At 42.8% G+C, this 1,065,000-nt stretch overlaps 2 protein-coding genes across 3 annotated transcripts; both read right to left on the reverse strand.

Annotated features, from left to right (window-relative positions):
* Nucleotides 1-179,545: 179,545 nt before the first annotated feature.
* Nucleotides 179,546-700,128, reverse strand: AFF2 (ALF transcription elongation factor 2). 2 transcript variants are annotated; one of them, XM_066581792.1, is made up of 22 exons: nt 699,953-700,128; nt 537,335-537,455; nt 529,948-530,832; nt 382,471-382,515; nt 352,048-352,134; nt 348,675-348,711; nt 347,065-347,116; nt 304,852-304,903; nt 293,198-293,235; nt 239,267-239,320; nt 238,380-238,542; nt 236,753-237,763; nt 229,538-229,662; nt 220,136-220,340; nt 219,490-219,629; nt 217,919-217,982; nt 215,969-216,105; nt 205,232-205,303; nt 204,801-204,894; nt 199,380-199,429; nt 193,539-193,753; nt 179,546-180,091 (listed from the first exon to the last, which is right to left on the reverse strand). In XM_066581792.1, exons 1-22 carry the CDS (start codon nt 699,997-699,999, stop codon nt 179,970-179,972), a joined length of 3,816 nt encoding a protein of 1,271 aa, XP_066437889.1. In that variant the 5' UTR covers nt 700,000-700,128; the 3' UTR covers nt 179,546-179,969. The 2 variants fall into 2 exon arrangements, with proteins under 2 accessions (XP_066437889.1, XP_066437890.1); XM_066581793.1 differs by lacking the exon at nt 239,267-239,320.
* A 196,934-nt stretch (nt 700,129-897,062) lies between these two features.
* Nucleotides 897,063-950,237, reverse strand: FMR1 (fragile X messenger ribonucleoprotein 1). Its single transcript, XM_066581794.1, has 16 exons — nt 949,928-950,237; nt 936,223-936,275; nt 926,784-926,877; nt 926,624-926,656; nt 917,317-917,388; nt 917,021-917,169; nt 912,763-912,856; nt 911,168-911,284; nt 910,818-910,988; nt 910,623-910,701; nt 908,326-908,435; nt 906,477-906,563; nt 903,036-903,231; nt 901,808-901,984; nt 901,341-901,423; nt 897,063-898,873 (listed from the first exon to the last, which is right to left on the reverse strand). The coding sequence occupies exons 1-16, from the start codon at nt 949,976-949,978 to the stop codon at nt 898,712-898,714; spliced, it is 1,728 nt and encodes a 575-aa protein (XP_066437891.1). The 5' UTR covers nt 949,979-950,237; the 3' UTR covers nt 897,063-898,711.
* Nucleotides 950,238-1,065,000: the final 114,763 nt, after the last annotated feature.

Raw genomic sequence — 1,065,000 nt, forward strand, 5'->3', positions numbered from 1 at the left:
GCAGTTGTTCAGTCCTTCTCAGTCACTAATACAGTGACTGAATGATTCTGAGCAATTCTCGTTTGAATGACCCAATGATGCATTTGCCTGTCTAACCTGGCTGCACGAGAGTGAACAGTGGCATCACTTGCTCGTTTGAATGAGAATAGCTCGTCTCATAGTCCCTTAATACTGAATAGTCACTTTACAAATGGCAGAGGGAGTAAAAATTTGGGAATTCAAACTGATAAGAACTTTAGTTATTATCACCTGAATCTAACCTCTGGATTTATGAGTCATTACATGAACACTTCACACATCAGACTGAGTCCAGAGCTGTGACCTCCTAGGTCTTCACCTTTTAACCTTCTATCTATACACAAACCTATGTTTTTTGCTCTGGCTTATCTTAATGATGTATCACTCCATGTACAACGTCTTGATGTAACATTTAAATATTGTGCTTTCCTCTTCGTACTTCATTTGTTAACAGCCTGATGAAGGATCCTCTGTGGTCTGAAATCTTGCAAATACCTTTATTGGCTAAGCAGAATAATTATATCACCTCTACGGTACTTTTGTCTTTTTATACAAGAGTATTTAACATCACTTAGTAGAAGGTGCATTATTTCTTATCACACACTTCAGTTGCTGCAGTAGAGGATTTCCAGGACCTAATTGATGACCTATCCTTAAGATAGGTCATAAATACCAGATAAGTGGGCAGTCATTATCAGTGTGGGCTCTGCTGGAACTTGATGCTGATGTAGGTGGAGAGTGCTGGGGAGCTGAAATGCTATGCCACAGCGTTGTACATGAACAGAGAAGAGTGGGTATAAGGTAAAATTCTTGGTGCCATTGGGTGTGCATGTCTTCCCCCTGTGGGGTGGCTAAGGAACTAAGAAGCCTAAATTATATCTGGCTGGTAGGTGGGAGCCTGTTTGTAATTTGAGAGACAAATGAAATTGGAGTAGCTGCTTACTAGAAAACTCCTGTGAGCAGCGAGATGGAGAGTGTGAGCGATGCTGGCCTGCACAGAAGCTACGGTGTCGGTCTACTGCATCTATTTGGAAGCCTAGTATCAAAAGGTGTAGCTCAAGGGGATGCCTGACCAGTTCCTTTGACTGCTTCTAGCCTTAAAGAGTCTGTGGAACTAATGTAGGCTGTCACCAAGGTGGTAGAGGCTGAGTGTATCCTCAGCCTATAAAGGGGTCAGTTCAAGGTTGGCAGGCTGAAGTGCACCAACTTGGGTTGTTGGAGCTTGGTCCCAAACCTGGAAATGACTGGTGTTGAGGCCTAAATAATAGTTTGCTGGTCATGGCAATGGGAGTCTTGCAGCCTGCGCTTGTATGGTGGGTTGACCGATGTCATTGGCTCAAATGGAGTTGGTGTGGAGGGGTAGTGCAAAGGAATACATGGATGGTAGACTGGTGTCAAGTGATGACCATTGTCATTTTAAGCTGAAGGTAATTTATTAAACAATTTGACAGTCTGAGTGTGAGTGGAACTGGATCATGGCCCTGTGAGACCTAACACGGGTCTGACCAGCTTTACAGGGTTGCGCATGAAAGACTACATCCTGACAATTTTTCTGGGGATGACCCTCACCTGGGGGGCTAACAATGACCTGCAGAGACTGAGAGTTAAACTCCTCATCTTCAAAAGACTGTTCCAATTTCGTTTTTGTAACATCCAAGTTAATAGTGCAACCTCCAGTGAACTGCAACTGCCATGCCTACTGTGACCTAATTAAGACTGTTCTGCAACCATCCAACCTAATTTCACCACCTAGTGTGAACTGTAACCGCCATGACTATTGTGCTCTTTTGAAAGTGACCTGTAACCATTCTACTTGCATCTTGGTCAAATGGAAGCGAGAAGAAAATACACACCTTGTACTATTTTAGCATGCAGTCCATTCTTTAAAGGGGAATTCCATCTACACTCAGTACTACCCATTACAAGTGTCTTAAGAACTAAGTACTGGATAAACTTTTGTCTTCATCTTATTTTCTGAAACAACAAAGCTAAGAGGTAACTTTGGGTTTTGATAAATATGGAATACATACATCCATACAGCTAATGTAAAAAATGCACTTATCCTAGATCAATAGTGAAACTTACCGTACTGTGTAAAAGTTTTAGGCAGGCATGGGGAAATGCTAAATAGTAAGAATGCTTTCAAAAATAGAAATGTTAATAGTTTTTTCGTCAATTAGCAAAATAAAAAGTGAATGAACAAACGAGAAATCTAAATCACATCAATATTTGGTGTGACCAGCCATGCAAAACAACATCAGTTCTTCTAGATACACGTACACACAATTTTAGAAGCAACTCGGCAGAGAGGCGTTTTCAAAGACCTTGGAGATCTTCTGTGGATGTCGGCTCGCTCAAATCCTTCTGTCTCTTCATGTAATCCCAGACAGACCGGATGATGTTGAGATCAGAACTTTGTGGGAGCTATATCAGCACTTCCAGGACTCCTTGTTCTTCCTTACCCTGAAAATAATTCTTAATGACATTGGCTTTATATATGGGGTCGTTTTCATGCTACAGAATAAATTTGGAGCTTCTGTTTTTGAAAAAAGTTCTTCCTTTGCAACATTTCCCCACCTGCCTAAAACTATTACACAGTACTGTATTGTATTACAGAATTAGAACCAGACTTGTAGTAAGTTGTTTAAACACCATTGCCACCAGAGACTGCCTTTAATCACGATATTAAAGCGACTCTCCAGGACCCGACAAACTAAGATGGCAACACCATTTCTCTGGCTTTCTGATATACACTAGTAGTGCATGAGTACTCTAAGACGCTACACGCTGCTCTGATTGGTCACTACTAGTGATGAGCGAGCATACTCGCTAAGGGCGATTGCTCGAGCGAGCATTGTCCTTAGTGAGTACCTGCCCACTCGAGAGAAAAGGTTCGGCTGCCGGCGGCAGGCAGGGAGCGGCGGGTGAGAGCGGGGAGGAACAGAGGGGAGATCTCGCTCTCCCTCTCTCCCCCCGCTCCCCCTGCTCATTGCCACAACTCACCTGTCACCCGCGCCGGCAGCCGAACCTTTTCTCTCGAGCGGGCAGGTACTCGCTAAGGGCAATGCTCGCTTGAGCAATTGCCCTTAGTGAGTATGCTCGCTCATCTCTAGTCACTACTGCTCATGCAGACAGTCCTGGCTAATTATAGCAGTGTATACTGTCTTAGACTACTTAGAGAAACAGGACAGCCATCTTGGTTTTCCAGGTCCAGGGGGTCGCTTTTAAGCAATTCTAGGAGCAGATGTTAAACACAAATAAGCAGTTTTCTAAAATTTGCTTCGCTATTTTTAGGTAAAAGTATGTACATGCTACGAGGACTCCTAGATCTGCTTCCCCTGCCCACCGAGAGGGATTACAGCTTTTGCTGTGCGAGTTTGTATATAAGGACAATTGTCAATACATATGTGTGAGTGGAGGGAAGCAGTACTTACAGTCTCATTAAATTATATGGTAGAGGGAAAGATTAAGGCAAAGCACTCTGGAAGTGATGAAAAATATACTTATATATGCATGTAATAATTTAGGAGTGGGACGCCAAATGGATCAGGCCGACCGCAAACTCTGATGGCGTCCCAGTTGCCAACAAACTTAATCTTTGAACTGTATGTACAACAGACATCCACCATAGATGGAGAGCAGCAGAGGCTTAGCTAAAGGCTCATGGGCCCGGGTGCAAACGTTTACCTTGGGGCCCCCCGAACATTTCTTAACCCCCTAACGCAGAAGTGTAACATGAAGCTGCTGGGCCCCAATGCAAAACCTGTAACAGGGCCCCCCAACTATAATGCTTTATTTATAGTACTGAGCTCCCTGTATGGAGAAGAAAGGCCTTATGGGCCCCCTAAGGCTCCTGGGCCCGGGTGCAACCGCATCCCCTGCATCCCCTTTAGTTACACCAGTGGAGAGAAGCCAGACCAGGACCAGATGACATGTTTGGTAATCCAGGATAAAATGCAAATACATAATAGAAAAATTGGTCATGTGCTCATAAGAAATAATGCAAGATATATAGGTTGAAGGATTTACTTAGAGGGAAGTCTCTGTCCTCAAGACTCCCCAGACCGATTTCAAGCAAAAATGTTGATCTTGTTCAAGAACTTCAATAATAGAGTTTTTTGGTCCAGGAACATGAATACATACAAATATGCAGATAGAAAAGGTTGTGTCAAAGTTGCAATGCGTTTCAGGGCAGTATGATGCCCCTTTCTCAAGTATACTTACTAGTGGAAATGGGCTTACTTATATAGTGAATGTTACACTAATCATTGTGTGGGGTGTGTTGGCGTCCATCCGGGATAGCTCACCTGGATGACGTCACATGCATTAATATCTTAATATTCTTTGTATTAATAATGCTTAGCATCTCCCCGAGTTGGTTCACTCAGGAGGTGCTATACAAATGTTCAAACAAATAATGTGTACCCATGTACGTGATGACATCACTCTGCATGGCACTGTGTGTCAAGTTGTGTTCCACGGGACCAAAAGGAAGCATCTCTGGGACATAATATATTTCAGAGCTGCGTTCCAAAAGGGTTAAATAGCACATACTAGAGAACATAAGTAATAACATATTTTACAATATAAGCGCTCAGAGGGCAATATGACCCTCTGTTTGTGATCCTGCTGTATAGAGCTCTGGTCAGACCGCATCCTGAATACTGTGTTCCTTTCTGGAGATCTTATCTACATAAGATAATGCTAAAATAGAAATAGTCCAAAAATGGTGGCAAGTGACAACCATCTCCCATATTCTTCATTTCTCTGGGCTGTGGGATAGAGTAGCAAGATGGAAGCCTTTTCTAACAAAGAAAAACATCCAAGGCCAAGTTTTTGCTAAATCAAGTCTTCCAAAAGGATTTGGGAGAACATGTTATGGTCGGATGAGATTAAGGTTGAACTTTTTGGCCATAATTCCAAAAGGTAAATTTGGCACTAAGCCAACACTGTGCATCACCAAAAGACCACCAGACCCACAGTGAAGATGGTGGAGGCAGCATTATGCCTTTGGGTTGTTTTCTGCTGCTGAAACTGGGCGTTAGCCAAGGTGGAGGGAACTATGAATACTTCCAAATATCAGTCCGTTTTAGCACAAAACTTTCTGGCCTCTGCTAAAAGCTGAAGATGAAGAGAAATGCCACCTTTAAGCATGGCAACGACCCAAAGCATACCTCCAAATCAACAAAACAATGGCTTTGCCAGAAGGAGATTACAGTTTTAGAATGGCCTAGTCAGAATCCCATTGAAGATCTGTTGGTTGACCTGAAGAGGGCGGTACACATGAGATGCCCTTGCAATCTGACAGGTTTTCATAGAAGAGTAGGCAAAGATTGTCAAGTCAAGACGTGCCATGCTGATAAACACCTACCCCAAAAGACTAAATGCTTTCATAAAATCAAAAGGTACATCAACAAAGTATTAGTTATAGGGCTCGGTCAGATGAGAGTTGTTTTTTTTTTTGCGCACCTATGTGCTCAAAAAATGCACTCCGTGGATCTGCCAAATACGCGTGACCAAAGCTCCGTGCAGTGGCAGAGAACCGCAATGTTCTCCCATTGCTTTCAATGGGTCCAGCGCTGCTGCTGCCCCATTGATAGCAATGGAATGCAGGCAACCCCCACAGGAATCTTCGAGGAAGGACTTGAAATATAAGCCCTTCCCTGAAGATAAGCCCTAGCTCCTGTAAAAAAAATGAATGGCTGAGTACTGCCTCTGATTGGCTGAGTGCTGTGACCAATCAAAGGCAGCGCTTGACCATTCAATGAATGATAGCTGAGCACTGCCTTTGATTAGTCATAGTGCTCAGGGGCGGGGTTTTTTAAATCCCCGGCCAAAAGAAATGCTACAGAATAGTGCCAGAGAGCCAGGGAGAAAACACAACGGAGCCTGAACAGCGCTGCTAGGTAAAGTGTATATATATATTTTATTTTTTACAGCAGCTAGATCTTATTTTCAGGGAAGGGCCTTCATTTCAAGCCCTTCCCCGAAAAATTCCTGCGGGGGTTGCCTGCATCCCATTGCTTTCAATGTGGCTGCAGCCACGACGGCCCCATTAAAAGCAATGGGAGAACATTGCGATCCTCTGCTACAGCTGTGACAGCTGTGGCAGGGGATTGTTTCATCCTTGCTGCAGTTCCCTCATCACTGAACACTGTTCAGTGATGAGGGGACTCTGTGTAGCATCACACATGTTACTGGCAGCACAGATCTTCCCAGTGCACACATGTCCTATCTTTTGCAGGTGCGAGTATTATGCACCTGTAAAAAACAGACATGTCAACACTGCATAGGAAACCAAAATGCTCATCTGACCTCAGCCTTAGGGTGCCTACCCACTTGCGTTGCCAATTTTCGCGCGTGAAAAACGCGGCGTTTTCTGCGCGTTTTCCGTGCCATTTTCGCGGCGTTTTTTGCGCGGTTTTTGCAGCCCTCCATTGACAATCATGGGTGCATTAAGAGAAAAATAAGGACACATATGCAACTGACAGTTCCTATGTGAAAAAACCCCACGAAACGAAAAAAAAACCCAGATGGACAAGAACACATTCTATACTAATTGCTCTTGAGAAAAAACGCAAAACATCGCAGGAAAAAAAATCGCAAGTGGGTAGGCGCCCTAAGGGTGCCTACCCACTTGCGTTTTTTTTTCCTGGGATGCTAAAATGCGTTTTGCATTTTTTCCCAAGAGCAATTAGCATAGAATGTGTTCTTGTCCATCTGGCTTTTTTTTTCCGTTTCGTGGGGTTTTTTCACATAGGAACTGTCAGTTGCATATGTCTCCTTATTTTTCTCTTAATGCACCCATGATATTCAATGGAGGGCTGCAAAAATGCAACGCCTCATGTTGTGCTCCGAAATTAATGCGCTAAAAATGCGCGAAAACGTGCAAAAAACGCGCAAAAAACGCCGTGTTTTTCACGTGCGGAAATCGGCAACGCAAGTGGGTAGGCACCCTTAGGCTGGGTTCACGTAGGGTGTATTCCCGTCGGAAATCTCGCGGTTTGGCCGCAGCAAAAACCGCGAGATTTCCGCCGGGAGAACAGCTGCGGAAAAAGCCGCGGCGGCTTTGAAGCGGCCTGACCGCTCGCTTTTCCGTTGCAGCCGGCACTCCCATAGAGGAGAGCACGGCCGCGACAAAAGTAAATAATAAACAGACATGCTGCATCCTTTGAAACCGCGGCTGCGGCGGCCGCAGCCGCGGTTTTAGCCGGACTTACCGCAGCGGATTAGCCGTCCCATGTGGACGAGATTTCTGAGAAATCTCGTCCACATGGCTGGCTAATCCCGAGATTAGCGCCGTGGGCGGATTTGCCGCGGTGAAATTCCGCGCGGCAAATCCGCCCTGTGTGAACCCAGCCCAAGGGTGTGCATATTTATGCAACCACATTTTTTTTTTTTCCACCCTAAAATATTTCATTTTGTTTTTCAATGAAATTGTACAGACAACGTGTCACACTGAAGGTGGAAATAAATCTGAAATTATTCACCTTTGTTGGAATTTTTAGCATGACAAAAACCTGGCATTTTAAGAGGGGTGTGCAGACTTGTTACATCCACTGTGTATTAATTCAAGCATGCCTGGGATAAGCATAGACCTAACCAAAAAGATATAAAAAGGAAATAATATAAAAGTAAACTCTATGGACCAGAGGATCTTTTTCTGAAGTCAATGTTTCTAGAGTGTTGTGAGCATGCTCTGTATCATGTGCAGAGAAGGCTTAAGAGAGAGGAGGCAGCGAACTTTTTCCATCCAGGTCAACTTTGTAAACCTATGTCTACATTTATAATATAGGTTTTACCTGTCCCTTGTTGACAATGAGATGACCACTGAAAAGCGAGAAGTTTCAGCTTATTATGAGACTTCAGTGGCCAGTGTGAAAACTGTAAGATTTCAGGATTTTTATTTTCAATATAGACTGGGATATAGAAAATGTAAAAAAGATAAAAAGAAACACTAAAAAAGTTAAACACAAAAACTTGATTTAAACAATAAGTAATAGCTTAGTCACACGGGTGCATCAGCACCTGTGTTACTGCACTAAAAGACGGCCGCACTGCAGATGTGGACGAATCTCCGCACCGCCGGAAGAAAGAACATGTGACCGGCTCCATTGCAGGTCATGTGTTCTTTCTTCGGCGCTGTGGGGAGTCGTCCGTCTTGAAGTGCGGCCGTCTTCTTCATGCAGTAAGGGCTCAGTCAAACGGGCGATGATCCTCCTGTGTTAAAGCACAGGAACGATCATCGCTGGGATGGATGTCAGGCACTTCTGCGCCCGACAGTCCTTCCGTGTAAAACAGGCTTAGTTTTCTGACAACTGATTCCGTTTTAATGACGGCTGACTACTAACAAGAATTTTCCTGGCTCCCTCATTGGAACCTCAGGAGGCCATAGCTCTTCTTTGCTAGTTCTGTGCATAGAAATGATGCAAAAGGGCTGCCCATGTAGCTTCTTTATAATACTATGCCAATCATTGTACTGAGTAATCCAACAATTACTTAAAGAGGCAATAAAACTCCACAAACCACAAACAACAAAAATGTTGTGCTTGTTTATGAAGTGCTAAACTATATAATTGTAACACTTCCCCGGCACTGGGAGAGCAATATAGAATTGGGACTTTGATAATAAGCACTTTGATGAGCTTCATATGTTTAACGCCAATGGTTTTTCCTTCATATTTGGTATAAACTAAATACTCATATTTACTGTGAATGCAGATTACGCTTCCAGAGAATCCTAGTATGCTATCAAAACAATGTAATGGTCCATTTACTCTTTGGAGCTCCTGTTTCTATTATGGTAATCATATATCTGAAAGGATATTGTCATAGACGTGTTCGGGTTGTGAAGACCAAAGTTAAACCTATTTCTACTGTACTGTGTAAAAGTTTTAGGCAGGGGTTGACATGGTGCAAAGTACGAATTTAAAAAAAAATAGAAGGTGGCTGATTGACTCCAAATTTATTACTGAGGAACACCCTATGGGTCGAAACATTGCCATTGGTGAATGAGGTATAAAGCTGCATTTTTGGGATGTTTGCACTGGTATGAGGTCACTTTTGTTATTTTTTGTGGCATTACTTGTCCTTTGGGTTCTGGACTATTATGGAGCCTTTGCCAACTTGATTCCAAAGTGAGATATATATGGTGTTAACATAGGCTCTTTTTTAAAAAAACAATCTCTTTTTGTTAAGAAAGTGTGTACAGTTCATAGATATTTACCACAGTTAGAGATGAGCGAACATGCTTGGATAAGGCAGTTACTCAAGCGAGCATTGCTCTTCTCGATTAACTGAATTCTCGTCCGAGCAGGCTCGGGGGGGCGGGAGTGAGAGAGATCTCTCTCTCCCCCCCCCCCGCTACCCTCCGCCCCCTCCTCCCCCCCCCCCCTCCCGAGCCTGCTCGGGATGAGAATGAAGGTACTCGAGAAGAGCGATGCTCGCTCGAGTAACTGCCTTATCCGAGCGTGCTCGCTCATCTCTAACCACAGTAATTCCTCTTCAGGTGACATGTTTATTGCGGTTGAGACAATTTGGGGGAAAATATTCGTTTCCGATAGGGAACTATCTCTGGACACCTCCACTAAATGTGGAGGAAGGTTCCCCTCTCAGAGCCACACCTCCAACAGCAATCAGAGGGTGTTAGGTTTAGTTTAAATACTTGGTGGGGTGTTTTGTACCATCTCGTTAAAAGTTCGAATTAGTTTTCTTGAATGCGGACGCATCATGAGAAACCATGAGAATTGCTTAGGATTTTGACTGTATTTTTTTTAGACAGGGTGATGTTTTATTCTTTTTCCTATTCTCTTAAAAACCATGGCTTGTGTGTGGCCGAGGAGCACTCCCTTGGAAAGCTTAGAGATTAGTTTTTTGCAAGGTTTTGGGAGGCATAGATAGGATTATCATCCATAATTGATCCCTTAACCCCTCCAATCCAATTTGTATCCTGGTTTTCCTAGGGGGCTTACTCTTTTTCTGCCGTTATACAATGGCGCTATATGCTGGCTAAAGCCAGTACTGCATGAGGTGACACGTTGGATAGGCTCCGACAGCAGAAAGGCTGGCAATATACAGTAAGAGAACCCCAACGGACGTCTTTCAACATCGTAGCTGTATAGCCTTAAATCATAATGTCTTCAGAGGTCAGACAGTGGATTGGAAAGGGTTAATGTATTAACATTGCCTTTTTTATATTGACTCCAAATTTATTCTGCAGCAGGACAACGGGCCCAGAAACATATAGCCAACGTCATTAATAACTATCTTAGAGGAACAAGGAGTCCTGGAAGTGATAATACGGCCCTCAGAGCCCTGATCTCAACATCAAGTCTGCCAAGGATTACATGAAGAGACAGAAGGATTTGAGCGAGCTACATCCACAGAATATTTGTGGTTAGTTCTCCAAGATATTTGGAAAAACTTCCTTGCCGAGTTCCTTCCAAAACTGTATGCAAGTATATCTAGAAGAATCAATGCTGTTTTGAAAGCAAAAGGCGGTCAGACCAAATATTGATTTGATTTAGATTTCTCTTTTGTTCATTCACGTAGATTTTTTCTACATGTTCATAAAACTATTAAGGCTGTGTTCACACGAGGCATAAATCTTGTGGAATAACCACAGTGGGACCGGGAGGAAATACCGCAAGATTTCCGTGGCAGAAATGCAGCTTCGAATCTCACGCCATTCCTTACACGTTTTGAAGCGGCTTCACCATTTGTATTCCACTGCAGCCATTTCTCCCCATAGAGAGGAGAGTTGGCCGCAGTGAAGACGGCGATAAAATTGACATACCGCGGCTTTGAATTCTGCGCGGCATGTCAGTTTCATCGTGGCTTGGCCACAACAGCTTCTCCACTGCATGTGGAAGAGATTTTTGCAAATCTCGTCCACTTTGCTGTTTTATCCCGGGATAAAAATTTCCAGTGGAATTTCCGTACAGAAGGTCTGCACGGAAATTCCACGGCAATTCGCCCCGTGTGAACCCAGACTTACACTTCTATTTTTTAAAGCAATTTTACTTAGCAGCATTTTTTCCATTTCTGCATAAAACTTATACACAGGAACTCTCTGCTTGAGGGCCCCTGCACACTTGCGTTTTTCTTGCGCGTTTTTTTCACGCAATCTTTTTTTTCATGCGATTGTCAATGGGACTTTCTAATGTTAAAAAGGCATCGCGCAAAAATTGCAAAGCACAAACTTGCGATGCGTTTTTAACATTAGAAAGTCCCATTGACATTTGCGTTTTAAAAAATGCAGCAATATCGCAGCGTTAAAAAGATGCAAGTGGGTGTGAGCCCTGAGGATGTGCTGATGGCAATTTCGAAAAAAGAGTTCAAGAGGGTCTGAACACCTTTCTTGCGCGATACAATATTATATGTTAGAGTCATTAATTACTTCAGAAGGGTCGGTGATCCGGGGATTATTCTGATGGCCAGACTGGTGTCAGGAATTAAATGTTTCCATTAAATGGGGAAAATTGGATTCTACCTCATTGGAGTTTTTTTTTTGCCTTCCTCTGGATCAACATTGGGGAGTAATAGGCTGAACTGGATGGACATATGTCTTTTTTGCCCTTACATACTAAGTTACTATGCCCAAATAATAAAACTTGCTTGCATTCATGTTCAATTTTCCCACTGGGTAAACTATTTCACTTATTGCACCAGACATTTTGGTCTATCAGTCATCCAATATGTACATAAGGATAGGATAAGCGGAATATTCTTCCTTGCACTCTCCTGTCATTCCGATATCTTTATATACTGTATGTTTTCACAGTTTAAGGGCGCCTTCAGACGACCGTATATCGGCTGGGTTTTCACGCCCGGCCGATATACGGCGTCCCTCTCTGCAGGGGGAGGGGGCTGGAATAGCCGGGAGCAGTGCACTGAGCTCCTGCCCCCTCTCCGCCCATCGCCACTATTTGCAATGGGAGGGACGGCACAGGGGCAGAGCTAGGTTCTAGAATGTAGCCCCGCCTACTCCCTACCATAAGGGCTGGTGCTGCTGCTTTTTTATTTTCTGTTCCTGCTGCTACTGGGGTGGGGATTTCTTGGGACTTAGATATAAACCTAAGATGATAGGATCATCTATCCCTCACCCTAAAGATCTTTTTAGTGTGGCTGTACTAACTTAGAATCTAAGTATTTTTTTTGCTATGATATTGGATCCAATACATAGGATTTAAGTTGTCTCTGATTTTTCATCAAGATTTAACGCGGGTACTGAGACACTGTATTTTTGAGTCGTACAGACCCTAATCTGGTTCCTGATGATGCTACATCACTAGTAGCGGAAATGCGTCGAACCGCTATTGTAGATCTTTTTTCCTATTGAGCTATACTTGAACCACCAATTTTTGATCTTTTTAGATTTGATTGAGCTATACTACTTGGAGCCTTGAGCCGGGACCCTTCATTTGGTTCTTTCATCTGAACCTTTGCGGGGTACTCAATTTTTCTTTTTTATTGGCTCTTTAGTCCTCAGTCAGACCTGAGCTATTGAGCCACCTTCCTGTCACTTTAAAGATTGACTCTGGTCTGGTTGTGGACTATACTTTTATTGGTGGAACTATAATCAATAGTTAGTTATCAATTGATCCACCCTTCTGACTAAGACAGGAACGCCTGTATAAAGCTGACCTCTTACGTATACCCAGATGATGTAACTACTATACGTTGCTGGTGCTCTCTTTGTATAGAACTTGGCTACATTTTAAGAGATACTCGTACTAATAGTTGTCTCTCATCTCCAGTTCAGTTCCCCATACCATTATTGGGGGTCTTGGTCTAGGAGTAACTTTTTTGTTTTTGTTTCTCTTCTCTGTTTGTGTGTCTCACCTAAGACTTGCATGACAAGCCTTTTTTATCAATATATTTATTAAAAGTTATGTTTTAGAGTTAAATTGAACCCTCACAGTAAAATTTAATTTAGTGATCTCAGTGTTCCGCCTACTTCTGTGAAACCAGCTTTGAAAAGTGGAGAGGAAAATCCCCCTAAAAATCATTGTGTCATTAGGTCCAAATAGGCCATGTCAGTAAGGGGTTAAACTCAGATTGTTAGCCCTTAAATGGACAAGGTGGACATAACTGTTAAGTAGAACACTTGTTATGCCTTATAGTGGAGCCTCAAAGTAAAAGTATATCGTGGATGTCATGTCATGCAGTGAAACACAATATGGTATATTAAGTGAACAGAAGTGGAACTAATTTGCTGGCTGTTAAGGCGGATTAAATATCTCCTTGTCTCTCCGGATGAGGAACGGCTTTACTTCAGCAAGCTATAGTTTTCATTTAACCTCCACGCAGGTAATGTCTACAGTGTTTGTGTCGAGGCGATGATGACATGGAAATAATCTGAGCTGGGCTGTGTTTGCAGCGATTTGCATGTTTGCATGACAAATAGCTCATAAAACCGCTCCGGTGCGGAATGAGGAAGATAAACGGGATTGACATTTGTTAATATTGTAAACACCATTTGTCGGAAGTGATTGGCTGAATTGAAATTCCTTCTGCGTGTAGCAAAAAGAACAACAATCTGTAGAACATTAACATCTGTCAGCTTAACACAAACATTGATATGACTAATTTCTTTTAATGATGGAACCACAAACAGCAAGGCGTGTTCTGGATTCATTTGCTTGTTACTGTGTCTTGCATTCATGTGTTATGGAGATACAGAATTACCCCATATGCTTCACGGCTTTTATTTCCTGTGAAGGATTTCCAAAGTAAAGGATCTGATTGCCAATCTACAGTCTTCACATTGTTAACAAATGCAGGAAAGATTAAAGGGGGTTCCAGCTCTAAAAAAGATGATATAATCTATGCTGAGGATAAGTAATCAATAGCTGATTGGCAGGGATTAGTAACATGCTTAGTAACATTGTATGCTAGGCTTAAAGGGGTTGTCCCGCGCCGAAACGGGTTTTTTTTTTTTGCATAGGCCCCCGTTCAGCGCAGGACAAACCCAAGGGATGTGTTGAAATTTAAAAAAAAAAAAATTTACTTACCCGAATCCCCTCTCTGCAACTTCTTCCTTCTTTTCCTCCAAGATGGCCACCGGGATCTTCACCCACGATGCACCGCGGGTCTTCTCCCATGGTGCACCGTGGGCTCTGTGCGGTCCATTGCCGATTCCAGCCTCCTGATTGGCTGGAATCGGCACACGTGACGGGGCGGAGCTATGCGATGATGCGTAGAAGGGGGCAGAGCCAGAACGCCGCTCGTGCCCGGACCGACCAGAAGGGAGAAGACCCTTCTGCGCAAGTGCGTCTAATCGGGCGATTAGACGCTGAAATTAGACGGCACCATGGAGACAGGGACGCCAGCACCGGAGGGGGTAAGTATATAACTTCTGTATGGCTCATATTTAATGCACGATGTATATTACAAAGTGCATTAATATGGCCATACAGAAGTGTATAACCCCACTTGCTTTCACGGGACAACCTCTTTAAAAGAGACAAATGTTTATCCAGTTCAGCCTGTTTCCACCCCCACCCCTTTGTTGATCCAGAGGGAGGCAAAAAAAAACCAATGAGGCAGAAGCTGATTTACCCCATTTTAGGGGAAAAATTCCTTCCCGATTCCATAGTGGCAGTCAGAATAATCGCTGGATCAACATTTGAAGAGTTCCTACTTGACTCCAAAACCCGGATGCTGGTTATTTAATGTCTATATAATGTCTATATATAATAGAGGAGATCACAGCTCATCCTCCTGACTGTATACTTATGGTCTGTAGCTTATTTAGATGGATATAAAAGGTAATGCAGAAATAGTATAACTTTAGCTGATGCTGTGCTGATGTGAAAGTGAAATTAAACTCTCTCCCCATCTAGATGGTTCTTGATAAGTATTAGGCATGAGGCTGTACTGCAGGGAAGTAACTGCAATATACATAGGAGACCTCCAAAGTGTGACAGGCAATCAGGTGAGGGGGGCAAGGATGGGAAAATGTGTTTTAGCTGAAGTGGCCCTTTAACCCTTTAAGTGACCAGCCCATTGCCTTTTTACGTCCTGACCTGCTGGGCTTTATTCGCAGAGGACGTAAAAACATGCAAAATGTCTGTTCTAAAAGCCACCGACTGCTCCTTCCGGTTTGGTCCCCGTTGTGTATACGGACATAACATTAGGGCCACAATGGATATGTTTATGAACACAGGACGAGCAGGCGTATCAATTCTGGGGTGCAAATCCTCATTTTCATGAGCATTATAGAAAAAAATCCTGTCTTTAAAATGACCTATTTGCAAAAATATGACTTTTTATCTTTTCTTCTCTAAATTGCATTAATTCCTGAAAAGAAACTGTGGGGTCAAAATACTGATGACACCCCTCAATGAATATATTAAGGGGTGTAGGTTTTTTAAATGGGGTCATTTGTGGGGCTATCGATCATTCTGACATCTATGAGCCTTAGCTATCTTGATTTGGTGTAGGAAAACAAAGTGTTCCTCAAAATGTTGATAATCAATGTTAAATTTGTACGTCCCCTAAATGGTTAAAAATAACGAAAGTTTTTCCAATGTGCGCCCAGAATAAAGTAAACAGATGGAAATATATATCTCAGCAAAAATTTCTATATTATGTTTCACATATTTGAGATATTGCAGTTGGAAATGTGAAAAAAGGAGATTTTTTTCAAAATTTTCACAATTTTGACGCATTTAATAAATAAACACAAATTCTATCGTCTATTTTTACCGCCTAAAAGAAGTACAACATGTGGCGAAAAAACTGTGTCAGAATCACTTGGATATGCAAAACTTTTACGGTGTCATTCCATGTTACAGTGACACATCAGATTATCTAAATTTGGCCTGGTCATTAAGGCGCAAACAGGCTTGGTCACTAAGAGGTTAAGAAGAAATTCTCGGCAGTGATGAAAGAATTGCTACAGGTATCCCAGTGGTGGAGTAAAAACCCCAGTGAATAATAGAGATGTACTTTACAGCCAAACTATAATCTGGTTCAAGTCCATTGGATGCATCCTGCAGTTACCTTTTTATCCTCCTGGGATTTTTCTGTTAAAATATCATTTTTGCTTTCATGTAGTTACTTTAACCTTTTCCAATCCAATTTGTATCCTGGTTTTCCTAGGGGGCTTACTCTTTCTCTGCCATTATACAACAGCGCTATCTGCTGGCTAAAGCCGGTACTACATGAGGTGACACGTTGGATAGGCTCTGACAGCAGAGAGGCTGGAAATATACAGTAAGAGAACCCCGACGGACGTCTTCCAACATTGGAGCTGTACAGCCTTAAATCATAATGTCTTCAGACGTCAGACAGTGGATTGGAAAGGGTTAAATGTATTTCTTTCATATTTCTGAAATAGCAGTGACATTTTCCACAGCGCTGTACATTCACATCAGTTCCTGTCCCCAATTTGGCTCACAATGTCTATTCCTAAGTTGAGTCACATAGAGACTAGACCTGGGGACAATTTCATAGAAAGCCTACCGGTATGTTTTTGAGGTGTCATAGGGGTTTTACAAATAAGGAAGATGGAATAAATCCTCCACAGTGCCACCTAAATGAAGTGATTGGCTGCCAGCGCTCGATGAGCCAATCACTGCGCTCACTTTGTTGGAGGCGGGGTATCCAAACCCCCGTCACCAGCAGAAGATCAGCTGTAAGAGGAGGAGGACGCCGCACCATTGCAGACCATCGGGATGCCGCAGACCAGGTGAGTATTGATTTTTTGGGGAGGGGGTACCTGAGATAGGTCCTATTTTCTTTTACAGTAAACCCACACAATGTATGAAGTCCATACTTATGTTTCCCTTGGTCACATTTACACCCAGGACTCCAATGCTATATCGTAATGTCATTGCAAGAGATAAAGTAAATGAATTATTACATGAATTAGGAAATATGTCTAAGCCGTGAGCAATGCTACGTGTTCCCGAATTGTTCCGTTTTAATATATAGATGCTAGAGATACACTTTGCAGAAATAGTGATTAGCATCACAGAATGTTCCCAGCTATGTTATTAACACAATGTGAATATTAAATATAATCACTCGAAAGGTCAAATCAACTATGCCATGTCAGAGTCGATGTTACTCAGATGTGAGATCTAAGAGCTACGGGCAAATCGAGAAACATTCCCTTTCATTCAACTAAACTTGGAGACATTTTAGTTACAGATCTTTCTCAAGCCAAATTAGGCAAGCAATGACGTAACATCCACATAGCAGTCCCATATGATGTTCAAGGGGTTTTCCAGGGAAATACTATTGATGACCTATCATCAGGATAGGTCATCATTAGTTGATCAGCCGGGGTCCGTCACTCGGGACCCTGACCGATCAGCTGAGCTGGTGCATGCTTTCAGTGGAGGCAATAATACTGAGGTTGGAGCAGAAGGCTCCACGCAGACCTCTGCGTTATTGCAGCGCTGACAGCTTGTTCCCACTCAGCTGATCGGTCGGGGTCCCGAGTGATGGACCCTGGCCGATCAACTATTGATGACCTATCCTGATGATATACAAAGAAAGAAGATTGTGCCAGCACAAATGTAGTACCCACTCTGGGTCAGGGTCCAAGATGCAATAGCCAGAAAAGGAGAATCCAAACCTTTATCGCCTCAAGAAGTCTAAATAGTAAAATTGGCGACATTACGATCGTAAGGTCTTTCTCAAGCTCTCATGAGCTTGAGAAAGACCTCACAGTCGAAACGTCGCCAATTTTTATTCTGTGATGGGACAATAAATTTTGTTCATATTTAGTACCCATATATGCTGCCAGAACCTCTTCTTTTACTATCCTGATGATAGTTTCCCTGGAAAAACCCTTTAAGTGCTCTTTTTGAGTTGTTTTGAGCCCCATTGACTATACACTGCAGAGGTCAGTGTTTGGGAAGCCAAATGTCAGTGGACAAATCATTGAAAACTCTCTCCAGGGCAATTTTCCTGGCTTTAGCATTTCCGCAATTGCCCATGGAATTATTGAGATTATTATTTGTAAATTTCAACTGGACTAATAGTCAGACAACCAATACTGGATTACCAGGAATCCGGATCCAGACCAGCAGAGATCAGTCAACCATTACACCAAGGATCAAATGACCTTTAGGGAACAGAAACTGAACAGCCAGTTACTACCGTGTTTCCCAGAAAATAAGACACTGTCTTATATTATTTTTTGCCCCAAAAAGGGCACAGTGTCTTATTTTCGGGAGGGGGCCTTATACTCACCTGGTCCGCGGCATCTCGATGCCTCCCGATGGTGGCGCGGCATCTTCCTCGTCTCACAGCTGCCTTCTGCTGGTGATGGGGCTTTGAATACCCCGCCTCCAGCAAAGCGAGCGCTGTGATTGGCTAATTGAGCGCTGGCAGCCAATCACAGCCAGCTCTTGATGAGCCAATCACAGCCATTCAGTGATGTCATTAACTGAATGACTGTGATTGGCTCATTGAGCGCCAGCTGTGATTGGCTGCCAGCGCTCAATTAGCCAATCACTGTGCTCACTTTGCTGGAGGCAGGGTATACAAACCCCCGTCACCAACAGAAGATCAGTTGTAAGAGGAGGAGGATGCTGCGCCACTGCAGACCATCTGGATGCTGCAGACCAGGTGAGTATTGATTTTTGGGGGAGGGGGCACCTGAGAAGGGCACCTTATATTTCAAGCATCCCCGGAAAACCCGATAGGTCTTACTATCGGGGTAGGACCTATTTTCGGGGAAACACGCTATGTCTAAACCATCCTGGATGTGGCCTGTTCATATCACTATCGCCAGAGAGGAATACTAAACATTGGAAACCATATTGATATGTTTTAAATAATTCTGTCTTTATTTAAAACCTTTTGAAAGACTTTAATAAAACTTGGTAACATAACAAGGCTAAGTCCAAAAGATAATGACTTAACGAATATAGAACAGTGGAAACAAAGTAATTGTCATCATCAGTGAAAATGTATTATTTCTTAAAGGGGTTGTCCCGCGCCGAAATGTTTTTTTTTTTTTTTTCAACCCCCCCCCCCCCCCGTTCGGCGCGAGACAACCCCGATGCAGGGACTTAAAAAAAAAAAAACGCACAGCGCTTACCTGAATCCCCGTGCTCCGGTGACTTCTTACTTACCTGCTGAAGATGGCCGCCGGGATCTTCTCCCTCGGTGGACCGCAGGGCTTCTGTGCGGTCCATTGCCGATTCCAGCCTCCTGATTGGCTGGAATCGGCACGTGACGGGGCGGAGCTACAAGGAGCCGCTCTCCGGCACGAGCGGCCCCATTCAGAAAAGAAGAAGACCCGGACTGCGCAAGCGCGTCTAATCTGGCGATTAGACGCTGAAAATTAGACGGCACCATGGAGACGAGGACGCCAGCAACGGAACAGGTAAGTGAATAACTTCTGATAACTTCTGTATGGCTCATAATTAATGCACAATGTACATTACAAAGTGCATTAATATGGCCATACAGAAGTGTATAGACCCACTTGCTTTCGCGGGACAACCCCTTTAAGTTTAGCGTAAAGGAGGGGACATAGGGAAGGGGAGTGGAGGGTCGTAGAGACATGGAGGTTATTCCCATGGGGCGGATACTCCAGAGGGCAGCTTCGGGCTATCAGGTTGTCGTCACAGGGAGGCTAGGGATCTGTTGCCTTGTGAAGCAGTAGCATATTCCAGCCATGGGGACCAAATTTTTAGGAATTTCCCATGTCTATCAGCTAAAATGGAAGTCAATTTTTCATTAATTAGGTACCAATCCATCCTGTGTTGACCTCTGCAAAATCTAAGCAATCTTTGCACCATGAGCGGGCAATAACTTGTTTTGTGCCCGGGAAAAAGAAGGTAATTAGTTTCCTATAGTCAGGCCGGATATTATCTATACGCTTGTTTAATAGAGCCTCCCAAGGGCTTTTGCGTATATTATGGCCTATGACTGAATATATTAGAGAATACACTTGAATCCATAGCCTCTTCTCTTGGGGAAAGGACCACCAAATGTGGAACATAACTCCCGCTGTCAAGCATCCGCAAAACCAATTGTGAGGGTATATGGGTACTGCGTGGGCTATTCAGTCGGGGGTTAAGTTCCAGCGAAATAAGACTTTAAATTAGATTTCTAACATTAATATTAGAGATGAGTGAGTATACTCGCTAAGGCACATTACACGAGCGAGTAGTGCCTTAGCCGAGTATCTCCCCGCTCGTCTCTAAAGATTCGGGGGCCGGCGCGGGTGACAGGTGAGTTGCGGCGGGGAGCAGGGGGGGGGGGCAGATCTCCCCTCTGTTCCTCCCAGCTTTCCTCTGCCGCTTCCCGCCCCTTGAACCTTTAGAGACGAGTGGGGAGATACTCGGCTAAGGCATTACTCGCTCGTGTAATGTGCCTTAGCGAGTATACTCGCTCATCTCTAATTAATATGTTTCTGGCACTACTATTAGTTGACTCCCATATCTGAATCCAGTCCTCTTCAGAAAGAGTTTTGCCTAGATCTTTTCCCCAGCGTGCGACATAAGGCAGTTGTGTATGATAGGAGGAATCCACCAGTCCAGAGTAAATTTGCGAAATGAGACCTCTTGCGTTCTAGTACTTATAACAGTTTTTTCGAATACAGTTAGAGTCAATGGAGAGCGCATGTCCTTAAGTAGAGAGGATGTAAGATGTTGTATTTGTAGGTATCAGAATACTTCTACAGATGGTGAATTATATTTATCTATTGACGTAGGGAATGGGGTGCGTCCATTAATATCAAAACCTTTTTGTTCTATGCAGTACTCTTCAAGAGGCTTCAAGTAGCCGCTTTACATCTTCAATGACCTCCAAATTTAATGATTTGGAGGTCAACCTGCTGGGATTCCACCGATCAGAATGGTTTGGCTTAACATACTCTAAAATGTAATTATGGGAATACCCCTTTAGTGACTCCAATAATAATACCAGCGATAACACTCCAATAATATTTGCTCCAATTACGAGTCCTGCAAAAACAAGTCACTTTGCCTTTGTCTTGTTACGTGGCTTTATTTATATAAGCACGCAATTTCTTCAGCCTACAACCCAAAAAGGTAAATGAGACTGACAATTCTGTGTGGAGACAGGAATAAACAGAGAGCTGAAAATGACTAATTTAATTAGTTCATTTCTACAACAGCAGCAAGAGTGTATAGACCATGCTTGATGTTATGTGACATTGGAAATCAATGTGAAACCGCTGCCATAGCTTAAAGGACACGACCATATCCCTAAAGCACTTCTCTTGTTACATACAATGGCCGTTATGGACGCCACATTAATGTAGTCATGCATCAGGAAACGTTAAGAATCGGGTTACCAAAAATTGACCATACCAAAAAAACACTCTCGAATTTTCTAGCGCATCCTCTAAGCTGTTCATAGCGCGGCTTTAATCAGAATGTATCATGGAAAACGGTTTCTGAGATGTAGTGTTATCATGAGATTAGAGGATGCTTACAGGAATAATGTTACTATAACAACGCGTCAAGCGCTTTTCCTTCAAAATCCAATCTTCCACTTTTAGTCTAAGAACTTCGTGTAGAATTTTTTTTTTTTTCGGTGAGACACATTTTAATGTTGTCTAAGTGGTAAATATATTCATCTGACAAGAACTTCCAATTAATTGCATCGAGTGAGTGTGTTCTATAAAACGCGAGATACGCCGAAAATCCATAGAGAGATGCAGTCAGGAAAAAATACAACATCCCTTGTAACCTTGTAAGTAACTGAATGACAAACCATATTTCCTTCAAATTAATAAGCAGTTAGGAAGTTTTATGTGAGGGCTTTGATGGGAAGTCAAGGGAATAGCAGCAGTAACATTTGTCACTTGAATTTTTGAATTTACTTCATGGTATGTAGGTCTGAAAATATTCCTGATTCTCTTATATGCTTAACCTCCCAAAACCAATGAGCTATCTAAATTCATAGTTCTAGTGTCACATTGTTAAACGATTCCTGTAAAGTTTAAATAGTTAGAACAAAAACAATGAGTGGCAGCCATAGTCTAATGAAATGTCCACATATCTCTCTCAGCTACTCCAGCTAAAAGTAGGGACTTAAAGCAAAAGTCGACTTACAGTTTTCGGGGAAGTAATGAGAGATTCCGTTTAAGAGGCAATATAGCCACAAATTGAAATTTTACCGGGAGTTTAACAGATATTTTAGAATTTTATTCCTTTTACATTTATATTATTCCAACCATGATATTGATACAGTATAACAAGGGGGGTGACTTAAAGAGGTTTCCCTAGGAAATAGTGTTGATTACATATTCCTCAGGATAAATCATCAATAGTTGATCGGCCGGGGTCTGCTGCTTTCATAAAATGAATGGGAGCAGCACCTGTAGTAACATGTACCGGCCACTACACAAGGGTTGGAGCAGCAGCTTCCGATCTATATCTCTGTGTATAGTACAGCATCTGATCAGCTTGAGTCTTGAGTGGTGGACTCCAGCTGATCAACTGTTGATGACCTGTTCTGAAGATAGGTCCTCCCACGCTTTTTAGTGCATTGAGTGACAAAAGAATGCCATCGTTGGCAATCAGAGGCAGCAGATTTGGCATTATTCCATGAAAGGTGGACAGTACACAAGTCATTTATAAATGTATGTTGCTAGGTGGTCTTTTGCCTTCTCTGAGGACATTTCCAATTTTCTGATTTCATAAGAAAGTGATTCTTGCCAGTCTTGTCTCAGGGAGATGTAAAATGGTTCAGCCAAATGGAGTTGGCCTTCAGTGATTTAGGAATAATGGAGTAGTTGCATACCAGAGCAGTGCTAGAGTTCTTCACTGGTTACACAATCATGGTAAGTGACTTTAAACGGGCAACAAAGGTATCACTGTTGGAAAATATCAAGTTGCTGGTTGATACATGCGGTCGCTTTCCATGTTTTAGATGCATATAGGCAGTCGGGATTACGATAGTGTTCAGAAGCCGTATCTTAGTTTGTTAGTAATGGGAGTGAGGCCGTAGTCCATATAGGATATAAATGTCCATGCCTTCCCAATAAAACACGGTACATTATGTCCGACATCCCCATCATTGTATTGTCCAAGTAGACAAACCAGTCAACTTCTTGCAACTGTTATTGGTGATTGACCATGACTGAGGCATTTATGGATGTGGCGTATCCAAGTCACAGTTAATCTGTAAAATCAACCTTTGCTGCTTCTTCTTCAAGACCTGATACTGTTTGTTCAAGTTTGGGGAGCAATATGTGAGATGTGAGAGGAGAACTATGTGATCTGCAAAGTCCAATCAGTAAACCATTGTAGTGGGTTACTTCTCACAACATCAACTATATTCGGCCAAATTGCTCATTTCATGGTGTGGTCGAGCACTAGGATAAAAAGGAATGTCAACAGGATACAGCCTTGACCAACACCTGTGTTGATGTTGAGGAAATCCATAGAATCGATAGTATTTCCCTGGAAAACCCCTTAAATAGATATGTATGAACATATCAGGAGTCAATACAAAGATCTCTCCCATGATCAATTTATACCCAGGACTGTAACAAAGAGGCATTCACCACATCTATAAGAAAGATCTCATCATCATCACAGACGGATTCTTTACTGTAAGAGCAGTGACACAATGGAATTATTGCATGAAGAAGTTGTGATGGTAAATTCACTATAAGGGCTCAGTCACACGGGCGTTTTTTGCCGCGATTTGCGCATGCGCATGCGTCCGGCGATTTTTTAAAACCATTGCTTTGCAATGGTATCGGACACATGAGCGCTTTTTATGCGCTCGTCCGATAAATTATAGAACAGAAATCGCAGATCGCACCTATCTGCGATCTGCGATTCCTGTTCTCTTCTCTATATGCGCTCAATGGGGCCGGCAGCAGCAGCGCCGACCCCATTGAGAACATATAGAAGACAAATCATTCTTCTCTGCCACAGCTGGAACAGCTGTGGCAGAGAAGAACGATGTTTGCCCATTGAATTCAATGGAGCGGCAATACAGCCGCTCCATTGAAAGCAATGGGCTGCCGGCGTGCGCGGGGTTAATTGTCGGGAAGGGGTTAAATATATAACCCCTTCCCTGCAATGCATCCTGAAAAGTGAAAAAATAAAAAAAAGGATGTACTCACCTGCTCCCGGCAGCCTGAGATCCACGCGGCCGTCCTGCAGTGGGTGTGAAGGGGGTGTGACTCAGGCTTGCCCCTGATTGGCTCAGCCTGAGCCAATCAGAGGCTGATCTCAGTCACACCCATTCATGAATTCATGAATGGGTGTGACTGAGACTTGCTTCTGATTGGCTCAGCGCTGCGCCAATCAGGGGCAAGCCTGAGTCACACCCCCTTCACACCCACTGTAGGCCGGCCGCCGGGATCTCCAGCTGCCGGGAGCAGGTAAGTACATACATTTTTTTTATTTTTTCACTTTTCAGGATGCATTGCAGGGAAGGGGTTATATATTTAACCCCTTCCCGACAATTCATCCCACACTCGCCCGCAGCGCTTGCATTCAATGGAGCCGCTGTATTGCCGTCTCCATTGAATGCAATGCGCTGGACAGCTCCGGCCCGTTTCTAATGAAACGCGGCTAGGAGCAGATTTTCGGGCGATTTTTGGGCCGATTTTTCGGCGCCAGCCACGCGATTTGCGCATGCGCATCCGTCATGCGATGCGCAAATTGCGTGAAAAAACGCCCGTGTGACTAAGGCCTAAGAGTTCAAAAGAGACCTGAATGTCTTTCTCAAGTGTAAGCATATTACATGCTATGGCTGCTAGATTGCTTCAGAAGGATTGTTGATCCAAGGATCTATTCCGATTGCCAGATTTGGAAAGACATTTTTTTTCCCCTAAAGTAAGGGGAAATTGGCTTCTACGTCGTGGCTTTTTAGCCTTCCTCTGGATCAACAATGCAGGATAATAAGCTGAACTGGATTGATGTATTTCAGTCTTAAAACTATGTTACTATAATAGTTTAAGAGTTGGATTAGGCTAATACAGTGGCAGAATGTGGAATAGAATGGAAGACCTCTGAACATGAAGGAGAAGACCTTTATGATTATGGCACAGGTAGATAATACAACATTAGTTGGAGACAAGCCATGATGCAGTGAGGGATTTCAATAATGAAAAGAAAAAATAGGGCTTGTGAGTGCTAAATAATGATTTGTGGCACAGATAGAGAACTAGGCACATTGAGAACTTACAACTCTAAACCCATCGCTTTTACATTGTTGACCAATTGGAAGGCTGAGAAGTTAAACCGGGCGAAGGAAGAAGCTACATTGCAAGAACCTGAATTTATTGTATCTATCTGTTCTTGATGTAAAGTGGACAGTTAATAACAGCAATGTACAAAAGTATATGTAGTGGACTTGGGATGGTTAGTAGAGATGAACGAGCATACTTGCTAAGGCAAACTACTCGAGTGAGTAGTGCCTTATGCGAGTACCTGCCCGTTTGTCTCTAAAGATTGGGCTGCCGGCGCGGGTGAGAGGTGAGTTGCGGTGGTGAGCAGGGGGAAGAGAGGGAGAGAGAGATCTCCCCTCCGTTCCTCCCCGTTCTCCACCGCCGCTCCCCGCCCCTTGCCGGCAGCCGAATCTTTAGAGACAAGAGGGCAGGTACTCGAATAAGGCACTACTCACTCGAGCAGTTTGCCTTAGCGAGTATGCTCGCTCATCTCTAATGGTTAGACTTATTTCTGCTCCTTACACACACTATACGGAGCTCCATTGGGTTTATTTGCGTTAATGTTATGGTTTCCATATCCGTTGCACAAATGATTTGGGTGCACAACAAATCAAAACCTTATATACAATTGCTAAGAAAGTCTCAGGTCACTAAGGGCGAAAATATTCAGGTAGTTGGGGAATTAACCCTTTTTTAATCCACTGTCTGATGTCTAAAGACAGTCTGATTAAAGGCTGTACAGCTCCGATATCGGAAGACGTCCGGCAGGGTATTCTTACTGTATATTACTGGCTGCTCTGCTGTCAAAGGCCACTCCAGCATGTCCCATACCGCAGTACTGGCTCTAGCCAGCAGATGGCGCCATTGTATAATGGCAGAAGGAGAAAGCCCCCTAGGAAACTCTGAATCTAAAATTGGATTGCAAAGGGTTAAATAAATTAAAGTGATGGTAGGAAATTTACACTTACATTCATCATCCTCTATCACCAAATGTATTTCTTTAACACAGCTTAGTATAAATTTCTTAAGCACCAGATGGAGCCAGTCCCTCTAGTATGTGACTTTTTTTGAAAAATGAATACATAATTAGCTTCAGTGTTGGATGGTACGATCATTTGAATAGTAACTGCAATATTTAATAGTGAGAATACAGTGCGCAAAATCTACCAGCCCTACTTCACCATGCGCTGTTGGGTCCTCAGTGGCTCAGTACACATCCATATCCTCGCCCACTGAAGTGTGCAGGCTGATCCTTTGTACTAGTATTAAAAAAATCCCTATGCTGCTGCATTAATAAGCATTGTTATTATTGCATTTGTTTTAATTACATAAACAGATAACTGTAATAATCTCGCAAAGTAGATCTTCCTATTCAAGAAATAAAGCACAAATTGAGATTCATTAAGATAATAAGATACAGCAGGGGTTGCTGATTTATTATGAATATTATTATTGTCAAGCATATATTAAATCATTTTTGCATTGCGTCGCTATAGCAGATTGCTTTTATGGAACATCCTTTTCCTCCAGTGACAATATTTTGACTATTAATCACAAGATTATTATTGTTACTTATTATGAACATACTGCCAATAAATCATGAAGCGCTACAGAGAAAATTTATCACACAGGCTCTGTCTCAGCAGAACTTACAATCTAAAGGCCCTGCCAGTGATCCATGTGTGAGGCAGGGGCTCCCAGCCTGCAGGTCTGGTCTGCAGAGGAGTGGCGGCAGAGATTACAGGAACACAGGATAAGGGGCGCTATTCATGCTAATACCAAGGCAATATGCATTATCCTACTTCCCTGGTCATTAACCCTTTCCAATCCACTGTCGGACGTCTAAAGACAGTCTGATTGAAGGCTGTACAGTTTCCGATGTCGGTAGACGTCCAGCAGGGTATTCTTACTGTATATTACTGGCCGCTCTGTTGTCGGGGGCTTCTCCAGAGTGTCCCATACTGCAGTACTGGCTCTAGCCAGCAGGTGATGCCATTGTATAATGGCAGAAAGAGAAAAGCCCCTAGGAAATCCTGAATCCAAAAATAGATTGCAAAGGGTTAATTACTCCAGACCAGTGAAGATACAAAGAAGAATAATTATGCTCAGGGGCGGATTGGGAATCCAAAGTGACCCTGGGAAAAAAATATAAAGTGGTCCTATATTATAGCTGGGCCCAAACCAACAGCAAGTGGGGTGACCACAACCAGACAGGGGTCAGCAAACTGTAAGCTGCAGCTCCGCTGACTGTAGGAGGGAGAAGCCTACATGTCATGCATAGCTCGCTGTAGCAGATTTTCTGCAAAGCACAGAACATGATAGAACTGGAAATATAAATGAAGGTGCCACCTATTCTTAGCTTGTTAAGCCTCCATGACATAAATGAACATTATGGATTGTCTTGTTTTCAGCCTCCATGAAGACATTTATGCCATGGGTCTCTCACTAGCAAAATCACAGCGAAGACTCTGTGTTGACTGGCAGACGGGCTCTCACTGTGATGGCCAGGATCAGAGAAAACTCAGATCCTCGTTATTTAACTCCCTAGATACTGTCGTCAATAGTGACCATGGTATCTAGCAGGTTAAACAGAGGGAGGGGGCTCTTTTTCCGTATTAGCCCCTCGCAAATTGCAGCATGCCAGTGGGTAGCCATGGTAGTCAGACCTAATAAAGACCTCCAGGCATGCATGCCATTGTAGCATGCCTATTAGGTGGTGCCTTCAGCATAGCTTAATACATTACTGTGCAATTTTAGACTCACAGTGAATAATTATTTGCTGTACTGAGTATACAAAAACATTATAAAGGGGCAAAACAATTGCATTGTGATGTCTGTAGGGGAGACAAATAAGTGTTAAAAATATATATTTTTAGTTTTTTTTGTAAAAGTGAAAAACACATACACACACGATATAACTGCAATCATCATGTCCCGTATTATTACCTCTATAGAGTCATTGCAGAAGACCAGCTACACCAAGACCAAAATTACCAGCCTCCCCTGAATTTTTTGGACGAGTATGCAGTGTAACAGGGTGAGAGGAATGGTCTGGAGTGGAAGGTATGTGTCACAGAGGTTATTAGCCTCTGTGAGGTAGTTCGGTCCTCTTTCACTCCAGGCCAGATCTTACCACCTGTCCAGCATGCCATTTAAGGAGACAGGTGGAAGGTAGAGTGAGGTGTGTGTTCCTGGGAGATTCAGGCTGCAGTTACTCTGTGACTTCCAGTGTGAACATAGAGGCGCTGTGGATGAGGCGCTGCAAGCTTCCAGCAGGACCCCTGGGGATACGCCTGCCCTTGGACTAGAGCCTGAGAGATTGAAGGCATAAGGACCAGCTGCGCTCTGGACATTCACAGGTCTGTGCAACTCTATGGACCTGTATGGTCTCCTCAGCTGAGGATTTACCTGCGTCACCTCCGGACTGAGGAGGGTTAAACCTGAACAGAGACTTTTGTTGTTGCTATCATTTACTAATTATCTGGAGACCCAGTCATTTATGTTTCTGTTAAAGACTGTATAAATAAACCAAGCAAAAAGAAAAGTGACGGTTTGGAGTGCTCTTTAACCCTTGCTGTACTACAGCAGTTACTCGTGAAGAGCGATGCTCGCTCGAGTAACTGCCTTAACCGAGCGCGCTCGCTCATCTCTAGTAAGCACCAATGCATTAGCATCCAATGGATGAAGGAACCATTAAAGGGACACATTGCACTGCAAGAGAAAGTAAGAGTGTCAGACTAACCCCCGGAAGAACTCGCTACAAAGCTCCAGAGCCTAGAGAAGCATAGTCCGCCCACCGGCATGGATCTTCCACAGAGCTCTTTTCAAACAAAGATCTCCAATTTCCTTTAATAAACCTTACAGTATGTGTCTCATCTAAAGAGTTTTCCAAAGAATTCCAATAGCTAAATTATTTCGCTTCTGCTATTTGAAAGGAAAACAAATGATTATAAAGTTAATGTTGACTTTTGATCTTTTCCCTACAGCAGAATCAGTAGAGTCATCAATGAACCACTCAATAACTTTGGCTGCCCATTTGGTTGATTTATAGACATTTGTCTAATAGAATGCAGATCTACAGGTCAGAAAAGAAGAAGTAGATCAATGCCTTACACAGTAACATATTCTGCTTCTCATATATATTTTATAGATTCTCTGTGTCTGTTGCAAAGTGTTCAGACCTGGAATGAATTTCTTGCTGAGAACACAGGACAGATGGGGTTTAATTTAGAAAGATACAACAACACCCCCTTGGGCCAATGGTATGATTTTCATAAATGCTGCGTGACAAGTTGTAAAATAGAACTTCCACAGTAGAGTGGGAAAAGTATCACAGCAATGTTTGTGATGTAAATGAAACTATGTAATATGTGATATGAATGTAGACGTGCAGGAGGGTTTGAATAAAAATATTCCCAAACTCAGATTGTATCTATAGCCGAGCACGGATTTCTTCTAGTCTTTTTGACTAGTTTTCTAGACAACTCAATGGCCTTTACCCGTTCCAATCCAATTTTGGATTCAGGTTTTCCTAAAAGGCTTTCTCAATTTGCTGTTATACAACGGTGCCATCTGCTGTCTAAAGCCAATGTGTGTGTGCGCCAGAGAGGCTCCAACAGCGGAGTGGCTGGCAATAGACGGTAAGAATACTCTGTCGGACGTCTTCTGATATTGGAGCTGTACAAGCTTCAATCAGAATGTGGGAAGGGTTAAGAGAGAACGTGGAGAGTAATATATGTTATTATCAGGGGATATTCCGTAGTTTGCAACTTTGATTTAACTGTTAGAGTGAAAAATATCGGCCTGAGCCTGCTATACGTAGATAATGTATAAATAATATATTTATATAAAGGAAACCTGGATCAGGAAGCAGAAATCCTGGTACATCAATCTATGTGCCCTTAATTGAACACTACAAGCAGAACAGAGTGCTATGTCTAGTTCAGGGCTCAAGGGGGCAGTGTTTATAGGAATTCACTTGTTGTTGTTCCTTAAAAGTGGAAGCTGAAATGTTGCCCATTTTTGCACGTTTTATACCTGAATCAATTACCGCTGAAGATATGTTGACATCCTTTTGTCTTCTTGTGGACCCTTATTCCTTGTGTCATGCACCGCCCCCACAACAATAAATAACTAAATGTGGAGGTACACATAAGCTACAGCTGTGACAATTATCATTTCTGCACAATTACAGGAACAAACCCATGCCCCAGCAGTCATGCACATTTAATATCTGCGCAAAACGGCACAACTATTGTTTATACTACATGCATGAAAAAATGAAAGGTTCTTAGTGCACAGTTTGATCAAATTATGTGGGCCTATCCGCCACGTCCAGGCGAATCTTAATGGATGGGTTCCTAGCTCTATAGACACCTCGCTTTGGGCTAAAAAGCCTCCGCATGGGAGATTGTTACTGTAATTGTCACAGCCATGGCGTAATATGCACTTGCAAACTTAATTTAGTTGAGCAGACTTTTCTTTTTGTTGCATATGCATTTGTGTAGGAGCGGCTGCCTACGGGTTTTATAGACTCCATTTACCTATTTCTCCCAGGTGGTTCAGTGGTAATATATAGCAAGGTATCTAGCTTTCCCATTCATGTGGAGTATTGACAGTGGCATTTAAAGGGCTAACAGCCGTGATCATGTGCACTGATTGTAGGTGGGTGTCAGATATCAAAGACAGATGGGACCTACTATGTATGAAGCAGGGACAATCTTTTTTTTTTAATTTAAATGCATGTATTTTAGGCTAGCAATCATTTTTACTATAGGGTTTAATTAAAACTTTTAGACACTGCAATCTAAGGGTCCGTTTACATGGGATGCCCTGTTGGGTGCAGATGCCTGAAAGGTCGTGCCAGCGATGATCGTTCCTATGCTTTTATTCAGGAATTATCATCACTGAGTGAAGGGAGCTGGAGCGGGCTGGTGTACCGGGTCCGGCTCCATTCATGGTAAACAGCCGTTCATTCATGAATGACTGCCTATTCACATGAGCCAATTAATGCATAAACTGAACAATGCAAATAAGGAAGATGGAACAATACCTCTGCAGCGCCACCTATTGGAAGGCAGTATTCCTGCAAATCAATGTCAGATCCTTTATACAAGTCTTTATAAAAATGACTGGGAATTGAACAATAAAAGTCAGAAAACTATGCACACACAGCTGTTTCAGGGGTTTTACCTTCCATCAGTGTGCAGTAGGGTTCTGGCTTGGCTAGTGCGAGGCCTATAATGTGGGTTGTGAAGTGTAGCATCTCTCCTAAAGGAGAGCACCTAGCAGGTGTGTGAGGAGACTTATAAGGCCATGCATGCTCCTCCTCACACGTTTGGCCACTTTTAGCCACTATTACTGTTTTTCAAAATGAAAACTCCTCTAGTTAACATATGTGGACATATAGTAGCTCTCCAGATGTCTGGCTGAACCAAGTTTCAAGGTTCAAAATGTTGTGGGGCGTTTCATTCATAGAACTCAATGCTTTGACATTTCTAAAATGTAATTGTAGATTTAGGATATCTACAGATTTTTTCCTCTTTACCTTTCCTCCGTCTCGACTATCCCGAGCTGAAAGGCGCAAGATGCCAAACTTTCTTTAAAAGAAAGAAAAACATGATTTGAGGACACTTTGAGATGTTTAATAGAGATGAGCGAGCACCGAAATACTCAGGTCCTCGTTAGTTGAGCTTTTCGTAAAATTCGAGAGCGCTACTTGAGTAACGAACCCCATTGACTACAATGGGAGACTCGAGCATTTTTGTATGTGGGACGCCGGGTCCTGAGCTTTTTTTTTTTTGGTTCGTGCGTTTCTCTCTCTCTCTCTTTCTCTCTCTCTCTCTCTCTTTCTCTCTCTCTCTCTCTCTCTCTCTCTCGCTCTCTCTCTCTCTCCCTGCCTGCCAGCCCAAAAAATTTGCTGTTGATGTGCGCTCTGTGTTGCAGCGGAGAGGGGCCAAAACAGGCACGTCACAGCAGGGAGGAGCCAAAAACTGGGGTTGAACACGGAGTGATGCTCGTTCGAGTAACAAGCACCATCGAGTACGCTAATACTCGCACGAACATCAAGCTTGGCAGAGTATGTTCGCTCAACTCTAATGTTTAAGCTATATGTGTCTATATGTGGTTGTGATGTGAATTGAGGATTTTGCTAGCTGTGTCTCGATATTGTATTGAATTTGTATCATGAGATACACCGCTTGTGTTTTTATCCATCGCTGTCGCTGTCTGAGGGCTTGATTTTTTTGTGGGACAAGTTAAATTTTTCAATGGTACTATAAAGCACCATATAATGTACTGAAGAACTTTTAAAAAATTCTAAGTAGAGTGAAATGGAAAAAAAAATTAATCCCGCCATCTTTGGGTGCATCTTATTTCTACGGCACGCGAACTGCAACAAAAATGACATGATGACTTTATGTACTACTTTTATTTTTTTTTTCAAAGATATAAAATTTTTTAAAATTATTTTTTGCTGCCATTGACGTTTTTTTTTCCGTTGACATAGTTGTGTGAGGGCTCATTTTGTGCAGGAGGTCCTATAGTTTCTATTGGTATCATTTAAAAAAAAATAAAATTTTGAATTGCTTTTTATTACATTTTACGGACTTTTACAGACGCAGTGATACCAAATGTGTTTTTTTGCTTTAGTATTTATATTCTTATTATAAATATGGCAAAATGTTTTTTTCTAAGTTTTATTGCCTTTTTTTTTAATAATTAGTAAAACTTTAGCAAACTTAATTTTAACTTCCTTTTTTAATCCCCAGAGGGGACAAGAACTTGTGATGCTTTGATCACTCCTGCAATATGATATAATGCCATAGAATTACATCATATCGCAATCTGAGAGGCATTCTACCAAGTCACACCACGAGCATGGCTTGATGGCGCTCTGCAACAGGTCCCCAGTTTCCTTGACAACGGCATGGCAATCGGCGATCTCATTGCAGGGGTCCGTACGGGATCCCTGAACATCAGCAGGGGGATTTAAATGCCACTGTCAAAATTGCTAGTTCACTAATTTTCCCTCCAAAATATCCCCAATGCAGCCAAAGACCCTCCAAATTGCGTGGCAATGTAGCCGCATACCAGAAGAACGCTGTGCTCCTCCCCAAAATTGGTCAAAATAGTGTATAGCGGTGTGGGGGTCAATCGTAGCTCAGGGGTGTCACTAAAAACAAAAGAAGGCTCATGTAGGGTTTCTTAGATCAAAAATTGCACCAGAGTGTGGTGCTTTTTTTAAAAACAATGTCATACATTTGTAAAGGCGACATATAGAGCTTTTATATATGTGAGCTGTCTCTGTTTGGTGCACCATAATTGAATTCCCCTCAGCCCACTGCTAGTTGTGTAAGGCCGCCTGCTGATGGCCGTGCCGGATTCCGCTGGGAGAATTCTCGCAGCGGGACCTGACCCGAGCCCCTGCAGGGACCAGGACGCCACTCACCTGCTCCCGCTGCTCCGGCATATGCGGGCTGCCGCCCAGCCGGCGCATAAGCAGACCGGAGTCGGCGGCCAGGGAGTGACATTTTTGTGCAGGGCTCTGCGAGCCTTGCACAGAAATAGAGTATGCCGCAATTCGTTTTCTGCGCGAGAATTCACGCGGACAAATCCCGTCCGTCTGCATAGGATTGCGTTTTATAACACAATCCTATGGCAGCTTCCACGGGCGGAAACCCTGGGGAAATCTCGCCGCGGAATTTCCGCCTGTGTGCAGGGAGCCTAAGACCTGCAAATAATTCGGAATACTGGTGGCAGAGGAACCGTTAGACTTTAAAGTTTTGAGCTGAAAGCTGAAATCTTTTACTTTACTTGTTTGAAATTCAGTCTCCTGGCTCTTAGAGTTCCTCTCTGTAATGTAGAAATACAAAGCTTACTCTTTCATATCTTACAATATTGTAAATCACAAATTGTCCTAAAACAGAGTCCTTGCAATGTGTGCAGAAAACAGAGAGATGTCTGCTGTATGACAGCCGGTGTAATATAATACCGAGGGATGTCACAATCGTCCTATCATTGATCATGATGTGCCAACGGTTGGATGTGACCACAGCTGGCTCTTGCAGATTTGTTGTAACCATTAGAGATGAGCGAGCACCAAAATGCTCGGGTGCTCGTTACTCGAGTCGAACTTTTCGCAATGCTGAGAGTTCGTTTCGAGTAATGAACCCCATTGAAGTCAATGGGTGACCCGAGCATTTTTGCATATGACCGATGCTTCGGATAGGTCTTCACTTGTGAAAAACCAGAAAACATCTGAAATCCATGGAAACACCACAGAAACGGATAGGGCAAGGCAGGGGCAGCATGCAGGGCTGCATCTCAGGCTCCCAGGTCCCACTATTAAGCCACAATAGGGGCAAGAGTCCGCCCCCCTCCCCTTCCCTAAAAATTTTTTACTTTGAACAAACCCTCATTAGCAAGGCATACCTTAGCAAAGCAGCACACTACCTGCAACCAAGCACAAACACTGCCTGGGGGTCACACCGCAGCCTCTTCTCCTGGGTTACATGCTGCCAACCCCCCGCACGACCCTGCGTCCACAGCGCACACAAAAGTTTTCCTGCCGAGCATTCAGCTGCCCTCATGCCACACGCTTGCTTTATAGCTACACCATCCTCATGTCTATTTCCAAGTGCGTCTGCTATGAGGAGGAACCGGAGGCACACACTGCAGAGGGTTGGCAGGGCCAGGCAGCGACCCTCTTTGAAAGTGTGGGAGATAGCCCACAATGCTGTTGAGAATTGATGAGAAATTGACGTTCGATCTTCACGTGAGCGGGCCCAGGGTCAAGCTCGTTCCCAGCCTCCATCTTGTGTGACCCAAGGGGCTGCGAGTTACATAGCAATGGGAATCGATGTGCCCACACACGATTCATTCTGTGTTGGTGTCGGATAGCTTAATCGACACTACAATTGGAAAGCCATCTGCACTCTGCCCCCTACCCAAGTCAGTATCTTTGTGCCAGACAGGTAAATCACCACAATGGGAAGTCTGTGTGCACCCACAGCATAGGTGGGTCCCAAAGACATTAAACATGAAGAAATCAGAGTGCCCCAACAAGGCAGACTTTCACTGCGCCGAGGACATAGGCCTCAGCCCACACCCTCAGCAATCGCGGGCATGAAGCGGACTTCGATGCTAGTTCAGCTGCGAAGGTCTCAGTAAATCAGTTACGTTTTCTTTCACTTCTCCAATGACTGGAATTAGCCAGGAAAAAGTTCCACAGGCCCAACCTGGCACAGTTTCAGTTCCCCCAGGACATAGGCCTCAGCCCACACCCTCAGCAATCGCGGGCATTAAGCGGACTTCGATGCTAGTTCAGCTGAGAAGGTCTCAGTAAATCAGTTACGTTTTCTTTCACTTCTCCAATGACTGGAATTAGCCAGGAAAAAGTTCCACAGGCCCAACCTGGCACAGTTGCAGTTCCGCCAGGACATAGGCCTCAGCCCACACCCTCAGCAATAGCGGACATGAAGCGGACTTCGATGCTAGTACAGCATTGAACGTCTCATTAATGCAGTAACGCTCCTCTTCTTTGGCCCAAACCAGTGTATCAGATAACTGTGGTAACACGAGAGCAAATACATGATGACCAGTGCTGATCCCCTGACCCCAAGCAGGAGCAGGAGGTGGCCTTACAAGGCCAAGAAACCATGACCAGGACCCACTGTAGCCTGTGTGGGAAGTATGTGAGCAGGCCCTTGGTCCGGCTCGGTCCCAGCAAACACACTGTGGTACCCAAGGTGCCGCGAGTTACATAGCAATGGGCAATCCAGGTCCCCTCACACTATTCATTCTGTGTTGGTGACGGATAGCTTAATCGACACCGCAAGGGGAAAGCCATCTGCACTCTGCACCCCACCCAAGTCAGTCAGTGGCTTTGTGCGATACTGTGTGCACCCACAGCATAGGTGGGTCCTAGGCAACCTAAGACATGAACCATGAAGAAGTCAGAGTGCCCAAACATGGCAGACTTTCACTGCACCGAGGACATAGGTCTCTGCACAAACCCTCAGCAATCGCACGCATAGAGCGGACTCCGATGCTAGTGTAGCTGTGAACGTCTCATTAAGGCAGTAACGCTCTTCTTCTGTGGCCCAAACGAGTTTCTCAGAAAACTGTGGTAACACGAAAGAAAATACATATTGGCCTCGGCCCACAATTCATGCCCTAGTCAGTGAGTGTTTTTGGGCCAGATAGGTAAAACACCGCGATGGGAAATCTGTGTGCACCCATAGTATAAACAGACCCCTGTAACATTCCAGTAGAAAAAGTATAAGCAGACCCCAGTAACATTTTGGATGCAGTAGTATAGGCAGACCCCAGTACCATTTCTGTAGTAGAAGTATAAGCAGACCCCTGTAACATTTTGGTAGCAGGAGTATAGGCAGACCCCTGTAACATTTCGGTAGCAGGAGTATAGGCAGACCCCAGTACCATTTCTGTAGTAGAAGTATAGGCAGACCCCTGTAACATTTAAGTGGCAGCAGTATAGGCAGACCCCTGTAACATTTATGTAGCAGCAGTATAGGCAGACCCCTGTAACATTTACGTGGCAAAAGTATACACAGACCCCTGTAACATTTATGGAGCAGCAGTATAGGCAGACTCCTGTAACATTTATGTAGCAGCAGTATAGGCAGACCCCTGTAACATTTATGTGGCAGAAGTATAGGCAGACCCCTGCAACATTTTTGCAGCAGCAGTATAGGCAGACCCCTATAACATTTACGTGGCAGAAGTATAGGCAGACCCCTGTAACATTAATGTGGCAGAAGTATAGGCAGGCAGACCCCAGTAAAATTTGTTAGATGAGCCTTTTGGGCCGCAGAAAAATTGGCAGTTCAGCGTGATGAAATGTTGTTTCTGGAGGAGGAGTAGCAGGAGGAGGACTAATATCAGAGACAGATTGACAAAGGTAAATGCTCCGCTTTTCCGGTGACAGAGAAGAGTGCTTTTATCTGCGGTTGCAGCGAAAAGAATCTTTAGGTTCTGCTGCTCTCCACTGGTGGAGAAGAGAAGTCTGGGGAAATCCAGGCTTTGTTCATCTTGATGAGTGTAAGCATGTTGGCACTGGCAGTTGACAGGTGGGTACGCTTATCCATGATGATTCCCCCAGCTGCACTAAACACCCTCTCTGACAAGACACTAGCGGCAGGACAAGCAAGCACCTCCATGGCATGCAGTGCAAGTTCGTGCTACGTGTCCAGCTTTGACACCCAATAGTTGTATGGAGCAGAGGCATCACGGAGGACGGTGGTACGATCAGCTATGTACTCCCTCACCATCTTTTTACAGTGCTCCCTCCGACTCAGTCTTGACTGGGGAGTGGTGATGCAGTCTTGCTGGGGAGCCATAAAGCTGGCAAAGGCCTTGGAGAGTGTTCCCCTGCCTGCGCTGAACATGCTGCCTGATCTCCACGCCTCCCCTGCTACTTGGCCTCGGAACTGCGCCTTCTGCCGCTAGCGCTGTCAGATGGGAAGTTTAGCATCACTTTGTCCACCAGGGCCCTGTGGTATTGCATCACTCTCGTACCCCTTTCCTCTTCGGGAATAAGAGTGGAAAGGCTCTCCTTGTACCGTTGGTTGAGAAGGGTGTACACCCAGTAGTCTGTGTTGGCCAGAATGCGTCTAACGCGAGGGTCACGAGAAAGGCATCCTAACATGAAATCAGCCATGTGTGCCAGGGTGCCAGTTCGCAAGACATGGCTGTCCTCACTAGTAAGATGACTTTCAGGATCCTCTTCCTCCTCCTCCTCCACAGCCCATACACGCTGAAAAGATAAGAGGCAAGCAGCATGGGTACCCTCTGCAGTGTGCCCAGCAGTCTCTTCCCTCTCCTCCTGCTGCTCCTCCCCCTCCTCCTCCTCCAAAACGCGCTGAGATATAGACATGAGGGTGCTCCGGCTATCAAGCGACTTACTGTCATTCCCACATCTCCTGTTCCAACCGCAAAGCGTCGGCCTTTATGCCTTGCAGCGAACTTCTCAGCGGGCATAGCAGCGGGATGGTAACGCTAATGATTGCAGGGTCGCCGCTCACCATCTGGGTAGACTCTTCAAAGTTTCCAGGCCCACTCCTCGGTAAAGAATTGGGGAGGCTGACTACCACTATGCCGCCCATGTTGGAGTTGGTATTCCACTATTGCTCTACACTGCTCATAGAGCCTCGCCAACATGTGCAGCGTAGAATTCCACCATGTGGGCACGTCGCACAGCAGTCAGTGCTCTGGCAGATTAAACCGATGTTGAAGGGTCCTCAGGGTGGCAGCGTCCGTGGTGATCTTGCGGAAATGTGCGCAGACGCGGCGCACCTTGCCAAGCAGGTCAGATAAGTGCGGGTAGTTTTTCAGAAACCGCTGAACCACCAGATTGAAGACGTAGGCCAGGCATGGCACGTGTGGGAGGCTGCCGAGCTGCAGAGCCAGCACCAGGTTACGGCCGTTTTCGCACACTACCATGCCCGGTTGGAGGCTCAGCGGCGAAAGCCAGAGGTCGGTCTGCTCTGTCAGACCCTGCAACAGTTTGGGGGCCGTGTGCCTCTTATCACCTAAGCTGAGTAGTTTCAGCACGGCCTGCTGACGCTTGCCCACCGCTGTGCTGCCGTGCCATACCGACTGCTGGTTACGTGCTGCTCACACTTCTTAATTGAGAGGTATAGGTTGCGTAGGAGGAGGAGGAGGGGGAGGGTTTAGAGGAGGTGGCATAGACCACCGCAAATACCAGCACCAAGGAAGGACCCGCTATTCTGGGTGTGGGTAGGACGTGAACAGTCCCAGGCTCTGACTCGGTCCCAGCCTCCACCAAATTCACCCAATGTGCCGTCAGGGAGATATAGTGGCCCTGCCCGCCAGTACTTGTCCACTTGTCCGTGGTTAAGTGGACCTTCCCAGTAGTCGTGGTGAGGGCATGATTGATGTTGAGGGAGATGTGCTGCTGTAGGGCTGGGATGGCACACCGGGAAAAATAGTGCTTTCATTTAACTCTTATGTGGCTAATTAGCTACTTAAAGGGGTTGTCCCGCGCCAAAACTTTTTTTTTTTTTTTCAATAGCCCCCCCGTTCTGCGCAAGACAAACCCGATGCAGGGATAAAAAAAAAAAAACAGATAGTACTTACCCGAATCCCCGCGGTCCGGCGTCTTCATACTTACCTTGTGAAGATGGCCGCCGGGATCTTCACCCTCGGTGGACCGCAGGGCTTCTGTGCGGTCCATTGCCGATTCCAGCCTCCTGATTGGCTGGAATCGGCACACGTGACGGGGCGGAGCTACGAGGAGCCGCTCTCCGGCACGAGCGGCCCCATTCAGCAAAGGAGAAGACCGGACTGCGCAAGCGCGTCTAATCGGGCGATTAGACGCTGAAGATTAGACGGCACCATGGAGACGAGGACGCTAGCAGCGGAACAGGTAAGTGAATAACTTCTGTATGGCTCATAATTAATGCACGATGTATATTACAAAGTGCATTAATATGGCCATACAGAAGTGCTTACCCCCACTTTGTTTCGCGGGACAACCCCTTTAAGAGTTTATGCAAGGATGATCGCTCAAAACTGTCACTTAAACTGTCGTTTGAGAGATTTTTGAGCGATCTTCTTTCAGTGTCAATAGGGCTTTACACAGTAACATTTTTATTTCCAAATTGTGGACTTTTAGGGCGCCCACCCACTGGTGATTTTTTTCCCTGCGAAATTCGCAGCATTTTTTTCTCTGCAGGGGTCTATGGGACTTGTAATGTTAAAATCGCGATCGCGCAAAATCGCAATTTACCGCGAAATCGCGATTTTGCGCGTTCGCGATTTTAACATTACAAGTCCCATAGACCCCTGCAGAGAAAAAAATGCTGCGAATTTCGCAGGGAAAAAAAATCGCCAGTGGGTGGGCGCCCTTACATTTCATTTTTTTACCTGTAATTTCTCCAGTAGAGTCTATATCATCCATTCAGCAGGTTTGAGACCCATCAGAGACAAATCATAAAGAGAGCCTGAAAAATAATTAAACATAGAGAGTTATCCCTCGTCTATGAACCCAGCCTTGTCAAAATCCTTCAGGCATTTCTTATATTAAAGGGATATTCCCATCTCACGCATCTGCATACATTTTGCAGCGGAGCATGCATAGCCTTATAAATCTGCTCACACTTCCTGGGTGCTCCCCCTAAGGAAAAACAATATCCTTCCTGACCCACATCTATAGGCCTCTCACTAGCCCAACCAGCAAACCTACTGTACACTGCTGAGGGGTAAATACCCTGAAATGGCTGTCTGTCTATGGTTTATCTTTTACTTCTGCAGAAGACTCTGGCTTTGGCTTGAATTCCCAGTCATGGTTATTATAAGGCTTCATAAAAGGTCTGACACTGACTTTTAGGAATGCTGTAAAGGTTTGGTTCCATCTTGCCAATTGCATACATTTCCCAGAGGAGCATGCATGGCCTTATAAGTCTCCTTACACCTTCTAGGGGCTCTCCCTAAGGAGAAAAATACCTTTCCTGACCTACATCATAGGACTCTCATCCAGCCTGCCAGCAACCTACTGCACACTGATGGGGGACAAATACCCCAAAATGGTTGTCTGTGTATGGTTTATCTTTTCCTTCTAGAGAAGACTCCGGCTTTGGCTCATATTTCCAGTCATAGTTACAAAGCTTATTAAAAGAGAATGCTGCCTTCCAATAGGTGGTGCTGTAGAGGCATTGTTTCATCTCCCCATTTACTTAAATTTCCCAGAGGAGTATGCATGGCCTTATAAGTCTCCTCACACTTTCTACGTGTCCTCCCTAAGGAAAAACGATACCCTTCCTGACCCACAGTTCAGCTAAACATAGCTGAAGCGGGAATACCAGTCTTCATGCTGTGGCCAGGATTATAAAAACTGCTTAAGCTGGTTGTTTCTGTAACTCCCATAGAAGTGTATGGGATTTATATGAACAATATAGCACAGCAAGCTATGTAATTTCTGTAACTTCTGATAAGTTTTTGTAATAGTGGCCACAGTGGTGAACAGGATCGGTGGAGTCCCATTTAGACAGTAAGGAAGGGACCCACATCTATCGCACATTAATGGCATGTCCTGTCACTATGCCATGAATGTATAGAATGGGATTACCACTTTAATTGTCCCCTTCTTCTTTCTTCTGACATATGGGACTTTATTCTTGTAGCATTTGGGATAACTAGTGTTATCTTTTTTACATTTCCTATATTGTATTGCTAAAATTTCCATTGCTACATAATTAATTTCCTCATTGCATGCAACAGTCTCATGGAGAAGATCTTTTTCTTATCAAACTGCCTTCATTTTAATACTTTTTCAAACTGAGCTGAATGCCTGTACAAAGGTATACCCTATGTGATATATCTCCCTTATATTTTTATGCATACATTTTATGTTTGTGCCTGAGGATTTTCCATTCTGCATTAAAAATGAATCTGTGAAGGTCCCTAAAATACATTGTTAAAATGTGATTTGCATAAATAGGAAGAATCTAGCAATGTAATTTTATTGGCTATGACAGTGCAGATGAGAGATGTAGAAAATATGAAGACAACCTGGTAAAAGTAATCCATTTTTACTATAAAATTAGGCTTTTTTGAAATGCATTGTGTGCTAGAAGTTTTAGGTTACTAGGGCAATTAGACCATGAAGTTAGGAGAATATTTTACCTTCGGTACAGCAGGCGACACGGCAGGTTTGGATCTCAAACTGTCCAAGGCATTCGAACTTGCCTAACTGTCACATCTGAGTACTAACCAATTTGACTGCCATTGTAACTTGCACAAAGTGCATGATTTCCGTAGTTCAATGGTGACCCACTTTAACCAGGTATTGTATGGCACAGGTTACTGTGTGATAAGGTCAGAAAGGAGTGAAATTTAATTAAAAATCAAAGAATGTAGACTATTATATTTTTCTTTACAGGTGATATATTTGGACTCTGTTCACATTCCCTTCGAGTTCTTAGTTTTGTTACTTTTGATGCCAAGCATAGTGTAGCATGCAACATTCTTCTTGCCATCAAAATGACTGAAACATCAAAAGAACCCAGAAGGAACTCATTATAATCCCATCTTGGGGCTGTTTTTATCCATCGAATGACATATCTGGCACAGTACCTTCCATCCATAATGGAAGCCATGACGCAAATGTGAACATAGCCCAATCTGCCTCTTCCTATCCTCCTGTTACTATTGTAGTTTCTTCTATTCATATACAGTGACACCTTGGGTTAAGAGTGCCTCAGCTTACAAGCTTTTTGACTTAAGAGCAGGCTCTCTCCTGAATTTTTGCTCTGATTTAAGAGCAAAAACTTGGGTTACAAACATTGCTCTCATTGGGGCCGCCGCTGCTGCCAGTGGCCCAATTGAAAGCAATGGCCTGCCGGCAACCCCTGCAATGATTTTCGGAGAAGGGCTTTAAATATAAGCCCTTCCCTGAAACATCCCTAGCTGTAGTAAAAAATATATACTCACCTGTCCGCCACTGCTGGGGCTCAGGCGCATCTAGCCGCCGCTTGTTCTCCCTGCATTTTTAATCCCCGCCTGCTGAAAAGCTTCAGAGCAGTGCAACTGCAGCCTTAACTCAAGAGCTATGGAGCTAGTGGAGAAAACATCAGCCTAGTTTGGTCTCCGATTGAGATGGCCACATAGCAGAAGAAGGAGAAGCCTCTGTATCATGTTCACACTTGATTGACTTGACATGAGCCTTCTTTATTGTTGGTGATATCAGCAATACATTATATGGGAAAAAAACTGAGAAGAACCTTAAGATCAACTATAGTCTCAAGTCAAGCTCTTATGGAGAAAACATTAACCTAGTCTGGTCTCCGATCGAGATGGCCACATAACAGAAGAAGGAGAAGCCTCTGTATCATGTTCACACTTGATTGACTTGACAGGAGTCTTCTTTATTGTTGGTGTTATCAGCAATACATTATTGGGGAAAAAAACTGAGAAGAACCTTAAGATCAACTATAGTCTCAAGTCAAGCGCTTATGGAGAAAACATTAACCTAGTCTGGTCTCCGATCGAGATGGCCACATAGCAGAAGAAGGAGAAGCCTCTGTATCATGTTCACACTTGATTGACTTGACGGGAGTCCTCTTTATTGTTATCAGCAATACATTATATGTAGAGATAAGCAAGCATACTCGTCCGAGCTTGATGCTCGTTCGAGTATTAGGGTGCTCGAGATGCTCGTTACTCGAGACGAGCACCACGCGGTGCTCGTCTCGATTAAATGAGCACTGACCATTGAATTCAATGGAGCCGGCAATACAGCCGGCTTCATTGAAAGCAATGGGCTGCCGGCTAGCACGGGATGAATTTTCGGGAAGGGCTTAAAAATATAAGCCCTTACCTGAAATTCATCCAGAAATGTGTAAAAAGTTTAAAAAAAAAATATACTCACCTTGTCCCGGCAGAACGATGTTAGCCCATTGAATTCAATGGAGCCGGCAATACAGCCGGCTCCATTGAAAGCAATGGGCTGCCGGCGATCGCACAATGAATTTTCGGGAAGGGCTTAAATATATAAGCCCTTCCCTGCAATTCATCCAGAAATGTGTACAAATAAAAAAATATATATACTCACCTGGTCCCGGCAGACGGAGTTCAGCTGCGGCCAGCTGGCAGTTCTCCCGAACTGCTCTCTGTAGTATTCAGCAGCCGGGGATTTAAAATCCCCGCCTGCTGAATGAGCTGCCTCTGATTGGTCACAGCCTGACCAATCAGAGGCAGCTCTCACTCACACCCATTCCTGAATTCATGAATGGGTGAGTGAGTGCTGCCTCTGATTGGCTCAGTGCAGCTCTCAGCTGAATGACAGCTGAGCTGAGCCAATCAGTGGCAGCACTCACTCACCCATTCATGAATTCAGGAATGGGTGTGAGTGAGAGCTGCCTCTGATTGGTCAGGCTGTGACCAATCAGAGGCAGCTCATTCAGCAGGCGGGGATTTTAAATCCCCGGCTGCTGAATACTACAGAGAGCAGTTCAGGAGAACTGCCAGCTGGCCGCAGCTGAACTCCGTCTGCCGGGACCAGAAGAGTATATATATTTTTTTTATTTTCACATATTTCTGGATGAATTCATCGTGTGATCGCCGGCAGCCCATTGCTTTCAATGGAGCCGGCTGTATTGCCGTCTATATTGAATTCAATGGGCTAACATCGTTCTGCCGGGACAAGGTGAGTATATATTTTTTTTTACTTTTTACACATTTTAGGATGATTTTCAGGTAAGGGCTTATATTTTTAAGCCCTTCCCGAAAATTCATCCCGCGCTCGCCGGCAGCCCATTGCTTTCAATGGAGTCGGCTGTATTGCCGGCTCCATTGAATTCAATGGGCTAACATCGTTCTGCTCTGCCACAACTGTTACAGCTGTGGCAGAGGAGAATGATCGTTATGCTGACAGTGCAGGGGGGGGGGGATCTCACTCTTGCCACTATTGTGGCTTAATAGTGAGACCTCGGAGCCCGAAATGCAGCCCTGCATGTTGCTCCTAGCCTGCCCTATCCATTTCTGTGCTTTTCACATGACTTTGGTGATTTGCTAAGATTTTCACAAATGAAAACCTTAGCGGAGCACCAGTCATATACAAAAATGCTCGAGTCGCCCATTGACTTCAATGGGGTTCGTTACTCGAAACAAACTCTCGAGCATCACTGAAAGTTCGACTCGAGTAACTAGCACTCGAGCATTTTGGTGCTCGCTCATCTCTAATTATATGGGAAAAAAACTGAGAAAAACTTTAAGATCAACTTCAGGTTCAACTCAAGAGCTTATGGAGAAAACATTAATGTAGTCTCGTCTCCGATCGAGATGGCCACATAGCAGAAGAAGGAATAGCCTCTGTATCATGTTCACACTTGATTGACTTGACGGGAGTCTTCTTTATTGTTATCAGCAATACATTATATGGGAAAAAACTGAGAAGAACCTTAAGATCAACTTTAGGCTCAACTCAAGAGCTTATGGAGAAAACATTAACCTAGTCTGGTCTCCGATCGAGATTACCACATAACAGAAGAAGGAGAAGCCTTTGTATCAGGTTCACACTTGACTGACTTCTTGACATGAGTCTTCTTTATTGTTATCAGCAATAAATTATATGGGGAAAAACACTGAGAAGAACCTTAGGATCAACTTCAGGCTCAACTCAAGAGCTTATGGAGAAAACATTAACCTAATCTGGTCTCCGATCGAGATGGCCACATAACAGAAGAAGGAGAAGCCTCTGTATCATGTTCACACTTGATTGACTTGACGTGAGTCTTCTTATTGTTGCTGTTTTCAGCAATACATTATATGGGAATAGAAAAACTGAGAAGAACCTTAACATCAACAGCCGCCTCAACTCAAGAGCTATGGAGCTAGTGGAGAAAACATCAGCCTAGTTTGGTCTCCGATTAAGACGGCCACACAGCAGAAGAAGGAGAAGCCTCTGTATCATGTTCACACTTGATTGACTTGACATGAGTCTTCTTTATTGTTATCAACAATACATTATATGGGAAAAAAACTGAGAAAAACCTTAAGATCAACTTCAGGCTCAACTCAAGAGCTTATGGAGAAAACATTAACCTAATCTGGTCTCCGATCGAGATGGCCACATAGCAGAAAAAGGAGAAGCCTCTGTATCATGTTCACGCTTGATTGACTTGACATGAGTCTTCTTTATTGTTGGTGTTATCAGCAATACATTATATGGGGGAAAAAACTGAGAAGAACCTTAACATCAACTAGAGTCACAACTCAAGTGCTACTGTCACCAGCAACTTCATCAATACACAAATGTATTATTAGCAGAGCAGTAGACTTGTCATACACTTACTAATTGCTGTGTTGTCAATGTGTACTCGGTGTCTCCTATTGTCACTTGTTGTCAGTCGTGATTGATGGGATTGAAGAAGAGAATGTGCAGAGCAGTGAAGCTTACTAAGTACTCACCTTATTATTATTTAATTGGTTAATCATATTCCATAGAGGTTAGAGTTCTGGTAGTTTAATAACAGCTGGCAAGCCACAGGTTGCCTATACATGCTGTAAAATGAACCAGTTATGTTTGTGGCGCAGTAAGTGTTATTGATGGAAAAGCAATTCACTTGATGTGTGTTAGACATCAAAACTAATTTCCTATTTTTTAATCACTTACACAAAAATGTCATTAGGGCTGGGTATGGAATTTGTTTTCAGACGCATGAATTATTTAAATCGGTGTTAATATAATTGAGGTCATTTTTGAATTTCACTTGATTGCATGAGTCCCCCTGGGCTGCTTAAGAAAGATTAATCGAATTAACCTTGGCTATTTTCAGTTGTTAAAAAATGATATTGGATTAGAATGGTTTTGTATTTATTAATGTATGTTCCTTGAGGCTAAAAATTTTTGCATCTGGATCATTAAACTTGGTGTTTTTTAAATATGTATCAGAAGTTTTTGATAAAAAGTGTATAATTTTGCATCGTTGCAAGGAAAAAAATTGCAGCATATTCTATCTTCGGGCGTTCCCTCGGAACACCCAGGTCCATTATTTTCAATGGGTCCTGGAAAGACATCGCATGGCATTCACATGCCATGTGATGTGCATACGAGTACCATGCGATGTTGCCCAATCAAGTCAATGGGAAACACTCGGGATCCTTTCAAGTGCGTGGAACATGCGCGTGAGGATCGAAATTTCAGAGAAGCAACGCAATTTTTAATCAAAAATGCTTTGCACCGTCGGTTGGCAAGCGCGATATATCTCGGCATGATATTGGGCTCACCCGTGTGATTGTAGCTTGCTGTGCAAAAATGTGTTTTTGTCTTTGCAAACTTGCTAAAATGTTTTTGCCTCATATATACTGTATATAAAATCAGGTAAAGGACTGCAAATAATTTAAAGACTGAAGATAAGGCACAATTAGGGCTTATTCAGACAACCGTATATCAGCCGGATTTTCACGCCCGGCCGATATACAGTGTCCTTTTTGCAGGGGGAGGAGGCTGGAATACCCGGGAGTAGTGCACTGAGGTCCCGCCCCCTCTCCGCCCCTCACCACTATTTGCAATGGGAGGGGGCGGGGCAGGAATGGAGCTAAGTTCCTGAGCTTAGCTCCGCCCCTTCCCCCTCTCATTGCAAATAGTGGTGAGGGGGCGGGAGCTCAGTGCACTGCTCCCGACTCTTCCATCATCCTCTCCCTGCAGTGACGGACACTGTATATCGGCCGGGTGTGAAAACCCGGCTGATATACAGTTGTCTGAATAAGCCCTAAAGGTGAATTAAAAAAAGGTAAAGACACTAATTATGTAACCATTATTATTTTACATTTTTTATGTACCTGTAGGGAACTTGAACCTGTATTCCTATGATAACTGATAATACAGTGCAATGCATTATCACAGTCCATAGTAATCATTGTCTTGGCAGACCCACATGCCATTATTTGGCATCTGGTTACCAGGAAAACCCATCAGCCCTCCGTGATTACATAGCAAAGGGCCAATGTTGTCACATAGTAAACGCCTTCCCTCTGTGAATGCTTTATATGCAACTATCAACATTGATCGTGGCTGGAGATGAGCAAGCACGCTCGGTCAGATGAGTTACTCGAGCGAGCCTTGCTCATTTCGAGTAACTACCTTCTTTTCCAAAAGTGCTCTGGGGGGCGGCGGGGTGAGTGGTGGTGGTGGGGGGGAGGGGGGTAGTGGGGGGGGGGGGGGTGAGAGAGAGTGTGATAATTAACAAAAGTGCTATTTGCTCTATTTACCTGAAATAACATTTTTGTGCTGAACAATCACTCTAAAGTGCTGTCTCCCTTCATCCTTACCTTATTGTTCACTGTCTACTCTCACATAACTGAGAGCTCAGGGCAGAGCAGGTAGATAAGTCATTGTCCTCACTTAACTGTATGCAGAGAAGAGGGGGATGGTGGGACACTTACACACAGATGTGAATGCTAGAGATAATGCTTAGGTATCTGCTACTGTTTATACACATGTACATTACTAAATCTTGCTATACCCTCCTACATGATGAGGTTATGTCTGTGTGTGTAACAAACAGTTAGATACCAGAATATCTGCAGTTCTCTGTGTACAGTCTATAGAACACAGCACACATAGCAAAGCAACCAGACTCTTCCCACTAGACCTGAGAGGCTGGAGAATCAGATATACACTCTGCAGAGGGAAAATGGGGCAAAATACTGGATACATGTCATATACCAGCTAGAAAGAGTGTTATTTCTCATGTACACACACGGCAGCTTATTATGAAAACTCATCTGAAAAGTCTGGTATGCTTTAACGGAAAGACACTGTAGCTGCAATTTGCAGCTTATTGTATATACTATATATAAAAATGCCTTTTATGCTATTAAGATTTCATAAAGTCCAGATATTTATCCAGAAATACCAAAATGACCATAGGTTTCTTTAAAGGGGTTCTGATCTGAAAAAAAACAAACCTTACCTTGCCTGGCCAGGACCGATCGTCAGGCATGTCCCGTCCATCGGGCATCCTCTTCTGTGGCTTCTAGAAGCAGAGCTGGAGCAGTCAAAATGACCGCTTCCTGCTCTGCTCCGTCTGTCAGCAACTTTCGAGGTGAACAGACGGGCGCCACCAGAGGCGTAACTTGAAGCTCCCGGGCCTCGATGCAAAACTTGTAGCAGGGCCCCCAACTATAATGCTTTACTCATAGTACTGGGCTCCCTATATGGAGAAGAGAGGCCTTATGAGCCCCCTAAGGCTCCTGGGCCCGGGTGCAACCGCATCCCCTGCATCCTCTATAGTTACGCCCCTGGGCGCCACTTTACAAGCAGTGCTTGCTATGGGCGGCCCGTCCGTCCTGGCTGAACTCCCAAGTGCTGTGCGTGCGCAGTGGATAGGCGGCCCGTCCTGACTCCTGTCAGAGGGTACCTGTCTTCTGCACATACGCGGATTCCCGGAGGAGGGCGGCTCGTCAGAGGAAAAAAAAGAGCCTGCTGGGAAATGACCCCGCTGCACAACAACAACAGGTTTTTATGCCTTAGCATGCATTAATCGTGGGTTCCCTGTGTCTATTAGGCAGACCAGGGAACAATGGCTGCTAAAGCATAAAAATCTTATTCATGTCAGAACCCCTTTAAAGATTTCCGTAGAGTGACTACCCTAGAGTCCATAAATCTGCCTAATCATAGTTTTTCATCATATGTGTAGTAATTAGAGATGAGCGAGCGTACTCGGCCACGCCCTTTTTCGCCCGAGTACCGTGATTTTCGAGTACTTCTGTACTCGGGCGAAAAGATTCGGGGGGCGCCGTGGGTGAGTGGGGGGTTGCAGCGGGGAGTGGGAGGGAGAGGGAGAGAGAGAGGGCTCCCCCCTGTTCTCCGCTGCTACTCCCCACGCCGCCACGCCTTCCCCCGACGCCCCCTGAATCTTTTCACCCGAGTACTGAAGTACTCGAAAATCGCGGTGCTCGATCGAGTAATTACTCGAAACGAGTACGTTCGCTCATCTCTAGTAGTAATCTATCATGCTACTGACTATTGTTGAGTCTAAGCGGAGAAAGGTTCCTGAATACGGCAACCACGTAGGCCTCCCACACACAGTTTTTCCAGCGTTTAGCGTCAGACGGTCCCACTGTTTACAGTGGAGCCTCTTACACGGCCTCAGACAGCCTCTAGATCGTGGATTTTCGAGCAGAGTCTGTTCTATTTTTTGGCATTTAGCGCTGCTCATTAATGATGCTGCGGGCCCGAAAACTAAAATAAAATGCGGCAATGCGCCACAATTTAAATCGCAGCACTTTCAGCAACACCTGTGTGAGAGAGGCCTTGGTTTAAGGTTTAAGCAATGTCTGTGCAACTTCACTGGCAGAGTCCAGTTAAAAAGGAAGCAGGTCCGTGACTATTTATCGTGTATTAGATAACAGAATGGTTGTGCTCGGTTCAAAAAGAGCAATGTGCCTGTTTCTCATTTGTACAGTGCAATCAAGGGAACACTTTTCATTTGTGGATTTGAAATTATTTATTTTATTCAGCCTTTTTTGTCTAAAAATATTTTGGAAAGTCATGAGGTACAATGGCCTGGAGAATTAAAGGGCTGTAACAAAGAGAGAAAAAATAAGAATCTTGCTGCATAATCAAAAACTTTGTTAGCTTAAAGTGACCCTCCAATTTCTGGACAACATTTTGTTCTGAGACCGGAGGGGCAGTTATATTACCTGCTGCTGTTCTTCTCTGCTGATGCTCCTCTGATCCGCTGGTTCTGGGTTCAAAATTGCTGAAGCAATCTTCACACTATCCAATCTCCACAGTACATTGGTACCCTGTTTCCCTGAAAATAAGACATAGCATGATTTTCCAGAATTTTTGAGGATGCAAAATGATTTTCAGGCTTTTTGAGGATGCTTGAAATATAAGCCCTACCCCAAAATTAAGCCCTGCTAACAGTTAATTTAAAAAGTCAATTTAAATAGTGTCCGTGCAGCTATACATGTAAAAATGTTAAACCTTTTTGAACAAAAATTAATATAAGACACTGTCTTATTTTCGTGGAAACACGGTAGTATAAGATTGCTAATGCATTATACCTGCTGTCTGATTGGTTAGCACTGCTCACATGATCAGTGCTGGCCAATCAGAGAGCAGTGCACAGTATACATTAGTTAGGTAATATACCCTTCCTCCTGCTAACTAAGGACAGAATGTGGTGCCAAAACAGGGCAAAATGCTGCACTCAGTCAGTCTGACCATGGGAATATCATATGTGTTTTTTGGCACAGTTTATGGGTAGCATGACGGACCTGTTCAAGTTTGATGGTGGATCCTGGGGGGAAAAAAGGCAAGGCCCCCTCCCTAATAATGCTGTCTGTTATGCATGGATAACTAATGCTGCGTGTAAACACTCATGGAAAATCAATCTATATGAGGGTAGCCCTACTGCCCCTCGGTTTATGCTAGTGGAAGATGCTTATTCTCCTATCGCTAAGGCGATAAACAGAGTTGACTTTATGGATATACAACTTGTGCAGTCACACAGGGCACATTATCTGTCATTACTGATGGGGTAACACTAACCTTAAAGGAGGTGTCCCATGAAAATAACTTATCAACTTATAGTAAAGTATGTGTTCAATGGGGGTTCAATTGCTGGGAACCCCACTGTTCAGGAGAACAAGGGTCCTAAGTGTCCTTGAATGAATGGAGCAGTGGTCATGTGTGTGTACTACTCTTCCATTCATCTCTATTAGACTGCTTGTACTCGACCATCTCTCTGGCCGTTCCATGAAAATGTATAGAGTGATAGTGTGAATGACCACCTCTCCATTCATTTAGGAATATATTGGAACCTCGTTCAGATACTTATTACCTATTCTATAGATATTTTTGTCGGACAACTCTTTCAATGGACTGGGCATCTGGAGCTTGAAGTTAATCACACTCTTAGTGTAAAACCCTAATTAAATGCATGACAGGCATTTACTAGTTTATTAGCAAGACAGCGTTATTTGGGCACTGCAAGATTGGTTTCGGGCACTGGGTTGGAGCCTCAGATGTAGTAGATACAGGTCTGGAGAGTAGTCAGGGAAGAGCCAAGAGTCAGCAACGGGAGGTCTCAGTTTGCAATACAGATGGATGAGGTAGGTAGCGTACTCAGAAGGGAAGCCAAGGGTCGGCATCAGATGGTCTCATGAGAATTGCAGAGGAGCAGGCAGAAATAGAGCTTAATCAAGGCTTGAAGCACAATAATCATGCAATCCATGAAGGGCAAGGGCCAGGTTTCTATAGAGTGCTTAATTAGTGGTAGGACGGGCCAGAATAGGGAAGCAGAAACTAAACTAGCAGGAACATAGAACAAGGCTAGCTATGGAGGTAAACTTGTCCAAAAGCCTGGATGGCTTAATGGAGAGAGCCACCAACCCGAGAGCAGGAGGTCTCGGGTTCGAATCCTCGGTGATAAATATCTATCAAATCTGTGTAATCAGCTTTGGCACTTACTTTTATATTGTTGTAGGTGCAAACCCCCATGAAAGTCCTGTATCTTGATGCTTGGAGTGTCAAGGAAGGGTTTGAGTGCACTTTGGGGGCAGTAGCATATCTACTGGGGTCACAACAAATGCATCTGCAACTGGATCATTTCAGCTTTTACTGTTTTCAATATGGCCAGTGATGGGAACAAGTTAGTTAATGGGACTATCAGTCTGTTAGGATATGTGTATGTGTATGTGCCAGCTGAACATTTGAACCAGGGTCCATCAGCTTTTACCCATTGCACTACCTCTGGGCAGTTGCCTCTTTGGCTTCCATATAATCCAGTGCTGATAGTATGCTTCATTTTTCAGAGAATCCGTATGTACTGATGAAGAAAATGTCTGTACGCTCAATGACAAAAAAGAATGCACCGCAAAGGAGTTGTAGGAATTGGATGAAACTTTATATGGGTGAATGTAATGATGATATATATAAGTTATTGCAATATTAGAGCGGAAGGATACTTTTTTGTAAAAACTGTCCAATACCAAGGAGGCTTTAGTACCCTGTTGGTTCACCTTTAGCCTTGATACATGATGAGATATGGTCAGTCATTTAAACATACAGGTCCTTATGCTATCCTACTGTGCATTTGCCTACAGATATTGCAACTGGGCCTCTAGATCCTCCAGACTTATGGGCTGCCGAAGTTGGTGTCCCAGCGGGTCCCATAAATGCCTGATTGACAATAAATCTTCCTACCGGGCAGACCAAGAGAGTGTGGCAGCCTAGTAGAGGCATTCCTGGGAAAGTGACGACAGGAGCCATATGGGGATCAGAAGCTAGCTACGGCAAAATGCAGTTTGAAATGATTGTAACTTCAATTGATGTGATGCTATATTTGATCTATTCGCACTCATTGAAGAATAAATTACATTATGAATGGTGACATAAAATTCTATCAAGTTATATGTCCAAACCGATTGCCATGCAACTGTGAAATCACTGTAAAGGTTTTTAATCAATGCTGCCAACATACTGCAAAAAGTAAAATAAAATAAAAAATGACCGGATGAGTATTTCAAGCTGGCTTATTCTTTCCGAGGTATTGTAGCTCTAAATGGGACTTCAGAACTGGATTTGTACTTGCTTCTATATTATATAAGACAAATGCAATGGAGGCATGGTTCTCAAGGCTAGGGCTAAGCAATTGCCTGCAGTAAAGCATTTGTGTTCCTTGTTTGTCGATGGATGGGTGGTTTGGCATGAATCCCTACAAGTGTGTTTAGCAAGAATCTAATAAAATTTGGTTTTAAGAGTCTAGTCAGTGAATTTATGGTTTTTTGGAATTAGTTAGGCTGCGACCGCCTCAGTGACTGCAGTAAAGCATTTGGTGATATGAGAGTCTAAACTTTTGTGCAATGCAAGTTTCCCAACTCTCTCATCCTGGCAGTCATTGTAGGTTGTTCATTACTGTCACACAACTGTACTAATTACTTTCTAAGACATTCCTATCATGGCCTACGGTACCTATGGGACTTGTAGTAGAAGGGGGGCATAGCATTGAACTGCTCCCTTAGGGGATCTTCAGACGAGCGTATTTGCAAATATACACGTTTCAGCGCAACCTATTTGAACAAGGTTGTGCGTGTATCTGGGTATAGTACTGTACGTTTTTGTGCATGTAAGGCTTGTTCATATGTGCAAGCGACACCCCTCCCTCTGACCTGATTTAAAAGGCTACTTAATGAGGGCCAGATGTGTTCTTTTACCAAATTTTTACACAGTATTTCATGCATCCTCCTGCATATTCTGTGCCCATTTGTGCACCTCCTATAGACTTCTATGGGGTCCTTCAATGCTCAAATGCGCATAAAAATAGAGCAGGTCCTATTTTTATGCATATGACTAGAGATGAGTGAGTATACTCGCTAAGGCACATTACTTGAGCGAGTAGTGCCTTAGCTGAGTATCTCCCCGCTCGTCTCTAAAGATTCGGGGGCCGGCGGGGAGCGGTGGGGGAGAGTGGGTAGGAACGAAAGGGAGATCTCTCTCTCCCTCTCTCCCCCCGCTCTCCGCCGCAACTCACCTGTCACCCGCACCAGCCCCCGAATCTTTAGAGACGAGCGGGGAGATACTCGGCTAAGGCACTACTCGCTCGAGTAATGTGCCTTAGCGAGTATACTCGCTCATCTCTACATATGACCAAAAAGCACGCAAAAAAATTTGTTAATGTGAATGAGCCCATTGACATAAATGGGTCTATTAGCTGCTTATTGTGTGTGTTAATTCCGTGCACCCAATGAATGGCGCAAATACATTAATCTGAAGGAGCCCTTATTGACATTATTATTGATATACTTAACTGTACTAAAAATAGGAGGGGGATTTGTCAATGCCAGGTATCAAGCTTTAATAATTTGCCATACAGCATAGTGCAAGATAATAAATTCTTCAGATATTATATATAGTACTAGCTGATATACCCAGATGTCACTGAAAGGATAATGATAATATAATACTTATTAATTCTTATTAAAAATCAGGAACTGATCACAGTTGATAGTGATGACATGAATATAAAGAAAAGTATTAGCACAAAAACCAGAAACACAAAAGAAAAGAAGTGAGGGGGGGGGGACACACCAAGAATGTGATAACATGTGCTTGAAAATCTATTAGAGCCCATTTTTGTATCCATTTTGAGGATAACCAACTACAGAGAGAAGATCCCGACAATTCTTCGTGTGTTCCCCTTCCTCCCTTCTTTTCTGTTGTTTTTGGGTTTATACTTTGCTTCGCTTTTTTCGGCCTCACATGCTATGTTACCGGGATGTCTTGATTGCTATAAAAGGTGGTTAGACTGTTATCTAAGCCATAGCTGTAGATAACACAATGTAACTAAACTAATGACACACAAACTCTTGTACTATTCATGCATTTATGGAGCTAATTAAAGGGGTTGTCCCGCGAAAGCAAGTGGGGTCATACACTTCTGTATGGCCATATTAATGCACTTTGTAATATACATCGTGCATTAATTAAGAGCCATACAGAAGTTATTCACTTACCTGTTCCGTTGCTAGCGTCCTCGTCTCCATGGTGCTGTCTAATTTCAGCGTCTAATCGCCCGATTAGACGCGCTGGCGCAGTCCAGTCTTCTCCCTGGTGAATGGGGCCGCTCGTGCCGGAGAGCTGGTCCTCGTAGCTCCGCCCCGTCACGTGTGCCGATTCCAGCCAATCAGGAGGCTGGAATCGGCAATGGACCGCACAGAGCCCATGGTGCACCATGGGAGAAGACCCGTGGTGCATCGTGGGTGAAGATCCCGGCGGCCATCTTACTAAGGTAAGGAAGAAGTCGCCGCAGCGCGGGGATTCGGGTAAGTACTAAACGTTTTTTTTTTTAACACATGCATTGGGTTTGTCTCACGCCGAATCGGGGGCCTATTGAATAAAAAAACAAACCGTTTTGGCGCGGGACAACCCCTTTAAGTAAACATCCTCAGTGCAAGGAGAAAAAGTAAATTAACCCTAAGCCTGGGTTCTCACATGACGGATTTGCCGCGGAAATTCCGGGCGGAATTTCGCCGCGGCAAATCCACATGCGGCCACTAATCCCGAGATTAGCCAGCCATGTGGATGAGATTTCTCAGAAATCTCGTCCACACGGGACGGCAAATCTGCTGCAGCACGTCCATTTTTTTCTTCCGCTGCGGCCGCGCTCTCCTCTATGGGAGTGCCGACCGCACTGGAAGAGCGAGCGGCCGGGCCACTTCAAAGCCGCTGCGGGTTTGGAAGCAGCGGTTCTCCTGGCGGAAATCTCGCGTTTTTTCGCTGCGGCCAAACAGCGAGATTTCCGCCGAGAATCCGCCCTGTGAGAACCCAGCCTTAAATTTAATATCCTGCACATCCCCTTTTAGCAGCAGTCACCTCATGCAAATGTTTCCTGCAGGTGGGAACAAGATTGGTTCAAAATTCCTTTTCTTCATTGTATAATTCTTTCCTGCAAATGCATTTTGGTTCATCAATATTTCTGCCTTACATACATACCCCTCTTAGGCTGCATTCACACGAACGTATATCGGCTCGGTTTTCACGCCGAGCCGATATACGTCGTCCTCATCTGCAGGGGGGGGGAGGATGGAAGAGCCAGGAGCAGGAACTGAGCTCCCGCCCCCTCTCTGCCTCCTCTCCACCCCCTCTCTGCTCCTCTGCGCTATTTGCAATGGGGAGAGGCGGGACGGGGGTGGGGCTAAATTCTGAGAATTAGCCCCGCCCAGCCTCTCGTCATTGCAAATAGTGCAGAGGGGCGGAGAGGAGGAAGAGAGGGGGCGGGAGCTCAGTTCCTGCTCCTGGCTCTTCCATCCTCCCCCCCCCCCCTGCAGATGAGGACGACGTATATCGGCTCGGCGTGAAAACCGAGCCGATATACGTTCGTGTGAATGCACCCTTAAGGTCATACCACGGTATCTCTAGAGGGTTAACATCCAGACTCTAATTTGTCCATTCCAAAACACAAATATTTTTCTTTTTCAACCAGTCTTTAGTTGGTTTACTTGTATGCTTTGGGTCATTGTCTTGTTGCATCCCTCAGCGTCTCTCAGCTTGAAATCATGGACTGCTGCTCTTACGTTCTCCTGTAATATATTTTAATACAAATTAGACTTATTTGTTCCCTCAATAATCCCAAGCTGTCCAAGAGCCGAAGCAGAAAGGCTGCCTGAAAACCAAACTATGGTGCTCTCTCCATCATGCTTCAAACTTGGGATGTGTTTTTTGTGTTGGTGTATAGTGTTCTTTTGTCTCCAAACATAGTGTTGAAGATTTGAGCTAGAAAGTTCCACTTTTCTCTCATCTGTCCATAGGACATTTTCCCCAAAGTATTGTGGACATTCAGGTGGTCTCAGGCAAGCTTCAGATGGGTTTCAATGTATGCTGTGGACCTTCGGCAACTTCCTTCATGATGTCCTTTAATGAACACCACTAATAGTGGGCACATGAGCAGATATGTTTGTACAGTTCTCTGTAGGTCCTTGGCTGTTAATCTTAGGTTCATTCTCACATTTTGCATGCTGTAATCTTAATAAGATGCCTACATCTAAGGAGAACAGCAACAGACCTAAATTATATAGTTTGAATTGAGGCATGCACACCACCACTCCATTCATGTCAATGGGACAGTTGGAGAACTTGCCTACCTTGTTATATGATATATTAACTCCCCATATCCTACTCTCGGCAATGTAAAAGAGGGTTGTTCAAAATGTTGTTTTTTGAGCAGTTTGATTATATAGTGCTATACAAAATTAAGCAAATAGCCATACCCTTAGACTATTAAGTACCATTTCATTCTGTACCATACTATAACATACATCATAAATTACATATCATATAACCACACTAAGCCCATTAAGTTGAGGCCATAAAGTCATATTGCACAACATATCACATACCATACAATACTATTCCACATAACATCAAATAATCATTTCATTGGACCATTTAGTACCATATAACAATAATACATTCCTAAAACCAAACAGAGAAGAAGGAGAGAGGTAGAGGGGCAGTAAAATGTGTGAATGATCATATGTGGATGTAGTGTTGAGTGAACCGAACTAGTCAAATAGTGCTGAGGGGAGGCAGAGGTTCTCCTTCGGCCTGTTGCCTTGCAGTGCTGGGGTCCTAGGTTCAAATATGACAACAGCTGCGTAGAGTTTTTATGTTCTCCACATGTTTCATAATAATTACCTTTACTTAAAAGGTAGCTCCGCCCATCACATGTGCCGATTCCAGCCTCCTGATTGGCTGGAATCGGCACATGTGACGGGGGGCGGAGCTACGCGATGACGCGTGCAAGGGGCGGAGCCAAAACACCGCTGCTGCCGAGCCGAAGGGAGAAGACCCATCTGCGCAAGCGCGTCTAAAAAAGCAAGAAGACACCGAAATTAGACGGAGCCATGGAGACGGGGACGCCAGCAACGGAGCAGGTAAGTGAATAACTTCTGTATGGCTCATAATTAATGCACGATGTACATTACAAAGTGCATTAATATGGCCATACAGAAGTACTTAACCCCACTTGCTTTCGCGAGACAACCCCTTTAACTCTATGTAGGTGTTGCCTTTGGTCAGATTTGAACGTAAGACCCCAGCACTGCAAGAGAACAGTACTAACCACTGAGCCACGATGCTTCTACTTCGTCCTTCTCAATAAATGTATGTATGTATGCAAATAAAGGTGCTTCTTATGAGAAATACACACAAACACAGGGAGAACATATAAACTCAATGCAGATGTTTCCCTTAGTTAGACTTGAACTTAGGACTCCATGCTGCAAGACAGCAGTGCTAACCACTGAGCCACAGAAGAAGAGCCATGACCACCACCTGGGTCTTTATTATTGGTGAAGGTTCGGTTCAAACTAATTTGGACCAAATTAAACTTTGTTCCAAAATTTGGCAGACCAAACTTTTCAAAAGTTCACTCATCTCTACTTGGGAGGTAACATGAAACAAATGCACTCACATTGTGAAGGTATGTAGGAAGTAACTCCTGCTACACTGGAAAAAGCTGGATTGGCCTTGAGCTATTCCTAGATACTGCTGAAGTTGTGCTCCATGACTGTCTGTGAGTTACCAGGATCCAGATATATGTGTAATATTGGGTAGCTGTCTTCATAAGGCTCTCTCAGATCCAATAATATTCCAACTGCTCAGCTTTGCTGAACAAAACTGAAAATATAGTGGCACACAAAGCGTTATGGTTACTGTCACTTTATATAATATATTTAATGGTTTCAACATTTAGATGAGGTACAGATTCTTAAAAAAAAGGAAAATGTTCACCACACTCTATATTTCAAGACAAGGTGCCCATGGAGGATTTGTTGCAGTCACCATACAATTCAAAGGAAATTCATAGCAGTCTTAGAATTTTGCAATTAGGTAGTTAGTTTTATGATATCATGTTGAGAGGTTTAGTTTTATTTCATCTTATCTTAGAATATTAGCTCCATTCTGAGCTCAAGCAATATAATATATCAAATGTTAGTAGGATTGTTAAATTAGTACCAAATTAATACCGGACATTTCGATCACGAAGACCTTTCTCAGCAGTATATCATACAACCCAAGTCAATGTGTGAGCGCCGAGCTAAGATACAGGTTCTTGGGTGAGTACATACAAGATGGCACAATTTGTCAATGTTACCAAAAATCAATAGAATAGAGCATTCAGCAATCATGTAAAGGCCCATTTAGACACAACGATAATCGCTCAAAAGATGTCGCTCAAGCAACTTTTAAGCGATCATCGTTGTGTCATTTACAGCGCAAGGAAATCGCTCAAGATGAGCGATCACCTTGCGCTGCCAGCGGAGGATGCAGAAGACAAGTGGGGTGTACCCGCTTGTCTTCTGCATCCTGTTGTTCTCCACTCCGAGCACCCGGCTGTCATACAGCCGAGCGCTCGGAGCGGGGGCTGCAGAAGACAAGCGGGGTGTCCCCACTTGTCTTCTGCATACAGCTGTGCCCTCTACCAGCGCCCGGCTGTTATACTGCCAAGCACTGGGAGTAGAGGATGCAGAAGACAAGCAGGATGTCCCCACTTGTCTTCTGCATACAGCTGTTTTCTGCACGGAGAGCCTGGCTGTTATATAGCCAAAGGCTCCATGCTGGGTATGGAGAACAGAGCTGGACCGCTTTGTTCTTCATACCCCGCCTGTCATCAGGGAGCGGGATACAGCTGAAACAATAGTATCAGCTGTATCCCGCTGTGAATCCCTGATAAGGCTCATCGTCATCTTTCAGCAGACTGAAAGACAACGATGAGCTACAGCTAAACGAAATCTGTACAATGGGCGCACGCTTACACACAACGATTATCGCTCAAAAGCTGGCTATTTAGTGAATTTTGAGCGATTATTGTTGTGTCTATATGGGCCTTAACTTTCTTCCACAGGCGACTGTTCATCTCAACAGACCACACCTAGACTATGTTACTTCACACAGTCTCACAACAAACTTTCGATGCCCACTCTCTAAGGACGGCTGCACACAACCACATTTTAATTGTGGTATCCACAATCGTCACCCACGCGGACGATCCGTGATATTCCGCACTTATTGAAAAAATAGAACATTCGCATGTCCACTCAGATGAGTGGATAGGGATTACAATTTCTGCAATCAGATTTAAAATCACAGCATGTACCAATTTTGTGCGGAATCTGCACGGACGGCTTCCACTGAAGTCAATGGAAGCCATCTGATTCGCAGCCCATTGACATTGCGGGTTGGCTGTGGGTACCCACGTCATCACGTAATGACGGCACGAGAAAAACAAATATTTGTACTGCGCATGACTGATGGCAAGCATTCAGAGAAGAGAAGGTACGCGGGTTCTCCAGCTGGGGTCAGAGATGAATTCCACTGCGGGCTCCCGCATGCAGCCGGCCTTAGGTCCAGCTCCATTTCTCCATTACAGATCCCTGAGTCTAAAGGGTTTAGTCTCTCTCTCTCTCTCTCTCTCTCTCTCTCTCTCTCTCTCTTTCTCACACATTTCCTTGCCTTTCCCATTAGTTATGTAAACTAGGGAATCTCACTCAGTTGGCCAGTCTTGACACCTGGGCCCTGACGCTCAGGAATGCCCATTATGCCATGCCAGCCCTACTGCTGTCTACTTCAGTCAATCCAGTTTAGTTCAGGACTGTACTACCAGGCTAAATCTAAGGTCTGCTGGGCAGTTGGACCTCAATGCAACTATCTTTCTGGCACACAGACACAGAGATCCTCCACTGCCTTCACCAACATGACTTAACTACAGTCTCTCCTGGGTTTGAGCACATCGCCACTTGTCCTATCCTTGTTTTCCAAATTGGGCTGACTATTCCCACAGCTGCCGCAGATTCCACAGAACTAATCACTAAGCCTGAACCATTACCGCTTAGGGAATGGCTAACATGATACACTATCAAGCCCACCTCCAACAGATCCCAACTCTATCATCCCCTAAACTAGTACTAGCTCACCATCTCTCTGTGACCCACACTTCTCTCTAGGCACTAGCTCACTCTCTGCAGGTGAATTCTACCAGCTCTGCGCAAGCCCCCGACCCCTGAAAGTACATTTCTCCTTCTCACATGCTAATTATTTAAGTTTGCAATTGTATTTTACTCTCTCTTGTAGGGGCCACGACACAAAATTAAAATCAATGTTTTGCGGCTCCCAAGGGCCTGTGTGCTATACCACCGTGTAGCGAATCCATACCTTGCTATTCAAGCACACTATTTTAATATAGGACACCAGTATTGAGATATAGTGCTGGATCGGTCTTTCTGACTACATCCTGCATACAGTATTCCTCTAATCATTTCCATTCCTCCTCATCTCTTACAGTAAGCGAACGAAGTGGATCACATTTTTGAAACAATTTCCTTTCTAAACACAGAAATATACTGCTGTCTAAGCAGTTCAGTCAGTGTAACATATGGATATATCAGTTTACACATTTTGCATTCATGTTGTAACATCTTTCATTGAAATGTGTAGAACAGTGAATAACTTTGCAGCTGTAATCTGCTTTGTAAAACCTAGAAAATGTTATTTTTATTAATTGCTTGTTTTTTACAAAAGGTTACTGAATTAGGTGTGAAAACAGAATAATCACAGGCATTGTAATCTCACCTTACTGAACCTTCTTTATTCTTGCTGGGGCAAATAATAAACTTTTGTTAACCCTTTCCAATCCACTGTCTGACGTCTGAAGACATTCTGATTGAAGGCTGTACAGCTTTGATGTCGGAAGACGTCCGGCAGGGTATTCTTACTGTATATTACTGGCCGCTCTGTTGTCGGGAGCCTCTACAGCATATCCCATACTGCAGTACTGGCTCTAGCCAGCAGATGGCGCCATTGTGTAATGGGAGAAAGAGAAAAACCCCTAGGAAACCCTGAATCCAAATTGGATTGCAAAGGGTTAGTACACTTTTTGTAAAAAAAAAAAAAAAGAAAAACAAAGAACCTAAAAAAAGTTGTTGTTTTGCTGCAAAACTTGGCATGCAGTTCCATCTCAGGCAGATATGCAAATGATTAGAGTTGTGGTGTGATTAGATGAACAGTCTTGCCACCTGAGGCCCAAAAAGTGGTTCAACCCTTGGCATATAAAAGGCTCTCAGAGGCTACTTTTGTGTAGTGGATACAAAACGGGTTGACATTAGAGATGAGCGAACATACTCGTCCGAGCTTGATACTCGTTCGAGTATTAGCGTGTTCGAGATGCTCGTTACTAGAGGCGAGCACCACGCGATGTTCGAGTTACTTTCACTTTCATCTCTGAGACGTTAGCGCGCTTTTCTGGCCAATAGAAAGACAGGGAAGGCATTACAACTTCCCCCTGCGACATTCAAGCCCTATACCACCCCCCTGTAGTGAGTGGCTGGCGAGATCAGGTGTCACCCGAGTATAAAAATCGGCCCCTCCCGCGGCTCGCCACAGATGCATTCTGACATAGATCAGGGACAGTGCTGCTGGTGCCGGAGCTGCTATAGGGAGAGCGTTAGGAGTTATTTTAGGCTTCAAGAACCCCAACGGTCCTTCTTAGGGCCACAACTAACCGTGTGCAGTAGTGTGGAGGCTGCTTTTTGCAGTGTTGCACATTTTTTTTTTTTTGTATATCGGCCGTGCAGAGCATTGCGTCCTGCAGTAATTTTACATTGTCCAGGGCCAGTAGTGGTGAGGCAGGGACAGAAGACATATTTAGTGTATATAGGCAGTGGGCCTTTCCAAAAACATTTGGAAAAAAAATCTATTTGGGCTGCCTGTGACCGTCCTCAGTGTACTGGGTCTCTGCTGGGGGTAGTTGTCCTAATTCATACGCAGCCAGCTAAGTGTTACAGCAGGCTTGCGCAAAATTCTTTCCTGCCTCTTTGTTGCCTCTTACATCACCGCTGTATTCCTGTCCACAAGTGTACTGGGTCTCTGCTGGGGGTAGTTGTCCTAATTCATACGCAGCCAGCTAAGTGTTACAGCAGGCTTGTGCAAAATTCTTTCCTTCCTCTGTGTTGCCTCTTACATCACCGCTGTATTCCTGTCCACAAGTGTACTGGGTCTGTGCTGGGGGTAGTTGTCCTAATTCATACGCAGCCAGCTAAGTGTTACAGCAGGCTTGCGCAAAATTCTTTCCTGCCTCTGTGTTGCCTCTTACATCACCGCTGTATTCCTGTCCACAAGTGTACTGGGTCTCTGCTGGGGGTAGTTGTCCTAATTCATACGCAGCCAGCTAAGTGTTACCGCAGGCTTGCGCAAAATTCTTTCCTGCCTCTGTGTTGCCTGTTACATCACCGCTGTATTCCTGTCCAGAAGTGTACTGGGTCTCTGCTGGGTGTAGTTGTCCTAATTCATACGCAGCCAGCTAAGTGTTACAGCAGGCTTGCGCAAAATTCTTTCCTGCCTCTGCTGTGCGTTCCGTAAGCGAAGTCAGCCTCCAACCACAGGCCAATAAGCGGCACATTTAATTACAGCGTTCTGTTTCTGCACTACTGGTAATACAGCATGCTGAGGGGTAGGGGTAGGCCTATAGGACGTGGACGCGGGCGAGGACGCGGAGGCCCAAGTCAGGGTGTGGGCACAGGCCGAGCCAGTGCGGTGGCCAGGGGTAGAGGCAGGGCCAGACCGAATAATCCACCAACTGTTTCCCAAAGCGCCCCCTCGCGCTATGCCACCCTGCACAGGTCAAGGTGCTCTACGGTGTGGCAGTTTTTCACAGAGACGCCTGACGACCGACGAACAGTGGTGTGCAACCTTTGTCGCGCCAAGATCAGCTGGGGAGGCACCACCAACAGCATGCGGAGGCATATGATGGCCAAGCACCCTACAAGGTGGGACGATGCCCGTTCACCGCCTCCGGTTTGCACCACTGCCTCTCCCCCTGTGCCCCAACCTGCCACTGAGATCCAACCCCCCTCTGAGGACACAGGCACTTCCGTCTCCTGGCCTGCACCCACACCCTCACCTCCGCTGTCCTCGGCCCCATCCAGCAATGTCTCTCAGCGTAGCGTCCAGATGTCGCTAGCGCCACAGTTTGAGCGCAAGCGCAAGTACGACGCCACGCACCCGCACGCTCAAGCGTTAAACGTGCACATTGCAAAATTGATCAGCCTAGAGATGCTGCCGTATAGGCTTGTGGAAACGGAGGCTTTCAAAAGCATGATGGCGGCGGCGGCCCCGCGCTACTCGGTTCCCAGTCGCCACTACTTTTCCCGATGTGCCGTCCCAGGCCTGCACGACCACGTCTCCCGCAACATTGTACGCGCCCTCACCAACGCGGCTACTGCCAAGGTCCACTTAACAACAGACACGTGGGCAAGCACAGGCGGGCAGGGCCACTATATCTCCCTGACGGCACATTGGGTGAATTTAGTGGAGGCTGGGACAGAGTCAGAGCCTGGGACCGCTCACGTCCTACCCACCCCCCGAATTGCGTGCCCCAGCTCGGTGGTGGCATCTGCGGGGGTGTATGCTTCCTCCACTAAACCACCCTCCTCCTCCTCCTACGCAACCTCTGTCTCGCAATCAAGATGTGTCAGCAGCAGCACGTCGCCAGCAGTCGGTGTCACGCGGCGTGGCAGCACAGCGGTGGGCAAGCGTCAGCAGGCCGTGCTGAAACTACTCAGCTTAGGAAAGAAGAGGCACACGGCCCATGAACTGCTGCAGGGTCTGACAGAGCAGACCGACCGCTGGATTGCGCCGCTGAGCCTCCAACCGGGCATGGTCGTGTGTGACAACGGCCGTAAGCTGGTTGCGGCTCTGCAGCTCGGCAGCCTCACGCACATGCCATGCCTGGCCCATGTCTTTAATTTGGTGGTTCAGCGCTTTCTGAAAAGCTACCCCCACTTGTCATACCTGCTCGGAAAGGTGCGCCGGATCTGCGCACATTTCCGCAAATCACACACGCACGCTGCCACCCTGCGGACCCTGCAACATCGGTTTAATCTGCCAGTGCACCGACTGCTGTGCGACGTGCCCACACAGTGGAACTCTACGCTCCACATGTTGGCCAGACTCTATGAGCAGCGTAGAGCTATAATGAAATACCAACTCCAACTTGCGCGGCGCAGTGGGAGTCAGCCTCCTCAATTATTTACAGAAGAGTGGGCCTGGTTGGCAGCCATCTGCCAGGTCCTTGGAAAATTTGAGGAGTCTACCCAGGTGGTGAGCGGCGATGCTGCAATCATTAGCGTCACCATTCCTCTGCTATGCATCTTGAGAAGTTCCCTGCAAAGCATAAAGGCAGACGCTTTGCGCTCGGAAACAGAGCCGGGGAAAGACAGTATGTCGCTGGATAGTCAGAGCACCCTCCTGTCTATATCTCAGCGCGTTCAGGAGGAGGAGGAGGAGCATGAGGAGGAGGGGGAAGAGACAGCTTGGCCCACTGCTGACGGTACCCATGCTGCTTGCCTGTCATCCTTTCAGCGTGTATGGCCTGAGGAGGAGGAAGAGGAGGAGGATCCTGAAAGTGATCTTCCTAGTGAAGACAGCCATGTGTTGCGTACAGGTACCCTGGCACACATGGCTGACTTCATGTTAGGATGCCTTTCTCGTGACCCTCGCGTTACACGCATTCTGGCCACTACGGATTACTGGGTGTACACACTGCTCGATCCACGGTATAAGGAGAGCCTTTGCACTCTCATTCCCGAAGAGGAAAGGGGTTCGAGAATGATGCTATACCACAGGGCGCTGGTGGACAAACTGATGGTAAACTTCCCATCCGACAGCGCTAGTGGCAGAAGGCGCAGTTCCGAGGGCCAGGTAGCAGGGGAGGCGCAGAGATCAGGCAGCATGTACAGCGCAGGCAGGGGAACATTCTCCAAGGCCTTTGCCAGCTTTATGGCTCCCCAGCAAGACTGTGTCACCGCTCCCCAGTCAAGGCTGAGTCGGCGGGAGCACTGTAAAAGGATGGTGAGGGAGTACGTAGCCGATCGCACGACCGTCCTCCGTGACGCCTCTGCCACCTACAACTACTGGGTGTCGAAGCTGGACACGTGGCCTGAACTCGCGCTGTATGCCCTGGAGGTGCTTGCTTGTCCTGCGGCTAGCGTCTTGTCAGAGAGTGTGTTTAGTGTGGCTGGGGGAATCATCACGGATAAGCGTACCCACCTGTCAACCGACAGTGCCGACAGGCTTACACTCATCAAGATGAACAAAGCCTGGATTTCCCCAGACTTCTCTTCTCCACCAGCGGACAGCAGCGATACCTAAGCAATACGTAGGCTGCACCCGCGGATGGAAGCATCGTTCTCTCTCACCATCCAAAACGGGGACATTTCTGCTTCATCAATCTGTGTATAATATTCCTCCTCCTCCTCCTGCTCCTCCTCCTGAAACCTCACGTAATCACGCCGAACGGGCAATTTTTCTTAGGGCCACAAGGCTCACTCATATAATTTTTCTAAACAATTTTTATATGTTTCAATGCTCTTAAAAGCGTTGAAACTTTAACTTGAACCAATTTTTCGTTAAACTGGGCTGCCTCCAGGCCTAGTTACCACTTAAGCCACATTAACCAAAGCGATTAATGGGTTTCACCTGCCATCTTGGTTGGCCATGGCCAATTTTTTGGATGTACATTAGTACTGTTGATACAGCAATTTTTGTGGGCCCTCGCCTACAGTGTAATCAAATGAATTTTTAGCCCACCTGCATTACACCTGACGTTACATCCGCTGTGTTGGGCAATGCAATGGGATATATTTATGTACCGCCGGTGGCTTCCTGGCACCCACCCATGCTGTGGGTCCACAGAGAATTATAAATGCATCTGTTTCCACATCTAAAGAACCCCAGTCAGACTGGGGCATGCAGTGTGGGCCGAAGCCCACCTGCATTAAGCACGACATTACTACCTCAGCTGTGTTGGGCAATGCAATGGGATATTTTTATGTACCGCCGGTGGCTTCCAGGGAGCCACCCATGCTATGGGTCCACAGGGAATTATAAATGCATCTGTTTCCACTTCTAAAGAACCCCAGTCTGACTGGGGCATGCAGTGTGGGCCGAAGCCCACCTGCATTAAGCACGACATTACTACCTCAGCTGTGTTGGGCAATGCAATGGGATATATTTATGTACCGCCGGTGGCTTCCTGGCACCCACCCATGCTGTGGGTCCACAGGGAGTTGTAAATGCATCTGTTTCCACTTCTAAAGAACCCCAGTCAGACTGGGGCATGCAGTGTGGGCCGAAGCCCACCTGCATTAAGCACGACATTACTACCTCAGCTGTGTTGGGCAATGCAATGGGATATTTTTATGTACCGCCGGTGGGTTCCAGGGAGTCACCCATGCTGTCGGTCCACAGGGACTTCACAATAGGGAGTTGTACCTGCCTGTGTCTATGAATTAAAAACCGCGGTCTGACTGGGGCATGCAGACACCTTGACAGAATGAATAGTGTGTGGCACATAGGTTCCCCATTGCTATGCCCACGTGTGCAGCTCCTGATGGCGGTGGCACAGGATTATATTTCTCATTGCTTCTGTACAGCATTGTGGGCTATCGCCCCGCCCCTTTTAAAGAGGGTCGCTGCCTAGCCGTGCCAACCCTCTGCAGTGTGTGCCTGCGGTTCCTCGTCATGGCAGACGCACTTATAAATAGACATGAGGGTGGTGTGGCATGAGGGCAGCTGAAGGCTGCGCAGGGACACTTTGGTGTGCGCTGTGTGTGTGTGTGTGGGGGGGGTTTGGGCAGCATGTAACCCAGGAGAAGTGGCAGCGGAGTGTCATGCAGGCAGTGATTGTGCTTTGTTGGAGGTAGTGTGGTGCTTAGCTAAGGTATCCATTGCTAATGAGGGCTTTTCAGAAGTAAAAGTTGTTGGGAGGGGGGGGGGGGGCCCACTCTTGCCGGTATTGTGGCTTAATAGTGGGACCTGTGAACTTGAGATGCAGCCCAACATGTAGCCCCTCGCCTGCCCTATCCGTTGCTGTGTCGTTCCCATCACTTTCTTGAATTGCCCAGATTTTCACACATGAAAACCTTAGCGAGCATAGGCGATATACAAAAATGCTCGGGTCGCCCATTGACTTCAATGGGGTTCGTTACTCGAAACGAACCCTCGAGCATCGCGATAATTTCGTCCCGAGTAATGAGCACCCGAGCATTTTGGTGCTCGCTCATCTCTATTCACTATGCAACTCGTTTCAGCGCATTGTGGCACCTTTCTCAAGCATAAAATCAACATTAACAGTAAACATTTATATAAGTACATCTTAGTAATGACTCACAATCAAAGTGCCCGCTTCAGACGCTGAGATGGTCCTCATGACTTCAGTTTTGTTGGATGGACTTTCGTTTTTGATGGACACACGTTGCGATCCACCCATGTAGATCATGTGACGTACGTGTCACATGATCCAAGCTGAAAGTCCATTCAACAAAAAATGACGTCATGATGACCATCTCGGCGTCTGAAGCGGGCACTTTGATTGTAAGTCATTACTAAGATGTACTTATAGAAATGTTTAGTGTTAATGTTGATTTTATGCTTGAGAAAGGCGCCCCAGCGCACCAAAGCGCGTTGCATAGAGAACGAATAAACACGGTTATTTTAACCATTAGACCCATGGGTCTTGAGAATATTCTTGTATTCCTAGAGCGTGGAGCTTTTTTACTTTTTTCTGCCTGGGTTGTGTTTAGTGGAACTCTTTTTCTGCCTGTGTAGAGGTTGCTGACCATTAGGCGCCTCTACGATGCAATCAAAGAGATTTTGCCCAGATTACAGCGTTTGAGAGATAGCGCATTATTGGAATATGAGAAGCTGGATGTCATATCCACGAATTGCCCACCACCTGGAGCATTCTGACCACACTCATAGGAACCAGCAGATGCATGAGGGCATGCACACAAGGCAACCGGGCTCAGAATGTCCTTGGCACAGAGAGGATCATCTCAACGTCCAGCACTAGCAGCTTCAACTGTTTCATTGTCCGCCATCCAGAGACAGGTGGCACCATCATTACAGGCTCTGTGACTGTCTGAACCAAGGTGCTTGGCTGAAGGACATTTGGTCTCATGGCGCCCATTACTTGTACTGTCTTTGACACCCATGGTTACCTTCATTTGAATGACAAAAGTGAACTACTTTGGAGTGGAACTGGGTTGCTTTCAGTGACAAGACCAGGTTTAGTTTGGACACTGAAAACAGCCATGTTCGTGTCTGGAGACCTAGAGGTGAGCCCCTCAATTCTGCCTTTGCTGTGGAGCAACACACTGCCCCCCTTGCTCGTGTGATGGTCGGGAGGCCCATTTTACATGACAGTCAGTCACCCCTAGTAGTGGTACGAGGGATAATGACAGCTCAGCAATATTTTCAGGACATCCTGTAGCTACATGTGTTGCCTCTTATGGCAGGGCTTTCAAGAGACATTTTCCAGCAGGAGTATCACAGGAATACCTCCATAACATTGCCACACTTGCATATCCTGCCTCGTTGCCAGCTTTATTGCTAATAGAACATGTATGGGACCATCTGGGCTGCCAACTTTGACAGTCTATGAGTTTGCATGATCTAGAGACTCAGTTAAAGGGGTTGTCCAGCGCCGAAACGGGTTTTTTTTTTTTTTCAACCCCCCCCCCCCCGTTCGGCGCGAGACAACCCCGATGCAGGGACCTAAAGAAAGCTTACCGGAGCGCTTACCTTAATCCCCGCGCTCCGGTGACTTCTATACTTACCGGTGAAGATGGCCGCCGGGATCCTCTTCCTCCGTGGACCGCAGCTCTTCTGTGAGGTCCATTGCCGATTCCAGCCTCCTGATTGGCTGGAATCGGCACGTGACGGGGCGGAGCTACACGGAGCTACACGGAGCCCCATAGAGAACAGGAGAAGACCCGGACTGCGCAAGCGCGGCTAATTTGGCCATCGGAGGGCGAAAATTAGTCGGCACCATGGAGACGAGGACGCCAGCAACGGAGCAGGTAAGTATAAAACTTTTTATAACTTCTGTATGGCTCATAATTAATGCACGATGTATATTACAAAGTGCATTATTATGGCCATACAGAAGTGTATAGACCCACTTGCTGCCGCGGGACAACCCCTTTAAAGCAAATGTGGACTGATATGCCACAGGATACCATATGGAACCTGTATGCCTCCATGCTTGCCCATATCACATCTTGCATCCAAGGTAGAGGTGTCCCAACAGGGTACCAAAGATGTTCAGTAGGATTCAGCTCGGCTTCTGTGCAGCCAGTCTAATCATGGAACATCCATAGCTTCAAACCAATGTAAAACGGTGTTGGATTTGTGACAAGGCACATTATCTTGTTGGAAGTATTGCTGGCTATTGTAGACAGGCTGATGCATCTTCTTTGAGAGAACTCGCCAGACCTTTGCAGGATGAATAGAGGGAAATAACAGCTGAGGTGTATCAGACATTAGTTACAAGTATACCACACTTGGCCCCACTACGAATTAACATGTGTTAATGAATTCTACTTTTGATTCTTGCTCAGGTGTCCAATTACTTTTGGTAGGACACTGTAAATATTATTTGGCCTTTTTGTATGTTTTGTATTAATTACTCAGCCAATCATCAAACATCCTAAGGGTGGACATCCACTGGCGATATTTTCTTTCTTGCTCTGCGAGAGAGCGGGAAAACCCTCGCCTGGCAGCGCAAGAAAGACGCCGGAATAGAACCGGCATATCACTAGTGCTTCCAATGGGGTCAGCGGCAGCTGCGCTAGCCCTATTGAAAACATAGGGAGAATGCCCCGGACTTCTGCCACAGCTGTGACAGCTGTGGCAGGAGTTTCCTTCATCAAAAAACGCCAGTGGGTGTGAGCCCTAAGAAAGAGATATTTTTAAAGTTCTTAGATGAGTATAATAATCTTACAATATATTAGTTACTCCCTTTCTACTGAATCAACATTTTCATGCATTTGATATCAAAGAATTGGGCAAAGTTTGAGAGAAGTTAGTCTTTAATTAGACTTACTATGAAAGGTCAATTCGTAAAGCAGAATTATGTTACTATTCATTAATGCTAAAAATGTTAGTAAGACTGTGACAACTGCCCTTTTGGTTTAATAAAAAAAAGGAGCAACCATCCCAATAATATATGAATTATAGGAGTACCTCTTCAGTGGCAAGACCAACAAAAGCACTAAGATTTACATATTGCAACATTCAAACTGATTTGGTTTGGCCAAATGGGAGGTGAAGCTTTTCTCTTGTATGGTGTCTCATTAGTATCCCTAACCAGAAACCAACAGTAATCCCTCATTGTCAAAAGGCTCCAGTGTCCTTGATAACGAGGCTCCATACTAAGGATGTCTTGGTGAAAGCGTTCACCCTGTTCATCACTGAAGGCACCCAAATTTTCCGGGAAGAATCAAGGTGCGAATGTAAAAAAGGACATTTTAGAGACATTCTACACTCCATGTTCTTGTAGCTGTGCAATAGAGCACTCACTATGGATACATAGTTATTGTCTTTTCTGTTGCCCATGCACAGTTGCTTTGAAAGAGGACCAAGCAGTTAATTCAAGATTTGTGAGTTTAGCATCAAAGGCTGGATCTTTCATTAATTTTCTGATTTATGGCCCAACAAATATGCCCTCTTTTAGCTTTTGGTCGCTCAATTTGGGAAACATTTCTTTCAAATGATTGAATGCCTGACCTTCTTTATCAAGGGCTTTTACGAAGTTCTTCATCAGGCCCAACTTGATATGAAGCAGAGGCAAAATGACTTTACTCGGCTCAACCAATGGAGTATTCTTCACGTTTTCTTTTGACAGGAGTTTGTTGCCATTATGCAAGAGCTTTAAAGCTGGTTGTACTGGAATCAATAAATAGTCGCCACTCCTGTGGGTTATGCAGAATACCCAGCTTCATCATCAAACCATTCATGTGTGTGTGTATATATATATGTATGTGTGTATACACACACACATTGGATTCTGCACTCCAAAATATTCAGATAAACAGCTACTTCATGATATAATAGTTGAAATCTTTGTCCCTTCAGCTGGAAGGCTGGATTGTTTCAATCTAGAACCCAATGGTTCAGCTCCCTGTTTAGAAAGTTGTAAATCACAGACCAAATCATTTAGTTCCTTCTGTTCTATGAGGCGAGGCGATCTGTCATGAGATTCGGGGTTGTACTCTTCTACAGGTTGTGCATCTTCTGAATAGCTTTCCTCCGATAGGTCCATGGCAGTAGTTTGCATGTTACGGCCAGGAATAGGCAAGCCTTCCCCATGAGGCATGGGTTTATGCACTGAAGACACAGATGGATATTTTATGTCTGGTTCTACTGGAATGCCCTGCAATATTTGTGAGGCAAAAATAAGTATCCGCATGACTAGTTGGCTCATACCAAACCATTGGACTAGCAAACTGCATGGCTCGGCACTTTCCTTTCATCCATTCTGTTAGAGTAGTTGTGCAAATTAGGCAAGTAATATGAGGCACAAAGTTTTTATCCTGATCTCTGAGAGCGCAATGTACCAAAATACAGTTTATAAGCCTTCTTAACTAAATCAGTGATTGGTGTTCTTTGGGTTTTTGGAGAGAATTTTCCACAGACATAACAAAAGTTGTTGGGGTGATTTACAAAACAACATTTACCAGTTGCCATAGTACTAACTATAACTCTGATGTGTCAGAATGTTTCACTAGCTCACACAGGAAACGCAAAGCACACAGATAAACAGAAATTGAGGTAACAGAAACTCAAAAAATACCGATATGCTGAGGTAAGAGTGAAGAGAAGTGCAGATTACAACACTAAACAGTAGTACAGATAGGCTCATGTCGGTAACCTTCCTGCACAACTACATTGTTCTGCCATCTAGTGACCATTTTTAGAACTTCATCCACTGTGTATTATATCCAAATAAAGAGTTTAGCTTAGTCACTGATTTAATTTTTTATAAATAATTCACCAAAAAAGGAGCACAAATTAACTTTGTTTATCTGATAACTTCTGTTAGGTTAAAGAAAAAAAATATGAAAATCAAAAGTCTGCAAGAGAAATAAAGTTTTCAATTTTATTCTCCACTTTACTTTGGTTCGTGTGAAACTCCTAAATAATTAACCGAACTTGGAAATGCCATTTTGAAAACTTGGAGGGGTGCACTTTTTAAAATAGGGTCATTTATGAGGTTTTCTAATGTATAGGTCTCTCAAAGTCACTTGAAAACTTAATTGGCGCCTTAAAAAATAGATTTTGGATATTTCATCGAAATTACAAAAATCAACGCTATACTTTCACGCTTTCTGATGTCCAGAATAAATAAAAGTATGCTTTTAAAATGGTACCAACATACAACGCAAACACGGCAAATCTTATTAATGAGCTATTTTGTGTGGCATGATTATCTATTTTACAAGCAGGAAAATTCAAGCTCTGAAAATTGACAATTGTTCAAAATTTTCTGTAAATTTACGATTTTTTTTAAATAAATAAGCACAAAACGTATTTACCAAAATTCACCACTAAATAGTACAATGTGTCACGAATAAACACTCTCAAAATTATTTACATATGTAAAAGCATTCCAAAGTTCTTACCATTTAACATGACACATCTCAGATTTGAAAAATGCGGTCTAGTTAGGAAAACCAAAACTGGCTGCAAGGGAAAGGGGACAAATTAATGCAAACCAAAGATTCTCAGAAATGGGTGAAGGATAGTTATTGCTGACCATTAAAGATGAGTGAGCACGCTCGGTAAGGTCAGTTACTCAAGCGAGCATCGCTCATCTCGAGTAACTGCCTTCTCGTCCGAGCGTGCTCGGGAGGGCAGCGGGAGGCAAGGGGCGGCGGGGGAGAGCAGAGGGGAGCAGGGGGAGAGTGAGAGAGATCTCTCTCCCCCCGCCACCCCCTGCTCACCCCCACCGCTCCCCCAAGCACGCTCAGACGAGAAGGCAGTTACTCGAGATGAGCGATGCTCGCTTGAGTAACTGACCTTACCGAGCGTGCCCGCTCATCTCTACTGACCATTCAGGAAAATATTAAAATGGATCTATGCTCTAGTAAATCATTGAAAGAAAAGGTATCAAAACTATTCAAAAATCACAGAAAAGGGCCATACTTAGGGCAAAAACATGTGGACGTGTCTTTCTCCGCTCATACAGCTGTGATAATCATGGCCATATAACGGGACAAAACTAAACCACTGATCCCAATAGGATTTCACAGTTTTTTTTTCACTAGCTCTTTTCTTGGCTGTGAAAACTACAGCTGAGAAAAGATAGGACATCCCCTATGTTTCCGGCATGTAGTGAATACATTTTGCGGGAAAGATCAGGCAGCAACAATCTTCTCATGGTTTTTTCCAAACTTCTGCGCTCTGGTGTAGAGTTTTAAAAGCCAGTAAGTGGAAGAAATGTCCTTTGTTCAGGCGCACCAACGCTCCGTAGCAGCAAGTATAGTTGCGCCTATGGCAGTGTGTTTTCCCCCCTTACTAGTACAAGTACAGGCACACGCTAGTTTCCAGTAGCATGTGGAAAGTCAAAATGCTATATGAGGGAGGCACTCAGGTACAAAACAGTGATGAGCAGCCACTCGCACACCTATCATGCATGAGCGCCACTAATAGGCTGTAAGCCTACATAGTGCACTACACATATCTGCAGAATTTGCACCCCATAGAAGTCTTATCTATTTGCAAATATAACACTAAGCAGCCACCCCCTCATGAATGGTAGATGTAGAAGTGGCTGTCCATCCCCAATTTGCACCTGTGATAGCTCCCCCATGTAGCATTTTACCATTCTGCATGCCTCTGGGAATTGGTGTCTTTACCTGGCCTTATATCTCTCTATCAGTACATATGGACACCTTCTGTAATGTTTGGATCTATGTTCTACACTCATGTTGGCGCCATGGCTTTTATTTTAATAGAATCCATTATGAATGGGGTAGATCAATAACGATCTGTCATAATTCAGCATAAACCATGTACTGGATCCACTATCATCCAGTAGAATGTCTTTGTTAACCTCCATTTAGCTCTAAGGGGGCCGTCAAGTATCTAGAATCCTTACCAGATAGAATAACGCAGCATGCTGTGTTTTCCTGACAGTCGCTAACCAGCAGAAACCTACTTGAAAAAACAGACTTGCGCTGACAGTCTCCGTTGGCCATTCCGGCAATTTTTTTTATGGCGATCGATGACAGCTGCGATGCTAGAATGTACAGACCCTACAGTGGTAGACTTTCCAATGTATTCGCCCCACTAGCCCAAATCTTCCCAATGCAAATATGTCTGTTTGTACAATAAAATTAATTTCCTGTTATTTCCCAACATCGATGTTGTTTTATTTTCTTTATGTTTTGCGTCTTTATGTTTTTATGCATGATGAATGGATAATTATTTCACTTACAGGGGGGGGAAAAAATCACAGTTTAATGCTGTTTAATAACTTCCTCTCAACCAGCATGTTTTTCAGAACTGTTTCTTGACATTTTGAGATGCTGTTGGATGTGATTTGAAGTGTGCAAAACTTGCCATCTAGAAAAGAGATAATTACTGAAGCAGCTGTCATGTTTTTCAATGAAGTGATGTGTTGGTAGAAAGATTTGCAAGACTGCCAAGCCAAGGAACAATTTTGCCGCTGAATGATGGAACACACAGGAGCTAGAATATTTTGACTTGTAGTCTTTTCTTTACAAAATATTTGCAAGTCTGAAGAATGATAGTGCAACCTACAAGCGTAATATTGTAAATATCCTTTCCTTTCTGCTAAAATTTTAGTTTCTGGAAGCAACGGATCTACCTGTCCTCTGTATGACGTACATTGAGTAAATTCGGTTTTAACCCTTTCCAATCCACTGTCTGACCTCCGAAGACATTATGATTTAAGGCTGTACAGCTCCGATGTTGGAAGACGTCCGTCGGGGTTTTCTTACTGTATATTGCCAGCCTCTCTGCTGTCGGAGCCTATCCAAACTATCACCTCATGCAGTACTGGCTTTAGCCAGCAGATAGCGAAGTTGTATAACAGAAGAAAAAAAATAAGCCCCCTAGGAAAACTAGGATACAAATTGGATTGGAAAGGGTTAAGTTTTCATTTGTGTCTCTTTATCAGAAAGGAATCAGGTAATATCAAGTGCTGACATGCTGTTATTTGGGATGTGATGAAAGGTGCTCTCCAAATATGTTTTTCAAGAAAAAAGTTATATGGTAATATTAAAAGTATATAGCCAGGTATCCAGCCTTTTCTGAATCCATCAAAGGGCTTTGGCCCAAAGACAAGTGTCTTTTAGAGCTAGGTACCCATCCAATGAGGTTCACTTGGATGTGGCAGATGGGCCCACATGCTTTGATCAAAATGTGTGCTAAGAACCTTGCATTTTTATGCGGTTAGTATAAACAACAATTATGCAATTTTATATTAGATATTAAATGTGTAGGTGCTGAGGCATGTGTTTCTGTTACTGTATTTGTTGCAGCCATCGGTTACATGCATCCTTACATTTATTTATTGGAAGTACTGACTTTTGTTTTTTGTATGTGATCTTCAGGATACGTTATCAATTGCAAATTGGTCGGGATCTGCTGCCCAGGAACCCAAGGGATCAGCTGTTCTCCCAGGCTGGTGTCTTTGTGTACTAAGCTGCTCTTCTGTAGGAAGCAGGCAACTTTGTGCATTGTGTAGTGGCCTGGGTTGGTACTGCAGGCTGAGCCCTATTGAAGTGAATGGGACTCAGCTTGCAAAGCCAAGTAAAGTCAATGTACAGAATATGGACCTGTCTGCTTCCTGCAGCAAAACAGATTAATACACAAAGACACTAGCCTGAGGGAACAGCTGATTGCCAGGAGGGTCCCAGGTGGCAGAACAATGCCAATCTGCTCCTGGTGATTTATCCTGAGAATAGGTCAACTAAGTAGGACAATCTCTTCAAACATTTCAAAAGAATTTGTCGCTTTAAGACATGTTAGAATTGAAAGACAACATTCTTGAGGGTCTGTGAGCTATGAACTATTGCTTAGGGTAAAGGAACTGTTGTGCTTGGTGAACTCAAAATCTCTAATGCTTCACTACTTTAACAGCTATACTTTTTGACACGTGCAACACAGTACCTGTCAGGTTGTGCTGCTGGGACCTGTAGTTCTATGAGTTTCCAGGAGCCCATTTCCACAGGTGTGGAATAATTCAGCTGGCTGGGTGTGGGGTTCTCCAGCCAGCCAATCCCCACTGGTCTGCTGCACAAATATACCAGCCCCTCTGTCTAGAGAATGCTGGTTTCCCACTACCCTGATGTTAGCATTAAAGGATGCTGTTGTGTAGGTGTGCACAGTGACATATTCTGAGTGTCTGTGCAGGTGGCAATCATCAAATAACATAGGAATGTCATAGAAGGGGGTCCCCTACTGAGAAACGTCTTGTATGAGCCCCAGTGGAGAGCCACTAAGCTTTAGCTTCATTCTGTAGATCCTGGCCAACCCATGTGTTACATGGATCACTATTTATTTGAAGGGCAAATGTCTGGTTGACTGCAACTTAGATCAGCTAATTTTTGGGCCAATTGAATATCAAAATGTGTTGTCATTAAAGATGAGCGAGCATTGGTGATTTCGAGTAACTGATTACTCGTCAGAGCAAATGCGGGGGGGGGGGGGGCGGCGGGGAGCAGGGAAGAGAGAGAGAGAGAGAGATGTCTCTCACTCTTTCCCCGCTGCCCCCGACGAGTAATCAGTTACTTGAGAAGACCGATGCTCGCTTGAGCATTAGCCTTAAAGGGGTTGTCCCGCGAAACAAAGTGGGGTTCAGCACTTCTGTATGGCCATATTAATGCACTTTGTAATATACATCGTGCATTAATTATGAGCCATACAGAAGTTATTCACTTACCTGCTCCGTTGCTAGCGTCCTCGTCTCCATGGTGCCGTCTAATCTTCAGCGTCTAATCGCCCGATTAGACGCGCTTGCGCAGTCCGGTCTTCTCCTTTGCTGAATGGGGCCGCTCATGCCGGAGAGCGGCTCCTCGTAGCTCCGCCCAGTCACGTGTGCCGATTCCAGCCAATCAGGAGGCTGGAATCGGCAATGGACCGCACAGAAGCCCTGCGGTCCACCGAGGGTGAAGATCCCGGCGGCCATCTTCACAAGGTAAGTATGAAGACGCCGGACCGCGGGGATTCGGGTAAGTACTATCTGTTTTTTTTTTTAAATCCCTGCATCGGGTTTGTCTCGCGCCGAACGGGGGGGGGGCTATTGAAAAAAAAACAAAAAACGTTTCGGCGCGGGACAACCCCTTTAACGAAGCGTGCTCGCTCATTTCTAGTTGTCATTATAACATAACTAGAGATGAGCGAGTATACTCGCTAAGGCACATTACTCGAGCGAGTAGTGCCATAGCCGAGTATCTCCCCGCTCATCTCTAAAGATTCGGGGGCCGGTGGGGAGCGGCGGGGGAGAGCGGGGAGGAACGGAGAGGAGATCTCTCTCTCCCTCTCTCCCCCCCGCTCCCCGCCACAACTCACCTGTCACCCGCGCCGGCCCCCGAATCTTTAGAGACGAGTAGGGAGATACTCGGCTAAGGTACTACTCACTCGAGTAATGTGCCTTAGCGAGTATACTCGCTCATCTCTAAACATAACTCTTTCAACATGGTAGTAGCAGTACTTGCTTAGATGGTTTAGTAGATAGATGCAGCTATGTAAGTACTTCCGCAGCTCCCAACACCCAGTCAATGTTTTCTAGAAAGCGAGGCTATCATGTCACCTTCTAATATATTGTAGACCTCCAGATATAAATGTGTTGGTATAATAAACAGCTCTTCCAATCTGATTTCTTGGTTCAATCTCATTACCAAATCGCTTTAGCTTTTACAGTAGTTTATTTGTTGACATTTCACGCTTCTTAACTTATAAACATTCTTTAGCTTCATTTTTGCAACTCAGACCTAATTTAATCTCTACAAAATAATGCGCATAAATCTGTTACTTTCTCCGTTCTCTGCTTTAATATATATATGGAAAGGCGAATAATTCCATTTGTCTGGATTGCATCCAAAACCCAGCAACCTTTAATCGAAATCTAAATAACATTGGAGGAAAAACAGGTATTCAGCTGAAGTTCAAATTACTCTGTCATTCTTATTGCATTGAAGATATGCTTTTACTAAACGTGGTAAATAGGTACAAGAAAATTGCTTTATGACAAGGTTGTGTCCTTTTCTTTTATAGAAATATGTTACATGGCTTCTTTTGTTAATTTCCTTGATTCTTCGTAAAGTAACTTTTTTTTACTCGTCACATTCAGGAGATAGAAGACAATATGGTGACACAGCAAATCCTACTGTCTAATACATGGGGTCAATATAATGGAGCGTTTTTATCCAGAACTGTATTAAAAATCCTATAAAGTAAAAATGACAAAAATGCATTATATTGCAATATGTATGTTTCATGAAAAAGAAGGGAAGAAGACACTTGAGGCAAAGTTATAACCCTTTGCAATCCAATTTTGGATTCAGGGTTTCCTAGGGGGCTTTCTCTTTCTGCCATTATACAATGGCGCCATCTGCTGGCTAGAGCCAGTACTGCGGTAGGGGAAATGCTGGAGAGGCCCCCGACAACAGAGCGGCCAGCAATATACAGTAAGAATACTCTGTCGGACGTCTTCCGACATCAGAGCTTTACAGCCTTCAATCAGAATGTCTTCAGACGTCAGACAGTGGATTGGAAAGGGTTACAATAAGTCTCACGTAAAATGTTTGAAGGAACACATTGTTTTTTTACAATCCGGTGTTTGTGATGTATAATACATATATATTTGATATTTGATTACATATGCTATTTGTTAAGAACTGACTTAGGAGTACTCTAAATTCCCATGTGCATGAATTGGTGTAGCGTAGAGCCACTTCCACCCCTGAGAGATGCAGTATAATTACCCGCATTTTTGCTGTGATTCCTGCTTTAGTTAAATTGTTTCTTCTCATGACAGGTTTTACCTTCCATTTGCACATAGGTCATTCCGAAAGCATGTGCACAACTGCTTCATTCACATCAATGGGACACTAGAGATAGCCCACTCGACTATCTCCATCGTTTCCACTGAAGTGAATGGAGCAGTGCTGCACATATGTGACCGCCACTGCCATTAACTTTGGGACTGAGCCATGGATGAACTCTGTTGAAATGAAAAGTAAAACCTATCATGAGAAAACCCCTTAAAAGGGGTTCATGTTGCCCAAAACACAGGCAATATGAACCCAAAACAGACATAGCTGCTGTGTATGTGTGATTCTGAAATGCAGCGGCATTTTAGAATAAACATACCTTGAAGTTTGAGGTGGAACTCAACTCCAAGTCACATGGACAGCACTATGCTGGCCTCTTTCTACCTGCATCATGTAGAGTGAAAAATGAGCATAGACATTTCTATAAGGCGCTGCAACAGGGTAGCCCATCCCTGACCTCCATTCCGCATGGGCAGTGTAGGGTTTCGTAAGTGACACAGGTGTTCTTGAATTATAATAGTGATCCAGGAAACTGATTATGATCAGTCTGCGGGTTTGTCATACTTATGTTCTGTAGAGCTGAGAATAATGCATGAACCCAGAGGTAGGTGAATTTAATAGAGTTTTTTTGGGAATTGAATCAAAGTCTAGAGGATTAAAATTGTACAAAATGAAGAAAAAATGAATACTAGAGTTGAGCGAACGTACTGTTTCGAGCTTGATGCTCGTCCGAGTATTAGCATACTCGATGGTACTCGCGACTCGAGCGAGCATCACGCCGTGTTCGACCCCGCCCTAGTTTTTTGCCCCTCCCCCCTGCAACGCAGGGCACGTCAATGGCAAATTTTTTGGCTGGCAGGCAGGGGGAGAGACAAAGAGAGAGAGAGACACCACGAACCAAAAAAAAAAGCTCGGCACCCGGCGGCCCACATACAAAAATGCTCGAGTCTCCCATTGTAGTCAATGGGGTTCGTTACTTGAGTAGAGCTCTCAAATTTTATGAAAAGCTTGACTTGGATAACGAGGACCCGAGCATTTGGGTGCTCGCTCATCTCTAATGAATACTCACTGGAGATGAGCGAACGTACTCGTTTAGGGCGATTTCGCAATTGAGCACCACTTTTTTAGAGTAACTGACTACACAGGCGAAAAGATTCGGGGGTTGCCGGGGAGCGGGGGCGGCGTGGGTGAGCGGGGGGTAGCAGTGGGGAACAGGGGGGAGCTCTTTCTCTCTCTCTCTCTCCCCCCCACCCCCACTACCCTCTGCAACCCCCCGCTCACCCCCGGTGCCCCCCAAATGTTTTCGCCCGAGTAGTCAGTTACTCGAAAAAAGCGGTGCTCGATTGCGAAATTGCCCTAAACGAGTACCTTCGCTCACTGTAACATGGAACCTGGAAGAAGCAGCAGATGGTTATTTGCCATTCATTATGAACATGACCGCTCAGCCAATCACAGGTTTCAGGGGTCATGGAAGAATCAACGCTGAAGCCTGTGAGTGGCTCAGTGGTCACATGTACAATAAATGGCACATTGGGATGGGTACCGGAGCTGCAGGGAGCCACTGGAGTAGGAGGTGTATTCAAATTCTAATTAATTCTTCATGATTTTAAGCCCCTGGATTTTTTAAAATCTCCCAGAAAACCACTTTAATAAGAAGTAATGTAAGATCAGTATCATCTTCATAAAACTTAAAGGGGTTGTCCCGCGAAAGCAAGTGGGGTTATACACTTCTGTATGGCCATATTAATGCACTTTGTAATGTACATCGTGCATTAATTATGAGCCATACAGAAGTTATGCACTTACCTGTTCCGTTGCTAGCGTCCCCGTCGCCATGGTGCCGTCTAATTTCAGCGTCTAATCGCCCGATTAGACGCGCTTGCGCAGTTCGGTCTTCTCCCTGGTGAATGGGGCCGCTCGTGCCGGAGAGCTGGTCCTCGTAGCTCCGCCCCGTCACGTGTGCCGATTCCAGCCAATCGGGAGGCTGGAATCGGCAATGAACCGCACAGAGCCCACGGTGCACCATGGGAGAAGACCCATGGTGCATCGTGGGTGAAGATCCCGGCGGCCATCTTGGTAAGGTAAGAAGGAAGTCGCCGCAGAGCGGGGATTCGGGGAAGTACTAAACTGTTTTTTTTTTAACCCATCCCTTGTGTTTGTCTCGCGCCGAACGGGGGGCCTATTGAATAAAAAAAAAAACCGTTTTGGCGCGGGACAACCCCTTTAAAGCAACTACTGAGTTGGAAACTCAATAAGTGATTTGTAAATCAGTGTTTAAAAGAGAAGCTTACCTGTTATAGCGTAGAGCTGTGATCTGTGACTATATTTTGGCTACAGTGTCTAGAGGAAGTTCAAACGTAGTCTGAGCCTCATCCCTGTCTCCTCATTGGTCCAGGCTGCTGTTTCCCCCTCTCAGCAGCTCTGCCTAATATGATTGGCTCCTGTATATGAACACAAGCCCACCTCACGCTCACCAGGAGGTCAGAGCTGATTTCTATTAGATCAAGGGTGGAAAATAATTATATAGTACAGACTACTAAACCACCAGTGAGAAAATCTGAACATCAGTTACTTGCTGCACATGTTCTAAGGCAAATGCATCTAAGTAAGGGGGGCTGGGAGGGTTGCTTTCAATGTAGACCTTGTGGGGCTCTTAGAATCCATTTAATACTGTAATACAAGAGTGAAATTCACAGTTTCCCCTTCCTTAGGAGTATATTTTACATGGTTGTAAGGCAATAAAATATTTTTCAAGTCCGTGTTCTTAATTCTACGCGTTTCACTTTCTCACTGTAAAAATACATGAAGAAAAGTCTGTGCCTTCTGAAGTGTGAAAGTGAATTGTGCAAAGAGGTCGTGGTAAAGGTCGCACAGCAGGTTTGATGTGTCAGAGAATAAAAGATGGGATCACATCTGGAACAGTTTGCAGAATAAATAAATGTGAAAGCTCATATATCACTGAACACCTTCCAATCAGTAAGGGAAAGAGAAAATAAAGTCTTTAATAACCTTGTGGCACAGACTACCAATATTAAGGAGCTAATCTCTAAACAGGTGGAGAGTGGAAGAAATGCCCAGCTTCTACAGACAGAAGCATTAAAATTAAATTATGTTGTACATCTTAAAGACTCTTTACGTATCGAATGGATCTTTAATTCTGTCTTGTCTTGTTGAAGCTCCCTATCTTCAGTAGCCAAGACCTCACTGACCTGACAGAGGCTAAAAGATTGTCATATTGGCCTCTGCCGAGCTGGTGTGCATCAGGGTACCTTTTTTTAAACCTCTTACCGTCACAGGACATAAACCTACAGTTCCCGAATATAGATGTAAGTTTACATCCTATGCAGAAACAGAGCCTATGGCATCCGCATGAGCTCTGCCGACTGGCCTATCACTGCAACACGGATCCCCGCTGTTAGCTCCTTACATGTGATCAATATTGATCATGGCATGTAAAGGGTTCACAGATAGAGGGCACCTCTCGGTGACATCATCAGCACTCTACTATGTATTTACGCTGGGCCGATGCATCGCCATGGCAACCAGACACTAGACAAAGACCTCCGGGTCTGCCATGGCCTATGATCGCTAATAATAGCAATAATATATTGCAGTACAGAAATATTGCGATGCATTTTCATAGCAATTATATTTCCACAGGTTCAAGTCCCATACAAGAACAAGAAGAAGGAAAAAAAAAAACATCACATGGTATCATCACATTCATAATAACCTGTACTATAAATGGAACAGTTACCCTGCAAGGCAGATACTGTAAAAAGAAAATCTAAAAAAAAGTTGTCAAAATGCCTTTTTGTTCATTTTGCGTCTCAAACCAAAAACTGTACAACTAAAAACTACAACTTATAACCCCAAGAAACCTCACAGATCTCTGTCAATGGAAAAATTCAAAAGGTATAGGACTTTGAGTGCAGCTATGAAAAAATCTATATTTTCCCCCAAAAGTTTTTTTTTAGGTCAAAGTCAGACAAGCATCTTCTTGAGCGTGCCTATGCGCTCAAAAAAGCGTGTCTGATAGAACCATTGGTTTCCTATGATGTGTTCACATGTCCGCGGGGATGAAGGTATCCCCTGCCACAGCTGTCACAGCTGTGACGGCTGTGTCAAAGGACCGCAACGCCATCCCATTGCTTTTAATGAAGGCCAGGCACTCCTGCCACCGGCCGCATTAAAAGCAATGAGATGCAGGCAACCCATGCAGTAATTTTTGGGGAAAGGTTTGAAATATATGCCCTTCCCATCTTCTCTCTGGCTGCCTGCCTCCTGAAACTGCTGTATCTGATTGGCTGAATTCAATGAATGGCTGAGTGCTGCCTCTAATTGGCTGAGCGCTGTGACTAATCACAGGCAGCACTCAGCTGTCATTCAATGAATGGCTGAGTGCTGCCTGTGATTCGCTGATCGCTCAGCCAATCAGACACAGCACTTTCAGGAGGCGGAGATTTTTTAATCCCCAACCAGCCGAAAGGGCTTCAGAGCAGTTCCAGCAGCCAGGGGGAAGACACGCCGGACCCCCAACAGTGGTGGAGAGGTGATATATATTTCTTTTTCTGGGATGATTTAGTGAATCCTGCACTGAGCAGGGGGTTGGACCCGATGACCCTGGAGGTCCCTTCCAACTCTACCATTCTATGAAGAGTAAAATGCCAGTCTGCCAGTTCCATGTGGTTGTCAGTTTCTTTCATTATCACATTATATTGACCCAGTTAAAGAGCACCTGACATCATTTTGAAGCTCTTAAACCTCCAACATCTTAAAACAATGATGTAATGCACATTTCCACTGTTAATTTCTTAGTCATCCTGGATAAACTTTATACACAAAACTCAAAGTCAGTTTACCCGTCTTCTATTAATCCAAAGCATGCACAGCTCAGGATTCATGAGAAGTTCACGGAAACCAAGTGGACAGCCAGGCCAAGCATAACTCCAAAAAAATGATGGAAAATTCCAGCACCTTCTTTAAAAGAATCTCCTTTATTAAATTACTTCATAAAAATAGTTAGACGGTATAATTCATTGTAGCACCTACGTGTTTCTAGTGTTACCTCTCTTAATCATGGCGTTAACACAAATGAGAAACGAATATATTAAAAACATGTTAAGCCAATCAAAACTGCAAAAGAAATTACATGATCCAATGACATCAGTTGCCCATTATGTTTACCCTCCCATAATCATGTATAATTAACATCTTAATCAGAGGCGTAACTTAAAGCTCTTGGGCCCCAATGCAAAATGTGTAGCAGGACCCCTAATTATAATGTTTTATTAATAGTATTGGGCTCCCTTTATAGAGAAGAGAGGCCTTATGGGCCCCCCAAGGCTCCTGGGCGCGGGTGCAACCGCATCCCCTGCATCCTCTATAGTTACGCCCCTGATCTTAATAATTTAATACATGTATAACGAATCTGTTTTGCAGTTCAGCCCCAGAATATCTAGTCCTTAAATTAAATATCCAAAAAGCTGCACTCTAGAGGAGCTGTTTTTGCATATCACCTCCTCTTGCGTGTTTGATAACCCTTTCAATACCGTAATATGTTAAAGAAGCCAAGTTAAAGGTTATATATACGCACACAATGTTTCGATGCCCCAGAAATATTTCTATCAGTTACATTGAGATTGCATTCTGTACATTCAATTATATACAGGGTGGAGCGCGGTAATTTGCTAATTTGGGAGTGAAATAAAAAAATAATGAACTTGTAAAAACTTTATTTTATATTTTATTTACATTGAACAGTAGTGGAATTTACAAATTATTTGGTTTTAAATATTGTATCTGGTAAATGTTGACCTTCGCTATCCACACACTGCTGCATACGTTTTCTGAAGTTCTCATGCACTCTTTCAAGCATGTCGACTGGTATTCTGGCAATCTCAGCGTCAATATTGTTCCTTAGGTCTTCCAGGGTGTTGGGACGGTTGCAATACAGATGTTCGTCGTGTAACATAATCCCGTGCTGACAATTGTTGGACCACGCACATTTTATACGGGTGAAAATTCAGTTCACTATGAAGAATCCGGTGGAGAGAACGTCTTGAAATGCCAAGAGCAAGTGCTTGCTTCCGAGCAGAGCGTTTCGGAGATTGCAATACTGCTGCTCTAACTCGTTCGATATTCGTAGCGAAGGTCAACATTTGCCAGATACAATATTTAAAATCAAATAATTTGTAAATTCCACTACTGTTCAATGTAAATAAAATATAAAATAAAGTTTTTACAAGTTCATTATTTTTTTATTTCACTCCCAAATTAGCAAATTACCACGCTCCACCCTGTATATTACATGTTCCACATCACAAGTAATATAAGCTTGTATGTTATATGTACTGAAATTATTAGCATTTTTAAACATCCATTTCAGGCAAATACTTACATGTTCTACACTTTTTGGATCCACATTTGTAGTTACCTTTGTAGTATTAAAAAACTCCTTTACTGCTAAAAAGACTCATAATAATATATCACTCAATGTGCTTGCTTTTCATTGAAGATACCTAATGATAGACCTTCATTAAAGGGGTTGTCTCGCGAAATCAAGTGGGGTTAAGTACTTCTGTATGGCCATATTAATGCACTTTGTAATATACATTGTGCATTAAATATGAGCCATACAGAAGTTATTCACTTAAATGCTCCGTTGCTAGCATCCTCGTCTCCATGGTTCCGTCTAAATTCGCTGTCAGCTTGCTTTTTTAGACGCGCTTGCGCAGTCCGGTCTTCTGCTCTGAGCAAGAGCCGCTTCAGTGTGCTCGCCGCTACAGCTCTTCTGCGCATGCGCAGACGAGCTGTCACTGCTCGGGAGCACGCTGGAGCGGCCATTCTGTACCATCCTCTGTTAAAGGAAGGTGCAGAGCAGCCCAGCTGTCCCGCCGTCCTGCCGCCCAGGTAAGTGATGGGCCGGGGAGGCTGCCGCTGTGCTGGGGGGGGGGGTCTGTCGCTGTGCCGGGGGGGGGCTGTCGCTGTGCCGGGGGGGGGGATCTGTCGCTGTGCCCGGGGGGGGGGGGGTCTGTCGCTGTGCCGGGGGGGGGTCTGTCACTGTGCCGGGGGGGGGGGGGGGCTGTCGCTGTGCTGGGGGGGGGGGCTGTCGCTGTGCCGGGGGGGGCTGCGCCGGTTACCTGCTGCCTGGCTTGTGGGTGACTGTGTGCCGTGTGCCGTGGGCCGCGTTCAATCCAGGGGTCCGGTCGGCGGCTGCGGGGCGTCTGGTTGTCAGGGAGACACAGCTGGTAGCGTCTCGGGAGCACACACGTCGGGCTACAGCAAGCGATGGGAAAAGAGCCATCTTGGGAAAATTTTTATAAGTTACTGAAACGCTGGAACTGTAAGTAGAAACCAGCTAGAAAAGTCATTTACAGGGGGGCTTAGTAATGTATGCTTAATTAGGGGGACTGGGCAAAAAAAAAATTCACTGCTTCCTCGAGACATCTCCTTTAACTAAAGTCTTCAATCTATCATAAAAACATCTGCATGGGATTTTTTAAATAATCACAGTTAGAAAAGCCAATAAATGAGGTGCAATTGTAATTTTAGATAGGTTTCTGTATAAAGAACTAACCTTAGAGATTCTAAATGCCAATAAAAAGTATAAAAGATTGTTGAAAATTCCACTTTTTTATCATAAGTTGAAGACTTTAATTAATGAAGGTCTGTCATTAGCTATTTTCAATGAAAAACAAGCAAGAGATCTACTTCCTGACTCACCCACTACACTTTTCGTCCAGGGACTTTCAAAAATCCATAAATCTATAACAAGACCAGCATTATATACTATAATTGCTGCCATAGGTTCCCTAAGTGAAAAGCTGTGTATGGTATGTATAGCTCTGGATGTATCATGCCAGTCGGATGGACTGATGAACTCCGGATATATCATGTTTTACGTATGTACACATTGTAAATGTAAAGATTTTAATGATAACTAGGTATGCATTGTACACCTGGTCTATCTTATATTGGTCATTGAGGACTGGGTGTAGATTTTATTCAGATTGGTGTTGCTATTAAGACACTTGACTACTTATACTGCACTTTACTATTCACCTTGAGCTTGACAAAGACCTAATTTTTGGTCAAAATGTCGCTGTATGTTTCTGTGTTATGGGAGAATAAATTGAAGTTCTACTTTTTACACTGAGGCCTTAGTCACGCAGGCGTTTTTTGCTGCGATTTGCGGATCGCATGACGAATGCGCATCCGCAAATCGCGTGACCGGGGCCGAAAAATCACCCGAAAAAACTGCTCCTAGCCGCGTTTCAATAGAAACGGGCCGGAGCTGTCCAGCGCATTGAATTCAATGGAGCCGGCAATGCAGCCGGCTCCATTGAAAGCAATGCGCTGCGGGCGATCGCGGGATGAATTGCTCAGCGCTGAGCCAATCAGGGGCAGCTCTCACTCACACCCACTGCAGGCCGGCCGTGCTGAACTCCGTCTGCTGGGACAAGGTGAGTATATATATTTTTTTTTATTTTTACACATTTCTGGATGAATTGCAGGGAAGGGCTTATATATTTAAGCCCTTCCCGACAATTCATCCCGCGCTTGCCGGCAGCCCATTGCTTTCAATGGAGCCGCTGTATTGCCGGCTCCATTGAATTCAATGGGCAAACATCGTTCTTCTCTGCCACAGCTGTTACAGCTGTGGCAGAGAAGAATGATTTGTCTTCTATATGTTCTCAATGGGGTTGGCGCTGCTGCCGCTGGCCCCATTGAGGGCATATAGAGAAGAGAACAGGAATCACAGATCGCGGATAGGTGCGATCTGCGATTTCTGTTCTATAATTTATCGGACGAGCACATAAAAAGCGCTCATGTGTCCGATACCATTGCAAAGCAATGGTTTTAAAAAATCACCGGACGCATGCGCATGCGCAAATCGCGCAAAAAAACGCCCGTCTGACTAAGGCCTAAATGACCATTTAGACACAACGATTATTGCTTAAAATTTGATCAAAAGCCATCTTTTGAGCAATAATTGTGTGTAACTACACTGACATCGTGCAGTTATGCCATCGCTCATCGTTGTCTTTCAGCATGCTGTAAGACAACGATGAGCCTTAACAGGGATTCACAGCGGGATACAGCTGATACTATTGTTTCAGCTGTATTCCGCTCCCTGATAACAGGCTGGGTATGAAGAACAGAGCGGTCCAGCCCTGTTCTCCATACCCAACTCGGAGCACTCAGTTATAATAGCCAGGCGCTTGGAGAAGGGGAACACCTGGATGCAGAAGACAAGTGGGGAGACCCCACTTGTCTTCTGCATCCTCCGCTCGCTGCGCTCAGCTATATAATAGCTGGGCACTCTGAGCAGGAAAAAGCTGGGTGCAGAAGACAAGCAGGGACACCCCGCTTGTCTTCTGCATACTCCACTCGCAGCGCAAGATGATCGCTCAACATTTGAGCGATCATCTTGAATTGGAAATGATGGAACGATTATCGCTCAAAAGATGTCTTTTGAGCGATAATCATTGTGTCTAAATGGGCCTTAACTGATGCTGCCACCTTGCCTTTTTTTAATTAACGTTGGGACATGGTTTGCGTTCTTGTAGCTGCTGCATCTTGACAAGTCCTACCCTGATTGGGTTCTATTTGTTTTGCTGGTAACTTTCTGTTTTTACACAAAATATATTTTTAAGACATTACATTAAATGGAAAAATTACATCAGGCAAGGTTATAACTATGCTGTTTCTGGGAACAACATTCTTCATGTTCCACTATTTCTTATATTTAGGGGCTCTATTGAGACCGAGGTTGTACCACTGAATTGGCATATTGCCAATTTGGTTCCAGTATACAAAAAGGGGTCAAGAGGAGAGCCTGGTAACTACAGGCCAGTAAGTCTCACTAGGATAATTGGAAAAATATTCAAGGGGTTTCTAAGAGGTGTCAGTCTGGAATACCTCAAGGAAAACAATGGTATGACTCCTCATCAGCATGGGTTCATGAGGGGTCAATCATGTCAGACTAATTTGATCAGCTTCTACAATGAAGTAAGTTCTAGACTGGACCTGGAAGAGTCTACTGATCTCGTATATCTGGATTTTTCTAAAGCATTTGAAACCGTGCCGCATAATAGGCTGATATATAAAATGACGCAGCTCTGTCTGGGCGATAACGTGTGCATCTAGGTAAAGAACTGGCTCGGAGATAGAAAGCAGAGGGTGGTAATAAATGGTTCCTACTCTGATTGGGCCACCATTGGTAGTGGGGTGCCACTGGGTTCAGTACTAGGCCCCATTCTGTTCAATAGATTTATCAACGACCTGATAGAGGGGCTGCACAGTAAAATATCAATATTTGTAGATGATACAAAATTATACAAGATAATTAATACAACGGAGAACAATGTACGGCTACAAACGGACCTAGATAAACTGGGTGCATGGGTAGAAAAAAGGCAAATGAAGTTCAGTATTGATAAATGTAAAGTTATGCGCATGGGCAGGAGAAACAGATGTCACCAATATGCACTAAATGGGGTACTGCTAGGAAAAAGGGGTATGCAAAAGGACCTGGAGATACTAGTTAACTGTAGACTTAACTGGAGCAATCAATGCCAGTCAGCTCCTGTAAAAGCAAATAAAGTCTTGGGGTGCATAATAAGATGTATTGGGGCGCAGGACAAGAACATTATTCTTCCACTTGTTGGGGGGTTCAAAGAAGGGCAACTAAATTAATAAAAGGAATAAGAGGACTGGAATACCCAGAGAGGCATCAAAATTGGAATTATTCACCCTGGAAAAAAGGCGGTTAAGGGGCGATCAAATAACTATGTATAAATATATTAGGGGACAATACGAGGATCTCCCCATGATCTGTTTATACCCTGGACTGCTACAGCAACAAGAGGGCATCCTGTATGTCTAGGGGAAAGAAGGTTTCATCACTAACACGGAAGGGGGTTCTTGACTGTAAGAGCAGTAATACTGTGGAACCCTCTACCTGAGGACGTGGTGATGGCAACATCAATAGAGGAGTTTAAGAGGAGACTAGATGCCTTTCTAGGGCGCTATGATATTACAGGATACAGACATTAAATAACTAGTGGGTTTGTTGATCTGGGTCTAGGTGTCAGGTAGGAACTTTCAATCGTTGATCCAGGGAATTATTCTGACTACCATTATGGAATCAGGAAGGAATTTTTCCCCCCAAATGCGCTAAATTGGCTTCTGCCTTGTTTTTTTTTGCCTTCCTCTGGATCAAAAAGGGGGGTGGAAACAGGATGAACTAACGGACATTGCTTTCTTTCAGCCTAACATACTATGTTAGGCCTCGGTCACACGGGCGATTTTCCGTGCGATCTGCGCATGCGATGTGTGATTTTATAAAACCATTGCATTGCAGTGGTATCGGACACATGAGCGCTTTTTATGCGCTCGTCCGATAAATTATAGAACAGAAATTGCAGATCACACCTATCTGTGATCTGCGATTCCTGTTCTCTTCTCTATATGCGCTCAATGGGGCCGGCGGCAGCAGCGCCGACCCCATTGAGAACATATAGGAGACAAATCATTCTCCTCTGCCACAGCTGTAACAGCTGTGGCAGAGAAGAATGATGTTTGCCCATTGAATTCAATGGAGCCGGCAATATAGCCGGCTCCATTGAAAGCAATGGGCTGCCGGCGATCTCACGATGAATTTTCGGGAAGGGCTTAAAAATATAAGCCCTTCCCTGAAATTCATCCAGAGATGTGTAAAAAGTAAAAAAAAAATATACTCACCTTGTCCCGGCAGACGGAGTTCAGCCGCAGCCGGCCGGCAGTTCTCCTGAACTGCTATGAGTAGTATTCAGCAGCCGGAGATTTAAAATCCCCGCCTGCTGAATGAGCTGCCTCTGATTGGTCACAGCCCTCACCAATCAGAGGCAGCTCTCACTCACTCATTCATGAATTCATGAATGGGTGAGTGAGTGCTGCCTCTGATTGGCTCAGCGCAGGGACCAGGTGAACTCCGTCTGCCGGGACAAGGTGAGTATATTTTTTTTTTACTTTTTACACATTTCTGGATGAATTTCAGGGAAGGGCTTATATTTTTAAGGCCTTGCCGAAAATTCATCGTGAGATCGCCCGCAGCCCATTGCTTTCAATGGAGCCGGCTGTATTGCCAGCTCCATTGAATTCAATGCGCTGGACAGCGCTGCACTGCTCCGGCCCGTTTCTAATGAAACGCGGCTAGGAGCAGATTTTTCGGGCGATTTTTCGGCCCCTGTCACGCGATTTGTGGATGCGCATCCATCATGCAATCCACAAATCGCGGGAAAAACCGCTCGTGTGACCGAGGCCTTAGGGTGCATTCAGACGAGTGTGTACGTATGTGTACATGGGTGTGCGGTTTTGTGTACACCTATGTACGTGCACAAACACGCGTGAATGCAGGTCCATGCAGCATTACTTTCAATGGGGCCTGCGGCTGCTGCCGGCAGCACCATTGAAAGCATTAGGATGTCAGCAATACCTCCAGTGATTTTCACGGAAGGGCCTGAAATATAAGCCCTTCCCTGAAAATTATCCCTGGTTTGTGTAAAAATATATATATATATATATCCACTGCTGTGTAAATATTCCTGGCGGGGAGTCCTCCTTGTCACTGAACACTGTGATAGCACTGTCACAATGTTCAGTGACAAGGGGACTCCCCACAGGGAGTGTAGAGTCCCTTGCCACAGCTTCTATTTAAAGCCCTTCCCTGAAAATCCCTGCAGTGCTTGCCGGCATCCCATTGCTTTCAATGGGGCTGCACAAGCACCGGTCCTATTGAAAGCAATTGGAGAACATTATGATGCTCTGTGGCAGGGGATTCTGCACTCCCCCCGCAGTGAGTCGCCTTGTCACTGAACACTGTGACAGTGCTGTCACAGTGTTCAGTGACAAGGCGATTCCCTGCGGGAATTGGAGAACATTGCGATGCTCTGTGGCAGGGGAGTCTTCACTCCCCTCGCAGGGAGTCGCCTTGTCACTGAACACTGTGACAGTGCTGTCACAGTGTTCAGTGACAAGGCGATTCCCTGCTGGGAATGTTTACACGCACCACGAACCTATGGTGCATGCATGTCCTATTTTTACAGGTACGCACGTTTGCACGCCTGTAAAACACGGACATGTGAACACACCATAGGGAACCAATGGTTCTAATAGATGCGTGGCTTTATGCACACAAATGTACGCACACGCTCGTCTGAATCCACCTTACTTTGGGTAATCACCCACAACATATATTTAAATTAATACCTGTGGGGGAATTTATTAGAACACAATGCTTATATTCAGAATAATACGCGTATAACTCTAGTGCTGGCTAAATTAAAATCTAGTGGACATCCAGAATGGTCCCCTGATAGGGCCCGGAAAATTGTATCAAAAAAAGAAAGGGATAATCTTTCGAAAAATAGTAAAAGCAGTAATATGAAAAACAAGATTGATAAAAACTCGAAAATTACCTTTTCCACCAGATTTTGCTATAATGAAATAGTAATGATAGTAAAGAGAAATATCACTATTCTATGTCAGGATGACATTCGAGCAAAAATCCTTGACAATGGCTGTCTTTTTGTAGCGAGACGAGGTAAAACATTGAGTAATATATTATCACAAAGTATTTTTAGCAGTAAAGGAGATTCTAATACTATAAAGATACCTAAAAACGTGGATCCAAAAAGCGTAGAACATGCAAATATTCACATAAAATGGATGTGTTTAATAATGATGATTCCAGTACATACAACATAGGAGCTGATATTAATTGTGATGTGGAACATGTAGTATATATTACAGAATGTACAAAATGCAATCGGATATAACAAAAAGAGATTGTGGCGGAGGATCTCTGAACATTCATACAGCATGATTAATATAACTGCCAGAAATGTATGTGTATAATCGTAATTTGGCCTCATTCACATTACGGTATTGAAAGGGTTATCAAACGCGCAAGAGGATATGATATGCAGAAACAGCTCCTCTAGAGTGGAGCCCATTGGATATTTAAATTAAGGGCTAGATATCCTCTGGGGCTAAACAGATTTGTTATACATTTAATAAATTATTAAGATGTTAATTATACATGCTTATGGGACATTATACATAGAAAGTGATTGACGTCCTTAGATCATGTGATTTATATTGCAGTTTTGCTTGGCTTTATATGTTTTTAATATAGTAATTTCTCATTTGTGTTAATGCCATGATTAAGAGAGGTAAAGCTAGAAACGCGTAGGTGCTACAATGCCTTATGCCGCCTAACTGCTTTTATGAAGTAATTTACCCCTTAACAACCAGCCATACACATTGTGACAGCTGTTAAGGGGCTTTAGGCTGCATTCCCACGAACGTATATCGGTTCGGTTTTCACGCCGAGCCGATATACGTTGTCCTCGTGTGCAGGGGGGAGGATGGAAGAGCCAGGAGCAGGAACTGAGCTCCCGCCCCCTCTCTGCCTCCTCTCCGCCCCTCTGCACTATTTGCAATGGGGAGAGGCGGAGCGGGGCTAATGCTCGACACGTAGCCCCGCCCTCACTTTTTGCTCCTGGCTCTTCCATATTTCCCCCCCTGCACACGAGGACAACGTATATCGGCTCGGCGTGAAAACTGAGCCGATATACGTTCGTCTGAATGCAGCCTTATTGTGATACAGTTGCCTTTTTAGTGCACTACATCAGAAGCTTAGCGCAGGTGTTTTGTTCCAGGGAGAGCAGGTGCTTGGCTATTGGATTATGGTCTGGAACTTGCTCAAACAGCCAGGACCATAGAAACCTCCGATTCTCACTGTTTAACCATTTACATGCCGTGGTCAATGCGATCGTGGCATGTAAAAGGCTGAAAAAGGTAGGGGGCTCCCTCTGTCACTAACTGGATCGCTGCAGTCCCAATAGATTGCCATGGCACCCATAAGCTTGAATATGGCCTCTGGGTCTACAGGCTAAAGTGGCCTATGGTGTGTTCACATATCCGTGTTTTACAGGTGCGTGCCTGTAAATATAGGACATCCGTGCACAATAGGGAATGCACGCATTGCCTTCAATGGAGCCGCGACTACTGCCGGCGGCTCCATTGAAAACAATGGTCTGCCGGCACCACTGCATTCTTTTTCAGGGAAGCACTTAACATATATGTCCTTCCCTAAAAAACAATAATTTTAGTGTTAAAAAAAAAATTAACTTACTTGTCCGCTGCTGTCATGTTCCCGTCAGGGATGAAGAACACATCTGCCGCATGTGGCAGATGTTTCCTTCATTCCCGCGGGGAAGAAGAATTCCCTGCTGCACCTGCCATATCTGGGACAGATGCAGCAAAGGAATTCTTCATCCCTGCGGGTAATAAAGAATTCCCTACCACAGCTGTCACAGATAACAGCTGCAGTAGAGGATCCTGCTGCCGGCATCCTGTAATTGTTTTTCAAGCAAGGTCTTTAAATATAAGCCCTTCCCTGAAAAACAAAGAAAAGTGGTGTTAAAATTTAAAAAAAAAAAAACATACTCACCTTTTTTCAGCTGCGGGGCTCAGACGCGTGCTCTCGGCGCTGTCCCCGGCTCTTCTAAGCAGTTCTTTGAGCAGGTGGGGATTTTAAATCGCCACCTGCTGAAAGAGCTGCTTGTGATTGGCTGAGATGCTCAGCCAATCACAGGCAGCTCTCACCTGTCATTCATGTAGTGAGAGCTGCCTGTGATTGGCTGAGGTACTCAGTCAATCATAGACAGCAGCTTCTGATAGGCTGAGCACCTCAGCCAATCACAGGCAGCTCTCACTGAATGAGTAAATGGTAACATTTATTTAACTCATGTCAGAAAAAAAAAAACATGCCAAAAATTGCTAATTTGGCCTATCTCATATTACAAAAAGGGAAATAGAAAGCTTTTGAATCAACAAGCTCATCCCACAAAAAATCCCTCAGACAGCACTGTTGACCAAAAACCTAAAATGTTAGGCGTCTTGGCAGCCATAAAAATAAATACATTTCTTTACATGTGAAAAAAACAAAAAACCTATATAAATGTGATATTGATACAATCATATTGGCCTGCGTAATTAGCTTATCATATTATTTATACTGCTTGGTGAACATTAACAGTTAAAAATAAAAACCATGCAAGATTGTGTTACTCGTACTGAGCTAAAGAACAATATTAAGCCTTATTTATTTTGCATGCTGATTGCTGACCACTATAAAAATAAAATTGAAAAAATAAATGATGGAATTTTTTTTCCAATCATTTTTTTCCAAAAATTAAAATTTTTTATAAACTTTATACAAAACATTAAATCTACCCCTAAATAATGTCACTTAAAAAATACAACTTGTCCCGCAAAAAAACATCCCCCATATGACGATGTGAACAGCAAAGATAAACAATTATGGCTCTAGGAATGCGACAATAAAAGAAACTTAAAAATTAGTTGGTCATTAGCGCACAAGCTGGCTTCGTCACTAAGAAGTTTAATAAAGAAGTTTCTTTTAACAAAGGTGTGGATTTTAATATAATTTTTTTGGAGTCATGCTGGACAAAGCATGCCATTGGACTGAAGGTTTTTAGGTTTCCCTTGCCACATGCAAATTGCCAGGGAGTGGTCAATTCAGCGGGCTGGATTGTCTTTGGAAGACTGGCCAGACTGTCTGTGGTGGCCTACATACCTCCCTAAACACTGCTACAATGACACACTATTGTAACGTGTTACCTCCTGCGCCATCGCTGATCATAGGACCAGTATTAGTGGATTAATGGCGCATGCCAGTTGAGTTTTAATGAATCTGCCCACAACAGGTACAGATGAGCTGTCCATATATATACTCGAGTATTAGCCGACCCGGGTATAAGCCGAGTCAATACGTTTTACCACAAAAAAAAGGTAAAACTTATTGACTCAAGTATAAGCCTAGCTATACTCAAGTATATAGTAGGTAAAAAAAGAAATACTCACCTATCAGCCGGCGTCTGTGTCCCCGGCGCGATGCTTCCCCCGGTGGTGCTGCCAGCTGCTGCATTCCTCTCCCCGCTGTCTTTTCTCTAGCTTGCTTTTAAAATCTCCGCCGTCAGCGCTGTGATTGGATCGAGCACCGACCATCACAGCCGGCACTCGATAAACCAATCACAGCTATTCAGAATGACATCACTTGCTGTGATTGGTTTATCAAGCGCCGGCTGCGATTGGCCGGCGCTCAATCCAATCACAGCGCTGACAGCGGGGATTTTAAAAGCAAGCTAGGGAAAAGACAGCAGGGAGAAGACTGCAACAGCTGGCTGCTCCACCGGGAGAAGCATCACGCTGGGGACAGCATCGTGCCGGGGACACAGACGTCGGCTGATAGGTGAGTATTGGGTTTTTTTTTTACCTCACTCGAGTATAAGCCGAGGGGGGCTTTTTCAGCAAATTTTTTGTGCCTAAAAACTCAGCTTATACTCAAATATATACAGTACTTCTAGGAAGTGAGGTAGTGTGTGGCTGAAGTCACATAGGATGCAGAGGTTGCTGCATTGAGGTAAGAGGAGAATTAGGTTGAAGACATGGAGCAGTTCCCAGTAAAAAGGCCCAGCAAAGGGGGATCCTCGGGGTAATCTTGAGGAGAGCCTTACTTTGCCTGCAGAAAGCTATACTGCTCCCACGTAGCGCAATATTACATAGTTACATAGTAAAGTGAAAAAATGTCATCATGTTCAAGCTGTCACTCAGCAGTGTTGATCGATAAGTAAAAAAACTCATGAAAGGTTGCTTCCAATTGTCATTAAAAAAAAGTGGCATTCAAATGCCAATCAGACAAAATCCTAAAGTTAATGCCCTCACCATGTCATGCAATTTCATAAAAGTAAAGGAAAAGTTTAAAAAACCCTTACTAAATTCTTTCTATGAATCAGCCATCATTGCACCGTGTGACGGAGAAACTCACAAACAAACAAAGCACTTCTACACTGATGGTAACATTTTCCTTCCTTTAAGTATATTGTAGTGCTTGCCTCCCTGCATGGGTATAGCCCTAGGTATGGAAGGTTCATATGACAGGTTTACATATTGGCCTTTGATATATGTGTACTTAGTAATAAAGTCAATGCTAATTAATTTTGTTCGCCAAGTGAAATATCAGTATTTAACTTTCCTTTGCTGTAATGAATAGAGATGAGCGAGCATTGTCCTTAGCGAGTACCTGCCCGCTCGGAAGAAAAGGTTCGGGTGCCGGCGGGGGTGAGAGGTGAGTTGCGGGAGTGAGCAGGGGGGAGTGTGGGGGAGAGAGGGAGAGAGAGATCTCCCCTCCATTTCCCCCTGCTCTCCCCCGCCGCTCCCCGCCCCCCGCCGACACCCGAACCTTTTCTTCCGAGCAGGCAGGTACTCGCTAAGGACAATGCTCGCTCGAGCAGTTGTCCTTAGCGAGTATGCTCGCTCATCTCTAGTAATGAACCAATCTGTATTTCTCATGCATAGCTGTCCTGAATAGGAATACAGTAATAAATGTCTAATTTATGTACCCAAGTGCAGAACTTTGCACACAAAGTGCCATACTTTGCCGACATAGATCCATATTGTGCCATGTCAGTGCTCGAGGATCCCACATCCTGTCATTATCAAAGAATTATCTCACAATTGTGCCTTTTTTACAAGGTATACCCTGTTTCCCTGAAAATAAGACATACCCTGAAAATAAGACATAGCATGATTTTCCAGAATTTTTGAGGGTGCAAAATGATTTTTCAGGCTTTTTGAAAATGCTTGAACTATAAGCCCTACTCCAAAATTAAGCCCTGCTAACAGTTGGTTAAAAAAGTCAATTTAAATAGTGTCCAGGCAGCTATAGATGTAAAAAAGTTAAACCTTTTTGAACAAAAAATAATATAAGACACTGTCTTATTTTCGGGGAAACACGGTAGAATAAATAATGTTAACTTTATTTTAGGCGATGGTACAATTACGGCAATACCAAATTTATATAGTTTTATATGTTTTAGTGGTTGAGAAAAAAAATATATTATTTGGTTGTCACATACTGAGAGCCAAAACTTTTTTTTTAGTTCAAGTGAAAAAAGCTGCACATGGGCTTGTTTTTGGTTGGATGGCTTGTAGTTTTTATGCACCATTTTTGGGTACATATAATGTGTTGCTTGTTTTTTAGTATTTTTCTATTGGGCAAATGGGAATAAATAGTCCGTTTTTCTTTCTATGTGTTGTTACAATTGTGGCAATACCATATATCTTATACATGTTTACAATTTTTCATTATATATTTTACTTGAGGGAAGACCTAATCTTATTCTATTACACTTTATTGATCTTGTTTTGATGTTTTGCTTGTATAATACTTTGTGTTATTTAGTATCTTATTGCCTGCCAGTGGATCACAGACAAGCAATCTATCTGGTCATGCCTCTGTAGAAAACGCTATGAAATGGAATGTTCAGATGGTGGAATTTTTCACCTTTTTGATGCATTTTTTGGTGTGGAGCCGCAAGAGGAATTTTCCCTGTCAATGGGCAATATCTGCATTTTGAATTCCAACATGGAAAATCGCATTTCCCCAATTTTCCACATCAGAAATTTGCACATGGATTTTACACATGCAGATATGCGCAAAAACATGGATTTTGACTCATTTTTTTAAAGTGGAACTTATGAGGAAAGTTCTGTGGTGAATTCCGCCATGTGAACGTAACTTCAATGGGATTGGAATCTGGACTTAGGGCCCGCCAATAAAGTTTGCAAAGTTCTGCTCCTCAAACCAAGTCTGCATGCTGTATGACATGGTGCTCAGTCATGTTGGTAGAAACATGGAACTCTACCAAAGTATTGCAGCAGGTTAGGTAATGCCAGAATATCTCTGTACCCATTGGCATTGAGGGTGGACTTCACTACAATCAATGGCTCTACCCTGTTTCCCTGAAAATAAGACATACCCTGAAAATAAGACATAGCATGATTTTCCAGAATTTTTGAGGATGCAAAATGATTTTTCAGGCTTTTTGAGGATGCTTGAAATATAAGCCCTACTCCAAAATTAAGCCATGCTAACAGTTTATTAAAAAAGTCAATTTAAATAGTGTCCAGGCAGCTATACATGTAAAAAAGTTAAACCTTTTTGAACAAAAATTAATATAAGACACTGTCTTATTTTCGGGGAAACACGGTAGTTCTTCTCAACAGAATCACCCCCACATTGCATATCCCCTTCTCCTGACAGCACAGAGTTCGTGGGTGTTGCAATACATTTGCATGACTTCTGCCCCTTTCTTCCCCTGCCTTATGTCCCTATATGTCTCAGGATACCACCCACCCGATAGCACCGCACCCTACAGATACTTGGAAGATCTTACATTTCACCCCTTCATTTGTAGTGAACTAAACAGTTTCATACACATCGTCAAACAACATTATAAACTTCCTCTAGGGGGTGCTGGTTCACTCCCTTAACCTGCTATGTATTATATATGTATTTAATCTTCATTTTATGTTGTTTTGAGAAAATTTGGGTTAATTTATACTGAAGTAATTGTGTAACATTGCTAAACAGATGTTTTCTCAACACCTTGATAGTTTGGCAAACAATAATGAGCGCCATATGTTTATGTACTGCCAAACCCAGAATATAATGGAAAGAATGAAATGCGCAACGGGTAAAAAAAAATGTATACAGTATAAATTGTACAAAAGCATAAAACTATCTGAGGGCTACAGTGTCACGGTTTGGAGAACGGTACATCCTCCCATATATGTGTTATATATACATTTATAGAACTAAGTTAATGAAAACGTGTAGGAAAAACTTGTTCTTCGCTCAAATCCAATCTAAGTTTCCATTTTGGGTACTGTAGTCAGTAGAATAAAAAAAGATAAAGATGTTGAGCAATAGTGGAGCTGATCTGAGAGTGTTATCTCGGGTCATGACATCTCCTGTCTTCTGTTTCAATGAAGTATGCTCTGGTGTGGCACTTTGTTTGAAAAGTGATAAAGTAGGAGAAGTGTGATGGATTTTCTCTTCTGTCTGCGTCTTTTTGATGTAACCTGTCATGCCTACTGTCAGAGCACACAGTCTGTCTTTCTGTTACTGTTAGAATTGTATTATGTGAAATGCTAAGAAAAGGTCAAACGACTCCACAAAGAGCTGCGCACATGAATGTACCTGGTATTTAAAGCGATGTATATTCATGTCTTCTCATGGTTACATTTGGAGGATTAAACCAAAAAGTGTGTGGGAATGATACAGGGCATTACAATTGGGTCATTCTAAGGCCGCCTGCAGACGGGCAGGTTGGATCCGGCGCCGCGGGACCCGACCCGAGCGCTTGCAGGTACCAGCGCGTACTCACCCACGCCCGCCGGCTCCGGCTGTTTGATGTGCCGGCTTGCTGGGCAGCCGGTGCATGCGCAGACCGGAGTCGGTGGCGGGTGAGTGACATTTCTGTGTGGGGCTCTGAAATAGAGCATACCACGATTTGTTTGCCGTGCGATATTTCGCGCGGCCAAATCGCGGCCGTCTGCATAGGATTGCGTTTGTTAACGCAATCCTATGCAGGCTTCCAGTGGTGGAAATTCCGTGGGAAATCCCGCCGCGGAATTTCCGCTCGTGTGCAGGCGTCCTAAGGAGGTAGGAACAGCTCTGGCACACAAAACCCACCAGCCCACGTGGCATATCGTCCCATCATATTGTCAAACATTAGAAGTGCACACTGCAACAAACTTTGGTTTACTTGGTTACAGCCCTCTGTTTATCAACACAAGAAGGAAAATAAAACAAAACATAGAAACCAAATCACATTGTCAGGGCAAGTGATGTGCAAGGGTATATGTAGAAGTCGGGGGGCCCATAGCAAAACTTAGGGCTAATTTCCACGGGCGGATTTGCACCGCGTATCACGCGTCGGAAATCCGCCACGTTGCCCTGCAGCTATTAGGTTCTATTGAACCTAATAGGACAATGCTCACAGTCGCACCGTGAAATCACACGTCCTCACCCATGGCATGTTCTATTTTGCCACGGGCATACACGCGGATGGCTTCCATTGCAGTCAATGGAAGCCGTCCGTCACACTATCTTCCGCTGTAAGCACAGCGGAAGGTAGCGTGAAACCGCTTCCCCGCCTACCGCCAGCTGTGTCATATGACGTGGCCGGCACGTCATGTGATGCTGTAGGCGTGTCACATGATACGGCTGGCGCGTCATGCGCTCTACTGCGAATGCGGTACGTCGAGCGGCGGATCCGGAGGTAAGTATGGGGTCTCTGGGGGGACGCCGAATTGGACCCCTCGTTAACAAAAAAAAATTATATATATGAGGCAGCATATCTATTATGTGTCAGGTTTAGATATGCTTGCTCAGCTCAAGGATTCCTTTATATAAAGCAGTCACCATGTAATAGTCAGATACCAGTTCTACATAGTGACTACGGTGCAGTTACCTCCAGTGATCACAGGTGGCATCTTCTCTCATTGGTTAAGATCTGTTTTTGCTCTTTATGTGGGCCTAGATTTCCTCCACACACTTAACATACTTCCACTACCCCTAATAAACCTCTCAGTAACCCCTCATAGTACTAATATGCCCTCTTTGCCCCCCCCCCATAGTACTAGGGTCCCCTCTGTCAGCCTCTCATAGCACTAATGTCCCCTTTATGGCCCCACAATACTAGTAGCCTCTCACAGTACTAGCTTCTTTATGTGGCACTCTCTATAGTGCTGGTGTCCTCTTTGTGGCTCCCCCTCCCCTACCCCCACCAACTTCCCCAGCGCAGTAGCTTGCCGGTAGACAGCAGGGATGGTAGGCTGAGAATAGAAGGATATAAAGCAGTAGGAGGAGCTGCTGGGATGACACTTGGGACTCCAGCAGGGGCGTAACTATGGAGGATGCAGGGGATGCGGTTGCACCCGGGCCCAGGGGCATTAGGGGGCCCATAAGGCCTTTCTTCTCCATATTGGGAGCCCAGTACTATGAATAAAGCATTATAGTTGGGAGCCCTGTTACAGATTTTGCACCGGGGCCCAGACGCTTCAAGTTACGCCTCTGGACTCCAGGACTGTGGAATAGGGACTGACCAGTATCTTAGAGAAGCTGCTACAGAGGTGCAATGATCTGCGAGAGAAAGAGAACCAACACTGAGCCTGCCACCCCCAGGGAGATATCTGGACAGCCACTTGGAGAGCTGGAAACCATGGTCAAGGAACACTCCAAATCCCGGATTACTTGGAACTAGTTGAAGTCAGTACCTCCATGCAACTTATATAAATAAGACCGGTCTAATTAAAAGCCGAATGATGCAGTCACTGAAAAGGACTTGTTAGTCAGCAGGCCTGCTGTCAGGATATGATGAACACTACTCCTTCAGATAGTAGTGATTTCATGGAGGCTCAAACCATTGGCAATTAAATATCATTGAGACAATAACCGAAATTGAGTCTGGATGGATATTTGCAGATCATATTAGCAGAGTTTATCCAAGCTGGTTCCAGAATCCGCATGCTGCAGAGGGCTGTCTCATATTAATGAACTGTGTGAATTAGACTGTGATTTACAGCTCTATTACCCTGTGTTAAACTGTTATTTGCCTTATTCATACTATATGTTGCCAGTGTAGTAATTATTTCTGAAAATGTGAAGTATTGCCATTTCTTACCAGAGATATAGCAAGATCATAAAGCCTTAGCTAGTTGTAGTTAAAGGGGTTGTCCCGCGAAAGCAAGTGGGGGTATACACTTCTGTATGGCCATATTAATGCACTTTGTAATGTACATCATGCATTAAATATTGGCCATACAGAAGTTATTCACTTACCTGCTCCGTTGCTAGCGTCCTCGTCTCCATGGAGCCGTCTAATTTCAGCGTCTAATCGCCCGATTAGACGCGCTTGCGCAGTCCGGTCTTCTCCCTTCTGAATGGGGCCGCTCGTGCTGGAGAGCTGCTCCTCGTAGCTCCGCCCCGTCAGTGTGCCGATTCCAGCCAATCAGGAGGCTGGAATCGGCAATGGAACGCACAGAGCCCATGGTGCACCATGGGAGAAGACCTGCGGTCCACCGTGGGTGAAGATCCCGGTGGCCATCTTCGCAAGGTAAGTAAGAAGTCACCGGAGCGCGGGGATTCGGGTAAGTACTATCCGTTTTTTTTTTAAACCCCTGCATCGGGTTTGTCTCGCGCCGAACGGGGGGCTATTGAAAAAAAAACAAACCCGTTTCGGCGCGGGACAACCCCTTTAAGACTGAGTAACTGTATCATAAAAGTTACTCAGTGACCCTACCCATGACAGTAGTTTATCTCTAACAAGACTTTCAGTTGCTAATCACTGGGGCTTTTCACTCTCCTTGACCTGCTTCCTTTATGCTTTGCGGTCACACGAACCACCAATCTTCCAATGATGATCTGTACCGGAGGAATTCCTCCTCAGTGTTTCAGCATCTGAGTCCTGGGGTAACAGTTTGTAGTCAAACGAAGACCTGATATTTCTGGTCCATTTCACTAGTCCTCACAACTAGCAGAGTCTCTCATCAGATTTCCACATCAGGATTCTTGGCCCAACTTTACCTAAGCAAAGGAGAAACACCTCCTACCTCTTCAGAGGCCATGCTACAATTAATATGGGACCCAATCATTGGCTGACTATTCCTAGATGCTTTTAGCGCCTCCTAGCAGGCTTGCATGGCTTAAGCAGTGGCTAAACCCTGTGAGGGGAAAGTTATGAATTCATAAATGGGTGAGTGAGTGCTGCCTCTGATTAGTTGAGGGCTGTGACCAATCAGAGGCAGCCCATTCAGCAGGCGGGGATTTTAAATCCCCGCCTGCTGAATACTACAGAAAGCAGTTCAGGAGAAGAGCCGGCTGGCAGCTGTAAATGGGTGAGTATATATATATTTTTATTTTTTACACTTTTTTTGGATTATTTTCAGGGAAGGACTTATATTTGAAGCCCTTCCCCGAAAATTAATACGGCACTTGCCGGCAGTCCATTGCTTTCAATGGAGCCGGCTGTATTGCCGGCTCCATTGAATTTAATGTGAGAACATCGTTCTTCTCTGCCACAGCAGTTACAGCTGTGGTAGAGGAGAACAGTCTTTAGTATATGTTCTCAATGGGGTCGGCGCTGCTGCCGCCGGCCCCATTGAGCGCATATACAAGAACAAAGATTTGCGCAGAACGCAGTTAATCGTTGTGTCATATAATTTTCGGCACATCCACATAAAAAATGGACATGTGACCGATCCCATTGCAAAGCATTGGGTATATATAGACGCAGATCGCAAGCGCATCTGCAAATCGGTCAAAAAAACGCCCGTGTGACTGAGCCCTTACTGTATATGTGAATGTGAATGACTGATTGATTGGTATTTAAACTGATCGATTAGTGAACGGCCAATGCCATTCGATCGTTGGCTTTGTTTAAACTGAACAATTATTATTCATTTTCGCTCACTCGAATGATTTTATGAATGATAATCGCTCCATGTAAAAGCGCCTTAAAGTATTTGTAGAAAATGCTATAATTATAAATTGTGAAGTACCAGCATCAAAAGGCATTTTGAGGCGTGCCTCCCCCTCTCTCCTGTCCCAAGCTTTACCACCGGCACTCCAGCACTTCATAATGGTGCCTTTTATACATTGCCTCACTGAGGAATCACTAAATAAACTCACTACTGCTTCCCCTGTATATACTCCAGCTTAACTGATGAAGAGGCCTTGTACCTCGAAACGTGTTTTATTGATGGTGTTTCACAATCTATAATATAAGAGTCTTCTGTACTTAATCTGTGAGGCACCTTTTTTTTATTAACAGGTTGCAACATCCCCAGGTTTTTATTTTTCTGAGTAGCTTGTTTACCTATTTGGGTGAGACAACCAACCTGGTTGGCAGCACCCCCATTACCACTTCAACTTCCAGTTACTTACAATGGAGAGGCCAAATTTAGTTCCTTGAAGGAATACTTTCAGGCACCCTTTGGCTTGCCCTACCAAATTTTTCATCTTACTTGTCTATAATGAAAGGTAACAGCTATATATAGATAACACAAGATCCAACATTCACTATTGTTTATGATCACAGCTCACCCCCTCCTCCTCCCTGCGCATGTAAAAATCGGACATGTGACCGCTGCCGTTGAAAAGCATTGAATCATAATAGATGCAGATCGCAAACGCAAGTAACATGCGCACATAAAAACGCCCGTGTGACTGAGCCCTCAAGTGTAATTTTCGTCATGACCTTTGTAAAAACTAAGCAGGTATTAAAAAAGATGATTGTTTAGAACTGGAAGGTTTCACTCAGCCATAACATTGTTGAGTGGACCAAAATAGTAGAACCCTGTTGTTGAGTTCAATTTTGCTAAAAGTTTGGTTCAGCACGAACATTCATCTCGGCCGAACTTTAAATTAAAATTCTTCTTTCTTCTTCATTTTCCTTTCCTTCTTCTTTTTCCATCTTTTCCCTTCTACTGTACCTTTTCCTTTTTTTCCTTCTTCTATTTTGTCCTTTTTTCTGCCTCTTTTTCATTCTATTTTGTTTTCTTTCTGCTTTTTTTATTTTTTTAATTTTTTTTCCCTTCTTTCATTTTTCTTCCTTTTCTCCACTAGCCTTGCCTTAAAAACAGCTCAAATACACTTAGATGCACTCCTAGGTGACCTAAGAGTGTTACACAGTGCTCTTATGGCGGATTCACACGAATGTATATCGTCTCGGTTTTCACGCCGAGCCGATATACAGTGTCCCCATCTGCAGGAAGGGGGGGATGGAAGAGCCAGGAGCAGGAACTGAGCTCCCGCCCCCTCTCTGCCTCCTCTCCACCCCCTCTCTGCCCTTCTGCACTATTTGCAATGAAAGGAGGCGGGGCGGGGCTAAGTTCCGAGAATTAGCCCCGCCCTCATCCCCCCTCTCCTCATTGCAAATAGTGCAGAGGGGCGGAGAGGAGGCAGGGAGGGGACGGGAGCTCAGAGCACTGCTCCTGGCTCTTCCAGGCTCCCCCCCCCCCCTGCAGAGAGAGATGACGTATATCGGCTTGGCGTGAAAACCCAGCCGATATACGTTCGTGTGAATCCAGCCTTAGACAGTCTAACACATCTGCAGTTTAGGAGGTTTTGTGAAGTTCCAGTTGGGTTCAAAACTAATTCGGACCAAACCAAACTTTTTGCCCAAATTTGGCAAACTGGCCAAAGTGAACTTTTTAAAACCTCACACATCACTATTGGTATTGCAAAATACACACGACTGAATGTTCTCGGAACATTTTTGCTTCACTGTAGACTTGTTAGTGTTTGGTATTAATTGTTTAATTTACTTGTATAATTCCCAGATTTCGCTTTGTGCATGATCATTACACAGATGCGCTTCAGATGATATGAATGAATAAATGGATTTTTTACATTTATGAACCAAATGGACCAATTGGCCAGATGATTCTATGTATGGCTTTGCATTTCTGATGTCGTGCCATTTGCAGTATTTCTCCTAACACCTGTTTCCTGTGTGGAGTTTCTTGCTGCTCTAATACATACTTAAAGAAAGTAGTGAAATGTAAATCATCATTACCAGATGTTTATTGTTTCTGCTCCGACCTACCTAATCAGTTTACTTGAAACATATGTTCAGTTTAATTAAACTTTTGTCTAAATGATTTATTTGCAGACTTGAAACAAGCTTGGCAAGTGCTTTACCCAGCCAAGGATATCATCCTTAGGCTGTAAATAATAGGAAATATGCTCATGTACAAATGTCACCAGGGTTAGTACACAGAGATTTGGAAAATCTTGGAAAAGAAAACACATCGCCTAAATATGTTTCTGAGAGCATGCTTACCCCCAGAGGCGTAACTTGAAGCTCCTGGGCCCCAATGCAAAACCTGGAATAGGGCCCCCAACTATATGCTTTATTCATAGTACTGGGCTCCCTATATGCAGAAGAGAGATCTTATGGGCCCCCCAAGGCTCCTGGGCCCGGGTGCAACCGCATCCCCTGCACCCTCTATAGTTAGGCCCCTGCCTACCCCCCTTCCTAAAACAGAGAAAGAAGGCAGCAGAACCAGTTCATCCTTTATCACATCCTTTATGAAACTCATCATTTTACTCTGGCCTGCAGAGGATTCGTAGAAAGGAATATTAGGTTCCAGGAACTTAATGCAATGCCAACATTGTCCATTAACTGTAATCCATAGCTGCATGATAGTGAATGCAGAGAAATTGTATTTTGGTTCTTATTTAATTTGGGGTGAACATATTTTATACCAGGAAACCAGGAAATGTCAAAACGATGACTTCTCCAAGCGCTGGGATTTCCTCTCCTTGCTTTTCTCCTTGCCTTATATGAGAGACTAGTAGAAAGCCCATTCCAGGACAGCAACGTCAATCTATGTATTGTATATAAATATCCATACTCAGGAAAAATATTCAGTGGAATTAGGAATAATAGTTATAATTAGAGATGAGCGAGTATACTCTCTAAGGCACATTACTCGAGCGAGTAGTGCCTTAGCCGAGTATCTTCCCGCTCGTCTCTAAAGATTCGGGGGCCGGCGGGGAGCGGAAGGGAGAGAGGGAGAGAGAGATCTCCCCTCCGTTCCTCCCCGCTCTCCCCCGCCGCTCCCCGCCCCCCGCCGGCCCCCGAATCTTTAGAGACGAGCGGGGAGATACTCGGCTAAGGCACTACTCGCTTGAGTAATGTGCCTTAGCGAGTATACTCGCTCATCTCTAGTTATAATGCAAACGCATCAGCCAATTTGAATGCACAAAATACCCATGGCAAACCAATGCTGTGGTGTCTTTGCTGTATCAGTCTCTCTGCTTAAACAGCCTGGTGCTACTCTTTGCTATTATAGATTCAAGGTGTGAGACAGTCCTTCAGGGGGGTGGGGTCGGCACAGAGACTCTGGACTAGACAGTTGATAAACTTACTTCAGTTTATTTCAGAAGGCAAACAGAAAAAGTACATTTCAACATAATAAACCAAAAAGGTGCACCATGCAGGGTGCTCAGGTCCACACAGCAGGATGTTGCTCTCTCCTCAGCCTGTCAGACACTGACTCTCTGGAGCTATGAAGCCTTTCATGCTCCAGTAACGGGGTCAGTGCCCACAGCTGAGCTTCCTGAGAACTAGGGTGAAGTTGTGGACTGGACCGCCACCCTGTCCAAACTAAGAGCCTGGGAGGGAGATATAATCCATCCACAACTTCACCCTTTAATTGCCTACAAAGAATATACCTTCATTTCACAGGCCTTAATGGGAATGTCCAGTTATAAACTATTTATGGCCTATCATCAGACAGGTCATCAATAGTAAAATGGCAGGCAGGCCAAAGGATCAGTTGATTGGTGGAGATTCCAGGGGACTCCGCCTATCAACTATTGATGACCTATCCTGAGAATGGGTCGTCAATAGAAAAAGCCTGGAATTTTCCTCTAATCAGATCAGAGGTAGAAAACAGGAAAGAAAAGCACATCTAAATCATTGACAGGTACGTCAAAACATTTTATAGAAAAGTTTACTGTAATGGCAGCGGTTTATGACCTAAAGCTAAAGAGATGTAGTTAATAACTCAACATTAAGGATGAGCGAGTATACTCGCTAAGGCACTACTCGTACGAGTAATGTGCCTTAGACGAGAATCTCACTGCTCGTCCTTAAAGATTTGGGGGCCGCCGCAGCTGACAGGTGAGCCGCGGTGGGGAGCAGGGGAGAGCGCGCGGGAGAGAGGGAGAGAGAGATCTCCCCTCTGTTCCTCCCCGCTCTCCCCTGCAGCTCCCCGCTCCACAGCGGCCCCCGAATCTTTAAGGACGAGCAGGGAGATTCTCGTCTAAGGCACATTACTCGGACGAGTAGTGCCTTAGCGAGTATACTCGCTCATCCTTACTCAACATACAAAAGTAAAGTAACTAAAGAATGGCTGAAAGAAAGGAAGACTTTTGTGATCAGGAAAAGCCAAGTCAGAGTCCTGACCTTAACCCTATTGAGATGCATGACTTGAAGCAGGCTTTGCATGCAAGGCATTCTAGAAATATTGATGAACTGAAACACATTTTACAGGAATGAATGGTCCAAAACTCATTCTCAAAGTTGTGCAATTCTTATTTGCAGCTACAGGAAATATTTGGAGGAAGCTTTTGCTGCTATTGGGGGATCTCCAGCTTATTAAATTTAGGAGTTCACTCATCTTTTTCTGTCTGCAATTTGGATGTGCTCAATAAAAGACATGGACGTTATAAACTGTTGGTGTGCTATCAGTTCAATTTGATTGTGCTGGTCTATAATTATGATTTAGATAATCATCGGTCCATATTTTACTAGTGATCAATGCAGAAATTCAGGTAATTCCAAAAAGTTCACTTACTTTTCCTTGCAACTGTACGTAACTTTTTTTTTTAACATAACTATGTTTTGTTCCCCCATAATTTCTGAGCTGGCCATTCCTAATTCCTATTATTGCACAGTAACCTTTAACCCTTTCCAATCCACTGTCTGACGTCTAAAGACATTCTGATTGAGGGCTGTACAGTCAGAAGACATCCGGCAGGGTATTCTTACTGTAGATTACTGGCTGCTCTGTTGTCGGGAGGCCTCTCCAGCATATCTCATACCACAGTACTGGCTCTAGCCAGCAGATGGCGTCGTTGCATAATGGCAGAAAGAGAAAGCCCCCTAGGAAACCCTGAATCTAAAATTGGATTGCAAAGGGTTAATATGAACCATTTTGCACATTGATTTGTACTTGCATTGTGCAGTACCAGAGTGATTTGGTATTGCCCACATATTTAGCACATTCATAATTGTATATTTCTTCATTGAGTTTTGCACATGATGATTAACAGCCATGTTCCGCCTAGTAAAAGAGAAATTCATATTTTACCTCTACCCAAATAATTGATTTGATTGCCATGCAGCCTACTGTGCTATCAATAATGTGTGATGAGTTGCACTGTTTCCCGGTGAAATATTTTTTAATGTTTTACTTATTGGCGCATACTCCTATTTATACTAATACTCTCAATGAGTAAAGTACGGCTTCAGATATATAAACTTCACTCTTGATGTCTTGAATGCTGAATATTAAACAAATGTATCCATTTCATACACTTGACATTAGTAAACGATACACTTGTGAAGCATTCCATCATTTAATGTTCTGCAGGTGGAGATATGTTGGAGGTTCTTATGTAATGAGTTTTTAAGAAGCAGACTACCATTTGTTTAAGGCACCGAATCAGTCATTCTCTGGAGTCCTTAAAAGGGTACACAAGGAAACAATTTCTGCACATGTCTTCTGGACAATAACCAGGTGCTACACATGAATCGTCAGTGATGTCAAGTAACTCTTTGTAGATAACAACAAACAGTTGGCCTTGATGTATCAATTCCACAGCATTGTACAAACAATAGGGAAAGTTTAGATTTTCTGGGAAAAAAAATGTTTGTTTTTATTTTGCTCAGGGGAAAAATCTAAAATAAACAAGTCAGCCGCCAAGAAGCCAAACAGGAGCAAAATTTGCAGGGCAGTGTCGAATTCTCAAAAATAAAGAACGCATAATCTTAAAAAAGTACATATAGAGCTCCTTCACACACATCCTTTCAGCATTCGTAAGCGCTTGTGAAAAATGCTGCACCTTTTTTTAAGTGGTTTTAATAGCTTAAGCTTTTCAAAGTAAGGAGTCGGGAGGGATATTGTTTCTCCCTATAGAGAGGGCCCAGTAGGTATGAGGAGACTTATAAGCCGTGCAGGGCTTCTCTAAAAAATTAGGTGTGCAAATATAAGATGGCACAATGCCTCTGCAGTACTGCCTACTGGAAGGAAGCTTTCTTATAAGTCAATGTCCGACCTTCTAACACGCCTTGAAATATGACTAAAGGTGGCTTCAGACGAGCGTGTGTTTGTGCGTACATAGGTGCATACATAGGTGCGCACCCCTGTACGCGGAAAAACTTGCGTGTATGCAGGTGCACACAATGCCTTCAATGGAGCCGCGGCTGCTGCCAGCGGCTCTATTGAAGGCAATGGTCTGCCAGCACCCCTTAATTGTTTTTCAGAGAAGAGCTTTAACCCTTTGCAATCCAATTTTGGATTCAGGGTTTCCTAGGGGGCTTTCTCTTTCTGCCATTATACAGTGGTGCCATCTGCTGGCTAGAGCCAGTACTGTGGTATGGGACATGCTGGAGAGGCCCCCGACAACAGAACGGCCTGTAATATACAGTAAGAATACCCTGCCGCACATCTTCTGACATCGGAGCTGTACAGCCTTCAATCATAATGTCTTCAGTCGTCAGACAGTGGATTGGAAAGGGTTAAATATAGGCTCTTCCTTGAAAAACAACCATTTTAATGTAAAAGAATAAATAAATAAAAAATAAAGAATTCCCTACCGCAGCTGTTGCAGATAACAGCTGCAGTCGAGGATCCAACTGCTGGCACCCCATAATTGTCTTCAAGAAAGGGCTTTAAATATAAGCCCTTCCCTAAAAACCAAGGCAAACTAGTGTAAAAAATAAAAAAACACATACTCTACTTTCCTCAGCTGCCGGGGCTTAGCAGCGTCCTCTCTGCACTGCACCCGTCTCTGCAATGAAGTTCTTTGAGCAGGGGGGGAAATTAAAATCCCCACCTGCTGAAAGAGCTGCTTCTGATTGGCTGAGGCACTCAGCCAATCACAGACAGCTCTCCCCGTCATTCATTCAGCAAGAGCTGCCTGTGATTGGCTGAGCACCTCAGCCAATCAGAAGCAGCTCTTTCAGCATGCTCATGTTAAGCCACCCTAGGGATATTAACCAAACCAGAATTTTCTTTATAAGGAAAAAATAACCAGGTACAGACATATATCTGTAATAAAAAACTATTAAAAGGAACCTGTTGTTAAGTTCATGCTGCCCGAACAATGGGCAGTATGAACCCAGAACACATATGCACAAGACATAAATGCACAAAAAAATTGAATTGCCTGACCAAGCCATATATTCTGTCATCTGGAGTATCTCAGTTATCAGAGGTTGATCATCCAAGATCCAAGGCAATACCAGTAATCCACAGAGGCACAAGGAAGAGTAACTCACCCCAAAATGCACTATTAGGTCCACATGTTAGGACCTTATTGCCTATCACAGAGATACCACCCTGACAAAAGTGACCCAGTTAGCAACCTGTCATGTAATCAAATGCCTTATTTCATTCCTAATGTGTCCCAATGCATTTTGTTTCATTCTTGAGGGTCTCCTCAGAGGACAAATGTAACAGGCAAAATGCAGGGCTAAAATAAGGAAGAGTACAATCACAGGCAGTCATCTGTTTCTCAGTCTGCATGTTGTTTTGTCTCTAGCCATACATTTTTAAGACATTAATTAACTGTTAAGTTTTAATTTAAGTATATATCCATATCATATTAGTTTTCAACTTTGGCTATAGTTATATACAAGATCCTATACAAAATCATATAAAGCAGGGTTATATAGGGCCTCATGTGGTGCAGAGTGTTAAGGCCTCAGTCACATGGGTGTTTTGTCACACACATTTTTGAACGCATCAGTTATGTGTTCAAAAATTTGCGTGACCGAAGCGAGCATCACGGCGGAAAAAACCGCTGCTAGCAGCATTTATCAGCTCAAAAAGAGCACTGCCCGCTATTCCCTGCTGCGGCTGTGACAGCTGCACAGTGTCTAGAGGCGGCACTCACCCATTCATGAATTCATGAAAGGGTGAGTGCCGCCTCTGATTGGCTGAGCGCAGGGACCAATCAGAGGCAGCTCTCAGCTGTCATTCAATAGCTGAAAGCTGCCTCGGATTGGTCAAAGTGCTCAGCCAATCAGGGGCAGCCCTTTCAGCAGGCGGGATGTAAAATCCTCAGAGCAGTGCAGAAGAAGAGCTGGCTGGACATGGCTGAGCCCCCGCAGCTGCAGAAAGGTGAGTATGCTTTTTTTTTTTTACACATTTTTGGATTGATTTTCAGGGAAAGACTTATAGTTTAAGCCCTTCCCCGAAAATCACTGCAGCGCAGAAAAACGCCTGTTACAAACACCATCTTTCTTCACTGTTGCGGCGTTTGAGTAAGTGGCGGTTTTTAAAACAGCATGCTCTAGCTGTGCCTTTTTTCATGTGGTTTCCAATAGGCCACTCTATAGAAATAGAAAAACATGAAAAAAACACATGTTGAAAATGTATCATTAAAAAAAAAAGACAACCAAAAAGCTTGTAAAAAGTGCATGGAAGTCATGGCAAAAATGCCACAAAAAGTATGGGTGAAGAAAGCCATAGATCGGTTAAACGGTTTTCATTTTTTGCAAACAAATAATAAACAAATGCCTCTTTTAGCTTGCAGGCCTATTACATCTGGGTATACAGGGAGATTTAACCTTATCAATATGAGCCACAGAGTTTATTGTCTTCTCTGTGTCAAAATAACGGGAACGTTTGGACTCAGCTAAAATTAGGCAACAACTTCAAACCTCAACACATTTCATCATGTTGTGCGCATCATCAGGGGGGCATAAAAATTTATTTCTCTCTTCTTTGTTGTTGTAATGGCCTTTTACATAACTAAATAAATGATTAAGCTGACTAATCTAGTCTAAAATCCTTCACGTTTTGCCTTGCCTTGTATTTAGCAGTATGTTGGGTCTGCACGCAGCTGCCACAGGGTAGCAAAACGTGAAGGATTTTAGACTAGATTAGTCAACTGATAAATGAATTTACTTTAGTAATGTTATAGGCTATTACAACAAAGAAGAGAGAAATCATGAAATCTTTGTATATGCTAATATAAACCAAACATCATATAAAAAGGAAGACAAATATATACACATCTTACCAAACAGTACACAACATTTTCTACACTCCCCCACCCTTCCCCGTCTGCTGAAAGAGCTGCCTCTGATTGGCTGAGCACTTGACCAATCAGAGGCAGCTCTCAGTTATTAAATGACAGCTGAGAGCTGCCTCTGATTGGTCCCTGCTCTCAGCCGATCAGAGGGTGAATTCATGAATGGGTGAGTGCTGCCTCTGATTGGCTAAGTGCAGGGACCAATCAGAGGCAGCTCTCAGCTGTCATTCAATCAGTTGTGATCCAACTGAAAAAATGTATTATTGCTATCGGAATTTCTGGCTAAAATCAGGGGCTTGCACAGTAAATGTTATCCTTGTACTATGACTACGGACATTTCCAGTCCTGGTAGATCGTGCAAATAAATTTTCAGTTATTCATTATACATAATTTCTGGTATGCTCACGCATGCGCTTCTGACAGCCATGTTCTTTCAGTGGCATTGTCGAGTGTGCAGGCCCGCTGGTGCATGAGCTTCCAGTTGCATGTTGGAGCATTCACATGAACTTCTGCTCATTTCATTATATTTATGTCTACTGGTAACATGTTCCATTTCATTATGTTTTGTGCTTGAGGAAGGAGGTAACCGTATCCACTCTGAAATGTGTTGCACTATCCTGTACTGTTTTGTACCTTGCTCACACCCCGAACAGATTGGATTTACCCGTACCCTTCTAGCGTCTGCTTGGATAATACTGTGCTATTTTCAAAGCCAACATGGATACCTGAAGGAGCTTGCCTGTGGATTTCGAACTCCCCACCCAAGTAGGAGTCTTTCATATTTTTTCTAATTCCACACCTGGAGTGCTGAGATTTTTGTCAATTGCTTTTCTTGTCAACACTCACATGGTAGGGCAGGGATGGCTTTTTAGGCAAAAAAATGGTGGCTAGGCATCTGGTACTGTGGGTTAGCATGGAGCATTATGTTACGAAAGGCATCTGTGTCCATTAGCCTGAAGGGCAGCATTTCCATTGCAAGGAGCTGTGCAATGCTTTTCTTCAGGCTCTGTGATCATGGATGCTTGGGGATGATATTTTTATTACTTACCCTGGGGCTGAGGGAATGGAGAGCTGGCTGCTGACCTGGGACATGCTGGAATATGGAGAAGATGTCAATATTGGTGAAATTGGTGGTGATGGTGGCGGCTCAACCTCTGCTCTCTGTTTCATACTTCTGGCTCTGAAGCCTGCAACTCAATTGTTAATTGAGGTGCAGAAGCCTGAAGAAGGAGTGCTACTGGCTCAACACAAAACTGCCTCTCTGTGCTCAGAGGCTACTGCATGAATGGGAGGGAGATGGAGGAATACATAGATATAGCAGCACAAGAGGGAGTAGAATGAGGCTGACTTTCTGACCACTGGCCCAGATACCTCTCCAAGGTAGTGGGTGGTGGGAGTTCATGTGACTGTCCATAGATGTTGTATTAAGATTGTTTAATTCTTGCCACGTTTTAAGCATTTACCGCAGATCTTACAAATGACTGCTCTCTTGTCATCATATGTGGCTTCAAATAATGCTAAGGCTACACAAGTTCTGTGTCATCCACCCCCTGACCTGTTCTTTATGCTACTGATGTAACACATGGGCAGAACCACTTCTAAGAAATAACGAGGGCCTGCCTTGTCTTCTGCAGAATATGGAGCTGTTCTTTCAGTCGGAGCTGCTTGAATTGCCAACTTGGCCGATCCTCTTGTACCTCTACCACCACCACTGACACGACCCTACCCCTTGCTTTCTTCATGTTTCCTTTTTATTTATTTATTTAGCTTTCTTGTTTACATTTTAGTGTAGTTTTATGTAATTTACCAGCTAATTTTGTAGCTTGCAGAAAACCACTGCTATTAATTTGTAGTGGCCAGACTATTAACTTTGAATGACATCTGAGGCCGCTAACACACACTGTGTGCATTTGCTGTTTCCCTGTTTGGGTATCTTTTTGTTTTATATTAACAAAAAATTCCCCACTAAATATGTCACAAGTCCTTGGGAGACGTGATATGTGCGAACAGAAGGCCACACAGTACAGCTTGTATATTTATGTACTGTCTGTGTTTCACGCAGTGTAATTTAATTCTCCAAACCCCACTGCTATTTGTCCCTATTGACTTTGAATGACATCTCAAGCCACAAACAGAGACTCAATATTCCCTATGCCAAAGCATAGTTTGTTGGTCCACTATATACATTGACAGCAACAGAAATATACCCTCTCCTAATGTACAGACGACGTTTTGTATAGGCATATAAACGTGATGCAGCTTCTTTCTCTTCTCCCTCCAATAGAACCCTGTTTTATTGCAGACTTTCAAACTTGAATGCACCTTGAATAAAGGTTTATGTATGAAATACTACCAGTATACACTGTGAAAAACATGAAGAATGGGCTCTCTTCTTTATAAATATGGCTGTCTTAATTTGTATAGCTACTGTACCGCATTTTCATCCTCAAAGAGCAGGAGGAAATATCAATGAATGTACAATAAGTACTGCAAATAAACCTTTTTCTAAGCCTGGGTTACAAATTTGTATTTACGAACTCGCAAAGCAATTGACATTGATTTCTTTAAGTCCTGTAAGTTCATTTAAGTACATTAAAACAGTTAAATCACATTGCCTAAAGTTTTGTGACTGCTGTATTCCTGGTAAATGTAAAGGCTGAGAGGTGATAATTGTATTCTTGTCTGCTGATTTGTTACAATGGGGCACCAAGAGGAAATTGAGACAGTGGGAATGTGTAGTAAACAACATTTATGCACACACCTTTTTAATGTTTTGTACGCTTTGTTACACATAACAGTGAATGTGAGGACAGCCATTTACACGTCTCCTAGCAAACAAGAGCGGGATTGTTACATTAATGGCAGTAAGACTTAACGGCTGTGAAACTTTATGTAAATATCCAACATTATAAATAAAGCAGCACGAAAGTAAGAACACTGAGGGAGATTCTACAGCGTACCTATACTAGTCTTCTGCTGTAAATGAATTGAAAAATGAGCTGGAATTAAAGGCCATATTTATAAATTCCATTGTATCTATGTTTGAAAGAGTTGGCGGAACTTCAGAGTTAGGGAGCGTTCGCACAATGTTATGGTACACGCTATGTGATTACTCATCTCAGTTTTGTGACAGCTGCTGAAAATAGTGCTGTGACGCAATCCCCCAACGGAAAATACATTTTTCTGTTCTCTAATTATAATGGAAACAGATGGAAACCTTGTAAAACGGACACCAAAGTGGAGTCCATCTCACAATAGAATTGAATAGTTCTGTAGGTTTCCGTTAGGGAATTCCGTCACAGCACTGTTTTCAGCAGCTGTCACTGAACCCGTAAGTGAAGTCAATAACTCTTCTTTTTCTACTGTAGTGGAAGTGTATCGTGAGTGGACAAATAGCGCCATTGGGAATAACCAACGTCAAAACTGCAGAGCATGACAAGCCATTGATGTGAGAGGTGAACATCGGCTACAAAGGTGCATGATGGCCAACCAATATGCTAGAGTGGAGCAGCTCACCATGAAAATGAATTAGGGGGGCTACCAGACAGGAGACTAAAACAATTGTTCAGTGAACCCTACTGCGTATACGGTTCCGAAGCAGAAGGATAGTTACTGCAACTATACTAACAATGGTACATCAGAACATAAAACTTCAATTTGCATAGCAGAACCGAAATTGGAACAATACTGATTGGCAAGGGGTTGCCTTCTCTAACTTTTTCTGCTTCCTCAAACGAATGGAAATTGGCATATTAGCTAAGAAACATCAAAAACAAACACCCTGCAACCATTACTGAAAAAATTCAAACTGGTGGCGGCAGTGTTAGGAATATGGAATTTTTTCATGAAATTCTCTAGGCCCACTCATCCATTGGGAAGACACTTTAAATCAATTATGTTAGGAATCAATCCTTCCAGATCAGGTACACACAAACATATGGTTTGTCTTCCCTGGAGAGATGGGACCTTCCAGGAAGACGATGCAACATGTCACGTGGCTAGAAATGTCCAAAAGCATTTGGAAGAGCATGACCAAGACTTCCAAGTTCTTTCCAGGCCCCCTAATTCCCCAGACTTTAACCGAATAGAGCATATAAGGGACCACCTTGATCATCCTACTCGCTCTATGGATCTTTTCCCATGCACCCTCAAGCAACTGTGGGATGCACAGCAGTCAACACGGATCCAGATTTCCACCTACCAGCACTTTATTGAGTCACTCCTAGACTGTCTACCTGCTGTCTAATGCATCACATGATGGTTACACTGGATATTACCTGGTGGTCATAATAACGTGAATCATCTCATCAGGGGCCTCATGTGGCGCAGAGTGTTAAGGCAGCAGTATCCAATCTTAAGATCTCACTCATGACCTGAAGGTTGCAGGTTTAATCCCTGCATGGTTCAGGTAGCCGGCTCAAGGTTGTCTTAGCCTTCCATCCTTCTGGGGTAGTTAAAATGAGTACCCAACTTGTAGGGTATTCATTTTAATAAATTACCTGAAAGCGCTGCAGAATAAGTTGGTGCTATACAAATAACAAGTTCCTTTCCTAGAAAATGCTGCTATTTCCGGCCAGCCGAGTCACCAGAATAGCTCCCCCTCTCCGCCCCTTGCCGAGTGTTTGCTAGTTTTGTAAACTCCCGCCCCATCTCTGTCCCTTGCCGTCTGTCTGCAATGGGAGGGGGTGGGAGCTTTGCCAACAGCCAGCAAGGGGCAGAGAGGAGGGGGAGAGTTTGAGGGGAAAGACGCTGTTAAACTCCCTCCCACCTCCTATAGGAGTTTATGGGACCAGCCACCAACTTGAAGATAGTTCAAGAACTAAAAACGTCCAACCGGAATGCACAGCGTACGTTTCTTTTCTGCGGTGCATAAAAATGGTCATCTGAAACCAATACATCAGATTGGTAGCATCAATACGTCAGATGGGAGGCTGTGAAAATGGAGCTGATATATTCTCATGTGAATGAAGCCTTACAATCACATGCCATATTATGAGCTCCATAATATGATGCTATACAGAAGCGCCATACAGTGGCATATGCAGTGCCTGCAGATCCACAGCATGCAGCAGAATGGATCATTTGTAATTATTTTAGATGCTTGTTGCACTAGAAAAAAAAAAATCACCAAACTTATTGTATATATTCCAAATTGAGTCTATGATCAGAAGTTGACATACTGATTAACCCTTTCCAATCCACTGTCTGACATCTGAAGACATTCTGATTGAAGGCTGTACAGCTCCGATATCGGAAGACGTCCGGCAGGGTAATCTTACTGTATATTACTGGCCGCTCTGTTGTCGGGGGGCCTCTCCAGCATGTCCCATACCGCAGTACTAGCTTTAGCCAGCAGGTGGCACTATCGTTAAATGGCAGAAAGAGAAAGCCCCCTAGGAAATCCTGAATCCAAAATTGGATTGCAAAGGGTTAAATTGTGTTTCTAGTTTTATGCATTTCTTTTATGGGCTGCATTCAATATCCAACACATTTGTGTTACTTGTCTTTGGATCATGCGGTTGCCTCAACTAACTCAGAGCCTAAAGGAGTTTGTGAAAATGCAAAGTCACTAACATCTATGAGTCCAAAAACTTGTTTATATTAACATTTAAGATTATAATAAAGATATAATTGTATTATAATGAGAATAATAGGATAAATCAAAATCTTTGACCTGTGCTTCACCCATTCTATAATTATAACACATTAAAATAATGATTATTTTGATCGAGATGATTGGTAAATCATTAGCTAATTTGAATGTAATTACCATTATATTGCTCCCATTCATTATCAATAACTTTAATTAGGCTTTGTGGGTGAAAACAATACAATGAATAATTAAAATACTAAAAAGAGGAAGATCTCTTAAGCATTAATAATTTATCTGTATTGTTAATTGTAGATTCCTTTCCTTTTATTTTAATGCACATTTAGAGCTGCATGAACACTTAAAATCAGGAAGTTTTGAGTTGATAGACTGTGCAATAATAACATTTCCACTTAATAATTCATATCATCGACTATACATGGTCGGGCTTTTTGTAAATATCTTTTAGCCCATATTGCACTTGTAAATGAATTGTATTGCATTGGGAGCAAAATGTATCCTCAAAATGAATTTTTAGAAGAACAGGAGCAGAGTTGGGGACAGGTGGGTCATGTGCCCCAGGCCCAAGTAGGTAAGAAGGTTACTACACCGACATAGAAGGGGGCTCTTTACTGTAAGAGCAGTGAGACTATGAAACTCTCTGCGTAAGGACGTGGTAATGGGAAAATCAATAAAAGAGTTCAAGAGCGGCCTGGACGCCTTTTTTGAGCCATAAAACATTATATGTTATAGTCACTAATTACTTCAGAAGGGTTGTTGATCAAAGAAATATTCTTATTGTCAGATTGGAGTCAGGATAGAATTTTTCCCCTTAAATGGGGAAAATTGGCTTCGCTCTCTTATATACTGTGTTAGGGCTCTGTCCCACGAGCACATATCAGCGGGCCGTTTTCCACGGCCGGCCGATATGTGCTGTGATCTGATGCATTGGATTCCAATGCATCAGATCACATGGACGTATTTCTGAGACATAAAAACGCCTGGCCAAGCCAATATAGCACCGGGCGTTTTTGCGTCGGGACCAAAAGATTGTCCTGGTACTATCTTTTGGGCTGGAATACGTTGGCCGCTGCATGGGCTCCTATGGGAGCCCATGGCAGCGGCTGTAGGTGGGAGGGAGTTTAGCAGCATGGCTGCTAAACTCTCTCCCTCTGTTCTTCCCCATGCATGCTGACCTCTCGTTCCTCCTGACTCGTTCTGTGCAATGGGAGGGGGCGTGACAGGGGTGTGGCTAAGCACCGGTCTGCCCCCCAATTGATGGCTATGAACAAGGGGTGGGACATGGGTGGAGCTAAACACTTACCCTCTCCCCACCCCTTGTCCATAGCCATCAATGGGAGGAGGTGGGGCGGACCAGCACTTAGCACCACCCCCTCCCATTGCACAGAACCAGCGGGGAGGAACGAGAGGTGAGCCTGCCATGGGGAGGGAGGGGAAAAGGGCGATGGCCTGGTGAGCTTGACGCATTTGCGCCGGGTTCACCAGGCCATCTGAACGGGCACACAAACGTTTGATTTGTGCGCCCATTCACCAGGTTTTCCTCTCCCAACGTAGCGTACGGCAGCCGATATGCACTTGTGGAAGTAAAGCCTTAGGTGAAGGAAACCTTAGCTACATCTATGAGAAGGAAGCAATCCTACAATGATCACTTTATTGTGGACAGATGGCATAGCCCACTTTGTTGGGCAGGCCCATGGTAATTTGGTTTACATGTTCTACGCTTATCTAGCTCATGGTAAAGTAAACAGGAGTCCCACTGTCACTCCTTTGCCCAATGGCCAACATACACCTCAACTCAGCTGTATGTATAATGCAATTTATTGTTTCCTTTTGGGATATAAGTTTTGATTGCCATACCACCAAATGAATCCTTTAAGACCTCCTAGTAGCCAATATCCATGCCTATACAAATCATTGTTGCATTCCTCATTATGTTTTTTTGTACATATTGTCTATTTCAATTAACCAAGAGTCGCATTAGTTGAAGTAAATTCTCACACTCCTAACATACATACAGATATTGTTGAGGGCATCCTTGATGACTTTTTAAACCATAAACCCTTACCAAAAGGAAAACATGTACTAAGATATACCCCTTTATATAAGGCATTCTGGCCAAATGGTGAGTAAACCCAATATTATGTGTGTACACACATACACCCAAGAGAGGCAGAAATATTGAAGATCATTATCACATTGTCTGCAGAGCTGTCAGTCTACAGCCTCTGAGTGCACAGGAGCACACCTATGAATATAGCTCCTCTAGCCATTTCTAAGGAAACGTCCCTGTGTCCTTGTTACTACAGAAGCTCTGTACCTAATGACAGTGCATTGCAGAGAAGCTGGCAGCTGGCAGGAAGAATCCTAGTGGCAGCCACTTCAAATGTGAATTACAGTGGTCAAGCAACAAAATTTTTAATACAAGTATATTACAGAAATGATGAGACTAAAACAAGCTAGTAGATAAGCATGAGTTGTCCGATGTCTGTGAGCAAAAGCTAGTGCCCCTTTAAGACTTACTCAACTTAAAGTACCTTTACACAAGGTGATTATTACCTGAATAATCAATGCAAACAGCGTATTTGGGCAATAGTCATCCTGTCTACAAGTCTCTGACAACGGGGCACTGAGCAAGAACTCACTCACATGTCAGAGTCGCTTAGTTTTTAGCTGATCTAAAAACAATGCGACTATTGGGCCACGTAAATAGGCAGCCATTCATCTATGAACGACTCTCTGTTTACAGTAATTGGAGGCAGGCAACTGGAAGCTCCTCCTTGATTATCTAAATGACTATTGCTTAGTGCCCAACAGTTATACCAGGTAAATCTGGCTTTAGACTTAACTTACACTGTGATTGCACATTACATTCACTGATCATATGGCCAGTGTTAGTCCGGCTACCCGTGTCTGCTGCCCTCTTGCTATTCCATGGGTGCCGCTCTGCTCCTCCTGTATAAATGGACTCTCAGCTTCTGCTTTTCATCAGCACTGCAGGAGTTAATCCTCCCCAGTGCTCTCAGCCCAGCTGCAGGGAAATAGGCTATTGCCCTCCTATTTATTTGAGCTGGAGATCCTCCTCCTTTGACCAGAGCATTGGTGTGTGTTTGCCTCAGTCACCCAGCATAGGTCTCCTGTCTCGGACATCTGTGTCTGCTCTGATTCCTGGGCTTGTACCTGGATATGTTTGTTCTCTGCCTGCTTCGACTTTGCAATGGAAATATATGTTTATAGTTCAGCCTGTTTCACGGTGCTCTGCACCAGGGCCTCTGACTTCCGTGGGTCAACTGCGAACACATCAGGACTACTCCAGGAGGTGGCAGCCTGCTTGACGAAGTCCAGATCCCTGTACAAGGGTTAAAGAATGAATACTGGGGAACTATCAGGATAACACCCTTAGGATTAGCCCAAAGCCAAACTGGTTGGTTGGCACAGTGGGTCCACACTCACTATCTGTAACAGCCAGGTGAATGCAAATGTATGAAATTATAATTGCATACAGCTGCCATTGACTGCTATTTATAAGAATTGTTCAATATTTGTTTGAAGGGTGGCAGGCATAAAGTAAATTGAAGTGAACACCCTTTAAGCATACATTTAGCCATAAAACGATATAGTCAAATCCAATTTATACATTGGGAGATTTTCCAAAATATGTCAACAGTGCACCATAGATGCAGCCTGAAAGTGTCAATTCTAACAGGGTACAAGAATAAGACTAAGCCTACATGGGGAATTTGCCAGTGACAGGGATTGTGAAACGAATGATTGATGTATAGTATTGCAACCTCGCTCTGCCATGGAAGTCAATAGTTGCAGTGCAAGCCACAGATTGCCGATAATGGGAGTGAGGTTGGGGGTCGCAAAAAATCCATTGGTTTTGGATTTTCTGTGAGCAAGATGTTTTACAACTGCATTGAGTTCAATGACAGTGCGAGGTCGCAGTACTGCACATCAATCTCTGATTGTACAACCCACTGTCACTGATAGAGTCACCGCTAGCCTAACACAGTGTAATACAGGTTTTGTTGCTGGCTATACAGTAGCAATTGTATAAAATTGTATTTTCCAATTGCCTTTGCCTGAAAAATATAGAAAATTGCAATGAATCCACACAAACTTACCTTTTTTTGGCCAATACAGATATATTGTGAAATTAGCCCATTTTTAATGAGAAAATTGGCAATTTTTTTTTAGGAAAAAACAAGATATGAAGCAAAATGTAAATAGTAAAACTAAATTTATATAAAAATGACACAAAAGTTTTACAAGTGAGTAGTTTTGTCAAGTTTTATGATTACAGTAAACCACTTTCATAAATCAGTCCCCAAATGTAGCCTTCAACCATGTTCTCTGTACTGTCCTTGGTTAGGGCATTCAAAGTCACCAAGTTCTCCTTCAATTATTCAAGGATATGGCTTTATGCCATTGTTATTCACCAGAGTTTTAACCCAGTTGGACACAGTTTTCCACTTTTTATTGCAGGAAGCCCCAAACCATTGTGACAAAGCTGTGCCAAGCCCCTATTTTCTTTCTAGCGAGCTTCTAGGTGAATTCCTTGCCCTCTAGGACCTGCTTAATGTTATGTACAGTCCTGTTCATTGTCTCTCTCTGGCTTTCTGCATGGCTTTTGATCATGCTGGTTATGGACAGACTTAACCCAGTTATTCTGTTTGCATTCCACTTAACTCAACCACACCCTCCAGCAACCTAAGGGTGCTTTCACTCGAGCAAAATATTTCCTCAATCTGCACCTGAAAATAACGCTTAATCCGCTGCTGCGGATTTCCGTTCTATAAGCCACATGTATGCATGCAGATCTTGGCATGGAATTTTCTGCACCTAAGGGTGGTCTTAAGTGGGATGACTGTCAAGCACCTAACAGCACACCCAACTACTATTCGTGCTGTGCTACCACACAACATTGACTTGCAGGAATGCTGCCTTCCAATAGGTGGCAGCGCATTGTTCCATCTCGCTTATTTGCATATTACCTAGAGGAGCATGAATGGCCTTGAAAGTTTTCTCACTCACCTTCTAGGTGCTCTCCCCAAGTAAAAAAGATAGCGTTCCTGACCTACATCACAGGCTTCTCGCTAGCCAAGCCAGAAACCTACTGCATTCTGATGAGGAGCAAACACCCCTAAACAGCTGTCTGTGTATGGATTCTGGCTTGGCTTTCAATTCCCAGTCATTATTAGAAGGCTTGGATAATACTGCCTCCTAGTAGGTGGCGCGGCAGAGATATTGTTCCATCTCCCTTATTTGCATATTACCCAGAGGAGTATAAATGCCCTTATAAGTCTCCTCACTCACTAAACTTCTAGGTGCTCTCCCTAAGGAGAAAAGAGAGTGCTTCTGACCCGCCACACAAAAACGATAGTAATTCAGTGATTGTAGTCAGAGTGCGTCAGAGATCGCCTGTTTATACTGAGTGAGATGTCGCTCATTATTCGTTCCATTTCAGCTCACTAAAACGCAACAACTAATGACTACTGAGCGACTTCTCGCTAAGTACCCTGTCAGGTGCCATGTTTACATGAGGTGATAGTCACCTGTAATTGCTCAATGGATTCACACAGGAGCAATAGTCGTTCAGAGAACGAAAGCAAAGAGTGCCAGAAATTTCTCCTGGTTGTTTGCCTCCATTTACTGCAAAAAGGCAGTTTTTCAAAGACCAACGACTGCCTGTTTAAACGAAGTGAGAAGCCATTCACTAGTCATTCAATATCCGTAAACTGAAACAGAATGACTAGCAACTACTGAATGACTTCTCAGTACCCTGTTGGGTGCCTTTTTACACGGGCGGTATTCTAGCCTTGCTGTACCTGCCTCTTGATCTCACCGCTGGCATCAACCTGAAAGACCACAATCTTGTCGTCAGAAACCGTAACACTTTATCAGTTGACCAATCAAAACACCTGCTTTTACCTTTGCCTCAGGCAACATAGGGAAAAGGTCTTGCAGGTACTTGAAGGCTGCCAACTCCTGATTTATAACTGTGACAAAGGCCCAATGTGATGTGCAGTGGAGGCATTAGCTCATCTTGGGGGGCCACCATAGGCTACCACTACACATTGATCCTCTTCACAAGTAGCCTGGTGCACTATGGTCAGTCCCACCTATAGTAGTGTCCAAGAGAAGAGTAGGATGGAGCAACTCCTATTAGGGATGTGATCCTAATATTCAGAATAGTTTTTTGTAGAATAGTTAGTAGGGTGCTGTCAGTCCAATAGCCATCACCATAGCTAATGGGGCATAGCAACGATTAATTGTAAAACGGAGAAAATGATGGACCATGGGCACAACCCTTGTAATGTAAAGTGCAATAATTGAAAAGGAATTAACCTAATTTTTACTTTATTAATTAATTAACCTTCAGGAAAGAGTATCCAGTAACATCCCTGTATGTCTTCCTGGACATTTCTGAAGAAGGGGCTGCATCCTCGAAACGTGTAATTTGTGCTGGCTATAATTTAATTAATAAAAAAGAAAGAAATTGGGTAAATCCCTTTGCCTTCATGCGCATTGGACTACAAGGGTTGCATCCAGGATCCATCATCTTCACCATTAGTAGTCTGTCTTCATGCCCTGATCTTCCAAAGGCAAAGATAGCAGGAAAACATGTTGAAAATACCTTGAAGACCCATCAGGAATGCCACCATATTAAAGCTTCTGATGACCTTCCAGCCATACTCTGCAATGTTGAATATTTTTTGTCTATAACTTTAGTTTCAGTACATTTTGATTCGTATTTTTTCCTGACTTTATCTGAACAATAGGATGCACATTTGCCTGTTTTCTCATTGAAAATAAGTACATTTCCAAAAATAACTGTCCTGAACAAAAAGGCAAAGTTTGTGAGTATTAATAGAATATTTCTATAGCTTTTAGACATAAGCAATTAGGAAAAAACACTTACTAGGCAGGAACAAAAAATACGTAAAAATGGGCAATTTAGTATTGCAGCCTCTTAGTAAACAAAAATAGAAAGTAACATAGATAGTCAAACACATACTCAAATAGGATGGGGTAGTCCAAGGAAACAGAAACCTTCTTCTGGTATCTAGTTGTTACTAGCGCAGGCTTCGTTTGCTAGATGAATGTTTGCGTAACCCTTCTGAAGCGGTATGCCAGCCAATGTTGTTGGGATAGGTGGCATTCAGCTCCAGTGATTATTTTTTTTCAACACTTTGTGCAGTTTTCACCTGTTTTTTGATGACTGAATAGTTAGTGATGAGCGAGCATACTCGCTAAGGGCAATTACTCAAGCGAGCATTGCCCTTAGTGAGTACCTGCCAGCTCGAGAGAAAAGGCTCGGCTGCCGGCGGCAGGCAGGGAGCAGCGGGGGAGAGTGGGGAGGAACGGAGGGGAGATCTCTCTCTCCCTCTCTCCCCCCCGTTCCCTCCTACTGACTGCCGCAACTAACCGCTCCATGGCGCCGGGACCCGAACCTTTTCTCTCGAGCGGGCAGGTACTCACTAAGGGCAATGCTCGCTCGAACAATTGCCCTTAGCGAGTATGCTCGCTCATCTCTATGAATAATACTACCAACTTATAAACAATGTTCATTTGTTTCTCCGATGTTTTGGGGGGGTCTAGTGCACTCAGAATTTGTAACACAGGGTCAAACAATCAACCAAAGTTTTTATTTGAAGGTTTTGAAAAGGTTTTATCAAGATATACAGAGAAAACATCCTGATTTGTGGCAAACACGTGACTAGTTCTCCCATCATGCACCTGCCCATACAGCACTGAGTGTTAAGCAATTTTTGACAAAAAAAGGCATGCCACTCTTGAGTCACCCATCGTATTCGCCTGATCTCGCTCTGTGCGACCTTTTTTATTTCCTCGGATTTAAATAGACCAAAATGAAAATGTTTTTGCTGATGTTGAAGAGTTAAAACAAGAAATGGTGAAAGTACTAAAGGACATCAATATCAACAAGTTTAAAAAATGCTTTGAGGAGTGGAAAAAACTTTTGGACAAATGTGTTGCGTCAAATGGAGAGAACTTTGAAGGAAACTGAAGTCTCAGGGCTCAGTCACACGGGCGCCGATCCGCCCGTGTTCCTGCACGATAAGACTGCCGCACGGCGTGCAGACGACTCTCTGTATGACCGGCTCCATTGCCAGCCATGTGTGCTATCTTTCGGGCGGTGCGTAGAGTTGTCCGCACCTGCAGTGCAGCGGTCTTATTGTGCAGGAACATGGGCAGATCGGCACCGTTGTGACTGAGCCCTTAGAGTGTACAGATAAATAGATTTTTTTTAATAAATGAAGTCCTGTTTCTTTGGGGTACCCCTCCTATATTATAGAACTTTGCTACACATGTGCAATTGATTATATTATCAGTAGAGATGAGCGAACCTACTCGTTTCGAGTAATTACTCGATCGAGCACCGCGATTTTCGAGTACTTCCGTACTCGGGTGAAAAGATTCGGGGGGCGCCGGGGGCGGGGGGAGGCGTGGCGGAGCGGGGGGTAGCAGCGGGGAACAGGGGGGAGCCCTCTCTCTCTCCCTCCCCCCCACTCCCCGCTGCAACCCCCACTCACCCACGGCGCCCCCCCCCCCCCCGAATCTTTTCACTCGAGTACAGAAGTACTCGAAAATCACGGCGTTCGACCAAAAAAGGGGCGTGGCTGAGTAGGCTCACTCATCTCTAATTATCAGTAAATCAATTCTTATAGACTATGATCAAGAATTAGGTAGTTTCATATGAATGACTTACAATAATTCTAACAACTAAAATTGAATAAAGTACACTGGAAATATATAGGGAAATGCCACAATCCCAGATTTGGCTATATTTTATACTAGAGTTTTCTGTTCTCTGTTATATATCTGAGTCCACTATGGGAGTCTGATGATCAAGTATTGCTACTGGGAAGATAACTGTCAAAGGAACATACATATTTCATTCATATGATTAAAGATTTATTGGCAATATAGTACAATAGCGCTCTTGCTTTTGCCAAGTTCTTTTATTTATTTTGAAAAAAGGATCGGTAGGTAGAATTCATTTTAAACACCGGAAAATGAGCGCATCATAAAGTAGATTATTGGGAAGTAAATATAGAAATTGTGTCCTTGAAACGGTTTGCTTCAAATTTTATAAAATAAACAGTTTAATGGAAAACGACAGGTCAATGGACACGAGTCATAAATCATCTACAGACTCGGAGCAAACCATTTAAATATGGGGATACAAAGACATATGTAAAGTAGAATTGAAGATGACCTTAGAAACAAGAAACATAGACCTTCAGACATGTTCACTTTCCGTTCACACCCTTAGCACTCGACACTATAAGGTGGGTGGGGGTGTGCCTTATGGTGATGCGATGACAGACGGAGGTGGAGGTTAAATATTTTTACAAAGGTAAACCTTACTTAAAGGGGTTGTCCCACGCCGAAACGGGTTTTTTTTAAATTCAATAGGCCCCCCGTTCGGCGCGAGACAAACCCAATGCATGGGTTAAAAAAAAAAACGTTTAGTACTTACCCGAATCCCCGCGCTTCGGCGACTTCTTCCTTACCTTAGCAAGATGGCCGCCGGGATCTTCACCCACGATGCACCGCGGGTCTTCTCCCATGGTGCACCGTGGGCTCTGTGCGGTCCATTGCCGATTCCAGCCTTCTGATTGGCTGGAATCGGCACACGTGACGGGGCGGAGCTACGAGGACCAGATCTCCGGCACGAGCGGCCCCATTCACCAGGGAGAAGACCGCACAGCGCAAGCGCGTCTAATCGGGCGATTAGACGCTGAAATTAGACGGCACCATGGAGACGGGGACGCTAGCAACGGAGCAGGTAAGTGAATAACTTCTGTATGGCTCATATTTAATGCACGATGTATATTACAAAGTGCATTAATATGGCCATACAGAAGTGCTGAACTCCACTTACTTTCGCGGGACAACCCCTTTAACAAAAGGAATGGTTAGATAACTTCTATAGAAAGGCACTTGTACTTGACTGTTGTATTAAACATCACACATTATTGCAAAGAAGGATGAGGTATATTGCCTTTACATCACCTCTCAAATCGGACAGTAGCAAGTCACCTGAGCAACTTTGGGTATTTGCTTTATACGTCCAATAATAGCTTCATTAGCTGTGTATTTACTCACAATGTCAGGGTAATAAATCAGTACAGCATCAATCAAAGCCCACCCTAATATGTCCCGTTGTCGACGGTAAGGAAAACCACCACACACGGGTCTGGTATGCTTCCCTGTACGGGAGTAATGGCGATCACCTTACTGGCTTACACAGGGCTTTATACCCTCCTGTTGCAACACAAAGCATATAGCATCTCATTGGTCCAGATATATTGCATCACCATAAATGTCCATAATACTGTCCATAGCAACAACAAGACGTCTAATGTTGTTGACTTCAAGTTCACCAATTTGTTGTTGTTGTTAGCCGTTAAGTCGTTCACGACCCTTGGCGACCATAAAGGTGAGCTCCTTCCATGTTTTTCGGTTTTGTCATATCCATGCCAGTATCAGCTTTGACAGTATCAGACATGGCGTTCTTTGGTGGCCAGGTCCTCTTTTGCCACTGATATCTCCAAGCGTAATAGATTTTTCTAGTGACTTTGCTTGCATTCCATAGCCAAAATAGGTGAGTTGGAGTCCGGTCATCTTGGTCTCCAGTGATATATTGGGTCTTATATGATTCAGGACTTCTCTGTTTGTTACTCTTGCTGTCCAGGGCATACGCATCAGCTTTCGCCAGCACCACAGCTCAAACGCATCAATCCTCCTTCTATCAGCTTTTTTCGCAGTCCAGCTTTCACATCCATACATTACTATGTGGTTTGCACTATCCTGCATTTAGTTGCTATACCAATATCCCTACTTTTCCAGATTTTGTTCATGTTCAGCATTGCGCTTTACCCCAATGCTATTTTACGTTTTACCTCTAGCATAGATTCTCCAGCGTGGTCCATTTTTTAACCAATTTACCTCAGATCTAACTGAGAGGCACACTTTCTCTGACAAGGTCAGGTAGCTTGTTGCACCCTCATATCGATCTTAAATATTAGCAAGATAGTCTTTGGCAGCATCAAGACATCCAAACTTGATTTGAGACTTAACAGACATGTGTCCTATATCTATATTACTTTTGGGAACTCAATAGGGGCATTGATCTTACGCCTGGAGTGCACAACATCATAGAGGCCAATACTATAAAGCCTCACATGCTTTCTTCTATTTTCTCTCTCTTCGTCATGGTCTTGCTGCTCCATTATATCCGACGTGCAGAGTAATCAACAATTCCTATACTCTCACTCTGTACATTATGTAACTTACTGCAATGGGTTAAACATCATTCAAGATTAACACACCATCCCCCGCATTGTGATAAATCCAAAATACACTTTTAATATCTATCTATAACCGTGTCTCAGTTCAGGCCTGTTGTGTAACTGTTTCTACCTCATTTGGTGTGCACACTTAATGTTGGGGGTTCCACATACAACTCGTTGGCGGGAAGTATGAACAGTATGGGCTACTCTGTATCACAGTTCTAGTCAATCTGCATTCTCTTGGACTCCATCTGGTTGACCCTCCAACATCAGCCCCAAGTCATCATAGTCCTTTGGTTCTCCACTTGCAGTCTCTGGTCATCAGACCCTTTCGGTGTTCTCCTGTGCTGCTCCCCAGCATCGGGACAGCTCCATTCCCGAAAACAGCAGTATCTGCCACTTCACTCACTTCTCTGCTGTTAGCCTGCTGCTCACTCACTCCTGTGTCACAGCTATAATTCATAATATACCAGCCATGACTTACCTATGTTCACTCTCCCCATTTGGTTGCTGCAAACCCTAATCAACCTTTTTAGTCCCCATAATAATAACGTGCCCACTGTGGTCTCACTTCGTAATTATGACCATCTCAGTGGTTCCACTTAGTAATATGAACCTTTGTGGCTCTAATTAGTAATAGAACCCTCTCTGTACCATACTTAGTATCATAGAATGGTAGAGTTGGAAGGGACCTCCAGGGTCATCAGGTCCAACCCTTTGCTGAATGCAGGATTTACTAAATCATCCCAGACAGATACCTGTCTAGCCTCTGTTTGAAGAATTCCATTGAGGGAGAACTCACCACCTCTCATGGCAACCTGTTCCACTCATTGATCACCCTCACTATCAAAAAATGTTTTCTAATATCTATTCTGTGTCTCCTCCCTTTCAGTTTCATCCCATTACTTCTAGTCTTTCCTTGTGCAAATGAGAATAGAGCTGATCCCTCTGCACTGTTACAGCCTTTCAGATATCTGTAGACAGCTATTAAGTCTCCTCCCAGCCTTATTTTTTGCAAGTTAAAGATTCCCAAATACTTTAACCATTCCTCATAGGACACGGTTTGCAGACTGCTCAGCTTCCTGGCAGCTCTTCCCTGAACTTGTTTCAATTTGTCAATGTATTTTTTAAATTGGGGTGCCCAGAACTGGAGACAGTACTCCAAGAGAGGTTTGATCAAGGAAAAGTAGGAGGAAGGGGCGTGGCCAAGCCTGCAGAGAGTGAGGACACACTGTTACTGCGCTCCAGAGCCATAGGAGATTTTTCTTCATTTTTTGGCATAATTCAGCCAGCAGTTACTCCTCACTCCAGCCTAAACAACCTCCCTGCAGTGCGAGGAACATATTGAGAAGTCTCCCCGCGAAATCAGTGGAGATAGAGCGGCGGAGCCGGACAACCCCCCTGGAGCCGTGGTCGGGAGCCGAGCGGAGAGCTGGAAATAGCAAGCGCTCGTAGCATAGGAAAACCCCGGGGACGCCAGCGGACCTCTCCCAGTGAAGCCGCTGCCAACAGCAAACACAGCGGAGATAAGGGGGAAAGGAGGAAGTGTCCCACTGTCAAGCAGCGGTGACAGGAGAGGCCGGCAGGGACGGACCCACGAGCGAGAGCGGAGGAGCGGAAGCGCCCGACACAGAGGATAACAACGATCATTGCAGAGACAGTGAGTACCTGCCTCCCCAGTAAGCCCTTCATTAAAACGGCTAACACAACGGGCGCCCCGACTATAACAGCAGCATATCGCCTCCTAACCAACACCACCCGAGCTCAGCTTCCCGCCAAAATCTGCCGCCATTACCCTCCCCCCCCCCCCATCTCGGCTGCATAACTGAGTACAAGGATAGAGTGGCTGCATACAAAATAAAGACTCTAATTGCCACAAAAAGAAACGGAGGGATTCCTAAGGGTATAGCCCTAATTTGTTTTGGTTCTGGCATGTCCAGAACCACATAACAAACAATTTTTCTGGACCTAATAATTAAGTCTGACTGTGCAATCCTCCAATAATAATTTTTCTGTGATCCCTCACAACACTACCTATACATGGGCAATCGCTAATCCACACAGATGGCTGTCTGAACCTATGTAGTGCCGAGGAGAATACCTCTCAACCCACGATACTAGAAAGTCTTAAGACCACTAAAACTTCAAGGTTATCCATACAACTAATCATAACCCCATCTAAACCCATTGTTAAAATAAAATGGTTAAAGGCACAAGAGAACGTAGCAGCGAACAGCCAGAGACACCGAGAAGACAAAAAAACCAAGCCGACATGCAGAAATTCCTTAAAAAAAAAAGCTCACAATCCCCTGGCACTCTGATGAAACCACCGTCATCACAGAGTGTACCGGATCTTGTGTCACAAGACTCAGAGCCAGATAGCGACATCGAAGACGAGGATTGCGATCTCAGTGCACAAATCTCTAAATCCTTTCTACAGAAAGCCCTTATTAAAGTGACTCAACCAATTATGTCAGAACTCGCTGACATCAAATCCGAATTACAACAAATGGGCCACAGAGTAGAAGACCTAGAAGAATCTTGCTCCACAATTATCAAACATGCAAAAGCCACTTCGCAGGTATTAGAAACCCACCGCTCATACCTGGACCGAGCCCTTACATTAATCGAAGACCAAGAGAATCGTAGCAGACGCTGCAACATACGCATAAAAGGTCTTCCGGAATCCTGGGCTGCGGAGTCTCTACGCAAAGTTGCGGGTGAAATTTTCACAGAACTTCTGGGTGAAGAACGAGCAACACAGATTCAAATAGAAAGAATTCATAGGGCTATAAGGCCCAAACCCAAAGCAGAAGATCCACCAAGAGACGTCATCTGCGGCCTTCTCTCCTATATAGACACGAATGCCACGCTCAATGCCGCAAGAGCGCAACAACCACTCAAATACTGTGACGTCCCAATCCAACTTTTCCAAGATATCGCACCGTCCACCCTAGCAAAAAGGCGCACTTTGAGACCACTCCTAGAAGTACTAAAATCAAAAGGGATCCAATACTCCTGGCTATTCCCATTCGGGCTGTCAATCAATGAGTCGGGACGAAGATTGACAGTCAGAACACCTGAAGATCTCAGCATGATTTGGCAGCACTTGAAAATCGATCCAATAGAAATACCTTCCTGGCTGCCAACACAATACGACTTGACCATCCCACCCCTACCGGAGGGAGAACCTTGGAAAATAAATTCGAAATTTAAATCACCCAAAAGCAAGAAATATGCTTCGAAACACACATCTTAAGGCAAGAAAAGCCGCTCACCACGTATTAGAAAATATGTCCTGATGAGCAGAGCACCAAACCTCCTGGAGACAGACATCACTACGAGACAACCCAAATTACTGAATTACCTTTTGGAGCTTCACTCCACCTGTAGAAATTCCAACTTTCTTAAAAAAGACTTTAACTAGAGGAGCATCTACACAAGCTAAAATACCACAGAACCAAACTAGGACCTCTACCCCACAGAAGCAATACTTGAGAAACACCAGATCCAAGCGAAGCTAGCAAGATAACAGAAAGAGAAGTTGGAATCTCCATGGAAGAAGACCCCCTTACCGCCATATACCCATACGGCAAAGAAATGAACTTTCTGAACTAGAACATCTATTTTTAGGAGGGGCGGAGCTTGAGACAGGACTGTGACCCGGGGGTTGCACGGGGGTCAAACTCCGGGTCCACCTGCCAGGCGGAAGCATGCAGACCCAAATAGTTTTGGGAGATCCTATGTAGTTCCTACGGGTCTGCGAACAAGCTCATTGTGAAGAGAGTGTCTAAAAGTATTAATGACAGATTTAATATGTCTTGACTCACTTCCCACCCCTCCCCCCCCCCCTATCTCTCTCCCCCTGTCTCTGTTTTTGTCTCCTTCTGCCCCCTCTATTTTATGTAGGTCAAGGTGCTCCAGCTCACAAGGTACGACATTGTACCCACCAATAAGGACAGAAAGAAAGAATCTCTGGATGGTACAGACGGGACCATAGATACTAAGAGAGCCCTCTCCACCAGAGAAACCATACACGTGAGTGAGCCGACAATGCACGCAACACATACGCTCCGCCCCTCCGGAGTAGAGCGTATGGATGAGAGAGACACCGACAACAGAAACACAACCGTGGGGTTGTCGGGGTGCCTCTGATCCTCGCACTGACACACCACTTAAACAACTGATGGGGCATTACCCCCAAGTCAGATAGCCATCGCTCACTGTAATTACCTAGTTAATTACATCACACCCCTGCTCCCAAAACCCTAAGAACGCTCGCATGTAAATCAAACATAACCAAATATGATGACAAATCCCCCACCAAGCACCAGCACACAACATAGCTCCCGTAACACCCCCCTCCAAACAAAAACCCGGTCTACCCAGATCAGCCTAAAAGGGAAAACAACGATAACCACCTTTAACACCAAGGGATTAAATTCACCAAATAAAAGACACCATATGATCTGGCTTCTAAAAAAAAGTAAAACTAAAATAGCATTCCTCCAAGAAACCCACTTTAAAAACAAGAAAATTCCGGCCCTTCCGAGAAACTACTTCGCTCAGTGGTTTCACAGCTGCAATCCAACCTCAGCATCAAAAGGAGTTTCTATTGCCATCCAAAAAGATATTCCTTTCCAAAGTACTAACCAACTCACGGACTCAGAAGGACGCTACATTTTTGTAAAGGGGACCATGAATGGCTCCCAATACACCTTAGCAAACATCTACGCACCAAACACCAACCAAGCAAAATGGATATTAGATACGCTACACACACTGAAATCTTTCGCAATAGGACATATAATCTTGGGCGGAGATTTTAATGTCACACTTAACCCTCTCCAAGACTCTTCTAAGAGTAGGTCCCAGGTCTCGCAGAGAGCCTTAAAAAGAATTCTTCTGGCCTTACAGGAGTTGAACTTAATTGACACTTGGCGACATATGCACCCCACAGAAAAAGATTTCACATTCTATTCACAAGTCCACGACTCATATCAAAGACTTGATTATATTTTTCTCCCTGCAAGACTGTTGAAAGATATTCAGCACTCTTATATAGATAACATCACAATCTCTGACCATGCGCCAATGCACACCAACATAAATATTCTTCCAAACAACCCTGGGGAATGGAGGTGGCACCTAAATGAAGCGATCCTAAGAGAGGAAGAGTACAAACAAGAGATAGTCGGGAATCTAACTGAATTCTTCGAAATAAACTCTAAAGATAACTCAAATACACCCATGATATGGGAAACACATAAAGCTTACGTCAGAGGTCTCTTCATATCCCTGGGTTCAAAACTCAAGAAACAAAAACAAAAAAAAATAGACGACATACTAACACAGATTGCAGTACTAGAACAAAAAAGGAAACTCTCGGCAGTGAAAAAATCACAAAATGAAATCAACACTCTAAGAGACCAATTAAAGTCTCTACTCGACAAAAAATTCACTAAGGCTACTACTAACTACAGAGAAAAGATTTATGCCCACGGAGACAAAGGAGGCAAACTAATGACAGCCCTCATAAAAAAGGCTAGAGAAAGGACCCACATCAAAGAGATTAAAAAAGCCACGGGAAAAATAACCACCTCCTCCCAAGACATTGCAACAGAATTCCATACTTACTTCTCTAACCTATACAACCTAGATAAGGAACTTTCACATTCAGACAGAGAAGAGAAATACAAAAACATGAATGCATTTTTAGAAAATCTCCAACTCCCCACAATCAACCCAGAGGACGCTTTGAACCTACTCGCTCCGGTGAGTAATGAGGAATTAGTGGAAATCATAAATAGCCTCCCTAACGGCAAGAGCCCAGGCCCAGACGGTCTCACGACTAGTTATTACAAAATACTACTCCACACAATAGAGCCCCATCTCAGAGCGACCTTAAACGCAGTCATGAAAGGAACCCCCCTCGCCAAACAATCACAAGAAGCACACATTTCCCTTATCCACGAAGAGGGCAAAGACCCATCCCAATGCATTAACTACAGACCAATATCCCTACTAAATGTAGACTTAAAAATCTGGGCCAAACTAATCGCCAATCGCCTAAGTGGAATTATCCCTAAGTTGATCTCAGACGAACAGACAGGGTTTGTCAAGGGTAGAGAAGGCAAAGACAACGCTGCAGTACTTCTACACTCTATACAACATGCTAAAAAGAAGAATATTCCACTCATATTCTTGGGAATCGATGCTGAAAAAGCATTTGACCGAGTTGATTGGAATTTCATGAGAGCAGTCCTTCATAAATTCAATTTCCCCATACAACTTATAGATGCCATCTTCTCCCTATATACAACACCATATGCAAGAATAAAAGTAAACAACATGCTATCCCAACCCTTCAATATAACTAATGGCACACGCCAAGGCTGCCCACTATCCCCTACGCTCTTCATCCTCACACTAGAAACCCTTCTTCAGGCAGTCAGACAAAACCCAGGGATCAAAGGGTTAGAAATCGGAGACGAATGTATACAATCTGCAGCATTCGCGGATGATGTACTGTTCCTCATCACGAATCCCACACAAGGCCTTAATACCCTGAACAATCTCCTAGACTTCTACGGTAGATTCTCCAATCTTAAAGTAAATAAAAATAAATCAGTCATATTAAATATCTCTTTACCATCACACAGAGTAGCGGAAGTAAAGAAATCCTCCCCTTACTCCTGGGCAGATCAACACATCGACTATTTAGGTATTAAGATCACAAATAACCTAACAAAACTCTATGAGAGCAACCTAGAACCTCTTCTAACAGAAATAACATCTCTCCTGTCCTCATATAACCTTCCTATAATCTCTTGGTTTGGGAGGAAAAATTTAATTAAAACATACATTCTACCTAAGATCCTCTATAAATTGCAAATGCTACCAATTCATATCCCAAATTCATTTTTCAAGAAAATCAGCGCCGCTCTCTCACGTTTCTTCTGGAAGTATAAACGCCCAAGATTAGCTTACACACTGATGACTAAAAGGAGACATTATGGAGGAGTGGGTCTCCCAGATACACACGAATACTACAAGGCAATCAACCTTAATAGATGGCTTGAACTAATGTTCCCACTACAAAACCACAAATTAAGGAAGATTGTACAAACAATTTACGGGAGTAACTTTCAGAGAGACATGTGGTTCCCCAGACCTAAAACCTACCGGGCCAAAGAGTTCAACTACCTGCTGAGGGGCATCTGCGAGACCTGGCACTCCCTTTCCTATGAACTAGCACCCCTCCCCTCCCCCAAGACACCACTAAACTTGCTACCATATACCATAAAGGAACCCAAGACCGGGATTCTGGAGAATCTCTGGAACATTTTCGAGGGGTTAACAATTCATGACCTACAATCTAACATCCATAAGGATCCTGACTCCATTATAAACATGTTAATACCCCAAAAGAAATTACAAGACCTACATATAGCACACATAGTAAACACGTTCTCAAACTTCAAATTGACACATCCTTCTTCAAGACCAACAACAGATTTTGAAAAACTAATGAATACCCAAAATAAACAACACAGGAAAATCTCAACTCTAACCAAAAACTACCTAACACCCAGAAACCTAGCTAAGCCAACTTATATCTCATCATGGGAAAAGGAGCTAAACACAAAAATCTCTGATGCGGAGCTCAAAATAATATTTAAATCATCTTATGGGGTCTCCCAATGCGTCCGACTACAGGAAAACCATTACAAACTATTATCTAGATGGTATAAAACCCCCGAATGGCTGTTTAATTATAAACTTTCAGACACAAATAGCTGCTGGTGCTGTCTAGAAGAATCTGGCTCCTACCTACACATATGGTGGAACTGCAAGAAAATCAAACCTTTCTGGTCAGAAATCGGCAAATTAGTTACAACAATCCTCAATAAAACATTCCACCTTACCCTGGAAGTAATAATTTTAAGTAGACCAAACAATGCGTTCAACCCATCAAAAGACAAACTAACCTCCTTTATGATAGCAGCTGCAAAAGCATTAATCCCCCTTCACTGGAGGAGTACTTCGCCCCCTTCAATAAAGATGTGGAAAACAAAGATGGACCAAATTTACCAATTTGAAGAGATCCTTAGTTTGTCGAATATGACATACAACTCTTTTCTGGAAACTTGGTCTCCTTGGATAAGCTACTGGGACAATCCCACAATAGTCCCCGCACCACCCCAAGGAGATGACCCTACCATGGAGGGAATAAACCATTAGTTAATCCCTAGTTAACGGAGATGCACTAGATCCCTTACACACATAACTTGATGACACATACACAGCCAAAGTGGCGATCTGAGCAAATAAAAGAAGGTCTGATTAACTAACTTTAATTAACCTGAATTAGAAAAAAAAAAAAAAAAGACATTGAGCGACATAGGCACAGTTAGTTGACCAAACATTACCCTAACGAAGACTAATAAAATACCTTGGTGATATTAAAACCCTACACCAATCCCTTCACCTCCCCCCCCCCCCCAATCCTTTCACTCTACACATTCTACTCATATCCCTACATCACATCCTCATCCCACACATATACTACTTCCACATACCAGGGCGTTCTGACACAAACCCTATAAGTTGGGAATAGGAGGGTTCCCCTACTCTGCCCTGCCGTGTCACCCCGGTGCCCTCAGGGTCGTACGAATCCCGAGGAGTTGCAATTGCAATTAAAAAACTCTCATAGTGCCTGTGCCTCTGTTCTCCCCCGGCAGAGGCTCAGTATCACATCTATCCCACCTAAAGCAGTAGAGATTGGACAAAACTCCATACAGTTTTGGAAAGAGAGAACAAGAGAACCCCGATAACGGGGCACTGGTAAAAGCACCAAGTTAAGAGAAGACATAGGCGGGGTGATTAGGATACCGGGGTCTCCACGAGGAAGCACAGAGGTCCCCTCTACCGCTTAACTCTCGCTTATTTCTACCCCCCCCCTCCCCTACCCCTCTTATTCTGTCCCCTAAGTTACCTCTAGCTTTGTGTTTAGAATTAATAAAGTTATATAGCACAAGAGGAGCATGGTTAGTTTATAGAGGAGGTTCACCCCCGTCCACCCCGACCCAGAAAATAAAGCCTATAAGCACCCAAGACTGGGGGAGGTGGGCGTGGGTGACCATATATTGAGTTGCTCCATTACTTACCTCCAACCAATACCAAAGTTAATGATTTTAATAGCCTATTTGAAATACATGTTATAAACTGTGTATTGACAAAAGTTTTATCATACTGTCACAGCAAATGTTAAAGAAAAAATTGAATAATAAAAAGTGAATTGATAGAAGGAAAAGTAGGAGATAATTACTTCATGTGATCTAGACTCTACGCTTCTCTTAATACATCCCAGAATTGTGTTTACCTTTTTTGCTGCTGCATCACACTGTTGACTCATGTTCAGTCTGTGATCTATTAGTATATTCAAGTCTTTTTCACATGTAATAGTGACCCTCTCTGTGGTCCTTCTTAGTAATACGACCCTATATGGCTCCACAGAGATCGCTGTGCCAAGAGAGAAGGCTGTAAGTGTAGTAAAGAATTTAACCCCTTTCTCTCCTTGCACCTGGAGGTTTAACAGTATGACTTATAATAGGGTCGATTGGTATGCTGGTGGGCTCCTATGAAGCCTCGGGCATGGGGTCGTCACCCCATTCACCACTATTATAATTTGTCATTGCACATAGTACAGGATGATTCTTTAACTAGGAATGCGCCCAAACATTGCTCAGTGACTTTGTAATTTTTGCATGGTTTCCTTTGAAAGCTGACATGGACGAAGATTGTCTATCGAACTATTATACCTCTCAATGAAGTAGACTGTACTCATGATGTTGAGATGCAAAAGCCAAACAGGCATTTTTGTGCCACAAACATGTACTCAGTTAAACAGTGGGTATTTACTGTTCTTGAATACTAGTGAATGGGTTCGTTTAAACAATGTCATAGGACATTTCAGAATATGTATGGTGAAGGAGGTGTGCTAACAAAATCATATATTTACAAAGTGCTGAAGAAATTTGAGGTGGCTTAGCGGAAGGTTATTTTCAAGTAGATACTACAATGTGCCACACATCTACAAGCTGGAGGGAAATTAAAAGTTATTTTAATAATCAATTCATTAAAAAAAAATCTGTGGCCACCAAGATCACCAGACCTGATGCCACCTAATTTTTGGTGGGGTTTACAGAAGTGGCATGTATACAGCAATAGGATGTGAACAATTTACGCCCTAAAAGACATGATATAACAGGAATTTGCTGGTATTTCCAATGTCACATTAAGGCCGGTCTCACAGGAATAGATTAGAATTGCGGATTCTGCGATCGACGTCTGCATATATGATACGCGATAATACGCGGGCATTGAAATGCATTGACTCTCACTGGTTCACTCACAGTTGTGGGTAGGAATTGCGTATTCTGTGAGTGGAAGAAAAATTGCAGCATGTTCTATTTTACCATGGATTCCGCGCATATGAGCTCAATTGATCTCTATGGATGTATTCGATCCACAGTGCATATGCAATTACATTGCGAATGGATGCAGATTCATGCGCAAGTTGCAAAGAAACCAGATACAAATGGTATAAAGAAAGCAGGGATTTGTGGGCAGAAAATGCAGGACAGAGTCTGGGGAGTAACACACCCATCCGGATTGCTGTCTGCAACCTCCGATTATTCTTGTGGATTTTTCCTCCAGAATAAGTGTTTGTTTTTTTTTTTTTTTTGTTGTTTTTTTTAAAGTCATTAGTATAAGTTTATTATTCCATATTTTTTTTTTTTTTTTTTTTTTAAATCCAGTTTTATTGAAATTTTAATTTTAATACAGATATAACAAAATTTGAATCCAGTAAATGGAGACATACAGGGTATACAAGGAAAATCAACATAATATCTATGACTGCGCAGTGTTCTTAAAGTGGGTGGTAGAGGATTTCTCTTCATGAGAATCACCCTGCATCAGCTAACTTTGTGCACCAGAAACCTAGAGCTGCTATCCTCTTGTTTATCAACCCTCCAGTCAAAGATAAAAACAAATAGAGACAGACATAATGAACGGGAACATAAGGAAAGGTGAGAACTATTTCGTGGTATTGGTGGTGTCCTGGGTGAGGACAAGGGGTGACTACCAGTGGGAATGGGGGGGGGGGGGAGGGGGTTGGGAGTTGGAGGGGGAGAGATGGGTCAGGGATGAAAAGGCACTCTTTTGGTCAGATGTGTGCCGAGCTTTGTCAACCTGTCAGTTAACCAGATTCCGCTCTAGTATGGAGTGCGCCTCAATTCTCTCCATGGCCCCCATACCTGAAAGTACTCCTCCCTGGTGCCTCCAGACCAGCTAGAGTGTTTGTTTTTTTAAAGGGGTTTATACTACTTCCAAAACAAGTAGTATAAACCAGCCCAGTATCCCGAACAGGCTCTCAGAACATCTCAGCCCAACAGCACAAGAGTCGTGTGGGCAAAAAAGCCCAGGGACTTGTTATTTGTATAGCATCAACTTATTCCGCAGAGCTTTCAGGTAACATATTTATTACCCCCACGAAGCTTAGTACTCATTTTACTGACCTTGGAAAGATGGAAAGCTGAGTCAACCTAGAGCCGGCTACCTGAACCAGCAACCTTCAGGTCGTGAGCAAGAGCTTAGGACTGCATTCTGCTGCCTTAACACTCTGCGCCTTCCGAGGCCCTAACAGGTTCATCAAAATACCACACTGAGAACCTGGTGATGGAGGCACAAGGAACAGACAAAAAAGAAGAGATATGAGTACTGCATGTTTTCAATGGCAGAACTTTCAATACTTTAATATTTCGTCATTAGGTCCTCAATACTTTACTCAGGGGAAGAAAAAGGAAAAAGAGAAATGCACAGGGAGAACAGTGTAAGGCACTCTCTCTGGACAGAATCCAAATTTATTGTATTCTCAACTCTCAACTAACTAGTTCCTCCAGTTTGTAGATGTCATTGATTTTTTTTTTATCCAAGCTCCCAATGTTGGGGGCTCTTTACGTTTCCAGTGCAATGGAATAAACAGTATGGCTGCTTGTACTAACTGGGTGGCAAAGTTGTTTTTCCTCGGGATCCAGCAAGTGTTGAGCAGCCAGAGGAGAACAAATTCAGGAGTTAACAGAATAGATGTTTAGATTTTTTTATTATACCTCTCTATAACATTCCAGAAATGTTGGACCTTAAGGCAGGATCAGAATATATGTCATAGAAAGCCAATCTCTAATTTGCATCTCCTGTAGGAAATGGTTAATATTCTGGGATACGGAGGATCTGTTCGCTCTTCTGCTCATAGCCCGATGTGATTCCAGGGGTTTCCGGATGTTTTGTTAAAAGCTCACCAGGATATGGGGTGTTAGTGGAGACCCCCGCTGGGGCTCCACTATACACCGGGTAAGTCATACCCATCTTTTTGTTCTAGTATTTAATTGGATTCCTCCACATCTTGGAGCGCTATCCTTTCTTACATTTTGTCTAATTTGCATCTCCAGCAGAGATCCAACCTGCTAAGCCCAATTAATTTCAAGATAAAAAGGGTCATGTACCATCCAGTAAAATGTTTATTTGATGCCTGCTATATACGGACACACCTCGAAAAACCATGAGATCTACTTAGGATGCAGATCACCTCTGGCTCAGAAAACTTTCTTTCCAGAATTGCTCCCCATTGCCTAATAAAAGCCTGAATCCCGGAAACGTTCAAAGTTATGATATGATTATAAAACAAGAATGTCAAGTTTTTGTTTTTGTTTTTTTTTAGGGGGGGGTTCCTTTGACGAGACCTTTTTGTAAGGATGGATTATCAATAGCAGGAAACTAAATAATAAATGCCTTACATGTGCTCCTGGAATCTGTGAGCTGAAGAAAGTTGAGTGTCCATCTCAGCGGGCAACAGCCAAGGCATTTGGGAGTCATAATCCAAATTTTGACCATAAATGGGACGGTAACATTAGAATTTAACTGGAATCCTGAACCTGGAAAGTCAATTCTACTATATGTAGTTTTAATGGAACATAAACAGATCTTGATTTTGTTTTTCCTTTTTATGTTTTGTGTCATATGTAATAAATTAAAACATATTGGAAAAAGACGACGACAAGCACTAACATTTTGCAATGTATCTAAAAGAGCTCAAAAAAATTCGCAAATTCCAGAAGATATAATCATTTCTCTTTGCATATTTATTGAGATGAATGCATGGTAAATATTACATTTTTATTGTATGTTTAACAAGTTGCCTCCGTTCTATTTTAGCTTTATTGATTTGATGTAAACACTTAGATATGATATGCTGGCTACTTCTCTTAATGGTGCAGTTATTTATTCCTTTACTGTTAACAAACTTTCCTGGAAGCAGCAGGGCAAAGATGATAATGAGCAGCTTCTTCTCGCCCCGCTCCAGTCAGTACAGCAAAGCTAACAAGTGAGCGGTAGAAAACCCAGTGTCATTGCTCTGATTAAGAATCATTGTGTGCTCAAAACACATAAGAAAGATCTTTGATTGTATCCTATGTGAACAGTTTGCTTTGTTACTAAAATAAAGCCTTGGAATCTTACCAGTGTCGCTTCCAGTTTTCCTTTGGATTACACCTGAGCGCCATCAAAGTGGCCGTGCAGTTCAACATCAAAGTTGTGAGCCAGCATGCTTTTTATTCTTATTGTAGTGACTTGGACATGGTGTAGATTCTAGAAAATGATTCATGAGGGAAATTTAAACAAGAAGAGTGCTATCTATATTATCCTCCAAAAATATTTATGATATGATCACACATAGTGGAAATGCCACTTCCGCATCACCTGACCAGTGGCTAACTATAAGCCACCAGGTGCCGAAGAGCGCTCAGGCCTTAGTCAGACGGGCGTTTTTTCACGCGATTTGCGGATCGCATGACGGATGCGCATCCGCAAATCGCGTGACCGGTGCGCGCAAGTCGCCCGCAAATCGCCCGAAAATCTGCTCCTAGCCGCGTTTCATTAGAAATGGTCCGGAGCTGTCCAGCGCAGTGCATTCAATGGAGACGGCAATAGAGCCGCCTCCATTTAAAGCAATGCGCTGCGGGAGAGCCCGGGATGAATTGTCGGTAAGGGCTTAAATATATAAGCCCTTCCCTGCAATTCATCCTAAAATGTGTAAAAATAAAAAAAAATTATATACTGCAGTGGGTGTGAAGGGGGTGTGAGTCAGACCTGCCCCCTGATTGGCTCAGCGCTGAGCCAATCAGAGGTATGCCTCACTCACACCCATTCATGAATTCATGAATGGATGTGAGTCACACCTGCCCCTGATTGGCTCAGCGCTGAGAGGCAGCAGTCACTCACCCATTCATGAATTCATGAATGGGTGTGTGAGTGAAACCGGCCTCTGATTGGTCAGGGCTGTGACCAATCAGAGGCAGATCATTCAGCAGGCGGGGATTTTAAAGCTGAATAGTGCCGAGAAGCAGTTCAGGAGAACTGACAGCGGCCGCGGCTGGACTCCGGCTGCAGCGGAAAGGTGAGTATACAATTTTTTTTTATTTTAACACATTTTAGAATGAATTGCAGGGAAGGGCTTATATATTTAACCCCTTCCCGACAATTCACCCCGCGCACGCCGGCAGCCCATTGCTTTCAATGGAGCGGCTGTATTGCCTCTCCATTGAATTCAATGGGCAAACATCGTTCTTCTCTGCCACAGCTGTTACAGCTGTGGCAGAGAAGAATGGTTTGTCTTCTATATGTTCTCAATGGGGTCGGCGCTGCTGCCGCCGGCCCCATTGAGCGCATATAGAGAAGAGAGCAGGAATCGCAGATCGCAGATAGGTGCGATCTGCGATTTTTTGTTCTATAATTTATCGGACGAGCGCATAAAAAGCGCTCATGTGTCCGATACCATTGCAAAGCAATGGTTTTATAAAATCGCCGGACGCATGCGCATGCGCAAATCGCGGCTAAAAACGCCCGTCTGACTAAGGCCTCACAGTGCAAAGACTTTGGAGGTGAAGGGAGCTGTGGATACACAGCTAATTTCGAGTCAAAATCTACACCAAATTTGCTGATTTCTACTAAAATACAGATGAAATAGTGCTACATGCAATGTTATTCCATCCTAAAATGTTAGATGGACCTTATTAAAATCATTGGGGTACATTCAGCACCATTTTGTTATAAGATAGATCTTTTTGGCGAATGGTTGTTGGTTCCCCAGCGTAGATGTAAACGAGCCCTTAGAAATTTCTAGTAGAGTATCCAAAAATATTTTTTCTCAATCAGACAATAGTTTTTAGGAAAAAGTTGCTATAATTTTATAATCTTTTATGATTCTATTCTTTTCAATATAATTTATCTGTTGTCAAGCACTATTGTCAAAGCTCATTGGCCTCAAATCAAGGTCGGGACCAGAATGATGTCACGGCATCAGCCCCAGCCCATGTGACTCTCATGCCAGTTCATGTTCACTGGCATTTTGGCACTGGACGCCAACCGGGACACTTATCTGCTGGGTTATGGATAGATTAGTTGGTTGGGATATGGACATGCCAACCAGCCAATCAGCCATAGTTTGTGCATATTTATTATGGCTCCTCCTCACAGAGAACGCTGGTTATACTCTTTATCTGAATGTATTTCTAGTTCGGTTGGTGGCCCTGGGTCCTGACCTGCATGTCAGAAAAAATAAGTGTGCTGGTAATTTACTTATCAGAGTTGTTTAAACATCTTATTCTCTGTACTTTTGTGGTTTATTATACATTTAGTATCATCTAACTTTTGCCACTGTTCCCTGTCACTATCTAGGGAGAATCAGAGTTGCTCCAAGTTCCTGACATGAGGTCGCTGTCATCAGGGAGAGCGCTCTGATTTTAGGTAGGGTATTTTGGTATAGGAAGGTTTAGAATTAGCTTTCCCATCTTCCCTGGTTTATATTTCATTCTTACATTTTTATGTTATCTGTGTTTAAAAAGTGTGTATATATTCATTCTTTCAGAATGCAACCTATACATCATGTTACCATGTAGTGGTTGCAGCTCCTCCGGAGGCGGCGGCGTGCTGGGTCCTGCGGTTGGGGCGCGTCCCCCCAGCCTGTGGTCCGGCTGCCAAGGGCACAAGTGCCTGGCCGGAGTGGTGCTGGTGGCTCGCGGCATGGTGTGCGTGCTCGGTAGCCCTGGTGGCGCTGTGTGCGCGCACACCTGGGAGTGCAGCTGCTGTGCAGGAGCTCCCCTTTGATGTGCTATGGGGAGTTGGCTGTCTCCCTCTCTCCGCCTCTGGGTGGAGGCTTCTGTTTAAAAGTCCGGCAGTGACTTCAATCACTGCCAGTTATTGGTTTCCCTCAGGTTGCAAGCTAGTCTGCATCTGTAGGTCTCCTGCCTCTGTCAGCTTGTCTGCTATTTTGTTACCATCTGCCAGGTTGTTCCATCTGCCTCGGTACTATCAGTATTGTTTCATGTTGGTATCAGCTGCCTTTCCTTTCGGTATTCTACCCATTTCATCTAGGTATGCCAGTGTTCCTTCTCGGTCTTTAGATAGCGTAGGGACCGCCGCCCAGTTGCCTGCCTGGGGTTAGCCAGGAGTGGAGGCAAGTAGGCAGGGACAGCTGTTGCGAGAAAGATCCAGGGCAACCCGGGCAGGTGTATCAAGGGTAGTTTACCGTAACACATCAGGGTTGAGTGAAAATTAATCTAAGTAGTTATAGAGCTCTCTATTATCTCTTGTTAAAAATTAGTTTCATATGGGTGTTTTTTTCTTCCTTTTTTCTTTAACCCCTTCATGCCACAGGACGTTAGTTTACGTCTAGGCACATGATACAACAGGACATTACTTACAGTCTGTGGATGGCATAGCATCAATGTATATTGTGGCATGCAAAGGTATCACAGAGGAAGCACGCTTGCTCTGTGATGTCATTGGCCCTCCACTGTGTAATCACAGAGGGACGATGGGTTGCCATGGCAACTAGACACCAGACAATGACATCTGGGCAGTTATCATAGTGGTCACAGCTTTTCTGATTCAAGGGCCCTACAAAGACATAAATATAAAAAAGGAAATAAAAACCCTACAAAAAATATTAACAAAAAAACTTTATTACACACTTTCCCCTACTTGTATAAAAAAGTAAAAACAAAGACACATATTCAATATCATTATACTTGTAATGACATAAACAATGAATTGAACACCCTATATATCCTGTACAGCAAAAAAGAAATGAACTAAAAACCCGGAGCCAAAATGCTTATTTTGTTAATTTCACCTTCCAAAATGAAAGACAATAAGGGCTTATTTACATGAGCGTATATCGGCCAGCCAATATAAGCTTCCATCTGAGCGGTTCCCACCCTCCCCCCCACTGACTCTCTGCCTCTCTCCTCCACTCCGGTGTTTGCAATGGGAGGGGGTGGGATGGGGGGAAGCTAAGTGCAGCTCTGTTCCGCCCACTCCCATTGCTAGCTATGGACATGGAGCGGGGAGGTGCGGTGCTTAGCTCCACCCAGTTCCGCCCCCTCCCATTGCAAGCCACTCGGAGGGGAGGAGAGAGGCAGAGAGCCGGTGAGGAGGAGGGTAGGGGGGAACTGCTCAGATGGAAGCGTATACTGGCCAGCCATGAAAACGCCAGCCGATATACACTCGTGTAAATAAGCCCTAAAAGTGCTAAAAACATCACATATACCACAATACGGTACCAATAGAAACAAACCCTCACAGAGCTATGTCATGGAAAAATAAAAAAAATTTAAAAAAACATCTTTTTTTTCTCTCTGCCCTAATACAGAATAATAGAACTCTTACAATACATTATATATACCCCAAAAATGGCACCAATAAAATTTACACTTCACAACACAAAAAAGCAACAAAAAATAAACAAAAATGTTTTGGCTTTTAAAAAGTGAATAGAAAAATCCCTCAAAATTAGTTGTGTCCTCATGGCCAAAATAGGCAATGTCCTTAAAGAGTTAAATCACACACGTACTTTTGTGGAAGTTTTTTGTTTTTTTTAAACCAAATTCTACAAAGAAGAAAAAGCTGATTCTTTTATTTATACTTATTTATTTCTCTCCGGATCACCTCCTGTGTGGGATCAAAACATTTCATCAAAAACTGGTGCAAAAACTGCGTGTGTGATTCCAGCGTAATGGAAATATGGAATCTCAAAAAAAATACAAAACCGGCACACTGAGTGGCGAGCCAGCCATGCATGTGTTTTTCTAAGTAGCAGCCTTAATAGTCCGACTCTCTCCCTTTATTTATCATGCATTTATTCAGCGTGATGTAGAGTGACAAGTTATGTCAGGTGAATGCGATCTTGAAACTAGCACTGACAAAAACCTCCATTTTCGCCGGCACGGGGTTCAGGAGTAAATATTGCAAGTGCATTCTCAGCTTGACAGTACACGGGCTATCTGTAACAGACAAGGCTTCAAAGGCATTTCCTTGGGTAACCCAGTTAATGAAAGAGTAAACAGGTGGATTCCGAGGCTCCTTCTAAGTATAGCAATGTTACAATTTCTTCATTAACAATATACATGGGGAGATTCATTAAATATGTAATAATATACTTTGTAACACAACGGCTTCACAGCTTCTGTTAGAATTAGTGTTCATTCAGAATAGTAATGAGAGATGTGAGGTATTTATGTATTTTTTTTTTCACCTCTGTTTCAATTTCTTAAGTAAGGAACTTGTCCCATTTGTTATGCAAATTTCCTTTCAGCGCATATAATTTCTGGAATACGTGAGAATGCCTCTCTCGATGCCTTGAAGTCATATATATATTTTTTCTAAATTAACATTTTACTCTTGAAAGCCGCCTGCCTTTCAAAGGAGAACATAAGAGCTGTATAATTGCTCTCTTTTCACAGAGGTGAAAGAATCAATGAAACATTTAAACCATCTGATGAAAAAAAAATAAGAATAGTACTTTTTGAAAACAAAGCACTTGTATGCATTAAGTGAACCTAAGTATGCAATTAGACAGAAAATACATGCCATCTACTTAATAAGTACCCGTTCTGATGGAGCTCTATTGTGCACTGGCTAAATGGCATAGGTTTAATTAGGAGAATTGATTTTACATTACGACCGAGCCCGCTATAAATATAATAATAATAAAAAGCGCACATAATAAGAAGCGCAAGAGTGGCCTGTTGTATTTTGTCAGTTTTGTGCCAAGCCTATGCAATCATCCTAATTTCTGTAACACGGCCATTGTCTGTCTTTCAGAAGTCAATAAACAAGTTGTTTTAGACGCATTATGAATAGTGCTCTTGGCTGTAACGAAATGTATTTACTGCCGATTTTCTGCTGTCTCTTATACAGCAGTTTAATGTGGTGCAGTAATCAATAAATGACTTTCACTGATAATATTAGGAATACATTTACAGCTTGATGTGCCTGGATGATGATTAATGGGAAACGGCCTGTATTACCATTGCAAGAAAAAAAAAATATGTGAACCTGTTGGAATAACCTGGATTTCTGCATTAATTACTAATAAAATGTACCGTATATTCCGGTGTATAAGATGACCTTTTAACCCTGAAAAATCTGCTAGTCGGGGGTCGTCTTATACGCCGGCTATACAAAAAAAAATAGTATTAAAAAAAAAAAGCAGTACTCACCTCCTCCGCCGTTCTGCGGCGCTGTTGCAGGCTGTCGCTCCCTCCTCGTGCCCGACAGAGAATTGCTTTCTGGATGCGGGGCTTGAAATCCCCGCCTCCAGAAAGCTAATGCTGTGATGGGCTAACTCACGCGCCGTCAGTCAATCACAGCCATTCAATTACATCATTAAATGGCTGTGATTGGCTGACGCCACGTGGCGTCAGCCAATCACAGCTATTCAATGTTGAATGGCTGTGATTGGCTGACGGTGCGTGAGTTAGCCAATCACAGCCACTCAATGATGTCATTGAATGGCTGTGATTGGCTGACGGCACGTGAGTTAACCAATCACAGCATTAGCTTTCTGGAGGCGGGGATTTCAAGCCCCACATCCAAAAAGCAATGCTCTGTCAGGGACGAGAGCGACAGCCTGCAGCAGCGCCGCAGAATGCCGAGGGAGGTGAGTACTGCCTTTTTTTTGTACACCATATTCCAGGTGTATAAGGCAACAGTTGGGGGGTCGTCTTATACGCCAGAATATATAGTAGTCTGATGATTATCCAAGTCATAATTATAGACAAACATTATTTAACTAAGCTAATAACATACAAACAGTTGTATCATTCATGTCTTTTATTGAGCACATTGAGTAAACATCCATGGGACAAGAAAAAATAAATAAATGAACCTCTCTCTTAAAACACATTTTCCATCCCTGCTTGTCTGTCACACTATGGAGGTCTCCTGTATATATTGCATTCTCTTCCATGCAGTGCAGCATCCTGTTTGATGCTTATCATGCACCACCTTGATGTTGCTTTCACTTTCATAACTCTGAGCTATCAATCCCGTGATGCATCAGCACAGCATTACATGATCAGCTACAGACTGTACCGTTTTTGCCTTGGAAGAATATAGTAAATTTTATTAACCTCTACATTCACCTAAATAAGCTAAAGACCATAAATATACAGTCATAGAGGATGACTTATCATAATCTTCATTATAAGTTTATGACAGGAGCCTCTAATCATCAGCAGTAATGTGATAGGAGTTACTGTCCTCCCTGAGAACAGCGTTCATGGTAGAGTCCATGTAATTTTATCACGCAGGACATTTTGGTGGCTGAGCTCTGGTGACCCCATGAGAGAACAGAAACACAAGTAATTCCCAGGCAGTCACCATGAAATCACTGAACCCAACTGAGGGCAATTTTTAAGATAGAAAGGAATAGCTAAACAGGTTAATACTAATTAATTTATACATACTGGGGGACTGGTTACATAATGAATGGGAAAAACTTATTATGAGTGTCTCTTTAATTACGTCTTTAAGAGCTAATGTTGTGTTTTATCAGCACTGGTTAGGAGCCATGGGTGTAGTAGCCTAGTGGAACTGGAATCAGGAGGAAGCCAAAGTCGTTATCGGGTGGTCACATTTGCAGTACAAAGGATGAGGTGGAAAACGTAGTCAGGTGGAAGCCAGGAGTCGTTATCGGGTAGTCTTTGCAGGAATAGTGTAGGAGTAGGTAATGTGGATCTTGACTAAACGGAGTTGTGAAGCAGAATAAGCAGGCACTGAGGGAGTGGCAGGGCAAGGCTTTTATAGGAAGTGCAATGAAGGCAAGAGGAATGGTCAGGACCAGGAGTTAGAGAACTGGGGTTAGGGAACCAGGCTGAGAGTTTTGCAGGGTGAGTGTCCACAGGCTGAACAGATCAATAAGATGGGCCACTGCTTGAAATACAACAGGTATCTGGTTCGAGTCCTGACAGCTAACTGGAAAAGGTGTTTCAATTAAAGGGTTGCAGCAGTCAGGTCATTGCTGGAGCATGTAAACAAAGCTTGACTTGAAGGATTTTCCAGTACAATGAAAAAGGGTATTCAGATGCCAAAATGACCCTGTATTGGCTATGGACATGTTTAGCATATACCTCAATGCCTTCCCAGTGCACAAACCAAAACATGATGTGAACTGAGTCTTACTATTCAAAGGTTTTCAAATATTGACACTTACACTTCATAATTACATGAATAAGACTGACCACCAATCAAAACATAATCAATGCTCCTAATTAAATTAGGATGTTTATGGTCTCTTTCTGATTGTTTTAGTTACATAAACCCAATCATTATTCTAACATGGGTAAGGTTCTAGCTCACCAGAAGACATGATGATCAGTGGGCCCAGGTTGTGAAACAATCACAAGTCACAATCACAACTGAAAGGGCTTTTCCAATTCTTTTTGTAAAACCGACCCCTGTCCTAAAGACTAAGCTTGTAATGCTTTCACCATGATGTCGGAAACATAGAAACATAAAATTGACAGTAGAAAAAAAAACACATGGTCCAACTCCAACTCATGAAGTAACTGCCTTCTCGTCCGAGCGTGCTCGGGGGACGGCGGGGGTGAGCGAGGGGCGGCGGGGGGTAGCGGGGGGGGGGGGGGGGAGAGAGAGATCTCTCTCACTCTTCCCCCTGCTCCCCTCCGCTCTCCCTCCCTCGCCACCCCCCTCCTCCAGCTGCCCCCCCCCGAGCACGCTCGGACGAGAAGGCAGTTACTCGAGATGAGCGATGCTCGCTCCAGTAACTGACCTTATTGAGCGTGCTCGCTCATCTCTAATTAGTTCCTTTTTGTTTTTCTCCACGGACAGATTTATACTTTTCCAAATCATTTTGAATTCATCTATTTTTGATTTTACAACCAGATGTGCCGGAAGTTTGTTCCAACCATCTACTACTCCTTCAGTAAAATAACATTCCCTGGCATTGCTTCTGATCTTCCCCAACTAATCTCAGATTGTTCTCTCTCATTCTAGTGCTTAGCTTCTTAATAAAAACCCTCCCTCCTGAATATGATTTATACCTATAACATAAAAAGTTTTCCATCATGTTCTTCCCTCTAGCTTCTTATCTCCAGGTCATACAGCTTAAGTTCTTTAAGTCTTTCCTGATAAGTTTTATTCTTGAGACCTCCCACTATTTTTGTAGCCCGTCTTTGGACTCTGTTTTATCAAGACATGGCACCGTTTTGGTGCCATGTCATGTTACCTGTAACACAACTAGTCTTCTAGCCCCAGTATTATCCTGTAGGCAGGTCACATGGGATTCATATGTAGAGGTCCTGGCCTAGCTATGAGAGGTTGTGATAATGACCACTTTCAGGGTCTCATATTGGCTGCAGTAGTTACGGGGATAAACAATTATGTGACCGATGCAGTAAATGTAAGCAGATTAGCCGGAGGAAGCAGCAAGTCAACATAGCGAGTCAGAAAAATTATGATCCTGAAATTTAGGGACTATGTGGGGGCAGGAGCGCATCCTGAAACCACTGCCTTGGGTACTAAAAGAGTTTGTCAGTCCCTGAATGTATCAGAAAATCATTCCGACTGGATTTTCCTTTAAAGTACATAAACATATTCTGTATAGCTGAAGAGTGGGCCTTGGAGACATTTCCCCTGGAGGCTCAACATACTGCATTTTGATACTACAGAAAGTCTTACGTTATACTTAATCAAAAATGTTTACGCCCATGGACCCCTTAAAAAACACTTCTGTTTGCCACTTGACTGGATTAATCACCTATTTTGCATATATGAAATAACATACCAAGATTCACTTTTCATTAAGTATGTAACTTTCAGGCCTTGGTGGATGCAATTTTTTTTGTCTGTAAAAATTCACCGTTTTCATTGAGTATGTCTGTGCATTTTAAGGGCTTATTCCCATGACCGTATATTGACCAGCGTTTTCATGTCCGGATGATATACGCTTCCATCTGAGCAGTCCCCCCTTTCCCTCCCCCTCACCGGCTCTCTGCCTCTCTCCTCCACTCCGGCTGTTTGCAATGGAAGGGGGCAGGAAGGGGGCAGAGCTAAGACCCGCTCTGTCCCGCCCACTCCCATTGCTGTCTGCAGACAAGGGACAGGGAGGGGCGGGGCTTAGATCCACCCTATTCCGCCCACTCCCATTACAAACAGTCGGAGGGGAGGAGAGAGGCAGAGAGCCGGTGAGGGGGAGGGAAGGGGGGAACTGCTCAGATAGAAGCGTATATCGGCCGGCTGTGAAAACACTGGTCGATATATGCTTGTGGGGATAAGCTTTTAGTGTGTATTTGGTGCATTTTTGGTGCGTGGTTTTCACATCCGTGTTGCATCCATATTCACTGTCTTTTTCACAAAAATCGATCTTGTTATTTGTATAGCGCCAATTTATTTCACAGCGCTTTCAGGTAATTCATTTATTTATTACTCCCCACCAAGCTGTGTACTCATTTTACCGACCTTGGAAGGATGGAAGGCTGAGTCAACCTTGAGCTGGCTACCTGAACCTTTCAGGGATTGAACCTGCAACCTTCAAGTTGTGAGCATGAGTTTAGGACTGCATACTGCTGGCTTATCACTCTGTGCCACTCAAAAAAAAGACACAAGAAGACCAATTGATGTCACTTTTCTACCCACTGTCTCCTGACAACATGCGTAAAAACCACAGTGAATATGCATGCAACTGTGTATTTGCTGCAATTTTATGTAATTCCACTTTAATCAGTGATTTAAATTTGTAATACGGACCAAAATAGAACATGCTACAATTTTTTTTATACATAATTGCAAATCAATTGTGTTGTATGCTGTCTGTATTACGTCCATAAAAAATACGGACAGAAATTGCGCCTGTGTGCGCACGGCCTTACCGCATCTTTTCCACCAGCTGGCATGATACTTTCTATCCACTTTGTAAGCTGTCGATACGTGTACATTGCTCAGGATGTGTCATTTCCTCCTGAGAACACTTGTATCAGGCCATCATGTCTTTGTCAATATGATAGCAGCCCCTCTGCTGTGTGTTTTGTCTCTCGTTGGATTACATGATTGCGCACACTCTTGTTAACGGGAGTTTCTCACTATGTGGAGGCAGAATCCATGTCTGTGGTGAGCCTGCTCTCTGTTTCCTTCCATTGATCTGTTTTGTATCAATGTTCAGTACTTTACTCACAGTCATCACTCTTCCTTCTTACTGGAGGTTTGATTTCAGCCAAGCTCCGCACGGTTTTCTAGGCTTTCATCCAGTTTATGGTCAATCAGCTGATATTTCTTCCTGCGATTTTTTTTTTACAATTGACATCATTGATTAACCCTTACTGGACAAAGAATAATTCTGAATTCTAATTAGATGACCTTTTTGATATGTTGTTCTACTTGTTTAATGTCATTTTGATAGATTTTAAGTCTAGTCCTTAACTATTCCTTGTACAATGGTGGCTCATCATAAAGTTTTTGTATCTTCTGAGCCATTCATGCTTAACTAGGAGTTCCTACATGCAGCCGAGCTAGCGATGAGGGGCTAGCAAGTTCCGTCATTGCTACCCTGTTTCCCTGAAAATAAGACATACCCTGAAAATAAAACATAGCATGATTTTGCAGAATTTTTGAGGATGCAAAATGATTTTTTAGGCTTTTTGAGGATGCTTGAAATATAAGCCCTACTCCAAAATTAACCCCTGCTAAGCCTAGTTAATTTAAAAGTCAATTTAAATAGTGTCCAGGCAGCTATACATGTAAAAAAGTTAAACCTTTTTGAACAAAAATTAATATAAGACACTGTCTTATTTTCGGGGGAAACGCGGTAGTTTGTTCACTCATTCAAACAATAATCGTCTCATCTAAAATGACCCTAAAAAAGGTGCTCATCTAACAAATGAGTATGTGCTCGAATGCCAGCTGGTCAGCAGCACATTTACATGGTCAGATAACCAGATAAATAAACGTTGACAAATGCTGTTCCTGATTATCTGTTCATGTAAGAGGCCCTTAATCCAAAACTCTGATTAAATTTAATAGAGATGTTGTGGCAGGATCTGAAATGAGTAGTGATTGGTTTGTTGATGCCTCTCATCTCCAAACTGGCACTGCTTCATAAGTGTCATTGCTTTGAACTACCATGTTTCCCTGATAATAGGACCTACCCCGATAATAAGCCCTACCCTGATTCTCAGAGGGGGGGTGTCTCTCTCTCTCTGCTCTCCAGATGCGGCGGCATTCTTCCTTGTCCTCAGCGCTGAAAAAGCATTCTCTTCCTGGTAACGTGGGTTGAATACCCCGCCTCCAACAAGAGAATGCTGTGATTGGCTCACGACCGCAGCCTGAGCCAATCACAGCTGGCACTTGATGAGCCAATCACAGCCATTCAATGATGTTATTCACTGAATTGCTGTGATTGGCTCATCAAGTGCCGACTTTGATTGGCTAAGGTTGCGGTCCTGAGTCAATTACAGCATTCTCTTGCCTGAGGCGGGGTATTCAACTCATGTTACAGGAAGAAAATGCTCTGTCACCGCTGAGGACGACAAGAAAGAATGCCGGAGCGCCTGGAAATAAGCGAGAGGGATGGGGACGGGGCCTGCTAGGTAAGTATTAAGACACCCCACAAAAATAAGACACCGTGCCTCTTTTAGAGCAAAAATTAATATAAGACAGTGTCTTATTTTCGAAGAAACACAGTAGTATTATACAGCATCAATAAAATCAGTATTTTAACTTTTTGTTCGAAAATTTGAGATACACTACCCTACCAAAAGACATCTCTAGTTACTTACATGTGAATACTTAATGAGGTCTCCTTTGGCCTTAATGACCTTGGACGCTCTCCGTGGCATACTTTCAACTAAAATCTGATGCATTTCAGCTGGTGTTTTCCTCCATTCATTCTGCAAACACTTAGCCAGTTCCCTCAAAGAAGATGGTTTGGCCCATCCACAATAGTGCAAGGAGCATCGTTATTGTACAGCTGAGCAATGGAAGAACATTCTATGGAGTGATAAATCATGTTCCTCCATCTTAAAATCAGATAGACATACCTGGGTGTGGAGGAGCCTGGGGAACGCCTGTTGCCTGAGTCTGTTATGCAAACAGTTAAGTACGGTGGAGGTTCCGTTATGGTCTGGGGATGTCTTACGTGGCATAGTCTTGGTCCGTTGGTTGTAGTGACAAGAACCATAAACACTGAGGTGTGCCTTGACATTCTAGATATTAATGTGCTGCCAACAATATGACAATACTCTGGGAATGGTCAGCAATACTTCCAAAAAGGCAACATGCATTGTCACAAATCCAATGCTGTTTTAGGTTGCTTTGAGGATATGGATGTTCTATGATTGGACTGATCCAACCCTATTGACCATCTTTGGGATGAACTGGAACATTGGGTCAGGAAATATGAACAGCATCCATTTTCTTGAGAGAACTCAACAGACGTTTGTAGGAATCAATGGACGGAAATATCAGCTGAAGTCTATCAGACGTTAGTAAGTATGCCATGGAGAGTATCTGATGTCATTAGGGCTAAAGGAGCCTCACTAAGTATTACTATATGCAAATTAATATTACTTTTGATGCATAACCAATTACTTTTTGGAGGATAGTGTAAAGTGTTTGTAAAAAGTCTACACAACCCTGTTAGAAGGCCATGTTTTTGTAATGCTAAAAAATCCGACAAAGATGAATGATTTCAGACTTATTTCCTCCTTCAATGTGACCCGTTATCTGTACAATTCCACTGAGGAACAAACTAAAATCTTTTAGGATGCAAAAATAAAAATAACTAAGCTAAAGCAATGAGGTTCCATAAGTGTTTACACCCTCACGCTGTAGTAGACATGAAGATTAGTTAGCGTAAAATGTCTACTGATTTGTAATAAAGTAGAAGTATTACGCAGCTGTAGTGATTTAACTCTGTAGAGGCTAATGGCTGCACGATTTTATTATGGTAATTGCTGGACAATGGCATGGTGAAAGATGTGTGTTTTATAACTTTAGAATAATGTAAAGTTCTTCTGCAGCCTCTAAGAGTTAAACACATTCCTATACTGTGTGTTTTAAGTGTGTCCATTTTGTGTGTCTTCCCAGCCTTTTTCCCCCACACTGAAACTTCTCAAACAAAGGAATTCCTTTCGCTCGACCACATGTTGATAGAACGAAGACTGGCTTACACACTGGACTTGAGAGAGGTGTGGGGAGGGGGGGGGGGGGGCGGGGAATTCTATATGGCCCGGCAAATGAGAATCCTATATGTTACTGATGTAATGTGTTAAACACCCATAAAGGGCAGGTATCATGTGTTTCAATAAATTGAGGCTTTTGGGCATTGTATGCTCAGAACCATATTGGACATGAGACTGATATCTTGCGTCTAACTTGGGCAGTGTGTGCATATTGTATTACACAATTAGGAAGCTACAGAATACCCTGAAGCCTGCTGGAGAAAAATATGATCCAGTACAACGCAGCGTCAGCCAATCACAGCCATGCAATGACATCATTGAATGGCTGTGATTGGCTAACTCACGCGGCGTCAGCCAATCACAGCCATTAAATGATGTCATTAAATGGCTATGATTGGCCGACGCCGCGTGACAATCACAGCATTAGCTTTCTGGAGGCGAAGATCTCAAGCCCCGCATCCAGAAAGTAATGCTCTGTCGGGGACCAGGAGGGAGCGACAGCCCGCAGCAGCGCCGCGGAATGCCGGGTGAGGTGAGTACTGCTTTTTTTTTTTTTGGACACCGTATTCCCGGCATATAAGGCGACAATTTGGGGGTCGTCTTATACGCCCAGTCGCCTTATACGCCGGAATATACAGTAAATTCAAGTTAAATTGAAGTCAGTACTCCGCTGTCATTATTTAGTGATTCTCATTTACCCCATACAACATTCCACTGTTCTAGGAGGAATTGACATTATTTTAGTTGGGAGAAGGGGACCATTACATATGTAGTGGATGACCTTTGGGGTTCCATGGCGTGATCAATAGGAATGTTTGCATCCTTCCAAATTAATGTTATGAGACTGTGCGCATAGCCTGAAGCAATCACTCTGACACAAGTTCAGTATATGAAAACTTCCTCATTTCTGCTTTATTTGTGGGCGCGTAGCCTCTTTTAAAGAGTTTAACATATCTGCCCTTTTTGGGCATGCCAAAGATTACATAGATACAACGTATTGATTAATTATTGGATAAGCGTCTTGAGATTCTTCCTTCATCCGGGCATCTGTTATTCTTGGCATTGCCCGTCACATGGTATCAGTCCGGAGGGGGCAAGATGAGATGAGTGAGTTGTCTTTGGTACCATGTGTGGATGGTCCGGTATGACCGGAGGTTATGACTTGAACTATTATTTGCATAAATTTCCCATAAATTGCTTATGTTGACTAGCGCATCTGCTAAAAAGCGGTAATGTTAAAGACTGCGGTTTCGTGTGTCTGACTTGTTTTAGCTAAAGTCTGCTAGGAATCGGGAAGTAGAGTGCTCCACTTAATGTTAACTTCTGTTAAAGTCTGTTAGAGTATAGGGAAATGGAGAGTTTCATTGTACATATGAGGAAGTGGATATATGAGATATATAAAAAAAATATATGTGTGTAAGCAAATACAAGATGGAAAAATACTGTTATAGCTATATAGAAGGTAACAAATGTATAGTATGCGTTAAACTGTCATAGGTATATAGAAGATAAAGATAGTATACGTAAAACTGTCTATTACAGGTCCACTGTCCACTACATATGAAATGTATGCCCACTGTCACAGAGATATAGATTTTGCGTATATCCACTACACATATACCACAGAACACAGTGAAGACGGTCATCAAGACGTAGATTAAACAGTGACCTTACCAAAAACTGGACGTCCCTCAAAAATTGATGAAAAGACCAAAAGAAAATTGGTCCCGGAGGCTGCCGAGAGGCCTACAGCAACATTTAAGGAGCTGCAGGAGTTTCTGGCAAGTACTGGTAGTGTAGAGCATGGGACAACCATCTACCGTATTCTTCATATTTCTGGGCTGTGGGGTAGGAAGGCAAGACAGAAGCCTGTTCTTACAAAGAAAAACATCCAAGTCCAGCTATGTTTTGTCTAAACCTGCATCAGGGTGACTACCCACTACAGTTCTTTTTCACTGCGAAATTCGCAGCGTTATTTTCTCCAAGGGTCTATGGGACTTGTTAATGTTAAAATCGCGATTTCGCTGTAAATTGCGATTTTGCGCGATCGTGATTTTAACATTAACAAGTCCCATAGACCCTTGAAGAAAAAAAACGCTGCAAATTTCGCAGTGAAAAAGAACTGTAGTGGGTAGTTACCCTCAGGTGAAATAACACCCTACCTGCAGTGAAGATGGCGCAGGCAACATTAGGCTTTGGGGCTGTTTTTCTGCTGCTGGAACTGGGGCTTTAGTCAAGCTGGAGGGGACTAGGAACATTTCCAAATATCAGTCTGTTTTGGTACACAAAACCTTCAGGCTTCTGCTAAAAAGTTGAAGACAAATGTCACCGTTCAGCACAACAATGACCAAAATCATACCTCCAAATCACTAAAAGAATGGCATTGCCAGAAGAAGATCAAAGTTTTGGAATGAACCGGCCAGAACCTACACCTGAATCCCGATGAAGATCTGAGAGTTGACCTGAAGAGGGCGCTACACACAAGATGCCCTCACAATCTGACATATTTGGAGCACTTTTGCAAGAAAGAGCGGGCAAAGATTGCCAAGTCAAGATGTACCATGCTGATAGACACCTACCCAAAAAGACTAAACGCCGTCATAAAGTCAAATAGTAAATCAACAAAGTATTCGTTGTAGAATGTTATTTTATTTTTTATTTTTCCACCCTAAATGATTTCAGTTTGTTTTTAATGGAATTGCACAGATAACGAGTCACACTGAGGCTTCTTTCACATGAGCGCATATTAGCTGGCGTTTTCACGGCCGGCCAATATGCACTGTGATCTGATGCATTGGATTCCAGGCTCACTTCTCGTCTCCTCCCCGCTCGTTCTGTACAATGGAAAGGGGCGGGGTGGCAGAGCTAAGTGCCGCCCCGTCCCTCCTCCTCCCATTGATGGCTATGGACAAGGGGCAGGACATGGGCAGAGCTAAGCTACCACCCTCCCCCTGCCTCTTGTCCATAGCCATTAATAGGAGGAGGTGTTCCGCCCTCTCCCATTGCAAAGAACGAGCAGGGAGGAGACGAGAGGTGAGCCTGTGATGGGGAGGGAGGGGAAATGGGCAGCGGCATGGTGAGTTTGGTGCATATGCAGCTGGCCCGATGCCATGTGAACGGGTGCACAAACGTTAGATTTGTGTGCCCGTTCACAAGCTTCTATGCCCCAGATGGAAGCATGTGCGCTCGTGTGAAAGAAGCCCGATGGTGGGAATAAATCTGAAATAATTAATCTTTGCCAGATTTTTTAACATGACGAAAACATGCCATTTTAACAGGGGTGTGCAGACTTTTTATATCCACTGTATTCAGTGTGCATTAACAAAATGCCACAGTCACTTCATTCAAAGCACAAAGGGATACACCTTCATTATAGTATGTAGATTTTGTAAGCATGGTTGATCTGTAGTATTTGGCTTAATGCCTTATACGCCACTTATGATTGCTATACTTGGGATTACGCAGGTGTTCTACCCATCCGACTGGCATCAGTAGAGCTGTTGGATGAGCCCCTATTATGCCAGTTATTCCCATATTCCAGACATGCAATACCTTTTATAGCTATTTTCTGAACAATAGTAGCGTGCGGGCGATGGGATCAATTATCTCAGTGGCTATGTAATATTGAAGCAGTTTGTTCATGCAGTGTTTCATCTGGAACACCATGTGAAAAAGTTTATATGCCCCCCTATGAAAGCGCTTATCTGAATAAGCACTAATACACTGGTGGACTCTCCAGGAAAGAAGACGTTTCTGACAATAGTAATAATCCAGCTTGCGAGACATCCCTCTAGTTAACTCCTAATGCGCTGCAACATGACCTTATGCTACCAGAGTTTTGAAGTCACACCGGCCTTGTAAGATTTATACGATTCCCCGAAGATCCTCTTCTACCAGTAATTTTATCAACTAATTAGCTGAGTATCTTTCTCTTCTCAAGACTTCCATCCTGCTATTTTCCAAATGAAATGCCACAGTAAAGGTAAATGAAAGTAACAGCACATAATTAGACATTTTTTTCATTAAGCAAATGTTGCACCTGGTACCTGTGGAAATATAGCTGCGGCACTTGAAAAATTACTTCGCCAGCGTACAGTGCCATGAAAATTTATCTTGGAGATGATTTTATTGCATGGTTACCCGAGGCAATTAAATCAATAAATCTCAGCTGTCAGGAGCGCTGGCGTAATGCCAGGTGTAAATGAAATGCATGAATATCAGTAAATAAAAGCTTCCTGACAACTCATTTCAGGAATTATTTAGCATTTTGAACCTTTCACTTTTGATCTTCTGTGATCTAATTAAACGCTTTTGGGGAATCACTGACTGCTAAATAAACGTGTAAAAGGAAAAGTAATCAAACAAACCTCCCTCATAGCTTGATAAGACAAGAGCATAAAAAGTGTAACCTTCACATTCGGAATATTCTTGGATGTCCTGAGCTTCTCCAAGATTTTAATTTATGCTTTTTGACTGTGCGAAGACTGGATTTTTCTAAAATGGGTTATTTGAGGACATTTTGTATTTTTAAAAGGTGCTCACAATACTGTACCAACATAAAAGAGGCCATACTCACTTCCACCAAGCATACCCCCGTTGCTCTCATTCCAGCAGTGCCTGGTCTCATGGTGATCTTCACTTCTGCTTGACTAATGTCAAAAGAAGAGGTTGGGTGGTGCAACCTTCCGGTGGTGCCTCACGGTGAAGGCCATAATGAGGCTACAAGATTGAGTCGATCCTCTGTGTGGAGGTGCTGCCAGCTAGATGTTATCTGACCTTAAACCTACCGTATACCAGACCGTCTCACACATGGCTGGATGTCCTCTTTTGGATGTCCACAATTGGTGCTTAGCCCCTTGTCTGAACCATGGATAGATTAGGTAGCACTTCATGTGATACTGCTGTCTTTGAAGGGGTTTTACCATAATCAGCAGTTATCCTCTTTCAACAGAGGATTACTTACTGATTATTGGGGTCTCAGAGTTAAGACCCTCTCTGATTCTGAGAGTGGCGAGCATTTTCTATCTTTCTCTCTCTCTCTCCCCCTCTCTCTCTCTCTCTCTCTCTCTCTTTTGAAGTTTGATCGAGCATCAGAGCACCGCCTGGTGTTCGCTCGAGTAATTAGTTGTTCCGAGTATGCTAATGCTCAACCGAGCATCAAGCTCAGATGAGCAAGCTCACTCATCTTTACTTCTCCTAGCTAGGTTGATGGGTTGTGTATCAGGCCCACTTCCTGGCTATTTTAAAATTACATTAGGGACTTTAATTTCCAAAATTTACTTTAAATATCTGCTATGTAAGTGTTCACTTTGCACTAAAAATGCCAATAAAAATAAATTTAAAAGAAAAGCCAAATGGTTGGAGTTGGATCCTTAGCACGAGGGTATACAGGATCAAGGAACATCGGGTGAGCAGGCTTTTTCCTATATTCATAATCTGTTATCCCTTGTTTCAAAGGGTTTCTCTGGAATCATGAATTTGTCCCCAAACTTCAAAAACATGGATTAATTGACTTCCTATAAGTGGCCTTGTATGGATTGTTAGCCCTATAAAGGTAGGGGGCTTAAGTAAGAGAAAAATGTAAGCCAGAAACATAATATTGCAAACACCTGAGATCTGGAGTCTAATCGGAATAAGGCGGTACACTTTATTTCCCAAAATGTGTTAAAAAATGAGTTACACAAAGTAATTTTTAATAAAAATTTTATTTGACCATTTTTTAAATAATTTGTTGCTCCGGCAGCATAATTAATCCCTCTATGAGAGACATCGACATACCAGGTTAGACAACATTATTTATACATAGACATTGTATTTAAAAACATCAGAACTGCACTTAAGCCCCTGGCTGCCAAAGGAGACGGCATAACTTCATTTGGCAAAGTTTTGCTGAATCCTTACACAACAGAAAGGTAAAACCATTTCAGTACATGAGCGAATTGCACCCCATGCCCTAAAACAGTCATATTTTTCTACATTGGAATTACAGATTTTGTAATGAATAAAACAAAAAAACATTAAAAAAAAAAGAACAAAAAGCAATTGTGCAACACTTTAAAACGCAAAGCAAGATTAAGCAGGATACAAGAGTATACATTCAAAGCAAAGTAAAGAAAAGTAGCAAATAAAACGGGACTTCATACTTTAGAACCACAGCATGGTACTCAATGCTTAAACACCGTAACAATTAAGGTCTGTACAAAACATCGTAACGAAATCTTTAGAAAGAATAACATGCTCGTTAAAACAAGGATACCTTGTGGAATCAGGATTATGTATATATGGACCCTGCTTAAAAAAATACAAAGATTTTTTTTTCTCCTTGAAATAGACAAATGGAAGTAAAAGTGACCATAAAAAATGTGGCAATCGTTTAATAACAAAAGGACAGAAACATGAACCTGTTACCAATTCAAGTAGAATGACTAAAAAAAACTTTAGAGTTCCTTTATGTTTGTACCATTAAATTTAGATTTTGGTACCTGTGAGATTTGCTTCTCCTTTTATTTTTGTGTATTTTAAAACACATTTTGGAACCTGTGAGAATAGAAATGGCCAAGAGTGGACTGACCCAATGTCCTGACCCCTATAGCTGACAATTCTGTCACTTAAAGGGCCATACCAACGCAATCCTTTTTGTACTTTTACAACCAATTAAGCCGATGGGCAAAAAAAAAAGCTGTTAACTAGGAGTCTGACTTTTGGGTCCCTACTTTTGCCATGAATGTAGGGCTCCAGATCCCTGTTCTTGTCCAGAGAGCAGGATGTACATTTACTATCCCTCTCCATAAGGAATTAGTGAAATTAGCAAATTCTCACCGTTTGGTCTCACCAAGAATGGGCTTTGGAACTCCTCATTCTAGCCAATGGAGAGTCTCCGAGGTTGGATCCCCGCTAGAGATGAGCAAGCATACTCGATAAGGCAAACTACTTGAGCGAGTAGTGCCTTATTCGAGTATCTGCCCACTCGTCTCTAAAGATTCGGGGGCCGGTGGGGGGCGGGGAGCAGCGGGGGAGAGCGTGGAGGAATGGAGGGGAGATCTCTCTCTCCCTCCCTCCTCCCCACTCCCCCCTGCTCACTCCCACAACTTACCTGTCACCCGTGCCGGCAGCCAAATCTTTAGAGACGAGCGGGCAGATACTCGAATAAGACACTACTCGCTCGAGTAGTTAGCCTTAACGAGTATGCTCGCTCATCTCTAATCCCCACTTTACATTTTAATTGATTGCCAAATTATAAGAATTATTATTGTGGTACAACCTGTATAATGCTCCGCTGAATATATGGCCAAAGGTGTCAGTAAAGTGGCGCAAAAGTGGGGCAAACACCCGATTGCCAGATGGCTCAGTCCATCCCTTTAAATGCAGGTTCCTGTAACAGCAGCTCAAACTGCAGTTAGGTTATCGAGTGACCAAAACTTTGGTGGAAATTTTATGGCATACAGTATTACAATCCAGTAAAAAATACAATAGGCTTTCAGATGATGCAACAATTAAATCTGATGAGGAACAGTATATGACTAGACTACATCTTTTGCAATCATGCAAGTATGTACACAAGTATTTATACTATGTACAAAAGTCACCTTATTACAACCGCTGGTGTTTCTCTTCGTAAGGACAGAGTGAGTTGAATATTCTTTGTACAGTCAAAGGTCCCTAATGATTAACACTGACAGTCAAATATATTAGTTTGAAATGTGTGTACATCTTTAAGGAAAAGTAAAATCTTTGGCATGCAAAACCTATAATCTGCCTTAACATTCTCTAATCATGTCCGGTTGGACAGTCAGAGATGGGCATTTACTAACGGATTCTGGTAGACTGTACATGCATAATAGCTGCTCCACTCCGTTCACCTGATTCTGAACTGAATAAAACATATCAAATTTGGCTTGTAATATATTGAAAAGCACATTAGACCTAGACAAAGATGACAAATGTTCAGAATAAAGCTGGCTAGGAGCTTTCGGCAAGCAATTAACTTCACCGATTCCCTCATTAAAATGGATGCTTCGTTGGCCAAAAGTGTATATTAAACCCTATGGAGATATGAGAGGTGAGTGGTTACTGCTTATATTGGTGTGTGTTTGGACAGGGGGGTTGAGAAGCAGCTGAGAAAGTGAAATGTGTCCACATGATATGTCCCCAGAGCTTAGCTACTGGAGTGTGTGTGTCTGGCAGCCACCCATTTAGCCCCTTGTGCCAATTACATCTTTGGAGTGTATATAGGAACTTACGAAAAACTTAGCAAAACCAAAACTGTTAGTTCAGCTAATATCCTTATGTATTGCTTATGATGGTGGTATGTATGTTAGTTGCACGATTGCTTGAGGTGTTCATCAATGATGGCGGTGGGCCATTCTGATGCCTGCGACAATTTATATTGCTTTAAACCAGTATATTTGGCAACTACAGCTACAATGAATTTAATGATAAGTATTGTAAATGTTGTAACATTTATATCAGTGTTCCCTAACCAGTGGCTCAGAAGCCAAATGTGGCTCTTGACTCCTTGCTGTGTGGCTCACCATAGGATTTTGATTGTGGCCATTAGCACTAGCAAATGACATAATTGTAGTCATTTCCTAATTATTAAACAGTGTCAGGGCATCATGAATTCAATGAGTAGCTAAGAGCTGCCTCTGATTGGCTGAGCGCTGTGACCAATCACAGGCAGCGCTCAGCTGTCATTCAGTGAATGGCTGAGCGCTCAGCCAATCAGGCACAGCCCTTTCAGGAGGCGGAGATTTTTAAATCCCGCCTGCTGAAAGAGCTTCAGAACACTGCCGGGATTACACAGACAAAACACACTGGAGCCCTGAAAGCGGCGGAGAGTTGAGTATATATATATTTTTTATTTTTTACACCAGCTAGGGATGATTTTCAGGGAAGGGCTTATATTTCAAGCCCTTCCTCGAAAATTACTGCGGGGGTTGCCCACATCCCATTGCTTTCAATTGGGCTGGCAGCTGTAGCACCGGCCCCATTGAAAGCAACGGACACAGAGCCATGGTCACGTGTATTTTCCAAATGCATGGAGCACTTTTTTTTTGTACACATAGGAGCGCAAAAAAAACACTCGTCTGACTGAGCCCTTAGCGGTATAATGACCAGTGTCAAATTTAGAGAGAAATCTGTATCGGTAAATATTGTCAAATTGTGATTTCTTAAATTATGTTCAAATATGCAATGGAAGATCCGACATAAAATGCTGGACAAAATGGAGAGAGCGCCAGATACTCGACAGATCACATTATAGTGAATGGCATCCATCAAGCACCATTCAGGTCCGGCATGTTCTGTATCTGATGCTTCCATTTTTCTTGTCTTTCGGCTCCTATAACGGAGTCGGACAATGCAAACTAAAGCACTGTTTTAAATTTAGTCTTGGGATGTCTCCATATTTAATAAGTCTCCATCATTTTTTAATTCAATGTGTCTCCCGACCATCACTCAAAGTGGAAGGTGGCCCACAAGGTATAGTTGCGAACTTCTGATTTATATAATCATGCAAGCTGAGGAGGTTCTTAGTCACCCAGGAAGAAGAATTATCATATTTTGTTCCCACTGTTTTAGACCATCTCTTTTATCAGTTTTATTTATTGCCTCCATTGCTTTAGACAGCGTAACCCATCTGTTACCGCACTTTAAATTATTGATCTCTCCTCTTTATAAACATCTAAGAGACAGAATTTTTAATGGCAAAGTACAGCAATTCTTGTAGTCCACAGACAAGCTGGCTCACAAGTCCATGATAGTGTGCCATGTTTAAAGGGTCCAGTTGATTTTGACAGCACCTTATGCACTGCTTATGGGATATTGCACAATAATATGAATAGAGAATGGATCCAATTTAAGTTAAATGGGTTTTCCAGGCTATTTTTAATTGATGAAGTATCATCAGGATAGATCAATAGCTGATAAGCTAGTGTTCACTGCTTGGGTCCTTGACCGAACATCTTTTTAGATGCCTGCTGTCACAGGAAAAACATAGATTATACAGCTCTGACCCCTGTGTAGCAACTCCCAAAATCAGTGAGAGCTGCACCTGCAATTACCAGCAACAGCCACTACACAGGGGTTGGTGATATCTGCTTCCTCTCCATTCCCTATGTTTTGCCCATGACAGTGGGAACCAGAATAGCTGATTGGTTGGGGTCTCAAGTGGTGGACTGCAGCCAATCAACTATTGATGACCTATCTTGGGAATATTCTGTTTTTTCTTGATCTCTTAGGCCTCCTGTAGATTAGTATTTTTTTTGTCCATGTGAAGCTCATTTAAAAAATAAGACTCCAGCATACGGACCCATATTACTCAGTGTGGCAAGACACACCACTAAGTTTTCATGCACATACAGACTGTGAATAAACTCATCGCATGTAGTAGGCTGATCCAATGTATGGACAAGACTTGCCCATTAAAATCAATGGGAATAGAAAAAGAAGGGACAGCAGTCAGATGCCATCTGTTTGTAATCCATATGTATCTGTTTTATGAGACATGCAGAAAAAAAAGAATTGGTCTTGTTTTATTTTTTTGCGGACAGGAAAAGGGATGGCACGCGGAAGTAAAAAGCAGACACACGGACTGCATGTGGAGGAGACACAGATGACATACAGTACTGCACATGTATGAAAAACACCAGTTTTTTTGTGGATGGTTTTTTTATACAAGTGTGCACTTAGCCTACCCAAGAGTATTATTTGCATCTCACAATGTTGTACTAAGAGGCTGCCATTCAAGTTCAAAGACAGTATGCACAAAGAGCTTCATTTATCAAGCATGTCTAGTAGAGTAGTTAACCTGGCTTTGTTGCCTAGCACAACCAATCAGAGCTCAGCTTTCATTTCTTAACCCTTTCCAATCCACTGTCTGACGTCTAAAGACATTTTGATTGAAGGCTGTACAGCTTCCGATGTCGGAAGACGTCCAGCAGGGTATTCTTACTGTATATTACTGGCCGCTCTGTTGTCTGGGGCCTCTCCAGAATGTCCCATACCGCAGTACTGGCTCTAGCCATCAGATGGCGCCATTGTATAATGGCAGAAAGAGAAAGCCCCCTAGGAAACCCTGAATCCAAAATTGGATTGCAAAGGGTTAAACTGCTCTGCTAAAAGGAAAGCTGAGCTCTGATTGGCTGCTATGGACAATGTAGACCGTTTTACTATCAGACAGTGTTGATAAACGAGGCCCATAAGAGGTAATTCACTAAAAACAATAAAATAAATTATCAGGGCTGCCCTTTCAAAAAAAGACAATTTGCTTTAAAAAAAAAAGATCCCTTTGAAATGCCCTTTCAGAACAATCTTACCCAAAAGAGGAGGGATTATATCTAGATGTTTCTTGACTATTGCAGAAATTAATACTTCACTGGCTGAAACAAGCAGATGGCTTCATCTAGCCCTATCTGCCAACTATTATATTAGGAATCACTATGTCTGATCTATATGCAGAAATGCAACTACATAGCGGATTGGGAGCTGGCAGGCAGGAGGCGCAATGACATCAATATATGAAAAGCCGCATATCCCTGTAGCATGATCATGAAGCTATTTACCATAAAACATAACAGGCTGCTTTTTTGGAGGGTATTAAACCATCACACTGACAAAAAGCAGATGTCTTTCGATTTGACTCAACAGAATTCGACAACTGATGTATAGATAGAACATGCTTACCTATTATACATTTCACAATAAGACTATTTTAAAAGTTTTTCTTATTGGCAAAGATACTTCAAACAGATTTCCCAATATTTCTTAACGTTTTGTAGAGATGCACAGTCAGGATGCAAGATTATGAAATTCATTTATTTGCCAAGCTGTACCCTCCCTAATATTAATGAAAATGCAAAGATACTAGGGCGTAATATGTGATGGCGGTATTCTGGGAAACACTGCAGCATTACCCTACAGCACTGATCATGGTTAGGAATTTCTGAAAAGAATAGCCTTAAACTATGTTTCCACCGGCACTCATCTTTTTCATTATTCGGCTCTGTCACAAGAGTCAAGGCTCAGTCACACGGGTGCCAATGTGCCCGTGTTACTGCACGATAAGTCGGCTGCACCGGGTACGGACGTCTCTCTGCATGATCGGCTCCATTGCTGGTCATGTGTTCTATTCGGCGGCCGATGCGGAGAGACGTCCGCACCGGCAGTGAAGCGGTCTTATCCTGCAGAAACACAGGGGCATTGGCACCCGTGTGACTGAGCCCTCAAACAACAAAAATGGTGGAAATGCCAAATCCAGCACTTCACTGACACAAACACTGCCCAATGACTACAACGGGCTCCATCAGACTTCCGGTACGCTGCCCAGGATTTACCGGACAAAATAGTGCAGCATGCTACATTATTTCATTTGGAATTTTGTGCTGGATTTGTGCCGTAGGCTCCAATTGGATGGGTATAGATTAGGCACATATTGCTAAAACTTTATCTTGTGCTACTGTACCGGAATTTCAGTTTTAACCCCTAAAGGAACAGAGATTTTCGATCCTAAAGGACCAAACACTTTGTAGCAATTTTACTCATGCGATGGCTTGATAACCCTATTTTTTTTTATTTTGGCTGCGAAAATTATTTCTGTTGCATTTTTTCATGACATATGGGGCAATGTTTTAAATATCTTTCATCATTAAATTTTTTCCCATATTTATTTGCGAGAAGGTTGTCTTATAAGGGTTAATGTGTACAAAAAGTTGAAAAAAAGATTTTTGAAATGTATAGTTCTTTATTTTTAAAATTAATATATTTACGCTAAAATAAAGCACAGGAAGGCTTCCTCATTTTGTTTCAGATGCTTTAATATATTAAGGGTGGCTATGGTGACAGTTTACGTTGCTGTGGGCAATTAGTCATTTTCTTTTTTTAGGTAAATTTGAATTCTTTAATGTAATTTTTTAACTTATTTTTGTAACAATTTTTTAACATCTATGTCGCAATGTCAATTTTTTTTAAATTTGCAGTTCTTCACTGTAACTGGGGCATCTATAGGATGCATAGAAGCAGTACCAATGGAAGCCCAATTTACAGTAAAAAAAAAGCATCCCCTAGTGTGAAGTAGTCACTGCCAGAGCAGATCAGGATCTGCTAAGACCCAGTAGCTCTGCTATGCCAATGGGGAACCCGGGGATCAAGTCATTTCCAGGACCAATAAAGGAAACGGCACTGTGGCTTCCTCCATTCTCTACATAGCCCTCATTAAGCACTATGTCGCCTACAAAGGAGAAGGCATAAATGTTGAAAACTATTTTTGTCTTCTTTGCCGATTCCTTGGATGCCTCTGACAGCATAGCACCCAACCTGCTCCTGCTGGATTGCAGGAGCAAGGGCTTTAATCCCACGCCATATTTTAACTATCAGCCAGAATTAAAGACCCGGACCAAGTGTCGCGTATTTACAGCACTTGGTCCTCAACGGGTTAATTGCATTTTCAATTATGCAGATTTACTGAATTAAGTCAATGGGAAAAACGGCCACAAACTGGACTCAAAAGGGATTTTAAACTGCATCCAAAGGGACAGCTTGTGGTGGTAAAAAATTCACAGCATAGCTTAAAAGCTTATGAGTTTATGTGGCCCCTGAAGAGATAGGGCCTAGACCAAGCACTGAGTCCTAAGTGGTTTGGAGTCTGATAGTGTTAACTATCACCAGATGGGGGCCCAATTTTACCATTGCAGTGATTTTAAAGCATCACCAAAAACAGAGAGAAACAGCCACATGTGAATAGGGGAGAGAAGGGCGGCCATAGAGCAAGTTTATGTTTTCTGTACACTTGGTCATGTTGCAACATCCTGTTTGCACTTACAGAGAGATGAGCAGCTCTGGAGTACAAAGTTCTATTCAAACAAGAGAAATACTGTGAAGACTAAGATAATAAGATAGGATAATAATTCATGAGCAGATGTGATGTTTATGGGGTAAAAATGGGCTTTTAAGCATCCGGTGAAGCTGCATTTTAAATGCCTACTTTAAAGTTACATCATTAGGATACTAAATTGCCAAGGAGCGATCCATACTAAGTATCTAATACTAAAATAAATAAGAATGATATTTTACAGTAATTAACACGTCATAAAGGTAACATGGTTGCTTCCAGTTAGAAAACACAATACTGCACACTAACCTATGAGATATGGCATGTAATAGATAGTTCCAAAGGTTTACCGAGGCAACCATCATCCAAAGTCATAAAGCTGATTCAGAATTTACGCAGATAGAAAAGTTCTTCATCAGGATCACATTTGTTAATCCAGGCAAAAAATAAACTAAATCCTGATTGATGGTAAGTGGTAACAACACTAATGTGCAAATTGCACTATTTTATTTAATACACCTAAATACATTTGATGAGAAATCATTAAATACAGTACAGAATTATATTTAAATATATACATGATTTTATGGATGTGTAAACCAGGTTCAGCAATACCCAAATACATCACTTAAAGAAGTTTTCCCACAACTTCTCACAATCACGCTGTTCTTCCTGGTTGCTGCTGACCAGGACATGTGACTGCTGCAGCCAATCACTGACTGCAGCCAATCAATGACCACAGTAGTCGCCTTTCTCTAGCCAGTGATTGGCTATAGCAGTCACATATCCTGGTCAGCAGCAACAAGGAAGGACAGAGTGGTTGTGAAGCAATTTTAAGTCATGGGAAAACACCTTTAGGGCTTAGTCACACGGGCGTTTATTGCCGCGATTTGCGCATGCGCATGCGTCCGGCGACTTTTTAAAACCATTGCTTTGCAATGGTATCGGACACATGAGCGCTTTTTATGCGCTCGTCCGATAAATTAGAGAACAGAAATCGCAGATCGCACCTATCTGCGATCTGCGATTCCTGTTCTCTTCTCTATATGCGCTCAACGGGGCCGGCGGCAGCAGCGCCGACCCCATTGAGAACATATAGAAGACAAATCATTCTTCTCTGCCACAGCTGGAACAGCTGTGGCAGAGAAGAACGATGTTTGCCCATTGAATTCAATGGAGCGGCCATTCAGCCGCTCCATTGAAAGCAATGGGCTGCCGGCGTGCGCGGGGTTAATTGTCGGGAAGGGGTTAAATATATAACCCCTTACCTGCAATGCATCCTTAAATGTGAAAAAATAAAAAAAAAGGATGTTCTCACCTGCTCCCGGCAGCTGGAGATCCCGGCGGTCGGCCTGCAGTGGGTGTGAAGGAGGTGTGACTCAGGCTTGCCCCTGATTGGCTCAGCCTGAGCCAATCAGAGGCTGAGCTCAGTCACACCCATTCATGAATTCATGAATGGGTGTGACTGAGACTTGCTTCTGATTGGCTCAGCGCTGAGCCAATCAGGGGCAAGCCTGAGTCACACCTCCTTCACACCCACTGCAGGCAGACCGCCGGGATCTCCAGCTGCCGGGAGCAGGTGAGAACATCCTTTTTTTTTATTTTTTCACATTTAAGGATGCATTGCAGGTAAGGGGTTATATATTTAACCCCTTCCCGACAATTAACCCCGCGCACGCCGGCAGCCCATTGCTTTCAATGGAGCCGCTGTATTGCCGGCTCCATTGAATGCAATGCGCTGGACAGCTCCGGCCCGTTTCTAATGAAACGCGGCTAGGAGCAGATTTTCGGGCGATTTTTGGGCCGATTTTTCGGCGCCGGTCACGCGATTTGCGCATGCGCATCCGTCATGCGATGCGCAAATCGCGTGAAAAAACGCCCGTGTGACTAAGGCCTTAAGGAGATTTTCTCACTCAAGTAATTCATTACCAGTAAGTATGACTCAACGTCTTCTGTCAAGTGTCTGAAAATTCTATATTTATGTTTCTTATAGTTTGGAAAACGGCATACGAACTACAATGCCCACCATTGCATCATCCAAGGGGATTACCATATTGCTTTTCAGACTCCAGAATGGCATTTATACAACATAACGAGAAAGGTTTACAAGAAACTAGAAAGGTTTATAAGAAACTTTTGGGGATAGTTGGGCTACAGTCCAATTGGGAGCTGTAATGATGGCTGGTGTGGCATGTGTACTGTATGCCGGAGGGGGCACTAACAAGCCAATAAAACTGAATCTTGCTCCATGTGTAGCAAAGTCTAGTTATACTGACTGCTAACTAAGAACTTTCAAAAACTTGACAGAAAAAGACAACTAAAGTTAGTATATTCAGATTTTTTTTTTCTATTTTGGAGGGAAATGTCCTGTAAAATAATGCCCTTATGGTCATAAATATTAAATATGGCTAAACTGCGAAGCAGAACAAGGGGGTATTCTGAATTATACAGGCACTTTCAATACTAAATAATTTAGAGAAACAGTCTCTAGAAATCCTTGTATTGCTGTGATTATCCCTTTGGTTGCCAGAGGAGCCGTTAATGCAACAGGAGATATGCGCTTAACTCTAGTGTAGCTAGGTACAGGTCAATAGTATAATTTATCTGTTAAGACTCTTAAAGTGGAAAGTGAGAGCCAAATGTGTACAAGTAATGCTAATTCCTTTTTATCACCACCACAATCTGAAGCCTTAGAACAACCATTCGCCAGATAACTGAATTGCATGGATATTTGGTCACCACAGGCTGCTATATTATTCGGTCTGGAAAAATCGACTGAACAAAGGCAGCAAGTAATTAACTAGAATACTTTCCTGGAATCACTGATCAGTTCACACTCGCGGTGCGTGCATCATCTCTCATTCTTTTTAAACAAAATGAAAACTGGAATCCTGGTGAGGAATTGTAGATATTTTCAGCCTTCCCGATGAGAATCTTTTCAACTTTTTCTTTAGCAAAATCCGTTCCTATCTTAGTAGTCATGGCCGAATTATGGATCTTTGTTAGATGGATCATTAACAATGCACCCGAAACTTTCTGTGGGCTCATACGGTGCTTCTGTACAATTACAATTTTGTAATAAATGCCAAATTATTGAAGTAATCTTGCTGTCACTATATCTGTTAAGTGGTCCATCATACGGACTCATGGGTACTCCATGTGCCATCACAAAGGTGCAAGAATGTTGCTATGGGCATCAAGTAAACCATAGTTAATTAGTAGAGATGAGCGAGCATACTCGATAAGGCAAACTACTCGAGCGAGTAGTGCCTTATTCGAGTACCTGCCCGCTCGTCTCTAAAGATTCGGGTGCCAGCAGGGGGCTGGGAGTGGCGGGGGAGAGCGGGGAGGAACGTGGGGGGGGGAGATCTCTCTCTCCCTCTCCCCCCTGCTCACCGCCACAACTCACCTGTCACTTTTACCTTTTTATTCTAATATACCTTTTTAGGTAGCAGAAGTTGCATGAAAATCAATTTTGCCTATGGGGTATATGCACATGGATGATATTTCTGTCCAGTTTCCAGACTGAAAATTTGATATGAAAATCAGATGGAAGTAGCACCCAATCATTTGAATGGGTTTATGCTTTTTTTTTTTTTTTTACTCATATGAATAGCCCAAGTAAAAAAAATGGCAGCATGTCATTCCTATCCTTCCCCGATTCGCGGACAAGAATAGTACATGTACATGTGTGGTCTCCAGCACATCAAGCAACACACATACATGTACCCATACACTGATTAATATATTCATCTTGCACAATGAGTTTAGTGACATTATAATTAAGTCATGTCATTATTTTATATTTATGTCCATTTTCATAAAGCTAGCCATCATGTATAATGTATTAAGAATCGTAAAACCAAAGATACATTGTTTAGAAATACCTGTACTGACCAACATCTATACCCTTGTCTAGAATTATCAACGTAAGCCCACTTTCGTTAAATTCATACCAGTAGTTTTTAACATAAATCCAACAGAGCTAAGGATTTGCCTTGAGGCATCAATGAAATTCTACCAGTTCCATGACTGTAAATATATGCTTCAGTATATGTACAGGACAAATCCAACTCTCTTGGTGAATTGCCAACAGGGACAAGGGTATAACCAGACTTATTGACATTCGTGTTAAGTGCAAACCCCCAAGAGCTTCTAGGCCCCTGGGTAACAACAAGTTAAGCCTTAGTGGTTTTTCTACTTCCTCACTGCTACAATCATGAAAGTTATATATCAAGTGACAACCCAACGATTCATGCTTTGACTTGGCTTAAGAATTTAAATATATGCAAATGGGATTCTGTGCAGTATGTTATGATAATGTAGCTGTAAAGGTATAAAACAAATAAATAAAAACCTAAAAACTAACCTTAACCATTTTGTATTTTTGTGCTCTATGGTCAAGCTCCACATCCGCAAATGTACTTTTTGAGAAATGATGTTAAAATTCATCAATGCATGATGTGGGCCATCAAGCACATTTGGTTTATAAACTGAAGTTTGAGGTAACTTATGAATACATAATTTTAATAACTTATTTGAAACACTTCATTTTTCACCTTCTGCTGGGAGGTAGCCAATATAAAAGACCTAAATAATTTACTAGGAATTCAAGGTTTACTACTACTTTGTAGGTATCTCAAAGTCTTCCAAGTCAAAGCTTCATTAAACAGATTGTCCCACAATTAAATATCATATTTCTAGGTTCGATCACAAAACTCATAACAGTTCTTCAATGATAGTGCTGGTCCATACCATGGTATCCCACCTCCTGGGGTACTTCTGATGCCCTCTCAGGAGAACCACCTAATGTGTCTAGTTCCAGTGAGCCTGCATGCTGAATAGTTGAGTTCCACCGCTCAGATCCTCTTATAATTGGACAATAAAGTATTTATTGCTATAGTTCGAATTGGTAAATTGGTGAACTAAAAGCCAATTTAGGTGAAAATTCTGAGAGCAATTCCGAAGACCACACGGTGCACCATGACTATATCTTGACACGGGAACATTTTTTTAAATATTTCAGTGGAAAAATTGTTATGTCACTATGATCTAACAGAGATCTAAAGTAATATTTAATAGTTGGGACAACCCTTAGTCAGTGCCAACTGGCATCTGACATGGCATCTAAAAAAATGGCTGCTTTCGTATAGAGATTTCTTCTAAGATATAGTGAAAACATCATATTTCAACACTGATGGAATCACTTTGGCAAAAAATTAAATACATGATACATAAAAAGCCTTGCCGAAATGTGATGGAATTGTGCGTTCCTAGTTAATAGTTGCTAAGAAGGTATCTTACAGACTACATATTTCAACTAGGACAACTTCATTCACTCAAAAGACATTGCACTTATATGAATGCTGTATATGTTAGACAGCAATATTAACAGATAAACCTAGAAACAAGTCCATTTCTGTGCAAAACAAAAAATTGCAACAATTTGATCTACATGTATTATACTACTTTATCATGTTATCATTCACAAACCCCATATATCCCCATTTCCTGTTAGGGGGTTATTTCAGCATTCAGCTCAGAAAATATTTGAATACTGAAAGTAAAGAAAACTTTTGTATTGTGCTCTAACCCACAGTTTGCCAAAAATATTTTAAGAATTGGCCTCCAATGTTCCTCTTGCCTACTTATCTCTCTGTTTTGAATTTTTGAAAAGTTTTGAAAAGTTCGGTTCAGCCGAAGTTCATCAAATCCCTTAAAATTGGGGTATCTAAGAAACATGAAAGCCCTGTATAACACTCTGAGAGTAGACAATGTTATACACCAGTCTTCAGGATTAGTGTTGAGTGAACTCAACCAGTAGAACCCTGTTTTCAGTACCGATTTGCTAAAAGCTCGGATCAGATTCGTGCCGACCTGAACTGTTAGTGAAGTTGAACCTGTGACAGGGTTGAACTGGCTTGGTTCGCTCAACGCTATTCATGAGTGTCGCAGAAAAAAAAGGAAAAAACAAGAATGGAGAGAAGAGTGGGGTAAATGGGGATAGTGTTATAATTTTAATTAAGCCTTATTAATACTGGCAGGTTAAGTTTCACCTTCTTTTTCCTTCCTATCATCATAAATTTTTTAGAACATTTTTAAACAAAAAGTTGATGCAAAGCAGCGATGTAGAGAACTTCAAAAACATATTTGAAATATCAGAATGTAAAGCTGTTTCAGCCAAGTTTGGCCTGCTGGGGTTTATTAGTATACAGTTTCTTTAAGATGATCATTTTGATAGTACATCCTTCATCGTAGGCTTTAACACTGATTTCTCACTAATTTTTCTCCAAAAATTATTTAATATATTCTTTTGTAAACCTTACAGAAGAACCGAAAGTAAACAATATCCACTTTACTTCTTACCAAAGAAAACCGCAAAGCTCCAATGAACATAATGCTTAAAATATTTCTTCCCAATTAAAGTGTTTTCATAAAACACTTACGCAATGAAGACATTTTGTTCCAAATCTTCACAAAGTGCATCATGTTCTTAAGTAAAGGCAGTGAAGACTAAAAATAATATCTTTAAAAATGTACCGTTTCATAAAGCACGTAGGAATGGATCCAAGAGACGAAAGGCATATTAAAGATTTGGAAATTAATGGTTGAATTGGTTAATGCTACGACGTGATCTGAATTTCCAATGAAGGTAAAATCCGCTTCCAACAGACATTATATAAAAAAGTTGAAGTCATGATAATGAGTGGATTTCCACCAGCTAAAGTCTTTTTTGCTGGTAGAGGTAGAATGTAGGAAAATATGTGCTGGGTAAAGCAGACACTACAATAATTGAGATTCAATGCGTAGCCAGTGAAGTCCTTGTCGAACATAGCGGACCAGGTCAGTCATGGTACTGTGTTGAGTTAAGGGCTCCATCACTGTGTTAAGGTCTTGAAAGAACTCTGTAATGGCATAAAACATAGAATGTTACAAAATATAATTACATTATCCATGGGACACACAATATATTGTTAACAAGATCAAATTTTATGTAACTGAAGGTAAGGTTATGAACTTAAGCTGTGATAAAGAAAAACTTGACTCTATCCTATTCACAGTCCTATAATTGGGACTAAGTATATCATGAATATGAAGAAAAAACTTATGCTGGCCATGTAAAGACAGAGTTTTTCTCCAGTTCCAACTAATGATCTAATAATCTCCAACTGTGGAAAGGATTGTCAAGTCCTGAAGTTGCTATAATAGTAAAACTGCATAAGATATATGATGGGGGTCCATGGTTTTGACAGTCAATCAGTAATAGAACTTGTTTAATATGGACAACCTATATTGTAGGAGTAAGGGCTCCATCACATGGACGCTGCTATTTTCGGTCGGCCACCTCAGTGAGGCCGAGAATCGCAAGTACGAGAGGCAGCCATGACCAAGTCTCCTGATAATGTGCCCGTTCAGACGGCTGGGTGGGGTGAGTATATGCCAGCACCTGGAATACTTTAGGGTGGGGAGAGAGAGTTTAGTTCTGCTAAACTCCCTTCCCCTTCCCTCCCCCTGTCCACCACTTGTCAGTTGTCGAGCTAGTGTGCTAATCTCCTGCCTGGCCCCCTCCATTTGCCAACAGCCAGCAAGAGGCAGAGAAGGGGAGGGAAGGGGGAGGGAGTTTAGCAGAGCCACTGTTAAACTCCCTTTCCCGCCAGCTCTGATAGGATCCCATAGGAGTCTATGGGACCAGCCACCGTATAACAACTGGAAGATAGTTCCCAAACTATCTTTTCTGGCCGGCGTAAAAACGGCTGACCAGAATGCGCACCATACGCGTTATCTTTCCCGGGACGCTTGTTTTTACGCACTGGAAAATTGGACATCTGAACTGATGCAATGGAATCCAATGCATCAAATGATTGCCTATATCAGCCAGCAGTGAAAACGGGGCAGATATACATTCGTATGAATAAGTTCTACGTCTGAATATGAGATGTTCCCAGTATTTTACACTCCAAAAGCAACTTTTCCTGTCAGAGGAAGAACAATATAAACTATTACACAGCACCCAAATAAATTCAAAGATTATAAATGGACATTGGTGGTCCTCAAGAGCAAAAAGCTTATCTTGATTAAGTTTAAAAAGAGCATTTTACAAGGAATTTTTTTTTAACATTTATGAAGTATTACTATTGCCTTTGCGAACTTGTTAAATTAATACACTAAGGCTATACATGACTCGGGTTTTTTTTGCTATTATGAATTAGAGCATGCAAGGGAGGAACACTTTGTGAATGGTGCGGCCTCCATTTGCTCATGATAAATGTGTTGAATAGGAAAACAGATGGGTAATGTAAACAATGTATTCATTCTTCATTATCACCTGACTAGATTTCCCACAGAACAACTGTATTTCATTTTCCAACATGACACAGTAATTACAAATAGAGATTGGCTTTTTACTAAAAGTGTCACGTACATTTTAGTTTTAACTTTCATGCAAACAGACTATGGTTTAACTGAATAAATTTAGGCTAGGGCTTCACATTAACGTGAAAGTCATCATAACATGGAGACCACAAATAATTTTTTTGTGATGTTCTAAGGTTGGGCCATTGAGGTGAACTTGCTGAGCTGCAGTAGCAGACACAGAACAATGTATGTGGATGGTGCTGTTTCAGGTACTGCTATGAGAAGGCTACTGGTTTGTCCAAGTCCAGATTGAATTGCTGATAACTGTAAATTACTGAGCTAGTATAAGGATAGGCCATATTTCTTAAATCCCAGATAACTTCTTTAAATGCATTCTGAATATTATCAAAGTGAAAGGCAGCACTCCATACAGCGACTTATAATAAATATACAACCTTTATTGAGCCCATGGTCTTGAGCATCAGCAACGTTTCAACCCTAGTGCGGGTCTTTTTCAGCTTGAAAAAGACCCACACTAGGGTTGAAATGTTGCTGATGCTCAAGACCATGGGCTCAATAAAGGTTGTATATTTATCATAAGTCACTGTATGGAGTGCTGCCTTTCACTTTGACTTTCTCTGGACTACATGGGACGCTTGGATCCAGTCCCTTTTTAAGGCGTGCACCGTTAGCTGCGTGAGTGCTGTTGACAACCATTACAATTTTGGAAATTTCTGAATATTATAATAAATCCTGACCAGATATATGAAACTGCAAGTTTTTTATTATCAGATCCTATCTAGAATCTACCAAAAATCTAGAGTAGAGTAACTTCATAGGAAGGTTTCTGAGGGCCAAATGGAATATAGCATATGTTCACCTTAAATTGGATCATGCATTACGTTGTTGTCTCTGCATACATAGATCATATTATGAACGAGAAAAGTTTATTTTTAATGAAAGAGATTTCCCATGACATAATTATTGATGAGCTCTCCTTAGGTGATCCTCTAGGATCGTCCTACCTCTGGGATCTTTATTGATCAACACAATGAAAGAGCTAAAGCTCTCTCTTGGCTTGACCCTTTTTCAGGACTCATGATTTCAAATGTTGCAAGACCTTGATCCTGGTTGATCCAGAATAACCCTGTTTGCTAATATGTTGTAAACTGTGCAAAGCTTCAGACATTTACTTTAATTATAAGATGAACCCGGCTATTTCCATCAGCCCCACTGAAATGAATGGAGTGGCATGCACATGTACGACCGTCAGTCCATTCAATTTGCACATCACAGCAAGTGGGTGCAGTGAGCCCACAGTGACAGAGGAGAGGTACATAGGAACCCTGTTTACAGGATCGATGGGGGCACTATAGATGGGTGCAGCAAGCCTTCAGTGACAATGGAGAGGTACATAGGAACGCTGGTCTCGGGATTGGTGGGGGTCAAAGCTGTGAGCCCCGACTGATCAGATGTTTATCACTAGAGATGAGTGAGCACCAAAATGCTCGGGTGCTCGTTACTCGGGACGAAAATTTCGCGATGCTCGAGGGTTCGTTTCGAATAACGAACCCCATTGAAGTCAATGGGCGACCCGAGCATTTTTGTATATTGCCAATGCTCGCTAAGGTTTCCATTTGTGAAAATCTGGGCAATTCAAGAAAGTGATGGGAACGACACAGCAACGGATAGGGCAGGCGAGGGGCTACATGTTGGGCTGCATCTCAAGTTCCCAGGTCCCACTATTAAGCCACAATAGCGGCAAGAGTGCCCCCCCCCCTCCCAACAATTTTTACTTCTGAAAAGCCCTCATTAGCAATGCATACCTTAGCTAAGCACCACACTACCTCCAACAAAGCACAATCACTGCCTGCATGACACTCCGCTGCCACTTCTCCTGGGTTACATGCTGCCCAACCCCCCCCCCCCCCTGCACGACCCAGTGTCCACAGCACACACCAAATTGTCCCTGCGCAGCCTTCAGCTGCCCTCATGCCACGCCACACTCATGTCTATTTATAAGTGCGTCTGCCATGAGGAGGAACCGCAGGCACACACTGCAGAGGGTTGGCATGGCTAGGCAGCGACCCTCTTTAAAAGGGGCGGGGCGATGGCCCACAATGCTGTACAGAAGCAATGAGAAATATAATCCTGTGCCACCGCCATCAGGAGCTGCACACGTGGGCATACCAATGGGGAACCTATGTGCCACACACTATTCATTCTGTCAAGGTGTCTGCATGCCCCAGTCAGACCGCGTTTTTTTATAAATAGTCACAGGCAGATACAACTGGGAATCCCCAACTCTGCAATGGGAATTCCGTGTGCACCCACAGCATGGGTGGCTCCCTGGAACCCACGGCTGTACATAAATGTATCCCATTGCAGTGCCCTGGACAGCAGAGCTAACGTCAGATTAAATGCAGGTGGGCTTCGGCCCCCACTGCATTCCCCAACCTGACCGGGCTTTTTAATTCATAGACACAGGCAGGTACAACTCCCTATTGTGAAGTCCCTGTGGACCGACAGCATGGGTGGCTCCCTGGAACCCACCGGCGGTACATAAATATATCCCATTGCATTGCCCATCACAGCTGAGGTAATGTCATGTTTAATGCAGGTGGGCTTCGGCCCACACTGCATGCCCCAGTCAGACTGGGGTTCTTTAGAAGTGGATACATGTAGTTACAACTCCGTGTGGACCGACAGCATGGGTGGCTACCTGGAACCCACCGGCGGTACATAAATATATCCCATTGCATTGCCCATCACAGCTGAGGTAATGTCATGTTTAATGCAGGTGGGCTTCGGCCCACACTGCATGCCCCAGTCAGACTGGGGTTCTTTAGAAGTGGACACATGTAGTTACAACTCCGTGTGGACCGACAGCATGGGTGGCTCCCTGGAACCCACCGGCGGTACATAAATATATCCCATTGCAGTGCCCAGCACAGCTGATGTAACGTCAGCTGTAATGCAGGTGGGCAAAAAATTAATTGGATTACACTGTAGGCGGGGGCCCCAAAAAATTGGTGTACCAACAGTACTAATGTACCTCAGAAAAATTGCCCATGCCCAACCAAGAGGGCAGGTGAAACCCATTAATCGCTTTGGTTAATGTGGCTTAATTGGTAACTAGGCCTGGAGGCAGCCCAGTTAAAATAAAAATTGGTTGAGGTGAAAGTTTCAACGCTTTAATGAGCATTGAAACGTATAAAAATTGTTTAGAAAAATTATATGACTGAGCCTTGTGGGCCTAAGAAAAATTGCCCGTTCGGCGTGATTACGTGAGGTTTCAGGAGAAGGAGCAGGAGGAGGAGGAGGAATATTATACACAGATTGATGAAGCAAAAATGTCCCCGTTTTTGATGGTGATAGAGAACGATGCTTCCATCCGCGGGTGCAGCCTACGTATTGTTTAGGTATCGCTGCTGTCCGCTGGTGAAGAAGAGAAGTCTGGGGAAATCCAGGCTTTGTTCATCTTGATGAGTGTAAGCCTGTCGGCACTGTCGGTTGACAGGCGGGTACGCTTATCCGTGATGATTCCCCCAGCCGCACTAAACACCCTCTCTGACAAGACGCTAGCCGCAGGACAAGCAAGCACCTCCAGGGCATACAGCGCGAGTTCAGGCCACGTGTCCAGCTTCGACACCCAGTAGTTGTAGGGGGCAGAGGCGTCACCGAGGATGGTCGTGCGATCGGCTACGTACTCCCTCACCATCCTTTTACAGTGCTCCCGCCAACTCAGCCTTGACTGGGGAGCGGTGACGCAGTCTTGCTGGAGAGCCATAAAGCTGGCAAAGGCCTTGGAGAATGTTCCCCTGCCTGTGCTGTACATGCTGCCTGATCTCTGCGCCTCCCCTGCTACCTGGCCCTCGGAACTGCGCCTTATGCCACTAGCGCTGTCAGATGGGAATGTTACCATCAGTTTGTCCGCCAGGGTCCTGTGGTATAGCATCACTCTCGAACCCCTTTCCTCTTCGGGTATGACAGTGGAAAGGTTCTCCTTATACCGTGGGTCGAGCAGTGTGTACACCCAGTAATCCGTAGTGGCCAGAATGCGTGTAACGCAAGGGTCACGAGAAAGGCATCCTAACATGAAGTCAGCCATGTGTGCCAGGGTACCTGTACGCAACACATGGCTGTCCTCACTAGGAAGATCACTTTCAGGATCCTCCTCCTCCTCCTCCTCCTCCGGCTATACACGCTGAAAGGATGACAGGCAAGCAGCATGGGTACCCTCAGCAGTGGGCCAAGCTGTCTCTTCCCCCTCCTCCTCATGCTCCTCCCCCTCCTCCTCCTCAACGCGCTTAGATATAGACATGAGGGTGCTCTGACTATCCAGCGACATACTGTCTTCCCCCGCCTCCGTTTCCGAGTGCAAAGCGTCTGCCTTTATGCTTTGCAGGGAACTTCTCAAGAGGCATAGCAGAGGAATGGTGACGCTAATGATTGCAGCATCCCCGCTCACCATCTGGGTAGACTCCTCAAAGTTTCCAAGGACCTGGCAGATGGCTGCCAACCAGGCCCACTCTTCTGTAAAGAATTGAGGAGGCTGACTCCCACTACGCCGCCCATGTTGGAGTTGGTATTCCACTATAGCTCTACGCTGCTCATAGAGTCTGGCCAACATGTGGAGCGTAGAGTTCCACCGTGTGGGCACGTCGCACAGCAGTCGGTGCACTGGCAGATTAAACCGATGTTGCAGGGTCCGCAGGGTGGCAGCGTCCGTCTTGGAGTTGCGGAAATGTGCGCTGACCCGGCGCACCTTTCCAAGCAGGTATGACAAGTGTGGGTAGCTTTTCAGAAAGCGCTGAACCACCAAATTAAAGACATGGGACAGGCATGGCACGTGCGTGAGGCTGCCGAGCTGCAGAGCCGCCACCAGGCTACGGCCGTTGTCACACACAACCATGCCCAGTTGGAGGCTCAGCGGCGAAAGCCAGCGGTCGGTCTGCTCTGTCAGACCCTGCAGCAGTTCGTGGGCCGTGTGCCTCTTCTCTCCTAAGCTGAGTAGTTTCAGCACGGCCTGCTGACGCTTGCCCACCGCTGTGCTGCCACGCCGCGCGACAGCGACTGCTGGCGACGCGCTGCTGCTGCTGACACATCTTGATTGCGAGACAGAGGTTGCGTTGGAGGAGGAGGGGGAGGAGGGTGGTTTAGTGGAGGAAGCATACACCGCCGCAGATACCAGCACCGAGCTGGGGCCCGCAATTCTGGGGGTGGGTAGGACGTGAGCGGTCCCAGGCTCTGACTCGGTCCCAGCCTCCACTAAATTCACCCAATGTGCCGTCAGGGAGATATAGTGGCCCTGCCCGCCTGTGCTTGTCCACGTGTCTGTTGTTAAGTGGACCTTGGTAGTAACTGCGTTGGTGAGGGCGCGTACAATGTTGCGGGAGACGTGGTCGTGCAGGGCTGGGACGGCACAACGGGAAAAGTAGTGGCAACTGGGAACCGAGTAGTGCGGGGCCGCCGCCGCCATCATGCTTTTGAAAGCCTCCGTTTCTACAAGCCTATACGGCAGCATCTCCAGGCTGATCAATTTGGCAATGTGCACGTTTAACGCTTGAGCGTGCAGATGCGTGGCGGCGTACTTGCGCTTGCACTCAAACAGTGGCGCTAGCGACGTCTGGACGCTGCGCTGAGAGAAATTGCTGGATGGGGCCGAGGACAGCGGAGGTGAGGGTGTGGGTGCAGGCCAGGAGACGGTAGTGTCTGTGTCCTCAGAGGGGGGTTGGATCTCAGTGGCAGGTTTGGGCACAGGGGGAGAGGCAGTGGTGCAAACCGGAGGCGGTGAACGGCTTTCGTCCCACCTTGTGGGGTGCTTGGCCATCATATGCCTGCGCATGCTGGTGGTGGTGGCTCCCCAGCTGATCTTGGCGCGACAAAGGTTGCACACCACTGTTCGTCGGTCGTCAGGCGTCTCTGTGAAAAACTGCCACACCGTAGAGCACCTTGACCTCTGCAGGGTGGCATGGCGCGAGGGGGCGCTTTGGGAAACAGTTGGTGGATTATTCGGTCTGGCCCTGCCTCTACCCCTGGCCACCGCACTGGCTCGGCCTGTGCCCACACCCTGACTTGGGCCTCCGCGTCCTCGCCCGCGTCCACGTCCTCTATGCCTACCCCTACCCCTCAGCATGCTGTATTACCAGTAGTGCAGAAACAGAATGCTGTAATTAAATGTGCCACTTATTGGCCTGTGGTTGGAGGCTGACTTCGTTTACGGAACGCACAGCAGAGCCAGGAAATAATTTTGCGCAAGCCTGCTGTAACACTTAGCTGGCTGCGTATGAATTAGGACAACTACCCCCAGCACCGACCCAGTACACTGAGGACGGTCACAGGCAGCCCAAATAGATTTTTTTTCCCAAATGTTTTTGGAAAGGCCCACTGCCTATATACACTGTATATGTCTTCTCTCTCTGCGTCACCACTACTGGCCCTGGAGTATGTAAAATAACTGCAAACTGTTGCACTGTGGACTGCAATACAGCGGTGATGTAACAGCCAACACAGAGCCAGGAAATAATTTTGCGCAAGCCTGCTGTAACACTTAGCTGGCTGCGTATGAATTAGGACAACTACCCCCAGCAGAGACCCAGTACACTGAGGACGGTCACAGGCAGCCCAAATACATTTTTTTTCCCAAATGTTTTTGGAAAGGCCCACTGCCTATATTCAATAAATATGTCTTCTGTCCCTGCCTCACCACCACTACTGGACCTGGACTATGTATAATTACTGCAGGGCGCAATGCTCTGCACGGCCGATATACAAAAAAAAAAAAAAGTGCAACACTGCAAAAAGCAGCCTCCACACTACTGCACACGGTTAGATGTGGCCCTAAGAAGGACCGTTGGGGTTCTTGAAGCCTAAAATACTCCTAACACTCTCTCTATAGCAACTCCAGCAAGACAGCACTTTCCCTGATCTCTGTCAGGCCTTAGTCAGACGGGCGTTTTTAGCCACGATTTGCGCATGCGCATGCGTCCGGCGATTTTATAAAACCATTGCTTTGCAATGGTATCGGACACATGAGCGCTTTTTATGCGCTCGTCCGATAAATTATAGAACAAAAAATCGCAGATTGCACCTATCTGCGATCTGCGATTCCTGTTCTCTTCTGTATATGCGCTCAATGGGGCCGGCGGCAGCAGCGCCGACCCCATTGAGAACATATAGAAGACAAATCATTCTTCTCTGCCACAGCTGTAACAGCTGTGGCAGAGAAGAACGATGTTTGCCCATTGAATTCAATGGAGCGGCAATACAGCCGCTCCATTGAAAGCAATGGGCTGCCGGCGTGCGCGGGGTGAATTGTCGGGAAGGGGTTAAATATATAAGCCCTTCCCTGCAATTCATCCTAAAATGTGTTAAAATAAAAAAAAATTGTATACTCACCTTTCCGCTGCAGCCAGAGTCCAGCCGCGGCCGCTGTCAGTTCTCCTGAACTGCTTCTTGGCACTATTCAGCCGGCGGGGCTTTAAAATCCCCGCCTGCTAAATGATCTGCCTCTGATTGGTCACAGCCATGACCAATCAGAGGCAGGTTTCACTCACACACCCATTCATGAATTCATGAATGGGTGAGTGACTGCTGCCTCTCAGCGCTGAGCCAATCAGGGGCAGGTCTGACTCACATCCATTCATGAATTCATGAATGGGTGTGAGTGAGGCATGCCTCTGATTGGCTCAGCGCTGAGCCAATCAGGGGGCAGGTCTGACTCACAACCCCTTCACACCCACTGCAGGACGGCCGCGCGGAGCTCCGGCTGCCGGCAGAAGGTGAGTATACAATTTTTTTTTATTTTAACACATTTTAGGATGAATTGCAGGGAAGGGCTTATATATTTAAGCCCTTACCGACAATTCATCCCGGGCTCGCCCGCAGCGCATTGCTTTAAATGGAGCCGGCTCTATTGCCGTCTCCATTGAATGCAATGCGCTGGACAGCTCCAGCCCGTTTCTAATGAAACGCGGCTAGGAGCAGATTTTCGGGCGATTTGCGGGCGACTTGCGCGCACCGGTCATGCGATCCGCAAATCACGCGAAAAAACGCCCGTCCGACCAAGGCCTTAGAACGCATCTGAGGCGAGCCGCGGGAGGGGCCGATTTATATACTCAGGTGACACCTGATCTCGCCAGCCACTCACTGCAGGGGGGTGGTATAGGGCTTGAACGTCGCAGGAGGAAGTTGTAATGCCTTCCCTGTCTTTCTATCGGCCAGAAAAGCGCGCTAACGTCTCAGAGATGAAAGTGAAAGTAACTCGAACATCGCGTGGTACTCGTTACGAGTAACGAGCATCTCGAACACGCTAATACTCGAACGAGTATCAAGCTCGGACGAGTACGTTCGCTCATCTCTATTTATCACCTATCCATACTTTTCTTACCCAGGATGGGACCTTCTTAAAGGGGTTGTCCCGCGCCGAAACGTTTTTTTGTTTTTTTTCAACCCCCCCCCCCGTTCGGCGCGAGACAACCCCCGATGCAGGGGTTAAAAAAGAACACCGCACAGCGCTTACCTGAATCCCCGCGCTCCGGTGACTTCTTACTTACCGGTTGAAGATGGCCGCCGGGATCTTCTCCCTCCGTGGACCGCAGCTCTTCTGTGCGGTCCATTGCCGATTCCAGCCTCCCGATTGGCTGGAATCGGCACGTGACGGGGCGGAGCTACACGGAGCTACACGGAGCCCCATTGAGAAGATAAGAAGACCCGGACTGCGCAAGCGCGTCTAATTTGGCCATTAGACGGCGAAAATTAGACGGCAACCATGGAGACGAGGACGCCAGCAACGGAGCAGGTAAGTGAATAACTTTTGATAACTTCTGTATGGCTCATAATTAATGCACAATGTACATTACAAAGTGCATTAATATGGCCATACAGAAGTGTATACTCCCACTTGCTTTCGCGGGACAACTCCTTTAAGTCTGGCTCCCATCACTCTGAATGTGTCAAGTTGGCAGTCACCACCACTCACTCTCAATGAGTTATGTTAGACTGTTAATCAAGTCCAACATTACCTATTGAGAGTGAGAGGTGGGGGCAGCCCACTTTACGTCATGAGAGCAACGGGAGCCAGACATAAAAAGAGTCTATCTTAGCTAAGGTAGGTGAGTATGGGAAAAAATGTATAGAGCCGGCGGGGCCACAGTTACGTAGAGCCATGTAGCCAACCCTGCTGACTTTATCCAGTGACAGGTTTGCTTTAACTGTCCCTTCTAATTGTAATAGTTTTTTCGCTATTCAAAACAAATGTATTAATTTATGACTATATTTATGTGTAAATATAGAGTATATTAAATGTGTATTTTTGATAAATACAATGTAAAATATAAAACACTGAAACAAATATTTCTCTGGGTTCGCATTTATATTTTCTGTTATATTATATTTTAATTAATTTCATGCTAGATATTTAGCACTATAACACACTGTGCTAATTGCTAGATTCATAACAATTCATTTTAACATCAAAACACCCCACTGTGGAAATGCTTCTAGGTTTACATGGGAATTTTAACAAATGGGTATAATGCCTATAATTATGTAATTAATAAGATGTAATTTCAGATTACACTAGCTGATTCTTTTTTTTTTCTTGTTAAAATCTAAAAAAATGTGGCTATGTTTGAAACACAATTGGGAATGAAGTGATAAAAAGCCTACGAAATGTTGACAAACTAGTAGTTGGCACCTCTAGTGTGATGCATGCTAGATTTGATCTTGTCTTTATTAAAAGATGCATAAATGTAGAACTAACATAATATTTGCATTTTGACTATGCTAAATTATAATCATCCAGGACTATGGTACTAATCACCTACCATCAGGAAAGGTCATCATTATCAGATGGAGTCCAATGCCTGGCACCCCTGCCGATCATACGTCTATAAATGCTGCTGTGCACCAGCACTAGCACAGGTCCATACACTGTGAAGTGGCCCAGAATGGTAGTGCAAGCTGAGTCCCATTCAAGTTAATCAGAGAGAGAGCTGCAGTACTATTGTGAGCCACTGCATACCGGTAGTATCCAGCATGTTTCTAATAAACAGGGTGCTAGAGTTTGGCCATACCACTTTCTTCCATCAAAATCCTTTCCTATTTCTTGATAGACATTTGCCTTTTTTCAACAATACTATATAACTATATAACACTGAAAAGCCCTCAGTATGTATGGTTGGAGAACAACAACATGGTGCACCATCTCTTTGCACATATATTTACTGACAGGCCAAAAGTTAGGGGACAGGAACTAGTATCATGTAGGACCCCCTCTAGCTCGGTGAAGTGTAGCAACTTGACATGGCTTTAATTCAACAACTGGATGGAAGACATCTGTAGGGATGCTAAGTTGTGCCGTCTAGATAGCCAGCCGCAGCTCCATGGTATTTGTAGGTACCGGGTCTTGGGTATGAATTTATCTCTCCATCGCATCCCATAAATGCTCGATTGAGCTCATGCTGGGTGAACATGCAGGCCACACTATTCATACGAACTCTCCAGAATCAATTTTGGACAACTTGGGCCCGATGGCATGGTGTATTTTCCTGCTGGAATATCCCATCTTTGTGGTAGTATATGAAGTTCATGAAGGGCAGCAAATGATTACCAAGAAGTGAACTATAGTGGGCACCAATCAATGATGTGTTTAAGTGGACCAATGGACCCAAACCATGCCATGAGAACAGGCTACACTATTAGTAAGAACTCTCCAGAATGATCCTCAAACCAATATTGGACAACTTGGCCCCATTATCATGTTAGAATATCCTAGCATTTTGGGGGTGCATGAAGTTCATGAAGGGCTTCAAATGCCCACTAAGCAGTGAAATGCAGTGGGAATCAATCAATGATGTGCATAGGTGGACCAGTGGACCTGACCCATGCCATGAGAACACACCCCACACCAGTATGGAACAACCACTAACCTGTACAGTGCCTTGTCAACAACTGAGATCCATGGCTTCATGGGGTCTGTGCCACACACAAACCCTACTATCTGCCTGAAATTATTGGTACGACAAATCATTGGACCACACTATGTTACTAGTTCTCTAGGGTCCAGATAGCAAGCTCAGGAGCCCAGGTCAGGTGCTGTGTACAGTGCTATGGTGTTAACAGAGGCATTCTGGTGTGTCTTCTGCTCCCATATATCCTATAGCAGCTATAGAACACTGAAATGACCTATAGAATATGTATGTGGGGCCTCCTGCTTTAAATGTGAATGTGCTAGAGTCTGTTTGTATGGACACTTATAGCTAGATACCACCAGTTGCGATCATTAAGCACCTCTGTGCGGCCACTGTGCTATCCACTGCATGAATAATGCCTTTAAGGAAATATTTCAGGCGTGCTCATGACACTATGGCTAGATGAAGGACTCTGAGTAAGTCTGAAAGCTTTCATAAGCATCATGTATTTTTGTTAGCCATTAAAAGGTATCAGATCTACGAGATTACTTGGTTTCTCTTGCTGGGAACAATCACACTAGTGATTGAGGAATGTTAAATGCCCACACAACTTCCGAAATGAGATGTCACCTCGCTATGAGCACGCTAGTCACTCTTCAACCATGCTCACAAGATAATACCTCATAACTCATACAGCTGTGGATGTTTCCAAGCCATCATTTGAAGTTGCACCATTTCCTAATCAATTTTCATACTGCTATCCCGTAACTTTTAGCATGTCAGTGTACAATAGTTTGAGTTGTTTCCTTTCTTTCCATCAGTCCTTTTGAGAAATGAGCAGAACTGGAAGGGCTCATGTATACACATACTACTGTACATCATTAACTTGTCGTTCTTTTGAGTCTACTTCAAACATGTAACCCATCAGACTCTGTTTGCCAAACTGGATGTAGTACAAAGATATGCTTACTGTTCATAAAGACTGGAACACAGTTAAGATATCGGGCATCATCAACCAAAGAAGAGAATGAAGTACAGTATATACCGGTGCTTGAGTCACACTATAGTATCTAGAACATACCCTTATTTTCTTTTGTAAGCTTTTCTGCCATGTCCCAGTGTTCATAACTACGTAAGACGTTGTTGGTGATATTAACATGACTGGCAGCCATATGGTGGATCCGCTGTGGGATAGATACTGTGCCTGTAGAAGAAGAACCTGGAACTGAACTGGTATTCCCAGCAGAACTCGCTGGAGAGGGACTCAGTGACATTGGAGAAGGAGTCTCTGTATTCCTAAAGAAAATAAAAATAAAAAAATTAAATGATACGTTTGTACAAGTATTGATAAAGTATAGCACATTACTGTCGACAGTGTGGGCATTTTAATGATTTTGCTCTATCTAATACTGTCAGCTCAAAAGGGTTGTTCTGCTATGAACGGTCCGAAAGCCTAATTAGCTCGAGAGTAGCTCAGGGGGATAAGGAATAAATAGGGAATAGGGGATAAATGTTTGATCGCTGGCAGTTTGACACTGGAACCTCGGTGATCACAAGAACAGTAGAAAAGTGGAGCAGTAGTGACCATGTATGATCATCATCGCTCCATTACCTAGCAATGCTCCCCTCTTGGGTCCAACAGGAGTGATTGGAGCAGTAGTCATGCATGCATAATGCTGCTCTATTCACTAGGGAGACTCAGTGGACCGCCATTCTTGTGATCCCTGGACGTCACAGGTGTTGGACTGCTAAGAATCAAACATTTATCACTTGTCCTTATCAGCTTTAAGTTGTAGCATATATTCTCATTTACTACTCCATACAACTCCTCCCTTACGCACACATGCTTGTTGGGTAGGGACAGAAGACTGAGGTCCCAGTGATCAGATTCTTACCAATCTAACCCTTGTTGCCTATCCCAGGTAATTAATGATATCTCACAATAGACTTGTATCACCTATCCATTTGATAAGTGATAAAAGCCTGATTGATGTGGTTTCACCACTGAGACCCCCACCAATCCTGAAAGCAGGGTCCAGTATGGCCCTCTTCTCATCACCGCAGGCAAACTGTACCCACCTGCAGTGACTTGACAGTGAATGGAGCACCAGTCACACTGTTCAATTTATTTTAATAGAGCTGACGGAAATAGTCAAGTACAAGCATTTGGCTATCTTCATCAGCCTGCTGAAGAAGAATGGAGCAGCCCCGTGCATCTGCACCCATCCATTGATTGACTCTTCTCCTCGCTGCAGAGGGTGCAGCGAACCCGCAATGAGGGGGAGTGGTCACGGGACTCTCCTTCTCAGGATTGGTGGGCATCTGTTAGGTGATAGAAATCAATTTTGATACAACCCCTTTAATGACTACAATTCCCATATAATAGTCCTGTTTACTGCACTAAATACCCATGAATATATGCAGATTTTTATTTATGCAAATGGGTAATATTTTCCACAGAGTGGTACTTAGTAGAGATGAGCAAGCACACTTGGTAAGGTGAGTTACTCGAGCGAGCCTCGTTCATCTCAAATAACTGCCTTCCCATCCGAGCGTGCTCAGGGGAGCAGCAGGGGTGGGCGGCGTGGGGTAGTGGGGGGGGGGGGGTAGAGAAAAAGAAAGAGATCTCTCTTAGGGCTCCCACCCACTGGCGATATTTTCTCCACTGCAATGCGATTCTAAAGTTAAAGTCTCGCATCGCAGTGCGAGAAAAAAATCGGCATGACGCCGGGGATATCGGCATCACGATCGGCAGCAGCGCTAGCCCCATTGCAAAGACATGGAGAATGCCGGGGACTTCTGCCACAGCTGTGACAGCTGTGGCAGGAGTTTCCTTCATCCCCACTAAGAGCTATGTGTGATTGACTGAGCGCTCAGCCAATAGCTAAGCAGTAGCTGCTATTGGCTGAGCCCTCAGCCAATCTGCACAGCCCTTTCAGGAGGCGGGGATTTTTAAATCCCCGACTGCTGAAAGAGCTCAGTAGCAGTGTCTGGGAGCCACCAGGAGGACGCGGCTAAGAGCAGGAGAGGTGAGTATAATTTTTTTTAAAAATTTTTTCACACTTATTGATGATTATTGAGGAAGGACTTATATTTCAAGCCCTTTCCCGATAATCATTCCGCAGGGCTTGCTGAAACCATTGATTTCAATGGGATCGGCAGGAGTGCTGTGGCAGAAGTCCGCGGCATTCTCCCTATGCTTTCAGTGGGGCTAGCGTTGCTGTCGCTAGCCCCATTGAAACCATTTGCGATATGCTGGTTCTATATTGGCCTCTTTCTTGCGCTGCGATGCGAGATTTTTCTCGCGCTCTCGCAGAGCAAGAAGGAAAATATCGCCAGTGGGTGGGAGCCCTTACTCTCCCCCCCACTTCCCTACACTCTCCCCCGCCACCCCTGACCCCCGCTGCACCCCCGAGCAAGCTGGGAAGAGAAGGCAGTTACTCGAGATGAGCGAGGCTCGCTCGAGTAACTCACCTTACCGAGCGTGCTCGCTCATCTCTAGTACTTCGTTATCCTTACCCTTTACATTATAGTGAAATGGTCAATTAAAGCTTTAAACTGGAAATAGTTAATACATCTGAATTCCCATTTTTCCCTCAACAAAACACTTTAAGAAGACACGTTTATGGAAAATAATGGCCCTGGAGTGCCCTCCTACACGCGTACAATGTATTTCCTCACAACAACCACCACGCAGGCAGTCAACTATACGCATAATATCTTTTCAATGTGAAAAACATCCAAACCAAACATGCATTATACATTCCAGCGTGGCGCCGCTTTTCAATAATAATCATAAAAAAGAAGACTTTGTTGTTTTTTCCCTTAGATTCCCCAGTTGCATATAGGTGATTCACACGCTAAAAGGTTTTGCTTTTTTATTTTTTAATCACAGTACCCGAAGGTGAAATAAAAAAATAATCATCGCTCTAAGGGGTTATTTATTTTCTCCTATTCTGCTTTTTCCTATTTTTAAAATAGAGCTAAGAAGAAAAAAAATAAATAAAAACTACCTCCGGTATCTCATAGTTATAATGAATTTCTACCTGCTGCCCAATTCTATCAGTCCTCCTGGTAGCCAAGAAAAAAAAAAAGTCTCAGCAGATAATACAAAGCCTATTATTTTATCATTTTGGGAAAACCACAATGGCAATTTCCTACGAATACGGTCCACGCAATAGTCAAAGTGCAATTCATAAAAGCCCCCTGCCGTGTATTATTGTCTGCAGAAAGCAAGGAAGAATTACACACAATTCCTTCAGAAATGGTATGGGGAAATTGTCTGTAATTACTGAAGAATCCTTATATACAGTTTAGAAACATTTTTTAAAGGCATGTGTTTGGTGCAGAACTAATGCTGATTACAGAGGTGCATTTAATTCGAGATGAGGTGATTAGCAATCTCCTGGTGCCAGAAACCTGCTAGATATTAACAGGCTCTCTCTCATGCACACAGACAGCGGGATGTCAGAGCTGTAGAAACAGCTTTTGAATTATACTTGATAATTCAGCTCCCCGAAGAAAGCCGAGCCGCTCTCTGTATCTCACTATGCTGAAACAGAATCGTTTCAGCCAATTTTAATCTACGCTTGTATCTGTTCTGTGCATGCCGAAGCTTATGTCCTACAATTATGGGATGAATTCATTGTTAACAATCCAATTACCGGTAATTGCAATTATTAGTTCTCTTATTATTTTGAGCAAACAATGTGTTTTAACAATCTGGGATTGTGAAAGGGATAAATAAAATAGAAGACAGTCAGAATTCTAGTTCTATCATACTGGGCTAGTCATAGCACCCTGGCTTGGGTCTTTATAGTAAAGCACACTTTCATTGCTAGGTATGGCATCAGAAATTTATTTGGGCGCCTACTGGACTATGTTTAAAGGGTTGTCTGATATATTTTTTCAAAATTCATGCTCTCCAATAAAAAATGACCCTATAGATGGAGGAACCAGGACTCGGGGGGCAGACCTAGATGATGAGAGGGTCTGGAGCTGAACTCCCATCTCCTCCTCGCCTATTCTATCCTCTCATGTCCAACTATGGACGTGACCCTTCCTTGTCTGTGTTCTTGTCTGGTTGTTCTTATACGTTTATCTGTTAAGACCCTATCTCGGGTCTACTACCGGAGGAGTGTGCCTATAGGAGGTTAGTAGGAGGGGGAATCTACTGGGTGAGATGGAGAAAAATGTAGCTATTACTGACTGTATATGAAAGTTCACGTAGATGCCCAAGATGGCACTATCCCACCCCAACATAGTTAGACCTCCCCGCTTGTTTCAATAGGAGTTAGGTGGATCAAGTTTATCTGCAATACGGTGACCTCCGATGGTCGAGTTACTTCTTCTGAGAGACTGCTGAAATAATAGACTGCAATTATTCCTTGCCTTGTCTCACCTATTTACTACTGTTGAATAGCCATATTGAGTAAGACTGAAGATTAGCCTTCCCTACCCTCCACCCTGCCCAATTCCTTTTATTTTTGTAAATGTAGACATGTATGTTGGAAAATGTTTAATAAAACTATTTTTGAACCTAAAAAATGATCCTATACTCACCCTTCCTGGCTCCCTGCAGCTCTAGAGATACAACTCTATCCTCCATGCCAGGTATACGTTGGCAGGCTGCAGTCAATCTCTACAAGACATCCTATACACATGGTAACTGCAGGCTGTCAACACAGAGACAGAGGGCAGACCGGAGTTGTGACACTGGAGTAGCGGGGAGCCCGGAGAGGTGAATATAGGGTAATTTATTATTTTAATACAAGAAGAGGTCTAATAAAAAAAAACATGGACAACTCCTTTAATATTTTAATATTAAGACAGTACATGTGATAATAGAAATAATGCTTTACCACTGTAAATCACATTTGAAGTACCTGCCCGCTCGTCTCAAAAGATTCAGGTGCCGGCAGGGGAAAGCGGTGAGTTGCGGAAGTGAGCAGGGGGGAACCAGGGGGGAGAGAGTGAGAGAGAGATCCCCCCCCCCCCATTCCTCCTCACTCTCCCCTGCCGATCCCCGCCGGCACCCGAATCTTTTGAGACAAGCGGGCATGTACTCGCATATGGCACTACTCGCTCGAGTAGTTTGCCTTAGCGAGTACGCTCGCTCATCTCTATTCATAATCCAATCAAATGCGTCACTTCAGAGTCCATATGGATTTTTGTCCACAATCTCAACTAAAATTTCTTGTTCATGGGTATTGAGAAGTAGTTTCAAATAATAACTGATAGGATAGGAAAATGTAGTCAACTAAAACATGTATAATTTTAGGGGAATATTAATGCAACTTGACATCTAGGACATTGTAGTCATGGGTGAGGTTTATATTTTTCCCTGTACTTCATTAATGAAGGCCACAATGGCAGATCTAGGGACTCATTGACAGTGGGCACCTCTTCATCATTACTCAATGGAAGATAATGGGGGTTTATTAAATTTGCACATTATTTCCAGGTATATTATCATTAAAATAAAGATTGATTACTTTGATAATTGTCCAATTAAGCCTCTTCACATTTTCCCCAAAGATATAAGTTCAGTTTTATTTCACAGCCCTGACCATATATGAATGAATTATTCATTGGTCTTTCATTACGGAACCAATCGCTAAAGAGTCTTCGCCGTGGAGGTTAACTTTACTTTGACTTTCTGAAATGACACTGTACTTGCTATCTAATTAACAGTACTTTTATGACTATCATTTGGTTTAAGGACCAAATTGTTAAAGAATTCTGAAGCCACCTGTATTAACTTTTCAGACATTTTGGGCGGCTGATTCTTGACTTTGACTTTCTGATATATTTGTCTCTAACCTGAGAACTGACCTTCATTCCTTTACCATCAATGTTGTATTTTACTCAGTAATAATTCATTTTTATGAAGGGCCACTTAAAAGGGAAAAAAAGCACTTACTTTCCATTGCCTCCCCATGGAGAGGGTGCCTGTGAAGACTTCGATGAATTCTGTATTAAATTAAATGAAAGGTTAAGTAATAAACGTTAATCTTGATAACCAACAGATATAAGGAGATTATAACAGAATGATCACAGCAGAAATACAATGGGCATGATAATAGCGAAAATTTTCAATAAAGTTTACTTAATAATCGTGAAAAACATTTGTTTCATGTCTAAGAGGCATTTTATATAATTAATATATTTATACCTGTAATAGCTGGGAAATTGTGGGCCCCAATACATAATCTCTACCTGGACTCCTCAAACATCACTGTGTTATTTGCAACACTGCAAATAAGGGAGATGGAATACATTCTCCACAGCGCCACCTATTGAAAGGCAGCATTCCTTCAAGCCAAAGGCAGACTTTTTATACAAGCCTTGTTACAATGAATGGGAATTAAAAGCAAAGCCAGACTACATGTACATACAGCTGTTTCAGGGTTATTGCCCTTCATCAGTGTACAGTAGGAGTCTGGCTTTGCTAGTGAGAGGCCTGGGACGGGGGTCAGAAATGCTCCTTTCCCCTTAGGGAGAGCAACTATATACTATAAACTAAGTGAGGAGACTCAAATGGCCATGCACGCTCCTCTGGGTAATATGCAAATAAGGGAGATGGAATAAATCCTCCACAGTGCCACCTATTGAAAGGCAGCATTCCTTCAAGTCAAAGTCAGACTTTTTATACAAGCCTTGTAACAATGACCGGGAATTAAAAGCAAAGCCAGACTCCATGTACATACAGCTGTTTCAGGGTTATTGCCCTTCATCAGTGTACAGTAGGAGTCTGGCTTTGCTAGTGAGAGGCCTGGGACGGGGGTCAGAAACGCTCTTTTCCCCTTAGGGAGAGCAACTATATACTATAAACTAAGTGTGGCACTGTGGAGGATTTATTCCATCTCCCTTATTTGCATATTACCCAGAGGAGCGTGCATGGCCATTTGAGTCTCCTCACTTAGTTTATAGTATATAGTTGCTCTCCCTAAGGAGAAAAGAGCGTTTCTGACCCACATTTGTAACACTGTTCTTTTCCTATTTGCTAAAGAAGTCATTGGGCCTCAAGAAGCACCAAGGGCTACGTGGGGCAATCAGGTTGCAGATAACTTTTCATATAGTAAGAATTAGTGTTGCTTTTTGTGATTGGCCGGACAATAACATCGGAATCCCGATCCGTCTTTTTGCAAAAATAGCCAAAATATTGGCTATCTGCTTTGAGCAGAATGGACGGGTGCGTTGGCTTGGCACTGCTGGCTTGCAGTTCTGGAGTTCAAGGTTTGAATCTGACTTTCATGGGGATTTGAACTTGGGACTCCACCACTACAAGGCAGCAGTATTAACCACTGGGTTGCCGTCACCACATTCACTATTGTTTAAGGAGGTCAACTTAGAGAATGCAATTTTTACTTTTATTAGGCTGGAATCGGGAGTCCCAATTCAGCATTATTTTTTAAAATTGGTTGGGTCACTCCTGATCCGATTGTCTCAATAATTTCAATACTAATTAAGACAACAGTGTATAAAATCATTAACTTTATGGACTTCTTTCCTGTAAAGTAGTAAAGATGGGTTGTCTCCCCAAAGCACCTTTTACAAATAAAGCTGGTCCAGATGATCACTGAAGATTCGGCTTGTAATCAAAACACTGCCAATATCACTTGGGTTTGAAGCCATAGCTGGCCATACATTTCTGCTGCCTGATAAATATACTATGACATGCCTGATATTCAGTTAAATGGTCAACTATGTAATACATCAATGAGCCAAGTGACTAAGAGCATCTCTGTCTCTGGCAGACTTGACCCATTGATTTTCTGGCAAATAAAGAGGCGTCCTGAGTTTTGGATTACCCTCTATATGATGACCAATGCACTGAAGTAGTATATGGAAAGCAGCTGTGACATTCGTTGCATCACTGTATAGCCTTAGCTATGAACTGCAGATTTCACCCCTACAAATGAGGGAAGGAAATCTGTGGCAAAAATTGCGCCATTACGAATGTTTCCCTGTGGGATACCCCCAGCAGATCCAGCACTGGTGGAACGTACCCTTAAGGATTCTAACATTAAAGCATTGAGTGATAATTTGCATATTTAACCTTTATATGGTTTAGGGTGAAAGTGGATTCACTTAGACGTAAGTGGAGATTTGATTCATATACACTTTTAAGGCAGATTGAATTTTCTTTTTATCTGTATGGAAAAAACTCATTTTCTCCTCTAAAACTGCTGTGAAATTGCCATATTTCTGCAAATTGTAGCTTCTCATTGAGTGCTAGGATATCCGCTTTGAATAGCTAAATTCGTACACTGTTGAAGGGCTGCATATGACAGTGGTAGGATCTGTGGTTTACATGAACTAAAAATAAGAGCATTTTCATTATTTACCACGTTCTTGTCTATTACAATATCTGTAGGTAAAACAAAACCCATTTTAGGAGGTAGCTTTCCCTATTAATATGCTCGATCACCATCTTTTTTCTGGGCTAGTAGTATTCATCATTAATAAATGTTGATGAGATTGACCATGCTCACAAATCAATTGGGTCTGGAAGGGTATGGTTTCTCCTTAAGGAGAGCACATAGAGAGAATTTGTAAAGCCATCCATGCTCCTCTGGGAAATTTATGCAAATAGGGAAGATGGAACACTTCCACTGCAGCGCCATCTGTTGGAAGGCAGCATTCGTAGATGGAAAAATGTTAAAAAAATTATAATTTTCTGAATATGGCAATGGAAACCTGGCCCCAAAATCCACAAGGTGCTCCTTGATTTCTGAGGCTTGTGTTTGAGTCATGTTGAAAACATGGGCTACATGTAGGATATTTCTAAAAACTGCAGATTCAGGATAATAAATACTCCATTTTGTTTATATGATAACTTTGTTGTGCTACAGAAAAGTAAACTATTAGAATCAAAAATCTGCAAAAAAAATGAAATTTTCAAATTTATTGTTAACTTTATTTTGATTCCCGTGAAACACCTAAAGAGTTAACGGAATTTTTAAATGCGGTTTGAGAGCTTTGAGGGGTACATTTTCAATATGGGATTATTTAGGGGTTTTTTTAATATAAGGACTAGAGATGAGCGAGCATACTCGCTAAGGGCAATTGCTCGAGCGAGCATTGCTTTTAGCGAGTACCTGCCCGCTCGAGAGACAAGGTTCGGGTGCCGGCGCGGGGAAGCAGTGAGTTGTGGCAGTCAGCAGGGGGGAGCGGGGGGGAGAGAGGGAGAGAGAGATCTCCGTTCCTCCCCCTCTCCCCCGCAGCTCCCTGCCCCCCGCCGGCCCCCGAACCTTGTCTCTCGAGCGGGCAGGTACTCGCTAAGGGCAATGCTCGCTCGAGCAATTGCCCTTAGCGAGTATGCTCGCTCATCACTAATAAGGACCTCTCAAAGTCACTTCAGAGCTGAATTGGTCCCTTAAAAATAAAATTTTGGATATTTTAATGAAAATAAGATAAATTGTGGCTATAATTTCGCGCTTTCTGCCACCCAAAATAAATAAAAGCACGCTTTCAAAAGGTAGCAACATACTGCGCACACATGGTAAATGTAATTTATTACTTATTTTATGTGGTATGATTTGTCTGTTTTACAAGCAGGAAACTTCAAGGTTTGAAAATTGCATATTTTTTTACATTTTTGTAAATTTAGGGATTTTATTTTAGAAATGAGTGCAAAACGTATTGACCAAAATTCTCAAACAACATAAAGTACAATGAATCCCTTGCATAAGTAAAATCATTGGAAAGTTATTACAACTTGTGGTTTCACACGAGCGTGTTTTTGTGTGTGCTTACACGTGCACAAAAGCACGCTTCTATTAAAACCAATGCATTCCCTATGGTGTGTGCACATGTCCGTGCTTTACAGGTGTGTGTCTGCAAAGATAGGACATGCGTGCACCATAGGTAATGCACGCATTGTCTTCAATGGAGCCACGGCTGCTGCCAGCTGCTCAATTGAAGACAATGGTCTGCCGGCACCCTGTAATTGTTTTTCAGGGAAGAGCTTTAAATATAAGCTCTTTCCTAAAAAACAAGAATTTTAGTGTAAAAAACATACAAAAAAAACCCTTGCCTTTCCGTCGCTGCCGTGTCCCCATGGGGATGAAGAACACATCTGCTGCACCTGCCATCTGCCTCCTTCATTCCCGCAAGGAAAAAGAATTCCCTGATGCACCTGCCACATCTGTGACAGATGCAGCAGAGGAATTCTTCATCCCTGTGGGGAATAAATAATTCCCTACCACAGCTGTCACAGATGTGACAGCTGTGGCAGAGGTTTGCAATGTTCTCCCATTGCTTTCAATGGGACCGGCACTTCTGCAGTCCCATTAAAAGCAATGGGCTGCTGCAAGCCCTGCAGGGATTTTTGGGGAAGGGCTTTAAATATAAGTCCTTCCCTGAAAATCATCCCTAGAATGTGTTAAAAATGAAAAAAATATATACTCACTTCTCGCCCAGCCTGTCTTCTCCCTGCACTGCTCTGAAGCTCTTTCAGCAGGTGGGGATTTCAAATCCCCACCTGCTGAAAGAGCTGTATCTGATTGTCTGAGTGCTCAGTCAATCACAGGCAGCTCTCAGCCATTCATTGAATGACAGCTAAGTGCTGCCTGTGATTGGTCACAGCAATCAGCCAATCACAGGCAGCACCTGGCCATTCATAGAATGTCGATTATGTCAAAAAGACATTCATGCGTATGTACGCTGCATACGGGCGAACAAAAAAACACGTACAGTCATGTGAAGGAGGCTTTAAAGTGACACATGTCAATTTTGAAAAAATGGTGCCTGGTCAGGAAGGCCAAAACAGGATGAAGTGTTAAAGGGTTAAAGAAGACATCTCTCTTCATAAATCGTATTCTCCACTACTCAGGAAGTCCCTCTAAGAGGTGAAGGGATGGCTGCTCGATTCTAGAGGACTTTGAGTTTTCCATGTATTACAAGGACATCCATTCATCTGAATGGCTGTCCTATAATACCGTATTTTTCCTGCATTGACCACTACGGGGAAAACACTTGTCTGGCTGCAACTTCCCTTGGCAAAATCAGATGTTTGTTGGGAGTGGAACCCAGGGAGATCAGCTAATTACCCCAGTACTGCATTCTGAAAGGGATTGTTTCTAATTGGGCAACCCCTTTAACAAGATGGCTCACCAAATCATAGCCTAAAAAAGCATTGCTGTTATGTAAAAAAATTGCTATTTTGTGACTGGTCATAAAGTTGTAGATTGTTATAAATTAAGCAATTTCAAAAGTGTTCTAATACCAAATAGCCAATCGTGGGAAGAAAGGAAATAACCATTTTATACTTGTGGCAACACAAATAACCTTAATATCCATTTCACTAATCAAACAATTTACAGAGCAATTGTATTACCTTAAAATATTCCATGAGTGATCTGGAGTACTTCATAGCGTGGTCCTTCTTTAATTTAAACATTCTCAAGTAGAGCAGAGATAGACATCGATAGCTGTAGTAATTAGGAAAGGATTATGTTAATTCCACAGTTTTATAAACCCCATAAACTGTAAAAAAATCCCTTTTTCTAATTTCTTCTTGTAAAAGTGAAATTGAAACATATGAGTAAATGAAATCAAAACGGAAAAGGCATTAAAATGCCATCTTGATAACAATATGAATCGGAAGAATAAATGTTTAGTCAGCTGCTCAAAGAAGCCATTAGTTATCCTTTAATAGTTTAATGGAAGACAAGAATAATGATCTTCTTTAAGCCGCTTATGTGTTTTTGTAGTTTGTAAGTGTACTGGTGGATTTCAGCTTCTTTGGCGCTGTCTCCGTAGACTTACCATAAAACTGCTAGCTTTTTTTCTCCTTCATTTGCAGCCGAGCCTGTGAAATTCTTCAGTCTCATTGCATACCTATGTAAAGATAAAGACCATTTGAACATTGATAGTGTAATTTCCAGAATGTAGTACAATACTACACATGTATGCTTACGTATTCAAACAACATCACTTCCTGTCTTAAGGTGCATTTACACTTAAAGATGATCACTCAAAAGATGGCTTTTGAGCGATCAGTTTGCATAAACTACTACTTGGTATTAATACCTATTAGTACCAATTAGTAGCATGTGAGCCGCCAGGAGCTGTATTCAGAGAACAGACCACCTGCTGTTCTCTGAATACATTCCCTTTGTTCAGCCATGGGGCTAATAGCTGAGACAATGTAATCAGCGTTCCCTGGGCAGATCACAGCATGCGGTCCTTCTTATCAGCATGGATGGATTTCATGCCAAACTGAAATTCATGGTTCGGCAGAAAAGTGAAAGATGGGCACATTTACACCCAACGATTATTGCTTAAAATTTTGAGCAATAATTATTGTGTCTAAATGGGCCTTTACTGAAGGGATAATTCTAATGGAGCAAATGTGTCTGTAGTACTCGCTCGGTATGTTGGCAAAATTGCTAGGTGAGTGTTGCTGGGTAAGTCGAATCTCTTAACCTGGTCACACAGTAAATAGAAATATGTGGTAGAAAAGCACTCTGAACAATTGCTACATTCATCTACCAACAAGCAATTTGCACCACCAGCGATACAAAATTATTCACTAGGTAAGCATGCAATGTTTCGGCACAAGCCCTTCATCAGTATGCCATGGTAGAGAGAATTGAACGGTGGCTATTAGAGTACTTTAAAGGAAGTCTGTCAGTTTTGCTGATGTACAAGGGCTGAGAGCATGAGATAGGGCAAAGGAAAGGGTTGTAATGGTATCTCTTTTGATGTTTTTTAGGGTTCCAAGCAGTCAGATAACGAACTTTGGTACCATTCCGATGGGTGTTGTAGAGGTGGGTCTTTCCATGAAGTGCTCTCCTCTTTGTCCTATGAGCTGCTTTACAGTTCTGTTGGACAGCCACTGGTTGGACACTACTGCTGTCAATCAGAGCTGTGGAAAAGTTCAATGGACAGAAACGAGAGCATCCAAGTTTGTTTTTTGACTACTAGGGACCCTAAAACTAATAAAACTTGGATGTTTTACCCCTCTCCACTCTCTTATATTATTATGTTGTGTTAAATGTCTAACTCGGCTAATACCGCTACCAAGTGCTAAGCCGGACAACGGTCAAGGCAGAACGACCAAAGTAATGTACAAATGTAATTTGTGTGTTTTGTGTGTGCGTTCAGGTCTAGAAACTTCCTGGCAATCTGATTATTATTATTATTAATAATTTACATTAATATTTATTTTTTTTAGTCGAAAGGTTCCATCGCCTCCAGCAATATACATACTCTCTACAAAATAACTAGAGAATGCTGGCGATGTACAGTATAGTAGTAAAGCCAATATCCCTCTCCGAACCATTAAAGGGTGCAATAGTAAGCTGACGGTAGTATTTTCTGACAGACACATGTATAGATAACATTCTGAAGCACAGGCAATCTGATTGACATCCTTCATATAGAGTCCCTCATTTCTAACCAAGATTTATGCTAAATGCGCAAATCGCACAAACCAGAATTCAAAAGTAAGTTGCTATATCTCTGATACCTCATTCTGTATTCTCACCTCTTGACCAAGTCGCAAACAAACATACGCTTGAGGCATAACATAATATGACACAGCAAAGTCATCTCCATTTGAAATGACAGGATGGCTTTTGTGAGCTAAGTAAGTCAACAGTCAAATATTCTGGAATAGGAAAAAAAAATATTTCTATATGTCATTTTTAAGATAGCCCTCTAGGATCAAGTCTGACACTCTGATAATAAACAAAATGTCAATCTCTAACAAACTCTCTCTTATTTTAGCCATGCCCTTAAGAGTGCCTGTGGCTGATACTGGGGGGATCACCTGCCAATCTGTCATGCACATTGCCTAAGGCAAAAATTGGAAGGACATGAGCCCTCCAGAGGAACATTAATTGTATTATTTTAGATTGTTTGAAACATTATTTCCGCCTACAATAGATAGTAATAATTTACAGGGTTGAAATAAAATGTAACATTGTGCTTAATTATTTATGAAAATCTGTACAACCAAATCCAAAGGGTCTTAAAAGGATGATTGCCGTGTAAACCGCCCATTACATCGAGTGGTCTGCATGATAATTATGCAGTGTAAATGCTTGCAGTGAAAGAACGATCAGTGATACGTTGCTGATCAAATCTTTCATCCAGACCATAAAATCATCTTTTATCTGCCTGTGTAAACAGGCAAGCATTCATCTATGAATAACTGCCTGTTCATTGCGAATGGAGGCCATAACTATGCCGCCTGCATTCACTCAGTGATGCTCATTCTTGTGTAAAAGCACAGTAATGATCATCCCTGGGATGCCCTGTAGGGCATCTGTGCCCAACAGGTTGTCCCGTGTAAAATGGACCCCAAGTAATTCAAACTTAATCAGTTTTCTTCTTGCTATTCTAGTACTACTTATCCCTTTTAGTCTCTTCACTAGTTGTTCCTATTTAAAGGTACACATACACATTCAATTGCTGTTGGCTCGATGCTCATTCAGCCAACAGCTATTCCAGTTGACTTATCTCTCAGTAGAAATGGCTGAAACCTTTATTGTTGCCCTGATACATTCTCAGCTTGATTACTGCAACTTGCTACTAATTGGTCTTTTTCTCACTGAACGCTCTCCAATCCATCCTCCATACATCAGCTATTGCCAGTCACTACACTGCTTGCCCATCCACTATAGAATTCAATTTAAATGTCTCACACGCATCCATATCTCCCTCATTGCCCTATGTATCCTCCCTCATCTCTGTCTATCGCCCTACCAGTGTTTCCACTCTACTAATGACCTCAGACTAAGGGTGAAGTCACACGAACGTATATCGGCTCGGTTTTCACGCCGAGCCGATATATGTTGTCCTCGTGTACAGGGGGGGGGGGGAGGATGGAAGAGCCAGGAGCAGGAACTGAGCTCCCGGCCCCCTCTCTGCCTCCTCTCCGCCCCTCGGCACTATTTGTAATGGGAAGAGGTGGGGCGGGGCTAAGTTCCGTGAATTAGTCCCGCCCCCGTCCCACCTCTCCCCATTGCAAATAGTGCAGAGGGGTGGAGAGGAGGCAGAGAGGGGGGCAGGAGCTCAGTTCCTGCTCCTGGCTCTTCCATCCTCCCCCCCCCTGCAGATGAGGACACCGTATATCGGCTCAGCGTGAAAACCAAGCCGATATACGTTCGTTTGAATCCAGCCTTAGGCTTATATGCGAGCTGTCAGCTGATCGCGGCCAAAAGCTAGGGCAAGACCTATCTTTTCCGGCCTTGTGTAAAAGCAGCCTATGTACTATGTTTTCTGGCCGGCTGATTTGATTAGCTGGAAAATCGCCCATCTGAACGACTGCATTGAAATCTAATGGTTTAGACGGTCGCGATTTTCGGCCAATGTTTTATTGTGGCAAAAAAGCCATGTGAATAAGGCCTAAAATAGGCTGGTCATAAAGGATTTAATTAGCTAACTCGTTGACTATGCAAACATTTACAGGCTTGTTAACATTTAACACTATGCAGCCCAAAAATACAAACCCAATGAACCTTCCACATTGAAAAGTGGGTCGGAATCCCCGTCCTTCTATTTCAAATAAAACTTCCTTATGTTTGGATTACTGTCTGCTTTAAGTCATCTATTAATTGGAATAACCATATGTTTTAGTGCACCATTCAGTTCATCTGGCTAACCAAGCAGACTACACACTATACACTTAGTGGCTTGGAAATCAATTCATCACATCTGATCACTGGTTCTGAGGCCTAATGTAATTTCACAGGCTCTTGTGTTGGAATAAGTAATAGAGCTCAGTCTTGCATAAGAAGACTTTAAGATATCTAGACAGCCTAATTTAAAAGGGTAAGACAGAAATGGAACATTTACTGAGCTCACTTTATGGATGTCCAGGTCCAAATTAGATGTTAAAAGCCTCAGCGTTATTGGCAATTCTGTATCCCCAAGTCAAACAACATTTATTCAATCTTCTGCACACTGATCGGCGGGAATTTACAAGACAGAATAGCAGACAAAACGGATGTTTCAATTTACCGCTCATTAGTATAATAACAGGTTATCTGCAGCAGTTATTGTTTTATTTTTTTTTATAAAGGATTAAGGGGAAAGTCAGAAATCAGGCAATTAAAATTAAGTTACAAACTATAATAATATGAACCCGCTTAGGACCAACTGCGTAAATATACGGCGCTTGGTCCTGAACTTTTATCCCATGCCATAGTAAAAATATAGTACAGGTTTAAAGCTCCTGCAATGTAGCAGAAGCAGGTTCGGTGCTTGGCTGTCAGAGACAGCCAAAGACCTGAAGGAGAAGACAGAAGTAGGTAAAAGCTGCTTTGCCATCCCTTTTGCAGGCTACATAGTGCTCAATAAGTGCTATGCAGAGAACAGAGGAAATGACGCTTTCTCTATTAGTCCCAGTGATTACGATTAGGAGACCCAGATCAGCGCCAGCAGTGATTACTTTCACTATAGGTGGATGTTTTACCTGTAACTGGAGCCCCTATGGATGTTGTTCCTATGGATGCCCCACTTACAATGGAAAACTTCAAAATTTAAAAATGAAAGACATTGTGAATGTCCCACAGAGGTCTCATATGACGTCATGAGGGACATAGATGTTAAAAAATAAGTACTCTGGGGAATGGTTAATCAGGAGTCAGGAGCCTATAATCTGCAGTGGAGGTAAGAGAGTAGACTGGAGAGCAGCTCTCCGTCCCATCTCCAGCATCATTCAATATCTGCCCTCAGTTGTGAAGAGTCTATTGCCAACCTGTCATGGATAAGAATAGGGATTGTAGAGAAGTAATTGTTTGGGGAGCATGATACTGCTAGGGGCAAGTGGTAGGAAGAGGTTGAGTCTGGCTGCCAGAGAGGGAGGCATGGGCAAAATGAAGAGGTTGACATTGGGACAATGCTGCTGCTGTTATAAGAAAGAGTGGTTAGAAGGACAATACTACTGCTGGTCCGTAAAGGGTAAAAAGGGGGATATCAGTGGAGGAGGAGTGAGAAGGAGTGCAATGCTGCTATTGGGGAGGGGAACAATGCTGGTTCTAGTAGGGAAGGGGTGGGAAGGGTGACAATACTGCTGCCAGTGGTAAAGGGAAGGGGAAAATGCTTCCAGTGGTGCTGCACTATGGTATTTGGTGTTTCTGTGGAGATATTTTAAGCCGCATTTTATATTAATTATATATTAACTGGCTTCCCTTAAAGCATCACTCCAGTGATTTTTTAAATTAATTTATGATAAAGCTACCTTCCCCTCCACTATACATAAATCAGTTAAAGGGGTGGTCTCGCGAAACCAAGTGGGGTTATACACTTCCGTATGGCCATATTAATGCACTTTGTAATGTACATTGTGCATTAAATATGAGCCATACAGAAGTTATTCCACTTACCTGCTCCGTTGCTAGCGTCCTCGTCTCCATGGTTCCGTCTAAATTCGCTGGCAGCTTGCTTTTTTAGACGCGCTTGCGCAGTCCGGTCTTCTCCATTCAGCACGAGCCGCTTCAGTGTGCTCCCCGCTACAGCTCTTCTGCGCATGCGCAGACGAGCTGTCACTGCTCGGGAGCGCGCTGAAGCGGCCATTCTGCACCATCCTCTGTTAGAGGAAGGTGCAGAAACTGGAGCTGCCCAGCGGAGAAGCCCAGCCCAGCCCAGCAGCCCCGAGAAGCCTCCCAGGTAAGTGATGGGTCGGGGGGGGGCTGCCGCTGCGCCGGGCTGCGCCGGGGGGGGGCTGTCTCTGCGCCGGGGGGGGCTGTCGCTGCGTCGGGGGGGGCTGCCGCTAGGCCGGGGGGGGCTGCCGCTAGGCCGGGGGGGCTGTCGCTAGGCCGGGGGGGCTGTCGCTAGGCCGGGGGGGGGCTGCCGCTGTGATGGGGGGGCTGTCGCTAGGCCGGGGGGGGGCTGCCGCTGTGATGGGGGGGCTGTCGCTAGGCCGGGGGGGGCTGCCGCTGCGCCGGGCTGCGCCGGGGGGGGCTGCCGCTAGGCCGGGGGAACTAGCGCTGGGCTCCGGAACCTAGCGCTGGGCTCCGGGGCCTTCACCTGGGCTGAGGGTCTAGCGCTGGGGAGCCGGGGGCTAGCGCCGGTTACCTGCTGTCTGGTCGGCGGCTGCGGGGCGTCTGGTCGGCGGCTGCGATGCGTCCGGTTGCCATGGAGACACAGCTGGCGGCGTCTCGGGAGCGCGCACGTCGGGCTGCAGCGAGCGACGGGGAAAGAGCAGGCGGCCATCTTGAGGAAACTTTTATAAGTTGCTGAAACGCTGGAACGGTAAGTACGAACCAGCTAGAAATGTCATTTACAGGGGGGCTTTGTAATGTATGTTTAATGGGGGGGACTGGGCAAAAAAAAAAATTAACTGCTTCCTCGAGACATCTCCTTTAAGTGTTACTTTGGTTAGCTATTTCTTTTTGTCTGATATTCCTGGCCTCTTTTTTCTCAGGTGGTCATGTGATCTTAATTCTGTCCAGCTCAGACTTATTGGGGGTTATGGATTCATTTTCTAGTCAGTCTCCCAGTCTGTGTGATGCTGCTACATGGACCCTACCCAAAAACTGCCTAGAGGGGGAGACAGACACTCCTGTGACAGTTACTGATAATGATAACACAGCTTATGTCATACAGTTATAATAGAGGAGATCACAGCTCATCTTTCTGACTGGATACTTAGCTTATTTAGGTAAATATAAAAGGTAATGATAACTAAACTGTCCTACCCCAGCAGGCAGAATGTTATAGCTTCAGCTAATGTTGTGCTAATGCATCATGGGATAGATGTGAAATTAAAAAGGAAAAAAAATCTCAGCCTCAGGATGGTGTCTGATAAGCACCAACCAGGGAACTACACTGCATTGAAGTGACTGTAACACACAGAGGAGACCTACAGAGTGTGACAAGCAATCAAATGAGGGGGCTGGCATGAAAAAAAAAAAGTTTTGCCACAGTGGCCCTTTAAAAATTGGTCATTGCATGTACATCTGATATAGGAAAATTAGATTATAAGCGTTCCTGGGCACGGGACTGATGTGAATGGTGACAATTTTTGTTAGCACTATATAGGAAACAACAAAGAAATGATCCATTTGCATTCTAAATTGAGTTTGTGGTGCTCAATGAAAATGGAGTGATTATTTTCTACACTATATTGTCCACTAAGGATAGTAAGATGGGGCTTTACTCAACTACTTTAAACACGGTGACAAATCTCTTCTATACCTAGACACAAGAGTGAATAGATTTCTAAAATCCATTTCACACCACCATTTATACACTCTGCAAACGCCTGTGACCTCTAATGCTACAGTACATGGATTCCATTCATTACTAGGTAGCCCCCTATAAAAGGATTAAATTCAGCCTTTAGACTGCGGAGTGAACACCAGGTTGACATGGCTGTTTAAGAGAAAACGCAACAAAGGAAAACAGCAGCAAGGAAAATCCCATTCTTTAAAGCTGGCCGAACAGAATTTCCCAATTTAGTGTCTAAACCATTTAACAGACAGGTTCATACCACAAATTCCGAATGATTTTTGATCTGCTTCCATGCTTGTGAGTGATATATGAAGATACATATTTTTATGTTTGTGAAGTTAGTTCTTACATTTCGCTCTGCACTCAGCATCAAGTATCATGTTCTCTCAATAAAAGGCAGGGAGAGATAAAACCATCATGCAGACCCTTTAAGGGCATAAATCTGTTCCCAGCTACAGCCTTTGGCCCCTTGATGTGATAATAGTGATTAGATGTCAAAATATTCTGTCTAAGGATATTATTTGGTTGTACTGTGCTAGAAGGCGACTATCTTACCCACAATCATAATCATTTTCTTCTTTTGTTTAATATGACAATCTTGATTAGTTTGTACAAGTCATTTTTTTACATTTAAGAATGGACTCGTGCCACATTTTTGTGGTCAAATAACTTTTGGTTTTTTTTAAAATACTAATATTTAACATTGTTCTATTCTTCAAAAGGTCCTGCCGACCATAGGGCCGACCTGAGATGGTTAAATTTAATTAGCAGCTTTGTGTCCATAGATTCTAAAATTACAATATTTAAAAGACTTGTACAACTTTGAAAGTTATTCCAAATCCACAAGATCTGATTAATGAGGATGTGACCACTGACACCTCCACCTATTACAAGAATAGGGGTCCCATGTCCCGTGTGTGAATGAAGCGGTGGCCAAGCATGTGCACTTCTTTTCCACTCATTTAAATGGAACTTCTGGAGGCAGCCAAAGTGCATGCTTGACTTGGAGCATGGTGGTCCCAGTGGTTGGAGCCCCAATGATCTGAAAGCTATTCCCTATCCTACAGATAGGGAATAACTATCAAACTTGCCACAATTCCTTTGAAGGCAGATATGTTAACTAACATCTCCACAAATACGTACATTTGGTTCAACCTGCAATAACGTTTTTTATTTCAATGGAAAGATGGAGGCAATTCAATGACAAATACTTTTGATGGCAGTTCATCCAACTGGACAATGAATTGGGTACTTTGATATCAAAAATAGCCAATCCTTGTTTTTCCTAATATCTGCCATTGGGAAATAGTTAAGGGAGTCGCCATACATATTAGATTGTTGATGGCTCCCTTAAATCTAATATGTATGAATAGCTTTAGCATAACTATTGCGTCATGTATGGTACACCGGATGGAATTTCACTATACATTTTGCTACTTTTACATCTTTGGATTCCTTTTTTTAGCCTTATTATTTTTTTTTAACTCGAAATCAGCCTTGTATCCGCAGCTGATTTCAGTGGATACAGCGCTCCCTTCACCTCGCAAATCCTCATGCTATCAGCGTAGCCTTCCACCATGTTCCCAACAGCCTCTAGTGAGCGCAACGCCATTGGTCAGGTGATGTGAAAGTGTAAATATTATGAAAGCCTACACTGATGTATGCCTTACACAATGTCTTGCCTTAGGCCTCCCTCACACAGGGCGTTTTATACAGCGTTTAGCGCTGCCTTTTCAGCCCAGCACTAAACGCTGTACAACACTCCCATTCATTTCAATGGGGCTGCTCACACAGGGCTGAAAACGCAGCGCCTCCCAACGCTGCGCTTTGATAGCGATGCATGTTCTATTTTGGGGAGTTTTCAGCCCTGCGTCGCCCATTGAAATGAATGGGCAGCGATTTTAGCACTGCTGAAAACGCGGCAACACTTGGTGCCGCATTTTTGGCAGCGTTAACCGCTCGCCGATTTTCGGGGTGAGGGCTTGTAATAGAAGCCCTACCCCGAAAAACATTCCCAGCTAGGCTAGAGGAAACAAAGAAAGTAATACTCACCTAGCCGCTGCGGTCCGGGTCGCGGCCGCTGCTCTCTGCTGCTGATGCGGGCTTCCTCGGCACTCCCAAGTCTATTGCCGGAGGCCAGGTTTGAGAACCCCGGCTCCGGCAATAGAGTGCTATGATTGGGTATCAAGCAAGCGCCGACAACCAATCACATCCCTTCATTGACTGTCTCAGCCAATCAGAGCTTGCCGGCGCTGATTGGCTGAGACAGTCAATGAAGGGCTGTGATTGGGCATCGAGCAAGCGCCGACAACCAATCACAGCACTCTATTGCCGGAGCTGGGGTTCTCAAACCTGGCCTCCGGCAATAGACTTGGGAGTGCCGAGGAAGCCCGGATCAGCGGCAGAGAGCAGCGGCCGCGACCCGGACTGCAGCAGCCGCGACCCGGACTGCAGCGGCTAGGTGAGTATTGCTTTTTTTTCCTTCTTGTCAGCATTCTTGGCTGCGTTTTCAGCCGAGCTGAAAATGCAGCCAAAACGCTGGCATAAAGTATGCCAGCGCTGCTGAATCGGGGCGGAATCTGCAGCAAACGCAGCGTTGCAAAACGCTGCGTTTCTGCAAACGCCCTGTGTGAGGGAGGCCTTACTTTGTTTGAAAAAGGCCTGCAACGGTCTTCTAAAATCAATACAGAATGGAATGTAATCTTCATTTTGGTTGTTCCCAGTAAAAAAAATAATAAAACATACCGTAATTATTTTCCTTTCATCGAAAGGGCAATTAAATGGAATAAATGTATCATTTGATGCATCAAATAAAACGAGTTGCCTAATGTCTGTAAAAGAAAGCTGTAATTCACTTTAACTTTGTTGATTAAAGTTCACTCTTCTTCTTCTCAACCTCATAGACCGAGGAAACAGAAGAAAAGAACAATCTTTCTCTGTAGAAAAAAAATGATCAAAAACCTCTTGAAGATAATTTGCTATTTAATATTGCACCCTTTAAAGGCAGGTCTTGCTGCCAAATATTACAATGATTGTACTTTATAGCCACCCACTACATCTCAATTTTAATTTTATGAATATCGCAAATTATAACAGTCACATTATAACCTCTAAAGGGGCTAATTTATAAACGCGCTGTCCATCAATTACACATTTTCCATCACATTAATAAAATGGCAAGAAGTAATTACGCCGACTTCAGAGATGAAGATGCCTTGAACAAATCATTATGCTGAAATTATTTTCTTTAAAAAACTTAGCAGGTTCTAATTACGACTGAAATGAGATAAGGAAAATGATCACAAAATAGACATTAACCTGATGAGTTCCACAGTTTCAGAGTACATGGTGTATGGAGATTTAGCTTCTAATGGATCTCGCTCCATAGCGTTCCCGCATTCGATGAAAGAGAGGGCAGCATCAGCATAATTCACAGCTTTGCCAAACTTTTCTATCTGAAACATTGCATAACAATAGTGTTATAGAAAAGCTTATGATGCACAAAACCGCTCTAGAATAATTCACACTGCGTCCTTTTCACTGCCCAGGCAAATTTTAAACTTAGATAAGTGGTCTTTGTCTGACTCGTGGGCTTCGGATTTTTCTAATATGGTTTTCAATGGTGTCTTTAATATACATAATTATTTTAATCTATGAAAATGAACAAATACATTATTTTCATATCAGCTTCTGTGTGAATGTTACTATAGGTAATGAAATGCTTGTATATAATGCAAACACAACGCCCTTGTTCATGTCTCATTTGAAGGAGTTGATCCATGGACCCAATATTTTCTCTAAAAATAGATGATCAGCTGATTGTTGTGGATCCAGGTCTTAGAATGCTTGTATGCCATGTATTTTCCCTGTATCAGGCTGCTACATAAAGCTATTCAATAGCCAACCATGTTATACATGGAAGGGTTGTGTTCATCAAAGTGCAAAATGCTCTTATGAAGTGGCTCAACATTCTGGCTCATTGGTGGGGTCATGCTCATGAAATCCAACTCCATAATGTCTACATGCCCTAATTTGGCAAATGGAAAGGGATTGTTTGGATGAGAAAACTACATTAAGCCAGCTGCCACTACCATGGAACTTTCATGGAAAAAGATTTTGCAATTTTTGCATTTTGAAGTATCGAAGAGAAAGTCTTGGGGTGAATAGTGTTGACCAAACTGAAACACTCAAACCGTGTTTTGGGTCAAACTTTGCTAAATGTTCAGTTAAGCACAAATGTGTACCCTGGGCGAGTGTTCTTGGCCAAACCTACTAAAATTTCTTTTAAAAGAAGAAGGAGAAAGAAGAATCCTCTTCTATGAAGACGAAGGAGAATGAAGAAGAAGAAAGAAAAAAAGAAAGGAGGAGAGTGAAAAAGAATCTTCGAAGATTCTTCCTCTTCCTTCTTTCTTCTTCCTTCTTCTTCTATCTTCTTTTTTCTTCTCGTATACCGGACTTTTATGGCTCAGTTTTAGCAGTATTGGTGAAGTTCAGGCTTGGTTGGAACTAATTCGGTCTGAACCAGAGCCCATTGCCTGTATTCGGTGAATTGGCCAAAGTGTACTTTTAAAAACTCAAGTTAAATGAAAGTAGAATGCAAGTCACACAATTATGAAATTACCTGCAACTTGCCTGATGCTTATGGAGCTTATTGACACTGACCTGTCACACTACAAAAGTATGTGTAGCTTTATAGTAGAACAGTTTAACATAGGGCAGATTGATAAAGTTTCTTAAGACAGTACCAGAAGGAGGAAAATTGGAAAGGAAAGGTATCTCTGTTTTTGGACCCAGTCCCTGTTTCAGGTGTAAACTGTACCATGAGAATCTGGGCAGAACAAATAGTTAGCAAGTCAAGGGAAGGTCACTTAACTTTAATGGTAGCAGCACTGCATCAGAGCTACTGTATAACCCTTTGATGGTCTCACTGACATGTCATCAAGATATATTATTGCAGATTACAATTTTAATATGATCTAAATTATAATCAACTTAGTATGTCGCTTGTAAAAGATTGTGCAACAGTTTAGATGCCAGTTTTCAACTGAAATGCAAACATATCTTTTATTAGATTGATCTTAGTCTGTAATTGGGAGGGCGATCATTATAGTGAGGCCAACTGAAAAGGAGACAAGCAGCAAGCCGACAAGCGACGAAACAAGTATTTAACTTGTCAGGTGAACTTTAATTATGGTGGCAGCAATTATTGTTAATTGACAGAAAAAATAGCCCACGTCAAATCAGTAATAATATAGAAGATACACTTACTAATTTATCAGCTTTATGCTTCAACCTCTTGGCTTCCTGCATGTAATAATCAGCATTATGTAACCTGAAATAATGGAGCATAATACAGTGAAAACAGACAGCCTTGAGCTGGAATTAATATGTAGGATTGGCAACTTTGTATCAGACTTGTAGCTACATTTTAGAATCAATGTTATGACCATAAGACTCAGCCCAACCGCAGGACTAATGACTCAAACTCTCAGTATCATAATAGATAGGGACTAGAGATGAACAAGTATACTCGCTAAGGCACATTACTCGAGCGAGTAGTGCCTTAGCCGAGTATCTCCCCGCTCGTCTCTAATGATTCGGGGGCCGGCGGGGGGCGGGGAGCGGCGGAGGAGAGCGGGGAGGAACGAAGGGGAGATCTCTCTCTCCCTCTCTCCCCCCCGCTCCCCGACGCAACTCACCTGTCACCCGCGCCGGCCCCCGAATCTTTAGAGACGAGCAGGGAGATACTCGGCTAAGGCACTACTCACTCGAGTAATGTGCCTTAGCGAGTATACTCGCTCATCTCTAATAGGGACTTTTAACTGTAATATGAACACTAACATGCAGCCGCATTATTGCTGTCTGAATGAAGTCTAAAATGTTGACACATAGAAAATGGAGATGAGCGAGCACCCAAATGCTCAGGTCCGCGTTATTCGAGTCAAGCTTTTTGTAAGATTCGAGAGCTCTACTCGAGTAATGAACCCCATTGACTTCAATGGGAGACTCGAGCATTTTTGTATGTGGGCCGCCGGGTGCCGAGCTTTTTTTTTTGTTTGTTTCTTGTTCTCTCTCTCTCTATCTCCCAGCCAGCCAACCAAAAAATTTGCAGTTGACACACACGCTGCGTTGCGGCGGGGAGGGGCCAAAACAGGCACGTCACTGCGGGGAGGAGCCAAAAACTGAGGCGGGGTCGAACACGGCATAATGCTCATTCGAGTAGCGAGCACCATCGAGTATGCTAATACTCGAACGAGCATCAAGCTCGGCAGAGTACGTTCGCTCAACTCTAATAGTAAAGTTACAAGTTCAATAGTTAAGACTTCCCTTGCAGTATCTGTATCATTTCCTCTAACCAGTCATCCTCTAAATGGAGCCATGTTTCCCTTTCCAATAGAGGCTGATATTTTTATTGAGGTATTTCAGCCTCCATTGTCCCATATGTAGCGAATACAGCTCTGTATGCCCTGTTGGCACTGGCGTAACTATAAAGGATGCAGGGGATGCGATTGCACCAGGGCCCAGGAGCCTTAGGGGGCCCATAAGGCCTCTTTTCTCCATATAGGGAGCCCAGTACTATGAATAAAGCATTATAGTTGGGCCCCTGTTACCGGTTTTGCATTGGGGCCCAGAAGCTTCAAGTTACGCCTCTGCCTGTTGGCATATGCCAGTGCAAAAAAATTTGCACCAGATTTTGGATCTATGTAGATTTTTTTTCTAAAATCTCGTTCAGGTGACTCACCTATCGTCAAAGGCAAAAGCCGAGTGGGATCACACCCTCTAACTACACAGTGTAGCTTATAGTTGCTAAGATATGGTTATTGCATTGTAATACTTACGTTTCATCAAATGTTATCTTTGATCTTCGAGCATCTGTATTTCCATTGGATACAGAAGGCATTGAGGACCATAAATCTGCATCTATAAGATGCTGGATGTTCTCAAGGACACTGCTTGGTGGTCTGCTGTTATCTTCTTCCTGTGTAGACAATAGACCTGATAATGATTACTGCATACAAACTTTCCGGAATTTTTTCCGCTATAGTGTGCATAATTAAAAATATCTAAATAACAGATTGATGGAAAACAATTAAGTCACTTATCAATATTAATAAATGAATAATCAACGCTACATTGATCAAAATAGATCCTAGTATTACAGATGTAGCATTCATCACCATTATCACGCTATCACTGTAATGAGCCTATACTATTATCATAGCACAACATCCATTCATAATGGCAAAGACTGCACTTTGCAAGTCACGTAGAGATGACTGCCTGCTTATGCTATTAACATAACTATCAAGCACACCCATAGAAGTAGTAGCAGTATGGACGACATTATGCAGCAGTACTGAGCAATAGACCTGTGAAGCTTACTAGAAGTTCTAGCAGTGTCTGTATGTGAGGTTATTTTTCTTTATGCCCCCGGGGCTCTTCTGTAGATACTGTAATGGTATGAGAAATAACACTGATACTTACACAGCTTACTTTAATGTTCGTTATTGTGCTGCCACTCTTTTTGTGTCTGGTAGAAGTAACTGGGACATGCACAGTCGTCACACTGCTGTCCTGAGTGAAAGAGCTGTTATCACTGGAGTGTCGCCTTCGAATGGGTTCATCCTCCAAAGGTGAAAGCAATGGAGGGAACACTTTTTCTTCTCTCTTTTTTGTTGCCTTTTTTGCTCTAGAAAAAAAATTATCAGAAGAAATTGTACCATGTCCAAAAAGATCTTATAGTGGTTTACCAGATTCCACAAATAAAGTTACCTGTTCTATAATTAAAAGTAATTATAAGGCCATTCCTGCAAAACACCTTTTTTTCATCACAACCCCCTCCCCCCACTTGATTGCCTGTCAAACTCTGGTGGTGTCGTCTGTGTATTTAAGTCTGGCAGCCACCCATCTGATGCTTATCAGACACTAGTTTGATGGTGAGATTTTTGCTTTCATTTTCACATCAATTGCAACAGCACAGTAGGAACTATACCATTTATGCCTGCTGGATGGACAGTTTATTTATCATTACCTTTCATAGTCTTCTTGATAAACTATAGCTCATGGGTTTACAGTCAGTAGGTTGAGCTGTGATCTCCTCTATTATAACTGTGTGACAGGAGTTGTGTGATCATCAGCAGTTACTGTGACAAGAGTCTCTGTGTTCCCCTTAGGCAGTTTCTATGGCAGAGTCCATGTAATAGGATCACACAGACTGAGAAAATAGCTAGAGACTGAACAAAAAACCTGAGCTGGTCAGACTTCAGACCACATGACCATATAAGAAGAAAGCATTATTTGTAGTCAGTGTCATAACTCCCTATTGACCTACAGTTAACATATAGCCATGAGGTTTTTGCTGCAAAAAACACAATGAAAATGTGGGAAATTAACTTAAGCCAGGGAAAATAGGCACTTTTTACAAACTAATCACACTTTTAACCTTCCCTTCTTCAGCAGAGGATCTAGGGTGGGTGGTTATTTTATGGAAAGGGAATTACTGAATAATGTTATACTTTTTGTTTTTCTTTGGTATTGTGTAAAATTATACTAATTGTTACATTTGAAAGAGTTGTGTCATTTTCTAATATTTTCTGGGTCTTAATTCTTCATAGTTTTCAAGATCTTTGCTTGTACTATAGTGATTAAATTGGAACTTTCATGGTTTCGTTTCAGAGGATCGAAATATGTCCTGGTTGTGTGACAATTACACAGGTATATTGCTCATTATAGTAGGTACCATATATTAGAGCTGTGTGTTCTAACGACTTGTACACTGTGTGTTCATCACATGACCAGGGCAGATTTGAATCTTCTAGAAGTACATAGGCCAGTTTCAGGCGAGCATATAAAAACACTTCCATGATATTATTGATCCATATTACGGATGTGTTTCAAAAGACTTTGTATCGGTATGTCATCAATTTTGGCCTCCGTATTTTTATTATGTTCTAATCTGCGTTTGCCCAATAGAAAAGAATACAAGTACGGAGGCAAATATGCAAAAAATAGATCACGCTGTGTTCTTTAAAAACGCCCGTAAAAAATATGTGATTAGCTCTATAGATTTACATTAGCTCTGTATTATTGTCCTCTCGGTACTACCTTTTGGGTGGTAGAGTTAGTGGCTGAGGCATGAGACAATGGGGTCGCCTTTAATGAATTAATAACCTTGCTTTTAGGTAGGGCTAGTCCTGTCCTAGAAGTGAGGGTGAGGTTGTCCCTTCCTTCTTTGGTTTTGATTATATGGTACTTCCCTCCGTTCCGTGAACACAACCTTACGTTCGTCCTGGATGAGATTCGTCTTACATTCAGGGCAAATGTGACAGACATGAGAAACGGAGACCCAAAATATACTTAGTATGAAATTGTAGAACTTTCCATTATATGGTAAATAAGCTTTGTAGCTGCCATTGTATGCTCTGTTTTCGATGACACTGTCATAATAAGAACTAAGAGCTGTGAAGAACGACTCTGCACAGGAGTCATTAGCTCAGACACTGTTCTTATAATATCACAGCTATGATTCACCTTACTACACCGAACGTAATTATGTACGGTCATTGAAACTTAGTACCTGAGAGACGGTGCATTTACAACATGCCAAGAGATTTATAGAGCTGACAAACCTTTTTCATCCATTTTATGAAAGAGGAGGCATCATTAGCAGACATTAATTGTTACATATTGTGGAGCTGATTGTTCACTTGCTTTGGGCTGTAACTGCTGTAAAAATGGGTTTTTAATTGCAATAATAACCAATTGCGAATGAATTTATTGGAATAATTAAACATGTTTAATGACTTAATTTGCCAACATGTTTTTGCTAATTGAAATGCAACGACAAACAGTTAATACAGCGGAGGAAGCGCAAACGCCTTCAGTGGATTTATGTAGGAGAGCTAAGGGCGGGCAAGAGCTAGACATGGCATGGAGATTTTATGGGAGTAGCTTCATATAATTTATGCAGCTGTTTTATATGAATAATGACCAATAAGTGGATTCTAAATAGCCCCCAAATTGTACTGCTAATGTATAAATCATGTACCTGATTTGTTTAATGCATAGATTTGATCATTAAGGCTCCCTTAAACGGTATGGAGCAGCATGCATGGAGCCTCTCCGGTAGTCCATGCTTGTGGTATGGTTTCCTGGCACAGAGTAGTATGGTCTTTGAGTAACGTTGTAAGGGCTCTGGAGGATACCATACTATTGATATGTTCTCCCTGAGAAGTAATCTAAGCCTGGACAACCCCTTTAATGAAAATAGTTGGAATAAAGACTAGTAGGTCTCCATTTCAGCAGGTTTCTGTAAATTTCTGGCACTTCTTGCTGGAAAGAATAATACAGTTGACCACATTATTCTTTCCAGCACAAAATGCCAAAAATGAACAGAAACCTGATGAAACAGAGAACAAGTCTCCATTTCTGCAGTTTAAATTAATGGCTCAGATTTCATCAATAGATGCTATTTTTAATGGAAGCCCTGACAGGACACCTAAATGGAGGACACAGTGAGGTGTGAAGGGGTCCTTGGAAAGATCTGTAATACTGTAATACAGCCATGTGCATGATACCTAAAAGATGCATATCTTCATGCACTTCCCGACTGCCCTATCACTGTCATTGAGCTCTCCAATTCAACTTTATTTATAAATTGGGGGATATGTTTATGATTTTTCAAAGGATGTCCATTAACTCAACTCTCGATGTAAAAAAAGGCACCTTAACTATTTAAACTTAGTGTAAGAACTTGTTCACTTCTGTGTTTGGGCTTAGTTAGAGCTTTCCATCTCTCTATTCCATTTTTGGATCACAGAAATAAAAGTAAAATTAAAATAAACATTTCCATTTTTCCCTACTGATTTCAATGGGTTTTACAATGATAGAAAGTTTTCAGCTTACTTCCGTCCCATTAGGTTTCTGTTTTTTTTTTTTTTAACGGAGCAAAAAGAGCGGTCTGCAGCGCTTTAATAAAATAAATAAAAAGGAAACCTTGTCTTCTGTGCTCCGCTCTCTAGGGCTTGCCTACTCGAGGGAAGGCACAATAGCACTTCAGCTTTACTACACAACTGCAGAGAACAAAACTAGAAATTGCTGAAAATGTTAAGACATCACCTATATACATTCATTAATCCTGCAGACTCATGTTTTTATATAGTCATGGAACTCCTTGACAACTTCTAATCTTTTCATTATCTATCTATCCATCTATCTCATCTCTATCTATCTATCTATCTCCTATCTATCTATCTATCTATCTATCTCCTATCTATCTATCTATCTATCTATCTCATATCTATCTATCTATCTATCTCATATCTATCTATCTTATATCTATCTATCTATCTTATATCTATCTATCTATCTCATATATATCTATCTCATATCTATCTATCTATCTATCTCATATATATCTATCTCATATCTATCTATCTATCTATCTATCTATCTATCTATCTATCTATCTATCTATCTCCTATCTATCTATCTATCTATCTATCTATCTATCTATCTATCTCATATCTATTTATCTCATATCTATCTATCTATCTATCTATCTATCTATCTATCTATCTATCTATCTATCTATCTATCTATATATCTATCTATCCATCTATCTACTTCTCCTTTAATCCAGGAGCTTCTGTACTCCAGGTAGCGGCTCTACCTATTGAGCACTTTAGACAGCTCCCCTACATGACCTTAATCTTGCTCCCTTTTCCTGCAATCCAGTCCCTGTTTTAGCTCGCTCTGTTCATAATTGAGCGTGCTATAAAAGCCTGGCCCTTTCACTTCCTCTTTGAGTGATTATTGTGCTTGCTGCCTTTGGTCTAGCTCTGCTACTACTGCTCCTCTCTACTGAATTTCCTCTGACCACATTACTTGCTTGCTACCTTTGTACAGCAAATGGTCCAAAGGGCTGATGGCTCAATAGGTAACAGTGCCACCTGGTGTACAGGAGCTCCTGGGTTCGTGTCCTGACAATATCTATCTCTCATATTTCTATGTAATTATCCATCTATCTATTATCTATCTATCCATTACAGATGAGCACGCACGGTAAGGTCAGTTACTCGAGCAAGCATCGCTCTTCTCGAGTAACTGCCTTCTTGTCCGAGCGTGCTCGGATGGGGGGGCGGTGGGGCGTAGTGGGGGGGGGGGGGGGGAGAGAGAGAGACATCCATCTATTTAATACCTATGTAATTATCTATCTATCCATTTATCTATTTAATATCTATGTAATTATATATCTATCTTATCTCTATCTAATAACTATGTAATTATCTATCTATCCATTTATTTTCTATCTATCAAATATCTCTCCATCCATTCATTTAATATCTATGTAATTATCTATCTATCTATCTCATATCTATCTATCTCATATCTATCTATCTATCTATCTATCTATCTATCTATCTATCTATCTATCTCTAGCAGTAAAACAGATGTTTTTCTACAATAGTCAAGCTGTTTACTTGTCTGATAGAAAGAATACTAGGAAATGTGTTAATTTTTACACTCCAGTTTAATTGCTGCTTTGGAACTACAATGTGCAATCCTATCTGATGTTCCTTTGTGCTCTCTGCTTAGTGACACAGATTTCCATGAGGTGTAAATTAAATAATGTGACATAGTTATTAATAGATGGAACTTGTATATGGCGACAGAGTCATTGCCAGCAAAGGTTGCTGCTGGCAGAAATTCACAAGCTCTCAAGGTGAATTGTAAAGGTTAGGTGTCTCCTCAGCACAGCTGTTTAATACATATCATCTGGTGTCTCGGAGCAGTTACAGCCGGCGTAGCCGTGAAACCAACATCTCAGTGATTCTTAGAGTAAACCGCAACAAGGCGAATAAATGTTTTCTAACCCCCAGTCAGGATGTGGGTGAAGGGTAGACAGAGGAAACAGTCCAGGAAGAGCACACTGTCATGTGTGCACACTTAGGACACTACTCCAATGTCATCAGGAAAGAAATATTACTCTTATTGTGACCACTTTAAAGGGATCTAATGGTTTGGGCAAATAAAGCCAATTTACAGAATATGGAAAAGTGTTACAATTTCCTAATATACTTTTTTGCATCAGTTCCTTGCGGTTGCTACAATTCAATAGGAAACTTCATTGTTTACTTCTCATGAATTAAATTCAGTCCCGGTTCTTTGAATGTAATATGGTGGAATGTGACAACGCTCAAGCACAGAGAATGTAGATTTAATGCTCTTTTCTTTGGTTTAATGAAATACTGCTTTTCAAGAGGATGGTTTCACAGAGGATTTTGTCACAGTTTATCATGCAACCAGGGGCGTAACTATAGAGGGTGCAGGGGATGCGGTTGCACCCGAGCCCAGGAGCCTTAGGGGGTCCATAAGGCCTCTCTTCTCCATATAGGGAGCCCAGTACTATGAATAAAGCATTATAGTTGGGGCCCCTGTTATAGGTTTTGCATTGGGACCCAGAAGCTTCAAGTTATATCTCTGTGCAGCATGGTTTAGATATGGGTACGGGTACAGAAACAGATAGAGGGGGGGCCCAGCCCACATTTTGCATCAGGGCCCCTGAGCCTTTAGTTACGCCCCTGCATGCAACTGTTGAGCCAAGGCCAGAAGTGGATTCGAAAGATATGGGAAATAAAAAGGAAGGTCTTAATACAACACTTCTGAATTCAAAAACTGCATGAAAAACTCCCACAAAACCCGTGTGTGAAACTCCCCTTAAGCAAAAGTTTGTGAATTAAAAGCAGATGTAATAACTCCAACAGTGTTTAATAGATCCCCAAATAGATATTCTATATGTAGTCTCTACTAATGAGTAAACTTTTGAAAAATTCACTTTGGCCAGCTAGCAGAACATTTGCAAAAAATTTGATTTCGTCTGAACAAGCTCAAACTGAACCAGAAATTTGCCAAAATCCCTAAAACTGGTACATGACACTGTCTACGAGCCATAAAAGCCCTTTATAAAACACTGAGAGAGGTATACAAGACTTTTATGGCTCTTAGGCCTTAGTCACATGGGCGTTTTTTCGCGCGATTTGCGCATCGCATGACGGATGCGCATGCGCAAATCGCGTGACCGGCGCCGAAAAATCGGCCGAAAAAGCGCCCGAAAATCTGCTCCTAGCCGCGTTTCATTAGAAACGGGCCGGAGCTGTCCAGCGCATTGCATTCAATGGAGCCGGCAATACAGCCAGCTCCATTGAAAGCAATGTGCTGCGGGCGAGCCCGGGATGAATTGTCGGGAAGGGCTTAAATATATAAGCCCTTCCCTGCAATTCATCCTAAAATGTGTTAAAATAAAAAAAAATTGTATACTCACCTTTCCACTGCAGCCGGAGTTCTGCCGCGGCCGCTGTCAGTTCTCCTGAACTGCTTCTCGGCACTATTCAGCCGGCGGGGCTTTAAAATCCCCGCCTGCTGAATGAGTTGCCTCTGATTGGTCACAGCCTGACCAATCAGAGGCAGGTTTCACTCACACACCCATTCATGAATTCATGAATGGGTGAGTGACTGCTGCCTCTCATTGGCTCAGCGGGACCAATCAGGGGCAGCTCCCGCTGAGCCAATGAGAGGCAGCAGTCACTCACCCATTCATGAATTCATAAATGGGTGTGTGAGTGAAACCTGCCTCTGATTGGTCAGGCTGTGACCCATCAGAGGCAGATCATTCAGCAGGCGGGGATTTTAAAGCCCCGCCGGCTGAATAGTGCCGAGAAGCAGTTCAGGAGAACTGACAGCGGCCGCGGCAGAACTCCGGCTGCAGCGGAAAGGTGAGTATACAATTTTTTTTTATTTTAACACATTTTAGGATGAATTGCAGGGAAGGGCTTATATATTTAAGCCCTTCCCGACAATTCATCCAGTGCTTGCCGGCAGCCCATTGCTTTCAATGGAGACGGTTGTATTGCCGGCTCCATTGAATTCAATGGGCAAACATCGTTCTTCTCTGCCACAGTTGTTACAGCTGTGGCAGAGAAGAATGATTTTTATTCTATATGTTCTCAATGGGGTCGGCGCTGCTGCCGCCGGCCCCATTGAGCGCATATAGAGAGGAGAACAGGAATCGCACTTAGGTGCGATCTGCGATTTCTGTTCTATAATTTATCGGACGAGCGCATAAAAAGCGCTCATGTGTCCGATACCATTGCAAAGCAATGGTTTTATAAAATCGCCGGACGCATGCGCAAATCGCGGCTAAAAACGCCCGTCTGACTAAGGCCTTAGACAGTGTTATACACCAATATTCAGGACTAGTGTTCAACGAACTGAACCAGTAGAACCTTAAAACTTTGTTAAATGCTTGGTTCAGGTTCATGCCGAACTAAACTTTTAGCAAAGTTTGATCCAAAATAGGGTTCTAGTGATTTGATTTGCTAACACCAGTATTCTCTGGACAGGAAATACAAACTGCCCTATAGAGCAGCATACTGAATTCAGTCTCATAGGTTATAACCACACAGTTTCCGTTTTCATACTCTGTCGTACTGCCAGTACACAAGGTGCCCTTTGTTTCTGAACTGATTTCTCCCAGGCTGTTAGTGACTGCTTTTCTGGGATGCTTTTTTTCCTCTACCCTCCAGTTCACATTGCCTTGTCTTTTGTAAACTACTCTCTAGGGTTTGCCAACTCGGGGAAAAGCACAACAGCACGTTTACTCTACTCCTCAACTGTACCATGGTGCCATTTAATTCCCAGTTCAGTGCCTGCCTTTCACTCTGAACCAGTCTGAAAGCCTCTCGGCACTGTTTACGGCCATCATGGCTACATCCTTCTACTTAGTATTGGCGGCTTCTCAAATATTTCTCGCAGGAACTTTTTGAAACAGTGCCCCCTAAGCACAGGCTACATGAACATACATGTAATATATCTTTAATAGATTATATGACCACATGAAGAAGGATACAAAAACTGACACATTTTAATGTTTTTGGCCTTATAAGACTCATCATGTCTACTACGCGGTCTCAACAAGGAGAAACTGTACTCCCTCACCTATGTTATAGGCCTCTCACTTGACCAACCAGAAACCTACTGTACACTGATGAGGGGCAAAACCCCCAAAACGGTCTGTCCATCAGGACTGGCTCCAGGTTTACATGGGCTCTTGGGAAACAGAGTCACAGTGGGCCCCCTGAGTCACTTATAGATCTTGTTGTGACCCCTGAGTGGTTTATAGGCCTCACTGTGTCCCAGCAATAATATAAACTAACATCACTGCCATCATTCTCCCATGGCATCCTCCATCCTCTGGCAACTTCTTGCTAGGATTGTGCTGAACAATGCAGATTACGTGATGACATCATTGCGCAGCCTGCATAACAGAGAAGGGGTCGGAATGCACAACAGGAAGAGCTCAGCTTCCTGCAGTTTTGTTGTCATAGTCATTTGTATCTATGTCTTTAAGATGTGGGTACAATTAATCTCAAAGAATGAGGACCAGATCCACCCCACCCCTGAGTAGGCCTCCAGGCTCAGTGGGCCTCAGCACCTGCCTGGGTCTGCTAGATGCTGATGATGGCCCAGCTATCTGTACACGGTTATCTTTTTCTTCTGAGAAGACTCTGGTTTTGGTCTATATTCCCAGTCATGTTACAAGACCTGTTAAAAGGTCAGACATTGACTTGTCGGGAAGCTGCTTTCCAGAAGGTAGTGCTGAAACGGCATTGTTCTATCTCCCATTTGCATGCCTTGGATACCTTACTCCACCACTGTTCATAGATGAACCTATCCTATACAACCTCTGAAGAAGAGATACAACCGTTTAATAAAACTTAATATACAATTGCATGACCAATTAAAAAAAACAACATAGCATGGATTTTCATAAAATACATGATACAAATAAATACCAAAGTAATGATAATATGCGCATCAAATACTCACTCTTTAGTGCTGGTCGTCCTGCTACTAGGAATGGGAGAGATGCATGGAGGAAGTAGAGAGGGGGCGATGGTTTCATCCAAGCGTTGCTTTTTGCAGTCAACTTGCAGATCATTGCTTTCACATTGCTTGAAATGACATCAGAAAATATTTTACAATCTTGCAATAGTCCTTCCTCTGAAGTCCTCCTTACTTCTGTATTTACTTTATAGACAAGTATTTGCATATAACCCCATTATTATTTATCTATGGGACCTAATGGGCTAACATATCCAGATACCAGATATATATGGAAAAGTGAATAAAGCATAACTTTTAAGGCTTCTTCAGATAAGCGTATGTGCGAATGCGCTCGCCTCAGAACAACCTATTTGCACATTGAACAAGGCTTGGTTGCGTGCGTATCTGCGCATAGAACTGTACTTTTTTGCATGCACAGGGCATGTTCATATGCACGCACGACACCCCAGCCCGGAGTAATAAATTCTATTTAGCCTAATGAGGTCCAGATAGGTTTTGTTTATCACAGAATAGCGCACACATTTCAGCGCCTCCCATAGACTTCTACGAGGACCTCTGCTGTGCAATATGCAGAAATATACAGCAAGTCCTATTCTTTTGCATGTGCAAGAAATGCACACAAAGAATTGGTTAATGTGAGAAAAAAAACATTGACATGAATGGGTTCTATTCTCTGCGTATCGCGGATGTATACGGATGCGTCCACCTGAAGAAACCCTTATGGGAATAAAGATCTCAGGAAGACACACAGCCCAATATGGAACTAGAGTGCCTACAAAATTTGTACCTGAAGACGTGCCATTTGTCAAAGAAGTCATATGAAAAAAAGTTTTGGTATCATCTTAGCCAGTAGAGTGAAGTGTGATTGTTCTCAGTAAGAGAAACCAAGTAATCTTGTAGATACGATACCTTTTAATGGCTAACAAAAATACATGATGTTATAATAGCGAGCTTTCGGGATATCGACCCTTCATCAGGCTGTGATTCAATGAAAATGGCAGGCCGATATACGCTCGTATGAAAGAGCCCTTAGTCTGTTCTTAATGGAATATGGAAAAATTATCCTCTGTGCTCTTGTTGTCGGCTCCTTAATGATGGAAAAAATCCCTCGGGATCCAATTTCCAAATGATAATTTATTAAAATAACAGTGACGTTATCAAAAAAACCCATAAAATGCCACCCGTTTCGGCATTCTAAATAACACCCTTTTCAAGCATACTGATATTTTTCCATCATTAAGGAGCCGACAACAAGAGCGCAGAAGAAAATTTTTCCATATTCCATCGTCATACATTCCCCAGTTGGTCATCCAATTTTGGGGTACCCCCCCCCCCCCCCTTTTTTCTGCTGCTCTCCTAATTGCCTAGGATAGTTGGAGGATCCAAAGCACCTGCTAAAGGCTGACCAGTGAGTCTACTTCATTTGTGCTGTATATTGAGTCCATGTGTGGTGGGGCGGATCGCTCCATTATTTCTTGGTCTGTTCTTAGTTAGAGATAGACTGGAATGCTGGGATATTAACTTAACAAAAGTTTAAAAAAGTATTCCAATAATTAAATTTTAGGTCCTACTGCTATGATATACCATAGCATTATGTTTGGTGAGGGTGCGACTTATGAAACCTCCACCAATCAGGAGAACAGAGGAATGAAAGCTATTTCCACATTTTTCATACACAAGGGCACTCCGAGCCACCTGCTGTGCAGGGAACTTGTAAGGGTCCTTTTTATACGGAACTATTATCGTTCAAATTCTTGCTGGATCGCGGGAATCCGAGCATTAATCATTAGGTGTAAATGCTGCCAGCAATTAACCCTTTCCAATCCACTGTCTGACGTCTAAAGACATTCTGATTGAAGGCTGTACAGCACCGATGTCGCAAGATGTCCGGCAGGGTATTCTTACTGTAGATTACTGGCCGCTCTGTTTTTGGGGGCCTCTCCAGCATGTCACATACCACAGTACTGGTTCTAGCCAGTAGATGGCGCCATTGTATAATGGCAGAAAGAGAAAGCCCCCTAGGAAACCTTGAATCCAAAATTGGATTGCAAAGGGTTAAACGATGAATGGTGATTTGTTCGTCATTCAGTTTCTGCAGCCATAAGATTCAGACAACGATTGACCCGTGTAAACACTGAAGAGTGTCCATCTATGAACGACTGCCCGTTTACTGCGAATAGAGGTGGGCGGCAGAAAGCGATCTCCGACCCGCTCCACCTCCATTTACTGAGTGATCAACGCTCCTCAGTGAAAGCACAAAGGCAATAATTGCTGGGAATACTGAGGAGCTCTTTAGAACCTGACAATCGTCCTGTCCAAAAAGGACCCTAACACTGTAGACATTAATTCCCAAGATACAGGACAATTCCCAGAGGGGATGTGAGTGCTAGTGCACTAATGACTAATAAGAATTCAGCCACATAGCGACACTAATTATCTCTGAACTACTAACTACCCTGTTTCCCTGAAAATAAGACATACCCTGAAAATAAGACATAGCATGATTTTTCAGAATTTTTGAGGATGCAAAATGATTTTTCAGGCTTTTTGAGGATGCTTGAAATATAAGCCCTACTCCAAAATTAAGCCCTGCTAACAGTTAATTAAAAAAGTCAATTTAAATAGTTTCCAGGCAGCTATACATGTAAAAAAGTAAAACCTTTTAAACAAAAATTAATATAAGACACTGTCTTATTTTCGGGGAAACACGGGTAGTATTTTAGAGCAACAAAAGTTGGTAAACATCTAAAAAGCACACATTAAAATGTTGCAATAAAAGTTACGTTTTACTACTGGAAGTAGTGACTAAAGGGCTTTTCATTTTGCTATTTGGCAAAAAAAATTACTTAATTGATTTATTCATACATTAATTTGGGTCATTTGCTTTCTAGTATAGGGAACTGTAACACAGCTCCATTCAAGTGAGTGGAACTGCGTTATCATTTCCTGCACCGCTGGGGGCCTTCACTGTCCTAGAAAAATCAACGAGGAACCCATCATTCGGATAATCAGTGGAGGGTCTAAGCAGTCAGATGACAATCAGTCTATACTATCAGTCATTCAGAGAGAAAACCAGCAAAATTCTAGAAAATCAAAAACATTTGAGGAGATTTATCAGTAGTATCATATGGTACAATAATGTAGAAATCAAGAAAAATGGGGCAAATTGCACCAAATTTCTAAAAATGACATAGGTTGCATACTATATCTAGCGCAATTTGTTAGGCATGATCAGGGGCGTAACTAAAGGCTCAGGGGCCCTGATGCAAAAGGTGAGTTGGGCCCCCCCCCCCCCTCTATCTGTATTTGTACCCGTACCCATACCTAAACCATGCTGCACAGAGGCATAACTTGAAGCTTCTGGGCCCCAATGCAAAACCTGTAACAGGGCCCCCAACTATAATGCTTTACTTATAGTACTGGGCTCCCTATATGGAGAAGAGAGGCCTTATGGGCCCCCTAAGGCTCCTGTGCCCAGGTGCAACCGCATCCCCTGCATCCTCTATAGTTACGCCCCTGGGCCTGATAAATACTTCCTCATAACTTGTGCATATTAGCACCAATATTTTGGTGCATGTCTTATTGGGGTTGTACCATGATAGAAAGTTATTCCCTATCCACAGGATAGGAAAAAACTTTCTTATCGATGGGTGTCTGACCTCCACCGATCTTGATTACAGGGATCCCAAAATGTCCCTGCATGAATGGAGTGACAGTTGCATATGCGTGTTGCCACTTCATTCATTTCAGTGGTAGGACTGGAGATTGTCAAGCACTTGAACTTAGCAACTTTGGTGCCACTATTGAAATGAATGAAATGGCAGCACACATGCATAACTGTCACTCCTTCCATGCAGGAAACTTTGGGGTTCTGGTTCCCGAGATGGGTGGGAGACACAGCTGCGGCAGGGTATAACTTTTAAGTAAATTTGAGCCTCTTTTTATGACTGTTCTTAGTAGCACATTTCCAGATATGCCAAAGTAAGAAGTGTCAAATGCTCATCAAAAATATGCCAAGTATAGCCACACTGCGTAATTTGTTTTTGAAGATTTTCAAAATTGCATTTTGCCCCCAATGCATGACTACCATTTTATTCTTTGGGAACTGCAGAAATAATTGATATTTCAATACATCTCCCAAGTATAAAGACTTGCTGGCCGTGTTGGAGGATTGGGATCATGGTGAGGTCATGGCTTCACCCCTGGTCCACGTGATCCTCACACCAGTGCATGCTCAGTTCATTTCATCTCCAAACACAGATGGGGACATTTCTCTGTATATATGTGGATGGATTGGTCAGCTGGGAGGTATGCATCTTAGCCAGCCAATTAGCAATCATCTTTACACATGTATTCTGGCTGCCCCTTTATGAGAACACCCACTTTATGCTCTTTCTAAAAGTGTTTCTGGTCAAGTCAGTGGCTTTTTCTTCCAGTCCTGCATCACTGTTCAGATAAGTCTGTCAAGTTATTTATTCTATCTGGGACATTGTTACATCTTGATCCCTATAGATTTGTGGCATTAACATCTAATTTTTACCAACTAGGGAAAGTCAGGGCTGCCTTCAGGTTCCTGATGTGGGGTCACCCTTATCAGGGCGAGCTCTCCACTTTTAAGTAGGGTCTTCTACATTAGTTTGTTAGAGTTATATTCCCCCACTTCTTGTTTTCCTTTTTGACTATTTTGTGTTATCCAAAAATACATTGTGTGTATATATTTGTCCTTTGGGAACATGAGATTTAAGTTTGATCTGGACGTAACTAGTTGCGTCCGTTTCGGACCTAACACTGAACATATTTTCTAAGGCTTTCAGCTTAATCGGGAGAGTTAATTAAATATACATATTGACTTCCAACCCATGCTTTTATCTAAAGGACATTAAAACAAAATCTTCATCTGGATTTAAGCTACTTGGAGATATTGTAAAATGACCCCACTTAGCAAGACATGTTTGCTTGCATCACTCTTTTAATTAAGTAGTGTGATAACATAGCAATGGCCTCAATACTCCACAGTAGCCAGATATTAATAAGGTGGTGTTCGGAATTCAGTCGTAATAATAACTTTCACATTGGAAATACAGAAGTACTGTAATTTAGCCCTCAGTAGGTTTAAGAGATCTCCTTTCACTGTGCTACAGTAGAGTGGATGAAGAACATATTCCATTTAACTAATGGGATTTAATGAGTCTCTTCAACAGTTTTGACCTTCTTTTGGTGTATGCAGGTCAACTCTCTTCCTTATGAGCCATGTAATGAAACACATAACATCTATATAATCTACTGGAAACCTACTGTTCGGGGGCACTGGAATACTGTCAACACCAGCATTGAGACCTACAAGAATAGTCACTTAGGAGTACATTTAACTAATGACTCCACTGGGCTTAGCAGGTTACGGTAGGCAGTTTCACTCCCCATATACTCATTGTTACATCATGTTTTAAACTAGAAGACAGATCTCTTTTAATGTACACTTACAGTATTCATTTAATGTACATTTATATTGCCCATTCTTTTCAGCAGCTTTTGAATGAGTATAGCCAGTTGAACTATTGAACCGAGACAATCATTAGGTCGGACTATGATTTTGCTGACGTCATCAAAATGTTTTGAATTCGTATTGGTATAAATTGCAATCTTTAATAAAATTTGAAAAAAAAACATGGTGTTATGGCTGCTGTCCGCGATCAACGGGTCTCTCTCAACTCCCCATCCCCATGGTCATCGGCATCCTCCTGGTTGCAAGGTGTGCAATGTGCATGCATGCTAAATCTGCCTCTTAAAGGGCCAGTGCACATGTCCAGCTTTTCTGTGCTCTGTCTTATCTCAGTCATTCACGGATAGGTGCCTATCCATAGTGCCTGAGAAATAGCTTCCTAGTGGTTCTGTGAAGCGGTGTCTTTATCCTGCTTGATTCTCTGTTTCAACCCTTTGCCAGATTACTCAGCTTTCCTGAACTCTGCCTGTCCTGACCATGGCTAATTATACTGACTGTGCTGCCTGTACGTTGCCTCCCTTGACCTTCTGCCAGATTACCATTTAACCTGAACCCAGTCTGTTCTGACTTCAGCCTGTTAAACGGACTATTTCCTTGTCTGTTCCATTGGTAGCACACTCTGGTACCTTTTGACCCATCAGAATCAGCTGCCATTGTACGGAGACTATTTCGGGGAAAACAACCTTGAGTTTCTCCACAACAAAGACCTGATCCCAATAAAAAATGGGTAGCCCAAAGCCAAATCAGTCAGTGGCACAGTGGCTCCATGCTCACTATATTACAGATTAACACATCTCTACTAGAGATGAGCGAGCATGCTCGTTTAAGGCAAATACTCGAGCGAGCATTGCTCTTCTCGATTAACTGCTTACTCGACCGAGCAAATGCAGGGAGGGGGGTCGGCGGGCGGTGGGGGAGGAGAGTGAGATCTCTCTCCCCCCCTCCCTGCTGAGCCCCACCGCTTTTTCTCAGATGAGTAAGCAGTTACTTGAGAAGAGCGATGCTTGCTCGAGTATCTGCCTTAAACGAGCCTGCTCGCTCATCTCTAATCTCTACCTATTATTTTTTTACACTTCAAACTCCATTATGAAGAAGACAAAGTGAAACGTTTCTATTCACAAAATAAAGCTGCCAATATACTAACCTGTTATATTTTTCTCTGTGATGTACTACAGTACTTGTACTATTCGGACTTGAAAGTAAATTTTTAGCTTTGTTTTTAGGTCCAAAGTTTTGTGCTGATTATCTTTCTTATGGTTTGGAGCTCCGTTTTTTCAAATACCGAGCTCAAAATATACTGCATACGCAGAGAGAGATAGAAGATAAAAGTGGGTCTGCCCGCAGCCACTATGGGGAGCATACTATATAGTGCTTCTTATTGAATTCAATGCTAAAATAGTATTCAGTAAGCTCCCTTACTGGCAACTTCAGGCCGCTAGAGTTAGATTGTTATTTAACTTTGTCTATACAGTGAATTTGGTGTTCTATATCAGGAGCTCTAACCATTATATACATTGTATTACGAAATAAATCAGCACAGAATTTTTGACCTACTTAGATAAAACATGTAATTGTGTTCAATGAAGACAATCACTTTAAGCATATGAATATAACTGTAGACATAGACTAAAAACCCAACAATGCAAACTAAACGCAAATATTAAATCCCATAGAAAGTTTTGGTGACCTCAACTCACCTTGTGCTTCCGTCTGGATTTTGTAGAGTTTTTCTCAGTGGTTGCGGCTGGTGTTTGAGGCTTGTGTTTGAAAACTTGGTCTCTGGTTTCATTCTTTAAGACCTCGTTCTCAAAAGTCTCTTGACCTGGTATTCTAGAAAGCAGACTGAGGTCTATTTTTACCCACAAAGACTTAATCTCTTCAAATTCCCTCAGTGGTGATAGAAGTTCATTTTGAACCACAGGAAGAGGAGAAAATGGTTCCTCCAGATCATTATGAGTTTGATCAAGTGATATACTGCTGCTATTGCTGGTTAAGCTGCTAACACTTAAGATGTTGCTGCTACAGTCTTTTGATTTAACTGGATTTGTAGGACCAGTGCATGTCTTTGATAGCTTGACCTGAAGGACTTCTTCTTGGTCAGTGTTTGAATCTGATGCTGAATCAGTTTCGATAAACTCCCTAGACTTAGGGACTATTTTACTTGCCCCTCTTGCTTTCCTTTTCTCTGATGCACTACCTGTGCAAGTCCTTTGCTCCTTTCTCGGAGCAGTTTTAGCAACAGTGGCTTTTGTCCTTGCTTTTGGTGGCTCTTGGTTTTCTCGTACATCTTTTTCTTTGGGAGTGCTGCTGGTGGGGTTTGGTTTATTCCAAGAGTAGTCCTCGGCACTTGATGTTCTTTCAACCTTTTTGGGTTGTTTCTTAGCAACAGCTCTTTGTGGAGTGGTTTCATTGTGAGCTGGTGACTTTTGTTTCGAGGGTTTTGACTCTGGAGGTTTTTGGGGTACCCTAGGTTTGCTTTTCTCTCTAACTGGACTCAAGAGCTCTCTATCTTTGGGAATGGAGTCTGACTGAGAGCTGACATCGTTGAGTTCTCTTTTATTTTCTTCTTCAATCTGTTGGTTATTCTGAGGCTCAGAATTATTATCTGAATGCGCATCATTTTGGTTGTTGATTATTGTTTTATTATGTGGATTTACTTTATTTAACCACTTGTCTAGCTGCCATTTATTTGTAGACGGTGGTTCTGGCTATAAAGAAAACCAAGAAAATATTTCAGTCTTTACAAATGGAATGGATAGAAGAATATTTGCCTTTAAACAAAAGTTTGATCTTTTTCACAAAACAAGCTGGCTTATTTATAGAAATAGCTAATTAGCAGGCACATTGGATGCTTGCGTTAATTTAAAGCAGTGCCCCAGAGAAATCTAACAAAACAAAAATGCTAAATAATAATGATACATTTTTTATAATGTTAGTTTAATGGAATCTCTGTTGAATATTAGGCAAACAGAACTCATTGTTTGTATACCATAGACACAGAAGTATATTTAAGGCGAATGCATGAATAAGGTAAGCCAGATACACAAAGATTAATGAAGAAACATGCCAAAGTGGAGAAGAAACAGAGAAGCCTGCTTATAGTCAATGGGAGTTATAGAAACAGCTGTCAGGTAGCGAAACCCCCCATTCTTCTGAAATGTAGTGATTCCGGATATGGGACAATAACCAATCAAATATTGATGGCATTTCCTAGTTGTATGTTCCTTTAGTGCTACAAATTATGATGTGCACAGTTAATAATGAATAAAGTGGTAGCCACTTACATAACTTCTGAAGAACAAGTATTACAGTACATAACGTTACCTCTGGGGTTGCATTACGGTTTTCTTCATTACATTCACTGTCACTAGAGCTGCTCTCGCTATCAGAATCTGATTCTGAGCTGGTTTCAGATTCGCTGGAACTTCCCGAACCTCCACTTGAATTCACTAAGTTGGCACCATGAACTGTTGTTAAGGGAAGGCCACTGGAAAAGACAAAAAGTTCATGTGAATCTTAAATCAAGTGTTAATGTAAAAACCTAACCACAAAGTAACAGTAAAAGTTATTTAAACTATAAATATAAGATGTTCTTCAAAATTCACCAAGGGCACAAAAATTAAACTACAGCAATAATTATTTTGATTATAAATTGACAATATTCTAAAAAAAACTAGATGAGAAGCTGTCAAAACCTCATCCTTTAACTTCTATTAGTACCCATAATATACAAAGGTTTGTGTGCATTGAATGTGAGCCAATCGGGTTGGACCATCTATGACCCCATTGGTCGTTAGGCTTCATATCATCTGTTCAAATACTAATATGTGGGAAATAGAGATGAGCAAGTATACTCGCTAAGGCACATTACTCGAGCAAGTAGTGCCTTAGCCGAGTATCTCCCCGCTCGTCTCTAAAGATTCGGGGATCGGCGGCGGGTGGAGAGTGGCGGGGGAGAGCGGGGAGGAACGGAGGGGAGATCTCTCCCTCCCTCTCTCCCCCCCCCCGTTCCTCCCCGCTCTCCCCCGCCCCCCACCAGCCCCCGAATCTTTAGAGACGAGCGGGGAGATACTCGGCTAAGGCACTACTTGCTTGAGTAACGTGCTTTAGCGAGTATACTTGCTCATGTCTAGTGGGAAACCATGTGACACAATAAATTGACAATTTACAGCAAAACCACAAACTGGAACTAACTTTAATAATGAGCTCACCCAGTGGATTGTAAGTGTGTTTCCAAGATCTCCCCACAAGTGCTCGGAAAAGAGCTGCAAATAGATTTTTCACATCCATGAATCCTTCATTGGAAGAAAGTTGGCATTTCATAAAATATTAAAAAACAGCCAACACATAAATTTTGAGCATGTATAATCGTAGCAGATTTGAGTGAGACAAAACACTCTGAGAATAGCTCAGTCAAATCCATCATGAAAAGTTGATGTTCTTGAAAAATGTAAACATTATTTTCTTGTGATGTTTTATGAAGTGATAGATGTTTTTCAATAAATGATTCATGGCCTTATGCAGAAAAGAATTCTGAGTGAAACTGTGCTCTGACTACATTCAGATTTCAGACACATTCTCATGATTAGTAAAATGGACCTAAAGGGCGATATAAACTATAAATTCCATTCCTTCTTTCACTCTAGCCCCCCGAATGCAGTTTTCAAGAAGCCATATGAAATAACAAAATGTTGCAGGGCTGTTCGGGAGACATGGCCAAACTGATACCCCTTTCCTGCCATCCGTTCCTCTTCTAAAGCTACTACTGAAGCTGCACCAGCTTCTGCTCCAGACTTCCTGCTCAACCCATTCCCCAAATTCAATTTGCACATAAAACTGGTAACTAGAGATGAGCGAGCATACTCGCTAAGGACAATTACTCGATCGAGCATTGTCCTTAGCGAGTACCTCCCTACTCGGAAGAAAAGGTTTGGCTGCCGGCACGGGTGAGAGGTGAGATGCGGCAGTGAGCAGGGTGGAGCGGGGGAAAAGAGGGAGAGAGAGATCTCCCCTCCGTTCCTCCACGCTCTTTCATGTCGCTTCCCGCCCGCTGCCGGCAGCTGAATCTTTTCTTCTGAGCGGGCAGGTACTCGCTAAGGGCAATGCTCAATCAAACAATTGCCCTTAGCGACTATGCTCGCTCATCTTTACTGGTAACACAGAAAACCCTCTGTTTTCTTTCAGCTACTTTTCTCTTCTTTCTGGTCCAAGTGCTGAAGGGAGTTTCTGTATAATGTAACATGAGAATCACATGGAACTTGCATTTCGGAGACCATAGTGGAAGAATAAATTGTGTTGGCAATTAGTCTTCCTTGTAGGTCAATTTTATAAAAATAAAAATTCCCTTTAGTTTCAAACTAAAATCTAAGTTAAAAACTAAGTCCCTATAAACTGAAGGGGGTTGTTTTGATGCTTTGTACCTTTTTTATATTATAAGGCCTCCGGAATGCATTGGGCGAGTCCCCATGTACTTTATTATTGTTACAATAAAGACTTGGTTTATAGAGCAATTATGAGGACTACCTTCCTGAATATCCACTGGTGATCTATGGATTTTGGTTGTACTGCCTGCCTGGAGAGGGGACACAGCTGTGCTCTACTACCATACCTTGTGGAGTAAGTATACAAAATTACCATTTTCTTGTGATTTCCTTACTTTTTTTCTTTTAGACACCTCTGAGCGGCAGTTTATATGTCTTTTTCTTCTATAAATGACTATCTGTGATCAATACTTTTGGGACCTATGCTCCAATGCCCTCCGATTTGGATGTCAAAGCAGTTGGGGTGCCCCAACTGCTTTGACAATCATACCAGGCCTCTTTGTGTTGGTGTGCCCATTTCTTGGGCATTACCGCTATGCCAGGTAAGTTTATTTTTTCATTTATAAACCATTCTGCAGAAAATTGTATCTCTGTCCAGTTTTTGTGCTAAGCGTGTTTTCAACACTCTATTCAGTCATTCGGTTACATCCATAGATGGTGAATAGAGTGGTGGATGCACACCGGCACACCACTCACTAGGGAAATTCGAGCTGAATCACTCTCACGATCCCTGGGTGTGAAAGCCCCAGCCAACATACCTTTATCACCTATGCTGTGGATAAGTGATAAATGTTTTTGGTAGGATAATCCCTTTAATTAATTTAAACTGCAAGCTCAATTGTGGTGAACCAAAGGTAAATCTATAGTTATACAGGACTGTGCAAAAGTTTTAAGCAGGTGTGGAAAATAATGCTACAAAGTGAGAATTGTTTTAAAAACAGGAGGAGTCTGATTGGCTCCAAATTTATTCTGCAGCCAGACAACAACCCCAAACATATATCCAATGTTGTTAAGAACTATCTTCAACATAAAGAAGAACAAGGAGTCCTGGAAGTGATTGCATGGCCCCACAGAGTCCTGATCTTATCATCCCCTAGTCTATTTGGTATTACATGAAGAGACAGAAGGATTTGAGCAAGTCTGCATCAACAGAAGATCTCTAGTTAGTTCTCCAAGATGTTTGGAACACCCTCCCTGCAGTGTGCCTTCAAAAACTGTGTGCACGTGTACCTACAGGAATTGATGCTGTTTTGAAGGTAAAGGATGGTCACACCAAATATTGAAGTGAATTACATTTTTTTTTGTTCAGTCGCTTTGCATTTTGTTAATTGCCAAAAAAACGAATAATACTTCTATATTTGAAAGTATTCTTAAGGCTCATTTACATGCAAAGATAGATTTTGAGCGATTGTTTTGCATAAACTGCTAATGAACACTGATGTCCATTAGCAGCTTATCACCTTCATTTGCATGTAAATCAAGGTGGTATGTTCTCTGTATTCAGCTCCTTTGTTCTGCCTAGGGGCTGCAAGCTGAATATCATGTAATCAGCAGCTCCCGTGGAGAATACAGCACCATGGACAGCAAACACAGCATGCGGTCTGTGTTATCATCTCTCTAGCTGAATGATGGATTTTATGCTTACCTAAAAATCATTCTTCAGCCAGAGAGTGAAAGATGGGAGCAATTAAACACAACAATTATCGCTCAAACGATGGCTTTTGAGCGAATTTTGAGCGATATCGTTGTGTGTATATGGACTCTACAGCATTTTATCCACACCTGCTTAAAACATCTCCACAGTCCTGTATATTACAGTATAGAATGTGCAGCAATTTCATCCTATATATTTGAATTGTTTCCTTGACATCCCAAAAAACGAGTGACACCACCTAAGTCGGAAGTCTCTATTAGATATTACCATATATCATAGTTTGACTGACAACAGGTAACATTTAATAAGAGTGGCATTGCCTATAGGAGTAAATCAAGTGTCATAGTCATCCTTATACACTCTAAACAACCAGAGGATTACAATTTGTAAACCCTTCTGTTTCTCATACAAATAATGTAGGCCGTGTGAATTATTTATGTTTTTTTTTATATATTTAGAACTGCATTTACAGCAAAACACAGCAATATCATATTGTATTATTACATATGTCACTTCCTATCCTTCATAATTGCTTTATAACAAACATCCTGACTTAGGATATAAGTAAATTTCAGGAAGACTTTGCACTGAATTATTAATGGTCACACCAGATTTATGTAAAGCTTCAGTGTTTCAATAGCTGAATGAATAGAACAGATGCTAACAGTTTCTTAAATTTTAATCACTACAACTTGCTATAAATTCTCTGGAATCCTGTCAAACATGTCATTCTGGCAGCATTAAATACTTATTGGAAATGACAAGCATTTCTGATAAATACGGTGAAACTAAACCCATAAAATATTTATAAGATGATCTATTTTGAGAAAATTTGATTTGTTAAGATCAGGTCACGGGGGGCACGAAATGTTGTAATTAGAGCCGTGGTAAATCAAATAGAAAAGTTCAACTATATTATGTTCTGGATTATGTCTTGGGTGATAAGAACAGTGAAGGTTACTTCCAAATCTACAAAACTGAGGTTCCCACGACATTCTCCTATTTTGCTGGCATTTTGTTACAAATATACTTATTTTAACTACAATCACATAAATCAGGGCATCACATTGTCTGCATGCCATGGACTTTGGAATGGATAGGCATTAGAAATGAGCGAGCACGCTCGTTTAAGGCTGATACTCGAGAGAGCATCGGTCTTTTCGAGTAAATGCTTTCTCGTTCGAGCAAGATGCAAGGTGGCGGGGGGTAAGGGGGAGCGGCGGGGAGCAGGGAGAGAGAGAGATCTCTCTCACTCTCCCCCCCGCTTCCTCCGCTGCCCCCCTGCATGTTCCTCGGATGAGTAAGCAGTTACTCGAAAAGACAGATGCTCACTCGAGTATCAGCCCTAAACGAGCGTGCTCGCTCATCTTTAATAGGCATCATTGCTTTGTCAGTGATACTTTATGTGTATATAAAAACAAACTTAGGCCTCATGTCCACGGGCAAAAGAAGAATTAAAATCCGCAGCAGATTTCAACTCTTCTCCTGCCCGCGGATCCGCATCCCATAGGGATGCATTGACCACCCGCGGGTAGATAAATACCCGCGGATGGTCAATAAAAGTGATTTAAAAAAAAAAATGGAGCATGAAAAAATCTGGACCATGCTCCATTTTCGTGCGGGTCTCCCGCGGGGACGGCTCCCGCGGGCTTCTATTGAAGCCTATGGAAGCCGTCCGGATCCGCGGGAGACAAAAATCGGAATTTACTCACCCGCTCCGTTTCTTCTCTTTGCCGCGGCGCCATCTTCTCTCCGTCGCGGCCGGATCTTTTTTCTTCGGGCCGGCGCATGCGCGGGGCACGTCACCGACGTCATCCTGCGCATCCGCCGGGCCGAAGAAAGAAGATCCGGCCGCGACGCAGAGAAGATGACGCCGCAGCGAAGGAAGTATCCGGAGCGTGCGGGAGGTGAGTTTATTCTTATTTATTCTTATTTTCAACGCTCATGTCCGCGGGGCAAGAGGGACCCGCTACAGATTCTCCATGGAGAATACGGAGCAGGCCTGATTTTCCCCATGGACATGAGGCCTTAGACCGCCTGCATGCGACTGGGTTTAAATTGGGGAATCCACGATCGTCTACTATGCAGATAATCCGCGGTATTCCGCACCAATTCAAACCAATAGAGCATCCACATGTCCGCTAACAAAAGTGCACAGCGACTGTAATTTTCCGCTCGCGGAAAAAAAACATCGCAGCATGCTGTATTTATGTGCGGATACCACGCGGACGACTTCCATTGAAGTCAATGGAAGCCATCCAACTCACGGACATTGCCAAAAGGTTGTGGGAAAAGCAGGAGTTTAAAAAAAAAAAAAATCTGTCCAATGGCAAGCCGTCAGGACCATTCGTAGTACAGATTATGAAGGAAGAAGGCAGGTACGCGGGGTTGCCGCCCGGGTCAGAGCAGCAGTTCTGTATGTGCCTGAATAATAATTAGTATGATCATGTGAAATGCCCTGAACTCACTGGTTTGTATCTATTATACTGATTCAGCTTTCTTACACTGAGGGGTTAAAAAGATGGGCGTGACTTTGTCCCGTTATGTGGCCTTAAAAATTACGGACGCATAACGAGACGAAACAAAACCGTTGATTTCAATGGTTTAGTTTCCACTTTCGGGATTGTCAGACTAATTAATACTATGCCCGAGAAAAGATAGTACTTGCCCACATAGGTAATAGTATGTGCAAGAAAGATAGGGCAAGACCTATCTTCCTGCTTTTTTTTCAAACTGGCGTGCACTAGTGTGAAGTTTGAACAGTCCAGAAAAAAAACACTGGTTCATGCGCTACTATGCTCCATAGTATTAGAGCATGCCCCATGTATTTTTGCCCTGAAGGGGAAACTGTAGATTCACCTAGGCATACAAGTGTGGAAGCAACCACAATCACCAGATCAACAATAATGATACACTAGTAAAGGTGTCTGGACCCCCCATACAACTGTGAGTAATGTCATAGGGCAGTCATGAGACGTTGCATCAATAGACTAGTTGGGTGTCAAAGCTGTCTGCGGAGAAGAAAACTTTCCAGCCAGCTTCATATTGTTATATATAATGGGCACCGGGGAGAGCAAAAACTTCATCTCCCATAACGCCCCACTGCCAGTTACTGACCAGTGCACATTCACAACTGTACAAACTATGTCGTCATTATAGAATTTTAAGGCACTGAGCAGGCCTGACCACTAGAACAGCAGAGCCCACAGGTTGCATCTATTGGATACCAATAGAGAACAAAGCGGGGTTTGGGGGGCCCGCAGGTGAAGCAATATCTCTGCAGCTTTGTATAACAAGTTATAACATTATAATGCAAAATTATATTTTCTTGCCCTATGAAGCATATAACTTTCACTTTGAATAGCCAGAATACCCCTTCAAGGGAAATTTCCTAGCACACAGTAAGCCTGTCTCAACTGTCACCCTTCAGTTCTTCTCTCCTAGAACATCTAGGCAACAAAAATGCCCAAATAGCACAGATGATCCCTAACAAGTAACTTTACTATCCACAGCCTCCATTGGGACCAACAAAAATGTACCCCCATATGAGGATCAAATGGAGTTTTTGAATGAGACACTGGGCAACAAAAAAACCAAAGCATCATCATTGACACAAAAGTGGCTAACTAAGCCGTTCTTCAACCATTTGTTGGTTTGATTTTTCGTAATCCTGCTCGATTATATATTCATATATGGATGCCTTTTGACTTCTGTGGTCAATAATGGCCATAATTGTGATAAAAGTAAGTATTCCAGTCATTGGATAGTTAAAATGTCTTAACAAAACATGTCCTCCCGAGCAATGAGAATGTTAAAGAAGTTTTCTGAGATCTGTGTTTTACATAAAACCCAGCACCCCTGCCATAAAATAACAAAAGGCTTATATTCGCCTCCCCTTTTCCTGCTGTTTTCTGCTTTCTGTGTTTGTGTACAGGCTGCAGTCCCATGGGACATTATGGGCACTGCAGCCAATGACAGAGCTCAGTGATTGAGCACCGAGCTCTGTCATTGGCTGCAGCACTGTGACATCCTGTAAACAGGGTAGGGAAGCCAGTGAATATGATGTCAGAGGGGAGACCTAGGACACAGCAGGAGCGAGAAGAGGTAAGTAGAAGCCTATTTGTTATTTTATGGCAGGGGGAGCTGGATTTTATGTAAAACACAGATATCAGAAACCCCTTTTAAGTTCCCATTTCCTAGTGCTATCGCCTCTTTAAATCACTTACATGAGCCAGGAGACGGGTATAGTACCAGTCACTAAGAGGATATTCATCTGCTTGAAAATTTGCACTTGTTAATACAAACTGGCATTCAAAGTAATTGCTACTAACTACTTATCAGAGCTACAACGGTCACATTGATTTTTGTACATTTAATTCTACCCTAAAGATGTTGGAGGATTAATGTATTGGCTTTTAATCCTCGTTGAACTAGTTCCTGCTCCTTTCAACATCTACTGTTGTTTTATTCAGTACGAGTCGCAACGCGGCAAAGACAATTAGGTTTTATAACTGAAGACGTATTTCTAAACACCAGGTGTGACGGTTAGATGTTTTACTGTATCTGCACCTGCAAGACTGAATATAATAAAATATGTACTGCCTGAGATTATTAGATTTGCATAAAATATTCTTTATTGTGTAATTAAAGGAATACACCATTGATGAAAAAATCTATTTGACACATTAGTAATGATAAGGGTGCCCGCACACGCAGCAGATCTCTGCCGCAAATACAGGTAGGATCTCTGCTGATTGCTAGGTAGCACCTGGATTAGTCATTGTTTCATCTGACGAGTCTAGATGACAGCCAGCCATCAGCAGTGATCCATCTACGTTTGCAGCAGAGATTGCCTGCTTGTATGGGCACCCTAAGGCCTCATGTCCACGCGGAAAATCAGGCCCACTACGGATTCTCCATGGAGAATTCGGAGCGGGTCCCTCCTGCCCCGCGGACATGAGGCATTAAAATAAGAATAAACTCACCTGCTGCGGACGGTGCGGGTCTTCCCTTCTTCACGGACGGATCTTCTTTCTTCGGCCTGGCGGATGCGCCGGGCACATCCACCGGGCCGAAGAAAGAAGATCCGGCCGCAAAGAAGGAAGATCAGGCCGCGAAGAAGGGAAGACCCGTACCGTCCGGAGCAGGTCAGTTTAATTCAGGCGCGGGTCTCCGCGGATCCGGACGGCTTCCATAGGCTTCAATAGAAGACTGCGGGAGCCGTCCCCGTGGGAGACCCGCACTAAAATGGAGCATGTCCGGATTTTTTTTTGCACGCAGGATCCACACCTGCAGGGAAAAATGACATCCGCAGGTATTTAACTACCTGCGTGTGTCTAATGCATCCCTATGGGGCACGGATCCGCGTGCGAGAAAAACGCTCTGGATTTTAATTCTTAATTTCCCCGTGGACATGAGGCCTAAAACCAATACAATCTGATCATTACTCTAGTTTTCGGACTATTAGATGCACTTTTTCTTCTGCTGCATCTAAGAGACCAAATATAGGCATCTGGAGGTAGGGGAAGTGGAGCCCCAATAGTGAAATCTCCTGGTAGATCAGTGTGTGATAATAAAAGGTCCTGGAACAGCAGTGTGTGATAGCGAAAGGTCCTAGTAGGACAATGTATAGAAGCAGCACATACTGTACTGTACGTACAAACATCTGTAATATGATCCCCGAACTTGTGCCATATTTATCGCTACATTGGATCATTGAACCTCAAATATTAATTACTCCTACAGCTGAATTTGTCATTTGGCACAACTAATTGTGAACTTACTTTTCTGTCATCAGTAACTTTCTCAAAGAAATAATGTACACATAGTATAAGGGTGAGTCAAAAATTATCCGCATTCTAGCTGCAAAATGTAATTTAATCAATTTCAGAAAAAACAAATACATAATTTTTGACATAATCTCTCTGCTTTTCAATATACTTCTTCATCTGTCAGCAAGCTTTTGGAATCCCTCATTAAAAAATGTTTTTGACTGAGTTGCAAGCCAAGGATCACCGCTGTCTTCACCTCTTCATCAAATGTGAATCTTCATTCTCTGAGGACTTCTCTCAGGGAATCAAACAGGTGACAGTCAGATTTGTCAACATACTACATACTACATTATACATACTACAGCGAGGACGCTTTAACACTAGAGATGAGCGAGCGTACTCGTCCGAGCTTGATGCTCGTTTGAGTATTAGGGTGCTCAAGATGCTCGTTACTCGAGACGAGCACCACGCGGTACTCGTCTCGATTAAACGAGCACTGACCATTGAATTCAATGGAGCCAGCAATACAGCCGGCTCCATTGAAAGCAATGGCCTGCCGGCGAGCGCGGGATGAATTGTCGGGAAGGGCTTAAATATATAAGCCCTTCCCTGCAATTCATCCAGAAATGTGTAAAAAAATATATATATATATGCTGACCTGGTCCCGGCAAATGGAGTTCAGCGCGGCCAGGGGCAGTCCTCCTGAACTGCTCTGAACAGCTCTGAGTAGTATTCAGTAGCCGGGGATTTAAAATCCCCGCCTGCTGAACGAGCTGCCTCTAATTGGTCAGAGCCTGACCAATCAGAGGCAGATTCCACTCACACACCCATTCATGAATTTATGTGTGACTGCTGCCTCTGATTGGCTCAGCGGGACCAATCAGAGGCAGATTCCACTCACACACCCATTTATGAATTTATGAATGGGTGAGTGACTGCTGCCTCTCATCTGATTGGTTGTATATATGTTTGTTGACCCTCCGGGAGAAGAGTCTCTAGTTTTTGTCTACAATAAATTGGATCCTTTGTTATATGGAGTGATTGTGGATATCTACGGACCCAACCAGGACGCTGGACTCACATTCATACAAAGCTCTCCTGGATCTAGAGGGGGGAGAGATATCTACCCTGGGACAGCTGGGTTGATTTTCTCCCCTCTCCCGAGTAAGTATACGTCCATCCATTTTTGTATGAGTGCAGTAGGATTTTTTTTTTTTATTGATCACATGACCCCCACCAATTCTTGATGGGGGGTTTATTTCTTCTTACTATTGCAGCTCTCCACTAATTGTGGATCACATGTGGATTGGTTGTTATCTGACGGCTGTTTACCACCCTTACCCGAACCCCAAGGCGCTGTCTCCTTTATCCTTTTATATAATCACTACGCACTGCTCTTTTTTCAGGCAAATCCCAAGTGGGCCGGCCATTTTTCTTGCACTGCAGTCACACATTAAGTGACGTAACACATTCAAACCTGTACAGCAGTAACTGGGGAGACAGCGACCTACAACGGAAAGTGTTGATAAGACAGTTTGGCCAACGGAGGTTTTAATATAACTGGACTGCGGATAATTTTTGACTCACCCTTGTACATAATCTTAGCGGAACTATTTATCAAGGTATGCAAAATAAACTGTTCAATAAGAACTTTGCCTTTGCTAAATGGGTATCAGTTGTCCTTTTCAAACATTATAGGCACACAGAGCCCTTTAAACCAGGTAATCTATAAATCTGAACTAGATGGTCCAATCCATCCTCTAAATAGCTCTCCACAGTGAGCTTTCTTAACCAATTACCAGCTTTGAGCGCATTCAAGTGAAGCCTCCTGCTTTGATGACTTTTGTAGAGGGCAAGCACTGACATATGAATCTTTGTCCACTGATGAATGTAATAGAGGGCAATATCGCCTCTGGTGTTTATTATGCCCCTGCATTAGCAATCAACATTTAAAGTGTAACTGGAGTTCCAACAAACTTTAGAAATGTCATAGACACATGTTAAAAATTTGGATCGGTGGAGGTTTGGGTGCCAAGACTCTCACGATCACTAGAATGAAACCTAGACTTTCTATTGCGCTCATCTTTAGCTAGCAAGCAGAGACAGTGTTCAGCCAGATACTTCTGGTGCTTCGCCCTAGAGACCAGTGGAGGTCTCCCAAAACCCCACCGATTAGAACTTTTGAGGTGTACCTATGACATGTCAAAAGTTTGTTGAAAGTACAATTTAAAGGGATATTTGTATCTTATAAGATGATTGTATATACGGTAGGTTCAGGACTATCCTCTGTTACCCCCACTGATCTTGAGACAAAGGAGGCTGCAGTGCTGTTGACCCTTTACTGGTTTACCCCAGTCATTCGGCTATGCAGCTGGACCAATTCACTTGACTAAGTACTGCAGTTCCCCTGTGCTCTCAGCCACTGAAATGGCAAATTAGACCCCTTAGGGCTCACACCCACTTGCGTTTTTTAAAGCTGTGATATCGCTGTGTTTTTTCATGCGATTGTCAATGAGACTTTCTAATTAGAGATGAGCGAGCGTACTCACTAAGGCAAATTACTCGAGCGAGTATTGCCTTTTGCGAGCACCTGCCCGCTCGTCACAGAAGATTCGGGTGCCGGCGGGGGTGAGCAGCGAGTTGCGGGAGTGAGCAGGTGGTAGCGGGGGGGGGGGGGGGGGGGGGTGAGAGAGAGAGAGAGATCTCCCCCTCGTTCCTCCCCGCTCTTCCCCGCCGCCCCCCGCCGCCACCCAAATCTTTGAGACGAGCGGTCAGGTACTCGCAAAAGGCAATACTCGCTCGAGTAATTTGCCTTAGGCCACCTGCAGACGGCTGGGTCGGATCTGGCTGCGAGAACTCTGCAGCGGGACCCCACCCCAGCACCTGCAGAGAGCAGCGCTGGCACTCACCCCTCCCGCGGCCCCAGCTCTTTCATGTGCTGCGACTTGTTTGCCACGCTCGGCCAAATCGCGGCTGTCTGCCTAGGATTGCGTTTGTTAACGCAATCCTATGGCAGCCTCCAGGCGCGGAAATTCCGCGGGAAATCCCACCGCAGAATTTCCGCCCGTCTGCAGGCGGCATTAGTGAGTATGCTCGCTCATCTCTATTTCTAATGTTAGAAACGCATCGCAAGGTGGTGCTTTGCAATTTTTATGCAATGCAATTTTAACATTAGAAAGTCCCATTGACAATTGCGTGAAAAAAATGCGCAAGAAAAACGCTAGTGTGCCGGAGCACTAGCAGTCAGATTCTAGCCTTTGGCACTGGATACAAACCCCCATGCATGTAGAAAGCAGGACTCTGCATGTTGAATGGCCCTTATTCTCAGTGCACTCATGTCAATGAGGGGAGATTAATATTGTTTGCAGCGACAGCGGCGCGACCCGGCGGTGCCTAATCGTGTCTGTAATACTGACAGCCGCATGTACAATAAATAAATAAACTTTGCTTGTAGAATTACACACAATGCTTAACAGATATTCAATTACTGAAATAATCAAGAAAATTCATTTGCCAAGAGTTTTGACTGCAATTTGGCTCCCCGGCTGCAAGCAGTTGGCTGTTCTGTAATTTCCAGTATGGCTGTTCCTTTTGAGAAAATTCCAAGCTCTCGCTATTTTTTCGTCTCTGAATCCAATTACAAAAGGCATAATGTAATCTATTATTGGTGGATCTTGACACCCTTCTTTCTGTTGTTCGGAGCGGCTCTGTAATTGAGGTAAGCACAGGTGGTGCTCATTATGGGCCATTGTATGCTATCTCAAATTCCAAGGAATCGCGGGATTCACGTGTTTTAAGCACTGCTTGTGTGAATAATAAACAGGCTTGATTCTGAGGCGGCACGTACATCATTAATTCGGGAGTACTGTAGCATCTGCCTGTCCAAGACCAGCGCCAAGCATTAACAGATTAGACTCAAAGTCAGCTGCGGATCTGCAGCTGATTATGGCCTGCCGCTCCTCTCACCTCGCGATCAGCAGCCCATCGCCTGGCAGCGGCGACTAAGTCAAGGGGCCGCCGGTCGGGTGACGTGCCTGCTTCCGCATCATCCGCCTGGCAGTTACAGCAGTTAGTAGTAGTTGCCAGGTGAGGGCTGCACTGTGTGCTGCAATGAGAGGCTACGGATTGCCAAGCGAGAGGAGCGGCAGCCAAAATCGGCTGCGTATCCACAATTGTTTTTGAGTCTGTTTTTGAAGCGGAAATGCTACGGATTTGGCCGTGGAATTTTCCAACGTGCATGAAATCCCCCCAGGCCACTTTCACACGTGCCGCTTTTTACCACAATTAATGTGACACCCGCGACAACCACGGAACAACACTGCCATTGATCTCAATGGGGCCTCACAGATCAGCGCTCGAACACAGAGTTGGTAATGCCGCGACTTTTAAGTGCTGTCGCTTCTATTTTTGAGTGGTTTTGCTTTTTTTTAACGTACCACACCACCCATCATTAAACAGCACTGTCAAAGACTGTACCATGCGTTCAAAGACGTCCTCGAAATCACATTAAAATGCCGCGGTTACAAGCGGCGTTTAACTGAACACTTGCACTTTATTCCGCTGCTGGATTTTTCCTGCTGTGAGTGAACGGGTCTATAAAAAAATTTGCTCACCTACATTTTACTGTAGATTGCTAAAACCGGTGTGTGTAAATTCACCCTTAGGGTGCCTACCCACTAGTGATTTTTTTTCTTGCGCTGTGAGAGCGAGTGAAAATACACACATCGCTGCACAAAGAAAACTCTGCGATATCGCTAAATGCTTTCAATGGGGGGGGGGGGGGGGGGGGGGCAGCAGCAGCACCAGTCCCATTGCAAAACTTAGGGAGTATATGGCAAACTTCTGTCACAGCTGTGACAGGGGTTTTCTTCATCTCCGTGGGGAATGGCTGTGCGCTGCCTGTGATTGGTTAAGCACTCAACCAATCAGCACAGCCCTTTCAGGAGGCGGGCATTTAAAAATCCCCGCCTTTTGAAAGAGCTTCACAGCAGTGCTGGGGAGCCAACTGGAGGACACGCTTGAGCGGTTGAGAGGTGAGTATATATTTTTTTCTTCACCAGCTAGGGATGGTTTTCAGGGAAGGACTTATCTTTCAAGCCCTTCCCTGAAAATCATCCGGGGTTTGCCTGCAACCCAATGCTTTCAATGGGACCGTAGCAGTGCCAACCCCATTGAAAGCAATGGGATAGCATCCTGGACTTCTGCCATAGCTGTCACAGCTGTGGCAGAAGTCTGTGATGTACTCCCTATGTTTTCAATGGGGTTAGCGCTGCTGCCGCCAGCCCCATTGAAAATACTGAGCGATATCGCAAATTTTTTCACTGCACTGCGAGGCTGCAGTGGAAAAATGCAAATGAGTATGAAACCATTGAAATTGGTTTCATAATCATTGCTCTCAAATCACAGAAAAAAATATCGCTAGTGGGTAGCCACCCTAATGCCTTGGTCAGATGAGCATTTCTTCTGCACACGAATAGGCGCGCAAAAAGATTTCGTCTATTAGAACCAATGCTTTCCTATGAAAGTGTTGACATGTACAGTTTTTAGAGGCGCAAAATGCCCGCTCCTGTAACAGGACAAGCGAGCGCAACATGCATCTAAAAGTCCGTGGTGCGCGCAAAGATAGGACCTGTCCTATCTTTGGAGCGTGCTTTCCATAGACTCCTATGGAAACTGGAAAACACGCACCATGCACCTCAGATCGTGTGAACGGGCTACTTCAAATAGTTGGAATTAACCCCGTCACGTCATTTTTTCTAAACGCAAGGAGCTATAATTTTGCACGTCTATTCGTGCATGGAAAAAACGCTCGTCTTACCGAGGCCTTAGGGCTTAAACAGACTAAGGTGCTTGCACACCTTTATGTGGATGTGCCTCCTCCTCTTGCAAAATGTGACGAATCCAACCCATTGATTTCAATCTTTCTGCGTTTTACGCAGAAAGCTGCCATAGACGTCTGTGGTAGGATAACCAAACAAAAAGTGGCTGGGCGTGACACTGTGGACAACGCAAGGAACAGAAGCCAGCTGACCCTTACTTGGCTTGAAATAGTCATCCTGTTCCACAAAACGGGAGAATCACGACATCGTGAGCGCAAAATTTACAGTACTATGCCCTAACATGCGTGTGTCAGCCTGAGTATTGCCATCTCAAAACCTTGTTCATGTTGAAACATGCTCCGTTGCGGTGAGCGGATTTATGTACATGCTCGCCTGTCGAAGCCCTTACTCTACCAAATGGTGGCTGTAGGCAGATAGAATTTGATGGCTTCTATGGTTGTGTGCAAGCAAGCCAAGGACTTGGAACTCTAGATCAGAAAAATGGAGCTTTCAGAGTAGAACTTAGACAAAAAAGTAACATACGGCATGAAAGTTGCACTTATTTTAGTTTTATGGGAAAATAATAGAATTCCTCTTTTGACAAGTCATATATTTTCAGTAAGATTTCCGGCTTGGTGAGGTAAAAAAAAAAAGTAGTGTCGGGGTCATCCTGGGATCAAATGTCCTCTAGCTATGATATAATGCAGTATCCGAATGTTGAGCCATGGGTTTGTCTTGAGATTTATTATGCATCCTATGCCGTGTGTTTATTCTGTGGAACTTTACGCATCTATAGGAGCATATGGCAGAGAATATATTGGTTCCCATTAGTATTGAGTAATCACGCAGAACTACTAAATTTTTCAGCTGTGCAGCTATTCAGCGTTATCAGTGATCCCAATTAGTCAGATTGCCTAGTGTTTTCATATTCAGGGACATTGAACAAGAAGCAATTAGCACAGGCACCATAAAAGAAACACCTGACACATGTATAATGCATAAACTATTAGAAATGGATGGCAGAATATTAATGGAATACTTTACATGACAGCTGGAATTGATTTTAATTTATAACACTAAAGGTCTCTGAGGTACCTCAGATTAAACCTAATTCTATTGTTTTGATTGGGTTCATTTTTATGATTGACTTCCTAATAATATTTTCATAGAAAATAGTGGTTAACCGCCAATGGAACCAAACCAAACTACACTTATGGGGCCATAGACTGGAGAGCCTAGGGTCATGTGGGTCTAGTCCCTGTTCCATCCCATTGACTGCCCACATATTACTGATACAACTGCTTGCTGATGCATTTACTGGAGGCCAATGCTTCCTTTCGTTAAGTGAGTCTCCAATCAGAGACAGACAATCTCATAGAATCATAGAATGGCAGAGTTGGAAGAGACCACCAGGGTCATTGGGTCCAACCTCCTGCTCAGTGCAGGATTCTAGGAATGTGCCAGTCACCACTGTGGCCTGAAGACTGGATTGACCAATAAGTGATGTAGTTCCATGTTCTGTGGCCTTTGGAGCCTTCATGCTGTAGGCAGAACTATAGGTTGGTAGTCATAAAAGAGATTTCTGAAGAGTAGATGATGAATTTTGGCAAATGAAAAAGTCCTCTGTGCAGGACGAAACATCGCAAGCTCCTGTTTTGCTTATGGAGTCTTTTTACAAATAAAGATGAATATTGGAATTTTACTCTGTGAGGCTTCATGATGTCTATCTAAAGAGCTCCAAGCGGTGCTGCTTACATCAATACTTCTATTCAACAATCAGCGGGACTCAGAAAGTCCGGATCCCATGGTGAGCGTGCACCCTCTAGCTTGACACTTCTTTCCACTATTTCTCCCTCTTTAACAGCCGTGCGGCTTTGGTGTGCTGCTGAGATCCTCTAATTATTGCAGGTATTATTGTATCTTGACACCACCAGCAAGTCCTGGTGGAGGCAAGATTGACAGGGGGGTGACGCCCTCTGTACCTGATTGGCTGGAGAGCTGCGCTGCCTGCAGGTCCTGCAAGGGCACTAAGCTAATGGTGCAGCAGCAATCCAGGCCGGCCTGCACCTCAGTTCCTTGCCGGCCACTGCTGCAGCTGAAAGCCGCTTCCCCTCTGGCAGCAAGCCGCTCTGTCAGGTCGTGCCAGCCTACTGAGGTAATGGTGCATCAGCAATCCAGCCCAGCCTCCATCTCAGCTCCTTACCAACCCCTGCTGCAGCTGAAAGGTCCTTCCCCTCTGGCGGCCTAGAAGGCGGCAGGCTGCTATGTGTAGAAGCACAGATCGGGGTCGCCATGAGGGAGCACACAGGGCAGTGAAGCAGCTTGGCTGCCAGAGCTACTCCCCCATTCCCCAAATCTGTATTACATTGCGCTTGGCTGCAGGTAGGACACAGCGGCGGGGTTCCACAAAGTGCCAGATGCCATCCATCCACAGCAGCATAACAGCGGGCTGCTACACCTTCTGACATGCATCCCCGCACACACAGCTTTAGGACAGCAGGGATGCACCATCGCCGGGGGACTGAGGGTTATAGGCACCGGCCGCAGACAGCACAAGGAGGACGACAGCTGGGACCCAGAGGACAGGCGGTGAGCTGCGGTAACAGCGCTGGAGCACAGTGGCAGCTAACATACACAGACGGCTTCTCACAGTTTAGCTCCTTCCAGGACCTTCATCTCTTGACGCAATCGGGAGCTAGGGGTCTGACAGAGGCATTCCTCCTGTCAAACCCCTAGCTTCCGGTGGCGTCAAGATACAATAATACCGTGAATAGATTCAGGTGGCTAGAAGAGATCTACAGTGCTTTCCACCTTTATTCACTGAATTACTATATTGCACCCTGTGTTAAAGCATAGGAAAAGTACCATGACTGTAACCAATGTTGCTACAACACTTATTTATGTCCCTATAATTCTATAGTCAGACACCAGTGAAGGTGGCGCAAGAAAAAGCATGTAGGCTTATTTATATTAGATTCTTGCTCCATTTAAAGCATACCTAAGTGTTTAAAAAGTTTTCAAAAGCAGTCCAGGTCTTCATTGGCCACTGCTTTGCTACTGCTTGTAACCAGTTTTAGCTCTATCAGTTCAGTTTTCCCATGTAGAATTTCCTAATTTACTGCCGCCCTGCTGTTTGCAATACACTTTCAGATGGGGGGGGGGGGGGGTGTTCTACACCAGTCATTCTGCTAGTACTGTACTGGTTGAGGCTTCATCTCCCACTCTTCCAATGCTGACTTGTATAGCACTTTTTGAATCAGCTTAAAGACAACATCTGAATGCCCACCCCTCTGTTGCATGTAGTAACTACCAGTATCCCCATGTCCCTGTAACTAGAGAAGCTAAATGCCTAATGACAGGCAGTGGTTTGCAAAGGTGCTGGAAGGGAGACCACTAGTGGCAGCTGTTTCAAACTAAATTTTCAATGGTAAAACAAAGAAAAATAATGCAAGTATATCACAAGACTGGTGATGCACACATAGGCTGTTAGATGAGCCGAAGCTGTGTGAAACGTTAGTGTCTATTTACAGCAGGGAATTGATCACATAGTACAGCTGGTGTCAATGATTTTGAAAAGTGAAGTAGTACCTCTCCACAAAATTCTTACACGTGTACAACTGCAAGAACACATGATTTGTGCTACATAATAAACAATTACTGTAATTCCCCTGCCTGCAGAAATAAAGGGCGGTTTTGCAGTGAGCAAGCAAAAGCTAATGGCTGTTAACACTTCAATTTATTTTGAAAATCTAATCACCTTTCATACATGACAAGTGCTAATAAATTCAGTAAGAATAGGGATCAGACAAGTAGATCTCAACATGCCAGACTAGTAATGTGTCTGACATTTTTCCATGAGAAGAGATGGGGAGTTCCCTCTTGCTAGAATCACAGAATATGGAAGAATATGCTCTGCAGGAATATAAATAATTTGGAAAGTCTTGCAGACAATATTCTACTCTGAGCCTCATTTGCACTTTAGAAACATTGCCCTACAGACCTTATGTACTTTTAAGATTCATCAGAAAGATACATGAAGCAGACTTGAAGCTAAAAAAAATGTACATATTTAATGCGTTCAGATCTCTAGGTTACAAAATATCTAACAAAAAAAGTGGAATATTAGAGAGCATGCTTTAGTGACTTCTTGCTTTGATAAATATCTTCTGGCATGTCATTTACTAAAAATGTGGGACTTACTAAAGAGATGACAAGTAAATGATTCCTCCATGCACAAACAGAGACCCTTCTCGCTCATTATTTTTCCTTATCAATTATCACAAGATTCGGGATTCCTGGCCACATACATGGTCCAGGCATCACTTACTATGTGGTGTATATGCAGTTAGCATAAGGCTTCTTGGCCCATTAACTATGGAAAACCTTTAATGAAAGGGGCTTTGACCACCACGTGTAGTATATGAGCAATGCAACACCATTATGATAAACTATATACATGACACAACACACTGTAATGCTACCTTTCCAAATTCCAAGTTTATTGAGATTTCGAAAAAAGTTATACACATTACAGAGCAATACCCCAAATGAGTATAACAAGGAGAAGAAGAAAAGGAGGAAAAGGGATGGGGATGGTTTCAAGGATAAACATAGCAAATCTTTAAAAATACCCCCAAATACAAAGATAGTTGGTGGAGGAGAGGAACTGGTTCAAAATCAGAAGACTGAGGTGTGGAGTTGACACCCCAGGGAGGAGATCCTAAACCTTTAAAAATGTGCTGGTTTATACAAATGAGAGGTGAAGAAGTCTAGTTAGCCTCCCCAACTTTTTGTATACCTACACTGGGAGGTAGGAGTCACGGCTATTTGCTCCTTCTGTGAAAGTATTGAATTATACCTTACAAAGACAGACCTCATTTTGGATACTGTGTCCAGTTCTGGGCACCCCAATTTAAAAAAGACATTGACAAACTGGAGCAAGTTCAGAGAAGAGTTACCACGATGGTGAGCGGTCTGCAAATCATGTCGTATGAGGAGTGGTTAAAGGATCTGGGAATGTTTAGCTTGCAAAAAAGAAGGCTGAGAGGAGACTTAATAGTGGTCTACAAATATCTGAAGGGCTGTCACAGTACAGAGGGATCAGCCCTATTCTCATTTTCACAAGGAAAGACTAGAAGCAATGGTATGGAACTGAAAGAGAGGAGACACAGATTAGATATTAGACAGTGAGGGTGATGAATGAGTGGAACAGGTTGCCACGGGAGGTGGTGAGGGTACTGTTGTATCTTGTCTCCACCGGAAGTTGGTGTGGAGACATGGGTTGGCTGGGGACAGCTGTAGGGAGGGCCAGGCTGACAGTTGTGCATGCTCCTCTGGCATGTACTCTTCCTAGGGACTGTTTCACAGCTGGCATTTGCGGCATGAGCTCCTGCCAATCCTGTAACTGCTCCTCCGGCTGTCTCCGACTTTTGAAGCTGCTGTCTGCTGCTGTTGTTTGTGCTCAGCCGCTCCCTGTCTAATTAACGGAGGTTTCTTATGGTGTTCTCCCTGCACAATGAAGCCGGCCACCCCCCTCTCTCACATTGTACAATGCCCTGTTGTTCCCTCTGTCCTTCCCTTCCTCAGTCCATGCTGAAGGCAGTTCCTGCCTACACTCGGCATCCTCCCTTGTTCCCACCCACCGTCCTCCCTCAAGTCGTTACCTTCCTCAGTCCCCGCTGTAGCCGGCCCCCCTCTCTCCTTCTCACAAGCTCCCATGGTGTCTATGGTCGTCGGCGCTGCCACTGACAAGGATATTACTGTCCTCATTGTTCCTGCACAGGGAATGCTATCTGTCATGCAGCAGCAGCGGGGGCCGCAGCTTCAGGGCCAGTTCCGCTTTCAGCGCTATGTCTCTGTGTGGGTCCTGGGAGGATCAGGCAGGAAGTCCATTTGTGGAGGGCACATCTGTGCCAGCCAATCAGATGCTGGGGGCGTGTCCTTCAACTTAGGAATGCCAAAGCTGGTTTCTACCCATTATTGTGGTGGAGACAAGATACAACAGTACCGGTGGTGAGTTCTCCTTCAAAAGAAGTCTTTAAACAGAGGTGATTTAGTGAATCCTGCATTGCACAGGGGATTGGACCAAATGAACATGGAGGTCCCTTCCAACTCTGCGATTCTATGATACTGTGAAAGTATTGAATTATATTTTATGCAGTACTGTCATGTGCATAATATTTGTGTTGTGTGCATAGCAAGAAATATTGAGTACAATACATATTGTAGTTAAATTTTACTAACAGGGTCCCAGACGCTGAGCATGCAGCTTGGTCATAATAACTTCTGTAATGTTTTGCAAAGATAGAAGTATCACACATGCTGTAGACTTTGAATTGTTGACTTGTTGAGTTTGTGGAAGTTCTTAAACTATATAACCTCCTGCATTGCAACAATAAGAGCTTGGAAACATCACTTTAGTGTTTCTCATGTGTATTCTTCTCCAATGCATCGTCTATATATAATTAGACATACCTGATTGATAAGTCTACAATACCCTTAAAGTATCACCTAAATTAAGTGATTACTTTAATACTCCATTCTGTTGAAGGTAGACATCTCAATGAGACATTGTCCTTCCTTATTTGCTATTATAATTCAGAATTCATTGTTCCATCAATGATGGCAAGCCGTTCTGGGCCAGATGTAGTAAAATAGGCCCGAACCTTGATAATACCACCATGTATCACAGATGGTATGAGTTTTTTAAGCTGTAATGCAGCATTTTTCTTTCTCCAAACATAATCCTTCTCTTTTGGTCTCATTCATCCACAAAACATTGTTCTAATAGCCTTCTGTCTTGTCCAGGTGATGTTTAGCACGATGCAGATGGGCAGCAATATTCGTGTGCCATGACTTCAATCACAGATCAAAATACAAGGGGTTTATAGAATCATAAAAATACCCGTGTTTGATACATCCATGTCAGCAGCAATGTTTCAGTTCGCTCAATGGAATTTATCTCAAGCTTATGACTACTTGTTATGCTACAACTTCTATCCAAGTCACTAGTTTCGGTTATCACTCATTCAATTTTTTTATTTATTGATTTTTAAAGTAGTCTGAATCCACCTCCTGTTTTACTAGAGGATACATTGTGGCTCTGCATCTTTTCTATATTTTTGGTCTATTCACACGAGTGTATATCCACTGCGTTTCCACACCCGACCGATATACATGACCATCTGAGGCATTGGTTTTCAATGCATTCATTGACACAGGTGTATATACGGCACATAAAAACGTTGTACCATAAAAAATGGAAAATACGTGAACAAAATATGCGCCGGAGAATATACGGTGGGTAAGAAGATAGTTCTGGAATGATCTTTTGACCGATATACTGCGGCAGCTCCCATAAACTCCTCTATGTAGGCATTGGAATCATTTATGCCGAGCGAGGGCTTCCGGGGTGTGGCATATTTTTTTTGCTAAAAACGTCGCACCCGGTCATCTGAATGGATGAGAAAACATTAAAGGGGTTGTCCCGCGAAACAAAGTGGGGGTAAACACTTCTGTATGGCCATATTAATGCACTTTGTAATATACATCGTGCATTAATTATGAGCCATACAGAAGTTATTCACTTACCTGTTCCGTTGCTAGCGTCCCCGTCTCCATGGTGCCGTCTAATTTTCAGCGTCTAATCGCCCGATTAGACGCGCTTGCGCAGTCCGGTCTTCTCCTTTGCTGAATGGGGCCGCTCGTGCCGGAGAGCGGCTCCTCGTAGCTCCGCCCCGTCACGTGTGCCGATTCCAGCCAATCAGGAGGCTGGAATCGGCAATGGACCGCACAGAAGCCCTGCGGTCCACCGAGGGTGAAGATCCTGGCGGCCATCTTCACAAGGTAAGTATGAAGACGCCGGACCGCGGGGATTCGGGTAAGTACTATCCGTTTTGGTTTTTTTTATCCCTGCATCGGGTTTGTCTCGCGCCGAATGGGGGGGCTATTGAAAAAAAAAAAAAACCCGTGTCGGCACGGGACAACCCCTTTAATTAAGCACCGGACTTGATCGTGGAAAATCATCCCTCCATGCGAATTTACGTACCACAGGGTTCAGTATTAGGCCCCATTCTGTTCCATATATTTATCAACAACCTGATAGAGGTGCTGCACAGCAAAATATCAATATTTGCAGATGATACGAAATTATATAAGATAATTAATACAACGGAGGACAATGTACGGTTACAAATGGACCTGGATAAACTGGGGGCTTGGGCAGAAAAATGGCAAATGAAGTTCACTTTGGATAAATGTAAGATTATGCACATGGGCAGGAGAAACGGATGTCACTAATATACACTGAATGGAGTACTGCTAGGGAAAAGTGAGATGGAAAAAGACCTGGGGGTACTAGTGGACTGTAGATTTAACTGGAGCAACCAATGTCAGTCAGCTGCTGCAAAAGCTGATAAAGTCTTGGGGTGCATTAAAAGAGGTATAGGGGCAAAGGATTATTCTCCCACTATATAAGGCACTTGTCAGGCCTCACATGGAATACTGCGCACAGTTCTGGTCACCGGTGCTCAGGAAAGATGTTACAGTACTGGAGGGGGTTCAAAGAAGGGCAACTAAATTAATAAATGGAATGGGAGGACTGGAATACCCAGAGAGGCTATCAAAATTGGGATTATTCACCCTGGAAAAAAGACGGCTAAGGGGCGATCAAATAACCATGTATAAATACATGAGGGGACAATACAAGGATCTCTCCAATGATCCATTTATACCCAGGACTGCATCGTAAACAAAAGGGCATTTGCTACGTTTAGAAGAAAGCAGGCTTCATCACCAACACAGAAGGGGGTTCTTTACTGTAAGAGCAGTGAGACTGTGGAACTTTCTGCCTGAGGACGTGGTGATGCCAAAATCCATTGAGGAGTTTAAGAGGAGACTAGACAACTTTCTCGAGCGGAAGGATATTACAGGATATAGACATTAGGTGACCAGCGGGTTTGTAGTTCCGGGTCTTACAGTCAGGTAGGAACTATCAAAGGTTGATCCAGGGATTATTCTAATTATTCTTAATATTGCCATTATGGAGTCGGGAAGGAATTTTCCCCCAAATGGGCTAATTGGCTTTTGCCTCTTGGGGTTTTTGCCTTCCTCTGGATCAACTAGGGATTGAAACAGGCTGAACTAGATGGACATTGTCTTCATTCAGTCTAACATACTATATTACTATGTTACATTGCGGACAAAAGAATGAAAAAACGCATACGCTCATGTGAAAGAGCCCTTATGCTGCAGCGCTCAGCTTCTGCTTATTACCAAAAACCCACCACAGCTTTACTAGAGGGTCAATGCATGTAGTACTAATTACAGAAAAGACAGAATAATTAGAAATTACTTGAAGTTAAACCTCCAGGAAGAAATATAATCTGGTAACTAAAACAAACATACTGAGGCGAACAAGCCTCTCCGTATGAGGAAGACGAGATTTGCTTTAAAATCTTGTCAAAGTAAAGGCACGCTGAAAGCACTGTGAATACATTGCTTGCATGTATATCCATTTGGAGTGCTGTAGGATTTTGTTACTATTTGATCCTTTGGCAAAATGATTCCATTTTGTAGAAATAACTTGTTTATATGTCAATATAAACAAGAGCAAATGCACAAAACGGCATAGAGCTTCAAAAGACATGAAGAACGTTTTTATTCTCTGCCTCCAACCACCGCTCGTGCACCAGAGACCTGAATTTGTCAGAAAAGATGATACAATTTAAATTTCACATAGTTGACATTAAATGGATACCAAAGAGCAGCACACGCTCATAATACACTTAACGATAAATAGTTGAGAGCGTTAACAATGGAAGCAGGTAGAATTAAAAAAATGTACCGTATACATTTATACAGCAGTTCAGCTATTAACTGTGGTAATGGAGAAAGATGTATCTGTTGATCTACACAATAAAGTGAGCCATTGAGTCAGTCTACTTACCATGGATAGAATGGAATTGCAGATCAGCCCCAAACCCCCTGAAAGCAGAACTTTTTTTTACTGATGACAGACAACTCCATTAACCCTTTCCAATCCAATTTGTATCCTGTTTTTCTAGGGGGCTTACTCTTTTTCTGCCGATATAAAATGGCGCTATCTGCTGGCTAAAGCCAGTACTGCATGAGGTGACACGTTGGATAGGCTCAGACAGCAGAGAGGCTGGCAATATACAGTAAGAGAACCCCCTGACGGACGTCTTCCAACATCAGAGCTGTACAGCCTTAAATCATAATGTCTTTAGACGTCAGACAGTGGATTGGAAAGGGTTAAGCCTCATCTAATTATCTAGTAATTGGTGAGCTATTAAATGAATAATGGTGCTAATCAAACCAAAATATTCAAACCCTGTTTTGAAGTTTAAAAAAAGTTTGGCATGAACCCACTAAAGTCCTTCTTACTCTTCTTTTTCTTCTTTAAATAAATAATGAAAAAGCAGAAAAAAGAAGAGAAGGGAAAAAGACAGGAAAAAGAAGAAGACAATGAAAAAAAAGGAGTAAGAGAAGAATAAAAAATAATCTTTTTCTTCTCTCTTCTTTTTCCTTCTCCTTTTTTTTCCTCTTTGTTCTGTTTCTTTTTCCTTTTCGCTTCTTCATATTTTTCATTTTTTTTATTTTTCTCCTTTTTCCTTCTTTTTCGTCTTTTTTCTTTTCCTTCATTAAGTTTGCTTTAGAAACAGCTCAAAAATACTTAGATAAACTCCTAGGTGACCTAAGAGTATTATATATAGCTTTTATGGCTATTGGACAGTGTTATATGCCATTTTTAGAGTCTTGGTAAAGTTCCAGTTCGGTTCAAACTTATTTGAAATTAACCAGACATTTTGCCGAAATTTGTCAAACCAGCCAAACCAAACTTTTCAAGTTTGCTTATCACTAATGAATACTTTGGAAATAATGCTTCTAGGGGAGAATACCAGTGTAATATGATATTGGATGGAGCGTAATACAGTTCTATATCTCATTGACTTTCACGGAATTGTTGCAAAAAACACCTCTGCATCCCCCTTTGTGAAATAGGAGCATAGAATGATCATATGAGCCGATGGACATATAGAGGTAGAGAATACCTCTATATTTTGGGTTTTCATTGGTTTTTCATTAAAAGTGTTGTCCAGGAGAGAAAACACATGGCTGCTGTCTTCCAAAAACAGTGCCATATATGTCCATTGAATCGTGAAAATTTGTGGGCTTGAAGGCACAACTCTGATAAAATAGTATTCAAGTAGGTAGTTTTACCCAGTTCATCTTTAATAAAGGTTTTAAAAAACAGCCAGTATTTAAAGCATTTAGGGGAAGCAGCCCCTTCTTCGGAAATGACTGTAAAGGGTGCAGGGTATAACAGAGGTTTCTCTTATTCTCGCTACCATTCTGGAGAACAACAGGTATTGCCTGGATATATGTCCATAGGTCTAAGCAAAATCAAAAGAAAATCAGGTGAATTCTGTTGCAATGCCCAAAACCACGTAATGTATTCATTCATTGTTTCCAATGGGTTATTTTACACTAGCATTTTCCCTCTCGCACCAATCATGAAATACTGAAAAAAGAGATTCACATGCGAGAATAGGACTTGCAATATGCAATGTCTCACACATCGCACAGCACAAGGTTGGGGTGTACGTGTGCTACGGGATGCGATTTGCCCCCAAGAATATCGGCACGACTCGCTATCAGCTGTGTAAGCATGGCCCAAATGAGACTTTTTTTTATACACAATTTGACATTTTCTAGAGTTCAATAGGGGACTTGAACTTGTAACTGTTTGATCGCTCATACAATATAATGCAATACCATAGTATTGCATTATACCATATTTTTTTATGTCTGAAAGCTGGCGTAAACACCGTAATAAGATTCCTTTAAGCACATCATTTTAAATCAAACCTAAAATAGCAATATAACAGGTATTTTAAAATTATTGAGCGAGATGACGAGAATTAAGAGAAAAAAAAAATAATAGAAATCAGCTGCCAAGAGAGTTTACTCTAAAAGTCTGACATACATTAATTTCTGTCTCAGTTCTGGAATCAGCATTTCAAGCAGAACTGCTGCTTCATTCAGAATGTCATTTCCGCGTGGAACACTGAGACTCTGACTGTTCTTCCAATTCTGAATGTTCCGTTCTTCTAGTGAGTACATATATCTATGTGTCTTCTTCTGTTTGAAGCATAGACATAAAGTGTGGGAGTCACATTTTACCATTACCATTATATTCCACAAGCTAGCAGGTACAAAGAATCATCATGTTCTTAATGAAAAGCCTCCTTATAGGAATGTTTAAAAATAAAGTCAGAATCGGAAACCCTGTACTAAAGGAAAACTTTTCTAAAAGGATTATCTATAGAGTTCTATGGACTCCCAGATTAATAATGCTTTAGTTCCATGGCCCATATATAACATTTTACGCATTTGATTTACTGGATTGAATGTCTCAGCATACAGTTTACTATTCGAACTGTCAAAAATCTATAAAAACCTGAAGCAAACAGTAAATGCAAGTGTGAAAAGAGCCACAGAGAGGAAGAACGTGCAGGTTCAGGCATATTATTGTGAATAGTTGATTCTTCCTTTTTTATGGTGCTATTTTAGTAGGGAAGGAAGCTGGCTGAGCGCAGGGACCAATCAGGGGCAGCTCTCAGCTGTCATTCAATAGCTGAGAGCTGCCCCTGATTGGTCCTTGCGCTGAGCCAATCTGAGGCAGCACTCACTCACCCATTCATGAATTCATGAATTCATGAATGGGTGAGTGAGAGCTGCCTCTAATTGGTGAGGGCTGTGACCAATCAGAGGCAGCCCATTCAGCACGCAGGGATTTTAAATCCCCGGCTGCTGAATACTACACAAAGCAGTTCAGGAGAACTGCCGGCCGGCCGCGGCTGAACTCTGGCTGCAGGGACAAGGTGAGTATATACATATATTTTTTTTTACACATTTTTGGATGGTTTTCGGGCAAGGGCTTATATTTTTAAGCCTTCCCGAAAATTCATGCCGCGCTCGCCGGCAGCCCATTGCTTTCAATGGAGCCGGCTGTATTGCCGGCTCCATTGAATTCAATGGGCGAACATCCTTCTTCTCTGACACAGCTGTTACAGCTGTGGCAGAGGAGAATGATCTGTATAGTATATGTTCTCAATGGGGTCGGCGCTGCGGCCGCCGGCCCCATTGAGCGCATATATAGAACACAAGGAATCGCAGAACGCAGATAGGCGCGATCTGCTATTCGCCATGTCCTATAATTTATCGCATATCCGCATAAAAAGCGGACATGTGACCGATCCCATTGCGAAGCAATGGTTCTATATATGCGCAGATCGCATGCACATCCGCAAATCGTGGCAAAAAACGGTCGTGTGACCGAGGCCTAAAGCAGTAAAATTAAACAAATAGGGAATGATCTCATGGGTAGGAATGGATATGGGATAGATATTGCTTATGAGACTATATGAAATTACTCCTTCCAATAGGTGGCGCTGTAGAGGTATTATTCCATCTTCCGATTTGAAAATTACCCAGAGGTCCATAGATGGCCTTATACGTCTCTCTCCCTAAGAAAAAAACTATACCCTTCCTAACCCACATCTATAGACCTCTCACTAGCTAAGCTACAAACCTGCTGCACACTGATGAGACGCAATCACCTCGAAACAACTATCTGTTCATGGATATCTTCTCCTAATGGAGAAGATTCTGGCTTTCCACAATTCCAAGTTATTGTTACAAGGCTTGTTAAAAAGTCTTGCATTGACTTAAAGGAATGCTACCTTACAATAGGTGGCACTATAGAAGTATCATTCCAAACTTCCCATTTGCATATTTCCCAAAGGAGCATGGATGCCCTTATAAATCTCATACCTTCTAGGTGCTCAAGCTAAGGAGAAACGATAGTCTTCCTGACCCAAATTACTCCTTGAAATATTGGCATTTATGATGATTGGAGTTCTTTGGACCCACCAGACGAAATGATACTGAGAGTTTGCCCTCCAACTATATAGAATATGTCCACACCTTCTTCTAATTGCATCATAGTCTTTCATGATATCATTGAATATGCAGAACATCAAGAAGGTCTAATAAGTTAAATCAACCCATAAGAAATAGAACCTAGTAGCAAGTAATCGGCTCTAAAGTCAGCTCCAAATGACTCTCTTGTGACACTGACAGCACACACCTGAACAGATAATTGACTGGGGTGCCAAGTGGTGGACCTTAGCCAATCAAGTATTAATGACCTATCCTGAGGACAGGCCATCAATAGAAATAGAACAACAGTTTTTGAATGGCTTAAGATTAGATAACATTCTTTAACCAGTTATCACAGCCATATTAAAGTTGGCTACATCTGAACTTTTTGCTTATTTTTGTGCCCGGTGACCCAAACATCCAAGAAAAGATACATAGGTATTTTAAGCTTGCGGCCTGCATTGTACAATGCTCTCTTCTCTAAGATAATGGACTATACATTCCATGTAAGGCTCTCATGCTTTTGTCTGTATTGCCAGCTTTCCTAGCACTGCTAATAAGGACATTCTGCAAATGCTCCTAAGCCTTAGCAGCTTCCGTCTACAATAAATTGTGAAAACATTGCTTACGATTCAATTGTAATGCTTTTATCAATGAGAGAGGAATTGGAAAGCCATTGTGTGAAATCACAAGCACCTTGGGGTTATAGAGGCTCTTGTATGGAAACACATTTGGGTATATAGTTGAGCATCACACTAAGTTAATCAATAAAAGTTACAGTCAATTTTAGCATCTATGTCACATTTAGATAAAACTAACTAAATGGGGAGAGAGTCAGTAGATGTGGCAGTTCGAAAATAAAATGTCTTTTAAATGACTGTAGTATTTAGATGTAGCAATAGGTGGTTATCTGCTATACTTGAAAGATTGCCATGAGCTGTATCTTTATAGGCCTGTAAAGTTGACAGCCAATGCTAAGAGCATCACTGCAGAACTGCTTTCTCTTCTCTATTGACTTGCTTTGTGTTGACATATGGTGTACTCTCAGACAAAAAAAAAATCAGGCTTTTAATTCCAAATTAAATTGTTTTAAACTCCGTTCACATCTGTGTTCGCATTTCCATTTTAGGTTCCATCATAGAAAGAATGAAGATGATAGCAATGCCAGATTGATCTCATGATTGAACCAACGACGACCGATGGACCTCATTGACTATAATGGGGCTGTTGGGTTTGTGTTATGGTTTTACTAGAAAAAATAACCCTGCATGTTTGCTATTTTTCTGGGATTTTTTAATGAAATCTATGACTGAGTGCAAAGGTGAATGCAGCCTTACCTAGCTCCAAAGTTGACACCAGGAGCATGGATGACAGAAGGCAACACTTTAATGAAATTTTACAATTTACCTAATTTATGGGAACTCTGTCTCTCTTCTTGTATGTTTGTTAAAGAGAATTAAGAAATTAAATTGGAAACTTTTATAGATTTCTCGCGTCTATGGGGACAATTCTTCTCTTTGTGGAGACCACTAAGTTGGCATTGAGGGTCTTATAGACCAGGCAATGCTTCCTGGAAAAAAAGGCTATGCAAATAAGCTAACATTGTCTGCCCTAATGTTCCCTCAAAGAAGAAAAGGCCCAGAATTCAGGTGCAACATACACCACACCATACCATCACTTTAGGTGAGGCAACCATGTCACTGGAATCAGTCCAGTGAGGGTTTGAGTCTGATCAGTATTCTGTTTGTTGACCTGACCACCCACAAAGGAATTGGCTTCAGTACTCAACAGCACCTGAGAGTGAAAATTAGGGTATATCTAAAGTTGCTGGAAATTTCTCTCATTCTGGAATTTATATAAAATGGTCTGGGTTAGAGATGGGAAGGCCTGAAGAAAAACAGAAAAATTGGGGAAAAAAATGTTTTTTTTCCGAAGCCATTTTTTTGGGAAACATTGAAGAAAAAAGAGTGTTGAATATGTTCTTTTCCAATGATAAATAATATAGTATTCAAACTATATAACCTGTTTTTCCCAATGTTCCCAACCCATGTTTTTTCCAGGCCTTCCCATTTGGGTTGACCTCCCTCTGGTGTTACAGAATTGCAATGTGTAAGGATTAGAGATGAGCGAACGTACTCGTTTCGAGTACTTACGCACCCGAGTACCGCCATTTTCGAGTACTTCAGTACTCGGGTGAAAAGATTCGGGGGGCGCCGGGGGGCGGGGAGAGGCGTGGCGGTGTGGGGGGGAGCAGTGGGGAACAGGGGGGAGCCCTCTCTCTCTCCCTCTCTCCCCCACTCCCCACTGCTACCCCCCGTGCCGCCACGGCGCCCCCCGAATTTTTTCGCCCGAGTACGGAAGTACTCGGAATTCGCGGTATTCGGGCGAAAAAGGGGCGTGGCCGAGCACGTTCGCTCATCTCTAGTAAGGATGCCATTATTGTGTAGACTAACTCCACTTTCTTGAGAGAGATAGGTACTGCGTGGACTCTTGCTGATTGGGCCAGAAGAGTAGTTGCTGATGCTTCATCAATAGTGGTTTTTAGTCATCCAGATACTGGTTTATCAGTGATAGAACCAGTTTCTTGAAATTTGTTGAGAAGTTTGGCAACTGCACTATGAGTCATAGAAAGTCTGGTTGGGTGGCATTGATTAAATTCTGCGGCAATGACATGTGTGCTTTGTGCACCTGATATAAGGTTGATCTCAACATGCTTTGCTTGAGCTAACACTATCATTTACATTGCCTGTAATGAATAAAAATAATTGAGCTAACATGAACACAAATCAAGTTATGTTCAAATGAAGCACACCATTGCTTTCCTGCTGAAATTCTCCACTACTTTGATATACCACACACCTACCTTCCCATTGGAAAAATTAGAATTCAGTCCAAGATGGTGGCGTTCAAAATGGCTGTCATTTTATTGACATGGCCAAATAGGTTTCCCCCTTTCTTTGCAGATTGTATGCAAACATACCTCACATCTGCCAAACCATTTTCATTCTATATGGGTGTTTCAGCACTTTTGAGACACCCTGTATATTTCAGGCAGTGGTTCTATTGCTTATTATTCCCATAATGACATTCTTTTTATGCCGTAATATTTTATTCTACAAATGGCCATAATTTACTTTGATCATTCTAGCACACAATCATTTATTCAACAATTGGTTGATTGAAATCTTCCTTTGTGGCAAAATAAAAGGAGTAAACAATAAGTTAAAAAAAAAGCAAAGTGCCAAAAATTGAAGGATACTTCAATTACAGAAGGAAGCGCCTTCATAAAAAGGCAATGTTTACAGTTGCAGCAATAAAAATTCTAATTTTTTGCTCGGATGAGCACAAAGGAATCCATAGGCACTGGCATTAGAACATATAATGAAAATGTAATTGAAAAACTTTTTGCTGCATAGTAAATATGGCAAAAAAAAGTACCAAATGTAATTCAAACATCCGAAAAACACATCAGCATTTGCGCTGTTTGTTGTTCATGAAAATATGTTTCTGGAAAAACAAATTGTCCTCTGAAATTTACAAAGTGATTCATGCACATTTTGAACAAAGCGAAGTTACATGTAAGAGCTCTGGCAAGTGTATTAAGGTCTGTTCAGAAATGTTATTTTAGTAGGAAACTCAAAGCCCTATTCACTAGACTGGTTCATTTCCATTTTTGTACTAATTCATTTTCCACTTGTATTAAAAGGGATTTCCATGCTAAATCTATAATGAGTCACATATTAACAAATCAGTAATTGCAGTTGACAATAGTTAATTTGCTTTTCTTTTACTAACAAATAGAGATGAGCGAACCTACTCGGCCACGCCCCTTTTTCGCCCGAGCGCCGCGATTTTCGAGTACTTGCGTACTCGGGCGAAAAGATTCGGGGGGCGGCATGGGTGAGTGGGAGGTTGCAGCAGGGAGTGGGGGGGAGAAGGAGAGGGCTCCCCCCTGTTCCCCGCTGCTACCCCCCGCTCCGCCACGCCTCCCCCCGCCCCCTGAATCTTTTCACCCGAGTACGGAGATACTCGAAAATCGCGGTGCTCGATCGAGTAATTACTCAAAACGAGTAGGTTGGCTCATCTCTACTAACAAACATATTGACCAACCATGTTGGTGGTTGGGTTTCAATTAGAGAAAATGATAATAAAATTGCTACATTTTTGTAATTGATTGAGCATGATGCCAACATGACATTTTGCAATCACTGCCTCGCTTCTTTCAAGGTATCTCTTGCTCATGATCCCAGCATTCATTAATATGTAAGATTTTGATTCTTCTCCCCTACAGGGCTCCCCTGAGTTCGTTCTGCAGTGCATAATGAGAGTCACACATATAGCGATTAGAGATGAGCGAGCACGCTCAGTAAGGTCAGTTACTCAAGCTAGCATCGCTCATCTCGACATCTCGAGTAACTGCCTTCTCGCCCGAGCGTGCTCGGGAGGGCAGCGGGGGGCGGCGGGGGAGAGTGGAGGGGAGCAGGGGGGGAGAGTGAGATCTCTCTTTCTCTCTCCCCTCGCTACCCTCCACCGCCCCCCGTTCACCCCCGCTGCCTCCCGAGCACACTTGGACGAGAAGGCAGTTACTCGAGAAGACCGAGGCTCTCTAGAGTAACTGACCTTACCGAGCTAGCTTGCTCATCTAGGAAGTCATACCGCTCCTTCAGATCTTAAATGTGGGAAAGATAATGCAAAGGAACATCATGCAATTTTTTCTGTATGAAAATGGAGCCATATAGAGGTACAGTGAGGCTCTTTGCACTTCTATGGGTGTCCTATATTATATATGGCCATAGGTATCTAGCCTTATGTATCTGTCTCTCAGGCTTTAGGTATCTGGCTATGATCAGGCACTGCAGGAATTGTGTATATGTAAGGGAGAAGTGCTGCTTTGCTCTCCCACTTACAGATTAAAGTAGCCCGATGACCAAGGTGCTAAGCCGCACCCTCAACCTAGGGACATTGCTGGGTAGAGTGGAAACAGGGCAACTGGACCACCGGTGATAGGTCCTACCTCCTATATGATGTGACCACTTTGAGATAGCCCAGAGGAGTCATTAGTCTTCTTGGCACTCCGTATAAGCACCATGTAAAAAGCGGAATTTATGCTGCGCCACCAAAAGAAGAATGACCAAGAACAATGCTGTGTCAGGACTGGTCGCTACAATAAAAGGAACCCGGAGGCATGATAGATTGCTGGAGAGGAGGCAATCAGCAGCAGTGAGCAGCACAGAAGAACCCTTAGAGCTCCTGGAAGGCTGTGGTGTGACAGCCTGTGTAGCGTGAAAGTGTCTGCAGGCGGTTCAAGGAGCTTTTGATGCTGGACTGCCTGTGTAGATGCCAGGGAAAAAAGCCACTTGTGGGATGCTAAGAAAGTGCAGGGCTGTGCTGCTGAGCAGTTGGACTGGAATCAGGAGAGGATGTTTGTAAAAACTTTTGCATCAAGTTGTAAGTGAGGACAGCCTCATTAAAAGCTGAACAGTGTACTGGGGCTAAGTAGGTCTACAAGAAGCATAGGTCTGCTAAATGCAATTCTTTGGCACAGTGGTATTTTCACCCAAAAAATGTTGTGTTCCAAAATAGGCCATGTCACTAAGGGGTTAATATATTTGTTTCATCTCGTGGCACATCAGCATGCCAACTGGAGTAGGTATTTGTTATAATATACACCAGTTTCTGGCAAAGATTATAGTAAGGGCTTATTTAGGCAAACATGTTTTTCTCCCCTTATGCAGCCATGACAATCATAGCCGCATAACGGGACAAAACCAAACCACTGATTTCAATAGGAGTTCAGAGGTTTCATGTTCCCTCGCTCTTTTCTCAGCCATTAATACTACGGCTGAGAAAAGATAGGACATGCTCTACCTTTCCCGCACATATACTACATGTGGGAAAGATAGGGCCGGACCTAGCTTCTTACATTCTTTTTCAAACTCCTACGCTATGGTATGGAGTTTGAATGGCCGGGAAGGGGAAGAAATTTCCCTCATTCTGGTGCCACAATGCTCCATACCGGCAAGGATAGTTGTACCTACGGCCATCTGAGGCCGCCCTGTAAGTGGCAGCATGTGCGCACCCAAATTGTGACTTTTGAATAAGAGAATTCTGAGATCCAAGTCTTAACAAATAAGCCCCATTATTTTTAACACAAAAAATGTAATTGAATCAATAGGTTATTTTCTGAGGACCCATTACCTTTAAGGGACCTTCCATATGGGACGAAATTGTCTGCAGGATGCAGCGCAGATGTGAATTTTGTCAATTAGTGTGGATTTTATTGAGTTTTTAATTGCAGAATGTGTTCTGTGGAACACCTTGCGGAATTTCTAATTTCTACAGTCTTCGGCTTCTTTCACATGAGCGCATATCAGTTTGCCAATATGCGCTGTGATCTGATGCATTGGATTCCAATGCATCAGATCACATGGGTATATTTCTGAGACATAAAAACACCTGGCCAAGCCAATATAGCACCGGGCATTTTTACGTTGGGCCCAAAAGATAGTGCTGGAACTATCTTTTGGGCCGGAATACGTTGGCCGCTGCATGGGTTCCTATGGGAGCCTATGGCAGCGTCCGTAGGTGGGAGGGAGTTTAGCAGCATGGCTGCTAAACTCCCTCCCTCTGTTCTACTCCCCATCATGCAGGCTCACCTCTCGTTCCTCCCTGCTCGTTCTGTGCAATAAGAGGAGGCGGTATGGGGCGGGGCTAAGCATCATCCCATCTCCTCCTATTGATGGCTATGGACAAGGGGTGGGATGTGGGCGGAGCTAAGTGCCCACCCTCTCCCCGCCTGTTGTTCATAGCCATCAATGGGAGGAGGCAGGGCGGACCGGCACTCAGCTCTGTCCCCGTCTCGCCCTCTCCTATTGCACAGAATGAGCGGATAGGAGCAAGAGGTGAGCCTGTGATGTGATCGAGGGAGGGAAAATGGGTGATGGCCTGGTGAGCTTGGCACATTTGCGTCGGCCTCAGTAGGCCATATGAACGGGCGCACAAACATTTGATTTGTGCGCCCGTTCACCAGAATTTTCACTCCCAACGTAGCGTATATCGGCCGGCTGTGAAAACGGCCAGCATATGAGCTTGTGTGAAAAAAAGCTTTCAGTTGCGGAATTCTATCTCCCGTATGTTAAAAATCTGCAACAGCAATTCCACAAGACGTCCCTAATTCTGCATCAGAAAACTTTGTCACTGCGGAATCTAATCTTGTAGTTTTAAAATAAAGATGTTTAGATTTTAACAGGCGCATAATTCAAGCCCCATAGGGATAACACTGTGACGCAGAAATGTCCGTGCGGACTAATTCAGTGTGAAAGGTCCCTAAATAGAACCTATGAAAGGCACAGAAATGTATGATATTAAAGTATTAGTAGAACGGCACAGTTAAAGTATAACACAAACATCACATATTGCCTTAAGACTCAGGTACAATATGCGGCGCACTTGCTTCTACATCACTAATTTGCAAAATGAAACATTTCTAATGCAAAAAAACTACAAACAAAGCCAAAGAAGCACTCAGCAGTTCTAGAATAATAGCATCCCTCCAACACCACCCACTTATCACTTCTGCTCTGCTTGCTTTCATGCCAAAAGTTATACTGCTGGACACGATGAATGTTATTTAAATGCAAAATGATGCATTCCAGGCTTGATTGCAATCAGGGATTCCTTTTTGTATAATTACGCCTAATCTGACACACGCTTGTTTTAAACCAAGTACATGCACTTCATACAAAACTCTAGTCTGGACTATTAACCACATTGAAATGTTGTACAAGGTTTACCTGCGATGTCACATAAGATCACATTGACTTTTCGTCTGAAATTAAAATTGGAACACTCATGTAGTTACTGTAAACACAGATTATGTTACGTAGATTAGAAGCGCTTCTCGAATTGCCTCTATTGTCTTATTTCATCATTGTCACAGCCGGCTCTTAAGTAAGCTAGAGATCTCGTTGTATAAGAGATCTTATAAGACATAGAGGGGAATTTACAAAGACGACCATTTCATATGCCAGGGTTAATCCAAAAATCGCTATCGTGAAACAAGCCAAGAAGCGGACGGCTTTTAATACATTTAGGGGTTTTTTTGCTGTCCCTGTACTAAAAAAGCAAATATAGGCCAGATATGAACTAGCACAGATCTGTGCTAATTTAAACCAGTTTCTGACGTAAATTCTAATAAATCTGCCATTTCATGGAAGTCTCTGTCCTCTCTACTAGGCGTGCCCACTTTTTAAAAAAGAAGTGAAAATGACAGAAAAACTAAAAAATTGGCACATTTTAGTGCAAATATGGTGTACTCAAAAACATTTTTGACATAAAAGTGCACGTTTTTCAATAAATTCTCCCTATAGACTTCTACCGTGAAGTACCCTGAGCACCAAGTGGAGTATTAGTATATAACTACCTTATCTGATAGTGGAATACCGTGTCAATGTTCACCCTCTAGTTGTCTGTTTTAATCAGTTCAAACCAAAAATAGAGCTTTTAGCAAGTTGGCAGAAGAGGCCAACTCAAGGACTTCACTGAGAATTGCTGTGTTTTAGTGGGGATTCCATATGGAAGTCAGCCAACAATCTACACTGTAGCAAAGAATTGCCTAAAAATAGGGCTTTATTTTAAAACAGTACGATATCATTATATTATATTATCATATCCTACTACATTATTCTATTACTGTATTCTACTACTGTACATTATTATCACATTATCATATTCTGTAACACCTGGTATGCGTATTACAACCTAGTATGGAAATAGTGATAAAACTGAGCCCGAGGGAAAGGCAATGCATGAAATATTGTCACATTGAATGATATCATTCACTACTTCTGTACATATCTACAGCACTCAACTTCAGCTTTAAGTGATTCTGTCATCAGATTCATGCTGTCCGAACCACGGGCACAAGAACCAGAGACAGAGAAGCCTGTTGCCCTCATGAGTACTTTAGTCTGAAACACTGATTTCAGAATAAATGCACTTTAAAGTTTGACTCAGAGCTGAGCCCTGAGTCACTGGGGTGGGCCAATCCGGTTTCAACAACACCCACTGCATTAAGATTGACAGCTCTTTTCCTATTCACAAACAGCGAGATAAGTTGTCAGCCTTCATACAGCAAGCGGGGAGAGGCTGGAGCATGTACTCTGAGATGCCATAGCATCAAAATAAGGCACTCACAAGGACAATAGGCTTCTCTGTTTCTGGTTCATGCTGGTTCAGGCAGCATGAATTTGAGGACAGAATCTCTTTAACTGTTCTACACTAAATATTTATCAAAATGAGTCAACAGTGCAACTAGACAGTAGGAAAAGCAAGTAGGATGCTTGGCTGCATAGCTAGAGGTATAACCAGTAGAAAGAGGGAGATTGTGATCCAGCTGTTTAGAGCTCTGCTGAGACCATATCTGGAATACTGTGTACAGTTTTGGGGACCTCACCTACAGAAAGACATTGATTATATAAAACAAGTCCTAAGATGGGCTGCAAAAAATGATGGAAGGTCTCAAGAAGAAAACTGATCAGGAAAGACTTAAAAAACTTAATTTGTATAACCTGGAGGAAAGAAGAGAGGGGGGGGGGGTGACATGATCGAAACCTTTAAATAAATTAGTAAATTTATAATCTGGTTTGGGAAAGAAGTGTGTTTACTGGGAAACTAAACACTAGAACAAGGGGGCACAATCTGAGATTAGTTGCGTGGGCTTCAGTGGCAGACACAGCGGGAACCAGCAAGAATACATCAGCCAGCTCCCTGTCACCTCCCCTTAGAGTACCATAAGTTAGTTTATGGTACTTTAGGCAGGTGACAGGTTCCCTTTAAGAAAAAAGAACAATTGCTCTTCAATAGAGTTGAGCAAACATACTCTGGCGAGCTTGATGCTCGTTCAAGTATTAGCGTACTCGATGGTGCTCGTTACTCGAACGAGCATCAAATCGCCGTCGACCCCGCCCTAGCTTTTGGCTCCTCCCCGCTGTGACGTCCCTGTTTTGTCCCCTCCCTGCCGTGACGCAGCGCGCGTCATTTGAAAACTTTTGGTCTGGCATGAAGGGGGAAGGGAGAGAGAGAGAGAGAGAGAGAGAGAGAGAGAGAGAGAGAGAGAGGAACACGAACACGAACCAAGAAAAAAACAAAAAAAAAAAGCTCGGGACCCTGCGTTCCAGATACAAAAATGCTCGAGTCTCCCATTGTAGTCAATGGGGTTCCTTACTTGAGTAGAGCTCTCGAATTTTACGAAAAGCTCGACTCCAATAACGCGGACCCGAGCATTTGGGTGCTCGCTCATCTCTACTCTTTAACCCTTTTCAATCCTCTGTCTGACGTCTTTTTTTACATTTTGATTGAAGCTTGTACAGCTTCACATCCAACAGGGTATTCTTACCGTCTATTGCCAGCCACTCTGCTGTCAGAGCCAAAGATAACTGCCTACAACAAGTTGTCACAGTCAAGTTGAACTTTGCTAACTTTGTATCTCTATCCTAAGAGAAAAATATCAAGGAAATAATATAAAGGCAGAGTACATGTGTTCTTTTTCTGTTGTCAATCTTCTATGTTTCTACCACAAAACAATGGAGCCTGCCCTGACTTATTCATCCTGTCTTTGTTCTTTTGGGATTCTTCCACGGTAATACCAATAGGATATCAAGCAGATGTAATAGAGAAGGTCTTTTTTTTTACCCTACAGCATGTAGATCCTATCCTTATTGAATACTTTATTGTACGCTTGATATCTGACATAGTGAAATGCGACTTTGCCTACATAATAGAATAACAACATAGTTTTTCTGCACAGATAGCACATAGACCTATGTCGTAGCTCAGGTGCTATATCTTTAATATGTGCTAAATGGAGTTTTAATGGCTGGTGAATAATAAAAGACTAGAAAGACATCAGATAGAAAACATATTTTCATTATGAAGATGCTGTTAGTCGTGATGGCATGGCTTATTGAAAATTGTGATAAAAAAGAGATTAGATTTAGAGCAAGGGATCTCATTTCTTTGAATGACAAGAAAACTCAATACATCTAATCACTTTACTGACACCTATTGGGAAGCAAAATGCAGCCTGTTCTCAGAAAACTCAATACTGCTTGTTAAACACTGGTGTACTTAGCAAGGTGCCAGGTAAATTGACTTTAAAAATCCTCATCACGGCTGTTACAAAAGCATTTCATTTTTTAGGACTCTTTGCAGAATGAAATGAAATCTAGAAACATTTGAGGCAGGTGAATAATAGTCCTTCACTTGAATTAACACAAGGCTTTTTTTCCAGACAGTACCTTTATCATCTGGAATGAGACCCGAATGGGTAAACAGATGACTGTGACAACCATACTGAGTGTTCGAGAAAATCTGAACCATGGCTGTGACCTTCTTGAACCAAGACAACAAAAGTACCCGGTATACATATAGTATTGTCTATAACGTCAATGCCATTTCCAATCTAGATACGACCCAAGGGCTGATTTAAATATTAAAGGGAGTGATCACCTAGAAATGAATACAAACTGCTCATGTGGATGGATCTTACAACTTCTTTTTATGTCCTGTTATTCCACTTGATGAACACATTGCTCTTCTCCATTGTGCATGTTGTCCCCCACTTAAGACCACCAACATCTTGCTGCTTTTTAAAATTCAAGAAAATGTTGTCTGAACCCACCCAATAACAACAGCATGTTTAATTAAAGAAGAGTATAATGGTTGTTTAGTAGAATTCATTGTCTCTTAGTTCATCATATTAAAACGGATGTGCCAAGTTATAAAGTTATCCCCTAACAATAGATTAACTTTATGATCGATGGAGTCCGTAGCGATTGTGAGAATAGGGGCTGTCCAGTCTCCAAGTAAATGGAGAAGCACTTGAACTCAGTAATCTCTGGAGCTGTCATAGACGTGAACCTTGCCCCATTCACTCGGCCTCCAAACTCAACTGAATCATACTACCATTCTCTCAGGGACCGAGAAGACCTCCGTTCTCGGGATTAGAAAAGGTCCCAATGGTCAGACTCCTACCTATCGTAACGTTATCCCCTATCCTGTGGAAAGGAGGTAACTTTATGACTTGGCACAACCCCTTTAAGGGAGTTATCCCCTAACAATAGATTAACTTTGTGATCGATGGAGTCCGTAGTGATCATGAGAATAGGGTCTGTTCAGTCTCCAAGTAAATGGAGAAGTACTTGAATTTAGTAATCTCTGGAGCTGTCATTGACGTGAACCTTGCCCCATTCACTTGGCCTTCAAACTCAACTGAATCATACTACCATTCTCTCAGGGACCGAGAAGACCTCCGTTCTTGGGATTAGAAAAGGTCCCAACGGTCAGACTCCTACCGATCATAACGTTATCCCCTATCCTGTGGAAAGGGGGTAACTTTATAACTTGGCACAACACCTTTAAGAGAGTTAACCCCTAACAATAGATTAACTTTATGATCGATGGAGTCCGCATCGATCATGAGAATAGGGTCCGTTCAGTCTCCAAGTAAATGGAGAAGCACTTGAATTTAGTAATCTCTGGAGCTGTCATTGACGTGAACCTTGCCCCATTCACTTGGCCTTCAAACTCAGCTTAATCATACTACCATTCACTCAGGGACCAAGCAAACCTCCGTTCTCGGGATTAGAAAAGCTCCCAACGGTCAGACTCCTACCTATCGTAACGTTATCCCCTATCCTGTGGAAAGGAGGTAACTTTATGACTTGGCACAACCCCTTTAAGGGAGTTATCCCCTAACAATAGATTAACTTTATGATCGATGGAGTACGCATAGATCATGAGAATAGGGTCTGTTCAGTCTCCAAGTAAATGGAGAAGTACTTGAATTTAGTAATCTCTGGAGCTGTCATTGACGTGAACCTTGCCCCATTCACTTGGCCTTCAAACTCAGCTGAATCATACTACCATTCACTCAGGGACCAAGCAAACCTCCGTTCTTGGGATTAGAAAAGCTCCCAACGGTCAGACTCCTACCGATCGTAACGTTATCCCCTATCCTGTGGAAAGGGGGTAACTTTATAACTTGGCACAACCCCTTTAAGAGAGGATTATGACATTAGGAAAACATGGCTTCTTCCTTTCATACACATTGCTATTCTCGTCCATGGTCTGCATGTGGTATTGCAGCCACGATTAAGGTCTGAAACACGTAAGCATCTTTAAAGAACCTCCCTTTTCAATCCATTGCTACGTTCAATAAAACTCTTATTATTCATTTTGACTCCACTTTGAAGTCGGGGAATCTTTTTTCTATGGCGGTCATATAGTAGTGATTTCTAAACAACGACTGGAAGGACCGCGGGAGCTGTAGCACTAGATTACCTTTTACAGTTTTAGAACACTTGCAGCTGTTTTTTAAAAAAAAATGTCAAAAGTTGGATAATCTCTTTAACTTTTGGTTCTAGTGATGAAAAACTTAACTGAAACTGCATGTTTTACTTTGTGTTTTTAATATTGAATATAAAGTATTCCTGAGAATTAAACACCCTAAACTACAATAATAATTTAATCAAAAATGAAAACTACTTCACGGCACAGGCTTTCTGCAGCCTGTAAATATTACATCAGCAAGGAGATCTGGAGTCATCGGCAGGGGGTGAGCGGGAAATGGGGAGAGTAGAGTAAGAGCTCTATGAGCTCTTATTAGAGTTGAGCGAGCATGCTCGTTTGAGTATTAGCATACTCAATGGTGCTCGTTACTCGAGCGAGTACCACGCCGTGTTCCACCTCTCCCCGTTTCTACCCCTCCTCGCATTACCACTTCCTGCTGTGACATGCCAGCGTGCGCATGTCCACAGCAATATGTGGCTGGCTGGGGGAGAAAGAGAGAGAGAGAGAAAAAAAAAAAGCTCAGCCCCCGGCGGGTAAATTGCAAAAATGCTCGGGTCTCCCATTGACTTCAATGGGGTTCGTTACTCGAATAGAGCTCTTGAATAATATGAAAAGCTTGAATCGAATAACGAGCACTGAGCATTTTGGTGCTCACTCATCTCTAGCTCTTATGTAGGCACATGGGGGACCCATTTTATAAAGAAGCTGTTTCTTGGACAACCCCTTTAGGATACGTAAAAAATAAAAACTCAATGGAAATATTTTTCTTAGATTCCAACATTCCTCAAGAAAGATCTCATCAAGAAAGAACATCAACTAAGTAATGTTATATAGATACACTGGATGACATTTATTATTGGTTTTCTGGCAGAATTTCGGTGATGTTCCATAATTTTTGGTACAACTCAATTCAGACAGATTTACTACTGATTTACACCAAAAAGAGCAGATTTTACAGTAAATCTCTCCTTCTACATTTCAAAAGGGTCTAGAAAAAGGAGTGAGGCTTTTAAAACAAATTAAGAATTGCAACTTTTTAAAAAGTTGCAAAATGGGTCCCAATCTCACTCCAATAGCTAAGTGGCATACGATGTGACTCTATACCTCTAGACATATTTAAAGATGTGACAAATGTATCAACATTGTGTGACATTTGATAAATCTGTTGCATCTTTAAACTGAAGAAGGGGAGGTAAGCTGTCAAAAAATTCTTGTCCAAAATTCTCCTAATGATAAATTCCCCCATTGTCTATACCCTTTGGGAACAGCCATGGTTATAAACATTACTATTTTTTCAAATTAAAATATATCTCTATGCCTGGAATGGTTAGCCACTGCCTGCCAATTACATGATAAATTGATGTTGTAGTTCAATAATATACAGCAATAATTATTGTTCCAGTGTAATCGCTTATAATGAGACTATTAACATCTGCATAAGGTCCATTAATTGTTTCGAGTACTCTATTATCTCATCTGTCCAGATAGTCATATGTTCTGGTGAGTAATGTGTAAAGTTAAAGAAAAACTTCTGACCTATGAACAAGTAAATTACATACTCGGAGCACTTCATCAGAGATTATTTATTAAGTACTGTCTACATTACTAAATTGTCTATTCCATGACATTTTGTGGAATTGCTTTTACTATTTTAAGAACTTTGTCCTTCATATCGTTCACACTCGAATGCAACGCACCACAATCTTTCAAAAAATGACAAGAATGGCTGTAAGATGCCAGAAATGCATGAAAATGTGGAGCAGAGATACCTTTAATTGGTAGATACTAGAGATGAGCGAGCATACTCGCTAAGGCAAACTACTCGAGCGAGTAGTGCCTTATTCGAGTACCTGCCCGCTCGTCTCTAAAGATTCGGCTGCCGGCGCGGGTGAGAGGTGAGTTGCGGTGGTGAGCAGCGGGGTGCGGGGAGGAGAGAGGGAGAGAGAGATCTCCCCTTCGTTCCTCCCCGCTCTCCCCCGCCGCTCACCCGCGCCGGCAGCCGAATCTTTAGAGACGAGCGGGCAGGTACTCGAATAAGGCACTACTTACTCAAGTAGTTTGTCTTAGCGAGTATGCTCACTCATCTCTAGTAGATACTATTATTTGGCAAAAACCAAAAAAACTGCAACCCATTCAGGGACATGTAAACATAAAAATGTAACCATGTATTTGAGGTCTTATTGTTGAGTGTTTCCCAACCACCGTTTCATGGAACCCCAGAATTCCTTAAAAACTTCAATGGGTAATCCTGAAGGACAACATCAAAAGTATGGATGGGGCAATTGTAGGAATTTCCCCACAGGGGAATACTGTTTTAGGGGTTCCATAATGCACTTACCTGCCCATGCTTTTACAACTGTCTATAGGTTGGGCACTGCTATCTTGACAGCAATGGCCACAGGAACCTGTTGTGTGGCATGTGGGCTGAACACAACCATCCAGTTAATTTGGTAGAATTTAATCTGTTGTGTGTGTGTGTGTATTATTTTTGAGGTTTCCAGGGTCTGCTGTCTGAACTTGATTGACAGGTCAAGAGATCTACCTGTGTTATTCTCCAGCAGCTTATGAGAGCCACTGGTGCTCCATTTAAACTCTCCATTTGAATTATCCATACCAGTTATTGTTTAACAGCCCTATTGTGTGCCATCTCTGTGATATCAGACAGACTTCTGGGACTCTGACCTTGGATTTGCCTGGCTTCCCATTTGCTTCCTATTGTATAGTCCTTATGCTGTTTTGAACCTTCTCTTTTGACTCTTTGTCTTTGACATACTCCGAGTGCAGAGTATAAATGCTGCATCCCGGACGTCCTTCACTGGGCATAATACTTCAACTGGCTCAATAGAGCCAACTAACATAGTTTAGCAGCTCTAGCCACTGCTAAACTCCCTCCCCCTCCCTCTGCCGGCAGCTCCCATAAGGGAGTTGCTGGCTTATCGCGGCTGAAAGATAGGGCAAGACTTATCTTTTCTGGCCATGTGAAAACATGGGCCGGCATATTTTGCCGCTGATGTCCTATATCCGCCAGTCAGACGTATTTTCGTGGTAATAATCGGCCATGTGAATGAATGCATTGGAATCCAATATATCACATGGTCATGATTTTGTATTGCGGCTAAATTAGCCCTATAAATAAGGCCTAAAGATCAAGAACCAGTTGGCCAAGTGGACGTATCAATAGGCTGCATATCAGGCCAATAGGAATGAATGAATAAATGAATGAATGACCTTGAAAAGGTAATAAAGCAGTACCATGGCAGCTAATATTTCCACACATTATTCACCACTGATTAACAGTATAATGTAATTTACGAAATCCAAAAGTGGGGGAAAAAAACAGCTTCATTTGCATCTTTAATCTATTACCTGGATTTTAGCAACTGGCTTTCGAAAACCTGGATAATGCACTGTACCCATGAGATGCAGCCAGGCTTTGTTTTTAATGAATAATAATTTACTGCCTACACCGCTAACCATTTTGAAAACATCCAAGACTTCAACGGAAGGTCTGGATGATAAATAGAATTAATCATTTACTTTAATGTATGAACAACAGCTTTACACAAGTAGGCATTTGCAGTGCAAAACAAACAGTGATGGGAGCGGGGCTTTAAACGTCTTACAGCAGTGCAGTAAATGAAGAAGAATTATCCAGGCGCGGTCCAAATGAGCCGATACGTTCATCCCGAACACATGTATCTTTAAATCACTCGTATTTACGAGCTTGTCGTTTGGTCGCTTTTTACTGACCTCTCCAAGTGAAATCTACAGCTGCATGCCATTCTTAATAACATCTTCAATACTAATGCCAGAAGGTGCAATTTGATTACTGACCTGTTATCCAACTAGTTCTAGAAAACAATTCAAACTAAATTTCCTTAATATGCCTATTTTTCTATCCTGCCAGAAGGGTTGCTAATGAATTTTCTGCTCGAATGCACAGACAGATTGAGAACTACGACTGTATTGGCCTGGGTAACGTGGCACTGGCAAACACAGCTTATTTGTACCCATGCACGTTTCCTCTTGAGTATGTTCCTCATCCAGAGGTAATTTTGCAATAAAATCAACCACAATTATTGCAAGCGCCCGGAAAGATTCCTTTAGGAATAAAAGTGGTAATTCAATACTAGGAAACTTTGTACTTGGCAAAATTAACCTTGTAGAGTGTTATTTTCTGTAGCGTTATCTAATTTCTCCCTTTCTCCTTTGTCTATTGATCTTTAATGACAGGAGAGGAAAATGTATGCCTCTATTATGCTCTCGCTTATGCTTAAGTGGTAAAGTGGACATCATAAGAAGAAGTAAAACATACGCATACATTGGAAATATAACATTTTATTATAGTAGTCATCTCATGGAATATGTTTCAGTCTCCTAAATCTAGTAAAAAATACATGTTTCATACCACTTATTCATAAAGCACCAACATATTCTGGAGTGATGTCCAGTGTGTGCTCACATGATAGTTTGTGTCCCCGGATGTCCAGTGTGTGCTCACATGATAGTTTGTGTCCCCGGATGTCCAGTGTGTGCTCACATGATAGTTTGTGTCCCCGGATGTCCAGTGTGTGCTCACATGATAGTTTGTGTCCCCGGATGTCCAGTGTGTGCTCACATGATAGTTTGTGTCCCCGGATGTCCAGTGTGTGCTCACATGATAGTTTGTGTTCCTGGATGTCCAGTGTGTGCTCACATGATAGTTTGTGTCTAGAGATGAGCGGGTATACTCGCTAAGGCTAACTACTCGAGCGAGTAGTGCCTTAGCCGAGTATCCTCCCGCTTGTCTGTAAAGATTCGGGGGCCGGTGCGGCTGACAGGTGAGTTGCAGCGGTGAGCAGGGGGGAGTGGGGGGGAGAGAGGGAGAGAGAGATCTCCCCTCCGTTCCTCCCCGCTCTCCCCCGCCGCTTCCCGCCGGCCCCCGAATCTTTAGAGACGAGCAGGGAGATACTCGGCTAAGGCACTACTCGCTTGAGCAGTTAGCCTTAGCGAGTATACTCGCTCATCTCTCTTTATGTCCCCTTTGGGGTTCATCATGTTATGTTCTTATCTTATGCAAGGCTTCACAAGTTATAGTAAAATCAAGGACGAAGTTCACAAAACCATATTTGCCCATGCAAAATGCAGAGAATAGAACCGATTGATTTCATTGGGTTCATTCACATGCGCATATGTTGCATGCACGTTTTGGTCACGCAAAAAAACAAACAGCATGTACGCAGCAAATGAACATGTTAATGGGTGGATGTTATCTGTATAGCTCCAACTTATTCAGCTGTGCTTTTAGGTAATTTAGTTTATTACCCCCTCAACAAGCTGGGTGTTCATTTAACGACCTTGGAATGGGATGGAAGGCTGAGTCAACCTTGAACCGGCTACCGGCGGGAGTCAACCTTGAGCCGGCGGGAGTCAACCTTGAGTCGGCGGGATTGAACCCGCAACCTTCAGGTCATGAGTGAGCTAAGGACTTCATTTCTGCTGCCCTAACACTCTGTGCCACACAAGGGCCATAAAACTCATTGGCCATTTCAATGGCTGAGAGTATTCTTGCATATGCCCATGCAGAATGTACAGTAAAAAACGCACTTAGCACGCAACGCCCAATCAGCAAAGACATAGCGCAAATGATTGCGTTAATACGCATACACTCACGTGAAGCCGGCCTAAGGGTCCTTTTAGACCTGCCGATTTCTCGTTTGAACGAATCAAGGAAGTCATAGTTCGCTCGTTTGCTTTGGCAGCCTGTTTATAGTGGCAGATATAGTGTTGGCTTCGACAGTCACCTTTACCGAATGGATCGGCTAAATATAGAGGTTCTTCAGGTACAGCATTTTTTTAGGGTTTTCCCCTAGGTAGAAAGGATGTGGTTTTCTAATATATAACATAGGGTAGTTTAGGGCACCTATTTATGCAGATACTAGTGGAGGAAGTACTGTAGGCCTGACGAACATCAAATAATCAACAGGTAAGTAAGTGAGGCAAAAAGAAAATATGTAGCAAAAAGGTAATTGAGAATGTTAGCCCCATTTTAGACATAACCCTAAGGGTGCGGGCAGACGAGCGCATAAACGGCGCATTTTTGCGACCAATCGTATATATGTGACCATCTGAGGCGTTGGTTTCGAATGTATTCGTTCACATGGGCGATTTTACGGCGCATAAAAACGGCAATTCGAAAAAAAACGGAACATATGCGACCGAAATACGCGCCAACGCATATTCGATCGCCGAAAAGACCGTTTGCAAAGTAGGAACAAACGAAAATACGCTTTCTAGCTCTGGTCGTGATCGGTGAAAAACGATCGCTCTGGTGATTATACGTTGCGCTCGTGCGAACGTAAATACGCCTACGCTCGTCTGCCCGCACCCTAAGGCTGCATTCACACAAACGTATATCGGCTCGGTTTTCACGCCGAGCCGATATACGTTGTCTTCATCTGCAGAGGGGGAGGCTGGAAGAGCCCAGGAGCAGAAACTGAGCTCCCGCCCCCTCTCTGCCTCCTCTCCACCCCTCTGCACTATTTGCAATGGGGAGAGGCGGAACGGGGGCGGGGCTAATTCCCGGAACTTAGCCCCACCCCCGTTCCGCCTCCTCTCATTGCAAATAGCGCAGAGAGGCAGAGAGGGGGTGGGAGCTCAGTTCCTGCTCCTGGCTCTTCCAGCCTCCCCCCCCCCTGCACACGAGGACAACGTATATCAGCTCGGCGTGAAAACCGAGCCGATATACGTTCGTGTGAATGCAGCCTAAAAGCAACTTCCACGATCCATACTGTTGCACTAAATGCATCTGATAACTGAGATTCATTTTCACTTGACTTAAGAGAATTTAGTCAGAAAGCAGCTCTTTCATTTTGTTTCGGGGTTTAATATATTTAAGTATTTTTAATAAGCATAAAATTTGCAGCATATTCCCAAAGTATAGAACCGCTCTGCAATCTGTCATTTGGAGATTATAGTTTAGAATGAAAATTTCTATGTAGCAGATGTGAACATAATAATTTAGCTCGTACTCAGGCGGGCCTACATTGTAGGGGGCAGTTTGGTAAAATCCTCATAATGTACGGTTGTAGAAGGGCGTTATTTATCCATTATTGTAGAGGAAAGTTAACAGCTGCTGCAGAACTTCTCAAGATAAGGAACTTTCTGTAATCCTGCTTTCTAAAGGGGCCCCTGATGAATCCTACTTTATGAGTTGGTACATTACTGAAATCTTATCCCAAAGTGAAGTTTTCTTTTCCAATAAAAAAGGTATAATAGGGTAAAACCACAAGGTATGTATAACTAGTCATACTCAAGCACCACCAGAACAAAGCTTAATCCGTTTGTCAAAAAAGTAGGCAAAGCATAACAGTCCTATTTCAGTAGCGTTACATATTTACAATGGATGAACATGGTGCACAAGTGGTTTAGATTCTCAATGCCTGGATCTACAGTTAAGAGAAGTTTAAATGTAAGGTTCTGCGCATGGACAGGAGAAACGGATGTCACCAATATACACTAAATGGGGTACTGCTAGGGAAAAGTCAGATGGAAAAAGACCTGGGGATACTAGTGGATTGTAGACTAAACTGGAGTAACCAATGCCAGTCAGCTGCTGCAAAAGCTAATAAAGTCTTGGGGTGCATTAAAAGAGGTATAGGGGCGAAGGATGAGAACATTATTCTACCACCATGTTAGGCCCCACATGGAATACTGCGTACAGTTCTGGACACCGGCACTCAGGAAAGATGTAGCAGTGCTTGAGGGGGTTCAGAGAAGGGTAACTAAACTAATACATGGAATGACGGGACTGGAATACCCAGAGAGGCTATCCAAATTGGGATTAATCACCCTGGAAAAAAAACGGCTAAGAGGCGATCAAATAACTATGTATAAATACATGAGGGGACAATACAAGGATCTCTCCCATGATCTGTTTATACCCAGGACTGCTGTCATTCAATAGCTGAGAGCTGCCTCTGATTGGTCCCTGCGCTCAGCCAATCAGAGGCAGCACTCAATACAGCCGGCTGTATTGCCGGCTCCATTGAATTCAATGGGTGAACATTGTTCTTCTCTGCCACAGTTGTTACAGCTGTGGAAGAGGAGAAGGATCTTTAAGTATATGTTCTCAATGGGGTCGGCGCTGCTGCCACCGGCCCCATTGAGCGCATATATAGAACACAGCGATGCGCAGAACGCAGATAGGCGTGTTCTGCGAATCGTTGTGTCCTATAATTGATCGCACATCCGCATAAAAAGCGGACATGTGACCGATCCCATTGGGATGCATTTGGTCTATAGATCTGCAGATCGCAAGCGCGTCTGCAGATCGGACCAAAAAAAGGTCGTCTGACCGAGGCCTAAGGGTGAGTTTACACCTCCATTTCACCTTTCAATCAAATTCCATTTCTCTGTTCCATTTTCTGAGCCAAGAAATGGTATTAAAACTGAAATAAATAAATTTTATTTACTTGCTCATAGAGATGAGTGAGCATACTCGTTAAGGGAAAACACCTGAGCGAGTATCGTCCTTTTTGAGTACCTGCCTGCTTGTCAGAAAATATTCGGGTGCTGGCGGGGGTGAGCGGTGGGTTGTGGGAGTAAGCAGGGGGTAGCGGGGGGAAGATATCATCCCCCGGTCCCCCCCGCCTCCGCCGCCCCCCACCGGCGCCCGAATCCTTTCTGCCGAGCAGGCAGGTTCTCGAAAAAGGACGCTACTCGCTCAAGTATTTTCCCTTTACGAGTATGCTCGCTCATCTCTAGTTGCTCAGTTGAAAAAAACCAAATCAAATGGAATGGAAGCAACCTGAAAACTTTCCTTTTGCTTTCTGATTTATTGAAAAACTCATTGAAATCAACGGAAGGAGAAAAATAGATCAGTCTTTTCCATTTTAATTCCATTTCCCTGTTCAGCAAAAGGAACAGAGAGACGAAATTATGACTGAAAGTCAACATACAAGTGTGAACCCATCCGAAATGTACAAACACTTCACATAACTCCAGAATTAGCAATGGCCTCCAGCAAGCAGTCCTCAATGAGTTATTCTGTGTCGAGTAAGTAAGACAAAGAAAGGAAGGGAGTAATTGGAGACTTCAATCTACTGTAAAACGTGTACCGAAATGTACCCTGGAACATTTTAGCGGTAATGACATCTATGTCTTCTCCCCAACTGAAACAGCTGTCAGCGGCACTTACATCCAGCTCAACATATTAGCGTGTGGCTGTTTGCCAAAGCCATTTGCATTTGGAGAATTACACTTTTACACATGTTAATACTGGAAATGACTAAACAAATAGCATGTGATGAGCCACCTAACCTGTAATCTATGCCTTTAATTTCTATTACCTCCACCGACTCATATAATACACAATGTGATATTTTTCGCTCCATGTATGAATAAGCAAACAGTCTGCAGGTTGGCCCATTCATCGAATGAATATTCCTGCAGCTGTGGTAATGTTAATATTGACTTAGCACTGTTAACCATAAGCTGGTAATGATGTGATGATTAAGCAGCTGCTTAAGCATGGCTCGTTACAAAATCTACACATTACTGTATGCTTTCTATATACACCCGGCTTCTGTCGCTTGTATTTCGACAACTGGAACCCAACTACAAGGGGTCATATGTGATGTTGGCATGAAACATATCAAGAGGGGGTATGGTCTGTCTATACATTGATTGCTTAACGGAATATTCCCATCTCAACCAATCATGGCTACGATGGGAATATACCAGTGTAGGAGGCAACCAAATGGTTGGGGATTGTGGAAATGACCAAATTGGCTGTCTTTTGCTGTTTTCGTAACTCCCATAGAAGTATGGGAATGTGGGCTTTGGAAACAGTGTAGCACAGAGAGATACAATGATGCGCTGCACTACATTGTTTCCATAATTCCCATTCACTTCTATGGAAGTTATGCAAACAGCGTAGCGTGCCCTACTCTGCTGTTTCTCTAACTTCTGCCCACCCCGGCCATCGCATACAACCAGAGCAGAAGAATGGAACTTGAAATAGCTGTGGGTACGCCGTTGCATATTCTGTGGATATGCCATAAAAGTCTTAGATGGGGATATGCCTTTAAACGGGTTATTTGAGTCTCCAAGAGTATGAAGGTGGCTTAGTTCTTCTACTTTTTAACCACAATAGGGTTAAAGACTCATCCAAGTAATATTATAGTATAATCATGGATGCCAATACATTGCAAACCCAAAGCTTGGAATCCCTTCATAGGGATATAACTAAGGGCCTGAACTGAGTAAGGGTTGTCATACACAGAGAAAGTGCATTTAATGCATGTGAATATACCAACTTACTCCTCTTTAATTGTGCATCCTAAATAAGAAATTCTGAAAAAAAACAAAGTTAACCCTTTCCAATCCACTGTCTGACCTCTGAAGACATTATGATTTAAGGCTGTACAGCTCTGATGTTGGAAGACGTCCGTCAGGGTTCTCTTACTGTATATTGCCAGCCTTTCTGCTGTCGGAGCCTATCTAACGTGTCACCTCATGCAGTACTGGCTTTAGCCAGCAGATAGTGCCGTTGTATCACGGCAGAAAAAGAGTAAGGCCCCTAGGAAAACTAGGATAGAAAATTGGATTGGAAAGGGTTAAACATGGTTCTCCATGCATATAAAAATACAGAAAAGTATCCCAGAGGAGGTAGGGTAGAGGCATGTGATGATGTATGCCATCCCCTACTTTAGAGAAGAAGAGAGGAGAAAGAACCAATTTTGCAGAGTACATGACTAGAGATAAGCGAGCATACTCGATAAGGCAAACTACTCGAGCGAGTAGTGCCTTATTGAGGACCTGCCCGGTCGTCTCTAAAGATTGGGGTGCCGGCGCGGGTGACAGGTTAGTTGCGGTGGTGAGTAGGTGGGCGCAGGGGCTGGGGGGGAGGGAGAGGGAGAGAGATCTCCCCTCCGTTCCTCCCCGCTCTTCCCCGCTGCTCCCAGCCCCCCGCCGGCACCCGAATCTTTAGAGACGAGCGGGCAGGTACTCGAATAAGGCACTACTCGCTCGAGTAGTTTGCCTTATCGAGTATGCTCACTCATCTCTATACATGACCTCACACAAGCAGGAGGTATTGCCCAAGAGCATGGTTATATGGCTATATAAGACCGTATAATGTCTCCCCCTATATCTCACATGGAGTTCTAAGATATGTGGCTTTTTAAGGATACAAGCATACTAGAATTTTCATATTATGTCTCTTGAGTATTACAAATTATGCATTTTAGCAGTAGTTTGCCCAATCAAACTGCAGGCAGCATGTTATGGAGCAGGAGCTGCTGAGCAGATTGATATATAGTTTTATGGAGAAAGATTCAGTAGGATGTATATTTTATTAATTTAAACTTTTGCTTATTCTGAGCTTAGAAGTCCAGTGGGCGGTCCTATCAGTGACAGCTGTGTATGAGTGCATAAACAGCTGTCAATCACTGATAGCTCCACCCACTGGACTTCTAAGCTGAGAATGTGCAGAGGTGTAAATGAATGAAGCACAAGTTCTACTGAATCTTTCCCCATAAAACTATATATCAATCTGCTCAGCTCCTCCCGCTCTATAATATGCCTGCAGTTTGGACAGAATATTCAACCTGACAGATTTCTTTTCTGTAACTTCCTACAGTAACTAATGCCATACTTTGTCATCCTCATAAAACAGATTTTAAGATGGCCCAGGCTCTCAGGAGGAGCTGGAAGTTGCAGTTTTCCAGCAGATCGACAACCACAGGTTTGAACCACTTCTCAAGATTAACTAATGAGTTGGTTCCTCCAATCCTAAAACATTCATCATTACGTTTACACTACAATGAAAGACTCCACAGGTAAACAGTGAATATATAAGTAATGGTTAGAACTATTAATCATAGCAAATATTCATATGTTTTATACCACTGAATGAAAAATGGCTATTATTAGAGATGAGCGAGCCTGCTCGGATAAGGCAGTTACTCGAGCGAGCATCGATCTTCTTGAGTAACTGCATTCTCATCTGAGCAGGATCGGGGGGGAGAGAGACCTCTCTCTCCCCCCACAACCCCCCGCCGCCCCCCACTCACCCCCCCCCCCCCGAGCCTGCTCGGACGAGAATGCAGTTACTCGAGAAGAGCGATGCTCGCTCGAGTAACTGCCTTATCCGAGCGGGCTCGCTCTTCTCTAGCTGTTATACATTTTGATTAGTTGCAACTGGCAGATTAACAACTTTGGCAATATTTTCTTATTCACAAGGATTCTATGGGTTTAGAAATAACAAAGGATGTCTTACTTCACTGGGGTACTTCTCAGCTTTGTTTTTTCACCGGCCTGTAAAAAATAACCAAAAATTGACATTACTCATCTATAGATTAAAATGGTCCTGTTTATAACATCATCAGAAACGGATCAGCAAGCAGTATTTGCTTTCAAGGCAAATAAGCCCATAATCACCCACCATGGTAAATACCTTACACTATCCAACACAGAGTCAAGGTGTTTGTAATTAACACATTAACCGCTTATGTGTTTTATTACTGGGATATCACCTGCTAGGCTGACTGCAAAACATGTACCAATAATGTCACATTGTTTTACGAGATAATTAAAGTGGGGTAAATTGTGCAGATTAAAAAAAAATAGTTTTGGTAATTAGTGATGCTCATCTTGATTGGCCAGGAGATAAAATCAGCCCAATTTCTGCAAAATTGAATTGGGTTAGTCCAAAACGATGAAAAATCAAATTTCCCGTAATGCCTGCTGCAGAGGTCAGCGAGAAGCCAATGTTGGAGGTGGTAGAGGACGGGCTAAGTTGGCACTTCAAGAGTCTACTACTGAAGCAACAGCTCCACATTCTACAGGTTCCGAAAGTGGTAGTCTACGCCTCATGGCACCCCAACAGTTGTGGGACATTCATTCTTGTCTGTCTCCTCTTCTCCTCCTCTTTCACTTCCTTCACCTCTTGATACCAACTTTCAGCACCACCAACCTCTTAGCACTACATACAGTATAAATTCCATGTAGATGGTCCATGCAGGTGTCATCTATAATCTAACCACTGATGAGTCGCTATACTGTCCAACATTCCCACTCTCTTAAACGGGTTTTCCCAGGCTTTCTTTATTGATGAACTACCCTCAGGATAGGTTCTCAATAGTTGATCAGCTGGGATCTGCCTGTCCGGACCCTGATCTATCAACTGATCAGGAGCCTATTGTCAGAACCCCAACAGACAGGAGTACAGAGCATAAGCAGATAGCTCCAAAACCCTGTGTAGTGGCTGACGCTAATAACTGCAGGCACAGTTGCTATTGATTATAACAGGAGCTGTGCCTGTAATTACCAGCAAGGGTCAGAGATATCGGCTTCTGCTCTATACCTTGTGTGTTTTGGCAGTGACAGAGGGTGCCTGAATAGCTGATTGGTCAGGATTAGGGATGAGCGAGTATACTCGCTAAGGCACTACTCGCTCGAGTAATGTGCCTTAGCCGAGTATCTCCCTGCTCATCCCTAAAGATTCGGGGGCCGCCGCAGCTGACAGGTGAGTTGCGGCGGGGAGCGGGGGGAGAGCGGGCGGGAGAGAGGGAGAGAGAGATCTCCCCTCCGTGCCTCCCTGCTCTCCCCCGCAGCTCCCTGCCCGCTGCCGACCCCCGAATCTTTCGGGAAGAGCGGGGAGATACTCGGCTAAGGCACATTACTTGAGCGAGTAGTGCCTTAGCGAGTATACTCGCTCATCCCTAGTCAGAATCCCAAAGTGGCAGATCCCAAGCAATCAACTATTAATGAACTATCCCGAAAATAGGTCATCAATAAAGATCACCTGATAAACTCCTTTAAGGAAGGATACATCTGTGCGCAGTACTACATTGCCTTTTAGTAAATACATCAGAGAGTAAAAATAATTTTCCCCTACTTTTCTTAAGGATGATACGTTACAAAATTCTCTTCCATCTTCCTTTATGAATTGTAGGATATGCTACTTTTGTAGTTTTTCAAACCATATGTCATTTAGAAATATGATAAGCGTTTAGTAATAGTAACACTCAAAAATCAATTTGTGATTACATTTTTTTTAAATTCAGCATTTTTAACATTTTTCCACGGTTCCTTGCTACAGAATCACTTTTCTTTTACTTGCACTTGAGGCATCATCTCTTACAAACACTCCTATTATTTAAATTCATATTTATGGATAAGACTGCAATTATTTCTTATTGCACTGCAAAATGGTGAAAAGGGAAAAAAAAAACATCAATATAAATGCCCTCACTCTTACAGTTTATTGGCACTTCAACACAAAGTAATTTTCTTGTAAAGTACTTAAAAGCAGAAACTGACAGTGTTAAAACACTAAAACACTCAGCTATATAAACTGCTTTGTGGATGTGGCTGGTGGTCTGCCCAGTTCCCATTGAAACGTGTCATAAAATTACTGCTGCTATTAGCATACTGATTCCTTCCTTGTTACAAGTGATCCCACGCCACAATAAATGAGATGCAGAGGTTAATGCTAAAAACTCAGCCCTGCTCTTTCAAGACCAGAAAATCTGACAAAGAAAACCAAATAAGCTATTATATTGCTATATACTGCAATGTATACAGTTACTGGATATAACTGATGCATCTATGGCCTCAAAATAAATGAGCTCTGATCAAGGAACATCTTATTGGTTAGAACTAGAGATGAGCGAGCACGCTCGTTTAAGGCTAATACTCGAGCGAGCATCGGTCTTCTTGAGTAACTGATTACTCGTCCGAGCAAAGGCGGGAAGGGGGGGGGGAATGAGAGAGATCTCTACCCCCCCGGCTGCCTCCCCCTCCCCCCGCATTTGCTCGGACGAGTAATCAGTTACTCGACAAGACCGATGCTAGCTTGAGTATCAGCCTTAAAAAACCGTGCTCGCTCATCTCTATTTAGAACTTGTATTGGGTTAGTTGATTATTGGTTATAACTAGAGATGAGCGAGTATACTCGCTAAGGCACATTACTCGAGCGAGTAGTGCCTTAGCCGAGTATCTCCCCGCTCGTCTCTAAACATTCGGGGGCCGGCGCGGGTGACAGGTGAGTTGCGGCGGGGATCGGGGGCAAGAGAGGGAGAGAGAGATCTCCCCTCCGTTCCTCCCCGCTCTCCCCCGCCGCTCCCCGCCCCCCGCTGGCCCCTGAATCTTTAGGGACGAGCGGGGAGATACTTGGCTAAGGCACTACTCGCTCGAGTAATGTGCCTTAGCGAGTATACTCGCTCATCTCTAGTTAGAACTTGTATTGGGTTAGTTGATTATTGGTTATAACTTGCATTGGGTTAGTTGAAAAAATATTCTCAGTTATTCACTTTTATTGCAGATTTAAGATTTTTTTTCCCAAAACATAGAAAATGATGATCCGATCTTAAAATAGAACCAGGAAGAGAGAAAAATGAGGCTACCTGGTATGCTGTACAGGAGGACACACTTCATTAAAGAAACATACTGCTCTATTGACTCAATGATGCGCTTCCATGCCGTATCGGCACCTTCAATTGCTATTGTCTGAATGGCCAGATGAAGGTGCCGTATCGGCACAGAGACATGTTGCCAAGTCAACAAAGCAGTATGTTACTTTGATGAAGTGTGTTCTGCGACACATCGCACCTGATATCCTCCTTTTTCTTTCTTCCTTGTTGACTTCATGTATGGACGTTTCTTAGACAGTCCAATGCGGGGAGGCTGCTGCTGTCTATAGGCTTTTAATGGGTTGTGCCTGAGCGCAACCATTCTAGGCACTACATTTCCTACTGGAATTAGGTCCTTGGTTTATCGTGAACTTGCTGTACTATGGAGTGCTTCTTTTTAGATTTAATTTACTATTTTTGAAATAGGTCATCGACAACAGATTTGTAGGGCTGACGCCCGGCACCTCTCTGAGCGGTGATGCATTTTATTGTAGCTCAATGCACTTGAATGGCACTGAGCAGCCCAAAGGCCAGATGACCAATGAACATGACATGGCAGGCCAAGGAAGAGGCTATGGCGTTCACCCAAGCAGCATGGCCTCTTCAAGCAGCTGATCAGAAGTTGCCACCTCCATGATTTTACACTGATGACCTATCTTACGAAGATGTCATCAATACTTAGGCCCCGGAAAACCTCTTTAGCAACAATTGGGTAAAAGTGTTTGCTTTTGTTTCTATGACTGCAAGAATATCTTAACAGGGTTGTCCCTTATGGTGGTCAGCCAACTGCCACAGATCCTGGTTTTATAACCCCTGGCAATCACAGAAAAAAGTTCCATTCAAAAAACCCATGTTCTCTATGATAGCTGGAATATATTATTACATGGCCTCCACTCAGATCCATGGTCAACTACTATGCTTGGTTTTGTTGATTCTTCCAGAATAGCAGCCACTCTGGCTTATAGAGGAAGGTTTCAAGCAAGGGACCTACTCTAGTTCATCCACCTGCCTATTATGAGCAATTCCTTAGGAAAATGTTATAATCAAAACACATTCCTTAATAAGCAAGGAACATAAGCCGCCACGAGTAGCCTGTATTCTGCTGATGGCATCAAAACAGTCAGCTGCAGGGAATTCCATTTCTTCATGTCTCCACCGGGTAATCATTGAAAAGCCTTCTTGATAATAGCACTATACTGCAGATTCCCCCATAATGCAACTCCAGGACTGCTCTTATTATCAATGCAGTACAATTTATGGACACGACACATTTTCACACATGAGATTTCACTATGTATTACATTATGTATTTCCGAGAGTGCAACGGTTGACTTAACCTTACATTAAAAAGCGCTGTATTACATTTCGTACCGTCTTTCTCTCATCAAAGCTATAAAACTACAATGAATCACTGCTGTAAATAAAGCAACAAAAAGGATGATGAGAACCTAAACGCAAAGTAACCATAAAACAAATTCCAAATCTGTAGACGGCTTCTCCGCACCTCCTCCCTTCCTCATAGCTGCAGGCTTTAACCTAGGTTCCCTAGTGGGTAATCACTATCTGGATATGAATGAGCTGGCGTCTTAATCTGCTCTTCCTAATCACATTTTTTGCAGTTCTAGGGCTGATGAAAATCCTTCCAGTACACTTTCCCAAAATGCCGGTTATTAGCTGATTGAACATGCAGTTTAATAACAAGGTCAGCTTTTCTAAGGTTATTCCGACACGCCGAGGGTAGAGGGTTATCATTCGACTTGGAAGACTATTAATATTTACTTCTACGGCAAGAAGGTCCAACTTATGGCCAAACGTTCGGATCAATTTCTTCTCGTGAAGCCGTTGAAAAAAAAAACAAACACCAAATCATCCAAATGAGTAAATTCCAGGGCCACTCGGCTTGCCGTAGACATAGAGGCTAGGTCGAGTTTATTGCTGAACCCATTGATCTGTGTACAGTCCATTTATCATTCATGAAAAGAGCCAGTGATCTTCACAGTATATTAGAAGAAACAACTGAGATCATCTGTCAACGGGCCTCTTATTTCTGTTTCCATCTCCACAGGGACCGCATCTCCTTCGATTCTTCTTGAATTAAAATGTTGCTAAGCAACACAGCTGGGGGCACCGATGGTAGAATAGCTTCAGTCTATCAAACTGTTTAAGCAGCTGGAGTTTTCAGTGGTGATTTTTTTTTTCCCCCGAACAATCATGCATAATTATGGAACACAAACCATACTTCAATACCCCGGAATATCACATATGTTTAATGTAAAGTGGGACGAAAAACCTTTTCTAATGCAAATGGGAGGTGAAATGTACTATTATCAGAGCTGGACTATCTCCAATAGCTTATTTGGAGCTGTCAATTTCCAGAAATTAGTGCACCCACTAAAGCATCACCAGGATGTATTTGGATGGCGTAATCTAGCAAGAATAGTCTAAAGTGCTGCCATTTATATTCTTTTGTCTGCTATTAACCCTTTCCAATCCACTGTCTGACGTCTAAAGACATTCTGATTGAAGGCTGTACAGTTCCGATGTCGGAAGACGTCTGGCAGGGTATTCTTACTGTATATTACTGGCTGCTCTGTTGTTGGGGGCCTCTCCAGCATGTCCCATACTGCAGTACTGGCTCTAGCCAGCAGATGACGCCATTGTATACTGGCGGAAAGAGAAAACCTCCTAGGAAACGCTGAGTCCAAAATTGGATTGCAAAGGGTTAAATGACAACCTCTAGTTTGTACTTAAAAATGACAGTAAAATACGAAATATGAAATGTATTCTAAAATCTGTAATATGGGAGATATGGTAAGTTACTAGATGTTATTTCGATATACAGTCAAACGAGAAACAAAATGTGTTTTCTGTAATCTGTAATTGTAAGGCTGTTAGGCCGGGCTCACACGAGTGTAAGATTATCATGTATTACACGTGTAATGTATGCAGGTGTGATATGCGATAATTCGCAGGGAGTGGAACACATTGCCTTACGCAGTTCCGCTCATATTGGCCAGTAGGAATGGCATAGAAAAGAATGCAGCGTGTTCTACTTTGCAGTATATGGGTGGCGTATATGAGCGCCATTGCGAAGCGATAGTGCGGGAAATTTAAACAAAAAAGGAACAAAAAACAGGAAGACTGTACACGGTAGCATGTGTGAGATACGCTGTCATGCGAAATACAATATCGCTAGCATACATGGCGATAGGCCGGCTTACTGTCAGCTCCACATCGGTAAAACCCTGCGTGACTCACGTAGGGTTTTACGTGTGCGTCCGTGGGAGCCCAACCTAAAGCCCAATGTCCACGGGTGGGTCGGATTCCGAGTGGAGAATCCCGCATGGATTCCAGCCCTGCCCACGGCCATTGAGCCCTGCGTACCTGTATTCTCCTGGCAGCGGCGTCTGTATGGACCTCTCCACTTCCAGGTTCGCTGTACTGTGCATAGTCCTCACGGCTCGCTAGCTGACATATGCAGTACAGGTTTATTTTTAAATCTCCTGCTTTCCCGCGGATTCGCAGCACGTCCAGCTGTGGGTGTTTGCCACGGATTGGACGGCTTCCATTGACTTTAATGTCCACAAAACAAATCCGCATGCTTTAATTAATTTGCGGACGCCCCTATGATTCCCAGTGGGCGACTTGACTAGCGGAGCTCCTGCGTGGATTCCGCAAGTCACATCCGCCTGTAGACATTGGATCTTGGTGTTAAACCCAAAGCCAAGTATAATGTTTGACACTTGGCAATTGTTGGTTTTTTTGTGGTTTCTATTTGCCAAAATGCTTTCTTATTCCTCTGTAACTTCTTCTCTGGTTTCTTTTATTCTGGTTAAATATTTTTAAGATTTCTTGAAAACGTTTTAAAAAAAAAAAAATAGTAAAAAAAGGAAAATAAATGACATTTGTTGCGACTCAATCTCATATTTGGTTTCCATATAACATGCCTAATCATATATATATTTTTTTATTTAGGCGCATTTATTTTTTTATGTATAAACAGCACCCCGTAGGGCTGATCTGGTTTGGTATGACTCTTATGCCACTAGCCATCTGTGAGCTCTTTCCCAGAGTGGTCATATATTGTATTTATCTGCTGCCCTGACTTCTTAATGGAAACCTCTCATCACCTTTGACTCACATAAATTATGGGACTTAATTGTGATGGAACTGGGGGTTCGGGTAGTGGTGTTTCATGCTCACCGGGTGCCCTCAAGGATGTTGCACACACACAGATTGGCTCTTTTCAGCCCATTCTGAGAGAGCGCACACACGGTGCTTCTGCTAGTACATTGAAATATCCCAACGTCAATGTTATAAATACCTGGATATATAAATGCCTCTATTTCCCAAATATGCTATGTGTAACAAAAATACTGCTGTGGTTACCATTAATGGAAAAATGTGCATTATGAATAATGCTAGTAAGGTAAAAGTTATTAAAGGGATTGCACTAAGATTACAAGTTATTTCCTATCCATAGGCTATAGAAGGTCACTGCTGTAACCAGTTATTGGCTGTAGCAGTCCCATGTCCTGATCAGCAGTAAACAGGGAGGACAGATTGATTGTGAAGCAATTTTAAAGTGGTTGCACCAAGATTGCAAGTTATTCCCTATCCATAGGATAGGGAATAATTTGCTGATTGATGGCGGTCTTACTGCTGAGACCCCCACCGTTTTCGAGATCCTCTGTCCTCCTCGCTGCAGGATTACTGTACCCCCACAGTGAAGAAGAGACTCAATACAGTGCTGGTCACGCAAGCACGTTGACGTTACATTCAATGGGGCTACAGAGATACCCAAGTGGCACCCGCTTGGGTATTTCCATCAGCCCCATTGAAATGAATGGAACACTGACCATGCACGCTCGGCCAGCGCTCCATTTATGCTGATGTCACTATAGGACGAGAAGTGATTCCCACAGTGATAGGCAGAACTGGCAGAACTGGATGCAAGAATCTTGTTCTGGAGATCGACTGGGGTCTCATTAGTGAAACCCCCACCGATCAACAAGTTATCTGCTATCTTATGGATAGACCAAGATAAAACCATGCTAAAAGCTCACCACTGGGTCCAAACCAAATTCGGCATTGGCATGGATCATTAAAGGGGTTGTCCAGGGAAAATACTATTGATGACCTACCCCCAGGATAGGTCATCAATAGTTGATCGGCCGGGAGCCGTCTCTCGGAACTCCGACCAATCAGCTGAGCAGATGCATGCTATTAGCACTGCAAATACACAGAAGTCAGAGCAGAAGTCTCTGCGCCGACCTCTATGTAGTGGCTCACACTTGTAACTGCAGTCGTTGATTCTCCCTTGAAAACTCCTTTAACCCCTATAAGTTTAGTATACAATAAATGAAACCTTATATAAAAAATCAGCCCCACAGGATGAACATTAAGATTGAAAACTTTTCCCTAAGCAGAGGAAACCACCCTTAATTATTGAAGCCCTCCAGCCTTATAAATGGCCCGAAGGGAGCGCAATTATACATATCACATAGTAGAGCCCTATTAGCACATGGAAGTAGCCTATTAAATATAACATGGAGGCCCCAGCGAGAATATTTGTATGAATGTCCAAAAGCAGATACCTATAATTGCTTTCCTAGAAAGCGAACTTGATCTTGGAAAGCTTTGTGGTTCACTGCATGCTAAACCATTGGTATGTTCAATAATATTGTCCTAGAATCTGTACAGTGTACGACTTAATAATGCAGGAAATCCCACATGAAATGTTAAACAGATGCTTGCTTGCTATAATGAACATGCCCTATAAATATCCTTTGTGATGGTCAGCATGATTCTAAGGGAAGAAAATCATTGAAACATTGCAAGCTGCTGATAACTCAAAAGTTAAAAGACAGTTATTAAATAAAAAATGTCAATACTTGTGTCTTTGCAAAAACATTTGAGCCTGATTATGCTGTTTATATTGAAAGAAAAGTATGAAGTCTATATCTTTAGATCTTTTATTGAGCTGTGAGCCCGGCATCAATAGCTGCTGCTCAACTGTAAATGAAAATTGATTCCAGATCTAACCCCTCACTTACCGGGCTCCTCTAATCCAAACTAACCCCATTAAACAGCAAAGGAAAGCATATTTAATGGAATGCTTGGCACGGCCATAAATATCTCCCATGTGACAGAGACACAAGCAATGCATCACAACTGAAACCTTTCTTACATGAAACAGGTTGGGACCCAATGATAATGGCAAGCAGGAGATGTTAGTTTATCCTGGAGCACAAGGTAATAGTGGGATCAAGGAATAAAGACCAGTATATCAAGTTGTATGGCTTAAAACTTATATAAAACTTTATAATTTATTATTTGCATCATTTAAATATTTGTATCCACATTAGAATAAAATAGTTTACATATTATCTAAGGCAAACATTCCTTCGCATTTGTCTTTTTTCCATAAATCAATAATACAAGCATATATATCAAAGTATAATACATTTTATTAGAGATAAATGCCTCTTTCTTTGCCAATTTCCACTTTTCTTCATCCTCCATACTACTTCCTGCATTAATCATTTAATCTGAATGTACTGATATTATGTGTACACAGAATTTCATACACTGAGGGATCAGATTACATGCTGCCCAAATAAAGTCTATGGAGAGGGGAGATGGAAAGGGAGTTAGGGGATGCTGCAGAAAGAGAGAGAGGCACACAAATGCAGGGATGTGGCTGCAGTTTCTAGTAAGTTTTCTATTTCACCCCAGTGCTGAATTCACAGCTACACTGCTCAGTACTGTTGTTAAGATCCTCCATATTGCTGCTGATTTGCTACAGAGAGATAGGGGTGCAGATCTCCTCTTCTCTCTGTGTGTAGTATATGTGAGACATCATAATAGCTAGTTTCCACCCAGCAGCTCCGGGAAAACTGATAATTTGATATTAAGCCTACAGAAGAGGAAAATGGCTAAAAAATGCAGGATACTTGTCATATAATGATCAGAAATGCTGTTATTCTTCGTGTACACAAAGAAGAAAGCCTATTGTGAAATGTCAACTGAATATTTTGTTATGCTTTAGGGCTTAGTCACACGGGCGCATGCGGGGGCCGATGCACCCGTCTTCATGCACAAAGAAGACGGACACACCTGCAGTGCGGACATCTCTGCGCAGCACCGGTAGAAAGAACACATGACCGGCAATGGAGCCATGTTCTTTCTGCCGGCGATGAAGAGAATCGCCCGTACCTGCAGGTGCCACCGTCTTCTTCGTGCCCGGATGCGCCCGTGTGACTAAGCCCTCAAGTAGTAGGTATAACAACAGGGCATTGTTGCAGCTATGATTTCAGAGGGAGATGCTAGGGACCTCTCACATGGGATCCAATAGGCGTCATAGTGCACCTCGGTAAATTCCATGCCAAAATCGGAAGGCCACCTGCAGATTTTAATGCAAAATTAAAAATGGCTTAGAACTTGTCTGCAATTCTGCATCAAAATCCGTAATAAGCCCTACAGATCTTGGAGTGGAATTCTACGGCTGCTAATTTGGCTACATCCTGTGGCCTAATTCTGTCCCAAGTGAAAGGTCCCGACTCCCACGGTGTCCAGCACAGAATGATACTGTGCACAACATGGTCTGGGGGCTGCTGTGCTGATGTTACCCCAGACCCATCAGTCCCACTCTGAAGTCATAACACTGTGGGCTTCATGACAATCATCCCTTGATAGTGGCTACAACTGTTTGTTAGGGGACATTGAGTCAGGGGCGTAACTATAGAGGATGCAGGGGATGCGGTTGCACCCGGGCTCAGGAACCTTAGGAGGCCAATAAGGCCTCTCTTCTCCATATAGGGAGCCCACTACTATGAATAAAGCATTATAGTTGGGGGTCCCGTTACAGGTTTTGCATTGGGGCCCAGGAGCTTCAAGTTACGCCTCTGCATTGAGTATTACATTCTCAGATGTGTGTGATGATCAGAAAGTTCTTAATTTTTCAATAAAAGAATGTATATTTACAGATAGTGAGAAGACGTGAAAAAGTATATATTGCAGTGAAAAAAAAATACAATTATCAGCTTTTTTTTTTTTTTTTTTAAATCCTCTCGCAGAAAACACTAATGTTGGATTGCCTGCTGATTTTTTTGCATCTTTTACAACTTTGTAGAATGTTTTGACATCGGCGGTATAACGTTTCAAAAACATCCTGCAGTGAAAAGGTTAAAAAAAAAATGTTCTAGTGTTCTTTTGTGTGTCTCCTGTTCCTATTGCGTATGTCTGAGGCAGCGAAGGGATCCATACTGTCCGTGACAAGTGTAAGTTAATCAATCCACACATTCCACATTTCAGTGCTATGTTCTAGAGATGTGCGGCCTTAGGAATCGTGTTGTTTAATGACTCCGATGATATACACACAGGTATTATTACTAATTACCCGCTGCGTATCTTATTGATTTGGGGTCGTTAAGGTCAGACAGTGCAGTTCACTTGGTTTGTAGCCAATGAATTCCATTTAGTGTAACCATGTGAAAGTGTATTTAAATAACAATACCTGTTCGCTGTCTTCTTCATCACTGCTCAGCTTCAGATCATCTTCCAGCATGCTACATAGCAAAAGGGGAAAAAACTAAATATTAATATTCATAGTACAGACGTTATAAAATACAGTTCTAGTTTATACTTAAAGGGGGTATCCGGGGACATATATCTGTTCAAAAACTTCTTCCGCCTGCGGTACCAAAATAACAGAATACATATTCACTCTTCCCCCTCCCCCGTCACTGCTGTTAAGCTGGCTCCCACACCCTGCTAAACTTTACTACTTGGGGGGGAGTGATGATGATGCACTGGGCCAAGTGAGCACCACAGGTATTCACCAGCTGAGTGATTGGCTGCAGCGGTCACATGGCTCTTCTGTTGGGGAAGTCATTGCCGGCTGCAGGAACCCAGAAGGGCAGACCAGTGGGGGACAGGAGTTGGCAAACAGCAGCGAAGGCAGGGGGTGTAACTATAGAGGATGCAGGGGATGCGGTTGCACCCGGGCCTAGGAGCCTTGGGGGGCCCATAAGGTCTCTCTTCTCCATATAGGAAGCCCAGTACTATGAGTAAAGCATTATAGTTGGGGGCTCCGTTCCAGGTTTTGCATTGGGGCCCAGGAGCTTCAAGTTACGCCTCTGAGCGAAGGTGAAGTTTAGAAGGTGAGTGAGAGTTCTGTTATCTCACTACCACAGGTTGAAGAAGTTTTTGAACAGGAGTATGTCCCCAGTTAACTCCTTTTAAGGGAATCTATATCAGAAAGTGAACTGCTGATTAAATCTAGTTTTTATTTAAACTACGATGCAAATAATCTCACTTAATAAATGGAAACATGACAAGGTAAACTTTGTACCTTCTCTCATTTTGGCATTCCTTAAACTATCCATGTTCTTCCAATGCCTAGATATCTAGAAATGTCCTTAAAATTATGCACAGGTCATACCTTACCCCAAAACACGGGTTTAAAATGAGACTCTACTCCTCCTCTTGCTGCTTGAACTGCAGGGAACTAGACGCCTATTTCACTGTATGTGGAGCTGTCCACACAACAACCTTTCTGATCATGCACTCATGCCTTCATCCTACAATTTGGTGGAAAAGGCCCTACTCAACTCTACCTGGGCCATTTTGGCCTTGTTTCCAGAGAGGGGTCTGGCTTTGGCAGTAAAGACCTCAACATGTTATTTATCACCACTGCCACTGCCTGAAAATCTATTTGGAATCAACCCCAACCACCCTACTTCCACATTATTCTTGGAAAAACGGTCCTTTGTAATGCGGAAGGATTGGGTTGAAGTAGCGCACAACAAGGAACCGAAAGTTGAAAACTTTTTTGCTACATGGAACACGTTCATGACTCTGCTTCCTCACCGGATACGGCAGCATATCCATACATGCTTCTCTCCCGCAGTGTGGTCTATGGAGTGTACCATGTCTGGTCAACAACTGATCCCGCTACATGATTGATGGTGCTTATCCAGGTCAGTCCCTCTCTTATCCTATTTCCTTCTACACCCTCATAATGGGTGTGTGCCCACTAGCCCAGAGCTTTAAACTGAGGTTTAGCCACTTTATGTTGCTACGTTTAGCCATCTGTGAACCACAATAGGAGTTTTGATGATTTCATGTATGATGTGTTGGCAGACAGCAGATGTTTATGCTTAACAGTTATATGTCATTCTTTGTGTCTCCTATATTTCACGAACTAGCCTTCCTGCCAACTGATTTACTGTCTTTCTCCCTGGAGTTCTATCATGAGACACAGGAATGGACTCATACGCACTGTTGTTATTTGCTGGAAAAGCACTTTAGTACCTTTTGAAAATGTTTGTTACAAAATACTTAAAAAATGCAATTAAAATAGTTTTTAAAAATGTAGTTTTAATTAAAGGGGTATTCTGAGCCTTTTTACATTTTTTTCAGCCAGTGCTGACCATAACTCAGCGGTCCGGGTTTGCATTGCATCACCGCTCCCATTGCATTCAACAGCAGCTGTGCCTGTAATACCAACATGGGCTGCTGTGGTCAACGCTTTCGGCTTCCAGCGCTGACCAAAGTGAGAGCGGCCGTGAGAATCAGCTGATCGACAGAGATCCAAGCGGTAACCTGTCAGTCATCAATAAAAAAGTCCCAGAATACCTTTTATGCGTTTCTCTTTTTTAAATCCTTTTCTTTTCCTACTGGAAATATGGTAGTTTTTGCAATGGTCAGAGAACACTTTCCATTTTGTAGAGATCACTTCTAAGGTGGTCCTATGTTCACTAGTGCAGAGTCAACAGTCATATCATTCTCATCAGAGATTGGGCTATAATAGAAGGTAATAGCTCTGTAATGTTTGAATAGTTCCACCCACTCTCTCTATTCTGGGTCAACCTCAAAACCCTGAAAATAAGAAAATTTCAGGTGAAATTTGTGACTTATCTAGGGGTGATGGAATTTTTTCACTATTTTTACCGTAATCAGCGCAAAAAATACTGTTAAACCCCCTAATTAAATATGCTACAATTTTTTCATCGCAGACCTGTGTAATTGTTCCACCCACTCAGTCTTGCTTCTCTCTCTGCTCCACTGCATATGTGGATGTGGAGGGATTCCTGGTGTGGTGAGCGGCTGCTTCTGAAATGGTTGTGTCTTCTCTGATGTCAGAAGAGATGTTGAGCAATTGATAAGATAGTGAGACAGTGCTACTGCAGAGAAGGACGATTGAGCACTATCTAACATTAGCCCTGGATTATCTATGGATAGAAATTAGAGATGAGCAAGTATACTCGCTAAGGCACATTACTTGAGCAAGTAGTGCCTTAGCCGAGTATCTCCCCGCTCGTCTCTAAAAATTCGGGGGCGGCAGGGAGAGCGGGGAGGAACGGAGGGGAGATCTCTCTCTCCCTCTCCCTCCCCCCCCCCGCTCCCCCCTGCTCCCCGCCGCAACTCCCCTGTCACCCGCACCAGCCCCCGAATCTTTAGTGACGAGCGGGGAGATACTCGGCTAAGGCACTACTCGCTCGAGTAATGTGCCTTAGCGAGTATACTTGCTCATCTCTAATAGAAATGTTTTTAAAGAGTGTAAAAACAAAGTATATTTATGATTATGGATTTTAATGGGTTTTCCAGTTAAATACTATGAATGACCTATCATCAGGATAGATCATCAATAGTTGATCCTCCAGGGTCCATCACTCGGGACCCTGACCAATCAGCTGAGCGGGCGCATGCTGTCAGTGCTGCCATAGCACAGAGGTCAGAGCAGAAGCCTCCACGCCAACCTCCATGTAGTGGCCAGCACTTGTAACTGCAGGCACGGCTCTCATTGAAATCAATGCCGTGCCTACAGTTACAAGTGCCGGCCACTATATGGAAAGCCGGCGAGGAGGTTTACGCTCCAATCTCTGTGCATTTGGAGCGAAAGTCTCCACGCTGACCTTCTATATAGAGGCCGGTGCTTGCAACTGCAGACACAGCTCCCATTGATTTCAGTGAAAGCTGTGCCTGCAGTTACAAGCACTGGCCACTACACAAAGGTCGGCACCGAGATTTCCGCTCTGACCTCTCTTGTATTTGTGGCACTGACAGCACGCGCCAGCTCAGCTAATCGGTCGGCCTTCCGAGCGACAGACTCCGGCCAATCCTTATCCTGATGATAGGTCATCAATAATATTTAACTGGAAAACCCCTTGGAAAACTATAAACAGTATTTTTCTAAGACAACCCCTTAAAGTATTTCGCATAGTTTTGATTGCAATAGTTTACAATGATATGAAAATATTAAGGGGGGATTGCTGTTTTTTTTTTTTTTATTTGTTGAGTATTTTAGTGTTTGAGTATTTTATACGTACACTGGGGAATTTTAATAAGACAGGCATTTCTTAAGTCAGGCTTAATCTGAAGTGCGCAGGAGTAAGATGTACCAGATTTATTAAGTTGTCTATGGCTCCTAATAAATTTGACACATCTTTGGCTGTCCATGCCTAAGCCCGGATTCAGACGAACGTAAATCGACTGGGTTTTCACGCCGAGCCGATATACGTCGTCTCTCTCTGCAGGGGGGAGGCTGGAAGAGCCAGGAGCAGTGCTCTGAGCTCCCGCCCCCTCTCTGCCTCCTCTCCACCCCTCTGCACTATTTGCAATGGGGAGAGGAGGGACGGGGGTGGGGCTAATTCTCAGAACTTAGCCCTGCCCCCGTCCCGCCTCCTTTTGTTGCAAATAGTGCAGAGGGGCAGAGAGGGGGTGGAGAAAAGGCAGAGGGGGGCGGGAGCTCAGTTCCTGCTCCTGGCTCTTCCATCCTCCCCCCCTGCAGATGAGGACACCGTATATCGGCTCGGCGTGAAAACCGAGCCGATATACAGTCGTCTGAATGCAGCCTAAGGGCGCCCACCCACTGGCGTTTGCGATTTTCGTGCGTGGAAAACGCAGAGTTTTCGCGGCGTTTTTCCCGCGTTTTCCGCGCGTTTTTCGCGGCGTTTTCGCGGCTTTTCCATTAATTTCCATTGACTTTCATGGGTGCATTAGGAGAAAAATAAGGACACATATGCAACTGACAGTTCCTATGTTAAAAATCGCAATGCAATGCAAAAAAAAACGCCAGTGGACAGGAGTACATTCAATTCTAATTGCTCTTGAGAAAAAACGCAAAACGCAAAGAAAAAAAAATCACCAGTGGGTGGGCGCCCTTAGGCTGTATTTACACATGTGAGTTTCATACGCAAGTCCTGTCCAATAGCGATATGGACGGAACTCGCACGTAAAAATAACACATTAATTTGAATTAAAAAATCCCAGGATGTCTTATTTTTAAGCGATTTTTTTCAGGAATACCCAACTTAGTTCCTATAGTAAGAAAAAAGAAATCACATTGCACTCGCATTTAAATGCGATTTTTCTAGTTTTACTATTGAAACAACATGCAATTTTCACACACATGAAAAAAATGCATGAATATTGCATATGCAGCAATGCGATGCCTTTTTATCACAAAGCGCATCACAATCGCAGGAAAAAACGCTGGTTTACAAGTGCGATATCGTTCCAAGTTTCTCGGACTCGCCCAGCCTCAAATCTACACCAACCACGAGTCACCCGAGGTCCCGTTCTACCAAACCCCGTTAACTTTTTTTTAAAAATTGAGAATGGCGGAGAAAAGTTTTAAATAGTCACAAATTTTTGCAAATCACATATACTAATTTAACCCGTTACTTCCAACTTTTTGCCTCACAGCTATCAGTGTCACAGACAGTAAGCTACAGAAGTATACACATTTGTGTCCATATAATTGATAAATATGCGCCAAATATATGACTTCTAAGTTTTTTTTCCGTTTTTAAATGACCTTTACAGCATGATGCCGTAGACAGACAATCAATGATATGTTAAGGCTGGGTCCACACAGGGCGGATTTGCCGCGGTTTTGCAGCAGTTTTTCCGTTGCGGTTTTGCCGCAGAAGAACTGCTTCTGCGGCAAAACCGCTTCAAAGGTTAATTTGGGCTTGCGGATTTTTCTGCAGATTTTCGTGCGGAAAAATCCGCAAGCGCTTTTTTCCACAGCGCTTTTTTACTTTTGGCTGCGTCCATAGAGGTCTATGGACAAAAAGGCGCTGCGGAAAAGACCGTAGAATGAACATGCTGCATCTTTGAAAACCGCGCCGCAGTTGCATTTCCGCACTGCGGCTGTGCGGAAAAAATCCGCACTGTGAGAACAGCTTTTTGGCAAATCTCATTTGTGCTGCATTGCACTGCAAACGCAGCGGTTTTGCCGCAGTGCGGTTATGCAACGGCAATCCTCGGCAAAACCGCGGCAAATCCGCACTGTGTGAACCCAGGCTAAAAACTTCCGTCTAATTATTTCCCATCGTGAATGTTTACAGAAGCTGCGAAGTTCTGAAACTTTCCATCATACAACATATTCTGCTGATGCTGTAAGATCTATCAGCAGCTAACTCCAGCTTGATCTGCACTGACAGGCAGGCAGGAATATGCTATATGTCAGCTCACCGGCGGAGTACAGATGTGTCACCTTTCTAAATGTGAATGCTTTAAAAGTTGAGTTAGTTAACTAAAGTTCCCCTCATTTGAAGGAATCCCTGGCAGTGCATTAAATCTGCTTTTATTTCCATCATACAATAAAGTTCCTGCCTTCACAATGCGTCTGTACAGATACATCTGTATGTCAATTGTAAACAAATGTTACCAGGCACGCGAGGAACAATGGCGAGCCGCGGCTCTGCAACACTTCATTACACGGCAGGGAACAATTAACCTTTTTGTCTCGTATTAATCTGGAAAGTGAACTCCTCAGGTAGGAGACGATTTAACACCAAAGCGACGACAAAAAAACCCCTCATTGATAGAGAACAGTCATATCAGCTCCGGGATCTATTTCTATAACATAAGTATAAAAGCAGATGATGAATTGGCTTGCCGTGGGTGATTATTTCTTAAGATGTGACATGAATAATGAATGATAATATATAAGAAGATAAAGAGGGAAATGTATAAGAAAGAACAATCCATTAAGCTGTGATTTCTGGGATCGCTTAAATGGGTTTTCCAAGCAAAAGCTATTGATGACCTATCCTCAGGATAGGTCATCGATAAATAATGGCTGAGGTTCAGCTGGTTGGGATCCCTGGTAATCACCTGATCACGCCAACCCAGGGGCGTAACTATAGGGGGTGCAGGGGATGCGGTTGCACCCGGGCCCAGGAGCCTTAGGGGGCCCATAAGAACCATCTTCTCCATATAGGGAGCCTAGTAGTATGAATAAAGCATTATAGTTGGGGGCCCTGTTACAGATTTTGCATTGGGGCCCTGAATCTTCAAGTTACGTCTCTGCCCCAACCCACTGTCAATGCATTAGGCATGATGTCAAACTACTCTTGAAATCAATGGGTGCCTAAGCAGCCATTACACTTCTGTGGTTGTCCCCCGGTGTCGGAGGAGGAAGTGCCAGAAGTGTAATAACCATTTTAGCTCCCATTGATTTCAATGGAAGTTAAGCCAGCTAGGCCATTTCCGTTTTCGTCTCCTATGACACACTTCTGGCCCGCTGCACTGACAGCGGACGTGGTGAATAGATGGGGGTCCAAGTAAAATCCCCTCTTATGTGATCCTCTCTTGGTGATCAGGTATATAAATGGAGGTCCAAGCAAAAAACCCTGTTTTGTACCACAGTATGGTGCCTTCATTCAGGGCTGTGTTACCAAGATATTACATTGCTTTCTTATAGAATACAACAGAATGTCTCTGTATGAAATCAGAGACATACTGAGGTACTCCAAAGACCCCAAAGCAGAACCCAAAGACTTCAATAGGTGTGATTTTACACTTCAGTATAGCTCAGTGGTTGTACAGCGCTACAGATGGGTTGTGTGCATTGGCTGTAGAGCTGTCAGAGGGACCCAACCTACTTTATTAATTCAACAGAGGCCATGCAACTGCCACAGATATATTTCCTGGACGTTCTCACCCTACGCATATTTGGTATTTCAGCCGCACTTCAGTAGCGATGAGCGATTCCAGCGACCTGATTGGTTGTGCATGGAGTGCTACTTCACGAGACCAGCGGGGGGGTTAGGGTTAAGGGTTAGATTTAGGGTTAGGTTTAGGGTTTAGGGTTAGGGTTTGGGTTTATGGTTAAGGTTTAGGGTTAGGGTTTAGGGGTGGGCTTAGTTGCCGACCCTCCTACGACCCTGCTGCTGCTTATTTAACGGGCCGGCCATTCGTGCACATCTCCGAAGGGGGGGGGGGGGGTGTACCAAACAACCAATCAGGTCACTGGAATCGTTCACCGCTACTGAAGTGCGGCTGAAATACCAAATACGCTTACTCTATGTGGCACTTTCTTTCCTTTTTTTCAACTATTGGTTTATTAACCAATCACACTGATTGGCTACTTGGCTTCACATGAAATGTATTATTTATGTATATCAGGGATCTGAATATTAGCCTGTGAGCCCTGGTGGGGACAGGGACTGAACTGACTGGGGACAGGTAATGTAGGAAAATGGTGCTATATCAACAATGGAAAATAGACAATAATGAATATTAAAGGAGTTTCTCGAAACTCCCACAGTAAATACCTGTCCTTAGGATAGGTCATCCATATCTCATTGGTGAGGATTCACCACTTGGGACCCTGCTGAGCTGTTTGAAGAGACTGCCATGCTCAGTTGAGTGCCGTGACCTCTTCTTAGACTCAGAACATCACAGTTATTCATTATGAGATCTGAAAATTTCTCAGTTCCATTCAAGTGGATGGGATTAAGCTACTATACCAGAAGCCGCTAGTATGGAATGTACAACACTGGTGGAGAGGTCTCAGCACTCGGCCTCTTCTAACAGCTGAACGAGAATGGTCCCAAGCAGTCCTCTACTGTTCAGCTATTAACCTATCCGAAGGATAGGTCATTAATATTGGATTCCCTAAAAAGCCTTTGGATCTGTAAAACCGATCATAAATACTTATATAAAGAAAGATACTTATTTAAGGATTTACCCATTTCCAATTCCGGTTCTCCAGACCCTAGAACAGTGGTGGCGAACCTATGGCACGCGTGCCAAAGATGGCATGCAGAGCTCTCCCTGCTGGCACGCGTCGCCGTCAGTCACTCACCGCGATAGTGAATACCGGCAGGGGCCGCGGCTCCCCTGCCGGCATTCACTCAGCTGCTATCTACTCTGATCCCAGCGCACACTGTGACATCAGTGTGCAGCCAGGATCCTCCTTCCCCCTCCCCCGACGTCTCCTACTTGGTTCCGCAAGAGCAGGGGGAGGAGGCTTCTGGCAGCACACTGATGTCAGTGTGCACCTGTGATCAGCACTGCTGGAGGGCGCGCCGGGCAGAGGAGGATTGGCGCTTCCATGAGGAGGAGGGCGGGGGAGTAAGTATGTGGGTCTCGGGGGTGAATGGGGGGCCGCTATGGGATGTCACTATTACACTGGGGCAGCTGGGGGGTGTCACTATTACTACTGGGGCCGCTGTGGGGTGTCACTGTCTTGCTGGGGGCCGCTAAGGGATGTCACTATTATCACTGGGGCTAGTGTGGGGGGGTCACTATTATCGCTGGGGAGGGTCACTGTTATTGCTGGGGCCGCTGAGGGGGGGGGGCACTATTATCGCTGGGGTATGTTTACATGTGGCGGAAATGGGCAGGGCTGTTTCAAAATAGACAGCGTGCAGATTTTGACTACTTTTTGGATGTGGAAATGCTGCAGAATTTTACACAGAGATTTCTGCTGAGGACATTCTGCAGTGTTCTAGCGTGCAAGAAGCAGTCAAAATCTGCATACTGTCAATTTTGAAGCGGCCCTGTCCTTTTTAGAACAATGGGGGTAAAATCATATGTCGTGATAAGCCCGCCCCCCTGACGTGTTGGCACTTTGCAGTAAATAGGTGGGTTTGGGGTTGCAGTTTGAGCACTCGGTTTCTAAAAGGTCCGCCATCACTGCCCTAGAACATTGTGCATACAATCGCCCCTCTTTATTTACTTCCTGTTAATGCACTTTAATTCACTGTCTTTCTGGTTCTCTCCTTCCTCTCATTCCTCAGCCTTACAAGATTACTCTGCATAAAATGTAGGAAATATATTTGATTCTTTATAGCAAACAGGATGCCTAGAGGGAGCAGTGAATTTATATTACATTAAATAGAGCCTTTACCATAAATGTCACCCATCTATATACAGGAGGGATGCTGTGTACATAGGAACGCTTCCATTTTTTATTTTAAGGTAGTATGAAAGTAATCAACATAAATATATTGGTCACCATTTCAGGGAACGGATCTTTATTACAGCTTGAATTGTTTTCTGTATTAATATAACATCATCACATAATTATAATGACATCAGAATCTCTTGCCGGTGATGCGCTCGTGTTTTGTATCGAATTGCCTATAGACAACCGACGACAGATAATGAGTGTTAATGTCACTGATGTGGAATGTGATCGCAACGTAATTTTGTCATTCTTTTCACCTTTAGTGGAATATCATAAATACATTTTTAAGGTGGAATTCCAATCGAGATACTTAAAATGATATAGGAGTCTTTACCCCATGGGTAATGTCTACCTGATATGGCTGTCTTCAGTTTGGCCCTGCTATATGACAGCGGATGAGCTGTGTAATAGTCCAAGCCTTAAAAGGAACCCGTGAAAGGGGTTCATGCTTTCTTGACCACAGGCAGCATGAACCTAGGACAGGTATGCCCCTTGCCTCCATGAATTTGGACTATACACAAAAAAGAAGAGAGCTGTCGGTCAAGATACTGAGGGCAGGGAGAGGCCAGTGTGGCAAACCTCTTTGACTCAGAACTCCATTCCGAGTCAAACTTCAGAGTGTGTTTATTCTGAAACGCTGTAGCATTTCAGAATAACACATACAAGGGGTTAATGCAGGGTTTATTGGAGATACATAAAGTTTTCGGGAAATGTTCCAGAAGAAGAAAAAAAAGAAGAAGCTATGATCACCAGTTTGATCGCCAACTGACGCTTTGGGCATTGTTCACATGGTTGCAGTGGTGATGTACCCGGACACGCTGGAGTAACTATAGGGGATGTAGGGGATGCGGTTGCACCCTGGTCCAGGAGCCTTAGGGGGCCCATAAGGTCTATCTTCTCCATACAAGGAGGCTAGTAGTAGGAATAAAGCATTATAGTTGGGGAGCCCTGTTACAGGTTTTGCATTGGGACCCAAATCTTCGCCTCTAGTCCAGTATATTGTACCAACTACAGGAACCCTCCCCCCCTCCTCCAGCTTGTCTCCTATCACTCAAGATTCCTTAACCAATGCTTTTATAAGCATTGCTACTTTTTATAATAAAGCCTAAACTTTGTTAAGTTCAATCCATGTAACTTTGACTGCTGGAGAGCAGTGAGTGCCCATACCCCGATATCCTCAGGATAGGTCATCAATAGTTAATCACTGTGGACCCACCGCACGGGATCACTGGCGATCACCTGGTTTCCCTACTGATATCAAATACCCCGGCCCCCAATATCACATAAAACATGTAAATTATGGGATAGCAATTTCATATTATTATTTCAGCTATTTTGCGATGGACCATGTAAGGCTTTGCATTTGCATCTTACTAATAGGTGATACTATTTATTTTACTTACGTCTTATGGATAAAAGCATCTTACTACAGATAAGCGGCCAGCAGGAATGTTTAATGGCATCCGGAATGTATAATAAGACATTGCTTCAGCAGAATGGGAGCCAAGACTGTATGACAATACAATCCCACTGTGGGCTTTTTACAGATCTAAACACTTTCTGGGAATTTACATGTGAAGGTTAATTAGACTCAGCAAAGGAAATTTACTGCACTCAGCGAAAGGAAGAGAAATGCAGATTAATTGGATTTTTGCACAGGTAGAAAACATTTTATTCCAGGATACCTAAGGACATGTTTAAAGAAGTTGACAGTATATACTGGAAATGAATTAATCAGCATGATTTATTACTAGGTGGCAGCTTAAACTACCTTTGCTTATTCTTAGTACATCCCACAAACCAAGATTAGCTTGGAGAATTTGAAGTACAGTTGAAAAATTATGCGCATTATGGGACAATTTACTGGTATTTCATCTGACAGTCTAAATGCAAAAAATATTGGGGCAAGAGTTTTCAAACTTATTAAGAGGCGCGTGTTTCTTAATAAATTTGGCAGATTTTTTTATCGCAGTACAGGTGATGAAATCTGATTGATTGGGATCTGACTAGAGATGAGCGAACGTGCTCATTTAGAGCAATTACTAGAACGAGTATCGCTTTTTTCGAGTAACTGCCTACTCGGGCGAAAAGATTCGGGGGGTACAGGGGGAGCTCTCTCTCTCCCCTCCGCTCCCCCCCGGTTCCCCCCGAATTCTTTTGCCCGAGTAAGCAGTTACTCAAAGAAAGCGATACTCCTTCGAGTAATTGCTCTAAATAAGCACGTTCGCTCATTTCTAGATCTAACTCTTGAGACTGAATCGAAGCCAAGAACGTAAGTCTCATTTCCACAAACCCCCTCACTACTGGTTGGTTTGCCCCCAGCAAGCAGGAAAGTGAATGGAGCTATGCCCATGCATCTGTTGTGCCACTCAATTCATTTCCAATTGGACTGAGAGACATAGTCCAAGCACTCGGCTATTTCCATCAGCCCCATTGAAATCAATGTTCCACTCATTCGGATGTCACCACGAGTAGAAGTGACCCTCTAGATCCCCATTCTTGGATTCAGTAGGGATCTCCACTGTGAGGCCCCCAGTGATCAGACTTTTATTTCCTATCTTCTTTAAGAGGGTTGTCCAAGTTGTAGGTTCTCGGCATAAGCCGCTCTCCATGCAGTATGATATCGTTGTCGTAACTGCAACAGGTTGTATGTCAAATCTGTCAAACTTTACAGGAGAGACCAAAAACATCCCCATTTTGCCCCCATCACCTTGATTTGGCCTATAGAAAGAGAGGGAATTTGATGACTTCTTATTGGCCTGTAGATGTATGACATATTGCAGTTGGTGTAGTTCACCAGATTGGCCACCAGGTTGCCCTAAACCAAAATTAGACATATTTTTTGACATATGATCTATTGCAGTTACCACAACAATATATAGTGATATACTTACCTCTACCTGTTTCCATTGTGCCCTGCACCACTTCTCTGGGTCTCGTCTCTGATATGAGGTTTACAGGCTGCCCCGATGTGGATCTGTGCAGTAGTTTTTAAGATAATTACCTTTTTTCAGTAGCACAGAGGACTATTTAAAGTAGTCCTTGATATTCATGAGCTGTAGGCTAGCTACACTCACCCTGTCCTCCAATGACTGGCTTCTGTCTGTTTATTACTGTGCATAGAGAGAGCTGTCAACTATTGGCTGGAAGGCAGAGTGGGTGTGGCTAGCCTGCAGCTTATGAAGATGCAGGACTACTTCTGGGTCTGGCTGCTGCTATTTAAATGCAAGTTTCTCCCAAACTACTGCACAGATCTACCCAGCAGACATATCACTGTGATCAGTGTCACAGGCACTAGATTATGGCATTCCCAGTGAGGGCTGCAAAAGGTGGAGACAGAGTGGAAAAATGCTGTTAAGTGACCACAGGCACCGTAGAGTCTTTGTTCTTCTACTGTATCTCTTTTGGCAGCTGAAATCCCCTTGTCACCTGCTGTAGCGCTACACATTGCTTGTTCATGTCTTCAACTTATTTCTAATACTCTTCTATTAGTTCTCATAACACGGAAACAAGGTTTGCAGTCGCTTAATTTGTATCAAAATGCAGTTAAGAGAGTTGGCAAATATTGGTGATACCATTCTGTAATTGGAACATATTGGATAAGTGTCTAAATGCCTCATTTCAGCCCAATTTAAGTGTAAGTCGAAAAAAATAACATCTTCATTTTTCAGACTGAAATAATGGTTTGTTTACAAAGATTCTCCAGCTAGGATTTACTTTTAATTAGACTTTCAGTAAAGTCATTATGCGAGCTTATGTGTTATTTCAAACCATTAGCATAAATTAAAACTGAATCAAGAAATATTTGTACCCATCTTATTTACAATGAGGAGCGTACATGTTACCAATCTATAGCTCATATAACAAAACCTATGAGTATGCATTCAATTATTTGAGAAGCAGGGTGCCTATTATAGTTGTAGATACGGCTCATTTTTTACTTTTAAAGGGGTTGTCCCGCGAAAGCAAGTGGGGGTATACACTTCTGTATGGCCATATTAATGCACTTTGTAATGTACATTGTGCATTAATTATGAGCCATACAGAAGTTATTCACTTACCTGTTCCGTTGCTAGCGTCCTCGTCTCCATGGTGCCGTCTAATTTTCAGCGTCTAATCTCCCGATAGACGCGCTTGCGCAGTCCGGTCTTCTCTGTGTTGAATGGGGCGCTCGTGCTGGAGAGCTGCTCCTCGTAGCTCCGCCCCGTCACGCGTGCCGATTCCAGCCAATCAGGAGGCTGGAATCGGCAATGGAACGCACAGAAGACCTGCGGTCCACCGTGGGTGAAGATCCCGGCGGCCATCTTCGCAAGGTAAGTAAGAAGTCACCGGAGCGCGGAGATTCGGGTAAGTACTTCCCGTTTTTTTTTTTTTTTTATCCCTGCATCGGGTTTGTCTCGCGCCGAACGGGGGGGCTATTGAAAAAAAAAAAAAAAACCTTTCGGCGCTGGACAACCCCTTTAAGGGCTCAGTCACACGGGCGTTTTGACACACGAATTTTTGAACGCATAACTGATGCGTTCAAAAATTCGTGTGACCTAAGTGGGCGTCATGGCGAACAAAGCGCTGCTAGCAGCATTTATCCACTCACGAGGGCTTGGTCACATAGGTGTTTTGATGCTCAAAAAGAGTGCTGCCCGCTATCCCGTGCTGCAGCTGTGGCAGAGGAGCGTGATGTTCTCCCATTGAATTCAATGGAGCCGGCAATACAGCTGGCTCCATGGAAAGCAATGGGCTACCGGTAAGCGCTGCAGTGATTTTCGGGGAAGGGCTTCAAATATAAGCCCTTCCCTGAAAATCAATTCCAAAATATGTAAAAAAAAAATCTATACTCACCTCTCTGCAGCTGCCGGGGCTCAGCCGCGTCCAGTCGGCTCTTCTCCTGCACTGCTCTGAGTAGTATTCAGCAGGTGGGGATTGAAAATCCCTGCCTCTTAAATGGGCTGCCTCTGATTGGCTGAGCACTGTGACCAATCAGAGGCAGCTCTCAGCTATTGAATGACAGCTGAGAGCTGCCTCTGATTTGTCCCTACGCTCAGCCAATCAGAGCAGCACTCACCCATTCATGAACCTGTAATGCAGGTTACAAAACAAAAGCTGTTATCTGATTGGTTGCTATCTGTAACCAACTGTGCTTTTCTTTGCATTCTTTTAGGCTATAGTCATCTATGTTCACTGTCTGATGATCATCTAAAGTCTACTTTCCATCATAAAAATTGTGGAACTATGCTAATAAAGTTTATTGAATTGGCTGACAAACAATCTGAGGCCGTATTTGCATGGTCGAGTGTGATATTGGTCTTAGAAACTAAGACCAATATTACACTTGCAAACCTGCAATTTCACCTGCGAGAAAAACTAAATAATCGCGTTGTACTTGTATGTAAATTGCATCTGCATACAATGGTTTTTTTTTGCTCCCATAGAAAATAATGGGTGATATTGCCCCCAAAAATAGGACATGCTGCAATTTTTGGATCTTGCGCTATTGGTGCAAGTGAAAAAAATCACTCATGTACATTAGGCCATTAAAACAATGGGCTATTACAATGCACAAGCTCTGTGTGTCTTGCAATTGCACAAAACTCTCTCTCTCTCTCCTCCCCCCCCCCCCCCTCTCCCCTCTGCAACCCCCCTCTCACCCCCGGCGCCCCCCGAATCTTTTCGTCCGAGTACTGAGTTACTCGGAAAAAGCGGTGCTCGAGTTCAAAAACACCCAAACCGAGTAGATTCGCTCATCTCTAATCCCACCTGTAGGACCCACACCTATCTTAAAATCCAAGCCTAAGCACCCTCGGATTTGCTCTATGTGGTGGAGTTAGGCGAACAGCCAAGCAGGCTGTCTTACGCTGTTTCCATTGCTCCCATAGAAGTGAATGGGAGCTACAGAAATGGCATAGCACAGTGCTGTTTTTGTAGCTCCTGAGGTATAGAAACAGCATGTGCTCCCCTGCCTCACTCTTCACATCTATGAGAGTTACGGAACCAGTGTAAGTCACCTTGTCCAACGCTTTCCCCTTTCTATGGTAATAACGGGAACAACGCAGCCCATTCAGCAGTTTCCATAGTTCTGGCCATCCTGGCCATGTCACACAGAATAGTATATCCTTTTGACTCAAAACCCGTTAAAAAAGTATATGAAAATGTTGTGTTTTTTTTTAAACCAGACAACCACTTAAAAATAACACATAAACAACACTAATAAAAATGAGCATTCAACATTTTTTGCTAAATTAACTTTTTGGGTTAATTTATGGTTAAGCTTCTTAAACATTCCAATTTGAATCTCTATATATTTATATAGACCGCAGTACACCTATTATTTCTATATCAGCTGCTAATTAATTCTTTCTAATTATGTAACAAGTTATTTGACAAACCAAGTGGCAGACTCAATTCCCAAACCCACAGTGGAAACAAGTGTTGGCATAAAAGTCAATTAATATGCACGGAGTCATAACATCTAAGTTTAGCATGACGTGGGCAGACATTCATTATTCGGTAACCTGTTGAGATGGGGATGTGAGGAAAGGATAAATTCTCTTACATTCTCAAAGTACTTTTAATCCACTAAGGCAGATTGCCAGCTTTTCAATGACATTATGTCCTGAGCCGCTCTCTGAGATCCCAGGAATGCTGCTCCTATTAACAGTCTCTGCAGTATCCAATCTAAAACACTTAAACACATACCTAGTCATATAATGTCTTGCACACAGTGGTTATTATTGTCCTAAGAACTCCACATAGAGATTACTCATCATGAGATATTTTCCTTCTGAAGATTTGGCCTCTCCTTACTACACAAACACAGCGGCAGCTGGGAATGATGACTCAGGTTAACCCTGCCGAGGGAAATCTCTTATCGCCAATGAAAGTACTATGTATCCTAGCAGGAAAATCACTTAGAAAGCCATAATACTTCCAGTGAATACGAATCAATTCATTTCAATGATACACCAATAACGAAAAAAGAAATGGAATCTATAGATGGGGCAAAGCTGAATTTATTATTCAACTTAATGTCATATCAAATGCTTTTCCAAAGGACTGAAAGTCCTAAATTCTCTTAGCTCAGTGGAGGCTTCCGAATAAAGATCCATGAATTTAAGAGAAAATTGCACCAATTCCAAAAAAAAAATACTACAGATCTTTAAATGGAGTTGTCCAGGACTTTGGGGGTTATTTTTATTGATGACCTATGTAGGACACGTCATCAATAGATGATTGGCAGGAGTACATGGTGCAAGTTCCCTGCTCATGCTGTTCGTAGTGCACCGGCTCGGGCTGATATCGAAGATACAGTTCCCATTGGATTCAATGGTAGTTGTGCCTGCAGTGTCAACTTGGGTGCTGTAATGTTGCCAGTGCTATCCATTTCCAGTACTGTCTGTAATGGCAACAGTGTCGGGAATCAGCTGAATGGGTTAAAAAGCCAGGCAATTGGCACACATATAGCATAAGGTAAAGTTATAGGGCTGACTGACCATCCAAAGTGTATGGAGGCATCCTGACACTCCTCGAATGGAATTGGGCAGTGGGATTTTGGCATGTACAATCCTTTAGTTCTTAAGGGAAATAGGCTGCTACCACAGGCATCTGGCATTGACTTATTCCGCTCTCTCTTTGGAGACACATGTATACTTGGCCAAGCATGCATGTATATTGGGCGGGAGGGGCAAAAGAATAGCTGATGTTCCGTAATGTGTACAGCCAGCCAAACAATATGTGCCCCAATCCTCATTATTCAGGTAAGTCATCATTAATAGAATTGTAGTTAAGGAATATGTGGAAGGTATTCTCTACTAAAAGCAGTTCCTATGGCATAAAAATGTCTTCATGCGCTTCTGCATTAAATCGGACACATAAAGAGGTGAAATAAGACCCCATGAATCTCTATAGGTTCCCTATTACCAAACAGAGTTATAATATAGCTGTATGTATGAGGATTAAAATGGTTGACCAGTTGCAAACTTTTAATGAATGCATCTGTAGCGGGGTCTGTTAACCAGGGTGTCAACCAATTAGCTCTGCACCAGACCACTGTACTGATACACTCAAGATGATTTCTGCAAGAAGCAGACAGCTCTATCCCCACTGCAGTGGCCAGGCTTGGTATTACAGGGCATTCACTCGAATAGGAACTTTGCCTGCATTACTAAGCTTGGCCACTGCAGTGGGCTTGGAGCTGTCTGCTTCCTGCAGAGATAAGCTCTCACCCATGAGTGCATCGGTCCGGTGAATAGCTGGTGAAAGACTCCTACCATTTTATTATTGATGTCCTATCCTAAGGATAGACCAGCAGTAGTTTACGACTAGACAACCGTGTAAGTCCTAAAATGTATCAATGAAATTTGCAATATTATAATTTAAATGAGTTTTATCTACCCATGTGTATTTTAAAAATGGCTACAGAGTGGCACTAGTCATGTAAATGTTCAACTGCTATTAGCTTAAGATTTCCATGGTTTAACATTTGGCTGAGGCTTTTTACTAGTAATATGCCAAACCTTCAAATCCCCACAATACAATTATGTGGAATACTCATAAGCAGTGAAACAAATTCTAAAAAAAGAAGTACTTGAGTAATTCCCTTTCATTTTCACACTCCAGTTTCATTGGCTGGGTTACAAAGCTGCTGCGTGCCTTCAAGAGGAAATCTGATTTATCTGCAGCATTAAAGAGCAGATTTAGGAAATTTGCTAGGAATTAAGCAAGCAAAGTCAGTTAGCCTGAACTCTGTCAATAATCACTCAATAATGTGTGTAAAACTCTTAAGACTCCTTGCCGGAGGGGTACATGAGACTGCAACCTTTTAAAATTAAATAGGCCCAATTTAGTGGAGAAAGTCTCTAGAGAAAAAGTTTAGCCCCCAAAAAAGGATCTTTTTCTAATGATTCTCTTAACAAATCAGCTCAAGTTTAAGCCTCCAGCAGGCCTGCTTTATTCATCCTCTGAGTCTTAGAATTGCTGTTTGCCCATAGCTTGCTTAGAATACCCTTAAATGATAGTCTCATGTTGTGCAAGATTGCTAGTTCAGAGTCACCCCTCCTTCTTGTGTCGCCATCATTTCTTGATACTAGTTATTTTTCATTGCGCTTTTAATGCAGTTCATCTTTCTACATTACCTTTTAAAACTAGAAGGACTGCAAAAAGAAAGTGACTTAGCAGAACCAAATAGCCCTAACCACCCTATACAGGTCAGTTAAACGTCTCAATATTGAATCTATAGCCAAAGAATGAGAAGAGTGATAAAACGTGTCATTTAATAAACATCTTGAAACCCACATCAGCATAAAAATCAAGTAGAAATAAAAGTATATTTCCCAGATGCTCCTAGAAATAAATAGAATTTATTCACAGGGGCAGAGGAATCAAAAACACTAGCTAGTCTATTCACGGAACAGATTCCTTAAAATATAACTTTTATTCGATAATTTTTAAAAGGTTGGGGCTTCAAAAACATAAACATATACTAAGGATACAACAAAAAAACCAGAAAAACAACCAACACAGGCACACAGAGCGTTGTGCCAATTGTGGAGGTAAATCAGGACCGATAACTCGGACTGTGAACTGGAGGTGTATCCATAGGTTGGGAACTAGAGATGAGCAAGTATACTCGCTAAGGCACATTACTCGAGCGAGTAGTGCCTTAGCCGAGTATCTCCCCGCTCGTCTCTAAAGATTCGGGGCCGGCGGGGGGCGGGGAGTGGCGGGGGAGAGCGGGGAGGAACGGAGGGGAGATCTCTCTCTTCCTCTTTCCCCCCCTGCTCCCCGCCGCAACTCACCTGTCACCGACACCGGCCCCCGAATCTTTAGAGACGAGCGGGGAGATACTCGGCTAAGGCACTACTCGCTCGAGTAATGTGCCTTAGCGAGTATACTCGCTCATCTCTATTGGGAACCACAACCAGTGGGATCAGAGAGATGGTATCCAATGTATTCTGGTCCTACACTCTTGTACATAGGTGTGTTTAACTCAATATTTCTCACACTACCAGTGTAGAGCCTGAGCTATGGGTGATGTTTACATTCAAAACCTGAACACAAAGATGTTATATACTGGGATGTATTCAATGAAGCCTCCTCGGATTTGAGCCCCAATGACTTCCCAGATACTTAGTATCAGTATATGCTCCACGGTAAATGATGTGGATTTCACAGTGGGCACTGGTGTGTTGCTATGCCACTTTTTCTTGGAACAAGCATGGTTAAATATAACCTCCTTATGTGGATGATGACTTACCTCCACAATTGGTGCAACTCTGTTTGTACCTGTGTTGGTTGTTTTTCAGTTTTTTCGTTGAATCCTTAGTGTATGTTTATGTTTTTGAAGCCCCAATCTTTTTAAAATTATCTAATAAAAGTTATATTTTTGGAATCTGTTCTGTGAATAGAAATAAATAGAATGGTCTTATTGGACTCGGATGGGGAAGTATACCAAAAAGAATATGGCTATTTGTAGCATTGGAGAAAGAAAGACCCAGTGATGGAGATTTCTTCATGGTACAGATTCAGGTAGCAGACATCTGACCCTATTACTCCCTGCACCTAGCCACCTAGTATAAACCTAACATGAAGCCATAGAGTAACCACCTTGAGAAGGGTGACCCTGACAAGATCCTGCCCTTTAAAATAACTAAATGAACTTTGTAATAGTCCTGTCCTTATGTGTTTCATCCATTTGTAGGAAAGGACTCATCAGGGGGCATACCATGTTACATAGCTAGATTCACCAATGTTGATAGAACTTCATTCCCACAGTGTCAGACTTAGGTACAGACTATTCTCAGACACCACCACTGAAGTGTCAGTTAGCATTTGTAAACTAGATGAGCCTGAAGTGTCAGGCAATAATACTGGTGACTTATGTAGACAGCAGCGCTTCTCTGCACCCAGCATGCTGATACTTATCAGGAAGGAAAACAACATCCACCCCTCTCCTGCCCAGTAGACTGTAGTGACTGCCAATCACAATACGCCACCTAAGTGGCCGGGAAAGGAGAATGTTTCCACAGTCCTGTTTCACCATAGCGATGCCTTAGTTTTACTCACGGAACTATATTCCTAGTACCAAAGGTCACACAACAACCTGGCGCACATCCTACAATATGTGATTTAAAAAACTGTCTTCCACTGCTTGGGTGATACTCAATTTTTCTTCTTTTTTTCTTTAGACACTTGTTTATGTTTGGTCTCACTTTTTGAAAATTTTGTACTACATGAAGTAATAAAATGGTCTGCGAGACAAGTCCATGGGAGCTCAGTGTAAGGCCTCTTTTACACAAGTTTTGCGATCTTCGCCCGCCTGCATTGCGGCCAAAAATCACATGAATGAAAAAAAACACGACTAAAGCTTGCGTTTTCACGCCTATTCACACAGCCGGATGTGGTGCAGCACGGAATTCCTTCGGCCAGGAAAAACCTTAATAAATCCTTCTATTGGCTCAATAGAGCCAGCTGACATAGTTTAGCAGTGCTAGCCACTGCTAAACTCCCTCCCCCTCCCTTTGCCGCCAGCTCCCATAGAAGCCTGATCGTGGCTGAAAGATAGGGCAAGACCTATATTTTCCAGCCGTGTCAAAACATCAGCTGGCGTATTTGGTCACCGATGTCCCATCTTCACCAGCCAGGTGCTTTTTCATGGTTAACAACTGGCCATGTGAATGAATGCTTTGGAATGCAACGCTTCAAATTGTCGCGATTTTTTATAAAACTGCTTGTGTAAGTAAGGCCTAATAATGTCAAAATTGTAGCTTTTACACCTTGAGTTGTGTATTTCCCACTCTTGACATCTAGGGTTTCTTCACGCCGGGTGAGATCTGCTGCTTACCTTGCCCATAGATCAGTGCGTATGTCTACTGTAGCTTCTGCTTGTATGTTTTGTTCGGAGACATCGTTGTTTGTATTTTTGGCACGTCTACTGGGATGTGTGCCAGTTTTTGGGAATATTTCTGCCGCATCTGTCAGCAGGTGCACCAGCTTGTACTTCTGGCATAACTCCTGGGAGAAAAGGATTGAACAGTTGGGTTTCAACTGTCCGATCCTTTTACTTGCTTGAGATAAGCCACTGCCAGACGTGTCTGGCAGCGGTTTTCTTCCCGCTCTACATTCAGTACACAAGAAGGCTTAGATGAGTGTTCTTTTATATGGTGGCGTCTGGTGAGATTGCTGTTGGACATATAAACATTTGGCCAACAGCTATCTAAAATGTGTGAGCAGAATTAGCCCAGAAGCCACATGTAGACCGTTATTCCAATCCAATCACAAAAGTGAATTGGGGAATTGCTATTTATGCAAATCCCAAATACACAAAGGTAAACTTTAATATTTCACAAAGAACATAACGTTCCATTACAGCACTTAACCTACCCATAGAAATGGCTGTAACCTACTGTTTCTTGTTAACATGAATGAATCAGTAGAGCACCAACATTCAGTATGACCAGTAGAGATGAGCGAGTATACTCGCTAAGGCACGTTACTCGAGCGAGTAGTGCCTTAGCCGAGTATCTCCCCGCTCGTCTCTAAAGATTCGGGGGCCGGCGGGGAGCGGCGGGGGAGAGTGGAGAGGAACGGAGGGGAGATCTCTCTCTTCCTCTCCCCCCCCCCCCCCGCTCCCTGCCGCAACTCACCTGTCACCCGCGCCGGCCCCCGAATCTTTAGAGATGAGCAGCGAGATACTCAGCTAAGGCACTACTCGCTTGAGTAATGTGCCTTAGGGTGCATACCCACGAACGTATATCGGCTCGGTTTTCACACCGAGCCGATACACGTTGTCCTCGTGTGCAGGGGGGGGGGGGAGGATGGAAGAGCCAGGAGCAGGAACTGAGCTCCCGCCCCCTCTCTGCCTCCTCTCCGCCCGTCTGCACTATTTGCAACGGGGAGAGGCGGGGCAGGGGCGGGGCTAATTCTCGGAACTTAACCCGGCCCCACCTTTTTTCATTGCAAATAGTGCAGAGGAGGCAGAGAGGGGGGTGGGAGCTCAGTTCCTGCTCCTGGCTCTTCCATCCTCCCCCCCTGCACACGAGGACAACGTATATCAGCTCGGCTTAAAAACTGAGCCGATATACGTTCGTGAGAATGCAGCCTTAGCGAGTATACTCGCTCATCTCTAATGACCAGCTTTCTATATTCTTAGTTTAACTATGGCAATTTTATGAACAAATACAAATGTTTCATTTTTTTAATTTTGTTTTTTCTGCTGGAAACACATCATCAATACGGGAGGAAAATTCTGATTCTAATCATAAAATACAGAATGCGAGAAGGACATTAACAATGTAAATAGCTGATTGGTGTAATTTACTCACTACATTCAGATTAGAAATGTAGACTTAACCACTGTTTTAATTTCAAACGGGAAAATGTAATCAATTAGGTTTGTAGCGCATGTGATGTATTTTTTTATGGTTTTTTAAAGAAGATGAAAAAAAAAAAAGATGCCAGCCCTTCGGGAACAGAAGATTATGGGTAGATTTGAATGATTGCTACTTGAAATACGATTTTCTAATTAGGAGCAAGCTTTAACAGAGCATGATTTCAAAAAGACTGTGACTTAGTCATCTAGTTCTCTGAAAAGGTCATGGATCTGGAAATTACTATAATTAATGGTGCCAGGAAAATGCATGCAACAGCAGAGAACAAACACACACAGAAAGCACTACAATTTGGGGGAATTATTAGATATGAGGGGGTATTTTTCCTAAGATGCTGTTTTCGTCTTTAATTACTAGTATGATGCTTGGCATTAATACTTCCATCCACACACAGCAGACCGCCACAATGAATGTAGATCAGATGAAACGGAAATCGTACCTGCACTTTCACATGATTTTTAGGAATAAGCTGACGTGTGTACATGAGGAATAACACTACATCTGGCCATGAGATGGCTTGAATAAACAATCTGTCACCAGTTTTCCACTTTTTCAGTTGTCCTTGAGCTGTGGGTAGAGTTTAGCTACTATGATTGCTCCATTCACTGCCCATGGAGAAAACAGCAGATTATACTACCTAACTCTCTGTAAGGCCTAATGCACACGGCCGGATTTACGCCGCGTAAAAGGCGGCGGAAATCCGCGGCGTTTCTCTGCAGCTATTGGGTTCTATTGAACCTAATAGCTCAATGTACATGCTGCAGAATTCCGTAGCATGAAATCACCCGCAGCATGTCCTATTTGCTGCAGGTATGCGTGCAGACGACTTCCATTGTAGTCAACGGAAGTAGCACAGCGGAAGTATAGCATGAATACGAGCCGAGCCCACCATCGGCGCGTCGTACGACACCGCCGTCACATCATATGACACTGCCGGCGCGTCATGCGCTGTACTGCACATGCGCGCCGGAGCGTCATGCAGGACTTCGGGCAGCAGATCCGGTAAGTATGGGGTCTTTGGGGGGGCGCCGTGACGGACTCCGCTGCGGTATTCCACTTGCGCAGCCCGTCATTGCCGTGTGCATAAGGCCTAACACACAGACAAATAGCAGCAACAGGTAGGCAAATGAAGAAGTACCGAACAGTGTAGATGAAGTTTCAGTAGCTGTAGCACAGTAAATCAATTACTATCAGCAGCTGTCATGTCTGTATGAGTCTCACTCCCTCTGCAGCGGCTACATTATTCCCTCTATCCTCTTCATAGTGTTTTCTGGACAGCATGAGATAACCCCCTTCCACACACACTTCTTGCAATCCATTTCCGTGTCTTTGTTACTAGAGATTGGCTTTATTGATAATAGACAGTAGACAGCTAATTAGAAGAAACAAATTATCGTTTGAACTCTTTCATGACCGAGAGTCATTGATGCTGCTGTATCCAGGTCACATTTTGCAGTTCTGGCATTCCTACTTTCAAAAAAATCACACCTTTTTTAATTTCTCCATGAAAAGGGTTGTGTGAAACCTGTAGTTTGCATTGTTATCATATTGGAGATCATAAGACTTTTTTATTGCTTTTTATTTCATTTTCTCTTGAAAACAGGGCAACCAAAAAACACAGTTCTGAGGGTGTCCTCCATAAAGATTAATGATGTGATATTTTAGTAAATTGGATCTATATGGCTGTAGCAATACCAATACTTACATTTTTTAATTGTTTTTGAAGTGACAAAAATAGGATTTTTTAAAACTTATTTTTTAATTTTTTTTTGTAATAATTAGAATAATTTCTGTAATTATTTAGAATGCCCCAATATGCAACCTGAATTGGGGCCATTTAAATGCTGCTGTCAAAGATAGCCAATACCCACTGTGTATAGAGCGGGCTCATCTCCAGGGTCTGCATATGCTGTGGAAGTCTATATATGTTCCAACTGCATGGAATATGTGAAATTGGGCGTATATAGCCATACGGCTGTGGAGAAGGGGTTAATGCAAATTGTCTGAAAGTGTGGAGCCCATTTACATTATCCTAGATTATGATGAACGAGAAGCTTTCTAGCAAAACTGAACTATTCGAGAAGATCTGGTCCCCTTGGGTCCAATATTCGGCAGACATGAGAATAATCTCTGCACCCATTTAACTGTCAACTGGAAATTAACTCCATGACATTATCTGTGAAGGTTCTCGCCTGCCTGAGAAACAAAGGGCAGAGTGATCTGAGCGCTGACTTTCTCTCTCTCCCCCCTCCTTTTCTTCTTCTTTCTCTCCTTCTCTTTTTTGTTGTTAACATGTTTTGTTCTCTTGGAGACAACTTGGAGGTCTTTATATTTTCATTGTCATGTTAAGATCTCTCCCTAATCATGATTTCAATTACTGTTGTATGTCCCAAACTGTTCTCTGTTCTGGGGCTATGTAATTGTCATTTTTTACATTCTCTTCTAATTGCTATGTCAACTTATCTTTTATGTCTTTCTCTATTAAAAACCATTGGAATACAATAGTTCCATCCACTAAAAAGTTTGTCCAGTTTTATTTCAATGAAGTTCAATTGCCGCATACTAGAAAGTTATGAAAGTTTCTAATACACTGTGTGCTTCAATTTCTGGCCATTTGCAGGATTTCTGCTTTTTGTCAGATTTTGCAAAGATTTATTTTGTTTACCGAGAGGCTGAAATCTGTCCTGAACTAATTTGGTTCACAGCTGAAGGCTTGTTGTAATGTTTTCCCTGATCTCTGATCATTCCCTGATGAAGCTCCCACAGAGCAGCGATACACACAAGGACCTCCCCGTAACAGCTACTTTGTGATACTTGTATATTGGCCCTTCTATCCTTATTTCTATGGATGGGTAACTTGCTAATATGACTTTGATATGAATTCTTGGAACTTTGTAACATTGTAACTTTGTGGTTTGGCATAGTTACTCCCTGGTCTTTACTTCGATTTTGGAATCTTTATTTAGGCCTCATGTCCTCGGGGAAAAGAAGAATTAAAATCCGCAGCGGATTTTAACTCTTCACCCGCACGCGGATCCGCACCCCATAGGGATGCATTGACCACCCGCGGGTAGATAAATACCCGCGGATGGTCAATAAAAGGGAATTTAAAAAATCATGGAGCATGAAAAAAAATGGACACGCTCCATTTTAGTGCAGGTCTCCGCGGGAGACCCGCGCCTGAATTACACTCACCTGCTCCGGGCGATGCAGATTTTCCTTCCTTCACAGCCTGATCTTCCTTCTTCGCGGCCGGATCTTCTTTCTTCGGGGGGGCGGATGTGCCCGGCGCATGCACGCGGCACGCAGTCGACTTGCCGGGCACATCCGCCGGGCCGAAGAAAGAAGATCCGGTCGCGAAGAAGGAAGATCAGGCCGCGAAGAAGGGAAGATTCGGAGCGTGCGGAGAGGTGAGTAATTGTTATTTTAATGCCTAAGGCCTCATGTCCACGGGGAAAATCAGGCCCGCTACGGATTCTCCATGTAGAATCTGCAGCGGGTCCCTCCTGCCCCGCGGACATGAGCGCTGAAAATAGGAATAAATCAGAATTAACTTACCTCTCACACGCTCCGGATACTTCCTTCACTGCGGCGTCATCTTCTCTCGTTGCGGCCGGATCTTCTTTCTTCGGCTCGGTGGATGTGCAGGATGACGTCGGTGACGTGCCCCGCGCATGCGCCGGACCGAAGCAAAATGATCCGGCCGCGACTGAGAGAAGATGGCGCCGCGGCGAAGAGAAGAACCGGAGCGTGTGAGTAAAATCTGATTTTTGTGTCCCGCGGATCCGGACGGCTTCCATAGGCTTCAATAGAAGCCCGCGGGAGCCGTCCCCGCGGGAGACCCGCATGAAAATGGAGCATGGTCCAGATTTTTTCATGCTCCATTTTTTTTAAAATCCCTTTTATTGACGATCCGCGGGTATTTATCTACCCCGCGGGTGGTCAATGCATCCCTATGGGGTGCGGATCCGCGGGCAGGAGAAGAGTTAAAATCCCCTGCGGATTTTAATTCTTATTTTGCCCGTGGACATGAGCCCTTAGGGTCAATCCCTGGCCAGTGTGCAATACATGCTTTTTTTGCACCTGAGCAATGTGCAATAGATAGATTCCTTCCATATGTATCCATTTTATACCAGGATGGGTGTGATACAGGAGCGTAACTATAGAGAATGCAGGGGATGCGGTTGCACCTGGGCCCAGGAGCCTTGGGGGGCCCATAAGGCCTCTCTTCTCCATATAGGGAACCCAGTACTATGAATAAAGCATTACAGTTGGGGGCCCTGTTACAGGTTTTGCATCGGGGCCCGGGAGCTTCCAGTTACGCCTCTGGTGTGATATAATATTTCTCATATGACTTATGCCGTCCAGATTGGCCTTATTTTTTGGTTTGGCTGTTATGTGTATTTTAGATATATTATTCTGTGATACATGTTTTGTTTTGTCATGATTTTAAGTGTTTTTGATTCTGTGTGTCCTAAATAAAGCTTAAATATTCTATTATGAGAGCATGCATATTCATTTTTACTTTTCTTGTGTCATACTTAGGCCCAATGTCCACGGGCGGATTTGATTAATGGAACCCGCGTGGGAGATCCGTAAATCAAGCCACCCATAGGAATGCATTAGCATCTGCAAAACAATTTTAAGCATGTGGATGTGATTTTTTTTACCCGGCGTGTGGACCGCACGTGTGGGAAGAAATCGCAGCATGCTCAATTTTTCTGCAGATCCCGCGGGACGGCTTCCATTGAGGTCATTGGAAGCTGTCCGATTCGCAGCACAGCCACAGCTGTCACTATGGACATGCCACGGATCCGCGGGAAAGCAGGAGATTTTTTTTTTATTGCACTGCGCATGTGTCCGGCACGCCACCAACACGTCTGGACGCATCCGCCATGCTAAAGAAAGAAGATTCGGCCGGCATGGAGGAGCCCCGTGCTGGATCTGGACAGGTAGGTGAATGTCTTTACCTGTCCATGTCTGTTTGCATGGCTGGATTCCGCTGCAGGATTCAGCAGATGGAATAAGTGTGTGCAAGTGGACATTGGGCCTTATTGTTTGAGCACAAGGAGTTGCATCTCATTCCAACTTATTGAGTGGTGCTCACCTGTGTTTAGGTGCTGTTGTAATATTGATGCTGTTGTAATATTGATGCTCTCCATTTTGGAGAGTGTTTTTATGCGTGCGTCAATGTGCAGCTATTGTGAACAAAAAAAAACAATATACGCCATTACGCACGTAAAAAAGAGTCGTTCACTGAGCAAATATGTTGCGCAGGAGTGAGCATATTTATGCTTATGCTAATTTGTAGGAGCCCTAAGAGGGTTCTCTGGTTTAGTAAAACAAAATTTGAATACTCTATTAAGGTTTTTTCAAACAGGTGGAATTATTCTGCCAGGACACAGTGGCATTAGCGGTCCTGCGGCTAATGTGCGAATTTTGATGGAGCAAATTCCACTGCATCCTGGTGAAAAAATGTCCTCATTAGAGATGAGCGAGTATACTCGCTAAAGGCAATTGCTCGAGCGAGCATTGCCTTTATCGAGTACTTGCCCGCTCGAGATGAAAGGTTCGGGTGCCGGCAGCGGGCAGGGAGCTGTGGGGGAGAGTGGGGCGGAACGGAGGGGAGATCTCTCTCTCCCTCTCTCCCCCCCCCCCGCTCCCTCCTGCTGACAGCCGCTACCCACCGCTCCCCCGCGCCGGCACCCGAACCTTTCGTCTCGAGCAGGCAGGTACACGCTAAAGGCAATGCTCGTTCTAGCAATTGCCTTTAGCGAGTATACTCGCTCATCTCTAGTCCTTATCCCTTAAGGCTTTTGTATAGTAGAATGTTCCTCATTCACAACTGTTATCAGTTAGCTGGACTATTGAGCCGCAATGGATCTACAAGGAGAACCTCTCTCTGAAGGACCAGACATGTCCATTCACTTCAAGTTGATCTCTTGGATTCAAATAGGCTCCATGTCATGCTTCATCTCCCCAGCAGTGGCGCTAGAACATAACTGACGTTAAAAAAAAAAAACAGCGAACAACTAAAGAAGTGAATCCATGTTAGTAAATAAATCTTAAAAAATAAATAACTAAACACGTCTTTCCATGAATCATTCACACATTATAAACAATAAGCTTTGAGCAAATCCTTACTTTGAAGAACATTTTTACAATAACAGAATGACATGAAAGAGCAAGTGTGGTCAATAAAAAAGGATTAATCCCATCAAGATTAAAAACAATAATAATCTCTTTGGTAAATGAGTCAGTCCCAAGTCATAAGCCCAAAGCAATGGAGATAGAGGAAGTGAAATACAAATTAAATTACAATATTTCCCCTAGAATTAACCACAACAAATATCCCTGGTTAGAAAGAACATAATTGGGTCCTGAAGTCATTCGGGCTGGATATTTCTCAACAACATGTGTTCCAAGTTCAACGAGGATTTTTTTTTGTAACGTGACTTGAGTAAGTTTTGTTTCGTACTCTTCTGGCATCACTCATGGTTCACTCTTTAGGGCATTATTCAGATGGGCTTATTTTTAGCTGTTTAGCTATTCATGCTCCAGATGTACAGTAGCAGCTGGACTTCCCACGATTCTACTCAACCGAATTTACGGCACTGTATGGGTCTAGGCATATGGTCATCGGGGGTTATACCGTACATAACTTACATCTGCCTAGATCCGTATAGGGCTGTAAATTGGGGGGTCTGAGTGTTACACCATAATACGGACTGCCAAACACCAATAGAGTATGTCCTTCTGAATGAGACCAGTTGTGATGTCCTGGCTGCTCCACTTAGTTCCTCACTTTATTATAGCCTAGAATTCACACTCTAGAGTGTTCTCATTAATAAATTCAAAGGAATGGACCGTCCAAAGTCCCACCGAGGAGATCAGCCCAGCTATTAATGTAGAAGAACATGCACAGATGCAAAGCTCAATCACTCCTGCGAGAGCTCTTTTATAATACCCAGTTGGCCACAAACTTCAGATTACAATGACTAACAGATAAAAAAATGAAGATGACATTATTTTTGCAATAGATTATCTATGAACAGTCGTTTATGACCAATTAATTGTTAATAATCAGGAAAAGTGGTCTTATGTTCCAGCCAACAACTACGTCATGTCTATGTCATAAGAACCCGAAGTTGTCCCAAGACTTATCACTCTTGTGCTTTCACACAGGATTGTTAATCATTGACTGAATAGAGGCAGAGTATGCTGAAGTTCTCTTCCAGTCACTCACCTCCATTCACTGAGAACAGGCAGTTCAATGAATGACTACCTGTTTATGCTGAGCAAGAACTCGCCAACTAGTTGCTTTGTTTCACTGAGCTGAAACTAAACACCTAGCGACTGTTAAGTGATTTCTTACTCATCTCCCTGTCGGGTTCCGTGTTTCCATGAGACAACTATCGCGGAGACACCTCATTCGCAGTTCATCCCAAATATAAGGCAGCAGGTGGTCACACCTGCACATTTTATTCAGTGGGACTGCCGGAGATAGTCAACTTGTTGTGGATTACCACTCACTAGAGTCTTCAGGAATATAAGGTTTATTCATGGCCAACTGGGAGCATTAACACATGCAGCACAAATCAAGATAATTCTCACAGAATTAGAGGGCCACTCTGCTTTTATTCATATACGGTCTTCATTGTATATCAAGTCCTCATCACAACTGGATGTTTAACATCTGCAGACGAATTCTATTGGACACATTCATATATGCAGACATGGTCTTTAAGTTTTGGCCTTTATACAATCAGCAAGTATTAGTATAAATTAAGTCTTGTCTGGTCAGAGTTCATTTATGGCCACTCAGTGAGTGTGTAACTACCCCCCACCATTGGAATGTGGCCAATAATCTGTAAAGTGAGAATATAATAATAGAGCAAAATAGGGGGCCTAGAATTATATTTTTTCTCCTTTAGACTTGGCTAATGCCAAAGGTCCCACTGAAGTGAATGGAGCAGTGGTGTAAACGCACGGACACCAGCTATCATATTCTACCCATGCCAACTTTTTTTAAAGTATTAACACTATCTGGCCCCTCCAAACAGCTCTAAAAATTGAAGACAATGAAAGAACAAAAAGTCCAGTCTTCTATTCCATCCTGTATGCGCAACAATGAGTAGGGAGCCGTTTTATAGGTTTCTCTGTAACAACATCCAGCTCATTGCTGAGAGCAATGTGATGTAGCCACAATTTGAATATGTTTCAAACTATTGTACAAGTTTTGCTCAAAACACTGCTAAATGATATGCAATAACATATGAGGTACTTTTCAGAACCGAAATACAGGCTAATGGGCGCCAATGCTCCAGGCCTCATTCTTTGGAGGTAAACTGTTACTGGAACACATCAGACTCTGTCCTTGCAAAGTGCTTGGTGACTTATAGCTTGCCCATGGTGTGCTAATCACCAGGACTTTGCCATTCGAAGGTTCCATCTAGAGGTTCTGTCATTCAGCTGAGAGCTGCCCCTGATTGGTCCCTGCGCTGAGCCAATCAGAGGCAGCACTCACTCACCCATTCATGAATTCATGAATGGGTGAGTGAGTGCTGCCTCTGATTGGTGAGGCTGTGATCAATCAGAGGCAGCTCATTCAGCAGGCGGGGATTTTAAATCCCCACCTGCTGAATACTACAGAAAGCAGTTCAGGAGAACTGCCGGCCGGACGCGGCTGAACTCCGGCTGCAGAGAAAAGGTGAGTATACTTTTTTTTTTTTTTTTACACATTTTAGGGTGATTTTCAGGTAAGGGCTTATATTTTTAAGCCCTTCCCGAAAATTCATCCCGCGCTCGCCGGCAGCCAATTGCTTTCAATGGAGCCGGCTGCATTGCCGGCTCCATTGAACTCAATGGGCTAACATTTTTCTTCTCTGCCACAGCTGTTACAGCTGTGGCAGAGGAGAATGATTTTTATGCTGACAGTGCGGGGGGGGGGGGGGGGGTCTCACTCTTGCCACTATTGTGACTTAATAGTGAGACCTCGGAGCCCGAAATGCAGCCCTGCATGTTGCTCCTCGCCTGCCCTATCCATTTCTGTGTTTCTTACATGACTTTGGTGATTTGCTAAGATTTTCACAAATGAAAACCTTAGCGGAGCACCAGTCATATACAAAAATGCTCGAGTCGCCCATTGACTTCAATGGGGTTCGTTACTCGAAACGAACTCTCGAGCATCACTGAAAGTTCGACTCGAGTGACGAGCACTCGAGCATTTTGGTGCTCACTCATCTCTAATCATTATCTTTATTAGATCTGAAGAAAAATATTTATTTTGTGCTTTTTAGACTTCCTGTAATACTAAATTGTCTTATTACACTAAGACATTACTTGACTTTTGTAAAACTGTAGGACTTTTTAAAGAACAAGCTGCCACAAGGGTCATTTAAAAAAGCCGTAGTTTATGGAAACATGTGCCAATTATTCTATCTGTTGCACTTAGGGTCCTTGCTTTTACAATGTACTCTCTTTGTCGTGTCAATATCCAAATTAGCATCACTGTCTACATACTAACTGTCTAGATATATTCATTCTGAATTTGTCAGACATAGCAGTTCTATGTTTGTCACTTGGTTTATCTCATTGTATTGTGTGGTAAAACAGTACCCGAAGGAGCCACTAGCGATCTGTGACGGTAGGTCCAGCAGAAAAAGGGGTGATTCTACTGGGTAATCATGAGATACCTGTGAAGTTTTTGGTAAAATGAGTGGGAATTCTATTCACAGTTGCTGTTAAGCCAGCGCTGATGAGCAGTTTGAGTTGGAGCTTGTGACCTCCTGGGACTGGGGCACCAAGACTGCACGGAAGAAAGGCCTATATATCTATCTTTACTTAGTTAAGGCCCATTTACACGAGCAGATAATCGCTCAAAGATCGCTCAAACGAGAGTTTGAGCGATTATTTTGCTTAAAAAAATAATTTGCATTTAAGTAGCTACTCAGCTACTTAAATGCCAATTATGTATGATAATGAAGCCTTCACTGAGCACAAGCTAATAGCCTGAGGCTATTCTCTGTGCTCAGATCCTTTGTTTTCCAAGGAGAAACAATGCTATCAGCACTCCCCATGGAGAACAACTAATAAAAGTGAGGGATGGTTTTTAGGTGAGCTTGATTTTAATGATCACCTAAAAGTGACCGAAATGCAGGTGCCCCGCGCCCATTTACATGCAACGATTATCACTAAAACGATCGCCAATTAGCGAATGTTTAGCGATAATCGTCCAGTGTAAATGGGCCTTTAGACCACGGCACAGCTCCATACTTGCAATTATAATCTCAAACATACTGAAATGTCCACCTCATAGTTTCTCAGGTTAGTAGAGTTTTGGAGAAGGGGGTTAGGAGGCTGAGCGTAACTCAGGAGAAAACAAATACACCATTTACTTCTGTTACCCTGACATTATTTTTCAATTATCTTGCTTCATAAATGTCCTGTTTTTTTTGTAATGTATAAATGAATAAGATCCCTACTTACTATGATCCGTGCTCTCCATGCAAAGTTTTGGTCTAAAATCCCATCATTTCCAGAAAACAAAGCATTCACTGACCTTTCATGAAACCATTGGTAAAAATGTTTAACTTCACACATATTGTTTCAATTAGGAACCACCTTACCGTAGAGTTCACTGCTGCAGACCCGTGTTACATTTCATAGAGCTTCAATGAGAACTCCAATTTCCAAGTTCCAATAACTTTGCCATGGCAACTTGAAGAATGAACGCAATATTGCCTAAACTTTTCTGTTCCACTTTAAACTGATTTGTTTTAAGAATACTTTGACATAAAACAGTTTCTTACAATTAATGACAAGACTTCGTGTTGTAACTATTTATATGAAAGTGTGACATAATATTGAAAAAGTTGAGAGATCTTCGATGTACAAGTAAAAATCAGCACTGGGAAAGTAAGCCTATATATGTGACATTTTGCAGAACTTCAACTGTACCTTATGGCAAATTGGATGTTAACTAAAGGTACCTTACCACTGAGGACATATCAATGAATTAGCCGCACCGAAAATCCATTAAAGAGTATGAATGTTAGTTGGTTGAAAGAAAGGAGGGAGAGTCTCCAGTCGGATTTGTTTGCAAGTTGTTTAAATGACTATGTCTCCACCGGGTGACCTTCATCAACCAATGTCTACTTTCTAAGTGAGCTGAAGTGAAATGAGGAGTGAATTATCACTTGTCACCCGGTTGGTGGCCATGTTTACATGGGATAACTGTTGTTTGCATTCATTCCTTCTTGTGATTATTTAGCAGCCTATTAGTCATTCCGTGTGAAGGTACCTTGAGGTCTCATGTGTTTTACCATAAACAATAATAAGGATGTTTTGTGGAAATGCCTCTGTAATAAAAAAGTGCCCCAACAATTACAGCACAGAAAATAAGTCAAATGTATTTTAGGTATGATACTTGTGCAATTCCAGACTTGAGCACGAATGACCCCACACTAGTTTATGTGTAAATAAGAGGAAGTCCAATAACTACTTTTCATCCAATCATACCAACCTCTCTGAAAGAGATGGTTGGTGTAACCTTTAGATGGGTGCCCCGTTTCCTGCATCGGTAAGTCCAGATCATGGAGAGGAGGATGAACCCAACCAGAGACCCCCCATTTCCACAGGCCCATTATCAGCCACAGTGTCTTACTCTTAGGATCCTGCTAACATGCCATTTTCTGGTTGGTTTGTTTCCTGTAATAATTTACAACAGCGGTTCGATATTGCTGAATTTTAGGGTATGTTGCATTTTTGTTTTATAAACTAAGTATAAATTAGTTGGGAAGGAATTTTTCTCCCTAAAAATTGGGTAAATTGGCTTCTGCCTCATTGGGTTTTTTTTGCCTTCCTCTGTATCAACATGGTTGGGGGGGGGGGGGGGGGGGATCGAAACAAGCTTAACTGGATGGACATTTGTCTTTTCCAGCCTAGCATGCTATGTTACTATGTTATCTGTTTATTCATAGCTTTCTGACTGTTTTTCCCCATTGACTTCTCATTAATACCCTAATGCCAAACAGTACACATTTGATATCTTTTTTTTTGCTAGCGATAGCTGGAATTTAACTCAAAACTCAAAGAGATTGTCTGGTTATCAGGCAACATTTCCCCTTTACTGCCAACTATGTTAAAATAACAAAAAAGATAATTACTTAAGCTTCCTCTGCTATGGGTACCTAGTGCAATAGCCCCACCATCCTCCCAGTGTTTGTTGTGGAGATGATGTCACAGGAAGTGATCTGACTGCTGCAGCCAATAAGAGGCTACAGCATGACTGCCATTTCTCCATGCATCAGTGTTCACATCCTGGGCATCATGATGCCAGACATTCAGTATGGTAACACTGTAGCCTCTGATTGTCTACAGCAGACAGGTGACGTCTGATGACATCATCAGTAACAACAAGCACTGGGACCACAGCGGGGCTAGAGAGCTAGGCAGAGAAGAGGAAAGTACTGCTCTTTTTGTTATATTAACACGGTTGGTGGTAAAGGGGCAACGCTGTCCCGTAACTGGTCAACCCTTTTAAGAGAACTATATAGGAATGACTTACTATATATCACTGCTTTTATATCCAATTCTAAAAATGCATCAAAATCTGCATGAAACCAGAATCATATAACAATGAATCTACAACTCGATAAGAAATAGTAGGATTGATTGTATTCATATAATGCAAATGGACTTAATGAGTGTTGATGTCTTGAAATCCCCTTAAGATTTTACACAGGTGTCACCTCCCTGTACGGAATACACTTTCATAAGTCCTAATAAAATGCCATTGCCCACTCTGCATAATTTGCATGTGAATACATGAAGCTTTTACTGTCAGGACTTCACAAGAAGTACCAGAGAAGTGTCTTGGGAACATCCTAAGGTTAAAAAACAGTCACTAGTTTGCATAATGATCTGCCTCCTCTCCGAGGAGCATCTGAAAATTAACATTTAAAAAAAATCAAGCAGCAGTGATTCTGTAGGAACCCGAGTCTAAGGTAAGGGAATCACTGTATTAGAGCTGGCAACAAAACCTGTCTAATGGGCTAAGAGGAACTGTTTGTAGGTTAACAAGCACTCTCACCAGGCTTCAAACCCATCATTGGCTGCTCCTTAGGCATAAGGTGAAAACAAACATTTACGGTAGAGGGAAATCACAGACACTTCTCATCGAGAGATAATGGGCATAGATAAAAGTATTGCTCATGTTAACTAAAGTCGGCAGCCGGCAAAAAGATACATACGAAAGTTCCTTCCTATCCATCAAGATGATAAACAGAGTAAATATACTGTATCTCCAAATCTAGAAGGTCCTACAAAGGTCCTAAAAGGTTATAGGTAACCTGGATGAGGTGCAACACTGCTATATATAACCATTACTACATACCTTTCTAGTGAATGGGCCGTCATGTAATATATGTTTGTAATGAGTCCTCCAGTGAGGGAGACACTCTTTGCAGAGGCTCTCTGTTCTGGTGAATATATAGTGTATGTGGGGGTGAGACTACATCTATGATGACCTAGTGGGACCACTACTTCAAGGAAGGTTTTTCCAAAATCTAAAGTTATCCCCTATCCACAGTGGGAGTCCCACTATTGATACTTCACTAATTCCTTGCCCCTCTTCCTCCTCACTGTGGGCTTACTGCACCCATTGCAGTGAGGGGGAGATTGAATGGAGTGGCGGTTGGGCATACACAATGTTGCTCCATTCACTTTCAGTGGGACCACTGGAGACAGCTGAGTACAAAAAGCGCTCAGAAATTAATTAAGTCAGCCCCACGGAAGGGAATGGAGCGATGGCCTCACATATACAGCCAGCGCTTCAATCATCCTGACATCACTGCGGATTGGAGAAGCGATGAGAAGAGGAGACACAAAACCCCCATTCTCAGGACCGGTGGGGTCTAAGCAGTAAGGCCCAATGTCCAAGGTACGGATTTTCTATGCGGATCATCTTAAAAATGATTTTTTAATTGTTTGTGGGTGATCACAGATTGTGTGTTCTCATCCCGCATAGAGATGAAGGAAGCCACTTCTGCAAAGCACCTATAAATGAATTCCGCAGGGTTTAATTCAGTTGCGGACGCCCCATTGTTTCCTATGGGCGGCAAGAGCTCTGGATCTCCAGTGTGGGAGATCCGCGCAGATTTAATAAATCAAATCCGCACGTGGACATTGGGCCTTAAAGAGCCCCACTGATCATAAAGTTATCCCCTATCGTATGGATAGGGGATGACCTAAGATGGTGAGATAAGCCCTTTAAATGGGTTGTCCCCACAACCTGCGTCACAATCACTCTGAACTTCATGGTTGCTGCTGACCAGGACATCTAACTGTTGCAGCCAATCATTGGCTGTGGAAGGTCAGTGCTGTAACCAGTAATTGGTTGTAGCAGTCACATGTCCTGGACAATAGCAACCACGTAGGACAGAGCGATTGTAAAGCACTTTTAATGGGGTAGTACCAAGATTGCTAGTTATCTGTTATCCATAGTCCCAGAAGCGTAACTTGAAGCTCCTGGGCCCCAATGCAAAACCTGTAACAGGGCCCCAAACTATAATGCTTTATTCATAGTACTGAGCTCCGTCTATGCAAAAGAGAGGCCTTATAGGCCTCCTAAGGCTTATGACCACGGGTGCAATCACATCCTCTGCATCTCCTATAGTTATGCTCCTGAATAGACCCCTGTTCAACTCAATGTGGGCATACTGCACCTCCCGCAGTGAGGCGGAGACTTAATGGAACAGTGGTCATGTAAGCGCATCAGGGCTCTATTCCCTTTCAATGGGGCTGTGAAGATACCCAAGCGGAACCCATTTGGGTATTTCTGTTGACCATGCATGCTCGTCCAGTGCTCCTTTAATGCCAATGTCACTGCGCAGAGAGAAGCGACCCCCGTAGTGGCAGGCAGAAAGAGACATGGGAGTCCCATTCTAGAGATCATGGGGTTTCAGCAGTGAGACCCCCATCGATCAGCAAGTTATCTTCTGCCCTACAGATAGGGGATAACTTGCAATGTTGGTACAGTCCCTTTAAATTGTGGGAGAACTCCTTTAAGGAATTACTGATGCAATACCCCAATTTAGTCCATCCCTTTGATATAGCTTTACTGCACCTTATCACAGTATACTTTACTTCTTTTATAGGGTAGAAACATTAAGGATGAACCTGAATTAAAGTACAATTGGGCTGTGAAAGACATTCTGCAGTCAAATTGAATTCTTTCCCCAATCCCCATCGTCTTCATTCTTTCTGCTATAACCCCCGTATATTTTTACAAGCATGTTGCATTCAGATGCATCCATTATTCCTCTTTCTGGGGTATTATTTGCCTTCACATTTCATTTGATTTACATAGGCAGTGTGCATGAATTGGTATATATTTTCTCAGCTATGAAACTGTAATGCAACAGATCATCATTTCCCGGCTAATAAAAGTCACTTCCTTGTTGCTGGGATCTTTCATGTGTGAAATCCATCATCAGCCATTATGGGAGGACTGGTCATGAGACCCGCAATCTGATAGTGCTGTAATATATTATCATGCTTCAGCGCTGCATACAAGTGGAAGATACAGAGCGGACACATATAGGTGTTTCATGTATCAAAGTAAAGAATAAGGAAAATATCCTCTCCTCTGTCTATACATTGCATTTAGCCAATGGCAAGGCTGGAAATAATATACATTATGTTGCTATTTGTGTACTGCTTGGAATTAAAGGGATATCCCAACAATTCGACTTCTATTGTCTATCCACGGAACATGGTGATAAAAGTCTGAATGGTGAGAGTCTAAACACTACAGTGTTTCCCCAAAAATAAGACCCTGTATCATATTAATTTTTGCCCCAAAAGAGGCACAGGGTCTTATTTGTGGGGGATATCTTATACTGACCTAGCAGGCGCTAGTAAGGATTGGTGGGGGTCCTACTGTGTTTCCCCAAAAGTAAGACCTAAGCGGGGGCCTTGAAATATAAACCCTACCCCAAAAATAAGTCCAAACAAGACTTACCCAGCAGGCACCATCCGGTTTCTTCCCACTGGTATCCGCAGTTTCAAGCAGGCTTGCTTGCAGTTCTCAGCGCTGACAGAACATCGCTTGCTGGTATCAGGGTTTGTTCTTGAGCAACATGGATCAGCCAATCAGAGCAAGCACTTGATGAACCAATCCCAGCCATTCAGTGAATGGCTGGGATTGGTTCATCGAGCGCTGCAGTGATTGGCTGAGCTGTGGCGCTCGAGAACGAATCAGAGCAATCGCTTGCTGGAGGTGAGGTTTATAAACCCCGTTACCAGCAAGCAATGTTCTGTCGGCACTGAGTACTACAAGCAAGCCTGCCTGAAACTGCGGATACCAGCAGGAAGGACCTGGATGGCACCTGCTGGGTAAGTATTGTTTGGGCTTACTTTTGGGGTAGGGCTTATCTTTCAAGGCTCCCCTTTCCCTGGAAATCAAGGTAGGGCTTATTTTAGGGGTAGGTCTTACTTTCTAGGAAACACAGTAGGACCCCCACCAATCCTGAGACCCAGGTTCCACGTCCTCTTCTACTCCTCACTGCACCCCTTGAGGAAAAGACTATGTCGACGTGTTATCATGCTATGACATGTTGGTATTGAACAATTCATTTTGAATACAGCATTAAAGGGAATGTGTCATCAGAAAATGACCTATTATGTAAATCACATTTTTATGTTAAACATATTTATTTACAATTTTTGGTGATTTTTTTTAAAGCTGTGACTATCCACTTCTTCTTGCAACATAACCTCCACACAAGTTACAGAATATGTGTAGAACAGTCTCCCATACAAGTCAATGGGTCCTCTCCTGTCCATTGTGAGAATGGCCCTTGAGGCTCTATGGACAAGAGTGGCAGGGACCAAAGAGGCTGCACCAACCTCAGAAGACATCTTACCAGTGAGTATTGCTTAATTTATTTCGTGTCCAGCCCAGCCCTCATCCACTTTTTTCTGGAATGTCAGAAAACCATTTTAATACACTAACCGAAAAGAGACCGGCTTTATTTTGAATGTTCTGCTTTTCTTTTGTTCAGGTAATGCATTAAATATTTTTGCAAGCCTTTTAAAGACATTTATGCAATAATAATGAAATGTTAACCCTTTGCAATCCACTGTCTGACGTCTGAAGACATTCTGATTGAAGGCTGTACAGCTCTGATGTCAGAAGACGTCCGGCAGGGTAATCTTACTGTATATTACTGGCCGCTCTGTTGTCTGGGGCCTCTCCAGCATGTCCCATACGGCAGTACTGGCTCTAGCCAGCAGATGGCACTATCGTAAAATGGCAGAAAGAGAAGGCTCCCTAGGAAACCGTGAATCCAAAATTGGATTGCAAAGGGTTAATAAAGCTGGGCATACATTAACTAGATGTTGGAGAGGTAGAGTGCCTGGACCCGTGGTGATCAGCTGATCTATGGGGTTTTCCAACTGGCACATCCCCTTTAAAAGGGCTATCTGCCCTATTTATCATCGATGACTTATCCATACTGGATGGAGGTCTGCCACTCGGTACCCCAGTTCACCAGCTGATCATCCAGTATACTGTCCAGTGCCAGATGTTGTCATCAGCGGACAGGAAGGAAGCGCATACACCGCCTTCACTCCCATTGAAATCGATGCAAGAGCCGCACTGCTATGGCATTTCCTACTCCTCTCCCGGATAGGACTGGATGTGACGTTCAGACCAGCAGAGAAGCAGTAAATGCTGTAGCACCATTTTATAATAAAGGAGGAAGAGAGATATGCAAGTACAGAGCGCCGAAGAGAGATATCCATCATACTTGGCAAAATGAAAATCTCCAAAATTCTCCATCACACATGTGCTGTAGGAATAATGTGCAGAAAACAGCAGGAATGAATGGCAAGAATTTGCAAATGATACTGTAATCAGATGTGGCATATCTGTGCTCCCTCTTAATAATTAAGATTAGCAGACTTGATGTGTCAGTTGGTGATTATCTGCTACCCGCAACGTGTGTTTTCAAGGATTAGAGATTATTCAGCTAGTGGTCAAATCCTATTACACAGTATATTCATTCCACGCATATATTTTCTTAGCCTGAAAAGCTCATGCCAGGTAAAATGTGTAATAATATGAAAATAAAAAAAATAGACCCATTCGGTTAGCAAAAAGGCTGACCATTTCCACCAACATGGTATGGTTGGAGCAGTTTGCTAGACATGTTTGACATGCTTCTACCATGTCTTGGTTACTATATATTTATGCCAATGTTTTGCAGCAAAAAAAACTGCACATTTTCAAGTTTGATCCTTTTTATTATTCCTCCCAGTCATCAAAAATGATGTAGGTAAGTGTAAAAAAATATATATTAACCCTTTGCAATCCAATTTTGTATTCAGGGTTTCCTAGGGGGCTTTCTCTTTCTACCATTATACAATGGCGCCATCTGCTGGCTAGAGCCAGTATTGCTGTATGGGACATGTTGGAGGGGCCCCCGACAACAGAGCAGCCAGTAATATACAGTAAGAATACCCTGCTGCACGTCTTCCGACATTGGAGCTGTACAGCCTTCAGACATCAGACAGTGGATTGGAAAGGTTAAATTGTAAAAGTGAAATTGTAACAACTTCTTTGTAAAAGCTTCCAGTTGTGATTGAGAAGCGGTGAGGTATATTTCTTGACTAGAGATGAGCGAACATACTCGTTTCGAGTAATTACTCGATCGAGCACCGCGATTTTCGAGTACTTCCGTACTCGGATGAAAAGATTCGGGGGGCGCCGTGGGGTGGTGGGAGGCGTGGCGGAGCGGGGGGTAGCAGCGGGGAGCAGGGGGGAGCCCTCTCTCTCTCCCTCTCCCCCCCACTCCCCACTGCAACCCCCCACTCACCCACAACGCCACCCGAATCTTTTCACCCGAGTACGGAAGTACTCGAAAATCGCGGTACTCGGGCGAAAAAGGGGCGTGGCCGAGTAGGTTCGCTCATCTCTATTCTTGACCCCATTTTATTTTTACAAAATTGAAATTTGACCCATAAGGGAAAATACATATAAATATAGCCCTTTGGATCAAATTGCACTTTTGAAAATACAAAAAGGGGCTATGTTGTGTGAGCCGGGTCTGTTTGTAACAACCAAGTAACTTACGACTTTTGCAGGACGGATTTCACAGCAGGTTTGTTTGTGCCTTCACATCGTTCTACGGAAAAAAGAAAGAAAACATATTATAAATGTCCGGATTTATCTGATAGTGAAAACAATTTACGTCCAGATTCATATCGAGGACCCAGTCCCACGGGCGTCGATCCACCCATGTCTCTGGACGATAAGACGGCCACACCACGTGTGGACGAATTTCCGCATGATTGGCTTCATTGCCAGCTATATGTTCTTTTTTCCAGCCGGTGCGGAGAGTCGTCCACACCTGCAATATGGCCGTCTTATCGTCCAGAAACACGGGCGGATCGGAGACAATTTTACCTCTATAATAGGAAGTTGCATATAAGGCAATTATATATACATTATTTCGATAAACGTATTGGAACACCAACCATTCCTGGTGAAGAGAACATGCAAATCAAACGGGAAGGTCTATGGCCATTGGTCATAGTGAAGTATGCTCTCAACACCAATGGGTCCCACTATACGAAAAAAAATTCTAACAGGTGGGCCTGGCCAAAAATAAAATATAGGCTGTACTCACCTTTCTTTAGCCCCCTGAGACACACCTGAGTGGCTCCCATGGCCCTGGCACCCGGTATGTACATCCAGTAGACATTAGATGACCGTTGTGGCCAATCAGAACCTTACCAACTGGAATGCATAGTTTCTATTGTAAAATCTGGTGGAGGTCATATAGTAGTACACATCTGTTTCTCAGGCTTTGGGTACAGCCTTTTTTTCCAGTAAAGGGTAATGTTAAAGGGATATTCTCATCTCGGTTTTTCTTGGCTGTCCCTCTGTTTCCAACCATCTTTCAGAACAGCGGAGCGCTTCAGCCCTGCGATGTTTTCATAACTGTCATTGAAGTGAATGAGAGCTATGGAAACAATGTAGCACACTATGCTATGCTGTTTCCAAAGCTCTTATTCACTTCAGTCAGAGCCACAGAAACAGAGCAGGGCTGAAGCACTTGGATTCCGTTGGTACTGGCCAGATGGCTGGTAACTATTCCAGTGGTGTCCCATCTCGGCTTTGAAAAGCCAAGATGGGAATGCCCCTTTAATGCTACAGAAGACAAAGACACTTTCGACAACGGTATGCTGCCCCACCTTGTGGCATCAGTTTGGGGAAGGCTCTTTCTTGGTCCACCATGGTTGCTTCTACTGACAAATCTTGGTCCACAAAGACCAAATTAGATAAGTTTGGATTGAGGAACTCAAGTGTCCTACACAGAACCATGACCTCAACCCCACTGCAAACCTTTGGTATGAGTCAGAAAGCCAATTACGAACCAGACCTTCTTCCCCAACACCAGTGCCTGATCTCACAAATGCTCTTTTGCCTGAATGAATGCAAATTGCAATAGACATACTCCAAAATCTTGCGAAAAACCTTTCCAAAAGGGTGGAGGTTGTTAGGGTAATAAAACGGGACAAAACATATTAACGCGGATGGTTTTCGAATAAGATGACCAACAAGCTCGAAAATAACAATAAAAACAGCTCTTCATAGTTACTGGTTCATAAAACCAAAACCTTGTGCGAAATCAATTTTACACAGTGCAATATGATTATCTAGGTGAACAAAAGCCATACTTTGTATGCTGTATCCTGAGGTCAGATGTTGAGAGTCCTGTAAAAAATAAACATAAATAAATCAAAGCAGTAATCCACATATCATGTAGATATAAAGATTTAGGTCACATAGCTAGAGGCTTGTGCATTATCTCTCTCTATCAATCACATATTTAACCTTATCTAAAATTCATAAGACTGGAGTGGGGATTAAATGCTAAGGACAGATAACCAAGATGTAAAAGGATGTTATTATTTAAAATGGTAAAAATGTATTATTTGCCGCACATTTCGGTACCATTACAAAGATGTGATTATCTTCACTTGGCTCAATTTTAATGATTTTTGGATTAGACTCTATGGCAGTTTTAGGTAAATGTGTTTTTTAGGGATACTGTTAGACAAATTCAAATGCTAAAAAAAAAATACCATATATACTCGAGTATAAGCCGAGACAATAAGTCGAGTATATGCTAGGTAAAAAAAAAAACTCCATACTCACCTCCCAGCCGGCGTTTGTGCCTGTGTGACAAGCTGCTTGAATTCTCCCCGCTGTCATATCTGCTTGGCTCTGTCAATGCTTTGTAAGTAAGCGCTGTGATTGGATTGAGCGTCAGCCAATCACAGCTGGCGCTCGATCCAATCACAGCGCTTACTTACACAGCACTGACGGCAGGGGATTTGAAAGCCGAGCAGGGAGATGACAGCGGGGAGAATTCTAAAGCAGCTTGATTGGCTATGAATGATCGAGCACCGGCTGTGATTGGCTGACGCTCGATCCAATCACAGCTCTTACTTACATAGCGCTGACGGCGGGGAATGGCAGAGCTGAGCAAAGAGGACGACGGGGGATGACAGCGGGGAGAGAATTCAAGCAGCCTGCTGCACCACTGCCAGAGACACAGACACAAGCTGGGAAGTGAGTATGGAGGGTTTTTTTTTAAGCCTTCCCTGACTCAAGTATAAGCAGAGAGGGGCTTTTTCAGCACAAAAAATGTGCTAAAAAACTAGGCTTATACTCGAGTATATACAGTAATTTCAAAATACTTCATCATTTGATATGCAAAACCTAGATCTGCAACTCTAAACTCATTCACGTATGATGATTATTCTGCGTTTGTAGAAGCAGTAATAGTATTGTTATTAATAGTATAAGAAAAACAATTAGAGGCATTCTACTTTAAATTCCATGTTTCATATTCTTCAAAGTTCACAAGGGAAATTATAGAAAAGTCTCACTATTGAATGTCTAAAATGATCTAATTACCAATTATTAATGTTACTAGAACTAATGTATAAACACAGCAAAAAGGAGTTAGAAACAAAATATGTCCCAATTTGGGGTTATTCGGTGCTACAGTAAGCTGCAAAATTAAAACTGCTCCCAGCTAAGGCCAGCCAACTTCGAAAGGTGGAATATAGTCATTCAGCTATATAGAAGCTGCAAATGTTATAGAAAAACAAAAGAAGAGTAAAAAATGGCACTGCATGTGCGTTACCAACTCCAAAGTAGTGATAGAAGATTATTGTGTTCACTTTGAATGCTTTTGCTTGAATAGGCACAACATTATTGTAGATCAAGCCCTACATATGTGCCACCGTTTTTGCCAGTGGCATAGCAATAGGGGTAACAGGGGTCACAATTGCACCTGGGTCCATAAGCTAGGGGGGCCCAAGGGCCCCCTTCACCACTAACATTTCTGGGCTTCACTCCAGCGGTATATCAGGTTTGTTTAATTCTCTTTTACAACTTCTGGCTGGGAATGAATGTAATAAACGATGACATATAAACTTTCCCATAGACCGCACTTCCCTGAGTGGAAGACTCACATGATTAAAGATGAGAAACAATGTGCTGCTTTCTTCCTGTCACTGTAGAAGGCCCTTAAGTGGTCGTCTGTCAGAAATGCCTTAGTGTGTAATGTACCTCCCTTCACAGCCCTGCTATATGTGCTATACATGTTATATGGCTCTGTGGAATGTTAACTCCTAATTAATTGTCCACATTGCTTCACTGCAATGTGAGGAGCACAGGTCACCTTTCCAGAAGTGAAAGGGTTACAAATTGTAATTTACAGGAGCCTTTCCAGTTCTCGAGGGGAGCCGATTCCCATTATTCACCTGTCCTGTTATAAATGTTATCTTAAGATATGATGTCTGATATATAAAATGTATGTGTCTATGTATTTTGGGGGGCAAGCCGTGCAGAGTAGGGGGACCCCAAGCTGAACTTTTGCTTATCAGCTCTCAGCTGTGCCCCTGAGTTTGGTGTAAAACAAATGGTCGATTTCAGAAGCTTTTTAACATTTTGTGCAAACCAAGCAGTCAATGAATGAGGAGATCCGTTACAATGAAAGCTCTACACTGGTGACAATACTGAGATATACCCAGTCTGCCTGGATACTGAATGAGAGATAATCCATGGGCTGTCAGTAGGACTACCACTCAATTTGAAGTCTGATATCTGTGGGATTCTGGCAGTACTGTTCTTCTTTAAAATACCAGTAACATGTAGTACAGAATTAGATTCGACCAAAATGCCCAATTTAGGAATGTTCCTTTTTTATCAGTGTTATCAATATAAACAGAGTTTGTTTGCATAAGCACTTGTCCAACTTTGAGTTTGACATCTGAGCGGCTCCATCCAGCCATTTCTTAGCTACCATCTATCTGCATACCGAGGAAGCAGACAGCCAACCTCAACAAATGTCTAAAATGGTAGTGCACAATGGTAGTCACTTTTTCGCTCTCTGGGTTCCAGACTTTTGAGTCACTTACATATTGCACAGTCCGAATCTATTCAAATTGCAGATCTGACATAGCTAAAGGGAATGTTTGTCCTTAGACATGCTCTTACTCATCATTAGGACATGTCAGAAGATTGCCATTGGAGAAGTCCATGAGCTATGACTCAACCAATGGCTAGAATAAAACATCTTATGGTGATCGCCAAAGGGTGACCATACACATTAGATAACTGTTCGCCGAATGCTCATTAGGCTGACAACTATTTTGCCGGACACTTTGAATACACATGTGCACTTGGCTTGGGCGTGCTTTCATGTTTTTTTGAATGTAGAAAGAGGAGAGAACCTACGGTCAGACTCTTCTAGTAGTGGCTTATCTCCCCAAAAACAAATGGTTTGGGCAGTTTAAATTTAACTGAGTGATCCCTATGTCTCCTGACTTTAGTATTCTGGGCAGAAAATCAGGTGCCCCCCCCACACAGTTGATAAGCTGGAAATCAGCGAGTTCAGCTTATGTACAACTAATGTGTATGCTATGTTAAGAGCTTTGTCCTTTGGACTTTCTTCTAACAAGCTTTCTTGTCGAACTACCTGGCACTATATTGTACAGAGCTGTCTGTAGCTTAGTGATACCTTTTGGGGCTTACCTTGCTGGGAATTGGAAATTTGGATTGCTCTGCTTTACAAGGGGTGTGGATTCCAGTCAGAGGAGGGGGCCACAGATGTGTCATTTCCTGTAGGATAAAATAAAATGGGTTTAGCATAAAGTGGTGGGTTTCATGTACATATCTCAACTACACAAAAGGACCACACATCCTTAAAGGGCTTGTCCAGTTGTAAACCATTGATAGGTTATTCTTAATGTAGGCCACCAATAGTAGATCAGAGGGGGCCTGCCACCTGGGACCCTCTATGATAACTGTTTGCAAGGCGGGAGTGCTGGTGCACTGATCTGACTGTTGCAGGAAGCATTCCGGTACGTTCCTACTGCAGTGGCCAGGCTTGGTATTACAGGCAAAGTTCCCATGCATTTCAATGGGAACTTTGCCTGCAGTGCTAACCCTGGCCACTGCAGTGCGAACATAGCTGTCTGCTTCTTGCTGCAATCAGCTCAGTTCACAAGGGCACTGGCCCTTCAAACAGCTGATTGATGGGGATCCTGGGGTCCATATCCCCACCTGTCTACTAATGACAGCATATCCTGCAGGATGGTCATGAGTCATTTCCAACTGGACAACCCCTTTAAATTGCTATCAGGTTCGATTGTTATGTACTGGTTAACCAAAGCAATACGTTTCCACAAGATAAACAGTAGATCTGTCATCTACCTGACCATCCAGTTTAGCTTATTACCCCCCCCCCCCCCCCAAAAGTATAATGATCTTTTTTTTCTAATCACTAGGAGGCAAACATGAATGGTTCCCAGAGAAAAAAGCTAATAACACAAACCTTTATTCCTCTGGAGATTTATTTAATTTTTTGAGACCATTTCATGTGAAATGATTAAAGTTTTTCCAGTATATCCCAATTAAAATGGAAAATAGATCTTCAAAGAAACCACAGCACATCAGATATTTCTGCAGTTACTTCCTTTTTATAATACAGAAATGCCAGCATATTAGAAGTAGGACCACAAAAAAGCACATGGAGAAGATCATGTTTAGTGTGTGCCCTTCGTGTTTCGCAATTCCTTATTTACAACAAAGGAGAACAATAGTGACATTGGACAGCATAATAATAGGATGTAGAATACAAACATTTTACACAGTCCTACACTGTAGGTCAATAAACATGGATTTAGATAAAGAGTAGTTGTACATTGTTGGGTTGACCCATGAAGGTGTATGATGCAAACATTATAGAGAAGTTGTAGTAATCACAAAATACACAATGGTAACTATTTACACGGTTCCTCCAAGTGCCAGTAGTTAGTATTTAAAATATCACAGAGTGTGTTTACGGACGACTAGACAATAAGTTTTAGTGATTTCCTATAGCCACAACAAGTACACGAAATCTGGTAAAACTGTGGAAAAGTTAATAAAAGAAGAGGTTTCATTGAGAAGATGAATCAACAGAAGCATGGGGGTTATAGTTTTTAGATTGTTGAAAGGACAACCAAAGGCCCAAATTTGCTTCTTTAGAGAAGGAGACACTCAGTTCCTCTTCCCAGATGAGTTTATAGCTAGGTTTATTAGGAGAGTACTGGTAAATGAAGTCCACGTATAATTTAGAGGTCCACCCTACAGGCATGGAAGGCAATAAGAGGCATGTTTCTAACCAAGACGGCTTATGAATAGTTGTACATTTAGTGAAAAAGTGTTTACTCATTCCTTTAAATGAGAGATTCTGCAAAAAGTTAAGTGGATGGTGTGTAGGTCTGAGAGACATAGAGTTCATTTCTAGGGCCATCCTGTCCTTGAAAACTTCAGCAACAATGATGTGGAGCCAGTCTCTCCAGTTAGTTAAAATGGCTGGGGTTATATTTAAGCAAAACAGAAAGAAGCTTAGAGGCACAAGTGAGGAGATTGGTCTAATGGGATTTAAAGAGGCCAGAAAATGATGGAAGACTTCAATTGTTCCACTTGATAGAGGACTAATGCTCTGGGGGTTTTATTTGATGGGAACTAGAGACAACCCTAGTGCTAAGGGTCCACCAAATTTCTTTCTATAGAGAGCTGTCTTTCATCCTAGAGAGATCCTACCATCTACGTATATGTATTGTCTTTTAATAGTAGATAGGGTCTGTATTCCTAGGCCAACATTTTTTGTTTGAGCATCAATAATCTATATGGTAGTCTAGCTTTGTTACCATTCCAAAATAGCTGAAGATTTGTTGAATTTTAAGAAAAAGGGATTGTAGAAAATAGATGGGGACCATTTGAAGGACATACAGTAGTTAAGAAAGAATAAAAGATTTCAAGTTTTTCCTTCCGACACAAGGGTGTGGATATAGGGTGTGCAGGAATTATGGTCACACCCTATAGTCTGAGGGGTTCCAAAATATCACTCTATTCACATCTGAGAGACCAGTACTATAAATGACATGTGATAGTTGAGGGCCTGGTTATAAATCTTGCCCAGGAGCTTCAGGTTTGTCCTCTAGACTTGCAGATGTTCTCCGGTTTACGAACCACTAGTAATAATATACAGAGTGTCTCAAAAGTGTGGAAACACCCATATAGAATGAAAACAGTATGGCAAACGATGTTCCAATTTTACATTAAGCTGCAGGAAAAGAGGAAAACCCGTTAGGCCATGTCATCAACACGACGACCATTTTGAATGCCGCCATCTAGGATTCAATTCTAATTTTTCCAATGGGAAGATAAGATGGGTTCTTCTTTAACTTGACTCTTAACATGACATGATATTATGGTGTGTCATGCTATTAGAGTGGTTTACTTATACTTTGAATTACTTTACAATGGTTTTAGTTGTGTTAAGATAGGAGAACAATAGTTTTTATAGGTTAAGACAACTTTCTGAGCTGTGCTATCACAATCAAGGTAAAAGCTGTCGCGTCTGTAGGTGTGTGATATAGCAAACTGGCAGAGAATTTCACCCGGAAAACAATGGTGTGCTTCATTTTAATATAACTGTATTACTTTTCATGTTAACACAGTGATATTTCTTCATTACAGGCAATGTGAATGATGGTGTCATCTCAAGCAGAATGTGGTAAGACCTTGCTCATATCAGCTGAACCGATTTTGGTCATCCAGATTTTGGTTTAATTGAAAACAATCCCTACGTTAACATGAAAATGAATAAAGTTATGTTAACATGCAACACATTAGTATTGAACCCAAGTTGGACGCATTCAAAATGGCCGTCATTTTGGTAACATGGCTTAACAGGTTTCCTTCTTTCCCTACAGTTTGTATGCATAAAATCCCCATCTGCCAAACTCTTTTTCTTCTCTTTGGGTGTTTCCATACTTTTGAGACACCCTGTACATTATAATGCATTACTATTTTCCTCATGTGCTTTCGTAGATATCGGTGTCCATTCATTATCATCAATCCTATTGATTAGCATAAAGGTCTATTGACACATTTAATACAGCATCCAATTCTGAGTAGCAGAAGCATTTTCTAGCACATTTAGACATTGTACAAAGTGTTCTTTCATTTTAGTGTCAATTGTGTCACTTCTTTTGATAAGGTAATGTGCAGAAATTGTCAGGCTTTATGCTTGCAAAAACGATCTGTAAATTCCAGGGAAACAGTAACTAACATAGAGTACCTAACATGACCTTGACAGAAATGGTTGCATTAATGTCTCTAATAAGCAGATGGTAGGAACAATTCAGAACTTTCATGTTATTAATTTGTGGTGAAATTAATTTATGGAACTAAATGGATGGCCTTTCAAGCAAATGCACTACGTTCCTTTTTTTTCATATTCTTCTTATTCTTGCTTTTTCAAGTAGAGGTTTCTCAAGAAGCTTCTTATTACAAGCATCATCAATGGTATACCTAACAAAGATCCCAGGTCGGGGTTGAAACACATTGTACATGTTCAAATAAAAGACCACTTTATCACAACATCTTCTGTGTGGCGTCCCTTGGCATCCTTTCTGGAGACCATTGTTATCATTGGAAGGTGGTCGGCATGGCCTGACATCGAGGAGCAGGTTCTCATGAAGTACCTACCATACCACTACTTCTTCAAGTGAACTGGATAGATAAACACAATGGGGCATCTTTGAACTAAACAATTTGTGAATTGAACATTGTCCATACTGCATTGTAGGGTAAAAACCATCAAGATGTCACTGATACAATTAGATCTTATTACAGAGGCATCAAATTTTAGCTTGATTGTAATAGTATGGCACAAAAAGTTATCTTAAGTAGAGTTGAGCGAACGTACTCTTCCGAGCTTGATGCTCGTTCGAGTATTAGCGTACTCGATGGTGCTCGTTACTTGAGCGAGTACCATGACGTGTTCAACCCCGCCCAATTTTGACCCCACACCGCATTACGATTTCCTGCTGTGACGTGCGTGTGCACGTCTACGGCAGTATGTGGCTAGCTGGCTGGGGGAGAGGGGGGAGAGAGAGAGAAAAAAAAGCTCGGCACCCAGCGGGTCCCATACAAAAATGCTCGGGTCTTCCATTAAAGTCAATGGGGTTCGTTACTCGAGTAGAGCTCTCGAATTTTTACGAAAAGCTCAACTCGAATAACGAGGACCCGAGCATTTGGGTACTCGCTCATCTCTAATCTTAAGCCATTAAAAAACTATTGCTCTATCAAAGGCTCTTTTACACACAGCAATTACCGCTTAGAAAACCGCACGACTGAATGGACTGCCAATATTTTTCAATAAAATTACAAGCAAAGATAATGGCTTTTAATAATCTGCATTTCCTCCATGAGTTGTTTGCTCAGCTGGGCAAAGGTGTTTAAGCAATGGTTACCTTCCTGGCAGGAGTCCCTTGCCTCCGCCAAGCAGAGTACGTAATGTGTAAACAGTGTACTTATTATGTATGAAAGGCAAAGAAAACCCTCCTGCAGCTGCTCAAAAGCCGCTCAATATTCCATTCAAATGGAACAAATTTTGGACAATCAAATGATGGTTTTTATGCTGGCTAAAAACCAGCACTAAGTGACAATTGAACGAATAGTGCACAACTGCCCACGTACACGTAACAATTATCGCTCACTTTCAGCCATTTTTAAACGGTAATCGTTGCATGTAAAAGGGCCTTAACACAACAAAACCTATTTTAAAACACTTGAAGAAGTGTAAATAAACCCCCCTGATGGCACGGCACACCATGATATCACATTTCATTAAAAGTCATGCTGTTGCTCCATTCATATTTTTAATGCGACTACCAGAGTTAGTCAAGGGGCAAGATCTTGGGTATTTCCATCTACCCCATGGAAATTAATGGAGCACCAACCACTCATGCTTGGCCAGTGCTCCATTCATTCTGACATCACTGTGGGCAGAGAAGCGATCCTGCAGTGACAGGCAGAGGAGGAAATTCTCAAGATCGGCGGAGGATCTCAAGGGTGAGACCCCTACCGATCTGCGAGTTATCCACTATCCTGTCGATAGGGAAATAATTTGTAATTCTGCTACAACCTCTTTAACCTTATGACTGTAAAACAGGTGTTAGCATTGGTTGATGCCACCAGAACATGTCCTCACCAAATATATAGTGCCAACTTTAAAGTTTAGCGGAAGAGTTCTGAAGCTCTTGATACCAAAGAAGGCACTCAGTATGTGAGGCCAAAACCAAAGGACAACCTATATTGTTTCTATATGTACAGTATGGACAAATATATATCAATTATCAGTGAGCTGCTAGGTTTTTCCCTACCTCAACACCGCCTGTGACTGAGGCTATGGGCAAATTGTGCCTAATGTAACAAGACCTATCGCTAATAGGCTGTCATGCCATGCCGAGGAATTGGGTCTCAGTAGATCCAAGCCCTGTGACATGAAAGTCCTTATTTTTTGTGGTCTGGTTATAATATTATTTTCCATTTTCTTTATGTTTTGACTCAAGCCCTCTGCATGCGAGATAGCTATCATACTTAACTTTGTTGGCCAGAATCTTAAAATGAAATGTGAAGTAGGCTCAATGCAATGTAACATGTGTAACGATTTAACGTAGGATTGGGTGAATGTCAAATGGCAGTAGAAAAGCAGCCCGTGATTTATTTCCACATTATTTGAACTTTACATAATTCTAAAATCATGTTAACTGATGCACAAGATCCTTGGATTAGCAGGGCAGAAAAAAGCTATTTTTATCATACTAAAGATTAAACAAATACTTGAAATCCGCCAATTTATTGGCTCCCATGTTAACAAAGTTTTCAGATGAAGTAATATAGGAATCTCGTTCTCGGCATTATGTTCAAAAGTATCCTAATAAGTTGCACATGCTGTAGTTGTCACAGTTCGTCACACTCTTTTTGCTTGTTTAAAAGGGTGATATTGGGTTTTTAGGAACCCTCAGGTATATTCTAGAACAAGCAAACACTTCAAGCACATTTATGTATTTCTGTCTTGTAAGAAAAAGGTACATGATGTTACAGAAGAAACTTTTACTGTAATTAGTTGCAGTCCATTACAAACCTAGCCTGTATGTTTCATACTGCACCAAAAGAATGGGGGGGGGGGGGGGGGGAACGTGTGTGTGTGTGTGTGTGGGGGGGGGGGGGGGGCGCTCAATGTGCCTGTTAGTCAATGTTACATAGTAACATAGTATGTAAGGCCGAATGAGGACATTGTCCATCTAGTCCAGCCTGTCTATCCTACTGTGTTGATCCAGAGGAAGGCAAAAAAAACCCAAGGCCAGAAGCCAATTAGCCCTTTTGGGGGAAAAATTCCTTCCCGACTCCCTAATGGCAATCAGACTGTTCCTTGGATCAACCCCTAATAGTTCCTACCTGCCTATATACCAGGATTGACACTTAACCTAATATTTATATCCTGTAATATCCTTCTCCAGAAAGACATCAAGTCCGCTTTTAAACTCCTCTATGGATTTTGCCATCACCACTTCCTCCGGCAGAGAGTTCCACAGTCTAACTGCTCTTACAGTAAAGAACCCCTTTCTGTGTTGGTGATGAAACCTACTTTCCTCTAATCGTAGCGGATGTCCTCTTGTTACCGTCGTGGTCCTGGGTGTAAACAGATCGCGGGAGAGATCCATGTGTTGTCCCCTCATGTACTTATACATGGTTATTTGGTCGCCTCTTAACCTTCTTTTTTCTAGAGTAAATAGTCCCAATTTGGATAGCCTCTCTGGGTATTCCAGTCCCGTCATTCCATGTATTAGTTTAGTTGCCCTTCTTTGAACCCCCTCAAGCACCGCGACATCTTTCCTGAGCACCGGTGTCCAGAATTGTACGCAGTATTATTACAATAAAGGCCTTCAAGGGGAACATTGTAAACCATCTGGAGGATTATTGGTCACAGGCAAGAATTGTGTTTGATAAGACATCATTAAAGACAGGCTGGAGGGTGATTGGTTGTTTGGCAAATTGCTTTACACATTAGGGGTTGAATTGCTTAGTGGTTGTCGAATCTCATATGTGTAGTGGCCGGCGCTTCAAATTGCAGGCTGGGGTCTCATTAAAATCAATCATAGCTGCACCTGCATTTACAAGCGTCGGCCACTAGCATCTGCTTTTGCTCTGTGCCCCTGTTTATTATGGCGCTGATAGTGGGCGCCTGATCCATTAATCGTCTGAGTTCATGAGCGGTGAACCTCAGCCGATCAACTATTGATGACCTATCCTCAGGAGCAGTCATCAATAGTATTTCCCTGGAAAATCCCTTTTAACTAAATCTGTTAGCAGCCTGAATGTTAATTTTGCTACAATTTATCAGAGTAGTTACTATGAGCCTTAAATTACAGTTGTTCAACTCACAGGAAATTGCCTAAAAACACATATACGGTAGTAATGCAGAATATTGTCAGTGCAGATTCCAGGCCAAAATCCACTTTTGAATCTGCACCATTTTAGGGTTCAATGGAATTCTATGGAAATCCATATCATATCTCATATGAAACCAATTTTCTCATGCGTAGATTCTGAATTCCATGTTGCAAAAACACACAAAAAAAACTATTGACATTTCCCTTCCTGACTTGGTTTCTGTGTGGAGACTTTGTCAGGTAATTGCACACAGATCTGCTCCATTGAATGAAGCTAAATTTGCATGCATATCCGCATGCAAACTTGTTGCAGAAATCCAAGGTTCAGCCTTGAAGTTTTGCTGTGGATTTAAAGGGGTTGTCCCGCGCCGAAACGTTTTTTTTTTTTTCAATAGCCTCCCCGTTCGGCGCGAGACAAACCCGATGCAGGGGTTTAAAAAGAAAACCGCATAGTGCTTACCTGAATCCCCGCGCTCCGGTGACTTCTTACTTACCTGGTGAAGATGGCCGCCGGGATCTTCACCCTCGGTGGACCGCAGGTCTTCTGTGCGGTTTATTGCTGATTCCAGCCTCCTGATTGGCTGGAATCGGCACACGTGACGGGGCGGAGCTACGAGGAGCCGCTCTCTGGCACGAGCGGCCCCATTCAGAAAAGAAGAAGACCGGACTGCGCAAGCGCGTCTAATCCGGCGATTAGACGCTGAAATTAGACGGCACCATGGAGACGAGGACGCTAGCAACGGAGCAGGTAAGTGAATAACTTCTGTATGGCTCATAATTAATGCACAATGTATATTACAAAGTGCATTATTATGGCCATACAGAAGTGTATAGACCCACTTGCTGCCGCGGGACAACCCCTTTAAGGGTTTCTTGTGGATTAACTTTTTAAACAGCTTGTGCTCATATGATAGCCAGTGTGATCATCAGCAAAACAGCTATGTACTTTATTTGCCTAAAATTAGTCTGTTGTGCTGAAAAATCCTTTGGGGTGTTGTCTCCCTTCCCCCTAGCTCACTGTCCACTGTCTGCTAGCTCTTAATTAACAGGTGGGGATATTAGGATGCAGAGGAGTCCTCATTGCTCAGTGAGCTGCATGTAGAGAGCCAATACGTCTAGAAGAAAGCAGGTTTCATCACCAGCACAGAAAAGGGTTCTTTACTGTAAGAGCAGTGAGACTGTGGAACTCTCTGCCTGAGGATGTGGTGATGGCAAAATCCGTAGAGGAGTTTAAAAGGGGATTTGATGTCTTCCTAGAGTGGAAGGATATTACAGGATATCAATCTTAGGTTAATTGTTAATCCGGGTATACAGGCAGGTAGGAACTATTAGGGGTTGATCCAGGGATTAGTCTGATTGCCATAAGGGAGTCGGGAAGGAATTTTCCCCCAAATGGGCTAATTGGCTCCTGCGTCTTGGGGTTTTTTGCCTTCCTCTGGATCAACAACACAGGAGGATAAACAGGCTGGACTAGATAGACATTGTCTTCATTCGGCCTTACATAATATGTAATAGGAGAGGGAGGGAAAGACACCCACAGACAGGAGAGCTACAAGAAGAGATAATAATGAAATCTTCTGCTGCATATACACATGTACTGTTCTAAAGGTCCGTTTACATGGGACAAGCTGTCAGGCAAACGACGCTCAACACTCATCCCAGTGATGCTTGCTCGTGTGCTTTTACATAGAATATCGTTGGCATCACTCACAGCGCTGCCAGATGGGATTCGTAAAGGGACAGAGAGCTTTCTTCCCCGTCCGCCTCCATTCACAGTAAACAGGCAGTCGTTCAGAAGTGAACAACTGCTGTCTACACAGAACAGCACGTTGTTCAGTTTTTTGCACGAAGAAACTAAACAACTGAACAATTCTCATTCAGTCATTCAGTCGCTGCATGCATTTACACGGGACCATTATTGAACAAAATCCAGTGGGAGAACGAGAATCTGAACAATTCTGAGCAATAATCATACAGTATAAAAGGGTATGTGTTTCTGCATACTCTTGCCTGATGAGATTCTGTTTGTGTGTGCATAATTAGCATCTAGAAAGCAAGGTCTCTGTAGTCCTCTAAGAACAGTCTATAGCACACAGCACCGCATCAGCAACTCCCACCGGTCCTGAAAGGATGGAGAAACACATATATACCATGCACAGGGGAAAATGGGGAACAATACTAGATACAAGCCATTTACTGGCCAGGAAGAGTGTTATTCCTCATGTACACACAGCAGCTTATTCTGAAAAGTTATCTGAAAAAGTCAAGTATGCTTTAAATGTCAGATTCACGTCAGAAAGATCCAACGTGGATCAGACACTTAATTAAACCATGTGAAAAAGGCTTTAGTTTTAAAGGGTTTTCAACTTCTAAATGTTAACACGCATCTTTAATTCACTGACAGATAGCATCTTTAGAATGCAGAGGAGCTAAAACAAAAAATATAAGAAAGCTACACAATTTAATGATTAACCCCTTTAGTGGCACGCCCGGAAAATCTCCTAAAAATCAGTATTGAAATGTGCTGAAGACTACCTAAACCCGCCACTGAAGGGGTTAAAGTATAACCAAACTTTTTAAAAACTTTTGACACGTTATAGCGACATGTCAGAAGTTTTCACCATTGGAGATCTGGGTGCTGAGACCAGGCTAATTGCTAAAACAAATGGAAGGAAGTACTCATGTAAACATGGTGCCCATTCAGCTGTCAACAAGAGCAACGTGCGGACTCCTCTGACTTTCAGTGGAGTCTGTATATTGCTCCAAGCAGTGACAGAAACAGCCAAAAGGAACAGTCCTCATATGATCGCCTCTGCCCGTTAATTTTAGCGATCATGGGGGTTTCGGCACCCGGACTCCAGTGATCAAAACTTCTTCAATGTCACTATGACATGTCAGAACTTTTGAAAAAGTTTAGTCATCCTTTAACGGGTTTTTTTTTTTTTTCAATAGCCCCCCCCCCGTTCGGCGCGAGACAAACCCGATGCAGGAATAAAAAAAAAAAAACGGATAGTGCTTACCTGAATCCCCGCGCTCCGGTGACTTCTTACTTACCTTGTGAAGATGGCCGCCGGGATCTTCACCCTCGGTGGACCGCAGGTCTTCTGTGCGGTCCATTGCCGATTCCAGCCTCCTGATTGGCTGGAATCGGCACACGTGACGGGGCGGAGCTACGAGGAGCCGCTCTCCGGCACGAGCGGCCCCATTCAGAAAAGAAGAGGACAGGACTGCGCAAGCGTGTCTAATCGGGCGATTAGACGCTGAAAATTAGACGGCACCATGGAGACGGGGACGCTAGCAACGGAACAGGTAAGTGAATAACTTCTGTATGGCTCATAATTAATGCACAATGTACATTACAAAGTGCATTAATATGGCCATACAGAAGTGTATACCCCCACTTTGTTTCGCGGGACAACCCCTTTAAGGATTGCATTGTGTCCACGTTTGCAGTTACTATTTTTTATTGTCAATGCATCTAATAACAAATTGAATCAATACTCTGTAGTAAATCCACTATGTGTGTGAAAATACCTTCTAGGTCAGCCATGTCCAACTGCCTTTACGCTTTACTAAAGGGCCAGCCAGGACTGGGGGAACCTACCTATGCATAATTAAAAGCAAAACATTCTGGATTCTTGAGATGGACTGGGCGACTAACGTTCCACTTCTGTAGGAAGCAGCAATTAGTTGAAGAAGCTGTTGTTCATGCAGGCTGCATTGTCTACTCTCTTGTTGTTGGGAATGGAACCCAGATGCAGCAGCTCTCCCTACTCTTCTGTCCTATATGCATTGCTTCTTGCTTACATATACAGTATTTACAAAAATGACAGTGGCATCACCGCCAAGAAGATGTGCCCTTTGGTAGGGCTAATAGGTAAAGGAGGAAGGTTCCACTTTCCCTCTTGACAATGAGCCCGAAGGCTCAAAAAAGTTCTGAGCATCCTGCAGACACTATAAAAGAATAAGAGCGACATCACAGAGGTCAGACAGCAGGAGAGTATGAGGCAGAAACAGAGAGTGTTAAAGGGATAGTGACATAGACCTTAAAACGAGACTGCTGGGGAGCAGCACAGTAGAGCGTCCTGATGACTAAGGGCCAAACGGACAACAAAAGGGCCCTGATGACTGGAGGCCAAATAGACAGCAAAAAAGACCCAGGTGTTGAAGGTGCAATGAACTGCACAAAAGAGAGAAACTCATCGCTGTGGCTGTGATGGCAAGAGGATCATTTGGATTTAAGAGGACACTCATATCAGGTCATAAGTGAGACTTGGCCTTGTTAAAAAGCGATGTGCACACTATGAAAAGAACTTGCAGGTAGACAGCACACCTGCTGACCTATGCATAGTAACATATCCCATCAGGCTTATTTTTTATCTTGGTTTAGTGACTCATTTTATATCTGGTCACATGTCCTGGATCTCTATTGAACAGAATATGACAAACAGAGATTACTATTAGCTTTTGAATTCGGTAGGCGCTGAAACTTTAGCAATGGCGACCGATGCCTTCACAAATTAGCGTAGCTGTGTTCATTTTACAAAGCAAACCATTACCAAGGCAGCCTAGACACTGTAGTGAACTTGACTCTTTGATTTATGATTCTAGTTTTTTTTTTTTTAAAGACTTTCCAAAACTGTTTTAAGAATGTCTAACATACAGCGGCTGCAATAATCTTCTGTGTGCATCCAGTGTAAGTAAGAGAGATATTAAAATGTTTGCCAAGACCCAATGGTACAAAGAATTCTGTCTTTGGAAGTGTGCAATTTATGTGGTTTTTAGAACCGCAAGAGGTATTTTTTTTCCTTGTCCTTGGGGAGATGGGCTGAGTTTGTAGACGTTACTAAGACAGAGCTTTATAGAACACACAGAATTGTTTGTTCACAGAGATAGAAGTACAAATTAATCACTGGCATATGACAAGTGGAACATGACATTTGCTAGCATAGAGTGTATTATAAAAAGGAAAGCCTTGTTTAGTTTTACAAATCCAACTAATGATGACTGTGTAACACTTCTGCTCCTACAGTTACTGAAACAGTTTTCCAAAAACAAGAAATGCACATCTAAAATGGGGATGAAGTCATTTTATAATAGAACAATATTTTTTTTTCATTCAACTAAAAAACAAAGTCAGCACGTCGAACGAATAAATTAAATATGAAGTTGTACAAACGCCGCGGTTGCATCAAATACAATAATAAACGTATGCTTCAGAACTCAAAAACATCTAATATCTGCATAAAAGTGCCTAGCTGTTGTTTAGACTAACTGCATAAAAATGCAAGGTTCTTAGTGCACAGTTTGATCAAAATATGTGGACCCATCTGCCACGTCCAGACAAACCTAATTGAATGGGTTGCTAGTAGAGATGAGCGAGTATACTCGCTAAGGCACATTACTCGAGCGAGTAGTACCTTAGCCGAGTATCTCCCCGCTCGTCTCTAAAGATTCGGGGGCCGGCGGGGAGCGGCGGGGGAGAGCAGGGAGGAATGGAGGGGAGATCTCCCTCTCTCCCGCCCGCTCCCCCCAACTCCCCGCCGCAACTCACCTGTCACCCGCGCCGGCCCCCGAATCTTTAGAGATGAGCGGGGAGATACTCGGCTAAGGCACTACTCGCTCGAGTAATGTGCCTTCGCGAGTTTACTCGCTCATCTCTAGTAACTAGCCTTATAGACACCTCTCTATAGGCTCTGTCCGTTTGATTCTGGATGATTGAGAGGAATGTTGAGCTATACTTTAGTAGCGTTGTGAAGCCAATCTATCATGATAATCCCTCACTGGATGGCGGAATAAGGGCAAAGAAACTAGGGCCCATTAACACTTAGTGGACAACTGTCTTTGATGGAATAGAAAAGGCTTTGATTCGGTTTACACCTGCATTTGCTGATTAAAAATATAAAAAAAATAAAATAAAACTTATTTGTTTAGCGCCAAATTATTCCACGGCGATTTCAGGTTATTTATTTATCACCCCCACCACCACCACCACCACCAAGCTGGCTACTCATTTCACATTCCTCGGAAAACCATTCATTATGTAGCTATTCACCTAGTATATGTAAATGAGCTAGTGTTAACTGGATCAGTTATTCCTTTCTATCTGAACCTCTGGGCCTCTTTCTCCTCAAATGCTCATGTGATCTCAATTCTGACCAGCTCAATTTACTTGGGGTCAAGTGTTAAGTTTCTCATTTGTTTCTCATTCTGTGTGATGCCATTACATGGACCTACCATAGAAACTGCCTGGAGGGGGACACAGACATTCCTATCACAATTACTGATGATGATCACACAGCTCCTGTCCCACAGGTACAATAGAGGAAATCACAGCTCACACTCCTGACTGTATACTCACAGTTTGTAGCCTATCTAGTTGATTATAGAAGGCAATGCTAATTAAACTGTCCACCCAGCAGACAGAAATGGTACAACCTGTAGCTAATGCTTTGCTGCTGCATCATAGGTATGATGTGAAATTAAAATTTTCACCACCAAAACGGTAGATGAAAAGCATTAGACAGGGGGCTGACCTGCTTTGAAGTGACTGCAATACACAGAGGAAACCCCCAGAGTGTGGCAGATACTCAGGTGAGGGATGGAAAATGTATTTTCATTGGTGTGGCCTTTTAAGGGCTTAGTCACACGGGTGCATCAGCGCCCGTGTGACTGCAGGAAGAAGACGGCCGTACTTCAAGACGGACGTCTCTCTGCAGCGCCGGGAGAAAAAAACATGTGACCGACTTCATTGCCGGTCGTGTGTTCTTTCTTCAGCGGGGAGTCGTCCGTCTTGAAGTACGGCCGTCTTCTTCCTGCAGTAAGGGCTCAGTCACACGGGCGCATCGGTGCCCGTGTACGGGTGCCGATGTGCCCGTGAGACTAAGCCCTCAAGCTGTTGAAAGGCCATCTGAAAAATAGAGGCAACTAGGGGCAAAACAGACAATTGACTTGAGGTTTGACTGCCCTTTAAACTATTCATGCCGAAGAGTTCTCAGTTTTTCCATCATGGAAGAGCCAACCCCCCTCTGCCAAGTATCAGTACATGGATATCGGAGATGAAGAAGCAGTCTCTGTGAAACTTTAGTTGCTTTTTGACTGTGACAACCTTTTTAACTTACATTAATTGTCATTCAACATAATCTAAAAGTTCATATTTTAGCCTACAACCAAGTCACAGACTTACTTCATTTCACCTAGTATTTCATTTCAGTAAACTGTATTTCCTCCACCCATTATTCCCGGGGGAAATCTAATGCTGCACAGAACAATATATTGTAACAGTCAAATAAAAGAACAAGCAAATCATTTCTAAAGTAATTTCAGTGAAAATCATCTTTTCTCTGGATATGTGGGTTTTATCCGATCTCTACTCTCATGAGGTCCTCACGTAGTGGGTGTTCTTCTCTTTTAGGAAGACTTTAAGTCCTAAGTTTGTATGGTCCATGGTTATCATAGTTTACCACTTAAGCTATGGAATAATAATTATATTAAATATTCAATAACTGAGATTACAATTTCTATTTCATCCCTCATCAAACTAATACATGTATTATGCAGTAAGTCTTATCTTCCCTAAAATGTTCTCAAAGGGAAAATATCAGGATGTGGATATTACCGTTTGGAAAAAAATATTGCTTTTTCCGTAAAAGTTGAACATTTGGAACTTTTTTATGTAACAGATTTCTTAAAAATTCTTATCCTAAAGCAGAGATCTCAGGACCCTTCATGTTCACAGGAGTCTAGCCAGCATTCACCTCATTAAAACGTACTCAACTGGAACTGGATGGGATCCAGCATGGCACTTCTCTATGTAAAACTACATAGCTCACGGCCTTACTCTGTTTAAAGGATGATCTTGTCATGAACTGGATAGAGCAGGTAGAAGGAAACTGACATTTCCACCCAGCAGTAACCCAAGTAAGTGATGTTTTGAGCTATAGGACATTGACTTTAACTTGTAAACATTATACTAACCTATTACCATGGTCTTAAAATTTTGGAGAATTTTGGTAGGTACTTAAGATGAGCGAACGTGCTCGTTTAGAGCAATTACTTGAACGAGTATTGCTTTTTTCGAGTAACTGCCTACTCGGGTGAGAAGATTTGGGGGCGCCGGGGGTGATTGCGGGGGGGGGGGGGGAGAGAGAGAGCTCCCGCCTGTTCCCCCCTGCTACCACTCGCTCCACCCCACCGCCCCCCTGCCCCTCGAATCTTTTCACCCAAGTAAGCAGTTACTCGAAAAAAGCGATGCTTGTTCGAGTAGTTGGTCTAAACGACCACATTTGCTCATCTCTAGTAGGTACTTTAGAGGTATATATAATAAAATTAGATTCGGTATAGCATAATATATAGTATATAACATAATATAAACCAAATCAACAATACTGAGAGCAATTTACTAAGAGCTCATTCACATCAGCACCAGAGGTTTCATTTAGAACCTCCTTCCTAAAAAATCAGAACGAAATAGTGCGGCATGTAGCGTTATTTTATCCTATCAAGTCCAGAAAAATGCCGGCCGGTAACCAAATGGACCCCATTGTGGTCAATGAGGTCAGTTCAGCGATGTTCAGTTCCATCGTATGATGGTTTTATTTAGCCAAGGGTTGCCGAATGGAGCAGGAAGATGGAACCTCTAGTGCTGGTGGGAACAAGTCCTAAAACTAGTGTTTCAAAAGCCAGTGTTAAACTAAAAAATGCAGAACGAGAAAAATGCAACAAATATATTAGGATACAGACGTCTGTTAATAAATGTTGCACATCTTTGTCTGTCTGTAAGCCAAAATTTGACATTTATCCTGCTAGATTTGTGTAAAGTTTACACCAATTTCTGGTGTAAATGATAGTAAATTTGTTGGCCATTGGAGGTCCAGCTCTCCTTGCTAAGTCTTACGCACTTCTCTTGCCACTTTGAAAAATGCTCGGCCCCTCCCATAGACTCTGCTCGCTTTCCATAAAACCTTGCCCCTTTTCTTGCCATTTTTTAAAGGTGATGACAAGCTTAAAAAAATTGTACCTTTAGGACCCAGTCAGACGAGCGTTTTTGTGCACGCATGTTAGGCGCATTGTCATTTGCATCTATTAGAACCAATACTTTCCAATGAAATCGGTCACGTCTGTTTTTTTACATGCGTTTAAAATTCGCACCTGATAGGACATGTGAGTGCAAATTGACCTGGTCACACGAGTTTTTTCTACACAGAAGGTGCAATTTTTTCCCACGACTATAATGCGTGAAAAAATCGCTCGTCTGACTCAGCCCTGAGGCCTAAGTCCCACGGGCGTTTTTTTTCGCGCGATTTGCGGATCGCATAACGGATGCGCATCCGCAAATCGTGTGACTGAGGCCGACGAGTCGCTGAAAAATCTGCACCTAGCAGTGTTTTCAGCGAAAGGGCCGAGTGCTGCCCGCTATCCTCTGCAACAGCTGTGGCAGAGGAGAACAATGTTCGCCCATTGAATTCAATACAGCCGGCTCCATTGAAAGCAATGGGCTGCAGGTGAGCACTGTATGAATTTTCGGGGAAGGGCTTAAAATACAAGCCCTTCCCTGAAAAGCATCCTGAAAATGTGTAAAAATAGAAAAAAAATGTATACTCACCTTTTTGCTGTAGCTGGAGTTCAGCCGCGTCCGGCCGGCAGTTCTCCTGAACTGCTCTCTGTAGTATTCAGCAGGCGGGGATTTAAAATCATGAATGGGTTGCCTCTGATTGGTCACAGCCCTCAGCCAATCAGAGGCAGCTCTCACTCATCCATTCATGAATTCATGAATGGGTGAGAGAGTGCTGCCTCTGATTGGCTGAGCACTGTGACCAACCAGAGGCAGCTCTCAGCTGTCATTGACTGATCCCATTGCTATGCATTGGGTCTATATATCTGCAGATCGCAAGCGCGTCTGCAAATCGGACCCAAAAACGCCCGTGTGACCGAGGCCTTAGGGTGCACCGAAATTTGCAACTTGCCTAAAAATTACATAAAGCTTTTGCTAAATTCCCCCCATTGCTATGAGGTAAGGAAATTTGAAATGAATATTGAGTCTTTAACACTCAATTTCACGAAATAGTTTCCTTAAACTTGCTGCATATTTGAATGCTTCATGCTGCTATTCAGACCTGGCATGAAATTTGTACAAATAAAAGGAAATGAAATGCTGCAGCTTACTGCCAATTGTATCTACATGTTTGACTGGTCATTTTTCCGCTATTGAGCTTTGGTTTTGGCAGATGTTGGTAGAGATCTGATGACATACCAGTTAACAAGCAGATATAAGCCAACTGCTACTACATTAGTCCATGGATGTAATATAGATATAATGAAAAAATACCATTAGTGTTGTACCTACATAATCAGAGGCTCTATAGCAGAGGTTAAAATGGGGTCTCTTTCAGGTTCTTCTTGACACCACCACACTCCTTAGCACCCAGAGCTGGAGGTCCTAGTACACTCTATGCTACGTTCGTGACTTTAGAGCATTTTCTATTTCCTTGTTTGCTAACATTGCCGCTCCTGTGGAAATCATATCTTTATCTAATTTTCACCCCCCCCCCCCCCCCTCTGAAATACAGACAAATGAAACAGCCTGAAATAGTCTCTCTCTCTCCAGTGGCCAGTAGAGGCCACATTGGCCACAGCCATGGTTCAATCCCCCTTGACATTATGTTATTTGGTTATTATCAGTAATCAGTAAATGAATAACATTACTAATGTAGCTAGTGCTTTACATAAATGTAATCTCCTCCCACCTACAGGGATATCATATATACACTTTTATAAACTGTAGTTTCCGCATTTTACAGAGGAGTGCAAAATATTTTCATCACATACTTCATTGAGTGTTTGATAGGGGAAACAATAAGTAAGCAGCATAAAACCTTTATGAACTGGTGTAAATGTTTTTTTTAATTAAATTTAAATTATTCTTTTTGTAGTATTTACAACTGTTCACGGGGGTTTTATGCAGCTTATTTACTGTTTTCAGTAAACTATGAAGAATATTCAACAAGGTTTATTCACTCTTTGTGTTTATATAGGAAAATTAAGTTATAATTAGAGATGAGCGAGCGTACTCGGAAAAGCACTACTCGCTCGAGTAATTTGCTTTATCCGAGTATCGCTGTGCTCGTCCCTGAAGATTCGGGTGCCGGCACGGAGCGGGGAGCTGCAGGGGAGAGCAGGGAGGAACGGAGGTAAGATCTCTCTCTCCCTCTCTCCCGCCCGCTCTCCCCTGCTCCCCGCTGCGACTCACCTGTCAGCCGCAGCGGCACCCGAATCTTCAGGGACGAGCACAGCGATACTCGGATAAAGCACATTACTCGAGCGAGTAGTGCTTTTCCGAGTACGCTCGCTCATCTCTAGTTATAATCAAAGACCTTTGCTTTTTAAAGGGGTCTTCCTATCTTGATTTTTCATGGCTAAGATGGGAGAACTTGGAAGTTCTGCTCTGACCACCTGACGGAAACAGCATAGTGCACTGTCCTACAGAGCTAGTGTTGCACTAAGCGCTCATCTCTCTACATAGGCTCTTTCCATAGGTCCCTTTAAGGACAGATAAGAATACCGAGCATGCATCATAAATAGAGATGAGCGAGCGTACTCGGTTTGGATGTTTTTGCACTCGAGCACCACTTTTTCCGAGTAACTGACTACTCGGACGAAAAGATTCAGGGGGCGCCGGGGGTGAGCGGGGGGTAGCAGAGGGGAGTGGGGGGGGGGGGAGAGAGAGAGCTCCCCCCTGTTCCCCACTGCAACCCCCCGCTCCACCACACCGCCTCCCGGTGCCCCCCGAATCTTTTTGTCCGAGTAGTCAGTTACTCAGAAAAAGCGGTGCTCGAGTGCAAAAACACCCGAACCGAGTAAGTTCGCTTATCTCTAATCATAAACATTAAAAGTCATATAAGTCTACAGTGCAGAATATTAATGTAGACATATATGTAGTGCTTATTATGAACTTTAACTAAAACCACCAACCACCCAAGAAAGAAGAGTCTACCTCTTCATTAGAACGGACACTGGCCAACAGCCCCGTATTTTTATGGACTATCTATGAACTTATGAACAGCAGGTGACCCTACTATGTCACAATAATGAAGAACCTTCTCCAACCATCTTCGGCAGTAAACCACTATCTTCATTATAGTCATCTGTGTAGAGAACACTTTTTCAAAGTCTCCAAAGATTTACTTTGGAGTGTTTGACCTATACTTGTCTTTACTTTAGCCTCTGAATTTATTGAGAAGCCCTCTTCTGTACGTTAGTCTGAATACAGAAGTATCACCACTGGCTTTAAAGAAATCTCCAGCTTTTATATAGAACACTAGTAGCACTTTTGCTGCAGATAACAGTAGCGATACATTACAATCCAGATAGCCTTACTACGTTATTTGAAATGATGCAGCTCAAGATTTAGCTCCGTTATGATCAAATCATGGCTGACCCAGAGCTGAAAAGTCTCCAGATTGAATAAAATAATTCTTATGTCAGTAATGAGTCTTCTTGATCGATCTTGTAAAGCCCCACAACAATCCATGGACATCTCACCAGACTGCTCCACCACTGAAGAACCAGTTAAAGAACACACTCATCATAACATACAATATTCTAATGATCCATCATGTATGTACTTTCTTAAAAAAAACACATCTTGAATATGAGATTCAATTTTGGGGTCCAAACTGGAAAATGGTTATAGAAGAACTAAAGTTCAAAGGCAGGTGTTCCATCTGACATAAAATACCTCATCTGGATTGGATGGAATTTGTTTTCCTTAGGAGGACGATCAACACAATTTTTTAATGCGGAGAACAAAGAGATTTCAAATGAAACAAAACTATGGGGAAAAAAGAAATCTAACCCTAATTTACTAATGCAATGAAAAAGCAGAACACTGGCCCTGATAAAGGTGACCCAACATCAGGAACCTGGGGTGACCCTGACTCTCCCTAGTCGGAAAACAGGGATGATGTTTGCTGCATATGAGAACCCAAGACATAGTATTAGCATGCAATAACTAGATGTAATACAATAGCAAAAATAAACAGGACAGAGATGTCACAACATCCCAGAAGATACAAATCACTAAACAAACTCATCTGACAACAGAACAGTGCAAGAGCCACCAACATGACCAAAAATACCTACTAACCAGAAGTATAACCAGCGTCCTCCTTGAGGAGGAACCGGAATAGATGTGTACAGAAAGGTGCTGATTGGCCGACTGGGACAAACACCTTCCAACAGACTAATCTATCCACGCAACTGCAGAAAAGTGCTCCTGTCGGCATCTGCCGTTGAAACGTACATGCAGCAATGTATAGGTCACATGGGCTGAGGCTGGCGCAGTGATATTACCCCAGTCGTGTTTCCCCGATACAGCTGGTGAATGACTAGATAAGTAAACGTGATGAAAGTTCTCCCTTATAAAGAACGGCAAGATGAACTGATGAGGTACATCTTGGAAAAAAGGGAAATTAAAAGTAATCTTATTTAGTTTGGGCTCACACAGCCATAAGTGTGAAATGCTGCTGGCCTCCTGCAGCGTTTTACAGCATTTTTTACAGCTGTAGAGCTAACCGTGACCCTGTGTACTGCCACGTATGGTGGCAAAATTGTACTGTGCATGACCCCTTACTCAAGCACGCTGTCATGCGCAGTACACCAGTTTTTTCTGTTTATATTTGCCGCTCTATAGGGGGATAAAGCCTCTGTCACAGTTACTAATGATCACACTACTCCTGTCACACAGTTATAATAGAGGAGATCACAGCTCATCCTCCTGACTGTATACTTATGGTCTGTAGCTTATTTAGGTGAATATATAAGATAACAATAAACTGTCTACACCCTAGTGTACTGATGCATCATGGGATTGATGTGATACTGAGCGCAAAAATTTCAGCTTCAAGATGACTGACAGGGGGCAGTGTAATATACAGAAGAGACCTTCAGAGTATGACAGGCAGTCAGGTGAGGGAGACAGAAGTGGGAAAAATGCATTTTCGCTGAAGTGGCCCTTTATAGGAGAACAGGAGAGCAGGGGCGTAACTATAGAGGGTGCAGGGGATGCGGCTGCACCCGGGCCCAGGAGCCTTAGGCGGCCCAAAGGCCTCTCTTCTCCATATAGGAAGCCCAGTACTATAAGTAAAGCATTACAGTTGGGGGCCCTGTTAGAAGTGTTGCATCGGGGCCTGGGAGCTTCAAGTTACGCCTCTGCAGGAGAACAATGCTTTAATTCATCAGGCATATTATTCGACTGCCCTTTTTGGTATAAGGAAGGTTTTTCTTTTTGACTACAATTAACCAAGAAGTTTTATTTTGCCTTATTACTCTGAATAAATCAAACGGCTCTAAGAAAGCTTCAACTTGATAGTCAAGTGTCTGTTTTTTTTTATCTATTGAAAAAATGGAATCCCATATAAATCAACATCATTTACCTGCTTTACATATAAATATAAGGGAAGATAATGGAAGTAACATTTTGTTCGAATTCTATTGAAGCTACAAAAGCAATTCTTTTCTCTAAATACATTTGAATATATTTCTATGCAGCATTATAAAGCCAGTGAATATGGAGAAAAGTGTAGCTCTACTATTCTGAAACGCTGATGCCAAGATAATTCATCTATTTACCTCAAAACAATGTGTAATCCAGATAGTTATTCCCGCATTCAAGGAAAATTAATAACTTTGTAAAACATAGCAGACAGAAATGGAGTTGATGGGAACTTCCCAAACCTAAATATTTTAGATAAGTGAATTATACATATTAGAAGTAGAGATGAGCGAACGTACTCGTTTAGGGCGATTTCACAATCGAGCACCGCTTTTTTCGAGTAACTGACTACTCGGGCGAAAAGATTCGGGGGGCGGCATGGTGGAGCGGGGGGTAGCAGTAGGGAACAGGGGGGAGCTCTTTCTCTCCCCCCCCCCCACTCCCCTCTGCAACCCCCCGCTCACCCCCGGCACCCCCCGAATCTTTTCGCCCGAGTAGTCAGTTACTCGAAAAAAGCGGTGCTCGATTGCGAAATCGCCCTAAACGAGTACGTTCGCTCATCTCTAATTAGAAGTACAGAAGATGAATATTCTACATATTGAATTATAGGATCTGTAAAGGTAAATGTATGATATATTGTGCAGATACCATCTGTCAGGTCAATGATATTGTGCAGCTCTGTAAAGAGATTGTCACCATTCATATCGGCCCCTGCTCCCAATCAAATCCCCTATCTCAGAATTTTGTACACTTAAAGGGAGTTGTCACATCGAATATGGTGTCTGTTCTATAGGCAGAATAGTATTGAGCTGGAAATTATAGAATTGCAGAAATGTAGAGTTGGAAGGGACCTCCAGGGTCATTGGGTCTAACCCCCTGCTTAGTGCAGCATTCACTAAATAATCTCAGGTAGATATTTGTCCAGCCTTTGTTTGAACACTTCCATTGAAGAAGAACTCACCACCTCCTGTGGTAACCTGTTCCACTCATTGATCAGCCTTGCTATCTAATTTGTGTCTCCTCCTTTTCAGTTTCATCCCATTGCTTCTAGTCTTTCCTTGTGCAAATGAGAATAGGGCTGATCCCTCTGCACTGTGACAGCCCTTCAGATATTAAAGGGGTTCTGTCAATAAAAAAAAAATACTTACCTATTCCTCCTCCGTCAGTCTACTTACCATACCATACCGCCGATCTTCTCCTGGCTCCTGCAGTCCCCGAGTACCATCACCTCCAGTTAGCCAGATTCTTCTTTTTCCGGTGATGTTATGTACAACACCGTCATTCTCCTTCTTATAGGGCAATGTACGCTACGTCACTAGTGATGCAGCATTCACTGCCTAGCAGGAAGCGCCAAAAACTATGCGTGCTGTGAGACAGCGCGCATGCACAGTCTCAGCAATAGCCCAGCATAGCATTTGGTATTCCCTGCTAGGCAGTGAATGCTCTGTCACTGGTGACATAGCCTATACTGACCTGCAGGAAGAAGAAAGCCCCTGCATAACAGGAAGAGGATGATCCGGTCGGCTTGCGGTGAGGTGAACCGGGGACTGCAGGAGCTAGGAGAAGATAGGGGAGCAGAAGATGCCGTAAGTAGACTGCCTGGGGAGGAATAGGTAAGTATTGATTTTTTTTATGACAAAACTCCTTTAAGTCTCCTCTCAGCCTTCTTTTTTGCAAGTTAAACATTCCCAGATTCCTCATAGGATATGATTTGCAGACCGTTCACCATCTTGGTAACTCTTCTCTGAACGTGCTCCAGTTTGTCTATGTCTTTTTTAAATTGGGTTGCCCAAAACTGGACACAGTATTTAAGATTAGGTCTAACCAAGGAATATACATTAATATATAAATAGGAATATATATCATATATCAATCTCTGACCATCAAATATTGGACATTGAGTGTACACTGATTACACTGAAAGGATCTCGTGGATATTGAATGTACTATTCAAAAATTCCAGGACTTGACAAAGACCCCTGTTATGTAGGCTTGAAACGTTGTCTGTGTGGGCATAATAAAGTTTTCTACTTCACGTAATTCCCTGGAGTGCTGCTTTTCATCCCTTCGGCTATGCAGTATATTTGATCCATGATCCAGGATCTGATTGAAGCGTGCACCACCATCTGAAGATTGTCCTCCCTTCACGAATAAGGTTCTGTGTGTGCTGTGACCTACAAAGCATTTTCCTACTATCAACTAAAGGGGTACTCCCATCTCAGATAAACATGGCAGTGAAGCATGGCGCCTCTCCGCAACCACTGGTGGCTGGGATTACAGAAGCTGAACTACATGTTCTACACCACTTCTGTAACTTTGATAGAAAATAATAGGAGTTATATAAAGGCATAGCACAGTGAAATACAATGTTTGAGATGTTGCTTGCTGTGCTACACCGTTTATGCAACTCCTATTCACTTCTATGAGTGTTATGGCATAGAATGGCCAGCTTAACTGTTTCTATAATTCCAGGCACCTCAGGCAGGAAGAGGTAATCCAGTATGGAGTCTGGGGCAGGTTATTTTTTAAGATAAATGATAAAACCCGCAATTGTTAGACATTTATGGCATATCCTGTGAATATACCATAAATGTGTGAGATGGAAATAAAAAGAACTACTTAAAATTTTATTATGATGCCTTGTAATTTGTAGGTCAGTAAAGGTTTAGTTTATCCTTGTGGAGAGTACCTAGAAGGTGTAAGGAGACATATATGGCTTGCATGCTCCTCTGGGAAAAATATGCAAATGAGTACAATGCCTCTACAGCACCACTTACTGGAAGGTAGCTTCCCTAAAAGTCAATGTCTGACCTTTGAACAGCCCTTGCAACATGACTGGAAATATAAGTCAAACCAGAGTCTTCCGAGAAGGAAGACATAACCATGTACAGACAGGCTGTTTCAGGCTTTTAGTCCCTTATCAGTGTAGGTTTGCTGCCTGGAATGACTGATGCCTATGACATGGGTCAAGAAGGGTACAGTTTCTCCTTGTGGAGGGCATCTTGCAATAGATGGTTTGTAATTTGTAGTTATGCTCCTGCTTCACGTAGGGGATTTTAGGCTGGTTTCACACAAAGCACTTTGATCTCTAAAGATTCGGGGGCGGGAAGCGGCGGGGGAGAGCGGGGAGATCTCTCCCTCCCCCCCCCCCCCCCCCGCTCCCCGCCATAACTCACCTGTCACCCGCGCCGGCCCCCAAATCTTTAGAGACGAGCGGGGAGATACTCGGCTAAGGCACTACTCCCTCGAGTAATGTGCCTTAGCGAGTATACCCGCTCATCTCTAGCAGTATTCTTTAGTTATTTCATTACTTTAGCTTTTTTTTTCTTGTAGGCTTTTCTGCAAACACATCAGGGAAAACACATGCAAAACTGTAAAAAAATGCTACAAAAACACCTGTAAAATCCGTTATTAAAATTCTTGAAATGCATAGTCTTTTAAAAATGTTTTTTTTAAATGCTGAAAAAACAGTGTGGGAAGTCGCCATAAAGGAGGTTTTCTAATGTTATGAAAAAGCAAAGAAATAGCTACACATGGGTAGAAATGATAAAACTGGGAACTGGGACATTTCACATTCGAAAACCCTACAGTTGCCATAGTGGCAGCCCACCATTCAGTCCATTCGTACTGCCACAGCTGAGGCCAATGACTGGTTGCCCCAATCACAATTCGAGAATGATACATCATCCCTGCATCCAAGTAAACAAAGACTGATGAGAGACCATGAAACTTTAGTACAGAAGCAGTAGGGAACATGAAAGGTGAGCATGTACTTTGTTATTTTTACCTATATGCAGCTATTACTAGGATTTTGAAAAAGGTAGAAAACCTTTCAATTTTCAGCAAAATTCACATTTACTTGTAAATGGAAAAAAAAAGAATAGGCTTTCAATATTTGTTCATGCTCTCTCTTTTGAAATACGGAATGGCTTTTTTAACTTTTCTTCAATTTTATTCTTTTTTTTTTTCTATGTTCTATATGAAGAAGAAGATTGTAAAACGCGTGGCAATTTTCACACCGGTGATTAGGGCTTCAACAATAGACATGTGCTATACTGGTTAAACTAGTACTGTGTAAAATATATGAAAGGACGTCTGTAATGTTTGCTGTCTAAATAAAACGAACATCACATTGTCTATTAAACTGTCTTCAAACACCTAATAGTCGGCATTCTCCTGGCTCTGACATGTGAGTGGCAGCCATTTTTTCCAACTCTAGCTCTATGTTATTAAGATTATTGACAAACGGCTTAGTAACAAAGGCTGTTCCAATAATAAATGCTACTCTGGTTCAAAAATCTATTTGCAGACAAGAAATCTAAATGCTAATACATTTAGGATAAACTATAGGTTTCCTTCACCATGGCTAATATTTCATAGACTGTTGACAGAAAACGGCGTAAGTGGTCAACCTATGCCGGCTCTAAAAGTCCATATTCTCCAACGGTAAATTACAAAGCTGTAGAACAAATTCAATATGTCTGTTGGTCGTTTTCTGTTCTGTCGTAATCTTAGAATATATAAAGTTCATTTATTTACCAGGCTATTTAAAAGTGCCTTCACTGACGAAGTCTCTTGACAGCCTAATGCCAGGTTGCTAAGTTACAACTGTTTGACATCATCTCTTCCCGTGTTCTTCCATTTGACAAGTCCAAATGATTCACTAGGCTTTTTAGCTTGTTACTCACTTTCCCAGTGACGTCTGTATTATGATTGTGAATTCACATCATGTAGGCAACTTTCTCGCTGCCCTACTGCATGCGGTCCCCCGTTAGAATCCATAGGAAAATATTTTAAATGCTTTTCAGCTACTGAATGAATGTGTAACCTCTATGGACAGCTTACCTTTTTATATTACATTTACTAGAAGAAAATTTAGCATCTCCCTTAATGTCAGCTTCTATTTTACCGGGAAAATGATGGAGGAGCAAATAAAGGTCTCTACCTGCTAATTGTGTTACATGAAACAGTCACATCAAATAGAGATGGGGCTGATTAAATCCATTAGTGCTTTAAACAGCACACAAAAAATGGAAATTGCACATGTAATTTCGACTGTCAAGGGCATTTTTGGCCGTTGATATATATTTATAGAGTGCAGGGTTATTGCAGCTAGCTGGCAGGACATGAGAAAAGATTACTCTGATCACACAGTTAATTGAAACTTTAATTTAAAGGCCTTCTTCCCCGGTGATATAATAACCCTTTCAGAACTACCACAAATGTGTCTGTGCACCGTGCATGTTCATTGGCTCAAGGAATTCAAATAAAACAAGAATAAAGGAAAATTTATCAGGTTATACTGTACAGTTCAGAGGATACATTACTCCCCACTTCATACGGTCTTTTCTAGTGCCCGTTTACTCTGTGTGGTGTGGCACTGGGTCAAGCAGTTTTTAGTATCCATTGCAACTGTGAGGAATCAGTTTGCTTGCTGCTGACAATGAAGCTGGATTACAAGATTGGAGAAATCTTGTATACCGGTTTCCCTGAAAATGTTAAAATCAATTAAGATTGGCAGGATATTTATACACAATAGAGTTGGATTGGCCCAATCTGCTGATTTTAGCAGGACCAGCTGAATATATATAAAGTATATGTCAGCCTTAGAGTTGAGCGAACGTACTCTGTCGAGCTTGATGCTCATTCGAGTATTAGCGTACTCGATGGTGCTCGTTACTCGAACGAGCATCACGCCGTGTTCGACCCCACCCCAGTTTTTGGCTCCTCCCTGCTGTGATGTGCCTGTTTTGTCCACTCCCCGCCACGACGTAGCGCGCGTCAATTGCAAATTTTTGGGCTGGCAAGGAGAGAGAAACACATGAACCAAAAAAAAAGCTCGGGACCCGGCATCCCACATACAAAAATGCTCGAGTCTCCCATTGTAGCCAATAGGGATCGTTACTCGAATTTTACGAAAATCTCAACTAGAATAACGCAGACCCGAGCATTTGGGTGCTCGCTCATCTCTAGTCAGCCTCCAAAATTCCTCCGAGACAACAGATGTCAGAAGAGATAAAGATCAGGCAGTTTGATTTCAACTCCCTGATCCTTTTGTTCTTGGGGAGATAATGCCATGGCTCAAACCCGCAACCTCTTGCACTCCAGTCAGTAGCTCTCTCCACTAGTCATCCAGGACAATTCCTTCGCTAAAGCCTAGCCTTGTTCTATGTTCCTGCTATTCTAGTTCCTGCTTCCCTGTCCTGGCACCGCTCTGCTGCTAATTGGGACTTCCTACAACAACCTGGCCCTGACAAGCTTTCCTGCATGATTACTGTGTTTCAAGTCTTGATCAAGCTTCACGTCTGCCTGCTTATCTGCTATTCAACTAATACCTTCTGATACTGACTACTGGCTTCCTTTCTGACTATGCTACCTGCCTCCTCCATCTGTACTGCAAACTGAGACCTCGTGTTGCTGACTCCTGGCTCGTCCATGACTCCTCTCTAGACCTGCAGCTATTACACCTGAAGCTCCGACCCAGTGCCTGAAACTGCTACAGATAAGCTGAGTAGCTTTCTCCCTTCACCACATTCAGAACACATGCATGTTTGATCAAGTGTGTATGTATGTTGGAGTCCAGTGAAGATAACTGTCACCTGAACAATTGTTTGGCTGACAGCTAACTTAAATGTATTGGCAGACTTGGTAATGGTACAAAACTAAGGAAAATACTACACAATGTATTAGTTTAGATGCATTTGGTAATATTAGCAACAGGGATGAAAAAGTAGCATTTGAATTCTGGCCTTAGTTGCCTAAAAGCCATTTTGCCACTTATGAAAACAACTAGTGTTGAGCAAACTGAGCCGTACAACCTCGTTTTGGGTCAAGCTTTGCTAAAAGTTCAGTTTGGCACAAACCTGAACCGAGCTTTTAGCAAAGTTCAACCCAAAACAGGGTTCTACTGGTTCAGTTCACTCAACATAAGTCCTGAACACTGGTGTATAACACTGTCTAATACCCCATAAAAGCCCTGTATAACACTAACAATCTGAAATGCTTGTAGTCAAAATCTGAACACCAGTTAGAATCTTTTACATCCAATAATATATTACAATATTTCTGTTGGCTTTTTAGGATATTTTCCTGGAAATTATGTAACCCTACAAAAAGGTCCAACAATCCAGGTCCTGCTCATGCGGGATAAAACGGAATTTTAGGGCAGACCAATGCACTGCTGAAAGCGGTGACTGGAGGCAGTCAGAATTTTATCAAGTCACTCAATATCTATGCAAAGTATTTAGAGCTCTGTATGAAAAAAATGAAGCTCCAACCACTATGAATATATATTAAGAAATTAATCAGCACAGAATTTTGGAACTTAACACAACAAAGAGTTGAAAGGTGGAGATTCATTTTAGGATTTACCGTATTAAAGCCCACTTTCCATTATTAAGCATGTGATCATCCAAACACTTCTAAGTAAAGACCTAATTAACCAACTATCTTTTGTAAATTCTTAGAGATTAGTAAAAAATTTGTGACCAATTTGCTGATTACTTGCTTCAGTTCATTCAAAGTATCCATAAACACGTCCATTTGGTTCTCCCAATAAATCGGTAATCAATCTACAAGTCATCAAGACTTGAACCAGGTAACTACATCTGCTCTTCTTTAGTCTTCAGACGTCTTTAATAAATAGATATATTTCAATTCCGTAACATATCCTGCATGTCACAGTGATTTATGTCTATACTTATAGAAGGTCTAAGGACAGCAGCATACAGAGAAGAAATTCCTTGACATCAATTACAAGTGTGTGTCTTTGGCCACTTGAAATGAGCATGAAAGACACAAAGAAAGTGCTTTCAGCAGAAACTTGTTCCCGACATACAAGTTTTATTATATTTAGAAAATCCCATTGCTCAGACGAGCACATTCCCGTTTGACATCAGACTCTGTGACAAGAAACCTTGAAGTAACAAGTAGGAATACAGAGTCAGAAACAATTATTCAGGTTATAGCCACTTTTTCTTGATTTATCGAATTCTGAGACATATTACAAGTGCTGCTCCTGTTATGTTGACATTTTTTGGCCATGTTTTATGTACCATTAAAAATCACTATAAACACTGTAAATAATCAGCGTTCTAGTCTGTCCCACAATTAAAGTAGTTTAAAGGAACCTTCAAAAAGTCATGACTTATTGCAAACTTTGAGACTTACCCGTAAGATTTCTTCAACACAACTGGGATCATTTAGAAGACCGACCTGAGAAAAGAAAGATTCAGATTATTAGTAACCAACTATGAGGGACGGAAGAATTGAATTAATACCTTGTAGTGATACAAATAAAACCGCAGAAGTGCTGAAGAACTCATATAAAATAGTATTTTGATCTATGTATAGAGATGAGCGAGCATGCATGTTTAGAGCAATTACTTGAACGAGCATTGCTTTTTTCGAGTAACTGCCTTCTCGTCCGAAAAGATTCAGGGGGCGGCGGGGTGGAGCAGGGTGTAGCGGGGAGGGGGAGGGGGGGAACAAGGAGGCAATCTCTTCCCTCCTGCAACCTCCCGCTCACTTACGCCACCCCACAAATCTTTTCGCTCGAGTAGGCAGGTACTCGAAAAAAGCGATGCTCGTTCATCTCTATCTATGAACTTCAAATGACACACAAAAGGAACAACAAGATTTTTTTCAGATTTAGCAAACTTTAAGTCTCAATATATTTCTGGTTTAGGGGTTCTAAAAGATCAATAGCCAACCAGATTTACCAGCAGTACTGTTGTTACCTAGTTAGTACGTTGGATAAAAGATGCTTTGATCAAGGGGATGGGAAAGGACATGGCTGAAGGGGAAAGGGTGCGGGAAACAATATACATTGACATAAGTGTTAATATTAGTTTGCAGTAAGAAATAATGCAAGTTGTCAAGGTCAGCAGATGTGGATGCACTCAGCCACAGACTGGTTTGGTTTTGGGTCAAATCCTAGGGTGACGTTTTAGGTACCATGGTCTTCACCCTTTAACTTCACTAATCAGGATGCGGGCTATGTTGTGGGGTTTACAGGCTATTATTTAAAAAATGGTCCAAGTACTGTAGTATCTCATGCTACTTAAAGGGGTTGTCTCGCGAAATCAAGTGGGGTTATACATTTCTGTATGGCCATATTAATGCACTTTGTAATATATATTTCAGCCTCCTGATTGGCTGAAATCAGCACGTGACGGGGGCGGAGCTACGCGTGCAAGGGGGCGGAGCCAAAACGCTGATGCTGCCGAGCGGAGCCGAAGGGAGAAGACGGATCTGCGCGAGCGCGTCTAAAAAAGCAAGAAGACACCGAAATTAGACGGAACCATGGCGACGGGGACGCTAGCAACGGAGCAGGTAAGTGAATAACTTCTGTATGGCTCATATTTAATGCACGATGTATATTACAAAGTGCATTAATATGGCCATACAGAAGTGTATACCCCTACTTGATTTCGCGAGACAACCCCTTTAAGGCCTAGACATGGTAGCAAAGTCAGACAGTCCGGGTCGGGGCAGGCAGCATATTTCAGCACGATAAACAAAACCAGAGATCAGGTAACAGAGAACAGGTTCAGCACAGCCATTTAGGCCAGGGGTCATGGCAGGCAGCAGACAGAAGTGTAGTCAGAGTTCAAGATCAGAGACTGGAAAAGAATCAATGAAATCCAACATCAGAACAACTTGAAAGCAGCTTAAGCAGACCAGAAGGGCTTCAATACTTAAGCATCCTGCACAGGGGGAGAGTGTCTGATATATCCTGGAAACACAGATAACTGTCGGGGGAGATTTAAAATATGTACGCTGGCCTTTTTAAGAGTGCGGATGAGCACATGTACCTTCCATCCCACAGTCACTGCCTAAAGATATACTGGAGCTAGGTACCTGGGGAGGATAGGGAGTGCATGCATGTTGCAGTCTCTAGGAGAGGTGAGTCATTGGCCTCTAACTGTAACAGAAGCCATCAGCTGTTACAAAGGTAGGCTCTTTTGGGAATTTACAAGGATTATTAATATACTAGAGATTCCCCTTCTTTGCTGTTATAAAAATTTGATTAATGTTGGCCGTAGAGATAAAAATAAGAATAAATACATACTGCCAAGCCTTATTGCACCTTTTTGTTCAGGGACAATAAGGTTTGGCAATAAGAGGCTTCTTTATTGGTTAGGCCATATCTAACCAATCAGTCTCAATTTTAAGACTGATGTTCAATCCAAAGTTTGATTGGCACACCGTTGACATTAAAAAGCAGGAAAGACAACCTAGAAAGTTATGCCATGCTCTCAATATCACAGCCTGTTATTGACTTTAAAGTACACCCCATTGCCCTTATTCCTTGCATATGAGATGGTTTCTGTTCCCATTCTTTGTAACCAAAGATAGTCGAGAGAATGGAATTCACAAGTACAAGTGCATTTGAAAAGTTTGCTGCTTTAGGGTTAGAGGTTGTTGTTGTTGGAATGTATGAAATGAGACGCATTCGGAGGTACAGTAAGTATCAGAGAGAGATGAGCATTTCTGTCATTGAAGGATGAGGGTGTGCAGATGCACTGTATACAACAAATAGACATCAACTATGAAAAAGAGGAAATGTGTCATTTCTGATCATGTTTATTAAGACTAAGGAGAAAAGATACTGGATGGTGAAATCCCATTTGTGACCTATATGTCACTAGAAAATTCAAGTTTTAATTAGTTGTTTTAAGACAAGTTACACCATGTAGGTGGACATGACTAATCTGAATCTTGTCCATCATTAGGCATTTGGCTAATCTTAAATCCTGAGCAGCTTAGCAATCATCATTTTCTTAAACCGCTACACAAAAAAGTATCACAATGTTAGTGAAGAGCCCACGGTGACTTCACAATCAAAAGACATGTAGGAGTAGGATTTGGTTTTGTGCAGAAAACATTATTAACCATGTAATATTGAATTCATTAAGTATAGTGAGATTGAACCATATGCACCAGCCTCAGCTCTGCTTTAATTTGCTTACGTATAATTCATCCAAACTAACATACAGTATTCAAAATTACCAAAAGGCCAACACTGAGTCTAAAAAATTTCCCATTGAGAATCTTATCTCACCAGTTTAACAATATGACTTATAGGCAACAAAACGTGACACATACCAAATATAAGGGTGGCTTCAGACGAGCGTGTATTTTGTGCGTGCATACGCACGCACAAAAACACGCTTCTATTAGCCCCAGTGCATTCTCTATGGTGTGTGCATATGTCCGTGCTTTACAGGCATGTGCCTGCAAAGATAGGACATGCGTGCACCATAGGGAATGCACGCATTGTTTTCAATGGAGACGCGGCTGCTGCCGGAGGCTCTATTGAAAGCAATGGTCTCCCGGCACCACTGCATTGTTTTTCAGGGAAGGGCTTTCCATATATGCCCTTCCCTGAAAAACAAAAATTTTAGTGTAAAGCACCTCAGCCAATCACAATCAGCTCTTTCAGCAGGCAGGGATTTCCTGCTGATAGATCAGCACTACAGAGCAGGAGACAGCAAGAGAAAATGCTGCTTAGCCCCGGCAAGGTAAGTTTCTATTTTTTCATTTTTTTACAGCACTTTTACTTGGATTTTCAGGGAAGCGCTTATATTTAAAGCCCTTCACTGAAATTAAATTGACCGGGTGCTAGCAGTAGAATCCTCTACTGCAGCTGTCATGTGTGACAGCTGCGGTAGAGAATTGAAGAATTCTCCTCCTGCATCTGTCACAGATGTGACAGATGTAGCAGCAGGGAATTCTTTTTACTAGCGGGGATGAAGGAAATATCTGCCGCATGCGGCAGATGTGTTCCTCATCCCCGCGGGGTACACAGCAGCGGTGGAAAGGTAAGTTTATTTTTTATTTTTTTTACACTAAAATTTTTGTTTTTTTAAGGAAGGGCTTATATGTAAAGCCCTTCCCTGAAAAACAATTCAGGGGTGCCGGCAGAGCATTGTTTTCAATGGAGCCACCAGCAGTATCCGCGGCTCCATTGAAAACAATGCACGGACCTGCATTCACGCGTATTTTTGCACGTACATGGGTGCGCACTTATGTACGCACCTATGTATGCACAAAAACACGCTCGTGTGAAGCCACCCAAACGCCCTATAGATTTCCCATAAGGTTATAATACTAGATTAGAGAAATATGCAAGTGGACAATGATCCATGCAATCAGCAAGTCAACATACGATACCCTCCCAGGCTACTCTTCTTCACACTGTGACACAATGATACAAAATAAAGAAGAATTTAAATAGACACTTTGTTATGGCTCACTGGCTGTGTCAGAGTGAGACCCGAGTAATTTTACAATGTCAGCCCCACTTGCCCCACACACTAGTGCATGCTCGTAATCATGTCAGTGTTGGATACCTGAGCACTTCTCTGCTGGTGTGTTAATGGATTGTTCAGCTAGGAAGCGTTTCTCAACAATGGAGAGTCATGGTCACCCCAGACTCTTGATGTGGGGTTACCCTCATCTGGATAGGTGCTCCACTTTTATATAGGGTCTCCTTACATTAGTAGGTTAGGATCAGATTTCCCATTTCCCTACTTTTGGTTGAATTATTAATGTTTTAAATTCCCTGCATTCATCTATTGTGTGTATATCCATCTTTTTAGGATAACTAATTACAATTGATCCAAATGAGGTGTTTTATATCCAGACATGACACACCATTATAAAAAGCACTATTACAGCAAATGTTGCAGTCATTAATTTTAATACTATTCTTGTTGGATTATATTAGAATACTATCATGATGATTGACTCACCTCCCTCCCCCGCCATTTTTGGACAAGCTCTGTTTGTTCTGCAGGAAAAGGACACTACAGTTTTGGATGAACAGAGCTCATTTAATTTTAATGGCTATAGATCCAGTTCTATCAGGGCTACCAACAAGCTAAGATTCTTGGCTTTAAAATGAAACCAAAGGCATGTTTATAGCCCTTACAGAACCAGAGCTACAGCTGTTTGAAGTGGAGTAGGGAATACTGAATTGATAGCTGTCATTTTTAGTCAGTGTGTGCAGAGGAGAGAGGGAGGGGCACTAGAGATCACCCCTAGCATAGAAGATTAGTGATTCTCTGTACATATTCCTATCACCGGAGTGGGGTGACATGAATTTTTCGTGATCCCATCATTCGGAGAGCATATTTGCTCTCTGATTGTTGCACATGTTTGTTTTTTTCTTTTTCAAGAAAAGCAGTGAAATGGTGAGGACTTGCTCATGTAATCACTCTTATACACCATTTAATCATGCAGATGCTGCAGTCATTGCTGACCTGGGCATCTGACTAAAAGAAAAAAAAAAGTAAAACTTTATTCCCCTAACACAAGGCTTTAAATATCGAAAAACATAAAAAGAACTAAAAAAAAACCTCTATACATAATAATTGGTAATGCCACAGTCATAATAAACAGTACTAAAAATATTACATTATTTATGAAGCATAAAAAAATAAAAATTAGAAAAAAACAACTAAACAGGAATGACAAATACTAAAAAGATTTATATATACCTCAAAATGGTACTGATAAAAACTACAAGTTGTCCCACAAAAAACAGGCAAGTATTTTTGTAAAAAAAAAGGTGTTTATATTGCGCAAAAGTGGTAGAACATAATAAAACCTCTATAAATTCGGTGTTGCCATAATCATAATGCCTTGAAGAACAAATGCAACATAATATTTATGCCACATTGTGAACGCCATAAAAATAAAATGCATAAAACAATAGTGAAATTGTTTCTTCCATTGCCCCTAGCAAAAAAAAAAATCATATATATATTCAACACATTGGGTTCCAATTGGGTTCCAATAAAAACTAGAACTCATTCTTCATAATACAAGATGTCATACAGCTACATTGACAAAAAAAAATGAAATAGTTATGACCACTGGAACACAAAAGGAGATGCGGGTCACTGGCACTGAAATCACAAATTAGTGCATAGACTATTATAATGCATACTCAGGGCTCAGTCATACGGGCGCCAATCCGCCCGTGTTTCTGCAGGATAAGACGACCGCACTGCAGGTGCGGATGACTCTCCGCACCAGCCGGAAGAAAGAACACATGGCCGGCAATGGAGCCTGTTATGCAGAGAGTCGTCGGCACACGGTGCGGCCGTCTAATCGTGCAGCAACATGGGCGGATCGGCTCCCGTGTGACTGAGCCCTCACATGTGAAATCCTATTACACAAAGGCTTACGTGAGTGTGTCGGTACCACATGTTTCATGCGCCGGTCTTACTCTCGTAATACGTTGTTCCAATCTGCCATGGGCGGCCATATTGCCGCTCACGCGGCTTGCATGAAATACGCATGCAAGAAAAATTGCAGCATATGCTATCTTGGCACATATAACGTGAGCATACGTACCAAGATAGTACATGGCGATAAGCGGCGTGCAGCCAGTACACAATATCATTGCATACCTATTTTGTGTCGTGTACATATATCTCAGCACCTTCATGCTGCCAGGTACGTTTGTGTGAGCCCAGCCTTATAACACTCATGACACTACAATAGCTTTGCCGCTAACACAGTCATCTTATTAGTAGGATACCTTGCATACTTTTAATGGTAAAAGTGAGTTTTGATCACTTAGTGGAGCAACTAGCCTCTACAGAGGAACTCAAGGTTCCTGCATCATTATGAAGCTATAGGTACTCCATGTGCCACCATATGGTGCACCTCCATATTAGAGCATCCAATGGAACATAGAACCAGACAGAATCCGAACGCAAATTAAAAATTCTTTATCCCTTCATATAAAGGTACAGTAAGGCTCCATAGACTTCTACCGGTGCCATATTACTGCTTTGTAAAACTCTAAGGCTGGGTTCACACAGGGCGGATTTGCCGCGGAAATTCTGTGCAGAATTTCGCCGCGGCAAATCTGCTTGAGGCCGCTAATCCCGGGATTAGCCAGCCATGTGGACGAGATTTCTCAGAAATCTCGTCCACACGGGACGGCAAATCCGCTGCAGCTAAGCCGGCAGAAGCCGCTGCTGCAGCGTGGATTTGCCGACTGCAGCATGTCCATTTTTTTTTTCCGCTGCGGCTGTGCTCTCCTCTATGGGAGCGCCTGGCCGCTTCAAAACTGCAGCGGATTTTGAAGCAGCGGTTCTCCCGGCGGAAATCTCAAGTTTTTTTGCTGCGGCAAAACCGCGAGATTCCCGTCGGTAATCCGCCCCGTGGGAACCCAGCCTAAGGTTTATGTAGAGCCATGATACAAACGTTTGCATGAAACCGATTAAAACAGTATGTTGCGCTTGCCCAGCTGTCTCCCTACCGGCCTACTAGCACTGCTGTACATTTAGATCAATATCCGCTTAAATGCTTTAACAAACTCCCGCACACTTTGCAATTTAATGCTAATTTGCAGAGTAGAGGACAGTTGTTTCAAGTTTGGTTATTTTATTTCATTAAATCAAAGGATATCTTCGCTGTACATTCTTTTTAGCCTTAAAGTATCTTATTTCTGAAAAGAAATGATTGTTGAAAGTCGCTCATTTTCTTTGGCTTTCAAAGCTTTATTAATTAATTGTGCATCTCCACTAGAGCTAAATCCAGCGGCTAATGAGAAATAAAATTAAACTAGTTAAAACACTAAAATTGAAACTCATAAGTAATGTGTAAGGCCTAAATTAATGAGCAGTTATGCCAAAGCAAAAGCCATCTATAAATTCAAGGATTTTTTTTAATGTGTTATTATATTTAATGGGAGTCATTGCTTCTTTTTGTAAATTATAATAATGAATTACGGTACAAAAAGTTACACCAAGAAAACCTCCTATTGAAATAGCATGAGTGCAACAGGATATTGTTACAGTGTGATGGGACAGATTATAGCTAAAGGGTAGAGATGAGCGAGCATACTCGCTAAGGACAATTACTCGATCGAGCATTGTTCTTAGCGAGTACCTGCCCGCTCGGAAGAAAAGGTTCAGCTGCCGGCGCGGGTGAGAGGTGAGTTGCGGCAGTGAGCAGGGGGGAGCAGGGGGGAGAGAGAGATCTCCCCTCCGTTCCTCCCTGCTCTTCCTAGCGGCTCCCCGCCCGCCGCCGGCAGCCGAATATTTTCTTCCGAACGGGCAGGTACTCGCTAAGGGCAATGCTCGATCGAGTAATTGCCCTTAGCGAGTATGCTCGCTCATCTCTACTAAAGGGCTGTTCTCATAGATTGAAGCTTTGCTTATTGATGATACTCAACTGACGTCCTCCCTGTTCCCAGGCTGGAAAACAGCCCTGCCAACTTGCCTTTTGTCCAACTCTGTTTTATGTTCATGAATAGAGATGAGCGAGTACCAAAATGCTCGGGTGCTCGTTATTCGAGTCGAGCTTTTCATAATATTCGAGAGCTCTATTCGAGTAACAAACCCCAATGGGAGACCCGAGCATTTTTGTATTTGACCCACCCGGTGATGAGCTTTTTTTCTCTCTCTCTCTCTCCCCCCCCCCCCCCCCCCCAAGCCACATACTGCTGTGGACGTGCGGAGGCACATCACAGCAGGAAATGGTAATGCGGTGAGGGGTCAAAACGGGGAGGGGTCGAGCTCGGCTTGGTACTCTTCGAGTAACGAGCACCATCGAGTATGCTAATACTTGAATGACCATCAAGCTCGGGCAAGGATGTTCGCTCAACTCTATTCATGAACTGAATGGAGCAAATACAGTAAAGGACAACACTTATACTAGTAGAGCAGTAGGAGAGAGAAAGGGAAGAACAATCATGAAGTCCTAGACCTGCAAACATTTGTAGTTCTCAGAGCTTCCCATGATGAAGACCTCTGAGGACAGATAGCCAGAAAACTTATAAAAGAACAACTACTTTGTATCCTTTTTGGTGCTATGCTCCTTTAATAAAATGTCTTAAAGAGATTTTATGGAAAAATCTGTAGGATAGGTTATCGATGCTTGGTTGGTGGAGGTCCTACACTGGAAACCGAGGAGATCATCAGAACAAAGAGGCCATTGAAAGTGTATCCCTTTGTTCTGATAACTAGAGAGGGTCCCAGAAGTTAGACCCAACAAAGTGACGGTCTATTGCAAAGACAGTATATTAGTGTTTAAGTCCCTTTTAAAGTTAAAGGGCCTGTAATATAATAAATATAGTCCCGATAGAGGAGCAGTAGGGACATCCCACTTGTCTGGAACACACACTAAATATACTTCAACTTTTTACTAGTTATTAGACACTTCTCACACTACTTTGGGGATCATTCATAATTCAATGTTTTAATACTTTGTCACCATATCAAGAATAAATATGGTTTTGTGCATCGAGGGAGCAAATTTCACTCTGTCAAGATCTGATAGGATCTGATAGTTGTCAGATTATAACAAGGGCAGAAAAGTATATCAAGTTCACTAATCTACTGTCACAGCATGATAGTACCAGAGAAGGAACAGAACTGGTGTGACCTCACAGCGTTGGCCCTGTCCTACATAATCCTCATGCCATGCTATTTGAAGGTGTTATGGTCGAGCCTATGATTCTCTACCTTACCTGAGTCTCCAGTCAAGCTACGTCTGCTACCCTGAATGTTTGAGGTCATTCATTTATTAGTGTAATCTATCCTTTGCCATAACTCACTGTCATCCTAGGAAAGTTAGGGTTGTCCTAGGCTCCTCACATGGAATCACCTTTTTCAGTGTTAGCACTCTACTTATAGGCAGGGATCTCTTGTGTCTATGTTTTAGGGTTAGATTTCCTTTTTCCTCACTTTTTGGTTCCCCTATTAATAGGTTTGTCCTCTGTGTTAATATTTTGTGTACATATCCGTCCTATTTGGATAATTAATTTACTCCTTTGTAGACCTGATGAATAAGTCCTGAACTCGTACCATCTACGGTATGTAAAACAGACTATGAGAAGGGTCTGACTATGAGGATTTCTGGACTATTAGATGCTCTATAGAAGGACAGGACTGTACTTGATTGATAAGTTATTATTATCTTTTACATCTATACATCTAATAGAGTTGACAGATGTGTAGGGACATTGTAGTTATAGTAATCCACATTGGATTCAGTCCGTAGCTAACTGAAATGAATGAGGCTAGAGGTCCAAGTATGATAATAAGTGGTACTTCGGGGAGGGGGGGGCTTATGCCTTACTACAAATCTGATTGTTCTTATCAATTCCTTCCACCTGCTGTTGCTCGCTCTCATTAAACCTCCTTACAAGACAAACCAACCATAACTCTCATGGGTTTATACAAGAACTCTAACTGAGGTAACAGAATTTACATCCTAAAATATTCATTGTGAATATCTGAAATAATTAGTTGATCTGGAGAGAACAAACATTTACATATTAAAACGAACAAAAGTTCATTGCTGATGTTCTTTTCAATGCGTTTCAGCAGATCCCTAATGCTCAAACCGAGCTACACGTATTGTATCAAGATGAAACTGATGACTGTGCATGGGTATGGGTAGGAAGCAAATACAATAGAAAGCGCTATTCCAGGAGGGCCCCATAGATTGCAGTCATAGATAAGGTTACTAACTGCGGATAATCATGTTTTTTGGAAAACAAGTGTCTATAAATGTATTGTTTTCTGTTCTTCTGCCACATGTACAGCACAATAAAGCTGAGGAGACTACTGAAACATGGAGTGTAGTGGAGAATACACATGGAAAGGGGGTTCAATTTGTGATGAAAGTGTAAAATGATTGTACATATGTGTATATATATATATATATATATATATATATATATATATATATATATATGGTGTATCCTGTAAGATCTTTGAATGGGCCCAAAATGTCTGTAAATAAAATAAATAAATCTTGTTATTTGTTTAGTACCAACTTATTCCACAACGCTTTCAGGTGATTTATTTATTACCCTCCACCAAGCTGGGAACTCATTTTACCGACCTCGGAAGGATGGAAGACTAAGTCAACCTTGGGCCGGCTAAATGAATGTCAGCTGAGAGCTGCCTCTGATTGGTCCCTGCGCTCAGCCAATCAGAGGCAGCACTCACTCACCCATTCATGAATTCATGAATGAGTGAGTGAGAGCTGCCTCTGATTGGCTGAGGGCTGTGACCAATCAGAGGCAGCCCATTCAGCAGGCAGGGATTTTAAATCCCCGCCTGCTGAATACTACAGAGAGTAGTTCAGGAGAACTGCCGGCCGGACGCGGCTGAACTCCAGCTGCAGGAAAAAGGTGAGTATACTTTTTTAAAAAATTTTTACACATTTTCAGGATGGTTTTCAGGGACCAATCAGAGGCAGCTCTGATTGGTCCCTGAAATTTTAAGCCCTTCCCCGAAAAGGGCTTATATTTTAAGCCCTTCCCCGAAAATTCATCCAGCGCTTGCCAGCAGCCCATTGCTTTCAATGGAGCCGGCTGTATTGCCGGCTCCATTGAATTCAATGGGCGAACATCGTTCTCCTCTGCCACAGCAGTGCCACAGCTGTGGCAGAGGATAGCGGGCAGCGCTGGGCCGTTTCGCTGAAAACGCTGCTAGGTGCAAATTTTTCAGCGAATCGTCGGCCCTGGTTACGCGATTTACGGATGCGCATCCGTTATGCGATGCGCAAATCGCACGAAAAAAAAAAAACGCCCGTGTGACCGAGGCCTAAGGGAGGATTTACAGGAAGACAGACTCTTAAATATTCACTGTATTTCTTCCTCATTACTTCACAGTTCTGCAAACTGAGCTAGAAACCGAGAAATAGAAATACGTTCTCGCTTTAGAGGCCAGCCTAGGTAAAATATATTCCAGTTTTCTTCCCAGCCTCGAGTATACGGAGATGTTAAGAACTTGCTATAAGTTTAGGTTTCTGTATTTTTCTCACTTTCATTTTTATAACTGTTTTGCCTTTATTGTAATTTCATTTTGTCCTGTTTTTGTAAGCACAAAATTTTTTTGTATTAAACTCTAAAACCTTTGATCAGTGCAGGCCTTGTGGCTCTGACGCTAAGCAGTGTTAACACTTTGATTGCTGGAGAGCTGTGAGGGTATATTTATGCAGGCTCCTTGGCTTTACCAGCGTTAATGGCCGCAAGTGTTTTCAGGTGGGTGGACTGTGTTCAACTTGCAACCTGAGTGGAAGGTTAGTATAAGATTGAGGGCGCCTACCCACTTGCGTTGCCAATTTTCGCGCGGGAAAAACGCAGCAGTTTCGAGCGTTTTCCGCGGCGTTTTTTGCAGCCCTCCATTGACAATCATGGGTGCATTAAGAGAAAAATAAGGAGACATATGCAACTGACAGTTCCTATGTGAAAAAAACACACGAAACGGAAAAAAACCCCCAGATGGACAAGAACACATTCTATACTAATTGCTCTTGAGAAAAAACGCAAAACATCACAGGAAAAAAAATCGCAAGTGGGTAGGCACCCTGAGAGAGTAAGATAGATCAATCCCTGGTGGTTCCACCCAAGTCACGTGTTGTGAGAGTGCATATGAGGCACAATTCCTAACCATACTCAATATCACTGATTCGTGTCTTTGGATTATTGAATTCTTGTTAACATCTACAGGCTTAAAAACTATATGCAACTAATATTAAATACGATGCTATATCATAATACTATGAAGGTTTGCAACAATTCTATCCTTACTAGGCAATCCTGTGTAAGTCTAGGACAACCGTGCAATACCTTGCAATGCTATTACCCTGTTTCCCCGAAAATAAGACGCGTCTTATATTAATTTTTCCTCCCAAATATGTGCTACGTCTTATTTTCAGGGGGTGTCTTATTTCGCCACGGCAAATCCGTCTGTGGCCGCTAATCCCTCAATTGGCCAGCTTTGTGGACGAAATTTCTCAGAAATCTCGTCCACATGGGACAGCAAATCTGTCATGGCAAAGCTGGGAGAAGCCGGTGTTGTGGTGCGGATTCACCGGCCACAGAAATGGAAAAGCGTGCAGCCAGGTCGCTTCAAAGCAAGCGGCTGAGTGCCGTGGGTTTTGACGCAGCGCTTTCCCGGCGGAAATCTCGCTGTTTATCGCTGTGGCCAAACTGCGAGATTTCCGCTGGAAATACGCTCTGTGAGGACCCAGCCTTAGGAATCACACACAGGTTGCCTGACTCACACAGAGCCATAAAAAAATAAGGGCTGTCAAGTAACGTACCTGTCTGCAGACAGAAGTTCCTGTACCACTTGTAAGCAGGGATGGTATTGCAGCTTCCGGCCACCAGGGGGAGCTCATCACAGCAGACATGTACAGCAGGAACAGAACGTACAGTATGGACTTTTCCAGCCAGCAAGGGGAGCTCACAACAGCACACTCGTACAGCACAGCAGGGACAGGACAACAGCAGACTGTCTGCAGATCTACCTATACATCTGGAGGTAGGAGACAACTGGGATGGCAGCAGGGAACAGGCCTCTTGACTTGCCTGCACACTTTACTATGCCTTACTATCGGGGGGTGCCTTATATTTTGGATGTTTGCAAATTTCAAGGGGTGCCTTATTTTCAGGGGTGCCTTATTTTCGGGGAAACACGGTATGAAAATTACAGCTTCCGCAAGTACAAAGCAGTATGAAACTGATGTAAACATTGAAGGGGTTGCAGTGCTTGCATAATTGTTGTGGCACCTTCAATTACCTGTGTGGTAGGAGTGTTGAAAGTCAAACCCAAACGAATCCAATTTTGATCGACTACCGTATTATGAGGATAAGCCATCAATTTTTAAAAGCTGAATAACCCCTTTAAGGGCCCCATAGAGATCTATAGACTATTTTCACTACTAGGGGGCAGCCTGCATGTCAATCCTATTGAAATCAATAGAAGCTATATATTTATACAGATTGACCACTTAGTAGTGGCAAAAAGCAGTCCAGATTTTCACAACAATGTGAGTATGGGATCAGAGAAACAGTGAACTGCACTAAATAAATGACGTACTGTTCCCTTAACTAAAGGTACCTATACATGGAGCCAGGGGTGTAACTATAGGGAATACAGGGGATGCGGTTGCACCCGGGCCCAGGAGCCTTAAAGGGCCCTAAGGCCCATCTTCTCCATATCGGGAGCCCAGTACTATGAATAAAGCATTATAGTTGGGGCCCCTTTATAGGTTTTGTATTGGGGCCCAGGAGCTTCAAGTTACGCCTCTGCATGGGGCGATTATCACCCGAATTCTTGCTGGAAACAGGGAATTTGAGCGATAGTCATCCCATGTACATGAGGCCATCGATAGGACACTGGGCGAGAAATTGCTCACTTGTCGGAGTCAGTGGGTTTTTAGCCAAACTAAAATCCAAGCGACTGTCAGGCTGTGTAAACTGGAGCCCTTCACTGTTTCAGCGATTCCTGTTTACTGTGAATAGAGGCAGGCAATCCAGAATGATCCCAGCACCACTCTGCCACCATTCATGGAACGACTATTGCTTTATGTAAATCACAGGAGCAACAGTTGAGAAGTAGCCCATGGGACGTCTGCCAGGCCCTTATGTGCCCAACAGTCATCCCTTGTAAAAAAAAAAACCTTTAGGGGTAAAATACCAACTGTGCCCCATGCTAATGTGAGAATAGTTAGATTAGTATTTTTTTATACGACTGGGAGTAGGACTCCAGCAGGAGAGACACTGTCTCCTTGTCTTAGGTACTCCTAGATATAACAAGACATGACAAATAGTTAAAGTAACCAAATTTCCACAGCAACCAATAAAATAAAAGCCCAAAAGCAAACCACAAATCCTTATATATTTGGTATAATTGATGCATGGAAACTCTCAGCTTTGCCTTTAGGTTGTCACATGCAAAAGCTAACAGGGCTTAACATAGGGTAGTCCATAAAAAAGACAGTTTTCCGTATGTGCCCTCAAAGTAAGTAAACTGAACTTATATTGCATTGTAAATGGAAAATTGAGGATAACACGCAGAGCGCTGTGGTTTATGGTGCTGAACCGAATGGCAATTAATCTTTACACTACACAGCATGTGGCATCATGTAAAGCCCTGCGATGTGATCACAGGGAATATTTACTGGAAATGAGAACAATAGCCAAAAGATCTGGTTTATGTTAATCATATTTATATACAAATTAGATTAGAGCAACAGCTCCTGGTAAAATAAACACAAAACACCATTGACAAGACCGTCTCAAGCGAGCCGTCCACTGATCGTTTGGCCCAAGAGTTGCTTAGGAAGTTCTTTATATAGCACAAAAATATTCTAAAAACCTCACTTAATATTCAAATTACCATCACTTTGTATTTACGTTTTTTAGTTACTATACTTTTACATCATTTGTTCCATATAAATACATCCGATCCACTATGATCAGTTGTTGTCACAAAAATATATTTCAAAGAAACATAAAAAATGTGAAAGTGTCCTAAACCAAGATTTTTTTTAGATTTTGCCAATGGATTGAAGAGTGCATTTTTTTTATAAACAATTTCCCCTATCAGTGCATATGCATGTGACAGAAGGGTGCCTCCCTGTTAGTTTGGCTTTGAGAAATCAATGAATGGCTGAGCAATGCCTCTAATTGGTTGAAGTGCTTAGCCAATCAGAGGCAGCAGTTTCTGGAGGCGGGGATTTTTCAATTCCTGACCACCAGAATACAGAAGAAGACTGCCAGGGACGGGGAGAAGAGCCTGACAGCACTTCTAGGTGAGTTAACTTTTTTTTCTCTACAGCTAGGGATGATTTTCGGGGTAGGGCTTATATTTCAACCCTCCCCGGAAATCATCGCTGCAGTGGTTGCCTTCATCCCATTGCTTTCAATGGGGGGCGGCAGCAGCGCCAATGGGATAGCATTGCGGTCCTCTGCCACAGTCCCCTAATTCCTGATCACTGTGACAGTGCTGTCACAGTGTTCAGTGATGAGGGGACTCCCTGCAGGGATTAATGGAACTCTCTGGGAGTCCTCTTATTGCAGCAGGGACTAAGGGATTAACCGCAGGACATTTAAAAGGTGTTTCTGGCCAGAAGCACCTTTGGGGAAGCTATTCCCTATTTCCAATGGAAACTCCTGCAAAATGTGCACCTATGTCCTATCTTTTTTAGGTGCGCACTGTTTTGCACTTCAAATTGGTTCTTTTAGAAGCGTGCATTATGCGCACGCAAAACATACACTTATCTGAATGATGCCTAACTGGACAACTATAGGAGCCTGAGTTACAAGGGAACACATTCCCTTGTAGTTAATTAGCCACTGCGAAGACCCTGCCAGCGATCACATGATTGTCGGGTCCCATGCAAGAAACGGCACTTCCGCTTCCTCTACTTACAAACAGCACTTATTGAGCGCAATGTAGCCTATGAAAGAAAAGGCAGAAGTGGTTGAAAACCGCTTCTGTCTTCTCTTTCAGGTTCTTGGCGGTCTCTAACAGCGGAAAACCCAACTAGCTCCTGCTGAATGTTCTTTCTTTATTGTCATCCACTTCATGATTGGACTAAAAGAACTAATCTTGATAACAGAAGTACATTAAGATGTTTCTGTATATGCAGCTTCTTAATGTGTAGGTTCACCATGGGACAGATACACACAGCATAATATATATATATATATATATATATATATATATATATATATATATATATATATATATATATATATATATTCCTACTGTACACAGATGCACAGATGAATAGTTTCCCGTTCTACCACAGCTCTTTCACAGCACAGACACCTGATTTTCTTTTACCATTGACCTTTGCAGCTGTCAGACTAGACATATTTTATCTCTGTAGATGCATCAGAAAGCCTCTGAAATTCAGTGCTAAAGCATTAATCCGTATCGCTACACAGTCCTTGAAATTATAATTCAAAGTTCAACTTACTTTAGCATTTTCCTCCAAAGTTCTTTTGGCAGCCCAGGGCACAAAGTCATATTCTGGTTTCCAGCTGAAATCAATTGCATTGGTTTGAAACGTTGGCAGAGACAATTCTTTATGGCTAAAGAGCTGCGTTGATGCTAAATAGTATTCACTCATTTACTTTGTGGGGCTGCCATTCTCTGCAGGTCAAGGCTTGGCGTCTTTTCAACTAAAGATGTTTAGACTTTTATAGTATTTCTTTCTATGACACCAGGAAGATAAAATTCTGTATTCAGAGATCAGAAACACTTGACGGCACATTATACAGGGGAAAGCAGATGTACTCTTCTTAGAGCAGATTAATATTTTATCTGTAACCACTTTCAGACACCGTTATTTTATTGCTTTAAATCGCCCATCATGTATCTTTAAAAAGCTGTTGGTAATTAAAACGACACCATGTGCAAGAGGGATACAGTAGGGCGACTTTCTTAAAGGGAACCTGTCAGGTTTTCTCTAGATTAGCACATCTAAATGATGCATAATAGGGTAATGGTTCTTAACTCCAGTCCTCAAATACCCCTATGATTTGGGGATATTCTATAGAGAGAACATCTGTAGCAATGCCAGAGGCACTGATAATAATTCCGTCACCTCTGCGATACTAAGGAAATCCTGAAAACATGACCAGTTGGGGGAGACCTGAGGATTGTAATTGAGAAACACTAAACTAGGGAACTCAGCTTCACACAGTAAATGGGCCCCTAAAATGTCAAAGTGCAGACCAATTGATTGAACCCAACCCTTTGATCATCAAAAAAGAGTAGATACTAGACATCGGAACTAGGATGTCCTATGACTCCCCTCCCGCATGGCTCTGCTATATGGTTGAGATTGCTCAAAGAGTAGAAAAGCATATGCAGTAAGCTATCTTCCATTCCTTTTCATGAAGTGGAAGGCAGATTGGTGGATGGCATTGGACTCAACAGTTTAATGCAGTTATGGCAATTGTAGATTGTAAAAATACATTTTTTCATGCCTGCACAGTCGCCTGACTGCCTGCCAAACTTTGGAGGTCTCCCCTGTGTATTGCAGCCACTTCCATGCAGTGCAGACCCCTGTCTAATGCTTATCAGCCACCACCTTGATGGTGAAAATTCTTTCACTTTCACATCATACCCATAATGCTTTTCAGGTACCAGGTGAAGGTATGAGGTTAAGACTTTTTACTTTCAGTTTCATATCTATCCCAATTAATTGAGGCTATGCCATTTTTGTCTACTGAGGGGACAGTTTAATTCCAATTACGTTTTATATTCATCTAAATAAGCTACAGCCCATAAGTATACAATCACGAGGATGAGCTGTGATCTCCTCTATTATCATTGTGTGATGGGAGGTGTGTGACTAGAAAATGAATCCAAAACCCTAAGCAGATCTCAACTAGTCGGGATTGGTAAAAAGAAACTGTGTTAGCCAGCAGAACAAAATGTGTTTGTTCTCAGTAAGAGAAAAAAGTAATATTGTAACTATGATACTTTTTAATGGCTAACAAAAAGAAATTATATTATAGCAAGCTTTTGAAACTACTTAGGTTTCTTCATCAGGCTATTCGAGGAACCTAAATAGTTTTGAAAGCTTGCTGTAACATCATTTATTTTTGTTAGCTATTAAAATTCCCATATCCACAGGATTGCTTACTGAGAACAATTACATTTCAGGGAGGATTCACACATGGCATAAACATGTGCCACAACCAGATCCACCCGAAAATCCACGTGCTTTTCATGTGCATTTTGATGCAGATTTGGGTGCAGATATGCTGCAGAGTGCAAAGGGCATATTCTGCAGCAATTCTATGCCAAATCTTAAGCACTGTACTGTGCCTAGTGGAGGGGGTAGTAACAAAGGGATTGTCTGTTTGTTGTTGTTTGAATCCTCATGTCATACACTGCCCCTATAGGGTCTACACTATGGATAAGACAATGTAAAAGTTTTATCTGGAGTATTTCTTCAAATGGAAAAAGTACAAGGAGCTAAAAAAGTTGTCTTTCTCTTTTGGCACCCTGACGAGCTGTCCTTTTCCCACAAAGGAATTGTTATGTGTGTTGCTGGGATCTGTAGTTCTAAGCTTCCTAGCAGCACAGACCTCACAGGGTTAATTGATTGAGCTGGCTGAGTGTGGTACTTCCTGCTAGCCAATCTCCTGGGTCTGTGCTTATATATAAACCCAGCTCCTGGTCAGTCTTTGTACGGAGTTCAGGGTGAGTCATGAATGCTTGTCTGTTGAAGTTTGCTGTGTGACCTGCTATCTGTGTGCTGCTGCAGTTTTGTAAGTGGGGGGGGGGGAATTATGTTATGATTGGGTGGGCAAACTAAGCACGGGGCCCACACCATCGCAACCAAAGGGATGACTGGATGAGTTCACGGGTTTCTATACAAACTGACCCTGTTCTACACGGGAGGATGGCAAGGCCCTACCTAAGCAGGGACATTGCCCCAATATGGGCAGCCCAGCGGTCTTCAGATCTGGGCCCTAGCTGATCCTAGGAGCCACACACACCAGAACAGGATGCATTCACATGCAACATGACAGGAAATCAATTAACCCTGTGAGGTCTGTGCTGCTAGAAAGCCTAGAAATACAGATCCCAGCAGCACACATAACAGGAATCATGCATGAAATTAACACTTTCTTCCGAATGGCCACATGAATGTAACTCAACGCACCAAATTTGGGACCATTAAAAAATATTTAGGGGCAATTCTTTTTTTATTTATTGATAGTGTACTTACACTATCAAAATATTTCTAATTTTATTTCAATCTCTAGATCCTTAATGGAATATTCCCTCATTGAAACAAGAATTTTCAGCGCATAGCTATACCGAAAACTAGGTAGTAGATAATGAGGAAGGTGCAGATAATTTCCCATCACGCAGAATATTATTATTTAATGCTATACCATGCCTTTCCTGCATAAACCAACATTTAATTTTACCATTTAATCCTCCACAAACACAGAAATGTCATAAAACAGATAAGACCATCCCGGTAGACTACACTGAACGGCCTCGCAGATATTAAACATCTACTATAAAATGATAAGAGATAATTATTATCAAGCTTTATGTCCGACATGAGTACACATGGATAAATATTACCTCTTGCTGTTTAACCGGTTAATGTGGCATTTTGCTATTTTTTAAATTTATTATAAAGTCGTAATCTTAGTGTTGGTTTTGAGAAGAAGTAAATCACAGTAAATCAGGACAATATGACAGCAATTAGCTTTTATTGTGCGCTTATTAATCTTGAGGAACATTTTCTCCGCTGGCAGAAAAAGGCCGCGGATTTCTCCTGACAGTCGGTCTTAAACTCCTTCCTGTGATGAATGGAGTCTATAATTGGGAGATAACTCTCTAATTTAATACTTTACGAATAAGGTTGCCAGAAATGTACAATTGCTTTTGAAAAGGAAGTCAATTAAATACACAAGTGTTTGTATTCTTTGTTTCAGAATGGCAAAGGATCATTAACGCTACTGCTACAGTAGAGGGGAAAGCCACGGAAAATTTATGGCTCACATGTCATGGTGAGTGAGAAAACAAAGTGGAATAATCTTCCTTTATCTTTATAGGTTGATACTTTGCTGGTTTATCTGTGCTTGGTCCATTTCAGGGGCTAGTAAACCACAGGCACACTCAACACATCATAAATCCTTCCTTATGAACACAGTATGTAGCTCTCCCTATAAAGCAACATTTCATTGAAGGGAAGGTTTTCTCTTAAACACCATTTTTTTGTAGTCCAAAATTGTCCAAATTTTGTGCTGATTAATTTCTTAGCCTAGCAGTCATGGCTACTGTCATGGTGGGATTTGTCTGGCAGTCTGGACTTTCTGTCTGTTTTGTCATAGCTCAGCCAGACAATCACCATTCCATCTGATTAACATTGGTTTTCGAGGAAGAAAAGTGCTGCAGCATGACATCACTGCAGAGGTTCTTGAGTTGGCTTAGGGTTCCCCTTTTCTCTGCTGCATCATCTCGTCATTCATGTTCAGATTGATTGCCAGGGAGGTCGGTTCCCCTGGTTGGCTAATCAGCCATAATGTAATGCTGTAAAAGCCGACCATGCCTTGCCATGGAAACTGGTCAGTTTGCCTATGTCTGCCGTGTGCATGCATCCCTGCCAGAGCTGGTTCCCATTTTATCTGTTTGTCCAGAGCTCTGTCTGGATCCAGTTTTGTTTGTCATGATGCTGTTGCATGCATGCTACACTCAGCCTTGTCGGTTTGTCAGTCTGTCTTTTTTTTTGTGTGTTGGTCTGTCCATTTATTTGTCTGTATGAACTACCTGTCCGAATGATTATTGGATGCCCAGTTCATGTCTGTTTGTCCTACCTAGACATTAGTGGGCGAATACCTGACCGTCATTCTGTTTGTTCCCCTTTATCTGTTCCTATACAAATGACAGTCTTGTCCTGTCTGTCTTCCATTTGTAGGTGTTCAGACGTCCGAATACCCTCTATCCATGGGTATCCTTCCCCTCCATCTGTGTGCGTGCGGATGCCCGAATCCCCTCCATCCATTGGTGTGTGGACGCTTGAATCCCCTCTGTCCGTGTGTGTCCAGACACCTGAATCCCCACAGTCCATGGGTGTGTGGATGGTCAAGTTCCCTCCATCTGTGGGTGTACAGCTGCCCAAATCTCCTCCGTTTGTGGGTATGTAGACGCCTGAATCCCCTCTGTCCAGAATTACCAATCTTGTGTTGGTTCTGTCTGTCTTTGTCCTGTCTGGTGACTCCCATGCAGGACACGGTGGTTTTATCCGGCATGGACGTGACAGCTACATTTTTTTTTCTGCTACAAAGCTGCAGCCTAAAGGCAAAATGTTAAAAGCTGGACTTTTCCTTAAAGATTTACTCCTGCATTTTTTTGTCCTTGTTTTTAAGAAAAAAACCTAAATTTGTTAGGAAACGTGTAGATAGTACCGCCAATGTATTTCAGCGAGATCGCAAAGTTGTATTTCATCTGAAAATTGGCAACCATCGACCACTGGTCCATTGATTTCCACCTTATTTGGCAGTAACAAAACAAGCACAGCGTGCGACATTTATGGTCTAGTTTAGTTAGTGGTCCATTAACGTTTCCTATTAAGTAGTGCAGTATTGAAGAGGTTGGAAAACTAACACTATCGAACAGCCATCCATTTTCCAAGTATTTCTCATCCATTTTATTGTTACAGGAGCAGGAAAACAGAACCACTAATTTCAGGAACAAGTCACCATGAGATTATGGATAGGAAAAGGGATTAAAAACTCGAAGAAAAACTGGGGGCAAATCTGTTTATTTCAGTAGACAGAAGATGAACTATGAACCAAATGCTTTACAGTACTGTATATGGAAATGTAATGACAGAAATGTTCAAAAAATGAACAAAAAATGAAAAACATCTAACAAAAAAATTTCAGAATGACCCACCACATAGACAAGCGGTCCTGAACCTTTTCTAGTATGCATGCTACTTTGAAAATCAGGCAGATGGTGCTGAGCATTCAGGGATATTAAAAGTCTATTAAGGATATGACCGAGTCACATGACTCTTAAGGCCCATTTACACACAATAATTATCGCTCAAAATTCGTTCAAAGTGAGAACCAGTAATCCAGTGGCTAAATCTGTCAGTCTAAACGCTCTGTATGAGCACTAACAACCTTAGCCATCGTTTAGCCAACTGTCGTCCCGTGCAAAAGGGCCATACGTTTCATTTGATGGCACAAGGGCAGGTACATAAAAGGTGCTGGACAGTGCGTCTAATCTAATAGCATAGGCGTAACTAAAAGGTTGTAAGCCTGCATCTTGCATACATGTAACCATATGATTAGCATCCCATACAAGTCTTATATATGTAGAAGTATAATACTAAGCAGCTAGCCCCTGCTAACTAGGTGGCTGTTCAATAGTATTTTGCTTTTCTGTTCCCTCAACACCAGAAAAAACTGACGTCAAAGTCGTGAACTTGAGTTATGCCTGGCATTGTATGACGGACACTACTGTACAAACATAATACTTTGAGAAGATAGTCTTAAGGCTCCTTCAGACGGATGTATTTGTGAAAGCAATACACAGAGGATAGAACTAGAGATGAGCGAACGTACTCGTTTAGGGCTATTTCACAATCGAGCATCGCTTTTTTTAAGTAACTGCCTACTGGGGTGAAAAGATTCGGAGGGCGCCGGGGGTGAGCGGGGGGTTGCAGAGGGGAGTGGGTGGGGAGAGAGAGCCCCCCCCTGCCCCCCCCCCCCCGCTCCACCACACCGCCCCCCGGCACCCCCGAATCTTTTCACCCCAGTAGGCAGTTACTCAAAAAAAGCGATGCTCGAATGTGAAATAGCCCTAAATGAGTACGTTCGCTCATCTCTAGATAGAACCCATTGATTTCAAAGGGTTCGTACTCAAGTCTATTTTTTGGAAGTACTCTATTTTTGTGTGCCAAAGGTCCCTATACAAGTCTGTAAGAGGTTCGCACATGTGCGCTCAGTACTCCAGTAGGTCTAAATAGAAGGATACGTTTCCCGTGACTTGGTCAAATCCTTAATGTGCAACTCCGCAAAAAAAAAGAACCCATCTAGACCTCATTTGACTACAATTCTCCCAATAATCGTCTGTTACTTACAATTATTCGAGGATGGACGCAAGTTACAAGGTTATTTTCCAGATCTATTATTGGCATCCCCAAAGCCTACAATCATCCAGAAAAAGCTCACCGTATTATTGCAACGTGTCCACCTCCTCTAATATGAGCTTTGTCCAAAGATACAGTAGCGATGATATAATATACATGATAGATACTTTTAAGATATTTATGACAGATAAGAAAAAAATCTTAGTAAGTCATGGACTGTAGTAAACAATTTACTCTTAACATACTAACCCCAGTGTTCAATTTAATTTCAGCCATCAGAGGTTAATATGCCGAAAGAAGTAAGTGAGAACAGAGCAGCGGATAAAACAAAGAAGACCTAATTACCATGCAAAGCACAACATCCTTCAGATGTGATGAGAAACGTGGCTGTATGGAAAGCCAGTCTTTGAGACATTTCACAATATGACCACCCAAGCATAAAAAAAGAATAAAGACAGCAGTGAGGAAGCTGGAGGGAAAGGGAGTAATATAATTATTTGCAAACAGAAGCAATGTATAACAAGCACACCTTAATAACAATGCTGGGATTCCATTCGAAAACTAAGTAGAATACAGTAATTGTCCATTAACAATACTTCACCTTGTTTCAAGCAAAATCCCATTTCAATATCCTGGATTGCAATGATGGATGTATTATAGTCACTAGTCAGGGTTGACAAATACTGTATAGAAGCCATTTCCAGCAATGCACTACATGTTTTAATATAAGGACTCACAGCCATAATACCGTACCATTAGGAGTTTATAGGATTGCAGTGTGGCTTTGATAAGGGGGTCAGCATGGCATATCGCCTTGGATGTCATTTAGATAGGATACCCCCCCCCCCCCCCCAACAAGCAAAAGCTGGCAGTTAACATTGTATTCTGTTGCCACAAATGATGAGAACAATGCAACTGTGGAAACAGTTGGGCGTGTGATTATTCACACTCTGGGCTCTGCAAACAGCTCCTGGAGGCCCTTTTACATGTAAATGAAGATGATAAAGTTTTAATGGCCATCAGTGGCCATTAACACTTTATGCAAAAAGATCGCTAAAACTTCCAATCTTTCAATCGTTTAAAAGATTATTTTTGCGTGTAAACATGTCTTCAGTCCCTGGCGGTATGTACATTAAAATATTATCATTCAGATTCCTGCAAATCAATGAGAATCTGAATGATTATTGTTCATTGTAAAAGGAGGCTTACAATGGCCCCATGATACAATATTTTCAACATACAATGGTCTTTCTTGGCTACAGTAACTTGAAATTAGATTCAATATAAAATAGCACAGATGGCCCGGATCTGCGACACTTTGACTTTTCTGAATAATCCAGCCAATCAGCATGGGCAGTTCATTGATAAAACATCAGTAGAGATGAGCGAGCATCCAAATGTTTGGGTCCTCGTTATTCAAGTCGAGCTTTTCGTAAAATTCGAGAGCTCTACTCGAGTAACGAACCCCATTGACTACAATGGGAGACTCGAGCATTTTTGTATGTGGGCCTCCAGGTGCCGAGCTTTTTTCTTTGGTTTGTGTGTGTTCTCTCTCTCTCTCTCTCTCTCTCTCCCCCTGCCTGCCCAAAAATTTGGGGAGGGGCCAAAACTGACACGTCACAGCGGGGAGGGGCAAAAAACTGGGTAGGGGTCGAACACGGCGTGATGCTCGCTCGAGTAGCGAGCACCATCGAGTTTGCTAATACTCGAATGAGCATCAAGCTCGGAAGAGTACGGTCGCTCAACTCTAAACATCAGTTTTACTGAAGTGTCTGCACTGATTGACTGTCCAGTAACGCCTCAATACATTGCAGTACGGTACTACATATTCTGAACTGCCCTTTATCTCCATTAGAATCAGCTGATCCTTCGGACACCAGGTGAGGGCGGCTCCATGTTGTTTTTCGGATCCACTGTACGTAATGTACAGAACACTGAAGAAGCTCCTGTCCTCTAAATAGAAAGTGAGTTACAGCTTCTATGAGTTTTTTTTTTCAGGCTTTTTTATGTAAGGATTTGTTTTGTCTGTATCAGTCATCTACCTGACTTTCTTTAACCCTTTCATGACCAAGGGTCATTGATGCTCATGCATCCCGGTCACATTCTACAGTTCTGGCATTCACTCTTTCAAAAAGTCATTGCTTTTTTATTTTGCAGGTGACATATCTACATAAGGGCTTGCTTTTGCAGGACAAGTTCTATTTTTCAATGGCACCATGTAGCCCACCATATAATGTATTGGAAGACTTTTAAAAGTGGGGCAAAATGGGATAAAAATGCAAGTGCCCCATCTTGGAGGGTTTTACTTTTACGGCGTTCATGGTGCAGTAAAAAATAACACATTGTCTTTATTCTGTGGACACAGTGATACTGAATTTACAATTATAGTTTTTTTATGTAGTAATACCTAAAAAATAAAATACCTTACAAAAATGTTTTTCTGCCACCATCTCTTGATTCCCCAAACTTTTCTTGTTTTCCATTGGTAGAGCTATGTGGGGGCTCATTTTTGTGGGGGCAACCTGTAGTTTTGTTTTGGTACCATTTTGGGGAAAATACAACTTTTTGCTAGCCAAAAACACACAATTGTGCAATTGCATTTTTTCTGATGGAGTTAATCATGTGGGATTAATAATGTGATGTTTTCATAAATTGAACCTTTACGGATATAGTGGCACAAATTTTTAGATTTTTCTTTTATTTTTCACAGTGACTGGATAAAGTTTCCTTTTTAACTGTTAATTTTTGTTATTTTTACAATATTTAATTCAATCTTTACTTTAACTTTTTTTTTTACATATTTGTACTTTTTTACTAGTCCCCAAAGAGGACATGAACTTGCGTTTCTTTAATTGCTTTTACAGTGTAATGCAATACTATGGTATTGCATTATACTTATTTTAACAGTCTGCCTATCAAAGACATGCCACAGGCATGTCTTAATAGGCAAATGATCATGGTGGCCCTGATGGCCTTCAGAAGTCCCCAGGCTTCCATGCTACCTAAATAGTACCTCTGCAATGTTATCTGGCCCTGACCACCGATAATGATGTTTGGCCCTGCTGCAATTAAATACGCTACCAATTTTGTTATTCAATGTGGCAGTCCACTGACTTTATCTGGCCAAAATACTGAGTGGCAGCTTTATATTACTGATATCCTACATAGAAATATTTGTCTACAGCTATGCTGCTCTATCACCCAAATCGATCCTGCTAGTAACTGGTATAACATGGTTAATAAATACATCAAAAGGAATTTCTGTTAATACAATTCCCAAATGCAATGCTTAAAATGGATCCAAGGTGGAGATACATTTATTTCCATCACCAGAAGCTTCTACATTCCTCCTTGTTATCAGCTGTTCTGACTATACAAATATTCCCTACAGTGCGCTTCACTAAGATTATAAGTCTGAAGGGCAATGGAAAAAATGTACATCCATAACTATTCAACTCTTACGTCAAACATCTTAAGGAATGATAAAGTGTCGATGATATTATCTATGAAATATAAGCAGTCTTCTATGGGAACCTGCATTGTACGTTTAGTGCTGCTCTCATGTAATCCCATGCATCATACAGCACCAATGACAATGAATATATACTGTATAATTTGCCTCTTGTATCTCTTATATTCTAAATCTATCTACAATGCAAAATAAAGAACATAAGAAACCACTAAGATTGATATACAAATGATGACATTCTTCATATGACACAACAGCCATTAATGAGCTCTTGTAATAGAAACTCTCGAATGTACAACTCTAACAGGATTGGATACAATCAACTGAAATCTTCTGAATCATTTAGAAAATTTATTAGACATGTTTCAAATTTGTGATGAATTAAATTAATTAAAAGAATCCTGAATGTGTAATTGTGGCATTTATTTGCCAATCTGACAAGTCATGAATAATACATCGCTGTGTGGTGCATTGCCTATACTGGACGAAGAGTTTCAAGGGAACAGTCAGGAGGGTACAACATCGTTTCCATGGTAATGTTACATTACAAGGAGTAAATTATCCAAACTATTGTATTTATTCCTTGTTACAAACATTGTTGGTCTATCTCCTATAATATTCTGCAGTTACATCGAAAAGTCAGATATAGAGGCACAACTTGGGTCCCAATGGCAAACCTGGAAAAGGAGCTCCCGATATCACACTTTAATGTAGATACTAGATTAGCATCAAAACAGGTTGTACAAATAACAACCTTTGTGGACAGTAACATAGTATGTAAAACCGAAAAAAGATATATGTCTATCCAGTTCAGCCTATCACCCCCCCCCCCCCCCCCCAATGTTGATCCAGAGAAAGACAAAAAAGCCCAATGAGGTAGAAGCCAATTTTCCGATTCCAAGTCTGGTAATCGGAATAATCCCTTCATCACGGACCCTTCTGAAGTTATTAATGATTATAACATACAATATTGTAATGCTCAAGAAAGTCATCCAGGCCGCTTTTGAACTCTTTTATCAATTTTGTCATCACCACGTCCTCAGGCAGAGTTCTATAGTCTCACTGCTCAGTAAACTACATTATCAGTGCATTATCTTTTTGAAATACTAATAACCCTTCTGATGTCAGCACTTTTCAAAGTCTGTGATTTATAGTCTGACAGCTAAATATTAAGTGTAATTTGTAGTATTAATCTCCTCATATGGGGCAAAAGGATGCTTTGGCTCCCTCAGGCTACAGGGCCTCGTTGAGACTACAACCTTTGTAGTATCTATAGCAGGGATGCACACCCCACTACCTGCTGAAGCTCCTTTAGATGTAAGGGTTGCCCTCTGAGCTTCTCTTATATGTACACTGTTCCCCCATTATTTCACTGTTATTGACATATTGTGTATGTGGCCTTAAAGGGGAGGGAGGAGTCTCTCTGAGCATGGAGAAGAAGAAGTAGAAGCCATGCCATCTTGTAAGCGGTACTAGGCACTAAAGCAGCTCGGAAGAAGGACGTGCTGCCTGTTGCTCTTATAGAATGATGCACTTACAACCTAGTGACACCGGCAACTCTATGAGGTATCGGTGGTACCTTTAATCAAAGACGAACCAAGAAGAGAAGAAGGAAGAAGATTCTTAGCACCGGACCAAACAGTTCAGACATAATAGTGTATCTGCATGGCTTTTACTTCTTCTAACAGTGTGGGTGAGTTCTGCCCCCTGACAAGACCATCAGTGCTCCACACATCGTAAAAGAGGCAGGCTTTTGTCTGAAAGGAGAGACGGTGACACTTGGATATGGATTCTGCATAGTTATCTTATTAAAATCGGGACCAGAAACAGGTTGAATGTATTTGTTTTGCACCTGTTGTGTCTCAAAAATATTTGCTGTCTGAGCGTTCATCGCTGGAAAATAAAGTCCTCTAGTTCTAAAGTAACCATGCCTAGCTTTCTCTGTCCACCTGAGCAAACTGTTGCCAGAGCTAGAATCCGGGGAGTACAGGTGCTCTGGAGGTGCTGAGACCACAAATGGGTTAATGGTTTCAGTGGTCCTGAAAAGTACATTCTGAATTGTAGTCATCTATAATACATTGACACATCAGGTATCTATATACCACTGCTTTGGAGACCTAAGTGTCAGCTGTAGAATTGGTTAATACACTCCCCTAACTCATATGAGTGTACGTAAATTCTACCTAGGCAAGGAATAGATTAAATTTAATGCGCTGCTAAATGTAATCATGGTTCTAGATCACCTCTAAAATCACACCGATGCAGACTATATATATATCAACAAGTATCAACATGTATCCAACCTGAGGTTTGGCTCAAAATGGTGTATCCAAAGCCAAATTATATATATATATATATATATATATATATATATATATATATATATATATATATATATATATATATATAATTTGGCTTTGGATACACCATTTTGAGCCAAACCTCAGGTTGGATACATGTTGATACTTGTTCTACTTTTCCCCCGAAAGTAAGATCTACCCTGAAAGTAAGCCCTATCCCTTTTTTTCGGGTGAGGATTGAAATATAAGCCCCCCCCCCCCACAAAAAAATAAGCCCTAGCTAAAGTACATGAAAAAAACCATCAATACTCACCTGGCATGCAGCGTCTGAGTCCCTCGCAATGGTCCCAGGTGTTGCAGCAGGCTGCCGCATCCTCTGAGCTGCGAAATGCTCTTTTTTCTGGTGACGGGGCTTTGAATACCCCGCCTCCAGCAAAGTGAGCACTGTGATTGGATCGAGCACCAGCCAATCAAAACCGGCGCTTGATCATTCCCAGCCATTCAGTGAATTACATCACTGAATGGCTGTGATTGGCTCATCGAGCTCCAGCTGTGATTGGCTGGCGCTCGATCCAATCACAGTGCTCGCTTTGCTGAAGGTGGGGTATTTAAAGCCCCGTAACTAGAAAGACAAGGATATCTCAGCACGGAGGACACTGCAGACTTCTGCCGCGCCGCTGGAGATCAGCAGCGCTAGGCACCGAGACACCGCGGACCAGATGAATATTAAGCCCGCCCCCATTAAAATAAGACACCGTGCCTCTTTTGGGGCAAAAAATAATATAAGACAGTGTCTTATTTTTGGGGAAACATGGAACTGTGTATATTCATCATGTGTTATTTCTGGACATCAAATGGTGAATATTCCCATACTATAGAAAAAGTGGGTTAGGCTGACCTTTTGGGCCTTAGTTCCAAAAATCCTTAATGTTTAAAAGAGGTTTTTTGAGACTTCAAAAAATAGAAGTAAAGACAGGGATCATATAAAATAACAAAGGAAGCATAACTCTCCTCTTCAGTTCTCTGCCGCTCCCCCACCACTGCTCACCACTGCTTTCCTTCCAGCTTCCCCACCGCTGCTTTCCACTGGTCTGTTTCTGGGCACTGCAAGGATAACATACCCAATTCTCCACATGACTATTTGGCCCAGTCACTGACCTAAGAGGTTCCATGGGAAATGGGGCATGTTATTGCTAGAGTGCCAATCTCGCTGCAGCGATGACTCCTCATGTGACAGCTGCAGCCAATCACTGACCTTAGCAGTACCAAGGGGATTCAGTCATGTCATCAACAGGCGAGTTATGATTTTTGTATTATTTTGTAACAATTCTTGCTTTTAACTAAACTTTTTGGAGTCTTGGCAAAACCCCTTCAGGTTCGGAGCCTGCAGAACCACCATAATAGTTGGTAAGACATAACTTTATTGAGCTCCGAGGAACAAAGCTGTTGCTCCATACTGATGGTGGAGCGTATGCGTAAAATAACTTATTATCCATATTCCTATGATACAAGTAGAAATGACTTTGTATTTCTGTATTGTGTTCTCTTCCATCCTTTGTAATGTAAAACTCTATAAACATGTTTTGCATTTCCTAATTGTCTTCAGCAGCTTCTATAAACATTGATATCGGTTACATAATCACTTTATCTATACAAAGTAGACTTATAACAAAAAAATATCATTTTCGGATTCAATAGCATAACAATAGATCAGCATATCATTCCTACAGTAGATTCCACACCAATTTAGTTCCTGTTAATCTTTTAATCTACTTTCTTATGTTTCTGCCAACTCCACAAGAGCAATTCAAGACAAATAAAATATTTTACTGCATTTTCTAGTAAAATGGCAGTGGACTAAACCACACAATTCCCAGGGTACCATAGCTACTAGTATTACATAGTAACAGAACTGGTTTCTTTATCATGTATTAAAATAAGTTAGACTTTTGCATTGTGGTTTATGGTGAGTATTATGGGAATTAGAGACCACCATAATCTGTACACTAGTATAGGCAAAATAGTAGGATCTGAGCTTCACCAGATTTAATGTGGATGGTGGAATCGGCATGTTTCTTTCAGCAATTCTATTTCAGCTGTCCTACTTCCAAAAAGAATAAATACATATATTTAACCCGTTTAGGACAAGCCACAGTAAATTTACGGCGGCTGGTCCTGAGCTTAGAGCACTGCCGATAGTAAAATTACGGTGGTGCTTTAAGTCTCCTGTTCTGCAATCAGTCAGAGGCAGGAATGGGTTATCAGCTGTTAGTGACAGCTGATAACCCGAAGCAGAAGGCAGGAGGGGTTTTTAATAGAGATGAGCGAGCACCAAAATGCTCGGGTGCTCGTTACTCGAGTCGAACTTTCAGTGATGCTCGAGAGTTCGTTTCGAGTAACGAACCCCATTGAAGTCAATGGGTGACTCGAGCATTTTTGTATATCGCCGATGCTCGCTAAGGTTTTCATTTGTGAAAATCTGCAAAACACAAGAAAGTGATAGAAACGATCGTTCTCCTCTGCCACAGCTGTAACAGCTGTGGCAGAGAAGAACGATGTTAGCCCATTGAATTCAATGGAGTCGTCAATACAGCCGACTCCATTGAAAGCAATGGGCTGCCGGCGATCGCGGGATGAATTGTCGGAAAGGGGTTAAATATATAAGCCCTTCCCTGCAATTCATCCAGAAATGTGTAAAAATAAAAAATATATATATACTTACCTGGTCCCGGCAGAGCGATGTTAGCCCATTGAATTCAATGGAGCCGTCAATACAGCCGACTCCATTGAAAGCAATGGGCTGCCGGCGATCGCGGGATGAATTGTCGGGAAAGGGTTAAATATATAAGCCCTTCCCTGCAATTCATCCAGAAATGTGTAAAAATAAAAAATATATATATACTCACCTGGTGCCGACAGACGGAGTTCAACGCGGCAGGCTGCAGTTCTCCTGAACTGCTCTGAACAGCTGTGAGTAGTATTCAGCAGCCGGGGATTTAAAATCCCCGCCTGCTGAATAAGATGCCTCTGATTGGTCACAGCCTGACCAATCAGAGGCCAGCCCTCACTCACACCCATTCATGAATTCATGAATGGGTGAGTGAGGGCTGCCTCTGATTGGCTCAGGGGCAGGAGAGCTGCCCCTGAGCCAATCAGAGGCAGCCCTCACTCACCCATTCATGAATTCATGAATGGGTGTGAGTGAGGGCTGGCCTCTGATTGGTCAGGCTGTGACCAATCAGAGGCATCTTATTCAGCAGGCGGGGATTTTAAATCCCCGGCTGCTGAATACTACTCACAGCTGTTCAGAGCAGTTCAGGAGAACTGCAGCCTGCCGCGCTGAACTCCGTCTGCCGGCACCAGGTGAGTATATATATATTTTTTATTTTTACACATTTCTGGATGAATTGCAGGGAAGGGCTTATATATTTAACCCTTTCCCGACAATTCATCCCGCGATCGCCGGCAGCCCATTGCTTTCAATGTAGTCGGCTGTATTGCGGCTCCATTGAATTCAATGGGCTAACATCGTTCTGCCGGGACAAGGTAAGTATATATATATTTTTTATTTTTACACATTTCTAGATGAATTGCAGGGAAGGGCTTATATATTTAAGTCCTTCCCGACAATTCATCCCGCGTACGCAGGCAGCCCATTGCTTTCAATGGAGTCGGCTGTATTGCCGGCTCCATTGAATTCAATGGTCAGTGCTCGTTTAATCGAGACGAGTATCGCGTGGTGCTCGTCTCGAGTAACGAGCATCTCGAGCACCCTAATACTCGAACGAGCATCAAGCTCGGACGAGTATGCTCGCTCATCTCTAGTTTTTAACCCTTCCTGCCTTCTGCTTCCCCGATATACAGTGCTGGGGAAAGCGAAAGTAACATGTACTTTCACTAAGGGAGCCTCAGGGGGTCATGTGACCTCCTGGGATTCCCTGCTACTGCAGAGCTGGAGGGTCAGACTAGACCCTGGCAGCTCTGCAGGTGACTAATGTCACCACAGGGGTTGCTTTCCCCTGTAACTAGGGCTACAGTGGTAAAGTGTCAAATAAAAAAAAAAAGTGAATGCCCCCCAGAGGTCTTATATGACGTCATGGGGGACACAGATAGTAAAAAACACAATTACATAAATAAGTAAAACAAAATAACAGAATAAAACAACAATATATGCAAAAGAAAGAGAATAACACAAAGCAGATGACAACAAAAACCGTCGCCGTATGCGCGCTGTAAACCAAAACCATACATACTATATATCAAAGTGTCCAAAACAAATAGAGGAACCCATTCCCATACTTTATTTTAGTGTAAATATAAAAATAATTTTTTAAAAAATTATAAATGTTTAAAAAAATGATTTTTTTAGCTTCTTACACACAATAAAACAAAAAAATTGAAAGAAAAATCAGTGAAAAAGATATAAAAAAAATAGTCCTATATGTCATGGGAAAAAAACGCAGCAAAATTAATTTTGGTAGCTAAAGGAAATAAAATAGAGCAGTAAAACCGCCACATGGGTAAAATCCCTAAAAAGTGTCTGGTCCTTAAGGGGTGAACTCAGCTGAACAAGCATGATATTGTGGGGAATCGAAAGTGTTAAAGGTGCTTCGAGACAAAAAATATTGATGACCCATCCTTTGGATCCTTAGGATAGGTCATCTAGTTAATTGCCAAGGACCCATCGTTCAGGATCCCCAGCGATGAGCTGATCATTTGGCTCCCTATCAGTGCAGCCGGCCGAATGTGCCTCATAGGGATGGCAGTTCATGTGCCCCAGTTGGCTTTTCTCCTATTGAAATCAATGGGAGTTGACGTGACTGTTACACTTCCTTACCCATCCCCAATGTCAGAGGTGGAAGTGCCGAAAGCTGCCGTCCCCTATGATGCACATCCAGCCTGCTTCACTAACAGCAGGCCCGATGATCAGGGATCCTGAATGGTGGGGTCCTCAGCGATTAGCTATTAATGACCTATCCTGAGTATAGGTCATCAATAGTTTTCACCTAGAAAATCCCTTTAACTGGCAACTTTAAGCCAACAGTAAATAAATGATGACCACATTGAAACTTCAATCTTCTGTATTGCTTCCTTGTCACTTTTAATTCACATCAATTATAGTCTTTTTCTAGAGACCACCATCTTCTCTCTTTAACTGTAGCTAGAATCTTCGTTTTATTACAGGAGTCCCACATTGGCTTTTTTGTGTTTTACCAGAAGGCTACATATCTTGAATGATGCTCGTATATGCTTGCCAGCAAATTACGTTGCTTGGCCTGTATGATCAACCCTCTCTATATGCCATGTCAGATGATTTGGACATAATATGGACTTCCTCTATGAGCAAAGGAAAAAGAGTGCTCTGATGGACTGAACATGACCATGTGTTACATGGTTGTCAATTATTTGAATGGTAGCCATATAATACTAGATTTTCCCTGCTGGAGGTGAACAAAGTAGCCACATACAGCTTAAAGATCAAGGACCAATGGTGTTAATAACCAGGGTAGCTTTATTCTAAGAAATGGGTGTCCAGTTGGAATCATGCCTTTAACCCTTTCCAATCCACTGTCTGAAGACATTCTGATTAAAGGCTGTACAGCTCCGATGTCGGAAGACGTCCGGCAGGGTATTCTTGCTGTATATTACTGGCCACTCTGTTGTCGGGGGGGCCTCTCCAGCATGTCCCATACCTTAGTACTGGCTCTAGCCAGCAGACGGCGCCATTGTATAATGGCAGAAAGAGAAAGCCCCCTAGGAAACCCTGAATCCAAAATTGGATTGCAAAGGGTTAATGTGCATCAATTTATGGTAATAATTAAGCATTTTATGTCTTAAAAAGTAATAGAAGAAATAAGCAAAAAAAATATGGGCACTGGAATTTAGTGAATTATAAACTGAAGATGTGGACTAGAACAAAAAGATAGAAAATATCTTAAAATGGTTAAAATGTAGTAAAAATAATGCCACTTATGCCCAAGGAGTCTTTAAGGAAGTCATATTAAATCGCTGTGCACCCAAGTTGACCCATACTGTCATCATTCTTTATTTCGAAAAAGAAGGTTAACAAGGAGCAAAAATACAAATCTTCAGTCACACAGTGCATATATACAGATATTCCCACACAAGTTTCCATCAAGGTTTACATATTCTTTCTAGATATACACAATCAAAATGTTAATTTACTGAGCTAATTTACATTCAGAAACAGATCTGAAGATGGCATTCATAGATATGGATGAGTAGAATAACATTCCTCGCTGGAACCTCAACTGTATTAAAATTGCAGCCATAAAATAAAGAATATGTAAGAAACAAACAAACCCAAGTGGAAATGGAAGAAAATTACTTCGGCTTCTCAATATGTTTGAAAGTGTCATGATGAGGATAGCTTCTAAATAGCTTGGAGTTGACTCTTAAAGGTAAAGAGGTGTGAAGATGTGCAATACAAATGCAAGAATAATAAAAATAAAATAAACAGGGAAAACAGATCCATCAACCTATAAGAAAAGGATCATATACAATGTGGTGATTGGCAATCCAAGGAATGTTTACATTCAACCACTCAATGTAAGGTAAGCAGTCTATGTTAATATGCATTCCGCTCTCGACTTGGGCTACCCATATACACAAGATAACTGAGGCCAATGGCTCACTCGGCCAATAACTATCACCCAACACTCCTATGAACTTTCATAATAAGTTTGGCCAAGTGTTTATGTATTTTAAATGCAAACAAGACAGAAAGCTGCTGCCGGAGTGGCTTATCTCCCTGATAACAAAAAAAAGGGGAGTTGAAATCCAATTGTCTAATCTCTATCTCCTTTGACATCTGTCATTGGAGGAAAGTTGGGAGGACAACTATACTGGTGCTACTGAGAGCCCGATATGTAGAAAAATGCTGAAAACACTGTAAGGGCTCTTTCCACGAGCGCAGAAACGGCGACAGCGTTTTTATGTTTTCACACCTGCTCCGTATAAGCACCTGAATGGGCGTTTTTCCATGATCATGGCCAGCATTTTCTCGACCATTCACGCTATCGCAAGCGTCGTTTTAAGCGAAAAAATATGCCGCACCCCGGAAAACCCTCGCTCTACCAAAATCCTCAGGGTGTCTTCCAGTGCCTATATAGAGGCACCTGTAAGCTTTTCACAGCGTTGGATGTCCCCTCTTTTTCCTAGTTCCATAAGAGTCTATGGGACCTGCCGACATATTTTGGCCAAAAGATAGTACCAGAACTATCTTTTTGGCCACTGTATATACGCTGGATGTATTTCGGCCGCTTATGTTCCATTTTTCATGGTGCTGACATACTTACACGAAGTATATTCGCCTGTGTGAACAAATGCATTGGGAGCCAATTCTTCACATGGGTACCAATATATATGCACCTGGGCGTGAAAACGCGGCGCATATGCGCTCATGGGAATAAAGCTAAAGGGTGATGTATCTTAATTGGTACCAAAGAAAAAAGTGGTTGCATTCAGATTCTACCTCTCATTTTTCAGTGGATCTTTGGAAAATCAAAGAAGCGAGCCGATTATTTTTCTTGGGCATCTTCTCTACTCATCATTTGCACCCATGTGAATTTTTCTTTGTTCTCCAGAAGTGACTTCAGTTATGTATTGAACATGATAATTTTATTATGCAATCAAGGACTACCTTGGTCCATACACAAGGTAGAGAAGAAGGCACACGTTCACAAAAAAAAAAAAAAAACTTTTCGGAAGACTCAACTAGATTGTTAATATGTGTCAACTATAGAATACTAGCTAATGTCAAATGTCAAAAACACTATATTCACATTTTAGAACTCTATTCTTAGTCTTTACCCTATCAGGGCAACGTCTACTCTGTAACAATGACAAATATTTCCTGACTGGATAAAGACCATGTTCTGGCCTACACCTAGATATATAAAAGGGTGTAATTTAATGCAATCTAACTAAATTGGAGCCAATTAGACAGTCTAAATTAAAGAGCATGTCACTAATACTTTATGCTAAATATATTTCGGACAGTAGACTCACTAATACTTGTAGAATGATTGGAAACTTCAGCATTTAACCTTGACTTGATAAAAAACACTGAATTTTTATTATGTTAATTATATTTGTATTCTATTATTATACCGCTAATTATAACAAGGAACCCACAGGGCCCTTTCACATTCCACTTCTTAATCCGCACCTTCATTCACTGCTGTTAATTCTGCCTTTAAATCCACAAGTCATTGCAGATTTTGATGCCAAATTGCTGGCAGAACTAAACCATTTTCATTCTGCACCAAAATCCATGCAGAACCGTGCGGTTTTTGTAGCTCAATTTACTGCGACTTTTGGTGCAGAATGCAGAAACATTCAACCCTTGTGAAAGGTCCCATAAAAACATTATATCTTTATTAACCCTTTCCAATCCAATTTGTATCCTGGTTTTCCTAGGGGGCTTACTCTTTTTCTGCCGTTATACAATGGCGCTATCTGCTGGCTAAAGCCAGTACTGCATGAGGTGACACGTTGGATAGGCTCCGACAGCAGAGAGGCTGGCAATACACAGCAAGAGAACCCCGACTAGCGTCTTCCAACATCGGAGAGCTGGACAGCCTTAAATCATAATGTCTTTAGAGGTCAGACAGTGGATTGGAGAGGGTAAATACGTAATCCATAAAAACACACCAAAGCCGCAAAAAAAACAGAAAAACTATGAGTGTATTTATTTATATATATACTGTATATCTCAGCACTAAGATGGTATCAGCAAGCAAAGATATACGTATATGACCTTCATATTTTCCATTCTTTTTGAACCTTCTTCTTTTCTTTTGCTCAAAGTACGGCATGAAGAGTTGACACAAAAAGTTCTCCATCTTTACAGTAAAATTCTGTTTGAGCCATTGACATGGGGCAATAATCACCCAAATGTTCATTCATAATCCATGTCCAGGGTAAACATTTGTAGTGAGTGGCAGGTGAATGATAATTGACTCGTTTGTCATTGATCACATCTTTCATGTTGACCTAAAAATGATGGTTTGTCGGTGATACATCCACTCTTGTATACAGGTACCTGCCTGATGTTTGTAACTGAAACAGCATGGAAGGAGTAAAGACAAGCCATCGCACAAATGATCCCAGTAAACTACATAACTACTGTAACATATGAAGGCACGTCTTAGAAATGCTAATGGCTTGATGATATCTCCAGTATTATACATATATACAATATACCTAGTTTGATACTGTAAGGCTCTACAGCTAAATAATGGAGCTTTTGCTCTGAGTTGAAAACAAGAACCATTGGTTGCTATGTGTAGGTGTAGCTAGTGGGAAAGGGTCAGGGGACCGAAGGGCTGGGACCACTTACATAGTGGATCCCATCCTGACAGCACCACTGGTACTGGGCATCTAAGGAATAAGCCTTGAATGTATGTCCCAGTGTCACAAATTCCCAGGGAAATACTACTTTCAAATATATCAGCATTATAAGGATTTCCTGTCCTACCATTATCCATCTCATAGTTTGCTTTACTTCAGATGTGTGACCTACAGAAAGCTTAGACCACATACATAGTAAGGCCTCGGTCACACGGGCATTTTTCCCGCGATTTGCGGATCGCATAACGGATGCGCATCCACAAATCGCGTGACCGGGGCCGACGATTCGCTGAAAAAGCTGCACCTAGCAGCGTTTTCAGTGAAACCGCCCCACACTGCCCACTATCCTGTGGCAGAGGAGAACGATGTTCGCCCATTGAATTCAATGGAGCCGGCAATACAGCCGGCTCCATTGAAAGCAATGGGCTGCCGGCGAGCGCGGGATGAATTTTCAGGAAGGGCTTAAAAATATAAGCCCTTCCCTGAAAATCATCCTAAAATGTGTAAAAAAAAAAAAGCATACTCATCTTTTCCCAGCAGCCGGAGTTCAGCCGCGTCCGGCCGGCAGTTCTCCTGAACTGCTCTGTGTAGTATTTAGCAGCCGGGGATTTAAAATCCCCGACTGCTGAATGAGCTGCCTCTGATTGGTCACAGCCCTCACCAATCAGAGGCAGCTCTCACTCACCCATTCATGAATTCATGAATGGGTGAGTGAGTGCTGCCTCTGATTGGCTCAGCGCAGGGACCGATCAGAGGCAGCTCTCAGCTGTCATTCAATAGCTGAGAGCTGCCTCTGATTGGTCCCTGCGACCAGCCAATCAGAGGCATATACTGCATATACCACATATTACTGGGCAAGTACTAAATACATCACTGCAGTAATGTAATATGGCATTGTTACAAACAGAAATTCTTCCCTGTTTGGTACAATAGGAATATGTATTTTATGCACGTTAATTGCCATCATTCATTGCTATGGATCAGTCTAAATATCTGCTTGGCATGAAGTATAGCTTTAATATAATTTTGTTTTGCTTAATGAGTCTTTCAGTAATGGATACACTAATCATCAATTAATTTTCACAAAATGGACAATGTCATTAAACTCATAAAGTATAACAGGAAGAGACACATGTGAAGCATCAAATTATCACCACCAGAACCCTTCTGGCTATTAGGTTATTTCTGGAAATTATTTGGGATAAAATTATTAATTCACGCAGTAATTATATTTTCAATTAGTAGGCTGAAAATTGAAAACAATTGTCCGAGTTTCAATAATTCATGGTAACAAGTTGCTGATAGAGTTATAGAGTTTACTTCGTGATACAATTACATATTGTATTAATGAACATGAAGCCATTAAGTTATGAAGCGCTGGACAAATAAACTGCTGACATTGTCTAACTAATGACCAAAAAGATCTCATTAAGCCTCATAAATGGTATGTAAATGTTCCTCATTGTCCATTATCGGCTGATCCATTTACACAGTGTTCTGAAGGCTACAAGACTTCTTAAGTTTTTTTGCGTCCTCTATGAACCCAGATGAATGACCCTTTTTACTATATTGGACATAAACTCCACTAGTCCATTTTTAGGGTCGATTCTACAATTCATACACTGGAATAAACACCTCAGAAACTTCTCTTGGGATAAATGATTAATTTAGAGTATTTTTTCTATTTTATTTTAGGCCTGTTAGGACTCAATTAAAGAGCTGTATTAAAGTGACCCTGCAGTTTAGGGATACAATTCAGTGTCAGGAGCACAGGGGCAGGGGATATATTATTTGTGGTTTAACTTCTCTGCTGTTCCTCCAATATATCGCTTCCAGGTCTCGTTTTTGGCCGTCCAAGATGGCCACAACAATTTCCTACCTAATGCACACTGTGCACTGTTCTGTTATTGGCCAACACTAATCACATGAGGAGCCCTAAACAGTTAGGGAGAAGGTATAGTGCTTTGGTAGTATAAAGATCCATTTAAATGCAAAGGTAAGCTTTCAAATGATTGGAAGATTAAAAGTTTTAGTGATCTTTTTGCATAAAGTGTTAATGGGCACTAATGTCCATTAACACTTTATCGTCTGCATGGGCTTCCAGGAGCTGTTTGCAAAGCCCAGCGTGTGACCAATCACTCATTCTGTTGTGCAAACAGCTGCATTGTTCTCCTCAAGGCTGCCGGCAGAATACATTGTAATTTCCCAACACCCGCGGAGAACACAGCATGCGGTCTGTTGTGAGATACTTTATCTCTCTGTGCCTGAAGGATGAATTTTAAGTTCACTGCCTTAAGATCCATGTGTTAGACACTGCCCCTGCAGGCTCGGTATTTGGCATTATAGAGTGTATCCATTTTGCCTATAAGGAAGATGAAACAACACCTCTGCAGTGCCACTTATTGGAAGGCAGCATTCCTGCAAATCAATGTCTGACTCTTTATACAAGTCTTTATAAGGGCTCAGTCACACGGGCACCGATCCGCCCATGTTTCTGCACGATCAGACCACTGCACTGCAGGTGCGGATGACTCTCCGCACCGGCCGGAAGATAGAACACATGTCCGTCAATGGAGCCGGTCATGCAGAGAGTCTTCCGCATGTGGTGCGGCCGTCTTATCGTGCTGAAACATGGGCGGATCGGCGCCCGTGTGACTGAGCCCTAACAATGATTGGGAATTGAAAAACAAAAGCCAGAAAACCATACACAGACAGCTATTTCTGGGTTTTTACCCCTCATCAATGTGCAGTAGGGTTCTGGCTTGCACACTGATTAGGCAAAAACCTCAAAACAGCTGTATGTGTATGGTTTTCTGGCTTTTGGTTTTCAATTCCCAGTCATTGTTATAAAGACTTGTATAAAGAGTCAGACATTGATTTGCAGGAATGCTGCCTTCCAATAGGTGGCGCTGCAGAGGTATTTTTCCATCTTCCTTATTTCCATATTTCCCAGAGGAGCATGCATGGCCTTATAAGTCTCTCACTCACCTCTTGTGTGTCTTTTCACACAACGTCTAGGTTCTCTCCTTAAAGGGGTTGTCTCGCGAAAGCAAGTGGGGTTATACACTTCTGTATGGCCATATTAATGCACTTTGTAATATACATCGTGCATTAAATATGAGCCATACAGAAGTTATTCACTTACCTTCCCTGCGCTGGCGTCCCCGTCGCCATGGCTCCGTCTAACTTCAGCGTCTAATCGCCGGATTAGACGCGCTTGCGCAGAAGGGTCTTCTGCCTTCGGCTCGGTCTGGCACGAACGGCGTTCTGGCTCCGCCCCCTTCTACGCGTCATCGCATAGCTCCGCCCCGTCACATGTGCCGATTCCAGCCAATCAGGAGGCTGGAATCGGCACACGTGATGGGGCGGAGCTACGCAATGATGCTTAGAAGGGGCGGAGCCAGAACGCCGCTGCTGCCGGACAGACCCGAAGGCAGAAGACCCTTCTGCGCAAGCGCGTCTAATCGGGCGATTAGACGCTGAAGTTAGACGGAGACGGGGACGCCAGCGCAGGGAAGGTAAGTGAATAACTTCTGTATGGCTCATAATTAATGCACGATGTATATTACAAAGTGCATTAATATGGCCATACAGAAGTGTATAACCCCACTTGCTGCCGCGAGACAACCCCTTTAAGGAGAAATGATACCCTTCTTGATCCATTTTGCCTGAAGTGCTCCTTTATTAAAGTTGCCTGTGCAAAGCGAGCAGGGCATTCAGAGCTCTGTATTAGAAAACAGAGCTCTAAAGGCCTTATAGTGATACATTCACGTGCACTTTTATTTAGCATGTATAGCATGTTTAGCATACTTCTAATATTGCCTGATGGTATATGTATAGGGGTTACAAGGTTTCCCGCCCATCTAAACATTATATACATTAGTAGGATAAGAAAAAAATGCCTCGTTGACTGAACTGGAAGCCCTCACGGTGCACGTTCTTACCCTGACCTTTACTATGTTAATTAACTGCCAGGAAAATTAGTTGCTGACTTTGATCTCTATTGTATTTATTGTGTATAATTGCAGGTTTTAATGACTCATCTTGATGCCTTTGAATTAATGTACAATGGATTATGGATTAAAGTAACATTACTTTCTTTAAGAAACCTGGATATCTTATTTTACCTATTTTGTTCTCATTTCCCTTTTAACGCAAGTAATGCATTAGGCCTATGGGCAGACTGTTTGTAGCACTGAGAAGTACAAAATATGTTGGATATAAGCAATATTCATGCAACTTTCATGTGACTATAGATAGTAATTTGCAATTCAATACCGAATCTGTCATATGACAAGAGTCTGTAGTCAGTCTTTAACCCTTTCGAATCCACTGTCTGACGTCTGAAGACATTCGGATTGAAGGCTATACAGCTCCAATGTTGAAAAACGTCCGGCAGGGTATTCTTACTGTATATTACTGGCCGCTCTGTTGTCGGAGGCTTCTCCATCGTGTCCCATACCGCAGTACTGGCTCTAGCCAGCAGGTGGCGCCATTGTATAATGGCAGACAGAGAAAGTCCCTTAGGAAACCCTGAATCCAAAATTGGATTGCGAAGGGTTAAAATGAATGCCCTGCACATGCTTTAAAGAGATAGAGGAGTTGTATCAAGAATATACATTATCCACTATCAACAGGATAATTTGCTGATCGGTGGGGGTCTCACCTCTGGGCTGCCAGCCCATCTGCAGAATGGAACTCCCATGTCCCGCGCTCCTCTCCCTGCAGGGGTCGCTTCTTTCAACGTAGTGATGTCACTGTGAATGGAGAGTTGACTGAGCATGCACAGCCAGCGCTCAATTTACTTCAATGGGAGTGACAGAAATACCAGAGCAGGTGAACTGCTGGGGTATTCAGCATTCCCATTGTAAGCGAATTGAGTGCAGGTGTGCTTATGCAACCAGTGCTCTATTGAGTCTCCTTCTCATTGTGGGGTTGCAGTAACCCAGCAATGAGGAGCAGGGTGGGATGCACGGGTCCCCTGTTCTTGAGATCGGTGGGAGACTCAGTGGTGATATCCTCAACAATCAGCAAGTTGTCCACTATCCTGTTGATAACTTATAATCTTGGTACAACATATTTAATATTATATATGGATATCAGAGATAGCCAATAATGGCATAACATCAATATCACACTTATGCATAAACACAGAATCAATTAACACTTAAGGGAGTTATCCTACTTCTAAGATTGCTGACTTATCCTTGGCAATTATGGTCAGGGGATGGTGTTCTAATTTACGACACTAATCAAGGCCCTTTTATATTAGATGGCTTTGAGCGATAATCAATGTGTCTAACTGTACTGACATCATGCAGTTTTAGTTAAGCAGTTGCTGATCTTTCAGCATGCTGAAAGATCAGCGATCAGTTATCAGGAAGTCACAGTAGGATATAGCTGATACTATTGTTTCAGCTGTATCCCGCTTCTAGAAGACAGGCGGGGTATGAAGAACACAGCTGTCCAACTTTGTTCTCCATACCCCGCTCGGAGCGCTCAGCTGTATAATAGTCAGGCGCTCCAAGCAGAGAACAAGTGGATGCAAAAGACAAGCGGGGATGCCCCGCTTGTCTTCTGCATCCTCCGCTCGAAGCGCCTGGCTGTATAACAGCCAGGCGCTGCGAGCGGGGAACAGTTGGATGCAGAAGACAAGCAGGGACACCCAGCTCGTCTTCTGCATCCTCCGCTCGGAGTACAAGGTGATCGTTCAACATTTGAGCGATTACCCTGCGCTGTAAAAAGAACACCATGATTATCGCTCAAAAAGGTAACCAGACTTTAGTTGCCAGGAGCAGACAGCTCCATGTATTGTGCACTGGCCAAATATGGTACTGCAGGCTACATTCCATGCACTTCAATGAATGGAATCAGACTCAGACTACAATACGACGCCACTGTGGAATATATGGAGCAGTCTGCTTCTAGGCAACAAAAAAGTTCCATACACTAGAACAAGCTGATGGGCTGAGGTGTCGGGAGGCAAATCCCTGCTGCCAATCAGCTATTGGTGACCCATCCTGAGGATAGGTCATCAATTTTAGAAGTGGGACAACAACTTTAAGAAAAATATATCATTAGTTTGACCCCAGTACAGAGTGTGGAACAGGAAAGTATCCCAGCACCACTACACTCTTATTAAAGCTGTCTAAAAGAAAATCTGACTTTGCTGCACCTAAACAGCCAATCACAGAGAAACTTTAATTTCTCATACTGTTGAAGAAAAATGAAAGCTGCACTGTAATTGGTTGCTATGGACAACAAAGACAAACTTTCCTGCAGCTAGTTTTCACGAGAGTGTGTTATCAGACTACTTTTCCATGGCTCACCCTGTATAATATATACCTTTTTTATTCTTGAAGTTGATCTGTAGTTCGTTTGCAAAATTGCTCTCACCATCTATGCAAATTAGAGGGAAAAAGTGGAGTTTTATTTTACTACGTGATGATTTGCAGCCAATCAAATTGCATGCAGAGTTTCTTACTTGCCACAAGTACTACCAAGACTCATTTTTGCCTTACCTTCTAATTTTTATCAGAGGCAGAAAAGTTTAAGGCCTCATGTCCACGGACACACACGGATTCCCAGTGCAGAGTCCCACAGCGGTTTCCAGCCATGCTTGCAGCCATGAGGCCAAAAAAGACATTTTCTCCCCTTTCCGGACACGGTGCGGGTCTCCTCCTTCGCGGCCAAAATTTATTTCTTCTGCACAGTGGATACGTCTTGGCGAGCCGGCAGTGTGCCGCGCACAAGTGCCGTGATTTTTGTAAAAAATCTACTCCTTTCCCACGAATCCATAGCACAGCTACAGTGTCATCCACGGCAGAGGCGTAACTTAAAGCTCCCGGGCCCCGATGCAAAACTTGTAACAGGGCCCCCAACTATAATGCTTTACTCATAGTACTGGGTTCTCTATATGGAGAAGAAAGGCCTTATGGGCCCCTCAAGGCTCTTGGGCCCGGGTGCAACGGCATCCCCTGCATCCTCTATAGTTACGCCCCTGATCCACGGCTGTGCTGCGAATCGGACAGCTTCCATTCAATGGAAGCCATCCGTGTAGGAAACCGCAGAAAATGGAGCATGCTACGATTTTTATTCTGCTTGTGTGATCCACACGCTGGGATAAAATGATATTTAATTATCTGCTGATGCCCAATGAATGTCTTATGGGCATACTGAACTGTGGAACATCCGTGCGGGTCACCCATGTGGATTCCACCATGCAACCCATGGACATGAGGTCTTAGGTCCCGACACATCCATTTAGAGCTGTGCATAAGAAACAAATACTTCTAGGCAGATGCTTAACTTGAAGCTCCCGGGCCCCAATGCAAAACCTGTAACAGGGCCCCCAACTATAATGCTTTACTCATAGTACTGGCTCCCTATATGGAGAAGAGAGGCCTTATGGGCCCTCTAAGGCTCCTGGGCCCGGGTGCAACTGCATCCCCTGCATCCCCTATAGTTATGCCCCTGCTTCTAGGACAGCATACAGAATCTGTTAAACTCCCTTAAACACTCTCACTTAAAAATAATTGAAGATGGGTTCACATAGTACACTATACTGTATGTCTAAAAAAACTGGGTAAAGTCCTCCAGGGGAAAGAAGGCTGTCCATCTACCGAGAAACATCTTGTACTCCGAACATCAGATGTTACATTTCTTATATGGAAAAGAAAGGGGAAGAATCACGATCCCATATTTGGGGACTAAAAAAATGTGTTCATGACCTTGTAAACTAATCTGACATTAGTGAAACTAATGCACACTGAAACCCTACGGTAGGGAATGTGATGAATTGACAGATTTGATACTATTTAACAAAGACAGGTGAACCGAACCGTAGCAGGGAGGTAAAGACGGAAATGTGAAATGAAATTCCTGTAAACAGATGTTTAGCTGCGAAGTTCGGAAATCATTGTAGTCTACATAATAAAGCTCATTTCTAATAATCACCCATGGGCCTTCTTACCAGGAACACTGTCTTCTGCTGCACACACAATCTTGCTGCCTTCTTTTGAACCAAGAAAACCTGTCATCAGCAGATAGGAAGCCGATTGGAACAGATGCCGTCATTCTAGCTGTTCTTGCATACCAGCTGGCAAATTATTTATGTCTGAAGGGTTAATAAGGACACTTTCAAGCTGTCAAAAGAAAATTTAAAGGAATCTGGCTTTTTCTGATACGTTTGACCACTGAGCTTTCTTCGGTGAAATTATAAGAAATTTTCCCTGAACGCAACGAGGTTTTAAGTAGTGAACAATTACATAAAAACGGCAGCAGAGGGATATGTGGAGATAAATTGGCCACTTAGCCGCTTTAATTTGTTGGACATATCAGGTGCTGTGCCATTATTCCGGAGGGAGTGAGTAACCTTCATGATCATAACAAAGGTGAGACTGTTTGGCTAACATATTAAATAAATCGAACCTTCCGACAAAACAAACACTTCATGGTTGGACTGAATAGAGATGAAGGCAGTTTAATGTCTTAATAAATATTGAAAATGGGTTTGAAAAATAATGTATGAACACATGTTCCAAACTAAAAGATACTTTTTACATAAACACTATTTTAATGTGGTCAAAAAGAGGTTAATTTGCTCAATTCGCATTCCTCAGAAATAAGAGCCAAATTCAGTGTGGCCCTTGCCATTGGAGGGCCACAGTCTGGTGAGGTAGGCTAGCTTAAGACAAGTGTGATATAGCTACATTTTTGCACATGTATTAAAACCAGAACTTCCGACCTGACCAGTGATCTAATGACCCTAGCTAACAGCATTGAAACCTATGACTTTGTAGTAGATGACTGTAGGGAGCTCATGTGCCGATGTGTAGCCTCTTCTGAAGCTTAGACTGGGTACAAAACCAGAACTTCCGACCTGACCAGTGATCTAATGACCCAAGCTAACAGCATTGAAACCTATGACTTTGTAGTGGATGACTGTACGGAGCTCATGTGCCGATGTGTAGCCTCTTCTGAAGCTTAGACTGGGTACAAAACCAGAACTTCAGACCTGACCAGTGATCTAATGACCCTAGCTAACAGCCTTGAAACCTATGACTTTGTAGTGGATGACTGTAGGGAGCTCATGTGCCGATGTGTAGCCTCTTCTGAAGCTTAGACTGGGTACAAAACCAGAACTTCCGACCTGACCAGTGATCTAATGACCCTAGCTAACACCATTGAAACCTATGACTTTGTAGTAGATGACTGTACGGAGCTCATGTGCCGATGTGTAGCCTCTTCTGAAGCTTAGACTGGGTACAAAACCACAACTTCCGACCTGACCAGTGATCTAATGACCCAAGCTAAAAGCATTGAATCCTATGACTTTGTAGTAGATGACTGCAGGGACCTTATGTGCCGGTGTGTAGCCTCTTCGGAAGCTTAAATCCACATCTATGTGCTTTGTTTTACATGCTCCTTTTACTCCGTAACAGTTAAATATTCTTACTGATCTGAATCCAAAACATTTATCATGCTAAAGTTTGGTCCTTATATGTTTGTCTTAGGCTTGTTTAGACCCCGTTATTGGTTCTATCCAGGGGTCATGTCGGGGTTTCTGTTTAAAAACCCAAGAAAAGCACCCCTGGATGGGACCTGAATGGAACCTGTCTTGGTCATTAATGCAAAGGAGACAAAGAGGTCTGAATTTTGGCAGGTTTCTGTTCATTTTTGGCATTTTGTGCTGGAAAGAGTAGCTGAGTCAACCATTCTATTTTTTTCTAGCATAAATGGCTGGAAATGAACAGAAACCTGCAAACTGGAGTCATGTTTCTCTACTTTTCAGCAGTTTTCATTAATGGTAAAGATAGGTTCTGTTCAGGTCCCATCCAGGGTACCATTTTCAGGATTCTAAATGGATACCTTGACAGGAGCCAATAATGATGTCTGAACAGGCCCTTAAGAATAAGTGACTGATGAAGAACATGCCCTGTAAGGCAATGTGGTCTCATACGGTAAGAAGAAGGGTAAACCAAATTAATAGGAATGTGACATGAAAAGAGGCATGAAAGAGAGTGTCCAATATCACATTTGGCCCACAAGAGGAAAATATACTGAGGGCCCATGTTCCATCCACATATGACAATTGTACATCGTAAACTGTGTTATTATTATTATTGAATGCAGACTACATTTATAGGACATAAATAAAGACTAATAGTTTGTTTGGATTCAAGAGACACAAATGGTATGGAAATTATAGTGCGTTATCTGGGACTGAAATATTACTGACTTATCCTTAGGATAGATCAACAATCTCAGATTGGTGAGGGTCCGATTCTTGGCAGAATCACAGATCAGAAATTAAAAGGGGTTGTACCAGGATCACAATTTATTCCCTAGGGAATATCTTGTGACTGGTAGTGGTCTTACTGCTGAGACCCCTGCCAATCTCAAGCATGGGGTCTCGTTTTACCTGTCCTCCTCACTGCTGACTTACTGTACCTCCCGCAGTGAGGAGGAGACTAATGCTCCATTTACTTTCAATGGGACTGTGAAGATAGCTGAGCGACAATCGCTTGGGTACTTCAGTCAGCCCCATTGAAATAATGGAGTGTCAACTGCACATACTTGGCCAGCACTCTATTCAGTCTTGATGTCACTGCAGGGGAAAAAGTAATTCTGCTGTGACAGACTGAGGGAAGCACAGGACCCCCATTTTTGAGATGGGTGCGGATCTCAATGGTGAGACTCTGATTAATCAGCAAGTAATCGCCTATCCTCTGGATTAGGGATAACCTGAGATCGGTACTGGTGTATCTTGTCTCCACCATGAAGAATGGGTGGAGGCATGGGTTGTGCAGGTGGAGGGTTAGGTGACGCCCACAGCAGCAGATTGCCTGATGCAGGGCTGCCATCTCCCGTCCTGGGTCCTGTCAGTGATCCTAGCATACTTTGTTCATGTTCCCTCCTGTCAGTAACTGTGCCACTCACCTGTGTCCCCTCCTGCCTCCAGCGCTGTGTCCCCGCCAGCCTGCACTTCAATCTGTCCTTATCCTGCTCCTCTTGTCATTCACCCCGCCGCTCACCCACCTCTCATGCTGCCTCCATTGCTTAGTGTCGCCACCAGCCTCTGCTGCAATATGTCCTCCTCATGCTCCTCCTGTCACTCAGACCGCCGCTCACCTGTCTCCCCCCCTGTCTCCAGCACTGAGTGCCCCTGCCGCCATCCGCTGCAATAAGTCCTCCAGTCCTCCTGCTCCTCAGAAGCCGGCCCCGTTATTAGCATGATGTCAGTGCCGCTGTCAAGTGCAGGGCACTCCGGTTGGCCACTGTCACCCCCGGCCTACATTCTCATGATGGCAGCAGCATGGTGATCTGCTGGGACGTCTGGTCGGCCGCTGTCATTCTTGGCCGGTGTCAGACACAGTCTTCTGGCAGCATGCACCTAGCCAATCTGCAGATGTGAGCGCTACCCAAAACTCCTCCTGTACATATCAATGTCTCCCCCCGCTAGTTCCGGTGTCGACAAGATACTACAGTACTCCTGAGATCCTGGTTCATCCCCTTTAAATAGGTCATGGAAATTGGACAAGCACGACAGTTTCTTTTTTGGCCTGAGACATCATGTTCACCAGTCAAATGGCATATTTGCAGCTCCATACCATTCAGGTAAATGGAATTGAGCTCCAATACCAGGCATTGTTGTTACCTAATATATAAGCTATGCCTGGTATACAATGAAGAGGTCTCACAGCTCTCCTGAGTGCTTCAAGTAGCTAATTGGTGCTGGGTAATCAATATTCAAGTCCCAGATAGCCCCTTTAAAGGGACAAGTTTAATATAATCCCAAAGTTTATACTTTTGCTGCTTATGGAAGCAAAACCAGTTCTCAACTACTGCAAACTCTGTTTCCACTATACTATACATAACAAACAATACTTCATAATCGTGTCAAATCAACTACCATCTCACATTTTCCAGTCTCCATTTATCTTGTTTTATTTTACATGTTCCAGATGATCTCCATTCATTTGATATATATATTTGACAAAATAAAGCCTTCATTATATGGAGAAAATAAAATATTGATGCGTATGCTATTACTGCCACAATGAAAAGAAAAAACATTTTTTTTGCTCTAATTGGAACAAGCAGTGCATATTGTACACTTTCCAATTATACATGCAGAAAATCAGCATAAGTGTCCTCTCTTATCATAATTATCTGTTTCTAATTTCGGTTTTGGCTATGCCTTTTCACTTGGTGATGTGAATGTTCCTGCCAGATAGAAATCTGATTTAAGATCTTATTGTTGCAATTATACATGCTGTTTCTATCCAGTGAAGCAGTTTCATTGCATAACATACACTCTGTAAAAAAAAAAAAAAAAAAAACAAGCACCTAGAAGGAGTTGTCAGTGGTTTTGCTACAAAACTCGCATTTGTGGCGTGATTAGATGAACGGTCTTGTCACCTGAGGCTCTAAAAATGGTTTCACCCTTAGCGTATAAAATACTCTCAGAGGTCACTTGTGTGTAATGACCTCTTTTTCTACTTGTGTAGAGCTTGTTGATCACTAGATGCCTCTACGATGCAATCAAAGAGATTTTGCTCAGTTGGAGAGGGGAACATTATTGGAATGAGAGAAGATGGATGGTTGTATCAATGAATTGTCCACCACCTGGGTCATGCATAGGAGGTGTTGAGCCCAACAGATGTTTGAGGGCACACACAAGTCAATCGGGCTCAGGATGCCCTCGATAGACCACCAGTAGAGAGCATTGTCTGATCATCCATCAAGCATCAGCAGATCCAACTATTTTGTTGTCTGCCATCCAGAGACAGCTGGCACCATCTTTCAGGCCACTGTGCCTGTTCGAACCATTTCCAGGTGCCTGACTGAAGGAAATTTCATCTCACAGCACCCACTGTGTTTACTGCTTGGCCACAAACAGCATGGATGTCACAGGAATGTCTCCACAACATTTCCACACTTCCATGGCCTGCCTGGTCACCATATTTGTTGCCAATAGAACATGTGTTGGACCATCTAGTGTGCCAAGTTTAACAGCCTACGAGTTTGCACGATCTAGCAGCTCAGTTGAAGCAAATGTGAACCAATGTGTCAGGGGATACTATATGGAATCAGTATGCCTCCATGCCTATATGTATCACATCTTGTATCCTAGCTAGATGCAGTACAACAGGGTACTAGAGCCTCCATGCCCATCTATATCACATCTTGAATCCAAGCTAGAAGCGGTATAACAGGGTACTAGAGCCTCAATGCCTGCCTGTATCACATCTTGTATCCAAGCTAGAGGTGGTACAACAGGGTACTAGAGCCTCCATGCCCTCCCATATCACAGCTTGTATCCAAGCCAGAGGTGGTAACAAGGGTACTAGAGCCTCCATACCTGCCCATATCACATCTTGTATCCAAGCTAGAGAGGCGGTGCAACATTAATAACCCTTTATTCACTGTATAGATTTTAAGCAGACATCCCATATAAAGGGATTTTCTATTTTGGGTAAATATTTTTCTTAGAAGAGTCCCAGATTATAAGGTGTCCAGCTGCTTTGTGCCTGAATAATAATCAGTCATTAGTACATTAGTACCACAGCATGGGAAATAAAAATGTTTTGGTTCTCATCAATGGGCTTTCCATGTAATAGAAGTCCTAAATCCTCCAAAGTGAAAGATGACCTTTGTAGTAACTCTTCGCTCTGGTTAATACATGGCGGCCCTGAACAGAGTGCCCCCTATTTTAACTAAGAATTCCCTACTAGGATATTTTAAACTGTCTTCTCTCCCATACATCCCCGTCAAGCTAAGTTCCTGAAAGGCTCACACTTCAACCAACAACATCTAAACACTACGCAATTATGATCAGACTCTGCTTATTTCATTTTCCTAAACCAAGAGTCTATGCCACTTCCCAACTGGCACAGACAAACATTTCTATCTGCTGCCACATTCCCCTAGTCTGGAGTTTAAAAGCAAAATTTCATATAAATCGGTTGAAAGGATGTATGAATTACATCTCTATTGAAGATGAAAGATCTCTTAAACAAGAGTGTGAATGTTTGAGATTTAAGTGCAGAGTTTGGATTATGAAAGCAGTACAGTCTGACAAGCAATGGGCAGAGCAGTTGTCGGCTTTTTCCTATCCTGACCTTTATTACCACAGTTTAGTTAAACATGTCAAAAACGTATCCCATGGCCTGTATTTATCACATAATCTGGTATATACAGTTAGCAGATAAGACATACAAGTATACAAACATTGAAAACAAGCATGTTCATTGCAAATCGTGAACAGGCTTATTCAATATCTGCCTAGCAAACAATATATATATATGTTACTTTTGAAAGTATTTAGTATGAGGACAAATAACATATGCATTTGATTTACATTATTTGGAGAGGAAATATAGCGAATCTAGCAGAAAAGCAAAAAAACTGTATAGCAAAAAAATACCATAGGAATGGATGATTGCAAGATGATCATATCAGACACATCTGCTGGTTCCAATTTATATGAACATTTCCGATTTCTACACAAAAGACTCCTCAGGGGAGGACTCCTGTCCTCAGTTCTGAAACGGTAATGCACGGCGGGGCATAAGTTGTCTTCAAATCGTAAGTAGTAATTTTACGACCTACACAGGAAACATTGAATTGCTAAGCTTTGTGAATTTAGACTAAAGGAGAATGCAATAAATCGAATAGGGTCACAACATTTCACAAGTTGAAACAACCCAGTTATACACAAATGAATGGCTGCAGCCAAGATTAGGAAATATCAAAATCTTTACAAATCATCACTTTTGCCTTAAGTGAGCCTGAGGCCTTAGTCAGACGGGCGTTTTTTTGCGCATGCGTCCGGCGATTTTATAAAACCATTGCTTTGCAATGGTATCGGACACATGAGCGCTCTTTATGCGCTCGTCCGATAAATTATAGAACAGAAATCGCAGATCGCACCTATCTGCGATCTGCGATTCCTGTTCTCTTCTGTATATGCGCTCAATGGGGCCGGCGGCAGCAGCGCCGACCCCATTGAGAACATATAGAAGACAAATCATTCTTCTCTGCCACAGCTGTAACAGCTGTGACAGAGAAGAACGATGTTTGCCCATTGAATTCAATGGAGCCGGCAATACAGCCGCTCCATTGAAAGCAATGGGCTGCCGACGTGCGCGGGATGAATTGTCGGGAAGGGCTTAAATATATAAGCCCTTCCCTGCAATTCATCCAGAAAAGTGTTAAAATAAAAAATATATATATACTCTCCTGCTCCCGGCAGCCGGAGTTCCGCGCGGCCGGCCTGCAGTGGGTGTGAAGGGGGTGTGAGTCAGACCTGCCCCCTGATTGGCTCAGCGTTTCTAATGATTTTCGGGCGATTTTCGGGCACCGGTCACGCGATTTGCGGATGCGCATCCGTCATGCGATCTGCAAATCGCGCGAAAAAACGCCCGTCTGACTAAGGCCTAAGGGTGTATTTTCTGTCCATTCTTATTTTTTACCCACATGATACAGACAGCGTAAACTCCATTGATTTGCATTGGGGTATACAGATGTATTTTACATACGCAAAAAAAAATTGCAGCAAGCACTTTTTTGGTTCATATCCTGGCCCGAAATTGTCCATTAAGGTCTATGACATCACATAAGAAGCCGAAGATAGCAGAAAAAAGTATTCATTGTGTTTTTACGTATGTTGGGAGGAAACAGTGGGGAAAAATAGTGTATACATTGTGACAAGTTGGGGTCTGCTTGTCACAGGATCGCCCACCTTTGGTACCGGAATGGCCACCAGCCGTGCAGAAATGTTCCAGAGATGGAACAATTTTGACAGCGGCATTTAAATCCCCTGAACGACGTTCGGGGGTCCTGCACGCCCCCCTCCCCCCCCCCGCGGTGAGATTGGGTGAGCCATGCAGGTGTCCTGGCAGCCGGGGGCCTAATGAAAGGCCCCAGGGCTGCCTTACAAGACTGCCTATCAAACCATCCCCGTGGGGTGGCTTGATAGACTGCCTGTTAAATTGCAGTATGACGTAATGCTATAGCATTACGTCATACTGCAGGAGCAATCAAAGTATCGCATGTTAAAGTCTCCCAGGGGGACTTCAAAGTAAAGTAAAAAAAATGTCAATAAAGTTTTTTTAATTGTAAAAAAAAAAAAAGCTATAAAAGTTTAAATCACCCCCCTTTTGCCATATCTATTATTAAAAATTCTAAAACATAAAATAAAAATATGTATTTGGTATCGCCGCGTCCGTAAAAGTCCGATCTATCAAAGCCATGCATTATTTTTCCCACACAGTGAACGTTGTCCAAAAAAAATAATTAAGAACGCCAGAAATGCACTTTTTTAGTTACCCTGTCTCCCAGAAAAAACGCAATAAAAAGCGATCAAAAATCATATGTATTCCAAATTGATACCATCGGAAGCTACAGGACATTCTGCAAAAAATGAGCCCTTGCACAACTATGTCGACGGAGAAATAAAAACGTTATTGCGCGCACAAAATGACCGCAGAAAATAATTGAAAAAAATTAAATGTCTTTGAAAAAAAAAATAAAGTACCACAGTAAGAAAAAACCTGTACAAGTTTGGCATCGTAGTAATCGTACTGACCCATAGAATAAAGTTATCATGCCGCTTTTGTTGTCGTTTGTGCCCCGTAGAAACAAGACGCACTAAAAGATGGCGAAATGTCGTTTGTTTTTTTTATTTTACTCGACTTAGAATTTTTAAAAACTTTTTCAGTACATTATATGGTACTTTAAATAGCACCATTGAAAAACACAACTCGTCCCGCAAAAAACAACAAGCCCTCAAACAGCGACGTCGATGGATAAATAAAGGAGTCACGATTTTTTTTGAAGGGGGGAGGAAAAAACGAAAATGGAAAAAAGAAAAAGGCGCAGTGTCATTAAGGGGTTAATGAGGCGCAAAGTTTCAGTTGTTTCTTACATTGTGTCCTGTGGACATATTCTGTACAAGTACTTTTAAATCTTCATAGGGCATATGGAAGCACTGTCAAATCGCCAGAAGTAGCAGTTGACTATCCATTTTCGAAGCTCTACAAACCCTTTAAGACTGGGTCATACAGTAAGTCTCCCGCACAGTACTATGACTTTTGAGGTTAAGGCAATTTTCTTCTTTGTTTTGCGTTATGCCATACTAGTGTCGAATGCCATTTACAAACAAATAAGCTGAATGTTTGTCGTGGGTCTTTTATATAGATTTATTCTAAATGAAGTGATCGCTATTATATGTGTTCTCATCACTTATCCTTTTCAACTAATGCTACACAAGCGGGAAGAAAGTGTTTCCTTAATAGACATAAATCATAAACGAAGCCAATATTTATCCTCTGGAATATTTGATTATTATGTTATATTTACCAAGCACAAACATTTCCTAATTCAATCACTTGACTTAGCCATTCAACTGGAATAAAAGAGATGTTAGAATGTTGCCTCTTTATTACTTCCAAGGGCTTCGATTTTCGACATTATTTACAGTTACATCATATCAAATAATAAAGACTTAGTTGACAAAGGAGTGCTAAGCTAGGAGCTAGACTTGACATGTATATAGCTTGGAGAAGATACTGTATGTGCATCTTTATAGGGCCATGTAAAAACTGAAACTCTATTTCCATGCAGATTAATCACATTGACAATGTAACAATAACCTCTGTGACAGTTATTTCCCTATTGACTTCAATCCCAGTACTTGTCCTTAAGAAAGGCACGAGTGACACTCATTCTGACAAGAGAACATTTCACTCATTAAATAGGTGAAATGTTCCTTGCCGATTTTGCACCTCCAAAGTGTTTGGGAGATGTCATTTCCAACAAAGGTGTCTAACATAATTGACATTAACAAAAATATGCCATATCTTTTTACGAATAAACCTCTTATGGGCTTCAGTCTTTCGCTTTTTTTTAGACTATTTTCCATAGTAACTCAAGTATAAGAAGTTGGCAGAATGGCAACACTGTAATGTTCAGTTCTCCAAAGTAGACAATTATCTACAGTACAAGCCCGGTGGTGCTAACGCTCTTCAAACAATTTACAAATGACATTTCTGACTCCCCGAGGGAGCTCATATAAACAACCCAATGACCTGAGAAATCAAGACACAGACACTTACCACTCACTGACATTTAAACTCATAGCTAGATCTTTGCCAAGCGTCGTCTTAAATTTTAAGTTCTAACACAACTGAACTATCTGGTTGGCACTTAACCACTGCTGAGTAGTCACTCTTTCTGATATCTGTTTCTCTGTTTGACAAAGACTAGAACAAGCATACTGAATGCCATGGCCAAGCAATCGCTGCTTCATCTAAATCTAAAGCAAGCAAAATAGCTTTCTAGTATCAGAGGCCTACAGTAGTCAATGCATATACACATTAGTAAAGTTATAGAAAAGCCCTGTTTATTACATAAAATAGGATACATACAATGTTCACTTTGGAAAGAACCAATCCTTGCTTTCATATCTAATACCTGATATTACAAGTACCATTCATTTTTGGGTATCCCTTTTTTCGTACTGCCCATTTGCTGGCCATGGGCAGTATGGCTTTTTGATGTCAGTATGGTGAGTCAACTCTTAGGGCAAAGTTTGCTCAATAAAAAAATATAGATCGATTTGTCATGGTGTGCCATTGTTGCTCACACCAGGGTTGCAGTTGGACGCTGATGCCTGTCATATGCTGCTGTTTGCCCCCAGCCCTCTGCCCACAGGGTTTGGACATACTCTCTCCCCTTTCCTAAAGGGCCAGTAATCCCATCCCCAGCCATTCCTTGCTATACTAGACATCCTCCCCTTAACAAGGATGCCTAAGCAATTGGTGTCATTAGCCACTGTGACAAAACCTCAGTTTGTGTGTATTCTTGATTCTGACCCTAGCCTGATTTCTGTTCTTCCTAACCTCAGCTCTGTAATTTAGACTTTGCATTTGTCTTCTACCTGCCATGACCTTCCCTGACCTACAGCTTGGACCTCGTTTATGTACCTGTGCTGCCAACCTTGACTCAAGCCTGTATCTCCACTTTGCTCCTATTCAGACCTGCAGGTATCGCGTCTCAGTCCAGTGCAACAGGACTATCTCTGTGTGTGTAACAGCTTGGGGTCCCCGCAGCAGAGTCGGTATCCCATTTGGAGGGGTCAAGCATTCACCATTTTACACTTGATCATTTTTAATTTAGTATTTTAGCTATTAGGAATAAGATAGATCTGGCCTAAAGCTATTCTTCATATATGACCCAATGGTCTGGTGGATCGGTTAGAAGTCTAAGGTACCAGTGAACTTCAAACACATTTTCTATATCATTCTACATATATAATAATCCATTGTCTGCTTTTGATCATAAAGTGTTTTGCAGTTTGCAGCCTTACATAATGGGTATGATGTCCAGTCAGTTTTCTTTGGATTGCCTTGGCGCATATTGGATGTGCCAGGTCAAAGGGTTCACATGAATGCAGCTTCACAAAAGAAACTTTCATTTGTGATTTTATGGATACACCAGTGAATTAATCTTCCTTTCTAAAGGAATGTATTTTAGAAACTGTGGTTGGTGAAATTAAGTTTCCTGCACACTATAAAATGTAGTAAAAAAAATTGAAGTTTTCATCATGGAAAATGTTGGTTTTATAGCCCTACAATTTTCTTACAATATAGTGAAATGGATACTACTAATACTTTCGCAGAACAGAATTCAGAGCAAAGGAAATATATATTTGAGAGCAAAAGATCAACATTCTATCAGGTACAAATTCAAATAATTCTCTGTTATGAACTTTTTCAGTTTTGGTTGGCTAGTTTATTGGGTAGAGGTTGTCCTGCTACAATGTTTCTTCTGTGTTTTGCATTTCGCTGCCCCGCTAACACCAAGAATGTATTTCTTTTGTTCATACTACTCTCCGTTTTCCTATTTGGGCTCTTCATAGGGCCCTTTTACGTGGGTCAAGAAATCATTCAGAATCCCATGACCAGAGAGAACCTGAATAGAGTTGAGCGAACAAACTCTGCCGAGCTTGATGCTCGTTCGAGTATTAGCGTACTCGATGGTGCTCGTTACTTGAACAAGCATCAAGCCGAGTTCGACCCCGTCCCAGTTTTTGGCTGCTCCCCGCTGTGACGTGCCTGTTTTGGCCCCTCCCCGCCGCAGCGCACGCCAATGGCAAATTGAGAGAGAGAGAGAAAAAAACTCGGGACCCGGCGTCCCACATACAAAAATGCTCGAGTCTCCCATTGTAGTCAATGGGGTTCGTTACTCTAGTAGAGCTCTCGAATTTTACGAAAAGCTCAACTCGAATAACGCGGATCCGAGCATTTGGGTGCTCGCTCATCTGTAAATCATTCAATCTAAATGCATGCATGACTGAACAATGAATTATAAAATTGTTCGTCGTTTAGTTTCTGTATTCATCTATGAACGACTGCTTGCTTACTATAAATGGAAGCAGACGGATGGAACGATCTTCATCCCACTCCACCTCCATGCACTCAGCAATGATCGTTCCTATCCAAAACCGCAAGAACGATCATGCTTGGGATGACCTATCGGGCATCTGTGCCCAACAGGTCATCATGTGTAAAAGCACCCTTAGAGTTGGCTTCCAGGACTGTGAATGTGTCAAGTAGATGGTCCCCTCTGCTCACTATCCATGGATGATATCAGACTTTATTAAAAGAACTGCCCACTTGACACTTTCACACTGCTGCAAGCTAAATAGCTAAATGCCTATACACGGAAACAAACAAAAAAAGGGCATCTTTGGAGTCAACGGGGCCATGGCTACCAAGCTATGCAATCGGCCCTGCTCACATTAGTATGTGCTAGGTCCTCTTTAATTGATCATGATGGTTAAAGTGATATGATTTTGTTAGAGAGTATGGTAGTAGTAGATGTAAATTGTTTGTGTGAAGAGAGTATAGATTAAATATACATTATTAAAGCAATTTTAGAAATATTATAATAAGAAGTAATGGCAAGTCCAATTCTAATCCAACTTATATATACAGAAATTGAGGATAATTAAGTCAATATAATTAGTTACTCAGAATCCCCATGTATAATTTGCTAAATTAAAGAGGTTGTTCCATTGGCAACAACTCCTTTCAGTATATGGTGCCCAAGGTGAACAGCTGATCCCCCGAGTCCTGCTTTCAGCACCGCCCAACAAACACCTTATTTGGCCGGGAAAGCTGAAGCCAATCATACATTTCCTGTGCACTGCAAGGGAAATGCAGTATTAAATGATTGCCATACAGGTGAAGAGCCATCATGTAATGGAAGGACATTTCAAAGATCAGGAGCTACTCTTATATAGGCACCCAACCCTATGACTTTCATATGCTGTAACTGGGCATATGGATAGCACTTGTGTTCTTGCTATGACCCATTCAAGCTCAACGGTGATAATATGTTTAAATAACGGAATCAGATAGAGAGCAGTATTTCTAACCCTTTCCAATCCACTGTCTGACGTCTAAAGACATTCTGATTGAAGGCTGTACAACTCCGATGTCGGAAGACGTCCGGCAGGGTATTCTTACTGTATATTACTGGCCCCTCTGTTGTGGCGCCATTGTATAATGGCAGAATGAGAGAGCCCCCTAGGAAACCCTGAATCTAAAATTGGATTGCAAAGGGTTAAGTTAATTGTTATAAAATTAGGCCTTTTATGAATGAATATGATCAATAATTGCTACCTTACGTGGTTCCCATTGCTTATGCAGTGGAATTATCATTCATGTTAGCTCCTGTCCTCGACAATTGGTCTCCACCAAAGAGTTGAAGGTCAACAAGAGGTCTACCAACGCCAAGCCAAGAGCAGAATCCCAACCATGTGGGGCCTTAGGATTCTAGTCACATATTAGTATAAAGAATGGTTTTGTATGTGTTTGTAAGGCTTCTTATGGTAAAATGAATTGAGCAGCTTCGAAGCAATCAGTATTATAAAAGTGGTACTGTCCATACCGATAATGATTACGCCACGCACATTTTGAACATGTTAGAAGTACAATAAAACAGACAAGTTTTAATTAATGAACTGTGTGAATATCTTCTAATTCTTCAGGAAACGGTACCATAATACAATGACTTTTTTTCAATACGGAGCTCACTAAAAGCTCTTTGGCAGAATGTCAAACTCTACATTTTAGTAGACAATTAAAGCCGTATAATTCAACAGCTATAATTAGAAACATATCTGACAAAGTAACATTATATTTTCTTTTATTCAACGACATAAAATATGCAATCAATGAGAAAATGACTTATTTTCAGAACCCATAAAATGAAATGTGACACATCCCGGTGCGATGTCTAACTATAGGCACAACCGAAATGTATTTATTTATTGGAAAGGAACTATTTTTGATTATTTAATATATTTGAAGTCATAAAGATAAATGGAACATTCCTGGAAATGATCATTTTGGAGAAGTCATAAAACAGCACTTCCATTTAGATGGAGCAGTTAACACTGGGTCAAGTTTACTATAGTTCCAAAATACAAGTTATGGAGTGCAGGTATATATGCAGGGATGATAGTTGAAAATTAAAAAAAAAAGGTATTTTATTGAAGATCCACTTTAGAGACACTTGTCTATTGATTTTAAGCTGGAACATGAGAAGCCTTCATGATGTACTGAAAGCCATTAGCAAGTTGTTTCAGTCCCGCGTGCATTTTTTGATGATCCCTGCATATTTTATAGGCATTTTTTTGGTAGCGTGTTTTTAGACACATATCACTTTTTGCTTTGGCATTTTACTCCACAGAGAAACCAATGGGAAAACACTTGAAATAATTCAGGCCCATAGCATGGCGCTATTTAAAGGAAAACACAATGGACCCAAAAAATGTACCAAAAGTAGAAAAAAATGCCCCAGCTCCACTATGTTTGTGGAACTTTTTAGACTCTATCACTGACCTACAGCTAATATCTTCATTTTTTGCAGTAAAACACCAAGAATACAGTGGATGGGGGGGATTTACCATCAGGGGAATTTCGACAACAGTTATATGCCATCTTTTTTATCTTCTCCAGTTTACAGATTTGACAAACGCCTCCATTCAGAGAGAACAGGCAGTCATTCATAGAAGAAAGATCGCCTGTAGAGATGAGCCAGTATACTCGCTAAGGCACATTATTTGAGCGAGTAGTGCCTTAGCCGAGTATCTCCCCGCTCGTCTCTAAAGATTTGGGGGCCGGCGCGGGTGACAGGTGAGTTGCGGCGGGGAGGGGGGGAGCGAGGGAGAGAGAGATCTCCCCTCCATTCCTCCCCACTCTCCCCCGCCGCTCCCCACCTCCCGCCGGCACCCGAATCTTTAGAGACGAGCGTGGAGATACTCGGCTAAGGCACTACTCGCTCGAATAATGTGCCTTAGCGAGTATACTCGCTCATCACTAATCGCCTGTTTATACAGGGCAAAAGTTGCTGGATTATTAGGTGAGCTAAAAGCCAAGCAACTCGGACAAGTGAGCGATTCTCGTTCAGTTGCCCTGTTGGGTCCCGTGCTTACACAGGATGACAGTCATCCATAATCGTTTTTTTGAGCGATCAGTCTGCGTAAAAGTACAATAAGTTTGCATGTCTAATTATTAGACAGTATCTTTAAAGGGGTTGTCTGAGTTAAGGAAACCCCTGTTATTGGGTCCCCCATGCATTAAAATAAAAATTAGCTGTTACATCTTTCTGCTCCACCGTCGCTAGCTCTGGTCTCTGCTGTCTGTTTACAAGCAGCTGTGACGTCCCATAAACCCGCTGTAGCAGCCAATGACAGCGCTCAGAAATGATCACTGAACGCTGTCAACGGCATCTGCAACTTGACTCAGAATTCAATGTAATGTCACAAGGAGACCAGTGGCAGTAGATGAATGGGCAATGAAATGAGAAACTGCATTTTTTTTCCCAATGCATGGGGGACCCATTGATAGGGGTTTCCTTAACTTGGACGACCTCTATAAATCTGCCCCATATTTTTGTCTGTGGATTTACCCTCACTTTTCTTGTTTTTTGTCTTTTTTTTTGGCGGGGGGTCAACATTCTTATTGAAAGGCAGCATTCTCTAGCATTGTAGATTTTTTTCAGGTGTTTTCCTATAGACCACTATGAGAAGAAAAACAATGCCTGATGAATCATGTGTGCGTATAAAAAAGTCCCCCAAAAACACTTGAAATTTTTTACAAGACTGAAAAAGCTATACAAAAAAACTCTGTGTAAAGGAAGCCTAGATTCTATTACAGTCGTAGGGAAAGCCTGCTGTTACCGCCAAAACAGAGTGATTTATTTTAATTCTAAAAGTTTTTGTTTTTTTATAGACAAACACATTTACAGCATCAACATATAGTATAAAGACAAAACCAATTCTAATTTGGTAACAAAGTGTGTTATTTCATAGCATGGTTTTTAGTTTTGTGCACATTAGGGTGGCTGCGCATGAGCATAATTCGCTGTGGGCCACCAATCGCCATGCACTATCTTGGTATATATGTATGTGTAATATGGACCAGGATAGGACATGCTTAAATTTTTGTTGTGCACGTATTTTGCGTAAAATGTTTGATCGTCAGCAAGGGAGCCTATGGCAGATTGGTAGAGTGCATTCCACGTGCAAAACCCGCATGTGGAATACGCAATAACAATACGTTCATGCGAAGGAGCCTGATGAATGGAGTCAATGAAAGTACAGTAATTGTCATTGATCCCTTCCCATTAGCATATATATATATTTTGTGTAATACAAGGCGCGAAAAAGAATTCAACATGTTCTATTTCACCGTGTATCACAGGCATACAGTTCTATTGTTCCCTATGGGTTGATTAATCAATGCTGTCCATACACAATACATTGAATATGGACAACTATTACACATGCAAGCCAGCTATAAGACAGAGAGAGCCGGAAATAAAAAAAAGAAACTAGTCACACTGCGCATGACAGCGTGCGTGACATATGCTGTCAAGCGCAGTACAAAACTGCTGCCACATACGGCGATAGTTGGCTCACCGCTGGCATAGGCCCGTGGGAATGAGCGCTTAGTGTGTATATATAAAAAATGATATAACCTGAACATAAATAATGACTGCAGAGAACAGATTAAGAAAAAGACTGCAAAATAAACTCAGTTCAATATTTAACTGGAGTAGAATGGGCTTTCAATCCATATTTCCCATTCGTTATGGATTTTTTTCCTTGTATTAAGTTGAATGACTAGCATTTTTCCATAAATACAAGTATTGTTCACCAGCAATATGAAGATGGGCAAACATTACTATATCTATTTAGAGACATTAGAACTATCACCTATGATATCATCCGTAAAATAGATTAAATCTCCTGCATAATAGATAGATAACAATGTGCTAAATTAATAAAGAGGTGTCTACCTTCTAATAAAGCAGGCACCAGTCACTTTAACTGCCCCTTTTACTCAGACTGGCATAAAAAACACCAGTATTAGTAAATATGGGCCACTGTGTGTACTAAGCCTAAGGCCAAAATCACAGGTGCAGTTGTTAAGGCAGGCTTTTTTATACCATTTATTGAGCAAAAGCCAAAAGTGAACTCAAAAAGAAGGAAAATATACAACTAAGATTGTCACTTCCCTATTTTGCATCCATTCTTGTATTTAGCTTAAAAACAACTCCATCAAAAACTGCGTGATTTCAGCCCAAAAGAGGCATTTCGAAGAATGAGTGGTTTGCCTCTTAGATGTCTGCCTCCTTTGTGTAGAGGCAGTGGGTGCTCTTTAAGATTGCAGTCATTGCTTTATTGCTATTTCCAGACAGACTTTTTGCTAAAAGATGGATATTCTCTGCATCATCTGCACTAACAAAGCTGTTATGTAAAGGTAAGTAAGCAATTGTTAACCTTGAAGGAGAAAAACTATCCAGCAGTGATCTAAAACGTCTTCACATCACACTCTCATACTTAAGCATTCATTTCTAGCGTTAATTTCTGACAGGGTGACAACTGTAGTTCCTTGATCCTCTCGGTGAAAAGTAAAAAGTCAATTGTTATTCAGTGTATCGGTTACACTGGTGGTGCCACCAACTGTATTTTATATAATGTGCTATCTGCAGAGAGGCAGATAAGAGTTTGATTTAACATCCAATTAAAAGCCGTCATTGAAAAATTACTTCAAATAAGGCTTTTATTTTCTTTAATCAGTCTTCAATTCAAGCCTTCCGTGGACCTACTGAACCAAGCATCGGGACTCATGAATTTTGATTAAAAAATTCTAGCCCATTTCTAACTTAAGCAGATTTTTTGTTGCACTGTTTGATAGAAATTTAATAAATCTATGAATCCTAGCCAGTGTCATTTATCATCTTTTTTCCCTTGCAAGACTGGCCTATTATGCCAAGGCAGTAAATTATGAGAAGCCAGCAAACCAAAACTCTGCAGGCCGATTCTGAAGAAGAGATATAATCACTTGCATTGAACCATATAATTATAGCAGAATATGAATCTCTGAAACATTAGGTCCTGTTTTGAATGTGTAATGTCTGCTCAGTGAGCAACGACAAGGGTATCAGCCTGATGACTCAGATGGAGGTTAATTGCAAGTTAAATAATAACTTGACTCTAAAGTAGCGGCATTATATGTAGCAGAGCTGAAGTTGTTATTGGAATGTTTCTTTTTTTGCGTAGAGGTAGCGATCACTTAGGACCCCCCGGTGACTTTACCTGCAGCCCTAATTAAAAGAACAGTAGTGAAATCTGTTATTATAGCTTGGTGGAAAAATTCAAAGGTGACAATAAAGTTGTGATCTCATCGGGGTTGTAGGTGTAGATTCAGCACAGAATGCCGTAATATTTTACCATGTGGCATCATGTAAGCCTGACGGATCCCTATTAAAATCAATAGGATTCCTCGGTGCTGTTCATTTCCATCATGTGATGGATCACTCTCTGGCTGGCATTCCATTTATCTGTTCCTATGACGGAGAAGGAAAATGGATTGCCACAATGCAAGCCTGAAACCCAATCTACTAGACTTCTGAAATAAAATATTGACCACTATTGTATATTATATTATTTTATTACTATTAAAACATGATTTAACTCCATTTTATTGTCAACTGTTAAATTCACCCAAAGAAATCTTAGACAATTAATTTCCCCCATTAACTTCCTTGTTTGTCTCTACCCTGTCTAGTCTAGGTTTCCTCCAAATAGGCCATTGAGCAGTCGATACATTTTAGATAGCTGACGATCGACAACCCTCTATTTACATGTGTGCTTGGCTTGGCAAGCTTGCATGGGTTCTGAGTGCAGAAAGGGGAGAAAGACACTTCTAGACATATCTGTCAGTGGCTTATCTCCCCTAAAAAGAGGATTGGGCAGTTGAAATGCAGTGTTCTCTCATTCACATGGCCTTGTTTGTCTCCACCCTGTCTAGTCTAGGTTTCCTCCAAATAGGCCATTGAGAGAGGTTTGGCTGCTCCCCTAAGCAGGCGATACATTTTAGATAGCTGTCGATCGACAGCTATCCCCACCAAACCCTCCATTTACATGTGGGCTTGGCAAGCTTGCATGGGTTCTGAGTGCAGAAAGGGGAGAAAGACCCTTCTAGACATTCTGTCAGTGGCTTATCTCCCCTAAAAAGAGGATTGGGCAGTTGAAATGCAGTGTTCTCTCATTCACATGGCCATTGTAAAGAATGAAGATACTGTAGCACTCAACCAATCTAATATTGATGGCTTATCCCTTGTTCCCTCTAGAACAAAAAACTGAGTTTATTGATATCCAATATCTCGGCCAACCTATGCCGTTGGAGGAGAGTCGGGAGGTTGTCATAAACACTGAAGATCAGCTAGTCCCGTCAAGATCAGCAGGTTCAGGTGATCTAACCCTGTGAATCCAGTGTAAATAAGGTGTATAACCACCCTTAGATATTGCATTCAAAATAGACATTAGATTATTGGAGGACTGTCAAGACCTCATTTTGACAAAGAGTATCTCTTTAGTTCTTGGTGTTGACATAGATTTAGGAAAATAAAGCCCATATTTTGTAGGGGACTACAGGTTATATGTAGGGCATAAGAACACAACCTTCAGACACAAGCTCTTCTTATCAGTAAGCAAAGTTGGACTAAACTGTGGTGGTAGATAGCCATCATACAAGTAATGGATTATGTTACCAACAAGCCAGTATTATAAAAATGGGTTAAAAGTTTGAACTCCTACAAAAGTCCATCAAAATCATATATACTGAATGCACTTCACAATAGCTTTACCAAGCAAAATTATGCACAAAGGGAAAAGATCTTGCTATGGTAGTGCTGCGGTACAGATGTACCTGCCTTAATATCTATCATATTATATTAATCAATGTGTCTATTTAAGCAGCGATTCTCCGCTCAATGCCTTCATCTAAGAATGGGTCAATCAATCAACGAGCGAGTCCTTTTGACGGGATCACCTGTCCTAATGAAAGAAACACCTGTGATCATTTGGGACCCAAGCCGACAAGACTGGCTTGAATCCTAATGCTACAAGCAGACGATCTGCAGCTGAGCAACCTGCCTGTTACAGCATGGTGTAAGACATTGCCAAAAGCCACACAAGACACTGAACTTGAGTCAAACACCTCCATTTTACAAGCAGTTATATTGTATTTGTTCTAATTTCTCAATGAATTGCTCCAGATGTGCATGCTTTATATTACCATATAAACAGTTCATACTGCGAGGGTTTTATGGTTCAATCTAAGTGACCCTTAGGTGAGCTTCACACACAGCTTTGTTACATGCACCCCCGTAGTGCTTACATGCTCTTGGAGTCATGTCAAGAGAGATTATAAAAAAACCTGAATGTTTGTGCAGACACTATTGGTGACTCTCGAAACAAAAATAATGGTTTTCAACCAAAAGAGGGCTGTTCTATTGGTTAAAAGGGTCTAATAATGATGCAATTAGAGGGCAGTCAGGCGTGATTAAGTTGTGCTTAGTCAAAGGGCAAAGCTTTAAAGGGCAAAACTACTGTATGTACTAGAGGTAAGAGTAAAGGTCTACGGCTACCGGCAGCAGAAAGTGCAAGAGCATCAATCTGAGAATTATCTTTATTGCTACATGTTTTGACACTCAACCAGCTCCTCTTTCAGAGTTCCAAAATGAGTAGCAATAAAAGTAATCCTGAGCAATTGATATGCTTGCTGGTCTTTTCTTTTTTTGCCGGTAGTGTCATGGAACCCCATATTTACCTCCGGTACACCACTTTAGAAATGTTCATCATGGCCTTGCTCGACGTTCCCTATCTTATATTTACCGTAATGCTGCCATCGTTTTCTATGCCGTAATGTAAGGGCAGCTTTCAGAGTAGCTTTCATTGCTGGAAAATTCACTTCATGAATTGATCTAATGTTTTACTGAGACTATTAAAATAATGAAAGAGAAATATTTGCTCATTACTTGGAACAAGGGAAAGTCTTTTCAGCTCTGTCTAGCTCTAGGCTGGGTTACATTTGGGAAACGTCCCTGTGGACCATGCTTTTTGGATACAAATAGAGTATCATTCACACATTTTAAATATTTAATTACAGACTCATCTATGGCTAGACGATGTATGTACTTTGCAAGAGATGAGTAGTAAGGGCAGTATGGGGCAGCTAGGAGAAGTGTAGTGCTGGCACGGTTACAGAGTAGCAACAGTTTCAAATCCAGATCTGATACAACTTAGTAAAGTTGGTCAACAAATTCCTACTGTTTGTGTAGCCGATGGCACAGGAACGAGTCGGATTCTGCATCTTCCTGCTTCTGTCTTTCTTCTCCTGTACTGTGGTTGTCCGCACGGCTCACCGTCGAAACTGGGCAGTTGCTTTTCCCTCGCTGTCACTAGGCGATGATGCACAACCTTTCCGCAATGTCAACCACAATGGAAGGGCCGCAGGTTGGATGGCTTCCACTGACTTCAATGAAAGCTGTCCATGCAGAAACTGCACTAAAATAGAGCATGCTGCGATTTTTCCTCCATGAGTGGAAAATCGCAATTGATTTCCGCTTGTGTGCAGAAAAAAGCGCTTTTCCATAGCATGTTATGGGTAGTATTTGCTTGTTGTGGAATCCAGAGGCGGACGCCCACTCCGGATTCCGCAATGCAAATCCGGCCGTGTGTAGTCAGCCTATAGCATCAACATATTCCTTGATGATGATTATCCGTTCACTCGCATCCGACCCTTGGTCACTCCATGGATCAATGTTCTCCACTAGAGATGAGCGAGCATACTCGCTAAGGGCAATTACTCGATTGAGCATTGCCCTTAGCGAGTACCTGCCCGCTCGGAAGAAAAGGCTCGGCTGCCGGCGGCGGGCAGGGAGCAGTGGGGGAGAGCAGGGAGGAACGGAGGGGAGATCTCTCACTCCCTCTCTCCCCCCCAGCTACCCCTTGCTCACTGCCGCAACTCACCTCTCACCCGCGCTGGCAGTCGAACCTTTTCTTCCGAGCGGTCAGGTACTCGCTAAGGACAATGCTCGATCGAGCAATTGTCCTTAGCGAGTATGCTCGCTCATCTCTATTCTCCACGCATTTCTGTCTTTCATGGCTTTTTTCAATTCCGCGGTTGTCATGTTCGTGGTGGCCTTGTTGTATCTTGCCATCTCGTTCTTTGTTGTCCTAATCTTCTTTTTCCACTGACTTTGCCAGCATCAGTACTGTTTCCAGTGAGTTAGCGCGCATCACATGTCCAAAAAAAGAGAGACGCTGTTTGATGATTTTGTCCTCTACTGATGCTTTTGGTTTGATGCAATCTAACACTACCTTGTTCGTTGTCATGGCAGTCCAAGGTATCCGTAGCATTCTCCTCCAGCACCATAGTTCAAACGCATCAAGTTTCTTTCTGTTTTTCTGAGCATCCAATGTTTACAACTGTACATGGTTATGGGAAAGATGATTGACCAATCTAGTTTTAGTTGCTTATTCCTTAGTACTTCAGAAAGATTGTTGTGACTTTCCTCATAGGGGTTAACGGTTTAATTCTCCTAACTCACTCAGACACAAGGGCTAAACACAACGAGGATAACTTCATGTAGATTTGTTCACCTTGGTATAATCGGAACCTACTTCATCCAATTATTAAGCACTAATCAAAACTATATAGAATAGGTGGATTGTAGTACCAAAAATAATGGTCAATTTGAGGATATTTAGTATGTGGAACATGTTGGACCTAGTTTCTATTTGAACTAGGAAAAAGGCTAAAACAGGCCCATGGTGCACTTCAAAAGGGAGGAGGACCAAGGAGATGGGATGTAGTGGAAGAAATTTACTCAGCAACAATAACAACAAGTAATCCTATACACTAAAATACATCAATTGGTACATAAATATAAGCATAATAATAAAATACATCAATTGATACCCAACAGACACTGTGAGTGTCACTGTCTGCATCTAGTGCAGCCGTATTGTAACTGGCCTGAGTGGCTGACTACATTTCTTCCACTACATCTTCTGGCCATGGTCCTCCCTTTTTGAAGAGCACCAAGGTCCTGTTTTAGCCTTTTATCCTGGTTCCTGTATCTATGGAGAATTTGGTACTCTTAACAAGTGGGCATTTATTATGTTTAGAGCCCTGGCTCTTTGTCTTTTAATCCTGAGAAAAATGTTCAAAAAATAATGTAAATATAAAAATAATAATTCTCCACCCAGGATGTTCCTGTTCCAACTACTTTCTTTGGAAGAATATTAATGTAGTATCAGGAAAAGCATTCTACTATTCTTTTCCAGTGCTATATTCAAGCGGAGTTACAGATGTAGCAGCAGCAAACAGGATGATCAGCATGCTAAATCTGTAACACGGACTACCCGGTGTCTTTTGGCCACACTACACTAATTGCATAGCTAAGCCACTGCCATTCATAGTGTGTTAGTGCTGCTAGATCTGTATGTCCTGAAAACATTAGCTATTTATGTAGATCCAAATTCTGTGTAGAATAAATACAGAGTCTGGGAAGCGCCAAAGATAAAATAAATTTGATAGTCTCACCTGGCGTAGAGCCACGGGGCCAGTCTCTCATTAAAAATTAAAAACTAATTGAAATGAAAAGCGTTCCACCCTAAGAGCAAATGGAACGCAAACCTCCAAATAACGGAGGAACACAGTGACACGGTCATGTGATATCACTGACCCGGTCACATGACTAGAATTGTGATGACATCATTAACGTGAGGACAGCGATGAAGTCAATGACGCACACATGAGAGTGGCATGATGACGAGAGACTGCATGAGCGTAGGGCACCATGGCACCTAGAAACAGGTAAGACTATATATACAGACAACTATATACATGAAAATCTGGCTTTAGAAGGGTTCTTGTAGCACCGAAACGCGTTGCCTTACATTTTAACCGTGAATAAAGAAGAAGTTTCTCTTCTATATTCAACTTTGTGGTTGACATTACCTTCTGTTAAGACAACTAGGAACAGGAGGAGGTTCTGTGGACATCATCCCCCCCTCCTCCAGAGTAAGTCTTTATTACTTGGGAGCATTATCAATTGTACTATTCCATCTAAACGGTGGACCCTATGAGGGCAGGACTTTTTATAATCTAGTAAATTTTGTGTATAGATGTATTACAGATGAAGGATGTTTAACAAGGTTGGGATACACCCTAAGGATAGTCACAAGGAAAATAATAGACACATCGGGAGACAAATAAGAATGCTCTGAAAAGACTTTATTGACCTTAAAGTAGAAAATAAATTGCCCATACTAGGAAAGTCTTTAGGCCTAATTTCACCCACATGGGATCAGTCTGTCTCAACTCTCTGTAACGTATGGCCTGAAAGGCTAACTGAACCCCATGAGAGCCACTGCACCTACAAAACCTAAGAAACTGGTCCCCCTCACACCACAGCTAGGTTGGGAGGAGTACATTCAATTAACCAGTAGGAATCTCCAATCAGTTGTAGAAGAGAGGGAGGAAGTCGATTCCATGGAAAACCTGCAGAGAATCTACTCCAATAGTGGCACAAAAGTTCAACAATACAGGAATGTGCAGCGTGAATATGGAATATAAAACTTCAACATTTATCGGCACATCTAAAACCAGACCATCTTATGTCCAACCAGTGACTGCTTCTGCATTTCAGATGTTAAGTCTTTAGTTATAACTTGAACAAAAGACTTAAGATGTGAAACACATCAGCAATCATTGGTTTGGCCATACAATGGGTTGGTTTTCATTATGCCAATAAAGCTTGAAGTTTTATCTTCCCTATTCAAGCTGGAAATTCCTGGATCATCGACCTCCACTCCCTTACATTCTCACTTTCGTTTCCCAAATAGGTTTCCATTGTAAGATGAAAAATTGTAGTACAACTAAGTAATATAGTAACATAGTGTGCAAGGCTGATAAAAGACATATGTTCATCTAGTTCAGCCCATTACCCCCAAATGTTGATCCAGAGGAAGGCAAAAAAAAAACTATAAGGTACAAGATTACTTTCCTCATTTTAAGGGAAAAAAATTCCTTCTCAACTTCTATCTCGCGATTAGAATAAATCGCTGGATCACGACTATAGATGAGCGAGCATGCTCGGTAAGGTCAGTTACTCAAGCGAGCATCGCTCTTCTCAAGTAACTGCCTTCTCTTCCGAGTGTGCTCGGGGTGGGGGCAGCGGGGGAGAGCGGATGGCAGTGGGGGGAGAGTGAAAGAGATCTCTCTCTCTCCCCCCCCCCTACTACCCTCCACCCCCCCCCCCCCCCTCACCTCCGCCTCCCCCCTGAGCATGCTCGGACAAGAAGGCAGTTACTCAAGAAGAGTGATGCTCACTCGAGTAACTGACCTTACCGAGCATGCTCGCTCATCTCTAATCGTGATCCTTGTGAATCAATCAATGACTAAAGCGTGTAATATTGTAATCCTCAAGAAAGGAATCCAGTCCCATCTTGAATTCTTCTAGTGAGTTCGCCATCACCACGTCCTCAGGCAGAGAGTTCCACAGTCTCACTGCTCTTACAGAAAAGAATCCCCTTCTATGTCAATGAAGAAACCTTCTTTCCTCTAGACATAGTGGGCGCCCCCTTGTTACAGTCACAGACCTGGGTATAAACAGATCATGGGAGAGATCTCTATATTGTCCCCTGATATATTTATACATGGTTATTAGCTCGCCCCTCAGCTGTCTTTTTTTCTAAAAGAAATAACCCCAATTTTGATAACCACTCCGGTTATTAAAGTCCACCCATTCAATTTATTAACTTAGTTGCCCATTTTGAACCACACAAGCTCCAATATGTCAATATGTCCTTGAGTACCACTGCCCAAACTGTCCACAATATTCCACGTGTGGTCTAACTCGTAAAGCGGAAGAAGAATGCTCTCATCACGTGCCCCTAGACCTCTTCTGACGCCCCTTACAATATCAAAAGTTGACTCCAGCTTGTTGAAAACAAAGCCTAATGGAATCGGACTAAAAGCCTAAAAAGAAGATATTTGTAAATCCCAATTCTTCCCCATAAAGCCCTATCATAGTTGACATTCTACAAGAGTGTAATCATCAAAAATTGAAGCTATGCTTGAGGACTCTTCGTTGTCTATTGAGAAGCTTAGGGATATTCCAACCATCAAAATGAATAAGTGAAATAACCATATCTAATTGGATTTGAATTAATAATCCAGCGTTCATACATCTTAATTCACAAGAGGTGTTGCGTAAGAAATCGCCTCGCTTGTATCGCCTCGCTGTTATCTTGTTCTAGGAACATTTATTTTCAAATAATATAAGGCTAATGTACAGGATGAGAGTGAATTAGCATTCCGAATGCACAATATTTATAATGATTCGATTTGCTCTAACCACTAGATATTTCTTCTTTAGCAGTTCAATGTTTTCCTCTTTGCTATAATTGGGAGAAGCGTCTCGTTACGGGATTTTCATAACGATGTCTCTGACACGGCGTTAACATCTAGAAAATCCTCAGGAAATTTACAGCTGAATAGAGCTTTCAGTCATCTCTAACATCTGCAGGAAGCGCGGATCCTGATCAAAACATATCTTTAGCTTTTATACTGCCATTAAATCATTTTCCTCTTTTCATCTACCATGGATGGTTTTGAAAGGTACAGAATCGTCTCTATCACTCAAAATTGAATAACAACATCTGCTTGACAAATAGTGCTATAGAGAAGGAAAACATATCATTCATATGGCAGTTTATCATTTCTTTGCTCCTGGTAGTATTTCCTTTTCTTTTAGATATGTAAAACAGCAGTGTGCTGTATGTATAGCATTAACGGATTGATTTTATTAGCCTGCAGAATGATACTTTATGGAACCGCCATTTAAAAGGAAATAAAGTAACTTGTAACCCAGAGCGTAAATAGATATACAAGTCGTGTTTCGACAAATGATCTTCACCTTCAGATACCTCGCACTGGTCCATGCTCTCTCAGGGGTTCTTCGGAGATATCCGCATCATCGAAGGGACTATTTATGATGCTTGGAGATACCATACACATTGTATCCTTTTAGATGAGACATGAATAAGCCGAAATATGTAACTGTGCCTATGTAATGATAAAGGTACACGGAGGCAAGTGTGACAAGATACCAAATCTTGAACATATATACGGCTTTTGCACTGCAAAGGATATTTTCACTTGTTCTGGTTGAGTAAGAAGGATTGCAGCCATGGTCACAGTTACGGTGAATTCTGCAATTGGGCGATTCAGTGATTTCCAGAATGGACGTTACTTTTGTTATGAGCAAAGTAATTGGTGAGTGGACCAGAAGAAAATACCTATAAAGGGGTAAAATACAGTGTTTTCCCCAAATATAAGACACTGTCTTATATTAATTTTTAACTTAAAAGAGGCACAGTGTCTTATTTTTAGGGGGTGTTTAATAATACTCACCTACCGCCAGTGTTGGTCGCATCCTCCTTTAAGCTGACAGAGCAGTTCTTCCTGGAAGCGGGGCTTAAATACCCAGCCTCCAGCAAGCTAATGCTCTCATTGGTTAATCCAGTGCCGAGTCAGGCACTGAGAGCTGGCGCTCGATTAACCAATCATAGCCATTCAATGACATCATTGCATGGATTTGATGGGTTAATTCAGTGCCGGCTTTCATTGGCAGATGCAACGCTGGATTAACCAATCAAAGCATCAGCTTCCTGGAGGCGGGGTATACAAATGGGGAGGGTTAGGGAAAGACCTGACAATCTACCCTGTAAAAACTTCACCTGGGAAACCCTATGAAAGAACTCTCAAATGATTTAGATATAGTATCCAATGGCAGGCCCCCCAGGTCAAAGGATTCTTTAAGTGCTACTGGGGAAGAGCAAGGTCTGGGTACAAGTAGTCGGGGTGTTCGTCATGACACAACTGGGGGAAAGCTCTTGGCAAGCCCAGTTGCTGATGCACCTCATGATGAAAGGAAAGGCCTGCGCTGTACCAAAGCTCACATACTAGCAACATGGAATGTGCATGGCATGAGTCTAGGGAAATTGGATATTGTGAAACGCGAAATGACAAGACTTAACATTGATATTCTTGGAATTTGTGAATTGGACTGGACAGGTAATGGATATTTTCAGTCCGAGGACTTCACATTGAACTATGCCGGACATGAGAAAATAAAGAGGGATGGAGTATCCTATATTACAAACAAGCAGACCTCAAAGGGAGTGGAAAGTTTTAGAACAATCAGCGACTATATCACTGCTATCCAGATACAAGGTAAGCCAGTGAACACCTCAATCTAACATGTCTGGAGAGAGGAAATGGCAGTGAGAGCCTGGATGCCTGAAAGTAAAAGGGACATTTGGAGAGGATTGTTGATCCAGAGATTACTCTGATTGCCAGATTGGAATCGGGAAGGAATTTTTTTCCCTTAAATGGGGAAAATTGGTCTCTACACCATTGTTTTTTTTTTGCCTTCCTCTAGATCAACATTGGTGGGTAATAGGCTGAACTGGAATGACACATGTATTTTTCCAGCCTTTCATACTATGTTACTATATGAGAGCATGAAGAGCGCCATACAGAGTAACCAGAAACTGCTTCTTACCAAGAGGGAGAAAGTAGTCATGTTATAGCCACAACCAGGAACTAAGCAAAGCAGTGCTGTAGAGTTGCATTCCTCATTTGGGACAAGCCTGAGTCAGTAGTAGTGGAAATTCCAGCACTACAGAACTGTAAGTGAGGCCAACCTCAATTCTGATAGTAGGTGTGCACACCATTATGGATGATCTTAGGTAGTCAACACGCCTGTTAACTAACTTATGGACTGTGTGGAGCATATCATACAGTTGAGTGAACTTTCGTTACGTACACTGTCGCAGTCAGACTGAGATATCATACAGAGGCCAGAGTGTGAGTGGTTGGAAATATATTCTCAAGTGGGTTCAAATGCTGTGTTTTTTGAGACCATATCATTGATGGCCGCTTTGAGGTCTATTTAAAGGGACAATTATCACACAAAATTGGTTCAAACGAATGAATATGCGCGATAAAGGTTATGTCTTAATGCTAGTTGCTCACTTTCAACAAGCATAAATATCATCACTCGATCGATGACTTCTTACTGAGTGTAAATGCTCCACGATCAGCACGTCACAAGGAATATAAAACACTGAGCACGAAGCCAGCGAGAACCCAGCAAGGATCTGACTGTCTAAATGCTCCACATGAGCGCTAACAACCTAGCAGTGATGTCAGAACTCGTGGGGTCGTTTGGACAACTGTTGTGCTGTACAAATGTGACATTAAAGGGTTTATCCCAAACTCTAAAGTTATCTCCTATCCACAGGATCATGAAAACAGTAGTCCCGTGTCCACCTATACTCAACACTATTTTACTCCCCCAGTGATGTCAGACTCAATGGAATGGGGCTGATAGAAATTGGCAAGCGCTTGTACTCAGCTATCTCTTGCAGTCCTATGGAAACTGAATGTAGCGGCACTACGCATACAAAATAGCCAGTCCAACTCCTCCTAACTGCAGGAAATGCAGTAAGCCTGCAATAAGGATAAGGGGGTCACAGGACCACCATTTTTGGGAATCAGTGGTGTTTCAGTAGTATGCTTTATCTTACAGATAGGGGATAACTTTAGATTTTGGATAACCCCTTTAACATTACAGTAATATACAGTAGAGTATATTATATGCACATTATATATTGTATATATATATATATATATATATATATATATATATATATTGTATATAAATATACATATTGTAGTAAAACAGTACCAGATATTGCCTCTAGAGGTCTCTATAACAGTATTTTGGCAGGGAAAGGGTGCCTCAAGGGTGAGTTGCCATAAAAGGGAGGTGATTCCTCAGCAGTCAGCTTGAGGGCAAAGACAGACTGGTGCATGCACAAAAATGCTTGCTGCTACGGATCAATATTGGCACCTAAACAAGTCACATTTTTTTTTTTTTTTTTGCCGTTTAAATTTTGCGCTATTGTGCGCAGATAAAAAAAAAGTGGGAAGATAAGTCCTACGTGCGAGAAAGGTAGGGCAAGTTCTATCTTTACTCGCATGCTAATACTATGCGCAAGAAAAGCAAACCATTGCAATCAACGGTTTAGTTTCGGCCCGTTTTGCAGGTGTGATTTTTACGTCCGCAAAATAAGAAAAGGTTCGGTCATCTGTTTAAGCCCTGAGGCTTATGGGTAGGGTAGGTGTAAATCCAGAAGGTGTGAGAGGAGAACCTCTCTGGACTACAGCAAAACTATTGGATATATCATGTGTAATGAGTTACGGCATTAGACCCAGTAGAAAGGGCTAAAGTTGATGTATAGCGAGTGACCAGGCGGTCAGGGTTTGCTTTATATATTGGTCTAATGCATAGTGTGAAATACTGTGAATTGATGCTGAGTTTAATCAAACTGGCAGCTGCCAGACTTAAAAGAAGTTCCGGGTGTACAAAAGCATGTTCCTGAGAGAGGCATCAACCATCTTGAGTGGGGAAGATGGTGATCCTGAGTAGTGACTCATCCTCTAATGTTGCCCCAAACAGAGGCGTAACTTGAAGCTCCTGGGCCCCAGCACAAAATCTGTAACAGGGCCCCCAACTATAATGCTTTATTCATAGTACTGGGCTTCCTAAACAGAGGATTTGTGGGCCCCCCAAGGCTCCTGGGCCCGAGTGCAACCGCATCCACTGCATCCCCTATAGTTACGCCCCTGGCCCCAAAGGTTAAGCCACAAATTACCCAGTTTCCCTGAAAATAAGACATACCCCGAAAATAAAACATAGCATGATTTTCCAGAATTTTTGAGGATGCAAAATGATTTTTCAGGCTCTTTGAGGATGCTTGAAATATAAGCCCTACTCCAAAATTAAGCCCTGCTAACAGTTAATTAAAAAAGTCCATTTAAATTGTGTCCAGGCAGCTATACATGTAAAAAAGTTAAACCTTTTTGAACAAAAATTAATATAAGACCCCTGTCTTATTTTCGGGGGAAACACGGTAGGTTTCTGAAAGCATTCACCCCTGTAGTCTTCATAGGAATAAACTTAAAAATTAATTAAGATTTAATAAGTGACTTGTTGGTGGAAACTCAACAATTCCTGAGCTGTCCAGTTGTGGCAGTGCAAAGCTCTTGTACAGAGCATGAGCCCAAGTATAATATGCAAGGAGAAGATATTGCGGTATATAAAAAGTCTTCTCACTATGCAAACAATACACCAAACACAGTGATACATTATTACCATTGTCAAGGCCAGCGCTGAACTTAAATCACTGTTATTACCCAAAACATAAATTCCCATTAACCTAATTAATATGTTTACTGCAATGAAACATGGAAGGGAATTTGTCCAGAAAGAGTAAAATCGAAGCACGCAACATACAATTTTGGACAATTTTACTGCCTAACAGAAGCAGGGCAGACACTGAGAAACTGCCCCGCTATTGCTTTCTGCTTAGGAAATGAAATGGTTGCTTTATGTTTTATCAGTTCATAAACTGGCTGTTAAAATGACCATGTTTTGTTTACAACTACAGCTGCTTGATTACCGGAAAACCAGAAGCCAAGCAACATAAAGCTGCAGAGAGAATGTTATTAGCCCGCATCAGGTTATTTATGCCATGATAAATGGGCAGGGAGATCCCAAATGATTGTTATTTTGCATGTGTTTACTTGTACATTTCACACTCATTTGTGAGTCAAACCATCCTGCGTTTCATAGTCTGAAGTAGAGAAGGCGATCAATTGTCACTGCCGAATAACACATTATTCTATGGACAGGCGATACCTATTAAATTACAATAAAGGGGTTTTCCAAGCAATGCTGGCTGTCAGTGCCGAAATACACCGGGGTCAAAGTGGAAGCCAGTGTTCCGACCCCTGTGTAGTGACCTGTGCTTGTAAATACTGGCGCAGCTCTCATTGAAATCAATGGGACCCCCAACTTGCAGTTACAAGCGTAGCTCTCATTGATTTCAGTTAGAGCTGTGTCTGCAATTACGAGCGCTGGCCACTAAACAAGGGTCGGAGCAGTGGCTTCCGCTCCGACCTCGCTGTATCCTGATACTGATGGCCAGAGCTGCCTGGAAAATCCTTATAGCCCTTTTGTGACTCACATACTATTTATGTCCTAATTGCACATATCCTGCCTGAATATCGCTGGTATTGGCTGAGTCTAAAGGCTAATTTAGACACAACGATTTTCGCTCAGAAATCGCTCAAAGCCATCTTTTGAGCGATAAGCGTTGTGTCTAACTGCACTGACATTGTGCAGTTTTCGTTAAGCCGTCGCTGATCGCTGTTCTTTCAGAGATCAGTTATCAGGGATTCACAGCGGGACACAGCTGATACTATTGTTACTATTGATACTATTGTTTCTATTGACACAGCTGATACTATTGTTACTATTGATACTATTGTTTCTATTGACACAGCTGATACTATTGTTACTATTGTTTCAGCTGTATCCCGCTCCCTGAAGACAGGTGGGATATCAAGAACACAGCTGTCCAGCTGTGTTCTTCATCCCCCGCTCGGAGTGCTCGGCTGTATAACAGCCGGGTGCTCCGAGCATCGAACAGCTGGATGCAGAAGACAAGCGGGGCCACGCTGCTTGTCTTCTGCATCCTCTGCTCGGAGCTCTTCTATAATAGCCGGGCTCTCCGAGCAGAAAACAGCTGGATGCAGAAGACAAGCGGCCCCGCTCAGAGTGCAAGGTGATCGCTCAATGTTTGAGTGATCACCCTGTGCTGTAAAAAGCACACGATTATCACTCAAAAATCACTCAAGATTTTTTGAGCGATAATCGTTGTGTCTAAACCCGGCTTTACAGCCGATGTCTGCTCACAACAGCTGCAATCATATCGCACCTGTAAACCCTTTAAATGCCGCTGTCAGTTCTGAAAGCGGCATTTAGAAATGCCCCAATCAAGATTTAAATGTCCTGAACGCCCCCCAGTGATAAGTTTGCGCGGTTGTCATCCATGTGTCATTGCAGCTTAGGGACTTCTGAAGCTCCCCAGGACCGCCATGAACTTTTCCCTATTTGCCTGTGGCATGACTTTAATAGGAGGCTTGTTAGAATACAGTATAATGCAATCGCATAGAATGGCACTATACTGTATGAGCAATCAAACTACTGCAAGTTCAAGTACCCTGCCAGACTAGTAATAAAAAAGTAGAATAAGGATAAAACAACTTCAGGGTGCCCCACGAAAAACAAGCGCTCATACAGCCCTTTTGACCCAAAAATATAAAAGTTATGTGGGGAAAAGTTGGCAATAGAAAGCAAGTCTTTTTTTTTCTTAAGTATTAAATTTTTAATAATCTATATTAAAAAAATGATATAAATTTAGTATTGCTGTAAACAAAGTGACCCATTCACTGTCATATTCACTGCACTATGACGGCTCAGTCAGATGGGCGCTTTCATGTGTGTATGTTACCTGCGTTTGCGATCCGCGTGTATTAAGAACCAATGCTTTTTAATGGCAGCGGTCATATGCCCAATATTTACCTGCGCAGCAGATTTTAAAAGGCAGGTAACTGTGGCATCTGTCTTTATCGATGTGAAACCCCTGGATGCTGTCACATCCAGGGGTTTCACCTTGTGCTTAATGGAGCCGGCGGCAGCAACGCCGGCCCCATTGAGAATTTACAGTGAAGATCGCAATCCTCTGGCACAGCTGTCACAGCTGTGGCACAGGAGTGCGATGTTCTCCTATTGAATTCAATGTAGCCGGCGCTACAGCTGGCTCCATTGAAAGCAATGGGATGCCAGCAAGCCCTGCAGTGATTTTCTGGGAAGGGCTTTAAATGTAAGCCCTTCCCTGAAAAACATGCCTAAAATGTGTAAAAAATAAAGATATATATATATATATATATATATATACTCACCCCTCTGCAGCTGCTGGGGCTCAGGCGTGTCTAGCTAGGTCTTCTCCCTGCACTACTCTGAAGTGCTTTCAGCAGACGGGGATTTAAAATCCCCACCTGCTGAAAACGCTGCTTCTAATTGGTTGAGCACTGTGACCAATCAGAGGCAGCTCTCAGGTGTCATTCAATAGCTGAGTGTTGCCTCTGATTGGTCACAGTGCTCAGCCAATCAGAGACAGCCCTTTCAGCAGGTGGGGATTTTAATTCCCCGCCTGCTGAAAGCACTTCAGAGCAGTGCAGGGAGAAGACTCGGCTGGATGCGCCTAAGTCCCGGCTGTAGCGGCGGCTCCATTGAATTCAATTGGAGAACATTGCGCTCCTCTGCCACAGCTGTGACAGCTGTGGCAGAGGATTTCTTCATCTCCACGGGGAGTCACCTTGTCACTGGACACTGTGACAATACTGTCAAAGTGTCCAGTGACAACGAGACTCCCAGCAGAGATAAAGAAATCCTCTGCCACATCTGTGGCAGAGGATCGCGATGTTCTCTGTATGTCAATGGGGCTGCCACTGCTGCCACCAGCCCCATTGACAACAAGGTGAAGCCCCTGGATGTGACAGCATCCAGGGATTTCCCATCCAAGAAATCCCCTGCTGTGGCTGTGACTGCTGCAGCAGGGGATAGTGGGCAGCACACTTTATGTGCGCAAAAACATGGCCAAGTGTGCTTTTTTTAGCGTGACGCCCGCTTTGGCCATACAAATATTTTTAGGCATGTGTTTTTGCGCACATAAAAACGCCCGTCTGTCTGAGCCCTGAGCGCTTTAAAAATCCACCCCTCACCCCCCAAAAAAAGAAATGGTGCAATTATATGGTACATTCAAGGATGCCATTGTAAGAGATAACTTACCGCAAAGTAAAAAAAAGTTATGATTCTTTAGAAGCGGGAAAACCAGAACTGCAGAATGGGACTCGGGCAGAGGAGCATCAATGACCCATTTTATGAAAGACTTGAAGTGTTTCTGACCCCCTGCAGTACCAATGTTGCCTCCAGTGGGGCATTTTGCTATTATTCTATAACACACAGGGCAGTAGAAGTCTGAAGAAGATCAAACTTGCAGAAATATAAATTGTGAGGAGTGCATCAGTTTGAGTAACAGTCCTGTAGGCTCCAGTATCCCAGACACACAGTTGAGAAAAAATTGAAAATTCTGCACTAATCAGTATAATGAATTGAGCGCTTCCTGCCAGGTTCCCTCGGAGATTACCCGTACTCTCGCTCTTGTTCCACCACAATTTGATTTTGGAGTTGAGTGGTAATTGGCAGTCAACTGAACACTAGAGATTATAGGAAATATAAAATACCTGCCACAGCCATAAGTCCCAGGCCCCAGATAAGTGAGGCATTGTAGAGCACCACTTGCTCAGAAGAATCCTTAACTTACAAATGGTGGCTTCAAAAATAGTGATGGTTCTGGAAAACCAATAGGCATTTCCATAAATCTAAACCTAAAATACATTAAGTTGGAAGCAAAAACGGAACTACACGCTTGAAAGGGCTACTCTGGAAAAAGCAAATTTTTCAATCTCTGGAATTCAGTATTCCGTCCGTGTGTCTGTTTTTTTTGTCTCTGTATCCGCAAAAAAAAAACCTGAAACAAATCTCATTCTCTTCTCTTTATCTTTTTTTCTTTTAAAAGGACAGCACATGGACTACACACAGATGGCATCTACTGTTTCCCCAAAATAAAACCTACCCTGAAAATAAGATCTACCATGGTTTTTCAGGATTTTCGGGAAGCTTGAAATATAAGCCCTACCCTGAAAATAAACCCTAGCTGCATTAGATAAAAAAAAGGAATACATTACCTAGCAGGCCTGGTCCAGGTCCCTTCCGCTGCTCTCTGGAGATCCCTGGTTACGTGATTCATAAATGCCACCTCTACGAAGGCAGGATTTATGAATTGTACAATCAATTGCACACCTCAGTCAATTCATAATTGCCGCCTCCACAACGCGATGGCTGTTATTGGTTCTTCAACCGCTGCTCACAGTCGCTGGTTCATCGAGTCCTGCATTGATTGGATGAGCAGTGCTCGAGAACTAATCATAGCCATTGCTTCCTGGAGGTGGGATTTATGAATTCGGCAACCAGGAAGTAGTATTCTGTAGGCGGCTGAGGACACCGGAGAGCAGTGGGAAGACCTGGCCCGAGCCTGCTAGGTAAGTATAATAAGATATCCCCTAAAAATAAGACCTAGTGCCTCTTTTGGGGCAAGAATTAATATAAGACATGGTCTCATTTTCGGGGAAACTCAGTATGAGCTGTCCATTTTTTCATCGGATCAGAAGAGCACATGCAATGAGTTTTTTCTACTCTGTAACCCCTAACATTCCTTTTCTTATGTCTCCAATCTGCATGGTACTATTTTTTAGTACAAAAATACAAAAATATATCACATACAATTTGCATTCGGATTAAAGTTTCGTATTTTAATATGGAAATTAGTTATTTAAAAAAATCTCAGGTCCTGAAAAGAGTTCTCCAAAAATAGATGCCTAAGGTAAGATACGGTATCAGTTATATTCTAAGTATGTATATATGCTATATACTTTTAATTACAGTTTGATGTTTAAGAGTTTGTCGGGGGATAAGGAAGTGCTTATTTACCCTAAAATGGCGTGGGGATCATTAAAGGGGTTTTCTGGGCAAATAAATATTATTGACCACCGTAGGATAGGTCATCAATAATTAAATGCCAGGCATGCCACTCAAGATGCCCGGAAATCAGTTGATTGCCTGGCCTGCTGTCAATGCAGTAGGGCTAGACATCGTCATAAGGATCCAAAATGGAAGCATTACACAGGGCTTCACTCCCTTTGAATTCAATAGGAACGCTTCCAACTATTACACTTCCACATTCGGCTCTGGTGGTGGAGGTAGAAGTGAATGACAATTGAGAGCTGCCCCTGATTGGTCCCTGCGCTGAGCCAATCAGAGGCAGCACTCACTCACCCATTCATGAATTCATGAATGGGTGAGTGAGAGCTGCCTCTGATTGGTGAGGGCTGTGACCAATCAGAGCCAGCTCATTCAGCAGGCGGGGATTTTAAATCTCCGGCTGCTGAATACTACTCATAGCCGTTCAGGAGAACTGCCAGCCGGCCGCGGCTGAATTCCGTCTGCCAGGACAAGGTGAGTAAATTTTTTTTTTACTTTTTACACATTTCTGGATGAATTTCAGGGAAAGGCTTATATTTTTAAGCCCTTCCCGAAAATTCATCGTGAGATCGCCCGCAGCCCATTGCTTTCAATGGAGCCGGCTGTATTGCCGGCTCCATTGAATTCAATGCGCTGGACAGCGCTGCACTGCTCCGGCCCGTTTCTAATGATTTTTCAGCCCCGGTCACGCGATTTGCGGATGCGCATCCGTCATGCGATCCGCAAATCGCAGGAAAAAACGCCCGTGTGACCGAGGCCTAATCCCTACATTCTTCAAAAAGACAGCCATATTTATGCTTAAACCTAATACATGAATAGGTGGAAATCAAAGCAGTGTTCCTCTCCTGTGAGAGGCTAATATATTGATGTGAACTTAAATACAGAAAATCAGTGAGCATCTTTTTATTTATGATGGTAAAGCTAAAACATGCACGCCAAAGTATCTGGGTCTTTTTATTTATTCGCAAAACAAATTAGCATTTTGTCATCCATGCTGTCAAATTAAAACATTTTTTTGTGCTTGGTAGAATAAAAGCCATGGTTATTCTGCATTAATTATATCCACTGCTGGGGTGTGCACACATACTGATGCATTAAAAATATGGCAGACTTCCAAAAGTACCAGCAGCCAAAAAGCTAAAGCCCTGCACTACAGCACAAGAAATAATCACAGTTTATGAATAGATTCACATTTGCTTATGTGCAAATTTATTCCAGTACAAATTACAAAAGTAATACAGAATTACGAAATTATTTTGGGTTGTCAAATGTCAGAGGGAAAATGAGAAACAAAGCTTGATAGCTTTCCATTTAAATGCCATGGAAATCCATGAAAATCGTGTATTTTCTTCATTGTTTTTGAAATAAAGAGAACTTTAAGTATACATTTCTTGTGAGAAGTTACCTAGATCTAATGAGATGAAAGGGGTTGCCCCCTAAAATAAGCCAATCATGGGATATCAGGCTGATGGCAATCCCCAGCAATCAGCAGAACCTTGACAGCAAGTATTCAATTCTCCTGCAGTGCCACCACAGGTGAAACGAAGAATTACACACTTCTAATTGAAATGAATGCACTGTTCATACGATGCATGAATATGCTGGGAGTTTTCAAAAGCAATAGACTTTGACAGTATACAACGCCAATGAAATCACTAACCTGTCCATGTATGGAAGATGATCATGAATTAAAGACGTTTTCCTAAGTTATTGGGTTTATGATATTTCAATGTATAAAAATTTGAAACTCGAGTTTGGAACTTCATTAAGGTTGCATTCCCACAGGATAGTTTGGATGCACTATAAAGGTACCTTTACACGCCATGACTGTCAGACACCTTAGCACCCAACAGCCGACTATTGCTTCAGTGCTTTAACACAGGTGTGAAAGTCATTCAAAGAATGGAGGGGGAGTGGGCTGGAGATCTCTTCCGGCCACCCGCCTGAATGTTTATACAGGCTGATAATCACTTGGATGTTAGGTGAGCCAAAAACCAGGCAACTCCGAGAAGGGTACGATTTCCTGCTCTGGGCTCTGTCGGTGATTGTGTGTACATGGGACGACTATAACTCGAATTCTCTGTTTCCAGTGATTATTCAGGCTATGCTTGCCTCATGTAAAGGTAGCTTAAAGCACATCAAAATCCACAATGGAAAACTTATTTTCGGTTTTGCTACACCTGTGGTAAGTGCATGTGATTTTTGGTGCAGTTTTAATGCATCTAAACCTTTACCCATGTGAATGCACCCTAACAGGAGCCATGCTCGTTAGTAGCCTGGTGATCCCCCTGCCCCATCATCACAGTAATAGCAGTCAAGCTCCCATCCCCATCTCCACAGTAATAGCAGCCAGGCACCCCCTCTTCCACTCTTACAGTAGTAATTGCCGGACACCCCTCCGTTATCCCCATAGATAGTAGGCAGGCACCCCTTCTTCAATCCCTACAGTAGTAATAGCTATGTGTCCCTCCGCCAACCCCACAATGAAAGCTGCCAGATGCTCCTCTCCCATTCTTATAATAGTAGCAACCAGACGCCATTTCCTGACCCCAACAGATAGCAACGAGACAACCCCACCCCTACAGCAGTAATAGCCAGGCACCCCGTTCCCAGCCACACAAGGGCCACTATCAGCATGGCTTTGATTTCTGACAGCAGCAGGCAGTGCTCAGGGGAACTCAGAAGAGGAGCAGCATTTTGATGCCTCTCTAACTGGTGCCAGTGGTGCAGCATATCTTCAGAGGGCAAGTCCCTTACTAGAGATGCCAAGCATGTTGCATGCTAGGCACACTGCTAGATGAAAAAGAAATGTTCTTCACTACAGCCACGCAGGGCAAGGTTGCAAATGGCAACAAGACTGAGAAGTCTTCTCACTAGTTCCCAAATATTGGGTGCATTGGCATCCATTGTGGTCAACGACTGGAGCCTTGCCTATAAATTTCAGAGTTCCTTATAGTTGCCTTAATTTATTATCTTATTTTTAGTCCTGGTCCTGTGTGATGACTTTGACTAGTTTTGACTATTTGCCTATGACTTGGTTCTAATTCTGCTCATGATAGGTCGGCTATTCCTGGCTTCATCTGCTGACTGTCATCTCACCACAGCCTCCCATACTGTTTTTAGGTTACTTCTAAATCCCGAATCGTGGCTTTGTTTGTTATTCCAGCCTGCGAACATTGTTACTCTTCAGGAAAGATTGTTCGTAGAACATACTTTTCCTGTAGGTGATTCCACGTAAGTCAAACAAAGCCTTCAGAGACTTAAAACTTTCTTGCTTGATTCCAGGTGTCTGGTACAACTTCTAAGAACCGTAATACACTAAAACCGTATTTTCTGTACAAAGACATTCTGCAGACAATATGAACTTACTATTGTATGTATGAACTTACTATTTCCAATGAAATAAAGGTAAACATGTATTTGCAGGTCTTCTCAATGAACCGAAACGCAATCCATGTCTATAATATTACATAATATATAAATATATATACTAAGTCCTTTGAAGCAAGGCACTATAGCTATTAAAATGGAGACATTTATATATAAAATTGGGTTCCAATAAAAAGTTGCATTTTTTTTTATTACCGAGCAAAAGTTTTCCAGATACTGCCAAGTGAAATTTTCAAAAACGAAAATATAGAATCCAGATTGGCAGCAGTCCAGACGGAATGGAACAGTAACACGCAGCTTTCTGCCAAGTTTAGGCATGCTATGCTGAGACATAGTGGTTAAGTATCTCCCCAGGTTTAATGCTACATAAAACACAGTATTGACACCTCATAAAGCTTTACAATTAAGGCCCCATGTGCTATGATTTTCTCCAGTTTAATCCTTTTTCTCTGAACAGTCAGGAAACGGACAGTATGTGAAGGAAAAGGACAAATGCAATGTTTCATTATAAATGCCTCATTGTGAAAAAGTAAAAGGAGGGTAGAGTTATTCTCACTGGCAAGAGTAGCATAGAAAAGTGTAAGGCTATACGATATAGCACAACTTCGCCATTGATTCTTTCTTTATTTATAAATGTCAAAAAGCCTAAAGCAAGCAGACTTCCATGGTTCATACCATTCCCCTGGAGAACTCAACATCTCCACAAGACATTCGGTGTTGTGCAGACATGCAACGAGAATTCCCTATGTAGTTTTGCAGGAGACACATAGTTGTTATCGATCATTATGAAGAACATAAGGCTTTGTTGTTCCTTTTTTGTATCTATCATAATAATATAAAAATAATAGGAGCTTAAAAGGGTTGTCTGCTTTACAAAAATATTTTTAAACACCCTTTTTGGGAACTCTAAAGTAATACAATAGGGCTTGCCATACATGATCCTCAGATGTTATGCAAAGTGAACATCAGTCTAAAGGCCTATTTACATGCAAAGATGATCTTTCAAATGATTGAAAGATTGAAAGTTTTAGCGATCTTTTTGCATAAAGTGTTAATGGCCAATAATGTCCATTAACACTTTATCATCTTCATTTGCATGTAAAAGGGCCTCCAGGAGCTGTTTGAAGTGCCCAGCATGTGATTAATCACACACCCAGCTGTGCACACAGTCGTATTGTTCTCATTGGGACAGAATACAATGTAATCACCCAACTCCCTCAGAGAACACAGGATGCGGTCTACTGAGAGACACTTCAGCTCTCTGTGACTGAACAATGGATTTTAAGTTCATCTTAAAATCATTGTTGAAGCGAAAAGTGCATGATGCCCGTATTTACATGTAACGATTAGCGCTCATTTTCAGTCGTTTGAACACATTTGGAGTGTTAATCGGTATGTGTAAATGGGCCTTCAGAGAACTGCGTTTTTCATATAATCTACAGTGGTAGTGCCAAACATTGAATACTTATTGTTGGCTTTCCCCACAACTTACAGTTAGTTGGTGGAGATCCCAGCAGCAGGGCAGTCTGTATATTATCAAGGGTCGCAACAGACAAAAAGTTATTGGCCAAAGCAGATAGCCCCTTAAAAAAAAATTCCAAAGTATATGTGAACTAGACTTCTAATTTGTACTTTTGTAAGTTTATGAAATAGTAAAGACAATTGAGGTCAAAAAGAAAAAAATTCCCATATCTCCAGATGTATCTCTGGTGGCTATAAACATGAATTTGATTATCATACAAGAAAGATCTCAAGGGAAGATGGATAAAGTAGATTTACCTCTCCTGTTCAAAGACCAAATGGTACAAGGAAAAAATGTATGTAGTGGAGAAACATTCCTTAACATTGACGTCTACTTTTCTCAAAAAGGAGGTTGAGGAGAACAAAAACTACAATTCATCATGTCAACCAAGTCAACAGAAATTATAGTGGTTGTACTTAGTTAAGTCATCAGGCCTGGTTTTTGTTTAGAAGTTTCTAAGTGAAAATCTTTCTATACACCTGGTGGATGCAAGCAGACTTCAGAACTAAATTTACACCACATTTGAACATTATGTTATGGCCATACCTTCAGCAGTCCTTTTAAACCTATACAATTGCATATCTACATCGTGGCATACCTCAGACATTGACTCTCATTGAAAAAAAAAGAAAACTGGGAAAAATATTTTTCGTTTAATTACCATACAGATGAAGCAAATTTTTACTGATGTGAACTGACCAAAAAAATGCAAAAAAAAAACACTCTCATCACTTCACTAGCTCAAGGTTATGAACACGTGAATTTCCCAATGTATACACTAAACATAGTGCCCAAATTTGGTGCGAACCTGGTCTCTAGATGGCCTTAGGCACTAGATAGAAGTAGGTTGATGATTGTCTGGTAAACAATCACCTCCGAAGCACAGTCATACACCTTTCAGTCCAAACTGGCTTTTCCAGGTGCTTAAACAATTTTTGAAATTTGGTGGGAAAAAAAGCCTGCAGAAAGTAACGAGAAACCTACAGTATGGGACAGAATGAAAATACTCCATTATTGATAAATGTGGGCAACTTTTTATTGTAAGAAAGAAAAAAAAAAGGTTGCCCATGCTGCAAAATAGCAACCGAGCTAATACATTTCCCAGCTCCATGTGTCTGCCCACTTCCTCAACAGTTCTGGGTCTCTGTTGTGACATACAGGGTTAGGCCCAATGTCCACTTGCCAATGTCCATTTTGGCTGCGGATTCCGCGGGACGGCTTCCATTGAAGTCAATGGAAGCCACCATATCCGCGACACAGCCACAGCTGGCATTTTGGCTGTGCCGTGGACTCCGTGGGAGAACAGGACATTAAAAAAAAAAAAAGCACTGCGCATGCATCCGACATGTTGCCAGCACGTCCAGGCACACCTGCCGTGCTGAAGAAAGAAGATCCGGTCAGCACAGAGGAGATCCGCCTAGGAGTTGGAATGATAAGAAGATCTCTTTTTCTCCCAATGTCTGCAGGCACACAGCGATTCCATTGTGGGATTCAACAGTGGAATCCCTGTGGGCAAGTGGACATTGGGCCTTAATTAAAAGACAAGGAGCAGATTTGGGGATTTACTTACAAACAAACTATAAAACACAGGCTCACAATCCACACATCTGCAATGTGACAGAAAATGGAACATATGTCATAAAAAACTTTGAACATTCCTTTCTTTCAGTGATGTGTGGATCGTGTACCTGTCTTTTGTAGTTTGTAATTAAATCCCCTTCTTTTTGAATAATCCTGTGCTGCCTACAAGCTGCAGCAGCATGAGTATGGAATGTCACAGGCTGTTGCAGCCAATCACTGAGCTCTGCAATCAATCACTGAGGTCTGTCATCAGCTGCAACAGCCAGTACACAGGCTGCTGTAGCTTGTAGACAATACTTCACAGCAGAGATCCAGAGCTGTTGGAGGGGGGCAAGTGAGGAACCTGTATGTTGAATAACCCCTTTAAATAATGGAAGTATTCAACAATCGGCATATTGGGTTTTGTTGACCATCCAGCAAAAATAAGAAAAAAAAGGGAGTAAAAAAACAAGTAACAGAGACCATCACTAAGTAATAACAAATCTACCGCACATGGTAGTTCTGATTCTACCACAAAATAAAACAAAATGAGGAATCCACAGGCAGAACAGGAAAATATATCGTAGGTATCCAGTGGCTATATCATATTATAGTCTAAGTTTCAATGTCCCACTTGGTTTAAATTGACTTCCTGAGCTGTAACATAATATCAATATAACTGTGAGAGAGTTTTAAAGAAAATATAAATGGTGAGAAGTGTTGTTTTAGGATAATAGGATGTATGGTGGGTCATTCGCCCAGCCGTGAGCACGCTAACTTTCATAGTTTTGCACGTTAGTTGATATTATTCATTAATAAATTGAATTAAAAAGCGAATTCAGTCCCACATCAGGCAGGTCAGACAAAAGTATATCTCATGGTATCTCTATGCAGTTTCTCATGGTGGCGGGGATGCATCCACCAAAGATTGTAGCTCTGCGGCTCACGGCAGATGAGCAGGAAGCCACCACAGCAGCACCACCACCGGTGACAGAAGAGGTGTGGCATAGTTTTTTCAGTCCAGCACAACCTGCAGCAAAAGCACAGGGTAGGATTGGCAAGTACAGGCAGCTTTTATCTATAATGGTCCAAGAGAACGTCGTCCCCCTTGACTTCTGGGTGTCTCAGCTGGACGAGTGGCTAGAGCTTGAACAACATGCTTGAGGTGCTGCCTGCCCTGCTGCCAGTGTGATATATGGAAGGGTGTTCAGCACAGCTGGGGGTATGATAACTGACAGATGCATCCGCTCAGGGGTGTAACTATAGAGGGTGCAGGGGATGCGGTTGCACCCTGGCCCAGAGCCTTAGGGGGCCTATAAGGCCTCTCTTCCCCAAATAGGGAGCCCAGTACTATGAATAAAGCATTATAGTTGGGGGCCCTGTTACAGGTTTTGCATTGGGGCCCAGAAGCTTCAAGTTATGTCTCTGTGCAGCATGGTTTAGGTATGGGTACATGTACAGATACAGATAGAGGGGGGCCCCAGCTCGTGTTTTGCATCAGGGCCCCTGAGCCTTTAGTTACGCCCCGGCATCTGCTGCTCCACAGACAATGTGGATTGCCTGACGTTTATAAAAATGGACCAGGCGTGGATTTCACCTGATTTCTGCACTCCTGTGGCAGTATTTTTTGAATCCACTTAAAAGAAATACATCCTAGTGGCAACTGATCTACATGGTCTTATATTCTGCTGGGCTTTTACAGCTTGGTATTATGCCAGAGCTTGGACATACTAAAAGATTATCTGCCACTCTAGTAAACCAGTTCAACCCCGGTGCTGTCACACAATAGTGCAATGCTGATAACCACGGTTTCTCAGAATCTGATGTTCCCTTGAATCTGGCTAGGGATTTCCTGGAGGACAGCAAGCCCTTTTTGATGACAACCTTCAAAACTCTTGATGCAGGTGGAAATACATAGAATGCAATGTTCTTGTAGTTTTAATTTTTGTATAACCTTGCCGTTTTTTGGGGGAGGGAGCTGGACAAAACTTTATTAGCTTTTATCCGAAAACGTTCTATTGTATAATCTTTCCAATTATGCCCCCAACTGAATTAATTTACTGGTATTTCATAGGTACCTTTCCTGTTGTCTCAACATATCTATCCCAAGATGTGTGGCACTAGAAAACCAACTTTTCAAAACCACATGATTTTGTGATACTCATGACATGTCTATCCTATATTTGTCTATTGTGGCCAACTATAGGTTCTGTTGTGAACTGCAGTTTTTCAAAGGTTTTGCTAGCATGTTATAATATTGTATTTATCTGGTTTTATAAGATATTGGAGTTGTTAATGAAATTTGAGCTGAGCTAATGGACACATATGTATAAAAGGAGGAGATTTCGCTAATTTTTTGTACAAATGTTTGTCAATGTTGGTTGACTATTATTTCTCTATAGATAAAGTCATGGCATGTAGTGCGGGCCATATAATATCTATCTATCTATCTCCTATCTATCTATCTATCTATCTATCTATCTATCTATCTATCTATCTATCTATCTATCTATCTATCCAGAGGCGTAACGTGAAGCTCCCGGGCCCCGATGCAAAACTTTTAACAGGGCCCCCAACTATAATGCTTTACTCATCGTACTGGGTTCCCTATATGGAGAAGATAGGCCTTATGGGTCCCCTAAGGCTCCTGGGCCTGGGTGCAACCGCATCCCCTGCATCCTCTATAGTTACGCCCCTGTATCTATCTATCTATCTATCTATCTATCTATCTATCTATCTATCTATCATGCAGCATATATCACATCACTGGACTATCACACTATATGATACAGTTGCAATTCGCTCTCTTACAATGCTACTATTATAATGTGCATACGAGAGATGTACAATATGATAGCACACTTCATTTCAATACAAGTAATTAACAAATTGCTAATTTTCTTGGCGGAGATGCCCCGATCCAGAGAACAAATACTCCAGGGGTGTTATCAAGAGTCATGCGACAAAGTGCCACTTGTAACCGGCTGTATAATTAAATTTAATAATCAGCTTTCACTGGGAATTTCATTTCTGTATAGTTTGTTTTAATACACTAGCTGATGGAGACAGCCATGGGAACATGTCGGCCACTGGAACATCCATCATTTAATGGCTAGAATTGACAATAGTAATGTTTCTTTCTATTATTTGTAAGACATTGAAATTCTAATTCTACAATTACTATGACATATGTGTTCCCCTTCGCCCCAGTTGACTGAACTTGGGGGACGACTATCAGGTTGCGGCTCCTTTTCCAGAAAATATTATGGCTTGCATTGGTGAGAGTCATGGCATTTCGGTTATAGCTTCTGTTTTGTTTGATGACCACCTGATTGTTGTCTTGTTCTTTTTCCACTTGACATTCTATTGTTTGCCACTGATTACTGTATTTTTCCCTTTATTGTAAAACACAAAATTAAAAAAAAAAGACGAATGGGAAAAAAGTTATGGCGGCCCTGTTAACCCTTTCCAATCCACTGTCTGACGTCTGAAGACATTCTGATTGAATCCTGTGCAGCTCCGATGTCGGAAGACGTCCAGCAGGGTATTCTTACTGTATATTACTGGCCACTCTGTTGTCGGGGCCTCTCCAGCATGTCCGATACAGCAGTACTGGCTCTAGCCAGCAGATGGCGCCATTGTCTAATGACGGAAAGAGAAAACCCCCTAGGAAATCCTGAATCCAAAATTGGATTGCAAAGGGTTAATATATGGCATTTAGTACAAGTGACATTCTTTCCTATATAATTACGGTTGCAGTCTGGCCTAATTACATTAGTAGATTTGCCTGATTGTCTCCCCGTTTTCTTTAAGGAAAGCCAGTTCCAACGAAACATAGTCATAAAGTCCTTGCTGCGATAAGTAGCCTAAACGAAATTCCCATAAAGCAAAATCACTTTAAACACCAAATTAAAGTCATTTAGTTGAGCTTTTGTTTTCTTTAACGCTAGTGTTAATGATACATGTGATTGTACACTATTATAATTCCAGGATTTTACTATTGTATGCCTTTGCTTTGGAAATCATGTTTTTTTATTAGCCCAAAATGAATGTGATTGATTTAGGCTGCTGTTTTAAGCTGCTTGAAAGTGAATTAGCATTCAGGGTCATTTGGATCATTGACAACTAATTTGTCCAAGTTACATTGCAGTTTTATGATGTGGGCGACTGGCAACTAAGTGCTTATCAACTAAACTCATTTTGCTTCTAGCTCGGAGATCTCCGCCAGCTCCCTGAAGGTAGTTTGGCCCACTCCACACACAGCTGCTCAAAGGTTTCATTTATAATACCATTTGTCTCCTGATTTACTGCTATTGTTCGAAAAAAATCCAAAATGTGTTAAATGTTTGGTTTCAAGTAGCAGTCAAAACAGCTTCATTACAATGTCTGGGGCGTAATAAAATGTAAAAAAAAAAAAAAAGTAATTCCAAAATCCGGTCAATAATTAGCATTTAGGAAGCAGTGGTCAACAAATTAAAATCCATGAGAAAATGAACAGATTTGCATTTCATGCTTCAAAAATGATAATGACCGCCCTGCTGCGAATATTAGATTACGAAATCAGGTAATAAAAAGTTCGACTTTGTTTCCTCCAAATACTCTAAGTCATTAAAAAGTACATTTCTCACTACTGTAAAATATGGTATCCTCTTTAACCCTTTTGAGACATAGTCCATTTTGAACATAGGGAGTGAAAGAATTTTTTTAAATTTTGCATTTTGGCAGCTATTTTCTTGACACAAGACCGAGCTGTAGTATCATTTCGAGGGACCTAAAGTTATATTTTCATTGAGGTTTTTGTTATAAACAGCAGCAAAAAATATCAAATGTGAGAATCACTTACAAAAATGTGCTTTATGGGGATACCAAATAGGCAGGACTATAGGGGATGCAGGGGATGCGGTTGCACCCGGTCCCAGGAGCCTTAGGGGGACCATAAGGCCAATCTTCTCCATATAGGGAGCCCAGTACTATTATAGTTAGGGGCTCTGTTACTGATTTCGCATCCGGGCCCAGAAGCTTCAAGTTACGCCTCTGCAAATAGGTGTATGGTATATACTATTTTGTGACATTTATTTAATAAAGTTCTTTTTCCAATTTTTTTTGGCAACTTTATTTTTTACAATCACTTACACTTTTTATTTACTTTCTTTCAGTAAGAGACTTACTTTTGATCTTTTATTTCCCAAGTTCCCATTCATTTCTATGGGGACTTGTCCTTTATCACCAAACCGGGCACTGCAGTGAGAATTAAGCTGCCTGCTTCCAGTATAAATCAGCTCCGTGCGCAAATACAGTGGCCCAGTGTACAGTTGATGGTCAGAGGCCCCTAGCGGTGAAACCCTGATGGTCTACTATTGATAGCCTATGCTTGAGGATAGGCCACCAATAGCTCATAACTGGGCAACCTGTTTAGGCCTGTTTCACACAGGCTACAAAATCACACGTCTTTGTAGCAATGCTGCATCACTACAAAATGCATGTATGTGAAGGCATGGTTTCCAATGGGTTCTTTCACATGAGCGAGGTTTTGTAGCCTGAAAAAACCCATTGGAAAGCACGTGGATTGGTCATCCTGTGGATTTTGATGCAGAAATGATGGCAGAATTTTTAATTCTGCATCAAAATCTGTATGGAAACTACAGATTTTGGTGTGGAATTTATCACATCCCACGGTGCGTAATCTGCACTAATTATACCTGTGTCCTTAAGAGCCCAAGAGCAATATGAGTGCAACAAAAATGTCTAGACTTTTTTCTTTCTGTGTTTTTGCTTACTCACAGTGGCATAACTAGAGTCAATTATGACGGTATATATAAGATATGTAACATTGTCTTCGTGCAACTCCTAAGAAGATGTGTCATGTACACAAATAATGGTTGGATCTTGGCTACATCACTGGCAAGAGGCAACTTGGCTGTGTTACAGGTCAACTTCCCAATGCTTGTGAAAGGGCAATTATCAACTATGTTTATGGCACAAACGATTTATCTTAATGGCTTTTCTCAGCAACCGAAAAAAAACTTGTAAATTAAAAATCATTACAATGCTTTAAAAGGATAAGAGATCCAATAAACAATGATACTAAGGCTAAGTTCACGGATTTTGTCATAAATGTCGTAAAAACTAATCCAGCATGCAGTTATTTTTTGTGTTGAAATGATGAGAATAATAATAGAAAACCAACGGACCCTATTAAAAATATTTGGGTCCTTCTGATACCAATGGTGACCATCATGTGTAGGGACCCACTACAGTGCAAGGAACCGTGAAGTGGTTAGTGGGCTCAGGTATCTTGGCCAACATCCAACCAATGCCTTGCATTTATTATCTATCATTCACATGCAGTGTGGCATTAACACTCCAGGGGGAGCCCAGGGTGGCAGTACCAATGTGGTTCACTGATGGAAATGCAGGGCAACCCGCCGAATTATTATGGCGTCATTAATAGGTTGCTGGTCTGCATGGTGAACTACATATATCAGAATGGTCTGGCACTTTGTATCCACTATGTGTGGGAGTGTACACCAAGCATCCACCCCCCTCATTATCAAGAGGCAATGTGAGTGGGTGTCTTATCGGTGTCCTGCACAGGTGTTATTGGCTCCTCCATTTGGTAGTCAGCTACCTGCATGGTGAGAGGAGGATGCATCTATATGCACTCCTCAGTCAGTAAGTAACGACCATTTTCTGTGATTGTTTTTAATTTTTTGTTTCCCCTTCTGTGACGCAGGTGCCGTATCTGTCAAGCGCATCGGGCCATACTGAACATGGATTGGGGATTTCTTTGATTTTCTACACAGTGACACCAGAGGAGAGGTACAATTATCCAGACATTCCAATGTAGGACTCTACATTATCCAATTTATAGCAGATAAAAAGTTAACTATCTGAAAATTGTCAATGAATTAGTTACATGTGACAAAATAATTCGGAAAGCTTCAACTGAAATTCACTTGGTGACTTCACAATGGCTGCAGAACTGACAGCTTAATTATACATATCCCAATATTACAGTCAATGTGCAGCGTTCCATCACCCCAACAGATGCTGCATGGAGATTACAATACTATACTAATGCCTTGAAATGTAATGCTAAATTTTAAGAGAAAATTGGTCTCTTGGCTTTAATATGAAATGGGAAAGTCAATTAGGATGATTCGTCCACTACATAGTATTTTACGATACAATGCAAATAGCTGGTAAATAATGCTTCTTCTAACTGTGTTATTGATTACTGAAGAGGCGTCATGGTGAGAAAGGAATTGGACACTTTTTGTTTCAATGCTCTAAAAAAACGGAAGCAAAATCTATTAAAATGGTTGCTTTAAAATGCTTTCATGTATAACTTATCCTTAAAGCATTAAAATTGGGGGCATAAAATGTGGACACTATATGGTACCCCAAAGCACCTTACTAAGTAAGTCAAGTAGTTGTGGTGCCATTCAGTTTCACAGTGAACCATCTCAGGTTATAACAGGACTACTTGTTGGTACAAAACACGAGAGTTAAAGGGGTTGGCCCGCGCCGAAACAGGTTTTTTTTTTTTTCAACAGCCCCCCCGTTCGGCGCGAGACAAACCCGATGCAGGGACCTAAAAAAAAATCCGCACAGCGCTTACCTGAATCCCCGCGCTCCGGTGACTTCTTACTTACCTGGTGAAGATGGCCGCCGGGATCTTCTCCCTCGGTTCACCGCAGGGCTTCTGTGCGGTCCATTGCCGATTCCAGCCTCCTGATTGGCTGGAATCGGCACGTGACGGGGCGGAGCTACACGGAGCCGCTCTCCGGCACGAGCGGCCCCATTGAGAAAAGAAGAAGACCAGACTGCGCAAGCGCGTCTAATCGGGCGATTAGACGCTGAAAATTAGACGGCACCATGGAGACGAGGACGCTAGCAACGGAGCAGGTAAGTGAATAACTTCTGTATGGCTCATAATTAATGCACGATGTACATTACAAAGTGCATTAATATGGCCATACAGAAGTGTATAACCCCACTTGCTTTCGCGGGACAACCCCTTTAATTTTAAAATAAATGACTCCAGTCTACTTTATTTAGTTTTAGTGTAAGAATTTGAATGGCATCAGTCCATCTCTATGACCAGTGTGAGCCTGCTAAGGCTGCCCCCCCCCCCCTTCCCCCTACAGGTACTTTATCTCCAAACATTTGAATCCTGTCATGGCAGCAGATGGGGATTCTCTATGCCTCTAAAATATTTAACTTTAGGGATAGATCTGAGGGCTGCACTTGGGAATCCCCAGTTTTTACCCTTTAACCAATTGGGATATGGTCTTTACTGTGGGGAATTCAAGACCGCTATCCCAGAAATCACCATGGCTAAGAAGCAGTCGACACAACCTGGTGAGGTATACTATAATGTGGTACCAAAGGTGTAGACAGAGACAAAGTTGAGGAACAGAGCCAAGGTCATGACAAGCAAATTTCTTGAATAGTTGAGAAATAACTCGAGGTTCAGAGCAGGCAGCAGGCAATAAACAAGCCAAGGTAAAGAGTGGAAAAGTCAGGAAAATCTGGGTGAGACCGAGATAGTTTAAAACCATGAAAACAGACAGAATAGTCTAACACCTTTGCACATTAGTACTCTGAAGTTTTTCAGGCATTTACTATAGATCCTCCTCTAATAACCAGTGCCTGAGCAATTAGAGGGGTTTTCCAGGGATTTACTATTGATGACCTATCCTCAGGACCAACCGCTTGGGATCCTTGCCGATCACCTGATCTTCTGAGATAGAAAGGCTTCACTCCCATTGTAATTATTGGGAGCAATGCTTTCTGCTACACTTGGAACTGGAAGTGTAATAGAAGGCATCTCTCTCATTGATTTCAATAGGAGCAATGCCTTTCTATTATACTTCTGGCTCTTACTACCGATATGGACAACAGTCTGAGCTGTACTGACAATGCCACAGAACCAGCTGATTAGTGGGGATCCCAAATGGCGGTCTCCTGCTGATCAAGAATTGATGACCTATCCTGAATTTAGGTCATCAATAGTTAATGCATGTATAACCTTTTTAGTTGCTCAGGCACCTACTAATAGAGGAGGATGCCTTAAATAGCCAGGGACCTGTCTGGATTGGGAAGAAAAAGCTGGGTGCTGGGTAACTATTTAAGAGGCATACCGACTGCACACACCCTACGGGAACCAGGAATCAGTCAGGAGATGTAGAATTTGTCTTATATCACATGGGGAACAGAGTATTGGTCACAAACAATGGCTGGAGGAGATAAAAGATGCCATTGGCCATAACCAGGGGCCATAACAAATCCCAAATTGTAACATATCTAAATTCCATCGCTGTTTTACCCAAGAACCAGTTCGATGATATTCAACCCCAGTTATTTGGGCTGTATGTAAGATTTAAGAATTGGATAGCTTTCACAGAGAAGAAAGCAGCATTTGAAGCGTAAGCTATAAAAAAATCATATTCTACGTATAGTTTATTCAACAGACACGTACCTTAAATAAAGTCATACAAAGTGTGGGGCAAAATTACAGAAACTAGAGAACAATCATAGAATTTTAATTGCTCAGAATAAAAGAAAATTTATTCACCAGCCATTATGTTTTTTTTACATAAACAACTAATATGAATATATGAAACTTTGTAATATACCGTATATATTTGGGTATAAGCCGACCCAAGTATTAAAAAAAATGCAATACTCACCTCCCAGCCAGGTCTGTGTCCCCGGCAGTGAGGCAAGCTTCTATGTAATTCTCCCCGCTGTCATCTCTCCGCTTGGCTTTGAATTCCCCCGCCGTGTGCAAGTAAGCGCTGTGATTGGATAGATCAACAGCCAATCACAGCCGGTGCTCGATGAACCAATTACAGCCATTCACTGATGTCATTCACTGAATAGCTGAGAATGATCGAGCGCTGGCTGTGAATGACACTCACTGGGGAGACCATCATGCCGAGGACACAGATGCCAGCTGGGAGGTGAGTATTGCATTTTGGGTTTTTTTTACCTAGTCCCTCATTCGAGCATAAGCCGAGGTGGGCTTTTTCAGCATAAAAAATGTGCTGAAAAAAATCGTCTTACACCTGAGTATATGTGGTATATTTTCTTATTAGTGAAAAGTGGCATCTTCCTTAGGTGTTTCACATTACGAGAGATTTGTGCGTTGTGAGATGCACAAAACTCGCATGACTATGAACTCCATTCTTTGAAATGGAGTCATATGCATGAGCGATGCGGTGCAGAAAACAATTGCTGCATGCTCTATCTTTGTGTTTCCTTGTAACGCATCGACCATTGTTTTCAATGGGACAGTAAAACACATCACATGGCGTGTGATGTGCACCGAGTGAGACGCGAGGTTTTCCAATGAAAACAAGGGAAAACACTTACTGATCCTGCTGAGGATCGCAACTTTACTGAAGTGATGGGAAGTGATTTTGACAGGAAAACGCCACTTATCCCTGTGTTTCTCGCCCCGATATCGCACTCGCCCGTGTGTAGGCAGCCTGTCAAAGAGTCAGTAGTTCATCTTTCCCTGTCAATGTGATAGTAAAGAGCTGCATATCAAAGCTACTTAGTATCACACAACTAAGAACCTATTTCAGTTATAGGGATTATGCCGGGGAGAGAAAAAAAACCCAAATGGTTAAACGCAATATTTCTGCAATATTTCGTATTACTAAGAAGTTATGTCATATTTTTTAATGACAGCTCCGTTATAATTATGTAAAATGTTATATACCAGAATCAAGTAATAACCCAGTACGTAGGCAACAAATCATCTATATAAACTTCTATAAGCCATGACAAGTCTTACCGCATAATGTCAAAAATACAATGAAGTCTGTAATTTCTCACCTCACATGCCCCTATAAAATATCAAGCGGAATCCCGGGGCTAACAAAAATAACATTTCCTTTCTAAACTATAGATTTACCTTTGGTGAACCGACTTGAGTATATCAGAAGTGTCCTGTAGCCCAAGCTCCGTATGGTTGGACTAGTCATAAACAGAATCCAACGATATTAGCAAATTGCTATTTAGGTAATTGCCACAACTATTTGGCCAAGTTCACCGAAGGTTAATTTATGGTTTAAGATCCGTCTGTTTGGTTAGAGGAAAATGGCTGCGTCAAGTGGTCCAACAAAATTTTAGGTTGATTTCTTACTAAATTACTATATAAATCAGCAAAAGGACTGAAGCTAATATACTGGAAGCAGGGTGGTTCATTCATATACCAAGTAAGTGTGTACATAAACTTGTAACTTCCTTGGCAGGAGTGAACTGAAATGAAGAGACTATCAAAACAAATTTTTAAATGAGCGAAAAGCATAAAGCCTGGCATAGTTATTTTCGGCAGGGTAAGCAGGAGGCCCAGCTGGAAAACTATTTCCCCCCCTTTTTTTTTTCTTTTTTTGTAACCACAAATCAAGCGTCTTGGACTCCCAGCTGGAAAGCCTTTACTGGCAGTAATTGGCACCAGCTGTATCCAAAAGACCTCTGCTTGGCTCTTCTGCATTTCATCTTAACACTCAAGACATTGATCACTGTGCCCAAATTCAGCCAGCTGACACTGAAGGATGAACTTCTATTGATTTGTTTGTATGTACTTGTCTGAACTACACCAGCACCAAGTGTTCCTGCTTTATATCCTTCAACTTAGAAAGAGCTTTACAAGCAGTTACCTTCTTGATGCTTTTTTAAACTCCTATAAATAAGTATATGAGTACATTATCAAGAGTTCACTCAACTAGTCAACAGAATTAGTAGTTATTTTAATGTTATTTTCCATTATTTTTATCTATGCAAGTCTATAACCGAACAGAGGATATTCTTTATATTTTAATTAAGTTTTGGTTTTTAGATGCCAATTATATATTTTATGTTTACCTTTTTTAGTGATTGAGTCTCTAATGTAGAGTTGTCATCAAAAATATTCAACCCCCATAATAAATTAATGTATCACAAAAAGGATTTCTGTGATACATTTATATTAGTGTAGGGACTCACAAGATGTGGGGAGCCTTGACGATTGGCTTGTGAGCTAAGGTTTTTGCCTAAAATCCAACAAATACCTGGCATTTATTACGTATAATTCACATGTAGGCCTCGGTCACACGGGCGATCTGCACATATTTAGAACCATTGCTTTGCAATGGGATCGGACACATGGCCGCACAGGTCTTCTGCGCAAGCCGGAGCGGGACAGAAGAGGGCAGACTGCGCATGCGCGTCTAATCCAGGCAGAAGAAGGCATTTGGTCGAGACGGGGACGCCAACACCGGAGGGGGTAAGTATATAACTTCTGTATGGCCAATATTTAATGCACGATGTATATTACAAAGTGCATTAATATGGCCATACAGAAGTGTATAACCCCACTTGCTGTCACGGGACAACCCCTTTAAGACCAGGGGAATTTCTTTTTTCCATTGGGTAATAGTTGCCATGATTCTACCACAACTTTTGGTCACATTGTAGCTCCAGATGTAAAATTCTTTTTAGAAATTAGTATATATTGTATAATTTAGTTATACATGAAAAAAACTGATAAGGGCTGCCATACATATATCATTTTAAATAACCTAAAGTACTAAAAATACAGTCACCTACAACTAGGTGAAAAGGTTACACTCCTGTCATTTTCCAGCACACCGATTTGTAGATGTATAGACTTATAACTGTATCTATAATTTCCTCAAAGTTTTAGACTTAGCCTTATAATAACATTTAATTTCTTTAAAACCAGACAACCTGATCTTTTTATGAATGTGTTAATTCTCCCGGACTTCACTTTGCCAAGTCTTATGATGTAGCTATGTATGGTATGTACGTGTTCAATGACAAATGCCAGATATGCCACGAAGGGGTAACGGTAGAGCATGATGTATTCATCGTGCCTTAAAACTATTAGAAAATCGTGAACAAATATCAGTCATGTTTGCAATAACTAGGTAAATGTGTTCTTGCAGAAGGCTTCATAATGGCCTAAGGCAACGTAACATGAGAAGAGGTCAAGTTTCTTTTAAATAAATCACAGATTCCACATGTAAGGAACGTCGACCTGGAAAAGTCATTAGATTTTTTTCTATTGGTGCATTGATAACACATATTTGGTCTATAAAAACAGGTACATTAAACAAAATATTCCACTCTCGTTATATGCAGTCTAGTTAATTGACCCATTCTGACAATTTCGATTGTGTCTTCCAGGAAGGTTTTCTGTCTTCTTGGTCTTCAGACTTCTCAGTCGCCTGTTCATGATTTCTTGGATAGTGTCTGTCCATCTCAATCATTCAATTAAGCTTTCCTCTTTACATATTCTGAGCATAATTGTCTTTTTCGATTAAGCTGTCATTTTACAATATGTCCAAAAAAGTCATGTGTGATTCAAACAAGTGTGGTTTGATTTGGTCGAAATCCTTACTATTATGATATAAGTTGTAAGCAAAGAGCTAATTGGTCATTCTTTTCTTTATGCCTGCTCTTCCGAGTCATATTGACATGTTGGATTGAAGTATAATACAAGGGAGACAGAACTTTTTGGATAGATGGATTGGACATTAAAGGACACTCACAGCTAACAACTGGTGCAAACTTATAAAGTAGCATCAAACTGCACCTTAAAGCACTATCACATGCAGATATTTAGTATGAAAGGGGTTGCACCAAAATTACAAGTTATGATGACCTATCAACAGAATAGGGAATAACTTGCTGATCAGTGGGGATCTCACCACTGAGACCCATGCCAACCTCAAGCACCGGGGTCCTGTCTCCCTCTCTTCGAAAGCTCGCTATAACGTCATGTATTTTTGTTAGCCATTAATAGATATTCAGAGATGAGCGAGCCTACTCGGCCACGCCCCTTTTTTCGCCCAAGTACCGTGATTTTCGAGTGCTTCCGTACTCGGGCGAAAAGATTCGGGGGGCCCCGTGGGTGAGTGAGCAGTTACAGCGGGGAGTGGGGGGGGAAAGGAGAGAGAGAGGGCTCCCCCCTGTTCCCCGCTGCTACCCCCCGCTCCGTCACGCCTCCCCCCGCCCCCCGGCGCCCCCCGAATCTTTGCACCCGAGTACTGAAGTACTCGAAAATCGCGGTGCTCGATCAAGTAATTACTCGAAACGAGTAGGTTCGCTCATCTCTATAGATATTATATCTACAAGATGACTTGGTTTCTCTTACTGAGAACAATGACATTTTGCACTACTGGCTAACATGGTACCAAACTTTTTAAATTTTGCTTTATGCATTGGCAGTTCATATGATTCCATCTGCTGTATTCATATTGTGGTTGTGATGCATTGGCTCTTTATATGAGTGATTTGGTCAGAATGAATGAGTGCTGGCAGAACATGCATAGTCAGCACTTCATTCACTTCAATAAGGGCAGACAGGAATACCCAAGTACTTTCTACTTTGGTATCTCCGCAGCCACATCGAAAGTGAATGGAGCTTCAGAGCACTTGCATGACTAATGCTCTATTTAGTTTCTTCCTCACTGCAGGGGGTGCAGTGAGGAGGACAGTGGGCTCAGGTTCCTCTTTCACAAGATCAGCAGGGATCTCAGTGGTGAGACCCCCTACTAATTAGTTTGTTATGCCCTATCCTGTGAGTAGGGGAATTCTTGTGATCTTGGTAAAACCCCTTTAAACCTGATTTCCAAAGCACAATTATTCAGAAAAAGTAGTAGCAACCAAGGAAAGAGTCCATCACAATCTATTCAAATCAATCCCCACTTCAACAACCTTATTAGAATGACCTGGCTTAAGAAAGTTATGCAAGAAATCAAAATGTACCACACTGGTTTCAGGGGTGATGGCTATGTCATGAAAGTATTCACTCAGCTCAATAGAGGATGAAGGTATCAAATCAATTCAAGCTCCAAAAATCTCTTGAACTAAGGATAAAAAATAAGGATAGTGATAATAACTAAATCTTGGTATTTGTATAGCGCCAACTTATTCTGCAGCGCTTTCAGGTAATTATTACTTATTATCCCCCACCAAGCTGGGTTCTCATTTTACCGACCTCGGAAGGTTGAGTCAACCTTGAGCCGGCTAGCTGAATCATGCGGGGATTGAACTTGCAACCTTCAGCTTGTAGGTAAGAGTTTACAGTCTGCGCCACATGAGGCTCTAGATTATTATTAATAATTACGATTATCTAAATAGTACAACAACAGATTAAACTCCATACTAAGAGCACACCTAAATGCCAAAAACACAATCAAAGCTATAAATACATATGTCACCCCAGGGCTCGCTTATTTTTTTGGAGTTGTTCACCAGACACACACAGAACTAGAAGAACTCTAAAGGAAAACACAAACATCACTAACAAAGCATAGACTGTTCCATCCAAAGTCTGTAATAGAGAGGCTAATTCTCCTTCTTAAAGAGGGAGGACAAGACCCTGTGTCGACATAATAAACTTATACTACAAACAATTACAGACACTTGGAGAGGTCCTGTACAGAAAACAAGAGACATCACAGCTACATAAAGCAGTAACTACAGCAGACAGAAACAACACAAGACTAAACCTACGTCCCTGTAAACTAGATATTGCACAACACATGAAAAACACCAACATCATCAGGCAATCATGGGTCAAGAAGGACCTCCATGGTAGGCATGCCTCTGGCCTTAGTCGGGATGATGTTGACAGAACTGCATCAAACTGCTGGTTGGTTTGGGGTAACCTCTTTGGAGAAATAGAGGGGTTCATGATTGCCATACAGGATCAAGTCATAAGCACAAAAAACTACAGAAACCATATCCTGAAAGACACCACACCTACTGATGACACGTGCAGAAAAAGCCACATCATGGCAGAAACAGTACAACACATCACCTCCAGTTGGCACAGACAGATTATTTAGACACACATAATAATATAGCAAATCTAATCCACCAAGAGCTCGTAGACAAGCACTAACTATCAATCCAAAAGAAACAAGGTGGCATCATAAGAAGGTGCAAAAATTATAGATAGATTTATTCTCCCATGCCAACAAAGTATACAGCTACGATTCGACCTAATAGGTCTTTGTCAAGCTTGACAAAGACCTATTAGGTCAAAACGTAGCTGTATACTTTTTGGCATGGGAGAAAAAAAACTATGATTTTTGCACCTACGTATGCTGCCACTTTGCATCTTTTGGATTGGTCTTGGGAACAAGGTTCAAGTTCCTGTGTAGCTGCTGCATGACTCTGGTCCTACCCAAGTTGGGCTTGAATGTGTGCTGCTGGTAGGCCCTCTCTACTTCAAAGCACTAACTATCAGACACTCATATTCCTTACTACAAATACAGTCAACAGACAGTAACAGAAAACAGCACAAACAAATTATACTATGACAGAGCCATAATCACAGACAAAACAATCCACCACAACAGACCAGACATCACACTCATTGACACACATAACGAAACCCCATCCATCATAGACCTATCCATTCCAAACACTCACAACATCCAAAATACATACACTGAGAAAATCACTGAATACACTGAACTTGCATAGTAGGTGAGACGCCTGTGGAGAATGGATGGGGTACTTATTGTGCCGGTCATCCTTTCAACCACCAGAGTTGGACCACATACACTTAACAATAGGCTAGAAACATTACATCTAAACAAAAACATATTCATGTGGCTGCAGAAAAAAGTAATACTAAATACATGTCACATTGTCAGGAAGTCTCTAGACCCAGACACACACACACACAAAACACACAAGCTTAATTTTTGCATTGCTTTGGTCGCTCTACCTAGACCCTTGTCCGAATTAATACTTGGTACTGGTATTAGTTAAGTTAAACATTTAGCACATAATAATAAAAAAATATATATTTAATCTCTAGTAAGGTCTAGACTAGCATTTTTTAATTAAATTCCACTAGTTTTCTATCTGTAAGACTAAAAGAATACCAAAATATCAGGTAAAAATGTGTCCATCCTTACTTTGACCAATTTCTCATGATATAAAAAATGATATTGCTGTAAGCCATCCAGTAAAAAGATGTATATGTTAAATGTATTTTTTCTACATGAAAGTCCATGAGTGACAGAAGAGTGAAGGAAGGCATCTATTGGAGGCATCCATCACAGCCATCCAGCAATAAATCATATACATTATACGTATACATTTCAACATTGGTGTATATGGTGACACATGGCTGACGGATGGCATCCGATAGAAGCATCCCTCAGATGTAAACCTTGTTTTTTAATTTTACGCCACATATTTTAAGGGAAGACACATGTCTATTCAAGAGTATGTCACATTAATTAACAAAGAACATTTAGAAAATTATGTTTTGTAGCATCTCCACCTCTTCGAATGCTCCGTGGCGGTCTTTTTAATCACTGTCAAAAAAGTACCAAATACACTTCAACATCTGGGCCGTTAAAAAAGATTATTTGGGTGTTCAAAATATTACACTGAATTGGCCAATGTTAGATTCAATTTCTGTCTATTCTTAAGGGTTGTTGAACTTCAAAAATGAGAACCGAGCAGAAAACTCTAAATTGATGACAAAAATGTTGAGTTCAAAAAAATAAAAAATACAATCCTTCCATATTTAATTAAAATCCTTAATGGAGCGACTTAGAATTCAGTCAGGGAAATTTTTCTTCCTAAGGAATGCTTACAACTTACAACTAGAGATGAGCGAGTATACTCGCTAAGGCACATTACTCGAGCGAGTAGTACCTTAGCCGAGTATCTCCCCGCTCGTCTCTAAAGATTTGGGGGCTGGCGGCAGGCGGGGGAGAGCAGGGAGGAACGGAGGGGAGATCTCTCTCTCCCTCTCTCCCCTCCGCTCCCCGCCACAACTCACCTGTCACCCGCGCCGGCACCCGAATTTTTAGAGACGAGCGGGGAGATACTCGGCTAAGGCACTACTCGCTCGCGTAATGTGCCTTAGCGAGTATACTCGCCTATCTCTACTTACAACCCCATTCAAAGTGCAAAAGTGATAGCTATTGCCATTACACATTTCCATGGGACCACCTACCAGGTTCCAAGGAACTCAGGGTACCACAAAACTGAGTTGAGGATTAAATGTGAGATTAGAAAGCCCTTGGGCAATTACATCCATTTTGGTACTCAACTCATCTCCAATCCATCCAATGAATAGAAATGAGACATTTTGTTTACTTGCTTTTTATATCTTAAATTATTTTAGTCTTTGTTAACCGGTTTACCTCGAAGGAAACATTATAAAGGTGACCTTGATGAAGTTTGATATGAAAGGCTGTTTGCGCCATGCTAAGGTTATATATGGTTGATAAATACCATTGAAGCATCTCATAAATTCATTCGAAAGTCTTCATCTTTTTTTAAACTTTTCACTTTAGCAGCATTTCCAGCTTGACAAATATTGGTACACAAAATATTGGTTTTCTGTCACTATCAAAAAGATTGTTCTCTGGGGAAGGATATGAAGATCATTAAAGAACCAGTATTAAGAGGGCACTGAGGCTTTGTTCATATAATCACAAAGTTTCATTATTGACCTTTTTAATAAAACCTGGAACCCATGAAAAAAGACGCCGTCCTTTGTGTATTATATGCACTTTTCCAGCCTGTCTCATTTATTCATCTTACTGACAGCCTTGAGTACAAACATTATTAAAACATTGTTTCCACACATTAACTTCTGACGTTTATTTCAAGCTGAAAACCAGTGTGTCCTCCACAGCTTGGGCGACAAAATATCATGTACTAGGGGAAATGACCAAATTACTATACAGTAATATTCCTGTAAAGGTCCTGAACTTCAAGTCCTGAATCTTAATATCAAATGTTGCTTAATATTAGATCAATGTTACCATTCAGTGGAATGAATACTAAGAAAATACTAAGATCATTCTCTTTAAGGGGGTTATCCAGGATTAAATATGCCACACCTGTTCACAGATTGCATCTGATATTGCAGCTCAGCTTCATTGAAGTAAATGAAGTGAAACCCCCATTAAGCCCTTCCCTTCATATGACGTAAGGGTACTTCCCGCAACTGGACATACCCTTACGTCATGTCAATAGCGCGAGATCATAAGAGATCTCGCGCTATATGGCAGTGGGAGCTGGCTGTCACTGATAGCCGACCTCCCGCTGTTAACCCCTTCAGTGCCGTGATCTATGTAGATCATGGCATGGGAAGGGATCACAGGGGGAGCGCGCTCCCTCTGTGATGTTATCGGGCTCTCGCGATATAATCACAGAGAGCCCGGCTGGTTGCCATCGCAACAGGACGCCACATACCGGTGTCCTGTATTGCCATTGCCTATGATCGCTGTAATAAGCTATAAGGCATTGCAGGAGAGAAGTCCTGCAATGCTTTATCATAGCAATCATTGGCACTACAGTGTAAGTCCCCTGGAGGAACACAAATTGTGTAAAAAAAAAAAATCTAAATAATGTATAAAAAATGTAAAAAAAAGATCCTTTTTTAGGCTTTTTGTCATATTAGCATTAAAAAAATCCCACATATTTGGTATCGTCGTGTCCATAACAACACGTACAATAAGTTGAACATGCTTTTTATCCTGCACAACTAAAAGCATTAAAAAAAAACAACCTAATTTTTAGAATTTTGCCTCCCAAAAAAGGCAATAACAGTGATCAAAACAGAAAAAAATACCCCCAAATGGTACCAATAAAAACTACAGCTTGTCTCACAAAAAATAAGCTCTCACATAGCTCTGTCCATGGAAAAATACAAAAGTGATAGGACTTTGAATACAGCGATTTAGAAAAAAAAAAAGATTTCCAAAAAAGGGTTTTTATTGTGGAAAAACCTAAAAAAAATATAAGAATTTTGGTATCGTTGTAATCGTACTCTCCCGCAGAAAAAATAGATTGTGTTGTTTATGCTGCATAATTAACACTTTAATAAAAAACTCAAAAAATCTATGGCAGAATTGATGCATTTTCTCTCCCTGGGATCATAAAAAAATAATAAAAGTTTTACAATATAGTCTATGTATCCAAAATTGGCACCAATAAAAAATACAGTTCGCCACACAAAAAACAAGCCTTTATACGGCCTCGTTGATGGAAAAATAAAAAAGTTATGGCTTTTGAAAAATGGAGATTAAAATTCGCCAAAAATCATTGCGTCCTTAAACCCAAAATAGGCCGTGTCCTTAAGGGGTTAAAGATTACAATTTGGTATATTTTCTTTATAGATTTTCAAAATGTAGATAATACAAAATAATGTAAAATCAGCCCAGAATATTTTTACATTTCGCCAACAAGTTAGTTCTACTTAGCTATAGACAATCAATAAACATGTAAGTAACTGTCTGGGAAGTTGTGCCAATAGAAACATCTTTAAAATGTGACCAATGATATCTAAAATCTGATGGCTTCGTTCATGTCCCTTGGTTTCTTCCACGGAGAGCTGCTGTAAGGACAGGAAGAAAAGAGCAGACACTATTGACAGTTACAGTCTATGAACCAGCATTACTATTAAAGTGTTGGAATATGACAGCGGCATTCATTTCTGAAGAACTGAACAATTACAGACTAGTAAAACACTTAAGACTAAGATAAAACACCTGCCAAAAACTAGAGAGCTACTTCTTCTGCAGAAATTTAAGAGAAACCTAAGAACATGGTTGAAGTACGACACATGGTATCAGGGCTTGGAAGATTTGAAAATGCAGCCTTTATATTTCATAAAATTTTATGAAGAAGAGGAGTATGCTTATTCTTACTGAAATTGATCTTGAAAGTTGAAGGAGTTTTATGGTTTAGAACTCTATTAAGAAATTCTGAGTTAAAGGGATTGGTGAAGAATAGAAAAGCATGGCCTGCTGCTTCTTCCTCCTACAAGGGATAGGAAGAAGATGAATAAATGCTGGCCCTCCTACTGCAGAACTAATAAAGGCTTTAGATACTGTAAGTCCTAAATGAATGGGTAAAATACCCACTACTTCCATCTTTATTACAAATGATGCTGCATTTTCCCAGGAGGGTCATCTGGTGACGAGAACAAACACCAAAAGACATCCTCATTTTGACTGTTACTATGGGGCTTCCTCTTCCCTTGAGATCAACAAACTTTTCAAAAACTCGGCTCAGCCTGTTTACTGAATTTCGTCAAAAAAGTTTGGTTTAGTCCGATCCCAACTGGAAGTTCATAAAACCTTCTAAAACTTGTATTGAACATAATCCACGAGTGTGTTGGGAGCGGTGGTGTTGTGCTGGGGTCCTAGGCTCAAATTTGACCAAGAACTTCTGCATTGATTTTACACAAGACCTATAAGTCGACCATAAGTAACAAGGAGTTGTGAATCGATAAATGCACTACACCAAGACGGACATGTCTCTGCAGCTTCATTGCCGGTCATGTGTTCTTTCTTCAGCGCTGCAGAGAGACGTCCGTCTTGAGGTACGACCGTCTTCTCCCTGCAGTGAGGGCTCAGTCACACGAGTGCATCGGCACCTGTGTACAGGTGCCAATGCACCCGTGTGACTGAGCCCTACTGTAGTATACAGCAGTGGCTACTATATGACATATTACACCTAATATCATATATTATTCTAATAATAACTATAAAAGTATAGAAAAATAGTATCCCTTAATACAGGAGTTTATTCCCAAAACTGCTTAATGTAAGTGCAAAAGGAGCAAAGTATATTAAATAGCCATATAAATAAAGTAACTGAATGAGCAATAACAAACCTGGAGTCTGGTGCCCCCAATATGTGTTGCAGCCTGCGCTTTTTCAGGGGATCTAGACTGTAGTGTACTACATTAATATGTGCTTGCCTTTTGTCTGTTTTTAAAATGACTATATAGTATCCTGATGGTTTTAATGTGGTTTCCTAATAAAGAGCTGCATGAGCTTTGTAAAACATCATGCAGATGTCAGATTTGAACGTAACCCTAGCACTACAAGGCAACAATGCTAACCACTGAGCCGCCACTACTACTTCAGGGCATTTAGTCTGTGTTCAATACTAGTTTTAGGGGGTTTTATGGATTTCCAGTTTGGCCAAAATGAACCGTTTGTGATTCAGGTTCTCACCAAAATTATGGTAACCCAAATTCACCCAAATTCTGGCTACACATTTTTGGTTCGCTCATCTCTACTCTTCTTAGTAACCTCACTGTTGTCAAATTGATGTGGAAACTTTGTAATTTATTGATAAAGATAAATAGCAATGCTTGGTGATGAGCCAATGGATGAACTATTAAAGATTCACTAAAGACACTGAAAAGCAACTGTATGACTTGTCCTCCCTTGTAACAAAAACACAAGATGAATAACTCGGTGACATTTTTATAGCTGACAGGAAAATATCTCAGCCATATTTTTTTTTAAACTAGATCATAGTATTACTTGAGAAATTCCTGTGTACTAATTTTCAACTCACTCTGGGACATCATATAGGAAATATGGTGAAAAAATACATTTATACTGTGGCTAATAATGTGAGTATAAAAACACTGAGCTGCTACAAACGGCCCTCTTAGGGATTGTTTAGTGCAGGTTATGACCACTCGAAGGTCTAATGGGAAACTTATACTACTGAAGTCTCAAGAGTCTCCTGAACTAGACTCTATCTACAAAATCAAAGTTTCTATTCACTTGGTCAGGCTCCACTCGCATTAAGCTTTAAGACACTTTAGAAACAAAGAAAAACTTAAGTAAAACAATAAAAAGCAGAAATAAAACCTGGAAATAACCAAGAATTACCATAGATAAACACTTGGAATGTAAAAAGTAATTTTTCAGGTCCAATAACTTCTTGTAAATAAGTAAGTCTGCAAGAAAGGTGTATAAACTGTTAACTGTCCAACACCACTTGTCTGATAAATTGCTAATGTCGAACTACTTTACTTGTGTTTCTTTTATTTTATTAAACCCTTGATACTACATATGCTCGATACAAGTACATATATATGATAAATAGATAGATCGATTGATCGATCGATCGATCGATAGATAGATAGATCGTTTTTTTATTGCTCTGATGGACAAAAATCCAATAAAAACATCTCATTAAGACAACCCTTTTAGATACACCTATGGATATTATAGAGAAAGATAACCTGCTATGAGCCATAGTAGAGAACCACTAAGTAAAAGCAGCTCCTGTAATGGAGAACTCATTCTATTAGCATATTACATAACGGGTTGTTCATTTGTGGCTGCTGCAGGGGAAAATTATGGCCAGACGCGGTTCCTCCTGGAGATAACTGATTACTCTCTATTTAACAAGAAGCTGTCTTCATGAGATTATTTTTATCTTCTAGTTTTTGTACATAACTCTGACATATTGCTCAATGGAAATGAGAAAATTAACAGGCATACAATTATAGGCCAGTAACAGAACAAAAAACGCAAAGAGAGAATTATGCCTGGAAGCTAATAATGTGGAAATCATACATTTTGTGATTTCTCATCTAATTTATCAACACAACTGAGAAACATATATTTTTTCAGTCAATCTCATAATTCTAGTGTTTAGCAAGCTTTTGAAAAGTTTGGTTCGGGTGGTTTGCCAAATTTCTGTTCAGTTCGAATTAGTTTGAACCAAAGTGGAACTTCACCAATACCCCTAAAACTAGTGTATAACACTGATACCATAGTAGTAGTCCAATGTGGCTCAGTGGCACTGTTGCCTTATAGTGCTGAGGTCCTGGTTCAAATCTGTCCAAGGACAACATCTACATGGAGTTTGTATTGTGTTTCTTCTTCTCAAGAAATGTATATGGTATTTTAGGTCATTATTATGAGGAAACAACGACAGGAAGGAGAAACAAATTCCATGCAGATGTTGACCTTGCTCAGACAAGAGTGCCAAGCACTAAGCCATGTTGGACCATCACCACCTTCTGCCTCTTTTAGTGGGTTGGTCGAGACAAGTCGTTTGAGGTTTGGGTTAGCATGAAACCAAATTTTAAGTAAAATGTGACCCGAAATAGGATCTGAAACTAACCACTGTATGGAGGAGCACCTGACAAGGTCGGCCATTTTGTAGATACTTTCACCCAATTAACTTGGAATCACAATTTTGACTTTGTCAGAGTTGTTCAGGCCCTTACTTTTGTCCATTTTTCCTGCTTCCAACTCATCAAATTCAAGAACTGACAGTTCACTTGCTGACCAATCTCCATTCATTTTGAAATGTTCCACACTCACAAGATAATCAATGTTATGATTATGTATATATAGTAATATGCCAGAAGTGTAAATATTTCAATGTAGATATACACATTGACATAGGGATGCGTAATAATATGTTTCTTTAAATAGCAAATAACTGATCTGGCCAGATAAAAAATGACCTGTTCTTAGCATACACTTCAAGTCCCAAATGAGCCAACAATATCATTCCACAGTCTCGAAATAACAAACTTCACATGAAAAATGCAGCAGAGGTAATATTTTCTAAGCTTGAGTTTCCTGTTTTTTGGACTGTTGTTCTCTGATGATTAATACTGTATGAGGCAATGTTCCAGATGGGATTGATGAAAGATTTCTAATTCTAAAACTTTTATAGATATTTTCTTTTTCTCTTCAAGTCAGAAAAAAAAAACATTGACTCTGTGGCTTTATAATGTTATGTGGAAAATTTCGAATACGGATGAAGAAAGGAGCAATGATGGCAATAAATGCCTTATTTTGTGCATTAAAACCAACACATTGAAATAGTGAAGGATAACATTTGTACCCAGAGGTGTAGCTAAAGTCAAATGGGCCTTGGTGCAAAAGGTTAGCTTACCCCCCTCCGCCAACAAGTATGCACATCCTCTTCAAACCACCAGCCACAGATTATGCATTACTTTTAGCAGCATTGTTGGGTCTCTTGAGTCACCCATCAATGCAGCACTAGGAGTCAGAGGAATCGCTAAAGTCTTAAAAGATATATGGTATATATTTTCTTTATCTGGGCTAAGACAACTTTTTGTATCCACAACTTGTCTCCACACGCTCTCCCTAACCTTTTGCTACTATTAGCCCCCTCAGTTCCCCGTATGGAGTACTAGTAGCCCTGTCTGTGCCCAATAAAGTGGTTTGGTGTAACACTCTTTTCCTAAACCAAGTTCAACAGATGATCGCTGTTTAACTAATCCAGGATCAACAACACTGTTGATGCAAACTGCCCTTAATCATATGTCTGTACACATATGCCCAGTTTGCCTATGAGGTCAATGCAACAATGGGTGGTAACTACTTCAGACACAGGACATTTACTGCATTTCTAGCATATCTCTGAATAGATGAAGATGCAGAAATCAATATTCATTTGACAATGTCATGGCAGATGTCTTCTCAATATTTGTAAATTGGTGAAAACAATCCAAGTAGGCATGACTTGTACTAGTGCCATCTACAAATGGCCACTAGCACAGGTGGGTCTAATTTTCTATAGATAGGGAAAGTGGTGTGATAACTTTTTGCATCAGTGGTGTCCAACCAGAGTCTCTCCAGCTATTGTGCTTATATCATCTGCTCCTACTGTTGAGACAGCCATTGTAGACTACTGCTTTATGGTCTTTTTAAATGGGCAACAATGATGTAGCTCAAATATTCCTCCAAATGGCCATTCACCCAATTATTAGGTCATGTAAAGGGAAAGGGATCAACAATCAGCCAATGAATGAGAAAACATTTGTTCACTGGCTGATCGACTCATTTAAGTGAGCATAAAAATGCTTGCATGTGAACAGGGAGATCTACAAAGGACCTGTGGGGCAAATACAGTATAGCTAATCTATTTAATAAAGTCAATGATACTGTAGGTCTGATGGAATTCCATGAGTGGAAATTCCCACTGACTAATAAAGGGACAGATCTACAGCATAAATTGGGCATTTCTGCATCCTCCGGTTGGCTGCCAATCTCCAATTGAAATCAATTTGACTGTATAGTACATACAAATTACAGTCCCATTGTTGCCACAGCCTGGAGAAACAGAAAATTTCAAGTTTACCTGTATGACTACATTCAGTGGGGGTCTTAGCTTCATTAATCCTATTGTTACATCCAACCCAGATGCATAGGTTGCGTCCAAATCAGATGGATACATACACACTTAATGTAAACACAGATAATATTAATATATCTAATCAAGAAACACCAAAAGGAAAAAACAGGGAATCTAATCCTAAACCTTTGAATATGAGAACACTCTATCTATAAGCAGGCTGACCACTCTGATAAGGGCAGCTCCATGTCAGGAACCTGGGTTGACCATGACTTTTCCAAATGGTGACAGGGAATAGTGGAAAAAGTAAGATGACACAGTAAGATAAGCAGACTCATCTTAATCAAGATACAGTTCAAACCCAGGAGCTGTAGACAAGAACAGAAACACCTGTAAACAGAAAATATAACCAGCACCTTCTGTTCAGAGTAGCTGGTTTAAATAACCAAAACAATACTGATTGACTGTCTGAGCAGCCAACTACCTCATCAATCAATTGACCACTTAACAGCAAGGAGTAGCAAACTCCTTGCTGACCAGTGCTGACTATGAGCATGCGTCAACATGGCACAAGACGTGGGCCAGACCCAACACCCGGAATTACCCCCCACTCGGATCCAAGACCATTCGTCAGCCGTACCATGACACCCACGTACTTGTGTATTTCTCAATATAGTATCAGAAGATAAATGAAGGCGATGTTTCACTATCAATGACAATTTTGGGCAGAAATGCTCTTTAATAGACCGACAATCTTAGTAGACTACATAAAGATTTTGTTTAGGGTTAAAAAATACAATAATTGCTTTCACACAGGATGACTGCTTGCAGAAAATGGAATTTCAGATATTTATTCATGGCTGTAAAATACTCTGATGCCATAAACATAAGGCTAATTGACAACAGCATTATACAATATACAGGCAATGTACATCAAGCACCCCGGCCAAGGAAGACAAAGAAACACAAGAGACTCTAAATCTTTGCTTCTCACATTACTGCTATTCCCTGAATTACCCAGATTTATTTTTACTAGGATCACAATTCTGAATAAATATTGTTACACACATAATTCAGAGGAGTGTGATATATAATTCTCTCCATTCAGCGCCAACAATTCCTCATTCTCTTGGGCACAAACTGTAATTTGCATTTGTCTCCTTCCCACTTGTGCAAAATACTCGGATTATTAATAGACCTCATTTATTTAGGTCTGATCACCTTTATATTGTATGTTCATTGATGTGCATGCTGCCATAATCTTCCCTACAGATATCAAACATTAAATATTCGCACCTTGCTAGCAAATTAACACAGACCAAACTCTGGTTGACATGCAGGTAAAATTTGCACTCAGGCTATTTTATTACATATCACAAAAGATATTCTGAAATTGCATGCTGCACCGAAAATAAATTAAAATGGATAAAAGAGCAATTTCAAGCTGCATTTCATTGCTGTGCAGCGCCCGGGGCCATTCTACATTTTGAGTCAATAAACAAAATATTATCCAAACAACTGACAGTTGTTCAAGAAAAGTTATTACATTTTAGGGGATACATTTTACAATTTTTTCCTCAATTTTACCTCGTATGTTAAGACATGTGTTTTGCATGGTTTTGCATATTGAATTCACCAAATCTACTCTGATATCGCAGTTCTAAGAATATTGCATGGTATGAAGAATCTAAATATGAAAATAGGATTTCAGAAATTGTTTTCACTATAATTTGTCCTCCAGGTGGAGCCGTTCACTTGTTTTATGTCCTTTTACATAAATTAGCAAGCGGAATACCGCAGCGGAGTCCATCACGGCACCCCCCCCCCCCCCCCCCCAAAGACCCCAAACTTACGTCTGGATCCACTGCGCAAAGTTCTGCATTGACGTACTGGCACACATGCGTAGTACAGCGCATGACACGCCGGCAGTGTCACATGACACGCCGGCGGTGGGTGACAAAGCGTTTTCATGCTATCTTCCGCTGTGTTACAGCGGAAGTATAGTGTGACGGACGGCTTCCATTGACTGCAATGGAAGCCATCCGCGCGTATTCCCACGGCAAATAGGACATGCCGTGAGTACTTTCAGGTTGTTTGAGGGTTTGTTTTTTTGTGGGACAACTTGTAGTTTTTATTGCTACTGTTTAAAGGTACACATGACTTTTTAATTATTTGTTTCATCCCTGTTTTGGGAAAATAGGATGAATAGAAAATGGGTATTTTGGATTTACTTCTTTTTTACAGAATCAACAATTAACAATCCAGGTTAAATAATACAATATTTTATAGTACTGGCTGTTATGTATGTGGCAATGCTAGTTTTGTATAGTTTTTTTCTTGTTCTTTTTTTCAATATTAAAAACCTTGCGTAAAGGGAGAGAAAACTTTGAGATCTACAAAAATCTAAAAAAGTTTATATGCTGTGGCCAGCAATGACTGCGGCATCCGCCAGATTCAATGTTGCAGAAGTGTTATTACATGAGCAAGTCCTCATATTTTCACTCTTCTTCTGGGAAAAAAAGACTCTCATATGTGACAATCAGAAAAAAATATGTTTTCTGATTAACCGGGGGGATGAACAAAAAGTTATGTCACTTCTCCCTTGGGGCAGGGAACTATAAAAGAGAATCCCATATATTCTCTGCTGCTGGCTTATAACCCTTCCTCTTCTCTGCTCTGCACACACTAACTGAAAAGTGACAGCTATACGTTAAGCATTGCTGACCCCACTTCAAACGGCTGTAGCTCTGGTTCTATAAGTGCTGGTAACATGCTTTTTATGTCATTTTAAAGCCAATATTCTATTTCCCTGTTGGAAACTCAGGAGATACCGCCATTTAAAGTAGAACAAGCTCTGTTTATATCCAAAACTGTAATGTTATTTTTCTGCAGAAGGAACAGGGCTTCTCCTAAACTGCTGGGCGGTTAAAGATTCCTTATATGCAGCTTGATTTATTTATTAGCCTGTATCACTAGTCTGATAATGAAATAAAATCTCTAATATTGTTGTACAGCCTTGCAATTGACGGAAAAGAAATCATTCGACATCTAAGCCATCAATAAAGCAATCATGTTGTCAGAGTTGGAAGACGCAGAGAATGAATTGTGGTATGCTCACTGGGAGTCTTGCCAGCCATACTGTTAACCACAATGGCACCACAAGCTTTAGGACAAATCTATAACTGGTTATAATGTCATACAGCCAAGTTCTAATGTAACTAACTATATTTTGAAGGTCAAGTATAGAGAGAATATAAAGTTAATAAAAAGGTAATAAATTAAAACGTTACGATCTTGGGAAAGTAATCAAAAAGAAGTCTCTGGAGAAAGAATACCCAAAGAAGCCACCATTCAATAAATAAGAGAACTAAACATTTCAAGACAGTACAATGCACGGAATGTATTCATTGATGACGTTGTACTGTAGTCTTCTATCATTTTAACAATCGGGAATATACATGGGAAGTTATAGTAGTTACCTAAATACAAGTATATGTTATTTGGCATTGGCAGTAGTTGGTGATGGCAAATGCAAACATAGCAAAGTGTGACTTCCGTACTGCCATGAGGTTTGTAGAGAAGATTGGGGTCTTGCTCAGGTTGGCCCCAACATCACCTCCATAAGTTATGATTCTGTGGAGGGCTCCATTCCAAAGACACTTGGACATAAACAAGGTTAGCTGTAGAGGATAAAAGGGTGGCAGGCATAAAAGCGAAACGCGTTGGTCTCTTCTTCCCTATTTGCATGGGTGTAGAGGGATAAATTAACAACACAAGAGATGTGTATGACTGTGAATAGAAACTGTTATGTTACCAAAGACTTACATTTTCAGATTCTTATGACCCTATCTATCTCAGCTACTCACTAGCCTAAGACCTTAGTCAGACGGGCGTTTTTTCGCGCGATTTGCGCATGCGCATGTGATTTGCGCATATATAGAACCAATGGTTCGCTATGGTATCGGTCACATGTCCGCTTTTTATGCGGATATGCGAAAAATTATAGGACACGACGATTCGCAGATTGCGCCTATCTGCGTTTTGCGTTTTATGTGCGCAGCAAAATCATTTTTTTCGCCGGCCAGTCTAAGTTTCATGCGCATTTTGATGCGCACGGCGATTTTTCTCCGGTCAGACGGGCGTTTTGCTGCGACGATTAACGCGGCTAGGTGCAGAGTTTTCCCGCGATTTTTCGCCGCCGGTCACGCGATTTGCGCATGCACATGCGACATACGATGCACAAATCGCACGAAAAAACGCCCGTCTGACTAAGGCCTTAGTGTGTACAAAATAAGATAAAGTGGATCAAACAGGCAAGTATTGGTTTTTATTAGTTTACATTTCTAAAAAAATTCCCAGACAACCCCTTTAATTATATACCAAATAGTGTACAATACCCTGCCCAAATAGAATTACTAAAAGCTAACCGCATAACAATAATAATGAATTTACCATGAAATGTAGATACACCTTGTGTGCGTATAGAATACGTAATGGAAATTCCAATTGCCCAAGTCATCAGGGCCAGTGGTGCTCCCTTCAGTAGTGATGTATAATGAGACTTGTATGACTGCACAGGATGCACGTCCTCAAAGGGCACCTGACATCAACTATAAGCACCATAAACTAAGTTACAGTATGGTGCTTATAATTTAGATGTGGAGTCAGGCAAGCTGTGTCTCATACTCACTCTTGTGGTGTCCACCGACAAAGTCAGCATGAGCACAGCCATCTTGACTCTTCAGAAAGTTATGCACATGCACCGCCTTAGAGATGAATGGGAGCAGGGGCGTAACTAAAGGGTCAGGGGCCCTGATGCAAAACGTGAGCTGGGGCCCCCTGTCTATCTGTATCTGTACCCGTACCCATACCTAAACCATACTGCACAGAGACATAACTTGAAGCTTCTTGGCCCCAATGCAAAACCTGTAACAGGGCCCACAACTATAATGCTTTATTCATAGTACTGGGCTCCCTATATGGAGACGAGAGTCTTATGGCCCCCCTAAGGCTCCTGGGCCCGGGTGCAACCACATCCCCTGCACCCTCTATAGTTACGCCCCTGAATAGGAGTGTGCACGAAGCCTTCTGAAAAGAGTCACGCCGGCTATGCATGCCCTGATTTTGCTGGGGGACACTGCAGGAATGGGGGGACCAGGTGGGTGTGAGATATAAACCCACATCCCCTAAACTATATGCACCATGACTTAGTTTTTAGTTCTTATAGTTGATTCCCTTTAAAGTCAGCCCTGATTTCTTGCATACATCAGCACAACCATTTTCTGCAATTTATCTCCGTGCATTATCTTTAAGGAAGACTTGAGGGTTAGATTAAGTAAACTTGAGAGGGCTGTAACACTACAGGAACACTTGAGGAAGAGAGGTTTGTGCTAAGCTATAAGAGTTCATCTTAGATTGGATCAATTGTTAACTGGAAGGTGACAATGAACAGTGTTGCAGTAGCTGAGTCATTAGTATTGTGTAAATAACACCATAATTGAACTAGATACTTCAGCAACGTTTAAAAGCACCTTTAAGAAAAGTCTTTTCCATGTTAAGAAAAGTAAAGAAATGAATCAAGTAACTCATCATGACACATAAGGAAAATGCAATGTGTAAAAAAATGTACAAGCTGCAAATATAGTTCCATTTGTAACTCCGTTTAGTGTAGCGAATGTTTTGCAGCTTGGCCATAAAGGTCACCCTGATCGTGCACGGGGTCCTAAAGTCACAACTCAGTTAGTTTTAAGTATATCTATGTAGGCTTGCAATGACTGCTTGCAACTGGCAGAAAATAAAGATAAACAGGTGCAATATGTGTCAGCTAGGACTTATGACACAGCAAGCTGTATTATGCATTTAATTCATGCCTGTCAGACCTAAGTCAATAGACTTCTACTACAGGCCAAAGGTTCTGTCAATGTTTGAGGAAAACCTCTGCGCCTGCTTGAAAAAAAAGTATTTGTAGAAACCACTGACAGCTTCGCACGTAAGAAGGTAAGTATTGACAGTCAAAGGTATAGTGTATAAAAATGGGATTGGGCATATAAAACAAATACTTCAATATAACTCAAAAACTAATAAAATGATTGATTGATTAACTATGTATTAACTTCTCAATTTAGAAGATCCCAATGGAGCTCTCCTAATAGAACACTATTATTGGACATATTGCTCAGGCTACATTTCAGACAGCATCTGACGGCCCCTTGTTCACACAATGATGTTTTGGACGTTTTTTGATGCTTTTTATAATGCCTATCCATAGAGTGAATATAAACAAAAGAAGCATATAGAAATACATATGTGTCTCCTCTCTTCTGGATCCAGTCCTGGTTTTGACTGTGTGGACTATTTAGAAAAAAAGGGGAAAAAATGAAGAGGTCAAAGTTAGACTCATTAGATATTACCGTACGGCATGGAGAAACAGGGTCCTAAGCCATTTCTTGGCACATCCCAGTTTTTGTGTAAATAAATAGCTTATTGCTTTGATTTGTATATGCAGTCTGGTGCGAAAAGAAAACAAAATGTCACACTTGAAAGAAAGCAAACACGCATATAAGATGGTAGTCCCAACTCTTGTCAATATAGCTTTCCAACACTTGCCAATATAGCTATCACAACCTCTCGAGTCCAGAAATGGTGTTCACAGTTAGAATGTCCAGTAATGTTCCTGTCTCGGTGTACAACAGGTTTGCTGAATCACTTTTTGGTTTGTAGTGCTGTGCACACCCAATGGCTTTACTGAGGCCGGTCTCACTTACAGCTCATCACAAACAAACTCTTCGTTGTCCTCTTTGATCTTGATCTCCTAGCTCTGTAGCATAGGCCCTCTCTCTGGTTATTACTCCTATCCCTGGGTTCACCTGCATTCTCAGTCAGCATAGCAACAGCCCTTCCACCAATGCTCTCAGTTACACTTGGACTCTCCAGCAAGAACTCTACTCTCTCTACAGTCTATCACACCTGTCCAACAACTTCTCGGCAGCTTGTTGCACCTCAGCGTTCCAGCAGCATCTACTACAACAGCTCAGCTCTACATGGTCACTGTCCATGCTCACTCCTCCTTCTTTTTAGGATCTTCCAAGCATGAGACCACCCAACAGCCAATCAAAGCACAGCACATAAGAGGCAATATCTTTCAAATTGGTCACTAGAGATCATTACCACCTCAGGTTTCTCATCTGTAGGGCAATCGTAGCCCTTTAGGGTTAGTCCCTTACAAAAGGACAAAAACATACATATACACAGCAGTCACAGTAATTGTGATATTACACTGACTAGAAACACATGGATGAAATCCAATACTCTGAGTGGCATGCTTTATAATTTGTCACTCTTGGTGTGGAATAGCATGCGTAATAGAGGCACATAGTGAAAATAAGCAGCAAAAGTTGTAAATCCCAGTGGCTTGTCACTTGTCACTATATCAGATAGACAGAACAGGTGCCTCAACACATGTGGCTCAACTTCTACTATAGCTTTATGTGTGTTGAACTATATGCTACTCACTAATCCTGCATTATACACATTGACACAGTTCAATGAGGAGTCAAATGGCACCTCAATTACATTTTGATCACACCAACGTTAAGAAAAGTTTGCCTCTTTTTTGGGTCATAAATTCAATATTTTTTCTCAAAAATGATAACTTTCTGATATTTTTCATGGGTCTAGCAAATTAAAGAATTGTGTCTAAAACAAAGTGTTATAACAATCTCATAGAGAACATGGGTTCCAAATGGGAAGCAGAGTGAGAGGATGAAGTTTTAATAATGGAGCTGGACTTTGTGTACTGGGTCTCCTACTGCAGACAGAGCAATGGGGCTAGGGCTCATGCTACAACCAACTGTCATACAGCCAGATAGAGGTCTTGTGGGGGAGGGAAGTGGATGATATCCTTCACCTATTTCTCGCTGCTTTCATTGTCATATGAGGCACAACAGGATCAAAGTAGAAAAAGACAAACAGGCTGTTGCCTATTCAAAAACTAATGTGCCTTCCAACATTAGGTGGGGGGGGGGGCATCTGATTTTGTATTTGCGCATTTATTTTTTCATCAAGTTTATTTTCTGCTGTCTTTAATGCTTTAACCCTTTCCAGTCCACTTTGTATCCTGTTTTCCTAGGGGGTTTACTGTTTTTCTGCCGTTGTACAATGGCGCTATCTGCTGGCTAAAGCCAGTACTGCATGAGGTGACACGTTGGATAGGCTCCGACAGCAGAGAGGCTGGCAATATACAGTAAGAGAACCCCGACGGATGTCTTCCAACATTGGAGCTGTACAGCCTTAAATCATAATGTCTTCACAGGTCAGACAGTGGATTGCAAAGGGTTAATATTTGGTGCAATAATAGAGCAAATCTGAACTGCACGACAATGGGCCCTACTAAACTACTCTTCTAATCAAGGCCTTAGTAAGGGTAGATTTTATGACAGCAGCAAAGGCTTTACATGCTATTAAGAACAAACTTTTAGGCCGCCTTCTCACGTGGCAGAATCACTGTGGGCGTTCCGCAATGCCATTCCTAAATGGTGCGGATTCGGCCACAGTGTAGAAGAGCTGCAGAATTAAACCCTTGTATTTCAACCGTCTCCAATTCACTGTCTGACGTCTAAAGACATTATCATTTAAGGCTGTACAGCTCCGATGTTGGAAGACATCCGTCGGGGTTCTCTTACTGTATATTGCCAGCCTCTCTGCTGTTGGAGCCTATCCAACGTGTTACCTCATGCAGTACTGGCTTTAGCCAGCAGATAGTGCCGTTGTATAACGGCAGAAAAAGAGTAAGGCCCCTAGGAAAACCAAGATACAAATTGGATTGGAAAGGGTTAAGGTTTGAATTGTGCAGCGTGATTCCGCTGCAAAAATAGACATGCTGGGGAATCAGAATCTGCAGCATTTATTAAAAAATTAATTGTGTAATGTTTCCGCGCATGTGCAGCACCCTCTTCAGTTACGCAGTTACAGTCGTTATCCAATAGGGAAGATGGATCAATACCTCTGAGAAAAACGGGTTCCTGCAAGTCAATGCCAGAGTCTTTATACAAGCCTTATAACAATGACTGTGAATTGTAAACCAAGCCAGAACCCATACACAGACAGCTGTTTCTGGGTGTTTGCCCCTCATGAGTGTGCAGTAGGTTTCTGATCTGGCTAGTGAGAGGCCTATAGACATGAACATGGATAAGGGGCAAAAAAATAAACAACTGTCTGACAATGACTTGCAGGAATGCTGCCTTCCAATAGGTGGCTCTACAGAGGTATTGATCCATCTCCCTTATTTGCATATTTCCCAGAGGATTATGGATGGCCTTATAAGTCTCCTCACTCACCTTCTAGGTGCTCTCCTCAAGGAGAAATGATACCTTTCCTGACCCAGTAATTAGCTGAAAATGGATTTCTCCGCCCCAGAAGAGGGGTCTAGTATGAAAAATATACAAAATTAGCTAATAAAACCTACTGCAAAAATGCATAGCATCAGGGGCGTAACTATAGAGGGTGCAGGGGAAGCGGTTGCACCCGGGCCCAGGAGCTTTAGGGGGCACATAAGGCCTCTCTTCTCCATATAGGGAGCCTAGTACTATGAATAAAGCATTATAGTTGGGGGCCCTTTTACAGGTTTTGCATTGGGGCCCAGAAGCTTCAAGTTATGTCTCTGTGCAGCATGGTTTAGGTATGGGTACGGGTACAGATACAGATAGAGGAGGGGCCCCAGCTCACATTTTGCATCAGGGCCCCTGAGCCTTTACTTACACCCCCGCATAGCATCACTTATTCTGTACATTAAAAAAGTGCAGTTACCCTTTAAATATGAGCTCATATGTCATTACACTATTTTTTCTCAATTCTTCGAAAAGTATATTAAAAATAAGAAGGATTAGTAAATGTTCTTCTTAGTCTCAGCTCTCGGAATCTCATCTTAGAATACTGACTATAGATCTACAAAAACATTTTTATGATCGTATGCTAAAAGTCTGATCTCAAAACTCAACGATATTATTGTATTTCGTTAGGTCAATTACATTAATGATTTTTTAGCAGTTTGGCTTCAATCACTGCACTAATGAAAAGCAATTATTTTGGGAAATATTTTAGACAAAAGGTTGATGGTTGCAACCAATCAGACATGACAACATAAAGACTTCTCCGGCTCATCTGACCTAGTTCTTTAGGGGGTTTGTTTTCTAGCTGTCAGAATTCATTCCAGCTTTCCGTCTACCTATGTATATGTTTTGTCTGTACACACGCACAAACATTTGTTTTCAATGGCGCTAGAGATTTCTAACAGATCATGTATAACATTGACATGTGCCATGTTGTTTTGCATCAGTTTTACATTTGCCCCCCCCCCCCATGTAACCATATTGAATTAACTTGAAAAGCGTAATTTGTAGGCAGTGAAAACATCATACTCAGGGTGGACACCCACTGGCGATTTTTTCTCCACAGCGATGCAAAACTAAAGTTAAAGTCTCGCATCGCAGTGCGAGAAAAAAATCGGCATGACGCCGGGATATCGGCATCACGCCGACATATCGCCAGTCTCTTCAATGGGGCCAGCGGCAGCAGCGCTAGCCCCATTGAAAAGAGATGGAGAATGCCGGGAACTTCTGTCACAGCTGTCACAGCTGTGGCAGAAGTCCTTGGCATTCTATTCCATTGCTTTCAATGGGATCGGCACTGCTGACGATCCCATTGAAAGCACTGCTTTCTGCCAAGCCCCATGGAATGATTATCGGGGAAGGGCTTGAAATATAAGCCCTTCTCCGATAATCTGCCAAAAGTGTGGAAAAAAATTTAAAAAATTATACTCACCTCTCCTGCGCTCAGCAGCGTTCTCCTGCTGGCTCCCCGGCACTGCTATGAAGCTCTTTCAGCAGTCAGGGATTTAAAAATCCCGCCTCCTGAAAGGGCTGTGCAGATTGGCTGAGGTCTCAGCCAATAGCAGCTACTGCTTAGCGCTCAGCCAATCACACATAGCCCTTAGCAATTCATTCATGAGTTAAGAGTTTTCTTCATCCCCCGGTCCCCGCGGGGATGAAGGAAACTCCTGCCACAGCTGTCACAGCTGTGGCAGAAGTCCGCGGCATTCTCCCTATGCTTTCAATGGGGCTAGCGCTGCTGTCGCTGGCCCCATTGAAACCACTTGCGATATGCCGGTTCTATACCGGCCTCTTTCTTGCGCTGCGAGGCGAGAGTTTTCTCGTGCTCTCGCAGCGCAAGAGAGAAAATATCGCAAGTGTGCGTCCACCCTCAGGGCAACAGAAGATAAATGCATTGATTAAATGATCTTTTATTATACGAGCAATGACGATACAGGTTCAAATCTGACCAAGGACAAAATCGGCATGAAGTAGAAAAATTCCATGCAAATGTTGTTTTTGGTCAGATTTGAACCTAGAACCCTATCACATCAAGGAAACAGTACTAACCACTGAGCTACCATGCTTATTCCTTCACTGGATGAGGAGAAGAAGAAGAAGAACAAACACAAAGAGAACATAAAACCTTATGCTGATATTGGTCTTGATCAGATTTGAACCTCGGACCCCAACACTGAAAGGCACCACTGAGCTACATCAACTGAAGAACCACCACCACATTCTTAGTGTTCCTTACTAGTTTTAGGTAATTCTATGAACTTCCAGTTCAGCAGGAATGAACCGCCTGACGTTCGGGTTCTGGTTGAACTGAATTTTTAGCAAAATTTGAACTGGATTTTGATCCATTGAACAACGGCTGCTGCTGTCACCACCACCACCTGCTTTGGGTTTATGATGAACTTCCAGTTGGGTCCAAACTAATTTGGCTTGAACCAAACCTTTTCCTGAAATTCAACGTACATCTCTACTCTTCATCCATGACTAAAAGCAAAATGAGGCTTGCGTTTTGTGGATGGTTGATGTCATCACAGTACTTGTAGAGCCTAATTTTTTTAGCTTCCACTCTTTTCATGGCTGTAAGGAGAGCAGGTCAACATAACGCTCAGCCTAGTACACTCCTTATTACTTAAAGGGGAATTGTCAGCTTGAACATGCTGTCTAAATTACATTCATCATGTTATAGAGCAGGAGGAGCTGAGCAGATTGTATATAGGTTTGTAGAAAAAGATTCAACATAACTTGTACTTTATTCATTTAAACCTTTGATCATTCTGAGCTTAGAAGTCCAGTGGGCGGAGCTATCAGTGATAAGGTCGCAATCTGCTCTATAATCTGCTACCTGAATTTGGACAGTATGTTTGACCTGGCAGGTTCCTATTAATGTGGAGGTGAGAAGTCCCTATCCAGTCTAATTCCATGCATATGGTAATATAGACGCATGGGACCAACCTAACATGGGGATCTCTCCCCACAGGTCCCATAGAAAATGCAGTATGTAGCTCTATGGTAGGTAGGATCAACATACTTCTAAACAGTTTCCTCTAATAAGCAATGTGCCACTGTTCCCTGGCCGAGCAGCACGAATTGAGGTCTATGACGTTATACTCTAAGTAACTCAAATTGAAGGTATTGTCCAGTTGTAAGCTATTGATGGCCTATCCTTAAGATAGCCATCAATAGTAGTTTAGCAGAAGTCTGTCCCCTAGGATCCCCACTGATTAACTGTCCTATGGGCCAATGCATTCCTGCACGAAGCTAAATTCAGCTGGAAGTGGACAGCTCCATTCCCACTGCGGTGGCCAAGCTTGGTATTACAAGTCATTCTTTTCAATGGGAACTTTGCCTGTAATACCAAGCCTGACCACTGCCGTGGAAACAGAGCTATCTGCTACCTGCAGAAGTCAGCTCAATACATGAGCTACAGTATGCATACTATAATATATATTAGCCTATGGGGCCATCTTTATTTGTGCATCCGTCTTTGCAATGACTGTACAGCCCAATGTTTTATACAATAAAATCTACTCAGCACAATATCTTCCATAGCATGTAGCTATAGATAAATATATGCTTGCAGCAAATGAAATGTCAGCTTTGAAGAGCTGTGATAAAAATTGAAAAGACAGTTTAAAGTAATATTGATAACATTTTGTGTCTAGGAAGTCAAACACAAGGGCTTATATATAGATCTGTGATTGTACACAATTTCCAGTCTCCTCTTTGTTCTGTAAATATTCAGGGATTCTTCAGTACCCAACATGATGTCTGAGACAACACACATGGATCGATACTGTCATCATAAGGCAGAAACACAGAGATCCTATTATCTTCCTTAAGGGATTTGTTATGCAGGTAGAGAAAGAGATATGGTTATATATAACTATAAACCATCCCAAATCAATACACAATCCAGCAAAAAAAACTATCCACTTGCACTTCTGCCCCAATGACAATGAAGAGAGTAGTGACAGCGGAACATTTACTAACCGTCCCGCTATAGACCTCTCAGCCTTATTATGCGCTATTCTTTGCATTCTGTTCATTAGATTCCCCATTACTTTACTACTGATGTGAAGAAAACTGCAAATTAAAGCAAATAGCATTCATCAGTAGAGATGAGCAACGCTGGACTGAGGTGTCTACTAGTAAAATTAATTTAGGGGGGGGGGGGGGGCTTAATATTACCTGATGCACATTTACACATTCCTTGCATCTGCATTCTCCATATGCACTATATGGACAAAAGTATTTGGACACTGCATGTTTTTCTTAAAAAGTGCTTTAGTATAATATTTAGTAACTAGAGATGAGCGAGCATGATCGGATAAGTCAGTTACTCGAGCGAGCCTCACTCTTCTTGAGTAGCTGCATTCTTGTCCGAGCGTGCTCGCTCCCCCGAGCACGCTCGGACAAGAATGCAGTTACTCGAGAAGAGCGAGGCTCGCTCGAGTAACTGACTTTTCCGAGCGTGCTCGCTCATCTCTATTAGTAACGTGTCGGCCCTCCTTTAGCTTGTATTACAGTGGCAACACGTCAAGGCGTACTTTCCACAAGTTCTCTGTAAGTCTGGGCAGGAATAGCTCGCCATTCCTCGTACAAGGCTGTGAGAAGAGATTCTTGTGAGGATGGACGTGGGTGGCGGTGTCGTACCCATTGCTACAGTTCGCCCTACAAGTGATGGATCGGATGAATGATCATTACAAAATGAGTAGATTTTTATTTTACCCTCGCCCCTCCAAGTATTCCATTCGGTAAACTCACTATTTGCATATTTGCTGATTTTCTGTAGTGTCCAAATACTCCATATAGTGTACTTCAATAGAAAGGTGGTTGCCTTGCATGCAGCCCTGTCTCCACTGAAGTATATGGAGCAGACCAGAATTGGTGAATCCCATTCACCAATATGTGCAGATCCTGTGCACAGTTTTTGTCAGGACAGAAGGGCTGGGGCGTAGAATGGCTCAGGGCCCATGGGACATTTACCTCTTTCCCTATGGGCCAGTCCGAGCACAGACAGGAGCGAGACAAACCTGTGGAACCCAAATTCAGGTTGAACTTTAATAAAAGTTCGCAAAACCTCTGGCAATTTATTTCAGCTGTACTGGAAGTTGTTAAAAACCCTTAAAACCAATGTAGAACAGTGTCTATGAGCCCTGAAACAATGATGGAAGTGGTGGTGGTGGCAGTGGTAGTGGCAGCTGCTCAATGGATGTAGCGCAGTGCCTTGTACTGTTGCCTTGCTGTGCAGGAGTCCTAGGTTCAAATCTGACCAAAGACAACATCTGCATGGAGTTTTCTAATTCCATGCAGATGGTATCCTTGGTCAGCTTTGAACCTAAATCCCCAACAGTGCTAAGAACTGAGCTACATTCATTGAAAAACCACCACCACCATTGCTTAAGGGGTCTTAGACAATGTTTAATGCTAGTTTTAAGGTTTTTTATGAACTTCTAGTTAAGTTTTAACTAAGGCTACTTCCTCATTAGTGTTTTTTCTTACTTATTCAGTCTTATTAAAAACAGAAATCAGAAAACGAAATTGGAATGGAAAGTATTTGCAATCCATTGTTTGAACATTTAAAACAAAGTTGGTGATGCCTCTTCAATGAATGTGGCTCAGTGGTTAGCACTTTTGCCTTGCAATGCTGGGGTTCTAGTATCAAATCTCATCAAGAGCAACATACAAAAAAAATCTCCATACAGCCATCACACTTGCTCAAATTTGAACCTATAACTCCAGCAACAGTGCTAAGGAGTCACATGCTTGTTCTTCTATGGAGGAGAAGAACAAGAAATAGAGATGAGCGAGTATACTCGCTAAGGCACATTACTCGAGCGAGTAGTACCTTAGCCGAGTATCTCCCCGCTCGTCTCTAAAGATTCGGGGGCCGGCGCGAGTGACAGGTGAGTTGCGGCGGGGAGCGGGGGGAGAGAGGGAGAGAGAGATCTCCCCTCCGTTCCTCCCTGCTCTCCCCGCCCCTCGCCGGCCCCCGAATCTTTAGAGACGAGCGGGGAGATACACGGCTAAGGCACTACTCGCTCAAGTAATGTGCCTTAGCAAGTATACTCGCTCATCTCTAACAAGAAACACAAAGAGTTCATACAAAGTCCATGCAGATGTTGTCTTTGGTCAAATTGGAGCCTTGGACCCCACCTTAGCAAGTCAACAGTGGTAATAACAAAGCTGCCATGCTTTTTCTTTTGCTTCTCCAGAGGAGAAGGAGAAGAAGAAAGTGAAGGGGAAGGATGTGAAGGGGAAGGAGGAGAAAGAAGACTAGAAGGGAAATAAGATCTTCTCCTTCTTCTTCTTCTCATTGCCAATGACTCCCAATAGATATTGAACTTGATCGCAGAGAAGTGATTGCAGACACATCCCAATATTTCACTGAGCTTACCTAAAGCACAACATGTCCTTAATACCTTAACGTGTAGATCCGTTTTGCAGCTTCTATGTGTAAAGCTACACTGAACCCTTTAATTGACTATCTGATCACGCACTTTAGTGCCAAATAAAGCTTCCTTTGGCTGATGGAGTGATTCAAAAGTATTCTCTTCCCATCCAATTACAGACTAATCCAATTTACAACACTGGTACTTGGCAGTTTATTAGCAGACTCCTATAAACTGGACTACATCATCTGCCGTTAGTCCAGACACCTGGGATCATTTACATTGCTTGCTTTACATTTACCCAAAGTAGCTCCAAAGTAAAGTTCCACGTCAAACAACATATGAGCAACTGATATCTTAAAACATGAGTTACTGGAGGAGTATTCTACTAGTAGAACATAAATGTCATCCTTTGTGTAATGAAGTCGTATCAATTAAGAACATAATTTCTGTAACACGTCTTCGCAACGCTAAAGATCCTCACTTGCTGTAATTTAATAGGAATCAGTGTTTCCTGTACGGTGAAGGGATCCCAATCTGTCCTGGTCATGTCATGGACACATACAGCCACTTGTTACAATATACATGTTATTGGTCTGTCTTTTATCACGTTGTGTGATCACTACATGGCAATGTACATATCAGCAGGAAGAAAACAATGAATGTCCCTATTGAATGACAGCAAGCAGAGATTTTGAAAACTATGAGGAATTTATATAGAAAGTATATTAAGAAATGATATAACTTTGTATTATACAGAGAATATCATATGCAGCATTTGCTGAAACTGGAATACCCAAAGGAAAAACACTTTGCTTGGATGGCATTAGAATGTCCTGAGTTGAGGCATTAAAATAGCTAAAGTTATTTTCGAGGTCTACCTCTATCTAATGAGGCTATACAGTTCTAATTTTTAAAATTAGTATAGAAATGCTAAAATAAAGTACAGAAATGGATTCCCCATTTTATTTAGATTATTTTGATATATAACTTGTAAAGTCTGGGATTGCAGGGTGGCTATGGAAATAATTTGGAATGGTATGGATTAGAGATGAGCGAGTATACTCGTTAAAGGCAATTGCTCGAGCGAGCATTGCCTTTAGCGAGTACCTGCCCGCTCGAGACGAAAGGTTCGGGTGCCGGCGGCGGGCAGGGAACTGCAGGGGAGAGCGGGGCGGAATGGTGGGGAGATCTCTCTCTCCCTCTCTCCCCCCCGCTCCCTCCGGCTGACTGCCGCTACTCACCGCTCCCCCACGCCGGCACCCGAACCTTTCGTCTCGAGCGGGCAGGTACTCGCTAAAGGCAATACTCGCTCGAGCAATTGCCTTTACCGAGTATACTCGCTCATCTCTAGTATGGATGCTTTTTTCCCTTCTTTTTCAATATACGCTCATTCTCAAAAGTATGTCAGGCAGAAATGCAAATGATTGGAACTGTGGCAGGATTAGATTAATGGTCTTGCCGCCCAAGGCCTTAAAAGTGGTTCCACCCTTCGCCTGTAAAAAAGCTCTCAGAGGCTATTTGTGTGTAGAGACCCTCTTTTTCTGCTTGTGTAAAGCTTGTTGACCACTAGACGCCTCTACGACATAGAGAAGAGATATCACCCAGAGCTTGAGAGGGGGCACATTATTGAAATGCGATAAGCTGGATGATCGTATTAACAAATTACCCGCCACGTGGGCCATTCTGACCAGACTACTATGAAGTGTTGGGAGCAGTGGATGTGTGAGGGCATGCACACAAGATGATGCAGAGACAGGTGGTACTATCCTTACCGGCTCAAATTTCCAGGCACTTGGCTGAAGGACATTTGGTCTCACCGTGCACATTACATGTACTGCCTTTGACACCCACTCACAGTCACAAACCATTTGCAGTGGTGTTGTCAATGATGAAACTGGACTGCTGTGGTGTGTAACTGGGTTGTTTTCAGTGATTAATCCAGGTTTAATTTGGGCACTGACGATGGCTGCATTCGTGTCTAGAAACCTAGGGGTGGGCAACTCAATCTTGCCTTTGCTATAGACCAGCACACTGACTCCACTGCTGGTGTGATGGTCTGGGTGGGCCATCGCATATGACAATTGGTCACCCCCTAGTAGTGGTTTGAGGGACAATGACAGCTCAGCGATATGTTCAGGAAATCCTGCAACCACATGTGTTGCCTCTCATGGCATGGCTTCCAAGAGACATTTTCCAGCAGAATAATGCTTGGCCACACAGTTCAATGTGTCTACAATATTGTCACACTACCATGGCTGCCAAGTCACCAGGTTTATTGCAAGGGACCACCTGGGATTCCAACTTCGACAGCCAATGAGTTTGTACGGTCTAGAGGCTCAACTGCAACAAATGTGGACTGATATGCTGCAGGATACCATATGGAACCTGTACACCGCCATGTTCACCCATATCACATCTTGTATCCAAGATAGAGGTGGCCCAACAGGGAACTACAACCTCCCTGTTTGCTTGTAACACATCTTGTATTCAAGCTAGCGGTGGCCCAATAGGGTACTAGAGCCTCCATGTCCACCCATATCACATCTTGCATCCAAGCTAGAGGTGGCCTAACAGGGTAAAAGAGCCTTCATGCCCATCCATATCACATCTTGTATCCAAGCTAGAGGTGGCCTAACAGGGTAAAAGAGCCTTCATGCCCACCCATATCACATCTTCTATCCAAGCTAGAGGCGGTACAACTGCGTACTAGAACCTGCCTTTAAGGAGTCAGTTTTCCACAATACATTTTCTGTTTGCTCTGATGTTGCAATCACTTACTTACATCAAAGTTACAATCACACATAAAAAAGTTTTGTTCAATATCGACAACTCCTTCTAGGGGACAGATTTTTTTTTGACAGTGAGCATATAGTGCTTTATACTATAATTCTTGGGGACATTCATATTTTTCTTATTTTACCTCTTTCCACTGTAACTGGGACATGCATAGGAGTAGCATCCTTAGAAGACCCAGTTATAGGGGGAAACATCCCACTAAAGAGCATTAGACACTAGCAGAGCTGATTGAAGCATAGGGTTGATGGTGATCAAGTGATTGCCAGGTCCAATAGAAGGAACGGCAGTGCAGCGTCTTCTATTCACTACATACAGTGCTATGTAGACTAGAAAAGAGAAGGCAAAATTGTTTACAAACTGCGTCTTCCTTTGCCTCCCCGTACCTGACCTGCCCTTGCTATATTGCAGGAGCTTTAAACCCACGCTGTACATTTACAATGGTGCGGGTTTAAAGCCCAGAACCAAGCGCCCTACACGTACGGCGCTTGTTCAGAATCAAGTTATTACTATTAGGATCCAATATTAAAGCCAATGTTTGGGCTCATCCACAACTGGGATTTTTGAACTTTGTTTTTGAATATTGCAAACTGACGTACTTTGGTGGTAGTTCGTTCCAAAAAAATTAATAAGATCCTTTGAGTAATTCATCATTTTCAGTAGTTTTAGCAAAAACATGTTGTAAAAACAACAGTGCGAATGTGCGGTTAGCACACACCTACAGTGCAGATTCCTCTAAATGCACAGAATAGATTTGAAAATCCCATACCTCTGTTATATAATGAACTTTACTATCTCTTAACTCCCAGATTTTCTTAGAAGAGAACATAATTAGATATATATTCATTTTGGGAAGTGAACTGAACTGCCGGTTATGGTCAAAGAAAATTGAGCTTTTAAATGTGATAATGGTTTTTTTGAAATCCCTTTGAGGTTTCCAGCAGCGTCTGAAAATCCCGGTCAGTATCTTGGTTTAAGAATGGAAATGAAAGTGCTGAGTCTCCTGGACTATGCCATTGTGGGCTTTCGTCTGTAACAATACAGCGAGATAAGAGGCTAAAAAGTGCAAACTTCCAGGCAGCTCGCTAGTATAACGTAACTTCAGCAAGGGAAGTGTATGGAAGAAAGACAGAGGTTTCGGCTCTTCCTTGAACTGGAAATTAAAGTTAAAAAGCTTAATTAAATACTCTACCTGAAAAGCTGCATTAAAGGAGATGTCCCGAGGCAGCAAGTGGGGTTATACACTTCTGTATGGCCATAATAATGCACTTTGTAATATACATTGTGCATTAATTATGAGCCATACAGAAGTTATAAAAAGTTTTTTACTTACCTGCTCCGTTGCTAGCGTCCTGGTCTCCATGGTGCCGACTAATTTTTGGCCTCCGATGGCCAAATTAGCCGCGCTTGCGCAGTCCGGGTCTTCTGCTGTTCTCTATGGGGCTCCGTGTAGCTCCGTGTAGCTCCGCCCCGTCACGTGCCGATTCCAGCCAATCAGGAGGCTGGAATCGGCAGTGGACCGCACAGAAGAGCTGCGGTCCACGGAGGAAGAGGCCATCTTCAGCGGTGAGTAGAGAAGTCACCGGAGCGCCGGGATTCAGGTAAGCGCTGTGCGGGTGGTTTTTTTAACCCCTGCATCGGGGTTGTCTCGCGCCGAACGGGGGGGGGGTTTAAAAAAAAAAAAACCCGTTTCGGCGCGGGACATCTCCTTTAAGGACAGCTTTATGAACAGCAGATTCTTCCTAATGACTCCAGGTTTTAATGTCATAGTTACTAGAACAAGCTCCTTAGCTCCTTGAAGTTTTAATATGGGTATAGAGGAGAAAACTTTATTGCATTTTCCTTACGCATATTAGCAAAGATGGACACAGAGGTCTAGTGATTGGAAAAAAATCAAGGGCAACATAGCTGAAGGGCAAACAAGATTCCTTTATTCTTCATGGAGATCAGTGTTTCCCAAATTCCAGTTTCACAACCCCCTCGGGCAGAGGCGTAACTTAAAGATCCCGGGCCCTGATGCAAAACTTGTAACAGGGCCCCCAACTATAATGCTTTACTCATAGTACTGGGTTCCCTATATGGAGAAGAGAGGCCTTATGGGCCCCCTAAGGCTCCTGGGCCCGGGTGCAACCGCATCCCCTGCACCCTCTATAGTTACGCCCCTGCCCTCGGGATTTGAGGATATCCTATAGAGAGAACATTAGTAGCAATGTCTGAAGCACTGATAATAATTACATCACCTGTATAATACTATGGAAATCCTGAAAACTTGACCTGTTGGGGCGTCGAAAGGTCTGAAGTTTGGGAGACACTGATGTAGATGGTCGGGCCAAACAGGATGAAGTTGTCAATAAAGTAAATTACTCCTCCTCCCAAAATATCTTTCAACACAAACTTTGAATTGGCTGAGCACCTCGTATTATGTTACTTTAGTTGTTGCCTAATGAGACTTGTTCTTGACTAATAATACTAGCAGTTTTTGAAAACAGAGGTTTTTTGGGTCAAGTGCTCTTCACCAATATGCTAAATGATAAGTGATTGTGGAAAGGATTAGGGAGACACTGTTCTTCATAATAAATTTGGTGGTCCATTGAAATGTATGAATTCCTTTGCTGACATTCCATAGTAATACATAGTCATTTGATGGCATTAGGAAGAATGTTTTCTTGTTACTGAAGCAGTGCTTTATAGATATAACTTAGGCTGTGCTGGACGCTTCATTACATACCTCCATCACACATTTTGTAAAAAATCCTAAAAATAGTGCGGTGTGCTGTGCTATTTTTTCCAGCAAATGATGGACACCATGACAGAAACCTGATGGACACTATTATAGTTAATGGGGTCCATCAGGTGCTGGTGGAGTCCACCATGGAATAAGTTTGCTACTGCTATGATCTTCCTTTTTCTATGATGGAACAGAAAACTGAACTGTCAAGATAGGTGTAAATTCAGCCTTAAACTTCATGTTGATGCTTGTAGCAAATCATATAAAAGGGGTTGTCCACCAAAAGAAATGATTATTTACCAACAGGATAACTATCTGATTGGTAGTGGTCAAACCATTGGGAGCTCCATTTAACAGGAGTCCCAAAAATCTCTGAATGAGAGGAGTAACGGTCATATGTGCGCATTATCATTCATTTCAATGGGAATAACGTAGATAGTCTAGATAACCCAGGGATATTGTACTTGCCTATCTCTGACAGTCCAAATGAAATGACTGGAGTGGTAATGCACATGCATGCAGGGACTTTTGGAACCACTGTTCTTGGGATTTATGGGCATCCCAGCGGTTAAGTCCCCCCACAAATCAGACATTTATTCCCTATCTTGTTAATATGGTATAACTTCTTCTGATGGGACAACCCCATTTAATATACCATTTTAGGGCGTGTCACTAATTTGGAAAAATATATAGCATTTTCAATTTTTATTAATTTTCACCAATACAATTCATATTATCCTAAAATTTATGATCCTGTTTTTTAAGCAACCAATAGAGATGAGCGAGCACGCTCGGATAAGTCAGTTACGCAAGTGGGAGGGGGGGTAGCGGGGGGAAGAGTGAGAGAGATCTCTCTCACTCTCTCCCCCGCTACCCCCTGCCCCCACGCCGCCCCTCCCCTCCCCCCCGAGCACGCTCGGACAAGAATGCAGTTACTTGAGAAGAGCGAGGCTCGCTCGAGTAACTGACTTATCCGAGCGTGCTCGCTCATCTCTAGCAACCACTTTTGGCATTAATATATTGACCAACACTAGGTGGCATATAAAAGTAGGCCACATCTATTCTAGACATGCAATGTATGGGGTGTGGATCAAATCTACTATCTATGGCCAAAATGGGCCAAGGATATTTTGGTATGTTTTCCACACATAAGACGAAAGAATACAAATACATTAAAAACTATAACTCTGTTTGTCCACATGATAATAACCAAGGCCTTATATTAAATAATAAATAAGCTTCAAGATTTCATTCTAAATATATTAAGCCTCAGATTTACAATATTACTGCTAATAAATGAAATATAGAAAAAAAATGACTCCACTTGGAATTACAATAATAAAAAGTGTTGTTTAATTTCACACAATTATATCCACTTGCCCAAGAGCTAATATATTCTAAAATTGCATCTTACAGACTTGATGCAGTGTTTCCCGGCTAATTTATTCCCAAGTTAATATGTGTATTAATGCTCTAAAACATTTCTCATTAGCACATGGAAATGTTTTAACTTGGGTTATTTGATTAATATAATTTAAAAGCCAACCCAGTGCTGTAGCATATGTGATGTGCTGGCTGCATCTACTGAGAACTCTTCTCATCTTACATTTATCAATATTCTCAGATGTGGAATTTTAATTTAACCACAAATATACACTAGTTTTAATTCCAAAGTTCTATCAATGTTGCACATGAATGGCTTGTTACCAGATGCTTTGCTGGGTTAATACATGGGAGATAATCTAGGGGAGGGGGAGGATATGGTGCCTCATTGAGGTAATACCGCGTTTCCCCCAAAATAAGACACTGTCTTATATTTGTTTTGCCCTAAAAGGGGCACAGTGTCTTATTTTCAGGGGGGGCTTTTACTTACCTGGTCCACAGCATCCCGATGCCTCCCAATGGTGTCCAGCAGGAGCGCGGTGTCCTCCTAAGTCTCACAGCTGCCTTCTGCTGGGGACGGGCCCTTGAATACCCCGTCTCCAGCAAAGCAAGCGCTGTGATTGGCTAACCGAGCGCAGGCAGCCAATCACAGCCAGCGCCCGATGAGCCAATCACAGCCATTAAGTGACAACGCTGGGATGCTGCGGACCATATGGGGCACCCAAGATAGGTCCTATTTTCGGGGGAGGCCTTATATTTCAAGCCTCCCCGAAAACCCGATAGGTCTTACTATTGGGGTAGGACCTATTTTCAGGGAAAAACAGTATATAGCAGCAAATGGAGTGCCTACTGATATGTAGAACTGTCACTAAGAGTGCCCATTCACCTTGTTGGTTGAGGGATTATTCAGCATATAGCTGTTTATTCAGGCTCCTTGGTACACATGAATGTTTGACTCAACTGAGAGCCTGGGGCATCAGGGTCAGTACATCTGTCTCCTGTTGTGGGGAGCGGGGCAAGGAGAGTATCAGGGGAAGACATGACATACCTCCAGTACGAAGGGTCATATGACGGAAAGGAAATTAGCCGGCGAAATCATAGCTTGTAGGTGCATGATTCTAAAGTCCTGAGTAATAGGATTTAACCACATTTTGCTTCCAAATGCAAACTTTACTGAACACACACTTCAAGCGCTGGATAGTGTTTTTCCAGTTTCGAAAGAAGTCAATGTCACCCAAAGTCTTTGATTTCTCCGAATTTTACAAGGCTGTGTGCAAACGCTCTCCCATATAGCTGTATAGGAGGGTGCAAACACACAGCCTTTTGAAAAGTGTCACTCTGTGCTTGTGTCGATTTCTTGGGGAACTGATCAGTATAAATAGTGTAGCAAGAAAGGAATCGGGGATCAGTTTGGGTTCACAGTAGCTATAAATGCTGACTCCTAACTGCTCCCCTACAAGTGAAAGGGGGACTAGGTGGATGATGGTGATTGTAGTTTGCGACACCAGTCCACAGCAAGTTGGAGTGAGGGGCAGCTGGATAATTGTGCTCCCATCTAGTCGTGCTACAAACAAAGTTTTTGGTTGTTAGGGGTAGTAGACCCTTTCCCTGAAGGGTGATGTAGTACATGGTGTAGTGCAGGTGTTCCCCAGTGAGAAGGAGCTCAAGGAGTCGAGGTAAAGGTGAAACTGGTAAAACTAACTTTTGCCACTTCCAGATAAAACAGGGTAAAGTTCCACACAGTCCAATTCCTATCCACGACAATCCAGAGTTTGGTGACTGGAGATACCGCTCTCAGAACAATGCACTGTATCAAACACTTGAGATACCGCTCGCATCATATCAGGCACTTTCCCTCAGATGTCCCTACTTCAATTGTTTGCTCCTCCTCTAACTACTCTACCCTGATCTATGCACTGATTTCTCAGGGGCCCAGCGCTGGAACAGGGAAGGGGGGGGGGGGGGGGCTATGATGAACATAAAAATCAGCTTCCCAGACCCCCCCCCCATTATTTCCTCACCTTTGAGCCCCGTAACATAGTTTTACAGATAGTGTTTAAAAGGAAGTTTCAAAGGTGATGACAGAGGCCCTTTAATCCACCATAGAAGTTCAATAGAAGGCTGTGTTACCTCACTGGAACAGAAGCAGTGCACTTCATATAGACCGTGTCAGGTTTATATACCCTTTTTTCATTAGGAAGAATAAATATGTATCACTACTACAGCCACTTGCATTAACTGTCTGGACTAAATCAATGCAGCCATTTTTTTTGTCAATTTCTAGATATCTTTAGTAGAGAATTAGAATGTCTGTCCTTCTAGGCTGAGCGCTAGTAAGCTGATCAATAGACTCAGTAATAGCTGCATGATTTGAAACACATATAACAAAGCTTAATATTACAGCCATCAAATATATCTGAGCAGCGATGTGAAATGGAAGTTCTCTGTATTTCTGGACTTAAGTGGCGATGACAAAAGTAAAATTGATTTGTTTCCCCAGATCAGAGTTGTCTTTGTGAAACGCATGGTAACTGCTGTTTAGTACATTATGGGAAAGCAGCAGCGTTCCAGAAGACTCGAGAAAATATCAATAAATGTCTTTAGAATTCCGATGTAATAGAAAATTGATTTCAGCTTCTTTTCATGATTATTTACATTAATTCATAAAAGGCTCAGACTTCGAATTGCCTTATTACTGTGTTTTATGACATACTGCGCCACACATTTCTTTATTTCATTACAATTGCATTTATTTTGAAAGCAGGAAAGTGCCACAATGTAACGCTATGTATATACAAAGAGGTGTAACCTGAAACTCCTGAGCCGCAGCGCAACATCTGTAATGGGGCGCCCACCTACTGGGCGCCATATATAATACTGGTGTCTTCTTATGTGGCTGGAAGATCTTGGAGCCCCCTCAGGCACTGGGGCTCAGGTGCAGCTGCTACCTCTGCGCCTCCTGAATGTCAATGTGTATGCACTATTATAACTACCGTATATACTTGAGTAGAAGCCTAGTTTTTCAGCACATTTTTTTGTGCTGAAAAAGCCCCCCTCAGCTTATACTTGAGTCAGGCAAAGCTTGAAAAAAAACCCTCCATACTTACCTCCCAGCCGGCGTCTGTGTCTCCAGCGAGGCTGCTTGAATTCTCTCCGCTGTCATCCCCCGCCATCCTCTTTGCTCGGCTCTGTCATCCCCAGCCATCAGCGCTGTGTAAGTAAGAGCTGTGATTGGATCAAGCGTCAGCCAATCACAGCCAGTGCTCGATCAATCACAGCCAATCAAGCTGCTTTAGAATTCTCCCCGCTGTCATCTCCCTACTTGGCTTTCAGATCCCCTGCCGTCAGTGCTGTGTAAGTAAGCACTGTGATTGGATCAAGTGCCAGCTGTGATTGACTGGCGTTCAATCCAATCACAGTGCTTACTTACACAGCACTGACAGAGCCAAGCAGAGAGGACAGCGGGGAGAATTCAAGCGGCTTGTCGCACAGACACAGACGCCGGCTGGGAGGTGAGTATGGAGGGTTTTTTTTTACCCAGTATATACTCGAGTATAGCTCGGCTTATACTCGAGTCAATAAGTTTTCCCAGTTTTTTTGTGGTGAAACTTATTGCCTCGGCTTATACTTGGGTCGGCTAATACTCGAGTATATACGGTATTTATTACATTCTATGCTCTACCAAAAAAAAAAAAAGAACTATATAAGCCAATTATATTTTCAGCTACATATCCCAAACCTTACTGCAATTGGGAAGCCATGAAGAAATACTCCACTAACAAGGAGCCCATATTCCCATTCCCACCTCAAAAGAGAATGATGTTTGGGCATCTAAAATATGAAATAATTTAACTTTTACAATGTTATATTCTGGATCAGCTATCATGACTATTTTGCCAACCAATGGTCTTTAAAGTTATGCATCATTCAATCACAAAGGTTGAATATGAGCTCTGCATCAAACTTAAGTGTATTCTCCACCCATATGTGCACTTATACTAAAATGAACCTATTAGAAGATGTATGGTGTTCTACCCATGTGTAGCATGAAATAACGACAGGCTCTCATTGTAATCAACTATACAAAACTTTCTGTGATGGATTAGTAAATATCTTTAAATGTATTTGTATGCTAGATTTTCTTATATTAGAGTGGGATCCTATCCATGCACCACCGAGGCAGCACCAATTTTCTACAGATATAAGTAAAGGGGTATTCTGTGACTTTTACTATTGTTGGACTATCTTTTGGATAGGTCATCAGTAGTTGATCAAAGGGGGTCCACCATTCAGAATCTGTGCCGATCAGCTGATCGTTCAGCCCACTATCAGTGCCAGTTGTCATCATCGGTGGTTAGGGTCGAAAGTGTAATAGTAAGCTCAACTCCCACTGAAATTAATAGGAGTGATGGCTCCTATTACACTTCTGCCCTGACAATCACTGGACACATATTAGCCTTTTACTCCCCAACTCCACACCATTCGCAACCTGATTGGTTGTTTGGATTTACTCATTCACGGTGATTGGTTATTTGGGTTGGTTGATTCACAGTGATTGGTTGTTTAGGTTGGCTCGTGCAGAGGTGGAGAGTAAAAGGCTAATATGCTCACTGGACTGGGCTGGACGATCAGCTGATCGTCAGGTATCCCAAGTGGTGGATCCTGGCTGATCAACTATTGTTAACTTTTTCTGAGGATAGGAATCTCAGAGAGAAATGCTGAATCACTTATATTAAAACATAACTTTTAGTGAGTCCTTTTCTAAAGAAAACTGTGGGAAAGCCAGTTATATTCTATTTTCTATACTCCAAATAAATAAGCAGGGTAGCTGCCCTGAAAAGGCCGACCCCACACTGGAACCTACACCTGTGTCCACTCTATTACTTCCTAATATAGTGAGGATAAACCTAAAAGGGAAAAGGGGCTATGATAATAGATCTAGTCCACAATGAAACTCTGAACACTGGATGATAAATATATCATACTCTCAACATATAAGTCAAATGATGATTGATGCACGTTGTTCTAAATCAATTGCGTTACCAAAATTCCTTGGTAACCCATAACACTACTACAAGCCAATGTCACAAAGTCACAGAAAATCCTACACATATCACCCTTTTTAATCACAAGGGCTCATCAGGGACCTGTCTGACTAAGTATCATGGTAACAAAGGTTATAATAGAATGAACATGAGGATAGGTCATCAATAGTAAAAGTCATGGAATACCCCTTTACCTACATTTTAACAGGGAAAAGTATGGGCAGCTCTAATTTCACACATATACAGATTCATATAAAGATATAATTTTTTCATATATTTAGCAAAAATTGGTACAATCCATTAGATAAAGTATATCAGAGGTTTTCTTCCCTAGAGAAAGCTCCATTACCAGCAGAAGATCAGCTGTGAGACGAGGAGGACGCCGCGCCGCCGGAGACCATCAGGACGCGTGGTCCAGGTGAGTATTAATTTTTTTTATTTGTGGGGCACCTAAACTAAAGGTCCTATTTTCAGGGGAGGTCTTATATTTCAAGCCTCCCCTGAAAACCCGATATGTCTTACTAATGGGGGTAGGACCTATTTTTGGGGAAATAGGTATATGGAGGCACCATAAAATGTCACATATGAGACTCTGTCCCATAGCGGCTATGTGTGCTGCCAATAAGTCTAACCTGTGCATGAGGTTTAATGTGTCCAATTCACATCCGAATGTGAACCTCTACTAAGTACCTTACCTTCAGGTCAACCCTTACATAGTTTTCTAAATATTCCATTGGGTTTATTTGCAATTACTAAAATGACTAACCATTTAACTAGAGCCCATTTTTCAAGACAACGTGACCCGTCATTTACCATCACGAAAGCAATGAGAATGTCTCCACACGCTAAAGCAGACAGCAAAGCTGATGTAGCACTATGAAGAATATTTCATAACATTGCAAACGTACGTGAATTTACTGTTTTCTGCTAAAAGCTTATTATGAGCTGTACAAATACATCACCATAACGGAGCCCATAAACATCCTACAAGGGGATACAGGCATTAAAAATGCACATTACATCCAGCAAGTCCATCTGACAGTAGCCTTTACTGTTTACTTGATGGGAATAACAAGAAATCACAGTTTTCATAAAACTCTTCAGAAGTTATTTCAAGTGTTACTGCAAAACACATCAGTCTTTGTTGCACTCTGGAATGCTAATAAATACATGGAGTTTTAAAACAGACCAACACATTATTTATGCCGTATTACTGCAGAAGAAGGAAAATCTGATCTAGGCTGAAAAAGCCCGGTACATTCCTCATAGTTTATTGTGAAGGTAAATAGACTTCTTGAGAGTTGGAAAATATATTTGTGAACAAGATTTGGTTACATTTTAGTGACTGTAGCACTTTGTAGTTTATTACGTTTGTATGTTTGTACAATAACAATTTTGTACATTTCTCTTTTGGCATATCTGGATTATTAATGGTACTAATAGAAATCTTAACTTGACACAACACATTAAATACACATTATAAGCAAACTTTAATTTCACTTTTTCAATGGCCTCCGATGTGTTAAATGTCAATTTAAAGTTTACTAAAAATATGCATATTGGGTGTCAAGATAATGTTTGCTAGTTGTGTACCATTCTATAAATTTCCTTTCATTGGGGACCTAACTGCCGTGACCCCCTCCTCCCTTTCCATGCTAGGTAAGAGTTTCCTCGTGGCATGATTTAAATGGGCTTGGTCCACATAAATCACCACTACTATAGTCTGTAAGCAAGGAAATAGTTATGTTGGTACATATACTGATAGCATATTATTAGGGCATGTCATCAATGTTTTGACTGGTAGGGATTTGATGGCCTAAACTTAAACATGCACTTGTCAACTCAGCTTGATTTGTTTTGGAGGCCTCTTCGTCAATCATTGACAATGGGTTGACATTGAGACCTCCTGTTAGGGTTCTGATTAGAGATAAGCAAGCATAGTCGCTAAGGGCAATTGTTTGAGCGAGCATTGCCCTTAGCGAGTTCCTGCCCGCTCGAGAGAAAAGGTTCGGCTGCCGGCGCGGGTGAAAGGTGAGTTGCGGCAGTGAACAGGGGGAGCGGGGGTTGGAGAGAGGGAGAGAGAGCTCTCCCCTCCGTTCCTCCCCGCTCTCCCCCGCCGCCGGCAGCCGAACCTTTTCTCTCGAGCAGGCACATACTCGCTAAGGGCAATGCTCGCTCAACCAATTGCCCTTAGCGAGTATGCTTGCTCATCACTAGTTCTGATGATTACACTCCCACCAAGCATTGAAGGCATATTCTAGTGATATTTAATCAATTTCACTAGTGAGCCAACCTCTTAAGTAGTGTTCTTTTGTCCAGATTTTGGTAGCAGTGATGATGTGGACCAAACTATTTGGGCAATACCATTAGATATGAAGAATCAACTGCCTAAGGATGGCTTTACATAGGACGACTGTTTGGTGTAGAAGCACCAGACAATTGTCCCATTGACTTATCACTCCTGTGCATTCATACATGACTGCCTATTTACACCTAGCAAGAACTTGCTCACAACTTGCTTGGTTTCAGAGAGCTAAAACAATGCAACTTGAGACTAAAGAGTGATTTCTAGCTCAATATTCTGTTGCATCTCATTTGAGCAAATTTTCAGCCTAAAGGTTTGTCATGTAAAGCTACCCTTATATAATCTGTCCATAATGTTCTGTGTAAGTTAGTACAATGTGAAAAAGAACTTCTTCTTACTGTAGATCTCAGACATAATTAATTAAGCTACTTAGATCAGGTAGCCTTAGGCTCCTTTTACAAGGGATGCCTGTTGGGCACCTAAATGCCCAACAGTCGTCCCAATGATTATTGATCCTCTGCTTTCACACGGGAATGAAACTGTTCATTGAATGAAGGCAGAATACACTGGATATGTCTTCCGGCTGCCCACCTTTATTTGGAGTAAGCAGGCAGACGTTCATACAAGGGCTGATTATCGTTTGGTTTTTATGCCTCCCTAAACTCAATAATGAATGATAAGCAAATTAATTATCGTTCATCGTTCCGTTACTGACAGCATTTACGATTAGCGTTCAGTTTCGCACAATCCAATGAAAACCGATGATTAATCCATCAGTTCCATCTACAAGGCCTCTAAGGCCATCTTACACATGAACTTTTTACCGCGATTACCACGGCATTCATAACGCTGCGGTAATTGCGGTTCAATGCTCCCATTGAGTTCAATGGGGCCTTGCAGACCAGTTTTCTAACACCACAATTTTTGAGCGCCGTCTGCTTTATTTTGGGCATTTTTACGCTTTTTAAACATACCTCAATAATGTGGTGCGTTAAAAAGCGCTGTCCAAGACGCCAGTAAGAAACAAAGGGTTGCTTTTTTTCCACCTATACAGCTTGTTATAACTATTGAGTCCCATTCGCTTTGACGAGGCTTGCCAGCAATAGCAGATACAACCCATAGTCAAGATTGACATTGTTTCTGAACTAACAGTAACCCATTTTCCTATTCTCATACAAGCCCATTTAAGTTCAGATGAAGAAACTATAATTTCATGTTGGGTCTGCCTGGCTTGGATAGGATTTTAAAATTCAATAACTTATACTCTCTGTGCCAGTTTAACTGTCTTGATGCCAACTTTACTATTAGCATTGTGTCCTAGAATTCTTAACTAAAACATTGAGCCAATTCTTGGCTATCTATCAACTTGAAAATATGTATTGTGCAATTATTTACATGTAAGTTGCAAAAATGACCCGTACTTTAAAGAAATGATGATGTTCTATGGTTATTTGTACTCATAATTTGTTTCATTTTTTTATGTTTTTTTTAATGTTGTATATGGGTCACGTTTTAACAATAATCACATCATAGCACAGAATAAAGTACTGGACACAAAACCAAAATCTTCTCAATGCTAAATTATATGTGATAAGGATCAGGACTTACTTCATTTGTTTGTGGGATACTAAGCTTTGGCAACTTGTTCTTGCTGACGGGTACGTTGACCTTTCCATCCAATATTGCTCCAAATGGCTGACTGTTATATCCATCCTCAATTTCTGTTGGTGGCTTTAATTCAGGGGAGTCGTTGGGTACTTGGTCCTGACCATCCATTGGTCTCACATATGCAGTAGGCTTTTGTTGAAGCATATTTGTCTTGCTGTGAAGTCCCGGAGGAAAGTTTTGAGAGGAAAGGCCATTGCCTGCCAGTAATAGTGATGTAGACGGGAGGGGAGATACAGAGCCATGCACAGAAAATTCTAACTCAACCGGTGACTTTGAATGATTATTTTCTTTATAAGAGTGTTCTCCGCTTAAAGTCTTTGAGTGATTATGCCTTCTTGAGTGAGAAGAAGAAGTTGCAGGAGCTGGTTCATCAACGCTCAAAGTTTTATGCTGGTCATTTTGGCAGTTGTACAAGTCTTCATATCTTATCTGTGACAGATCATGTGAAGAACTGTGTTTGGAACGGGTTGGTTGACTATTGGCTTGACTAGACTGACTACAAGTGGGATTATGCCCACTAGGGGGCCAGTCTGTTCTTGATTTCCTAGTTCCTTCATGCACAAGAGTAGAAATTGGTCCCAGGCTTGAAGGTGGAGGCATTGAGGAGGAGGAATGGCTGCTACTTTGGTGGCACTGTGCCACCCTATTTCTTTGCTCTGGGAAAAAGCTCTGCTCAGTCTTTTCAACTGGTGTTTGAGGAACAGCGTTCTTGGGAATTCCTACAAGATGACTCTGATTGGAGTGATTGGTTAACAAATCTTTCATTTCATCATAGTTTCCCAATGTGTTCTGTAGACGATTTGCAAGAGCATCTCCTTTACTTGTCTGTGTTTGAAAAAGAAGAAAGTTAGTTATTCTGCAATTGTAAGATTTTGGTAGATGTATTTTCAGGTTTCAATGATCCTTATTTATAACACCCTCATAGATCCAACAGAATTGAGATTACATGGGAAATACAGTCAAACAAATGCATATCATTCTGTTTTTATACATCATTATCTGTAAAGCGGCACAGGAAATTACCCATATATAGCGAAAACCCAATAAATCAAGCATATATAATTGTGTGAATCCACGTAATCATATTTTGCTTCTGATTGAATATATTTGCGTCACCTAATAAATGCAGAGGGAAATGGAACAATCCAAAACTTTGGCTACATTCACAGTCACATTTAATGCCTTCTTCAGGGTTAGCTGGGGTTTTGCCACTATTTGGTAACAAGAACCTGCTGTTCTTGCTATCAGAATGGTAAAGACCTCAAAAGAACCCTAACATATCTTTTACTACAAATGCATTCTTTTGGAGGACACAAAATTTGGGAGAAAAGCATTACACTTTGGCATTGTCGACTTGATAATATATCCTCAGTAGAGATGAGCGAACGTGCTCGTTTAGAGCAATTACTCGATCAAGCATCACTTTTTTCGAGTAACTGCCTAATCGGGCGAAAAGATTTAGGGGGCGCCGGGGGTGAGCGGGGGGTTGTGGTGGGGAGTGGGGGGGGAAGAGAGAGCTTGCCCCTGTTCCCCCCTGCTATCCCCCGCTCCACCCCGGCGCCCCCTGCCCCCCCGGCGCCCCCTGAATCTTTTCGCCCGAGTAGGCAGTTACTCGAAAAAAGCGATGCTTGATCGAGTAATTGTCCTAAACGAGCATGTTCGCTCATCTCTAATCCTCAGTTAATAAAGATAAGCAAATAAAGCAAGATAGCTGAAATCTTCTGCATTACCACCTATCTTTTAAAAGTTTTGTGTTAACTTAAAGAGAGTCTGTCAGCAACTTTTAGCCCTATAAGCTTCCTTTATGGGTTGAAAGTAGGAGACCCGCTGAGATTGGGGATGTAAGTGTTATACTCACCTTCCCCATCCTTGTCTCATTGCATTGAGCAGCACTTCTAAGTAGTCTGCCTGTTCTAATTTTATAATAGGCGGCCTACCTATCAATGTCGTTTAGTGCATTTAACGGCCGCTTTGATCACTCACAACGGGGGCACAACGGGGAGGGTAAGTATAAAACTTACATCAGCGGGTCTCCAACTTTCATCCCATAAACTTAAACAAGTAGCTGACATCGTCTCTTTAAAGTACATCTACACAGGAAAACTGTTAGGCGCATAGGCTCTCAACAGATGTCTCCACAACTATTGCCCCTGTGCCTTCACACAGGAGTGATAGTCATTCAGTGAATGGAGACGGAGCATGCCAGAGATCTCTTCCGGCTGCCCTTCTCCATTCACAATGAACAGGCAGTCATTCAAAGACTGAACAACTCCTGTTTACACTGAGCGCTAATCGCTTTGTTTCAGCTCAAAGCGTCTACTGGGGGTGCATTAAAAGAGGTATAGGGGCGAGGGATGAGAACATTATCCTTCTATTATATAAGGCACTTGTCAGGCCTCACATGGAATACTGCGCACATTTCTGGTCACCGGTGTTCAGGAAAGATGTTACAGTACTGCAGGGGGTTCAAAGAAGAGCAACTAAACTAATACATGAAATGACGGGACTGGAATACCCAGAGAGGCTATCCAAATTAGGATTATTTACTCTAGAAAAAAGAAGGCTAAGGGGCGATCAAATAACCATGTATAAACACATGAGGGGACAATACAAGGATCTCTCCCATGATCTGTTTATGCCCAGGACTGCGACGGTAACGAGAGTGCATCCTTTATGTTTAGAGGAAAGCAGGTTTCATCACCAACATAGAAATGGGGTTCTTTACGGTAAGAGCAGTTAGACTGTGGAACTCTCTGCCTGAGGAAGTGGTGATGGCAAAATTGATAGAGGAGTTTAAAAGAGGACTTGATGTCTTTCTGGAGAGGAAGGATATTATAGGTTATAAATCTTAGGTTAATTGTTAATCGGGTATATAGGCAGGTAGGAACTATTAGGGGTTGATCCAGGGAATAGTCTGATTGCCATTAGGGAGTCGGGAAGGAATTTTTTCCCCAAAAGGGCTAATTGGCTTCTGCCCTTGGGGTTTTTTGCCTTCCTCTGGATCAACAACACAGAAGGATAGACAGGCTGGACTAGATGGACATTGTCTTCATTTGGCCTTACAAACTATGTTACTATGTTACTGAGTGATTTCTTACTTAGTGCCTTCTTGGTGGCTCTGAGTACACGGGACGTCTATTGACGAAAATTGCTGTTTCACTAATTTTTCGAGCAATAATTGCCCATGTAAAGGTACCTTTATGTAGGAGAAAGCTTTTCTAGCCATGTGAAGTAATCCAACTCTATTCAAAAATACCATATTAGTTTAACTTTTTATTATCTTTGCTGTTTTTTTTTTTAATCAAAGGCAGGAAGGTGACGGCTCCTTTTTACTACAGTGCGCATTATTACAACAATCTTTTCATTAATCAAAGCCTAGACTTGCCAAGTAAACCAGAGTTGGTTTAATTACAAGCTCATTGGCTCATAGTTGCGATTGTACTTCCATGCAATTATATACTCTCTGTGGATCTCCCCAACATAAAAAGAGAGCAGCATATTTACAACTTACAGTTTAGAGAACAAGGGCAAGAAATCATTGTTACTTACTAACAGTCCCTAGGTTTTGTCATTTTTAGTGGCAGAAATTACATTTAGCTAAGCCAAGAATAAGCTCTTTGTTTATAAGCTGTCTCCTTCAACAGAGTTGCACAATGTACCATTTGGGAAACCGCCAAACATAGGCTCTCTCTATTCAACCTCCACACTGAAAACAAGAGGATACTATTGTGCTGGGAACATAGCAAGAGGACTTATGATGCACTTTTTAAACACTTGCTTATTTGTTCTGTTCCCTCGAACACAGTTTAACTCATTATCACAAAGAAAAACAACCATCAATAGAGACTCAAGCTGGTTAGCTCTATGCTAAGAGTTATGGTGAGTAAATATTTCAAGTGCACTTTTTGTAGTAGCTTACTGTATTGCAAATGATGTTGGCTATGGAAATAGTATGCTTTGTTTATCACAATATAGGTACCTAATGCACTGCTATAAAAACCTGTATCGGTATTCTTTAAACATGATATACAAGTTCTAACAGAGCCACATGGGGTAATAGTATGGCAGGGAGCCAAGGCACAGCAAAACCCAGTGCAAACTAATTCCATTGCATTAAAGCCATGGGAAAAAAAAATTGCATGCAACTTTGAAAAGGTGCAAAAATAGTGCTGGTCACTGCACATCTTTACCACCCAATCCTGATTAGCGCTAGCTTGAGGACTGTCCGCTGTTTTGGCCCAGTCCAAATACTAACTAAGGCCTCGTGGACACGAGCGTGCATGTGCATGCACGTATGTGCGCACAAGTCCGCGTGGCTACGGACATGCCAAACATGTGTGAACAAGGCTCCATGCATCATTGCCTTTAATTGGACCACCGCTGCTGCCGGCGGCTAAATTGAATGCAATGGGCTGCCGGAAATCCCTGCAGTGATTTTCGGGGAAGGGCTTTAAATATAAGTCGTTCCCTGAAAATCACCCCAAGCTGGTGTAAAAAATAAAAAAAATATATATTTACCTCTCCGCTGCTGTCGGGGCTCAGTCGCGGCTAGCCACTTGGTCTTCCTGCACTGCTATGAATTCAATGAATAGCCGAGTGCTGCCTGTGATTGGCTGAGTGCTGTGACCAATCACAAGCACCACTCAGCTGTTATCCAATAAATGGCTGAGCGTTGCCTGTGATTGGTCAAGCACTCAGCCAATAAGATACAGCCCTTTCAGCAGGAAGCGGTTTTAAATCCTTGCTTGCTGAAAGAACTTCACTACACTGCCGGGAGACCAAGTAGCTAGACGTGCCTTAGCCCTGACAGCGGCGGAGAGGTGAGTATGTATTTCTTTTATTTTTTACATCAGCTATAGGTGATTTTCAGGGAAGGGCTTATATTTAAAGCCCTTCCCCAAAAATCCCTGCAGGGGTTGCTGGCAGCCTATTGCTTTTATAATAGGGTCACCGGCAGCAGTGGTGGCCCCATTGAAGGCAATAGTGCACGGAGCTTTGTTCACGCGTGTTTTGGCACATCCCATTGAAAAGCAATGGCAGAACATCCCGATCCTCTACCACAGCTGTCACAGTGTTCAGTGATGAAGGGACTCCCAACGTGAAATGTTGACGTGGAGCATGGACCTATCTTTTGCAGATACGTACGTTTGCACGCCTGTATAACACGGACATGTGGACACATCATAGGAAACCAATGGTTCTAATAGACGCACAGTTTTGTGTGTGCGTATATGCGTGCGTAAACACCCTCGTCTGAATGAGGCCTTAAAGGGCATAGTCACCTTCAAATGAAATTTTACAATTAAAGGGGTTGTCCCGCGCCGAAACAGGTTTTTTTTTTTTTTTCAATAGGCCCCCCGGTCGGCGCGAGACAAACCCAATGCATGTGTTAAAAAAAAAAACGTTTAGTACTTACCCGAATCCCCGCGCTGCGGCGACTTCTTCCTTACCTTACTAAGATGGCCGCCGGGATCTTCACCCACGATGCACCGCGGGTCTTCTCCCATGGTGCACCGTGGGCTCTGTGCAGTCCATTGCCTCCTGATTGGCTGGAATCGGCACACGTGACGGGGCGGAGCTACGAGGACCAGCTCTCCGGCACGAGCGGCCCCATTCACCAGGGAGAAGACCGGACTGCGCAAGCGCGTCTAATTGGGCGATTAGACGCTGAAATTAGACGGCACCATGGCGACGGGGATGCTAGCAATGGAACAGGTAAGTGAATAACTTCTGTATGGCTCATAATTAATGCACGATGTACATTATAAAGTGCATTAATTTGGCCATACAGAAGTGCTGAACCCCACTTGCTTTCGCGGGACAACCCCTTTAACATTAAAAATTAGAGTAAGCCTGCAAACTCAATGCAAAGATTGTGTATATAGTTGTATTAGAACTGGGTTCAATCTATAGTACAGCTACAAAGTGAATTTGCAATTCTACAGACTTCAGAGCTGAAATCTATTAATGTTTCTAATACAGGTGATAGCTGTTGTTACCATAATGCTTGATCTTTTAGGGTACAGGCGCACATAACGGTGGCTGCATGTAGCTGGAAACAATGTCGACCTGTGACTGGCATGGTTTGTCACTGTGGGCGTGCAGTGAACAAGCATTGAGGAACCCTGTTTTTGGAATTAGTCGGGGTCTCAGCAGTGAGACCCCTAATGATCAGACATTTATTACCTATCCTATGGTAACAAAAAACACTGGGTTTTGTAGCATTTTTCCTGACCTTAGATGTATTTTTTAGGTCTTTTTTTCAGGTATTTTCCCATAGGCTTCTCAATAAATAAATAAAAAACCTGAAAAAATGCATGTGCATATAATAAAAAACACCAAAAATAATTTATCGAAAATGTACAAAAACTTCTTTGTGCAGGAAGTCTTAGGCTACAATCACAGCGGTGAGCGTGATATTGGGCTGAGAATCCCAGCCTGATATCATGCCTGTCAACATGCGTTTTACCCGCGGTTGCGAGGCAATTTTCATACAAAAATGCCTCGCATCACTTCTCAGAACTACCGATCCTGCGGCACTTGTGTCACACGCGTCGGAGGATCGGCAAGTGTTTCCCATTGATTTGTGTTTGACTTTCCCATTGAAAACAATGGGTGATGCATTCTGAGGGATGCGAAAAAATAGGACATACAGCGACTTTTTATCTCCCAGCATTCCTGTGAGGGAAAACAAATCGCTCATGTGTATGACTCTGCTCAAAAGAATGGAGTTCATATTTGCGCGAGCTTTGTGCATCTCGCAACACACAGAACTTGTGCAAGATTCGCGCTCGTGTGAATGTAGCTTCAAACTGATACTTCTTCCTATTCTCTGAGATGACATACAGAACTCCTGCCAGCATACTCATCCTGCTTCTTACATACAGGGGTGTAACTATAGAGGGTGCAGGGGATGCGGTTGCACCCGGGCCCAGGAGCCTTAGGGGGCCCATAAGGCCTCTCTTCTCCATATAGGGAACCCAGTACTATGAGTAAAGCATTATAGTTGGGGGCCTGTTACAGGTTTTGCATTGGGGCCCGGGAGCTTCAAGTTATGTCTCTGTGCAGCATAGTTTAGGTATGGGTACGGGTACAGATACAGATAGAGGGGGGGGGCCCCAGCTCACTTTTTGCATCAGGGCCCCTGAGCCTTTACTTACGCCCCGGCTTACATACATTTTATCATGTATGTGTTTCTGCTAGCCCCATGAAGTCAGGCGTATGAGGTTAGATAGACTAATACAAAAGGTGCAATTTATGCATAATATCAATGACAAGAAATTATTGAAATAATAAGAATTCTTCCAATTCGATCATTTGGGCTTACCTTGTATGGCTCCCCGAACAGATTAAATCCAGTGGCAAAAAGGTCTTCGTCCTGCTGGACTTCTTGATTTCTTCGTTCCCATTCTTTTCTCTTGAGGGCATTTCGGTCTTGTTCATAGTGACTGGGAAAGACAAGAGAAGAAAGATGAAGCAGATCATTTGTAAGATGTCACTCATGCTGTTTGCCCGGACACAGCTCTGTCAACCCTCATTATACTAGCAGATTACATTTACTCTTGCACTGCCCATGCTTGACCCAATGTTTGTTAACAGTCAAATGAGATGATGCATTCATAGTAGAGAAGCATTCTAGTTCCTGTTTTCAAGCTATAAAATGTGGCGGTCGAGGAAATAAGCCGGTGTAGATGGGGAAAGAATAATCAGGACAATTACTAAATGCTACAATGAGTTCTCTACTCTGCTCCACCCACAGCTACTTACGCATTGTTCCACTGCTCTCGGGCTTCTTCTTCACACTTGCTTACTCCATACAGAAATGACTGACTGCCATTAGAATAATCTATCGGCCTCTCACAAGCGCTGATTCTGACCGTCACACAAGTATTGTCTGTCACTCATACACAACTTGCCAATCACACAGTAATAGATACAAAAGTTGTTTACATTGAAAAAAATGATACAACCCTCAAATAGCAATGGCTGCAGAAGCTCCTTCCACTTAAGAGCTCAGACAGACGAACGTATGCATAAATATGCTCACAGCAATGCAACCTATTTGCACATGAATAAGGTTTGAACAGGGCAATAATTAGGCTGTTGAGCGCATGTCTGTGCATAGTGCTGTAATTTTTGAGCTCACAATGTCAGTTCACACGCATCCTTGATCCTCGCCTTCCATGGACTTGAATGGCTATTAAAGGCTAATAAGGACCAGCTGTGTTCTTTTTCCTGTGTTTTGTGCTGTGTCACACCCCTGCCCTTGCTTTTTTTGAATCAGCCATAGACTTCTATGGCAGCTTAGTTGCGTAAAATGCAGCCTTATATTTACAGATATAACAAATATGCTAGAGGTTTATATGCTCATTCAGTAAAGATGCAGGGACATGTATGGGGGAATTGGGGATACAGTAGCTGTAGGCTATAGCCACCCTAATGTCTTGAAGTCCCCTCCCTCCAGTTCTCACCCCACTTATCTCTAGTCACCTCATCTGGACTACTAGATGCATATTTGTATGAAGAAGCAACATGGTTGTTCTAGAAGATTTGTGTCTTTGTACAATATATATCATAGCCTTACGGTCTGATATATATATATATATATATATATATATATATATATGTACACAATGTACACATTACACGCACTCATCAAGCATATCTCCCTTTTTGCGGGGAAACAATAGACCTAACCGCAAGGGTTACAGAATCCGGATTTAGAGATGTCATTAATTCAGTAAGACAATATTCTTCCAGACAGTCCAGACCGCCATGTCACTTATCCCCGTCTCACCGTGTTCCCAGGACCTGACAGACCGTACTTATACTTCACGTTTGACAAGCAGAGAGACACACGTAGGCACTACGCCTCAGCCATATCTTCACGTGTGCTAGGGGATATTGTGTATAATATACTGTAAGATCATGTTATATGCATACCAATGCAGAGGGCCTGAATTTGTCACTAAGGGCCCTTTTAGAAAAGCCGATTCTCGTATCAGCGAGTGACGTCACCGCTAATTTATTCGCACTTGTGCAGCCATCATTGGCTCGTTCAAACGAGAATCATTCGGAATCGTTCTGTCCATGTATAGCGAATGAGAGGGACTGAACGATTCCAGAGGAGTGCGCAATTGCGCACATACGTTCGTCTGAAGCTGCCCTAACCTGAAGATAAGTGAACGAACCAACAATGATTTTCATGCTTGCATAAAATAAACAACGAAGGAAAAGCGAGCGATTCTCGTTCGTCATTCAGTCGATGGTTCGCATTTAGACCGAACGATTTTCATTCACTTTCGCTCGTTTGAATAATTTTTTTAAACCATAATTGTTCTGTTGAAGAGCACTCTGAGGGCTCATGCAGCCGGGGGGATCACTCCGCCCTGATTTAAATGGCTAATTAGCCTAATGCGGTGCCAGTGCTCGCGGGTATGCACCACGTTTAGCGAATACCTGTGCGAATCTGTGCACCTCCCATAGACCTCTATGGAAGTATTTGGTGCGCAACACACAAAAAGTTTTTTTGCGCCTGTGAAAACAACAATCGCAGAAAAAAGAAGAAAAAATGAACCCATTGAAGGGACTTGTTAGGAGACTTGCTAATTGTATAGTGCCAACTTATTCCGCAGCGCTTTCAGGTAATTTATTTATTACCCCCCACCAAGCTGGGTACTCATTTTACCGACCTCGAAAGGATGGAAAGCTGAGTCAACCTTGAGCCGGCTACTTGAACCAAGCCAGGATTGAACTCACAACCCTCAGGTCGTGAGCGAGAGCTTAGAATTTCATACTGCTGCCTTAATACTCTGCACCACACAAGGCCCCATAAGTTGTATTCTTTTGCGCTAAGGAAATTCTATCGCGTATAATCGCTGCGTTTCCTGTTTGTCCGTCGAAGCCCTCACAGAAATACAATATACCACGACTACACAAATAAGTATATTTTGATTTTCTAGATCTAGCTGAATTTGCCATTGACCTTTTTGGACGACCCTGTATTTGCGCATGGCCATGGCCGGCCAAGATGAGATAATGCCGTAAGTAGATCCGCCTATTATATCCCATTTCACGTCTGCATTTGACAGATGAAGTTCTAGTCCATGCGTTCTTCTCTACAGCTCCGTACAAGCAGCCCCCCGGGCCGTCCTGTCCCTTACATCACACTGTATTCACTTCATTGGTAATTTAATATTTCACTTTACTCTAAGGTGGCAAATACTTTGGCAGTAAAAGACTAAATAAACACTCCGTGAGCCAAAATGCTCTTTCGCTCTCTGTTTTCATCTTTTTTTTTTCTGTTCACGACACGTTTTTCCAAAGAACAGTTAATACTCATATCTTGAGTGATAATATATTTAATCTCCATAGAGCTCCACTGCTGCTGGAAGATAACCAGTGTGGAATACATGACTATTCCCTTCAAGCTCAGCATGGCGTGCTGCTGAAATCTTCACATGGAGAGATATAATGAGGAATGAACTGTTCATTGCCGAGTCTTTAACTGTGTAGAAAGTCACTGATTTCTGACTGAAACCACAATTACTAATTTGAAGCACCAGCTAATTAAAACCACAGCTATGTATTTAGCCTCTTGTTATACCTACTGCAGTTTATAATTATGAGGACCTCTTTATCTACTCAATTAAAGTTCTTATGATTCAGAAAACCTGTATTTGATCCTGTAAACGTACTGAGCGGAGGGAATTAATGTAATGTAACATTTAATGGCGGAGGTGCCGCGGAACCGCTAACTGCTTTGTATTGTGTGTTTACCTTACTCCCATGGCATCCTATAACTTCTAAGGCTATTGGAATCCTTTATAGGGACTACAAGGCGACCTTCACGCTGCAGAAAATACGCTCTAAGGGTTCTGTGGATGAGCGATTTTGCACGCTTTTGCGCACGCAAAATTGCTCGTGTATAATCCAAAGGGTTAAACCCATTGATTTCAATGGGTTTATTCACATTCTGTGTTTTTGCGCTTGATTTACGCCCGATTGAAAATCTATGCAACATGTACATTTTTGCTTGTGCAGAATCTACGCACCCAAGGAGTCTATGGCGGTGCACAAATGCTCACCCTTTCGCACTGAACTGATCTCTACAGATCAAAGCTCATCCTGTCTGCATTAAATTTCGCACTTTCACGCTCGCAAAAGGAAAATGCCGCATGCTCTATTTTAGTACGTATTTGTGCACCAAAGGTCTCATAGGAGTCTGTGAGAGGTGCGCAAATGCACACCGAAGACCCGCGTGATTGCATAATACGCTGCGCAATACACGTGAATGTCCTGGTCAACGCAAAAAGTACAGTAAAAAGCACAGATACATGCATGATAGCAAAAGTGTTGTGCTATCTCGTGCGTTTTGTGCATACGCTTGTGGAAAGCCGCCCTAAATCTGCAATGCCAAATCTATACCTAAATGGTGCAGTTTGGGCCAGAAATGCTGCAGGATTCAACCCTTATGTTAAAAAGGCTTATTTATTAGAGATGAGCGAGTATACTCGTTTCGAGTAATTACTCGATCGAGCACCGCGATTTTCAAGTACTTCCGTACTCGGGTGAAAAGATTGGGGGGGCGCCGGGGGGCGGGGGGAGGGGGGTAGCAGCGGGGAACAGGGGGGAGCCCTCTCTCTCTCCCTCTCCCCCCCACTCCCCGCTGCAACCCCCCACTCACCCACGGCGCCCCCCGAATCTCAGAAAAGTACGGAAGTACTCGAAAATCGCGGCGCTCGGGTGAAAGAGGGGCGTGGCCGAGTAGGATCGCTCATCTCTATTATTTATTCATTTACAGTTTAAATTTACGTGCTGCGAATTTAGAATCCACAGTGTTTTCCCAAATTGTTGTGGATTCGTTGCGGAAAATGTTCACACCTTATGAAGGGGATTTAGTAGGGATCTAGGGCAGGGTATTGTTTCTCCGTATGGAGAGCCCTTGCGAAATTCAGATGTGTCCTTTCTTATCTTTCTTCTTGGCTGAACAGATTTTAAGGCAGAATGGAACGAGATGACCAGCTTTGAAAGAAATCAGAAAAAAACTATTTGAAAATATTCTGGGAAGCCGAGTTAGACAGCGCAAACTAAGACAGAACGTCTTAAAATGTGCCAGACTTCTCCCAGCTGGGTGGTAAATCTGCTGAGTTTTAATGCTGTCTAGTCTAAATTATTACCACCTGCTAGTTGGCTTAATTTATGCCAAAAATTGCACCAAAATTATGGCACAAATCTGTTAGCAATTTAGGCAATGCCCTTTTTGAATAAGTCAGAGAAACTTTCTGAAAGTTTCTAAAATCACTTACAAAAATGTGGCACAAATAATGGAAGTCAATTTGCATCCGAAAACTCATATTTGGAATATTAAACATGACCCTCTGTCTATCCTATCCTATTTGTCTAAATGTAGCCATTCCATGGTAGTAATGTGAAGTCAAGCTCCTGTTGAGGGACTCTCCCACGAAAACAATGCATTACTTATCCTAAGGAAAGTTGTTGGAGATCCAACACCAGGGACCCTCCTCAATCATAAGGGGTCTCAAGTGTCCTTTCATGAATTGAGTATTGGTCATGCATATTCCATTTATCTCTATGGGATTGCCAAAGACAGTTGAGTGCTTGTAATGTCGATAGGCGAAATCTTCATGGGTCAACCCATCTAACAAAATTTGAAGACTGCTAATGGTGGACACATAGACCCCTGATACTTAGTCTATGCACACAAAAATTATATGTAGTTAGGTAGTGTCCCTCCTCACCCTTTTTTGCCACTTTGCTCTTTCCACTTTCTCAGTTTCTCTGTTCTTACCCTTACTGCCTATTCTCGCTCTCTCGTCTCCTCTGTTGTCTCCGTTGGTTATGGTTAATAAATACCCAGGAATGGCCTTGGGGCTGGGCTTTGGCTCTCATATTGGCAATTTGTTTTTCTCTTGCAGAACCGTTTTGTATATTTCTTGTACCTCTAATGTCATCGTATTGTACTCTGTGGCTTCTTGACATGAACTTGGCTCCACATTTGTGTTGCTGCTTCTCTGCTTTTAAATAAGGAATTTATATTAAAAAAATAATGTAAGGTTGTTTTCCTTGTTCTGAATATTTTCCATTGACTTGTTAAGAAATGCTTTTTCATTATTTGTCAAAAACTCATTTATCAGTCAAAAAAAAATGTTTTTCAACATCTCTATGACAATTACATGCAATTTCACAATTGGGTTAAAGCCTACTTTTTCCGCCTATTCTGTGCCGTCTTACTATGTATTTTTAGAATACACAAAAAGTAGACCCAATTTCCCCAAACAAAAGCCAGAGGCAGAAACATTCGTACTTTTTGAGATTGCTGTTCTGGTTAGTACTTCATCATCTGCCGATCCTCTGGTGCATTCATATGTTGTAGTAATATGTGAAACATGATTTCTAACATTTTACAAAAACAGCTAGAAGATTCATACTGAAGAACTTTATTTACTTCAGATGTCTTACAAATAAAGAAACATCAATAAAGCCAATTCTAGCCATTAAACGATGGAAGTTCCAGTAGCAGACATGTTCCCATGGCTGTCTCCATCAGCTAGTGTATTGAAACCAAACTATACAGAACTGAAATTCCCCAATGAAGGCTGATTATTGAATTTAATTATACAGCCGGTTACAAGTGGCACTTTGTCGCATGACTCTTGATAACACCCCTGGAGTACTTGTTCTCTGTCTCGGAGCATCTCCGCCAAAAAAATTAGCAAGTGATATTATTGTCACTTGTTAATTGTTTGTTTTCAAATGAAGTGTGCTATCATATTGTACATCTCTGGTATGCACACTATAATAGTAGTATCGAAAGGGAATCATCTAAAGTCATGCCCCAGGGAAGGGACATAGCCTACATGATAGGTGGATAGATAGACATATAAGATAGATAGATAGATAGATAGATAGATAGATAGATAGATAGATAGATAGATAGATAGATAGATAGATCGATCACCAGGGGTTCGCCTTTTTTGCGCAATTTTTTTTCCCGATTTTATGCCACTCTTACCATTTTTCAAATAGTGAGATCAGATAAGGAGTTGACTTTATACTACTTTGTTATTGAGTTTAATGTTCAATAACATACCAAAAGTCATGGGACAGGAATTAATATTGTGTAGGACCCTCTCTGGCCTAGCACAGTACAGCAACTCGACATGGCATTAATTCCGCAAGCGGTTGGAAGACATCTGGAGGGATGTTGAGTCATGCAGTCTGGATAACTACTCACAGCTCCATGGTATTTATAAGTGCAGAATCTCAGGTGCGAATTGACGTCTACATCGCATCCCATAACTGCTTGGTTGGGCTCATGCAGAACACACCATTTACAGGAGCTCTTCAGAACGCTCCTCAAACCAATGCTGAACAGCTTGGGGGTGATGCAACAGTACATAATCCTGCAGGAATATCACATCATTTTGGTGGTACATGAAATCTATAAAGAGCTGAAAATGGTCACCAAACAGTGAAATTTAGTGGGCACCAGTCAATAACCTGTTTAGGCAGACCAGTGGACCCAACTCATGTCATGCAAACACACCCAACATCAGTATGGAACCACCACCAGCCTGCATAATGCTTTGTTGACAACTGGGACCCATGGCTTCATGAGGTCTGAACCACACATGAACCCCACTATCAGCCCAAAGCAATTGGTGCCATGACCCATCAGGATACACCATGTTACCAATCTTCTAGTGTCCAGTAGCAACCTCATAAGGCCAAGCCAGGTGCTGCTCCTGGTGTTGTATTGTTAACAAAAGAAATGTGGTGGGTCTTCTGTTCCATATCCAATGGAAGCCAAAGAATGCTGCACTAACCTGCAGGATCTGCGTATGGGACCTCTTGCACTGAATGTGCATATGATTTCTGTTAGAGTCACTAGTTTGTTCACATGGATAGTTCTAGCCAGATGCTACTGGTCACGATTATCAAGCAGTCATGTGGAGCCACTGCGCTGTCCACTATGCGTGGTAATTAGAGATGAGCGAGCATACTCGCTAAGGGCAATTGCTCGATCGAGCATTGCCCTTAGCGAGTACCTGCCCACTCGGGAGCAAAGATTCGGCTGCCAGCGGCGGGCAGGGAGCTGCGGGGGAGAGCAGGGAGGAACGGAGGGGAGATCTCTCTCTCCCTCTCTCCCCTCCGCTCCCCCCTGCTAATGGCCGCAACTCACCTGTCACCTGTGCGGCACCTGAGCATTTTCTTCCAAGCGGGGAGATACTTGCTAAGGACAATGCTCGCTCGAGCAATTGTCCTTAGCGAGTATGCTCGCTCATCTCTAGTGGTAATGTATTCCCTGTACACATGTGACACTGTTGATCGAGAAACAGCCATTGCCCACATAACATCGAAAAACGAATGTCCTATCTGTCCGGCACCCACCATTATGCCTGGTTTGAATTCTGATCATTTATATTGCCTGCATTGAAGTGAATGGGAGCTGAGCTGCACTACCACACATGACCCTATGGACAAGGGTGGCGCTGTATTTGCAAGCCTTTTAAAGGTTGTAGAGTGCGATGTCATGTGACCCTTTTCTGTTCTCATCTTCTTATGAGAATTCTTTCAGTTTCTAAGTAGTTCATAGACTTCAGTAATGGCTGTTTCTCCAAAACGGACTGTATTCATCGCATATCTATGTCATGAGTGCACTATAAAACTGCACAAAATGCATTTATCTTGCACAAAAGCTTACAACATCTATAATGTCTAAACGCCACATAAGGAAAAGTGGACTCGGAAAGTGCTTTTAAATCAATAGGAAATGCTGCTCACATGGAACAAAGTCATTTGTACACATAATTTAACCATATTGATTACACATGCAACAAGAAAGACTGAGCGCGGCTGGAAATCAGTAACCGCTATGTGCAGTCTCATTAGACTGGAGTATGTTTCTATAGTTTAGAAAAATGGGAGATTTTTATTATATTATTATATTATGTATTTAAAAATTAATAACAGGTTTCAGTCATTTTTTGCATTCTACCTCCCACTTAGCATCCAGTTAATTACTGATACTTTCATTAGCCTGAGTTTTATCTTCTTCTTAATGATAATGCTCCACAGCTTGCCAATCACTCTATTTTACTGAGATTTAATGAATTCACCAAACAAATAACAACAGTTAATATGATTAAACAGAACTTTATCAAGACCTTCATATGAAATAGCTAATCAGTTTGTTTAATACATCCAAAGCTATGTTGATTCTAAGCACTAATACATTACAACAAGAGGCAAAATAGTAATAGTATAGGTCGTGAATAGAGATGAGCGAGCATACTCGATAAGGCAAACTACTCGAGCGAGTAGTGCCTTATTCGAGTACCTGCCCGCTCGTCTCTAAAGATTCGGGTGCCGGCAGGGGGCGGGGAGCGGCGGGGAAGAGCGGGGAGGAATGGAGGGGAGATCTCTCTTTCCCTCTCTCTCCCCCCCCCCCCCCTCCCACCTGCTCACCGCCGCAACTCACCTGTCACCCGCGCCAGCACCGAATCTTTAGAGACGAGCGGGCAGGTACTCGAATAAGGCACTACTCGCTCGAGTAGTTTGCCTTATCGAGTATGCTTGCTCATCTCTAGTTGTGAACCTACAAGGGACTATATAGCAAGTTATCTCCTCCCCCCCCCCCCCTCATTACTGGATTTGGCATGTGACTATCTTTGAAAAGGAAAGTCCTACACTTGATCACCGATTCCATTTCTCATCTCTTTGAAGAAATAAGGATAACCTAATTCCATTACCAAAAGTCTTGGGTCATCCTTTGCTTACAACCCTTGGGCACTGTAGTGGGTGCTAGGCCTACCTCTATTGACCTCTATTATGTATATGTTAATAGATAAAAATAAATAAATGTTGGTATTTGTATAGCACCAACTTATTCCACAGCCCTTTTTAGTTAATTATTATTTATTACCCCCCACCTAGCTGGGTTCTCATTTTACCAACCTCAGAAGGATGAGTCAACCTTGAACTGGCAACCTGAATCATGCAGAGATTGAACTTGCAACCTTCAGGTTGTAGGCAAGAGCTTACATGCTCTTGCCTACAACCTGGTAATGTTTGATGCACTGACATTAATTAAAGCTATCAAGGATGCTGTAAAGGTTTTTCTAAGATTTCCAGGTCCTTCCCTCCCATGGTCTACCATAGGAGCCCCAGTCCCTTCCCCTAACAGACTTCAGGGATCACATGCCCTTCATGGTAGCACTGCTGAAGCCTTTGATTGGTTGAGTGATCATGTCAGATATGCACGGAATGGCACATGTCTGCTGTAGTGTCTCCCGAGATTGGAATAATAGGGAGCATGGCTCCTGCGCTGGACTGGTTGGGCTACTCAAGGAGATAAGTTAACCTTATTCTTTATTTTACATTTCCTGCCTACAAGAATATTTTTAAGTCCCAGAATTAGTCCTTTAAGGACACAGGAAATCATTTTTTTCCTTTTTTTCATCACCACATTCCAACAGTCATAACTATTTAAAATGTTCTCTGTGGTAGCTGTATAACATCTACAGAAGCTGCCTTCTCTTCCTGCCTCTTATTCTGGCCCTGCTCCAAGGTTCCAAACTGTTTAAGATGTATGGTGTTTGCCCTGAAAACTCATTAGCAGAATGCAAGCTGTCATTTATGGCATTCAATATTAAGTTAATGGAGCACAGAGCACGGGCATAATGGACTTCACGCCTAAAATTACTGGTCTGAGTGGTTGTTATGGTCAACAAGGATATATTTTTAATTGATTGTCAAATGAGGTTCCTTTTTTTCCATCCTCCAAATATTTTTATACATAAACAGCCTTAGTCAAAATCAGGAAGAAAGAGGGTTGGATACGGGAACATGAGAGACATTATGATGCTCATATACACCTACCCACACCGCCTTTGGCCCTCTTATCCATAAAGACGAAATGGACACTACTGGTATGAAGAATCTCTTTACTACCAACTCTATGTAAGTAGATTTCAATAAAGCGTCTTTTATAACATTTCTAGAAATAGCTCAACCACTGTACTTCTCATTATGCCAAAAACACTTGAGATGAAATTATCTGCACAGTACATTCCCGTAGAGACCTATATGCAATTTATAAGAGTTATTTACCATGTACTGTAACCTCAGGAACGTCCAGCCGATGTTCGGTCAAATACAACCATGTGATGTAAACAAAAACACCGAAGCTCTATTTCTGCCACAAAATAAAAATTCACATTTTATATTCATCGGGAATGATTCTGATTAGCTGGAAAAAAATATCATATTTTGAGACAGCTGCACAGTCGCAATGATTAATTCCAAAAACTAATGGTACAATCAGCCTAGAAGATAAGCTGATGACTATGGAGGGTTAAAGTACCTTCACACAGGCCGATGATCACCCTAAGGAACAATCATGGGCATGGTTGGTCCCTGTACACACAACCTTCATCAGGGCACTGAGTGAGAAGTTGCCCAATAGTTCTTAGTCATCCCATAACAGAACGACTACTACATGGCTTCTCGTTCAGTGTAAACAGGAGACGCTCTTACTCTAGCAACCGCCTGTTTGCAGTGAATGGAGGCGAGCGGCCGGAAGAAATCTCTGGCTTGCTCCACCTCCATTCTCTAAATGAATATCGCTTCTGTGTGAAAGACAGGAGCGCTAGTCGCTGGAACGACTGTTGGGAGACTATGCACCCAACAGTCGTACTGTATAGAGGCATCCTAAATAAGATATCTCTACAAATATAACATTTTTGGGTTTGTGTATCATATCTATGTAATTTATTTGTTTTGTATAATAAAAAGTAGTTTATTGCCTGCATCATAGAAAAAAAGTAATAATTTGATAGCTGGAAATCTTTTCTGTTGATGGATGATATTAGTAAGGCCACTCTCATACATGTGACCGGCAAAACGCCGCCATTCCAATCACGGCGTTTTGCTGCGATTTTACTTTCTTTTTCAGATGCAGATTCCTGCATCTGACCCTAGCATTTAGTGCAACCCATCATTGCAGTGGGTGATGAGGTATGCTAAGCCCAGGAAAATAGAGCAGACAGCGCTTGAAAATCGCAAGCGCATGTCTGCAAGGGCCCCATTGAAAACAATGGGAGTGTTATACCGTGGTAAAAAATGCTGTATAATCGCGGCCCAAGGCTTTATTTTTATGCTAATTGTGCATTTTATAGCTCTATACAATTTGAAGCTCATAACATTGCCTCAAATAAACTGCTTAACATAGGGAAATCTAATTCTTAATTGTTGGACAGTGATGAGTGAACCTTACAAAAGTTTGGTTTTGGTTGGTTTACCGAATTTGGGCAAAAAGTCCAGTGCGGCGCAAATTAGTTCAAAACTAAAGCGGGTGTACTACACTTGAGAGCCATAGAAGCCTTGTATAATACTCTTAGGTCACCTAGGAGAATATCTAAGTTCTTTTTTTAGCTTTTTTCGAAGAAGAAGACATTTTAGTGGGTTAAAGGGGTTGTCCCGCGGCAGCAAGTGGGTCTATACACTTCTGTATGGCCATATTAATGCACTTTGTAATGTACATTGTGCATTAATTATGAGCCACACAGAAGTTATAAGAAGTTATTCACTTACCTGTTCCGTTGCTAGCGTCCTCGTTCCCATGGTGCCGTCTAATTTTCAGCGTCTAATCGCCGAATTAGACTCGCTTGCGCAGTCTGGGTCTTCTTCTTTTCTCAATGGGGCTCCGTGTAGCTCCGTGTAGCTCCGCCCCGTCACGTGCCGATTCCAGCCAATCAGGAGGCTGGAATCGGCAATGGACCGCACAGAAGCCCTGTGGTCCACCGAGGGAGAAGATCCCGGTGGCCATCTTCAGCAGGTAAGTAAGAAGTCACCGGAGCGCGGGGATTCAGGTAAGCGCTGTCCGGTGTTCTTGTTTAACCCCTGCATCGGGGTTGTCTCGCGCCGAACGGGGGGGCTGTTGAAAAAAAAAAAAACCCGTTTCGGCACGGGACAACCCCTTTAAGTCAAAACAAAGCAGCTGATGTTTGGGTTTATGCCGAACCAAACTTTTAGCAAAGTTCGAATTGCAACAGGGTTTGGTCAACATAATTGTTGGATATTCCGGCCTTTAGGGAGCAAAAATAGTCATGAGCCAATTAAATTCACATGAGATCATCCTTATACACTGAAAGTAGAGAAATATAAATAGAAAAACATAATCATCAACACCAGCTTGTCGATGGCTTCTTGGTTGGAGTAAATTTTCTATCCCGCACAGGTTAAAGGGGATATCCAGTCATAAATCATTTTTGGAAAGCTCTTCACAATGGTGCACAAATATAAAAGAAGCCTGATGTGACGCTACTACTGTTCCAAAAGTGCCTGGTTGCCTGCCACCCTCTACTGCAGCATTGATGACATCAAGACACAGGAACATGTGACTATTGCCATTAATCACGGGCTGAAGTGAGCTGATGATTGGCCCATATGTCCTTAGTGTTGGTGACATCATCGCTCCAACAGGAAGTAGAGATCAGCAGGCGAAAATGATTGGGAAATCAATGAATGAATTCAAGTCTGCCTGATATAAGCCTGTATCTATCAAAATAGAAAAACACAAAGGAAATAATAAGGGCCGATTAGGTGGATCATGTGGTCTTTTTTTTCTGCCGTCAATTTTCTATGTTTCTATTACCAGGCACTGTCGGAATGGAAACTGCTGGGGTTTGGGTAAGACGATAATGATCTTTTATGCTTGTGCAACGCTTTCCAAAATATGTTTTTTCTTTCCTAACCCCTTTAAGATGAAAAATAATATCCGTCGAATGTGGATGTTTCCTTTAATTGTATTCTATGGAAGAAGACGGATGCTCAATGAAGTAGAACTGGTTGACCTGAGCCAAGCAAACGTCAAGGCTGGAGAATCTAATTCATCCATTGTATATTCATAGAGAATCATTTAGATGAGCAGGAAAAACATCTAGTTACTCAAAAAACAATCCAAATGACTAATTCCAAGACCTTATGGGACAGAATGGGCCTGGAAGATAAGCTGATGAGAAGGGGGCGATAAATGAGATGGAGTTTCAAACAATACATTTCTTGTTTTGCGTATCACAGGGTAATGTTGCTCCGTGTGATTAGTTATCTGTTTTCCTTATAAAAAAATGATATGAAATAAAGCGTTTATGCAGTAATGCTTTACTGATGTCAGGCAGGGGAGCATGAAAATCTCTAGGAGGATAGGTAATTGATGTGTAAATCAGTGCCGAATCACTCTGTAATAGAAATGGTCCCTATGAAAGTAAGCTTCAGATACCCTACTACAGAGAGGACAGCCATCAGTAGGGAGAACGAACAAAGATAAGGATTATTTTTATAAAAAAAATGATAATAACTGGCAATTTACACAATTTTCTCTTTCAATAGCCGAATGCTGTCAGAAATATTTACAAGCCTCTGTTAGATCCCAACATTCACTTATTTGGTCTGCATTGAATCGCTTGTCGTTTTTTCTCTTTTTTTTTTTTGTTTTATTAGAATGCTTAGGGACATTATTATAGATGTTAAGGAAGTGCATGAAAAGAATGGATTCATCTACTGAGAGCCGACACATGTAAATGACATCAATGATTGTAATTTGGTTAACAATGTGTTTTCAAGGTGCATTTAAATCACTATTATAATCCCCTTGTCATGTTGCATTTGCCGTATGAGCAGCCGAAAGATAATGACTGAAAAATGCGGCATGACAAGAATAAACAGGGAGGCGATTCTGGCGTAACTCTACATCAAATTAAAACAAAGATAGACACCATTTTTGTTCTTGTAACGGCCCTCAAGTAAGGCATCAATAGCATAAAGTAAAGAGCTCCGGGAGGACGAGGCGCGCATATTGGATGGATCTTAGAAGAGTGATGGTAGATGCTCATAACACTGTTCTAGATAGCGGCAGGGATAAGGGTTCACTAAGCGGTCTGCAATCAAGTATTCAAAATACTGGATAGAATGAAAGCTGGCATGTTTTAGTTACTAGGTACAGAATAGAAATGAGCGAGCGTACTCGCTAAGGCAAACTACTCGAGCGAGTATTGCCTTTTGCGAGTACCTGCCCGATCGTCTTAAAAGATTCCGGTGCGGATGGGGGTGAGCGGTGAGTTGCGGGAGTGAGCGGGGAAGGGGGGGGGGAGAGATCTCCCCCCCCCGTTCCTTCCCGCTCTCCCCCACTGCTCCCTGCCCCCCCCCCCCCCCCCCGCCAGGACTAGAGACGAGCGGGCAGGTACTCGCAAAAGGCAATACTCGCTCGAGTAGTTTGCCTTAGCGAGTACGCTCGCTCATCTCTAGTACAGAACCATCTAAAATGTAAAGGAATTTTCCAGAATTTCTAAATCGGTCGGTTTGAACTCCCAACTGTAAAAATTACAGACTTTGTAATATAATTAAAGAGTTTTCCCATTAAAATAAACATATCAAAATCAGCCGATCATGATAAATTATTAAAGCTAGTCATTTATTTCTTTTCTTTAAACACTTCTTTCCAATGTTATGTGCCTACTAGAGATGAGCGGGCGTACTCGGTTCGGGTGTTTTTGCACTCCAGCACCGCCTTTTCCGAGTAAGGGCTCAGTCACACGGGCGTTTATTGCCGCGATTTGCGCATGCGCATGCGTCCGGCGATTTTTTAAAACCATTGCTTTGCAATGGTATCGGACACATGAGCGCTTTTTATGCGCTCGTCCGATAAATTAGAGAATAGAAATCGCAGATCGCACCTATCTGCGATCTGCGATTCCTGTTCTCTTCTCTATATGCGCTCAATGGGGCCGGCGGCAGCAGCGCCGACCCCAATGAGAACATATAGAAGACAAATCATTCTTCTCTGCCACAGCTGGAACAGCTGTGGCAGAGAAGAACGATGTTTGCCCATTGAATTCAATGGAGCGGCAATACAGCCGCTCCATTGAAAGCAATGGGCTGCCGGCGTGCGCGGGGTTAATTGTCGGGAAGGGGTTAAATATATAACCCCTTTCCTGCAATGCATCCTGAAAAGTGAAAAAATAAAAAAAAAGGATGTACTCACCTGCTCCTGGCAGCCTGAGATCCCGGCGGCCGGCCTGCAGTGGGTGTGAAGGGGGTGTGACTCAGGCTTGCCCCTGATTGGCTCAGCCTGAGCCAATCAGAGGCTGATCTCAGTCACACCCATTCATGAATTCATGAATGGTTGTGACTGAGACTTGCTTCTGATTGGCTCAGCGCTGAGCCAATCAGGGGCAAGCCTGAGTCACACCCCATTCACACCCACTGCAGGCCGGCCGCCGGGATCTCCAGCTGCCGGGAGCAGGTAAGTACATACATTTTTTTTATTTTTTCACTTTTCAGGATGCATTGCAGGAAAGGGGTTATATATTTAACCCCTTCCCGACAATTCATCCCACACTCGCCCGCAGCGCTTGCATTCAATGGAGCCGCTGTATTGCCGTCTCCATTGAATGCAATGCGCTGGACAGCTCCGGCCCGTTTCTAATGAAACGCGGCTAGGAGCAGATTTTCGGGCGATTTTTGGGGCGATTTTTCGGCGCCGGTCACGTGATTTTCGCATGCGCATCCGTCATGCGATGCGCAAATCGCGTGAAAAAACGCCCGTGTGACTAAGGCCTAACTGACTACTCGGACGAAAAGATTCGGGGGGCGCCGGGGGTGAGCGGGGGATTGCAGAGGGGAGTGTGGGGGAGAGAGAGAGCTTCCCCCTGTTCCCCACTGCTACCCCCTGCTCCACCACGCCGCCCCCCGGCGCCCCCTGAATCTTTTCGTCCGAGTAGTCGGTTACTCGGAAAAAGCAGTGCTCGAGTGCAAAAACACCCGAATCGAGTATGCTCGCTCATCTCTAGTGCCTACCAGTGCCCCATGTGTCAATAATGCTTGTGAATCCAATGCCAATGGTTATGTCCAGCAGCAGCATTTGGAATTAGTAGTCACATATGTGCTTTTGACTTCGAATATTGATATATGAAGAGCTAACTATATATAAGTGACTGCTTATTGGATGTTTATATGTAGGGTATGTACCTGTTATGTCTAGTTTACATTAGTCAAGTAACTGGGCCTAGTGAACTGGACAAGACAAAAAAAAACTCCAAACAATCCTTTCTTCTACCACTATTCCACTCACCTATGCACTGCTCTTTCTGTTCACACAGGAAGAGTATAAGGCGAGTTCACAGTAGAGTGGATGAGTAGAAGGATGAGTTATGGAGCAACTAAGTTATCTGCTCTACCACTCAACTTTCCCCAGTGCTAGCCATTTACTCTACTCTTCACTCGACCAATGTATTTACACTGGTCAAGTGGACATGCTTGTCCTTACTTGTGCCACCCATAGAGTAGTTACTACTATAGCAATACTAGTAAGTACTAGTACTAACAATGCTAACAGGCCTAAAAGGCAACTGTCCATACAATGTGCAAATTAGAGTGTGTCCTACAGAAAGAGACCAACTGGCACATTGCACTGGATATTATCAAAAGACTCAAAAAGGTAGTGATTTTGTTGATATGTATTAAGACATTTCTATAACTTTCTATTCCCTTAAACACATGTGTAACCTGTTAATGGATATGGTTGGATATTAAAAACCTCTGAAAGATGTCTTATAATATCATTTCTTCTCATGAAAGCTACTTCATATGCTTTCATACTGGTGTAAAAAGGCTTTCATCTCAACTAGATGAAATTAAATACACTGCTCAGAAAAATTAGGGGAACACTTAGTCATCACAGTATAAGCCCAAGTCACTCAAACTTCAAGAATATCAATCTGTCCAGTTAGGAAGCATAAGCAATGATGAATCAATTTCATCTGCCTTTGTGCAAACTAAAGTCACAACAGGTGCACTGGAGAGGCAACAGCAAGACAATCCCTGAGAAGATAATGGTATTACAGGTGGTGGTCACCTATAGCTCTTCTCGTCTTATCCTTCCTGACTGATTCTTCTCTAGGTTTGCATTCTACTAGAGTCCTTCTTACTACTAGTAGCATGAGGCGGTACTTGCAGGCCAATCCGGTTGCACAGGTAATTCTGCTACTTCAGGATGTCACATCAACTCGTGACATTGCAAAAAGGTTTGTCGTGTCTCTAAAGGTAGACTCAAGAGCATGGAGTAGATATCAGGACACCGGCTCCTTTCTGTGAGGATGAACAGAAGAAGCACTGCCAGAGGGCTACAAAATAACCTCCTTCAGGCTGTTGGTCTGCATGTTTCTGGCCAAACCACTTCCATAAGATTGGCATGATGTCCTGTAATGGAACCTTTGCTCACAGCCCAGCACCATGCAGCTTGAATGACATTCACCAACGAAGACCAGAATTGACAGGTCTGCCATTCAGGCTCCATTCTCTTCACAGATGGAAGACGTTCAGACTGAACACATGTGACAGATGTGAAAGAGTATGGAGATGCCATGGTAAACATTATGCTGCCTGCAACATCATTTAATGTGAACACTCTGGTGGTGGGTCAGTAATGGCCACGAGAGGCATAGCCCTGAAGAGTAGCACAAGCTTCCATATTATAGCCAACAGTTCCTGACTGCTATTAGGTACCAGGATGAAATCCTCAGAGTCATTGTCATGTGCTGGTGCAGTGGGCCCTGGGTTATTCCTGATGTAGGACAATTCCTGGCCTCATATGGCTAGAGTTTGTAGACAGTTCCTGGATGATAAAGGCATTGATGCTATTATTGGCTTTCATGTTCCCCAGGCCTGAATCCAGTTGGGAACCTTTGGTATATTCTGTATCAGGGCATCCAATGCTGCCAGCCAGATAGCACCACAAACTGTCCAGCAGCTCATTTGGTGCCCTGATCCAGGTTTGGGAAAAAACACCATCCACTGTCTCATCTAGAAGATGCTCCAATAGTTGGACAGAAAAATACCTTGGTCTTTAGGATAAAATCCAAAGCTGTATTTCCAGAATCCATAAAAAAACAGCATCAAGCCAAACAGACCCTTTGTATGTATGCTGTTCAACAAACGCATTTCAAACTGAAAGAGACTTTAATTATAGAGTTAATTAGAGTATTTTTCTATTCGAGTTAGTCTACTGTGCCAGAGCCAGTGCTTTTCTGGACTGGACACTACAAATAAGGGTTAGCTAGAGTAACAGGTGTTGAGGTGAGAAAAACTCCATTTCTTTTCACATGCCCACATGTGGTTGGGAGCACATACAGACACATATACACTACTGATTTTCTAGGTGATTGGGAATCCAGACCGGATTCGGTTGATGATTCTACTTTCCATTGACTGTTGATACATTATCCTGTTTTCAATAAATTACACAATATATATCAGTAAAAACTTTCAACTTCAATCCTTGGTTCATCGAGATCCGATGTGTGATTCAAGTGTTCCCTTCATTTTTTGAGCAGTGTACATTTAAGTGAATTCCTATGCAGTATATGAATGCAATATCTCACTAAAACAAAATTCAAAATGGAAGAACAAGTCACCCCACCATTACAGATATATCTTCCATGTTGGCATTAATTCTACATTTTGTTATGAAAATATTCTAAAAATCAAAGCTAAATGAATCCCATGCATTACACAATAAGACTCCTACTATTATTGTTGGAAACTAGAGTGCTTGCCTCACAAATTTGCTAATTACTGTAATCCTACAAAAAAAATTGAATTAGCAGTTTTGGATGATTATTCAATATTCCATTCATCAGGCTCCAGATGAAACATACACAAACCTGTAAGTCTAGAACTTGTATTGATTTAAACAAGCAGCCAAACCATTAGAGTATAACATGGGGTTAGGTAAATATATTAGAATTATGGTCACGTGCCAAGATTAATCATTTTGTATTCAGAAGAAATCGGAAATCTCCATATTGATTTTACAGTCCTTGAATAAATGTCCGGAGGCTAATATTAAGATGTCCATGTTTAGCAAGACACAAAGACTCTTGACTAGCTCATGATAATGCAAATTATAGTCTATCTATCTATCTATTTATCTATCTATCTATTTATCTATCTATCTATTTATCTATCTAATATCTATCTATCTATCTCATATCTGTCTATCTATCTATCTCATATCTATCTAATTATCTATCTATCTAATATCTATCCAATATATATTTATCTCTCTTGATCTATGTAATATCTATCTATCTCAAATCTATCTAATATCTATCGATCTATCTATCTAATATCTATCTATCTTTCTAATATCTATCTCATATCTCTCTCTCATATCTATCTATCTATCTATCTATCTAATATCTATCTCATATCTCTCTCATATCTATCTATCTGATATCTATCTATCTGTCTATCCAATATTTATTTATCTATCTGTCTCTATTTAATATCTATATATCTTTTATATTTATCTATCTATCTCATATCCATCTATTTATCTATCTATCTATCTATCTATCTATCTATCTATCTATCTATCTATCTATCTATCTATCTCATATCTATGTATCTATCTGTCTATCTCTCCATCTATCTCTCCATCTATCTATCTATCTATCTATCTATCTATCTATCTATCTCATATCTATCTATCTTTTAATCCATCTATCTCATATCTATCTAATATCTATCTATCTATCTATCCATCATCTATCTATGTCGTAGCTCTCTAATATATATATATCTAGTATCTATCTATCTCGTATCTATCTATCTATCTATCTCATATCTATCTATCTATCTATCATCTATCTATGTCGTAGCTCTCTAATATATATCTATCTAATATCTATCTATCTCGTATCTATCTATCTATCTATCTATCTATCTATCTCATATCTATCTCATGTCTATCTATCTATCTATCTATCTATCTATCTCATATCTATCTCATGTCTATCTATCTATCTATCTATCTATCTATCTATGTCATTTATTCACTACTTTATCTATTATCCTACAATGCTAATCTTACACTTATTTAATAACAAGTACAAAACTATCAGCCCATGGTACCCATCTCCCCGTATAAATAAGCCATCATCAAGTCTTTATGTTTTATTGAGGGAAGTTTCATCCTAATCTCTGTGAACTATGCTCCATCTTTATAGATCATACTTTTTTCCCCCTGACATTATCAGCTTTAATGACAACTATATTCAATGCAGTGCACATAAACTCCTTGCAAGATTATAACAATGTTGGAATCCTATTAGCAGCACCTTCTGTCTCAATAAGACATAATATACATTTTCCAATTCCTCTCTAATGGTCTTCGGAGCTTCCACATTTGATCCTTTGACAAGATACAATATCACACACAGAAAAGAGAACAAAGGAAGACTTGTCACTTATGGTTTCTGAAAAACTCGCCGCTTTGATTTTCCTGGTATGTTTCTCCGCATTGCATTCCAATGCAATTTTTTTTTTCTGTGAACATTAAATCGGCCAATTCCCAAATTTATGATGCATTTCTAGTAATAAATATACAGTGTGTTTTATTTTACACAAAGTCATTTTTACATTCTACAAATTTAGATTTGGTTTCTTTACTGCTGATTAATGCACAATTTCGAAAGGAAAAAAAAAAATCCAATACATAAGCCATTAGTGGTGGATTAGATGTTGGCCCTTTTCCAAAAATAACCTTTCCTTTTATTTAAGGACAAAGTTTTCACATCTGTAGTAAATTGTCGGTCACGTGACTTACCGTTACAGGATAGTATTACTTTATACAGAATAGTTTATTCTTGGCATTTATGGTAAAATACGTACCGTTAAGATATATGAAACACCATTTAAAAGGAGGGATCAATGAGGGGTGAAGGGGCAGCTAGGGATTTTTCTAATAAGTGATATATTCGTCAGTACATACAGTTCTGTTACATTTTGTCTCATAAAAATGGGAACTTGACCTTATAGGCGACATGTCTATAAAAGAATCTAATCAAATATTAATTTGGTGCTAAATAGAAATCTCCTTTAAATACCTTTTTTGGTACAATAAATTCTACTTCATTTCAGTTTTCCAACCCTTTTTAGAATAATAGAGGGACTTGCCTTCACCTATGGTCTTTGATGCATTGGGTTCTTGTAATTCCTTATACCCCTTATTATAGACGGGGGTATGCCGTCTATACAGCTCTTTTATAATACATGCCATCACGTTTAATTGAAAACACACTTTAACCCTTTGCAATCCAATTTTGGATTCAGGGTTTCCTAGGGGGCTTTCCTTTTTGCCATTATACAATGGCGCCATATGCTGGCTAGAGTCAGTACTGCGGTGTGGGACATGCTGGAAAGGGTCCCCAACAGCAGAGCGGCCAGTAATCTACAGTAAGAATACCCTGCCAGACGTCTTCCGACATTGGAGCTGTACAGCCTTCAATCAGAATGCTTTTAGACGTCAGACAGTGGATTGGAAAGGGTTAACAAAAGTCGACAGTGCTCTGATATCACAAAAACACTTCAAATTTGAAGAAAAGTGAACTCAACTGGTGTGACGTGTTCACCCCTAAAATCAGGCACACCATCACACCTGTGGTCCACAGAGGCCTTAAACAATAACTAAAGTAGTTAGGATCCCCTGTTGAACCAATGAGTACTGGAACATACTTCCCAAATAGATGAGAAGGTGCTCAGGGTATCGAAGAAATGGAAAGCAGAATATTCAAAAAGGGAGGATAATATCTATACTCTCTCCATAGAGGGGTATGGGAACACAGCCACTTACACCCTCCAAGTAGGCATTATCACTTAAACCCAATAGTTTGCAGCAGGATTCCAAGTAGGCAATCCTGAAAATCATACCGTGTTTCCCCGAAAATAAGACAGTGTCTTATATTAATTTTTGTTCAAAAAGGTTTAACTTTTTTACATGTATAGCTGCCTAGACACTATTTAAATGAACTTTTTTAATTAACTGTTAGCAGGGCTTAATTTTGGAGTAGGGCTTATATTTCAAGCATCCTCAAAAAGCCTGAAAAATCATTTTGCATCCTCAAAAATTCTGGAAAATCATGCTATGTCTTATTTTCGGGGAATGTCTTATTTTCAGGGAAACAGGGTAGTATTCCATAAATTGGTATTTGTTAGTATGGATCATGAATGGAACAATAAAAATTGTCAACAGAATCGGGAATGCAATGTAGTTTGGAGGTCTGGTATAACAATATGCCTCTTTTCTCAAGCATAGTATTTAATTGATTGCTGCAGCTCCTGATTCTCTAAAGGCCCATTTATACGCAAAGATTATCACTCAAAATGTGTTCAAACGACCAAATCTGACAGATAATCCTTACATGTAAATGCGGGCATCAATCACTTTTCATTTGAACAATGATTTTAAGGTGAGAATCCATCATTCAGCTACTAGAGATAAAGCAAACACCTTTATCTGTTAGTAGACCACAGGCTGTAATCTCCACGGGCAGCGTGCAGTTGACATTGTATTCTGCCGACACCCGTGACGAGAACAATGCAGCTGTGTGCTGGGCTTTGCAAACAGCTCCTAGAGGCCCATTTACATGAAAATGAAGATGATAAAGTGTTAATGGCCATCAGTGGCCATTAACACTTTATGCAAAAAGATAGCTAAAAGTTTCAATCTTTCAATCATTTTTAAGATTATTCTTGCGTGTAAATGGGCCCCAATTTATGCGGCTACTAATATCTAAACAAATGAAAGGGCAACCATGTAATACAGAAAAACTCTCTTCTTTAGCTCACAGGGAATCCCAGGCAGGGACCCGTCCTCCTTTATTAAACTTACGTACCCTAATATGAAAAGGGGTTACCTTTTAAGTGTGAAGACCCCTCTTGTTTTTCTCAATATTTTCCAGAATTAAAAAAAATAGTGTAATACCTACAAAAACAAAAAGTTTTCACCAATATGTTCTACAGCCAACCGTGCTAACTGCTAAAGAGTAGATATATGAAAACCCCCAGACAATTATGGAGGTCTCTTGTAACTCTAAGGAGGGCAGTAGTAACGTTCTTGAATAGAGGATCCCCATAAATTTCTCCTGCCCACAGATTATTCCTGTGAGTCTTCTGAACAGAAGTCTTTTTCTGCTGTAACTTATCAGTTCAGGCATATGACCAGCTCCCAACATTCCACCCCGCCTTTATGTAGAGATCATTTCTTGTCATAATTGGGGAATAAATTTAATTTGAAGTTTCCATTGATGAATATACGAAACCTTTTTAATTACTTTTCCTGCACAATACAGACAGTGTATGAAGATCCAGCATAGCCATTTAGTTCAGAATAGATGCTGTTATGATTTATTCAAAAGCACAGATAGGTAAATCTCTGATTCTCTAAATCCATACTGGGGACAAAGATCGTAACGTGTATGGCCATGTTGGCAACCAATACATTTTGTGCACTATGATTAACCGAAGGACAGCCTTGGCCATTACTTTTAACATAATGTAGGTTCAATATTCACCCTCATGGGACTTGACTTAGCATGTTTACCTTGATAGACCCCCCATATAATAATTATTTTATTGTGGATGCCCTCTGACAATAATTTAACCTGATAAGGACCCAGCACCATAATCTCAGCCTATAGTAAATATATGGCATGGGATTAAAACTCCTGCTTCAGCGATACAGCAGAAGCAGTTGAAGTCCTCGGCTGCCAGTGACAGACAAGGACCCAGAGGAGAAGACAGAAGCGTTTTTTTAACTGCTTCTGGCTCCTCTCTTGCAGGCTACATGGCACTCAATGAACACTGTGTATTGAACAGAGTAGCAGTGTTGTATCCACTATGTGACCTGGCGATCATGTGATCGCTGGGTATCCCTCGGGATGGCAGAGCTACAAGGTCTTAGAAAACCCAGATCAGCCCTGCCAGTGACCATTATCACATTAAGGGGATGTTTTTCCATATAACTGGAACTCCTATGGATCCTCCAGCTTGTATGAAATTAAAACCAAAAAAATGACAGTGTGGATGTCCTCCATTGGTCTGATATGATATTATGGGGAATACAGATATTAAAAAAAATAGGTACAAGAATAATAAACAAAAAATACAGAGTAAAATAAAAATATATGAAGAAAGGGGAAAAAAAAAAGAGCGACCACATACGCCAACCTAAACTGTCGCCATATCCACCCTGTAATCACAGACTATACAAATTATATACCGAAATGCCCAAAACCCAAATGGGAAACCCATTTTTGAACTTTTTTTTTAGTTTAAATGTATTAATTAAAAAAAAATAAAGAACTAAAAATGTCAAAACATCTTTTTTTTTTAACTTTTGCATACATTATCCCTAATAAAACAGAAAATGGGGGAAAAAATCTATGAAAACGGTATTTAAAAATATATGTGAAAAACTACAAAAAGCATCTGGTCCTTCAGGACTGAAACACTCTGGTCTTTAGGGGATAAAAAAAAGTGCACCACTAGAGCCAACATACTGCTTTTATATTTTCATAAGCTTTGACATAAGTCAATGGCTGTAACTTACATCATGTAACACAAAGAGCGGAACAGAGCGGGGAAGTAAATAGAGCATTCGAAGAGGCATGGAATTAGCTGCTTTTTTGTTGTTTCAAAGTTATACTGTGGGTGTTACACACCATGTATCAAATATTGTGGTGCATCATGGGCTCTTCAGAAACAGCTGTAATCACTGTGCAGAATGATAGGAAAACTCAAAGGACAATTGGTCTCTTGTGTCATTGATTTACAATGGATGTAACTGTGCAAACAATCAATACTACAGGGTGATTTTTTAAATCTCAAATGGGAAAGTGCTGATCCACTGCCAGTTTATTTCATCACTCGTAATGTTTGATGGTTGCACAAATAATCACACTGTGTTACTCAAACACTTAAGATCACAGCCTGACACAGCATCCTCCCCACTTAATTACAACGCAGTGAGTTCTGCCAAGGGTGAGTAAACTTAGACTTGAAACTATAGAGACGAGCTGAAAAACAATACGACAGTCAATCAGTTTCACTCAGTAATGACATGAATACATATGGTGGGTACAGAGGAATGTACACCGCTATGTTATCTTGATAGCCAGACCTTAAAGGAAACATGTCATCAGAAAATGACCTATTCTATAAATCACATTTTTTCTATTTTCGATCAGAATCTATATAAAAAAAATCCTAAAATATTGCATTTGTCACACTGACCACAGAGCTTAATAATTGTTCGTCAATTCCTGATCTGTAGAGAAAACTTTGCATCAGTCATCTGACATCACAGGCAGGATTACACTGAGAGGTAACACCTGTATGTAGATAATTGGATCTGGTACTGGTGCATCTTGTCTCCACCAGAAGTATGGGTGGAGACATAGGGATTAAGTGTATCCGCCCTGTTAACGCTCCCAAGCTCCTGATTGGCTAGGGCGTCAGTTTGCCGTGGCTGGAGGATGGAGGTTTGCCATGGCTGGAGAGTTAGGGTTATTGTTAGGGCTAGGCTTACAGGAATAGCAGTGGTGGGACTGCTGGAGGTGGCTTCATGAGCTGGCTAAGGAGCAGCATGAGTGGCCGCAGGGAGGCAGATGTTGGAGTAGCCCCCCCTGTAGCCGAGACTCACAGCGCAGTATTCAGGAGAGGACAAGGGAGAATAGCACATAAGGGAGAGTGGCACAGGAGGAGGACCAGAGGACACACATTTAGCGCTGATGAGATGGCAGCGAAGAGACTGACAGTAGCTGGGAGAGGACAAGAGACAGTAATGGGGTGAGTAACAAAAGGTGGAAGGGGGAACCCAGCAGGGAGCACACACAGAGCACAGAACATTGCAAGCCACTGGGGGAAAGTCACAGCGGTGGCTGGAAGCACACAGCAGCTTCGGGAGTAGACACTGCAGGCCACCAGGAGGAGATTCACAGTGGTGGCCAGATGCACAGATTAACAGAGATGCCAGGGCAGCGGCAAGCACAATTGCCAGAAGGCCAAATATCAGCCAATCCACTGTAGTGGGCATCATCTGGCCCTCTCCTATAACTCAACCAGGGCAACCCATGTCTCCACCCATTCTTCTGGTGGAGACAAAATGCACTAGTACCATAGGATCCACCATTCACAATTGGTGTAAGCTGTGACTATCTACTCCCCTCCCTGCAAAATGACCTCTGCAGGTCACAGAACATGCCTAGAACAGTCTACCATACACACAATGGGCAGTGGGTCCCCTCTTATCCACTGTGTGAATGGCCTATGAGGCTGCTGTAAACCATATCTTCTAAATGCTCTTAATGCTGTTAAATATAGGAAAGATGGCCGCCCACATAGTCATGTATAGACAGCAGAATAAAAAAATTCTACACTCACAAAATAAAAACTGATTAGGAAAATGTTTCACTATTTGGTTATAATTAATACAAAAATATAATTGGTGACATAGATACTTTTAAATAGGGAATTTCTTTACAATACAAGATATGTGTCTGTCTGAGATATTTGAACATCATAAGATCAAAAGCTGCACTTGCTTTGTGTCTCTCTGTGTTATCATATGAAGGTGCTGATCTCCACATTTCTTTATATATATATATATATATATATATATTACATACACAGTATACATATACATTATCTTGATTATCACAATGTAAATTAAGTTTGGAGATGCTTTGGACTTAAAAATCAGACCAATCACAGTAAGGTGTATCTGTAGCTGTTCTTAGATCTATTCAATCTACCATCTGCTTCTGGATGGCATGCGGAGACTTGAGTTCCTAAATTAGGAATCCTAATCCAATTTTCAAATATTTAATCTCAGGTGATTCCAAAGTGAAAAGTTTAAAGCAACCCTCCAGTCCATGGCCAACATAGATGCTCACATGACTTCTCTGACTACCTGATGCCGATTGTACATTAGATTGCATTATTAGTCTAATATTGATTGGCCAGTGCTACCCAAATGGACACTTTGCCTGGTGTTCCCTGGTTAGGCTCACAGCGCCGTCTGGTAACACCAGCACCTTTGGGTATATTCTCCAGCCCCAAGAGTTATGTCATAACAAGAGTCATGCCTAATGAAGGGGCCTATCCTGAAAGGCGTATCTGCTGGTTTTAATTGACACAATAAAAAGAGAAGTTGAAAAAATTTGATCCCACTGTCTGTTGAAATTCATTGGAGAGCGGCACCGGGCTACCAGTATTGTTTCTCCATTTGATCCATTTGAGTTGCACTGGCCAGTTAGAGGAGTATGTATTGTCTTAGACTACTGATGCATTAGGTAGTCAGAGAAATGGTGAGGCCATTTTTCCTTGTTCAAGACCGGAGGATCATTAAAAAAATATCTTAATTTAATTGTTCTAACGGTTGCTCTATAACTTCTAGAGATGAGCGAGCGTGCTCGTTTAAAGGGGTTGTCTCACGAAAGCAAGTGGGGTTATACACTTCTGTATGGCCATATTAATGCACTTTGTAATGTACATTGTGCATTAATTATGAGCCATACAGAAGTTATTCACTTACTTGTTCCGTTGCTAGCGTCCTCGTTTCCATGGTGCCGTCTAATTTTTAGCGTCTAATCGCCCGATTAGACGCGCTTGCGCAGTCCGGTCTTCTCCGTGTTGAATGGGGCTGCTCGTGCTGGAGAGCTGCTCCTCGTAGCTCCGCCCCGTCACGTGTGCCGATTCCAGCCAATCAGGAGGCTGGAATCGACAATGGACCGCACAGAAGACCTGCGGTCCACCGAGGCTGAAGATCCTGGCGGCCATCTTCGCAAGGTAAGTAAGAAGTCACCGGAGCGTGGGGATTCGGGTAAGTACTATCCGTTTTTTTTTTTTCAACACATGCATCGGGTTTGTCTCGCGCCGAACGGGGGGGCTATTGAAAAAAAAAAAAAACCGTTTCGGCGCGGGACAACCCCTTTAAGGCTGCTGCTCAAGCAAGTAGCAGTCTTATCGAGTAACTGTGTACTCGTCGGTGCAGCATGTGGGGGGGAAGGGCGTCGGGGGCCAACGGGGGGGAAAGCGGGGGGCAGCGGGAGGGAGAGAGATCTCATCTCTATGTTTTGATCTACTATATAGGTGTATTTAAAGACCACAACATGGAGATTGTAAGCTTATCCCAATATCAGAAGATTAAAGGAGATGTCTCGAGGAAGCAGTTAATTTTTTTTTTTGCCCAGTCCCCCCCATTAAACACACATTACTAAGCCCCCCTGTAAATGACATTTCTAGCTGGTTCGTACTTACCGTTCCAGCGTTTCAGCAAGTTATAAAAGTTTCCTCAAGATGGCCGCCGGCTCTTTCCCAGTCGCTCGCTGCAGCCCGACGTGCGCGCTCCCGAGACGCCGCCAGCTGTGTCTCCATGGCAACCGGACGCATCGCAGCCGCCGACCAGACGCCCCGCAGCCGCCGACCAGACAGCAGGTAACCGGCGCTAGCCCCCGGCTCCCCAGCGCTAGCTCCCCCGGCGCAGCGACAGCCCCCCCGGCCTAGCGACAGCCCCCCCCCATCGCAGCGACAGCCCCCCCGGCCTAGCGCTAGCTCCCCCGGCGCAGCGACAGCCCCCCCGGCCTAGCGACAGCCCCCCCCGGCCTAGCGACAGCCCCCCCGGCCTAGCGCTAGCTCCCCCGGCGCAGCGACAGCCCCCCCGGCCTAGCGACAGCCCCCCCCATCGCAGCGACAGCCCCCCCGGCCTAGCGACAGCCCCCCCGGCCTAGCGACAGCCCCCCCGGCCTAGCGCTAGCTCCCCCGGCCTAGCGCTAGCTCCCCCGGCCTAGCGCTAGCTCCCCCGGCGCAGCGACAGCCCCCCCGGCCTAGCGACAGCCCCCCCCATCGCAGCGGCAGCCCCCCCCCATCGCAGCGGCAGCCCCCCCGGCGCAGCGGCAGCCCCCTCCCCGACCCATCACTTACCTGGGAGGCTTCTCGGGGCTGCTGGGCTGGGCTGGGCTGGTCTTCTCCGCTGGGCAGCTCCAGTTTCTGCACCTTCCTCTAACAGAGGATGGTGCAGAATGGCCGCTTCAGCGCGCTCCCGAGCAGTGACAGCTCGTCTGCGCATGCGCAGAAGAGCTGTAGCGGGGAGCACACTGAAGCGGCTCGTGCTGAATGGAGAAGACCGGACTGCGCAAGCGCGTCTAAAAAAGCAAGCTGCCAGCGAATTTAGACGGAACCATGGAGACGAGGACGCTAGCAACGGAGCAGGTAAGTGGAATAACTTCTGTATGGCTCATATTTAATGCACAATGTACATTACAAAGTGCATTAATATGGCCATACGGAAGTGTATAACCCCACTTGGTTTCGCGAGACCACCCCTTTAATTATGGATGGAATCCTTCTTAAAGGAATTCTAAATGTACTTTATTTTAAAACCACCAAATATGTTTGATTTTGGTATTAAAATAGGCTTAAACTGTTCTGTAAAAGTCATTCCTGTAAATGTATATCCTCCATACATTCTCACAGTGTCAGTATTTCATAGCATAACAAAAAGTTCACATACTATTGAAGTAAACTTGACCTTTTATCAGCGTAGCTGAATCTAGATATCCAACTCTGACAATGGATCTGCCAGAGCACATTTCAGCTTTTACAATGAAGTGGAGCTGTTGACACAAGAACTGAGAGTGTCAACTTGCTTCTCGGCATGCACTTGTCTCTATGTTCATTCTCAATGCATAATACTGTGCTTCAGTTAACATAAGGTGAACCATAGAATACATATATTTCTCTATGCCCCTACATATTTTGCAGACTAACGGGAAAAAGGAATATATACACAATATGCTCATTCATTTTAATATTCATCCAAAATGTCGATTTTGGGGGGAAATGAACAAAATAAGCTAGCTTGTGATTAATAGGGATTTATTTAGGCAAATAAGTACTGGGATCACTGCTAAGGATGGAGACTTGATCAGAGAAAATTTTAAAGGAGTTGTCCAGCATTAGAAAAACATGACTGCTTTCTTCCAAACACAGCATCACCCTTGTCCATAGGGTTGTGTCTGGTATTGCAACTTCCATTCACTTCAATGGTGCTGAGCTGCTGTACCACACACAACCTTATGGACATGGGTGGCGCTGTGTTTGGAAGAAAGCAGCCATGTTTTTCTAATGCTGGACAACCCATTTAAGAAAGTCAAAACTCAATTAATTTGTTAGCTAACAAAGCATGCTTATTTGCGGTAAAATTAACCCTTTCCAATCCACTGTCTGATGTGTTCAGACATTCTGATTGAAGGCTGTACAGCTCCGATGTCGGAAGATGTCCAACAGGGTATTCTTACTGAATATTACTGGCCGCTCTGTCGTCAGGGGCCTCTCCAGCATGCTCCATACCGCAGTTCTGGCTCTAGCTAGCATATGGCGCCATTGTATAATGGCAGAAAGAGAAAGCCCTCTAGGAAACCCTGAATCCAAATTGGATTGCAAAGGGTTAAAGGGATTGTCCAGTCACCAGACAACATTGCTCCTAAGCTTCAACTGTGTTAAAATAACAAACAGAGCAGTACTCACCCTTCCTCTGCCATGGGGATTCAGCACTGTAGCCCCGTGGGGAACCATGGAACCAGTATTTGTTGGTGATGATGAAGTCATTAGTAAAAATGTATTTTTATAGCCTAACATACTATGGTACTATGTTTCTTTTTGTTAGCTAATCAAAGGTATCATATCTACAAGATCACTTTGTTTCTCTTACTATATCATTATGTTATATGTCGTATTGGGTTTACATCTTCGCAATTTTTAGATTATGATGGCCTCATCCATTAATTTGGCCACACTGTAAGCCACACCGCCTAGGCTTCACCATGTGCCTCACATGACATAGAAGCTTCCCCTTTAACAGTCAGCAAATGGAAAACCTCGTATGTAACTTTCTGATACATGATTAGTTTTACTTATGTAATATATCGAGGTTTTAATCAATGGGTTATCTGTGAATTTAATTATATATGAAATTATCTCAACCTTCAATACAAATTCAATGTATATAGAATTTTTTAAAGGGACGTTCCAGTGATTATTTTAATTCATTTATTACGTAGTTATTCCCCCAATATACATAAGTGGGCTAGTGTTACCTTTTTAGTTATTTCCTTCTGTCTGAAACTCCTGCCCTCTTTCTCCTTAGATGGTCATGTGATCTCAATTCTGCCCAGCTCAAATCTGCTTGGGGCTATAGATTCATTTTCTAGTCAGATTCTCAGTCCATGTGATTCTGTTACATGGATCTACCACTTACAGGGGGACATAGACACTCCTGTCACAGTTACTAAAGATGATCACACAGCTCCTGCCACACAGTCATAATAGAGGAGATCACAGCTTAGCCTCCTGACTGTATACTTCTGGTCTATAGCATATTTAGAAGAATATAGAAGGAAATAATAATTAAACTGCCCCCCTATTACATATGAGACACCCAAGGATTCTGAAAATGAAGGGATCATAGTCCCTTTGGTGTATTCCAAGCATAGTGGTCCCGCATCTACCCTTTAGACATGACCCTCTATAACACAGCTATACATGGTCTAACCAAAAAGACTGATGCAATGATATATCTCAATACTGGTTCCTTATATTAAAACAGCAATAACATACTTGAAGTGGCCTCCTTCTGCTACAATAGGGGCAGATCTTCCAGGAAGTCATCCATCATCATTTGTATGAGATTCCGGTACTGATCTGTGTTGGGAATCCCTGGAACGCACACAGGTCTGATGACAACTTCATGCATGTATCATAGCAGGAGGCCAGTTCGAGTACCCTTACCTTACTTCAGTCACAGTAGTGGTCCTACGGGACTTAGAGAGACATGGAAGCAAATTTCTGCTGCTCATATGCTACTCTTCAACTTTTCATTCGGCTTTTACTCTTTCTCACAGGGGCTACAACACAAAATTGTTAAATGTAGCACATCCTTACCTTCTTATCCAAGTACACTATTGTTATTTCAATATAGGACACCAGTATTGAGATATAAGCAGGATCTGTCTTTTTTTTTACTAAACCCTGTATGCAAGTGAATGGAGGTGCCTTGCAGTTACCTGCATGATAGGTATATAGTTGTATAGGGAAAATGGTGGGTGAGCCACATTATTTAAATAGAACTGTCTTCTAAGGATGGTGAGGGTCCGGGTTCTGACAGTCAGACCCCTACTGACCTTGATGTGATTGCATATCCAAGCGATATACCATCCCTTTTACTGGGGAAAACCCCATTAAATAGTACTTCCATGTGTGCATTGAATCGCTGTTGAAGATGCTCCATACTAACTTGTGGAATGTATAGTAGGACTACTCTTTATTTTCACGTTTATCCCATAATTAAAGTGTCAGTGAAAACACTAGTAATTTTGCATCCTGGCACTATCCATGATTGATAACACACTGTCAGCATGTATATATAAGGGACTCTCAGTAACACTCTGTTTAGCTCAATTTTTCACTTTGGAACATGAAGTAATGCTACGAATTTCTTTGGAAAAATTTACTGTAAATTATATATTTGGCAAAATAAATAATAATGACAGAACGAGCTAAAAGCTGGACAGAACATAGAGAAAGTATGCAGAACAGAGAGGATGGCTGACCTAATGATACGCACTCCCTTTGCTTTTGCTGCCCTATAAAAAGAATATTCTAGATGATATCCAAGATGTCATTCTTTGAGCTGTAGTCTCACTGAATTATTTATTAGGCTCACAACTGTAACTGGGCGATTATTACTGAAAGAAAAATACAAGTTGCAGACTACATGAATTTTTTTGAGGTTTGTACAAAAATTAGTCATAAATAAGTCATATGGCTATATAGTATATTCTTGTTTACAGAGAACCTAACAGCTAATTGTGGCAAAAACCTAATGCGATAAATGTCGTTGAGCTGCAATATCAGATACAGTCTGTGGGCAAGAATAGCGCTGTTGCTACAGAAAACGCTAATCTTATACTATATTTATACATAGATACAAACGGTATTAGTGTATCTTGACACCACCGGAAGCTAGGGGTTTGACAGGTGGAACGCCCCTCTCACACCTCTAGCTCCCGATAGTTCGACGTAGCTCAACCTAGTAAGGTCCTAGCAGCAGAATTCCTGGTGGCGTCAAAATACACTAATACCCATACAAACAGCTTCCGAGTATACTGTATTTGTAGAATCACAGACGATTTCACATGCATTTGTCTTGTAGCTAAATATATCACTGGTAGTATGTGGACTGCCACTGCCATTATATACCCACAACTCACAAAACTCTGGATCTCCTTTATTACTACTGTATGTGAAAACAACTATTACAACTAGAGTTATGACTCAGATGAGCAGTTGCCATTTACTTTGCAAAGGTATTCATGGAGTTTTTCCTGTTCTGCTGCACTACAACTTGGATTTAGAATTGATGTTTGAGGAGTTCATACCATTTGATTTTTTACTGTGACACACACACAATTATTAAGGCAAAAAACAGAGGGTCAATACTAGAGATGAGCGAGCACCAAAATGCTGGGGGCTCATTACTCGAGCCGAACTTTTTGTAATGCTCGAGAGCTCGTTTCGAGTAACAAACCCCATTAAAGTCAATGGGAGACTCAAGCATTTTCCATGCTGAACCATGCTCGGTAGCTGCCTGCATATCTCTCTCTCTCTCCCCCCAGAGCTCCATTTTCTCGAGCACCACTCGAGTAACGAGTACTTTGAGTATGCTAATGCTTGAACGAGCATCAAGCTTGGACGAGCATGCTCGCTCATCTCTAGTCAATACCTTGTAGGGCTACCTTGTGTTCCAATTATAGGTGTAAGTCTCTTGGGGTATGTGTCTATTGGGTTTGCACATCTATACACTGGGATTTTTGCTTACCCTTCCAGGCAAAAATGCTCCAACACCTTCAACTACGATGGGTTGTAATGGTATACTGCAGTCTCCAAGTGATGCCACAAATTCTCAATTGGATTGAGAACTGACTAGGCCATTCCAAAACATTTCTATGCTTTCTCTAAGACCCTTCTATTGTGTTTTAGCAGTACAGTTATGATGATTGTCCTCCTAAAAAGTGAACCTCCTTCCCAATCTCATATCTCTGGCAGACTGAAACAGGTTTTCTTCAAGAATTATCTTGTATTTACTGCCATCCATCTTTCAGGCAACTCTCACCAGTTTTCCAGTCCCTACCAATTAAAAGTATCCACACAGCACAATGCCGCCACTTCTGTACTTCACTGTAGGACCAGCGTTCTATGAGTGAGACGTGTTGGGTTTGCACCACTAAATTATGTTTCCCATGATGACTAAAAAGTTCAATTTTAGTCTCATCTGAACAGAGAACCTTCATCCATGAAATTGTGGAGTCTGCCACATGCTGCTTGGTGAAGCCTAAATGTGTTTTCTTGTGCAATGACTTTTTTGGCTACTCTTTCATAAAGCCCTACTCTGTAGAGTATATGGCTTATATGGACCTTCCTCGCCTGGTCTACAAGTTTTGGTGGATTGCCTTCTCTTGTTAGGTTTGTAGTTGTGCCATATTCTTTCTATTTTATTATAATGGATTTAATAGTCTTCCATAGGATGTTCAAAGTTTGGGATTCGTTTTATGACCAAATCTAAACTAAGTAATGTTTTCATTCCACTGCAACAATTTGGACTATTTTGTCAGGTCCATGACATAAACACTAGATTAAAATTCATTGTTATGCAACAAAACAGGAGAAACAGCAAGGGGGTAAATATTTTCCTAGACACTCCATTGTTTGAGAGGACCTTCGTGAGATCTTCATTTAATCATGCAGTATGGATATTCCCTTGGGTTGGAGAGATACTCTAAGTGATCAAGCCATGAAACAACCACAGCAACATTTGCATAGAGTTTACTTATTCTCCTTGTGCTTGGGCAGGTTTCCTTCTGCTTCTCTGGTTTTCCCCTAACCTATTGATATGTCTTCCTAACTAACTAGTTCTATTATGTATGTGTCTACATTAGACTGAGGTTCCCACTAGGCATATGACAAAATTATATCATTTATATCTACTATCTAGTGTGGTTTATTATTTTATCCGCCTGGATACCTATGTTTACTTTTTAACACAATACTATCAAATAGTATATTTATATGATTATTATATTCTGTAAGATGATAAAAAAAGGTTAACAGTGATGGCTTTGGGAATGAAATGTAGCTACAATTTAATTTAAAGGGGTTGTCCCGCGCCGAAACGGGTTTTTTTTTTTTTAAACCCCCCCCCCCGTTCGGCGCGAGACAACCCCGATGCAGGGGTTAAAAAAACCACCCGCACAGCGCTTACCTGAATCCCGGCGGTCCGGCGTCTTCATACTCACCTGCTGAAGATGGCCGCCGGGATCCTCTGTCTTCATGGACCGCAGGGCTTCTGTGCGGTCCATTGCCGATTCCAGCCTCCTGATTGGCTGGAATCGGCACGTGACGGGGCGGAGCTACACGGAGCTACACGGAGCCCCATAGAGAAGAGGAGAAGACCCGGACTGCGCAAGCGCGGCTAATTTGGCCATCGGAGGGCGAAAATTAGTCGGCACCATGGAGACGAGGACGCTAGCAACGGAGCAGGTAAGTATAAAACTTTTTATAACTTCTGTATGGCTCATAATTAATGCACAATGTACATTACAAAGTGCATTAATATGGCCATACAGAAGTGTATAGACCCACTTGCTGCCTCGGGACATCCCCTTTAATTTCATTTAAATACTTCTTTAATTCTTTATAGGGGCTTAAGCCCAGTTTTTGTGAATCACAGCTTTCCTTCACTCAACTACCCAATGAAATTATGAAATTCAGTTGTCTGAGGTAGCCACTAGCAGAAGCTAAAGACATAGGGAGAGACACAGCTTCAGCTGAAACCAATAATAAACTAAAAAGCCCTGAACTCCCCCTAGCAGCAGCTAAAAATGTCATATAACTCACTTTGTTTTTCTTTAAAGCTAATGGCCAACAGCTATCTCCTTACCCCCCATACATTTGTGGTGGCTTATCTTCCGACAGCAAAAGGATCGGACAGCTAAAATCCAACGGCCAAATATTTGTCTTCCCTAACATCTGCCATCGAAGGAGAGTCAGGAGGCCACCATACGCATTAGAAGATTGTCCAGTCCCACCGAAATCTGCAATTTTAGCCAACCTATATCTAATGTGTATATAACCACTCTACGTCTACACCTTTTCCTCCGCTTCTCTATGGATGGGATGTGTCCATAGCTGTCAATATCACTATAAAGTCAAATGTCAGGTATTTCGAGACATGATATTGGCTACCAACTCCCACCCTCATTTTTCTACCTGTAAATCTTCTCCCCATAAGATGAAGGAATAATGTTATATGGAAGAAAGTAGGATCAATACTTGTGCCTTCTTGTTTGAGCCGGATTGAAATTAGGGGAAAAAAATAACAAAAATATGAAGAATGGAGATGAGCGAGTATACTCGTTTCGAGTATTTACTCGATCGAGCACCACGATTTTTGAGTACTTCAGTACTCGGGTGAAAAGATTCGGGGGGCGCCGGGGGGAGGCGTGGCGGCGCGGGGGGTAGCAGTGGGGAACAGGGGGGAGCCCTCTCTCTCTCCCTCTCCCCCCCACTCACCCGCTGCAACCCCCCACTCACCCACGGCGCCCCCCGAATCTTTTCGCCCGAGTACAGAAGTACTCGAAAATCGCGGTGCTCGGGCGAAAAAGGGGCGTGGCCGAGTACGCTCGCTCATCTCTAATGAAGAACCTTTAATTCTGTCTTAATTTGATGAGCCAATCCTGTAATAACTACTGTGCTTCAGTGGTTCTAATCGATAATTACAACTATTCTTTTCGATTTTTAAGCTAGAGACAACAGAAACGGCGAAAGTCCTTTCATTCCAGCTCTTTCCCTTCCCATCCCATCGCTCTTCGGTAAAGCTAACCCTTTATATTTAAAAATTTCATTATGAACCGTAAATACGACAGCACCTTTAAATGCCAAATCACTTCAGTATACAAATGTATGCAGATGGCCTTTCAGTTTTTAGTCTCTAAGCCCGACACGAGGAAGGCATTTTTCCAACCCTGGGATATAAATAAATAAGCCTCATAGGCAGAATGCTATTGCTACAATAAATCAACATATTTAGACAGAGCCCTACACAAAGCCAGCCATATTTATTTACAAGGTTGTCAGTGCTGAGCAAGATTTATGTTATATAATTCAAACTATTGCGGTTTGTTCATGAGATTTTGTATCTGCCACTTTGAAAATAGAGTCCTGAATCTGAATATGACTGACAGGAAAAGTCAAATTATTGATAGTAAACATAAAGGATTGTTTGTATCAACTACAAAGCATCGTTAGAATTCAAATTTGTGAATTAATCGGGAGAATGAACAATACAGAGATAACAAGATAAGTATGAATTATGGAGTTATTTTAGGATCTGACTTTGAAAGGACATCGGCAGTCGCTTAAGAAGATCCTCCACTCTGCCTCTTCTTGTTGCTCACTTTTATTTATTTCCATTTGTTTTAGTTTTGGATTGCATTCGGATGTCAGTTCCCAATTTTAGACCATCTGTCTTGTTTTAGAAAGTTTGATTAAGGATTCCTAATGTATTCTGAGCAACCGCCAATTTTTTTTTATCAAAATGTTAGTTTACAGTTTTTGGGCTTCAAATAAAAAATTATTAACTGAAAGAATTATTGGAATTGGTGGACTGCGGTACCTATAAATGTGATCAAATTTGGTGTTAGGCAGTTTAGAAAGGAGATGGCTTAGAGGTGACCGAAAAAATCTGTATAAATATACAGGTTAAGGGCTTAGGCATATGAGCGTATGTCGGCCATGTTTTCATGGCCGGGTGATATATGCGACCATCTGATACATTGGATTCCAATGCATCAGTTCAGATGGCCGGCCCAAACGTCCGGCCCAAAAAGTTAGCGCATACGGTGTGCATTCCAGCCAGCCGTTTTAACACTGGCTGGAAAAGACAGGTCTAGACTAGAGATGAGCGAGCACGCTCGGTTAAGGTTGATAATCGAGCGAGCATCGGTCTTCTCGAGTAACTGCATACTTGTCCGAGCAAATGCGGGGGGTGGCGGGGGGGGGGGGGGGGGAGTGAGAAAGATCTCTCTCCCCCCGATCCTCCCTGTTCCCACCGCCCCCAGCATTTTCTCAGACGAGTATGCAGTTACTTGAGAAGACCGATGCTCGCTCGAGTATCAGCCTTAACCGATCATGCTCGCTTATCTCTAGTCTAGACCTATCTTTTTGGCCGGCTCCTATGGGAGCCTATGAGAACTGCCGGAAAAGGGAGGTGGGAAGGAGTTTAGCAGCTGTTTCGGGGTGTTTGCCCCTCATCAGTGTGCAGTAGGATTCTGGCTTGGCTAGTGGGAGGTCTGTATCCAGAATCCTACTGCACACGGATGAGGGGCAAACACTTAGAATCAGCTGTCTGTGTATGGATTCTGGCTCAGTTCTCAATTCCCAATCATTGTTGTATAGGCAGCTTTTTTTTTAAATTAATTGTGTAAAGTTTTCGCACGGCTGCCACACCCTCTTGAGTTATGCAGTTACAGTAGTTATCTGATAGGGAAGATCGATCAATACCTCTACAGTGCCACCTATTGGAAGGCAGCATTCCTGCAAGTCAATGCCAGAGTCTTTATACAAGCCTTATAACAATGACTGGGAATTGTAAACCAAGCCAGAATCCACACACAGACAGCTGTTTCGGGGTGTGTGCCCCTCATGGGTGTGCAGTAGGTTTCTGACTTGGCTAGTGAGAGGCCTATAGACATGCACATGGATGAGGGGCTTAAAAAACAAGCAACTGTCTGTGTATGGTATTCTGGCTTGGTTTACAATCCCCTGTTATTGTTATAAGGCTTGTCTAAAAAGTCTGACACTGATTTGCAGGGATGTTGCTATCCAATAGGTGGCACTGCAGAGGTATTGTTCCATCCTCTTTATTTGCATATATTTCCCAGAGAACCATGAATGGTCTTATAAGTCTCATCACTCACCTTCTAGGTGCTTTCCATAAGGAGTGATGATACCCCTCTCGACACATGGTGCCCAGTGAAATCATTGGCATGGCCATGTAATCTACAAATGTAAAGTGTCATCCAGTGTTGGAGACACTTTTTCTAGCCACTCTGCACTGCAGCGAATTGGTTCAGATCCAAATGAACAAACCTCTTAGTTCAAGTCGGATATCCCTAATAGGCTATTTAAGAACAAGATTTCTAAGCCGTGCAACTGTTTTAAGTTTAACCCTTTCCAATCCACTGTCTGACCTCTGAAGACATTATGATTTAAGGCTGTACAGCTCTGATGTTGGAAGACTTCCGTTGGGGTTCTCTTACTGTATATTTCCAGCCTCTCTGCTGTCGGAGCCTATCCAACGTGTCACCTCATGCAGTACTGGCTTTAGCCAGCAGATAGCACCGTTGTATAACAGCAGAAAAAGAGTAAGCCCCCTAGGAAAACCAGGATACAAATTGGGACTTGAAAGGGTTAAGATAACAAGATAACAAGGCATTAGGATTCTGTTCTAACTAAGGCATACTTTTACAGTAGTTCAACCCTTCTCACAAACACGAGCAAAAGAAGATTTCAAGCAGTTCACATAAATTGCCCTGATATTAACACGGTGTTCCAATGTTCATACAATAAACTCATATCTGCAAGATATGTTATGACTGGAATGCTTTTTGCCATATGTAAACGTGATATAATTAGTCTGCAGACCTGCTGTGTACCGACTGAATTCTTTCACATCTGTCCCCATCCCCAGTGAGAACTCCAATCAATCCTGCTGTTGGAATATTCTTTACATGACAGAAAATGATGTTTTGATTACTTTAGGTTGGCACCTGACAGTCTGAAAACACAAGGTCAAGGCAGACAAAGGGAGCAAGGAATGCTACGACAAGCAGTGGAAGGTGCTCCAACCTTACCAACAAAAGAAGCAATCAAATGTAATTAGAGTTCAATATGTGGATAGATCTTCCCATTCGGAGTCAGGGTCCTTTTAGATGGCTTGATACAACAAGATTGGCAAGATCAATGAGCTTGGCACTTTTGAACGGGTCTTCTTCACACAATCTGATTCAGACTGTATGAGAAATGAATAATCATTCATACAATGCTTCTTCCCCCGTATAGTTTTATTGCTGTTGGCAATACATTTCCCATTTATATAAGGAGATGTGCTGTTAACAATAGTGATTTAGGTGCCACATAAAAGATGCAATCGCCTGATCATCTGCCCATGTAGAAGGCCCTTAAAGGAGTTGTCCAGTTCACAATTATTGATGACCTAACAAGATAGTTTAGGCACAGTTCCCATTCAAGTGAAAGGGAACTGCTTCTGCAACACCATACCAGTGTGTATGAAGCCGTGTCTTTTCGGCTCCGTACTTTGACACAATGGCCCAGCAAACAGTTTATAGGAGGGGATCCCAGGGAAGCAGACCTCCACTGATCAGATACTGATGACTTAATCTGAGGATAGGTCATCGATCATTTAGAGTTGAATAATCCCTTTACTGAAGGGACAGATTGGTAGAAGTCCAGTTAGTGGGTTGAGTGATGGCTTTCAGTGAATTATCATAGAATCATAGAATGGTAGAGTTCCAACTCCCTGCTCAGTGCAGGATCACGAAATCATCCCAGACAGATATTTGTCCAGCCTTTGTTTGAACACTTCCATTGAAGGAGAACTCACCACCTCCCGTAAAGAATTAAGTTCCTCTTAAAAGATTTTTCCTACCATTATAAAATGCCCTTGTATATGCCATCAATGTCTCACAGGCAGCGATCTGAAAATTGGGACCCCACTAAATTTAGAACAATGGGACATCAGTTGACTTGGCTCCCAGGTAAGCTCTGTAATGGGAACCATAATATAGCCACTGCATTGTGACCTCTTCATTGTAGGCATTGGTGGGAATCCTAATATACAGATCTTCAGAGTTTAGACATCGAAGGCAATCTAATGCAGCAAAATCCTCTCCAAAAGTCCAACCTTTTCAAGACCAGAATTTTTTTGTGAAAGATTTTAAGTTCCAACATATAGTATGCATAATGGCTATCTACTTTCAGAGTACCACCTGTTTAAAGGGGTATTCCAGTAAGATTACGTTATCCCCACAGACTAGGGTGCACATAGGGGATTGGTAGGGGTCCAACCACAGGGAGGTCTCCCATTCTTGGCGACAGCTCCATTCATTTCAATGGGAGTGCTGAAATTAGCTAAGTTCAAGTTCTTGGCAATCTCCAATGCTCTCATTAAAATGTATGGGTGTGCTGGAGATAGTCAAACACTTGAATTTGGTTATTTCTGCACTCCCATTGAAATGGAGTGGTGGCCAATACCACTATTCATTTCGCCAGTATCTCAAGGTGATGCAGAAGCCCGTTTGGTAATCAGTAGCAGTCCCTATGGTTGGATTCCCACTGATCACCTAGGTATCACCTATCCTATGGATAACTTAAAATTACCGGAATACCCCTTTAACCGGTGTGACATTAGAGGATTAGTCAGAACTCGGAATCACTATCTTCTTCACTCAAGATGGTTGGCTTCACTCTCAGAAATTCCATTGACAGCCAGAACTTTCTTTATCTGGCACCTGCCTGTTTTATTCCATTACTGCAATGATTTACAGCACTCCACACTATGACAATAAACCGGTACACAAATAAACTCTGGATGTCTGGCCACTAACTATACATTGGGACTTGGCCATAACTCAAAGACCTACCACGCCATAACATTTCACATTATCATAAACACAATTCATTACGCACTCTTGGGCTGCAGTACAGAAGGCAGATCTTCTCTTAATCTAAGTGGCAGAACCCCAAGATCTTTCAAGCTTCTACCTCGGGCTTGGCCTCGGGGTCACTAAGAGTTGTACACCCACTACTTTTTAGAAAAAAAAATCTCACAGGTGCCCCATGAATAACAAGTAGAGGTACCCTTTCTCTTCCGAACAAACTTTCAAAGAAACCTCAAGTGGCCATTTTTGGTATTATTCTAACGCAGCGGTTAAAAAATCTGGGTTAAATGTCGATATGCTGTCACCTAGTCATGTGCAGTCCAGAACGCTAAAAAAATGTCAAAGTTACGACCTCATGAACTGCAGGGTGAGATTCACCTTCTAACATACTCGTATATTGTTAGCCACTATAGTACTAGTAAGGCCTCATGTCCACGGGGAAAATCAGGCCCACTACGGATTCTCCATGGAGAATCCGTAGCGGGTCCCTCCTGCCCCGCGGACATGAGGCATTAAAATAAGAATTACCTCACCTCTCGCCCGCTCCGGATCTTCCCTTCGCCACGGCTTCATCTTCTCTCCGTCGCGGCCGGATCTTTTTTCTTCGGCCCGGCGGATGTGCAGGGCACGTCGGTTGCGTGCCGCGCGCCCGGGCCGGCCCGAAGAAAAAAGATCCGGACGCGACGGAGAGAAGATGAAGCCTCGGCGAAGGGAAGATCCGGAGCAGGTGAGTAAATTCCAATTTTGGTCTCCCGCGGATCCGGACAGCTTCCATACGCTTCAATAGAAGCCTGCGGGAGCCGTCCCCGCGGGAGACCCGCACGAAAATGAAGCATGGTCCAGATTTTTTCATGCTCCATTTTTAAAAAAATCACTTTTATTGACCATCCACGGGTATTTATTTACCCGCGGGTGGTCAATGCATCCCTATGGGATGCGGATCCGCGGGCAGGAGAAGAGTTAAAATCCGCTACGGATTTTAATTCTTCTTTTGCCCGTGGACATGAGGCCTAAGTCATCTGCAACTTGTCAGGGATACCACAATATAGTTACATTGAGTTCTATCTAACTGGACCCATACTCTAATTCGAATATTGTATATAAAATATCACACTTCACAAACTGTCCTATCACCTGTGCTGTTCTTCATATTAACAGTTAAAGGGGTTGTCTCATGAAATCAAGTGGGGTTCAGCACTTCTGTATGGCCATATTAACGCACTTTGTAATATACATTGTGCATTAATTATGAGCCGTACAGAAGTTATTCACTTACCTGCTCCGTTGCTAGCGTCCCCGTCGCCATGGATCCGTCTAATTTCGCCGTCTTCTGGCGATTTTAGACGCGCTTGCGCTGTGCGGTCTTCTCCGTTGTGAATGGGGCCGCTCCTGCTGGAGAGCTGGTCCCGCGTCGTCATCGTAGCTCCGCCCCGTCACGTATGCCGATTCCAGCCAATCAGGAGGCTGGAATCGGCAATGGACCGCACAGAGCCCACGGTGCACCATGGGAGAAGACCCGCGGTGCATCGTGGGTGAATTTCCTGGCGGCCATCTTGGTAAGGGAAGAAAGAAGTCGCCGCAGAGTGGGGATTCGGGTAAGTAATAAACTTTTTTTTTTTTTAACTCATCCCTTGGGTTTGTCTCGCGCCGAACGGAGGGCCTATTGAAGAAAAAAAAAACCCGTTTCGGCGTGAGACAACCCCTTTAACTATAACATATACGAAAAAGAGAGCCTGCATCCAACAAATGTATGATCCTGGCACGAAACCCCCGAAACCCCAGCCAAATGTGTAATATCTCTAATACATAATAACCCATACATATTCCGTCAATAATCCAACCCTGTATATTGGTGCCACACATGAGAAGAAAAGCCTCTGGGCAAATATTAAGCTTTCTCATCTACAGAGAGGATAGAGAACATGGCCTTTTCCTAAGTTATCATGTTTTCAATGCTTTCATGTTTAATTTTAAAAATAATTTTGATTACTTACCCGTGCGAGTCGACTCAAAATACTTATTTCAAAAGAGGTCATTGAGAGTTCACAATACGTGGTAAGTCGCACTTAGTATTCTAATGACGATCTTGTCTGCCGCAGCTCTTCCACAGCCTTTTATTTAAACAGAGGAACTCATATTTCACAGAGTGATGATTTTAAGGTGGGTTTGATGAAAGCTCATGTAGAAAGAGACTGTAAAATAATTTCAGATTAACTTCCTAGTCGGAATGATTTTGCATATATGATATTTAGGAGACTGGGAAAATGTGTTTTTCTGCTAACTTGCATATTAACAAGTAGCTACTTTAGAGGGAAATTATACTTCCCTAAAGCCAGTGAATGAGCAATGTTATACAGCAAAGAAATTACAGCTTTACCCATACTCCAATGCAATTAGGGCTCGGATGTTTATCCTCTTTATCTCTATTAAGCAATGATAGGATTATCAAGAAATTCTATGCTGTAGGTGGATACATAAACATATAGGCCGATAGTTTAAATAGAGTTCCTTCAGTATTTATTCTTTAGTTAATGGGAAAAAAAATAATAAAAGCAGTATTGGAAGGGCAAGGGGCAAATTTAAAGGGATTGTATTATCGGAAAATGACATATTTAAATCAGATTTGTATAATCAAGATTAGAGATGAGCGAGCATACTCGATAAGGCAACCTTATCGAGTATGCTAAGTACCTGCCCGCTCGTCTCTACAGATTCGGCTGCCGGCGCGGGTGACAGGTGAGTTGCGGCGGTGAGCAGGGGAGCGGGGGGGGGGGGGGGGAGAGGGAGAGAGAGATCTCCCCTCCGTTCCTCCCCGCTCTCCCTCGCCGCTCCCCACCCCCTGCCGGCACCCAAATCTTTAGTAACGATCCGGCTGGTACTCGAATAAGGCACTACTCGCTCGAGTAGTTTGCCTTATCGAGTATGCTCGCTCATCTCTAATCAAGATGTGTTTCAAATATTTGCTCATATTATTGTTCCATTTTAATTGCACTTTCAGTAGCTCACCGGTCAGCTTTGCTGTATAGATTGGGAGAGAATGATCAGAGACATTTCATTATCGTTAGAGGATGGGTAAATTAAAAGGGTGTCCTTTTCTAGGCTAAATATTGCCGTGATGGCAACATGACTAGAAATGAGGTGGCCAGGATTACCAAAACAGCTGAGCGCACATGGACTATGCTTTTTCTATATCTCCTATAGAAATCAACAGGAGTTGTGCAAACTGCGTAGAACACTGAGCTACACTGTTTCCATAACTCCCATGTTACAGAAACAGCGTATCTTGCTGTGTTATGTTGTTTAGATAGCAAAGCTTCTTCAGATGTTTCTGTCCTTCCGTTCATCCCCAGACATCGAATACTGCTGGGCCAGTGGTTTTGGGGGTCAGAACTTGAGACAGGCGTGGGTCCCAAAGGTTCTACCCACACCTATTGATCTGGTGCTAATACTTTCTGTTTTCAGTAGCTCACTGGTCAGCTTTGCTGTATAGATTGGGAGAGAATGATCAGAGACATTTCATTATCGTTAGAGGATGGGTAAATTAAAAGGGTGTCCTTTTCTAGGCTAAATATTGCCGTGATGGCAACATGACTAGAAATGAGGTGGCCAGGATTACCAAAACAGCTGAGCGCACATGGACTATGCTTTTTCTATATCTCCTATAGAAATCAATGGGAGCTGTGCAAACAGCAAAGAACACTGAGCTACATTGTTTCCATAACTCCCATGTTACAGAAACAGTGTACCTTGCTGTGTTATGTTGTTTAGATAGCAAAGCTTCTTCAGATGTTTCTATCCTTCCCACCATCCCCAGACATTGAATACAGCTGGGCCAGTGGTTTGGGGGGCCAGAACTTGAGACAGGTGTGGGTCCCAAAGGTGGGACCCACACCTATTGAACTTTTATGCTATATCCTCTGGATGTTGCAGATGGGCATACCTTTTTAGTGACAGTTCTGATTTTCTGCTGGATGCCTATACACGGTGTAGTCAAAAAGACTGATCCAGCACTATAACTCAATACCGGTGTCCTATATTAAAATAGCAGTGTACTTGAATAGAAGAGCATGGATGCGCTACATGATGGTATGGCGCACAGGTCCCTGGGAGCCCCGGAACATGCATTTCAATTTTGTTCTATGACCACTGTAAGCCATAGAGCATTAATCATGGACCAGTCTTTCGACTACAGCACATATAAGACAAGATAGCAACACTGTATACTATTCCAATAGATTAGACTTTTTATTAACTTCCCCTGTGTCTTCCTGGCATCTGGAGGAATGGCATGTACTTAATCACTTCCATTCCTGCACAAATGCTTCCCTGTTTCGACTATCAGTCTTAGTATACCTGACTCCAGCAATGACTTGTGATTGGCTGAAGCAGTCATGTGTCAAGATGACACATCACTGCTACAGTCGAACAAATAAAGACCAACAGGATTGATAAGGTGAATATTACACTTATTTATGTCCCTACTCTGTAGAAGAAGAATTTATTTACATTTGTAGCTCCATGTGACAATTTTTGTGTCATATGTTACCCTTTTTATATATGAATTAGTCATTTTCCACCTAAGATACATGACCTGGGAGTACTCTTTGGCTCCCATGATGCATTGCAAGGCTGGCTCTGAAGATGCCAGCCGACAGTACAAACTCCTAGCTGTACAGCTGCTAGGAACTCATAAGGATGAACATTCCCACAGTTAATGAAGCTTGTGCATATCCCCCAACTAGATAAGTCTAATGAGTAGCCTAATTTATTCAAAATGGTGGAAATCATTCTACTTTGCAGTAGCTGTGATTCTACAGTTGCTAAAAGGGGAGTTAAAAGAGACCAAAGGTCCTCTTTCATCCTTTACAGTGGAAAGAATACTATAATTAATGATATAACACAATTAGCTATTCATGTAAAACTGTCTATATACACTGTAATATTCACTTTGATATTTGGGAATTGGCACATTATAACAATGCTTAGGAGTATGAAACAACACTTTTGCTTAACAATCAAAATCAAGAGACTCATTATCTGGCAGAATTAAAAAAAACTGCAGTCAAAAGATGACTAACTGTCTTCATTCATTATTTAACCATACAACATGGCTAAATGAAGCCTGCAATGCACACAAGACCTAAAAGGCCAGATTTAATGTTAATTTGACCATTAAGGAATACAAGCCTTGCAGATATGTATCCCACAGATTGAAAAGTCGTAGATTTGGCCATGTTCGGCCAACATTATCTTCCCAACCTGTTCTTTTGGTAGCCTTGGCATAGATACTCTATAAATATCAATTAATCAAAGCGCTATTCATCAAAATGAAAATCAGACTCGGTACGGTTAGTTTTCAATGGAGGTCTTCAACAATCATCCATCAAGTACCAGAATGTGATAATTTCGGTAGCCTAGATATAAAAATCCTAAATGCAGTCAAGATCTGTATGTTCAGTTTAAAGGGGTATGCCCATCTCAGGAATCCTATTTCAATGTGTTTGAATTGCAAACCAATGCACTCACCCATAGGATGGAAAGAAATAGCAAAGGATCAGGGGAGGCCGGCGCTTGGGCACTTTTGTCTAAATCTTATAGCCGGGATCTCAGAAGAGCATACACACTAGCTTTTGGCCAGGTCACCAGATACCATTGGGCTCTGCTATTTCTTTCCATAGAAGAGGTGGTCTGTTTCCCTGACAATGAGCAGTAAACAACCAGAGGGCAGAGGAATCAATATCTGCAGGATCTGGAGAACGGAGCAATTTGGAATTAAACATCTTATGGGTGAATGCATTGTTTTGTGATTTCGAACACATTGAAATAGTATTCCCAATATAAGAATACCCCTTTAAGTAGGATGAAAGTAATTATTTAATATGTGTGCTTCATCCATTTCACTTATTGTTGCCATTATGTTTTTTTGAAAGCGATTACACACTAAATTCTAAGTGCCTGCAATTTGAAACTTTTTATGAGTTGAGCAATTATAAACTTTTTAAGTTGAAAATTGTAATAAAAAGGGTTTGTCTCATCAAGACAATATTTTAATTAAATTAAACCAGCAGACTTACTGATCCCTGCAGTTCACTGACCAAAAGCCAGTTACTGGACAATGCAGGTGAACCCTGTTGGCCATTCCAATGGGTAGATTCTTATGTGACTAATGTACTGGTCAGGTTCACCAGAGTGAGAGTTTCTCTTTACTAGTGGCTCTCCACCCTACTAACAAATGTAGTCCTAAACTGGAGACCCCCCTCTTTAACATCCATATGCCCTAATAGATGAGAAAGGGGTTCTTGGGGTAATCCCTTGAATTGTTCATTTGTATTTATTTGTGATTTATCGACTTTGTTCTAAAACCCGAAATAATTGCCATAAAGGTAGCTGTCAATATCTCGTAACAAGGACTTCTATTAATAATCTGGGCATCCATAGGGAAACTCTAAAGCTAGGGCATTCCATTTTAATACAACTGCGGACCTTTGCAGATACAAATCTTTATGATTTTAGGAATAGTAAGAGCATCAGAACATCCTGGCGTCCATGGCAAGTTACACCATAAAATATTCCAGCTCTATAGATCAAGAACATAAATCATGATACAAGTGGACCACTTAGGCTGGGTTCACACACACTGGAATACCGGCGGAAATCTTGCGGTTTGGCCGCAGCAAAAAAAGTGCGAGATTTCCGCTGGGAGAAGTGCTGCTCCAAAACCCGCGATTGAAGCGGCCTGGTCGCCTGCTCCTCTGCTGCGGCCAGCGCTTTCATAGAAGAGAGTGCGCCCCCAGCGGAAGAGGAAAAAATGAACTTGCTGTGGCCAAGGAATCCATGCCACAGCGCCAACATTTACGCTGCGGATTTTCCGGCCCGTGTGGACAAGATTTCTGAGAAATCTCATCCACATGGCTGGCTAACGACAGGATTAGCGGCCGCAGGCGGACTTGCGGACGGAATTTCTGCGGCAAATCCGCCCAGCGTGAACCCAGCCTAAGGTCTCTCTCACACACGCACTTCTTACCACGATTAACGCAGCATTTTGAACACTGAGTTAATCACTGTATAACGATCCCATTGAAATTCATGGGGTCTCGCAGACATACACCTGAGCACGGCGCTGGTGGTGCTTTCCAGCACCACAATTTTCGAGTGGAGCTCAAGATTTTTTGCGTTTAGCGCACCTCATCACCCATCACAATGATGGAGTGCGCTAAAACACGCTGTCAGCTTCAGGGAGCTGCGGCTGAAAGCGAAAGCAAAATTGCGGCAAAGTGTCACGCTTGAAATTGCTTTGCCGCGCTCATGTGTTAGAGCGGCCTAAGAAGCCAAAAACATTTTAGCATGTAAACTAAGAGTAAATACACGTGCCAGTCGTGTGTAAAAGGCGATTGTTCAGTTGATCGCAGACCATTCCCAGGCAATTCCAGACTCCCCAGACAGACTAACGATGGACTGAACGAGCAATGACTAAAAAAATTAAACAATAGCTGCACTTCTTAATACACAATTTTTAATTGATAGAGGAGTTTAGGAGGGGACTAAATGTCTTTTTAGAGCGCTATGATATCACAGGGTATAGGCATTAAATAACCAGCGGGTTGTTTGATCCGGGTCTTGGAGTCAGGTAGGAACTTTCAAATGTTGATCCAGGGATTCTATCTGACTGCCATTATGGAGTCGGGAAGGAATTTTTTCCCCCAAATGGCCTAAATTGGCTTCTGCCGCATTGGGTGTTTTTTTTTTTGCCTTCCTCTGGATCAACAAGGAAGGGGGGAGGGAAAAAGCCTAACATACTATATTACTATGTAAAGCCCCATTTACATGGGATGAATGTCGGGCCTGGTTTTCCTAGGGGGCTTACTCTTTTTCTGCTGTTATACAATGGCGCTATATGCTGGCCAAAGCCAGTACTGCATGTGGTGACACGTTGGATAGGCTCCGACAGCAGAGAGGCTGGCAATATACAGTAAGAGAACCCCGACGGTGGTCTTCCAGCATTGGAGGTCTAAAGCCCTAAATGATAATGTCTTCAGAGGTCAGACAGTGGATTGGAAAGGGTTAATGATGAAAGATGAGCTGAAAGATGAGCTGAACGATGATTATTCAATATAAACAGCAGCTGTTCACTAGTGAACAGCCGCTGTGTTAATTGAATAGAGGGGGGGTAGAGCGAGGAGAAAAATCTCCTCCAGCCGCCCCGCAGCGAGACACCGATACTTGCATGGGAACGAGCAGTGCGGGGATGGGTGTTGGGCATCGTTTGCCCAACATTCTTCCTGTGTAAATGGGGCTTAAGTCTAACATGAAAATGGTTTTGTGTCACTTGGCAAAACAGCACATATAAGCTGACCAAAAGATCCCCTCTGTGGTGGATAATGCCGTAATGAAGAGATTGGCCACTTAATATAGGAGGTGCAAACAACGGTGGCAATTGAATCAATTCCACAATGCTGACAGGGACATGCATGTTGAGGTAATTCCTCGCCTCCGCTTGAATTGACAAATAAAGATCTCTTGACTTGGAATAAAGCTGGTCTACTTTACCGGAAATGTAAGAGTCCTACTTAAATGACATTTACACATAGAACAATTTTATCTTGGTTGTTTTGCCTTATCACTAATAATAACATCAGATTAACGGATTTAGGCCAGCTGAATAGCAATGCCTTCTCTGATCCTCTCTTCAAGCAGATCTTTCCATCTGCCTTGTTGAGATTTTCTCTCCATGCTTGCCATGCTAACAATTAGTAATGAAGCTTTATCCAGGCAAACAGCTCTGGCTTCTGGGATTGTTAAAGTAATAGAGAAATGACTTTACTGGACAAAGCTGGCAAATAAATAGCAAATTATTGTCACGCCTAGTGGGGCTCAAAACTTGCTTTGCTTGAAAGAATTTAATGGCTAGTAATGAGAAATAAGAAGAAGGACCCAGAACATGGTCTATGGGTGTCTATAAGTCGAAGGAAATGAAATGTAGCCGAGTCACATTTTCATCACTTCGCCATTTAGCTTCATTCATTAGATTCAAAGGAGCTTTGTGATGTTTTTCTAAGCCTTTATTCTAGGGGTGAACAGAATTACTATATTGTATATATTTCATCTTGTGCCAAACATCTCGGAATATCTCAAGTCAACCGAATAGTTAAGGAAAAAACATCTCTGTGCCTCGAAATGGTACCATAGAAGGTGCTCATTTGGCTCCAATGGAGGTCTGGAAGGAAGAAGGTTCGGACCAGGTCCCATCACCTTTGCTCTTGGGTGGCGTCAATTTGTGAAAGAACTCCATTGTTCATAAATAAAGAGTCAAGAATTGTCCCAAAGGCCATGGAAATGGGGCGGAGGGAGAAAGCAATCACTATACCCTTCTGCCTTTGGTCTCAAAACCCAGCACCATAATAAGAAGCTCCGTTTGAACTTTTTTTGAGGACCCCTGTGGAATAGCAGTATTTTAGACTTCACCATTTTTTTTGGCTTGTCTAGTATTGTAATATTTAGTATCAATAGTCTTGTATTTCCTAACACATAGAATAAACTTTGGAAACTCTGTCAGTAAAGAAATAGCAGTAATTAAGAAAGGTGTTACTCCACAAACCTAGTAGCTATAGTGCTATGGAACTCGATGGTCATTTTTTCCTGAAAGTACCGGTAGGCTTTCTGACTCCGTATAACTCCATGGTAAAGCACAGTCTTTATTACTTACTGTGCCAGATACAGACACAATAATTTGGTTGATTCATACTTTGTGAAGAGTCTGGCTGACAGAGCAACTGGGTTTCTCAACGGTGTATCCAAACACTTTATGTAGACACCTCATGTCAGACTGATATCAAACTTAGTCGTTCGCCTCACCTGCTGTGCCCTATGGTAAATATTCCTTGAACATCACAGTCGACTTGAGCCAGTTTATATTGGCCTCTTCAGATGAGAGAAAATTGGTGTCGGCAGGCTCCTGAGCACATTTTAATAATCAGCCTGATCATGGGTGCATGGCAGCTGCTCGATTGATGGTGTTAGACAGCGAATAAAGGGAGATGCCAGTAATGCCCTTAGATCTGACATAACGAGGGATGCATCAGTCATTCGGCTAAAAAGCTCATAAGGGCTCTATCAGCTGTGACACAGGATTCCATCTTACGAAGAGCTAATGAGCAACCGTAGAAGTGTTAGCATTCTCTTCAGACAGTAACAAGTTGGAAATGATCTGCATTGTAGATGAAAATGTTTCGGCTCCAGACTACTACATGTGCATATTATTGAAATAACAAGCTAAGATATGCCGGCGCTAAATGAAACTATGCAAGATGTTATCCATCCTTCTTTTTTTTGCAGGGAAATAATCATTAGAGCTTAGTATGCAAAGTCACATGCAGCCATTGAAGACTGTGTAATGAGGACATCACTGCAAAGAGAATTAGTATTTAATTATTTTTTGCCCTTGTTATTGGTAAAGTACCCAACAAAGAGCATTTTGTGTATTATTTAAGAGTCATTATTTTTCAAACTGCATAACTACTTAAGAAGACACTTGAAACCACGTACGAAGAAGATCCAGACCTTCCCAAACACATTCAGATAATGACAAAGAGAATGCTCTAGAAATGCAAACACATGGGTCGAACCAATATATCGGTGGACATACATAAGGGAAGATATAGTTACAGTTTTCTGTAAAGCAAATCTGACACCAAATTGTTTTTCTATGTTAAGGCCCCCGTATTACACCATCCCACCAAAAGTAATTGGACACCTTCGTAAGACTCAAAAGTCGAATTTATTTCCATATGTTAATACTTAGTAGGGCTCCTTTGGCCCTGATGACATCGGATATTCTCCGTGACACACTTTCTACTAACGTCTGATACACTTCAGCTGGATTTGTGACAAGGCGCGTTGCCTTGTTGGAAGTATTGTTGACCATTCCCAGAGTATTGCCACATTGTTGGCAGCATGTTACTGTAAGGAATGTCATGGTACACCATTGGAGTAAGACCCAGTGGGTCTTACTGCACAGTTGGGCACAGAAGCCCTACAGCCAATCGCATACACCATAAGGAGAGACAAAGAAGCAGTGTTAGATCCTTGTGATCTTATAAGCCGACTTGGATTTGGAGGTGTTAGCGAGGCTTCTAGTCAGGAGTTCTCGCTAAACACTGGGTGAGTCCTACACATACATACAATTCATTATTATTTTTAGTACTATGTTTGATTACTCCTAGCTCCCGTTGGCAATGCCTCCCTGACGTTCTTATGGTACACCTTTAGGTACAACCAATGGACTGAGACCATGCTACGTAAAACATCTCCAGACTATAACAGAACATGCGCCATATACTTAACCATTGGTACTACACATACAGGCGTTCCCCAGGTCTCCTCCGCACCAGCTACATCTTATATATAGAGTAGCGCTCTTTGTCATTCTATAGAATGTTCCTTCATTGCTGAACTGTCCAATGATGACACTCCTTGACCACTGTAGACCGGCCAATGCTTTACACTCCATAATAGATGGTTTGTGTGCAGCGCCATAACCCATATATACAATAGCGTGCAGTACCCATTGCAAACTATGGCTGATACCTTCAAGGATCTTCATCTTATGTAGCATTAGAATACATGGCATGCTAATAAGACATGATCGATTCTACTGATAGAGGTGTCCAAATATTTATTACCCTTGATTTATACATAAAATATGTCAAAGACAATGTCAGTGTCTATACAATTGTCTTTATCTTGCATTTCTTGAATGTGTATAGCAAGCTTATTCTCATCCCTACACCCTCAATATCCAGACAATCTTAGAATCCTCCTTTTGCTTCCTTCTATCAATGCATCAGCTAACCACCTAAGCCTATGTACTATGAATAAACAATCCGGCATGCTCAAATTTGACTAAAACCACATGCCTAAGAAGAATACATAGAAAAAAAACATTATTGAAAACTTTTCAAAGTTATCATGACAGTATTTTTCCTTGACTTTTTAAGGCATTTATATTCATCTTACAATCATGGAATATTAAGCGTCTTATTTGAGCATCAGAGTTGTTGTTGTGTGATCTAGTGGTTTGCTTTTCCCATATAAAATACTGTTTTCCCCCATGTATTTAATTGCACAGTTTATATATAGTGAAATTCTGTTGATCTGGCACTCAATGGTCCAAAAATTCTTATGAAAACAGTCCTATGCCAGAATAGTAGAACACTTACTTGTTAGCCTGCCAATGGCCTCTACAGCGAGTCTCTGGCAGCGGCATATCTCTAGGGTAGGTGGAACTTTAGCAGCAATTGAGTAAGTTATGGAAATCAATTGGTCTAGTTCAAGTAAATGAAATTTCGGGGCCAAGCACAGCTCCATAAGTCTCACCAAAAGCTGAACGTTTAATTTTTATGCCTTGAGTTAAACTTAAGGAATACAAATATTTTTTTTCAAAAAGCCCCCAGTTTATTAAAGTACAGTTGTGCGCTAACGCTTTATACGTTCTCTATTTATACAGCACGCTATTGAAGACGAAATTTGCAACAACTATTGAGTAAAGTCATGTTTTATATATGCCTGTGTACGTGTGACTCACATGTATGGGTTAAGAACTGTACATTTCACAGTGTGTGTTCCATTCCTTGAAAGCGTTGAATGCTGAGAACCTCAAGGTAGAGCCCTGGAGAATGATATCCTGCCAAGAGTAGACTAAAGAAAGCCGACTCAAATATCTCACTTTTAAAATACAAATACGATTACAATTTTTTGGAACCATTATGCCAGGATTGAAAACCTCTGCTGTGTATTGCAGCTATTTTATCTACGTCTTGTCTTCCCACTTATCGCTGCTCTGTGTATTAACTTGTCCTTAGAAAGGCAAAGAAGGTTCACGTATGTGATAATCTTATCTTTGGATACAAGCTAACAAGTCAGAGAGAATGTGCCTCGCCGTAGAGGCAGAATGAAGGGAATATGAAGGTATCATGTTAAAAAATGGGTAATGTATGTTTTCGATAGAACTGTCAATGAAGGAGAAGAAGTCGTTGACTAATCAGTAGAGCAAAAATAGTGTGGTACGTTATGTGATACATATATGTTTATTCAGATATAATCTGACCTAAGCTTGATGAAGAGGCCTAAGAATCTTGAAAACTTGCAAATATAATTTTTAGGCAAAAAATGTATCACCTCTATAAGACCACCTGCACACCATCGGGTCGGATTCTGCATGTGGGATCTGCAGCGGAATGCCGGTGACCACGTGTACCTGTCCGGATTCTTCACATTCTGTGTCGGCACATGCGCAGTACAGATTATGCCACGCCATCCCTAGTTGATGACGCACATGCCATGACCTTTTCGCAATGGTGATTGTGGAAAGGTCACGGGTCGGACGTCTTCCATTGACTTCAATGGAAGCCATCCACATGGAGTCTGCCTAAAAATAGAGCATGCTACGATTCTTTTTTACACTGTCTCTAAAGATTCGGGGGCCGGCGCAGGTGACAGGTGAGTTGCGGTGGGGAGTGGGGGGGAGAGAGGGAGAGAGAGATCTCCCCTCCGTTCCTCCACGCTCTCCCCTGCCGCCCCCTGAATCTTTAGAGACGAGCGGGGAGATACTCGGCTAAGGCACTACTCGCTTGAGTAATGTGCCTTAGCGAGTATACTCGCTCATCTCTAGTCTTTGTCTATCAGATATGATTGCATTATCTAGTATGTCTACAGTGTAAGTAGTTGTAAAACTTTCGAATATCAGCTTGCTTTCACATGGGTTGAATTATTCCACAGGATGCAGCGCAGATGCAGATCTTAACAGGCAATGCAGATTTTGTGGAGCTTTTAACTGCACAATGCAGTTTGCAGATCATTTGTGGGATTTTTGCATTTTTTAACGGCAGGCTTTAATTGCAGAATGACATCTCCTGTATGTTAGCAATCCGCAATAACAATTCTGCAAGACCTCTTTAATTCCACCATAGAAAGCTTTTCTGCAGCCGATTTTAATGTTGTGGTTTTAAAATGAAGATGTGCGATTTTTAACAGATGCAGAATTCAAGCCCCATAGGGATAACATTGTAATACATAAATGCTTCTGTCAATGTTAGAGCACCCTAAACATTCTATGGTAGTTTGTGAAAATTATGCCAGCCTGATGGTTTACTAGGTCTAATCAAATATGTTATCATTCTTGCAAGGAAGTATATTATTTGAGTCATCCCTACTGCTTGAGATTTCATACCATCCAAGTTAAATGGTTAATTCCAGAGAATGGGAAAAAAAAAGTTTTCGGAACAAATTGCAAAGTCCTCTCTAAGGTTGTGAGACTCTGATGGACCATAGTGGGAGCCATTACTGCCAAATTTAAAAGACATAGAAGAATGATACATCTACACAAGGAGGGCTACTTGTCAACGTTAGCTCAATAGTACAGCAATAACTCATCCAAAAAGTCACAAAATTTGGCAAAGAACATCAAAACAACAGCGGCTTGTACTGTAGTTTATGAGTCTCGGTCCCCAAGAGTATAGCTTCTTTGAGAATGAGCATAGCTTGCCATTTTAGGGTGGCATCCGCTCAGAGAACTCGGAAAAGAATTCTATGTCATTCATTTAATCCAATATGAAATACATTTAACAAGGGAAATAAAAGAAATACCCAAGAATACCGGAGGACCACCCAGCAGCGCACTAAGGTGGGATTTTACTGCAGCGTGCCCCATCTATCACATGGCACATGCCAATTACAGTTCATTGACTGAGCTATGCCAGTTGAGTAATTAAGACGCACATGTGAAATGATGGGTGGCTTGATGACTATGACACTGAGCATGTGCTCCATACTTTCAATGTAATTACTGGCATAATGGCAATGATAAATATCCTCCATTGTATTTAAGTCATATCTGTGATGGAACCTTTAAATGTATTCTTCGCTCTAAGCAATGATCTGGTCTTGTAGTTTTCGATCTCTATAACTGCACTTATTTTCCTGGTTCCAGTGAATTATGGATACTGCCAAGTATATTCAGACATTATATGCCAATACTGTGAGTAACAACCCACAGCTGATAACTATGTGTGTAATGTACATACATAGAAATGATGAGGAGCGTTATGTGTAAAATGGCTTGGAACAGTTTTCTTTCATGTAGTCTTATATTCACGCATTGCTACTTTCCACATCACACAAAACACGATCAATGAGAAAATTGCATCTACATTACTGACTTACACTGTTATAAGGAGGATACAAGTTCATTGTGTTTTATTTTTTTATATCTGCTTTTGTTTCTTATATTGATAATATACCACAGTGGTAAATCAAATCACTCCATAGTCAAATGTAAAATCATAGAATCATAGATTGGTAGAGTTGGAAGGGACCTCCAGGGTCATCGGGTCCAACCCCCTGCTCAGTGCAGGATTCACTAAGTCATCCCAGACAGATATCTGTCCAGCCTTTGTTTGAACACTTCCATTGAAGGAGAACTCACCACCTCCTGTGGTAACCTGTTCCACTTATTGATCCCCCTCACTGTCTAATATCTAATCTGTGTCTCCTCCCTTTCAGTTTCATCCCATTGCTTCTAGTCTTTCATTGTACAGGTGAGAATAGGGCTGATCCCTCTGCACTGTGACAGCCCTTCAGATATTAGTAGACAGCTATTAAGTCTCCTCTCAGCCTTCTTTTTTGCAAGCTAAACATTCCCATGGGGCATGATCTGCAGACCGCTTCCCATCTTAGTAACTCTTCTCTGAACTTACCAATGAATGTGCATATACATTCATTGACATAAAATATACCCCCAAGAAGAAGTTCTTGGAATCGGATGAAACTTTATACATGTGAATTTAATAATGATATATATATATATATAAGTAAGTGAGTACAATATTGGAGCGAAAGGATAAGTTTATTAGGGCCACTCAAAGAAGGCTCTAGTACCCTTTTAGGCCACCTCCAGCTTGGATACCCGATGAATAATGGTTAGACATGGAGGCATACAGGCTCCATATGTTACCTTGTGGCACATTTGCCCACAAATGTTACAGCTGGTCCTCTACATCCCAGCAGAGCCCATAAATGCTTGATGGGTGATGAATTTGCCAAGTAATATAGCAAACTGCAGAAGATAATCCTGGGAAAGCCTTGCTTCGTATGGGCAAGCATTATCCTGCTGAAAAATCCCTGTTGGAAGACAACACATGGATCTGCTTATGCTTGTTGGCAAATCAAATGATCCTCTCTACCGGTGGTTCAGAGCCTTTTCTCTATATGCATACAACCTCATGTAACCACTGCTCCCAACAACTTCCAACAGCTTGTTCAAAACTGCCTAGATGGTGGGCAGTTTGTCGAAGCGACCATCCAGCTACTCTCGTTCCAATGATGTGCCCCCTCTCAGTCTGTTAACTGGGCAAGAAGTCTTCAAATGCGCCATGGAGGCATCTAGTGGTCAACGATCTCCCAACAAAAGGTCCACCACGCAAAAGTAGCTCTGAGAACCTTTTTATAGGGCAATTGGGAAAGCACATTTACAGCCTCTGCTGGCAAGACCCCCGTGTGTAATCAGACCACAACGTAATAACTTACATATCTGCCTGGGACATAACTACCTGACGGGCAACAAACCAACATTTGTGTCTGGATGCATTATTTTACTGTTTATGTCAATGAGTGTACCAACAGTAATATTACAATATCATAGATGCAAAGTAACACAAACATCATAGCCAAAATAAGAATGATTCCCTCTACTGGTCTTTACTAACACCCCTTTATCATAGGATATGAAGAAGAGAATTAGGGCTTCCCTCTGTTATTTCATAACATAATGGCATATAATATACTTGAGCTGCCTCTACTATATAAAGTACTCTGTATAAAAAAATCTGTGAAATCATCAACTGTTCCAAACCATACCTGATATTCTAGTCATTTATGCATGCCTAGATTCTATCTCGTCTGCTAATCTTGCAGGTGTTGCATGATTGCCATATTTCTATCCTCTGTGGTCTATATATATATTTTGTCTGCTTGTACTTTTCGCAAGCTGTGAACATTATGACCTTTATGCTTATAATGAAAAAAAAAAGAAAAAAGCATAAATTACAGGGATAATAAGGCCATAAGGTGGCGCTATACTGCTACTATTATTTTACCAGGTTGGACAAAGCCGAATTTCAGCCCTCCGAATATAAATACATGGAAGCGATGTATTATGTTAGCGCTGGCTGTGAAGCATAACGTAAACACTACTTACAATAATGCACATTTCCTTTTAATCAAGCTGTCAGGGAAAGCAACAATCAATGACATTTGCTATGGAGGGATTTGGAAGTGAACTATTGGGCCCAAGTAAAAGAGGTTAAAACAGATGTCAGCGTCAGTGAAAAGGTGTGCCATGGGTGAGCAACCTCACTTTATTGCAAATTCAATGTACCATGCACAAAGTGACAATTGAAGAAGCTAATTTTACTCTTTGCAAGCACCATTAGCTAGACGCTGCCTGCTGCATATTCTTTCCTGCAGGTAATTCCACGGACAGGATCCATTGCTCCTTATTTCAACAATTATTTAAGTTAATCACTTTAACCTCTTCCATTCCCTATGCGTTCTTCCTTTGTTCCTTCTCGAGGCTCAAAAAAAAAATCTACCCGAAGCGGCGGAGGCAGGGACTGAAATGTCCCGTATGCCCTGCAGCTGCTTCTAGGAAATGCAACACAATTACAATATTTAATCTATGCTACATGTTTACAGCGCCATGTATTATGAAATGACAAACAGGCCACTGACAGAGCAATATCTGTACAGAATGTATTTATACCCATATTTCAAAGCTCGTAACATGACTACATGCAAATTAATAAATCCGGCTTTCCAAATGTCACAAGCCCTGTGATTTCCTACCAGCCGACATCATTTTACCCAGGCAGCGAAAGTAACACAGTCAATCTCCACTGAATTCTATCTCCCTTGATTCCTGCAGGGTCCCCGTGAGTTTATAAATTATATTCAGAGAGCTGTGTGCAACAGCCCTTTCGGGAGGTGTTTTAATGAAAAAAATTCCCCCATGCTGGAGCTGTATATGCTCTCAAGTGAGAAAGGTACAATCTGTTCTTTGCTGCATTTTAATGTCTCATAATTAACACTGTCAGAATGTACATCAGTGACAGAACATGGCCAACTAGCAACAGTATCCACAGATTCCGTTAACCCTCCGCGCTACTGTGAAGAATAACATCCCTTTCAGCCTAGAATATATCGAAAAGACCTGCAAATGCAATATTATTAACCATGATGTAATAATGCTTATGCTGTCCATTATTATTACACAATGATTGATATATATTATATATATATATATATATATATATATAACATATTTACTAACCTGTTCGGAACACGATACTATATATTCTCTTTGCAGAGTTTATGGCAGTAAAAAGGTAAAATAGCATTGGCTTTATATGTTAGGATGTGCATATTATGTGGTATATGAGACATTTGCTTTTTATCTACTGTAGTTTACATTTTATATCATTTCTGCAAATTAAAAGGGGTTTTCCATTTCTATTAATAGTAGGTCAGCGAGTCTGGGACCCCCATTGATCAGCCTTCTGCTGGGCAAGTGTGTTTGTAAACTAGCCTGGTTTCTGTAGGAAGCAGACAGCTCCGTTCTCACTAAAGTGGCTAGGCTTGGTATTACAGGCCAAATTCCCATTGAGGGGAATAGCTTGCAATACCAAATCCGGCCACTGCCGTGAGAACAGGGCTGTCTGCTTCCTGCTGAAATCAGTTGAGTCTGTGAGTGCACCTGCCTGACAAACACCTGATGCCGAGATCATGCGAGGAGGGGGAGGGGCTAGAAGGACTGCCCCTTAGTCCCACCTCTAGCCACGGCCCTCCATGATTTGCTATGGGGATTTTCACAGAGAATCCCTATAGCAAACCATAGAGGGGTGGGGCTAGAGGCAGGTCCCTCTAGCCCCACCCCTCCCCCACGCTCTTGGGGGAAACCCTGAAACCCCACTTCCTCTCTCCCTCCTAAGGGAATTCCCTTGGCGAGAGAGGTGGGAGGGGTGCGCTACTGCCCCCCACTGCTGGGGAACTGCCCAGCAGGGGTGAAGGATGAATACCACGCTGCTTACAGCAGGGCATATAAAAGGTGCTGCCAGGAAGCACCTTTTAAATGCCCCATTGTAAAACCCTGTCAGTCCCCGCGGGGAGTAACGGAACTGATGGGGAGTCCCCTCATCCTCACTGGTACTAACATTAGTTAACAGCAGGACATTGAAAAGGTGCTTCTGGGCAGAAGCACATTTTGAATGTCTTGCTGTAAGCAGTGGAAAAGCTATTATGTGCGCTGGAGTTTCCATTAACTCCTGCTCCCATAGAAGTCAATGGAAACTCCTGCCGGCGCGCACCACAGATAGTGCATGTTCTATCTTTGTTAGGTGCGCACCATTTTGCGCTGCTAATTCCTCGCATATAAACTCTTCTATAAAAACCCATTGGTTCTTTGAGAAGCGTTCATTTTCAACGCACATAAAACACGCTCACCTGACTGCGCCCTTACCACGTATCACGCATGACAGGGCCCTGTTCTCACTGGGGGTGTACTAAACAATGTACATACACAATTACATTGCATATGTGCAGCGTTTACACACAACGTCGCTAAGTGTCAGGGCAGGAAATTTTAAAAAATGAAACCAGAAAGACGGAGCATGACAGCATGCATGAGATACACTGCCATGTGCAGTCAGAAGTCGCTGCCATACACAGCAATACCCTGGTTCACACTGCATTATGCACACAGCAGTTTACCACATGCTGTCACTTCTCATTCGTTGTTCAGTCTTCTGATGTAATATTCCATGTACATAGGCCATTGTTCACATGTGCATGAATACCTGGTTACTGTTACCTATCTGTGGTCAATCTGCATCCAATTGGCCACACTAAGTTGTTACAGACATTTGTGCAGGGTGCAAGTACGCCCCTTTTCACTAACTTCCCCAAGATGTCAGACAAAGACGTATTCAATGGCCACAATTGACCAATATAGACTTAAACTATATAACAAAAATGTGGGAAACACAAATTAGGAAAAATAACGGTAACAGAAATACAGGGATGGAAAAGTTATCCGTAACCAACTTTGGTGCGTAGAAGCAGGGCGATCGCACCAATAGGAGTGGCTCCAAGCCAAGAACCTAGGAGGCCTAGTACATGGACAGGTAGAGCTATTTCTGTTGCCTGTATTTGGGCATGGGCTAGCCATACAGAAACTACCGAGTCAGGGTGGAATTGCTGGGGACGTGGTCACTTGGTTAAATCACTTGTATGCTGCCCCCTCCATTCTTATGAATTGGGAGAGTACTATGTCCAATGTTTACACGGGCAGCAGGAGGTCTTGAAACAAAGACCATGGTAGGCAATGAGATATTATAGAGTTCCCTGTAATAAAACATAATGGCATAGCATACATTTTTCCATAAAGTGACCAACCTCTTTAATGAAGTTTGAAAAAGACAGTAAAAGATGCAGCTTGGCAATCAGCTAGAGTCTGTGGGGTATCTGGCAGTAAGTGCTCAATTTCCTTGCAGAACCACCACAAGGGAAATGAAGCATCACACAATTCTCAATGTAATCATTGGGCACCATTTTTCAGTTGCTCTCCACTCATACTTAGAAGAGGGATTCCCCTTAATTAATTCAGAATAAACTAATACAGTATTTAGAATATATATATATATATATATATATATATATATATATATATATATATATATATATATATATATATATATATTATTTAATTCAGTCATTCCCTTTAATGCTCCATATTACATATGCTTTAGTATGGGCCATATACTCTTAGAGCGGAATGGCTACTTATTTTACAGTAATGAAGCAAATGAAAAAAAAATGTATTACCCCCGTTTCCCTGAAAATAAGACATACCCTGAAAATAAGGCATAGCATGATTTTCCAGAATTTTTGAGGATGCAAAATGATTTTTCAGGCTTTTTGAGGATGCTTGAAATATAAGCCCTACTCCAAAATTAAGGCCTGCTAACAGTTAATTTAAAAAGTCAATTTAAATGGTGTCCAGGCAGCTATACATGTAAAAAAGTTAAACCTTTTTGAACAAAAATTAATATAAGACACTGTCTTATTTTCGGGGAAACACGGTATAAACTACAATTACCGGTATTAAATTCAAAACAATATATTTTACACCACTGAATCAGAAATCCATTTGATACCATCGAAATAGTCCGTAAATCAAATTAAATTAACATTTTAAGAACCAAATATGGGAAGAAGTCTAAGCGCTGGGACTTTGGGTCAAAGTAAGGCTATGGCTCTTGCATAATTACATCCTGCACTTTGATTGGGCATTAAAAGTTTGCACAAGTCCTAATGTGTATATATATATATATATATATATATATATATATATATATATATATACTAGATGATATACCCGGCTTCGCCCGAGTTAATTTGGTACTGGTGTTTATCTGGTGTTCACACGGAAAATCTTATGAAGTCGTGGTTACTTTAGAGATACTGAGGAAAAACATATGTTCATCATTTTGCATAGTTCTCTGAGTTACCCAGGAAACACCACGGGGAGGTAACCATGCAACGTTTCCTATATATAAAATGACATCAGGAAGTGAGAGAATTAGATTACGTACGTAAAATTTGGATGCTAATTCTTTTGCGCATAGAATTGAATAATGGAGTTGGGACCCATTAGCTTTTCCTATTTATGACATAATCAATGCTCGTGCCAAATTTCACGTTTCTATGACACGGGAAAGTGAGAAAATGACATTCCGTATGTAAAATTTGGATGCTAATTCTTTTGCGCATAGAATTGAATAATCGAGTTGGGACCTATTAATTTTTCCTATTTATGACATAATCAATGCCCGTGCCAAGTTTTAAGTTTCTATGACATTGGGAAGTGAGAGATTCAGATTATGTACGTTAAATTTCGACGCCAATTCTTTTGTGCTAGAATTGAATAATCGAGTTGGGACCCAATTACTTTTCCTATTTTGGAGATAATCTATGCTTGCGCCAAAATTCATGTTTCTACGACATCGGGAAGTTGGAGAACTTTTGGCGAGTCAGTCAGTCAGTGAGTGAGTGAGTCAGTCAGTGAGTCAGTGAGGGCTTTCGTCTTTATATATATATATATTCCCCGTTAGCGTATGGAAAATCATAGACCTCAGAGTCTGTCAAGATGATTGCCTTGTCATTCTGGAGTAAAGCCAGCTGAGCCAGGTATGTGTCGAGTATTTTCCTTCTTCCCTGCCGTTCTCAATTGGCCATTCTCCATGAAGATAGGTGGCAGAGATCCATGGTTTCACTTCCTTTCGCAACAAGAGATACAACTCTCCCCTGAGCGCCAACAGAGGCCAGATCTAAAGATGTGTGACAGACCACCTACAGCTTCTAATACCAACAATTGTAGCCAGCAAGACAGAACACAATCTACAAAGTATTAGACGATAGATCTGTGGCGTCTCCAAATCTCCCAGCTGCATCTCTTTTCATAGTCATCTATAATGAAAAATTCTCATAGTAAGATAACGGTAATTTAGATGATTGCTCCAGATCACATATTGCAGGTTTTATATGGCAAGATCAGCCATGGCAGGAGACTGGTTCATAGCTAAGCATCATATAGGGATGGAGATAGAAGAGGCAGATAGAGCTAATCCCACCATAACCATTAAGTATCGTGTTGCTTTTAATAATGAAAACATAAAGCGGCATTGACTGAGTTTCTTCCGTAAAACAAAGCATCATGAAAGATTCTGCAGCCACTTGATTATGGGAACACAACAGATGGCTTGCAAAGACAGTGAGGCTGAGAGCACCATATGTGTCAAACGCAGCATTAATATGGACGGAATCATAAGTTGCACGCTATTATTTTATGGAACCTTTTTAGTAACAATTAATGACAAATGGGTCACCAGTTTTTATGAAGGAAATAAAGAGAAGTTTCAAAGCTTTATTGTGCCAGGCAGACTACAATTAACCCCCACCAAGGCTTACAATATCATTACCACCGGGTGAAGATAAAATAGCACATCAAAGTCATATTCCCACATGAATAAGCAGAAAGTTACATATGTTATCTTATCGCCACAGCTAATTAATTAAAAAAGACAGATTAAGCAGCTGAATCTATTATTTACCTTCTTCTAGACTTACAATCTCATTCATTTTAAAGTGGACCTACCAAGTAAAGGGACTCTTGTCAGCTCCTATGAGCCCCATTACTGGCTGCTATCAGGAAGTGGAACCGAGGTGATGTCACAAGATCAGTCCTGGTCAACATGATTGTGCCACTGACCCATGCGCCCTGTCACTCAGCGTTGGGTTACGGTGAGTGCCTCCTTCCTGTCACTATAGAGGTTGCCTCAAGTCTCGTCCATTAAGAACTCCCTGTCATTACAGAAGTTCCCTTAGGTGTCATCTGTCAGAAATGCCTCAGTGTTTTATGTTCCCTTCTTCTCTATTCTGCTTCATTATCTCATGTGGTGTATGGACTGATTGGTCGACAGGGAGGTGTGTTACCCTAGCCAGCCAATCAGCCATTGTGGAGGTGTATCTATTCCGAGCCCGCCCCTTCATGGGCGCCAGTTTTTTTCCAGCCTAAGTTATTTTGTCAGCTTAGTACCTATAGTTATTTCTTCTGCGTGAGGCTTCTTCATTTCTAACTTATACTGTAGTGTGCACATTGCTCTTTCCATCTGCATTATACATCTTCTCTATCCTCCATGTAGAGACAGACTATGTCCCCTAGATTCCTGATGTAGGGCCGCCCTTTCTGGGGCGATCACTCTGCTTCTAGACAAGCTCTGCTGTACCAAAGTTAGTTAGGGATAGTGTTATCTATATGTGTTTGCTTTAATCGTAATTGTGCCTGTGATGATGATGAGATGACTACTGAACAGTTTTCTCTACAGAACAGAAAGTGTCAGTCTATGGTGAGGCTCAGTGGCCAAAGTGAAAACAGCAAGATTTCAGGATTTTTTTGTATAAATAGTGATACAGAAACCAAAATAAACATCACAATACAATTTTTTGTTAATCAACCCAACAGAAATAGCCCTTGTGGCAAGTGAATGGTTTTAAAGTCAGCTCCAAATGAGCACAGTATTCCATGTGAGGCCTGACAAGTGCCTTATATAGTGGAAGAATAATGTTCTCATCCCCCGCCCCTATACCTCTTTTAATGCACCCAAAAACTTTCCTTGCCTTTGCAGCAGCTGACTGGCATTGGTTGCTCCAGTTAAGTCTATAATCCACTAGTACCCCCAGATCTTTTTTCATTTCATTTTTTCCTAGCAGTGCCCCATTTAGTGTATATTAGTGACATCCGTTTCTCCTGCCCATGTGCATAACCTTATATTTATCAATGGTGAACTTTATTTGCCATTTTTCTACCCAAGCCCCCAGCTTATTATCTAGATCCATCTGCAGCCGTACATCGTCCTCGTTATATTAATTATCCTGTAAAACTTCGTATTGTCTGCAAATATCCATATTTTACTCTGCAGCCCCTCTATCAGGTCATTGATAAATATATTGAACAGAATGGGACCCAATACTGATCCCTGTGGCACCCCACTAGTGACGGTGGCCCAATCAGAGTATGGTGGGACACTCTAACCTAGGACATACCGTGTTTCCCCAAAAATAAGACAGTGTCTTATATTAATTTTTGTTCAAAAAGGTTTAACTTTTTTACATGTATAGCTGCCTGGACACTATTTAAATTGACTTTTTTAATTAACTGTTAGCAGGGCTTAATTTTGGAGTATGGCTTATATTTCAAGCATCCTCAAAAAGCCTGAAAAAATTGTTTTGCATCCTCAAAAATTCTGGAAAATCATGCTATGTCTTATTTTCAGGATATGTCTTATTTTCAGGGGAACAGGGTAGTAACAGACAATGTATGAGACTCCTTCAGCAACAGCAATAGAAAATGCTGTTTGGCAGTATTGTGACAATTACAATGAGAACATAAAAGTCAGCTTAAGTGGCACAATGCATGATGTGATGGAAAGCACGTCTAGCAGTTTGTATACAACTTTGTATGGTACGTTTACTCCTTAAAGAGTTATTTCCACTATTTTGAATAAAACTTTACGATCTTCAGCTACCTGTAAAACATTACTGACTGCTTGCAATGCTCCGCTCTTCTCCCCTATCATTCACACTGCTCTGTCCTTAGCCTGAACTTGTCATTAAAAATTAACATGAGCTAATCCAATAGAGCTTGTTATTTTCAGCTATGTATTGAACTGCCGAAATAATGCTAATCACAATGGTATCATATTAAAAAAAATATTAATGCTATGTGGAAGTTATAGGAAAGATTTCATGCAATGGCCTGGATTGTTACAAAGTCTTGGTATTTTAAGCCAAAATTCAACTACATAATAAAAGCAATTATTGTAATAGAAGTCAGTACAGCAAAGGAGGCATCAGCCCCTACAGGCTAACAGAGAGGAGGAAAGTGATTTGCCGTGTTTGTGATCCTTGATTAACTTATATATCTGTATGTATAAAACTAATGATAGGCAAATTGATAAATCCACAGAATGTCCATTTATGGATTTTCACCATCACCCTTTGAAATGTAAAGTGTAAATCTGCCACAAGGTTGAGCATTTGTGCAATGAAATATGCCGGTGGGGAAATTTGGCAATTACGCTATTGGATTTCTACAAACCTGTCCTGTGTTTTTTTGGTTTTGTAGAGCTTTGATTTCAACTTTTTAAATGACGGATGGAATTTGCATAAAATCTGCATATGCAGATCTATGTGGCTGTAGATCTGCACAAAAAAATGATGTGGAAAATCTGAAAACAGTGATTCATTGCCAATATACCTTGCCTTTATTATATAAGTTGGTTACTTTTTCGGTGTGAGCACACATTTTTGTTTTGGGCGGAGAATACTTTTTTAAAGGGTGCACATACTTTTGTTGGGGGCACACAAACTTTTGTTAGGGAAGAGGTACATATTTTCTCATACAATACTTTTAATATCTCTATTTTTCCTGATGGCAAATACCACGTTTCCCCAAATATAAGACCTACCCTGAAAAGAAGCCTTACCCTAATTTTTTCAAGATTTTCAGGAGGTTTGATATATAAGCCCTACCCCAGAAATAAGCTCTAGCTGCATTAGATTTTTTAAAAATTTGTAATACTGACCTAGCAGGCTTGGTCTAGGTCCCTCCTGCTGCTTTCCAAAGCTCCAACGCTCTGAGCCTTGGCATTGATTGGACAAATCATAAATCCCGCCTTCATAATGCGATGGCTGTGATTGGTTTTTCTTAGCTAATCAATGCAGTGCTTGATGAACCAATCACAGCCATCGCATTATGGAGGCGGGATTTATGAATTGTCCAATCAATGCCCCGGCTCAGAGAGCAGGAGTGTCCTGGACCGAGCCTGCTAGGTAAGTATAATAAGACATGTCCTGAAAATAAGACCTAGCACCTCTATTGGGGCAAAAGTTAATATAAGTCGGGGTCTTATTTTTGGGGAAACATGGTAGTAACATAAAATTGTAACATACTGTGTAAGGCTGAAAAAAGACACATGTCCACCCAGTTCAGCCTATAATCCTACAAAAACCCATGAGCTAGAAGCCAATTTTCCTCATGTTAGGAAAAAGACCTTCCCTACTCCAAATCTGACAAGCCAAATAATTTTCTGAATCACCAACCCTTTTGAAGTGAGTGTTACACTCAAGAAAGGCCTCCAGTCCCCTCTTAAACTCTTTTAGTGAGTACGCTATCACCACGCCCTCAGGCAGAGAGTTCCATAGTCTCACTGCTCTTACAGTAAAGATCCCCTTTCTATGTTGGTGTAGAAACCTTCTAAACATAGAGAATGCCCCATTGTTACAGTCACAGTTCTTAGTATAAATAGTTCTCATCTCTTCCAGCTGCCTGCTTCCATTTAGTGAACAGGCAGTCATTGACAGATGAAGGACTGCCTGTTTATTCCAAGTGACAGACGCTCACTAATTGCTTTGTTTTCAGTGAGCTAAAGTGAAGCAACAAGAAACTAATGAGCCATTTCTCACTCAGTACCTTGTTAGGTCCCACTTTTGCATTAGTCAACTATCGGTCAAAATTGTTTGTTTGAGCAATTTTTCAGCTTATAGTCAGCCTCTTGATGGTGGCCATACAATAGATGACCTGCACCCACCGGTTGATTGACGGATTATCTAATGTGTATGAGAGCCTCTCCACTCTCCTGCAGATATTGGAAGCCTTCCTATAGCAGATATTGGGGAAGGTAAGAAACGGGCAAATGGATTTCAACTGACCAATCCTTTTGTTCACAAAAGATAAGCCGCTGCCGAAGATATCTGGCAAGTGGCTTTCTACTCTTCCTTCATTCATAACAGTTATAGAAGCTGAGCATACATGTGTATGGGCGTATCAGGTGTGATGGCTGCCGGCTGAAGGAACATTCGGCTGACAGCTATCTATTAAATATGTGGTGTAAGGATACATCATCAATATTATATAACCAAAAAACCTCTATTATGGACAACAATACATAGAACAAGACCCCATAATGCATCCTTGTATGACCGCCTCTCTCATTCTATTTGAAATGATAGTATTTCAATATCTAACAGCAGGCCTGAAACGAACCGCTAAGTGAGCAATTCAGTCTGTTTGCAGTGTACATGAGTGAGTGGATGGCCATAACTAGGATTTTATGCTATAATGGTTTCCTGAAAAATAATCCTGAAATGCCATCAACCCATTTATTAGCTGCTGACAGTTTTGAAGCCTGAGGCATTTAACATTTGGCATCTGCATGTACAGATAATGTTAAAGATACTGTACAGTCTGGATTTACCAAGTTACTGTCACAATGAAGGGATCGTGGTTTTCAGAGTCATCTAACCTATGCTTTGTTAATAAGGGTAGAACCTGTAGGGTTATGGTATACCGTACAAATGTAGAAGCTTCTCTGTATAAATGGTGAATACCTCCAAAATTATCTACAGAAACAAAAAAAAATGTAGGGAAATTTGTCTTTGGGGGTCACAACGCCTATTAATGTCAACATTGGGTCATCTTCAGAAACTCCAAAGCAGTACCAAGCTGGGTACTCATTTTACCGACCTTGGAAGGATGTGTCAACCTTGAGCTGGCTACCTGAACCATGCAGGGATTGAACTTGCAACCTTGAAGTCGTGAGTGAGAGCATATCTTCTGTCTTAACACTCTGTACCCCACAAGGCCTCTTAAAATTATGGCACAGTTTACTCAAATGGACTTGGTGTACAAGTGGCGTATATAACACTAATCTGTTACTTGCATGCAGGATGCAAGGATGGTACCCCTCAGAGATGTCACCAAAATGTTAGACCAAGATGTAATTACGGTCCACCATTGACTAATATTGGCATATACTATATTACCTAAATGCGAGGAACATAACATAACAGAAACTGTAACATAAATAGGGGGATGACAGCACTATCGCTAACCAATGTTGGCGTGGCAGACCATGTCTAAAAGTAGGGCGATTGTCCGTTAGCGTTCTGAAGTAGGATCACCCCTAAGGGGCATAGTCTGTCCCTAGATGGAGGATAGAGAAGATATTTACTGCAGGGGGAAAGGGCAACATTCATAACATAGAGTTAGGTAGATGTGAATAAGCTCAACACAGAGTCTAAGGTACTTAACTGACTTTAGTCCGCTGCCTCACCACACATTTTAGGCTGGACAATAACCGTCTCCCATGACGAGATAGGGCTGAAATAAATATTTCCATTATGGATGACTATGGCTATGGTAATCACCTCCCTGTTGGCCAATCACTCCATACACCATAGGAGATGTGCCTTCAGTGGCACCAAGCACATTCATTGGAACCAAATGATAGGGGGCATGTTTTGAAGGCACAGTCACATGAGCATCACTTCCTGATTAAGCCCGATGCAACATGTTCTCTAGTAATCACCCCAAAGTGTTAGCCATGCATAATCCTGCCATTACTGCTTGGCTTTTTAGGCTATTCCCTATAATGGGTCAATGCAGCATTAACACACGCCGGGGTGACATGGCCCTTTTAGAACCACTGCATCTTCGTTCTAAAGACTGGTGAGGGTCACAGTATTTGAACCCCTACTGACATTAATGTTATTTCCAATCAATGTCTTAAGTGAGATAGCCCCTTTAAGTGCAGCGTCTTAAAATTGTCAGTAAACGTTAAAACAGAGTTAAATAGAGAGGCGATAGGTTAGAAGGTTATATAATTTAAGAAGATAACTTGAACATCATGTGCAGATTCAGAAGACGTTATGTACTTTTTGAAAGAGTAAGTGCTAATTCATTATGACAAGTCTACTTCAAGATAGGAGTACCTTGTAGAAATTTATAGATATAAGCTAAAACCATAATTTATAGCTACAAGGTGACTAAAACTTAAACGATAAAATTTGGATGCCAAGCTCCGTATTTTAGGAGGGCATCATTCATAACATGACATGTACTCTATGAGAATCGCTGCTTGCCCTGTTCATCAGAAAACAGTAGGAAATCATGATGGGACACAAACTGTAGTTAATGATTCATAGACAGATTTTCATAGGAATGGATAAAGAAATCAATAGAGCCAATGCCATACATACTAGGCGTAGATTGGCCAAACCCATTGGTTTCAGCAGGAGTGACCAAATATTAAATGTGTATGGCAGTGTCCCAACTCTCCACCAAAGGAAGATGTCGAGGGGATAAGGGTCAGGCAGTTGGATCTCAACTGCCTGATACTTTTGTTCTCGGGAGAAAAGTTACTACCAGAGAGTCCGGCAGTGCCTTTCTCCGCTTTCTGCATTGAGATTACATATATAAGTATGTGCATGACATCTACTGTATCTCTCGCAGTTCTCTTTCCTCATACATGCATGTGGCATGTCTATGGGGAAGACCAGAAGCGTTAGCTGTTGGCTGAACACTCAGGTATTTAATGTGTATGGTATAATATGGATAATTTCAAAGGAAACAACATTTGAATGCCATTTAGTAGCAGATAAAACGTAAAGATATACAGTATCACAGTTGAAAGATAAGTTTGTGATTTGGCACAACTCAAGGCCCTTTTACATGGCCCACTGATTGGGCAAGAACATTCCAAGAAATGCTCTTTTGTCCAATTATCGGGCCATGTGACGGTGCTGCCAATCACCAAAAGAATGTACGAACCCTTGTTAATCGGGTGATAGCATGTTTTATGTGGCACAAACATTATCATTGTTGGGGTCATTCCTGGAGATTACCACAGTGTCAGGCAGGCTGATATTGATCCATCGTTAAACACACTGATTTGGCTTTGGGCTATTAATTGAGGCAACACTTGGAGAACCCTGGTGTTCACCCTTGACCAACTGGGATTTGGTCTTTGCTGCAGGGTGCCCAAGCCATTACTTGGAAAGATAGTCTCAGCTGTGTGGATGTTGATGCTGCACAAGGCTAAGGCGCAGTACATGGTGGTGTGAACAGTATAGTTTCTGTATGACTAGCAGTAGTCAGGGCTGGCAGCACAACTTTAACAATGATATCCAGGCACAGGTCAGGGAAGGCAACAGGCAAATAGCACAGTCCAATAATGTAGCTGAGGTCAAGACACAGAAGTCAGGGAACAGGCAGAGGTCAGAAACAAAGGACAACACAAACTGGGCTTTATCACAAAGGCTTTGGAACCAATTACTTAGGTATCCACCATAGAGAAAGGATGCCTAGTATAGCTAAGGATGATTCTTGGGGGTTAGGTTTAGGGAGTGCATTCTGGCCCTTTAAGAGATGGGGCAGGATCGCATGCAAGCCCTACAGCAGAGAGCAGTATATGGGCTGTGGAGTGAGTGCAGCTTGCAGTGTATGAATGACAAAAGTGCGCGACCGTGCCTGCAGTCGCAGCTGAGAGGGAGGGCCGCTGTGGCATGCCGTGACACACAGTTTGGTAATCTCAGTACTATACAACAATCTTGGTTTCTAAGGTTCACTTTAATTGTTGTTGGATGGACAATCATTTATTTAATTACCCTTTGTTGCCTTCTTTCCCACCAATATTCTTATTTATAACACATACTATTTACTTTCCTCCATTCCGACCACATGATTGGTCTCAGTATAGGACTACATAGTATCCTACATAGCTCGTAAAGGGTCCACCATCACTTGCAGCTTCTCAACTAGCTCCTTCATTCCCTCAGAACTTATTGTCACTGCTGCCTGGTATTCTCATTACATCCATCTACAGGGATGTGCTGATTGGTTACATTGTGCTGTTGTCACACAGTCAGGGTCTATTCCTGTGCTCAGCCTATCCAGGTACCTATAGAATTGTCATCGGTAGTGATGACAGAAGTTTTGAAAAGTCTGGTTCAGCCGAATAACCGGAATTCGGTCAAAAGATTTGATTCAAATTGAAACTTCACCAAAACAAGTATCACTAAAACTGGTGTACAACACTATGGAAACAATGAATGAACTCCTCCTCTTCTTTCTCCTTCTCCTTTTCTGCTCAGTGGTTAGCGTTGTTGCCTTGCAGCATTGGGGTACTAGGTTTAAGTCAGATCAAGGATAACATCTGCATGAATGTTTGAAGAAACCCACACAAACACAGGGAGAACATACAATCTCCATCCAGATGTTGCCCTTGGTCAAATTTGAACCTAGGACTCCAGTGCTGTAGGGCAACAGTGGAAGGATAAAGAAAAAAAGAAAGAAAGAAAGAAAGAAGAAAGGAAGAAAGAAGAAAGAAAAAAAGGAAGAAAGGAAGAAGGAAGAAAGAAAAAAAAAAGAAAGAAGAAAGGAAGAAGGAAGAAAGAAAAAAGAAGAAAGAAAGGAAGAAGGAAGAAAGGGAGAAGGAAGGGGGAAGAAGGAAGAAAGAAGATGGAAGAAAGAAGAAAGGAAGAAAGAAGAAAGGAAGGAAGGAAGGAAGAAAGAAAGAAAGAAAGAAAGAAAGAAAGAAAAAGAAAGAAAGAAAGAAAGAAGAAAAAAGGAAGAAAGGAAGTAAGGAGAAAGGAAGAAGGAAGAAAGGAAGAAAACAGAAAGAAGAAAGGAAGAAGGAAGGAGGAGAAAGGAAGAAGGAAGAAAGAAAGGAAGGAGGAAGAAGGAAGAAAGAAAGGAAGGAGGAAGAAGGAAGAAAGAAGAAAGAAAGGAAGGAAGGAAGGAAGGAAGGAAGGAAGGAAGGAAGGAAGGAAGACATCATAATTCTAGTGGGTTCAACCTAAAACAGGGGTTGACTCTTTTGGTTGACTCAACAATTGCCATCAGCTCCAAAGCAGTTGCACAATTAGTTTCTGTATTTCTAATGCATATATTGCGTGCTCCTTCTCTATAGTGCCATAGGCAGCTGCCTACTCTATCTAGTCCTGTCACCTTATATCAAATTGGAGAGCTCTATTTTCATGCCAACGTATGTGTCGGCATCCTCTAAGGTATTAGTTCCTTATGACTAAAAATTCTTCGCATTATTATTATCGTGAGCATTGGCCACAATTATGTCAAGAATAATTAGCGTCATAAATATAACGGCACAAGAGCAGCCTATGAAGAAAACATCTAATTACATGAATGAGAAAGCCTGCAGTAATAAGGAGATGAGGGATATATTTACTGGATGTTTGCTTTCCAGCTTGGCAGATAGATGGAAAAGCTCAGGCTGGAGGACAGCGCCGCACTAGTAATGTTTTATTAATTTATTTTCTCCTATAACACTTTTAGGGGCCAGTAAATACATCATCAGTCTGCACTTCAATCACAAAATGTTTTCTGCACTGACAAATAAAATGCGGTATCAATCATAAAGCAAATCAACAGAGACTTTGTTGAGACAGTAGAAAAATTACAAGCATGGTGAGGGATACTGATTTCCTTCCACAAAGAAATAACTTGGAAATGAGATCCGGATAGAGCCACTGAGAACAAACACGTCCTTATATTAATACTTGGTATAGAGTATTACCTAGTGCTTTCCAATATTCACTGCCTTAAAGTGAACTACACCTCACCAAGTGACATGTGCGGGATAAAGTAGACATACCCCGTATACACAATATACACATATGCATAGACCCCCATGCATTGGCAGAGGCTAAATGAGTGTCCTTCTGGTCTCGGTTGGGGTGGTACGTGTCGGTATAATTTTTTAAACTGTACGGGAAGACTGCAAGTATAGTAGATTGTACTTTTATATACAGAAAGCCACCGCAAAAAAGTCTACCATACAGTTTACAACATATTTGACATTGTGACCAACGGGCACCATGTATGGCCATGCGTATACCTCCCTAACAAGTTCTGCTAAATGACAAGCTTAGCTTTCTAGAAGACTCAGGCTAGTTACTTACAAAACATACAGAAAAGTTTGATGAAAAGTGAAATTATTTCAATCCCGCATCCAATGATTCAGAAAAGCTGAACAACAGCATACGGCTAGCCAACCACATGGATGCCGCGTCGACCACAAGGCACTGTGAAGTTGCAACACAGAAGGATTAACCTGCAATTTCAATGTTTCTCTACTTTAGGCGATCATTGCCAGGTTTCCCTGCAACTTTTTTCCATATAGAAACATGAGGCCGGACTCACACCCGTGGATTGGGATTGGGTGTTCCACAATTGCTGACCCTGCGGGTGATTCGTGGTAAAACGCAGGTATTAAAATCATACATTTTCACTTTTTTATTCACAATTATGGATACGAATTATGTATTCCTCGAGTGGAAGAAAAATCGCAGCATGCTCTATTTTAGTGTGGATTCTGCATGGACGGCCAATTGAAGTCAATGGATACGAGTGTTCCATTGCCCAAAAGCAATTAACATTGTGCATGGGCGGCGTAAACGCGCGCAACTGCAAAGGAAAATAGGTAGAAAAGCCGTAATGCCAACAGAAAGGGAGAGAGAGAACGCTTCCTTCCATGCGAGCGATACGCTGTGCATACATCCGTGCGGAAAATGCATCCGCGATCATTCACAATTACTTTCCGAATACAATGGCCATGCTTCAAAATGCAGGCAAATCCACAACATTTAGGGCAGACGGGCCATTTTGCACGTGATTTCAATGGCTTCCCTCACATTCAGCGTTTTTGCTATATATATTTTTGTGTGCATGCAACTATACACGACATGCCCTATTTTTGAGCGTATTTGTGCACCCCATCCACATTAAATTATGCACTAAACTGCATGATTGTGTGGTGTTAATTGATAACACCTGGGACTAATTAGGCTGCCCAGACGGTTCAATGACGGCGCCATGTGAACATGCTCAGCAGTGTAGAAAAGTACAGTAATATGCATAGATACGTGCGCGAAAGAATGTCCTCAGGATGAGAGCAGAAGCTATTGCTCCGACCCCTGTGCAGTGGCCGGTGCTTGTAATTGCAAGTGCAGCTCTCATTGAAATCAATGAGAGCTGCACCTGCAATTATGAATGCCGGGTCGGAGCAACAGTGCCCCTGGTGTAGCCCGGCATTGACTCCAATTCCAGAAGACGTCCTTAATTCCTTAAGCTTTTCCGCTACGGAATGTAATCTTGCGGTTTTGAAGTAAAGACAAGCAGATTTTAACAGGTGCGGAATTCAAGCCCCATAGGGATCAGATAGTGACACAGAAATGTCCACGTGGACTAATTCCATGTGAAAGATCCCTTAGGATCATTAACCCTTTCCAATCCAATTTTGGATTCAGGGTTTCCTAAAAGGCTTTCTCTTTTTGCTATTATACAATGTTGCCACCTACTAGCTAAAGCCAGTGTGTGTGTGCGCCAGAGAGGCTCCAACAGCGAAGTGGCTGGCAATAGATGGTAAGAATACCCTGTCGGACGTCTTCTGAAATTGGAGCTGTGCAAGCTTCAATCAGAATGTAGGAAGACGTCAGACAGTGGATTGTAAAGGGTTCCTATTTTATTAACACGTGTCAGTCTTTACTGCCAGAACCGCAGTAAAGACTGACACACAACTAGTAGAGTAGGAGAGAGACAGCTGGGATGAACGAAGGGTGAAACGCCCGTAAATTCCTTTCCTCTGTCATTTGTTCTACCCTTTTGAATACCAACCATTACAGCAGACATCCGCCATCCTAATGGCATTTTCTCATTTGCAGAGCTCAGCCGTGGCACGGCTGCAACAAAGTAACGCAATGAATGAGGATCGGCGTCTCATGTGAGTAATTATGTGAAAATCACCTTTCCATTGCCTACATAGCAGGACATAGGCTTTATCCAGCAATGCCTAATGCTTTGAACCGCATTCAGCTTTGCAAACGTTGGACTTTTTGTTTCCAATATGCTTTATGTTGTAAATCAGCAAGATGAACCCCGAATAATCTATTACAAATACATAAGCAGAGCTTTTAACCTTGTGATTTATTGGATCTGCCACCGAGTTACTGTCAGAAAAAATCACGTCTTATTAAATGGCGAATGAGTGAATATTTTACTATTGTATTTACAATATGACACGCTGCTTGGCTGCGGCGCGGGTTAATGAGCGAACACAATGTATTTAGTAACATATTCACACTTCAACAGATAATACTATAGGAAATAAATAAAATGAGTCCTCTGGAGAATTATTCAATTTTGTGCATTTGTGGTGCAATGAACTTACACCTCGGCGGGAAGAAAAAAAAAAAAAAAAGAATTAATCTTGCAATATCCAATTCATTCTGTTTCTTGAACACGATGATGTCCTTGCAAAGTGTCTGCTCTGCTTGTCTGCAATAAGCACTGACCTATGTTACGGCTCGCAGGATGTGAGAAGAAATGGGAATTATCTGAAAAATGCAATATTAAGGATTACACAAGCCTGGCAAAAAAATCAATATTCAGTAGTCAAAGAGGCATGAAATCACCTATTGAAAATAATTGATGAAACGAGCATCAGATTTTTATGGCTGCGTCCCCGCCGTACAGGATTGCCGACCGTGGCTAGATTTACTGCTACAAGTAGCTAACTTGAATTTTCATCTATCAGTAAGACAACAGAATAGATCAGTAAAACAAATTGACTTTGGCTGACTGCGTCCGTGTATGATGAAGCTGTAAATAATGCTTTTTTTTAATAGAAATACTCATAAATAATATTATTAACTCTTCCTTAAATAAAAGAATTTTAAATAAAATGATTGAGAAAATTAAATAAGTATTATTGGTTTTTTTTCGTATGGTCAATAAGAAAATGATTAGAGATGAGCGAGCCTGCTCGGGGACGGCAGTTGCTCGAGCGAGCATCGCTCTTCTCGAGGAACTGCGTTCTCATCCGAGCAGGCTCGGGGGACGACGGAGGGAGAATGAGAGATCTCTCTCTGCCCCCACACTACACCGCACCGCTCACCCGAGCCTGCTCGGATGAGAATGCAGTTACTCAAGAAGAGCAGTGCTCGCTCGAGTAACTGCCTTTTTCAAGCGTGCTCGCTCATCTCTAAAAATGATACATCATTTATCAGAATGGAGTCAGGAAGGAATGTTTTCCTTTAAATAGGGAAAATTGGCTTCTACCTCATTGAGGGTTTTTTTTGCCTTCCTCTGGATCAACATTGGGTGGGGTGGGGGTAATAGGCTGAACTGGATGGACATGTCTTTTTTCGGCCTTACATACTGTGTTACCATCTATACGGGATATGGGACATGTTTACACGGGTATTCGGGGCTCACGACCCTTAGTATAGGGAGTAGTGGGACCATCTCCTTTTGACTTACGGATCACTACCGCAATGTAAACAGGATTAGCAATGCTGGAATGGCATCCTTAGGATACGTCATTGTTTCTCAAATGCCAGCACTCACGATCCCCAACAGATCGTGATTTGAAGATGTTCTATAGAGAGAGCACCTATGGCAATGTCTGAGGAACTGATAATTATTAAATCACCTCTGCGATACTATGGAAATCCTGATCTTGTCTGGGGGTCGTTAAGACTGAAGATTGGAAAACAGTGGAATGGTCATCAATAACAGATTAATTTGGGATATCGGTTGGATCTTATCAATATTAAATTAGTTGGGATCCATACTGATTAGTTGTTTGAAGAGTCTGCAGCGTTCAGTTGAGCTTCTGTATTGTATAGCAGGCACAGTGCCATACATTTTTTAGCATTGGTGCCTGATATTGCTGCTCAATTCCATTCACTGGAATAGGACTGAACTTCACGTAGACATGTGACCAATAATTGCGATGTCATAGGAGTCCCAATACTCTTCAGACAGCTGATCTGTTAGCATCTCATCGATCTACTATTCTTGACCTATGCTGTGGATTATCAATATTTAGTCCCAGAAAACCCCTTTAAAAGAAAAGTGTGGATGTATTTTTTCTTCTCCCATGAGTAGTTCCTAGTGTCCCTTTTTAGCCAAGAAAACTGCTGTAAGGATGATAAATGCATATAGCGATGAGCGAACTTTTCAAAGGTTTGGTTTGGGCAAAAAGTTTGGTTCAGTACGGTTCGAGCAGGTTGGCCAAAAAGTTTGCTTCGGACCGAATTAGTTCAAATTGAACCTCGACTTTCACCAATACTCCTAAAACTGGTATATAACACAGCCATAAAAACCCTATATAACAAGAAAAAGAATGAGGACAAGAAGAAGAAGCAGGAGTAGAAGAAATAGGGTGAGGAGGAGAAGAAGAAATCATTTTAGTGCGTTCAACAGAGATGAACAGCCCGGAGTTCGGATATGCGCCAACCCAAACTTTTAGCAAAGTCCGACCTGAAACGGGGTTTAAAAGTTTTGGGTCGCGCGACACTAAATGGATAGATATGATTGCCTTATTTTTTGTCTACCTACCCTCCGATTTATAAAGTGCTGCAGAATTTGTTGATACTCTATTATCAATTATTATTATATTTCACGAGGTTTGCGATTTGCAATAGAAGCAACTAGAGAATCAAGAGCTACAAAATTGGGTGTTCTTCATCCCTAATTCATACTATTATAATACCTTATCAGTGTTACTAATAGCCTGGAGACAACACTCCAGAAATGGAACAGTTGATTAGCCAGGTTTGATATTTATTGATTTTCTACTGGAGAGTCAACAGATTCGAGAATTTTTCGATATTTACTCCCCTACACAAGATGGGAGAATTAATTTAATAAGTCCTAGATGACAGCGAATCGGATAAATTAAACATTTCTCAAAGTGAAAAATATTTTTCCTATTTATTAACTAGAAGCTTCCATGATTTCTACCTATTCTACGTAGCACCAACATGTTCTGCAGATAATGATATTCAGGCATGCCGCCCAGTCATAATTATCCTAGACAAAGTCATTGTGACATCCGTCTGCATTGCGTTTGATCTGTTTGTCTTTCTTGCTAGTTATAGACTTGATCCATGCCACTCGCCTTACAGCCGGATGCTTGATTTCAATGATTGTATCTTCCCCGGAGGGTTGATCTCTGCAGGAGGTAGTTGCTCTACAGACAAAAACCCTCCTCACCCAGTGCACTAGGAAGCAGATTCTCCCAGCTCTATGTTATCCTCTTACTAAACTGGTATCATGCAGGCATGAACACACAATATCCAGCTACTAAGGGTTTCTACATTAGCCCTGATATGAACCAAGCCGCTCTCTGAAACGAACACTAGAAAGAAATTCCTTCTCACGCTGATCACTCCTGGTTTCTATAGAAACAAGAAAGGATCGCAGTCCACTTTCCTCATTTTCCCCTCAAGCTTTTTTCTATGCACTACAAAACATCTCCAGCTATCTGGCTTCCACATTTCTGCCATCACTTTATGCAATTTTGAAAAAAAGCAATCAACTTGACGAGTGATATGGATGTCATTTTAAGCATCACGACATTGACAATTTACAGTGGTCAGCGCATCTATTAAAGGTCATTTTAGGTTAGGATTAACAATGAATGTATCTATTGTATGGCTGACATATATATCTATTGTATGGCTGACACATATATCTATTGTATGGCTGACTTATATATACATCGTATGGCTGGTTTATATGTCCATTCAATGGCTGGTTTATATATCCATTGTATGGCTGGTTTATATATCCATTGTATGGCTGGTTTATATATCCATTGTATGGCTGGTTTATATATCCATTGTATGGCTGGTTTATATATCCATTGTATGGCTGGTTTATATATACATTGTATGGCTGGTTTATATATACATTGTATGGCTGGTTTATATATACATTGTATGGCTGACATATATCTATTGTATGGCTGACATATATCTATTGTATGGCTGACTTATATATACATTGTATGGCTGGTTTATTTATCCATTGTATGGCTGGTTTATATATCCATTGTATGGCTGGTTTATATATCCATTCTATGGCTGGTTTATATATACATTGTATGGCTGGCTAATATATCCATTGTATGGCTGGCTAATATATCCATTGTATGGCTGGTATATATATTCATTGTATGGCTGGTTTATATATACATTGTATGGCTGGTTTATATATACATTGTATGGCTGGTTTATATATACATTGTATGGCTGGCTAATATATCCATTGTATGGCTGGCTAATATATCCATTGTATGGCTGGTATATATATTCATTGTATGGCTGGTTTATATATCCATTGTATGGCTGGTTTATATATCCATTGTATGGCTGGTTTATATATCCATTGTATGGCTGGTTTATATATCCATTGTATGGCTGGTTTATATATCCATTGTATGGCTGGTTTATATATCCATTGTATGGCTGGTTTATATATCCATTGTATGGCTGGTTTATATATCCATTGTATCGCTGGTTTATATATCCATTGTATGGCTGGTTTATATATACATTGTATGGCTGGCTAATATATCCATTGTATGGCTGGTTTATATATACATTGTATGGCTGGTTTATATATCCATTCTATGGCTGGTTTATATATACATTGTATGGCTGGTTTATATATCCATTGTATGGCTGGTTTATATATACATTGTATGGCTGGTTTATATATCCATTGTATGGCTGGTTTATATATACATTGTATGGCTGGTTTATATATACATTGTATGGCTGGTTTATATATCCATTGTATGGCTGGTTTATATATATACATTGTATGGCTGGTTTATATATACATTGTATGGCTGGTTTATGTATCCATTGTATGGCTGGTTTATATATCCATTCTATGGCTGGTTTATATATCCATTGTATGGCTGGTTTATATATACATTGTATGGCTGGTCTTACATTGACTTTACAGCTAAATCATTTTTATTTTGTTGAATTTAAAGGGAAGGTGTCATCAAAATATGACTATTTTATAAATCACATTTTTCTGTTAAACATATTTTTTTTAAGAATTTTGGGAATTTTGGTAAAATTTTCACAATCTATAATTTTCAAAAAATCCTAAAATCCTGCTACACTGAGCGCAGAGCCTAATACTAGTCTTTCACTTCCTGATCTGTAGAGAAAGCTTTGCAGCAGTCGTCTCACTCACATCACAGGCAGGATTACACTGAGAAGTTACGCCTATATGTAGATAACATAGGATTCAGCATTCACAATAGGTATAAACTGTGACTATCTACTCCCCTCCCTGCAAAATGACCTCTGCAGGTCACAGTGCATGTCTAGAACAGTCTCCCATACAAGTCTCCACTCTATTGCGTGAATGGCCCATGAGGCTGCTGTAAAGCATTTCTCTAAATGCTGCTAAATGCAGCTCAGGAAAAATGGCCGCCCCCATAGTAATGTATAAACAGCAGAAAAAAAGGCATTCAACAATTACAAAATAAAAACAGGTTTTTAAAAAATGGAATATATTTCTCGATCTAGTTTTAATTAGTAAATAAGAATTACCGTATAGGCGATATGTTCCTTTGGTGATTGAAGACCTCAGTGAGATCTAATCTTTAATATCAAGCTACGGCATGGATTCCATTTAAATATATCAAGGAATTGCATTATGAGCAGTTGCCTGATGTCATGTTACATTAAAGGGCTTGTCTGGAACATTACTACTGAGGATTTATCCTCAGGATAGGTCATAAATAGTTTATTGGTGAGGATACGCTGCTGGGGATCCCCAACGATCAACTATTTGCCGGGCCTGCTGTCATTGCAGACAGAGCAGGGAGCAGACATCTCTATCAATATTGAATCTGCCAGGTTAATATTTCAGGCATTGGAATTGAATTCAAGGGAAGCTGCGCCTGCATTACCAAACCAGGCCACTGAACTACAGACAAAGATCTCTGCTTCCAGCTTTGACAACAATGACAGTTGGCCCAATATCAGCTGATGAACAAGGATCCAGAGCTGTAGAACCTCACCAATCAGCTACTGATGACCTATCCCACATATAATAAAGTCGCAGAAAAGCCCTTTAATTGCGTCCATTGAAATCAGTGTTCCTCAACCTTCATCGCAGACTATAGGAATGGAGTTTAAAGGGCAGTCCCATTATGAGAATCCTCTCAATTAGTATATTCAAAGAATAGTCATCTTCTGCTGAAGGTGCCCGTAGACAAGCCACAAGACTTTGTAATGGGAATGCCTACTGATTTTAAAACTCGCAATTCTGCTAATAACAGTACTATATATTAGTACCCTCCCCAGGGCAATTATTTGGGATGTACAGTAGCTGTTATAAGTGTTTTGTAGCTGTCAAATACAGTGACAACCCTTTACCATTTTCTTCCATCTAGCTAGTCATCCTTAAACCTCGGACGCTGGCACATCACACAGATCAGGAACATGGGAGAAGTTAGTAAAATGCTGCTTTAGCACGGTTAGAGAGATATTGTTACTGTTCTGGGGACACAGTACTTGATACATACGTATGGGGTTACTGTGGCTGGCATTTGTAATGGAGGACCTATGGAAATTGCAAAACGTATCAGAAAAGTAGGTGAAAGCTCTATCTCATCCCGGCTGGTATTTACGGGAACTCTTGAGTTATTTAGAATGGACACTGTCACACACAGCTTATTCTATGAAGGCTATTATACTTGCTAGTTGTAGTATACAAACTTGCTCATGGGACTAGTCTATTTATGACCAGTTTATAAGCATCTCTTGCACAACACAGCATCCAAACCATATGCTGCCCCCTTTCCCTAGCTCCACCAGTTTATGTCATTGCTGATCGCCATATCATAAAAGTCAATTCTGAGATAACCCCTTTTAATTTAAACCAATCCAACGCCAAAGCCAGGGAGGTTTTTTCAGGAGGATCCATTTCCATTTCAGCTACTGTCATTAAATCCATATTTGTTTCACATTTTGCATAATGTTCATCTCCAGTAGCATGGCTTTTTCTGATATAATGGACAAAAAAAGTTAACCCTTTCCAATCCACTGTCTGACCTCTGAAGACATTATGATTTAAGGCTGTACAGCTCCGATGTTGGAAGAAGTCCGCCGGGGTTCTCTTACTGTATATTGTCAGCCTCTCTGCTGTCGGAGCCTATCCAACGTGTCACCTCATGCAGTACTAGCTCTAGCCAGCATATAGCGCTGTTGTATAACAGCAGAAAAAGAGTAAGCCCCCTAGGAAAACCAGGATACAAATTGGATTGGAAAGGGTTAAAGGAGTTGCAGAGGTAGCCGTCTTTCTGGTGTCTGAGTAGACCCAATGGTCCCTCTACCACATAAGAACACATCAATATTTTTAAATAGCCCACTAGAGTTTGCATTGACGCCAGGAACCTTGGGAAAGCCGATAAAATATAGCCAAATGTTCTCTTTAGTATTGTAAAAAATGGTTAAAAAAAACAATAAAAAAAAACAATAAAAAAAAATCAAAATAGAAATGTTTTCTTGAATTGAGAAATAATAACCGCGGTCTGTTCTCGGCGAGCACAATTACACGCACATAGCTCACCTCCAGCTTACTACCGCCAATGACGACATCACAATTTTCTTAGAAATCCATAAAAATGAATCAGTAGTCAATTACACTGAGTTGTGATTCATTAAATTATTATTAATATTGCCAGTGAAAAATAATTTACTAGTCGAGCCTCATAACTTTAATCCAGTCCAGTGTAATATAATATCAATAATCACTTTCCAAATGCTTTTTTTCTCGGCTCTATTTAAAACCGTACAATGAGGCGGCTTCTTTCATCCAATTCTTCAAGCGCATTACAGCCACATGAATATATATTACACGTAATTCCATTTTAACTATGAATACAATAAACAGTAGGACAAACTGTACTCATAACGCTAGATTTATGGTTATATACCTACAGTGATTATTAGCATTGTGCTTCTTGTAATTTCACTTGTCAGGAGTCTACGTGTTTAATGGAGACACTGAGTAAACAATTAAGGCATTAGTATTTGGTTTCCTTGCGCTCTATACTGGATTATGTTGCAGTAACAAAACCGAGCAATATATAATTCTCAGGCTCTGTTCACACTGGGGTCATGGGTTCCAATTAGAGTTGATGGCTATGATGAATGCCGTTGACTTAGGTTGTGTAGACCTTGTATGGATTGCATTAGTGGCTGCCTACACTTCATTTTCCCATCTGTTACAGGTGGTTCAATGATAGTACATAGCTAGCCATTCATATGGAGCCCAAGGAAAAGTGTCTATAGAACTAGGTGCCCATTGATTAGGGTTTGCCTGGATGTAGGGGATGGGCCCACACTAGAGATGAGCGAGTATACTCGCTAAGGCACATTACTCGAGCGAGTAGTGCCTTAGCCGAGTACCTGCCCGCTCATCTCTAAAGATTCGGTGGCCGGTGGCGTGCGGGAAGCGGCGGGGGAGAGCGGGGAGGAATGGAGGGGAGATCTCTCTCTCCCTCTCTCCCCCCCCCCCGCTCCTCCCCGCTCCCCACCGCAACTCATCTGTCACCCGCACCGGCCCCCGAATTTTTAGAGACGAGCGGGGAGATACTCGGCTAAGGCACTACTCGCTCGAGTAATGTGCCTTAGCGAGAATACTCGCTCATCTCTAGCCCACACTAATTTGATCCAATTATGTATTATGAACCTTGAATTTTTTATGTGGTTAGTATAGACAACAGTTTTATGCAGATGTTAGGTGTCTATGGGTGCTAACAAATATTTTTGATATTGACTTATGTTGGGTCTGTTGGGTTTCATTTATTATATTTACCATGCAATCCCTATCCGAGGACAGCATAAACCTCAATTACTTTATTTCATGCTGTAGCTCCCTAAAATTAGTGCTTCTGATTATATCTGTGCTGCGGGAGGTCCTCTCCATTCTGTTGTGACTCAGCATTATACAGTATGTACAATATGTCCAACAAACACTTCTTTGTATTGTATATCCTATAAATAACAATTGCCATATAGTTAAAATCCCACCATGACATGATATACTTTATAGTAAACATTACTGCCACATCTGGATTGACTAGATCACCCAACCAGAGGCAACAAGTTTCAGAATCACAGATGGAGTGAGACTGGTAATAGGGGTCTTATAGGACAAACTAATAAAGCAGAACCAAATATATCAAGGTGCAGAGTATTTTACTGATTAAACAGCCAGATCAGCCCAAACCAGACAGGTCTCTCAAGCAGAGCACCTGCCCAGAAAAGGGCGACCCCGCTATAGGAGAGAGACCAGAGAATAGTCAGAGAATACTAGCAACGAGTACGCTGGACACTGAATCAAATACGCTAGAGATACAAAACACTAATTTACTAGGAACTTCACTCAGAGACCTCTACAAAGTGTCGTCAATACACAAGTTCTATAACCAGCAACTTGTATTCAGAAGAGCTGGACTAAATAGCACAAGAAAGAACCTGATTGACTGGCTGCATTGACAATCATCCCAGCTATCCCAATAGCAAAACCAAACTAATAAAGTGACTGACTAGCTGGCTGAGCTATCAATCATCTCAGCCATCCCAGCAGCCAAACAGCAGAAGGCATGATTAACGCTCGACTGCCATGGGCGAGTGAAATGTGCATGTGCTGGCAGGTGCTTCATGGACCCGGAAGTCACGGCACAGTCAATGCTGTGACAATTATGTAGAGCAAAGAAGAATATTTCTATCCACGCAATGAAACATGAACACATTTCCCAGCATGCACAAAAATGCAATGTTATTTCCCTCTCTCCTTTCCTTTTAATTATGAAAGCGGCATAAAAAAGCTAGTGGGAACTGGGAAACCTCCAACAGTCGCTCTTCAGTGCTGTCCTTGGGCAGGAATCCTTGCAGCTATGATATACTGCTACAGGAGAGGGCATGTCTTGTAGTTTTTGCTGCCTATGACAAGTAGTTTTCTGCCACTGTCAGTATACGATGTGCAGGAGTCGTGCTCATTGATGCAGAAACAATGGGATGGAAGATGAGGCACCAATCTAACCAAAAAAGATTGCAAAGTGGGCATTACAGACACTTTACATTTGGGAGCACTATGTTAGCAAGATGATTCAATAAGGGTAGAAAGAGCTAATTTGTGTTTGAGTAACTATGAGTAAGTGCAAATATTGTAAAGGACACTTGGAATGATTGCGCATATTGAGTTTTAAGTTAAACGAATTCTGTACTGTATGCAACAACTTTATGTGCAGCACTGTTCAATTACTCCTTCTGTATTATTAGGAGGCCACTTGTTCTCTAAGTGCAGCTTTGAATGTGTATAAGCATATATTCGCCTTTTACAGATTACATATAAAGTTTACATATTGAGTTCATTTACATAAATAGTTGAGTGACTTTGTAAAAAGTGTGCACTCCAAGTCTTCATTTCTAGTTATCCTTAATTACAGTCTATAATACACTCATTAAACTTGTCATCACACCCCAACCCCCACCCACACGGTGTAGCTGAGCTCCTATAATGCAGTGGGATGGATAAGCGAACTTTTGAAAAGTTCGGCTTGGCCGGTTCACCAAACGTTTGCAAAAAGTTCGATTTAATCTAAATTAGTTCGAACCGAACCGGAAGTTCACCAAAAACCCTAAAACCGGTGTGTTACACTGTCCAAGAGCTGTAAAAGTCTTGTATAGCACTCTGAACATGTTATGCAGGGTTTTTATGGGTCTTATACAGTGTTGAGGACTAGCGTTGAATACACCAGTGTCAGGACTAGTGTTGGGAGAACCAAACCAGTAGATCCCTGTTTCAGGTAGAACTTTACTAACTCTACTGTTAAGTCAATGTGAGTGACCCACCAAGCCAAGTGAGAGGCATACCATTCCTGGGCAATCATTCCAACTCCCAAGTAACATCACAGTTCACCAAACTTATAGGTTCCATTATCCTCTTAACCACTTTTGTGAATAAAGGCCAGTATGACACTTGACCAGTTTTACAACTTGTTATAATACCTGTACAGAAAGGGAGTCTTGTTCAAGTTTAATCTGAGTAGGGAGAATTGGGTCAACCTGCCCATGATGATTAAATGCACATACCCCATGGTCATATAGGCCAGCAGTGACCTCTGGTATGTATGCCCTTGGTTTGATAGGGCTTGCCAAGTTGCAAACTATTGATGGGCCTATCGCCAGGATAGGCCATCAATAGTAGATTGATGGGGTCCTGATGTCCAACACCCCATCAGCTGTTTTCTGGGTCTTGTGCACCGAGCTGATTTCTGCAGGAAGCAGTCAGCTCCATTCCCTCTGCAGTGGCCAGACTTGATATTACAGGCAAAGTTTCTATTCACTTCAATGGCAACTTGTCCTGCAATACCAAACCTCTACACTGCAATGGGAACAGAGTTATCTGCTTCTAGCTGAATTCAGCTTTGTGTATAAGCACAAAGACCTAGAAGACAGTTGATTGGCAGGAGTTCTGGGCAGCCGACCTCAGCTGATCTGCTATTGATGGCCTATCAATAGTGTGCAACTGGACAATCCCATTAATTACAAAAAAACCCTTGAAGTAAAATGTTAGGCTGTATCATTTCACTGTTTAAAGATATAAATATATCCGATAACCCCAAACGTAGCCAACAACATGATATTATCAACTCATTATCACCACGATCACTGGAGGTGGATGGAATTTAAGCATTACAAGTGTGTTACATGTGAATATCATGAGGGTCTGGGTATTTATTTACACAACTCCATGCAGCAGCCAAGATTAACTTTATATATTACATTTCTACTCTTTAATTAAATGCCATGGCTTACGATATTATTATTGGCCAAATCCCAATTATTCTTCCCTCCTCTGGCTCTGGTGTCACACAGAGACCTACAGTAAACTGCAAATGTACATGCTAATAGTCTTAGCTATTTAAAACTTTTAGGGGGGTTAGATTTCCAGCAACGTCCCTATTTCTCAAAAATTACTCAGGTGGCCGAGCTGTAGGCGTAGAATTCTTCTCGCTTCTTTCTACAGTTTTATTAAATTAATTTTATATATTTTATTAAAAAAAATATTTTATATTTTTACAAGTACAAGGATCACGGGCAAACAGGAATCCAGATAAGCAGCATTACTGGGTCAGGAGGTCAGTATGTTAGAGCAAACGATGTCAAGGAGAATACCACCCACATAATACAGCTCAGTCGCTCAAATAGTAAGACTCTTCAAATTCCCTTTAAGGATATTATTTCACAATCAGTAAGTTTCCTAAATAGCTGGTGAAGAGAGCCATATCCAGTAATCTACTATATATATATATATACATATATATATATATATATATATATATATATATATATATATATATATATATTTTTATTTATTTATTTATTTATTTTTTTCTGTTATTAATCCAATTAGATCCAAACTTTGTACTTAATTTCGTCACCCAACTTTACTGGAGACGGAACCTTCTTTTCCTGACATTGTATTCACAACTTGCAGGGAAGATAGGGCAGGTCCCATATTGTCTCGGCAGTACAAATCACAGCCGAGAAATCCCCGCAGTGAAAACAAAACCACTGAACTCCTATTGAGATCAGTAGTTTCATTTTGTCCGCTTATACGGCCGTGATTATCACCACTGTATATGAGGGAAAATCCCCGTCCATGTGTTTAAGCCCTAATAGTTAAAATGGTAAAGAAATAATGCATCGCACTCGCGTGCAAATCACACGGCATGCGAGTCCGATGCAGTTTTTTCACGCTCCCATAGAAACTAATTGGGCATTCTTGAACAAGAATCGACCAAAAATAAGACATGCTGCAGTTTTTCGATCTGTTGGTCCAAGAGAAAAATTGCTCATATATATTATGAGTTCGTTGCCCATGGTCCATTTTGCACGCACGGCTTCCATTGAAGTAAATGGAATCTGTCCAATCTGAGGCCCTTCCGCAATCATCATTGTGGAAAAGTTGCGGAATCTACATCATCGCCCAGCAACACGGCATAATCTGCACTGTGCATGTGTGCCAGCCGCACATCTGTAATATCCAGTGAGGTGCGCAGGGGTAAGCGGCTGGGCACAGGATCGGTTTCCACTGCGGGAACCCGCATGCGGAATTGGAACGGGCTGTGTGCATTCAGCCTTATACATTGAATTCAATAATAAAACAGCATGCAGTGAGCTCCCCTAGTGGTGACTGTAGGCATCCAGAATGTTATTACTTAAAGCAACACTCAAGTCCTGGACAAACAAAGATGGCTGCACAGCTTCTCTAACTACCTGAAACAAACTACATATTAGTATGCATCATTATCATAGAATGGAAGAGTTGGAAGGGACCTCCAAGGTGATCGGGTCCAACCCCCTGCTCAATTCAGAAATCACTAAATAATCCCAGATTTAGTCTAAAACACTATATGCTGCTCTGACTGGCCAGTGCTGCTCACTTTTTGACCTTTTTCAACTGTCCTCCCTACTTTTCTTAAAAAGTTTACAGAATTTAGAGGAAGGGCAGAGCCAACTACAACCCAACAAGTTTACTATAATGTATGGGAGAAACTCTAATAAATTATAGCATAGATGACAAAAATTTGACCTTCTGGCATGCACGATAGCCATAGATGGCCCAAAACTATTAAGAAGCATGCACTTCTTTATAAATGTAGCAGACGAGATACCGTTCTCTATTCTGATGCAATCCGCATTTCCATTTCTAAAGGAAGAAGTGGTGAACATGCTTTTGTTGTATATGCATTAAATAAAATACTCATTTCCACGCGTTTTGGGTCAGTTCTACAACTAGTAGTTTTGCTTTGGCTAATTGCTTATAAACTATTGTATTCCCCCATCAAATAAGTATCACATCATTAGGTGCTCTTAGCAATCTGTGATGTCCCTGGCCTGCGTTACAATCAGACACAGGACTCCGACAAGGGAGATTCAGTTCTTCCGCAGGATCCTTAACGTCTTAAGACTTTTATGGCTCTAATCACTTCTGGAAACAATGCCATGAGGGATCTTTTAGAAGCCATCGAGAACAAATAATGGCTGACGCAGTCCCATTCATTTCCGGACTGGACATACGTATATCATATTACAATGTGACTGCACACTATCACTTGGCAGACAGGAAAAAAAAAATGACTGAGCTGTGATGTTAGAAGAACTAACATTAGCTCGAATGACCGCTGTTATCTGAAAATGACCCGTCTACTGAATGAACATGACCCGTGTCTAATAGTCATTTTTTGTACTGCTGAGTCTTCTCGAAACAAAGTCAATGAAATAGATCTGACCTACAAAGGCAGACCACCTAGTGACAACATAAAGGTGGGGTCTACTCAGCCGCGGTCTACTTCCACTTGATATGCTTTGGGGGCAAATTGCATTATGTCTCAGTACTTATCCCAAGAGATGTAGATAACTGTCTTCTCAAACTATCTATTTAAAGTAAATAGTTTGAAGATCAATGAAGGAACCGACAAGTGCGCCAATGTTACTCGGTCTAAACTACTGTCACGCAGTAAAATAAACCATCTTAAGGTTTTCGAGAATTAGCGGTGTCTAATGTCCTACGAGAGATCGGAAACTGTGAGCTGAAATATGCCCAGCTGGATGGCATACTTTGTCGTCCAGGTTAGCTATTTACAGGCACATCTATCTAGCTTCCCACCTACACACCTCCACTTTATATGGCCATAAACCTCTAGTGTGATGTCTAAATTATACCCTGAAAACACCAGGTTGGAAATAGGTTATATGAAAATTCACCTCATGCGGTGTATTCATTTCAGTGCAATAGACATCTTTAATCCCTTCAGGTTAAAACTCATTTCAACAAAGACCAATAATGCCGCCCCTCGATGTGCGCTCTCCACTGTGCGCGGCTCATAAGGAAAGTGCAAGATGGTAATGATGTTGACAAAATAAAACAATGTGCAAAGACGGTAGGTAAAAAGAAATTGCCACAAAAACATGTATTATGGCAACCTGACGGATTGGAAAACCATAAGTTCAATGCTGTAATAGGTAGGCCAATAAATAATACATATATCATAATAATAAACTCATTTTACCTTCTGAAAACTACTGTCCTTTATTCCTGTCCGGATGCACGATACATCGTAAGGATGCTTTACTGTATGGAGGTCACAAGTGTTTCCATCTCGTGAAGGTTAAAGGGGTTGTCTAGAAATGTTGAGACTTTTGCTATTGAAGACCTATGCTCAGGATAGGTCATCAATAGTTGATCGGCCAGGGTCCACCGCTCAGGGTCCCTGATTGTTGGGTCTACTGTTAATTTGAAAAGTACAGTAACCAGATAGCTCTGTCAAAATTGCAGTGGTCTGGATTGGTATTGTGCGGAATTTAATGGGAGCTGTGCCTGCAGTACCAAACTGGGCCAATGAAATATGACAGCGCTATCTGCTTCCAGCACTGTCCGCGCTGACACCAGGCCTGGCGATCAACTGATTGTCACGAATCGCAAACATCAGACCATGTTGATCAACTAAGGAACAGCAAAGATCAATAGTAAAGCTGTGTCATACACTGTCACCAATGCCAACACTAGGTGCAACACAGTGTACCAGGTTTGTTTGGAGTGTTCCTTAATCATATATGAAGGTACTGAAGTTGTTATATTACAGAAGAGGCTTATACAATTTTTGTTTTTTAAGTTTAGATCATCATTGAAGCAGTTGATACTAAGTTGCTTTGGTCATTTCATTCCCCTCTATAATGATCTTTTCATTTGTGAGCTCCAGAATAGCAGCTGAAAAAGGGGTTTTCCAGGATCGGGAAAAATTTACCCAAGAGGGGAAAAATGGTACAAAATAGTAAAATATGCAATACTGAGTTAGTAAATTCCCCTTCTGTCATCAAACTGCCACTCCAGTGTTCCCTATTGGTCTTTTTATTCTGCTGCAGTGATGACATCACATCTACAACACATGATCACCGACTTCAACTGTGTATGATTGGCTGCAGTGCTTCTGTGTTGAACCAGTAGATGTGATGTCATCGCTGGTGGCGAGCATCGGTGCAGGAACAGCAAGGAGGTTTGCCAGTTGAGTACTTTATTTTATACCATTTATCCCCCTCTGGGATGTTTGTCCAATCCTGTAAAACCCTTTTTTAGCGCTCACGTATAAGAGGCAGATAATGATTTTTAAAAAATGGCTTCTTCCATTATATGCAGTAGAATGGACTTCTAACTCTGTGATGTTACCTCTATGCCAATTATCATTTCAATTCTAATGCATCTAAGCTTAATAGGTATAAATATAAAAACATGCATTGTTGCTCTATTATGTGATGGCTCTGACATATGGGACACTGGGACAATGGATACTGAACACTGAGTTTGAATACCAATCACTTATCTCTCAACAGGAAGACATACTTTCTTCCCCTATTGATGTTTGAGGTCACCACAGGCCTAAGTGTTTAGGAGGTTGACTCGGTTATCACAAGTATTTAAATATAGCTCATTGTACATTAGCCCGAGATGAAGCTTATATTAGTGACACATGGTAAAAATAGTTCTTTTGATCCAGTCTTAAAATAGTGTCCTTCTGTTGCCATTCCCTGCAGAGTGGGTGTCCGGGAGCGTGGCTTAGAAATCTGTGATGAATCCATAATGTTTAAAGGCATATTCCAGGACCTTTACTACTGATGACCTATCCTAAGGATAGGTCATCAATATTTGACCAGCAGAGATCTGACACTCAAGATCCCTGTTGAACAGCTAATCGTTTGGCCCACTGTCAGTGCAGCATACTGGATATCCCCATTGGTCATAAGGACCGGAAGTATAGTAGATGGCTTCACTATCAATGAAATCACTGGGAGTGATGCCATCTATTATACTTCCAACACTGACCCCAGTGGAGCTGGAAATATAATAAGAGGCATCACTCCCATTGATTTCAGTGGGAGTGAAGCCATCCATTACACATGTGGCCTGCTGCACTGACAGTGGGCCAATCTGCTGATCATCAAGGATTCAGAAAGAATTCGCCTATTAATGACCCATCCGGAGGATAGGTCCTCAAAAGTAAAAGTGGTGGAATAACCTTTCAACTAGTGCTTTGGCTCCTACATTTGGATCGTGATGGCCCCAGTTTATGGATCTCCACTAATAACAAAATGATATCATATTCTAATATGTACATACTGGAATTATTGTATCTTGATGCCCCCGGAAGCTAGGGGTTTGACAGCAGGAATGCCCCTGTCACACCCTAGCTTCCGATTGGGTCAAGCCTTGTAGGTCCTAGTATCATGGGGGATTTACTTCATAATGGGATGGAGGGTTACACTTAGGGCTGGTTTCAGTATTAACCACAACACTGAAACTAACCCTCACCCTAACACTCCATGCCAGCCACACTGTCAGCCAGCGCTGTCCCCGGAGTTTGATAGCATAGTCTCCCCGCTTCCCTCCAGCCTCCGCGACCCCCTTCCTCCCTGACTCACTGTCACCCAGTGCTGTGCTAGCGCCACTGCAGGTCCCTCGCTCCCTCAGTGTCCGCCGACGCTGGACAGTGCAGGAACTCCCCCTGGGAAGCCGCTCTGCCGCCGCCACTCACCGAGTGTCCGGCGCTGCTGCAGAGTGCAGGGAGGCCGCCGGGGAAGCCGCTCTGCCGCCACCGCTCACTTACTGTCCCCTGACGCTGCCCAGTGCAGGCAGCCTGGCAGGACAGCCGCTTTGCCGCCGGTCCCTCACTGTCTGGGGCCTCAGCCCACTGCAAGGAGTCCACTCCAGGAAAGCCGCTGAAGCGCCGGGTAAAGCACTGTTAGTGAGTGCCAGGACCTGAGAGGGGGGAGTGGCCGGCCTGTCAAGCAGCCAGTATCTTGTCACCACCCACACTTCCGGTGGCGACAAGATACAAGAATACCGTACATACTATATGTATGTTGACATGCGTGTATAAAAAAAGCAAAAGTACAATCATCCAATTACAACATGTTACCATAGGCGAGCCTCTGTGCATTCAACACTTGAATAAGTATACCAGAGTGAAAAGGGAGCAACTGCAAGTCTGCCATCAGGATGACCCATCAATCCAAGGAAATCATGGCCAATCAAAAAAAAAAACATTCCGAAATATCAAGGATAAAAAACTTTTTTCTTCACCTTGAATTTTTTCAGTTGGGCCTATTTTACTGCAAATATAGACCAAATGTATATATTTAGCAAGTGCAACAGTTACTAGTCAGAAAAAAACCAGTCAGAGCAGTTTATATATCATAAAAGGGTTCTTGGGGGGGTGCTGTTCCTCCTCACAGAGATCACAAGGCGTAGGAAGTTTTACTCCGTAGGAGAAGGTAAACAAATTAACTCTCCTCCAGGAAAAGAAATAGGGCTGATGTAAGGTAGGTCATTACATATTTTTATGAATTTAGCGCACATCATGTATACACGGCGCCGGTTCTGCTCATGAAAACCTGTCGGAAGAATCCTAGTTATGCCAGTCGAAAAACTTCCATGCACTATCTAGTATATCTCGCTGATATACAATATATGACTTATACAACAACTTGCATAAAACATTACCGCACGGTATTACCCAGCACTAACCAAAAATCCCAAAGAAAACACATGAAATCGGAAGAAAATCATAGTAAACGTAAATCAAATATTTACAGGCATATTGATTTCCGCATGGAGCTGATCGCACTGCTGCTTGCAGACGCGTCCGATGTGTGCAGATACAATGCAAATAAACCGCCACCGCAGACTATCTAAACACACAAACCAGATATGACCAGAGGTTTTCTTCTGTCATAGTCCAATGGCCATGTTCAGCGCTGTAATTGAGCAATAATGGGGCTGTAGTGATTTAGAATCGATGTTCAGTGGGTAAGATGTCTTAAGGTCTGCATTGCTAATATCATCTTAATATCATCAATAAAATTGATCTTGCCATCTTTTGCTGTTTTTTTTATACTCACTGAAGTGGTTATTTATGTCTCTCCATTGTGTTATTGATTAAGTCACTACAGATATCTCATATATATGGTGATCGCTCGTTGGGCAGGAATGCTCTGCAGTTCTCTATCTGCAATGTGACACCAAATAAAAGGGATTACAAAGCTTATAGTAAGGAATAAAAGGTAGATGCTTTGATGGAAGGATTTTATGTATTCTCATTGTTTTGCTAAGCATAGATATAAGGTATTGCCCACTCAAGGACATCTATGGTTCTGACAAGCCCACATTTTAACGAGTCAGTACTTATAATCATAGCTGTAAATTATTTCGTCAGCTAGTGTTAGAGCGGGCAATAATTGAAATTTCGTAGCTGAATGTAACATATGACAAGCTTCAAGTGAAACTCCATATAAAGGCTGAAAAGTCCATAGAAGTTAGACTAAATCAATTCTTGAAGGCCATTGCTGCAGTTTGCTACCACCCTCAGGTCATGGGAAGCAGCTGTCATGATCCAACAAGTTATTACCATTGAGTCATTACTGGCCAAGAGCTGTGGTGGTAGGTTGTAGGAGCAGCCTTCAAGAACACCATGGTAGGTTATGGACCCTATGGCTATGACTAATGTTGAGCAAACCGATCCAGGTAGACCTTTGCTAAAGGCTTGGTTCGGGCTTTTAGCAAAGGTCTACCTAAAACATGGTTCTATTGGTTTGAAGCAGAGGTCTACTGTTTCAGTTTGCTCAACGCTAGTCTTGAACACTGGTGTATAAGACTTTGTCGAAGAGTCACTTAGACAGTGTTATACACCAATTTTAGGGGTTTTGGTGAATTAATTCAGACTGAACTGAACTTTTTACTAAAGTCTGGCGAACCATCTGAACTGGGCTTTTCAAAAGTTCGCCCATCACTAGCTATGATATAGAAGTCAGATTGATGGAAGTCCAACTGCTTGGTCTACACAAAAACCCAAGATGAGGAACTCCTAGTGTCCAATACACATAGAATGAAAGCACTCCCCCATTCCTGGGGTTATTGCTGGCTGACAAATCGGATAGAACCTATATGCTTTTAATGGCATATGCGGTGGGTATGTCACATAGGTCGGTTATACAGTAAGTATAGCTGTTTAATGCTTTTGTTATAACAAATATAACATATTAGGGATAAAACAGAAATTATGGCTTAAAATACTAAAAAAGGTTTACTATAAATGTTTTCCATAGCGCTGTGCAATTTCCTAATATATAACTACAAGTTCACCAGATTCACATATGGGAAATACCATAAAACTGATAGTCTGAGGTTTTTGGCTGTTGAGCCAAACACTTACCAGACCAGCAGCATTTACCCTCAACACATCTAAAGATTAAAATCATTCAGTTTAATCATGTAAAACATTATTTCTGCTCCTTTAATTGGCTGCAATCTTTATTTTAGCCTTAGGCTGGGTGCCCACAGGGCTGATTTGACGAGGTTTTGCCGCGTTTTTTCCGTTGCAGTTTTGCCGCAGAAGAACTGCTTCTGCGGCAAAACCGCTTCAAAGGTTTATTTGGGCTTGAGGATTTGTCTGCGGAATTTCATGCAGAAAAATCTGCAATCGTTTTTTTCCGCAGCGCTTTTTTAGTTTTTGCTGCGGATTTGGCTGTGTCCATAGAGGTCTATGGACAAAAAAGCGCTGCAGAAAAGACTGTAGAATGAACATGCTGCATCTTTGAAAACCGCGCCGCAGTTGCATTTCCGCACTGCGGCTGTGCCGAAAAAATCCGCACTATGAGAACAGCTTTTTGGCAAATCTCATTTGTGCTGCATTGCACTGCAAACAGAGCGGTTTTGCCGCAGTGCGGATATGCAACGGCAATCCTCGGCAAAACCGCGGCAAATCCGCACTGTGTGAACCCAGGCTTAGAACTCCTACATACACTTTGCTCTGAGATTTTAAATATACTGGAATATCAGAGAGAGGGTCAAAGAAAAGTTTGGAAAACTTTTAGAAAACCTCTAGACAATGCAACAATAAATGATATTACTATCACTATTATTAGTAGGATCTCCTAACAGTTCATTTGGTTTTGTTAGCCACCAGATTGCAGTTCTGTGCTGGAAACAAGTGCCCGACTACTAGAATTTGTAGGAGGGCAAATTTAAAAGGCCACTCCGGTAATTTTTTAAAATTCATTTGTTATGTAGCTATTCCCTAGTGTATATAAGTGGGCTAGAGTTACCTTGGTTAGTTCTGTCCTTCTTATTTAAACCTCTTGGCATATTTTTGCTCAGCTGGCCATTTGATCTTAATTCTAACCACCTCAGGAAATGTATTCATTTCCTATTCAAATTCTCTGTTTGTGTGATGCTATTACATGATCTGACTAGAGGGGGTGAGCAGATTCTCCTATCATAGTTACTGATGATGATGATCACACAACTTATGTCACACAGTTATAATAGAGGAGATCACAGCTCATCCTTCTGACTGGATACTAATGGTCTGTAGCTTATTTAGATGAATTCAGAAAGTAATGATAATTAAACTGCCCCCCCCCCCCCCCCCCCAGCAGGCAAAAATAGTGTAGCCTCAGCTAATGCTGTGCTAATGGGGATAGATGTGATGGGATAGATGTGAAACTGTAAAAAAAGGAAAAAATCTCAGCCTCAAGATGGTGCCTGATAAGCATCAAACAGGACAGGGGGTGACTTTGCAGGGAAGTGGCTCGAATACGCAGAGCAGACCTCCAGAGTGTGACAATCAAGATACAAAAATGGACAGTGCTAACACAGAAAGTAAGCAATGTGAAATGAACTCAACTGGTGTAGTTGGGTCACTGCGGGAAGGCAGGGGCGCACCACTACACTCAAATGCCTAGAACGTCTGGTAAAGAAACCAATTCCCTGTCCAACAGACAGGAGAATTTGAATCAACACGGCACCAATACCAAGGTCGGGAAGAACATGCAACCACAAGAATAAAAGGAAAGAAGGCGCTCAAGCAGGGGCGTAATATAGAGGATGCTGGGGATGTGGTTGCACCCGGGCCAGGAGCCTTAGGGGGCCCATAAGGCCTCTCTTCTCCAAATATGGAACCCAGTACTATGAATAAACCATTATAGTTGGGGGCCCTGTTACAAGTTTTGCATCGGGGCCCAGGAGCTTCAAGTTACACCTCTGCGCTCAAGGAATATCCTCCAAAAATAGCAATAGAGTGTATGTGCCAAAATAAAGTCCACTTACTTCACCGAGGCAGTATGTGGGACCAAATGGGTCGCCACTAATCCCCTGTATCCAAGATGACCTGTATGCCAAATCACAGTTGCACAGGAACACAGAAGAGGTGTCACATCCAAGGGTTTATTAGCCAGAACCAGAAAAGAGTACGATGCATTTCGGGGGTGACAGTAGAAGAGCCCCCTTTATCAAGCAGCAGATACAGGGGATTACTGGTGGCCCATTTGGTTTCACGGACGCCCCTGTTGAAGTAAGTGGATTGTATTTTGTCACATGTATTCTTAATAGAGGATACCCCCTGAGTGCCTTCTTTCCTTTTATTCTCGTGGTTCTAATCAGGTGAGGGGGCGAGCATGGAAACATTTATTATTGGCTAAGTGACCCTATAAAGAATTCTACTGGTTGTATCCCTACAATATAGTATAATATACAAAACCCAAATCGGCTTAGACAATAGCATTTCGAAATACACCCGAACGGATTGTTCAAGCAAGACTCATTTCCCAAGAACACAGAACACTTTCCGCTGTAGAACATCAGGTAACATAAAATTATGATGCATACCTCTGATTAAAATTTCAAAAGTGTTGCCTTCATTGTCACCGCAGCATTAATGAACTAATATATCTTCAAAAGGCAGCTACAAAAGCTTTTAAAAACAAGGTGTCGTTTTGAATAAAGTTAAAACCTGGTAGATTACAACTTAATGGCTTTGAAATAAAGGTGATTTTGTATTTTTCACTTGGCACCGCTGAGCTAATGGCTTCATTAAAAACCATACATTTGGCGAGGAGCATCCGACATCAATACATCAGTCATTGTCATATAACAATAAAGAGACTTGAGCACAATTCGGATACCGGGCCGCCCGCTATTTTATCAAACAAAAGGGCAGTTTATCTGTTTGCCATCAAATCTCAATAACACGATATTGCAAATTCAAAGTAAATATTTTGTTGATCCAGATGGTAAAACGAGAGGAGCGACACTTTATCATTTCACGTTGCATGAACTTACTACCAGAGATGAGCGAGCGTACTCGGTTCGGGTGTTCTTGCACTCGAGTACTGCTTTTTCCGAGTAACTGACTACTCGGACGAAAAGATTCGGGGGGCGCTGGGGGTGAGCGGGGGGTTGCAGAGGGGAGTGGGGGGGGGGGGGAGGAGAGAGAGAGCTCCCCCCTGTTCCCCACTGCTACCCCCTGTGGTGCTCGAGTGTAAAAACACCCGAACCGAGTACGCTCGCTCATCTCTACTTACTACATAGATATTCAGACAAAGTGTATTAATGCTTTGTGTAGACAGAGAATCTTTTAACTACTATAATAACAATCAGTAGTGTATAGAGGTTGCAGAGGTAACAATAAGAACCAAGCAATAAAAAAACTTGGCGGGGGAGGAGGAAAAGCTATAGGCCACTTTAACATACAAAAATAAAGATATTGTATGTAGGTGAAACAGAGCGACAATGACACATTTTATATCAGTGCTGTACCTAGAAGAAAGGGACCCCTTAGAAAAGATCAAACTAGATACCCAACCAGGGTGCAAAATTAAGCCACCCAGGATAGAAGGATTTGGTTTTCATTTCCCTTCCTCACCCTTTCCATGACCCTTTGGGCCAATACGCAACCACCCTCTTTGCTTACAATTTTGTTACATCCAACCCGGTCCTATTGGTTATGTCCTAAAAGGATGAATATATACACACACACATAGTTAAAATGCATATAACAGAAAAATATCAAAAGGAAACACAAAACGGGGAAGATAGGAAACTAACCTTAAACTCTAAGGTGAGCGAAGACCCTAACTACCAGCAGGGTGTTTGCCCTGATAAGGGCAACCCCATATCAGGAAACTGAGCGACCCTGGATTTCCCTAGGTGGTAACAGGGAACAGTGGCTAAAGTAGATGACACTCTAAGAATAATAAATCACAAAAGTACAGGGAAATAGATATTCAAACACCCTAGATAAAGAGGTGAACAATCAGCAGACTTATCTTAACTGAGACCCCGGTCAAGAACAGGAGCTGCGGCAAGATCAGAAACACCTTCAGACAGAGACTATAACCAGTGTCCTCTGTGAGGAGGAGCCAGAATAAATTTACACAAACTAAGGCTAATTGGCCGGCTGGGTTAGGCATCTCCCAGCCAACCAATCAGTTCATAAACAGCAGAAAAGTGAGCATATGCAGGCATTAGGATGAGCTGGGGCTGAAGCCATGATGTCAAACAGTCCCCAAGCCTCATTTGCAGCCAGCAAACCATGACACATGCCCTTTTTCTGGAGAGGAGAGCTCCACACAGGTTCTTACCACCCAGGACAATTGCTGTGCAGTCGTCCTTCAAGTGCCAGGGAGCTGTATGGTATTTTCTATGGTATGTGCACCCTTTCTTCAAGCAACCCCTCTCAGTTCTATATTTCATCATCGTTTAGAGCAATGAATGTTACAGAGATTTGTTCTGCTATGACTGGAGCTATTATTTCCACAAAGAATGGTTTTGATTGTAACATTTGCATTGCCCGCATTGGAAATCACTGGTCCTGTTACTATTTATACAGTCTGAACACCAGTAATAACTATCTGCAGGGAAACGTTCAATGAGTTTTCCAACCAATGAAGAAGATTTTCTACTGACCAGAAATAATCTTCTTGCTCCTTGTCTTATCTTATCTTTGTTTCAGCATGGATGTCTGTAAACTTTATATTGACTGCATTATCTCTATGGTAGCCTTCACTTTCAGCAGAGACTTTTTGCAATATACTCTCTAAGCAAGTTGAGTGGAGCCATTATTGCAGATCAGAGCGGCTCCATTTACCTGAGAATTACACAGAATTCTTAATTGCTCAACAAACACTATATTTATGAGAAGGGCTAACGCTATCGTACTAAGCAAATTTCACATACTGCATTAAAAAATGTTAAAATTCAGTTTTTTTATGTTTTTCCATTTTCACTGTTTAAAACAGTTGACTCTGGACAGGGTCTTCAGCTTTGTTCATCCGGAACTATTGGTTCATGAAGACTGAAGATTGGCATTTACACAGTCCGAGCAGTGGTTTGGAGGGAGAGTTGGGGCTTCTTCCAACAAGGAAAATGTATATGGTGTTTTGGGTTTGTGAAAATCTGGGATTGCTCCAGTATTGCTTACAGATGATAATCTTAATGCAGCCATAGAGTTTCACATACTGTTTATAGAAGGAACCTACAGCACTGCCCATCCTGATCTTCTTTATCCATAAACCAGGCATATGGTTGTACTAAGACCCAGAGCACTGGATTCTGGCTTATGGAAGAGCTGGTGGGGGGGGGGGGGGGGGGGGATGCTCACAGTACCACCCATTTGATGATGTCACTCGTGATCCAATTAGTTTGTCACTGCATAGAGACAACCACAAACAGGAAAATGCATAGGGGCTAAACTCTGCCTCTGGCCCAAAACGAGCCCAAACTTTCTCAGTATCATGCAGGCACCATATAAGAGGATTTAGAGCTGTGTGACAGTAGCTAGAAGAAGGCAAACAGGCACAGTATGGAGCAGGCTGAAGAGAAAATGGAGCTGGGGTGGCACTGGACTAAGAGAGCTGGAGGTGGTTTTACAGGGAACAGAGAGGAATGGAATTAATCAGCATCAATCAGGAGACTGAGAAAACAAGAGAAAGTGGCGCTCCTGACCGTGAACAATGTTGCAGCCTCAAGCGTGGCTCAGTAGAAGCAGCAAATACCATGTAGCAAACCGTAAGTGAGGCTGGCCTCATCTTTGATGCTTGGTGAGCATACCAGTAGGGTAAGCCTTAGATAAAAAAGAGTTTTTAGCGTTCTTAAGCTGTATTCCTAAGAGACCATATTGATAGTAGTAGAGTGTTGACAATACTGCGTAGAAATTATTACTACGCAATAGTTAATCGCACATTGTGAATAAATGAAAAAGTTTGTTTACTCATTATCACTCTATTGTTCAATTTTGTCTGTGTTTTTAAATAAATACTGTGCATTTTGTTTACCCCATCTGCTGCCTTGTATCCCGAATCCTGCATCACTACACCTCTCCACAGGACAGATTCTTTATAAGATTTCACATAGTAATAACGATGAGTGAGTATACTCGCTAAGGTACATTACTCGAGCGAGTTGTGCCTTAGCCAAGTATCTCCCCGCTCGTCTCTAAAGATTCGGGGGCTGGCGGGGGGTGGGGATTGGCGGGGGAGAGCGGGGAGGAATGGAGAGGAGATCTCTCTCTCCCTCTCTCCCCCCCGCTCCCCGCCGCAACTCACCTGTCCCCGCTGGCCCCCGAATCTTTAGAGATGAGCGGGGAGATACTCGGCTAAGGCACTAATCGCTCGAGTAATGTGCCTTTGCGAGTATACCCGCTCATCTATACATAGTAATGATTTTGTGGACTGTGTAGACTTTATCATATATCACTTCAATTTTTCGCTAGACCTAAATAAAACAGCAACAAATTAAAGGACCTATGCCTTTACAAACATCCCTTTATCATAACAGCTGCCAGACTTCTGAGATCCTTGGAAAACTGCTCTGAAGATTCAGTCGGCTATACGTTTACCCTAAAGTGAGAATGGCTGTATGGAACAGCATATGTAATACATGGATGTCCCAAGGCCAACATTTCAGTAGAGAGGTTACCATGAATGCATAGTCAAGTGTCAAGACCATCCTCATTATAGTTTGGGTTCACACATGTTTGATCCCCGTCAACCTAACACTTACAATATGTATAGCTGAAGTTACCGGTTGCAGATCACTTTCACTATAATCTGCTGCCTATTACACTATAACAGACTCTTCCAGAAATCTAATCAGCTCCAGTATGTCAGAACATATTATGCGCTACACACGCCATCCTGAACTCGCTGCGTTCTGTGAAGGTTCCTCCAGTAATGCAGACATAAAATGTGCAGCAGGTTTCCTGGTTCTAACATGTTAATGTGATGTTAGTTACATGTTTAATTAAGAGCACAATGATAATGAGGATTGTTGCACATTTACAGTACAACCAAAGCAGCAGGTTGTAAATTGAGTTGAAGCCCAAGATGGGCTGCCTGACAGCAACATTAATGCGCGAAAAACAAAACCTATTATAATTACTGTCAGTGACTGTCAGCAGGAACTACCTCACTCCTGTTTACAATATGGATATGTCACATCTACGGGCCTCCTCGTTGAACCTGTTCTCTCCATTCGTAAATTACAGTTCATGTTTGCTTTCATTACCATTATAATTACACATACATTATCCTTTATGCACATTAGGCCACGTCTGCATTCTTACCACCCAATGCTACACTTCCACAGTGTCCGATTCAATTACTTACTATATGTATTGTAAGCAAATCTACAACCTCCATTAACTGTAATACAATGAACCCCAGAGCCCCAACACTAAGATTCCAATACTAATTAAAATATAATTACTGTCCCTTTTCTGAATTATGGAGTTATGTAGTAAGTATGGCTGGATAAAGTCCATCAAATTCAATTAATTAAGTCATGCCGTGTTGATCCAGAAGAAGCCTTATGAGACCAATTACAGATATTAAGACGTCTAAATGGGACCAGTATTTATTTATATCATCAGTGAGGTCTTAAAGCCCCTTATAAACTCATCAAATTATAAAATACTATTGGTATAATTTTCTAGTAATTAGTCCAATGCTGGTTTACTGGTTCCCGGGACATTAGTTAACAGTCATGATGAGTCCGAGGTGTAATTTGTAGCCAGGGTCTCTAGCTATGATGAGTCCCTACAGCCTTCGTAGGGCACTTAGAATGGAGGTATTGTTTAATAGAAGGCATGCTACTAGGGGAGAGTATATCCTAATACAGAGCCAAAAGGAATGCAGCAGAAACAACTCTATACCTCCTATGAAATCAAAGGGATATGGAGGTACAATATGGATGTTATAGACGATATTGAGTTATAGGGTAACTTATAGGGCCCCATAGCAAAGGGACCGCACTTCATAATGAAACGTTTATGATCATTTTGGACTCTACTCTGTCCCATTTGTCCTTTTTTCCTTTCCTTAAACTTCCAACAATCTTCATTCCATTTTTCCACGGCCCTTTTCACTCTTGGCTTCCTTATCCAGATTACTAAATGTACCTCATCTATAGGGTAGAAGTGAGCCCCATTGGATGTTATGTCCCATAGCAGCTGTTAAGCTTGTGACCCTGGCAGTTACACCAAAGTACAATTGTAGATTACAATGAAGCCTAACATACCAGCCCAAAATGATTAGATGACTATATTTTTTGATGAAATGGTGACATAGTCTAAAAATGAAAAACATTGGATAACATAAGCAAGGACCACCTAACATAATACCCAACAGCCTGTATTTCAGCATCAGACATACTTTATGAGGTGTTATTGATGTCCCCTAACCTTTAAATGGTCATCGCACTTGGTTGTCACAACCAATGTGATATCTATATCAATATTTATTTATATATATATACACTCGAGTATAAGCCTAGATTTCAGCACATTTTTTATGCTGAAAATGCCCCTCTCGGTTTATACTCGAGTGAGGTTAAAAAAAAAAAAATCACAATACTCACCTCCCAGCCTGTGTCTGTGTCCCCGGCACGATGGTCTCCCCGGCGGTGCAGCAAGCTGCTTGAGAATTCTCCCCACAGTCATCTCCCTGCTCAGCTTTGAATTCCTTTACTGTTAGAGCTGTGTAGGTAAGCGCTGTGATTGGATCGAGCGCCAGCCAATCACAGCTGGCGTTCGATCATTCACAGCCATTCAGTGGATGACATCACTGAATGGCTGTGATTGGATGGTGCTTGATCCAATCACAGTGCTTACTTACACAGCGCTGACAGCAGAGGAATTCAAAGCCAAGCAGGGAGATGACAGCAGGGACAATTCTTTCCAAATAGTTTTTATTATAATTTGTAGTGCATACAGATAAAAGTCATACATTTAATCACATTAGTTACAATTATTTAGGAAGCACGTATGTATACATTTATTTAGACATATATAAATTTCATACAGTAATAGGATCTGTTAGTCTAGATACAGTGTAGAGGTGGTGAGATTTGTATTTTCTCTAGATTATGTCTGCTATTGCTCTGTATATGCACATATACTTAAGTAGAGGTGATCTATTATTTATTAAGTTGTTTTTAACTTTTATAACATTTTTAAAATATATCAAACTGATAACATAAACTGTCGCCAGGATTTCCACATAAGGGTGCCTACCCACTTGCGATTTTTTTTCCTGTGCTGTTTTGCGTTTTTTCTCAAGAGCAATTAGTATAGAATGTGTTCTTGTCCATCTGGGGTTTTTTTTCCGTTTCGTGGGTTTTTTTCACATAGGAACTGTCAGTTGCATATGTGTCCTTATTTTTCTCTTAATGCACCCATGATTGTCAATGGAGGGCTGCAAAAAACGCGCAAAAAACGCCACGGAAAACGTGCAAAAAACGCGCGAAAACGCCGCGTTTTTCACGCGCGAAAATCGGCAACGCAAGTGGGTAGGCGCCCTTATATTGAAATTTTTCAGGTTGTTATTGGATTTAGCATAAATTCTTTCAAATTCATAGTGGTCTGCCAAGGTATCCAATAGATCCTTAATTCTCGGTGGGCATTCAGATCTCCACTGCCTAGTGATTAGCAGGGACAATTCTCAAGCAGCTTGCTGCATGGCCGGCAAGACCATTGCACCAGGGACACAGACGCTGGCTGGGAGGTGAATATTGCATTTTTTCATTACCTAGTATATACTCGAGTATAGCTAGGCTTATACTTGAATCAATAAGTTTTACCAGTTTTTTGTGGTAAAACTTATTGACTCGGCTTATACTCGGGTTGGCTAATACTCGAGTATATATATATATTTATATATATATATATATATATATATATATATATATATGTATCAATGCGATCAGGCTTCTTCGCTGATGATTCAATTTAAATACCGATCATTCAGTTCTTCTCATTCACTGGTACAGTGGATGTGAAAGGCTGAACAATTTAGCGAGCGAACGAGCAAATAATTTATCTGACAACATAGACTTGTTCACACATGCAAACGTTAAATTGTTACATGTAAAAGCACCTTTACAGAGCAGAATTTTCTGTTTTCTCTGTGTGCATTGCATAGAATACATCATAGCAGCTAGACTCCACCCAGCAGCTCAGAGAAAACTGAAAATTAGAGATATAGTCTTCAGAAAGATAAAGTGGTGAAAAATAAAAGATAAGTCCCAAAATGAACAGAGAAAACAAATACTCTTCATGTACGCATATGGCCGCTTATTCTGGAGAATCATTTGAAAGTGATGGTATGCTTTTAGTGTAAGACTATTCATTTTTGCCATTGGCCTATGTATACATCATGGCATGGTTTCCATCACCAGACATTACACCATTAACTATTTACCTGTAATGATATTTAGAGTATTTCTAAGTATCTCATACATCTTCTATAACCACTAAATAATTATAGGCCAAGTAACCATATTGCCAGCTCTGCTTCATATTACCGAGTGGGAAAAGATTCATATATTTTGTTCTGAATTAATCTGCTACTGCTATTGGTTCAGTTCTACTCTCAGGAAGAAATGCGAAAAAAACACGAAAACAATTCTGACTTGGAGCTGAATTTGATCCTTGACAACTATAATGTTTGGATTCTTTCCGTGAAACTGACCCTCTGTAGTTTTTGTGACTCAGGCACGCCGTGAGACAACTATCACTTAAAAGATTCATCTTTCTTTCCAGTCAGCCTGCCAGAGTTGCTTAAAAGATGGCAGAAGAATACTTTTCTCTTTAACCACTAAGTCACTGAGAAGTGACAAAGATATATATAAAAAACAAATTCTAAGCCACATATAAAATATATAAAAATCAATACAAAGAGATATTGTCCATTCTAATTACATGTATTGAACATGGGCTAAAAGAATAAGAATAAATATCTAATTTATTGCTCTGGTCATGTCAAAAGTCCATTTGTGTGAATATCCCTAGGTCACTGGCGAAGAAAAAATACTTAAGGGGGTATTTACTGACAATTTTGAAAAATAAATGCTTCCTAAAGTAGAATCTGTCACATCTGGTATGACAACTTTATGAAACTGAGAGTGACTACTTTTGGGTATGAGAGCGGAGCACAGCAAGGAACAAGAAATTGCAATCTTTATGAATTAATTAATAATAGAATCGCCCAGACCTGCCTGGTCCCTCAAGTGGAGCACCCATCCCGAAAAGGGCGACACCACTATGGGAGAGAGACCAGAAACGATCCAAGCCTATTTGGCAACTACTGCACTAACACTTAATGCCTGAAACTAATAAACCTAAAGTCCGAAAGCTGACTGACACACAACTCCTAACACTGATACACAGGTTCCCCTGGTACAGCATATGGCCAGTACACAATCAGTGTTAGAAGTTGAGTGTCAGTCAGCTTTTGCACTTTATGTTTATTAGCTTCAGGTATTAAGTGTTAGCACTGTGGTTGCCAGATAGGCTCGGATTGATTCCAGTCTTTCTACTATAGTGGGGTTGTCCTTTTTGGGATGTCTGCTCTGTTTAAGGAACCGGTGTGGGCAATTCTGGCATTCTTGTGCTTATAGCACTCCATTCCTAGTTATATTCGGTTTTACTATTTTTAGTTAGATTGTAAAACTGGCATGTCCTGTAACTTGGTGTACTCCTATTGTTACACAAAAGTACTCACTATCGGTTCTGTAAACAAGTCATACCAGACATGACATTATAACCATCCCAATAGCAAAACAAAATCCGTATAGTTGCTGGCTGAGCTATCAATCATCTCAGCTAGCCCAGCAGCTAAGCAGCAAAAAGAATGATTAACCTTCAACTGTCATGGCTGAGTGAAACATGCATGTGGATCATGAACCCAAAAGTCATGGTGCTATCAATGCCATGACAGAACCAAGTCAAACATGGAAAACGTAATCTTTAATAGAGGTTTAGCAACCGCTGATCTTCAAGTTGTTAATCTTGTCAGTTATGATATACTGTATCCCTCTTTGCATTCCTTGTACTATTTTTCTTGACAACCAATATCCTCAAATTTTAGTCTGACTTCCTTCCTTTCTCATGAATGAGAAGCTACATTAGATCCAACAAAGTCTGTAGGACTCAGCAGGACATTCTAGAACAGATTTCTCTAACTTTTTATATCTTGCTGCATTCAACTTTGAGTGATAGGAGCCACACTGATGTCAAAATGTTAACATAATAACTGTAGAGAAACATAAAATCATGACATTTCAATTTGCAAGTTGATATTTCAGTTTGAAATGTGGCATGATGACATTATACCACTAAACTGACTCTGCTTTGGGTATTCGATATGTCGGTAAGAGTCTATTCTAGAGATGAGCGAGCATGCTCGTTCGAGCATTAGCATACTTGAAGTACTGGTTACTTGAGCCGAGCACCTTGTGGTACTCGGCTGCTCAAGAAAATGGAGCTCTGGGGTAGGGGGGAGGGGGGAGAGAACAATGCAGGCAGCTACCGAGCATGGGTCACCATGGAAAATGCTTGAGTCTCCCATTGACTTCAATGGGGTTCGTTACTCGAAACAAGCTCTTGAGCATTACAAAAAGTTTGGCTCGAGTACCGAGCACCCAAGCATTTTGGTGCTCGCTCAACTCTAGTCTATTCACAAATTAGTTTTTCAGTCTGCCAAGGGGTTCTGCCGGACTTCACATCTCAATCCTTGAAAACAGAATTGCCGGACAGAACTTGGATGGAGCCATCTACTTCTGTTTATGAAAAAAGTCTCCATTTCAGCAGCTTTGTATTTATTTCTTGCACATTGAGCGGCAAAGAATAGACTGCTCCACCATATTGCTCTTTCCGGCTCAAGATTGCATAAAGCTCAATGGAAACACATCCCCCCGAAAGAATAAAAAACAAGCTTTGAAAAGGCCCTAATTTTGTTAATATTAAAGTCATTGTAGTCAGCGTCAGCTTACAATAGGTTGTTCTACGTCTAGCTATTGATGACCTATCCCAAAGGTAGGTAATCAATAGCAGATTGGTGGGGGTCCACTGCCTGGAACCTCCAGTGATCAGCTGTTCTCCTGGGTTAGCGCCTTAGTGTATGGAGCTGTTTTGCTGCCAGAAGCAGACAGCTCTATATAATGTTCAGTGGCCTGGGTTTGTACTGCAGACCTATTGGAATGCAAAACTAATTGAAGTGGATAGGACCCAGCCTGAAATACCAACATGGACCACTGTGCAATTTACGAAGCTGTCTACTTCCTGCAGCAAAACAGCTCTGCGCAGTAAAACCTCAATAGAAGGGAACAGCTGATCTGCTATTAACCTATACTGAGAATACATCATCAATAGTTAGAAGTATGACATCCCCTTTAAGTATGAGCAAGCTGTATGGTCACATAGAGTTGGTCAGTTGCTCTTACCAAAAGAGTTACTCCAGAAAACCTAGCACTTATGGCTTGTGACCACCACAAGTCTCATTTTATATGTATGGTAATATTATTTAGACACTATATACCACTTATTAGATAATCCTTTTGTATGCAGCTGGCATTAGCTCACTGTATGTTGATATTATTCGGGTATTGTATGGCGTTATTTGCTTAGATATTCTATATGCTTATTTGTACAATGTATGACCAGACCATACACCATAAGAAAGATAGCAGAAGATGATCCCATACAGGTCAATATCCAGCTTAAAGCCGCCCCTGAGTTCTTCTTTGACACCCCACATTTATACTTCTCACTGTTTTGACATAAACATATATTCCCATCTCTTTTCATAAGATAAAAGAAATACTTTATGATGGTCTCCTTCTGACTGTGTCCTACGAACCAATAGAGAAAAAGTACTTAGTTCTCAAGCTGGACTAAAAAAATAAACATGAACCCAATGGTTTCTCTGGGCTAGAAAGATATTCTCCTACAACACACAATGCCAACCTTATGTAGCTCTTCTGCACATTTTTGGCAACTTGGACAAAACTACAACCTCTTCTGCTGCTTGACCGCTCTTGGCCAATCAATAAACACTGTGATCACCAACAAAGTTCTTGATTCAATTAGTAGAATAAAAACCAATCCAATTTTGAAAATCCTTGCCACTTAATAAACCCCTTTTCCATTAGAGATGAGCGAGTATACTCACTAAGGCACATTACTCGAGCGAGTAGTGCCTTAGCCGAGTATCTCCCCACCCGTCTCTAAAGATTTGGGGGCTGGCGTCGGTGACAGGTGAGTTGCGGCGGGGTGCGGGGCGGGAGAGAGGCAGAGAGAGATCTCCCCTCCATTCCTCCCCGCTCTCCTCCGCCGCTCCCCGCCCACCGCCGGCCCCCAAATCTTTAGAGACGAGCGGGGAGATACTCGGCTAAGGCACTACTCGCTCTAGTAATGTGCCTTATTGAGTATACTCGCCTATCTCTATTTTCCATCCAACCAACATTGCAAACCAAGTAACAGAATCTTGGCGTGTGTGCCCAGCTCTGGTAGTCATAATAATCCTTGACAACAACATCCCCTACTAAAAAGCAATCGCCCACTTCTTCCAATTACAGCAAACCCTGAAAATATGGTTGCTATCCTAAAGTTTCTAGCATGCCTCTGTTTAATGAATTAGATTAGTGCTCCAGCAACTGGCGCGGACGGAAAATATATTGTAACGATCAGCCCGTGTGCATGACAAAGAAAGAAATGTACTATGCATAATTCAGAGATTTTGCCGCTCGGATTTTATTACAGTACCCTGTGTATCGTACAATAGAATTTTATGCTTTTCTTTGTTTAAAAAACACATCCCACTCAGTCTTTATTACCATGTTTCATGTACCTCTAATTTTACAAATGATTGCAAATATAAAAGGCGAGATAAATAGTAACTGTGCGCTTTAGGTTGTAAATCCAAGATAGAGGCAAATTAAAATGATGAAAGTGACCATTTTACATATAATTAGTTCTTATTGTGATTTGCCTGTCTGCTTCCCAGAGCATTGTCTGCTTTAGCTTAACTGCCCTCCGCCCGTCTTCAGCCCAGATTAACCCTTTCCGAATACATTCTTGACCTTCAGACTCGCGCAGATATATCATCGATGTGGTGGCGCATTTAATTTATGTCCAATGCTCACTAGTGATTCTAAAGGCTTTGTAAATCATAGCAGACCAGACATCCTCCGTGGAAGTGAAAAATGATGGGAGCTGGCCGCCTCATTTATTCCACATGCTGGCAAGATGTATTTTTTTTTTTTTCAGATTTTTTTTTAGTTTTTCTAAGGATGAGTAGAGAGTTGTAAAATCCACTTAAAGGTGCCCATGCTCGAATTTCCTGGGGCTGACGCACCATCTCGAATGAACTCTAAACAGATTGTAATGTGCATGCTCCGAGTTTACACTCTTTGCACCGCAAGCTTTAAACACAAAACACTGTCTTAGTCAACACAGAACTGAAAGAGCTCTCGAGCAGGATTTCAAACAGGAAGCCCATCGACGAGTTTTTGAAGTAAGTTTTGGTTGACAAGCTTAATGAATGCCAGCTGCACTGCAGGTGGCTACAAACATGACTTGTAGGAAACATTTACAAGCATCTCAATCTTCTTGTAGGCCGTGTTTTCTTTAAACGGACAGCCACCCTGTTACCAATAGGGATCAGTGCAACATATTGCACCACATTTTCAGGATGTGTACTTGCATCCCTTTACCAGATCTTCCCTGAATGGTACTGTTTATATAGATTTTTATTAATTAAGAAGATTGCTTCTATCCCCAGTGGTTTAACTCTAAAGAGATGCCACCAAACCAGGCTGGAGACAAGGCCCCTTAAACACATAAAAGGAGCAGCTCTATGGTGGCTGGTCTTGGGGTCTATTGAAGATGATAAAGACAAAGTTGACCTACATCACTAGACTGGATGCTTCATTTTTAGATTAAATATATATTCTATTGATGTGAGTCATACTGAAAAAAATTCAACGATTCAGGAGGTATTTTTTCAGTGCTCATTGTTGCCTCTTACCAAGTAATGCACTGCCAAGAGAAGTGTGCAAAGCAAAAAGTGACAACTGGTTTAAGCATATTGCTAAAGTGGATGGGCATCACTTGTGGTACGATAAGTTAGAACCACCGGATGTGATAAGGGCTGGGTCCAAATACTGAAACAAATTAATGGGCAGGTGATCTGGGTATATCTGGCTAACAAAGAGCACTTTGGGAAGAGTAGGGAGAAGCTGAGAAATAGGTTTACCATAACAGCCAGAATCTAACTGGTCCCTCAAGAAGAGCACCCGCTACAAAAAGGTAACCCCACTGCAGGTGAGAGACTAGGAACCCGTCTAAGGCGCACTGACAATACCTGATGCTAAACACTAAACCATGGAGACTAAACACTAAACCAAGGAGACTAAACACTAAACTATGGGGACTAAACACTAAATCATGGAGACTAAACACTAAACTATGGAGACTAAACACTAAACCATGGGGACTAAACACTTAACTATGGAGACTAAGGGAAACTAAGTATTAAACGAACTGTAACCAAATTGCTAAACACAAGATCTCTGAGCTACTACAACCTCAAGATACCTGACCTACTACAATGCAGAATGCACTGGCACAACAAGGGCCAGTATACAGAATAGCCGAAGAATGATACAAAACAGAATTATAAAAAAAAAAAAAGACAGCATTATTATATTATAGGGAAAGCAAGTGTTTGCTAAAACAGACATGACAGAAAAGCCAACAAATGCAAGACTCTGGTAAAGCTGGGTGTAGTGCCAGCCCTAGATTAGATGGCACTCTGTGCAAAATAGTTTTGAAGCCCTTCCTCCCCCCCCCCCCCCCCCCCAAAAAAAAGTAGTATATCCACACCAGAACAACTTAGTGAATAAATACAGCATATAATAAAAATTTAGCCCCGGAACAAGGTTAATAACATAAATACAGCACCAGAACAAAGCTTTACAACATAAATACAGCACCAGAACAAAGCTTTACAACATAAATACAGCCCCAGAATAAAGCTTATAATATAAATACAGTACCAAAGTTAAGCTCACGACATAAATACAGCACCACAACAAAGCTAATAACATTAATACAGTAGCAAAACTAAACAATTGTGTTTTGAAGCTCCAATGGGCTGACAGCAGTGCCGCGGAACATCAGAGGGGAGGAGGCAGAGTAAGGAGGAGGATGATTCATGTAACTCCACAAGACACTGCCTCACATAGGAAGAAGATCATCTAGCCAGGTGGACCTACCAGGGGCCAATTGCCCACAGCCTACAGGGTGTCCAATGCCCTGTGCAACTGCATGGGTTACACAAAGCTAAAGTCTGCCATGGCTACATGTTTTTATCAACATTGGGTAATTTTACCTACTATAGGTTTAGAATTTCTAGGTATTTATCTCTATTCTCAGTTTGGAAGGGTCAGGTATTACCAAGTCAATGTTTACTGAATGTCTTAATTGTAAATTGCTGATGATCATCAAAAATATGAGGGAGTGCAATCTGCAGTGTATATTAAGGACTTCGGCAAGTCTTAAGCACCTTTGCTTGGGTGCTAAATCCATCACTAATCCCCATCCTCTCACCTTTACAAAAGTGCTATTGAGGTTTTTTAAACCATTTATGGTAACACTCAAGTGCCATGGTGTACTAAGGCCCATGATTAAATATAACACTTTTTATAATCCTTTCAAAATAGACAAATCACTGAAAAAAGAGCTACTTCATAGGCAGGTAATCATTAGATTGAGATTAACTTTCGAGATCTCCTATGGCTTACCTCAACAATGAGGACCTAAATGGGTTGTCCCATGAAAAGAACATATCCCTTATCCATAGGATAAAGGTTAAGTATCTGTTCTTTAGCATCGCCACCTATCACAAGAGCAGGGATCGGGAGTGTTCTCAAATGGTTGGAGTGGTGGTCATGCATACGCACTACTGCTTCATTTATTCTTATGGGAGTGCCTGACATCAGAAAACCCAACGGTCAGATCATCCCTGATCAGACATTTAGCCTCTATTCTGTGGACAGAGGTCAATTTCTTTTTGTAGGACAACCAACTTTAAGTCCATGACCTTGAATGCATCACAGTAGAGTGAACCCCGACTAGGGCCCAGGTAATCATTACTACCATAGTCCACAGTGATCATAAGAGGGCATATCCTAAAAAAAGCATTTATTTTAAATTATGGTAGGATGTAAGGATCACCACAGTGGATCTCAAATTCATCAAGACCCCTCCCACCATCCCCGAATATAACAGATAACAAAGAGCAAAGTCAAAAAAGGAAGAAGATTCTAGTGTGTGTTTTCCTTTAAGGCAGGCAGCTTCCCTTTTGTCCTTTAAATAACCCCAATACTAGCGAAAATCATTTCTCTACCGTCGCTGTTCTTCAAAATCAGCTTGAACATTTCTTTCGGCAGTATAATTTCTAGCAATTAATGTAGTGCAATACCAAGGGATTTTTATTTCTAATTTTCTGAATGCAAATTAATATGAAATCGCTTATCTGATACTGAGCAGTTCATAGTATCTAAACTCGGAGGCTCTACTTTAGACATCTCTGTCTTATTACTACTAATCTATTAACCATAGGAGCACCTGAAGAGCTATGCTTGGATGTAGAAGAGGTGTACTTGGCTGTGTCAATCATCTTATAACCGCTTTATACAAGCTCTCTCTGATATATATATCTATATCTACCGTGTTTCCCCAAAAATAAGACAGTGTCTTATATTAATTTTTGTTCAAAAAAGTTTAACTTTTTTACATGTATAGCTGCCTGGACACTATTTAAATTGACTTTTTTAATTAACTGTTAGCAGGGCTTAATTTTGGAGTAGGGCTTATATTTTAAGCATTTTCAAAAAGCCTGAAAAATCATTTTGCATCCTCAAAAATTCTGGAAAATCATGATATGTCTTATTTTCAGGGTATGTCTTATTTTCAGGGAAACAGGGCATCTATCTATCTATCTATCTATCTATCTATCTATCTATCTATATATACACAGTATATATATATATATATATATATATATATATATATATATATATATATATATATATATATATATATAGCTCTTCATCAGTACTCCATGGAGGAAAAAAGAAGCATACTGCCATTTGAAGTTGAGCTCTGCATGAATAATGCTGTTGTGTTCTGTATATCGTTCATAAGGGGATCTGCTATATCTTTTATTTGCCTGATGAACCTTCGCATTTGATGTTAAGTTGCCACCCAGCAGTACACTACTACTTGATTTATAGCCTTTTCTCATACGTGTTGTGCCAACAGACTTTATAGACCTTCCTAATAAGTTTATGTGCACTGCTAGTAGACCTTGTAGTCCTTCCTTAAAGGGAATGTGTCAATGGAAAATGACCTATTTTGTTAATCAAACATATCTTATGTTGTTTTTATGTTAAACATGGTTTTTCATTTTTTTTTAAAATTTTGATGTCATGTTCTATACTTCAAAAACATCTTAAAATCAGCAGTTTCCACACTGACCATTAAAGGCTATGGAAACCTTTGTGCATGAAAAATCAATATATGCATATCCTACTAAGGCGGGCTGTCCACAGGTGAGGTGTCATTGCGAGATCTGCGGTAATAAATCGCACGATGAGCTCGCATGGCACGCTTTTCATAGGATAACTGTGAAAGCGCAGCCTACTGCACATGAGCAAAAATCATAGAGATTTTCTACACGCGTGATGAAAATCGATTCTCCGCGGTGAGCCTATCATTAATATAGGCTCATCGCAGAGACCTTTTGGTGCTCCACCCTTCTCACCCGTGGTGGAATATCGCTAGTGATATTCCATCGTGGCTCTGGACAGGCGGCCTTAGTTCCTCCAGAGAAAAATGAAACACTTATCTGTTTGGTTTTTGCATTGAGTCTTCCTTGTCATGCACTTAGAAAGCCTGATACTTGCAATGCCTTAAGTCCTGCATTGAGATTTGTGGCTGGGGAGTGTTCCCAGTACTGATCAGCACTAGCCCAGCTCCCCCTCCTCTCTCCTCTGGGTTAGGACACCCACTCAATACTACACAATGCTATATCTCCCACATTGATTAAAGAAAAAAGAAGTGCAAGGGTGTACATAGCATTCAAACCTCATAATAGTCTGATATTTCCTGCTCTGTAAAGAGACCTTTTCAGCAGTCGTCTCATTATCACAGGCAAAATAATAATGAAAAGTAACACCTATATAAATGACACAGGATCCACCATTCTTAATAGTTGATGGTTATAGCTCACCTCCTCTACTTCCCTGCACAATGACCTCAACACAGTTCATAGAACATGCCCAGAACACTCTCCAATGGGAGAGTCAATGGGACAGCTTCTGTTCATTGTGTGATTGTCCCATGAGTTCTGTTGTAAAGCTAATTTCTAAATGCTGTTAACTGCAGCTCAGACAAGACGGCTGCCATCATTTAATGTATAGGTGTAGAATGAAAAAGTGTAAAAAATACAACGGATCGCAAAAATTTTTAATTATTCATCATTATCTGTTAATAATTTTAGCAAAAAATCTGGGTGATATATTGACTTTAATTGTCCATATGCAATGACTCTAAAGTCATCATCAATTGCTTATTTGTAATGTCACCAGACCTTTGTTTTTGCTTTAACTGTTCCAATGGAGTGTCAATGGATCCGTTATCCTCCTTGAATAGTTCTATAAAAAAATTTTAATGTTCAATGTCATGGGTCGTATGTCAATAATTAAGTTGTGGTATGATCTGGCTAGACAATTGACCATTTCTGATTCCTGTTCCGCAGACCGATGCTTTTACCATTGAAGCCTAGTGGTAATACTCATGTTGTATGAAGGATATGAAGCCACAACAGTAAAACAGGTTTTGCGAGTCAATGAACTGACTGTCTCGTTACAGCATTGGGGTAGGGAAAAGTGGTTTCTTAATTTACTTACACATTATTTGCTCTTGCTTCTTAGTGTTTGCTTACTAATTTCTCCTTTAAGGCTAAAGGATTCCTGCACAGGTAAGCCAATTGCACATGGGCAGAAATTCAGTGGCGGGATTTCCCGCAGAATTTCCACCCGTGCCCGCTGCCATTGGATTGCATTAGATAATACAATCCTATGCAGACAGCTGTGATATGACCGCATGAAAACTCGCGTGGTAAACAAATAGCGGCATGTCCTATTTCTGTGCGAGCCTCTGCGAGTGGTGACGCACCAGCTCTGGTCTGCGCATGCGTTGGCTGTGCGACAGCAGAGCAGAGTGAGACACCGGGAGGAGGTGAGTGCCGGGTCATGGCTCGCATAATTCTCGCAGCAGGACCAGACCCGGCCGTCTGCAGAAGGGCTGTATTTAAAGTGGTTATCTGGGCACAAAATGGAAATTCTGAAAATGCTAAAATCTAGAAGGTATAGCTTAAGGTCCATTTACACAGGACGACACTTGTCTTTGTGTTTTCTTGCTCCCATGCTGTTGCACAGGAGCTAGCTGAGCTGACTCCCTCACAGAGCAGCCAGCAGGGGGGTGGGGAGGCTGCAGGAGATTTCTCTTCTTTCGCTCCCCCACCCCTCTGTATTCACTTAACACAGCGGCTGTTCCGTACTGAATGGTCGCTATTTACACTGAACAATGAGCAATGTGCTCATCGTTTATGCAGCATAAATGATGGTCATTGAGCTTATCGCTCATTGTTCATTGTAAATAGCGGCTGTTCAATACTGAACAGCCGCTGTACTAAGAGAATGGAGAGGGGCGGGGAGAGCGAGAGGAATCTCCTGCACTGCCTCTCCCCTCTGCTGGCCGCACTGTGAGCAAGCCAGGAATACTAGCTCCCGTGTGACAGCACGGGAGCGAAGACATGAGGGGATGAGTGTTGGGCATCGTTTGCCCAACATGCGTCCCATGTAAAGTAGTGGCCTTAAGTAGTGGCAACCTGTACCTATTATCTGCCACTCTGGACCCTCGTCTTTGTCCTGTGCAGCCACCAAACTGCTGCTGTGGTTACATGCATCACTTCTGCAGTAAGCACAGCAGCAGACAATTACCTAGAAAGTCCAGAATGCATGGAACTTTTGTTACTGGCCAGCACTGTAGCTCCGCCCACAGCTCACCAGTCCTACAACTTACTAGCACCAACCTCCCTCTCACTGAGTGTGCCAGAGAGCCAGCTGAAGCCTGTAGACAGGAGCTTCCGGAACTCGGAACTGCACATGAGCAATGCAGCTCAGTGCTTCCACTCCTGTCCCCCCATCATGCACTGCTCCCAGGAGGCAATGGACAGGGGAGGAAGTAACAAATGCGGACAAGATGTCAGAGGAAGTGGAGATATTTTTCAGGCGGAAGGTCATGTGACAGATAGAAAATGAAGAAAGACGCTAAACCAGGTACACTGAGCCTATTACATATTGACTTATTGTGATGATGTACATTAGATTTTAAAATCTTAGTCTGTGCTTGGAATACCCCTTTAAGTACCCTTGTCCATGAAACAGACGGAACCAAGCAAAACCGGCAACCTGCAGTCACTTTCCAGGTCAACGGCAGTGAATCTGAAATAGTATTTAGTTGTGTTCACTGTTACATAGCCATTCTAATATGATGTTTGTGGGAACTGACAATTAATTTCTTGTAGGTTCTCCAAAAAAATGTGATTACAGCTTGTTGTGTATTGAACACGTCTTCAAGTCTGCATATTTCTTTTAAAATATATTTTTGACAGACTCTTAAGCAGAAACATTATTGTTAGGTAATACAGTTAGTATTCTAGGACTGGAGTACCTCGCCCCTTTTATAAATATGTCCTCAGCCAAGTTAAACAAAAAGTAATGCAATAGCTAATATAAAAAGAGCAAATGTTATGGAGCTTTTTTTACGTAAAATTTACAGAGATTATGAAAATAGGCCGTATGGTGGAGATATCCAAAGACATACTGCGGCTGATCTTAAAGGGGTTTATCTGGTCCTTAGAATAACCCATCAATTTTACATTAGTAGGGATCCAACTCTTGGCATCACCAATGATCAGCTGTTTTAAGGGGCTGTGGTGTAAGCTGTCCCTTTCATTATTTAGAGGCACAGCTCCATATTCCTCGTAATTGCTGTGCCTGGTATGACATCTCAGCCATAATACCAGGCATTGCCATTACCAAAACCATGGAACTGTGCCTGAAAAACAGTGAAGGGGGTGCAGCACTTCCTTGAACAGGGCAGTCGCTTTAATCAAAATGAGAGTTCTGGGAGTCAGACCCCACTGATGTGATATTGGTGTCCCCATCATTGTTTAGCAGACATAGCTCCATATTTTGGTAGTGGATGTGTTTGGTATTACAGCTCAGTGGTAATATGAGGCAAAGCCACTATGCCTGGCAGACAATTAAGGGGATGCAACAGTCACTGGAGCAGCACATACTCTTCGATCAGCTGATTGGCAGGGTTCCAGGAGTATGACCCCCAGTAATCTGGTGTGGATGGCTTACCCTGCATCCCCTTCATTGTTTACCAGATATACGTAACTTAATACTTTTAGTACTACGATGGATTGTACAAAGGTTGTATGTAGCACACCATAACTTTGCAAACTGCGGTATCGCATATGTATAGGGCATCACTGATACTGCTCCATGCATTCCTATCAAAACCAACAGTAAGAAGATAGTACCTGCTGGTTACAACTGTGTGACAAATGTACACTATACTACCAAACTATTTGGACACCCCCATCAGTAGAATGGATCATGTCTTATTAGCATATCATATGTCCTAAACCATGTTACATAAGGGGCAGATCCTTGGAGGTGTCAGAATTATTTTGTGATAGGAACTGCATGTTACTGGATATCCCAGCTGTCCATCATGAAGTACAATGAATAAGCCCATCTACAATGGCGCACAGAGTATCATTATTGGACAGTTGAGCAATGGAAGAACATTTTATGGAGGGATGAATCATGCTACTCTAATGAGATCAACATTCTGTTGTGTAAAGGAGCCTGGGGAATGCTTTTTGCCTGAGTGCGTTGTGCCAACTGTTACGTATGGCGGAAGCTCTATTATGGCATGGTCTTGGTCCGTTGGTTGTAGTGGCAAGAACCACGAACACAGAGGTGTTCTTTTACATTCTAGACAATAATGTGCTGCAAACAATGTAACAATACTCTGGGAAGTGACAGCAATACTTACAACAAGACCACTCGCCTTGTCACAAATCCAATGCTGCTTTGAGGGCTCAGTCAGACGGGCGTTTTTTCGCGCGATTTGCGCATGCGTCCGGCGATTTTTTAAAACCATTGCTTTGCAATGGTATCGGACACATGAGCGCTTTTTATGCGCTCGTCTGATAAATTATAGAACAAAAAATCGCAGATCGCACCTATCTGCGATCTGCGATTCCTGTTCTCTTCTGTATATGCGCTCAATGGGGCCGGCGGCAGCAGCGCCGACCCCATTGAAAACATATAGAAGACAAATCATTCTTCTCTGCCACAGCTGTAACAGCTGTGGCAGAGAAGAACGATGTTTGCCCATTGAATTCAATGGAGCGGCAATACAGCTGCTCCATTGAAAGCAATGGGCTGCCGGCGTGCGCGGGGTGAATTGTCGGGAAGGGATTAAATATATAAGCCCTTCCCTGCAATTCATCCTAAAATGTGTTAAAATAATAAAAAATTGTATACTCACCTTTCCGCTGCAGCCGTAGTCCAGCCGCGGCCGCTGTCAGTTCTCCTGAACTGCTTCTCGGCACTATTCAGCCGGCGGGGCTTTAAAATCCCCGCCTGCTGAATGATCTGCCTCTGATTGGTCACAGCCTGACCAATCAGAGGCCAGTTTCACTCACACACCCATTCATGAATTCATGAATGGGTGAGTGACTGCTGCCTCTCAGCGCTGAGCCAATCAGGGGCAGGTCTGACTCACATCCATTCATGAATTCATGAATGGGTGTGAGTGAGGCATGCCTCTGATTGGCTCAGCGCTGAGCCAATCAGGGGGCAGGTCTGACTCACACCCCCTTCACACCCACTGCAGGACGGCCGCTCGGAGCTCCAGCTGCCGGGAGAAGGTAAGTACATATATATTTTTTATTTTTACACATTTTAGGATGCATTGCAGGTAAGGGCTTATATATTTAAGCCCTTACCGACAATTCATCCCGGGCTCGCCCGCAGCGCATTGCTTTAAATGGAGCCGGCTGTATTGCCGTCTCCATTGAATGCAATGCGCTGGACAGCTCCAGCCCGTTTCTAATGAAACGCGGCTAGGAGCAGATTTTCGGGCGATTTGCGGGCGACTTGCGCGCACCGGTCACGCGATTTGCGGATGCGCATCCGTCATGCGATCTGCAAATCGCGCGAAAAAACGCCCGTCTGACTAAGGCCTAAGTTGGCTTGGGGATACAGATGTTCCACAATTGGACTGGCTGCACAGAGTACCAATCTAAACTCCACTAAATATCTTTAGGATAAACTGGAACATTAGGTCAGAAAATCTGGACAGCATCCATTCTCTTTAACAGAACTCGACAGGCATTTGCAGGATGACTGGAGGGAAATACCAGCTAATGTGTTTCCGACATTAGTAGATGGATAGTATCTGATGTCATTAGGGTAAAGGAGCCCACTAAGTATTAACATATGCAATTAAACACTACGTATTCTTGTTCAGGTGGCCAATTACTTCTGCTGTATTTGTATACAGCTAGCCTACGGCATAGAGGAGAACACCGAATAAGGTGAGTATTATTAAAAGTAACAAGTCGCATTTTATCTAACAAATCTATAGATAATATTTATCAAGTCGGAAGCAACTTTGATATGACCTGCCTGAAAAAAAGGAATTCCTTCACGAGCGTTTAGTTACACCATGTAAATGACTAGATTGTGTTTTATTTCTTCTCCGATTGCTTTATGATAGGCAGAAGCTAGTAAAAAAGATTCAGTCCTTTATAAAATGAAATTAACAAGGGCCGATAAACTCGCAGTTCTAGCGTGCCATTTCATCCCGAATGACTAATGCACTATTTGTATTAAGCTTAAATGCCGTTTTAGAAAACAATGAAATAAATCAAATGATGTTCTTCATATAATCTTGAAAGATGGATCCCATTAGACTTCCACCAGGCATAGTTGTTGGTTACAATCATTGACCAGAATGCTTATAAATTAATCAACTGAGGTAATGCTAGCCAAGCTGTCATCATTTTTTTAACTAATCTACATTTTGAATTCACTTAAACTTTTCAAACCCTTTGGAACAGGTTCATCAATTCTCCATGCTTCAGACTGGAGAGAAAATGCCTTGAATACAGAGGTTTTACAATGGTTTTTCCCCGGAGTCTTTCGAATGAGATTTGGAAGTAAAACAAAATGCTTCAACGTGTTACAATGCAGAATTTTATATTTTCGAAACAAAGGGTATAAATTATACTGCTTAATCTGCAAAAACGTCTTATTGTGGTTTATCGATATTAGGAACAATGTGCACAAATCATCCAACATGTCACAGCACTGCCTTATATATTTCCAATTGGATTGTACAGTTGTTGTAAATGGAGCCTGTAGGATGGTGATTGGAATTGTCATAAATAGGATTAAATGGGTTGTATCCATAGGATAGGTGATAAAAGTCTGATCAGGGGCGCTGAGACTCACATTGACCCTGAGAACTGGGGTCCCATGTCCCTCTTCATTATGGGCTCACTGCACCTTTGCATGTTAGGAGGAGATTAAATGCAGCTATGGGCGCACATGTGCAGTGTCGTTCCATTCCTTTTCAACGGGACTGCAGGAGATAGTCGAGTACAGGCGTTCAGTTGTCTTATGTCGGCACCATTGAAATGAATGGAGCAGCAGTCGTGCATGGGCAGTTATCACTCCATTAAATGTGACATCATTGTAGGTGTAACAAACATCCCCACAGTGATGAGAAAGAGGACACTGGACCCCGTTCTTGGGATCGGTGAGGGTCTCAGACATTGGTTACCTATGATATGGATAGGTGATAAAATGTAATTCTTGTACAGTCCCTTTAAGGCGGTCCTTCACTTTTAGAGGGAGTCTGTCAGGGATACTTCACAAGTGCCCAGAGGGCAGTCCCAGGTCCTTCAAGTGCTGAAAAGCAGTGTGGACAATATTATTATATATCCTGTTCACATTTGTCATTCATTTCTAGGTTTAGCGCTCCTAGTATAGTATGCAAGGCTGAAAACAGACTTGTGTCCATAAAGTTCAGCCTATTACCTCCTCAATGTTGATCCAAAGGAAGGCAAAAAAAGATCTCAATGAGGTAGAAGCCCGTTTTCCTCAATTAAGGGAAACAATTCCTTCCCGACTCCAAGTCTGGCAATCCGATTAATCCCCAGATCAACAACCCTTCTGCAGAAATCAGTGACTAGAACATGTAATATTGTAACACCCAAGAAAGACATCCAGGCCCCTTTTGAACTCTTTTATCCAATTTGCCATCACCACATTCTCCGGCAGAGAGTTCCAAAGTCTCACTGCTCCATCAGTAAAGAACCCCCTTCTACGTTGGTGATGAAACCTTCCTTCCTCAAGACGTAGACGGCGCCCCCTTGATACAGTCACTGTCCTGGCTATAAATAGACCGTACCATTAACCCTTTCCAACCCAATTTGCATCCTGGTTTTCCTAGGGGGGCTTACTCTTTTTCTGTCTTTATGCAACGGCTCTATACGCTGGCTAAAGCCAGTACTGCACGAGGTGACACATTGGATAGACTCAGACAGCAGAGAGGCTGGCAATATACAGTAAGAGAACCCAGATGGATGTCTTAGAACATCGGAGCTGTGCAGACTTAAATCATAATGTCTTAAGACAGTGGATTGGAAAGGATTAATAACCACCCTCTGATTCTATCACTGGGCCAGTTACTTACCTACTTACACACATTCTCCTCCAGACCAAGCATTCTGAATTTATATACCAACCTTTTATATGGCACAATATCAAACACTTTGGGAAAGTCCAGATACACAAGCCCAATGACTCTCCCCGCTCCAGTCCAGAGCTTACCTCCTCGTAGAAGCTGATAATCGCTTTGACAGGAGCGACCCATTTTTGAATTGAGTTCCAGGACACCTTATTTTATTTGCCTATATTGTTGTATGGCAGAAAGTCGATGTCCCGCTGTAGCTTCCTAGTACTGAGATCCAACCTGTTTGGACACAACTGGTTTTTAGACTCTTTAATTTGAGTCCCATTTGTTTAAAAACTCAATTCTGCTTCTATAGAATGTGAATGATGATGAGAATAAACAGAAAACAGCACTTCAAACCAAAGTGTATATAAAAGTATCATAAAAAACATAAGTACGTTGTGCTTATATATAAGCTGGGCTCCTCACACATCCTCTCCTTCACCAGACACTATTTTTGATTAGCCTTTATCCAAGAGTTTTAATGATGTGTTTTCAATGGTGCTATGGATTTATGAGATAGGAAATATATTTATATGAGTGACTTTATTGCCTGCTCTTGTTTTAATATGAACGTGTAACTCTTAATCAAATGCATGTCCAACTATGTAATGTTTGCAAGTGTAGTGTACTCTTTGGAGATTTAGCACAATCCCCTTACTATAACTTTCTGCGCTTTATATCCCACATCTTATTTACAGCACTAATAAAAAATAAGCAGAATGACTGTATTCTAAAACCTGCCAACTTCCCAGATGTATCCAGGATTATTTTCTATCACTGATGCGTGCCTTGAGCTCTGCTGACATCAGGAATGCATGATGGATTTCACAGTTTCAGACATAATATCAATACTAATGTATTGGCATTACATGAGATCTAATCGGCTAAGATACAACGCAGGTAATCACTTCCTAGCCTGTAACTATAAAGGGAAGATGTTATACTATCACCCGTAGAAAGACATAAAACTGACAAAAGTTCATAAAATTAACAAAAGTTCATAAAACTAACAAAAGTTCATAAAAACTTACAAAAGTTCATAAAATTAACAAAAGTTCATAAAATTTACAAAAGTTCAGCTACCAGTTTTCAAAGTCATCTGTCACCTAAAACAATAAGTGTCTGATTGATGAGGGTCTGAACACTGTAATCGCACTGATCATGAGAATGGGGGTCCCAAGTGTTCCTATATGAATGGAGTGGTGGCCATGCATGCACACTACCCCTTCATCTCTATGGAACTGCCGGGGATTGCTGAGTGCATCACTCCAGCAGTCCTGTAGAGATGGACAGAACAACAGTGGACATGTGAAATTACGGCTCCATTCTAATAAGGACACTAGTCACCCATGTTCTTATGATGAATGAAGGTCACGATGGTTAGACTCACTAATCAGACACAACCTATCCTGTGTAGATGGAAATTTGTTTTTGTGAGACAGGTCCTTTAAAATATAGGTGTCACCTATCTACACTCATCCTCTAAGAAAATCAAGCAACTAGAAGGAGTTGTCGGAATCAAATTAAACTTTCTATGTGAGATTGTAACACTGATAGAAGTGATTACAATATCAGTTCAAATTAATTGCGGAAAACTTAAAACTTGAAGGAAGGCTCCAGTAGGGCATAGAGGCTCTAGTACCCTGTTGTACCGCCTCTAGTTTGGATACAAGATGTGATACGGGTGGGCATGGAGGCTCTAGTACCCTGTTGTACCGCCTCTAGTTTGGATACAAGATGTGATACGGGTGGGCATGGAGGCTCTAGTACCCTGTTGTACCGCCTCTAGCTTGGATGCAAGATGTGATACGGGCAGGCATGGAGGCTCTTGTACCCTGTAGTACCGCCTCTAGCTTGGATGCAAGATGTGATACGGGTGGGCATGGAGGCTCTAGTACCCTGTAGTACCGCCTCTAGCTTGGATGCAAGATGTGATACGGGTGGGCATGGAGGCTCTAGTACCCTGTTATACCACCTCTAGCTTGTATACAAGATGTGATACGGGCGGGCATGGAGGCTCTAGTGCCCTATTGTACCACCTCTAGCTTAGATACAAGATGTGATACAGACGGGCATGGAGGCTCTAGCACCCTGTTGTACTGCCTCTAGCTTGGATACAAGATGTGATACGGGCAGGCATGGAGGCTCTAGTACCGTGTTGTACCGCCTCTAGCTTGGATACAAGATGTGATACGGGCAGGCATGGAGGCTCTAGTACCCTGTTGTACCGCCTCTAGTTTGGATGCAGTAGAATTCTCTTCTATTGCATCATCGATGCATGTCTAGTGATCCGGAAGCTGTACACAAGTGGGAAAAAAGATCCACTACACACAAGTAGCCTCTGAGAGACATTTTATACACTAAGGCCTCATGTCCACGGGCAAAAGAAGAATTAAAATCCGCAGCAGATTTTAACTCTTCTCCTGCCCGCGGATCCGCACCCCATAGGGATGCATTGACCACCTGCGGGGTAGATAAATACCCGCGGATGGTCAATAAAAGTGATTTTAAAAAAAATGGAGCATGAAAAAATCTGGACCATGCTCCATTTTCATGCGGGTCTCCCGCAGGGACGGCTCCCGCGGGCTTCTATTGAAGCCTATGGAAGCCGTCCGGATCCGCGGGAGACAAAAATCAGATTTTACTCACCCGCTCCGTTTCTTCTCTTCGCCGCGGCGCCATCTTCTCTCAGTCGCGGCCGGATCATTTTGCTTCGGGACGGCGCATGCGCGGGGCACGTCACCGACGTCATCCTGCGCATCCGCCAGGCCGAAGAAAGAAGATCCGGCCGCGACACAGAGAAGATGACGCGGCAGCGAAGGAAGGATCCGGAGCGTGCGGGAGGTAAGTTTATTCTGATTTATTCTTATTTTCAGCGCTCATGTCCGCGGGGCAGGAGGGACCCGCTACGGATTCTACATGGAGAATCCGTAGCGGGCCTGATTTTCCCCGTGGACATGAGGCCTAAGGGTTTAACCACTTTTAGGGCCTCAGGTTTAAGACTGTTTATCTAGTCATGCCACATCCCTAGTCATTTACATATGCTTAGCCTCTATTGCAAATTTTGATGCATGCCATATTTGCACAAACATTTTTAGTTGTTTTTCTTTTTCCTTTTCATGCCCCCGTTACCAATCTTCTGAAAAGTAGGCGGAGCATAGTAAGGAGGGGTGTGTCTTCCTGTGGACCATCAGTTTTACTATAATTAACACTAGAACTGATGCAAATTATACTGCAAGTATATGCCAGTTCATAAATGGCATAGATTTGCATTCTTGGTGCACAGACACTGAAAAATGGTATGCACCTCTTAATAAATCTGAAGCATATTTCCCTGGCTCATTGTCGCTAAAGACTGACGTAAGTTTGCCAGCCTGTGAATTTTATATTAAGTGTGGTAAAGCATTATATGCAGTCTATTGGCAGTATATACAGGCGCATTGCAGTCTACTGATAGGACTGCAAAGAAACTGAAAGAATGAGTTTACAAAATAAGTCCTCGAGATTTTTCTTAGAAACGATGCCACCCTTGTCCCAGGACTGTGTTGGTATTACAGCTCAGCTCCATTTACTTGAATGGGGTAGATTTTCAATATGAGACAGCCTATGGACAGGGGTAGCTCTGTTTCTGGGGGAAAAACACTAGATTATTTGCTTCTAATCTCATTCAATCCCTTTCAAAGTAACGACAAGACCGAAGCTTCAGTTTAGCACGTTATTGCAGGCCAGACTTATAATATCTGGGACTTTTTTGTTTGCCAGCTAATATTTCAACTTCATTTTTGCCGTTAATACCCCTTTATTTGTAAATGCATTATTCCGAGTTTTCAATTTCTTCTCCTTATGACCATTCCCATCCAGAAAAGATGTATTTTCCAGATGTCTGTTAGATGATATTGGGGTGTTCGTGTTAAATGGAGAACCTGTATGATTCCAATTATGTTTGATAATGCATCATACAAGTCTGGAGTCCAAGAAGTAATAAATATATCATAACGACAAATTAAAAATATACCATGTGTAAGAAGCAGCATATTGCAGGACCCGCTGGGATTTAGTGAATGAAACCAGTTTTAGGTAATCACATCAATGAGGCCTAGACAGTTTGCAAGATGCAGGAAATATATAGCAGAGTTCAAATGTTTCTCTCTCCCCTGGTGGTTCTGCTGCAGCTGTAACTGGTGCTTTCAGTCATTTCCTGTATCAAAACTTTTGCAAAGTGGAAAGCAAAACTGAATTGTTAACTGCTTCAATTAATCAAAAACAGGCATAGAGAAAAAAAAAAATCAAGAGCACCTTGGAACTTTGCTGTGTAAAGCAAAATACATAAAATGGTATTATGGCCTTTCCACGCGGGTCACTGACTGCATTGCCGGTGCAAATCATTTAAATTTGTGTTAAAAGTATTGTTATAGTTTGTAAAATCATTAGTTGGCTCAAAAGTGATTAATACATGGAGATGGAGCTAGACATCCCAGCAGGTCCTCACAGATGGAAAGCAATCGAGATTATTAGTCAGTTTAAAGGGGTTGTCCAGTACTAAACTACTGATGGCTTATCCTTAGGATAGGCAATCACTAGAAGATCAGCTGCCAATCAGCTGTTTAAATCATGCACAACGTTGATTTCTGCAGGAAACAGACAGCTCTGTTCCCACTGTAGTGGCCAGGCTTGGTACTGCAGGACAAGTTCTCATTCACTTCAGTGGGAGCTGTGGCTGTAGTACCAAGCCTGGACACTGCATTGGGAGCAAAGCTGTCTGCTTCCTACAGAAAACAGCTCAGTTCATGAGTACACTGGCCCAGCAAACAGCTGATCAGAAGGCATTCCCTGGCAAAAACACCCTGCGAATCTACTACTGATGGCCTATCATGAGGATTGGCCATCAATGGTTTACAACTGGACATCTCCTTTAAGCATATGATTGCTATAGGCCTAGAAAAATGGATCTTTCTTCTACAGAAATGTAAAGGGTTTTTTCCAGACATATAATAAGCTCTTCCATTAAATATCTAATTTCGACAGAACCACACGTGGGGCAGATTTATCTCTTAGGACTTCTTCACCTCAGTAGTAGCTTTTTGTAGTTCAGAATATCATACTCCATGAAAAACAATGCATGCAAATGAAAATTCACTTTAATGGAACCTTTGTCTTCTATACCACACTGGGCCACTGCACTTCCAGCTCTGTACACAGCAACAGTGGCCCGGTGAACAGCTGATCTGGCCGGGGGCCTAGGTGGTGGACTCCTGCCAATCATCCATTGATAACCTATGTTGTGGATAGAGCATCAATTTATAAGGTCTACAAAAACCCCTTTTGGAGTACTAAAAAAAATCATAAAACGACCCCAAAATTATCCTATGTGGATCCAGCCTTGTGTACTTGCTCTTTATTGAGCACCTAAATTGAAAGTTATCACCTGTGGCTATACAGTCATGAAAAAACTAAGCACACCCTCTTTGAATTCTACTGAATCGACAGGACATAATAAAAAAAAGAAAACATGTGGTCCTTAGAAGGTCTTAATATTAGCTAAATACAACCACAGATAAACAAGAACACATTACAAATTACACCATGTCATTAATTACTTAACAAAATCTAGGCCAAAATGCAGAATCAGTGTGTGAAAATTAAGTACACCCTTAATGCTTCTGTAGGAATTAAGAAGGTAAGTAGCTGCAGGTGCTGCTAATCAAATGCCCTTGATTAAATGATCATCAGCAAGTGTGCCCAAACTATAAAACCAAACATTTGGGCAGTTTCCAGGTCTAGAAAGTGTTAACACAATGCCAAGTAGAGAAACAATTGTTGCTGCCCATCAAACTGGGAAGGCTTATGGGCCATTTCCTAAAAATTTGGAGTCCAACAATCTACAATGGGAAACATTATTTACAAGTGGAGAACCCTCAAACATAAAACATCCTCCCAGGAGTGGATGTCCCAGCAAATACACTCCAAGGTCAGATGGTGCAATGCTCAGAGAAACCGCCAAAACCCAAGAGCTTCATCCCAGACTCTGAAGGCTTCAGTTAGCATGTTAAATGTTCAAGTTCAGGACAGTACAATTAGACTAAATAGGTATGGCTTCTTTGGTAGGTCAAAGGTGCTTCAACCAAGCCCAGAGTGCAGGGTGTGAATACTTATGCCAATGGTAAATGTTAAGTGTTTCATTTTTTTTTCATTTACAAAGATTTCTACTATGCTGTGTTCACTTTCTCATTCTGGGGTATTGAGCGCAGAATGATGGGGACAAACTTGATTTTTTTTTTTAATTTGCACAAGACCACAACATAACAAAATATGAAAAAATGAAAGAGTCCAAAGACTTCCAAGACCCATGGTATAATGTCATTACAGGATGCCTGTGGCCTCGGACCACAAGCTGAATATCTCTGGTATATGGGCACTAGAGATGAGCGAGCATACTCGCTAAGGACAATTGCTCGATCGAGCATTGTCCTTAGCGAGTATCTCCCCGCTCGGAAGAAAAGGTTCGGCTGCCGGCGCAGGTGACAGGTGAGTTGCGGCCATGAGCAGGGGAGAGCGGGGGGGTGAGAGGGAGAGAGAGATCTCCCCTCCGTTCCTCTCCGTTCTCCCCCGCTGCTCCTTGCCTGCCGAATCCTTGCTCCCGAGTGGGCAGGTACTCGCTCATCTCTAATGGGCACCATTATAGCTCCAACTTGGGTTGACATCCAGCTTAACGAGAACCTTAAGTGGCACATAAGCCTAAAGTCTTTTCAGAGTGAAGATTTTCTCCACTTTAAAGCCCATGTAAAAATATGTACAAAAATGGCTGCAATTTGAAACATTTTTAGCGATATATTTAAATTGTATAATTTTTGCAATAACCGATACAGAAAACCCTACTGTATGTAGAAAGAGCACCACTCACTCTAAAACTATATAATTTTTTATAGAATCCCAGCAAACATCTGGCTGCAGCAGTTCTATCCCCCCCCCCCCCCCCTCCCTCCAAGGCAATAAAATACTGTTATATGCTGTGTTTGAAACCAGCCTAAAGTCTCATGAACAAAGCAATGCCATATGCCAACTGTAGAGTGGCACAAAGAAATCCTACAAATCCACATTACATTATACGGTAGGGTGCCTCTATGAAGCGATGCTTCTAGGAGAGCTACAGATCCAGAATAGCCATGTGCCTGATCTCCAATTATGCAATAATGCCCCATAAGTGAGGCTTTGTAAAGAAGCAAAAGAATGCTCTTGCCTTTTTTTTAATCTCTTTGCCCATTTTCATCCATGACCATTATCCAATACTATTTACTTAGGATGCGGCCACTAAATGTAACTATAATATTATATAATATACTAAAGAGGCTATTAATAAGAATAAAGAACTGTAAGTAATTACAAACCATAATAGGCGTCTTCCCCCAAAGGAGCAAAGTCATTGTGTATGAGGATATCCTTATGCATAGCGCAGCAGATAGGTGATCACTTTGATAAATTGTCTTCACGGGGGAAAAAGGCTTGATGTCAGTATTTGCCAATTAGTGAATATCCTTATGCAGTAGCTCCCTTTAGAATAAATAAATAGGTCTGGGCCAAACAAGGCTTCATTCCCTTCACAGACTCAAAGTCTCTTAATTAAATGAGAATAAACCACGTACAAGTGACAGCGTTTCCACAAAGCGGGTCACCAGTAGCCAAAATCTGACAGTTCCTCTGTTAATCTGCTCAGCGGTGTAGATTACATCCTGACAGATCAGATTCATTAAATAATAATTATACAATTGAAGGATGTAACCTGAGCATTTGTAACCACTAGGATTAGATCAGCTACGCGGGACCCGGATGTTTTACTGGGATGTCTTACTGCCGCTGATTAATGAGGATATTATACTATAGTAACACAATGTTTAGGTGATAGAAGTGACATTTTCACTATACTAGGTACAAATGTCAAATGGAAAACATAATGATAAACACATTTGGGTAAATCCTGAATAATAATTAATATGGCTGACTATTACTGTTACTTAAGGAGTTTGCATCCAGCTTTCTTAGACCCCTGAATAGCTAAAGACTAGAACAAGCGTACTCGCTAAGGCAAACTACTCAAGCGAGGGGAGAGAGGTGAGTTGCGGGAGTGAGCAGGGAGGAGCAGGGGGGGGGGGAGGAGAGTGAGAGAGATCTCCCCCCCGTTCCTCCCTGCTCTCCCCCGCCGCTCCCCGCCAGCACCCGAATCTTTAGAGACGAGCGGGCAGGTACACTCGCTCATCTCTACTAAAGACGTTCAGTCTTATACATTTTTTTTAGAAACAGCTTGTTGTTGTTGAAGCTGGCATGTCCCAATCAGGTTATGGAGCTGAGATGAGCCCTGGCCCATGTGACTGCCTTCTTCTTGTCACTGTAGAAGGACCCTGAAGTTGAATCTGTCAGAAATCCCTCAGTGGGTTCAGTATATAATGTGACTTTCCTCACAACCTGCTACAACATCTCTTGCGGTGTAGGAACTGATTGGCTAACAAGGAGGTGTTTCCCATAGCCAGCTAATCACCCATAATGAATGTGTATTATTTCTGGGCCCGCCTCTACTTGGGCACCAGTTATTCTCCAGCCTATGGTGTTTGGTGAGGCAATGGACTCCTATCAGCTAAGTTCCTGTTGTTACTTATTCTGTACGCTCATTCACTTTTAACTTATTCTGTCTTATATACATTTGCTCTTCCTGTCTACATTACGCATTTCCCCTATCCTCTATCTACAGATGGAAGAGGCCCCCTAGGTTCCTGATATGGGGCTGACCCTATCAGGGTGAACACCCTACTTCTAGGCAGGGTATGTCACATGGCATTCCTATTCTGGTATTTCTGTTACTTGCCCTATTTTGTGTTCCCTGCATTTTGGTGATTCATGTCTACATTTTTCCATTGCAGACATTATTTACGTCTCGGTGTGACGTGTTCATGGCATCCATGGAGGGCACTATACTTGCAACCTGCACAAATGTAACAGCAATGCTATGAAGTCTTAAAATGAGCTATACTCACCTTACCAATCCCCTGCCACTCCCATGCCGATACTTCTCTGTCCTCCCACTGTTCTCTGTTCACCTAGCTCGCCAAAGCAATGACCGTAGTGTTATCAGCACTTCAAATTACAATCAGTGATTGGCTACAACAGTGAAGTGTTAACTTGCGACATCATCACTGGAGTGTGCTAAACAGATAGGTGAAACTCATGACATCATCACTGGAGTGTGCTAAGCAGATAGGTGAAACTCATGACATCATCACTGGAGTGTGCTAAGCAGATAGGTGAAACTCATGACATCATCACTGGAGTGTGCTAAACAGATAGGTGAAACTCATGACATCATCACTGGAGTGTGCTAAACAGATAGGTGACCAGAAAAGTGTTGTCACCGGATTGGCAAAAAATTGGTAATGTATGACTCCTGTTGTTATTTTATAACATTGTAAGCTGCTTGTAAAGCAATTCATTGAGCTGGACAACCCCTTTATTCTGAATATATAATGATAGTGATGCAGAAGCAGGGAATGCATAATGTTGTTTCAGATTTGCCATTCAAGACTCCAACAAAGCTGAGTGTTATCCTTGGTGGGAGTAACCTTTATTAAAGAAGTTGCCTCCCTATTGTCTGTCTCACGAAGAGAATGCAGCCAACGGTGGCTGTATTGAGTCCATTACTCCATCATTTGTGGTTGGGGGTTGACCACCTATCCTCTCCTCGTCTCTCCTCCAGTCAACAGAGACAGCCGAGTAACTGGCACTAGTAATGTTTATACAGATGGCCAGTCCCCAACCACAAACAGCGGAGTGATACATTCAATGCGCCGCTATCAACTATATTCTCTTCATGAGACAGATTCTAATAATACGTCAGTGTAAAGGCCCTACGTTGGCCAATGATGAGACAAGACATTCATAGGCAAATTCTCATTCAACGTTTGATTGACTCTTTTGTGCAGCCAAAAAATTATCAGTATTGGCAACACTCTCCGAGTGAAAACAGAGGATGTGCTGCTGGCAATGATAATACTGTATTGGGGAGAAAAGTGGCATTAATGATCGTTTGTCCATCATTCAGAGTGCATCGGTGTGTAGCGGTCTTTTAAATGAACACTGATCTCATTTGTAACATGGATCAATTTGACCCGTGTAAAAGAACCCTAAGTTGTGGCCAGCCTGACACTGCCCATTAAAATATGGCCAAGCCCGGTCTCTCCGCCTTGGTTCCTAGAAGGGATTCCATAGGACATATGGAAAAGTGTTGTCTTGGTGAGGCAAACCCTTTAATTATCCTAGAAGGCTTTGGAACAGCTGCCCATAGCAACCAATTTAGTCACTGATTTTACTTTGTACCCTGTTTTTGTACCTTTTTTGTTTCTGTTTTTTTTTTTACATGGGACCCAAAATTGGATTAGCACTGCTTCCTGTCTCGTATAGCCTATGACGTCTCCTGACTGATGGCTACAGACTAGAGATGAGCAAGTATACTCGCTAAGGCTAACTACTTGAGCGAGTAGTGCCTTAGTCGAGTATCTGCCCGCTCGTCTCTAAAGATTCGGCTGCCGGCGGGGAGCAGCGGGGAGGAACGGAGGGGAGATCTCTCTCTCCCTCTCCCCCCCCCCCCCCGCACCCTCCTGATCCCCGCTGCAACTCACCTATCACCCGCACCGGCAGATACGAGCAGGCAGATTCCCCACCAAGGCACTACTCGCTCGAGTAGTTAGCCTAAGTGAGTATGCTCACTCATCTCTACTACAGACCACAAAACCAGACCACATAACAATTTCCTAACCAGGTATACAAGCAGACTCATTCAAAATAATTAAACTGAATTTATAAATAAAAATATTTTTACAAAATTTGACAACGTTATAAAAACATGTCCAATAAATTTGTACAATTTAATAACTCATGCAATAAATAGAAATAGTCACTGATAGAAAAATATGTTTACTGGTACATAGGTGCATAGTATATAAAATGACAAATATGAAACAGAAATGACATCATAATCATGACATCACAGATTCAAATTTTCGCAATTTTGGGCAGTTTAATTTTTTAAGTATGTTCATTTATACATTACAACCTTCTGTTTTACAACCCCCCCCCCCCTCCCTTTCCCCTCTTGACTACCAAATTACTAACAGTTAATACAGGGTCAAAAGGTTCATGGGAAAGAGATAAAGAGAGACTCGGTTTCAACCTCTGATTACTAGGCCCCTGTGCAACATGTACTTGGTATAAAGAAAAAATAAACCCATTTGCGTTCCATTGAGGTAAAGATGCCCTTGAAGCTGCCTTGTGTTTTCATTCATCGAACAGATAAAATATCCCGACTTGGTGAAAAAAAAGGTTTGGCTTTTTGTCTGGGAAGCTACATGGAGGAAGGCTGCACACTCGTGCAAAAGGATCATATTTGTCGTGCAGGGAAAATAAATCAGGCATTGAAAATACATTTAGGAGTTTGAGAATATCGAGTTCTGTTAATGGCACTCTGCCACAATGTCAGAAAAGTAATAGGTATCTTGAGTACTCATTATTTATCCAACTTACTTGAAATTGTGCAGTCTGTAACTGAAGACAGATTTATTGTCACCAAACAAATGTTTTAAAAATTGTGTTCTCTTACAAAGTAAACATTTGTTTAACACGGCTCTTCTGTACAAAGAAGGAGAAACGACTTCTCGCTAAGACTCTTACACTAATTGCTCATTTTTAGGATATTGATATAAGTCTTTGGATAAAAACACATTTACTTTCTGGAAGAATGTTTATAGTTCACTTATGCAAATTCTGAAAGTTTTATTTCAAGTCTCCTATTATGCAGCAGGAAGATTTTCTCTTATGCTCATTTTCTTGCAATAATGGGAATTCTGTGCATTTTGCACCTAACTTTTTTTGATAGATAGATTTGAGATAGATAGATAGAAAGATAGATAGATAAATAGATAGAGAGATAGACATTCGATAGCTAGACATGAGATAGATAGATATTAGATAGATAGATGTGAAATAGATAGATATTATATATGAGATAGATTGATATGAAATAGATTAATAGATAGATAGATATTAGATAGATATATAGATAGATATGAAATAGATAGATAGATATTATATATGAGATAGATAGATATGAAATAGATAGATATCAGATAGATAGATATGCGATAGATAGATAGATAGATATGAGATAGATAGATAGATAGATATAGATAGATTGATATGAAATAGATAGATATAAAAAATAGAAAGATAGACATGAGATAGATACTGCAGATATGAGATAGATAGGTAGATGATAAATAGATAGATAGTTTAATATGAGATAGATAGATATGAGATAGATAGATAGACAGATAGATATGAGATAGATAGATAGATAGATAGATAGATAGATAGATAGATAGATATGAGATAGATAGATAGATAGATAGATAGATAGATAGATAGATAGATAGATAGATATTAGAGATGAGTGAGTATACTCGCTAAGGCACATTACTCGAGCGAGTAGTGCCTTAGCCGAGTATCTTTCTCCCCGCTCGTCTCTAAAGATTCGGGGGCCGGAGCGGATGACAGGTGAGTTGCGGGGGGGAGAGAGGGAGAGAGATCTCCCCTCCGTTCCTCCCCCGCCACCGAATCTTTAGAGATGAGCGGGGAGATACTCGGCTAAGGCAATACTTGCTTGAGTAATGTGCCTTAGCGAGTATACTTGCTCACCTCTAATACATATATAGATAGATAGATAGATAGATAGATAGATAGATAGATGAATAGATAGATAGGAGATAGATAGATAGATAGATAGATAGATAGATAGATAGATAGATGTGAGATAGATAGATAGATAGATAGATATGAGATAGATAGATAGATAGATAGATATGAGATAGATAGATAGATAGATAGATAGATAGATAGATAGATAGATAGATAGGAGATAGATAGATAGATAGATAGATGTGAGATAGATAGATAGATATGAGATAGATAGATAGATAGATAGATAGATAGATAGATATGAGATAGATAGATAGATACCTCCTCTTTCTTTTCCATGCATGATCCATTGTGTGAAATCGCAGAATGGTCTAGTTGTGGTGTCTTTGGGGGATTTTTATTCACAGCATGGATAAGTCCGTAAGGTATATATTTTCCACAGAGAAAAACCTGCATCAAATCCATGTCTTACATGCAGCTTTGCAGTGGATTTGCCATGAAATTCACCTTATACCTTGCCAAGAGTGAAATGCACAGTGAAAAGCATATATCGATATACTGTGTATTTGAAATCCACATTGCAGGTCAATTAATGCAATGGATTTTTGTGGTACATATAGAAGAGATTCCTTTCATTGTCATACATTTTGCTTGTACTGTAATATGTCGCACTATTTACACTCACGGCAGAAGATCTGCAGTATATACTCTACATGTGAATATACTCTAAATAGAAGAGTACACAGCACACACTGAAATGCATTCAGACTTTTTCCTATCTAGTTCCTACAGGAACATAACACCTTGTCCTACAAACCCTTCATACATACATTTTTGCCACAATTTTCGGTGTATTCCTCCTAGACATCAATGTGTATATATAAAAAAGCGGGGAAAAAAGAAACATACAATGCACATCTGGTTTTATATATTATTTTTCTGTTTTTATCACTCCACTTTAACCCTTGCTGGATCATGTATTCACCAAGCCTCAGTCTATATGTGATTGGAATTTGTATATTTCAAAAAGACAGTATTGCAAAATGATATAGAAACATGTTATATTTTATTTATATATTTATTTTTAATTTCCTAATTTACAACATTAATTTGTTAGACACATTTAATAAAACATCGGCTTTCCTAATATGATGCGAAGTGACATTCATTGGCAGAGAAGCCTGGGCATTTTGCGTACCGAAATCAATATTTTCAGAGCAGTAAATTGTATGTAAGCTACACAAACACAGGTTTATACCCGGCTATGGATTTGGATTTGTTACAGGCCCTTTCGAGCAGTAAAGGGATTAATACTTAACTTCATTCTTGTTTTAACAATCCATGATTTCTTACTTTGGTGAGAATCTCTTTATACTAGTGAGAACCTAAATAATCTCGGACAAAGCATTCCTGTCTTTCCTTGAACATTGTTTAGACAGAATCTAAACCCCCTTAACAATCAATTAAAACTCTACAAGTCCTCTTGTTAAATGCCCGGTGTTAGAGGTGGTCAGTATTTGTTGGTTAAAACACATTTTTCAAATTTTATTAGAATTTGGTTCATTAGGAAATAGTGAAGTCAGTACTGTACATAGAAAAGTTGTAATATTAGAAATGGTATCAGTAACCCAAAAACTAAAGACTATAGAATAATCAACATGCACATATCTTACCAAGTCACTGTAGAAAAAATTATGCGCATGGTTTTGGTTTTTTGACAATGAGTTTTCCTTCTCGTGCATTTAGAAAGCCTCATACTTGTTTTTAGGGTCTCCTACATTCAAATTTCTGGCATAGCACTGATGGGCTGTTCTCTCTTATGAACATACTCAAGCTCAGCTCCCCGCCTCCTCTTTCAGAGGCTGTGTTGCATAACCACACCCACTCAATACTACACAGCTATCTCATTCGCTGCTGGTCATATTTATCTTCAATGCTGAAAAGAGTAGCAAATCCACCTGAAGTGAATTTTAGTCCTCTGTCGTAGTAATTTTCTCTGCTCTGCTCTCCTCCACCATCCACTGGCATTGTCATAGAGCTTTTTGTAATAGCTCAGTGGAAAGCCAGTGAATGGAAATGCACAACAGGGGAGCAGTCTAAAGGGGGAGTTGTGTATTCAGTGTGACTGGCAGAATTTGTAAAGATTTCAGGTCTCCAGTCTGCAGGAACTTGGAAAATAATACGAGGATAGAAACTAAACAATCAGAGTTTTTGATAAAAATCAATTAGAAAAGTCTTCATTTCAAAATCACTTGAATTCAATGAATGGCGGAGCACTGACTGCGATTGGCTGAGCGCTGTGACAAATCACAGACAGCGCTCAGCTGTCATTCAATGAATGGCTGAGCGCTGCCTGTGAGCACTCAGCCAATCAGATGCAGCCCTTTCAGCAGGCGGGAATTTTAAATCCCCGCCTGCTGAAAATCTTCAGAGCAGTGCAGGGAGAACAATCAGCAGCTAGACGGGCCTGTGCCCCGGAAGGGGCGGACAGTGAGTATATATTTTTTTTATTTTTTACTGCAGCTAGGGATGATTTTTCAGGGAATGGCTTATATTTAAAGCCTTTCCCCGAAAATCACTGCAGGGGTTGCCGGAACGAATTAAATTCTTAACCAAAGGCATCACTGTGCTTGTATATTTTACCCTTATATGTGTAGATTATATATATATATATATATATATATATATATATATATATATATACATGCAATGAATATGTAAAATCGGCGCAATCATGATAGCTGCCAACAGACGCACTAGTTGATGGCCAACAGTGAAATATTGTGGTCTTCCTGATTACAATGGCTGCACCTGGCTTATGTAAATATACTATTAAGGATGTATTCTTAATTCCATCATTAACTAAACTGAATTGAAGGCAAATGCTTAGCAGGTGGTTATAATAACAGAACCATCTCACTTTCACTATATTTCAATTAATTAGGTGGCGAAACACCCAACAGACATCTGTCAAGATTCCTGATTCTTTTGTGAAATTTTGAATTGGGCCTTTGTATAGTGGAGGCCCATCCTTGTTTTAATCTTTAGTCAAGATGTATAATCAAGTAACATTAGAAAAAACACTAGATATACGAGATTTGAGATTTCCAGCAATTTCCACAAAATAAGAATTAATGAAACAAAAAAATAAATAAAAAAAAAAAAAAAAAATATATATATATATATATATATATATATACACACATAAACGAAGATTTTAGATTAGACGCCCCCCTCTTATTAAACATTGTCACTAAATTAGACCTTGGGTGGCAGCTGGCAAATTACTCCAACTACTTATATGCTTCAGAGGCAATTATCCCATAACACAACTGGTACATTTAGAGGGATAGGCTTCAAACTCTACTCAGCAGATAATAACCATACACTATATAAACATTAGCGTTAAACAATTGTTGTTAAAGGGGCATTAGCATTAAAGAGGCTGTTTTAGTTGTATCCAGCATGAAAGTATATATTCTATCCAATCTATACATCGCTGTAGGGGTTGTGTATATCTGTATATTTTCTTATGTGTTCCAAGTTATTGGTGGTTCTATTAGAATGCAGAATGATGTCAAACGGGTTATTTGACAACAAATTACACCTCCAAATAGTTCTGTCCTTGCCACTACTAGTGTAGGGGATTCTAGTACATTATATATCATGCCCTCATCATCTTCCGCCTATGTAACACTCTGGTGCCCCTAAAGTCCACTCTCACCTCTGCCGCCTGTCTAATCCATCTCTCCGCTCATTCCTCTTCTGCTAGTCCTTTACTGGATAACTATTGCACAAAACATTTGGTTCAAAATTACATACAAGGTTTCCCCGTGTCCCTTTCACACATCTGTGATCTAATCCCCTGATAACTTCCTACACAATCTCCAATCCTTACAAGACCTCCTTCTCTGCTCCTTACATAATTTCCTCCAAGATTTCTTTTGTGCATCCCTAATACTATGGAACTCTCTAGCCCAACACATCAGAAAACTGCCCACCTGAGAACTCTTCGAAAGACCATGAAAATCCACCTCCAATCAGCAGCTGCCAAGCAGTCAATATGCCATTATGTAGCTTAGAAAGGCAGAATTTCTGGCAAAAAAATGGGCCTCCATATCCAATGGCTTATGTGGAGGGCAATTTGAGTCAACTAGTATTGTAGGTTAAGGTCCTTTTACAAAGTTCGATTATTGACACATTCAAACACGGCCATAATCAGACAAAAAAACATGGAAAAGCTCAATTATTGGCTGATCATATTGTTGATGTTGCTCATCTGCAGCACATCTTCCCATGTAAAGAGAGGAGATGCAACCGACAAATGTAAGCCATAAGAATGAACAGTTGTATTAACAATGGTTTGCCTCTATCCTAGAGATGATCTGAACCATGGAGTAACCAGCGCTGATTAACATGTTATGTTGTGATCAGTGCTCATAACCGGCAGAAGATCTGTCCATGTTAAACCACCCATAAAGTCCTTTTACATTATTCGATCATCATGCCAAAACATTCCTTAGCTCCGCCCACATCCCACCACTTGTTCACAGGCAGCAATTGGAGGAGGCGGGATGGCGCTTAGCTCTGCCCCCCATCCTGGCCCCTCCCATTGCAGAGAGCCAGCAGGAAGGAGAGGACAGGTGAGCCTGCATGGGGAAAGAAGAGCAGAGGAAGGGAGTTTAGCAGCCACGCTGCTAAACTCCCGCCGGCAACCGCTGCCATGGGCTCCCATAGGAGCCCATGCAGCGGCCGATGTATTCCGGCCCAAAAGATAGTTCCAGGAGTATCTTTTGGGCCCAATGTAAAAACAGCTGGCGCTATATTGGCCTGGCTGGTCGCTTTTATATCTCAGGAATACGGCCATGTGATCTGATGCTTTGGAATCCAATGCATCAGATCACAGCGTATATCAGCCGGCCGTGAAATTGGCGGCCGATATACGCTCATTGAAAGAAGCCTTAGGCTGTGAAAAAGGATAAACAATTAGCCAAGCCGCAAGCTCTCCTTCATTGGCTGATCGTATCATTGAGATATGCATAAAAATGCTCGTTGATTGGCAGCACATCTTCCCCTGTAAACGGGAAGATGTGCAGTCGATCAGTGACAGCTGTTGGGGACCAACGATCATCCTCACAGAGCAATTAATCTGCTTGTGTATACATAGGGCACAATCGCTGACCAAGAGGCTCATTGGTGGTCAGTGATTGTTAGTGGGGCAGATTATCTGTCCATGCAAAAGGCCTCTTTCACACAATCATGTGTTTTTATGCTCAGCGGATAGCGCCGTAAAATAGTGTGAAACAAAAATATCTGCGATCAAGTCCCGATCTTAATTAGCGTTTTTTCGCCTATTCATAGGGATGGCTGCAGCATATTGGCAAAAAAATATGCCGCATTGCAGAAATCGATTGGTCGGCAGAAATTCCTCGGAATGAGTACTGATTAGAGATGAGCGAACGTACTTGTTAAGAGCGATTTCGCAATCGAGCATCGCTATTTTCGAGTACCTGGCTACTCGGGTGAAAAGATTTGGGGGGCGCTGGGGGCGGCGTGGTGGAGCGGGGGGTAGCAGTGGGGAACAGGGCAGAGCTCTCTCTCTCCCCCACACTCCCCTCTGCAACCCCCCGCTCACCCCCGGTGCCCCCCGAATCTTTTCACCCGAGTAGCCAGGTACTCGAAAATAGCGATGCTCGATTGCGAAATCGCCCTTAACGAGTACGTTCGCTCATCTCTAGTACTGATGCATAAATAGAGCCAGCTGTAATCTTTTCCCAGCGTTGGACGCAACTAAACTCCCTTTCCCTCCCTTTTTTTCCCATCTCCCATAGAAGTCTATATTTTCGTGCGTGGGATAAAATCAGTCGCTATTTTCGGTCGCTGATGTCCTATTAATATTTGGTGTGATTTTTTTTAACGCGGCTAAAAATTGCTCATCTGAATGAATCCATTGGAATCCAATGCTACAGATGACCGCCATTTTTGGACGTGCTTAAATTAGCTGTGTATGTACGGTTGTGTGAATAAGGCCTAAGTGTGGAGTTTCTGTTACCAAAGACTAATGATAAGATAGGAGAGTAGCCTCCATTAACCCTTTCCAACCCACTGTCTGACATCTTAAGGCATTATGATTTAAGACTCTACAGCTCTGATGTTGGAAGACGTCCGTCAGGGTTCTCTTACTGTATATTGCCAGCCTCTCTGCTGTTGGAACCTATCCAACGTGTCACCTCATGCAGTACTGGCTTTAGCCAGCAGATAGCGCTGTTGTATAATGGCAGAAAAAGAGTAAGCCCCCTAGGAAAACCAGGATACAAATTGGATTGGAAAGGGTTAAGCATGAACGGGGCTTGCTTGCTGCACTATAAAATGAAGCATGCCAAATCAGAACAAAATGGAAGAATTGAGAGGTCTGGGAGTAGAATAAAGGGAATATAAGTATATCCAAGGTACGACTGAGCTACAACAAAAATTGACATTCTGCCTAAAGCGCCACCAATAAAAGATTATGCATTGCCTCCTAACTTTTGTACTGTTAAAGGACCTTCTAGAAAGATTGACAGATGATCTTTTACAAGGGATAAAGGAATTATGGGAGTAATGCAGGAAATGTGATCGGATGACATATCAGAAGATAACGAAGAGCAGAATTACCCTTTAAATATATGGCAATTGCTTATTTTCAGCAGCTCATGAATTATCCCTACAGATTAAATACGGTACCTCTGCTACCAACAAAATGTGTTCACTTTTAAAGCCCCAACCATCAATATGTCGGCAGGTTTAGTAATGGTCCTCACTGTGACTATTAAAGCCAATCTCAATTTCACACTAATTACAATAATGCAATGACCTATGTCCAGGGTCCGTCTGAGCAGATTACAACCTCGGTGCAAATTGAAATCACAAAACAAGTTGCTGTAGACATGAGGGTTCACTTACAAATAAAAAAAGATCTTAGAAGCTAAATTTAATGGCAATTAATTTTTGAATGCATGTTACATACAGTAAGATAAACTATTTTACATGTCAGGGGCATAGCTAAGGGTTCGTGGGCCCGGGTGCAAGAATTCAGCTTGGGCCCCCTTGGCGCAGCCCCAAGCCATGGCTGGATAATACCCTTATATAATGACCAAATAACTTCACCATACTTGGACTGGATAATACCAGTATACCATTGCTTAATAAAAACAACAGGAATTCTTAAATTATAAAGTGTACTGCTTGGACCACTAATGAATAGCATCTGGCCGATACATAGGGCTCAGTTCCCCCCCCCCCTCCCCCTCAGCTAAGCGCCGATCCGCCCTGCTTCCTCCCATTGATGGCCATGGACAACAGGCGGGACATGGGCAGAGTTAAGCGCCCGCCCTCAATAGGAGGGGGCGGGGTGGACCGGCGCTTAGCTTCGCCCCCTCTCATTGCACAGAACAAGCGGGGAGGAAGAGAGGTGAACCTGCGATAGGGAGGGGAAATGGGCAATGGCCTGGTGAGCTCGGCACATTTGCGCTGGGCTCACCAGGCCATCTGAACGGGTGCACAAATGTTTGATTTGTGCGCCTGTTCACCAGATTTTCTGCTCCCAATGTAGCATATATCGGCCAGCCGTGAAAACGCCGTCCCATATGCGCTCGTAGGAAAGAAGCCTCCGTTTGGGACTTGATCACAGTAGTTCTTCATGCACGCAATTTTACGGTGCATACAGGCAAATGGAAAAGTGCAACGCTCATCTGAAAGAGGTCTTTGGGCTCATTCATATAGGGACCTACGAGCGCAAAGGTCACACACGTAAAACCTCTTGGCTATTAGAACCAATGGTTTCCTATGGCAACGTTCAGATTAAGGACTTTTAAATGCTCAAAAAAACCAACACCTAAAAAGATAGGACATGCATGACTGAAATGCATGCATCTAAAGTTCGTGCTGTGTGAAAACATAGGACCTGACCTCTCTTTGGTGCGTGATGTGCAGGAGTTTCCATAGACTCCTACCGGAGCTGGATAACAAGAGAGGGGGAGGGAGAGTAGCTAAGCATTCCGATAGTTTAGTTTAAATCTCTAAACAATGGGAATGGGAGACGAAGAGAGATAACGCATTCCCAGCAGCAGGAAAAGAAGGAATTCCCTTGCAGGGAAGAATAAGGGAATCTCCATGGTGGGGAGATAGAGGAGGGCAGGGCTAGAAGGCTTCCCAGAGGGATTCCGCGAGAGCGGTGGGGAGAGAGAATGGGGCTAGAGAGAGGCCAGTGCTGGAGTGGTTCGTCCAGGGATTCCCCCAGAGCAAGGAGAGAGAGGGAGAGGCTAGAAGGGCAGGGCTAGAGAGTGGTTCTCTCTCACCCCGGCTCATAGGGAATTCCTTAGGGAAGCCCTGTAGCCTTGCATTCGCTCTCTCTGCTATGGGGATTTCCTCATTCTCCCCTGCAGGGGAATTCCTTCTTTTCCCACTGCTGGGGAATCCCTTATTCTTCCCTGCAGGGGAATGCTGGTATCACGCTAAGATGAAGGGAGTCCTCAGTAATGAACGGGCTCTCTCGGGGACTTCACTCACTCTCTCTCTCTCCTCTACATAGGAATTCCTCCAGCTCAGCTACAGGGAAACCCTCTATCCCCGCTGAGATGAAGGAAGTCCCCAGTGATGAAGGAAAGCCCCATGGGGCTATACATCACTCTCTGTCTTCCCTCTAGGAGCAGTAGTGCTTGTTTTCAGCGACACACAGCTCCCAATTGTGCAAATGGGCAATGTCACCACTAATTAAGCTCAGGACTTGATAGCGGGAAATCACCCATTCACAATATTTTTGCGCAGTTAACCGCATTTTTTTTGCCCTGCTAACTTCTGTGCAATTTTCATGCTCGTGTGAATGAGGCCTTAAATTGTATTTCTCTATAATTGTGACTAGAGATGAGCGAGCGTACTCGGATAAGCACTACTCGCTCGAGTAATTGGCTTTATCCGAGTATCGCTGTGCTCGGGTCTAAAGATTCGGGTGCCGCTGCGGCTGACAGGTGAGTCGCAGCGGGGAGCAGGGGAGAGCGGGCGGGAGAGAAGGAGAGAAAGATCTTACCTCCGTTCCTCCCCACTCTCCCCTGCAGCTCCCCGCTCCGTGCCGGCACCCGAATCTTTAGACCCGAGCACAGCGATACTCGGATAAAGCCAATTACTCGAGCGAGTAGTGCTTATCCGAGTACGCTCGCTCATCTCTAATTGTGACTTATTGTAGATTGCCATCAGTCCACATTTTATTAGTAATCAGTACAGAAATCCAGGTAATTTCAAAGGGTTCACTTATTTTTTCTTGCAACTGCATACTGTCTATCTGTTACTTGGTACAGTACCAGGACTACTAGAACATAAACATGTTCTCTAATATCTATAGCTTTCATATGATCATTTTTATACATTTGCCATCTATATGATCCAACGATAATTGGACTAATGTAATTTATTAGGTGAGAAATGAAGCCAATACTACAGCGGAGGATTTTTGGCCATTTTTTTAACTGCTCAATAGGCTTGGAACCAGTTCACATCACTTTCTGAATGATTGTACTGACTACTGTTGATTATAGGTTAAGTATATGAGAACTGTTGAAATTTAAACTAATTATGAAAAATCAATATTTGGTGGGGATTTTCCTGTTGAATAATGAAGTTTAATCTTTGCCAGCAGATGCCTCATTCAAAAGGCATTAGGTTCCAAATACAAATTCACAGACTTCACATTTCAAGAAGTGTGTTTTCATTAATACAATAATTAAGATACAGCTAATTGTTTTACATGATTTTTCCCATCTTACAATCCAATAGGGGTCCGACCTCTGGGTTCCCTACCAATCCTGAGAATGAAGAAGAAACAGCACATGCATTTGAATGGCGCAACGTTGAACTTCCTTCTGTGCAGAAGGAAAATTGAAAATGGCCCAGCGCAAGACCAGTGCTGCAGCCCCTTCATTCTCAGAATCAGTGGGTATCCCAATGGTTGGACCCCCTATAAAGTGATGGTGTGTGCTAGTGATATGCCATCAAGCTACAAGATGAGAAAACCCTTTTGAGCATTGAAATATATGAAATCAAGCCAAGCTTTCATGTGTTTGTGGGTGGAAGGTTGGGGGGCTTTTTCGAAAGCATTGCCAGTTGCCCTAAAGAGTGTTCTGCAGACAGATACTGTATTAAGGAGGAAAGGCACCCCACTACCATAGTCCGATCATGGCCATAGCCACCAACTAGTGTTTATTTGACACAAGGTCGAAATGCTTGAACATATTACTAGAGATGAGCAAGCACCCAAATGCTTGGGTCCTCGTTATTCGAGTCAAGCTTTTCGTAAAATTCGAGGAGTGGGGAGGGGCCAAAACTAGCACGTCACAGCGGGGAGGGGCAAAAAAACTGGGGCGGGATCGAACACAGCGTGATGCTTGCTTGAGTAGCGAGCACCCTCTAGTATGCTAATACTCGAACGAGCATCAAGCTCATTGTATAGTCTCTTTGGTGTTTACTAAATGGCCATAAATACTTTTTCTTACATTTTAAACTTTTTGCCTTTTTCCGCAGGGCCCTTAATAATGACCGACAAGGCAGAATCTTCACTATCTGTGTTATATCCAAGTTGGATACAAAAACACCTCATTCAAATTGGACAAAATTAATTCTCCTACTAGGACGGATGTACAAACAATATACTAACACAGAGACCATAAAATATTAATAACAAAACCAAAAAGTAGGGGAATGGGAAGTCTGACCCTACCTAAAAGCAGAGCACTACCCTGATAAGGGCGACCCCACGTCAGGAACCTTCGTAAACCGTGACTCTCTCTAGTTGTATTACAGAGATAATGTTTGCTACAATAAATTACAATACACACTCTTTGTAAAGAGCAAAAACAAATAAAAAGCACCTATGTAGAAGGAATTATTGTTTTGCTGCAAAACTTGGCATGCAGTAGTTACATCTGAGGCAGATTTGCCAATAATTAGAGGTGTGCCATGAATACATTAAGGGTCCAAATATCCTTAACACCAACCAAACTCAGCTGACCATGGAAGAGGGCAGGAGCAGAAACACCTTCAGATGAGAAGTATAACTGATGACCTCAATGAGAAGGAGAAATAAATGTGTACAGACAAGCGCTGATTGATCAAATGGGACACGCGTCTCCCAGCCATCCAATCCTTCCACGCACCCAAAACAGGTCGGCGTCCAACACCAAAATGACACCAGGGATGCGCTGACGAAGACCATGACATCACCCTGGTCCCAATCCAACATGGCTGTCAAGCTGTGACAACTTGCTTCTAGTTCACCAGTAACTCATTCATTCACCCTTCTTCTAAATAGGCCAAGTCTCTCAAGTATTTAGATTACTTAGAATTCATCCAACCTTTTGAGAGCCTTCAACCATAAATATTTTTCCATTTCCCATCCTGTTTATTTAGTTGACTCCTCTTTTTGATTTATTTCTATAAACTTTTCTAATTTTCCTCTTAGATTTACTAATGATTTCAAGGGACCTCTGAGAAATTCTAACTACTAACTCTTTAACACTCACCATGATGATTTGATCTCAGGGATCAGTACTGTACTGGGTGGGAAAAAAGTTTGACTGCCGATAAGTCTTTGGCTTTTCCTATGTCACCTACTTATAAACTAATAATACATTTATCACATGGAAGTTTATACATTTTATGTGTCTGACCTAAATTTTATAGTTTTAGCCTGATTATTTAACTTTTTTTTTCACTTCTAAAGTGAATTTGGTCTCCAAACGTCAAGGGAAACTTTCGAAAGGAATCAAAAGGAAACTAGAAATTAGCAGATCAGGTGAGTAGGCCGGGTGTTTCAGAACATGTCTTGAAGAAATAAGACTCCTCTCAAAAGCATTCCTTGACATCTGGAGAACATGTTAACTTCAAATGTACAAAAAAAATAAATATATAAAGGAAACCTGTCATCAGGATTTAACCCCTTCTTTCCCTGCCAAACTGCCACCAACCTGCTATTCATTATGGTGAAAGGTTCATAATGATAATATCATATCTGCTGCCTGATTGGACTCAATGAAGAAGAACTTTATAAGCCAGCAAAGTGTCACAGTTGTGAAATTGCTCTCCCGAATGGTCAACTGGCTGTTTGCCTTCTTGGCTTAATTGCCATGCCACAGGCTGGGTACATCATGACAAACCTCCTCCAGCAGCAGAGTCATTTACACAACTTATCATAATGTTATCGACTGTATGAGTAATAGTACTACAAGTATATTCAGATATATTCAGCTCCAAATATTTAGCACTACTTTTCAGTTTAACTTCTTAAGGAATACATTGCTTGGTCCTGGGCTTCAATCTCACTCCATACTAAATATATAGTGTAAACTTAAAGCTCCTACCCCAGGAATCTAGCAGTAGTAGGTCAGGTGCTCAGCTGTCTTGAGACAGATGGAGAACCCAAGAATACAGAAGCCATTTATAACCACTTCTGATTTCTTTTTTTCAGCCTACATAAAGCTCAATGAGTCCTATGTAGTGAATAGAGGAATCAGCAGTGCCGTTTTCTCTGCTGGACCCAGTGATCACATGATCACTGGTGCCCAATAGCATGGCAGAGCTTCTAGGTCTTAGCAGACCCCAACTCGGGTCAAACAGTGGCTATAGTCACTATAGGGGGATGTTTTTCCCTCTACCTGGGACTCCTATGGATGCTGCTGCTATGGATGCCCCAGTTACAGGGTAAAACTGTAATATATATAAAAAAAGAGTGGGAATGTCTTCCAGAGGTCTTATCTGACATCATGGGGGACATAGACGTAAAAACGAAATAAGTAAAAAAAAAAATTACAGAATACTCTACAAATACAAAAAAACTCACCACCCATGCCAACTAAAACTGTGGCCATAGTTGCCCTGTAATCCAAAAGTATACAAACTATATAGCAAAATGTGCAAAACAAATTGGGGAACCCGTTACTATACTTTGTTTTAGCATTTTTCTACTAATTTTAAAACTAAAGAGCTAAAAACTTTTGAAAAAAATCTTTTTTTTTTTTACATTTTTGCACACTTTGCCTCTACTAAAACGAAAAAAAGCTGAAAACATTTCAGTGAAAAAGGTATTAAAAAGTAGCTTTATAAGTCACAAAAAACACAACAAATATAATTTTGACTGCTAAGGAAAAATATAAGGCCATAAACCCACCCGATGGATAAGTAGTGTCTAATCTGTTAGGACATATTTGTGTGCGCAATATGCAAAGAATGGAATTAGAGATGAGCGAACGTACTTGTTTAGGGTGATTTCGCAATCGAGCACCGTTTTCTTCGACTAACTGACTACTTGGGCCAAAAGATGCGCTGGGGGGCAGCGTGGTGGAGCCGGGGGTAGCAGTGGGGAACGGGGGGAGCTCTCTCTCACTCCCCCCCCCACTCCCCTCTGCAACCCCCTGCTCACCCCCAGCGCCCCCCGAATCTTTTCGCCCGAGTAGTCAGTTACTCGAATGCGAAATCGCCCTAAACGAGTGCGTTCACTCATCTCTAAATGGAATCCATTGATATCAATGAGTTTGTTCTCATGTCCTTCTTTTGCACACGGAAAAAATAGACCATGCTCTATGTTTGTGGGCATTTGTGCACCAAGGGTCCCCATGGGATTCTATGGGGTGCACAAATGTGCAATATGTTGTGCAATTCTGTGGGGGAAAAAAGAACACCTCTGGACCTTGTTAGGCTAAATAGCCTTTAAAATCATGCGGGGTTCGGGATGGGTTCCCGCGCCCCTGTGAAAAAGCACTGCATGCACAAAAAAGTACAGTAAAATGCGCTGATACGCATTCCACAGCGCCTCGTTCATGACGCAAATGTGTTGTGCCAAAGCACATATGTCCATCTGAATAAGTCCTTATGACCAAAACACTCTGGTCTGTAAGAGGTTAATTCACAAAAAAAAAAAAAATAAAAATTGTTCATTATAGCAGATCGCTTGCAAACAGCAATAATAAGAGGTATGAGGCTCGCAGCGCCTCGCGCTTCTCGGAACTGGCAAGGCTCGGCTTTATAAATACAGCCTGACTTGTAAATACTCCATAGTCCAGACTAAATCCATAATATTACTCTCAGTAAAGTCTGATCCGTATTTATACAGAATAACAAATTTTCCTCATTCGGAAGAACAACAGCCCCTCAGTGATAAAAATAATTTCGGTTCCCCAGCCATTCCAGGGATTTGCTTTAGAAAAAAGTGACTGTAAGCCGTTCTATAGAAACACATGGTATGTGGCACTGGCTGCGACTGAAACAGTCCACCTTTGTTTGGCGCGCAGGATCACCCCCTCTAGGCGGAGGAAATATGTTGCTGCTGTGGCATGTACTATGTTTTTCCACACATACAGCAGAGAAGCCTGGCCCGCAGATGGCTTGTTCTGCTCTCTGACAGCCACACTGGGACCTTTGAACTTACTATTTATATAAGGTTTCGAGGGTTGGTGTCTCTTCCTGCATAACTGCCAGTTTGCTAGCTTTGCTGTAATTAGACCACTTGCAAAGCATTATATACAAGTACAGCCGATTGATAAAATCATTCACCTCATTTAACACCCAGCGAGGCAGCCATGACGTCTCATTTTGATCTAATCTGAGAGTCTTCTGCAGAAGTCATAAAAAATGCTTAAGGTTTTATCTTTCAGGTTAAGGTCATATTATTGTGAATGTCCAACATAAAAAGCCTCTGATCATAAAGACAGAAGAAAGTAAGGTACAAGTATTTAAACTCTGCCACTATATACACTGCATGGGCATCACACAGCCTGCCTATTATAACCCATCCCAAAATACTATCTATCTATATCTATCAATCCGTCCCATATCTATCTATATCAATCTATCCGTCCAATTTCTCTCTATCTATCCGTCCCATATCTATCTATCTATCTATCTTTCTATCTATCTATCTATCCATCCCATATCTATCTATTTATCCATCCAATATCTATCTATCTATCGATCCATCCCATATCTATCTATCTATCTATCTATCTATCTATCTATCCGTCCAATATCTATTTATCTATCATTAGGGATGAGCGAGTATACTCGCTAAGGCACTACTCGCTCAAGTAATTCCTTAGCCGAGTATATAATGCCTTAGCCGAGTATCTCCCTGCTCGTCCCTAAAGATTCGGGGGCCGCTGCAGCTGACAGGTGAGTTGCGGCGGGGAGCAGGGGAGAGCGGGCGGGAGAGAGAGATCCCCCCTCCGTTCCTCCCCGCTCTCCCCCGCTGCTCCCCGCCCCACGCTGGCCCCCGAATCTTTAGGGACGAGCCAGGAGATACTCGGCTAAGGCACAATACTCAAGCGAGTAGTGCCTTAGCAAGTATACTCGCTCATCCCTATCTATCATCTATCTATCTATCTATCTATCTATCTATCTATCTCATATCAATCTATCTATCTATCTCATATCTATCTAACTATCTATCTATCTATCTATCTATCTCTTATCTCATATCTATCTATCTATCTATCTATCTCATATCAATCTATCTATCTATCTCATATCTATCTATCTATCTATCTCATATCTATCTATCTATCTATCTATCTCATATCTATCTCTTATCTCATATCTATCTATCTATCTATCTATCTCATATCAATCTATCTATCTATCTCATATCTATCTATCTATCTATCTATCTATCTATCTATCTATCTATCTATCTCATATCTATCTATCTATCTATCTATCTCATATCTATCTATCTCATATCTATCTATCTATCTCATATCTATCTATCTATCTATCTATCTCCTATCTCATATCTATCTATCTATCTATCTCATATCAATCTATCTATCTCATATCTATCTATCTATCTATCTATCTATCTATCTATCTATCTCATATCTATCTATCTATCTCCTATCTCATATCTATCTATCTATCTCATATCTATCTATCTATCCATCTAGGTAGGGGACAGGGGACCCACCACCTTTTCTTGGTCATGCTTTCCTTCATAGTTGCTGAATGACAGTACCCCCAGGCTCCCTTTAACACAGAGCTTGGCGATTTCCATATCTCAGTGCCTCATACATGACATATTAAGAAAAATGTGTCTGACAGAACAGATACACTTTAAGACCTATTCATATGGGGTGCAATCACCAAATTCTCCAAATCACTATAAATACAGAACTGTCTATATGCCTCAGGGTATCATAAGATTATTGTTTCTATTTTACATACACAAGGTCCAGATTAAAATAAATAACACCATTATATTCCATTTTATCCTGATTAGACTCATTTACATTAGGAACTTCAGGGTAATTTGTTTTTGACCAATAATTGCTCTAAGTATATGGTCTTTAAGAAGCCAAATAGTACAATGTTTGTCCATGCAGGGCTTATCCTATGTGGCCTACATGAGCATAAATATAATGTTCTAAAAGGAGCAATATACAAACTAATTCAAACATGACAGATGCAGATAAACAAAAGGTATAAACCTTATTAATATAAATTGGGATAAAACAACATGGCAAACATGGAAATATAAACACAGGAAAACTGGCACTGAGCTTTTAGACAAGGAAAACCCTACCTATAAGTGGATTGATCGCCCTGATAAGGGTGGCCCCATATTAGGAACCTGAGGCGACCCTGACTCTCCCTAGATAGAAGCAGGAAACAGTGACCAAGATGACACACAATATAATACCACAAAGAGCATGATGTTACGACACTCCAGCAAATAAGTAAATTCGACAGACTTATCTTAACAAAGGTGCAGGGCTAATTACGTGCCACCAACGGGACCAGAAACACCTTCAAATAGGAATCAGACAAGACTCAGACAGAAATCAGACAAGACTCAGATAGGAATCAGACAAGACTCAGATAGGAATTAGACAAGACTCTGAGAGGAATGGGGAATTAGACAGAACATCTGACTGGGGAGTCAGACAGCATACATATAGGCGTCAGGCATAAATCAGACGTGATTCAGACATAAGTCAGAAATGAGATGAACAGGATTCAGACAGACAAACATCTGACCAGCGTGAATCCTTAAACCAGAATAGAGAATAACTAGTGCCCTCTGAGAGGAGGGCTGGAATAAATGTGTACAGTCAAACAACGATTGGCAGACAGAGATATTCCACCCCACAGCCAACCGGATCAGCCTAACACCTGTAGAGAAGTTCACCTGTCGGTGCCAAGCACTAGTATGATAGGGAGCGCACAGAGACAAGCCATGCAGTCTAGTATGGAAACACACCATAGGACATTGGCCTCACGACTGACAATATTTAACGTTTTTCAATGTATGCTAGTTCCTTTGCTAATGTCATTATTATATATAACAATCCCTCTGCTATAACTTTAAGATATCAAAGAAATTTTAACTGTCATAGGTAAAGCTAAACAAAGAATACAAGATGTATATATTATGATATCACAAGCACACATCATATACAGAATGTATCATGATAGCAAAGGTACGTGAAGAGTATTAGGTGTGCATTGTGACATCACAGCTACACATATAATATAAAGAATATATTAAGACAAGCAAAGGTAGACACAGAATATACAGAGTGAATATGTACACACGAAGCAGGTCTTATTATGACATCACAAGCGTGTATGATGACATCATAGCTTACCGTACACACATAACTATGAAAAACAAAACTGACACCTATTATGACAAAATAGGTAAACATAAAGACAATATAAAGTCTCTATTATAACATCGTAGGTAAAGATACACATAGAATAAACTGCATATTAGCAATATTTTCCTTCCGGTGATAAATAATCATCAAATTGCTTATCACAGCCATTCTCTTTCTACGTATCCCGGTGATTTTAGCCCAGGGACATTTTATGTGTGAACACATAATTTCGCAAACAACAAGTGACATTTTATCTCCTGTACACGAGCTGATTATCGTAACGACAGCTCGTTATCGTTCACATTACCACAATAATCACTTTGTATAAAAGCTCCTTAATGCAGCATTAAACCTGTAGTACTAAAAGAGCCACTTATCATGTATGTAAATGTTCCTGGAGGTCCCGAGAACCAGAGATATGTGAAATTAAGTGGAAATCGTCAGGACAGGGAATATTTTGTACCTATTCCTAGTACTACCATTGAGTCAATAGATAGAAGTTTGGTACCATGTTAGCCAGTTGTAAAAGGTGTTATTGCACTCAGTAGAAGAAGCAAAATTCAATCCTTGCAGACCCGTTAATGGCTAACAAAAAGAAACAACAGCTAGCTTTCGAGACTACTTAAGTCACTTCGTCAGCCATTGTATCATGCCAGATGAAGAGACCCGCTGTTCCTTTTTTCTGTTGTTATGCTCCGTCCTGGGACGGTAACTGCCAGGTCCAGCACATGCCAAACCTGAATGGCGCCAGAGGGAACCACTGCATACAGTGAAAAACTGATCAACGCTAAATCACTGATCGAATCTTTCAAGCTGACCTAAAAATCATCGTTGTTCTGCCCTCATCTATGAACAACGGCCTGTTTACTGTCAATGGAGGAGGGTGGCCAGAACGACCCCTGTCATGTTCCACTTCTATTCACTCAGCGATGATCCTCCTATGTAAAAGCACAGCAGCGATTATTGCTGGGACGGCTGTTGGGCACCAGAAAAATACCCCAGTGCTCGCTGCTCAGGTATCAGGGCAGTCCCATTAAAAATGAATGGAGAATTAGCGCGCTTGCATGAACAGCACTCCATTTAGTTTCCTCTTCACTGCGAGGACTGCAGTAACCCGCAGTGGGGACGGGGACACGGGGCCTTGATCTTGAGATCTTGGGATATCAGTGGTGAGTCCCCTACCAAACAGCAAGTCATCCTCTATTTTGCAGAGAGGAGATAACTCGTAATCTTGGTACAACTTCTTTAATTTGCAATGTTACACTGCAGTACTGCAATCCTTGCCATACAATGTGTCATGGCCAAAGTTGCTGTGTAGCCCTAGCCAAAATCTACGGTTGAGCTAAATAATTAGTAAGAGAGTAAAGGCTCATGCACAAAGCCATATTATGACATTCATAGGTTCAGGGGTATCACTAGGAGCTACTGGGGAATGAGTTGGGTGCCATGGGGTCCCAGTACGCCACTTTGCCCATGCAAGGGTATTTTAATGCAGGCCTATGGCAGTGAACTGAATTTCTGCCCCAGGAAAGCTTAGCTATGCAGTTCTGCATAAAAGTCTATGGGTCTATACCATACCTCTGTATCCCTATGATTTCATTCTGAGTTTTTCTCTGTCGAATTCTGCATGAATCCGACAGAAACAAATTGTTTCATGCTTCATTGAAGGCTGTATAGGGAAAAAAAATTCTCTGCAATACAGCGCTGCATAGAAGTACCATATGGCAGAACTCGAAAGGACTCCACGTCCCTCTGTAGAGACTCGGAACACACTACTCTTCTGCATGCATGAGGCCTAAAGGTGTACACACATTCGCAACCTGCTCACTATAGGACTACATGTCCTGTATTCCAGGTCTGTATGTGATTGAATTAAACATGGGAAATTCTATCTAAATGTTGTTTGCTACAATGTTACAAACAGATTACTGTAAATATTATTGTTATCACTATTACTGTTGTTATTACTGTTTCTGTAGACCCAAAATAATAAACACCCCTGCTCATGTAATGGATACCACAAGCCCAAATTACAACTGAGCCTGTGTTTAATAAAGACCCCTAACGACTCCACACTCATATTACATCTAAACGTGAGCATTACATAGTGCAAGAAATAAGTTTACGGTTTGTTTTTAGTAAGCAGTTAAAAAGGCCTTAAAACTTTACAGTGCAGTAAGTGAAGGTCACACAAGGGTTCTGAAAACAACACATCTTGTAAAGAAAATCAGCAATAATTCGAGGCACCTTCAACACTGGCAATACGAGATACTGTAAAACCCATGAACGTTCATCCACTAAAGGGTTAAATGGAGCCAAATCGTTCAGCAGAGACAAGCTCCATATCCTCAAAAGTAAACACCACTCATAGGCATTAGACAAGCATTACTGCAATGGAGATACAGTGATTTCTCCAGTCTCAATGGTTATTTGTTATCTTCCCCAGCAGTGATTTCAGTAGCATATTTTCTGCTGCAGTCACTAAGTCAACACAATAAAACAATGACAGTAGACGTGGACCATAAAACATCTAATCCTGCGAGTTAGCAGAAGAATGCATAGTGGTAATGTGCCAGCTATAGAATAATACTAGTATGTAGTAAATGTATAAGGTGTGCCCTTCATAGGTCACATCTTACATTTAAAGGGATTGTCTGGTTTGGAAAATCTCTCTTTGGTGTGAAGGATCTTAAGAGTAAAGCTTATAGATGGGGTCTTCTGGCCCCCAAAAATCAAATGTTATCAATAAGGAACTGCTATATTCAGTATTTGCTCAAATAAAAAGGTTTGCATAGCACCCATTGAAATCAGTAGGTTTTAAGGGTTTATGTACCAAAGAGGCAAACCATGTGGATTTTAAGGGACCCTTGAAAAGAGAGGGTGAAGTCCTGGTTGTTCATTCCTTTTGCTGTTGGGTACCTATACAGAACTCACCATTACACAGGGATTATATGCAAGGGCGTACATTTCATAAAGGCAGACCATACGGCTGCTTTAGGGCCCTTGGAGGAAGAGGGAACAAGCTCTGATTGCACCACCTCTTTTGCTATAGGACATATATAGGACCAGAACCTTCCTCCAAAGAGGAACTGCATTGTTAGCAAGCAAGCAAGTAGGTAGAGGGTTGGACCAATGGTCATTTTAAAGGGCATGGAATGGGAAACAAACACCATCCTTGGGGGCAAAACTAGGTGCCATAATGGAGGGCCCTTATAAGTGTTTGCTATGGGACACCATCTCTTTTATGCCACTGATTGTATTGTTAGCCAATAAGAGGTTGGAAAATTGTTCAAAAGGAGGGAAGTGTAAAACAAACATGAGGCCCTTATGTTCTGGTTAGCAGGGCACCACAATGGGGGACTATTTTAAAATATACTATTGGGCCCCTATCTTCTCTGTATGCCAATCATGGACATCCATTGTTTTCAATGCACACTAAAGCTCTTGTGCATTGCCATGAGTAAACTACTAGTAAAGCCACTTTTACATGGGATGACTGTCGGACAATTCAGCACCCAACAGCCGTCCCAGCAATGATGCTTTGAGACAAGAGGATCATCGCTCAGTGAATGGACGTGGAACAGGCCAGATATCGTTCTGGCCCGTTTGCCTCCATTCACAGTAGACAGGCCATTTAATAGATCAATGACAGGCTGTTTACATGGAAAGATGCAATGGCAGACCAATGATTATTTGAGGTCTATATGAAATATCCACTCAGCGATTTATCGCTGATCGTTCTTTCACTGCATACGTTCACACTGCATAATTATCGTGCAGACTACTCTATATAACAAGCGATTTTCACAATAAGTGTGCCTTGTGAAAGGGGCTTTACAGAGGACAACACTTTCAACTCAAGCAGACACCATACAGTCCCAATTGAGAGCCTCAACCCCATATTCCCATTAGATCAGGATTAGCTAATAGGTGAAAAATAACAAGCTGATGTCTACAACCTCTTTAATGATATAATTTTCAATTGTATTCAATACACTCAACTGAAAATAATCATCACATAATATAATTCATTCCAGCAGAAGACAAAAAAAGCTTTAAATAGCACACAGATAAGGAACATTGTGGAATTGAATTATAAAAGTCCCCAATTATAGAGTGCTGCGTGCAGCCTGGTGCTGTGTGGGCATGGGTAACATATGTAGTGGTGTCAGGATTTGACTACATGCAAAGAATATTTGTCAAATCCTAATGACAGCTTCATTTGAATAAAGCCATAAAAGAACATAAAAATAATATAGATGTAGCAAAGCCGTGTTTATCAGATACAGAAAAACGGAGTTTGTCAGAATAGATGCTGCCATGATGTTTTTAGTTTTACAGGTCAACCTATGTACCATTATCAATGTGCAAACACAAAGAGCTTACAAATACAATTAGCTCTGCCACATGTGTATAAAGACAAAAGTATATTATCATTACAGACTGATTGTGCGATACATTACAAGCCTCATTATAAGCTTCAAATCCATTTATACCCATCCGCTGTACACAGAAGCGCTGCACATTCATCCCACAACTGCCCACTTTTGACATTTGTACTTTCCTAATAAATGATTCTCTCTAATTAAAACCAGAACAAGGCAAAGTGAAATCACAGCTCTGTGTACAGCAATGTAATCCATTTACCTGACAACACACAATGCTGCTGGCATTTCAAACATTTCAACAACCTGTCTGGGAAGTCTTCATAGGGGAAATGTGGAGAGTTCACTAGAACTTTTGTAGCCAAAATTCCCACAGAGCAACATATGAGATACCACGAATGTACCACAATTGTCATAACATCAAATCATAGTTATATATAATAATATATACATCCCAGTATGGACATATACATATACATTTATTTACTCATTCCATTATTGGTACAGCTCCAATATATTCCATAGGACAGCACAATGAAACCACTCAAATTAGTATGTGATTAGCACCTACTTACAGAACAGGAGGCACAAGGGCGTAGCACAGAACTCGCACGTTTTTCTCACCTGTGCAAATATGTTTTTTTGTATATATATATATATATATATATATATATATGTGTGTGTGTATATATATATATATATATATATATATATATATATATATATTTATATATATAAAACCATATTTGCACAGGTGGAAAAAACGTGCGAGTTCTGTGCAATTGTGCGATGCACAGAACTTGCGCGTTGTAATAACCAATTATTTTCAATTGCCGTATTTACATGGGTGATTTTTCTCTTGCAGCGATGCTGTGGGATAGAAAAATTGCAGTATGTCCTAATTTTGGGGGCAATATCACCCATTATTTTCTATGGATGCAAAAAAAAAATTGCATCACACTCACATGCACTTGCAATTTTCATTTGATTACAATACATTTGTTTGTTTTTTTTCCTATTATAATAACATGCGATTTTCACCCACGTAAAAAATGCACTTGAAAATCGCATGTGCAGAAGGGTGATGTGATGCGTTTTTATCACAAAATGCACTACAATTGCATAGAAAATCGCAGGTTTATATGCACAATATCATACTCCCTAAAACAAAGTTATCTATCCATACATTCACATGTATAACTTATGAGACTTCTATGTGATTGATGTGACAGTAACTAAGGGATAGAGTCTATGATGACAAGCTGCATGTCATGTAATAACCACAATCTCTGTGTAATGACATACAAGTGATACATTGTATCCACAACAGTTGTAACAAAGTATCTATTACCCTTCCCAAAATATTATACTATCTTCTGTGCCTACATCTATCTATCTATCTATCTATCTATCTATCTATCTATCTATCTATCTATCTATCTATCTATCTATCTATCTATCTATCTATCTATCTATCTATCTATCTATCATACCCATAATATAACTTATGAGACCTCTGTAAAATTGATGTGACAGTAACTAAGGGCTAGAGTCTATGATGACAAGCCACATGTCATGTAATAACTACAAAGACAATCTGCTACTATGACATACAAGTGATACATTGTATCCACAACAGTTGTAACAAAGTGTCTCCAGCTCCTGTGTGTGGTGCTGATGGCCAGGTTGGCTACATGAAAGCATCTGACGTGGTGGCATCTGGAAACTTAGCCCATCTAGTGTCCATAAAGCTGCAGCTTCTCCAGGCAGAACAGCAGAGAACATGATAAGCAGAAGCCGGAATAAAACCCACAAATCACTGACAGCATCTCAATAATGGAAACTCCGGGAACTCTGGGGCTCATGCACTGGGGATGGCACCCTGGCACCCAGGGGCACACACACACCTTAACAAAGGTAAAAGCACAGCAGAGAAGAATGAGGATAATACCCACCACTGCTGATCCAGCTCCCAGTCGCGGAAAAAGTCGAATAGATCCATAAGAGCTGTGAATGCAGCGCTGTGTCCTGCAGGGGGGAGCGGAGGTGCCAGGGATCAGGGAGAGGGGGCAGTAGGTGCCAGTGTCTACCCCGGTGAGCTCTGCGCTGGGCTCCGGCTGCTTGGCTGTGGCTGGAGGAGGCAGCGGCTCAGCAGCATCACACTGGGAGAGAGACAGAGCAAGTGAGAGACATGGGAGGAGGGGAGCCAGCAAAAGAGAACCATACTGACTACATGTACAGAGGAGCGCCCTCTGCCGGCACACAGAGGAGACACAGCCAGAGTGATGAGAGGTTAGATAAAAGATGGATAGATTTATAGATAGATAGATAGATAGATAGATAGATAGATAGATAGATAGATAGATAGATAGATATGAGATAGATAGATAGATAGATAGATAGATAGATATGAGATAGATAGTAGATAGATAGATATGAGATAGATAGATAGATATGAGATAGATAGATATATATTATGTGGATAGATAGATAGATAGATAGATATGAGATAGATAGATAGATAGATAGATAGATGATAGATAGATAGATAGATAGATAGATAGATAGATAGATAGATAGATAAATTGATAGATATGAGATAGATAGATGGATGGATAGATAGATAGATAGATAAATTGATAGATGTGAGATAGATAGATAGATAGATAGATAGATAGATAGATAGATAGGAGATAGATAGATAGATAGATAGGAGATAGATAGATAGATAGATAGATAGATATGAGATAGATAGATAGATAAATTGATAGATATGAGATAGATAGATAGATAGGAGATAGATAGATAGATAGGAGATAGATAGATAAATTGATAGATATGAGATAGATGGATGGATAGATAGATAGATAAATTGATAGATATGAGATAGATAGATAGATAGATAGGAGATAGATAGATAGGAGCTAGATAGATAGATAGATAGATAGATAGATAGGAGATAGATAGATAAATTGATAGATATGAGATAGATGGATAGATAGATAGATAGATAGATAGATAGGTAGGAGATAGATAGATAGATAGATATGAGATAGGTAAATATATCTTATGTAGATAGACAGGTAGATAAATAGATAGATAGGTATGAGATTGATAGAGAGAGATAGATAGATAAATAGATATCCGATAGATAGATAAATAGATATGAGATAGATATAAGATAAATAGATATCAGATAGATAGATACGAGATAGATAGATAGATATAAGATAAATAGATATCAGATAGATAGATACGAGATAGATAAATAGATATTAGATACATAGGAGAAGTACATTTTGGCATTGGACAGTAGCTAAGTATTGTGGTGGAATAAATTTGGTAAAATGAAGTAGTCCTAAATATAAAATGTCATATACAAATCATTAAACTACTTCATGCCAAATGTTATATATGGGACTAAAAGTCTCAGCATGCTATGAAAGTGTATTTGTGCTTTTTGTAGTGCTTGAAATGTAATATTAAATAGGATGTCACAAGCCACAGTATGGAGCCAGCAGCCAGTTATCGGGGTTGCGCATCAGCCGAATGGAGCAGCTACTCTTGGGCACAGAGGGCCACGGGGTTACAGCACATTTATTTATCTGCCAGGTTCTCCAGCGACATATACAACTAGGATATCACTAAATATAATTCTTAGGGCACCTTCAGACACGCGAAAATGCAAATACGCTCGCTCCTGCGCACAGTGAAAAAGTATTTTTGCGCATAACGGCATATATCTCTCCTCTTACTTTATTCACAATAGCTGCGCATTTGCGCTCGCATAAAAACGTGCACTACGTCATTCTGTCATCATTGGCCATTCTAATTCCCCATAAATAGTCAACATATGCGGTAACACGCTATCCTGCGGGGATTCTGGTACTTTTCAGGTTTGTGAGAGAGTAGTTGAGGTTGGAGACTTGTCTTCTGATGACAAGGATGCTCTTTTGGCTTGGGTGCTATTGAGCAGATTTGGGTAGTCTGAGATGGCGGAGGATGTTCCTAGAAGGAGGAGGAGGTTCAGGGTTCATTCTCTGGGGTCCTAGAGTGTTGGCCTCTGATCTACGAAATTTATGAGCATCTCCATCTCCACTCAATAGTGCATGCTTCCAAAAGGAGATTTTCCCAAATAGTCTCGAAAATGTCTGCTGTGTCTTCCCTGCAATTAGCGGCAAACGTTCTAGCACACTGAGAGGTGGCTGCACAATACGTAATTTTACACATATGCATTTGCACACCCCATAGACTCCTATGGTGCCTCGGGTGCACAAATGCATTCAAAAATACAGCATGGCGCTTATTGTTTCACCCAATGGAAATGTGCACACAAAACCGAGTAATGTGAACAAACCCATTAAAATCAATGGGTTCTATTGTATGCAGTTTGTGCAAGCATATATTCGCATGCAAAAACGTACGCAAATACGCCGGTGTGCAGCCGCCGTAATAAGAGCAAACAAGGACATTCAGCGGTGCACTATGACATCCTGTATACAGACGAACTGCAGGAGAACAGCAGATGCGGCGCTGGGGCTACGAAGCTGGGGCAGGTAAATATAGGCTCTTTTAACTCACCTGTCACCCGTGCCGGCAGCCGAATCTTTACAGACGAGCGTGAGGATACTCGGCTAAGGCACTACTCGCTCCAGTAGTTAGCCTTAGCGAGTATGCTTGCTCATCTCTAGTTAAGAGACATTGGGGGGCCCCAAGATAAACTTTTGCACCCGGGCCCATGAGCCCTGGTTGTAACTTAACTTTCTCAGAAGCATGTTGTCCAATTCTAAGCTTTCAGACAACCCTATCATTTGATTTGGCGCCATAGTTAAAATAATTAGCATTGCTTTTTCACAATCAGCTGGGCAATAAAATCGGGCTGATATTTGCAAAATCGTATCTGACCATCTCAGCCCTTTTAGCAAAAAACGCTTTATGTGTACATGTGCATGTGTTCTTCTATGAATGGGACTCAGTTGTTAGCACTGTTACTTTTCATTCTTGGGGTCCTAGGTTCAAATCCCATCAAGGATAACATCTGCATAGACTTTGTAAAACTCCATCCAGATGTTGGTCAGATTGGAACCTACAACTCCATCACTGCAAAACAGCATCGCTAACAAATGAACTACCTTACTTGTCTGTTCCGCTGTAGAGGAGAAGAACAGGAAGTATAAACACATAGGCACATGTGACGGGGGCGGGGCAACGCGATGACGCGTACAAGGGGGCGGAGCCAAAACGCAGCTGCTGCCGAGCCGAAGGGAGAAGACCCATCTGCGCAAGCGCATCTAAAAAAGCAAGAAGACACCGAAATTAGACGGAGCCATGGAGACGGGGACGCCAGCAACGGAGCAGGTAAGTGAATAACTTCTGTATGGCTCATATTTAATGCACAATGTATATTACAAAGTGCATTAATATGGCCATACAGAAGTGTATAACCCCACTTGCTTTCGCGAGACAACCCCTTTAAATCATAATGTCTTCAGAGGTTAGAGAGTGGATTGGAAAGGGTTAGCACTGCAAGGCAACAGTACTAATGTCTGAGTCACCATACTTCCTCCTGAGCAGAGGGAGAAGAAGTAGAAAGTGAAGGAGAAGCAGTATAAGGAGGAGAAGTAGAAAGAGGAAAAGAAAGGGAAGAAGGAGAGGAAGGATAACAAGTAGATTTTCTTATCAATCTCCTTCTTATTTTGCTCCTTCTCATCCATCGGAGAAAAAGAATCAGAAGAAAGAAGGAAAAAGCTTGGTGCCTCAGCGACTAGCAGTGTTGCCTTATAGCACTGGGGTTTCAGATTTACTGCTGATTATGGACAACATCTGCATGGAGTTTGTACGTTCTTTTTGTGTTTATTGTTCTTGCTCTTCTCCATTCTCTCCTCCCTTGAATGAGGGGGAAAAAATGTGCAGGGACTTAGTTGTTGTTTGGGGTCGGCCAATTACAGGCAGCGCTTTCATGAGGCAGGGATTTTTAAATCCCTGGCCAGGAGAAAATGCTTCAGCAGAGTGCTGGGGAGCCAGGGAGAAGACACACCGGAGCTGCACAGCGCATGAGAGGGGATGTATATATATTTTTTTATTTTTTACAGCAACTAGGGATGATTTTCAGGGAAGGGCTTATATTTCAAGCCCTTCCCCGAAAAATCACTGTGGGAGTTGCCTGCTTTCAATGTGGCGTCTGCAGCATCGGCTCCATTGAAAGCAATGGGAGAACATTGCGATCCTCTGCCACAGCTGTAACAGCAGTGGCAGAGAATTCTTTTATCCCAGCGGGGAGTCCCATCCCATCATCACTGAACACTGTGACAGCGCTGTCATATCCGATCTTTTGCAGGTTCGAGTATTTTGTGCCTGTAAAAAACGGACATGTGAACACATCATAGGAAACCAATGGTTCTAATAGACGCGCTTTTTTTTTGGACACATTGACACACGCAAAAAAATTCTCATCTGACTGAGGCCTTCCATTGTCGCCCTGCAGTACTGGAATTCTGTGTTCAAATCTATCCAAGGACAACATCTAGACTGCGTTTTTTTGTGTTTATTCTTCCTGTTCTCCTCTGGAGCAAAACAGACAAGTATGTTGGCTCAGCTGTTAGCGCTATGGCTTTGCTGTGATGGAGTTGTAGGTTCAACTTTGACCAAATGCAACATCTGGATGCTTTATTCCTGTTCTGTTAGTCTATATTCTTGTTGTTCTTCTTCTCCTTTGGAGCAGAATGGCTATGTGTGGTGGCTCACTTATTAGCACTGCCGCTTTGCAGTGCTGTAGTTGTAGGTTCAAATGTAACCAAATGCAACATCTGGATGGAGTTTGTCAAAAGTCCATGCAGATGTTATCCTTGATGAGATTTTAACTTAGCACCCCAGCACTGAGAGACAAAATTACAAACTAAGGTGCAGTACTTGAGGGTGTGAGGCATAGTCAGAAGAGTCCGAAATCAAGGCACACAGTGTATACTTCTGCATGAAAGACAATCCAAAGCTCAGGACACACAGAGTAGGTTCAGCTTAGTACAAACAGGCAGTGCATGGTGCCTACCATGGGCAGGAGATGGTAGCAGCATGAAGCAACATGGCGGTCATGAATTGTAACAGTCAGTAGATATTCATTATACCTCCCACTCAGTGCATGTAAGTGGCATATTTAGTGTCAGCATCAGACTGAGACTCCTTAGGAACAGATTGTGGAACAATACAAAATATATACCTAATATTGGATACCACTGGTGAGTGGCATATACAGATGTAGCAACCAACAGCTCCATCTTTGTCATCACACTGTTATTCACCTTCCTGTATTATCACCAGGTCCGCCATGGTGTCTGCAATTCCAGTTGTTGGTCACATCCGGTTGTTGGGCCACCAGACTCAGCTTTTGTTCTCTCCAGCTTTGCCTCTACGATAGGTTGTAGCTCTGAGATTCCTGTCCGAAGCTTCTCTGTTGCCTATACCAGGTTCTCTTGACCGTTGGTGTCCGCATTATATTGTTGTGTGTGATGTATGCAATGTATTCACTAATGGAATTACATAGTATCTGGTCATCTGGTCTCTGGAAGTCATAATACGTCGGGGTATGAACTGTGGTCACTTCTGTGAAGGGTTTCATTCAAGGAGAACATTAGGATTGTAGACTCTTTGAATAGAATGTGACCATCCACTGAGTTGATCTTAAAACAACCCCGCTCCTTGGCTATTAGTGATATTGCTTATGGGATGACTTTTTTCACCTCTTCTATTGAGCAGGCAGGAGAGTGCACTCATTTATATGTTAAGGGCTGTAAATATCACTGAATGGAAATGTCGAAAAATATCAAGCTAGCTCACAGGCAAAAAAGCAATGTTTTTACATTTGTAGTTTAATCATAATGGGGTCAATGGAGATTGCAAAGTGTACGTTCAAGAAGACATTTCAGGTAATGAAGGCTTGTTAGAAACCTTAAAAAAATATTTTACTGAGAAAGTGAGTTTCAATATAAGAGCTTGTTAAAAAGAAAACATTGGTAAATGATGGTAAATCAAGGTTGGATAGAAAAAAATGAATAGTATCACCAGTGCTCACTGCTTAGGATGGTCAATGAGCAGTGTCGGTTATACATAAACAGCTCATAGGTTTCATATGAACACAGGTGATTATATACAGGGTGGGCCAAAGAAAAGTAGCCCGCCTCTGACAATACTGTAAAAATTAGAAAAAGAGAGTGATTGTTTCATCCAAAGCTTTATTGAGTTACCCACATGTTACAACGGATGGTGGAAGTGGTTCCCGTTCATTTCTAAACACTTGTGGGCATATTGCAACATGTTGGCTGATACTTCCTGCAGCTCTTCAACGGTGATGTTGCAAATAGTGTTCATAATGTTTTCCTTGAGTTCATATAGCGTATGCAGATTATTGGTGGACACTTCCTGCTTTAACTTTCCCCACATATAAAGATGGCATGGCATGTGAAGAAGTTCGGGGAATGTTTTGGCCATAATCCCATGCTCACAGTTCGTGCTTCTGTAAACAGTTGGCTGGAGATATAAGCCAAAGCCAGAATCTTCTCTGGTAGAAAAAGATAACCAGACAACTGTTTCTGGGTTTTTGCCCCACATCAGTGTGCAGTAGGTTGCTGATTTGGCTTCCCAGAGGAGCATGCATGCTCTTATAAGTCTTCTCACTAGGTGTTCTCTCCAAGGGGAATCCATGCCATTCTTGACCCATGTCATAGACCTTTAACGAGTCAAGCTGGGAACCTACTGCACACTAATGAGGGGTAACCCCCAAAACAGCTTTCTGTGCATGGTTATCTCTTCTTTCTCAGAAGACACTGGTTTGGGCTTATATTTACAGTCATTGATACAAGGCTTGTCAAAAAGTCTGACATTGACTTGCAGGAATGCTGCCTTCTAATAGATGGCACTGTAGAGGCATTGTTCCATCTTCTAATATGCATTAGAATGCATGTCACAGGCTCTTTGCAAACTTTAGCCCACTACAGGGGAAATCCAGATAATTATTTGGCAATAATCTAAGGGTATTTTTACAGGGGTCAATAGTTATCTAAATATTGCTCAAACAAGCGATTACAGGCAATTGTCGGCCCATATAAACACGACACCCAACAGGGTACTGAGCGAGAAGCTACTCAGTAGTTGCTAGGCGTTTTATTTCAGCTTTCTGAAACAGAACAACTAGTGAGCAACTTCTGCTCAGTATAAACAAGTTCATTGTAGTAACATAGTATGCAAAGCTGAAAGAAGAGAAATGTCCATCTAGTTTAGCCTGTCTACACCACCGCCCCCCCCCATTGTTGATCCAGAGGAAGCCAAAAAAAAAAACCTTGATGAGGCAGAAGCGAATTTACCCCATTTTGGGGAACAAATTCCTTCCCGACTTCCATAATGGCAGTCAGAATAACCCCTGGATCAGCATTTGACAATTCCTACCTGACTCAAAGACCGGCAGCCAGAAGATCCCTGGTTGAACAACCCTTCTGGTTATTTAATGTCCTGCAATGTCGTAGTGCTCCAAAATGGAAATCGATGGCCGAAGAGATCTTTGGCTCTCTCCACCTCCATTCACTGAATGACTTTCACTTCTCTGTGAAATCACAGGAACAATAGTCTTTGTGATGGCTGTAGATGTTAAGCGTCCAACAGTTGTCCCATCTAAAACCACCCTAACATAAGATACAGAAAAACAACCTGGAAGAGGTTCAGTGATACAAGCAGAATATACAGGGCTCAGAAGAAGAAGAATCGTCATCTAAGACATTCTTGATTGTTCTATGCAACATCCCAGGAATATTCCTCCCGATAGTATTCAGGAACCACTTCAGAAAGTGACAGCGGTAACATCAAGAAGAAGACCCGCGAGAAGTCGCTTGGGAAACTATGTTTTGTTATGTTTATTACTCTTTTGTTTTAATACCAAACTTTTCCTTTAAGAATAACTTCACACACAATCTTCTTCTATCCCTTGTTGCTCAGGTTTGAAGGTCTCTGTAAATAGATCCCTGAGAAGGTAGGACTTAGCCGGTGAGGAGATAATATCTGGTAATTTGTATAGTTACCAGAAACGCCTGCTATTATTACGTTTTCCTACATAATTCCTCTAATGGAGTTATAAAGAGACATATATTTATGCAAACTCTTTATAAGATGCCTTCTGTACCATCAGTGAATCATCTAATATGAAGCCAAGCTATTTATTTTGTTATCTTTCCAGACAGTATTTTGTGCGTGGGCTAAAGGTTCCACCTCGCCCCTTCCTGCGCGGCTCCCACATAGACAGACACTACTGTACAGAGTGAAGAAGGATTAGATGGGAAGAAGTGGATGGAACAGAAGGGACAACAGGGACCACTTAACTGCACTTTTATAGACAAGCTGACTTTTGTCAGATTTTAATACGGCAAAAAGAGTCTCTTTTCCTAATTTTCACAGTAAATCACGAAAGCTACTTGGAAGGCGTCGTCACATTGCAATTTCATGAGACTTTTCCTACATCCTATGGCAATTCTATGTTAGGTGTCAGGTCTCTGAATCAGGATGCTGCGTCCTCAATTTTTAATTTTTGCCTACAATGAAATATTTAACCCTTTCAGAGCCCCATTCATTTTAGAGCCCCTTCACATGGATGTATTGGTGCGTGTATTTGCAATACGCAGAATAGAAGCCATTGATTTCAATGGGTTTCTTCTCATTATTCTTTTTTCACGTGTACGAAAAAAAAAAACACAGCTTGCTCTATTTTTGTGTGCATTTGGGCACCAAAGGCCCCATAGAAGTCTATGGGAGGTGCGCAAATGACAACTCAATAGATGTGCAAATGTGCGATACGAAGCACAATGCCGCAAAAAGAGGAACACACGTTTGGACCTCCTTAGGCTATACAGCCTTTTAAACCATGGAAGAGGTGTGTCGTGCATGCGTGTGAACCGGCACTGTTCGCGCAAAAAGTACAGTAATATGCGCTGATATGCACGCAAATCTATCTCATCCAACCTTGTTCACTGCGCAAATGCGTTGTGCTGAGGCAAGCGTATTTGCTAGAGATGAGCGAGCATGCTCGTCCGAGCTTGATGCTCATTCAAGCATTACCCTACGCGATCTACTCGTTACTCGAGCCGAGCTCCATGCGGGGCTCGAAAAAATTTCACCCTCTCCTCCCCACATGTTTTCAATTGAGCCGTGGCTGCTACTGGCGGCTCCATTGAAAACAATGGTCTGCGGCACCCCTGAATTGTTTTCATGGGAGGGCTTTACATATAAGCCCTTCCCTGAAAAACAATCATTTTAGTGTTAAAAAAAAACGTACCCTCCGCCGCTGCCGTGTCCCCTGTGGGGATGAAGAACACATCTTCCGCATGCGGCAGATGTTTCCTTCATCCCTGCTGTGACAGATGCAGCAGAGGAATTCTTCAATTCCCTACCGCAGCTGTCACACATGACAGCTGCGGTAGAGGATCCTGCTGCCGGCCCTCCAGTAATTGGATTTCAGGGAAGGGCTGCTCAAATCCCCACTTGCTCAAAGAACATGGCTTCACCTGACAAGCCGCGCAATTCTCACTAGAAGGACACCAGGCACCAGGTTTCCACAGCTGATTTTGAGTCAAAATATGTGTGTTAAGGCAAATTCACACTAGCTTATGCACAAAACTGCTTAGCTCAGCGAACGTACGAGGTTGATGAGGTTGATTTGCGTGAGTGTCCGTACATACGTCTGTACTTTTTGCACACGCAGGGCCAGTTCACACGCGTACGACACACCCATTCCATTGATTAAAAGGCTATTTAGACTAACAAGGTCCAGATGTTATTTTTTTCACGGTTTTGCACAGTTTTTCACGCATTTGCGCACCTCCCTCTATGGGTGCCTTTTCTGCACCAATCACAAAACGTTAGAGCCGGCCCTACTTTTTTCCCGTGCACATGAAACACGCTCTTGAGAACAAACCCAGTGAAATCAAAGGGTTCTATTCTCCATACTTTGCCTGCATACATTTTACATGTGTGTGAAGAAGCCCTTATGGTGCGGATTTCGACTTTGTTTTGGGTGTGGAAAGGCTGCAGAATTTGCGGTGGAATTAAAGGGGTTGTCCCGCGAAAGCAAGTGGGGTTATACACTTCTGTATGGCCATATTAATGCACTTTGTAATGTACATCGTGCATTAATTATGAGCCATACAGAAGTTATTCACTTACCTGTTCCGTTGCTGGCGTCCTCGTCTCCATGGTGCCGTCTAATTTTCAGCGTCTAATCGCCCGATTAGACGCGCTTGCGCAGTCCGGGCTTCTTTCTTCTGAATGGGGCTGCTCGTGCTGGAGAGCGGCTCCTCGTAGCTCCGCCCCGTCACGTGTGCCGATTCCAGCCAATCAGGAGGCTGGAATCGGCAATGGACCGCACAGAAGAGCTGCGGTCCACCGAGGGTGAAGATCCCGGCGGCCATCTTCGCAAGGTAAGTAAGAAGTCACCGGAGCGTGGGGATTCAGGTAAGCACTATCCGGTTTTTTTTTTAAACCCCTGCATCGGGTTTGTCTCGCGCCGAACGGGGGGGCTATTGAAAAAAAAAAAAACCCGTTTCGGCGCGGGACAACCCCTTTAAACTTTGCAGACATTCGGCATCATTTCTGCCCCGTGTGACTCTTCTCCAAGTTACAAAGTTAATTTTCTACATCCCTCTATCGCAGTTAGTTGCTAAGTCTTTGGGCAGAAGAAAGCGGCGTGTCTGCGAATGCGACACTTTCACCTGTTCCAGGGAAGTAAGGCTGACCTTGGACATATTAATGGCTGTGTTTGTAACAAACATATATTACTTGCTCGGTTGGTGTTAAGGGGCAATGTCATTGCAATCAATTTGTTTCTGCATCATGTCTTGGTTCAGGGCTCGCCGGGTGACTTACTGTTACAGCCAGCTGAATTTGCTTGTATATTTAATTGTAAAAGATAAATCTAATTCACTTAAAGACCCGGAGAATTGATTTTTTCTTAGACCTTCCGACACAAAGAGATGTGTGCATGGCATCAATGCCGTTGACTTCGGTGTAACGCCAAGCGCTTATATGAGTCGAATTGGCAGATAATTTTATGGCATGAAAGCAAACAGCAGTTGTTAATAGCTGACTATTGGCACAGGTTATGTGAGATCGTCGCTGCTTCTCGCTGTCCTGACGCTGACTTGTAAGAGGGAAATCAAGACGGATACATCCACTCATGAATATATTGTTTAGAACAGCTGAGCCAGCCTAAAAAAAAAATATATGCACAAAAGCTTCAAATATTCCCGACTTTTAGCCGTTGCAGTTAGTAGATCTTCTGCTTTCATAATTAGCAATTAGCTTATGGGCAATGGTCACCGCTGCAGTGCTAATAGTTTGGATTTTCATTGAAATGCAATTACATAGGAGCATAAATATGCAGAACCAATTTCAACTATTTTTTGACAGTGATAGTAGTATCTCTACCCAAGTTGGGGAGGAGAGTAAAAGCATGGCACGCACCGCTATAATCTATTGGCTCATAGTGAAAGGAAACACGTTTTTTCCTGAGTTCCAAACCATATGTAAAAAAAAGCACTTGATGTGTTTTAATGGCGTTTTACATGCATTTTTAGCGGGTTTTTTTCCAATTCTGCGCTATTTTTCTGGAGGTTGTGAAGTGTTGTAGAGGAGGCAATGGAAGGAAAAGCTTAAAAAAAAGCACAAAAATCTACAAAAATATCAAAAGCCAAGATATTGTGCATGTAAATTTTACAATGTTTGAACAAACAAAAAAATACAGTGCAAATATCACAGGTTAAAACACTGTGAAACTGCTCTAAAGCGAATGTGTTAACACCATATACCCTGTTTCCCTGAAAATAAGACATAGCATGATTTTCCAGAATTTTTGAGAATGCAAAATGATTTTTCAGGCTTTTTGAGGATGCTTAAAATATAAGCCCTACTCCAAAATTAAGCCCTGCTAACAGTTAATTAAAAAAGTCGATTTAAATAGTGTCCAGGCAGCTATACATGTAAAAAAAAAAGTTAAACCTTTTTGAACAAAAATTAATATAAGGCACTGTCTTATTTTCGGGGAAACACGGTAGTTGTAGGTTCAAAATGCTATACTGATTAAAGGGAACATGTCATCAACTAGAAGCACTATAAACTAAGTTTTGGTGCTTACAGCATAGGTGATGTGGAGTCCGGGAGCCTCTTTTCATACTCACCCGGACCCCCGTTCTGGTGGTGTCCCCCGGTAATGTAAGCATGCCCACAGCAAGCAAGAGTGTCTTCCCAATAGGTGAAGGTCTCTGAAGTTAGACTCATGTCTATCAGGTTGTTATTATATACTTTGGATATGCCATAACTTACTAAGTTAAGGGTCACAGCAGTGGAGGTGGATCTGTGGTGCGTTTAAAGTGCGTTAACTTTGGACTAGATCAAGGTGCAGCACCTGGGATTCCCTGGTAATCGTCCTTTCACCCCACCAATCAGGATCTGGTCTGCAATGTCGGAACCCTTAGACTGTAACCCTAGAAATAGTCTCACTTAAACTGATGCACTTGGTCAGGTTTTCTGTAATCACAATGTAGCTTAGGCCAAGGTCAAGGCAGGCTGCAGACAAGCGTACTCAAATAATAAGTCGAGGTCAGGATTGGAGAAGTAAAGAAAGCTGGGTGGTTCAGGTATAGATCAATTACCAAGAGATCAGACAGAAACGCTGTAGCACCTTCACACAGTGCAGCGGCTGATTGTTCAGGTACCTGCTAGCGGAGAAGTGTGTCTTAAATAGCCAGAGGTCTTCCTGGATTGATCAGGAATTAGAAAACTGGGTGCGCAATGGCTCTAAGGGGAACAGGCTACTGGCAGGAGATGATAACATGGGGGACACAATGCTGGACATAACCAATGGCAGGAGGAGCTAGGGAATGCCACCAGCAATGAAAAGTGTCCATAACATTGGGAATACCCCTTTAAGGTGTAGACTGCTTGATGAGTGGAATCTAAGGCACCAGACTATGTGTGTCCATAGGGTCCTGTGATGTAATTCTGGTATCGGCTACATATAAACATATTATTTGGTTAAAAATAAGTTCTGATAACATAATTAAAGAAAGAATATTTAAATGCAAAATAACAACATCAATATATCCCCCGAAATCTGTCGATAAACTAATAAATGGGGAACATATTCAGAAATGAGTAACACAAAGGAAAAGGAGGTGTTACATTTTAATGAAGACAAATGTGTTGAACATCACAAAGTCCATAGTTAACAATTTCTGCAGTAGAAATCAATAGCCGGTGATCAGAGACATACAAGAGTAAATGGAAAGACAAATAGATGTACATTTAGTCAAAGATATACGGCTTTTATATGACAGAAATACCAGCGTACCATAAACGAGGATGTATTAATTATTGGAGAGGTTGGATTAATTTCAATGTTTGAGTAAATAGAGATAATAAGTATGCCTTGCTTATTTCAGAGCATGCAATAATGTGCTTCCTAAACTAATTGCCTGCAAATTAGGTGTTCATTACTTACAGTTAGTGGTGTAATGGACTTTAGAAAGGTAGAATACTTTAATGGGAGAACATTTGCATCCATTCTATTCATGGAACACTGTTATGGTCAGAAGGGTGAATTGCCGTCTACATAGACGAGGCTCTTTTAATAAATGGGGTCAGTGGCAGTAGACATAGAATTGAGCATTAAAATAAATATAAGTGGTAATAGCATCTCCATAGTCCTCCTGTCTGTGACTCCTGGTCTATGCAAAATGAAATGACCTTGAGACTGTTGAGTGAATGGAAAAGTTAGAACTTCATGGTAGACCCTGCATATGAAAAATTGACAATATGTTTTATGTTATCGGGATAATTACTTGTTGGGAGAACTCTGATGATAGGAAGGGGTAACCATAAGGACTGAGTGACTTGCAACTTCTCTGTCAGCCTTTTAGAAGTCACATCCGTAGGCTGTTAAGACAAGCTATATAGTGCCTATGGACAAGCAGCTGGATACACCGTAGCTATACAATGATCTAAGGCAGATATTTCTGAATCTCTTGTCATTCACCATTGCCTTGTGAAAGCTGATCAACTTGTGCCTGAAAAGGGTTGGGCAATCAGACACAACCCCCTTCAAAATGTGGAGCCCGGGCAAAAAGTCAATCAGGTCCCGCTACTGGCATCCAGCAAAGATCTTATTTTGCCAAGGAGAGCTGCCAAAGTAGCCATAGTGCATTATTAGGATGACTTAAAGTCTGCCAGAACAAGGGCTAGAGAGGCTGTCGATACTAGAGTTGGAAGAGTGTCCCACTGTGTGACTTTAAGGCTGGTTTCACACGGGAATTTCTGTACGGCAAATCCGTCCGCGGCTCCTAATCACAGGATTAGTAAGCCATGTGGACGAGATTTTGCAAAAATGTCGTCCACACGGGGCGGCCAATCCATCGCAGAATTGACAGCCGCAGCAATTTTTTTTCCCGTTGTGGCCTCTCTCTTCTCTTTGGGGAGAGAGAGCTGCAATGGAATGCCAGCGGCCAAACCGCTCCAATACCCACGACACACTGCCGTGGGTTTTTTAATCAGTGCTTATCCCGCGGAAATCTCAAGGTTTTTCAGTGCGGCCAAACCGCAGGATTTTCGTGAGATTTCCAACCCGTGGGAACCCAGCCTAAAGGGATTATCCCAAAATCGACTTTTATGACCTATCCATAGTATAGGTGTTAAAAGTCTGAACGATGGAGACCTCACTACTGAGACCCCCATCAATCCTGAAAACGATGAACCCTTGTCCCCCTCTAATTCTCACTATGGACCCAGTGTGCTGTTCATCACCCCGCAGTCAGGAAGAGATTAAATGGAGCGTTGCTTGAGCATATGCATTGCTTCTCCATTTATTTCAGTGGGGCTGACAGAAACAGCCGAGTATAAGGCCGCCTGCACACGGGCAGGTCAGACCCCGCATGAGGGATTCCTGCAGTGGAGTTCGACTCGGTGCCTGGCCGGTGACCCCAGCTTACCTGCCTGGTGTCTTCTCCTCTGTTGTGAATGTGCCGGCTGGAGCGCTGGCCGGCTCATGCGCAGTGCAGAGGAGGCCGCACCGTCACTATAGTGGTGACGAGGCTCCTGCGGCCATTCAGGATGGCCACGGGATGGATGGCTTCCATTGACTTCAATGGAAGCCAGCCTAGTGTAGCCTGCAGAAAGTTGCAGCATGCTGCGATCTCTTCCCCGCGAGCGTAAAATTGCAATTGACTTCCGCTTGTCGGCAGGAAATCACGTTTTCTCATAGCATGTATGGGCTGGATTTGCTGCAGAATCCGGAGGTAGAGTCCTACTCCAGATTTCTCAATGCAAATCCACCAGTGTGCAGAAGGACTTAGTCAATTTTGGGATAACTCCTTTAATATGTGCTAATAAAACAAGAGTTTTACTAGATGCAGGTGAACTGGAGTTGACAACCCATTTAATCTGTAGCCTGGGCTGCTCTCCTTTTACTTGGATGCAGATCTGTTGTTTAGCTAGAGTGACTTTCCAATGACTACACTTGATAAGGACTGTCAGAAATCCCAAGTGTATGGTTGGCTTTCCTGTAAAAGCCATACATTTGCTCTAGTAGTAGTGATCTCTGAGGTCTTCTCTTGAGGAATTCTTTGAAGAACCTTGTTCTGCTCATAAGAACATGTTTTCACCTTTGACCAAAATAAGAAAACTCTGTTAATATATTACATTTTGGCCACTGTGGAGTATATGAAGTACTGGTGGGGATATGAAAATAATAAGAAAAAACTCTAGTTCATTCCTTCTTTGCTTCTCTTTCAGCTCTTGCTCTCCGAAAGTAGTTCATGGAAAGACGTAGGTCAACATGACTACCACCGGAAAAAGCTTCTGCCGGAATTCTGTTGATGCAACGACGTCAGGGCTGAATTAAACTTTTACAGTTCCCATCCATTGTAAATGATGACTGTTGACGAGTCTTCAGAGTAATTGCATTGTTGGGTAAGATATTACTCCCTTTTAATGTAAAAAGATGAGTTTTAATCCATCTGAATCTTAAAATATGCGATGAACCTTTCCCATAGCAGGTGTAGACGTGAATGACATTTTGTAAATCATTAAAAAATCAGTTAGCTTGTTGTTAAGAGGAATTTACAATATTTAGACACCAGATGCCAAGTGGCGAGATATCTGCTTTTGTATTTACAGCATTCAGTTGAGTCTTCTGCTATTAATGTGATGCCATTAACTCCAGATATCCATTATTCAATGCTAGGATTTACAAGTAACAAGCCTGGTTCTTTATTTAACTGTCGGTCTTCGTGCATGAATGAAGGTTTCGTTAAGCAGGCTTGTGACGTTAATGGCAATAACTTTTAAAATGAATACGTTTATCCAAGAGCCACCAAAAAGGAAGCCATTAATTACCTCATCCCTGCCTTAGCGGTTGCCAACCATTTTCTGAAGCTGTGTGATAAAGCAATGCAGAATATAATAGTTGGCTTGTTGTATTATGTTGGCTATGGAATAGGTGAACTTGTTCAACTGGTCCTTCAGATTTACCTTCTGCTTCTTTTGGATTTATATGTTGTAGTCAAAAATGTCCCTGTATTGTCCAATGGGGTCGTCACTGTGAGGAACTATCAAGAAAAACGTGCTGGCTAAACTAGTTGAGTAAAACATGACCTATTGACTTGATCGGTAACATTTTTTAGCTGTAAATATTTGCTTTAGTGTTGAAATTACCCGGCTATTGTGACATAGTGGTGTGCTATAAGCCCCAGTTTTCATGGTAGATGTCTTAAGTAGTGTTGAATATTCATTGAAATAATTGGCTCGGGAATAGAGATGAGCGAGCAGGCTCGTCCGAGCTTGATACTCGGTCGAGCATTAGCATACTCGGAACTACTCGTTACTCGAGTGAGCACCAGGAGGTGCTCTGATGCTTGATCAAATATCAGGAGACAGAGAGAGAGAGAATTGAAAAATGCTCGACACCCGGCGGGTCCATTGAAAAATGCTCGAGTCTCCCATTGACTTCAATGGGGTTCATTGCTCAAACAGCTCTCGAGCATTACAAAAAGCTTGACTCGAATAACGAGTACCCAAGCATTTTGGTGCTCGCTAGAGATGAGCGAATCTACTCATTTCGAGTATTTACTCGATCGAACACCGCGATTTTCGAGTACTTCCGTACTCGAGTGAAAAGATTCGGGGGGTGCCGGGGGGCGGGGGGAGGCGTGGCGGAGTGGGGGGTAGCAGCGGGGAACAGGGGGGAGCCCTCTCTCTCTCCATCTCCCCCCACTCCCCGCTGCAACCCCCCACTCACCCACGGCGCCCCCCGAATCTTTTCGCCCGAGTACGGAAGTACTCAAAAATCGTGTTGCTCGGGCGAAAAAGGGGCGTGGCCAAGTAGGTTCATTCATCTCTAGTGCTCGCTCATCTCAAGTTGGGAATAAACCAACCCACTTTTAAAAAAAAAAATTGTGCATCTCGACTTTCAATTTCGACCCCATTAAAATGAATAGGAGTAAAAAACAGGTTCTCTAACTTGGTTTCTTTGAACAACAGTGGAGGTGATGGTTGGCACTGCTGTCTTGCAGTAGTGTGGTCTCAGACTCAAATCCCCATTAACCCCTTCCAATCCAATTTGTATCCTGATTTTCCTAGGGGGCTTACTCTTTTTCTGCCGTTATACAATGGCGCTATCTGCTGGCTAAAGCCAGTACTGCATGAGGTGACACATTGAATAGGCTCCGACAGCAGGGAGGCTGGCAATATACAGTAAGAGAACCCAGATGGATGTCTTACAACATGAAAGCTGTACAGCCTTAAATCATAATGTCTTCAGAGGTCAGACAGTGGATTGGAAAAGGTTAAGGTCAGATTCAAACTTAGAATTCCGGCACTGCAAGGCAGCAGCAGAGCTAAGCCAACACACCGGTCCTTTCTGCTCAAACCAGGAGGCCTATATTTTGGTCATTTTTGTTAAAAATCAGATTGTGGTGATCTGATCTGATTCAGCAATATTTGGCCCGTTTTCATTGCCTGGCTGATCCTGACAAGCAATACTAGTCGTAAAACTTTGTGGTTACTTATCTCACTGCCATCTGTGGTCACTGAAATGTCTTCCTGTAGGTCATCATAAGCTGTTTGATTCTTAGCTGTTCACATGAGGCTGCAATATTTAAAATATAAAGTCTGCTCCATTTATTTCTTAAAGTCTTCTCTTGGCCTACTGGCAATGGAGATGTGTCTCATCTTCTCAGGTGTTATAACTTTTATATAAAAAAGAGCCATGACTAGTCAACACTTCAAAAATGGCTTGTTGGTGCTCTTTGAAAGGCTATTTTATATTCCCTAATGAGTATAGATAAAATCCTAAACCCCCAGCATTCGTATGAGTAAAATGCATGTATAATCTATTTTCCTAATCAAATGGTTCACGCACATAAACAATGGGGTGGGGGCTTTTATTAGGGTTTTTTAAATAAATTTTGCTGGAGGACAAAAGGTGGAAAATGTTTGATCACATCCTATTGCAAAAATGATCAGCAGCCTAAACTACTTATGTACTTAAGGTGAAAAAATTGCCCCCAAAGGTATGCATAGCCTTTAAGGCCGCCTGCAGACAGCTGGGTCGGATCCAGGGACCAGCGCAGCACTCACCTGCTCCCGCGGCTCTGGCTCTGCTAGCCCCGCACAGAAATAGAGCAAGCTGCGATTTGTTTTCCGCGCAAGATTTCGCACGGACAAATCGCGGGCGTCTGCATAGGATTGCGTTTTCTAACGCAATCCTATGGCAGCTTCCATAGGCTGAAATCCCGCGGGAATTCCCGCCCGTCTGCAGTGGGCCTAAGGCTAATTCCCACAGGCGGATTTCTGCCACGTATCACCCGGCGTAAATCTGCAGCGCTGCCCTGCAGCTATTAGGTTCCATTGAACCTAATAGCGCAATGCACACAGTGTGGAATTCCACCGTGGAATTCCGCCCTGTGAAAGCATCCGTAATCACCAGCGGCATGTTCAATTTGCCGCGGGCGTACGCGCGGACAGCTTCTATTGCAGTCAATGGAAGCCGTCCATCACGCTATCTTCCACTGTAGCACAGTGGAAGATAGCGTGAAAACGCTTGCCAGCCTACCGCCGGCCATGTCATATGATGCGGCCGGCGTGTCATGTGATAGATAGATCATCAATAGTTGATCACTGGGGATCTGTTACACAGGATCCTTGTCAATCAGCTGATCATCTGGCCCATTCTCAGTGCACAGGGCTGGACGTCATCATTGGGTGGGAGTGAAACTCTCCGAGGCAGCTTCACTCCCACTTAAATCAACGGGAGCAAAGCTGCCAATTACATTTCTGGCTCCGCATTGGGGTTGAAGGCAGAAACCTAACAGGCAGCTCAACTCCCATTTCATGAAGCTGCCTCTGAAACCTCTTGCTCTAATCTCAAGGATGACGTCTAACCACGTTGAACTGACAATGAGCAGTGAATTCCTGGCGATCAACTATTGATTACCTAAACCGAGGAAAACTCATCAACAGTATTTGCCTGGAAAGCCTCTTTAAGCACCTGCGCACACCACCATGCTTTATTATTGGCATGGTGCTTTCATTGCGGAATATTTCATTTGCCTTACACCACATGAAAATTAGATCTGTGTTGATCACAACGCAAAGTCCCATTTACAGGCAATGATTGTCACTCAAAATGTGTTCAAACGATGGCATATGAGCGATAATCTTTGCGTGCAAATGCTGCCACCATTCACTCTTTGTCTGAACGATGATTTTAGGGTGAGCTTAAAATCCATTCTTCAGACGGCGAGAGATAACAGTGACCACACGCTGTGTTCTCCACAAGAGTTGGAGATTACATTTAGAGATGAGCGAGCGTACTCGGCCATGCCCCTTTTTCGCCCGAGCGCCGCGATTTTCGAGTACTTCCGTACTCAGGCGAAAAGATTCGGGGGGCGCCGTGGGTGAGTGGGGGGTTGCAGCGGGGAGTGGGGGGGAGAGGGAGAGAGAGAGGGCTTCCCCCTGTTCCCCACTGCTACCCCCATGCCGCCACGCCTCCCCCCACCCCCAGGCGCCCCCCGAATCTTTTCACCCGAGTACTGAAGTACTCGAAAATCGCGGTGCTCGATCGAGTAATTACTCGAAACGAGTACGTTCGCTCATCTCTAATTACATTGTATTCTGCTGACAGCTTGTGCGAGCGCAATGGAGCTGTGTGCAGAGCTCTGCCCACATGCTGTACTCTGCAAACACCCCGTTTACACACAAATGAAGCTGATAAAGTGTTAATGGACATTACTGTCCATTACCACTTTATACAGAATGATTGCTAAAACTGTCAATCTTTCAATCGTTTGAAAGATTGTCTTTTCGGGTAAATGGGCCTTTACTTTTTACATGGGTGTGAGATAACTTGTAATTATCATTTTGTATTATTACTTTGCAATTATTATTAGTTTCTTTAGGCTGTCTTTCTCTAGCATTATACTATCTTTAAAGATCAGAAATCATTCTGCATTGCAATGTGAAATAATAACGGGGGCAAATAGTTTTTCGCATCACTATAGTTAAATAAGGTTTTACATTTTATAAAATAAACTCTGCCTAAAAGAAAACTTCTCTTTTCTTATCTCCTGTTGAAATGTGCCCATTGAAGAGTGAGATAAAATGACTGTGGCTAATAGATAACAGAGCTCCTGCTTGACTGCTTGTATTCATTTGCTTTATTGGTTTTTCTGGTCTCGGGGACCCTAGGCCTTGTTTTCAGTGTCCTGATCTAGTTATTTTTTTTCCTAAAAAATGGCCTCCAAGAGTGGATTGGAACATTTAGAGCTTTGCTCCGATGGATACAAATCTGTGTTTAAAAACAAACACTTCACACCCCGGGAATTAATAAAGTGATCCTATGTACTGTGTGAGGGAAGAAACTCGATCTTGGAATAAAGCGAAGCACTACTGTGCACAGTGAAGTCATACTATTCGCTCTACACAAGTACAGTTAATCAGTTTGTGATAGCTAGACCATATAATCCTCCGAGCATTAATCCGTGGAAGGCATTGTACAGGAACTATCAATTTCCACATATTGGACAGAGAAATGATACGTACTGACATTAGCTAAATTAGAGCCCTCACCGGGTGGGTAAGAGATACTTGTCTGCAAGAAATAGCTAAACACGTAAACAGGTTATCATGGCCACCTAAAATAATGGTATTTTACTCAGTTTTGGCTGGATTTGCATTGCGGAATCCGGAGTGGGTGTCCGCCCAGATTCTACAGCAAATTGCTTCCATAGCATGCTATGGAAAAGCGTTTTTTTCCTGCCCACGATTGGAAATCAATAGCGATTTTCCGCTTGTGGGAGAAAAAATTTCAGATGCTTTATCTTGGGGCGGATTCCGTGTGGGCGGCGTCCTTTGAAGTCAATGGAAGCCATCCAACACGTAGCCCTTCCGCAATCATTCTTGTGGAAAGGTCGCGAGATCCGCGTTATCGCCCAGCGCGGCATTATCTGTACTGTGCATGTGAGCCATCGCGCCAGCTGGTACATTCGCAATACAGAAAAAGAAGAATCCAGAGATGTACGTGGGGGTCACCATGCGGAATCCGAGCCGGTCGTGTGCAGGCGGCCTTACTTTTCATTTAAAAGGAGTTGACCACATATTTTTTATATATTTACATGGTTTCCTATCCCACAATTTTAGACTGGTGTGGAGGATGTTATATAACTTTTCATGTTAGGGCATATAATATTAATATTTAGGAAGTGGCCAATCCCCTTCGTTAAGGAGAAGAAATATCCAGGCCCAAAAATGATCAAAACAAAGCCAAAATATGTTGTGCTGTAAGCGTAGTGTGGAGTGAACCAAACCAGTCAGACCCTGTTTTGGGTTGAACTTTGCTAAAAGTTTGGTTTGCAACAAACCTGAACTTCAGGTGGCTTGTTCTGGCTAAACCTTCACTGGTGGGGGTTCTCCTATGGCTTATTGGTTAGCACTGTTGCCTTTTGACCAAGGGCGACATCTGCATGGAGCTCTCGTATGCTCATCTTGTGCTTGTGTGGGTTTACTCTTCATCATAATCACCTTTATTTATATAGTGCATACATTTACGGAGGAGGGGGCATGGTGGCTCAGTGGTTAGCACTGTTGCCCTCCAATGTTAGGGTCTTAAATTGAAGTCTGACCAAAGACAATATCTGTTGAGCCACAGGAGAAGCAACAGATTAGTGAAGGCTTGGACTGAACCAAAATTCGATAAACCAACCAAACTTTTCAAAGGTTTGCTCATTTCTATCTAAGCTGACTGCAGGTCAAATCCTATAAAGGGGTGCTCACTTTAATTTAAATTTCCCAAATGTGCTGTAAACGGCAAAATAAGCCCCTTACTGATGTATATACAGATGTCCTTCACTGTGCAGTGCCTTCCTCTTGCCTATTACAACCCACTTCATCAGCTTTACTGCATTTTGATCCCAATATGGCCACTAATAGAGGGGCTTGTGAACTGACCCAACTGTCAGGGAACTCCATTGAATACCTCCCATGGTGTTTTTTTTCTTAAATATCGAAAAAAAAGCCGTAAAAATGAAAATAAAAACATTTTAGGAAAACTCTAGCATTTTTTATATGTTTTTTCAACCAAGAAAAGCCAGAAAAAGCTCATAGTATGTGTGAAGGGAGCCTTAAAGTGATTGTCTCGTGAAGACATCACCGGTGTGTATGTACTATTAGGGCATATAAACATCATAAAGGGGTTGTGAGTGGTTTATGTTCTAATGGACCTTCTTGTATTACATGACAGTCATTCATGTGCATGGCCATCATATAATACTACGGTATATGTCCACTGCAGCGGCATTCTGGTTTACCCCGTCAAAATAATATGTTTGTCGAGGTTGTTGGGTGAGGGAACCAGGGCAATCCCTGGTGGCCACATTTTGGATGGCATGAAGTGGGGGTGTAGCTAAAGGCTCATGGACTTGGGCGCAAAAGTTTATCTTTGGGCACCCCAACTTCTCTTGACCCCTTAACACAGAGGCATAACTTGAAGCTCCTGGGCACCAATGCAAAACCTATAACAGGGCCCCCACAATAATGCTTTATTCATAGCTCCCTATATGGAGAAAAGAGGCCTTATTGGCCCCTGAGGCTTTTGGACCCGCGTGCAACCATATCCCCTGCATATAGTTACTCCACATTTGTTCTAAGGTTTCTTTATACTAAATCCATCCCCTCAAGTGCAATTACCTCCATGCTTGGACCCTGATATCATATGTAACATCTGAAAAATCTCAGCTTCGCCCCTTATATGAATAACATGTTAAGATGTCTATATTAGAGATGAGCAAGCATACTCGTTAAGGACAAATACTTGAGCGAGTATCGTCCTTTTCGAGTATCTGCCTGCAAAGATTCGGGTGCCGAGGTGAGTTGTGGGTTGCGGGAGTGAGCAGCGGGAGTGGGGGGAGGGAGAGAGAGAGATCTCCCCCGCCGCCCCCGCCAGCACCCGAATCTTTGTGGACGAGCAGGCAGATACTCAAAAAGGACGATACTCGCTCAAGTATTTGTCCTTAACGAGTATGCTCGCTCATCTCTTGTCTCTATGTGTTTATTTTTGAAAATTTTCAAAAAATTTTTCTCTGCAATTGAAGAAATTATATAAGCATTGTGTAATTACTAGAGATGAGCGAACGTACTCGTCCGAGCTTGATGCTCGGGCGAATATTAGGGTGTTCGGGATGTTCGTTATTCGAAACGAACACCACACGATGTTCGGATGTTCGGGTTACTTTAACTTTCTTCCCTGAGAAATCTTTTCTATATGCGCTCAATGGGGCCGGCGGCAGCAGCGCCAACCCCATTGAGAACATATAGAAGACAAATCCTTCTTCTCTGCCACAGCTGTAACAGCTGTGACAGAGAAGAACGATGTTTGCCCATTGAATTCAATGGAACCGGCAATACAGCCGACTCCACTGAATGCAATGGGCTGCCGGCGATCGCGGGATGAATTGTCGGAAAGGGGTTAAATATATAAGCCCTTTCCTGCAATTCATCCAGAAATGTGTAAAAATAAAAAATATATATATACTCACCTGGTGCCGACAGACGGAGTTCAGCGCGGCAGGCTGCAGTTCTCCTGAACTGCTCTGAACAGCTGTGAGTAGTATTCAGCAGCCGGGGATTTAAAATCCCCGCCTGCTGAATAAGATGCCTCTGAATTCATGAATGGGTGTGAGTGAGGGCTGGCCTCTGATTGGTCAGGCTGTGACCATTCAGAGGCATCTTATTCAGCAGGCGGGGATTTTAAATCCCCGGCTGCTGAATACTACTCACAGCTGTTCAGAGCAGTTCAGGAGAACTGCAGCCTGCCGCGCTGAACTCCGTCTGTCGGCACCAGGTGAGTATATATATATTTTTTATTTTTACACATTTCTGGATGAATTGCAGGAAAGGGCTTATATATTTAACCCCTTTCCGACAATTCATCCCGCGATCGCCGGCAGCCCATTGCATTCAGTGGAGTCGGCTGTATTGACGGCTCCATTGAATTCAATGGGCTAACATCGTTCTTCTCTGCCACAGCTGTTACAGCTGTGGCAGAGGAGAACTTGCTGTGTCGTTCCCATCATTTTCTTGAATTGCCAAGATTTTCACACATGAAAACCTTAGCGAGCATCGGCGAAATACAAAAATGTTCCGGTCGCCCATTGACTTCAATGGGGTTCGTTATTCGAAACGAACACCCGAACATCGCGGGAAGTTTGTTTCGAATAACGTGAACCCGAACATTTTGGTGTTCGCTCATCTTTAGTAATTACCTAAACAGGAATTTTATTGCATGGTCCTGATGTGCCATTGGCGAGTTGTATATTTACATACACATAGTATATAGCGCATGTACAGGACAGCTGCTGTTGAAAACCACACTAGTAGTTAAGATCTGTTTCTGAAAAACATACATGGCAGCCGTCATAAATCCGGGGAGATTTATTCCATTAAATATTTATTATACAGAGACTTTTTTGTTTCATGTAAAGTTCAGGCAACTGTCAATTAGGAGACAGACATGACATATGTCAATCATACCGTCACATTGTGCTTCCTGTCTCAAGGAAGAGAAGAAAGTGTTTTTGCATGTGCAGAAGTTGGACCCCGGTTGGTGCTTTGTGATAGTAGGTTCAGCTCTGACTAGAGATGAGCATCTAATTGAATTTTTGGCAATTCATGACTCAATTTGTGATTTGCCTGTCAATAGGAATGGGATGTATAGTGAAAATTAATTTGACATGTTTGAAGTTTGATTTTGGCAAACTAAAGATAGTCATTAGTGGATCAATTTGTCTGTTATTCTACCGCATAACAGACTTGGAATTGTCAAATTAGGACTGTTTCACAAAATAAAATCTTCATACAGTGCAATGTGTTTATCTGAAGACTGAGCTTAATGGTGAATGATTGACTTTGACAGAGATTACATGGTGGAACGACCTTATAAAAAATGCATAATACTGATTATAGGAGGTGAGGGGGAACACAAAAACATATTTCACTGGAAAAGAGCCAAAAAGGCTGTACCTGATAAGGTACAGAGCAGGCACGATTGCCTCAAAGCAGGCACAATGGCCATAAGGCCGGCACAATGGCCATAAGGCCGGCACAATGCCCATAGAACCCAACAATATGCGGTTGGTCGAACGCTTCCACACTCTGTCCTTTTGGTGTCAAGGTGGTTGGTGAGCTGGAATTCCTTTTGTCATTTTTTCAGAGGTCTAGTACTCCATTTCTTTGCACTTTTGTTACGTTCGTGTAGGACGCAAATATGGCGCTTTTCACATACATCACCAGCATGTCAGACCAAGACATAATTAACATTGACCTCCTTAGGGCAACTTCAGATGAGCGTGTTTTTGCATGCGCAATCCCCAGAGTATAGAACCCATTGATTTTAATGTGTTCATTCACATTTATGATTTTTGCGCATGCATTTCAGTCCCTATTTGAGTCCCTCTGAGGGACTTACAACACTGTACCAGTGTCTGGAGTCCTGCTGCCATGGCGACAGGCCGGGCTCTCGTGAGAGCCGGCTGGAGACACAGAGGGAGCGCACTCCCTCTGTGAACTCTTTCCCTGCCGCGATCTACTTAGATCACGGCAGGGAAGGGGTTAACTTCGGGGGGCGCATCTCCGATACCCCCCGCTATTGCAACGGGACGCCGGCTGTGACTGACAGACGGCCCCCGCTGCAGCGATAGCTCGAGGTCAGTCATGATCTCACGCTATCCCGATGACGTAAAGGTTATGTCATTTTGCGCGAAGTACCAGCTTGCCATGACGTACCCTTATGTCATAGGGCGGGAAGGGGTTAATATTGTTTGATTGCACAAAGTGTTTGATCTCATGATGCAAAGACATAACTGGATGCTCCTGAGACCCAACGCAAAATTTGCTTCAGAACCACAATTCACAAGGTGTTATTTAGAATATTGTTGGCTTCTTATGGGGCAGAGAACCATTTTGGGCCATATCAGGAATGAACGGACTCAAATGAATGTGCTGCATACAACAATTTCTCATGCCAAAATTTCCCTTGGGAAGAATTATCCATAATGCTACATTCACTATAAAGGAGTATTTTGGTAAGGTACCTTTTTTTTTTCAAGTTTTCACCCATCCACTGGATGAGTAAAAACGGATTGAATGGTGGGGGTTTGACTGGTGGGACCTAATGGGGTTCTGTTTGCCTCACTTCCGCTTACCTCTGCAGTGCAGTTCCGACTTGAGTTACATCACTTTCATTGTAGAGCTAGGTTCAGATGTGCAGTGTGGCTCCATTCATTTCAATGAGCTTGACGGAAATAGCTGAGTCAGCTCCATTGAAAGGAATGGTGTGGCAGCTAAAGATCAGCGAGGGTGGATAGGGAATAACTCCATCTTATTAGAATACCCCTTTAACTTTTAATTGGTAATCAAAATAAAATGTGCAAAAATATCCTGTTAACAAAAAAGAACCAACTAGAGTAATTAAAGGGGTTGTCCCGCGAAACAAAGTTGGGGTATACACTTCTGTATGGCCATATTAATGCACTTTGTAATATACATCGTGCATTAATTATGAGCCATACAGAAGTTATTCACTTACCTGCTCCGTTGCTAGCGTCCCCGTCTCCATGGTGCCGTCTAATCTTCAGCGTCTAATCGCCCGATTAGACGCGCTTGCGCAGTCCGGTCTTCTCCCTTCTGAATGGGCCGCTCGTGCCGGAGAGCGGCTCCTCGTAGCTCCGCCCCGTCACATGTGCCAATTGCAGCCAATCAGGAGGCTGGAATCGGCAATGGACCGCACAGAAGACCTGCGGTCCACCGAGGGTGAAGATCCCGGCGGCCATCTTCACAAGGTAAGTCAGAAGTCACCGGAGCACGGGGATTCGGGTAAGTACTGGACGGTTTGTTTTTTTTATGCCTGCATTGGGTTTGTCTCGCGCCGAACGGGGGGGCTATTGAAAAAAAAAAAAACGTTTCGGCGCGGGACAACCCCTTTAAAGCTAGTAGGAGGCAGCATGGCAATGAGTATCAAAAACATTGTAAAAGTATCACCCTAAAGAAAAGCTATTCAGCAAAGCTGCTATATTATTTGTAAGTCTAGGGTATTACTACCTGGTCAAGGAATCAATGGCCATTGCTGCACTGTTCTACCTTGCAAATTAAAATTGCAAATGGAATTTAACCCCTCCCTAACCCCCTGACATGTATTGCTGGGCTGACCAGCATCATCAGGGACTTTGGGGCCAAGTTTTATTGTGAATGTTTGTCAGCAATCCGGGCATATAATACACTACAAACTCTGCATCTTCTGCAACTACACTCCAGGACTCATGCCTTTGTGATGTACAGGTCTATAATGTTCAATGGTGCATGCTCCATTGGATGTCATATTATGGAAGAATTCTCCCCATAGAAGAATTGCTTCCTGGGAAGAATACAATATGTCATGTGGGCAGAATGGGACACCACATGGGGTTCAATAGAACCTTATTGTTATTACTACTACTAATATTAATCAAGAGTTAAGTTCTCTCGGCTTAATACTTCCATTCACTTACAATTCTTATTGACTTTCTTTTCTCTACATTACAAATTATTCATTATCCTATTTAATGCATGGAACACTTCCAGAGTGCATCAAAAGCGGAAACCACAATGTATCAATACAACATATAATGGAGCAATTTAGATAGGAAAATGAACTATCTGTCACTGAAAGAGGCAAATATTATTTGCTAACTCTAATTACTGTGCCTTGTAATAAACAAGACTGTCATGTGATTTCCCCAATCTCCGAGTAAGATCTTTTCCAATTAAAGTGCCTTAATTATGTCTCAGAGGTAGTGAACTTTAGAATTTGTAGATGTAATCTTAGAAAATTAATATTTGTTATAACTAGAGTGATACTTTTTACTTTTGACATTAAGCTTGGTAATTGTATATTCCAGGCATAATTTAATGTACTTTAAGTAAATTAACAAATTAATGAGTGTTTTTGAGCAATAAAACCAGCAAAATGAGAATTTGATGTGAGAAAGAAGATAGATTATTATAAAATTGAAGAACTTTTAATTTCTGTTTGTAGTATATTCACAAAAAAAACTGCATGCTGTTGCTGAAATTACCGCCTGATATAAATAAAGAACATAAGTAATTGCTAACTAGAAGATAGCGGCAAAGTTTCTTCAATTAAATGAATTTATGAAGATAACATGTTTAGACTTGTGGTTGTTCTTAATGTACTGTACTTTATGCCAACAGTTTGCTCACTTGCTAGTTCAATTCCGGCGCCCAAGCCAAAAAAGGCCACAGCACAGTGATAAATGTGGTTATATCTGTCATATCTTGTAGTCCCTATGTCATTAATTAGAAGATTTTACTAAATTTACTCCCTAGATTCATTCTCTATCATGTATTTAATTCTGATGGTATGATTGCTAGGGATATGTTTTTTAAAAGGGTTATGTCACCAAAAACATTTGCCACCTGTCCACAGAATAGGTGATAGATGATTGACCACTGTGAGTCCATCCACTAGAACCCTCAGTGTGCACAAGAACAGTGCACTCCAAGTTCCCCAAGTGTATGGAGCAAAGGTGCGCATGCATGCAGCTATGGGGCTGTACTCGGCTATCTCCCAAGATAGTGATTGGATTTGTGGTCCTGCATGTGCATCGCGGCTTCATTCACTTGGGAAACTTCTCCTGCTTCTGCCCTGGCTGACCCTCACTACACAGGCAAACAGGATCTCATTATTAACCCTTTTGGGACCCACCAATTGCTTGTATGCTTTAAACACTAGCTGAACTGATGAAGGAGTTATCACCGAAACGCGTTTTCATAAGCTGATCATGTATTTTATTAGATAAAAGGAGAAGTTTCCCAAACCTTTGGTTACTTCCTACTTGCTTCAACCTGGAGTGTTGCGCCTTCTCCACTGCCAGTTTTTAGTCCTGTTCTCTTACTCTGTCACCCCCACCCACGTGGTGCGCCATCTGGTCAGGCAGCACCTCCGCTATTGAAGTTACCCCTTCACTCTCTTCACCACGTATGTAGTATCATTGTTCACAACAAACACGACTGTACGGGTTTTGCTCCAACCCTCTCTTTCCTCCTCGTCCACATCACTCACTTGGGAGACTCAGGTGCAAAGTTATTGTTTGCCCTAGAAGTTCCAATGGTCAGACCCCAGTGATCAATCATTTATCACCTATTCTGGCGATAGGCAATAGATGATTTTGCTGAGATTACCTCTTTGAAGCTTTCAGCTTCTGGGTCAAATCCTGACTGATAGCAATCCATTCTTTGGAGTCTATCAAAATTTCATATTTTTTTTTCGTTTAACCACCCTCTTTTTGAGGATTGACCATAGACTCTCAATAAGATTGCGATCTGGGGAGTTTTCTGACCATGTACAGAAAAACCATTGTTCATCACTAAATTGCTCCTGGATGGTTGGGAGAAGCTGCTCTTGGAGGATGTTTAGATACCATTCTTTATTTATGGAAGTGATCTTAGGCAAAATTATGAGTGAGCGCACTGCTTTGGAGGAAAAGCAACCCCAAACATCAATGGTTTCAGAATGCTATACTGTTGGCCTGACAGAGGACTCATGATAGTGCTCACCTCTTCTTCTCCGGACAATCATTCTTCCAGATGTCCCAAACAATCAGAAGGGGGCTTCATCAGAGAAAATAACCTTACTCCAGTCCTCTGCAGTCCAATCCCTGTACTTCCTGCCAAACTTCAGCCTGTCCTGGATGTTTTTCCTGGAGATAAGTGACTTCCTTCCTGCCCTTCTTGACACCAGGCTGGCCTCCAAAAGCCTTCATCTCACTGTGCATTCAGATGACACCTACCTGCTGTCATTCTTGAGCACACTTTGGTGTTGAACTGATCCCATAGCTGAATTTTTTTTAGGGTGCGTTCACATATTTTGGAAATGCTGTGGATTTTCAGTAGCGGAAACAATTACTATTAGAGTGAATGGGACTAAAGTAAATTTTCTTTTATGCCTTTCTTTGGATTGTGAAATTTATCTCTATTGAACTACTATTGCCACTCTTATACTCTGATTTTAGCTTGTTTATTTCACTAATCTCATCCTGTCCCTTTCCTCCATATTACAAGTAAGGATGAGGTGGGAATCAATTTAGGTTTCAGCTATGGGATCGCTCTTTTCAGGGTGACTACTCTACCTCTTTGGTGGGTACAGTCAAGGGCAGATTTAGGGAGATATCCGAGGCTTTCCTTTGTTACTCCCATTGTCAGTTGGTTTCTTTGCTCGTCTAGTAACTCAAACTTCTCCTGTGTTTTACACGTCATTCAGCCTATTTGTGTCCTCTACCTCTGTATTTGTCAGTGGATTTCCTAGACAGGATTGGATGAATGTGAAATATACTATGTGTAAAATTGGGGGGTTTGTTATGGTACTTATGGTGAGAAAAACACTAAAAATGTACAATTGTATATGACAGAGCCGGAAAGTCATAAAATTATAGGTATACAATAAACGTATACCTGTATATATGCTAATTACATTTCACAACACTTTGACCATGCTGAGAATGGAGCCAGATGGCCAGTTATATACATGCTTTGTAAAAAAAAAAATCAAATACTTAGAAGGAGTTGTTGTTTTGCTGCAAAACTTGGCATGCAGTTATATCTCTGGCAGATATGCAAATCATTAGAGTTGTGGCATGATTAGATGAATGATATTGTCACCTGAGGCCCTAAAAGTGATTCCACCCTTGGCCTGTAAAAAGGTTCTTACAGGCTACATGTATGATGGACCTCTTTTTCTGCTTGTGTAGAGGTTGTTGACCACAAGACATATTTTGTGGCATAATTGAAGAGACTTCATCCAGTTTATACAGTTTGAGAGGGAGCCCATTATTGGAATACAAGAAGCTGGATGGTTGTATTGATGAATTGCCGGCCACCTAGGTCATTCTGATCAGACTGTTAGAAGGTGTTCTTACCAGTGGAATTATTAGGGCATGCAAATGAGGCCAGGCTCAGGACATCCTTGACAGACCACCAGTAGAGAAGATCATCTTATTGTCCAACAAGCATGACTGGACTGCTACAGAATGGAACCGGCTAGTCTTCAGTGACAAAAATAAGTTTAGTCTGGGCACTGATGATGACTGTGTTCCTGATTGGAGACGTAGGGGTGAACGCCTCAATCAGTGATACGAGGGACAATAACAGTTCAGCAATATATTCATAATATCTTGCAGCCATGCATTGCCTCTCATGGCAGGGCTTCCAAGTGGCCTTTTCCAGCAGAATACTGCTCATCCTCATGCAACAATGGTTTCACAGGAATGCCTCCACAACATTACCCCACTTTCATGGCCTGACAATTGCCAAATTTATCATCAGTAGAACATGTAATGTAATGTATCTGAAATGCCAACTCCTGTGGCCTATGAGTTTGCATTATCTAGAGGCTCATTTACAGAAAATGTGGAGCGATATGCCACAGGATGCCACACGAAATCTGTATGCCTCCATGCCCAACAAGGTACTAGGGCCTCCATTCTTGCATGTTACACATCTTGCATCCAAGCTAGAGGTGGTACAACAGGGTACAAGAGCCTCCTTGCCCGTCCATATCACATCTTGTATCCAAGCTAGAGGTGGTACAACAGGGTACTAGAGCCTCTATGCCCACCAGTATCACATCTTGTATCCAAGCTAGTGACGGTACAACAGGGTAATAGAGCCTCCATGCCCGCCCATATCACATCTTGTATCTAAGCTAGAGGCGGTACAACAGGGTACTAGAGCCTCCATGCCTGCCCGTATCACATCATGTATCCAAGCTGTAGCCAGTACAACAGGGTACTAGAACCACCATACCTGCCTGTATCATATCTTGTATCTAAGCTAGAGGCGGTACAAGAGAGCAATAGAGCCTCTTTTCAAGTGTTCAGTTTTCCACAATAATTTATCCCTTTGCTCTGATATTGTAATCCCTTACTTATAACAACGTTCCAATCACACAGAGAAAGTTTCATTTGATTCCAACAACTCCTTCTAGGTGCTTAATTCTTTTTGACAATGAGTGTATAATTGATCACCTTAGCTGTAAAAGTCCTTGCAATCAAATTGTCTAATATCTGTACTATTACCCTGGCATGTTTCAAGAGAACATTTAAGTGGTTGCACTTAGGGACCTAAGGTAACTAATGACATGACGGCCTCATAGAGTGGCTGAAGAATGTTTTTCCAAATGTAATAGATACAATATACCACTTTTGCATACGAATAAGTGTAAAAACAATGCTTATAAATGAGAGTTATATGTTTAGTTCATGTATCAAATGTTAAGAGGCTATTGTGAAATCCTAAATAATGAGCTGTATTCTCTGCTTAGATTTTCTTGCATGCTGTGCACCTTGGCTTATAATCCATCCCCATGTAGTTCTAGTTGTGGTTACTTGAAATGGGTTATCCAGCGGCCAAAAACATTTTCAAAGCTGCTCACAGTACTGTAACAAAAAAAAAAAATGAAAGAAACCATGTTCATCTCATCTGCTCCCCCGTTCTTTTCCATTGTCCCATTCATCATGTTCTTACAATAGGATATGTGACAGGTGTACAAAGTGAGCTGATGATTTGCTACAGTGGTCACATGTCCCTGATGTCAGTGTCATCATAAATGGCTCACTGCAGCCAGAAGTGAAGATCAGCATGAGACTAAGCATCAGCAGAACAGGGAGAGAGGGTGAGTTGAGTATGGTTTCTTTTTTTTTTTTTTGCATTGTGTGCAGCTTTGATAAAATGTTTGGTCATCGGAGAATCCTGATAAGAAAAAAAGCAAATAAAAAATTAAAGATTTTCATTTTTACATTTTTTCTGTACCGTTACTTTGGATAGGTCTACCAGTTGGGGTATATTATAGTGTAATAAAAAGAATAATTGTCATCACGTTTGGGCAGGCCTTGAAGGAAACAACCTACCTGAATGGAACCCAAATAGGGTCCGGAATAGATTGGGACAGGGAAACATACATACACACTGACCACCATTGTGATATAGAGATATTGATAAAGTGTCCCCCAACTATCCATAGCAACCTGCCGCTCAGGATGCTAGGAAAGATGAATTCAGTGGTTTAACCTCCCCTTCCTCCATTACATCTTAGAGGCCTCTGATATGCATTGGGTTTCGGGAAGTCTTTTGATCATGATGGCAATAAGGTTAGCTAGTGACAGGTAGGTGTTAATTGACCCGCCTGCCAGTGAGGCTTAATACCTCGGGTAGATCCCGTGGACTCCCTGTCACCAAAAGCCAGATTAGTGGGTGAATTTTTTAATAAGGGTTATTAGTAGAGATGAGCGAGCACCAAAATGCTCGGGTGCTCGTTACTCGGGACGAAATTATCGCGATGCTCGAGGGTTCGTTTCGAGTAACGAACCCCATTGAAGTCAATGGGCGACTCGAGCATTTTTGTATATCGCCGATGCTCGCTAAGGTTTCCATGTGTGAAAATCTGGGCAATTCAAGAAAGTGATGGGAAAGACACAGCAACGGATAGGGCAGGCGAGGGGCTACATGTTGGGCTGCATCTCAAGTTCCCAGGTCCCACTATTAAGCCACAATAGCGGCAAGAGTGGGCCCCCCCCCCCCCTCTCCCCACAACTTTTACTTCTGAAAAGCCCTCATTAGCAATGCATACCTTAGCTAAGCACCACACTACCTCCAACAAAGCACAATCACTGCCTGCATGACACTCCGCTGCCACTTCTCCTGGGTTACATGCTGCCAATCCCTCCCCCCCTGCACGACGCAGTGTCCACAGCGCACACCAAAGTGTCCCTGCGCAGCCTTCAGCTGCCCTCATGCCACACCACCCTCATGTCTATTTATAAGTGCGTCTGCCATGAGGAGGAACCACAGGCACACACTGCAGAGGGTTGGCACGGCTAGGCAGCGACCCTCTTTTAAAGGGGCGGGGCGATAGCCCACAATGCTGTACAGAAGCAATGAGAAATATAATCCTGTGCCACCGCCATCAGGAGCTGCACACGTGGGCATAGCAATGGGGAACCTATGTGCCACACACTATTCATTCTGTCAAGGTGTCTGCATGCCCCAGTCAGACCGCGGTTTTATATAAATAGTCACAAGCAGGTACAACTCCGCAATGGGAATTACGTGTGCACCCACAGCATGGGTGGCTCCCTGGAACCCACCGGCGGTACATAAATATATCCCATTGCAATGCCCAGCACAGCTGAGGTAACGTCAGCTTTAATGCAGGTGGGCCAAAAATTAATTGGATTACACTGTAGGCGAGGGCCCCAAAAAATTGGTGTACCAACAGTACTAATGTACCTCAGAAAAATTGCCCATGCCCAACCAAGAGGGCAGGTGAAACCCATTAATCGCTTTGGTTAATGTGGCTTAATTTGTAACTAGGCCAGGAGGCAGCCCAGTTAAAATAAAAATTGATTCAGGTGCAAGTTTCAACGCTTTAATGAGCATTGAAACGTATAAAAATTGTTTACAAAAATTATATGACTGAGTCTTGTGGGCCTAAGAAAAATTGCCCGTTCGGCGTGATTACGTGAGGTTTCAGGAGGAGGAGCAGGAGGAGGAGGATGAATATTATACACAGATTGATGAAGCAAAAATGTCCCCGTTTTTGATGGTGATAGAGAACGATGCTTCCATCCGCGGGTGCAGCCTACGTATTGCTTAGGTATCGCTGCTGTCCGCTGGTGGAGAAGAGAAGTCTGGGGAAATCCAGGCTTTGTTCATCTTGATGAGTGTTAGCCTGTCGGCACTGTCGGTTGACAGGCGGATACGCTTATCTGTGATGATTCCCCCAGCCGCACTAAACACCCTCTCTGACAAGACGCTAGCCGCAGGACAAGCAAGCACCTCCAGGGCATACAGCGCGAGTTCAGGCCACGTGTCCAGCTTCGACACCCAGTAGTTGTAGGGGGCAGAGGGGTCACGGAGGACGGTCGTGCGATCGGCTACGTACTCCCTCACCATCCTTTTACAGTGCTCCCGCCGACTCAGCCTTGACTGGGGAGCGGTGACACAGTCTTGCTGGGGAGCCAGAAAGCTGTCAAAGGCCTTAGAGAGTGTTCCCCTGCCTGTGCTGTACATGCTGCCTGATCTCCACGCCTCCCCTGCTACCTGGCCCTCGGAACTGCGCCTTCTGCCACTAGCGCTGTCGGATGGGAATTTTACCATCAGCTTGTCCGCCAGGGTCCTGTGGTATAGCATCACTCTCGAACCCCTTTCCTCTTCGGGTATGAGAGTGGAAAGGTTCTCCTTATACCGTGGGTCGAGCAGTGTGTACACCCAGTAATCCGTAGTGGCCAGAATGCGTGTAACGCGAGGGTCACGAGAAAGGCATCCTAACATGAAGTCAGTCATGTGTGCCAGGGTACCTGTACGCAACACATGGCTGTCCTCACTAGGAAGATCACTTTCAGGATCCTCCTCCTCCTCCTCAGGCCATACACGCTGAAAGGATGACAGGCAAGCAGCATGGGTACCCTCAGCAGTGGGCCAAGCTGTCTCTTCCCCCTCCTCCTTATCCTCCTCATGCTCCTCCTCCTCAATGCGCTGAGATATAGACAGGAGGGTGCTCTGACTATCCAGCGACATACTGTCTTCCCCCGGCTCTGTTTCCGAGCGCAAAGCGTCTGCCTTTATGCTTTGCGGGGAACTTCTCAAGAGGCATAGCAGAGGAATGGTGACGCTAATGATTGCAGCATCCCCGCTCACCATCTGGGTAGACTCCTCAAAGTTTCCAAGGACCTGGCAGATGTCTGCCAACCAGGCCCACTCTTCTGAAAATAATTGAGGAGGCTGACTCCCACTGCACCGCCCATGTTGGAGTTGGTATTCCACTATAGCTCTACGCTGCTCATAGAGCCTGGCCAACATGTGGAGCGTAGAGTTCCACCATGTGGGCACGTCGCACAGCAGTCGGTGCACTGGCAGATTAAACCGATGTTGCAGGGTGCGCAGGGTGGCAGCGTCCGTGTGGGACTTGCGGAAATGTGCGCAGAGCCGGCGCACCTTTCCGAGCAGGTCTGACAAGCGTGGCTAGCTTTTCAGAAAGCGCTGAACCACCAAATTAAAGACGTGGGCCAGGCATGGCACGTGCGTGAGGCTGCCGAGCTGCAGAGCCGCCACCAGGTTACGGCTGTTGTCACACACGACCATGCCTGGTTGGAGGCTCAGCGGCGCAAGCCAGCGGTCGGTCTGCTTTGTCAGACCCTGCAGCAGTTCGTGGGTCGTGTGCCTCTTATCTCCTAAGCTGAGTAGTTTCAGCACGGCCTGCTGACGCTTGCCCACCGCTGTGCTGCCACGCCGCGAGACACCGACTGCTGCCGACGTGCTGCTGCTGACACATCTTGATTGTGAGACAGAGGTTGCGGAGGAGGAGGGTGGTTTAGTGGAGGAAGCATACACCGCCGCAGATACCACCACCGAGCTGGGGCCCGCAATTCTGGGGGTGGGTAGGACGTGAGCGGTCCCAGGCTCTGACTCTGTCCCAGCCTCCACTAAATTCACCCAATGTGCCGTCAGGGAGATATAGTGGCCCTGCCCGCCTGTGCTTGTCCACGTGTCCGTTGTTAAGTGGACCTTGCAAGTAACCGCGTTGGTGAGGGCGCGTACAATGTTGCGGGAGACGTGGTCGTGCAGGCCTGGGACGGCACATCGGGAAAAGTAGTGGCGACTGGGAACTGAGTAGCGCGGGGCCGCCGCCGCCATCATACCTTTGAAAGCCTCCGTTTCCACAACCCTATACGGCAGCATCTCCAGGCTGATAAATTTGGCTATGTGCACGTTTAACGCTTGAGCGTGCGGGTGCGTGGCGGCGTACTTGCGCTTGCGCTCCAACACTTGCACTAGCGACGGCTGGATGGTGCGCTGACAGACATTGGTGGATGGGGCCGAGGACAGCGGAGGTGAGGGTGCAGGCCAAGAGACGGTAGTGCCTGTGTCCTGAGAGGGGGGTTGGATCTCAGTGGCAGGTTGGGGCACAGGGGGAGAGGCAGCGGTGCAAACCGGAGGCGGTGAACGGCCTTCGTCCCACCTTGTGGGGTGCTTGGCCATCATATGTCTGCGCATGCTGGTGGTGGTGAGGCTGGTGGTGGTGGCTCCCCGGCTGATCTTGGCGTGATACAGGTTGCACACCACTGTTCGTCGGTCGTCTGCACTCTCAGTGAAAAACTGCCAGACCTTTGAGCACCTCGGCCTCTGCAGGGTGGCATGGCGCTAGGGGGCGCTTTGGGAAACAGTTGGTGGATTATTCGGTCAGGCCCTGCCTCTACCCCTGGCCACCGCACTGCCTCTTCCAACCTGCCCTGCTGCTGCCCTTGCCTCCCCCTCTGAAGACCTGTCCTCAGTAGGCGTAGCAAACCAGGTGGGGTCAGTCACCTCATCGTCCTGCTGCTCTTCCTCCGAATCCTCTGTGCGCTCCTCCCTCGGACTTACTGCCCTTACTACTACCTCACTGATAGACAACTGTGTCTCATCGTCATCGTCCTCCTCACCCACTGAAAGCTCTTGAGACAGTTGCCGGAAGTCCCCAGCCTCATCCCCCGGACCCCGGGAACTTTCCAAAGGTTGGGCATTGGTCACGACAAACCCCTCCAGTGGGAGAGGATTCGGAACCATTGCTGCCCATTCTGGGCAGGGGCCCGAGAACTGTCCTGGGAGTCTGCCTGCTCCTCAGAATGTGTCATTGTAATGGAGTGAGGAGGCTGGGAGGAAGGAGGAGCAGCAGCCAGAGGATTCAGAGTTGCAGCAGTGGACGGCGCAGAACTCTGGGTGGTCGATAGATTGCTGGATGCACTTTCTGCCATCCACGACAGGACCTGCTCACACTGCTCATTTTCTAATAAAGGTCTACCGCGTGGACCCATTAATTGTGAGATGAATGTGGGGACGCCAGAAACGTGCCTCTCTCCTAATCCCGCAGCAGTCGGCTGCGATACACCTGGATCAGGAGCTTGGCCTGTGCCCACACCCTGACTTGGGCCTCCGTGTCCTCGGCCGCGTCCACGTCCTCTAGGCCTACCCCTACTCCTCAGCATGGTGTATTACCAGTAGTGCAGAAACAGAGCGCTGTAATTAAATGTGCCGCTTATTGGCCTGTGGTTGGAGGCTGACTTCGCTTACGGAACGCACAGCAGAGCCAGGAAAGAATTTTGCGCAAGCCTGCTGTAACACTTAGCTGGCTGCATATGAATTAGGAAAACTACCCCCAGCAGAGACCCAGTACACTGAGGACGGTCACAGGCAGCCCAAATAGATTTTTTTTCCCAAATGTTTTTGGAAAGGCCCACTGCCTACATACACTAAATATGTCTTCTGTCCCTGCCTCACCACTACTGGCCCTGGACAATGTAAAATTACTGCAGACTGTTTCACTGTGGACAGGAATACAGCGGTGATGTAACAGGCAACACAGAGCCAGGAAAGAATTTTGCGCAAGCCTGCTGTAACACGTAGCTGGCTGCGTATGAATTAGGACAACTACCCCCAGCAGAGACCCAGTACACTGAGGACGGTCACAGGCAGCCCAAATAGATTTTTTTTCCCAAATGTTTTTGGAAAGGCCCACTGCCTATATACACTAAAAATGTCTTCTGTCCCTGCCTCACCACTACTGGCCCTGGACAATGTAAAATTACTGCAGGACGCAATGCTCTGCACGGCCGATATACAAAAAATAAAAAAAGTGCAACACTGCAAAAAGCAGCCTCCACACTACTGCACACGGTTAGATGTGGCCCTAAGAAGGACCGTTGGGGTTCTTGAAGCCTAAAATACTCCTAACACTCTCCCTATAGCAACTCCAGCAAGACAGCACTTTCCCTAATCTCTGTCAGAACGCATCTGTGGCGAGCCGCGGGAGGGGCCGATTTATATACTCGGGTGACACCTGATCTCGCCAGCCACTCACTGCAGGGGGGTGGTATAGGGCTTGAACGTCACAGGAGGAAGTTGTAATGCCTTCCCTGTTTTTCTATTGGCCAGAAAAGCGCGCTAACGTCTCAGAGAGGAAACTGAAAGTAACTCGAACATCGCGTGGTACTCGTTACGAGTAACGAGCATCTCGAACACGCTAATACTCGAACGAGTATCAAGCTCGGACGAGTACGTTCGCTCATCTCTAGTTATTAGTCGTGTGAAGGTCCTATCCAAATATGAGTTATATTTTTGAAATCGGCTGGGCCAGCTGAATAAAACACATCTACTCATGTTATGATATGAGCTCTGGCCCCGAATGGCATATCCGCATATCTGGTTATAATTTATATGTCATGCTTGATGTCACTGAATAGGTAAAATTATGACCAGAAATATGCCGGGCTGTTAGGTCCTGCAGACCGAGGCGCTGTTCTGTCTTCTGAGTCTGCTTCTATGTCTTCCAGCACTGTGGCTCTCTGTACAGCTTGTGGGGATTTGTAGTCAACTTCCTATTTAAACCCTCCAGACCTCTCCCACAATGCTTGGTGATGCTGTCATTTCCTGTATGACTGCATGCAAGCTGCTGGTGCAGACTTCTAGTCTGTATTTAGTTTGTTGTGTATCCTAAACCAGTTTTCACTGTAAATTAAAATTAGAGAGTTGTTCACTACCTTAGCTTCATCACATGCAGTCCTAGCTCCAGCAGATCCTTTCACGGGCAATCCATGAGACACAGCTTCACCGCCCAGACCCAAGGGGTTATATGGGCACACAAAAAAGCTTTTCTTTCTCCAAGGAAAAATTAATAAGCTAATGTGTCAATACAAAAATGATTTGCTTTTCTTTATTCCATATGTGCCATTACATATCCACAAGTAAAATCCAACAGAGGATGCGTTTCTGCTCCTGCTGGAGCCCTGATCACCTGGTGCGGCCTTCTAGTCTGTACTGTTTGTTGTGTATCCTAAACCAGTTTTCACTGTGTCTTGGTGTGTTCCCAGCTTCCTGTGTACTTGCTGCTTGGTTTTGTTTGTCTGTCCAATCTCTGTATCTGTGATCTCTGCTCAGTACTGTCTCCAGTTTCCAGTTTAAATTCTCTCCTGCTTATCGGAGTGGCTCAGTGCATTTGACCTTGGATTCCTATCCTCACCAGGTAGGTAGAAACATCTAGGAGTCAGGGTCAGGAAAGGCGGCCTGGACCTCTCCACCTTCAGGAGTATCTCCAGGACAGGGACACCTCATACATCTGAGTCCAGGGTAAGTCCCATTCTCTTTATTGTACCGATTTCCGGCTTTCTGTTCTGTCCTCACCTTGGTGTCAGCTGTCTATCCATTTGGCAGAGAGACATAATGGATCCACAAACCATACGTAACACGGGCCTATATTACCGATCAGAGGGTCTCCCACCGAGATATGGAGAAAATGGGAAATTATGATTTTTTTCACAAGGAATGTGTGGCCCTACCCCAACCCTCCTGAATGACATTAGAGGGGGTGTGGGAAGGAGTATTCTGAGGGATCCTTTATAATTCGGGGCTCCACAGATGCCTGTTGTCAGACCTTCGGAGATACTCCCAGAGTAAGGACTTTCCCATTGCTTCAGTGGCTCTGCACAGATCAGAATCTTGGCCGTGACAAATCCCAAATCTAGTATTATTTGTTTATTTTTCTCCTTGTTTTATTTTAAAATACTGTCTTGTTGTGTATACACGTATACACTTATAGTCCCGTGTAACAACCTTTTTGTATATCCTTTGTGTGTATGTATATATATATATATATATATATATATATATATATATATTCCTACACTGCTAGTTTTTTAGAATAAAATCTACAATTTATTAGTCAAGACTTGTCCGTTTTAAAACAAACCATAAACTCTGAAGATTGTGTTTGTATTTCATAGTCTGGGTCCCAGCTTTCTTTAACAGCTGGTGGTGGCAGTGTGTATGTGTGCGGCATTGTAGGGTGCTGGAGTGTGTTAGGCCAGATCAGTGGGCGATTTATGCTTTCAGCATGTGGCAAGACCCCATGAAAGCTGGTAACAAATCCAACTGTAGTCTGGCGACTCCACACTCGCAATGTCACTAGAGTGATCGATTGAGACTTAGCTATGACATGTGGTCATAGCGACGAGGCACTCGGAACAGTCGATCTGTGATGGGATCGGTCCCCTTTCTTCTGTAAAAAATTAGATGCGGGCGTAACTTCGGCTCAGATGTAACACAGTGTAGAAGCTCTAAATTTGTCAAACAGAAGCAGCATTGGAATATCTGCTAACTTTTAGGCTATTTTATATGCTTGTCAGAGGAAGTGAGTTTTCAGTTTATATCTGAAGATTTGGAATGTTGGACAGTATGGGATGGATAGAGGTTCCAGAGTTGAGGGGGCATGAGAAAAGTCTTATTAGAGATATTGTGAGAAGATGATTAGACGGAAGGTTGCCCTCAGTGGGTGGATGTTGTACAGTGGGTCCTAATTGTAAATTAGGTAAAAAAATATATGGCATAGCTGTATAGGGTTATAATTATCTGTGTAATCTGTATAGGGAAAATAGATTCTCTGGGAAATAGGTGGAGGGTGATATTACAGGAATGAGAAGAGAAGTAGATGAGTTAATCAGCAAAGTTTAAGATAGATTGGAAAGTTGATAGTTGGTTGAGTGGCAGACTACCAAGAAGGATGGTTGCAGTACCCTAGCCAGGATATTATAACTGCATGTACTAGCATTTTAAATAGATGCCTTAAGAGGAAAGCACAAGTGCAGAAAATGTTTCAGAGTTGGAGATGGCAAGTAAATGTGATGGTGCATGTAAGCCATGGATGCAACAATCACAGTAACAGAAACACATGCCTCAGCATGCATTCATATTTAACAAGTCTACTTCACCTCTCTCGTCTCCTCACTATCATACAACCCTAAACGGCTCTTTGATACTTTTCACTCGCTTCTCAGCCCTAAACCGCAGCCCCATGTGACGTATCTCAGTGGTGTTGAGTTGGCTGCCTACTTCAAAAAGAAAATTGATGACATCCGTCAAGAAATAACTTCCCAATCCCAGACAAACCCTGACCCTAGTCTTGTCAGCACTACATCTAGCTCCTGCTCACTGTCTGTACTCAGACCAACGACAGAGGAAGAAGTCTCGAAATTGCTCTTCTCTGCTCGCCCCACCACCTGCGCTAGCGACCCTCTCCCCTCACACCTCCTCTGATCCCTCTCCCCAGTGGTCATCTCCCATCTCACCACTATATTCAACCTCTCTCTGACCTCTGGCATCTTTCCCTCTTCTTTCAAACACGCCATCATATCTCCACTGCTAAAGAAGGCGACTCTTGGCGTGACTGATGTTGCCAACTACCGATCCATCTCAAACCTCCCCTTCATCTCCAAACTACTAGAACGGCTGGTTTACTCCCGCCTTGTAAGCTATCTATCAGAGAACTCTCTCCTCGACCCCCTACAGACTGGCTTCCGACCCCAACAATCGACAGAAACTGCCCTTACAAGGGTATCAAACGACCTACTGACAGCCAAATCGAGGGGTGATTACTCCCTACTGATCCTCCTCGACCTCTCCGCAGCATTTGACACTGTCGACCACAAACTTCTCCTCAGTATGCTTCGCTCCATCGGCCTAAAGGACACTGCTCTCTTCTTGTTCTCCTCCTACCTATCTGACCGCTCTTTCAGCATCTCCTTTGCTGGCTCTACCTCTCCTTCTCTTCCCCTTGCTGTTGGGGTCCCCCAAGGCTCGGTCCTTGGCACCCTTTTTTTTCTCAGCTCGTGTTGGACAAACCATCAGGAGTTTTGGCCTCCAATACCATCTCTATGCTGATGACACCCAGTTATACACCTTTTCCCATTACATCTCTGCACCTTTCCTCCAAAACATCACCGACTGTCTGTCCGCTGTCTCTAACACTATGTCCTCTCTCTACCTAAAACTAAACCTCTCTCTTGATTATTGCAACTCGTTGCTGGTCGGCCTCCCCTGCACCAGACTCTACCCTCTCCAATCCATCCTGAATGCTGCAGCTAGGCTCATATTCCTGTCCAGCTGCTACTCAGATGCCCCTGCCCTGTGCCGGTCACTGCACTGGCTGCCCGTTAAATACAGAATTCAATTTAAACTTACTTCATCCACAAAGCCCTCCACAGCGCAGCACCCCCCTATATTGCCTCCCTCATCTCAATCCATCACCCAGCCCGGGCTCTCCGCTCGGCAAACAAAACTAGACTGCACACCCCTCTAATTCGAACTTCTCACTCCCGCCTCCAAGACTTCTCCAGAGCAGCACCAGTCCTCTGGAACGCACTACCAAAGGATACCCGGGCAATCCAGGACTCGAAAAACTTCAGGCGTGCTCTAAAAACGCACCTCTTCAGGGAGGCATACCACATTCTCTAAACAAACTCCTCTATACGCCGCCTGATAACATGCTCCCTGACCTACTGACTGCAATCCCTACTAGCCGTCATAAAGCGCTCCTGCAGTCATACTGATCCTGCCGTCACAAGGCTAAATGTCTGACCATTGTCTGTATATAGCATCCCTTACTCTCCACCTAGCCATACTGTGCACATCTCCAGCCATTTTACCTTCTGTATCACCCCATTACTTGTAGTATGTAAGCTCGTTTGGAGCAGGACCCTCACCCCTATTGTTTCCATCAACTGATTACGACTGTAACCGTGGTTCTGTAATTTTTGTACTTTTGTCTCTTTCTGTATTCCCCATCTATGTAAGCGCTGCGGAATATGTTGGCGCTATACAAATAAAGATTATTATCATAATATCCGAATAACTACACAATTACTGTTTATGCTACCCACATCAAAATGCAAGGTTCTTAGCACATATTTTGATGAAAGTATGTGAGTCCATCTGTCCTAGGGGGCTTAATTAAATTATATAGCAAGGTTTTCAGCTTTCCCTGTGTCTATTGGAGGCCTTTGGTAAGGTACCTGTCAATAAGGTTTGCCAGGACGTGATGGATGGGTCCACATGTTTTGATCAAAGTATGTGTAAAAACCTTGCAATTTTGATGTGGTTAGTATAAATACCAGTTGTGAATTTTTGTTCAGATATTAATTCTCTGCTGAGGCATGTGTTTCTGTTACTGTTTTTGTTGCAGCCATTGGTTGCATGCGTCATCACATTTAACCCTTTCCAATCCACTGTCTAACGTCTAAAGACATTCTGATTGAAGGCTGTACAGCTTCTGATGTTGGAAGACGTCTGGCAGGGTATTCTTACTGTATGTTACTGGCTGCTCTGTTGTCGGGGGCCTCTCCAATATGTCCAATACCGAAGTGCTGGCTCTAGCCAGCAGGTGGAGCCATTGTATAATAGCAGAAAGAGAAAGCCCCCTAGGAAACGCTGATTCCAAAATTGGAACTTCTCACTCCAATTCGAACTTCTCACTCCCGCCTCCAAGACTTCTCCAGAGCAGCACCAGTCCTCTGGAACGCACTACCAAAGGATACCCGGGCAATCCAGGACTCGAAAAACTTCAGGCGTGCTCTAAAAACGCACCTCTTCAGGGAGGCATACCACATTCTCTAAACAAACTCCTCTATACGCCGCCTGATAACATGCTCCCTGACCTACTGACTGCAATCCCTACTAGCCGTCATAAAGCGCTCCTGCAGTCATACTGATCCTGCCGTCACAAGGCTAAATGTCTGACCATTGTCTGTATATAGCATCCCTTACTCTCCACCTAGCCATACTGTGCACATCTCCAGCCATTTTACCTTCTGTATCACCCCATTACTTGTAGTATGTAAGCTCGTTTGGAGCAGGACCCTCACCCCTATTGTTTCCATCAACTGATTACGACTGTAACCGTGGTTCTGTAATTTTTGTACTTTTGTCTCTTTCTGTATTCCCCATCTATGTAAGCGCTGCGGAATATGTTGGCGCTATACAAATAAAGATTATTATCATAATATCCGAATAACTACACAATTACTGTTTATGCTACCCACATCAAAATGCAAGGTTCTTAGCACATATTTTGATGAAAGTATGTGAGTCCATCTGTCCTAGGGGGCTTAATTAAATTATATAGCAAGGTTTTCAGCTTTCCCTGTGTCTATTGGAGGCCTTTGGTAAGGTACCTGTCAATAAGGTTTGCCAGGACGTGATGGATGGGTCCACATGTTTTGATCAAAGTATGTGTAAAAACCTTGCAATTTTGATGTGGTTAGTATAAATACCAGTTGTGAATTTTTGTTCAGATATTAATTCTCTGCTGAGGCATGTGTTTCTGTTACTGTTTTTGTTGCAGCCATTGGTTGCATGCGTCATCACATTTAACCCTTTCCAATCCACTGTCTAACGTCTAAAGACATTCTGATTGAAGGCTGTACAGCTTCTGATGTTGGAAGACGTCTGGCAGGGTATTCTTACTGTATGTTACTGGCTGCTCTGTTGTCGGGGGCCTCTCCAATATGTCCAATACCGAAGTGCTGGCTCTAGCCAGCAGGTGGAGCCATTGTATAATAGCAGAAAGAGAAAGCCCCCTAGGAAACGCTGATTCCAAAATTGGATTGCAAAGGGTTAATATATTTATTGGAAGTGCTGACTTTTGTGTTTTAGTAAAAAAAATGAAGGAAGACAATCTGACTGGCTCAGAGTGCTTATCAAAGCATTAGCATCCCACTGGGAAGATCCTGTTAACTCTACAGACATGGAGAGAAGGAGTGAAGGTATATATGCTATGAAGAATAACACACTATAGTTGTTTAGAAGGATGCTTCCAGTATAAAGCCAATGACTAGGCTCAGTCTCTGTAGTTAGTATACAGAAATGTCACTTTAAACACTTTTGCCCAATGCAAAATCTACACCAGGGCAACTGCCTACCACGTTCCATTTATAATAATGGTGTCTTATGAGTTAGTGGAACTTTTGGGTCCCCACAGGCACTACGGTCTAGGTGCAATTGCTACTTCTGCACTCCCTGTAGTTATGCCCCTGCCTGACCTTATACAATAAGCCATATTCCATTGATGTAAGAATCTGATAACTCTCTGAAAATCCAGTAATGACCTTCTGCTTACCCTGGAAATGATTATGATTTTAACTAAAGCCTAGAGACCTCACTTTTGTAAGGTGAGTAACAAATGTAAACTTAATATTATAATGTATGTGGAGCAATCTCATTGTGCTGTTCCCGGCCTCCCAGAAATTGATTAGTTCCATGCACAGCTCAGAGAGAAGGATTTTAGAAATCTATCTTCATGCTACACTTACATAATGCTTATGCAATGGCTTTATTAATAGCACTAAATCAGGTTGCTGAGGTCTCTTAGTAAATATGTCAGCGAATGAGAAAACAGAATTCATTTCACTTCATGCTGTGTGCCGACATCACATTATAAATCCAGCTGGATGCTTGCAATGATTCTCTTGTCATTTGATTACACTGCATTTTATTTTCTCGAGAAACAAACCGGAAGTAGCATTGTCAAAGTACGTGCAAAGTCGGGGGCGTGGCCTAGCGGGCAGAGAGAGCAGAAGCACGGAGCCGTTGCTCCTGCAATCCGTGGCAGTTGGAGGGACTTTGCCGGTTCATCTAACTCTCGGACGCCCTGCTCAACACCAGCATTAGCTACTCTGACCGCTGGGGAGCAAAAAGAGACCTCCCGGACCCCCACCGGGGGAAGCAATCCGCTGAGGCCTAGCTGCTGACCGGAAGCCGGGGCCTAAATTTTCGCGGCCGGAGCAGAGACGCGGGTCGCAACTGGACGATCCGACCCCATTCAAGCAGCGCACCCGAGGAGGCATTCCGGGGAGGCTTATCAGCCTTGAACCGACAGGAGGGGGCAGGTGCAGACCGCCAGGAGAGCCAGGAAAAAAGACACTGCGGAGGACGGGAGGCGGGCGCAGGATAGGAGAGGCCGGAGCCTGCAGCAGCGGCGGCAAGACACTTGGCGGACCGGACACAGCCGGGGGGACCTAATCCGTTACACAGCAAGTATTGCCTGATACTGCGGCACGGTCCCGCAGCCCCCCCCATACCCCCGCTACCACGACCTTCCCGCCATTCCCCGCTAACAATAGGAGCGGCCCTCCCCCATACTCACACCAGAAAAGAGCGCACCTGCCCATCCCCCCTGCCTGATAACCAGAAGAGGACGGGTGCCACTTAACCCCTGACTCCCTGGGCGCTGATACGGTACAGAAGGGAGGGAGAAAACAGCTTCATCCACCCTGTGCTGGGGAAACACTAACTCACTGCCAAGCCAATACAGGCCCATCACAGGGAACCCCTGCACAACCCTGCGAAAAACGCCCCTCAAATTGCACTGATAGCGCATAGTGATAAGGACAGTGCGCACACGAATCTGCAAGGGTGTAACTATCTGAATCTAAGGACTTTCACCTACCTGCAGCTCACCCAGAGCAACCTGGTTAGCCTCCTCCACCTCCCAAACTTGGAAGACCAGCCCCCATTCTGCGCAACAGAACAATCTCGTCACAGGCCTAGCCTGAATTTTTTGCGGAACTCTCTGAACAGAGCTCTACAGCGGACTACCGATCGCTAACCCCCTTTAGGGGCCAACAAGATTAACACTGTCCCCGACAAAAAGCCGGAGCACTAAAAACATATTACTGCTCCCTCCGATTTCTAGGAAAAAAGCGTTAGCCCCTACGGGAAAAGCAAGCCCTCCCGGGAGCCCGGACGTACAAAATCGCCCATAAAGTGGTATTATACTCCGACCAAGCCACCCACATAGGACGCTGAGAATTTTTTGCCGCCAACAGCGAACAAAGTTCCAGACCGCAAACAACTTTCGCCCAAGCAGCGGCACAAGCCCCGCACAAATAATGTCCACCTAGTGGGAGTGCACCGCGTGAGGGGGCTCCATCGTATTACTCAAAATCACTTCTGACAAGCCAACCTCATAGCAGTATGGGGAAGAACAATAGAGACAGGAGCAGCGACATACTAGATACTCCTCGTCCAACCAAAAGCCAAACCGACATGCAAAGATTCCTGAAAGAAAGAACTTCAAGATCACCTCATCCGACTAGCAAAAAAGCGTTGAACCTCCCAACATCAACACCCCTCAGCACTGAGAGAGAGGAAGAAGCCTCTTCAGAGGGAGAGGAAGGCGAACAACTCTCACGAAGTTTCATGAGAGATCTTATTACAAATGCAGTAAGACCCATCATGTCCGACCTCTCAGTCATTAAAGAAGACTTAAAGTCAATGAGCGGAAGAGTTGAGGCATTGGAGACTTCGGCAGCAAACATATCAACACACTCTACTGAACTGGCGCAGGTAGTAATAGAACAACACCACTACCTAAATCAAGCCCTTACTATGCAAGAAGACCTGGAAAATCGAAACAGGCGCAACAATATAAGAATAAAAGGCCTACCAGAATCATGGGCCGCTGAAGCGCTTCCGAAGGTCGCCATGGAAATATTTGTTCAACTCCTCGGCCACGAGAGAGCCTCACGAATTTCAATTGAGAGGATCCACAGGTCCCTGAGACCCCCCCCAACTGGAGCAGATCCACCCAGAGACACAATTTGCAAGCTCCTGACCTTTCCGGACGCGCAAGCAATCCTGGAGGCGTCAAGAAACACGAAAGACCTGCTTTATGAGGGGGAAGCAATTCACCTATTCCAAGACCTAGCTCCATCTACTTTGGCCAAACGCCGCGCTTTGAGGCCCCTACTAGAAGCTTTAAGGGCTAGAGACATAAGATACTCGTGGCTGTTCCCATTTGGTCTAGGAATTAACCTCAGAGGACGCAGAATTAACATCCGTACACCAGATGACCTGCAGAGAAGCTGGCATATTCTTGAAATAGAACCGATTGAAGTTCCAAACTGGCTCCCTCTGCCGGAACTCCCGTCCTTCCCCTTGCTGACCCCCCCGGGTACGGGACTCCCCACGGCGAGCTCCAAATCCCCGAGGGGCAAAAGAAAGAAAAGTAAAGACGGAACATCACAAGAAGACACCTGAAGTAGAGGACATTTCCACGCCCTCTGGGAGAATAGTTTAAACGACCTCTGACTCGCAGAGGATCGCCATCCCGAATAACTGAAGTTCGGTTACCTCATGGTTTGATATATATTGTTCGAAACAATGGAGACATTGTAATGTTTATAACCTATTCCTAACACTCTCCTCCCCCTCTGCTAACACTCTTTGGTACGGTGGAGTTCGCCCCTCACCTGGGCAAACCTCATCTGAACTTGCTACCCACTAACAAATACCCCACATCTCTATTACTGAATCGACTCAAAGAATTACCTTAGATACCTTCGTACCAATCCCTGACCCCATTACCGCAACCCTTGGGATTTCACGGGGGTTGCCCGGTACAGAAACGGTGCCCTAATACACCCTCCCTTCTATCTTTTCCACTTGTTACCCTACCCCTCCTACCTTCCCCTTCCCTTGTATTTCGGACGCATTCACACTTGGAAACCAAAGACTGGTCGGGCTTAGTGGTGCTCTCACTTTCCCTGTTTTCTCTCGTCTCTCCAACAGGCAAAACTTCCACGTGAACATCTTGCGGGAGTATGGCATCGGTGCGCTTCGCGACCTTCAACGTCCGGGGTCTGAACTCCCCAGGTAAGAGACACAACATAGCGCACCTATTAAAACAAAAGAAGCCTAAGATTCTCCTACTCCAGGAGACACATTTTAGGGGAGACAGGCACTTCCCACTCCCGGGGTTGGGCTTCCAACAACACTTTCACAACAACCACCCAAACTCAGCCTCTAAAGGGGTAGCTATCCTTTTGCACAAATCTATCCCGTTCAAATTAGTCAACAAATACATAGACGAGGAGGGAAGGGTTATAGTTGTCAAGGGCACAGTAGGAAATACTAAACTAACTATCGCAAATCTCTACGCCCCCAATAACGATCAAGTACCCTGGCTGGTCAAACAGCTCGAGATCATCAAACAATTTGCGGAAGGCCACATAATTTTAGGGGGGGACCTAAATGTCACCTTAAATCCCCTTCTCGACTCCTCAACAGGACGCTCCCAGACCCCTCAGGCTAAGCTCAAAAAGTTACATCGGTCCCTACAAGACCTGGGAGTACTAGACACTTGGAGATACCTTCACCCCGCAGATAAAGATTTCTCCCACTTTTCATCAAAATACTCCTCCTATCAGAGATTAGACTATCTCTTTGTCTCTGCCAACCTGGTACCTCACCTGAAAAAAGCCCACATAGGACCGGTCACGGTCTCTGACCATGCTCCGGTCTACATAGACGTCCACATTCAACAGGTGACCCCCGGAGAGTGGAGATGGAGATTGAACGATTCACTTCTCACCCCAATAGAGGAGAAAACCAGACTAGGAGATTTACTAGAAGAGTATTTTAATAACAACATGGAGGGCAGCGTCGCGGCCCCGACGGTGTGGGAGGCGCACAAGGCCTACGTAAGAGGCCTGCTCATAGCGCTGGGCACAAGAGTTAAACGACAAAAACAAAAAGAAATAGACTCCCTACTTTCGCAGATCGCAAGGTTAGAAAGTGTCACAAAACTCTCCCAGTCCAAAAACAAACTCGAGGAATTAACTTCCTTGAGATACAACCTCCGCTCATGCCTCACTGAAAAATTCAACAAAAAACACATGTATCTTAGGCAGGCCTTCTACGCCCATGGGAACCGTGGGAGTAAAATAACAACAGCAATGCTGAAAAAAACTAAGACCCGTAATGCAATCCTCTCAATAAAGACAAGTAAAGGAACCAGAGTGACCACTACCAACGACATAGCTAAAGAATTCACCCAATTCTACTCCCAATTGTATAATCTGGAGGATTCTGAGCCCTTCTCCACTGGTCAGGGCTCCCCGGATAGAATAGACGCATTCCTGAGGTCCTTGGACTTGCAGAATCTCAATGAGACAGACGCTATCACACTTTTGTCCCCGATCACGAGCAGGGAGGTAGAGGAAGTCATCGATTCCATCCCGCAAGGGAAAAGCCCAGGTCCTGACGGTCTTTCTTTAAATTATTACAAAGTTTTCAAGTCACAATTACTACCCCGACTAACGGAGACTTTTAACGCTCTGTTGAGCGGGGCCCCTCTTGCCAGACAGGCACAAGAGGCACATATTACCCTCATTCATAAGGAGGGTAAAGACCCCGAACAATGCAGTAGCTTTAGGCCAATATCGCTCATCAATCTGGACGTCAAGATCTGGGCCAAATTGTTAGCTAGAAGAATAGGAGACTTCATCCCAAATCTGATCAATCCAGAACAAACCGGCTTCGTGAAAGACAGGGAGGGTAAAGAAAACTGCCTGAGACTGCTCCATGCCTCCAAATACGCCCGTAGTCAGAAAATACCGATGGCCTTCGTCAGCACGGATGCCGAGAAGGCCTTTGATAGGGTGAGCTGGATCTTCATGGAAAGAGTTCTATTACGTCTGAAATTTCCCCCAGCATTTATTTCGGCTATTTTCTCCCTATACGCAGCTCCCCACGCCAGATTAAAAATTAATGAGACACTATCTCCCACGTTCGAGATCCGAAACGGGACACGACAAGGGTGCCCGCTGTCTCCCACGCTTTTCATCCTTACGATGGAACCCCTCCTACAGTGGGTTAGACAAGATCCGAATATAGCAGGTCTCCGCATACACTCGAATACATTGCATACGGCAGCATTCGCGGACGACGTGATGTTTGTAGTTACCAAACCCGAGAGGAGCATACCCAGACTCACCTCACTACTGCGTGATTTTGGTTCCCTGTCAAACTTTAAAGTAAATTTTGCCAAATCCATAATCTTAAACATCTCAATCCCGGAACCGCAGTGCTCCCAGTTGAGATCCAGCTCACCCTTCAAATGGTCAGAATCAGAAGTAGACTACCTGGGGATTAAACTGACCAAGAGAACAGAAAATCTTTATGCCCGTAACTTCCAGCCACTAATTGACCAACTCAAAAGACTACTGAGAACGTGTGACCTACCCTCCCTCTCGTGGTTTGGGAGAAAGAATATCTTAAAATCATATATCCTCCCTGTAGCACTCTACAAAATGCGGATGATTCCAATACACCTCCCGACCTCGTTCTTCAAAACCCTGCGCTCACTATGCACGAGCTTCGTCTGGAAACAAAAAAAACCTAGGCTAGCATATAACCTACTGACCAAGAGGAGAACGGAGGGAGGTATAGACTTACCGAATTTCCAAGACTACTTCCACTCAGTACAGATTAATTACTGGTTGGAGCTGACACACCCCACCAGAGATCCACTGCTTCAGGAATTAGCGTCCGCATCCTATGGGGAGTCGTTGGTGGTGGACCTATGGACTCCTAAGAAGCCCAAATACAGGGCAAAAAACTTTGACCCGCTTATAAGGGGACCATGCGAAACATGGGACAAATTCAAAGGCGAACTAGCCCCAGACCCCTCCCCCCTAGCACCAATCGGTTGCCTGATTAGACTGCTGGGAAAGGAATCTGATCCTGGCTCTGTAAGCATCTGGAAGCAATTTAAGGGAACGAAAATAAAGGACATACAGCTAATGTCCCATAAATCCACAGAAGATATAATCACAACACTAGCCCCAAATAATAAGCTCTCCTTTCTACAGGTATCGCACGCTAAAAAAGTAATAAACGAATTTCTAGCCAAATTCAGTTCATCCAGACCAAAAACCGTATTCGAAAAAACAACTGAAGTAAATAACGCAAAACAAAAAATCGCTTATATCCGCAAGAACTACATAGCCCCTCCCCGAATATCTAAGCCCAGCTTTATAACCTCTTGGGAAAAAGAACTAAAGATCTCCCTTTCAACAAAAGAAACCCAACTCATCCTGAGAACGGCCTACGGACTAACCCCCTGTGTCCTAATGCAAGAAAGCCACTATAAGCTTCTCACAAGGTGGTACAAAACCCCCCAGTGGCTTAAAGACTACAATTTAGCGCCCAACAACACATGCTGGAGATGCAACAACGACATCGGATCCTATCTCCACATCTGGTGGGAATGCCCGAAAATAATACCCTTTTGGGAGGGAGTAGAGGGTGACCTGAGAAAACTCTCTACCAATTTCAAAATTACCCCGGACATAATCTTTCTCTGGAGGCCCTCCGCAAACTTTCATCCACACAAGCACAAACTGTTAGCCCACCTACTTGACGCTGCAAAAGCATTAATCCCACTTCACTGGCTGCAACAAGCTCCCCCTTCCTTAAACCAATGGAGAGATAAGGTAGATTTGATATGCGATCTAGAAGAGCTGACAAGCTGGTCTAGGAACACACAGGAGGACTTTATCCTCACATGGTACCCCTGGAGGGAGTTGAGGAGAGGCTGCCAACAGACTTAAACCTCCCTGGGTTGAGAGACCTGAGAGGGGGCACAGCCCCGGGAGTGACAAGCCAAAAATGTCCCCATTGAGAGGATGGGAGATGATGTATAGGGTATGCAGGGGAGGCTATCGGACCTCGGACGCTGAAGCCGGTCGTATGAGGGAAGCCGCACTGATGTGGAGGACTCCGTAGACTCACGGTAAGAGAGAGAGAGACAGCTAACGACACCAGGGCGGAGACTCAGCGCCAAAAACTCTTCTGTCCGGTTACCCGACACCCCTAGCGCTACCCCCCCCCCTTACAACCCCTCTTTACCGTCCCCCCCCCTCCCCTTCCCACTACTACTCAGAATATGTTATCGCACGTTTGACTAGAGTTTTTCTAGAGTTTGTAGGTTCTAAGTTTGAGCGGGGACCTAGCCCCCCTCGGGGGCACCCCCTCCGCACCCGTAGGCGAAGGGGAGAATCCCGATCATATATTCTAGGAACCTGGTAATATGTACTGTCGCAATTGATTACGCAATTTGACTGCTTAACCACGTTTTCTTTTCCTTATGTTACCATAACCCAGTATTTGCAAATATGTTATGCATTTGTTTTGTGATTAAAAACCAAAATCTTAATAAACATGATTTAAAAAAAAAAAAAAAGTACGTGCAAAGTCTTACATAGTTTGCACATAAATTCCCCTTCCATTAAATGTGCAGCCTCAGCACAACAGTTCAATTTGATTCATAGTTTGTGCATTGCACAGCAAAATGCTCATCATTATAATTTTGATACACATCAGGATATATTTACTGGTATATTGTAAATGTAGTTAAACAATGAAGTATTATTACATGAAATGAGCGAGGATTTGCCTTCTATTCCAAAAGAAATGAATAATGTTTTAAAGTGGTTTTAAACTTTTTTTGGAAGACAGCTGTTTATTTATGAAGTATAACAACTTTATAATATTAACATTTCCATTGTTGCCAGCAATGTAAAGAATTGTTGTTTTCATTCTAATTACCATGGTTACATCAAGAGACATGTCTATACTTATTATGTGTGTGTGTACTAGATCCCACTTTATAAGAAATTACCTTTCCTGTAGCTGCAAATACGATTTGCACAACATTGAGGGGAATTTGGACCATTACTTCCTGCAAATGTGTTTTAGTTCATCAATATTTCTGGGATGCCTTCAATGCACAGCCTTCTTCAGAACATGCCGCAGCATTTAGATAAGATTAAGTTCAGAGCTCTGACTTGGCCATTCCAAAATATAAATCTTCTTCTCTTTCAGCCTTTCTATAGCTGATTTACTTGTGTGCTTTGGATCATTTCATAACATCATTTTCAGCTGCTGTCCCATGGGAGAACAATGGAGCTGTATGCAGATAACAGACCACCTGCTGTTATCTGCATATAGTTGTGTGAGCTCTATTTAAATGGAAATGAAGCTAATAAGCTAATAATAGGCATCAGTGCCCATTAGTAGCTATGAGAAAAATGATCATTCAAAACTGTCACTCAAACTGTCTTTTGAACAAATTTTGAGCGATCATCTTTGCATGTAAATGGGGCTTTACACTCTGCTGTGCCTTTAAATTGCATGTATAGTAGCACCCTCTATTCAGATTAGCAAAGGTCCTGGAAATTACGAGGGATTGCAGAGGAAGGTCCCTCTCCCAAGCAAGGTCCTCGAATTTACTAGAGACCAGTTAGAGTGCATAATGTGAGTTGGGGCTGTGTGAGTAACCCAGAAACTGTCATGAATAAATGTAGCATAGAGAAGGGGGAGGTAGCTGTGACAAAAAGGAGAAGTTCACAGTGCAAGGACTGGGCTGTGATGCTGCAGAAGACTATGCAAGAGGCTGCTCAGATCTGCCAGAGAATTATCGGAGGTGTTACTGGCAGCAAGACTCTGCTGCAAAAAAAGTTTCAAAGCCTCGCAACAGGTCGTCAGTTTGGAAATAACCAGTGGACATCAGGAGTTTTGTAGGTGAGGACGGTCCTCGGTAAAACACCACACATGTGCACACGAACAGAAGGACTAATACGTAGTAAGCAGGCCTGCTAGTCATAGCATGTTTTGCAGTCAGATTCAAGAAAACTTGTTAGTTTGAACACATACTGAAAATAAAAGAACATTTCTGGAGTTAAGCTAGAATAATATAGGAACTTTACCTTATGTATATGCATCCCCCTGTTTGCGGACAAGCTTTCAGACTTTTACTTGTGTTATCTTCAGACTGAGTGTGGCAAGCCACAATTGCTGAATTATTACTTATTGTTGTATATAAAAAGCAGCTGCATCTGGTGTGCTTAACATAAAACACATCAAAAACCTGGACTGGCTAGGGTTTTGTCAACTGACATTTGATTGCATGTTAGAAATATGACTAAGTCAATAGAGGGCTCTTAAAAATTAAGATAAGTGTCCACTGACTTGCAAAAACAAGGCAAAGGACCCAAAAAGATAGTAGAGACACTTAAAGGGGTTGTCCCGCGAAAGCAAGTGGGGGTATACACTTCTGTATGGCCATATTAATGCACTTTGTAATATACATCGTGCATTAAATATGAGCCATACAGAAGTTATTCAATTACCTGCTCCGTTGCTAGCGTCCTCGTCTCCATGGAGCCGTCTAATTTTAGCGTCTAATCTCCTGATTAGACGCGCTTGCGCAGTCCGGTCTTCTCCCTTCTGAATGGGGCTGCTCATGCTGGAGAGCTGCTCCTCGTAGCTCTGCCCCGTCACGTGTGCCGATTCCAGCCAATCAGGAGGCTGGAATCGGCAATGGAATGCACAGAGCCCACGATGCACCATGGGAGAAGACCTGCGGTCCACCGTGGGTGAAGATCCCGGCGGCCATCTTAGCAAGGTAAGTAAGAAGTCGCCGCAGCGCGGGGATTCGGGTAAGTACTATCCGTTTTGGTTTTTTTACCCCTGCATCGGGTTTGTCTCGCGCCGAACGGGGGGCCTATTGAAAAAAAAAAAAAAACCCATTTCGGCGCGGGACAACCCCTTTAATATTCTTGGAGGGGAAGTTAAAAGCATAATTCACAAGTTCAAAGTTAAAGAAACACTGGCCACTCTACTTGAATGTGGAAGAAAGAGGAAGCTATCACTAGCTGCCAACAGATTCCTGAGGAGGCAAGTGGCCAAAATCCTGAAAGTAATTGTAAAAGACCTGTAGATTTATTTGGTGGCAGCAAACACTGAGGTTTCCATTTGCACACTAAGGGTGCCTTCACACAGCCTCGCATCACTCTGGGGAATCCCTTCATCCCATTGCTTTCAATGGGACAGCAGCAGTGCCGGCCCCATTAAAAGCATGGGAGAATATCGTGATCTATTGCCGCTGCTGTGACAGCAGCAGCAGGGGATTCCTTCATTCCTGCGGGGAGTCCCTTCATCCCTGAACACCCTGCCGCTGCTGTCACAGTGTTCAGTGATGAAGGGCCTCCCCATGGTGATGAAGGAATCCCCAGCCACTGCTGTCACAGCAGCGACAGAAGACTACGATGTTATCCCTTTGTTTTGAATGGGGTCGGTGCTGCTACAGCTGGCTCCATTGAGACAAGGTTAAGCCCCTGGATTTGTCAGCCTCACATCCCTGCGGGGCTGAAGGAATCCCCTGCTGCAGCTGTCACAGCTGCAGCAGGGGATCATGATCTTCTTCCATTGCTCTCAATGCTGCGCTGGCCCCATTGGAATCAATGGGAAACAATGGGCAAGATCGCGAAAATAAGGGACATGCTGCAATTTTGTTTTTACGCTGCATTGCAAGCATTAAAACGTCACACATGTGAAATGAGCCATTTGAAGCCATTGGTTTCATCATTTTGCTATTTCTCGTAGCCTCGCACCGCTGGGAAATTGCGCAATTTCATCGCCAGTGTGAAGGCACCCTTAGGCATATACTAAACACTGGAGGTCTTCATGCTCAAACTCCAAGATAAACTGACCCAAAAGCACCAGATAATTCACTCCAATATGCTCAAAACCATACAAATAAGCCACAGACGTTTGGAGATTCCGTTCTCTGGAGCAATGAATCAAAACTAGAACTTTTCGAGCCTATGGATCAGCGGTAGGTCTGGAGGAGGAACAATGAAGCAAACACTGACTGTGGTGAAGAATGGAGATGGTTTACTAATGCTATGGGGCTGCTTTGCTTCCTCTGGGACTGGAAATCTGCAGCATGTTGAGGGCAAGAAGGATCAGGAAATCCTTTAAGACAAAAGGTCATACCTTCTCTGAGGAAGCTGAAGCTTGGACATCACTGAACGTTTAACACTACAACGATCCCAAGCATACAGCTAAATCCAACAGGTCTTGGTTTCAGTAGCCCTGGAACATTATGGAGTGACCATCACTGTTACCTAAAAAATCTTTGATGGGGTTTCAAGAAGGTGGTTGTAGCACACAAACCCAAGAATGTTAGTGAACTGGAGATCATTGTCCATGAGAATGGGCTAAGATTCCTCATGAACACTGCAAAAAGCTGATGTTTGGACATTTATCATGTTTTCAGCAGTTCATGACAGCAAAAAGTGCTCTACTAAGTACTAAAGATGCATGGCATGGAAGATTTGATTAAATCTGAGATTGCAGTCATAATTAAAAGTGATATTTTGTGTTAAATTTGGAGAAACTACTAGTTATATGGTATAAGTTTTGTTTAGATTAGAGATGAGCGAGCATGCTCGTCTGAGCTTGATGCTCGTTCGAGCATTAGCATACTCGAAAGTACTCATTACTTGAGCGAGCACCACGCGCTGCTCGATACAAATTTCAGCACCCCTGAAGTGTTTTTCTTGGAAGGGCCTTACATGTAAGCCCTTCCCTGAAAAACAATAATTTTAGTGTAAAAAAAACAACAAAAAAACAAACAAAAAAAAAATTTAAAATCCCCGCCTGCTGAAAGAGCTGATTGTGATTGGCTGAGGCGCTCAGCCAATCACGGGCAGCTCTCGCCTGTGAGAAAAGTTTTATTTTTTTTACACTGTCACCTAGAAAAATGCTCGAGTCACCCATTGACTTCAATGGGGTTCGTTACTTGAAATGAGCTCTCGAACATTACAAAAAGCTCGGCTCGAGTAACAAGCACTTGAGCTTTTGGGTGCTCGCTCATCTCTAGTTGAGATATTTAAATTGGTCTCTCTTTTTTTTTTTTTTACAAACAGCTGAAAGTTTCTACATTTGGTAAATAAATGTAATTTGCAATGGGGTTGTGTAATTTTGATTGCATCTGTATGGGTGGTCTTTCATGTTTTGTGCAGTAAACTTTTCCAATGTTTTTGTAGTACTGACATTTTAAGTGGAACTAACTGCTGTATGTACAGTAACCATGATGATAGGATGGTGAAAGCATAATGTAATACGCAAGTAATTTATAAAGCGTTCTACAAACCTCCAATTACTACCAACTCATTACAGTGTCAGTAATGTTTTATCTAAAATTAAAATATCTTATTACTATTTGCACTTGTGAACGCTTTCACTTATTATTTTGAAATTATGTTGCTATCAAATAAAGCAAAATCTGTTTACAATATTAGTCATTTGGTCCTAATTACTAAAGGTTCTCTGCCTAGTTATTTTTAGAAAAATCAGATTTATACCAATTCTGCAGGGAAAATGTAAGATGGAAAGGAGCATATGGACAAGGGTTGTTCCATGAACCTTATATTTTAATTGCACAAGATACTCTCTCATTGTCTTCTATGCAAGATGCACATATAAAGACTAGAGATGAGCGAACGTACTCGTCCGAGCTTGATATTCGTGCGAATATTAGGGTGTTCGGGATGCTCGTTACTCGTAACGAGTACCACGCGGTGTTCCGGTTACTTTCAGTTTCCTCTCTGAGACGTTAGCGCGCTTTTCTGGCCAATTGAAAGACAGGGAAGGCATTACAACTTCCCCCTGTGACGTTCAAGCCCTATACCACCCCCCTGCTGTGAGTGGCTGGGGCGATCAGATGTCACCCGAGTATAAAAGTCGGCCCCTCCCGCGGCTCGCCACACATGCCTTGTGACTTAGCTGAGGGAAAGTGCTGCTGCTGGTGCTGCTGTAGGGAGAGCGTTAGGAGTCAGTGTAGGCTTCAAGAACCCCAACGGCCCTTCTCAGGGCCACATCTACTAGTGTGCAGTACTGTGTTAGCACAGTAATTTTTATTTTTTTTGTCCAAAATTGGATCTGCAGAGCATTGCGCCCAGCAATAGGGACAGAAGTGGGGGTTAGGCAGGGAGAGTGTTAGGAGTTAGTGTAGGCTTCAAGAACCCCAACGGTCCTTTCTAGGGCCACTTCTATCCGTGTGCAGTACTGTCCAGGCTGCTGTTAGCAGTGTTGCATTTTTTTTTTCTCTCAAAACCGGCTGTGCAGAGCATTGCACCCGGCATTAATACTACAGGGATAGAATTGTGTAGGCAGGGCCAGAAGACATTTATTATTCATTGAATACACGCAGTGGGGTCTTCCCTTTGCTAAAAAGGAAAAGAAATTATATTTGGCCTGCCTGTGTCAGTCCTAAGGTCTGCGTGTACGTGTGTGCTGCGTGTACAACGTACAAAAATCAGACGCAACCAGCTACGGTTGAGTGCAGCCTTGCGCCAATTTCTTTCCTGCCTGGGAAATCAAATCACTGGTAATACAGCATGCTGAGGGGTAAGGGTAGGCCTAGAGGATGTGGACGCGGCCGAGGACGCGGAGGGCCAAGTGAGGGTGTGGGCACAGGCCGAGCCAGTGCGGTGGCCAGGGGTAGAGGCAGGGCCAGACCGAATAATCCACCAACTGTTTCCCAAAGCGCCCCCTCCCGCCATGCCACCCTGCACAGGTCAAGGTGCTCTACGGTGTGGCAGTTTTTCACAGAGACGCCTGACGACCGACGAACAGTGGTGTGCAACCTTTGTCGCGCCAAGATCAGCTGGGGAGGCACCACCAACAGCATGCGCAGGCATATGATGGCCAAGCACCCCACAAGGTGGGACGATGCCCGTTCAACGCCTCCGGTTTGCACCACTGCCTCTCCCCCTGTGCCCCAACCTGCCACTGAGATCCAACCCCCCTCTGAGGACACAGGCACTACCGTCTCCTGGCCTGCACCCACACCATCACCTCCGCTGTCCTTGGCCCCATCCAGCAATGGCTCTCAGCGCAGCGTCCAGACGTCGCTAGTGCCACAGTTTGAGCACAAGCGCAAGTACGACGCCACGCACCCGCACGCTCAAGCGTTAAACGTGCACATTGCAAAATTGATCAGCCTAGAGATGCTGCCGTATAGGCTTGTGGAAACGGAGGCTTTCAAAAGCATGATGGCGGTGGCTACCCCGCGCTACTCGGTTCCCAGTCGCCACTACTTTTCCCGATGTGCCGTCCCAGGCCTGCACGACCACGTCTCCCGCAACATTGTACGCGCCCTCACCAACGCGGTTACTGCCAAGGTCCACTTAACAACGGACACGTGGACAAGCACAGGCGGGCAGGGCCACTATATCTCCCTGACGGCACATTGGGTGAATTTAGTGGAGGCTGGGACAGAGTCAGAGCCTGGGATTGCTCACGTCCTACCCACCCCCAGAATGGCGGGCCACAGCTCAGTGGTGGTATCTGCGGCGGTGTATGCTTCCTCCACTAAACCACCCTCCTCCTCCTCCTCCTCCTCCTCCTCCTCTGTCTCGCAATCAAGATGTGTCAGCAGCAGCACGTCGCCAGCAGTCGGTGTCACGCGGCGTGGCAGCACAGCGGTGGGCAAGCGTCAGCAGGCCGTGCTGAAACTACTCAGCTTAGGAGAGAAGAGGCACACGGCCCACGAACTGCTGCAGGGTCTGACAGAGCAGACCGACCACTGGCTTGCGCCGCTGAGCCTCCAACCGGGCATGGTCGTGTGTGACAACGGCCGTAAGCTGGTGGCGGCTCTGCAGCTCGGCAGCCTCACGCACGTGCCATGCCTGGCCCATGTCTTTAATTTGGTGGTTCAACGCTTTCTGAAAAGCTACCCCCACTTGTCATACCTGCTCGGAAAGGTGCGCCAGCTCTGCGCACATTTCCGCAAATCCCACAAGCACGCCACCACCCTGCGGACACTGCAACATAGGTTTAATCTGCCAGTGCACCGACTGCTGTGCGACGTGCCCACACAGTGGAACTCTACGCTCCACATGTTGGCCAGACTCTATGAGCAGCGTAGAGCTATAGTGGAATACCAACTTCAACTTGCGCGGCGCAGTGGGAGTCAGCCTCCTCAATTATTTACAGAAGAGTGGCCCTGGTTGACAGCCATCTGTCAGGTCCTTGGAACATTTGAGGAGTCTACCCAGGTGGTGAGCGGCGATGCTGCAATCATTAGCGTCACCATTCCTCTGCTATGCATCTTGAGAAGTTCCCTGCAAAGCATAAAGGCAGACGCATAAAGGCAGGAGGGGGAAGAGACAGCTTGGCCCACTGCTGAGGGTACAGATGCTGCTGGGCTGTCATCCTTTCAGCGTGTATGGCCTGAGGAGGAGGAAGAGGAGGAGGAGGAGGATCCTGAAAGTGATCTTCCTAGTGAGGACAGCCATGTGTTGCGTACAGGTACTCTGGCACACATGGCGGACTTCATGTTAGGATGCCTTTCTCGTGACCCTCGCGTTACACGCATTCTGGCCACTACAGATTACTGGGTGTACACATTGCTCGACCCACGGTATAAGGAGAACTTTTCCACTCTGATTCCCGAAGAGGAAAGGGGTTCGAGAGTGATGCTATACCACAGGGCGCTGGTGGACAAACTGATGGTAAACTTCCCATCCGACAGCGCTAGTGGCAGAAGGCGCAGTTCCGAGGGCCAGGTAGCAGGGGAGGCGCAGAGATCAGGCAGCATGTACAGCGCAGGCAGGGGAACATTCTCCAAGGCCTTTGCCAGCATTATGGCTCCCCAGCAAGACTGTGTCACCGCTCCCCAGTCAAGGCTGAGTCGGCGGGAGCACTGTAAAAGGATGGTGAGGGAGTACGTAGCCGATCGCACGATCGTCCTCCGTGACGCCTCTGCCCCCTACAACTACTGGGTGTCGAAGCTGGACACGTGGCCTGAACTCGCGCTGTATGCCCTGGAGGTGCTTGCTTGTCCTGCGGCTAGCGTCTTGTCAGAGTGTGTTTAGTGTGGCTGGGGGAATCATCACGGATAAGCGTACCCACCTGTCAACCGACAGTGCCTACAGGCTTACACTCATCAAGATGAACAAAGCCTGGATTTCCCCAGACTTCTCTTCTCCACCAGCGGACAGCAGCGATACGTAAGCAATACGTAGGCTGCACCCGCGGATGGAAGCTACGTTCTCTCTCACCATCCAAAACGGGGACATTTCTGCTTCATCAATCTGTGTCTAATATTCCTCCTCCTCCTCCTGCTCCTCCTCCTGAAACCTCACGTAATCACGCTGAACGGGCAATTTTTCTTAGGGCCACAAGGCTCACTCAAATAATTTTTCTAAACAATTTTAATATGTTTCAATGCTCTTAAAAGCGTTGAAACTTTAACTTGAACCAATTTTTTGTTAAACTGGGCTGCCTCCAGGCCTAGTTACCACTTAAGCCACATTAACCAAAGCGATTAATGGGTTTCACCTGCCATCTTGGTTGGGCATGGCCAATTTTTTGGATGTACATTAGTACTGTTGATACAGCAATTTTTGTGGGCCCTCGCCTACAGTGTAATCAAATGAATTTTTAGCCCACCTGTATTAAGCACGACATTACTACCTCAGCTGTGTTGGGCAATGCAATGGGATATTTTTATGTTCCGCCGGTGGGTTCCAGGGAGCCACCCATGCTGTCGGTCCACAGGGACTTCACAATAGGGAGTTGTACCTGCCTGTGTCTATGAATTAAAAACCGCGGTCTGACTGGGGCATGCAGACACCTTGACAGAATGAATAGTGTGTGGCACATAGGTTCCCCATTGCTATGCCCACGTGTGCAGCTCCTGATGGCGGTGGCACAGGATTCTATTTCTCATTGCTTCTGTACAGCATTGTGGGCTATCGCCCCACCCCTTTTAAAGAGAGTCGCTGCCTAGCCGTGCCAACCCTCTGCAGTGTGTGCCTGCGGTTCCTCCTCATGGCAAACGCACTTCTAAATAGACATGAGTGTGGCGTGGCATGAGGGCAGCTGAAGGCTGCGCAGGGACACTTTGGTGTGCGCTGTGGGGGGGAGGGGGGGCGGTTGGGCAGCATGTAAGCCAGGAGAAGAGGCAGTGGAGTGTCATGCAGGCAGTGATTGTGCTTTGTTGGAGGTAGTGTGGTGCTTAGCTAAGGTATGCCATGCTAATGAGGGCTTTTCAGAAGTAAAAGTTTTTGGGAGGGGGGGGGGCCCACTCTTGCCGCTATTGTGGCTTAATAGTGGGACCTGTGAACTTGAGATGCAGCCCAACATGTAGCCCCTCGCCTGCCCTGTCCATTGCTGTGTCGTTCCCATCACTTTCTTTAATTGCCCAGATTTTCACACAAGGAAACCTTAGCGAGCATCGGCGAAATACAAAAATGCTCGGGTCGCCCATTGACTTCAATGGGGTTCGTTATTCGAAACGAACCCTCGAGCATCGCGAAAGGTTCGTTCCGAGTAACGAGTACCCGAGCATTTTGGTGCTCGCTCATCTCTAATAAAGACCCACACCAGTGTGTATTATAGCCATAGAGATGTATTGGGAGAGATGCACAAAAAATTACATAAAAAATGTAGTGTACACCAAAATTTGGTGTAATGAGCATGCTCACTGGAGACTGATTGATTGATTATTGCTCTGATATAAAACAGGATAATTCTTGCAGTATAGCAGCTGCACTGATGCCACAGGAAAGACTGGAAGCGCTGCTGACTATGCTACATGGAGGCGGAAGAGAGAGCAGGATTGCAGTAGCTCTGAGCTTGTGAGGGCCGCAGCAGCAAGGAGACAGGGAGAGAAGCAGTTGGTAGCATTCTTGACCCCAGACAATTCTGTGGGAGAGCTTTGGTTGGCCAAAACCATGGCTCCCGCACATCAAACTGTAAGTGAGGCCGCCCTCAGCAAAGATTCTAGGTGTCCTTCCATTAGGGAAAGGAGTACTTATCCAGCAGGACTTCTGTACCAGATGCTAATTGCATTAGAAGAGAAAACTAATTGTGAGAGACATTCAACAATGCTGAAGCTCTTGGGAGCTGTCCGTACATTTGAGGGAAAATAAAATGACTTTATAGGTAATGGAGTGTTCACCCCAAAGGGAAACTGTATATTATGTTCCATTGTATATAGAAATTTATTAGACTAAATTGCTGGGGACCATATACCATTGCTCCCATGGTATATATAGTGTCAAGATAAAAGAGTAACATTTAATTGTTTACTTCTTTTTCTGTATTCTTAAATAAGTATTGTATCTTTTTGTTTATTTAATCTGCTGCATTGTATCTCTAGACTTGCGCCGCCATACCACGACCCATTCTGTGCTGTACCCAACCATTGGGAAACAGATATGCTTGTCTGTGTCTGTCAAATGGCCCAATCTGTTACTGTGCTATCTATTCCTCAGGCCTCGAGGGGTTGATGCATGACTGGTGTTTGTTTTACTTTCCATATTTCTGCTTGTATTTGACCTAAAAGTACATCAGATTTTCATGCGATTCCTAAAAGTAGATTAAGTGAGCCAAACTGAACGATTGAGGCCTTTCTCACATACATCGCTCTGCGCTCTGAGCTGTCAAAGGCTCCCATTGTTTTCAATGGAGCCTCTCACACAGCCGCCGTGATTTTCAGCGCCGTGATTTTCGATGGGTGTCTGCCCTATTTTTGAGCATTTAGTGCTGCTCATTAGTGATGAAGAATGCTACATGCCGGGTTTGGCCGCAGCGTCGCTACGGCTGAAGCCAAGAGTAAAGCGCGGCAAAGCGCTGTGATTTTAATCACGGCACTTTCTGCAATGCATGTGTGAGCGAGGCCTTAGTCAAAAATATGAGATTTGGTCATTTATTCTGAGGAAAATGATCCAATATCATATGTCTGTGAGTGGCAAACATGGATCTATCAAAGTCTGGTCTTCACTACACCTTTGTCGAAGTGCATCATGGCGTGAACAAAGGAGATTTCTGAGGATCTCACAAGAAGAATTATTGAAGTTCATCAGGCTGGAAAAAGTTATAAAACAAACTCTAAGGAGTTTGGACTCTACCAATTCACAACCAGACGGACTGGGCTAATTTACTGTTCAAAATACAACAGTTTTCTGGTGCACATTGGCCCAGAAAACTGTCTTACGTGCTTATTCCACATTTATCATGTGTTTTAAGATACTTTCAGAAGGTTTTCTGATGTTGGAGCAATAGATATGTATCCATTCTGTATCGATCTTCCATCTTGTATGCTTTAGGCTGTTATATTATATTGTTGTCATTTTCCTTTAACAAGAACTTTGCAGATACACATCCAGTAAAGCCTTCATTGTTCAGTACATTCAGTATTGAGAGATAAGAAAACCACACTGATGGCCTCCGTGTTATCATAACCAGTTCGCCAAGAAAAAGCTATATCTTATTTTGTACATTTTGTTTTGAGAAGCTTATTACGCATGATAGAATGATTTCTGTTTTCACTCTGACTCTATATAATGTAATGTAATACTAATAATCTTTATTTGTATAGCACCAACATATTCCGCAGCGCTTACAAAGACAGGGGCAATACAGAAGGACAAAAGTACAAAACCATGGTTACATGCAGTAATCAGTTGATGGAGACAGTAGGGGTGAGGGTCCTGCTCCAACGAGCTCACATGCTACAAGTAAATGGGTGATACAGAAGCTAAAAGGGCTGGAGATGTGCCCGGTATGGCCAGGTGGAGAGTGTGGGATGCTATACATATAGACAATGGTGAGACATTAAGCTGTGTGGTGGCTGAATCAGGGTGACTGCAGAGGGTGGTTGATGGTGACTAGCAAGGATTGCAGTCAGTAGGACCGGAAGCATGTTATCAGGTGGCGTACAGATGGATATGATTTAGGAGATGCGGTGTGCCTCCCTGAAGAGGTGCATTTTTAGGGCACGCCTGAAGTTTTGTGAGTCATGGATTGCCCGGATGTTTTGGGGTAGTGCGTTCCAGAGGACTGGTGCTGCTCTGTAGAAGTCTTGTCGGCGGGAATTAGAGGTTCGAATTAAAGGGGCACTGAGTTGGATTTCGTTAGCGGAGCAGAGGGCCTGGGTTTGGGTAGGGGATTGAGATGAGGGAGGCAATGTAGGGTGGCACAGTGCTGTGGAGCGCTTTATGAATGAAGGTAGTAAGTTTAAATGTACTACTAATAAAGGGAGAGATGATATCCAATCACATCTGGAGTGTGTGATTTGTAAGTGTCCTGAATGCTCGAGCAATTAACAGATAATTTGGATACCGAAAACATACCAATTAGCGATATTGCGCTAACACCGACTTGTCTGAAAAGTTGCACCAAAATTCCACAAATTGCACCAACATTTTGGCCCATTGTTGTCATCATTTATGGCATTAACTGAACCAATTAATACTTGATCTAAACATAGACTACACAGTCTTAAATTCAACAGATTTATCATTCAGTGATAAATCTTGTGCATTTTAACTCTGTCTACTCTAAATTTGCACTGACTAACTTTTAGACAGTATTAATAAGTAAGCCCCACTGAGTACAAATGGAGTAAATTTAAAACTATTATTACTCTCTCCAGGAGTGGTCAACCAACAAAGACCATGCCAAGAGCAAGGTGTATAAAAATCCACGGGGGTCACAACAAAACCAAAGGTAAATTTAAGCAACTTTCTCACATTAGCTAGTAGTGCGTTAGCCGTGTATCCTCTCGCTTGTCTGTAAAGATTCAGCTGCCGGAGCGGGTGACAGGTGAGTTGCGGCGGTGAGCAGGGGGGAGCGGCGGGGAGAGAGGGAGAGAGAAATCTCCCCTTCGTTCCTCACCGCTCTCCCCTGCCGCTCCCCGCCCCCCGCCGGCCCCTGAATCTTTAGAGACGAGCGGGAGGATACTCGGCTAAGGCACTACTCGCTCGAGCCACCATAAGGAGGACACTGAACAACAATGGTGTGTATAGTAGGACTGCAAGGAGATAATGGCTACTCTCCAAAAAGAACATTGCTGCCCTTGTGTCATTTGCTAAAGATCATCTGGACAAGCCAGAAGGCTATTGGAACAATGTTTTGTGAATGGATGAGACTGAAATTAACCTTTTTGGCTTAATGAGAAGCATTGTGTTTGGAAAAAGGAAATCACTGTATGACAGCATAAAAACTAGTGCCATCTGTGATACATGGGGGTGATAATATCATGGTCTGTGCCTGTATTACTGCATCTGGGCGAGGACAGAAGAGGGTCACACCAGATACTGAAAGCAAAGGTTTACATACTATTGCCACTCAGACAGTTGATATTGAATCATTTTATTCAATACATAAATGACCAAGTCTAAGGGCTCTCTCTAGCTTTTTACCGCGATTATTGCGGCATTTTGAAGATCGCGATATAACGCTCCCGTAGATTTCGATGGGGCCTCGCAGACATGCGTTCGAGCGCTGTCTCCTCTATTTTGCCGCATTTAGTGCACCTCATCACCCATCACAATGATGGGTGCACTAAAACCTGTGTCTGAAAACAAAAGTAAAATCGAAATTGCTACGTTTTTCCGAGCGCATGTGTGAGAGTGGCCTAATACTTTTTACTCATTTCTTTGATTTTGTTCTCTTTATTTACTTTTAGGACTTGTGTGAAAATCTTATGTAGTTTTAGGTCGAATATAAGCAAAAATATGGAAGATTCTGAAGGGTTCACAAACTTTTCAAGCAGCACCGATTGAAATGGCTAATGAGTTACAGATGTATTCTCTTTTCTGGGCGATTACGCAAGGCTTCACACAAATGTTTTGGAAATTAGAGAATGCTCTATTTTTTTTGTGACCGAAATGCGCGCCCAAAATACGTAAATGTGAATAAACCCTTTGAAATCAACAGGTTCTATTCTCTGTGTATTGTACGTGCAAATACACATGTAACTATGTGAGCCTGATCTAAGGACGGCTACACACGATACGCAAATTCACATGCATCAGCACAACGTATTTGCGCTATAAACAAGGTATCAGTGCCTTTTAATATACTTTTTGCACACGAGGGGTTTTTTCATTTGCGCATGGCAGACAACCACACCCCAATTTAAATGGCTATTTAACCTAATAAGTTCTAGATGTGCTCTTTTTTCACAGAATTGCACAGTGTGAAGTCGCCCTAAGACTGGATTCAGACGAACATATATTGGCTCGGTTTTCACGCCCAGCCGATATACGTTGTCTCTCTCTGCAGGGGGGGGGGAGCCAGGAAGAGCCAGGAGCAGTGCTCTGAGCTCCTGCCCCCTCTCTGCCGCCTCTCCGCCCCTCTGCACTACTTGCAATGGGGAGAGGCGGGACGGGGTGTGGCTAATTCTTCCCACCTAGCCCCGCCCCGTCCCGACTCCTTTCATTGCAAATAGTGCAGAGGGGGGAGAGGGGGCGGAGAGGGGGTGGAGAGGGGGCAGAGAGGGGGTGGGAGATCAGTTCCTGCTCCTGGCTCTTCCATCCTTTCCCCCTGCAGATGAGGACACCGTATATCGGCTTGGCGTGAAAACCAAGCCGATATATGGTCGTCTGAATCCAGCCTACGCCAGATTTATCAATGCTTTAATGGCATTTAAATTAGATAACCCCTTTAACAACCTAGAATAATGTTTCTGAAAAGAAGAATAAAACTAAAGTTTCCTCAAGGAAAACCCTCCTCAGGGCTCAGTCACACGGGCATTTTTATGTGCGTATGTTACCTGCATTTGCGATCCGCATTTATATAGAACCAATGCTTTTCAATGGCAGCGGTCAGATGCCCGGTATTTACCTGTGCACAAAAATGCGAAGTGGTAAATATAGGACAGCAGATTTTAAAACGCAGGTGACTGCGGCATCCGTCTTTTTAGGATGTGAAACTCCTGTTCACCTTGTGCTCAATGGGGCCGGCGATCCTCTGTCACAGCTGTGGCACAGGAGCGCGATGTTCTCCTATTGAATTCAACAGAGCCGGTGCTACAGCCGGCTCCATTGAAAGCAATAAGCTGCCGGCAAGCAGCCCTATTGCTTTCAATGGAGCCGGCTGTAGCACCGGTTCTATTGAATTCAATTTTAAGCCCTTATTCAATTTTAAGCCCCTATTTTAAGCCCTTCCCTGAAAATCACTTCCCTGCAGTGATTTTCAGGGAAGGGCTTAAAATAGGGCGGCGCACTTTATGTACGGAAAAACGCGACCAAGTGCGTTTTTCTGCGTGCCGCCCACTTCAATCATGCAAATTTTTTGTGCATTTGTGTTCTGCGCACAAAAATTTGCACGTTAAAACGTCTATGCCACTGAGCCCTCAGAGTATAATGAGAAAACATTGGGAAGCATATCCTGTATGACTTTGGCAGATTTGCTTCTTACTTTGTAATATTATATTTTCGAGTCTTATAATCCTTCTGCAGAGGGATGAATGCGGCTTTCTGAAATGTTTCATGAAAATAATGTATGGTATTTATCTGCAAGTGATACTGCACTTATGCATACATATAGTTGGGTAGATTACACAAGAAGTTATTTAAATGGAGTGGAATGTTGTTAGTAATATCCTGAGACTCACATATTGTGTTCATTATTTGCATAGCTGCTGCCATTATCAAGATGCTTGTCTGCGGAATAACTTATGTATTGATGGAATAAGTCAGACCTTTGAAACTGACACACTTAATTCACTTTCTTCTTCACAAACAGACTGAAGCATTATAAAAGCCCCTTTACACTGGATGACTGTCAGGCTCATAAGCGCTCGTCAGCCGTACCAGCGTCGATCGCTCCTGTGCTTTACACAGGATTGATAGTCATTCAAGTGAATGGAGGTGGAGAGGGCCAGGGATTGTTCTGGTTCGCCCGCCTCCATTTACTGCAATGCCTAATTATTGTCCTGCCAATTTGCTGTCTTCTGCCATATCAGATTAATAAAGCATCTCATACTATACTTATTGAGAAAATGACCAAATATGGGATTGACTAGGAAACTGTTAGGTGGATTTACAACTGGCTGAGTGATTGTACTCAAAGAGTGGTCATAAATGGCTGCTCATCCAAGTGGAAGAATGTATCAAGTGGGGTACCACAAGGCTCTGATCTAGGCCCAGTGTTGTTCAACATTTTTATAATTGATCTGGAGAAGGGAATTGATGGGAAACTGATCAAATTTGCCAAAGACACAGAGCTAGGAGGGATAGCTAACGGTAGGGTAGAGAGAGAGAGAGTATTCAAAAAGATCTAGAAAAGCTCGAATAGTGGGCGGCGATTAACAGAATGGTATTTAAAAAGGAGAAATGCAAAGTCCTACATCTAGGCAAGAAAAATGAAGAAAGCACATACAGAATGGGAGTAATTGGGCTAAGCAGAAACACATGTGAAAAAGACTTGGGTATACTAATAGATCATAGACTGAACATGAGTCACCAATGTGATGCAGCAGCCAACAAGGCAAACAAAATTCTGGGATGTATTAAGAGAAGCATAGAGTCTAGATCACGTGAGGTCATTATCCCCCTCTACTCTTCCTTAGTCAGACCTCATCTGGAATACTGTGTCCAGTTCTGGGCACCCCACTTTAAAAAAGACATAGACAAACTGGAGAAGGTTCAGAGAAGAGTTACCAAGATGGTGAGCTGTCTGCAAATCATGCCCTATGAGGAAGGATGTTAAAGGATGTGGGAATGTTTAGCTTGCAAAAAAGAAGGCTGAGAGGAGACTTAATAGCTGTCTTCAAATATCTGAAGGGCTGTCACAGTGCACAGGGATCAGCCCTATTCTCATCTGCACAAGGAAAGACTAGAAGCAATGGGATGAAACTAAAAGGGAGGAGACACAGATTAGATATTAGAAAAAACTTTCTGACAGTGAGAGTGATTAATTAGTGGAACAGGTTACCACGGGAGGTGGTGAATTCTCCTTCAATGGAAGTGTTCAAACAAAGGCTGGACAGACATCTGTCTGGGATGATTTAGTGAATCCAGCACTAAGCAGGGGGTTGGACCCGATGACCCTGGAGGTCCCTTCCAACTCTACCAGTCGATGAGTCTATATTAGGGTAGATGAACATCACAGAGGACAATTCCCTGATCAGGACTTTGAGAAAACTTGCCGGACATTTGCAGGATGAGTGTAGGAAAGTACCAGTTGAAGTGTATCAGATGTTAGTAGTAAGTATGCGCTATCTCATGTCATTAGGGACAAAGGCGCACCACCAAGTATTAACATATATAAACAAATACTATTTTTAATTCTTGCTTAGGTATCCAATTACTTTTGGTAGGATAGTGTATGTTGTACATGTGATGTTCTTTCATCGTGTCCCATTTTAACCAATAGGATTGATGCATAGGTTAGCATTAGAATGCATTAGAGTGCAGTATATAAACTGTATCGTCTCCCAAGCATTCTGTGTCTTCATACATGTCAAACATGTACCAGAAGGAGGCAGAAACTAACAAAGTCACTCATGAGTGGATTTGATGTTAACACTAATATATTGTTTCAATCATTGATGAAAGATACATAATGCAATAAACTAATATAGCTCTCTTTGTATATTTTTCTTGCCTCCACATGTTATAAACAGGTAAAAGGATCAAAACCATATATACCACAGGGTATTTATTGCGGTGCTAGCAGGACCATGACTTCCGGATACCTGCACGGTTCTAGGGTGACGCCAGTATGTCATCTTGGACTATGTGATGCCCAGGTGGCGCATGCACACTGTCATTTAGCGCTGAACACTAAAGAAGTTACACCTTCCTCTGGAGCCAGCCCTGGTAGGCAGTCTGGCTTGCCTTTTAGCCCACACAACCTAAAAGATGTACAACTGTAGTGTATATAAACCGGCCCCTTAGTTCAAAGGGCAGCAGTTACACTGTATGTATACTGGCCATTCTGTGTCAGAGGTTCTTTTAGCGAGTACTATTATTTTGGGTTTGTTCAGCATCAGAAAGGTAGTAGCGGTCGTCAAGCAGTCTTGGACTGGTAACTGGTCTCTCTCCTGGAGTGGGTCGCTCTTTTTGGGGTTGGTGCTCTGCTTGAAGGAGCAAACCAGTTAGATCGGTTCTCGCTTACTTGTTCATGAGAACCTCCATACATGAGTATATTATGTCCCGTAAACATCAAACTTATAATACCAGTTACCAGCTTTACTCTGTCCTTATGCCAAACTTGTCACCTCCGGTTGTGCAAACAAGTCAATCAAGATGTGGCAGTATTTAAATTGTAAAGTCAAAAACTAAAGTAGTGGTCTTTGTCCAAGGAGCTGGAGAGTTTTCCTCTTTGCTGTTTCACGTTTAGTGTCTTTGTGATCTGTGTTCTGGACTGAACAAAGGTTGCTGTAAGGCAGTGAGGTGGACAACTTCCTTTTTTGGCCAACAGCAACTTCCCTGGTACAATTAGTTATCTGTTGGAGGAAGGGGTTGGGATGAGGTTGGAGCCAGATAGGCAACCGCATTAATCAACAGTTGTAGGGTTTTCCCTTTTTCTCAAAGCTTTTCGAGCAATGTCTCACACTATTATACGCTTATGGTATAATATATTACATATTTACATTATATACTACTAATATTATATTCAATTATATTTTACCCTGTTCTACATTTTTGTAACCATGAGTAAATTTGAAAACACTTTACACTAATAAAGGGACTGTTTTGTTTGGAAAAATATTTTTCTAGTGAGTGATTGCCCAGTGATGATCTATAGCTATGGTGGCGAATAGAGATTAGCGAGCATACTTGCTAAGGACAATTGCTCGATCGAGCATTGTGATAAGCGAGTATCTCCCTGCTCGGGAGAAAAGGTTCGGCTGCCAGCGCGGGTGACAGGTGAGTTGCGGCAGTCATCAGGGGGGGGAGCAGGGGAGAGAGAGGGAGAGAGAGATCTCCCCTCCGTTCCTCCCCGCTCTCCCCTGCAGCTCCCTGCCCGCCGCCGGCAGCCGAATCTTTGCTCCTGAGCGGGCAGGTACTCGCTAAGGGCAATGCTCGATCGAGCAATTGCCCTTAGAGAGTATGCTTGCTCGTCACTAGTGGTGAACCTATGGCACGTGTGCCGACAGCTGCTCACCATGATAATGATTACTGGCCGGTAATCACTCAGCAGCGCTGCTAGTTGTGCTAATCTTGGGTGCACACTCTGATGTCAGTGTGTGCACCCTGGATCCTCCTCCCTTGACCTCTCCTCCTTGTTTCCGCTGGAGGAGAGGAGAAGGGAGTATATGTCCGGCACACACACACTTCCGACAGAATGTGCACCCACAGTAGTGCCGAGAAGAGGAGGAGCGGCACTCAAACGACAAGGATGAGGTAAGTATATGAGTTTGGGGTTTGGCGCTTTACTACTGTGGCTGATATAGGGGACACTATTAGTAATAGTGTCCTCTATATCAGACACAGTAGTAATAGTATTACTACTGAGGCCTCTGTGGGGGTCACTATTACTACTGAGGCCACTGTGGGGGGGTCACTATTACTACTGAGTACAGAGGCCAGCTGATTTGATACTATGTGGTGCTCCCCCTCATCTCCTCCGAAGGCCTCCCATAGTCAGCGCTTCCTGGCTTCCGGATCTCAGAGACCTGGTTAGGTGCGGCGCCACTGGTCAGGTGATACTGGTTAGGTAAGACCCCTACAGGCGTCTGGGAATGAGACTGACAGTGGGAAGCCTTTGGAGGAGGTGAGGGGGAGCGCCGCATGGTATGAAATCTTCCAGCCAAAATCCACACCAATGTTACTCCAGTGCTCCAGCTAGGAAACAAGCACAGGACACTCCTCCCTGACTATTGTGAAACAGCCCTGTACTTTTTATAATGACACAGGTAAAAAAATCATACATCATGGTAAGCCCCGCCCCCTGACCTGTTGGCACTATGCGATAAATAAGTGGGTTTTGGGTTACAGTTCGGGCACTCGATCTCTAAAAGGTTCTGATCTATAGAATCAGCTGTGCATTCTGCAAGCCTTAAAGCACTGAAGTCAATGAGGATCTATATGACACATTTATATGAGCTAACTTTAGCTAATTGATGTAGTCCTGATCAAAGGACCCCGTCCATTGCATCTATATAAGTAGGCAACCATCACAAAAAATTTGACCCATTTGTGCAGCCCTAGCCTAATGCTGTTGTGAGAACTGTATGCACTTTGCAGAGTTTCGGGGTCAAGAACAAGTTCATTGGGATAACTACTATAGCAGATGGTAAAATAAAGAGATTACAGAATAAACATGTCAGGTGCTTATGTAAAAGATCTGTTAACAGGCAGCTAGACATGAGGAAGCCTGGAGGCTGCATTCAGGATTGAATTGGTTGATTGGTGATTGTTAAAAATACAATAAAGATAATTGTAGCAATTTCTATTGGGTTTTAGTGAGTCATTTGTTGGTAGCACAGACGCATTGCCAATGTCATTAAACACAGTTCCATATGCCTAGATGTTTTATTTTTCATTAAACTTTTTGACGACTCAGCACACTCTTGATAGACATATATTTTTAGGCTACGGTCATGCAGAAGAATCTATTTTAGTTATTCTTGTTTCCTGCGCATATTTTTATTCTGGCAGTTCTATCTAAGAAGTTTTTCCTAAGGTCTCCCGAACACGGGTATAGACCCTTGTTTAACATGAGATCAATGAAGCATTGAGTGGGCCACCCTCCTTCTTTTACAAAGTGGTGTATACTATAGTTGGCAAAATCGGTCAAAGAGTGATAGTTGACTGACTGGGAAGATTTCTGTGTATGGCCATAGTTTGCACTATGTATATCCTGTTAGTTTTAGGGCTTGTTCCATTTAGACAACCTCATTTCTTCAGGTCCCATAAAAATGGGCAAATTATGCCTAGCAGGTACTCTGCAGGAGAAGTGAACCATTGGGGTACTATTAGACAAGTGCTAGCATCTGCTACTAGGACTCATGTTTTCCCAACAATTACCAGGTAAGTGCAGATGCAGCCTAGCAATTAGAGCTATTACATGCTATTAACACTTGTGTAATAGCGCTAATTGCTGGGTGTACCTGCGCTTACAGGTGCAGCCCGACAATTGTCAGGAAAGCGTGAGCCCAAGTGGCTGCTGCTAGCCTGCATGTAATAGCAGACTTATACAGTATCCACTGAATAGGCTGTGTGTGAAATTAATGTAAATATGCTATCTTCCAAACTGAAAACTGCTGCAAAGGCTGGGGACTCCCCTCTTAAAGGATACACCAGACAGCCATAACATTAAAGCAACCTGGAGAGAATTCATCCCTGGCTCATGGAACAAAACTTTACCGTAGCTTTATTAGATAAACTGCAGGTCAAAAGTCTATGGACACAATTAATGCTTACGAGTTGTTCCCCTTAGACAACCACATTTTTACAGCTCCCATAAGAATTGGCTAATTATGCCTAGTGGGTACTCTGCATGAGAAATGGAGCAATATACAATTGAAATCAATGGGCTGCATGAGTAATTCATGGAAATTATGATATCATCCAGAATGAAAGCTGCTGCAAAATCTGGGTATTCCCCTCTATTACATATATGCCATAACCATCTGTCTAATATAGTGCACTACTCAGCTACACCACCCCATACCCAACAAGCTGTGATTCTATGTGTGCCCTGCCACCTTTCTAGCATAGACAGCATTAACGTTTCCAGCAGTTTGTACTAGTGTAGCATTTTTGTGGGATTGGACTAGTTTTTGCTCTCCATGTGCATCCATGAGATTTTGGGCACCCATAACCCAGTTGCCGGTCTAAGCACTCTTTTTCCTTGGAGCTTCCTTTTGGTTGGTGCCAACTAGGGATGAGCGAGTATACTTGCTAAGGCACTAGCCGAGTATCTCCCTGCTCGTCCCGAAAGATTCGGGTGCCGCCGTGGGGCGAGGAGCTGCGGGGGAGAGCAGGGAGGAACGGAGGGTAGATCTCTCTCTCCCTCTCTCCCGCCCTCTCTGCCCCGCTCCCCGCTGCAACTCACCTGTCAGCTGCGGTGGCACCCGAATCTTTCGGGACGAGCAGGGAGATACTCGTCTAAGGCACATTACTCGAGTGAGTAGTGCCTTAGCGAGTATACTCGCTCATCCCTAGTGCCAACCCCTGCATACTGGGAAGACCCCACAAGGCCTGTCGTTTTGGAGATGAACTGACCCAGCGATATAGTTTCCACAATTAGGCCCTTGTGTAGGCGAATAAATTGTAGCTAATGTATATTTTATCTTTATTATTACTATGTTACATATACATTTTTTATATAGTCAGCTATGATGTTTATGGGGATTGTAGTGGTGCAGAACAGTAAAAAGATTTTGTTATCTTTTATTTATAATTGCTATTTTTCTATTAGTATATTTACACTAAAATAAAGCGCAGGAAGGGGTTCCCCATTTCATCTTCAACATTCTGATATAGAATTTGTATAATCTCAGATTACAAGGCGGATATGACAATGATTTAGGCTTGCATCGGTGGTGTATTGTTTCCTTTTTCATATATAAATATTTTAATTTGATTCTGTAATTTGTTTTTTTACTTATTTTTGTCATTACCCTGTTTCCCTGAAAATAAGACACGCCCTGAAAATAAGACATAGCATGATTTTCCAGAATTTTTGAGGATGCAAAATGCTTTTTCAGGCTTTTTGAGGATGCTTGAAATATAAGCCCTACTCCAAAATTAAGCCCTCCTAACAGTTGATTTAAAAAGCCAATTTAAATAGTGTCCAGGCAGCTATACATGTAAAAAAGTTAAACCTTTTTGAACAAAAATAAATATAAGACACTGTCTTATTTTCGGGGAAACACGGTATATATTTTTTAACATTTGTGTCCTCCGTGACGTTATATAAGACCTCTGGGGGGGCATTCACACTGTCAGTCATTTTTTTTTCTCACTTTTTCCCTGTTAGTGGGTAATTCAAAGAGCCCCAGTTACAGGGGAAAACATCTTCCAGCAGTAACAATAGTCACCTGCAGAGCTGATCTGAGTTTGCTAAGACTCTGCAGCTCTGCATTGACAATGAGCATCCAGCGATCATGTGATTGCCGGATCAATTAGTGGACGTAGCACTTCCTTTTACTCTATTCTCTACATAGTACTCATTGAGCGCTATGTAGCCTACAACAGAGCAGGTAGAAGACGTAAAAAAACACTTCTACCTTTTCCTCCCAGTCCCCAGCTGTCAAGGCTGTTACTATTAATTAAGATGAAAGCCCAGGACTAGATCATATATTTATGGCACTCGGTCCTCATCAGGTTCAAGGGGTTGTCCAAAATTAAAATGAAGGATCTGCTCTTTTTGCAGATGCAGAACCGCTCTTGTCCATGAACTCTATCAGGTGATCCAGTTCAGCCTTATTCACTTGAATGGGAATGAGCTGAAATACTAAGCATAGCCTACGGACGGGCAAAACTTCAGTATTAGTAAAAATTGACTTATTTGGCTTTTGTTATACACCAAAGCTGATATTTTTTTCACTCTATCCCCTCAAAAATAAAATTCTCGGTATTTTGCACACTATGATCTTCAGTACCACAATCACAAATTGGCTGAAAGTTATTGGGCAGGGCAAGTTGCTAAAATTACGCCCCCTCTTTGACATCACTTCCTGTGCTTCATCTATTGGCTGAAGCTTTATAACACACATAGAAACGATTACAGCATCTACATCTGGTGTATTATGCCCTACAGTAGAAGGCACCAAAGTTTTTGTTGAGATGGCTGGAAATAAGTTTCAGACTGCACAGGAAAAGGAAGTGTTGAGTAGTGGCAGTCTATTCGGTGGTGAGAAGTTCAGTAGCTGAGAGAGCTGGAGCCTGCCGTATATGGTGGAATGATCTAGTCACCAATCAACATCCGCAGTACTCTGAGAGCAGCTCCATTGCAAAAAGGGAAAGCCAGCCACTTACCAGGGTGGTAAAACAAAGGTGAAGACAGCCAATAATCAGCGCAGTAACTTAACAGAAAGGCTGACCTTATGCCTGATGTTTCATCAGTGATAAAAAACCAGCATGAGTAAAGGCACCTAGTGTAAGAAATGACTGATACTGTGATCACTGTTGATTTACCAAGCTTGACTTTACTAGGGGCTATTACCATATTCTTATGTTGCCAATATATAAAGACTGTTCAATTCCATTTGTATCCAAACTACTGTATATGAAATTCCTCATTGCTGTACATGTGACACTGAGGTGTTTGTTACTGCATCACTGAGACTAAAAAAAAAGCAACGGTGTTGTTTCTAAAAAGAAAAAAAAAAACTGATTATTTTTTCTAATCATGAAGAACCTCTTTAAACTCCAGTTCCAAATTACATTCCTGATGGAATAAAAAGATACCATTCAGCAAGAAGAGCAATAGCGGATTCTAATATATCCACTAGCGCTCATTTTATTTATCTGTCCTTTTACAATGCGCTGCGCGGGGAATATTTTAGAGTGTTTATTTGAAGAATCATTTGCATTGTAGTGATACACAGCAAACTATAACTGTTAACTATGCTAATAGATGTCTTGCCGGTTGCAATAAACAGGATCCTAATAACACAGTTACAATTCATATTTCATCCGGTTAAAATGTAAACTGTTTGCAGATGATTTTAATGATCAAATGAGCTATTGTAAGCTAATTACACGAGGGTTTCCGATTTTTTACAGCATTTTAACAACTATAACTGCCAAATCCTCTCTGGTCTAATACGAAGCGTCACTGAATTCCCTCTTAAATATTACGAGATCTCGCTGTGATTTTATTAACAAGCAAATGCAAGGGCTGAGAACCAAGAATAAATGGGCCTTTATTAACTTCATGGTTGTTTTACCCAGGAAAGGCGCCCTTAAAAAAAGATTTTATATTTGAATAACAGCTTATGACTGAAATCTGTCTTGTTAAACTGGAGGGAATGCTAAGCAATCTGGATAGAAATGATAAGCCTGAATGGATGCGTTCTGCAGAGGGACAGGGGAACTCCGCTCGTAAAGCTGAGCAAATGACATAATGAAAAGATATGATGGAGTCCAGATTTCATGTACAGTCTATGGAGCATCTTGCATAGTACATGGATTTTAGTTACCTACAGAGTCTATATATTTTACTCCTTGTGATAGCACCGCATCCATATAATGATAGCGGTATAGTGGGAGCTTATCGCTTTTCCTCATCTCGTCTTTGCATTTGCTGTTCGGAAATGGGAAGGATTGCTTGCTGTCAGAACATGTACAGTTTAAAGTTTTTCTTGATAATTAAGCAGACATCATACAGATGGAGTTAGTTTAGTTCCAGTGAATGGTCACGGCATCGGTTTCAAAGTGTTGTTCCAAGTTATCAGTCCACTCAGGCGTATGTGTGAGTGGGTGATGCCAACGCATTTTGGAACGGCACATTTCCTCCAAGCCATCATGAACCACATCTAACTGTTACATTCAGTCACTTAACTCTTATTTATCAGCTATTTTTTTCTAATATTTAGTTCCGAAATGGAACTGGGCAAATCTTCAGTATTAGTAAAATAGACTTATTTGGCTTTTGTTATACACCAAAGCTGATATTTTTTTCACTCTATGCTCTCAAAAATAAAAATTCCCAGCATTTTGCACACTATGATCTTGAGTAGCACAATCACAAATTGGCTGGAAGTTATTGGGCAGGGCAAGTTGCTAAAATTACGCCCCCTCTTTGACATCACTTCCTGTGCTTCATCTATTGGCTGAAGCTTTATAACACACATAGAAACGATTACAGCATCTAAGTCTGGTGTATTATGCCCTACAGTAGAAGGCACCAAAGTTCTTGTCGAGAAGGCTGGAAAGAAGTTTCAGACTGCACAGGAAAAGGAAGTGTTGGGTAGTGGCAGTCTATTTGGTGGTGAGAAGTTCAGTAGCTGAGAGAGCTGGAGCCTGCCGTATATGGTGGAATGATCTAGTCACCAATCAACATCTGAAGTATTCTGAGAGCAACTGTGTTGTAAAAAGGGAAAGCCAGCCACTTACCAGGATGGGGAAACAGAGCTGAAGATAGCAATGAATCAGAGCAGTAACTTAACAGAAAGGCTGACCTTACGCCTGATGTTTCATCAGTGATTAAAAACAGCATGAGTAAAGGCACCTAGTGTAAGAAATGACTGATACTGTGATTACTGTTGATTTACCAAGCTGGACTTTACTAGGGGCTATTGCTGTATTCTTATGTTGCCAATATATAAAGACTGTTTAATACCATTTGTATCCAAACTACTGTATGGGAAATTCCTCATTGCTGTACATGTGACACTGAGGTGTTTGTTACTGCATAACTGAGACTAAAAAAAGCTGTTGATGGCAACCACTACCTCAGTGATAGTTCTCCGGTGTCTATTATAGCTTCACTTCACAGCATGCAGCTGGTGCTTTTTGCAATTTTGAAGTCCCCTATATTGCTTATGAATAGTGATGAGCGAGCATTGCCCTTAGCGAGTACCTGCCCGCTCGAGAGAAAAGGTTCGGGTGCCGGCGACGGGCAGGGAGCTGCGGGGGAGAGCGGGGAGGAACGGAAGGGAGATCTCTCTCTCCCTCTCTCCCCCCTGCTGACTGCCGCAACTCACCGCTCCCCCGCGCCGGCACCCGAACCTTGTCTCTTGAGTGGGCAGGTAGTTGCTAAGGGCAAAGCTCGCTCAAGCAATTGCCCTTAGCGAGTATGCTAGCTCATCTCTACTTATGAAGTATTACTCATACATATTTTTTTTGCTTCAGCTTGAATATGCTTAAATGTCCAGTTATCAAGAAATGTTACGTTTGTCATAATGTCACTTAATTGCCAATAATTCCATACGGAAACTTTTTAGAAATGCTGAAAACATTCTGTAACAGAGTCCATATTCTTAATTTTTTATATTGATGGCATGTTTCATGGGAATGGCATTGAACAGCAGTATCTGCATACAACATTATTCTGCTGTACTTGACTAGGCTAGGAAAAATGATTACAATTGGATATCCCTATCTAGATTAGTTTATTTTATAGTGAAGTCTAAAGGAAACTATTGATATTTTCATACTAGATGAATGTTGTATGTTATCTAGATGAAAAAAAACGTCTAATTTATCAGTACTCTTGTACTTAAAGTGAATATCAATTCCAGGTCCTGCAGAAGTTATTCCTGCCACTCAACCAAAACATATCATTTACCATTTCTTAATTGGAAAGATTCAAGGCAACATTATGGTGGATTACATCTAGTTCTTTTTGGCTCCATACATTACCAGCCTCCTTTTAATTCTGCAATGAATATGTTCAGAACAAAACCTTGTACTCAAAGAACTCAGTATATTTTGCACCATTTTCCTTGTCCAAGGCAATGAACTCTTCTCTCAACTTTTTGGACTGCTCTTTAATTAGTCAAATATTTAACATTAAATCAAATGTCAGTCTATAAAGCCCTAGCCAGTCTAGGTATTTGATGTGTTTTATGTCAAACACACCCAATGCAAGTAATTAAGCCCTTGATTAGTTACATCAGGTGTCCTTAAGACAACACCTGATTTGCAAATGTGTGCTCGTTGAATGATTTTGATTGCAACCGTAGCTGCATTGTTAATTTAGAGGGGATTTGACTACACCATTATTGGAGAGAACTATACTTAGAAGCTCTATGGTCATCACTGTATATAGTGGCAGGTAACTATTATTGTATGAGTGAGACAAAAAAAATTACATGAGTGCTTAACTGAAATCAATGGAACCCAAATGGACCCCGTTGACTATAATGAGTTCATCGAACTTCTGTCAAGCAGCCCGGCATTTTACCATGCAAAACAATGCTGTGGTATGTTGTCCAGGAGTTTGTGCCAAATCTGTGTTCCAAAGCAGATGTGAACAGAGCCTATAAAGTGATGTGGCTGTCACTTTATTTGTACTGTGTAGCTGACATTCTTTAGGGGTCATGAAAGCACTAAATAATATTTTTCCCGTGAGCTATGTTGTGGCAAATAAGATGAAATTCCATGAAATTCGAGTATCATTCTAAGAAACTGTATATAGAGGATAGTCTTCACATGAAAAGAAGATCTAAATGACATTTTATGTTTTATTAATTATCCTACAAATGCTTCAGAAAGTCAAATTTCCATCATTTCAACTTACTCTGTAAAGTTGGGCAGTGAAATTGCAAATGCAGTTTAGCGTAGATAAATATAAGGTTACACACTTAGGCTACGATAGCAAATGTGCTATTGACACATTATATGGGATGCAGTTGGGTATTACTGAGATACAAATACTGGAAGATTGCAGCAACCAGCGCCAGGCCAATCCTGCCAATGCTAATAACATTCTTGGATGCAGAAAAAGAGACATTTATGCAAATGTTGAAAACACAGTTGTACCTCTGTTGCTAGTTAAACCACTGCTGGCATATTGTGTGAAGTTTTGAGCTCTTATGTAAAGAAAGAAAAGCAGACAGTACAGGACAAACAGGTCACAACTTGGCACCTATGTTATTTGAAGGTGTGTTACAATACATTATCATATCTGGAATACATACAGTATCATGATTGGTGTGTATACGTATGCTCAAGGTTACTATACGGTAAGTGAAGACTGCGTCACGCCAGCTTAAAGGGGGGGTTCTTCAATGTAAGGGCATGAAAACTAGGAAATGTTCTGCCAATCATGATGGATAGAACGTTTTGTGAATGTGAACGAAGCTTTGATGAATAGGAAATGAGTTACCAAGTGCGCTCTTTACAGGTTCCTGGGCGGGTCATGACAATCACCACCTGAGCCCTCAGCATACAGGGAGGCTGCAGGAGCTGCTGGAATAACCCAATTTTTGAACTGAGCCAATACCTTTATAGTGCAGGGCAGCCACACAGTCATGTGATGTCAGCGTTTACGGGATGAGCTGTTTTATATTATTTGTGCATGTCCAATTATTGTCTACATTTTATCAAATTTTTTAATTCTTCTTATTGCCCCATTTTTGACAATTGTTTCCAATTCTATTGTATAAAATTGTACTTCTGTAGTCTGATGCAGTACTGTCTGTCTATGACATGGTCTATTAGAGACTTAAAGGGGGTGTCCATGAAAAATATTGTTTAAATTGTTAAATATAAGCAATAATTATAAATATCATTTGTTTTTACACTTATAACACTAGCCCCCCTCAGGATCGGTTGGGGTCTCGGCAGGGAAGAGAAGACCCCCACTCATCAGACTTTCATCACCTATCCTATTGATATTTGATAAACGTCTATTTTGGTACAACTCCTTTAAATCCAGCCCATAATAATGAACTTTTTTTTTTTTGCATTTACACTAATTAAATAAAATGTTTGGGGGGTCTATACCTCCCACCCATTTATCTTTAAAGAGCATTGTACTAGCCACACATGGTCTGTGTTGCACCCACACAAATTGAGACAAGATATTCATATCTTTAAGGGCTCAGTCAGACGGGCGTTTTTTCGCGCGATTTGCGCATGCGTCCAGCGATTTTATAAAACCATTGCTTTGCAATGGTATCGGACACATGAGCGCTTTTTATGCGCTCGTCCGATAAATTATAGAACAGAAATCGCAGATCGCACCTATCTGCGATTCCTGTTCTCTTCTCTATATGCGCTCAATGGGGCCGGCGGCAGCAGCGCCGACCCAGCGGTTAATTAAAAATAGTCTTCTAGGTTGTGTTTTGTTTAATTTCACTGAAGATGCTGCTCCTCTCACAGTATCTGCAAATAATCCAAAAATGATGGCTGTCCGTACAGAATATCCCAAAGTGATTTATACAAAAAAATCAAAAGAAAAACAAAAATACAGAAAACATCACTTCAACTGATGAAAGAATACAGTTTCTTTGAAAAGAGGTTCCAAGAGCACCAGTGGAATTATGAGACTTTCCATGTATTCCTACTAATCACCAAAAACAATTTTTATTCATCTTGTGGTTGCTTGGTAAACAGAACAAGCGTTCCTAACAGTTGGGGATATTCCAGGTATGTGGGAGGTTGGATGTTCACTGCTTTGTTCGTTTGTTTTCTCTGCAGGACAGCTTTCATTAGTCTTTTTTCTATTGCTAAGTTCATAGGCATCGCACAATTACTATTGGAAATATTTGATACAATCACACTATAGCATTGAGCTCCCCTACTTGTATTTCAACAGCTTTCTGTGGGAATCTATGCAGCCAACCATACAATGTGGCACTAATAAGATATTAAAGTAATTTACTGACTTAGGTGTTCCAGTTTAATGCTTTGTCATTTGATTAATTTTGTAGAATTCTATATTTTGTAGATCTTTGTTTTATATTATTAAAGAGAAGTTGTCAGATCTGGAAAAGCCCAAAAAATTACTAGCAGCGTCGAATCTTGTGAATACAAGAAAGGATCAGTTAGGTAACTCTATGGATCAGTATTAACAAAACAAGTCCTAATTTAGCACCCACTAATATAATTATACGAGCTGCTATACCCAGCTTCGCCCGAGTTATTATGGTACAAGTGTTTAACTGCTGTTCGCACGGAAAATTTTTTGAAGTCGTGGTTACTTCAGAGGAACCGTGGAATAAAATATATATACACATAGAGGAGCGTTAGATTCTCCTCAGACTGCATGTACTGATGTCCCTCTACAGAATGTGCCCCCCTCCAACTCTCCTCACTTTTTACCCTAAAAGATAATACTCCTTTTTATTAAAATTTAACCTCAGACTGGAGGTTGCAGCCCCTTCTTAGCTTTAAAGGCACATTCCATCTCTGCAGTCTATGGCCGCTTCCTTATGTACTTTACAGCCTTTCAGTATATGCACATAGAGGTCAGTTAGATTGTTCTCAGTATATACACACATAGATCAGTTATATTATCCTCAGTATATATTGAGTGAGGTAGATTCTACTCAGTATATACACATAGAGGCCTGGTAGATTCTCCTCAGTATATGCACATATAGGTGAGTTATATTCTCCTCAGTATGTACACATAGAGGTGAGGTAGATTCTCCTCAGTGTAAACACATAGAGGTCAGGTAGATTCTCCTCAGTATATACACATAGAGGTCAGTTATATTCTCCTCAGTATATACACATAGAGGTGAGGTACATTCTCCTCAGTATATGCACATAGAGGTCAGTTATATATTCCTCAGTATATACACATAGAAGTGAGGTAGATTCCCCTCAATATATACACATAGAGGAGTGTTAGAGTCTCCTCAGTATATTAACATACAGGTGAGGTAGCAGAGGCCTAAATAACACAGTATCCACCATTCACAATAGGTGAGGGTCACTGCTCACCTCCTTCTCGTCTCTGCACAGTAACCTCTGCACAGGTTACAGAGCATGTATCAAACAGAAATCAGTGGGTCCCCACTTGTCCATTGTGTGAATGGCCTATGAGGCTGCTGTAAAGCATATATTTGCAGCAAAGGGAAGATGGCCAACAAAGCCGGTTTTCCTTTGGACCAGTTTGATTTTTCTCCTCCACTTAATTTTCGCTCCTTTTAGGCTTACGCAATTAGAAATAATGGATGAAGCCAGATTAAGCTTTAAACAAAATAAATTTATCCTAAAGTGCTACAGTAAACCTGAAAATGCAATTGAAGTGCAAAGACAGTTTCGGACAGAGTTTCAAACAAATCCACCTATGCAGTTTACTTAGACTCAAATTAGAGAAAGGTTTGACGCAGATAAACATTCTGGAAGACCGCGGACATCAATGAGTACCACAAAGCAAGAAAGGTTGAAGGAAAAGTATCACCACAATCCAAGAAATTCTGTGCGGCTAGCAGGTCATGATACAGGAGTTTCAAAATCAAGTGTGCATCACATTTTGAAGAACTGTGGTTGAAAGAGTGTACGAAACGATGAGGCTACATTTAAATTAAATGGTCCAATTAACCACCACAAGTGCACCTAATGAGGATCTGAGAATTTGCATCTTGTTGAGGAATATCATGCTAATTTACCAGGAATTACAGAGTGATGCAGCTTATCAATGATGGGATTAATTGGACCATTCTTTTTAAGATACTGTGAATAGTGTCGCTTAGTGAACTGATGCAGCAATCTGTCATGCCACGCATTCAAGAGGACTTCAAGGATGAGGAGTTTTATTTCCAACAAGATGGAGCTTCTCCGCACTACCATCATGATGAACTGGCCTACTTTAATAACAATCTGTCGAACAGATGGATTGGACAAAGAGGTTCAGTAGAATACCCCATGCGTTCATATGACTTCAGAAATGCTAGCTCTCCTCCTCGAGGAGAGAACCTCTACAGTGCCACCTATTAGAAGGCAGCATTCCTTCAAGCCAAAGTTAGACACTTTATACAAGCCTTGTAACAATGACTGGAAATTAAAAGCAAAGCCAAACTCCATGTACAGACAGCTGTTTCAGGGTATTTGCCCTTCATCAGTGTACAGTAGGAGTCTGGCATTGCTAGTGAGAGGCCTGGGATGGGGGTCAGAAACGCTATCTCTCCTGCTCAGGGAGAGCACCTTGACGGTGAGTGAGGAGACTCAAAAGGCCATTCATGCTCCTCTGGGTAATATATAAATAAGGGAGATGTAATAATACCTCCACACTGCCACCTATTGGAAGGCAACATTCCTTCAAACCAAAGTTAGACTCTTTATGTACATGGAGTCTGGCTTTGCTTTTAATTCCCAGTCACTGTTACAAGGCTTGTATAAAGACAAATACACAGCAGGAGCTTGGATGTATAAAAGTTAAAAAACGCTTCTGCTTTTATTTAGTTTGTGCTCGTTACAATAAAGTTACTAAATACGTCCGGAAGACGCGTTTCAATCTCCTCCCAGATCTTAATTAAGGTTTGAGGTATAAATGTCTTATCCAATGGCCATTTTTTCCTTAAAATCAATGCCAAGGCCAATTAATTCACACACATCAGTATAGGTTCCACCTTATAGGCACCATATATATGTGATGCTTATGACATGACACTAGTCAATAATATAATATAATTTAAATATAGTTTCTAAAAACATATCTAATAATAATCAAAAATATCTGTCACAAGTATTTCGGGACACTTTGGTGCAACCCACTTAAAAACATGGGAAACAAAAAGGAATTGACCCTAACCTACCTTCCAGTTACCAATAGATGGCTGTTAGACCATTCAGAGCAAATATTATATTTGGGTGGACCTCTGTTGTAATCATTGACTAGATTACTCTACAATCTACCATCTTGGTCATGGAACCCCCATTATTCCAGAAAGGGTTACATGAAATGAACACTATTTTTAAAACACACTACACCTTAAAAAATTTGCAGAACACTCCAAAGCAACTCAGTGTAAAAAGCAATGGTTAGAAGTCTTTAGCTGGAAAAAGCTGCAAATATGAAATATTGATGGTAATTCATGGAAATAAATAATTTGCTAAAATTTAAAGATAAATGAATTAGATTCATTTTAGTGAAATAAATAGGGAATTTATGTATATTTGAAAAAATCTAAGGAAGGAAGTTATAGGTCATCAATAATTTCCTAACCGTTCAGACGGGAAGGAGTTAAATGTCTAACAACGAGCGACAGATGCGTCATCTTGTTGGGAGAAAAATAACATAATTCTTTGTGAAAAGCGATCTGAGGGACTATGCTGGAGAAATAATGAATAACAAGATGAATCTTTGAACAAACCAAATCAAAGAAATCCCTGCTGCCCAGATCCCAGAGAGCACAGAATGGAGCTTCCTGCAGGAAACATTAGTCAGAAATTCTGAAAAATCCAAAATATTTTATAATTCATATGGTAGATACATACCGCTGAGTGTGAGGAATTCTTTCTGCATGAAAAGCCAGCAAGTGGCACCTCATTAAGCAAGACCTAGACTTAATCTAACTTGGAAGAGATAAAAAAAGAAGACTTCATGTGAGGCTATCCAGCCTGAGGGCTTAATCTCAAAGCTTTTCAGTATAATGAATGAATTAAGTAGGGCAAGTGATTAACAACAAAGAAGCTATTAAGTCATAATAAAAAACCTGAATTTTATTTAATTTTTCATTGTGTTTTAGATGTGTCCATTAAAAATTCTACACTTCTTTTTTTACTCATTCACACAGATTTATAAGTGGGGAAATTAATAATGGACACAAACACAACATTCATGTCTATATCACTGCTGCTCCCAAATCCTCTGCTACTCTATACAAATACCTAAACCACAATATGCATTAAACATATTTAATAGAAATTCTGTATAAGGGGCACCGGATATGGGGTGACGGTACTGTTGTATCTTGTCTCCACCGGAAGCTAGGGGTTTGACATCCCATAGCAGTAGGGAACGCCCCTGTTAGGCCCCTAGCTGCCGATTGGCTTGTGAATGAGTGCTGTTGCTTGGATTTTTCCCTCTTCCCCAAGCAGCATGTTAGGTCCCAGGTGTTGTTCATGCGCTCCTGGAGACCAGCGCTGCAGGAGAAGAGGAACACAGCGGCGGGGAGACTAAATGCGCAGTAGCTGTAAAGCCACAAAGGGGCAGCAAAGCAGTAAGTGACAGGAGTTCCGAAAACTTACAGGATGCTGCTCGGATTGGACTCTCCGCTACCGACCATGCTGTGAGTTTTTCTACCACTCTGACATCCTCTCCCCTCCAGGCTCCTGTCACGCATTTAGCAGTTCTTACTCCTCCACTCCTGGCTCTGCCGTGTACACTGGCCCCGGTGTGCTCCTTAATCTGTCCTCCTGTCTTCTGTCACACACATGCCGCTGTTCTGCCTCGGCTATCGGCTCCACCACTCACCCGTTCCCGTCTATGCTCCTTCAACTCCCCCTTTCCCCTCCTGTCAGGCATGGTTGGGTCAGCGCTGAGGCACCAATCTGCCATCTGTAGAAGGACCAGCTGCTGGGGACCGCAAGGAAGCTCCAGCCCAGGAAAGCTCCAGCCCCTCGTCAGCCAATCAGTAGCCCCAGGAAAGTTCCGGCCCCTTTGTTAGCCAATGAGGAGCTTTGGGGGTGTTAACAATTTTTCCTGGTGGAGACAAGATATAATGGTACTGGGGATGACTTGCTGATCAGTGGGGGCCTTACTGCTGAGACTCCTGCAGATTCTGAGAACAGGAGTGCCGTGTCCTCTGTCCTCACTGCAGAGTTACTGTACCACCCACAGTGAGGAGGAGACTGAAGCGTTAGTCGCACAAGCACACTACTGCTCCATGCACTTTCAATGGGACTGCTAAGATAGTGAAGCAACTGCCACTTGACTATTTCTGTCAGCCCCATTAAAATGAATGTGGTGCTGAGCATGCATGCTTGGCCAGCGCTACATTCAGAGTGACGTTACTGTGGGAGTAAAAGTGACTCTTGCAGTGACAAGAGAGTGGGACACAGGAGTCCCATTCTCTATATTGATGGGGGTCTCAGCTGTGAGATCCCCACTGAACAGCAAGGGAATAACTTGCTATTCTGGTACAACCCCTTAGTGACCAAGCCTGTTTGCACCTTAATGACCAGGCCAAATTTTGAAGATGTGACATGTCACTTTAACATACATGTAGAATAACTCTGTAAAGGTTTTGCATATCCAAGTAATTCTGACATTGTTTTTTCGCCACATATTGTACTTCATTCTGGTGGTAACAATAAACTGATAGAATGTGTGTATATTTATTCAAAGCGCTAAATTAGGAAAATGTTAAAAAACTGTCATCAAATTGATATATTTGTGAAAAAAATTAAATTCTATTTATTTTTCACCCGCTTTATAATACTTTTTGCAGAAAACTGTGGGGTCAGAATTACAGATAAGCGAGCACACTCGTCTGAGCTTGATGCTCGTTCGAGTATTAGGTAACTCGAGATGCTCGTTACTCGAGACGAATACCACGCGGTACTTGAGTCAATTGCATTTCCCTTCCCCGCATGTTTAGCGCCATTTTCTAGCCAATAAACATGCAGGGAAGGCATTACCACTTCCTGCTGTGATGTGCCAGTTCTCTGCCCGCCAACAGCAGTGAGTGGCTGGGCCGATCAGGTGACCACTGAGTACTTAAAATGGTCCCGCCCACGGCTTGCCTCAGATGCATGCTAGCAGAGGTTAGGGAAAGTGCTGCTGCTGATATAAGTGTTAGAGTAGGATCCTGTCTTCAAGAACCCCAATGGTCCTTCTTTGGGCTACTCCTCATCGTGTGCATTAAAGTTGTGGCTGGCTGGGAGCAGTAGTGCACCAATTTTCTTTTTTAAGCATCTAGGGCTATGCAGGCCATTTGAGCTATACTGTTCTGTGTGTGCAGTGCATTAAGCAGAATTTAGGGACAGAGCTGCTTATATAGGGAAAGTTTAACAGTTGTGAGCCTCTCTACAAGAACCCCAACGGTCCTTTTTAGGGCTACTTCTCACAGTGTGCATTATAGTTGTGGCTGGCTGGGAGCAGTAGTGCATCAATTTTCTTTATTACGCATCTAGGCCTGTTCCCAGCTTTTCACTTATAGCGTTCTCAGCCTGCAGTGCATTAAACCGAGGTCTCACCGTGAAACAGCACTCTAATATTTCCTAGGCTACTCCAAAGTATTTCAGCTATAGCGTTCTCAGTCTGCAGTGCATTAGACAGAGGTCTCACCGCTAAACAGCACTCTAATATTTCCTAGGCTGCTGCAAAGTATTTCAGTTATACTGTTCTCGGTATGCAGTGCATTAGACAGAGGTTTCACCGCTAAACAGTATTCTAATATTTCCTGGACCACTGCAAACTATTTCAGCTCTGCCACTGTGCAGAGCATCTCACAATACCCTTTCCTTGGAGGGGTGGAGATAGCCACAGTTACCAGCACTATCCACTGGCTTTAGAGTCTTCTCCCACTGCATACAGCCTCTCTTATCTACAAGTCTCTGTGAGCGGTAAATTACCCCTAGGTATCAGCGCAAGACAGCGGGTTAATTTTTTCAAGTCACAGCATAGAGCCTCCGCTATCTACAAGTCTCTGTGTGCTGTGAATTAGCCACAGTTGTCAGTGCTGTCCTGTGGGGTAATTTATTTGGGCCCTGCTCTATCCTTAATCCGCCATGATGAGGAGTAGGGGTAAGGGTCAAGGACATGGACGCGTATCCGCGCGTCCAAGTGAGGGTGTGGGCACAGGCCGAGTTCCTGGGTTGGGTGAATCACAGACGGCTGCTGAGGGATTAGGAGAGAGGCAAGTTTCCGGGCTCCCCAGCTTCCTATCACAATTTGCAGGTCCGAGTGGTAGACCTTTATTACAAACAGAGCAGTGCGAGCAGGTCCTGTCGTGGATGGCAGAAAACACGTCCAGCAATGTATTGACCACCCAGTCTTCTACGCAGTCCACTACTCCCGGCCTAGGGACTGCAACTCTGAATCCTCTGGCTGCTGCTCCTCCTTTCTCCCAGCCTCCTCACTCCATGAAAATGACATATTCTGATGAGCAGGCAGACTCCCAGGAACTGTTCTCGGGTCCCTGCCCCGAGTGGGAAAAAACGGTTCCTCTCTCACCTGAGGAGTTTGTCATGACCAATGCCCAATCTTTGGAAAGTTTCCGGAGTCCGGGTGATGAGGCTGGGGACTTCCGGCAACTGTCTCAAGAGCTTTTTCTGGATGAGGATGATGAGACACAGTTGTCTGTCAGTGAGTTAGGGGTAAGGGCAGTAAGTCCGAGGGAGGAGCGCACAGAGGATTCGGAGGAAGAGCTGCTGGACGACGAGGTGACTGACCCCACCTGGTTTGCTAAGCCTACTGAGGACAGGGCCTCAGAGAGGGAGGCAAGTGCATCAGCAGGACAGGTTGGAAGAGGCAGTGGGGTGGCCAGGGGTAGAGGCAGGGCCAGAGCGAAGAATCCCCCAACTGTTTCCCAAAGCACCCCCTCACGGCAAGCCTCCGTGCAGAGGGCTAGGTGTTCAAAGGTGTGGATATTTTTTAGTGAGAGCGCGGACGACCAACAAACTGTGGTTTGCAACCTGTGTCGCACCAAGATCAGCAGGGGAGCCACCACTACCAGCCTCACCACAACCAGCATGCGCATGCATATGATGGCCAAGCACCCCACAAGGTGGGACGAAGGCCATTCACCACCACCACAATTACTGGGAAGGTCCACTTAACCAGAGACACGTGGACAAGTACTGGCAGCGCATTGGGTGAACTTGGTGGAGGCCGAGTCAGAGCCTGGGACCGCTCACGTCCTACCCACACCCAGAATTACGGGTCCTACCTCGGTGCTGGTATCTGCGGCATTTTATGCCACCTCCTCCAACCCCCCAGTCCTCCTCCTCCACCACCTTTACCTCTCAATTAAGAAGTGTGAGAACGTCGCCAGCAGTCGGTAGCACATGGTGCGGCGGCACAGCGGTGGGCAAGCGTCAGCAAGCCGCGCTGAAACTAATCAGCATAGGTGACAAGAGGCACACGGCCCCCGAACTGTTGCAGGAAGTGACAGAGCAGACCGACCTCTGGCTTTCGCCACTGAGCCTCCAACCGGGCATGGTCGTGTGTGACAATGGCCGTAACCTGGTGGTGGCTCTGCAGCTCGCAGTCTCACACACGTGCCATGCCTGGCCCACGTCTTCAATCTGGTGGTTCAGCAGTTTCTGAGTACACTTGTACCCTTGGTACACGAATTTTTCTGGCCCTTGCCTATACTGTTATCTAACTAATTTTTCCAGCCTTCGCTTACACTCTTGGTAACCAATTTTTTTCAAGTGTTCGCCTATACTCTTGGTACACCAATGTTTCAGGGGTCCGCCTATACTCTTGCTACAGAAATGTTCCTGGGGTTGGCCTATACTCGATCCTGCTCCTCCTCCTGCTTGGGGTATAGGGATCAGCGCTGGGCAACATGTATTTTCTCTCGTGTTACCACAGTTATCTGAGACAGTGCTTTGGGCCAAACAAAAGAAGCGTTACTGCATTAATGAGATGTTCACAGCTGCACTAGCATCCGAGTCCGCTTGAGGCCCACGATCACTGAGGGTGTGAGCTGAGGCCGAGGTCCTGGGCGGTATGAAACTGCCTTGTTTAGGCACTCTGATTTCTTTATGTGTAATACCGTCTTTGAGTTTCATGGGCTCGCTATGCTGTGGATGCACAAAGACTTCCCATTGCGTTGTTTTACCTGTCGGGCAGAAATACACTGACTGACTTGGCTAGGGTGCAGACGGCTTTCCCATTGCAGTGTTTTACCTATCTGGCACAAATACACTGAATGACTAGGGCAGAAGTGTAGGCCGAGGTCCTGCGGGGTGAAACTCTGCAATGTTTGGGCACTCTCTTTTCTTAATTTTTAATACTGTCTTTGAGTTTCATGGGCTCACCAATACTGTGGGTGCACAAAGGCTTCCCCATTGCGTTGTTCAGCTATCTAACACATACAAAGAATGAATTGGGCAGAAATGTGGGCCGAGGCAAAGGTCCTTGGTGGGGTGAAACTCTGCCATGTTTGGGCACTCTGATTTCTTCATATGTAATACTGTCTTTGAGTTTCATGGGCTCGCCTATGCTGTGGGTGCACAAAGATTTCTCATTGCAGTGTTTTACCTATCTGGCACAAATATACTGACTGACCTGGGTAGGGCACAGAAGGCTTTCCCATTGCGGTGTTCAATTAAGATTTTAAATTTTATGGGCCATCCCAGGCTTCTGCGCAAGCGTCCATCATTTTGCCGTGGATGGAGCTATCATTAGGGTACATTGCCAGAGGCCTTAGGTAAGAAGTTTCATCTGCCCTCACCGATCGTATTGCTGGGAGGAGATAAAAAGGAAACTTTTTTTTACTTTTATGTGATCGGCAATATCCGTTAAATAACAGCGATCATTTAGCTGGAGACTGCACACCACGGTCAACAGTGACGGCTCTAAGCTATTGGCTACCATCGGTGGCCGATAGTGGGGAGCTGTCATACTCCCCGACCTAACAGATTTATTCTCAAAGGCTGATATGTTTTCACAGTCCTGTAGAATAAAGCCCAGACATTCAGTAAGTGAAAATACTTATGGGTGGTCACTAAGGGGTTATTATAAAGAGGGGTAAAGCTTAAAAACAAAACTGTATACAATGGTTGCATATTCAGAAGTAATAGTTGAACTAAGTACACCCTCTTTGAATTCTATGGTTTTACATATCAGAACGTAATAAAAAAAAATCTGGTTCTTAGGAGGTCTTAAAATTAGGAAAATACAAGCTCAGATGGGCAACAACGCATGCCAAATTACATGCCATTATTCATATAACAAAACTAGGCCAAGATGTAGAATCAGTGTTTGAAAGATTAAGTACAACCCACGAATCAATAGCTTGTAGAAGCATGTTTAGCAGCAATAACTTAAAGTAATCATTTTCTGTATGACACTCACATCTCTCTGGAGAAATTTTGGCCCACTCTCCTTTACAACATTGCATCAGTTTATTAAGGTTTGTGGCCATTCATTTTTTTGGCTCTCAATTGAGTTGAGGTATGGATATTAGGGCCTTGCGTGGCACAGAGTGTCAAGGCAGCAGAAATGCAGTCGTAAGCTCTCGCCCATAACTTGAACATTACGAGTTCAACGTAGTTCCTGTGTGGTTTAGGTAGCCGGTTCAAGGTTGCCTTCCATCCTTCCAAGGTCGGTAAAATGAGTATCCAGCTAGTTTTGGGGGAAAAGATGACTGAGAAAGGCAATGGCAAAGTCCCCTGGTGCAAGCACGGAGTCATGACTGACTCCCAGCTAAAATAGTCTGCCAACAAAAGGTCACGATGTGACGTCACCCGAGGAGTCAGTCATGACTCGATGCTTGGACCAGAGGACTTTACCTTACCATGGACATTGTTTGGGCCATTGCAACAAGCTTGGTGTGCTTGGAATCATTGCATGACCCAATTTTGGCAAAGCTTTAGCTTTTGGATAGTTGGCTTCACATTTGACTCTAAAATATTTTGGTATACTGAAGAGTACATGATTGACTCAATGGTCACAAGATGCCCAGGTCTTGTGGTTGCAAAGCAAAACCAATGTATCCCCCTCCACCACTTTACTTGACAGTTGGTATGAGGTGTTTTGCTGATATGCTGTGCTTGGTTTTCATGGGGCTGGGCATTATGGCTAAATATTTCAACTCTGGACTTGTCTGTCCGAAAGAATATTTTTCCAGAAGTCTTGTGGTTTGTTCCTATGTAACTTTTTTAAATTCAAATCTTTTTTGTTGAAAGAGATTATTTTTCTGACATCCAAAGACACCTTCAACATACATACAATACAAACACATAAAACCCCGAATACGCCTCCCCCCAAGAAACATATTTCAATAGTCTCTCCCGTACTACTTAAGCGCACTGCTGCAGAGTCCTTTGATTGTCCATATTTCCAGATAGATAAGGCACAGTCCCTGTAATTCGATGTTACCTGCAATGCAAAGGTTAGCGCAACTACTTCCTTCCCTTCTCTCTCTCCACTCTCCCTTCCACAATAAATGCATTCCAGTAGATGTTAGTATTATCTTCCAAGTAAGTCATTCTCAAGTAAACCGAAGGTATGAACTTTGCAAACTTAACCGTGTTGTAATGTTCTTTTTCCGAAAGAATAGGCTTCCTCTCGGTAACCCTTCAAAACAAGTCATAATTGTCAGTCTTTTTTAACATGCTGAGGCCTTAAAAGACTTTGATATAGACTTTGGGGTTTTTTTTTTACATTTCTCTGAGCATTGCATGGTCTGACCCCTTCGGATGAATTTGCTGGGAAGTGCACTCCTCGGAAGACTGTCAACCATCTTGAATGTTTTCTATTTGTGAACAATCTTTCTCACTGTAAAATGATGGACTTCAAATAGTTTGAAAATGGTCTTGTAACCCTTCCAGATTGCTGAGCATCAACAATTGCTTCTGTAAGATCATTGTTGATGTATTTTCTCCTTGGCATTGCTTTAACACATACCTGAATTCTCCAGACCAGCAAACTGCCAAAACATCTACTTTTATAGAGATGATTACACTTGCTTTCAATCATTTAATCAAGGGCAGCACCTAGCTGCTACTTACTCTGTTTAGCAGAGAGGATGTCATTATTTTTCCACAAGCTGCTTCTTCATTTTGTCCTAGTTTTTGGTAAAATAAATAATGACATGAGGTAATTTATCATGTTGCTGCTCATCTGAGGTTGTAGTTTAGGGACAGATTTTTTGTATTACATCCTGATACATAAAACCATAAAATTCAAAGAGGTTATACTTGGTTTCCCTCAGAACTGTATACAATATAGTCTACCTGATGAGATTTTAGTGCTAGTTTATATTTCTTGTTGGCTTTTTATTGTTGGTTTTCCCGAGATGAGGAAAATTGGCTTATACCTTATGGACTGGGGGTTGTCTTCTTCTGACTCAAAATTGCTGGATAATAAGCTACATATGTCTCTTTTGAACCTTACAAAACATGTTACTCTGCAAAGGGCAAATTTACACACAACGATTATCGCTCAAAATTTGGTCAAACGACCGCAGGTGAGCGATCATCATTGCGTGTAAACACTGCCATCTTTTTCTTTTCAGCTGAACGATGATTTTAAAGTGAGTTTAAAATCCATTGTGCATTTGGAATGAAGATAACAGGGACCGTACGCTGTGTTCTGCCTGGGAGTCGGAGATTACATTATACTCTGCTGAAAGCCTGTGCAAGAACAAAGGAGCTGTGTGCAGAGCTAAGACCACATGCTGTGTCTGCAAACAGCTCCCAAAGGACCTTTTATATGCAAATGAAGCTAATAAAGTGTTAATGGAAATTAGTGTCCATTAACACTTTATGCAAAATGATCGCTAAAAATGTCAATCTTTCAGTCGTTTGAAAGATTGTCTTTGCCTGTAAATGGGCCTTTAGGTAGAGCTGTAAGTTAGGAAGATCCTTTTGATCTAAAGGGCAACCAAATACTCTAGGTAGTATTATATGTAAGATCTTGGCTCCCAGCTAGACAGCTCTTCCATTCTGTACATAGAGTCCATCTTGATCATCCACATATGCAACAGTAGCCCTCATTTAAATGAAATTAGAAGTTTAGTAGATGTGAGCATGCGGGTAGCTTATTCTTCTTTTGTATGGCAAGGCCGGTCCCCTTGGTGTCTGGGTCTCCATTGAAAACAGTGCAGAGCATGGGTCATGTTGAAAAATGCTCGAGTCTTCCATTGACTTCAATGGGGTTCGTTACTCGAACCGAGCTCTCGAGCATTACAAAAAGCTCGGCTGGAGTAACGAGCACCCAAGCATTTGGTGCTTGCTCGTCTCTAGTCGTATACAATATATCCTTTGATTTGAAAGCATTAGGCCACTCTCACACAAGCGTTTGTAAAAACTCATTTTACAGCATTAAGAGCAGTGTTTTTGTGAGCGTTTCCTGTGCTTTTACAGCATATTGTGTGCAGCAACAACACAGGCAAAGCAAGCTGATGGGGGTCACCATTTTCCCCCCTCCCTGTGGCATAGAAGCAGCATTAAAAAAGCTGTACACAGTATTTTACAGTGTTTTTATTGCACCCCATTCAATTCAATGGGCAATGCAGGGTGTCAAAAATGTGCTGCAATGCCCGAAAATAGAACATACAGCATTCATTTTAGCATGCATTATAAACGCTGTGCTAAAACGCTCGTCTGAGAATCCCAATTGAAATGAATGGATGCTTAGTACAGTATTTTTAGTGGGCATTAAAAACGCTTGCTAAATGCTGTAAAAATGCCTGTGTGATAGAGGCCTTAAAGGGCTTTTCCTGGACTTTAATATTGATGAACTACCTTAGGAAAGACTAACAACATCAGATTGGTGGGGCTCCAATTCTCGGCATCCTCATCGAACAGCTGATTGAATTGGCAACTGCACTCGGGCGACTGCTGAATTCCCAAAGCTCCGTACGCTTTGTAGTGGCTGTGCCTGGTACTACAGCTCAGCTCTATTTATTTGATTGGGACTGAGTAGCAATAAGCTGAGGTACTAGACACAGCAAGTTCACAAAATGTGTGGAGCTGTGCCTGGCAAACAATAAAGAGGATAGAGGACTCAACTGAGTGTTGTGCCACATTCACTCAGCTGACAGGCAGTGGTACCTGGTTTTCCACTCAGCACCAATACATAGATCATCAGTATTAAAGTCCAGGAAAATCCCTTTAAAGAGGTCTTCTGGCCAAAGACTATAGATGACATATCTCCATAAGTCATCAATAGTTTTTTGGGTGGGGTCTATTGCTCAGCACCCTATACGATTAACTGATTATGCACTCACTGTCAGCACCACAACATGCAGGGTACAGAGAGCAAGCAGGTAGCTCCGACTCCTGTGAAGTGGCCAGCACTGGTAATTGCAGCTCTCATTGATTCTAATTACCAACACAGCCCACTACAAAGCAGTTGGAGCTGACTGCTTCTGCTCTGTACCCTGTGTGTTAGGGTGCGGACAATAGGCATCTGATTAGCTCATTGGCAGGAGTCTTGAGCGTCACACCTCCATGATAAACTATAAACTATTGATGACATATCCCAGAAAACCCCTTTATGGTCGTGTTGATGGTGATATCAATGTAATGGGGGACAATTGGAGATGCACCCTTAGAGATATGACACAATTTGTAATTTTTTAAATACATTTAAGGGATCCAAAGGTCTAATATGCATTCAGTTGAAATGAGAGAACACAAAGAAACCCTTGAAGAGAATAACACAAATGTGAGCCTTCTAAAAATTCTGATAAATAAAAACACTTAACAGGTTATTCTTCAAAGAAAAAAATAACAAAAAACGAGAACTAATACGTCAAAATTGCAAATAAAATAGATGCTGAGAGGAATGCAGTTAAAATATACATCAGAAGCCATTAGGAATTCAATAGGAATTGCAAATTACAGAGAGAATGCTTAAAATAGATGTTAGGAGCAGATTGCTAGAGAGCAGAATGAGTACGGCACAATATAAAGAATGTTCAGTGAATAGCAGGTTGTAACTGATGGACCTTCATCCTGAAAGGAGCCCTGCCCCGCTATAGCTATACTATTACTCTTAAACTGGTCTTAGACATGAGCCAATTGTCAACTAAAAGGTAGAATTGTCAGCTAAACAACCCAATTGCTTTCCATGTTGTCTGCCACCATGTATTTGTATCATATAATAGACTAACTACCAACAGACATTCTATAGGAACAATGATGTGTTGGGTTTTACTGTTCATGGCTGAGTATCTTAATAAGCAGCCAACAGTACTGACCAATCAGTTGTCTATCCAACAACCAGTTTATGTGTCATGTCTAAGGCCAAAGGCTCTGCAGACTACAAGATAGACTAAATTGTGGTTACAACTAGAGATGAGCGAGCATACTCACTAAGGGCAATTACTTGATCGAGCATTGCCCTTAGCGAGTACCTGCCCACTCGGAAGAAAAGATTCGCCGGGGAGCCGCTGGGGAGAGCAGGGAGGAACGGAGGGGAGATCTCTCTCTTCCTCTCCCCCCCTCACCCCCCCCCCCCCCCGCTCCCCCTGCTCACTGCCGCAACTTACCTGTCACCCGCACCGGCGGCCGAACCTTTACTTCCAAGCGGGGAGATACTCGCTAAGGACAATGCTCGATCGAGTAATTGTCCTTAGTGAGTATGCTCGCTCATCTCTAGTTACAACATAATATGTAAGAATAGTGTCATAGAAGATATTGTAATATATAAGAATAAGTCAAAAATGATCCGTACTCCAGTTAATAAATCTACTTTTGGCCGTACTGTCTTATCAACATTTTCCATTGTGGGTCGCTGTCTCCCCAGTTACTGCTGTGCAGGTTTGAATGTGTCACTTCAGTTAATTTGTGCAAGAAAAATGGCTACCCCATTGGTGATTCACACAAAAGAAGAGCAGCGGGCAGTGATTCTTTTTTTGTGGTCTGAGTGTGTGTTTGGTGCCAATATTTATCAAAGATTTTGTGCATAAGATGGAGAAAGTGTTTTGCCACAATGTAGTGTGTGTGAATGGATATAGAAGTTTAAGGAAGGTCGCACAATTGTCAGCAATGAAACAGGAGATGGAACATTATCAGGAAAAAGGTTCAGCAATCAACAGTGCTCATTACAGTGAGATGCTCACAGAAGCCTAAGAGTCAAACAACACGCAGAGGTCTGCTATCCAAGGGTGTTGTGTTGTTACATAACATTGCATTTTCGCACACTGCTGCCCAGGCTATCGATGCTATCCAAAATCTTTATGTTGAGGTGTTAAAACATCCTCTCTATAGTTCTGATCTTGCCCTATCGGACTATCTTGTGTTTGGTCCCCTGAAAGAAGCCCTAAGAGGATGAAGATTTACGTCTGATGTGGTTCAAAGCTCACTCTAAAACATTTTTTAATGCAGGAATACAAAAGGTTGTTGACAGAGGAACCAAATGTATTCAAAGTCTGCAGATAAAGAGATAAAACTGTGCTCCTATAGCATAGGAATCACTAGAGAAGGAAACTAGTTAAGGTAGCGTAATGCACTCATTCGATCCTCCATGGTCGGGTGCTTGCAATCAGAGCAAAAAGGCAAGGCCTTTGTGCATTAGCCTTTTGGTTTTACAAGACCAATTTCAGTTTGTCATAGTTCCAATATTACTATCTATTGCCTTGACTTGAATAAGGCCTCATGCCCATGGCCATGTCGGACTCCACCAGCAGAATATCGCAGCGGATTCCGACATGGCACCCGCCAAAGACCCCATACTCACTTCTACGGATCCGGTGATCGAGTCCCGTCTGGCAGGCTGGCGCATGCACAGTACAGTGCATGACATGCCGGCAGTGGGCGATGACGCAGCCGGCGGTGACACGTAATCAAGCGATACTTCGGCTGTGCTCACAGCGGAAGTATCACGTGACGGACGGCTTCCATTGACTACAATAGAATCCGGCCGCGCGTTTTCCCACAGCAATTAGAGCATGCCACAATTTCTTTTCCCCGTGCGGAATTCTGCGGTAAAAAAAAATCGCACTAGATAGAACCAATGCTTTTCAATGGCATCGGTCACATGTGCAAATTTTACATGCTGAAAAATGCCTGCGGCGAAAATTATAAGACACCGGTTCACAAAACGCAGGAAACTGCGGCAGCCGGTGTTTTTTGTATGAAAAAACCCATGGATGCACCCAGGGGTTTCACCTTGCGCTCAATAGCGCTGGCGGCAGCAGCACCCACCCTATTGAGAACATATAGTGAAGATCACGATCCTCTGCCACAGCTGTGACAGCTGTGGTAGGGAGCGCGATGTTCTCCTATTGAATTCAATGACGCCAGCAATACAGCCGGCTCCATTGAAAGCAATGGGCTCCTGGCAAGCCCTGCAGTGTTTTTCGGGGATGGGCTTAAAATATAAGCCCTTCCCTGAAAAGCATCCCAAAAAGGCCAATCAGAGGCAGCACTCAACCATTCATGAATTCATGAACCCATAGCTGCAATAGTAGAAGGTAAATGTTTCTTCCTTAATGTCCAAGGAGTAAATTATATTGAACATGTGCCTACATTGCTAGCAATGGCTCATGCATACCTCACTCTACGGCAGCCTACTTATTAGTATTATGGACCAGTAAGGCCCTCAGTAGGCCATTATATACTTTCTCCGTCTTAGGCAGTCACATTTATCACTACACGGGTCACCCTGAGAGCAGGAATCATCCTCTTTTTCTCTTTACTTGGCACTATTTCTGGGGGCTTTGTCCTCCAGCTTTCCTCCATGCATGCTCTCGTCTGATGTCTCTTTACTGGGACAGGGTCTTCCCATTTCTGTGACTACCACAACCTCTTTACACCCTTCTATGTGCTTTCTACTGTAAACTATCCCACGTTTTATGTTTCACCAACCACCAACTACCAACAAGAAGCGCTGTCCAGTTCTCTCATTTCTGTTCATTCCACTTGTGGATCACTTGGACTATGCTGATTATGTGAAGTCAGCCTGGACCTGATCTGACAAGGCCGGTGAGGCATGGCAGTGACGTTGGAAATTCCACTGGTCATACCAATCAGTAAGCGAGTTTCATAGTAATTTATCATCATTTATTCTAATAGGAAAACTCCCTTAACTTTCAGTTTACGAATCATTTTTATATTTTTTACCCAGCTCAATTATGATGCCATCTTTAATCATGCAACAACATACAGTATGCAATAAAACAGATTTTCCATTTCTTTGGTATGCAGTATAGCTTAAACAAATTCAGATAATTTCTTGTGCTTTGGCAAGAATAAAATGTACCAGAAAGGATATTAATTGATGTGTTTTCCCACCCTTGTTAAATAAATAGTGATGGTAAATTGTCCTAATTATGATTTATTAGGGGTAATCTATCACTGACGCACACTCTGGCAGATGGCAACGGGAAGTTTGTATAAGTTTGGCTTAGTAAATATTAATACGCCATTTACATTGCATTAAAATTTAAACAAGATTCTACACATCTTTTTTGCAAATTAAAATATCATACTCATATTACAAATATATATTTTATGAGCAGAAATGAAGCCCACAACAAATTAAAACCATCCAGGCAACATAGATACATGTATAATAGTGGTGATTAAGCTGTAGGACAACCTCGACACTCTGCAGGTCATTTAAGGTTGGTCCTTATCCATTTTAAAGAAACGCTCAACATCGATTTAACAACTGTTAAAGAAGAGATATATACATCATGTTTATGACATCAAAGGAGTTTCCGAGACCCCCCCCCCTTCCCCATCAATTTTATTTAAGTCACGGATCATTTTAAAGAAACAAAAGAAACATAACTTATCTGGCCATTCGACCATGGATCCAGCACCACCGCTACAGTTCTAACTAGAGATGAGCAATGCTCGCTCGGATAAGGTAGTTACTCAAGCGAGCATCGCTGTTCTCGAGTAGCTGCATTCTCGTCCGAGCAGGCTCGGGGGGGCGGCGGGGGCTCTCCCCCCCCCCCCCCGCTATTCAACGCCACTCCCCCTTCCCCCCGAGCCTGCTCGGACGACAATGCAGTTACGCGAGAAGAGCGATGCTCGCTCGAGTAACTGCCTTATCCGAGCAGGCTCGCTCATCTCTAGTTCTTACCCCTAGATCTTTATTTTTCACGGCTGCAGAAGTGATGCTACTGATGTCATATGACAATATGACCACTGAGGCTTGTAATTGGCTGTATGTGTCACATTAAAGGGGTTGTCCCGCGCCGAAACGGTTTTTTTTTTTTCAACCCCCCCCCCCCGTTCCGCGTGAGACAACCCCGATGCAGGGACTTAAAAAAAAACCACACAGCGCTTACCTGAATCCCCGCGCTCCGGTGACTTCTTACTTACCGGTTGAAGATGGCTGCCGGGTTCTTCTCCCTCGGTGGACCGCAGAGCTTCTGTGCGGTCCATTGCCGATTCCAGCCTCCTGATTGGCTGGAATCGGCACGTGACGGGGCGGAGCTGCACGGAGTCGGCATCCTGCACGAGCGGCCCCATTGAGAAAAGAAGAAGACCCGGACTGCGCAAGCGCGTCTAATTTGGCCATTAGACGCCGAAAATTAGACGGCAACCATGGAAACGAGGACGCTAGCAACGGAGCAGGTAAGTGAAAAACTTCTTATAACTTCTGTATGGCTCATAATTAATGCACAATGTACATTACAAAGTGCATTAATATGGCCATACAGAAGTGTATAGACCCACTTGCTGCCGCGGGACAACCCCTTTAAGAATTCAGCTTGTCACTGCTGCAGGTAGACCAGCACTCCAGCAATGATATCACCAACAACCCAACTAACCTCTGAAGCCAGGGATTGGCTGTAACAGTCAGTGATGTCATGGCTGTAGCACCAAACCAAAGGCCGGGAAGTAGAACCTGAGTAGCAGCCCTGAACCGTAGAAAAAACAGCTGAGTTGTGCTTGTTTTTATCATTTTAAAACATTCTCTGGATTTATAGGACTGTTCAAAAGTTTTAGGCAGGTGTGGAAAAATGCTGCAAAGTAAGAATGCTTTCAACCATGTCTAACCAGAGGTTAACCATGGCTAGGGGCATTTCATATCCCCAACAGAACAGTGCGTCAATGTTCTACAGGTACGACATAAAGCTGAAAGTCGTGGTCCATGTTTCATTGTTTCCCCAGGAACTGTGGGACATTCAACCTTGTATGTTCCCTTGTCCCATGGAGTGTTTCCCCAAAAATAAGACCTACCCCGATAATAAGCCCTATCCTGATTTTTTTAAGGGGGTGAGGGGAAGGGTCCTTGAAATGTAAGCTCTCCTCCAAACATAAGCCCTAGCCACTCAGTATATGAAAATAAAAACAATACTCACCTAGCAGGTGGTGTTCGGGTAACTCATGCTGGCCTGCATTTCTCCGGCAGTCTTCTGTGTAGTCCTCAGCACTGAGAGAGCATTGTCTTCCTGGTAGCAGGGCTTGAATACCCCACCTCTAGCAAGAGATTGCTGTGATTGTATCTTGAGCGCCAAGGCTTAGCCAATGAGAGCTGGTGCTCGATGAACCAATCACAGTCATTCAATGATGTAATTCACTGAGCGGCTGTCATTGGTTTATCGAGCACCGGCTCTCATTGGCTGAGCCACGGCGCTCGTGATCCAATCACAGCAATCTCTTGCTGGAGGCGAGGTATTCAAGCCCTGTTACCAGAAAAAGAATGCTGTCTCAGTGCTGAAGACTGCCGGAGCACCGCAGGCCAGCGAGAGGGAACCCGAACGCCGCCTTCTAGGTGAGTATTAAGACACACCCTGAAAATAAGACCCTGTGCCTCTTTTGGGGCAAAATTTAATATAAGACAATGTCTTATTTTCAAGGAAACACAGTAGATATCCATATGTGACAAAATCTGACCTCCATATAGCAGTGCACATGGTAAACACAAAAATGCCGTCCAAAAACTCATATGTCTAGGAGAGTACAGTCACATGGTCAAATATATGGTGATGGCTCTGCAGGTTCAGGCTCATATGGGGGCTGACAATCTGAAGCCTGGCAAGGCCGTGTGTGACAATGGGGCCAACCTGCTGGCAGCCTTTCGCCTCGGCAGGCTGGTAGCGCAGTGCTTCCTAAACAATCATCCAGGTTACATCCACTGCTGGAAAAGATCAGGAAACTGTGCTTGCACTTTTGGCATTCACACCCAGATGCTTCTCGTCAGGCGGAGGTACAGCGACAGTTAAGTTATCACCCAGATATCTCATCTGTAACGTGCTTACATGATGGAATTCCATGTTGCATATGTTGCAGAGGCTAAGCCAGTAGCAGAGAGTTATCATGAAGTACCAGATGATGTAGGCCATTAACAGATGGTGAATAGAGGTCAGTCACTTGATGCCTGTGGAATGGCTGCAGATCAATGATGTGTGTGCTGTTTTTGCCTGCTTTGAGGAAATAACCAAAATGGTCAGTCGTGATGACGCACTGATCTGTATGACCATCCCTGTTGTCTGCCTACTGGAACAGATGCTACAGTACCTTAGGGACAAGGACATGTTGTCACAGGAGGAGTAGGAGGAGAAAGGGATACCAATCTCCCAACAGTCTTCTCAGTCAGCTATTACTCAACACTGCAGGTAGGGTGGCTTTAAGCAATATAGAGGGCATCTCCTCCAACATGTTTCTCCAACCATGGGAGAAGTATAGAGGGAGGAAGAAGAGTCGGAAGAAGAGGGGAATAATATAGGACCTGAGCCAGGGGAGGTGCCTATGCAACATTCCTTCCATCCATAACTAACTCCAACTATTCTACGTGGATGGACTCAAAACTGAGTCATTTTATGCTGCAGTGCTTGCAGAAGGACTGTCGCATATCCCACATTGAAACATCAGCTCATTTCTGGGTGGCCACCCTTCTAGATCCCCACTACAAGGTCAAAATGAAAACTCTCATTCCGACAATGGAGAGGCACCAGACAATGTGACACAGTCTGTCTTTCAGGACAGACTGTTAAGCAGCTTAAGTGCAGCATTCCCCAATGAAAGAGGGGATGCATCTGCAATTGATTGCAGCTCTGTGGCTCATTGCAGACTAGCAGGAAGCCGCTGCATCAGCATCACCGCCATTGGCTGAGGAAGTCTAACAGAGGAAGGACCATCTGTAGGAATTCACTGGGAATTTAAAAATAACTGGCGAGAGTTACTCTTCTGCTGCTGCCGGGAGCCAGCGCTGCAGCCGAGCTGTTGTTCTAGTGGTTCACAGGTGACCGCTGCAGCCAATAATCACGTTCCTGGCATCATGGCGCTCAGGATGTGTAAGGCTGAAGCCTGGAGAAGGAGTGGTGATGCTGCAGCCTCTCATTGGCTGCAGCTGTCACCTGAGTTCCCATGACATCACCTATCACAACAACCACCGGGACCACAGTATGTTGCAGTTTATTATTTTAACCCATACAGCCCTAATGAAATAGGGTTTACTGGTAAGCAGAAACTCCACTTTAAAGAAAATATATTCACCAACACAAGAATCCATGTACATTCAACAAAACAGGCAAGGAACCATCGGGCTCTGGTGCAAATGCATAAACATAATCTGAATAGGCAAAATCTGACCACTGTAGCTCATTTTCGAGTGCCTTGTTTCATCAGGGCAGCACCAATTGTATATAAAACACTATTTATGGGCTCCTTAGATTTCCTGTGCTGCAGGTGCAAATACAACTTGCACCACATGAAATAGATTGCTTTGCTATGAGTTCCTGCAGCTAGCGCCTTATAGTAAATCCTGCATCATTTAAAATCATGTTCCAGATAGTGCTGCAAGTTGGAAAGATCAATTTCAGAATAAAAACAAGAAGAAGCTTAATGTTTCATGTTTGAATAAACCTGTTGAAGGAAGAAATTCTATTTCAACATTTTTGTGGAAAACTATCTGTACTGGAGAATGACTTGTAGAGAGCTCAGTGGCCAATATTAGCCAGATTTTACAGGAAGAATGACTATTTTGCCTAATGAGTTTGTGCCTTGTAAACCACAGTAGGTAGGAATGGCTATATGCTCCAGTATCTACCCTAAGGAATAAAAAAATTGAAAATAAAAGGTTAGGAAAAATGTCTAAATCCTAAAATGTGGCTCATCTTCCTGTCCAGCTGCTACTTGGGTGCCTCTGCCCTGTGCCAGTCACTGCACTGGCTGCCCGTCAAATACAGAATACAATTTAAACTCACTAGCCTCATCCACAAAACGCTCTACAGCACCGCCCCGCCCTACATTGTATCCCTCATCTCAATTCTCCACCCAGCCTGCACCCTCCGCTCTGCTAACAAAATCAGATTAAGTGCCCCTTAAACCTCTCATTCCTGCCTCCAAGACTTTTCCAGAGCAGCACCAGTCCTCTGGAACGCGCTACCAAAAAATATCCGGGCAATCACTGTATTCACTAAAATTCAGGCTTGCTCTAAAAACGCACCTCTTCAGGGAGGCATACCATATGCTCTAAATCAAACCCCTCTGAACTCCGCCTAATAACATGCTCCCTGTCCTACCAACTGCAGCTCCTGCTAGCCATAATTAACCAGCATCTGCAGTCATACCGACTCCACCACTATACGGCCTGACCATTGTCTGTGTGTATAGCATCCCTCACTCTTCACCTTGCCATACTGTGCACATCTCCAGCCCCTTTACCTTCTGTATCACCCTACTATTTGTAGTATGTAAGCTCATTGGAGCAGGACCCTCACCTCTACTGTTTCCACCAATTGATTACTTCATGTAACCGTGGTCTTGTTTAATTTCCCCTGTATTAAATATTATTATTACTATTATTACCAAGGGTCCAGGGGCGTATCTATAGGGAATGCAGAGGAAGCGTTTGCAACTAGGCCCAGGAGCCTTAGGGGGCCCATAAGGCCTCTCTACTACATACAGGGAGCCTAATACTATCAATGAAGCATTATATTTTGGGGCCCTGTTACAGATTTTGCATTGGGGCCCAGAAGTGTCAAGGTACGCCTTTGCAAGGATCACCTCATGTTGATACCTTCCAAGGGAAAACATTCAGGAAGTGTATTAAAGACATTCACTGTAACATTGGGGTTTTCAATATAAACAGGAGCTAGATGTTCACAGTTACCATAATTTGAGTGTTCCCCGGCCCTGACAGTGTCACAGCTTGATAGCAGGGACACGGAGGCGAGTCTCGACTGATGTTGCCCATTAGACCACAGATTTGTTAACATCATCTGCTGCTGTGGGGCCTGATTGGTAGATGGGGAAGTCATTTCCCTGCTGACCAATCAGCTTTTATTGTAGTATATAAATTCTGTCCCCTCCTCTCAGACCTTTTTTTTTCCCTGGTGGAGTTCTGATCTGGTACGCCTGTATAACACAGTCCATTCCTCAAGATACGGCCATGGTGTTTATTATTTATTGTCTGGTTTGGTATAAATGCTACTTGATTCTAACATGGTTATTGATTCTTACATCTGTCAGTATTTATTCCTTGACCACCTGGGGACATTCAGGTAGCCCTAGGTTCTGGACAAGGGCTGCCCTCATCAGAGAACTCTCCCTGTTTTCATGCAGGAACTTCCCATTTGGGTGTGTTAGGGAGAGGCTTCCTAAGTAGAGTTACGTTACATACCATTTTGTTCCCCGAGTTATTTTCTGGTGTGTATAGCTATCCTGTTGGACAACTACTGCATCTGATCTGGGCAAGATGTTTTGCTGTCTGGTTCAGACGCAACATTGAGTGTTATACACCATGAATATTTCATTCGTAACTTCAATTAATTTTTACAAGTTTTTTTTTAATGTGAAGATTATAAACATCATAATATGTATAGTCGAAAAACTACAGAACTCTTGTGAGCTGCGCAAAACATTTCAGAATCTACAATATATGCTCCCTGGCTTTCTGTTCTTGCATATCATGCTGACTTGGAATTGCAGCCTAGTAGATGATGGTGGGTTTTTGTGAATAAAAAAACAAAACAGGGAAACAGCAAAAAGATATAGTGTGTGTTTGCATCCTCAGACATAGTTCAAAGTCACACGTCTGGATAATACAAATTACAAGCATATGTAAAACAGCTACCAAACTACAAAGCTATCTGAAAAGTTATGTAAAGCTAAGCTAAAAACAAGACTAAAAAAAAATATGAAGAAAACAGTGTGTAAGAGACGTGTCAGTAGTCAGCTGCTCTGCCCCTCGATCTTTGCTTACTTCTAGATCTAGCACTCACATGCCTGTCTAAGCATGTAACTGCTCTGAACAATCAAAAAACGATGAGACTTTGAAGATATAGCCCATTTTATTTTAAAACCTTTGGATTTATTGTTTTTGTAAATCATCTTTTATTAAGGCACAATCGTTTACAGAATACGGAGTTACAGATTTACAGCAATATAAGGTATATGTGAAGTTAGGGAATTCTCAGATCAATCCCTGCAATTAAATATAACGCAAACCTCTATATCAAGTGTTATATAAAAAAGTTATGCCAATTTTCATTTATTTTCTAAAACAAATGTATCTTAGTAAAAATTGATCAAGTACTAAGAACTTGACTGAGAAAAACAAGGACAAGACACACAGAGGTAAGGAACAACCACAGATAATAATACCGCGTTAGTTCTATATAGTGACATTAGGCCTCACAAGCAGGCTGTCTACGGTTATGGAAAATAAAAAAGGAGAACCCAAGGTTCATAAGAACTCCTTAAGGGGCTGTACCAAGATTACACGTTACCCCCTATCCATAAGTTAAGAGATAACCTGTTGATTGGTGGAGATGGTATCACAGAGACCTCTGCCAATCTGAAGAACAGGGGTCTTATGTCACCCATCCTCCTGCCTGCGGGGTTACTGCACCCCCTGCAGTGAAGAGGAGGCTAAATAGAGCGCTGGTCACACAAGTGCCCTTGTCCTCCATTCCCTTTCAATGGGTCTGTGAAGATACCTGAGTGGTAAACTTAGCTTTCACTCTATTCATTCTGACATCAATGTGGGGGAAGAAGTGACCCTGCAATGACAAGCAGAGGGGGACACGAGACCCCTGTTCTTGAGATCGGTAGGATTCTCAGCAGTGAGACCCTACCAATCAGCAGGTTAACTTGTAATCTTGGTTAAACCCCTTTTTAAGGTGGAGTCACTGGACAACCAGCAGTGATATTGGGAAGAAGAGTGGAATTGGACCCGAGAAAGCTATAAGGACAGAAAGTGGAGTATAAGGCTGATTCTAATGCTATCATATTCTCTATGTGTATAACATTAACCCTTTCCAATCCAATTTGTATCCCGGTTTTCCTAGAGGACTTATTTTTTTTCTGCTATTATACAATAGCGCTATCTGATGGCTAAAGCCAGTACTGCATTGGGTGACACATTGGATAGGCTCCGACAGCAGAGAGGCTGGCAATATATAGTAAGAGAACCCCTACGGATGTTTTCCAACATCGGAGCTGTACAGCCTTAAATCATAATGTCTTCAGAAGTCAGACAGTAGATTGGAAAGGGTTTAAGTAACTCTTCTTCTCAATTAGCTAGCTTTGAATTAATTTTACCAGAATTAATTTTATTTTGCAATTGCAACCCATCCAATTTTGCTAAATAAATGTTTTGCAAAAAAAAAGGCAAAAAATTATTGTAAAACCTCCGTATTCAAAACCCAAACACCCATCAACATTGCTAATATTTATTTCTTAAAGCAACAGATGGAAACTCAAATATTTGATGTCTAAAAAATACCAGATTAATTTGTTCTCGCTTATCCAGGAATTAAATATATATGTTTTTATTGGGACATCCCTTACCCACGATTGGCACACACAGTCACTTCTCACAGAATTTAGTTGGCAAATGTGTAAATGCTATTTAAATAAATTGTCCTAATGCTAATTAAAAATAAACTAATTTTCTCATCTTTTTATTCCTATTGCTTACAGTAATTTTGTATTTTATTTGCTTTGAGTTGTGAATGGCAGCTGCAGAGAATTGACCTATTGACTATGATGAAGTGTTATGGGCATGCTCTGTTCTTTTGGAGTATTCACAATCCAGGAAAGAGGAGGTGAATTGGCTTTATCACCAACTCTACATGGCGTGAACTGGTGTTGCTTGCATGGTTATACTAGAGGTATTACTTCTCATTGGGATTCTGCTCTCTTTCCCTATTGTTCACAACAGAAGCTGAAAAGTGTTCTCTGTAAAACTGCAAGCTTCAGCTTATTTCAGAGGTTCATCGGCTAATGTGAAAACTGCAATATTTCAAGATTTATTTTCATATAGATAGTGAAATGAAAAATTAAAAAAAAATCATTTTTGAAATATATTGAACATAAAAACTTGCAATAGGTAATTTTAATTTCCTTACAACAGATTCTCTTAAAGTACCATGGATGCCACTTTTAGCGTTGAAAGATATAAAAAGGGATCAAACCGGATGGTAATCTTTCTTCAAAATAACTAAATAAGAATGACAGCCTGGGAGGCAGAAAATCAAATTAGCTCCACATTTTCCATCTCATTGTTTCCAGGAAAATAACAATTCTGCAATGAACATACTTCTAGCAAGCTGTGCTAAACAGGTCTCTCATCCAAAAACTCACACACCAGTTGCGAAATTCAAACAGGAACTATGGGACATCTGCTCTGGCGTAGCTATCACATACAATCTTTTTGACACATATTGGTAATAGTCTTAACTTACTTACTTTTTTTTTTCCTGTAGAAACATTAGTTTGTCCGCGTCTGAAATCTGGCATGCAGAAACTGACAGATGCTTCTGTCTTTACCTTGTCCTTAACTCACAGTTTTTTTTAATAAACCAGCACATCCACTAGAATCATTTCTCTGTTCTGGAACTACGACAAAATGCCATCTGTCTTTAAGTGATTATCCAACCTGATGCCTCTGTAAAAAATAATATAACACAAAAGCAATGATAAAATACAAAAATGATCCAGAATATGTCAAATTGTGAATATATTGTATTCTATCTATGTATCTGGCTATATACACTGAGTGGTCACTTTTTTAGAGACAGCGACCCTATCACAATTGGAGCTTCCCGGTATGGAAATTAGACATGTGACCCCAGATTGAAGCATGAAATCAGGTGAGCAGATTTTATGTGGATTAGTTTAATTGAGAATCCAAATTAGATGGGAAAATCAAGCGATCTGCGTGATTTTCAATGAGGCCTGGTCATCAGATCTGGACTAACTGGGTCCGGATTTTAAAAACCGCCAACCTTGTGGGGTGTTCTCATGCAACAATGTCAAGAGTATATTGAAAATATTCAGTTAAAGGGGATGTAAAGAACATGATGACGAAAGGTCTCGGAAGAGAATACTGGTGGTCTAACTAATGTATCCAAACACACAACCCCTCTTCCTTTGCACGGATGGGCTATAAGAGCAGATGATCTGTTTGACTGTCATTGCTGTCTAAAAGAAATAGAAAGACAAGATTCCAGAATGCAAGAGTGCAAAAATCATGAACAGTGGAGAAACATTGCCTGATCATATAAATCCAGATTTTTGTTGCATCATGCTAATGTCAGACATTGGTGGAAGCAACATGAATCAATTAATCATTTCTGCCACCTGTTCAGGGCATAGCCATCTAATTTGCAGCAAATGCAAGAAGCTTCCTGTCCATGTGAGGGCTCAGTCACACGGGTGCTGATCCGCCCTTGTTTCTGGACGATAAGATGGCCGCACTGCAGGTGCTGATGACTCTCCGCACCGGCCAGAGAAAAGAACACATGGCTGGCAATGGAGCCGGTCATGCAGACAATCGTCCGTACGCGGTGCGGCAGTCTTATTGTCTAGAAACACGGGTGGATCAGTGCCCGTGTCACTGAGCCCTGAGCCAGTATTCCTGCAGAACAATTCCAACACCAAGTGGAATCTATAGCACAATTAATTGCTGAGGTTGGGAAGGCCAAAGGAAGTCCAATGTGTTAATGGATGGGTGTCTCTAAAAAGTGGCCATTCAGTTTATATCTTATCTCCCACCACTGTGACAACACGTTGGGTGACAGATAAAATGTTGACAACATGTTGTGGCCCATGATTGCCTTTGCTATGACTTCACTATTGAGAGAGCATCAACTCAATGGCCATCAATTGGCCACTATTTTCAGCTTTTACATCATGAAATTGGATGTCCGTCAGTGGGCAAAAAGATGCAACAGGAGTGGTGGGAAACAACACTGGTGGCATGGAATGGAGTCAAATCCATTAGAAGATATTATAAAATGTTACAAAACTAATAATTTAGGCTTCCTTCCCACATGTAGGTCCTCATTAACAATAGTGTCGTATTTTGCCCCAGTGAACTACCCAACATACTATCTATTTTGCACCAAATTCACGTTTTTGGCACATGGCACCTTGTAAATGTATTGCACTTTATGTCACGCCGCGATGCTTCAAAATTCTGTCTATCTTTAAAAATAAACTTGTAAATTTCAGTCAACCTCGAAGACATTGACAGGCAACTTGTAATCAGCGTCATGCAGAAGAATGGAGGCAGATAAAATATTATCATGCAAGGAAATAGCTCTGAAAATATGCCAGCAGACATGTCTGCATTATTTGATGAATTGTTAAAAAACGGGCTCTTAAAGGAATCACAATGGAGTAACCTGGAAAATTCAAACATATCGTCACTAGTATTGCTCATCTTGATCAGCCATGGGATAAAATAGATTTGATTTTCCCCAAACAAATCGGGTAAGTCTGTCCTTATTTTTGGTGAAAATTGTGTGAAAATTGATTTTCCCATAATGCCTGATACAGAGGTCAGGACGCAGCCAATCGGCTGCTGGGGGCCTGGATGATGTCATTGAATGTGTATACTACAGTGTATCCAGTGGACATTTAACAGTTGAGCACAGAACAAAGAAGCTGCATCACGTTTATATGCTTATATAAAATGTGGTCTGTTGTTAGGGACAGATATTCTACAGAGGATATATTGCTGCTGGTGTAAAAGCTTGTATGCTATGGTTATATTATAGGGACAAGAGAAAAAAGCTGCCTACATAAAACATGGAATGTTAGGGACAGATATTCTACAGGAGATCTAGGAGACCTTATGTGGGCCTGCTTAACCTCTCAGTGACACCCCTGTGCTACATGTGACCCCAACACCACTGTACACTATTTGTATCAATTTTGGGGAGAAGCACAGTGTTCCCCAGATGTGTGGCTGTATTCTCATGGAATTTGGGCAACTTTGCCTGCCTTGGGGGCTTTCTGGAGGGCAAAGAGAGAAACCACGTTATACTCCTATTGATTTTAATAGGAGTCAGAATCGGCCTCCCGATTTATAATGATTGCTGAGAAATCGGCCCAAACCTGACATGAACCGATTATTGCACTAATCGCTCATCACTAATTATCACAACCATCAACAAGTGGAAATAAGAGCAAAAATAGTGGGACCACCAAAAGTGGTTTCCCCAAATCCAGATCCTGAAAATTCTAAGGGCTCAGTCACACGGGCGTTTGCAACAGGCGTTTTTCCGCACGTCAAAAAATTTGCACTAGATAGAGCCAATGCTTTTCAATAGCAGCGGTCACATGTGCGAATTTCTGCGGTGAAAATTATAGGACGCCGGTTCGCAGAATGCATGTAACTGCGGCAAAACAGTGTTCTCTGTTTGTGACAGCTGTGGCAGGAGTATCCTTCATCCCCGCGGGGACAGCTGTGGCAGAGGTACAGCATGCTATCCCATTGCTTTCAATGGGGTCGCCATTAGGTCGTCGTTTTGTGGCAACCCCCGCAGCATGATTTTCGGGGAAGGGTTTAAAATATAAGCCCTTCCGGGAAAATCATCCCTAGCTGGTTAAGAAAAACAAAAAAAAACCTTTACTCACCTCTCCGCCGCTCATACGCGTCCTCCGGCTGGCTCCCCTGCACTGCTGCCCAGCACTATTCATCAATGAATAGCTAAGCGCTGGCTGTACTTGGCTGAGCACTCAGCCAATCAGCACAGCCCTTTCAGGAGGAAGGGATTTTTAAATCCCTGCCTGCTGAAAGTGCTGGACAGCAGAGCAGGGAGCCAGCCAGAGGACATGGGACGCTCTATCCCTGACCCAGGGAAGAACCTGGACTGTGTGTTTTTTTTCATGCGGCTGCATATAGGGAAGAACTCTGTATAGTAAGTGCTGGATAAGCAGGATTTTTGTTTATGCCTTAAGGGCTCAGTCACACGAGCACATCGGCACCCGTACACCGGTGCCGATGCGCCCGTGTGACTGACAGTTAGAAGACGGCCGTACCTGAAGACAGCCGTCTCTCTCCAGCGCTGCTGAAAGAACACACGACCGGCAATGGAGCCGGTCACATGTTCTTCCTCCCGGTGCTGCAGAGAGATGTCCATGTGACTGAGCCCTAACTTAAGATTGTATTTTATTTAATTTTTTTTTCTAATAAACACAGGCCAAGCCTGTATAGACTTTATATGCTATTGTGGTCTCTGACTGCCGCTAACACTGCAACCCCGCGCTCTACCTGAGCTAACTCTCCCACACAACCTATAATAATGTTTTTGAAAAGAAGAATAAAACTAAAGTTTCCTCAATGAAAACCCTCCTCAGGGCTCAGTCACACGGGCGTTTTTATGTGCGTACGTTACCTGTGTTTGCGATCCGCATTTATAGAGAACCAATGCTTTTCAATGGCAGCGGTCAGATGCCTGATATTTACCTGCGCACAAAAATGCACAGCAGTAAATATAGGGCAGCGGATTTTAAAATGCAGGTAACAGCGGCATCCGTCTTTTTTGGATGTGGAACCCCTGGATGCAATAGCATCCAGGGGTTCCACCTTGCGGCAGCACCGCTGACCCAATTGAGAACATATAGTGAAGATACCGATCCTCTGTCACAGCTGTGGCACAGGAGCGCGATGTTCTCTCATTGAATTCAGGATTGAAGGCAGGATTTAAAATCCCTGCCTGCTGAAAGGGCTGTCTCTGATTGCCTGAGCACTTTGGACCAATCAGGGGCAGCACTCACCCATTCATGAATTCTGAGCCCTGGCAGCTGCAGAGAGGTGAGTATACATTTTTTTTTAATTCTTTACACATTTTTGGATTGATTTTGAGAGAAGGGCTTATATTTGAAGCCCTTCCCCGAAAATCACTGTAGCGCTTGCCGGCAGTGCATTGAATTTAATGGGAGAACATCACTCTCTTCTGCCACAGCTGTGACATCTCCGCGGGGAGTCCCATTTTCACTAGACACTCTAACAATGCTGTCACAGTGTTCAGTGACAATGGGACTGCCCGCGGAGATGAAAAAATCCTCTGCCACAGCGGTCACAGCTGTAGCAGAGGATTACGATGTTCTCTGTATGTCAATGGGGCCGCCACAGCTGCTGCTGGCCCCATCAGCCACAGGTGAAACCCCTGGATGTGACAGCATCCAGGGATCAAACATCCAAGGAATCCCCTGTTGCAGCTGTCACAGCCGCAGCAGGGAATAGCGGGCAGCGCTCTTTTTGAGCGGATAAGCGCTGCTAGCAAATTTTTTTACTCCGTGACGCCCGCTTTGGTCATGCAAGTTTTTTAACGCATAACTGATGCGTTCAAAAATTCGTACGTCAAAACGCCCGTGTGACTGAGGCCTAAGGTGGATTTTATCACAGATAGTTCGAAGAGGATAAAAAACTGGAAAGTATGTTTTGAATGCTGAAAAGACATTCTTGTGGAGAAGGTAATATGAAATGAAATTAGACGTCCTGTCAGTTTGGCTCTATTCTTTTTTATTGCCTTTTTCAATAAATGCACCATGACTAATAATAAGATAAAAGAACAAAACGAGTGTTTAATTTCCAAGCATTAAATGTGGAGAAGAAAAAGTCCAATTCCAATATGCAAATATAACTTTGTTAGAGTAAAGATGTATGTAGTCATTGTAGGCGCTCTCCGAATTCTGAAAAAAAAGGCCTGTCAGGTTATTGATATGTATTACAATACATTGTGACAGCTGAAGCTAATTTTAGGCCAACTCTAAAGGCGGCTTCCCACAGACATTTTTGCATGTGGCTTCGGCGCGCGAGAAAAAAATGCTGATGCTCTATTTTAGTGCGCATTTGCACACCAAAGGCCCCATAGGAGTCTATGGAGGATGCGCAAATGTGCACCCAATACCTGCATGATTGCCCATTATGCTGAACAATTTTGCAGTGAAAGGAACACATCTGGACCTAAATAGGCTACATAGATTTTTAAAGCACGGGACAGTTGTGTCCCGCATCCATGTGAGATGTCCCCATCAGGGCCAAAAAATTATAGCAAAATGCGCAAAATAGCGATGTTCACGGTACAAATACATTGTGCTAATGCATGCATTTTTGCGCATACGCCCATGTGAAGCCAGTCTAAGGCCACCTTCTCACGCAATTGAATGCCCTCTGCAATTCCGCAAGAATTGTGAGGTGCTCAAACCTGCACCTAAATTATGTGGATTTGGTCGCATTTTCAATTGCAAAACATTTGTGGAATTCACTTCTTATATTTCAAGGGCTGAATTTGAAAGTGTGATTTCACAACATAAATACACTCATTGTCAAAAAACCAAGAAAGTCTTGTCAGAATCGAATGAAACTTTCAATTTGTGATTGTAACATTGATAAAAGTAAGTGATTGTGATATCAGAGCAAAAGGAGAATTGCTCTGATATTGAAGGGATCCTCTAGCAGTCTTGGATACAAGATGTGATACGGACAGGCATGGAGGCTCTAGTACCCTGTTGTACCACCTCTAGCTTGGATACAAGATGTGATACGGGCAAGCATTGAGGCTCTAGTACCCTGTTGTACCACCTCTAGCTTGAATACAAGATGTGATACAGGTGGGCATGGAGGCTCTAGTACCCTGTTGTACCGCTTCTAGCTTGGATACAAGATGTAAGACAGGTGGGCAAGGAGGCTCTAGTACCCTGTTGTACCACCTCTAGCTTGGATACAAGATATGATACAGTGGGCATGGAGGCTCTAGTACCCTATTGTACCGCCTCAAGCTTGGATACAAGATGTGATACGGGCAGGCATGGAGGCTCTAGCACTCTATTGTACCGCATGTAGCTTGGATTCAAGATGTGATGTGGGCAGGCATGTAGGCTCTAGTACCCTGTTGTACCACCTCTAGCTTGGATGCAAGATGTGGTACAGTGGGCATGGATGCTCTAGTAGCCTGTTGTACGGCCTTTAGCTTGGATTCGAGATGTGATACAGGTGGGCATACAGGTTACATATGGTATACTGCAGCATATCAGTCCACATTTGCTGTAACTGAGCCTCTAGATCATGGAAAATTATAAGCTATTGAAGGTCATGGTCCCATACATGTTCTATTAGAGGTAAATCTAGCAATCGGGCAGGACATGGAAGTGTGGCAATGTTGTGGGGGCTTACTGTGACACCCTTGTGTGTGTGGTAGAGCAGAGCATTATCCTGCTAGAAAATGCCTCTGGGAAACCCGTCCATGAGAGGCACACGTGTGTACCACTCCACAGCAAAGGCGGGATTGAGACGCTCATGCTTATTTCTCCAGAAACTAAAATGCCCATCGTTAGTGCATCAATTAAACTTGAATCCTGCACTGGAGACAACCCGGTTCCACTCCATAGCAGATCCATCTTCTGCTATGATAAGGGCAGATCATCTAGGAAGCCATCCATCATCATCCGCAAGAGATTCAACTACAGATCTGTGTTGAGAGTCCCTAGAATGAACACAGGTCCAATGATAACTCCATGCAGATAACATGGCAAAAGGAGGGCACTCTGAATGCGCTTTCCTTACTACAGTCATAGCAGCTGTCCCACGAGACCTAAAGAAAGGAGATTTCTACTTCTTGCATGCTATTCTTCAATTTTGCAATTGGGTTTGTGGGCTCTCAACGTTTTTTTCTCCACTGCGCTGCGAGAGTAAGTGAAAACTCTCGCAGAGCAGTGTGGGAAAACTGCTGCGATATCGCAGCGACAGTCTTTGCAATGGGGCCAGCGGCAGCAGCGCTAGGCCCATTGAAAAGATATGAAGAATGCCGCGGACTTCTGCCACAGCTGTGACAGCTGTCACAGCTGTGGCAGAAGTCCGCGGCATGCTATCCCATTGCTTTCAGCCACGTCCTCCTGCTGACTCCCCGAGACTGCTACTGAGCACTTTCAGCAGACGGGGATTTAAAAATCCCCGCCTCCTGAAAGGGCTGTGCAGATTGGCTAAGGGCTCAGCCAATAGCAGCTACTGCTTAGCTATTGGCTGAGCGCTCAGCCAATGGCAGATAGCTCTAAGCTATTCATTCATGAATAGCAATATCTATTGCTAAGAGCTATCTGTCATTGGCTGAGTGCTCAGCCAATAGCTAAGCAGTAGCTGCTATTGGCTGAGCCCTCAGCCAATCTGCACAGCCCTTTCAGTAGGCGGGGATTTTTAAATCCCCGTCTGCTGAAAGTGCTCAGTAGCAGTGTCGGGGAGCCAGCAGGAGTACGCGGCTGACAGCAGGAGAGGTGAGTAACTTTTTTCTTATTTTTTTAACCACTTTTTTATGATTATCGGGGAAGGGCTTATATTTCAAGCCCTTCTCCGATATTTATTCTGCAGGGCTTGTCAGAAACCACTGCTTTCAATGGGATCGGCAGCAGTGCCGATCCCATTGAAAGCAATGGGATAGCATGCCGCGGACTTCTGCCACAGCTGTGACAGCTGTCACAGCTGTGACAGAGGGTTCCTTCATCCCCGCGGTCCCTGCGGGGATGAAGGAAACTCCTGCCACAGCTGTGACAGCTGTGACAGCTGTGGCAGAAGTCCGCGGCATTCTCCATATATTTTCAATGGGGCTATCGCTGCTGCCGCTGGCCCCATTGAAAAGACTGGCGATGTCGCAGCGATATCTCAGCGATTTTGGGATATCTTCCTGCGTTTTTCTCGCACTGCGATGCGAGACTTTAACTTTAGAATCGCATCGCAGTGGAGAAAAAAACGCCAGTGGGTGGGAGCCCTTACTCTCTATCTCTTATGGGGGCCACAACATAAAATTTAAATCCATGTTTTGGGACCCCTAGGGACTCATACCCCATACCGTGTAGAGCATCTGTGTCTTATGCCATTGCTATTTCAATAATGGACACCAGTATTGAGATGTAGTGCTGGATCTGTCTTTTTCACTACACCCTCTATAGGAACACAATGTAAGTATTTGATGTCACTATACTGAAATACCAAAGCACAGCTTGCTTAGAGTAAAATAAAATGTGCAATGCTTTTATGAAGTGTTGTTTGCCACCTGTGGAGACCATAATGAGGCTGACAGATACAAGGCTGCAGTCCCACATGTCTTCTTGCCCTGAGTTGTTAATTCTGTATAGCAGTTTGAGATCTATAACACCTGACTTTTCTTTGTTGGCCTGTGTAAAAAAAGCTTCATTGCTGTAAGCTAATACCTTTTATTTTATGACTTATTGCTGCCATCTCCCAATAATGTGTCATATTGTGCCTGATCTATACTAAGATCTGAGCAGTTTTTTTTTCCATTTGGCCAAAGGAAGCACTTTCAAAAATATTCTTCTGCTTTTACTTTACTGTGGCTACAGTAACATTTCTTCCCAAGCAAAGATCAGTAAGCAATACTACTTTGTAGCACCAAATAGTCTGGAATTTAAATCAGTTTGTCTCGAATTGCCCAGAAAAGGGGTCAGACTATCCGACCTACGAGAGATAATTAAATTGGGAGCCCGTCCTCTACTTACTGTATACAGAACATCTACATGTCCACTTCGTAAATGTTATTATCAGTGCATATACAGAGGATATTATCAATTAGATCTAAGAGGTTATTTGTACAACAGCTTATAGGAAATAGACACTTGTGGACTGGGATTGGTTCTAAAGTCATTTTCAAAAAGGATATCTTCTGTTGGCCCTTTTGGCCCATTATTGGGTCAGAGTCTGTTTCCAACACTCTACAATGTGTAGACCTGATGCACATAGTCATATTTAATGAATAAATATATGTTGTTATTTGTATAGCACCAACCACAGCGCTTTCAGGTATTTTATTTATTGCCCCCCACCAAACTGGGTACTCATTCTACTGACCTTGCAAGGATGAGTCAACCTTGATCCAGCTACCTGAACTGTTCAGGGTTTGAACTCACCTTCAGGTTGTGAGTGAGAGTTTAGGACTGCATTTCTGCTGCCTTAATGCTCTGTGCCACACGAGGCTTTACAGCCATATTTCTTTATCCAGAGGCACACAGAGGTTTCTACTCACTGATTCAATGAGAAAAGAAGATCATGGCATGCTCCATCACATATCATTATAGAGTGAAAATCCACTTTATTAGAGATACCATCTAGAAGGACATTGGACCTCCTGAGAGGATAGGAGAGACGTCAGCAGTGGGAGAGTGTGGAGGGGTGAGTATGAATTCTGTTATTTTACTACTGCAGGCTGAAAAAGTTTTTGAACAAAACTATGTCCCTGAATATCCTATTTAACCACTTTGCAAAAAGTCACAAATTATTATGCATATAAAGGAGATACTTCGAAAACATAAGAGCTCAGTCAGACAAGCAATGTTTTTTGCAAACCTATTTGCACAAAAAAAAACAAAAGCTTCACGCATGTTAAAAATGCATGTGACTTAAGCTCCATGCCCATTGAAAGCAATGGGATGCAGGCAAGCCCCACAGTGATTTTTGGAGAAGGGCTTGAAATATAAGCCCTTGAATTTAATGATTGGCTGAGTGCTGTGACCAATCACAGCAGCGCTCAGCTGTCATTCAACGAATGGCTGAGTGCTGCCTGTTATTAGTTGAGCGCTCAGCCAATCAGACCCAGCACTTTCTAGAGGTGGGGATTTTTATATCCCTGGCAAACTGAAAGTGTTTCAGAGTCATGCTAGGGACCAAGCAAGAAAACACACCAGAGCCCTGACAGTGGTGGATGGTGATGTATATATATTTTTTACAGCAGCTAGGGATGATTTTCAGGGAAGGGCTTTATATTTTAAGCCCTTCCCTGAAAATCTCTGCAGGGGTCGCCTGCATACCATTACTTTCAATGGGGTGGCTGCAGCGTCGGCCGCATTGAAAGCAATCAGAGAACATCGCTATCCTCTGCCACGGCTGTGGCAGGAAATTATTTCATCCCCGCGAGGAGTCATCTCATCACTGAACACTGTAACACTGCTTTCACAGTGTTCAGTGATGAGGGGACTCCACGTGGGTTTTTTTTACGCGCAGCATGGACCTTCCCAGCGCACGGATGTCCTATCTTTTGCAGGTGAGAGTATTTAGCGCCTGTAAAAGACAGACATCTGAACACTACAATGGTTCTATCAGACGCACTTTTTTTGTGCACATAGGCGCGTGCAAAAAAAACGCTCATCTGATTTCGCCCTAAGGAGGTGCTAAATAGAAGTGGATTTATTTCTCTATAACACAAATATGTGTTAAAATTGTTTTAATATATGTTTATCTGTTTTTATATGTTTCTATATGTGCTTGTATTCTCATGCATAACACCTGTGAGTGGATGGGGATAGATCACCTGATTGTTTGTGGGATGTGCTTAAATCACTATATATTGCACACTCTATGTGAATATCTTTGAGCTTGATAGAGACCTTACGGTCGAAACATCAATAGCCATATTTTTGTGCTATGATTCCACATCTATTTAGCGCCTCCTTATGCTGCCGAAGTATCTCTTTTTTTTTTTGCTTGGAACGCTTCATAGGAAAACAGGTTTGGATTTCCTTCTCTTTGGCTGTTGCATTACTAAGCCCGACCCAGCGTGGTTAAATCATTGGTGCTGCTGGTACAATCTCTCCAACCTAGATTATTATGCATATGTGACATGTGTTACAGTTTGTAACTTTACAACTCTTTAATAACTCCCCCCCCCCCCCCCCATTACCTGGCCTGAAAAATCTTATGCCAATGGCTTGTTCACTACCCCGATCCCCGAGTCATGGATATGCAGCCAACAAATTTACAGCAAGAGTGTGCTGATTTCCAGTATGACCCTGCTGGATAGCTACAAACAGAATGGAATAGAATGCCCACTGCATATATAAGATATAAAATCTATCTCCACCTGCCGCATATCTGACAGTAGGCTAAAGAATGTATTTACTATCAGGACATGTTCTCGTAGTGTAACTTTCAGCTAGATTATATCATACCAGTGTATATTATCTGATATCTAATCAAAAAAATCCCCCGTTATCCTTGCCTTACTAATGGACTGTTTTCCTGCAAATCTATATCTTTTTACATTGGTCGTGATATGCTTTGCAGAAGCTCTAAACTGAACGTTGCTGTAATGCACTTGAAATAAAGTTGGAAGATAGTGTAAATTTTTATTATAATGTTAACATTTTAGAGCTACTGCTTTCTTATAAATGAGTTTTCCACCTGTCAGAACACATTGTTATGCTCGGCTGTCAGGGGTAGTCTGCTTGATCGCCATGGTAACAGTGCTCGCTGCAAATGAGAAGTAGGACCTTCTTCATTTTAAGATACTGTATTGGGTAAACTAGCCATTTGTGCTTTAGAGGATACGGAGTGAGCTACAGGAAGTCGGAAATATTGTTGAGCACAATGCTAGGAATATAGAGGATGAGATCTAGTATAAATGTAATATTACTTCTTTGTTATAGTAAGTGTAGACAATAGTAATAGGACTTCTAAAAATGTGCATCCGCAGCCTATGCAAAATGTGAAGAATCAATCTTTATGGTATTAATATATTGAGTTAATATAGACAACTTAATGGACCTCTATATGTCACCAATGACTCCTCAGGCCCTAAGAGTCCTGCTTCAGGATCAAGCTTAAATACAAATTATACAGGACTGTGTAAAAGTTTTAGGCAGGTGTGAAAAAAAAGCTGCAAGGTAAGAAAGCTTCCAAAACTAGAAGGCATCTGGTTGACTCCAAATGTATTCTGCAGCAGGACAATGGCCCCCAACATAAAGCCAATGTCATTAAGAACTATCTTCAGCGTAAAGAAGAACAAGGAGTCCTGGAAGTGATTATATGGCCCCACAGATCCCTGATCTCATAATTAACCAGTCTGCCTGGGATTACATAAATAGACAGACGGACTTGAGCAAACTACATCAACAGAAGAGCTCTTCAAGATGTTTGGAACTGCCTCCCTGCCACGTTCCTTCAAAAGCTGTGTGCAAGTATACCAAAAAGAAATGATGCTGTTTTGAAGATAAAGGTCGGTCACACCACATATTGATATGATTTACATTTCTCTTTTGTTCATTTACTATGCATTTTGCTGATTGACAAAAATAAACTTTTAACACTTTTATTTTTGAGAGCATCTTACTTTGCAGTATTTTTCCCACAATTACCTAAAACTTATATAGTTCTGTATGTTGTGCTTCGAAACTTTGGCTATAGTTCATTTAAAAACTATAAAAAAGTTTTTCTTAGTAAGTCTTACAATGTCTATATAAAGAGTACAGATTTCACACAGTATATCTATACTGGATCTTTGTACCTGAATATTGCTGAAAACAATACACACGTCTTCAGCACCATGGACAGCGGCTATTACTGGTTACATTACTCTTAAAACATGGACAGTTTTTTTGCATGTTAGGGATAATGTTAAAGTTTTACAGAATTTCCAGTTCATAAATTTCTTGACTTGTGTTGAGCGAACTGAACCAGTAAAATCCTGTTTCTGGACGAACTTTGCTAAAAGTTCGGTTTAGCATGAAACAAAACCAAGCTTTTAGCAAAATTCAATGCGAAACAGGGTTCTTCTGGTTCACTCAAAACTAGTCCTGAAAACTGGTGTATAACACTGTTTAAGAGCCATAAAAGCCCTATATCACACTCTCAGAGTCTTATGTGGGGCGTTTATGACTTTTAGACAGTGTTATACACCAGTTTTAGGGGTTTTAGTAAACTTCTGGTTTCGTTCAAACTAATTCAGACTGAAATAAACTTTTTGCAAAAGTTCAGCAAGCTGGCTGAACTAAACTTTTCAAAAGTTTGCTCATCACTACTCCTGACATATCAATGTCAAAAAACAGCATCTTTAGGGTAAGTGACTTGGGACTCTCAGCAATGCATAAAAGTTAGAGTTAAAAGTACAATGTAATAGCTCCTAGTGTAAGCTATGAGCTTTTAATTTGCCTGCATCCTCATAGATTTTGCTTCTGGTGTTTTCTCCTAGCTGATTTTCATCTCTGCCTTTTGTACTGTATTGATTTTTTGATGGGTTTATTTCAAAACTAATTTTCTCTTGCCTGTATGTCCTGAGTGGCCGAGACTCACCAGTCTGTTTTAAAATGTTTCCATCATTCTAGTAACAGTTTGGTCCAATGTTCTAGAGAATTGACAAAATTTGGCAACGCATATTTGTATTCAATTAAAACTTTACATTTATTATCATATAATAAAATAGACATCTATATTAGACAAAACACAGAAAGATATAGAGTGGTCTCACCAATCTACATGTATTCATCCAAAAGTATTGGTCTGCCAAGTATCAAAAATATAGAAGGTATTGTTCACAAAAGTTTCCGATGGCTACAGACTCACATGTGCATAACAGGAGCTTGTTCCTCACCCTGTTGTACCATGGCAAACCATCTACACAGACCCTAGTAACACTAATACAGTGCACCCATCCTGATAAGGATGACTACATACTGAATCTGCACCTACAGCGGAATTGCCCTATAAATTTCCTGTTTGGTCTGACGCATTTCATCACTCTTGAGGGCCTGATTAGGGCACAATATATTAAGAATAATATTAATACAACACAGAGGATTAATTATTGGACTACCAAGTATCCACACAGTGTAGGTGTAAGCATCTTACCGGAACTGGGTAGCAGACATGGGTGTAGTAGCCATGCAAGCCTGGAGAGGTAATCAGGGACGAGCCAGTAGTCAGCAACAGGTGGTCTCAGTATGCAGTACAAAAGGATGACGTGGGTAAGTAGTCAGATGGGAAGCCAGAAGTCAGTAACGGGTGGTCTCAGTATGCAGTACAGAAGGATGAGGCAGGTATGTAGTTGGATGGAAAGCCAGGAGTCAGCAATGGGTGGTCTCGGTATGCTGTACAGAAGGATGAGACAGGTATGTAGTCAGATGTGAAGCCAGAAGTTGGTATTAGGAGGTCTTGTCAAAGTGGCAGAGGAGCAGGCAGAAGTGTAACTGATGAAATGCTGAAAAGCAGAATAATCTTGCACTAAGGGAATGGCAAGATTAGGATTTTATAGGAAGTCCAATTAACAGGTAGGATGGAGACAAAACAGGGACTAGATCAGAGTTACAAGAACAAGGCTGAGTTTCCAAAAGGGAACTGTCCAAGGGCTAGACAGCTCAGTAAAAAGGGTAATTGCTTGGAGTGCAGGAGGTTCCAGGTTCAAGTTCTAACAGTTGTGTAATTACTCTATAATACCAGTATGTCAGTTCCACAGACTAAATACCTGGTAGAGCAGTGGCAGCCAAGTAGAAAACAGTAAAGCAGCCCTGTGATGTTGGAGAATTGCTCTCTCATCAGTGCATCCACTCACCATCATCACCTGATATTTCAAGTAAAGAAGTAAGGCATCTCTTTATGTCACTTCATATTGGCTGCCCCTTGGAAATCAGGCTTGCCTACAATCAGAGAGTGTGTCATTCAAGATTTGCTGCACCGCATGTGTGGGCGAAAATCCGCACCTACTAAAAAGAGAACATATGGGTGGCAATGGACGTGCTCATGTGGAACTTTTCCCGCATGCGGTGCATTTTTCATTCCACCAAAAAATGCGCAGATTTTCGCTCGTCTAACTGAGCCCTGAAGGAGTTGGGGGGAAGAGGGGGTGTCCCTAGATAGACATGTCATCATGACAGTATCCCAGTAAACCATCACTTTTAGCAAGCTTAATGTACCAGCACTCCTGAACAGCCACAGCCAATATAGAAAGATTTATTTTTATCCATACATTCTGTAATCCATACGCTAGTGATCTTATCAGGAAAAAACCATTAGTGATCTCTCCGTTTTATTTGTACAGATATCACTTCCAAGCCTTGGTCCCTTAGCTGCATGTTGGCAACAATAGATAGTGATCAATAAATCTCTTGTATGTACATGTCAATTGCAAATAAGGTCATCCATTGCTTCTTTGAACATGGATATACAGTATCTCCACAAGGCAAAAGCTTAAGGCCTCCTTCCCACGAGCGTGACGGGCTCCGCAGCGTAATATTCCGCTGTGAAGCCCGTCACGGCGCCCCCCAGAGCCCCTATACTTACCTGCGGGAGATAGCGTGAAATCGCTTCCCCGCCCACCGCCGCGCGTCACCGCCCGTCACCGCCCACCGCCCTCGCGTCACCAGCCGTGTCACGTGCACGGCCGGCCGTGTCACGTGACGCGGCCGGACTGCATCATTTGGCGTCATATGACGCTCGGCGGTGGGCGGGAAAGCGTTTTTTCACGCTATCTCCCGCTGGTTACAGCGGGAGATAGCGTGAATGGACGGCTTCCATTGACTGCAATGGAAGCCGTCAGTGCGTACAGCCCGTCCTCACCCGCAGAAAATAGAGCATGCTGCGGGTGAGGACGGGAGAAATCGCGGTGCGTAATTCCGCGCTGGAATTACGCATCGTGAGCATTGTGCTATTAGGTTCAATAGAACCTAATAGCTGCGGGCAACGCAGCGGATTTTCGCCGCGAATTACGCGGCGGAAATCCGTTCGTGGGAAGGAGGCCTAAACCCATAACGTCAGTATCCAATTCCCTATATTCTGGCTGATCAAACGCCTTTAGCAACACAACTCATAGTTTTATTTAAACTGGACAACAAAAATATGGATATATCCTCTTCCACGTAGACTTACCCTACTTCCATGTCTAACTCAGCAAGTCAACCATTAGGGTGTATTACCGCCCTTCCGTTGCCTCTATAGGAAATGTGCATAATTCAATTGTTCATTGAGACCTCTTGGTGCTATTGTGCTCAGACAGAAAATCCATCATGTCTCTCCTTGCACGATCATTTCCTCCCAGTCTCCATCTCTCACCAGGGATTTCATTACATCAATTGAACCAAAAGGGCTATAATAGTAGTATGTTACATTTATTCATGGGATGAGATTAAATACTTTGCTCAAGTCGTTTAATAGTTTGTCCTGATACTGCTGCATTTTGAGGTCCCTATGCACTGTTAAGTGGTTTGAAATGAAATTTGTCATTTTGGTCTTGAAGCAGGGATCAAGTAGGGAGCCACCCAGTAATAAGATGTGGGTTATGTAACAATCCTTCTGCAAGCACAGCAGCATAAAGGCACTCATATGCCTCAAAGTCTCTAAAGGTGATGGCCCACATTCCTCGGGGTCAGGCCTAAGAATGTCCTCTGGCTGGTCCTGCCATCCACATAGAATAGCTGGGGTTACCGATGAGTGGATGGACCCTTGCATAGTCCCGTTCCCTGTCTCAATACCTATATTATCCCCCTCCTATTTCTCCTCTTCTTCTTCCTCCTACTCTTCCTCCTCTATACTTCTCCTATGGGTGTAAAAATGTGTTGGAGAAGATTCCCCCTTTTCTTGCCCAAAGCCACCTCCCTGCTGTGTTGAGTAATTGCAGACTGGCCAGAGAAATTGGTATCCCTTCCTCTTTCTCTTGTGACAACAAAACTTCATGTCCCTGAGGTCCTGTGGCAACTGTTCCAGCAGACAGACAACAGGGATGGTCGTACTGATCAGTGAGTCATCACATATGAGCATTTTGATTGCTTCCTCAAAGTAGGCTTAAACAATCTACAGCCATTCCGGAGGTGTCAAATGACTGACCTCCATACAGCGCCTGCTAATGGTATACACCATCTGGTACTCTGTGATCATTCTCTACTGTTGGCTTAGTTTCTACAACATATGCAATGTGGAATTCCACCATGTAGGCACATCACAGACAGTTGGGTGGTAGCCCGAACTGTCATTACACCTCCGCCAGATAGGAGGCAACTAGGTATGAATGCCAAAAGTGTGAGCACAGCTTCCTGGCCTTTTCCAGAAGTGGATGCAAACCTGGATAATTGTTTAGGAAGCACTGCACCACCAGGTTCATCGCATGGAACAGGCAAAGCATGTGTGTGAGATTGCTGAGGCAAAGGGCAGCCAGCAGGTTGAACCCATCATCACACGCAACCTTGTTTGGCTTCAGATGGTGTGGGGTCAGACACAGGACCTGGCCTGCAGAGCTGCCAACAGCTCTTTGGCCATATGGCTAGACTCCCTTAAGCATAGCATTTTAGGACAGCATGTTGACTTTCACCACTTACACCGCTGATCCGATTTTGAGAAAATTGGGACAATTTTTATTGCTCAGCTTATCAAGACAAGCAACACTAGTTAAGATTATTATCTGTAAACACACATATTTATATAAGTCTGCCTGTAATCATGAAAGATAGCTAGATAGATGAAATTGGTAAATCGATAAATAAGATACTAATAGAAAGCCCATCTTAGGACGGCATCTACATATGTTAAATATCCATGCTCTGGAAAATTACTCAGTGGAATTAGAAATAATAGTTCCAGTATAATGTAAAGGCGTCAGCTATTTTAAATACACAAAATACCCGAGGCAATCCAATGTGGAGGTTCCTTCGTTGTCTCGTTCTCTTTGCTTACTCAGCTCGGCACTTGTCTGCTCTGTTATATATTTGAGGATATACCAAGATTTCACTTAAATTTGTGATTTGTTAAATCAAGATTTTGCCACTTTGGGAAACCGTCATTGTGGAACCTCAGCAAATGACTGATGAAAAAGTGCACATTGTATGATGAAGGCTTGTGTGTGATAGAGAGAGGCTGCTTCATGCCATTGTGTGGATGTAGATAATGTGAGGCATTAAGTTTGTTGTAGGTGAGTGAGTGCGAGGCATAGCATGGAGTTACATAATGCTTATACATGGGGATAGAGTCATTTTGATAACAAACCGCACTACATCAGGCTAAGATGGGTATATACAGTACAGTGTAAAAATGCTGCAACGTAAAAATGCTTTTAAAAGCAGAAGTATTAATAGTTTTATAAGCAAGGCAACGTTCCTTCTGCGAGAGTCTGCAAACGCTAATGGAAACCGATGGTTTAAAGAATTTTTAGTGTGTAGTGATGAAGCCGTCTTCCACTTCTCAGGCACAGGTAACAAAGGTAATGTCAGAATCTGGGGAGGGGGGCAGGCTTCGTCAAGGGAAGGGAGGGGAGGGATAACTGTCTCAGACTTCTCCACGCGGCCAGATACGCTCAACACCATAAGATCCCGCTCGCCTTGGTAGGTACTGACGCCGAAAAGGCTTTCGATAGGGTGGACTGGCTATACATGGAGAGGGTGCTGCATCGTTTTAATTTTCCAGCGCAGTTTATCCGAGCGATATTTTCGCTTTATGCGTGCCCTCACGCAAGATTGAGAGTAAACGAGATTCTCTCTCCTCCCTTCCTTATAAAAAATGGTACTCGGCAGGGGTGTCCCCTCTCCCCCTCCCTCTTTATTCTGTCATTAGAACCTCTTTTATTGAGAGTAAGACAGGACATGGGAGTCAAGGGCCTTGACATTGGTGGACAACAACTTTCGGTAGCGGCTTTCGCGGACGATGCGGTATTCATAGTTACCGATCCCCAGAAAAGCTTGCCCAGATTACTAGAAACCCTGGATGAATTCGGCGGAATATCAAACTTCAAGATTAATTTAGCAAAGTCGACGGCATTAAATATTTCTATCCCATCAGCGCAGTTTGAGCAAATAAGAACCAACTCGCCCTTAGCCTGGGCACCCTCTTACATAGAGTACTTGGGTATCAAATTAACTAAAAGAGCGGAAGATCTATTTAATGTGAACTTTGCCCCCCTTATCGACAGAGTCAAACAGCTCCTCAAAACCTACGACATACCGTGTGTGTCGTGGTTTGGGAGGAAAAATATCATCAAAACCTACATCCTACCCATCATTTTATATAAGATCAGGATGCTCCCTATCCACCTCCCCTCGAGCTTTTTCAAAGAGCTCCGAGCGGCCTTCTCGGGCTTCGTGTGGAGGTGGAGGAGACCGAGACTGGCACATAGCCTGATGATAAGGGGCCGTAAAGAGGGCGGCATTGATCTCCCCAACCTTTGTGACTACTACACAGCGTCCCAACTTCGCTACTGGTGGGACCTGACTCAGAGGGAGGGGGATAAGCTTCTAGTGAGCCTGGCAGAAGGCTACAACAGGCATTCTCTAGATGGCGACCTATGGTTTCCAGTGAGAGCACGCTATCAGTCCAGAACCTACAGTCCGCTACTTAGGGGCCCCTGCGAGGTCTGGGACAGACTTAGAGAGACACTGGCCCCGGCCCCTTCACCAATGCTACCGATGTCCTCCATACCGAACATACTGAATCCTTTGTCGAGAGGGGACATAGCGCCAGTGTGGGAGAAACTCAGGCCCCTTCACATCGCTAACTTGCAGGCCATGGCTCATTGCGATCCGAACAGCATTCTTCAGATGCTGCGCCCTGAAGAGAACTTCACATTCTTAGAGAGGGCCCAGGTAGCGGGCACGCTCAGAGTTTTCCTTAATAAATTCAAATCCACTAGACCCTATACTCCCTTTGAGAGGGCCTGGCTGGGAAATAAAACATCCCAAAAAAGCATCTCCTATCTCAGGAGGAACTTTGTCTCCCCAGGACAGTCCTACAAACCAGCCTTCCTCTCCTCATGGGAGAGGGAACTGGGTATACACATTAATGCAGAGGAGTCTAGATCAATCTTGAACACGGCATTCGGCCTGTCCCCTTGCATTATAGCCCAAGAGGCACATTACAAATTGCTCGTAAGGTGGTATCGGACCCCCCAGTGGCTTTTTGACCGCAAGCTCGCCACCCAGAATATCTGCTGGAGATGTAGGGCCGGGGAGGGGACATACCTACACATATGGTGGTCATGCCCGCTCCTGACCCCCTTCTGGAGGGGAGTAGACACAATTATCAGGAAGATTTCCCCAAAGACGATAATCTCACCAGACCTAGTCTTTCTATGGAGGCCACAGACACATTTCCATCCTAAAAGGAACAAACTGATAGCCCTACTTCTGGATGCAGCTAAATCACTAATCCCCTGTCTTTGGCTGCAAAACACCCCCCCTTCGATGGGTCAATGGAGGGAGAGAGTCGATAACCTATACTCTATGGAGGAACTGCACAGCTGGACAAACAACACGTATGACCAGTTTATCGTAACCTGGGCACCATGGCGCGAGGTTCGGCTCCTGGCGTTGTGGGACTAACGAGACGAGGTACATCTGCTATCTGACTATTTTCTATTCACTAGGCAGAGATCCACCATACCCTAAGGCCCTTCCCCCACCCCTCTTTCCTCCCCCCTCATTCCTTCCCCCCCCCCCCTTCCCTCTTTTGTGTATAACTCATCGTTATTGTTTTATCGGGTTGTAGTGATTTATCCCGAGTGATATTACCTGATGGTCTGAATCGCTGATATTGCTAACATGGAGATATCTGTTTCTGCTTTTCTAGAGATATCAGACAACTATGTTTGTATACATTTGTGTTTATTGAAAAAATTAATAAAATTTGATTTGAGAAAAAAAAAGAATCTGGGGAGGGAAAACCCACATGCCTACATGGAGCAGATGCGTGGCTTCCCAATGGCAAATGTGTTTTGCATTTTAACCTGTGGGAATGTATACAACCCCTTTTTTTTCATTAGGAAACATTCAGGGGGATTTCATACCTGGATGTGCTATAGATATGGCTTCTGTCACAACCAGAACAAAACACTCCAGGTTTCATCTTCCAACTGGATGGAGGAACCCCACTCACCCCCCATTTTCACAATGAAGTCAGAAATTAGCTCAATAGGCAACTACCAAACAAATGGATTGGCCGTGTTAGTGGTACTGATAGTGAACTTCTTCCTTGTCCTCGTCGAACCTATGCCTTGTAATTCTTTTCTCTTGGGAGTGTTAAAAATAGAGTCCACATGGCGCCCTTACCACCCACCATGATCTGCGAGTAAGCACAGAAGCCATTGCATCAGTCAATCGTGATATGCTACAACATGTATGGCACAATCTTGTCCACGGGCTCGATCTGTGTCGAGTGACAAAGGGGCCTCACATTGAACACCTCTGATGTGGAAAACATTTTTGATGTGAAACTTTTTGAGTTTCTGTTTTAAATGTATGTATTTGAGTGCCATTAAATCAGAGGTATGAGTGAATGGAAGATCAGGAAGATCCCTTGTAATAACCCTGTACTTGATAATTCAAACAAAACAACAAGTGAGAAAAATTCCTCTCTCCTTGGTGACTGGACAAAAGAATAAATAGTTGTAACCCAAGATAGACTTACTGATATCAGTTGGTCTCCTTATCCAAGTAAGTCTCCTCCAGGTCCAGTTAAACATTTCGAGAAGGACTCTGTAACACAAAGGGAGTCTTTAGAACATCTTTATTCTATACATGGAGACCGGTGTAGACATACAAATGAGATGCTGCGGATACTACACTGAAATGCGTTCCAGGGTCTCCTTTATCAAGCAGAAACAAGGGGGCTTTGGCACCCCCGAAACACAGTGCAGTTAATCAGACGCCTTCTGTTTTTGAACAGCATCCCGTTTGTACGTCTACATTGGTCTCCATGTATGACATAAAGATGTTCTAAAAATTCCATGTGCCACAGAGTACTTTTCTAAATGTTTACCTGGATCTGGAGGAGACTTACTGATATCAGTGGGTCTCCTCATCCAAGTAAGTCTATTTTGGGTTGCAACTAGTTATTCCTTGCTTTAGTCACCAGGAACGCAAGAATCTTTCATACTCGTGTGATACGTATGGGATACGATTGAACTGGATGGTTGTGTCAAAGGCAGGGAAATTAAGGTAATCAAATAACTAGTTGTCGTATGAGTTTACCAGAACTTCAATGAACTAATGACCCGTCTGAATTTTCTGCTAACATTTGTTCAAAAGCGGAATATTTTGGACATATATGGTATGGTACAGCAAGAATGACTCATAATCATCCGATATTAGAAGTAATAGAATGCAGAGGCGATAACTTCATGGACAAAATATTTAATATATTTTGTTGCCAAGCATCTATCAAGCATGCGTAGAACCTGATTAGCCATATTAGAATGACGTATATACCCATAACTGCGCAGAAGCAGATATGCCACGTAATGTAAGAACAGTATAAATAACAGTGATTTTCAGGGAGGAGTCCGGGACTCGTTGTGGCTGACAGACGTGTCAGCATTCTCCCGGATTCCTCCTACCAATCGTACCTGGAAATCCCCCGATTGCGGAGTGATGCTACAATATCCGGTGACGTATTGATGCTTATCTTTGTTACCCATGTGATCTCAATGCCTATATGTTAATTAACTATTTGACTTACATATACTAAAGAGTAAATAAACTCGTGTTTTATATTTGTCTTGCCTTAAAAACTGTCTCAGACAGTATGCTTAGTTGGTATGCTAATGAGGTTAAAGAATCGCCAAAACTTGAGCAGGTAAGACAACTCGCTTTGTTTGAATTTCTACGACCGATGTATACCATTCCCTGGGCCTTCCTTAGGCACTCTCCCCATATCTGCGGATCACAGTCAGGGATTTGGTAACATAAACGGCACCCTGAATGCACATCCAGATCTACGGTGTGAGGTTCTTTCTATTGCCAGACCCTTCACACCAAGTAAGTCCAGTTTCTTCATCACTTTTCATGCACTTTTATCCTACTACACCTTTTTCTGGAGGGCGGTTGGATTTGCTTACTATTGCTGTACATATTAATGACATTGGCTGTAAGTTTGGGGTCGTAGTCCTGCTGCAGAATAAATTTGATGTCAATGAGATGCCTTCTGTTTTTGAAAATATAGTAACGTAGTATTTTAGGCTGAATGAAGACAATGTCCATATAGCTCAGCCTGTTAACCCCCCCCCCCCCTTCCTTGTTGATCCAGAGGAAGGAAGAAAAAAAACAATGAGGCAGAAGCCAATTAGCCCCAAAAAGTCTTACTTTGCAGCATCTTTTCCACACCCGCCTAAACTTTTTACACAGTACTGTATACATAGATCAGATTCATTCAATGTGCTACTTTTAAGCACTTACCAGTCTTTGAAATGTAAAGAACTGTAATAATCCATTTGAATTGAGAGACAGAGATACCACTGGAAACTTACTGCCCATCTGTTGCACGACCCAACTTACATATTTAATCTTCTGACAATGGCTAGTTGTTGAATGCAGCAGACTGATAGAGAATTACTACCCTGCATGAACATAATGACAATAATACACTTTGCAAAATCTCTATTGCCCCTGCAACTGGGCTAAAACATGAAAAGCTTTGAGTACATAAGTGAATTGCTTATTTTCAAAGTTCAGTCAGTTCCCAACAACCTCGGCAGTAATAGGAAATGTCAGCGAGTGCACTGTAATAACATTATGAGTTAACTCTAACTATTCATCTTGAATGGAATGTTTTACAAACAAATCCTAACATACAGATATAATAAGTATTTGCTTAAAGGGGTTGTCTCGCGAAAGCAAGTGGGGTTAAGCACTTCTGTATGGCCATATTAATGCACTTTGTAATGTACATCGTGCATTAAATATGAGCCATACAGAAGTTATTCACTTACCTTCCCTGCGCTGGCGTCCCCGTCTCCATGGCTCCGTCTAACTTCAGCATCTAATCGCCCGATTAGACGCGCTTGCGCAGAAGGGTCTTCTCTTCTGCCTTCGGGTCTGTCCGGCAGCAGTGGCGTTCTGGCTCCGCCCCCTTCTACGCGTCATCGCGTAGCTCCGCCCCATCACGTGTGCCGATTCCAGCCTCCTGATTGGCTGGAATCGGCACACGTGACGAGGCGGAGCTACGCGATGATGCGTAGAAGGGTGCGGAGCCAGAATGCCGCTCGTGCCAGACCGAGCCGAAGGCAGAAGACCCTTCTGCGCAGGCGCGTCTAATCGGGCGATTAGACGCTGAAGTTAGACGGAGCCATGGAGACGGGGACGCCAGCGCAGGGAAGGTAAGTGAATAACTTCTGTATGGCTCACATTTAATGCACAATGTATATTACAAAGTGCATTAATATGGCCATACAGAAGTGCTTAACCCCACTTGCTTTCGCGAGACAACCCCGTTAAGTGAATCTGTCACATCCTTCGGTATTCTGTATGTCTTTGCTCCACTGTGACATGTATATTGGATCTTTGTGTATTGGTTTTCTACATGATTTATACATTTGGGCTCCCTCACTGCTTATCTTAGGAGACTCAATATGCTACATGCCAACATTTTTTTCTTTACAAGCATCTTGTCATTACCGATAGAAAGTGCCCATGGAGATCGGATCCATGAGGGGAGTTGAAACATTAACTTTTTTTAAAACTTTGTATTGACTTTAAAGGACATTAGCGCACACTTTATGCAAAACGAATGCTAAAATTTTCAATCTTTCAATCATTTGAAAGATTATCTTTGCATATAAATGGGCCTAAAGTCATTGCCCTGTGTTTTCTTCCATTCAAGTGAGTGCCCTGTGAAGTAATAGAGACTGTACCTGCTAAGCTAAATGCCCTGCAAAAGGATCATTAACTACTCCTGGAGTTCCAGCCACCAGAACAAGCTTCACTGTCAGTGACATCACTGCTGTGAGTGCTAGCCCGGAAAAGAAGCCCCACCCAAATGCCAGAATTTTCTTGGCACTCTAGTTGCCCTATTTAAAAGGATTTCTTGGTGCATCACTAGCAGGAAAATAGTACTAAGACTGTGTAAAGTGTAAAAGAGTTGCTGCTGGAGAGAAGGCACAGGGACTTGTCTGTGAGCAGCGGTGCTGCAGGGTATGATAGCCTTCGTAAGAGCAGAAGACACAGCAGGCTCTGCAAACGGGCCTCTGGAGAACTGAGGCCAGACAGTAGCAAAAAGAGCTGCTGGGAAGACACAAAGGTCCTTGAGACAGCAGAATATGGATTGACTGGTGCCGTAGAGAAGCTGTGACAATCTGCAGGACACAGAGAGAGTCGGACCCGAGCCTACAATCTCCCAGGACGATGCCTGTCCAATAACTCAGAGTACTGAAAACTGTGGTCAAGGAACGCTCCTGTCTCCGGACAACCTGGAGCTAATCAAAGCTAGTACTTGTATGCATCCTGTGTAAGTGAGGCTGGCCTCAGTAGAAGACAACGGTGTGTACACCATCAGGAATGTGTGAGTTAGTCAGCAGGCTAATGCTAGCATAGTGAATATTTAAACACTATCTACTCAGACAATAGGGATCAAACAAGAGCTCAATCAGTTAGGACTGGACCATCAGTGCAACATTATTGGGAGTAAAGCTGGGAAAACTTGTTGTTAGAATCTTTGCAAACTGGGTTCCTGAGTCTGTAGCCAGTAAAGGGTTATTTTTTTTCTAGTCACGCCACCGACACGCCCCTTTGTTTTTTTTTTACCATGGCCGTTTTTTTTTTTCATTACAAAGGTGGCAACCCTACCTGGTAACCAGGGAAGGCATGTAAGGGGCAATACAATTAAGATGAGTACATGGCTATGCCACACTGCATGATCCCATGTAACAATATTACAGGAGTTAATAGTCACCACTGCACTAGTGGTGCTCTATCAATGGAAAGGGGAGTATTTTTTATTTTTTTTGCTACAATGGATATATCCTGTGTCCTCGGTTGAATGCATCTAAATAAACTACAGCCCCTCCGCCCCACCCCTGCCCTCACCCACCGCCATCGTGACTAAGATTAATGCTCTGGAACTACATTTCCTCAGTGAATGTATTACACTTACAGAACACCCAGTGCTTATTTATTTCTCGAGAACCCTTAACGTGAAGGATGCAGAATTGCAATGTGGGAAGAAACTTTATCTCACGCCTAACAAATAAAACCGCACAACACAATACAGAGTAAACCTACTTGAACAGACTCGTTTTTTTTATAGCAAAATAACCAATTCCTCCCTGCAAAAATCCAAATTTACATTCAGCCTTTCTTCCTGTTGCATCCATTATGCAGACTGTGTGAGTTTTTTTATTATTTGCAGGACTCTAATCCTTATTCTCCAGTCTCTTTATTGCTCTAATTCATAACATATTTTCCAGCGTAACTTTCCATCTGTAATTTAACATCCACACCTTGAGCTACGCTGAGAGTAGGTAATATGCATTTAGCCGATGACATCTGTAATTTGTGGCATCCTGCACGGGCATCGCTCTTGGATTAAACCAACATTCAAGAAATAACAGCTGAACAAATGTAAAATACACACTAATATTTCAAATGCCATGAAACAAGCGGTGTTCTGCCTCCGACAGATGTAATGCATATTTGCTGAGAGGCTTCCGAGCACACAATGGAAGTATTACCTGCAACAGATGTGATATATTTCCTCCATTGTGAAGTGTGCTAAATAACATTCATAAAGAAACACGCAAACCGCTGGAAATGCAGTTATGTCGCATTGCTTTCTTAATATTCATTTGGAATTCAAATACCGCTATTCGGAGATTACGTTCATTACTCCAGCTACAGGTGCAGACGGTGTTTGCTTGAACTGCGTAATTTAAAATAAGCAGTGTCTAATGTATTTGTTTAGCATAATCCTTCTCCTTACCAGGCGTGTAATGTCGCCATTAAAAAATAATGCCTTGGTGCTCTCTGCTGGCGATGAAATATAGGGGACGTCAATATCTACAACTTCCAAGTCTTTTGACAGCAGTGAGTTCTGGTTTCATTTATGTCCTTTGAAGAGAAGCAAATAATGACGTATCTGAGTTCCCGCATGCCGTCGGGCCTCGAGGCAGCTTCTCGTGTCGAGGATTAATAACACGCACATCACAAATCTTCGTGGACGCATTTCGCAAGTTTTTTCATTTGGCCAAATAGTCTTTATTTAAAGGGAAAATATAGGATGTTACATTAGATTACATTATCACAATAGACTTTTATTACCTATCCATGCAATAGATGATAAAAGTCTGATTAGTTGGGGGGCGCACTGCTGAGACCCCGACCGATCCCAAGAATGGGGGTCCTGTGTCCCCTTCTCCTCCGCACTGTGGGCTCGCTGCAATCCTCGCAGTGGAGTCAGATTGAATGTGGTCAAGCATGCAGGATGCCACTCCATTTATTTCAATGGGTCTGATGGAAATAGCTGATTATAAGCGATCGGCTATCTCCAGCAATCCTATTGAAAGTGAAGGGAGTGGCGCCATGTATGCATGACCACTGCTACATTCAATCTCCTCCTTATTGACAGGGTGCAGAGGAGGGCAGGGGATATGCAACCCTACTTTCAGGATTGGTGGGACCCCCACCGATCAGACTTTTTATCATCTATCCTGTAGATTAGTGATAAAAGTCTATTCTGATACTATTCCTTTTAATGTAGAATGATGGAATGACTTTCCCCACTTTGTATATGGATACATTAGGTCTTCAAGAAAGAAGCATATAAAAAAAGTTATTTGGAGTTATTATAAAAGCCAGTTCTAATTTAAAAAAATGGTGCTTCCAAATAGAACTCATTCAAAGTTATTAGAATTGTTTCACACCATGAAAGAGAACCTGCCATGTGTCTATGGAAGAGGAGCTGCCTGCATAGCTCTGCAGCCACCGGCCCTGCTGACTCTTTTCTCCATATTTACCTCTGTTTGCCCATACGGGCTCTTCTTAGCTCAAGTGGACGGTCTCTTCTGCTCACTGTCAAAGGGTGATATCAGGTTTTCTCCACTCATTGACGTCACCCATTGACAGTGAGTAGAGGTGACCGCCCACTTGACAGATTCTCTGTGCTGGGAGCCTCACCTAAGAAGAGACCATATGGATGAACAGAGGTGAATAGGAAGAAAATACTCACAGCTATTGTAAAGGCTGCAAAGCTAAGCAGTGAGGCTGGATGATGTAGACATATGAGAGGTCATCCTTAAGTATGGCTAGGTACTCAGAGGCAACCCACACAAACGCAGCACTTACACAAAAACTCCTTGCAGTTGTTGTCCATGGTGAGTTTGTATCTCCGAACCCCAGCACTGCGAGGCCGGAGTGCTAACCATTCTCTGTGTTGTATGATTAGGTATGTGTGTGTAAAGGGCTATTAGAAAAATGTGAGTTGGATTATGATGATGACTGTACAGTAACATTTAAGTCTGTGCTCTCTGTACACTGGGAGGAAGAGCATGTACCCCCGCTAGGCACAATCATCTCCCTTTGCCCTGATAACCAGGAGAGGCATGTAAGAGGGTGTCATAAAACATGAACTGTGATATAACAGATGTGCTCCTGTACAAACTATAGTTTTCATTGTTTTGTAATGTTTTACACTGTTCAAACTTTTTGTCCTTAGTGCCTGAGACAGAGGGTCTATTGCCTTGCGCTATGTGCTGGTCCCTGGTTGCCTAGAAATAGTAATAAATAAGTAGAGGATGGTTCCTGCTCTCTGCTGGACACTAGATAAAAGTGCTACCAGAAGCACATGTGTGCTAAAGTGGTGGTCCGCTAGTATGTCCGATTTATTCCTCAAGGAGGATAGAGACCAGAGGAATTTCATTGGCTGTGCAGACATCTATTTCCCCATAGCAGAGGGAGAAGCAGAATTTGTGCCTTTGTTCAAATATAGTTCCATGTATTGCAAGCTTCATGGTGAGGTGGGATTTCCTCCAATAGTCACATCAAGGACTTGCTCCCTAGTCACTCAGTACTGCACCAGTGCTACTGGTTGCATGCCCGTCAGAGAGCAACCAGGAAAGTCCCAATGACAAGAACGACATAGAAGGTAGACCCCTGTCCCCGAGCCGCTACACTCACACCACTAGACTTACCAGCCACCGATCCTGAACTTGTTCACACCTGCCTAGCCACATGTATATGGTGAGATGTCCCTGTATCTCTGGATATCTACAGTATGTATGCCTATGTATATTGAGAATGATCTTGATTTCTTTTCTTTAGTGGTTCAGACCTCACTGACCTATAGAAGCAGACAAAAGAGTGTAGGGTCTATGAGAGCAAATCTACAGCCATCCATTGAGTTAATGAACAGCTCTCCTTCAGATGTTTCATTTTCCAAGTAAATTTATTGCTATGAAGTGACATAAAAACAATCCCCTCTAGTGCAATAATCAGATATATAGAATTAGCATACAGCGAACGAAAATCTACTACCATTGCTGTGATTGAATCCTTATATACAATAGTTGTTAAATTGCATGAAATTAACTATGCATCAGTAATTACACCCTACAGCAACTCCATATGGGAGGCAACTCAAGACTCAAAAACATAGGGTAGTGTATATACTGTGCACTGCTTATCGTGCACCTCCTTCCTCATCAAGTTTTAGCATTTACTAAGATTATGCTAAAGACCTTTATGCAGATCCTTAGCATACAGATACATAAAGTATGTAAATCATTAAATACTAGAGATGAGCGAGTATACTCGCTAGAGGCAATTGCTCGAGCGAGCATTGCCTTTAGCGAGTACCTGCCCGCTCGAGACAAAAGGTTTGGGTGCCGGCGGCGGGCAGGGAGCTGCGGGGGAGAGCGGGGCGGAACGGAGGGGAGTTCTCTCTCTCCCTCTCTCCCCCCCCCCCGCTCCTTCCTACTGACTGCCGCCACTCACCGCTCCCCCGCGCCGGCACCCGAACCTTCTGTCTCGAGCGGGCAGGTACTCGCTAAAGGCAATGCTCGCTCAAGCAATTGCCTTTAGCAAGTATACTCGCTCATCTCTATTAAATACAGATCTACTTTGGGACCTTGCTACAGCAACCTATTCATGGCTTCCAGATAGCAAAAACATATGGGGGAATTTATTAAGACTTGCCTTTCAAATGCCACTCTTAATATGATAAGCGATTCGCCTAACGTAAGAAGAGTTGCTTCTCAGGCTGTCCATGTGCCTAAAGAGAAATCTAGGCCAGCTTCAAGCTGGAGTAGTTTCTGGCATTATATTAAATCTGTCGGGACACTGCAGCCATGTCACTTCCCAACAAGTCATGCCCACTTTCTCCCAAAACTGGCATGAGCCAATGAAAAGACCTCCACCAAAATTTGCAACTATTTCTGCCTTTTTGGCATCATAAATTCCCCCCATAGTTTCTATGGTGTACATAGTATAAACTTGAAAAAAATTACATGAAAACAGGTTAAAAAAACATGTTATGAAAACACTAGAATTCACATTTGCTAACAATACAGACAGCGCTAATCAAAGGCGGAGCTTCACTTTATAACACAAGTATACTTAGAATAATTATGACTTTGGATTCATTCTATTGACCACATCTCCCTGCATGCTTGAGATTAGAGATGAGCGAACGTACTCGGTAAGGGCGATTTCGCAATCGAGCACCGCGATTTTCGAGTACTTCACTACTCGGGTGAAAAGTACTTGGGTGCGGGGGGTTGCAGAGGGGTGTGGGGGGGAGAGGGAGAGAGAGAGGGCTCCCCCCTATTCCCTGCTACCACCCCCCCGCTCCGCCGTGCCCCCCCCCTGCCCCTGCCCCCCGGCGCACCCGAGTACTTTTCACCCGAGTAGTGAAGTACTCGAAAATCGCGGTGCTCGATTGCGAAATCGCCCTTACTGAGTACGTTCGCTCATCTCTACTTGAGATCAGTACTTGGAGGGTCTTATAATAGGTGATCATTAGAGACGAGCGAGCATGCTGGGATAAGGCAGTTACTCGAGCGAGCATCGCTCTTCTCGAGTAAATGCATTCTCGTCCGAGCAGGCTGAGGGGGTGGGGCGGCAGGGGATAGCGGGGGGTATCAGCGGAGAAAGTGAGATCTCTCTCCCCCCGCTCACCCCCGCCGCCCCCCCACCTGAGCACGCTCGGACGAGAATGCATTTACTCGAGAAGAGCGATGCTCACTCAAGTAACTGCCTTGTCAGAGCGTGCTCGCTCATCTCTAGTGATCATCACTAGAGATAAGCGAGTATACTCGCTAAAGGCAATTGCTCGAGCGAGCATTGCCTTTAGCGAGTATCTCCCCGCTCGAGACGGAAGGTTCGGGTGCCGGCAGCGGGCAGGGAGCTGCGGAGGAGAGCGGGGCAGAACAGAGGGGAGATCTCTCTCTCCCTCCCCCCCCCCCCCCCCGCTCCCTCCTGCTGACTGCCGCTACTCACCGCTCCCCCGCGCCGACACCCGAACCTTCCGTCTCGAGCGGGCAGGTACTCGCTAAAGGCAATGCTCGCTCGAGCAATTGCCTATAGCGAGTATACTCGCTCATCTCTAATCATCACACATTCTTGTCCTGTTAAATTCCCACTTTTACTAAATACTATGTGTATTATCTGTATATTGTGTAAATGGTTAATTCTGCATATATTTATTTGCCTTTCAATATACATTACTTGTATCAGTACAGACATAGAAGTTATTCAAGAAATTCCATTCAATACATGCAGCCACCTTCACTTATCATACAATTAATGAAGAAAACCCATAGAAGAGAAATCAATGAATAATAGACATCTCAGCTTCCTAATAAATGATGGAGAAAACCAACAAATTCAATATAGCAGTCCTTATAGCCCTTTTTGCTCTAAATCTGCAGTTCACAGCCTATTTTTGGACACATTTAGGTTTATTAGCAGTGAACTTACTCATTAAAATATGTAGATATACTTTTGAGGATGCGAAGTTGGACGTAATTCCAGCAAATACATTTTAGATTTAGAGATACGAGGGTACAATGTCTGCTTAGTGGCTTTGATCTTTTTTTGAGTGCTTTCAAGAAAGTAGAAAGTAATGAAAATAAGAAATCATATTGTAAGAGCATTTCTTATGCAATGAAAGTATTGAAGTAAATGTGTCTGTGCTTCTAAAAAAATGTTTCCAAGAAGAGTGGACTGACCATTTGGGAATTAGGCTTGAGAGCCCATAACCTGGAAGGGTCAGCCAGGGGCATTCTAACACATGGTTGGGCCCAGTTCAAAGGTTTCAAGAGCGGGCCCCCTCCTGAACATTGCTAAAGGGATTTTCTGAGAAAATAAAAAGTACCTCAATGTGCCTTTCGGCTGTCTGCAAGATGCCACCAGAGTTCAGAAACTTTTTTATTTTTCTTTCTTTGGCCCAATCTAAGTAGTGCCCTTTTATGCATTCTTTCAGGGTCTGTCATGAACAGAACTGTGCTACTGGTGTCAAGCTAAAGGCATGTGGCTGTATTTTCAGACTATGCACATGAGCGATTTTTCACATGGACCTATGGTTTCTTGCCAAAACTCACATAAATGGCCATGTGCCTTCAGCCTACGTCCTAGGATTTCCGGGCCCCTTATAGTCTTTGGAGCCTACCACCAGAGTTGAACAAGCTTTTTTGGTGCCCAAGGGAAGAGTTTCAAAAACCTCCCCCCCCCCTGCCGCTCCGTTCAGGGTAATAGATATCAAATATTGCAACAGAGAAAAAAACTTGCTCCTCTGTTCCCCGCTAGGACACACAGATATGCTTGGCGCACACATTCAGCGTAGCAGGGATAAAGAAGAAGACCATTTAAAGAGTATTCAATATAATACAATTCAAGCTATATTAGGCAACTTCATAAGATCCACCACACCAGAATAAAAGACCACTTACGTGTTTCAAGCATCTGTTGCGCAACAAATACTTGAAACGCGTAAGTGGTCTTTTCTTTTCCTATGGATCATATGAAGTTGCCACATAAAGCTTGAATTGGATTTTTCACTTTGAAAGGACACTGGTCTTCTTCTTTCTCCAGATCTCAAATGTTCAAACATTCTTGTGATCTCTAGTGTATTATTTAAAAAAAAGATGAAATATTGTGAAAGTTCCCTGAAAAGCACAGTGCATATACTCTGCGAGGGCTCGTTTCTCACTGCACTCTTCTATACAACGCACACTCCGTCTTGGCTTTCCATCTTCTATGCAGAAAACTGCACAGGGATGAAAAGTAGGATGGAATCGGGATGGAACCAAAAGATTGAATATGTGAGACAGAGACCCCTGTGCTCAACATTTCCTGGACACTGAACCTAAAATTGACTGATGTACAAGGGGGGGTGGGGGGTGCCTTGACATATACTGTGTACATTTGTATGGTAGGGTCCAGTGTTTTTTGGAGCTACTACCCTATTGGCTCTCCCCATCTGCACTCAGTAAGCTGATAAGAGGCAGCCGTCTTCCCTCACTTTGCCGTAATGTAGAGTATGGAGCTGTTAAGTTCTGTAAATCTAGAATCTTTTAGAGGTTCTACAGTATCACTCTGTGTTCAGTCGGCTGCTGGTATCGCACTACTGCAGTATAATATAGTGTGCCATCTTTCTTCATGTGCTGAGCTCCGTTCCCACCCATGAGCTTCCCAATGTGCTGCATTGGCACCTCCCACCTGCACTAAGGGAAAGCAGCTGATTGGTTAAAGCAGGTCCCAATCACAAGTTACAGGCTATGATAGGCTCTCGTATTAACTAATAAGCATTTCACTATTGCTCTCCCTACACCCTCTATAGCAAGTGCATTCTCTCTACTCCCGCATTGTTGTCAACTGTATCTCTATCCTGAGGATGCAAATTCAGTTGAAAGTGGTGTCTCTGCTACCAGGGGCCCTGCTGTCATGGGGCCCAAGGCAGGAGCACCACTTGCATCATGGTTAAAGAGGCACTGGGGTGAGTTTGAGCATTACTTAGTGTTGAAAGGTGTCTCCTGATAGACATTGATAAAGAATGGGGATTGGTTTATGGCTGTATGTCTTTTATTATTTAAGGCTGACACAGTGTTGTAGTGTTTAAGCTTGATAAAGACCCTGCGTGGCCGTAACGTTGCAACTTTTTAATATGGAGGTATAAAAACTATTTAAACTATTTGCACCTTATATATTCTGCCGGAATCATTCTTTATCTATGGACTTTGTTGTGGGATCAGGGTTCAGATTCCCTTGTGGCTGTGCATAACTTCTGCCCCACCCTGGAGGGTTACCGCTGTGTGCTGCTGGTGAGCATATTCTTTTTAGATTTTCCTGACAGACATTGGTGACATTTAGCTAAGATATGAATTTAAAGCGGACCTGTCAGCAGGTTTTTGTAATGCAGTCCAATTGCAGCGCTACAATGTGTACATTGTGCAGTTCTTCGTAAGACTTTTGCTTGGTCTGATAATAATAGCATACCTGAATAATCGATGTCCAACGTTTTCCCATGCAGTATGTAAAGTGGTCCAGAGGGCGGGTTGGACCATACATGCTAGCAGCCTTTTCGTTGCCTAATTCCACCCCTCTCTGATTCTGTAGACTGGGCGTTTGTCAGCTGGCATATGTACTGATTAACTTTTCCTCTTCTAGTGCGCTGTGTGTTCTTCAGTTGAGGCATGCGTAGATGGACTTTCCCTTCTGTAGGCAGCTTTTTTTTGCTCATAAGCACATGTGCCAACTGCCAAATGCATGGTGCACATGCAAGACTTACATCTTGAAATCAGAGAGGGGCGGAGTTAGGCTGCTAACGAAGATGGTCCGTCTGCTCTCACCTTAGGTAGTTCAGTATTTTGGTCAGTATAGATGACCTAGAATCTAGCTAGTACTTTATTGAGTGGTCTAGACCTGGTTCATTTTAAGCTACTTGGTTGAGGAGCTCAGATCTGGTCCATATTAGGCTACCTCTACCCGGTCTATAGGGATCTCAGAGCTAGCTGAATGATAGTGCAAGGACTATAGGAGCTCTGTTTAATGTCATGAACAGAGTCTTCCTTTATATTATTCCCCAGGGTCGTATTATCTAGACCATTGATGGGGAACCTTTTAGAATCCGAGTGCCCAAACTCCAACTCATAACCCACTTATTTATTGTAAAGTGCCAACATGTCAGGGGCGGGGCTTATCACTACGTATGATTTTTACCTCCGTCGTTCTTAAAAGGACAAGGCTGTTTCAAAATAGACCGGGTGCAGATTTTGACTTCTTTTGAATGCAGAAATGCTGTGAAATTTGCCACGGAAATTTCTGCTGAGGACATTCTACAGCATTTCCACCTCATGTAAACATATCCCAGCAGTGATATTGACCCCCTCCAGAGTGGCCCCAGCAGTAAGGGTGACCCCTCCCCCCCCCCCCCCCGAGCAGCCCCAGCACTAATAGTGACCCCCCCCAGAGCGGCTTTAGTGGTTATAGTGACCCCGCACAGCGGCCCCAGCTGTAATACTGACACCGCACCGTGGCCGCAGTGGTAATAGTGACATCCCACAGTGGCCCCCCACTAGTAATAGTGACACCATACAGTGGTCTCAGCAGTAATAGTGGCATCCCACAGTGGCCCCAGTAGTAATAGTGACATCCCACATCAGCCCAGTAGTAATAGTGACACCCCACAGAGAGGCCCCAGCGGTAATAGTGACATCCCACAGTGGCCCTGGTAGTAATAGTGGCATCCCACAGTGGCCCCAGTAGTAATAGTGACATCCCACATCAGCCCAGTAGTAATAGTGACATCCCACATCAGCCCAGTAGTAATAGTGACATTCCACAGCAGCCCCCAGTAGTAATAGTGACTTCCCACAGCGGCCCCCAGTAGCAATAGTGACATCCCACAGTGGCCCCAGTGGTAATAGTGACCCCTGACAGTGGTTTCCAGTAGTATTAGTGACAGTTCACAGCGTCCCTAGTAGTAATAGTGACATCCCACAGTAGCCAGTAGTAATAGTGACATCCCACAGTGGCCCCCAGTAGTAATAGCGACATCCCACAGTGGCCCCTGAAGTAATAGCACCCCCACCCCCACCACCTCTGCTTGGTGCTGTGGCTGCCACTGATCCCAGGAGCACACTGTGACGTGCCAAGTAGGAACCAAGTAGGAGACGTCAGAGGAGGGGGGAGGAGGATCTCGGCTGCACACTGGCATCACAGTTTGTGCCGGGATCAGAGCCTCTAGCAGCGCTGCTGAGTGAATACAAGCAGGGGAGCTGTGGCACTCCTGCCAGTATTTACTAATGTGGTGAGCGGCCGACGGCGGCAAGTGCCAGCTGGGAAGACACTGAGTGCCACCTCTGGCACGCGTGCCATAGGTTCGCCACCACTGATCTAGACCCTCAGAAATTTATCCTTGCCACAGCAATAGGACATTATTCAGATCTAACTTCTGATTTAATCTATATTCACCAAGCATTTATCCTGGTGCTTGAGAGTGTATTTTTATTGGTTTTTTATTTTCGCATCACTAAAATCTCTGTCTGAAACTAGGGGGAGCATCTTGGGCCCCCTCCTAGTTATCTCTAATATCTCTGACCACCTGGTTCCTGAAGAGCTGCAGGTCCAACTGAAATGCATTGAACCACACAAACTACATCTGAATTTTCTCTATCTTGTACAGTAGACCTCCCTTTACAGGAGGTCGTTTTTACCGTACCGCACTTACACTTGCGATCATCAGGATATGATTCTTCTTCTTTTCTGTTTAGGCTAAATTTATGTCTACTATAGATATTTTGTCCGGTAAATCAGTCTAGAACACTCCAACCCCCCAAAAAAGGAGGGCGGGCTAGTGGGCCGTATTATACCCACCGTCAGCTTGAATATCACGATTCCCCTACACTTGGGACTGGTTTTAGAAAGTACTGGAAGATTTTGACTTTTTTCCATGAGATTTCTATTCTAAAATAAAATAAAACAAAACAAAGTTTGACACCTGAGACTAATCAATATAGTCCCCTATAGAATCTCCCCTATTGGAATATTGCGATACATATGAGTATATTTGTCTTTTTGTCCTTGTTATTTATGGTTTGTCTAAAGCCCAGTGTTTTTAATATATATCAATTAACTTTTATTTTTAGAGATCTTCTGTAATTATAACGAAGATGGTCCGGCCCACCCACTGGACTACTTTGCATCATTTGCATATCAATGGGGAGAACTTTGCTCACAGATTACTCATATATGCTTTTATTACCAGACCAAGCAAAAGTACTGATATCAACAATGCAACATACACATGGCAGCACCGCACTTGGATTACATTACAAAAATCTGCTGGCAGTGTACCTTTAATTTCCTATTGTTTCAGATCCAAACAATGTGAACTCCATAGAACACAAGACGAAGAAAGATTTGCATTAGGAAAGTGCCAAACTACTTCTTCCCCCGTCGGCTCTATTCTACATGACGGCATAATCGGTTATTGACTATAGTGCGTGAACCAAGCTAAAGTAGCGGTACTGTACGTTTCTGGAGATGCCGTCACTTCTTTTGTAGTGTTTGATGAGGGGCACATTATCTACCAATATACCCCCAATGTCTGTTATGCGCCAAACCTTCTTAGTGTAGAGCCTGCCAAAAAAGTAGCAGGCAATGCAAGTCATAAATGCTGCTCTCATGAATTTCATTAACTTAAATTACGTATATCATGACTATAGTAGCTGGCAAGGGGCCCATGACCTTTAATAACCTGGGGCCCCGACTGCCATTCAGCCCGCCTCTGTTTTCCAGAATGTTAAGTCTCATTGCCTTATTCTTTTTAATTTAGTATTTTAGTGTTTCCCAGATTACCCCCCACTCCTTTTATCATCATCCCTGCTGAAATCCACAGCTACATCTCAATATGCTTCGTGACAATCATATGCTGAAGTGATGGGTAGTTTTTTTCCTCCGTTCTGCTCTTAAAGTCATATCCCTCAGCCAGCTGTCCTAATGCCATTGTAATACATTCTAATAGCGCGACTACTGCATAATAAGTGGGCTATGTCAATATAAAGTTATATATAGTCATGACTTTAACAGGTATGGAAATCTTAAAGGAATCGGGACAATACTCCGTGCATTCTGTCTTTAACATCTTGTTGTTTGCTGAAGTTTAGATGCAAAAGCAATATCAACAGCTGTTCAAAGATCTCAGTAGGATATGCAGCTTCCCTCAGCCAAATTGCCAGAGCTCCCACCAAGGAGAAAGCAATTTATTTTATGCGACCATCTGGGCTGTGCACAGTAAGTTGGTTACTTCACATCTTTTTTGTATTCTTTATCTTTTCATATAAGACATGAATATAGAAAATGCTGATTTCATGTCTATGACTTTGGATTGCATTGCTGTCTTTCCACATCATTTTCGATTTTTATTCTGTGGGCTTTAATTGTTACTCATTGCAGATAAACAATCCCGCAAGAGCAATATTGTAGATGTATAGCATTTATGTTTTGGTGAAACAGACCATCTTAAACTCCCCAGGACCCAGATGGAGCTGTCGAAAAAACATTGCTTTTTATGTAGAAACTCCAATCTGTAGTCTGTTTTCAAGAAAATTGAAGTAATAATGAGCAGAAGTCAAGAAGGAAATTGTATGAGTACAACCCTTTAAACACCAGGAAGAGTGTTATTATGCAACCTTGATGGTAGGACATGGTGCTGGAGCAATAGACTGTGGCTCTAATACAAACTATCTAAAATGTTAAACAACAAGAGGAAGAAACTTGCCAAAGACCTTGACTTGCAGAGCTACGATCCATGTACTGGGTATATACCATAAAGTCTATTAACAAGAAAATGTGAGAAAATCTTGGACACCATGTTTGCTGCATCCATTTGTATCACATAGGTAAAGGTAAAGTCCCCTGGTGCAAGCACCGAGTCATGATGGACTCCTAGGGTGACGTCACATCATCAGCAGACTGGGTGGTTTGCCATTGCCTTCCCCAGTCATCTTTTCCGTTGATATTGCTATCGGATGAAATGCATCGCCCATGTGAATGCACCCATAGAGACATATTTATCAATTAAACACATGGAAATACTTCTATGAATGAATATGTAGATATACAGTATGGTCATTGTTATTGCCTGACCATCTTACTATAAAGACAAACGTTTGATAGAGGGGATGACAAAAAGCCCCAGTGCCAGACATTGACTGACTCTTTCTTCCTTACAAAAATAGTCACTCATGCAGTTACAATCTTTGCTTGGTTTATTGAACTTCGCCTGCTGTGTGTTGCCCATGGGTAGAGTTTAAAGCAGAGACGTTCCCTAGCTATAACAGGTGTAAAACAGCCCCATCATTTTGTTCGGCTGACCAGAGTTCTAAAGAATGATTTATGAGTGTGGCAGAAATTTCTCACTGATTTTAACAGCAAATCCTACTTTTTAAGTCAAGAGGTTGAAAATATTGATGTTGAATTATTTACGAATACATCCAGAGCACATGGCTTTGGGTCATTTTTGGTTCGGCATGGGTATCTGACTCTTGATCAGTATTGGTGGTACGAGGCATGTCTCACGTTAAACTTGATACTATTGGAATAATTCCCCCAAAGTAGTCACAGCCCATGTATGGTGCCCGGAGCTGGCTACCAAACACATAACATTTTGATCCAACAACATGGCTACGATTGCCGCCAAAAACTTGACATCCAGTTCACTAGCAGCATTAGCACTGTTATGCCAATTGTTTTTTATCTGTTTGAGTATCAATATGGTGATTTGTGCCAAACGTGAAGGCTTTTTGGATCAATGTCTCCAACACTTTGCTTTGATTTCAGTTGCATTGTTTCAGGGACCTTCATCCTCAAACAAAGACTCACAGCTGGCCTTTCCCTTTGTTTCTTTGGTGGTGAACAATTAATGGTGCTGCTCCGAAACTCAGCTACATGGGGAAATCATAGTAAGTGTTGGTAGGAATGGTTGAAGTTTGTCTCTGCACCTTTTTCCTTTTATTAGATGGTCTGGTAGCCAGGCCTCCATAGGCTTTATAGCACAAATGAGGACTCGGAGCTTGGGTTTTTCATTAGCCCAGATAAAGTTAGCTTAAGGATTTTCTAATTAGACAGCTAATGAAAGGTTGGAGAAAGGAAGGTGTTAGGAAAGTTTCAGCCTGTCTAACCTGCCTTTGTGTTACATGCATATTAGAAGAACTTATGTTTTACTAGAGCTCCGGGATTTGGTTTCAATCATTAGATCCGACATGGAGCATGGAGACCTGGCAATTGTTTGGTTCAAAATTGTACTCGGAGTCATCTGGAATGGAGCTTATAATCCTACGGCTGTAGAGAGAGCTTGTTGAATGGTTAATACTCATATTTCCATACTGATTAGATCCTCAGGTCATGCTGTGGTCCAGCATTGGCAGTTGGGAAGTGATAACTGGAGGCTTATGCTGGTCGATGGCATTCATCCTAATGATATTGGCTTTGAAATATTCTTGTTGGGCCTCCAAGATGGAATATAATGGGCCATTTTCCCTCTAGTTGGTGGTGGTGCTGCCAATCTATGCAAACTCCTTTTGATGGGATTTGACCCTTGCTCAATAAGAAAATGCCATCTGATTGGAATATCAAGGACATTCCCACTGTGGACACAGTTGGCAGGCATGAAAGACAGTTGATTCCAGGCAAAGGTTATTAAGTTTATTAACCTGTAAGGTAATAAATGAAACTGTGGTGCGCCCCTGCCCCCCCCCCCCCCCCATTCCACAAAAAAGGAATGGTTTTGAGTTTTTATTTATTTAGAGAAACAAGTTAAGAAATGATAACTTACTCATATCGGGTATTGTACAGGTTGGTATGGTTAGTAAGAGGCACACATATTTACACAAAGTCTATTTTTTCTGATGTCAAGCAACTCATTTCAAGTAGAACTTTTGGAAGGAAGACTTATAAAGCATTTTGTGTTTGCTAGATACAGAGTTGCCTACCTGTGAGAAGTGCCCATCCTGAAGACAACACATCTGGTCCTGTATTCCCATCCCCTAAACTTAAAAGGCTTTTCTGGGACTCAAACATCAATGGCCTACTCCTAGGACCTTGAGAACTCAAGACCCCCACCAATCAGCTGTGTCCTCTTACCTGTGCCCCAGTACCAGGCACAGTGGCTCATATGGACAGCTGTACCAAGTGCCTAATAAAGCCCTATTTACTCAACTTTGTAAACAAGGAGGTTCCTGGGGATTGGACCGTAACCGATGAAACATGAATGGCACATTTTTAGTGTAAATCGAGTCCCCTGCAATTACTATGCAAGGCAAAGATGAAAAAATCTCACAAAGCATCAGATCTACTTGATCCCATGCCCCTCATTCTATTGGTGCTGCAGAATGGAGCAGGTCCGCAGGCATACAAATGTGACTCAAGTCATGTTCCTCTGTCTGCCCACTCCATTAATTATGCTGAGCAAACATGTTTATATGATATCTTGTAGATGTTATAGCACTAATATAAGTTGTCAGGGCAGTCTATGGAGGTTCCCCATAATCTAGGACAGTGGTAGTCTAAACACATTGATTGCCATGACTACTACTGTAACTATCCCCTTTCTGAACAGCCTATTGTCTGCCTCGAGGACTGAGCGATTTTCATAGTCACATTGCAGGAGTCATAACTTGTTGGTATGGCTGCATGAGGGCTTGTTTTTTTTACATGAGTAGTGAATTTTAATGGCACCATGCCATGCTACATATAACGCGCTGTATAACTTAAATTGCATTTCTGGGAAGCGGAGGAGGGAGATGGAAAAAGCATACAAAAATTCTGCCATTGTTTTTGAGTTGTGTCTTTACAGCGTTGACTATTGCGTAAAAATAACATGATAACTTTCTTACCTGGATCAACATGACTACTGCGATACCAAGTGATTTAGATCCCGCGAGCGGAGTATAGCTATGATTCTCTGCTCATGGACACCGTGGCTGCGCTTTCCACAGCAACGCTATGGAAATCTTCCCGCCGGCGGATTCACACCCGTGACCATGCAGCGTAAGACCCATAGAATTTTTATTTCTCAGGCAACGGAGCTATGTGAAGTCTTGTTTTTTTGCAGGAAGAGTTGTAGTTTTTATTTGCACCATTTTGGGCTACATGTGACTTTTTGATAGTTTTACATTACATTTATTGGGAGGCAAATGAAAAATAGGAATTCTGGCATTACTTTTGAAATTATTTTTACGGTGTTCATCATGCAAGATAAATAACAAAAAATTGTGCAGCTTTTTTTTTTTTAAATGATAATTTATGCATTTAAAATGGCCTTTGGTGGGGAAAATGCATATTTTATTTTAAAATAACTGTATTTTTTCTTTTAATTAAACTTTATTGACCTTTTTTGCTGCTATTTTTAAGTCTCTCAAGGGGAGATGCAGTTGTTCGATTCCTAGGATAGTACACTGCATTACCTATCTAATGCATTCTACTAAGCCTATGACAGCAGTCTATTAGACTCTGTGGGAGGCGAGGCCTAATAGACTGAGTTACATGGCAGACATAGAAGCATTTGTCAGGCTTCCGGTTGCCATTGGAAGCCATTGGTACTTTGCAATTGCACTGCGGGGTACTGAAAGGTGACAGGAAGTGTACATTCAGAGGAAGGCAAATGAAGCAATGAGGTCGAAGCCAATGTTCCTCATTTATGGGGAAAAAATTATTCCTGTCTCTAAGTCTGGCAATTAGAATCAGGGGCGTAACTATAGAGGATGCAGGGGATGTGGTTGCACCCTGGCCCAGGAGCCTTAGGGGGCCCATAAGGCCTCTCTTCTACATATAGGGAGCCCAGTACTATGAATAAAGCATTATAGTTGGGGGCCCTGTTACAGGTTTTGCATCGGGGCCCAGGAGCTTCAAGTTACGCCTCTGATTGGAATAATCCCTGGCTCAACAACCCTTCTAGTGAGGGCAGTAAAAAGGAGTATTGCATTTACAAAGGGGTCATAGTAGCAGTTAATAGCTGCCTTTACCATACGTATAGAGGTAAAATGCCAAGGATGACTATAACTTTTCAGCCCCAGAACTTTTTTGAAAAGTTTCGTTCGGTTGGGACAGTCACTTTAATGTGGATCATGATTTCATCCATATAACATTCCCTATGACGATGATTAATGTGAGCACAAATGTTTCAGTTTGGTATGTACTAACACACAAAGGAAAACATTAAAATGCGGCAAGAATAAACATTTTTGTTGCAAGCTGCAAAGGTAATTTAATTGACAATTCCACCAATCAAAGTAAGGGAAAATGACAAAACTAAGGTACTTGATGTCTGCATGGCTAAATTGGATGTTAGAAAAAGCAATAAGGTACTCTAGCTGGAACATGCCTAATGCTGTTGATCCAGCTCCACACAGATGGTATGCTTAGGAATAACTGTAACATAGCCTGAGGGAAACATTTGCACTTGGACAGAAAAGTCAATGAAGAATATGGGAGATGGAAGCTGAAATAATTCTGCAGTGGAATAACCGTTTCTGTGATTGCATAAGAAGAATGACTGAGAATGGCGATTCAGTACCAGTGTAACCTAACCACACAATATGGTGGATCCACCACCAGTGCATATACATACTACCCTTCAAGGCAATACACAGCCCATACATGGCACATAAAAATACACATAAAGCAAAATGACATTGCACTAAACCTATAGAGCCTTAGACCTATCAACCCTGGCATTGGCTATTACCTATTGGATTTAATTCTATACATAACAGTTGGTATCATTTACCACTCTTTGGCCCCCAAAACTCTTCACCTCTGGGTACTGACACACAGAGCCCTGATACAGACCAACATCAGGATCTTGTGTACCATGACTCACACAAGCATATGATATTGACCAGCATTAGGAGCCTGCATACAGTGTCATTGAGAAGTGAAGAAGACTGGGAGTGGGCAATAATTAGCAAATGGAGTTATATCTTTAGTTGATCTGGGGTTTGGTTTTATTCAGGGGTTCGTAATGGGGTCTCCATTAATTTTGAGGTTGCTCATGGGCCTGAAATAAATTTGAGATCTGAATTTATTTTGAGGTCTCTTATGGGGTCTGATCTTGTCTCCACAGCATATCAAGCAAACATGGCACCGTGGTATATCTCTGGGGACATGTATGTGTCAGTATGCATGTGGTACACAGTAGTCTAACAATGATCAAATGTTAGACCATGTTGGGAACTGAATCTTTTTTTTTTCACTGAAACTTATTCAGCAAGTGTGCGCCCACCTCATTTTCACATTGAGCTGGTAAATGCTCTAGGGACAGGGTCAATGTGTGATGGGGTGTACCCGCTTTTCTAATGTTTCTTGAAACTTGGTTTATGTTAATGTTTTATTCTAAGTTGCCTATATTTTAAAAGGAGGAAGATCTCCCAGGCAGGGGAAGCAGAAACTGGCAAGGCACCATGTTGAATGGCAAAGTACTGTTCTGGGAGCTGATCATGGAATCATAGAATGGTAGAGTTGGAAGAGACCTCCAGGGTTATCGGGTCCAACCCCCTGCTCAGTGCAGGATTTACTAAATCATCCAAGACAGATGTCTGTCCAGCCTCTGTGTGAAGACTTTCATTGAAGAAGAACTCACCACCTGCTGTGGCAACCTGTTCCACTCATTGATCACCCTCACTGTCAAAAAAGATTTTCCTAATATCTAATTTGTGTCTTCTCCCTTTCAGTTTCATCCCATTGCTTCTAGTCTTTCCTTGTGCAGATGAGAATAGGGCTGATCCCTCTGCACCGTGACAGCCCTTCAGATATTTGTAGGCAGCTATTACTAGAGATGAGCGAACGTACTCGTCCGAGCTTGATGCTCGGGCGAATATTAGGGTGTTCGGGATGTTCGTTATTCGTAACGAACACCACACGATGTTCGGATGTTCGGGTTACTTTAACTTTCTTCCCTGAGAAATCATTTCTATATGCGCTCAATGGGGCCGGCGGCAGCAGCGCCAACCCCATTGAGAACATATAGAAGACAAATCCTTCTTCTCTGCCACAGCTGTGACAGAGAAGAACGATGTTTGCCCATTGAATTCAATGGAACCGGCAATACAGCCGACTCCACTGAATGCAATGGGCTGCCGGCGATCGCGGGATGAATTGTCGGAAAGGGGTTAAATATATAAGCCCTTTCCTGCAATTCATCCAGAAATGTGTAAAAATAAAAAATATATATATACTCACCTGGTGCCGACAGACGGAGTTCAGCGCGGCAGGCTGCAGTTCTCCTGAACTGCTCTGAACAGCTGTGAGTAGTATTCAGCAGCCGGGGATTTAAAATCCCCGCCTGCTGAATAAGATGCCCCTGAATGGTCACAGCCTGACCAATCAGAGGCCAGCCCTCACTCACACCCATTCATGAATTCATGAATGGGTGTGAGTGAGGGCTGGCCTCTGATTGGTCAGGCTGTGACCATTCAGAGGCATCTTATTCAGCAGGCGGGGATTTTAAATCCCCGGCTGCTGAATACTACTCACAGCTGTTCAGAGCAGTTCAGGAGAACTGCAGCCTGCCGCGCTGAACTCCGTCTGTCGGCACCAGGTGAGTATATATATATTTTTTATTTTTACACATTTCTGGATGAATTGCAGGAAAGGGCTTATATATTTAACCCCTTTCCGACAATTCATCCCGCGATCGCCGGCAGCCCATTGCATTCAGTGGAGTCGGCTGTATTGACGGCTCCATTGAATTCAATGGGCTAACATCGTTCTTCTCTGCCACAGCTGTTACAGCTGTGGCAGAGGAGAACTTGCTGTGTCGTTCCCATCATTTTCTTGAATTGCCAAGATTTTCACACATGAAAACCTTAGCGAGCATCGGCGAAATACAAAAATGTTCCGGTCGCCCATTGACTTCAATGGGGTTCGTTATTCGAAACGAACACCCGAACATCGCGGGAAGTTCGTTTCGAATAACGCGAACCCGAACATTTTGGTGTTCGCTCATCTTTAGCTATTACGTCTCATCTCAGCCTTCTTCTTTGTAAGCTAAACATTCCCAGATTCTTTAACCGTTCCTCATAAGACATGATTTGCAGACCGCTCACCATCTTGGTCACTCTTCTCTGAACTTGCTCCAGTTTGTCTATGTCTTTTTTAAATTGGAGTGGCTAGAACTGGACACAGTATTCCAGATGAGGTCTGACTAAGGAAGAGTAGAGGGGGATAATTACCTCACGTGATCTAGAGTCTATGCTTCTCTTAATACATCCCAGAATTGTGTTTGCCTGTTTTGCTGCTGCATCACATTGTTGACTCATGTTCAGTCTATGATCTATTAGCATACCCAAGTCTTTTTTACATGTGCTGCTGCTTAGCCCAATTCCTCCCATTCTGTATGTACTTTTTTCATTTTTCTTGCCCAGATGTAGGACCTTGCATTTCTCCTAGTTAAATACCATTCTGTTACCAAACTGCCTGCTTCCTTGTTCTGCTAGGTGCCCCTGACAGACCGAAAGGCTCCACCCATACTGTTGTTCTCAGAAACTGGAAATCATCCTCCATCTGTGCTTGGGTCTACTTTTATCTCCAGTAAAGGCTCTGAGAGTGCTTGCATGCATTGTTAAAGACATTTCTTCTGGCTCAAGAACCATTTGCAGTTCATAAACCAGTTTGTTTTCAAGCTTTATGTGGTGTGGAATGGAATTCAACAGTTTGAATATTTCTGGGCAATTCATTTAAACCCAGAGTCAGAATTATTTAATTTACAGCAAATTAAGCACTACGTCTTATCCTTAACCAAAAATAGACATACTTTAGCTGACATGTCCATATTTTAACGCATTTGTTATACAGTTCTGGGTGGTTCCGAGATCATCACCAAACGCTACTCTAACTTACTTTTGCCTACAGATAAACTTTCCTACGTACACAGATGGGACGTGGACCGGGTGAGGAGCTGCTGGTCTTGGAATGGCATAAAATGACTGCTAAGCTTTCAATTAACGTGTTAATAAAAGAAGCGGGCTACAAACTTTTAAAGCACTGGGACTTGACCCCCAGAGATTGTCCTGTACAGTTCCTACCTGTGAGGTATTGGGTTTTAGTTTTAGTTAGGAATTATGGGGTGAGGGCACCTTTTTAAACAGTTTTTTGGAATTACCCTAGACTCCGTCACTTTTGGATTCAACTTTACTCTTTAATATTTAACATCACAGATTTAAAATAGTGTAAGTCACCTTGGAAAGCAGCACTTCTTGGTAGGCGGATTCCCAATCTACCCAAGCACATATTTAGATGGGTTTCACTGTGTTTTCTATCTGCCTTTATAGCTATTGCTCACTTCTGGAAGAAAACATCAGCCAGTATTGCTCTCAGAAAGATCAAATTATCCTCAATATTGGTCAATGAAAGGCTGGCGACCAGTCTTACCGACCATGAGGAGCTTTTTGAGAGTAACTGGGGATCCTGGAATCAATTCTCCCTCGCTATGCAGTTATGGAGCCCCTCAGTCCAAGCCCAGATTTTCATTTGATTGCTTATACAGTATAATGCCCAAATATTGCATTTTACCGGGTTTTCATAGGCTGCCTATTAAAGACATGCCACAGGCACATCTTAATAGACAGAAATACATGGAAGCCTAGGGGGCCTTCAGTAGACTTCCAGGCTGCCATGACACCCAGACAGCAACCCTGTGATCTCATCATGGCCAGGATTGATTGATCTGGACATTTAAAGGGTTAACAGCTGTGATCAAAGTTATCTCTGATTGCAGCTGTTGCAGGCAGGTATTGGCTGTCAAAGACCACCAATACCCGCCATGTATGGAGCTGGTTCGGCTATGTACAGTACATTCTAACTACATGTGGTATGTGCAGTTAGGACGTTTATAGCCATATGTATTACACGGAGGGGTTAAGTACCATTGCAATATTAGGTACATTTACTATTGAAACCTCTTGACCAGATTCCAACTATGACTTTGTGCACTTCTCATTTTCATTAGGGCTAATGCGCATGAATGTTGAGAAATCCAGCCGCGCAAAACCGCCTCATTTGACGACAAGGGATGGAAGGAGCAGATACTTAGCAAGAATCAGTCATCTGTATTATAAGATGAGGATGGAGGTCTTTTTTATAGAAATTAAATACGAATCATAAAACCCGTTACTTTTCTTCTTCATATACAAAAGTTTTGAGATGTTTAGACACAGCAACAGCCAGAATCTGTTCTTTTAACAGTTGGTAGAGTAAAAGAAAAATGGTGAAATGATACATAAGAGGCATTCTGAAAAATCTCTGAAAAGTGATGTAGCAGAACTGACAAACCCAATCTGCAAACATGGAGGAAATTGAGTCGGGTATATATCTCACAAAATTAATGTGCTGTATATTTTTTCCCTTTTAGTCATATATTATCTTTTTATGAAAAGACAATTTAGAATTATTGCAATGGAAAACAATTCCAGCCGATATACATCATTAACATCCAAGAGCTATTATGAAAAATAGACATGTTCCATCCTTTGGCAGCTTAGCTGCAGGGGCACTAGTTTGAAAGATGACAGCTGACTTTTCAATTGAGATTGCTGTGAAACTTCTGGTTGTACACTGCACAGATTGCTAAGGTCTAATTCAATTTAGGCAGTATGTTTTGCATTTGCCGTTAAAGCCATTTGCAGCGGATAGTAACTATTTCATTTTTGTATTAAAATGTAATGTTGTACGGCCATAAAAAGCTTGATCCATGGAGGATGTTCTAATATTATTGCTGAGAGGGAGGTTAGATGCAAGGCCTGATAATAATGATAGAAATTAAATACTTTTATAATCGGACTAATTTTTAGACATAAGAAAATGTATCTACTATTAGAATTCTATACATTACTTAAAGTTTACCTGAGTTTTGAAAAAAAAATCGAAAAGCAGCCCAAGACTACATTGGTAGTTGCTTTGCTGCTCTTTGCACCCATGTAGATTTTCCTAATCTTCTGCTACCCTGCTGTTTGCAGTCCAATTATAGAAGGGGGATGTGTTCCAGGCCAGCCATTCTGCCAGTATCATTCTGGCCATGACTTCCTTCCGATGCAGCGTCAATCAGCTGCAAGGCAGCATCGAAATGGTCAGTTTCACGGCAATGAAAGGCTGTGATTGGTTCATCAAGCGATGGCTCTGATTGGCTAAGCTGCAGCTCTCAAGAACCAATCAGAGCAATCGCTTGCTGGAGGCGGGTTTTACAAACCCCGTTACCAGCGATCGATGTTCTTTCGGCACTGAGAACTGCAAACAAGCCTGATGGAACTGCGGAGACCAGCGGGAGGGACTCGTATGGCATCTGCTAGGTAAGTATAAGACATCCCCCGAAAATAAGACCTAGTGCCTCTTTTGGGGCAAAAATTAATATAAAACAGAGTCTTATTTTCGGGGAAGTGTGGTAGTAACTAGCAGTGTCCTCATGTCCCTTTTACTAGAGATGACAAATGCCTAATGACAGACAGCAGATCGCAAAGCCGCCTTAACCCTTTTCAATCCAATGCCAGCTCTCGCCTGACATTAAGATTTCCCTGCATTGCTTCGATGTCGGACGAGGGCTGACATACTGTTTCTAACAGTATGCAGGACAGAGCTCCGATTTCGGAGGCTGTTCCACATATGTATGCTACAGTCTACAGGACAGAGCTCTGATCGAGCACTGCAACATTCCAGTGGAGCCCTTATAACATTTACTATGCTTGACTACAAAGAATATTGCATTAACTCCTTGGCTACACTTGACCACCTGGGAAAAGGACATCAACCTCTTCACTGACCTAAACCTCCAGGGAATAAAGTATATACCCTTCCACTAACATAGACCACTAGTAAAGCAGGCATCAACCTCATGCCTCCCAACATTTGAATGCCAAATCCCCACATTTTAAGCCTATCCCCAACCTGAACAGGAATGTCTTTTATACTGGTAAGCACAATCTTTACTTATTTTTAAAGTACCATAAACTAACTTATGGTACTATTAGGGCATGTGGCAGGGAGCTGGGTGCTCTATTTTTCATGCTCACCCATTTCCTGGTTCCCACACTGCCTGCCTATGAAGTCTGTTTCCCATGGTGCCTGCCTATGAAGTCTGTGCGGCGGCCCAAAATCTGACTCTTTTCAGAGTATTATGTGCACGCTTTCCCGTAGACTTGTATAGATGAGCATGCACACGGTACTTTGAAAAGAGTCATATTTTTGTGCAATGCGCCTACTTCAGAGGGGGATAAGGCTGGTTCATGGCAGCTCTTCACATGTCCCCTAACAGAACCATAACTAAGTCTTCAAAAAACTGTAAACACTTACGGTGGCTTTACACAAGAATTCCCTGCTGCTCCATTTGCTCCATCACACATGACAGCTGCAGTAGAGGATCCTGCTGCCGGCACCTGTCGTTGGATTTCAGGGAAGGGCTTTAAATATAAGCACTTCCCTGAAAAAACAGTAAAAGTAGTGTAAAAAAAAAAAAAAATAGATTGGCGCTCAGCCAATCACAGGCAGCTCTTGCCTGCCATTCATTCGGTGAGAGCTCCTGTGATTGGCTGAGCGCCTCAGATAATCACAATCAGCTCTTTCAGCAGGCGGGGATTTTAAATCTCTGCTGCTCAAAGAACAGCACTACAGAGCCAAGAACAGCGCGGAGAAGTTGTGGCTGAGCCATGGCAGCTGAGGGAAAGTGAGTATCTAATTTTTTTCACTACTTTTACTGGTTTTTCAGGGAAGGGCTTATATTTAAATCCAGCAGCAGGATCCTCTACCGCAGCTGTCATGTGTGGCAGCTGTGGTAGGGAATTGCAGAATTCCTTTGCTGCATCTGTCACAGATGTGGCAGATGTAGCAGGGAATTCTTTTTACTAGCGGGGATGATGGAAACATCCGCCGAATGCAGCGGATGTGTTCTTCATCCCCGTGGGGGACACAGCAGCGGCGGACAGGTAAGTTTTTTTTTGTTTTTTGGGGGTTTTTTTACACTAAAATTCTTGTTTTTCAGGGAAGGGCTTCTATGTAAAGCCCTTCCATGAAAAACAATTCAGGGGTGCCGGCAAACCAGTGTTCTCAACAGAGCCGGCAGCAGCAGCTGCAGCTCCATTGAAGACAATGCATGCATTCCCTGTGGTGCACGCATGTCCTATCTTTGCACGCACAAGCCTGTAAAGAACTGACATATGCACGCACCATAGGGAATGCATTGGGGCTCATAGTATGCACGCACAAAAACACGCTCGTGTGAAGCCACCCTTAACTGCATGCAATGATCCTTGTTATGGGAAACAGTCTAAGAAGCAAAGAAGACGGAGCGCTTCCTTGGATAGTTTTCCTAATCAAGTGGGAAGTTCCACCGAATGACCTACAATGTAGAGTTGCTCATCTCCTCCTTTTGTATAAAGACACAATAGCTCTAAAGAATGTAGAAGGCAGGAATGCTACATTCTCTGGAAAGCCACTCCGGCCAGACATCTGAGCTGGATATACACGTGGCCAGAAGGTCAGGAGAATACTGTGCCAGGATAATGTGTTACCCACTTTGTGAATCCCACTTAATTATGAGAGAGGCTTCTCTGCTAGTAAGAAGTCTATGCAGTCTACTTAAAACAGTTTTAAAATAACTTACAGGGTAAAAAGCCAAAATCAGCAAAGGCTAATCCATTTTTAACACTAATAAAATAGTTGGAAACATATTCTTGTTGAACTAAAATTTCAAATATATGAAATTCCTTCCCATGAATAATAATCCAGATTCCCCTCCAGGCAGGTGTATAATGTGCTCACTGTATGGAGAGCGAAAGTTATTGTTACTTTGGAAAACATATTAAGCAAAATTTCTGGAGAGCTTGTTCCATTTATTCTTCCCCATAAAGTCACTCCTCACTGTGCTGCAAAATAGAAACAAGAAAACCGTTTGGCTAATTAAATTGAGATTTAAGGAAAATATACTGAAATAAAATTAGTTTTGTTGCATAGTTCAACATTTTGTATGAAATTAAAGGGGATGTTCATCCGTAAACTAGTGATGGCTTATCCCCAGGATAGTAGTTTAGTAGGGGTCCGTCACCAGAGACCCCTGTCGATCATCTGTTTTCAGGGCCAGTGCTCTCATGTACTAAGATGCTAAGCAGACAGCTCTGTTCGCACTGTAGTGGCCAAGCTTGGTATTGCAGGCATTGAAATTTATGAGCAATGTTCCACATAGTTCTATAATGATGTATACCTTTTAATAATGATCATTTTTAAATGATACAACTTTATTTAGGAATACAGCATGATTGATACCCCAATAGAATGTTTTTATTATGATTTTAAATATGATTTTGACTTAATTCATTAAGAATTTAGAATGTGACTTGTATTCCAGAGTAACATCACGTAGGCGACACTCCACATATTGGGAATTCCACCTCCCCTGTCTATGACGTCAGGTAGAGCCTTACAGCGTTCCCTGTTAGTAGGTTCACCCATATATCATTATTTATGTCTGCGTAGTGCACCTTTTGAACTTGTGTCTGAGCTTGAGAAAGGTTTGTATGCCGAAACGCCTTGCTCATAACATGTTTGCATTAATAAAAATGGCATTTTAACCATAAATCTAAAAAGTCCTGCTTTACAGATCAGAATCCCTATCCATGTGAGCACAGAGCTATTTTCCTTCATCTCAGTAGCCTAGAAACAGATGATTCACTAGGATCCTGCATGGCGGACCTCTGCAGGATTACCACTGATGACCTATCCAAAGGATAAGCCATCAGTAGTTTATTACTGGACAACCCACTGAAATAAAGGAAAATTAACCCTTTAGTGACCACTGGTACACCTTTTGACAGCCTGTATCAAAGGTCTAAACACCACTGGCGCCGGCTGTTTATTACAGCTGACACCCGGCGGCAACAGCTCCGATCAGCCACGCGGCTGATCGGAGCTGTCAACCCTTTAAACCCCGAACGATGTTTGAGGTTCCCGTACGGCTCCAACACTGAGATCACAGGGAGCCATATGAGTGTCTTGGCAGCCGGGGGCCTATTGAAAGGCCCCAGGGCTGTTTTGGCAGAATGCCTATCAGGCCATGCCTGAGGCATAGCTTGATAGACTGCCTGCCCGATCGTAGTTTGATGTAATGCTATGGCATTACATCATACTGTAGGAGCGATCAAAGCGTCGCTAGTTGTTGTCCTCTGGGGACTAAAAAAAAGTAAAAATAGGAACAATAAAGTTTTCCTAATTATTAAAAAAAAAGTTATAAATGTTCAAAAAATCCCTCTTGTCATATTTATAATAAAAGAATCTGAATAATAAAACAAAAATAAATATTTGATATTGCTGCATCCGTAAAAATTAATTCTATCAAAACAACGCATTATTTACCCCTCGCGATGAACTTCTTCAGAAAAAAAATAAAGAACACCAGAGATGCGCTTTTTCAGTCTCCCTGTCTTCAAGAAAAAATGCAATAAAAAGCAATCAAAAAGTCGTAGGTGTTCCAAAATAGTAACAACGCAAATTACAGGACGTCCCGCAAAAAGTGACTCTTCGCACAACTATGTCTACGGAAAATAAAGACGTGATTGCGCGCAGAATATGGCGGCAGAAAAGAATTTAAAGGGGTTGTCCCGCGAAACAAAGTGGGTCTATACACTTCTGTATGGCCATATTAATGCACTTTGTAATGTACATTGTGCATTAATTATGAGCCATACAGAAGTTATTCACTTACCTGTTCCGTTGCTGGCGTCCTCGTCTCCATGGTGCCCGTCTAATTTTCAGCGTCTAATGGCCAAATTAGACGCGCTTGCGCAGTCCGGGTCTTCTCCTTTTCTCAATGGGGCTCCGTGTAGCTCCGCCCCGTCACGTACCGATTCCAGCCAATCAGGAGGCTGGAATCGGCAATGGACCGCACAGAAGCCCTGCGGTCCACCGAGGGAGAAGATCCCGGCGGCCATCTTCAGCAGGTAAGTAAGAAGTCACCGGAGCGTGGGGATTCAGGTAAGCGCTGTGTGGTGTTCTTTTTTAACCCCTGCATCGGGGTTGTCTCGCGCCAAACGGGGGGGGGGGGGGGTTGAAAAAAAAAACCCCCGTTTCGGCACGGGACAACCCCTTTAAGAAAATTAAATAACTTTGAAAAAAAATACAAGTAGTACAGCAAAAAAAAACTATACAAGTTTGGAATCTTAGTAATCGTACTGACCCATAGAATAAAGCTATCATGTCGTTTTTGTTGCAGTTTGTGCGCCGTAGAAACAAGACGCAACAAAGATGCTGGAATTTAGGTTTTTTTTCCATTTCTCTCCATTTAGGATTTTTTAAAAGTTTTTTCAGTACATCATATGGTACATTAAATAGCACCATTGAAAAATATAACTCATCCCGCAAAAACAAGCCCTCATACAGCGACGTCGATGGATGAATAAAGGAGTTACAATTTTTTAAAAAGGGGAGGAAAAACCGAAAATGGAAAAATGAAAAAAAGCTCCGTCACTAAGGGGTTAAAGGGCCACTTGGGCAAAAACACATTTTTCTATCACTGTTCCCCCTCACCTGATTGCCTGTCACACTTTGGAGATCTCTTCTGTGTATTGTACTTATTTCCGTGATTATCAGCCACAATTTGAGAGTGAGAGCTGTGATCTCCTCTATTATAACTGTGAATATATGCAAAAAATATATAAAAAAGCTAAAAAATCTCTTCGCTCAATTGTTAAAGGGGGAAAAAAAGCCACTAGAGCTTTATAGCAATCCGCATTTATTAGCTCAGATAGATAAAAAATGTATTCCTTCACGCGTTTCGGCACATGTAAGTGCCTTTTTCAAGTACACAGTTACATGCAATGAAAGAGTTTAAAAAACAGAGACTTATATATAGATGATGCTGTCAGCCGGCTGGTCCCGCGGCATTGTGGCGCCATTTAGTGACATAGTGAGGTTGTCTCATGTCGCCTAGCGCACAGCCTTACAGGGTGCATCAGGTAGCTACAGAAGTGGTTCGGCCATCTGTGTTATCTACCCCCGGGGGGCCGCTTTAAGCTTAATATATTTACGGAACCGTTGTAGACCTTTTCCACTAAACCCTTCCAACCTTTTTTGCCACTTTTCCAAAGTGGAGTATGCAGAGAAGATTTGCAAATTTTAGTGCAGATATGGCCTGCACCAAAACGTGTCTTTTTTTACACTTCAAAACTAGCAAATAGGAAATAACAAATTCAGCCTAATGAAAACTAGAAAGTTGCATCACCTTTCACCATACAGTTTTTATTATTATTCTTTTAAATTCTAGATATCTAGATCCCAAATTTCCCTATTAATATTACAGCAAGCACTGTTTGACCACGGTTTCGATTTCGCAACAAAGTAAAATTAACTAGGTCTTTTGCTGCCACCTGGTGGACATTATAAATATTACTACTCTCCCTGCACACATCCTGATGTTCTCAGCTCAAGTACCCCTAGGTCATGTTTTAAGTGTATCCCAAACCTTAACTAATTGATAGAGACAATAATTACTCCTCTTGTGCTTAGACATGGATATCCTTAAGAGCGCTCGAGGAGTGGATTGAGAGACACGTTGAATTCGAGAGTCAAATTCTTCCTCAGCAATATTTCACCTGCGTGTATATTATACATGCATTGTACAGACATAAATCATTAATGGAATTAGATAGTCAAGCCCAGGAATAACAACACACAAGGGGGTCACAGGAATGTCTCCATAACATTGCCCAGATTTATTGCCAATTGAACATGTATGGAAGCATCTGGGATGCCAACTTCAACAGTCCATGTGTTTTCGTGATCTAGAGGCTCAGTTACAGCAAACATGAACTGATATGCCACAGGATACCGTATAGAACCTGTATGCCTCTTAGCCCATATCACATCTTGTATCCAAGCTAGAGGCGATACAACAGGGTAAAAGAGCCTCCATGCCCACCCGTATTACATCTAGTGTCCAATCTAGAGGCAGTACAACAGGGTAATAGAGCCTCCATGCCCGTCCACATCACGTCTCGTATCCAAGCTAGAGGTGACCCAACAGGGTACTAGAGCCTACATGCCTGCCCGTATCACATCTTCTATCCAAGCTAGAGGTGACGCAACAGAGTACTAGAGCCTCCATGCCCGCCCGTATCACATCTAGTATCCAAGCTAGAAGTGGTCCAGGTATGGAGTACTAGAGCCTCCATACCTGCTTGTATCATATCTTGTATCCAAGCTAGAGGCAATACAACAGGGTACTAGAGCCTCCATGCCCGCCCGTATCACATCTATTATCCAAGCTAGAGGTGGTCCAGGTATGGAGTACTAGAGCCTCCATACCTGCTTGTATCATATCTTGTATCCAAGCTAGAGGCAATACAACAGGGTACTAGAGCCCCCATGCACCCGTATCACATCTTGTATACAATCTAGAGGTGGCCCAACATGGTACAAGAGCCTCCATGCCCTCCCGTATAACATCATGTGTCCAAGCTAGAGGAGGTACAACAGGGTACTAGAGCCTCCATGCCCGCCCGTATTACATCTTGCATCAAAGCTAGAGGCTGCCCAACAGTGTACTAGAGCCTCCATGCTCACTCGTATCCCATCTTGTATCCAAGCTAGAGGGGGTACAACAGGGTACTAGAGCCTCCATGTCCATCCGTATCACATCTTGCATCGAAGCTAGAGTCGGTACAACAGGGTACTAGAGCCTCCATGCCTGCCCGTATCACATCGTGTATCCAAGCTAGAGTCGGTACAACAGGGTACTAGAGCCTCCCTTTAGGGGAGTGGCAGACTGAGCACTGGCCTGGGAGACAGCGGCAGCGAGGAGAGGCGACTATTTTTATTGTTACTGCATGAGGACGGGGTTGTACCAAGATATTACAAGTCAGACAACACTTTTAAGGAGTTATGTGAAAAGACTGTAAAACTCCCCCAGAGCAGGCAGAGCATCACACATGTATGAATACTAGGAATGCTTCCTTTTACTTGCCCACTGTAAATCGTTATATCATTAATAGAGATGAGCGAACGTACTCGTTTAGGGCGATTTCAAATCGAGCACCGCTTTTTTCCATTAACTGACTACTCGGGTGAAAAGATTCGGGGGGTGTCGGGGGTGAGCGGGGGGTTGCAGAGGGAAGTGGGTGGGGAGAGAGAGAGCTTCCCCCTGTTCCCCACTGCTACCCCCCGCTCCACCACGCCGCCCCCCGGTGCCCCCTGAATCTTTTCGCCCGAGTAGTCAGTTACTCGAAAAAAGCGGTGCTCGATTGTGAAATCTCCCTAAACGAGTACGTTCGCTCATCTCTAATCATTAACACATTATTCATTTGCCATATATTTGCCATTAATGACATTGTGTCACTTTGTATCTGAGTTCAAAGAACGGGTGGAATGTTGACTTCCTATAAATCCAAATTCCGGAATGCATACACTTCAAAGGTGCCGTGTGAGGCTACTGGTATTTAATAGGAAAGATGTCCCTGAATGTTTAATAAGCAGTGGTCATGCCTTATAAAACATTTCCTGTGGCGGTGAACTTGCTGTCGATTTCCAGGACATGTGTAATGCATTCTTACCAGAAATTACAAACACTACAATCTTATTTTTCACTGTTTGTGGCCTTGAAGTACAGTGATATGAAATACATTGGAATCAAGTTTCCAGCTTACTGAAGGCAGAATGGCTTAGAACCAATCTCTGTAACATGAGCTGTACAATAAATTTATTTATACACTCGATTTATATGGAAATAGGTGAAATGGCTTATCTGAGTGAGGGGTGTTATCCGGGGGGATATACAAATTAAAAGGTCTGGTAAATAGACAGTGCACATTTAGGGCTGTGGATTAAAATCTTTCATGGGATGGGAAGAAGAATTTATGAGACATCACATTTATGAGCTTTAGAAAAAAAAAATCCCTGGCCAGGCTTAGGGCTCCTTCACACATGTATCTGCATGCGCAATATGCAGAGAACAGTACTCATTGATTTCAATGGGATCGTTCCGATTCACGTATTTGTCCTACGGTCATTTCGGTCGTGCAGAATAAAACACGGCATGCTCTATTTTTCTGTGAATTTGTACACCAAAGGTCCACAAAAATGCTAAGATCATACACGCACAAATGATCATGTGACGCGGTCCTTTTTACATAGAATGATCTGTCGGGTTCAGATGCCCAACCGGTCGTCCCAGCAATAATCATTCATGTGCCTTTATGCAGGAAAGAGCAATGCTCAGTGACTGCAGGGGATAGGTCCGTCCCATCCGCCTCCATTCACAGTAAACAGGTAGTTCTACATAGATGAGCGACTGCCTGTTTACACGGGCCGATCTGTATAGGCAAATTTTAATAGGTTTATGTAACGTATCAGGCTGTTAATGTAGTTGTACGGCTGGTGAAAACTTTTTAAAAAAATGTTGGCAATCTTGTAAAGTATCTACTTCAGGACCGCCAAATGACTGTAAGGCGCAAATTTTAATTATAAAATCTGTGCGTGTCTCCCGCGAGGGAGATCCGCAGCTCTAGAAGCCCATTAACATCCGCGGGGCAATTTAAAGCATGCGGATGTGATTTTTTTTGCTGGCGGGAAGAAATCACAGCATGCTCCATTTTGTCTGCGCATCCTGCGGGATGGCTTCCATTGAAGTCAATGGAAGCCGTCATATCTCTGGCACAGCCATAGCTGTCATTGTGGCTGTGCAGCAGATCTGTAGGAAAGCAGGTCATTAAAAAAAAAAAGCACTGCGAATGCGTCTGGTACGTTGTTGGCACATCCAGAAGCATCCACCGTGCTGAAGAAAGAAGATCCGGCCAGCGCAGAGGAGATCCACGCTGGAGCGGGAGAGGTAAGAAAACCTTTTTTTCTCCCAATGTCCGCAGGCATGGCTGGATTCCGCTGCAGGATTCAGTAGTGGAATACGTGCGTGCAAGTTGACATTGGGCATAAACGTCCTGTAGTCCTAAAGTGTGTACAAGGAGGGCTTGGGAGCTGTATCGTCTCCAAACCTGGCATCTATCAGCTCTTTCTGACAGCTGACGCCTTACTACATTCCATCTGGATTCCCCCGCAGCATGATTGAAAGGTGCCATTGGGATAGCATGCCCATCTCTCGCCCGTCATTCATTCGGGCAGAGCTGCCTGTGATTGGCTGAGCACCTCAGCCAATCACATTCAGTTCTTTCAGCAGGCGGGGATTTTAAATCCCGCCTGCTGATAGATCAGCACCACAGTGCAGGAGACAGCAGGAGAAGACTCGGCTGCGCCCCAGCAGCTGAAGCAAGGTATCTATTTTTTTTGTTTTTTTTAAACCACTTTTACTTGATTTTCAGGGAACCGCTTATATTTAAAGCCCTTCCCTGAAATCAATTGTCGGCAGCATAATCCTCTACCACAGCTGTCATGTGTGATAGCTGCGGTAGAGAATTGGAGAATTCCTTTGCTGCATCTGTCACAGATGTGGCAGATGCAGCAGCAGAGAATTCTTTTAACTAGCGGGGATGAAGGAAACATCTGCCACATGCGGCAGATGTGTTCTTCATCCTTGCGAGGGTCACGGCAGCCGTGAACAGGTAAGTATATATATATTTTTTTTTTACACTAAAATTTTTCTTTTTCAGGGAAGAGCTTATATGTAAAGAATGCAGGGGTGCCAGCTGACCATTGTTTAAAATGGAGCCACCGGCAGCAGCCGCGGCTCCATTGAAAACACTACACGCAGCTGCATACACGCGTGTTTTTGCTCATACCTAGGTGCGCACATATGTACGCACCTAAGTACACACAAAAACATGCTCGTGTGAACCCACCCTAAATGACAAGCTGTTTATTTAAAATCTGCACCAAATGTCCATTTCTGCACGGGTTTTGTGTCGATCCTCTCTCCAGTATGTGGACAAGATTTTAAAAATCTCATTCACTTTACTGCAACTGTAAATGCTGCGGATTTTCTGTGCTTAGGACGGCATGCGAAATCCATGGCAATTCCACCCCATGTGAACATGACCTTAGACTTCCAGAGCAGGAATTTCTTTATGCAATGGCTCTAGATTAGATAAGATCAGGGCATGTATTGTATATTAGATTGTAAGCTCTCAGAACCAGCACATGTATTGTATGTTAGATTTCAAGCTCTTAGGATCAGGGTATTTATTGAATATTCATTTATAAACTCTTAGGATCTGTGCACTGGCCGACTGAAGCTAGAATGCGGACTAGCTGACCGAAGCCAGACTATGGGCCAGCTGGCCAAGGCTGGACTGTGGACTGGCTAACGGAAGCTAGACTGCGGACTGGCTGACCGAAGCGGGACTGCAAACTTGCTGACTGAGGCTGTATTGCAGACTGGCTGAACAAGGCTGGACTGCAGACTGGCTGAGCAAAGTTGGACTGCCGATTGGCAGATTGAAGCTGGACTGTGGACTGGCTCATCAAGGCTGGACTGGGGATTGACTGACTGAAGCTGAACTGCAGACTTGCTGACCAAGACTGGACTGCACACTGGCTGACTGAGGCTGGACTGCACACTGGCTTATTAAGGCTGGACTGTGGACTGTCTGATTGAGGCTGGACTGCAGAGTGGCTGATCAAGGCTGGACTTCAGACTTGCTGATCGAGGCTGGACTGTGGATCGGCTGATCGAGGCTGGACTGTGGACTGCTGACCGAGGCTGGACTGCGGACTGGTTGATTAAGGCTGGATTGCAGACTGGCTGATTGAGGCTGGACTGCATAATGGCTGATCAATGCTGGACTGTGGACTGGCTGACCGAAACTGGACTGCAGACTGGCTAATCAAGGCACGACTGCGGACTGCCTGCTGGAAGCAAGACTGCGGACTGGCCACTGGAAACAGAACTGCGGACTGGCTGCTTGAAGCTGGACAGTGGACTGGCTGACCAAAACTGTGCCTATAATTATAATCTATACTGCAATATGCAGCAAGACAGATTGGATCCATGGTGATAGCCGATCGCCAAATCTGGGGTCAGGAAGGAATTTTTTGCTCCCCGAGGTAAAACTCTCCGGGGAGTTTTTCGCCTTCCTCTGGATCTTTGGGTCCGGTGGCTCTCATCTCAGGACATTGGTGGACTGGTCAGAAGGACTGTAGCAAGTTCTGTGGTCTCCACCGGTCCTAAACTGAGAGTCACTGTGATCATTGTATAATTTATTAAAGGGACAGTAATATTTCATTACATTGTTGCTCATTGCTATTCTAATAAATAAAGAATTCTATTAATCTACATGCTGATATTTGTCTTTTGTCTGTATTAGGGTGAACACCCACTAGCGTGAAAATACTCACCTCGCAGTGCAAAAAAATGCTGCAATATCGCAAAATGCTTTCAATGGGGCCGGCAGCAGCAGCCCCATTGAAAGCATAGGGAGTATATCGCGGACTTCTGCCACAGCTGTGACATCTGTGACAGCTGTGGCAGGAGTTTCCTTCATTCCCGCAAGGACCACGGGAATGAAGGAATCCTCTGTCACAGCTGTGGCAGAATTCCAGAATGCTATTCCATTGCTTTCAATGGAGTCATCGCTGTTGCTGCTGGCCCCATTGAAAGCAGTGGGTTTGTGGCATCCCCCGCAGCATGAATTTCGGGGAAGAGCTTGAAATATAACCCCTTCCCTGAAAATCATCCCTAGCTGCTGAAAAAAAAAAATATATATATATATACTCACCTCTCTGCCGCTCAGGCGCGTCCTCTGGCTGGCTCCCCTGCACTGCTGTCAAGATTTTTCAGCAGACAGGGATTTAAAAATCCCCGCTTCCTGAAAGGGCTGTGCTGATTTGCTGAACGCTTAGCCAATTAGAGGCAGCGCTTAGCCATTCAATGAGGAATAGCTAAGCGCTGCCTGTGGTATGATTCAGTTAAATGTGTATTGGTGTTTGCAGGATTGAAAGGGTTAATGTCTGCAAATAAGCTGTCTCTGTCTGAAAATGTATCGCTATGTGTTGTGAGCTTGTGGTCACCTGACCATGCTTTAGATTAATGTTTGCAGAATGTGAGCACAAGAGAGTTTTAGTTTTAGTTGAGTCTGTCTGGAGTTCTGCAGAGGAGGGCATGAGCAAGTCTGCTATGCTTTAGGCTGGCTGTCCATGGCCGATATTTCATAGTGTGATCCGCGGCGATAAATCACACGTGGATCACGTTTGAAACACTTTCCATAGGATAACTATGGAAATCGCTTGCGATATGGAAGGTGGCCTTAGAAGAAACCGTGCCTTGCCTTACTGAGGCCCAGAATGGAGGAGGGCGACAGGATGGCCTAATGGCTGCTTGGAGATTACTACCCTCAGGAGTTCGCGTCCGAGAGAGAGAGAAAGAGGAATGAGAGGAGTTTCCAGCCAACACGGAATGCAACAGGACTTGTGAGTGTGTATCGGTAGAGAGCTGAAGAGAAGGAAGAGTGTTGCCAGGACCAGGACCCACAGATAACGAGACTGTGGTTTTTCCTGCCTACCCGAGAATCCTCCCTGTCACACCGCATACCGATTTGCTTATTCAATTGTTACTGGATGTAAAGTATTTTGGACTGTTTATTCAGTTAATGAGCTATGCTGTCCGTTCCCGACTCTGCTCCTTAAAAGTTATCCCTGTGAGTGGACTGTTTTATTTACAACACCGTCTGGATTCACCGCAGCAGATGGAAGGGTGGCGTCACACGTCACAAAATACTCAAGGTAAACCAGTTGGGTTAGCCCATTTAATAGCCTGCCATTGGTTTCCTGGTCGGGTTTCCTTGCTACCCTCGGGGCGGGAGACTAGAGCCCCGTGACAAGGCCCAAACTCTACCCCGCTGTCTCCTAGGCTGAGGGCTCATTCCTCGGAAGCTGCACATCAGTCATGCCGCACACATCTTTTATTCTTGATGATTTCTCAGTGTCCAGACGTGGCAAAGAGAGGAAGGTCAGCCACTGATGTCCAGCAGACATGCAAGCAGACTCTCTCCTGGGCATTGGGCTCTGTCACCTCCATGCTCGGTACATCTAAATATGGAGCAATAGCGCTGGGAAACTGCATCAGCCGCCTATAGTAAATTTCCTGCTGACTGGCTCATTGGCTGCTGATGTATGACTCAGCTGCCGAGCGTCCCGCTCCATTCAAACACTGAAATCTCTGCACCCCTTCTTCGGTATTATTGTATATTGACGCCACCAGGAATTCCTGCTGGAGCCAATATTGACAGGGGGTGAAGCCCCCTGAACGTGATTGGCTGCAGAGCTTCTTCAGCTAGAGGTCCTGCAAGGACACTGAAGATGTTTAGAAAAGACATACAGCGGGTGCCGGCGCTGCAGCCGCACACCCCAGGTGCAAGTGGCTTCCCTGGTGGTGCCCCAGAATGCGGAACCCCAGAAGGGAGGGCAAAGTAACGTTAATCTGCTTAACCAGGAGCATCTGCTTTCCTTGTGAGCTGTCAGCGGGGGAGCAGCCGTCACGGATCAGAGGTGGACGCTGTCACCTAGCAGAGAGGGGGATCACCATACATGTGAGTGTTGACAGTATCAATGGACCCCCATTCAGATTATTATGGGGGACCCAGTGTCAGACTCCCACCGATCATAAATCTGCCCCAATGTACTGCGGTGGGTGGTGGCATGAATTGTATTTAGGGTGGATGGTGTTTGTCAATATGTCTGCCAGGACTGGTAAGAAAATGAAGGTGGGGAGCATCAGCAGAACAGAAAACAGAACAGTATAAAATATTTCGCTATTTATTGTAAACCCTATAAAAAATGTGACTTCTATAAGAGTAAATGTAGATGATAAAAAAACAAAACCCATGAAAATTCCTGCTAATAGCAACAAGGACAATTACCGTATATACTGGACTATAAAACACATCTAGATTTTAGATAACAGAAATCATGCTAAGTGAAACCTCCGTGGTGGGCCGAGCAAGTGAGGGGATTGACATCACTAAATTGTGCAGGCAGCGCTTTATTAGCATACATTCTATAATTATATATATCCAGTTGATAAATACACTCATTGTAGTAAAAATAATCCTCCCCCCCCCCCCCCAGGGAGGAGTTGTTGGAACCAAGTGAACCTTTCTCTGTGTGATTGTAATGTTAATATAAATAAGTGATTAAAATATCAGAGCAAAAGGATAATTTATTGGAGAAAACTGTCACCTTGAAGAGTGGCTCTAGTACCCTGCTGTATCATGTTTAGCTTGGATACAAGATGTGATACGGGCGGGCATGGAGGCTCTAGTACCCTGTTGTACCGCCTCTAGCTTGGATACAATATGTGATATGGGTGGCATGGAGGCTCTAGTACCCTGTTGTACCACCTCTAGCTTGGATACAAGATGTGATATGGGCAGGCATGGAGGCTCTAGTATCCTGTTGTACCACCACTAGCTTGGATACAAGAAGTGATACAGGTGGGCATGGGGGCTTTAGTACCCTGTTGTACATCCTCTAGCTTGGATACACGATGTGATACGGCCAGGCATGGAGGCTCTTTTACCTTGTTGTACCACCTCTAGCTTGGATATAATATGTGACACAGGCGGGCATGTAGGCTCTAGTACCCTGTTGTACCACGTCTAGCTTGGATACACGATGTAATACAGGCGGGCATGGAGGCTCTAGTACCCCGTTGTACCACCTCTAGCTTGGGTAGAAGATGTGATACGGGCAGGTATGGAGGCTCTAGCACCCTGTTTTATTGCCTCTACCGTGTTTCCCCGAAAATAAGGCACCCCCGAAAGTAAGACACATTAAGAAATTTGCAGAAATCGCAAATATAAGGCACACCCCGATAATAAGGCATACTAAAGTGTGCAGGCAATTCGAGAGGCCTGTCCCCTGCTGCCATCCCCGTTGTCTCCTACCTCCTCCTGTGCTGTACGAGTGTGCTGGCTGGAAAACTCCATACTGTCGTTCTGTTGCTGCTGTACACGGCTGCTGTGATGAGCTCCCCCTGGTGGCCGGAAGCTACAATACCATCCCTGCTTACAAGAGGAACTTCTGTCTGCAGACAGGTACGTTACTTAAATTACAGCCCTTATTTTTTTTTTATGGCTCTGTGTGTGAGTCAGGCAACCATATGTGTGATTCTTAAGGCTGGGTTCTCACAGAGTGTATTTCCAGCCTTAGGGGGTGAGCATTACAGTCTCCAGACAGTGTGTGGGAGAAAGGTACTTTACAGCTTTTATTTTTTGTGGCCCTGTATGTGAGTCAGGCAAATTTTCTGTGCCAGAAGATGATGACATGACTATCATTGAGTAATTTTTGCTTTATTGGTTTGTGGTGACAACTACGGTTCTGTGCAGTATATATGGTAATAAATGTTCATTTTTTTTGTTAAACAATAAATGGGAATTCTTCATTGAAAAATAAGACACCCCCTGAAAATAAGACATAGCGCATATTTGGGAGCAAAAATTAATATAAGACGCGTCTTATTTTCGGGGAAACAGGGTAGCTTGGATAGAAGATGTGATTTGAGAGGGCATGGAGGCTCTAATACCCTGTTGTACCACCTGTAGCTTGGATACAATATGTGACACAGGCAGGCATGGAGGCTCTAGTACCCTGTTATACCGCCTCTAGCTTGGATACACGATGTGACACAGGCGGGCATGGAGGCTCTAGTACCCTGTTGAACCACCTCTAGCTTGGATAGAAGATGTGACACGGGCAGGCATGGAGGCTCTAGTACCCTGTTTTACCGCATCTAGCTTAGATACAAGATGTGATTCGAGAGGGCATGGAAGCTCTAATACCCTGTTGTACCACCTATAGCTTGGATACAAGATGTAATATGGGTGTGCTTGGAGGCTCTAGTACCCTGCTGTACCGCCTCTAGCTTGGATACATAATGTGATACAGGCGGGCATGGAGGCGCCCTGTTGTACCGCCTCTAGCTTGGATAGAAGATGTGATACGGGCAAGTATGGAGGCTCTAGCACCCTGTTTTATTGCCTCTAGCTTGGATAGACGATGTCATTTCAGAGGGCATGGAGGCTCTAATACCCTGCTGTTCCACCTCTGGCTTGGATACAATATGTGACACAGGCAGGCATGGAGGCTCTAGTACCCTGTTGTACCGCCTCTAGCTTGGATACAAGATGTAATACGGGCAGGCATGGAGGCTCTAGTCCCCTGTTGTACCGCCTCTAGCTTAAATAGAAGGTGTGACACAGGCAGGCATGGAGGCTCTAGTACCCTGTTTTACCGCATCTAGCTTAGATACAAGTAGGATTCGAGAGGGCATGGAGGCTCTAATATCCTGTTATACCACCTATAACTTGGATACAAGATGTGATACGGGTGGGCATGGAGACTCTAGTACCCTGTTGTATCACTTCTAGCTTGGATGCAAGATGTGATTCGAGAGGGCATGGAGGCTCTAATACCCTGTTGTACCACCTATAGCTTAGATGCAAGATGTGATACGGGCGGGCAAGCAGGCTCTAGTACCCTGTTGTAACACCTCTAGCTTGGCTACTAGATGGGATACAGATGGGCATGGAGGCTTTACTACTCTGTTGGGCCGCCTCTAGCTTGGATACAAGATGTGATACAGGCAAGCATGGCGGATCTAGCACCCTGTTGTACCGCCTCTAGCTTGGATACAAGATGTGATACAGGCAGGAATGGAGGCTCTACTACCCTATTGTACTGCCTCTAGCTTGGATACAAGATGTGATACGGGTGGGCATGGAGGCATACAAATTCTATATGGCATTCTGTGGCATATCAGTCCACACTTTTTGTTACTGAGCCCCAAGATCTTGCAAACTCACAGGTTGTTGAAGTTAGCATCACAGATGTTACCATACATGTTCTATTGGCAATAAAATGGGCAATGGCGCAGGCCATGGAAGTGTGACAATGCTGTGGGGACATTCCTGTGAAACCTTTGTGTGTGCAGCTAAGAATTATCCTGCTGAAAAATGCCCCTCGTTAGCTACTGTCATGAGAGATGACACATGTGGCTGCAGGATATCCTAAACTTCTTACTTAGCTGTCATTGTTCTACATAAAACTACTGGAGATGACCAACTGTCATATGTGATGGGCCCACAGACCATTAAGCCAGCAGTGGTGGCAGTGTGACGCTCCTTAAAAAGACAGGATTGAGGAGCTCACTTCTAAGTCTAAAGTCACAAACACAGCCGTTGACCATGCCTAAACTAAACCTGGATTCAGTGCTGAAGATAACGCGATTCCACTCTGTAGTCCAGTTTCATTGTTCATGAAACTACTGCAAACAGAGCAGACAATGGACGGGTGTCAAAGGCTGTACATGTAATGAGTTCAGAAAGATCAAATGTCCTTCGGTCAAGCGCCTGAAAATGGTTCTGACAGACATAGGGGTCTGTAATGGTGTCACTTGTCTCTGAATGGTGGCAAGAAAACAGTGCTTGTTGGACGATCAGACAATCCTCGCCATTGGTTGTTTGTTAAGTGTGTCTTGAGCCCAATCAGCTTGTGTGTGTGCCCTCACGCATTCACTGGTCCCAGTACCTCCTAGCAGTCTGGATAAAATTGCTCAAGTGGCAGGCAGTTCATTGGTAGGACCATCCAGCTTCTCGCATTTCAATTTTGCACCCCTCTCAAACTGTTAACTGGGTGAAATCTCTTCTCTGCGTCGTAGAGGTGTCTAGTGGTCAACAAGCTCTACATAAGTGGAAAAGAGGTCACTGCACATAAGGAGCCTCCGAGAGCCTCTTATAGGCCAAGGGTGAAACCACTTTCCACAACTCTCATCATTTGCATACCTGCCTGAGATGTAACTGCATACCAAGTTTTGCAGGAAAACAGAAATCCTTCTAGTTGTTTGATTTTTCTTTTTTTAATGAATGTATTTGTACTATGTAAATGAGTAAGATAAAATAATAATTATGGTAGACTGATCTGCTATAATATCAATACTAGCAATAGCTACATACAGGTGTGATGAAATTCTGACATTTTTAGGCGAATTCCACACGGCCAAGAAACTCGCACAAGATTTGTGCATTGCGCTAATACGAACCCCGTTCTTATGTTCCTTGGAACACATCACCCATTGTTTTCAATGGGATACTAAAACACATCGCACAGTGTGCAATGTGCATGCGAGTGGGATACAAGGTTTCCCATTGAAAACAATGGGAGAAACATGCTGTTTAGAGTTGAGCGAACATACTCTGCCGAGCTTGATGCTCGTTCGAGTATTAGCTTACTCGATGGTGCTCGTTACTCGAGCGAGCATCAAATCGCGTTCGACCCCGCCCCAGCTTTTGGCTCCTTCCTGCTGTGACGTGCCTGTTTTGGCCCCTCCCTTCTGCGACGCAGCGCGCGTCATTTGAAAATTTTTGGTCTGGCGGGAAGGGGAAGGGGAAGAGGAAGACGAAGAGAGGGAGAGGGAGAGGGAGAGGGAGAGGGAGAGGGAGAGAGAGAGAGAGAGAGAGAGAGAGAGAGAGAGAAACCAAGAAAAAAAAAAGTAGTCATGGGGGTTCGTTACTCGAGTAGAGCTCTCGAATTTTACGTAAAGCTCGACGCGAATAACGCGGACCCGAGCATTTGGGTGCTCACTCATCTCTAATGCTGATTCTTCAACTGGGCTGAAAGCCACGCTGGAGGATCACTACTTCACAGAACTGATGGGATGATGGGAGGTGTTTTTGGCAAAAAAAAAAACCACCTCGCATAAGCATGAAAACGCATGCTGGCGAATACGATATTGGGTTGAGTTCCTCGGCCCAATAATGTGCTCGTCTGTGTGTAGGTAGTCTTAGAAAGTTCTTGTATTTTTGCTGCAAAGCATTGCCTTAGGTAAATAGGCAGATGTTTCAACTTCTCTTTATTGTAGTTGATCTTCTGGACCGTTAAATGATTGATACTGAGCTGTTCTGCAATCTTTTTAAATCCCTTGGCAACTTTCAGATATCTATAACTTTTTCATCTGAAGGCCTCATCAGCTTTACCTTTAGAAATATTTAAATGAAGATCAAACATTATGCCTATAAATGCTTTAAAAAGAACTTTTAGTTTACAGGTAACATAAACGCCCAAATATTACCAATAAATGACAAGAAATTCGAGACATAGTTATGAACACCTTATAGAATTTGTATCATTTCCCATTGTTCAAGTAACCTTTCTTTCGTGGAATTCTGGCTTCTGATTACAAAAGTTTTTGCTTACAGAAACAGGTTTGGCAACAGTATAATTCAGGAACATTTCCTTATTCTATGATATTGCTAGCTTGTGTCATTAGACCTGTGACAGGGCCAGGACTTCTCGTTAAATAAGTGCAGCTGGATTATGTTCTTCTGCAATAGCTCATTGAATAGATTTAGAGAAAGCCACAGTTATTCAAAATCACGTGATCTTAATCAACTCCGGGATTAATATAGAACAGACTTTTGAAAAGTTCAGCAGGTTGGCCAAACTTTGGTTTCACCCCAATTAGTTTGAACTGAACTGGAATTTCACCAATACCTCAAGAAGGAGGAGTTGGTGGTCTTCTTGTGGCTCAGTGGTTAGCACTGTTGCGTGGCAACATCTGCATGGAGTTTGTATGTTCTCCTTGTGTTCCATAATAATCACCATTATTTTATAGCAGATACACATGTATGCAGCACTGCATCACTTAATATATTCCTGTTACTATTGGGGCTCCCTATCTATATTCACCTATTAGTTTTTCTTTGGTGTGCGAGATAGCGGTATTGTTCCATCTCCTTTATTTGCATATTACCCAGAGGAGCATGAAAGGCCTTATAAGTCTCCTCACTCACTCACCTTCTAGGTGCTCTCCCCAAGGAGAAAAGATAGAGTTCCTGAACCCACATCACAGTTCTCTTGCTAACCAAATGAGAAACCTACTACACACTGATGTGGGGTAAACACCCCCAAACAGCTGTCTTTGTATGGATTCTGGCTTGACTTTCAATTCCCAGTCATAGTTACAAGCCTTGTAAAAAGAATCTAACATTGACTTGCAGGAAAGGTGCCTTCCAATAGGTGGCACTGTAGAGGTATTGTTCCATCTCACTTATTTGCAGGAAACAGACAAACACAGGGAAAATATACAAACTTCATGCAGATGTTGCCCTAGGACTCCAGTGCTGCAAGGCAACAGTGTTAAACAGAGGCGTAACTTGAAGCTTCTGGGCCCTAATGCAAAATTTGTAATAGGGCCTCTAACTACAATGCTTTATTCATTGGGCTCCCTATATGAAGAAGCCTAATGGACGTCCAGAGACGCCAAAAGGTTGGACACCCCAGATTTAAGGTAAAACCTCTGTCATGCCAGAATTGTTGTTTAACCCCTTAGTGACGGAGCTTTTTTGTTTACTTCTATTTTCGTTTTTATCTCCTCCCTTTAAAAAATCATAACTTCTTTATTTATCCATCAACATCGCTGTATGAGGGCTTGTTTTTTGCAGGACGAGTTGTATTTTTCAATGATACTAGTTAAAGTACCATATAATGTGCTGAAAAACGTTTTAAAAAATTCTGAGTGGAGAGAAAAAATAAATAAACGAAATTCCGACATCTTTCGGTGCGTCTTGTTTCTATGGCGAACAAACTGCAACAAAAGTGAAATGATAACTTTATTCTATGGGTCAGTACGATTACTACGATACCAAAGTTATATAGTTTTTTTTTTTGCTGTTCTACTTGTATTTTTTTCAAAGATATTAATTTTTTTTATATTATTTTCTGCCGCTATCTTCTGCACGCAATAGCTTTTTTATTTTTCCGTTGACATAGTTGTGCGAAGGCTCATTTTTTGCGGGACGTCCTGTAGTTTGCATTGGTTCCATTTTGGAATACAATGACTTTTTGATCGCTTTTACTGCATTTTTGTTGGAGACAGGGTAATCAAAAAAGTGCATTTCTGGTGTTATTTTTTTTTTCAGACGACTTTCACCATGCGGGGTAAATAATGCATTATTTTGATAGATTGGACTTTTCTGGACGCAGTGATACCAAATATGTATTTTTGTTTTATTATTTAGATTTTTTTATTATAAATATGGCAAAAGGGGGTGATTTAAACTTTTATTACTTTAAAAAATTTTTTTGCAATTAGTAAAACTTAATTGATTTTGTTTTTAGTCCCCCTAGGGAACCACAACTGCGATGCTTTGATCGATCCTGCAGTATGATGTAATGCTATAGAATTACATCATACTTCGATCTGACAGGCAGCCTATCAAGCCACCCCACGGGCACGGCTTGCTAGGCATTCTGCCATAACAGCCCAGGGGCCTTTCAGAAGGCCCACAGCTGCCATGACACCCACACGGCTCCCTACGATCTCATGAAGGAAAGGGGGCGTATGAAATCCCTGAACATCGTTTGGGCGATTTAAAGGGTTAACAGCCCCGATGAGTTGCGTGGCTTATTGCAGATGTTGCCGCTGGGTGTCAACAGTAAGAAAGACCCGACACCTGGAATGTATGACGGAAGGTTATCCTGGGATCACCCTTCATACACGTCCTGCATCTGCAGGATGTAAAAACCCTACAGGGCCATCACTAAGGGGTTTTAAGCAATCCTCTGATTGCTGCAAATTGCATCTATAAAGAAGAACAGCACTTGCTTTGTGTTTGGCTTTTCAAGCCCAGGCTTTGCTTAAAATTTAGATTTTTCGTAAACTGGTAGCAATTTTGTCAAAATGTATACCATCTCTACAAAAAAAAGTATCTCGAGAGATCGGGCTGTTTAGTTGACAAGTGTTTTAGTTTATTCGAATGTATATTTTTCTGCTTTAAGTTGCTAAGCAATTCACTGTATTTTCACCTAGTTGCTAGAGCAACTAATGAACGAGCTGAGAAATGCAAGAGAGAGAAATCTGTAATAACTCACCTCTTCCATTCCTTAAGTCATTCAAATCTAATATGTAATGCTTGTAAACAGACAGTAATTAACATATTTTTATGACTATAAGGGAGCCTACCCACTAGCGATATTTTTTCTTGCTCGGCGAGAGCGAGTACCTTGCAGCGCAGAGAAAACTCTGCGATATTGCTCATTGCTATCAATGGGGCCGGTGGCGGCAGCGCAGGCCCCATTGAAAACCTAGGAAGTACATCGTGAACTTCTGCCACAGCTGTCACAGCTATAGCAGAGGCATCCTTCATCCCCGCGGGGACCACAGGGATGAAGGAATCCTCTTCCACAGCTGTAACAGCTGTGCCAGAAGTCCGTGATGCTATCCCATTGCTTTCAATGGGATCGGCACTGCTGCAGCCACCTTGAAAGCAGTGGGTTGTAATATAAGCCCTTCCCTGAAAATCATTCCTAGCTATAAAAAAAATAAAAAAATAATGATAGTCACCTAGAAGAGCCGTCCGGCTCTTCTCTCTGACATGGCAGTCTTCTGTTTTCTGGAAGCTGGGGATTGAAAAATCCCCGCCCCCAAAAATCACTGGTCTCATTGGCTGAGCACTCAGCTAATCACAGGTAGCACTCAGCCATTGAATGACAGCTTCTCTGGGCCACATTGAAAGCAGAAAAGTTGACATGGGACACATTAGATACAGAGACACTAACACCTTGGGATAGTCAGATTTAGGATGTTTGCACACAAGTGGGTCGGATTCGGCCCTGATAGCAGTGGTGTCCGCGCATACCTGCTTTCATTTTCTTCTTTCTGTACAATGCATGGTCCGTACGGCTTGCTGTCAGACACGCGCAGTACTTTTTTTAAACTCTGATTTTCACATGGAATCTGCGGCCTGTCCACAATGTCATTTATGGACAAGCCATTGGTCGGACAGCTTCCATTGACTTCAATGGAAGCCGTCCGTGTGGAATCCGCAGGAAAATTAGGCATGCGGTGATTTTTCATCCACAAGCAGAAACCACAATTGGTTTCTGCCTGTGTGCATGAAGAATCACTTTTGCTTTGCATGCTATGGGCAGTATTTGCTGCGGAATCCGGAGGTGGACGCTCGCTCCGGATTCCTCAATTCAAATCCGTCTGTGTGCATTGGGCCTTAGAGAAAAGTTAAGGAAGGATACGTCTATCAAGTGTTAGTTTATATCAGTGGCACTGCATGCAACTACGTAGAGATGAGGGAAACCTGGAAATATTTCCCTCATCTTTGTTTTGCAAAAAAACGGATCAAATTGTTCCATAGTATCAAAAAACAGTTTGGTGAAATATAAAAAATACATTGATTTATTGTCTTGAGAAGGTTTTGTTATAAAGAACTCTTAGGGCTCAGTCACACGGCCGTTTTAATGTGTTTTTCCGCATGTAAAAAAGATAACACTAAAAAGAACCAATGCAGTGGTCACATGTGCGAATTTTACATACGAAATACGTCTGTGGTGAAAATTACAGGACACCGTTTTTGAAATCGTAGGTAACTTCAGCATCAGTGTTTTTTGATCGTGAAACAACTGGATGCCTGTGGCATCCAGGGTTTTCCCCTTGTGCTCAATGGGGCCGGCGGCAGGATAGGTCATCAATAGAGGTGAGCGAGCATGCTCGTCTGAGCTTGAAGCTCGTTCGAGCATTAGCCTACTCGAGATACTCATTACTCGAGACGAGTACCACGGAGTGCTCGAAAACATTTCACCCTCTCCTCCCCACGTTTTCAATGGAGCCTCGGCTGCTGCTGGCGACTCCATTGAAAACAATTGTCTGCCAGCACCCCTGAATTGTTTTTCATGGAAGGGCTTTACATATAAGCCCTTCCCTGAAAAACAATCATTTTAGTGTATAAAAAAAACAAACAAAAAAAAACTTACCCTCCGCCGCTGCTGTGTCCCCCGCGGCGATGAAGAACACATCTGCCGCATGCGGCAGATGTTTTCTTCATCCCCGCAAGGAAAAATAATTCCCTGCTGCACCTGCTACATCTGTGAGAGATGCAGCAGAGGAATTCTAAATCCCTGCTGGGAATAAAGGATTCACTGCCACAGCAGTCACACATGACAGATGCGGTTGGTAATCCAGCTGCTGGCACCCTGTAATTGTTTTTCAGGGAAGGGCTTTAAATATAAGCCCTTCCCTGAAAAACAAAGAAAAGTGGTAAAAACACACACACAAAAAAATACATACTCACCTCCCTTCGGCTGCCGGGTTCAGCCGCGTCTTCTCCTGGCTGTCTCCGGCTTTCCATTTCTGAGCTATTAGCAGCCAGGGATTTAAAATCCCCGCCTGCCGGTAGCTCTGATTCTTAATTGCTTGATAAAACATGGTGGATTGTGGAGTCACAATTATAGACAAATATAATCTAACTTTCCTAATAATGCACAGTTGTATTGTTCATGCCTTTTATTTAGCACAGTGAGTATCAGCAGGGCAGGGAGAATTGAATTTTATATGTTGTAGATCCTTCTTAAGCAGCAATTACCTCCACCAAACCAATATGATTTGCATAATGTTGAGAAGGAATTTTGACTAACTACACTCTTCAAATGTGTTTCAGTTCATTATTATTTCTGGGATGCCTTGCATGCACAGCCCTCTTCGGCTCATGCCACATCAACTCAATAAAGGTTAAGGTCAAGTCTCTGACGTGGCATTCCAAAACTCAAAATTTTTTTCAATTATTCTGTAATTGATTTACTTGTGTGCTTTGAGTCATCATTTTGTTACATCATGCAACATCTCTTCAACTTCAGATCATGGATTGCTGAACTTACATTCTCCTGTAAAATGTTTTGATACACCATAATTCGTTGTTCCCTCACTGACTACAAAGTGTGCAGGCCATAAGACAGCAAAACAGCACTAAACAATGATGCTTCCTCCACCAGCTGGGATGAGGTTTTAGTGTTGGTATGTAATCTTCTTTTCCTTCCCAACATAACATAGTGCATTTGTGCTAAAAAGTTTCACTTCCATCACAGAGGTCCATAGAACATTCTCCCAAAAGCATTTTGGGACATCTAGCTGGCAAACTTGACAGGGGCCACAATGTTTCTTGGACAGCAGCTTCCTTTGTAGTATTCTTCCATACCATACTTAGTGTATTTCTAAGGGCAATTTCACATCTGCGCCCAGGGTTCCACTTTTCTGCTCCGTTCGGGGAGCAGAATAGGGGAATCCCCGAAACAAAAAGGATCTGTCTCAGGACTAAACTGAACAGCGCCAAACAGACCCCATTGACTAAAATAGGGTCTGTTCGGTTTCCGCTCTTCTGGATTTTTAACCAAATATGGGACAGAACCTACAACCAGAGGTTCCAATGTAGATGTGAAACCAGCCTTACAGTGAACACATGAGCAGTAGGTTTTGCAGTTGGTAGAGTCTTCTGAAGTTTTCCACTGTTATAATGCAAGATAAAAAAAATACTGCCTGTTGTGTTTTTGGGCAATCTTGCCTATTTTCTTATAAAAGGCATTGAACTAGTGTAAAAGAAAAAAAAAATCTAAAGGTTTAGGAGTGCGATAACGTTTCAGGTTTCTCGGAGTGATATCGCACTCGCCTCTGTGAATGACCCAAAGGCCCCGTTCACACGAGCGATATCGCATCGCTGTGAGAAATTCACAGCGATAATCACAACACTGGTCCGTGTGATATCGCAGCGTCTCCTCGTGGTGATACCGTGACTTTGTAGCGCTACAAAGTCTCTAGTACCCTATTGTACCACCTCTAGCAACGTTTGCCCCTCAGATGGCCCATAAATGTTCAATTTCTGATAAATCTGGCAACAGAGCAGGCTGCAGAAGTCTGGCAATGTTGTGTAGGCATTCCCGTAACACCCTTGCGGTGTGCAGCTGAGCATTATCCTACTGGAAAATGCCTTTTAGAAGCCCTGCCATTCAAGGCAACACGTGTGACTTCAGGATGTCCTGAACATATCATTGAGCTGTCATTTTACTTTTTATCACTAGAGGTGACCGACTGTCATATATGATGGGCCCCCAGACCATCACACCAGCATTTGGGGCAGTATTCCACCCCATAGCAAAGGATTGAGGCAATCACCCCTAGGTCCCCAGTCACGACCATGGCAGTCGTCAGTACCCAAACTTAACCTGGGTTTAAGCGTTGAAGAAAACCCAGTTCCACTCCCTTGTGTTCGTTTTGTCGATCATGACACCACTGCAAATAAAGAGACGACAGTGGGTGGGTGTCAAAGGTAGTACACATAATGGGCACCATAACACCAAACGTCCTTCAGCCAAGCTTCATTAAATGGTTGCAGAGACGAGGGCCTGTAACAAAGGTGCTCCCTGTCTCTGAATGGCGGACAACAAAACAGTTGGAGCTGCTCATGCTTGTCGAACAATCCTCTCTACTGGTCTGTCGCGGGAGTCCTGAGCCCTTTCGTCTTGTGTATGCACGAGTTCCAACATCTTGTAACAGTCTGGTCTGAATGGCCCAGGTGGTGGGCAATTCATCAATACGTTCATCTAGCTTCTTGCATTCCAATAATATGCACATGTTTAACTGAGCAAAACATCTCTGATAGCATCGTAGAGGTATGTCGTAGTGGTCTACACAAGCGGAAAGAGAGCCACTATCCACAAGTAGACTATGGGAGCCTTCTTATTGGTCAAGGCTGCCTGAGATGTAACTACATGTAGCAAAACACAAACTCCTAGGTGTTTTATTTTTATTTTTGCAAAGAATGTACATTATTAAGCGCATTGTCTTCCAGCGATCATCTGCCACTAGGAACATAGGCTGATGAATGGTATTTTGACTTTATTGCAGCCTGAATTGTATAGTGATACATATCCTAAATAATTGTAAAGCAGTATACAGGCTTTCTTGATTGGATGGAGCAGATTCACACACTTTCACACTATTTTCTCAAATGTTCTATTCAACTAAGATGCTCAAGTTAGAGGTGTGGCCCTAAGTCAATCTCTGACCATAAATTGGTTGGCCCTGCTGGAAGCTACAACAAAGGGATACACATACTAAATAATGACATTCAGACTTGCAACGAATGGTGATGAACCACACAAATGCTGTATAGGAATTCTGTTTCAAAACAGATGCCAATTGTGTATTCAATTCATTGGGTAAAACAAAGAGGCAAAAATACTACAGAAATACCTGAAAACGCCCTCAACGAAGATGATTATAGTATGTAAGGCCGAAAAAAACTGTCCATCCAGTTCACCCTATTAACCTCCAATGTTAATGTTATGCGAATGCGTTCTGTCTGATAACGTGCCGTAGTTGGAAAAACTATGGGGGGACATTTGCAAAAGGCTGTACGCCCGCCTACTGCCGTACAAAAGTCATAACTTTTTTTCCTTCTGCATCATTCCAGCCAAGTGGGCAGGACTTGTCAGATTTATGCATAATTCACTCCAGAAACTGTCGAGACCAGGCGTAGATTTCTCAGAAAGCACACGGACCTGCTGGGAATGCCGTGTAATGTGCACCTCTTCATATATTCAGCGGACTGCGTGATGGGGAAAATCATACTAAGCGCGGCGCCGGAAATGCCCGGCTTGGCAAATTTCCTCCATTTCAGGGCTAAAGCTTCAGATCTTGTTGGGATGTGGTCACTGTGTGCGGGATAACCGATTGTTTGTATTTTTACTAGCTTCGGGTATATTGACATGCAGCAGACTTGGTGTAGCAGCTTTTCTTGACTGAAAATCAATTTCATACTTCCAAGTTGGGTTGTTTCTGCAGTAAAATCCTATTTTCTGCAAGCCCCATACAGACAAATGCAACAGCGAAAAGACATTTCTACAACACATGCGCCACATGTAAATCCACCCTTAGAGTGCGCCGTTCACACATGGCGGATTTCAATTGAAAAGGTGAAGTCTGCCTCGTATCTACGTCAAAATTCACGCCAAATGGCAGCGAGACCCCAAGATCCGCTCAGAAGATATGCTGCCGATTCGCATTTGGTGGATTTTGGTGTGAATGCAGCCAAAAGCTATGACCGTTTGGAAATACAGAAAATTCTGACCAATATTTGCAGTACAAGCATTGTGGGCGAGATTTTAGAAACCACATTCGCAGAGAAAATAAGTATGTCTTGACCCGAGCTGCAGGTTTTAAATGCACAGTATGTCAATTTAAGTTGCGGCTCTTCCCAGCGGACTGCACTCCTTCAAATGAAGGCATAAAATCCACAAGTAATCCACACCAATTTTCACAAGGTGAAATCCGCTTCAAATTTTTCCACAGCGAATTCCATCTAAAAAGCCCATAAAAATACGCAGCTTTTTGCCATGGTTTTTGGCACAGATCCAACTCGAAAATTGTCCCATCAATGGGCAAAATCCGCACAGGAATTAAGACGCAGAAAATTCCATTAGGGTATGTTCATAGGGCAACATTTGCAGTGGGAAAAATCCCTGTGAATTCCCCATCTTTTTTACGCAGAATTTGCCCCGTTAATGGAAAGGGTAGACCTGCTACAGAAACTGCGTCAAAGTCCGCACCTTTGACGCGGATGTTGACAAGATTTCCATCGTGGTTATTGTGCGACATGTCCATTGTGAACATTCCGCAACATTTCCTGCTACGAGGACACATAGCCGTACTTTGTTTTGGCACATTTTAGAAAATTTTTTTACACTTTTTCTTGAAAAATGCCGTAGCTCGCTGTTACTTTAAGGCCCCTTTCACACGCCAGTATTTCTAATCCAAACCCAGGAATAAGTCCAAGCCACAAGAGGCACAAGCTTAGGCCAGCTTCCCATGGACGTAAACCTAATTGCATGATGGGCGTTGAGTTTTTGAGTGTGTATGCCCTGCATATTTATGCGTGAAAAAAAACAAAAAAGCACGCACGCAAGCTTCCATTGATTTCAATGGGCAATTACGTTTTGGTTTATTATGTCCTATTTTACGCACGTTGCGTATTTTTTATGCGCTAAAAACTCATGTGAACGAACCCATTAAAATCAACAGGTTCTATTCGCTGCGTATGAGGTGCACAAATTTAGCATGCATACCACCAGTGCAAATGTGTTTGTGTGAATATAAGTCCTGTAGAGTTTTTTCTTTTTGCAGGTTCCACTCCTAATTTTGTCTGATGACTAGTGAAACAAAATGCTTACCTAAACACGGTCATGCAAATTAGGCCTCAATATATAGTACAGTGCTATAAAAGGCTTCATACTCGTGGGGGGGCAGGTCGGCGGGCACACTAGAAAATATGTCTGTGAAATCCTTTTTTAACAGTTTCACATACACTGCTTTTAGGAAAAATTCCATGTATTTCGTGGTGTTTTTGCCCTTTTTTGGCAAAGATCACCGCAAGTCGATGAGAAAATATATTGAAAAAAAAATATTTGCAAATATAGCAGTCTGTAGGTTTGGGTTTTTTTTCATATTATGGTCTGTAAAATAAAAAAGGCTGAAAAATTGCATGTAAAAATGTGTAAAAAAAACAAGAAAGCGCACCAAAACAAAAACTGCAATTCAGGGAATTTTTACAAGCCCCCAAAAACGCCACAATAAAAGTGTATGAAGGTAGCCTTAGGGTGCTTTCACATCTGCGCTGGGGATTCTGCTTTCCTGCTCCAATCGGGGAGCAGAAAAGGGGAATCCCTGTGGCTGAATGGTTCAGCCTCTAGACGGAACCAAACAGCGACGGACGGACTCCATTGGGATCCGCCCAAATGGTTGACTTTTGCATGCGTGCGTTTTCTTCCGCTATTTTCAGCCTCATTTATGATGGAACCTCGGGAGGTTTCCGTTGCAGGTGTGAAACCATCCTTAGTCGGACGATGGAGACAACAAAATAAAGCACAAGATTAAACATTATTAAAAATGTATCGCACTATAGAACAGCACCAGGTTTATTAGGGAAAAATATATCATTTTCAATTAGAACACAAAGGCAAAATTTCCAAACAATGTTGTGGAATTATGGAATTTTCGAATGTTAAAGCCAAATAAAAGCTATTAGTTACATAAATATCAATTCCCATTAAAAATATACTACAGAGCAGACAATCTGCACTTCCCAGCTCAGTCATGTCTACAAAGCATTGGTCTTTTTCACAGTTTAGTTGAGTGACATAGAAATGCTTCAACACAAAACTTATCAGTATAACAGAAACGTCCCAAGTGATGGAAATCTGAATCAATTCCTAGTAAGATGCAACACAAAACCCGGAGCAGATCTCATTGTCTTGCATCATGAACATCAGAAGAATGACACAGAACTGAGTAAACATTCAATATTTCCCATTATATGAATTTAAAGTATCCAAATGGACCCATCACTTACACACTGATGGCGACAATCATTCTTTCGCATGCAGCATCTCTTAATCCAATAGGAACTGGAGGGTGTGCCTATGGCATGACCTACAGAGGAGTCGGCCATCTTGGAAAACTCGGGTAAAGTGTACCTACTATTACTAGAAACTTATTTTTTATTCTAACTTTTGATCCGACTGATTTCATACTACTTTGTGATTCAGAGCTCAGTTTTTCTGTTAGGATGGATTCACACATGCAACAGTTTATGTTGCGGTTTTCTCTCATTTTTATCCACTCCTGGAGACCGCATCTGAACCGGATGCCAAGGATGGATTCAAAAGGGATGGAAAATACAAAAAGGTCTCCTCCTCCTTGTTGGATCCACTTCTGGCTTTGGATTTAAATCCCCTACTTCCTTCACAGAGTAAGGCTACCTTCACACAGGGGAGCGCATTATCAAGACGAGAAACCCAGCCCCATACCGTGCTAGTCAACGTGCGTTCTACTCCCGGGTGCGAGGCGGTTTTTATGTAAAAACACCTAGCATCACTTCTCTGGATGGAACCTAAAAGTTAAAATGGTTATCTGGTACTGAAAAGGGGTTGTGCCAAGATACAGAACCCCTCTGAGAATATGGGACTCAGACTGATCAGCTCCAAGTCCAACCGTTAGCACAGTTGACGAATAGTTGATTTGGCCAGGGAAAGCTGCAGCCAGCGAGACATTTGTCCTTCAGCAAACGCTGCAGAGAACATACTGTAGTACAGGATGGCCATTCTCAAACAACCGTCATGAGCAGATTTCCATTCTGCGAAAGAATAGGGTCCTGAGGAGAGGACCCCGCTCTATGACGTTGTTATGCCCTAAAGGGGATATGAACAGAGAATGCAATCTTGGTACAATCCCTTTAAATAGTGATGAGCATTCTTAGGATTGTCAATATCAGATAAGTGGGGGTTCAAGTTCCGGTAATTCTTGCTGAAATAAACTGTTTTGGGGGGTAGCTACATTTGGGTGATTGATGTGCAATGCTACTTTCATCGGTTACAGTCTTTTTGTAGATAGTTGTCCTGAATGTCTCTCAATTCTACAACCAGAGTGGGTTCCAGAGCAGGAGACCTCACTCTATTATGTTCGTATGCTCTAGCAGGGCATATGAACAAGGAATGCAGTCTTGGCACAATTTCTTTAAATAGTGAGGACCATCCTTAGGATCATCAATAGCCAATCAGCGGGGGTTCCATCATTCTTGTCAATTAGCTGTTTGAAGGTCACTACACTCGGGCCAATGTAGCTTGTTCCTCCGTCTGCACAGTCACGCTCATTGGTCAAATGGTCTTTTTGCAGTCCAGTCCCATTCAAATGCATGGGACAGAGTAGCAGTATCTGGCATAGCTACTATAAAATGTATGACCCTAAGCTTGGTATACAATTAAGATGCTGTACGGTTTGCCTAAGCAACATGTCCCCTTAAAACAGCTACTCATAGGGGTTGCTAGGATTTGAATCCCCACCGATCTGCTATTAAGTCCTTAGGCTAGTTTCACATGGGCGAACAGGATTTTGCTGCGAGAAAAATCGCTTCTTTATTCCTGCGATTTTTGAGCGTCAGCGATGTTTTTTGTTTTTTAGAATGATCTTGCATCGCTGCCGCCCGTGATAAAATTGCTAAATTTGTTGCATTGCGATAAAAAGAAGGCTACATAGGGAAACATAGGAGATAAAACATAAATATAGTGCATGCCGGGATTTTTTGTTCTCTTAACATCGCATCACTGAATGCATCACAGATGGGAAGGAAACCATTGAAAATCATTGGTTTCATAATCTGTTTTTGTACTATCGCAGCAGGCAAAAATGACGCAATTTTCTCACCAGTGTGAAACCACCTTTAACCCGTTTAGGACCAGCCACTGTAAATTTACGGCGGCTGGTCCTGGGCTTAGAGCACCGCCGATAGTAAAATTACGGCGGTGCTTTAATTCTCCTGCCTCTGCAATCAATCAGAGGCAGGAACGGGTTATCAGCTGTAAGTGACAGCTGATAACCCGGAGCAGAAGGCAGGAGGGGTTTTAACCCTTCCTGCCTTCTGCTTCCCCGATATACAGTGCTCAATGAGCACTGTATGGAGAAAGTGAAAGTAACATGTACTTTCACTACGGGAGCCTCGGGGGGTCATGTGACCTCCTGGGATTCCCTGCTACTGCAGACTAGACCCTGGCAGCTCTGCAGGTGACTAATGTCACCACAGCGGTTGCTTTCCCCTGTAACTAGGGCTCTTATGGACGCCCCAGCTACAGTGGGAAAGTGTCAAAAAAAAAATATGTGAATGTCCCCCAGAGGTCTTATATGACGTCATGGGGGACATAGATAGTAAAAAACATAATTACATACATCAGTAGAACAAATTTACAGAATAAAACAACAATATATACATAAGAAAGAGAATAACACAAAGCAGACGCCAACAAAAAACGTCGCTGTATGCGCCCTGTAAACCAAAACCATACATACTGTATATCAAACTGTCCGAAACAAATAGAGGAACCCATTCCCATACTTTTTTTTTAGTGTAAATATAAAAATAATTTAAAAAAAAATTATAAATGTTAAAAAAAAATCATTTTTTTAAGCTTCTTACCCCCAATAAAACTAAAAAAACGGAAAAAAAGTCAGTGAAAAAGATATTAAAAAAAGCCCTATTTGTCACGGAAAAAAAAAAAGCAGCAAAATTAATTTTGGTAGCTAAATGAAAGAAAATAGAGCAGTAAAACCTAGTTTTGTACCTAAAAGGGATTTTAATCGTGTGGTGGTTTTACTGCCCTATTTTCATTTCTTCAGCTATCAAAATTATTTCTGCTGTAGTTTTTTTCCCCATGACATATTGGGCTATCTTTTTAATATATTTTTCACTGACTTTCCGATTTCTCAGTTTTATTGGTGGTAAAAGGATAAAAAAATGATTTTTTAAAAACTTTTATACATTTTTTTCCAAATTAGTAATTTTACGCTAAAATAAAGTATGAGAATGGGTTCCTCGTTGTGTTTCGGACGTTTTGATATATAAAATATGTATGGTTTTGGAATAAAGGGCGCATACGGCGACTGTTTTGGTTGGCGTCAGCTTTGGGTAATATTTTTTTATGCATATATTTTTATTTTATTCTGTAATTTTTTAAACTTATTTTTGCAACTCTTTTTTTTGCCATCTATAACCCCCATGATGTCATTATAAGACCTCTGAGGGTCATTCACATGGTCTTTTTTTTTGTTTATTATTACACACTTTTCCACTGTAGCTGGGGCATCCATTGGAGCAGCATCCACAGGAGCCCCAGTTACAGGAAAAAACATCCTCCTGTAGTGGCAATACTCACTAACACAGCTAATGAGGGTCTGCTAGGACCCTGCAGCTCTGCTCTAACAGGGGGACTCCGCAGTCACGTGATCGCCGGGTTGCGTAGTAGAAGAGACACTTCCACTTCTTAGTACATAGTGCTCATTAAACGCTATGTATCCGGGAAAGAAGAAGGCATAAACTGGTAAAAAGTGCTTGTCCCTTCTCCTCAGGGTTCTCAGCTGTGACTAAAAGCTGACAACCCGACCTGCTCCTGCTTGATTGCAGGAGCAGGGGCTTTATAATCCCAGCGCTGTATTTTTGCTATCGGTCGGGATTAAAGCCAAAGACCAAGCTCCGTAAATTTACAGTGCTTGGTTCTTAAGGGGTTAATATCAAAGTCCCTGAAAACCCCTTTAGACCCCCCAACACACTCGCGTATTTAGGACTATGTTCTGTGTCTGTCTGTGTAAATACACAGACAGCACCCTCCCCCGTTATAGTCAATGAGGCTATATACTTGGAAGTTTATTCGCGCAGACTGAGGGTTCACATGAAAACTCACGGCATGCGCTACTCCTGTCTATTTCATCGACGATCACTTACGATTAGATATAAGATATGGACTTCTGTTGCACTTTGGACCCACTCTTGGATTTGGCTTATAATACTAACGCAAAACATGAACCAAAATGCACAAGTGTGGGAGTGGCCAAACTTTACGGCTGTAACATAGTTTGTAAGGCTGAAAAAAGACATACGTCCATCCAGTTCAGCATAATGCATCCAGACTATGTGAATGGAAGTAGTGGATTAGGAAAGCGGAGCTCCAAATCAGAACCAATCAGCACTGAATCTTGGATTTCTTTAGCCAACAAACAATAGGTACACATCAAGTGACAAATTCAGTTCTCCTACGTCTGTCTGTACGATGTGCCTTTTGCGTAGTAACACGTTCCCACTGAATGAAGACCACTGACACCTAGTAAGATAGTTGGAATAGCTCACAAAATGGTAACGTCCACCACGCACAGGTGACAGGCCCACTTTAAAAAAAAAAAAAAAAGAGGGGGTGGCTTCAATGCTTAAATTCTGAACAGTCAACCCAATTCAGTTAGCAGAGGAAGATCAAACTTTATTGAAACTGCTTGCATACAAAATATATTGCACTATAACCAAACAAATGTCAACATAAAGTCCAATATATTGTAGCTATTATGTACAGAGGAGAACGCCTCGAAGGGCATTGACAAGGTTAGACTACCTTGGTTAATTATCTACAGTATTTTAAACCAAACCAGCGTAGAGATGATGTGTGCAATGTACCAATTCATTCATTTTCCAAATACTATACATTCCCAAAAAATAAATAACTAAAATTAGTGTTTGGCAATACTTTTAAGTCTTTCCTTTTTTTTTTTGTAAGATCTGTTAAATTAAGTGCAGCAAGTTGCTATTGTGTATTCACTTGTATGCAAGAAGATGGAAAGTCGAAAGAAAATTGGTTCCAGGAAGAAGAGGATGAGAAAGCAGGGCTTATCTGGAAGTTTCGGCAGATAAGGAGAAGCTCTTATTCAGTACATGCTGTGAGTTCATAGGCAATAAAGAAATGTAGCAGATGAAATTAAAAGGACAAAAAGCTACATTGTATAGCGGTATTGTTATTAGACCTCATTCTTAAAATAGATTTACTTTACAGATAGGGGAAATCCATCCAACGTCATGGGTATAAGGTCTTAGGGTGTATACAAGCATCTACCAACCCTTCCTGCACAGGGGGGGGAAAGTCTTTAAAAAATGGTCCAGATACTAAACAGGTTCTCACTCATCCATCATACACAAACCTGCGACACTCTGGAGTTAACTCATCGTTCGCAACATTAAAAAAAAACATGGTCCCATCTATTCAGTCTTCGGAGAAGACACCGGGGTTCCTGGCATGACTATTAATTGCTAATATATCAGTGCAAAACCAAAAATTTCTACTGTCGGCAGCCGAGGCTTATGTCTACGTATGTATGGAAAGCATGCACTCACCTTAATAGTTCTATTGGGTTTAAAGGTTTGCTACATATATTTTACACTTACAGTTTCCTCCCCGATTCCTGCATTCAAACACTAGCCATACATGTTGAGATATAAAAAAGGCACAGATCATACAACTTTTTTTTTTTCTCTTTTTCTTCTTTTTTTTTTTAACCAAATGAGAAATGACATTACGTTGCACAATTATTAGGTCCCACTAAAGATATTGTCCAATAAGTTGGAGGTGAAGGAATGATGTAAGACATAAGTGGAAACATGAGCCCGGCTGAATAGATGCGTTCAGTCTGTAAAAACTGAAATATAGCAGTGTTTTTTTTTGTTGTCTACTGATCTAAATCAGCTGCCTGAAAATAGTGCAACTGAACACAATTATACCAACACACAGCTTAGCATTTTTTCATTTATTTTCTCTTTTAAACAAAAAATACTTTTTTTTTTAATCTTTTTTTTTTTCGTTTTTTAAGTCAAGTGCAATATGTACTTGAAAGCCTCTGAAGGTTTGATATTTAATGCAAATAGGTTTCCAATGTCTGACCTTTGAAAACGGTTTTTATAGCCAATACTAACAAAATAAGGCTAACAGGAACGCTTTGTTTCATGCCCCATGTCTTCTCGCCTATTTGTCTTTGGCCTATCAGGCTTCTATAACGTGAAATATGATGAATCTTAGAATTTGCTTAGAGTGTGAAGGGTTGACAGGAGACATGTAAAGTTACGGTACGCCGTTAACCACCATCTGCTGCCCGTCCACTGCCTCGGACTTTTCTTTCTTCTGAATCCGGTCTTTCCCAGTGCGAAGTCGATTACCCTCAATGGGTGTGCTCTGCAAGCTTTTAGTATGTACACTTCTTTCATTATTGCAGTCAATCCGGATCTGTAATAAAAGGCTGGATTATTAGATTTAGGACTTTAATAAGTACCATAGCTTTGGACTAGAAGACGTATTTACTAGTAAGAAAACAAAAATTGTACTAAAAAAGTACCTACATCTTGTAGTCCACAGTCAGTGGGACCCAGTAGCACCACACCCCCTCTGACATTTCCATAATGATTGGGCAGAGCGCTTTGCCATTCTGACTGATCATCAGGGCCATATAGTTTTGCTGTGGCTGAGAAGAATTGTGTCCAGGCATAGACAAGTAGCAAAGGAAATGAATGCATGCCTGTGAAGCTCCGTACACTTATGGTTCAGTTATGTAGAAAGTACACTCAAGTGTCTTACTTGCTGCTACTACAGACCTTAAACTGTGGACATATAAAAAAAACCCTGCCTGGTAACCCGGCGTTGAGGTAGAGTAGTGCCCATGGCCTGCATTCATCTGGTCCTCCTACTGGTTGAGATCTCCACCATGACCTCTCCCAAACACCAGAGGCAACTGGCTGCCTCGTTTCGGCCAGCACCAATTGATGGCCTGACCTTCCAGGCAGCCCTCTGCTCTACCTACAATGGCTGCAGCTCAAGGTGGTGAACAAACCACATCAAAGCACTGAGTGTCACAGCATGGCTCTATGCTGCGGATACCCACAGCTTTCTCTCTCCTGCAGAGTGTGTGCACCCACTTTGAGCGTACCCCACATATTACCTATATATTATCTTGCAATACCTGCACTGCTTAAGGTGCCCATCCACCTTCAATAGCAGTTTCTCCCAAGAAACCCATACACTTGAATCTGGAGTTTGACAGGATGTTTTCCATGGGCACAGGCGAGTAAGCCGCTGCCAGAAGGAAAACAAAATGATAGTACATTGGATTTTAATATGCCATGCCTGGTGTTTATTTCCCGAACAGAATATGTCAGGGGAGAGTCGCGAGACCCCCGTGCACATGTTGAACATTTCTTCTAAAATCAGTGATTTGGAATGACTTTTTCCTAATGTGTATGGGGCCTTTATGCCTAATGCCTCCTTAACAGATCCTTTTCGACTAAGGTGTCATCTATCACACTTCTGCACTGCGGTGCAATAAAAAAAAAAAAACTATTGCGCCATTGTTTTTTTTGGGGGGGGGGGGGGGTTAAAAGGTGCTTATAGCACAGTTCACTTTATTCTGTGGGTCTGTACAGGTATCACTGTAAAGGTGATACCAAACTAGTTTTTTTTTACACTTTACTACTTTTGAAAATGTAAGATTTTTTTTCAAATTGCATTTTGTCACCACATTGTGAGACCCACAATGTATTCTTCCATCCATGAGGCGATGTAAAGGCTTTTTGTTTTTGTGCAGGGTGAGCTGTAGTTTCTATTATCATTTGGGGGTATATATAACTTTGTTTTTTTGAGGGGGGAGATGAGCTTACAAAAAAATGCACTTCTGGCAATGTATATATTTTTATATTGTGATTCACTATGCCGGATAAATAATACAATACTTTACTAGTTCAGACTTTTACAGATGCAGGAATATGAATTTCTTTTATTGTTTCACATTTCTATGCGAACAAAAGGAGCGTGTGGAGTTTGAAATATTTATAAAATACAGTTCAAAGTTTAAATTCAACTTAGTTTTGCATATCCTTAATCTTGCAATCACTTGTACAGTATACTGCACTACTTTTGTACTGCAGTATATTGTTCTTTTAACATCAGCCTATTGAGCCCTGCCACAAGCTGAAAAAATACTGTGGGCTCCCTTTTTTGTTCTGCTGAGTATGCAAAAGTGCGCTATTAACCCTTTTATGACCAAGGATCATTGATGCTCCTTGTCCTGGTCACATTTCGCAGTTCTAGTATTCCCACTCAACTAAAATAAAAACAGTTGAACATTTGGAACAACATTTAGGGGGATATCCATTTGCCTTTATGGAAGTACTCTGACAAGAAAGCATCGATAAGATCAGGTTGTTAATTAAAGGGGTTGTTTTATCATAGACAACACCTAAAATATGGTAGCTGTACCAGAGCTTAACAGTCAGACGTTTCCCCTCCATTCGAGATTACTCAATCAAATCGTCAAATTTAGAAGAAAAAGCATATAGTAGATATTCATACAATAATGTATAATGGCTACATAATAGAGATGAGCGAGTATCCTCGCTAAAGGCAATTGCTCGAGCGAGCATTGCCTTTATCGAGTACCTGCCCGCTCGAGACGAAAGGTTCGGGTGCCGGCGCAGGGGAGCGGTGAGTAGCGGCTGTCAGCAGGAGGGAGTGGGGGGAGAGAGGGAGAGAGAGATCTCCCCTCCGTTCCTCCCCGCTCTCCCCCACAGCTCCCTGCCCGCCACCGGCACCCGAACCTTTCGTCTTGAGCGGGCAGGTACTCGCTAAACGCAATGCTCGCTCGAGCAATTGCCTTTAGCGAGTATACTCGCTCATCTCTAATAATAAACACTCATTGACTAACCTGGAGAGAGCCATCTGCTGTCCTCGTTTTAGGCTCTCTGGAATTGCGCTGTCTGTTGTCTGTTCGAGACTGGTCATCATTTGCTAAAATAAGCAAACCAAATTATTACAACTTTGTAAAATACATATGGCAGCAACAATGCCCTTAAAGGTAGTCAAATGAGGGAATTCTCCAGTTCTTATAAACTGCGCAGTTGATGAAGAGCTAACTGGCCCTTTTTAGTCCAAAATTACTTTAAAAGAAAGTGTAAGTAGCAAAAATCATGGACTTCACCAGAGCAAGTAATATTGTTGTCCTTTCACTCCAGGCAAGCGGTGGGAGTCTGAGCTTGTACACTAAGAGGAAGCTTATATTTGGACATTTTCTTTCCTGCTCCTCAAGTTGAAAATCCTCTGGGCATTGAGTTGCAGTAAAAAGTGCTCCTTATATCAAGACAGATTGAAAATAATTTAAAAAAAAACACTTACCTTTGAAGCCCCCACGCCCCCTCAGTCCTTGACCTCGTGCTCCACCACGCCTTCTTCCATCACCCCTCCGAATATAATTATCACGCTCTTCCTCAGCGGGTGCCAAAGACCAATCACTGAGCTCATCTCGGTGATCAGACTCAGTCTCCGAAGCATTTGATGCCTCAGAGTTTGTACCTGTAACAAAAAGTTTGATTATTTCATTCTCAATTTGGAATTAAAGGTTTTTTCTGGGACTCTTGGATATTGATAACTACTCTCCTCTCCATTCTAAACACTTGTAATAATGTCAAGTCTTTTGAAGGAAGTCTATAAGATGAAGTTTCCATATCCAGGTTCTCATTACATATAATGTCCACTAAGATAATTCCAAAGTTTTTTTTATCTTCCTCAGTGCTGGTTTCACAGGAACTCTGAATTTTGTGCTTCCCGCGTGATATGCAAATGACTCCTGAACTGTTCGATAAGAGGATCCAACTTGATGAGGACTTATTCCCCCCTCCAAATGCTAACCTGCTTAGTGTGATGATTAACGTCTGCAGCTCAAGTAACGGGAGACAACATGTGTCACTGAAGGACGGGATCGGCGCCACCCTCCCACTTTGGCCTGTGCGTAGGGACATCTGTATGCTTCTCCAGACTCGATGACCTCAGTGTGAATGCGCAGAAGCTGAAGGGAGACGTCCGCCCAGTTCTTCAGTGACGAACCGTGTCTTAGACTCCCCTGACGTTAAGAGGTCAATCAGCTGCCTGGGGGCAAATGGGTAGACTCTGGAGCAGGATAGAATCCTGGAAGAACTGGTCAGTGGAACTGCCCATTAAATGGTTCAGAAGTCATTTACGTACCACGCAGCTTGTGCAAAAAATCATTTTTCATGTAATTGCCGTACCGAGTAAGATCAGAAAGATAGCCTTGGATTCATATATTAGTGGCACATTATATGTAAGGAGGAGCTGGATGTGCAAAATATATGTGACAGACTTCACTTAATAATCAAATATTTTTGCATCCAATGATAAATGGTCTCCCATCAATATGGTTTAGTCTCACAAATCCCAGGTGTCCCCATCTGTACCAATATGCGCCCCAATCTCCTCCTCAAAGTGACAAGGACACTACAGCTTTACCCTGTTCCCCCAACATGGATACCACCAAGGGTATTTGCTCCTTCACAAGTAAGGAAAACAGAAGCACCAATGTGAAAGACCTTCAGTATTTCTGACTTACCCGATGCATAACCAGTCCCCCTTCTATTACGCCCCCTATTGTTATAAGGTCGACTTCCTCGTCCTATGCCACTGCAGTCTTCACTCAAATAACCCTTCTCTTTGTCGGGGCGATTTGGAGGAGGCCTCGAGCTGGCTCCGATTTGTCGGAGCTGTTCGTCAATTTGCAGCCGTTCCAGGCGGAGTTGGTCCACTTCCTGTTGACATTTGAAAAATAAAAAAGTTAAATCTATTTATATGAAGTAGTATGTATGTATGTATGTGCCACCATAACTCATGAACGCCTGGAGCGATTTCAACCAAACTTGGTACATATATAACTCATCCCATGGGGACAAATTTGGGAAGGATAAGACAGCCCCACTACCCCTGGAGGGTGGGGAAGGGGGGAGTGATGCTGGAATTGCTCTTGAACAGATGGTTTTCATTTCACAGTCTTATCTAACACAGACAACCTCCTCCTCATGATACAATAATTTAAATACAGACGGTCCTTCTCAAATCCGAATATATTACACAGACCTCCTGCTTCTCAGATATCTTACACAGACAACCTCCTCCTCTGCTCCAACTACCATACAGCGTCCCACTAGCACTGAGCTCCTATGTACCACACAGAAATGAGCCGAGCATCCACTCTTATGAAAGCTGTCAGAAAGGAAATCTGTGATTCCTATAGCAACCAATCAAAGCACAGCTTTCATTTTACCTCAGCAGTATAACAAGTGAAAGCTGAGCTGTGATTGGTTGCTATTTTAAGATATTACACAGCTGACCTTCTCCTCATATACCAATATATTACACAGCCGACCTCCTCCTCATATACCAATATATAACACAGCCAACCTCCTCCTCATATACCAATATATAACACAGTCAACCCCCTCCTTATGCAGTAAGATATTACACAGCCGACCTCCTCCTCATATACCAATATATTACACAGACGACCTCCCCCTTATGCAGTAAGATATTACACAGACAAGCTCCTCCTCGTATACTAATATATTAAATCAGTATACACACAGACACACATTATATATATTATATACACACACACACACACACATTATTTTCACGTCTAAAAATAAAATGCACAGGCAACACCTGGTAATCAATGTATAATAAAAATAAAAACATAAAAGTCCCGCCTTTAGGCCACTCTCACACTTCGCATCAGTAAAACGCTGAGATTTTGATTGTGGAGTCTTTCGGATGCAGGTTGCCATGTCAGTCAGCAGTTTTTAACGCACCCCATCATTGTGATGGGCGATGAAGTGCGTTAAAAACGTGGCGAAATAGAGCAGACAGCACTCAAAAATTGTGGCATTTCTATCGCCGCAATTGAGCGCAGGTCTGCGAGGCACCATTGAAATGGGAGCGGTATACCGCGGTAATCACCGCGGAGAATCTGAAGTTCAAGCAGTCCAAAGGGAGATATGAGTGTCTGCAGCTGAATTAAAGCATGCGGATTTGATTTGCGGATCTTTTGATGCAGCAATCAAATTTCAGCATGCTCCGTTTCAGTGCGGTTCCCACACGGACGGCTTCCATTGAAGTCAATGGAAGCCATCCGATTCGCGGCCGGTCTGCAATTGCGGACGGACCACGGATTCTGTGGGAAAGCAGGAGTTAAAAAAAAAACAACTCTACTGTGCATGTGCGGGGCGCCGGACGGCGCTTCCCACACATCTGCAATGAAGACCCGGGCAGGGTTGGATTCCGCTGCGTGCTCCAGTATGCGTAATCTGACCCGCCTGTGAACATGAGGCCTTAACTTTTTGCTATGTACAACAACAAAAATAACAAAAAACACATGAAGATCAGCAAATGGTACTATTAAAAAGTACAACTTATCAGCAAAAAAAAAAAAAAAAAAATGTATACATATATTTTCACACACACACACACACACTATATATATATATATATATATATATATATATATATATATATATATATATATATATATATATATATATATATATATATATATATATATATATATATATATATATATATATATATATATAATATATATACATATACACACATACACAGTTTTTTTTACTGCACTTGTTGGCAAAAAAAAATGTTTGGGGTCCCTAAATGCGGCGATAAAAAGAAAAATACATAAAAACAGCCGACTGGAATGTGCGCCATGTGCGCGATCTTTGCCGGACGGCCGTTTTTACACCCATCTGAAATTATGCATTAGAAACCAATGCATCAGATGGGTCACGAATATCAGCCGGGGTCAATATACGCTCGTGAATGAAGCCTTATTTTGATACTTCCCAGAAACCTGCAGTAACCGAATTGTTCTCCTCAAAAACTAAAAGAGTATTATGCTCATTAACTTGCCTAAACACACATGAAAAGTGAGTCTATCACCAAGTGATCACTGAAAACAAGTATGTCTAATCTCAGAATACGTGGCATTTGATTTGCCCAAAAGCGTATTCATGAACATTTTAGGATTTTGATTAGTAAAAACAGAGTGGAAAGCGGAAATTAGAGACAAATGAAAATGACTACAACAGGGAATATGTTTGAAGTCATTATGATACAGAAGGTAAAGGGGCAGAAGATGTGCACGGTATGGCGAGGTGGAGAGTGAGCGATGTTATACACATAGACAATGGTCAGACATTTAGCCGTGTGACGGCAGAAACAGTATGACTGCAGGAGTGGTGTATGATGGCTAGCAAGGATTGCAGTCAGTAGGTCAGGGAGCATGTTATCAGGCGGAGTACAGAGGGGTTTGTTTAGGGAATGCGGGCTCTCCGCTCTGCTAACGAAACAGGACTGAGCGCCCCTTTAATTCGAACTTCTCATTCCTGCCTCCAAGACTTCTCCAGAGCAGCACCGATCCTCTGGAACGCACTACCAAAAGCGACCCAAGCAATCCACGACTCACAGAACTTCAGGCGTGCTCTAAAAACGCACCTCTTCAGGGAGGCATACCGCATTCCCTAAACAAACCCCTCTGTACTCCGCCTGATAACATGCTCCCTGACCTACTGAGTGCAATCCCTAGCCATCATAAACCGCTCCTGCATTCATACTGTTTCTGCCGTCACATGGCTAAATGTCTGACCATTGTCTATCTGTATAGCTTCCCTCCCTCTCTACCTCACCATACCGTGCACATCTCCACCCCGCCATACCGTGCACATCTTCAGCCCCTTTACCTTGTATATCACCCCACTACTCATAGTATGTAAGCTCGTTGGAGCAGGACCCGCACCCCTATTGTCTCCATCAGCTGATTACTATGTAACCGTGGTTCTGTAATGTTTGTACTTTTGTCTTTCTGTATTCCCCCTGTCTTTGTAAGCGCTGCGGAATATGTTGGCGCTATACAAATAAAGATTATTATTATTATTAAATGTGCATTATAATCCAAAAAGTAAACCCTTAATGGGGGAGAAAAGGCTACCTTTAAATAGTTAAGGTGGTAGTCCAGCAGAACGGTGGCGTTGGTGATGCTGTCCTTTGTGCCCACGAATACGAAAGGAACCATTCCCTAAAAGTAAATTATGACAACGTCAATACTTCCATGCTGCGGATATATTACAGTTTGTGTTAAATTATGCTAAAGGGGTTGTCGGAATTGTTATTTTATGTTAAAACCCCGTTCTCCATACAGTAACATAACTGACCGCCATATATTCATCTCTCCCCGCTTTCCTGCCATATCCTGCGCCACTGCTCAGTCCTCCACAGGCTGCAGTACCACAGCTTGACGGGATGCCACAGGCTGCTGCAGCCAAACGACAGAGCTCAGCAATTGACTTCAGCAGCCTGTGACATCCCATGAACAGGCGGGACTGCAGCCTGTCAACAGGACATCAGAAGGGAGACCCAAAGCGACGGCACAGGACACTGCAAGGAGCGGGGAAAGGCGAGTATATTCCACGTTACTGCATGGTGAACAAGGCTTTAACATAAATAACAAAAAACCTGGACAACCCCTTTAAGGGATTTTTAAGTTTCACAGAAACAAAGATCTGTCTATTTGCAGTTTGTGCAAAGATAAAGCACTTACTAATAAATAATGTCCTCTAAATACAAACGTCGCGGGAATGGGGGGTCTGGAGGGCTGTGTTTGATACTCCCCAGGCGCCCTGTTCCTGTGCCATGTCCCTGTGAAGTTGGCACGTGCGCACAACTTGACTCTTTCCAGATGGCTTTGTGCAAACGCATCCCCATTCATCTCTATGGGAGACTGCATGCACAGAGCTAGGTAAAAACAAGTCATGTTGTATGTGCGTGCCAACTTCAAGGGCACGCAGCGCAGGAACAGGGAACCAGGTGTGTATTAAATACAGGTTTCATGTATGCCCCGTTTCCTCACCTTTGAGCCCCATAACATAGTTTCTATGGCCCAAAACGTAATAAGAAGTCTGAAACAGGACATCATGAGTGACATCTTATAAACAGGCCAAGGCCTCTACATTACGAGACACCATCCTGCACCATGTAACAGGCACAATTCCCAAGTACCTACCTTAAAGGGGTTCTGACATCAAAAAAAAAAAAAATTGTACTCACCTTGCCTGGCCTGGCCCGATTGCCAGGCATGTCCCCTCCAGCCGGCATCTTCTTCTGTGCCTTTAAAGCAGAGCAGGAGCGGTCAAAAAGACCACTTCCTGCTCTGGTCCGTTCGTCAGGCACTCCGGAGGTGAACGGACGGACCGCCCACAGCAAGCACGTCACAAGCAGTGCTTGCTGTGGGCGGCCCGTCCGTCCTGCTGAACTCCGGAGTGCTGCGCATGCGCAGTGGAGACGCAGCCCGTCCTGACTCCTGTCAGAGGGCACCTCTCCACTGCGCATGCGCGCGATCCCGGAGCGGCGCGGCTCGTGCAGACAGAAGAGGAGGAACAGCGCCTGCCGGGAGATGACCCCCCCGATGTCAACAACAACAGAGCAGGTAAGTATTATCTTTTTATGCTTTAGCAGCCATTAAACCGTGGGTTTCCTGGGTCCATTAGGCACACCAGGGAACAATGGCTGCTAAAGCATAAAAACATTATTTGTGTCAGAACCCCTTTAAGGTGCATTCACACGTAAGTGATTTTTGGCGATTTAGCTACAGATCTGCAGCAAATCCACAACATATGGACATTATATGTAGCACATTCGGCAATCTAAGGGTTCTAAAGGTCTGCAATCTTGTCTACTGGGTTCTGCCATCGCAAATAATTAGAACATCGGGATCAAATCCCAAATAAATCTACAATGAAGAGAACAGGAAGCAAAAGATCAAATAAAGAGCAAATGTGCACCTCCTCCTGGGAAATATTCTTATCATTTTCAGCTTCGATCCTAACTCTAACCACTCCCGATTTATCCACAATTTCCTGAATGAGTTTTCCATTCTTCCCAATGACTTTTCCTGTAAAAAAAAAAACAAAAAAAAAAAAACATAACGTGTTAATAACCAAATACAGCAGTAAAATGTGATCTGCTAGGATAAAGGCTTATGAGCCTCAATAATAATAGGCTACTATCATGAAATAGACCTTTTATGGCGCTACTGGTTGATTTAACAATAGACAGCCAGCTGCAGTCCACTAGATATCAATAGATGTCTTAGGAGCGCATCTGTAGCACAGTAGCTAAAATTAATCCGTTGTGCTACAAGAAGTCGCGAAACATGATGGAAAGACAAGCCACAGTGCTCAATGGAGTGAAGTTTAACTGTATCTGTCCTGCAATGTAATTTTTAGTAAAAGGGCCACATTTTTCATCCCCCTCCCTTCACCACCACACATATACACCTCACCTGATTGCCTATCACATGCTGGATGTCTCTTATGCATGTTGCAGTCACTTCCATGCAGTGTAGCCTCCTGTCTGATGCTCATTGGGCATTATCTTGCTGCTAAGATTTCACCCTGCCTTCTCTTTCACTATTCTGTGCTATCAAAATGCAACATCACATGACCAGCTAGAGCCTGTACCATCTCTGCCTGCTGTGAGGACATTGTGATTATCATTACTCTGTATATTCACCTAAATAAGCTGCAGACCATAAGTATTCAGTTATGAAGGGAATTATAGTTCAGGAGGATAGTTCCTGTGTGACAGGAGCCCCTAATCATCAGTAGTAACTGTGATAGGAGTTTCTGTATCCCTAAAGAGTCTGTGTGGTAGAGTCCATCACAAAGAGGAACTATGCTGAAGTCTTCAAACAGAAGTTGGACAGATATCTGTCTGGGATGATTTAATAAATCCTGCATTGAGCAGGGGGTTGGACCGGATGACCCTGGAGGTCCCTTCTAACTCTACCATTCAGTGATTCTTTACCCATCTCATCAGCTATTCTGAGGATGTCAGTAACACAAACTAATTAGTGTCAACTACAAGACCCTATCCTGTTTTATAGGCAAATATTCCTGCAGAATGTTTTTGACACCTAATGGAATCCGCAAGAATCTGCCTCTTTCTCACCATGGACTAAAACACTCACTGTCGCCCTCATCCTCTTGGCTCGATAATTGCAACCCGCTGCTGATCAGCCTCCCCGCACCAGACTCTCCCCCCTCCAATCCATCCTGAATGCTACAACCAGGCTCATCTTCCTGTTCAGCCACTACTTGGACGCCTCTGCCCTGTGCCGGTCACTGCACTGGCTGCCAGTCAAATGCAGAAAACAATTTAAAACTCCCTACCCTCATCCACAAAGCCCTCCATAGCATTGCGTCGCCCTACATTGCCTCCCTTATCTCAATCTATCACGCAGTCAGCGCCCTCTGCTCCGCTAATGAAATCAGATTAAACGCCTCTTTAATTCGAACCGCTTATTCCCGCCTCCAAGATTTATCCAGAGCAGCACCAGTCCTCTGGAACGCGCTACCCAAAACTATCCGGGCAATCCCCGACACACAAAATTTCAAGCATGCTCTAGAAACACACCACTTCAGGGAGGCATACCATATCACCTAAACCCTCTGTACTCCGCCTGATAACATGCTTCCTGTCCTACTGATTGCAATCCCTGCAAACCGTAATCAACCGCCCCTGCAGTCACACCGATTCAGCCACCATACGGCTCAAGTCTGACTACTGTCTATGTGTAGAACATCCCTCACTCTCCACCTCGCCATACTGTGCACATCTCCAGCCCCTTTACCTTCTGTATCACCGCATTATCTATAATATGTAAGCTTGTTGGAGCAGGACCCTCACCCTACTGTTTCCATGCAGCCACCATACGGCTCAAGTCTGACTACTGTCTATGTGTATAACATCCCACACTCTCCACCTTGTTATACCGTGCACATCTCCAGCCCCTTTACCTTCTGGATCGCCCCATTATCTGTAATATATAAGCTCGTTGGAGCAGGACCCTCACCCGGTTTCCATCAACTGATTACTACATGTAACCGTGGTTTTTGTATCTGTTCTCCCGTTTTGTAAACATTGCGAAATATGTTGGCGCTATATAAAGATTATTATTCTCTACATTACAATGAGTTGCTGCAGTTCTGAACGCCAAAACAAGGTCTAACGCAGTGTCCATTCCGTGAATATGCAGTATATATCTAATAAAACCCTTTAAATAGATAATCTTACATACCTACTAAGTTTCGAGGAACCTGGATAACATCTTCAGCAAATTCTAGGTATGTCCTTGCTTTCTTTACAGCGTCTTGGTCCTAAACAAGTAAATCAGTTCTATAGTCAAAGTCAACATAAAAGTGTTTTGCCAATTTCTCCAGCTTTTGTACTCAACCTATGAGTAAATCTGGCTCATTTCCAGATTAGTACTTACCTCCCCATAAATATGAAATGTACATGTATCTTCATCTAAATCAATAGCAGTCACCCCTGGAACTTTCCTAGCTTGCTGTATATTGGCTCCATGAGTGCCGATGGCTAAACCCATCAGATCCTCTCGTACAATAAACTGCTCGTGGAATCTGGATGCTAGCTGCCGTGAGCTCTGCGGAAACACAAACACTTCATGCATTCCTCGGGTTTACAACAGGGTGGAGAGAAGAATCAAGGCCAAGTCATTAATGGTGCGAGTAAAGGAGATGAACGCTGCATTAAAGCCCATTATAACGCCATAGTATGTGCTACGGGCAATAAGGTTTGACGATGGAGAGAGAATCTACATACTTCAAGTTGCTTGCTGGCTTCTTCATTCCTCAACATTAAAGACAATTTTGTCCGGAGGCTTCGGAAATGCATGTCACTCAACATGTTCGCCCTTTTAATGGTAACTTCGTTTACAGACTGTAAAGAGATAAAACGAAGCTTATACAACATAAATAAAAAGACAGAAGTTTGTCTTACTCCACATTTACACGGGACAAGTCTCGTTTCAACTAGCGCACGAGCGAGTGACGTCAGCTCTAGTTTGCGCTCGTGCGGAAAGTTTAGACAGGCAGATCATCGCTAAGAATCGCTGTTTTTTCGCTCAGTGCGCCACATTCTATGGGAAGCGGGGAGAGTTTATTAGACGGAGCGAGAAGTGAGCGAACCAGCGAGGATTTTTATGCAAGCTGAAACTGAGCGACAAATGAAAAGTGAAAGATAGCTTCATGTTGAGCCATAACGATTATCGTGGATTTCCATTAGCTTGAACCAATGTTGCATGATAATAGTTACGTGTAAACGGGTCATACACACACGGACTGCCTTTGCTCCCCAACTGCATAAACCGACTTATCGTACAAGTATGGCGGATGTGCATTGTGCTCCTATGGGGCGAGCTGGCTTCATATATGGGAGGAGCCGGCAGTCAAGGACAACAGTTTTGTAATTATATGTTGTACATCCCAAAAATTATTGAATAAATATTTAAAAAAAACAAAAAAAAACACTACAAATTTGAGCCAATGTGTGTCGTAAAAACAAGCTCTCTGCGGACAATTTTACCAAGTTACGAGGGGGTTGTCCAGTTGCTGGACACTTTTTTAAATGTTATCTCTAGGTATAGCCTTGAATGTGGTAAAGGGGTTCTACCAGTTATTTTCTATGGTTTTGGGCTCCATGTGCTCAAAACCATATAAAATAAATATGCTCACTGCGGCGCTGGACCGCAACATCTGGCATTTGAAGTCACCCAAGCAGAAAGCCTGTAAACCTAATGTACAAGAGTGTACAGGAAGGTGTACAGGAGTCATCAGCGTCGTCCCCATTGGGTTTCCTATGGGAATCATATGGGTAAACCGCCCATGTGACTGCGGCAGCACTTATAAACAGAAGAACAGTGCATGGCTGCAGTGGTGGCGGGGGAGCTTTTTTTCATGCCCACTGTCACCAATAACTCAAACCCCTTCAAAACGACGAAAGCAATCCAGAACAGCAGACCCGCGGTCCTGATCGTGGAACGGATACTTCCTGATCTCTGCAGCTAACAAGAGACGGCAGAGGTCAGGTGCCATTGCTCTTGGCCTCACTGCTCAGATTCTCAGAGCCAGGATGCCAGGAGAATGGCACCCGATCCACGACACAGACCGGGAGGACTCCAGGGCTGAATCACCAGGGCACAGGATAGGTAACCCCTGCTTTTGTTATTTTAATTGTGGCAATACTTAAAAAAAATTCCAACAATCAGCCACCCCCTTTAAGATACTGGCCTACAATCGCTAAGATTCAATCATCACACTAAGAGGACAGAAGACATTGCAATAAGCAGGTAACGCAGAATACCAATAGGAAGAGTAAACTTGTTCTTGCATTTGTATTTGGAGAACTAGGATACTTACCAAGATGACAAGCTGGCCATTTTCGGAATCATACGTTACTGAAAACGCTCCAACTGCCTTTTTGAAGTCTTTGTGAGCAGATTCCTTTGCACACCTACAAGCAAGAACATCACATTAACCCCTTGAGTGGCGGGTTTCCTACCACCCTGTCGTGCCCACCAGGGCAGGTTTTTTAAAATGGTCTAATCATTGAATTTCAACAAATTTTGCAGTTGCGTCTCAAGAGCCATAACTTTTTCATTTTTCCATTGACATGGCCATATAAGGGCTTGTTTTTTGCGGGACAAGTTGTGATTTTTTAAACAGGGGGGAGGAAAAAAAGAAATGGGGAAAAAAGAAAAAAAGGGGCCATGTCATTAAGGGGTTAAATAATGAATTAACTTCCTTCTCTGGGTCATTACGACGCATGGATACCACATGTGTGATTGTATTTTTGATTTTTTACAAACTAAAGGGAGACAAGTGTTTTTATTATTTTTTTTATAATTTTTTAACTTTTTTTTTTTTTTAATTTTTTTTGTCCCTTTAGGGGACTTCCACAGGGACCCATCAGGACCCCTGATCACATTCCGGGGGTCCGATGGTGACAGCCCTTTACATGCTGCAGTGACAGCCCTTTACATGCTGTAGTCACATAGACTGCAGCATGTAAAGGGTTAACACAGCAGAGATCGGAGGTTTTCTCTGATCTCTGCTGTAAGAGCAGGTACCTAGCTGTCCTCTGACAGCCAAGCACCAAGCTCTCCCTGCCACAGAGACCATCGGCTTGCTTCTGACAAGCCGATGGTCTCTATGGCAACCTGTAAGCAAAGCAGGAGGTTGCCGACATGTCGGCAATATCTTCTGCTGGTTTTTCAAAGCCCTTGCACTGCTCTGTGTGGGTCTGTGCAGGCAGAGCACACTGTCACAGCTTGTGGCATTGTGCTCTGCAGCTCCCATAGTGATACATAGCCCGGAAATCTTCCGGGCTATGTTGCTATGAGCAGTGGAGCTCGTCCCGGAAAATTTCCGGGCGTGCCACTCAAGGGGTTAAAGTGCCAACTAATCTCTCCAGACATCACGCTGGCTGAAAAATGATGAGTCAGCTGACAGCGCAAAAAGGAAATCCACATGCAGAAGACATTGCTGGGTTTTTGTCATCGACCCAGTGTAAGAGTTGGTGACCTGCTGATCACCAGACCGGATGGACTGCGCTCTATGCATCTCCAGGTTTTATGGAGAGCAGATCCCTTCGGTGCCTCTCTGGGTCAATATATATGCTTATCTAATGGGATATTATATTATAAGTAGATATATTTCAAATTGCACACGGTTTCTTTGGAGCAATTACTGGATCATCATGGTGCATTGTATAATAGAGCCCCCTACACTCTAACCACCGACCGTGGAGGGCTTGGCCAGTAGGGAGCCACTGGGGGGGCAAGTACCACTCTGCTTTACTCCCTCAGTAGGGCACAGCCTGGTACTCACTACGCCTAAAGTGTTGTAGCAGAGAAAACATGACAGAGACCATGCTCTCGGGGAGTATCTGATGAAAGGGGGAGGGCACCCTTCTACATTCATTAAAGGTTGGGAAGTATAATTATACAGGCACTGTGATTGGAACAATTACTTTGTGGGCACTATTACCGACTGAGGGCAAAACCTGCAGAATTGAGTTGTGGCTGGAAGTATTAATGACTGTCTGGGCTGCATTGAAAAGATGAGGAATGAGAACATCCAGTGTAGATCTACCCATCGATAAGGTTGCTTGTTCCTGACCAAATGCAAAACCAGGCCCTGTCTTATGGCATACCTATATATTTCATGTATTTGTCTTTACTACAACTATTTAAATTTATATATCCTCCATGTTAAACCAAACCATCCTTATGCTATTATAACACGGTCTTGGCTGCGCTTTACTAAAACGTACCCCACAAACATGGGGAGAGAGAGAGCTTCCCACGGCAACCACCCGCTCCATCCCGCCGCCCCCCGAATCTTTTCGCCCGAGTAGGCAGTTACTCGTTCGAGTAATTGCCCTAAACGAGCACGTTCCCTCATCTCTAGTTGCAAGTTGTGTTCTTCCATGGGTACTAAAAGAAAATGTAGGACTAAGAATAAAATTGTATTAATTTTTTTTTTTACTTTAAAAAAAAAATAAAATAAAATAAAATAACCTTTTGCCATATTTACAATAAAAAAATCTAAATAAAAAAACAAAAATAAATATTTGGTACCGCTGCATCCGTAAAAGTCTGATCTATCAAAATAATGCGTTATTTACCGCTCATGGTGAACGTCGTCCGGAAAAAAAAAATGCCACAAATGTGCTTTTTTGGTCCCCCTGTTGCCAAGAAAATTTTTTATAAAAAGCTATCAAAAAGTCACATGTATTAAAAAATGGTACCAACAGAAACTACGGGACGTACTGCACTAAATGAGCCCCCGGACAACTATGTCGACGGAAAAATAAAAAAGTTATTGCGCGCAGAAGACGGACACAGAAAATAATTTTAAAAAATTAAATGTCTTTGAAAAAATATATAAGGAGTACAGCAAAAAAAAAACAAAAACTCTACAAGTTTGGTATTGTAATCATACTGACCCATAGAACCGTCATCGTGCCATTTTTGTTGCAGTTTGTGTGCTGTTGAAACAAGGCGCACCAGAATATGGCAGAATGTTGTTTCTCCCCCCTCCCCCCCCCCCATTTCTCTCCACTTAGAAGTTTTAAAAAGTTTCTCAGTACTTCGGCTGAGGGTACATATTTTGCTAGAGCCAGTTCAGATTCTTTTCTATTTAACACAATTTGGCACAATTCTATTTCCTTAAAATATGGTTTTACTTTATATTAAAAGGGCCTCAGTCAGCACCTTTAACTACATTATGGTACTCAACAGGGGAGGGAAGTTAAAGGGGTTGTCCCGCGCCAAAACGGGTTTTTTTTTTTTCAACAGCCCCCCCCCCGTTCGGCGCGAGACAACCCCGATGCAGGGGTTAAACAAGAACACCGGACAGCGCTTACCTGAATCCCCGCGCTCCGGTGACTTCTTACTTACCTGCTGAAGATGGCCGCCGGGATCTTCTCCCTCGGTGGACCGCAGGGCTTCTGTGCGGTCCATTGCCGATTCCAGCCTCCTGATTGGCTGGAATAAGCACGTGACGGGGCGGAGCTACACGGAGCTCCATTGAGAAAAGAAGAAGACCCGGACTGCGCAAGCGCGTCTAATTTGGCGATTAGACGCTGAAAATTAGACGGCTCCATGGAGATGAGGACGCTAGCAACGGAGCAGGTAAGTGAATAATTTCTGATAACTTCTATATGGCTCATAATTAATGCACAATGTACATTACAAAGTGCATTAATATGGCCATACAGAAGTGTATACCCCCACTTTGTTTCGCAGGACAACCCCTTTAATAGAGTCCCCATGAACTTGGCATGTGCATGCAATGTGACTTTTCTCAGATGCGTGTGTCTCTATCGGAGAGTGTGTGCTCAGACCCATGCGACCACGCCAAGTTAGCAGGGACACAATGAAAGAACGTGGGATCGGGCGAGTATAAGGCATACCATCCTGTTCCCTCACCTTTGAGCACCATAACGTAATTTTGGCGCTCAAAGGTGCCAACAGAGGTCCTTTAAATAATAGTACTATTACTAGAGTATGCCATCACTTACTGATTGTGAAGTTGTGACTAATGGGACCCCCCAATCCCCAGAAGAACAGCAGCGGCAGTAAAGTATAACGCTCCTTCTTGCGCATTGCCGATTTGGGGAATATAGAGAATAAGTTTTCCTTCTAAAGATGGTGAAGGAATGTAACAGACTGGACCTCCACAGAAAAATAAGTGATGGCATATATTATAACACATTTTGTGAAGAGTAACATCTAGAGATGAGCGAGCATTTTCGCTAAGGGCAATTGCTCGAGCAAGCATTGCCCTTAGCGAGTACCTGCCCGGTCAAGAGAAAAGGTTCGGATGCCGGTGCGGGGGAGCGGTGAGTTGCGGCAGTCAGCAGGGGGGAGCGGGGGGGGGGAGAGATCTCCCCTCCGTTCCTCCCCTGCAGCTCCCTGCCCGCCGCCGGCAGCTGAACCTTTTCTCTCGAGCGGACAGGTACTCGCTAAGGGCAATGCTCGCTCATCACTAGTAACATCTATAAAAAGTTAAATGAATATTCTTTTCTATACACGGGGAGTTCTAAATTGTGCAATTAAAATTGTTAACGAGTTACGGTTGAATCGTTCCACTTTATTTTTAGCATACTCACATTTGCCGTAAGTCTTCAGGAACATCTAACTTCACTTTGTGGAAGGTGTTTTTCGTGGCTGGCTTGTTGGGGTTTACAGATCGTAGCCTCTCTAGTGTGACTATCTCATTGTACGTGGCGTCACAAGCCGCATATTCTATTACGTAAAACTAGGCAAGAAGAAAAACATCATAAGACGCTTGTTTACATAATCCGGATTTCTTTTGCTATATTCTTCAGGCTGGTAATGCAAAGCCCCTCTGTACTCAATCACAAGCTATAGCAAAAAAGGACAAAGAACATAAACTTATTCCTACCTCACCCTTTATCATTCTAACTTTAGCAAGCCACCAGCAGCATGGCTCTTTCTCATTTGCTCTGGAATAAACCTGGAAAACATATTGAAGACACATTAAAGACCGCTATTTAAAAAAAAAACAGAATTATTAGCAATTTGGTCAACACATCACATCTAAAGAGTATCCCTAAAAACACCTAATCTGTACTTACAACCCATATCTTTGGGCTGTAGGACACTTTTTTTAGCAAGACAAATTTTGCTAAAAAGGCCCTGCATCTTATAGTCTGCAGTCAGGAGTCCTCAGGAGAGTCAGACTCCACTGATCAATTCCTCAATGATCAGGCAGAGTTCAAAAAGCGCTCTGCCTGATCATTGAGAGAACTGTGCAGTTGTTCACAGCTCAACTCAGTCACTCCCTGACAGGCACTGATCTGTCTGCTCAGCGCAGGAGAGCAGAAACGGAATGCAAGGTCACCTTACTATCATGGAGAGAACTGTGCAGCGATTTATAGAATATAATTATCTATATAATCAGTACTTGATACAAAAAGAAAAAGACCTTCCCCGCTGTTAGCCAACTCATTCATTGTGAGGTCATATAGTGCTTTTTAAAGGGAACCTGCACCCATGTATGTTTTATTCTGAAACACTGTGGAATTTCAGAATACATACTTTGAAGATTTGGTTAGAATGGCACTCAGATACATGCGGGCGGGAAAAAGGCCCCCCCCCCCCAAAAAAAAAAAAAATTCCCCATTGTTTGAGTTTTGCTTCCATGGCATTCCTCTTTCGGTAAAACCGATATGATAATGTTCTTGTCTGGATCAGCACGGTTACCGTAGTATCAAGTTTATATAGATTTTTTATTTTTTAAATACTTTTGCACAATAAAATATATATTTATTTTTTTTTAAAGACAATTGAATCCACATTGCCGCATTCTATGAATCCATACCACTTTTTCTTTTCCGGCACTGGAGCTATGTGAGGTCTTGTCTTTGCGGGCAAAGTTGAAATTGCTTTTTGTAGCATTTAGAGGAATATGTGACTTTTGGATTTCTTTTTATTGCATGTTTGGGTGGTGATCAAAAGAAGAATAGCAATTCTGAAAGTTCTTTTAAAATTTTTTTATAGCGTTTACCATAGGAATATAGTACGTTAGCCAGAAAAAAAACAAAAAACATTTTAGATAAATAACAAAATATTTTCGTTGTTTGGGTCATTATGAACACAGTAATACCTATTAGGTGTTGCTTTTAAAAGAACATGTTTTGGTATTTACGAAATTTATAAGTGGTGTTTGTGGGGGAAAATGTGTATTATTTTTCATTGGATTTAAAAAAAAATGAAACTTTATTGAACTTTTTGATGCTAGTTTTTAGTCCCTCAAGATTTCAAGATGTGATTATTTGATCACAAGGATAATACACTAAATGACTTATGTAGTGCATCCTACAATGCCTACAACAGCAGCCCAAAAGACTGCCCTAGGCGAGGCCTTATAAGCTGAATTACATTGCAGACATGGGCGGAGTGATTTTTAGACTGAGGTGCCAGTTAAATTGCTGATGATTTGCCACGCTTCTGCAAAACATTTTAAAAGACGACCACTAAATTTAAAGCTTGAGGCTAGCAGCCACCCTTCTTCTCTATCCTTCCATCTTCCGGAGGCAAAAAGAAAAGGTCTTGAACCAAGGGAGGTACCTAGATCACCCAAGTTCGTGATATTAAACCCCTATACTTGCCTAGCCCACCAGGACATTTTTATACAATATCTTCTAGTTTTCGGTTATCTAAATCTGGGTGTGTCCTATAGTCCACAAAACTCGGCATGGTCAACAGTGAGAGTCTAATCACATATGTTACAGAAGGACGCCAACCAATATATTTAAATGCAAAACAAGCTGTAGCGCCAACACCTGGTGGCCATCTTTCCATGTCAGGTCACCAAGCCTCCTCCACTACAGTGAATCAACACTGGTGGTTAAGAGTATTTTTTATTTATTTTTTAACTTTCTTTAAGGTAAAACCAGAAATGTATATGGGGGAGAATATTTATTCCTGAGCCCACTTTTGCCTTTGGATTAAACAAGAATGCATAACTTTTGCAGCAGCTGGGATTACATTCTTGTATACCGTTCTCCTCAACTCTGGACTATATCCTGTCTGCTTGGAGTTTATGGTCAACAGACCCTAAAGATGCCCATACACATTCCACACATTCATCCAACCAACAACCATTTTCCCGACTCCCCAATACAGATGAACACTTCATTTCCCAGAGCGCTTATGTGTTTTCAATGGGGACAATGAAAGAAGATGCAGCGGGTTAAAGGGGTATTCCAGCGATGAGACATTTTTTTCAGTTTTCATCAATCCACTGGATGGGTCTGATAGATCAGTGGGGGGATCTGAGCACTGGGACCCCCCCCCCCCCGTCCCCTGTTCCTGAGAATGGGGGACCTATGCCCCCCCCTATTTCATGGTTCACAATCCATTCTCCCATTTCTGCACAGCAATGGCTAATGGGCAGCAGAGTACATGCACAGCAGTGTCTTCATGCCTCTGAATGGTGCAGATAGCCATTCACCGACCCCATTGAATGAATCGGGTGATGCCACTCCAACCATTTCAATGTGACTGGTGAAAATAGCCAAACACTGTGCTCAGCTATGTGCCTGTTGTAATGAAAAGGGGCTGACAAAAATAGCTAAGCATAGCGCTCAACTATCTGTCTGCACCATTGAGAAGTATGGAGCTGCTGCCGTTCATGTCTGTACAGCCACCCATTCGCCACTACACTAAATCTAATGGACGGGTGAACACGACAAAAAATGCCCCATCACTGGATACTCTTAAAGCCCCATTTACACGCAACGATTATCGCTCAAAATTTATTCAAATAATGGCTTCTGAGAGATAATCATTGTGTGTAAACGCTTCCAGCTTTCACTCCTCGGCTGAACGATGATTTTTAGGGGAGCATAAAATCCATCATTCAGCTGGACAGAAGATAACTGCATGCTGTGTTCTCCAGGGGAAGCAGCTGATTACATTGTGTTGTAGCCCATTAGCTACATTGTGTGAAGACAATGCAGAGTGCAAAGTCCAGACCACATGCAGTGATTTTCAAACAGCTGCTGAAGGCTCATTTACATGCAAACAAAGCTGATCAAGTGCTAATTGGCATTAGTGCCTATTAGTACTTTATGCAAAATGATTGCTAGAACTGTCAATCTTTCAATCGCCTGAAAGATTGTCTTTGCTTGTAAATGAGCTTTAACTCTAGAAAGAACAAAAGGATCTGGTGCTGGGATTAAAGGTCCATTTACATGCAACGATTATCGCTCAAAATTCTCTCAAAAGCCATCGTTTGAGCGATAATCGTTGTGTGTAAATGCTCCCATCTGTTACTCTTCGGCTGAACGATGATTTTTAGTTGAGCAAAAAATCCATTGTTCAGCTGGAGAGAAGATAAACAGACTGCATGCTGTTTGCTGTCCATGGTGCTGAATTCTCCATGGAAGCTGCTGATTACATTGCATTAAAGGGGTTGTCCCGCGACAGCAAGTGGGGTTATGCACTTCTGTATGGCCATATTAATGCACTTTGTAATATACATCGTGCATTAAATATTGGCCATACAGAAGTTATACACTTACCCCCTCCGGTGCTGGCGTCCCCGTCTCCATGGCGACGATGAAGCCTCTTCTCTGGTCGCACGAACAGTCGCGCTTGCGCAGAGTGAAATCCTCCGCTGGATGTGTCCGGGCTCACGAGCTGCGTCCTGGCTCCTCCCTCTTCTCCGCGTCATCGTAGCTCCGCCTCTGTCACGTGGTGCCGATCAGCCAATGAGGTGGCTGTAATCGGCAGTGGAACGCAAGACTGGAGAAGAACATCCACGGTGCACCATGGGAGAAGACCCACGGTGCACCGTGGGAGAAGACCAGCGGTGCCATCTTTGAAAGAAGAATCTTCAAAGCTGCAGAACGGGGATCCAGGCAAGCGAATTTATTATTTTTTTTAAATAACAAATGGATTCGTTTTTACTGTGCACAATGTGGGGGTCTGTTTAAAAAAAAATTTTAGGTTTTGGCGCGGGACAACCCCTTTAAGCTTGCAGCCCCGTGGCAGAACAAAGGAGCTGAATGCAGAGAACAAACCACCCGCTGTTTTCTGCATACAGATCCCGGAGGCTCATTTACATGCAAATGAAGGTGATAAGCTGCTAATGGACATTAGTGTCCATTGGCAGTTTATGCAAAACAATTGCTCAAATCTTTTGAACGATTATCTTTGCGTATAAATGGGCCTTTAACTTACCTCGTTCCTCTTAAGGCAGTTTTACAAGGCACGATTATTGCTCAAAAAAATCATGCAAATGAGAAAAAATGAACGCTTAACGGTGATTGTAAAGGCAGCCCACAATCAAATGATGAATTATTCGCTTTTCATTCATTATATGTAGACATAAAAATCATCGTTTGCTCGTTCACTAATCGTTCGGTTTAAATACCGATCATTCAGTCGATGTCATTCACTGGTTCAGCCAACGAGGTTTCTGCCTGTATAGTCTGCTAGAGCAAACTCTGACGGAATTCGCTCATTCAAACGAAAAATCGTTTGGTGTAAACAGATTTTCAGGCCCCCCTACACGTGTGATAGTTGTGAGTTACAGCCAAGATCAGCGAGTTTGGATGACTTCTGTCTAATGTGAGTGGGGGCCTCAACCCTTAACCCTTGTAAGCCCCCCCCCCCCATATAACAAGCCATTATACAGAAACTGTGTTCATCTCCTACTTTCATAACAGTATCAACAATAGGAGCCTCTTTCTTTAGCTTTCTAACGCTCAACTGAATGTCCTCACTGTAAACTTAGATGAGCATGCCACACCTATAAATCAGCATACTATGCAGGAAGGATAGCCGCTCCACAATAAACTTACTTCATCTGTCAAAGTCTGTACCAAAGGGGCTCTAAACTAGCTGAGTGCCAAGCATGCTCAAACGTTGCTGTGTGCTTTGTGTCAAATTGTCTCTCTCACATGAAGACCACAGTTTCTAACAGTACAAAACTGGGGTTGTCTAGTTGTAAACTTTCGATGAACTATCCTTAAAATAGGCCATCAATAGGAAGTCACAGAGGGTCTGTTGCCAGGGCTCCTGCTGGTCAGCTGTTCTCTGGGTCGGTGCACTGATGCACTGAGCGGATTTCTACAGGCACCAGACAGCTCTGTTCTCACTGCAGTGGCCAGCCTTGGTATTACAGGCAATAAGATCTCATTCACTTCAGTTGGAACTTTGCCTAGAATACCAAGCCTGGCTACTACAGAACGGAGCCGTCCACTTTCCGAAAAAATCATCTCAGTGCACAAACATACCGAACAGCTGATAGGTGGGAATCTGGGGGCAGCAGACTCCTGCTGATCTACTATTGATGAACTCAATACAACTGTTATCAGAAAATGACCTATTGTTTGAATCAAGTTTTTGTATTGAACATATTAGTTATGAATTGCCATCTCACCAGCTCGCCGTGGCATAAAATAGGAACGCAGCTGATGCTCACCTCATTCGTTTCCCACCGGCACCTCTGGTCTCTACTGTGTTTGCTTTCACTTTGGCCACTAAGCCCAATGATAGTCTGATACTTTCTACTCCATACAGCAGTCAGATGTGCCACAAACATAATAAACTGAAGAGTGTTGTGGGCATGCTCTTTGACTTGTGCAGGGAGGAGGAAGGAGTGAACTGTGACCATCACCTACTGTGAATGGTGGATCCTAGATTATCTAAATACACATATCATCTTTTATCTAAATCCTACCTGTGATGATAATAAGAAGACCATTGAAAAGAAATTTCTCCAGAATGCATATTAGCCTATTACTCCCCACTTCTACACGAGCCAACCTAAACAACCAATCACCAGGAAGCAGCCAACTCAAATAACCAATCACTGGGAATCAGCCAACTCAAATAACCAATCACCGGGAATCAGCCAACTCAAATCACCAATCACCGGGAATCAGCCAACCCAAATAACCAATCACCGGGAATCAGCCAACTCAAATAACCAATCACCGGGAATCAGCCAACCAAAATAAGCAATCACTGGGAATCAGCCAACTCAAATAAGCAATCACAGGGAATGAGTAAATCCAAACAACCAATCAGGTTGCGAATGGTGTGCATTTGGGGAGTAATATAGATATATGCCTCTAGAATATGAATTTCAGCTTAAACGGATTGTCTGACTTAAGAAAAACCTCTGTCAACGGGTCCCAAGCATTAAAATAAAAAATCTGCAGTTACTCACCTCTCCACCTGCCACAAAATCCGGTATCTCTGTGATGTCACTTTATAGGCAGCCAATGACAGCACTCAGCGATTATGGCTAAGCACTGTCATTGGCTGTTACAGCAGCCATACGGGATGTCACAGCTGCCTATAAACAGACAGCGGACACCGGAGCCAGGGAAGAACGGGGAAGTGGGGAGAAGTGACTAACAGACTTTTTTAATTTTAATGCATAAAAAAAAAAAAAGTTTCCTTGAACTTGGAGAACCCCTTTAAGTATAAGGCAGAGTAAAAACTGCAGATTAATAGATTTTTTTTGCAGTTCACTTTAAATCTATGAGGAAATTGTATAACAAAATAATCTAATACAAAAATATTTATACCCAAGGTAGAGCATATGAAAAGTTACACTTCAGTTCTGGTACAATAGGGGCCCAGCATATAATTCCAGCAAGGTACATCCACTATACAGGTGCCTGGTCCCTATAGGCCGCCTGCACACTGGTCTGTCAAACTGAAGTGCTGTCTCACAGGGGCTAGTTGTGTAGTTTAGCCAGCGGTCACTACCTTGGACCGCGCTGTAGTTTAGCTGTGGTTGGGTGTTTACTAACACAATTCTAAACTGACTCTTTTTGGCTCTTTACTGTGTCTGGAAGTCAATCATCAGACTCCTATACAATTAACCAGCCGACACTTTGAAAAAAGTTCAATATATAATTATCAAATAACGCACTCATTCAATATAAGTGTCGCAGGCCAGAATTTGTTCAGCTATATCAACCCAGTTTAGCGGCTATTACCCGGACGGCATTATAATGTGCTTGCCCGTGTGTCCATCAATACTACACTAAACTAGTCCTCGCAGCAGCGTCTTAAGTGTATTGAGCATCAGCTGTCAGGCATCAGCATACAAAATCAGATCTGTGCAGTTTTGATGCTCACTACACAGATTGATCAACAACAACAAAACTAGTATAATCTAATAAATTGTCTCAATTTCGTCCTGATGAAGCAGCGGTAAATTTATTTTACCCGTGCTGCAGAAACGCGTCGACGATTACGGACGACTTCTGTTGGCTTTAGTCGTTATTAGACTACAGCGTTTGACACACACATGAATCAAGTGTATGTCTGTCGTGTACTATTTATACTATAAACGTTGTTGACTCCTTCTGAATTAATTGGCATAAGGAATTGTCAACACCACTTTAGTCCAGCTTTTTATTAAAACATTTAGATCGCTGTCAGACCCAACATAGGTTGGGATTATATCACATTTTTGGGTCTTGACGGACCGTTGCCCCTATCGGAATAGCAATTGTAGCAATTGTGACATATGGACACAGGGCATTGTTGTCACAATTGGATATGAATATAATAATATTTTTTTGTGTAATGGATTGCTGAGTATCAACACCCCTTACTTAATACTGTGGAGTGGCAATATATCCTGGTGTGAACGAGGCCCTCTAACATAACGCGCACGTTTCCACCAGTGGATAATAACCACAAGCTAATTATTTAGTGACCACCTTTCTGGCCCCCTTTCACAGGAAACGGCCACCGCTTTCACTAATTCATTTTACGCCCTCACAGTATTACCTACCTCTAAAACCAATGAGGTCGGTATGAATTGATGTATCTAAGCCAATTGCTTAAATTCCCATAGGTTTTTTGTGTGTTTGTCTCTTTGTGTCTGTTTCGGGTCTCAATTACCCCCGGAATCTAGAGGGGTTTTTTATCCTTTAAATTAATAAAGATTATATTTTATTTTCGGGCCTTTTTCAGTGAGAAATAGTCTAACAGCTTATAAGAGCCTTGGTTGTCGCAGTGAATTCTTTAAGTATAAGGCAGAGTAAAAACTGCAGATTAATAGATTTTTTTTGCAGTTCACTTTAAATCTATGAGGAAATTGTATAACAAAATAATCTAATACAAAAATATTTATACCCAAGGTAGAGCATATGAAAAGTTACACTTCAGTTCTGGTACAATAGGGGCCCAGCATATAATTCCAGCAAGGTACATCCACTATACAGGTGCCTGGTCCCTATAGGCCGCCTGCACACGAGCGTTCCGGATTCCACTCGCGGATTTTCACGCGCGTATGGTACCTAAATGTGCTTGCGGATAGGTGCGGATGCGTGAAAAATCACGCGCGGATATACGCGGATGTGTTGCGGAAAAAAACGCGCAGAAAAATCCGGAAGACACCCTTATTGTAAACCCAACCCCTAGAGAACTGCCCATTCCCTGGAAAACAGCTTAAAAACCAACACCCAGACTCCGTTCTGTCCCTCTTGCTTGTGTGAGCACCGTTAAATTATTCTGGCAACATGCTTTCACCCGGTGAGCAGATGTCTTTGTGGGCATGGTTGATCCATGTAACTTTTTTCGGACGTACTGCGGTAACGGAGGAGGAAGAGCCCCCCAGGAAAAAAAGGAGGTACTGGGTGCACCCTGGCTGGTGTCTGCTGGCTGCTCTCTGGTAGATGAGGGGACTGAAAGGACAGATCTGCAGTTGAAATGTGCCTGTGAAGCTCTGTGCTGTGTGTTGGGACGCCTCCTACCATGCCTACTTCCTGTAGTCATAGCAACCAGTGACTCCATCCGCAGCTGCACTCCGGATGTACTGCGTGAAAAAACGCACCCATTCACTTGTATTGGAGGCTTCACGCGCATGATCCGACCAAAATTAGAACAGGTCGCAGATTTTTTCACTCGCGTGAAAAAACGCGATACACATCCGTCCGTCTGGGGACAACTGCGGATCCTCATAGGAGTATATTGGCTGCGGTCTGGGGCGGATTATGTGCCTAAAATCACGCGCTTGAAATTCTGCTCGTGTGCAGGCACCCTTACATGTACTCTGATCTAGGAGGTTTCTTCAAATGTGTTCTCGAGCCGAAAAAAAGATGACAACACAGCAAAACACAATATAGATTGGTGATACAGGGCACACGGCTTGCCTGTGAAAAAGAGTGTATGCTTGGTTTAGTATACCGGCGTTCCTCACAACCTACCATGAAATCATCTTCGCCTTTCACCCTCAAAAACTAAAGAATAAATGGAAAAAAGAACAGTTTATTATCTATTACTGGAATGATATATTAGAAGAGCACAGGGGTGGGGATGTTCAAGATGCAAGGTACATCCAACAACCACGATGGAGCGTCCACTTACCTCCACTTCATCGCTCTCGTTTATGTCCTTATTGTAACCTGACGGCGGCGGGAACCTTACATCATGAAATGGTATCTGTCGCTCCGGTTGCCAGCTGCAAATAGAAGTCCGTCACAATTGTCCTTCGTAATTCAATATGCAAGACAGCTGACCTGAACTGCAAACGATACTTAATGCACAAAACATACAGCTCTAATAACCTACTAACCAGAAGAACATACTTACCTGTGCCCACGCTCTCCAAGTGCCATATAGGCTGTAAACACGGGCGCCACCCTAGCAGAAGGGTTCTCTCAGTGCCCGGCAGTCGTTCCAGCAGTTATGGCTTCTGTGCTTTCACATAGGAGTGTGAATCTTCCAGCGGTAAAAGGTAGAGCTCAGCAGACATCGCTTACATCGGCCTGCCTCCATTCACAGTAAACAGGCAGTCCTTCATGGACGAGCGACTGCCTGTTTACACCGGACAATTCTTGTTTGATTTCTATGCCTGCACAAACTAGACGATAAGTAAAGCAGTTCGCATTCATTGTTCAGTGACCGGCAAGGTTTACACGCAACGACTATCCTTCAGATTGTCATGATCCAGCAAGAATCTGAATGATCAGCATTCAGTATAAAAGGGCCCCTTATACTCGCCTCTTTACACAAGGATAGCACATGATTCGATTGGAGATGTCAGACACCAATACCAAGTTGGCTTATTGCTAACAAGTATATTGCAGCTGTTCATACTGCGGCTTGCTGTTAGACTTTTCATCTTTTGATCAATTTGAACAATATTAAAAAAATAATTTTATATATACCCCGTTTCCCTGAAAATAAGACATACCCTGAAAATAAGACATAGCATGTTTTTCCAGAATTTTTGACGATGCAAAATTATTTTTCAGGCTTTTTGAGGATGCTTGAGATATAAGCCCTACTCCAAAATTAAGCCCTGCTAACAGTTAATTAAAAAAGTCAATTTAAATAGTGTCCAGGCAGCTATACATGTAAAAAAGTTAGACCTTTCTGAACAAAAATTAGTATAAGACACTGTCTTATTTTCGTGGAAACGCGGTATGTATGCACATACATAGATACATAGAAACACACACACACACAATTCTGTTAAACGTTTTGCAACAGTAACAAAAATGTTTAGACTTTATGTTTAACTATATATCTATTTTTTCTCTTTTTAATTACTAAAATAAGCAGTATATAGTTATGTTTGTAATTTCGTGTAAAAGGCAGAGAAGGTTGGTCTGGGAAAAAAGCACGGCCACTGGTCTCCCCAACATTGGGGGGGAAAAAAATCACTTTTTTTTCACAATTGGATCAACATCTGGGAGATACCTGGGAGAATTCAAGCCAGAGGGCACAGTCCCTATAATTAAGCACCCTATGTGAGTAATGGGCTGCTCATGTATGGCTGCAAATGGCACTGGGAAACTCGATACATGATGGAAGGAATGAGGACCAAAATACGGTGAAGCACTAAAGAAAGAAATGTAACAAAGCGCCCAAAACTTGTTTCCCAATAATGACTTCATCTTTCAGGATGATAATGCTCCCATCGGTCAGAACTTGTGAAGCAGCGATTCCAGAGGAATAGTATCCAGTAATGGATTGGCCAGCCCGGTCACCGGACTTAAATCTGAAGGAGAATTTACAGCAGAAACGTCTCACTAACAAAAGTGTAACAAACGCCTGGTTTTACATGGTTTCAGGTGAACTGCTAAAAAAGCTTGTGCACTCCATGCCTGAAAGATGCAGATTGGTGATTAGGAACAAAGGATGGCCAAGGTATTAATCATATTGAATTACTAATGTTTTCATACTGTATTTGTAATATACTCGGATGTTTTTATACTCGGATGTTTTTGTACTCGGATGTTTTCGTACTCGGATGTTTTTGTACTCGGATGTTTTTGTACTCGGATGTTTTTGTACTCGGATGTTTTTGTACTCGGATGTTTTTCTTTGTAATATTTTCCAGTTATAAGAAATTATTTTTTATGATTCTTTATTCTCCTTAAAATGTTGAACAAAATGTCATATAATATTGCTGCTAAACTTCGATCCCCCTAAATTAAATTTGAAATAGAACAGCACTCTATATACACACACACACAATATATATTATATATATTATACACACACACAGTCGATATAAAGAGGCCAAACACTGCTGTTAAAAAAAATCAGACAAAGATGAATAATTTTAATCTTCAATGCAATCTCTGTACAATTACATGGAAAAACAAGCATTTTCCACAGGTACTGTTGTATCTTGTATACACCACAAAAATGGTTGGAGACTAGAGATGAGCGAGCACGCTCATTTAAGGCTGATCGGTCTTTTCGAGTAACTGATTACTCGTCAGCTGCAAGTGCCTTCCCCGCCCGCCTCCCTGCAATGCCCCCGGTGAGGAGACTGACAGCGCCCGGCAAACGGGAGCAGAGCTTCCAGCATATAGGAGCACAGCTTCAAGTGACTTCCCCGCTGGCCTCCCTGCAATGCCCCGCAGCAAAGAAAACGGACAGTGGGTTTGGCAGCCAGGAGCACAAAGCGCCGGGGGACAGTGAGGGAGTGCCGGCCCCTAATGGAGAGAAGAATGACAGCGGCCAGTGACAACACTGAAAGCACAGAGGGGGGGGGGGCGCAGCGCTGTGTGAGAGTATTGGAGTGTGGCTCCGTGACATGGCACGGCGCGGGGGATACAGTGACAGCGGCGCCAGGAGCAGAGGATAGGAGGTGCGGGGGGGGGGGGGGGGGGGGGAGATATGTGTGGATGAGCAGAGTCACACTGACAGCGGCTCAGGGACCACAGGCAGCGGCCTTCGACATGGGAGACTCACGGCAGCGGGGTGAGGCAGGCTCGGCATGGTAGATGGGAGCCGAGATACTGATAACAGCGTTTTCGGCAGGTAAGATGGGAGCACTGCTGTGGGTGTCAACAAGCCCTACCCTACAACTCACCCAGGTCAACCCATTGTCTCTACCCATTCTTCTGGTGGAGACAAGATACAACAGTACCTTTTCCACATAGGGTGGAAAAAAACAAACAAACCCCCCCCCCCTAAAATAATGTGATAAGTCCTGCGTTGAGCAGGGGGTTGGACCAGATGACCCTAGAGGTCCCTTCCAACTCTACCATTCTATGATTCTATGTGATTGCATATATATGCACACCCTAATACTAATAAGTTTGTTGATGTACCCTTTGACTTTATGACGGCATTCAATCTTATTGGGAGATGTCTATCAGCATGGCACATCTTAACATTAGCAATCTTGGCCCACTCTTCCGTACAAAATCTGTCATCTCGTATGTAGTGCCCTCATAAGGGCAACTCACAGATGTTCGATGGGATTCTGGGCTATAGCTGGGCCATTCCAAACCCTCTATCTTCTGGTGAAGCCATTCTCTGGCTGATTTGGAGGTACGCTTTGGGTCGTTGTCGTGCTGAAAGGTGACATTCCTTTTCATCCTTAGCTTTTGAGATGAGACCTAAAGGTTTTGTGCCAAAACGGACTTTCCTTTGGAACTATTCATAGTTCCCTCCATCTTGACTAAAGCCCCAGTTCTAGCAGCAGAAAAACAAAAGCATAATGCTGCCTCCGTCATCTTCACTGCAGGTAGGGTGTTCTTTGATTTGATGTAGGTTTAGACAAAACATAGCCGGACTTGGATGTTTTTCTTTGTAAGAACAGGCTTCTGTCTTGCCCCGCTACCCCACAGCCCAGACATATGAAGAATATGGTAGATGGTTGTCCCATGCTCTACACTACCAGTACTTGCCAGAAACTCCTGCAGCTCCTTAAATGTTGCTGTAGGCCACTAGCCAGCCTCCGCGACCAATTTTCTTTTGGTCTTATTTATCAATTTTTGAGGGACGTCTAGTTTTTGGTAAGGTCACTGTTTAATCTACGTCTTGATGCCAGTCTTCACTGTGTTCTGTGGTATATGTAATGGTCCCCTTCTCCTGACTGATAACCCTTCAACAAACAGATCCCTTTGATGGGGTGTAAGAGCTTTACGGCTTTGGCTGGAAGATGCAACTAAGGTCAGGAAAATCCCCCAAGAAGAGCTGGTTCTAAAAACAATCATATCCCCAAACATAAGAGGGTGTGAACACTTATGCAACCACATTATTTTAGTTTTAGTATTTTTCTACCCAAAATGATTTCAGTTTGTTTTTCTTTGGAATTGTACAGATAACGGGTCACATTGAAGGTGGAAATAAATCTGCCCTTTTTAGACTGGATTAACTAAGGGCTAATGCCCACGGCCAGATTTAGGCCCCCTGTCCGTGGCAGTGATTTCGCCAGTGGTAAATCGCCGGCAAATCACGCCGTCTGAAGCCTTCCATAGAATTGCTATGGAAAGCGCCGGCCCCGTGTCCACGAGAAAAGAATCATTGCGATTCTCCGCTCGCAGCCGGCAATTCACAGCATGCTGCGAATTGCCCAGATTCTCCGCGGTCAGCCTATCTGTCAGATTAGGCTGAAAGCGGAGATCCGTCTGCGGTTTCTGCTACCGGGCGGCGGCTCCGCCGCGGGATGCCACAACGCCCGTGGACAGGGGGCTTTATTCCACGTTCCCCGTTGTGTAAATTCGTGGCCGAATAATGCAGCTATTAGGTTCTATTAAACCACCTATTGGGTACGGAGTATACTAAAGTCAGATTAACCCTTTAAAGACACTACAATAGTGCGATAGTATGTATTCTTTTGAAAATAGTTTATTGACTGGGCCAACGCGTTTCTCTGGAGGTTACAGATCATCAATAACCTTGGGATATAGTTTTCATATGATTATGATCATTCTGATGTATAAAGTTTGGTCCATATGCCAGGTGAAAAGACCAAATATCATCAGTGTAAAGTTTAATCCGTGTGTTGAATGATGAGACATCACGGATTACTCATCTGATGTATAAAGTTTAATCCGTGTGTCAAATGGTGAAGCAGAATGGATTACTCAAGTAGCAAAGATGTATATCTCTCACGGAACTATAGAAAAAGACCTATAAATAGGAGTAGAACCTCCACCATTGGTATCACTTAGAGCTTCCTAGAATTATACAGGGGGATCGACCATGACTAGCGCCCCCCCCCCCCCCCCCCCCAACTTAGCGAAGCTCATCTTTGTCGAATTTTTTAAACATGCCAAAAACATGGCACTTTAACAGGGGCGTGTAGACTTTTCCTATCCCTGGCATCACCTATTAGTATATGGACATAGAGGCACATGTATTATCAGTGTATACTACTATATCTGTACAGTCACAGCGTGTTACATAGGCACAACTTCGTTCCACCTCCAAAAAGCAAACAAACGGTCACCCATTGCTTATGCAATTAGCTGCTCACCTTTGTCAGCCATAAGGCCCTTTTACATGGCCCAATTCTTGCAGATGGAATGAGCCTTCTCAACAAATTGCATGTTGATCGGCGCTCATCGTGTAGTTAGATTACAAGTATGGAGATGAGCGATCGCTATTACAATCACTGGTCCTCCTACAGATTGAATTCGTCAGCAGAACATCTCCCTGATACAAGTGGGGATGTGATGCCAACGAGCAAGCATTTATGCCTGCATCCAATTAACTGGCAAATGTTCATGCCCGATCATCGACCCGTGTATAAAGGCCTTTAGGCGGAGGAAGATGCGCGTTAACAGCCGCTGACCAGCCTTGTGAATACAAATAATCAAGGACGATGGCGGCGGCGATGGATATCAGAGGAAATAAGTATTTTTTATATCTAGGGGGCTGTCGCTGGTATTGTTTTTGCAGATAATGCAGCATTCCAAGGAAAACAAAAAGTTGCAGTACCCATATACAGTATACATACCCACACATTTACAGCAGCTGGTAAGCAGTACAAAAACAGGCGCTGCAGAACCCCTTTTGTTTGACGGATACTGAAGCTCTCCTTCTTATTACCACTGAGGTATTATACAGCACTATGACAGAGGTTCAACTAAATTTGAAAGAGACCCTGTCCCATCGTATGTACATCATACGCGCCTGTTAAGTTGAGGGCAGGGGGTCATTTGCTTTGTTTTACGAATGTTCCCATCCCCTCGCTGTCAGCCCTGGAAAGTGGCACTTGGTCCATTAAAGGGGTTGTCCCGCGAAAGAAAGTGGGGGTATACACTTCTGTATGGCCATATTAATGCACTTTGTAATGTACATCGTGCATTAAATATGGGCCATACAGAAGTTATTCACTTACCTGTTCCGTTGCTAGCGTCCCCGTCGCCATGGATCCGTCTAATTTCAGCATCTAATCGCCTGATTAGACACGCTTGCGCAGTCCGGTCTTCTCCCTGGTGAATGGGGCCGCTCGTGCCGGAGAGCTGGTCCTCGTAGCTCCGCCCCGTCACGTGTGCCGATTCCAGCCAATCAGGAGGCTGGAATCGGCAATGGACCGCACAGAGCCCACGGTGCACCATAGGAGAAGACCCGCGGTGCATCGTGGGTGAAGATCCTGGCGGCCATCTTGCTAAGGTAAGAAAGAAGTCGCCGCAGAGCGGGGATTCGGGTAAGTACTAAACGTTTTTTTTTTTTTAACCCATCCCTTGTGTTTGTCTCGTGCCGAACGGGGGGCCTATTGAAAAAAAAAAAAAAAATACGTTTCGGCGCGGGACAACCCCTTTAAGAGCAACAACGAGGGAACGGGAAGACCGGTAGGTATTTAAGAAAACCTTGTTTATAGTGCTGATACAACGTGATGGGTTCCCTTAAATACGCACCTCAGAAAAATCTCCAAAAAAAGGGCCTCAAGCTTTAATGCAGTCACTCAGCTTCTAATTTTATGGAAAAGGGCCAGCCACTTCTCCTGACGGGTTTGTTTTAGTAAATACTTGTGGTGGACCCTGTCCCATCGGTGCGGACACTTTCAAACTGTGTAGAGACACAACTCTTTGACGAAGGGCCTAAAACATCCACTTGCAATTTAGGCTGCCTGTCCACGGGTGTTGCGGAAGCCGGCCGGGAGAAGGAGCCTGCAGGCGGATCTCCGCGGTCAGCCTGATCTCACAGATAGTTTGACCGTGGAGAATCGCAGCATGATGCGATTTGCTGCCCGCGAGCGGAGAATTGCAATGTTTCTCCGCTCGTAGACAGGGGGGCTGCGCTCGCTATGGAGAACTTTCACTGCGTTCCCCACGGATTATCGCCGTGGGCAACGCAATTCAAGCTCGGCCATGGACGGGCGCCCTTAGGCCGCCTGCAGACAGGCGGAAATTACGCGGCGGGATTTTCCACGGAAGTTTCACCCCTAGAAGCAGCCATAGGATAGCATTAACAAATGCAATCCTATGCAGACGGATGCGATTTGGCGCAGCGAAATCTTGCGCAGCAAACAAATCACGGCATGCTCTACTACTGTGCGGGGCTCGCACAGAAACGTCGCTCACCGGCCGTCGGCTCTGCTCTGCGCATGCGCAGGCTGCCGGCACATGAAAGAGCCGGGGGCTGCGGGAGCAGGTGAGTGTCACGCTGCTCTCTGCAGGCGTTTGGGGGTCCTTCGCAGCCGGATCCGACCCGGCCGTCTGCAGGCGGCCTAAGTCTAACATTTCTGAGAGGAATAAACAAAAGAACGATACAATAAATAGTGCAAAAACATATTTACTAACAGAGATATACAAAAATGCTGCAAAGTAAGAGCGGTTTGAAAAATAGAAGTGTTAATAATTTGTAGATCAATTAATAAAACGGAAAGTGAATGCACAAAAGAGAAAACTAAATCACATCAACACCCAATGTGACCGCCCCTTTACCTTCAAAACACCTTCAGTTTTTCTAGGTACACTTGCGAGATTCTGTAGGATTATAGCCTGGTGTATGGTTAACCAATTACACGTAGGACGCTTAAACCCGGGTGAGAAACAGCCAAACTCTACTACAAAGGTGAGGTTGTGGAAGACAGCTTCATGTCACAGGTCATACACTATGGCCAAACGGAGCACAGAAACAAGACGCAAGATAACTATACTGCATCAGTGAGGTCTCTCCCAGACAAAGATTTCAAAGCAGACTGGGCTTCTTCAAAGGAGCTTGAACAGCACATCTTGAAACCCCAAAGTAATGAGTAAGATTGAGGCCCGTAGGCGCAGAGGTCAGCCAAGGAGACTTTGTACAGCAGATGAAAGACACCTCATGCTTACTTCCCTTAGAAATTGGAAGATGTCCAGCAGTGCCATCAACTCAGAAGAGGCAGAAACCAGTGGGACCCAGGTATACCATCTACTGGTCAGAAGTAGTCTTCAAGGGACAATTGCAGCCAAAAAGCCTTCTACACCTTTAATGTAGAAACAAGGCCCCGCAAGTTGAAATTAGAAATATTTAGCAGCAATGGGAGGCATTAATATAGTATATAAGGCCGACAAAAGACAAGTCCATCTAGTTCAGCATATTGTCCCCCTGGACTTATTCTATTTGCTGAAGAGCTCGAGACTGGTAGAATGAGGAGTGTCTGCAGTGAAGCATGGTGGAGGGTCCATGCAAGTTTTGAGCTGCATTTCAGCAAATGGGGTTGTGGATTTGGTCAAGATAAATGGTGGGATGCATCTGATTGGTTCCAAATTTATTCTGCAGCCGGACAACGACCCCAAACATCCAGCCAATGTTATTAAGAATGATCTTTATCACAAGGAAGATCAACGAGTCCTGGAAGTGATGATACGGCCCCCACAGAGCCCTGATCTCAACATCATTGAGTCTATCTGGGATTACATGAACAGACAGAAGCATTTGAGCAAGCCGACTTCCACAGAAGACCTGTGGTTAGTTCTTAGAGACGTTTGGAACAACCTTCCCTGCAAAGTTCGATAAAACTGTACCTTGATACATTGATGCTGTTTGGAAGGCGAATACCAAATACTGATACAGTTTACATTTTTCTTTTATTCATTCACTTTGCTAGTGAGAAAAAAATGAATTATTAACCCTTTTATACTTGAAAGCATTCTTATGTTGCAGTTTTTTAAAAACTGCATCTCCAAAGTAGTTACTATGTTTCCAACTCCAACAGTTCCCGATCGCTGCTGCTGATTTTAAAGGGAACTATATGTATATATTACCTTACAGGAAATGGTAGCACCTTATGCCTGATGTGTACCCTTCACACATGAGTTGGTATTCAAAGTGGCGGAAAGCTACAGCATAGTAGAATGATTTGCCAGGCAATTACGTCACCGCTCTTAGCTGCAAGAACTAGCAAATTTAATGGCAGCTTCGCCATCACAAGAAAAACCCCAATTCCACTTCTATTTGTTCCTTACTGATGAAACCATCCTTTCTTTTAGTTCGGATCAGTATTTCTATCAGGTAACGTTCATCACGTAAAAGCACAGTGTAATCGTATGTACAGAACAGAAGATATGACATAAAGCACGCCCTCAGCCCATCTGGCCCCGATTACCAGGACCCAGGTACTTACTTATTCTCAAAAGTAACAGTTATGGAATCCTCATGCACATCCTTCACAAAGGCCTGGAAGAAAGGAGACAAAGAAGGCAACAAATAAACCCATTGTGGAAGTAGAATAAGCTGCATACATACAGAGATACAATACATCAGTTATGAATAAGCCCAGACATTAGAGAACAGGAACCAGAATGCTTAAAGGGGTATTACTCAGAAATATCATCCTACGGATCGGTGATAGATATTCGATCACTTGGGTTCTGCCGCCCCCCTTTCCTTTTCTTATTACTTTATTAGATGTTTAATAAAACACAATTCCCCAAAAGTACCCCCACCCCAAGTCTTTCTTGTATACATGTCTTGTAGACCATCTACAGCCACCCAGCGATTACTGAGACGCAAAGTCCATAACAAGTGGTTTATCGCCTTTGTAGGAGGAAATTGGTTCCCCCTCCCTCACCATTCCCAAACTGCATTGTTCTTTTTGATGTGACCTTTTCTTCTTCCCTTGTTTCTTTGTTCCTGTAGTCTCCAGAAATGAGTGCAGACCACAAAGTCAGATTGTATCCCATTTGTTATTTCTATCTGGATGCCAGTATCATATATTTAATACAGGATATTACAGAGGAAGCAAAGACAGCGGTCATAAGACACTGCGAGTATTAACACACAATCTACACTGATCTCTCCACCTCAACCCACTGGGATATTACTAAGTAGATTTAGCGGTGCTAACCCAGGAGTACTTAAATCCCCTTTCCTTTTCACTGACCTTCTGCCATGAGGCGGAGCTTCAATGAGATGATAGCCAAGTATGCATGCTGTCACTCCATTCAACTGCGCTGCACTTGGCTTCCCTTAGGCAGTCTCATAAAAGTTGGATGGAGTGACAGTATGCATGCTTCACCACTACCCCATTCCAGCTGCTCCTCCACGCCCCACTGCTCTGTGGACACCACTGCTCCATTCCAGCTCCTCCCCGCCCCATTACTCTGTGGACACCACTGCTCCATTCCAGCTCCTCCTCCCCGCCCCACTACTCTGTGGACACCACTACTCCATTCCAGCTCCTCCTCCCCGCCCCACTACTCTGTGGACACCACTGCTCCATTCCAGCTCCTCCTCCCCACCCCACTACTCTGTGGACACCACTACCCCATTCTAGCTGCTCCTCCACACCCAACTGCTCTGTCGATACCATTGCTCCATTCCAGCTCCTCCCCGCCCCATTACTCTGTGGACACCACTGGTCCATTCCAGCTCCTCCTCCCCACCACACTACTCTGTGGACACCACTACCCCATTCCAGCTCCTACTCCCTGCACCACTACTCTGTGGATACTGCTAATCCATTCCAGCTCCTTCTCCCTGCCCCACAACTCTGTGGATACCACTAGTCCATTCAAGCTCCTTCTCCCTGTCCCACAACTTTCTGGATATACCTAGTCCATTCCAGCTCCTTCTCCCCGCCCCACTACTCTGTGGATACCACTAGTCCATTCAAGCTGCTTCTCCTTACCCCACTGCTCTGTGGATACCACTAATCCATTCCAGCTCCTCCCCACCCCACTATTCTGCGGATACTACTACCCCATTCCAGCTCCTCCTCCCCACCCCACTACTCTGCGGATACTACTACCCCATTCCAGCTCCTCCTTCCCAACCCACTACTCTATGGATACCACTGCTCTATTCCAGCTCCTCCTTTCCAACCCACTACTCTGTGGATACCACTAGTCCATTCCAGCTCCTCCTCCCCACCCCACTACTCTGCGGATACTACTACCCCATTCCAGCTCCTCCTTTCCAACCCACTACTCTGTGGATACCACTAGTCCATTCCAGCTCCTCCTTCCCACCCCACTACTCTGTGTATACCACTAGTCCATTCCAGCTCCTCCTCCCCGACCTACTACTCTGTGGATACTGTGCAGACACAGCTTCTTATATAGAAAAGAAAGTACATTAATAAAACGTCCATCTTTAGTTTTATTACATTTATATATTTACATTTTCCCATAGTTCCCTCTCTTGACATATTTTATGTATACCACTCCTGCCGCTGTCCCCTGGCGCTTTGAAGAGAAGTTGCCATCCTATGTTACAGACAGCTTCTCCTGTTCCCCGCTGGACCCCATGCACGGACAGCGTCTCAGTGCTATTGGGTTGTGACATACTGTAACATAATGTATGTCACAACCTGATGAACTGTAACCCTGACAGTACATGGGGTCCAGCGGGGAAAGGGCATGCTATGAGGAGGAGAAGCTGTCTGTAGAACAGGACAGCTTCTCTTCACAGCACGGGGGACAGAGGCAGGAAGGTTATATAAAATATAAAACAGATGTCGGGAGAGGAGAGGACAGTTTCGGGGAATTCCATATACAAATTTAATAAAACTAAATGGCCAACATTTTATTAATATACTCTTCTATATAATCGGCTGTGCCTGCACTAGAGAGAACAGTGCATGCGGAAGCTTCCTGTTCAGCTATGCAGTTAACTACCGTGTTTCCCCCAAAAAAGACAGTGTCTTATATTAATTTTTGTTCAAAAAGGTTTAACTTTTTTACATGTATAGCTGGAGAAGGGCTTATATTTCAAGTATCCTCAAAAAGCCTGAAAAATCATTTTGCATCCTCAAAAATTCTGGAAAATCATGCCATGTCTTATTTTCAGGGAAACAGGGTAGCAGGGCTTAATTTTGGAGTAGGGCTTATATTTCAAGTATCCTCAAAAAGCCTGAAAAATCATTTTGCATCCTCAAAAATTCTGGAAAATCATGCTATGTCTTATTTTCAGGGAAACAGGGTAGCTGAAGACAGATTCCTCAGCAATGTCTTCTCCAAGCTGCACAGCTGAATATGAAAGAAACCAAAATGAATAAAAACTCCCTTGCGCTCAGAGATTTAGCCCAACACATTGAAAAACACCAATGTGTTATGTAGAATGCCACAAGAAATCAGTTACTGTGGATGGGGGTTATAGGAAAGCAGTGAAGAAGATCTCTCCATAGTCCAAGGAAGAGCCCATTCGGCATTCGCCATAAAGAAGGTATTTAACGGGTAAATGCCAATACTGGCTCTATATGCCATCTTTCTGGATTTTCCTATACCTCCCCCACAAAGTAAGTGATTTTCCTGTGGCTAGACCTCTGAGCGCAAAGTCTGTTGAAGACCTTCACGGTACCTCAGGACCCTCCCTGCATCAGCTCCCCCTTTCGGCTTTCCTTTGGACAGTGTCGCTAACCTCATCCGCATTGTGTTACCCTCCAGGACCCAAGGTGTGGTGGCCAACCCTGTCATTGGCTGAGTTGCCCACGCCAGGTGAGTCCATCTTTTACTGTATTTACAAACAGCCTTTTGTGTATTCTTCCATTATTTTTTTGAGGCGCCGTCCTAAATAAACACTTTGTATTTCTATTGCATAGCTGAATAGGGGTTGTCTATGAAAAACATACAGAATAGGCTGCTAAAGCATATCGCTAAGTGCTTATAATTGCCTGTTCAGTACATTTTAGACAAAAAAATATTAAAAAGGTATAGTTAAGCTACAAAGAGTTGTAATTTCTACTCATTTGCCTAGATGGGTGAAAATGTGTATTTTTCAAAACTTCTGCCCAAACGCTTTGTACAACTTCCAAATCGATACCAAGCCAACGGGTCAAACAGAAGAGGTGGCTACATACTACAATGCAGAAGGCAGGATCGGCCTATAGGCCGGCAGATACCGCCCTGCCTGGTGCTTCTCCTACCAGCAATTATCTGCAGTTTATAATGGAGCTAAGGAAGCATCCCGCCGAAGACAGACTGTAGAGTAAGTAAGCAGAACGGCGGCACATGACATGCACGAACGGATGGCATAATTACAGCAGGACAGAATGGAGAGATTACTTAGTTCTCCAGAAACATTGCAATCCAACACAATGGGAGAATTGATTTTCCTATTATTCTCCTAAATTTGCCAAAAGTATAATTATACTTGACAAATTACCGCGCCGAATGCATCCTAAAGGCCGGCGAATTGAAAGCCCATTTGAAAATCTTTTAAACTCAAATTGATCAAAAATTATTTTGCTTCTCTCTATCCAAAAACATATAATCCCATAAAAAGTCCACCGACGGCGCGAACGCGGAATAAAATCTTTGTAGTTCACTTTGTATTTTCTATATTGGTAACATTGATTATTAAAGGGGTTACCCAAAGATGTATTCCCCATCCACGGGATAGGAGATAAATATCAGATCAGTGGGAATCCATCCACTGGGAAGCCAAACCGATCATGAGAAGAGGGTTCCGTGTCCCCCTGTATGGATGGAGTGGAGGTCAAATGTGTGTTGCGCTCCATTCATCATACAAGACTGTGGGGGATGGCCCAGCGCTCTATTTGGCTTCTTATCACATTCTCACTGAGAAGAATGGCACACGCTTACAATTAAAGGGGTTTTCCAGGTAAATACTATTGATGACCTACTACCAGGATTGGTCATCAATAGTTGATCGTCTGGGGTCTGTCGCTCGGGACCCTGACCGATTAGCCGAGCGGGCGCATGCTGTCAGCACCGCAAATACACAGAGGTTGGAGGGGAAATTTTCACAACGACCTCTGTGTAGTGGCCGGCACTTGTGACTGAAGGTACGGCTCGCGTTGATTTCAATGCTGGCCACCATACAGAGGTCGGCGCAGAAACTTCTGCTGCTTCTGCTCCGACCTCTGTGTATTTGCGGCGTTGACAGCATGCACCCGCTCAGCCGCTTGGTCGGGGTCCCGAATGACAGGACCCGGGCCGGTAAACTATTGATGACCTTTCCTGAGGATAGGTCATCAATAGTATTTACCTGGAAAACCCCTTTAAGAATTTCCCCACCCTTTTGAATAGAAGGCCCTCTCAATGACAAGTTTATCACACGGGGTCTTGCTGTTGGGACCTTCACGAACAATTTGTATTACCAGGCCATCGTACACAGCCTTAGGGTGACTACCCACTACAGTTTTTTTTTCACTGCGAAATTTTTCTGCAGGGGTCTATGGGACTTGTAATGTTAAAATCGCGATCGCGCAAAAATCGCAATTTACCGCGAAATCGTGATTTTAACATTACATGTCCCATAGACCCCTGCAGAAAAAAAAAAGTTGTGAATTTCGCAGGGAAAAAAAAACTATAATGCGTAGTTACCCTTAAATGTGCAACTGAAGGGTGTCCATAGAAATACCTTCCCCAGGGGCAAAACAGATCTCTTCGGCATTATAGGAGGATGCCAGAGCATGTTGTAATTTGTCTTCCGCTTGCAGAAATTGCAATTCTTACCTGCACGTCTGAGCGAACCGGCAAAAGTCCATGCCTTTCAATACCTGCATGTTACCGCGTATCATCTGAGTGAATGGCAATCGCAGAATCCGCAATTCAAATCTGGTTGTGCGACACCGGCCTATGGGTGGCTTTACGTGGGCCGACTGTTGGCCAAAGAACTGCTCAAACAACAGTAGTGTAAATGCGGAACCCGACAAACTACTGTTCCCAGTGAATGGAGGCAGGCGGTTGGAGGGGATCCCTGGCTCGCTCCACCTCCAGTTGTTGGGATCGTTGTCGGGCACACATGCTCTCAACAGTCTTCTTGTGTAAAGCCACCAGAGATTGGGAGATTTATTACATTAACTGCTTTAGGATTTCAGGCTTAAATTGGGCCACAACAAAGAGGTGTACAAGTCTTGTGCTACATTTGTTGTGCGTTTTAGATACGTTAAACTTCACTAGAAAATGGGGTATAGACTACAGAAAAAGGCAACAATGTGCAGCAGATTTCACACAACGTTTGACGCAAACTAAACCAAAACAGGTGTTCTAAAGTTAGAGAAAAGTGTCAACTAGAGATGAGCGAGTATACTCGCTAAGGCACATTACTCGAGCGACTAGTGCCTTAGCCGAGTATCTCCCCACTCGTCTCTAAAGATTCGGGGGCCGGCGGGGAGCGGCGGGGGAGAGCCGGGAGGAATGGAGGGGAGATCTCTCTCTCCCTCTCTCCCCGCCGCAACTCACCTGTCACCCGCGCCGGCCCCCGAATCTTTAGAGACGAGCGGGGAGATACTCGGCTAAGGCACTACTCGCTCGAGTAATGTGCCTTAGCAAGTATACTCGCTCATCTCTAGTGTCAACGCAACTACTAAGATGCACCAAGCTCAGCCTCCAACATCAGCCGTAGCGGGAAACTTGGCAAATCTTGAGACTACTTGGTTTTAAGGTCAAATTTCCGTCCCAATCTAACACGTGCCGATTTGATTTTCCTTGACGTTGGCCATGAATCTGCTTATAGGGACTGGAATTCCGATTGTTTGCCCCCAATAGGCCGGCTGTATGTCTCCCTGTTCACACGGGGTTGTACAGCAGATCAGTGAGCATTTTTATGCTGGCCGTAGTGACTGACTGATCGCTCCTCCGTCAGCTGGTCGTCGGTCCTTTTACACGTCTGGATTAGTGAGAATTCGATGGAATGTTAGGGCCTGATAATTGCCCGTGTAAGAGGGTGTCTAAGGGCTCCTGCACACTGGCGTTTTTCTTGCACGTTTTTTTCACGTGATTTTGCTGTTTTCTTACCGCGAAAGTACATAGGACTTTCTGATGTTAAAAACGCATCACATGAAAATCCCAATGCGTTTTTAACATTAAAAAAGTCCTATTGACTTACGTGTTAAAAAAACAAGGCAAAATCGTGTGAAAAAACGCATGAGAAAAAACGCGAGTGTGCAGGAGCCCGAAGGGGAGCAGATTTGGCGCACGTTTTCTACAGCAGAAAATCTGCACCACTATAGCAGATTTTAATAAGAATTTTAATGCGGATTCGCGGCGGACTTCACCCCTTTAATCGAAAGAGTGAAATCTGCTGCGGATCCACATCAAAATCTTCATCAAACGGTGCGGATTTTGATGTGGATCCGCAAAATATGCTGCTTTTGGGGCAGATCCACACCAAACCCACCATGTGCGACAGGATTGGTAAATGTGCTCCTCAGTGGGGACTCGGCATTAGAGATGAGCGAGTATACTCGCTAAGGCACATTACTCGAGCGAGTAGTGCCTTAGCCGAGTATCTCCCTGCTCATCTCTAAAGATTCTGGGGCCGGGGGGGGAGAGCGGGGAGGAACGGAGGGGAGGTCTCTCTCTCCCTCCCCCCCCCCCCGCTCCCTGCCGCAACTCACCTGTCACCAGCGCTGGCCCCCGAATCTTTAGAGACGAGCGGGGAGATACTCGGCTAAGGTACTACTCGCTCATCTCTACTCGGCATCCTTTCCATTAGTGCAGAGACTATTCTGCTCTCGGGCTCCGAGGTGGACGTGTCTTGTGAACACTGGTGCCAGTCGCCTCTTTTCCCAGTCAGTACTGGAAAAACCTCTTCATAGCCGAATACCTGAAAAACAATCTAGTGGTTTTACTATCTAAGCAGTACTCTACAATACTCAACTATGACTACTCAACCCGAAGGGCGACTGGAGGTCGGACCCGGATAGAACTCTACAGCGCATCGGAGTAGTCGGGGACACAGCGGTAGTCACGGGACTATGTCCGGGGCACAGATCTCCTTAGGGCTCATTCACACAAAGGTATTTGAATTGCATATTACTCACGGATAGTGCGCAGTACATCGCAGCGATTCAGCACTCGCGGTCAGGACCAGATTCCGCTGCTCTCTCCCGCATGCAGAATCCGCCCCGTTCGTGTGCAGCCGGCCTAAGGCCGTATTCACAAGGTCGGGTGCAATATTGGTCAGTGAAGAACTGACTATTTTCCATGCAATTTTCAGGTGCATTTTTTCACCATGTGTTTTTCTCCTCTCTCGTGTTTTTTTTCCATAGTGACCCATGTTAAAAACGCATCACACTCGCAGGAAATCACATGGCATGCGATTGCGATGCATATTTTTAATGCTCTAGTAGAAATTAATGGCCAATTCTTAAAGAAGAAATCGTACAAAAATAGAACATGCAATGATTATTCTAACTCACCAAATGTCTGAGAGAAAAATGGCTGCGGATCACCCAATCACCCATGGGGATACACCCTTAAAAAAGACCTTAAAGTGGAGGTATGTCGGCGCGCCTCCCGTTGGCCGTTTCCTCCTCTTGGTTCGCCTCTCCACAGAACACTTTATGTATTCCCAATTCCCTAGAGTTTCTACAACCTGTAAGGCCGGTCTGACCCGAGCGATAGTAACTGCCGATTCCGCAAGCGATGATCCACGGAATACGTATCATTGTGCTCTACGGTCGCGGATTATTTCAATGGTATGGGTGTGGGTACCTGCATCACCGCTAAGCGGCGGAGGGGGAAATATAAAACAACCAAAAAAAGTATAGTGCGCATGACCGCGATTACACGCAGTATATTACGAGGCCGTACACAGGGTCATGGCCGGGCTCACAGCTGGGTTCCACATATGGCCGTGTGAGCCCGGCCCAAAACTGTCAGATTTTCTCTTGAGCTATGCAATATTTCAACAAACTGACAAACCTCAAAAATGCTAAATAAGTAAAAATATACAATATTCATGTTTAATCCCCTAAACTGGTCTCACACGACCGAATTTGAATTGTGGAATCTGCGATCGTCACCCGCTCGGATGATCCACGGTATTCCGTACACATTACAAGGATACAACATTCGCATATCCGCGAGCGGAAATAAAATGGCAGCATGTTGTATTTTTGTGAAAATTCTACACGGACGACTTCCATTGAAGTCGATGGAAGCCGTCCGACCCGCGGTCTATACACAACTGACATTGTGGATAGGCCGCAGGCACCCGCGTCATCGTCTAGCGACGGTATGGAGAATACAAATGTTTTAGGTTTTTTTTAGGTCTCTACTAGAGATGAGCAGCACCCAAATGCTCGGGTCCGCGCTATTTGAGTCGAGCTTTTTGTAAAATTCGAGAGCTCTACTCGAGTAACGAACCCCATTGACTACAATAGGAGACTCCAGCATTTTTGTATGTGGGCCGCCAGGTGCCGAGCTTTTTTTTTTTCCTAGGTTCGTTCGTTTTCGTTCTCTCTCGGTCTGTAATACAAACCAAAATAGGGCATGCTGCACTGAAAATCGCTTGAAAAATAGTAAATTAATGGGCTCTACTCACTCTGTATTAGCCCTCATGCCCACGGGCAGGTCGGATTCCACATACAGTAGCCCGCAGCGGAATCCGACCCTACCCGTGAGCTGCATACCTCGCAGAATCCACGGCCAGTCTGCAACGTCACTAGCAGAAAGGCCGCAGATCGGACAGCTTTCATTGACTTCAATCCATCTCTGCGGCTTGCTGAAAACTTTGCTTCAGGAGTTTTAGAGAACTTCTGTGTCAATCGGTAGTATGGCAGACCGCCTGTCAATATACTGTAGCGCCCGCACCCAGGTACCATTAGGGCCCTACAGGTTCCCTATTGGCATTCTTATAGGCCAGGATATATTTTCAAGAGTTGTTTTTCTTAAAAAGTTTTTAAAGACTATATTGAGATCCTTCTGAGAAAGTTGTTAGGCATCCAATATGGCTGCTGTTACGGCTCCCCACCCAAGTGTCCCGAGGGGGCAGAATAGCAGCGATACAGGAGAGTGGAGGTCTGGGAATCCGGGTGACGAGTCCCATTCTAGGAGGCACAGCAGATGCCTTGTTAGAAGGCTTTCGCAGCTACAGATACACTACATTACAATATCATTATTGCCAACCTGACAGAGGGCGGTTCAAGGTCTCGTCCGTCCTGACGGCTGATGCTTGTGGAAATGCTATTTTAAGTGGCTCTCACATGCCAGAGGGCATCAGGTGCCAGATAAAGGGCACTGCAGAAGATCACCCTGCCACTTATCATAGGAGTAGAAGCTTCCAGTTACTCATTATAATCCTGCCCTCTGGAGGGCGCTCTGTGACGGACACCAATCTCAGGAAACACTCCTATAGGCCGGTCTACAGGTGACATTACACCCGCATGTCATCCGTATTTCATCATCGGTTCTTCTTTCTCCTAGACAATCACGGATTCGGATTGGCTCAATAGAAAAGAATACCAATGAATGCAAATACCGAGCGAAAACGGACAAAAAGTAGCGGATGCTGCGTTTTCAGAACATTTCCGGCGCTAACGGCATGCTCATGCTCAGCTCATCGGTCGGGGTCCTGAGTGATGGACCCCGGCTGATCAACTATTGATGATCTATGCTGAGGAAAGGTCATAAGCAGTATTCTCCCTGGAAAACCCCTTTAAGGAAACTCCTTCTCACCAGGTCCCCCATGCATTAAAATAAAAAATCAGCAGTTCCTCACCTCTACCTGCTCCCTCGTCCGCCTCTGGCACCGACTCCGGTCTCCGCTGTTTACAGGCAGCTGTGACGTCCCATAAACCTACTGCAGCAGCCAATGACAGCGCTCAGCCACGATCACTGAACGGTCATTGGTTGCTGCAGCTTATTTGTAGACGGCCTCAGCATACAAACTTATGTCACATTGAGACCAGAGCCGGCGGAGGACGAATGGGGGAGCGGGGAGAGGTAACAGATGATTTTTTTTATTTTAATGCATGTGAATGGGGTAATAAGGTGTTTTGGTAACTCGGACAACCCCTTTAAGGGAGGAGTGGGTCATTGGTCACTTGCTCCTTGTCTTGATACCCATTAGTGTCTTCTGCCGTCATCCACTGGAGAGCCAATGGGTCTGCCGATTGTGAGGGGACTATGACAGGTTCAATCTGATGTGCCCGTGCGCCAGGAGGGTCTCTGAGCACTTCGTACCCTACGGCAGCTTTTTGGGATATGTTTTTAATAGCAAGGAAGTAGAAACTTCCAATAGAAAGCATCCCGAGATCTTTAGTGCCGGCAGTAACTGTGTAGGAACATCTGCTACCTTTGCGGTTTTGGCATTTCATCTAATGGAGAGAAGGCCAATCATAGCTGCACCCCAGTTAGAGGGGTTTCTAGTACTTAAAAACAGATTTTTATAGGCCTAGGGGCTTATTCAGACGACCGTATATTGGCCGGGTATTCACGCCGGCCAATATACGGCGTCCCTCTCTGCAGGGGGAGGAGGCTCAGTGCACTGCTCCCGGCTCTTCCAGCCTCCTCCCCTTGCAGAGAGGGATGCCGTATATTGGCCAGCGTGAATACCCGGCCGATATAAGGTCGTCTGAATAAGCCCTTAATTAGATGAAGTAAAGGGAAAAAAAAAACGTATACTCACCTGCTCCCCACCTCTCAGAACTGGAAGACAACGGTGGGCAGTGCCACCCATTGTACCCATGACTGCTCAGCCAATGGCAGGTCTTAATGGCGATTCTCTCGTGGCCGCTGAACTTGCGATTGGGCATGTGATCACAAAGCCAATGTACAGCAGTGTTCATACGGCAGGAAGCGGGGCTCCAGCGCTGGATGGGGAGCCGTTCGAGTTGGTAACTATACATTTTTTCGTTTATTTTATACCATTTTAAACTTGAGAAAATTTTATAAAAAGTCACAGAAAGCCCCCTTAAGATGGTGTAAATCAAGAACACCCAACGGTGTCCTATAGTGCTGCATAACATAGAAGGTCACATTCTAATTGATCACTTATCACCCATCTATAGGATACAAACTGATCACTGGGGTCCGACCATTGTGAAACCAAGGGATCACAAGAACAGTGTCTCCTGGCCACCGGTCCAGCCACAATCTACCAAGATAGCCGAGTGAGGGACTCGAATACCTCTGTCTGCCCCATAGAAGTGAAATGACTGGTGGTCACACACTGCCGCTCCGTTCACCCGTCAAATTCAACGGGCACCATTCTTGTGATCCCCAGCAGTCGGACCCTCGGTGATCAATCCTTTATCACGTGTCCTCTGGATAGGCGGTAAGTATTTATGGTGGGATAACCCCTATCACCAGGTTCATGCTGCCCAAACCAAAGCCGGCGTCAACCCAGGACAGATATGCCCATTCGGCCCATGTACGTTGTATTCTGAATCTCTGCTGCATTTCGGAGATAACATACTTGGAAGTTTGACTCGGAACTCTTGAGTTGAAGGGGTGGGCGGCAGCAGGCTTGGCGTGGCCCACCTCTTAGACTCGGAGCTCCGTTCCAGCTCAACTGATTGGCCGAATGGGCATATCTGTCCTGAGTTCAAAACATAATGACTGCTCTCTGGAAACGTAGGATGACGACCAACACCACCATAGTTTCTGTGACCCCAGAGGTTTTTGCCATCTTCTCGGAAATTCCAGATTAACGTATCACTATGCCATGCCGCAAGCCCATCCCCCGATAGTGGCGCAGAAGTCCCCCTAGCAAAGTAGAGTGTCCACCATGTGGGATCTGTAATATCAGCTGTCATCCTGACATATCTTAGGGTATATTCACACGTAGCGGATATTGATGCAGCTCTGGACCCAAATCTGCCGCATATTTGGGTAAATATTCGCACGATTTGGCTACGGATTTTGACGCAGCTCCACAGCAGCCTTTACCCTGCCAATTGTAGGGGTAAAGTCAGCTACGAATCTGTGCAAAACCCCTCACCAATTGTGCAGATTTTTGCGTGGATTTCCCGCAGCGAAAACTCTGCACCGATTCCACTAAGAGAGGAAGAGAAAGGATTTGCTGAAATAGGTATTCCGGAACTTTTTTTAAAAAAAAATTTTCTCCCGCTGTCCGACAGGCACCAATAGCTGATCGGCATCTGTAGAAAACGGTTAAAGAGCAGCACAGACCTTTTACACTGAGAGGCTCCCGAAGTGCGAAGGAGAATGACCCACAGATCCAAAGAGAAGAAGAAGGGCAGCAGAGTTGTGCAGAGTATCCAAAAGTAACTAATCCCTCTACAGACAAGCAACAATGTTTCAACTCAAGCTGACAAACACTCTGCGGGAGTTGAAACGTTGTTGCTTGTCTGTATGTGGAGGAGGAATAAAAGCCATAGCTGATCGCTGCGACCCTCCTCAGACCCCCAATCAGCGAATTCCTGCGGCGGTAGCAGAACGTGCCGACCGCAGTGCAGCACCCGCTTCATATCGCAGGTGCGGCTCCCGCTGAATTTGATTAGAGCGCCGTCTACAAGCAGGAATACGTGGGAGATCATCGAATATCTGAGAAAAAGAAAAAAAAAGCGTAACTATTGTATATACTGATCGCTTAAAAATCCCCGGTTCTAGGCCCATATTTTGATCAGCGCACGCCGGCCCACCAGGGACCATGTGACCGTGTTGCGGTTCCGACGCGGCCTGCTGAGCCATGATCGGCGCATATTAGCAATCAGGTGATCATCTATTCATAATGTGTCAATCAATGAACAATTAAAGTCCTGGAATACCCCTTTAAGCAAATCCCCTCTTTAGGGGTCGTTCCCAAGCGGCGGAATCGGTGCAAAAAAATGAAAAATGAGCGGTCACAGGGGCACATGCCTAATTTTGACATCAGATGAGCCCCAGGATAGCGCCCGGCCATGCATGGGTTAAGTGCCCTCCAGGCATCACGCCCAGTATGGAGATGACAGGTATATGTGGACACCCTGGAAGGGGGAGGTGGCAGGGATGCCCGGCTGCAGGTGGAGGATGGCACCGCCGCTGCAATATGAATGGAGGGAGGGGAAGTTTGCAAGTCATTATGTGCAGCTGCAGGCCGCGCGCCCCTCGCATCACTGCGGCCTGCAGCGCCGCTCTCCACGCATCCCCGGCCGGGCAGCGCGCCTCATAGCGGGGGTGCACAGGCCTCACCTTGTAGAAGGCTCCGTTGGAGCCCCGCACCTCCACCACCAGCTCCTCCATGTTGCTCGGCGCGATGCCCTGGTCACTGGCTGCGGATAAGGCGGTCCCTCCAGGCCTCTGTCTCCTCTCGTCAGTGGTTGGACCGCAGCATGAGCGCCGCTGGCCCACCGTCCCCGCTCCTCCTCCTCCTCCCGGGAAATGAAACCGAAACGGGCCCCCGTCTGGCAAAAGGATTCCCCCTCACCCGCCTCGAATGTAAACATTAAAACGCGATCACGTGACGGAGGCCGCGGCTTCGATCACGCCCATTCACAAACAGCGGGCGCAGCCTAACCTGGTGGCCGCGTGACGTTCACGGCGATTGATCGCTAAGAGGACCAATAGGAAGGCGGCGTTCTCCAGCGGCGTCCAATAGGATGGCGCACGGCTAGGAGTTATTTATTTATTTGCACTGTGTGGAACGGTCGGGAGATGACGTGTGGAAGGGGGCGGGACGTACGTACGGCCGGGGTTGCCATGGAGGTGAGAGAGCAGACAGGGGTGTGGCTGAAGAGCGCGTCAGGCGGCGGGAAGGAACGCGAGGGATGGGGTCTCGGCGGGGGAGAGATAGAGGAGACCGGCAATGGTCGCTAGAGTGTGTGTAACGACGCTAGGGGGAGTTGTGCGTGTCGTGGCCGGCTCTAGTGTAATGTGTGGAAAACAGGCAGAGGGCCATAGAGTATAATACTGCTAGTATGTCGGTCTGACTGGGGTATATTAGAGGGCCATAGAGTATAATGTTACTGCTAGTATGTCGGTCTGACCGGGGTATATTAGAGGGCCAGAGAGTATAATGTTACTGCTAGTATGTCGGTCTGACTGGGGTATATTAGAGGGCCATAGAGTATAATGTTACTGCTGGTATGTCGGCCTGACTGGGGTATATTAGAGGGCCATAGTGTATAATGTTACTGCTAGTATGTCGGTCTGACTGGGGTATATTAGAGGGTCATAGAGTATAATGTTACTGCTAGTATGTCGGTCTGACTGGGGTATATTAGAGGGCCATAGAGTATAATGTTACTGCTAGTATGTCGGTCTGACTGGGGTATATTAGAGGGCCAGAGTATAATGTTACTGCTAGTATGCCGGCCTGACTGGGGTATATTAGAGGGCCATAGAGTATAATGTTACTGCTGGTATGCCGGTCTGACTGGGGTATATTAGAGGGCCATAGAGTATAATGTTACTGCTGGTATGCCGGCCTGACTGGGGTATATTAGTGGGCCATAGAGTATAATGTTACTGCTAGTATGTCGGTCTGACTGGGGTATATTATAGGGCCATAGAGTATAATGTTACTGCTAGTATGTCGGTCTGACTGGGGTATATTATAGGGCCATAGAGTATAATGTTACTGCTAGTATGTCGGTCTGACTGGGGTATATTATAGGGCCATAGAGTATAATGTTACTGCTAGTATGTCGGCCTGACTGGGGTATATTAGAGGGCCATACAGTCTAATGTTACTGCTAGTATGTCGGGGCCTGACTGGGGTATATTAGAGGGCTATAGAGTATAATGTTAGTGCTAGTATGTCGGCCTGACTGGGGTATATTAGAGGGCCATAGAGTATAATGTTACTGCTAGTATGTCGGCCTGACTGGGGTATATTAGAGGGCTATAGAGTATAATGTTACTGCTAGTATGTCGGTCTGACTGGGGTATATTAGAGGGCCAGAGTATAATGTTACTGCTAGTATGTCGGTCTGACTGGGGTATATTAGAGGGCCAGAGTATAATGTTACTGCTAGTATGTCAGTCTGACTGGGGTATATTAGAGGGCCATAGAGTATAATCTTACTGCTAGTATGTCGGTCTGACTGGGGTATATTAGAGGGCCAGAGAGTATAATGTTACTGCTAGTATGTCGGTCTGACTGGGCTATATTAGAGGGCCATAGAGTATAATCTTACTGCTAGTATGTCGGTCTGACTGGGGTATATTAGAGGGCCAGAGAGTATAATGTTACTGCTAGTATGTCAGTCTGACTGGGGTATATTAGAGGGCCATAGAGTATAATCTTACTGCTAGTATGTCGGTCTGACTGGGGTATATTAGAGGGCCATAGAGTATAATGTTACTGCTGGTATGTCGGGGTCTGACTGGGGTATATTAGAGGGTCATAGAGTATGTTACTGCTAGTATGTTGGGGCCTGACTGGGGTATATTAGAGGGCCAGAGAGTATAATGTTACTGCTAGTATGTCGGTCTGACTGGGGTATATTAGAGGGCCAGAGAGTTTAATGTTACTGCTAGTATGTTGGGGCCTGACTGGGGTATATTAGAGGGCCAGAGAGTATAATGTTACTGCTAGTATATCAGGTCTGACTGGGGTATATTAGAGGGCCATGGAGTATAATGTTACTGCTAGTATGTCGGTCTGACTGGGGTATATTAGAGGGCCAGAGAGTATAATGTTACTGCTAGTATGTCGGTCTGACTGGGGTATATTAGAGGGCCATAGAGTATAATGTTACTGCTAGTATGTCGGCCTGACTGGGGTATATTAGAGGGTCATAGAGTATAATGTTACTGCTAGTATGTCGGCCTGACTGGGGTATATTAGAGGGTCATAGAGTATAATGTTACTGCTAGTATGTAAAGCCTGACTGGGGTATATTAGAGGGCCATAGAGTATAATGTTACTGCTAGTATCTTGGGGTCTGACTGGGGTATATTAGAGGGCCATAGAGTATAATGTTACTGCTAGTATGTCGGCCTGACTGGGGTATATTAGAGGGCCATAGAGTATAATGTTACTGCTAGTATGTTGGGGTCTAACTGGGGTATATTAGAGGGCCATGGAGTATAATGTTACTGCTAGTATGTCGGTCTGACTGGGGTATATTAGAGGGTCAGAGAATATAATGTTACTGCTAGTATGTCCGTCTGACTGGGGTATATTAGAGGGCCAGAGAGTATAATGTTACTGCTAGTATGTAAGGCCTGACTGGGGTATATTAGAGGGCCATAGAGTATAATGTTACTGCTAGTATGTCGGTCTGACTGGAGTATATTAGAGGGCCATAGAGTATAATGTTACTGCTAGTATGTCGGTGTGACTGGGGTATATTAGAGGGCCATAGAGTATAATGTTACTGCTAGTATGTCGGGGTCTGACTGGGGTATATTAGAGGGCCATAGAGTATAATGTTACTGCTAGTATGTCTGTCTGACTGGGGTATATTAGAGGGCCATAGTGTATAATGTTACTGCTAGTATGTCGGTCTGACTGGGGTATATTAGAGGGCCATAGAGTATAATGTTACTAGTAGTATGTCGGTCTGACTGGGGTATATTAGAGGGCCATAGAGTATAATGTTACTGCTAGTATGTCGGTCTGACTGGGGTATATTAGAGGGCCATGGAGTATAATGTTACTGCTAGTATGTCGGGGTCTGACTGGAGTATATTAGAGGGCCATAGAGTATAATGTTACTGCTAGTATGTCGGTCTGACTGGGGTATATTAGAGGGCCATAGAGTATAATGTTACTGCTAGTATGTCGGTCTGACTGGGGTATATTAGAGGGCCAGAGTATAATGTTACTGCTAGTATGCCGGCCTGACTGGGGTATATTAGAGGGCCATAGAGTATAATGTTACTGCTGGTATGCCGGTCTGACTGGGGTATATTAGAGGGCCATAGAGTATAATGTTACTGCTAGTATGTCGGTCTGACTGGGGTATATTAGAGGGCCATAGAGTATAATGTTACTGCTAGTATGTCGGCCTGACTGGGGTATATTAGTGGGCCATAGAGTATAATGTTACTGCTAGTATGTCGGTCTGACTGGGGTATATTAGTGGGCCATAGAGTATAATATTACTGCTAGTATGTTGGTCTGACTGGGGTATATTAGAGGGCCATCGAGTATAATGTTACTGCTAGTATGTCGGCCTGACTGGGGTATATTAGAGGGCCATAGAGTATAATGTTACTGCTAGTATGTCGGTCTGACTGGGGTATATTAGAGGGCCATAGAGTATAATGTTACTGCTAGTATGTTGGGGTCTAACTGGGGTATATTAGAGGGCCATGGAGTATAATGTTACTGCTAGTATGTCGGTCTGACTGGGGTATATTAGAGGGCCATAGAGTATAATGTTACTGCTAGTATGTTGGGGTCTAACTGGGGTATATTAGAAGGCCATGGAGTATAATGTTACTGCTAGTATGTCGGTCTGACTGGGGTATATTAGAGGGTCAGAGAATATAATGTTACTGCTAGTATGTCCGTCTGACTGGGGTATATTAGAGGGCCATAGAGTATAATGTTAATGCTAGTATGTCGGCCTGACTGGAGTATATTAGAGGGCCATAGAGTATAATGTTACTGCTAGTATGTCGGTGTGACTGGGGTATATTAGAGGGCCAGAGAATATAATGTTACTGCTAGTATGTCGGGGTCTGACTGGGGTATATTAGAGGGCCAGAGTATAATGTTACTGCTAGTATGTCGGCCTGACTGGGGTATATTAGAGGGCCATAAAGTATAATGTTACTTCTAGTATGTCGGTCTGACTGGGGTATATTAGAGGACCAGAGAGTATAATGTTACTGCTAGTATGCTGAGGTCTGACTTGGGTATATTAGAGGACCATAGAGTATAATGTGACTGCTGGTATGTCGGTCTGACTGGGGTATATTAGAGGGCCATAGAGTATAATGTTACTGCTAGTATGTCGGTCTGACTGGGGTATATTAGAGGGCCAGAGAGTATAATGTTACTGCTAGTATGTGGGTCTGACTGGGGTATATTAGAGGACCATAGAGTATAATGTGACTGCTGGTATGTCGGTCTCACTGGGGTATATTAGAGGGCCATAGAGTATAATGTTACTGCTAGTATGTTGGTCTGACTGGGGTATATTAGAGGGCCATAGAGTATAATGTTACTGCTAGTATGTCGGGTTCTGACTGGGGTATTTTAGAGGCCCATAAAGTATAATGTTACTGCTAGTATGTCGGTCTGACTGGGGTATATTAGAGGGCCATAGAGTATAATGTTACTGCTTGTATGTCGGTCTGACTGGGGTATATTAGAGGGCCATAGAGTATAATGTTACTGCTAGTATGTTGGGGTCTGACTGGAGTATATTAGAGGGCCATAGAGTATAATGTTACTGCTAATATGTTGGGGTCTGACTGGAGTATATTAGAGGTTCATAGAGTATAATGTTACTGCTAGTATGTTGGGGTCTGACTGGAGTATATTAGAGGGCCATAGAGTATAATGTTACTGCTAGTATGTCGGTCTGACTGGGGTATATTAGAGGACCATAGAGTATAATATTACTGCTAGTATGTTGGTCTGACTGGGGTATATTAGAGGGCCATCGAGTATAATGTTACTGCTAGTATGTCGGCCTGACTGGGGTATATTAGAGGGCCATAGAGTATAATGTTACTGCTAGTATGTCGGTCTGACTGGGGTATATTAGAGGGCCATAGAGTATAATGTTACTGCTAGTATGTCGGGGTCTGACTGGGGTATATTAGAGGGCCATAGAGTATAATGTTACTGCTAGTATGTCGGTCTGACTGGGGCAATTAGAGGGCCATAGAGTATAATGTTACTGCTAGTATGTCGGTCTGACTGGGGTATATTAGAGGGCCATAGAGTATAATGTTACTGCTAGTATCTTGGGGTCTGACTGGGGTATATTAGAGGGCCATAGAGTGTAATGTTACTGCTAGTATGTCGGTCTGACTGGGGCAATTAGAGGGCCATAGAGTATAATGTTACTGCTAGTATGTCGGTCTGACTGGGGTATATTAGAGGGCCATAGAGTATAATGTTACTGCTAGTATGTTGGGGTCTGACTGGGGTATGTTAGAGGGCCATAGAGTGTAATGTTACTGCTAGTATGTCGGTCTGACTGGAGTATATTAGAGGGCCATGGAGTATAATGTTACTGCTAGTATGTCGGTCTGACTGGGGTATATTAGAGGGCCATAGAGTATAATTTTACTGCTAGTATGCTGGGGTCTGACTGGGGTATATTAGAGGGCCATTGGGTATAATGTTGCTGCTAGTATGTCGGTCTGACTGGGGTATATTAGAGGGCCATAGAGTATAATGTTACTGCTAGTATGTTGGGGTCTGACTGGAGTATATTAGAGGGCCATAGAGTATAATGTTACTGCTAGTATGTCGGTCTGACTGGGGTATATTAGAGGACCATAGAGTATAATATTACTGCTAGTATGTTGGTCTGACTGGGGTATATTAGAGGGCCATCGAGTATAATGTTACTGCTAGTATGTCGGCCTGACTGGGGTATATTAGAGGGCCATCGAGTATAATGTTACTGCTAGTATGTCGGTCTGACTGGGGCAATTAGAGGGCCATAGAGTATAATGTTACTGCTGGTATGTCGGTCTGACTGGGGTAAATTAGAGGGCCATAGAGTATAATGTCACTGCTAGTATGTCGGTCTGACTGGGGTATATTAGAGGGCCATGGAGTATAATGTTACTGCTAGTATCTTGGGGTCTGACTGGGGTATATTAGAGGGCCATAGAGTATAATGTTACTGCTAGTATGCTGGGGTCTGACTGGGGTATATTAGAGGGCCATTGGGTATAATGTTGCTGCTAGTATGTCGGTCTGACTGGGGTATATAAGAGGGCCATAGAGTATAATGTTACTGCTAGTATGTCGGGGTCTGACTGGGGTATATTAGAGGGCCATTGGGTATAATGTTACTGCTAGTATGTCGGTCTGACTAAGGTATATTAGAGGGCCATAGAGTATAATGTTACTGCTAGTATGTCGGACTGACTGGGGTATATTAGAGGGCCATAGAGTATAATGTTACTGCTTATATGTTGGGGTCTGACTGGAGTATATTAGAGGGCCATAGAGTATAATATTACTGCTAGTATGTCGGTCTGACTGGGGTATATTAGAGGGCCATAGAGTATAATGTTACTGCTAGTATGTCGGTCTGACTGGGGTATATTAGAGGGCCAGAGAGTATAATGTTACTGCTAGTATGTGGGTCTGACTGGGGTATATTAGAGGACCATAGAGTATAATGTGACTGCTGGTATGTCGGTCTCACTGGGGTATATTAGAGGGCCATAGAGTATAATGTTACTGCTAGTATGTTGGTCTGACTGGGGTATATTAGAGGGCCATAGAGTATGATGTTACTGCTAGTATGCCGGCCTGACTGGGGTAGATTAGAGGGCCATCGAGTATAATGTTACTGCTAGTATGTCGGCCTGACTGGGGTATATTAGAGGGCCATAGAGTATAATGTTACTGCTAGTATGTCGGTCTGACTGGGGTAAATTAGAGGGCCATAGAGTATAATGTCACTGCTAGTATGTCGGTCTGACTGGGGTATATTAGAGGGCCATGGAGTATAATGTTACTGCTAGTATCTTGGGGTCTGACTGGGGTATATTAGAGGGCCATAGAGTATAATGTTACTGCTAGTATGTCGGTCTGACTGGGGTATATTAGAGGGCCATAGAGTATAATGTTACTGCTAGTATGTCGGTCTGACTGGAGTATATTAGAGGGCCATAGAGTATAATGTTACTGCTAGTATGCTGGGGTCTGACTGGGGTATATTAGAGGGCCATTGGGTATAATGTTGCTGCTAGTATGTCGGTCTGACTGGGGTATATAAGAGGGCCATAGAGTATAATGTTACTGCTAGTATGTCGGTCTGACTGGGGTATATTAGAGGGCCATAGAGTATAATGTTACTGCTAGTATGTCGGGGTCTGACTGGGGTATATTAGAGGGCCATTGGGTATAATGTTACTGCTAGTATGTCGGTCTGACTAAGGTATATTAGAGGGCCATAGAGTATAATGTTACTGCTAGTATGTCGGACTGACTGGGGTATATTAGAGGGCCATAGAGTATAATGTTACTGCTTATATGTTGGGGTCTGACTGGAGTATATTAGAGGGCCATAGAGTATAATATTACTGCTAGTATGTCGGTCTGACTGGGGTATATTAGAGGGCCATAGAGTATAATGTTACTGCTAGTATGTCGGTCTGACTGGGGTATATTAGAAGGCCATAGAGTATAATGTTACTGCTAGTATGTCGGCCTGACTGGGGTATATTAGAGGGCCATAGAGTATAATGTTACTGGTAGTATGTCGGTCTGACTGGGGTATATTAGAGGGCCATAGAGTATAATGTTACTGCTAGTATGTTGGGGTCTGACTGGAGTATATTAGAGGGCCATAGAGTATAATGTTACTGCTAGTATGTCGGTCTGACTGGGGTATATTAGAGGACCATAGAGTATAATATTACTGCTAGTATGTTGGTCTGACTGGGGTATATTAGAGGGCCATCGAGTATAATGTTACTGCTAGTATGTCGGCCTGACTGGGGTATATTAGAGGGCCATAGAGTATAATGTTACTGCTAGTATGTCGGGGTCTGACTGGGGTATATTAGAGGGCCATAGAGTATAATGTTACTGCTAGTATGTCGGTCTGACTGGGGTAAATTAGAGGGCCATAGAGTATAATGTCACTGCTAGTATGTCGGTCTGACTGGGGTATATTAGAGGGCCATGGAGTATAATGTTACTGCAAGTATCTTGGGGTCTGACTGGGGTATATTAGAGGGCCATAGAGTATAATGTTACTGCTAGTATGTCGGTCTGACTGGGGTATATTAGAGGGCCATAGAGTATAATGTTACTGCTAGTATGTTGGGGTCTGACTGGGGTATGTTAGAGGGCCATAGAGTGTAATGTTACTGCTAGTATGTCGGTCTGACTGGAGTATATTAGAGGGCCATGGAGTATAATGTTACTGCTAGTATGTTGGGGTCTGACTGGGGTATATTAGAGGGCCATAGAGTATAATGTTACTGCTAGTATGTCGGTCTGACTGGGGTATATTAGAGGGCCATAGAGTATAATGTTACTGCTAGTATGCTGGGGTCTGACTGGGGTATATTAGAGGGCCATTGGGTATAATGTTGCTGCTAGTATGTCGGTCTGACTGGGGTATATAAGAGGGCCATAGAGTATAATGTTACTGCTAGTATGTCGGTCTGACTGGGGTATATTAGAGGGCCATAGAGTATAATATTACTGCTAGTATGTCGGGGTCTGACTGGGGTATATTAGAGGGCCATAGAGTATAATGTTACTGCTAGTATGCTGGGGTCTGACTGGGGTATATTAGAGGGCCATTGGGTATAATGTTGCTGCTAGTATGTCGGTCTGACTGGGGTATATAAGAGGGCCATAGAGTATAATGTTACTGCTAGTATGTCGGCCTGACTGGGGTATATTAGAGGGCCATAGAGTATAATGTTACTGCTAGTATGTCGGGGTCTGACTGGGGTATATTAGAGGGCCATTGGGTATAATGTTACTGCTAGTATGTCGGTCTGACTAAGGTATATTAGAGGGCCATAGAGTATAATGTTACTGCTAGTATGTCGGACTGACTGGGGTATATTAGAGGGCCATAGAGTATAATGTTACTGCTTATATGTTGGGGTCTGACTGGAGTATATTAGAGGGCCATAGAGTATAATATTACTGCTAGTATGTCGGTCTGACTGGGGTATATTAGAGGGCCATAGAGTATAATGTTACTGCTAGTATGTCGGTCTGACTGGGGTATATTAGAGGGCCAGAGAGTATAATGTTACTGCTAGTATGCCGGCCTGACTGGGCTAGATTAGAGGGCCTTAGAGTATAATGTTACTGCTTGTATGTCGGTCTGACTGGGGTATATTAGAGGGCTATAGAGTATAATGTTACTGCTAGTATGTTGGGGTCTGACTGGGGTATATTAGAGGGCCATAGAGTATAATGTTACTGCTAATATGTTGGGGTCTGACTGGAGTATATTAGAGGGCCATAGAGTATAATGTTACTGCTAGTATGTTGGGGTCTGACTGGAGTATATTAGAGGGCCATATAGTATAATGTTACTGCTAGTATGTCGGTCTGACTGGGGTATATTAGAGGGCCATGGAGTATAATGTTACTGCTAGTATCTTGGGGTCTGACTGGGGTATATTAGAGGGCCATAGAGTATAATGTTACTGCTAGTATGTCGGTCTGACTGGGGTATATTAGAGGGCCATAGAGTATAATGTTACTGCTAGTATGTTGGGGTCTGACTGGGGTATGTTAGAGGGCCATAGAGTGTAATGTTACTGCTAGTATGTCGGTCTGACTGGAGTATATTAGAGGGCCATAGAGTATAATGTTACTGCTAGTATGCTGGGGTCTGACTGGGGTATATTAGAGGGCCATTGGGTATAATGTTGCTGCTAGTATGTCGGTCTGACTGGGGTATATTAGAGGGCCATAGAGTATAATGTTACTGCTAGTATGCTGGGGTCTGACTGGGGTATATTAGAGGGCCATTGGGTATAATGTTGCTGCTAGTATGTCGGTCTGACTGGGGTATATAAGAGGGCCATAGAGTATAATGTTACTGCTAGTATGTCGGTCTGACTGGGGTATATTAGAGGGCCATAGAGTATAATATTACTGCTAGTATGTCGGGGTCTGACTGGGGTATATTAGAGGGCCATAGAGTATAATGTTACTGCTAGTATGCTGGGGTCTGACTGGGGTATATTAGAGGGCCATTGGGTATAATGTTGCTGCTAGTATGTCGGTCTGACTGGGGTATATAAGAGGGCCATAGAGTATAATGTTACTGCTAGTATGTCGGCCTGACTGGGGTATATTAGAGGGACATAGAGTATAATGTTACTGCTAGTATGTCGGGGTCTGACTGGGGTATATTAGAGGGCCATTGGGTATAATGTTACTGCTAGTATGTCGGTCTGACTAAGGTATATTAGAGGGCCATAGAGTATAATGTTACTGCTAGTATGTCGGTCTGACTGGGGTATATTAGAGGGCCATAGAGTATAATGTTACTGCTAGTATGTCGGTCTGACTGGGGTATATTAGAGGGCCATAGAGTATAATATTACTGCTAGTATGTCGGGGTCTGACTGGGGTATATTAGAGGGCCATAGAGTATAATGTGACTGCTGGTATGTCGGTCTCACTGGGGTATATTAGAGGGCCATAGAGTATAATGTTACTGCTAGTATGTCGGGGTCTGACTGGGGTATATTAGAGGGCCATAGAGTATAATGTTACTGCTAGTATGTCGGTCTGACTGGGGTAAATTAGAGGGCCATAGAGTATAATGTCACTGCTAGTATGTCGGTCTGACTGGGGTATATTAGAGGGCCATGGAGTATAATGTTACTGCAAGTATCTTGGGGTCTGACTGGGGTATATTAGAGGGCCATAGAGTATAATGTTACTGCTAGTATGTCGGTCTGACTGGGGTATATTAGAGGGCCATAGAGTATAATGTTACTGCTAGTATGTTGGGGTCTGACTGGGGTATGTTAGAGGGCCATAGAGTGTAATGTTACTGCTAGTATGTCGGTCTGACTGGAGTATATTAGAGGGCCATGGAGTATAATGTTACTGCTAGTATGTTGGGGTCTGACTGGGGTATATTAGAGGGCCATAGAGTATAATGTTACTGCTAGTATGTCGGTCTGACTGGGGTATATTAGAGGGCCATAGAGTATAATGTTACTGCTAGTATGCTGGGGTCTGACTGGGGTATATTAGAGGGCCATTGGGTATAATGTTGCTGCTAGTATGTCGGTCTGACTGGGGTATATAAGAGGGCCATAGAGTATAATGTTACTGCTAGTATGTCGGTCTGACTGGGGTATATTAGAGGGCCATAGAGTATAATATTACTGCTAGTATGTCGGGGTCTGACTGGGGTATATTAGAGGGCCATAGAGTATAATGTTACTGCTAGTATGCTGGGGTCTGACTGGGGTATATTAGAGGGCCATTGGGTATAATGTTGCTGCTAGTATGTCGGTCTGACTGGGGTATATAAGAGGGCCATAGAGTATAATGTTACTGCTAGTATGTCGGCCTGACTGGGGTATATTAGAGGGCCATAGAGTATAATGTTACTGCTAGTATGTCGGGGTCTGACTGGGGTATATTAGAGGGCCATTGGGTATAATGTTACTGCTAGTATGTCGGTCTGACTAAGGTATATTAGAGGGCCATAGAGTATAATGTTACTGCTAGTATGTTGGTCTGACTGGGGTATATTAGAGGGCCATAGAGTATAATGTTACTGCTTATATGTTGGGGTCTGACTGGAGTATATTAGAGGGCCATAGAGTATAATATTACTGCTAGTATGTCGGTCTGACTGGGGTATATTAGAGGGCCATAGAGTATAATGTTACTGCTAGTATGTCGGTCTGACTGGGGTATATTAGAGGGCCAGAGAGTATAATGTTACTGCTAGTATGTGGGTCTGACTGGGGTATATTAGAGGACCATAGAGTATAATGTGACTGCTGGTATGTCGGTCTCACTGGGGTATATTAGAGGGCCATAGAGTATAATGTTACTGCTAGTATGTTGGTCTGACTGGGGTATATTAGAGGGCCATAGAGTATGATGTTACTGCTAGTATGCCGGCCTGACTGGGCTAGATTAGAGGGCCATAGAGTATAATGTTACTGCTTGTATGTCGGTCTGACTGGGGTATATTAGAGGGCCATCGAGTATAATGTTACTGCTAGTATGTCGGCCTGACTGGGGTATATTAGAGGGCCATAGAGTATAATGTTACTGCTAGTATGTCGGGGTCTGACTGGGGTATATTAGAGGGCCATAGAGTATAATGTTACTGCTAGTATGTCGGTCTGACTGGGGTAAATTAGAGGGCCATAGAGTATAATGTCACTGCTAGTATGTCGGTCTGACTGGGGTATATTAGAGGGCCATAGAGTATAATATTACTGCTAGTATGTCGGGGTCTGACTGGGGTATATTAGAGGGCCATAGAGTATAATGTTACTGCTAGTATGCTGGGGTCTGACTGGGGTATATTAGAGGGCCATTGGGTATAATGTTGCTGCTAGTATGTCGGTCTGACTGGGGTATATAAGAGGGCCATAGAGTATAATGTTACTGCTAGTATGTCGGCCTGACTGGGGTATATTAGAGGGCCATAGAGTATAATGTTACTGCTAGTATGTCGGGGTCTGACTGGGGTATATTAGAGGGCCATTGGGTATAATGTTACTGCTAGTATGTCGGTCTGACTAAGGTATATTAGAGGGCCATAGAGTATAATGTTACTGCTAGTATGTCGGACTGACTGGGGTATATTAGAGGGCCATAGAGTATAATGTTACTGCTTATATGTTGGGGTCTGACTGGAGTATATTAGAGGGCCATAGAGTATAATATTACTGCTAGTATGTCGGTCTGACTGGGGTATATTAGAGGGCCATAGAGTATAATGTTACTGCTAGTATGTCGGTCTGACTGGGGTATATTAGAGGGCCAGAGAGTATAATGTTACTGCTAGTATGCCGGCCTGACTGGGCTAGATTAGAGGGCCTTAGAGTATAATGTTACTGCTAGTATGTCGGTCTCACTGGGGTATATTAGAGGGCCATAGAGTATAATGTTACTGCAAGTATCTTGGGGTCTGACTGGGGTATATTAGAGGGCCATAGAGTATAATGTTACTGCTAGTATGTCGGTCTGACTGGGGTATATTAGAGGGCCATAGAGTATAATGTTACTGCTAGTATGTTGGGGTCTGACTGGGGTATGTTAGAGGGCCATAGAGTGTAATGTTACTGCTAGTATGTCGGTCTGACTGGAGTATATTAGAGGGCCATGGAGTATAATGTTACTGCTAGTATGTTGGGGTCTGACTGGGGTATATTAGAGGGCCATAGAGTATAATGTTACTGCTAGTATGTCGGTCTGACTGGGGTATATTAGAGGGCCATAGAGTATAATGTTACTGCTAGTATGCTGGGGTCTGACTGGGGTATATTAGAGGGCCATTGGGTATAATGTTGCTGCTAGTATGTCGGTCTGACTGGGGTATATAAGAGGGCCATAGAGTATAATGTTACTGCTAGTATGTCGGTCTGACTGGGGTATATTAGAGGGCCATAGAGTATAATATTACTGCTAGTATGTCGCGGTCTGACTGGGGTATATTAGAGGGCCATAGAGTATAATGTTACTGCTAGTATGCTGGGGTCTGACTGGGGTATATTAGAGGGCCATTGGGTATAATGTTGCTGCTAGTATGTCGGTCTGACTGGGGTATATAAGAGGGCCATAGAGTATAATGTTACTGCTAGTATGTCGGCCTGACTGGGGTATATTAGAGGGCCATAGAGTATAATGTTACTGCTAGTATGTCGGGGTCTGACTGGGGTATATTAGAGGGCCATTGGGTATAATGTTACTGCTAGTATGTCGGTCTGACTAAGGTATATTAGAGGGCCATAGAGTATAATGTTACTGCTAGTATGTCGGACTGACTGGGGTATATTAGAGGGCCATAGAGTATAATGTTACTGCTTATATGTTGGGGTCTGACTGGGGTATGTTAGAGGGCCATAGAGTGTAATGTTACTGCTAGTATGTCGGTCTGACTGGAGTATATTAGAGGGCCATGGAGTATAATGTTACTGCTAGTATGTTGGGGTCTGACTGGGGTATATTAGAGGGCCATAGAGTATAATGTTACTGCTAGTATGTCGGTCTGACTGGGGTATATTAGAGGGCCAGAGAGTATAATGTTACTGCTAGTATGTGGGTCTGACTGGGGTATATTAGAGGACCATAGAGTATAATGTTACTGCTAGTATGTCGGTCTCACTGGGGTATATTAGAGGGCCATAGAGTATAATGTTACTGCTAGTATGCCGGCCTGACTGGGCTAGATTAGAGGGCCATAGAGTATAATGTTACTGCTTGTATGTCGGTCTGACTGGGGTATATTAGAGGGCCATAGAGTATAATGTTACTGCTAGTATGTTGGGGTCTGACTGGGGTATATTAGAGGGCCATAGAGTATAATGTTACTGCTAATATGTTGGGGTCTGACTGGAGTATATTAGAGGGCCATAGAGTATAATGTTACTGCTAGTATGTTGGGGTCTGACTGGAGTATATTAGAGGGCCATATAGTATAATGTTACTGCTAGTATGTCGGTCTGACTGGGGTATATTAGAGGACCATAGAGTATAATATTACTGCTAGTATGTTGGTCTGACTGGGGTATATTAGAGGGCCATCTAGTATAATGTTACTGCTAGTATGTCGGCCTGACTGGGGTATATTAGAAGGCCATAGAGTATAATGTTACTGCTAGTATGTCGGGATCTGACTGGGGTATATTAGAGGGCCATAGAGTGTAATGTTACTGCTAGTATGTCGGTCTGACTGGGGTATATTAGAGGGCCATAGAGTATAATGTTACTGCTAGTATGTCGGTCTGACTGGGGTATATTAGAGGGCCATAGAGTATAATGTTACTGCTAGTATGTTGGGGTCTGACTGGGGTATGTTAGAGGGCCATAGAGTGTAATGTTACTGCTAGTATGTCGGTCTGACTGGAGTATATTAGAGGGCCATGGAGTATAATGTTACTGCTAGTATGTTGGGGTCTGACTGGGGTATATTAGAGGGCCATAGAGTATAATGTTACTGCTAGTATGTCGGTCTGACTGGGGTATATTAGAGGGCCATAGAGTATAATGTTACTGCTAGTATGCTGGGGTCTGACTGGGGTATATTAGAGGGCCATTGGGTATAATGTTGCTGCTAGTATGTCGGTCTGACTGGGGTATATAAGAGGGCCATAGAGTATAATGTTACTGCTAGTATGTCGGTCTGACTGGGGTATATTAGAGGGCCATAGAGTATAATGTTACTGCTAGTATGTCGGGGTCTGACTGGGGTATATTAGAGGGCCATTGGGTATAATGTTACTGCTAGTATGTCGGTCTGACTGGGGTATATTAGAAGGCCATAGAGTATAATGTTACTGCTAGTATGTCGGCCTGACTGGGGTATATTAGAGGGCCATAGAGTATAATGTTACTGCTAGTATGTTGGGGTCTGACTGGAGTAAATTAGAGGGCCATAGAGTATAATGTTACTGCTAGTATGTTGGGGTCTGACTGGAGTATATTAGAGGGCCATAGAGTATAATGTTACTGCTAGTATGTCGGTCTGACTGGGGTATATTAGAGGACCATAGAGTATAATATTACTGCTAATATGTTGGTCTGACTGGGGTATATTAGAGGGCCATAGAGTATAATGTTACTGCTAGTATGTCGGTCTGACTGGGGTATATTAGAGGGCCATAGAGTATAATGTTACTGCTAGTATGTCGGTCTGACTGGGGTATATTAGAGGGCCAGAGTATAATATTACTGCTAGTATGTTGGTCTGACTGGGGTATATTAGAGGGCCATCGAGTATAATGTTACTGCTAGTATGTCGGCCTGACTGGGGTATATTAGAGGGCCATAGAGTATAATGTTACTGCTAGTATGTCGGTCTGACTGGGGTATATTAGAGGGCCATAGAGTATAATGTTACTGCTAGTATGTTGGGGTCTAACTGGGGTATATTAGAGGGCCATGGAGTATAATGTTACTGCTAGTATGTCGGTCTGACTGGGGTATATTAGAGGGCCATAGAGTATAATGTTACTGCTAGTATGTTGGGGTCTGACTGGAGTATATTAGAGGGCCATAGAGTATAATGTTACTGCTAGTATGTCGGTCTGACTGGGGTATATTAGAGGACCATAGAGTATAATATTACTGCTAGTATGTTGGTCTGACTGGGGTATATTAGAGGGCCATAGAGTATAATGTTACTGCTAGTATGTCGGTCTGACTGGGGTATATTAGAGGGCCATAGAGTATAATGTTACTGCTAGTATGTCGGTCTGACTGGGGTATATTAGAGGGCCAGAGTATAATGTTACTGCTAGTATGCCGGCCTGACTGGGGTATATTAGAGGGCCATAGAGTATAATGTTACTGCTAGTATGTCGGTCTGACTGGGGTATATTAGAGGGCCAAAGAGTATAATGTTACTGCTAGTATGTCGGCCTGACTGGGGTATATTAGTGGGCCATAGAGTATAATGTTACTGCTAGTATGTCGGTCTGACTGGGGTATATTAGTGGGCCATAGAGTATAATATTACTGCTAGTATGTTGGTCTGACTGGGGTATATTAGAGGGCCATAGAGTATAATGTTACTGCTAGTATGTCGGTCTGACTGGGGTATATTAGAGGGCCATAGAGTATAATGTTACTGCTAGTATGTTGGGGTCTAACTGGGGTATATTAGAGGGCCATGGAGTATAATGTTACTGCTAGTATGTCGGTCTGACTGGGGTATATTAGAGGGCCATAGAGTATAATGTTACTGCTAGTATGTTGGGGTCTAACTGGGGTATATTAGAGGGCCATGGAGTATAATGTTACTTCTAGTATGTCGGTCTGACTGGGGTATATTAGAGGACCATAGAGTATAATGTGACTGCTGGTATGTCGGTCTGACTGGGGTATATTAGAGGGCCATAGAGTATAATGTTACTGCTAGTATGTTGGTCTGACTGGGGTATATTAGAGGGCCATCGAGTATAATGTTACTGCTAGTATGTCGGCCTGACTGGGGTATATTAGAGGGCCATAGAGTATAATGTTACTGCTAGTATGTCGGTCTGACTGGGGTATATTAGAGGGCCATAGAGTATAATGTTACTGCTAGTATGTTGGGGTCTAACTGGGGTATATTAGAGGGCCATGGAGTATAATGTTACTGCTAGTATGTCGGTCTGACTGGGGTATATTAGAGGGCCATAGAGTATAATGTTACTGCTAGTATGTTGGGGTCTGACTGGAGTATATTAGAGGGCCATAGAGTATAATGTTACTGCTAGTATGTCGGTCTGACTGGGGTATATTAGAGGACCATAGAGTATAATATTACTGCTAGTATGTTGGTCTGACTGGGGTATATTAGAGGGCCATAGAGTATAATGTTACTGCTAGTATGTCGGTCTGACTGGGGTATATTAGAGGGCCATAGAGTATAATGTTACTGCTAGTATGTCGGTCTGACTGGGGTATATTAGAGGGCCAGAGTATAATGTTACTGCTAGTATGCCGGCCTGACTGGGGTATATTAGAGGGCCATAGAGTATAATGTTACTGCTAGTATGTCGGTCTGACTGGGGTATATTAGAGGGCCATAGAGTATAATGTTACTGCTAGTATGTCGGCCTGACTGGGGTATATTAGTGGGCCATAGAGTATAATGTTACTGCTAGTATGTCGGTCTGACTGGGGTATATTAGTGGGCCATAGAGTATAATATTACTGCTAGTATGTTGGTCTGACTGGGGTATATTAGAGGGCCATCGAGTATAATGTTACTGCTAGTATGTCGGCCTGACTGGGGTATATTAGAGGGCCATAGAGTATAATGTTACTGCTAGTATGTCGGTCTGACTGGGGTATATTAGAGGGCCATAGAGTATAATGTTACTGCTAGTATGTTGGGGTCTAACTGGGGTATATTAGAGGGCCATGGAGTATAATGTTACTGCTAGTATGTCGGTCTGACTGGGGTATATTAGAGGGCCATAGAGTATAATGTTACTGCTAGTATGTTGGGGTCTAACTGGGGTATATTAGAGGGCCATGGAGTATAATGTTACTTCTAGTATGTCGGTCTGACTGGGGTATATTAGAGGACCATAGAGTATAATGTGACTGCTGGTATGTCGGTCTGACTGGGGTATATTAGAGGGCCATAGAGTATAATGTTACTGCTAGTATGTCGGTCTGACTGGGGTATATTAGAGGGCCAGAGAGTATAATGTTACTGCTAGTATGTGGGTCTGACTGGGGTATATTAGAGGACCATAGAGTATAATGTGACTGCTGGTATGTCGGTCTCACTGGGGTATATTAGAGGGCCATAGAGTATAATGTTACTGCTAGTATGTTGGTCTGACTGGGGTATATTAGAGGGCCATAGAGTATAATGTTACTGCTAGTATGTCGGGTTCTGACTGGGGTATTTTAGAGGGCCATAGAGTATAATGTTACTGCTAGTATGTTGGGGTCTGACTGGAGTATATTAGAGGGCCATAGAGTATAATGTTACTGCTAATATGTTGGGGTCTGACTGGAGTATATTAGAGGTTCATAGAGTATAATGTTACTGCTAGTATGTTGGGGTCTGACTGGAGTATATTAGAGGGCCATAGAGTATAATGTTACTGCTAGTATGTCGGTCTGACTGGGGTATATTAGAGGACCATAGAGTATAATATTACTGCTAGTATGTTGGTCTGACTGGGGTATATTAGAGGGCCATCGAGTATAATGTTACTGCTAGTATGTCGGCCTGACTGGGGTATATTAGAGGGCCATAGAGTATAATGTTACTGCTAGTATGTCGGGGTCTGACTGGGGTATATTAGAGGGCCATAGAGTATAATGTTACTGCTAGTATGTCGGTCTGACTGGGGCAATTAGAGGGCCATAGAGTATAATGTTACTGCTAGTATGTCGGTCTGACTGGGGTATATTAGAGGGCCATAGAGTATAATGTTACTGCTAGTATCTTGGGGTCTGACTGGGGTATATTAGAGGGCCATAGAGTGTAATGTTACTGCTAGTATGTCGGTCTGACTGGGGCAATTAGAGGGCCATAGAGTATAATGTTACTGCTAGTATGTCGGTCTGACTGGGGTATATTAGAGGGCCATAGAGTATAATGTTACTGCTAGTATGTTGGGGTCTGACTGGGGTATATTAGAGGGCCATAGAGTGTAATGTTACTGCTAGTATGTCGGTCTGACTGGAGTATATTAGAGGGCCATGGAGTATAATGTTACTGCTAGTATGTTGGGGTCTGACTGGGGTATATTAGAGGGCCATAGAGTATAATGTTACTGCTAGTATGTCGGTCTGACTGGGGTATATTAGAGGGCCATAGAGTATAATTTTACTGCTAGTATGCTGGGGTCTGACTGGGGTATATTAGAGGGCCATTGGGTATAATGTTGCTGCTAGTATGTCGGTCTGACTGGGGTATATTAGAGGGCCATAGAGTATAATGTTACTGCTAGTATGTTGGGGTCTGACTGGAGTATATTAGAGGGCCATAGAGTATAATGTTACTGCTAGTATGTTGGGGTCTGACTGGAGTATATTAGAGGGCCATCGAGTATAATGTTACTGCTAGTATGTCGGTCTGACTGGGGCAATTAGAGGGCCATAGAGTATAATGTTACTGCTAGTATGTCGGTCTGACTGGGGTAAATTAGAGGGCCATAGAGTATAATGTCACTGCTAGTATGTCGGTCTGACTGGGGTATATTAGAGGGCCATGGAGTATAATGTTACTGCTAGTATCTTGGGGTCTGACTGGGGTATATTAGAGGGCCATAGAGTATAATGTTACTGCTAGTATGTCGGTCTGACTGGGGTATATTAGAGGGCCATAGAGTATAATGTTACTGCTAGTATGTTGGGGTCTGACTGGGGTATGTTAGAGGGCCATAGAGTGTAATGTTACTGCTAGTATGTCGGTCTGACTGGAGTATATTAGAGGGCCATGGAGTATAATGTTACTGCTAGTATGTTGGGGTCTGACTGGGGTATATTAGAGGGCCATATTAGAGGGCCATAGAGTTTAATGTTACTGCTAGTATGTCGGTCTGACTGGGGTATATTAGAGGGCCATAGAGTATAATGTTACTGCTAGTATGCTGGGGTCTGACTGGGGTATATTAGAGGGCCATTGGGTATAATGTTGCTGCTAGTATGTCGGTCTGACTGGGGTGTATAAGAGGGCCATAGAGTATAATGTTACTGCTAGTATGTCGGTCTGACTGGGGTATATTAGAGGGCCATAGAGTATAATATTACTGCTAGTATGTCGGGGTCTGACTGGGGTATATTAGAGGGCCATAGAGTATAATGTTACTGCTAGTATGCTGGGGTCTGACTGGGGTATATTAGAGGGCCATTGGGTATAATGTTGCTGCTAGTATGTCGGTCTGACTGGGGTATATAAGAGGGCCATAGAGTATAATGTTACTGCTAGTATGTCGGCCTGACTGGGGTATATTAGAGGGCCATAGAGTATAATGTTACTGCTAGTATGTCGGGGTCTGACTGGGGTATATTAGAGGGCCATTGGGTATAATGTTACTGCTAGTATGTCGGTCAGACTAAGGTATATTAGAGGGCCATAGAGTATAATGTTACTGCTAGTATGTCGGACTGACTGGGGTATATTAGAGGGCCATAGAGTATAATGTTACTGCTTATATGTTGGGGTCTGACTGGAGTATATTAGAGGGCCATAGAGTATAATATTACTGCTAGTATGTCGGTCTGACTGGGGTATATTAGAGGGCCATAGAGTATAATGTTACTGCTAGTATGTCGGTCTGACTGGGGTATATTAGAGGGCCATAGAGTATAATGTTACTGCTAGTATGTTGGTCTGACTGGGGTATATTAGAGGGCCATAGAGTATAATGTTACTGCTAGTATGTCGGGGTCTGACTGGGGTATTTTAGAGGCCCATAAAGTATAATGTTACTGCTAGTATGTCGGTCTGACTGGGGTATATTAGAGGGCCATAGAGTATAATGTTACTGCTAGTATGCCGGCCTGACTGGGCTAGATTAGAGGGCCATAGAGTATAATGTTACTGCTTGTATGTCGGTCTGACTGGGGTATATTAGAGGGCCATAGAGTATAATGTTACTGCTAGTATGTTGGGGTCTGACTGGGGTATATTAGAGGGCCATAGAGTATAATGTTACTGCTAATATGTTGGGGTCTGACTGGAGTATATTAGAGGGCCATATAGTATAATGTTACTGCTAGTATGTTGGTCTGACTGGGGTATATTAGAGGGCCATAGAGTATAATGTTACTGCTAGTATGTCGGTCTGACTGGGGTAAATTAGAGGGCCATAGAGTATAATGTCACTGCTAGTATGTCGGTCTGACTGGGGTATATTAGAGGGCCATGGAGTATAATGTTACTGCTAGTATCTTGGGGTCTGACTGGGGTATATTAGAGGGCCATAGAGTATAATGTTACTGCTAGTATGTCGGTCTGACTGGGGTATATTAGAGGGCCATGGAGTATAATGTTACTGCTAGTATGTTGGGGTCTGACTGGGGTATATTAGAGGGCCATAGAGTATAATGTTACTGCTAGTATGTCGGTCTGACTGGGGTATATTAGAGGGCCATAGAGTATAATGTTACTGCTAGTATGCTGGGGTCTGACTGGGGTATATTAGAGGGCCATTGGGTATAATGTTGCTGCTAGTATGTCGGTCTGACTGGGGTATATAAGAGGGCCATAGAGTATAATGTTACTGCTAGTATGTCGGTCTGACTGGGGTATATTAGAGGGCCATCGAGTATAATGTTACTGCTAGTATGTCGGCCTGACTGGGGTATATTAGAGGGCCATTGGGTATAATGTTACTGCTAGTATGTCGGTCTTACTAAGGTATATTAGAGGGCCATAGAGTATAATGTTACTGCTAGTATGTCGGACTGACTGGGGTATATTAGAGGGCCATAGAGTATAATGTTACTGCTTATATGTTGGGGTCTGACTGGAGTATATTAGAGGGCCATAGAGTATAATATTACTGCTAGTATGTCGGTCTGACTGGGGTATATTAGAAGGCCATAGAGTATAATGTTACTGCTAGTATGTCGGCCTGACTGGGGTATATTAGAGGGCCATAGAGTATAATGTTACTGGTAGTATGTCGGTCTGACTGGGGTATATTAGAGGGCCATAGAGTATAATGTTACTGCTAGTATGTTGGGGTCTGACTGGGGTATATTAAAGGGCCATAGAGTATAATGTTACTGCTAATATGTTGGGGTCTGACTGGAGTATATTAGAGGGCCATATAGTATAATGTTACTGCTAGTATGTCGGTCTGACTGGGGTATATTAGAAGACCATAGAGTATAATGTTACTGCTGGTATGCCGGTCTGACTGGGGTATATTAGAGGGCCATAGAGTATAATGTTACTGCTAGTATGTCGGTCTGACTGGGGTATATTAGAGGACCATAGAGTATAATATTACTGCTAGTATGTTGGTCTGACTGGGGAATATTAGAGGGCCATAGAGTATAATGTTACTGCTAGTATGTCGGTCTGACTGGGGTATATTAGAGGGCCATAGAGTATAATGTTACTGCTAGTATGTTGGGGTCTGACTGGGGTATGTTAGAGGGCCATAGAGTGTAATGTTACTGCTAGTATGTTGGGGTCTGACTGGGGTATATTAGAGGGCCATAGAGTATAATGTTACTGCTAGTATGCTGGGGTCTGACGGGGGTATATTAGAGGGCCATTGGGTATAATGTTGCTGCTAGTATGTCGGTCTGACTGGGGTGTATAAGAGGGCCATAGAGTATAATGTTACTGCTAGTATGTCGGTCTGACTGGGGTATATTAGAGGGCCATAGAGTATAATATTACTGCTAGTATGTCGGGGTCTGACTGGGGTATATTAGAGGGCCATAGAGTATAATGTTACTGCTAGTATGCTGGGGTCTGACTGGGGTATATTAGAGGGCCATTGGGTATAATGTTGCTGCTAGTATGTCGGTCTGACTGGGGTATATAAGAGGGCCATAGAGTATAATGTTACTGCTAGTATGTCGGCCTGACTGGGGTATATTAGAGGGCCATTGGGTATAATGTTACTGCTAGTATGTCGGTCTGACTAAGGTATATTAGAGGGCCATAGAGTATAATGTTACTGCTAGTATGTCGGACTGACTGGGGTATATTAGAGGGCCATAGAGTATAATGTTACTGCTTATATGTTGGGGTCTGACTGGAGTATATTAGAGGGCCATAGAGTATAATATTACTGCTAGTATGTCGGTCTGACTGGGGTTTATTAGAGGGCCATAGAGTATAATGTTACTGCTAGTATGTCGGTCTGACTGGGGTATATTAGAGGGCCAGAGAGTATAATGTGACTGCTGGTATGTCGGTCTCACTGGGGTATATTAGAGGGCCATAGAGTATAATGTTACTGCTAGTATGTTGGTCTGACTGGGGTATATTTGAGGGCCATAGAGTATAATGTTACTGCTAGTATGTTGGTCTGACTGGGGTATATTAGAGGGCCATAGAGTATAATGTTACTGCTAGTATGTCGGGGTCTGACTGGGGTATTTTAGAGGCCCATAAAGTATAATGTTACTGCTAGTATGTCGGTCTGACTGGGGTATATTAGAGGGCCATAGAGTATAATGTTACTGCTAGTATGCCGGCCTGACTGGGCTAGATTAGAGGGCCATAGAGTATAATGTTACTGCTTGTATGTCGGTCTGACTGGGGTATATTAGAGGGCCATAGAGTATAATGTTACTGCTAGTATGTTGGGGTCTAACTGGGGTATATTAGAGGGCCATAGAGTATAATGTTACTGCTAATATGTTGGGGTCTGACTGGAGTATATTAGAGGGCCATATAGTATAATGTTACTGCTAGTATGTCGGTCTGACTGGGGTATATTAGAGGACCATAGAGTAATATTACTGCTAGTATGTTGGTCTGACTGGGGTATATTAGAGGGCCATCGAGTATAATGTTACTGCTAGTATGTCGGCCTGACTGGGGTATATTAGAGGGCCATAGAGTATAATGTTACTGCTAGTATGTCGGGGTCTGACTGGGGTATATTAGAGGGCCATAGAGTATAATGTTACTGCTAGTATGTCGGTCTGACTGGGGTAAATTAGAGGGCCATAGAGTATAATGTCACTGCTAGTATGTCGGTCTGACTGGGGTATATTAGAGGGCCATGGAGTATAATGTTACTGCTAGTATCTTGGGGTCTGACTGGGGTATATTAGAGGGCAATAGAGTATAATGTTACTGCTAGTATGTCGGTCTGACTGGGGTATATTAGAGGGCCATGGAGTATAATGTTACTGCTAGTATGTTGGGGTCTGACTGGGGTATATTAGAGGGCCATAGAGTATAATGTTACTGCTAGTATGTCGGTCTGACTGGGGTATATTAGAGGGCCATAGAGTATAATGTTACTGCTAGTATGCTGGGGTCTGACTGGGGTATATTAGAGGGCCATTGGGTATAATGTTGCTGCTAGTATGTCGGTCTGACTGGGGTATATAAGAGGGCCATAGAGTATAATGTTACTGCTAGTATGTCGGTCTGACTGGGGTATATTAGAGGGCCATAGAGTATAATGTTACTGCTAGTATGTCGGGGTCTGACTGGGGTATATTAGAGGGCCATTGGGTATAATGTTACTGCTAGTATGTCGGTCTGACTAAGGTATATTAGAGGGCCATAGAGTATAATGTTACTGCTAGTATGTCGGACTGACTGGGGTATATTAGAGGGCCATAGAGTATAATGTTACTGCTTATATGTTGGGGTCTGACTGGAGTATATTAGAGGGCCATAGAGTATAATATTACTGCTAGTATGTCGGTCTGACTGGGGTATATTAGAAGGCCATAGAGTATAATGTTACTGCTAGTATGTCGGCCTGACTGGGGTATATTAGAGGGCCATAGAGTATAATGTTACTGGTAGTATGTCGGTCTGACTGGGGTATATTAGAGGGCCATAGAGTATAATGTTACTGCTAGTATGTTGGGGTCTGACTGGAGTATATTAGAGGGCCATAGAGTATAATGTTACTGCTAGTATGTTGGGGTCTGACTGGGGTATATTAGAGGGCCATAGAGTATAATGTTACTGCTAATATGTTGGGGTCTGACTGGAGTATATTAGAGGGCCATATAGTATAATGTTACTGCTAGTATGTCGGTCTGACTGGGGTATATTAGAGGACCATAGAGTATAATGTTACTGCTAGTATGTCGGTCTGACTGGGGTATATTAGAGGACCATAGAGTATAATATTACTGCTAGTATGTTGGTCTGACTGGGGTATATTAGAGGGCCATCGAGTATAATGTTACTGCTAGTATGTCGGCCTGACTGGGGTATATTAGAGGGCCATAGAGTATAATGTTACTGCTAGTATGTCGGGGTCTGACTGGGGTATATTAGAGGGCCATAGAGTATAATGTTACTGCTAGTATGTCGGTCTGACTGGGGTAAATTAGAGGGCCATAGAGTATAATGTCACTGCTGGTATGTCGGTCTGACTGGGGTATATTAGAGGGCCATGGAGTATAATGTTACTGCTAGTATCTTGGGGTCTGACTGGGGTATATTAGAGGGCCATAGAGTATAATGTTACTGCTAGTATGTCGGTCTGACTGGGGTATATTAGAGGGCCATAGAGTATAATGTTACTGCTAGTATGTTGGGGTCTGACTGGGGTATGTTAGAGGGCCATAGAGTGTAATGTTACTGCTAGTATGTCGGTCTGACTGGAGTATATTAGAGGGCCATGGAGTATAATGTTACTGCTATTATGTTGGGGTCTGACTGGGGTATATTAGAGGGCCATAGAGTATAATATTACTGCTAGTATGTCGGTCTGACTGGGGTATATTAGAGGGCCATAGAGTATAATGTTACTGCTAGTATGTCGGTCTGACTGGGGTATATTAGAGGGCCAGAGAGTATAATGTTACTGCTAGTATGTGGGTCTGACTGGGGTATATTAGAGGACCATAGAGTATAATGTTACTGCTTGTATGTCGGTCTCACTGGGGTATATTAGAGGGCCATGGAGTATAATGTTACTGCTAGTATGCCGGCCTGACTGGGGTATATTAGAGGGCCATAGAGTATAATGTTACTGCTAGTATGTCGGTCTGACTGGGGTATATTAGAGGGCCATAGAGTATAATGTTACTGCTAGTATGTTGGGGTCTGACTGGGGTATATTAGAGGGCCATAGAGTATAATGTTACTGCTAATATGTTGGGGTCTGACTGGAGTATATTAGAGGGCCATAGAGTATAATGTTACTGCTAGTATGTTGGGGTCTGACTGGAGTATATTAGAGGGCTATATAGTATAATGTTACTGCTAGTATGTCGGTCTGACTGGGGTATATTAGAGGACCATAGAGTATAATATTACTGCTAGTATGTTGGTGTGACTGGGGTATATTAGAGGGCCATCGAGTATAATGTTACTGCTAGTATGTCGGCCTGACTGGGGTATATTAGAGGGCCATAGAGTATAATGTTACTGCTAGTATGTCGGGGTCTGACTGGGGTATATTAGAGGGCCATAGAGTGTAATGTTACTGCTAGTATGTCGGTCTGACTGGGGTATATTAGAGGGCCATAGAGTATAATGTTACTGCTAGTATGTCGGTCTGACTGGGGTATATTAGAGGGCCATAGAGTATAATGTTACTGCTAGTATGTTGGGGTCTGACTGGGGTATGTTAGAGGGCCATAGAGTGTAATGTTACTGCTAGTATATCGGTCTGACTGGAGTATATTAGAGGGCCATGGAGTATAATGTTACTGCTAGTATGTCGGTCTGACTAAGGTATATTAGAGGGCCATAGAGTATAATATTACTGCTAGTATGTCGGGGTCTGACTGGGGTATATTAGAGGGCCATAGAGTATAATGTTACTGCTAGTATGCTGGGGTCTGACTGGGGTATATTAGAGGGCCATTGGGTATAATGTTGCTGCTAGTATGTCGGTCTGACTGGGGTATATAAGAGGGCCATAGAGTATAATGTTACTGCTAGTATGTCGGCCTGACTGGGGTATATTAGAGGGCCATTGGGTATAATGTTACTGCTAGTATGTCGGTCTGACTAAGGTATATTAGAGGGCCATAGAGTATAATGTTACTGCTAGTATGTCGGACTGACTGGGGTATATTAGAGGGCCATAGAGTATAATGTTACTGCTTATATGTTGGGGTCTGACTGGAGTATATTAGAGGGCCATAGAGTATAATATTACTGCTAGTATGTCGGTCTGACTGGGGTTTATTAGAGGGCCATAGAGTATAATGTTACTGCTAGTATGTCGGTCTGACTGGGGTATATTAGAGGGCCAGAGAGTATAATGTGACTGCTGGTATGTCGGTCTCACTGGGGTATATTAGAGGGCCATAGAGTATAATGTTACTGCTAGTATGTTGGTCTGACTGGGGTATATTTGAGGGCCATAGAGTATAATGTTACTGCTAGTATGTTGGTCTGACTGGGGTATATTAGAGGGCCATAGAGTATAATGTTACTGCTAGTATGTCGGGGTCTGACTGGGGTATTTTAGAGGCCCATAAAGTATAATGTTACTGCTAGTATGTCGGTCTGACTGGGGTATATTAGAGGGCCATAGAGTATAATGTTACTGCTAGTATGCCGGCCTGACTGGGCTAGATTAGAGGGCCATAGAGTATAATGTTACTGCTTGTATGTCGGTCTGACTGGGGTATATTAGAGGGCCATAGAGTATAATGTTACTGCTAGTATGTTGGGGTCTAACTGGGGTATATTAGAGGGCCATAGAGTATAATGTTACTGCTAATATGTTGGGGTCTGACTGGAGTATATTAGAGGGCCATATAGTATAATGTTACTGCTAGTATGTCGGTCTGACTGGGGTATATTAGAGGACCATAGAGTAATATTACTGCTAGTATGTTGGTCTGACTGGGGTATATTAGAGGGCCATCGAGTATAATGTTACTGCTAGTATGTCGGCCTGACTGGGGTATATTAGAGGGCCATAGAGTATAATGTTACTGCTAGTATGTCGGGGTCTGACTGGGGTATATTAGAGGGCCATAGAGTATAATGTTACTGCTAGTATGTCGGTCTGACTGGGGTAAATTAGAGGGCCATAGAGTATAATGTCACTGCTAGTATGTCGGTCTGACTGGGGTATATTAGAGGGCCATGGAGTATAATGTTACTGCTAGTATCTTGGGGTCTGACTGGGGTATATTAGAGGGCAATAGAGTATAATGTTACTGCTAGTATGTCGGTCTGACTGGGGTATATTAGAGGGCCATGGAGTATAATGTTACTGCTAGTATGTTGGGGTCTGACTGGGGTATATTAGAGGGCCATAGAGTATAATGTTACTGCTAGTATGTCGGTCTGACTGGGGTATATTAGAGGGCCATAGAGTATAATGTTACTGCTAGTATGCTGGGGTCTGACTGGGGTATATTAGAGGGCCATTGGGTATAATGTTGCTGCTAGTATGTCGGTCTGACTGGGGTATATAAGAGGGCCATAGAGTATAATGTTACTGCTAGTATGTCGGTCTGACTGGGGTATATTAGAGGGCCATAGAGTATAATGTTACTGCTAGTATGTCGGGGTCTGACTGGGGTATATTAGAGGGCCATTGGGTATAATGTTACTGCTAGTATGTCGGTCTGACTAAGGTATATTAGAGGGCCATAGAGTATAATGTTACTGCTAGTATGTCGGACTGACTGGGGTATATTAGAGGGCCATAGAGTATAATGTTACTGCTTATATGTTGGGGTCTGACTGGAGTATATTAGAGGGCCATAGAGTATAATATTACTGCTAGTATGTCGGTCTGACTGGGGTATATTAGAAGGCCATAGAGTATAATGTTACTGCTAGTATGTCGGCCTGACTGGGGTATATTAGAGGGCCATAGAGTATAATGTTACTGGTAGTATGTCGGTCTGACTGGGGTATATTAGAGGGCCATAGAGTATAATGTTACTGCTAGTATGTTGGGGTCTGACTGGAGTATATTAGAGGGCCATAGAGTATAATGTTACTGCTAGTATGTTGGGGTCTGACTGGGGTATATTAGAGGGCCATAGAGTATAATGTTACTGCTAATATGTTGGGGTCTGACTGGAGTATATTAGAGGGCCATATAGTATAATGTTACTGCTAGTATGTCGGTCTGACTGGGGTATATTAGAGGACCATAGAGTATAATGTTACTGCTAGTATGTCGGTCTGACTGGGGTATATTAGAGGACCATAGAGTATAATATTACTGCTAGTATGTTGGTCTGACTGGGGTATATTAGAGGGCCATCGAGTATAATGTTACTGCTAGTATGTCGGCCTGACTGGGGTATATTAGAGGGCCATAGAGTATAATGTTACTGCTAGTATGTCGGGGTCTGACTGGGGTATATTAGAGGGCCATAGAGTATAATGTTACTGCTAGTATGTCGGTCTGACTGGGGTAAATTAGAGGGCCATAGAGTATAATGTCACTGCTGGTATGTCGGTCTGACTGGGGTATATTAGAGGGCCATGGAGTATAATGTTACTGCTAGTATCTTGGGGTCTGACTGGGGTATATTAGAGGGCCATAGAGTATAATGTTACTGCTAGTATGTCGGTCTGACTGGGGTATATTAGAGGGCCATAGAGTATAATGTTACTGCTAGTATGTTGGGGTCTGACTGGGGTATGTTAGAGGGCCATAGAGTGTAATGTTACTGCTAGTATGTCGGTCTGACTGGAGTATATTAGAGGGCCATGGAGTATAATGTTACTGCTATTATGTTGGGGTCTGACTGGGGTATATTAGAGGGCCATAGAGTATAATATTACTGCTAGTATGTCGGTCTGACTGGGGTATATTAGAGGGCCATAGAGTATAATGTTACTGCTAGTATGTCGGTCTGACTGGGGTATATTAGAGGGCCAGAGAGTATAATGTTACTGCTAGTATGTGGGTCTGACTGGGGTATATTAGAGGACCATAGAGTATAATGTTACTGCTTGTATGTCGGTCTCACTGGGGTATATTAGAGGGCCATGGAGTATAATGTTACTGCTAGTATGCCGGCCTGACTGGGGTATATTAGAGGGCCATAGAGTATAATGTTACTGCTAGTATGTCGGTCTGACTGGGGTATATTAGAGGGCCATAGAGTATAATGTTACTGCTAGTATGTTGGGGTCTGACTGGGGTATATTAGAGGGCCATAGAGTATAATGTTACTGCTAATATGTTGGGGTCTGACTGGAGTATATTAGAGGGCCATAGAGTATAATGTTACTGCTAGTATGTTGGGGTCTGACTGGAGTATATTAGAGGGCTATATAGTATAATGTTACTGCTAGTATGTCGGTCTGACTGGGGTATATTAGAGGACCATAGAGTATAATATTACTGCTAGTATGTTGGTGTGACTGGGGTATATTAGAGGGCCATCGAGTATAATGTTACTGCTAGTATGTCGGCCTGACTGGGGTATATTAGAGGGCCATAGAGTATAATGTTACTGCTAGTATGTCGGGGTCTGACTGGGGTATATTAGAGGGCCATAGAGTGTAATGTTACTGCTAGTATGTCGGTCTGACTGGGGTATATTAGAGGGCCATAGAGTATAATGTTACTGCTAGTATGTCGGTCTGACTGGGGTATATTAGAGGGCCATAGAGTATAATGTTACTGCTAGTATGTTGGGGTCTGACTGGGGTATGTTAGAGGGCCATAGAGTGTAATGTTACTGCTAGTATATCGGTCTGACTGGAGTATATTAGAGGGCCATGGAGTATAATGTTACTGCTAGTATGTCGGTCTGACTAAGGTATATTAGAGGGCCATAGAGTATAATATTACTGCTAGTATGTCGGGGTCTGACTGGGGTATATTAGAGGGCCATAGAGTATAATGTTACTGCTAGTATGCTGGGGTCTGACTGGGGTATATTAGAGGGCCATTGGGTATAATGTTGCTGCTAGTATGTCGGTCTGACTGGGGTATATAAGAGGGCCATAGAGTATAATGTTACTGCTAGTATGTCGGTCTGACTGGGGTATATTAGAGGGCCATAGAGTATAATGTTACTGCTAGTATGCTGGGGTCTGACTGGGGTATATTAGAGGGCCATTGGGTATAATGTTGCTGCTAGTATGTCGGTCTGACTGGGGTATATAAGAGGGCCATAGAGTATAATGTTACTGCTAGTATGTCGGTCTGACTGGAGTATATTAGAGGGCCATAGAGTATAATGTTACTGATAGTATGTCGGTCTGATTGGGGTATATTAGAGGGCCATAGAGTATAATGTTGCTGCTAGTATGTCGGTCTGACTGGGGTATATTAGAGGGCCATAGAGTATAATGTTACTGCTAGTATGTTGGGGTCTGACTGGGGTATATTAGAGGACCATAGAGTATAATGTTACTGCTAGTATGTCGGGGTCTGACTGGGGTATATTAGAGGGCCATAGAGTATAATGTTACTGCTAGTATGTCGGTCTGACTGGGGTATATTAGAGGGCCATAGAGTATAATGTTATTGCTAGTATGTCGGTCTGACTGGGGTATATTAGAGGGCCAGAGTATAATGTTACTGCTAGTATGTCGGTCTGACTGGGGTATATTAGAGGGCCATAGAGTATAATATTACTGTTAGTATGTCGGTCTGACTGGGGTATATTAGAGGGCCAGAGAGTATAATATTACTGCTAGTATGTCGGTCTGACTGGGGTATATTAGAGGGCCATAGAGTATAATGTTATTGCTAGTATTTCGGTCTGACTGGGGTATATTAGAGGGCCATAGAGTATAATGTTACTGCTGGTATGTCGGTCTGACTGGAGTATATTAGAGGGCCATAGAGTATAATGTTACTGCTAGTATGTCGGTCTGACTGGGGTATATTAGAGGGCCATAGAGTATAATGTTATTGCTAGTATGTCGGTCTGACTGGGGTATATTAGAGGGCCAGAGTATAATGTTACTGCTAGTATGTCGGTCTGACTGGGGTATATTAGAGGGCCAGAGTATAATGTTACTGCTAGTATGTCGGTCTGACTGGGGTATATTAGAGGGCCATAGAGTATAATGTTACTGCTAGTATGTCGGGGTCTGACTGGGGTATATTAAAGGGCCATAGAGTATAATATTACTGTTAGTATGTCGGTCTGACTGGGGTATATTAGAGGGCCAGAGAGTATATTACTGCTAGTATGTCGGTCTGACTGGGGTATATTAGAGGGCCATAGAGTATAATGTTACTGCTAGTATGTTGGGGTCTCACTGGGGTATATTAGAGGGCCATAGAGTATAATGTTACTGCTAGTATGTCGGTCTGACTGGGGTATATTAGAGGGCCATAGAGTATAATATTACTGTTAGTATGTCGGTCTGACTGGGGTATATTAGAGGGCCAGAGAGTATAATATTACTGCTAGTATGTCGGTCTGACTGGGGTATATTAGAGGGCCATAGAGTATAATGTTACTGCTAGTATGTTGGGGTCTCACTGGGGTATATTAAAGGGCCATAGAGTATAATGTTACTGCTAGTATGCCGGCCTGACTGGGGTATATTAGAGGGCCATAGAGTATAATGTTACTGCTGGTATGCCGGTCTGACTGGGGTATATTAGAGGGCCATAGAGTATAATGTTACTGCTAGTATGTCGGTCTGACTGGGGTATATTAGAGGGCCATAGAGTATAATGTTACTGCTAGTATGTCGGTCTGACTGGGGTATATTAGTGGGCCATAGAGGTTAATGTTACTGCTAGTATGTCGGTCTGACTGGGGTATATTATAGGGCCATAGAGTATAATGTTACTGCTAGTATGTCGGTCTGACTGGGGTATATTATAGGGCCATAGAGTATAATGTTACTGCTAGTATGTCGGTCTGACTGGGGTATATTAGAGGGCCATAGAGTATAATGTTACTGCTAGTATGTCGGCCTGACTGGGGTATATTAGAGGGCCATACAGTCTAATGTTACTGCTAGTATGTCGGGGCCTGACTGGGGTATATTAGAGGGCTATAGAGTATAATGTTAGTGCTAGTATGTCGGTCTGACTGGGGTATATTAGAGGGCCATAGAGTATAATGTTACTGCTAGTATGTCGGTCTGACTGGGGTATATTAGAGGGCCATAGAGTATAATGTTACTGCTAGTATGTCGGTCTGACTGGGGTATATTAGTGGGCCATAGAGGTTAATGTTACTGCTAGTATGTCGGTCTGACTGGGGTATATTAGTGGGCCATAGAGTATAATGTTACTGCTAGTATGTCGGTCTGACTGGGGTATATTATAGGGCCATAGAGTATAATGTTACTGCTAGTATGTCGGTCTGACTGGGGTATATTATAGGGCCATAGAGTATAATGTTACTGCTAGTATGTCGGTCTGACTGGGGTATATTAGAGGGCCATAGAGTATAATGTTACTGCTAGTATGTCGGCCTGACTGGGGTATATTAGAGGGCCATAGAGTATAATGTTACTGCTAGTATGTCGGCCTGACTGGGGTATATTAGAGGGCCATAGAGTATAATGTTACTGCTAGTATGTCGGTCTGACTGAGCTATATTAGAGGGCCATAGAGTATAATGTTACTGCTAGTATGTCGGCCTGACTGGGGTATATTAGAGGGCCGTAGAGTATAATGTTACTGCTAGTATGTCGGTCTCACTAGGGTATATTAGAGGGCCATAGAGTATAATCTTACTGCTAGTATGTCGGTCTGACTGGGGTATATTAGAGGGCCATAGAGTATAATCTTACTGCTAGTATGTCGGTCTGACTGGGGTATATTAGAGGGCCATAGAGTATAATGTTACTGCTGGTATGTCGGGGTCTGACTGCGGTATATTAGAGGGTCATAGAGTATAATGTTACTGCTAGTATGTCGGTCTGACTGGGGTATATTAGAGGGCCAGAGAGTTTAATGTTACTGCTAGTATGTCGGGGCCTGACTGGGGTATATTAGAGGGCCAGAGTGTATAATGTTACTGCTAGTATGTCGGTCTGACTGGGGTATATTAGAGGGCCAGAGAGTATAATCTTGCTGCTAGTATGTCCGTCTGACTGGGGTATATTAGAGGGCCATAGAGTATAATGTTACTGCTAGTATGTCGGCCTGACTGGGGTATATTAGAGGGTCATAGAGTATAATGTTACTGCTAGTATGTAAAGCCTGACTGGAGTATATTAGAGGGCCATAGAGTATAATGTTACTGCTAGTATGCTGGGGTCTGACTGGGGTATATTAGAGGGCCATTGGGTATAATGTTGCTGCTAGTATGTCGGTCTCACTGGGGTATATAAGAGGGCCATAGAGTATAATGTTACTGCTAGTATGTCGGCCTGACTGGGGTATATTAGAGGGCCATAGAGTATAATGTTACTGCTAGTATGTCGGGGTCTGACTGGGGTATATTAGAGGGCCATTGGGTATAATGTTACTGCTAGTATGTCGGTCTGACTAAGGTATATTAGAGGGCCATAGAGTATAATGTTACTGCTAGTATGTCGGACTGACTGGGGTATATTAGAGGGCCATAGAGTATAATGTTACTGCTTATATGTTGGGGTCTGACTGGAGTATATTAGAGGGCCATAGAGTATAATATTACTGCTAGTATGTCGGTCTGCCTGGGGTATATTAGAGGGCCATAGAGTATAATGTTACTGCTAGTATGTCGGTCTGACTGGGGTATATTAGAGGGCCAGAGAGTATAATGTTACTGCTAGTATGTGGGTCTGACTGGGGTATATTAGAGGACCATAGAGTATAATGTTACTGCTAGTATGTTGGTCTCACTGGGGTATATTAGAGGGCCATAGAGTATAATGTTACTGCTAGTATGCCGGCCTGACTGGGCTAGATTAGAGGGCCATAGAGTATAATGTTACTGCTTGTATGTCCGTCTGACTGGGGTATATTAGAGGGCCATAGAGTATAATGTTACTGCTAATATGTTGGGGTCTGACTGGAGTATATTAGAGGGCCATAGAGTATAATGTTACTGCTAGTATGTTGGGGTCTGACTGGAGTATATTAGAGGGCCATATAGTATAATGTTACTGCTAGTATGTCGGTCTGACTGGGGTATATTAGAGGACCATAGAGTATAATATTACTGCTAGTATGTTGGTCTGACTGGGGTATATTAGAGGGCCATCGAGTATAATGTTACTGCTAGTATGTCGGCCTGACTGGGGTATATTAGAGGGCCATAGAGTATAATGTTACTGCTAGTATGTCGGGGTCTGACTGGGGTATATTAGAGGGCCATAGAGTGTAATGTTACTGCTAGTATGTCGGTCTGACTGGGGTAAATTAGAGGGCCATAGAGTATAATGTCACTGCTAGTATGTCGGTCTGACTGAGGTATATTAGAGGGCCATAGAGTATAATGTTACTGCTAGTATGTCGGTCTGACTGGGGTATATTAGAGGGCCATAGAGTATAATGTTATTGCTAGTATATTGGGGTCTGACTGGGGTATGTTAGAGGGCCATAGAGTGTAATGTTACTGCTAGTATGTCGGTCTGACTGGAGTATATTAGAGGGCCATGGAGTATAATGTTACTGCTAGTATGTTGGGGTCTGACTGGGGTGTATTAGAGGGCCATAGAGTATAATGTTACTGCTAGTATGTCGGTCTGACTGGGGTATATTAGAGGGCCATAGAGTATAATGTTACTGCTAGTATGCTAGGGTCTGACTGGGGTATATTAGAGGGCCATTGGGTATAATGTTGCTGCTAGTATGTCGGTCTGACTGGGGTATATAAGAGGGCCATAGAGTATAATGTTACTGCTAGTATGTCGGTCTGACTGGGGTATATTAGAGGGCCATAGAGTATAATGTTACTGCTAGTATGTCGGGGTCTGACTGGGGTATATTAGAGGGCCATTGGGTATAATGTTACTGCTAGTATGTCGGTCTGACTAAGGTATATTAGAGGGCCATAGAGTATAATGTTACTGCTAGTATGTTGGGGTCTGACTGGAGTATATTAGAGGGCCATAGAGTATAATGTTACTGCTAGTATGTTGGGGTCTTACTGGAGTATATTAGAGGGCCATAGAGTATAATGTTACTGCTAGTATGTCGGTCTGACTGGGGTATATTAGAGGACCATAGAGTATAATATTACTGCTAGTATGTTGGTCTGACTGGGGTATATTAGAGGGCCATCGAGTATAATGTTACTGCTAGTATGTCGGCCTGACTGGGGTATATTAGAGGGCCATAGAGTATAATGTTACTGCTAGTATGTCGGGGTCTGACTGGGGTATATTAGAGGGCCATAGAGTATAATGTTACTGCTAGTATGTCGGTCTGACTGGGGTAAATTAGAGGGCCATAGAGTATAATGTCACTGCTAGTATGTCGGTCTGACTGGGGTATATTAGAGGGCCATGGAGTATAATGTTGCTGCTAGTATCTTGGGGTCTGACTGGGGTATATTAGAGGGCCATAGAGTATAATGTTACTGCTAGTATGTTGGGGTCTGACTGGGGTATGTTAGAGGGCCATAGAGTGTAATGTTACTGCTAGTATGTCGGTCTGACTGGAGTATATTAGAGGGCCATGGAGTATAATATTACTGCTAGTATGTCGGTCTGACTGGGGTATATTAGAGGGCCATAGAGTATAATGTTACTGCTAGTATGTCGGTCTGACTGGGGTATATTAGAGGGCCAGAGAGTATAATGTTACTGCTAGTATGTGGGTCTGACTGGGGTATATTAGAGGACAATAGAGTATAATGTTACTGCTAGTATGTCGGTCTCACTGGGGTATATTAGAGGGCCATAGAGTATAATGTTACTGCTAGTATGCCGGCCTGACTGGGCTAGATTAGAGGGCCATAGAGTATAATGTTACTGCTTGTATGTCGGTCTGACTGGGGTATATTAGAGGGCCATAGAGTATAATGTTACTGCTAATATGTTGGGGTCTGACTGGAGTATATTAGAGGGCCATAGAGTATAATGTTACTGCTAGTATGTTGGGGTCTGACTGGAGTATATTAGAGGGCCATATAGTATAATGTTAATGCTAGTATGTCGGTCTGACTGGGGTATATTAGAGGACCATAGAGTATAATATTACTGCTAGTATGTTGGTCTGACTGGGGTATATTAGAGGGCCATCGAGTATAATGTTACTGCTAGTATGTCGGGGTCTGACTGGGGTATATTAGAGGGCCATAGAGTATAATGTCACTGCTAGTATGTCGGTCTGACTGGGGTATATTAGAGGGCCATAGAGTATAATGTTACTGCTAGTATGTTGGGGTCTCACTGGGGTATGTTAGAGGGCCATAGAGTGTAATGTTACTGCTAGTATGTCGGTCTGACTGGAGTATATTAGAGGGCCATGGAGTATAATGTTACTGCTAGTATGTTGGGGTCTGACTGGGGTATATTAGAGGGCCATAGAGTATAATGTTACTGCTAGTATGTCGGTCTGACTGGGGTATATTAGAGGGCCATAGAGTATAATGTTACTGCTAGTATGCTGGGGTCTGACTGGGGTATATTAGAGGGCCATTGGGTATAATGTTGCTGCTAGTATGTCGGTCTGACTGGGGTATATAAGAGGGCCATAGAGTATAATGTTACTGCTAGTATGTCGGTCTGACTGGGGTATATTAGAGGGCCATAGAGTATAATGTTACTGCTAGTATGTCGGGGTCTGACTGGGGTATATTAGAGGGCCATTGGGTATAATGTTACTGCTAGTATGTCGGTCTGACTAAGGTATATTAGAGGGCCATAGAGTATAATGTTACTGCTAGTATGTCGGACTGACTGGGGTATATTAGAGGGCCATAGAGTATAATGTTACTGCTTATATGTTAGGGTCTGACTGGAGTATATTAGAGGGCCATAGAGTATAATATTACTGCTAGTATGTCGGTCTGACTGGGGTATATTAGAGGGCCATAGAGTATAATGTTACTGCTAGTATGTCGGCCTGACTGGGGTATATTAGAGGGCCATAGAGTATAATGTTACTGCTAGTATGTCGGCCTGACTGGGGTATATTAGAGGGCCATTGGGTATAATGTTACTGCTAGTATGTCGGGGTCTGACTGGGGTATATTATAGGGCCATTGGGTATAATGTTACTGCTAGTATGTCGGGGTCTGACTGGGGTATATTAGAGGGCCAGAGAGTATAATATTACTGCTAGTATGTCGGTCTGACTGGACTATATTAGAGGGCCATAGAGTATAATGTTACTGCTAGTATGTCGGCCTGACTGGGGTATATTAGAGGGCCATAGAGTATAATATTACTGCTAGTATGTCGGCCTGACTGGGGTATATTAGAGGGCCATAGAGTATAATATTACTGCTAGTATGTCGGTCTGATTGGGGTATATTAGAGGGCCATAGAGTATAATGTTGCTGCTAGTATGTCGGGGTCTGACTGGGGTATATTAGAGGGCCATAGAGTATGATGTTACTGCTAGTATGTTGGGGTCTGACTGGGGTATATTAGAGGGCCATAGAGTATGATGTTACTGCTAGTATGTTGGGGTCTGACTGGGGTATATTAGAGGGCCATAGAGTATAATGTTGCTGCTAGTATGTCGGTCTGACTGGGGTATATTAGAGGGCCATAGAGTATAATGTTACTGCTAGTATGTCGGTCTGACTGGGATATATTAGAGGGCCATGGAGTATAATGTTACTGCTAGTATGTCGGTCTGACTGGGGTATATTAGAGGGCCATAGAGTATAATGTTACTGCTAGTATGTTGGGGTCTGACTGGGGTATATTAGAGGACCATAGAGTATAATGTTACTGCTAGTATGTCGGGGTCTGACTGGGGTATATTAGAGGGCCATAGAGTATAATGTTACTGCTAGTATGTCGGTCTGACTGGGGTATATTAGAGGGCCATAGAGTATAATGTTATTGCTAGTATGTCGGTCTGACTGGGGTATATTAGAGGGCCAGAGTATGTTACTGCTAGTATGTCGGTCTGACTGGGGTATATTAGAGGGCCATAGAGTATAATATTACTGTTAGTATGTCGGTCTGACTGGGGTATATTAGAGGGCCAGAGAGTATAATATTACTGCTAGTATGTCGGTCTGACTGGGGTATATTAGAGGGCCATAGAGTATAATGTTATTGCTAGTATTTCGGTCTGACTGGGGTATATTAGAGGGCCATAGAGTATAATGTTACTGCTGGTATGTCGGTCTGACTGGAGTATATTAGAGGGCCATAGAGTATAATGTTACTGCTAGTATGTCGGTCTGACTGGGGTATATTAGTGGGCCATAGAGTATAATGTTACTGCTAGTATGTCGGTCTGACTGGGGTATATTATAGGGCCATAGAGTATAATGTTACTGCTAGTATGTCGGTCTGACTGGGGTATATTATAGGGCCATAGAGTATAATGTTACTGCTAGTATGTCGGTCTGACTGGGGTATATTAGAGGGCCGTAGAGTGTAATGTTACTGCTAGTATGTCGGCCTGACTGGGGTATATTAGAGGGCCATACAGTCTAATGTTACTGCTAGTATGTCGGGGCCTGACTGGGGTATATTAGAGGGCTATAGAGTATAATGTTAGTGCTAGTATGTCGGTCTGACTGGGGTATATTAGAGGGCCATAGAGTATAATGTTACTGCTAGTATGTCGGTCTGACTGGGGTATATTAGAGGGCCATAGAGTATAATGTTACTGCTAGTATGTCGGTCTGACTGGGGTATATTAGTGGGCCATAGAGGTTAATGTTACTGCTAGTATGTCGGTCTGACTGGGGTATATTAGTGGGCCATAGAGTATAATGTTACTGCTAGTATGTCGGTCTGACTGGGGTATATTATAGGGCCATAGAGTATAATGTTACTGCTAGTATGTCGGTCTGACTGGGGTATATTATAGGGCCATAGAGTATAATGTTACTGCTAGTATGTCGGTCTGACTGGGGTATATTAGAGGGCCATAGAGTATAATGTTGCTGCTAGTATGTCGGTCTGACTGGGGTATATTAGAGGGCCATAGAGTATAATGTTACTGCTAGTATGTCGGTCTGACTGGGGTATATTAGAGGGCCATAGAGTATAATGTTACTGCTAGTATGTTGGGGTCTGACTGGGGTATATTAGAGGACCATAGAGTATAATGTTACTGCTAGTATGTCGGGGTCTGACTGGGGTATATTAGAGGGCCATAGAGTATAATGTTACTGCTAGTATGTCGGTCTGACTGGGGTATATTAGAGGGCCATAGAGTATAATGTTATTGCTAGTATGTCGGTCTGACTGGGGTATATTAGAGGGCCAGAGTATGTTACTGCTAGTATGTCGGTCTGACTGGGGTATATTAGAGGGCCATAGAGTATAATATTACTGTTAGTATGTCGGTCTGACTGGGGTATATTAGAGGGCCAGAGAGTATAATATTACTGCTAGTATGTCGGTCTGACTGGGGTATATTAGAGGGCCATAGAGTATAATGTTATTGCTAGTATTTCGGTCTGACTGGGGTATATTAGAGGGCCATAGAGTATAATGTTACTGCTGGTATGTCGGTCTGACTGGAGTATATTAGAGGGCCATAGAGTATAATGTTACTGCTAGTATGTCGGTCTGACTGGGGTATATTAGAGGGCCATAGAGTATAATGTTATTGCTAGTATGTCGGTCTGACTGGGGTATATTAGAGGGCCAGAGTATAATGTTACTGCTAGTATGTCGGTCTGACTGGGGTATATTAGAGGGCCAGAGTATAATGTTACTGCTAGTATGTCGGTCTGACTGGGGTATATTAGAGGGCCATAGAGTATAATGTTACTGCTAGTATGTCGGGGTCTGACTGGGGTATATTAAAGGGCCATAGAGTATAATATTACTGTTAGTATGTCGGTCTGACTGGGGTATCTTAGAGGGCCAGAGAGTATAATATTACTGCTAGTATGTCGGTCTGACTGGGGTATATTAGAGGGCCATAGAGTATAATGTTATTGCTAGTATATTGGGGTCTGACTGGGGTATGTTAGAGGGCCATAGAGTGTAATGTTACTGCTAGTATGTCGGTCTGACTGGAGTATATTAGAGGGCCATGGAGTATAATGTTACTGCTAGTATGTTGGGGTCTGACTGGGGTATATTAGAGGGCCATAGAGTATAATGTTACTGCTAGTATGTCGGTCTGACTGGGGTATATTAGAGGGCCATAGAGTATAATGTTACTGCTAGTATGCTAGGGTCTGACTGGGGTATATTAGAGGGCCATTGGGTATAATGTTGCTGCTAGTATGTCGGTCTGACTGGGGTATATAAGAGGGCCATAGAGTATAATGTTACTGCTAGTATGTCGGTCTGACTGGGGTATATTAGAGGGCCATAGAGTATAATGTTACTGCTAGTATGTCGGGGTCTGACTGGGGTATATTAGAGGGCCATTGGGTATAATGTTACTGCTAGTATGTCGGTCTGACTAAGGTATATTAGAGGGCCATAGAGTATAATGTTACTGCTAGTATGTTGGGGTCTGACTGGAGTATATTAGAGGGCCATAGAGTATAATGTTACTGCTAGTATGTTGGGGTCTTACTGGAGTATATTAGAGGGCCATAGAGTATAATGTTACTGCTAGTATGTCGGTCTGACTGGGGTATATTAGAGGACCATAGAGTATAATATTACTGCTAGTATGTTGGTCTGACTGGGGTATATTAGAGGGCCATCGAGTATAATGTTACTGCTAGTATGTCGGCCTGACTGGGGTATATTAGAGGGCCATAGAGTATAATGTTACTGCTAGTATGTCGGGGTCTGACTGGGGTATATTAGAGGGCCATAGAGTATAATGTTACTGCTAGTATGTCGGTCTGACTGGGGTAAATTAGAGGGCCATAGAGTATAATGTCACTGCTAGTATGTCGGTCTGACTGGGGTATATTAGAGGGCCATGGAGTATAATGTTGCTGCTAGTATCTTGGGGTCTGACTGGGGTATATTAGAGGGCCATAGAGTATAATGTTACTGCTAGTATGTTGGGGTCTGACTGGGGTATGTTAGAGGGCCATAGAGTGTAATGTTACTGCTAGTATGTCGGTCTGACTGGAGTATATTAGAGGGCCATGGAGTATAATATTACTGCTAGTATGTCGGTCTGACTGGGGTATATTAGAGGGCCATAGAGTATAATGTTACTGCTAGTATGTCGGTCTGACTGGGGTATATTAGAGGGCCAGAGAGTATAATGTTACTGCTAGTATGTGGGTCTGACTGGGGTATATTAGAGGACAATAGAGTATAATGTTACTGCTAGTATGTCGGTCTCACTGGGGTATATTAGAGGGCCATAGAGTATAATGTTACTGCTAGTATGCCGGCCTGACTGGGCTAGATTAGAGGGCCATAGAGTATAATGTTACTGCTTGTATGTCGGTCTGACTGGGGTATATTAGAGGGCCATAGAGTATAATGTTACTGCTAATATGTTGGGGTCTGACTGGAGTATATTAGAGGGCCATAGAGTATAATGTTACTGCTAGTATGTTGGGGTCTGACTGGAGTATATTAGAGGGCCATATAGTATAATGTTAATGCTAGTATGTCGGTCTGACTGGGGTATATTAGAGGGCCATCGAGTATAATGTTACTGCTAGTATGTCGGGGTCTGACTGGGGTATATTAGAGGGCCATAGAGTATAATGTCACTGCTAGTATGTCGGTCTGACTGGGGTATATTAGAGGGCCATAGAGTATAATGTTACTGCTAGTATGTTGGGGTCTCACTGGGGTATGTTAGAGGGCCATAGAGTGTAATGTTACTGCTAGTATGTCGGTCTGACTGGAGTATATTAGAGGGCCATGGAGTATAATGTTACTGCTAGTATGTTGGGGTCTGACTGGGGTATATTAGAGGGCCATAGAGTATAATGTTACTGCTAGTATGTCGGTCTGACTGGGGTATATTAGAGGGCCATAGAGTATAATGTTACTGCTAGTATGCTGGGGTCTGACTGGGGTATATTAGAGGGCCATTGGGTATAATGTTGCTGCTAGTATGTCGGTCTGACTGGGGTATATAAGAGGGCCATAGAGTATAATGTTACTGCTAGTATGTCGGTCTGACTGGGGTATATTAGAGGGCCATAGAGTATAATGTTACTGCTAGTATGTCGGGGTCTGACTGGGGTATATTAGAGGGCCATTGGGTATAATGTTACTGCTAGTATGTCGGTCTGACTAAGGTATATTAGAGGGCCATAGAGTATAATGTTACTGCTAGTATGTCGGACTGACTGGGGTATATTAGAGGGCCATAGAGTATAATGTTACTGCTTATATGTTAGGGTCTGACTGGAGTATATTAGAGGGCCATAGAGTATAATATTACTGCTAGTATGTCGGTCTGACTGGGGTATATTAGAGGGCCATAGAGTATAATGTTACTGCTAGTATGTCGGCCTGACTGGGGTATATTAGAGGGCCATAGAGTATAATGTTACTGCTAGTATGTCGGCCTGACTGGGGTATATTAGAGGGCCATTGGGTATAATGTTACTGCTAGTATGTCGGGGTCTGACTGGGGTATATTATAGGGCCATTGGGTATAATGTTACTGCTAGTATGTCGGGGTCTGACTGGGGTATATTAGAGGGCCAGAGAGTATAATATTACTGCTAGTATGTCGGTCTGACTGGACTATATTAGAGGGCCATAGAGTATAATGTTACTGCTAGTATGTCGGCCTGACTGGGGTATATTAGAGGGCCATAGAGTATAATATTACTGCTAGTATGTCGGCCTGACTGGGGTATATTAGAGGGCCATAGAGTATAATATTACTGCTAGTATGTCGGTCTGATTGGGGTATATTAGAGGGCCATAGAGTATAATGTTGCTGCTAGTATGTCGGGGTCTGACTGGGGTATATTAGAGGGCCATAGAGTATGATGTTACTGCTAGTATGTTGGGGTCTGACTGGGGTATATTAGAGGGCCATAGAGTATGATGTTACTGCTAGTATGTTGGGGTCTGACTGGGGTATATTAGAGGGCCATAGAGTATAATGTTGCTGCTAGTATGTCGGTCTGACTGGGGTATATTAGAGGGCCATAGAGTATAATGTTACTGCTAGTATGTCGGTCTGACTGGGATATATTAGAGGGCCATGGAGTATAATGTTACTGCTAGTATGTCGGTCTGACTGGGGTATATTAGAGGGCCATAGAGTATAATGTTACTGCTAGTATGTTGGGGTCTGACTGGGGTATATTAGAGGACCATAGAGTATAATGTTACTGCTAGTATGTCGGGGTCTGACTGGGGTATATTAGAGGGCCATAGAGTATAATGTTACTGCTAGTATGTCGGTCTGACTGGGGTATATTAGAGGGCCATAGAGTATAATGTTATTGCTAGTATGTCGGTCTGACTGGGGTATATTAGAGGGCCAGAGTATGTTACTGCTAGTATGTCGGTCTGACTGGGGTATATTAGAGGGCCATAGAGTATAATATTACTGTTAGTATGTCGGTCTGACTGGGGTATATTAGAGGGCCAGAGAGTATAATATTACTGCTAGTATGTCGGTCTGACTGGGGTATATTAGAGGGCCATAGAGTATAATGTTATTGCTAGTATTTCGGTCTGACTGGGGTATATTAGAGGGCCATAGAGTATAATGTTACTGCTGGTATGTCGGTCTGACTGGAGTATATTAGAGGGCCATAGAGTATAATGTTACTGCTAGTATGTCGGTCTGACTGGGGTATATTAGTGGGCCATAGAGTATAATGTTACTGCTAGTATGTCGGTCTGACTGGGGTATATTATAGGGCCATAGAGTATAATGTTACTGCTAGTATGTCGGTCTGACTGGGGTATATTATAGGGCCATAGAGTATAATGTTACTGCTAGTATGTCGGTCTGACTGGGGTATATTAGAGGGCCGTAGAGTGTAATGTTACTGCTAGTATGTCGGCCTGACTGGGGTATATTAGAGGGCCATACAGTCTAATGTTACTGCTAGTATGTCGGGGCCTGACTGGGGTATATTAGAGGGCTATAGAGTATAATGTTAGTGCTAGTATGTCGGTCTGACTGGGGTATATTAGAGGGCCATAGAGTATAATGTTACTGCTAGTATGTCGGTCTGACTGGGGTATATTAGAGGGCCATAGAGTATAATGTTACTGCTAGTATGTCGGTCTGACTGGGGTATATTAGTGGGCCATAGAGGTTAATGTTACTGCTAGTATGTCGGTCTGACTGGGGTATATTAGTGGGCCATAGAGTATAATGTTACTGCTAGTATGTCGGTCTGACTGGGGTATATTATAGGGCCATAGAGTATAATGTTACTGCTAGTATGTCGGTCTGACTGGGGTATATTATAGGGCCATAGAGTATAATGTTACTGCTAGTATGTCGGTCTGACTGGGGTATATTAGAGGGCCATAGAGTATAATGTTGCTGCTAGTATGTCGGTCTGACTGGGGTATATTAGAGGGCCATAGAGTATAATGTTACTGCTAGTATGTCGGTCTGACTGGGGTATATTAGAGGGCCATAGAGTATAATGTTACTGCTAGTATGTTGGGGTCTGACTGGGGTATATTAGAGGACCATAGAGTATAATGTTACTGCTAGTATGTCGGGGTCTGACTGGGGTATATTAGAGGGCCATAGAGTATAATGTTACTGCTAGTATGTCGGTCTGACTGGGGTATATTAGAGGGCCATAGAGTATAATGTTATTGCTAGTATGTCGGTCTGACTGGGGTATATTAGAGGGCCAGAGTATGTTACTGCTAGTATGTCGGTCTGACTGGGGTATATTAGAGGGCCATAGAGTATAATATTACTGTTAGTATGTCGGTCTGACTGGGGTATATTAGAGGGCCAGAGAGTATAATATTACTGCTAGTATGTCGGTCTGACTGGGGTATATTAGAGGGCCATAGAGTATAATGTTATTGCTAGTATTTCGGTCTGACTGGGGTATATTAGAGGGCCATAGAGTATAATGTTACTGCTGGTATGTCGGTCTGACTGGAGTATATTAGAGGGCCATAGAGTATAATGTTACTGCTAGTATGTCGGTCTGACTGGGGTATATTAGAGGGCCATAGAGTATAATGTTATTGCTAGTATGTCGGTCTGACTGGGGTATATTAGAGGGCCAGAGTATAATGTTACTGCTAGTATGTCGGTCTGACTGGGGTATATTAGAGGGCCAGAGTATAATGTTACTGCTAGTATGTCGGTCTGACTGGGGTATATTAGAGGGCCATAGAGTATAATGTTACTGCTAGTATGTCGGGGTCTGACTGGGGTATATTAAAGGGCCATAGAGTATAATATTACTGTTAGTATGTCGGTCTGACTGGGGTATCTTAGAGGGCCAGAGAGTATAATATTACTGCTAGTATGTCGGTCTGACTGGGGTATATTAGAGGGCCATAGAGTATAATGTTACTGCTAGTATGTTGGGGTCTCACTGGGGTATATTAGAGGGCCATAGAGTATAATGTTACTGCTAGTATGCCGGCCTGACCGGGGTATATTAGAGGGCCATAGAGTATAATGTTACTGCTGGTATGCCGGTCTGACTGGGGTATATTAGAGGGCCATAGAGTATAATGTTACTGCTGGTATGCCGGTCTGACTGGGGTATATTAGAGGGCCATAGAGTATAATGTTACTGCTAGTATGTCGGTCTGACTGGGGTATATTAGAGGGCCATAGAGTATAATGTTACTGCTAGTATGTCGGTCTGACTGGGGTATATTAGTGGGCCATAGAGGTTAATGTTACTGCTAGTATGTCGGTCTGACTGGGGTATATTAGTGGGCCATAGAGTATAATGTTACTGCTAGTATGTCGGTCTGACTGGGGTATATTATAGGGCCATAGAGTATAATGTTACTGCTAGTATGTCGGTCTGACTGGGGTATATTATAGGGCCATAGAGTATAATGTTACTGCTAGTATGTCGGTCTGACTGGGGTATATTAGAGGGCCATAGAGTGTAATGTTACTGCTAGTATGTCGGCCTGACTGGGGTATATTAGAGGGCCATACAGTCTAATGTTACTGCTAGTATGTCGGGGCCTGACTGGGGTATATTAGAGGGCTATAGAGTATAATGTTAGTGCTAGTATGTCGGTCTGACTGGGGTATATTAGAGGGCCATAGAGTATAATATTACTGTTAGTATGTCGGTCTGACTGGGGTATATTAGAGGGCCAGAGAGTATAATATTACTGCTAGTATGTCGGTCTGACTGGGGTATATTAGAGGGCCATAGAGTATAATGTTATTGCTAGTATTTCGGTCTGACTGGGGTATATTAGAGGGCCATAGAGTATAATGTTACTGCTGGTATGTCGGTCTGACTGGAGTATATTAGAGGGCCATAGAGTATAATGTTACTGCTAGTATGTCGGTCTGACTGGGGTATATTAGTGGGCCATAGAGTATAATGTTACTGCTAGTATGTCGGTCTGACTGGGGTATATTATAGGGCCATAGAGTATAATGTTACTGCTAGTATGTCGGTCTGACTGGGGTATATTATAGGGCCATAGAGTATAATGTTACTGCTAGTATGTCGGTCTGACTGGGGTATATTAGAGGGCCGTAGAGTGTAATGTTACTGCTAGTATGTCGGCCTGACTGGGGTATATTAGAGGGCCATACAGTCTAATGTTACTGCTAGTATGTCGGGGCCTGACTGGGGTATATTAGAGGGCTATAGAGTATAATGTTAGTGCTAGTATGTCGGTCTGACTGGGGTATATTAGAGGGCCATAGAGTATAATGTTACTGCTAGTATGTCGGTCTGACTGGGGTATATTAGAGGGCCATAGAGTATAATGTTACTGCTAGTATGTCGGTCTGACTGGGGTATATTAGTGGGCCATAGAGGTTAATGTTACTGCTAGTATGTCGGTCTGACTGGGGTATATTAGTGGGCCATAGAGTATAATGTTACTGCTAGTATGTCGGTCTGACTGGGGTATATTATAGGGCCATAGAGTATAATGTTACTGCTAGTATGTCGGTCTGACTGGGGTATATTATAGGGCCATAGAGTATAATGTTACTGCTAGTATGTCGGTCTGACTGGGGTATATTAGAGGGCCATAGAGTATAATGTTGCTGCTAGTATGTCGGTCTGACTGGGGTATATTAGAGGGCCATAGAGTATAATGTTACTGCTAGTATGTCGGTCTGACTGGGGTATATTAGAGGGCCATAGAGTATAATGTTACTGCTAGTATGTTGGGGTCTGACTGGGGTATATTAGAGGACCATAGAGTATAATGTTACTGCTAGTATGTCGGGGTCTGACTGGGGTATATTAGAGGGCCATAGAGTATAATGTTACTGCTAGTATGTCGGTCTGACTGGGGTATATTAGAGGGCCATAGAGTATAATGTTATTGCTAGTATGTCGGTCTGACTGGGGTATATTAGAGGGCCAGAGTATGTTACTGCTAGTATGTCGGTCTGACTGGGGTATATTAGAGGGCCATAGAGTATAATATTACTGTTAGTATGTCGGTCTGACTGGGGTATATTAGAGGGCCAGAGAGTATAATATTACTGCTAGTATGTCGGTCTGACTGGGGTATATTAGAGGGCCATAGAGTATAATGTTATTGCTAGTATTTCGGTCTGACTGGGGTATATTAGAGGGCCATAGAGTATAATGTTACTGCTGGTATGTCGGTCTGACTGGAGTATATTAGAGGGCCATAGAGTATAATGTTACTGCTAGTATGTCGGTCTGACTGGGGTATATTAGAGGGCCATAGAGTATAATGTTATTGCTAGTATGTCGGTCTGACTGGGGTATATTAGAGGGCCAGAGTATAATGTTACTGCTAGTATGTCGGTCTGACTGGGGTATATTAGAGGGCCAGAGTATAATGTTACTGCTAGTATGTCGGTCTGACTGGGGTATATTAGAGGGCCATAGAGTATAATGTTACTGCTAGTATGTCGGGGTCTGACTGGGGTATATTAAAGGGCCATAGAGTATAATATTACTGTTAGTATGTCGGTCTGACTGGGGTATCTTAGAGGGCCAGAGAGTATAATATTACTGCTAGTATGTCGGTCTGACTGGGGTATATTAGAGGGCCATAGAGTATAATGTTACTGCTAGTATGTTGGGGTCTCACTGGGGTATATTAGAGGGCCATAGAGTATAATGTTACTGCTAGTATGCCGGCCTGACCGGGGTATATTAGAGGGCCATAGAGTATAATGTTACTGCTGGTATGCCGGTCTGACTGGGGTATATTAGAGGGCCATAGAGTATAATGTTACTGCTGGTATGCCGGTCTGACTGGGGTATATTAGAGGGCCATAGAGTATAATGTTACTGCTAGTATGTCGGTCTGACTGGGGTATATTAGAGGGCCATAGAGTATAATGTTACTGCTAGTATGTCGGTCTGACTGGGGTATATTAGTGGGCCATAGAGGTTAATGTTACTGCTAGTATGTCGGTCTGACTGGGGTATATTAGTGGGCCATAGAGTATAATGTTACTGCTAGTATGTCGGTCTGACTGGGGTATATTATAGGGCCATAGAGTATAATGTTACTGCTAGTATGTCGGTCTGACTGGGGTATATTATAGGGCCATAGAGTATAATGTTACTGCTAGTATGTCGGTCTGACTGGGGTATATTAGAGGGCCATAGAGTGTAATGTTACTGCTAGTATGTCGGCCTGACTGGGGTATATTAGAGGGCCATACAGTCTAATGTTACTGCTAGTATGTCGGGGCCTGACTGGGGTATATTAGAGGGCTATAGAGTATAATGTTAGTGCTAGTATGTCGGTCTGACTGGGGTATATTAGAGGGCCATAGAGTATAATGTTACTGCTAGTATGTCGGTCTGACTGGGGTATATTAGAGGGCCATAGAGTATAATGTTACTGCTAGTATGTCGGTCTGACTGGGGTATATTAGTGGGCCATAGAGGTTAATGTTGCTGCTAGTATGTCGGTCTGACTGGGGTATATTAGTGGGCCATAGAGTATAATGTTACTGCTAGTATGTCGGTCTGACTGGGGTATATTATAGGGCCATAGAGTATAATGTTACTGCTAGTATGTCGGTCTGACTGGGGTATATTATAGGGCCATAGAGTATAATGTTACTGCTAGTATGTCGGTCTGACTGGGGTATATTAGAGGGCCATAGAGTATAATGTTACTGCTAGTATGTCGGCCTGACTGGGGTATATTAGAGGGCCATAGAGTATAATGTTACTGCTAGTATGTCGGCCTGACTGGGGTATATTAGAGGGCCGTAGAGTGTAATGTTACTGCTAGTATGTCGGTCTCACTAGGGTATATTAGAGGGCCATAGAGTATAATCTTACTGCTAGTATGTCGGTCTGACTGGGGTATATTATAGGGCCATAGAGTATAATGTTACTGCTAGTATGCCGGTCTGACTGGGGTATATTAGAGGGCCAGAGTATAATGTTACTGCTAGTATGTCAGTCTGACTGGGGTATATTAGAGGGCCATAGAGTATAATCTTACTGCTAGTATGTCGGTCTGACTGGGGTATATTAGAGGGCCAGAGAGTATAATGTTACTGCTAGTATGTCAGTCTGACTGGGGTATATTAGAGGGCCATAGAGTATAATCTTACTGCTAGTATGTCGGTCTGACTGGGGTATATTAGAGGGCCATAGAGTATAATGTTACTGCTGGTATGTCGGGGTCTGACTGGGGTATATTAGAGGGTCATAGAGTATAATGTTACTGCTAGTATGTCGGTCTGACTGGGGTATATTAGAGGGCCAGAGAGTTTAATGTTACTGCTAGTATGTCGGGGCCTGACTGGGGTATATTAGAGGGCCAGAGAGTATAATGTTACTGCTAGTATGTCGGTCTGACTGGGGTATATTAGAGGGCCAGAGAGTATAATCTTGCTGCTAGTATGTCCGTCTGACTGGGGTATATTAGAGGGCCATAGAGTATAATGTTACTGCTAGTATGTCGGGGTCTGACTGGGGTATATTAGAGGGCCATAGAGTATAATGTTACTGCTAGTATGCTGGGGTCTGACTGGGGTATATTAGAGGGCCATTGGGTATAATGTTGCTGCTAGTATGTCGGTCTGACTGGGGTATATAAGAGGGCCATAGAGTATAATGTTACTGCTAGTATGTCGGCCTGACTGGGGTATATTAGAGGGCCATAGAGTATAATGTTACTGCTAGTATGTCGGGGTCTGACTGGGGTATATTAGAGGGCCATTGGGTATAATGTTACTGCTAGTATGTCGGTCTGACTAAGGTATATTAGAGGGCCATAGAGTATAATGTTACTGCTAGTATGTCGGACTGACTGGGGTATATTAGAGGGCCATAGAGTATAATGTTACTGCTTATATGTTGGGGTCTGACTGGAGTATATTAGAGGGCCATAGAGTATAATATTACTGCTAGTATGTCGGTCTGACTGGGGTATATTAGAGGTCCATAGAGTATAATGTTACTGCTAGTATGTCGGCCTGACTGGGGTGTATTAGAGGGCCATAGAGTATAATATTACTGCTAGTATGTCGGCCTGACTGGGGTATATTAGAGGGCCATAGAGTATAATATTACTGCTAGTATGTCGGTCTGATTGGGGTATATTAGAGGGCCATAGAGTATAATGTTGCTGCTAGTATGTCGGGGTCTGACTGGGGTATATTAGAGGGCCATAGAGTATGATGTTACTGCTAGTATGTTGGGGTCTGACTGGGGTATATTAGAGGGCCATAGAGTATGATGTTACTGCTAGTATGTTGGGGTCTGACTGGGGTATATTAGAGGGCCATAGAGTATAATGTTGCTGCTAGTATGTCGGTCTGACTGGGGTATATTAGAGGGCCATAGAGTATAATGTTACTGCTAGTATGTCGGTCTGACTGGGATATATTAGAGGGCCATGGAGTATAATGTTACTGCTAGTATGTCGGTCTGACTGGGGTATATTAGAGGGCCATAGAGTATAATGTTACTGCTAGTATGTTGGGGTCTGACTGGGGTATATTAGAGGACCATAGAGTATAATGTTACTGCTAGTATGTCGGGGTCTGACTGGGGTATATTAGAGGGCCATAGAGTATAATGTTACTGCTAGTATGTCGGTCTGACTGGGGTATATTAGAGGGCCATAGAGTATAATGTTATTGCTAGTATGTCGGTCTGACTGGGGTATATTAGAGGGCCAGAGTATGTTACTGCTAGTATGTCGGTCTGACTGGGGTATATTAGAGGGCCATAGAGTATAATATTACTGTTAGTATGTCGGTCTGACTGGGGTATATTAGAGGGCCAGAGAGTATAATATTACTGCTAGTATGTCGGACTGACTGGGGTATATTAGAGGGCCATAGAGTATAATGTTATTGCTAGTATTTCGGTCTGACTGGGGTATATTAGAGGGCCATAGAGTATAATGTTACTGCTGGTATGTCGGTCTGACTGGAGTATATTAGAGGGCCATAGAGTATAATGTTACTGCTAGTATGTCGGTCTGACTGGGGTATATTAGTGGGCCATAGAGTATAATGTTACTGCTAGTATGTCGGTCTGACTGGGGTATATTATAGGGCCATAGAGTATAATGTTACTGCTAGTATGTCGGTCTGACTGGGGTATATTATAGGGCCATAGAGTATAATGTTACTGCTAGTATGTCGGTCTGACTGGGGTATATTAGAGGGCCGTAGAGTGTAATGTTACTGCTAGTATGTCGGCCTGACTGGGGTATATTAGAGGGCCATACAGTCTAATGTTACTGCTAGTATGTCGGGGCCTGACTGGGGTATATTAGAGGGCTATAGAGTATAATGTTAGTGCTAGTATGTCGGTCTGACTGGGGTATATTAGAGGGCCATAGAGTATAATGTTACTGCTAGTATGTCGGTCTGACTGGGGTATATTAGAGGGCCATAGAGTATAATGTTACTGCTAGTATGTCGGTCTGACTGGGGTATATTAGTGGGCCATAGAGGTTAATGTTACTGCTAGTATGTCGGTCTGACTGGGGTATATTAGTGGGCCATAGAGTATAATGTTACTGCTAGTATGTCGGTCTGACTGGGGTATATTATAGGGCCATAGAGTATAATGTTACTGCTAGTATGTCGGTCTGACTGGGGTATATTATAGGGCCATAGAGTATAATGTTACTGCTAGTATGTCGGTCTGACTGGGGTATATTAGAGGGCCATAGAGTATAATGTTGCTGCTAGTATGTCGGTCTGACTGGGGTATATTAGAGGGCCATAGAGTATAATGTTACTGCTAGTATGTCGGTCTGACTGGGGTATATTAGAGGGCCATAGAGTATAATGTTACTGCTAGTATGTTGGGGTCTGACTGGGGTATATTAGAGGACCATAGAGTATAATGTTACTGCTAGTATGTCGGGGTCTGACTGGGGTATATTAGAGGGCCATAGAGTATAATGTTACTGCTAGTATGTCGGTCTGACTGGGGTATATTAGAGGGCCATAGAGTATAATGTTATTGCTAGTATGTCGGTCTGACTGGGGTATATTAGAGGGCCAGAGTATGTTACTGCTAGTATGTCGGTCTGACTGGGGTATATTAGAGGGCCATAGAGTATAATATTACTGTTAGTATGTCGGTCTGACTGGGGTATATTAGAGGGCCAGAGAGTATAATATTACTGCTAGTATGTCGGTCTGACTGGGGTATATTAGAGGGCCATAGAGTATAATGTTATTGCTAGTATTTCGGTCTGACTGGGGTATATTAGAGGGCCATAGAGTATAATGTTACTGCTGGTATGTCGGTCTGACTGGAGTATATTAGAGGGCCATAGAGTATAATGTTACTGCTAGTATGTCGGTCTGACTGGGGTATATTAGAGGGCCATAGAGTATAATGTTATTGCTAGTATGTCGGTCTGACTGGGGTATATTAGAGGGCCAGAGTATAATGTTACTGCTAGTATGTCGGTCTGACTGGGGTATATTAGAGGGCCAGAGTATAATGTTACTGCTAGTATGTCGGTCTGACTGGGGTATATTAGAGGGCCATAGAGTATAATGTTACTGCTAGTATGTCGGGGTCTGACTGGGGTATATTAAAGGGCCATAGAGTATAATATTACTGTTAGTATGTCGGTCTGACTGGGGTATCTTAGAGGGCCAGAGAGTATAATATTACTGCTAGTATGTCGGTCTGACTGGGGTATATTAGAGGGCCATAGAGTATAATGTTACTGCTAGTATGTTGGGGTCTCACTGGGGTATATTAGAGGGCCATAGAGTATAATGTTACTGCTAGTATGCCGGCCTGACCGGGGTATATTAGAGGGCCATAGAGTATAATGTTACTGCTGGTATGCCGGTCTGACTGGGGTATATTAGAGGGCCATAGAGTATAATGTTACTGCTGGTATGCCGGTCTGACTGGGGTATATTAGAGGGCCATAGAGTATAATGTTACTGCTAGTATGTCGGTCTGACTGGGGTATATTAGAGGGCCATAGAGTATAATGTTACTGCTAGTATGTCGGTCTGACTGGGGTATATTAGTGGGCCATAGAGGTTAATGTTACTGCTAGTATGTCGGTCTGACTGGGGTATATTAGTGGGCCATAGAGTATAATGTTACTGCTAGTATGTCGGTCTGACTGGGGTATATTATAGGGCCATAGAGTATAATGTTACTGCTAGTATGTCGGTCTGACTGGGGTATATTATAGGGCCATAGAGTATAATGTTACTGCTAGTATGTCGGTCTGACTGGGGTATATTAGAGGGCCATAGAGTGTAATGTTACTGCTAGTATGTCGGCCTGACTGGGGTATATTAGAGGGCCATACAGTCTAATGTTACTGCTAGTATGTCGGGGCCTGACTGGGGTATATTAGAGGGCTATAGAGTATAATGTTAGTGCTAGTATGTCGGTCTGACTGGGGTATATTAGAGGGCCATAGAGTATAATGTTACTGCTAGTATGTCGGTCTGACTGGGGTATATTAGAGGGCCATAGAGTATAATGTTACTGCTAGTATGTCGGTCTGACTGGGGTATATTAGTGGGCCATAGAGGTTAATGTTGCTGCTAGTATGTCGGTCTGACTGGGGTATATTAGTGGGCCATAGAGTATAATGTTACTGCTAGTATGTCGGTCTGACTGGGGTATATTATAGGGCCATAGAGTATAATGTTACTGCTAGTATGTCGGTCTGACTGGGGTATATTATAGGGCCATAGAGTATAATGTTACTGCTAGTATGTCGGTCTGACTGGGGTATATTAGAGGGCCATAGAGTATAATGTTACTGCTAGTATGTCGGCCTGACTGGGGTATATTAGAGGGCCATAGAGTATAATGTTACTGCTAGTATGTCGGCCTGACTGGGGTATATTAGAGGGCCGTAGAGTGTAATGTTACTGCTAGTATGTCGGTCTCACTAGGGTATATTAGAGGGCCATAGAGTATAATCTTACTGCTAGTATGTCGGTCTGACTGGGGTATATTATAGGGCCATAGAGTATAATGTTACTGCTAGTATGCCGGTCTGACTGGGGTATATTAGAGGGCCAGAGTATAATGTTACTGCTAGTATGTCAGTCTGACTGGGGTATATTAGAGGGCCATAGAGTATAATCTTACTGCTAGTATGTCGGTCTGACTGGGGTATATTAGAGGGCCAGAGAGTATAATGTTACTGCTAGTATGTCAGTCTGACTGGGGTATATTAGAGGGCCATAGAGTATAATCTTACTGCTAGTATGTCGGTCTGACTGGGGTATATTAGAGGGCCATAGAGTATAATGTTACTGCTGGTATGTCGGGGTCTGACTGGGGTATATTAGAGGGTCATAGAGTATAATGTTACTGCTAGTATGTCGGTCTGACTGGGGTATATTAGAGGGCCAGAGAGTTTAATGTTACTGCTAGTATGTCGGGGCCTGACTGGGGTATATTAGAGGGCCAGAGAGTATAATGTTACTGCTAGTATGTCGGTCTGACTGGGGTATATTAGAGGGCCAGAGAGTATAATCTTGCTGCTAGTATGTCCGTCTGACTGGGGTATATTAGAGGGCCATAGAGTATAATGTTACTGCTAGTATGTCGGGGTCTGACTGGGGTATATTAGAGGGCCATAGAGTATAATGTTACTGCTAGTATGCTGGGGTCTGACTGGGGTATATTAGAGGGCCATTGGGTATAATGTTGCTGCTAGTATGTCGGTCTGACTGGGGTATATAAGAGGGCCATAGAGTATAATGTTACTGCTAGTATGTCGGCCTGACTGGGGTATATTAGAGGGCCATAGAGTATAATGTTACTGCTAGTATGTCGGGGTCTGACTGGGGTATATTAGAGGGCCATTGGGTATAATGTTACTGCTAGTATGTCGGTCTGACTAAGGTATATTAGAGGGCCATAGAGTATAATGTTACTGCTAGTATGTCGGACTGACTGGGGTATATTAGAGGGCCATAGAGTATAATGTTACTGCTTATATGTTGGGGTCTGACTGGAGTATATTAGAGGGCCATAGAGTATAATATTACTGCTAGTATGTCGGTCTGACTGGGGTATATTAGAGGTCCATAGAGTATAATGTTACTGCTAGTATGTCGGTCTGACTGGGGTATATTAGAGGGCCAGAGAGTATAATGTTACTGCTAGTATGTGGGTCTGACTGGGGTATATTAGAGGACCATAGAGTATAATGTTACTGCTAGTATGTCGGTCTCACTGGGGTATATTAGAGGGCCATAGAGTATAATGTTACTGCTAGTATGCCGGCCTGACTGGGCTAGATTAGAGGGCCATAGAGTATAATGTTACTGCTTGTATGTCGGTCTGACTGGGGTATATTAGAGGGCCATAGAGTATAATGTTACTGCTAGTATGTTGGGGTCTGACTGGGGTATATTAGAGGGCCATAGAGTATAATGTTACTGCTAGTATGTTGGGGTCTGACTGGAGTATATTAGAGGGCCATATAGTATAATGTTAATGCTAGTATGTCGGTCTGACTGGGGTATATTAGAGGACCATAGAGTATAATATTACTGCTAGTATGTTGGTCTGACTGGGGTATATTAGAGGGCCATCGAGTATAATGTTACTGCTAGTATGTCGGGGTCTGACTGGGGTATATTAGAGGGCCATAGAGTATAATGTTACTGCTAGTATGTCGGTCTGACTGGGGTAAATTAGAGGGCCATAGAGTATAATGTCACTGCTAGTATGTCGGTCTGACTGGGGTATATTAGAGGGCCATAGAGTATAATGTTACTGCTAGTATGTTGGGGTCTGACTGGGGTATGTTAGAGGGCCATAGAGTGTAATGTTACTGCTAGTATGTCGGTCTGACTGGAGTATATTAGAGGGCCATGGAGTATAATGTTACTGCTAGTATGTTGGGGTCTGACTGGGGTATATTAGAGGGCCATAGAGTATAATGTTACTGCTAGTATGTCGGTCTGACTGGGGTATATTAGAGGGCCATAGAGTATAATGTTACTGCTAGTATGCTGGGGTCTGACTGGGGTATATTAGAGGGCCATTGGGTATAATGTTACTGCTAGTATGTCGGTCTGACTAAGGTATATTAGAGGGCCATAGAGTATAATGTTACTGCTTATATGTTAGGGTCTGACTGGAGTATATTAGAGGGCCATAGAGTATAATATTACTGCTAGTATGTCGGTCTGACTGGGGTATATTAGAGGGCCATAGAGTATAATGTTACTGCTAGTATGTCGGTCTGACTGGGGTATATTAGAAGGCCAAAGAGTATAATGTTACTGCTAGTATGTCGGCCTGACTGGGGTATATTAGAGGGCCATAGAGTATAATGTTACTGCTAGTATGTCGGCCTGACTGGGGTATATTAGAGGGCCATTGGGTATAATGTTACTGCTAGTATGTCGGGGTCTGACTGGGGTATATTATAGGGCCATTGGGTATAATGTTACTGCTAGTATGTCGGGGTCTGACTGGGGTATATTAGAGGGCCAGAGAGTATAATATTACTGCTAGTATGTCGGTCTGACTGGACTATATTAGAGGGCCATAGAGTATAATGTTACTGCTAGTATGTCGGCCTGACTGGGGTATATTAGAGGGCCATAGAGTATAATATTACTGCTAGTATGTCGGCCTGACTGGGGTATATTAGAGGGCCATAGAGTATAATATTACTGCTAGTATGTCGGTCTGATTGGGGTATATTAGAGGGCCATAGAGTATAATGTTGCTGCTAGTATGTCGGGGTCTGACTGGGGTATATTAGAGGGCCATAGAGTATGATGTTACTGCTAGTATGTTGGGGTCTGACTGGGGTATATTAGAGGGCCATAGAGTATAATGTTGCTGCTAGTATGTCGGTCTGACTGGGGTATATTAGAGGGCCATAGAGTATAATGTTACTGCTAGTATGTCGGTCTGACTGGGATATATTAGAGGGCCATGGAGTATAATGTTACTGCTAGTATGTCGGTCTGACTGGGGTATATTAGAGGGCCATAGAGTATAATGTTACTGCTAGTATGTTGGGGTCTGACTGGGGTATATTAGAGGACCATAGAGTATAATGTTACTGCTAGTATGTCGGGGTCTGACTGGGGTATATTAGAGGGCCATAGAGTATAATGTTACTGCTAGTATGTCGGTCTGACTGGGGTATATTAGAGGGCCATAGAGTATAATGTTATTGCTAGTATGTCGGTCTGACTGGGGTATATTAGAGGGCCAGAGTATGTTACTGCTAGTATGTCGGTCTGACTGGGGTATATTAGAGGGCCATAGAGTATAATATTACTGTTAGTATGTCGGTCTGACTGGGGTATATTAGAGGGCCAGAGAGTATAATATTACTGCTAGTATGTCGGTCTGACTGGGGTATATTAGAGGGCCATAGAGTATAATGTTATTGCTAGTATTTCGGTCTGACTGGGGTATATTAGAGGGCCATAGAGTATAATGTTACTGCTGGTATGTCGGTCTGACTGGAGTATATTAGAGGGCCATAGAGTATAATGTTACTGCTAGTATGTCGGTCTGACTGGGGTAAATTAGAGGGCCATAGAGTATAATGTTATTGCTAGTATGTCGGTCTGACTGGGGTATATTAGAGGGCCAGAGTATAATGTTACTGCTAGTATGTCGGTCTGACTGGGGTATATTAGAGGGCCAGAGTATAATGTTACTGCTAGTATGTCGGTCTGACTCGGGTATATTAGAGGGCCATAGAGTATAATGTTACTGCTAGTATGTCGGGGTCTGACTGGGGTATATTAAAGGGCCATAGAGTATAATATTACTGTTAGTATGTCGGTCTGACTGGGGTATATTAGAGGGCCAGAGAGTATAATATTACTGCTAGTATGTCGGTCTGACTGGGGTATATTAGAGGGCCATAGAGTATGTTACTGCTAGTATGTTGGGGTCTCACTGGGGTATATTAGAGGGCCATAGAGTATAATGTTACTGCTAGTATGCCGGCCTGACCGGGGTATATTAGAGGGCCATAGAGTATAATGTTACTGCTGGTATGCCGGTCTGACTGGGGTATATTAGAGGGCCATAGAGTATAATGTTACTGCTGGTATGCCGGTCTGACTGGGGTATATTAGAGGGCCATAGAGTATAATGTTACTGCTAGTATGTCGGTCTGACTGGGGTATATTAGAGGGACATAGAGTATAATGTTACTGCTAGTATGTCGGTCTGACTGGGGTATATTAGTGGGCCATAGAGGTTAATGTTACTGCTAGTATGTCGGTCTGACTGGGGTATATTAGTGGGCCATAGAGTATAATGTTACTGCTAGTATGTCGGTCTGACTGGGGTATATTATAGGGCCATAGAGTATAATGTTACTGCTAGTATGTCGGTCTGACTGGGGTATATTATAGGGCCATAGAGTATAATGTTACTGCTAGTATGTCGGTCTGACTGGGGTATATTAGAGGGCCATAGAGTGTAATGTTACTGCTAGTATGTCGGCCTGACTGGGGTATATTAGAGGGCCATACAGTCTAATGTTACTGCTAGTATGTCGGGGCCTGACTGGGGTATATTAGAGGGCTATAGAGTATAATGTTAGTGCTAGTATGTCGGTCTGACTGGGGTATATTAGAGGGCCATAGAGTATAATGTTACTGCTAGTATGTCGGTCTGACTGGGGTATATTAGAGGGCCATAGAGTATAATGTTACTGCTAGTATGTCGGTCTGACTGGGGTATATTAGTGGGCCATAGAGTATAATGTTACTGCTAGTATGTCGGTCTGACTGGGGTATATTATAGGGCCATAGAGTATAATGTTACTGCTAGTATGTCGGTCTGACTGGGGTATATTATAGGGCCATAGAGTATAATGTTACTGCTAGTATGTCGGTCTGACTGGGGTATATTAGAGGGCCATAGAGTATAATGTTACTGCTAGTATGTCGGCCTGACTGGGGTATATTAGAGGGCCATAGAGTATAATGTTACTGCTAGTATGTCGGCCTGACTGGGGTATATTAGAGGGCCATAGAGTATAATGTTACTGCTAGTATGTCGGTCTGACTGAGCTATATTAGAGGGCCATAGAGTATAATGTTACTGCTAGTATGTCGGCCTGACTGGGGTATATTAGAGGGCCGTAGAGTATAATGTTACTGCTAGTATGTCGGTCTCACTAGGGTATATTAGAGGGCCATAGAGTATAATCTTACTGCTAGTATGTCGGTCTGACTGGGGTATATTATAGGGCCATAGAGTATAATGTTACTGCTAGTATGTCAGTCTGACTGGGGTATATTAGAGGGCCATAGAGTATAATCTTACTGCTAGTATGTCGGTCTGACTGGGGTATATTAGAGGGCCAGAGAGTATAATGTTACTGCTAGTATGTCAGTCTGACTGGGGTATATTAGAGGGCCATAGAGTATAATCTTACTGCTAGTATGTCGGTCTGACTGGGGTATATTAGAGGGCCATAGAGTATAATGTTACTGCTAGTATGTCGGCCTGACTGGGGTATATTAGAGGGTCATAGAGTATAATGTTACTGCTAGTATGTAAAGCCTGACTGGGGTATATTAGAGGGCCATAGAGTATAATGTTACTGCTAGTATGTTGGGGTCTGACTGGGGTATATTAGAGGGCCATAGAGTATAATGTTACTGCTAGTATGTCGGCCTGACTGGGGTATATTAGAGGGCCATAGAGTATAATGTTAATGCTAGTATGTTGGGGTCTAACTGGGGTATATTAGAGGCCCATGGAGTATAATGTTACTGCTAGTATGTCGGTCTGACTGGGGTATATTAGAGGGTCAGAGAATATAATGTTACTGCTAGTATGTCCGTCTGACTGGGGTATATTAGAGGGCCAGAGAGTATAATGTTACTGCTAGTATGTAAGGCCTGACTGGGGTATATTAGAGGGCCATAGAGTATAATGTTAATGCTAGTATGTCGGCCTGACTGGAGTATATTAGAGGGCCATAGAGTATAATGTTACTGCTAGTATGTCGGTGTGACTGGGGTATATTAGAGGGCCATAGAGTATAATGTTACTGCTAGTATGTTGGGGTCTGACTGGGGTATATTAGAGGGCCATAGATTATAATGTTACTGCTAGTATGTCTGTCTGACTGGGGTATATTAGAGGGCCATAGTGTATAATGTTACTGCTAGTATGTCGGTCTGACTGGGGTATATTAGAGGGCCATAGAGTATAATGTTACTGCTAGTATGTCGGTCTGACTGGGGTATATTAGAGGGCCATGGAGTATAATGTTACTGCTAGTATGTCGGGGTCTGACTGGAGTATATTAGAGGGCCAGAGTATAATGTTACCGCTAGTATGCCGGCCTGACTGGGGTATATTAGAGGGCCATAGAGTATAATGTTACTGCTGGTATGCCGGTCTGACTGGGGTATATTAGAGGGCCATAGAGTATAATGTTACTGCTGGTATGCCGGTCTGACTGGGGTATATTAGAGGGCCAGAGAGTATAATGTTACTGCTAGTATGTCGGTCTGACTGGAGTATATTAGAGGACCATAGAGTAAAATATTACTGCTAGTTTGTCAGTCTGACTGGGGTGTATTAGAGGGCCATAGAGTATAATGTTACTGCTGGTATGCCGGTCTGACTGGGGTATATTAGAGGGCCATAGAGTATAATGTTACTGCTAGTATGTCGGTCTGACTGGGGTATATTAGAGGGCCATAGAGTGTAATGTTACTGCTAGTATGTCGGCCTGACTGGGGTATATTAGAGGGCCATACAGTCTAATGTTACTGCTAGTATGTCGGGGCCTGACTGGGGTATATTAGAGGGCTATAGAGTATAATGTTAGTGCTAGTATGTCGGTCTGACTGGGGTATATTAGAGGGCCATAGAGTATAATGTTACTGCTAGTATGTCGGTCTGACTGGGGTATATTAGAGGGCCATAGAGTATAATGTTACTGCTAGTATGTCGGTCTGACTGGGGTATATTAGTGGGCCATAGAGTATAATGTTACTGCTAGTATGTCGGTCTGACTGGGGTATATTATAGGGCCATAGAGTATAATGTTACTGCTAGTATGTCGGTCTGACTGGGGTATATTATAGGGCCATAGAGTATAATGTTACTGCTAGTATGTCGGTCTGACTGGGGTATATTAGAGGGCCATAGAGTATAATGTTACTGCTAGTATGTCGGCCTGACTGGGGTATATTAGAGGGCCATAGAGTATAATGTTACTGCTAGTATGTCGGCCTGACTGGGGTATATTAGAGGGCCATAGAGTATAATGTTACTGCTAGTATGTCGGTCTGACTGAGCTATATTAGAGGGCCATAGAGTATAATGTTACTGCTAGTATGTCGGCCTGACTGGGGTATATTAGAGGGCCGTAGAGTATAATGTTACTGCTAGTATGTCGGTCTCACTAGGGTATATTAGAGGGCCATAGAGTATAATCTTACTGCTAGTATGTCGGTCTGACTGGGGTATATTATAGGGCCATAGAGTATAATGTTACTGCTAGTATGTCAGTCTGACTGGGGTATATTAGAGGGCCATAGAGTATAATCTTACTGCTAGTATGTCGGTCTGACTGGGGTATATTAGAGGGCCAGAGAGTATAATGTTACTGCTAGTATGTCAGTCTGACTGGGGTATATTAGAGGGCCATAGAGTATAATCTTACTGCTAGTATGTCGGTCTGACTGGGGTATATTAGAGGGCCATAGAGTATAATGTTACTGCTGGTATGTCGGGGTCTGACTGGGGTATATTAGAGGGTCATAGAGTATAATGTTACTGCTAGTATGTCGGTCTGACTGGGGTATATTAGAGGGCCAGAGAGTTTAATGTTACTGCTAGTATGTCGGGGCCTGACTGGGGTATATTAGAGGGCCAGAGAGTATAATGTTACTGCTAGTATGTCGGTCTGACTGGGGTATATTAGAGGGCCAGAGAGTATAATCTAGCTGCTAGTATGTCCGTCTGACTGGGGTATATTAGAGGGCCATAGAGTATAATGTTACTGCTAGTATGTCGGCCTGACTGGGGTATATTAGAGGGTCATAGAGTATAATGTTACTGCTAGTATGTCGGCCTGACTGGGGTATATTAGAGGGTCATAGAGTATAATGTTACTGCTAGTATGTAAAGCCTGACTGGGGTATATTAGAGGGCCATAGAGTATAATGTTACTGCTAGTATGTTGGGGTCTGACTGGGGTATATTAGAGGGCCATAGAGTATAATGTTACTGCTAGTATGTCGGCCTGACTGGGGTATATTAGAGGGCCATAGAGTATAATGTTAATGCTAGTATGTTGGGGTCTAACTGGGGTATATTAGAGGCCCATGGAGTATAATGTTACTGCTAGTATGTCGGTCTGACTGGGGTATATTAGAGGGTCAGAGAATATAATGTTACTGCTAGTATGTCCGTCTGACTGGGGTATATTAGAGGGCCAGAGAGTATAATGTTACTGCTAGTATGTAAGGCCTGACTGGGGTATATTAGAGGGCCATAGAGTATAATGTTAATGCTAGTATGTCGGCCTGACTGGAGTATATTAGAGGGCCATAGAGTATAATGTTACTGCTAGTATGTCGGTGTGACTGGGGTATATTAGAGGGCCATAGAGTATAATGTTACTGCTAGTATGTTGGGGTCTGACTGGGGTATATTAGAGGGCCATAGATTATAATGTTACTGCTAGTATGTCTGTCTGACTGGGGTATATTAGAGGGCCATAGTGTATAATGTTACTGCTAGTATGTCGGTCTGACTGGGGTATATTAGAGGGCCATAGAGTATAATGTTACTGCTAGTATGTCGGTCTGACTGGGGTATATTAGAGGGCCATGGAGTATAATGTTACTGCTAGTATGTCGGGGTCTGACTGGAGTATATTAGAGGGCCATAGAGTATAATGTTACTGCTAGTATGTCGGTCTGACTGGGGTATATTAGAGGGCCATAGAGTATAATGTTACTGCTAGTATGTCAGTCTGACTGGGGTATATTAGAGGGCCAGAGTATAATGTTACCGCTAGTATGCCGGCCTGACTGGGGTATATTAGAGGGCCATAGAGTATAATGTTACTGCTGGTATGCCGGTCTGACTGGGGTATATTAGAGGGCCATAGAGTATAATGTTACTGCTGGTATGCCGGTCTGACTGGGGTATATTAGAGGGCCAGAGAGTATAATGTTACTGCTAGTATGTCGGTCTGACTGGGGTATATTAGAGGGCCAGAGTATAATGTTACTGCTAGTATGTCGACCTGACTGGGGTATATTAGAGGGCCATAAAGTATAATGTTACTTCTAGTATGTCGGTCTGACTGGGGTATATTAGAGGACCAGAGAGTATAATGTTACTGCTAGTATGTCGGTCTGACTGGGGTATATTAGTGGACCATAGAGTATAATGTTACTGCTAGTATGCTGAGGTCTGACTTGGGTATATTAGAGGGCCATAGAGTATAATGTTACTGCTAGTATGTCGGTCTGACTGGGGTATATTAGAGGGCCATAGAGTATAATGTTACTGCTAGTATGTCGGTCTGACTGGGGTATATTAGAGGGCCATAGAGTATAATGTTACTGCTAGTATGTCGGGGTCTGACTGGGGTATATTAGAGGGCCATTGGGTATAATGTTACTGCTAGTATGTCGGTCTGACTAAGGTATATTAGAGGGCCATAGAGTATAATATTACTGCTAGTATGTCGGTCTGACTGGGGTATATTAGAGGGCCATAGAGTATAATGTTACTGCTAGTATGTCGGGGTCTGACTGGGGTATATTAGAGGGCCATTGGGTATAATGTTACTGCTAGTATGTCGGTCTGACTAAGGTATATTAGAGGGCCATAGAGTATAATATTACTGCTAGTATGTCGGTCTGACTGGGGTATATTAGAGGGCCATAGAGTATGATGTTACTGCTAGTATGTCGGGGTCTGACAGGGGTATATTAGAGGGCCATAGATTATAATGTTACTGCTAGTATGTCTGTCTGACTGGGGTATATTAGAGGGCCATAGATTATAATGTTACTGCTAGTATGTCTGTCTGACTGGGGTATATTAGAGGGCCATAGTGTATAATGTTACTGCTAGTATGTCGGTCTGACTGGGGTATATTAGAGGGCCATAGAGTATAATGTTACTAGTAGTATGTCGGTCTGACTGGGGTATATTAGAGGGCCATAGAGTATAATGTTACTGCTAGTATGTCGGTCTGACTGGGGTATATTAGAGGGCCATGGAGTATAATGTTACTGCTAGTATGTCGGGGTCTGACTGGTGTATATTAGAGGGCCATAGAGTATAATGTTACTGCTAGTATGTCGGTCTGACTGGGGTATATTAGAGGGCCATAGAGTATAATGTTACTGCTAGTATGTCGGTCTGACTGGGGTATATTAGAGGGCCAGAGTATAATGTTACCGCTAGTATGCCGGCCTGACTGGGGTATATTAGAGGGCCAGAGAGTATAATGTTACTGCTGGTATGCCGGTCTGACTGGGGTATATTAGAGGGCCATAGAGTATAATGTTACTGCTGGTATGCCGGTCTGACTGGGGTATATTAGAGGGCCATAGAGTATAATGTTACTGCTAGTATGTCGGTCTGACTGGGGTATATTAGTGGGCCATAGAGTATAATATTACTGCTAGTATGTTGGTCTGACTGGGGTATATTAGAGGGCCATCGAGTATAATGTTACTGCTAGTATGTCGGCCTGACTGGGGTATATTAGAGGGCCATAGAGTATAATGTTACTGCTAGTATGTCGGTCTGACTGGGGTATATTAGAGGGCCATAGAGTATAATGTTACTGCTAGTATGTTGGGGTCTAACTGGGGTATATTAGAGGGCCATGGAGTATAATGTTACTGCTAGTATGTCGGGGTCTGACTGGGGTATATTAGAGGGTCAGAGAATATAATGTTACTGCTAGTATGTCCGTCTGACTGGGGTATATTAGAGGGCCAGAGAGTATAATGTTACTGCTAGTATGTAATGCCTGACTGGGGTATATTAGAGGGCCATAGAGTATAATGTTACTGCTAGTATGTCGGTCTGACTGGAGTATATTAGAGGACCATAGAGTAAAATATTACTGCTAGTTTGTCAGTCTGACTGGGATATATTAGAGGGCCATAGAGTATAATGTTAATGCTAGTATGTCAGCCTGACTGGGGTATATTAGAGGGCCATAGAGTATAATGTTACTGCTAGTATGTCGGGGTCTGACTGGGGTATATTAGAGGGCCAGAGTATAATGTTACTGCTAGTATGTCGGCCTGACTGGGGTATATTAGAGGGCCATAGAGTATAATGTTACTGCTAGTATGTCTGGGTCTGACTGGGGTATATTAGAGGGCCATAGAGTATAATGTTACTGCTAGTATGTCGGTCTGACTGGGGTAAATTAGAGGGCCATAGAGTATAATGTCACTGCTAGTATGTCGGTCTGACTGGGGTATATTAGAGGGCCATGGAGTATAATGTTACTGCTAGTATCTTGGGGTCTGACTGGGGTATATTAGAGGGCCATAGAGTATAATGTTACTGCTAGTATGTCGGTCTGACTGGGGTATATTAGAGGGCCATAGAGTATAATGTTACTGCTAGTATGTTGGGGTCTGACTGGGGTATGTTAGAGGGCCATAGAGTGTAATGTTACTGCTAGTATGTCGGTCTGACTGGAGTATATTAGAGGGCCATGGAGTATAATGTTACTGCTAGTATGTTGGGGTCTGACTGGGGTATATTAGAGGGCCATAGAGTATAATGTTACTGCTAGTATGTCGGTCTGACTGGGGTATATTAGAGGGCCATGGAGTATAATGTTACTGCTAGTATGCTGGGGTCTGACTGGGGTATATTAGAGGGCCATAGAGTATAATGTTACTGCTAGTATGCTGGGGTCTGACTGGGGTATATTAGAGGGCAATTGGGTATAATGTTGCTGCTAGTATGTCGGTCTGACTGGGATATATTAGAGGGCCATTGGGTATAATGTTACTGCTAGTATGTCGGTCTGACTAAGGTATATTAGAGGGCCATAGAGTATAATGTTACTGCTAGTATGTCGGACTGACTGGGGTATATTAGAGGGCCATAGAGTATAATGTTACTGCTTATATGTTGGGGTCTGCCTGGAGTATATTAGAGGGCCATAGAGTATAATATTACTGCTAGTATGTCGGTCTGACTGGGGTATATTAGAGGGCCATAGAGTATAATGTTACTGCTAGTATGTCGGTCTGACTGGGGTATATTAGAAGGCCATAGAGTATAATGTTACTGCTAGTATGTCGGCCTGACTGGGGTACATTAGAGGGCCATAGAGTATAATGTTACTGCTAGTATGTCGGTCTGACTGGGGTATATTAGAGGGCCATTGGGTATAATGTTACTGCTAGTATGTCGGCCTGACTGGGGTATATTAGAGGGCCATAGAGTATAATATTACTGCTAGTATGTCGGCCTGACTGGGGTATATTAGAGGGCCATAGAGTATAATGTTACTGCTGGTATGTCGGGGTCTGACTGGGGTATATTAGAGGGCCATAGAGTATAATGTTAATGCTAGTATGTCGGTCTCACTAGGGTATATTAGAGGGCCATAGAGTATAATCTTACTGCTAGTATGTCGGTCTGACTGGGGTATATTAGAGGGCCATAGAGTATAATGTTACTGCTAGTATGTCAGTCTGACTGGGGTATATTAGAGGGCCATAGAGTTTAATCTTACTGCTAGTATGTCGGTCTGACTGGGGTATATTAGAGGGCCAGAGAGTATAATGTTACTGCTGGTATGTCGGGGTCTGACTGGGGTATATTAGAGGGCCATAGAGTATGATGTTACTGCTAGTATGTTGGGGTCTGACTGGGGTATATTAGAGGGCCATAGAGTATAATGTTACTGCTAGTATGTTGGGGTCTGACTGGGGTATATTAGAGGGCCATTGGGTATAATGTTGCTGCTAGTATGTCGGTCTGACTGGGGTATATTAGAGGGCCATAGAGTATAATGTTACTGCTAGTATGTCGGTCTGACTGGGATATATTAGAGGGCCATGGAGTATAATGTTACTGCTAGTATGTCGGTCTGACTGGGGTATATTAGAGGACCATAGAGTATAATGTTACTGCTAGTATGTCGGGGTCTGACTGGGGTATATTAGAGGGCCATAGAGTATAATGTTACTGCTAGTATGTCGGTCTGACTGGGGTATATTAGAGGGCCATAGAGTATAATGTTATTGCTAGTATGTCGGTCTGACTGGGGTATATTAGAGGGCCATAGAGTATAATATTACTGTTAGTATGTCGGTCTGACTGGGGTATATTAGAGGGCCAGAGAGTATAATATTACTGCTAGTATGTCGGTCTGACTGGGGTATATTAAAGGGTCATAGAGTATAATGTTATTGCTAGTATTTCGGTCTGACTGGGGTATATTAGAGGGCCATAGAGTATAATGTTACTGCTGGTATGTCGGTCTGACTGGAGTATATTAGAGGGCCATAGAGTATAATGTTACTGCTAGTATGTCGGTCTGACTGGGGTATATTAGAGGGCCATAGAGTATAATATTACTGTTAGTATGTCGGTCTGACTGGGGTATATTAGAGGGCCAGAGAGTATAATATTACTGCTAGTATGTCGGTCTGACTGGGGTATATTAGAGGGCCATAGAGTATAATGTTACTGCTAGTATGTTGGGGTCTCACTGGGGTATATTAGAGGGCCATAGAGTATAATGTTACTGCTAGTATGTCGGTCTGACTGGGGTATATTAGAGGGCCATAGAGTATAATATTACTGTTAGTATGTCGGTCTGACTGGGGTATATTAGAGGGCCAGAGAGTATAATATTACTGCTAGTATGTCGGTCTGACTGGGGTATATTAGAGGGCCATAGAGTATAATGTTACTGCTAGTATGTTGGGGTCTCACTGGGGTATATTAGAGGGCCATAGAGTATAATGTTACTGCTAGTATGCCGGTCTGACTGGGGTATATTAGAGGGCCATAGAGTATAATGTTACTGCTGGTATGCCGGTCTGACTGGGGTATATTAGAGGGCCATAGAGTATAATGTTACTGCTAGTATGTCGGTCTGACTGGGGTATATTAGTGGGCCATAGAGTATAATGTTACTGCTAGTATGTCGGTCTGACTGGGGTATATTATAGGGCCATAGAGTATAATGTTACTGCTAGTATGTCGGTCTGACTGGGTTATATTATAGGGCCATAGAGTATAATGTTACTGCTAGTATGTCGGTCTGACTGGGGTATATTAGAGGGCCATAGAGTATAATGTTACTGCTAGTATGTCGGTGTGACTGGGGTATATTAGAGGGCCATACAGTCTAATGTTACTGCTAGTATGTCGGGGCCTGACTGGGGTATATTAGAGGGCTATAGAGTATAATGTTAGTGCTAGTATGTCGGTCTGACTGGGGTATATTAGAGGGCCATAGAGTATAATGTTACTGCTAGTATGTCGGCCTGACTGGGGTATATTAGAGGGCCATAGAGTATAATGTTACTGCTAGTATGTCCGTCTCACTAGGGTATATTAGAGGGCCATAGAGTATAATCTTACTGCTAGTATGTCGGTCTGACTGGGGTATATTATAGGGCCATAGAGTATAATGTTACTGCTAGTATGCCGGTCTGACTGGGGTATATTAGAGGGCCATAGAGTATAATGTTACTGCTAGTATGTCCGTCTCACTAGGGTATATTAGAGGGCCAGAGAGTATAATGTTACTGCTAGTATGTCAGTCTGACTGGGGTATATTAGAGGGCCATAGAGTATAATCTTACTGCTAGTATGTCGGTCTGACTGGGGTATATTAGAGGGCCATAGAGTATAATCTTACTGCTAGTATGTTGGGGTCTGACTGGGGTATATTAGAGGGCCATTGGGTATAATGTTGCTGCTAGTATGTCGGTCTGACTGGGGTATATTAGAGGGCCATAGAGTATAATGTTACTGCTAGTATGTCGGTCTGACTGGGATATATTAGAGGGCCATGGAGTATAATGTTACTGCTAGTATGTCGGTCTGACTGGGGTATATTAGAGGGCCATAGAGTATAATGTTACTGCTAGTATGTTGGGGTCTGACTGGGGTATATTAGAGGACCATAGAGTATAATGTTACTGCTAGTATGTCGGGGTCTGACTGGGGTATATTAGAGGGCCATAGAGTATAATGTTATTGCTAGTATGTCGGTCTGACTGGGGTATATTAGAGGGCCATAGAGTATAATATTACTGTTAGTATGTCGGTCTGACTGGGGTATATTAGAGGGCCAGAGAGTATAATATTACTGCTAGTATGTCGGTCTGACTGGGGTATATTAGAGGGCCATAGAGTATAATGTTATTGCTAGTATTTCGGTCTGACTGGGGTATATTAGAGGGCCATAGAGTATAATGTTACTGCTGGTATGTCGGTCTGACTGGAGTATATTAGAGGGCCATAGAGTATAATGTTACTGCTAGTATGTCGGTCTGACTGGGGTGTATTAGAGGGCCATAGAGTATAATGTTATTGCTAGTATGTCGGTCTGACTGGGGTATATTAGAGGGCCAGAGTATAATGTTACTGCTAGTATGTCGGTCTGACTGGGGTATATTAGAGGGCCATAGAGTATAATATTACTGTTAGTATGTCGGTCTGACTGGGGTATATTAGAGGGCCAGAGAGTATAATATTACTGCTAGTATGTCGGTCTGACTGGGGTATATTAGAGGGCCATAGAGTATAATGTTACTGCTAGTATGTTGGGGTCTCACTGGGGTATATTAGAGGGCCATAGAGTATAATGTTACTGCTAGTATGTCGGTCTGACTGGGGTATATTAGAGGGCCAGAGAGTATAATATTACTGCTAGTATGTCGGTCTGACTGGGGTATATTAGAGGGCCATAGAGTATAATGTTACTGCTAGTATGTTGGGGTCTCACTGGGGTATATTAGAGGGCCATAGAGTATAATGTTACTGCTAGTATGTCGGTCTGACTGGGGTATATTAGAGGGCCATATAGTATAATGTTACTGCTAGTATGTCGGCCTGACTGGGGTATATTAGAGGGCCATAGAGTATAATGTTACTGCTGGTATGCCGGTCTGACTGGGGTATATTAGAGGGCCATAGAGTATAATGTTACTGCTGGTATGCCGGTCTGACTGGGGTATATTAGAGGGCCATAGAGTATAATGTTACTGCTAGTATGCCGGTCTGACTGGGGTATATTAGAGGGCCATAGAGTATAATGTTACTGCTAGTATGTCGGTCTGACTGGGGTATATTAGAGGGCCATAGAGTATGTTACTGCTAGTATGTCGGTCTGACTGGGGTATATTATAGGTCCATAGAGTATAATGTTACTGCTAGTATGTCGGTCTGACTGGGGTATATTATAGGGCCATAGAGTATAATGTTACTGCTAGTATGTCGGTCTGACTGGGGTATATTAGAGGGCCATAGAGTATAATGTTACTGCTAGTATGTCGGCCTGACTGGGGTATATTAGAGGGCCATACAGTCTAATGTTACTGCTAGTATGTCGGGGCCTGACTGGGGTATATTAGAGGGCCATAGAGTATAATGTTACTGCTAGTATGTCGGCCTGACTGGGGTATATTAGAGGGCCATAGAGTATAATGTTACTGCTAGTATGTCGGTCTCACTAGGGTATATTAGAGGGCCATAGAGTATAATCTTACTGCTAGTATGTCGGTCTGACTGGGGTATATTATAGGGCCATAGAGTATAATGTTACTGCTAGTATGCCGGTCTGACTGGGGTATATTAGAGGGCCAGAGTATAATGTTACTGCTAGTATGTCAGTCTGACTGGGGTATATTAGAGGGCCATAGAGTATAATGTTACTGCTAGTATGTCGGTCTGACTGGGGTATATTAGAGGGCCAGAGAGTTTAATGTTAATGCTAGTATGTCGGGGCCTGACTGGGGTATATTAGAGGGCCAGAGAGTATAATCTTACTGCTAGTATGTCCGTCTGACTGGGGTATATTAGAGGGCCATAGAGTATAATGTTACTGCTAGTATGTCGGCCTGACTGGGGTATATTAGAGGGTCATAGAGTATAATGTTACTGCTAGTATGTCGGCCTGACTGGGGTATATTAGAGGGCCATAGAGTATAATGTTAATGCTAGTATGTTGGGGTCTAACTGGGGTATATTAGAGGGCCATGGAGTATAATGTTACTGCTAGTATGTCGGTCTGACTGGGGTATATTAGAGGGTCAGAGAATATAATGTTACTGCTAGTATGTCCGTCTGACTGGGGTATATTAGAGGGCCAGAGAGTATAATGTTACTGCTAGTATGTAAGGCCTGACTGGGGTATATTAGAGGGCCATAGAGTATAATGTTAATGCTAGTATGTCGGCCTGACTGGAGTATATTAGAGGGCCATAGAGTATAATGTTACTGCTAGTATGTCGGTGTGACTGGGGTATATTAGAGGGCCATAGAGTATAATGTTACTGCTAGTATGTCGGGGTCTTACTGGGGTATATTAGAGGGCCATAGATTATAATGTTACTGCTAGTATGTCTGTCTGACTGGGGTATATTAGAGGGCCATAGTGTATAATGTTACTGCTAGTATGTCGGTCTGACTGGGGTATATTAGAGGGCCATAGAGTATAATGTTACTAGTAGTATGTCGGTCTGACTGGGGTATATTAGAGGGCCATAGAGTATAATGTTACTAGTAGTATGTCGGTCTGACTGGGGTATATTAGAGGGCCATGGAGTATAATGTTACTGCTAGTATGTCGGGGTCTGACTGGAGTATATTAGAGGGCCATAGAGTATAATGTTACTGCTAGTATGTCGGTCTGACTGGGGTATATTAGAGGGCCATAGAGTATAATGTTACTGCTAGTATGTCGGCCTGACTGGGGTATATTAGAGGGTCATAGAGTATAATGTTACTGCTAGTATGTAAAGCCTGACTGGGGTATATTAGAGGGCCATAGAGTATAATGTTACTGCTAGTATGTTGGGGTCTGACTGGGGTATATTAGAGGGCCATAGAGTATAATGTTACTGCTAGTATGTCGGCCTGACTGGGGTATATTAGAGGGCCATAGAGTATAATGTTACTGCTAGTATGTTGGGGTCTCACTGGGGTATATTAGAGGGCCATAGAGTATAATGTTACTGCTAGTATGTCGGCCTGACTGGGGTATATTAGAGGGCCATAGAGTATAATGTTACTGCTGGTATGCCGGTCTGACTGGGGTATATTAGAGGGCCATAGAGTATAATGTTACTGCTGGTATGCCGGTCTGACTGGGGTATATTAGAGGGCCATAGAGTATAATGTTACTGCTAGTATGTCGGTCTGACTGGGGTATATTAGAGGGCCATAGAGTATAATGTTACTGCTAGTATGTCGGTCTGACTGGGGTATATTAGTGGGCCATAGAGTATAATGCTACTGCTAGTATGTCGGTCTGACTGGGGTATATTAGTGGGCCATAGAGTATAATGTTACTGCTAGTATGTCGGTCTGACTGGGGTATATTATAGGGCCATAGAGTATAATGTTACTGCTAGTATGTCGGTCTGACTGGGGTATATTATAGGGCCATAGAGTATAATGTTACTGCTAGTATGTCGGTCTGACTGGGGTATATTAGAGGGCCATAGAGTATAATGTTACTGCTAGTATGTCGGCCTGACTGGGGTATATTAGAGGGCCATAGAGTATAATGTTACTGCTAGTATGTCGGCCTGACTGGGGTATATTAGAGGGCCATAGAGTATAATGTTACTGCTAGTATGTCGGTCTCACTAGGGTATATTAGAGGGCCATAGAGTATAATCTTACTGCTAGTATGTCGGTCTGACTGGGGTATATTATAGGGCCATAGAGTATAATGTTACTGCTAGTATGCCGGTCTGACTGGGGTATATTAGAGGGCCAGAGTATAATGTTACTGCTAGTATGTCAGTCTGACTGGGGTATATTAGAGGGCCATAGAGTATAATCTTACTGCTAGTATATCGGTCTGACTGGGGTATATTAGAGGGTCATAGAGTATAATGTTACTGCTAGTATGTCGGCCTGACTGGGGTATATTAGAGGGTCATAGAGTATAATGTTACTGCTAGTATGTAAAGCCTGACTGGGGTATATTAGAGGGCCATAGAGTATAATGTTACTGCTAGTATGTTGGGGTCTGACTGGGGTATATTAGAGGGCCATAGAGTATAATGTTACTGCTAGTATGTCGGCCTGACTGGGGTATATTAGAGGGCCATAGAGTATAATGTTAATGCTAGTATGTTGGGGTCTAACTGGGGTATATTAGAGGGCCATGGAGTATAATGTTACTGCTAGTATGTCGGTCTGACTGGGGTATATTAGAGGGTCAGAGAATATAATGTTACTGCTAGTATGTCCGTCTGACTGGGGTATATTAGAGGGCCAGAGAGTATAATGTTACTGCTAGTATGTAAGGCCTGACTGGGGTATATTAGAGGGCCATAGAGTATAATTTTACTGCTAGTATGTCGGTGTGACTGGGGTATATTAGAGGGCCATAGAGTATAATGTTACTGCTAGTATGTCGGGGTCTTACTGGGGTATATTAGAGGGCCATAGATTATAATGTTACTGCTAGTATGTCTGTCTGACTGGGGTATATTAGAGGGCCATAGTGTATAATGTTACTGCTAGTATGTCGGTCTGACTGGGGTATATTAGAGGGCCATAGAGTATAATGTTACTAGTAGTATGTCGGTCTGACTGGGGTATATTAGAGGGCCATAGAGTATAATGTTACTGCTAGTATGTCGGTCTGACTGGGGTATATTAGAGGGCCATGGAGTATAATGTTACTTCTAGTATGTCGGGGTCTGACTGGAGTATATTAGAGGGCCATAGAGTATAATGTTACTGCTAGTATGTCGGTCTGACTGGGGTATATTAGAGGGCCATAGAGTATAATGTTACTGCTAGTATGTCGGTCTGACTGGGGTATATTAGAGGGCCAGAGTATAATGTTACCGCTAGTATGCCGGCCTGACTGGGGTATATTAGAGGGCCATAGAGTATAATGTTGCTGCTGGTATGCCGGTCTGACTGGGGTATATTAGAGGGCCATAGAGTATAATGTTACTGCTGGTATGCCGGTCTGACTGGGGTATATTAGAGGGCCATAGAGTATAATGTTACTGCTAGTATGTCGGTCTGACTGGGGTATATTAGTGGGCCATAGAGTATAATATTACTGCTAGTATGTTGGTCTGACTGGGGTATATTAGAGGGCCATCGAGTATAATGTTACTGCTAGTATGTCAGCCTGACTGGGGTATATTAGAGGGCCATAGAGTATAATGTTACTGCTAGTATGTCGGTCTGACTGGGGTATATTAGAGGGCCATAGAGTATAATGTTACTGCTAGTATGTTGGGGTCTAACTGGGGTATATTAGAGGGCCATGGAGTATAATGTTACTGCTAGTATGTCGGTCTGACTGGGGTATATTAGAGGGTCAGAGAATATAATGTTACTGCTAGTATGTCCGTCTGACTGGGGTATATTAGAGGGCCAGAGAGTATAATGTTACTGCTAGTATGTAAGGCCTGACTGGGGTATATTAGAGGGCCATAGAGTATAATGTTACTGCTAGTATGTCGGTCTGACTGGAGTATATTAGAGGACCATAGAGTAAAATATTACTGCTAGTTTGTCAGTCTGGCTGGGGTATATTAGAGGGCCATAGAGTATAATGTTACTGCTAGTATGTTGGGGTCTAACTGGGGTATATTAGAGGGCCATGGAGTATAATGTTACTGCTAGTATGTCGGTCTGACTGGGGTATATTAGAGGGTCAGAGAATATAATGTTACTGCTAGTATGTCCGTCTGACTGGGGTATATTAGAGGGCCAGAGAGTATAATGTTACTGCTAGTATGTAAGGCCTGACTGGGGTATATTAGAGGGCCATAGAGTATAATGTTAATGCTAGTATGTCGGCCTGACTGGAGTATATTAGAGGGCCATAGAGTATAATGTTACTGCTAGTATGTCGGTGTGACTGGGGTATATTAGAGGGCCAGAGAATATAATGTTACTGCTAGTATGTCCGTCTGACTGGGGTATATTAGAGGGCCAGAGAGTATAATGTTACTGCTAGTATGTAAGGCCTGACTGGGGTATATTAGAGGGCCATAGAGTATAATGTTACTGCTAGTATGTCGGTCTGACTGGGGTATATTAGAGGGCCAGAGAGTATAATGTTACTGCTAGTATGTCGGGGTCTGACTGGGGTATATTAGAGGGCCATAGAGTATAATGTTACTGCTAGTATGTTGGGGTCTGACTGGGGTATATTAGAGGGCCATAGAGTATAATGTTACTGCTAGTATGTCGGCCTGACTGGGGTATATTAGAGGGCCATAGAGTATAATGTTAATGCTAGTATGTTGGGGTCTAACTGGGGTATATTAGAGGGCCATGGAGTATAATGTTACTGCTAGTATGTCGGTCTGACTGGGGTATATTAGAGGGTCAGAGAATATAATGTTACTGCTAGTATGTCCGTCTGACTGGGGTATATTAGAGGGCCAGAGAGTATAATGTTACTGCTAGTATGTAAGGCCTGACTGGGGTATATTAGAGGGCCATAGAGTATAATGTTAATGCTAGTATGTCGGCCTGACTGGAGTATATTAGAGGGCCATAGAGTATAATGTTACTGCTAGTATGTCGGTGTGACTGGGGTATATTAGAGGGCCATAGAGTATAATGTTACTGCTAGTATGTCGGGGTCTTACTGGGGTATATTAGAGGGCCATAGATTATAATGTTACTGCTAGTATGTCTGTCTGACTGGGGTATATTAGAGGGCCATAGTGTATAATGTTACTGCTAGTATGTCGGTCTGACTGGGGTATATTAGAGGGCCATAGAGTATAATGTTACTAGTAGTATGTCGGTCTGACTGGGGTATATTAGAGGGCCATAGAGTATAATGTTACTGCTAGTATGTCGGTCTGACTGGGGTATATTAGAGGGCCATGGAGTATAATGTTAATGCTAGTATGTCGGCCTGACTGGAGTATATTAGAGGGCCATAGAGTATAATGTTACTGCTAGTATGTCGGTGTGACTGGGGTATATTAGAGGGCCAGAGAATATAATGTTACTGCTAGTATGTCCGTCTGACTGGGGTATATTAGAGGGCCAGAGAGTATAATGTTACTGCTAGTATGTAAGGCCTGACTGGGGTATATTAGAGGGCCATAGAGTATAATGTTACTGCTAGTATGTCGGTCTGACTGGGGTATATTAGAGGGCCATAGAGTAGAATGTTACTGCTAGTATGTCGGGGTCTGACTGGGGAATATTAGAGGGCCAGAGAGTATAATGTTACTGCTAGTATGTTGGGGTCTGACTGGGGTATATTAGAGGGCCAGAGAGTATAATGTTACTGCTAGTATGTCGGCCTGACTGGGGTATATTAGAGGGCCATAGAGTATAATGTTAATGCTAGTATGTTGGGGTCTAACTGGGGTATATTAGAGGGCCATGGAGTATAATGTTACTGCTAGTATGTCGGTCTGACTGGGGTATATTAGAGGGTCAGAGAATATAATGTTACTGCTAGTATGTCCGTCTGACTGGGGTATATTAGAGGGCCAGAGAGTATAATGTTACTGCTAGTATGTAAGGCCTGACTGGGGTATATTAGAGGGCCATAGAGTATAATGTTAATGCTAGTATGTCGGCCTGACTGGAGTATATTAGAGGGCCATAGAGTATAATGTTACTGCTAGTATGTCGGTGTGACTGGGGTATATTAGAGGGCCATAGAGTATAATGTTACTGCTAGTATGTCGGGGTCTTACTGGGGTATATTAGAGGGCCATAGATTATAATGTTACTGCTAGTATGTCTGTCTGACTGGGGTATATTAGAGGGCCATAGAGTATAATCTTACTGCTAGTATGTTGGGGTCTGACTGGGGTATATTAGAGGGCCATTGGGTATAATGTTGCTGCTAGTATGTCGGTCTGACTGGGGTATATTAGAGGGCCATAGAGTATAATGTTACTGCTAGTATGTCGGTCTGACTGGGATATATTAGAGGGCCATGGAGTATAATGTTACTGCTAGTATGTCGGTCTGACTGGGGTATATTAGAGGGCCATAGAGTATAATGTTACTGCTAGTATGTTGGGGTCTGACTGGGGTATATTAGAGGACCATAGAGTATAATGTTACTGCTAGTATGTCGGGGTCTGACTGGGGTATATTAGAGGGCCATAGAGTATAATGTTACTGCTAGTATGTCGGTCTGACTGGGGTATATTAGAGGGCCATAGAGTATAATGTTATTGCTAGTATGTCGGTCTGACTGGGGTATATTAGAGGGCCAGAGTATAATGTTACTGCTAGTATGTCGGTCTGACTGGGGTATATTAGAGGGCCATAGAGTATAATATTACTGTTAGTATGTCGGTCTGACTGGGGTATATTAGAGGGCCAGAGAGTATAATATTACTGCTAGTATGTCGGTCTGACTGGGGTATATTAGAGGGCCATAGAGTATAATGTTATTGCTAGTATTTCGGTCTGACTGGGGTATATTAGAGGGCCATAGAGTATAATGTTACTGCTGGTATGTCGGTCTGACTGGAGTATATTAGAGGGCCATAGAGTATAATGTTACTGCTAGTATGTCGGTCTGACTGGGGTATATTAGAGGGCCATAGAGTATAATGTTATTGCTAGTATGTCGGTCTGACTGGGGTATATTAGAGGGCCAGAGTATAATGTTACTGCTAGTATGTCGGTCTGACTGGGGTATATTAGAGGGCCATAGAGTATAATATTACTGTTAGTATGTCGGTCTGACTGGGGTATATTAGAGGGCCAGAGAGTATAATATTACTGCTAGTATGTCGGTCTGACTGGGGTATATTAGAGGGCCATAGAGTATAATGTTACTGCTAGTATGTTGGGGTCTCACTGGGGTATATTAGAGGGCCATAGAGTATAATGTTACTGCTAGTATGTCGGTCTGACTGGGGTATATTAGAGGGCCATAGAGTATAATATTACTGTTAGTATGTCGGTCTGACTGGGGTATATTAGAGGGCCAGAGAGTATAATATTACTGCTAGTATGTCGGTCTGACTGGGGTATATTAGAGGGCCATAGAGTATAATGTTACTGCTAGTATGTTGGGGTCTCACTGGGGTATATTAGAGGGCCATAGAGTATAATGTTACTGCTAGTATGTCGGTCTGACTGGGGTATATTAGAGGGCCATAGAGTATAATGTTACTGCTAGTATGTCGGCCTGACTGGGGTATATTAGAGGGCCATAGAGTATAATGTTACTGCTGGTATGCCGGTCTGACTGGGGTATATTAGAGGGCCATAGAGTATAATGTTACTGCTGGTATGCCGGTCTGACTGGGGTATATTAGAGGGCCATAGAGTATAATGTTACTGCTAGTATGTCGGTCTGACTGGGGTATATTAGAGGGCCATAGAGTATAATGTTACTGCTAGTATGTCGGTCTGACTGGGGTATATTAGAGGGCCATAGAGTATAATGTTACTGCTAGTATGTCGGTCTGACTGGGGTATATTAGTGGGCCATAGAGTATAATGTTACTGCTAGTATGTCGGTCTGACTGGGGTATATTAGTGGGCCATAGAGTATAATGTTACTGCTAGTATGTCGGTCTGACTGGGGTATATTATAGGTCCATAGAGTATAATGTTACTGCTAGTATGTCGGTCTGACTGGGGTATATTATAGGGCCATAGAGTATAATGTTACTGCTAGTATGTCGGTCTGACTGGGGTATATTAGAGGGCCATAGAGTATAATGTTACTGCTAGTATGTCGGCCTGACTGGGGTATATTAGAGGGCCATACAGTCTAATGTTACTGCTAGTATGTCGGGGCCTGACTGGGGTATATTAGAGGGCCATAGAGTATAATGTTACTGCTAGTATGTCGGCCTGACTGGGGTATATTAGAGGGCCATAGAGTATAATGTTACTGCTAGTATGTCGGCCTGACTGGGGTATATTAGAGGGCCATAGAGTATAATGTTACTGCTAGTATGTTGGTCTCACTAGGGTATATTAGAGGGCCATAGAGTATAATCTTACTGCTAGTATGTCGGTCTGACTGGGGTATATTATAGGGCCATAGAGTATAATGTTACTGCTAGTATGCCGGTCTGACTGGGGTATATTAGAGGGCCAGAGTATAATGTTACTGCTAGTATGTCAGTCTGACTGGGGTATATTAGAGGGCCATAGAGTATAATGTTACTGCTGGTATGTCGGGGTCTGACTGGGGTATATTAGAGGGTCATAGAGTATAATGTTACTGCTAGTATGTCGGTCTGACTGGGGTATATTAGAGGGCCAGAGAGTTTAATGTTACTGCTAGTATGTCGGGGCCTGACTGGGGTATATTAGAGGGCCAGAGAGTATAATGTTACTGCTAGTATGTCGGTCTGACTGGGGTATATTAGAGGGCCAGAGAGTATAATCTTACTGCTAGTATGTCCGTCTGACTGGGGTATATTAGAGGGCCATAGAGTATAATGTTACTGCTAGTATGTTGGCCTGACTGGGGTATATTAGAGGGTCATAGAGTATAATGTTACTGCTAGTATGTCGGCCTGACTGGGGTATATTAGAGGGCCATAGAGTATAATGTTACTGCTAGTATGTTGGGGTCTCACTGGGGTATATTAGAGGGCCATAGAGTATAATGTTACTGCTAGTATGTCGGTCTGACTGGGGTATATTAGAGGGCCATAGAGTATAATATTACTGTTAGTATGTCGGTCTGACTGGGGTATATTAGAGGGCCAGAGAGTATAATATTACTGCTAGTATGTCGGTCTGACTGGGGTATATTAGAGGGCCATAGAGTATAATGTTACTGCTAGTATGTTGGGGTCTCACTGGGGTATATTAGAGGGCCATAGAGTATAATGTTACTGCTAGTATGTCGGTCTGACTGGGGTATATTAGAGGGCCATAGAGTATAATGTTACTGCTAGTATGTCGGCCTGACTGGGGTATATTAGAGGGCCATAGAGTATAATGTTACTGCTGGTATGCCGGTCTGACTGGGGTATATTAGAGGGCCATAGAGTATAATGTTACTGCTGGTATGCCGGTCTGACTGGGGTATATTAGAGGGCCATAGAGTATAATGTTACTGCTAGTATGTCGGTCTGACTGGGGTATATTAGAGGGCCATAGAGTATAATGTTACTGCTAGTATGTCGGTCTGACTGGGGTATATTAGAGGGCCATAGAGTATAATGTTACTGCTAGTATGTCGGTCTGACTGGGGTATATTAGTGGGCCATAGAGTATAATGTTACTGCTAGTATGTCGGTCTGACTGGGGTATATTAGTGGGCCATAGAGTATAATGTTACTGCTAGTATGTCGGTCTGACTGGGGTATATTATAGGTCCATAGAGTATAATGTTACTGCTAGTATGTCGGTCTGACTGGGGTATATTATAGGGCCATAGAGTATAATGTTACTGCTAGTATGTCGGTCTGACTGGGGTATATTAGAGGGCCATAGAGTATAATGTTACTGCTAGTATGTCGGCCTGACTGGGGTATATTAGAGGGCCATACAGTCTAATGTTACTGCTAGTATGTCGGGGCCTGACTGGGGTATATTAGAGGGCCATAGAGTATAATGTTACTGCTAGTATGTCGGCCTGACTGGGGTATATTAGAGGGCCATAGAGTATAATGTTACTGCTAGTATGTCGGCCTGACTGGGGTATATTAGAGGGCCATAGAGTATAATGTTACTGCTAGTATGTCGGTCTCACTAGGGTATATTAGAGGGCCATAGAGTATAATCTTACTGCTAGTATGTCGGTCTGACTGGGGTATATTATAGGGCCATAGAGTATAATGTTACTGCTAGTATGCCGGTCTGACTGGGGTATATTAGAGGGCCAGAGTATAATGTTACTGCTAGTATGTCAGTCTGACTGGGGTATATTAGAGGGCCATAGAGTATAATGTTACTGCTGGTATGTCGGGGTCTGACTGGGGTATATTAGAGGGTCATAGAGTATAATGTTACTGCTAGTATGTCGGTCTGACTGGGGTATATTAGAGGGCCAGAGAGTTTAATGTTACTGCTAGTATGTCGGGGCCTGACTGGGGTATATTAGAGGGCCAGAGAGTATAATGTTACTGCTAGTATGTCGGTCTGACTGGGGTATATTAGAGGGCCAGAGAGTATAATCTTACTGCTAGTATGTCCGTCTGACTGGGGTATATTAGAGGGCCATAGAGTATAATGTTACTGCTAGTATGTCGGCCTGACTGGGGTATATTAGAGGGTCATAGAGTATAATGTTACTGCTAGTATGTCGGCCTGACTGGGGTATATTAGAGGGTCATAGAGTATAATGTTACTGCTAGTATGTAAAGCCTGACTGGGGTATATTAGAGGGCCATAGAGTATAATGTTACTGCTATAATGTTGGGGTCTGACTGGGGTATATTAGAGGGCCATAGAGTATAATGTTACTGCTAGTATGTCGGCCTGACTGGGGTATATTAGAGGGCCATAGAGTATAATGTTAATGCTAGTATGTTGGGGTCTAACTGGGGTATATTAGAGGGCCATGGAGTATAATGTTACTGCTAGTATGTCGGTCTGACTGGGGTATATTAGAGGGTCAGAGAATATAATGTTACTGCTAGTATGTCCGTCTGACTGGGGTATATTAGAGGGCCAGAGAGTATAATGTTACTGCTAGTATGTAAGGCCTGACTGGGGTATATTAGAGGGCCATAGAGTATAATGTTAATGCTAGTATGTCGGCCTGACTGGAGTATATTAGAGGGCCATAGAGTATAATGTTACTGCTAGTATGTCGGTGTGACTGGGGTATATTAGAGGGCCATAGAGTATAATGTTACTGCTAGTATGTCGGGGTCTTACTGGGGTATATTAGAGGGCCATAGATTATAATGTTACTGCTAGTATGTCTGTCTGACTGGGGTATATTAGAGGGCCATGGAGTATAATGTTACTGCTAGTATGTCGGGGTCTGACTGGAGTATATTAGAGGGCCATAGAGTATAATGTTACTGCTAGTATGTCGGTCTGACTGGGGTATATTAGAGGGCCATAGAGTATAATGTTACTGCTAGTATGTCGGCCTGACTGGGGTATATTAGAGGGTCATAGAGTATAATGTTACTGCTAGTATGTAAAGCCTGACTGGGGTATATTAGAGGGCCATAGAGTATAATGTTACTGCTAGTATGTTGGGGTCTGACTGGGGTATATTAGAGGGCCATAGAGTATAATGTTACTGCTAGTATGTCGGCCTGACTGGGGTATATTAGAGGGCCATAGAGTATAATGTTACTGCTAGTATGTTGGGGTCTCACTGGGGTATATTAGAGGGCCATAGAGTATAATGTTACTGCTAGTATGTCGGTCTGACTGGGGTATATTAGAGGGCCATAGAGTATAATGTTACTGCTAGTATGTCGGTCTGACTGGGGTATATTAGTGGGCCATAGAGTATAATGTTACTGCTAGTATGTCGGTCTGACTGGGGTATATTAGTGGGCCATAGAGTATAATGTTACTGCTAGTATGTCGGTCTGACTGGGGTATATTATAGGTCCATAGAGTATAATGTTACTGCTAGTATGTCGGTCTGACTGGGGTATATTATAGGGCCATAGAGTATAATGTTACTGCTAGTATGTCGGTCTGACTGGGGTATATTAGAGGGCCATAGAGTATAATGTTACTGCTAGTATGTCGGCCTGACTGGGGTATATTAGAGGGCCATACAGTCTAATGTTACTGCTAGTATGTCGGGGCCTGACTGGGGTATATTAGAGGGCCATAGAGTATAATGTTACTGCTAGTATGTCGGCCTGACTGGGGTATATTAGAGGGCCATAGAGTATAATGTTACTGCTAGTATGTCGGCCTGACTGGGGTATATTAGAGGGCCATAGAGTATAATGTTACTGCTAGTATGTCGGTCTCACTAGGGTATATTAGAGGGCCATAGAGTATAATCTTACTGCTAGTATGTCGGTCTGACTGGGGTATATTATAGGGCCATAGAGTATAATGTTACTGCTAGTATGCCGGTCTGACTGGGGTATATTAGAGGGCCAGAGTATAATGTTACTGCTAGTATGTCAGTCTGACTGGGGTATATTAGAGGGCCATTGAGTATAATGTTACTGCTGGTATGTCGGGGTCTGACTGGGGTATATTAGAGGGTCATAGAGTATAATGTTACTGCTAGTATGTCGGTCTGACTGGGGTATATTAGAGGGCCAGAGAGTTTAATGTTACTGCTAGTATGTCGGGGCCTGACTGGGGTATATTAGAGGGCCAGAGAGTATAATGTTACTGCTAGTATGTCGGTCTGACTGGGGTATATTAGAGGGCCAGAGAGTATAATCTTACTGCTAGTATGTCCGTCTGACTGGGGTATATTAGAGGGCCATAGAGTATAATGTTACTGCTAGTATGTCGGCCTGACTGGGGTATATTAGAGGGTCATAGAGTATAATGTTACTGCTAGTATGTCGGCCTGACTGGGGTATATTAGAGGGTCATAGAGTATAATGTTACTGCTAGTATGTAAAGCCTGACTGGGGTATATTAGAGGGCCATAGAGTATAATGTTACTGCTATAATGTTGGGGTCTGACTGGGGTATATTAGAGGGCTATAGAGTATAATGTTACTGCTAGTATGTCGGCCTGACTGGGGTATATTAGAGGGCCATAGAGTATAATGTTAATGCTAGTATGTTGGGGTCTAACTGGGGTATATTAGAGGGCCATGGAGTATAATGTTACTGCTAGTATGTCGGTCTGACTGGGGTATATTAGAGGGTCAGAGAATATAATGTTACTGCTAGTATGTCCGTCTGACTGGGGTATATTAGAGGGCCAGAGAGTATAATGTTACTGCTAGTATGTAAGGCCTGACTGGGGTATATTAGAGGGCCATAGAGTATAATGTTAATGCTAGTATGTCGGCCTGACTGGAGTATATTAGAGGGCCATAGAGTATAATGTTACTGCTAGTATGTCGGTGTGACTGGGGTATATTAGAGGGCCATAGAGTATAATGTTACTGCTAGTATGTCGGGGTCTTACTGGGGTATATTAGAGGGCCATAGATTATAATGTTACTGCTAGTATGTCTGTCTGACTGGGGTATATTAGAGGGCCATGGAGTATAATGTTACTGCTAGTATGTCGGGGTCTGACTGGAGTATATTAGAGGGCCATAGAGTATAATGTTACTGCTAGTATGTCGGTCTGACTGGGGTATATTAGAGGGCCATAGAGTATAATGTTACTGCTAGTATGTCGGCCTGACTGGGGTATATTAGAGGGTCATAGAGTATAATGTTACTGCTAGTATGTAAAGCCTGACTGGGGTATATTAGAGGGCCATAGAGTATAATGTTACTGCTAGTATGTTGGGGTCTGACTGGGGTATATTAGAGGGCCATAGAGTATAATGTTACTGCTAGTATGTCGGCCTGACTGGGGTATATTAGAGGGCCATAGAGTATAATGTTACTGCTAGTATGTTGGGGTCTCACTGGGGTATATTAGAGGGCCATAGAGTATAATGTTACTGCTAGTATGTCGGTCTGACTGGGGTATATTAGAGGGCCATAGAGTATAATGTTACTGCTAGTATGTCGGCCTGACTGGGGTATATTAGAGGGTCATAGAGTATAATGTTACTGCTAGTATGTAAAGCCTGACTGGGGTATATTAGAGGGCCATAGAGTATAATGTTACTGCTAGTATGTTGGGGTCTGACTGGGGTATATTAGAGGGCCATAGAGTATAATGTTACTGCTAGTATGTCGGCCTGACTGGGGTATATTAGAGGGCCATAGAGTATAATGTTACTGCTGGTATGCCGGTCTGACTGGGGTATATTAGAGGGCCATAGAGTATAATGTTACTGCTGGTATGCCGGTCTGACTGGGGTATATTAGAGGGCCATAGAGTATAATGTTACTGCTAGTATGTCGGTTTGACTGGGGTATATTAGAGGGCCATAGAGTATAATGTTACTGCTAGTATGTCGGTCTGACTGGGGTATATTAGTGGGCCATAGAGTATAATGCTACTGCTAGTATGTCGGTCTGACTGGGGTATATTAGTGGGCCATAGAGTATAATGTTACTGCTAGTATGTCGGTCTGACTGGGGTATATTATAGGGCCATAGAGTATAATGTTACTGCTAGTATGTCGGTCTGACTGGGGTATATTATAGGGCCATAGAGTATAATGTTACTGCTAGTATGTCGGTCTGACTGGGGTATATTAGAGGGCCATAGAGTATAATGTTACTGCTAGTATGTCGGCCTGACTGGGGTATATTAGAGGGCCATAGAGTATAATGTTACTGCTAGTATGTCGGCCTGACTGGGGTATATTAGAGGGCCATAGAGTATAATGTTACTGCTAGTATGTCGGTCTCACTAGGGTATATTAGAGGGCCATAGAGTATAATCTTACTGCTAGTATGTCGGTCTGACTGGGGTATATTATAGGGCCATAGAGTATAATGTTACTGCTAGTATGCCGGTCTGACTGGGGTATATTAGAGGGCCAGAGTATAATGTTACTGCTAGTATGTCTGTCTGACTGGGGTATATTAGAGGGCCATAGAGTATAATCTTACTGCTAGTATATCGGTCTGACTGGGGTATATTAGAGGGTCATAGAGTATAATGTTACTGCTAGTATGCCGGTCTGACTGGGGTATATTAGAGGGCCAGAGTATAATGTTACTGCTAGTATGTCTGTCTGACTGGGGTATATTAGAGGGTCATAGAGTATAATGTTACTGCTAGTATGTCGGCCTGACTGGGGTATATTAGAGGGTCATAGTGTATAATGTTACTGCTAGTATGTAAAGCCTGACTGGGGTATATTAGAGGGCCATAGAGTATAATGTTACTGCTAGTATGTTGGGGTCTGACTGGGGTATATTAGAGGGCCATAGAGTATAATGTTACTGCTAGTATGTCGGCCTGACTGGGGTATATTAGAGGGCCATAGAGTATAATGTTAATGCTAGTATGTTGGGGTCTAACTGGGGTATATTAGAGGGCCATGGAGTATAATGTTACTGCTAGTATGTCGGTCTGACTGGGGTATATTAGAGGGTCAGAGAATATAATGTTACTGCTAGTATGTCCGTCTGACTGGGGTATATTAGAGGGCCAGAGAGTATAATGTTACTGCTAGTATGTAAGGCCTGACTGGGGTATATTAGAGGGCCATAGAGTATAATGTTACTGCTAGTATGTCGGTGTGACTGGGGTATATTAGAGGGCCATAGAGTATAATGTTACTGCTAGTATGTCGGGGTCTTACTGGGGTATATTAGAGGGCCATAGATTATAATGTTACTGCTAGTATGTCTGTCTGACTGGGGTATATTAGAGGGCCATAGTGTATAATGTTACTGCTAGTATGTCGGTCTGACTGGGGTATATTAGAGGGCCATAGAGTATAATGTTACTAGTAGTATGTCGGTCTGACTGGGGTATATTAGAGGGCCATAGAGTATAATGTTACTGCTAGTATGTCGGTCTGACTTGGGTATATTAGAGGGCCATGGAGTATAATGTTACTGCTAGTATGTCGGGGTCTGACTGGAGTATATTAGAGGGCCATAGAGTATAATGTTACTGCTAGTATGTCGGTCTGACTGGGGTATATTAGAGGGCCATAGAGTATAATGTTACTGCTAGTATGTCGGTCTGACTGGGGTATATTAGAGGGCCAGAGTATAATGTTACCGCTAGTATGCCGCCCTGACTGGGGTATATTAGAGGGCCATAGAGTATAATGTTGCTGCTGGTATGCCGGTCTGACTGGGGTATATTAGAGGGCCATAGAGTATAATGTTACTGCTGGTATGCCGGTCTGACTGGGGTATATTAGAGGGCCATAGAGTATAATGTTACTGCTAGTATGTCGGTCTGACTGGGGTATATTAGTGGGCCATAGAGTATAATATTACTGCTAGTATGTTGGTCTGACTGGGGTATATTAGAGGGCCATCGAGTATAATGTTACTGCTAGTATGTCGGCCTGACTGGGGTATATTAGAGGGCCATAGAGTATAATGTTACTGCTAGTATGTCGGTCTGACTGGGGTATATTAGAGGGCCATAGAGTATAATGTTACTGCTAGTATGTTGGGGTCTAACTGGGGTATATTAGAGGGCCATGGAGTATAATGTTACTGCTAGTATGTCGGTCTGACTGGGGTATATTAGAGGGTCAGAGAATATAATGTTACTGCTAGTATGTCCGTCTGACTGGGGTATATTAGAGGGCCAGAGAGTATAATGTTACTGCTAGTATGTAAGGCCTGACTGGGGTATATTAGAGGGCCATAGAGTATAATGTTACTGCTAGTATGTCGGTCTGACTGGAGTATATTAGAGGACCATAGAGTAAAATATTACTGCTAGTTTGTCAGTCTGGCTGGGGTATATTAGAGGGCCATAGAGTATAATGTTACTGCTAGTATGTTGGGGTCTAACTGGGGTATATTAGAGGGCCATGGAGTATAATGTTACTGCTAGTATGTCGGTCTGACTGGGGTATATTAGAGGGTCAGAGAATATAATGTTACTGCTAGTATGTCCGTCTGACTGGGGTATATTAGAGGGCCAGAGAGTATAATGTTACTGCTAGTATGTAAGGCCTGACTGGGGTATATTAGAGGGCCATAGAGTATAATGTTAATGCTAGTATGTCGGCCTGACTGGAGTATATTAGAGGGCCATAGAGTATAATGTTACTGCTAGTATGTCGGTGTGACTGGGGTATATTAGAGGGCCAGAGAATATAATGTTACTGCTAGTATGTCCGTCTGACTGGGGTATATTAGAGGGCCAGAGAGTATAATGTTACTGCTAGTATGTAAGGCCTGACTGGGGTATATTAGAGGGCCATAGAGTATAATGTTACTGCTAGTATGTCGGTCTGACTGGGGTATATTAGAGGGCCATAGAGTAGAATGTTACTGCTAGTATGTCGGGGTCTGACTGGGGAATATTAGAGGGCCAGAGAGTATAATGTTACTGCTAGTATGTCGGGGTCTGACTGGGGTATATTAGAGGGCCATAGAGTATAATGTTACTGCTAGTATGTTGGGGTCTGACTGGGGTATATTAGAGGGCCATAGAGTATAATGTTACTGCTAGTATGTCGGCCTGACTGGGGTATATTAGAGGGCCATAGAGTATAATGTTAATGCTAGTATGTTAGGGTCTAACTGGGGTATATTAGAGGGCCATGGAGTATAATGTTACTGCTAGTATGTCGGTCTGACTGGGGTATATTAGAGGGTCAGAGAATATAATGTTACTGCTAGTATGTCCGTCTGACTGGGGTATATTAGAGGGCCAGAGAGTATAATGTTACTGCTAGTATGTAAGGCCTGACTGGGGTATATTAGAGGGCCATAGAGTATAATGTTAATGCTAGTATGTCGGCCTGACTGGAGTATATTAGAGGGCCATAGAGTATAATGTTACTGCTAGTATGTCGGTGTGACTGGGGTATATTAGAGGGCCATAGAGTATAATGTTACTGCTAGTATGTCGGGGTCTTACTGGGGTATATTAGAGGGCCATAGATTATAATGTTACTGCTAGTATGTCTGTCTGACTGGGGTATATTAGAGGGCCATAGTGTATAATGTTACTGCTAGTATGTCGGTCTGACTGGGGTATATTAGAGGGCCATAGAGTATAATGTTACTAGTAGTATGTCGGTCTGACTGGGGTATATTAGAGGGCCATAGAGTATAATGTTACTGCTAGTATGTCGGTCTGACTGGGGTATATTAGAGGGCCATGGAGTATAATGTTAATGCTAGTATGTCGGCCTGACTGGAGTATATTAGAGGGCCATAGAGTATAATGTTACTGCTAGTATGTCGGTCTGACTGGGGTATATTAGAGGGCCATAGAGTATAATGTTACTGCTAGTATGTCGGTCTGACTGGGGTATATTAGAGGGCCAGAGTATAATGTTACCGCTAGTATGCCGGCCTGACTGGGGTATATTAGAGGGCCATAGAGTATAATGTTGCTGCTGGTATGCCGGTCTGACTGGGGTATATTAGAGGGCCATAGAGTATAATGTTACTGCTGGTATGCCGGTCTGACTGGGGTATATTAGAGGGCCATAGAGTATAATGTTACTGCTAGTATGTCGGTCTGACTGGGGTATATTAGAGGGCCATAGAGTATAATGTTACTGCTAGTATGTCGGTCTGACTGGGGTATATTAGTGGGCCATAGAGTATAATATTACTGCTAGTATGTTGGTCTGACTGGGGTATATTAGAGGGCCATCGAGTATAATGTTACTGCTAGTATGTCGGTCTGACTGGGGTATATTAGAGGGCCATAGAGTATAATGTTACTGCTAGTATGTTGGGGTCTAACTGGGGTATATTAGAGGGCCATGGAGTATAATGTTAATGCTAGTATGTCGGCCTGACTGGAGTATATTAGAGGGCCATAGAGTATAATGTTACTGCTAGTATGTCGGTGTGACTGGGGTATATTAGAGGGCCAGAGAATATAATGTTACTGCTAGTATGTCCGTCTGACTGGGGTATATTAGAGGGCCAGAGAGTATAATGTTACTGCTAGTATGTAAGGCCTGACTGGGGTATATTAGAGGGCCATAGAGTATAATGTTACTGCTAGTATGTCGGTCTGACTGGGGTATATTAGAGGGCCATAGAGTAGAATGTTACTGCTAGTATGTCGGGGTCTGACTGGGGAATATTAGAGGGCCAGAGAGTATAATGTTACTGCTAGTATGTCGGGGTCTGACTGGGGTATATTAGAGGGCCAGAGAGTATAATGTTACTGCTAGTATGTCAGTCTGACTGGGGTATATTAGAGGGCCATAGAGTATAATCTTACTGCTAGTATGTCGGTCTGACTGGGGTATATTAGAGGGCCATAGAGTATAATGTTACTGCTGGTATGTCGGGGTCTGACTGGGGTATATTAGAGGGTCATAGAGTATAATGTTACTGCTAGTATGTCGGTCTGACTGGGGTATATTAGAGGGCCAGAGAGTATAATGTTACTGCTAGTATGTCGGCCTGACTGGGGTATATTAGAGGGTCATAGAGTATAATGTTACTGCTAGTATGTCGGCCTGACTGGGGTATATTAGAGGGTCATAGAGTATAATGTTACTGCTAGTATGTAAAGCCTGACTGGGGTATATTAGAGGGCCATAGAGTATAATGTTACTGCTAGTATGTTGGGGTCTGACTGGGGTATATTAGAGGGCCATAGAGTATAATGTTACTGCTAGTATGTCGGCCTGAGTGGGGTATATTAGAGGGCCATAGAGTATAATGTTAATGCTAGTATGTTGGGGTCTAACTGGGGTATATTAGAGGGCCATGGAGTATAATGTTACTGCTAGTATGTCGGTCTGACTGGGGTATATTAGAGGGTCAGAGAATATAATGTTACTGCTAGTATGTCCGTCTGACTGGGGTATATTAGAGGGCCAGAGAGTATAATGTTACTGCTAGTATGTAAGGCCTGACTGGGGTATATTAGAGGGCCATAGAGTATAATGTTAATGCTAGTATGTCGGCCTGACTGGAGTATATTAGAGGGCCATAGAGTATAATGTTACTGCTAGTATGTCGGTGTGACTGGGGTATATTAGAGGGCCATAGAGTATAATGTTACTGCTAGTATGTCGGGGTCTTACTGGGGTATATTAGAGGGCCATAGATTATAATGTTACTGCTAGTATGTCTGTCTGACTGGGGTATATTAGAGGGCCATAGTGTATAATGTTACTGCTAGTATGTCGGTCTGACTGGGGTATATTAGAGGGCCATAGAGTATAATGTTACTAGTAGTATGTCGGTCTGACTGGGGTATATTAGAGGGCCATGGAGTATAATGTTACTGCTAGTATGTCGGTCTGACTGGGGTATATTAGAGGGCCATGGAGTATAATGTTACTGCTAGTATGTCGGTCTGACTGGGGTATATTAGAGGGCCATAGAGTATAATGTTACTAGTAGTATGTCGGTCTGACTGGAGTATATTAGAGGGCCATAGAGTATAATGTTACTGCTAGTATGTCGGTCTGACTGGGGTATATTAGAGGGCCATAGAGTATAATGTTACTGCTAGTATGTCGGTCTGACTGGGGTATATTAGAGGGCCAGAGTATAATGTTACCGCTAGTATGCCGGCCTGACTGGGGTATATTAGAGGGCCATAGAGTATAATGTTGCTGCTGGTATGCCGGTCTGACTGGGGTATATTAGAGGGCCATAGAGTATAATGTTACTGCTGGTATGCCGGTCTGACTGGGGTATATTAGAGGGCCATAGAGTATAATGTTACTGCTAGTATGTCGGTCTGACTGGGGTATATTAGTGGGCCATAGAGTATAATATTACTGCTAGTATGTTGGTCTGACTGGGGTATATTAGAGGGCCATCGAGTATAATGTTACTGCTAGTATGTCGGCCTGACTGGGGTATATTAGAGGGCCATAGAGTATAATGTTACTGCTAGTATGTCGGTCTGACTGGGGTATATTAGAGGGCCATAGAGTATAATGTTACTGCTAGTATGTTGGGGTCTAACTGGGGTATATTAGAGGGCCATGGAGTATAATGTTACTGCTAGTATGTCCGTCTGACTGGGGTATATTAGAGGGCCAAAGAGTATAATGTTACTGCTAGTATGTAAGGCCTGACTGGGGTATATTAGAGGGCCATAGAGTATAATGTTAATGCTAGTATGTCGGCCTGACTGGAGTATATTAGAGGGCCATAGAGTATAATGTTACTGCTAGTATGTCGGTGTGACTGGGGTATATTAGAGGGCCAGAGAATATAATGTTACTGCTAGTATGTCCGTCTGACTGGGGTATATTAGAGGGCCAGAGAGTATAATGTTACTGCTAGTATGTCGGTCTGACTGGGGTATATTAGAGGGCCATAGAGTATAATGTTACTGCTAGTATGCCGGTCTGACTGGGGTATATTAGAGGGCCATAGAGTAGAATGTTACTGCTAGTATGTCGGGGTCTGACTGGGGAATATTAGAGGGCCAGAGAGTATAATGTTACTGCTAGTATGTCGGGGTCTGACTGGGGTATATTAGAGGGCCATAGAGTATAATGTTACTGCTAGTATGTTGGGGTCTGACTGGGGTATATTAGAGGGCCATAGAGTATAATGTTACTGCTAGTATGTCGGCCTGACTGGGGTATATTAGAGGGCCATAGAGTATAATGTTAATGCTAGTATGTTGGGGTCTAACTGGGGTATATTAGAGGCCCATGGAGTATAATGTTACTGCTAGTATGTCGGTCTGACTGGGGTATATTAGAGGGTCAGAGAATATAATGTTACTGCTAGTATGTCCGTCTGACTGGGGTATATTAGAGGGCCAGAGAGTATAATGTTACTGCTAGTATGTAAGGCCTGACTGGGGTATATTAGAGGGCCATAGAGTATAATGTTAATGCTAGTATGTCGGCCTGACTGGAGTATATTAGAGGGCCATAGAGTATAATGTTACTGCTAGTATGTCGGTGTGACTGGGGTATATTAGAGGGCCATAGAGTATAATGTTACTGCTAGTATGTCGGGGTCTTACTGGGGTATATTAGAGGGCCATAGATTATAATGTTACTGCTAGTATGTCTGTCTGACTGGGGTATATTAGAGGGCCATAGTGTATAATGTTACTGCTAGTATGTCGGTCTGACTGGGGTATATTAGAGGGCCATAGAGTATAATGTTACTAGTAGTATGTTGGTCTGACTGGGGTATATTAGAGGGCCATAGAGTATAATGTTACTGCTAGTATGTCGGTCTGACTGGGGTATATTAGAGGGCCATGGAGTATAATGTTACTGCTAGTATGTCGGGGTCTGACTGGAGTATATTAGAGGGCCATAGAGTATAATGTTACTGCTAGTATGTCGGTCTGACTGGGGTATATTAGAGGGCCATAGAGTATAATGTTACTGCTAGTATGTCGGTCTGACTGGGGTATATTAGAGGGCCAGAGTATAATGTTACCGCTAGTATGCCGGCCTGACTGGGGTATATTAGAGGGCCATAGAGTATAATGTTGCTGCTGGTATGCCGGTCTGACTGGGGTATATTAGAGGGCCATAGAGTATAATGTTACTGCTGGTATGCCGGTCTGACTGGGGTATATTAGAGGGCCATAGAGTATAATGTTACTGCTAGTATGTCGGTCTGACTGGGGTATATTAGAGGGCCATAGAGTATAATGTTACTGCTAGTATGTCGGTCTGACTGGGGTATATTAGTGGGCCATAGAGTATAATATTACTGCTAGTATGTTGGTCTGACTGGGGTATATTAGAGGGCCATCGAGTATAATGTTACTGCTAGTATGTCGGCCTGACTGGGGTATATTAGAGGGCCATAGAGTATAATGTTACTGCTAGTATGTCGGTCTGACTGGGGTATATTAGAGGGCCATAGAGTATAATGTTACTGCTAGTATGTTGGGGTCTGACTGGGGTATATTAGAGGGCCATAGAGTATAATGTTACTGCTAGTATGTCGGTCTGACTGGGGTATATTAGAGGGTCAGAGAATATAATGTTACTGCTAGTATGTCCGTCTGACTGGGGTATATTAGAGGGCCAGAGAGTATAATGTTACTGCTAGTATGTCGGCCTGACTGGAGTATATTAGAGGGCCATAGAGTATAATGTTACTGCTAGTATGTCGGTGTGACTGGGGTATATTAGAGGGCCATAGAGTATAATGTTACTGCTAGTATGTCGGGGTCTTACTGGGGTATATTAGAGGGCCATAGATTATAATGTTACTGCTAGTATGTCTGTCTGACTGGGGTATATTAGAGGGCCATAGTGTATAATGTTACTGCTAGTATGTCGGTCTGACTGGGGTATATTAGAGGGCCATAGAGTATAATGTTACTAGTAGTATGTCGGTCTGACTGGGGTATATTAGAGGGCCATAGAGTATAATGTTACTGCTAGTATGTCGGTCTGACTGGGGTATATTAGAGGGCCATGGAGTATAATGTTACTGCTAGTATGTCGGGGTCTGACTGGAGTATATTAGAGGGCCATAGAGTATAATGTTACTGCTAGTATGTCGGTCTGACTGGGGTATATTAGAGGGCCATAGAGTATAATATTACTGCTAGTATGTTGGTCTGACTGGGGTATATTAGAGGGCCATCGAGTATAATGTTACTGCTAGTATGTCGGCCTGACTGGGGTATATTAGAGGGCCATAGAGTATAATGTTACTGCTAGTATGTCGGTCTGACTGGGGTATATTAGAGGGCCATAGAGTATAATGTTACTGCTAGTATGTTGGGGTCTAACTGGGGTATATTAGAGGGCCATGGAGTATAATGTTACTGCTAGTATGTCGGTCTGACTGGGGTATATTAGAGGGTCAGAGAATATAATGTTACTGCTAGTATGTCCGTCTGACTGGGGTATATTAGAGGGCCAAAGAGTATAATGTTACTGCTAGTATGTAAGGCCTGACTGGGGTATATTAGAGGGCCATAGAGTATAATGTTAATGCTAGTATGTCGGCCTGACTGGAGTATATTAGAGGGCCATAGAGTATAATGTTACTGCTAGTATGTCGGTGTGACTGGGGTATATTAGAGGGCCAGAGAATATAATGTTACTGCTAGTATGTCCGTCTGACTGGGGTATATTAGAGGGCCAGAGAGTATAATGTTACTGCTAGTATGTCGGTCTGACTGGGGTATATTAGAGGGCCATAGAGTATAATGTTACTGCTAGTATGTCGGGGTCTGACTGGGGAATATTAGAGGGCCAGAGAGTATAATGTTACTGCTAGTATGTCGGGGTCTGACTGGGGTATATTAGAGGGCCATAGAGTATAATGTTACTGCTAGTATGTTGGGGTCTGACTGGGGTATATTAGAGGGCCATAGAGTATAATGTTACTGCTAGTATGTCGGCCTGACTGGGGTATATTAGAGGGCCATAGAGTATAATGTTAATGCTAGTATGTTGGGGTCTAACTGGGGTATATTAGAGGGCCATGGAGTATAATGTTACTGCTAGTATGTCGGTCTGACTGGGGTATATTAGAGGGTCAGAGAATATAATGTTACTGCTAGTATGTCCGTCTGACTGGGGTATATTAGAGGGCCAGAGAGTATAATGTTACTGCTAGTATGTAAGGCCTGACTGGGGTATATTAGAGGGCCATAGAGTATAATGTTAATGCTAGTATGTCGGCCTGACTGGAGTATATTAGAGGGCCATAGAGTATAATGTTACTGCTAGTATGTCGGTGTGACTGGGGTATATTTGAGGGCCATAGAGTATAATGTTACTGCTAGTATGTCGGGGCCTTACTGGGGTATATTAGAGGGCCATAGATTATAATGTTACTGCTAGTATGTCTGTCTGACTGGGGTATATTAGAGGGCCATAGTGTATAATGTTACTGCTAGTATGTCGGTCTGACTGGGGTATATTAGAGGGCCATAGAGTATAATGTTACTAGTAGTATGTTGGTCTGACTGGGGTATATTAGAGGGCCATAGAGTATAATGTTACTGCTAGTATGTCGGTCTGACTGGGGTATATTAGAGGGCCATGGAGTATAATGTTACTGCTAGTATGTCGGGGTCTGACTGGAGTATATTAGAGGGCCATAGAGTATAATGTTACTGCTAGTATGTCGGTCTGACTGGGGTATATTAGAGGGCCATAGAGTATAATGTTACTGCTAGTATGTCGGTCTGACTGGGGTATATTAGAGGGCCATAGAGTATAATGTTACCGCTAGTATGCCGGCCTGACTGGGGTATATTAGAGGGCCATAGAGTATAATGTTGCTGCTGGTATGCCGGTCTGACTGGGGTATATTAGAGGGCCATAGAGTATAATGTTACTGCTGGTATGCCGGTCTGACTGGGGTATATTAGAGGGCCATAGAGTATAATGTTACTGCTAGTATGTCGGTCTGACTGGGGTATATTAGAGGGCCATAGAGTATAATGTTACTGCTAGTATGTCGGTCTGACTGGGGTATATTAGTGGGCCATAGAGTATAATATTACTGCTAGTATGTTGGTCTGACTGGGGTATATTAGAGGGCCATCGAGTATAATGTTACTGCTAGTATGTCGGCCTGACTGGGGTATATTAGAGGGCCATAGAGTATAATGTTACTGCTAGTATGTCGGTCTGACTGGGGTATATTAGAGGGCCATAGAGTATAATGTTACTGCTAGTATGTTGGGGTCTAACTGGGGTATATTAGAGGGCCATGGAGTATAATGTTACTGCTAGTATGTCGGTCTGACTGGGGTATATTAGAGGGCCAGAGAGTATAATGTTACTGCTAGTATGTCCGTCTGACTGGGGTATATTAGAGGGCCAGAGTATAATGTTACTGCTAGTATGTAAGGCCTGACTGGGGTATATTAGAGGGCCATAGAGTAGAATGTTACTGCTAGTATGTCGGGGTCTGAGTGGGGAATATTAGAGGGCCTGAGAGTATAATGTTACTGCTAGTATGTCGGGGTCTGACTGGGGTATATTAGAGGGCCAGAGAGTATAATGTTACTGCTAGTATGTCGGGGTCTGACTGGGGTATATTAGAGAGCCATAGAGTATAATGTTACTGCTAGTATGTCGGGGCCTGACTGGGGTATATTAGAGGGCCATAGAGTATCAAGTTACTGCTATTATGTCGGTCTGACTGGGGTATATTAGAGGGCCATAGAGTGTAATGTTACTGCTAGTATGTCGGCCTGACTGGGGTGTATTAGAGGGCCATAGAGTATAATGTTACTGCTAGTATGTCGGTCTGACTGGGGTATATTAGAGGGCCATAGAGTATAATGTTACTGCTAGTATGTCGGGGCCTGACTGGGGTATATTAGAGGGCCATAGAGTATAAAGTTACTGCTAGTATTTCGGTCTGACTGGGGTATATTAGAGGGCCATAGAGTATAATGTTACTGCTGGTATGTTGGTCTGACTGGAGTATATTAGAGGGCCATAGAGTATAATGTTACTGCTAGTATGTCGGCCTGACTGGGGTCTATTAGAGGGCCATAGAGTATAATATTACTGCTAGTATGTCGGTCTGACTGGAGTATATTAGAGGGCCATAGAGTATAAAGTTACTGCTAGTATGTCGGTCTGACTGGGGTATATTAGAGGGCCATAGAGTATAATGTTACTGCTGGTATGTCGGTCTGACTGGAGTATATTAGAGGGCCATAGAGTATAATGTTACTGCTGGTATGTCGGCCTGACTGGGGTATATTAGAGGGCCATAGAGTATAATGTTACTGCTAGTATGTCGGCCTGACTGGGGTCTATTAGAGGGCCATAGAGTATAATGTTACTGCTAGTATGTCGGTCTGACTGGAGTATATTAGAGGGCCATAGAGTATAATGTTACTGCTAGTATGTCGGTCTGACTGGGGTATATTAGAGGGCCATAGAGTATAATGTTACTGCTAGTATGTCGGTCTGACTGGGGTATATTAGAGGGCCATAGAGTATAATGTTACTGCTAGTATGTCGGTCTGACTGGGGTATATTAGAGGGCCAGAGAGTATAATGTTACTGCTAGTATGTCGGGGTCTGACTTGGGTATATTAGAGGGCCATAGAGTATAATGTTACTGCTGCTATGTCGGTCTGACTGGGGTATATTAAAGGGCCATAGAGTATAATGTTACTGCTAGTGTGTCGGTCTGACTTGGGTATATTAGAGGGCCATGGAGTATAATGTTACTGCTGGTATGTCGGTCTGACTGGAGTATATTAGAGGGCCATAGAGTATAATGTTACTGCTAGTATGTCGGCCTGACTGGGGTATATTAGAGGGCCATAGAGTATAATGTTACTGCTAGTATGTCGGTCTGACTGGGGTATATTAGAGGGCTATAGAGTTTAACCCCTTCCCGCTCCTGGACGTACCTGGTACGTCATGGTAGCGGGATACTTCCCGCAACATGACGTACCTGGTACGTCATGCCATTAAAGTGTCGCCGCGGTGACAATCGCGGCGACACAGCAGTGATGTCTGCTGACATAGTCAGCAGACAAGTGCTGCGTCCGGGCTGGGGACCAATCAGAGCGGTCCCTCCCCTACGATCGCTGTGATTGGTCAGGGAAAAACTCCCTGACCAATCACAGCGCAGCAGCGGACTTTGCGCTGTTTACAGTAGGGGCTCCATGTGCAAGCATCCGGTGCTTGTAGATAGAGCACCTACTGTGATAAAAAAGAGCGATGTGTGGTGGGGTGTGGGGGTGTGTGGTGGGGGTGTGTGGGGGGAGTGTGGGGGGGTGTGGGGGGGAGTGTAGCAAGTCATCAGTGTGGTGTAGTGGAGTGTTAGTGTAGCAGAGTGGAGTTAGTCATCAGTGTGGTGTAGTGGAGTGTTAGTGTAGCAGAGTGGAGTTAGTCATCAGTGTGGTGTAGTGGAGTGTTAGTGTAGCAGAGTGGAGTTAGTCATCAGTGTGGTGTAGTGGAGTGTTAGTGTAGCAGAGTGGAGTTAGTCATCAGTGTGGTGTAGTGGAGTGGGTGTTGGTGATCAGTGTGGTGTAGTGGAGTGAGTGTAGTGAGTGATTGATCAGGCAGTGTGGTGTAGTGAGTGATTGATCAGGCAGTGTGGTGTAGTGAGTGATTGATCAGGCAGTGTGGTGTAGTGAGTGATTGATCAGGCAGTGTGGTGTAGTGAGTGTAGTGAGTGATCAGGCAGTGTGGTGTAGTGAGTGATTGATCAGGCAGTGTAGTGTAGTGAGTGATTGATCAGGCAGTGTAGTGAAGTGTAGTGAGTGAGCTGTAGCGTGCGATCAGCAGTGTAGTGTAGCGCAGCGTGTAGTCAGTGTATCCCTTGGTGTAATAAAAATAAAAATAAAAAAATTAAAAAAAGTTCCTGTTCCCATTTCGTTACCTGTCCCGTCACCCGTTATTCGTTAGTGTAGCGTGTCGTTAGTTCGTCTAGTGTGTAGTGTGTCGTTAGTCCGTGTTGTGTCAGTGTATTCGTCTGTGTATAAAAAAAAAAAAGAAAAAAAAAAAAACACTTACGTGAATACACCACATAAGTTTCCGCGTTCTTTCCGACCCCCGTCCCGTGGTCACCCCATCCTGCAGTGTCCCATCTAATAAAACTTTTTCCCCGTGTGCCCCATTTTATATAAATATGGCCCGCAGGAGGTACACTTCAGAGGAACTGTATGCAATCATTGCATCAGACTCGGACTCAGGTAGTGGTGATGACGACCCCACTTTTTTGGCATTCTCCGACTCCTCATCCTCATCCTCATCCAGCGAGTCTGAGCTCCCTGCACCCCCGAGAAGGCGTCCAAGGACCGCCACTGACCCCAATGCATCAGATGCTTACTGGAGTACCCCGGAAGATTACAGACCCCAGATCCCTGATTTTATTGGGAACCCAGGGATTCAATTTGACACGGCAGGGCTCAGAGGGAAGGACTTCAAGTTTTTTTTTTTCTGAAGAGTTCATTGCCCATATTGTTACCCAGACGAATTTGTACGCCCAGAATTTTATAGAAGAAAATCCCACCTCCAGCTATGCCAGACCCGATAAGTGGACCCCTGTGGATGCACCAGAGATAAAAAAAATTTTGGGGGCTAATAAAGAAGCCAACAATCAGGGCGTACTGGTCTACCGATATTTTGTACCACACCCCAATGTTCCGCATGGCGATGTCGAGGACGCGCTTTGAGTGTATTTTAAAATTTCTGCACTACAATGACAACCAGCTGTGCCCCCCCCCCCCCCCCCCCAGCGATCACCCCAATTACGATCGGTTGTATAAGATCAGGCCCGTAATAGACCATTTTAACGCCAAGTTTGCCCAGGCGTATGCCCCACAGATAAACATTGCAGTAGACGAGTCCCTGGTACACTTCAAGGGGAGGCTAAAATTCCGCCAGTACCTGCCCAGTAAGCGGGCACGGTATGGTGTGAAGTTGTACAAGCTGTGCGAAAGTACATCAGGGTACACCCACAAGTTCCGTATTTATGAGGGGAAGGACACTAAAATTGAACCCCCAGAATGCCCCCCTGTGCTGGGAGTAGCAGGGAAAATAGTGTGGGAACTGGTGCACCCACTATTAGACCAGGGTTACCATCTGTACCTGGATAACTTTTATACCAGTGTCCCCCCTGTTTCAGTGCCTCGCTTCCAGAGGAACAGTGGCATGTGGCACTGTTCGGAAAAATCAAAAAAGCCTCCCTAAGACGCTGCTTGGGCAACTGCTCGGAAGGGGTGAGAGCCGGGCCCAATACAGCTACAATGTATTGTGCGTTAAATATAAAGACGAGGGATGTCCTTATGTTGACGACAATACACGGCCACAGCAGTACCCCCTGCCCAGTACGAGGTACCAGTGCAGAGACCCCCAAACCAGACTGCGTCCTCGACTATAATAAGTACATGGGAGGGGTTGATATCTCAGACCAGGTACTGGAGCCCTATAGAGCCATGCGGAAAACACGGGTGTGGTACAAAAAACTGGCCGTGCACCTCGTACAGATGGCACTGTATAATGCCTACGTGCTGTTCCGAGGTGCAGGCCACAGGGGGACATTCCTTGAATTTCAAGAGGAAGTTATCAAGGACCTAATATTTAGGGACCAGGAGGTGGGGGAGAGGCCCAGTACTTCTGGAAGCGAGGCCACAAGAATTGTACCAGGGCAGCATTTTCTCAGTGAAATTCCCTCCACTGCGACGAAGGGAAGGACCCAAAAGAGGTGCAGAGTGTGCTACAAACGGGATAAGAAAAGACACCATATACCAGTGTGAAACGTGCCCCACACAACCCGGCCTCTGTATTAATGAGTGTTTTAAGATCTACCACACGTCCCTGAAATTTTAATTTTTTTATTGTCCTGACGTTTTACCCTGATGTACTTTGCACAGCTTGTACATAAAGCCACATGCTAAAGTCCTTCCCTTCTGAGCCCTGCGCCCTAAAAACAGTTTAGATTCACATATGGGGCATTTCCCTGTTGGGTAACATCATGGGTTACGTTTTCTCCTTCTGCCCCTGGTAAAAAATAAAAATCTGGGCCTAAACTGAGCATTATTGGAAAAATGTGAATTTTTCGTTCTCAACTCAAATTGTTAAAAAAAATTCCTCAAATACCTGTGGGTTCAAACCGCTCACTACACCCCTTAAAAAATTCCCTGAGGAGTGTAGTTTCCAAAATGGGGTCAGTTGTTGGGGGTCTCAAATGCACTGGTACCTCAGGGGCACTGCAAACACTACACGGTGTCTGAAAATTATTCCAGCAAAATCTGCATTCAAAAAAATCGCTCCTTTCTTTCTGAGCCCTGCCATGTGCCCAAACAGTTTACATCCACATATGGGGCATTTCCGTGCTCGAGAGTAATTGGGTAATGCATTATGGACTATGTTTTCTCCTTCTGCCCCTGGTGAAAAATGAAAATCTGGGCCTAAAGCTGAACATTATTGGAAAAATGTGAATTTTTCGTTCTCAACTCAAATTGTTAAAAACAATTCCTCAAATACCTGTGGGTTCAAACCGCTCACTACACCCCTTAAAAAATTCCCTGAGGGGTGTAGTTTCCAAAATGGGGTCAGTTGTTGGGGGTTTCAAATGCACTGGTCCCTCAGGGGCACTGCAAACACTACATGGGGTCTGAAAATTATTCCAGCAAAATCTGCATTCAAAAAGCCAAGAAGCGCTCCTATCCTTCTGAGTCCTGCCATGTGCCCATACAACAGGCTACGTCCACATATGGGGCATTTCCGTGTTCGAGAGCAACTGGGTAACGCATCATGGGGTACGTTTTTCCTTCTGCCACTGGTGAAAAATGAAAATCTGGGCCTAAAGCTAAACATGATGTGAAAAATTGGATTTTTTCGTATTGAACTCAAACTGTTAAAAAAAATTCCTCAAATACCTGTGGGTTCAAACCGCTCACTACACCCCTTAATAAATTCCCTGAGGGGTGTAGTTTCCAAAATGGGGTCCGTTATTGGGGATTTCAAATGTACTGCTACCTCAGGGGCACTGCAAACACTACATGGAGTCTGAAAATTATTCCTGCCAAATCTGCATTCAAAAAGACAAGAAGCGCTCCTTTCCTTCTGAGACCTACCATGTGCCCATACAACAGGCTACGTCCACATATGGGGCATTTCTAAAAACTGCGGAATCTGGGTAATACATTCCAAGTTTTGTTTCTTTGCTAACTCCTACTGTTTTATATTTAAAAAAAAAGGTTTTATATTGAAAATCAGTAGAAAAAAGGAACTGTTCTAATTTTTGATGCACTTTCCTTTAATTCCTGTAAAACATCTAAAGGGTTAATAAACTTTCTAAATACCATTTTGAATACTTTGAGGGGTGCTGATTTTAAAATGGGGCAATTCATGGGGGATTCTGATATACAGTCTCGGCAAAACTGTCTGAACTGCATTGGTCCTTAAAAAATTTAGATTTTGAAATTTGCTAGTAAATGTGAAAAATTACTGCTAAATTTATATACTTTGTGGAGTCTGCAAAAAGTAAAATAACACTTAAAAAATGATTGCTGTGTAAAGTAGGCCTATGGGAAATGTTAATTAATAACTATGTTGTGGTGTTTGACTTTCTATCTTACAAAGAAAACAATTCAAAGTTTGAAAATTGTGAATTTTTCCAAATTTTCAGTAAATTTGGATTTTTTTTCCTAATAAGGACAAAATTTATTGATGAAATTTTTACACTAACATAAAGTACAATATGTCACGAAAAAAAAATCTCAGAATCACCTTGATAAGTAAAAGCATTCAAAAGTTATTAGCACAGAAAGTGACAGTTGTCAGATTTGAAAAATAAGGCTTGGTCCTTAAGCTCAAAATAGGCCATGTCATTAAGGGGTTAATATTACTGCTAGTATGTCGGGGTCTGACTGGGGTATATTAGAGGGCCAAAGAGTATAATGTTACTGCTAGTATGTCGGTCTGACTGGGGTATAATAGAGGGCCAGAGTATAATGTTACTGCTAGTATGTCGGTCTGACTGGGGTATATTAGAGGGCCATAGACTATAATGTTACTGCTAGTATGTCGGGGTCTGACTGGGGTATATTAGAGGGTCATAGACTATAATGTTACTGCTAGTATGTCGGCCTGACTGGGGTATATTAGAGGGCCATAGAGTCTAATGTTACTGCTAGTATGTTGGGGTCTGACTGGGGTATATTAGAGGGCCATAGAGTATAATGTTACTGCTAGTATGTCAGGGTCTGACTGGGGTATATTAGAGGGCCATAGAGTATAATGTTACTGCTAGTATGTCGGGGTCTGACTGGGGTATATTAGAGGGCCATAGACTATAATGTTACTGCTAGTATGTCGGCCTGACTGGGGTATATTAGAGGGCCATAGAGTATAATGTTACTGCTAGTATGTCGGTCTGACTGGGGTATATTAGAGGGCCATAGAGTATAATGTTACTGCTAGTATGTCAGGGTCTGACTGGGGTATATTAGAGGGCCATAGAGTATAATGTTCTGCTAGTATGTCGGTCTGACTGGGGTATATTAGAGGGCCATAGAGTATAATGTTACTGCTAGTATGTTGGGGTCTGACTGGGGTATATTAGAGGGCCATAGAGTATAATGTTACTGCTAGTATGTTGGGGTCTGACTGGGGTATATTAGAGGGCCATAGACTATTATGTTACTGCTAGTATGTCGGCCTGACTGGGGTATATTAGAGGGCCATAGAGTATAATGTTACTGCTAGTATGTTGGGGTCTGACTGGGGTATATTAGAGGGCCATAGAGTCTAATGTTACTGCTAGTATGTTGGGGTCTGACTGGGGTATATTAGAGGGCCATAGAGTATAATGTTACTGCTAGTATGTCAGGGTCTGACTGGGGTATATTAGAGGGCCATAGAGTATAATGTTACTGCTAGTATGTCAGTCTGACTGGGGTATATTAATTACAGGGCCATAGAGTATAATACTGCTAGTATGTCGGTCTGACTGGGGTATATTAGAGGGCCATGGAGTATAATGTTACTGCTGGTATGTCGGTCTGACTGGAGTATATTAGAGGGCCACAGAGTATAATGTTACTACTAGTATGTCGGTCTGACTGGGGTATATTAAGGGGCCATAGAGTATAATGTTACTGCTAGTATGTCGGTCTGACTGGGGTATATTAGAGGGTCATAGAGTATAATGTTACTGCTAGTATGTCGGTCTGACTGGGGTATATTAGAGGGTCATAGAGTATAATGTTCTGCTAGTATGTCGGTCTGACTGGGGTATATTAGAGGGCCATAGAGTATAATGTTACTGCTAGTATATCAGGCCTGACTGGAGTTTATTAGAGGGCCATAGAGTATAATGTTACTTCTGGTATGTCAGTCTGACTGGGGTATATTAGAGGGCCATAGAGTATAATATTACTGCTAGTATATCAGGTCTGACTGGGGTGTATTAGAGGTTCATAGAGTATAATATTACTGCTAGTATGTCGGTCTGACTGGGGTATATTAGAGGGCCATAGAGTATAATGTTACTGCTAGTATGTCGGCCTGACTGGGGTATATTAGAGGGCCATAGAGTATAATGTTACTGCTAGTATGTCGGGGTTTGACTGGGGTAAATTAGAGGGCCATAGAGTATAATGTTACTGCTAGTATGTCGGTCTGACTGGGGTATATTAGAGGGCCATAGAGTATAATGTTACTGCTAGTATGTCGGTCTGACTGGGGTATATTAGAGGGCCAGAGTATAATGTTACTGCTAGTATGTCAGGCCTGACTGGGGTATATTAGAGGGCCATAGAATATAATGTTACTGCTAGTATGTCGGGGTCTGACTAGGGTATATTAGAGGGCCAGAGAGTATAATGTTACTGCTAGTATGTCGGGGTCTGACTGATGTATATTAGAGGGCCAGAGAGTATAATGTTACTGCTAGTATGTCGGGGTCTGACTGGGCTATATTAGAGGGCCATAGAGTATAATGTTACTGCTAGTATGTCGGGGTCTGACTGGGGTATATTAGAGGGCCATAGAGTATAAAGTTACTGCTATTATGTCTGTCTGACTGGGGTATATTAGAGGGCCATAGAGTATAATGTTACTGCTAGTATGTCGGGGTCTGACTGGGGTATATTAGAGGGCCATAGAGTATAATACTGCTAGTATATCAGGCCTGACTGGGGTATATTAGATGGCCATAGAGTATAATGTTACTGCTAGTATGTCGGTCTGACTGGGGTATATTAGAGGGCCAGAGTATAATGTTACTGCTAGTATATCAGGCCTGACTGGGGTATATTAGAGGGCCATAGAGTATAATGTTACTGCTAGTATGTCGGCCTGACTGGGGTATATTAGAGGGCCATAGAGTATAATGTTACTGCTAGTATGTCGGTCTGACTGGGGTATATTAGAGGGCCATAGAGTCTAATGTTACTGCTAGTATGTTGTGGTCTGACTGGGGTATATTAGAGGGCCATAGAGTATAATGTTACTGCTAGTATGTCAGGGTCTGACTGGGGTATATTAGAGGGCCATAGAGTATAATGTTACTGCTAGTATGTCGGCCTGACTGGGGTATATTAGAGGGCCATAGAGTATAATGTTCTGCTAGTATGTCGGTCTGACTGGGGTATATTAGAGGGCCATAGAGCGTAATGTTACTGCAAGTATGTCGGTCTGACTGGGGTATATTAGAGGGCCATAGAGTATAATACTGCTAGTATATCAGGCCTGACTGGGGTATATTAGGGGGCCATAGAGTATAATATTACTGGTAGTATGTTGGGGTCTGACTGGGATAGATTAGAGGGCCATAGAGTATAATGTTACTGCTAGTATGTCGGCCTGACTAGGGGATATTAGAGGGCCATAGAGTATAATGTTACTGCAAGTATGTCGGTCTGACTGGGGTATATTAGAGGGCCATAGAGTATAATACTGCTAGTATATCAGGCCTGACTGGGGTATATTAGGGGGCCATAGAGTATAATATTACTGCTAGTATGTTGGTGTCTGACTGGGATAGATTAGAGGGCCGTAGAGTATAATGTTACTGCTAGTATGTCGGTCTGACTGGGGTATATTAGAGGGCCATAGAGTATAATGTTACTGCTAGTATGTCGGTCTCACTAGGGTATATTAGAGGGCCATAGAGTAGAATGTTACTGCTAGTATGTCGGGGTCTGACTGGGGTATATTAGAGGGCCAGAGTATAATGTTACTGCTAGTATGTCGGGGTCTGACTGGGGTATATTAGAGGGCCAGAGAGTATAATGCTACTGCTGGTATGTCGGCCTGACTGGAGTATATTAGAGGGCCAGAGAGTATAATGTTACTGCTAGTATGTCGGTCTGACTGGGGTTTATTAGAGGGGCCATAGAGTATAATGATACTGCTAGTATGTCGGTCTGACTGGGGTATATTAGAGGGCCATGGAGTATAATGTTACTGCTAGTATGTCGGTCTGACTGGGGTATATTAGAGGGCCATGGAGTATGTTACTGCTAGTATGTCGGTCTGACTGGGGTATATTAGAGGGCCATAAAGTATACTATCAGTAACATTATACTCCATGGCCCTCTAATATACCCCAGTCAGACCGACATACTAGCAGTAACATTATATCAGGCCTGACTGGGGTATATTAGAGGGCCATAGAGTATAATGTTACTGCTAGTATGTCGGTCTGACTGTGGTATATTACAGGGCCATAGAGTATAATGTTACTGCTAGTATGTCCGTCTGACTGGGGTATATTAGAGGGGCCATAGAGTATAATGTTACTGCTAGTATGTCGGTCTGACTGGGGTATATTAGAGGGCCATGGAGTATGTTACTGCTAGTATGTCGGTCTGACTGGGGTATATTAGAGGGCCATAGAGTATAATGTTACTGCTAGTATGTCGGTCTGACTGGGGTATATTACAGGGCTATAGAGTATAATGTTACTGCTAGTATGTCGGCCTGACTGGGGTATATTAGAGGGCCATAGAGTATAATACTGTTAGTATATCAGGCCTGACTGGGGTATATTAGATGGCCAAAGAGTATAATGTTACTGCTAGTATGCCGGGGTCTGACTGGGATATATTAGAGGGCCATAAAGTATAATGTTACTGCTAGTATGTCGGTCTGACTGGGGTATATTAGAGGGCCAGAGTATAATGTTACTGCTAGTATGTCGGTCTGACTGGGGTATATTAGAGGGCCATAGAGTATAATGTTACTGCTAGTATGTCGGTCTGACTGGGGTATATTAGAGGGCCAGAGTATAATGTTACTGCTAGTATGTAAAGCCTGACTGGGGTATATTAGAGGGCCAGAGTATAATGTTACTGCTAGTATGTAAAGCCTGACTGGGGTATATTAGAGGGCCAGAGTATAATGTTACTGCTAGTATATCAGGCCTGACTGGGGTATATTAGAGGGCCATAGAGTATAATGTTACTGCTAGTATGTCCGCCTGACTGGGGTATATTAGAGGGCCATAGAGTATAATGTTACTGCTAGTATATCAGGCCTGACTGGGGTTTATTAGAGGGCCATAGAGTATAATGTTACTGCAAGTATGTCGGTTTGACTGGGGTATATTAGAGGGCCAGAGTATAATGTTACTGCTAGTATGTCGGCCTGACTGGGGTATATTAGAGGGCCATAGAGTATAATGTTACTGCTAGTATGTCGGTCTGACTGGGGTTTATTAGAGGGTCATAGAGTATAATGTTACTGCTAGTATGTCGGTCTGACTGGGGTGTATTAGAGGGCCATAGAGTATAATGTTAGTGCTAGTATGTTGGTCTGACTAGGGTATATTAGAGGGCCATAGAGTATAATGTTACTGCTAGTATATCAGGCCTGACTGGGGTATATTAGAAGGCCATAGAGTATAATGTTACTGCCCCTATAACAGGCCTGACTGGGGTATATTAGAGGGCCAGAGTATAATGTTACTGCTAGTATGTCAGGGTCTGACTGGGGTATATTTGAGGGCCAGAGTATAATGTTACTGCTAGTATGTCGGGGTCTGACTGGGGTTTATTAGAGGGCCAGAGAGTATAATGTTACTGCTAGTATGTCGGTCTGACTGGGGTATATTAGAGGGCCATGGAGTATAATGTTACTGCTGGTATGTCTGGGTCTGACTGGGGTATATTATAGGGCCATGGAGTATAATGTTACTGCTAGTATGTCGGTCTGACTGGGGTATATTAGAAGGCCATAGAGTATAATGTTACTGCTAGTATGTCGGCCTGACTGGGGTATATTAGAGGGCCATAGAGTATAATGTTACTGCAAGTATGTCGGTCTGACTGGGGTATATTAGAGGGCCATAGAGTATAATACTGCTAGTATATCAGGCCTGACTGGGGTATATTAGGGGGCCATAGAGTATAATATTACTGCTAGTATGTTGGGGTCTGACTGGGGTAGATTAGAGGGCCATAGAGTTTAATGTTACTGCTAGTATGTCGGTCTGACTGGGGTATATTAGAGGGCCATAGAGTAGAATGTTACTGCTAGTATGTCAGGGTCTGACTGGGGTATATTTGAGGGCCAGAGTATAATGTTACTGCTAGTATGTCGGGGTCTGACTGGGGTTTATTAGAGGGCCAGAGAGTATAATGTTACTGCTAGTATGTCGGTCTGACTGGGGTATATTAGAGGGCCATGGAGTATAATGTTACTGCTGGTATGTCTGGGTCTGACTGGGGTATATTATAGGGCCATGGAGTATAATGTTACTGCTAGTATGTCGGTCTGACTGGGGTATATTAGAAGGCCATGGAGTATAATGTTACTGCTAGTATGTCGGTCTGACTGGGGTATATTAGAGGGCCATAAAGTATACTATTAGTAACATTATACTCCATGGCCCTCTAATATACCCCAGTCAGACCGACATACTAGCAGTAACATTATATCAGGCCTGACTGGGGTATATTAGAGGGCCATAGAGTATAATGTTACTGCTAGTATGTCGGCCTGACTGGGGTATATTAGAGGGCCATAGAGTATAATGTTACTGCAAGTATGTCGGTCTGACTGGGGTATATTAGAGGGCCATAGAGTATAATGTTACTGCTAGTATGTCGGTCTGACAGGGGTATATTAGAGGGCCATAGAGTATAATACTGCTAGTATATCAGGCCTGACTGGGGTATATTAGATGGCCATAGAGTATAATGTTACTGCTAGTATGTCGGGGTCTGACTGGGGTATATTAGAGGGCCAGAGTATAATGTTACTGCTAGTATGTCGGGGTCTGACTGGGGTATATTAGAGGGCCATAGAGTATAATGCTACTGCTGGTATGTCTGGGTCTGACTGGGGTATATTAGAGGACCATGGAGTATAATGTTACTGCTAGTATGTCGGTCTGACTGGGGTATATTAGAGGGGCCATGGAGTATAATGTTACTGCTAGTATGTCGGTCTGATTGGGGTATATTAGAGGGCCATAGAGTATAATGTTACAGCTAGTATATCAGGCCTGACTGGGGTATATTAGAGGGCCATAGAGTATAGTGTTACTGCTAGTATGTCAGTCTTACTGGGGTATATTAGAGGACCATAGAGTATGTTACTGCTAGTATGTCGGTCTGACTGGGGTATATTAAAGGGCCATAGAGTATAATGTTACTGCTAGTATGTCGGGGTCTGACTGGAGTATATTAGAGGGCCATAGAGTATAATGTTACTGCTAGTATGTCGGTCTGACTGGGGTATATTAGAGGGCCATAGAGTATTGTGTTACTGCTAGTATGTCGGGGTCTGAGTGGGGTATATTAGAGGGCCATAGAGTATGTTACTGCTAGTATGTCGGTCTGACTGGGGTATATTAGAGGGCCATAGAGTATAATGTTACTGCTAGTATGTCGGGGTCTGAGTGGGGTATATTAGAGGGCCATAGAGTATGTTACTGCTAGTATGTCGGTCTGACTGGGGTATATTAGAGGGCCATAGAGTATAATGTTACTGCTAGTATGTCGGTCTGACTGGATTATATTAGAGGGCCATAGAGTATAATGTTACTGCTAGTATGTTGGGGTCTGACTGAAACGTATTAGAGGGCCGTAGAGTATAACATTACTTGTAGTATGTTGGGGCCTGACTGGAATGTATTAAGAAATTGCCTAAATTACAACCATCAAACTTTTAATCAACTTGCCTTTTTTCCCAATCACTAGTCAACAAATGTAAACCTTTTTTTTTCTGTGTCTTGTTTGCAAATGGGTTGATCTAGCTAATTTTGGGGTGCTGAATTCAGTGGAAGAATCAGATTCTATCTATCTTGTCACACTTCTCTAAATCTGCTAGCACAGAAATGTGGATACAGTAGTCCGGCACTGCCTCCCCTGCTACATTTCAATGGCCTGCCCCAAGACTGGAAAACAGGCGTGGTGGAGGAGTAGGTGCTCTTCTCTCCCTGCTATGCACCTTCCAGGTCATCCACCCCCACCCCCCGTGCCCTCACTCACTTTTCGATTGTTTGAGGTACATACGCTACGGCTGTTCCATCCCCTGTACATGCGAGTGGCAGTTATCTACCGCCCCCGAGCTTCTTCCCGCCTGTTTCTTCACTTCCTATTCTGCAAAATCCCAACCGTCATCTTAGGCGACTTTAGTATCCCCACCAATGACCCCATCTGCTTCTCTGCTTCTATCGCTCACCTCCTCCCCTGGTCTTTCACAATTCTCAGCCTCTCCCACTCACAGAGATGGCAATACCCTTGATCTTGTCTTCCTCAGTCTCTGCTCTGCTTCCCACTTCTCTAACTCCCCTCTCCTGCCCTTGGACCACAACCTCCTCTCTTTGTCAAGCTCCCTAGCATCTCCCCAGACCCTCCTACCTACCGTACATACAGGAACCTTTAGGCGGTTCACACTCAAAATTTTGCTGAGTTTCCACAGTCTTCTATGTTCCCTATCTCTCTTCTCTCCTGTCCTAGCCTGGCTGCTGCACATTACAACACCACTGTGATACATGCCCTGGATGAAGCAGAAAACCCAGTGACCCAAGCAATCCGATGCAGACCTCGACAATCCTGGCTCCTGCCTCGAACGCGCTTCATTTGGCAGTGCTCTAGGTGTCCTGAACGTCTGTGGAGAAAGTCGTAAAAGTCCACAGACTTTCCCAATTTCAAATTCATGCTCAGAACCTACAACCTCGCCCTCCACCATGCCAAACAAGTCTGCTTCACCTCTCTCGTCTCCTCACTATCTTACAACCCAAAACGACTGACACTTTTCACTCCCTTCTCAGCCCTAAACTGCAGTCCCTTGTGACGGATCTCAGTGCCAAAGACTGGCTGCTTACTTCAAAAAGAATATTGACATCAGGCAGGTAATAACCTTCCAATTCCAGACTAGTCTCGTCAGTACTGCATCTAGCTCCTTCTCAGTCTCTGTATTCATCCATCGTATCCAGTTGAAGTGACAGCATACCAGGCGAGTAAATATAATTTTACTTTTTTTCCTCCATTATTGCAACGTTTCGACCCGCTCTGGGTCTTTCTCAAGCTTGACAAAGTCCGGCTTCCGCCCTCTACACTCGACAGAAACTGCCTTTTTACAAAAGTGTTAAATGATCTACTGACAGCCAAACTGAGGTGACTACTCCCTACTGATCTTCCTCGATCTTTCTGCAGCATGTGACACTGTTACCACAAACTCCTCAGTATGCTTCATGCTTTGCTCTGTTAGACTAAGGCCTCCTTCCCACGAGCGTGACGGGCTCCGCAGCGTAATATTCCGCTGCGAAGCCCGTCACGGCGCCCCCCAGAGCCCCTATACTTACCTGCGGGAGATAGCGTGAAATCGCTTCCCCGCCCACCGCCGCGCGTCACCGCCCACCGCCCTCGCGTCACCAGCCATGTCACGTGCACGGCCGGCCGTGTCACGTGACGCGGCCGGACCGCGTCATTTGGCGTCATATGACGCTCGGCGGTGGGCGGGAAAGCGTTTTTTCACGCTATCTCCCGCTGGTTACAGCGGGAGATAGCGTGAATGGACGGCTTCCATTGACTGCAATGGAAGCCGTCAGTGCGTACAGCCCGTCCTCACCCGCAGAAAATAGAGCATGCTGCGGGTGAGGACGGGAGAAATCGCGGTGCGTAATTCCGCGGTGGAATTACGCATCGTGAGCATTGTGCTATTAGGTTCAATAGAACCTAATAGCTGCGGGCAACGCAGCGGATTTTCGCCGCGAATTACGCGGCGGAAATCCGTTCGTGGGAAGGAGGCCTAAAGGACGCTACTCTCTCCTGGTTCTGCTACCTATCTGACCACTCCTTCAGAGTCTCCTTGCTGGCTTTACCTCCCCTACCCTTCCACTTGTTGTTGGGGTCCCCTGGGGCTCGGTACCCTCCTTTTTCTCAGTCTATACAAGCCCTATTGGTCAAACCATCTGGAGTTTTTGCTTTCAGTACCATCTCTATGCTGACGACACCCAGTTATACAACTCCTCCCGTGACATCCCAGCAACATTCCACCAGAACGTCACCGACTGTCCGCTGTCTCTAACACTATCTCCTCTCTTCCTAAAACTGAACTTCTCAAAAACTACTCATGTTTCTGCCTTCTGCTAATCGACTTCATCCTGACATCTCCATTTCAGTGTGTGGCACCAC

The sequence above is a fragment of the Eleutherodactylus coqui genome, chromosome 10, assembly GCF_035609145.1.
Source record: "Eleutherodactylus coqui strain aEleCoq1 chromosome 10, aEleCoq1.hap1, whole genome shotgun sequence".
Taxonomy (NCBI): domain Eukaryota; kingdom Metazoa; phylum Chordata; class Amphibia; order Anura; family Eleutherodactylidae; genus Eleutherodactylus; species Eleutherodactylus coqui.

Coding starts and splice junctions, on each gene's coding strand:
- AFF2 (XM_066581792.1), bottom strand. CDS start 699,999: ATGGATCTATTCGACTTTTTCCGCGACTGGGAGCTGGATCAGCAGTG. Junction 239,321..293,197: donor CTGAGAAGTACCCCAGTGAA/GTAAGACATCCT, acceptor ATCTATTTGCAG/CTCTTTTCCGAGCACTTGTG. Junction 180,092..193,538: donor GCTTACAAAAGAAAATAAGG/GTATGTTCTAGA, acceptor ATGCCATTACAG/AGTTCTTTCAAGACCTTAAC.
- FMR1 (XM_066581794.1), bottom strand. CDS start 949,978: ATGGAGGAGCTGGTGGTGGAGGTGCGGGGCTCCAACGGAGCCTTCTAC. Junction 910,989..911,167: donor AAGCCAGCAAGCAACTTGAA/GTATGTAGATTC, acceptor GTGTTTCCGCAG/AGCTCACGGCAGCTAGCATC. Junction 908,436..910,622: donor GGTTCCTCGAAACTTAGTAG/GTATGTAAGATT, acceptor TTTTTTTTACAG/GAAAAGTCATTGGGAAGAAT.